The 1,112,745-nt window shown below is 48.8% G+C and overlaps 25 protein-coding genes, 2 long non-coding RNA genes and 1 other non-coding gene across 86 annotated transcripts; 13 read left to right on the plus strand and 15 right to left on the minus strand.

Annotated features, from left to right (window-relative positions):
* Positions 1 to 7,200: 7,200 nt before the first annotated feature.
* FGD5 (FYVE, RhoGEF and PH domain containing 5) lies at positions 7,201 to 86,798 on the plus strand. 3 transcript variants are annotated; one of them, XM_085590199.1, is made up of 21 exons: positions 7,201 to 7,377; positions 14,851 to 17,797; positions 35,845 to 35,974; positions 38,681 to 38,739; positions 38,850 to 38,880; positions 51,652 to 51,803; positions 53,610 to 53,766; positions 54,192 to 54,276; positions 57,145 to 57,195; positions 58,714 to 58,772; positions 62,934 to 63,005; positions 64,505 to 64,573; positions 68,924 to 69,007; positions 70,455 to 70,534; positions 74,728 to 74,827; positions 76,869 to 77,006; positions 78,093 to 78,195; positions 80,204 to 80,334; positions 82,019 to 82,147; positions 83,812 to 83,960; positions 84,670 to 86,798. In XM_085590199.1, the coding sequence occupies exons 1-21, from the start codon at positions 7,365 to 7,367 to the stop codon at positions 84,704 to 84,706; spliced, it is 4,776 nt and encodes a 1,591-aa protein (XP_085446325.1). In that variant the 5' UTR covers positions 7,201 to 7,364; the 3' UTR covers positions 84,707 to 86,798. The 3 variants fall into 3 exon arrangements, with proteins under 3 accessions (XP_085446325.1, XP_021398207.3, XP_085446326.1); XM_021542532.4 differs by having other exon boundaries at positions 7,202 to 7,377; positions 54,189 to 54,276; XM_085590200.1 differs by lacking the exons at positions 80,204 to 80,334; positions 82,019 to 82,147; positions 83,812 to 83,960; positions 84,670 to 86,798 and adding an exon at positions 78,807 to 80,171 and having other exon boundaries at positions 7,202 to 7,377; positions 54,189 to 54,276.
* A 5,199-nt stretch (positions 86,799 to 91,997) lies between these two features.
* On the minus strand, positions 91,998 to 94,348 carry LOC144247002 (uncharacterized). Its single transcript, XM_085590230.1, has 2 exons — positions 93,712 to 94,348; positions 91,998 to 93,595 (listed from the first exon to the last, which is right to left on the minus strand). The coding sequence occupies exons 1-2, from the start codon at positions 93,966 to 93,968 to the stop codon at positions 93,319 to 93,321; spliced, it is 534 nt and encodes a 177-aa protein (XP_085446356.1). The 5' UTR covers positions 93,969 to 94,348; the 3' UTR covers positions 91,998 to 93,318.
* On the plus strand, positions 92,895 to 132,030 carry NR2C2 (nuclear receptor subfamily 2 group C member 2). Of its 8 annotated transcripts, XM_021542537.4 has the most exons (16): positions 94,348 to 94,569; positions 96,326 to 96,409; positions 97,682 to 97,781; positions 104,818 to 104,928; positions 105,780 to 105,980; positions 107,164 to 107,266; positions 108,299 to 108,478; positions 110,187 to 110,334; positions 111,954 to 112,047; positions 112,461 to 112,594; positions 115,750 to 115,927; positions 116,199 to 116,320; positions 116,822 to 116,961; positions 119,825 to 119,962; positions 121,475 to 121,580; positions 123,689 to 132,030. In XM_021542537.4, the coding sequence occupies exons 4-16, from the start codon at positions 104,857 to 104,859 to the stop codon at positions 123,861 to 123,863; spliced, it is 1,791 nt and encodes a 596-aa protein (XP_021398212.3). In that variant the 5' UTR covers positions 94,348 to 94,569; positions 96,326 to 96,409; positions 97,682 to 97,781; positions 104,818 to 104,856; the 3' UTR covers positions 123,864 to 132,030. The 8 variants fall into 8 exon arrangements, with proteins under 8 accessions (XP_021398213.3, XP_021398214.3, XP_085446347.1 ...); XM_021542538.4 differs by lacking the exons at positions 94,348 to 94,569; positions 97,682 to 97,781 and adding an exon at positions 92,895 to 93,179; XM_085590220.1 differs by lacking the exons at positions 94,348 to 94,569; positions 97,682 to 97,781 and adding an exon at positions 93,374 to 93,510.
* A 423-nt stretch (positions 132,031 to 132,453) lies between these two features.
* Positions 132,454 to 133,862, plus strand: MRPS25 (mitochondrial ribosomal protein S25). The gene is made up of 4 exons (XM_021542542.4): positions 132,454 to 132,603; positions 132,718 to 132,824; positions 133,151 to 133,238; positions 133,463 to 133,862. The coding sequence occupies exons 1-4, from the start codon at positions 132,470 to 132,472 to the stop codon at positions 133,647 to 133,649; spliced, it is 516 nt and encodes a 171-aa protein (XP_021398217.2). The 5' UTR covers positions 132,454 to 132,469; the 3' UTR covers positions 133,650 to 133,862.
* Positions 133,863 to 134,493: 631 nt separating this feature from the next.
* Positions 134,494 to 148,447, minus strand: RBSN (rabenosyn, RAB effector). 4 transcript variants are annotated; one of them, XM_021542533.4, is made up of 12 exons: positions 148,330 to 148,446; positions 147,784 to 148,012; positions 146,387 to 146,527; positions 144,505 to 144,605; positions 143,848 to 143,893; positions 143,592 to 143,753; positions 142,440 to 142,681; positions 141,550 to 141,620; positions 139,814 to 139,900; positions 139,284 to 139,386; positions 138,787 to 138,861; positions 134,494 to 137,910 (listed from the first exon to the last, which is right to left on the minus strand). In XM_021542533.4, exons 2-12 carry the CDS (start codon positions 147,944 to 147,946, stop codon positions 136,840 to 136,842), a joined length of 2,262 nt encoding a protein of 753 aa, XP_021398208.2. In that variant the 5' UTR covers positions 147,947 to 148,012; positions 148,330 to 148,446; the 3' UTR covers positions 134,494 to 136,839. The 4 variants fall into 4 exon arrangements, with proteins under 4 accessions (XP_021398208.2, XP_085446329.1, XP_085446327.1 ...); XM_085590203.1 differs by having other exon boundaries at positions 147,666 to 148,012; positions 148,330 to 148,402; XM_085590201.1 differs by lacking the exon at positions 139,814 to 139,900 and having other exon boundaries at positions 148,330 to 148,447.
* A 6,764-nt stretch (positions 148,448 to 155,211) lies between these two features.
* Positions 155,212 to 176,338, minus strand: TRH (thyrotropin releasing hormone). Of its 8 annotated transcripts, XM_021542545.4 has the most exons (4): positions 158,736 to 175,881; positions 158,595 to 158,646; positions 157,528 to 157,745; positions 155,212 to 156,679 (listed from the first exon to the last, which is right to left on the minus strand). In XM_021542545.4, the coding sequence occupies exons 3-4, from the start codon at positions 157,721 to 157,723 to the stop codon at positions 156,102 to 156,104; spliced, it is 774 nt and encodes a 257-aa protein (XP_021398220.2). In that variant the 5' UTR covers positions 157,724 to 157,745; positions 158,595 to 158,646; positions 158,736 to 175,881; the 3' UTR covers positions 155,212 to 156,101. The 8 variants fall into 8 exon arrangements, with proteins under 8 accessions (XP_021398220.2, XP_085446351.1, XP_021398221.2 ...); XM_085590225.1 differs by adding an exon at positions 175,893 to 176,338 and having other exon boundaries at positions 157,528 to 160,808; XM_021542546.4 differs by lacking the exon at positions 158,595 to 158,646 and having other exon boundaries at positions 157,528 to 157,739.
* A 71-nt stretch (positions 176,339 to 176,409) lies between these two features.
* Positions 176,410 to 243,493, plus strand: TMCC1 (transmembrane and coiled-coil domain family 1). 19 transcript variants are annotated; one of them, XM_085590207.1, is made up of 8 exons: positions 176,410 to 176,475; positions 177,149 to 179,167; positions 179,880 to 180,125; positions 190,490 to 190,546; positions 193,210 to 193,921; positions 229,703 to 230,637; positions 236,912 to 237,047; positions 239,348 to 243,493. In XM_085590207.1, exons 5-8 carry the CDS (start codon positions 193,376 to 193,378, stop codon positions 239,660 to 239,662), a joined length of 1,932 nt encoding a protein of 643 aa, XP_085446333.1. In that variant the 5' UTR covers positions 176,410 to 176,475; positions 177,149 to 179,167; positions 179,880 to 180,125; positions 190,490 to 190,546; positions 193,210 to 193,375; the 3' UTR covers positions 239,663 to 243,493. The 19 variants fall into 19 exon arrangements, with proteins under 19 accessions (XP_085446333.1, XP_085446334.1, XP_085446342.1 ...); XM_085590208.1 differs by having other exon boundaries at positions 177,149 to 177,221; XM_085590216.1 differs by having other exon boundaries at positions 177,149 to 177,221; positions 193,677 to 193,921.
* LOC146766215 (uncharacterized) lies at positions 240,384 to 260,605 on the minus strand. The gene is made up of 2 exons (XR_014958084.1): positions 245,914 to 260,605; positions 240,384 to 240,913 (listed from the first exon to the last, which is right to left on the minus strand). It is a non-coding gene; the product is annotated as an uncharacterized LOC146766215 (long non-coding RNA).
* Positions 260,606 to 260,735: 130 nt separating this feature from the next.
* On the plus strand, positions 260,736 to 330,176 carry PLXND1 (plexin D1). 4 transcript variants are annotated; one of them, XM_077786200.2, is made up of 36 exons: positions 260,736 to 262,159; positions 277,999 to 278,175; positions 281,075 to 281,206; positions 282,947 to 283,047; positions 283,717 to 283,846; positions 284,380 to 284,554; positions 286,010 to 286,118; positions 286,990 to 287,092; positions 289,886 to 289,993; positions 291,786 to 291,875; positions 292,718 to 292,811; positions 295,185 to 295,348; positions 296,062 to 296,213; positions 296,343 to 296,442; positions 298,421 to 298,560; positions 298,908 to 299,075; positions 300,897 to 300,987; positions 301,133 to 301,408; positions 302,310 to 302,459; positions 306,120 to 306,234; positions 307,211 to 307,318; positions 307,980 to 308,092; positions 309,284 to 309,391; positions 309,933 to 310,063; positions 310,420 to 310,618; positions 316,146 to 316,292; positions 317,004 to 317,160; positions 317,364 to 317,467; positions 318,399 to 318,462; positions 319,332 to 319,366; positions 320,456 to 320,560; positions 321,309 to 321,472; positions 322,869 to 323,016; positions 326,057 to 326,197; positions 327,000 to 327,074; positions 327,702 to 330,176. In XM_077786200.2, exons 1-36 carry the CDS (start codon positions 260,783 to 260,785, stop codon positions 327,816 to 327,818), a joined length of 5,868 nt encoding a protein of 1,955 aa, XP_077642326.2. In that variant the 5' UTR covers positions 260,736 to 260,782; the 3' UTR covers positions 327,819 to 330,176. The 4 variants fall into 4 exon arrangements, 3 of the variants coding, with proteins under 3 accessions (XP_077642326.2, XP_085446357.1, XP_085446358.1); XM_085590231.1 differs by having other exon boundaries at positions 289,889 to 289,993; XM_085590232.1 differs by lacking the exon at positions 277,999 to 278,175 and having other exon boundaries at positions 260,801 to 262,159.
* A 1,626-nt stretch (positions 330,177 to 331,802) lies between these two features.
* H1-8 (H1.8 linker histone) lies at positions 331,803 to 334,549 on the minus strand. 3 transcript variants are annotated; one of them, XM_085590234.1, is made up of 5 exons: positions 333,167 to 333,255; positions 332,725 to 332,987; positions 332,519 to 332,645; positions 332,405 to 332,442; positions 331,803 to 332,326 (listed from the first exon to the last, which is right to left on the minus strand). In XM_085590234.1, exons 1-5 carry the CDS (start codon positions 333,180 to 333,182, stop codon positions 331,922 to 331,924), a joined length of 849 nt encoding a protein of 282 aa, XP_085446360.1. In that variant the 5' UTR covers positions 333,183 to 333,255; the 3' UTR covers positions 331,803 to 331,921. The 3 variants fall into 3 exon arrangements, with proteins under 3 accessions (XP_085446360.1, XP_085446361.1, XP_085446362.1); XM_085590235.1 differs by having other exon boundaries at positions 332,725 to 332,984; positions 333,167 to 333,231; XM_085590236.1 differs by lacking the exons at positions 332,405 to 332,442; positions 332,519 to 332,645 and having other exon boundaries at positions 333,167 to 334,549.
* Positions 334,550 to 334,698: 149 nt separating this feature from the next.
* Positions 334,699 to 342,223, minus strand: RHO (rhodopsin). The gene is made up of 5 exons (XM_021542529.4): positions 338,362 to 342,223; positions 337,265 to 337,433; positions 336,985 to 337,150; positions 336,504 to 336,743; positions 334,699 to 336,102 (listed from the first exon to the last, which is right to left on the minus strand). The coding sequence occupies exons 1-5, from the start codon at positions 338,720 to 338,722 to the stop codon at positions 335,983 to 335,985; spliced, it is 1,056 nt and encodes a 351-aa protein (XP_021398204.1). The 5' UTR covers positions 338,723 to 342,223; the 3' UTR covers positions 334,699 to 335,982.
* Positions 342,224 to 342,359: 136 nt separating this feature from the next.
* Positions 342,360 to 372,603, minus strand: IFT122 (intraflagellar transport 122). Of its 3 annotated transcripts, none has more exons than XM_085590233.1 (29): positions 372,450 to 372,603; positions 372,223 to 372,289; positions 370,919 to 371,003; positions 370,024 to 370,102; positions 369,215 to 369,291; positions 368,725 to 368,791; positions 367,814 to 367,960; positions 367,001 to 367,076; positions 366,283 to 366,474; positions 365,441 to 365,579; positions 364,655 to 364,857; positions 364,048 to 364,185; positions 363,185 to 363,349; positions 362,175 to 362,372; positions 360,474 to 360,614; positions 358,752 to 358,805; positions 356,306 to 356,467; positions 353,410 to 353,576; positions 352,379 to 352,550; positions 351,717 to 351,819; positions 350,079 to 350,219; positions 349,008 to 349,105; positions 348,071 to 348,171; positions 346,719 to 346,884; positions 345,636 to 345,747; positions 345,106 to 345,234; positions 344,215 to 344,294; positions 343,442 to 343,603; positions 342,360 to 342,790 (listed from the first exon to the last, which is right to left on the minus strand). In XM_085590233.1, the coding sequence occupies exons 1-29, from the start codon at positions 372,488 to 372,490 to the stop codon at positions 342,701 to 342,703; spliced, it is 3,552 nt and encodes a 1,183-aa protein (XP_085446359.1). In that variant the 5' UTR covers positions 372,491 to 372,603; the 3' UTR covers positions 342,360 to 342,700. The 3 variants fall into 3 exon arrangements, 2 of the variants coding, with proteins under 2 accessions (XP_085446359.1, XP_021398234.3); XM_021542559.3 differs by having other exon boundaries at positions 343,442 to 343,606; XR_014958086.1 differs by lacking the exon at positions 342,360 to 342,790 and having other exon boundaries at positions 343,575 to 343,603; positions 345,577 to 345,747.
* Positions 372,604 to 372,697: 94 nt separating this feature from the next.
* Positions 372,698 to 376,348, plus strand: MBD4 (methyl-CpG binding domain 4, DNA glycosylase). Of its 5 annotated transcripts, none has more exons than XR_014958087.1 (8): positions 372,698 to 372,747; positions 372,936 to 373,070; positions 373,258 to 374,069; positions 374,422 to 374,496; positions 374,773 to 374,907; positions 375,140 to 375,289; positions 375,870 to 376,001; positions 376,145 to 376,348. XR_014958087.1 is itself a non-coding variant. In XM_021542528.3 (8 exons), exons 1-8 carry the CDS (start codon positions 372,722 to 372,724, stop codon positions 376,220 to 376,222), a joined length of 1,515 nt encoding a protein of 504 aa, XP_021398203.3. In that variant the 5' UTR covers positions 372,698 to 372,721; the 3' UTR covers positions 376,223 to 376,348. The 5 variants fall into 5 exon arrangements, 2 of the variants coding, with proteins under 2 accessions (XP_021398203.3, XP_085446363.1); XM_021542528.3 differs by having other exon boundaries at positions 375,898 to 376,001; XR_014958089.1 differs by lacking the exon at positions 376,145 to 376,348 and having other exon boundaries at positions 375,126 to 375,289.
* Positions 376,349 to 376,955: 607 nt separating this feature from the next.
* RPL32 (ribosomal protein L32) lies at positions 376,956 to 378,487 on the plus strand. The gene is made up of 4 exons (XM_021542563.3): positions 376,956 to 376,995; positions 377,522 to 377,622; positions 377,817 to 377,998; positions 378,315 to 378,487. Exons 2-4 carry the CDS (start codon positions 377,527 to 377,529, stop codon positions 378,442 to 378,444), a joined length of 408 nt encoding a protein of 135 aa, XP_021398238.1. The 5' UTR covers positions 376,956 to 376,995; positions 377,522 to 377,526; the 3' UTR covers positions 378,445 to 378,487.
* Positions 377,323 to 377,458, plus strand: LOC116184108 (small nucleolar RNA SNORA7). The gene has a single exon (XR_004148848.2). It is a non-coding gene; the product is annotated as a small nucleolar RNA SNORA7 (small nucleolar RNA).
* Positions 378,488 to 378,604: 117 nt separating the features above from the next.
* On the minus strand, positions 378,605 to 392,361 carry LOC110477113 (cullin-associated NEDD8-dissociated protein 1). 2 transcript variants are annotated; one of them, XM_021542561.4, is made up of 15 exons: positions 392,165 to 392,360; positions 389,916 to 390,059; positions 388,528 to 388,682; positions 387,993 to 388,116; positions 387,154 to 387,410; positions 386,435 to 386,540; positions 385,271 to 385,416; positions 384,816 to 385,108; positions 384,270 to 384,411; positions 382,181 to 383,686; positions 381,748 to 381,843; positions 380,893 to 381,062; positions 380,614 to 380,778; positions 380,147 to 380,254; positions 378,605 to 379,948 (listed from the first exon to the last, which is right to left on the minus strand). In XM_021542561.4, the coding sequence occupies exons 1-15, from the start codon at positions 392,230 to 392,232 to the stop codon at positions 379,721 to 379,723; spliced, it is 3,708 nt and encodes a 1,235-aa protein (XP_021398236.2). In that variant the 5' UTR covers positions 392,233 to 392,360; the 3' UTR covers positions 378,605 to 379,720. The 2 variants fall into 2 exon arrangements, with proteins under 2 accessions (XP_021398236.2, XP_085446364.1); XM_085590238.1 differs by lacking the exon at positions 380,147 to 380,254 and having other exon boundaries at positions 379,582 to 379,948; positions 392,165 to 392,361.
* Positions 392,362 to 392,546: 185 nt separating this feature from the next.
* On the plus strand, positions 392,547 to 398,768 carry SEC13 (SEC13 homolog, nuclear pore and COPII component). The gene is made up of 9 exons (XM_021542564.4): positions 392,547 to 392,665; positions 392,840 to 392,884; positions 393,830 to 393,945; positions 394,371 to 394,522; positions 395,075 to 395,208; positions 395,995 to 396,128; positions 396,613 to 396,733; positions 397,497 to 397,643; positions 398,010 to 398,768. Exons 1-9 carry the CDS (start codon positions 392,663 to 392,665, stop codon positions 398,118 to 398,120), a joined length of 963 nt encoding a protein of 320 aa, XP_021398239.1. The 5' UTR covers positions 392,547 to 392,662; the 3' UTR covers positions 398,121 to 398,768.
* A 790-nt stretch (positions 398,769 to 399,558) lies between these two features.
* IRAK2 (interleukin 1 receptor associated kinase 2) lies at positions 399,559 to 412,289 on the minus strand. 3 transcript variants are annotated; one of them, XM_021542565.4, is made up of 13 exons: positions 411,971 to 412,289; positions 410,427 to 410,606; positions 408,977 to 409,141; positions 408,310 to 408,422; positions 406,741 to 406,935; positions 406,240 to 406,304; positions 405,709 to 405,823; positions 405,314 to 405,423; positions 404,750 to 404,945; positions 403,994 to 404,056; positions 402,763 to 402,963; positions 402,081 to 402,597; positions 399,559 to 401,787 (listed from the first exon to the last, which is right to left on the minus strand). In XM_021542565.4, the coding sequence occupies exons 1-13, from the start codon at positions 412,107 to 412,109 to the stop codon at positions 401,669 to 401,671; spliced, it is 2,178 nt and encodes a 725-aa protein (XP_021398240.1). In that variant the 5' UTR covers positions 412,110 to 412,289; the 3' UTR covers positions 399,559 to 401,668. The 3 variants fall into 3 exon arrangements, with proteins under 3 accessions (XP_021398240.1, XP_021398241.1, XP_021398242.1); XM_021542566.4 differs by having other exon boundaries at positions 406,741 to 406,908; positions 411,971 to 412,195; XM_021542567.4 differs by lacking the exon at positions 410,427 to 410,606 and having other exon boundaries at positions 411,971 to 412,195.
* Positions 412,290 to 414,523: 2,234 nt separating this feature from the next.
* VHL (von Hippel-Lindau tumor suppressor) lies at positions 414,524 to 416,969 on the minus strand. Its single transcript, XM_021542530.3, has 3 exons — positions 416,747 to 416,969; positions 416,261 to 416,371; positions 414,524 to 415,907 (listed from the first exon to the last, which is right to left on the minus strand). Exons 1-3 carry the CDS (start codon positions 416,943 to 416,945, stop codon positions 415,735 to 415,737), a joined length of 483 nt encoding a protein of 160 aa, XP_021398205.1. The 5' UTR covers positions 416,946 to 416,969; the 3' UTR covers positions 414,524 to 415,734.
* A 3,898-nt stretch (positions 416,970 to 420,867) lies between these two features.
* THUMPD3 (THUMP domain 3 tRNA guanosine methyltransferase) lies at positions 420,868 to 426,443 on the minus strand. 3 transcript variants are annotated; one of them, XR_014958090.1, is made up of 9 exons: positions 426,200 to 426,443; positions 425,820 to 425,897; positions 424,820 to 425,341; positions 423,833 to 423,963; positions 423,320 to 423,389; positions 422,819 to 422,934; positions 422,527 to 422,696; positions 422,203 to 422,326; positions 420,868 to 421,969 (listed from the first exon to the last, which is right to left on the minus strand). XR_014958090.1 is itself a non-coding variant. In XM_021542569.3 (9 exons), the coding sequence occupies exons 1-9, from the start codon at positions 426,410 to 426,412 to the stop codon at positions 421,838 to 421,840; spliced, it is 1,494 nt and encodes a 497-aa protein (XP_021398244.3). In that variant the 5' UTR covers positions 426,413 to 426,443; the 3' UTR covers positions 420,868 to 421,837. The 3 variants fall into 3 exon arrangements, 2 of the variants coding, with proteins under 2 accessions (XP_021398244.3, XP_021398243.3); XM_021542569.3 differs by having other exon boundaries at positions 422,527 to 422,634; XM_021542568.3 differs by having other exon boundaries at positions 422,527 to 422,637.
* Positions 426,444 to 444,291: 17,848 nt separating this feature from the next.
* Positions 444,292 to 517,895, plus strand: SRGAP3 (SLIT-ROBO Rho GTPase activating protein 3). 2 transcript variants are annotated; one of them, XM_021542571.3, is made up of 22 exons: positions 444,292 to 444,452; positions 475,980 to 476,172; positions 478,925 to 479,087; positions 484,912 to 484,974; positions 489,446 to 489,631; positions 490,874 to 491,002; positions 495,966 to 496,187; positions 496,601 to 496,702; positions 496,927 to 497,124; positions 498,383 to 498,467; positions 498,967 to 498,994; positions 500,866 to 500,968; positions 502,899 to 502,959; positions 503,349 to 503,426; positions 504,445 to 504,579; positions 506,912 to 507,017; positions 507,204 to 507,431; positions 508,360 to 508,439; positions 510,460 to 510,640; positions 511,192 to 511,341; positions 511,799 to 512,126; positions 513,209 to 517,895. In XM_021542571.3, exons 1-22 carry the CDS (start codon positions 444,386 to 444,388, stop codon positions 513,623 to 513,625), a joined length of 3,303 nt encoding a protein of 1,100 aa, XP_021398246.1. In that variant the 5' UTR covers positions 444,292 to 444,385; the 3' UTR covers positions 513,626 to 517,895. The 2 variants fall into 2 exon arrangements, with proteins under 2 accessions (XP_021398246.1, XP_021398247.1); XM_021542572.3 differs by lacking the exon at positions 500,866 to 500,968 and adding an exon at positions 502,226 to 502,256.
* Positions 517,896 to 525,298: 7,403 nt separating this feature from the next.
* Positions 525,299 to 553,018, plus strand: RAD18 (RAD18 E3 ubiquitin protein ligase). 4 transcript variants are annotated; one of them, XM_021542573.3, is made up of 13 exons: positions 525,299 to 525,388; positions 525,499 to 525,580; positions 527,325 to 527,386; positions 528,294 to 528,364; positions 532,095 to 532,444; positions 533,630 to 533,729; positions 535,992 to 536,176; positions 537,244 to 537,320; positions 537,985 to 538,045; positions 540,342 to 540,476; positions 543,535 to 543,691; positions 550,254 to 550,316; positions 551,922 to 553,018. In XM_021542573.3, exons 1-13 carry the CDS (start codon positions 525,341 to 525,343, stop codon positions 552,022 to 552,024), a joined length of 1,494 nt encoding a protein of 497 aa, XP_021398248.3. In that variant the 5' UTR covers positions 525,299 to 525,340; the 3' UTR covers positions 552,025 to 553,018. The 4 variants fall into 4 exon arrangements, with proteins under 4 accessions (XP_021398248.3, XP_021398249.3, XP_085446366.1 ...); XM_021542574.3 differs by having other exon boundaries at positions 551,925 to 553,018; XM_085590240.1 differs by lacking the exon at positions 540,342 to 540,476 and having other exon boundaries at positions 551,925 to 553,018.
* Positions 553,019 to 559,547: 6,529 nt separating this feature from the next.
* On the plus strand, positions 559,548 to 566,927 carry OXTR (oxytocin receptor). Its single transcript, XM_021548320.4, has 2 exons — positions 559,548 to 560,893; positions 565,530 to 566,927. The coding sequence occupies exons 1-2, from the start codon at positions 559,963 to 559,965 to the stop codon at positions 565,769 to 565,771; spliced, it is 1,173 nt and encodes a 390-aa protein (XP_021403995.2). The 5' UTR covers positions 559,548 to 559,962; the 3' UTR covers positions 565,772 to 566,927.
* Positions 566,928 to 567,579: 652 nt separating this feature from the next.
* CAV3 (caveolin 3) lies at positions 567,580 to 571,768 on the minus strand. Its single transcript, XM_021548319.4, has 2 exons — positions 571,547 to 571,768; positions 567,580 to 568,950 (listed from the first exon to the last, which is right to left on the minus strand). The coding sequence occupies exons 1-2, from the start codon at positions 571,658 to 571,660 to the stop codon at positions 568,609 to 568,611; spliced, it is 456 nt and encodes a 151-aa protein (XP_021403994.3). The 5' UTR covers positions 571,661 to 571,768; the 3' UTR covers positions 567,580 to 568,608.
* Positions 571,769 to 592,306: 20,538 nt separating this feature from the next.
* Positions 592,307 to 615,642, minus strand: LMCD1 (LIM and cysteine rich domains 1). Its single transcript, XM_021548318.4, has 6 exons — positions 615,537 to 615,642; positions 605,456 to 605,544; positions 604,028 to 604,283; positions 599,722 to 600,051; positions 595,549 to 595,764; positions 592,307 to 594,896 (listed from the first exon to the last, which is right to left on the minus strand). Exons 2-6 carry the CDS (start codon positions 605,542 to 605,544, stop codon positions 594,741 to 594,743), a joined length of 1,047 nt encoding a protein of 348 aa, XP_021403993.2. The 5' UTR covers positions 615,537 to 615,642; the 3' UTR covers positions 592,307 to 594,740.
* Positions 615,643 to 702,216: 86,574 nt separating this feature from the next.
* Positions 702,217 to 879,168, minus strand: GRM7 (glutamate metabotropic receptor 7). 2 transcript variants are annotated; one of them, XM_085590242.1, is made up of 11 exons: positions 878,529 to 879,168; positions 803,322 to 803,538; positions 777,482 to 777,623; positions 776,478 to 776,632; positions 764,143 to 764,283; positions 759,374 to 759,574; positions 754,592 to 754,731; positions 742,555 to 743,490; positions 722,644 to 722,890; positions 717,377 to 717,469; positions 702,217 to 703,798 (listed from the first exon to the last, which is right to left on the minus strand). In XM_085590242.1, exons 1-10 carry the CDS (start codon positions 879,036 to 879,038, stop codon positions 717,399 to 717,401), a joined length of 2,760 nt encoding a protein of 919 aa, XP_085446368.1. In that variant the 5' UTR covers positions 879,039 to 879,168; the 3' UTR covers positions 702,217 to 703,798; positions 717,377 to 717,398. The 2 variants fall into 2 exon arrangements, with proteins under 2 accessions (XP_085446368.1, XP_077642324.1); XM_077786198.2 differs by lacking the exon at positions 717,377 to 717,469.
* A 394-nt stretch (positions 879,169 to 879,562) lies between these two features.
* On the plus strand, positions 879,563 to 881,054 carry LOC146766216 (uncharacterized). The gene is made up of 2 exons (XR_014958091.1): positions 879,563 to 880,037; positions 880,171 to 881,054. It is a non-coding gene; the product is annotated as an uncharacterized LOC146766216 (long non-coding RNA).
* A 97,394-nt stretch (positions 881,055 to 978,448) lies between these two features.
* Positions 978,449 to 1,080,639, minus strand: LOC110469858 (uncharacterized). Its single transcript, XM_085590243.1, has 22 exons — positions 1,068,797 to 1,080,639; positions 1,068,554 to 1,068,594; positions 1,067,721 to 1,067,846; positions 1,057,173 to 1,060,361; positions 1,053,386 to 1,053,547; positions 1,050,574 to 1,050,652; positions 1,050,005 to 1,050,105; positions 1,046,194 to 1,046,351; positions 1,031,422 to 1,041,135; positions 1,030,362 to 1,030,448; positions 1,022,181 to 1,029,908; positions 1,016,185 to 1,016,261; positions 1,010,711 to 1,013,639; positions 1,008,589 to 1,008,684; positions 994,636 to 994,716; positions 994,217 to 994,265; positions 993,874 to 993,923; positions 992,287 to 993,523; positions 987,846 to 987,920; positions 986,838 to 986,905; positions 983,627 to 983,764; positions 978,449 to 982,517 (listed from the first exon to the last, which is right to left on the minus strand). Exons 18-21 carry the CDS (start codon positions 992,353 to 992,355, stop codon positions 983,653 to 983,655), a joined length of 324 nt encoding a protein of 107 aa, XP_085446369.1. The 5' UTR covers positions 992,356 to 993,523; positions 993,874 to 993,923; positions 994,217 to 994,265; positions 994,636 to 994,716; positions 1,008,589 to 1,008,684; positions 1,010,711 to 1,013,639; positions 1,016,185 to 1,016,261; positions 1,022,181 to 1,029,908; positions 1,030,362 to 1,030,448; positions 1,031,422 to 1,041,135; positions 1,046,194 to 1,046,351; positions 1,050,005 to 1,050,105; positions 1,050,574 to 1,050,652; positions 1,053,386 to 1,053,547; positions 1,057,173 to 1,060,361; positions 1,067,721 to 1,067,846; positions 1,068,554 to 1,068,594; positions 1,068,797 to 1,080,639; the 3' UTR covers positions 978,449 to 982,517; positions 983,627 to 983,652.
* Positions 1,080,640 to 1,112,745: the final 32,106 nt, after the last annotated feature.

Raw genomic sequence — 1,112,745 nt, forward strand, 5'->3', positions numbered from 1 at the left:
CACTAGTTAATATGAGTCTTTGTCTACGGGTTGCTTCGGAGACGGTTCCTGTATCTCAGGAAGCAGGGAGAAGAGAAGTTTCCTGTTTTGAAGAAGGTTTAAGAACTACTTTCCTCCAATCAGGCAGCAGATGCCTGGGCAGGAAATGGAGAATGCAGCTGCCAACCCCACTCTGGGTCAGTGGTTGTGCTAATCAATGCAGCCAAGGTTTACCCCAGCCAAAAAAGGCCCTAATGATAAGTATGTTGCACAGTTACAGTGAGGATTTGTGGTGGAAGGAGCCTGGACTGAGACTTTCACTGGCATGAGACCAAAGCAAATCCAAGTACTGAGAGGAAATGGGCGTTTGTCTTCCTCCCTATATGTAGCTCTCATACAACAGATTGCACTCAGTACATAGCCAAGATAAAATGAGGTGTGTAATTAATTGTTGTGATACAAAACAATGCTCAGAGTAACCATCATTGCTGTAACCTTTTCTCTCATTGATGACCCACTGCCATTGCATTTATTGGGGGGTATCAAATGCATGGTCCCACCACACACAGGAAACCAGTCAAAATTTCTCCAGCTTAGTGAGGGTTTTTTTTGCCCCTTTTTGAAATGAAATTCAGCAAGAATGTTTACTGACACCAAGAACTGAAATTCAGCTCTGTCCCCAGGGCTGATGAGTTTCTTTAAGACAAGTCTCAGCCTTTTTGACTTGGTGACCAATTTTTGTTTCACTGACATCAACTTTACACCTGTATAACATTTGACCCTCAATGGTAATACACTTGATTATTTTGAGTGACGTCTGAAGCACCGTCTACCATCCTTCAGCTCACAGCTCACCATTTGAATTTTTTTAATGTTATTTCCTCTCGTGCTTTGTATAACAGACAGCATCTGCAAGGGTGTGAAAGTCTGGAGAAAAACAAGTAGCTGCAATACGCCAGTCCATCAAAATGTACTTTCAGCTACTTCTCTGTTTGTGGCCAGTAGAACTGTATTGACTTTTTCCAAATACAGGCACTGAGTGCTTTGGAGTGCAGAACTGTCACATGCCATTGAGTAAAGATAGACATGTTTCTGGACACATCCTTGCCCAAGACAAGTTACATTAAATGAAGTCATACCTGGGTAAGACATTGGCAAAAAAGCCAGGACATGAGAATTAGGTATCTGGGCAGTTGAGTGGTAAAGAAAATTTCCATGGCAGTGAGCAATGAGTAGACCAAATGTGGGATTTCTCAGAGTTTGCACAATTGACTACAAATGTTCTTTTCTTACAATTATGCTAAGCAATAAAAAGTTCATAAACTTGATCCATCAGAGTAACCTTGATGGCACTGTGAGCCTGAACGGAAACACATAAATCTCCATCCTGAGAGGACTGGTGCTCTTTCTAGGGGCCCTGTACTGAAAATTGAGTGAAGCAATCAGATATTCATTTGATCAAGTGAGAGTCTAAGATATATTTGGAGTATTTCAGAATTGTATTCCTTTGTAAGGTATAAAAACACAGACTAGTTTTCCCGGAACTGACACCACTACCCTTGTAGCCTCCCTCTCCTACAGCATGCTGGCATCTGTACACATCAACCATCTTTCAAAATCTAGTATCTCCTGTCGTCAGAAATGAGCTCTGTAAACTATGTAATGGACAGCACATTTGCAGTGTTAGTCATTAATAACTGGTAACTGTAATCCCTTCTCTTTTGTTGCAAAATAGTGCTGTGAAAAAATGCATGCTGTGAAGTAACAAACTGCTTGTATGACACAGAATACTCATCATGTAGCTATAACTTTCCATACTTGTTTTCCTCTCCACTCCCTTTGCGTTTGTCTTCATTCAGCTTCTCTTGCCTTCAATGAGGATGTAAAATTAGGGGCCAAGGCTATTGTGGTTACTGACAGTCTAGTCAGAAGGAGAGAGTCAGATAAACTTTCACAGGCATTGCCCTGGGAAGTTTTGAGAAAATTCAGAGAAAGAATTAAAATAATCCCTTGTCTTTGTAGCTGGTGTTTTGAACGTGTTAATTACTTGTAAGATGTTTACCAGGAAAATGTTGTTCCTAATTAACCAATGATGTGAGGAGTGTTGATTGAGGACCAGTCAGGTCCCGCTTTATCAGAAGAGTCTATAACAAGAAACTGATATCTAATAAACTCAGCACTTTACCTTCTGAGACCTTAGAGTCTCTATGTTGCTTTATTCACCCATCCTCAATACAACAGCAAGCAAAGTATTCATCATAAAAGGTATATTGGTGCTCAAAAGAAAAAATTACCATTATATGCCAGGAAGTATTGTGCTGAATTGCGTTGAGATGAGCAGCTAATGCTGTCAAATTTTGATAAGAACAAGCTTTGCTTTCAGACACTTCTGTTCTAGCCAGGCAATATGGGCTCCTGCAGGGTGAAGGATTTCATCTCAGTCACCAATGGACATGACACATTTGTTTTAATTTCTGTCTTTCAAAGAAATTTTTACCAATAACCTTTGAGATCTCATCTAAGTGATGGTCCTTTAACTTCCTTCTCTACCAAGAACTCTCAAGAGAATATTAACTTCACACTGAAGAAACCTGGACTACTACAGAACTACAAATTTAAGACATGTCCTGCCAATGCAACTCCAGTTCTAATACAACACATCTTTTGTGGCTCACCAGGCCACTGGAAAGTACTGACTGGTCAGGACTCTCACTAAAGCACTCCCTACTATTCTGTCTCTGAGCCTGACTTGGTGTCAGTCAGGCTTTTGAGCAGAGAGGAAAAAGAAACCAAGAAAGTCTGAGAGATGACATGCCAGTCACTGAAGTATATAAAGTTCCATAGACACAGGGAGCAACGACATCTAACTCTAGTGTTACATCACAGAAAAGATAAATAACTGGAAAGGTTTACATACCAGTATTTGCCGTATTTACCTATTACTATGCTCAGCTCATCACAACTGCCCATATTTTACATTTGAATTTATCTGACATACTAAGGAATGCTTGCAGTTATGAAAAGATCTACACTTTTTTTCATCCTGCTTTAGTAAATTATTTCACCTTTTGTGACATGCAGCACCACTTTACTGCAATAATTTAAATGCTTTTTAGAATAACATTCAAGTAGGCCTGATCGGCATGAATGCATGCCACTATAACAATTTTCCCCTACACCTTCAGCCTTTCAGATGTCCCAAGCTTACTTACAAAGAGAAACACAAGAGATTAACTACCCCATCTATCCTGTGCTATAGATCTACACTCTTGCGTTTGCTGGGTCACCAAGAGAGATGTGCTGTTTAGCCCAATGTCATTTTGAGGTCAAACGCACCCTTCCCCCCCCTTCCCTGTCCCCCCCAATATTTTTAGTTCCATGACAGAAAATTTCTTTTAGTAAGGCCATCGACACAGAAATAGTGATAAAGAAACTCCAAACTCCGAAATCCAAACCTATAAACCCTAAAGAAAAAGAGACAGGAGGGTGAAAGGTCATGAAAAATATTCTGAAAGACTGCTTATAAAGAAGCAAATCTCACCTCTATGGAATAGCATAAAGAGGCTTAAAAATAACAATTAAGATGCATAGGTAGTGTATTAGACAGACTCTATAGAGCTCCATTAAAATGGCAAAAAGACTGCTAGCTTATGTTGCAATGATAAAAAAATAAGACTCCAGCATGCTAGATAGCTCTGATCTAACAGGGTACTTAAGTATACAGAGTAACCCTACTTAAAATAGATTATATGCACTTGCTTAGATTTAAACATGTACTTAAAACATCTGCTGGATGGGGACCTATAAACTTAGAACATTCATCTGAGTTTTAAATTCATAAAATTAGTCAAATGGGTAGATGGGTTATGTTAATCCCTATTATGTTATGTAATCCTTTGTTTAAAAGACATCTCAGTATTAAAAAATAGTCAAAATTATTTTTTAAATATATGCTTCATTTACTGCAATAGATGACTTAAGAAATCAGATGTGTCGATTTCACCTCTCATCAATTAAGTCATGGGTTCTCCCTGGGGAAAATGATTTTTCTGTTCTGAACTCTGCTTGATTCAAGGAATGTGTTATGTGGTGTGGACTCCACCCTTTAAAACCTTAATTGCAGGATATGCTCGCAAAAGCAGATATTCCTCTTCTGACTGCAAAAACTTGATTTGACCCTTAAGCATCTCCTGAGCCTGTTCACATGCATTCACTTTCCCATCTTCCATTTGTAATGCAGATAATTCCCCATTATTTTTCAGGAGTATTACATTGTAAACAGACAGATTTCAAGGAGTTCTTTTATGGTTCTTATTTGCCTTTAGCTACAAAATTCTCACCACTTTTCATCATTTCAGTACAGGAAATTACACCCTGGATTGTCTTTTAGGCTAATAATAAAAAGACTATAAGGCTTTTGCTTACTAAGTATACTTTAGTTGCACAGATTTTCGGGGGTTTTGCGTGTTGAATCCAAATTGTAGTCTAATTGCCCATGCAGCAGTTCTCGGAGCCCAAAATTCGTCTGAACTGCAGAAAAACACATTCCTTGGTGAAGAATATAATATCTTGTAGCAGTGCATTGGTTACATTTTTAACCACCACAAATCAGTTCAAAGTTCAAAACAATCAGACCTGATGAAAGAAAGGAGTCATCATCTCCTGGAGGTACCCTGGCACCAGGCCCTTCACATTAGGAAGCAGATTTGAATACACACAGTCAGAAACTTGTAAGAAGCACTCAGCCTCTACAGAGCTAGATCACAAAATTAATCTCACGCAATGTCTGCCCCTTAGCCAGGTTTTGAGCTAATGGCATGATGTCAGGAGCGGGAGTTGTCTCCTTGTCATTAAGTATAGGGTTCCGCTGGACTGTTCAGCTACTTGCACAGAAAAAGTGTAATTTTTCACAAATCAATTGTTTGGCCCAAAACATGTGAAGTATCATGGTTCTTTGTTCTACAGCAGACCAAAAAAAGATTTTGTGTGAAGGGCATTGTAGAAACAGTACATTAATTACAAGACCATCTCATCTATTTGCAAAAGCTCTTTTACAATGGCTTTGTTTGGATAGTAACATATTTAACCATTCTTCCATTATGTATCTAGATATGAGAAAACTTTGCAGTCCAGACTATGTTTTTGAGTTTATTAGGAAATTCCCCCAAATTCTGCAGCCAACATTCACAATTCTTCTGTAAAAACATGTTTCGTGCCTTCCTGCTGCCTCTTTCCCTACTGTTTAGTTTTTTGCAGCTGCTTAACCGAAAAGTTATTCTCCTGGAAAACATATTCAAGGAATTTGTTTGCAAATCACTCTTAGTGTGCTTGATTTTTTAAAATTGTGCATTCTTTTTCCATTGTGTCCCATAAACTTTTCCCCAGCATTTGTAAGATCTTAAATTTGTATTCTCAAAGCTATTTCACATGCTGCTTTCCATTGACATCTTATTTATGTTGCTTGACACAAACATCGAGGCTGCAGGTGGCAAGAATAAAACCAGGGACCAATACATGATTGGAGAAGGTTGCATGGCAGCTGGTCATAGGTGGATGAGGGAAATGCATTTTGTTCCCTGCACCAGGGCACAGACCAGACACATGAGGTACTATATAGGCCTTTATGTCTGTCAGAATACTATTTAAAGAGCTGCTGCTGTGAATTTATTCATCTCCAAAACCATACAGCATTGCAATGCATGCTTAGAGCTGTAGTGATACAACCAGGGTCCTCTAGAGAATCAAAATCCAGCATTCCTGGATTCAGCCTCATTGGGAGACACTCAAGTCTATGGAAATAATTCCCATTTCCATCACTGCTTTCTCTCTTGAGAGGTCTGTGCACTACAGTGCAAGGCACCCTGCACTCCATCAGTCACAATGAGACCACTTTGAAGGGTCAAGAGCTTTGCCTGTACTATAGAGCACCTGCCAGCAGGATGATGCTAGTTATTAGGCCCTTTGCAAAAACGCAACAGCATTTAAAATTACGTTTCTCTGGATGGTGTTACCAATTGTCATGGTTCCTGGGGGATTCAAAATGTCAAAGCAAGAACTGACAGCTTCATACCCCTACTTGAGCACTGGGCAGGAACAATGCACTACTTCTCCCCATACCCAGCCTGCTGGTCTGCAGGACTCTGGACTTGCTGCAAACAACCGTCCTGCTCCAGGACGGAAGGGTCCGTCCCCAACTAGGAAAGCGAATCTTGAGGTCAGCTCAGCCCTCCTGAGATTTCTTTGCCAGGGAAGGGAAATCTGCCAAGTTGTGCTTACTTGAGTGAGCAATACCAGCCCCACTGGGAAACGTTGCAAGGCAATATAATGCCTCCATTGAGAGGAAGAGGGCGATCCAATCTAGTTTGGGTGTTAGTGCTGCTAACAGCCCGAAAACTAGGCGCCTGCATTAACCTCATTTAGCCAGATGCTGGCTTATGGGAGAGGGCTGCACACAGCATCTTGCAGCTGCGTGAAACTGCTCTGAGCAAGCGTGGTTTGTACGCGAGGGACCGTGCCTGGCTCCTCTGCGCTCAGATCCCGCTTCCAGCAGCAGGTGCTGTCGGCTCTGCAGGGATACTCCTGGTTAGGGAAAAACGCCTGGATCGGGGCGGGGGCCTCCCTGAGCCTCGTTCCCTAGAGGGTCCTAGGCTGGGGCGGTCGTGTTCCTCGGGGAAATGGAACGGGTCTGTGTGTGTGAATGAATAGATTGAGGAGGATGGATGGAAGGGGGGAAATTGTGGAGAGAAGGGAAGAATGGGCAGGAGGAATAAGGATGAAGAGAGGGAAAAGGATGTAAAGAGAGGGAGGGAGATGGAGGCGATATGGAGGGACGAAAGAAAGCGGGAGAGGGGATGTAGAAGGGGCTGAAAGGGACCACATAGATCGCAGAGGGAGACCAAGGTTGGTGGAAAGGCAATAAAGACACGGGGGGCGGGGGGGGGGGGGGGGGGAGGGCACGAGGAAAGGAGGGCGAAGGACCCCGCCGCGCCTTTAAATATCCGCGCGCTTGAGCATCCGTGCCGCATCCATGCCCTCCACGCCCCGCGGGACCCCCAGACTCGCCTCGCGGCAGGCGCTGCCTGCACGCAGTCGGTCCTGCCCCGCCCGGTCCGGCCCCGCGCGCCGCCGGCCGTGCGGGGCCCCGGCGCCGCCACCGCCCCCCGACGGGCCGCGCGCGGGGCAGGGCGGAGGCGCGCGGCGCTGACCGCCCCCGGCCGGCACCGCCACCCGCCCAGCCCGCCGTCCGCGTCCGGCCGTCCCGCTGCGCTCCCGTGCCCCCAAGGGGCTGTAGGGCCGGGCGCGGCCTCGAGGGGCGAGGGCGGCGGGGCCCCTGGGGCCATGCGCTGAGCGCCCGAAGCAGCCGGTGAGAGAAGTTGGGGTGGAAGATGAACAACGCCGGTAAGTGCGCGGGCCCGCCGGGAAGGGTCTCTGCTTCTGGACATCTTTTCCCCGGGGACGGCAAACGCCGGGCAGCCTTCTTTCCTCCGGCACCCTCCTTCCCTCGGGGCGGCACGTCCCCTCGCCAGGATAGTACCCCCTCCCGGACACAGCCCCTCCGGGGCTCGCGTCCCCCTTCGTGCCGGCATCCTTCGGGGCCGGCAGGTTCTGGGCTCTGCCGCTCGGGCTAGCACCTCTCCGCCGGGCACCCTCCCTCCAGGGCCGGCCCTCCTTTTCCCCTCGATCCAGCAGGTCCTCATGGCTCCCCGAGGCTGTGAGTGCCCCATTGCTTTCCCAACCGTTGAGGGATCAAGGGCGGGCGAGGTTAGGTGTGCCGGGGACAACCAGGCTGGCAGACCGGCAAGGCTGCACTTGCTAAGGGGCACGGCTGTGTGCCCACTACTCCCTCGGATACACTCAACTGTTCACGAAGTTCCTAGGGAATTTGCTGTGACCTTCTTTCCAAGAGTATATTTTTTGGGGGAGGTAGTGTTTTTTTGCGGAATTTGCTCTCTAAGGCAAACCCAAACCCTTCCTCCTCCTTTCTGTTAACTTTTCAGATTTTTCCTTGATGGAAACTGGGAAGGTGAAAGAAAGAGGATGAGGGAACAAGGCATTCAACAGTTAAAACATAAAAAGAAGCCACTGGAATATCAGGAAAACTAAACTGTTCACCAAGCCTTTCTGATTTTCAGGGATGGGGCATATGTGTGGAAAGCATAACAATACAGGAAACAATTATTGCTAACTGGAGTTATTTAGAAAAATTAAAAGCTGCTTCTAGAATTAAAGATTAAGAGCAACAGATCTTTTTTTGTTAGCCCTAAAAATTCCTTTGTGTTTCCTTAATCCAGGTGAATATTGCTGGGCACCTCACTTGCAATGTATGGGTACATCCTGAAGCCCAGAGATTTTGCCACTAAATACCTTACCCTACAACTGTTCTGTGTTTGGAAACTGAACCATTGTTTGCCAAAGCATAGTAACATAGGATTGGAAAAGCCCTTTTCCGTCAAACCCAGCACTCCACTGTTGTATCAGTGTGTTGTACCACTCCTCTGAGTTTAAAGCAAAAGGGTTCTCTTTCCTCTTGGAGTAGGGAGCGAGACACTTTGCCTAAAATCTGGTGATATTTCCATTCTATTTTCTGATCCTGGTCTGGATTCTACCCCTCCCAGGATACAAACTCATTTGAAAATGAAGCCAGCCAAAAAAAAAACTTCAGCAATGATGCTCCTACCTCTCTTTCTTCATCTCTCCATTATTTACAACAGACCAGCTCTAATCTACTCCTGTTGTCAGTGGAAGTGCAGGGTAAGGAATATTAGATGTATCCATTTGTAAAGACTTAAACTTTATTAGCAGTTTTTATTTTTGAGGAATGTAGGACCGAATGGGACTGCCTTCATTATCAAAAGTAGCACCTGTTGTTACTACTGCTTTTATTAATTCCTCCAATTATATCCTAAACAAAAACTTTTCAGGTAGCTCTCCTGCTACTCTTGGTTTCCAGACCAGATTCAACACCATTTATTCTTGTGATTACATTGTCCTTTTGCTTAAAAATAGTTCTTTCCTCTTCTGGTGTTTACCTTCAGGCTGTATTTATAGAGTGCTCATATCCCTTCTCAGCCTTTGTTTTGTATGTTTGCACAATGCAAGGAATGTCTCCCCCATCAGTGCAAAGCAGAACTTCCTACTGAATCTGAAGGAGAGGGATATTTATTAACTGGCACAACTTGGGCACCAGCATTAGACTATCTTGGTATTATAGTAAGTAATGCATAGCACCAATAAGCAGAGTCATATGTGCAGACATATATGGCAGCTTTGGTCCCACAGAAGTTAAAATGACAAACTGAGAGCAGGGAGATATAGATTATCCTCAGAGATGCAAAACTGATACTGAAAAGATGAAGCAATCCACCCAAGGCCACAGGAAATCTGTGGTAAGAGACAAGAGACCAGACCAGCTTCATATATAGGACCTTCCCACCTCTACTAATTTTTTTGCCAGGTGCTGAAATGATGTAAAATGAAAAGTGTATAGATATTAGACTCCAGATTGTTCAGAGATATAAGCAGACGGTATATTCTTTCAGCTGCTACTGAAAGTGATATAGGAAAAAATGCTGTATGGACCTGTCAGAGAATTTTAACCATCTTCTTTGGCTCCTAGGAAGAAATATCTGAAACAACAGGTTGTCTGCCTCAGTGTTAAGTTTCTGCTGTGAAAACAGAGTCAAACTGGTAACATCACAAACACAACTACATTAAAAAGAAATGTATGGTAGTAGTTTAGAATCAAGATTGTCATGTACGTGTGGTTTTTTTTTGTTGCTGAGCCTACCAGCAAGACTTATATGTACAGACTACTAGAGACAGTGAAAACATGGGAGAATTTTTAGGATCAGGATGTTTTTGGTGTTGAAACATACCCCTTCCTGATTTTATTGCCTGTTGATTTTTTTCTCCTTCAAAACTGTTTCGCTGTGGAGTATTATGCTGTTGTATTATATTTGTAGATGACTGCAGTAAAGCTATATAGTAACAGAAATTTGTAAGGTATCGATCTGATACCCAGCATCATAATGCATTGATCTAATCATAGACGATGTGTTCCTGTAACTGTACACAGAAACATTTTAGTTCTGCAAGGTGGGATGTGCTTTGACAGCCCAGCTGTTAATATTGCAGCTATGACTTTTAAGAGAATAAAATTCCTCTGGGAATAGTTGGGACAGTTACTACTGACTAAAGATCTATCTTTACACTGTGGAGCCCTCTTGCTATATGCAGAGTACCTTTGACCACAAGAACACATACTGATAAGAGAGGATAGACACTTCTCAAAAGTATCAGACTTACGAAGAACATGAAATACCATTTTTGTAAATATCTGAGGTATTTAGGGGCCTGCTGATTTTGACCAGGATCTGGTATTTCAAGTTCCTGAAGTCCAAATTCTCAAAAGCTATGTAAGTATCTAATACCTGTTTGAGTCAAACTAGTACCCGAATCTGGACTGGAACCCAAATTAATAGAAAGACTTGCACTCCTATATAGTTTGAAAATCCTAGTCTGAAGACTATTTCCATTTCAAGTGACTCCCATTCAACTGCTTCCACTTCTTATGTAATTTTTGTAATGTCAGACTTTGCACCAGTAGTGTGAAATAAGCAGTGCACTTATATGCTGTAAAACAAAGATAACTCTTTCTGTATCAAATATTGCACAATTAATAATGTGAAGGAAACAATAACAAATGGAATGTTTCAATGGAAGAAGCAATATTAAGTGCTGGAAAGACAAACTGGAGATAGAAGCAAGGCAGCACTAACTGGAAATAAGGACTTCATTTTTTAAATGAACAATTAATTACAGGATTAAAATATGGTGATATCAAGGTGTATAGTCTACCTTTTGCTGACTTTAGGCCAAAATCTTCTAGAAAATCAGTTTTAACTTCATTCTGATATAGCTATCTGAAATTACAAAGCTCCTGATCAGAGCTGAACAGGACTTTCTCGTGTCCTTGTCTGGATAGTCTCCCTCCACCTCTTGTTTCTCAGATACTTTCCATCTGTGGATTTCAATCCCTTCTTCCTGGGCAGAAGCAGTGGCAGACAAGACTTGGTTCCTACCAGGATTCTCAGTTTGGTGCAGTCCCATCCCTCTGTTACAATATTGTACCTTCCCCTGCCCTGTCACTTCCATCCAAAAGCTTTGCAAATTCCTGAACATTTCTGCCCTCTGTCCTCAGTGTCTTTCCCATTTTAACATATATCTGAGTTGAATTAGTGCCAAAGGCATGAAGGAAGCACAGGTCCACAAAAGTTTGTTGGTCAGAAAAAGCTACTTTCAGGATCTTAAAAGAAGTGTGAACCAGATTGCAGCACCTGTCAAAGATGGAACCAGTATCTGCACTCTGGAGTTACGTACTTTCCTGAGCCACTAGCAAAGACTATGGCCCTGGGGCATGTCTACATATATCCAGGCAAATGTGAACCCTCATTTAGTTAGTTTAGTTTAATTAGTTCTCGGTGGTGGTGTTTTGTAGGTATGGTCCCTTATAAGCCCTAATTAAATTCTAGGCTAAATTTGAAATCCTAAATTTGAAAATATTTGAAAGTGGGTAGTTTCAGTATTTCTGGTATTACCACACTACAAAATGTATGTTGTTTCAAAGCAACAATTGAACAGTGAAGGCTGCATGGGTTGCTTGCTATTCCAGGAGAGCTGTACCAGGTGACCTGCTAGACTACTGTTGACTGCTTAGAAACTTGGACAGGAGGAGACTAATGTAATGTAATTTCATATGGATCATGGCAGAAATAGAATTATGAAGGGTTGTCTGAAGGAAGGTGGGTAAGGAGAGGAAGCAGTCCTTGTCAGTACAAGGAAGCACTGAACAATAAGGGGAGGAGCAGGCTAAAAGAATTTGTATTCCCCAAGAGTTTCCTTTTAAGCAAGAAGGTGGGTGTGTCTCCCTCCAACATAAAATACATCCTAAAATAAACATGCACAATTATTTGGGAACATACACATTACTTATGGTGCAATGTTGCATTTAGAAGTTACAGCCAGAACCTTTCAAGTGGCTCAGACAGCAAAGGAAGCAGAAGTTGAAGCAGAATGAAATTGTGATAAAAGGCAAGAAGTTGTGGTTTCTTTTGTTTGGGTTATTTTTTTAAACAGTCATTACTCCTCCTGCTGCCCCTTCCTCACACTGCCACCAAAGAAAAAGGAAAATCATTTACGGAGACTCATAAATAAGGCAAGATCAATGGACAAAGCAGTTAGGGAAAAAACTATGTAAGGGAACATTAGTGACCAGTAGCTGGCACAAGTGGGTAGGAGAAGGACATGACAATGCCTATAACCATACTGTGAACAGGGTCCATTACCTTAAGTTCTCTTCCAACAGCACTTTCCTGAAGGTAGCTGTTGCATTAGTAGAAGGAAAAACTCAAGATAATTTGATCCTTTTGCTGTAGAAAATTATCACTGGAGGGAAAGTGTGTACTTGTTTAAGTTGTATTTCTTTTAAGTGGATGTCTCCATGGTTGTTTTACTTAAAGGAAATGAGTTCCTGTCATTATTTTATTTCAAATTTGTTTATATAACAAAGCTTGGAAGGTTCCAGCATTCTCTAAAGTCCAGTCTTTTCCTCATTATTCACTGTTTCAGTATAGACACTCTCTGAAAAGAGCAAGGATGAGAATGGAGAAACTTCAAGTTTTGTCACATTCCAGGAACAGATTAGTATTTTTATCCTACTCTTGGATATACATTCCTAGGAAAGGCCAGGCACTGCAGAGAGTGGTGTAGTACCTCCAAAATGATGTTTTTTTTTTTCTTGGAGTTAGTCCTAAAAATGTCTTACTATGGTGGTAAAGATGTAAAGACTCAGTTTTAGCTCTTAACAAATTCATTCATTTTAGCACCAGAAAGTTAGTTTAGGATGTTCAATGATTCCAGTAACTACTTTAAAAATGCAAAAGGTAGCTCTCACTGGGGCACCAGGCTTACAAGATACTAAGCCCACTTCTATTGTGTCCCTGTTTTTAACTGGCAAGAGTCTCCAGTACCCTGCAGTCTTCAACTGCTGCCTGCAAAAGGTTACTTCAGCAAAGGTGGAGAGTTTCACACATAAAGTTTCTGACTTAATGGGCAGGGAAAAACAAGTTACCCATTCTATGATTAGACAGACACCCAGCAGCCTAAACCAGCAGCGGATACTGTGAAACACCACAGTAACTGCAGACTGGTAAATACACAGTTGTCTCTCCCTCCTTTTTCATTAGTTAAGTCTCCCACGTTCCAGCTGGATTGGGTAAAACTCCAAATACAGATTAATTCTTAAACAGTACATGCAATAAGGCACCTGCTTATAACAGACCTTTTGTTACTTCTGGGCTGAGATTGCTGATTAAGTTTTTAACTTAAGATGTAATCCCTCTGGTGTCTCATAACTCTAGAAAGACTATTCTCTGATTACATCATAAAGCCAAATTGTCAGTTTCTTTCTGAGTATCAAGAAATTTCAGGAAGGTTAAGAAGATCAGAAGAAACAGCCTTTTATGCCTCCCAGAGACTAACCAAACAAACAGGCCAGTATTATTTCAGTACAAAATACTCCAATTATACTAGGATAACAGCAGAAAAAGTACCATGCCATCGGGACAATCAGACAATCTTTTTAAAGCAGTTTGCATTCAGTATTCCTTTATTCTGAATACAGTGCACAGCTGTACTGTACTCTCTGCACTTCTACATATCTAAAGTCTGCATTTCAAAATATTCTAAATATAACAGCACAGTAGCTACACTCTCTGAAGCTCGTACTATGATTTTGGATAGGATTTCACATAGGAACAGTGTCCCAACTTTTGTTTTTTGAGATGCTGTTCTGATATTTCTTGTGAGTTGTGCAGGAAGATTATCCACAAAGAATTGTTTCTGTCTCTGTAATGATGAAATAGTTTGTCCTGTGCTTTTCATTATGATTGAGAGCTCTCTTTTTCCCACCACAATGCATAAATTAAAATTATAATTAGAGATTTCTGATTGCTTAACTATGTCATTATCTATGGATGGCTAGGAAACAGCGATAGGAGGAAACCATTTCTCCCTACTTCTTATCACCTGTAACCGTTTGTTATGCTGGCTTCTTCACACTACATATTTTATCTCATAAAAAATCTCACAAGGGTGAATCCATATTGCTGCCTATTTAAGCAGTCTTTCAGCATTTCATTTAGTTTTTGAAGAATATTAATTTCAGGACCAAGACAGCTGGAAATGGCTGTGGCAGGCAAGCTACTGAGTAAAATAGTGATATAGATACAATTTAATTCACATAGCTTCAATCTAGTTTATTGCCAATCTGCTTGATTTCCCCTACGTATGTGTCAGCGCTACCACTAGAAATACAAGGCTGGCCTTATGTTAAATACATAACAATAAATGTGTTAACATAAATACATTTAAAATACATTTTGATGTTTAGAGACATTTGTAGCTGCAAGGGATGCTGGCATTTATAGGAGGAATGGAGGATCTTTTGACTAAAGGGCTGAAGAAGCTGTACACTGAAAACATAACTTGAGTTTAAACCAGTAACTCTTTTTATGTTTTGGGTTGAAGTATGATACACTCTTGGCTCTGTAGCTGTACATCTTTCCCCAAGTGTATTAGAGCTGCATCTAGTTCAGTTCAGATTTGACCTTAAACTATGCTCGCTGGAATAGCTACAGTGTTGCATGGAGGGACAACCCATATGCTTTTGCTCCTTCACTTCTCTTTTCAGCCTTTTGTTGTTTGGACTACTTCTGCATTACAAGTCACTGATAAAGTGTATTGCAGGATATAGTCTGCTGACTTTAATAAGAAACCAAGATGACTAACAAGACTTTTGTCTCTTTTCTCCAGAAATCTCAAAACCACCATTAGCACCGAAACCAAAGATTATTGGTCATCTTTCTCCAGCACCTGTCTCCAAATTTTCTCCTTCACTGCCAAGAGCTGATATTCTTCATCACCCGAACTCTGTGTCTAGGGGTCCCAAACCACCTATTGCTCCCAAGCCAAAATTCTCAGCTGACACTGAGGGCAAATCCAGTGTTTCTAACAACAATAATTTAAATAAATGTGCAAACGGGAAACTGGTGTGTCTTGGTGGAGAACTGTGTGAAGGAAACCAATGCAATGCTGATTGCCTAGGATCTGACGCAGATAATGAATACATTGTAGTTCCTGCAGCTCAGCCGCTCAGAAGAGACTCTAATGATTTGGAACATGAGCATGATCAAAACCTAGATTCCTCTGTGGAAAATGAAGTCTCAGAAATTCCAGAAAAGGTAGAGAAGGAAGAGGATAGCATTGCTAGTGATGAGAATACCAGTAATCGAGAAGTCATCGAAGATGAGCACTGTAACTCTTCAGATACTGCTGAACCAAGGGAACCAGACTCTGAGGAGTCATCCAGAGACTGTGACCAGTCCAAAGCACTTTGTGAGGAGTCCTTCGATGCCCCAGATAGGGATAACAATGCTACCAAGAATGTAGATAAAGATGAGGATGTTGTAGATGACTGTACTGAAACCAAAACTAGGCAAGAAACTTCTTACAACCTGGAACTGGTCAAGAACAGTAGTGATTGTAAGAGTTACAATGATAACATCTTGAATAGAGGTGAGAAACTAATGGGTAATACTTGCAGAGATACCATTGCAATGCCACTGCCTGCAGATGAATCAATCCCAGCATGTGAGAAGGTAAGACAAGAGAAGGAGGAGGAACTGCCTGAGATTTTAGAAATGGCAGATGGGTGTCTAGCACAAAATGATGACCGCAGTGTGCGTGCAGAGCTTGATTTGAACATGGAAGAGGACTTAGAAAATGATGACTGTGCAAGCCCTGACATGCTGCCTGAGGAGGCCAGTGAAGAGACAGATCTTGACTTAGAACTGTGTGGAGATAAACTCAGTGCCAAAAATAGTTTAGCAGAGTTAATCCATCAAGCAGCGGTTGAAGACGAGGAAGTAGACCCAAATGAGCACAATAATACAAACATGGGAAATGCCAGTGATGGCTGCCAGATCACTGAGAGGAAAAGTGAGAAGACATCAGAGGTAGCCTCTGAAGCAAGCAAAGACTCTGGAAAAGAGGAAGAAGAAACTGTGAATGCAGAGAATATGGATGATAGGTGTCAAATTTCACCTTGTGAGAATGAATGTCACAAGGAAATACCTGTGGAACATTCAGATGAGGATCTTCAAACAGAAGAGGCCTCTCTGCATGAAGATGTCATGATTTCTGATAGTCTACCTTGTAGTCTGGGGATGGAGCCAGAGCTAGAAGCTGTAACTGTTGAAGAGCATAGTGGAAATACTGTGGAAGCCTCTAAGTCAGATGAGTTGCAACTCAAAGACAATGAGGTGGAAGCAAACAGCCTCAGCAAAAGTGTCCCAAGTTCACCTCAAGAGGTCCCACTTGAGGATGACTTGGAAATCTGTAAGCATGGCAAAAATGATGTAGAATGTGGGACCAAACATGTTGTGCATGAAAATCTAGCGGTCCCTGAAGTGGTCATTGTAACTGATGAATCAGAGGAAAGAGAAACTAGCAGTGATTCCCCAGATGACCCTTATGTGCTTCCTGAAGAAAATGATACTGTCTATGATGTGCAGACTGATTTAGGAGCTGATCACAGTAAAAGGGGTGAATTAGGCATGGATGGTGAAAACAACTTGCTGCCCACTGATCGTAAAAGTATTGTCACTAGAACACGATCTCTCTCTGGGAGAATGCCAGGCTATGTCCCAGAAACTGTTCCAGAAGAAACTGGACCTGAAACTGATTTACCCTCTTCCCGAAATGGCTCTGGGATAGAAGAACTGAGCAATAATTCCTTTTCATTGGAAGGACAGCCAGTGGAAGCCAACAAGGCTTTACCAACCAAGTCAAGACGCTTTATTTTATATCCTCGATCTTATTCTGTTGAAGGGAGAGAGATACCTATCTCTGTTTACAGAGAAAGTGATGTCTGTGTACTGGATGGTGTTAGAATAAAAAAGACAGAAGACAACTTGTCCTTGCCTTGTGTCAATGGTTCCTCAGGTAGTTTTTCCCAGCAAAATCATCTCTCATCATGTGGCATATCTACTCCATCCTCAGTTGTTGATATACCACCTCCATTTGAACTTGCCTACATCACCAAAAAGCCAATCACTAAAAGTTCACCTTCACTTTTGATAGAGAATGACTCACCTGCTAAGTATTCCAAGAAGAAGAAATCTTCTTTTAAGAAGTTTCTTACTCTAAAGTTCAAGAAGAAAACTGAAAATAAAGTTCATGTAGATGTTAATGTTTCTTCTTCAAGGTCCTCATCAGAATCCAGCTATCATGGGCCTCCCAGGCTGATGGAGCTGGAAGGAAGGAGTCTGAGTAGCTCACCTCAACTAAAATCGCATATGGGGAAGCTCCGTGCATCTGAGTCTCCCTCTGCTGTTCTTTTCTATAAGGATGGTAAAAGAAAAGGAACACCCAAGTCCTTCAGCAGGAGTGTGTCAAGGGTGGAGTCCTTTGAGGACCGGTCCAGACCTCCTTTCATGCCACTACCATTAACAAAACCTAGGTCTATTTCTTTTCCCAATGCTGACACATCTGACTATGAGAACATTCCTGCTATGAGCTCTGACTATGAAAACATACAAATTCCTCCTCGGAGATCCACCAGAGCAGGAACTTTTACCGAGTTTTTTGAAGATCCCAGCAGGGCATTATCTGCTGCTAATGAGAATGATGGCTATGTGGATATGAGCAGCTTCACTGGCTTTGAGAACAAGCAGCAAACCACAGACCAGGAAACAGAAAGGTACTGTAATAAATTATTATGTAAGACCTGCTAGCCTTGACCAAACAAGGCCTTCCCTGCTAGGTATCATAGGCAGATTCTCCATGTTGGCTGACTTACATCCCTCTCAGGAAATGCTTACAAGAAAGATTGGACGAATACAAGATAAGCCTTTATCAGTGAAAAAAATAAAAGACATCAAATTAACTCCTTATTTTGTAAATGAATACTGGATATGGATCCTATAATTTGCAGGCAGAAACCAAAGAATATTCAAAAGTATTTGGTTTATCCAGTGGATCTAATTTTTGTGTCTGGCAGGGGAAATGGGGAGAGTTTGCTTTGTTCTTCATCAAGAAGGATTTCTGACTTCTTGACTGAATGAAAAGAGTGACTATGTGCTGGAAGGGGTTCTGCTTATTTTTTAAATTCCTCTCAATGTCTTAACACAATGATAAATACATAATTCATGTTTCAAAGTACATCAGTTAAATATAGACCAGACAATCCCAAATAATGAACTAATCAGACTAGACAGTGAATTTTAGAAGTTGCTTTAAGGGTATCATGTCCCTTGGACAGAGCTGCTAACTTATAAATGAATTAAATAGTTCTGAAATCATATGCACTGCTAACATTAATAGCAATCTTTCACCCCATTCCATTAGGTTATTTGCAAACATGGAAATGTCTTTTTCATAGGAATGTAGGAGCAATGCCTTCAACACCTTTGAATTTGAACTTGTTGTCAAATTATAGCATACAATCAGTGGAATGCAGAGATGCAAATAAGAAGAGTGTTTTCCGTTAAGTTCATATTTAACAGGTAATGAGATAACAAGGTGCAAAGCAAATGAATGAATAGGAATGTCTTTAATGCAGCTGCATTTTGTTAGAGCTGTATGAAAAAGATAAAAATATTAAAAATAAGGTTTTAATACCCATTTGCATCTATCTTTCTCCAAAAGATTTAATACTTCGTGTTTCCCTGCAATATTTATTTTTCTGGTTTCTCTCTTGTCATTGTGGATGGAACAAATCATGGGCATTTCACAAACTTCTCTTAGGGTACTTTAGACTTAGGGAGTAAAAGAACTCCTCTTTAACACCTCTGAATGAGTCTTGCAAACTGTTTCTAAGACACAAATGATGTCAGACAGTAAGACATGGGAAAAGAGATTGCATCAAGGTTTAAACAGTGGATCCAAACACACCTGAAGCTGAGGGATGTGGAACATAGGCCTGTGGTTTAGCTCTTTGGAGACAATGGCTGGCTGCAGTACTGGGAGCTCCAGTGATGCTGACACAGGGACATGGTGGAGCGCAGTGCAGCTTTACAGCACACACCACCACATCCCCAGAGCAGCAACAGCTACATTACTCACTTGCTTTCAGTGGTTTGCATTTTACCCAGCACACTGACGTTTGCTTTTGAAAAAGCTGGCCAGCTCTTTGTCTCCATGAATCACCACCCATTGTAGATAATTCTTGAAGAACGAAGTTAAAAATATTAGGACTACGTCAATTGCTGTGACTTGGGCCCATTTATGAACTTCCTGTGGAAGCCTGTAGTTTCAAAGGGAGAGCCAATCCAAACTGGTTCAGGAAATCTCGAGGTCAAGGCATGAACATAATCTTCAGCCTGCTGCTTGTTGTGCATGCAATTTTTGCCACTGGGGGTGAAATGAAGGCTAGGCTCCTGTACAGCCCTTTTATCAAGATATCCAGGGTGGAGGGGAAGAGCACCAGGCAGACATAACTACTGCTGAGATAGCCATTATTTGCTGTATTTGTCAGCATGTTTTGGACAAAGACATGCCTGAGAAGCTTTGATGAAATGTAAATACACATCCCATGTAAATACACACGTAGTGGCCATAACAGACTTGAAGAAACAGTGTATGGCCTAGTTGTAAAGCAAAGCAAATTGTACAAGCAGGTGCACCTATTTACACATGCATACATGATGTATGGACATGGATGTTTTATTTGCTGCTAAAGTAGTTTGGCCTAAAATGCCCTGCCATGGATTTAAGATTTCTAGTAAGAATACCTATCAAACATACCTCTACCACAACAGGACAAAAGTTACTTTGAACTGCAGCTTGCTCATATCCAGAGGCTTTTTTCAACTGCTTGAGAGTGCAAATGTGTTGGATTAAACCCTTGAAATACATGGGTTTTGAGCCCATTAACTTCTTTTTTGTGCATTCACCTGTGAAGCACTTGTGTTAAACATCTGGTGATACCTTATGGAATTGCTACATTTTTGATGAATAACCAAGTTCAACTCTTCTATCGCACTTCAGAGAACGGAATGTGAGTGTTATAAAAGATGATTATAAACCAGGAACCTTCCCTTCTGTGTATGACTGGAGAACAGCAGGACAGCAGGGGACTTCACAGAAACTCTCTGATGACAAGATTCACTGTTTAATTTTCTTGCTTAAAAGGACAGACATTGCAAGTGTGCTTCTATGCAGCCAGCGGGAGAATCCTAACAGCAATACCAAGATTTTAATCAGCTCTGAGAAATACAGTTGTGGTATTGCATCAGATGGGCACGGAGGATGGCTACTAGAAACTCCTGAAGCCTTTCACTCCTTGGATAAAAAATGCAGCTGAAGCAATAGGTACAGCTAAAGCTCTGGATTGTTTTTTATACAGGTGCAACCTGCCCCTTCCTATGACAATTAATCCAGGTGAACTCTGGCCCAAAGAAAACCTTAAGGCTATAGCTGTTTCTGTCCCAACAAAGACCAAATGAGTGGGAAGCATTCTAGAGATAATCAAAATAACATATATAATTATATACAGGGAGTAGTTGTGAAAGGAGAAGCAACACCAAATTTCCAGATGCTTCTGACATTTTCTAGAAAACATGGGCAGAAAAAAGACACACAATTTATTAGCTGTTTTTGATCTGTACAACACGTGCCCGTATGCTGACCATATCAAGACTTCTCATCCCATTGAGCAGTTCAGTTACCATACTTTCCTTTTTATGGTAAAACTCAAGGATAATTTTGTCAAGAAGATAAAATCAACTCGTGCTTTGTTATTCTGCTTGTCCTAGCTAGAGTTGCTCAGTACAAGTATGGCTGTCAGAGATTATCCAAACAAGATACACATATTCAATTCAGTTCAAGCTGTCTTTTGGCTCACTGTTATGTATGATAATAGCAATGTTGCTGACATTACCCTCCATTTGTAATAGAAGCAAGCTATATCTATACTGGAGGCAAATCTATGCAAAGCAGGCTTCGAGCTAGAGATTCAGCATAGATTTTAGATAGTTGTTTTGGGAAAGATTTTCCCATCCTTTCCTTTTCTTGCTTACACAGGAAAACAAATTCTAGCTGCTGATTCCACTCAGTTCCTAGTTCTCAGCTTTTTAAATCACTGCTCTGTGACTACACTAAGCTAGCATGCACCCATAGCATTGATGAAAAGCTTTACAAGAGACAGAATTTTGGTTTTGTAGGTCTAGCATTTCTCAGGGCTGGTGATATATTAATGTTTGTTACGGAGGTAGCACAGAAGTGGTCTACTAATGGGGCTTAGCTCCTTTAAAGACCTGTATGGGCAATTTGTAAGGAATTTTACTGACAATCATTAAGCTGAAGAGAACCAAAGTGATCATGAGCATTGTGAGAGGTTTTTAAAAGAAACATAATTTAAAAAAAAAATCACTCATAAAAATATCTGTATAGTTTTTTGGGGTTTTTTTTTTATGTCTGTGTGAAATGTGCTGTGCTCTAGATCTTGTAGATGGGAAAAAGTCCCATAAAAATACTGCCACAGAGGGAAGGAGGATCAGGGACTGAGCTTAGAGACAAGGAAAAGAGACATTGTCACTTGTGATCTAGTGAATAGGATGGAAAATAAAATCTCACGAGCTTTCACCAGTTCTTGAATTTTGCAGCTTAAACCTGAAAGAGAGCTTTGTAAGTTCATTGCAGAATAAGGGATCCTGGTACTATACCTGACTTCAAGCCATGCACAACCTATTGCAAATCTTGACAACAACCACAGCCAGCTCTGACACAAGTCATGTTTTTATTTCTGTTTACTTGAGTATTGTCTGAATTGCAGCAGGGAATTTGAAGGTGACAGTGGTTAATGTAGAACTTTAAGCTGCTTATAGACAGGGAGCAGTCTGCAGGAGATAACCCATTGCTGCTGAAAGCTGGGCACGAGCCATGTTTCACCTTGCACTGTCAGGCATTAGAGACAGAAAATATTAAGTGCCCTTGGATAGCAGAGTTTTTCTAAGAAGCACCTCTGAGAAGTGTCTCTAGAGAGTATCAGTAATGCCATTAATACCAAATGAATTAATACCAAAGAATGAAAGATTTTAATACATTGCCCACAAGCAGATATCAATTTTCCAACAGCTCCATGACTGCTCTCCTGTTTCCTCATATCCTTGGAGCTGTTTGTCTTGGTTTGTGCTGGGGATGCAGATATGTAGGGACAGTATAGGTTGTGAGAAAGCCAGCTGTGCTCCCTCAGCACAGCTTTGCATTCCACATCATCATCCTGACTACATAGCACAGCCTCAGAGAACTGCTGCTGCTCAGATACAGCATGCTGGATCTCACCCTGGCTTTGTTTATGAGAAATTGCAGTCTCATATACCTCCTAGGAAATGGTCCAAAGACCTCAGCAGATGTTGGCCTTATTAGCTGATATTGGCTTTGTTAGTAGATGGACTCCATTGCAATGGCTATTTTAGTTATCAAATTACAGTGCAGAAAAGAAAGAGTGTGTACACATCACCCTCTTCATGTCCTGAGGGCTTTTATGCCTGGGTTGACTTCTCTGTCTTCACTATTTTCATTAAATGAACCAGAAATACATTTCAGTGGGGTTACACAAGAGGAGAGAGTCTGCTGTGTATTGCAGAATTGTCCTGGATTATGATTGTGGAGCCAGAAGTGATATTGGTGTGATTTAAACATTCCTAGCACCATGCAGAAAGAAAGCACGTGTTGCAGACAGAGTGGTCAGGCCTTTTACTGTCAAAAACATGACGTCTTATTGCATGCCTTGTTCTGTGCATACCTTTCTCCTCTGCCACCCCCACCAGGAGCCTCACTGAGAAGATTTATTGAAGGAGAGATTGCACATTAGAATGCTGTAGCCTTTCCAGAATCCACTGCTCTATGACATGGGGTATATCTCTAAATTAGATTTGTAGCAAAAGCAACAGAATGCTATTGCATTTTAAATGCAAATCCAGTCTAGTAGTTTATGTTTTGTTGTGCAACCCATGAAAGTTATTTATAGTGCACAACACATTTTTAATTATCCTACAAGAATTCTTCTTTTACAGAACCCAAAGAGCGGTTAATGTAAAAACTCCCTCTAAAAAATTGGTGTTTAGTGGCATACAACAATTAATTTTACTTTAATCGACCAATTAGAGTTAATGGATGGAAGAACATAGTTAAGAGGCGTGTTTGTTTTGCCAAGAACCCTCTTAAAGAGCTTATAAAAGGATCCTTTCACTTGAGTAATTGGCTGGATTAATTAGATGCTATCCATTAAAAGCCTAGAGCAAATAGATTTAGACCTATCATTAGTGAGCACCTTTTGGTGCTCTGTCTCATGCTACACCAGCTTTATCAGAATCACAGGGACACTCAAACTCGTTTTTCTCAAAAGAAATACAGCTAGGTACTGATGAACTGAGACAAAAGATAGTTGCATATGTCTGTTGCACAGTCTCCATCCAGCTATTCTGAGCTGTCCCCAGTTATGTACCTCTTCAGTCTCTTGATAGTTTGTCCTTATGCCTTGAATATGTTCACTAAACTCAGATATTTACCCACTGCATCCCCCTGATGGACCCTCAGGGCAGGTGGACCTCACCAAGGATAGCTAGTTTGGTGTTTCTGATGAGAGTTTCTTATCCTCTTACATTTCAGGTCTCAGTCTGCATTCTTAGTTCTGAGAGTTGGCTAGAAGAACTCAGAAAAGACTCTTCCTTAGCACATATGTCTACAGAAGTAATGGACTGCATTCAGTACAACACAACTTTGAAGTCAAATCTCCTGGTCCTTAAATAGAAAAGGGCAGTATGTGAGGTAAAACTGGGCACCTCAAAATCTTTCTTTCACTCTTTCTACTTTCACATTGCTAGCCTTAAAAAATCCAGACACTGGCAGTGAGATAAAGCTACATCACAGTGAATATATCCAGGGTAAAGAGCCACTGTGCGAGAGTGACATATATTAAGTTTTATGGACAAGTAATTTATCTTGCCATTTGATTGCAGTTTTAAGAAAAAACATTGCTTCAGTGGCTAAAAGAGAGATAAAATATGTGTGCCTAATTGAAAAGTCCAAAAGAAAAAAAAAAAAGAATTCTGTAGTTCATTACACTTTTCCATGTTTCTGAGTGTTTCACTTGCAAAAAAAATAAAGCTACTGAAGTAAATTCAGAACTAAACCATATTTTTGAATTGCAGAATTAAGATGGTTTTCATTTTCCACAATTATTTGGGAGAGGGGCCAGAAGTATTTAATTAATTCACCCCAGCCAAATATTAAAAATCTGTGTCATTTTTAATCATTCCAAAGCTGATTTTCCAACTTAAAAAAACCTCAGCCAAGCAAAAGTACAGCCATGTCTTATTTTAATCTGGGAAATGAACCTGACCTGTTAGAAGACTGAGGAATCCACTTTCCTTCAGCCCTATAGATTAGCAGTTAAGTTCTGTTTCTCTTCTTCTGGAAGTACTGTTTTAACAACTGGGTGAATCTCTTAAATGCAAGAAAACAGAGTTCACTTGATCCTAGCTTCACTGCATTTTTCCCCTCGTTTGGCTGCATGGTGTTGATAAAGCAATTGATCCTGATAGTACAGGGAAATAACAACTTGCCTTCCATCTTAAGAGTCCTGCAGGGCAGAATGGTGTTCATTATGTTGAACTTACTGTGAATATTTTCCATGGAAAGTATGGAATAATGAACTGGCAACAAAATGAAAAGGGAACATAAAGACTCTGGTACCAAGTTTTAGTGTCTAAATTACACTGCCAAAAAATAAACAAAGTAATAATAATCAGGAGCATATCCTTAATCACCAATCTATGATATGTGCCATGTTAACAATTTAATTTTGTGAAATGTATAATCTTTTTCTAAGAGGATCTGGGACTTATAGTCAGAAGAACATTAGTAAATGTGTCATAGTTAGAAAAGTAACTATATAAGTGGAATCTGCATAATAATAATACTATGCCAGATGCTCATGTGGGGTACATTTGTACCTCTGAGGATGTGAACAGCAATTTGTGATTTGACTGCCTTAATGATTTGTGCTGGTACCTTAAATCAGAACGAGCTGAAACATTTTCCAAAAGGGAAACATTCACAAAAGAATTGTATGTGAACCATACATCTGTTTTGACAGAATTTAAAGGAACTCCTGTATGCTGTAGGCTAAGATACAGCCTAGTCTCTGCTTCTCGTAGGTCTGCTTTTCCAGATCACTTTGAGTGCTAACTTTGAATCAGTCAGCAGTGGTAATGAGATTATGAGTTTCTCATAATCCAATGCCTAAAACACCAGCCATAGAGAGAAGGAAATGCCTACAGGTTTTGGTCACAAGACCCAAAAATAGACACAGTCTTGTTTCATTTCTACATCATCTGAAATAATTTCTTTTCAGTTGTCCAAGGTACAAAAATAAATTCCTACACCTCAGATATTGCAGCAAAGAAAAACAGTGGTCTCATGGTCAAGTCCTGTACTAATTGAGCTAACACTCCAGACCTTGCAGTAATCAGAGTTTTTTATTCTACATTGTGCATTCTCGGACACTCTTCTGCTGCTGGATCTGACAGACAGATGTTGTTACTGCATTGAAGGGGATCTCTTAAAGCCTTACATTACAAGTGTAATTTCCATTTTGGAAATGGCAATTACAAATCAAGGGTCTCCTACTGTTCCTAATACCAGTTTTGAAATTCTATGTTCTGCTATGTGCATAACTAACTGTCATTCTACTTATGCATGAATGAAATTTAATTCAGTAATACTATAACAATGCTTAAAGATAATTCTTGGATTAGGACTCATTATTGTGTAAGGTGTTTCTAACTTCACTTCTAAGCAAGGTATTATTTGTAAGAAATTAGTATTTTATCTCTCATAGCAGATTCAGACTTCATGAAGTATTGGTGCTATGTTACTGCTACTTTTCCTAATTTTTGGAAAAAAAAAAAAAAGCTTTTTTTTAAAAGAAAGAAAAAAACCCCTGAAAACTGTCATTACCTGCAATGAAAGTATCATTTTCTCTGTAGTCTAAAAGGCTCTAGGAATACTAATTTTAAGTCTTTTCCCAATACAACTCTAAAAAGCTTTTTAAAAAGGTAATGTTCTCTACCACAAAAACCAATGCCTCTGTCTTCCACCAGTTCTGATGTCTTTTGGAATCAGATGCCAATAATTCAAATTTCTATTAATAAACAGGTCACTAAAAAGCCTGTCTGCAGCAAATGATAATTGATTCAAGTTCAGTTTTATGTTTGTGTTTCACTGACACAATTTCCAAGCTGGCATTCTCCTTTGAGTTTTCACAACTATTATCACTTACAATTCTGTTAAACTGGATATTCTGACAGGATTATAATGAGTTGCATCCATTTGCTGGTATGATGATCAAATTTGCCTGATACCTAATCACATTGGATCCAGACTAGATTCCAGAATCAACAGTGTAATCCTGACTGTACTCTGAGTTTCAAGACTATTTGTGCAAAAGTAGAGAGCAACTGCTGTAGTGTACAAATCTAGATTCACTAAGGAAGAGGACTTGTAAAGATATTCTAGTTCTGCGTAGCTCACCATAGTCAATAAGCTCCTTGTGCAGCTATGAAACACATCTGGAGCAGATTTTTACCTATATAAAATTTAAAACTTGTTTATTATGCTTATTAGATAGCAGAACCATCCACCAATACATAACATCTCCAGGGGATCCCTGAGTGTGACAAAACGTGCCTTGGTTCTCCTTGGCTCCATTTGCAAAACTCCCACACAATGATTGACGCAGATCTTTTTCTGAATTGTCTATCTGCAATGTTTTTCTGAATTCTAATTCTTTGGGCAAGTTGTACTGCTTAAATTTTTCATAATTGGTGTTCTCCAATGTGTGACTTTGTGCAGAAATCACCAGCTTGGCTGCCTGAAAGCCACTGCCAGCAGAAAACAGCAATACTAGCAAGCGTGACTCTTAAATAGTTCCAGGTACATTTCTGCACCTCAGCTTGGCCATAAGAATGAAAACATTACTCTGTGCCTTAAGCATGGGCATAGTCCATCCCTCTGTCTTAACAACAAAGTGAAATACCTTTTAGTTCACAGTAAACAAGAAGAAAAGGAGTTAAACTGTGCCACAAGGAAGATGGACAAAATAGCTCTGGTTTAGACCCTGGCAGAGATCCAAAGCCTTTGGTCTAACCTGTGCTCTAAACGTGACATTGCTCTGGGATTACCCACTTTACACAACTGACTGACAAAGCACAAAGTTAAGAAACATGCCAAAGATCAAAACAAATCATTTGTAGTAGAGCAGTGGTAGAGCTTTGCTTCCAAGACAGTGGTCTCCCCAGAGAACTGTACTTCTCATATTCTGACATGACCATCAGGTGACCAGCTGAAAGTCACTTCTAAGTTGTATTTTTTCCTTCCCTTTATTAATGAAGTTCTAGGAGGTTGGCCTGTTCTGTCACTGATTTATAGAGAGGAGTAAGTCTTACAGAGGGTTGAGTGAAATCAAAGGGTCTTACGCTGCTCAAAGATCACAAATACAAAGTGAGTCCACTGAAGGCAGGGTGCATCCTCCCTAGTTTTACATCATTGTATCCAAAGTCAGACTGTTGCTGAAATAAGTAATTTTATAGAGGAGAATAGGGCAAAGTGTTGGGAGGTTTTACAGTCAGAGGCCATTTGTACTGTGACTAGGGATTACTCAGCAAATAATTTGAAACCTATCCTGACAATTAGTGGATGTATTCCTTGTTAGCATCTGTCCCTTGACAGAAATGCAGAATGGAATTTCAACATAATGCAGATGCATGGTGTGCATGGTCTGGGAAGGAAGAAGAGTTTCTCAGCACAGTACTCCTGTCACTGCCAAGCACTCAGGTCTTCATTATGCCCACCTCCTTTGCATTGCAAGGATTCAACATAGCAAAAGGTTACCACAGATGGGGAATGATAGGGTGATAGAAAACAACAGGGCTATGATTTAGCAAGGCAATGAAGGAAAAGAGAAGCATAAAAAGAATCTTAAGGGAAACTTCTGCTAGGGCTGTTGGATATAAAAGCTCTGGGGTGTCTGTGAAGCTAATGATTTATTGAAAGTAAAAGCTCTGTGATGGCTTACATGTGATGTTATTAATATGTTCAAAGGAGTCTCCAAAGCGTAGAGCTGCCTTTAGTAATATATCATGTATTATTGGCTGCCCCACTGTACCTTCTGGCACGGTGGGGCGCTGGGTGTGGTGCAGCTGAGCGTCAGCCCTTGCTAGTTCATTGCCAGGTCATCTCTGGGGAGGAACTGTTCCCTGTTTACAGGAAATGCAGGACAAGGGCTGGAGGGCTGGGCTGAGCACAAGCGGAGGCCACCACAGCTCACTGCCTCTCCCTCATGCCTGGGAGAGAGGAAGGGGGTATGCCGTTTGTCCAAGGCCCAAGGACGCTGTGTTTTGTTTCCAGGCATATCCTTTTACTGCTGGTTTGTTTTACCTAGTGTTTTAAAACCACAGGTCTGGGGTGAGTAATGGTGCTCACAGACAGCAGTGCACCGCAGGGTACATCACTGAGTGTGAATTGTGGGTTGGCTACACAGGTGCCTCAAAGCAAAAGCCTCAAAGCTATCCATCACAGCACATCTGGGACATGGCTAATGGAACCTCACTCTCTGGCTTTCTTGTATCCATTCTCTACTGATAGCGTCCCAGGCTGGGCGAGAGTACATTCCCTAAGATGGAGCCCAAACACCTCTGTGCTCCTCACTTCCTCCATTCCCTTCCAAAACTAGACCAGGCACTGTTGTTCTGTGACCATCTCCAGGAGTAGTGGTTGAAGCTGGAAGAGTTTTGTCCCTAAAGTCGTCTGGAAAACAGCAGAAGCCTTATGCACCTGACCAAAAATCCTCTTCCCCTCTTCTGTATTCTGTAGCGCAACAAGACAAGAAAGAGCAGTATTCAAATTGAAATGCTTGTGGAATTAGGAAGAGCACATTTCTGGCCTTGGCAGGCAAACAGCTTACGCCTCAGAGTGTGAAATGTGATTATCCCTGTATTACCTTGCCTTGACAGGCTGTGTATGTTATTAGCAGGCCTCATGTCTTTCTTGACCTTTTCAGACTTCAGATACAATATTTGCCATGATGATCTGCCATAGGGAACTGACTGGCTAAACATATGCTGCACTAATATTTTCCTTTTATTGTCTTTAAATGCATTTGGATTTCATTTTCCTTTAGTAATGAGACTTCCTTTTGCAGAATGAATTAAAACAATAATTTATGATTTGGATGGAATGCATACAGGGAAATAATGAGCTTTAATAAAACAGGGTACTTCAGCACCCCATTGCATCTCCCAAATTACTATCAATGCACTGAGTTCATATTAATTTTTTACAATAAGAATGTCATTGTCTAAGAGTTTGAACTAGTAACTACTGGGATTGGGACTTGAGATAGGGATACTGAATGCAGAAGAAAGCTGGATTCAATTATCTTGGCCTAACAATGGACGTTGGAGGTCTTTGCAGGTGGTCATTATTTTTCCTTCCCAGTGCATGGCATCAATTTTATATATGCGAGTTTTGCATAACCCAGCTGTGTCCAGGTGAGATTCTGGTCTTGTATCCAATACTTTATAATTACTTATGAGCTAAGATTCCTGTGACAGAGGAGTTTAAATGAGCGCAGGGTGAGATCTGTGGATGGGAAGGTTATGGCAGCAATTTCGTAGTCATTTGTAAATTTAGCATATGTGATCTGAGTTGATGTGTCAAGCTCATCACCACTCAGCTGGCTTCAGAGAAGATATACTTGTGGAGATGTACTTTACAGAGAAAGAATAACTTTGTACCTTCTGAGGTATTTCATATAAACTTGCTTTGCTGATTCAGGTAAAATAATTGCCAATGCAAACACCAATACACACAGAAAAACATTTCAGGTCACAACTGTTGTTCATTTCAGAGTTTTGGTGGATCTAGATGAACTCAACATCACAACTGTTCTCTCTTTAGCAAATATTTGAAAGGATTGTCTTTTAGCAGTCCAGAAACATGGTTTCGCTAATGAATGGATGAAACATCCTAGACAAAAAGACATTCTGTTACCACACAACAAGCAGAACAGAAGTCAGTGCTTACCTCAGAAACCCAGATAGTTCACTTTCTTCCTATTGCCACTATGTGTAAACACTGAATATGGTGAGCCCTGTGTTGATAATTACTGACAAAAGCACCTTTAATATGCTGGTTCCACTGCAGGAATGGAACCAAAGATGTGATTTCTAGCCTCTTCTACTGCTTTCTTCATCTTGTGGTGAAATTTTTGGCCAAATACTGTTATGATCTTTACTTTCAGACACTTTTGAAACCATAAGAAATTTTTTAGAAAATATATCAGGTGCTCTTTGGCCTTCAAGTATATTGGTGGTAATTAATTTGCATCATCCAATTTGCAGTTTGCAACAGATGCAAAGAAAATAACTATTCTTTCTCTGTCCTGACACTGACTAAGAAGATAGAGTGAAAGACCACAGGAAAGCAGCAAGGAGGTAATCCAGGTAGTCCAGGTGTCTGAATGCTGAACAGATACCTGTTAACTAAATCATGACACAATGGTTGAAGCATCAGCACATCCTGGACACTGTTCTTGGGACTCATTAAGCAAGGTAACCTTTGCTGACCTCTTGAGTTTTATTAGCTCGGATTATCCTTTAGTATATACCTTATGGAGACAAATTATTAATTCATTTCAAATATGAACACAGCAGAGGTTCCTTAAGTGCTGCATTTGTTCATACCCTTCCTTAGGTTGAAAGACATTGAAACTTACTTCCAAAATAAATCAGTTTAGTCCAGGGAGACTAATTCAGGTTGACTGTTGGTGATGATTATTGATAAGCCACCCAGTGGCTTTCTTTTCCAGAAATTACATTTTGTAATATGGAAATCCAATTATAGAAGTCCCCTGTCCCAGGACAGACACATGAGAATGATGGATGTGCTCAGGAACTGTGATGGGGTAATCTGGATGTCCTCACTGGCCACATCACACTTGTTTTGATCTGAGATGGGTTCAGTCACAGGAGTCTCCTGCTGAACTGCTTCCTCCCATATGATTAACATGGAAGCAATCTCCCCCTCTACTCTGTCCCCCTGAGACTCCAGCTAGAATACTGCATACAGGTCTGGAGTTTTCAGCAAAAGAAAGACATAGACCTATTAAAATGGGACCAGAAGAGTGGAAAAAAAAAAAAAAGCTCAGAGGGCTAGAGTACTTTTGCTATGGAGACAGGCTGAGAGAGCTGGGGATTTTCAGCCTGGAGAAGAGGAGGTTTGGAGGAGATCTCATTGTGGACTTCCAATACTTAAAGGGGGCTTTTAAAAAAGAGTTAGGGTGTCTTTTTACATGGGTGAATAGTGATAGGACAAGGGGGAATGGTTAATGGTTTTAAACTAAAGGAAGGGAGATTTAGATTAGACATTAGGAAAAAGTTCTTTACCTAGAGAGTGTCGGGTTGCCCACTTTCTACCTGATTGGAAAGCTGTGAAGCCCTCATCCTTGGAAGTGCTAGAGGCCAGGTTGGATGAGGCCCTGAGCAACCTGATCTAGTGGAAGATGTCCCTGCCTGTGACAGGGGGATGGAACAAGATGATCTTTAAGGTTCCCTCAAATACAAATCACCCTATAATTCTGTTCTATGATTATGTGATCACTGTGGCAGTAAAACTACACGACATCTGAACCCCACACAAATGTTTATTGCTTCAAGGAGATGCTGTATTGCTCTTGACTGACAAATTTCTAGCACACTTCTACTATCAGCTGCAGAATCAGTTGCCAGATAGAAATATACTATAACTCTGTCCCAACACACATAATGATACCTTATAGGCACTAGGGTGGATCTACTGCACTAGCATTTGAAGGGACATTGCCAGCATATTTCAACAGCCTAACCAGCAGCACTTCAGATGTACAAGGAGCCACTTGGTGGAAAGGATGAATACTCCACAGATATCATAAAGCATAGCTGAATGGTATCCTGCAGGAAAGAGGACTCCCTTCTCACCTCATGATTGCTGCTGAAGCAGAAGGCATGTGAGATTTATGAGCCTTTCTTTAGAATGCATGACGTAATTAATTGAAAGCAAACTGCAGGCAATCTGATCATTACTGGTATCACCCCAGTGGAAGTCACAGGCCTTAAGTTTAGATTTTCACCAACTCAGATTTTTTTTGTTTGGGCTTGTTTGTCTGCATGTTTTTTTGGGTTTTTTTTCATACACTTGGTGACTCTAAAGAAGGAAACAAAACATCACTTGGGAGTGTGGCCAAGAGATGAACATGCAGCCAAGTGCATTTGTATTGTTTTGCAAACAAGAATACATGTTCTTCATAGGCCTTTATTATAATAACCTTGGCTGGGTACTTTTGCCACTGTTAAATCACCCACTTAAATCCTTGTATCTCATTAAATCTGACTGTATAATGTCTAAAAATCTTTAAAAATTGATGTTGATCATTGCTGAGAAATGGGTTAGAATTTGCAAGGTCATTTGAAGGACAGATGCAAAATTAAAAGAAGAGTATGCATCTCTTTTAGAATTGCACAATCAAGCAAGAGAAAATACAGTATTTTTCAATTTGCAAATCATGTTCTGTGAGCTCACACCTGTTGTGCATCTCAGCAGTAATCGCTCATGCATGCACCATCTGTGCTCAAACTTCTCAGCCTGTGTTCTGCAGGGTTCACAGGTAGTAGACTTGTGTCTGGACTTTATTTATAAAAAGTTCTAGTACAATGATTAGTTCACCTTCCCCTCAGTCACTGAGGTTGCTTGAGGTCAAACGTAAGCATACTATAGGGGCAGGATAACTGGAGAGTCTGTAGGCTCTAGAATACTATTTCTGATGTAGCAATACATGTGCAGAGGCAAAAGTAAACAAATAACTAATAGGGTGCATCCATACAGCTTCTCCCTACTCTGTAACTACCAGAAGCCCTACTAATTATAATGTAACTGGTGCTAACTAAAAAGACTTTTGCTGCATCGCATCCTCCTGCATTTATTCAGTCAATTAAATGTCAGACTGTCCCAGAACACCCATTGCTCCCTTTGTTGTGATCATTCCCTTACTCTTGGAATGATGACAGACAACTGCTGAAGGAGCAGCAGATAATGTTCCAGCAATTTGTTGTCATGCAGCCAAATCACTGCTACAAGAGAGAGAATTAATTTGGGATTAATGTGTCTATTGAGATACTGCAAACTCTTGGACTATCTTTTCCCTTATTCTTCACACCCACACTTTTATTTGCATCTTCCATTGCATTTAAGTTTTTTGCTTCCAGTAAGCTCAGTTAGCAGTGCTTTTAATGAACTGAAGAAAAGTATCACTTAGTCATTCCTGGGCACAATTCAAGCCTTCAGAAGCTAGGAGTGCTAGGAGATCACAGGAGCATAGACATACAAGATGGATGATGACATGCGAGTTCATTGGATTAAGTGTGTGCAGGGTATGAGGAAAGGTGCGCTTCCCAGGAGCTCCTGTGACAATACAGAACAGTCTCAGAAGTAAAGACCTGAGTGCTATTGGAGTGGTCAGAGGAGAGTGGAGATGGTGGCAAAAATATACCCGTGCCCATCCTGTGTCCAAATGAGATCCATAACATTTTGAGACTTCTCTTTCAACTTAAGTTGATGCCACTGGGATGCAGGTCTATTGCAAACAAAGCCCATGCAATAGTTTAGCAATATTGCAAGTTCTGCTACTGTATGAACCTTTAATAATTAATAATGATTACAAGACTAATATACTGAGGCATTCTTCCCAAATTATGTGTTCTCATATTAACATAATGCAGTCATTTATCAGAGAGAGAGAAAAGGAAGAAATACCTTAATTTCATATCTTCTAGGACAAACAATTACAAACTGCAGAAGGACTGTGTGAGTAAGGACTGAGACTGGCTAAATTATTAATAAGTGTCCTGTGCTGTTCCTGTATTTTTCTTGCTCTTGTGCTGAGGTCCATCTGCTGCTGAAGCTGGACAAGTTTTCAAAAATGTAGTGATGCCACCCACACTGAAAAACTGCAGATACTACTAATAAGCCATAGTAGACAATGGTGAGGAACAGCATTACTGCTTGGCCCTTTGCCCAGCCATGACAACAAATGCTCTGGGTGGCCTGTGAGAGCTCCTGGACTCTATGTGTGAGGGAAAAGCTGGAGGCAGAACAGAAAGGCTGACTGCCACACCTGCATAGGAGAGAGGTAAATAAAGATATGTAGGGAGTTTCCTTTCTGAAAGGAAATAGGAATCTAGTCAGTGCCCTTGGGAGTCTCATCATTGTCCTCTCACATTAGCTCATCTTTGCTCAGCCTTCTGTTACTCTAGTATTGGCCTTGGGTTTGTTCACATCTGGGATCTCCAAGTAGATTAAAGAAAAATAAAGGGATGAAGCAGAGATGTGAAAGGACATTGGTGTTTCAGAGGAAATGAGAAGTACAGAATTAATATAAACTGAGTAATCCAGGCCCACATTACAGACTGACCTGGCTGGCCAACATGTCTACTAGTAAACATGGAGATGTCAGATTTTGTTTCTCAGGACAGAAGACTTGTCCTCTTAGCTGAACATAGGAACCTTGCCCTGGAAAGGTAAAAAGCTTGGGGCCACTGTGGTATATAAGCTCCCAGAATCACACTGTGGTCAAAAAACCAAATCTGATCCTTGAATGTAAAAACTCAGTAAAGTCAGGTAGGAATAGATGGGTATTACAGCTGATACACACAGCTTGGTATCCATCTTTTGCCAGTGCCAGAATAAAGACTTGCGTCGCAGTACCAAGAGCAGTATCAAAACTGGATGGCAGCAAAAGCTGATGCTAAAATGATTGGTAAATTGAATAATGCTAATGCATAATTGGATGAAGTTCAGATATTTTAGAATTATAAAATCATAAGTGGCATGACATACTAAGACACCAAAATCTTCGCTGATTTCATATAAAAGTCAAAATTAAGGGACAACTTGAATACAGCTTGTGAGTACACAGTAACAAAATGTGAAAGACTCATCACCAGTTCAGCAAAGGTTTAACAAGATCCAGCAACTGGAATTTGGAGCTAGGCATATACAGATCAGCTTTAGTCATGCTTTGTGGAGATTTTGGGATCACTGGCAATTTTAAGTGAAAATAGTTTGGGTTTTTTTTAATAAAATGCTGTGAAGCCATAGGCCTGTATTGCACTGGGCTGTTTCTGCACAGCTTTCTCTGGGTTTCTGGAGCTGAATTCATGCCCCCTTGAGACAATCCAAGGATTCTAGAATCTGAATGTCTTGTAGTTTAATTGATGACATTGGTATTACCATTATACTTTTCTCGTCCTTTTGATGTTTTCCCAGAAAACCCACTGTCACAATATCTAACTTCCATTTTAAAATGTTAGTGGGATTTTACTGAATCTATTTTGAGGGGTTGGTTGACCAGGGAGGAGCAAAGCAGTTCTAGTTCCAACTAAGTATGACGTTTTTACTCCAAACTGGGCCAGAACACTGATCTCTTGAGGAAGCTTGAACAAGTTCAGATAACTTCCCATTGCTCCTGTCAGAGTCTTCTGCTTGTCTAAATGGTTGCCTTTGAACCTAGCAGCCAAAAAAAAAAAAAAAAAAAAAAACAACCCTGCTTGATAAATCTTGTCTTCCAAGTTCTGCAGGGATTCTATATGTCTGAGTAACAGTGAGTCTGGGAATAACACCATTGAACTAGTCTGTTCTGTTTTTCTGCAGTGCCTACACTGAGCCCTACAAGGTGTGCCCAGTCTCTGTGACACCAATGGAAGTTGTCACATCAGATGAGGAACAAAACAGTTCAGAAGATGATGAGAGCAGCCTTGATGATGCCAGTCTCACCAACAAGGTAAAAAAAATCCCTAAAAAATGGTTAATGCATGAAATCTGGAGAGGGAAAAGCAATTTGCAGAAGATCCTGGATTCTTAGTTCTCTGCTTTTCGTCTGGTGCTCATTTAGAAATGGTAGAGCCATCAGTCCTTTACTTCCCTGGCACTAGGAATAATTTACCTCTACAGCACATGGCAAAGGCAAAGAATGTAGTCTGAAGATGGACAGTGGAGCCAACATAAAGAGCAAGAAAGGCTTGACTTGGATGTCAGGAATCAAGTCTCACTCCAAAGCATTTTAGTTGCCATCTTGAGAATTTAAAATTACACTGAGTTAAAAAACACAGATAGAGAAGACCTGCGCTGCACACTAACAGGGACCAGTAAGCAGAGTCTCAAAGGTCTCAAAACAAGTAGGGCAGCTACTGACACAAAAGCAGCAGTACATAAGAATGTCTTTGCTTCTCCTTACACATTTTCACTGGTTTCCAGACTCCAGGAATCATTCTATTCTGCAAACCTTTAACATATTAAAATACGCACTCATGTGCAAAAACACAAAGCTGAAATGTTCTGGAGTTAGGAGCTACAGATTTGTGTGCCTTGAGGAAGCACCTACTTCAGATGCCTTTCAAGGGACAACTTTTGATTTATATAATTACACAGATCCTCCAGGACAGCTGCAATCTAGCTCTTCAAGGATGGGATCTGGAAGACAGATATGGACTGCTTTCCCTTCACTCTCACTGATTCACAGAGCTAACCTGAAAAAGTGAATTGCTCTTGCAATGCCTCCGTTTACTTACCTTTGGCACTACTGTAAACTGCTACATAGTGCATAACAGTTACAAAAGGGGCATTATGAAGTCATTGAGATACCGAAGCTTATAAAACTGCTATGAGCCTCTGATTGTGAGAGTAGCACTCTTGTCTGAGTACAATCAAGCTACAATACAGCTACACTGAGCTGTCTCTGAAGTGCAACACACACATAGTAAAACTCATGACGAGATATAATTTGTCCATGTTAGCATGGCAAATTAGTGGCACACACAGTGATGGAGCTTCTGTTTCCATGTTTTCACGAATTACCTTGCTTTGAAATGCAGAGAGTACTCCAAAGAGTAGTCCAGAGAAGTGACTTGCACAATCCTTCTGGTTTAGAAAACTGTTGTGATCTACTTGTGCTGCTCTTAGGCCAAACAACTCCATCCTAGCCCCATGGAGGCAGCTTTGCCCCCAGCCCCACATTTTTTATAAGCTGGATCTCTTTTGTTCAGTTTCTTAAGGAGACCAGTCTGGTTCTGATCAAGGTCATACAAACAGCTGGGTCAGCACAACTGAGAGCTGGCACTACGTTTAGAGGGGAGTGACTGGCACTGTCACCAAAGTGCCATCAATCTTTATGGTTACTATGTCATAGGCAAAATTCAGGGACTTCAGTGTCACATGGCCTATCCAGAGCAAGTCTGAGGGTGTCTCTATGTATTGTCTGTCTTGGTTTTATTTAATTGCTGTTTGTTTAAATAGGAAATTAACTCTGAGATACACAACAGTGTCTGTATACAGATTTCTGGGAGCAGGGGATACAGTGGGTGGAGGTCCCTCAACTATTCACTCTCTGAAACAAAGTCCAAGCGATTATTATAAGACTGCAAAGTTGCCAGCATTTTAGAAATCTTTACTCCCTGCAGCCAGTCATGTTCCTAGTCCTGTGGTATAGCTCTGTCCCAGCTCCCTCTTCAGAAGCTGCCCTCTGGGCCTTGCTCCAAGCCTTTGCTTAGCAAATGGAGGCCATGGCAGCCATGTAGGGGCCCTTGACTTTTTGCTTCACTGAATCTTCTTACCAGCATACTTGGTCTGGCAAGCAATGTCATCACAAAGACTTGATACTGCACTCAGTTCTCCTGAGTCCACTTTAGGTCTCTGAGGGCTGCATTTCTTTGCAACTACTAGACCACTGTTTTAGCTCCTTACTTTGTTACTGCTGAAAAAGTCAAACTTTTCTCAGTACATTCTCTTCAGTACATATTTCTATGCTTTGGCCATCTCTTACCATAAGGATGAATCATGAATTAGGAGCAAAATACTATTAGCCACTTGCAGCTCAGAGCCATACAATTTGCTTCTTTCACAGTTATCTGTCTTCCAAGATGCCTACCAGTTAAATGGATGCCTCCAAGATTTCAAATAATGTTGTCTGGTGAAGTACTGTACTGAATATCTGGAGATATTTATGGCCATTTAGTTTAGACACTTTTTTTAGTATGCAATAAAGCCGTTTGCCCCATTTGCTTCCACAGGTCTCACTGACAGCAGTAAGAACAGTTTGGAAAATTACCATTTTGATAAAGAACTTCCCTTTCCAAGTGGTATATCCTCAACAGCTATGAGACTAGCCTGTTCAAAGTTAGGCACTTTCTGCTTCTTTGACAAATTTTGGACCCGTAAAAATCCACAGAACATTTCACTCCTCCTTCAATAACAAGACATTTTTCAAACTTGCCATCTGTATTAGGAACTATTATATTGTACTGTATTACTAGTATTTGAATTGGGAAAAACGGCCTGGAAAGTCCAGGATGCCAGACACCGAACATCAAAGAATCAAAATCTGGTCACTATTTTTACTATAGAAATATGTCAGCTTGAAGTGCTCTCTAACACTGCTTTACTTTGTGGAACAAGAAATTTCTTAATCGCCTCTGACTTCTTCTGTTGACAGAAAGAAGGCCAGTCCAGAGCTTACCTCATTGCCCAGGAACTAATGTCTTCAGAAAAAGTGTGAGTTTGTTTTTCAAGTCTACCTGTTGCACTTCTAAAATTAAAGCTATGCAGTCCATCCTTCAGTATTCATTTGATGGCAGTTAATAAAAGTTTGTCTCTCTCCTCAGATATGTGGAAATGCTCCAGTTGTTACGTATGGTAAGTAAATAATTTTAATCACTGAAACCTAGATACCCTTTTATTTAGCTGCAATTTAAAAGACATAAAAACCGGGAAGGGATTTAAGTGAATTTGAGGAGAAATGGCTCACTGTGAACCATTCAAAATCTATTATTTGTCATCTAGAGGGAAAAGCACTGGCCAAGAGTTGGGGCTTCTTGAGATTGCTGCAAGATGCATAACAAGCCTAGTGCAGAGAAGGAGATGGTGATAAACAGGGGCAGACACTCTCCCTTCAGAGTGAGACAGATGGGAATAGAGCTATGAAGCATGGGGATTTGGTTTCAAGGGACTCACTCTGCTTGCATTTAAGCTTCTTCTTTTCTAATAATGCAGTATTGGTAATAGCCAGCGTGTTCTGGGTATCCACCACTGTGTCACAGTGTTTTGGTTTAAGACAATTCAAGTGGTGGATACTCTGAGTTGCCTCCCCATTGATTTAACAAATCCCTTTCCACCAATAAGGAAAAAGGAACAGGAGTAGATATAAATGGGAAAATAGCAGTCTATTAAAAAGAAACAGCCACAGGCAAAAAATAACAGTAATCTTCACTAGTTACAAACTTCCAGAAACAGACTCCAAAGGGCAGAGTAACCCCTCTCCCAAAGACAGCACCCTCCGCAGCCCAGAGCGTGTCGGAGACAAAGGGAATATGTCAGACAAACCACCAAGACGGTGCCCTCCACAGACAACTGCATGTGGGGAGACAAAGATGGCAGCAGCCCTCCCCACTCTCATCTCTCCAGCAGCAGCAGCTCTATTGACAAAGGTGGTGGCACGCTCAGGCATCTGAAGCTTGGGAACTCTGAATCTGCAGTGAATCTGCAGTGCCAGCCTCTCTGCCTGTCCCTAGGCTGGCAGCATCCAACCAGCATCAGCACTGCAGCCTCAGGCCACTGGTGCCGTGCTGCTCTCTTGGGTCCCTGGTCTGATGGGGGCTAGGGAGAAAACAAACTCTCAAAAACACAAAGAACAGTGGCTCAACCCCAACCAGTGCTGCCCTTGCACTGCAGGCAGATGTTGCAAAATACACTCTGAAAGCTTTTGATTTTGAAATGCAGCCTCTACCTGCACTGCCTTAGCTATTTTGTCTTGCAAGAACAAAAGGAAAAAGAGCAAGAGCCAAGAGAGCTCTGCTTGGACACCCTTAACTTGAAAAAGATGGGCACCCTCTGATTCTGCTTTTGGCTGCGCCATGGGGTGGGTTTTAATGAGACTAATAACTTTGGTCTCAGATAGGTATGGAATACCAAAACATTTTGGGTTAGCAAAGACACACAGCTGATTACCATAGGGGAAATACAGATTCTGGTGTCAGAAACGTGTGAAAGAACATCCAGAAATAATCACTTTTAGTGCCTGATAGAGAATTCTTGCATGGCATAAACTGACTGGTAGCTTTGTCCTGTAATACTCTGTGTCCCTTTAACAGATCTTTCTCTGCTTCCCTGGAGACTGGTACACAGCCTTGCAGTCAGTAGCTGAAAGATAGTAAGGAATAATAGCCACCGCACAAAGCATACTGCTGCTATTTCCACTACTGCTTGAAAATAAATTTTCTGAGAAGGGAAAAAGTAACCCCAGGTTGTCCTTGGAGGACACCCCAAACACTAGCAGTGGAACAGGAACTCTGATGGGGACAAAAATAATGAGGTTAGAATTCAAAGGATACTAAGTGTGGCAATGTCACTGAATTGGGAGGAGCTGTCAATTCCCTCAAGGGCAGAAAAGGTCTTGCAGACAGGCCACAACAAATTAGATAGATAGGCCATCATCAACCATATGAAGTTTGACAAGGACAAGTGCCAGATTCTGTGCCAAGGCAACCTTGGCTGTATATATAGGCTGGGGAACAAGAGGCTGGAGAGCAGCACTTTGGAAAAGGACCTGGAGGTCCTGCTCAATGGTCAGTTGGATGTGTGTTAGCTGTGCCCTGGCAGCCAGGATGCTCTGCATTGGTATGATCTCACCTTATGTCCTGGAGGCAGTTTTGGGCCCCACATTATAAAAAAGATATTAAGCTATTAGGGAGTGTCCAAAGGGGGCCATGAGGATGGGGACATGTTTGGAGGGGAAGCTTTATGAGGAGTAGCTGAAGACACTTTGTTTGTTCAGCCGGGAGAAGGAGAGACTGAAGTCAGACCTCATTGAGATCTTCAACAACCTCTTGAGGGGCAGGTCCAATCTCTTCATTCTCATGACTCAAGAGAATGGCTAGACCAGAATGAGCAGAGGTTTAGGTTGGGTACTAGAAAAAGAGTTTTCATCCAAAAGGTGGTTGAGTACTGAAACAGGCTCCACAGGGAAGTGGTCACAGCACCAAGTCTGTCCGAGTCTAAGAAGCATTTGGACAATGCTCTTGGCTGCAGTGTGGAATTCTTGGAGTGTCCTATAAGGGGCCAGGAGATGAACTTGACAATCCTGATTGGTCCCTTGCAACTCAGCATATTCTGTGATTCTATGATATTGCTGCCTGCTCATTGTGCCTCTCAAGCAATCTACCAAAGCAGCAGAACCAGACACTTTAAGGGACTTAGATGCTTAGCTAATTAATTTGCTAGTACTTTGATAAATTGGTAATTATTTGCCTAGCCATTTTCCTCTTCTGTCCTGGCTATCCTCTGATTTCTGCACCACCAAACACATTATTTTACACCAGTGAGACAAAGCACTGGTGTTATCTGCTGTTCCCTGGGGAAGTCAGGGTGCTTTCTTCACCTGTGGGATACAGGGCTTCTGACCATTGAGAACACTCAAGGAACTCCTTATTGAAATTAATTATTTCCTAAAGTGTCACCAAGAAAAAGAAAAGGAAAAGGCTCTGCCAGTTTCAGAGAAGAGATATATCTATACAGGAAATTACATTGCACAGAAAGTATTGGTCACTCTGCACCTTAGTTAAAAAAATCTTCATCTATTTAGTTTTCCATTTCCAAATACATTTGTGCTTTGGTACATTATAAACAGCATGTAAAAGCAGACCTATAAAAGCACATGTACAGTGGAGGGAAAGCATTTAATTGAGGTGTCTAGGAGAGGCCTCTCATTCGCATGACATCCTGGCATTTTCCATCCACCTCTAGGAGATAAAAGTGGCTTACTAATTCCAGAAAACTTTTCAAAATATATATATATATATATCCAAACTTGAAATGCACTTCAGTGCCTTTATCTGCAGTATAAATGGCTGCACACCCTCATGGCTGCTATAGCATCATGTTACTGCCAGGCTGCCTTGCCTGTGCTATTACTGGCTCAGGAAAGAAATGCTTCAGGACTTTCCCCATACCTTCCATTTTCTGCTCCCTCTGGTAAATCCCTGTCTAGTAAAATTTATTTCCTTGCCTGCCCATCCCAGTGGAGTAAAGGGACCTTGTGAATATTTAGCATGTTCTCATTATATCCCCAAGTTATGAAAGAAATTAAGCAAAAGAGAAAAAAAGAGAAGTTAATGTGTCAAATGAAAGTAAGAAATGGGCCTAAAGTAAACCCTTGAATGAATGCACTGGTGGGCAAAGTTAAGCCACTTTCAGGTTGTGAAATGTCAGAATAACTGTAACCATGCACTGTGACATTCCCTGTCCCACTTCCCTGGCTTAGAAATTTAATAAAATCTCATCAATGTTAGAACTGGAAGGAACCATCAAACAGATGAGCAGTCACCAACCATACAAAGTTTGAGAAGGGCAAAATCACAATTTTGATTAATTATTTCCTTATACAGTGGAAAAGTTCTTATGTGTCTTGACCTGTACACTCCTTTAGGGTACAGGAGGCATTTCTTCAGCAGATCCAACAAGCAAGTTTCTCAGATAAGATTTAATTGTTTGTATGAGTTGGCTTTCTAACTAATAAAGATGTGTGACTGGAACCTGTGCCAGAAAATGAGGGAGAAGAGAGAAACAGGCAGCCTGTTTTCCCATTTGCTAGTTCAGGCACTCTTGATTTAGAAGAAGTCAAAGTTCTTTATGGGAACAGGCTCAGAGGGTATGTTTTTGAGTTTCATTGATTGCCTGTCACTCTGGCATATCCTGTCTCTACTGGTATAGGCTGACGCCTGTATGATACCTATCTACTGCGGTGGCATTCAGAAATAATCTACAGGTTTCTCCATTGCAGACACATTCAATCTAGAAAATTGTCACTTCTCCCATCTCAATTAATGTTGGACCTTTATATTCACCTGTTTCCCAGTGTATTGTTCAGACTATCTAGAGAAACTATTACCAATATTACAACGTGCAAGTCCCTTAGAATGTAGGGGTCATGTTGGTTATTGCCTAACCAAAGCAATATTTTCAATACTGCCATGACACTAAAAGTTAATCTAATTACTCCTTTTTCCATATTTGAATAGTTTTAAGAATAGTCACATCAGCAAAAAATCATGTTTTCCTCTGCATTTACTGTTGACACAAGTTCCACTGGCAGATTTGGGAAGCAAGCAAGAGTGCCCACAGTCACTGAATTGCTCTCAAGGCACAACATACCATTCATGGCCAGTCAGGACCTTCCTTGACAACATTTCTCAACCCAGGTGTGCATTTCTGTTTCCCATCACCAATTTTCTCGAGAAAGCAGTTTCTAAATGCTTAGCATCAAGTCTCATCTTCTCATGTAAACCCACATATTGGTAAGAAAGGCAAAGAACTAAACCACACCCTAGCTGCTTTCAGAAAGGAAAAGAAAGACTTTTCTTAAGCCTGCAGCAAGAGCAATTTCCCTTCTCATTTCCAGGCTTGGCTAGTGCTGCTGATCATTCAGCATAACAGATTCTGTTTGGCCTTTTTCAGTGGAGACTTTAATAAACTGACTGATTGCCAAAATGATGGCATTTCCATACACCCACTCTGCTATTGAACTGAAAGACTGGAAACATTGTGTTAGCTCACAAACTTGGTATCTGTTGGTGTGGTACTAGTGATAATAATCTAAAAGGTTAGCTGTTACTTGCCCTGCTCAAAGGTAATGCAGTTCTGAAGCAGTGAGTTCAGGGCTCACTCTGGTCTGAGCAGGTGGAACTGGCAGGGCCTTCTAGTCCAAGTTCATTACCTCTTAGTACTCACAGTTTTTCCAAAGTCAACTAGTCTTTGAATTTCCTTCAGGATCACTGAATCTTCAAACTTTATCATTATGTCTCCTATTATGCTTCCCCAGCAGTGCAGGATGCACTTCATATCCTTTTCTTAGTACTTGCTTCTGAACAAAATGCTGCAGGTGGCTTTCTCAGCCTAAAATTTCACACAACACCAAGATAATTTGCTTCCCTTCAGCTGGTCTGTTTCAAATGGTTTTACAAGATGTCAAAAATGAAACCAAGTGTGACTCAGATTGCTTCAGGATCCCACTCTATATGGGACCAAGCTTTTCCTTGATAGTGTATCATTGTCACATTTATTTTGCCTTTCATTTTTGATAGTGGACCATGTTCATGTTTATTTTGCCTTTGGCTTTTGCACATAAAATCTTTGTGCGTGCATAAACCCCTTTGAAGTTATTACTTCCCTCCAAGGTATTTACTGAATTAAGGACAGCTCTGCACTGAAAAGACATTGGCCCCAACATCTCCTTTGAAAAAGAAAATTGATCCTGTTTCCTGGTTTGCATTTTCCTCATAACAATGGACCACAATTGATAGAAACAAAGAGACCCAGATTTAAGCTTCCCAAGCATTTGGAGATATAGCTATGAATATGGTAAGGATCAATATGTGCAGGTTCTCCAGCCTTCAGTGCAGTTTGGAATTCAGCCCTGCACTGAACATCCCAGTGTTCATGACTGCAAAATAAATCTTAGGACACAAAAAAATAACAAAATAATCTTAGTGCTCAAGCCTCTAACTTCAGATTAAACCTCATTGATTAAACTACACTTTCAGAATTCTTGTGCATGGCACAGTCTCAAGAACAAAAAATAACTGCCTAATTTAGGAGTCACTGCTACATGTTCAACAAAACAAAACCAGAATTCCATCTTTCTAATTATTTACACTTCCAGTGAATGATTTGCTGAGTCTTTTTTACAACTGTGAATTTCTTGGATGAGGTTGAAAGTTCTGCTGGACCAATCAAGTCATTACTATTACTTCCCTAATAAAATGTTTCAGTGAATGCAATGTGCTGGCTAAACAAAAAGCTAGCTTGCTGTTAGGCCCTCTGAAGCTCTTATAACAGACTAAGGACAGACTTTTACAAAAGAATAGCCTGCTCTCACTTACGCTAGGCTGATGTTTTTATTATTCATTCATTTATTTATTCATTGTTGTGTTCATCAGCAGTGGGAAAATAACTATGTATTGGCTGGGGAGCTTCCACAGTGGGAATGTCGAGCCAAAATTGCTTTCAGATAAATCTGTCTATCTCTTAAAAGCAGAAGGAAGCCACACCAGCACATCTGGATCAGGACAATACCTGGTAAAAAGCTGCACTCATACTGTGTTCTCAGTGCATACTGTACAGTCGGCTGGTTCTGAAATTCATTTGCAGTGTTTTGGATGAATGTGTCTATTTGGCTGCATATGAGTGTATGCTGAGGTCAGGGTTCCTGACCTAGATTGTACCCTGTATGGCAGGATAAGAGACTAATTGTGGCTGCTGCGATAGCATTTTCTGCTGTTCATCTGGCCTTGATTCTGCTGAGTCCAGTAGTGAGAAATGTGAGATCACTGCTCTATACTGATCAGGGGTCATTCAGTCTGCTACAGGAGATGTGCCACTTCTTAATTCAGGAGTGTCACTGTCATCATTTAGAGAGGGACTGCTGACTGTGATGGAGATACCTCCAAAAACCTCCACGAGTCAGACTTCGTTCATAAGATACTGTACAGCACCTCATGTTTGCACTTAGCTGTAATATGGAGGTGTCTTTTCCCCCTTTGAACTCTTCCCTCAGGTATGCCCTCCCCTCAGGTATAATGCCTAGATGTCTAAAGTAGCTTTGGATTCTGCAATATGCCGAATCTATTAAATCCACCTTCATTCTAGAAGTGAAAGTGGTTGTAAAATCCTGCACCATTTTACGCAATACATAATTCAGGCTGCAACAAGATTTCCTGTTGTCCTCCCTAGCTGCCTTACAAATGTCAAATATGGATGGCTTCCCATTAGTATCAGTCCATTAAAATACCAGCTTGACTAGGGAAGCAATTACAATTCTAGATACACGTGTAAAATTATTTTGTAGGCACATGTGTTGATGGATGTATGTATTTTACTGAAAAGCATAAAAGTCTGGATGCCAGGTGGGTGTTGTGGTGTGAACAAGGTAAAAACACACTGTGTGCAGACATGATTTCTGTAGCTGAAGTGCCAGTATCCCCACATGAAAACAAAGGTGGAAAAATAGTGAAGATCTTCCACTAATGCATCTGCTCTGTACACTCACACCCTTTTTTTTTTTCCCCAGTGTTATTCCCTAATAGAAGCTCACACATCTATTTTGAAAATTATGGAAATATCACAGGTGAATTTATTCACCCATCAGACCATTCCCTTTTCTTTAATACAGACTAGAGATATGTGCAGAAAAGCTGATTCAGCCATTACAGTAGTAGAGGTCAGACCTCTGCTTTGTGTAAATTTACATCATTTTTCTCTGGCAGGTGACTGCAAGAACTTTCAAGATTAACATCTTGAAAGGATTGCACTGTACCCTTTTAAGATTTCTTTACCTTGCTAACAACAACATGAAGCTAATTCAAAATCTGGGAAGCAGTTCAGTTCTAGTCTGCTTTGTAGAACTTTTGTTCCTCCCAATAAGACAATGCAATAAAGAGCAAGTTGAGACTTTGTTTTCAAGACCTAGAATCAAGGTCACCCATAATCCTTAGACTGCAGGCATTCAGAGGTTTTCTAATTCAGACACAATCTAGCAATGTGTTCCTTCTAGTACAATGTGCACTTTTTGTTCACAGAAATGCTGTGTTTCAGCTATTTCTCTTGGTCTAATAAAGAATGGCTTTGCTCTACAATCATCATTTTCTACTAGAACATCACAGTTTCTAGCTCAAATGCAGGCCGGATGCTAGAAACACTATGCTGCAAACCAGTGAGAAGGAACCTCAATCTGCAGAGGAACTGCTTATCAAACCATAGGACTAAAAATTACTATTGGCAAATACAATATTAATGGTAGCATAGTATCAGAATCCATCCCCATACTGGCCACCAATTGTTGGTGTCAGTGCTTGGCACCAGTTGGTGGATGGAAACTGACTGTCACTGTTAGTTTGTCATCTTACTGTAAAACTTTCATACCGTCTCTCTGCGTTCTCACGGGCAGCTCCTCACAATGCTGACTCCTCTTCTCTTTCTTCTGCACAGCTAGTTGACTTCTTCCTGTCCCTATTACAACCACCTAACCTTTTCTGTCCCTAGCAGCACATACTAACCCTCAATATCCCTAACACAATCACCTAACCCTTACTCCTCACAGCAGCATAGCAAACTAACTCCAACTCTCCTCTTGACCAGCTAACCCACTCTTTTGTAACACCCATCCCTATTGGCCCATCCTTATTGGACACAGCTGTGACCTATTAAAGGCAAGGCTGTTCCAACTCTTTGGTAATTAGTACAGCTGCAACTCCTCAGGGAGAAGATTGCCTTCAGCACTATCTTTATTCCCTCACAATCCATCCTCCCACAGTGTACTCCCTTCTCCTTCTGTTTTCCTGCCATTGTAGTCAATATGCAAGGACTAGGATTTTCATTATGACTAGATTAGAATTGTCTATACTAGTGCTTTAGAAGATGAAAAATAAGAAACCCAAGCAAATCTAGCAACTGATCAGCATTTCTTGGACAATTCTAAAAGGTCTTCTTTCAAATAGAGCTATCTGTTTAGCTACACCTGTAAGTCAAAATCCTAACTTTTTCTTCTTTTGTGTACTCATCTTTTTAATAGTCATAGTTGCTTTCAACCCATTGCAGATGGCAGAACCATTAGCTTTTTACAGTACAGGTAGAAAATAACTTCATTCCTATAATTTTCTGACTACTGCTACACTGACTGGTTGTAGTAGTCTCCATTGGGATTCATTCATCCCCATTGGATAAACTGATCTAATTTGGCCTGTTCTGTTATATACAGAAAAAAAATAAACAGGCATTCTGAATCCAGAATGAATTACTGCACTCCAAGTTATTTTCAAGTACAAGTTGAAGTAAAGGAGTCACCCAACATAGCATATACTTATATGTACAGAGAGGCATTTTTTTTTCTTCAGGGTAAACTACCTGCCTGATAAGTCGTTTAGCTGACAAGAGATTGGTTTTCCTTTCTTTCATTAGAGTCCTGCTCTCATTCAAGGTTAAATGTTCTCATTTAACTCATTTAGCTAATAAAGGCTAACTAGCAGCAGGGCCGAACCACAGAAATGATAACAGCGTGCATGGGATGTATTCATCTTGCAAAATGTCTGTTTACATGTATATAGGATTGCTACAGTTGAAATTTGCAGGTGGACTCCAAAGCACATTCACCCCCATTGTTGGAGAGAAACTCTAAACCCACTGTTTCTGCATCTGTTCACAAAAGCCTGGACGCTAAACCTAGAATTAACTCTTGTCCCATTAACTACACCTCTTTCTCTTTTATTAGAATATCACATTTCATACAGATGTTGAATCCTGTACAGAACTTTCTTGATAAGTGTTCTCCCAAAACCCTGTGGTTGCTGGCATTGCTGACTTCTTTGAAAGAGTACCGAGAAACAAATGCCTGCTACAAAATTATCAAGGTTGCTGATCCTAGGTAAATTGGACTACCTTTCTGTAGCCTGGAGCCACGTAACTATTAGTTTTTCACCCAAAACCTCACACCCTGTTTCCTGTTAGTATCAGCCAGCACTCCCAGCATCAGTAAAGCATCTCATATCCCAGCATCCTGTGGGGAGGCTCATCACCTCAAAGAGGGAGTCAGAGTCTCTTCCAAGAGCTAATTGTGTGCCAGTTAGGCAGAGCTCTGCATAAGCCATAAAATTTTGTTGAAACCCTGCATTCCTCCTGGTCTCATACTCTTATAACAAACTTCAGGTTTCAGTCTCTGTTTACAGCAGAGAACAGAATTCTTCAGAGGCATCTCTGGAGGGAAAATACATAACTTGTGTGTATTAGTGATGTTCACAAACAAAAGAAGGAAAAAACTCCAAACCAACAACCTTTGTGACTGTAGGGTTTGATCCTCTTCATTTCACTTCATTATTTGTAGGGTTTATATCAGGGATGTTAAGGATATGGCTATTTGATGGCTATAAAATGCTTATTTATGGATGCTCAAAATGTAATGAAAAGGTTTCTGTTTCAGAAATGTATTTCTATAGCCGAGTTGCTAACCTTCTGTGTCACCCAGGCAGCTTGGATTATGCTTTCCCATGCACATGCAGGTACAGGCATAAGACTGGTGTGAGATCTATAGGCTTATCAAACCCTGGATTAGATTGAGCTTTGTAGCTATCACACCAGAGCCCTGAACTGAACAACTTCTGTTCATGAAGCTGTTTTAAGAAAGTTTTGATCCGTCAGAGAATTGTATGGACTCAGTGTTTAGTACCTCCTGTACTTAGACATTGGGCTTTTGTGAGAGACTTGGAGACCTTCAGGTGCCATGACTAATTACAGTTACTGAGACTAGAAAAGCACTTTGCATTTGATTAATAGCCTCACTGACACTCAGCATTTTCAACACTGACATAATTATTTTTAATGGACGTTTATAGTGATTACTGTTATGCTCCAGGGTTTTTGTTAATCATTAGAAAGCTGGTTATCCAGGCAACTGGAATTTAATTATTTGTCTGAGAATTCATTATAATCAAGGGGACAGACAATTAATAACTAATTAAATCTACTGAGACACTGTGGGAAAGGAGTGTTAGTCCTGTTGCTTGTTGTGGTGTAAAGTGGACAGATACAGAGCTGTTTGATGTTAATTTGGAAAATATTACATCTCTGTAATGTAATAGATTACTTAAGCACATCACTATTGAACTACAAACTATTCATTTGTCTAGGTACAATAAGCTGAGAGAACCCTTTAGATTCTTTCCTTTTCCCTGGTCTGGATTAATTATGATGACTGAGGGCTTTGAAAGGTTGCAGATTCCTTTGAGTTAGTAAAAGCATCCAGAAGAGAGGTGGATTGGTTTAGTTGCTTGAAAGACTTCTGGATTATACACTGGCTGAAACATGAACTTTGATAGGCTAACTCACATCAGAAAAAAATTGGAAATTTAATAGCACAACGTTGGGATTATTTATGGTACTGGGGCAGGACATGTTGCAGAAATTAGACCCAGATAATTAGGAAACATAGTAGTAGTTTTTCAGAAATCTTTATTATATTGTTTTATCCAGGATCTAGTTAATCAAAAAGAAAACTGTCATCATGATCTTTTTTTTACTTTGTTCTAGTGGCTTTTCAGAAAACAAATGTTTCAGCTGTTATAGTTGCTAAAACCCCCAACATTTTCTATCTGTGACTCTTGGCTATTATCCATTAGACAATCCAGCCACCCCAGTTCATAGAGAGCCAGTGTGGACATTGCAGTTGACAGTAACAACAGACAGGCCAGGAATTAATCTGAGGAAACTAAAACCTGATCTTGCCTGGAGTCAGTTCCTATCTGTGAAGGAGGAGTTTTGAAGTTGAGTTCTTTGTTCTTTGACTAGACTGTTTGTTCTGTTGAGTTCTAGTTCTTTGACTAGACTCTCTCCTATTCTGTAAGAGCAGAACCTTTCAGCAGGATCAAAGTCATACCAATCAGATCTCACCATGCTGAAATCAATACAGCAACCTTGATTTCATCGGTCCAAAGTGGGCAACCCAATGTAAAGTATAGATGCACAGTGAAGCATACTCTGATGAGTTGCTCATACCTGGACATTTTCAAGTTTTATGGAAGTCTGTTCTTTTTAGAGTCCTCCTTAATAACTCTATCTACTTTTAAAAAAAATTAAATAGACAGAAGCCAGAATCATAAGAAATGCCATGATAAATCCCAGTATGGGCCAGGGAAGTTCATAAGATTGTCCCTAAAAGTTCAGGCAACAGAATTTCATTTCTTGGCAACTCAAATCTGGGAAAGTATTTTGTTATGCCCTCTGAAATAGGTGCCCTATTATGTACTACAGTGGGCTATATTTTAATATAGAGGAAATTACCCCTATGCCTACATAATTTATAAACCATTTCATGACAAAACCATTTCTAAGATGAGGAAGAAATAACTCAGGTTTCGTAGGGGAAATTATTTGTTCCATACCTTAAATTTTAACATCAGAAGTGTAGCTAGTGCAATTTCTAGCACAAGACATATAGTTGTTCATGTTTTTCATGTCAAGATGTTGGATCCAATGAGGTGAGAATCTCACCCTTCATTTTTAAAAATTACATTTTGGGTTAAGAAACACTGTAAAAATGAGAAAAATCACACCCAGGGAAGCAGGAGGAAAGGCAAGGTAAATAAAAAGATACCAAATCATTATATACATAAGGGTCTTATGGCTTGATCTGGTGAAATGTTCCATTTTAGATTGATAGCATTGTGGAATTCAGCTGAAACAGTGTATTAACTAATGGATGAAAGAAAACATATTCTATGATCTCCTTGCCGTACTAATCACTATTGCTGTTGATAGCATATCTTTTAATTCTTAGAAAGCATAGTTTAGGAATCAAGAAATTGTAATAATAATTTCAGAAAATATATTTAAAGTCTGTTTGCCTCATTTCAATACTGTTGTTCACAGGATTTCTATGAAGGTATCTTGAAAGTCCTTGGAGATGATGATGAAAATGAACAAGAGGAAGTTAAACTCAAGCAAGGTTTAAGTGAACTCCCTGAAATTTATGACTTACACCAAGACATCCTGGAAGAACTGGAAGAGAGAGTCCATAAATGGCAAGTACAAAATGGCATAGTTTGATGGCCTTACATACCCTCCACAGCAGGTTGGTGAATTAATTTGTGTTCCCTTGACCATCCAAGGAGAAATGAAAAGAGTAGAATCTGAACTACTATGGCAAATTTTGCATACAGACAGGAAGGAAGTAAATGTAGAGGCTGTCAGGTTAAGAAATCAAATACTGAAATGTGTGTGCAGTGAATAGCCCATGACTTTGAAATGGCCCCATCAGTCAGTGTGAGAACAGCCAGCTTCATATGCATTATTCCCTGCCACTTCTCAGTCATCACCAAGTGGCTTCACACCCGTGGCCTGAAGGTCACAGACTCATGCTGTGGAAAGCAGGAACAGCTTACATCAGAATGGATCCTAAAGATCATCTGCTTACAGAAATCTACATAGCAGCTGTGTAGGTCTCAGTTAAGGGACACCCCCTTGCTCCCAGCACAAGGCAGGGATCCACTACCCTAGGCTTTCAAGCCAAATGGACTCTGGCAGCCTTTTAATGGGACTCCATCAAACATCCTTACAGGGAAAAGAGAATAAAACCATGAATAGGACATGAGAGAATAAGACTATGAATAGGACAGACAGTGCTCCAAAATTGTTCCTCTGAGGAGACCCCTGACTTAAGCCAGGCTGACAAGTTCTATTGAATGATGGACCATGAAGCCCCACAACTCTAACTTGCCAAACTCCAGGAGGCATTGTTCACTGAGAGTGGATGATCCTATTTCTGCACAGACACTGAGCAATTAAGGAAGTCAGTTAAACAAGTAGAATTTTTCAGTAACAATCCTAATGTAGGGCACAGGTCTCCTTGCAGCCCTGCTCTTCCCAATAAAAGCATACAACAAGGAAAGGAGAGCCTAAAGGGAATTGTGTTTTGGTTTGTGCCCATCAAGGGACTGTTGAGAGAAAGACTTAAAAAGTATCACCAATGATTTATCATTTATACATTTAAAATAGTGATTTCTGGAATCTAAAATGTCTAAAGAAGCCAGAACCTACTCTAACAGCATGCTGCCAGTTCCCTTAGACAAAAGGAATGCAACCATAAATACCCTAAGAGTTCTGTCCAGAACTACTGTGTGGCACTGGGGATAAAAGAGGACTGTATTGCAAATGCTGCCAGCACAACAGATAATACATACATGCTATACACCTGCATTCAAATAGGTTCCCAGGTCATTACCACACTTGAAGCTTCCAGTAAGCTCTTCCCTGTGCCTGCACTCCCCCAGATGCTCTGTTGCTCTGGACATCCCCAGGAGCTCACGTTCCTCTTTTAAGTATGATTCCTCTTTTGTGAACTCAGATTTTGTTCTGCTCTCTCCTTGTACATGCTTTATAAATATTTCAACACTGTGGATCTGAATACTGAGACAGATGACAGTGAGGCAGTGCTGAGAATCAGGCAGTGAAGGAGAGCTGAAGATCTGATATTACAACAAATGTTATATTCTCCCTCACAAACAGTGCTCAAAGCACTGCAGCAATTGGCAGGTCTATTCACAAGAGCAGTGTAGTTGCTACAGAGCAAGAGCCATGTCCTGAAAGGAGCTTCACATGCTGCTATGGCAGAGGCACAGACAAAGGACCAGCCCCTATGATGCCCATGCTACAGCAGCCTGTAGTATTGTCCGTCTGTCCTGAAGCACTCCCTTCCTGCTGTTCAGCCTAGTGCACAGTGTATAGAGCCACTGTGGGCCTAATACAATAAACAAGAAGTATGGCTCTACTTCTTTACTTTTTATTATTTATTTGTTTATTTGCTGCTTCTTTTCTTTCTGTGGACTTAGGGATGAACACCAGAAAGTTGCTGATGTTTTTCTCTCCAGAAAATCAAGGCTGAATCACCACACAGCATACATTATGCAATTTGACAGGAATTTGGCTTTGCTAGATGAAATGTGCCTTAAATATTCCCAACTGGCGACCATGATTCAGGAGTTTGAGGTAAGGCTTACATGGTTTTTTACGTGCACTAATGCATGGCTTTGCCATGGGGATTACTCAAGGATTTATTTTTTTCTGGAACTTCACCAGTGTTCACACATAGGGTGGAATGGAAGAATAGTCTTTTTTCACAGCCCTGGTGCTAAAACTGAAGTGAGAAATTCACTTTTGCGTGCTGTGTTTGTTTCTGTCTCTGTTGCCCACACACTCCCGTTTGTGCATACAGAATTTGTGTTGGTGAATCTACAGATCCGTGAGTATATTTTGCTGAGTATATTATTGGAGTGGTTTCTCAGTCACTTATTAACTTATCAAGCTCTTTGAATTAGAGTTAATAACTAGGATTAAAACTAAGATGACAATTTGCTGCTGAGCTCACATTCCCCTTGACGTCTGTGTTTCCTCCCTTCCGCTGAGGACAGCAGAGCTCAAGTGACAGCCCTTACAGTGTGAAACACCAGCTTCTGAAAGTGGTACACCGTGTCTTCCAGTATCGTGTGATACTCACAGGTCAGTAAAATCACTCTCAAAAGAATCCAATAGAAACACTGCCCTGATGTTCTGTGCCTCCACTGTGCTACATATTGATGCCGTAACAGCTAAAATAGGGCTAAAGCAGTACGGGATTTCCTGGGAACTTCAATATGCTTTGTTCAGAATTCAGGAAGTCTCAGGCAGCCTGGGAAGAGGCAGGCACTTCTACAGGATAGCCATGTTGAAAGGCCATAAAAAAGCATAGTCAGGTGCTTTTAGCCATTCCTTCTTGGCTTTTTCCTTCTGTGAATTAGGAGAGGCAGAGTTCAGCCTGACTAGCAACAAATAGGTATGATTTTTTATTTTATTATGTCGAGGGTAGTTATCAGAGACAGCAGAAGACAGGTGACCTCATCAAGGAGACTCTGAACTTCATCCTCTATGAGAGTGGCAGGTGCCATCTTCTTATCAACAAAGCAGTTGTACCCAGTACTGCACCGTAAGTTCTACGCACAGTACACCAAAAGCTAGTGATTAGTCAAAAAACCAGTCCAATTTTACTGAATTATAGCAGGCAGAGATATAAATTTACATTTTACAGTACACTTACAAATTTTACATTTATAGTTATTCCTTCCCTTTACATTCAGGACCATATGTATAACTACTACCTGAGTCTCTCCAAGGAGGTTTATGTTCCTTCTCTGCAAGCCATCCCAAATCTAGTAAGTCTGAGCCTGTGAGGAGAGTAGGCTTTCTGAAGCAGAATGTGGCCCCTAGAAAGAATTGCGAAGTTTAGAACTGGCTAGGGAAGGAAATCGTGAAATGTAACAATGAAACTTAGTGTTGTCATGTAATTTAGTCAGAACAAAAAAGAGCAAGGATGCATAGACATAAAGATGGAGAAATATTTTGGAAGTATGCATATGTGTGGGTGGACAAGGACACAAGATTAGTTATTCATGGGACAGTAAAAAGGAAGCCATAAATCCTGCCCATACAGCTGATGAAGGGCACAGCATACTAGAAGGAGTTTCTATAAAAGCAGCAGAACAAAGTGACCATATGAAAACTTTATTAACAGCACAGATTACTGGCAATTTCATCTTGCTCCAGACACTTTGATCAAGGATGCAACTCATTGTTCACAGCTGGGTTTGTTTTTTCAGTACAAGCAATACAAATGAACACTGGATTCCAATAGTAGGACCTACTTTCTGTTGGACTTTCTTCCCTCTCTTGGTGTGTCTACATTAAGGGCAACTTCCCAGACCTGCAGCTTGCAGTACTTAGCAGTCTCTTGTGATCCATAGTTTTTATGATGCATGCACACAAATATTGCATTTATGTGAAAGGAATTGGCATATACCTCTCAGAAATAGCCCTTCAATTCTCTGTTTTCCCATTTCTGTGGTCCACAAGATAAATTGCAAATATGCAGCATGGTATTTTGTGAGACAGCTGGAAGAGCTTCAGTGAAGCTCCAGTGATTGGATTCCATCTATGCTTGAAACAATTTGAGCTCCTCCTTGTCCCATGTACTGACACTAACTGGGAATATGAAAGCTTTTGTGTATACTGAGATGAAGTCTACTGGATTAAGACACTACAGAAAATAAGTTTATTACTTTAGTTCTTCACCTCAAGAAACCAAACCCCTCTTTGACTGCTAGGATGGAATGAGTCTGGAATAATGCGGTCCTTTAGATTCTCAGGTATACCTGTGTGATAACTGGCTGATTCTACCAGATAAGGAAGGGTATTTATGAGGATATTGATTACCACTTATGGCACCACAACCGAAAGGATTTGTCCACTCAGTCCATAGCTGAGGACAGAGCTTGCAGTGGTGAAAAGGAACATTAAATATTGCCTAAACCTAACCCCTTCCTGCCTGCCTGAGTGCAGGCAGAGGCTTTCTAGAAAGCAGGTAAAAGCCAGGTGAAGTTCAGGATGCCAGGGAAGCCACAGCACTAGAAAAAGAAATGTGTATGGATAAGACATTCAAGGGAACAGACATCCATGCCCAGCACCATTCTCAGCACAGAGGTGTAGTTCTTTGATGCAGAATTTAAGAGTCTGGACTAATCAGCAAGGTAAGAATGAAGTATTTCCAGGCTAGGGTTATTAAATTGTAGCACTTACATACTACAGTCTTTAAAAGCATAAAGACCCAGACACAGGATAAGCAGATGGTCCAAGAAAAGTAGTCCAAAAAAACACTGGTTAAAGGTTTGTCACACTAAGCACTATTTTATCTCTCTTACAGAGTCTATTTTCAGATTATGATTGAGTTTGGTAGTAAAGATTTGAACCCTGCTTGTACAGAACTAGTGTCTCCTTCCTGTGCCCATAAAAAGCATATGATTCATTTAGCCTAACTGCAAATATAACCAACAGCATTCATTCAGATGAGAAATCAGAATTCATTAGAATAAGAGTTATTTGTAAAGTGGTGCTACTCAGCAGTTCTCTTGACTGAGAAACATTTTTGACACAGTTTATTCATACCTCCCAAGTTATGTGAGCCCAAATCTGTATCAATTCTTTTGCCTTGATTCTCCAAGTAAAATGCTATCAAAGGTGAATTTTGCTTTGGAAAAAGCCTATATATGCACTTAATGATTTGGGAATAGAGTGCTGTGGGATATTACTGTGGATGCTGCATTCGTGGAAGCATTCAAAGTCCAGGTTGGGTGGGGCTAGGGGCAACCTGGTCTGCTGGAAGATGTTTCTGCTCATGGCAGAGGGATTAGAACAAGATGATATTTAATGTCCTTTCCAAACCCAACCAGTGTCTGATTTTGTGATTAGGATTTAATGTTTTAGCTAACAACACTACAAATTATGTTGATCTGAATTTTGATTGTTGGATGTCTGTGTTTGTTTGATCATTTACTACAGATTACTTGAATAATCTTTGTCCTGATTCTACAGAGTATGAAGCCACACAAGGTAAAATAAAATTGGTAGAAGAAAACTTCTGTTTTGATAACATTGCTTCTAAAGAAGTGCAAGATTACTATACGGGTAGTATATATAAGATGATTATTTTCAAGATTTTGCATTAATAGGTTAGATGTAAAATCTGTAAGAACTGATTACTAATTTAGACAAATTATTTAGGTCAAGAATCATATAGTTTTATTTTTAATTTAAACATATGGGCTTCCTATAGTTTTGGTGTGATGGAACTTACAGAAGAAGAAAACATCTATACAGGCATCCTGCAGACACTGTAGTTTTGCCCCAGTCATTGAGGAAATCCTAGTCCTCTTTGGCTTTGTAAATATTTTGCCTGGTCATTATAAAATCATTTCGGATGGCTTCCCCTGCCTGATTGTGTACCATTACCTATGGTATGCCTGCTGTGCTCTGTGAACTTGGAAGAAACCAAGGAGATTTGAAATGCATATCTGTAGTCTAGATTCCTTAAGGCTTCATAAAGTTGAAAGACATTGCATAAAAAGCAGTTCTGCAAAATCAGGAACAAATCCACTGCTAACACCATCCTTTAAAACACATGAAATAGATAAAGCAGAAGTCTCTTACTCCCACTGAAATCAAAGCAAGATTTAGTTGTGATGTCTGTGTGGGAGTTTTTTCCAGGCTGGAGTAAGCAGCATTAACATTGTATTAATGAAATCAATTCACCCTTCTTATACCAATTATAAATTCAAACCAACTCATAGCAATAAAGTCAGTGGTTGACTGAAAGTCAGTTTATTCTGCCCAAGAGCAGAGACTCATGCAAGATTTAGGACCCTAGTCACTGATGGTAGAACTACAACCATAGCAGTAATGTAAACAGTAGCAAGGCAGACACTCAAGCCCTCTGACCACAGTTGCCTATCTCATTTTGGTTAGGAGATGCTTGTGCCATTCCTAGCCAGCATGCTCCCAAGTTATGGGCCAGAAATTGATAGAAAGCCCTATACCACAGGGGAAGGGATGTGAAACAGGGACCTGAGCTATGTTATGCCACTCCTTTCAGTGCCAGCAAACATGTCATAGCCCAGGTTACTTGCCAGTGGAGAATCCAGGAGTTAATTTGTGTCACCACTTCATACACATTTCTGTCAGAAAGGGATGATATGTCCTCTCTCTCAGGAGTAAGAGGTACAGTTTACACTGCCATGCTATTTGGTGGCTAAAGTTGGGTTACATTCATCTCTCTATGTAACAAGACATTGACAAAAATCTGCAATTAGAAAATATTAGAAAAAAGATCTGGTGCCATCCTTGGTGCTTAAAAGGGACCTCATAAGCTCTCTGGGTCAGCACAGGCATGATGCAGTTTCGCAAAGAGAATAATAAAGGGAGGAAGGGGAGACATGACCATGTGCCATGCTAGGCTGTTGCATTATGAAAGTGACAAAGAAGCCAAAGGATGCCCTTGCAAATAGAAGGGATTTGAGTTATTTTTCTACTCTTTTGTGTGATGTATGGTGTTTGTTTTCCTTCATCCCTCAGCTGCCTTATTCATTGTTTCTGAAATCACGGACCAAGCCAATGACAGCATGCTCCAGGCGGTGAGTTCTACCATGATGCATGCTCCCCTGATCAGTAGTGTGTTTTTTGCACATCTGTTCAAGTGAATACATATATCTGCTAGATGCTGAAGCCTCCGCCAAGGTGAGACTCAAGGGCTTATGCAGATCTGGTTTACAGTACTGCAGATGTGAAGTTGGTCTGTGCCTTTTAGTGCAGCTTTGAAAGATGTAAGACATGATAGCCAATAGCACAGAGGGGGCTTTTTTCTCTCTTGGGTTTCAACTCACTTCTTTATTATTTAATTTTCTGAGCAGTGAGAGGGTTGTAAATAATCATTCAGGCATCCGAACATGAAATTCAAGAGACAAAGAGAAAACATCATATTAAGATGATGCAGATGAAGGAAAGGAGTGAAATATCAATCTTCTTAGTAAGAGCTTGTTTTCAGGTAGGCTTTTAAGGCTGAACAAATGAGTGCACATGAATTGTTAGGGAAGAACACACTAATCAGTTATGAAGATGAAAGAACGGATGTAGGTTGCCTGGAAGATGTCTAACAAGCCTAGAGTTTTATCATAGAAAGAAATGTAATCTGAGCCCTCTGTAAAATAGACTCTGAAACTACAGACTTACTAAGCAGTTTTCAACTGGTTTCATTCTGATTTTCCGTCTCCTCAGGCAAAGAATTTCTAATAATATTTTCCCATTATTAAAGCAGTCTTTGTACCAAAGTAAATATTTAATCAAAAACCTGAGATCTCATGAAAACCTTCCAGAAAAATCTCAGAGCTTTAGGGATATCTGTCTTAGAGGTTCAGAACTCAAAGAGGTCAGTTCCTAACAGATCAAGGTCACGTGTTCCTGGCACCTCTGCTTCCTTAGATTTCACTCAGATATATGGGATATTTATATAAATACTTTTCTGAAGTTAGAAGTATATGTAAGTGACCAAAATCAAATTTGTGTTGCATTGCCATGAAATAATTTTCTCTCTATTAATCCATGCTTCAATTTGAAGAACATCATTGTATCATCTGAGTCTTACACATGTCACAGACTGTATAATAATTGCTATTAATAATGTGTGTTTTGGAATAATTTCATCACAAATTCCAAATAGATTTTTACACTTTTTTTTTCTCATATCATCAGAGCACATCTACTCTTCTTCAAAACTTTGGTGTGGAAGAGATGAAACAAAATTTTCTTCTTTCCCTTTTGTGTGAATGTGCGGGGTTTTATGAAAGCTCAGGCTTATGAGAAACAAAGTTCAATTTTCTGCTAAATCAGAGATTATCCTCCTGAATTAAAATCCCAGACAAAAATCCACAACCAGCACTATTTTTCTTTCTCTCTTAAAAAAAAAACAAAAAAAAACCAAAAGAAAACATAAAAGCAAATAATTACTCTAATTAAAGAAGAAACTTAACAATGCTTATTTTAGAGCATTAATAAATTGTCAAGTACCTGGCTGCATTTCTAAGAAATAATTTAGGCTTGGCATATACCTGGAAAGAGGAAGATTTCTATTCCCACATACCAGCTCATCAAATGACACTCCAAAAATCTCATAGGAGTACTGAATGAGGCTCATAGGAGCACTGAATTAGGATCTACATTTTCTACAGAATATCAGTGACCCATTATTAGCTTTCTCTGTTGTTTTATGATAGTAAGACCCTAGCAGTTTTTCCTGGGAACTTAACCCAGGATTTTCCAGCAAATTATAACAGTAACTATCTCCACAGCGTTTTTAACCATGCAGGAAAATATTACTTTCAATTTACAGATGTACAAACAGAAGTACAAGGCACAAACCATCACCACATAGAGTATTATATCTATCTATAATTCCAGGAGATGAACTAAACAGGGTTTGTACTGCTCTCTGAAAATCTACAATTTATTAGAGGCCCTGAGATGCTAAGAGCTATAAATCACTGTTGCTATTGACAGCTGGTAGATTCCTTGGAGAGGTGTTCCTGCTGCATAGACATCATGATAAAATGCAGTTCACTGCTAAAATGGCCACAGCAGTATTTCTGACACCCACTTCTGCAGTACTGTCTGGGTGGAGCTTTGCTTTTAATCCTTAATTGTAGGATTGTGAAGGCTCTTTGAAAGAAGAATGATGATAGTTTTAAGATCAATGAAGAAAGCTATATAAACTCAGAATTTTGGGGAACTGACAGGAAACTATGCCCCCCCCCCACCACCTCCCCTTAGCTGTCCACATTCCCAGATAAACCACTATCCTGCACATGTGATGGGTGTTTGACTTCCTTCAGGAAATGAGTTCAATATTTCTTTGTCCGTTTCCTGGTGAACATGTGTCTGTGTTGCAAACATCAGCATTTCAACAGGCTCCTCTGCCAGCAGTCTTGAGAAAAGCTGGGCTGCTGCAACTTCCCTCACTCTGATAGAAACCCAGATGAGTAGTACTAGCACTGGCATGAGTGTGCTCACAGGAGAACACTGCTTTTTCTGCAGATGAAAAACAGGTTTTCATTGTGGAAGCTGCCAATTGGACAGGTTTTGCCAGGCTAAAATACCCTTCAGGGACAGGAAAGTCCTTTGCAAATACTTTTTGCAAAGGTCAGCTGTCTCACGATCCTTGGTATTTCTTGCGCTATTGCTTTATATATTGCTTCTATTTTATTTGCCTACAGTATTTTAGAAGTGACCTGGAAAAATCCATTTGTTACTTCCTGCATTGCAAAAGAGATACCTGACAGCTCAAATTCTTGAACGTGTCAACTGTCAGTTACATTGCATGGGCACAGTGAAGCCCTGTGCTGGTCAAGCCTTGTAGGTATTTTCATGTATTTGATATCCAGTTACTCATTAAGAATTAAGTATCATGCTAAACAAGTGCAATATTTCACTAGGGCAGTAAGATAGGGGAGATTTCAGGCTTATTCAAAAAGCAAGCCTAAATAGGTACATGAATTGTGTTAGCTGAAATCCAGGGTAAATTAGCCTCATTTTGTTACCTTGGATATGCTCCTTCTGCTGTCTGTGACAACTTTCTTAATTAGCTGATCCTGTAGACATGACTGATTTGTATCAGGCAGATACAGCAAGTATCTAATCAAGTCTCACTAATCCCAGGGGTAAATTAATGCCAGTCAATGGAGCAAAGGAAAACAGACCATTGCCTGTTGAAGCAGAAGACTGTTCTAAAAGGCTGTCAGGTCATGAAGCTGTATCAAGTATGGTCCTTAGTCTGTAGTTTATCTGGGTGTATAACTGAAGATACAGGATAAAGTGGCTAACTTAGATAGGAGACTCCTACTTTTTAGGCATATTCCAGTGAGGACTCACTGCTGCTGGGCAGCCCATTCTACTGCTCTGATCAGATAAAAACCACAGCTGAATCCTATGCACAAGCCTCTATTTTAACAGCCTAATCTGCTAAATGGAAGGAGATTTGAAGACTAGCAATATTGAAAAGGTACAGACATCCCTTCTTCCTTCTTACTTTCACCTGATTTTCTTTATGGGAGCACAGATTTACCTAGGTTAATCTTATTTACCACCTTCATGGATAAGTTCATGCCTGGTGCCAGTGTCCACTGACTGACTCTACTTTAAGGCCAGGTAAATAGTTAATAGTATCAGAGTTGAATAATAAACTTCCTAATTTTTGCAAAGCATCCAAACAGAAACACAGCTTCATTGCCTGCTTACCTAGTGTACCCTCTAAATCCCTTATTTCAAAGGCATTAATCCATTATCACAGAATGTAAATCTTCAGATAATCCTAGCAACAGTCTGAAAGTATCATAGTATGCTTTGGATTATCTGTGTCACGGCTCTTATGCACAGGCCTTTGGAGGAGATACTGTACTTTGTCTCTGTCCCTATTTTATTAGTTCACAGAGCCAGAAAGTTGGCAAAGAAGCCAATGTATAAATACCATATGAAGTTAGCAGCTCCTTTGGAAGGTGCACTGGGGAATCATAGGTAAAAGAACTGTAGAAGGTCCCAGCAGATGCAGTTGATGAGGTTTTGTAAAATCCATAAGGTAGGAAGACGACTTTCTGGGTGTAAATCCTTTGTCTCAGTTCTCTCTGAAATCTAATTCTATAATATCAGTTCTAAAGAAATAAAATGGTGAAGAGGGGTGAGGGAAAATTTGCCTGCTTGTATAAAAACAGTCTCCATGCAGTCTTCTAAATGCTGTTTTTCTTTTCTAGGAAAACTTGCAGAAGCTAGTACACATTGAGCACAGTGTAAGAGGGCAGAGTGGCCTCCTCCAGCCAGGAAGGGTGAGTGCTGCAGGCACACCTATGGTGGTAAGGGCATTCTTTCTGGCCAGCAATATCTCTGTGTGGATGGCGATGTTTCAGATGCCTACAGATGTTATTTACTGAGCTACTGTGATACAAGTTGGAGCACTGGTTTGTGTAAAAAACATCAGTCTGGCAGTGCACATAAAGAAAGTCATGCTGAGAAAAACATGCATTGTCTCTACTTTTACATAGAGCAGCCATTTGGCTTTTCACTTCAGCAATCCTCAGACACTCCAAGTGTGGTGTATTTTGATGGAGCTACTGCTTTCCTCCTTATGTACTCCTGTCAAAAGGCTGCAACTCTATTAGGAATTGCTTCCAGCCTGAAAAGGCTCTGTGCTTTATATAGCTGGCTAAGAACCTTAAATTAAGGCAATTAATTTTTTTCCAAATTTATATTTTCACCATTCCCTCATGGTGTTTTTAATATAATATGCTGTTTTTAAGCAACATATCAACAGAAACATGAGACAATGTACAGCTGTCTTGCTATCCACATCAAATGCAAATTTCTTATTCTGACTTTCAAACCTGTCCAGTTTCCTCAGCTCCAACCTGCTTCTATGCTTCAAAAGATTTCTTTCTTAAGTTCTGCAACTCTAATTTTCCCTTCAGTCCACCAATATCTTTAACAAAATTAATTAAGCAATTTTCAAAGCATGCATACTCATAGCATAAGAATACTCCTCAGCCCAATATTGCAAATATTTGTTCTTCTCTCTAACATCAGTATTCTCACTTGCCCTTACCAGGTAATGCTTTAACAAATTATGCAAAGCCCAGCATACAGAATTTACAGGATTTGTCTCTTTGATTATAAACTATTCTAGAGTGGAAAGTACACAAGATTCCGTTCTCCATCTGAAAAGAGCAGGTGACTGTTAATCCACTGATGTAGTTCAGTTAGTTATGGCAGACTTTTTCAGACATTACTGCAATGAAGTTCTAATTTGCTGGTTTAGCTGCCTTTACACAGTCCTACTAACATACATAGTAACAAGATGGACTGAAAAGGTATTGTGCTTGCAAAATTATACAAATTATATATGCAGGTATAGTTAAGATGGTGTAGCATACTAAAACCCAAGGTTTCAGTTTTTCTCATTGATCTGCCTATTTTAGAAGACTTTTAAAGACAAGAATTCTTTTCTAAATTTCATTACATGTTAGCTTTGAATCTGTGATAACCACCTCTGAGCACAGTCCACATTGCAGAAAGAGCGGGCTGAGGACAAATGGCTTTCCAACCCATTTTGTACTGACACAAATGCAAGCCACAAAGGGCAGCAGAGCTAACCCAGGCAAAGACTAAGCCAGATCACAAGGAGTAAGGCTAGAAACAAGTGTTGAGGTTCTCTATCTCTTCTGCTGATGAATGGCATTGAAGTATCTCCTTTCCCAGGAGAAATACTCTCTTTTCTCAGTAAGATTCAGAATGAAAGCTCAGGATTACAATCTGCTGTTTTCTCCTTCAGATCTTTGTTAAAGAGGGAACCCTGATGAAAATCTCTGGCAAAAACAGGCATCCTCGACATTTGTTCTTGGTAAGATCTTTTTATATTTTTACTGTCTCTCTCATATCTTTCCATGCATTTATGCAACCTTGAAGCCTGGGAGATTTTAGACTGCAAGTCATTTAACTATCAGCAGTGATGTGGTGAGTTAGTTCCTGTTGCTAACAGGGCTGTAGGCCTTTCACACATCCCGCATACAGGAATATATGCTGTGCAACCCTCCGGTTGTGCCACAGTTACATACAGCCTTCACCAGGATGTAATTCTGCAAAGAAGTGCAAGTTTTCAAGGGGATTAGGAAGATGAAAACTCCTGAGTACCTTCAGGAATTAAGCTGCATACTTGAAAGTCCTAAGACCTTTGAAGATTTAATCGGGAGCAAGAGAAAATACCCTTCTGCTAAAATAGCTAAAAATTTCCTTTGGTCACACTGCAGTTCTGTTTTACAGAGTCAGCATCAATGGACTGTAACAAGTGCAATAAATGTCAAAATCATGACTTTGTTGCAGTCACGGGAAAAAGGCTATGCCAGAAACTCTAGAAGTTGGCCTTAAGAAATAATATTCTCAGCAGCAGTAACTCTGAAGTCTACTGATGACCACTTAATAGCATATGATAAATACATTCCTACTGATTTCTCTTCTGAAACACTTGCCTTTGCTAGTGTTCAAAATTATTTTGCAATTGTGGCTAAAGCTGGGACAAAATTCCAAGACATCACTACCCTTTAGTCTTCCAGTGTGTTTGTTGCTGCCATCATAACCCATTACTATAGCAAAAACTGAAGTGCTACAAACTTAGCTATTGTAACTGATACAGAGAATTTTAAAGGAAGATCAGAAATCAGGTTGATAATAAATGCTGAGAGGAAAGTAATTTAAATGTGGGGTAAATTTATATGAATTTCAAGTCATCCAAAATGGTTGTATCAACTTAAAGGTCACAAGTCACAAGAGGCCAAAACTACTGGAACAGAGCAAGCACAGAAATTACTTTCGGGCACTCTCTAGTTTAGGAACTATTTCCTGGGGAAAGTTCTGATGCTCAGAGTCAGATGTTAACTGCAGAGAGAGAACTGCCTCTTGACAGCTGGAGACATTACAGTAGCCAATGTCTTGCTTAATAGATGCTCTCAATATTCATAAAAAGTGGTTTTTTTCTTCCTTTCAGTCAGCAAGGCAAACTGTGACCAAATGTGCTGACATGCAATGAATGGGGTGGAGCTAGTCTTAATGATCACTTTGAAGAACCAAGAGACGAATAAACCTGGTTTCTTTCCTAATGTAACACACTGAAGTTGCAATCACTTCAGGCTTCCTGTATTGTATCAATAGTAGGGGTGGGGAGAGGGTGACTGGATCGTTGAAACTTATTGGAAAATATCTACCTTCGGGTTCAGTGATTTCTGTGGAAGAAAAACCCGTGCCAAAACCCCAAGAGTAGAATAATTTCCTAAACACTGTCTCTTAAAACTGACATTTATTTAAAGCCTTTATCTTCTAAGAACCATATTATAATCCTTTGAAACCTCTTGCAAAACTCACGTTTGTGTATTAATAAAACCCCAAATCTTTCAGAACTTTTTTATAATGCTTCGCATGTCAGCAGTAACTCAAAAAGATCACCAGAAGATAGCATGTAATAGATGTAGTTTGGCTTAGCTTTGATGGAATAAGTGTATTTACCTTCACTATCCCAAGGAGATTTTTACATGAATAGCATTTTCTGAAGTTCTTAGTAGCAAAGTTATTCTGACTGAGACTAAATCAAGACCAGGAACTGGAGAGAATTTCAGAGCAAGAGTACACACTGAAGGTTAACCCTGAGGTTAATCCCTACACATCCCAGGAGATGAGCTGATCAAACTGAAGTTGCAGCTAGAATAGGCTGTAAAACTTGGGTGTGTGCCAGACTCCTGCTTGGCTTGTGCTTTCAAAGTGTACTTTAGTGGTGTGCTCTGAATATATATCTGCCCATAAGGAGCACTGTATGTCTGTGCACAGGCCATATATGCATGACAGCGTAAAGACAAATTTCAAATGTTTCTGCAGGTGTATGTTGTATGTCTCAAAATGTTACTTGAGCTGGCTGTTTTGTGCAGGCTGATGGTATTGTTCAATCTGGTGTTTCCTGGCAGGATGTTTTGTGAGTTTTGCTGTGTGTCTGTTTCCTGAGTCCAGTCTCTGTTTACAAGGATGTTGTGGCCTCTGTGCAGCACGGTATGGGCTGCTGAAACTGGCAGGTCCCCTAACTGCCCTCCAGCCACAAGGCTTTGCAACTCAGAGCCTGTCTCTTATCTCACCCTTCTAAGAATTTCTCTACAAAGACCACTTGTTTTGAAAATGGGTTGCAGGAAGCTGCTATCAAATGGGACACTGTTTAATACTATATCTAGGAGGGTTGGAGTATAGGAGATTTTTGGAGCTGCCGCTTGAAAAACACAGCTCAAGCACACATTCAGACTGCTCCACTGACACTTAGGGCATGTTTATCTCAGATTTCATAGGGTTCATAATTAGCTAGCCTTTAAAACATTCAGAAAAACCAAACATGTGGTAGAAGCTTTGAGACAGAGAGTATATTACATATGGATGCCAGCAGGGCTTAAATTTGTTCAGCAGGGCTTAAATTTCTGTGGATCAATCATCTTGAACACTGTTCGTTAGAAAACTTGCACTTACTCTAATGTTACTAGGTACCTGTCACAACAGAGAGAATTATAAAAAGAAGGTGGGGGAAAGGAAAGCAGTAACAGAAGAAAAGGGAATAAAAGATAAGACATATCCTTCCTTCTCTGTGAAAGAAAAAGGGTATGTGCTCCAATATCAAATTCTGATTAGTCTGAAAATCCCAATTATTCAAAAGTCTTCTCGCAAACAAGAAGCGTGTCTGAAGTCCAAGGACTTGTGGGAACTTCCCATAGGGTTCTAGCAGTCCATCTCCTCTACTGCAGATTTCTGAGAGGCTGCAAGATCAGCCTTTATCATCAGCCAGTCCTCACTGCTTGAGGGAGCAGTGGACAGTTGAAGCAGGAGGATGCATGAAACCACTGGTACTAATACTAGTTCTGTCCATACCATTCATATGGCCATCATTAAGGTCTTTGCAAAGAAAACAACAGTGAGTGCAAACTCTTTATTTCTTCATGAATATGTGTGCCTTGCTTCACAAGCTTTGAAGTATCTGTCATGATTTCACTGTGTCAAGTTGTAGCTAGTGAGACCTCCAAATAACAGCCTACTGCTAAATAGGGGAGAAAATAAAGAAGGACAAAAAACAATAATGGGCACTTACAAAGCAAAGTAATGTTTAGTAAAATCTTGGGATATTAATCAAGGTTGTCATGATAATGGTATGCACCATAGTGTCATCCTTTATCAACAGTAATAAAAAAATAAGCAAGTTTTTAAAGAGATATATAACTTCTAAAATACATTTAAAACATTGAGTTTGCTATTCAAGAAGCCTCTTAGTAGATTATGTCAGGATGCTGAAAATCTCTTTCAGGAGTTCACTTCCTTGGGTTTCGTGCCCAGGTGCTGCAGGGCCCATTTTAGAGCCAGTGCTCTTTAATATCTTCATGAACAATAGGAGTGCAGCACTTGAAGGGATACGAAGTAAATTTGCTGATCATGCTAAACTAGGAGAAGCTGTCGACTTCCTTGAGGGCACCTTTCTGCAGAGAAACCTCAATTAATTAGAAAGATGAGCAATCACCAACCATAAGAAGTTTAACAAGGACTAGTGTTGGGAAGGGGAAACCCTGTAGTGTAGACTAGGCAATGAGGGCTGGAGAGCAGCACTGTGAAAAGGGACCTGTGGGTCCTGATCAGCAAAAGTTGAATATGAGCCAGCTATGCCCTGGCAGCCAAGAGGGCCAGCCGTGTCCAGGAGCACATCACCGGCTGGGCGAGGGAGGGGATTGTCCTACTCTACTCTGCACTGGGCAGCCTCATCTGGAGTACTGTGAGCAGTTTTGAGCACCACAGTATAAGGAGCTAAAGCTGTTAGAGAACATCCAAAGAAGGAACACAAAGATGGGTAAGGATCTAAAGGAGAAGTCATAGGAGGAGTGGCTGAAGCCGCTTGAATTGTTCAGCCTGGAGGAGACCGAGATCAGACCCGACAATGGTCTGCAGCTCCCCCAGGAGGGGCAGTAGAGGAGCAGCACCAGTCTCTGCTCTCTGACAGAATGCAAGCGAACAGAATGAAGCTGTCAGGAGAGGAATAGGCTGGCTATTAGGAAAGGGTTAGAGTTAGGTAACAGTCCCAGCAGTTCATCAAGTTACAGCTTGTTCCGGGTATACCCCATAGGAGAATGGGCAGGCAAGCCTGCAAGCCATATTGCAAATTACTGATTTTGTCTTTCTTTTCATTTAGATGAATGATGTTCTGCTGTACACATATCCCCAGAAGGATGGCAAATACCGACTGAAAAACACTTTGGCTGTGTCAAGCATGAAGGTAATGCTTCATCTGTATTAAAAGCTTGAATTAAAGTTTTATAGTGAACTGCTGGTGCTTTGCTGTCTTATGTCTCATATCCAGCAAGGGGAAAGAGGGGACGGACCTGTTATCAGGGCATTCCCTTGTCTCTTACAGGAGACAGAAGGAAAAACTGTAGAAAATAAACATAAAAATATTATCTCTAAGTCTGTGACTTAGTATGACAGCCTTATTCAGACTGCATAAATAATGCAAGCTAAAATCAGTTACCCTCCAATCATGAAGCAGGGAAAAGAAAATATTTATTATCCCATTTTGTCTCCAGCCAATGCATTCTTTTTCCCTTCAATATATTCACTAGAGCTTAGTCTGCCTGGTTTTAAATTCCTGCTACTCAAAATATACACATGGTGGGTTTTCATGTGCCTTTTAACTGTTTTCATCAAAAGCATTAATGGTTAAAAAAACAATTAGCCAACTTTATGGGGAAAAGGTGTATTCGAAGTAATTTCATGCAATGATATGAAACCAGTTTCTTCTTCAATAAATTTATAAATTACAAACACAATTAAGCTGTCCTTACACTCTTTCCCTGAGTACTCATTGGCATCAAAACCTATGCAACAGGAAATATTGGACCTTCATAACTGTTCTATAACTAATATTCAAAGTTGTATTTATTTGAAAGTGGATTTGAAGTGACAAGTCAAGAGTCTGATGATCTAGAAAACACACAAGATGAGAATTACTAATCATTAATTTCAGTGGAATGACATAGGAAGTTTAAGGTGTTGTGAAAAGGTGGTGGGGGTTGATCACCCCAGAGACCTGAGAGTTTAAAACTAACTCAAGGATCCCAGAAATTCCTAGGAATTGCCAAAATATTCTACTGTCTAGTGAAAAGGAGTTGTGGAGCAAGTTCCTACTGAGGTACATTTGAAACACTGAGTCACTATCATAATGATGCGTGTTGAAAAAAATGTGTGAAACCATGAACCTGTTGCTATTAGCAGGCTACTAATATACTCCATGGTAGGGAAAAATATTTTAGCTGAGCTATAGCTTTTAAGTTGGCTTTTCTTTTAAATTTTTTTCTGTTAAAAGAGCCATGCTGCAGACATGCATTTGCTGAAGTTCTTCACTGTATAATGCCTGCATGTCAGAAAAAAAGTGATTTCTGTTCATTACAAGCATAGACCAAAATGCTCTGACACTTGGCAGACTAAACATCTCCTATGTTTGTCATATTAAAACTGAACCCTCATAGATACTTCAATCCTTATCAACTGGATTATATGATTTTTTCCCTTCAGCATACCATCGTATTGAAATAGAGAAAAAAAACCCCTAATGCCCATCTTTTTGCACTGATATATGAAACAGATGGTTGAGACTTGTGCGGTGTACTGGTTATAGACAGTTTAACTCATGTCCACATTCATGTTTTCATGGCATTTGTTTCTAGGTCAGTCGCCCAGTGATAGAGAAAGCCCAAAATATCTTGAAGATTGAATACGATGAACATTGCCTGACCCTGTCAGCAAGGTACTGTTCCCAATTGTCTAGGGCAGAGAGTACTATATTCTAGAGCTGTATCTCTAGGTTAGTCCAACCAGTACCCAAGACTAAAATGGTATCTCATTTTTTTTTTAACTAGTGTTTTTCAGTCTGCTACTGGTGACAGACAATGGATGACTACTTGATTACACAATCAACATTCATTATAAATGCAAGGCTCATAAAGTGTAACTAATTCATTTAGCGTGCTCCCTAAAAACTCAAAGTTGAGTCTTGATAACATCGTAAAGAGAAAGGAAAGAAGAAGCCTGGGTACTTTCCATTATCTTTTACATTATTTCCCTGCAACGCTAGGGGTCTGTTATATCTCCCTGTTATAAGTTCTCTTGTTACCTGATACCTCTAGGGCTGTAAAACTCCTGGAGAAAATAGTAATTAGGTAATACCAGGAAACAGATATAAAAGTACTTAATAGTGCTTAAGTGTCAAAGTCAAAATTAAACCTTACTGGCAACCTCATGGATTTCTCTAATAAAAGGAATTTCACTAATGAGCTTGTGTACTGCTAGTATTGATTGCAACTGGGAGTCAAGATTTCCAGCCTAGGATCCCAAGCCAGTGCCAAAAAGAGGTTGTAGATCAGTTTCTGAACAGAATATAGCAGTGTACTGTATTTTTCATGGTTCTAGACCAAAACTATCCCGCTAATTCACATACAGCTATAGCAGAAAGGTAACTGATTTGTTTTCCACATAAAGTTTATTACAAAAGATATAGCACACTACAGTGATATTAAAATTAATTCTTTAAAAAAAGAAGGTCTTCAGTGCTTTTAAGTACTGATTTTCCCACTATCAGTCTGCAATTACAGTGTGCAACAGAACGCCTAGAAACACAGCCAACTTCCTAAATTACACAGTGCTAGAGAAAGATAGAGATGGCGCTTTCTAACTCAGAATCAGAACTTGGAGCTCTCATCCTTCCCAGAGCACTTAAAACCATATGTGGGGAGTGCTCAGGTACCAGTCAAAGCCTTTTCGTCCATTTCCTTTTATACCATAACCATATATGAGATTTCCATAGACCTCCACACTCTTCACAATCCTCAAAATATACGCAGTAATTATTAATTACCTGCCAGTTATAAAAGCAAGACGTGTACAGTACTTCTGTATTGTAGAGGGGACATTCTGTTGCATGTTCCCTTTCCCCAGACCAACTGAAATTGTCTTTCCTAATGAGCAGCTTGGGATGCACTGCTTGCATTATTAGGATGTTTCTTTGCCTTTTGTACTTTAATTAGGATAAACAAAGTATGTGAGGTAACTATGAGCTGTGTTTATTTGTAGATAGAACCAGGACCTGAGACTAAGGTTACCCTTCTGATAACAGACAGAGACTGGGATAGAGCCCCTTCCTCTCCTTATGCTGCTCATTCTGTGAGCAATCTGCCATAAGTCACCCAAGAACAGTTATTCCTCCTCCTTTTTGTACTGTCTGGCAGAGCTAATGAGATATCTGTGAGCCAGTAGCCAGCACACTCTCCTAATTCCATTGCATATCATCCTTGGCCTGTTACACTCGCCAAAAGAAGCACCAAAGGCAAAAAAGTGCAGAAGGCTTCAAGTATCCCTAAAGACTGTATGTTTTACTGCTCTCACTGAGGGGCTGCAAACTGCACTAAAGGCCAGTGGTTAACAACAAAGATGCAAACCTCAAAGCCTTTATATTTGTATGAGACAAGATGAGTGAACTGAGCAAATACAGCATGAGTGCCAGGGACTAAAGGCAGTAGACCAAGGATGACCAAAGCTCAGAAGTCAGCATGGCTATATGAACAGATGGCACTGTAAAGTCTTTCCATTTCCTGGTGAAAATGGCTCATTCACCTGAAGAGCCATGTTATTGGTTTAGCAGGGAGCTGCGAACAAATTTGAGCACAGCACTCCTTTATGGAAAAGGCCCATATGCTCTTGTATATTTATTTGCATTCCAAAAATACTAGTCTTGGACACAGGTATAACTCTGTGGTGCTTATATAAAATACCAGAGAAAATACTAGGAGAACACAGTCCATATTACCTCCTGAAAGGCTAATTTAGAGTGATAATGGTAGCACTCCGACAAAATCCCATCCTGGTCCAGTTTCTGTGTTCTGTGGATGTCCCCTGCTGTCTAGTGAAATACAGTGACAACTTGACCCCCTCTTTCTATTTGCGTAATGATGAATATGTGAGCTAACATGGATAACTGATAGCTCAGCACAGAAGATGCATCCCAAAAAATCCCACAAGGACCAAATATGGCAATGGTGAGTCAAGGGCTGAGCTTCTCTGAGTGTCAGAGGGTCAGCAAAAATTCCGCCATTGAATATGTAATTAAGAATAGGCCTATGCAAATTGACGTAATAAATCTTATCTATCAGGATATGGGTGTTATTCCCACATTTAGTCACTAAAAACCTGCAACTACTTCCTAGATATTTTTCATTGAGTGGAAAAGAGGCTTAAGGAGCCAGTTAGATATCAGACTTTTGCTAGCATGTTGTCCTTCTTACCTGTCTTTCCTAAAGTGGCTTTAATTTCCACCACTGTATGGGCCATGATTTCCTTTGTGTTTCTTTTGGGTTTTTAAAATAATATATTAATTCTCAAGTGAAGAGAATTTCCATTAAAGAATTAGCAAGACAAATGTTTAAATCAGGAAAATTGAGACTTCTTTTAGTGTTTTCTAGGCAGTAGACATGATTTGTCTGGGAGATACAGACGTCTTCAGATTTCTTTTTACATGTAATTTGACAGGTGGTAACTTTGGTAGTAATAAGGAGTGATTAGGCTAAACAGAGTTCTGAATAACCTGGTCTAGGGAAAGGTGTCCCTGCCCATGGCAGGTCCGTGGCATGAGATGATCTTTAAGGTCTCTTCCAACCCAAACCATTCTGGGATTCTATGACTAGTAGTGTGACTCTTTACAGAGGTGATCTCCTGTAATATAGCTACTTGGCTTAGCTAAGGAACCTCAGCTCCTCAGCTCCTAGGAAGCTACCCAATTTGTAGTACATACACTGGCTCAGAGTTTCTGCTCCAGGCTGATGTTTGTCAGACAAGGGCTTATGCTTATAGTGCAGAGGGATACCAAGTCAAAGATCATCAAGAAAATCTGGCATTTCCTCTTTTTTGTGCCTTTTTTTTTTTTTCTTTTTTAAGACCACAAAGCAGAAATTGTTCTCAGATGTCTTATTTGATGGTCTTCATGAAGACAGTGTGAGGAAATCACAGCTGAACAGCAGCTGGCAATGATGCCACTGTTAGTTTATACAACAAAGTCTAGTGAGTAGCTTTAATGTGAGTGGCTGGTATGATCTGGAGAGGGGAGACCACACTGAGTTAATTCTCTCCTGTGAGCAGAAACCACTAGAGCTATGCAGAGTGTCAGATGAGCAGGAAGTGCACAGTTTGAAGTCACAGCAGAAAAAAACAGCTAAAACAGGCAGGATACCTCACGGCTGTAACAGAGCAAATGCATTTGTAAAATAACAGGCATCCACCCTGCTGGTTTTTGGGGATAGGTGGACTAGAAGGGAAATGCGAAGTGCTCGCTGGTTTGCCTTGTGCACAGAGGGCATCTAGGGGCCGGTCTGGAGAACTACTGGCCTCCACGCGTAACTGCAACTCCAGGGAACACCCAGCTTCCTTCGCTAATGGCTGTCCTGGCTTCTTCTGTTCCAGGAAACTGGAGGTTGTGAAGAAGATGAGGGAAAATCGAATCATTCACATCTCTACCGTGGGCGATACACTTCTGCATTTCCCAACATGCAATTCACCTAAGCAGCCCACTGTAGAGATGAGCATAAACACGCTTGCTTTGAGCAACTCATATATGCCAACACTCTATGCACTAGAGTGCCTAAAAGTAGGGCAGACAGGACAAAAAGAGACACTTCATATTGTCCTGTATGATCTAGGATTGAGCAGCTTATAGCAAAGCCAGAGATTACTTTGAAAAATTTTAAAGGGCATTTAGTTCCTTCCCAGTCACAGTCCTAAGCATGGAGCTACACTAATCATCATTCTGAATATGTCAAACAGTAAATTTTGTTCCTAGTTATAAAATTATAAGTTCAGCAAACATTCATAAAGTGAAACTTTTCTCCTCTGATCAGTTTGTTTCAGTCTTTGCTGTACATGGCATTGATTGTTCTGCTGTATTTCATTTCCCAGCTCTTGCTCAGAAAGGGATGACTGGTACAGCTGCATCACCAAACACATCCCAGATGACTGCAAAGCTCACAAGACTTCGACTTTCCACAGTAGCGTGGAGGTAAAAGGAGGCCAAATCTTTCAATGCTTGAAAAGGGAAGGGAGAGAGGAAAGGAGGAGGGTTGTACAATATGGAGTTCCTAGTAGCCAGACATTCTATTTTCATTTAAACAAGCATGCCAAGCTTGAACAATGAAACTCATCACAGCTCATGGGCCACCTCTGAAATATGAATCACACTCCATACTCTGTGGCCTTTGCTTAGTTTTTCTGAAGGAAGATTGTTTTGTCCTAAACGGCAAACAAGTAGTTATTATGGATTCATTGAAAATAGCTACAAACTTCATAGATTAAAAAAGAAAAACCCCAAGCTACCCATTATTTACACTAATATCATATACACAATAAAGTCCCTACCAGTGCAAACCGCACCAGTAATACTGAAATTATGTGCAATTATGTGTATTCTCATTATTTTCAGTTATTCTACTCCCAGTTACAGAGGCAAAACCTGCATCTGATAAAAAGTAAAAAAGTTATTTTAGATTACATAGAGCTCCAGTTTTACTAAGTAAGAAAGAGTGCTGGTGAGGCCACATCTGGAGTGATGTGTCCAATGCTGGGTTCCTCAGTATGACACATGGAAACTTTGGGAAGAGTCAACAAAGGGCAGCAAAGCTGATCTTGATGTTGATGAGGGACTGGAGCATCTCAGATAGGAGAAAAGGTTGAGAAAGCTGTGACTGTTCAGCCAGAAGAGAAGGCTCAGGAAGCATCTATTGTATGAATACCTGGAGGGTACAAAGAAGAAAAAAACAGGCTCTTCTCAATGGTGTCCAGTGACAGGACTAGACGCAGTGGCCACAAACTGAAATACAGGAAATTTCATCAAACAGCAGAAAATATTTTTTTCACCCTGATGGCAACTGAGCACTGGCACCCATGGTTGCCTGAGGAGGTTGTGAAGTCTCCATCCCTGGAGATGTTCCGAAGACACCCAGACACGGTTCTTGCCAACTGCTAATATGTGGTTCCGCCTGAGCAGAGTGATTGAATCAAGTGGCATTCAGAGTTCCTTTCAAAAGTTAGCCATTCTATAAATGAACTTTTTAAGACCTCAGAAAGTAAAAAATTAATTCAAAAGCAAATAAGGTACTTTTTTTCCTTGCCTGTATCTAATCTCCTTGTAAATACTTAACAGAAAAAAAGTCAGTTTAGTGATCTAAACCAAATCCTTTTCAAAAACTGAAACAATAATTTCTTTTACATCTCTGCCTCTGGTATAAACTTGAATGTTCACATAGAGAAACTTGGAGGAATTTGATTTGTTTAGATCCTGTGTGTTGACAGAAGTCTAATTTCCACACAGGAAACAATCCTTCAAAAACCCAAAAGTTTGTCCTACTTGTGCCAAATCTTGAGCTGTTGTGAACTGACAATGGGGCACTCATAGTACTTTGATGCTGAACCTGAAATAGCACACCTTATTAGCTTGCGTTCAGTTCCACACTGATCGTGGTTCCCTGGGCTTGGAGCAAAGGCACCTGAACATCACTGCCATGTAATGCATTTTCTAAAGCTGCTTCTACATCTTGAAATCAACCAGAAAGCATGGATCAGATTTTGAGTGGGGTAAATTCATCTTTGCTTTTACTGTTTTCTTTATTCTCTCTTCCTTTATCACACAGCCATCCCGAGGTATAATGACAAAGAGCTCAGGTGCTTTTTCAATTGAGAGTTGTAGAGCTTTTTATGGATATTATTTCAAAAAAATGCTAACAAAAAGATGTTTTTAAGTCATGTTCCTACCTGCAATTTTCATATGGAATTATCAGATACTTGTGTGATGTGGAAGAGTGTCAGAGCCTGACCAAAAATAGATTTATGTGGATTTTTGCTTTTTGTTACTCTGGCTTTAACAGCAGCGTGTACTAATCTTTCAATGCTGAACCAGCTGTATGTCACTTATATAAGTGCATTAGGAATGAGAAAATTTGGGGATCTTGGCAGATGAAAGTAGATTGAAATGAGAGAATTGTATATAATGCAACAGGGCTGACTAAGTGTGGATGCTTCTTCATTTATTCTTCTTTGATTTTAAGCTAAGGGAAAGGCTTGGAATACCATTGGGTGAGAGTCCTCCTACACTGGTGCCCGTGTCCCATGTCATGATGTGCATGAACTGTGGCTGTGACTTCACCCTCACTTTGAGGCGACATCATTGCCATGCCTGCGGAAAGGTAAGAGCTGTGCAAGCTTCTCAGGGGATATTTATTCACACCTCTAGGATACTGGCTGCCACTGCTGTAACCTAAAAATTTGTAGCAACATCAAGATCAGAATTCGACTTCTTACAGAACCAGTGAGTGCTTTGCTAAATTAGCTGGTTAGGTTTCTAATGTTACTAGAAGGAATAACGGTAACCTTGCCTTAAGGTCAAATTACCTCCCAAAGGCTAGTTGTTAAAAGGCTGACATGGTAATTGTTGTTGAGTGCAGCCCTTGCATCTAACACGCAGCTAGCTATAGCGACAATGAAAAGATACACTAAAAATATAGGCTCTGTTCTGGACCAGAGCAGTAACACAACTACTCCATGTCCTGTCCTAATAACAGCTGGCAAAATGATCTTCCAAGGAAAGTGAAGAAACTCAGCAACAGAGCATGGTTTGAGATCAGAGACTAAAGGGAAGGTTTCCTCTGTGCTCCAAATGGATGTTGTCATTTGCCCTAAAGCTCAGGGGATTTATAAGCTTTCTTGGTTTTGTCCCTTAACCTCTGACTACAGAGATTTGCCTGTATACATAAACCCGTAGTCCTGTTTTAACCCACAGCCGTCTTTTAACCTGATTTTTAAATTTATTTTAATAAATCTACCAGCAATTTTTGATAGGATAAAAAAGCATTTAACTTCATCTTTTTTCCTAATTCCATGAGAAAATCAATCTAAACGTACGCAGGATTTGGAGGAACACACAAGCTTGTTTAAGAAAACAGTATAACTAACAAAGCTACAAAGACAGAAGTTATATTGAAGTGGTCTTTCTGTGATTCAGTGGTAGGGAAGGTGTAAATTCCTGGACAGAAGGACACAGCAGTGGTGTGCAATGAAATACAGTGACCAGTTCTGCTTGGCTTACAACAGTGTAAAACTACAGCAATCACATTGCAAACAGCAGGCTTTTCCTGACTGCCACAGACTCAGGAAAGAGTCATGTCTGTTCCACTATCCAACTTCCTCTCCCAGCCAGCTTAGGGGATTTGTTTTGTATATACGCATCTATAAATTTATATTGTATTTATGTGCCTCTCCTCTTGCTGAAACAGATTGTATGTCGAAATTGTTCAAGAAACAAGTACCCCATGAAGTACCTCAAAGATCAAGCAGCCAAAGTCTGTGATAGCTGCTATGTGGAACTTAAGAAAAGAGGTAAGATTCCTTCATTCTTGGCAAAACTGACAAATCGACTTCCTGCTTGTATAATGGGGATGACTTAGGACCTGCCTTCTATATTGTGTTTTGTTAAATAGTGCTCCTCATTTCAAGGTTGAGCACGTGTTTTGAGGTTCTGGGAGAGCCAGGCAGTATAGCAGCTAAAACTGTTTAGAAAGCCATAAAATCAAGTTTAGCCAACTGTTTTTTCAGACTGGAACAGGGGAACTTAGGTTAGCTATACAGTAGAAATTCTTTGCTCAGAGGATGATGAGGCCCTAGCATAGGTTTCCTGGAGAAGCTGCAGCTGCCCTGTCCCTTGGAAGTGTTCCAGGCCAGGTTGGATGGATCTTGGAGCCACCCCACCTGGTCTAGTGAAAGGAGTCCCTGCCCATGGCAGGGGATGGAACGAGATGAAGTTTAAGGTCTCTTCCAACTCAAACCATTCTGGGATTCTATGATTATAAGACAGTTCTTTGAGAGCTCCCCTAGCCTTTAGATAAACCAGAATAATGATAAAAACAATGTCCTCCGAGGAGCAGCTGAGGACTGAGTTTGCCTTCTTTGAAGATAAGGAGTCTGAAAGGTGACCTCATTGCTCTCTGCAGCTTCCTGAGGAGGGGACATGGAAACAGTGGTGCTGATCTCCTCTCCCTCTGATCCAGTGACAAGACACATGAGAAAGGTTCAGCACTTCGGCAGGGAAGGTTCTGACTTGACATGAAGAAACCTTTATTTTCCCAGAGGGTGGCCAAACATGGGAACAGGCTTTCTAGAGAGGTGATCTATACCCCATGCCTCTCAGTGTTTAAGAGACATTTCAACAATGCCCTTAATAACATGTTTTAATGTTTGGGCAACCCTTAATTGGTCACGCAATTGGACTAGATTATTGTAGGTTCTTCCTAACTGAACAATTTTATTCTATGATGTAATTATAGGTAATAACTATTCCTTGTCATTTCTAATTAATTATCCATTAAAATAAAACAATGTCTTTGTGGTTCTTCACTGTCCTCATCCATATTGTAGCTTTCACAAAAATAAATACTGAGGCTAAGTGCAGAGTCACTAAGAGCTGTTCTGCAGGGCAAGTTTATCTAGTTACAGATGAAAGTGTGAATTCAAAACAGAAGAGCTACTGCCTATCTAGAATTTTGTATTATCCTACTATATAAGTATCTTCTGATTGAAGTACACATCCAAATAAAAGACAAAAGAGGAAGAGGGGTTACAAATATATGAACAGAGAGTGAACAGGAAATAATTTTCTTGCACAACTACTCATGTAGACAGTCTCTAAAAGTAAGCTTACTACATTGCCAGGAAAAAAAAGTCATGGACAGATGAAGTTTCATTTTTCCTTCCTGATTAAAGAAATTCACACTAGCCAAGAAAACACATAAACAGATGCTGTCATAACAGCCAAAAAAGTATCCCCAAGCCATTGTGTGCCCAGAAACAGTAACTTGGATTTGTATTGAACTAATGCTGTGCTTTACTAAGAGCTTTCAACTTATGTGTTGCCAGAAGTGAAATCATGAAGATATGAACTCAGACATGTGGGCCTAAGGGAAATTTTCAGATACAGAATAACTATCTCCCATGTACTATTCAAAGAATGGTTCATACAGAAAGAATGTTGCATTAGTGAATCTATCCTGGAAAGGTGTTACAGAACATAGAGGAGAAAGATGTCAAAGTCATTTGCTAAATGCTCATTTTAAATAAGAAGACAAGCTGTGTTTTGTGCTTTGTCAGCTTTCTTGCAGGCCTTTTCAAGAAACTTTAGGTTAGTTTACCATTAACTGAGGGTGCCATGGAACCCACACATTAGACTTAAAAAGGTGCTTCGAAAGAAAGGCTAAAATAAAAACTGTGTATAGAGGAGGCATTGCATGTTCCTTAGTTATTTGTATTAGTGTATCATGTGTCTAGCCTAGCCTGATGTATACCAACTTACCCATTTCCCCCCTTCCCTTTCTGAATTTTCTTAATCTTGCAGAGCGGCCACTAAGTGTGAGCTTCCCTCCAACTTCATCCAGGTGTTCAAGCAGTGCCTTCTCCTCTGTTTTCCACAATATTCATTATTCATCTTTTAAGAAACAGAAGAAAATCCCTTCAGCTCTCATGGAGGTAGGAACCAAGCTGCCCGAGAAAGGCAAGGAGCTGTAGAAAACTGTGTGCTCATATTTCAGCAGCTATGTTTTTAATTTATACTGAGTGCAGTGGGTTCAGCACATGCCTTAGTTTACTTTCATCATGCAATTTTTTTTTTTCTTTTCACATTAGTGTTTAAAATACAAAAATACTCTGATCTCTAAAGATACTACAGAAATGTCTTGAGCCCACTGAGAGAGTGGGAGAGTATGGTACTTTAATTTGCTCATCAGCCTATGAAGTCTTGAAAAAAACTAAAATGCTTTCAAGGTACTAGATAGAACAATAGGGCAGATCAACAGAGCACAATATACTCTTCATCAGTTACCTTTCTTAACAAGACCCTCACTTCTGAAATATTACTTTGATTTCAAGAAAAATAAAATAACACTTACTTAGGAAATAGACTGAGTAGTACCCCTTGGCAGTCAATTCAAGAGCATACATGTTTCACCAGGCACTTTCCCTCTAGCTCAAGCAAAACTATTTCAAATCAAATGGGTAAAATCTTGACTTCACCAATGTAAACAAAATTCTCACAGATTTCAATGGGGCCATGATTTCTCCAATTGTGTTAATTTTCTTTCCAGGAACAAGGTGCCGGTCATGTTCATGATTGATTCTAGATAGCTAAACTGCCCACTGAACTCGAGTACAGTAAGGTACTCCCATTTCCTGCAGGCATTTATCTTTGTATTAAAGAGAGTAGGGTGCAAACATCTTGCTGAACTCATTGTGCAGTTGAGACACTGGAATTTCTTGAGGTTTGTTCATGAAACTCCGCCAAAGATACAAGCATGTAATACAAACACACAAATTGAGTACTAAAAGAACTAGCAGGCAGAATTTCAACCCCATGAGGAAAAAAGCATCACCTTTCTATCCACAGAGAAGCAGCACATCTTTATTAACATGAACTATCTCACAATAGCATTACTCCAAGTCCTGGAACATTTCTGTTCTTCTGCAAAACACTGCTATATTAATTCTCAGTCATCTCTTGTATCAGTGTTACCAGAACTGGTTTTGAATCTCTGCTCTTTGTTTCCAAGTCAAATACTACTACAGTTTACTGCTGAAACTAATGTTATACACTGCATTCTATGGGTGCTTGTGTATAGTTCCATCTACTCAAAACCTGGATTCTTAAGAACATTAAGCCCTTAGACCTCAAAATATTTTTATGAGAGGAGCAAGTCTTCTCAGAAATATGATTTCAAAAATAAAACCAAGTAATTACCAAAGTGATTAACATAAATTAATATCAAAACACATCAAGGCTGTATATATATACCAACATCTCAAAAGTGTTCAGCCACAAGACTGTAATTCACTTCTGGAAGCAATGTACATTGGAAATACAGAAAGCACCCAAAAACCACCAGATACGGGGCAAGGGACAAGTTTGGCTTTTCAGAACACAACTGTAAACTTGCTGACCTTAATAATAACCAACTGCCTATCTTCTGTTAAGTTACTGAGAATTAAGTTTAACTATAAATATTCTAAGATTTAAAAAAACCATAATACCATGCTTATATTTTTTCTGTATCAATGCTTTTAAGGTTTAACTTAGTGGTTGGTGTGATGCAAACATGCATAATCAGGAGGGAAAAAGACTTTGCTGTTACAAATCTTGATTTCTTCTACTGTGCTCCAGGTGGCAGCCTCAGGAGAGGGAGCTACCATCAGTGGTTACCTCAGCAGATGTAAGGGGGGCAAAAGACACTGGAAGAAACGGTGGTTTGTTATCAAAGGCAAAGTTCTCTACACCTACATAGCAAATGAGGTACTGTGCAATCTGTCTTGAAATAGTTTTCTATCTGAGACTCCTTTTTTACTCCCTAGAGGCAGGAGACCAGTAAATGGGAAAGGTATAAACAGTAGTTCTTCCAACTTCCTGCTTCTGAGACCTGGTCCTAATAGACTGACTCAGCCACAGTCCTAGTTAGACCTGTCACACGCTGCCTTGATTTGATTTCTTATTATTCATACTGTTATGAATTGTCAGCCACTGGGAACCTTAACATACATATTTACACCTAAAGATTTCAAGATCCTTCTCTGGTGTACTTAGTAACTGTCACATATTTTTTTAGATAGAAATTACTATGATCCATTTCTGGTGGGGAGGAACATCTTGTAGTTTGGCAAATATAAATAAGACATGCTTGTCCAACTAGCACTGACAGGGAAAGACAGGAGGCAGTCTGCAGAAGTGAGAACAATGCCTTCTGTGTTGGCCTGCAAGCTCTTCCTCACAGTCAAGGAGGCTGGGTATCAGCTAGATCATTTTTATGTATTTTATCCCTTTTCTTATTTTATAATAGCTGTAATACAGATAAACTTGACATGTGATATAAAGTTTGGTTATAATGGATAGATTTCATAAGCAAAACCATAAAAATTCATTTTGCTCAAATAAAGGATATAGAAGGTAAAAACCTGTCAAAGCAATGCTTGGTACTTTAAGCCTTTAGAATACTTGGCAAACATCAGATATTTAAACTTGCATCACCATCACCCCTGTGATGGTTACACGAAGCAAGGTTATCCCCTTTAAACAGATGAGGAGATTGAGTCACAAAAGGATTCATGGTTTGCCCAGCAGTTTAGACCATTAGTATCAAATTCAGTATCCAACACAATTACATTATCTCTTTTAACCTTAAAAGTGATTATTTCTGGTTCAGCAATAGGAAAAAGAGCAACAATGGGTTACTTTACATTCCTGGTCTGCAATTTACCTTCTAAAAGCAGAGGCAAAGGCAATACACACATATAATCTACCTAAATACAGTGACCAAAACTGCAGTTATCAGTAACAGCTAACCTGCAATTTCATTAAGGCTTATGTTTTCTTTACCTTGTACAAAGCTATGTCTGCCAAGCAAAATTCATGGAAGTTTCTTGGGATTAAATTAATGATTAATTGCATTACTAACGAGGAAATTTCCAAGCAGCCTTTTGGAAAGCATGTGTGCTGCTTGAGAAAGGGCAGGTTTCTAAAAAAGTCACTAGTGTTGTGAAAAGAAATGACAAGGTACCAAAAGGACCACTACTTGAAGCCAGCAAATAAAAAAGATTGAAAGAAACATAACTGGAAGTGAGTCTCGGGCTTTCAGAACTGCTGCTGTACTCCTAATAATCTCAAGTTTGCCTCCAGGACCATAATGTCAAAGGCAGCCATTAAAATCATGGCTAATTTGACCTTCACAGCCATGTGGATGATCATGAAGGACTGGACTTTGAGAGCTGGTGTTCAAGACTCAGACTAGATAAAACATGTGCAGTACTCAGGCACTGCTCCTGTTTGGGTTGAAAGCCATGTGTCCAGCAGAACATCCACACTACTGCTTTTGCAGAACTGTCACAGAGGGGTTGTATCATTTGCTTTTCAGAAATAGCCTCAAACTGTCTCTACATTTTGGTTCACTTCTTCTTCACTTTCAGGACAAAGTTGCTACAGAAAGTTTGCCTTTGTTGGGTTTCACCATTGCTCCAGAAAAGGAAGAAGGAAGCTTGGATACAGTTTTTCATCTCTACCACAAGCAGACGCTCTTTTATAGCTTCCGAGCAGAGGATTACAATTCAGCACACAGGTATGGGGATAGATTTCCACATTAGCCAGTTAGCTTATGTAGGGATTTTTCCCTCCTTCAATTCAGAATGCCTTTATAACAGATGAAACAAACAGCTTTCAGAATTTTGATTAAGCCAGATTGCATGTGACTGGCCTGACTGACATTAAAAATCTACCTGGTGCTTTTCAGTTCCTTCAGGAAGGAGAATTTGCTCCCTTCTGTAGGTAAAGAAGAGACTGAGCCTCAAAGGTCATAGCTAGAAGTCTGTCAAAGGTGATTACTGTAGAAAAACTTCTAGTTTGCATGCTAAATTTACCCATTTCTTAGTTTTCTCATCAACAAATGATTGTATTTCCCATTCTAATGTTACTGCTTACACATAATAAGAGTCACAAAATTTGTAATAAAAATCCAGCACCCCAAGACACACAGAAAAAGAAATAAGTATTTATAGGAGGTTTTGTTGCTTTAAATCATACTTCACCAGATTCATCTTTCCTATTCTAAGAAAGCACTATCTTCAAGATTTTACAATAAACTACTGGTCAAGATTGTACTGAAAGCAAGAGTCCCAGTACTCAGCTCCCTGCTTGAATCACAGAACTATTGTTCCTCATTAGAGCTGGGATGGAAAATACAGTCTTCTTCATGTTTTATGTTCTTGAAGTATTTATTTTTCTTAAAAAAAAAAATTATATGTACCATTTTTCTTTCCCCTACTTTTTAGGTGGATTGAAGCCATGGAAGAAGCATCCATATTATAGCAGCTTTCACTCAATGAACTTGGAATAAATTCTCAGATTTCTATACATTTCCAGCAACCCTCTTCTGATTTAGAAAACTGAACAGTGTATTTCAGGTCCACTGGCCACACACACTGGATCTGAACTGTTTCCAGCTTGCTCTTTTTCTTCCTCCTTCTTACATACTCATTGTTGCAAATGAAAACTTCAAGATAAGAAATTATTTATAGTGACCTTTATGTCTGTGCAAGTTCAGCCTGCACTATAAGCTTCTCTTCTGATCCCACAGTAACCTAAGTCTAACGTCAAGAACAGAAAACACATGGAAATATTGACTATAGTAAGTAACAGACTCAGTTTTACTTATTCCAGACTACTATCATATTTCATTGGGTTGATTTTGATGTCTATTGTGACATGAGAAACAATGCAGTAAACAACAAATGATCATTTAAAGCACTTTATCATTTTTTATTGAACTACAGCTTCATTTTCTTCATGTTTCTAAGGAGTTCTCTGGCCTGATTACTCATCCATTAACAGGTGCCAGCATGAAATTATGCCCCGCGTATGCTAAATTGTTTCCACAGAAAATGAAGTAAAAACACCTTCGATTTACCTGGTTTACCAACACTTCACTGACCATGATCCAACATAGTTACTTACTAACAATTATAATTTTACACAAATCACCGTATAATTTATGTTAAAGGTTTAGTTTTGTATCACTGCAGTACTTTGAAATGCACTCAAGTAGCTCTACAGATCCAGATGCTGAATTATCTCTCTAAATACTTCAGACTCAAACTCAAAGGTTATTTTTAATTTATTATAAAACTACAGTTTTTATTTAACACATCTACCTAGCAGTGTTAAGACTTTTATTATCTATTTAAATACTGTATCTTTAATACCAAAATTCCTGTTATTTCTGTGGTTCTTGTTATGAAAAATGTCATCAAAAGTTTAATCCACATAACCAGTACAGCATTTGAAATATGGTGGGTGGACTGAAATGCACTTTTCTAAACCTGCTCTGCTGGAGTCACTTGGAACTCCTGTGGCCACACCTGTCCTATGTCAGACTGCTGTGGTGCTTTACATCAGCTGAGGATATAGATCTCTAGAGTTTGGGGGGTGTTTTGTTGGGTTTTTTTTGTTGTTGTTGTGTGGGTTGTTTTTGTTTTAATTTTTTTGGGGGGTGTGGGGTTTGTTTTGTTTTTCTTGTTTGTTTGGTTTGGTTTTCTTGTTTTGGTTATTGTTGTTGCAGTGGGGTATTTTAATGTTTTGGGTGGGAGTTTTTATAAAGATGACTGAGAGGTGATGTTCTAATCATTGCAACACAGTGGTTTTGTCCTCAGTCATAATATTTAACTGAGGAACAGAATGACATCTATGATTAAAATATATCTTTGTATAAAAATAACACGCTCAAGAATTTACTTGCATTAAATTATATTGGTGGGAATTTTTATTACATTTATTTTTCACTTTCTTCAAGGAACTTAATGGAGATCTGAATTTCTGACCCTAACAAATTTTTTAGAATTGTCCATATTTTAAAGGTCTACAATATATATCCAAATGGTAAGGTAGATCAGTTTATCACCTGAATAAACAAGTTTAGAGAAACATCTACCACTAAATACAAAGGTCATTTTGGGGTTTTTTTTTTTTTGATACACCTGAGTCTGACCATTCCATTAAGCATATATTATCATGTGCAAACAGAAACCAAGAATGAGAAAAATAAAACTTCTGTATTCTTTAGTTAATGGATGAACAGCAAGCTTAACTTTGTTTCATGTAAGAGACATAGCCTTGCTACCAATACACTGTAAATCTCCCCTTGAAAACATTTTGCACTGACAAGAAAAATAAGACAACATCGAATACAGAGTAAGATCTCTAACTACGGTCTGAAACAAAACAAAACTGCACTACAGAATGACAATATTATGAAGATTCAGGTGCTGACATGTAGTGACTGTTGTATGAAGCTTTCAGTTAGAAGCAGGAAATGAACATGAAAATAATTTGTTGTAAAAAATAAGATACAGTGCTATTAAACATTGGTTTAAGTAATGTAGAGAAATAAAAGAGCAAAACATAACTGCAGTTCTACAGGCTTTTCCTTTACACCATTACTACCTTTGACTCCAACCCTGCAGTTCCAGTTACTGTTAGAGACACTTGCCTGTTAAGCAGTTCTCTGACAAATAAGGAAAAGCATCAGAAGATGGTACTGGAGGCCTTCTGGTAGAAACAGGATTTAGACCTAATTGGTATGATGATGTGCTTCAATCACACTGATTTATCTTCTAGAAACCCTATCTGTTTTACTTCATCTTGACTTCAGTTACAGATACAAATGGTCTCAATGCAGCATAAAGAGAAAAAAAAATTAAAGAAAATGTCCTCACAATTTCAATCCTGCTGTTAACTGAATCTGAGCAAAGCTAAGCACCACAGACAGAAATATTTATTTCAGAGTTAACCCAGTAATCACCTTTTAGAAAATGCTAACATATTAAAATAGAGGTACATATTCAGCTGACATTTACTTACACAGCTTTTTCATACTAATTTCTAGCTAGTATTACTCCTTCAAAACAAAAATTTTGTTCCATGTCTTCACAAATATGATAAAAAAATTTAGTAGCAAGTCACAAGGTTCAAGCTGCTCAGCCAACACCTGGGATCAAGCTTCTCCCATATGTTGTTTCAGAGTTTTTCTGTTTAATTGATTTATTAAAAAGCATTAAGTTTATTAGTTATTATTTGCAAATAATATTTAGACCTGTGTTATGGTATACGCCTAGTTAAAATCTGGTTTTTAAACAGTTATTAATTTTTTCTTCTAAATCAAAGTACAAGTCATTTGGAGATGGACTATACCACTCACACAAGCACTGCTCGTCAAGACCTTGGACTGCTACCCTTTCTGAGCTAGTTCTCTGCTGCTTTTACCACACAGCTATGAATACCAATGAGGCTTTCCTATTTGCATGCTGCTTTGATACAAAAGCAGTAAAAACTATGTTGGCTGTAACAACAGTACATGAATATCCGTGCTTGTGAAGGTGAAAGAAAGAGACAATATTCAGTGAGGAGAAAATGTATTCCTTTAAATACTGAGAGAAAAAACACTAGTCTAACTCCACAAATAACTTAGGAATAAAACTGCGTATTAAAAGCTGTGATTCTTCAGCCTAGGTAACACTGTAACATCACTTTTCATCACATTTTGACAAGAAAGTTTCCAGACTCCAGGGAATTGTGGTATGAGGTGAAAGGTAAAACTTGATGATCATGAAGGTCTTTCCCAACCTTAATAATTTTATGTAGTGATATTTTTCTGCAGTCAAGAAAACCTACAGCAGACAGCAAACTCACTTTTACTAATAAAGAGACAAACATGGAGAAATGAGGGAAAACCTCCCACTTGATGGAGGGCACCAGCTTTCCTCTGCACTGCCCAGCCATGTACAAACCCAAATGAAAGGCATGAGGATTCATACTTTAAAAATCATCTGCTAACACTTAAAAGAGAGATTTAAATTGAATGTGGCATTAACAATACCAAACAGTTCTATTAAAACCTTGTCAGTCACTTGTAATGGTTGATTTCTTCCATACTAAGTATTGGCTCGGCTCTGACAATTTACCTTGGAAGTTCCAGAAAATATTCTGGAAAGCAACTGAAAATAGAACTTAAAAGAACCCCAAACAACTGAGCTCTACAGTACTATTTATCCCAAATATTCAAAACGCATGAATAACCTCAAACCATATTTGTATTTTATATTATTTGGCATGCCCCAAGTTTTGATCCCTCTTAGTCCATTATGCAATTTTACTGCCACCACCATAGCCAGAGAGAGAGCTTTGGCCTCTTGCAGCCCACACATTCATTGTAGAGGTCCTCTCCTTCCATGCCTAGAGCCTCGTTCCCTCCCTGCAAGTAACGCACATCTTACCTTTATTCCATAGGGAATTTAGTCTGTTCTCCTGGGCAGGGAATAATTTCCACAGGGTCTCTTTCCTTCTCTTTTTGTGTGGCAGCTTTGCAGCATATTTTTTTCTTCTAAGGCAACTATCCTACTTAATGGGAGGAGCTACAACGTACTTAGCAGCAGGTGCGTTTGAAATTGACCAGCACTTAAATCCTTTCTCAGCTAAGGCTGGGAGCAGTTCATTCTTTCCAGGCAGGAACTGCGGCCTGAGGAGAGGCCCCCTCGGGCCAACACGTGCTCCGTGGGGAGAGCAGCCCGCTGTCCCGTGGGGAGAGCAGCCCGCTGTCCCGTGAGGGGGACAGACCGTGCTCCGTGGGGAGAGCAGCTCGCTGTCCCGTGAGGGGGGCAGACCGTGCTCCGTGGGGAGAGCAGCCCGCTGTCCCGTGAGGGGGACAGACCGTGCTCCGTGGGGAGAGCAGCCCGCTGTACCGTGAGGGGGGCAGACCGTGCTCCGTGGGGAGAGCAGCCCGCTGTACCGTGAGGGGGGCAGACCGTGCTCCGTGGGGAGAGCAGCCCGCTGTCCCGTGAGGGGGGCAGACCGTGCTCCGTGGGGAGAGCAGCCCGCTGTATCGTGAGGGGGGCAGCTCGCTGTCCCGTCAGGGGGGCAGACCGTGCTCCGTGGGGAGAGCAGCCCGCTGTCCCGTGAGGGGGACAGACCGTGCTCCGTGGGGAGAGCAGCCCGCTGTCCCGTGAGGGGGGCAGCTCGCTGTCCCGTGAGGGGGGCAGACCGTGCTCCGTGGGGAGAGTAGCCCGCTGTCCCGTGAGGGGGGCAGCTCGCTGTCCCGTGAGGGGGGCAGACCGTGCTCCGTGGGGAGAGCAGCCCGCTGTCCCGTGAGGGGGGCAGACCGTGCTCCGTGGGGAGAGCAGCCCGCTGTCCCGTGAGGGGGGCAGACCGTGCTCCGTGGGGAGAGCAGCCCGCTGTCCCGTGAGGGGGGCAGCTCGCTGTCCCGTGAGGGGGGCAGACCGTGCTCCGTGGGGAGGGCAGCCCGCTGTCCCGTGAGGGGGGCAGACCGTGCTCCGTGGGGAGAGCAGCCCGCTGTACCGTGAGGGGGGCAGACCGTGCTCCGTGGGGAGAGCAGCCCGCTGTACCGTGAGGGGGGCAGGTCGCTGTCCCCTGAGGGGGGCAGACCGTGCTCCGTGGGGAGAGCAGCCCGCTGTCCCGTGAGGGGGACAGACCGTGCTCCGTGGGGAGAGCAGCCCGCTGTCCCGTGAGGGGGGCAGACCGTGCTCCGTGGGGAGAGCAGCCCGCTGTACCGTGAGGAGGGCAGACCGTGCTCCGTGGGGAGAGCAGCCCGCTGTCCCGTGAGGGGGGCAGACCGTGCTCCGTGGGGAGAGTAGCCCGCTGTCCCGTGGGGAGAGCAGCTCGCTGTCCCGTGAGGGGGGCAGACCGTGCTCCGTGGGGAGAGCAGCCCGCTGTCCCGTGAGGGGGGCAGACCGTGCTCCGTGGGGAGAGCAGCCCGCTGTATCGTGAGGGGGGCAGCTCGCTGTCCCGTCAGGGGGGCAGACCGTGCTCCGTGGGGAGAGCAGCCCGCTGTCCCGTGAGGGGGACAGACCGTGCTCCGTGGGGAGAGCAGCCCGCTGTCCCGTGAGGGGGGCAGACCGTGCTCCGTGGGGAGAGCAGCCCGCTGTCCCGTGAGGGGGGCAGACCGTGCTCCGTGGGGAGAGCAGCCCGCTGTACCGTGAGGGGGGCAGACCGTGCTCCGTGGGGAGAGCAGCCCGCTGTACCGTGAGGGGGGCAGCTCGCTGTCCCGTGAGGGGGGCAGACCGTGCTCCGTGGGGAGGGCAGCCCGCTGTACCGTGAGGGGGGCAGACCGTGCTCCGTGGGGAGAGCAGCCCGCTGTCCCGTGAGGGGGGCAGACCGTGCTCCGTGGGGAGAGCAGCCCGCTGTCCCGTGAGGGGGACAGACCGTGCTCCGTGGGGAGAGCAGCCCGCTGTCCCGTGAGGGGGACAGACCGTGCTCCGTGGGGAGAGCAGCCCGCTGTACCGTGAGGGGGGCAGACCGTGCTCCGTGGGGAGAGCAGCCCGCTGTACCGTGAGGGGGGCAGACCGTGCTCCGTGGGGAGAGCAGCCCGCTGTACTGTGAGGGGGGCAGCTCGCTGTCCCGTGAGGGGGGCAGACCGTGCTCCGTGGGGAGAGCAGCCCGCTGTCCCGTGAGGGGGGCAGCTCGCTGTCCCGTGAGGGGGGCAGACCGTGCTCCGTGGGGAGAGCAGCCCTGAGGAGGGCAGCTCTCGGTGCAGCTCGCCCTCCCGGCAGGACCTGCGGGATGAGGACAGCAGCCCTCCATGAGGAGCAGAAGGGCAAGCAGGAGCTGATGTGTGCCGGCTGGAATCCCCCACCCCCTGAGGGCTGGATGGGAGAGGGGTGAAATTACACTTGGCAGAAAGCGGTGGCTACAGAAGGTGGTATTTTCGTTTTTGATTTTCTCACCATCCACATCCATTTTAACCGGCAGTTAGACATATTTCCCCCAAGTCTGCTTTGCCCACGACAGTAATTGTTGATTGCTCAGTCTTTATCTTGACCTATGAGCTTTTTCATGTCATTTTTCTCCCCATCCTGCTAGAGAAGAGATGGGGAAAGTGAGTGACTGGGTTATCATGTGGCTGCAATCCAGTCAGCTCACCACAGTGCGGTAGATAAATATAACTATTTTCTTTGCTGCCAGTCTAGTTATTAACCTTGACTTGTAATCTCAGTTCTCTTTGATGTTTTTAATCTCTGGCATAGTCTATTAATTTCTCTTCAGTCATAGCTAAAGCAAAAAAGCAGTTTTTACTAACACTCCTTTATATAGCTGTGGATATAAATTTAGCAAATTTCACCATTATCTAATACAATCTTGCTTATTTAATAAGTCAAGAGCATACATGGTAGTTCTAAACTTCATTGAAATTGTTGCAAAAACCACAGTGAAATTTGTCACAATGTTAATGCAGCTTTCTTCAGCGGTGGAGCTGTACAGCAAATATGATTGCTCTCCACCAGAGCTCAGAGTAAAACTGCTGCAAAACTTCCTCCTGGTTCCAGAAACAAGGAAGATGGAGGAAACAAACCCTCCTGCCTTCTAAACCTTTCCTCAACTTGCCCATCAGGAAATACTGGGGGGGGGGGGATGGGGAAGCAGCCATTCATATTTAGCTTTAGCATTTTCCATGTATTCAATCACACTTTTATAGTATATTTTATGAAGTTAAAAGAAAAAAATCTGCTTCTAAAGGTATGCACAAATCCATTTTTTGAGAATTTGAAAATTCTTCATGTATTTTACCCTACAGTAGTGAACACCCACAATGAAGACATTTTTGAAGCATTTTCCTTTATTTGTGTATTGCAAACACATCTGCACATCACATGCTTTAATAATTCTTGTTCTGTGAAAGTAAGACTGTAATTCATAGGTCTAGTACATTAATCATACCCTTACCTCAAAGAGCCATTTCTAAGAAAAAACTACAATCTTCCAAAAAAAAAAAAAATCATTATATTGACTTTGTAACTATTAAGTCAACAACACCTCGTTTCTGTGATTGTTGCATTCAACTGGTAGGTCTTCCGTTTTGTTTCAGGCGTTATCTTATTAATCGAACTGCTTCTTAAATTAGCTTCTGTAAAAATTGTAAGACTCAAGGGAAACCTACTAGAAGCATTAAAAACATTTTGATGAGAGTAGGTTAAGAAGTAGCTAGTTATGACAAGGGGTGAACATCTGTTAGCCTGTGAGAAGACAAGCACTGAAACGTGGTAAATTCCTACACCACCTCAGCTACACCCGAACCTGTTTCGTGCCTATCATTGTGTATTTGAAGGCACAACATACCTCACAGCAAGCTTTGCCGTAAGAGCCCTAATCAATGACATTGAATTTACAAAATTAAATAAAAACTCGACAGTCTGGCGGTGGCGTTTGTGAGAGCTTGCTCTACTGTGAGCCCACCTTTGATTGTATCGTCAGCGAGAACCAAGGTACACCTGTAACATCAATACCATCAGCGCACTGGACAGCCACCGCCAACCCGCTACCTCGGGCTGCCAGCTCCTGAGGAGCCTCCCGAGCGAGAGGAACAAAGGCGGTGAACGTACCTTCCCCTCGCTGCGCCGGAGGCCAGGGTCCTCCCGGCACGTCCCCGGCACGGCCGGAGCGGTGCAGGGCTCGGAAGGCCCAGGTAGCCCGGTAGCCCCTCCCCGTCGCCGGCCCCGCCCCGCGGGGGATGGAGGGGCCGCGGCCGGGCTGGCGCTGGAAGAGGAAGCGGGACCGCGCTACCGGGCGGCGGCGGTGGGGTCACGAACTCTGACCTGTCACAGGGCACGGCACACATAACAAAACACCCCCGACCCCAACACAGCCCCGGCCCCCTCCCCTCCGCGGGCCCCACAGCCCCTTGCAGCCCCCGCGGGGGGAGGGAGGGCCGCTGCTGGGCACCGGCCTGCCCGGGCCCGGTCGGGTCACCGCCACTGCACCTTTGGCGCCCATTCCTGAGGTAAAAAACATTTTTTAAAATTGAAGCGGCCTGGTGGGTTTGTTTCGTGGGGGCCAGGACGAGGGAGGGGGCGCGGGGAGGCGGCAGCGGGCCCTACTCTGGACACCCCCGCGAGGGGAGGGGTGGGGTGACGGTGGGTTTAGGGGAGGGGGATTGCACGGCTCCGGTATTTGTCTGGTAAGCGAGCACCAGCCGTGGTCTGGCCTGGTCTACAGCTCCTGGAAAGAGGAAACGACCACTGTGGCGTGCTGGGTCGATCGGCGAGGCAGTCTGGTGCCGGAGCCGCTGTTTGCAGCGTGGGCCGGCTGAGGTCGGGGCTGGTCCGGTCGCGGTGAGCAAAGTCTGCTGTCCAAGGGGTGTAGGGCGATGGTCGCGGTGATGACGAGCGCGGGACACACAGAGGCAGAAGATGGAGTCTGAGCGGGCGGAGGCGGCGGCTTGAACCCGACCCTTTTACCTTTGCCACCGGGAGGGCGGAGGGGAGGGGGCGGCGGGTACTTTGCATACGGGGCTGAAACCGCCGCCATCTTACCGGCCGCTTCCACACTGCCATGCCTGGGTCTCCTCTAGGCGGATACAAAGCTGTACCGGAGGGGAAGGGAAGGGGCCTAATGGCGGCGGCAGCAGCCCCGCCTGGGCTCTGGCGGGCGGCCAGCACCGCCATCTTGTGCTCAGTGAATCTCCGGGGGGCTCTCCCTCTGCTCGAGGGGCGGTACCGCCGCTGTTACAAGCGGGTGGCTCGGCCAATGGGCGATCTGCGGGGGAGCGCTGCGCCTGTCCTGAGGTCATTGGTCGGGCCGGGGGCGTGGCTCGACGACGCGCCGCGGGGAGCTGTTGAAGGCTCTTCAGCGGCGGATGGGGCGTGGCGCAGCCAATGAGGGTGCGGCGCGCGTGGCTCAGCCAATGGGGGCGCGGCAGGCCCGGCGCGGCCTGGCCGGGGTCGGAGCGATGCCGGCGCCGCTCGCGGTGCTCCTGCTCGGCCGGCGGTGTCGGGTTGTGGGCCGGCGGCCGGCGGTGTCCGGGTGTGGGCCGGCTTCCTGCTGCCTGGACAATATACGGGAGACTGCCGACAGGGCTGTACCCGCTTCTCGCCCGTCCTGCCGATGGCAGCCTGCTAGAGGCCGCTTGGTGTAGCCGAGTCGGACTCAGCGTAAAGAACCTCGTTTCATTAAGACAAAGGAACAAATTTCACTAAGTTTGAATGCGGCCTTTTGCCGTGTCTTGTCAGTAGAGCCATACCCTTAGAACCTCTCAAGTAGAATTTATGACTTGCTTCTGAGGTTGCGCTGCATCTTAGGGAAACACTAGTGATTCTACGCTGTGTTTTGGACAATGTATACTAAGCTGGCTGCCACCCTATTATGCTGAAAATAATTTCCTGGTGCTCAAGGTGCTTCTTCCTAGTTTTTAAAATTTCACCTCTTGTGTTGGTTTGGGGGCTTTTGTTGTGGCTGCCTTACAAACTGTTGCTCGGGGCTTTGGCTAGGAAGCTGATTTTGCCTTCTGAGAGCTGACACCATTAAGAAGCTTGTGGCTGTGTATAGTCTCTGTGCTCAAAGCGGGATTTGATCAGATAGCTTCAGCTTAAGGTTCTTCTATGAAGGTTGAAAGTACAAAAAGCCTTGGTGGTAACACCAACAATAGCATATCTGTCAGACTCACTCTATTGCAAACACTTGTGTTTTGTGTCTCAGAAAGGTACTGTTATGAACAAAGTATCTCATCTGAAGGGCTTCTGTCATAAAGCGCTAAGAAAACAGTATATTATGAGCATATAATTATGCTTCTTGTGCTTCTTGCTGAATATTAAAAAAAAAAAAGAGGAAACACTGAAAAGGAACCATTGAACAACTAAGAAACCATCCATAAGCTGAGTTTGGTGGAAATGGTTCATAGTCTTAATCAAGTGCAATACTTCAATAAAATAATGACAAGCTCTAGGAGAACCTAGTGTAAATACAAATTCCATGGGGATGTCTCAAGTTTGATTATGCATTATTACAAATAATCTTTACTTGACATATACAAAATTATTTTCACATTTGTCGCAATATAAGTGAATCAATTTAATGTAACAAATTCTGACATATTTAACAATGTTAACTTTGTAGAAGTTACATTTGAATGAGTGGTAGAGACATGCATACATTTTTCTGTTATCTGTGTTGCTATTGTTTGTTTTATTTTTAAAATTTATATTAAATGACTGCTTTGCAATTTTAAGGAGGTTTCCAATGAAACATCAAATGAGCCTGCCTTCAGGAATGCCTTTTGATTACCTACACTTGGATTAGAATCTGAAATCTAGCCCTGTAATTAGCAAGTCACAATTAAAAACTGAATGCATTAATTGAAAATCTTAATTAAATTTAACTTTGAAGAAATATACCCCTAATAATGATAATTAAAAATACATTGAAAGTGGTTTATAATTGTTTCTTTGTCTTTGATTTCTTTGTAATTTTTTTAACCCCTGAAGTTGAAGGTGGAATTACTTGGAATAGGATAAAATTATTGCAGTATTTTCTTCTCATTGTGATAATAGTATCACATTATAATAAAGAAATAGTTTAAATAATGGAAGATACATTTTAGATGTAACTGTTTATTTCCCTTATTGTGTAAGATTACTCTTAAGAATATGGATGAACGTGGTGATTTGATGGAACGACTCAATGAAATTCTACGCCAAACAGCATTCTTAGCTTGCTGCTCCCTGGTTCAGCATGTGGCAAGGCATCTCCTGCCTGAGCTGAAGAAAGTGACTTTGAGATCTATGAATTGCACAAACTGCATTAGTACTTGACTTTGAAATTAGTCCTTTCTCATTTATGAAATTCACATCTCTTTTTTACAGCTTAAATAACAGAGTGGAAAGAGTATATTAGAGGCTTAATAAAGTAAAAGAACAACTGTACCTCAGCAGTTTGAACAGCATGGTTCCAATATGCATGTCCCATATATGTATATGTGTGTGTGTGTATGTATATGTGCACACACACACATCAATGGCATCTTCTCTTATTTGCCAGATATTTCAAGCAGAATTGTAAATTTTCAAAAAGTCGTAGCAGAGCTTTCTTTAATACTAAGAAAGATCCCAAACTTTTGTGCCTGATGGAAGTTGCTGGCATCTTTCCAAACAGGTTCTCTAATGGTCTTGTTTCACCATGGCAACCAATATGGAGGTGCTGGCTCAGCAGGTAGTGGAGACTCAGCAGGTGGCTGAGGTGAGTGACAGATGATATCACAAGAGTTGGTATATGAGATTTTGAAATTAAAAACTTATTAGGGAGTTCCGCTGTTTGCAATTAAGCATAAATGGAACAGAAGATCTTTAAAGAAAAGTGCTGCTTTACACTTGGGGACAAGCATGAAACCAGTGCAACTGGGACACATTTTGTTCACCCTACTTTGTTCTGGTGGCCCCCATATGAAGAATATGAAGAATGCAAGTAGAAAGTTCAACATGAGCTATAGAGAAACTTGGCTGTATTATGAATTGTTTAAAAACTTAATACAGCAAAATTTCTTGTCATTTAATCCTTAGATTGACCATTTGGGACATGGAAAGCTTCTGCATCTAATTGGAATTGTAATCTAGATCCACCACAGTATTTGAAGTTACCTGTTTTACTTATGCACTATAGTGAATTTACAGCAAGCTGGTTACCTTAAATCAGTTTTTATATTTTCTGCCTACGCTTAAAGAAAAAAAGCACAAAACCTACTTAAAGGGATATTAAGTGATGGCTTGATGCATATCCATTGAAGCTTGGATGCTCAACAGCTAAAACGTTTAAATCAACTCATAAACACAAACTGCAAGTGTTCATGGCCATAGAAAATAATTTATCTCCCTCGCTATGCAAATTTCAGTCAAAAAATAAACTAGATCTTTTGTCTGATTAAAATTACTTTGTTTAGTATCCTTGAAGTTTACTGTGATTTTTCGTATGGTTACGTAATTAAGGGATTTAATAAATAATAAAGGGCAAGTGGGCTGAGAGACCTCTGTAGAAGAGGCCACTTTTCAGTCATTAGTTTGGAGTTTTCTTTCACCTATTGAGCTAAGATTACAACTGTATATTAAAAATATTTTTAGTTCAAAAAGTCATCCTATATAAGTAGAAAACATAAGTTAAATTCTATTTTTAGAAGTGGATTTGAGATTCCCTAGTTAGAAGTACATTTTTGAAAAAGAAATTTCATTCTTTTTAGCATGGAAAATGGCCTAGTCAGTGTCCTGGAATTAACATCTATGGAATAGTTTCACAAAACTTCCTAAGTTTCACAGTGAAAACCAACAAGAGATCTTTTACACTAGTTTTCTGTACCAGGTATAAATTTGGTAAGATGCATTTTTAAAAAACACTTCCAAATATATTTGGAAAGAGAAACTTGTAATGGAAATACCGACAAACTTTATTTTGGTAGAGGTTGGGTGCTGTAATAACATCTCAAGCACATAAAATATATGACATTTGTAATTCCTCGTGCAGGAAATGCACCGTGGTAACATAGTGTGATGGTTGTATCATGCCACTGGAGAGATTGCTCCATCTCAAGAGTGTATGAAGCTCTGTGATTTCTTCCTGGCCGGTGGGTAAATAGAGGGCTTCATCTCTTTATAGTATTCAGCCACTGCTTAAATTATATGCCTGTCCACTGTGTAACACCATGAAAATGTTATTCATGGAAAACCAGTTGTAAGCAGCATTATCTCGTTAGGAATTCATTACTACTATGACCATGTTAATACTGAATCATTTCTGTATGAATGGCTGGCTGCCTGCTATTTGTGTTTTTCTGTCAGTTTTCAATACAGGTAAATACATAACTAGTTTTCTTTAAATATGCTAGAATTCTATATTTGTACTCACCATATATTAGAGAAAATGTAGAATCAAACTTGGCACTGGCTTTAGAAAATGAGAGACTTTCGGAATATCATATTTTTAATTGATGAAAATTAAATGGAAGAAGCGGGTCATTGATGATGCATTGAATTTCAGGTTATGAACTGTGAGAGAAGTTGCAACCGGATGACCTAATGCAAATATTAGCAGCTTTACCTATATTGGTATCACTTTTTCAACATAACTGCCACATATGTAGTGCATGAGTTTATTGCGAACTGCAATGCCGAGCACCAAATCAGACTGTCATGCAAGTAGGATACATTGTTTCTCTTTCTTGAGCAATAGTTCATCAGCTTTTTCATGAAACTGAATGTTTCATAGAAGTTGCTGAGTGCGCTCCAGTGTTGCATGTATTTTTGTACTTATTCTATTTTTAGGACTTTTAAAAATTGTTCTTGTAATGGTTTCAAATGGTTTCACTGCTTTTGATTGTTTCTGCATTATATAGTGTCACTTGATTAAATTTTTTTCCAATTGTGCATTCCTGAACAGATTGGATGAGAGTTCCATTTTTAGTGTTTGAAGTTGCCATTACTTACAGTTCATGAAACTGAAGAACAGAGTGCAGCTAGAGGATTCAGAGGGAATTTCAGCAGTTTCTTCTCATCCTGAGCAGCTCTTGAAAAGCAGGAAAAATATTTATGCCTTAATGCAAAAATAAGTAATGCTGCTTTTCTCAAGCATTTATTTAGTACTGTCACTGTGCAATATGCAAGTGGCCTAGGTACAGTCCCAGTACCAGCTTAGATCTAACTTAAATACTGTTTAAGAAAAATGTTTGTTTTTAAAGTGGAGGTGCATTCCATGTGTAGTACCTGTGATTTTAATGCATACTTTTTAAAATTTTTAAACAGAGCTGTTGTGGGTGGGGTGGGGGAGGAAGGGGAGGGAATGTGTGGTGGTGGTAGAAATAAGGGCTATTTCATCTTTCCAACAGCAGCTCTGGTGTAAACAGGAATCATTTTTAGTAGTTGCTAAAACTGTCCTTGGCCAGCTCCCTGGCAGCCACAAACTATTCCCGGTGCATCCTTTTTCCTGTCAGAGGCTACAGGGAGAGAGTCACATGAGGTGACTGTTGAGCCCTGTGCTTCCTTGGTCTTGTTTATGGCAGCTGCATTGCTGGAGAATTTTCAGTTCCCTCAGTGTCCTGATAGGAAACCATCAAAGTCTGGAGCCTTTTGGAAAGCATGTTTTCCCATGGAGCTCAAAAAATACTGGATATCCTTATCACATAAAATATTTTTTTGACCTTCTTCAGACATCTCTGACATGTTACATCATAAATAGTTCTGCAGTTCAGATTTTGGTCCAGATGAAGCCAGTGTGCTGGAAAAGGAGAGTGGAAACACTGTTGTTCTGATGGAACAAGTTTTTACTTTGTTTTAAGAATTAATGAAGTGTGACGTAAGACCCTTTATATGTAATATTTTATTTCTATCATTGGCCACTTGCTCATTTCTGATGATTCTTCAAAGTAGACTTTTGATGCAAAGTCTTCTCAAACAATTTTTGGTTCAAATACAGCTTTTCTCAAGTTCCTGTTAACGGTAAAAGACCTAGGCATACCATGAGCCTGAGAAGTATCTCACAGAACGTGCAAATGTGAGTAAGGAGATCATATCTGGTTTAGGCAGTTTGCAGCATTTGAACTGAAGACTGTTGCCAGATGCGGCATAGCTGCTGGTGTAATAGAAGTGTGGGGTGTTACATAAGAGGTGGTCTGAGATTTTCTTTAGCACGCAGATGTGCTGTTTCTTCTGTGATTGTTGCCTTTTTATGTGCTACAAAAACAAGATTTTGCACTGGCATCTTATTAGGGCAGTTAAACTAGAATTTTGCTAGTGGTGAATTTGACTTTTATCTGCCATCCTACAAAGGACCTCTTGGGAGTGGTCAGGAGAGCTAATTCCAAGGAGAATAACTGAAACCTTTTTTAGCTGTGTCTTTAGCCTGTGAAAGAAATATACTTGGATATACATTTTTTTTGCAAAAGCCTATTATTAATTTAGTAGCAAAAATACTAATTAGGAAAAATATCTATGGACGAATAAGTCTTTCTGATTTGATTTCAGTTGCAGGTGTAAAACTTGGTACCATATTTTTCATTTAAATTCTTCATTTGTTTTATGCGTGCAGTTAAAAATTTTTGGTCTGTGATTGCTTAATTATGCTTTAATTAATATAGGAAAGAGAATATAAATTATTGCCTCTGAAATTGATTTACACATTATATATTCAAGCAATACAATTACTTTGGCTTTTACTGGAGTGAATATAGAAAATGTTTTTCCACTTAAGTTAGAAAATGGTAGAGGCTTTAAAAATTTCTCTCTATGTGGCCAATGGATTATTCCTTCAATTTATTTCTGAAATACTACTTTTATAATCATATATATTATATAGTGTGGTAGAGGGAAATAAGCTACAGAAAGTATTGAAAATTTGGTTAGGACAAATATTTATTATATAGGTATATATATGCTCATACAAACACACATAGATGCATGTGTACATGATGGGCAAATAAGTAAGTTACTGTACAAACATGACTATATGTCTATGAAGAAACCTTATTCATTTCTTATGACATAAAATAATGAAGTGCTTGGAGAAACTTAGCTTCAAATTACTGATTTTATATATACATATTTATTTTATATATATACACCCATCTACTGGAATTTTAATATTTCATCTAAAATTTAGAAACTGAAAAAGTAGAAAAAATAAGGTATATATGCAATTATATATATTTATGTTTTAAAAGGGGAAAATTATAATAATTTAAACAGAAGAAACCAAGTTGAATTTTGATAGTCTTCAAAATGCACCTAATTGCCAAATACTTGTTTTTAGCTTAATGATGAAAAAAGTAGATGCATAGGTATTTAAGTATATTTTTGTATTTCTTGAGCTTTGTGCAGATTTTCTATGTCACTTTAGGTAAATCATTATTAGTTTCGATAAACTTCAACATAGGAAATTATTGCTAGTGGTACTTACTTGTTTGAGAGCCCAAGCAATTACATTCTAGATACAAGTAATACTTTCTTCTACGCTAGATCACAGTTAGTTGACCTAACATTTATGGTGTAGCCCTGCTGTAAATACACTCCCTTAGGTAATTAAGTATAGAGTTTTTAGAGAGATGTACAATATACGATTATATTTTCTGTCAAGTGCTTAATTTTAATAGTGACCATATTTCTTTGCTATGGAGTCCTTGAAATCAGAAGAAAATACCAATGCTAACAAATAAGTTATTGATTTGCTGCAGAAGCTTTTGTAGTGGAAATCTACTGGATTTTGTTGTATATTGTTAATAAGTTTATTGTTGTAAAACCTGTCAAGTACATGGTCACACTCTCAAAATATCATGTACCATAACTAACAAATTTAACTTTTGAAAATCATAAAAATATTTCCTGTTTTCACCCATTTGTCAGCTTTCACTTGAGCCTCATAAAAATGTTTTGTTGTGGAATTAATTTTTAAAGCTAAAGATGCTTTATAGGAAATTGAATGTATTTTCCTTTCAATTTTGCCAATTTAAAATTAATTTTCTAGAGTGAGATCACATGGCATGCACAGGACCAGGGAATCAGGCCTAACTAGCATGGGTTTAGGAAAGGCAGGTCCTGCCTGACCAGCCTGATCTTGTTTTATGGTTAGGTGGCCCACCTTGTGGATGAAGTAAAGGTTGTGGATGTGCCTACCTTTATTTCAGCAAAGCCTTTGACGCTGTCTCCTGTCTGATTCCAGGACATCCCTCTGGCTGCACTGGATGTCTCGAGACCCTGGCAAGAAGTCAAAAACACCTGTGGTTTCAATTTTAGCCCGTAGCAGAGGCTGCCAACTCTGTGTGAGGAATTACAAACCACAAGGGTTTGAGTAGTGTAATGGAGGAATTAACGCAGGGTGGAAAAGTAGAATTTTGGGGTTTTTAGAATGTAATTCAGGGGTACAAGATGGAGGAATCTGGGCATGTCCTAGCCTTTTTGTCCTTCTTCTTGTCCTCCATGTCTTGCTGTGATGGTGACACTTTTCTATTGGTTTAGGATAGGGACATGCTGTCCAACATAGATGTTAGATATTGGTGCATTGTTATAAACAGACTGTATGTAACTTTTGATATAAAAAAGTGCCAAGAGGGCACGCCAGACTGCCATGGCTTCTGTACTAGGCGGACCTTGGCAGGTCAGAGAGAAAATATTATAGATAAGGAGAAATAAACATCTTTGAAAACTCGACTTCACGTATTTCAGACCTCTTCTTTGGCTGCTGGGCTAGGGGAACAAGGACTTTCACATTGTTGGGGTCTCACCAGCTGACCCTGAGAGTCTCCCAGCACTGTCTCAGTGAGGCTGCGGCCCATGACTTGGACAGGTGCATCTTTGTGGGCTTAAGAACTGGCTGGGTGACTGGGGCCAGAGAGTGGTAGGGAGTGGTGCCACATCCACTATTCAGTCACTAGTGCGGTTCCTCAGGGCTCAGTTTTGGATGATCTGGATGAGGGGATTGAGGCCAAGGCCAACAATGTCAGGTTCAACAAGGCCATGAGTCCTGCTGTTGGGTCACCACAATCCCACACAGTACCCCAGGCTTTGGGCAGGGTGGCTGGAAAGCCACTCAACAGGAAAGGACCTGCAGATGCTGGTCGACAGTGCCTGAATGTGAGCTGGGTGTGCCAGAAGAAGGCCAGTGACATCCTGGCTTGGATCAAGAACAGCATGGCCAGCAGGAACAGGGTAGTGACTGTCGCTCAGTACTGGCCACTGGTTATGCCACACCTCAAATCTTGGGGTCAGTTCTGGGCCCTGCAGTACAAGAAGGACATTGAGGGGCTGAACTGTGCCTAGGAAAGAGCAAAAGAGCTGGAGAGTCAGTCATTGAGGAGTGGCTGAAGGACCTGGGTCTGTTAGACCTGGAGAAAAGAAGGCTTAGGTGGGACCTTTTCAATCTCTACGACTCCCTGACTGGAGGGGTGGAGTCAGGTGGGGGACAAAAGGAAATGGCATCAAATTGTGCCACAAGAGATTCAGGTTAAACATACTTTGCAAACCCAGAAAACTATGTGCTGTTCAGTTCCAAAATGTTTAAAGAATTTCCATGCAGTTACCTTATGTCTGTCTGTCTGTCATTTTCCTTGAACAATATAGAAGAATAGACTATTCTTTTTTTCCAAGCTGCCTGCAGTACATTGCAGTGTAAGGTTTCAAGATGCATCAATGAAAGGCTAAGGATTCTACAACTGAACAACTGTAAAACAGTTTTAAAAGACCTTCTAGCTCTAATTTAGATCTTTTAAAGAGTGCATAGCTTTGTTAATAATTTGGCAAGGAAGACAAGAAGATCATCAATTAAATGTGTCCTCTAAGAGTCTGGATCTTTGGGAGTCTTTTTCCTCTCCTAGGGGTCTTGTTTTCTGCAGCTGAAAACTTATTAGAAGACGCCTCTTATTTCTACATCTCTCCTGTCTGTTGTCCTCATTTAACGTGCAACTTTTGTGACCTGTGTATTAAAGAAAATTGGAGATTCTATGTTTAAATTAGATTACACTTCTACAATATGTGGAACTACTTGGGGTACAGGCAATAGGGGAGCAAATATGAAAGTAAATAAAGTACTAAATAAAGGAGTAAATAAGACTTAATGGTTTCATTAAGTCTTGTGTATTTTAATGCCTCTGCTTCCCCAAAGAGACTGTAGTCCATGTTCCTTGCTATTCAAACTGTTTTTCCTTATGCCATAAATTAACTTTTCTGTATATGAAACAAAGATTTTTCAAAGCAAGCTAAAATTGAAAGTTCTCTGTTGTCCAGCTGTGAAAATCTTGATATAATTCCAAGATTGTTTAGAAGAGGATTTGATCAAAACAAGCTGTGACCATCCTGGTTTTGGACATGTTACTCCAGATAACAGGTTCATAGAATGGTTTGGGTTGGATGAGACCTTCTAGATTGTCTAGTCCAACTCCCTGCCACAGGCAGGGACACCTTCCTCTATCCCAGGGTGCCCCAAGCCCTATCCACTGCAGCCTTGGACACTTCCAGGGATCCAGGGGCAGCCACAGCTTCTCTGAGCACCTGTGCCAGGGCCTCACTGCCCTCCCAGGGAGGAAATTCTTCCCAATATCCAATCTAAGGGTTATCATCCATGTTTAATTCAACATTTAACATGTTTGCTCTGAAAACAGCTTTGCAAGGGGTGTTTTTCAGGCTAAGTATTCAGAACTAAATTTGTATTATAGTTTGGTAGTCTAGAAAGATATGGAATAGGACAAGAAACAATAGTATTCAGAAGTAGTGTGAAAGTTAATCTGTCATTCAAAAGTACTTTAAAATTATTAAAAGGGGAACTACTTAACATTTTACTTATAGAAGAAAAAAATGAGACAAGTGTATAATAAAAAGTTTAAAAAAGGCATTTCTGCATTTCAGTAAGCTAAAGGATCATACAGTACTTACCCAGTGATTCATTTGAGCAGAATGGTCATGGTAGTGGTGGTTTGGTTTTGTCAGGTTCACTTAATTTCCAGAAAAAGAAAATACTCTGATAATTCATTGAAAGCCAATCCAAGTTGGTTAAATGACTGTAACCTTTCCAGTAAATTTAGATTCTAAACTATAGGGCTATCTGATCCTTTATAAATATAGGTATTTTTAAAAGTTCTCAGTACCTTAACACTGAATTAAAATTCTGTATGTTATTTACAGGTGTAGACTGTTCAGACTTCGCTATCTGAATCTCCAGTGATGACCAGCCCTTCTCAGCGTATCCAGATAATTTCCACAGACTCCTCTGTAGCTTCACCACAACGCATTCAGGTAAAAATCCATTAATTAACCAACTGTCATCATATATTTTCTTTTTTTCTTCTCCTTGTACTTACCTTTATACAAAACCATGCTAAAGACTATGGAATACTTCCTTTAATTCTTGTGAGATCAGGTAATTTTTAGTGAAAACTAAAATTCTTTTTCCCTCAGTATTGGTGCTGACTTGATGGCTGTATATAATAGTTAGCCAGTGAGGAGTATTAACACAGGTTAAACCTTGCCTACAAAAGCAAATCACCTGAGCTCTGGCCACCACAAAGGGTGAGATATTGTCAACAGAAATCTGAGATCGTCTCCAAGTGCATTCTTCTTCCCACTTATTTAGGAGCCAGTAGGAGATAAATCTATTTAGCACAAAGCTGGCCTTCGGGAATGGTGCACAGTGGGACTTGGTTACTGGTAGACAATAAAAAGATGTCATTAATGTATCAGAATGTATTCAATGGCAAATTATATAGGACTTAATAAATTTTAATGAAATACTAGTGTATATTGATACGATTACTCTACCAGGCAAAATAGAGATCATGCTACCAGACAACTGTATTGGAAATAGAAACCTTCCATCATAAGAGAATCTTGAGAATCAGCATGGGAAACAATAAGGCTGCCTGATTCCATCTTTTATGATAACTTTAGGGAGTAACATCTTACATAAAATATGTAGGTTAAAAATGCATTGGTAAATGTTAATTGAGGGACATCTCCATAGTGCCATTTATAAAGAAAAATTTGAGAGAGTTTCTTTGTAATTTTTCACTGATATAATTCTGAGATGGAATGAAAGGTTTTAAAACATAAAATCTACTGTGGTCACTAATTTCTTCAATGTTTTACAGATTGTGACAGATCAGCAAACAGGTCAGAAAATTCAAATAGTGACAGCAGTGGATTCAGCTGTGTCTCCAAAGCAACAATTCATTTTAGCTAGTCCAGATGGAGCTGGTGCAGGAAAGGTGATCTTGGCAGCACCTGAGACATCTAATGCCAAGCAGCTTATCTTTACCACCACAGACAACATTGTACCAGGCAGAATTCAGGTAAATACAGTAATATTTAGATAAACCATGGAGCTTTGTTGTGGTGTTTTTGTTGTTGTTGTTGTTGCTAAATTAAGTCTAAATTGCTTAAGACCTCATTACATGGATCAGACATACTAATTTTAGACTTCATTTTTCAATCATAAATCCTTCAGTCTTCACCTACCTTATGTATTCCATTGCACTTATCATCCCTTCTTGTGTGTTCTTGTTCAGGTTCCAAAGACATAAGGGAATTTTTAAGATATTGCTTGTGAGAAGTGCCAGGATTTCTCAGTCTAAGATTCACTGATATACAGAGATACAACTCACCTGTGCAAATCTACATGAGTTCGTACTTTATATTTGGTATCAAGACATTGCAATAAAGCTCTGTTATGTTATTTATGTGTGTCTTGAGCATAATCTACATGAACAGAAGCTTTGCAAAGCCAATGATGTAACAATAATCTGTGTCTCATGAAATTTCAGATTTCTTCCTAGCAGTCTTAAAAAAAATAATAAACCAAATGAGAAAGTGCCTGGTGTCTCTTGTTACTGTTACAATAGAGAATATTTTACAGGAAGAAGGGTAACTTTTACATAGGTATTTTAAAAATTTTATTAAAGGTCTTTTAAAAATTCATTTTTCCATGCTAAATGGGATATCTGACATTACAGAGGGGTTGGGTTTTTAAATTTTTTTTTTTTGTTAAATAGAATGTTCAGAACAGAAGTTTTGGAATCCAAGGCCTTTGAAAGCTAAACTGTTTCTATGGTAGAGCTGAGCTCAAGGCTATCCCCTCTGAACCATACATCCCTAATAGCTAGAGAAGACATAGATGGGAAGATCATCTAAAAGCCAACTGTTTTAGGCTAAAATATAGCAGCTGCTTGAGAGTATTTGCAAGAAGGGAAAAATACTGTTGATTGCACAAGTGAGGAAACATTTGTAATAAACAAAGCTAGCAGTTTTATTTGTAATTTGTTTTGATATGACTATTTCAAAAGTCTCACTATTGTCAGTAAGAACTCTCATTAAATTGCATTTTACACTACTTAATTTCATTCCACATTCCATACATATTCATAAATTCAGTCCTCTCTTCTTTTCAAGCTGATACACCAGTCTTGTTCTATAGGCAAGACTCCTTAACTTTATATCTAGCTAATTACATTTTTTTATTCTGGAATTTTGCTTTAGATAGTGACAGACTCTGCTTCAGTGGAACGTCTGCTAGGAAAAACTGATGTTCAGCGGCCCCAGGTAGTAGAATATTGTGTAGTCTGTGGTGATAAAGCATCAGGTAAGGAAGCATACAAAGTGGTATTGAAGAAACTTGCTTGAAAAGATGACTGGGATGAAGAGATTAGTTTTCATGTGCTTTAACTGATTTTAGTTATGCTTATGGCAAAGCAATTGTGTTTTTAAATGGAAAAATATACTCTGTAGCTATACACAAAAAATAGCTAAACTCTGTTTGGAATAATATTAGGTTTTCTCCTTGAGCATATGATAAATTGGCTTAAATATAAAATAATTATTCAATTACTCCTGGTAATTGAAAAAGACTGCTTGAAGAATGTATTTAAGTTCCCCACTGTGATGCACAACCATAAAATAAACATGTCACCTAAAAATGTATAACTACTCCAAGAAAATGCTTCTTAGTGCTCTTTAACAAACTTAACACTTCCTGGTAGATTTTGTTCTTCTACTATCACAAAACAAGGCAAGCAGAGACTATGTGACTCCTCAGTGCTTCAGATCCATGCAGTAACAAGGAGTCTTAAGATAAAATTTTTATATTAGTCAATTTTTATATTAGTTCTGTGCTATCATCCTAGGGAGGAGGCACCCTTCTGTCTTTTTTTCTTTCTTTTACTTCTTCAAGTGTTTATGAAATTAAAACAATACCAGAATTAATATGGACAGAAAATTTAAATTAAGATTGCATTTTAAATTTTGGTGTAAAATTACTTGTTTTCTGAAATTGCTTGAGCTCTTAGCTGATATATTCTCTAAATGTATCCTATAGTCTGTAACAGCAGATAGAATTGTATCTGTACTTACACAGAGTGGGAACCACACCTTCATCAACCACACGTTCAGAAATAGCTTGAGCCTTCCTCTTTTTTCTCCACTCTCTCACCAAAACTCCTGACAATAGGTAAATTAGAAATATCTTGTGAGACTATAGTAATGCTTTCATGGTCCAAAATACTGGCACAAATCCAAAACAAATTTAAAGGATGACTTATAGCATTCTACTTGTTTACTATGAATATTTTTATGCTAAAATATAAGTAATTTCCAACTGATTATATATGTTTCCTAGGTCGTCACTATGGTGCTGTCAGTTGTGAGGGATGCAAAGGTTTCTTTAAAAGGAGTGTAAGGAAGAATTTGACCTACAGTTGCCGTAGCAACCAGGACTGTATCATCAATAAACACCATCGGAATCGATGCCAGTTTTGTAGGCTTAAGAAATGTCTAGAGATGGGCATGAAAATGGAATGTGAGTGTTAAGTACTCCATGTGACATTGTGCCTACCAAATAACAATTATGTGGACTACCACTTGTTAATGTGTTCTCTCTGTTTTGGTATATGTTGCTTGAAGGAAACAGAACGTTTTGGCAGCATCTAGTGCCCCTTTCTTTCATCACCATTTTATTTCTGAGGTGCAGTAGTGGTTTTTTTTTTGAGACCACGTCTCCAAGTACTGTTGTCTTTGAGGAGCCCGTTACAGCCTCACTTACAATGCGTGTTCCAAACACAGTGTATGTTTATAAGAGAAAATATTTTGACGTGGATTGACATGAATCTGAGTCTAATATTCTGTTTTGAGAATCTGCTTTCCTTCTAGTTTATTTTTATGGCTTTTTCAGCCAGTGATAGAAAATAGTTAGTATTTTTTCCCCTCTTTTTAAATTTTTATGTTAATTTGGTAATTTATGAGCAGTGTTTTATGTGGCATTGTATAAACTGCCATATGTTTTAAAATATGCTTTCATGTTTGTATGTCGTACTTCATATATTTCCAGTGCTAGCAGTGAAACACTTGTTTCAATATATTTTTGTTTTCAGTTTATATCACCTGTTTTTCAATTTAGCACTATGTGAAACAATTTCAAGGTTATTTTATGATCTGATTTAAGCCGGGTAAATTCCAGCCACTGAGCTCAAGGGAGGCAGAATATTAAGCTGTAAATAGGAACATAATTGTTGTATTTTACCTCTGAAACTCTAGACCTGTTGTGATGATTCTGCTGCTTTGCAGTTTCAGAAAGTAAACCTTTCTTAGTCCAATATGATTAGGGTATATGTTTATTGACTTCACTGGCTTTGGGTTAAGCCTCTGATTAATTTACATGTATTCACCAAGCCAATAAGTTTGATATGCCAACTTTGAAGCCCCTAAATTTTGCTAATAGTAACAACAATACCAAAAATAAAATCAGGAACTAAGTAATTCTTGCTGGTTATGAGGATAACTTTCTGTAATATGTTTAATAATAACATTTTAATATTATAAAGATGCACTTTTCACTTTCTCTAAAAGTTACAAAATCATTGCTTCTTGCTATTTTTTATTTAAAAATTTGCTACACTTGTTCAGCACTTCAGTGACTGAACTTAGTTTCAATTTTCAAATATAAATGTAGATTATGAAAGGGTTTTGGAACATTCTTCCCTAACTGGGAGGAATTAATGGCTGTGAGTGAAGTCTATGTCATGCATATCCTCTCAAGGATATGCATATCCTCTCAAGTATCCTCTCAAGGAATTAACCTGCATCTCTTGGGTAGTTTGCCTCTCTGGACTTTTTCAGGGTTCCTTCTGGGTTTGCATTGTTCTGTGTCATCCAGAATAGGAATGTGCCTAACATTTAGATATAGCTGTGTCTGTAAAAAAAAAAAAAAAAATGCAAACAAATTGAAAACACAATCTGTAGAATCTTCCATCCTATCAAATGCCAAAAAAAGATCAGCAAAACTTGAAGCAAAAGATCAATCTTTGACTTTCTTAGTTAAAAGTATATATAAAAATACACATACTCACAGATATAGTAACATAGGAGCCTGCATTTCTTCACTCTTGGTATTAAATTTCCAGTTTTGAACTGAGCTGGTACACTATTAGAAGTGCAGGAATTTAATTTACTTTTTGTATTTTTGTTTTAATTATTTCCTTTCAAATCTGTATGTTTCTATCTTTATGCAGCGGTTCAAAGTGAAAGAAAGCCTTTTGATGTGCAACGTGAAAAACCAACCAACTGTGCAGCTTCTACTGAAAAAATCTATATAAGAAAAGATCTTCGAAGCCCTCTAATAGCAACTCCAACATTTGTGGCAGATAAAGATGGGACACGGTGAGTACTTCAGTTCCACGCATCTTTCACATTATTTGTGCATATTACTTTGCAGTCACACCTTATATTCCTCATCCCCTCTGCTCTCAGAGGGAACAGAAAAGAACTCTAATGTACACATCATCTGTTTCCATTACCAAGGCCAATGCAGGTTCTGGTTCTCACTAAAGCTTTTGTGTCTGCATACAGGTATGTGGTTTTCAGTTCAGAGCTGGCTCTTGTCCAGCCAGAGACCTGGTCAGAGCAATGCAGAGCAAGTGAATGATACTCAAGCAGAAAGCATGTAGGCTAATGCTGTGATACATTTGTGTTATCACTTCTCTGAAATTAGATCTGCAAATGGCAGACTGAGGCTTCCTTCTCCTAAAGATACTAGTTAGGGAGATTCAGTGACTGCTGATTCAAATCCCAAGAGACTGGTTTCAACAACAGCAAAAAGCAGCTTCCTTTTAGTATATGGAAGATACTCCAAGGTGGTTCCGGCACTCTGAGATGTCTCCTTAGGCAATGGGTGGGAAAATGCACATCATTACAAATAAAGGCAAGATTTTTTTTTTTTCTGAATAGAATTTAAAAAGTCTAGGTTAAATATGACATTTTTATAACTGTAATTTATGAATGGTTGAGAACTATTATTATTCAGTTTTCATATGGGGGAAGTGTATGTGTTTAATTTTTCATATGCATATTCCTTGTTGAACAAATGACACTGCAGTTAGGAAGTTTGGACTGCAGATTTCTTAGAGAATTGTTTTTCAGTGTTCTTGTTTGAAAGAAGTACTTACAGAGACATTTGCCTCTTAAAAATTTTCTTGAGCTACAGATCCATTACAAACCTATAAACACTACTATAGTTATCAAGAGCCACTCTGTTATTTATGTAGGATTCAGATTTGCATAATGCATGATAATTTGCTGCCTGTGCTTGTTGATAATGATAGCTGTAAGTGTCAGACCCCTTGTACTGTAATGTCCTGCAGTCTTTCACCTGTGTTTTGTGCATTGGTATTGTTTATGGACACTTGGAGCATCACATAAGTAGCAAGTAAACTTCTTGCTGACTGCAAAGACTTTGCACTGTCTCCCTAAATTAGATATAGGAGAGGGGAAGGATATTTGTTCACAAAGCAGCAAAAGTAAAGGCAGCAGAGATTTTATGCAGGCTTTGACTACAGGACTGTTTCTGACTATGTTTTGGAATGTAAAAAATATTTTTATGACTTTTATTGAGTGCTGGCCAATGTCTTGCTTGGAACACAGAGTCATGCCTTCCTTCGAAGTCTCATATAAATTTAGAGCTACTAGGTGACTTCAAAGAGCCTGAGATGACAACAGCTTTCCTTAAAGCAGACTAACCCTGAACAAAAAGCAAATGAGAAGATATGCATTTGGGAAGTTGCAATTGTTTTGCACTGGAAATTATAAGATCTTTCTGTCTTTCCAGCTACTTTTTGGGAACTGTTTCAGAAAGACTTAAGTCCTGTTAAATAAATTGTAAGCTTCACTAAATTTTTAATTACAAAACTGGTAATTCTTTTTATGCTCTCATAAGTTGTTTCACATTCTTCTTATTAATGGAAAATACTATTGACCATCAGATGCCTTACACTTTTGAACAGGTCAGCTGGTCTTCTTGATCCGGGAATGCTTGTGAATATTCAGCAGCCTTTGATCAGGGATGATGGTACAGTCCTCCTAGCTGCTGATTCCAAGGTATTACTGGCTCACTTCCATTCTGAGATATCTGTTAATTTGGTCAGGTTACTTTATCTATTGCACCTAGTCTCAAATAGTTTTTGCTCTTAAAAAGATAAGGTTGTAATAAGTGTAAAGAACCATATGAATGAATGCAGTAAATTTATCAATAGGATTGCCGTTTCTTTTGGCAAGCATATTTCTGCAAAGGGTCAGCCACAGGTAGTTCTCAATATGATGTCTCACTGGGGACTAGGATTGATAATTAAAATAGAATTTAAAGATAATTGATAGCCATTATTCTTCCTGGGATTCAGGAAGAAGGAAAAGGTGCATGGGGAAGAAGAACAAAAAGATTGAAAATGGGGGGAAAATTATATATGAGATATTAACTATAATTTTGATTTACTAATATAGTGTTTTCTTTTTAGGCTGAAACAAGCCAGGGTGCCTTAGGAACACTAGCAAATGTTGTAACATCTCTTGCTAATCTCAGTGAGTCACTAAATAATGGAGATACTTCTGAAGTTCAACAAGAAGAGCAATCTGCAAGTGAGATTACAAGGTATGCATTTCTATTTACTTCTTATTTAGTAATTTCTGTTCTATGTGGTGTATCCTTGCACTCATTCATTATAAGGAATTTGGCATGGTTACACCAGACACAGTATAGATTGCCAGATTGCCCCTACTTTGAAACTGTTTGAAACAGTTTGTTAGAAATTAGTTTTGGCTCTTGCCCTCTTGTGAAGAACTGTGTCCAGTGTGACAAATATAGTGTTCTAAAGCTAGACTGCATTTGGTTATCAGAAAAATAATAAATTACTAGTTTGTGACCTTGAAAGACTCTGAGAATAGCAACATTTTAGTGCCATTTTATTTCACAGGTGTGTTTTATGTAAGCTTCTCCTTTGCAATGCTTGTGCCCTGAGCCCTGCTCTTTGGCAGTCTCCATTACTGCAGATTTATTTTTGAGCTTGTGCTGCCATAAAATCTCCTGGCAATGTAGATTTAGAAAGAGTTTGAAGTCTTTCCTTTCTTAATGAAAAATATATGAAAAAGGAGCATGGAATATTAAAATTCCCAGCACAGCTTGAGATTTGCAAGGCTGGGATATTTTTGTTGGATGTTTTTGGTTGTGTTTTTTGTGGGGGGAGGCAGGTTGGTTGAATTTAGCAGTATAAGTTAATAAGATAAAATACTTGGACTCAGAATTGTCCACTGTTTCTCAAAAAGAAGATTTTTAGGAGGAACTTAACTGTTGGAATCCTGGATGCTGAGAATTTGAAACTTTCTGTGCTTAAAGGCACAGAGAACACTGCATTTTACCTGAGGTCATGGAACAGGCTTTTAAAAGTAATAGCACTGGGATTATGGATGTGTAGTTGGTTAGAAGTCTGTAATATCAGAGGGTGGAAAACTTAAGAGTTTGGGGTTTTAGAACATAGAAATAAATATGAAGCAAGATGGAGGTTTTAGGGTGGAGACAGGTTGTTCTTTACCTCCTTCTTCCTTCCCCTTCATGGGTTTGGGTGATGTTTTGTGATTGGACACAAAGGTTCGCATTGTGGGCTTCGGGGGATCAGTTATTGAGTTAAAAGGGAAAATAATCTAGGTGTCCTTTCTTAATTGGATAGTTTAGTTTTAAAAGACCATGTAACAAAAGTTAGTTGGCTATTTTGTGCCTTGCTAATGAAAAAGCTACTGAACTCATGGTTGTGAGACTGTAACATAGATAAGAAATAATAAACACCTGAGTCCAAACATTAAATACTTTCTCAAGTGCCTTCAATCCCGACCTCGAGGAACTGATACTTAACTGTTGTGATTTAGGAATGGTATTCTCCAGTTTAATGTTCACACTTAAACTTGCTCCCCGCTCCATCTCCAGTCAGAGGCACAAAACGCAGAGATCACAGGTTGAAATAGGAACAATTTACTGGAAACAGCAATGAGACTAGGAAACAAACAGTGACAGCAAAATGAAACAGTAATAGCAACAACATTAATAACAAAAGGTATAACAAAAATTATTTACACAGAAAAGCCTCTGACAATAAACAAATACCAGACCAGTCTGCCCACTACACCAACTGGAAAACACCTCTCTGGGAGGGGTGAGAGAGAGCATGAGAGAGAAAAGGACATAAATTAATGTCCATCTGGGCTGGCTGGGTTAAAAGGAAGTATAATGGATAGTTCCACACATGAGAAAAACAAGATACTGTACTCAGGGAAGGAAAATGCTCCTTTATTTCTATTAATTAAGGCTCTTAAGTCTTTCATTTGAAATCTTCAAGTGAAGTCAATTAATATTTTAAAATACTTGATGCTGAAGTGTCAGCTTATGTCTTACTCCTTCTTTAAAGCAGAAGAAAAATTTATGAAAATACCTCTCCCAAAAAAACAACTTGACAAAACAAATGGCAAAGAAGCACTATACCATAATACTGTCCACTGGTATGAAATTGGAACACAAAATTCTTCTTTACATTTAAGCTCTGTTAATCCAAAGAGAATTTACAGTGATCTATTTGGGTAATGATCCAGCAACAGCTTGAGTATAACGAAGACCAGGGACCAGTCACTCTTGTGTTACTGTCATAAGTATTTTAAGGCTCTATGTATACTGGGAGATAAGGAGTGCTTGCCTGTATTTCATTTTAAGGGATAGGAAGTTCAGGCCTATTGTCTAGAAGAAAACCACACTGTTCTCCACTGTTCCAAAAAGCTGAAGATCAAGGATGGGGACAAGGACAGGGACTTTGTTCTTCAGAATACATCTGGTCTGTAATCCTCACTGAATCTGTGAGAAGGGGGAATAGTGAATACTACGCGCAAGAGCACTGTTGAGGTTATGCCCTGTGGACAACTACGCCTCACACAGCTGCTCCCTCAGTCTAGTGGGACTGGCGGTAGACTCAGAAGAGCAAAAGTGAGAAAACTTGTGGGTTGAGATAAAGACAGTTTATTAGGTGATGCAAAAGCCAGACACACAAGCAAAGTAAAGGAATTAATTCACTACCTTCCATGGGCAGATAGGTGTTCAGCCACCTCCAGGACAGCAGGGCTCCAGCATGTGTAACAATTACTTCCAAAGACAAATGCTATCACTTCAAAGATCCCCCCACTTCCTCTTTCTTCTCCCTTCTTTATATCACAAAATATGGAAAAAGCCTTGTATCAGTTGGGGTCAGCTGTCCTGGATGTGTCACCTCCAAACTTCTTATGAACTCCCAGCTTCTTCACTGAAGGGAGGACAAGAAGCAGAAAAGGTTTTTATACTGTGCAAGCACTGCTGTGCATAACAAAAACATCTCTATATTATCAACATTGTTTTCAGTACAAATCCAAACTATATCCCCATACTACCTACAGTGAAGAAGATTAACTCCATCCCAGCCACAACCAGCATAGCACAAGACCCCTTTACTAGTACAAATACTAGGCTAAAACTATCCAAGCAGGATTTACAGTATGAAATCCTTCCCTTATAGGGGAGGTCTTTTACCAGAAATATGTGGGCACATCTATTTGTTTTATTAATGCCCAAAGAGTACAGAGGGACCAAATTGCAATGAAGTCTCACCTTGTGTCATCCTAAAGGTTTCTTGTGTATGTTGACTCCAAGTGGAAATACTTTATAGCATTTAATTTGAGCACTATGAATTTTTTAAGATCTAAGGAAGCACTCTTTCATTGTTTACTTTTTTTTTTTAGGGCATTTGATACTTTGGCTAAAGCACTTAATACCACAGATGGTACAACAGCTCATAACTTGGCAGATGGGATGGATCCTACAGGAGGAGGGAATATTCATGTAATCAGTAGAGATCAGTCAACACCAATTATTGAAGTGGAAGGACCTCTACTTACAGATACACATGTCACATTTAAAGTATGTGCTTCTTTAAATGTCCTACTAAACAAGCAAATGCTTAAGATGTATGAGCTCTTATATAATTTCCTGTCTTGTATTGTCAATTTGCATTCCTTGCCAGTAGTAATGAGTTATTTAGTACAATTTTTTTTTGACAACTTCTTGTCACACTATTGATTGTGATGGACTATGAGAGTAGTTTGAATGTTTTTGCCGGTTATTTCACTGATGATAAAAACTGGTTTATGTCTGAACTATATGTGTTGTACTGTACTTTTATTTTTTGCAGCTGACAATGCCCAGTCCAATGCCAGAGTACCTTAATGTACACTACATTTGTGAGTCAGCATCACGACTACTTTTCCTCTCTATGCACTGGGCTAGGTCCATACCTGCGTTTCAAGCTCTCGGGTAAATGGACATACTCCATTTGAATGGTTTGCTTCTGAATAAATCTAAGCAGTGATTTGAATGCTTCCCAGATATTTTTAACTTTTTAGTTACAATATTGTTTAATTTTTAATTAATATTTTAAAATATGTGAAGACTGTGCAATATTCCCTGTTTTGAAGAATAAAATAGAAGGTGGCAGAGGGGAGGGTAACTATAATATCTGATGTTACTGTGGTTGTAGAAACTAAAGCCAAATTAAAAGCAATTTGTAGAAATTAAATGCTTGCAATTGATACCTTACTAAAGAATCAATGAGCACCATTTCATGGATAACCCAGAATCGTTTCCCACAGTCTATAATTTCTTTTTGCTTCTTGAAATACTTGTAATATGCTAATATATGCCTGTTACCAAAATGTTTTGCAGTAGATTAATTCTTATTATGAATTGTTATACATAAGGCAATACCAAGCTGATATGCAAACTACCTAGTGTTTTTTGATTTTCTGCTGTTTATAGGCAGGATTGTAATACGAGCCTTGTGCGTGCCTGCTGGAATGAACTGTTTACCTTAGGCCTGGCACAGTGTGCACAGGTGATGAGTCTGTCGACTATCCTGGGAGCGATTGTCAATCACCTCCAGAACAGCATACAAGAAGGTATGTTACGAGTACTGCTAACAATACAGGGATGTTTGGATAACATTGCTCACAAGGTGTTTCCCCATCAGTGGCAGAATTGTTCACCAGGAGCCAGGAGAAGGTGAAGCTTTTTCTGGCATAATTATCTTTCCCCTGGTGATCTACAGTTTTGTTGCACCAATGTCACAGGGATATCTGTGGGATAGAAGAGTCTGTAGAGGCAAGGGGGTCTTCTATGCCTTACTAATATTACAGAGAAAGACAGTACATCCTAAAATATTTTATTGTATGTGCTCAGAGAGTTTTCTTCCCATCCAGATGTATGTTTTTTCCTCTTAATATAATGATATCCTCTTCCAAACCACACCAGACTTTTTCCTCCGGAACTTTCCTTCTCTTTGTGGTGTAAAAACACAGCATTTGCCAATTAGCACAACAAGCATATTCTTGCATGTCTAATGGTTTTGGATACTACTATAATTCAATAATGAGTAATGTATTTTGAAGTACCCTTGAAGCATTAAGCAACATAATTTCTTGAATTCTTAACAAGATGTATGTAATTTTATGTTATAATTCAATATTGGTCTGTTGATAATGATGATTATATCCAGAATGGATGAAAATCTGTTATATTTGCTGGTTTTTTTAATTCTTTAAAGACACTTCCAATCAATAGGATTGATTAGCATGAAAATAATATTCATTTTTAAAAGGAGGAAGAAAACAATACTAGCAGTTTAAGCTCTGCAAACACAGTGTAATTCATGAGAACTACTTTAAATTTACATGTCTGTTAAAAGCACTTATAGAATACTATTTGGTACCATTTAAAAATATTTTTAATGCTGTCATTATTGTGCACACAGCAAAAATTAGAAAATAGGTTTTTACTGAGGAGAGTAAAACAGATGTATTTTTCTATAGCTGAAGGATATTAAATATTTTTCCAGCTATCTTCTTTGTATATTTTATAGTTCTACAATCAAGTTTTAATCTACTTTATTAGCTTCATCATAATAAAGTAAATTAGACTTAAATTTGACTATTAAATTGATAGTATGCTTTAATAGCTTTCTTAATGAATACAGAATTTTTTCATGTTTTGGTTTTGAGGTTTTTCTTGTTGGTTGGTTTTTGTTTGTTTTGGTTTGTTTTCTCATTTAAGAGAGCCTGGACAGTCCCAAAATACAACAGAGTGCTGCTCCTTTCCTGCACAGAGAGGCAAAAGTTGAAAAGTTGATCAGTAGGGAAACTTGCATATTGAATGTTCTATGCAAAGTTAGGCTTTTATTTTATATCTGTTTCAGAATACACAGAGTTGTCTATTCCACATTTGTTCCAAGCAGTGGAGAGGAGTAAGTGGCAGGGCTATTACAGCTGGTTCCACTTCTGTTCTTATGCATCAATATTGTAAAAAAATAATTTTTTTCTATTATCTGTATTGGACTCACACTGCATTTGCTGAGACCAGCCAATAAAAGAGGATCATTAGTGTTATTCATCAGTTCTGCAAAGTTATAATGTTATATTGTATATAATACCTCCAAAATTCAAAACATAGTGAAGAAATTTGAGAACTTGATTTATTTATTACTGATTAAGCTACTTAGAAACTCTGGAATTCTAGTTTGCTTTTCCTGAGTTTCTCTGGACCATATTTTCCCACTTAATACAGGAATTAAAACATTACATTATGTCAATCTTCATCCATCTTGAGTAACTAAAAATTTGTATCACAATTAATGATTTAAGAAATGTAGATTATGCTTTCATTCTTACGTCAATACTGTGCAAAAAATGGTTCTTCCATTCATTCAATCTTCTTATTGCAGTTTCAGAAAATGGATAAAATAGTAATAAACTATGTCAATGATTCAGTTTAAACCACATGGTGTCTAAGCAATCCTATGCAGAATTAGCTGTATAGAGAAAAATAAAATATTAAAATTAAAATTATATTAAATACTAGCATTGGAGATTATAACTGGAATAAAATTATTCTAATGTGTTTTTCAATGGAAGGTTTTATCCCTTGTAAACTGACTTACTCCTGAAGTTTGATGATAGTAATTATATATTCAAAAATCTGTCTTAATGTATTCTGTAATGTTTTTATTCCTTGACTAGTTTGTAGATATGAAGTTCAATATAAGGATTTCCATTTACCAAAATTGAACTCTCTACCTTCCTAGTTTAGCAGCTAATACCACTCACTTGTAATAGATCTATAAATAGAATAAATTTTTAAAATTAGAATTTTAAGATAGATTATGAACCCAATATAAGGAATGTGATCTTTCAAATGCTAGAAGAATCTCCATACACACTGTGTATGTGTATTTCAGTGAATTTACCCTATCACATGGGGAAAAGATTATTTACCATAGCTAATGAAAAGTTCACTCCTAAAAGTACAGACAGAGGAGAAGGTAGCACTGTCATTACTGTTCTTGCATTCACTTTTGGAAAGGCTAATTCAATAATGTTTGAATTTAAAATCAGGGTTGCATGTTAGCATTTGCTTTGTGCTTCTGTTCATTCCCAGAATTACCGTAGCCATTTGTAGAATAATGCACCATAATTTCTGAATCTTTGCTCAGAACAGTATATCACTTGGAAAATATTTGGTGTGGCAGATTATGCTATCCTGGCAAAATTACACAGAAGAGTTAACATTCTGTTTGCTAGCTCTAGGTCTGACTCAACGTTATAAATTCACTTTGCTTTCATAATCATTCAGGCCATCCTTACACATTAAGTGCTTCTAAGACAGCAAAAGACTTGCAAATATCATTTGACTTGGTTTATAAAACTTTATTTGTTAATATATTAGAAATGCTTGAGCTCAGATGAAATAGTAAGCAATATCTTTTTGTAGATAAACTTTCTGGAGACAGAATAAAGCAAGTCATGGAACACATCTGGAAACTTCAGGAGTTCTGTAACAGCATGGCCAAGCTTGATATTGATGGATATGAATATGCATACCTTAAAGCTATAGTCCTTTTTAGCCCTGGTAAGGAATTTAGTAACCATATCTTTTTAAATAATAAGCCTTAATATGTTGATTCTTTAGCATTTTTTAAACGAGACTAATGTCTTGAGATGAGACTCATCTGTTAAGTTGCAGATAAAATTATTGTTTCATTGTGATTATCACAATATGTCTTTCCAAATAACTTCAGAGCAGCATATCCCATGTTATTTACAGTTCAAATCTCTCAGGTGTTTCCTGTACATCCACCCTAGAAAATTAAATTCTCATGTTTCCTTCAGCTGAGAATCTATGAGTAGTAAATAATCTGGAATGTGTACTAGCAATATTATTGAGGTAAATGGTGAGAAGGATTAGAAGAAATGCATTCTCCGAGTGGCAAAAAGAAATTAGCTTCAATTTTAGTATTTTTAATATACTCATAAGAGGAATAGCTGAAATATGAGCAGAAATACCTATTTTATATGAAACTTCCACAAAATCTCAAAAACTGAATGTAAACAGGCTTTCTTCCATTTGTTATGAAAAAATGACAGCAGATAGCTAAAGCAGAATTAAGTGTTTCTGAAATACGAAAATTTACTCAAAGAAGACACTCGAGATTTTCTGGAATTATTAGGTAAGGACATTAAAGAAACTGTAAGTGGCAGTCTTTTCAGCAAAGATGGCAAATGTTTCGAGGACACACAAAGGTTAATCTAAAACTGCTGACAGGCTGAGTAGAAGGGAATGTTTTGCTCAGAAATGCATATTATTTATTTTAATTCAAAGGTATTTATCACTTTTTACTTAACAGAATACGAAGTAAAAAGATATATTGTTATTGGTGTGTTTGCTTGGGGTTTTTTTGCATTGATAACTATTCTTCTCTTTGTAATAAAACTTAATTAGAAGATACTGGTGTCCTGAAATGTTCTTTTGATTTTTTTTTTTTGGGAGATTGTCTCATTAGAGTTATGTTTATTAGGGGTTTTGTTCAAGTTGGAAAAGCATGAAAATATCCAAACTCAAGGTAGCCCTTTCCTATTTCAAGGGACAAGCAGTTTGGACACAACAGTGAAGATATTTTGGCATACTAAGAGAAGTGATACTTTGTGGATTTGCTTTTTTTTTGCTCTGTCTGAGGAGCTGAGCCAGGTGGAACTAAAACATGAGACAGATTTAAGAAGATTAAGACATTGATCTATCAAGAAAATAACGCTAGATACTGCTTAGCCAGCCTAGTTAGAACAGATCACATGTTTACATTTTAAACAAGCAAAGTTAAAAACAAATTCTGTGTCATTGCCTGGTACACACATACGGGCTTAATCTTTGTCCACTTTCTTATGTGTACACACAGCTCTAGAGAGAAAAGTGAACAAGCTAATTCTGAAGCCTGGAAGTAATGTTCACCTTTATATGGCTAGCATGTTAAACATCACAATACTAGAGAAATATTGCATTGAAATTAAATGTGAGAGTCTTATAAATACATTTATTTCACAATGTATAGGGAAACAATCGACATACAGAAATGTTTTGTTTCTTTAGATCACCCTGGTCTGACCAGTTCAACCCAAATAGAAAAATTCCAGGAGAAGGCACAGATGGAATTGCAGGACTATGTACAAAAAACCTATCCAGAAGATACTTATAGGTATTTATTGTCTAAAGTACCCAAAATAATGTTGTGGGCTGTAGATAACAGAAGTACAAAATAATGTCATTGATGTTTTTGACATCTGGGGTTTGGGGTTTTTTCTGTTGATGAGAAAGAACTAAAACCTAATTCATAAAAGCAAACAGGTTTGTTTAAAGATACGTAGAAACAAGAATAGCTGTTTGGCTTCCTCCATTTAAATTAAATTTTTTAATCTTTTCTTGGTTTTTGAGAGGGTTTTTTTTGAGACTTTCATAGTCATGTTCAGAACTTACTTTTTTTTAAGTTTGGGGGATAACTGCTTCAACTGACTAATTCACACTGCTAAAAGGTGATTATCATCTTGAAATGTTTTTCAAGTTGCATATGCAGAAAAATGTTAAAACTGCCAGTTATAGCCCTTGGAAAAACAACAAGTACATGTAATAAGGAATAATAACCATTTCTCAAACTTCTGTTTATAAGAAATTCCCACATCCTACTTATTTTCTTCTTTGGGTTTTGTGGTTTTTTGGGTTTTTTGTGGGTCTTTTGTTTTTTTTTTAATTTCCAAGGACTTCTCTGAAATTATCTAGCTTGTTTTTTTCACTTCCAACTATTCTGTTTGTTATATGCTAGAAATAATTACCGTATTTTCTAACAATCCATCAAAACTCAAAATTTATCAACACAGTGATTCCTTGCACTATTAGGGAACTCACCTCTGTCTCCAGGATATACTAGAACATGTTCTTTTTTACTGTGAAAGGCATCCTAATGTAAAGAAGAAATCACATACACTTAAGTACAGTCTGGGGATGAAGTAACTAAAAAGAAGAAAAAAACCTGTCTGAAAAAGAGAGCTTCTCCCATCTCTGTTTTCTGCACTGATCTTACAGAATTAACACTGTAGCGGAATGAAAATAGGATTCTCTGCCTCAGAAATATCCTCAAATCCCATATTCTTCCATGTACAATTGAGGCCTTCTCGTTTGATTAGTGAGAGCTGAATATCTACCATAAAACTAAATATAAAATTTGTTCCATATACTTACTTCTCATATTAGTGTCTCAGGGAAGAAAATCAGAGTTACATTCCTCAAGCAATGTCTTGTATTTTAATTACTAGTGTCTCTATCTTCATGCTCACCCATAGACAAGTTTAGAGAACAAATCTATTATTTCTGAGCAACTGAGTGCTGGTAGCAACTGAGATAGGGGACAAATGTTACAATTTTCATAAAAACAACAGCATAGTTTGAATCTTTTTGCCCTGAAGCTTACAAGATATGGTGTATTAGCATAATTTAGATGTAGACCTTAGATATTTTCTCCATAAATATTCAAGCATTTTCCAGAGCACCTGTGGTCAGTGCTACCTGAGGTTTGCCATTACATGGTTCTGGTTCAGAAAATTTATTTGGTTTAACATTTGTGATACATGTCTGCTATACGAATGGCAGCAAAACACTTTCATCACTGTCCTAAATTTCATATGCATGGGAAGTCTAGCATTTCAATACAGTCACTTCATTGTATTGGGTATCTGTTAAGATCATGGTAAATAAAACACCTGGGCAATTTGGGAATATTTATGCTTAACAGTACATTCCCCCAATTTCCTTCTCTCATTAGAAGCGGATTATCTTTTTTTTCTGTATATATACGTCCATGCCCCTTCCTGCTATCTCATTTGGCATGACGGTGCTAGGCAACTGAGAACTATGCTGTTTATGGCTGAAATTTTAATTAAGCATTGTGCTTTTAAAATGTTGCAAATGTTCACACTAATCAACATGAATATTATTAGACTCAGCATTGTTCATCCAGAGCTGGGAATTTCAAGAGCAGGCCAAGAAAATTCGTGTTTGTACATACACGTTCTGTCTACAAAGGGCATTAACATGTCCCTTTCATTGGAAAACTATAAAGCTACTTGACTTTCATTTTGCTTGCAGGGTAGAACAGCAACCATTCTTTTTGTGGTGTAGCCAGATTAGCTTTAATTGCCTCTTTATGCCTATTCATGAATTATGGTAATAATAAAGCCAGATCCAGCTCTTTAGCCATAGAGTATCTTAAACTGGTCTTAAATGTATTTATAATCCACTGAACTTCTTTTTCAGGCTAGCCCGGATCCTAGTTCGCCTGCCAGCACTTAGATTGATGAGCTCTAGCATCACCGAGGAACTGTTTTTCACAGGTCTCATTGGAAATGTTCCCATTGACAGCATAATCCCCTACATTCTCAAAATGGAAACAGCAGAATATAATGGTCAAATAACCGGCACATCTGTATAGAGGGAACAATGTAATTTGAGGGATTGAAGTAATTTTCACAAAAAACATATAATTATGAAGTTAAAAGAGTAGTGTTTTGGTATGTGCAGATAACTCCAACTTGTTATCAGTTTCCTGACAGATTTCTTCTTGTCTTTTTCTGATGTTGACAAAATTTGAAGCAGCTATTAAAAGACCTGCTATAGGACCTTTCCTGCCACAAGGAATATTTTTGATGCCTTTCATTTAAAAGGCCATAGATTACTGAACATACTTTTCACATGCTTTGTATTTAGAAACTATCAGTGGTTAAAAAGAGTTTTATAATATCAGAGTAGTAATAAAAATTACTTTAAAAGTAAAAAGAACAGTATGTATATATTTAAAAGTATCCTTGCAATGAATGTCTAGCAAATGCCAGGGTATAATACTAGCACTTTGTAATCACTTCTTGTCAGAGCAACAGCATCCTCAACATCCTGCTTATGAGTATGGAAAATGAAAAAAATGCATATGTCCTTAGTCAAGATGCTAGTGATTTTTGTAAAAATGTAGAATGCTAAAGGGGACAATCATTTAATCTACAAAAAGCCACTTGCTGTTACGTTATGCATGAAATATTAATGTGGATACTTAAATCAGATATCCATATTATATGAAACTATATCTGTTAAATTCGTGCAGTTGTAATACATGGTACAGTGCAGTCACAGTGACTCTTATGGCTACAGGAATTCCCCACACTAGGGAAATAAAGTGTTTGTCACAATAATGATTAAATATGCAGGTTCCTTAAAGTGTTTATTCAGACAAACACAATCATGACAAATGTTACTCTAAGAAGCAGCCTTTTGACTTTGGGGAAATCAGTCATTAACTGGAAGAGCAGTAATTTTCAAATAGAGCTATGTGATGGTCTTTGAGTATGCTCTTTGTATGGTCCAAATTTACTCCTCTCTGTACTTTGCACACCCTCATAATGTAGCCATAGGGTGCAATTTAAGACCTGAAATGTGTATGAACCTCTGGTAGCCAGCAAGAGTTTATTACAAAGCTCCCTCCCTTCCTCCCTCCCGGAGCACTCCCAGTTTTGCAGTGTTCTCAACTTTCCTGTCACTCAGTTTAAAACCAAAATATAGCTGAGATTTACTCTCACTCATGTACAATTGCAGTTGATGACTGATGCACCATGGAGGTATAAAATGAACTACTTTTTAATTGTCTCAAGTGATCAGCCATCAGCATGCTTGCTAGTAGTACTGGCCATTAGCTGCTAGCACAGGTTTCATTTTAGTATAATTTATTATTATGGCTGTTCAGTATTTTACAATCAATGATTTTTTAAAAAGTCATACCAATTAATACCTTCATCTGATCCTGGCATATTAGATGCATTAATTATTTTAATTATTTGTGTATTAGAGGCATTCTTACTTCGGTAGATTTATGTGACAAAACTTATCTAATGGTAAGTTCAGCACTTTGGTTTTTCTTCTGTTATTGATATTTATTTAGAAACATCAACTAGGTTGGTGTTTGTGACTTTTCAGAGTCTGAATTGTAGCCAAAAGAACTTAATCAGCTTTAGAGGAGGCTTCAAAGTAACAAAAAGAATTTGTATCCTTCATGCTTGTTAGGAGACTGACATTTGTAGCACTTAACGTGACACAAAAGACTATTTAATTTTAGCTTCTGGATGCATTCAAGTCTTCTACAGTTACTATTTTTAGCATATTCAATCTTCTTTTCTCAGAAGGGTATTACAGAGTACAGTGTCCATGCAGAGATTTGTCATGCTGCAGCTGTATCTCTCTCAGCTTTTGCTATAGCAAATGAAATTGTCATATTGTTCATGCAATGGAAAGTCTGCTCTCCACATGTGAAGTCAGCTGGACTTCAGCTTTTAGTATCAACCATTTGATTGCAGTGTAACTGCTGTGGGATTGTGTCAGCACTTCTGCCGCACAGTCCTTATATTAAGGGTATACAACTTAAAAATTAATGGTGATTAATTAGAAACAGTAGCTACCTTGGAAAGAGTAGTGGCTGGTTTTGTTAAAATTCAAATTTTTACTGCGTTATGTCATTTTTCTACAAGAAGAATGCATTGAACTATTTTGGTTTTTTTTTAATTGCCAAAAGGATTGCAGAACTTAATTTGCATTCAGAATTTAATAAAAATCATTTAAGCAGTTAAGAAAGCAATTTAATGGTAAATTAAATAATCCTTAGCACAAAAACTGTCCATTGAAATATTTGGTTTTAAATCCCAATACGCACCAGCTAGCTTTTTCTTGACTTTTCTTTTTTCATTTCAATTTCTAATTTTTCAAGTACAAGTGCCCCATTTTCTGTGTGAAAATTTGTTTGTAATTTTTATTACTTGTGATCATAACAATTCAGGAAAGGAAGACATAGTTTTTTGGGAACAAAGCAATCATATGAAGTAAAATGTAGACTGTGTGCCTTGCATTACATATGTAAATCAAAACAATAAATATGCAGCTCTGTTTACAAATAAACTACACTCCCCACAAATGCAAGGCTACATAATGATATCCTTGCTCAAACCCTGGTAGTTCCTTACTCTGCAAATAGTTATTAAATAGCTTATTAGTAATAAAATATTAATTTTTGCAAACTAATAACCATGCAATCCATAGTTGTGCATGCATTTAATAGATGAAATGAAGCCATTCCATCCTTAAGATTTGGATATTGCCACCTAAAAGCTATAAAGTCCCTCTCTGTGTAGCATCATTAGCATGATTTGCTGGCTTGCAGAGGTGAGAACCAAGCTACTTAGTTCTAATGCCATTAACAAAAAGTACTCTTGCTAACTATACACTATTTTGATTCCAAGACTAACATTTTGGATTGTAGAAATTTGAACATATGTGCATGCCTGGGCTGTTTCCTCTCCAGGAAAAGGACTTTGTGCTTCCCCTCTCTGAACTTCACATGGTTCCTGTTGCCCCATTTCTCCCCTGTAACAATCCCTCTCAGTGGCAGCAGGACCCTGTGATGCACACAGTGCAGCTGCACAATCAGGCAAGCTTTGCACCACCGTCTCTGCAGAAAATAGTGCAACACTGACATAGTTCTTGGAATATCTGAGGTTTGTTCCATCCCTTCTGCAGTGACTGGAAGATGGTAACAGGCTAATCTTAGCTTTACTGGTAAATTAGTTTCAGGTTTTTCTCTCCTTTGAAAGTGCAAACTTTTCCTTATGAATATGGGACAGAAGAGTTTTTTAATATTGTAACAATTATTGAAGAACTATTTCTTGAGTATTAAATATAGAAATATCTTGTTTTCATGAAGGTGAAATTTAAATGCCAAACTTGTTTTCACAAGAACTTGGAGTCAAACTCTCACAGTCACAAAGTGAATCTAGGAAAAGTTCATCTCACTGAAGCTCTACTTAGTGCCAAAATTTATTCTGTTCAGAACTTTTGCGGTTCTATTTCTGCTGCTCTTGAAATTAAAATATTTTAACTTGGCAGAAATACAATAATAAATTATCTGATTAGATTTATCTGAACCTGAGCAAATGTGTATACTAGTCACAATTCATTCAGACAAATGTTAGAATTCTGTGCTGACTGAGACTGGGGCATGATAATGAGGCAATGTAGGGAATGATAATGAGGCAGTAATGTCCACTGTGCTTCATTTGTTTTCCAACTCTTTTGCAAAGGAACTGGATTTGAATTTTGTAGATAAAAAGCATTTGGGACTAGCTTTGTCTTAATGATTTTAATTGCATTTGTGACAAATGTAGGAAGGTATACTCTTTTCTTCCTTTTATTTACTTACATTGGACTGTAGAGCCAAAACTAATACCATATGCAAAAGTAATCTTTCTCTGCATATTTGCATTGCTTATAAATTGGCTGAAATGCTTCTGGTGTCTGTGGAGTTACTCTGGCATGAAACTGGTAGAAGAGGAAAAAAATATTTCGAAGGAGAGATCCTTCTAAGAAGTCGTACAAGGCTTTCTTTTAGTTGCCTTATAATGTTAGATCATTAAAAAGACTTAGTTTTCAGAGCACACTGCAGCAAGAAACTGCAGTTGCTCTCCACTGATCAGCTGGCGTTGTTTGCCAAGTCTCCTTTCACTATCTTCTGAAGCCCATGGCCCCCCCAGACAGCCACAATGCCTCTTGTAAGGAGCTCTGGTTCCAGGTCAGTGTGCAGAATCCAGCAGCTCTGAATCACCATTACAGTTCCCTTTGTAAAGGGCACGTTCTGAGGCTGCCATAGAGAAACCAAGTAAGACCTGAAGCTCCCAGGTGAAATCAGTTTCCTGACTTTGTTTCTCCTTTGGTAGAGACTGTAAAACACTTGTGTGGTTTTTTTATTGTTTCACATAGTACACAGGACTCACAGATTCCTGAATTATTTCATTCAGGATACTGCAGGTGTAAGTAGATTTTCCTGCGCATTAAAGTTCAGATAGTAGTTAGGATTCTTTCCTGATTACCTGCTGTTTAATTAGTAAAAGACAATTTTTTTTTAAATTGCACTAAATTGCATGACTAACAAAGGGTTTCAGGAATACAGTTTAACCAGGAAGACAGAACTGGAAATGAATGGGCTGAGGGTACTGCTCAAGCAGTGACAAAGCAGCTTCCTGCACTAACAGCACCAGTCCAAGCCCTGTTTGAACCAGAAGTGAACAGTAGAACTGGCAGGTCAGTCAGACACACAGGTGTATCAGCACATATCTACTGGATGAGAACAAAAATGTTGATATTTGAGTTCCCTCTCTTCCTCCTCAGTTACTCTTAATAGTGCAAAACCAGGATATGTTGGGGGTTTTTTTTCACCCACTCTTGTCCATAAAAGCAAAAGAATAAATGCCAGAAAACACAGGCAGATTCCCACCTGTTCCCAGGGTTTGCCATAAAGCAACAGAAGAGCTTTTGCAGTAGTTGGCTTTGGTGATAAGCATGGGCCAGCTGACAACAGCACACAACAGTGTGCAGTCTTAACACTTCCAAACATCCAGGAGGAATCAGCCAAATGAGGGCATGGTCACCCTAGAGAGGAAAGTGAGGGGCAGAGGAAGGACAAATTACCAACATCTACTGGATCTTGAATTACAGGAAATTAGTTTAGAAAGAGCTTTATATGAAAAATTACTAAGAGGGGATGGCAAAGGAGAGAGAATGAAAGCGTTTACTTTTTGTACCTTTTAATTCTAAACTTGCTGAGTCATTTTAACAGCAAATACTTCTGAATTAAGCTCAGGCTTATTGTTTGATGCCATTAGCCCTTCTTGTTAGATAATGCTACAACCCTGCTTCAGCTGCAATCGTGTTATCAACATATGGGAAATTATTTGTGAAAAAAAAAAAAAACTTAGAACATTATTTATATTGGGGTTACAAGTTAAAATTCTTTGTAAAGTTCAGATGCTCTAAATTTAAGCATCTAAAGTTTAGCTGTTTTTATTGTGAAGTCATGCTAAGTTCATCACAGGTAATACTGTTGTAATGTTCCATTAATGCCCACAATCTGTTCAATCCTCTGAGTTACAAGAATGCTTTGAAAATGCATTTATTATTGTTAAATTCCTGCCTTTCTTTTTAAGGAGTTTGATAGAGTTGTACCTGTCTATTTTGTGCCTCCTACCATTGTGCATTTCTGCATGTTCAGTTCTAGAACTCACTTGAGCAGCTGATGATTATGTACATAGATGTATGTATGTGTGTATGAATGTATATGTTTATATCTCTCTGTCTAAATATATTCTGTACAGTGTATAGAAAATGTGTAGTGTATGTATATATGTACAGATATGGAGCCATTCATCTATTCTATGTGCTAAAGTTTTTTATTCATTTGCTAATCCAGAGCTTCCTAATTTGGTGAATCCTCACAAATTTCAGAGCTTTGCACCTTTTTTTCTAAAACAGTCTGAATTCACTATTTGCTGTTCAGAATTGACAAATATATTCCATGAATTTTCTGGCTTTTACATTATTCTCTTTATCTTTCCTCATTTGACTTATAGAGGTCTGTCAGTCAATAGTTACTTGAGCATATAATGCCTTTTAAAAATAATGAATAAATAACTATAGTCATAGAAAATGCTTCCCTGCACATTATGCTCATTATGCTCATTCTTTTCCAGCTTTCTGAGATACTTTTTTAAAGTTGTATTTTTTGTGAAGCTTGGCAAGATACTGATTTTTCGGTTTTAAGTCTTCATCTGTGGCAAACTGAAAGTAAACCAAGTTGCCATTTATCACTGAACTGCAGCACACATAACAGGAGGTAATGGATGCTGTTTAATAAATCAATAATCATATTGTCATAGTGATCTCAGTACGCCAACCTGTGAGTTAGAGACTGTGTGCTCGGGTCAGTGAAACAGCAGCTCTGGTACAATGGTAATTAAATAATAGGGACATTGCAGGTAGTTTATTTCTTAGCAAGCCTCAAGACATCCTCAGTATTTTCACAGTGCATTTCAATTGCATATTCACTTTCCGAAGTTTTTATTTTCCAGCCTAAACTGAACACAGCTAGTTTCTTAATTTATTTGTCAGACTAATGTCCCTTTCTACTTTCTGTCCTCTCCTGGGTCTGCAATCTGTGGAGCTCCTGCACTGCCTGTGACAGTCCCACTGTCCATGTGGGACCTGGGCACACAGTTGGGAAATGAGATATGGCGTAAGACAATTTCTTATTCATAATGAAGACTCAAACATTTACATTGTCAAAGTATAAACAAGTCTTGTTCTTCTTCCCTTTTGATGAAGTTAAAAATTAAGCCTTCCATAAAGTAAATCTGTTAACTGTGGGTTTTTAAAAAAGCATTTCACAGACCATGCAGGACAGTAATTCAGCAAGTCCTGTTTCTGTCATTAAAAAAGTAAAATAGAATTTTCTGGGCATTTATTTCCACCTTTTGTGCTTACTGTGGCAAAGACTTGTGTATGTTTAACCAGATAATAAGACACTAAGCAAAATAACATGAACTTTGTGCATGCTTAAAGTGAACCACAAGTCTGAGGGAAGTTTGGAAAGTTTGCTATGGAAAATATTGACAATGTTCTCTTTCTTGGTGTATTGGTTAGTGAGCATTTGTAAGCTTTTATTTCAAATATGGGAATAAACCTGTAGCATTTCAAAACCCTATTTCTCCGATTTTCAGCAGGAAAAATATGTAAATTAACGTCAGGCGCTTCTGTGGCAGATGTTCCTTCATTGGTGTCTGGACAATTGGTGGTGTTTGAATACTTGCTTTCCTCTTTAAACGTGAATAGAAACCTGAAAGTCTATTAAAGTCGCTGTACTGTAGGAACAGTTTTAAAGTTTAGGAAGCCAATTGGGGCATTAATGCAAGATTGAATCCGTTTAAAAACTCAACTCTGAATTCAGGGGAAAAAAAAGAAAAAGGCAAAGTTCAGTGAAACCAAATGTGTTATATCCACATTTGAATTGTTTGTATTCTGAAGGACAAAATGTGCTCAAATGTAGTGGCAATAAAGGCTCTGCAATAATACAACACAGGTCCATTTTACGGTATTGTCATGATTGTGGGTTAAAGTAGAACTGAATAAATTTAAAACAAAAAGCACAGTCTTTAAGAAGAAAACATTTTACTTACAGACTGTATATGTTAAATTTTCCATATATGGAATCAAGATCGAATGTTGGAATATTTTTAATAATTAATCTGTACTCTGCAATACACTGGAAGCCAGTGTTCATAGTTTCCTGACTCAAAACTGCACACTGTTGTATCTGTATTGGCATACTAGGGAGTGCTGAGCTCCTAAAAACCAGCAAATTTTTATAAAAGGAAACATCTGCTTTCAGTTCCTTGGGATATTTTCTGGAAGTCTCTATTCCTTATAATTTAGAAAACTATTGTTTATTTTAAAAAACTGCAAAAGTTTTTAATTTCTCACAGCTTCTTTTGTGAAATCAATATTGTTGTGTGTGATAGCATTTAAAAATAATAGCATGGGGTTTTTTTAAAGTAAATTTTATATCCAAACAATGTCTTCAGTCATAAAGAGTAATTTTCATTGTTGTGTTTGTATATAGAGTATTGCAGTGCATGATTTAGTTTATGCATTTTGTTAAATGCTGTTGTGACATTATATTGTTGCGGTTAATACTAGTAGCTAAATGAGGTTTCTACCATTAAAGTGAATTACAAATATAACTGCATTCCTGAGTTTTATTTTGAAGTTCATTTAAGTTCCTCTTGAACAGGAGCTGTCTAAGCCAAATACATATTTTACTATCTTTTAGGGAGAAATAGCATTTTGCTTTCACCATATTGAGTATTTCACAAGAGATTTAAGGATCTGGTATAGAAAAGAAATCCCATTAACTTACTTGACTCCAAGGAGCTTCTCTAGGAGGAGAGAGGGCTTTTTTCCTAAGGTTTTAATTCATCATGAACAGATAAAGTTTGAGTAGCCCCAGCGCTGTCGCTGCTGTGCGCCGGGCCCCTCACGGCCCTCAGCGCCCCTCGCGCCGCCAGGCCCGGGCATCGCGCGCGCCCTCCGCGGGCGCTGCCGGGACGGCATCGGCGGGGCGGCGCAGCGTCCGCCAGGAGGCGCGCGGGAGCGCTGCCTCCCCTTCCGGCCGCCGCCGCGATGCCGATGAAGGGTCGGTTCCCGGTGCGCCGGACCCTGCAGTACCTCAGCCAGGGCGACGTCGTGTTCAAGAGCTCGGTGAAGGTGATGACCGTGAACTACAACACGGCGGGAGAGCTGAGCGAAGGCGCAAGGTGAGCGTGGGACGCGGCGGGAGCGCGGGCTGCCCCTGCAAAGACACCAGGGCTTGCGCGGCCCTCCCGCCGCAGAGACAACGGGCCAGCCCTTGTGTACTTGTCTCTTTCCAGAAAGTTCGTGTTTTTCAACATCCCCCAGATCCAGTACAAGAACCCCTGGGTGCAGATCATGCTGTTCAGAAACATGACTCCCTCGCCCTTCCTCCGGTTCTACCTGGGTAGGTCGCGCCAGCCGCGGGGGCCGCAGAGTGGCGGCTGGGTCGCACCGGCGGCGTCGTTACCGCCGCCTTTGTGTCGTTCTCACTCGGCCCTGCCTCGGCTGCTGCGGGGAATGGAGCTGCTTGATTGAAACAGCGCTTTAGTCGTTGGCAGCTCCCCTAGACTCACCCTCATGGAGATTTTGCTTTTCACTTAAAACATTGCAATACACATGAACTGCAGAAGGGAAGTAGATCCTTCATTCTTGTGCGTTTAAAGCCTCTCTTAACGGCATGCAGGAGGAGGTGGTATCATTTGATACACTAATATGAATTTTTCTTGACAGACAGTGGAGAACAAGTTTTGGTTGATGTGGAAGATAAAACCAACAAAGAGATAACAGAGCACGTTAAAAAAATCCTGGGAAAAAACAAGTAAGTAGTATGCAGTAAGCTAATATATAATCTAGCATACATATTACAAACTTTTGTGGAATGCAGAAGGAAATACCACTTTCCTGGATAAAACTGACATGAGCGAGGTAACGTCCACAAGGTAGGAACTGTAATCCATCTTTCTTGATAACCTGGGTCCAGGGAAGGGAGAGGAAGTGTTGCCAGTCATACTTCTGATAGTAACAAACAGATCTCTTTTCTAGGGAAATGCTTGAAAGAGAAGAAAGAGAAAGGAAAAAATTATCACATCCAGCAACCTTCGGGCCCAAGAAGTATCATCTGCGAGAATGCATGTGTGAGATTGAAGGCCAAGTTCCCTGCCCTGCTTTTGTACCACTGCCCAAAGAGATGAGGGGAAAATACAAAGCTGCTATGAAAAATGAGGCATGAGCCTGACATTTCAAGATCTCAAGTTATGCAGCTGTTTTTCCTCAGGGCTGGACAATGAAGGTGCCTCAGTGAGAGTCAAGAGCCAGCAGTTCCTGGGAACAGGAACAAGCAAGTTCATTCAATACAAACAACTCTGCCTCATAAGCCTTCTTAAGTCTACAGCTAGAATAATTTAAGTGAAAAATAAATAAAAGTTAAAACTGGCACAAAAAAGCTGTGGTTCTACAAAGTATTGCAAGCCAATGTTGGAAAACAAAATTAATATAGTCTTATTTCTTATTCATGCCTGCAGGTAGCCAATTATGGCTATACCAAGATCACGTTTTCTTTGGGATAGAGAGGCTATCTTAGAAGTAATGCAGAATTCCATAGTTTGTAGAAAGTAGTGCAAAAGTCTATATTGTACCAACTGAAGACAGCCAAATGATAATATTAACTCCAGTCTCAATTGAATTTTCCTAATATATGTAGTTAATAATCAGAAACAGTTCAGAGTCTCATTTCCAGCAAGATACAGCTTTTGCAGTTGATACTGCAGCTCTGAGAAGCACAAATCAGAAGCATCAGCTGGAAAGGAGAATGGACAAATTGGTATATCAGAGGTAAGTTTACAATTCTCAAAACACCCCTTCTAAATCATCACAGTTTGCCTTGCCAAACAATTACGCCATCCCTGTAATATGTATAAACGTGATAGAGTGTACTCTACTGTACAGACCTTTACGTCAGGCTTACATATGCAAGTCACTGTATAACTGTATTGCAGCATTTCTGAATTCACAGTTGAATATAAAATTTCACACAGATGCAAGCATCCAGTACAAACTGTCAAGGACAAACATAACACAAAATAAACATGTTGTTTTATTTCATCTCTTTTTACAAAGTTTTCATACAGAGTAGTGCATGCAGTTGTAACAAAAGTCAATGCTAATTAGTTATTGAGCTTTATGCTTAAGACATCTTCATTCCCTTGTGCCTTGCAAGCCTCACAGCAGTCCCTATACCAGCAAAGGTCTTCACATCAGAGACAATTTTAGTATTAGCTGTCTAGGCTATCAGAGTTAACACTCACAAAGATCATGAGGTATCCTAGTCTGTTACCTGTTTGTAAAAATAATGTATTACGTATACAATAAGAATATTATAGTTATTAGTGTGTTAGCCAGAAAATATAAACAAGGCAGGATAGTTGCAACAAGGAACAAAACACTTTTTAATGTGAAAGCCAAAGCCACTGAAACATTTTCATGTTGATACCTAAAAAAGCATTAGGTTAGAGTGCAGGAAGCAATCCTCCTGAACAGCAACCAAGCCTGTCCTAAATAAATGCCTTATACTATCTCTTAAATAATTCCAGGTATTCTATTTAGCTATCAAGTTTTTGCTGCCTTCATTAATCTGGTGCCAAGCACCTATATTCTGTCAAGACCTTTCAGAATCCTGTGTTCTTTCTTCTTGGTACAAAGTAACACTTGGGGACTCAATCAGCTCCAATAAAACATCACTATATGCACTTCAGGGTCTTAAGCCAACCTCTTTTGCACACCTTTCAAACCCCAATTCAGGCTACACCAGACAGACCATCAGGTAATCCTTGAGTGGCTGGTCTGAGTTACTTCAACCCCTTGCTAGTGGTATTAAGTGAGGATATAGGTGGTTTGGTCTTTTTGAACAACAGTTCCACAAATCCCTAACTCCACTTACTCACAGCTAGTAACCAGAGTTCCTGCTCTTTAGGTAACAGAGTTAGTTGTCTCTAAAATCTTAAGCAGTATCAGAGACAGTATGCCAATATCAGAGACAATTAAAAGGCATGTCCCATTCACAGAACCTCACACTACTGACTAAGCCCACTATTGTTAGTGCTATACAGTGTGATCTGCCTAATTTTCCTCTATTTCAGTTTTAAATAAACCCTTTAAGATTAACTCACCACCACCACTCCTGCAAATGGTGATTCCTGCTGATGTTTCTGTTGCCTCTCAAAGATAAAAATCAAAGTGGTTACATACCATCTTTCTCAAAAACACAGCATTGCCCAGCTGTAGGCCCTCCTGCATCACAGGTACTGGCAGTCACCTGGTCATCCCCCAGACCACAGGATCACAAGAGGTCTTCAATCTGAAGTTCCTTATTTAAAACAGGTATGCCTGATTCTCATAAAAACTGAGGGGAATCTAACATGAGAGAATTGTCATTTGGCACTATTGCAGCCAGACTTTGTCCTCCAGCTTTCACAAAATTCCAGTGGCATCTCAGCTTTCCATTATAAAACAAAATTTTTTGTTGCTTGAGTGATACAAAATATTCCAGTCTCACAAATACAACAAACATGATCATTCTATCACAGGGAGGATTTAAAGGAATGCGTAGATTCCATAATGCAATTACAATTGGAGGTTCACCCTTTATATTACAATAGAAGTGGTGCTGGCCGGATGCTCCTTTCCCTGGAAATGAGCAAATGCTTGCTCCCTCATGAGCAGGTCTGAAGTCAGTATGATGCTATGACAACATTGTTGGTGCTCAGAGCAAATGGGAAACCAGAAGTGATGAAAAGAAACATCCAAATTTTACTTGGGAATCTTTATACAGACTCTAAAAAGTTATAAGATACGTTAGAAAGTTTTTCTCAGTCTTAAGATCCCTTTTTATTAGCACTGCATAAACTTGATCTGCAAGCCTGTACATTCAGCATCCCGGAGAATCACAGCAGCTCTTTAACAGCACATTGCCAGAACAGTGTTAGCAGTTCAACTACCCTGGGTCAGGAGAGGATGAAAAAGTTTTAGAAAAGTTTTCATCTCTCTTTAGTCAAAACTTGAAAGGCCACACCTGAAAGGCCAACATTGCAGCAGAAATCAGGAAAGAGGGCAAACCATCGTAGTTCCCTGTTAGCACTTACTTAACCCCTGGACCAAAATAAGCATTCAGTAACACCAGTTAGCATTAAAAAGTGCTGTAAAAAGTTATTTTAAAATTTCTTACTCAAGTTTTTGAGACCAGCAGCATTCCTCAGTAATTCTTTCTTCAGGACTGTGTAGTAGTGGCAATGTCTAAATGAAAGTGCTTTAAAGTCAGGATTCTCCCAGTTCCCTCTTGTGATGTGTATTCCTGTCTGTAAGTATCTGCTTTACATTCCCATATTTAACAGCAGACAGAGTTATTACACAGCCCTATTGCTGCTTCAGCAGTTAGATTTCTCCTTCTGCTTTGCTAATGTGTGTTTCAGTTCCTTTAAGTTCTCTGTCAATACCTCCACCTCATCCAGTCGTCCACTATGTTTGGCATCAAATATATAAGCTTTAATATTATCTATCTGTTGGAGAAGCAGCTCTTCCTCTATAACCTCCTCTCCAGAGATCTCACTGCCATCCTCCACTTCAAAGGGATTGCTAGAGGATCCCTCTTCAAATGGATTCCCTGAATTCCAACTGCCCCCAGGCTTTTCAAATGGATTTTCATCCTCTTCAAAGGGGTTTGAAGTACTGCCAGGTGCTCCATTACTTTGTTCATCCTCCTCCTCACTTTCAAATGGATTATATTCTTTTTTATCACTTTGCTGAGCTGTTTTAGAGAAGGAAACCACTGGAGAGGTGTCTTCGGCAAATGGATTAGCAGGATCTTCTACTTGAGGGGTATCTGCTTCATCCTCAAAGGGGTTTAGACAGGCTGGTTGATCGATGTCTTTGTCACACTGTGGGACATTCTGGGATTTGAGTGTGAAGGTTGAGTGCTCTTTTGCTGGCAGCTGCTCAACAGCAGGAGTGTCCCCTTTGATCCAAGTAACATCCAAATGCTGTTTGACTTCTCTGAAGTCTAAGGAGCGTGTCCTCGAATGCTGAGACATGAATTTATGGTGCTCTCTTTCCCACTCTTTTTCACGAAGGACCTGAAGTTCCTCCCTCTGTATCTCCTCCTCTTCTGCCTGTTTTTTAGAAAGCTCAATAGCTTTCAGAGTTTGTTGTTGATCATATTCATCCTGAAGCTGCATCAAGTTCTCTTGCAATGTATGGACCTCATCTATCCTATTAGCTGCCTTTGCTTGCTTAATAAAGGATGTGATATTGTCAATCTGCTGAAGAAGTGGGTCTGCTCTCTCGCTCTCTCTTGAAATGCTAGATGTGGGTAACCAGCCTTCAGATTTCTTGACTGTTCCTTTTTTTATATGAGTTTCATCACCATTAACTGCAGATGCAGATATGGAGATAAGCTCCTTCTGCTTTTCCTCTTGTTTTCCCTGTGTTTCAAGAGTGACCTAAACCAAAAAACATGTAGTAAGAAAACACCACAAGCTTGAAAAATTTAATTTTAAGTATTCATAGGTACAAGTTAGCTAATCTTAAGACATTGTTGGCTGATGCTTAAAGGGATCAGCTGCCATTTTGGTTACTTTGCAGAAGATTCTTACTTTCATATCATTCCTTACATGCTTCCCTTGAGTTTCTGATGATACTGATGAAAAACCCATGACATCTGCCTCTACAAACTTAAGGGAAAGTAGGAGCAACAATTCTCTTCATAGAAAAAAAAATGCCCAATGCAGCTGTGCAAAGAGTGGTCTACATTGATCTGGACATTAATCGTATCGCACAGAACATCAGTGTTTAAGGTCACTGATATACTGGCTTTTGGAGTGGGATTATTCTTATTTCTCAACTTATACCTCAAGATGAAGTTTATCTTAGTTTATAATTAAAGATATCCTCCCTCCTAAAGGAAAAAAAGCCTCTCTCCCTGCAAAGGCATCCTTTTTCTAGTATGTCCTTTCCCACCAACAAAAGAAGTTTCCAAATTCTACTTATGTGAGTGGATTCCTGAACACAATTTTGAAGTCAGTGTAAACTAACACGCTCACTTCAGGGCTTGCTCTGCACACACTGCAGCAGAAACAGCCTGTGCAGCAGCAACTCCCTGCTGCTTTCTAGAAGTGTTCAGCTTTGTGCCCACCTACTTCTGTTCTGGACAGAACAAAGCAGCAGCTAGGCAAATCCTTGGAAAAGGGGATGGGATGATATGGATGAAAAAATAAACTGAAATCCAATGTTGAAGGCAACTACTCATATCCCAGCTCCCAGGCTTATATCTATGAGAAAGCCTGATACAAGATGTAATAGATCCCAACCTGTCTTACCATATGCAGTCTTCTCTTCTTCAGTTCTTCATACTGATCCTTAGTTGGCAGGGACATTAGGCCAAGCAGTTTTTCCTGGCAAAAATGAAATATTTACTATATTGCTTGCAGGTATTCAGCCCATTTTTCAAGTCCTTGAGATGAAAGATACTACCAGCAGAAAGTCCACAAACACATCAAAGATGCTTCTACACTGCAGTCCCTGCTGCAGGTCTCCACACACCTCTGCTGCCACAGCTGCACTGCTGGGTGGGCTCACACCTCAGCAAGAGGAAGAGCCACGGCTCACACACTCTTGGGTTCCCCAGGCCCAATAGCTGCTCTGAGTGAAAGATAAGTGTTCCAGACAGCTTATTTAAAGCTATCATAAGTCATTTGGGGAACTACAGAAAATGTATAGAACTAAGGCCCTTGTCAAAATAGATTCAATGCACAGGGATGCCTGGCAAAGAAGAGAACACTATCTAAAATGTAAATAGAGCATATGCTCTATTTACCTGAACAAAAAGTGTAGCTGAATATCTTATCATTCGCTGAAGTTGTAGTATTTTAGGATGAGGTTGAGGATCTTCGTGCAAGCCCAGACTCAAAATCTTCTTACTGAATCAAAGAAAACATACAGCCTCATCAGTTCAAAAACAAAACCAGGAAAAATTCCACAAAAGTGGAGAGACAATATTGGATTAAAAACTTCTGATGTTCGTTTATATAAACAATTTTGAATATTACAATTTGTAACACTTTCCAAGCCCAGCCTTAGAAAAACAAAGAAACCCCAAACAAACAATTCCTTTCCCCTAAATGGTGCTGTTACTTGCTTTCTCTATACTTACATATTCCTACTGCAAAGGAATGCATGAATTGTAAGGCTGGAGAAGAAAGTAGAAATTGGTAACGTACAGGAACAGCATCTACCTTTTCAAATGTTCTTTACAACTGAGCAGACAAATTGATCATCCATATAATCAGTTAAGTCATAACAGAGATACATACATGATGGGGGGAAAAAGGAGAGACAATCTTTTACCTTAACGCATCTATAAATTCATACATTTTTTGAATCTCCACTCTTAAGTCATTAGCATGATCAAGGTTGTAGGCTGACTCCCCAGCACTAAAGAATAAACAGAACTTTACTGTAAGTCATGCATTCAGTTAACAACATGTACAACACTACTAGGTATCCCAAGATGACCAAGATTCTACAGTGATAACTGCTAACACTAAAGGGCTGAATGATTTTATTTCAAGCTCATGTTTAAAAAAACCTTTTTTTGTGACAAAAGTGAAAAATTATACTGATTTTGTGAACATGAACACTTCATAGAAGATAACTGTATATGTGATTAAATACAATTTTTAATCATATATATATATATAATTATTACTTATATTACTTATATATTATTATTCTAGGATAAACTGTATTCAAACATAAAAATGCCACTCTACAAGTAATATCTAAAATATACATATGCTTAGCAAATGTATCTATTTTGTGGGGATTTCTTTTGAGACAACTTGGTGGGAAAAAATCTCTGAGTAACTATTAAAGCACAATAGTTACCTCCAGTAGCATTTGTCAGAAAGGAAAATACTATGCTGGACAGGGTGTAGTATTTAAAATGCTACTAAATGACTGTCCACATGGGGACACAATCATTACAGGCACTTTACTAGAGTCTCCACTTTATTGATAAAACAAATTAGGACTTAGTGGGGAAAACTCTTCATAAGTTTTTAGCTTCCCTGTCCTTTTGTATCACAAATATAAATTATAATAATCACTTTCTAAAAAGCAACTTCACTATCCATAGGATTCCAATTTCCAGGATACACTACTAGTCAGAAGTCTTTCATTTCACCCATAACAAGCCTGTTGTTTTCTGACATTTACTTCCGTTATCCAGGACAACTGTATTTTTACTTTTCTCTAGCTGCCAAGCCACATAACCCAATCTTTCTTGACTTCATGACAAAAAGCAGTAACACGTTAGCAAATTTTTCACCTTCTGTACTTCTTCCTATTGCAAGGAATGTTTTTACAAAGCACTTTCATTACTAATTTTTCTACTACCATTAGATCTAAAGGACAGGTAACTTTAACTTTTCAGAAGGAAATGCTTCCTAGTCAAAGACCAGTGCGTGTATTTCTCTCACTATACGAGCCAAAAGTATAACCTGGCAACCTTTTGCAGATAGAGTTGGAGAGTCTTAAGTTAACCCTGTGAGAGAATACTAATGGAAGAAATGATGCACAAAACTGAAATACAAGACTGTTGCTTATCCACTGCAGCACAGGGTACCCAGCTACACTCAGAACAACTGCCAGGTGAGGATGCTTTACACAGAACAGAATAGTTCTAATAATCTGCTGCTGCTGGCACTCCTTGGAAGCCAGAGCATCCCAGCTGAGGACAGCAACAGCTTACTGCAGCTGTTTTGAAGAGGCTCATTTACACAAGAATTGTAGCCTTGTACTTCCTTTTTTTGCAAAGGTGATGTGTCGAAGTATGACAGTAGTGCCTCACCGGGAAGTGGCTTTGAAAATTTAACAAAATAAACAACCTCTCTGTATGTTACCATTAATAATTAATTCAGTATTACTTTGTTTGAAGAGCATCCAGAAGACAACAGATAATGAAGCACTGATTTTTCTTTAAATTTACACACACTTGCAGTCTTAGTACACCACTTCCTTACTACTTCTCACACTTAGAGGAAAAATACATGTATTCATAACATAGTCAGCAATGGACTTACTTTAGTGATTCTGCCATCCTTATGTATTCTGGTGCCTTCTGGTCAACCTTCTCCATGCAGAGTCGGAGTTTCTTGTTATAATATTAAAACAAAATGTATAAAAAAGGAATTGACATTAAAACACTAATGCAAGAACACATTGACATGAATCTTTTAATGCTGCTTGTGCAGATTTGAAGTTAACCATGATAAAAGGCACTTTAACTGTTCAGGATGACAAGACTCTCCATTTATTTCCAGAACACGTGTGGCATTGTTAGAAACAGAGAAAGACTGGCTGTACGCCTGTAATGTGGACTTCAAATCTTGAAGCTGTTTGAATGGCTGACTTGGACAACTTCTAGCCTTAGATCTCTTCACCAACAAGAGCACCAACAAAAACTCCCATTAATACTAACCAGGGAAGTTTGTAGACTCTACTGAAAAGGTATCTGGTGATCATCAGCACATGCTGCGAAGCATTTGAACGGAATGTTGATAGAGATGGTTCAAAAAATGCACTTGCCATGAGTGTAAGGACTGATGGCAACAGTGGTGACATTGAGTGCTGTAGTTCCAGTGCAGCCCACCAATCAAATGCACAGCATATCACTCACTGGTTTAAACAAGTTCACAATTTTAAGAGAGAGGCATGTCTGAACTATTAGCTCCAGATGATGAGAATGAAGATGTATTTTAAAACTATGCATGAAGTTAATGTGGGCTATAAATATTATATTGCAAGTGATTCCAGCATTTCAGATACGTCTTTGCAACATGGCATAAACACCCAACAGTCTCTGCTAACACAAGTCAGTATTAAGTCATAGAGTTTAGACATGATGTAACAAGACGAAAGTCAAGTAGTGACCACTGCAGACATATACGCTGTAGCATAGAGCTTAACTTACCTCATAGAGTTTTACAATCTCTGGTGTATATTCTTTCTCATCAATCTGTTGCTCTTTTTTCAACAGGGTATCTTTGCAGTGCTGACAACAACGGATTCGTTCATCATCCTTCTCATCCAGAACAGAGCTCATGCTGCTTATGCTGCTAATGCTGCCACGGCGAGAGCCGTGGACGCTGCTTGGTGAGGAGTTTGGGCTTGTATGAGAACCCAAGGCCTCTTTGCTGGCACTAGTGAGTTTGCCTAAAGGTTATACACAGGCAATTTTACAGTAACTGGAGAAGCCAACAGATTTTACCAACACAAACAAACTGCCCTTTAACAGGAACTTTATAATTAAGGTAGTACTAAAAAACCAGGTTGAAAGAGTCTGCTGAAAGACATGTAAGGATTGCATAACAACTATGACTGCAAGTCAGAATTTGGGTCTTCACTGCAAATCTTGCTGTATTAAAACTAGGTAGAGAGCACACTACTGAGCATCACCTACATTGCTTATGCCTAGAAGTGTTCTCATGTTTGAGCCTGCACAGTCACAAACCAATGTGTAGAACAGGTATGATAATGGCATCCAGGCATTGCGCTTGCACACTCTAAAAGGCACAGTTAAAGTCATTTATCTCCACAGAACATACAGTTACCTATCTTGTGCACCACATGAGAAAAATAAAAGTTTAGAAGTGGTTCTTAAAGACCTAAACATGAATTTCCCTAAGTTGTTGTCCCAAGGTCTAGCATTTGGACACCACAAACAAAACTGGAAATATCCACAATATTTTAAATGTCAAGAACCTTGGCAGTTCCTAAAGTAAATAGCTCCATAGTTATAGTACTTAGTAGAATAAGCAATACCTATATTTACCAGGAGTTATTACTTTTTTACTACTTACTACTTACTTATTTACTATGACAACTATTACTTCTAGTAAATTTTTCAGTGTTATGCAACACTTCCAAATCTGAAGAAGGAACAGAGAAAAAGAATGGAGAAATAATTCCTTGTATTCTGCTTCACAGACAAGTGTCTGCATGAAACTGAATCAAAGTTTTCTGCAGAGACAGACTATTACCAGCGTATTTTTTTGTAATGGCAAAAGCCAGGACGCACCCAAAGTGAGCTAAGAAAATGAAGAATTAACTCAACAGTACTTACTTGCCAAAGGAAGACTGACAAATTCCATGCACTTCTTGCACATAATAGACCCACAAAGGCGGCAGTGGTGACGTCGGTTTCGGATACTGAACTTACTGCCACAGTCTGGGCAAAATGGAACATCCTGATCACTGACCCAAGGCACAACAGACTTCTCAATAGCTGTGAGCAGGAATACATACCACATAAGTGTTCAATTGATTCCTCACCTGGTTAAACTATAGAGGCAAATAGTCTCAGGTAAGCTCACACTAACCTCTTATTTTAGCTGACTCAGTGTTTGCTCTGTCAAATGATGTAAGCTGGTTAAAGATAAATAATATATTCAAGAAAATTATACTTTTGTAAGGAAAAAACCCAGCACAACTCAGCCCAACAAGAAAAAGAAACCCAGTGTTTTTAAGAGAGAGGAATTTCAGCTGGTTTTATGCAACTTTCATTTTTTTTCCTAATTCTGTGTTCATACCAGTGCTAAACAATGACTTGTCAAATTTGTACAAATCAGCACATTTTGGACATAATCCTTACTGCAGCCAACATTACTGCATCTGAACTAAAATGCAAGTGTACCACTGGCAGATTTTGAAGAATGAGGAGCTGGAAGAATCATAACAAAAATATTGGGGAGCAATTTAGTAAAGTAAAACAATGAGAAAATAAAACAGGAGAACAGATGGCTCTTGAAGCATGTGGAAGTAGAATCTTCAGCTTGAAAGCACAGATCCAGAAATTATACCCACGGCACAAAATCAAATCGTGCACAGTTCTCAAGGTAATGTGTGAAAAATGTCATAGTTTAGTATCTTTTATAAAGTGTATTCCTAGATAAGTGGGTACACTTCATAATGAAATATATTTTTTTTAGTCTAGGAAACATATAGAAGGTTGGAATATTAAGAAGCACCAAACTTACCTTTTCCAACCTGATTATTAACTTATTGACTTCAACTACATAGTGATCAATCCTGGCTGCTCGGTGTTTCTTGAATTCAGAAAGATGGCTTCTCATAGCACCTGCAGGGATAACAGAAAGTTGTCCTGGTCACCCAAGTACTCTGTATGGATTTAAATGCCACTTGAAAGACAGCTGTCTCTTCACCATTTACTTCTCATGTTCAAATTCGACTTTAAAGACACATTGGAATCCTACATTTTCACAGTATTGCTGTAAATAAAACATGCTGGTTAAAGACTAATATTCGGGCTGGCAATTAAACAGTGGTTTACTTCTACTACAGAAAACAAGCAACACTATGTTAAAGAGAAAATCTGCAACATTTTTTTTTCTCCATCTTCATTTGTCAGTTACATTTGGAAAGCTGTTACCTACTAGTAGTGTCCTCAAAACCAACTCCCTTTAGCTTCCTGGCTACATATTGAGCAAAGGGAAGAGGCATGCCCAAGGATTACTGGAGGTCTATGCAGCAGTAATTTTGTTTCAAGATTTCTGATCATCTTTACCCTTTAGGGGCCTGAATCAAATCCTTCATGACAGTTTAGATTTGCAGAAAACTGATCACTGAGTATTGAAAAGAACTATACAGCATCTCTAAGACATGCAGAATTCATAGTTGATAATGTTGGTTTAAGATTACTTCTTTTCCAAGTAAGGTGGGCGAGGTATTAAAAACCAAAGTTATAGACAAAAAACTAAAGACCTCAAAACCAACCAAATCTTTCTTCCAGCTGGTAGAACTCAAAATCAAATGTTGCTTTTTGATGCAACATATGTAAATGTAAAAATCTCACTTCTTCATGCTAATGAAGTAACCAAAAATCTCCGAAGATGCATTCACAGTAGTGGAAGAGTCCCTCTGGGTAACTGATTTAAGCCACTGCTTTGGAGACACAATCCCTTTCACTGATCCATCAAATCACATGCCAGATCCCTATGGTTCATCTTCTCAATGCTCATCAGAGAGCAGTCTCACTTCTATAATGTTCATAAACCTTCTCCCTAAATTTATTCTTAGCTAATATTTACACTATGATTGCTGCTCAAATAGTTACAAAGTCAAAAGTAAAGAAATATACAGAACTCAGACCCTGCAGACCCAAAGGACTTAGTCCCTAGTCTGTCAGCACCATAGTGCAAACTATCCCAGGATCCACAAAAGATTCCTTCTCCAAAAATAACCATAGTATTTCAGTCATAGTACAGGCAATTGCCAATAGCAGTATTTGTAATTACAGGCTCATCCTTTACAGCTTATCCTTGAAACTCTACAAATGTAGATTTATATTCAGAGCAGTGGAGTTTGTTTATTGTTTGTTTTTTTAATCTGTTTTTTTTTTTAAGTAAACCCCATTTTAATAAGAGGTGATTGCCACCTCAAATCCAAGGAAAAAGCTGACAGTTTAAATTGTTAGATAATGTTTTTGTCAAACATGCAAACTAACAACTACTTTAAGTGTAGCCCAAAAGCTAGAGATTTTATATACTTATAACTTTTAATGAGTGGATTATCTTTTTTGTAAAGTGACAAGATGAAGCTAGTTGCACAGAGGTAAACACAGATTAAGCAGATCTCAGCAGGACAGCAACAATAACATGATTAACAGCTCCCTGAAGGGTAGTTCGGGTAACGACTCTATACATGTCTTTTCTTCTCCCCATTAACTGTGTTTTCCCCACACTCCACCCAAGGGATCGGCTGCTCAAAGAAAGTGTGCAAACCATAACCCCCTGCTAGCGAACACAGACACAATTCCAAGCCACTTAGGCAATACTGTAGCACTTTCCCAATTCAGATCAAAACTTATTCCCACTGTGTATTGCTTTCCAGTTCTCCTACCTACTTCCTGGGGCTCCCACATGTATGGATCTACTCCACCATAGCTGAATGACTCATATCGTTCCTGAGATCCAGAATCAGTTCTGTCATCATCTTGTTTCAGCAATTTCTTCTTTGCTCTTTTGGCCTTCTGGACTAGATCTGAAAAAAATAAACCCAAGTTATCTGACATATCAGGTAGTCACCAAATATTTGTCATGTGAAGCCAGTATATTCATCTTCTTTTAGCAGAAACCTTTCTTCTGGATAAATTTATCCTCAAAACATTCTTAGAACAAAAATGCAGTTCAGAGCAACACAGATGACACAAAATGCTCTCTGCTGTCTGTCATAAAGCAGCATGAGGTCCTAAGGACAAGACAGTAGATTAAAACATTCCATTGTCAGACTTCACTGTAAAACAGCAACATGTCTTAAACTATGGGACCTATCTCACTGCACAAAGCATCATATAGTTTTATCTTAATTCTCAAAATTCCCTATTATTTTCTTCAGATTCAAGGACGTCCAACACATTCCTTGTTTTATTGCACAAGCTACCAATTTCAGTGTGCTTGTACACATAAAGACTTTTTCAAGTACTAAACAGCCCAGTGTTAGGGTTTCACCACGAAAATTGGTTAGTACTTCAAAAGTCTATCTCAAGAGAAAAACAAATCAAGACTGCGAGGCCAGTACTTCTAGCATACTAAAACCAGAGTTTGCAGGAAACATAGAGAATTATCGCCAGATTTTAAACATTTTAAACATTCTTCTCTCAATATAAAATGACATTGTATACATAAGGGGGTAAAAAAAGGGAAATATCTTAGTGAAACAAAATTCAAAGAGATTTTCCAAATCCTAATGAAGGGTGGAACTCCCTAACAGATATGGAACACTCCCAGCACTTCCTGCTAGTTCCACCACCCACATGCTTTTCCATGTTTTTCCAATAACAACCTTTCTTAACTTCACACTTTAACTGCAACCACAGCTTTATCTACTGTCAAAACAAGAGATTAATGAACTGGAACCTGGTAAGTACCAGAGATTCCCCATATTCTCCACAGTCTTCAAGTAAATCTTGGGTATTCACTGGGTTAGTATAATTTTGAGTTTTCAAGTAAAAACAAACAAAAAAGCCTAAAAGATCAACAGTAAAACTCGTGCATAAAAGCAGACATTTGTAGAGCAATGTTCTTTAGCGCCTACTTTAGAATAATTTATGGGAAGTATCGGGAGAAGGTTAGTACTATGCTTGGCCCAAGGAGATTTACGGAAGAATGGAACTGCATACCTCGCCTGTAAGTCCCTCCAATTGATATTTTATTATTGTCAGACATTTGGGAGCACTCGAAGTACGAGCAGGGATTTCCCACGGCCAAGCCGAACGCATTTACCGCGGCCGCCCTTACTTCGGAGTTGCGCCCTGACGTCCCGGTCTTCGCCCGGGTGCTGCTCCTCGTAGTGCGCCTGGAGCTGCCGGAACGCCTGGAGATCCTTCAGGCACAGCGGGCACAGGAAGCCCTCGCGCACTTCGGTCGGGTCCCCGAAGGCCGCCGGGCAGCCCGACGCCATCGCGGCCTCGCCTGCTGCCCTCACCGACTGCAGGGATGCGGGGGCCGCATCGTCCTTAGGCACTCCCTGAAACGAACCAGGCCAGGGCCGTGTGACCCGCGGCGCAGGATAGGGCGGGAAGGGCCCGGGCTGGGCGCGAGCCCCTCCAGGGGCTTCCCGCCGGGCCCCCGCCCGGTTCCTCCCCGCCCGGTCCCTCCGCGGCCCGGCCCCGCCCCGCCCCGCCCGGGGCAGGAGAGAGGCTGCGCAGGGAGATGAGCGGGGCTTGAGGCGATCCGCCCGCCTGGGGAGAGGCCGCTGAGGGCTGCCCCGGCTGCCTCAGGGTCCGTGGCCCAGCGGCAGCCCAGGGACGGCCCGGGAAAAGCCTGGGGCAGGGCTCGCCTCACCTCAGCGCCCGGGCGGCCGGTGACTATCTCCAAAACAGGGCGGCCGCGGCCCGGCCCGGCTGCCGGGAGCGGCAGAGCGCGGCGGAGGGCGGGGCGAGGGATGAGCCATGGATGGGAGGAAAGGGCGGGGAGAAGGAGGGCTCGTCCGACGCCGCGGGGAGGCTGCCGAGCGCGGCGCTGCCGCTGGCGGTTGGGAGGCGGCAGCGGCAGCGGCGTCTCTGCGGCCGGCGCTGGTCGCCGTGTCCAGCCGCCTCGCAGTAGCCCCCGGTAACGAGCCCGCAGAGCTGCGGTGACAGAGTCCCCTCCAGGACGGGACGGCGCTGTCACGTAGGGGACATGCGTCCCTCCCCGGTGCCCTGGGGCCGTTCCCATAGCACTGGTGGGTCTATGCTGTGTGTCCTAATCGCTGGGCACGTTCAAGAGGAGCACCGTTGCCAATGTCAACACGCTCAACGTTCCCTTTCCCAGCCTACTGAACGTTCCTAAAGGAAGTGTCCCAAAACTGCAAACTAGAGCATCCGGTGACGTACTTAGCCACAAAGAAGCCCAGGAATCCTACTACTTGCCTCCTGACAAGGAGCTATGTAAATCAACGGCAGGGCATTTTTCGTGTCCCCTTTCTGATGCCAGCTTTTGTTTAGTCTGAGCTGGCAGCAGTCCCTTCTCTCACACACTCCCAATCAAATAGAAACAATAGGAGTGTGTAATCACACATCGGCTTCGTGTGTTAGGATTAAAGCTCTTGGAGGCAGAGATTTTCTTACGTGGCGATGCTATTTACACTTGAGACCTGTCCATTAAAGGTGGACTTTGACTCATCATGCCCTGCACTTCTACCTCCCATATTATGACCTTTAAAACCTTTTCAGCACGGATCGTGATGGGGTGAGGAAGAAAAGAAGCAGCCTGAGGCTGAGTGTCTTCGATGATTCACGTGCTGTGGTGTCATCCCCCTGGATTTGCTGGAGCCGGGTAGTTTCCTGGCGGTGAGCGATACCTGTGCCACACAGTGGCACCAGCTGCCTTTGTTGTTCCTTGCTCCTTTTGTCCTCAATTGAGGCCAGTGAGCTGTAACTCACTGAGTAGTGGAAGAACGCTACAGCGATACACGTCTCTAGAAGAACTGCAAGAGCCATGTAGGCGCAGAGCTCTTAGGGAGGTTTCTGTTGGTGTTTCAGTTTTCTGGTTCCTGTTACATGCGCGCGATTTGTCATGAGCGTGTAGGGAACGGGCAGAAAAGGGGGTGGGTGAAGGATGGGAGACGTGGCAGTCACTAGATGGCGCAACAAGCACGTCTGAGAGCAGCCGAGGGCCCGTGGCGGCCTCGGCCGTGCGTTACAGGCGTTTGCTGTAAAGGTTTTTCTCCTGCCTGTGTACTGTGAGCCCTGCTGACCCGGGTAGTCCATCCTCTCTTGCCGTTCCCAGGTAGTAAAAATCAGGTATGTAAGGAAAAGCGAACTTGTACAGAACAGCAACCCTTTGGTCAACCCTGTCTCTCCACAGCGTCAGTAACTGCTCTTTTTCAAAAATAAAGTGCTAAGGATAATTAAAATGGTAAATAGAACAATTGAAGTGTGGTAGCCTCCTGTTGGGATACAAACCATGCAGTGAGGACTGCCTGCAGTGAGTTGTGAGGAGGATGATGGCATGCTGGAGCGTGCACAAGAAATCAAACATTTCACTGTATCTTCACTTAATTGTGCTCCTTTGCATGTTTCATTTGACCACAGACATGAGAACACATCTCACCAAATTAATCTTTTTCAGGTACTGATAAAACACCATGTGGTGTCAATCACTCTTGAAAAGAGAAATTTCATTCTACATTTTTAAAGAAAAATGCCACTTGTTTGCCTGTTTCTGAATATAAGTGGACTTTATCCCTTCCTGAGAAACACGTTCCCCATGAAATGACTGCACCTGCTCAATATGAGTTGGGTCTTTATGAGGGTATTAGACTTACTGTGAATATCTTGGAGACAATTAGAGAACTGATACTACAAAATTATGCCAGATGCAGTGATATGTGGAATGGTATCAGTTTGCTCCCAAAGGGAAAATTGAGCTTCTGTGTCTCTTAACAGATGTTGAGCATGATCTAGTTTTTGCTGGTGTAAACAAGAAGACTTTGGCTGCTGTTATTTGGTCAGGCTCATCACACTTCCCATACAGAGAGTGTCTGCAAAGTGAAAACATCCAGATCAGTCTAAAACGATTCAGTTTACAGTGCTTCAAAAATTAATTTGTCTTCATCCAGCTAGTTACAGTAGGAAGAGGTATTTGGGGACAAATTAAACCTTACTGCAATTCTACAGGTTCTCTTTGAGACTGCAATTGTATCAGTAATGGCTCACAGGGAATGAATGCAAACAAACAGTAGTGCAGAAGTACTCTCTCCAGCAGCAAAATCAGACCTTTACTGCCCATCCTGGCACTGGGATATAAAAGCTCAGCCGACAAACCCTGTATTTGTTAGGTAACTCCTCCTCTGATGCAGTCAAGGTCCTCTGCAAACAGTAAGAAAGTAAGTGGTAAAATATGCTTGTCTGATAACCCTTAACTGTGAAATTTAAGACCTGGTCTGTTGCTAAATTGGTAATTGCTACTGATGTCCAGGAGGAGAAATTTCAGTGGGCTGAATTTCGGAATACAGCTGAGAAGGGGGGCCCAGTTAGCCCTGTAGCCATGGCACAGCTCAATAAGAAATATGTTCCAGTTGGGTTCATCTGTGTTCTTTGACTTCTTGTAATACCTTCAGTACCATTTGGAATGTTTAATAATGGAATTGGACCTCAGTATAGGAGAGGTAAATACAAATGATGCCTGTCTACTTCTCAGGGTATTCAAGTGGGATGTTTTTCACAAACATAGTGGAAAAAATGGTTTAAAATACCTGAAATTTAACAGCATTGAGTTCAATATAGACTTTCTAAACAGAGTGTAAGCATAGTGAAAAATCAGACTGTTCTTGGGAAAATCAGAATGTTCTTTGTAAATATTCCCTAAACAAAATAGTCACTTAATTTAGTTTAATGTTGTTTTCTAAATTTGCCTAAATTCAATTTCATAATTTAATGATAGTTTTTTTTAAATTAATTTCAAATTTCCTAATATTGAAATGGATAGCACAAAACTCAACTGATTATGTTAATGATCTTTGATTTTAATTTTTCAGAGAAGATGTTTTTGTTTGTTTGTTTAGGTGGATCTAGCCTAAAATTTCCTGTATTTTTCATTTTGTTCAGAGAACTAAAATTGTTGCTGTTCATTTTACCAAAGCTCATATATTCAATATACTCAAGTTACTTATACTAAACATTTTGATACATAACAAATCTGTTTAATTAGTCTGTGTAGACAGGCTAGAAGCTACATTTCCATGCCAAATCCATGGTTTTTACTGTGTTTGCAATCTCATCAATCCAAATGGTTTGTAAGAGCAGCAGCTGACTATTTATTGAGACCCTTTTATCTGATTTGTTGATTAACTGCTTTGGTACCTGCAAGCCAGTCATCATCTCAAGTTTATTTGGTCCCTTAACACTGCTGAATAATCTGTCATATTGGTCCTGAGTGCCATGGAGTGGCAGCACTTACATAAAGTATGTAAATTATAAAGAAGAGAGACGGGAGGATTCACAATTCCTTTGCATTTACATTTAATTTAATGATTTAACTGCAAGAGCCATACACTGTGATGTCTGGATTCCATTCAGGGCTCATTTCAAATGTCAAGTACACCACATTTGGGTGCTGTCTCTTCTAGCCTCTCATCTTCTCTTTTGTCTACAGACTTGTGCAGCAACCAATGCCCTTCTTGAAGACGGCATGTCTAAAAGCAATAAGTGGAATACCCCCACCAGTTGGTATTTGACAGGGAATGATTTATGATTTTTTTTGTAGGGTTGTTGTTGCTCTCTTTTTCAGCACCACTTGCTTGTTCAAAGAGATTACTTTTTGTCTTGACTGTTTTGGCTCAGAAAACCCTTCATAAATTCTTACTATATTTTTCATTTGTCTTGACTTTTCTCCTCTTCCTCTTGTTTTTTCACAAAGCTTCTTCAGACACTCCACACAGTACCAGCTTCAAAATCAAGAGGGAATTCAAGGTGGAAACATATGATTCTCTGTGAAAATTACTTTAAATCAGCAATCATATTTCAGGCAGACTCTTAGATCACTTCCCCTAGTTGTCTGAGTTATAACCTAACATTTTTCCCTATAATAATCAGTCTATGCTGCATCATATGAATTACCTCCACTATAGAGAGAAGATGGCAATGAACTAGCTATGGCATGTTGGATCCTCGTTTACCTGCATTCCATTTTGTAGGAGTATTTGTGCAATCTATGAGTCCAGATTCCCCCTCTTTCCAATGCATATGAACAGGAAGAAAGTCAGGAAATGTTAGCTATGAGAAAGGTGTTACTTCAGCCAACCCTTCTGTGACATACTGCTGTCTTGTCTGGATCACCAGCTGTCAGTTTAATCCACAGTGTCTGAAATAAGTTCAAGAGCTGATTTCACCTTTTGTCTGGGATCATTCCATTGTATTGGTATCTGACATGCCCCATCTCTATCAGAAACAGGTATCCTGCTCTAGCATACTAATACAATTCATGATCTAGTAACACTCCTTCAGCCAGTGTTCCTTCCATCTCATGGAAGCAGACAAGGTCAATTGGCTGGTATCTGACAAATGTCCTCTCCTTGGTTTCCTTCTTAGTACTTTTAAGCTGTATTGGTTTCATCAAGGAAACAAAGCACAAATGTCTACACAGAGGTCTAAAAGTAGTCTTAAGGCAGGTACATTAGCTCATTTTTCTCAAGGAGTTTCCCATCTGGTTTTATTGAAGGTCTCTCTATCCAGCCTTTCCTCATTACCCTGCAGAGGTGTTCATGCTGTTCTTGGCAGAAGGGGAAGTGAGGCTTCTGCACTCCCATGCTTATAGTCCACATACCCATTTCCTAGAATCAAAAGGATTTCCCTATCTTAATTTTTTGTGTCATGTCTCTGTACAATTAGACCTCACACAGTCTCACCCCTCTTGCATTCTCCCCTTGACTACTTTCAATCATATTTTTTACTTACAATGACGTCCTGACCTGACCAATGCTTTAAAGTTGCAGCTGACCATTTAATGTTAACTGAGTTACCAGGGAAGCAGTGATTCTACTTCAGCTGTGGTGATGATGCTGTTTTCAAACTTTCTTCAACTAATGAGCCATTATAAGTAGTAATAATGGTGTTTGTTTGGGCCACATGTCCCTCAGAAACACTCAGCCCATGCTAATTACAGTGGCTCAGCAAAGAGGTCAAGGCTCATAAATGTGTGGGAGGGGGCATTGAACAGTAATGGTGAGAGGTGTTGAAAATAGTTGCAGGGAATGTTAATTATACAGCTGCTTCACTTGAACTTTCTCCACCATTAAAAGCAAAACTCATTTTGAAGACACTTGTAAAATCTCTGCTTTATGAATCAAGCTCCCTTATGTCTCAATAACTGGTAATAATACCCAGATATATGAAACTGCAGTGGAATCAACAAAGAACTCATCTGTGCAAGGTGGGTTTAGTCTCAATTAAAGCTAGAAATAAGATTTTGTGTGACTGTGCTGCCACATTAGAGCCATTGCACAGCTTTGCTCTGTGGATTTAATTCAGATTCTGCAGATTTTGCTACTGACTTCCATGACCTTTGGACCAAGTCTGTTTCTGGTTTGTTCTCATTCCTGAAGAGCCCCAGTCAGTCTGACAGACAGATAGTGCACTTCCTCAGGGACCAGAGTAACTAACTGTAAGTCCTGGTTTTGCAGTTGTCACAGTGTGAGTGACAGAGCAAAGCTAGTTACTTGTGAATGTTTGCATATTAAATTAACTTAAGTTCTAATAAAAAGTGACAGTGAAGGGAAGATATACAATAAAAATGATGAGAGAGATGTGCAATTAACTAATTCTTACATTATAACTAAACAGTGTATATATATCTGAGTTGTTAATATTTCTAAGATATTGCACTATATTTATTATTCAAAGAAGCATAACATTATAGGATAAAAGCTGGCTATTTTCTACTTAGTTTCTCAGCCAAACTTCAGAGCCAAAAAGCTTTTAAGGTGTAGATAAATCTGACAAATACTTAACTTTTAACTTGTGCTTGTGTGTGCTTCATAGTCACAAAAGTGTGAAATCCCCTGTGGCAGTCAATGCTCTCAGAATGATGTCTGTAGGAGAAAGAGTGTACTTGCAAGTTAGTATGTCTGCACCACTGCAGAAAACAGGTTAAGTGTGGATCAGCCTGTGAAACTTGTGAGATGGTTAATTATTTTTCTTCAGGATAGCTAAATTGATTTATGCAAAGCTGACTTCTGTAACTGAGGAGGAGTTCCAAGTCAGTTAATGTGTCTCGATAATAATGAGAATGAATGTTGATGGAAAGTATACTCATTTGTTCATAAAAATAACATTGTAGCAAAATATTGGTGTGCTATAACCTCTCCAAATGTACAAGAAGTGATATGAGTAACCCAGTGTTCTCAGTAAGTGCATATCAATTGCAAAAATCAGTAAATCTATTGTTTAGACCTACAAACAGGAAATCAGCTTCTCATCAAGTTCCCTATGAAGTGGGTGACACAACTGATGTGAGTTTAGCACAGATGCATAATTACGTGTGTCATACAGGTGGAATATTTTAAGGGAGTCTATCATCCTTCCACTTCAGTAATGAAATAATTTTAAGTGCAAGCATGTGCTGACCATCAGTATGCAAAGAGATTGTACATAGAAAAATACCCTTTAATGTTATTTTATTTAGCTTGAGTTGTTGTATGCTTTTCACAGCATTGCGGTGTGTGCACAACCAATAAGGACACGAGAGTTGACTATTCTTGTTTATTGAATAATTCATATCAAATAAACACTTTTGGAAGTCTGACTACAGAAAGTAAAAGCATTCCTTTGAGAGGAGAGAAATCAGAAATCCTCACTGGGAGGGAAGGATGTCTTCTTGCTTTATTATTACATGTCTGAGGAGAAGGCATGATTTCAAGTGGCATGACTGAAGTGTGGACACACCAGGGTGGGAGTTCTTGTGTGGGCTGTACACAGTCAGAGGGGACACAATGTGTGCTTGAGATGTTCAGGGATGCATTAATCATTTGCACTCTTTAGCCTTTTAGGTGAGCAGGGTTTTCATGTGCCAGTTCCAAGACAAATTATGAAGTCATTCACTTATTTTTTTCCAGCTGAAACTGTTCCTTTCTCTTTATAGTGCTTACTGTCTGGACAGATTGTAGTGTACAAGGACTCAAGTGTCCAGAATGTTATCATTTAGAACTGAAAACCTGCTCTATTTAATTTTGAAACAATTGGCATGTGTTCTTTTTTCTTCCTCACTGTTTACTGATTTCACTGAAGTGAGAGGAAACCATATAATTATTCTACTTCAGTAGCGTCAGAACAGCAATTTAAGAGCCTGTTTTAGTCATTTAGGAACACATAGTTGGATTATTTTGGGGTCTGGACTCCTAAGAAAATAAGCACTCTTCCTAAAGTGGGGGAATTTAAGTACTTTCCTGTTCCATTCAGATAGGTCCTTTAGTTCCTTTGCTTTAAGTGTATGACAAAGCCATTAACTTGGATGGGAACATTAACACATTGAAAGGTAGGTGCAGAGGTCAGCAGCAGGAAGCCAAAAAGGAGTGAACTGAATGTTTTGGTGATCTGGCAGTTTACTTCACCAAATGCAAGTGCTACACAATTATTTTCTCATTCCTCTGTTTCACTTTCCCATGCTGATCTCTTCCCTGGGTGCTGACGCTTTTCTTCTACCCTGTCTCTGCTAACATCTTCTACTAAATCAAGCAACAAGCTGCCTTTATGACAAGTGAATGACTCCTGAAAGTTGCAGGGACCTGTGTCATCTGAGCGGTCAAAATTCCAGTGCCTTTTTCCAGGATGCTGGCGTTTCTCACTGTATACATCTACCTCATAATTCCAGCCTCTTTTGCTAGGATGCTGGTGCTTGAACATCAGATATCTTCTGCCTAGATGTTCTCTTTTGGATAACTTATTCATGTAGGTTATCTGTGCCCTAGGGCTGTATGCAAACTGATCCAACAGTGATTTTCTGCCGGGAGGCTGTTGCCTTTTCAGCTCCAGATAGACATCAAGGTCATCTTCCATCTCCCTTTTTCCTGGATGCTGCCTCTTCTGAATGTCTCCATAAGATGTCTCTTCTTCAACATCTCTTTTTCCAGGATGCTGTCTCTTCTCCAGGTTATTTAGGTACTTTTTCCCAGGGTGTTGTCTTTTGGAAAGCTGTTGTAGCAGAGGGGCATTTGATTCTGTACAAGGAAAAGAATAAGGTTAATAAAACCCCATAATCCTCCCTAAGGAAGTTGTATTAGGAATTTGTGGAGCGGGATCTTAATCTGTTGCTTTTTGAAAGCCAACTCAGTCATAACACTATTAGTATCTCTTACTCATTCTTAGGCTCTTTTTAATATTTCAGCACTGGGATCAACACAACCAATTCTCAGCATTGATGTGAAGAGGGAGGATAACTATTCCTGTGGGCATTTGGGGCCAGCTCGTCTTCCACTCTGGAAAGGCCCAGTGCTCTTGTTTGCTGGCAGGCATCTCTGTGCTGTTTCTTGCAATCTCTGAGTCTAATCTTCTGCTGCTGTGACTACTGGTAGCAGAGCAGCTACAAGGTGGGAGGTGCAGACACTGGAGCAGTCTCTAGTATTTACAGCTGTGGAAAAAGCCCACCTCTTTTGGAGGGGGTAGGAACCAGTGGATGCAGGCAGTAGGTGGATGGCAGCACCCCCACCTCAAATTTACATTAGGTACAGGGTCCACAGCTGCAGAATGTCTTTCATAGGTCCTCTTAGAGCTTTCCTAGGGAAGTACCTGCTGAACAAGCAGGTTTTCTGTGACAGGCTTCTACCTTTTTATTATGCAGCAGCTGCTTAATGATAGTGCAGCCTGTCCTGAGCAAAGAGATCTTAGAGAAGAAAGCATCTGTGAAGAACTGTCTGTCAGTGTATTGTGGCAGCCCTTTTTTCCTTCCCTTCCCCTTAGTTCCAGTGCTAAGTATGAACATTAAGACCTGGAAATCATACCTTGGATCTAATGATCTCAGTCAAGTGCTATGCCATCACCAAATGGGTGTCCACAGTGAGATAGATACCTTTATTAATCTCTTCTTCCTTTTCAGCTTTCTTGAGGACAGACTGAAGAATGAGGCTTTCAGATCTTTGAAGGATGTCATCCAGGGGAATTTTTCCCATGTTCTCACTCTCCTCTGGAAGGAGATGTCCCCCGTTGAAGCAAACACCACACAAGGTCAAGCAGAGGAGTAGCAGTGGCAGCTGGATGGATGGCATTGTGGGACAGGGGTTCCTGCAACTTCCATTGGACAGAGAACAACAGGGGAGGAAGATGGAGCAAGTAAACCTAGCAATAACAGCAATGTGATAAACAAATATAGCATTGCTGCAGGGATTGAAGTCTCTTAAGGTCTTTCCTCATTTCTGTTAGCAACCTCTCTGTTTTTTATTCTTCAAAGCATCTCAATTCTTCATAATTAAAACCAGGTAGTTGCTAATTTTTCTGGCAGAATAAATATGGTATGAACTTCCTGAGGCACAAGTGATTCTGAAAAACTGATTTTGCTCTGCTTTCTGCCAAGAGGCAAATATAATTTCCCCCTTGAACTCTGTATGCACAAGGTATAGACATTTATACCTGCTATCTCCATCAGTCAATTCACTTTGCTAAGAGTTAATTTAAAAATGATACTTAGATTAGCAGCGCTTCCATTCTACCTTTAGTTAAAGCCAAATCTAAATAAACCAGTAGTTTTTTGCTATCTTTTTCTATGCATTTAAAGCAGCCATATGCCTGGGTATTTGTCAGGCTAAGAAGACAGCTATGGTCTGTGTGGCAGGGAGATTTCTTGCATGGAAAGAAATGAGGGAAGTACCTTATATTTTTTTCAGAGACATAATCATAATTGTATCCTCTATTACCTCTTGCCCAGATGCCAAGTGTTTTCCTATTTCTTCTAGCTAGTACCGAATTTCTAACATGCTTAGGGATGTATTTTACAGTAAGCAGAGTTCCTACAGTAGAATGGAATACATCTTTAATACTACTATAGCAGTCATTTAGGTTAATTATATCTTCAGAACATAAAAGAAATGCACAATTTTATGAAGATCCACAAATTTCCCAAGTAGAAAATTAGTTTATTACCTTTTTTACTGGCAGGTTTTACCAGTTCTGATGAAATCCTTGAGTAACAGCCCTAAGAACATCACATAGGCAATTTGACTCAGAGCAATCTTTAGACAGAAAGGTAGAATCTGCTAAAAAGGAAATTATTTGATAAATTACCTGATTTGTAGTTTCAGATTTTTGCTTGATGCATCTGCCAAGTCCTTTAAAGCTGTTTGTGCACCTGAGCTTCGGTTGCCCTTTTGCTGCAGGCTCACGGAGTGTCCAACAGAAGCGTTGCCGTGTGCTCTCTGCACAGCTCATGTCTCTGTACTTATAGTGTACTGCCTCTGGACCCTTTATGCAAACAGCTCGGAGGTAATTTAGGGGATATGATGTCTTTTTTTTTTTTTTTTTTTTTTTTTTTTTTTTTTTTTTTTTTTTTTTACTGCTCTCAAAGAGCTGTGTTCTGAATGCATTTTAAGATTCACAGATTCACACAGTTATTTGCTGGCCTCCATATATCCATACTTGGCTCCCAGAAACTGTTATTTTCCCATTCTCTGAAGAGATTATGTTGAACTTTATGTGACTCAGCATAAAGAAAAGGAGGTTTTCTTTGCTTAACAAAACTAAGATTGTTTGTCCTCTATTAAGCAAGTGTTTTGAAGTAAAAACACGAGATAGGTAATTAATTAGGGTAGGGAAGAAAGACAATGGCAAAAACGTAATGGATTATATTTAAATAAGTGTATACCATGCATTCTTATCCTGAATTACACTATACACTTTCTGGTTCACAGTTCCATATTTTTTTGGCATAGGCTTCCACAAAAAGTATTTTAGAATATGACATGCATAGCATTAAATATTAACACATGTTTATGTTGCTGCTATGTGCTTCAAAAATTGTAACTGGAAATAAAACTCCCTGTCTTTAACCTGTCTGTCTACTTAAAATACTGCTCCACACAATACTGCTCATACAGGGAGGACAACTGCTTGGCATTTCCTAGGTGCAGTAACTCCATGAAGTCTCTCAGGTATGACACCTGAGTTTAAACAGTTACTGTATTGCCCTATAAATGAAAGTGAGCATTGATGAAATGGGAAACTGCCTGTTTTCATTCTCCTTAAAATCTGCTTCTTGATACTTTTGAGCTTAGTTTTAGAGAACATGGGTGAAGTACTGTGTTATAATTACATCTCCATGCAAAGCTCCTCAGCAGGTGCGAAATTATTTTCACAGGGCAATGCCTAGGACATTCAGTCTGGCCAGCTTTTCCTCTTTACTCAGACTTATTTTATTTTGGACTCATTTAGTAGAGTTTTAATGCTTTGTTTAAAGGAAGAAACTTAAAAAATAAGCGCCTCAAAGTCAGGGTTTTTAATGAAAAATGTCCATTTTCTATTTCTCAGCTGGAAAACTTTCTGATTTTAATATGATATCCTTCCTTTTAGAGTTCTGGTTTGCTTTTTTCCAGCTACTTTTTTTTTTTTTTCAGTTTCATTTTCCCTACAGGTGATTTTTCTACTTAAAAGATTTCTGGATAGAGGTTTGTTTATAAGTGTAAATGTTCTTTCCTCCCTCTCACTGTGCAATTACTCATGGCACTGAGATGAATTCATGGATAGGAAGGAGAGTTTGTTTTCTCAAACTCCAGAGAGAGTGTCCCAAGCTATACTTTTTTGTCTTGTCACAAATGCATTGACTCCCCAGACTTGCCCAGAACTTGCATCAACACGGTTTGGGAGGGTTTGTCTCCCAGTCCACATCTATGTCTCCGGCAGGCTCTAGAATTGCACAGAAATGTTGAACTAACACATTGCACACCTAAGTACAGCATTTCACCATCACTGTGATCCTCAATCCTTTGTCCAACTGCTGTATTTTATCACAGGTGCATCAAGTCCCTTGATCTTTTGTATCAGCTCTGTTGACGAAGTTCCTGAATTTTTTTTAAACATTCTCAAGGGCATTCCAGCTTCTCAAGGGGCTTCTACATGAAGAAACTGGGAGGCAGACAACTCCTCCAAAACCAGAGTCAGACCCATACATGTGATCTGTGAGGACTGAGGTCTGTGTTGCTTCCCTCTCCAGCTTGCATGTTGTGTGCGTTGCTGTCTGCAGTCACCACGCATCACCAGGATCCTGATGCCTCCACTTGTGCTGAGCACTTGTCCAGCTCAGTGTTGGTGTTCATAGCAATGGAGCTTTTGCGTTGGGGCTGTCACTGGGCACAGAGTTGGTCCCTAAAAAGATCTCAAAGGGGAATAATGAGAAAATCTGCTGCTAACCCTAGTCTCATCTCTGTTTCAAAGAATATAGACACTTGTGTTTTGTGCAGTTAGCCATTACATCATGAAGTCAGGCAGAAAGTTCTCCTTGGCAGTTTTGAATTTCTACATCTTACTTTGCCTTGCTCTGGTCACTGTTGGAGATAAGTAACTGAAGTACATTGCTCATTTTTAGTATGGTCATCCCTCCAGGAATCCTGAAATATAGAAGTTGTTATGGGAACTGCTTTTCTTTACCTATAGGAATAAAAAATACTCTTGTTTGGAATTAATGGCTCATTGCATTTGTTACCAATTTCACTAGGAGATGCTGAATTTTAAGTGGTTTGCCCTTTGTCACAGATCCGTAGTTTTAGAGTTAGGAAGTGAGACCAGAATCTGTTCACTTAGCCTTCCTTTATTGAAAACAGATTTGCTTTCTGGTAGAACCCCACAAGACACACATCTTTCTCATTTAAAAGGTTACCTACATGGCATTACTTCTGTGTGCAAGAATGAGAGAAATACTTTAAAGCATTCCAATAATTTTTATTAAAAAATAAAAATAAAACTGTCACTAGGACTGTAGTTTCGATCTCCTCATCTCTTTAAATAACTTTATCCTCTTGGATATTTCCTGAAATTTATTTCTTGCAATGACTGTAAATCTAACCTGTTCTATCCAAACTTCCTCTTGGTAACAGTGCTGTGAATTAGGAATGGCTTCTTTGCTCTTTTGTTTTCTCTGGAAAATGAAGAGCACATTTTGTTTATATTACTCCTCCCAGTTTCTTCCTTGATTGAACTACTCAGGAAGAAAATAAGGGAGATGGATTTCAGTAACAGGTAGACAACTCTCTCTTTCCATGTGATCTTGTTAACATGATCCTTCCTGCATAAGAACAGGTAAATAATTTGCCCTGGAGGAGGATATATTGTTTTTTTTATGAGAGGTATAATTCCAACTTTTCTCCATTTCAATTTTAATGACAGAGTGCCAAAGAGCGTACAGCCACAATGATCTTTAGATGGTTTATTATTAGACCCATAATATAGTTTTACAAGAGAGGCAAGTCTTCAGGAGTACAAACCTTTCTTAAGCCTGAAGAAATGCATTCATATGTGAAAGTTTGTCTCTCCTCTTAGAACTAAGAAAGGACTTGTGATCTCCCAGAACTGTCAGCTTTTCATGGCAATAGATGTCACTACAAAAGAAGATACCTAATCTACAAGCCTTGTATTAAATAATAATCATTACTGGAGGCAGGGTTCCAAGCAACTTCTATCTGCTAGTCCCCAAAATTCATTTGCTAAGTAAATGGACCTAGACAGTACTGAGTGGATGTAGTGACAAGTGAAGGAAGTTTTTGAAATGCAGCCTACTGTGGTCACCACCTGTATTAGCAAAAGTGATCCCTCTGTGTAGACATTCCCAGCCAGGGGGGCTTCACTGTGGGCAGCAGATCAGCTTATCATAGCCTAGCTGGTTTTGCTGTGAGTCATCACAAAACCAAAACTCTTGAGGAATAATAAGGACAGCTTTCCTATTAATTTTCATTAGCTGTGAATAGAAAATCTAGGAAGGGAAAAGAAGGTAACTCGTCTATCATGCTCTGTTTCTTCCAGCACTGAGCTCCCACCACAGTACTTCTCTTGTGTGTAGTGCAAGACTCTGTAGTGGTAAACACTTGGTTGTGATGTGAGCTCTGAGACCTTCTGGGGGGAGCTTTAGTTAGAGCCAGGTGAAGGAATTGGCCTGGAGAATCTGGTGAAATTATTAGAAGCTCTGTTGGGTGATGTTGGATGGCACTTGAAGCATGACCTGAAACATTGTAAGGATGTGCAAAGGATTCCTTTTAAAGGTTGCTAACCTTCAATTGACACCTCCTTCTCAAAAATTCCAGAAATGGCGAAACCTTCTGCTCTGACTGTAAAGCTCAGACTTTCATAGTTTTGCAAACAAAAGTGTTGAAGCCTAATTTTTTGAATTCATTGAAACTAATAGAAAACCCTTTGAGGAAACTTAATATATGGAGAGCTTCTGTTTTAAATAATGAGTAGGATGAGTATTGAAGGAGATTGAGAACATTCATTTCTTTGTGAGGAAGCCCTTAATAAAATTACTGAGTAAATTCGACATGGAACACATACTCAGCTCCCCTCATCAATTTCAATCCAAAAAGGGAACTATTCTTGCCAAAAGGTGTATAAATAACATGTTGCTTGTCTTGGCTAAATAGTTTTATTGTTCCATGAGGAAGCAAACCCAAAGCATTATGACATTAATGCCATATATTGGTTTACTGACAGATTTTTCAATATTAAACAGATACTATGCGGCCAAAACTTGACAGGCTTAATTGTATGCTTAAGAGTCAGACTAACTCACAATTTATTCTTTCTGGAATGGTGGCAGTTTGGAATTAAAGATCTCAATAGATTCATTGTAGTGTTTCTTTATTTTGTAATTATCTCCACAATGTTTATGCAGGATCATTTCTATAGTTTTCTAGTCAAGTGAACCCTGTGATTTGGGAAGAAAATTGCCATCATCAGAAAGAATATGTCTGTGCCCTGATTCTTGTTTCAGGCACAGTCTAGGATCTTTCAAAACAAACAATGTCACTACATGAAATAAGCATGGCTCTATGCCTCCAAGCACAAAAAAACCCCCAAAAAACAACAAAATTCCAGCTGCCCAGCCTGCTGTTTTTTCACAGCTGCTGATGACAAGACTCAAGATCTTGTTCACTTCCAATGGTCATTAGATGAAGAAAATTTACAGCTCAGTTCACCTTGCCAAAATACTATGTTTGAACTGGGGCAAATTTCATCATATAGCAGGAATAGATTTGGGGAAATTTTATTTGGAATGATAGAAAACATTCAGCTTACTTTTCAGAAGCAAGTCTGATCCTCACTGTCAGGTAAATTGCAAAGTCAGTTGGATGGTTGTAGATGGAAGATCACTACTTCCATAGAAATTAAAGTAACACAGTGATGTGTTTGCTCTGTGCCTGTCCCATACACTCACTGCTAAGACATACTAATTATGACAGAGAAGCCATAATTGGGTGAGAGGAGGCAGAAATTTGTGAGGTAGAGTTGCTAAACGATTTAGTATTTGGCACCGAGTGTTTAAAATTGCTGGTTTGGCTTTTGAAGTCCACAATCCTCAGCTTGCAGCCAGTGCTTCTGTCCAGTTCATTAGGAGCAATCAGCGCAGAGCATATTTGGATAGTCTGCCTGCCAGTCCTGGCTGCTTCAGTTATGAGATGCAAGGCTCCAAAGTTCCTGAAGGCTTGACGCACATGGGGCATGCCCAGTGACTGGGAATCGAAGAGCACAAATAAGAAGAGGATGTAGAAGCAGAATGAAAAGTTCCAGAATTTTGTCCCGTGTGCCTCACTCTAGAACATCATCATCTCAAAATTTAGATATTTCTATACCAGCTTTTAAAATTAAAGAAGTGTATATCTTATTGTTGCTTTTGGCTGTTGTAAAAGACAGCTGTTCATTTGTATAAATTATTCTGTAAAGTGACCTCAAGCCTGGCTTTAAGGATGCAGCACAAATGTGATTTACCATTAACTTTTCTATGTTGATCTGGTAAGAAAGGGAAATGGGCCTGTGGCAGGACCATCTCAGCAAGGCAGATGCGTTTGTGCCTACCTATACTCAACACCTAAGAAGAGCTCTTCTACTGGAGGAACATCCTGGAATCAGATATAGATAGGAATTTTGAATAGGAATCTAGTTTAACTAACAAAGTTAACTTCTGGTACCAGTCATGTCAGCTGATCTGGTTGAAATAGGTAACAGTTCAGATATTGCTTCTTTTCCTCAGGTGTTCCTGTCTGCCTATGATGATGAATGTGTGTTACGATGCCTTTTACTAATGAAGTGCTCCTCTCTTTTTTTCTAGTATCTTTGTCTTTATTAATAGTTATTAAGTTATTTGGTCTACTCATTTTGTGAGGGCTTAAATTGGCTGACTGTGTTCCTGCAGTAAGATTAGACATTTTATCTTTTCAGCTACTGATTTTAAGAGTCCTGTAGCACAGCAACAGTGAAGATCACAATCCTGTTGTGGTAAGTACTATGGTGAAGTAATATCTGAAACTTGTCTTCCCAAGAGAGTTAGAACAAAATCTAGGTACATATGCATACACTTCCGTGTGTACCTACACATATCATACATCTACACTTGTACCTGGAAATGTATGAAATCATGAAACGAGAGGTGGAGTAACCATGTCAGTTGCGTTGGCCATAAATATGGTATTTCAAGAGTTTGGGTAGCTGTAAATCAGCATCAAGCTAATCAGGACCAGGTTACAGCTGATTTGTGATCTTTGCTGCAGTGCTGTAAAAGGATGTGAAAGAAAGAAAACAGTCATTTTGTCCTGGCATGGATTTCTCCCTTGTGTAAGAAAAAGCTTATAAGAAAGCTGGTCACTTGCCGTTATCAGAAGGATGAAGACGTGCAGGTTTTTCTGTCTGATTCTAGCACAGGCAATTTACAAGAAGGTCTTAGCAAATATTAATGATACAGTTTACTGTTTCTGGTATTGTCCATTAGTCCCACTGTGTTTGCAGGGCACATGGCTACAGGAATTTTTATTCCTGTCACTTGCAATCAATACTAATGATACCAGTGAAACTGGAAGCTTTTATGTAGAATCCAAGCCTTCACTCTAGCAAATATATGGATTTGTGACACCAGAGGTGTGGCTGGAAGCCAGCTGGGAAGTGCTACTGCCTGTACTTGACTAACCACAGAAGCCACCAGAGATCTGATATGCTGCCATGTGTGCCTTGTGCAGAGCACAGTGGGCTGGGAGTCCTTTCTTTGGTGGATTGTGATAATTAACTGGTTAATATGAAGGAAGTTCATGGAGTACTCAGTATAGAACTGCTCCCTTGCCCATTGTGGAGCTTGATGTGCAGCTGAGAGGTTTGGAGGGGGAGGAAACTCTCCACAACCAGTTGCTTAAGACAATTTTCATATTGTACTATGAGCTACATAGCAACAATGACCTTTATCTAATTTGCACTTTTATAACTTTCATAGTCATTGTAATAACAAGAAACTCTTCCACGGGTGCTTAATGGGTTTGTTTACAAGCAAAGAGCATGAAGTGAGGATCAATAGGTATTCAGATGCCATTTTGGGGGCAGGGACTGTAATCAAACAAATATTAGACATTGTTCTTTATGGGGCAATAAAGGCACACACGGGGTCAGTGAGGTATCTGCTGAGACTAGGAGTATTGATTTTTAAAATTGGCTTCTGTGTTCTTCTCATGGATTTCTCTTCACATCAGTCCAGCTGGCAGACTCTGTGCATCCCAAGGGAAGCTGAGTGAATGAACATGCAGCACTGGAGTAAAAGTTCCTTGAGTCATTTAACACCTGCTTCTGCTGAGAAGACTGTGAGGCACATAGTCTATATGCCTCTCAGGTTTTGTGTCATTCTCTTCCCCTGAGTGTCTTCACCTAAGCCTGAACAGGAACAAAGATACATATAAAAGTAGCTGGAGAATGGTTTGCAGATGCAAACTACAGCATATATGTTGTATTTTTATAAGCACCATCCTGGGAGACCACATGGTTATTTAGTTAGAATGGAGTCTGAGAACTGAGCTGATTTTACTTCGATCTCTTACATATAATTGCTCTGTGATTGTCAGTGGCTCATTGAGGCAAAAATCCAACTGTAGTTAAAATAAGAGTCAAACTTTTCATAAATGGTAACTGGGATTAGGTAAACCTTTAAATATCTGAGTTTTGTGCTCCCTGTCCACAAATAAGATATAGTGATACAATAGAGTTTTGATGCTTGTGACATGCTTTAAAAGTCACAAATCATGACAAGAGAAGTAAAAATTATTATTTATAGTTTGTTAGAGTTTTTCCTAGGGAGCAAGTAGACTTCACCAAGCCCAGTGGGCATGGCATGCAAATTTTAGTAAAGAAAATGGTGAATAGAAAACTTGTGTTTAATTGGACTCTGGTGAAGCTTTGGTGTGGTCAATTGTGACAAAACCACATACATATATTAAATATCAGCAATTTCACTGGATTCTTTCTACAAACTGCTGATGTCTTTAATAAACAGTTTTCTCCTCCAGATTTCTTTCTTTCCTTGTTGAAGCTGCTATCAGATTTGAAATGTTGTATATTGACACCTAAACGATGGAATTCTACAATGCACTCCTGGAATGGCTGGTGATAGTCTTCCTTGAAGGTGGTACAAGAGAATGCAGAGTTTGGAATAACTTCTAAAGGATGACAAAAGGACATTAATAAAAGCAATCCTTTTGTTAAATTTCCTCTGTGATGATCTATAGGTACCGTAGCAAATGCTTACAGTTTAATAAAAGTAAAGCAACTAGAAAAAGTAAAAAAAACCTCTTGGAAGTTGCTTTCAGACCTGCATTTCTATGAGTGATTCAGAGATTATAATGGAAAATGCAAAGTTAAAACTTTCATAATATTATATTTTACAGCTTTTATTCAAAAATATGACCCACTATTTTGACATTTGAAATAGTTTATCAAGACAAAGAAGCTGACAGACTGTTTTTAAAATACTTTCTGGATGATCCCAACAATAATCTGTGATTATTTTTGAGCTTCTACTGTTCATGTTGAGTAAATGAAGCTTAGGTTTTATTGCTTGGGCAAATTATGAAAATGCCATGGATTGCCTGATAAGTAGGTAGTGCCTTTGATCACTAGCTGTACTTACAAACATATTACCATTGTCATTTGGATAACAAATTATCCCTAAAACAACATCAGGGTAATCCAATTGACCTTTCACAACTTTGTGTTTTTATTGAAAAGCAGTAACTCCATCTTCACTAGAATCACTTTCAAATCTGCTTGAGGCTGGGTAGAGAGCAAAGCAGTTGCATGGGATGGAAGAAGGCATGTACTAGTTTTCTGTACTTGAAGGTACATAGCATTGGTCAATACAGCCTGTAATGAGGAACTGGAAATCACTGCTAGATGAATGCTAAGTTAAGGATACCTCCATCTGTGAGTCTGTTACATAGTTCAGCTGGAATTGTGCTATGTTAAGTGTTTCAAAACTCTAGCTGAAGCTTGCTTCTATCAGCAATGGTCTGGCTGCTCTTTAGCACAGTGCAATGAAAAGAATCTGGAGACTTCAGCCTAGCAAATCACCCTATCCTTAGTTCTGAATGCCTCTCTGATGGGCAGGAGGAGCTCTGACCTATTTAAGCACAAGATCTTCACAGATTTCTGGAAAATGAAAAGTTCTGTACATCCCTTATAATTTCTGCATATGAGTACATCACCTCAGGTTCAGAATCTGACAGGTTTTCCAATAGTAAAAACATTTTTGAAGGCTCCTGCATCAAGACTGGTGTAAGACCTTGCATAAATTGAAGAACAGAGATAATCTTGCAGAGAACCATTTAAAAGTGTTTACATTATGCATTTCTGTTTCCTTTCTCTAGTGTGAAATGAGTGCCTAACTCAGAAAAAAAAAATATGTGTGCAAGAGTACCAAGAGAAAGTGAAATTCTCTACTTAAAGTGCTAGAACCCCAGTGTTGATGACAGGTGATGTGGATTTTGCCTTCTAGAGGCAAAATTTAGCAACCATCTACAGGGCCTATAACTTGTCAGTTGCTGATACCCTGAAGAGTAGGCTTTACCTTGGTGTTAAATAGGGCATTCCATACAGCATAGGTGTAAAATGGCATCAAATCCAGACAGAAGCATCTTGCAGGGAGTATTTTCTGACATGCAGGCTGCCTGGCACGGGCATTAACTCTGTCCCAGCCAGATCCAGTACAGCAGTGGTTGCAGAGGAGCTCTGAACTATACGTAAAAAGGGCTCTGAGTTAGCTTGATCTTTTCCTGTTGGATAAAGAAGCTGATTTTGCCAGTCAAGACAGGTGCAATGTGCTCACTCTGTAGCAAACTTAAATTGCAAGGTTTTTAAGTCCTTTTCAGCCTCAGGTAGCTACAGATGATTTAATTACAGGGTTAGTGATCTACAGTAGTAGAGAGTTTGGGGATCTTATGAGGTAAAATAGTATCTGATTACAAGTAAATCATGGTTTATTTGGACTTCTGCTTCAGAATATGGACTCCAAGGTGATATAGTCTGGGCCTCCCTACTTAAAAATTTAGCAGACTACAAGTTCTGCAGACTACGAGTTATGTTACCACTAACTTCTGTTCTTAGAATTCTCAGCTGCCTGACAAATTGACAACACAAAAAATTAAAACCAATGTAATGACAGTGAATTTACAGTTAAGTAATGATATTTTCAAATGGGTATCTTTCCCATTTAAACACAAAGGAAGTAGCCAGGTTTGTTTATGTAGTTGTTGTCTTGGTTGCTTTGGTCCTTTGAAGATCTGACAACATATGGAACAGTGGCAGCTACTATGTACCAGGTACTGTCCTCTTTTTCTGTCTGTGAGAGCAGAAGAAGAGCCCTACTATAGCATGTGAATCAACTTCAACCTTTGAAATTGTATAGAGGTAGAATAAGTTTGTGATTGTAGCAGAATTTAAGTGCTATCTCCTAGGAACCCAAGTGAAAAGATTAAGTTAAATGAGTGATATTGTGTCATCTTACTTGATATTGCCAGAGGTTGCTAAAAGGTCTTTGCTTATTTAATGTTTATCTACTTCAGAAAATATATTAATGTCCAAGCCATGTTAAGGAAACCTAGTCTGACTATGAGAGTGGGGGTAGCAGCTGCGAAGGGGCCTCAGTCCCAGCTCAGGTGGTACAAGTGTGAATGCCAGAGTGGCTCCTGGATGGTCAGACGGGGAAGTTTCCTTAACACTGCTCAGAGGGTTGTACCTGCAGGTACTGCTGTGCTGTTCAGAGCCCAGAATCAAAGGGGAGCTATAGCCATCCTGTTATCATTAACTGGTATAAAGGAATATTGTCCTTGTGTTATTAAATTTTCAGCATCCAAATGATGATGGAAATTTTCCAACCAGATGTGTTTTCTCCAGGATCCTTGCAGATGTTTCTAATTAATGTGACTGTGCCTGAACAACTTTGTCTCAATTCCATGGCAATTCTCCTGGTACTCAGGACTGTAAGAGTTTAGGCTTGACTTGTTCAAACTTGGATTTTTCTTATTCCAGTAATATTAGCACAAGCCCTGTAGTCTGTCTAGCAATGGGAACAGAGCACAAATAACAAATAGTCTGTGTCTTTAAAGAGACTTACATATCCAACTATGGAAAAACAATCAATGACCATTTAGGTGCTTCTGACTGAACAAGATGTTTTTAAATTAAGTCTCACATCTCATATGAGACTTGGAAACAAGAACACTCTGACTTCCTAATTTAGCCACCGAAGAGCAAAGAAAGAAGTTTGAGTTGTTTGGCCAGGTGACATGTATGCTTCCACCAGGGGTCTTCAGCAGGGGAGCCTTTTTCCTTTGGGCATCTGTCACAGGGAAAAAACTGCCTTTAGGGGAGCAGAAAGACTGGGGGAAAACAAAAATACTCAACTGGTGACCCTGAAATTAAGCAGCAGTTGGTGATAATTTTCTGATATTTTTCTTCATTCAAAGAACTAACTAGTTTTAGAACGAATTGGTGGTGCAAGGTTGGAGCACAGTCACCCAGCTGGAGGTACTGAAAGTAGAACTGGGGCAGCTGGTGTTAGACCAGTGTCATCTGTGTCATTGTAAACCATAATCAGATCTAATTGTTTACAATCACTGAAAAGACCCTCTCATTCCTCTTTCTTCCTATCCACACTGCTCCAAATTAATGATTGCATAAATTGTAGGAACTGCTCAGCCACAGTTGATTTAATTCAGCATACTGATCAGATGTATCAAGGGTCAAAATTTGGCATAGAGCTAGACATTCCCATGACAAAGACTGAAATGATACTCTGGTTTCATCCTGATGTAATAAGACCTGCCTCTCTGTGCAAGTAATTCTAGAGTGGCAAAAAAATTGTGCTGTTAATCTTTGCTTATTTTGTCAAGGATGGACATGATGTTATCTGCCTTTTTAGAAAGACCCAAACAAGCTATATGTATTAGTATTGGGAATTAAAAGCCTCTTGAATCTGCTACTTACCTGAGCCACAAAAGGGGACTTGCCAAGTTGCTCTCACAATTATCAAAAAGTTAGATCTTGTATGGAAATAGGAGCCAAAGTGATTAAGAATTCATTTGCAAAGGAAGCAAAGATTACAAACTTGTTTTCTCACACATGCTCTCCACTTCAGCAGTACAATAAAGCAAGGCATAGTTAATGCACTTTCCCCCAAAATTATTAGTGCACTCAGGGGAATATGATCAGCTGAAGCTTTGGAGATCACACTGCCATTTGCCCAATTATACCTAATGACAACACATCATTCCAACAAAATATGTCTATTCTTTGGTAGGTTACATTTCCTTTCAGCCTTTTACTTATTGATCCAGTACTACCTCATGCAGAACAAACTTCTTTGTTGGCAAGTCATGTTCATGAGAACAGAAAAATCCTTTATGATAAACAAAGCAATAAGCCAAATGTCTGTATGGTTTGGGCTATACAGACAATTAATGTTCTGTGTTCACTATATTTTTGTGTACTTTCTGCTTTGATGTCATAAAACATCTTAAAACTATGTCTGCATTACATAGCACTTAAGAGTAAATGATCGCTTTCATCTTGTACTCCAAGTAGGTATATAGTCAGTTCATTACAGAAAATTAGATGTTTGCTCAGCAAACTGCAGCATCATGAAGCTCAAGGCATATTTACCTTTTTTGTTATTGTTTTGGGGTTTTTTGGTTTTTTGGGGGTTTGGATTTTTTTGTTTGGTGTTCTTTTTTTTCTTCTGTGGAAGTGGAAGGGCTTGAAGAAAGCTGGTGAAATGATGTATCCCTGACTAAAACACTTAAAATATTTTTGTGTCTGCTGTGAGCATTCATGACAACAAGTACAAGATGATGAGTAAGGGCAGGGTTGGATTCTGATTGCTCTTACAAATTGTCTCTCTAGTTACTTTTTTAAAAGTTGTAAACTGCAACAAAAATAGCTTTTTCAAATGCAGAACCATCTCATGGTAGGTCACTACATCATTCAGCACTTTCTAGTTGGAATATTGCTGTGGTCTTCAGACCCTTTGGAGTTTAGTCTTTAAAATTTTCAACTCATTATGATTGCTGCCCTTCCTTCCAGCACTTCTGAAGTTCTCTCTTGTATGGACCTCCAGTTTTGTTCTCACAAAGGTTCTTACCAGTAAATTGAGTTGTGGGAGTATACATGGGCTTTGTATTTCCCTTGTGAAACCTGAAAGCACTGAGTCTGAGAAATGCAGCTGAGCGAACTGGTCACTTGCTTGAATCCATTTTGTCTCCCCCACAGCCTTCATTTTCTCTATGCATCCTCAGAAAGATGGCAAACCTGGCAGTTTTTACTTATAGGAAAACATGTTTTTTCTCTCCCAGTGTATGAAAAATGGGAGTTTATCATTCAATGTCACAAAGAGAGAAACTCATTATGCCACCAAATCATTCCTCCCAAGCTAAGTATTGATCCTTTGTTCTTAAGTAAGCCCTGCAGTTAATCATAATCATTCTGAGACATCTCATTCCAGTGACAGGATCAATAATGTCTTTGATGGTGTCCTGCAGTGTTTTCCTGTCATTCCTCGGGACTTCTCTGTCACCTACTGTTCTTCTGGATCCCAGTGCAATAACCTGCTGCAGTGGTGAGAATGCTGTCAGCCCCTTCCCACTCACATAGGACTCAGCCAGGAGGATATGGATGAGGCCTCAGATGAGAGTGTTTGTAATCAATGTCCATGTGAACTCCACACTTTCCCTCACACCGAGGCTGGCAGATTCCCCCCCACCATGTCACAGCAGTCAGACCTAATGCCCATAGGATGATTGTCATGAGCCTGCGTTTGGGCAGCAATACAGAAAAATATCCAAGTTCCCCATCTCATCCAGAGGCTCAAAGTAAACCTGCCAGAGACCAGCGAGTCCAGGGGCTCACCCAGGGATGGACCAGAAGGTGAGTGGCCATACGGCAGGTAGGGCAGGGGCCTCCCAGTGCACACCTGAGGGCAAACCTATGTGCAGGGCACAGGGCAGGACTGGTGATGGCAGCTGGAGTCCACCATCAGGGCAGTTTGTGGTGACAAGGTCCAGCCATGACATCAGTCCAAGGGTCAGGATCACGTCTAGTGACAGTAACCAGGTCATGTGGTCAAGTGATTGCCAGGTCCCTAGAGTCAAGACAGGTAATCTGGGCTTGGTAGACCTGGCCACAACCTCTGGGCCTCTCCTGTTGATCCCGCTTGGGTGCTAAGGGAGGCCTGGCCTTTGGAGGCCGCTGCCTTGCCAGCTGTGCTATAGTGTTCAGCTCCTAGCTCTCCACACTATTGAGTAGCCAGCCCTTGCTGTGCCCTTAATCCTTTCTCTCCTTCTCCCGTGTATGGTATTGCAGTAAAAAGCTTTACAAAAAGTATAACTAAAATTTTAAAATGCACCTTGTCCCATACTCTCTTAGTCTTCTTCACCTGAAAGCAAAGGTGCATTCTTAGATCATAGCTGGGAACCTTCAAGACATTGACCGCTATTGTAAATGTAGGTGAACTTAATGGGAAGAAATGATGACATTTGACTTAATTTAGAAGGTTGAATGATTTTTTTATTATAACTATGTTAAAATACATTAATGTACTATATAAAAAGGAAGATACTAAAACTACATACTAACACCATCTCTAACACAACTCGTGACTCTCTTCTGAGAGTCCAGACACAGGTGGATTGGATTGGCTATCAGGCTTAAACAATCCTCACCAGAATCTAATTAAGTACTCACTCTAGGTAAACAATTCTCTAAACACATTCCACATAGGAAAAACAAGGAGTAGAAATAGAAATTGTTTTCTCTTTTATTTCTCTCTGTGCACCTCTATGAAAAATCTTGAGAGGGAGAGAAATGTGCTTGTCACAGGCCACAATAAGATTTTATTCTGACAGAAGGATGTCAGGTGGGAAATTGTTCTCTTAGCTGCATTATAAGCTAACAGTCTTCCTATGGTTGTAAAGCACCTCTACTAAACTCAGAGGAAAAATTTTAATGTATGCTTTAAAATAACTGCAAGTGAATTTCTAGTATATTACTTGCCTGCAAGTCAAGAACTGAGCTTGGCCTAACAGGTTCCCACACTTTGTTCTTATGATGTAATTTTACTCCAAACTTAATTCCACACTGGTTAGTTAATTGGAGTATGTCAAAGGTAATTTTAGGTTAATGCACTGGGATTGAACTACATAATATTGCATAGCCTTTCTGCAGCAGTCTGAATAGAAGACAGTTAAGGGCTTTAAAATATGGTGCATAACTAGATGCTGTAAACTGACCAAGGTTCAAAGTGGGATGGACATCTTTTAAAATTTGTAGAATTTAATTTTAATCCTGGATTTAAATATCTCGAATTCATGTGTCATCCAGATCTTAAGTCGGCCTGAATTCATCATAAGTCCAGCATCAGTTGTTCACCTCGGGCTATGCCTCAGTTGCCTGATACTCTGTACTTCAGGGCACACAGTGCATAATGCAGTTCTTCAGCCAGTCTTACTCTCCTGTTCTCTCCCATATACACAGTTAAAATGGAAGACAGGGAAGAAGTGGAAAACAAGACCTCCTGCATTCTTGCATTTCTTTTTTCCCAGCCTGATTTGTGCCTCCAGGCAGTCTATGAAATTCAGGTCACACAGTACCACCAAAGCTGAGCCTACCCCAGCAGTCCCCTGAAAATGGAGAGAATGTGCTCAGTCTGTTCCTGAACCAGCTCATTTGGCCTGAAAAACTCAAAAGGCCTGAAGTTTCCACATTTCATTTGTAACCCAGCATTTTAGTGGATAGAAAGTTCTTAGGTATTTCAACTGCATTGTGCAAATAACTTTGTAGGGAAAAAAATGCAGAAATGTATTTGTGAATTTATAATAGTCAGGTTTGATTATTGATTTCTAACTGATCTGAATCTGTTTCCCAAATCCATCTTAGCACTACATTTGTTTGAATAAAATTCCACTTCTACTACACCCCTCCCAACTTTGTAATTCAGTGTTACAAGCTCAGCTCCCCTCTATGGACATGAAGCGTGAGGAAGGACAGACATGTAGGTGGCAAGAGCAGCTGCTGACAGGTGCCAACAGGCAGTGAAACTCTTATGGTCCCTCCAAGGATGAACACAGTCACCCCGAGTAATGCAGTGCTGTTGGGTACTTTTACAGGGCTCAGACTAATGAGTGGTGTGCTAACATTTGATTAATTGTCAGTGGTGACAATGTAGCTGAGTACTGCATTAGAGGGACAGTATGAACTCCTAGGAACAGCAGCAGGAGCAGCACCTGCCCACTCCTTTCCACGGTAGAGGGACACCACTTGGCTACCCAGTCTGAGACACATGCTACGATTTATTTCACTTGCAGATCCAACCCACCATGGGATCCTCAAGCCTCTGCTATGATTAAGTAGTGCTGTGTGCCTTTCCCATTTGTCCAACAGTGACCTGCTACCAAAGGTTTCAGTAGCTGCACAATTGCTCAGTTCAGGCATTCTTCCCTTTTTATACAATGGAAGGATTAAACTATTTCTCTCTTGATTCTCAGACAGGAGATCAACAAAGTTTGAGTTTTGAGGTTTTCTACATCAAAATAATACTTGTGTTGAACTGAAGTGCAGGTTATGGGCCAGTATGAAAGTCTAGCCTGCACAATGGATATGAAACAGGTATTTCAGCCCTAATGTGAGTGTGCTGTGTCCCTGGAGCTATCGGTATGTGCGGGTTGCCTGAGTGTGTGTCCGTAACACCTACTGCCGGTATCGCTCAGTCGCACTGCGGTCCCAGCTCAGTCCCTGCCCAGTCCCAGTTCAATCCCAGCTCAGTCCCTACCCGGTCCCAACTCAGTCCCAGCCCAATCCCTGCTCGTTCCCAGCCCAATCCCTGCCCGGTCCCAGCTCAGTCCCTGCCCGGTCCCAGCTCAGTCCCTGCCCGGTCCCAGCCCCGCTCACCTGGCTGGGGCGCTGCCGCCCCCTGCCGGACAGCCCTGCCACCGCAGGGTGGGGGCTCCGCCTGGCGTGTTTCCCCCGCTGCCCCGTGCTCAGCCCAAGCGAGCGCAGCGCACACGCGTGTGACATGTCTGCCCTCGGGGCTCACTGCTGGGCACCCCGGGGGTACGCGGCTCGCGGTACGGGTGCCCATGGGCAGCTGTGGGGTGCAGGGGCCGCTGAAGTGGGACCCGGTGAGCCCAAGTGCCGCGAGGTGCCGACAGCGCTGAGCAGGAGATTGCGCGGAGTGAGAATGAGATGGGAGCAGACCGGACGGGGCCGGGCCAGGCCGGAGCCGGCAGAGAGGATCGGGATCGGGATCGGGATCGGGGTCGGACGTGGCCCCACCCAGCCCACACGCGGCCGCGGCAGCGTTGCTGGGGGCGGGGGCCTCAGTGCGCAGGCGCCGTGGGGAGGGCGCGGCGTTCCGCAGGGCTCGCCCCGCGGGTGACGCCACCGCGCGCGCCCGGGCCCGCCTCTCGCGGACGTCACGCGGCCGGGCCGGGCGGTGGCGGCGCGCGGGGATGGAGCGGCCGCCGCTCGGCCGGTGAGTGAGCGACGGGCCGCGAGACCGGGAACGGAGCGGGACGGGGACCGGGGACGGGCGGGAGAGCACCCGGGACCGAGGGGCGGGGCGAGGAGACCCCGCCCGACGGGCCCGCGAGCGCCCATCGCGAGCTCCTTGCCCGCCCCCGGAGCCGCCGCTCGGCCGCGCTGCCTCTCGCCGCTCCGCTCCCGAGGCCGGTTTAGGACTCTCAGGCCGAGTCGCGCCCCGCTAGCCCGCTCGCCCCGTTCCGGGACGTCGTCCGGGCCGCAGGGCCCGGGCTTGCCGGGGCGATGTCTGGCCCGGCGGTGGCGAGCGGCGCTCGCGGCTCCCGTCGTGGCCCTCGCGACCGCCCCGGGCCCCGCGGCCCTCCCGGGGGCGGCCCCACGCACGTGCGGCTGGTGCCGAGGGCTCGCGAGGGCTCCCGCGCTGGTTTGGGGCGGGCTGAGCCGTGCGTTCGCTTCACCGATTGCTGCTCGCCTTGGTTGTGTTTGATGAGATAGTCAAGACACGAATTAGTTAATGGCAAGCTCAGAATTTGCCGGCTTAAAAGCAGATTGTCAGTGACAGGCTTTAAAGTAAAGAGCTTAAAGGGTAAAGCAGCAGCTTCGAAGCTTTATGAGTGCCAAAATTCATGAGACTTGGAGCTGACACTGTGTTTGTGACTTGTGTGCAGCTGCTGTCATTGGAGACACAGAAGTACTTGGTGTGCATTAGTGACAAATGCGGTGACCAGCAAAACTCCCATGGTGGGTGGATGCATTGCTTTCACTAAAAAACTACCAATAGGGAAACTTAATGAGGCTTCTTGCTGGGCAGGAGGTGTAAAGGTCTGAACTGAAGGTACAAAGATCTGTGTGGAAGGCTAGGGGAGGAAGAGACAGAAGGGGGTAATGTAAGTCCCACTGCATCAGTAAACAGTATCCATCATCCACAAACCTTATAATGAGGTGTTTCTGCGGGTTAGAAACCCTTATTAACAGTCCAGGCTACCAGTGTGGTCACTGAAGTAGTGATGCCTTGACCTGAGCCACTGCCACTGGGTTCTCATCAGGTCAGGGAGTAAGTGCTGCTGTCCCTGATGCTCACTACTGACTCTGTTTTACTCAAGATTAACATGTGGCAGGTGACTCCATTTTTGGTCATGATCCTTCTCTTAAGGTAAATTCCTGGTCCATCTGGAAGTGTCTAGAGGCAAGGAAGGCCCAGTGAGTAGGTGTACTCACTGGAAAGGCTGTTTCTGTCTTGGTTCTGGGGGGCACTCTTTCTTCTCTTGTGTGGGGACAGTGGGGCTCCTCCAGCTTACAGGGCTTGCACTGCTCAGCAGCTCTGCAGCCACACAGGGTTCTCACCAAATGAACAAGTTTGTTGGAGCTTTGTACCCACTGTTCTACTGCCTGATAAACCTACCCAGCTGGTCTGGAAGCAAACTGAAGATGGAAGAAGATCTATTTTGTGTGAAATTTGCTTTAGAAGGAAATTGGAACTTCAGGTTTCTATAAAATTTGGAGTTTCCCTCCTCCATGTACCACATAAAAGTTGCTGAGTTTGGTTTTCTAAGCAGTTCTGTGTCATAGTTTGGGCTGTCTTGCATCTTATTTATCATAGCTAAAGTTCCTGTAATTAAAATGTATGTCTAATTCAGATACAAACTAGAGATCATTGGAAGTCTACAGATTTTGTTTTCATGTGTTTAGAGAGGTGCATTCGGCAGGATATGGGTTGTATCTGGTGAGTCAGCTCCTCCACTGCTTGGGTGAATGGCCTGTGCCTGACTGGCGAGTTGTGGCTGCTCTGGAGTCAGGCAGACCTCTTGTTAGTGTTTTCTCAGATCTTCTGAGAACTGTTTTGAACCATTCAAAAAGACTTGGTGTGATAATATCTTGGGCTTGGTTTCTAGGAATTTTTGCTTAGAGCTCTGGAGGAGGAGTCTTCCCTCTCCATTGGCTTCCCCAGCACATTTACTGGTGTGGTGTGTTCTCCTCAGGTGGTTCTGTAGCTGTCTGCTAGTGAGAGCTGGGCTTTGGCACCTGAGTTACCAAGTGCAAGGTGTTTCTTAGGTGAGCTGGCCGGTTGGCTGCCTCTTGGTAGACCTGGAGTCTCCTCACCCCTGAAATACAGGGAGTGGTTTTTGCTAGGGCCTGGTGAAGGCTGGTTGCTGTGGCACACTGAATGCTGCTTGGCACAGCAGTTGTGCACTCTCCGTGAGGGCTGGAGCTCATGGGGACTTGAGCTCTCTGGGGCTAGGGTGGGCTCTCAATAGCAAGACTTGTAAAAATGGTGTGTGGGCAATGAACCCTGGGTGGCCCAGGTGACATCCAGAGGCCACTTCCAAGGTTAGCAAATCTGTGAACTCAGCACAATGTTTCCTAGAGGATAAACTGGCATCTCTGGAAGGAGTGAAGATGGCTGAGTGAAATGGAACGTGAAAGTGGCAGTCTAGACATGCATTGTCTGCACTTCTAGAAACTCAGCATTCTGCTATGATTAAATGCTTCTCAAAGCAGTTGAGACCCTGGATATTGTTACAGCACAATGAGCTGATTCTTTGGGCTTGAATTTAAGCTCCAAATTCTCAAAATTTTTCTTCCAGCCAAACTGATAAGGAAAAAGGAAAGAAGGAAACAAGCAGTTGCGTGGAGTTAAATATATTTTTGCAAATGCAATGTCTTCATACTTTCAGAAACCTTTTATGGTAATGCAGATCTAGTTGACCCTTTTTATTTATAGAGAAGAATCCTACTCATGTCCCAAAAATAGAAAATATTTCTATCAAAATAATATTGAGAACTTTGATTTGGAAGCTAGATCTGACACACCATGTGAAATGCAAACATAGAACAGGAGGACTCTGCCCCAAAAATGTTTACATTTTATTAACGTAAATCCAAATCTGAGAAGTTCAGAAGTTTGCTAACACTTCTGAACATTTATGCCATGCAGATACCCCCAGTTATGTACTTTATGTGCATGCTGTGTTGGGGCTTCCATCACACTCTGTGTTGGTCCTTGTTTTGGACAGCGGCTTAATTCTTTAGTCTGACACTGGTCACACAAGCACTCATGGCAAAATTCCCAGTGAACATTAAGGCATTTGGTCAGCTGGGAAGGTTTGTCTGAATCAGGGCAATCTGTGATGTTGTATAGTGTTGCATGCTCTGATATGATCAAACTTTATTTGAATGCTTAGAGGATTTTCCCTCTTGAGATAATTTATTAGGTTAAAGTAGTCAGAGTATGAAATAACTTCAGAGGCTGCTTCTGATTTAAATACATCAAAGCTAGCAGAAACCCAGTATTTCAAATGAGTTTATTCTTTTCTCTGAAGGGGACTCTGAATATGTATGCTGTTTTATTGTTTATCAGGTATTAATGTTGTTTCTTATTATGCTTGTTGATTTTGGCAGGTCTTTCTCCTCTACAAAGAAGCTTTGTTGCCAAGATTTACTCTGAAAATGACCTACAGTACTGACTGCAGATCTCTGCAAATGTAGAAGCTGATAAATCATATCTTCTTCCCTCCCCTGAATTTCCTATTTCCTCTGGAATTTATACTTCTAAACTTTTTAAAAGTTAGACATCTGTTGATGACATTTGGATTACAACTGTGAGCATACCTATGCAAAGAGACAAGCTACCTGAGTACTTTTGAGGTATGTATGCCTGCTATGACTTAGAGCACATGGAAGGGGAAGGCCATCTTATTAGGGCAAAGAGAGCTCTAGGTGTACTTATTGTAGATTTAGGCTGATGTGCACCGTTTTGCATGGTTTTAGCAGCAGAATATATATGTACACAGTGAAGCTGTAGGAGCACCAGAATATCCAGCTGGCATTGTATGGAGGGCGACCTTGGTTGAACTTGCTGTGGGAGTACTCAGAAGATTGTGTTGAGAAAAGCTGTATCCACTGCTCACCCATTCATTTCCTAAATACCACCACGGTCTGCAGAAATGTTCTTCTTTGAAGTGTGTGACAGACGTGCAGTAGTCATTGAAATGCACCTGGGAGGCCATGGTGGTTGCTCTATTTGCTTAGATAGAAAACTCACTTGAAGTTAAGAGTACTTGCCTTGAATTTGGAAGCATTTGGTATGAAGGTTAGGAAAGAAGGATATTTTGCTTGCCTTCTTGTGCACATGTGCTGGCACAGTGGTGTCTGCTCTCAGAAAAGAGCAGCAGTCTTGTTAGACAATATGCCTGTGATATACAAGAGTAGCAGAGCTGGATGGGATTTGCGGATGGGATTTGCCTTGTTGCTGTGCAGGTTTGTCCCACCCAGGTAACAAGAAATGGACAGCCTTGGCTGTTTCCACATGTAACCAGCATGCACAGTTTTATTTTCCTGGAAAGTATATGTGTGTGTGTGTGTATATATATATATATATATATATAAAGTAACCAGCATGCACAGTTTTATTCTCATGGAGGCTTTTAGCTGTCTATATGTATTCTAAACCTGGAATGAGGAAGATGGCTAACAGCCTCTGTATAGGCTTAGAGGAGGCTGGTGAGCACTGATAACATCTTTTACTTCTGTAAACTACTTGGACATGTTATCCCTTCTGTGATGTAGATGCCGGTGTTCCAGAGCAGTGGCGGTCTTGTCAGTTAATGGTGGGTTACGGGTGAAAGGCAGCCAAATACACACTCCTGTGGCTTCCAGAAGAGACACTCATTAGTGGGTTTAGTTTAAAAAGAAAAATTAATTGTGCTGAAAGTAGCTACCTGACTGAATCATTCATCATGCCACATTGCCATATAGGATGTATTTAGCAGACAACACACACACTTTTGTTGATAAGCTCCCGTGATTCAGGCTGAGATGATACTGGAGGGACACAAAAGTGACTTACCTTCCTGTCTGACTTAAAACAGCATGATGGTGTTCTTGTAACAGGAAGGCAGAATGGGCCATGATGCAGTGCAGGTGTGAACTGTGATGGGCAGCAAAGTGCAGTATTTGGGAAGGGTAGCCCTTACATGTGCTGAAGGAACTCCTCCATCATTCACCTGCAAGCAGAGCTGCGGCCAGGGATTGGCCTCTTGGTGAGATTCTCTGAGTCGGCAGAAGTTGGTGCAGTACACTTTAAATGTGCTTCTCAGTCTGCCTGGGCAGTGTTATTTGGCTGTGGCAGTGTGCAAAACTAGCATTGGGCAGAAAGAGGACCATTGTTTCCTGTAAGCTGCTTTCATGGAAGCTGTAGGAGCACACCAGGAGTGGGTTGCTGAGCTGTCCATTGCCACCTTAGTGGTGCTTTATGCAGTGTACCAGGGATGTGGATTCTGTAACCTAACTTGGTGCATTTTTTTCAATTGTATATAAGTAAGTTGTGATCTCTGTAATCCTATCAATCAATGGTGCACATTTCCCAAAAAAGCTTCCATTCTGTGAAAATAGAACAATTCCTGCAGTGTCTCTGAATACCTGTAAGAATACATAGATTGCATGTCTCTATTCTGCTTAGGAATGTATATTCCTAAGCAGAATATTATTTCCCTAACTGTAAGATAATGTTGAACTACCTTTGTAATACATTAAGTTTCATGAAAAACATAAGTGCCATTTAATTATTCAAACTCATAACTAAAAGTGAATTATTAAAATGTTGGGTGACAAAGAGATTGAGTATAAGGTAAAGTTTTCTTTTGATGTAAAGAAGTGGTCTGAAAGGTGTACATTAGAGAATGTTGCGTTAAAACTGTTCTACGGGGTGTCTATAAAGTTCAAAGAACATTAAAGGACACTACAATGTTGACATGAATGGTACTGCTGTTGATTCAGCTGGTGGGATGGGTTATGACAGGAAGTTTGCAGATACCTACTTATAGTTTCTTCAGGAATAAATTTGGCGAATTTCAGTATATTTTGGATTTGTGTGACCTGCTGATGTGCTTAACAAATCCCATAGTGGCCTTCATTACTGAAGCTGTTAACTATTATTTTCCTGGAAGCCAGTTGCCATGGTGATTACCTGAGGGCAAATAAATGTGTTTTTCATGGTTCCCAGTTATACTAGTTTTGAGCAAAAGGACAATGGCTTTTTCTGGGATCACCGGAAGTGCTGTACCCATAGCACTCCGTGTTTGTAAATCACTGCCTGCTGAACAAGCTTCTCATGCTTTAGTCACAGTCATAAGGGCTAGTGTCACTTGTCTGTGAGGAGCAGCAAGTGTCCTTGCTGTGATCCTGAGGTTGAATAGCAGTTAAAATGGGAGAAATTAACACAGAGTGACTTTGGGTCAGAATCTGACTTTGGGTCAGACTGAACTTAGCCCATTCAGGCCAGTGATGGCTGACTGACTAGTAAGGCAAAAGTCTGTGGTGAAAGGCAGTCCCTCCAAGGTGCATGGGGCTGTGATCCTTCCCTGTGCTGGCTTTCAGCTGGGGTAGCCTCTAGCTGAGGCTTGAGGAATAGGCAGACAGGAACCTTGCGAGGTTCAATAAAGGGAAGGAGGAAGCTCTGCTCCTGGGGGGGACCCACCCCGTGTAGCTGTTGTTCTATAACCACCCATGTACCTATACTGGGGGCCTGACCAACTGCAAGGCTGCTCTGCAGCTAGCAAATGGGGTGTTCTGGCAGAAACCCAAGTTGCACAACGGCTCTGTAAGGAGCCATTAACTTGGGTCTTGGTTTTGACTCTTGAGTATAAGCCTGCACCTTCTCAGTGGTAGCTGAAATTCAGCCTTATTTCAAATAAGACTGCTCTCTTGTGTTGCTTTGGATAAAGATTTGTGGATTTTTTTTTTATGTGGACTCTACCATGAATGTGGGAGGAAACATTCTGATTTTGGCTGAGGTTTTAAATGCATGACTACTTGTTTCCCATTAGCAACAAAGTAAAGCCCAATTGCTTTATACCAAATTACTGCCTCTGTGCAGCTGGATGCGGAGGTGGATATTGAAGAGCAGTTTATTTGTGAGTGGCTGCTTTGCTGTGCTGTGTTTGTGCAGTTTGTGTCTGTGTCTCTAAAATGCATGATAAGAGCTAATAGAAGAAAAGGATCCTAGATATGCATCAGTGTTTTTATTACAGAAATCCAAAAAATGAGCAAAGTGGGGAATTCACAAGTCTGTGTGGTAGCAGTTGATGGATGCTGCTCTGAGGGGATAGAGAGTTGTGGCTGTGCTGGGCTGGTTCCTTGGCACCTGAAAAGAGGCCTGGCACCATGTCTTTGTGCTGCAGGGCAGGTGCCGTGACGCTGCTCACACCGTGTCCGTGAGACACACGGGCCAGGCTGGTGCTGTTCCTACCTGTTAGGGTACATAGGAATGAAGTTATATTGTTCCTTGTCTCAAACTCTGCTTGAGCCTACGTGGGACTGGGAGAAGTAGCTGTAATGAGTCAAGTCAAAAACACCTTATTCATGTCTCCTGTTTCTGTTGACAGCTGATAGCAGGTTTTTAACACTGAGAACAGGTAAGAAGGTGTGGGTGGGGGTAGTCTTTTACTGATTGGTTCTCCCAGCCTCCTGCAAGTGCTAACTTGAAGGACATCAAGCAGTGTTTGATGGGCAATCTGTCTATCTTGTTTGTAGTCCTGCAGTGAGGAATGTACTAATGCTTGATTAGAAAAGGCCACATAAACTGGCCCCAGATTTAGACCACTACTATTATACTAATACAATTTTTAAGAGTTGCACTTAAGTAAAAGCTCCCTAGACTAGCAGTCTTGAAGAAGGATCGGGGCGGGGGGGAGAGTTTTCTTCTGAAGAGCAGGATGAAGCTGTCAGTGGTTGAGCAGCAATAACGATCAGAGCATTAGCCATGGCTGTTGCCTTCTGGTCGAAATTTCTGTCTTGCCAGATTTTGTGTCATGTTTTAAACAATACTGGTAGAAAGAGCTGGTTTTGAGTCATCAGGGGGAGTATTTTACCACTCTGTGTGAGGTTAGTTCTACTTTATTCTTTCACGAGTCATTGTAAATATGATACTTTCCAAAATTCAGGGCTAAAAGCACATGTTAAAATCACACATAGTGTGGGGTGTGGGTTGGTGGTAGATGATGTCTTTCTTTACAAGCCTGCTAATTTAACTTGTTTTAACCTCCTTACAACTGCAAGCCTGGAATAAACCTTTATTTTAGAACTAGAGATCTTGCCGGCTTCTCTGCTGGCATTATCACAGGTAATTCTGCTAGGAGTTAAAATCAGAGGCCATCTCTTCTTTTGTTTGTATTACTAGCATGCTTAGAAGTCCCTCTTTAATGCCAGAAATAGGTGTAGTGTGACCTTTTGTCTTCCCTTGGAAGTGGAATGAAAATACCGGTCTTTCCACTTTATGGTTCTCTTGTTCCTGACATTTGAGTCAGCTTTGACACACAGAAAGTGGCAGTGTCTCTTGGCAGACAGGCAATGAGGAGATAAGAGCAGCTTTGATCTCCCCTTCCTCTCCTGAAAAGATCCTGCTGAAATTCTTGCCATGGCCTAGTACTGTTGCATTTTTCCAGAGACTGAAGACTCAGATCCAGATAATGCAGATGTTAATAGGAGAAGTTGATAGTAGGAGTGCAACTGACCACTAAAATATTTGAGATGCTTCAAGAAATTAAATTAATTATTTTCTTTGTGAAAGACACATTGTTTTAAATATCTGCTTAACACTTCAGTCTTTTCCTTTAGGGGAGGGAGTTTCTCTGTTTGCAAAATGCAGTATTTGAACTGTGAAAGTGAAATCACTCGTATTCTGATGAGTCCTTGCTGAAGCTCATCAAGTTCCTGTTTCTGCAGCTGTTGTGGCCATAGCATCAGATCAGAGGTTTTTGGTAACACCATTTGGGAGTAATTGTGTAGCCTGTCTACTTCCTCTCTTTAACCTTATTCCAAAGTTGTTATAACGGCATCTATGGTCAGATTTGTTCCTCAGTCCTGTCTTCTTTCAAATAAGAGTTTTTGTTGTGGGTTTTTTTTTTTTGTGTTTTTTTTGTTTGTTTGTTTGTTTTTGTTTTGCATTGGTTCATATCACAGCCCTGGAAATATCTGTGCCTACAAAAGCTAAAATTAGATGTCATGCTGTGGTTCTGAAAATGAGTCCCAGGGGACAAAAGAGGCTGGAAATTCCTTAAATTGCTACTTCTCTTGTACTTCTTGTGTTGTGAAAGGACAGATTCAGATCCCTGCTTGGACTGTGGCTGGAGATGTCCCTTCAGTGTTCTTCAGTGAAGCCCTGAGTTCAGAGCATGCGTTTGACTGGTTAGTAGAACACATAAATATGGGTGCAACATTTTTCCCTTTTGCAAGAAGCAGAGGTGTTTTAGAGGAAATGCTGCTTTTGAAGCTAAGTCAATTTGGTTTTGAGGAAGAATGGGTGAGGATGTCAGTTTTCTGAAACAGGCCACTAAATTAAGTGGAAGTGTCAACTGTCAGCCCTCCTGTGGCAGACCACACAGTTTTGAATTGCACATTTCCTCTTGAGCCTAGTAAAGCAGGCTGTCTTTATAAAATTCTTCATTCGGTTTGTTTTTCTGCTAAAATCCCTGCAGACCACACATTTAGTGTTGTCTCCTAAATTTTAAGTATGTTCACAAAAAATGTCAAGAAAAAGTATATATGTAATTGTCAACGTCAACTAATCAGAATACTCTAGTTAAATCTTTCTTGAACATTCATTTAGCTTTCTTGAGGCACTGTTTTTATAGAATATGATGGAAAATAGCCTATATGTAGCCTTTTCCAGAAAGAATGTTTTTAAATCGTTTGAGTAGGTTCCAGCCACACTGTTCATAAATGAATCTGAAGGTAGCAACAGCAGAAATCACATAAGTATAACATTAACCTTTCAAGAGCAAATTTTAAGTTTGGTTTTCTGCTGTAAAAATGTCACATAACCTTTAGGCATCTTCTTGATCTTTCTATGTGGGGGGAGGTTCCCCTGAAAACTAGGAAAATATTAGTAATTCAACATAAACTAGGAGCATTCGAAGGGTGAATTCATGGACTGCTCACATGTTATGGTAATATAAACCTAGAAATACTTTATGTAGCTAAGAAATTAATCAAGGATGAATTTCTGCTAAGCTGTGGAACCAGCAGCATTGCCCCACAGTCAGACTCCATGGCACACCAGCTCTGATGCAGCAGGGCAGTTGGGAAAGGCTTCTGATAAAGAGGCAGGTCACCAGCTATAGAAATGCAGCTGAAACATTTTGCTTTGGTTTTCACATGAGATTTTAACATATCACAAACACAGAATTATTATGTATTTGTACCTCTGCGTGGTTAGTAATTTTGGAGAACTCTTGATCTTTGCTTCATAGCTTTGATTCAAACAGCTTAACCACTGAGTACTGAATGTTCAGAGAGGGGTAGGAAAGATGTCAGTGGCAACTGGTTGTACTGCAAAGCAGCAGAACCATTTCTGAAAACCAGTCACTCAACTTTAGGCCATTTTGAGTTATTATTACTCAAATAAACATGGAAAATTGCCTCATAATTGATGTTGTCTATGGTCCTTAGATGTGAACATCTAAATATGCAGAAGAGCCAGCAGTCTTTATTCTACATTGAGAGCAATGATCAAGCAATACTTCCTTATAGGGATGGCATCAGTAATGTAGAGGTTGCCCACAGGTGGTATTGAAGGTACTTGATTCTGATGTAGGTGTACTCGGGAAGATGTTTCGAGAAAGGGATCTGTCACTCACTAAGATAGTGTTTGGTATATGCTCTGTGAGTGACAATAAGTGAAGTTTTCTCTTATATACAGAATTAATATTTGAGCTTTCAGGAACATAAACGCTGTACATTAGTTCTGCTGGTCAGCAGTATTAAATATAAAGTTATAGGAAGGAACTGTTTCAACAGGATATGGATCTGAGATGAGGCTGATGTTGAAAGATCACCTTCTGGTATGTCTAAGCATGCTGCTCTTGCACATGTGAACCATTAATGGATGCAGTAATAGAAATGGTGAACTCTTTTTGGTGTGCCAAAGCATAAAATCTTCTGCTGATGAAACCTTTGAAGTTGCCGTTTGTTAATGTGTATGGGAAGGCACGGGAAAAAGTGACTCTCTCTCCCTCCCCACCCCTGCTTCAGAGAGGAGGACAATAGGCGATCTGCTCTTACTCCTTGTTCCTTGTAACATGCTCACTCTAACAAACGAGTGCCTGGACTGTGTAGAGCTATTTTAGGCTTGTGAGGATTTTAGGAGAAACATTTAATGTTTTGTCTGGGATCAGGCATAATGCCGTTTTTGTCCCTGAATATCTTAAAAAATCATGTAATTCATAAAGCACCACTGTCAGCCTTTTCCTTTAACAGTGCTCTCAGCCATACTCCCTTTCTGGTCTTGGCCTGGGGAGGGTCTTTGTATATCTATATATCATGTTTCTGGTTTTTCTTTCGGACTTCAGTAGAATTAAAAAAAATATTTTCTTGGGTGAATTTTGGAGGAAGGGGATGATGAAGAATTATGTATATAAAACTGTAGCTATATTTTCCATTAAAAATATTGTTTTCTGTTTTCTTCCTGTATTCTGCCATTTACCCAAGGTATTTGTATTTAATTATTTCTGGTGTGTCATCTTCTTCCATTCTGGCCCAAATTTTCCGCTCAGACTTTTTCAAAATTGTTCTGTTGTAATAGCTAAATATATACATTTCTCTAGATATTGGGTAGTCATGTTACTATCCCGTTTTCTTGAGTCAAATTACTTAGTCTGTTACTGGTGTCTTCCTCTTAAATGTTTTCCAGATGACAGCCCTCTTAAATTTCACACTCATTCTGATTTCTCATGAGTTCTTTTTTCTGATAGGATTAGCTGTTGATACACCCAAAGCTTTCTCTCCTTATTTGCTCTGCTGAGCAATGATGCTTTTAAAATATCTTAATCCTCCTTTGGATATAAATCACTTGCTAGGGTTCCCAATTCTTGTAATAGGTGGTTTTCCAGTGTGTGACTGTTGCTTCTTTAGTCTTTCATTCTAAACTGTTTGCCTGGATACAGACTCCATTTTGGGATGAGTTTCTGAAAATAATCTGGGATTTCTCAAACTAAGCTGGTCTTTTTCTTAGTAAAAATTGCTTCTATTCTGAAACAAATGAAAAATGCTTTTCTTTTGCCAAAAAGGATGAGTGGGAAGCATCTCCTTCCTAAGGTCCCTGCTAACTGTGATGACAAGTCTATAGTGAATTGTTAAATTGACCTGTTTATGAAATAAAAGGAATCTGAGGATTATATAGGTAATTATACTTCAGTGCTATTATTAAGGGTTCATGGTGTTCATATATGGTGTAAGTAAAAGGTATTTGAAATACTCTATGAGAAGGTGGAATTTTTCCTGTTTCCTTTCTTTGAAAATAATTTTTCTTCCCCATTTCTGCAGTCCTGTACTGTTTGCTTCTGTAAACAGTAGTTCAAGTACTGTAACAAGTACTTCAGCTGCAGATAAGTCGTCTCTGACCTGGTTTTCAATGGTAGCTTCAGAGTGCACTTTGTTTACAAAGAACTGTGATTTTGAAGGGTGTTCATTCAACTGATTAATTTAAAGTAAACTTTCACTTGAATAGAGTCTAAAATCTGAGGGGCGGAAGTATTTTCAAACTGATACTTGTCAAATTTTTTGAAATGTTCATGTTACAGCATATTTGATAAAAGTGAAAGAATGAGAAGAATTGTCAAAAAACATTAAACATTAAAGCCAAGATGATGTCTACGCTTTGTAAGTGCCTGGAAGGGAAGGAATTTTGATTAGCCCTGTGCAATAGTTTCTCAAAGTTCAGAAGAAAATGGAGCTTTTGACAGAAAATGGGAGTTTTGGTGGTGTGCCAGTGAGGGCTGTGATTCACATGAGGGACACTACAGGTAGTTTTGGTGCTAATGCCTCTCAGTGCCCCCCGTGGGCACTCTGGGACACAGACTCTGAACCATGGCAGCTGTGAAACAATTTGAGCCAAAAGCAGCTACTGATCTGCAGGTCCTGTAGTGCTGTAGGTCATATCTCTGAAGACCTTGCTGACAAAAGCTCTTAAAGTTACTATAAATAAAAAAGTAACATTAAAACTTTAAAAAAAAGTAGACAAATAGAGTGACTGAAGTTCTCTTAGTGACACCTCATGTGACCAGTACTTCACACATTATATTAGTTCTCCACTCATGCTAGTATACAAGTAGAATTTCTTCTATATGAAGATCTTCTTCAAAAATGTGTTCATTCATTTTTTCCAAGATCCTAATATTTGCTATCATCACTTTTTTCATAATCTAGCATCCCTCTTCAGTGGATCAGAGTAACCCTTTCTTCCTCTCATTCTGTCTTGGAGGTGGGAATCTGATGTGGAATAAATGCCCCTGTTGTGCAGAGTTCTTGTGGTGTTCATGTGAAGAGTAGTGTGCTCCCTGTTTTCAAGAACTGGTTGAGTTAATGATCATCTTTGGAAAATCTGGGTGATCTAGCTGTGCTTCAGAATAGTCCTTGAGACTGGCTAGAGAAGTGTGGTCACCATGTCTGGTCTCAGCTGTCTTCTTGTCATCTCCTAGCAAGCATCTGGCCTTTGGATTGTTTGCAGCAATGTGCAGTCAGGAGCTGTGGCGGGACAGCAGCTGCCTGTTCACTGAGCTGGGGTGGGTGCAAGTGTGTCCAAGTGCCCACAGCTTTTACCTCCTGTGAGGTGAGCACCAGGTAAACCAGAGCCAGCTGTTTGACCTGTGCTGGGAGCATTGAGAATGACTAAATAGGAGAGGAAAATAACATCTGTATATGGTGCAGGTTAGAACCCTGGCGTCTTCTTCTGCTTTCAGCCTGTGGTGGTGGCCATAAACCCCAACAGAAAATGCTCCTTCACAAGAACTTCTTGATTAACTCTATATGATTCAGTTTTAACTTCGGTCATATTTGTATCTCTTCAGTTATTTGAAAGAGTTTAAAATAGGACAGCTTCCAGGGGCACTTGCATTTCAGTGAAAAAAATTTACTAAAAAAAATTGAAAAGTTGGAATCGTGCTTGCTCTTTGTTGTTTATGTATATCTTTTCTCCCATTTTCAGTATTGCATCTCATACTAAATTTCTTTTGCAGTTTTGTTCAGTGGAGGGACTGCTGTGGGTCAACCATGCTAAAGGGCAAATGATGGAGGTAAGTACAAGTTTACCCTTTCATTGTTATCTAATCTTGGTTTTGCCAGCTTTTCCTTTTGAACTGTTTTGTTTCCCAGGGCTCCTGGGAAATAATTGCAGAAATGAAGGACTGTATTAGAATGTTCTGGGATGTAATAATGGTATAACATCTGCTCAGTTGGCTGTATATGGAATTGTGAATTTTGTTTCTGATATAGTATATTCTTGTACAAATAAGAAATGTATGTTTTTGAACTTTATGCTGTAAAGTATTGTTTCCTCCCACTAACAGAATATAAAGGTGGTTGTAAGTAGAGAAAACAAGAGTGAACTCAAAAGTTGAATCCTAATGCAAATAAGTATGCTAATTAATTTTGAAGATTCACAATTCTTCACACTTAGAGTATTTTTTTCCCCAGAAGTAGATACTAGAACAAATAAATAAATAGTTGTAAGGTTCTTCATACCAGATGTGTAATTTGCAAAGCTCATTTCAGGCTCACAACAGACTCATCCTATGGAAACAGAAATAGGAGATGATTACAAAGCTCCCATTAGGAGCCTCTGAGAGGCCATATAATTCCAGAAATCTGTCCCAGAATACACACGGTGGCTGTGCCTTGTTTGTGAGCTCACTTTGGGCTGGTTTGTTTCAGGTTGTTTTGTAAACTGCCATAGGGTTAATTTAAGCAGGGTAATTTTTTCTAGCAGATTACGCATGGAATTCCAGTTAGATTCAAGTGGTGTTCTTTAAGAACAGCAGCATTGCCAGTGATAATGTGGATAGAGAGCATGCAGGAGATCAGAGAGATCCTGATTGGAGAGTTTACCAATCATCTTAGATAAGAACTGCAGTTCTTCAGTGAGTCCTGACTGAAAATAAACATTGAGTGAATTAGCTAAAATGAAAAAGGCAGTTATGGGTCAGCTGTCAGGTTTGTGTTTTATACACCAAATAGTTTTGGGACTCTTGCTTTTTTACATGGTGAGTTTTGTTCACTGAACCATTTGGTCTGTTGGTTAAAAAGGAGCATCTAGTTTTGCGATTTTTTTTTTTGTCCCAAAACATAAATTGAGTGGAGACCTGTAGTCTAACTTTCTGCAAAACCTGTTACCTGAGGGGGAGGAGGGGGGAAGTTTAAGCAAAGAGGAAGCCCAAAATTCAAACCATACTACTAGACAGAAAGGCACTTTAATTCATTTAAGAAAGTGTTAAGTATGTAGGTATGTTGTTGGCACATCTTTTTTCTTCTCTCACACAATTGCTGCATGAATGTGGGTAAATATATTTTTCTTGGATGTAGTTTATTCCTTTGCATTTAATGAGTTACTGATTAAACTGGCCAGTATATTTACACTCAATGCTTATAGCATCTTCAAAGCACTGAGATAAAATCCTGCATGGTTCCAGTGTTCTGCTTTCTGTAAGTATTGAGATTCTTCTTGTCTCCAGCTAATAGCAGTGACACTTGAAAAAAAGAGAGAGGCAACTCTCCTGATATTTTTGGATGGCAATTTAGAAAGCATTTTGGAATATCTGTTTAACTCATTGTGTTAGGCTTCAGATGCACAAAATCAAGAGCACTCCAATTGTAAACTCAGTGCATTATGTTTCTGCAGCTGCTCTAGCATAGAAATGAACACTCTCAAATCCCAAATATGCTGAGTTTCAAATAATTATTTTCTAAAGCACGAACTGTGTTTTGCCAAGATTGAGGTAGACCTCTGTGAGCTGGTTTCTGTATTTATAGAAGCCTAATCAAAGTTTTCTCTTGTAGAAAACAGTGTTCAGCTTCTGAGCATGTGATCTCATGGTGCTGATGTAAAACCCTTTCAGTTACTGTATCCTTCCTTCCTTCCTTCCTTCCTCCCTTCCTTCCCCATATTTTTGCTGACCTTCTCCCATAGTCGTTGCTGTACAAGTGCTGAGCTGCATTGTTGTATAATCCAGTCCTGTCTGAGCCCAGGGAATGACTTGGGTTGAGCTCTCTAAGAACAGCTGTGCAGTTCCTGTGCCAGAGGCTGAACTGCACATACCTGGTGCTGAACCCTGCAAATTTTGTTGCTTAATCTACTTTTCAAAAGGCATTCTTGTTTCCTTTGAGAGCTGTGGACAAGAATATGCCAGTTGAAAGCATTTCACTTGCCTGTTCTTGCTTGAAGATAAATTTTCACATCTAGTTTCCAGTGCCATCAGTGAATGCTGGCTGTAATAAGCCTTTTCTCACTATGTGAAAATGAGTAACTCATTTGGAAATGTTCTGTTTTTTTGCATGTATTAAAATACTATTAAGTTAGGGTCTTTGTCAAAGAGCAAAATTAATTGTGCCTGAGTGACTAACATGCTCTTCAGAAGTTTAACCTCATGTTAGATGTTATTATGTGCTTGTTCTTAGTAAACAAAACCAGACTGGTTTCTTCTTGCTTCTCCCTATTTTGAACAGCTTTTTTACCTTTCTTGCTTTCCTACACCCTCTGTGCTGGACTTCTCCCCCAGGCAATGAATGACTTGTCTCACACAACCTTTGGCTTCTGAGTACAGCCTAGATGCAACTACTGTGGAGGAACGCTCCAAGGACTGATACATTTTATTTTGTTAGTGGCATGTTTTGCGCATTGGATTTTTAACCCACACTTGCTGCATGGATGTATAATAATGACTACTCTTTTGTTTAACATTAGATAAGCATGAGATCACCGTGGCACAGCTGCATGTATAGTCACTCTTGAAGCAATTACACACCTAATTGGCTGGCAATCTTGGCATTTTCAAAATAAACACAAGCCTTTTAAAGAAAGGGGACGTATTTATGTATGAATAGTCAAATAAACTTTTTGGGTGTCATCAATGGAGCCATCTGGCACTGAACAGTTGTCTGATGACCCTGATCCTGGAGGCAAATCCCAAGATCAAGAGACCAAAAAACAACATGAATCAGAGCAAAAATTATCCAAAATAACGCATAATGCTTTGGAGAACATTAATGTCATTGGTCAAGGCTTGAAGCACCTGTTCCAGCATCAGCGCAGGAGGTCGTCTGTTTCTCCGCATGATGTCCAGCAAGCTCAGGCTGAGCTGGAGCCTGACCTGGATTTGGAAAGCCAAAGCGTCTGTGCTGAAATTGATGGTGTCTCCACCCACCCCACAGCTCTGAACCGGGTGCTTCAGCAGATCAGAGTGCCACCCAAAATGAAGAGAGGGACCAGCCTGCACAGCAGGTGGGGCAAGGGAGATGCCCCGAAAGGAAGTCCGCAGATCAACAGAAGGTCTACTCAAGATATTCAGTCGGGTCGGCCCAGATCATCATCCACTACAGATGCTCCCACAAACTTGTCTGTGATGGAGATTGCTTCTTCTATCTATGTAGGTGGAGAAGAGGCCACAGCAGCAGCAGTAAGTTACTCAGATTTACCTTTGATCTTTATCATCTCCTTGTATGTTTTCTTAAGCCCTTTGAAATCTTGTTTTGAAAAGCAGGTTTCTTTCAGCAAATTCAAATGGTGCTGTGTTCAAAAGCTTCTTGTGGTGAAGCAAAGAGCTTAAAAGATGCAAGCATTAGTCATTTTCTCACATGGCAGGTGGCTGATTTTATATGTATTTGATCAGTGAAATGAGAGTTACTTTTCAAACATATTAGATTGCTTGGATGGTGCACCTCAGTCAAACAAGGAGTGATGGGCTGAGCAGCAGCCAGAGTAGTCCTTCTTAGCAACTGTTAGCTAGTTGCTGCAAAAAAACCTTCCATTTACCTAGATGGCTTTTTAAATTCCTCTCTCATTTTCTTTGGTATTTTATAAAAGCAAAGCATTTCAGTTTAAGTGGATGGTGCTGTTGATCTTTTAGGCTGTGAGAGTCTCTGGGAACATGGACTGTGGCCTGCGCTACTGTCCAGCCCCATACTGCTGGGTTGCCTATATGTGGTTTAGATCAGCCTGGCTGCTCTGCTGATGAGGGATCACTGCTGTCTCCTTCAGTTTGTCAGTTTTTCCTATGTGGGAAAAGCATTCACTGAAATGACAGTCTCTGTTTTGTGACACATTCTTGCAGAGTTGTGCCTATCAGCTTATTGAGGATATCAAAAAGCAAGCAGCGTTTGTCTTACCATTTCTCCCCTTTCCCAGATCAGTTTTAGCTTGTTCAGGACACTGGTTCAGAGAGTCCTCTGAAAAACAGCCCTTAATAACAAAGGGGTCTATGGAGACTGGATATACTTTGTTTCCTCTTGCAAGGAGCATTGAAGGAGTCTGCCTGGAGCTGTATCTGAGGCATTTGCTTCTTGCTGACTGTTACAACAACAGAGATAGTAATAAAGTAGTTGTAGAAAGCATGCGCTCTCCTGGGCTGGCTAATTTTGCAGTTATTCAAGTCACTGAGAGTTGTGAGAAAGAGACCTCATAATAGCTTTATTTGTGAATTGCCTCTCTCTTCATTGTGAGTGAGCTCATGATCTTTGTTTCAGGATCATTTTAGGGAAAACTGTTAGTTTTTTGAGTTTGTACCCAAATCCAGCAACAGAAGTTTATAAAGCAAGGTCTGGTTTGTTGATTTAAAGCTCTAGTCCCTTTAGTTCATGTATGAGCAGGGAGATTGAACAGGCCTAAGCATATTAGGTAAATAATGTAGGAATATGGGGAAAGGCCTTTTGTCCCAACTGTGCAGCTTGTCTGATGAAATGTTTGCCCTTTGGAAACCTTTGCATGTTTCCAAAGTGGAATGTGGGTAGGACAGTCCACTGGAGTGTAAGAAGGAAATCCTTTTTGGTTTGTTTTATCTTTGCTTTCCTTTATAGTTTGTGTTTTTGTGTATGTTTTAAAATAAGCATATTGTATTAGTTGAGTAATACATATACATAGTTTATAAATAAGCATACACATATTGGGAGTCAAACATTTTATACTGATTGAGTGTGCAAAGTTTGGAAACTACTGGGATCACTTGGCAGGAGTGACAGGAAAAATGAAGACAGTTAATCTGATAGCATTCTGCTACAGCATCTTGCAGGTGTGAGAACAAGTTTAGAAGTCACTTATTGGCATATAAAGGCCTGTGATGAGGTGAAGCAGCCACTTTACCCTGCAGCTGCCGTTCCTCTGGAGCAGTGTGCGGTACGGAAGAGTGGCTGGGGATGGGGTCCTGGCCTCGTCAGGCAGTCATCCCACTGGGGAACCATCCTGGGTGCTGCTGGCTGTGCCCTCAGGAGCCTGCGGGAGAGGGGCTGCACGGGCTTTCTCCCTTCCATGTTGGACAGAGGAGAGAGTGGGGCTGGAGTCTGAAAGAAGAAAACAAAAGGAGGGAGGAAAGGCCACCTTTGGGGACTAAACCATCAGAGACCTCTGTGACCAGTTGACCATTGGTAGAGCTTAGTGAATATCTAGCTGCTTTGTAATACTTGCACCACCTTGTGACAGACAATAACAATGTATACAGTAGGTCTAAAGTGACACGGCCAAGGAAATACTACTAAGGAGAATGAGACATAAAATGAGAGGGAGATGCGAGTGTCAATCCTTTGTACTGAGATCACATTGCATGTGCCTATTTTCTGTTGCTACCTTTTGTCTTTTAGAAGATAGTCTGTAGGAGAGGGAAGAAAGATGGGCAGGAGAGTTGGACTCTTTCTTTTCCTGGAAAATTTTGGCAGGTCTGGGTGGTGTACCTCATTTTTCTCTCCTGAGAGAAGGTAACAGCACTATCTCACAGTGTGGCACAAGGATTGGAAGAGTTATTCAGTTGTTTAGTGCCACCTTGCAGAAATGGGGATCTCTATCCCCTTATGCCTGCAAGAGCCAGAAAGGTCAAGACTGCTGCAATATTGCTATTTGCTATGCAATCTGCATAATGTTGGGAGCTGTAAAAATCACATGAACTATGCTTGACTTAATTTGCACAGGAAACACAAAGTAAAAACTGGAAAATAAAAATGTTGGTTTTTTTTCACAGAGAACAATAGGATGTTGTCTGATAGACCATGAAAAGCACTGCCGTATTAACATACAATCTTGCTGTTATTTCAGTCTGAGATGTACTGTCTTGGCTATGGCATGTGTCTGTACATACTAGGTTTGAAGTATGTTGATGCCACTCGAAGTTGCAAATTAATGGGAGGCAGCTTCCCAGTTAAATGCAGATGATTGTACAGCTTTAAATATACAGCAGCCTTTACTGAATTTTCAGTATAGAGATACAATGCATTTGTAAATCAGCTCTGTGTAAATTTTAAATCACTGATATGATTATTAGCAGAGCTTCTTTGTTTGTGAAATCCGTAAAGCATAAAGCAGTCATTTGGTAAATCACCCTTATAACAGATGTCAGTGCTGTTTTCATTGGAGAAGCCAGCTTAGCATGCAGGCTGCCACACCACTGGAATTTATGACTATAAACTAATGTTGCAAAAACTAACTCTTCATTCAACAATTTGTATTGGAAAATTATTTACAACACACTTCAAATGAGAATCAGTAAAGAGCCAGGAAAAACCTGCAATCATTAGAGCAAACTTAAAGTTTGATGTAAATTCAAAGTTTAAACACTGTCTTTAAGTTATGAGGTATCTGAAGTTGTTTCACGCAGTGTTACTTTAACCCTAAATTCTCCTATTTTATTTAAACTCACTGAGACTAAATTACATAATGAAAATTAAGAAATAGAAATAATTTGTTTGAAGTGTCTGGCAGATAACACTCATTCATCAGGGTTGAGAGTCCTCCAGACCCCCAGGTTCTACCAAGCCTGTGTGGATTGTCTCTGCATCTAACTTTCACTTAACTTTTTTGTTGTTTTGTGCTCACTTTCTCAACACTTTGCCTATTTGTCTCCTTCAGCTTTTTGTGATGTTATCTTTTAAATAAAATTCTGATATTTTCTTTTTAATAAGGGCACACCAATTTCACTTCCGTGGTTTTGGTGTTTTCTGCTGACAGTGATGCTACAGTGACTCACCTTCCCTCAGCAGGGAGTATTTCCTTCAAAATTATTTAAGAATTTCATAAATCCAGTTATAATTAGAAAAATGTCACTGAGCTACAGCATTAATCCATCTGTTGTGAACATATGGGCTACACAAGCTACAAGGAACAGAGTAGCAACTCATAGAATGGAAAAGGTGTGATTTAATTATGACAAGCACTACGTAACACAGGATTTGTAGTCAAGCAGTATAACTCTGTTTTCTGATTCCTGTCTTCTGTCATTGTTTGCTTTGCTGGTACCTCCCTCTGTCATGACACAGCTTGTTCCTGTTGGTGTTGTATGTGTGCCAGTGGTTCTGGGGCTTCTCTGCTCTGTCAGGTAACAGGTGTTGAACTGCACAGGGCTGTGCCCATGCCTTGATGTCACCTGTGTTACTGTGCTGGCACTGCTTTTATGGCAGGAATTCCTGCTCTGCTTTCCTTTCTTTCATTATTTTTCTCCCAGTATTCAGACCTATGACAGTTAGGAAGAGTAATGAACATTTTGTTTGCTTCACGTGCTCTGTACCTGCTCATTAGGGCATTGACGTGGGAGGCGATGGTCTCAGGCACTGCACATCTTTGTGTGCCATGCGCCCTTACTGCTTTTAAGATTTGACTGTGACTGCAGAAGATTTTGCTATGAGTTGATGAAGGAAGTCAGGGTACTTGGATTGCTGAGAAATTAACCTTCAGTTATATTTTATCAGAGACTTATTTTATCATAGCATTATTCTATATGCTTTTGTGGGCTGCTGTGAAATTGTCAGTGCTTCTTCTTGGGACAGCAGGAGTGTTACCTGTTGCAGAATTGTTTTGTCAGTCATAAATGAGCAGGAGCCCACATGCTTCAGTCTTGCTTGCTACTGAAGCTTAAAATCCTGATAAACACATCCGGACTGTTTCCATATCTTCCATGTTTTGGGGAGTCAAAACATGAGCTCAAAGTTCAAAACTGAGCTTCATCCTTCTCTGCAAGTATGCACAGTGATTTGAGTTTATGCTTGACACTGCCTACATGAATGCTGTGTTGAGCTTGTGGGCAAAGGATACACACACACACACATACACACACACTCTGTATATGAGAAGAGCCAAGAATTTTAGTATAACTGAAATCTGAAGGGTCTCATAGTTATTAGTCCAGATCTAATTTTTTACAGAAGTAAAAGTATTATTTGTGTTAAAATGTTATACACACACTTCTTATTTTATAATCCCTTCCTTCAGTTTGCACTCACCCTTCCAGTGGTCCTCAGGTCCTACAGTTCTGGCCAGGGTAGAGGTGTTATTGCCTCAAGTTGTCAACAGCTACTGTCTGTCATTGGGAGGTTACTTGGTTGCTCAATTTTAAGGCTAAAAATGTAACCTTCTCTAGGGAGTGCTTCTTTTTCCTCTCAATCAACTTCATTTGTGAACTTGTTGAGAATTTTCTTAGGAGGACATGCCATCTTTTAAATATGTGAGTTTCTGGCGATCCTTAACTGTGAAGGGCTTTGATATAGCCCAAATCTGGAAGAGTTCATGGTAAGGTTAGATGAGGCTTGGAGCAACATGGTCTAGTGGAAGGTGTCCCCTGCCCACGGCAGCGGGGTGGAACGAGGTGGTCAGTGGAATGCCACGGCAGTGGGTGGCATGAGGAAGCGCTGGGCCGAGGTGCAGCGCTCGGCCCGCAGGGGGCGCTGCGGCGCCGCGCCGGGGGCAGCTCGCGCAGAACGCCAGCGCTGCCTCCTGCGGGAGCCCGGACCTGCTGCGTGCCGAGACCTGGGGCTCACTGGCACGAATCCGGAGCACTGAGGCGCGTTTCAGTGTTTTATTTTGAAATACATATAAAATAAGTTGAAAGGCTTGATCCTGAGAACGTGTAGGTTTCAAATTTTAATGTTTCAAACCTTCTGCAATAAGAAAATGTCTCTCCTGTTCGTTATCTCGAAAGGCTCCCTCTGTAAGAGGTTATCGGGAAGATGCCTTCCTGTTCATATACATGTGTCAAGTATTGTTGTAACATTCATACATACTTATTTATTCTAGCTTTATATGATGCTAAAAGATAATTAAAAAAAAAACGCTAAAAACTGTGAATTAGATATATAAGTAAAAATGTGTAGAAGATCTCCACGAGAGGGATATTAAAACAAATAATTCTCTTCTTTACTGAGCATTTTTAAAAATAATATTATTTACAAGATATTTTGTATCAAATATTCTAATTGTGTGTTCTTTCTTAGGAAAGTATATCAGGCAGAGGCACTAGTTTATTATGTCAAATTCATTTTAAATTTGAAAATAAAATTTGGTGCTTTTTACTCAAATATTTATTTTTCTCCATCATGTTCCTGAATAAAACCAGAAAAATTCCCCAATTAAGCTATTGCATAGGAATTAATTGCTGTAGGAAGGTAATATTAGGGAAAAAAAGTGACAATAGCCCAGCAACAGGGAACTAATGCATGTGTTCAGAGCAAGAGCCATTAATTAACTGTGAAGATCATAAGCATCAGTTTAGAAATGCTGAATGTGAGGCCTTGGCTGCAGAGACAAAAGAGAATGTTGCTGCCATCAATTTTGCTAATCTGGCAGTCCCATCTCAGTCTGATGTGGATTATATCCCAGCCAAGCTGGCTCCATTCCTTATCTGTATCTCTGTGACCCAGACTCTGAGCCACAGGAACCTGTTGGGGAAGGGAGAGCTGAGTGTGGAGGAAATGAGGCACCCAGGAAATGTGTCCCAGGTGCAGGACAGTGGGTCGTCCTCAGGACCTTGGGCACCAAGCCCAGCGGGTGAGAGGCTGGTTACCCAGAGCCATTGATATCTGCTGTCAGGCAGCAGGGAAGCAGGGAGGTTTGGGTGCAGCAGATAAGGTGGCCAGCTGGCTGTTCAGGCTCCAGTGTTTTACTCCAGTGCTGCGGTGGATTCCCATGCTGCATCACTGACTGACTGCACGTGTGTGCACTCTCACACTCTCTTGCACTCCCACGCCATCTCACTCACTCTTACACTCACACTCTTATTCTCATCTCACACACACTTGCCCTGTTGGTCTCTGCAGCAGTAGGCATGTGAGCTTTCCCTGGCACACACCTGTTCCAGGTGGTGATATGGATTTTCTGCAGTAGGAATTGAATGGTGTGCGTGAGGCTTCTGAATATAGCCAAACTGCAGAACAAGAAGTACTGACCCAGTTCAGGGAGGTGGAGGATGCAGCTGCGAGATGCAGAATCCCCTGAGCATCTGGTGTCCCCTCTGCCAGTAGAAGGAGGTGCTTCTAGTGCCCCAGTCTCTTTAGTTTTCTGTGCTGTCAGCTCTCCGTGGTCATCACAAAACAGGCCTGGTAACTGTGTAATGTACTTTCTGTACATTTCAGAAAAAGGAGAGCATTTTGAAAATGACTCCTAAGTTCTGTCAGGGAATGCTTTCCCTGTACAGAACGTATCTGCCTTCAATACCCCTGACTGGGCAGAATGCTGCTGAATGCTGCTCTCATTTCACAGCTGCAATTTCAGTGCTGAAGAATGTATCTATTGATGTTACTTTTGAATGACAGTTATACAATAAACACCTCTGTTTAATCTTCTTATCATTTTCCCTTCAAGTCTATTTAAAGAATCACACTGACTGTTCTCATAACCTTCCAAGGCCCAACTGCAAATCTATCTCTAGTGTCCAGATCACCTGATGACCTTAAAAGTAGGCTAGAAACATTTTCCTTAACAAGGCAAATATTCTGGCCTAAGACACTTCATTTTTCTACAAGACTATGCAATCATGTATGGCAGTAATCTGTACTTACCTAGTACCTGCTATTGGAAGGGATTTTGTATAGAGTCAATGCACAGCTGACTCCCAACAGCCAGGTATACACCATAACCATACATACCGTCCTATCTGGAGCCCCAGATTTGTCATAGCTGGAGCATGCAACGAGATCCCTTTTAACCACTGTGCCAGTACTTGGCACCCACTGAAGCTAAGGTCTGAGGAGAGTGCTAGTGAGCAGCACAGTCTGGGATAATCCAGCACTGATACTGAGTCAAGACTCATCAGGGACATGCTCTGGCATGGGAGCTGTTCCTTATCCAGTAGTTTTGCTGACAGTTACTGAGAAGCTATTTTTCTGTGTAGGTAAGGCCATGTAATGGAGTGATCAAGCCATGGCAATTTCAGTGTAGTGCAAAAAGGAAGGCAATTACAAAATAAGTTGTAAATAAAATCCTAAGAAGTCCAAAACTAAAATGCTGGGACAGGACTACTTCAGAAATAGACTTGTTTCTAGAGATTTTGAGCTCCTCGTTGTGTTTGGGGTTTTCTGTTTACCTCCTTCGTGTATGAACATCAGGCAGCTGCTCGAGCCCGTGCGTTGAGAGCCGGCCCCCTCTGCACAGCTGAGCTGGCACTGTGCGTGGCCTGGCTGCTGGACTGCTGCAGCCCCTCGGAGCATTGCTGCAAAGCAAGGTTAGAGCCCTGCAATCCCCTGTTCTGCAAGATTGTACTGTGTCCCTCACTCACCAGTGCTGTGAGCAGAGGAAGAACACTTTCAGGATTCAAAAGCCACTCCTGTCACGGCATTTAAGAGCTGCAAGTTGTACCTGTTTTATCACACATCTTTATTGCATATTTATGGCGGGGAGGAAGAAATACTTTCTTGAATTATTTTCTAATGATTGCAACGGAGTCTTCTGTGCTGATGCCCGGGGTAGAGTTGACACTCCCGTCACAGTGTGCAAGGGCAGCGGGAGCTGCGCGGGGCCCGTGTCCGGTGGGCTCGGCGGGAGCGCTGGGACGGGCTCGCCGTTCCGGGGGCCCCGGGGCGGGCGCCGCGCTCGCCAGAACCCCGCAGGGCCGGGCCTTGCCGGCGGCGGGGCGGGGCGGGGCGGTGCCGGGTGTGTCTGTGCCCGCCCCCCGCAGCGGCAGGCGGGAGCGCCGCGCCCCGCACTGCCCGGCCCGGTCCTTTCCTGTACGGCCCGGCCCGGCGCCGGGCTCCCCGCGGCAGCGCTGGGCCAGGACACGGTGCCGGCCCCGGCGCCCGAGGATGCGCGGCCCCCGCTGAGCGCCGCCGGCTGCCGCCCGTCGCCCGCCGCGCCCCGCGCTGCCCGGCCCCGCGCGGCCCGGCCCCGCGGCGGACCATGGTGCAGCGCTTCAGCCTGCGCAGGCAGCTCTCGAAGGTGGGTGCGAGCCGCGGGTCCTCGCAGAGCCGCGCCCGGGCGAGGAGCCCCTCCGCCTTTGTTCGCGCCGGCACGGACACAAAGGCTCGGGCGGGCGGGGGTCCGCCCGGCACCGCCGACAGCGCAGCGGGGCCGCTTATGGGCTCAGCGCAGCCTCAACGCTGGGCCAGGGCTTCGCGGGAGGGGGCAGCGGAACTAACGGGTGTGCCCGAGATGTGCATGCGGGAGCGCTCACACGTGTGACTTGTCCTGGGCGGAAGGTCCGTAGCGGTGGGAGCCGTCGCTGGGTACCTGCAGGGACGCGGGAGCATGCCCTGCCCTGTGCAGGCTCAATAGCCCTCACTGGAAGCACAGGGCTTCAGAACAAAGGAGCTGAGGTTTTGCTGTTTATTAATTGAAAGTGTTCAAATTTGTTTCAGGAAGCTGCCTTAAGAGAGGGAGTAGTTAATCCATGTAGTCTTGCAGATTGTCACTGAATCCAATGCATGTAGGTGGAAAAACATTTGGAAAAAATCCATTCATGAATAAAAGTGTGTCTGTGTAGGACACTGCAGGTACAAACCATTCTAGAGTTGCCAGCACAGCCCTGTTTGTACACCATTTGTACACCATTCCCAGTGAGCAGACTTGACTCTGGATGTAGGAGTTACAGTATTGGACTAGAAGGCAAGCTGAACTTTCACTTTATGTTTAAGCTCTTCTTCTCTCTCCCTCCCACCCTCTTGTGTGTATTTGTCGAGGTTTTAAAATGCAGTTGTCAGAATTCTAAAATGCTGTCATCAGCATTTAAAATAGGTCAGAATTCACATCCTGCAAAATGTCTTGGGAAAAGCTACAGCTTTGCAATAATGTGGTATCTTTCTAATTAATTTGTAATTTTTTTACAGCCTCCTCATCTTAAAGAAACTGATGTGGGCATTTCAGGGAAAAGTGAAACCTGCATCTTTTAAGGGTTTGCCTTGTTATGTGTCAAGCTGTGTCTGCAAGCAGTAGAAGCCTCCACAGACACTCTGGAGTTTAATCTTCCCCTCAAAAGTGGCTTGATCTAGTTAGTAATGAACTTTATATCTAAGCTTTATCTATGTAGGGCAGCCAAAATAGTTTAAAATGAACTCATTTGGATAACTCAATTTTAATCCTTGTTTTTCTAGGTGGGCGGGATGATTTGGAAAAGTGTTTTCACTGATTTTTTACTAGAGGGGAACTATTTTCGATTTGTTTTTCTAGCTCTCTCCATTTTTGTGTTGTCTGACACAATTGTGTCTTTTACTGCATTAGCTCTGATTGTGTCAAACCTACTTTGTACAATTGTCTGGCCCTGACATATTCTTGACTTGTCTGTTTTAATTGTAAAAGTTGCACAACTCTTATAGTGTGGTGAATTGAAGGAGAAGATGAGAGCTTGATCTGTGTTTACAAAAAAAAGAGCATAGTTGTGTAAACAATTGGAAGGAATTATATTTATCTCAGTTTGGATGTAGGATGAGAACTGCATCTCCTTGCTGTGCTTTAGATGGGAAATCCCTGTGTGTTGGAGTCTTTGTCAGAAGAAAGGCAAATGACCTTTCATCTGCTGGAAGGAAAGCATAGAAAATAGGTATAATTTTGCTGATACCTTTATCAGCTGAAATGCAATGACTGCCAGACTGTATAAAAATAAAACAGAACTTTAGTAGTATTTCTTGTGTGAAAACCTTAGTTCTTTTATGGGTGTTGACTTACACTTCAGAGTTGGCAAATTCATTTGTAGGACCTGGAGCACCTGCTCCCAGGGTGTGTCTACTTCTTGTGTGAAATTGGGCATTATTATGCGGCATGCCTGTGTTATGCAGCTACAAGGTCAAAATTGCAGTTTCTAACCACATTTAACGGTGGAGGCTTCAAAAAGAATGGGACTGTGCAGATTTGAGAGCTGCAAACTGAAAAATGCTGCCACCAGTGCTTATAAAACTTGAGCAAAGAAAAAGCAGGACTTCATGCAGGAAGGAGAAATATTGGCCTTATGATCCAGGCTTTAATCTCCAAGATCTGGTTTTCCATTGGGCTGTTTGCACTGCATGGCTTCCGTCAACTCATTTCAGCGTTCCCAGTCTCCACCTTCCTCCTATGAATGAGGTTAATGCCTTTTTTTTTTTTCCCTTTTTTTCATGTTTTCCCTTCCACCTTTAGTATCCAAGGTGTTTTCAGAGTATTTGGGTTCAAACTGCTCTCTATCTTGTACTGTCTGGACATCCTTGGAGGCCCTGCAGTTACTGTCACCAAGATCTCAAGAAGTGCTGTTGCTGATGTGTTGGAGAAATTCCTCATTGTTGGGGTGATAGTACAAAACTGCATCCAGCTGTTAATGCAACTTGAATTTGTTCAGGTGTTTTAGCTGGGTTTATGAAAGGAGAATAATGGACACAAATTGAAGTGTATTTGAGGATGCTTTCCTAAGTTATCATGCATCCCCTTTTTCAAAAGGTACTCCTTTCCTGGGAAAGATTCCGGTGAGCCAAGCAGTTAAGTTCAATTTAAAGAAAGAAAAAGCCAAAAAGAAGTAATTTTTGTGAACTATGATTGATACTTCATTCATTTAACCAGCACATTAAAATATTAATAATTTCAGGCCAAACTCTTTTGCTCTCAAGTATAATCTGGATTTATCAGCATTTGAACTGTCTCTCTGTTGCCACTTGTGTGTGTGGAGCTTATGTATGCGAGAGGAACTTCAGTGTGTTGTGTTGAAATAGCATGGGAATAGCTGAGCTAAAAGAAGCTCTCCTGTGTGAAGGTGATGGGGGCGACTGTGTTTGACATTACAGGCTGCATTTCTCCTTGTCACTGACATAGGTAAAAAAACTTCTTCCTGCAGTGTTGCCCCAGCTTCCTCAGGTCTCTCTTCCTCGGCTTGTGGTCTTGCAGATGCAACAGGATGGAGTGTATCTATGTGCTACCGTGTAGTAGGTCTCACGGAGTTCTTGGTAAAACTGTCCTTAGATATCTGGTGTAGCTTGCCTACACTTAATAGTGAGGAAAAGTTAGAAATAAGAGGAATATTTGGAAATTTTATGCATTTCAACCTGATTGTCATGTTTAACAGAGCAGCAGGCACACAGTTTCCTTGTGGCTCATCAAATTTGCTTGTGGAACTGGAATGGCATTGTTGTACTCATGACTGAACAAGGCCAGTGGGGTAGTTGGATCTAATGAGACCATCTGAGCTACAAGGACATATTTGTTACCACATTGGTAGCTCAGTGGATTACCTTTAGATTAACCTTTTTCTCCTGATAGATGTGATGAAACTTACTGCTGGGGGCATCTGATAGAAGGTTGCTCACTTTCACTGCAGCTTTTGTGGTGTGCTGCAATTCTGTCCCAGGCACGCCTCACCATAACTCAGGTGTGTGTCCTCCCTTGAGTCATGCAGGGGATGAACTTCTCCCAGTCAGTGCAAGGGCAATTATTCAGAATTTTCCTGTTGCTTCTAAAGGAAAGGTAGTGTTAGGTTGGCTTGTGTTGGTCATTTGAGTGCCCTGTTATAGACAAGTCAACTGGAGCATCGCAGTGTATTGCTCCTCGCATTATTTGGGTTTGACTCTGTTCCTGCAGATATATTGCATGATGTACAGGGCAAAAGGCTTGTCTACACAAAGCTTAGAGGTGGCAATGTGCAAACAGGTCTCTAAGCATTGCTGGCTGTGCTGGTTTGGAATGAGTGACTTGAAATGCTGTGAACTTTTCTAGGCATAGTGGGTTCTCAAGAAGCTTCCACTGCATCATCTTGCTCCGAGGAATGTGTGGGAAAATATTACAGAGACATTACATTCATCTTATGAAAGGAAGATGGGCTTCTAGTGTTCTGATTGAACAAGTTGGAATATCAAGTTTCCTGAGGAGTTTGTTTTGTGTCAGTGTAACAGCTCCATGAATGCCATGACAGTGAGGAAGTAAAATAGACTTGAAGCATCTTTCATATTGGTAATTAACAGGGTCTACACCTGCAGAGATGTTAGAGGTAGGATTTGGGAACTTCTCTTTGTGAAGAAAGCATTACTAATAATCCAGAGGATCAGCCCCATCCATGCCAGCTGGGGGTCTGGCAAATTGCATGTAATGGCTCATTGCCAAATAGACTTAAAATGTATAAGGCTGTGAACACAGACTATAGGGGAATCCAGCTTACATAAATGCATTTTTCCTGCAGCTTATGGCAGTTTACAGGAGATCATCATACTTCATAATAGGTACTTACATGTGGCTGGATGGCAGTAGCAACTGGAATTTCCCCCCGTCAGGGATCAAAAGAAGCATTACAAGTGTTGGCATCTTTATTCTGAATTAGTTACCTTTAAGGGTTCTTTGTAGAGATTCTGGCTTGTGTAGAATTTGCCCCTTTCCCCTCAATTCCTTGTGACAAACCAGTTGGCTATTTCCTCAGCCACTATTTTTTCAGGGGCAGAGAAAAGTTTGCTCTCCTTTTGCAAGTCTTTCTGTTCTGGATGTGACAGTCAGTGATAAAGATGTACATGTAAACTAGGTCCTTTCCAGAAGGGACAGAAAAGCCCTTATGCTGGTGGAGGGCATTGGAAATTCAGGGGAAATGAAATAATGGTGCAAGAGGAGTTAGTTCTCAACGTTTACATGATATCCAGTTTGGGACTTCCTCTTGTGACTAAAGAACATCACAATGGCCTCCAAAATAATTCTTGTTGGAGATTAATTGTGAACAGTTGTGCTTGAGCAGAGAAGAGGTTGAGATTCCATTCAGAGGATTTTGGTTGTTCAAAGGTGGAATTTGCCTGTTCTTTCAGTCATATTTGCTGAGTGTTCCCAAAGTGGAGGGAGCTGACTTGCTCACCTTACAGCTACCTACTCCTATGGACAGGAAAAGTAAAGGAGCAAGATGGTTTTTGGTTTTGGGTGTTTGGTTGCTTAGTTTTGTTTGTTTGATTTGGTTTTTTCCTAACTTGAGACACAGTTTGGATCTCCCTGAGATCAACTGTTATTTGAATAGAGAGTTCAGCGTAGAAAACATTCCTTTCTTGCATTCTCAGCTTTGATACAATTTAAAACAGACAGGAAGAATTGTTAAGATAGCAAGATTCTTGTCCTTCAAAGATTTGCTGTGAAGGTTTTAGTATGCATGAAATAGAAGATTGTATTTGGAGTTGAAATATGAGTAATAAAATATTTCAGCAGCATATTATAAATGCTGTTGTTTGAGCTTTGTGATGGGGCATTCAAAGAGCACACGCTTAGCAAGAACAGAATCCAAGATCACCAGAATGCACACTCAAGTTTTGCTACAAGAGGGGTTTTGTTGAATTTTTTTCCTGGAGTGCCCTTGGTAAATGTTCAACTGCAGAAAAATATTTTCTCTGTGTTTACTGCACATTTTGTGGTTTTACTTAACTCTTGGATGCCTGTGAACACTGAAGTCGTGTTTGGAAAGTGTATAACTTGTAAAGGTCTCCATTCTAGAATCAGTAACTTCTCCCAAAGAAAAGGAAATGTTGGAGTGCTTCAGTTAACACAGGATGGCCTTTGTGCAGGCACAGTTTGTGCTTGTCTGCCTCAGAAGTGCACTGAGACCCATTGCCTACATTGTGGTGTGAGAGGTCCCAGGATCCTGTTGATAGTGGAAAAAAACTTACAGGGGAAAGAAATATTTCTATCATCAGAAATAAATAATTACAGCCTGCTGACGTCGGCAACAGGAACAGAGGAAATTAAGAGTTTCAGGTTGATGGGGAGGCGGTGTTTCACTGGAGCCTGAACTGCAAAGCATGTGCCATACTTGTGCAGAACTGCTGCCCAAAGGTCATCAGTGTGTGGAACTGATGTATTGGAGTGGGACTAAAGTTTCTTTTCTGCCCACCATAGAGAATATAGGATTATACTAACTTTCATGAAAAGTAAAGAGGAAGAAGAAAATACTGCTTTTCATGCCAGAAGAGAGCAGAAAAGCTAAAGACTGTGCAAAGAAGTCATTGTGCTGTTATAGATCTAAATAATTGGGTTGCAAACTGCTGGGCAAGAAGTTTCCCTTGGCCACTGAAGTTCAGTCACAGTGCACATAATTTGGCTGAATCTCCTATTTTTCCAGACCCAGATGAGGAATTCCCAGATAGGTGTTCCCCTACAACGCCACATGGAATACCAGTAGGACTTGGGCACCACAGAGCTCTGTGGCCTCAGTGCTACAGGTTTCCCCAAGCAAATGCCTGTGATGTGGCTGGCTAGCAAAACCAGAAAGCTGGTTGCTGCAGGTTTTTGGTTTCAGAACTCATCAACTGTTCAGCTGTTTTTAACACTGAATGAGTTATAAATTATATATATTATTATATATTATATAAATTATATATATTATCCTGTTTTAAAGGGGAATCCTTCCCATGTAGAGTGTGGTTGTCAAGTGATGTCTGGTTTGGAGGGGCACTTGTTCTTCTGTTACGAATGTTCTCAAAACCATTGAGATATGTTGATCTTTTCTAGTTCTTCACTAACTACTTAATTTCTACATAGTCTTCAAGAGTTTTCTTATGTAAAATACTCTGAGAATGCCTTCATTCATTGTGTGGGAAAAACTGGATAACTGGGAGAGACAGTAGGTCAATTTAGCAGTTCACTGACAGCCTGTGTCAGTGGGTTTATCATCCTTCTGTATTGATGGAGGCAGGAGAACTGTGAAGATTCAAAGAGGATCCTTTTATATGAGCCTAGACTTAATTATTTTGCTAGATATTTGGAAGTCAAGACTGTGCTAGCTTTCATGTTATCCTAATATTGATAAGATTTGGGAAATATGGAACTTGCTGCTACTTGATCAGAAATGTAGAGAGTGGACCTTGCTGCAGGTGTCACTGGAGAGCTGCTGGAATTTAGTCAGCCAAATGTTTATTGTTTAACCATTGTTAAATATTGAAATTGCATCCTTTCAGAATCCAGGTTAAATGTATATATTGGTGGAAAGAGGGTAATGGAAGGGATAAACTTTAATGCTGTTCTGCTTTTAACTGAGGAAGTGCCTGCACTGGGTACTGTGCAATCTGTGTGTGGTGCTTTGCTGCTGTTGCCCTATGTCTTCTGTGGGTTTTTGGGGTGTCTATTACCTGGCCATGCTGCAGAAGTGCTCATGGGGCCATGGTCAGGTTCATGCTGATATCTGGATGGTGCTGGGTTACCTGGGACTGCATGCTCCAGCAGAGGCCAAGGAGTTTGGCTTTCCCTGCCGCCAGCAGGCTTATTCCCCTGGGCCTTGGCTGATTGGATATGGGAAGATGATGTGCCTCTCCTGCTGGTGAGGCTGGTTAGTGAGCCTGGGGGAAGCTGGGGAGAAGAGAGACCCAAGTGCCAGTTGAGCTGCTTGTCTGCTGCTCTGTACAGAACCTGAGAAGCTCTGACTGATGTGGGATGGAATGAGCACTTGGTGGTGTTTGTGCAGCTTTGCAGTGTCAGGGCTTTATAGTGTTAGCCAGCACACACATGCTGCAGTGCACTCAGCCTGACTGCTCAGGCTGTTCTGTAGTTTCTAGAAGTCGTGCCTGAATTCTTGTCACAGTTCATCTCATGGAAAATTTTTAGTTCACTTGCACATGGCTCAATGATCATCCTCCTCTTACCCACTCATGTCGTGACACAGCATGGCTGGATTTCCATTTACAGTATTTGTTACAAAATGCTTTTGTTAATTAATCTATCTGGAATATGACCTTGTATTTTTTTTAACTTAGAGAATTAATGGTTTTAGCAAAGTAAAGGGGAATTTGACATTAATTAACTTCCAAGTTTACTGAGAAAAAGTGTTTAAGGTTATTAAGATTTGTTGAAGGGCAGCCTTCCAATCCATAAAGGGGCTCCAAGAGAGCTGGAAGAGGGGCTTTGGGCAAGGGAATGAAGTGACATGACAAGGGGGAATGGCTACACACTCACAGAGGATAGGGTTAGGTGAGAGATGGGCAAGAAATTCTTGACTGTAAGGGTAGTGAGGACCTGGTACATGTTGCCCAGAGAAGCTGCCCCTGTCAGGGGGTTGGGATTGGATGGTCTTTAAGATGCAATTTAACCCAAACCATTCTCTGATTCTATGAAGTGCTAAGAAGAGTTGAAAAGAAAAACTTGACTCTGTAAAATATAAACAGTTTGGGCAATTATACAGGATTAGTATTGTCATGAAGACTGAATTTTACATGTAGCTGTTCAAAAACTGTACATATACTTTTAAAAAAAACTCACTATCCATCAGCTGCCCTCTGTCTAACTCTGTCTTTCTGATCACTGAGGATCCCCAATCTAGAGTTCTGTCTGCTTTCCCCTGAGTAAACTTGATTTCTAGATGAAATGACTTTTCTGTTCCAGGAGGTAATTACCTGAGGGATTGAATTCTCTGTGTGAAGAGAATGGTGTGGATGACTTGGTGGCATTTCAGCTAGAGGCTTGCAGCTCAGTGCTGTAAACCTTACTGTTGTTCATTTCTTCACTGAAAAAATATCAAACAGTATTTCTATCCCATTTTTCAGAAAGGGCAGTAAATTGCTTTAGCTATTTTGTTACGCCATGGAGAAGGAACACTTAATTACTCAAGTGGCTCAGTGGATATTTTGACTGAAACTCCATCTGTCAGTGCAGAAATTAGTTCTATTTTTAACAACTTGAGACACTTTTCAGCAATTATTTGGCTGAGTTGCTTATGAGGGGGTATTTTCATGCACTGCTCTGGCCTGTCTTCTGAGTGAGGTTTATGTGTTGTCCTCTTTGGGTACTCTTTGTAGTCTTACAGCATCTCTTTCAGCTAACCAGTGACAGTTGTCATTAAAAATGTGTGGGAATACTCCAGTCAGGAAGCAGAAAACAACTAGGTACTTTTGAAAAAGTTTTATTCCCTACTTTGAGACCAGGTTTTGAGATGAGGAGAGTCATGGGCCAGTCAGGACAGAGAAGGCAGGACAGTGAGTGCTGCCTGTCAGTGGGGAGTGCTTTTGGTGGGATTTGCTATGTAACTCCAACTGTACTCCTTAGCTGCCAAACACTAGTTCCAGTGAGCTGGGTTAGTGAAACATGCTCTGACTGGTACAGGGTACCTACTGCAGGCTGCCAACCAGATGACAGGTGTTCCATCTATCTCACACAGGACTGCACAGTACATAACATGTCTGTGCCCCTTTCAGCAGGGCATGGGTTGGATTTGTCTGTAGTTGACTCCTTAACCTGTAACAGGAGCCTCAACAATCTCCTCTGGCAGGTTGCAAAGGAAGAGATCTTGAGGTTGCACCTTGGCCCAGAGCGCCAAGGTGAAGAGGTGTAAAGCATGTCCTTCAGCTCAGCAGTATTCCCCTTGAAATAAAACATGATGTGTTTTTCTGTTCAAGAGTATGTTGGGGTTTTGCTTGGTTTTTTTTAAATAAACTTCCAAGACCGTTGCCAGCAGAGCTACTTTGCTTTTTGGTTTTAGTATTCCTCAGAAAACTAGACTCTCACTTGAGATGTGTTCTTGACAGGGTCAGGGATGAAGTATTTTTAGCAGCCTCGGTGGCTCTGCTTGCAGCGCATTCATGCCTCACTTGTTCAGGGTTGCAGTTGCTTTTTCAAACACGCATTTGGGGCTCCTGCCAAGACACCCAGGGCACTACAGCATCGTGTTACAAGGTCCTGCTTTGTGCAGGCAGAGCTCAGCCCGGCAGGGCTGGGTCTGAGCTCTGCCAGCATAGTGCTGTGGTGCAGTGTGTTTGGCCAGTGGAGGGGTGTTGGGGTTCACACTGTGTACTGCCCTCACTGCACACTCAGCATGGAGAACTCGCTGCCTGCCTCTGGAACCGTATGTCCTGGGGCTTTCTTCTTTCTTGGATGTCAGCTGTACTGGGGTTGTGGATGTGGTTGGTTTGCTGGACAGAGCCCTGAGTCACCACTGAACACCCAGGCTCTGCATGTCTGTTTGCTGTTGCTGCTGGAGTTTGCTTTTAAAAAATCAGTCAGCAAGGTGCTGTGTCTTGTGCCACCAAGGGAATGAAATCAAATGTCTCCTGTCCATCCTCTCGTCAAAGTGATTTAGGTTTTTTCTGCTGCTGTTTTTCTGCTTCACAACAAGCAATTTTTGTGGCCCAGCTTGTACTCAACATTAAAATAAGAAAACCCACTTGCACCGCTGAGATGCTGGTTTTGTCATCAAATGCTTGATCTGTTCTGGATGTGGCAGTAAAAATTCCTCATGAATGCAAAGAATCTGTGGTTTGAACGGTTTAGTGATTAGGAAAGGTTTGTAATACCAGAAGTCTGTTTCAGGAGTATGGTTAATGCTTTTCCAGTTATGGTGATTTCTTCCAGGGAGCTTTAACGTCTGGCTTCCTCATGGGAATCCTCTGCGAAGTCTTCTGGAATATGTCCCAAACAGCACAGAATGTGGGGAATTAGTCAGAAAGTGCCATGTACAGATTCAGTGAACAGTAGGGAATATGAACAGCGGAAGAAACATAGCTGAGACAAGTTTTGGTAGTGTTTAAGACCTCTTTAGCATATAAAGGCTGCATTTTATAAGGACAGTAAGACAATTCTAGGAAACTCCCTGTTTTTCAGGAGAGAAACGTGCTGGTCTTTGAAAGTCTACCTGCATATTTCAATGGAAATATTTTGGTCAACTAAAATTGGATGTTTCATGAAGAAAACAGTAGGGAACCCCCCAGGAGCTCCCTCCCCTTGGTGCAGAGGAAATCCAGTCTCTGCTGGGATTGCTGCTGTCATCAGCACTGGTTTGAGCGCCGTGATTTCCCCCTCTGGCTCTGCTGGGTGCAGGCTCTGGCAGTGGTGGGATGGGCCCTGTCCCAGGCTGCAGCAGGGCTGGGCTGCAGGTGTCCCTGCAGAGCCAGAGCGTTCGGGCTGCTCTGCGGGGATGGGATGGGCAAAATAATGCTCTGTGTTCAGCCTGAGCATGCTCCTTCCCAGAGGACAGAGCTGCATTGTTGGGATAAAGAAATGTGAAAATACTAAATGCATTCAAACTATTTTCTTTTTATTTGGGAGCCTTTTGTGGAGCTCTGCAAAGCAGCTGGCTCAGTGTGTAGAGCCACTGGCAGAATTCAGAGGTGAGCTGGGAGTAGAAGGAAAACCATAGGCTTTTTAGATTTTTTGCTGCTTTCAGGGAAGGGTTCTTATATTTTTATAGGGGACATTATTGGGCTAAGATGCCTGGATACATGTTGACTGATCTGTTTAAAAGGAAAAAACATTTTTAGTCAATCTGGTTTCAGGTGGTTTATGGTATGTATTCTATGTCAATGACTAATACTTTGGTTTTAAAAATTCAGTTTCTCGTGTTGTCATCTTAGCTGCAAGTATCTGGGATATCAATACCTTTCCAACAAAGCCAGAAAGGATCAGATTTTCTGCTCTTCCTATTCCAGCAGTTGAAGGAAATATGGGTTAAAGGGAAGAACATTTAAATTTTATGCTGAGAGGAGAGCTGTCAAATTCAGTGTATCCAAGCCACCTTAGTGAGCATAAGGCCTCAGGTATATTACTGAATTAACAAGCAAGCTTGTGTGAGCTAAACTGCAGTAACCCATTATGTACTGTGCTTGCTGCACACTTTGGGCTCATTGCAAAGTAGAAACAAAGCCTTAAGTCTTAGATCCTGCCTTGCACATGTGGTGACCAGGACACCTCACATTTGCAAGTATGGTGATTCACCCCCAGCCCACTCCATGTATCAGTATGGGCTTGCGTTGACACTTTAACAACGTTCAGTAAGTGAATGGCAAAACTCAACCACAAAGACAGTTGCTGAAGAGTGAGAAGATGTTTTTTGTGAGTTTGAGCTTTGGTTGGTTCTTTGTGATTTATTTTTTTCTAATATTTTAATAAAATGAAAATGTGAGAAGGTGAAGTTTGGTAGCTCAAAAAGCTTTACATGATAACCAGAAGTAATCAATTTGACTTACAGATGTGCAGCAAGACCAAAAACTGGCAAGTTAAATTCTTTTTGAAGAAAATTAAAGCAATTTCAACCACAGCTGTGTATCTTCCCAAATTGTCATTGGAGAAAACAGAGCATTAAGACTAAAAGAAATGTGCTTTTTGGGGAGTGTGTGTATTGTGTGTCAGTTAGACTTACATATCAAACACTGTGGTGATGTTCAAGCCAGCAGTATGGAGAAATGACAAACCAAGTCTTCTTGGAAATGTTCCATTTCATCACTCTGCAGTTTTTAGGTTACTTTATTGATAAACTTAATCCTTTATGGCGATTGGGCATTTTGCCCCGATTGTGGTTTCTGCTGAACCAGAGCCATGTTGGATAGTGTGCTAAGTGTCTTTAATTTTATGCATCATGAAGGAGGAAGATCATGTTTTATATGCAGATTTCTAACAGATTAACTAATTAATTGCTTATTAAAAAAACAAGACTATGGTTTATGGACAAAACAAGCACGGGTTTAAAGCCCATGCTACTGGTCTCAGATCTGCTGAAGTTTAACTTCATTTTCCCCTTGCTTTCCCTTGTGGCTGGAAGCAGATCCCAGTGATCATGAAGCAGCAGCCATTGGTGAGCACTCATCTGTTAGTGCCAGACTGAGGTGTAGGCAATTTTCTTGGACTCGTCAGTTTTTCCTGTACCTGGAGAAATGGAAAGGAAAGGAGATGGGACAAGAATTTACTGCAGTTTTGCATGTCCTTTGGCTGTTAAAGTTCCATTCTATATTTGGAAGTGGAGCTTAACCAGTACTAGCAGATTAAAGTGAGGCTTTGGATCATCACATGAGTAGCCGGAATAGACAAACTGTTTAGTCTCCCCTAGAGAGACACTAGGTTAGAAATACTGAAAAATCCATTTCTAACTAGACATCATTTAACCATGTATATGCAGATCTGGTCTAGTCACAATCTGGCAGGCAGCAGCTAGATTTCCTTCATTATTTCTGTGGGTGAGTCAACTTGATGCAGCAGTGATCACAACAATGCCCTTGGGAAATGTCCTTGGTGTTGATACCCCCTGAAGGGTGACCTGCCCATCCATGGCAGCCATTCCCTCTCCAACATGGTCCCTGGGGACATCTGCTGAGTGATAGCTGCTCTGGCTGTGGGTACCCCAGTTGTGAGCTGCGTAGTCTCAGCCTGCCATGGTCTTTCCTTCAGACTCCCAGTGGTGGTTTTGTGATGAACTGGTTATGAAAAATCCCATCAGTATGGCTGCACTTGACATCAGTGCTATAGGATGCAGGATTTATGAAATAACCTTTCTCTCTCTCATTTCCCCACCTCACCCCCAAGTGCTAATGGAAACATTTGGAGTACTTCTGGAAACAGGTGTGGAGAAAGGGAAGGTTATTTTTCTTCTGGTGATTAAAACTGCGGCAAGAATCTGTGACTAGTAAAAAGAAAGCAAGTCCTGTGCAGCACATCCTCTGAGGGAAATCTGCAAAAGACAAATATAGTCAAAACTGGCTTTGTTCCAGTGGGTGTGTACAGAGGAGGGGTACTCCAGCTCTGTGCGGTGACTTTGAAGTCTAGCAACTTAAATTAGAAGATAAATGTTAAATTATGAATTAGCTTAAAGTGCTTCTGGCCCAAATGGTACCTCATACAATTAGGCTATTGTAGCATTTATAATCACACACAGGTTCATAATTCGTATATGCCAGCAGAATGTTCAGGGGGCTTCAGCCCTTGTCCTTGGCAGTAAGCATGGGAACAGTCTGGTGGGTTTCAGTTTGGGGAATAGTATGGATCAAGACCAGGGATCTGTGACTGAAGTCTTGCAACTGTGCAGGAATTTACTAATCACCACAGACTTAAGCAGGAAGCCTTATGCAGGAGGCCTCATATCACTGAGGTTATTGATCCAGGAGTGCCATTGGGATATTATGTCTTCACTGGCTCTACAACGTTCTAGTCAATAAAGGCAACTTGGAACTTGAATTTTCTGCTAGTTTCTCACTCTCTCACTTAATGTTTTGCATTACTTAATATTTGACAGCATTCAGATTTTTCCTTGTAAATAAGTTTAGCCCCTGCTGTATTTTTTTCCAAAACCTTTTGGTTTTAAAGGGTCCTGCAAAGAGTTCTCATCTGGTTACAGGGGTCATATGAGCATCTAATCTCCGTAAGTTTTTAGGCTCCATCAAATCTCATTTACTCCCACACCTGCAATTAGTCATCTGAGTAACTTCAGGAAAGAAATACTCTAGAATGTAGGCAAGCTACAAACTGCCCCTGGCTGCATCCCCATACTGAAAACACTTGTAGCAGGGAAGGGTACTTAGTGCCCCATTCCTTCCCTACTCTTCTCAGTACTGGCTCAAGTGAGGAGACTTAGTTCTTGGCTGAGGCACTTGGAATGTCTGTCTTTCCCCGTGTGGCTGAGGCTTGATGCCATCATTTGGCTCCAGCTGCAATGGCCACTGTCTCCTGCTGTGTCAGGCTGTCACATGAGGGAGGTGAGGGTCACAATTCTGCAGGAATTCCTGCAGCAGTGAGACCTGCACAGACCTGCCAGAGCTGTTTGAATTTTGTTTGCGTGGCAGAGTGGCTACTGATGCTCTTTATATGATGTTTTTATTTCTTTGTGGGTATAGATGTCTCCTTTTTACAGCATGGGACACCAGTGCTCTGTTGCCATACAAACTCTCTGAAGAAAGCATGGGTTCCTTTTGGATGAGTGAGACAGAGTCCTCTTATTGGTGGTGAAATTCAGCCTGGTAGGCGGGGTTTGGTTTTATTGCTCTGTAGCAATAAATCTTTTGAAGGCTCTCTGATTATATTAAGTAGACTAATTAGCATATTTTCATGGATGTGTTTATTGCTTTATGTGGTGAAATGATCTATCTGAATAGTAGTAAAATTCATGTGAATCAGACTGGGTTGCACCCAACATCAACTGCTTCCTAATAAGTCTAATGGCATTTTTTCTGCACAAGCAATTTCACTGTAATTCCCTCTCACCCCTATTAAATCAGATCTGCTGTTGTTAACAGAAAAATATCTTGGGCATCTGGAGGTTTCTCAGTATAAATACTGCTTTCTGAGAGGGAAATCTGCCATATGAATTTGAAACAGCTCCTTGAAAAAGAGACTTCTTTTTTCGCTAAATTTCTTGCTGTTGTGTTAGAGTTTGATTCCAAATCCAGTGTGTGCTCTGAACTTGTGCAAGAATAGAAATTATTCCATTTCTGCATTTAGCCTAGACAGTGGCTTTTCAATAGAGGACTCTCACTGGACTCTTGCAACAGAGTGGATGCCTCTTGGCCTGGTTGTTGCTCCCTGTTGCTCTGCGGCACAATGGATGGAGTCAGGCGCTCTCCGCAGTGTTGTGCAGTGCGGTCAGGGTGTTTGTGATGAGACCCTGCTGGACGAGTGGATGATCACAGAGATGAGGCAGATGTGGGCTGGGATCCTTGTTTGGTACAGGTCAGTGACTAATACCAATGTTTCTGTTTAAGAGCCTTTTTTACAGCTTGAATGTGTTTGTTAGTGTACTCAATAGTCAGAGACTATCAGTATCTAATACTCCCATAAGTTGATAAATTTTTAGACATCCTTTTACCATTTAACCCTGAAAATAGCCACAGAGAAATAGTAATGCAAATGTCAGTTGAATTAGATTTTCTGTAGTTTCTGGGGTTTGCAGTCATTTTCACCTCAGTGTGTTGCAGTTTGGAATCCATTATATTATGGTCAGTTGCGGTAGTTTCATTTTCATTGGTGTTCTCTGCACATCTTGGCCTTGGTTACGGTGGGGCTGCTGCCTGGGCTCCTCCCAGGAAGACACAGACCCGCTGACAGCTGCGGCTCTGAGGCAGCCGGTGCCGTGGCAGAGCACGACGGCGCAGGAGGGAGCGGCGTTGCTGGCACCAGTGCTGGCACCTCCTCCCTCAGTTCCCCACTGCAGGGTCCAGGTACCCCAGGCACCTGTCTGCCATGGGAGGATGGGGACTGCAGGTGACCCAGTTGCAGAAATTGCACCACATACTCTTCTGAGATCCACTTTCCTCTTGCCTTGTCCCTCATCCATCGTCCTTCATGTCCTGTTCTCTGACATCACAGAAATTACCACAGAAATGCTTTTAGGGCCGTATCATTTAACATCTCCACCCCAGCATGGCTTGTTTCCTTCATGAATCAGATGTCATCTCTCCTGCCCTATGGAGTGTTTCCATTCTCAGTTCCTGTTTGTTCTAAATGGCCTGTACAATGCCCTTGCCATTTCATCCTAATGATTTTTCAGAAGTGCCACCTGACGTACCAATATAATTTGAGACAATGGATTTTCAGCTATTCTTTCTCTAATTTTGGTTCTTACAGAACATGTTTTTGGGTTTTAATTCCTCTTTTTTCCTAATGAAAACCGAATATTGCACATAGGAATATTTTCTTCCACATTACCTGTGATCTGAGTCAGTCAGGAGTTTCTCCTCTGTTAGGTTCCTAAAATTTATGTTTTAGGAATTAACGTTTCAGTGCAGAATTTCTTCACATTACCAGTGCATTACTGCAAGTGAAGAAAATTATTTGAAAAAAACCCAAACCTACCAAACCATAGCGCTGTGATGTCTGTCAGAGCCTCAAAGAGTCATTACCTCAAAGGGACACATATAAATTAAAATGGAAAAGTTCAGTCCTTGTATTAATATGGTGGCTTCAGGACATGCTCCAGGATTCATGCAGTGGGGAACTCCTAAAAATTCCCCACTCCATTCCTGTCAGATTTGGTGGTTCCTGGTATTTCAGCCTTGGGAGCACTTTGCACACTCTAAATATAATAGTTCTGAAGATCCCAGACTTAGATTATGTATGGCTTGTCTTTGGATCATCTTGTCTCTGTCCTGGGCGAGTGATAATACTTGCTACAAACAGAATATCAGTGAGACAAAGAAGAGCAAGGGGAGAAGTAGCCATGGGGGGTGATGGTGGCTTTTTACAAATGAGTCTGAAGGAGTGGGACTGGGTGGCATAAGGTGCTGTGAGTCAGAGCTGTCAGAAAGGATAATGAGCCTTTGCTCTTTGAAATATGATAGTAAAACACATTTTCTTTGACAAAGAAGTTGAGGGTAGGGGATAAGAGGTGCTGAGGTTTCTTCATGCTCCAGAGTCGGCTGTAGTAACAGTGCTGTGCTGGCTTTGTTGTTAACTGGAGTCCTTCTGTGACAAAATTAGAGCTTCAGCCTTCCAGGAGATCACACTAATATTCGGAAAATTTTGTTTAGTGAATATTAAATAGCATTTCAGCATTGCCATAATTAGAGCTTATAGTTTATAGGTGGATTTATGTCCTGCTGTGCATTTTTGAATCTCTAGTGTCAATTCTGCTTGGCCTTTGCTCCCAGGTCTGTTATGTTGTGTTGCTGAGGAACTGTGTCACTTGGATTCTATTGATCTGCTCCTGATTTGGTTGTCTGTTATCCTAAACTGTTTTTCTGGCTCAAAGGTATGGTTTTAAAAATAGTGTCAGGCGTTGCACAGTGCCTGGGAAGCCCTGTAGCTTTAAATCCCGCGTCCTGGTCCTGCTCCCAGCCCGTAGCAGAGCTCCCCACTAGGAGCAGGGCTCAGCCTGGCCCGGCACTCAGCCATGCTCGTCCGGCAGCGGCGCTCGGGCGGCACAGCCGGCGCTCGGTCCAGCCGATGGCCGCGGCACTGCTCGGGCAGTGCCCAGCGCCGAGGCTGCCCATGGCAGCACGGTGATGTTTATGTGGTGCTGCTGTACCTGCATGTGCTGTGAAAGGGACTTCTGTGAGCCCACAAAGGTGAGGAGGTTGTGGGGGAACAGTTGTAGCTCTCACGTTTGGCTGTTTTATTTAAGTCTCCAGTAGAACTTGACCTCATTTTGTGCATCAGCCTTGGAAGCACTCCATTTTTCCTCTGGGCACTGCTGTTGAATTTCAGTGGTTGTTTTCTTTAATATAGCTTTTCTTTGCTTTTGAAGCTGGGAAATGCAAAAAGGCTCCTGTCTGAGTGAGTGTTGCAATCCATAAACAAGATCAAACGTGGTGCTGCTTTTTGGGATTTTCTAGTTTTGTTGTTTTGGGGTTTGGTTTGTATGATACAGTGAGTGATGAGAGAGATAGGAGATGCAGCAGATGCAGGTGCAGCCCAGTGTCAGAGAGGAGTATTTGCAATGGTAGCTTTTTTAATGTTACCTCTTGTTTTGCTGTTTTTAGCTGTGCAAAATGTATTTTCAGGAAGTAGTAAACAAACTACAGAACCATATTCTTCTCCAGGTAAAAGAAAAGTAAGTGTGCTGCCTCCCATAGACCCAGTGACCTTCAGAAATGATTAAGTATTTTTCTTCTGTTTCATTGAGCTGTGTGGCTCAGCATTGCCCTTTTTCAGTCTGCGTTAACACTAAACTGTATCTTCCCCTCCTCCCCCATTTATTAAATACCAAAGAGAGACAGTAAGGTCTTTGATGCTCTGATCTGCAACACAAAATAGAAGCTATTTTTCTTTGAATTGTTGTAGTTATCTCTCCCATGCTCTGTGGTCCAGCGTTTGAGGAAAAAAGAAATCTGGAATCCAAACTGGTTTTTGGCCATAGCTGATGATTTATCTGAAGTCTGTTACACTTTGCAGAGGCATGGTTGAAAGGTTGAGTAGTATTCCTGTTGTGTTTGAAAGACATATGTCTACTGCATTTATTTAATTAACTCAGATTTTCTTAAAGGAAAATAGTACCTTCTATACCTTGGTCTCACTGCATTCATTAGTCTTTATAATAAAAGTGACACACAGGTGGCTTTCAGGAAAAATGCCTGTTGCTGAGTTGCAGAGGTATAGATTGCAGTGGTACAGGGCAGCAGGAAAGCCCGGGGGGTTACAGACGTTCAAAATCCCAGGCTGATAGATCTGCGTGCTTTGCATCTTGTCACATCTAACTTCAGGATACTCCATCAACTCTTGAGAGCTGAAGAGAGGAGTAGTGAGCACAGGGTACCATGTTCTTTGCTCTCTAGGCTGGGTCAGGGTAGCCTGAGCAGCTCTACCATGTGTTGAGGAGATGCTGCACTGAGGGCTATCTCTAAATGGAGTTCTCAGTGAGAATTCTTAGCTTTTGCAGAATACTGAAAGCAGCACAGTGCTTTCAGTATTTACCTACTTCAGTGGATTTCTGGACAAGTGCCCTGTTGCCTGACCCTAACAGGTGCTCGTCATCCCTTGAATGTATCTTCCTCTCTGGTGTCTCATTGCTTGCTGTTCTCTTCCAGGTTTCCAAAGGCATCTGTGCCATGCATCAGCAGCCCTGAGGAGGGCATGTTCATGGGCTGAAGGGACTGCCCTTGTTCACAGTGTCTTGTCCTTTACGAGCTGTGTTTCAACTTGGAATGATCTTAGAGATTTAGTTGGTGCTAGTGCAAGAGCACTTGCAGCACCTGGAGTAAACAAGCTGCTTTTGAATGAAGCAGGAGTCTGAAACAGCTGTACTGCATATCTGTGACAAGTGTGATCTTATCTGGTACTACATGTATGTTATACTACAAAGGCTTTAAATAAGGAAATATGTCAAGAAATGCTCTGTGGGAATGGTAAAGCAGTATATTGCAGGAAGCGTGAATCTTGTTGTTTTGAAATACTTAATATTGTATGAACTGTTGATTGAAACGTGATGGAGGAGTTTTGGTTATGGTCACGCTATGTGTTGTACCTGCAGAAATTACTACAGTTACAAATAAAGAAATGAAGGAAGTGTAGAAGTATAGTTGCTGGAGCCCTTCAGATTAAACACTTGGAGGGGATGTGCATGTTAAACGTCAGCAGAGACACATCCCCCGAAAAAGGGAGAATCTTTGCTCTCACACAGGGCTATTCTGTGCAGAAGGATCATGCAGAGGCATTTGTCCTTCCAGACTTCAGACCCAGTTTGCTCCAATGCTTTGCAAGTCAAAGTTAGCTTGGACCATAAAATTAAACTGTGTTCTTTACAAATTAATATATAACATGTAATAATAATCTTTATTCATCAGATAGCAGCTTGAAGCATAAAAAACCAAAACCAAAACTGCTTTACTCTCTGGGAAATATTAACAAAATTTTTGTATCTCAGGTAATGAGATGTGACTCAAGCACTAGAGAAAATAGGATGAGATTTAAAAAAATCAGAACCAAACAAAAAAACCACATCATTTTACATAGTCACTTCCTTATAAAAGCTTGTATAAACTTGTTTCTTAATCTGCCCTCTTCTGCTGGTTCCTGTACTTAACTTTTGCTCAGCTTTACTTCATTTCCTATCCTTATTGTTGTAACTTCTAGCCTGATTGGCACTCCCCACTAGAAATCAGGAACTGCTAAAATAAACATCCATGGTTGTTATTTTGGCCGTATCTTTTGCTGTGTCATCCCTTATCACCTCCTACGAGCTCTTGTGTATAATTCAGTTCTTTCTTATTTTTCCGACCAGATTGTTGTATCCGTTCCCTTGGACTTCCCTCACCCTCAATGTTGCCTTGTTTATTCAGTCAACACGGATGATTTTCTGCTTGACTTGTCTAGCTTTAGGAAACCATTACTAAATTGGGCCATCAAGCCTTACTTTTTTGTGCTCAAAAATATCTTTTTCTCAAGATTTCAGAAATTTGAGGTCAAGAAGGTGATGTCTTTGGCAGCAATGCTGTTTAAAAGGAATTAAAGGGGCTGTAGGCAACCTCTTAAGGGAGACGTTCTACTGTATTGTGTCAATCCCTTCTGTCTGTGGGATGTCACTAAGTACTTGTGGGCCAAACTGGTTCTTGGTCCCACATGTTCCAGTCCTGCTCAAGGGAGAAGCTTGTGCAGTGTCCCTTGCCTCAGCCCACCACACTGGGCTGATGGGCATCAGGGATGCATGTGCCTAAATCACAATTAGGAAAGGTGGAGGTCAGCTTTGTAGCTTCAGCTACCTCTTAAGCACTTAGTAAGTGAGACATTTGCTTTCCAAGAGGCAGGGGGCTCTGGGCAGGTGGAGTCAAGCAGGGAGAACATGTGGAGCCCACTGAACTCCCCTGTGCTGACAGCAAGTACTGTGGGGGACGCATCTGTGACCAGCAATTCGCTTCACTGACAAGGCTTCGCTGGAGCTCCCCTGTGGAACGTGGAGTGTTGGTTGTGACAGAAACTGCCTCTGGTACAGCGAGTATGATGCTGTGTGGCAGCAGCATCTTTCATCATTGCTCCCAACACCAGGGAGTGCTGCAGCTGAATACTGGTCTGCTTTGGGATGAATTTCACTGGTGACAGCTCTGAGGAAAAGACAGCTTTACAGCTAAACTGTATTCTAGTTTAGCTTTACAGTTAAACTATTCTTGGCACTTGATGTGGTGCATGAAGTTACATCTCCATTTCATACTGAATTAGGTACAAGGCCATGGGCAAGTTGCTCTGCAGCTGGCTTTACCAAATCCCAAGCTGAGGGTTTGTTTGTGTGCCTCAGGCCATTGCTTGAGGGATGCTGCTCTTGGCACCAGTGCCAAGTGAAGCAGTCCCAGGTCACCTTTCCCTGCAGTGGTGTTTCTGCTGTCTTGGACCTGATGGTGAACCACATTTCAGAAAGTAGTAAGAGCATCCCCAAGCACCTTATCACTTGCTTCCCAGTGAGCTTGCAGCTTGGCTCTAGAGGGAGCTGCTGTCCTGTCTGTCCCCAGGCTGTGCCAGTACATGATTAGGCAGGGAACTGCTTGGCGTGGATTCCCCTAAAGAAAGGGAATGCCCAGTTGCATGCAGCATGTGTGAAATGTTTCCCCTTTGTGGTTGCCCACAGCCCCTCTCCCCTCTCTGCAGAGCAGGCCTGTGGGGCTCTGTGTTGGCAGGTGTACCATTAGTGCATTCCTGTTGCAGCAGTCATCACTCATGACTGTTTAACTACTGTGAGTAAGGTGTAAAGCCATTTCCTCTTGGTGTCACAGTGTTGGTTCCCTGCTCAAGCTGTCTGAGGCAGACAAAGGCATTGTACTGGAATTTTTTCTTGAATATTTTTCAGAGTAATTTTTCCTTTTTTGTTTTCGCAGTGTTTTTTGTTTTTTTTTACCCATATCCATGGCGATATTCCCGTCATTTTGAGTGTTAATTGCCCATAGGCAAAGGCTTTATAACTTTCAGAAACCCCCATTTTATAATATAAACAATGAGCTATTCTGTGAAAAACACACAGCAAGACTTCCTTGAGATGTCCATCTGTTTGTGTGCTTTCCTTAGCCAGGTTTAATTTGGATTTAGGAGCATGTTAGAGATACCTCAGAACAGTTGCTGTAAAGGATGACCATAGGTTTCTGTGGGTGAGTAGCTGGAGGCTGTTAAAAAGCAAAGCTGCTGCAGCTTCTGAAGATTCAGTCAGTCAGTACAGTTTTTCAGGATAACTGCAGTGTGTCCCAAGGAATCACACTAGACATGTTTTTTGTTTTTCCTTTTTCTTGACAGTAAATCCAAGGGAGATGTTTTGTGGAGTGGGAGCAAGTACACACTCTGACACTTGCTGAGGGAAGGTGGATTCATAAATGAATCCACGTATGAGTGAGCAGTTGTCTGTAGGCGTGGTTCAGTGCAGCAGTATTTAGATCTTCTGTCTGTATTTACCTGAGAGATGAATGAACAGAAATATTCTCCCTTACATATGCTGTTGCACAGGATTTGCAGTCACAGAAATATGCAACTAGAAATAAATAATGACCCATAGACTTGGTGGTATCAGATGGGTGGCAGTGTTGCAGCAGACAGATCCAACTTTCTCGTACAGACAGATCCACAAATGCAGGATGTGAAAGTAGTATCTGGGAGATACTCAAAAGCTTTCTGGACATGGTCCTGGACAACTACTGGATCTTGGTGGCCCTGCCTGAGCAGGATATTGGACCAGGTGAACTCCAGAGGTCCCTTCCAGCCCCAATTGATCTGTGATTCAGTAACAACCTTTGAAAAGCAAAGCATTAGAAAAACACTCTTAATTCTCAATCAGGTGTAGGTCATAAAGAGCTTATTGCATCACCCAAGTAGTTTGTGACACTTTTTTGTTTCCTTTGGGACCTGTGGTAAGTTGTGCCATATGAATGACTGTTGGATCCAGAAGAGCAGAGCACTGACTGCTCATGAGACAGTGGTGCCACGTTAACCCATGTGTTTCAAGAGTCATGTGCTGCAGGTGGCATGCAGGGAGGTGACTTGTGGCTGTTGATGGCACTTAATCTAATGTGTTATGTGTAATAGTAATTTGTGATATTTAAGTATCTCTTCATTGTACCTGCTGGGGATTCTGTGTGTGTTTATTTAAATGTGCACTTAGGTTTTTTAATGTAGATTCAACAAAATAGGGTCTGGGCGTGCTTGTACTCTGCAGATGTGGTCAGGCACAAAGAATGGTGGGATTTTTTCTCCCCTGTCATTTTTATTTTCTGTAAGGCAGTGATTAGAGATCTTACTTACTAACAAACCAGCTCCCTTGTAACTGTCATTGGAGATTTTGGGTCTCTGCTCCTGTGCCTGCCTGAGGCTGAAGACCATCTGTCACCTAGTGTGGAGGGGATTGCCAAGTCCCTATGCCCATCCCTGCCCTTGCCATGTGCTAATGATGCTGTTGAATGGTGTTTCCAAACAGGAAGTCTAAAACCTATGACTTTCTATGAGTCTTATAGGTTTTCTGCCTGTATGACTGTATTGCCTTCAGCACAGTGGGAAAAGGAAGCAAAACAAGTTCTGAATGCTTTCGTGGTTAGTTTTAGCTGCCAGTCAGGTATTGCAGTCACTGGGAAGGTGATTAACCCAGGCACCTCTGGTGCTGTTAGCTCCTTTCTGGGGCTGTGCAGTCTCACTCTGAGCTCCCATGTCTCACTTTGTGCTTTATGTGTTTATTTTAAGTAGCACAACAATTTTCACACTTTTGAAGGTCCAGGCTTCACAAGGGGAGGGAGGAGGAAGCAGGAGTTGCCCCCTTGCAGCAGGCTTGCTCTGAAAGCTGCTGTTTTCTTAGGCCAGCTGCCCTGAGTGTTTAAAAGCAACAGTCCATCTTCTTGGTGAATAACCAGTATATGGTTTTACTGGAGGAGTTTTAGGAGGGCGAAATACCTTTAAAGGAACTGCTGTATTTAATCTTCAACAGCACCAAAAGGCAGAATCATGAGGTGTTTTTGGATTGTGTGCTGCAGAATAGAGACATTGGAAAGCTTGTACAGGAGGAAGAGCCTGAGAGTGTTAACAGTTGAGAATTTGGTAAGATCTTGAGAGAGAGAGAAAGCATAAGGCCCTCACCTCACATGATTTTGTCTGGTTTGTGGCATGATGCCAAAACCTCCTGGTGGGAGGGCACACAGCTCCCCTTATCTGGACCGTCAAATATAATGGAAAATTGTATTGCCAGAGAGACTGACTATTGAATTGTAACCTGTATTCTTATACAAGCATTGATCATTATAGTGTTTAATTTACCAGCGTCTTTTCAGGACAGATTGACCATCATCTCAAATTCAGTAATATGTCATCGACATTTCTCAGGGACTCAGTTTGTGCTAAGTCTTCCCTTTACAAAGCCTTGTGGATATGGACAAAGCACTTAAATTATTTCAGTTCTGTTCTAGAACTGCACTTGTTCAGTCTTTTTCTTTTGAATTGGAAATAACCCTTTTTGTTATTTCAGAATAATATCCACACAACTGGTAATTATAAAGCAATTATCCCAACTTGGTTTATTCTATTACTGCTGTTCTAGTTCATTTTCTACCACAGGTGTAGAGCAATAACCTAGGCAGATTTGCTGAAGTCAAAAGGGGGAGAAAAGTTTCTTCTAAATTTTTCTCTCACAAAACTTGTGTCATGAGAGGAAGAGTGTACTGTTAGTGTAATTTATGGTAATTATTTATACACACACACACTAATTAGACCAAACCTGGAGTAAATTAAGCTGATAGAAACTCTTTACTGCAAAGTAGTGTTAAAGCCCCAGTAGTCCTAAGGCATTGATCCATGCGGATTTCATCTCGGAGCCTCTGGGCTGCAGAAGAACTGGTGATGAGCAGTTGTTTGGTTCTGAGACACCAGGTCAGCACCATGCTCACTCATCCTTACCACTGCCCAGAAAAAAATCAATTATGAAAAGAAAAATAAAAAATAAGTTAAATTCAGTTGTGGAAGTTTTGCATCAAAACTGTGGATTTTTCTGGTTTTCTTTGTTTGCCATTCAATACTAAAATGTCCTTGCTCTGGAGGAGGTAGAGATTGTTAAGAATGGATTGAGAAACCCTTGGTTTGTAGGCAGTTAACAGTAATATGATTGTCTTGGTGTGCTGCAGATGCTCTGTGCTGCTCTTGGGGTGGCGGCTGGTTGGCAGAGCTGCTCTGTGGGTGAGGCACAGACCAGCTGTGCCATGGGTGCTGGGTGATGCTCCCAGGCCAGGCATGCCCTGCACAGCCACAGTCTTTGTGATCGTCTAGGCCATAGGGAGAAATCTGATCACTGTCAGCCCTGGAAAAATCTTAATGAAATTACAAGTTCCAAGAAGAGGTATCTTTACAAATGTGTATTACTTCCAAATGCACGTCCCTACATCTCAGAGACAGCACGTTTGCAGTACTGATGTCATGCATAGTGTTGGTCCCACTGATGAATATTAATTCTTAGCACCAATTTTCCATTGATCTACTCAGAGCTCCATTGGGTTTCTACAACTAAACCCTCTTAAGAAAGCAGTTGATATTTCAGGAGTCACAACGGACTGAGAAATTATATTCTGTGGTTTCCAACAGCTAAACTCCTTTAGAAAATGAATCAATTACTTTCCCAGGTGTCTGGTTTTCCTCTTGATGGGACAACAGAGAACTTCAAGGTTATGGGAAGGAGCCTGGCTAACCCCCGGCGCCGGCCAGTGTTGCAGCCTGCCGGGTTTTTTGCATTAAATATGGAATGATTAATCATGAGAGAGGGTACAGTTAACTGAAACAGCATTTTTGTTTTGTAAAGCGCATATTAAAAACACGGCCATGGTTCTGCGAGTGGGCAGTAGCGGCGGGTCAGCTGGCAGCTGTTGCAGTGGAACGAGCCGGGGAGCTGCCGGCTGGTCCCCGCCGAGCCGCGGGAGCGGAGCGTGCGGCAGCAGCCGCGGCTGCCGTGGGCTCCGCGCCGGGACGCGTTCCGTTCAAAACCCTTTCAGGGAGGCTCCCTGCGGGACGCGCGCGGCTCGGCTCCGCGGCCCGGGAGGCCTCCGAGCCGCGAGGGGGCGGGCGGGCCGGGCCGTGCGGCGGGAGCCGCGCCCGGGCGGCGGGCGGCCGGCGGGAGCCATGCACGGGGAGCGGGACAAGGTACGGCGGGCACCGCGGGGTTCCTCCGCCGCAGGACGCACCGAGATCGCGACCCAGGGCTGGCCGGGATCGGAGCGTGGTCGGCTCCAGGGAGGAATGCCCGGGTCAGGAGCCGCCGGTGCGGCCGCACCTGCCCGCCCGGTTCTTCGCGGGTTCGCGGCGGGTACTTGGCGGGTTGGGCTGCGCTGGAACAGCATGTAACTTTTTTTTTTTCTTTTTCTTCATACGTGGGGTTTGTCCTTTGAAACTCACTGTTTTCCTGCCACTCGGAGATGCCTGGTCGCAGGGTTTGCCGCGGCAAGGCGTGCATTCGGGTGCCTCTCAAGCTCCATTTTTCTGTTACAAGCACTGACCGTAGTAGATCGGTTGTAGGTTTTGCTGTTGCTGCAATTCAGACAGGTGAAGCACTAGGAATGACTCGAGTTGCTGTACTGTGGAGTTAAACCGTGTAGCTTCTGCTCTCAATTACCTTCTTGGTCTCTTCGCTCTCTAGCTACCTTGGTCTCTTTAGCTAGTTGAGCCCCTGCCCTTGTACTGATATCTTGGAGTACTTGGTCTGCCAAACTGGGGTGCCCTGTTGCATATTTGCTTGAGTTTTGAATTGTTTGAGGTGATAAGTGGAGTCAAGTATGAGAGGTTTTGCTTTTTTTTTAAACTTTTGCCGATCTCTGTAAAATATGTGAAGCTCTCCTGATTGATACTGTCTCCTGGCCAGCTGAAAAAAGGAACCTTTTTCCAGAATTATATCCATTTGCCAAGTTGGTGGGCATAAAGAAGGAAAGCTTTTCTGTTGATGAAGCTGCTGATTAGCACTCATGTTTCTTTCTCTCTCTGTGCTTAGATTGAGCGCTTGGAAGTCAGCAGCTTGGCGCAGACCTCCAGTGCCGTGGCCTCCAGCACTGATGGCAGCATCAATGCAGACTCTGTTGATGGGACCCCAGATCCGCAGCGGACAAAAGTGGCCATCACACACCTGCAGCAGAAGATACTGAAGCTGACAGAGCAGATCAAAATTGAGCAAACAGCCCGTGATGACAATGTGGCAGAGTACCTGAAATTGGCCAACAATGCAGACAAGCAGCAGAGTGCCCGCATTAAGCAAGTGTTTGAGAAGAAAAATCAAAAGTCAGCCCAGACCATCTTGCAGCTGCAGAAGAAACTGGAACATTACCATCGAAAGCTGCGAGAGATTGAGCAGAATGGGATCCCTCGGCAGCCAAAGGATGTCTTCAGGGATATGCATCAGGGTTTGAAGGATGTTGGAGCAAAAGTCACTGGCTTCAGTGAGGGAGTGGTAGACAGTGTAAAAGGTGGACTTTCCAGTTTCTCCCAGGCCACACATTCAGCAGCAGGAGCTGTGGTTTCCAAACCCCGGGAGATTGCCTCCCTCATAAGGAACAAGTTTGGGAGTGCAGACAATATTGCTAATCTGAAAGACTCCTTAGAAGAAGGCCAGGAAGATGGGGCAGGTGGCAAGGCTCTAGGTGTTATTCAGAACTTTCAGTCAAGCCCAAAATATGGCAGTGAAGAGGATTGCTCCAGTGCCACATCAGGCTCGGTGGGAGCCAACAGTACAACAGGGGGCCCTGTGGGAGCTTCCAGCTCCAAAACAAACACTCTGGATATGCAGAGCTCAGGGTTTGATGCAATACTGCATGAGATTCAAGAAATTCGAGAGACACAGGCAAGACTGGAAGAATCATTTGAGGACCTTAAGGTTCGCTACCAGAGGGATTACACATTAATAATGCAGACCCTGCAGGAGGAGCGGTACAGGTATGTGCTGTGGTACTTTGACAATACAATGCTGTGATTGCAAAGCACCAGAGTTGGGGATGGTAGTGCTCAGCAGGCTGTTCCCAGCAGCTTGATTCAAGTGGATAGTTCTGAGGTCTTCTCAGGACTTTTCCCTCCCAGTTCTGCCTTTTATAAATATTGCTATCTTGCTACTCACCTCCCTATCTGTACAAAAAGAGATTGTAAGGAAAAAGGTTATTTCAAAGTTTTTTCAAGATAAAAAGTGAAGCCGAAGAGGTCTAATAAGGTGTCCTAAACCCAGGAGTACATTGATGCAATTACTGTTATCAGGCAGTGCTTTGCCCTGCACAAAATACTGAAAAGGTTTGGATCAAAGCAAATGACAGGGAACTAATGTGGACATGACTTGACCCTGCCTTTTTCAACACTCAGATCCATATCTACCAGAGAAAGAAACATTCCAGCTTTCTTCAGATTCTCTAAAAAGACATGATATTGGACATGTGCCAAAACTAAGATATCTTCCCTTCTCTGTTCAGTCCACAGTGGCAGATCTCAGGGCAATGAAGTTGAATTAAATGTCAGATACTGACAGTACTCTTGTCATGGAGATTGTAAGTGACCCATGTTTCCATCAGTCTTCCCCCCACGGGAAGGAATGGAAAGGTGGAGCTGCTGATCCCCGATGAAGTCACAGGGAAGAAGTGATAGTGACCTTCAGTAAGGCAGTCTGACCAGCTGCCACGACCTCCCTGCTGAGCAAAGCTGCCCATGGAGCAGTGCTGAGGGAATGCTTCCCTTTCCTTGCTGGGTGGGAGAGGCTCTCTGCAGACTGCCCTGTGCTGTTCTGCTGAGTACCTGACATCCCCCAGCATGCACGCTGGGAGCAAGGGCTTGACTCCAGGCTCTGAAGGGAAAAGTTACTAGCTGCTCTTCTGCAGGCATCCTGGACAGAATTCTTAAACTTTAAATAACAAATGCAAAGCCCAATTCATGACTTTGCCAGGATGTGAAACACAAAGGCACAGCAGAGCTGCTGGGGGTGTGTACAGGCTTGCTGAAGTGTCCTGTGCCACTTGCTGCACTGGTTTGTGCAGCGTAACATGGAGTTGCCCTACAGCTCTTTAGACATGCTTATGCCAGAACGTTGGAAAAACTCTGGAAAAGGCTAGCCTGCTAGGATCTGGTAGAGACAGCAGGCTCTCAGTGTGCTTTGCAGAGCTTGGGCAAACAAAGCCAGACCAACACTACTTTCTAATCCTGCAATGCAATAATCAGCAGTTTGACTGAAACCGGCAACCAGTACAGCAGCTTTGGTTCCTAGTGCCTCAGTGTCATCAAGTCATCACAAAGCGATGTGAAGCTGGATCTTCTGTTCCTCAGCAGAGAGGTGCTGTTGTCTGTTGCTGTGTAGGTTGTTGTTTCACGCATACAGCAGCAGCCATTCATGGTGGAATGCTAAATGCAAGCATGGCACAGCTGACAGAGTGGCCTGAAAGTACAATAGTAGACCTTGGGGACTGATGTGTGCTGTCAGCTAAGCAGGCTAGTTGCTGCCCAGCACCTCTGAGCAAGGTTCACGTAGGTCCCATACTAGCGCACCATGAAGTCATACCTGTCATGTGCCATTAACCTTTGCAGAGCACTCCCTGAGGTCAGCCCAGACCCCAAGCACTAACCAAGGCAGCCTCGAATGAAAAGCAGGGAGAATCTGCGTTTGGCTTATAAAAGCTTAAGATAGTAATTTAGACCTGTCATTTGGAATGTTGATGCAAATTAATTAAAGGTGTGACCTTTAAAGAGGACCAGTTAAACCACACTCAGTGATCTTGTCTGTGTGGATAACTGCATGATCAGCAAGAGCTCATGGGTTAATCAGTTAGATGACTACAGGACTGTACAAATGTAGATTGTTGTTTTTATAGCTTCTGTATTTTGAACCATCACAATGATAAAAGCCGACTTCACCTTACAAGTAGAAGGTAATGTGATATGTCCAAGGGCAGAGGGTGCTGCTGCCTTGGCAGGGAGGGGTGGCGCCTGTTCCTCCAACTGGAACCCCTCTTACTCCTCAGCTCTCTTCAGAAAAAAGCTAAAGGAAGGGAGAGGAAGTTGTGGTTTAATGCTGGCAAGCTGGGGATTCAGATTAATCATAATTGGCTTTAAAAGTTGTAAATACCTCCTAAGTCTGCTCTGTTTATAGGAAGCTTTCAAAAACAAACACAGAGTTGAAGCTTAAAAAAAAAATTTTTGGAGAAGTCTTTTTCTTGTCAGGTGACACCAAGTGTTTGCATTGGACCTGGAAGCTGGAGCAAAGTACGTGCCATGACATTTTCTCACCTGGTCTTAATCCATTTCCTCTTTCTTACATTGTCTACTGTTTTGCAGGTTCTGATCTTTTTTCCTGTTTGTGTTTGTGCAGTTTCTGTTTATCAGCCATGGCTTGCCTCACAGGTTTTCCTTGACCTCCTTCATCTCCTCCCTCCCCTCTCCCTGCTTCCAAATCTTGTCTATCACTTCGTGTGACTGCCAGTTTGCTAACCCTAGTCTCTGAGGCAGGGACTCGCCTGTCCAGTTGCTCCAGTTCTCCCACCCTGGTGCAGGCCTGGCAGCACCATGGGGAGGCCGGGGTGGGCTGTGCTGCCCAGCACATGCTGGCTCCGGAGCACTGCTCTGCTCTGCTGGGGCTGAGCCACTGAGGAAGGAAGGGCCTGACAGTACTGGGCCATCATTGTTTTCTTTGCACTAGGAGCAGGCGCTGAAATGGCTTCTTGCTAATATCATTATTGGAAGGTGGCAATTGTTTACCCGTACAAGCAGGGACTTTCTGTGCTATTGAGACTGAAATAAAGTTCCTGCTGAGTATTTTCATCTTGTTTGTCCCTTCAGGAACCTGTTTGTACATGGCAAACCCATAAGCTCACATATTTGGAGTGTGGCCAGTCTAAGGTTTTGGGTTTCTTCCCAAGCCTGAGAGCCTTGGAAAGGGCATTTTGGTCTCCTATGCTCCTGTCAGAAAAAATCCTTCATCCAAAAGGCTAGTCACTGGTGCTTCCATTTGTGTGTTTTAACGTAGTCTAATTGTCACACTGCAGTCTGTCCTCATAATGTGTTCTAAAATAGATAAAAGGAGCTAAAGCTCTGAGGTCTAGGAGTGTTGGCATGGCTGTTCTGGAGTGTGGCTGGGCAGTGGAGGGCAGCGTGTTGGTGTTTACCCAGCCAGGGCAGCACCAAAACATCCCTGCAAAGCTGTCTGTGCTCCTTCCAGGGAGGCTTAGAGCTGGAAGTACAGGGATGTGTGTGGGTGTCAGGAGCATCTCATGCTCCCTGTTGGGAGCAAGCTCTGTCCTTTGTGTATCCTTCTAGTTAGAAGACTTGGTGCATACTACAAATAACTTCTGGTTTTAGCTCTTTACTCCACTATTGGAAGCAGTGTGTTCAGTAGTGTAAAGACGTATTTAGTGACAAATGTGCATGAATGTTTGTATGACATAGCTATAAAGACAAAAAGGTCCATCTTGAGAGACACCTGAAGACAGGTACTAAACTTCATTCACAGTCTACTGCAGATGTCTTAGTTTGATCAGAGTTTACTCGCCATAGCACTGAGTGCAGATCAAATGTCTTTTTTTATCACATCCCTCCCTTCCATATGCTATGTTAGCTGTGTATTTTGCAGCTATTACTTTTAAATGCCTTCAAGCTTTTTAGAAAAATGAGATGGTCATAGTTGTGTTTCTGAGCCTTTTTCAGACCATTTTCCTGATTCCCATGCAGTGAGCCTCAGAAAACATATGGAAATAAAACATGACTATTTGAAATGAAGTGTTCCCATATCCCACATTTGAGCCAAACACCCCAGCTATTTACTGTGTCCATAGGAACAGCTCTCATGACCTCTGTGATTCTTGTGACAGGCAGCACTGATCTGCTGCACAGAGATGTTTCTGGGCAGGAGCTTGTTATTTTAAGGAGAAATTTCACATTTTAAATAGTAACAAAATAGTTCTTGAACTCCAAAGAGGCGTTTTCCATACATGAAGTGAAGTGGGATTTGATTATTCAGGGCACTGCAATATTCACAGACAAATTTAGTTTGTTCAATAGACCCTGGCACTCATGAACTAGAGGTATGTATTTCATCTTAATCCTCTTGACAAGTAGCCTATCCCTTTTATTTGTGTAATACTCCCACTTAAATGCAAACCAACTTTCAATAGAGAAATCCTGGTTCTGGGCCCTGTAAGTTGCATAAATCCCTCCTTGCTTTTTAAATTTGAACACCAATAGAAAGCAGATGGAAAAAAATAATTTTCTAAATTGTAGATATTGGGACAAGAAGTGAAAAGAAGCTGAATGGAGGATGTGTCATTTAAAAAATAAGTCAGGGTAGGTTAGTGGGGGCAGGGACATATTTTTTAAAATAACCCATTTCTAGCACTTGCCTGACACAGTGAGTTCTGGAAGTGCAGGTGATTCTTGGATGCAAACTGCAGCAGTTCTGAGGTTGAGCAGAGAGTGAAGTGATTGGGAATGAGCTGGTTGCTTCTGCAGTCTTCAGGACAGGAGGATTGGAGCCAACCCTTCTGCTAATCATGTTCTGTTTAAACTCTTGGCTATACAGATTAGCAGGGTTTCCTTATGTTTCCTGTAGATTGAGGTAGTTTTGAAGTTATTAAAATACAATTGTTTCCTGTTAGAGAACAGGATTTAAGCTGCTTGGCAACAGCTGCTTTATGAAAGGTGTTTATACGAGAGGAGGTAAAAAAAGTCATGCTATTTTCAGAAATGTTTAAGTTTCTTCTTGTGTAATAAACACACTGGTGAATTTTGTAATATAGTAACAAACTGAATATATTTCAAGTAATTGGTGCTGCCTTTGAGGCTTGGCATGGGTTTAGCTGTGTGCTTTTGGTTGTTGTCAAGTTGTTGTCAGTTTTAAGTTGTGTGGGAACAAAGGACAATATTAATTATCTGGGCTCCTTCTTCACTAGCCGCTCTTCACGTGGCCATTTCCTTGTCAGTCCTGGGAAACCAGTTCTCTGGTGTGTCCTGGCACAGTTGCACAGCTCTTGTGGCACCTTTCTGGGCTCAGCCATGTCAGCTGGCAGTTGTCTTGGTTTCACTGCTGGTTGACCACATGCATTTTACTGCTGCAAATTGTCATGCAGTCTCACTCCTTCTTAGTTTAAAGTAATATTTCATTGGGAACATAAATGAAAATTCTTTTCATACTTGTCTATTAAAAACAAAACCAAGGCTGTTTTTAAAGCCTAGCTTTTGACTGCAGATTCTAAAACACAAAAAAATATTGAAATAAATGAGAAGCAGGATTTGTGTCTTAGTTTCAGAACTTGCAATTAAATTCTTCATTCTAGATAAATATTGCTTGTGTTGTGGCTTTTTCTTTTTGGTAGGAATTCAGTGGAGTCAGAAGAAAACCAAAATTTAAACAAGGAATTATCTCTGTGGTTAATTTCTTATAAATGTCTTGGTTATTAGTATCAAGATTTAGATGATAAAGACTGTGTGGTAAGCTTTTTCTTCTACAATGCATAGACCGTGGAAAAAACCCAGTGGCCACCAAAGCTGTGCTCATACCTTTGTTACCATCAGAGCTACCATTTCAGTTAATTTATAATTCTCTTAGGGAGAAGCAAAACTTTATCTCTCAGAATTGTTATCATTCAGTTTGTTTAAGCAACCGTCTTCCTCAGGACTGCTCCTGGTCCATCCACCAGGAGCAAACTGAAAAATAAGCCTGCAGGTTAGTGATTCATGTGTCCTTCTTATAAATAATATGATGGTATTTGCTTGTTAAGTTGCATCATTCACGGGAGATAAAGGAAAAACAAATCAAAGATCCATGTGACCTCATGCAGAGATCAGACAGTAACAACATGTTCTCTGAGGCATCAGTCACATGTCATTTCCGTGTAATTTTTATGCTCATTACTGTTTCAAGTGTAGATGAAAATGCTTAGGAGTTTATGGTGTTAGAAGGGAACAGTTTGGTTTACATAGAAGTTTGGTGAATACCTCATTCTATTCTCATTCCATCCTCAATTTCTTGCATCACTCAACAGTTACCATGTAATTGTGTGTTTTCTGCAGGGTAGGAAAGTATCACAGAGTTTAAAAGAACTAATTTCTAGCAAGAGGGTATTAGTGCTAGTGTGCTGTGTGCTGACTGAGGCAGCCATGCTGGTTTCAGTACACAGGCCATGGTATTCATTGCTTATTTTGCCATCCTCTTCTCATTAAAGCCATTGACATGTGTTGTCATTTCTAGATGTGAAAGACTTGAAGAGCAGTTAAATGACTTGACTGAGCTCCACCAGAACGAGATCCTCAATTTAAAACAGGAGCTGGCCAGCATGGAGGAAAAGATTGCCTATCAGTCTTACGAGCGAGCCCGGGACATCCAGGTGGGTGACAGAAGCAAGGACCCAAGTCCTGCTGTCTGCCTGCTCTTTCAGGAACTTAGTCACTTTTGAAGTATGCTTGTGCTTCACTATTTGATTTTAATCCTTGTAGCCTTATTGCTAAACTGCTGCATTCCAAAAGGTCCTTATTCCATCTCTGACCTGTGGGTACCTCTCCAGCTAACCTCCTCCATAAAGCAGGGCTGTGTCCCACACTGAAGGGACCTACTGCTCAGCTGGAGCAGAGCAGGAGCCAGAGCCCACTCTTTGTGCAGGCTTTTATATTAGACACTCAATGGGCTGTGATCCAAACACTTCTTTTACAGTAGTGTTCCCAGCACATGGGCCCTGGGGTGTGTGATTTTACAGCAATGGTCACATACATCTAAGGAAAAATGGCTTTGTGTGTGCACTGCATTGAGTCAGGAAATAATTCTTTCTGTTGTCTTTGAAGAAATAAGGGGGTGTTTCTAAAAGAAAAGTTTCTTTTAGTATGTAAAAAAGGCTATGAAACAGGTCTTGAAGTTGGAATCCCTTCTATAAAGCAAAGCAGCTGCTGACCCTTACAGAAAAAGGCCTATTCAGAAACAAGTCTCTTGACTAGTATAAGTACTTGCTGTGGTAGTTTTAACAGATGTCTCAGTTCTGATTGTTGATGGGAGATATTTGTAGTGTGAGCAGAGAGTTGTACATTAAGAGTTCTCCCTTTTTTCTGCTGAGGTACTTCAGCCAGGTGATTTCCTCTGAAGACCATGCAGGCTATGCTGTTCACACACCAGCTGCAACTCCTGTTGTCAAACGTTCTTCTTGGTCACTGCTGTTTAAGGCAGCTGAGCAATTCTGCCTTGTGCTTTCAGGGGTCTTAACCAGGGAGAAGCCTTCATGTTTCATTAACCAGCACAGACATGATGCAATGAGAAATTTAACAGGTGACAATGACCTTTAACTTAAATTTAATCAGTGTCTGTGGACAGTGGTACAATGGCCCCTGGCAGTGTAAACAGGAGGCTCTCCCTTGGGGAAGTGTTACAACAGTCAGGTTTTGTTCTCCTCTCTAAATTCAGATGGCAGGAAGATTGAATTGAATTGGGGATTTCTCAAAAGTTCTTTTTAATCTACATTGTATGATTCAGTGTTTTAGTGTAAACTCAAAAGCTGGGACAGTGTTATTTCTCAGCACTGCTGGGGAAGAGGGAAGTGTCTTGTTGTATGAAAAACTATTGAAGAGCATGAGCTACTGTTGCAGAGCAACAGTCCTGGTTCCTTTTTTGGTGATCAGCCCGGGAAGTATTGCTGCAGACTTGTATATCATATTTGCAGTTGTGTCTGAAAAGCTGACTCTGAGGGAAGATTCGTGGAAATACTTTAACTTGGTATCTTCAAGAGCAGAAGTCTCTCTTGGTGTTAATTGCCTGAAAACCTCTCTTCTTCTCCCTAGCCCCCTGCATTGCATGTCACCAGTGTTAGTGCAGGTTGGGTTGGTCCAGCTGGGATTCAGCCTGGTGAAAAGGTCTGACAAATCCTCCCTGAATCAGTGGGGTTTTAAAGAGGTGGATTTGTCCACTTCCTTTCATTCTGTCTCTTCCTGTAGGCAGTTCCATAAATGTCATGCTTCTTACCCTTCTAGATGTCTTTCCCCAGCCCTCACAGAGTCAGCTGTAACTGTGCCAGTGACACAGCTTGCTACAGTCTGGAGAAGATACCCTTGCTGCAATGGCAGCTGTGAAGTCCCAGCCTTACTGCCCCTCAGACTTTTCTTTCTCTGAGCTCACAGCTCACTAAGAAAGCGGAACACAGCTGAGCCTTTGGTAGTTATTTTTGTTGATGTAGTTTTCTGTGGCATTGCCTAGTTTTCTGCAAAGGGGTCAGATAAGTACAAGTGACTCCAAGGAAGGTGATGGAAGTTGAGGTTCTGGGAATACACATCCCAGAAGAAGATGAAGATTTCTGGCTAAGCACAGCACCTCTGTCCTCTGAGTGGCCTTTTGGAACCAAAGCTGAAGTGCCCAGGTGTCTGGGTAGCCCCCTTCTGGCAGAAGCTGTGGGATTTCCCAGCCTGGCATCTCCATGTTAAGCCTTCTGGGTGTAGATGAGGCACTGTGGTATATTGCAGGCTGCAGTACCCAGTCAGCAAGGGGCTTCTCACCTCAGATATGGGAAATGGCACTGCTTCCTCTGCTCCTACTGCAGGGCAGGAGCTCAGTGCATGAACGCTGTGAGGCATGGGGATAGTCCTGACCTGGCCTGGTTGGTGAGGTAACAGCTGTGAACTTGAGTAACCCAGCATGTGCTCTTGCCCACAGGAGGCACTGGAAGCGTGCCAGACACGCATTTCCAAGATGGAACTGCAGCAGCAGCAGCAGCAAGTGGTGCAGTTGGAGGGGCTGGAGAATGCCACAGCCAGAAACCTTCTGGGGAAGTTCATCAACATCTTGCTGGCTGTCATGGCTGTCCTCCTTGTCTTTGTATCCACTGTGGCCAACTGCGTCGTGCCCCTGATGAAGACTCGCAATAGGACGTTCAGCACTTTATTTATAGTGGTTTTCATTGCCTTTTTGTGGAAGCACTGGGATGCCATCACCGGCTACTTGGAACGATTCTTGTCTCCCCCCAGATGATGGTAGCAGGAATGGGCTGCGCCGCTCCCTCCTGGTGCTCTTGGTGAGCAAGTGTGGCAAAGATTAGTCAGCAACTACTCTGCTGAAGTTTTAAAGTGTCCGAGTGAATTTGTTTACATTTAGAATAACGTTTTTTCTCTGCAAGATGCATTGCAATAGTATTTTTTAGATTTTATTCAAGAACTCTTTTGGCGAGAATCCTGGATAATTTTTATGTAGCATGGTTCTCTTTGGATGCAAATCTTAAGATTCTTTAAAGTGTACAAAAGAAATAAATAAAATACAGAAATTTGAAGCATACCAATGGGCAATTTAAATTGTGGCTTGAACTACTGTACTAAACCTGTCGGGAAGAAGAGAACATGGTTAGCTTAAGATGAGCAAAGCTCAATCTAGTGCACAGCCTTGAATGATGGTACCACAGCAAACCAGTAACACTAAACTTTTACTGTGAAGTCTGCTCACATTCCATGTCCGACTGTATGCGTTGAGTGGTTTCTTTCCTTAACAAGAGAAAAACAACAACGTGTGGATCCCTCTCCCAGCTCAGCATCTGGGTTCGCCGTTTGTGTTAACCTGATTTCAGTAAATTTCTGTAAGGCTGGCTAACTTGGCTGAGTATATGGAGTGGAAGCCTCATGCCATACACAGTAACTGCACAGTTGTGCTACAGTATTTTGAAGTAGTCCTTGAAATATATTCTTTAAGCAGAAGCCCTTGGTCGCACTTTTAAGGTTTTTTTAATATATGTATATTCACAGATTTAAAAAAAATCCAAACAGCATACTTGAAGAGTGTAATACTCAAACTCTCAGTGCTTCCTTATTGTTTCTAATAGGATTTTTTATTATTATTATAATTATAATTATTATTATTATTATTGGGGGGTTTTTTTTGAAAGGGTTGGGAGGGTCATTACTTTTTTCTTTCAAATAAAGAAGTGATGTTTTTAAATGAAGAAATGCGTGAATAATTGTGAGCCGTCTTGTCCTGAAGCAGTTCTGAGGGCAGAGAGTAGTTTCTAGTGTCAGCCTGTCAAGTGCAGCACTGTCCATATGCCATTTGTCTGTCCTCCTGAGCTTAAAGATGCAGCATCTTGAAAAACAGCTGTCTTCTCCACACCTTTTTGTCATGCAGGGCTTTTGTTTCTTTTTCCACATGTGAAGGATGGTATGTTTGTATTTTTTGTTTGCATTTTGTCTCTCATTCCTGGCCTCAGGATAAGAGCAAGGAATTTCTGTTCATCTCTTCCTAGGGAAAAGACAGGTTCTTTTGAGGAAAGAAATACTGACTCAACAGTTCACTTAACAGAATGGTTATCTCAAAAATAGTTTTAATAAAAAAAAAAAAAAACCTGAAAAGTGAAACCAAAGTTTTCCTCCTGTCAGACTCTGGTAAGATTATTTGTGTGTCTGTATCTGTGGTGTGCCATCCTCTTTTTCAGCCACAGGAGCCAACACTTGGTGCAGACACCTTTGTAAATCTTGAAAGGAAACATCAGCTTCAAATGTAACCCCAAGTCCTCACAATGTGCAATTGCTGGTGACCTGTTGGTACAGGCAGGCAGCCCTCAAGTCCAAGGAATCTCTGTTCATTCTGTGCCGATTTTTAACTGCTGTCCCTTTCACCATAACAGTGCCAAGATTCATCTTTTGTCTTCATGAAATCTAAAAAAAATACCTCCAGGATTCTGTCAAAGCCATTTATGGTATTTAGTTAGGTCTTACTGTTTTCCTTCATTCCAGGATCAGCTTCCCTCTAGGAATCAGATGTTGCCCAAGTGACCTAAACCAGTTGAAGTCATACATGGGCATGTATGAGACATGTTCAACATATATACACACATACATGGTCATTGTGCTATGATTCAGATTCTGGGTTCTGAGAAATTCCCTCAAACAAGGTTAATACCTTGAGTGTTTTCTGATTGCTAGAAAAGGCAAGCCCTCCACTGTCCAACCATTTTTCTTCCTCCAAGGGTTCTTTTTTTCTGTAGTCACAGGAAACTCAGGTGCCCTTCCCCCAGGGATCCCAGTACACCTCTCTGTCACCATGTGCACTAATCTGCTCCTGTCCTAATTAAAACAAAGATTGCTATTTACAGCTGACTCAAGCCAAAACTGCTTGTGCTTTCTGCAGTGCCACAGCCAGAGCAGAGGTGTGTGGCCATTCCCTCCCTTGCTTCTGGCTCCAGTGAGGCTCTTCTCTAGTGACTCACATTTCTTGGCTATCATCTTCCCATTACGCAGGTTTTGTCAGAAAGAAATGTGTGAATAACAGTAAGAACTGATTTGGCACATAACTGAAATACTTTGTTGCCTTTTTTTCTGAAACCTGGCCTTTGTACCTCTTTTTCTCAGTCTTCTCACACTAGAATTGCTTTATGTTGTCAAATCAGGAAGGAGTTAAAAGCCAATGGCTCTGGACACTCAGTGTCTGTAGTACTTAAAGGAAGTGTTTGTCCCTCTTCTTTAAATCCTAATTTAATTTATTTTCTGAACTCTGTCATACTCAGTAAATACCATTTGCTAGCTTTGCCAGAAGGTGCAGGCTTAATAGAAGCTGACATCACAGAACTCTTTGGTGAAGGCCATTATATGGGTCTGGACAAAGTGTTTGTCTCTTTCTCTCTCAACAGTTTCTTCCATTCCAGAAACTTGTCTGCAGTAACATCATATATCATGCTGCATCCACGTCTCATATCCTGACATAACTGCCATGTGTTTTGCCTTTTGCACAGCAGAACATTTTGGGGTTTTCCTCCCTCTTCAATTTGAAAGTCTGTGATGATTTCTGATAGCTTGATGATGATGTTGTTGGAAATGTGATTCTAGCTTTAAAGCTCCCTTTCCTTGTACATGGTTGTGTTTGCTTTCCTGATGGAGTGTTTCTGGATGATGTAGAGCACAGTTTCTGCTGTGGATGTGGGTGCGTGTGTGAGTACCTTTAATAGCCTCTTTTGTAGATAAAAACTTTTTAGTTACCATCACTGAGTTGCAGAATGTTCCCCAAAACATTTCATATTCGGAGTTGAAGTGATTCAGAAATTGCTTAGATGTGTTTAGCACATGCATTGGCACATTAAAAGGGAAAAATATAATGGGCTGTGTAAGTTCCAAGAGCAGAACCTCCTCATTAACATTTGAGGGTTCAAGTGAAGTTCATCTGTTTCCCCCATTTCCTTCAATATAAAGAAGAAAGAAAATCTTGATGCAAAAAAAAATTACTTTTAAAACTTTTATAAAGCTGTTTTTTCTCTCAGCCTCATTAGTTTAGTTCAAGGATACTCAGCATGCTCCCAAGCAGTGCTGTATTTATTCAGTGCTGGTTTATTCCAATGCCGTGCGTGCTTAGGTGGGATCAGATGAACTGCTGACTTATGAGTGTGTTACACTGGGACAGGAAAGCACTGTCTGTCAGCTTTGAAAATATGCATTTTTTTAAATTAAAAAAAGAAAAGGCATTATAACAAAAGAAGCCAAGCTACAAAGGGTTCAAGATTTGGTAGTTTTGCCAGTTTTTAAATGAATTCTGAAAGTGGCTAAAGAGTTACCCTGTGTGTCTGTGTTGTGTATGCCAGGTGGTATAGTTGTAGGCAATTGACTTAGCTGTAAGTGTGTTTTAAAAGTGTAAAAAAATAAACAAAAAAACTCACTTGCACGGGTTGAAAAGTACAGAAATGACACTTGTGAACGTAACACTGTAGTTTATAGATCTTAAGCTGCTAATTGTTGAGAGAGATTTACATTTGTCTTGTCTGATTGTCGCAGATTTATCTGTGGCACTTTTACTGTATATAAAAAAACTTTAAATAAAGACCTCAGCTATTAACACCGGTCTAGTTTGGATCTTTCCAGAAGGGCAGGGGAAGGGAGGTGCTATCATGGAGAAGAAGAGGGGTGTGTCAAAACCGCTGAGCCCTGAGAGCTCAAAATGTGAGCAGATTTTCCATAGCTTGGATTGTCAGACTTTATCCTACACTCAGCCAGCTACACACCACTAGGGCGCAATGAAAATAAGCTGTTGCCAGTGTCTGGTCTTTGTGGGTAGAGGAAAGGAGCAGCAGCATTGCATTCATCCTCACTGATCCTTTCCAGCCCCCTCGTGCCTGGGACAGCCTCTGGCAGGTTCCCTGTGGCCACATTATGACTCAGTTTGAGGTCGGTGCAGTCAGGCTTACCCGAGAAGGGTCTGTCTTGGAAGGACCAGAAGTTGGTCCTGTATTTTTCCACCACTGGTCTGTGGCCTGCCCTATCCCAGATGAGAATGGCCCTTGCTTCTGTGGACTTTGTCCTTAAGGGATTTCAGGGCTCGCTCTGTGTTGCATGCATGTTTAGAGGCAGGTGCAATTGTAGCATCACCCATGTGTCTCAGGGAGCTTGTGATGGAGCAGTTCAGGCCTGGTTCAGTTTGGATGAGGAAGGCTGCAGCCGGCAGGACAGCACTCCTTAGCAGAAAGTTCTGTCTTCCTGAGCAAAGGCAAGAGGCTAAACAATGTTGATTGAGCCACTGCTGTAAACAAGATTATTTTGGCTACTGTGTTTCGTAGAAGAATTTCTGAATCCTTTATTATTTGTACAAACTAAAAGTGAGTGGATTCCTCACTGGTGTGGAGAAGATACTTGTTCCTCTTGGTTTTTGGTCATGTGGTATGGGGAGCAAAGAACCAAGAAGGGAATGGAAGCAATATTAACAGTATTTTAAGGAGAAAGGTACTGAGTCCTTTTCTCTGTTTTCACAGAGATGCAAGTAATGTAAAGCCAGCAAGAGATCAAAAAGCAAAAGCAGTTGTTAGCAGGATTTTCCCCCGTAATCTCCACACAACCAGAATGCAAATTTGAGCAGTTTACAGATGAAGTGAGTGCATGGTGCTGCTTTTTCTAGAGCTGTCTAGCTCAGGATGGGACACGGTTGTGAGGGTAAATGGTTCTGCATTCTTTTTGGGGTGGTTACCTGAGAGGTGCTGGCTGTGGCTCAGGACCAGCAGAGGGCTATGATGACCAAAGGTGAATGCACTGGCCTTCTACTCCCATGTCAACAGATTTAATCTGATAATATAGGGTATTAGGTGGTGTTACTCAGCTTTTTGGTTAGTCTGTGGGAAGTGGTTTGATAGCTCCACCCAGGTCCTGGGGAACAAACAGGGATATGGCAAGGGTACACCCATGCTGGGTTGCAGCAGTGGAGGTGAGGAATTGGCTGATGTTTCTCACTGGAGCAGTCATTCTCCCCAGCCAAATAACATCACTTTGATGTGCTAATCGTGGAAATTTTTGCAAACAGCCAGCTCCCTACCACAAAATACTTGTCTTCAAGTTGTTTCTTAAACACCAAATCAGCTGGTGTTTAAGTGTTGGTCAGTGGTTCATCAGCCTCAGTGGATCTTCCCTCACTGACTGGAGTTAGAAATAGGAAGAGGGTTCTTTGCTGCCTGAAATAGCATGAAATAGAATATCCCAGGGCAAACCAGCTCTGCTGGGTGGCTCATATTCTATAGCCAGATCCCCTCTGAAATTAGGAATAAGAGTCACTTTGTATGTGTTCTCTGCCTTTGTACCAGCCTTGTGCCAATCCTGGTCAAAGGGGGAAAAGTAAGTAATACTGCCTGAGGACAAAGGCCAGAGCAGGATGGGAAGATGCAGTGTGTTTTCAGCCCTTCTCCTCAGTGCAGATGTTACTGTAGCCCTGCCTGCTTTCAGCTGATACTCGCCTTGCAACCAAGAGGTCTGAAGGCATTCAGAAGTTCCTCCACTACACACATAAAAGTGTTTTCAGATTGGGGTCACCTATCAGACCTCTGTTGTGACAGCCTGAAGACACCTTTGGCTCCAAATCACTGTTTGAAGAACACCTTTACAGCTAGTCTTATTGTGATCTCTAGGGAAGAGGACCCCTGAGAGCCTGTGTGGTCAGGACAGAGAAACAGATGAGTGTGACACCACATTGCTCTGTCTGGTCAGTCAGTTCCTCAATTCCACCCGATTCTGGCACTGCTGGCACATCACCAATGTGCTTCCCCAGTCCCTGAGCGTGAACAGGAGCTCTGAGCCAAGCCAGCTCCCGTTCCTCCTCGGCTCTGCCAAGCATGTCCCTGAAGGGGATGGTGCTGACTCAGATGAGCAGACTGAGGGGGAGGCAGCTGCTTGGTTTGCTCTGGGAAGGAGCTGTGACCAGAAAGCACAGCTCATCCTTGTCTCAGGCAGACCCTGAGAACTAAATGGGATATTTTACAAATACCCCATCCTGCTTACCTGGACAAAGGATCCTGAGAAGAGAACAGGGATTGGAGGAAGCAGGTGACATTTCACTGTTGGAGCACTCCTCAGCAGAAAATATCTTCAAGGAAGCAACATCCCTCGACCCTCTTGATTGTTGTCTCACACATCTTGAAGCAGTTGTAACCCTTGGCATGGGTACAATAGCCCTGTTCCACACTGCTCAAGAACTTAGGGTATGTTCCTCCAAAAATGTTTCTTTGAAATATCATTTGCTTTTTTCAGATCAGCTCTCCACCTCCATTGGGCACATGGGCATTTCCTTCTACCTTTGGAAAGACTGGCAGGTAGGTATCAGCTGGCATTCCATCTGCCCCGTCCATTGCTGTCCCAGCTGGCAAAGGCTGGCTGTTGCGGGGAGCGGCCGGACTGGCCCAGGCAGGGCCCAGTCTGCGCCGCTCCGAGTGCGCGGAGCCAGGCGCTGCCCGTGAACTGCGGGAAGAGCCGCGTTCTCCGCCGGAGCAGCGGCCGAGAAGGAGCGGGACCGCCTGCACGGCACTGGGGCGCCGCTGCCGCGAAGTTGCAGGGATGGGACGTGGACCGCCTGATCTCGTTGTTAACGGAGGGGCCCTGACGGCTCCGAGCCGAGAGCCCCGCGCGGGTCCCGCCGGCCCTGAGGGGACGCGCGACCCCTTCGGCCCTGGCGCCGCCTGGCGGCCCTTCCTGGCACTGCACGTGCGCGCCGCCCGCGGTCTCAGGCGACCCCCGGCGGCCACGTCCGGCAGCGCGGGCGGAGCCTCAAGGTGTTCCCTATTAGCAAAATGCCCGTCCGTCATCCTTTTGCCACATCCCCCTCCAAGGAGTTGCCAAGAGCTGCACCTTTTTCCAGGTGTTACCTATATCGTTAATTACTGGGGGCAAGGTGTGGCCCCACCTGAAAATGGGGAGGCTGTGGGGGTAAGGTACAACTATGAGTTGAGAAATGTCGGGAACTGGCTAGGAAAGGGCTTTTAATTGAGCTGCTGAAATCCTTTCCCCTCTTCCCATCAACAGAATGAAATTAGGGGTTCTGCTGTCCAAGATAATATTTTGTTTTGCTCTGGTGTATGGACAGTTGTAGGAGCTGCTGGTGGAACCCCGTGCAGGAATTCAAGGAATGTAAAATGTGATTGAGTCGGTGTGTCCCGTCTGACCCCAAACAAGTCAAGTCCTTGTGTGGGGAAAGCTCAGCTCCGCAGGGGCTGCCCTCACAACAGAGACGAGCCTGGGGCCGGGACTGGCGCTCTGGTGCCGGCGGTGGGCGAGGGCACGGCCGGGGCGGGCTGCGGGCACAGCGGCTCGCAGCAGGAGTGGAGCCGCTCCTGCCGCGCGCGTTCGCGGGGAGCCTGCAGCCAGCTCCTGGGGCAGGTACACGGGAGCAGCCTCGGCTCTCCTCTCTGCCGGCTGATAAGCACCAAGTGTGTGCAAAGCAGCTGGCCTTGTCTGGACCCCCTGCCGGACACAGAAACACGGGCAAGGCACAGTTTGTAGGTCAAGATAATCGCCCTTGCTAGGCTAACCTAAGCATGCTTTACACACGGATGTACCACCTCTGAGATGAAGGCATTGAGAAAGATCGCAGGCCCAGAGACAGCCAAGACCAGCCAGGACTGTAATGATCCTCCCGGTTACACCCCTCAGACCAGATGCATCACACTGGGGTGTTCCCTTGCTGAGGCATCTCCCTGCACTGAGACCGGGGACAGAGAGGGAGGAGGTCAGGCCGGGGTACCCCTGCAGAGTCAGGAGCCAGCAGCACCGCTGAGGCCCCAGTGCTGCGTCAGCCGCCAGCAGCTCAGAGAGCCAGTGCAGGAGTGGGGTGGATAGTTCTGGTGCCCCAAGTGCCTCCGCAGTGACACCAGGACACATCCAGGCTGCAGGCATAGACTGAGCATCAGGGAAGTTCTGATGGCAGCGGGGAGCCCTAAGACTCAATGCCAGCTCCACTGGCAGCAGCATTTCAAGACCCCACTGGAAGAGCTCCCGTTTGCTCCCAGAGGTGGGAGGTCTGGTGCAGGCTTTGGAGAGGGAGAGGGGGCAGAATAGAGCAGGAACTGGCTGGGCTTTTCTTGCTGTGCTTCCTGTTTCCTCTGCCTGTGGCCATCCTGGCCGTCTGAGACCAGACCGTGGTTTCTAAGGGTGCTGGTTTTGCCTCTCTGTTAGCCTGCTCCAGCCCTGACTCACTTCCTTTCCCACTACTGTGCCATTGGGATTTCTGAAGAATGTCCTCCTGTTCCCATCCTGGAGGCTGGCAAAGCAGGGACTGCTGTACTTTGCTGTGTTTCCTTCAGCACAGGCTGAGGTTCAGGCTCCCCTAATCACTGCCCCCCCCCGCCCATGGCCTCCTGAGCAGCAGTGAGCCAACAATAACCAGTGATTTGGTTTGTTTTGTTTATTGTTGGCTTTCAGTTTGTGGGCTCTTGCCCAGGTTTGGTGTGTTTTTGTCTGGAGCATCTGGAACCCCTGAGAATTTCTGGCCGTGCAGGTAGCTGTCACAACATACAGGACATGACAACCCATCCCTGTCCTTTCAGGGGAGGTTCTGTGAGGGGCTGAAGATTTTCATTAAGTAAGTTTCTAACACAGACTTGGAACTCTGTCTAAGATTGTGTTAATTAATACTCAGGGTTCCTGCCAAGCAGCCTAGGAGGCCAGCCTTCCTCCAGCCAGACATGGGGAGGTGAAATGACAATGATGGTTATTGCCTAAGGTCTCTTGGAGAGGTGAGAGAGATGTTGGAGCACCTGCCATCCTCCAGTGCATCCCCTCTGTCCTGTTTTGTTGTGGTCAGAAATAAAAAAAAAAATCACAAAGCCTGGTTGCTCTTCCACCTTGAATTACTATCAGCTTTGACAAGCTTTGTCTCTTGGCTCCCAGGATGCTGCCAGCTGAATCTAATGCTGTTGATTTGATAATATATCTAATCTGACTTTCTTGAAAATGCCTAGTATATCAGAGCTTCTGTTTTCCTACTTGAACCATCTTCCCTCTTTGCCTTCTTTCTCTTTCCCAGCTGGGGCCAATCTGTCTGGGAAATAGTCCAATTTATTTCCATCTGATGGGAGCAGATCCCAGCTCCATTCCTTCCGTCTACTTCAGAGTTGAAATCAGCCTAGGTCATTATTTTGAAATCCCTCATTTTCCTGCTCTGCATTTTTGCTTCAGCTTTTGTTCCTCATCAGAGGCATCAGTGGAAACACCTCTAAATATCTCTTCATGAAGGGTTTTCCCAGAGCAACCATCATGCAGTCAGCATGACATGAATGATTGAGGTCCAGACAAGGTGTTCCCCACAGTTTAGACCTTCCTGTGGTCTAAGCAGAAGCACCAGTATCCCACGTTGGATAAAACTTAAACTAGCAGGTCTGGCCAGGTCTCAGTCTTTCCACAATCATTCCCTAAGGGTCAAGGCACACCGCATTTTCTATCTTGTGGCTCTCATGGCTGCTGGTCACCATGTGGGACAGCCAGGTCTCCGTTACTCAGCAGCATGTGGGTAACAGACCCGTCTGCTTTTGCTCCCGAGGGGATTCCCTGCATGGGTCTGGGCCTGGCACGTTGGCTCTGCCAGTGTGGGGGCCAGGAGTGCTGCTCCCCCCTGCCCTGTGGGAAGGGATTTGCTGCTCTGCTCCCTGCCGTCCTCCACTTGCCGTGGTGCCTACCTGGGGCTGCAGTTGTGCCTCTGAAATGGGCCCTGGGCTGCTTCGAACTTTATTGTGGTGACCAGAGTATCAGAGCTGAATTATCCAGTTTATGGATCCCTGAGAAAATTAACTGTGATTAATAAGCCACTGCCAGAATGAACCACACTGCAGGCTTATCTCTGTAATCCCTGTTTGTGTGTTAAAAGACTGACAGGAGAGCAAAAAAAAAAAAAAAAAAAAAATTCCAGACAAAAAGATAAGGGCTGAAGATGCAGGGTGATGTCTTGAAAATTTAATTTAGCAGAGAAAATATCCCTTCTAAAACCATTTTATTAACTGCTGTCAAGTGACAGCCATTTGGCCTTCATGTGCTGTGGATGAATTCAGCCAAGTTGTGTCAGACTGCTCTGAAGTGTGGCGTGTGCCATGACCCAGGCCCTTCCCTGGGCTCTGGGTGCATAAAATCTGCATGATTGCTCTGCAATGGGGCTTGTCAGCAGGGACTGCAGCTGGGTCATGAATCACTTTAATTTGTCATGTGAGCTGGTTTCACACCACATCTCTGGAGGGAAAATGCTGGAAAACCAAGGGAGGGAGGAGAGGGGGAATGTCAGATGCTATCCCCCTCTTCTACTCCTCCCGCCCCCAGGTTCTTTATGGAAATTATTTTCCCTCTCCACCAGCTAATGACTAGTGCTAAATTAATACAATTGAGAGAAGTGGCCAATATAAAAATGATGTGTTTTGTTTTCACTTCCGAGTCTAAGGTGGCCACAAGTCATAGTCTGTAATGATGGGGGGTGTTACCAGTCACACAATCTGACATTTTGCCAAAAGGTCTCTTTTGTCTCTTCTCTGAAGTGTGAAAACAAGGGATGCTGTTTCTAGTGGTCTGTAAAGAAAAATGTGGGTTGCAGAGCCTTAAGGAGCCATTAGCTGAAGGAAACCAAAACCAAAGAAAAGTTAAGACCTCTTTCTTCAGATAATTACACAAATACTGGACCTCTAGGGACACTTAATGGAAAATATTTTAGGAAGCACCTGAAAATCTGCCATGGAAATTTCCCATCCTGGCCATCCCATTATCTCCTGCATCCTTTATTGGGGCAATCCTGAGAAAAATCAGACTCAGATAATAATTTGATTTTTCCTTTATTTTGTATACTTATTCAGTTGCTGTTAAGGACAATAAAAATTAAATTACTGATTCCTGACTGAGTTCCCTCAACACTTAGGTAAAGTACCGAATTATAAAAAACATGTAAATTCTCACTGCATGTTATCCTAAGCAGCAAAAGCATAAACCAAACATAAGCCCCTCCATGGAGACAAATTATTCACCCATCAAAAGAATTACTCACTGTGAGCAAGTAGGCTTTTACAAGGTTGAATTTTAGGCATGCAGATGAATGTTACAGCTGGTAAGAATTCATTAGTCAATGAATCTGTAGCAAAGGAAAAGATAAGGAGACAGAGATTTGTTTTTCCTAAGTGGAAAGGGTCCCACATTGTGATGCTGGAAAAGGAATGCCCTGGTCTCTTCCTTTCTCAAATTAGAAAAGTGTTTGGTTGTCTGTTTTATCTTTAAGTTCACAATAAGATCTCCTGAAATTAAAGAATTACTTGTTTTCTTAATGGAGTGGTATCATTAGACATCTTGAGAGACAGCTGCTCCCTAGAGAGCAGCAGTGAGTGTAAAGGTACAGTCCAAACGCCTTTTTCCAGGACTCTCCCTCAGCAGGCTGCCTCTCCCCTCCAGGTGTGCCCAGAGCCAGGAACCTGTTGGCCATGCTACAGCCTGGTTTGTGGCTCTGGGGGCACCTGGCAACATCAGGCTGAAAAACGAGCTGCATCTCGTCCTGGTCATCCAGCCAGCCAGCCCCTCAGCTCTGCCCAGCAAACTGTTCATCTGGCCTTGCAACAAGCAGCTCCTCACAGCAGCAAGCTGCAGTCCTGGTAAACAACATATGTGAGAATGAGCTGGTGGAGCTGCCATGAAGACTTTTGCTTCTTCCAGATTCTGGCTTCCCCACCGCACAGAAGCTGTGTTTGAGCAGGCAGAGCTGGCTCCGGGCAGCGCGGACGGGCACTGCCGCACAGAGCTGCTGCGGAGGGTCCTGGCAGCACAGCTCACCTGCCTGTGGCCTCAAAGGGAGGCTGCTGTGCTCACCTGCCTGTGTGCAGCAGACATTTAGACATGCCATACACATGTGCTGCTGCCCAAAGGACAGCTTCCTCTTTGTATTTCCTGAATCCATTCACTCTTCTGTTGGTTTCTCTGATGCTTCCCTCTCCGCTTCCTCCAAAGACTGTGTGGAGGGTGCACACATGAAAGGAAGGAAGAGTTGGCCTCTTAGGGAGGAAGTAGACATTGGCTCTTTTTTCCTTTTTTTTTGTCCGATTCTGGAACAAAACAGCTACAGGCAGGAGCTAGTCTGATTAGGTTTTAGGATGAAACAGATGCAAAGTTTCATGTGACAAGAAAACTGGCACATGGAAACTGACAAATTTTTACATGCTGTTGCTCCCCATCTCTTGCATGGGATCAGAGCTGTTAGATCTGTTAGATCTGATTCAGTGTGAGACCCAGCACAATAACAAAAGTGTTGGCTACCAGTTTCTTAATGGTCATTCTGGAGCTAGAGTGTAATATTCTTTTGAAATAAAGACCACAAACAGAGTATTCCCAATTTTAAACAACCCCACTTCTTTCTATCTTAAAAAGAATGAAATAACAGGTTTGTTAATAGTGCCAGAGCTGGAGCAGAGGTGCTTTTACATTCCAAAACTTGCATTAATGCCCAGCTGCAAGAGTTTCCAAGCAGGGCAAAAGCCAGCAAGTCAAAGGAGTTGGACAATTGCACTCATTTGTCTGCCTTGTTGGCATTGAAATAATTCAGGCAAGGCCAACTGTATCACTGGGATTCTCTAAGGTATAATTTAGGCATGAAATGTTTGCAATTAACTCTCATTTGCATCAGCTGCAAGAAAAACACAGGATTTATTGGTTATTTCAACTGGTGGGTTAACTACTAGTTTAACCACTAATATTTATTCAACCTTCTGCATCTAAACAGCCCCATGGCCAGATCCTGCACTCTGCCTGCCACTCTTGCTCTGCAAGTTTCCTGCAAGTGAGAGAGGGGCAAAACCAGGGCCTACCACTGTGGCTCAAGTTTTGTAAAGCAAAATTGGTGCTTGACTCATGTGGGTGTCTGACTGAGAGCTGCAGAACAGTCAGAGCCATTGGAAACCATATGCACATCCTTTTTCAGTCCCAGGAACAAGCTAGAACAAAGATGCAGTTTGCCATGGGTCATGCTCTGTGTGCCTGCCAGTGGTGGTTACAGAATGCTTAGCAAAGAGCTTGATAAAATCAGGGAGGTCATTTGTGAGCTAGGAAGTGCCTCCATGTGTGCCAGGATCTCGGAGAGTGGCCCCCAGGCTGCTTTGTGAGTGCTGCACAAGGAAGTCTAAACACTGCTAAGCAAGGCCGCAATGAGCAAGGCGACAGATTGACAGATTTGACTGAAACTGGAAGTAAGTTTTGCTGGTTTTTTTACTCCTAGGCTTAGAAGACATCACTTAGAAGAGGAACATTGATCAAAAGATAAGCCTAGTACATGTGAGGACCCTGAAGGTGAAAAGTACCATCAAGTAGGTTAAGGAAGCCTGTCCTCTCATGACAGGCTGTTCTCTGTGCCAGAGGACAGAGAGCACCAAGAGGGAGATGAGAAGATTAGGAGGTCAGATTTCAGGCTACAGAAATCTCTGTAGGCTCTGTGGCTCTGTCCATCTTGAGCACCTCTGCATGGGTTGCAGGGGAGAAACTAATGACTGCTGGCTGTGATGCCTTTGATGCTGCTCACATCTCTTCTCCAGGAACTGACTCAAGCCTTTCAGCTAATTCCTGTGTGCCAGTGGCTCTCTGTGTGAATGAATCTTTGGTATTTAGCTGCCTGGCCTGAAAGGACTTGCTCTTAGGGAGGAGAAAGGTCCCATATTTCATCCTAAAGGCACCTAGTGAAATGCACATTTTCCCATTGTGACCCCTGACAGATTCTTGGCTATCTCCCCTGGCATTTACCAGGGAGAAGTTAAACAGACCTGCGCTGGGGCTGACCCCACAGAGTGGGAGGCAGACTGACCCTAGTGCTGCCCTAGCTGGAGCTATGCTGGTGATTGCAGGAGCTGGGGATCCCAGGTTTGGGTCTCAGAGGAGACAAATCTGACCTGATGGTGTGTCACAGGATTTGCCTCCTTCCAGCTTTGGGTGAATCCTGCTGATTCACACCTCAGCTGTAGAGGCAGAGGAACTCAGCACCCAGGCTGTCACCTACAGTGCAGCACCTGCAGCTCATCAGTCCTTGTTGCTCACTAGAACTCATCACTGCTCTCCAGACAAACACCACTAAACAAAGGGAAGGGTTGCTGCCGTTGCCCAGCCTTTGCAGGGCTAGTGGGTCACTTGAGTCACTGGAGATATCGTTCTGCAGACTCACTTGCACGGAGCTCGGTAGGATTGCAGAGTGATTTGTATGAGTCCATCTGCCCCTTGTGGTGCCGAGTAGGCTGAGAAAAGGGGTACCAGGGACACCCACGACTCCTGAAATACACTGCACAGCTGTGTACAATGTAATACACAGACGTGAAATAGCACAAGCACTACTGCTTAGACAAACAGAACAGCTGAGCTGGCATTCAAGTAATAAAAATACCTCAGTCTCTAACTGTGTGGTGTTTATACTTTAAAACAGCGTTAAAAGGTCATTTTTACTACTTAGGTAGTTTGCCTTTTCCACTCTCCTCAGGCATATCAGCTGAGATTGCTTTTGTCTCCCTCTGCTTTATCACTACTTCTGCTCAGTTTCAGGGTCACATTGAGTGGTGGGTAAAATACTTTGGGTGCCCATTCCACTGGGATGTCTGGATAAAAAACTGGTTTCAAGTGTGTAAGGATTCATGTGACTGTTTCCATCAGTACAGTTCTTACATCATGAATTTTACATTCTTGAATTTGTGATGAATTCAAACACAAATACATGTCTGTGCACAGAAACATGTGGATTGTGCAGGGACTGTGTCTTTGCAAGCTGAACTGGAACTGTCTGAGGACTCTCCTTCTGTGCTAAAAATTCAAAATGCTACCAAGACCAGCACAGGGCTTGCCAACATTTCAAATGTGTATGTAGGCACAAGTAGATTTTATACACGTGTGTGTGTGTGTATATATATGTGACTTTTGACTTATCTCTAAGATTAATGAATGTGTTTCCTGTACCTAAGTGATGTGGAAGCCTTTAAAACTGTTGGAGTCACCAGGGAAATGCTGAGAACGAGATCACACAGTTTGCATGCAACATATCCAAAACCATACAAGCCAGCTCAGTGCAGCATGGTATATCTTTTAAAGCAACATGAAATGTTAACAAAAATGCTTAGGATTGTATTAAGCCATGCAAAACAAACAATAAATTTACAGTTAACCACATTTAACCCTTTCACTTCAAAGCACAAAATGAGCATCAACACTGAAGGCTCAATAAGCTCAGTGAACATGGGAGAGAATAACACTGAAGCCACTGAGGTAAATCAAATTGGTTGGAATCAACAAGGGTACTATGGGCTTTAATAATATATTTACAGGCTGATGATTATGCTGTGGGAAGGAAGGGAAGGGGATTAAATTCCTGTTTAGTTTAGGTTGCATTTTAGTGCAGCCTGTTCTTCAGTAGTACACAGTTAAAAATGTAGTCTGTCAAATCCCACTGACATATTTTGGCAATAGATATATCCTCTAATTGAAAGCAATTGTTGTGTTGTAAGCTTTCCCCTTTTTCCCATTTGTTTTGGTTAACGAGTAGTGGTGGCCTGTCTACTTAAACACGTATTGAGCAACTGCTCACGGGGAAGTTAGCATATTGCAGAGCATGCAGCACGATCCTGCCTGACTTCATAAGGAAAACTTCCTCCAGGCTTTGGTGGAGAATGTTTGAACAAAGCTGGTAGGATCAGCCTTGCTGGTTGCTGTTGCAGGGCTCTGCTGTATGGGCCAGGATGTGTGAACCCTGGGGTAGGAGTCAGGCTCCCTCCCAAGGCAGCCAAGCTTTGTTTTGAGCAATCAGCATTGGCCTCTCCTGGGATTGCCATGAAGGGATGCTCTGCTTTATGTTGAATTTGCTTCCTTTGCAGGGAGCCAAGTCCTGCATCCTGCATGGCTGGCCACGTCAGGACACGCAGGGCCTGGCACGGGTGGGACATGGATGAGCCCCGTTACTCTGCAATGCTGTGAGCAGTGCCCTGCAGCTCTGGGGGGCTTAACAAGCCCCTGCTCGGCCAGCCCAGGCAGAATGGTGTGAAAACCATTGCTACTCACAGAAACCCTCTAAGGCTGGTGCTAACTGGGCCAGGGGCCCTACTCTAGCATGGCCACCTGCACCCATGCCTGCATATGATGACAAGAGACAGGTATGGATGAGAGACTGTCAGTGCAACCATGTGGAAGGGACTGTGCTTCACCTGGCCACCACCTCAGCACAGGCTGAGCTTCCTGTAGATCAGAACTGGAGCTGCATTTTAACTCATGAGCCACATCTCCAGCCCTGACCAATGTGAAGCTGAAATAAGTGAGTGTCGAGTCCTCCCTAAGCCTCTAAGAAAATAATAGCAACAGGTCACCAAGGAGGTCTGGGAAAACTGGGAAACCTGTTACTCTTGCATACAGTGAGGGTCCAAATGGTGAAAGAGCTTCTGTCCACCCACAGGGCCCAGGTCAAAGTCAGCACAGGTTACTGGAGACACATCTTTATTGCCTTGTGATAAACCTCCCAGTCCAGAAAGTCCTGGCATTATTGTGTGTGTGAACTTTCACCACCACCAAATCTGTCATTAACCCAGAAAGAAACCTTTTTGTGCTCACAATCTCTGTCTGCACAGCTCCTCTCAGGAGGCAAATCCCTCATGGCGGACACGTCAGCTGGCTGCATGCTGCAGACAAGGTTATGACTGCATTACACATTCTGAGGAGAGAAAGGCACTATATTACACTGGGAAAGGCTCGTCTTTGAAAACAAAGAGGCTCAAGGAAGAAAAGGCTGGTTTTACTCAGAAAGTGGCTGAGGTCCCCATAAATCCCTCTCACCCTTCCTCAGACAGGGCTGGAGGCCAGCAGCGTGGTGGCAGCAGAGCATGCTGTGCCCCTGCAGTTCCTGTTACAGCCGTCTGCAGCGGAGCCTGGGACCACACCGGAGCATGTGTTTGGATTAAAGGACGCTGGGGAAGTGACCTTGCCTTAGTCTTTCTGCTAAGCACCTAGCAGACTCCCAGTGTGCTAAATCATTAGTAAAAACAGTAATGACAGTCTGGCCTCATCCATGAGCAGTTCCTGCAACACAGATTAGTAACAATAAAATGGGGTCTCAGTCCACACGCATCCAAAAATACACTGAGGATTGCTAATCAGTCTATTTCCAAGCCCACTGTTATTTCTGAGTGCCCTGAAGTGCCTGAGTGAGCACTTGCTGATGTATCCAGCCTGATGATTCGGGAGACTAACAACTGAGAGCATCAGGGCAGGGTAACAGGCATGGCTGGAGAGAATCTGGGAAGTGTGATGATCAGGGAACAGCTCTAGTTCAGGCAACGATTGCTCTGTGTCCAAGTGCTTCTTGGCTCCTCCTCATATCGCCTTGTGTTTCCCTGGTGAATAGCTCTTTGTTCAGAAATGCTGCTTTGGGGACAGCCTTGTTCTGGCCATCTCTGGGTTGGGACAGTGGAGACCAAGGGAACCACTCCATTTTCTCCTACCTGTTACCTTCTTCTGTAGGTTAACCATTCATGGCCTCTGGCAGGATGGGGAGAAGACAGGGTCTGGACCCTTGCTCTGATGCAATACAGCTATTCAGTGGCCATTTTCCATCAGTACAGGTTTCTGATGGAAAGCAAACACCTAAAGAGATTCAAAATGTGTCTGCGTTTGTGAATTCACCTTGTGGTCTACTGCCAACCTGCTCTGCAATCATATAAGCCCAAACTGCACACTGAGGGGCAGAGAGTAAAGGAAATGAGAAAAAAGGGGTCTGGTTGCCTGAGTCAGAGCAGAAGCACCCTCTGATCCAGTGCACTGCCAGGGCTCTCCCACAGCAGCTCTGGGGTGGTAGCTGCTCTGCCAGGGTGCCCTGTAGGCACCTGTGGTGACTGACTCCAGGCTTTTCTCTGCAGGGCCATGTGGGGCAGAGGAGGGGCAGCTGCCCTGCGTGCCAGCAAGTGCTGCCTGATCAGGCTTTCAGTGTCAGACACAAAGGCATGGAACACCTTGCTCTACTCCCAGGTCCCTGGGGGCCCCTGCCACCCCGGGCACCGAGGTACCAGTGGTCCTGCGTGCCTGCCCTGTGAGCAGCACCTCTGCTCCGCCCTGCCCTGGGCTGCCCAGGCAAACCCAGCCACCTTTGGCTGCGAGGGGGGACGTCCTTCCCAAATCCACAGGGCACCCTATGGGCACTTCATAGACAACCCCTGCTAAATAAACAGACATTTATACTCTCTGTATGAAAGTGATGAAATCCAGGGGTTTGACAGTGTTGAGTCAATATAACCTGAGTAATTGCATGAGTAACTCATGTTTCCCCTAAAGGGAAAGTGTTCTTGTGTAAATATATTTATCAATAATTAAAGCAGTTTTGAGTTCTTGTGTGCACAGCTCCTCTCCCCCTGCCCCAGCTGAGAGGCTGGTATCCTCAAACCTGTGCAGGAGTCAAAGAGGAAGGGATTTTGTCAGGGGGTGATGCTCTATGACAAGAGGCTTGTGGTTTAATTTTGACCTTTTTCTCTTCCTGAACAAAAAATAATGGTGAGATTTGTATATGAGAGATTTAAAAACCTCTACTACTCCATTAGGAGCATTATCCTGAAATACTCACTGGAGCTTATAACAGCCCAGATAATAGGGGTGGGAAATCATTTCTGGAAAATATTCCCTTCAAAGCATCTTACCAGAAAATTGTTTCCTAAAAACAATAGCAATAAAATCTTTGCCAAATAATCATTCAATACTACAAATATTTTGTCTTTAATTGTATCAGTGTAGACAAATACTTGGCATAGGCAATAGGAGTCAGAGTTCCTGGGGATTTTTTTCTGACAGAGCAAGTACTGGATACTTTTGGGTAAGTCACACATTTTTCAATGTTCTTTGCCCTATTTTTTTTTTTTATTCCCTGTAATCTGGAACCTAATTTGATATGCCTTAAAAGGCTGATTTCACATGGAAGATGCTCTGCTATCAGGGTAAGCAGCCATAAGAAATCCTAAAATAGGCAGATTAAGGGTTCAGGATCATGGCGGTTTATTTCTATGCAATTAAAGACATGATCACATTTAAAAATTGCTAACTTGTAGTTTAAAGAGAAAAAGCCACTAACAACTGGGAGTCCCACATTTAAAAACAGCTAATAATTCTTAATTAAGGATATGATTAGCAGAGACAATGAGTTAGATAGCAAGAAAGCAGAGCATTTAATTCAATGCAGATTTTCAGTGGACATGGCATGGCCAAGGCAGTTGTGTATTAATTAGTGCTCTGAAGAGGGTGAGGAGACAGGAAGGGGAAAGGAAAATTGGCAGGTGTAGAAATGAGATTAGACAACAACAGAGGATTTTTCTCTCCAGAACAGAAGTCGTACAGAATCCCCATCAGCCTCACTAACATGTTTTGTATAACTAAAGTTTCATGCCACAAGAATGGGCAGGAGACTAAGGCACAGCCTGGAGAGAGGGAGAGGGAGGACAGCTCTCCAGGGCTCGCCTGTACAGCATTTCCAGGCAGCTGTGATCAAACACCAGCCTCCATTTCCCACCCTTGTTTTAAAGGCTGCTAGCTATTTGTGGATGGTGTGATGCCTCCGCGCTCGACCCTGGCCGTTATGCTGATACAACCGCTGCAGCTGCACTGCAAGACCAAACACTTTCCTCCAGTGCAGGGTGCTCCAGCCAGGTCTCTGCTCTTCGTGGAAACCAAGGCTGGAGACAAGGATGCTATGCCCACATCTCACAGCCACTCCTCTTGCCTGTTAGCTCTGCCAATGCTTCTGTTTGAAGCATGCACATAATGCTGAGCATGTCGTGACCTTGGTATTTGCCATGTGCTGCAGCACACCCATGTCCCCTCCTGCATCGGGACCTGGGTGTGCTGCCCGGGGAGTCAAGCCCCTGGGCGACCTATGGCTGTGCCCTGTGTCACGATACTGTGGCAGGAGGCCAGCTGGGTAATTAATTGCTCAGGGCTGTTTCATGAAGCCTGCAGAGAAATGAGATACATGGGCAAGCAAATATCTGCTGCAGGATGCGCGGCCTGTCTGCCCCATCCCGGGCTGGACCCGGGCTCTCCTTACAGCCTTGCCCAGGAGCGCTCCTCAGCCTCGGACGTGTCTCCTCGCCACGAGGAGCCAGATGACATTCCCGCAGACGGGGAGGAAGGCAGCAGGAGTGAACCCGCTCAGGTGGAGCGATGCCACGGGATGGGGCTGTGGTTCAAGGGCTGTCCCCTACATCATCCCAGTGTGTATAATTTGGGAAATCACTTCTTTGGGTCTTTTCTTGTTAAAGAGGCGCCCGTTGGAGGGCAGAGGAGACGCGCAGTCCGAGCTGTACTTTTGACGAGTGGTGCGGGCAGAGCCGTTGCAGGGGTGGGGCCTCGTCCCCCGCCCGGTCCCCGGGGAGCGAGAGAGCGGGTATTGCGGGGGGATGTGTGGGCTGCGGGGGTGCGAGGGGGCTCCGGGAGGGGCTGTTCCGGCTCGCCGCGCTGCTCCGCAGCTGGGAAAAGTGCTTCTTCCCCCGCCCCTTCCCCCCCGGCCTGTCCTGGTCGAAAACGCGAAGGAGGCAGAGCAGAGAAGGGGGACAGCCCGGAGCAGCCCCTCAGGCGGCGGGGGGACGCCCTGTCCGAAGCCCCTCTGAGCCGCTCGGTGCCGCCCAGCCGGCGGCGCGGAAGACACCGGTAACTTCACCGCACGCACATGACGGGCCCGCGGCACCGGGACGCGGTGAGTACCGGCGCGGGGGCGGGCGCGGGGGCGGGCGGAGGGCGGGGGCAGGGAAGGGGCGCGGCCGCGCGCCCCGCCGCCCCCCGCCGCCCCCCGCCGCGGCCGCCACTTCCCGCGGGCGTCGCTCGGCGGCGGGCGCTGCCTCCGCAGGAAGCGGCCCCGCGCCCGCCCCTCCCGCGCCCGGCGATGGGCACATGCACTGTGCGGCGCGGCGGCGGGATGGCTCCGGCTCCGCTCCCGGCTCCGGCGGCAGGCGCCGAGCCGCGGCCCCCCGCGCTGCTGCCGCTGCTGCTGCCGCTGCTGCCGCTGCTCCTGCCCGGCCGAGCCGCCGGCCTGGAGGTGCAGCGCAAGTTCCTCTCGCCCACCCTCACCAACAACTTTGCGCTGGACGGCCCCGGCTCCCGCGTTTACCTGGCGGCCGTCAACCGGCTGTTCCAGCTGTCGGGGGGCGAGCTGGCACTGGAGGCGGAGGCGGCGGTGGGGCCGGTGCTGGACAGCCCGCTGTGCCACGCACCGCAGCTGCCGCAGGCCTCCTGTGAGCACCCCAGGGTGCTCACCAACAACTACAACAAGATCCTGCAGCCGGACCCGGAGCAGGGCGTCCTTGTCGTCTGCGGCTCCATCTACCAGGGCCTCTGCCAGCTGCGCAGCATGGCAAACATCTCGGCAGTGGCCGTGCGCTTCCCGCCGGGCGGGAGCGACTCGGTCGCTGTCTTCCCTAGCATGCTGAACGTCGCGGCCAACCACCCCAACGCCTCCACCGTGGGGCTGGTGCTGCGCCGCGGCGGTGGCGGCGGGGCGCGGCTGCTGGTGGCCGCCACCTACACCGGCTTCGGCAGCCCCTTCTTCCCCCGCAACCGCAGCCTGGAGGACCACCGCTTCGAGAACACGCCCGAGATCGCTATCCGTGCCCTCAACGCCCGCGGCGACCTGGCCAAGCTTTTCACCTTCGACATCAACCCCTCCGACGACAACATCCTCAAGATCAAGCAGGGCGACAAGGCGCGGCACAAGCTCAGCTTCGTCCGCGCCTTCTTGCAGCACGGGGCCGCGCCGCCCGCCCGCCGCCCGTACGCCTACCTGGCGCTCAACACTGAGGCTAACGCGGGCGACAAGGAGAGCCCGGCGCACAGCCTGCTGGCCCGCATCTGCCTGGGCGAGCCAGCCGAGGCCACCCTCAACGGCAGCGGCGAGACCAAGAAGCTGACCGAGTCCTACATCCAGCTGGGGCTGCGCTGCGGCGGCGCCGCCGACGCCTTCACCCGCCTCGTCTCCGTCTTCCCGGCGCGGGCGGCTTGGCGCAGCCCCGCTGCCCCTCACGGCCCGGCCCTGGCCCCGCCGCCCCCCGAGGAGCTGCTCTTCGGCGTCTTCGAGCGGGCCGGAGCCGGCGGCGGCCGGGGCCGGCCGCAGTCCGCGCTCTGCGTCTTCCGCTTCGCCGAGATCGAGGAGACGATCCGGGCCGCCCGCAACTCCTGCTTCGTCAGCCCGGCCGCCGGCATGGTTACCGTGCTGGACAGCGTGGTGCAGGGCACCGGCCCGGCCTGCGAGAAAAGAAATATACAGGTACGGCGGGCGGCGGACACCTGCCGGGGCGAGGGGGCGCGGGGAGCCGGTAGCCGGCGGTGGACAGCGGCCGCATCTCGTGTCCCGTCCCGCGGCCGCTGCTGCCTCCACCTCTCCCGAGCTGGAGCGCATCCCCCGCGTCCCCCGGGCGGGCGGCTGAGCCTCATACCCCGCTGCCCTCCCCGGAGACCCTCTCCCCTGCTCGGGGACAGCATCGTTCTCCTAACCTGGTCGCCGGTGCCCCACTTCTTGTGGGTGCCCTGCGCGCCCGGATGTCTGTGGGCATCGCCAGCTCCATGTCCCGTCCCGCGGCGCACAGCCCTGCCAGGGACGGCACACAGGCAGCCTTGGCTCCCCGAGTTCGTGGCAGAAGTTTGCTGTTGTCACAATTTGTTACTGAGTGGCCGTAAATGTTAGCGCGAGTCACAGTTGCCTGTTTCCCTTTTCACTAAAAATATATCATGCTTGGGAAAAAAGAGAGGGGAAAAGGGCTGCTTTAACGCTGCATTTTTACCTTCCTTTGGGACGAGTGCACAGCTCAGCTCCATCAAAGATTGTGAAAACATCTGTTTGATTTCAGAGGCGAGATCGAGCATTTGGGCTTGGGCTTCCCTGTGCAATGCCAGTGGCAAAGAGAGAAAGGTTTCCCATGGTAACCGAAGTGTTTAGTGTGGCATCTCTACTCTGTGGTAAAATATGTACTCTTAATGCACTTGGTTCATAGACCTACTCTAGCAAAGTTGAACAGTTTTTCCCTGGTGACAAAGTACAAGCTGCCTGACAGCCAGCAAATCTAGTAGTTGGAGCTAATTCCACAAAGACTGGTGTGTTAAACACTGGGAGCTCAGTCCTGACATCTTGGCATGGTCACGGCTCTCAGAGGACTCACTGGGAGTCAGGAATCCTATTTACAGGGTGTGAAGGCACCCGTAGTTCTTGTTGGCTGTGGCTGATGCTCAGCATCCTTGCGGAGCAGCCCCTCAGCCCCGGGTGGGATTGAGCTCTCTGCCAAGGCGGGTCAAGCAGCAGCATCGGGGCTAGGGCTGCTGGAGGCACTTGAGGTGAACAAACATCCTGGCCATAACTGAAACGCAGAGGCAGATGTACCTATCACCCCTAAGCTTCCCCAGGACTCCAGGACTGCTGTGGAGATACAGTTTTTTCTAACTTCTGTTCAGTAAAGAAAATAATCATGACTAACACCAGTCTACTGATGTTGAAAGTATCAAATGCTGTATCTAGTAAGGTATTTAGACAGCTAATTAATGAGTGACTCAAAGGAGACTACGCAAAGAGGGTCAGGGGAATGAGCTAAAATAACTGAGCACTGCCAAGCCATTGGGAGTCAGAGGGAACCCTCTGTGTTTGCAACCGTGGCAAGATCAGGTTGCAAGAAAATTTGTTAATGTAGAGACGGCAGTAAGACCAGTGGTGATATAAGATGGGTGGGGAGATTGGGTTCTAGTACCAACTGACCTTACTAGCCTTGAACCAGTCATTGAACCCAAGGTACCTCAGTTTCCCATGTACTCCTGCATTTATTGTTATTCAGAAACCCAACTCATGTAGTGTCAGATTGCATTTGTAAAGCTGCTTTGAGATCCTTTGATGTCAAGTACAGCAGGATATAAATGAAGCATAACATTAATATTCGTTCATGCCTAATATTTCTACACTTCCCACTTATTTGAAGCATATTCCTCTAAAACCGCTGATCGAGCCAGCTGGGATCATCCTGCTAGTCAGAAGAGCCTTTCTATTTTTTGGGGGGTTTTTTTTGTTTTTTTTTTTTTTTTTTGTTGCCTTTTCCTTAATCGTTAGAATTGCCAACAAGTTAACAAGCTGTTTTTATTTTCAAGTCCCAGAGTGGCAGTGTCAAGAGAAGAGTTGTAATAGTGTGTTTCTTTGTGCTGCAAAAACCTAACATCAGTTTCCAGCTTCAAGACAGTGAAATACTCTTAATACGTTTTGTGTCCTAGACGTGGAAATGCAGCAGGAAAATGTATTAAAGCAGCAGCTGGTCTGGCAGAGCAGATCAGTATCTGTCTTCCCGTTGTGAGCTCCACTTCTCCTCCTGTTAGTGGGTTTCCAGTTTTTCCATTGCCTGTGCATCACTGATAGGGGCTCTGTAAGTAAGTGTGGCTCGTTAGCTCTTCCTGAGGACCAAATACTTGGGTTTTAATCTCCTTTTGGAAGGAAAAAACCCTGATATTGGCCTGCTTCATTCCAAGCGTGTGTTCAGCTGAAGTAGTCAGTTGTTACAAGTCTGGACCATGGGCTGTTAGGTGTAATGCAGTGTGAAAGGAAAATCACTGACCCCTTGTGTGCTCTCCAGTCTAATTGAATGCTCCTCTCCAGCAGCACTTGCTTTGACTCAGCCAGGGAGCTCCAGCACTCACCCACCAGTGAGGGGTTTTGGGAGCAGGCACTCAGCATGCCAGCCATCCCTGTCAGTCCCACAGCATTTGTGCTCAGAGCTGACTGATGTGGGGCAGGGGTTCTCACCACTCAGTGCTGTGCTGTGAGGTCTGAGGGAGGATGGCACAGAACGAGGGGCTTTGTCCCTGTACAGGTCGATGTGGTGGCAGCCACTTGTTCGGCTCCCACTGTGACCATGTGGGGTTGGCCACACAGGGGGCTGTGGAGGGTGGCTGGGGCAGGTGGATCTGCCAGCTGCCCTGCTGGCCTGCATTCCCCAGGGTGGGGAAGCAGAGCCACCAGCTTGGCCTGGAAACAGCCCCTCTCTTCGATGGAAATGCTTACTTGAAATTAAGCACATGCTTAACAGCTTTGTGTCAGACGAAGAGAAAATGTGCAGAGGAGGATGGTCTAGGTCAGGAGTGGGGGCTGTTGGTTCTTCTCAATGAGGGCTGCTGAAAAGTCACGTACAGAGGAGATGAATTCACAGTGGCAGCTTAGGGGAAGAAGGATGTGTGAGGGAAGGATTTAGGTTGGTTGGCTTCTTGCACCGACAGTGAGTGGGTGAGCTCTAGGATTGCTTCCCCTCAACAGAAATAGTTTTTTATAATGAATTTTGTGTCAAATGCAGCTAAATTGGAATACTTTCATGGAGTCACTGCGGTGTTTTGCCTACTCATAGCCTATATGGAATTTGGACTCAAGCTCCCAGAAGGGAAGAGGAGTAGGAGCTCTCTGGAGCAAACTGCCTGTAACAGCATTTGCAGCAGTGTGCTGACAGACCTTATCAAATTCTTGGGACACTGCGTGGGGTTGTTGTAGCTCCTATTTGAGCTATTCTACCCCAGGAGGATCGTGGCCCAGTGGGTTTGAAGGTTATGCTCTCTGCATGGCTGGAGTGTGACACAGCTGTGGGATGCTTAAGCCATCATGAAAGAGAGAGGCAAGAGCCCATCCCCAGCTTCCACTGCTCGAGAGCAGTGGCCATGTGGGGCATCCCAGGAGTGTCCCCTCAGTGCCACTGAAAACAAAGCTCTGCCTGGCTGTTCCTTTGGTCACACTGCACCACAGCCACGTCCCAACGCAGCAAAGCCCCCACAGTGTCCTTTTGCCACTGCTCCATCTCTCAGTGGGTATTTTGGGAGGGGACATGGCCAGGCACCTTTGTGTGCACATTTTGCTGTGATGAACAAGCTCATTTGAGGAAAAGCTGAACTGGAAACCCCATCCCATGCTCGCAGCTGTGCCAAACTCAGTATCTTCTGTGGGTTCTGCATGAGCTCCATGGTCTCCTAAAAACTTCTGGAGATGTACAGAAAGCAGACATATTCATTATGACTAGGTTTGCTGGCCAGGGAGCTACATCTTTCTTGGGAAATATTTTGGGGTCTGCAACTCAAAAAAGGCTGAAAATCCAGTTTTTTTCCTCTGCTGAAAACCATAGGCATAGTGGCATGGGATAATGAAATGTTTCAGCATTAATTCTCAAGTTTCTGGCTCTTGTGGCTTTGTTTTAGATCCTGCATGGTCACTGAACACTGTGTTTGGGGGTGTAATGATGAGATACCCACCAGTGAGCTGTTCTATAATGGGTTGTTAAATAAAATGAACTCCTTGGGTAGACTATATAAACAGTCTCTGTATATATGTGTGCCTGGGCATGGAAATGTGGTTTAAAACCATTCAGAAAATGTTCCCAAAGAAAAAAATCTCATATACACGTGGGAATGTGACAAAGTATCTACTTACTGTCCAAATACACTGTGGCATCTCCATGGGATTGGGTTTTATAGGAGCTGAGTTACTTTGAAGTGCTGGTTTATACTAATTTAGAAATTCCAAACATGAAACTAAATGTGCTCTAACCCTACGTCTACTCAAATAAATCCAGAGGATTAGCCACAGAAAGGAAACCGGGAATTTACACTTAATTTCTTCATTAAAAATGAGGCGGGAGTTCTTGTAACCAGCCTAATTTCTGTGTTTTGCAGTGCAGGCTATTTAGAGTTGCTGGCACACGCCAAGGTGTCACTGACCAGGTACTGTAGAGCTGTTCCATGGTTGTCACCATCCTCTGTTTTGCTCTGGGGTGTGGCATTACAGATGGTGGGAGGTCGGTGTCCCGCCAGCTGCCCTGCAAGCATGGGGGGCGAGGGGTCGGTTTGCCCGTGGAGGGGTGGTGGGACCCAGGATGCCCTGACAGGAGGTTTAAGCCACAGTGTGAGCTTTGCCTGGCACTGTCTATCTGTTCTGTCTCTCACCTGGTACTAGTGAGTTGTGGTCAGTTGTTGGTTAGGTTTCCTTGGGAATTTATGTGAAAGAACAACCTGCTGCTGCAGTCAAGGTGCACACAGGCAGCTGTGTGAACACCATCCTTCCTGGGAAGGCAGGCTCAGCTCTGTGGGCTGCCAGCGCCTGGGGGCTCTCCCACTGCGAGGGCTGGCATGGCCTTGGTGCTCCATGCCAAACAGGGGAGCCTCCTGAGGAGCAGGTCTGTGCCCTCGAGCTGAAGGTGGGTGGTGGGAACGCTTTTCTGGGGGCCCCAGGGCTCGTTCCTGCTTTGCATTTCAAGCTCAAACAGGTCCCAAATTGCAAAGGGAAATTCGGTCAAAGTGGCAAAAGTTTCTCTGCCTGGAAAGAGGAAGTTTTGCTGCTTTAGGGAACAGAAACTGGCTCCTGATTGTGGCACGATGCCTGCCTGCTCTGGGAGCCCAGTGCTGCTGGCTGGGCAGGCAAAGTGTTTGCCAGTCCCTTGGGAGGCAGGAGGGTCACAGGCGTGCTACTGGTTTCTGGAGAGCTCTGCCAACAACTGGCTGTACAGACTAGAAATTCCTGGTACCTGGATGCTCAGACTAGATTTGACCCATTGCTCATCAAATCCCCTCTAACTAAATAACAGTTTAGGTAGAAAACAGGAAAAGGGTAATTTTGGTTAAAGCCAAGGGTTTTCCAGGGCAGGTGTTTGACTCCCAGATGTGAATGTGAACCCACACCTCAGGAGCGGCAGTGGATGCAGGCTCAGCTGCAGGGTCTGGGTGGATGGAAATGATTTGCTATCTCTTTTCTGATATTTCAAAGTTTCGTTTACGTGGCTGACTGACAAGATTGTTGGGACTGAGGGCACTGGAGAAGTGAATAAGGCACTGTGAGATGTTTATGGATGCCCAGGGATGCTCACTGGCAACACCTCACTACGCCTTGTAAATCCCAACAGGTGTGTGTTCAGTGGCACTGCTGGGACACTCTGATGTCCTCTCTCAGCAAGGGGCTGAAAACATAGAAAGTCTGAGCCCCTGTCTGTGGTAATTTAATGCAAGCACCAGGCAAGCTGGAATCTGTTGTGGTTGGAAACAATGTTCTAACCACCTGAGTGCCACCACACACTGCCTGCCACACCTGAGTGTCACCACACACTGCCTGCCACACCTGAGTGCCACCACACACTGCCTGCCACACCTGAGTGTCACCACACACTGTCTGCAGCACCTGAGTGTCACCACACACTGCTTACAGCACCTGAGTGTCACCACACACTGTCTGCAGCACCTGAGTGTCACCACACACTGCCTGCCACACCTGAGTGTCACCACACACTCCCCTCCAGGGCTGTGCAGGGCACGGGCCAGGGTGGGCCGTGGCTGCCAGCAGCTCCCGGCTGCAGGGGCTGAACGCCTCAGCTGCACCAGGGACGAGGGATGGATGGGGCATGTGGCTGCCACTCTGTGCTGGGAATGGGATAGTTTAGGGTGTGACTACTCCTCTGTACCAGGCACGGGGTGGATGGGGATTGGCATTCTTGACTGGAGGAAGAAAAATGGCTCCAGGGATGGGTGACTGTTGCTCGATGGCATTGTTCCCAGGGCAGTGTTTCGACAACCCCAGGCACTCAAGGTCCCTTTGGCATGGTGATCCCTGGGTACAGTGCAGCTCCTGTGCTGGGGCAGCATTGTTGTCCTTGTTTCATGGTGGGGAGGTGGGTGCTCAGGTCTCCCGATCTGGTCAGAAGAGTGGCAGGATTTGAATTGAGGTCCTCAATTGAATTGAGGTTTCTGTGTGACTGCCCCCAGCACACATCCCTGGGGCCACAGTGTGGCAGGGGATCAACAGCAACATGTGCAGGAGGGACCCACTTTGCTATTTCTTTTTTTTGTTTGGTTGGGTGTTTTTGGTTGTGGGTATTTTTTTTTTCTATGGGGCTGGTAAAGAAATGATTTTAAGTTGTTTCTTCGAGTTGGGCTGTAACACCCTGCAGCAGGTGGAGGAGGTGGCAGACTGTCTACAGCATCTCTTGCTTTGAGAGGCCAGTAGAATTTATTGATGTTTTTGAGCAGACGAGCAGTACTTATTCCCAACATCTGGAGAGCAGCTCTGCTGGCAGCTGCTGTTGTGACAGAGCGAGGCTGCAGGGCAATGGGACGATTTGTTCCTGGGAAAGCCCAGATCAGACCGGGCCCAGATGAGCCCTTGTCAGATGCAATGTGCTGGTGAGCAGGGTGGATAGCAAAGCCCACGATGATCTTGCCTTGATACCTGCTGAGTGTCAGCAAGGCTTGTCCAGCACAGAAAGTGCACGCTGGCTCCTCACGCAGGTCTGTGGGAGCTGGGACTGGGATGTTCTCCAAGGATGTGCTGGCTGTGACATCCTGCAGCAACAGGGATGGCACATGGTCTGATCTGCTGTTGCCAGTTCCTGTGCCTTCCTCTCCTCTTTATCAGACCTGTGGATAAGCACAGCCTTGCAAGGTGAGACAAGAGGCTCCTCAGGGTGGGCTTTTGCTCCAGTGGGCAATATGATAGAGGTTAACTTGGATAGTTAAGTTCTTTTCCGTGTTAAAGGGCTTGTTCTGCTGTGCCCCTCCTCTGAAGGCAACATGGCCAGAGCGACAATCAGGGGTTTGCTGCTGTGCTCCCAAGAGTGCTGCTGTGGGAGCTGTGGAGTTCTGGTGGAGTGGTTGAGCCCAGGCACAAGCCCCAACGTTCAGTGAAGCTGCAGGCTCATGTTTGCATCTTCAGCCATGGAACCTAGCTGATGCTGTGCCAGCTACTGGAACAAGGCTGCCTATTTTGGGCCTGAACCATTGTAGGGCTGTTGCTGTTACAAGATGTCTGCAGGTTATATATTCTAAGTGAAACTTCAATACAAATCTTTCAGTTCTAACCCAGAAGCAAAATTGCCTGAAAGTCTGGATTTTGAAAACATGTATGTCTATTATTTTAAAGAAATCTGGAACTTACCATTCCATTTCTGTCTCATCTCTGTTTAAGGTATTTTGCTGCTGTGTACAGCTCCCTTCTGGAGCAGGAACTCATTTGTTATTTGGTTTTCATCCACTGTCTGCTGCGTGCTGCCAACATCCAGAAGGCTTTGAGCTGCTTGTGACCGCTGCTGTCTCTAGTGGGTCACCTAAATAAAAGGAGCTATTGAAAACTTGGCATATTCCTGAAAATAGCTATGTGTGGAATGATCATTTTAGGAAGGGAAATTTTACAGTATGATGATAGTACTCGATGAAGAAGGGAAGATGAGGAGGTTTAGCCAAAGTTGTTTGGCTTGTTGTCATCTTTCAGTTTGTCTTGTAGACCTAGACATTGTGGTTCAGAGGCATCAGGACTGGTGTGCTGTTGTGTGGGGTTTCCCAAGGCTGGGAACTGCCTTGTGCAGGACAGGGGCTCACGTTGGGCTTTTGGCAAGGGGTGCAGCATGTCATTAAATGGGGAGGAAACTGGGGCTAAATGTCTGTTTGAAGGCATAGAAATCAATGTCTGGAGAGCAGATACAGGTAAGGTCTGCTTTGATGCGTACAGGTCTCTGGAACGAGGTAAGGGGTAAAGGACTGGGGTGGGTGCTCCTCGTGTATCCCTCCTGGGCTTCCCAGCCAGGACACTGCTCTGGTCAGCGTGGTGGCAACCTTGCTGCTGGGGCTGTTTGCCTGTGGAACCACAGCTTGGCTACACTCACGTAAGCTGCTGGAAAAAGATGTCAAATTCTGGGAGAAGCTGGGGTTGCAGTGTTAATGTCCCTGGAATCTCCTTCCTACCTGTAGTGCCATTTCCTGCTGAGATTTGGTATCACAGCAAGCTCAGTGGGTCTCTCCAAAAAGCTTTGGAAACAGCAGCTTCTACAAATCTTGAAGACAAAATTATAAAATTATAGAGAGAAGGAAAGCCTTACATGCTTTAACCAAATCAGAGTAGTGCTCAGCTGCTGAATCCAGTATGACCACTGATCTGTAACAACATTTGAAATTATCCAAGTTATATAATTATTATAATCCTAATTTCCTAATTGGGAGGGGAATGGGGTAGGGAGAGAGGACCTCCAGAGCTGAATCTGTGGAGATGTCAACAGGCACAGTGCTTGCAGAGTGATGCCTGGAGAACACCTTTTGCTTTGTTCAGGTGCTGCCTGCCAGAGGAGACAGGGTGTGAGTGTAAGGGCTGGCCACAGGCCAGAGGAGCCTCGTTCATCCTTTGCACTTCCTTTGCACTGATCATTCTCTTTACTTGAATTTCTTCTGCCTCAGAATGAGGACAGGGGTTAGAGTGGAGGAAGGCTGCACTGGTGATTCGGAAAAATAGTGTGTCTCTGTAGACTGCATCTGTATAGCTTGGTTGCTTCTGCATTTGGAGTGCTCAGTTAATGAGTAAAAGGGTTTTATTAAGCTTTCTGTAGCAAGCTTCCTCTGCGGGCTGGGTGCTCGACCAAGTGGTGTGGTTTGTTTTTTGGACTCTGGTGCTGAGGCTGTGGAGCAGGTGATGTGTGGGGGGTACCCAGAGGGGGACAGCATTGCAGCACAGCGTTACTTCTCAGAGGCAGGCTCTAAAGAAGGGTAGAGTTCTGCTCATTATCTCGAGCTTAATTGATTCAGCAGAACTAATGAGGAAAACACAGGAAAACATTTACTATAAACTATTGCTAAATGAAATAGATTTGAACTGACACATGCAAAAGACCAGTTGTGCTAGGTAAGAAGCTGTTACTTTAATGGATGCTTTTTTCAGCCCTGACTTGCACAGATATGCCTTCAGAGCACTTTGAGCATGTGAAGTGCTAAGTGTTAGTACTAGCAATAATAAAATAGTAACGACCAAAGATTGAGGAGCCAAACTCATGGTTCATCAGGGACTCTTCCCTGTGGAAGAGAGTTTGAATGGTCTGAGTTTGGTCACTGAGGCCGAAGCTTAATGTAAATGAGAAACACAGGTTGAGTGGTGGGGGGGTAACAAGGAAAGAACAGCTAAGGAAGTACAGCCTAAACAAACCAAGTGTCTTACTCCTAGCAGTTGCGGCGGGGGGGGTGTCTCTTGGGCTTCTGAGCAGAAGTGGGTGTCCTTGAGATGAGGCACGCTCAGCTGATCTGCTCAGCCCCTTGTCCCCAGGGAGTGGGAAGAGGAGCTGAATTTCCACGAGGGGTGAATTTAAAGGACATACAAGCTCTTGCTGCTCAAACACGTGCTGTTCTGACTGTGACAACCCCTCTTGAGCCTGTTTGTTAATCCCTCTGCTTGTCCATTCCTGGTGGATTTGATTGTATAATCTGAAGTATTGTATTTAATGCAGGATGAAGGCTAACATAATAAGCTTGACGAGTCTTCCTGGAGACATGAAGGATGTGCAATTTTAGTTTAAAAAGTGCTTCTTTTTCATGTTTCTCCACTTTGAGCAGTTCCCCATGCTGCTGTTTCAGTGCCCTGCTGGGGGAAGCACTGGTGGGTGCCAGACACCCGACTTGTGTGGAGCAAGGAAGGGGCACCCATGCTGGGCTGCCAGGGCTGGGAAGGGTATTTTGGGGGAGGGCTGTGCAGGTCCTGTCTGCATTGCCTTTAGCTCTCTTTTGCAGTTGGGCTCAGCATGACAGGGTTGGGGCTGATGGAGTGATGGTGGCCATGAGCTGGGCCAGCTGTGGCTGGAGGAGGGAGCAGAGGAGATTTAGAGGGGAATCACACTGTCAGCTGCAGGCATCCAGCTTTAGTGCCTCTGCTGGAGCTGAAGCTGGAGCCTCTGAGGACTCACAGCAGCAGATGGCTGGATGGCAATAGGGACCTGTGGCTGTTCAAGCTGCTGTCAGGCTTTGGCCTCACTGCAGCAGACTGGCTGTGCCTGCAGCCCAGCAGTGCCCTGATCCTGTCCCAGGCTGTGTCCTGCTGCTGAGGTGGGTTCTGGCAGGCAGCAGCCGAGTGGGCGTATGTGCTGTCTGCCCAGGGCAGAGCTGCCACTGCCAGAGCCGCAGATGGAGCTTGGGTTTTTCCCTCTGAGATGATTTGGGACGCTGAGAGCCTCTTCCAGCATTCACACTCTCACACCTCTGGTGGTTTGAGGTCTGTGGCTGCGGTGGAGGTGAGCATGGCTGCTGCTGCTGAGTTGCAGTGCTTTGGCCTGACCCAGCTGTGCCTTTCCCCAGCCATCAGTCCTGTGCTTGCTGTGACTTGCCTTCTGGCAGTTCTCTGTGCTCTGTCCCCTTCCTTACCTCAGCCACCAGTCCCAAGAGTGAAATTTAGGAGCTGTCAGAAAGAAAAGTTTGGAGTCAAGAGGAGAGAGAGGGAAGAATGAGTTTTCTAAGAGTGATAGCTCCCTGCAGGCACAAGGTCTAGGTAGCTGCAGGGAGCAGAGGGATGTTGAGATAAACCATTACTGATGTCACATTAGTGACTTGCAAAGTGCCCTAGCCCAGGGCTGGCATTGTGCAAATGGGAAAAACACAACAAAACCCCCACCTCCTTGCTTGAGGAACTTGTGGCCTAAGCAAACAGTGAAACCAGAGTTCAAGTCTCACTTGAAGCCTTTTTTTTTTGTTTTGTTTTTTGTTTGTTGTTTGTTTGTTTGTTTTTATTTTGGTTTTTGTTTTTGTTTTGTTTTTTGGGTTTTTTTGTTGTTGTTTGGTTTGTTTTTTTGTTTTTTTTTAAAGAATGTGTGCTGTGCTGTGTAGATACTGTACTGTTGGTAATTCTTGAGAAAAAATTGTCCAGATTAATTTTGCCAGAGATTCTCAGTCTGAGTGCCTTGAGTGGCCACAAGTGCATATTGATTTGCCTCCTGTTGCCTAAAAAGTATGAGCTCTGAGGAGCTCTGTGCTAATGCCTGCCCTTGAGCATCACTGCAGCTGGAGACTGCTTACATCTCAAGTGCCTCAACAGTGGAGTCCTCTTCTGAGATGACATTTTCCTCCAGGCATCCCAAAAAGCCTGGTTTTGACAGGTCTGGTTGCGACACTGCAGCAGATAAATGAGTGATTGTGTGTACAAACTGCTGGGGGAATGCTGGGGGTGTGTGGTTGGTCTGGGCTCTGCCCGACACAGAGCAGGGCTTGTACTCTTCCTTAGCATGATGCAGCCAGGCTGACTTGGCATCACTGGCTGTGTCCATTCTCCTGTGCAATATTTCCCCACTGGTTTTTAGCCTGTCCCTACTGTTCAGTGCAAGTCTGTGTCCTGCTATTCTCTTCAGACAGTATCCTAATTATTTTGAATATTCTCTCTGCAGTCAGAAATTTCCCTGAGTCATACCTAAATGTTAATAAAAGCCTAATGGTTTATGTTAAGGAAGGCAAGAGATAAAACTAGAGCCCTTTTATCACAGCCTTTAATGGCCTGAAAATGTCAGTTGTGTGGGAGCAGCTGCCAAATTTTGAGCCTATGAAGATGATGGCTAAGTCCCACAAATCAACAAGTTTGGAGCGGATTATCCGATGCTGGCTGTGTCATTTTCCCAGGACTCCAGGCATGCTGGAAGCCAACACTTTAATCCTCTCTGATATGAAGTCTGAAAGGGGCTGGGCTCCCCTTCTCACTCCGGAGCTCTGGAGCTGCTGCAGGCAGCCAGCATGGCCTCATGGAGGGCAGGGGCTCAGGGCTTTCCTCTGCGCCGCAGCTTCTGACTCACAAATTAGCTCCAGCTTTGCTTGAGAACTATTTTTAAGGTCACAAACACAGGATGCAGAAATCAGCACATTTCATGGTTTTCCTGAGAGCTGCCTCACCACTCCTCTTCCTCCTTCTGTTTCCAACAGACTTCCTTCCCAAAGGGACATCCTGCATGCCCAGGGCTGGAGAGCTGTAATGGAAATTCTGGGAAATTGCTTTTTATGCTCCTTATAGGTCTGGGATAAAGAACTGAACTCACACTGTGAAGACAGCTGAACTCTTGAGCTCTGATGTGGCTGGAAATCTTTTATCTCTGTCCCATTTTGTTTCTGCAATCGCACTCAGGGGTTAATCTGAGTAACCATCCTCTTAGCTGTGGCCCCTTGATTTGAATTCATTTGATCACTTGCAAAGTTTTGCAGCAATAGCACCAATTGCAGTGTGCAGGGGCACAGCAGCATCCTGGCAGGGCATGGGCAGAGCTGCTCAGCTGCTGCTGGCCGTGGCTGTCCCCAGCTTGCACCCAAGAGGCTCCTCATCAGCGACAGAGCAGCAGAGTCAAACGTTTTGTGGGCAGGAGGTTTTGGATCTAGAATCAGCGCACAGTTCTGTGAGTTACTGAGTACTCAGAGCGTGTCAAAGAAAAATAGAGGCAATACAGTAAATGCCCACGGGGTGTTTTAAAATGCAGATTAAAGAAAGAGATTGGTTTTGGAAGAAAACTTAGCATTTGTTCTTTTCCCACTTCAGTATGGGGCAGCTTGATTTAAAGAGTGAGATTTAACCCCTTCCACTTGTAGACGGCTTTCTATTACATTCATACAGAGCAATTCCCCAGCTGTGGTGACTGCCTGGTGCCTGCAGAAGGATGTGACTTGGCTGTATCCTGTTTACTGAAACGTGATGGAGTTAGCTGTCCTCTTGGTGCTGTGGGGTACGGGTAGCAGCAGCACAGCATGTCATCCCTTCTTTGGACCCCGAAGAGGGAAATACCATATGTCGCCTTCCCATCCGTTTGTTGGAAGATCTGATGTTATTTGAAGAAAGGTGTTTCAGAGGAAGGATGTGTACAGCCAAAATAAAGCTTGGCCTGGGTTAGAATAGTTACATCCTGTTTACTATGGAAAACACTTTGCACTGATATGAGCTCTGAAATGCGTGATTTATAAGCCGGCAGGCGCTGCAGATAAGGGACTTCCCGTGATTTTGGCCACCTGTGAGAAGAAAGGGCCATGTCTTTCAGGCTGGCAGGCAGCGATGCTGGTCCCAGCTCCTGCACAGCTGCCATAGAGAAGAGGTGCTGAACATCCCTTGGGGTCCCAGATGGCTGGAGGTGCCTCTGTGCCTCAGTTTCCCTGCAGGAAAGAGCCTTGTAAGCTTCAGGTGGTGATATACTTAAAGAGAGACGAAGAAGAGCTAGAGATAATAATCCCTAAGACAAGAAATAACCCCAAGCGAATTTCTAAATAGCTGTTTGGGAAGGGAAGGAATCATAAAATCAGAAACATGAATGGCTTGCCATGTCCTCTGTATAGTATAAAAAAAGTTGTGTGGAGCAGTTACAGAGAAAACATAGAAAACATACACATTTAAGAATTAAGACTGTGATTTTACTTTTTACTAGAATGAAATGCAGTAAAACTGCAAAATGCATTTAGCACTGCATCCACAAACTTGATCCTTTCGTCTTGATCCCCTAAGAACAGAGCTACAGCTTTAAATGTGCTGCCTCATTTGGCACTCATCTGAGCATAGGAAGTTTTTCATATCAGGCTTTGTTACTGCGTGTCTGGCGCAGCCAGTGATGGGGTCTGGTGGGGCACAGGGGACCAAGGTCAGGGTGGTTTGTTGGAGAAGGCCCAGCCTGTCTCTAGAGGCACTGTGGCTGTGCTAGCCCAGCAGCAGAGATATGAGCCCTGAACATGCCCTGTGGTCAGGGGTACGTGCTCATGTGCAGAAGTTGCTGTGGGCTGTCACTGCTCTGCTGGGTAGCCCAGGCTGTTTGCTACAGCACACCAAGGGCTGGCTGGCACCCACAGCTCCTGGTGAGGTTTGCTGCTGTCCTCTACCATGCAAGGAAGAGGAGAGGGCAGTGCCATGGCCTGTAGTCCCCATGCTCACTGCTCCCTGGACCAGTCGTGGCCATGGCAGGGAGGTTGCCAACCTACTGTGGGCGTCTGTCTGGGGCTTCTTTTATCGTGCTTATGCGTACAAAGCCCCATCACTTTGCATTCCTTTTGGGTTTTAGCATGTTTCTAACCCCACTTCTCCCTGGGAATGTGTTGCTGTGGTGTGGCACCAATCCAAGATACATGGTGGCTTGGGGGCAGATGGGCATGAGGCAAGAGTTGCACCCCAAAGTGGGATGACCCTGCAGAGAGACCCTGCCCGGTCTCACCCTCCTGTTGCAAAGCCTAAAGATTTGCTTAATCTTCTGAACTGTCTGGAGAGAGGAGAGAGCCGAAGCTTTAGCCTGGTTTCATTAATGAAATAGTGAAGATGACTAGGGAATTAGCATCCAGGCCCTGGTGTAGCCCAGAGAGAAAGGACTGTGCTGAACAGGCTGGTGGTCACCTTCTGCCTGGTGGAAACTGCATTCCGATTCCTTGACAGATACAGCCTCAAATCCCTGCATTTATTCTGCTTAAATTCAGAATTCTGTCAGCTTCTGTGGCAGTGCAGTGCTATCTGCCTTATGACTGGATTCAGAAAGCCATAAATGTGCGTTGTCCCTGGGGTGTGGGATGCAGCCCTGCAGGCATCTCTTGCTGGAATTTTGTACAGGTACTTCCCACAACTGGAGGTTGGATTGTATGCAGGTGACCTGCAGATACCTGCTGCTGCTGGAATGTCAGCCCTGTGAGGAGTGTGACAGTGGGGTCACAGCCTCCCCTAGGCTAAACCTGGGGTGACACTGTGAATGATGTGGTAATAGCCCTTGTCATTTGAAGGGCTCCAGCTGCACCTGCTGCAGCTGACAAAAGCTGCTGCAGGAGTGACTGCAGGTGAATTGTTGGCAGTGAGACCGCTGTGATGTTCAGGCATTGTCGAATCCATCCAAGTTGTCTGAGCAGAAATAACATGAGAATCTCAGAGGATTTGGAGTGAGGGGCTCATAAATCTTGGGTGCATCTTGGCAGGGTACTAGGAATATGCGGCATCAGTTCCACTTGCAAATGCTGCTGTCATGCAGCAAATGCACTAATTAATTTAGCACAGGAGAGTCAAGTCTGTTGTCTTGCTTTCGGCCAAACAAGTTGAATGCCTCCTCATAGACACGGGTCAATGAGAAGTTCTCAGCCACTGCCTTTGCCCCTTGGCACCTGACAGTGAATGGATGTGGAAGCCCTGCAATCAGCCTTGTGCCCCACGTGCCAGCCCTTGCGGGTCAGCTCAGCAGCCAGGGCCAGTTGCATTTTCCTGTTCCGTGGCTCAGCAGTGAGGGGCTCTAGGAAGGCAGAGCGGGGCTCTGAGAGCTCTGTCCCTGCTGCTCCTGAGGGGGGTGGCAAGGGAGCACACCGGTGTTCGTGCAGCCTGTTGATGTTGGTGTCTCTCCCCAGCTGCAGCCGGAGCAGCTGGACTGTGGAGCCGCTCACCTTCAGCACCCCCTGGCCATCGTGAACCCCGTCACAGCCACCCCCATCTTCACCCACAGCGGCCTGACTGCGGTGGCCGTGGCCAGTGTCAACAACTACACGGTCGTGTTCCTGGGCACAGCCAGCGGAGGACTCCTGAAGGCAAGTGGGGCCCGGCAGAGCTGGGGACGGGCTGGGGTCGGGGCTCCCCCTCCCAGCACCTCTGCTCTGCCCGCAGGATGACATCTCCTGTCTACCTGGTTTGAGCGCCTGCTTCCCTCAGGCAATGAAAAAGTCCTTGGGTACTGCCATAGCCTGGACAGTGATACATGCTGCCTGATGACTGGTGGCTGTTAATCACTGCTCAGGGCTGCCGTGGGAGCAGGATGTTTTTGATAAAACCCTAAGCTGAAAATGCTATTGTGCAGCATTGAATTATTAATTAATTTTATTATACTATTTTATTAATTATATTAATATGGTTTTAAACCAGTACAATTACATACACATTATAATATAATTTAAATTACAATATTTTATTGCTATTTTAATTGTTGAAGTTATTAAAATTATTAAAATCTCTTCTAATAAATTCTCCCTCTGAGGTGCTGGCTTTTGAAGACTCCATGTAGACAGGGGAATCACAAAGACATTCTTCTTCACAGCTGAATCCAAAGCAGGTGTGAACCCATGGTGGAGTCTGTTCTAAATAACATGTAAGAGGTGATGCAGGGTGATGCAATGCCCCAGCTCTGCAGCCAGGACACAAGGCCAAGCTCGCAGTAACCTTAGTGCTTGAAGTTTGCCAGAGAAAGTTTTGATTCCAGGCAGCCACAGCAATCTGGTAAACTGCCAGTATCAGAAGTCCATAGAGAAGAGGGGGAAAAGGCCTGGAGCAGAGACAGCTAATACCTGCTTTATCTCTGCCTGGGGGGACTGATGCATAAGGTGGGATACTGGATCAAAATACTTGGATAGAAGAAAACTTCCCCAGTCTCTTCCCTTGCATCTCAGTGCTCCTGGCAGAAATGTGGGAACAATCACAAAGAGGCTCCCTGCTTTGATTTTTGCCCACAGGGGCAGGTAATTTGTGAGGGGGAGGGAGCTGGCATTGGCCAGGCACAGGGGCTGGGGGGCTCATGCCACACGCAGAGCAGCCTGTTCACACGGCATTAACAGCTCTGCTCCATTATCATCTCAGAGAGACCAGCCTTATCTGCAGTGCCTCCATTAGGGAGAGGCTCCTGGCTACCCTGTGCTGGGATAATTTGCTCAGATAGCTGTAATCTAATTCCACAACACAGCTGCATAACCAGAAGCCCTTCTACCTTTGGGGCTCCTTGCTCTTTGGCACGGGACACAAGGTACTTTGCTTGAGCAAATCATTCAGATTTGTTGCCTGAGAGAAGCCAGCAGAGGGGCAGAAATAGTGCTTGCCCAGCTCCTGCCAGCAGCAGTTAGGGCTACCAGGGGCATGTATGTCGAATTAATGCAATTCTGTGGCTGCAGACGGGCATTTGGCGAGGACCATGACCACATTTAGCCATCATGAGAGGGTCAGCAGTGCTTGGGCAAGGCGTGCCAGGGTGCAGTGCCCTCAAGGGTAGCGGTGGGAGGGAGGGGTCTGTCCTGATGTGTGCAGATGTGATGGGAGGGAGGGGTCTGTCCTGATGTGTGGAAGGCTGCAGACAAGTGCTGTGGTGGGGTTACCCAGGACTTCACTCGCTCTGCTCCCACCAGCACCCAGGGCAGTGTGTATCCTCCAGCCCACCCAGCCTGCTCCCCTGCTGCACCAGGACTGGTGGTCGCTGCCCCTCTGTGCTGCTGTGGGGCTCTCCCCCAGAGCCTGCAGCCCCCTGGAATCCAGGGAAATTGCCTGTGTGAAGAGGGTGTAGGCTGAACCTGCCCAGGGGGCAGAGGGAGCCAGACACGGGTGTCCGTAAGCATCCACGTGGAGCCCATCTCAGCTGTGAGGGAGAGAGGATGCAGTCAGGGCTCAATTCATGGACATCTTGGGTGATCCCAGGGAAATAATTTAGCTTCTGGCTAGCCAGCTTTTAAAATGGATACAGTGATAGTACCCTTTTTTTGCATAGCTCTCTGTGCTGTGTTTCTTAGCAGAAAGAAGCCTGAGCCTGTGCTGTCTTGCTGGGGTGTGTCAGTGCTGCTCTAGTGTAAGAATTAATTAACCTATATTAATTATTTAATCCACATTTAGAGAACAGAGGCGCACTTGGTCATTACAATTATTGCCTTCCTTTGCTAGTAAGGCCAGAATTTTCCTCACTCCCTTTCTGTTTTAAGCTGAAAACTGACTGTCACGAGAAATTGTGTAGCCCCATTGTTATTTCCTCTCAGCAATGCCACATTTAATTTACTGAATTTTCAAGTCAAATGCCAAGACATTCAGAGAACTGAAAGGCAGGCTGATGCTCTACAGCCTTCTCCATCACTGCCAGCATTTCTGCTGGTGATTCATGAGGCAAGGTAGGACTTGGCACTCCTGTGGCAGCTGTCATGGTCCTCTGGAGTCAGCAGGGATAGAAGCTTCTTCTGGCTGGGAGTGACAACACTTATTTTTCAAATATGCAGGGAGCAGGAGATGCCATGCTGTACAGCCCTGTTGCTGATTTTCACTGTTTTTCATTAAGTTTTGGAAACTCAGTGTTCTCTGTACAGAATGTGCGTATGAATACAGAATGTATGTGATGAGGCCTGAAGGCTGGTGCCACATGCATGAGGGTAACACAGATGCTGCTGTGCCTGCTGGATGAAGCTGTGCAGGGATAGAGCCTCCAATCAGACACTTTGCAGAGGCAGCCAGGGACAGTGAGGGTCCTGCATCACTGAGCAGGGCTGAGGCTTTCTGGGCCATGCCGTGCCTGCCCAGTGACACAGAGCTGACTTTCCAGGAAAGCTCTGTGTGTGCAGCCTGCAAAGTGCTTAACAACTTAGGCCACCACTGAATACCACTCTGGTTTTTATTTATACCCAAGGAGAAATAATCTTCTCCCCTTAGTATTTGAAAATAGTCTCAGTGAGTGGCCTCTTCTCTCTACAGATAAACCTGGACAATACGATGAAGGTTATTAGCAGGAGATCCATTTTGGTGGCTTATGGAGAGCCTGTCCATCCCATCATGCAATTTGACCCTTCTGATTCCACTTACCTCTACCTGATGACCTCTTACCAGGTGAGATCTTCAGTCCTCAACAAAACAGTTCTTGGAGCACAGCACACATTTGATTTAACTCAGAGCTGGGAGCAGAAATAGACGATAAGATTTTCTTTAATGGTGAGAGCCAGGATGTTCAGAGCTTTGGCTGTCACTGGCTTTCTGGGGAGGTGCCTGTCCCTTCTCCTGTGCTGGGTGATAACACCACGCAGCCCAGCTTATCAGGTCTTTGTGGTGGTCAGATAAAAAGAAGAGTGAAAGATACTGAAACCAATTGCACTTATAGGAGTGCAGAAATAAGCACAGAAATAAGGAAAGGTTGTTCCTGTACAGAAACCCCAAAATGACAGTACATGGTCTTTAGGGAGGCTTTCAGGAGATCCTACAGACAAAAAGTCTGCCTGTCAGAAGTTGTTCCTGGGGAGGCTTCTGCCCAGTGCTTGGCAGCAGGGCTCTGCAGAGACCTGGAGAATCACAGCAGGTACAGACAGGTGGTCCCATCTCCATCAAGTTAACAGAGTAGGAAGATGAGAGCTGAGCACTCCAGGCACTGAGGGTTTGTCCTGAATTACATTTTAATCTGTCAAAACATACGTACAACCCCAAATATTGCATGTTGCATTTGTATTTTTCGAGCTCTAATTCCCTGCAGATTGGTCATTATCATTTCACAGACCCCTCCCAGGAAGCCTCTTCAGCTGATGGCTCTGACTGTCCGATCTCAGCCCCTGGCTGGGCTGTGCCCTCTGCTCGGGCTGATCAAACAACTGGTGTGGTGCTCATGGTGCCTCCTCTGACTGCTTCTTTTCCAATAAATCTGATGAGGTGGTTTTCCTTTGGTGGAGTTAGTGTCCTGGGAAGCTCCCCAGGAGCTTGACAGGGTTGGGTGGGGCTGCTGAGCCCCACAGGACTGGGGGAGCAGTGAGGTGCTGTGAGTGAAGTGGGGCTCTGGCCAAGGAGCCTACAGCCTGGAGTGTGCTTGCCTGGGGAGAGCTCAGGGCTCTCACACCTCACATTTTCAGTCTCCACTGTTCCAAACCACTCAGGTTTCCTTCCCAAATGTTTAGAGATCAAAGGAGGAGAGAGCAGAAACCGACACATGCTTTCCCTTCCAACTGCTCCTGCCAAGTGAGTCCCCAGAGGTACTTTGATTTTTTCACAAATCAAGGTTTCTAAAGTGGTGCTGCTTTCTGATCTTTGTGTAAACAGCCAGAGAGGGCTGGGCTCTGTCTGGAGAGGAGCTTTCTGCAGGTCTGGGTGAGAGCTTTACACAGAGAGGGACAAGCTGTGAAGCTATGTCCATCTGACTCCTCTGAAAGGTGCAGTGTCACATTCTGTAACCTGGTCTCATATGGCTCCTGCCATGGCACCAGCTGAAAAGGAGCAGGTCAACCCAGCCTAGTTCAGCCCAGCCTAGCTCAGCTCAGCTCAGCTGGCTGCAAACCCTGTGGTTTCCCGAGCCCTAGGGGCTTGCAGCCCCTGGCTTGGACAGGCTCCAGGGGCCCCCAGTGGGCAGCAGGTGGCTTCTTGGGCTCATCCCCATGCCGGGTGGCCATGGCACAGCTCCAGCTTCCAAGCCGTGCCAGGGATTGCTCCTGTGGCGTGCTGGGTGAGTTTCCTCCAGGGGAAGGGCGTCGCAGCCCGAGGCGCTGGTGTCTTGTCTCCAGCTGCACGAGGCCGTGCTGCTGCGTCCTGGCCGGGCGGGTGTTCCCGTGGGGCTGTGCCACGTTTGGAAGCAGCTGTGCTCTTGTTGTGCAGATGACACGGGTGAAGGTGGCTGCCTGCAGCCAGTACTCGACGTGCACGGAGTGCCTGGCTGCTGCTGACGCCTACTGCGGGTGGTGCACGATGGAGACCAGGTAGGACCAGCCCCGTTCTGGTGCGCTTCAGCATGTCCTTTGGCCCTCCAGCCTGGGCAAGAATTCCTGGCGCTTTCTGCATTTCCCCACAGTCACACTACCAAAAGGCTTTTTCCATTCCTTACAAAATACTGTTAGAAACTATTGCATCTGGCCCAAAGGGTTGGGATGTTCTTCCGAGCCAAGATTTCACCATAGCTGCATTGTCCTGCCACAGGCAGCTACCAGTGCAAAGAATCTCTTGCAGGTGTCAAACCTTGGAACTGGGAGAATCCACACCCTGTGAAAGTCCATGTTTTGCCCCTGCAGATCTCATCCACCAGCAGAAGACAATCACATGCAAAAGGGGGTATGCAAAATTAGATTCCACATTTGCAAACTGAAGATGCTGGACAAAATGTCATTCTCTCCTCCTCAGTTTGCGTTCAGCCTGGCCTTTTCCTGCCGTCCGCAATTCCGCTGTTCCACTGGTGCTGTGGGAGTTCGTGTTTTTATCATGGCAAGCAGACACTTAAAACATAGCAGCAAATGTTAAGGTTTAGCTGCATGGATGAAGGAGAAAGATACAGACACAAGATTTTCTCAGGAGCTTCCCTCACAAGCAATTCAGCATTTTTATTACCTGTTTTAAAACTCATCAACCATGAGCTGTTCCTCTGTTCGTTGCAGGTGTTCTCTGCAGCATGAGTGCACCAACTTCACAGGGGCCAACTTCTGGACAAGTGTGAGTGAAGGAGTGCAGCAGTGCCCTTCCATGACCATCCTGGAGCCTGAGATCAATATTGACAAAGAGAACCCGGTGCGTTTGCTGCCAATTCCAAATCAATCTCCTGCAGGGTCGTAGAGCCACTGCCTGCTCCCAGGGTGGAGCAGCACAGCTCCTCATGGCTTGGATGTGGCTCAGGGGGATGCTGAGCTCTGCTGCATGCTGCTGCATTAGGCCAAGGCTCTCGGGGAGCTGGGGGTGACCTGCTGCACCCGGAGCCTGAGCCGGCTGGATGCCAAGTCTGTAGGAAAACAGCACCCAGAGCTGAGCCTAAGGCAGAAACCACCCAGAGCTGCCACACCAAGCACACAGGGGACGGTCGCAACATTTCAAACACAGTCAGCTGCAGACAGCTGAATCAACTCATTTCCTGGTTTTGTACTGTTGCTATTTTAAAGTATTTTAATTATATTTTAACGTTTTTTTATCAAAATATTATTTGTTTCAAGATAGACCCTGTCTGTGGGCTTGTTTTGGAGTTGCCTACCTCTGAAAAGCATCTAAAAAGTCGACAATTTAGAAATATAATTTTCTGTGATAATAGCTGACTTTTTTGTCTAATATAGGCCCTGATAATACAAATAAATGGAACTATCCCGAACCTGAATGGAACAAATATTTCATGTGACTATGGAAACAATATCCACACAGTAGCCAGAGTTGCTGGGGATTATGTAAACCAATTTATTTATTGCAGTTTGCTTCCACATGAGAAATATCCAGCATTTCCTGATGACCAAGGTATGTAGAGGCAAACAATCTGTGTTCCTTCTAACCTCTTTTGTGGACATAGTTTTTAATAGGCTTTATTTATTTTTTTCAGTTGTATGTGCAGTTATCACATACAGGGGAGAAAAGACCGAAGCTGTGTCTGTTTTATAGGGCACATGACTCTGAAGCATAGGAGTTCCACCATCTTTACATGAATTGATAGTATTTCAAATCTATCAATTTTTGTTTTAAACATCAGAATTTAAATGCCAGTTCATGTACTTATTTTTATCTGGTTTGATTTAGTATGCACTAAGCCAAAAACATTTTAGCCCTGGGCAAATAAATGAGTTTTTTATATTGATATTTTCAATTGCTTTGTTTAATTTCCCTCCAAAACACATGCTGCCTTTCAGGAGAAGTTCTGGAGGAAGAGCGAGTGGGTGCCTAAAGGAGCTCAGGAACTCTTAGCCCCATTTTGCAATCAAAAGCCAGCCAGAGGTGTGCAGTGTCCCCTTCTTTCCGATGGGGCAGCCTGCCTCGAGGCTCCATGGGCTGCCTCCAGAGGAGATGAGCACCTGTGGATGAGGCTGAAGTCAGCTGAGCTGCTGGCTGAGCTGACCAGATCTGAACTGGCCACTTAGGAAGGTGGTCAGCCCCTCTCAGTGCCTCTGGAGAAGTTTGATGCTTTAGTCCAGACCTAAGCGCTTGTAAAGTTTTCATCCTTCAAGCCTGGAGTGAATGTGCTATTGAAGATGGCTGACTTCAGCAGCGGGAGAATTAGCTAGTCCTTTTGAAAATTCCACTTTTCCTAGTCTCATTTGTGAAGTTGTATTGCTTTCCTCCCAAACTATCCAAAGAATGGGAGATCATTAACTGCTCTGTATTGTTGGTTTCAGCAATGTCCAAATGAATTTCTGGAATCCAGTGCGCTGATTTATTGTCTGTATTCTGAAAGAGGCATTGTTTCTTCTCTCTGGTGCTTATATGGCAAAATTGCAAAGAAAAAAAAAAATAGGCAATTTTGGGGGGAGGGAAGGTAGTATGGTGTGTTGACCAGCCAAAAGAGGATTTCTGCTCTCTGCAAGTTTGTTGGCACAGGGAAAGTGAGCGGGATTTTAAAACATTATAACTAACATGTTTTAATTACCACATATTAAAAATTATAGTTTAGCACCAACTTGTACTTGAAGAGAATAATTAAATCTGCTAATTAACACTTGCATAACATGCTGGAATTTTGTGCTGAAAGTCCCCACGTTCTTTTTTGTGAGAGGAATGTAAAGTGCTGATTTAAGAGGGAAGAGATGAATGTCAGAGGAGAAAGGATGACTGGTCCAAGTTCTGAAATGCAGCTCAGAGGAAGCCCTAGAGAAAACAAATCATATTTAGCCCTTGTTTTCCCAAGGGTCTTTCTTGTCTACTGAGTGAGAGTGTGAGCAAGGGGCTGTTGCAACCCAATATTCTTTGGCTTGATTTTCTCAGACCACGTGGTTGTCGAAACTTCTCTCCGGGTCAACAACAAAAATATAATCCGGGCCAATTTCACCATCTATGATTGCAAAAGGATTGGGAACATTTACCCGAAGAGAGCGTAAGTGACCCCAGTGTGCAGGCAGCAGAGCCACTGCGGGCAGGTGGTGGCAGGGCATGGGTGAAACTGGGTGACAATGGTGGGGCAGTTTGAAGCTAGGAGACTGCCAGCACAGAGCTGGACAAGGGTCCTCCTGTGTGGGGTTATTGGGGGAGCTCAGCTCCTGAGAGCAGGCATTTGGGGGCCTGGGCAGGATTTGGCAGGATCGTGGGAGATGTGATGCCAGAGGAGGGTCCTCAAGCCATCTGGACATGTTGGATTTCTTATAAGCATAAATAATATTTTTATGTAAAGCTTGTTCTGTTAACTCTTCAGCAGAAGAGGTGGCCTCCCCAGCAATCCGTGGGGCACTGGGAAGGGAGGGTCATGCCCTCTTGCTCCTTCCAGCCCTGGGTGGGAGCAGTCACATACCCCCATCAGCTTGAGGGGGCTCTAGTGGCACACACCAAAACGCATCCACCTCTCAGGAGCATGACATCAGGACCTGACCACATGGCCTGCCAGCTCTCCCATGTCTGTGAAAACAGCAGAGAGACTCTTAGTCAGGTCCAGCATGCCAGGCTCCTCAGAGAGACAGATGAGGGGAAAGAGCGTTTTTTTGGGGAAAAGCATTTTTTCCTAAGCAGGGGAGGGTGGCTCTCAGTCTACCTGGCATGCATGGCCTGGCCAGGCAGGGATGCCTGGGGGTGATGGGCTCTGGCCACATCCCCTGCCAGCTCCCAGGGAGAAGAGAGGGAAATCCAGCACCTGCCGTGGGTTTTTCTAGGCACCATTAAAGGCTGAACAGTGTGAAGATGGGTTGTAGGGCTGAGATGTGGCCCCTCTGAGCAACCTATACTCTGCTTTCCTCACCTTGCCTTTGCCATTTCAGGTGCACCAGCTGCCTCTCAGCCAGGTGGAAGTGTCACTGGTGCCCCTCTGCCTACAGCTGTGTGTCCAACCACTCACAGTGCGAGGATGCGCTGCGGATGGAGGTGAGGCTGGTTCAGCTGCTGCTCGGGCTCCGAGCCTGCTCCAGCAGTGGCCAGCACTCGCTGCCCGTGGCTCATGCCCTGCTGGGGTTGGGGCACCCTGCCCAGCTGGTGTTGAGGAGGGGGATGTGTGCGGGTGGGTAGCACCCTGCCCTGCTGAGCCGTGCCTGGGGGGAGGCTGGCTCAGGGATTCAGCTGTCCTGGTGCCTCCTGTGAGCTTCATCTCTTGGCTTTCCATGACTTCTCATACCTGGAGCAATGCCGCTCTTTCTCCACATCCTGGGCCTCCTGGATTCAAGTACAAGAAGAAACAGCCATTTTCCACCATTCCCTTGGCTTTGACTTGAGATTGCTTTATGTTAAAAATGTGCTGGGGCACCACTAGGGTGCTCACCCAGAGGAGAAAATCACCCCTTTCCAAATTGCAGCTTTAATACCCAGAGGCTCAGAGTGTTCCTATTACTGAAGTTTAAATTGAAGTTAATTTAAATGAAATGGGCCTTTTAGCAATCAATCTGCTCTAGATCCAAGCCAAGCTTTTACACTGTAAATGGAATATCCCTTTTGCACCTCTGCTCTTAACTCAGGTCTCCTGTGTTCCCCCCTGTCATTATCGAGAGGAGCTTGGCCCGTGTCAGATGTCCCACCCTCCCTCTCAGGCTGAGCCCAGGGCCAGCTCTGGCATCCACTCCCCTCCAGTGGGGAGGAGTGCAGGGCATGGGGGTGGGGCTGAAGCTGCCACTTACAGCTCCGGATCCTGTAAATCCCTAGGAAATGGGGATGGAAAAGTCCCTGCCAGGTGGCAGCTCCCAGCAGCACAGGGCAGTGTGTTGGGGTCAGCTGTGCCTGCCTGTGCATACCCAGGTGTTTTGGGGAAGCATCCTCTTCTTTGTCCACTTCACAGGTTTCCGTGTCTGGCATTTTCTCTGGCTGTCTGGACGGGTGCTGGGAAGTTGAAAACCATCCTGATGGTTGCTGCTGTTGGGTGTCTGTCCTGTGCCAGAGCCTGGGGAACCCTGCAGGGGTCTGGCACACGCTGGCTGTTGGGGCAGTGGGTGCTCATGCTGAGTGTGCTGCTGGGCACTGCTGTGCTGCTTGTGCCAGGGACTTGGGGGTGTGAGCTTCAACAGTGACACTGGGTGACACCAGGGCTGTGGGGTCACCTGGGGACTGCCCTGGGTTAGTCCTCGATTAGCAAAGGACTAACTATCTCCTTGGATCTCCTGCTCCAGAGGTACAGTGGGGCTGGATGCTGACCTGCTTGGGCATGTTTGTTTTCTCTCTGTGCCTCCTGCTGATCTTGTGAGCAGGAGAGTTGCTCTGTAGCCCTGGAAACACGGTGCTTTCATCGTGCAGTTGGAGCTTTTGGTAAACAAACCATTGCTGGTGTGGCTGCACCTGAGCATGGCTCTGCAGGGAAAGCTGCATCCTACCAGCTCCATCGGCAGCATCTTGGACATTCTGCCCGTTTCCTCTGATCCAGATGTGAAGGATACAGTCAGCTGGAAGCTCTATTTCTGGTGGCTGGTGAACAGCAGGAGAAGGGGCTGCAAGATAAGTTAATCAGTCCTCTAAAGTGTATTTCTCTGGGAAGCTGTGCCAGCTCTGGTGACATGCAAGTACTCAGCAGGCCAGGGGAGGTTTTGCTTAAAATTGTAGCTGTGCTGGTTTTATTTTAACTTTTTTATTTCCTTGGAAGAGGCTTGGGACTGAAATCTCTCTCCAGTTGTTTGCTTTGCTCTTTTGCTTCCCTTATCACGTTCATCTCTGTTATTTAATCTCCTTGTTTAGGCAGCACTGTGCTTGGTTAGATGAGTGTCCTGACAGAAGTGGAATGTTTTTTCCACAGTCAAATGGGCAGTTCCAGGTAGTTCCCTGACCCCTATCTAGGTCTGGGGAGGGCAGAAGAGAAACCTCCCCCTTGCTGCATGTCCAGTCCCAGGGATGTGTCCGGCTGCAGGGATGTGTCTGAACAGGCATCACAGCTCTGGGAGGGCAGGCTTAGCCTCTCCTTGGAGCTGCAGCAACACTGGCATCAGTGAGCCACAGCAGGATAACCTTTAATGCAAGTGAGATGAAATCTTGCCTGCTGCAAATGATTCTGCATAATGGACCAAGTATTTTGTTGTCTTTTACCCCAATGGATCCACTGTCACAAGCATTACTCTAGATGTACCCTGGGGCCATGCACAATCTGGCTTCATTTTTGCTGTAGTTTCGCAGTGTGATTTACGTCTCATGAGAGAACAGGATGGGTTTGTCACATAAACTGGAATTCTGAGTCAGCTCCAGCGTCTGAGACATCAATTTAAAACAAGAACAAAAGTAAGGAGACAGATGACCTTTTTAAATAATTTTTCAGTTCATTTAAGCCTTTCAGTGCAGCTGCCCTGCTACTGCAGCCCCCTCATGAAAGGCCCTGTGGTTCCTCGTACCCTGTCCCTGCACACGCAGCCTGTGCAGGACGGAGACCCTGGAGCAGTCTGTGCAGTCTCTGCAGGTGCTGGCAGGAGTGAGCAAGGCAATGGGTGTGACACAGCTTACAGGGGGTAGGAGAGGGTCACACCGGTAGATCTGCCATTGGAGGTGGCAGTGCCTCTTTTCAGAGTTATTCTGGCCCTGTCACGGCCAGAGTGGCAGCTGAGGTGCAGGTACATGGTCACTGTGCACCTGGCAGTACCCATTTCCCAGTGAAATGAATCTTACCAAGGACTTTGATGGTTCCTCTACCCTTGTTGCTAAGGATGCTCAGCAGGCACCCAGCTAACCCCTTTTTTTCCTTATTTTTGTACCTAGCAGAAGAAAATTGACTGTCCTCAAATAGTGCCTGCCCCTTTGGAGCCGATGCCCACGGGTGTATCTCGGAACATCTTGATCTCACTGGCCAATGCAACTTTCTCTAAGGTAAATGAGTTCCTAAAGGCATTGGGAAGGTCTGGACAGGTGTCTGGGGGAAATAAAACTCCCTGTTCCCTTGTGGTGTTTGCAGAGCGTGCAGGTGTCAGCTCTCCCAGCCCCACATCCAGCCTGACGCCAGTGCCTGCGCTGAGGAATAAAGGACACAGCTCTGAGTGGTGGGCAGGGAGCCCTGTCTGAGCCACAGTGTTTGAGTACAGCACAGAAGCATTGTTTAGCTTCAGATTGTCATAGCAGAGCTCATTTGGTGTGGAAATGTCCTTTGGGTCATCACTGCAGAGCTTGTTTGATGTGAAAAAGTATTTTTTGTGACATTTTCTGACATGTTAATTCTAACAGCACAAAGCAGGAGTGCACATCAAATGGTGCCTTTGGAGATGTGCTGCATGCCAGAAAGAACCAAAGGAATTTGGGGCAAAGAGGCTGAGCACTGGGAAAGTGCTTGAGTAAGCTCTGGTGTTTGTAGAAAGCTGCCCTGAGTAATTTTGGCTCAGATCAACAGGGCTCATGGGGCCAGGTTTGCCTTGCCCCTGCTGATGATTCCAGCATCCTGGGCAGCCAAGGGGCTTCTTGTTCTTCAGGAGAGGAGAATTTTGAAAGTGCCAGTGGAGCTGTTCTGGCATGCTGGAGGGGGCTGCTAGAGGCCATGGAGGTACCACTCCCACCACACCTCCTTGCCCTCAGCACAGGGGCAGAGCAGACCCTCATGCCTGGATGGGGTGGCCTTTTCCTGCACAGCTCCAGCCTTCAGGAAGGAGGCTGTGACCTCTGCAAATCAGCAAAACAGGGTGAGAAATCCTTCTTCCTGTCTGGATGCTGGAGGTGGCGGAGAAGGAAGCAATAGTGCATGGAACCCACAGGAAATGGAGTCAGCAGGAAAGGGGCAGCAGGAGAGGCTCTGGCAGTCTGGCTTCCTTCCATCACCTCCTGCTCATTGTCCCAGGGTGCTGGGTAGGATTTCTTCTCCTTTCCTCTCTGGAGGAGCTCATGAGTGCTGCTGAAGCTGGGAGCCTCAGAGGCATGTGCCCCAGCCCTTTGCTGTGGCAGGGGCACTGCAGGGGCAGGGACATGAGGCCAGGGCTATGGGCAGCTGCAGAGCCAGAGCTGCTTGGGTGCAGGTGATGCACTGGGCAAGGTTCTGCCTGTGTGTTTGCTGAGGCAGTGGCTGCCTGCCAGGAGCCTGGTGCTTTCTTCCATGTCTTTTATCAGATCTGCCGGTTTTCAAAGGGTAGTTAGACCTCAGTGGTGGTGAAGCATCAACTGCTTGGAGATAGGATTTTTTCCTGCAGGATGTGGGCTCAGCAATAATTTGGTGCAGGATATCATCCTTGCGTTATCAGGAAAACAGCACAGAAGTCTGTCTTTGAACCTGTTCTTGGCTGGGTCCTTGTTTGAATTAGAGATTTTCTCAGTGTAGTTGTTGGGAGGAGGAGGAGGAGGAAGGTAATTTTGAGCCCAAATCACCAACTGGTTTGGGCTGGTTTGGACAAGGTGGCCCGGGACAACACTGGCTCCCAGTCTGTGCTGCAGCAGGAGTTCTACACACCTCAGCCCAGAGGAGCTCCCGCCAGACACATCTGGTCTGTGTGTGCTGTGGGCCAGGCACAGCTCCCGGTCTGCACCTTTAGTGTTGGGTACTGATCTCCTGTTTGACTTGGGCAGAGTTCAGGTGCCAGTGGCAGAATCAAGGTGGGACATGGACCCTGCTGACCGACTGACAGACAGAGAACTGCACAAAATGGTTGTTAAAGGCATTCTGCCCTTGTGTGCCCTCTCCTAGGAGACAGCTCTGGAGTGCCATTTTGGGACAGACGGGACATTTGAAGCCCGGTGGGTGAACTCCTCTGCCGTGGAGTGTGTACATGTGCTGGTGAGTCAAGGGGTGAGGCTGCCAGCCCTGCTTCCCCCAGGCTGAGGATCAGGTCCGAGGGCAGGCAGGGTCTTACCCCCAGCCTCCCACCTGGCAGTGGGACACCACTTACTCTCTCCTGGTCATCTCTCACTCCTGCATTCACCCCTCTGGGCTCTCTGTGTGTGCTGATGCTGGCAGGGCACACACATGTCACCGGTGCTGTGTTCCCAGCCCCGTGGGGATCTGCAGGGGCTTTGGCCCCACTCCCCTGGGGCTTGGGAAAGAGCTGCTTGTTTACGTTTCTAAATTGGAAGAGTTTAGTTCAGACAAAATTTTGGCCACTTTTCAGAATTGCTGCTTCTGTAGCTTTTATTTTGAACAAGGAATTGGCCTGAGAAAATGTTGTGATGCTCACTGGAAAGCAGTGTGTGGTTGTTGGAGGGCAAACTGCACCTGCAAAATGCAGCAAACATTTGGGTGTTAACCAGTAGGAACACTGTGAGTGGAAGCTGGGGAAGAGCACTTTCCCATCACGTCACCGTATCATAGCCCCACACTGAGAATGTGCAGACAGTCCAGGCTGCTCGTTTCCCTGTCCATTTCTGCTAAAAATAGCAGCAACCCAGGGCTCTGCTCACGATAGGCACTATGTCCTGGTGCCGTTTACTGGGACTTCAGCAAAATGATTAAAACAAAACAGCTGTCCCACTTCTTCTGCTAAGGATAAGACCCTTGTGTATTGAGGACCAGTGGTCAAAGAAGCCTCACAAGAAAGGTCAATCCATGGCGGCAGGGGGTGTGTGTATGTAAACTCCTATTTTACTAAATTTCATAAGGTTATGTTTGTTTTTTGTGTGCAGCTTCACACATCAGAGAAAAGCCATCGCTTCCCAGTGAACCTCCAGCTGAAGGACAAACCAGACAGATTTATCGACAGTCCGGAGATGATGACAGGTCTGAGTTGAAAATATTTTTATGCTTATCTCATCTGGTTGGCTTGAACAACTCAAACCTGGGCAGAGTTTATGGCTGCAGGAGAAACCATGGCTCCAGTGGGCACAGTGCAGTTCCTTCTCTCGGGTACATGCAAAAAGTGTATTTACCCAGAGTCACTGTCCATGAACGTGAGCCCAGAGCCCAGAGTGGCACCCACACATCCCTGTTACAGCCAGCCAAAGCCAAGCCCTGCCCTGAAGTGCAGCTCAGGTCTCACCTGTCAGCAGTGCATGGCTCAGGTGCATGGCTCAGGTCACCTGGTGCTCTCAGTCACAGCTGGGATGTGGGCTAGAGAGGAATTCCTCCTGGAGAGAGAAGGGATGGGGCAGGGCTCTTCCCTCAGCACTCACAGGAGCATGGCATCAAGGTTCCACATGCCGTGAAAATTGAGTCCTTCTTTCTGCTTCCTCTGCTGAGAAGGAATAAAATGTGTAAGCACATTTCACCCTGGCCTGTTCTCTGTCTCTGCGAAGAAGGGCTGGATTCCCAAAAAAGCCCTTGCTACATCAGCAAAGTGAGGAAGGCAGGCAGTCAGACTGAAATGAGTCAGACTCAGTCACGGTAGCCAGGCAGGACGAGCCCAGTGGGTCAGCCACGGAGCTGGGCTGGCACAGCATGGCCAGAGGTTTGGCAGTGCCCTTGACAAGGGCTCTGGCTGGAGGCAGCATTCCCAGCTCCTTTGCCTCTCAACAGTGTCAGCAGCTGTGGCAGAAGGGGCTGATTTATCTGAGGTGCAGAGGAGGACGAGAGCCCAAAGAGAGCTCTCCTTTGGAGGATGGCTGTGACAGGGAGGAAGACACGGGCACCAACAGCCAGTGACCAGGACAGAAAGGTTTCCCCATGATAAACCCCTGTGAACGGAGGAGGATTATCTTGCAAAGTGAAAATACCTGGAGATACCAGCATAGGCAGGCATGAGATCTGGTTTCTCTGCTGGAAGAAGAGGGCATAATTTTGCAATGCAGTGGTAACCCTGAGGAGGGGGTTGGGACATGGGGTTTTGGCTGTGTAGAAGACTCAGTTCTCTGTGTGGGTGGCGCTGGGAGCAGGAAACACAGCAGAAAAAGCGTGGTGGAATTCCCCTCCTCCTGCATGGAGAGGGAGCTCGTTTACATAGGCCATGTTTGCATCCATTGGAATTGGCCAGAATATTTGGAGTTCCCACGGGACTGTTATGCTGCTCTGGCTCCTCCTCGCTTTGCTCAGGCTGGTGTGAGTCACATTAGAGAGACTGCCTTGCATCAGAGATCTGCTAGACAAATGTGGACATCTTTTTTAAAAAATGTCTTTAATGAAATCACTGATGTTATTGTTTATTATTTCAGTGTTTATTAGCTTTTATTGTACACTCTGTTTTGATAGTCCATTGAAGGAATACAAGCTCTACTACCCAGTGTAATCTCCTGGGGAGACTGCAGATGACATGGAATAAGCTTTTTTTTGTGGAGGAGAGATCCTCAGAACCAGTGATGTTTCGTTAGCATGGCACAGGCAGAGTGTTGGTGCTGATGGAGTTTCATTAGCACAGCACAGCAGAGCGTTGAGGCTGAGGGACTCATTAGTTACTCAGGAAGTGCCTTAAGATGCTCCTATGAGCAAAAGTGCCAAATGTGTCTGTTTCTGTGTTTTATGTGCTCCTGAAAAGTCTCCTGTGGGGAAAAGGGCGTGAAAGCCATGTTTCCTGAGCATTTCTCACTGTTACCTCCATGGATACCCACATTTCAGTGGCAGAAGTCTTGAGGCTGGAGAGGAAATGTAACCCAGGGCATCAGCTAATGGAGATGTGAAGGCAGTATAAGAAAAACATTTGGAAGTTGAGCTGAGCAGATCTGAAGGGAGAAGAAGTCATTGAAAGGGGTCTGTGGTCACAGGGGGAAGGAAAGATCTGTAAACACTGTACAAAGCACAGAATACCCCATTTTTTGCAGCGTGGAAGCAATGTGATTGCTTTGAGCCAACTTTGCCAAGCAGCTTCCCATGTGGATGCTGAGAGTTGGAAACATGTAGCATTGATTGACAAAAGGTTCCAAGTTTGGGTGTTGCTTGTTTTTCAAGGGGGAGAAAAAGGAAAAGAATGTGCTAAATTATATTGTAGTGTGAACAAGCGTGCAGGCCTTCTGGGAAGTCTGCAGGATGATAGCCAAGTGCTGCCTCGTCTCGCTGTGTGTGCAGACTGCTTTGCTCCTCCGCTGGATTTCAGATTTTACTGGATTAATGTAGCGGGCAGGTGGTGGGAGTGGGGGGGCCATATGTGTTGGGTTGCCTTAGGCTAAGCAAAGCTGTGAGAGCCTCAGGCCTGGCGCTCATTGTCTCTTGTCTCTGGTGGCTCAGTGGAGGTGTACAACTGTGCGACTGGCAGTGCTGACTGCTCCCAGTGCTTGGGCAGGGAGGACCTGGGGCACCGCTGCCTCTGGAGTGAGAGCAGCTCCAGCTGCAGGCTGCAGACCGAGCCTCCACAGGTCTCTGAAGTCTGCCCACCTCCTGAGATTCGCAAGGTAAGACCCGAAGGCTGCGTGCAGGGTGCTCGCAGTGTGGCGTGGCGTGAAGTGGCGGGTGGTGCCAAGGGCTGGGACTGGCTGCACTGTGCTGCCTGGAGCAGAGGAAGGATCTGCACGTTGTCCCTAGCACCGGGTGGGGTCAAGACCAGCACTGAATTGTTCACTGGTGCCAAGGACATCTTGCTAGTGACAGGATCCAGTCTTCATCATGTTAGAGGGAAAAACAACAGCTGCACAATCATGGCCAAGTACCCTGTCCTCTTGCAGCGCTGGGATGTCGTTGTGACCAGTACTCTGTCCCCTCACAGCGCTGAGGGCAGAAGCTGTCAGGTGAAACTGGTGGTGTAGGAGTGGGTTCAGAACTGGTGTGTGGAAAAAAAGCATGTTTCTTACCAGATGTGTTTGCAGCTGAAGTGGTCCTTGCCTAAACCCTACTGCCCAACACAGCAGAGAAGTGTGATGGTTTCTCTTCTGAGCCGGAGCAAGGAGATCCTGGTGTTGGGCAAGCAGGAGTGTGAGGAGTGATTCTGTCTGCTTCACAGGGCTCAGGGATGAAGGGCAGAAGCTCCTGGTTCTCCCTGACCTGGTCTAGTGGGAGGTGTCCCTGCCAATGGCATGAATCATAGATGATCTTTGAGGTCTCTTCCAACCCAAACTATTGTGGGGTCCTGTGATGCTCTGACTTTATGACCTGCCCCTTGGTGCTGCAGATCGAGCCGCTGCGCGGGCCTCTGGAGGGGGGCACGCTGCTCACCGTCCGCGGGAGGAACCTGGGCCGCCGCTTCAGCGACATCCTGGGCGCCGTCCGCGTGGGCGGCGTGCTCTGCGCCCCGCTGCCCGACAGATACGTCGTCTCCGAGACGTGAGTGGGGAGCTGCGGCGGAGGGACCCTGACCCCTGCATGTCCCCGGCCCATGCCTGTCCCAGCAGAGCCCGGCTGCTGCTGCCCCTCGCCCCTGGCACTGCTGCCACCTACCTCATCCATCCACAGAGTCGTGTGCCAGACTGGAGAGGCTCCGGAGGCGTTTTCGGATGTGGTCACGGTTAATGTGAGCCGGGAAGGGAGGTCCAGGGAACGGTACTCCTACGTGGTGAGTGGCTGTCTCCTGAGTGTTCCTTTGGTGATTCCTGTGCCCCTTAAAGTGGGTGTGCAGCTCCCCACACCTTCCCCAGCTGGCTGAGAAACAGGATCTACAACTACATGTTGGGGTCCTTAAGGAGCTGCTGAGGTGTCACCTCACCTGTGGTTACCTGTGTGGGGTGTGGCAGGACCTCAGCAGGATGCTGGCAGCACAGCCACGCTCCCAGACTCAGCTCCTGCAGGGGTCTGTCTCATCCCAGCTCTATTGACAATTCTCCTGCTAGAAAAAGGAACTCCATTTTCTTCTGCCTCTTTTGCTGAAGTGTTGTTGCAACCAGTGAAATTTTTTGAGACTTGTGAAGCCCCTTTGTGCTGTGTAAGTTACATTCCATAAACTCACATTGTTTAGAACTGATTTTTTGCTGCAGAGATTGTATTCGTTTTTGCATGAAGTAATGTGTAGGGATTAGACTGAAGCCAACCCCATGTCATTGTGTAATGAAAAGGCTGGTCTTGGTGAGACCTGAGCTTGAGCACTGGTACAATTTACGTGGAAAAATTTAAAAGCCTTTCAGAACTGCCCTCCCAAAGATGGCACTTCATGAAATACCAGATATTGTTTGTGTGCTACATCTCTCAAAGTCCCTATTAAACATGCTAGAAGAGAAAAATTCAGCTGTAATTGTGCTGAGGAGGAGGGAGAGGTTTCTTCAGGACATTACAGCAGGCTATGGATGAGCTGGATTTGCCAAAGCTGCAATGGAGGTGATTGGTGCTGGCAGTGCACCAAGAGCAGCAGCCCCTGGCTCTGGCTAAGGGGAAGGGCTTTGGGGAACAGGAATAATCCCCTCTGCTGATGCTGTAGCTGCACTTATGAATATGTGGGTTAAGGGCCAAGGCCAGGAGACAGCTGCCTGCAGACAGAGAAATAGAAGTTAGCAAAACAGATCCAGTGGAAATAGGTGACGATCAGACTGACAGTGGAAACGGCAGTAGAGGACTGAAGCCATCTGAGTGCAGGACAAGGGCCAGGGTAGATGTTAATGCAAGGGTTTGTGTGGCAGAGACTGCCGGGCAAGGCATTAACAGCAGGCTCAGCCTGCACCCCACTGCCCGCCTGTGAGGGTCTGCTCTGCACGAGCGAGGGATGGGCTGGGGGTGAGCAGGGCCAGCCCCCGTGGGTCTGTCTGAGAGGGAGTCACCAGTGCCCTATGGAAGGCTCTGGAGATCATGATTTGCTCTGCCCTGGCTGTCCTGCTCGAATGGAGCAGGGATGCTGCCAGCAGCCTCTCCTGGGGTGCCTGTGAGCAGACAAGTGGGCTCAGCACCACCTGAGTTATCAAAGCCTCCAGCTCATGAATCTCAGGAAGATTTCCAGGGGCTGCAAACACAGATAACATACATGCTAATTTAAGCTGCAAATGGCAAGAGGCAAAGTAACTTCCTCCTCAGTTCCTGTTGTCTGAAGAGATGCAGATTTCAAGCTTCCTTAGCAGGGGTCTGATATTCAGTTATCTAAACCCAGGTGGCCATTTTACTGATCTCAAGGCCATCCTCCAGTGGGGCTTTAACATTATCCTTGCATTTTGGAGGACATGGATCTGGAAGGGCTGAGATGGTGAGGGTGGTAATGAGTGAGAAATTTCCTTTTATTGATGGGCCTTGTGCTGTTGCTGGCTCTGGACCTCCTGCTGGAAATCTGAAGGGAATGGTGGGATTCTGGGCTCCTGTTTGGCCCCATGTTTCATTTACAGACAGTATTTAGGGACCACTGAGAGTCACAGAGGTTTTATATGCTCTTACTCCTTAGCGTTTGTATAACTTCTCTTTTTCTGAAACATTGCCAGCAAAAGCTTCTGCTGTGCTGCTGTTTGAGCCTCACAGTGCTGGACACTTACTCAAAGTTCTGAATCAATTCCCATGTACAGTGTGGAATATCTAGCTGCAGATTTACCAGGCTAGAAAACAGATTTCCCCTTTGTTTTTAGCTTCCCGTGGTGCAGTCCATAGCTCCTCAGAATGGCCCAAAGGCAGGAGGAACAAGAGTGACCATCAGAGGCAGCAGGCTGGATGTTGGCTCAGAGCTCCGTGTCCTCATCAACTCCTCCAAGCAGTGCACGGAACTCAGGTGGGAGCAGGGCTGGGGGCTGGCACTGGAGTAGTGACGAGAGCCAAAGCATTAGGAAGGTTGGTGTTGTCCCCCAAGAAGTCAGGCAGAGTGAGGGTTTTGATGGGGGGCACCACGACATGCTGGCATGGCATCCCCCTGCCTGCCCTTCCCCTCCGTGTGCTGGGGACGGGCCCAGCGCCGGCTGCTGCCAGCTGAGCTGCCCGCCAGCGGGCCTGGAGGAGCAGCTGGCTGGCATGTGGCTGGGAGCTCCGTGTCATCTGTGGCTGCCACCCGCCTGCCAGGGCTGCTCAGGCCAGACTCCAGCCCGTGGCTCCCTGCAGCTCACCCTGCCTGTCCTCACGCAGCCGCACCGACAGCACCATCACCTGCACCATGCCCGCCGTGGAGCTCACCACAGCTGTGCCAGTCTGCGTGCAGTTCGAGAACAAGTCTTGTGCCAGCCACAACATCACTTTCAAGTATGAGAAGAACCCAGTTATATCAGACATCAACCCCAAAAAGAGCCAGATCAGGTGAGATCCTGCCTAGCTGAGACAGCCCGTGAAAGAGCGGGTCAGCTCCAGGTGGGAGAGGGTGGGGAGAGGGTCCTGCCAGGAGAGAGGGGCTTCTCAGCCCTGGGCTGGATGGGTGTAGAGGGTGCCTTATCTTGCTCTTGGGATGCTCCAGGATAACCCCAGCACAGGAGTAGAAGAGGTCTCATACACCAGGACTGTCCATAGCTTGTTTTGATGCATTTATGAGTGGAAAAATGTCAGCCTTGATAACTATATTGTGCACACCTGGTGAGTGCGTTGGGGAGGCCCAGGTGGGGGCTCTATGAGACCCTGAGGACTTTTCTTGGCAGTAAAACTGCTGGAGGATGAGATTTGTAATTTTGGATTTCAACCTTCCCCGAGGTCACAGTATTTAATTTTTAAAGTGTGTTGCTTTTAGTTTCACATCTCCGTGGAGTTCTCAGACTTCTGTTCCTTTGAATACAGTGGTGAAATACCACCCTCTTCACCTGTGGAGCCTGAAAACCCCAGGGCTGACTAGGAAATCTGGGAGGCCAGCAGCTGTGCTGCAGGACATCGCTGAAGCAGCACGCCCAGGGCCGAGCATGAGCAGGCTCTGGTGGCCTGACCCTCTTGGAACAAAGCTGCCTCTCTGTTCCCAGCACAATGCCAAGGCTGCAGGCTACGGGAATGTTAGGGGAAAGGCAGAGCCTTGACTCAGCCAGGCACAGCCCCTCGCAGGCTTCCAACTGCTGAGTGGCGAGAGCAGTGTCTAAAAAGAGACAAGGGAAGAATGTCCTTTCTGTAGTCACAAAGGAAACCACTGGGGTATTTCTCAGTCACCTTAGTCTGCTTCCCTGGCACTTAGAGCCGTTCCCAAATTTCAGAGCATGAGGTGCTAGTAACTTGTGTAAAAATTTAGCTGGATATGGATAAAATAATCCATATAATCGAAACTTAAACCAATGCAAAAGTTGTACATTAGTCTGTAGATATGACAGGCTAGTGAGAAACTTGGATCATAACTTCCTAGTGATATCCCCAGGCTTCAGAGAACCCTGGGGCCTCGTGCCCAAAGTCACTGTGCCTGGAGTGCTCTTCAGATAACAGGACTTGCGAGTTGCCTGTTCCCTGGCAAATACTCCAAACACGTCAAATGTGATACAGGGAAGGTTGATCTAGGGTGCAGATGAGTGGTGATGATTCTCCAGCTGCTGCTCTGCCTTGTGCACATTGGGGCTGCTCATTATTCTTGTTAGTTGACTGCACAGTGAGAAGCCCATGTGTTGCATTCCCCCCAAGCAGATTCAAAACACAGCGATTTTCACATTTTGATCTAAATCACAAGCTCCTGGAAGATGCAGAATGAGGGACGTTTCCCTCTCCAAGTCTCACAGATCTGTGTGGGTTGCTGCAGGGCAGGGCAGGGGCAGGGGCAAGGGCAGGGGATGTGTCCTGGCCATCACTTCACAGGTCACTTACATGACCAGTGGCCAGGATGCCTGCTGCATACCCTGGCATGCAGAGGCTGCTCTTCTGGACAGTGGGAGTAAGGGGAACAGCTCACTGATGCTGGAAGAGGCTCCCCACTTTCCACCAGAACATCTACTCCTCCTTCCTTCCTTCCTTCCTTCCTTTCTTCCATGATATTGTGGTAGCTGTGTAGGTAGCTTCCTACTTCTGCTGTAAGTAGGAAGAAGACTTTGGCTGTTGGGTCACATTTTCTGCTCAGGAGGCTTGGAAACACCTCTGAGAAAATGACAGGAGGAAGATGCAGCCCTCACATCCCACTGCTACACTGTCCTCTGCAGTCACCCTCTCTTTCTTCCCTTCTCAAAGCGGGGGCAGGATCATCACCCTGGAAGGAAGAGGTTTTGGGCTGGTGCAGAACGTGTCCATGGCTGTCCGTGGCATCGGCAGAGAGCACACGGTGGGTGTCCTGGCCAGGCACAGCCCGGTGCTGCAGCAGGGCTGCGTGCCTGCTGCCAGAAGCTGTGCAGCTGGGGCCTCAGCCTCAGGATGGGCTGGAGCACTCGTGGTGCGGGGCTCTGACCTGCTCACACTCCTGCTTTCAGCGCTGTAAGGTGCACACTGACACGGCCATCACCTGCCCCTCTCCAGCTGCCTCCAACCTCACTGTGGGGAGCAAGCCAGCCCCTGTGGATTTCTACCTCAACGGGCGCCTCTACTCTGACGAGCGCTCGGCCCTGGACGAGGAGATGTACTCCGAGGAGGCCTCGCACATCAGCAAGTTCAGCCTGGGCTACTACGCTGACCCCCAGTTCTCCACAGCCAAGAAGGAGAAGTGGATCAAGCACCATCCTGGCGAGCCCTTAACTCTGGTCATACATGTAAGAGGGTGGTGGTTACAGCTCTGCTTCTCTCTGGGTGCTGCCATCTCCACCCTGGGCAGCTCCTCAGTCCCAAGTACCAGCACAGGGACTGTCCACAGCACAGAGAAGGGGGTGGGTGGAACTGGGGAGGCAGGAGCAGGTGATTTTGGCTCAGCCTGCAGCTTCTGCATCTCTCTGCCCCAGGAGATGCAGCCTGGTGTGGGGATACCTTCTGATACATGATGCCAGAGAGCTGCCTGGGGAGGGTGCTGTAGCAAGGGGTTAAATGAAATATTGGACATGTGGAAAAGAACTAGAATGCCCTGGCCTGAAACCAGGCAGGTGCTGCAGAAGGGCCTGACAATAGGTGTTTATTCCTGCAGAAAGAGATCATTCATTCTTCTCTTTCGGCTACTGAATTCAGCTCAGCTCACAAGGAAGTTGGGGTGCAGAAGCTGATTGGCCTAGACAATGAGCACTAGTAATTCAAAGGCCATTGTTTGCTGCAGGATATCCTAATGGTTTGCAGCATGCTCCAGAAATGTGCTCCCCCTTTCTCAGGCTTTGCAGGCGCATCTCCTGGCTGTCCCCTCCGTTGTATATCCTTCCCCACTCCCAGATGGGTGCTTACATCCTTATCTTCCATGCACAGCAGGTCCGATCAAAAGCAGATTTTTCCAGGTTCCATGAAGGGCTTGTTCATCCTATGCCCCATGCTGAGTGAAGAATGGGAAACAGGAAAATGGGGAATGGCCTGGTTTTGGCTTTCCTGTGGAGTCCTGGAAAAATGTCCTTGGTGAGGGAGTGTCTTCCCAGGTCTGCAAAACAGCAGGGAATATGGAAAGTAAAGCAGAAAGATCGATTGCAATTCCAACTGCTATGCTGCAGCCTGACATCCTGATTTTTTTTCTGCCTTTAGAAAGAGCCTGACAGCCTGGGCCTGGAAAGCAATGAATACCAGGTGAAAATCGGCCTGATCTCGTGTGAGATCCAGATTGTTTCAGACAAAGTCATCCACTGCTCCATCAATGAGTCGCTGAGCTCCTCGGAGAGGCAGCTGCCGGTGACGGTGAGTGCGGAGCTGTGCGGGCACAGGGGTCCCAGTGAGTGCAGAGCTGTGCTGAGTGTGAGCTGTGCTGAGTGTGAGCTGTGCTGAGTGTGGAGCTGTGCTGAGTGCGGAGCTGTGCTGAGTGTGAGCTGTGCTGAGTGTGAGCTGTGCCGAGTGCGGAGCTGTGCAGGCACAGGGGTCCCAGTGAGTGCAGAGCTGTGCTGAGTGTGAGCTGTGCTGAGTGCGGAGCTGTGCTGAGTGCGGAGCTGTGCTGAGTGCGGAGCTGTGCTGAGTGTGAGCTGTGCTGAGTGTGAGCTGTGCTGAGTGTGAGCTGTGCCGAGTGCGGAGCTGTGCAGGCACAGGGGTCCCAGTGAGTGCAGAGCTGTGCTGAGTGCGGAGCTGTGCTGAGTGCGGAGCTGTGCTGAGTGCGGAGCTGTGCTGAGTGTGAGCTGTGCTGAGTGCGGAGCTGTGCTGAGTGTGAGCTGTGCTGAGTGTGAGCTGTGCTGAGTGTGAGCTGTGCTGAGTGCGGAGCTGTGCAGGCACAGGGGTCCCAGTGAGTGCGGAGCTGTGCTGAGTGCGGAGCTGTGCTGAGTGCAGAGCTGTGCTGAGTGTGAGCTGTGCTGAGTGTGGAGCTGTGCTGAGTGTGAGCTGTGCTGAGTGTGAGCTGTGCTGAGTGCGGAGCTGTGCTGAGTGTGGAGCTGTGCAGGCACAGGGGTCCCAGTGAGTGCAGAGCTGTGCTGAGTGTGAGCTGTGCTGAGTGCGGAGCTGTGCTGAGTGTGAGCTGTGCTGAGTGTGAGTTGTGCTGAGTGTGGAGCTGTGTGGGCACACAGGTCCTGCTGCACACCCCACTCGTGCAGCGCCTGCCCAGCCCAGGCTCACCCACTGCTGACCCTGCAGGAGGCTGCACAGAGGAAGAGTGGCCAAAGCACGCCGTGCTGTCGCAGGGCAGTGGTCAGCAGGATGCAGGGGCCGGGCTGAGGGCTGCTCCAAGCCGTGGCACTGGCAGCTGCCCGTGGAGCTCCAGCGCTGTGCCCCAGGGGAGGCTGGTCAGCTCTGGAAGGCACACTGAGGTCTTGGGCATGAGAGGTTTTGTCACCTGCACTGATTTCCTGCTCCTCATGAGATATGTTTGGGGATTTCCTTACAGCTTTAAGCCACCGGCTCTGCTCCCACCAGCAGAAGGGCTAGAGTGGCCATGAGAGCCCAGCCTTCCCCAAGCTGTCCCTGCTGGGTCCCTGCAGCATGACCGGGAGGGTCAGAGCAGCACTGAGGGCTTCCAAAGCCTGCTGCTTCCTCGCTGCAGAGTTCAGTGTTCAGGGCTGCCGTTTCTCTTTGTGTCTCCAAATGCACCACACTTTGTTCCTGTCCTGTTTTCCAGAGGGCTGGACTGAACTGCTGTGCTTGCCTCAGTTTCCCTCACATCATACACAGCCCATGGTCATGCAGGGATGTGACTGTGGCTCCTTGTATCTGGAGGGAAAATGCCTCCACCTCCGTGGGACACCCCGCCACCCTCTCGCAGTCCTGTGTTGGCAGGGGATGGATGGGAGCCTGAGGCATGGGCAGGGAGGGCAGGGAGAGCTGGAGGGAGCTGCGAGCTCAGGATCTGGGCTGCCCAGGAGAAAGGCACAATGCACTACCAATTCACTGACAGGATTGCCCAGTTTACTGGCAGCAATCTGAGGTGTATGAAATTCTGTTGCAAACTGGAAACATGGAAATGCAGAAGTAACAGAATTTCTTGAGTCATCTTAACAGGAATTTTAAACAGGGTAATTTTTTTTTTTTTTTGTAAGAACTGAGAAACAGGGGAATCCCTTTGTGGAAGAAAAGGAATTTTTGAGTTTGCTAGTCTTGGTGTGACATTAACCAATCATGGCAAGTCCCCAGGAAGCAGGAGAGTGATACCCAGCCCTAAATATCACAGGGGTGTTCAGAGTGCACTAGCAATGAAAGTGCAGATAATTAATCTGCTTATATTCATACCTGTGCACCCCTACTAAACCTACAGGCGTGGCTGGGGCCCTTGCCTGCCAGCCATTCCACGAGTGGCTGCTGCTTTATCACACATGAGAAATGGCTTTGGTGCAGGGGCCTTGCCTGGGTCACACTCAGTGTTGAGTAGGGCTGTCCAGCTACATAAGAGAGACTTGTCAAGACATTCAGGCCTGTCTTTGTTTATGACCAAGCAGTTTAAACATTGAATTAAACAGCAGCTGAGGGATTTTTTTCTCTGAAAAATGCAAAAGGCTGAGCTGGTGAGGGAAAAAAGACTCAAAACACATAAAGGAGCTGCCTCATTGCAACATTTCGGAGGGAGAAAGTGGAGATCCTGAGTCTGGGCATGTGGCTGTGAGGCTGCTGAGTAAACCTGCCCAGGTGCTCTTGCAGTGCTGTGGCTCCTGTCCCTGTCCAGCACCATGGCTCTTGGACAACGAGCCAGGGTAGAGACCGAAGCTCTCCATGTCTGGAGCCTTCCACTGGCAGCAGCCATGCCCTCACCAGTGCTCCTAGAGCTAGGGCTGGATTTCCCTCAGGATGGAGCTGTGTGTCTGGTGGTGGAGGTGGTGGGAAGATCCTGCTTGTGGGATGGCCTTGGTCCAGTGGCATAGCTGCTGGAATTTCACCCCAGTGGGCACCTTTCCCAGAGGTGTTCCATGACACAGGAAATCAAGATTAATTTTGATTAATCAAATGATTAATCAAATGATTAATCAAAATTGTAAGATTATTGGAGCTCTTCCCTACGTAATTTCAAGGATTTTTTTCTCAAGTTTCTCTCGCTTCTTGTTCCTTGTGAGAAGTGAAACTCACATTTCCAGAAGTGAATGCCTTGTGTGGTCATGAGTTTTTCTTATCAGATGATACTGTGGAATCCTTTCATCCCAAGGGCCCAAAGAGCTGTTTGTGAACGGCACCCAGTAACTTGCCAGCCTGTGATGTGTGCTGGCCTCTTCTCTTCTGGAGATCAGGAGACCCAAGGACTGAGCTCTAGTGGTTTGTGCTTGTTGTCACAAGAAGTATGGGCTGGGAGCAGAGCCAGCAGCTTCTGACACCCCTTTCACTGCTTTAGGCACAAGATCATTACTCGTCTATGGTCTCATTTATTTTTATTCCCTTAGTTTATTTGTATTTCGAGGACTTTAAAGTTTCTTAACCCTACTTCTTCTGGGTGGGAGCTGTTCTGATTTTGAAGGAGAAGAGCGAATGCAGCAGGGCTCCAAAGGCTGTTCAGAGCCATAAAGAAGCTGATTAGTGGAAGTGATTTTCTAGTAAGAGCAGCACAGGCGGCCTTGTGCAGTGCCATGGGCTCTCTAGGAAAGGGCTGCCTCTTCTGGGGCAGATGCAGTGGGGCCATGGGGCTGGCAGTTCTGCCACCAGAGCCCTGTGCTGGCACTGGGATGGGCACCAGTGCAGCACCAGAGCCTGCTGGGTGTGGTCTTGGCATTCCCCAGAGCACAGGAAGGGAATTGGGCTCCCTGGAGGCACAGAGTGCCCGGGCTCTGGCAGTGACCGGCACAGCCCAGCCTCCCTCCCTCCGAGCCTGGGAGCTGTGCCAGCTCGCTCACCGAGCCCTCGGGTGAGGGTCTGCTGAGGGCTGCCCTGTGTCCTCCCCGCTCCCAGCCCTTTGGCAACCTGCTGCTCAGCTCCTGCTTCTCCTGCCTCCTTCTCCTTCCTCAGATCCAAGTTGGAAAGTTCAACTACACAATTGCCATGCTGCACCTTGGGGGAGGAGAGACTGCGATCATTGTCTCCATCGTTATCTGCAGCATCCTGCTGGTGCTCTCTGTTGTAGGTAAGGGAAAGAACAGCATCTTTCCAGGCTGTGGCAAGGCTTTTCTCTCTGCATGTGGAGGCATGAACTCTGAGTGCTGCAGTTGTGCAGTACCTGAAGCTAGTCTGGGTGCAGCAGGTATGGCACACCGCTAGTACCAGGACCACAGCTCCCTGCAGCACAGAGCTTTTCCTGGCTGAATCCACAGCTCAACTCTGTTCATTGAACCCGTGATATTTATAAACTTATTCCCCAAATACTTAATAATTACTCTAATACAAAATAAAGAAGGATGTGAGAAACTTCTTTTGGTCACAGGCATGATTGTCCCAGACCATTCTAAAGGCGCCCTTAGGCACAGATCCTGTCATCAGGAACAAGCAGTGACAGGTGCCTGACTGAGTAGGAAGAGCAGAGCCAGCATCCTTAGCTGCAGATCTGAAACAGTGTATGTAGCTGGCTGGAAGCCATGCTGCACACCTTTGTCCTTGGGCTAGGGTCCCTGCTCATCACATGCCCAGAATGACTGTGGAGCAAGAAATCTGCCAGTTCACAGCAAATGAGAGCTTTAGAGTAAAGATTTTATTTATTTTTAATAAAGGCTCTAATGCACCCCATTTACTAGATGCATCACCCATCATTAGAAACATATTTCTGGAGGCATGGGAAGACTGTCAGATATGAACACTGTAATACAGGTGGTAAACGTCCTCAATTCTGTATTCATTAATCAGCTGGAACACATTAATATAGAGTTAAGATGAATACAGACAGCCCAGACCTAAATTGAAGATGACAGTTACAGCACAATCATTAAATTCCAGCTGGTACTACTTATTTACAGACAATCGACAACTGCCTGACCAGTCTGGTTGTAGGTGTGAAACCAGCTCTGAGTTTAGCTTTCTGCACTTGTGTCAGAGAGAACTGCTCTGATCCCAGCTGCAGCTGCTCCCAAGCCTGGGTCGAAAAGGCTTGTTCTCTTCCTCTCTTCCAGCTCTCTTTGTATTCTGCACAAAGAGCCGCAGAGCTGAGCGCTACTGGCAGAAAACCCTGCTCCAGATGGAGGAGATGGAGTCACAGATCCGGGAGGAAATCCGCAAAGGTAAGTCCCTGTCTGGGTGCCAAGGAGCCATGGCTAGGAGCAGGATGTTGGGTTAGCAGGCTTGAAGCACCTTGTGCTGTGCAGAAGTTTATAGAACTATTTGTAGGAGAATTTCTGTGATTGCCTGTGAGTTTTGACAGGGTTTGGGAATGAGGCTGAGTGGCTGGGAAGTGTGGCCATGTCACTGTCCTGCTGCCTGGCTTGGGCAAGCCACTGATCTCCAGTGCCACCAGCTTCTCTACCTGGGGTTAATGGCCCTTGGCTGTGCCAGAGGGTTACTTGAAGGTCATGCTAACCTTCAGTGTGCTTTCCTCTTGGGTGCAACAGAAACTGCAGCATGCTCGTCATAAAGCAATGGGAGAAGCATTCCAGGTGTTGGCACCCCCCACCCCACAGTCCATGATCCCACCACATCGGCTGACGTCCTCTCCTGAGGGCACTGGGGCTGCTGGGGAAGAGAATGTTCTGTCAAGCTGGGGCAAAATATGCAGTCTGATGGTTAAACCCGATGGGAATGTGCTGCTCAGAGAAAACATGCCTTCAGCCCCCGTAAGGGATGGCGTGAGGGGACAGAGATGAGATGTACTGTGCTTTCCAGTGCCAGCCTCTCTCAGCTGGTGGAGGACTGGGCTCTCACCATCTGTGGGTCTCTTTGTATAAGGTTTTGCAGAGCTGCAGACAGACATGACAGACCTGACCAAGGAGCTAAACCGCAGCCAGGGGATCCCCTTCCTGGAATACAAGCACTTTGTCACCAGGACATTCTTCCCCAAAGTAAGGAGACAGCACGTGTCACGGGCACCTCATTGCTCCCAGATATGTCCCACCCAGTTTAGGGCTCTGCTAAAGGGCTTTTACAGTGTCACAAAATCATTCCACTGTTATGTATTTACTTGTCACATATTTCAGCCTTAATTATCATCAAAAGTGGAGCCGCACCTCCTAGGGTGTCATACAAGATTGGGCTTGCTTGCACATGACAGAAGCTGGCGGCAACTGTTCCAGGAGTTGCTCTGGCTTGCCTCTTTGGGGCCATTGCACACCTCCTCTGAAAGAGCTCTCACACAAGCAGAGTGCTGGGGTCTCCTCCTCAAGGGCTCCAGTGTCACCCCACTCCATTCAGCAGAGGCTGAAGGGTGGCTCAAGGGTGAATTGGCAATCAGGAGAGGGGCTTTTAGTCCCATGCAGGGTTCCCCCAAGCATTCCCAGCAGTTCAGCCAGTCCTCAGGAATTCTTTGGCTGTCTCTGTCTCTCCCTTCCTCCCTGTCCAAGGCTGGGTGCGTGGTGCTCCCAGTAAGATGTCCCTTGGGCAGCCAGTCCCAGTCTGCCTGCCTGGAGTCCTTTACCAAAGCTGCAGCAGCCGTGCTGGTGCCGTCATTCCCGTCGCCGGCTGCTCCGCTGTGTGGCTGTGCGCCCTTCACTGCGGCTGTATTTCACCCTCGAGGCAGTTGTGTGTCAGTGCTGAGGACTGAGACGATGATTTATGACTGCAGAGTGTTTCATTAGTAGCTATTACTCAGGTTTTTCAGTTACCCAGTCTCCATATCCCTGCACACTGGAGGCTTTAAGATTCAGGCTGGTATATGAATGCTAGAGATTTAAACATTTTCCCCATCTGTTTTAAAAGTTACATATGTTGAAACACCAGAACTCCTCTATTTTGATATAGTCTTCTGTAAAGCTTTCTCTTCTGGGAGTTTTCTAGCTGTCACATTACTCTATTTGCAGTCTCCCTGCCCTCACAGCCCTGTGTCTGAGCAGACGTCTGCCTCCCCCCATCCTTGTGGTGTTTGCTCATTCAGGAGGCTCTTGCAAAGTGTTTCAAGGCTACATAAGCCTTGAAACATAGCCCCGTGCATGTCTTTGGAATGGGTGGCTTTAGTCCCAGTGACCTGCCTCCCCATCTTATTCCCCTGAGGTGCACAGCACACAGGTGCCCTCCCCTAACACTGTGCTTGGTTCCAGTGTTCCTCTCTCTACGAGGAGTGCTACATCCTGCCATCCCAGCAGCTCAGCTCACAGGTGGGCTCCCAGGTCCAGGAAACACACCCACTCCTGGTGGGGGAGTGGAAGGTGAGTAACCCACTGACAGAACAAACACTTTTGGGTGTTGCTAACCATTAACACAGACCAGCACTGGATCAGCTTTGGCCGGCTGAAGAAGGCAGATCTGTGAATATGCTTTTGCATGATGAAGCATTGGCCTGGAATCCTCCCTGGCTCTGTAACCCTGAGGCTGCAGTAAGGTCTCCCTGTAGAGCTTCTGAAAGCTGGCCAAACCCAGCCCTCTTCGCCTCTCCTTGTACACCCACTAATTGTTTTGTTAGCCCTCAGCTGCACTTGCTCCATCTGTCTCATAGTGGGGAGCCCCAAACTGGCCACAGTGCTCCTGGTATCCTCAGGAGTGCGGGACAGAATGGAATGGCCACTGCCACTGCCCTAGCTGGGGCTCCTTGCCAGCAAAGCTGCTGGCTGTGTCAGGTAGAGGGAGGAGGGGCTCTTCTGCTTAGTATGTCTGTGCTCAGTAGGGGCATCCCCGCCATCAGGAGGGATAAAATGTGGAGGAAAACAACAAGCAGGGTTTTCTTAGTCTGCTTTCTAAATTTTTCTTCAGATCCCTGAGAACTGCAGACCCAACATGGAAGAAGGAATTTCTCTGTTCTCCACCTTACTCAACAACAAGCACTTTCTTATCGTATTTGTCCATGCTCTTGAGCAACAGAAGGACTTTGCTGTCAGAGACAGGTATAAGCTTCAGAACCAAAGACTTGGCAGCTGGAGGAGACTAATTTATTCCTAACCCAAAGCAATCCAGCAGGGTCTGGATCTCTGTGTTTCAGTGGATGGTTGAGTCACACTTGCCTACACATTTCTGTTAAAGATGGATGGCCATAAACCCTGAAGAGCACTCACTCATTTGGCTTACCAGTAAGAGTGTGCAAGCTGACCCAAGGCCTTGCATTACTGAATGAGGGTTGGAACTACTAACACCATTAAGGAGGCTCATGAAAACTGCCTTTGTGTGTTGGGTATTTTAGTGCCAGTCAGCAGTTCAGTCTCGTTGGACTGGGGCTTGAGTCCTGTATCATTCTGTGTTTCAGGTGTAACCTGGCCTCCCTGCTTACTATTGCATTGCATGGGAAACTGGAGTATTACACCAGCATCATGAAGGACCTCTTGGTGGATCTAATAGATGCTTCAGCTTCCAAAAACCCCAAGCTTATGCTGAGGAGGACAGAATCTGTGGTGGAGAAGATGCTCACCAACTGGATGTCCATCTGCATGTACAGCTACCTCAGAGTAAGAGAACCAGTCCCTGCTGTGGTGGGTGCAGGGTCACCTCTGTGTGCAGCAGGGATGAGGGATGCAGAAGATAGCCTAGGACCTGACACTTGCCAGCAGTGCCACTCAAATTGTCACTAACAGTTGGCAAACTGAATGATTCAGGTGTAGGAAAGCAACCTGGAGTTCAATTGCTTCTCCAGTTCTGCCCAGGATTTTGGTGAGCTTAGTCTGGCAGGCCAGAGCATGGATCAGCATTTTCACTGTGGTTGAGGAGAGCCATAGGGGAGCTGAAAAATAACCAGAATGGCTGGAGGTTTTGGGGTCCAGCTGGTTATGTGTTGTTTCTGTGACCAGCTGGCACAGCCGTGCTGACCAGTCAGCGTGTGTGTCTCGGGAGCCAGGAGGCTCAGAAGGGCCGAGGGCACTGTGGCAGGGGCTGCTCTGTGTCGGTGCCCACTGGGGTGTGGGGCCTCTTGTGCAGAGACATCCTCGTGGTTCTGCATAAATCCAAGCAGGAGGGGTGGGGTGTCTGTCCCAGAAGGCTGATGGTCTTCTCTTGGTAATGAGCAGGAAAATGTTTGGCATCTCAGAGCCATCAGCAGTCCATCTGCTCAGTGCTTTATCTCCAACATTTGCCAGTTCTGTTTGGAATTCCCCAGATGAATTGAGCAATAACTTAATTGATTCCACAGCAGTTAATTGGAGGATACCCCATTATACCCACGGGAAGAGCCTTGAAAAATCCTTTGAAAAAAATCTCTTTTCCCAAAGTGTTCCACAGAACACAGAAGCAGTTCTATATTGTCTTCATACATATTGTGATGTCTTCTGATCCCAGAGGGCCACTTTTTGTCCTAAAGCCAGTGGTTTTGTAATTCATAATTTTTCATTCTAGCCAACACAGTTAGCCAGTCTAATAAAAGAAGAGTTACAGAACTGGATGAGGATGCCTGTGCCAGTGTAGCCTAGCTATCCAGCCTGTAAGGATAGAAAAGGGGAAATTAGTAAGTTTTTCAATCTTCAGATTTTGTGCCTGTAGTTAACCACTGGAGAAAAAAAAATGCTGATATTCCCTTTTGGGGAGGGGAGACCACATGTGAGACATCTGATCCAGCTCCAGCTTGTGCTAAAAATGGACATTGTGCAAGAAGGCTTTCTCAGGGAAAAAAGAAAAAGAGGAAAGTGGAGCCTTATCACGTGGGCCTGAAGGCTTGAGCACATTACACGGCTCACTAATGGTGAGGAGCTCCACACACATCACCACTGCCCATTCCTGCAGGCTGGTCTGGGGCTGGGGGCTGTGGCCATCCCCAGGGCTGGGCAGTGCTGCTGAGAGCTGAGAGCTGAGAGCTGTGAACTGGCTTCCCCCTGGCCCACAGAGGGAGGATGAGAACAGGGTATGGTGGAGCAGGACTGTGAGGTCCTGTGAGGTGACTGGGTTCTTTGCAGAAATGTTGGGCTGCTGGCTGAATGTGCATTTCCAGCCACCTGCAACAGGTTCCTGGCAGGGGCTAAGGCTATGCACTGGGTTTTCCATCCCCTCCAGGCCTCCCGTGTCCAGCCTGAAGCCATGGCAGTGCAGAGCATTGCTGCAGCCTCTTTCCCGTCTCTGAAAGCAAATGCACAGTGAAGTTGATTTCCAGGAGACTCTGATATCTCACATGCTCCACAGTAAGGGTGAGATCAGAGGTGACACTGAGCTGTTCCTGAAATACAAAAAGGGAAAATAATTGATCAGACAGGAATGTCTGGAGAGAAAATTTGTCCCAGGTGACACAAGCCCAGCTGTGCAAAGGGACAGGAGTTTGATCCAGATCAGCAGAGCTGGCATCTTCCCCACCACACAAATGAGGATGGAGCTACTGTGGTGGAACAGACAGCACCTCCTTCCACATGGCTGGTGTCAGCTCAGGGCTGTGATTTAAATGGCAGTGATAGCCAAAGGCCTCCCATGTGCCTTGTGTTCCTAAGGATCAAACTCTGCTGCCTTCGGAGAGGCATATCTTTGTTAAAAAGAAGGCTTGCCTGCCTGCCTGTAGCTCTGCTCTGTCAGACATGTGATGATGGGCCTGGTTTTCATTCCTGAATTATCCCCATTAATCACAATGTCTATTTGAAACAGCTGCTGTGAAAGTCCCCGCCGTTGTGCAGTGGAAAAATTCCAAGTGCTTGTATTTTCCCTTGTAAGTCAACGCTACATGCTCAAAACATTTGTTTCGCATTAATGCTCTGCCTAACAGCCCGTCCATTTGTGTTTTGGGGGAAAATGATTTGAAGGAGCTGTCTTCAGCTGGGAAAGAGCTGCTGGCCACAGGCATTCGTGGCCTGCACATGTGGAGGGCACCTGAAGGCGACGGAGTCCACGGGCAGGGGCTGGGTCAGTGTGTGGGAGGTTGGGATGAGCTGGCAGGGGCTTGCTGCGAGGCACGGGGGCTCAGAGGTAACTTGCAGTGCTTGCACAATCAATGCAGAGCTCTGTTTCTGCAGAACTGGGTGAGAATCGTAGATGAAATGGTCCACATCTCTACTTTGTGCTACAGTTTTGGTGGAAAAAGCTTTAAAAGAAAGCCTTCTCCATGAGCTACCGTGGTACCATTGTGCCTGGCTCCTAGCAGGGTTGGGGAGTTAAAGGAAGAGTAGGGTTCTGGAATTCAGCTTTTATGTCTGGGTCTAAGCTTACCCAATTTTGCATGTGGGATGGAGGTTTGGTTCTTCACAGAATACAGATAATTGTCCCAAAATTAGCAGGCGCTTGGGATAAGCAGCTGTTTTCTGTGCTGTTCCCACCCTAGGCTCACCAAAACATTTTGGAAATGGCTGTAGTGTGTTCCTGGGGGGACATCTATAATAACTTGTCAGAGTTGTGTTAATAGGGCAGCAGCATGTGAATCTAGTCTGTGTTCTAAACCTTTTTGTTTTCCCAAGCATATAAAAACGAAGCCCTCCCACGCTCCGTGTGCGTGGAACAGTTCAAGTCCTGCCAGCCTGAACTGTGCTTTCCATTACTGCAGTTATTTCAGTGCCCTGGGTGGCTTTAAGGGCCCATAACAGTTCAGTCAAAAACGAAAATGAAGTCTCATTAAAATACATTCACAATAGGAGGAAAAAAAGGCCCCAGACTGTGTTTTTTTAAGTATTTTTTTGTCCTGAATCAGCACTGATCTCTTCTGGTTAAACTTCCTTTCTCCTAACTAGCCAAGTCCAAAGACAGTTTTGATTCCATTCCAGATGAGTTTTCTGAACAATGCTGGAGGTTTCACAAGTTTGCCATTTTATCTCTAGTCCCTGCCTGCCAGCCCTTCTTTCCCCGCTTTAAAATTCACTGTCTGATTAGCACTTTAGCAGATTTCCATAACATCCCACAGTTCTGAACCTGAAAGCCAAAAAGCCAAACAGAAATAGCATCTCGCCAGTGGAGCGCTGTCGCTGTGTCCCCTGGGGCTGGCCTGGGCCACGTCCTGCCCCTGCACGCTGCAGTGGCTGCAGGGACCCCCAACGTGCTCCAGCGCTGCCAGGGCAGCCTCGTGGGAGCAGCAAGGTGCCGCAGGGTCAGCCCTGACCTGTGCAGCCCGTAAGAGCTCCCATATCAGTAGGACTCACCCTTTTTTAATGTTTTTGGAGACACTGCAGTCTCCCTGTGGCTGGAGCTGCCTATGGCAGGGATGGGAAGGCTCCAGAGCCCAGCTCTGAATTTAGCCTCAGGATTTCCCCTGCTCACATGTGACATAAACAGGGTTCCTGTTGGTAGCATGGCCAGTGTCAGAGGCTGATGACCCCGTGTGCAGGGCCAGCCAGTGGTTTCTTGCAATTTGCAGTATGAGGGCAGTGGTACTGCAGCCCGAGGAGGTATCCATGTCAGTGTTGTCCCCTTGCTATATCTTGCTTCTGCCTTTCTCTCCAAAATTAACTCTTTGTGTCTTCTGCACATTCTTCACTCTTTGCAATCCACAGCTTCTCCACTTCCTGACTCCACACTTTCTTCTACATTCTGAAAGCCATGTCTTCCTGCATTCCGGCACACACAGCCCTGCTCTGAGCCCATTTTGTGCTGCCTGCTCACAGGAGCATTGCAGGAATCATTAGACCCCTGCAGCAGACCCAGGGAGCTTCCCAGTATTCATGAAGTTACCCTTGACAAGGAAGTGAGTGCCCTGCTGGCACAGACGGCGTGTGCCCACTGACAGCCCTGCTGTATCACCCTATCATCAACCGCGCCAAATGCAGCGCATCCAAATTGACATCAAACTAATTGCTTTAGCAATTAGCAATTTTATAGGGCAATTAGAATAAAAGAATCACCAAGTTTTAATTAAGAAGCAGATTGAACAGGATTTAGCAGTTCCTAGCTGAGAAATATCCAAACTGTGGGGTATGTGTTGTCTTGAGCAGGCTCTCAGATGGCAGGCCTGTGTGTGCAGGGGGGAGGCTCAGAATACATAATTTGCAGAATTTGCACTTGCCTCATTGGAAGGAAATTGAACGTGAACATTAGGGAGAATGGGATGTACTCTAACACTGAAAAGTTCTTGAAGAAAATAGCTTATATTTCCCTTGCACATCAGTGCAGCAGGCAGAAGTGGCTCAGAAATTTGGCATTAAACTGCGTAGCTGAATCACATCAGAAATAGATGCTCCCTGTTATATTTTCCGTTCCTGCTACAGGAGTGCCACAGTTCACCTCTCTCCCATGAACTTAGGTTTGATGAATGTAAGGAGTTAAATGGTGTGTTTACTTGCTGTCACATGGGAACAGCTTGTTGACCCTGATCCTGTGTTTTGCTGTGATGAAGGCTCTGCTGTGGTATGAGAAGTATGAACGTGGGTTCCCAGGGCCACAGGCCCAGGCTGTGGGCTCACTCCCATGGAGTTCAGTGCAATGAGGGGTTCACCCAACACGTTCATGAGAAAGCTGGGTACCCAAATATCTCTGTTCTTGGATTTTTGTGCACATCAGCCCTATCTTGTCCTGCTGAGTGCAGCATGTTGTACAGTCTGCTCCCTGTCAGATTGCAGGAAGCATCTCTGTAGCACAGTATGCTAGATTCTGTTCCTGTGTAATTCACATGTAAATTAATGCACATTTGCATTTTGCTGAATGTCATGTGTGCACGTCCCTGCATATGCCCCTGCCTTCTGAGCAGCACCCCAGCTCTGTCCCAAGACAGCACAGGCTGGCACAGCCCATCGGTGGCATTCCACAGCTCCAGTGCTTGCTTGCAGAGCTTGGATGGGGTATGTTGATGCTGACAGCTACAGCATCCCCAAAAACGGCCTGCGGCTGTTGTTGGCTGTTGTGTCCTCTTCCCCATCTGCGCTGTCATGTTGCCACAAGTCTGAAAACTTCTGAGCAGCCTCAGAGGCAAGTGGGGGCTGGGAGGCAGTGGCCCCACAGGTGTTTGCAGCACCTGGGGTGTGCTAGTCCTGCTGCCTGGTGTGCAGAGGTACCTTCACTGGCCTCACAGAGCCTGTCCCTGCCGCGCTGCTGGTGGACCTGTCACCACCAGGTCCTGTTTGCTGACTTGATCTCCTTTCCTTTCCCCAGGAGACAGTTGGAGAGCCCTTCTTCCTGCTGATCTGTGCCATCAAACAGCAGATTAACAAGGGTTCCATCGATGCCATTACAGGGAAGGCCAGGTACACCCTCAATGAAGAGTGGCTGCTGAGGGAGAACATAGAGGCAAAGCCAAGGGTGAGTAGCCACGTGCCGGGGCTTCTCCTGAGCTGGGGTGAGAGGGACATGCCATGCTCACAGCATTTAGAACTGCAGAGCTGGTGAGAGGAGGAAGCACCCAGACAAAAAGAGGAGAGGGTTTCTTATAGAGCTGCTCTCCTTGCCCTGCAGCTTTGGGCTGCAACTGAGGCAGTAGCTGTTCTTCCCTGGTCTGTGGCAGCCTGTAGGCTCTCACAGCTGCCTGTCCCACTGTCTAGGAGCTCTCAAGGGCTCTGGGCACTGCAGCAGACCTGTCCTGTAGCAGGCTTAGAGCTGGTTTAAGCAGTGGAGCTTGGCCTGTTGCATCAAGCAGAGGCTGAGCAATGAGCTTTGGTGGTCCCATTAGTCACCAGCTGGAGCCAAGCAACTGTGAACATGGCTGGTAATGGGGGCTGACCCTTCCTCCTGCCTTGTGGTGGTCAAACCCCATTTCCAAGACTACATGAGAGGGGGCTGTTGTGTTGCTCCCTGTGTTCTCCCAGTTTGGTCAACAGAGCCCTCAGCCCTGGGGCTGTAAACCAGTGCGTCTCATGCTGTAAAGCATTGATGCCCACATTAGTTCAGCCTGATTTCCATCAGCACAGGGCCCAGGGTGTACCAGCCAGAGCTGTGCAGACACCACAGCTCCCAAGCATTCCTGGGAGCCAGCAGAACCGGGCAGGCTGTTCCTAACACAGCCTCTCCCTGCAGAACCTCAACGTCTCCTTCCAAGGCTGTGGGATGGACTCCCTGAGTGTCAGAGCCATGGACACAGACACACTGAGTCAAGTGAAAGAGAAAATTCTGGAGGCCTTCTGCAAGAACGTCCCCTACTCCCAGTGGCCAAGGGTGGAAGACGTTGACCTCGGTAAGGACCAGGGGCATGAGAGCAGCCAGTCTGTAAAATAGGTGAAGCACCTGAAATTGTGGAGCGGCTGTTGGTGCCAGTCAGAGCAGTGGGTGAAGCAGCATGGACAGGAGGGCAGACATCAGGGCAGCCATTCAGTCCCAGACCCCCTGGCCTCTTCCTCCTTCGGGCTGGGGTCTCACTTCTCCCCTCTCTGTGTTCAGAGTGGTTCGCCACCAGCACTGACAGCTACATCCTGCGGGACCTCGATGACACCTCGGTGGTGGAGGACGGCAGGAAGAAACTCAACACATTAGCACATTACAAGGTAAAGCTGCAACACCTCAGGGGAGCCCCAGCTCCTCAGAGCCTGCCTGGCCTCCAGGGCGAGCTGCGGTTCCCCTCCAAAACGGGATCATCAGGAACAAGCAGATAGGTTGCCATAGCTCCATGAGAGCTTCCAGGGAATAGACATCTGCCCTGGCGAGAATCTCGTTAATATTGCAACACACAGAAACTAATTAACACTCTTCATGCAAAACAAGTTATTACTGACAACAGAAAGAGGGGGGAAAAAGCTCTTATTCCCAAGGGCCACCAGCCTGGCTGATTAGTATCACTATCTTGATCCACACTCCTGCTGAAATTGCAGCTACAACTGTCAGTGCCTGCCCTGAGAACAGGGACTGGGGACACCATCGAGGAAGTGAGGCCGAAAATAGGAGGAAACATGGTGAATCAGATTGTTTTCTTGACTCTTTTTCTTTTAAAATTAAATGAAACCAGAAATACTTAACGATTTTCATATTCCCTGGTATACCTGGAAGCGTAATCCTCCCTGGTGTGTAGCTGTGCCTGGAAAACAGAAGTGGAGCTGAGTGCTCATTGGCATGGTTATCAGGGCAGCAGCCGTGCTGCTGGCACAGTGCCCCCGAGCATTGGGGAATGGCAAACCAGCACCTGCACAGCCAAACTCTCCTTCCTTTTCAAATTACCTGCTGTCCACATCCAAAAGTGTACCTTAGATACATGTATTTGCCCAGTTCCCATCAGGTTTGAGAACCTCACTATCTTGTAATTGTATTGAAAATTCCCTTTCCACACAATGCGGGGCAGGGGCAGGGCAGGGCATGTTCAGGGGATGTTTGTGGCAGAACTATGACTGCACCAGTATCCCCCAGCTCCTGGGATGTCCACAGGACCAGGGAGGCACTGATAAGGCCCCTATAATCAATACATGCTCTTCCCTTCCTCCACAGATCCCTGAAGGGGCATCCCTGGCCATGAGCTTGACAGACAAGAAGGACACCACGTTGAGCAGAGGTAACATCTCACTCCTCGTCCCTGCTGATGATGACTGGGCAGGAATGCTTGCATTGTCAGAGGGTTGTCTCTGGCTGGGGATGCTGGAAGACACTGCCAGCCCCAGTTCCTGGGTGTTGTGGATGCGGTGGCTCTAAATATGTGCTATCCAATCTCCTCCCTCTGCCTCATGGGGTGTGGGTGCTCTCCCAGCCCTCAAGGTGTTTGCACCTTCCATCTCACCCTCACTGGGAGCTGGCATCCAATCTGTGCTGACAGAGTGAGAAAAAGGAAGAATCTGAAATCAATTGGTTGAAAAAGTCCTCTTCCTCCCTGTTATGTATATTCAGTCCCTTGCCAGTGCATTTCTAGGTTTCAGGCTGTGCAGAGTGAAAACAAACCAAGTGAAACAAAACTCCACATTAAACATGGAATTTCAAACCCTGTTTCCAGGCCGCTCCAGAGAGCCTGGCTCTCCAGGAGTCCTTTGTCTGCTGTGGCAAGGAGCTGCCTGGGACTGAGCTGCCCTGATGCTGAGGCTCGGAATAACCCTGGGAGTGTGGGGCACAGCAGGGCACAGCAGGGCCTCACGGTGCAGGAGTGCCCCTGCGCTCACCCTGCTCTCGTGCCCTCTTGAGTCTGTCTTAAAACATCCCTTGGGAGACCTCAGGTCCGCCCTAAAGTACCTCCTAGGCTACTTGCCATGAGCCCGATAATGCAATAAACAACCCCAAAACAAGGAGAAATGCTGAGATCACTTGTGGTTGAGAATGCCAGGTTGGTGTTGGTATTCTTGGGGTTCAGATGCCTCTTGACATGGAGGTTACCGGTTGAGATGGATTTCAGTTTGGGCCCCCCTGACTGAGCCACCGTGTCTCTCTTCTTCACAGTGAAGGATTTGGACACTGAAAAGTACTTCCACTTGGTAAGTATCCCTCTCCTGGCTGCAGGGGTGTTGGCTGCATGTGGGGGCTGCTGATATTAAATTATGTCTGTGGGCTGTAGTGCCAGATGTGATGAACAAGCTGCATCAGGGCTCATTAGTTCTCTTCAGCAGGGTTCAAAGAGGCACAGAAAGGTGATCTGTAGATAAGCTTTATATGTAGATAAACTGAGGGACATGATAAAGAATTACCAGGATGGCAGAGAAATTGCTGTGTCTGATGGAGCTGCTGCAGCCACAGAGAGCTCAGGGGCGAGGTCAGAGCGTGGCACGGCAGGCACAGAGTCAGTGGTGGTGTCTGTGACACCTCGGCTGTCACCTGCTGGGAGCTCCTGGCATCCTGCCTGCTTCCTGGGCTGAGCAGCTCCGTGGGTTCCTGCTGCTGCACCGTGCTGGAAGTGCCAAGTGCTAAGTGCTGCTAAAAGCTGTTATGAAAAAAGGTGTTATGGACAATAACAATCTTTTATAGCCTGGTTTGGGGCTTTTTTTTCTCTGCAAGCATTTCCATGCTCAAGTAGAAGCACAAATGCACACACACACACATGCAGAGCAAGGAGGGAGAAGGGATGGGAAACCAACTGTTCACATGTGAAACAATGCCAAGATGGATGTCAGTTGCTTGCTTTGTCATTATAGAGAGTAATTCACTGACCTAACCAGTGGAATATTCATTTTCGTTTTGAAAAAGCCAGCATTCCTATATACTGTGCTTTTTCAAATCCAAATCCAAGCAAAGCTGGTTTCTGCAGAAGCCATGTGCACTGCTGCTGGGAGCCCGAGGTGCAGCCCAACCTGGGGGGCAAGCAGGCCAGCGTGCAAAGGAAGATGAATGGGTTCATTTCCTTCATCTAGGATGAGAGAGGCAATAAAGAGCACAGGAGAAACAAACGTCATAAAAACTGAGTGTTATGGATCACTTTTTTAAAGCCATATAAGGGTGTGTTTATAAAGCAGTAACTGCTTTTTAATTGAATTTTATATGCGGTTGAAATTCTTTGCTGAAAGTAAAATTTAGTGACACTTTCAGGGAATAGTGCTCTAAACTTGTTTATCTGCTTTATCTGGGACCAGGTTCTCCCAACTGATGAATCAGTGGAACATAAGAAGTCCCACAGACAGAGCCATAGGAAGAAGGTTCTTCCAGAGATCTACCTGACACGGCTACTCTCCACCAAGGTAGGAGCTGAGCTGCCCAGTTCTTGGCAGGTGGGATTGTGTGTGGTCTGCAGGGAGAAGCCTGCTCCAGGGAAGGAGCACTGCAGGGCTGGTTGCTCCCCAGAGGCAGTGGGGCTCCTCTCCTGGATGGCTGTGTCATGTTTAGTGAGGCTGTCAGGCTCCTTGGGGTCCCTCCAGCTTCCCAGCTCATCCTTGCTGCTGTGTGATGCCCCACATGATCTCTCTGCGATGGACTGGGGTCTGTGCAGACAAAAGGGATTCTGGCTGCCTCAGGGCTTGAGATGCAAAGCTGGGATCTGAAACCAACTCCGCATAAAGAGATGCTGCTGGGACAGGAGATGGAGGTTCTCAGCTCTGGGAGCAAGAGAAATGTCCATGTGATCTTAGGTCAGATATGGCCTATCTTTAATCCCAGCACGGTGCCTCACTGAAGCAAAGATCACAGGGATGGCCAGCAGTCTCTGGTCTTCTCTGTCTGTGGTGTACAGAACAAGCACAGATGTGAGATCCCAGCAGTAAGAAAGAAAACCTCGAGGCCAAAAGAAATTAACCCCAAATACAAGTTTATTATATTGCTATCCACAAACAAATTATTCCCTCCCTGCTTTGGCATCCCCTCTCTCTTCTGACTTACCCATCTGGCAGCAAAGGGTTTCTCCTAGTATGCAGCAGTCACAGCCCCTCTGCTGTTCTCCTGGGCTTGGGTGCTGCTGCTCTCCCCAGGGTTCACTGTGTCCTTATTCTGCAGGGGACACTCCAGAAGTTCCTGGATGACTTGTTCAAAGCCATTCTCAGTATCCGAGATGATAAACCACCTGTGGCTGTGAAGTATTTCTTTGACTTCCTAGAGGAACAGGCAGAGAAGAGAGGGATCACAGACCCTGACACTCTGCACATCTGGAAGACCAACAGGTTTGGAAAAGGAAATCTTTCTTTTCTTCCTTCCATCTCTTGGGAGCAGCAGCTGCAAAACCCTGGTGTCCTGGACTAATCATTAGATTGCTAAAAGTAGAACAGGGACTTGGAAAACAGGGAGGGTGGCAGAGAGGGCTGTGAAAGATGAAGCCAAACACAGAATTGGAGAGCTTTGAACAAATATGAAGCCCAGGGGAACAGTGAGCTGAAAAAGGAGGATGAGCAGACAAAGGGCCGAAAGAACTGGCACATACAAATAATGAAAGGAGAAATAGGATGATGGGAGACAGCAATGGTGTCAGCTTCAAGCACGGGAGATCTGAGAGTCCAAGACCGTGTCAGGTCTTAAAAACGTCATGGAAATTTTAAAACCCACAGATTTGGATCATTTTCATTTGGTTTTCTGCCTTTTCAGCCCTTTAGTGGCGCTTTCCTGCTCACGTCTGTAACCAGGCTGAGTCTCCAGGGTGCTCGGGGACCCCAGGAGCTGTGCTGTGACAGTGGCCTGCTGGTGAGCACCGCAGCAGTGGGACCAGATGTGGTGCTGAGGGACATGAGCAGCAGGAATGGGGTGGCCTGAAGGGGAAATAGTGCAGGGAACAAACCAGAGGATTTAAATGGAGAGAGATGGGAGCTTGGAGAGAGTATCAAGGAGAGGCTCAGCAGTTTGGAGACTGTGGAGACGGGAACTGTTTCCAGCCCAATGTGTGAAAACTAAAACCAAATTTTACTGGGAAAGGAGGCATGCAGATACAACCATTGGGCAACAGATTTGCCCACCCTCTACTAGCTTCACTGGCCTGTAGAGCCAAGACACACAGTGGTTTTCATCTCTCAGCTGCTGTGGAGGGTAGGAAGGGTGAGCAATAGACTGAAACTGTGTTGTGGCCAAATCAGCAGTGAAATAACTAAAGGAGAAAATGATGAGAGAACAGAAAAAAAGACAGATGAAATGCATTTTGTGGTGCTCACTGTCAGAACCAGATGATGGGTTAATGTCAGGAAAGAGGGAAAAGGAGGTGACACCATTGCTCCAAACAGCAGCAAGGGCAGAGGCCTGACTCAACAGACCCACACGGGCAAAGCTGCTGGTGCCTCTCTGGGGCTGCAGCAGCTGGGAGCAGCTGAAGGAGCAGGGGCATGTGTGTGCCTAGAGAAGGCTGTGTGTGTCATATCCTCCAGCCTGAAAAAATGTCTTGAGGGTGAAGGTGTGTCCCTGCCCCTCTATCAAGGCAGGGGTCTGTACCAGGTGTGATTAAATAGCAGAATCCATCTCCTCAGCTTTCCTCTCTAGTAATCCCTTTCTATCATCATCTTTCCTGCATTTCTGCTCCTCTTCCTCTGGTACACAAAAATTCATCTGGTGTGTGTCCCTGGATCCTTCCCTTTGCAGCCTGCCACTGAGGTTTTGGGTCAACATCCTGAAGAACCCCCAGTTCGTCTTCGACATTGACAAGACAGACCACATTGACGCCTGTCTGTCTGTGATCGCCCAGGCCTTCATCGACGCCTGCTCGCTCTCCGACCTGCAGCTGGGCAAGGTACATGCAGCGAGGGCTCCTGCTCAGGCAGTCACAGAGGTGGAGCAGGCTGGTGGGCAGGGCCTGGCAGAGGTCACCAGCCCAGCCTCCCTCCCTCCCACGGCCAGCTGGAATTGTTGCTTCGGCTCATGGAGCCGAGTTTTGCTTGTCTCCAGGGATGCGTTTTCCCCTCCTTTCCCCACTCTTTTGTTCAGGCTTGAGCTTTACATTTTCACGTCCTGTGTCACAAACAGCCAGGGAGGAGGGACACCCAGTCACAGGCAGGATGGACACGAGGCAGGGCCCCCAGCCTGGGCTCTGAGGGTGGGGGAGACCAAGCACTGGGCTGCGTGCTCAGGGTTACCCATCAGCTCCATGAGCTGTCCTGCAGCCACGGCAGAGCACTGCTCACTCAGCACCGAGCCTGAAACACTTCCTGACCCAGCTGAGCTGGTGCTGAACCAGATGAATGTTTTCTGCTGTTGTCTTAGGCAGGGGCATAACATGGAACACCGAGCACAAGTGGGGCCAGTTCTGCTCAGGGGACCAATATGGGGCATGGGCAGACCCACAGCGGAGCCCTGCTTCTCTAGTCAGGGCTGGTTTAGGAGACACTATTGGCATAATGATCCCATAACGTAGCTGAGGGACAATGTAAACTCCTAGTGACAGGATGGAAAATGATGTAGCTCCAGGTGAAGCTGCAGTCATTGCTCTTGGCAATTTCTGCACTACCTCCTACCTAGGAGAGAAGCCCCAGAGGTGAGCCAGTCTTCTGAGAACACAGGTTGTGCCTGTCCAGGGATCACAGACCACGCCTGGCCCACCTAGAGGTGTGAGTCTGTCCAGGGCCATCCCAGTGACATCCATCAGCGTGTGGAAGGGACTTGGCAAACACTGCCACAGCTGGTGGTCTCCTCCCGTGCAGCACATCCAGCCCACAGTGGCCATGCCCAGCGTGGGGTTGGAGTCCGGCGGGCTCCACAGTGGGGAGCTGAGCCTGCTCCACACAGCACACCAGTGGGGCAGCTGAGCCTGCTCCAAGGCAGCACAAGGCTGCGTGAGCCGGGTCCCATCTCCCACCCTCGGCCCCACGCACAGTCCCGCAGGGCTGGCCGGCAGGAAGACATCCCATGTGCATATTCTCTTTTCTCCCACCACCTTGGCTGAGCACAGTGCTGACATTTGAAACTTACGGACATAAGGAAGTTTTGCTAAGAAATGTAAATCTCCCCCACTGCCCCCCCACCCCAGAGGCTGGTGGTGACAGTGTGTGGCTTGGGGACACCCTGCAGTGAGGGGCTGGGCACCTCACCCCCAGCCCCAGAGCTGCAGGAAGCCTTTGTTGGGAGAGGTTAATGCTGGAGGAAGATCTAATGAGTGCTTGATTTTTTGTTTGTTTGGGTTTTGGTCTTTTTTTTTGCATGTGTTATGAAACACCTACAATTTGTCCTTGTCAAGTGGCAGATGAGGGGAAGAGGGGTCAGCTGGAGTCAAACAGCAGATGGAAACACTTTTCTGGAATACAATAGTATAAGTGAATGAATTGTTGAGTAATGTGGGAAGAATAAATTCTCAGCATAAAAATCAGCTTGCATGTACACGCAGTGTATCACTGAGCATTTTCCAGACTGGATTCTTCCCTTGGTTTCAGCACGTTGCTCTCGATACTGCAAATGTGAGAGCAGACTCAGTCCATACATCAACAGTGCACAAGCAGTTAAGAAACCAATGCCCATCTCTTCATCATAGAGACAAATCAGACACAAATTAAAAAAATAACTTAGAAAAGGCAGCATGGTTTTCCTTTGCATTTCCAAGGAAAGAAAATAATGCTATGAGCAGACTCTGTAAGTTGGCCATAGTCTCACAATGCCTTGTCACTGGGTTTGAAAATAAACTGCTGTGGGATCTGGTGCCCGTTTCCTGTTTCCCCTGCAGCATTAGCCAAGCTACAGATTGCAGCAGCAGATTGGAGTCACCCTGGGCTCCCCTGTTCCTGCCTGACAGAGCCAAGTATGCTGCCCGTGGGCAGAACCCACCACTCCCTGCCAACAGCAGGTCCCCTCCCCTCTCCACCTGCCAGAGCACTGGGGAGCAGTGCCACGCAGGACACGGGACACAGTGATCTCACTCCCTTTGGTGTCCCCAAGCCTGGGGCTGTTCCCCCTGGGGATGCAACACAAGGCTAGTCAGCCAAGTTCATTCCTGGGGTAATGAAATCAGGAGGGCAGGATTGCCTTGAGGTTAAAATTATTCATGCCATGTTTGCAAGGAGGGCAGCAGGGTTGTGCCTCCACTGGTAAAACTCTGTTGTGTGGCTGGGAGGTTAAGGCTGCTGTCTCCAAGCCGACATTAATCAAGAGAATTCAGTGTTCGCTGTTAATTACTTTACGTGCACTCAATTTAGGCCAGGCAGGCTGGATTAGCCAATGCAAAATAAATCAAAGCTACATGAAAAATCCAAAAGCAACATTTCAGCTGACAAAGTTCAACTTGTAAGATAGCTTTGTTCTTTAGCTTAAATCAATGTGGCTGCTCAAGAAACCCCAGCAGCTATGGGAAGAAGCCCTTCCCTTGTTGCCAATTTCCACACACAGCACCACAGAGCCCAAGTGTTTGATCTGGTACAGGTGTACTACCTCACCTGCAGAGTATCCCCTGGCAGTAAGCCACCCTGCCTGACCCTGGGCATGCTTTTAGCCTGTGTTTGCTGCAAATTAAAACACACATCCATCACCCCCTTCTCCAGCACTGAGCTGATGGATGTTCAGCTCGTGCAAGGGCAGCAGGATGGTGGTGTGTCTCCACAGGCACACAATGCCCATCCACAGATCCTTGGTGTGTCTCAGCCCCTCTGCCACGAGCTGTTCCGTGCCTCGGTGCTGTCCGGCACCGCACTCCTCCCCGGTGACAGCTGGGACCAAAGGCAGAGCTGTTCCCTGCACCCAGCTGCAGCTGAGGTCCCCATCTGGTGTCAGTGCTTTGCTCTGAAAACAGGATGACATCTTCAGCTGGGAACAATCCAGTGCCTGAGTTTGGTGTCTCACCCTCACTCTAGGACTCCCCGACCAACAAGTTGCTGTATGCCAAGGAGATCCCCGAGTACCGGAAGATAGTGCAGAGATACTACAAGCAAATCCACGACATGCCACCTCTGAGTGAGCAGGAGATGAACGCCCACCTCGCCGAGGAGTCACGGGTAAGTGGGTGGAGAGGATAGGCCTGAGTCTGCAGGCTCAGTGTCCTGCTGGAGCCTGCATTCCCTGGAGCAGGGAATGCACATAGGCTGCAATCAACTACTGCTTAGATGCTGGAAGGAGCACACAAGAAAGGATATTTTGCCTGAAACTTCCACACAGAAACTTCATCTGACCTAATTCCAAGCATCTTCAATTACTGCCAGAGCTGCAGTAAACACCAATGAGTTTGCTTGAGCCTAACTAGCTCTGGCACCACTGGGAGCTGAGAGCAAAATTCAGTGCCAAAAAGCCAGGAAGTCTGGACAAGGATTTCTGCAGTCCTGCAGCCACCCAGCCAGCTGGCTCCCAGGTGCAACTCTCAGGGACAGCCCTGAGTCCCGGGCAGCCAGCCCTGGTACCAGCCTCAAGAGCTGGCAGCCACATTCCAAATCAGAGTCCTGCCAGCGATGCACCACAGTTTCCTCAAAATCAAGCCTTCTCTCCAGGGTGTTTCAGCTTTGGGCATCAAGCAGGATTTTTCTATTGATATTCTGCAGCACAGCTGGTACACTGCCCCCTCCTGTGAAATGGCTTTGGGCACAGAGGGATATGCAGTGCTGCCCAGCATGGATATTTACAGCTGGCTTTGAAAAAACCAAGACCCATCCTGATGTGAGCAAATGCACCTTCCTTAAAAATCCAGCTGTACCAAATAAAGTCAGGCACAACCTGCTTTTACTGTAGTCAGTGCCTGCTGACTGGGAAGAACTCACATGCTCCATCCTGCTAATATTCTCCCCTCTCTTTTCTGTCTTTATAAAGAAATACCGAAATGAGTTCAACACCAATGTCGCCATGGCTGAGATATACAAATACGCCAAGAGATACCGCTCCCAGGTGAGTGGGTTTTACAGCACATGGGCTCTGGCCTGCCTGGTAAGGGAGAACCATTGCTGCAGTAACCCTGCAGGCACACACCTGTATCCAGTCCCACAGAACAGGATTGCTGGGGTGTGCATAATTGCGGTACATATGTAATAGATGCACCTACTCTCTGTCCCTTGGCTGGCATCTTCTTGGAAGAGAAGGCTGGCTATTCCCACCTGATCTTAATGGCATTCGGCTGGGCTGAAGGAGGGCTGCCAGATGTATAGACCCTTTCAGAGAGAAAACGTGCAGATAAGGTTCACCCCCAAATTAACTTGCACCTGCTGTCCCTGCCCCATTGAGGCAGTGGCCCTGGCTGGCTCCTGCCCCCCTGCAACCTGTGGGCTGGGGCTGTGGCCTCAGCTCTATTACAGCAGTGCATTTTTGTCAGATACCACTCCACTCTGAGCCCTGACCAGGGACCCTAGGAGAGCAGGAGTGCCAGCAGTGTGAGCACAGGGGCTGTGGGGCTGGGTGGGCTCTCACCTTTGGAGCTCTGGCTGGAATTTGGGCTCCATAGGTCTGGTGGGGTGAGCTGGGCTGGCAGGTGGGCACCCCACACTGCCTCAGCACCCTGCCTGCCTGTGTCTCCCACAGATCGTGGCCGCCCTGGACGCAAACCCCACGACAAAGCGCACCCAGCTCCAGCACAAATTTGAGCAAGTGATTGCTCTCATGGAGGACAACATCTATGAGTCCTGCAGTGAAGCCTAGGCTGGCTGCAGCCCTAGAAGTGACCTTTCTTGCAGCACAGCTTCAGCCGCAGGCTTACCTTGGTCATACTCAGACCAGCCTTGTGGAGGGGGTGGGCCTGGCCGTGGCTACAAGTTTGCCTCACTTCACAGGAAGCCACGAGACGCCTTTCCGAGCAGCTAAAACTTCTGGTTTGCACTGTGGCACCCATAATTTATTTGCTGTTGCCAGCCAGAAATGGAGGCATGACCCTTGTGGCAAGCTCAGTTCACCACTTTCCCCTTGGTCAGCACCCAAGCCGTCAGCACTCCGTGCATCCCTGGTGCATGGTTCCTCGGGACGGGGCTGCAGAGGCTGGAACAACAGACACAAAGCAGAAGGGTCACCTCAGGGAGTAACGACTACAGACAGCAAAGACCATCATAGCCTGAGCTCCCACTCCATCCCTCCAACATCCTTGTTTTTCCAACATCAGGGACTCTTATCAGCTGTTCACTATCTGCTGCATTCTGTGTATATTTGTGCCTTTTAATTTTTGTACTGTATGTGTAAACATAACCACTCCTCCATATGAGACTTGGGCAACACAGGGAACTCGAGGTTGATACAAAGCAGTTGCCTCCCAAGCAGCTAAGGCAAGGTGAAAGCACTTTATCCCACATGGACACAGCTGTTTGGGAGCTGCAGGGAGCCCAGTCTGTGCTAGCACGGGAAGGGCTGTTCTGCCTTCCCTGGGCTCTCGTGTCTCGTGCGTGGCTGGAGCGCAGCAGGGAGGTGGACATTGCAGCAGCCTGCAGCGGGGTGCAGCGGGCGGGGAAGGACCTGCCCCTCACCCTGCCCGCCACGCTGGCTCCATGTGTCCGTGGCACTGCAGCACCTCAGCCCTCGTGCCCGTGGGGCCTGCTGACAGCCTCTGACAGTGGCCCGAAGCCACACGCAGGGCAAACACCAGAGAGCATCGTCTCTGCCTCTCCCTGTGACCATCACCAAGCATCAGGCCACTCCTGCAGGGTGTCGCCTAAAGCAGCTTGTTCTGCTTGCTTTGGGCCCAGCCCTGGGGCTGGTACCTGAGAGCAGCCAGGACAGTGGGGTTGGCTGCATGGCCAGCCTGCTTTCAGCCCTGAAGGCAGGGGACTGGCCAACCATGCCAGCCCAGCAGCGACACAGGCCAGCAGGGCATCTCCAGCACCCAGAGCTGCAAAGTAAGGCAGAGTCCCAGCTCAGGCTGGGCTCACTGAGAGGGTCCCAGCAGCAGACAAATGGAGCTTGCCCAAGACTAGACACCCCAGTGCCACCCTGGCAACCCAGCTTGGTGGCCAGTTCTCCCTCCTGCAGCCTGGGGAGCGGTGACCGCTCGGGCCCCCGCCGAGGCTGGTCGCAGGCAGCGCCACGCGTCCAAACCAGCATTCCTGCACGGCAAGGCTCCTGCCCACGGCGTGACACCACGGCTGGAACGCCACACAGGAAAGAAACACAGTTACTACCTCACTGCAGGAGAGTGTAAGGGAAGCCTTTGGTAGTCATCCAGCTGGCTAGGGTGCAGTCTGGCTTTGGATGACTCTGTCCACCAAAACCGCTGGGTGATTCACTGCCATGGACAGGTGGCCTCCATGCCATCGTTTCCAGTAGTGCCACATTTGTCAGAAACCAGAACATCAGAGTTGTGTATGTGTACATAGATATCTATTTTAAAACAAACAGTAGACTTTATCCAGTATGTTAAAATGTGGGGAGGGAGGGGAGGGAAAGGGGAAGAACAGAGTTTTTTTAAAGAGAACTACAGAAAAAGTACTTACACTGTGGAGGTCTCAATGTCTTTGCTGAGGATGTGGCTTCAGAATAGAAACTCTAATATGTAGCTGGGCTACATTTTATTTTGAAAGTGATTTCACAAAAATTTCTTGATGTTTTGTCTTTTAGAAACTGTGAATAGCTGCCAGAGATGTAGGCAGGCCCAGCACAAGAAAGGCCAGGGTGAGAAGGACCAAGGTAGCAGAGAATGTTGAGCTTGGCTGGAGGCAGGGAAAGGGCCATGGAGCTATAGCTCCATGTTGTTTGTTACAGGGAAAGGATACAGGTGAGTAAGAGTTTGCCTCCAGGTGCTGTGTCTGGGCCATGTATTGGGGCTATTGTTTTATTATTTAATTTTTTCCAAAGCCAAAAAAAAAATAGAAAAAAAAAAAAAGTAGTTACTACAACCATTTAAAGGAACAACTTCAGCAGAGGGTTTGTAGTGTTGCCTTGAACCTCCAAGCCCTTTGTAAGATGTTTTTAAACTTTGGCACGTGTTGTGGGTGTAGTGCCCTTACCTGCTGTGTAGTGGAAGTGGCAGACTCCTGGCAAAGCCTATCTTTGTAATAAAACAAGGTGCTGAACCTATGGAGTGCAGTTCCTGCCAAGCACACGGGGAGGACACACGTGGGTGACACCTGCACAGTCAAGTTTTGCACATGCAAGACACACCATGTGTAGGGTCAGCAGCCCAGTGAGAACAGGTTTGTACCCCTCACCTCACACACACCACTCCCACAGCCAATGCCCCAGTTCCTTCCTGGATCAGGCAGGGAAGGGGACAATCAGCATGAGAACAACAGCACCTGAGCTGACCAGCACTGTGCACATGAAGATCAGTAACCCCACAGAAGCAGCTGCTGCCAGCTGCCAACCTGTTCTCAGTTTTGCACCTCACCTCTGTCAGGTGCCTCCCTGCACCAGACTTGGGTCTGCAGCTTCAGCACCCCAACACCAGCTGTGGCCCAGGGCCCTTAATAACCATGGCATTGCTAAATCTTCCCCCTGCCCTAGTAAAAGCTGTGCTTTCCAGACACCAGAGGAATTTTCTTCTTCCACTAGGAAGCTGATTCTTTGCAAAGCTAAATCCAGCCATTAAATTATTTGGCCTCTCTCAAAGCAAGAGAGCTTTGCATTTCACACCTGGTGGCGGGTGAGAGGGAGGACACAGTCCCTGCCTGGCACTGTTGGGGACACTGCCACACGGCTGAGTGGGGCTCTGTAAAGCCACCCCCATCTGAGAATCCAGTGAACGCTACTCAGTTACTGCTGCCACATTCCCCACCTTGTCCCTGGGGGGGACATGAGTTCCAGTTCATTAGAGATGGATCAACACAGTCAAGGCTGAAGTTTAAGGACAGTTAGTTTGCTCAGCTTGTGCTTAAGCCCCAAAGCAAGGCCAGGAGCCTTGGAGGGCAATGACAAGGCCAGTTGCAGATTAACAAAATCCTCTTTAGGAAGAGTTTTACTTCCACTTATTTTCTCCCACCCAGGAGGACTGTAACCCTTTACATGATCAGCATGACCTTCAGAAGGGCCCCGCTCTGGGCAGAGCAAGAGAAACTCAGGCAATTGAAACTATTAAATGGAAGTGTGATACACCAACCCACAGGAGCTCACAAGACAAGTTTGTAGGTGGGAGCTATGCCATAGACTGGTAATAAGAGCAAGAGCTGCACTGGAGGCTACAGTAACACCCCAAACTTGATTTTTGAGCCCTGAGACACCTCTGTCTTCCTCTTACTGTAGTTAAAGCACAGGCTGCTTCACCTCTGCTGAGAGACATTTGCCCACGGCATGTGCCCAGACCTGCCACCCTGGTGCTCCTGTAATCCCAGCTCAGCCAGGCATTAGCACAAGGGCAGCCAGGACAACAGAGGGCTGGACACCATGGCTCCACAGCAGCACTGGCCAAGCCTGAGCTTCTCTGCTCCTGGGGATGTCACCATGATGCGTCCCACGGGTCTCCAGGTCCCTGCCCATCACCTGGCACACTGTCAGCCTGCACACACCCAGCACCCAAGCCCAGCAGCCCCTTGGCACCACAGCTGGGGACACATGGGAACAGAGAGAGAACCTCTCCGTGAGGGAAGGCAGCAAGGCCTGCAGCATCAGCTCACCACCACGCTGGTCAGGCTGAGACAGGGCTGGGGGATTTTGGCACTGAGAGCTGGAAGTGCCGGGACAGGGACCCACAACAGAAATGCCATTCCATGAGGCAAGTAAAGAAACTTTATTAGGGTGAGGTGAACACAGAGTTAAAACCTGTCCTAGGGACTGAAACCAGCACAGACCCCAAGGGCCTGGGGCCAGCTGAAGCAGGGCTAAGCTCCCTATGGAGCCTTTTTGTCTGCTGCCACAGAGGCTGCCTTCTTCATCCTGACCTTCCCCTGCCCAGCTCCTGGAGTCACCCGGGGCTTCTTCGCCTGACCTTGACCTCCCTGTGCCTTGGGGGCATCCTGCTGTGCCCCCTTGGGCACCTTCACCCTGCTCTTTCCCCTGGGGACCTTCTGGGGCCCCTTCACCCCTGCACTTGCAGAACTGTCGCTATCGCTCCCTCCTGCGCTCTCAGCAGCCCGAGCCGTGCTGGGTCCTGAGCGTCCTTTTCGGGGGGCCTGGCGGTGGCCAGCAGCTTTTGGGGCCCCTGAAGGCCCTGGGCCATGAGCCCGGGGCTGGTCAGCAGTTTGGGGGTGCTTCACTCTGCCGCTCCTGGGCTTCTCTGCTGCTCGTGGCTGGGCCTGGAGGGGAGAGAAGAGAGCGCCTCAGGGTGTTGCTGTGCCACGAGCCACCCAACCCTGCTGCTGGCCCCGACTGACGTTCACGGGCTTCGCCTTCGGCTGCGTCCTGGCGGCACCTGTGGAGGAAGGGCAGCGGATGAGTCCAGGGAGGGCAGGCAGCGTCAGCTTGCTCACACAGCCACAGCCCCTTACCTCGTGCTCCTGCCACGGGCGCCTGGGGCTCCTTGGCGGTCCCCTTCTGCCCTGGATTCGGGGCCTGTCCTCTGTCGGGATCTGCCCGGCCCAGCTGCTGCTTCTGCCCTGATTTCCTGCATGCTAACTGGAGGTGAGAGAGGGGAGTCAACAGGGCCAGCCAGCACCTCAGTCCCCAGCCCTGTGGCTCCAGCAGCCTTGCTCACCTTGAAGGTGCCAGTGGCCCCCACAGAAGACAAGTTGTGCCGCACCAGGTCCCCGCAGCTCAGCCCCTTGCTCAGCGCCCGCTTCAGCAGGTACTTGAGGCGGATGGAGTCCACAGTGGGGTACTTGGCCAAGATGAAACGCCTGATGGCAACGGCAGAGGCACCCTTCTTCTCATCAAGAGCCTGCAGTGCCTCCTTGACCATCTGCAGGGTTGGAGGGTGATGGGCCTGCCTGCGCGGGGCGATGCCAGCAGCTTTGGCTGCTGGAAGAGAGACCATTTGGGACTGAAGTCCAGTCCTGAGACATCCACACCCCCAGCAGCCTCGAAGCCCCCAGAAGCCAAGCAGCCACAACCCTGCTCATCCCTGCAGCCCCCCCAAGCCCAGGGCATGACCCAAGCTCCAGCTCTGAGGGACCCCACGGCACTTGCAGACTCCTTACCCAGCTGGGGCTCCATAGCAGCGCACAAATCCAGGCAGGCACAGGCACCTCTACTCACAGCAGCACAAGCCCTACTGCCTTACCAAGCTCACCTCCATCCAATTTATCTGATGAGCAGCCTGGCTGCAGGTGCTGGTTGGCAGCTGCTAATTGCTGTGGTCGAAACCCTGGTGGAAGCTGGGGTCTGGAAGTTAAAGAGCTTTTGTCAAAGCTTTGTGAGGGGCTGGAGGAAGAAGGGGTACACCTAAGCAGAGAGTTTGGAGAAGGATGAGAGATGGGGGTTTGCAGGGTGAGTGCCCTGAACAGGCAGACAAAGGGTGTTTACCTGCTGCAAGGTGGGTATTGGGGTGCTGGGATTGCAGCTTGCTGACAACACTTGCTGTGGGGTGCACAGGGAACCAGCCCAGAGCACAGGGCCACACAAACCCATGGCCAGTGTGAAGGTGGGATGTGCTGTCTGCCTTACCACATATGGCCTCACTAGGAAATGGGATAATGCTGGGATGGGGGGAGGTGAAGATTTCACAAGTGAGAGGAGGAAAATTAAGAGCTGCTTTGTTAGCCAACAGAGGCAGGAGGAGCAACTCTCACCCAGCATCCCTAGGTGTCACAAGCAGGACAACAATTTGCCCTCACCCACTGAATCCCATGTTCAGGGGAGAGCACTCCCAGCCCTCCACGTGGGTAGCCACATCACTTCCGTGACCCCTCCATGCAGGCACCTGTGCTTGTGAGGAGAACCTGAGTAAAACACCAGTGGCTCTTTGGTGTAGAAACAGTCCCCACTGCAAATGTCCCCACAGTGGGGACCGCCCACTTCACGCAGGACTCACAGGGATTTTCTGTGCATTGTCTGTTGGAAACGTGAGGAAGTTGTAAAGAGGGATTACATGATGGCAGGACTGGCTCATGGCCATCTCAGCAGACCACAGCAATGGACCTGAAAAGCACTGTCCATGGAGTCCTTTGCCAAGGTCTGCACCCACCTCCTGAGCCCAGGGGCCAGATCCTGGCTGAGGTGCCAGTAGGAGCCAGGTCTGGAGCAGGGAGCTGGGAGATAGACCCATTGCCTGGAGCCCCACGTCCTCCTCCTCCCCAGACCAGCCCCGGCCTGTTCATTTCTTCATTTCCAGTGCATTTCTGAATTCCCCAGGAAGAGGACAGTGGAGGCACAGGAAAGCTGCTGGGGCTGGCACCACAGAAAGTTTGGATGCATTTCCTCATCCTGGATCCATCCATCACCTCTCTGGTAGCTCTGTGATGCCTCTGGCACCTGGCTGAACTGGCAGGAGGGTCCCAAACCCTTGCTTTCCCCTAGCACCACCAGCAGCAGCCACAGGTGTCACAGTGTGGGGACAGCCTGCAGGTTTGGGGCTAGGGCTAGTCCTCCACGGGTGGGAGAACCACAGTGCAAGGCATCACCACACTCCTGTGGAGCACAGCCTCACGGACAGCAAATAAACACTAAATCCTTCCTCCTCTTCCCTCCAAAACCACCTCCCAGATATGAAGAGCATGAATCAGACATCAGCCTAAACACTGAATTATTCATAAAACTCTAATCTTTAGATTTCACTGAATATGCAGAAGTATAGATAAAAAAATAATGAGAGAATTGTACTTGCAAATTGCTCTTTATTAAGGGTTTAACTTGCATGGGCTCTATACATTCCCTATTAGTCCTTGCAAAGCTGCATAGGATTAGAAATCAGAGGGGATAATAATGTACAAAAATAGTTTCAAGTGTTGATAACACCAAACAGTGAGAAAAACATCTTATTTGTATAACTGAACTAAAAATAAAAATGAAGAACACCGCTACAATTGCAATATGCCATCTTGTAGTGCTTCGAACATATGTTGGCATCGCTGAGCCATATGCTGCTGGGTCCTGCCTGCTGCGGCGTGGAGGGAGATCAGCCCTGGCCCAGCAGGCCTCAGAGCACCAGAGCTGCCCTAAACCTCCTGTTGGGCCAAGGCCAAACTGACCACAGCCAAAATGGGGAGGGGCACGGGCAACCTTGCTGGGGGCTTGGGCCTAGGGGTCCAAAGAAGCCTAAGGAAGAGAGGTGGGAGTGTGGGGAAGGGGTGCTGGGGAACACGGAGCAGAGCTGCTGCTGAGGGTGCAAACACCATCCATGTGCTGCTGCACCAGTGCTGGAGGACTGAGCACAGAGCTGTCCCGGAGAGCTGTGGCCGCACACAGCTGTGCCGTGCTGGCATGGCCCTCCGTGCCAGCTGCCTGCCAGGCAGGACCCGGCGCCGCTATCTGTCCCATCCCCCTGCAGGAATCATGGTGTCTCCCAGGACTTCTGGCAGATGGGACAGGGCCAGAGCTGGGAGCAGCTGGCAGAGCCGGGGCACTTTGCAGCAGCCAAACGTGCTCTGGGCAGAGGGTGTGATGGGGCTGAGTGACTGGCAGCACTGGCTAGGATCCATCTCTGACAAAAGGACATGCAGAACATGCCCTGGCCCTTGGCCGGCATGTCAGGGTGGGTTGAGGGAGGCAAGGACAGCTCTGCCATGGCCCAGGATGGCAGAGCTCTCCAACCCAGCCTGCACTCAGAGAAGGGGCATGAGGTCTCAGCAAGTCAACAGAAATGCATGGATTTATGCCAGATGAGCTAAGCCTTTGCATTTTAATTACAAAACATGTGTACACATTTTCAGCCTTGTTCCCAGGGTTCCTAGAGCCAGGAGCGAGGAGCCGCCCCACGGGGCCTTGGCCATGGTGAAGCAGGGGCAGGTGGTGGTGGCGGTGGGGTTAAGTTTGTGCTGCCAGGGCAGCACCCCAGGGACTGCTGCTCCCAGGGGGCCTATGCAGGAGAGACCTGGCTGGTGGAGACGGACGAGGTCTCTGTCTTGCCAGCAGATGTGTCCTCGTCACCCAGTGGGTTCTTGCCGCAGCAGAGGGTTGTGATCATGCAGTTACGGAACTGGGAGAGAGGGAAGTCCAGGGTGAGCCAGCTGGACACCATGCAGCTCTAGCTGCAGAGCTGTCTTGAATCCCAGCAGTACTGTGGTGCAGGAAGAACTATGCCTATGTGGAGTCTCCTGCCCCACTGCCTGCTGCCCACCCCATCTACTGCCAGCCCTGCCTGCTCCCATCATGGCTCCTCCATCAACCCGGCACCTGCATTATTTCAGGTGGAGTGGCCTTGCATTTGTGAGATTTATGCAACACCACGGATGAGCTGCAGAGTCCCATGCGCCAGGACTAGAACTCCTGGAAACAATCCCTGCTCCAGACCACTGGCACCTTGAGATGCTGTAACTCTCTGCTAGCTGTTAAAAAGAGAAACACAAAAGAGGGGTTTCCTGGCACCCTGCCAGTTACCTGTTTGTTCATTACGATGTAGATGACAGGGTTGTAGATGGCCGAGCTCTTGGCAAAGAACGCCGGGATGGTCATGAAGATGGGCCCAAAGTCTGAGCCCTGGTTGGTGAAGATGTAGAACGCGACACTAGCATAGGGGAGCCAGCAGATCAGGAAGGCGATGACCATGATGATGACCATGCGAGTCACTTCTTTCTCTGCCTTCTGGGTGGTGGCAGACTCCTGCTGCTGGGCGGCAGCCTGGGGGCAGAAAGGAGCAGAAACACGATGGAGCCAGTGGGTGCTGCACCAGCAGGGACACAGGGTCAGGGCTCTCAGCAGTCAAGCTGCACATCTGGAGTTTGCTATTTCCCTTTTCATGGATGGCCAGGCTGGCCCCTGGAGGACCCTCCCTAGCACCATTCTTGAACCTGGTGTGAGCCCCTTCCCAGCACTGGGAACAGGGGTAGCCCTACTGGCCATTCATCTGATGGGTACCCACCTCCTTGACAGTGCAAACCAGGTTCCCATAGCAGAAGAAAACGATCGACAGCGGGATCACGAAGTGAACCACAAACATGTAGATGACAAAAGATTCGTTGTTGACCTCTGGCTTCAGAGTGTAGTAGTCAATCCCGCACGAACATTGCATGCCCTCGGGGATGTACCTGCAAGGTGAGCCCAGCAGATCAGCACCCAGCAGAGGAGACTGGCTGGAAGCCACAGCTGAGCCACCAGCCAGGCTCCCATACCCCTGACACTGGGTCCATTGCCCTCCCTACCTGGACCAGCCAAAAAGTGGGGGAGCTGCACATGCCAAGGCCATGATCCAGGAGAAGGCAACACCCATGATGGCATGGTTCTCCCCGAAGCGGAAGTTGCTCATGGGCTTGCAGACCACTACGTATCTTTCGATAGCCAGGACCACCAGTGACCAGAGAGCAATTTCACCTGCACCGGGAAGAGGGACAGAAAGGGACACAGGGACTTTGAGCAGGAAAAGAAACCACCCTGATGGCAGCGTGAGGCCTCCTCAGACTGATGTTCCTGAGTACAACCTCTGGCAGAAGCTTAATCTCTGCCAAGAGTGCAGAAAGATAAATGAAGAATGGTCAAGGGCACATGCGGTAGGACAGTGTGAGAAGACCCCTTCTCTCTGTACTGCTGACCCACAGGAACCACTTTGCTGCAGTGTTTCGAGATTCATGGCTGATCCCACCATTCATCCCAGACAACATCTGCACCTGCAAGCCTGTGGTCACACTCTGAAATGCAGCAAGTGCCCATGATCCCAGGACTTCCCCTCAGTACCCTCAGCTTCCCAGAAAACTTGTGCCACAAGGACCAAGCCAGTAAAACAGTAGCTGTGGCTGAAGGCTGAGACAAATGGAGGAGGACATTTTTACACACAATTTCTGTTTTAACATCTCTTTGGTTCCATACCAGGCTGGCATGGGGAGGAGAGACAGCTGTGCTTGCCTGTAACAGCATGCACCAAACCAGAGCCAATGGCAGATTCAGCCCTGCAAAATATGAGGAACAAAATTGTCATCTCTCGAGTCAGAAAGTGAGCCGAGGAGATGCACAAATCCAACAACTGCAGAATCTGATATTGGCTGCTTTTCATTGCATCATTGTGATTCTCAGGATACTGAGCAGGTGGCTCTCAAAATAAAGTTGTTTTTTTTTTTAAAGTGTCACTTGTCACTTTCTTCAGCTCCTACCAGAAACAGGGCAAATGGCCTCAGTCCACATCAGATCAGCAGGTCAAGGATGTTATAGGTGCCACATTTTTCCAAGATCATCTGTGTTTTCCCTCCCACTACTAAAATCCAGGGAAATTCCTGACAGAAGACATTTGAATATTTGGAAAACTTACCGCCCAGTGTGGCAAAGAAGCCTTCAATGTAGCACCCTGTTACTCCAAAGACAAAGTACCCATGCATGGAGGTGTACATAGTGGTGGTGAAGCCTCCGAATACCATGAAGAGGTTGGCGATGGCCAGGTTCAGAAGGATGTAGTTTAGAGGTGTCCGGAGCTTCTTGTGCTGGATGGTGACGTACAGCGTGAGGAAGTTGATGGGGAAGCCGAGCAGAATCAGCATGAACATGTAGGCAGCCAGCGCCGAGAACTTCCAAGGCTCAGCCAGGTAATACTGGGGGTACTCGAAGGGGCTCCGCACCACCCCGGTCTTGTTGGACATGGGCACGTAGAAGTCTTGGCCTTCTGTCCCGTTCATGGTTGCAGTTTGTGAGGCGCTTTTTGCTCTTAATCTGGGAGTTCTTTTGTGCAAGGGGAAAATTTCCCCTGAAATGGAGCTCCTGCCACCTCTCGGCCTTCACTGTCACCCCAAGGAGAACCAGTTACACTCTCCCCCACAGGGCACCTCTTATAAAGTGCCCCTGCTGTAAGCTCCTGGCACTGGTGTCAGCACGATTAGGGTTTAGAGAATTATTAATCATAATCATCCCAGGGTAATTGGCTTTCCTGGGAAGGTGTTAAGGTGACACCAGTTTCTGGCCAACGCTGTCAGTGTTGCAGACCACGGCTCATGGTCACATATATAAAGAGGTAGCTCTGCACCGCACCATTCATTTTTACAGCCTCACTCTTTCTTTCCCTTCCCCACTAACAGGAGGAACATGTGTGGTTCGAACTCCAGGACTGTGGGTTTGGGGGCTGCAAATGGTGGCCTGGCTGGGCAAGCATGGTGTGGTCCCTCAGTGACAGAGGAGTGTCCCTGTCCCATTCTCACAAGGGGAATGTGGATCTGTGAGACCAGCCAGTCCCCACTGGAGAGCCATCCCCACATACTGCCAGTCCCTGTGGGAGGCTGCGGAAGGCAGCATGACCAAACCTTCTTCCACAAGCTCCAGCCACCTCTCTACTCAGGATCTGGCTGTGGAGGTTTGACAATTCCCCATGAAACACCTGGCCTACTTGCAGGTTAACACTTGTGCCATCTTCTCTGTGCCTTTGTATGTGATTGGGTCATGCCAACTCCACCTGTCACAGCTAATAAATAACTTGGTCCATCTGTCCTGGACTGGAGTCATTCTGCAATGGTGCTGAGAAGGCTGCTGGACCAGGGCACTGATGGGACATTCAGAGCTGAAGCCAGCACTCAGCTCCATATACTGGTTGACCGACAACCTCAGTCTCCTCAAACCTTGTGTAATTATCAAACTCCACAGGGAAGGCTATTGTTGGAGCCTTCTGTGCCCTCTATGTCTCTGACTCACCACTCTGTGCACTCAGTTGTGCTTGAAACATTGCTTGTGCCAACCAGAAGCTGAGTTACACAGCTGAGTTATCTTCTTAATTTTTCAGACGCAGTGGGACAAAACATACAGGAGGTGCGCACAAAGGGAGACTCTGCTCTGCCTCTTTGTAGGTGATGGTGGCTGGAAGGGAGCTGAGCACCCACCTCCCCTTGCTGTTTTGGCTGCACTGAGGGCTGAGCTTAGCGTTCTTCACAGCCAGGAGCAGGTGAACACAAGGGCCTCATCCAGTACAGGAAGATGTACCAGAGCTTCTGGAGCTCATGGCTGTAAGGTGGGCAGAAGTTCATGTCATCTTGGCCTTAATAAACTTCCTCCAATCCTAGCCTAGTTTTCACCAAAGTTCCTTGTAAGTTAGTTCAGAAATAAGTTTAATGGAAAAAAGGACAAAGCACTGTACTCTTCTTAAAGCAGAGACCAAGCTGGGAAACCTGCCCTCTAAGTGGGGAAGGTGGAAGGAGCTGAAGTGCTGGCACCATGGACTAGGGCAGACCCTGCTGGCAACCCAATGCAGGCCACAGTCTCTGGACAGTCCCAAAGGTCTTCCTTCACCTTAACATGAAAACACCAGGTCCTCACGCACACTCTGTTCACCCTAAATCCCTCTCAATTAATTTTTCACACTTGTTTCCAAGGCCAGAGCAGTGCCACTTTCTAACTGCAAATGCAGCTCTTTACACTTGTACCTGGGCACACAGGGATTAAAGGTTTATTTCCTAAAACACTTTAAGCTGATGCAATAAGCCACTGCTGAGGTAGCAGCTGTTGTGCAGAGCTTAGGACTGGCATGCGTCACCACTGGATGCAGTAGTGGGACAGGCAGGCAGCTGAGAGAGAGGAACAGGGCAAATTGCTCACAACTTCCAACCAAAGTGCCTTGCTGGAACCTCTTGCACTTCCAGGGACTCCTCAGCATGAAGCCAGCTGGTGGGCTCCATGGCACAGGGCAGCCCAGACTAGAACACCTTCATCATGTACATATGAGACATGCAGAAAAGCCCAGAAAAGCCCAAAATGCTTTTCAAAGCTAGACTGTATTCACAGAGTTGTTAAGAAAACATTGGCCCATTTTGTCTTTGTGTCACAGCAAACCCTTTCTCTTCAGTTTTATAATTTTTCATTCCCACTGGCTCTGCACAGCCAGCTCAGTTCCAGAAGGAGCTGAATCCCACCCTGGCTCCCGTCTCAAACAGCATTGTTTACCCATGTCAATAGCAGAGTCTTCACTGCAAACAGCAACAGCTGAGTCAGAAAGCAGACGAGCTGTAATTAGAACAGAATGTTTTTAAAGTGGTAAATCAAGCAAACTTGGTCAGGAACCACTGAGGGACTCAGAAACTCGATTGTGTGATTGCAGGGTCTCCTTTTCCAGAGGAACTCGAGCAGACAAACATCCCGTTTCACGTGCAAAGTGCTGCTCCCATGGGAGCTGCCCTGCCAGCACCGACCACCTCAGCCAGTTGCTCGTGTCCTTGCCCACTCAGGGTAGAGGCAGGCTGGAACAGACAGGCTGCCATCACAACAGAACTCGTGGCAACATGGGCACAGCTTATACCAGATTGAAGTCAAGAGACGCACCACTCCCCAGCTCCAGCCAAGCTGGGAATGACCCTGAGTCACGAAGGTAACCTGTGAATATTCCTGTGGCGGGGAATGCCCCTGGCCATCCTGTGAGAGTCCCTGCCAGGGGCACGCCGGTGTCACGGGCACGGAGTCACCTCCCTCCCAGCAGCGAGGGGTGCTGAGTGCTGGTGTCTAACCCAGCACTGGGAAGACACCGCTGTGCAGCTGGGCCGGAGCACTGCGGGCTCCATTCCGCCCGCCCTGTCCCTCAGCTACAGACCGGAGCAGGGCTGGGAACAGAGGGACAGACCTGGGACAGCTGGCCAAAGGGCTGTGCCACTCCAGATGATGTTGTGCTCCAAAATAAAAGCTCAGGGAAAGGGGGAGGAAGGGAGGATGTTGTGTTTGTGGTATTTTGCCTTCCCAAGTGACAGTTACTCACGCTGAACCCTGGTCTCCAGGAAGCAGGGAATAAATGCCTTCTTGCTTTGCTTTGCTTGCATGCAGAGCTGTGCTGCAGCTATTAAACTGTCTTTATCTCAGCACAGGAGTTTCTTGGCCTTTGCTCTCCTACTTCCTGCCCAGTCCTGCAGGGAGAGCGAGCCATTGTAGAGGCTCAGGTGCTGCCTGGGACTGCTGCCCCCACGTCTCGTGCCTCCAGAAGAGGCTGCAGCAGAGAGCAGCGGGCCTGGCTCCTGCCACATGCTCACAGAGCTCACGCTTGGCCCAGGACTGACACGATGCTGGGGACACCCAGCTCAGCACTCCCTTGGCACAGTCCTCCATGGCAGCAGCACAGAGCCCAGGTGTGCACAGCCTCACATGCTGCACTTCAACCAGGTGAACTCCACACAGATTCATCCACCACCTGCCCCAAGGTGGCTGTGAGATGCCGCCAGTGCCAAGAGTAGTGGAACTCTTCAGATTGTATTTGAAGGGCTCTAAATGCTGTTCTTGCCTACATGGAATAGAAAGGAAAAAGAAATTCCCGATCAGAAGCATGAGTATTATAGCAAATTATGAGACAATAAATAGTGAAAAATAGTCCCATTTATTTGAAGATCTGTCAATAACTGGTGTATGTTAAGGAGCACAATCTGGAGTAAAACCAATTACTTGAAGGCTGAACTTGATTCTAGAAATGTTCCTATAAAATTCTGCGGCGCTTCAGCTGATTGTCTGGAAAATGCAGAGCACATTCAAAAAACAGACATTTTAATTTAAAAAAATAGTTACAATTCTTCAACTTGGTTCCACTCTTACATACAAAATGAGACAAGATAACTAAGTTAATAGGAAAGCTCTAGAGATCTAAGAAGAGTTTTGCCAAGCCAACAGGGGAGTCTGTTGTTGAGGTAAAAGACTGGTTTTCTTCATTGGTTTGACTCATCTACTTTCCGCCGACAGAATGGACAGCAATTATGCTGGAGTATGAGGAGCTCATAGTCTTCTGTGTGAAACATCTGTTAATTAGGAACAGATTTAAAACAAGTTAGCCTGTACCCTGCCCAAAGAAAATGCAAACTCAGTTCAATGGCTGCTCAATAGCACAGATATTCTGGAACTACCATCACAGAGAACTGGTCCTCTCGGTTTCGATCGCCTGAGAGCTACACCCTGGAACACAGCAGCAAGCACTTCACAGACCTCTGCCAGAGCTGCTGAGAAGGCACAAAGCTGCTAACTACTTCTGCAAAAGGATGGACAATTAGGCAGTTGAGTAAGCAAACATGGCTGAATTCCAGCATTTCAAGAAGTCCTTTCTGAGCAAGGCAGGAGCAGGACTGAACCACAAGGTGGTAACAGTCACTGACTGGTTTTCCTCGCTAGACCAGGCCGCAAGTCAGAGAGACAGAGCAAAAGGAAATAAATAAAATCAGCTTCTGTTGGTCAGCCAAGGCTTGCTCAAGAGGCTCTGACTTGCTGTCAGGGGAACTTCTCAAATTCAGCTGTGGCCAAGTCTTGCAAGGCAGCTGTTCCCCTGCCTATCACTCAGCTCAGAGCTGGGCTTTCACTGCCTCTACGTCATTCAGGAATTTGCGGAGTACATTTTAGAGCATGAGGTTGCTGTGGTTAGCACCGTTTCACCCATCAGGGTCTGGCTGCGGCAGTACCTGGAAGCAGGAGGGGCACATGGTGATGGAGGCGTCGGGCAGCAGCGAGCGGTAGTACTGCCAGCGCAGCGGCCGCGGCCAGCGCTTGACCAGCACGTCCCGGCGGCTCATGGAGCGCAGCGCGGCGCGGCCCACCACCACCGGCACGAACTCGGAGCCTCCCTGCTGCACAGAGCAAGGACTGCTGTTACCCACTGGCACCCGCCGCCCTCTCGGGCTTCCCAAGCTGTTAGGAGCTAAGTAAAATTCAGTAGAAGAAGCTAATGCACCAAACTCCCTGTCAGTTTTATCAAAACCTCCGGCAACAGCAGCATCCAGCCACATCTGTTTCCAGTCAGCTGCCCTTATCTCTTTAACTCCTTGCAAATAACAGCCACGCTCACAGTCTCTATGAAACCCTGCAGTAAGGCCTGCCCTACAGGTGTGCTGCTGCTATACAAGTGCACCGTGAGGAAACAAAATTTCAGGAGTGTTTGGTTTTAAATCATTGTTGTTTTGTGAGGTTTGTGTTTGTCTGTTTGTTTGAGAGGGGTTTGTGTGGGTTTTGCTGGTTTGTTTCTTTTCTTTGAGGGATTTTGTTTGTGTTCTTAAGAGAGGAGTTAATTTGTTAGTCCATTTCCCTCTCAAGTGCCATGCCCCTCCCAATCCCCTGCTCTGCAGCTCTCTTTGTACCACATACACACCAGAAGAGTGAATTTGTAAAGTAAAATTTTCTACTAACAATTTTTTTCTATTAATATTTTTTTGTTGGTAGACATAGGTACAGTTCTTACCTCGAAGCTGAGTTTTGCTGTAAAGGGATCATTATCCTCAACAGTATCTGTACTGTCATCAAGCCTCAAACTCTGAGCATCTGGTTGCATGTCTTAAGGAAGGACAAGAATTCCTGTAAAACTGACTCTGCTTACCATAGCCAGCACTGACGGAATCAGTATGAGAGCACCCCAGCAGGACTCTAGCTGCTTCAGAGTATCTCAAACTGTGACAGTCCCCAGTTTATTACAAAAAGTACCAAGAAGGCCTTGCTGGGATTTCCAGTGACTGGGGAAGTTTATCACTGCAGCTGCTGTAGAACAGCCAGAACAGACTGACCACAGCCAGGCATGACATCAGCTCTTACCCTTCCACACATGACAGAGCAAAGGAAGCAATCTATTGAAATTACAATTTTGGGCAGCTTTAGTCAGAGTTTGTGTGTTGTGCATTACTCTACATCTCATATTCTATAACCCCGACAGCAACTGGGAGCTCTGGATGCCAAAGCATTCCAAACAAATCTCAACAGGAACAGTTGTGAAGTGCTACTTCCCTTGGCTAGGAGAAGGCAGCCTCTGAAAGAAGCTGTTATGGGAATCAACACACTCCATATTCCCTTCATCCTTGTCAGAAAGCAGTTCACACAGAATAGGTAAAGCATGGCATTCCACTGTTAAAAACAAACATTGCAAGGATTATAAATAAAATGTCCTGATGGAAAAGCGTTTTGACAATATTAGGTTTAGTTGATCCATATGTTTGTTGTTATACTCACGACAAAGAAACAAGATGCAATTGTACTTACATCAGTCATATGACAGAAAGGTTTAAACCTAAGGGGAAAAATAAACTCTAAATTGTTTAATTATTCCCTAAGAAAAGGAAACCAATTCTAATCAAAAGGATACGGTCAGTCATCATCTCTTGCCATTTATCCTCTCTTTTACTCGCTCTTGGAGCTTCAAGATCAATGAGAGCTACAGCTTCTTCATCCGTGATGCCATCTTCCAAATAGAACTCCACCAGATGCAGCACTTCTAAAAGGTGGGAAAGGCAGGAAGTGTTTGACCTGCAGGAACTCAGGAAATGCCTCATAGCAGATACTGTGCTCCCTCACGTTAATGGTGTTCTGCCCAGCTTCTCCCATGAAACAAGTTAAATAAAATAAAACTTGAAGTAAACCAAACCCCCTGAACTTCTGAAAGGGTTGTGTTCACCTTCACAGAACACTAGAGGCTTTTCAGCATCTGGCAATACAACAATGCTGTGCTGCTGCTCTGCAGTGAGAGCCAACAACCCCCGCTTGGTCAAACTTAACAACAGTAAAGGAATATTTGTTTGGCCAAACAACACTGCAGAAAGAAGAAATGAGCACTAACCTACTCTGTTACCATTTATCTACTTGCAAAGCACGAGCAAACCCGACGTCCCAACGCACCGTAGGAGGAGGCTGAGAAGACAAAAGGCTGTCTGCAGTTAATGCAGACGTTCCCCAGGTTATTCAGCAAGGGGTTGTTGGTGGAGCACCTGTAACACAGGGGCACGAGCTCCTGAAAAGACAGATTGAGAGCATGGTAAACACAGACTGGCACATCCTCAGCTCTTTGTTTTCAGTTAAAAAAGGGCCCCTTCGGCTGACAACACTGACACAACACCAGCACCAGTCTGAAGAAGCACTGCTGTGAAATCAGACCCTTCAACATCTGAAAATGCTTTCCCTTTTTAACAAACAGCAAGTTTTCCCATTAAAAATAGCTGTCTTCACCACTTTAACAATTAAATTTTCACCTTGCCTCTGCAGTAACAGAAGCAGAACCCTCCATCAAATACACAGGGACAAAAGAAGCTGAAGAGAAGTTTACTGAAGCAAAGTTTTTTGCTCTAAGATTTGATCAAATTTAGTTTCTCCAATTAATTCATCTCTTTTCAAGAGCCGAGTTATTTTAGGCAGTTCTTAAAGGGTGTGTTTCTATTATTTCAGGAGGCCAGGTGTATGTTCACTGGTACAATGCAATTTATTTTTAGTGAGTACTACCTGAGACATGGCTTTATAGAAAACTGCAGAAAGCCAGACTTCAGTGAAAGAAGAAAAGGTGTTAAAGTAAGATTTACGGAAGGAAGGTCACTGAAGGGATGGAGGGAGGAGGGGAAGAGTGTTAGGAATGGGACAAATGAAAGTGACCTCCAGCTGGAGAGAGAGACAAAGGCTGTGGAACAATAGCATGTGAACTGGGGAGAAAAGGGCCTGGAAGAATTAATAGGCAGTGAGGAAGGTGACTGCAAGAGAAGAGAGGGAGGATGGAAGCTGCCCACAAAGAGAGGGCTGATTTTAATTTGCTCTCAGGAGCAGAAGGAAGTCTGACTTGAAGAATAACAATAAAAGGACTGTGTTTCCAGCAGAAATATAATTATATCACAGAGCCATGCATAATGTATTTCAGATTGTTTTGTGCACACAGGAACTCATATTCTAGGATTAGACCACATATTAATGATTAACATGAAACACATTACAGCTTACTTCACTGTCATGGAATGGCTTGGATCGGATTGTCAGGCTGCCCAGCTCAACAGATTTCTGGAACCTGTCTGGGATCTGCAGTCCCTGCAGCTTGTCATAGGCATGACGAGCCAATTTATATGCACCAAGAGCTTTACTCTGCTTTGCCAGGGCCAATAATGTATTGCTATAATTTAATTAAGGAATAAAAATACATACAGCATTTATGAAAAAATGCAATACTCTTTCTAATCACAGAAGTTGTGCAATGAAGCAAATCCAACACCAGGACTTCAAACAGGCTTTAACCAGAGAAATCTATTTACAGAATTTCATTTACAAACACATGTGAAAGGACTATCGAAATATTTGTGGGCAATTACTAGCAAGGTAAGGAACTGACCCTACATGAACACTGCTATGGCTCCATTTACAATATTTCAGTAATTTTGGGGTGCATGCATTTTCCCCTAGCCACAAAAAGACCAAAATCAAAACATTTTTTACAGTGTAAGTAACCCACTGACACTGAGTAAATACACCTGATGTGATTTGAAAGAGCGTGCCCCATGTTAGCAACCAAATGTTGTCCTTCCCTTTCACCAGACTGAAACAGTAACTGCTGTTCACACCTACTGGCCACAAGGCTTGTTATCAAAAACTTCATTAAAGATTCTACATTTATAAGCGAGGCCACAAGGCTTGTTATCAAAAACTTCATTAAAGATTCTACATTTAGAAATGAGGAAGTTATGAAAAGGAAAGCTAATATCCCATCCAAAGCCAGAAATGAAGTGAAACCAAGACAAGGCCTCCCTATGGCATCCAGTGACCTTGTGCCCATCTCTTACAGAAAGGGGCATCTCACTGAGCTCACACAGCCCCAGAGGCTCCCAGGCACTCACAAAGCCATGCAGATGTTGGCCTGACACATCACATGGCCACACTGGCCTCACAGGCAGCAAAAGCTCCTGGGTTTCCCTGCTTCTGCCTCAGCTGGTCTCCTTGCAGCAACACTGTCAGGATTCAGAGCCAACATCTTTTTGCAGTGACTAGTGTCCTAGAACTTGCTCCTCTGACACAGGTGACACACCAGACTGGGCAGGTGTTCAAGGTGGCCTAACAGAGTTAGACATTAATTGATTTGCACAGCTCTCCAAAACTGTAACAAATGACTAACTAGTGCAGCTCAGCACACAATAGTTTGAAGATGCTGATTATTCCTGAGGGACAGATGTCAGCTCCCGTTAATGATAACCAACAGGTGACACCAAAGATGCCCTGCAGGAAGTCCCTACCTTGGACCAACAGCAGTTATTCCTTTCATGTATCACATGATAACTTCTAGATTTTGTACTGTATTGGAAGGATACACTTTTGAAATCCCCAAGGGAGTCTCCTTTGTTAAGCTGTGAAGCAGAAACCTGGAAATATTGAAGAGGGTTTCAGGCAAGTGGAAGCTGAAAGGCTCCTCCTGTGGTATGAAAAACATAGACACACATTTCTAAGCTGGAAAACCAACAACGTACATCAGTAAGAAACACAGCACAAGGCATCTCTAGTACGGTGTTTCTTTCGTCTGTTGAGAAAAGAGGTGTTGACAAAACATAACAAGTGGATTTTGCATGCCTTTATCACCAAAGCCCATGCCTAATACACACAGAAAAGAGAGACAGAGATCAATGTAGCTAAGACAAAACCTTTAACAAGTTATTTAAAATGAAAGCAGTCTGCACAGCCACAGTGCAGTCTCTAGTGCTGTGAGATCTAAAGTAGCCTGACAGCAAAGACTCCACAGCACAAAGTCTTCTTTTGGGCAAGGGCACAGAGCAAAGGTTCTCCAATGTTTTACAAAGGATATTTGCACCAATGCAGCATGACTCCAATTGCTGGAATTAGTAGGAGCTCCTCATTCGTGACTGCACATCAGTGACACACGCAGCACCCTGTGGAAATCCTTAGGCTAGCATGCCTTCTGTTCAACCCTGTTTTCCAATGACTAAGGGAAAAACTGATCCTGGCCGGTGCAGGAGCAGAGGCTCAGGCACCATGGGACCAAACCAAGGCAACCAGCAAAAAGGGCCATGGGCAGGAGGGAGGTCAGGCACCAGCACAGCCCTGCCCCACCTGCAGCTGTAAGGAGCTGAGCAAGTTCTTGTACAGGACAGCTGAAGACCGTATAATGAAGTAAAATAAAGTTAGATAAATAAATAAAGCTACTATGCCTGAAAGGTCCTAGTTATTTTTGGACTCCCCAGAGAAAAAAAACTCAGGAAGCATAAATACACAATTCTAAAGTGAGTATCTTACAGTGTATCTTTGGATAAAGTGATAGACATGGTAAACTTCTGCCAAATGCTGGAAGTGATGAAACTTCTGCAACATTTCAGTCTGCTGTCCTTCATTCCCTGCAGGAAGCAAAGGCATTGTGTCAGTCTCAAAAAGCAGTTGGGAGAGAACAGCCTGGTCTAATTTTAGCATCAGCACTGCCAGAGGAGGTATGTACCAGGTTAAGTATGCCCCATCTACCCATGCAAATCATATGCTTGCAGAGTTTGCTATTCTTCTGAGCAAACTTCTGGCCTGAAACAAGCATGGCAAAAGACAGAACAGTTGAGGCAATGGTTTAACACAGCCAGAGGCTACAGCTGAGCTACAGACAGAAAGCAGCAGGTGTGCATCCCTGGAAACCTCTTCCAGAATGCCAGAGTTCACAAATACAATTAATTTTGAAAACTTTCACGAATACCAAATACACTACTAACCCATCTGGAAAAACATTCATCTCAAACATCTGAGGGGTGACAGATCAGCTAAACTAAACCCAAAGGTACTCAGAGCACCAGGCAAAAGGCAGTAATCCCAAGCTTCTGTATTCATTATCATTAAACTACACCTATTAACTATTAACACCTCTCTCCCAGTGACATACATTTTGGAGACAAGATGACAGCTAGCAAATAATCACTTTTACCTGTTGGCAGAAATAATTTGAAACCTCCTTAACCTATGTTCAAACACTTGAGGTAACTTACTCTCCAACATCTTTTATTTAATAGCACGTTAACCCTCCAGGCAACGGGTGTGGTGGGAAGGTGCTGGAGGATACATGGTCCCAGGAGGCACGATTTTCAGCCCAGCCAGACTTCAGAAGGAGCCTTATGCCTGCTGATGTCGCTGGTTTGTTTATTTGTTTTGAATTAGCACATGGGAAAAAGAGGGGACTACAAAAATAGCACAAGGCCGAGATGTGCACAGCATTAAGAAACCCAAATCAAACCAGCCAGCAGAGAAGCAGCTGCAGCAATGCTATCACAATGCAGGCTGTTTGTCTGCGTGCACAACGAGGTAACAAACACACGCTTCCTGTCGGTGACTCACCTTGGGCAATGTCTAAGCACTGCATGGAAAGCATCCAGTAATAATAGGCTGCGTCGTCAAAGCGGCTCTCGAGCACGGCGTTGTGTGTGAGCTGCTCCAGCACCTGCACGGCCTCCCTCTGCCTGCCAGCCTTGTGAAACGCTGCCCAGCCCAAAACAAACAGGAGCTCACAGTGTGATTAGATCAATTAACAGAAATTAATGGGTTTGCACTGAGAGCACTCTATTCAGCCCATATCAAACACTCTGTCCAGGGCAGGATCAAAGGGAGGATACACTGGTGTTTTCCTCCTTGAAAGCAGTGACACTAATGGAACATGAGAAAAATCTGTAGGTATTTTGAAGCTTTTGCACTGTCTCAGCAACTCTTGAGCTCAAGGAGTATGTATAATACTGGTTGCTGGGGTTTTTTAAATAGAAAAGAGAGAAGATGCTGTGATGATTAGCTCTCTGTACAAACAACAGTGATCTCCAAACACTGCAAATCCCAAATTCACTCAAAACTACAATAAATTGTTTGAAGCCAGTGCTCTGGTGTGTATGAATACTTTAAAAGTATTGTGCTGAATACTTTAAAAGAGTACAGCTACTACACCTTTCCATCATTTACTAAGAGCATCTCCTTTTCTGATGCACCAAGTAACACCTCGAATTCTCACTTGGCAAACATGCATTTGGCCAATGCAGTCTCCATATAAAGGAACAGGGCTGAGGGGGAACCAACCCCAAAAAACACAGCCCCACAGCACTGCTGCCCCCTGAGAGAGGCCAGACCTCCCATTCTGTTCTGAGACCAGAACAGTCCCATGAGGACCTCCAGCTCCTCCAGTTCTGGGCATCTCCACTGAGCGCCAGCAGCACAGAGCTTTGTGGAGCACACGGGGCCTCTAACCTGCATTCAGAGTGCAAACTACCACCCTGCCCTCAACCAGCTGCTCCGAGGCTTGGTGCCAAGACACACAAATGGTCTTGTGCAGAGACAGATCGGGCCCAGCCTGCTCCCTGCCTGGGCCCTTCTGAGCCAAGCAGCGCCAGCCTTGCTCCGAGCTGGCTCGGGAACCGCAGGTGCACCTGGCTCATGGAGCTGCACCTGAGCCAAGGCACTGCACACACAGCTCGCTTCAGTACCTCCTGTCTCTCCAGGACGTTGTGGACTCACTTTTGAAGCCTTTCCACAGGACAGAAATTTGACAGTTCTGTTCAAATGTAATCTTATAAGCCAAACAAACCCCACAAAAACCTTAAGGCAACAGGAAAATTTGACTTGTGCAAATCCAATATTGCCTAAATAGAAGGAAAAATTACATTTTCCACTCAGGTTTACAAGAGAGCTGCCATAATTTGAATTTTTGTGGGATAAAAATCTTACAACAGTTAGGATTACATGCCAAATACCTCTTACATGCCACACTCAGATATACAACAAGATAGAAAATCTGGACTTATATTTAGATGCCATCATCTTTGATAGATCAATCACATTTTCCTATAAAATAGGGAGATTTCCAGTTACTTTAAAACCAGTATGAAAAGATGCGTCATATTTGGTTTTGAGTACCACTGATAAGAAATTCACCAGGGCAGAGTCTACTATGGAGTAAATACAGAGTGAGCAGTGATCTGTCAGTGAAATTCTCACCTTTTTGGGCTTCTTCAAATCGATCACTCTCTGCCAGCCACTGAGCATAAGGGACGTAGACTTCATCTTTGAATTCAGGATGCTTTTCACTCAGAGAAAATGCCTGGCATAAATAAAAAAACTCATTCATAGAATATTGCATGGTTTAAACAGTTAAAGGGTTTAAAATATTCCATGGGATCAATCCTTAATCTCTAAGAAAATTCACAACGAAACATATACACAGGATAGAGAGTGTAATCCATGTTTTCTCCAGTATGAAACTTATGTGTTTTTTTTTTAAAAAGTAATCAATAACAAAAGAAAAGAAGCTTAGCATAATAACAGACTGAGTATTGAAACAGAAAGATTTGAAAGTGATTATTTAGGAAATATAGTAGATTTCCCATCAAGAGACAAAAAATATTTGTATTTTTACTGAATGCATTTTCTAAAGAAATTGAAGTAACACTATAAATGCAGTTTAAATTCAATTTCAGAAGACCACACCACCACCAAACATGCTGGCATACACAATTAACCAAATACTCTGAATCCTGCTGCAGAAGCCTTCCTCCCTCACTACAGTGCTAGGGGAGCCCGATATTTGCCTCTCTTTTTAGTTGCAACCAGTGACAATACAAAGCAGTGGTTTTCAAAACAGAAATCAAGGGCACACTCACTTCTTCCCAGCAATGAGTCTCCACGTGGAGCTGGACCAACGCTTTCAGGTCACCAACCTTCATGTAGGTTTCTGCAGCATAGCCAGGGTTATTGAGTTGCTTAAAATAGAAGGCACATTTGGCCAAAGGCTCACGCTCAGCTTTATCCAGTTTTCGAGCAATTTCGATTAACCTAGACTCAGCAGAAAGAAGCCAGATGTTTCAGATTCTGCCTTGGTGCTTTGCCTTTTAATTGTTGTCATAACTTCACCTTTAATTAGTTAACATTTAATAAACAGCTTAATAGTACTACCATGCAACACTGTTTAAACAGTTTCAGTAAACATTCCAAATGCTTTTTCCTTTTGCAAAGTCAAACCCCTTCCTTCCCTCTTTGCTCACACATTCAGCTCCCCATCTTGGACTCTGGCAGACGGAAGGAAGGACACATCCTGCATGACTCAGTGGCACAGGACATACTTCCCAACCCTGACCTGAGCAATAGGCTCCTGAATAAATGTCACCCCTGTGCCTCACAGCAGAATAGAGGCAAGGCCAGTCTGAAGGGCCTGGCCAAGGTCTTAAGGCAGCTCAGCAAATGACATAAAGTGCCACCTACACTGATGAGAAATGACAGTGACAGGAGTGGCCATGGAGATTCTAAAGACTCTGTGATCCACCGGACTTCTCTACCCCCTAGATGATGATCCTAAACATCTGAGAAATGCAGCAATAGGCTACCTGGTACAGCTACTGCTGTGATGATCACTCTGAAGGCATTTGGGCTATTTTAGACAATCTCATATTGGAGATAAACCCATGCATACTCTTCATTGCTGCAATGCATTAGTTTTTGTAATGTATTTATGGCCCTACCCTCTAAACACATGCAACTTTTAAAACATTTTTAATCATAGGTGTGTTTCAGATACTCAATCTGATATAAAGGCAGATATCAAATACATTTAGTCTTATTTTAAAATTTCATGGAATTCATAATATCTCATACAGGCTTTTATGATACATTATCTCTGAGGAGACAAAAAACCTACATATCCACCCAGCCGTGGTCCCCGCTGATTTCGATGGCCTTCATGTGCTCGCCAGCAGAGAGGTACATCTCCACTGCTGCCTTTGGTTCATTGATATCCTTGGCCCAGTCTGCTTGTTTTTTTATCAGCATCTTTGTGTCTTTGGGATCTCCGGATCCCAGAAATTCCTGCAACAGAGCAATACAAAAGTCTGCATTACCTTCTGGTCACAAGCATCATTTACAGTCTAAACTCTCAAATAGGTAAAGGCTTTTGTAATGAAAATCATGATGCCTCCCAAGGACAGAAATACTCCACGGAGAGCAACATGCACTGAGCCAGCCTTCAGCAGCTCATCATCAAGGCCACATGTCTGGAAAGAAATAATGGCAAGTCTCCCATTTATACAGTTAAAAAATAAATTAAAAAAAAAAAGCAGGAGATTGTGGCCAGGCCCAGAGAAGGACAGTGGAGGTGCCTCAGAGCCAACACCAATGTCCCCTCCTGCTCTTTGCTTAGCCTGGTCGATGGATATGAGTTACAATTTCTGCAAGCTTGTCAGGAACAAGCCTTTCCAAAACAAAATGGCACTAATCTAAAAACTCTAACAGATCAATTCCAAGTTTCATATTTCCTCTTGCAAGCCAAGCAGGTATGGATTCATTCTCAATGACCACTCAGTCCCAGACCATGCTCAGCTACCAGCAGCACATCCACTTAATCACACACTGGCATCAGGATGTCCTACCACAAATCAACTGATGGCTGAAATATTTATCAAGTGTTTTTGCAGGAAACAATGTATTTTAAAAAATATATCCACTAAGTTCTTTTATAATGAAAGAACCACAGCTGCTCAAAAGTGAAAGTGCTCTGAAGCACTGCTTGGACTTGTGGTAGGAATGCAAACACCAAGCCTGGACCCTGTGTCGACAACCATTTTGGAAATATTTTTAATAGTTAGTTCATCTTCTTCTGCCAGTACTAAAGCTCTGGCACCATATGGTTCACATCTGTTGACATCATGTGCCAGGAAAAAAATATAAAACCCCCCCTTCAACACCAGAAGATCGATTAAGGGCAATTTTGTCTGTTAACAGAACAGGCTACTGCCCATTAAACAGCTTCTATCAAAAGCAAAATCAGAACAGAGGAGAGAAATGACAGGTGGGAAAAGAGTGGAAAACTGTGTATCCTCTATGTTTGTGATTGAGGTTTAAAAAACCAAAGCAACAAATGGTCAAAAACCTGTACGCCAGGTCTGCTTCACCACTGCAATTCAGCAGTTCCCTGCTACAGGCAGAAGTGTACCCCACCTGTGCCAGCTGCAGCTGAGCCCCAAGGCTGCCTCCTGCAGCACAGCCCTGCTCCAGGGGCAGCTACTCGGGTATCCCGACAGCCTCTGAAGATGGACAACTGCACTCAAGAGAGAAGTCAAACAATCTCTTTGGTATGACTTGTTTTCCAGCTTAGGTCACCAAAATAAGCCCAAAATCAAAAGCTAAGTTCAGCTTCCCACAGGATAAAGAGTTTTTTTGTGAGTTGCCAGTAATTAGTGATCTGGTGCTGTGATAAAGACCCTGTGACCAGATATCAAAGGTCTCCCAACCTCTGCCTCCAGTCTGGACCCTCCATCCAGACCTCATCAAAGTCATGCACAAGAAACCAGGTTCTGTGGGTCCCTTTGAATAATTCTGGCAGCATCAGTGAAAACAGCACCACAAAAACATACCCCCTCCCCCATATAAATAACTGGAAAATAAGGGGGGTTTACATGTTCTTCCATGTTCTGTGCACTCCCTGCACAAAAAGCTGCCTTGTAAAGTACCTTAAATTTCTCAGCATGGAATCACTCCAAAGTAGAGGAGACATGAGACCTCTTGCTCTCTACTGGTTAAATTTAGACATGACTGAAGCCAAGAATTAAAAGATTCTTACAAAGACTTATGGGAACATTTTCCTGTATGAATTACATTTATGTTCAAGAGGAGCCAAAACACTGAAGCTAACAAAGACTCATCAGCCAAAAATAGCGGAAGTCAGGCTTACATCAGCAAAGCCCCCAAATGTTTCTGCTGAGCTCTTGGAAGAAAAAGATCTCTGCAGCATGGCTTGGGGAATCTCTGCTAAAGAGTTTCTGTGCATGTCATGGTGAATTCTTTGTCCTGGATTGGGCAGAATAGGGCTCTGATGAGTGATGAATGAGACTAAACAGTGCATGCATTCTCGGGGATTTCAATAAGAAAACAGCACAGAAGACTTAAAAGCCAAGTAATGCTTCTTATCACCATAATAAAACATCACTTTTTAGAATTACATTCAATTTATTCCTATATGGAACAGAGTTTTAAAAAAAGCCAAGACACTGAATCTTTGGAAGAAATTCTGTAGTAAACAAAAATATTCTAGGTTAGAATATTACACAGTTTTTAAAATGCGTCAATATAGAACTGACTTACTCCAACCCATAAATATATTTTTATTATAACATGGGTACTACCTTGTCATTTTTGGAGGACAAACAAATAAAAAGGGACTCTCAAATAAGATAATGGAGAAGAAGGAGTCATAAACACAAACTTTTTAGTTTTGGAAGAAGGAAAATTACTATGGATAATACTATGTAATCACAAGGTCCACCAAAAGAATTCACTGAAAAGCCCTGAATTTCCACAGCCATATTTGAGACTCTACAAAACACAACCTGCTGCCTTGGCAGCAGATTCTGAAGGAAAATGCCACCATTACACCCAGGCTAGAGACACTTTTCTCTTTATAAGCCAAATTACCTCCAAACAAATACCTGAGAAAATGAAATTGGAATTCAAAGCCCACACTTCTTTTGCAGGATGATACATTGGAAGCAGTCAGAGGTACATCAATATTTCTGCAGAGATGTGCAGGTGCCAGGTCCTACCTTGGCGTGGTCGAACATGCGGAGGTCCGAGTACATCTCCAGGGCCAGGTTTTCGTGGCCGCTCCTCTTGTACAGCTTCGCTGCCTCGTGGAATTTTCCCTGGTAGGCATAAACATCTGCCAGGAACAGCTCGTGGTTGTTCTCTCCATGCTTTTTCCGATCCTGGAAAAACAGAAGAACTGAAGAGAGATGTAGGAAATAGTCTAGATGATCAGCACTTAGGTGAGAAATAGCCTTCGAGGAATTAGATTTTCAGGCTTAGATTTTAACTGCTAATAATTAAAAATCTGTAACGGGATAGCATAATTATGCGTCTCCTACATTTCTGCTGAATTTATAATTAAAGGATTAAATCCCTCCTTAATTAAAATTATGAAGAGCAAAATTAAATGTCACTATACAAACCAAAGTGATGAAAAGTCACTTCTCTTGATTTCACACAGGAAAATGAACACATGCTATCATTATGCCAGTCTATTTTAAAAAAGGCATCTCTTCATTTTCTCCCTACAATCTCACCATTGTATAATTTAGCTACATTAACAATATGTGCAGGTGGGATGACAAACAGGAGGATAACGGCCAGCAGGAAGTAGATTCAGGAGGTATGTTAGCCTGCCTCTGAATACAAACCAGTGACACCTCCACTGTCCCCACATACAAGAGCTCATGGATTTGGGTCACTTCCAGAACACCAGTACATGCTCTCCTGGCAACCAGAAGTGCTTGTTCTGTTCTGGCCTGGGAAGGGACCATGAGGACAGCATCAGTGCAGAGCCACGCAGAACCCTCCCATGTGCGTGCAGAGCCATGGACAAAGCCTGCACATGAATCAAGCTGCAGCAGTGGCCTGACTGTGAGGGACCCAGGACAGGTGTGCACATGTGTGTGTGTGTGTGTGTGTGTGTGTGTGTGTGTGTGTGTGTGTGTGTGTGTGTGTGTGTCTGCCTTATCCTGTGTATTGGGCACACACCACTACCCTGCCTGGGAAAAAATTATTGCTGCAGTTAGCCCACATTGAATGGAAACACATTACTGTGAACTGAATTTAAAGAAAACTGCCTGCAAGGGGAAAAGCACTCCACCAGCATCCAAATTCAATCCTCTGCTGCCAGAAGGGCTCAGCCATCACTCCCTGGTCACGCTGACTGACTGGGCTGACACTGAGCTGATGTTCAAAGTTTCCTTCAAAACCTTGGTTAAATGAATAATCAGAGCACTTGTTACATCCTTTTTCGAAGACTCCACAAATCTTGCCAGATGGAGATGGCAAGCATGTTTCTCTGTCATCAATTAGGAAAGAGAAGTGTCATTACTGAGAGAAAACCATCGCATTAATAAAACACATGTGTTTTAGTTACCCCCCCTACAAGCCTTAAAAGGAATCCAATCCACTGCAGGTGAGAGTAAGTGGGGATGAAGAACTCACTGCAGAAGGAGCATTTTCAGGATGTGTCAAAGTAAGTTTATGCCTATTTTTAAGGGGACTTTTTCTTACTTAACAGAATATGACATGATAAATCCAGAATATCCTCAATAAATGAAGATCTGGAGGAGCATATGTGGCAAAGAAAGGTTACTACTGGTGAGAAAATGCTCTCACCTACCTATACCCTTGAAAAGAAAAAAAAAAAGAAAACCAACAGAAAAAAGGGGCTCTTAATGCAGACCTTTGTCCTGTGTTAGAGAAAAGTTCAATGCAACCAGCTGGCATTTTGACAGCAGCAGGACAGCTCTGCAGACATGAAGCCAAGGAGTGTATCTTTTAAGAAAAGGTGTAAATGTAATTAACATAAGAGGAATTCCCTTTATGCCATCTCCAAACAGATCTTTAAGCATTATCTTGCCATCTTTGCACAAAGACAAGGGTGATGAGTAAATTTTCAAGTGCTCATGACAGACAGTTATTGTTGAGTGAAATTCTATCAAAAAGTGTGAAAAGAATAGGAAGAAGTGATTAGAGCATAGTACTGAAGTATGGAATCCCAAATTCTATTTCCAGTTGTCACAGACTTGTCATGAGACCCCGAGTTTTTCATTTAACTTCTCTGGGTCTGTTTCTGTCTCTGCAAGGAGGAGATAATAGTAATTACCGACCTCCAGGGGGGTAGGGAAAGGCTTAATGAACTCATGTTTATGAAGTATTCTGTACTAAGCTCTGTCAGCACAGTAGTATTCTACCAACTATTAACTGAATATTGAACATTTTTCCAGTTCTCCTGAAGACAGTTTCAGAAGTTCCCATCGCACTCCCACATTTTGGTCCACAAAGATCCAATCCTATGATTAGAACTTGAGTCACCTCTGCTAACCAGGATTTTTCACTTCAAACACGTCTCCAACAGTCAAAAGCACTATCCAAACAGAAATCCTTCCAAAACACAAAGTACTGATTTTGGTACAGTAGTATGTTTAAGAAAATACACCTTCTTGAACACTGCCTTACCTCTATGCTGCTAATCAATTCTAAATATCGAAGGTCTCGCACTCTGGTAAATGCCTATTGAAAATAATTTAAAAAAAAGAGTAAAAGGCGTTAACTTGAAAATTCAGAAAACACCAAATATTATTCTGCATGAATCAAACTGTCTTAATGCAAAAAGGACAGGCAGAAGTCTGCTGGGTTTGGGTTTGTGTAGACCTGACCTAAAGGGCTCTGGCTGTGACTGTGGCCCCTGAGTTGTGGCAGGAAAGGAGACAAGGCACAGCCAAAACAGCTCAGCCCTGACATGAGCAACACAGCAGGCAGCAGGAGCTGTGCCTATCAGTCCCCCAAGAAATACAAAATGTCAGTCAAAATACTACATGCTTTTATTCTGGCTATTTTATAGCTTCTCCATTTTGATGTGAGGTGTGACACAGACGAGGAAAATCCAGGAAACTGTTAAAAGGAAGGGCACATAACTGATCATATTGTCAAAGCTGGCTGCTTATGCTCCTAGTTTTTAAACCATTCTGAAAATCCAGCATGAAAGGAGCTCTAAGAGAGGAAAGGAAGTAAGAAGACGATAAGATAAAAGTACTTTAAGACAGTGTAATATCTTTGCAAATGGAGATAAATGTGCAACCCGAAGTCTCAAGTGGCAAAGTCACGTGCAAGTTGCAGTAGCTCAGCACTTATTCCTGACATGCATCACAAACCAGAAATTTAACTCTTTGGGCTGCACATTCAAGACTTGCAAGCAAACCGAGAGGGCATAGCATATTCTGCTTACATCGGATTGGACTAGGAACTGTAAGAGCCTTTAATGTCAAGAAGCTGCTTTTGTTTGAATTAATCCGCTCTAATTCTAAGAGGGCACTACTTAAAAATTCCAAGGAGTCACTGAAAACTTCTTTTTAAAAGTATCTATTTGCATAAAGCCATCCATGAGATTAGAATTATTCTGATGCCTCCACTTAAGAAAAAAAAAAAGCATTTAATTTCCTTTTTTTTAAAAAAATCTGTTATTAAAAGATGTCTATCACTACAGACCATTCTCGGTGTATTTTTAGAATGTTTTGTCTTTCATACAATATTCATGACATTGAACTCAGTTTGCTCTCTCTTATTTGAGAAGAGGTGGTGAAAGAAAATAGGGAGGTATTTTATGCCAGAGGAAACTCAGTTCTTCAGCCTGTGCCCACTCCCCAAAGCAAGGCACGCCACACAGAAAAGAACTGAAATTAAACTATCCCAGCACCACTGCCTTCACACAGCCTTAATGTGCAGATAACAAAGAATAGGAGTCTTCACATTCGCACTGAGGTGATATTAAATATTTAGGGGGCAACAGGGCAAGTTTGCAGCACTAAGGAAGGTGGGGGCCAAAGCCAGGTGAGCATCCTCTGCTGCCACCCCGTGGGCACTGCTTCCCAGTTCTGCTCCCTAAATCCATTCACGCACTTTCAGATGAAACCATCTTCTTTCTATCAAAACACGTTGATTTAGAACATGGCATTTATCTAGAGAGATACATTAGATTGCAGTTCAAAACCTCATCTCAGAATCCTGAGTTTGTAACAAACAATTGGTTTGTTTGTGGAATAAGACACAGAAAAGACAAGCAAGACAGTAACCCAGAACACCACACATTCCAGTTATAAAACATGCGTTATACTCATGCATACACATATATATAAATATCAAACCCAAGCTTTCTGCTAAACAAGTAAATGAATGCTTTACCTTTTTAGCAGTTTCAAACTCCAGCCCTTCCAAGGCTTCCAAAGCCAGCTCTCTCCAGTCAGCATCAGTCACTCCTAAACACGCAATTTGATAGGCTTCTTTAAACATTTTTCGTTCCAGATATTGATACATGGGTGCAGACTGAGGATTGTCATAGGAAAAAACAGGCATCAGAAAGGATAATACTGAAATGTATTAGTGAAATTCTCTACATATATTGGACAAAAAAATATATCTATTCTAATCACAACCGTTACAAGCTGCCCAGAGAATAAACATCTCCATTTTGTACACAGACAGAACATTCTGGGGTGATCTTTATCTTATCTCTAGACAAGCTGGGTTAATTACATTCCAAACTCATCCATTTTGAAACCTTCAGTTCCTTGCAATATTAGGAAGTAGTTAAGGATGTGAATTCTTCTGGGCATAGAACACGCTAAAAATGACGCACACCGAGCTTGCTGAGTACTGTGGAAGCAGAGCAAAGGAGGGGCAGCGTGCTCCCAGGGGCCAAGGGCAGGAGGAGTGGGAACACCCAGACACGGCAAGGGGAGTGAAGCAGCCCTCCTGCCCCAGCCTCCAGGACAAAGCTGTGCTGCCAGGCTGGGACTGGACCGGCCCAAAAGGCACTGGGGCTTCCAGGACCTGTCCCAAAGGAAACCCCCGTGGGGAGCTGCCAGCTGCTGCAGGGTGACTGTACAACACAGACAGATGTGCAGCCACAGCCGGAGCCCCCTGAGGGAACAGGGAGCACTGCAGCACCACTGCAGCCTCAGCCCAGCACGACACAGGTCCATTTCTGCACCACTTTTACCAGTTTATCTGAACACTGCAGTCTCTGCTACTGCCTCTCTCCAAATGCATGCTTTGGACAAGCTGCCTGAGATGCTGCACTGTAACTCTGTGGCACCCTGGTGCCTACAGCATGCCAAAGGCAGACAGGAGTGCTCAAGGACTGGTGATCCTGTCTGTGGCTGCCAAACCCCTGGACAACCCAGAGCCGGGCCAAGGACCTGCCCAGGACCTCAGGGGACAAGGGTCTGTAGCACAGGTGTCCCTTAGGCAATACAAGCACAAGACATTCTGCCTTCTTCTTCAGTTCGCAGAGGCAAGTCCTGCACACTCTTGGATGCACAGAGTCACAGCCCTTCTACCTTCTTTTTTTGCTTTAGTTTTTGGTTTTTGTTTTTTTTTTTTTCACTTCCATGATGACAGAAATCAGCATTTTATGGAAGGCAGTCCCTAAATTTTGAATAAAAAGACCACAAAGGTACTTTACATTCAGACTAAAATATTCCATTTAAATATTGCCTAAAGACATCTAGATGAAGCAACAATAAAACTGTATTTAATGTATTCAAGAAAAATTAAATTATAATGGAGAAAAGTGATATAGAGTGAACACAATAAAAATCCTGCAGGAGGTAAGGCCTGCAGTATATTAGATTATGTGCATTTGCAAGTAGAAAGGGAGAATCAGAAACAATTACCAACAGCAAAAATGAAGTTAGGTTAATTAATGCCAAAGAAACAAAAATAAATGAGATCACACAATATAGTTTAAATAACAATGAAGGAAGTGTGAACTGCTATCATTGTAGTAATGAAATACAAGTAAATCTCAGAAAACCTTCTTCAGTTGTTAAACATTCATGTTTATGAGATATAAAGCAACACTTAATGAGATTAAAGGATTACCTGCGGAACTTCAACTGCTGACATAGAGAAAACATGAAGGCAGAAGATCTTGGAGCCATTGTAACCCACAACAAAGCCTTGCAGTTTTTGCTGGTGGACAGGGAAGTTGCTAGCTTTGATATTGAGGTAACCGCCTCCAGAAAAGCAAAGCATATCCTCACACTGGGTATTCCAGGCCACACTATTAGCATTGGGTTCCTAATGACAAAACATCTCAGGATTACAACTGATGCAATCTTTGCTAAGAAACATGTTTCTTCAGCTGGAATGTTTGACTCATTACAGCCTGGTGTGCAAACACACATGATTATTCACATTTGCAATATCCTAACACCTAGAATATTCCTAAAGAGATTATCTGGGATGCATTTCACATGTTAATACTCAGCTATAATTGTCTTGCCTTTTATGTATATTTACTAGTGATTGCTACAATAATCTGTAAAACATAATACCAAATTCTACAATAATATACTGCTAGTTAGCACAATGAATTGATAATTTCTCAGTCCATTACACAAAGGAAGTTGCAGACCCTATCTTTGCAAGACTCCATCCTTGCTATCCAGTATGTTCTGAAAACATTTAATCAACATTAATAAGTGACTGCTAAACTGCCAATGAAGAGAGCATTATCATTTCTTTTATAGCCTATGAATACCCAACGAACAAAGATGTTTAGGCTTTAATTCTGTTCATACTAATGATAAAGCTAAAATGCTCATTAACTGTAATGCTTCAGAGGGAAGCAGGGCAGAGTTATAAATTAAACTGGAAAGATCACATGTCTAAGAGCACTTTATTCACATAGACTTCCTGTCTTCTCATTCCTACTCCACCATCTCTGAGAGAGTGGTTTTGATAAACAGATCACAGTTAAATTCTACAAGATGTGATTAACAGCATAAATGAATTTCTGCACAGCAACACTTCTGGGATGTTCTGTGCGCCAAACTACTTCCTGCCCTCCTGGCCCCCCTTTGAAAAGCCCCAGGGAGATGGATGTTGACCTGAAAGAGGAGCTCCTTGGTGTGGATGTCGTAGACGAGGCAGGTGTCGTTCTCGTCCACCACGGCCAGCTTGCTGCGCGACGCGCTCATGTCCAGGCAGCGCACGGCCGTGGCCTGCTTCAGCAGCACGATCGCCAGCGCGTTGTCCACGAAGATCTTCAGGATCTGGGAGATGGGAAACAACGTCACTCCAGACCTCCCTTCCCTAGAACTGCGGATAAAAGCTTCCGTGCCGTCTCAAGTGTGAAATGGCAAGCTTTTTCAGAGACAAACTGCAATAAAATTAGGGAAATGCTTCCATCTGAGGTCTCTTGAGCTGGCTGCTGCAACATGCTCTAGGTCTTTTACAAGCTTATACAGATAAATCAGATGCTGTGCATCCGGAGTTCTCCACTAGTCACACAATTTCGTTAATACAGGAATACATTACACACAGCATCTCAACATCCTTGCTATGAGTACCCCTGGGCTCCAGCTTGGCACCTCCAGCTGCCACCTGGCGTGTGAAGCAGACAGCCCTGGAGAACACCTGGAGAACAGCCACACCCTCACAAGTGGTCACCAGGAGAAGTGTACACACCTCCAACCCCCCACTAAAGGCAAACCTCTCTTCACCAAGAACTCAATTTTTGTCAGTTAATACTAACAACTCACAGATACCCAGAGCCAGTTAAACATATTTGTATGAATTTTACTGTCAGAGAATGTGAAATACAGAAGTAATTAATTTTTAATCCCAAAATGAGACTGTCAAATACAATTCTAGGTTGCAGAAGAGCCTGCTGCTCCTAAGGTCTCCCTCTAAGAGCACAGAACACATTTCATTTGCAGTAGAAAGACACATACCAGAGATGATGTGTTACCTGACCGTTCTTTAGACCAACTAAGAGGCCTTCTCTTCCCGGAGGTCCTCCAATTACTTTAATGTAACGAATAAGAGATTCCATCAGCCATTCTCGTTCTTTAACACCACTAAATGAGAGGCACTGCAATCTCTTCTCCTAAGGACACAGTAAGGTATAAAACACAGCCTGGAGATGAAGACAAAAATCTCTGTTTGATGTGTGATGTTTATACCTATACTAGCAGGTGTGTCTGTTTTTACATTTAAAAATCATAAAGTCAAACACTCAATTTAAAGGGTGAATTCTTTAAGATTTTCCAATCCTATAAGCAAACAAAAACAAACACCTCCAGTCTTTTTCTAGTAGTTCTCTCCCACCCAAAAGTACCCCTGGATTCTGTACTAATTTATCAAATTCACTCTAGAGCCTGCTTTACTGAACCAGAGACACCTGAGCCACGCCACAGTGCTGCCCAGCAGCATGGGAGCACTGCAGGGCACAGCAGGACTGCCTTGGGAAGTGCTGCAGCAACTCCCACGGGACAGTTACATCCTGCCAGCCCCTGTCTGGGACAGCCTTGACACTGAACACAGCCCAGGACCACTCTAGCTTTTAAGGCACATACCTGGCATAAAATAATGTGATCTGAACACACCACCAGCAAGTTACATTCAAATTTCTTTATGATCTTTTCCTTCACCCGATAGTACATATCTGCAGAGTCATCCGAGTACAACTCGTAAATCAGGATTTTCTCTGGCATCTGGATGGCTAATCTGTTTTTGTAAATTGCAATTTTCTTCACAAGCTCTCTGCCTTTTATCCTAACTAAAAAGAAAAAACACCAAAATGATAAACTGACACAAAAATAACATACAGAAATCAGAGAACTAATACACTGAAACTGAATCTCCCTAGAGCATTTCTAAAATTCAGAGCACATTCCTGCTCAGATATGTTTGCTGCTCTACGTAATCTACTATCCCTGTCACAGTTTGCCACCCTCTATGAACAGCACATTCTGGAGCAGTACTTCAAATCCTTGCCATAAAAAGCCACAGAAACGAAGAAACAAAATAAGCACAAATGCTTGAGGTTACAAGTAAGGAAAATAAAAGCTGAATATAACACACAGTATTTTTATCTCATTTTCAGGGATTAAAACCTTATTTTAAGAGCCCCTGTCCCTCCCAGTCTCTTTTCCAATTCCCACATCCTTCATTAAACTTGTCAGTGCTGAATTTGCATGCTCCAAGTTTGCACTCTCCTCATCTGAAGTGTGTTCCACGGTTTGACTGCCAAAGTGACAACAGCCTGTCAGGTACATGCAGTGTATATTCCAAGTGTCCTGATAGATACTAATTAAAACAAGCTGCATGAAGCTTTGTCCTGCTTGCAAGTGTGGAATTACCTTTTTGCTCCGTGATGAGGTGCTGGACAATAACATCAGTCATGCTGTCCCTGTAGGCATAGCGATCTTTATAGAGGCCATGGACAGTGCTGAAAATCAGCTGGTAGAAGGAGATGGTTCCATCCTGACACCCTACTGCCTGGACAAAGAAGGGAATAATTTCAGTTAAGTGGTACACACAGGTGAGAACTGGCAGAGTGTGTGGTGTTTTCAGGAAGACTGTGTCCCTTTTCCTGCACAATGAATAGACTGACACCAGTTACAGCTGACTTATATTTAACCATGGTGCAAGTGCACTGAGAATGGACTGAATGGACTGATCTCACCACAGACCATGGGGACCACCATGCTGGGGGGCCTTGGGCTTATTTGGTTGGGGTTTTGCTTAGATTTTTTACAGAGGGGGTGTGTTTGTTTCTTCATTTAAAAATTTGCTTTAATTCTCTTCCCACTTGTACAGGACTCAAGAGTGCAGCATTTTGGGCTGACAGTTGCCCTGTAGGCATTTTCTTCCCATCATGGAATTAGATTTGGTCAATTCCAGAAGTTATTAGCTGATATTTTAAATTATTTTTCCCTCCTCTTTTTTAAACCAAAATGCAGCAAACACCTTACCACTTGAGAGCACTTGAGAGTTGTGATGCTCCTTAGATCCTTCTTACAGCTGAGGTTTTACTTTGGTGGAATATATGTAATTCCAGTGGCAGTTATAGGACCTCCCTAGACATTGCTGAGGTTCTACTGCATGAGTAGGGGTGTCCAAGCAACTAAGCTGAAAACGTATGATCTTACTTTCTGTAACAAATTCCCTGTGAAAATGTTAGAAAAACGTCCCTACTCACCACATAGTTGGAGTCTGGTTTAACTTTGCAGGTCCACACCCAGCTGCTCTGCTCTCCCACAGTGCCCAGCCGTACCCCGTCCCTTGTGAAGAGGGAAACCTGTCTGTCTGAACCTCCCAGCAAAAGATACTCTCCTTTAGTAAAGTAGCTGATGCAGCATGGGTCAAAATTGAGCACTCTGTCCTTCCCAATCTACAAGGGAAAATAAACCAAAAAAACCAATCAAAAACATTAACAAAAGGATTTCTTTCCTGAAAACAACAAGTGCCATCACTGACACCATTCATCTCCTCCATGCATGGCCTTTCAATACCCAGAACCACTGACTATTTTAAGATTCCCAAAGACAGTTCTAAAGTACATCCAAGAATCCCTCCAGTCCCAAACCATTCTGCTCAGAATGCAACAACTCCCAAAACCCCTTTAACTAGCTGAAAAAACCCACAAAAATGTTCTCTACAGACCAGTGAACCATGTCACACAAGTCAGCAGAGTTGTAAGAGCTTTAATGGAAGATCTGTAAGACAGCAGCTGAGCTGCTATGTGGGAAATAAGAGCTGAAGGAGTAATGGTTGTTGAAAAACAGTTGACTCATAAAAGGCTGGGAAAACAGAAGACATTTAATGTAATTAATAAAGCACTTGTATACAAATATTTTACTGTGGGACGCAGAACCAAAAATACCCTGTGACTCTTGAATAAACTCTCTAAGACATACCTGCTTGCCACTCAGGTGATAAAAGGAGAGCTTCTGACCCCAGTCTGCCACAGCTAAAATGTCATTGCGTTCATCTCTGCAGAAAAAAACCCCAAAAAACTAGTAATTCTACAGCAATTTAATTAACAAATCTCTAAGAGCAACAGAACCAAGTAGCAGAGTAGCATAATTCACTTCATGTTACTCTTTAAAAAAAGTCACAAACTGAAAGGAAAGCAGTTTGTCATTTAAACCTCTGGAAAAGAGCTTGGGGACACAAAATCAAAACCAGTATCCTCTACAGGAATAACTCAAAGCTTGAAAGGGGGTCAGGCTCTGCTCCCAGGGAACAGGGACACCACAAGAGCAAATGGCCTTAAGCTTTGCCAGGGAAGGTTTAGGATGGATATTGGGAGAATTTCTTCCCTGAAAGGGCTGTCCAGCCCGGGCACAGCTGCCCACAGCAGGGGTGGAGTCCCCTGGAGGGATTTAAAAGCCGTGTGGATGTGGCCTTGGCGACAGGTGTTAGTGGTGGCTTTGGCACTGCTGTGGCAATGGCTGGATTTGATGTCTCAAAGGGCTTTTCCAATCTAAACAGTCCCACCTCTCCAATCTAAACTTGTTCCCAGGTTCTCCACTCAGTTCCCAGGTTTTCCGTTCAGTTGAAGACTGGCAGCAACGCCAAAACCCCAATATATAATCACTTCAAGAAGGTAACACACATGGCATTAATCTGCTTCATCAGGGATAAAAGTCAAGCCTTTCTGCAATCAATGAGCCAAGAATTATCTATTCTATTTATGTATGAAAAAAAGGAAGGATGAAATTATTTACCTGGAAGGATTCCAACAAATTGACCATACTGGAGAGGAAGAGCCCCCCGGCCTCTCTATTTTCACTTTCTCATCACCATTTTTGTTTCTTATGCTGACAATGCCATTGAACATCCCCAAAGCAAGGTACTGGCCATCATTTGTCCAGCTGAGAAAACACATACATACTGAAGAGTAAACAACTACAAACAAACAGCAGGAAGGCAGGATGGTATATAGCACACTCACACAGGAATGGCAGATAAAAGTACATTTATAAGAGGGAGTTCTGGGAGGTGGCTAGCAATCCTATGGTTTGTTTATGCATTTAAATCCACATTTATAGCAACAGCACACTCTACATCAAGGACATTTTATCATATACACAGTAAATTAAAGCTTGCAATATTTGCAACATGTGCTAAGTAAGATACATATTGGGGATGGCAGTCTGGGAGCAGACCGAAATGCTTTAAAAGCCACATTTAGAACATGATCAGACAGAACTGTCTGGTGTAGGACAGGGGAGGCCTAGGGTCTATTCTGGTCTCTTCTTCAGTCAGATGAATGACTTCAGTTATGAATCCTTGCTTCAGGTTCTCCACAAAGAAAATACCTTCTTCAACTGAAAACACCAACAGTACAGGGAATGAACTACAAACACTGCTAGTACTTTTCCTCTAACTTCAATTTATTGTTGTTGTACAAGACAGGTGAACAGACGGACGGAACACCTAAGACACCTCCTCAAGACCAGAATCTGTCTCTGATGCCTTCAGAAGGATTTGGTTATAAACAGGACCAAGCATAATCCAACACTTTTGATACTGAAAAAGAAGGAGGGAAAAGTCCTTTTTTTTAAAGCTTCCATCTTACTTACAATGGTTTGTATTGAAACTAACTGAAATGACATGGCTAACCCTTAAAACTTACCTACAGCAAGTAATCCTGCAGCTGGTTTTATGTTTAGAGACTGACTTCTGTTCTGGAGACCACAAGCCTTGATGAAAGAAAAAAAAAAGCCAATGACAAGTAAGTATGTGCCAGTGTTCTGACTGGAAACTAATACTGTCAGAGAACTCAGCTGGGATTTTAGAGGCATCAAATATCCACTGCTAGTGGACATTTAAATACATATTATTTATTATTAAATAGGGGCGAAAAAAATCCACCTAAATAACAGAGGGTGTCTGCAAAAAGCTCCAGTAAGAGAGCAGCACATCTGATCCTGTGACCCCTCACTACACTGTCCTTTCCCACTGAGTCTAAGTGATTTAAATCCGCTTCCAATGTCACTGAACATTAGGTAGCTTTGTGTCCCACCTCTCCTGGAGTTATCTCCCACCCGTCTGTGGTTAGCTTGGCTATCCAGCTGTAATGGAATTCACTGTCTCAATGGGAAAGTCCAAGGGAGAAGACATACCAAAATCCCCAGACGAGCAGGATGCCAACTGATGAGTGAGAGGATTGTACGAGATGCACTGGATAGAGTCATTATGCCTAGAATTAAGTTACAATCAGATCTCAATAAATCATTCTTAAATGTCCCTTTTCTGACTTTCAGCAAGTGAGCTGAAAGCCTTAGCAGATGCCAAAATAATTAGATTGGTTTATAGTACGTCAAGTAAGTCTGCTATTACTGTAAAGTAAATCAGTAATAAACCTTGTAAAAGCTGCCTCCAAGTAGCAGGATTCACTGTATTTCATCAAGATTACAGCAACTGTTTGTGAAATATGATTGAAGGTTGTATCCAAATCCTAAACCATGTGTGCCTGTGCAGGCTCTGTGCAGTGACCAGCTAACTCTTGATAAATGTGCAGTCAGGAGAACATGAAGCTGTTGCTTCAGAGGGCTGGAGCCAAATGATTGAAATATACCAGAAGTTCCAAACCTATCTTTAATTTGATCTGTGAACCAGAATTATGATTTATTATAGAAGACTGGTCATGTTATGTTTCATTTTACTCTGACCTATTCTGAGTTTCCTTAGTTCTCTGTTAGCCCTCTAAATTTACAGATTTCTCTGGACTTCCCACCTCCTTTTATGCCTTTAATTGCTTTCCTGCCTCATTCAGATACTTCAGCTGTTCTTTTCCTCCTCCCTCCCCTATCACCCCTTTTCTCTGACCTTAGTGAACCTTCTCCCAAGTCTAATAGCTCGTGCTCTTTAGTCGCAGCAGTGCATAATCAAAATCAGCTTCTGAGGCACAGAACTGAACGGCATCACTTACGTGTACTTCAGAATTCCTTCTAACTTTGAAGTCCAAATTATCACACTTTTATCAGCAGAGCCAGATGCAAAACGCTTGCCTAGGAATTAGAGATAATTTAAATCCCACACATACAAGAATCACTTTCACTCCAAATACTCAATCAAAGAGAGAGCAAGAAGTTCTTGAACTCAACAAGACTCAAGTAATAAGGGGCTGACACTGAGTGCCTGTAAGTGCTGGTGCTTCCCCAGGCACATGGAGTTCCAGCGGCTGTACTGCACCATTTCCATGGCCTTGCTACTCACCAGTCCTTCCAGTGCTGCCCAGCCCCAGGCTGGAGATTGATGGGAACAGTGACAAGTGAAACTGGTACAGGGTCACAGGAACTCCCATCACCCAAACAGCAGCAGCTGCAGGAAGGCTCCTGCCCACAGAGTGAGTCCCACTGAATGAGAGTCACAGAAAACTGGAAGCAGAGTGCACTGAGCAGGTAACATATGAAAGATCAGGGGACCAGGAACTACAGGAACTACCAGGAGCTTCCTCTAGGACAGAGGAACTACAGGACTAAAACTCAGATGTAGGTGAGCAGTAGAAACAGGAATCTCTGAGGTGAGCCTTCTCATGAATATACACTTCACCAGTGCCAAGCTCAACACTTAAGTCAAAGAGCAGAGCAGTGGGACCACAGCTCTTGGGCTCACAGGTGACCTTACAGGTATTTGCACTGTACTCTGCACAGCAGATCACACCCTGCACTGGACAATAAACCCCAGCACTCATTAAAGAACAAACCCCAGCACCCCACACTGCAAGCCAAACAACGCCCATTTCTTCATTTTCAGTGGGCAATCCCAAACGGAGGAGATGCACTTTACAAAACAGGCTAACAATGCCCCAAGGTGCCATTTACCATCTTTGGCATAAGCCACGCAGTACACAGTGTCCTTATGTCCCTTCAAAGGTTGAATTAGGGTTCCATCAGAAGTATCATACACCTGTTCAAATGGGGAGAAAAAAACAATACAAACAAAAGAATTTACACAAAAAGCCCTTCATTGAATCAGAGGAACACATTTGGGTGGGAAGGGACTTCAAAGTTCACTCAATTCATGCCCTTGCCATGGGGCAGTGAGACCTTCCACTAAACCAGGCTGCTCCAAGCCCCATCCAACCTGGCCTAAAACACCGCCAGTGTGAGGGCTGGGATACAAAAGTACTGAAGGCCAGCAGATTATGCACTTCCTTTTGTGTCTGCTTTTTGGATTTCATATAGTTCATAAAAGACAAAACACTTTCTAGCACAGAAACAGCTTTCTGTAACATTATATTCTTAGAAAGAAAGAAGTCAGTACTAGAAAATAACACACACAAAGGACATTTTTCAACAGCTTGTTTGGCAGCTTGTTTTACATCTTATTGGCTTTTTATCTTTTATTTTTATATTTTACATCTTGCTGTTAAAACATCTTTCTACGCATTTTATGTTTAAGCATAATAATTACTGCAAAGGAACACCACTAAATACATGATTCTGTTAGCCCTGAAAATAACACTTGTTGTCCTGCAATGCTGAACTCCACCTTTACCATCCATCCATCCATCCATCCATCCATCCATCCATCCATCCCTCCCTCCCTCCCTCCCTCCCTCCCTCCATCCATCCATCCATCCATCCATCCATCCATCCATCCATCCATCCATCCATCCCTTCCTGCAGCTCCTACACCTGCCCCACCTCACAGCTTCACAGGGCCTTTGAGCAGCTGGTCCTGAGCTGCTCTTGCAGCAGCCCCAAGGACCCACAAACAGCCTGAGGTGAATGTTCCCACACGGCGCCCACAATGCCAGGACACGGGTTTGAGCCTGTTCCCTTGTCACCGAGATTTTAAAGAAACTTGCACCAGCACAGCCCCTGCACGCTGTGCCAGGACTAAGGGCAGGTTCATGGATCTCAAACCCCGGGCACAGCGCAAGAACATGAGATGACACAAATAACGTAAATCTCATTACTTTTGGAAAAAGAGCTTAAAACTTGGTAAGAAATATTTAAAAGCTTCAAAACACTTTAGAATTGGCCTGCATTAATATGTATGTTGCTGAGAGGCTGCACTGACAGAGATAAGGGGATTTCAGATAGGTTATATTCATAAGTTAATGTGAAAGAAATCACGCTTATACAGCTGAAAAGGAGAGAGGACAGGAAGGTTTCCCTACCAGCAGCCTGTTTCCAGCAGCAATTATCAACTGGGTCCCATCCGGCTTGAACGCGAGGTCGTAAATGCTGAGGGAAACAAACAAACCGAGAACCGCGTGTCAGGAGACAAAACAGATCGGGTGTGCCACAGGGCCAGCGCTGGTAGAGGCACCGACCCCGCTGGGAGCCCCCGCAGCCGGGGCCGCCGCTCGGAGCGGGACGGGCCGGCGCGCCCGGGGCCGCTCACCACTGCTCGGCCCTGTCGCGCCAGGTGAGCGCGGCCCGCATCCCCCGGACCCCGCACGGCCCGGCACGGCCCGGCACGGCCCGGCACCGCCCCTCACGGCCGGGCCCGCTCCGCGCCGGGCGTCGCTCCGCGGCCCCGCCGCTGCCACGGGCAACGCGCCTGCGCCCGCGGCCCGCGGGCCCGCCGGCGCCAGGGGGCGCTGCCGGCGCCAGGGGGCGCTGCCGGCGCCGCGGGGGCCGCTCGCGCGGGCGGGGCCGGGGCGGCGCCGGGAGATGGCGGCGCCGGGAGCGGCGCGCGGGTGAGCGCGGGGCGGGCCCGGCTGGGCCCGGCTGGGCCCGGTTGGACCGGGATCACGGGCCCCGAGTACGGGCCCCGTCCGCGGCTGCGCGCGGCACGGCCCGGGCCCGGCTCGTGTGGCGGTCCGCGCCCCGCCGAGCCCGGAGCTCCGCCGGCAGCAGGACTTACCGCGCTCTTCTTCCCCCGCAGCCCCGGGGGCGGCGGTGGAGGCGCGGCGGCGGCGGAAGGGCCCGGCCCCGGGCGCAGGGCCCGCGGCTGGCAGCGGGTGAGCAGCCGCCGGCGGGCGGGCCGGACGGCCGGCAGGACCGACGTGTACTTCATCAGGTGAGGCTGCGGCTGCCAGCGGCTCTGTGTGGCTTCCCTGGCAGGAGCACAGCAACCTGCCCAGACGTCCCCGCAAAACTGGTTTTGTGCTTCGTTTTGGGGTTGTTTTTATGTACTATTGAAGATTTTTAAGCAAAGAGCGGGAAAATGAGAGTCATTGCTAATTTGCTTTCCTTTCCTACCACAGCCCTGAAGGGAAGAAGCTGAGGTCAAAACGAGCACTTGTGGAGTATTTACAGAAAACTGGGGAGACAACACTGAAAGCAGCAGATTTTGATTTTGCAGCTCCTCGAGGGAGTACACGCCCAGGATTGAGGGGATGTGGCACTGGAGCTGCGAGGACTGACCTGGAAAAGGAGGACTGCCAGAGCAAAGTGCAGGAGCTCCGTGCACAGAATGGTGCTGAGGTTGGAACTCAGAACATCCAGGCTGGGAATAGACACCTGGAAGATGCTATATCTACTGTGGAAGGCACAGATTTAGCAGTGGTAGGCATAAACCCAGAGGAGAGTTTGAAAACCAAAAGAAAGAGGGCAGATGGAAAAACTGTCCAAACAAGGAAGTGTGAGAAGGGCTCAGAAAGGAGGAACCAAGGTGACCCCAAGAGCAAGAGGCAGAGAAGAATCTCTAACACATGGGAGACCAAGTGTGCTCAGAACAAGAGGGTCCGTAGGCAGACAGATGCCTGTGGCACTGACAGCCAGGGAGTGGGGGCACTGGGTGCTGACCCTGCGGGTGCAGGGAGAGCTCTGTCAGCAATGCCCAGGGCACGGCTGGGCTCGGCGGCTGGCTCACACAGGGAGCTGGGTCACCTGCCAAAGCAGGGGCCATGCTCCAGTGGAACACCTGCTGCGAGGCCTGAGGAGGGATCCTCTGCTCTGGAGACGGGGAAAGTGCCAGGTCCAGGGGATCTGGGCGAGCAGCATGCGAAACCTGAGCCCGAGCTGGATGCTGAGCCGTGGGACAGGACGAGCTCCGCCGCAGCCACAACGTCACCAGGTGCGTGCTGTGAGAGCAGGAGGTGGTGCCAGCCTTCACCTTCTGCCCAGCCTCCCTTGGCTCTTGAGGCCACGTGTTCTGCTTCAGCTCGAGCTGCTCTGGCATCCAGATCTCATTTGTATCCAACAGCATCTAAACTAATGCAGGCTTACTCAAAACTGAAACTCACTGTGCCAAGCTCTAAGCTGTACAGTGTCAGGCAAGATCTGAGGAGATTTAAGGTACATTTGTGTCCTGTACACGAGAAGAATTCCTTCTGTTTCCATCACTTTATAAAGAGGAAGTGGTGTGTGAAACATGACAGCAGAATACTTGGTGCTTTTTCTTAATGCTGAAATTTATTTCTTTACAGAAGAGTCTGTCCCACGAACACAAGTGGAGAGAAGGAAAACGAGTCCATATTTTTCCAGTAAATACAGCAAAGAAGGTATTTTATTTAGGGAAAGACATGTTTTTGCGGGGAAGGGATAGGATGGCTCAGGATCAAGTGATGATGTGGAAAGTTCCTTGCAGCTTGACCCCCTTGGCTGCAGCTGTGCCAAGTGGGACACAGCCCCCCACAGCCCTGTAAAGGCTGTGTGGGAACTGCTGTGTCTACATCTATGCACAATGCCTCCACAAAAATGCTTTTTGTTCTTTTTCATTAAATAGGTAACACCATCCTTCCCTGTCTAATAAATGTTCCTGTGTTGCCCCTGTACAGCCCTCAGCCCACCCAGAAGGAAGGCCCTCAGAAAATGGACTCCTCCACGTTCTCCTTTCAATCTTATCCAGGAAACACTCTTCCATGATCCATGGAAGCTTCTCATTGCCACCATATTTCTCAACAAAACTTCAGGTAAGTAGAGAAGCAGGAGTAGGTGTGTAAATGTTTGGAGGTGTTACAGGGCTGAAACAGCTGCAGTTTTAATGGTATTAATGAAAGAATTGATTTATTTTAACTTGTGTCACTGTGGAATAATAATCCTTAGTTGGTACCTTACCTTGGAAAAGCTCACTTGAGAAAGCATATGGATAGGGCAGAAGGAGAACTCCAGCCCAGCCTCCTGCTTACAGGGTTCTTTCACCAGGGAAAATGGCTATTCCAGTGCTCTGGGAGTTCCTGAAGAAGTATCCTTCTCCTGAGGTAGCCAGGGCTGCAGACTGGAAAGAAATGTCAGAGCTGCTCAAGCCTCTTGGCCTCTACGAACTCAGAGCCAAAACCATCATCAGGTTCTCAGGTGGGTTTTCCTGACATCTGGAACAATCTTGGTTATGCTGGCAAAAGACAAACAGCTTTGGTGCAAGCGCTGCTCTGTGGCTCTCCTCTGTTGGGTGGTGGAGGCTGTTCTGCAGCATTTGGGATCCATTGGTGTCGCACAGGCAGAGCTGGTGGTCCCAGTCTGAGCTGGGAAGGAGATGCCAGCCATGGGGTGTTCTGCAGGAGAGAGAAACTCGTTGGAGCAGAAGCTCCCAAGCACCTGCAGCACTGCTGCTGTGTGTGAGCACTGTTACAGGTGGCTGTGCTCAGGGGTGCCCCAGTGACCTGCAGAATGCCCTTCCAGCTGGCATTTTTCTGATTCTGTACATAGAACCTGCAGAGGAGAATTTTGTTCTGATGGAAGATGTTATGGTTAAAACTCCCACGGTGGTTTGTTGAAAAGGAGTTTAAGATTAACCCGTGGGGATTCGTGGTCTGCATGCACCTGGAAACACCTAAAACTTACGGTTTTCATTTAAAATGAAGACATGTGAGAGTGGCACAGGGTCCTGGCCAGCTGCCTTATGTGCAGGCAGTGAGGGCAGGGTCTGTGTGTGCAGGTGCTGAGTACTGTGCCCTGCCTGGCAGGTGAGTACCTGAGCAAGGCGTGGCGCTACCCGATTGAGCTGCACGGCATCGGCAAGTACGGCAACGACTCCTACAGAATCTTCTGTGTTAACGAATGGAAGGAGGTAGGTGGTGCCCTTTGGGTCCTTCAGCATCTCACTTGTGCCCACTGACCCCCTGGCGCTGGAAAACCAATGCTCACAATGTGGGAGCGATGAGATACTTTAAGGTGTTTCATTAAATATCTGACATTTTCCCTGTGTCTCAGGTACAGCCACAGGACCACAAGTTGAACGTGTACCACACGTGGCTGTGGGAGAACCGGGAGAGGCTGAGCATCGACTGAACTGAGCTGGGGATGACCTGGCCCCACCACCTTCCCTCGGGCACCCTCACAGTTCTGGGTGTAAATATTTGTGTGATGTCATGGAGTTACCACTATTTTTTTTAATAAACGTGTCCCTGTTTTGTAGTGCCTGTCTCTTCTTGCAGCGCAGCTCTGTGCCCACAGCTGCCTCCCAGGCTGGGGTCCCGCTGGGCACAGCCGTCCAGTGGCCAGGCTGGGCACAGCCATCCGGTGGGGCCGGAGCGCTCGGGATCTGATGCCGGTGCTGGGCTGAGCGGGGGAGCCTGGGCCAGCAGCAGACCGGGCAGAGCACACCTCGCTCCGTGGCTGTGCCCCGGTGCTGCCGGAGGTACCGGCGCCTTGCCGGCCTCAGCCGCGCCGGGCCCGTGTCGCTGCGGCCGGGGAGCGCCGGGCGCGTTCCGCGTCCGCCGCGCCGCCAGGCGGCGCCCGCCGCCCGCCCGCACTGGCGGAAGTGGCTGGCGGGCACAGCCTGACTGTGACGGACAGGTCCTGTCAGCCCCGTAGCCAGCGCACCGTTCGTGGAGGTGAGCGGGAAGCACCGATCTGGGCGCCCCCGCCGGACTGAACCTCCCTGCCCGGTGCCACCTCACCGCGGCGGCGGCCTGGCCTCCGCGCCGCCCCGCCGGTGCCTGGGGCCCTGTGTGCGCGGCCGCAGCGCCACACGCCCCTGCCAGGACCGTGTCCCGTAAAGCGCTTGCGCGCTGGCCCCTCCCTCTCTCGCCCGGCCCGCGGTGGAGGCGCCATCGGCACCGGTGAGTCCTTGCCGGGCCATCCGCGGCCATCCGCGGCCATGGGGCCATCCGGGCCCCTGCGCTTCTGGCACGGACCGGTTTCCTCCCTTTCCCTTCTCCTCCGCCGCATCTTTTCCCCGCGGCGCGGAAAGCGGCCCCCGCGGGCGGGCACTGCTCCTCTGGCTGGGCGGCGCCGCGGCCTCACCCGCGGCCCTGCGCGGGCGGCGGGGCCGTGCTTGGTCACGAGCCGGGCCGGGGGCTCTGGAGCGGGCCGGGCGGAGCCGGGGGTCTCGGTCGCTGCTTATCTCCGTGGCGCCGGGCAGGAGCATCGCGGGGCTGGCAGCGCGGCACCTCCCAGGATCGCATCTGGAGAGCTCCCAGTGCTCTGCCAGCTTCGGAGACGGGAGGAAGAGCCCCAGCAGATGAAGACCCATTCCCTCACCGGCCCGCCGTGGCCCTTGGGGGAAGGCAGTCTGCGACACGCGTGGCCCGCGGAGCTGCACCGCGCCTCGGGCACGCCCCTCGCTCACCCCGCTCTGTCCCGCAGCCACCATGCCTGCCCTCAGGCCTCTCGTGAAACCCAAGATCGTCAAGAAGAGAACCAAGAAGTTCATCCGGCACCAGTCTGACCGCTATGTCAAGATCAAGGTGAGGAGTTGCTGCTGCTTCCTAAGGACGGGACCTTTTGGGGTGTCTTCGATGTAGGGGGTGAAGGAAAGCCCAGCAGGATGGTGCCAAGCTGCAGCAGCTGGGCAGGGAGTGTGGAGGCCGGTGTAGGCAGCCCTTGGGCTAGCTGTGTTCAGGGTAGTCTCGTTTTGTAACTGTTCCCTGCATTTGTGCAGCGCAACTGGCGCAAACCCAGAGGCATCGACAACAGAGTGCGCCGGCGCTTCAAGGGACAGATCCTGATGCCCAACATCGGTTATGGCAGCAATAAGAAGACAAAACACATGCTGCCTACAGGCTTCAGAAAGTTCCTGGTCCACAATGTGAAAGAGCTGGAAGTGCTGATGATGAGCAACAAGTGAGTGTGTGGGGCCTGTACTCCCACCTGGGAGCGGTGGCATGGTCGGGATGGAATGAGGAAAATCATTGCCTTTGAGAGCACAGATGCCCTCACAATTCCCTCACTGCCACTGGAAGGTGGGGGCACAGAGAGGCCTTGGGGCTGGCAGTCTCATCCCCTTGGCAAAAATATGCAACAGTGGTGAGCCAGGCTGTGCCACATTACTGGTAACCACAGTCAGAACATGTGCTGCCATGGTGGCGTGGTCCAGAGGGCTTTGCCTCAGCTCTGGGTGCTGCTGGAGCCAAGCCCAACACTGTCTGTCTCCCAACAGGTCGTACTGTGCAGAGATTGCCCACAATGTGTCCTCGAAGAACAGGAAGGTGATAGTGGAGAGAGCTGCACAGCTCGCCATCAAGATCACCAACCCCAATGCCAGACTGCGGAGCGAGGAGAACGAGTAGCAGCCTCTGCAACACAGGTGTATTTAATAAAGCCTCAGTCCAACTCGGCTGCTGTTTTGCATGGGCAGAGGAGGGGCAGCAGCTTGTGTTTGGCTCCAGGGCTCTGCTGCCAGGGCCGTCAAGGAGCCGTGTCGTAGCGATGGTCAGTGAACACAGGGTATGCAGCTTCACAAGTGTATTTTATTTTTTATACACCCAGACAATAGATGTCCTTTCACACAGCACTATAAATACTATTCACATCAACCACTCTGTCAGAAGAGAAAAGAAAGCACAGAGCAGCCCATGGCTAGATCAATGTGTTGTGATGGCCTCATCTTCTAGTTGGCTGCTAGAACCTTTGTCTCTTAAGGCATTTTCTCTCACAGAAAGCAGGATTTGAGCACAGCACCCACTGTGGGCTGTGTGCTTGCACCCCTGGCTCCTGCCTGCCACCGACCACTGGTGCTCCTGCAGGCGCCTGCTGCTAGTGTTTGACCAGGACCCCTAGACCCTTCTGGCTGGTGACACCAACACCAAGGTGCTCCAAGTGGGGAGAGAAGACAGTGTTAGTAAAAAGCAAAGCTTTAAGTAACTGAAACAGTTACTAATCATCCTTCAGGGAAGACAGTTGAGGTATTTTGCAGTCAAAACCATAAATATGAAAGCTAATATGAATAAACCATAAATATGAAAGCAACAAAGCTTTGTATTGCCCAAATGCCAAACTGAACCCCTGGAGGAGAGTGGGGGTGTCAGGTAACCCCCCTGTCCTGTGCAGCCTCGGCAGCTTGCCAGGTGCAAGTCTTTCCCAAAAGGCCTCTGGGATGAAGACATGGCTTCCAGTTTTTAGCCATGTTTTTTAGTTAAACACTATAAATACATTCTTGGGCAATTTAAGGTAGAAAGTGCATGTGCAGTGATTAAAAAAACCTTTGTACTGCAGTAAGGAGTATTTGAGGAAGTCATTTCCATTGTTCATGGAACCACAACTGCAATGGCTTTGTGCACCCCTTAAAACTTCCTAAAAAAATGGGGATATTAATCTTCCAGCCCCTCCCCTACATGAGGGTATACTCCCTGACCTCAGGTCTCCTTTCAAATCTCTGAAGTGTCTGAGAGGAATACAGCTGGATCAAGCCAGTCATGTCCAGCTGTCACATTTAACACACCATCCCCAGTTTCTCCTGTGGCTGCCCAGGGACTTGGACTTGGCTGTGGCAAGAGAGCAGCTCAATGGCATTTGTTCCTCCCCACCCATCATCCCAAGGGCAGGAGGGTGGTGTGGAAAAACATCTTAGCTCATGTCCATTGACTCCAAGGTGGGAAAGGAAGCAGAATCTTTCTGAATGCTCTCAAAAAGTGATGCCATTTCAGGACTGGATCTGATCTGGGATGAAAACTCGGCCATTGCTGGGCTTTTCTCCACCTCAGGGATGGTCAGGAGAGCAGCCACTGCCCGCATGGCGGAGCGCTTCAGCTCATCCTGCTTCTCAAACTCCTGCTTCACCGAACCAGCTTTCACCTGCAAATCCAAAGCCCCGTTTTCAGCTGCATTTAGAAAAGCCCATACAGCCACAGAACCAACACAGCAGCAAAGGCCAGCACAGAACTTTCCAGCTGGGGAAGTGAGGGTGGCTCAGCAGCACTGAGGGAGAAGGCCAGGAGCAGAGGCAACTTCGGGCAGGAGCCACCCCGGGCCCTTGCATGATCCTGCGCTTACCTTTGTGGAGCAGGTTGCCCGGAGGGGCTCGATCAGCCGCTCGAGCCGCTGCAGCACAGCGCTGGGGCAGAGCACCGAGAGCCGCGCCAGCATGATGAACGTCAGCATCTGGGCAGGAGGGGAGGGAAACGGGTTGGTGCTTTGGGGCACCCAGCTCTGCTGACAGGCTGGGCTGTACCTGCACCCTGCTGAGTTCCTCTGCACTAGTGTGAATGGTTCTGCTAAGAGCTGGAAGTGCATCCCTGGCTGAGTTCCTCTGCACTGGTGTGAGGGGCTCTGCTGAGCTGGAAGTGCATCCCTGGCAGCCAGGGGGCTGGAGCTGCAGCTAGCCCAGGTGTGTGCAGTGCTGCAGGTGTCTGCAAAGAGCTGACAGCCCTGAGGACACTGCACAGGGCTCTGGGGATACACAGCCCGATTACAGCCCAGGCCCTCACAGAAAATGACATCAGTCAGGGCACAGCACCTACCCGAATGTCATAGTGATCTTTCAGCCCATCCTCCACGTGGTTCAGGTAGTCATAGATGTCCAGCCGGTCCAGGCAGCTTTCCAGCAGGGTGTACATGCACTCAAAAGCAGCTTTCCTCACATCAAGGCCATCATCCACTGTGTGCTTGAATGGCCCCATCTCTACCTGAGCCAAGACAAAGAGTACAGCTGTCACCAACGAGCAGAGAGGGCAGCAGCTCCTTCAGGGCTTCGCAGGCCGCTGTGAGTCACTGTGTGGCACCCAGCCGAGCCCAGTTACCTCCCGGATGAGCTCCCTTCGCACTTTGGTTTCATTGTACAGGCTGGGGAGAACTGTTTTCAGTAAATCCCGGATTAAAGAAGGCTTGTTGTGAGCAGCAGAATTAAACAGGGCTAAAGCCACGCGGCGAACATTCAGGTCTGGATCTTGCAGAGTTCGTAAGAAGTCACCTGTGGGGTAAGAACACATCAGTCAGTCTTGCAGCCAACAGGATGCAACACTTTTGCAGTATTTTAAAGTACATTGGGATGTATTTCAAGGAGGCTGGTTATGAAAGCATTTATGGTAAAATAACTAGTGGCACAGTCTGTCAGAGCTATTTGAGATGCTTTCCCTCCATTTGAGATACAGTAAAGAAACATGACTATCCTGCATTTGGGCATAAAAACAAATGTGACTCTAGCTGCTTCACCCTAAAGTCGAATAAGCAGCTTTATTATTCAAGGAAGTTGTGGGGGATTTTTTCTTGCTTACATCCCATCTGATCAAACTTATTTGAAACAGAAAGGCCAGTTCTAGACAACAGATCCATGTGTGGGCTCCTTGGACATCAAACAATCCTCATGTAGGTTATACTTCTGAATATCCTTTTTGTGGGGTGTTGGAATTCTGAGTTTACATGCAGAAATAACTTAAGCACTCTAAAAACCAATGGAACATGCCCAAGAGCGATGCATGAGTGCATTTAGCGAAGACTCACAGTACAGGGTTGCTGTTTAATCCAAAAAGCTGAGAAATACTGATAAAAACTAACCAGAGTAGATGAGGTTCACACAGGAATGGAAAATCCCTGAGCTGCTAACAACACCCAACCTCTCATGCCCCCAGCTCACACCCCTGTCCAAACCAGCCTACCTATGCAGCCTTTCAGGAGAGCATCGATGGGCTGAGGCTGGTCTGTAATTGTGAACTTGATGGCAGTAACCACAGTGCTCCGGGCATGTGGGGAGCCTGCAATAAAGAGGGGAAAACAGTGAAAAATCAAGGGAGAAAATCACTGCTGTAACTCTAGTACATATTCTGCCCTTGGTCCTGTTACACGTGTTACAGAGATAAGGGAGTAGAGGATTCTTCTTATCAACTACTCCTTGTGTAGTCTCTTTTCCCCGTACTTTCCCATTCTTGTGCATACCAGTGCTCCTCTGATCCCCCTTGCAGAGAGATCCACCTTATTACCTGCTCTCCTCTCAACTGGCTTTGCTCCTTGTTGTACCCACAAGCAGTTTACAAAACAAATTTCCATCAGAAGGCAGCATTTCCCCGCTCTGGTCATTGTCCTACCCATTACCTGCTAACAGCTGTTTCCTCAGCCGGGGCAGCAGCTCAGCTGGGTTCACCAAAGTCAGCTTCCCCAGGCACTCCGCCACCACATTGCGCGTCCCCTCCTCGGTGCACTCACAGTGCTTGAAGAGCAGAGCCCAGATATCCTCCACGTAAGGCGTGAGGCTGTCAGCTGGGGAGCAGCTGATCACTTCTTTCAGGGAGTGCAGCAGCAGGTACTGCCGCTTGGGCTGGCTTCCGATCTCCTTCAGCATGAAGGGCAGATACTCCTTCAGATTCCCTACGCTGACATTCCCCAGCGCGTAGGAGGCGGCGGATTTCACCTCTTCGCTGGGGGAAGAGAACGCTTCCAGGATGACAGCTCTGAGCTCCCTCTGAGCACTGAGGTTCGTGGTGCGGCCCACCTCTGCCAGGAAGAGGAAAGCCAGCACCTGGACAGCAGGGCTGGACTTGGGACTTTTCACATCCTGGACAAACTGGCTCACTGTCGCAGGGGCTTCCTTTGGGCAGGCTGAGGACAGGGCTGCCACACACTTCGCGATGGAGTGATACGCCTGTTTGTGCAAGGTCAGTGAGGCCCCGGCCGAGCCCGAGGAGTAAACGGGCGCTGTCAGCTGCTTCATCAGCTCCGGGTAACCCACGGCAGCTGTCTTTGTCAGGACCAGTGCCTGGAAGAAGTCGATGATGGCATTCAGGGTCCCTCCTTGAAGCAAAGGTGAGTGGACAAGCTGAAAGATTTCAGCAAGGACAGAGCCACTGATCTTGGAGATACAGGACGGATAAACCTTGGCCAAAGTCGTGAGGAACATGATGGTTACCTGGGACACGTGCATGTCATTCTCGGTAATTAAGACGGGGAGCTCTGTTATGACAGCCTCAATCATGGCAGGCTTGAGGCTGTCACTGTAGTTCTTTACCAGGATGTCCAGAGCATTCAGAGTGCTCAGTTTCAAGGCACGTTGATTCTTTCTCAAGAAGGATGCTAGAATGGGGAGACCTTCCCCTAGGATGGGTCTCAAATCTATTTTAAGTGGAGAACTAGCAATTAAGGTTAATGCTTTGACTGTTGTCAGTCTGGTGATTTCATTTTTGAGCCTCTCCAGAAATATCTTCAAGGTTGGCTGGAGGTCAGTGCTTAAATGGTCTCCCAAGTTGTAAATTATTTGTCCCATGCAGGAGATGGCACGTTCCTTCACCTCCTGGTCGATGTCAGCTGCCTTCAGCCGCTTCAGAGTACCAGGGAAAAGGTCCTTCACATAGGGCTTGGCATCAATGGTGTAAGGTTTGTCCAAAGGCCTCATAACTTTCACAAGCTGCTGAGTTACCAGCAGAGCTTCTGACGTGATCTTATAGAAGGGGTCTCCAATACAGGTCACAACAGAAGGCAGCAGGGCTTTGACATGAGGGTGAAATACCTCTGGCTGGTGGTTGCAGAGAAGGACGTGGAGGAAAGACAGAGTGTCAATCCGCATATTGGAGGAGCTGGATTTATCCACCAAGGAGAAAACAATACCTGTGCAGAAGAAAATATGATGTCGTATTTTTCCCAAAGAAGGAGGTCCATGGATCCAGCCAGGGACAATCACAGAAGACTTTTCTCATATTCACTGTACAATCACACCAAAAGCAAAGGTGGGACTTGAGCCTTACAGCAGCGGGATGCTTCATAAGCCCACCGGCCAGACAGCTCAGAGGAAAATGTTGTGGTGCAAATTAAAGAATCAGTCAATATAAAGATTTTTTTAGATGCCACTGCATTTTGCAAATGGAAGTGGCATTTGTATTTCTGATCTCAGTGTGGTAACAGTACAATTTCAGCTGCTTTCAGAGGAGATTGGAATAGGCCCTCCCAAAAGCATCTTGTCAGGGGACTGTGGAAATGAACTTGACATTTTTATCCTGGCTTTCAGTGCAGAGGCCAGAATTAACATGGGAACTGTTCAGCACATCAGCACAGAGGATAACTTCGTATGTTTGTCCTAATGCTGAGCAGAATAACTCACAGGAATAAAACTGGAACACACAGGCAAGAAGCACGTGTTCAGAATGGATTTTGCCAGCCCTGCTGCTTCACCCTAGACTACAGACAAGCTTACCAGGGATAAGTGCAGGTATATGATCTGCCAGGCAGCCAGGAAGAACACTGGCCAGTTCTGTCAGAAGGCTGAAACAACCCTGTCTTGATTTGATGCTCTTTTCTTTGAGCTGCTTGTGCAAGGCCTTGATGATGTTGGGAACCTGCAGTTTGGAGAAGCAAATGAAAATGGGACACCTCAGTTATCCCAGCTGCTCTCTGAGGCTCACTCTGGTGCATTTCTACCACAGTTTATTCAATGAGTTTCCTGAGCAATAGCTGTAGTAAAGCACCAGCCAGACACTTCACCCAGAAGCCACCCTGCCTAACTCAGCCTGCACACATGTCAGAGCTGGTGGAGGAGCAGTGCTGGCTGTACTCCCATGCTCCTGTGCTGTGCCAGCACTCTTTCCCCGGGCATGGCAGAAAACAGACACTGAACAGCCAGCCCTCTCTGGATCAGGGGTGCTCTAGATGCCTGCCCCAGGGCTCTTTCAGCTAGCCACATTCCCAAGGCACCTACTTCTCACTGCTTTGTGATTTAACCCAGCACCACCTGCTCACACACCTGGTTCTGAAGCATTGTCAGGGGAACGTCATCCTTGCCAGAGGCATCTGAAGAGTGCAGCCAGCTCTGGGTAGGCAGTGTTTGCTTCAGCAAGGAGATGTAGGCATTGAAGATGTCAGCTTTGACATTCTCCTCCCTCTCTTTGAACCTGCTTATCAAGGCTGGGGAGAGAGTTCTGTAGAAGTCCTGCAGGAGGTCGTGCCTGCTGCTGACAATGGCCTCCAGGCACTTGGCCGCAGCCCTGCGGACCTTCCAGCTGATGTCATCATCGTCACTGTACTCGTCGTCGCTTTCTAGAAACAACACAAGGGGAAACAAGGTGCAGCATGATGAGAAAACTGGAGCTAAAGGATCACTTGATCCTCAGAGCTGCCCTCTCCAGGAGGAGAAAGCAGGAAGGGGAGAAATGTTAACCCCGTGTTCTGCTGAGCACAGCCATCCTCACAAGCAGGCACCTTGCTCTTCATCCTCCCCATTTTCAGTTTCCATCATCTCTTCCTCTTCCTCCTCATTATCATAGTTGTAGTTTGGGTCAAAGGTAATGTACTTCAAACATAGTCCCATCACACTTGAGATGTGAGGCTCCATTTCCTTTGGGCACCTATCACAAATGAAAATTGTACAAGTTAATAGGAGACTAAGCTGTTTGAAATATCCAAACAATATTATTAATCTCAAAAGGATCACAAAGGGCTTCACAGACCATGCTGATGATAAGAGTTGAACCAAAGATATTCCTTCCTGCTGTGAATGAAGCAAGGCTACATTCCCCTATGGGGAGAATGCAATAATTTTTATATGGACAAATAAATAAATCAATTGCCTTCATCCTGTTGGGATTTTACAAGGAGGGAATAGTTTCACTCAAAGTGACCTTGCAGCTGGGAATGCTAAATATGTCAGTGTGGGAAAAACCAATTTATTATACCTAATGGTGGTCATCCTCTGCCTGTTTTCAGAAGTACAATTCCTGTGGAGAGATAATACACTCTCACAGACATACAGGAAGACTTTTGTTAGAGTGAAGTAGGCAGCAAGCTCCCTTGCCCTTCTCTCAGGTGGGATAACTAAGCCAAACAGAGCCTGTGTCCCCATGTGTCTCTGTCACCCAGTGTTATTAACAAGACAAAGAAATAAACCTACTGTTGGCATTTCAGCTGTGGTTTGATGTGTCAATGCACACATACACACCCTGATTGAATCCTCCCTTCCTGGGAGAACACCTCAGCAACTCTGCAGGGCTCCTTTTCCAAATGCTTGACCAAACAACAGGAGAGCTGCAGCTCAGCAGTTCTTCTGCCCAACCCCCTTGCCACCTCCAGCTCCCTGCAGGCACCAGGAGCGAGGCAGTTCCCTCTGGCTAAGGAACACTCCAAGGACAAGGAAAACTCCCACTCCCGCAAAACTAATACAGAAGGACAGCCTCACATGCTGAGGTAAAGCAGCTTATGATTCCAGTACAACTCTGCATGTGCAGAAGAGATTTCAAACATGAACTGTCTTCCAACAGGGATCCTTGCAGCAAGGCCTCCTTCGAGGATGCTGAATATACACCATATTTACACCAGGAGGGCACAGATGCACTGGATGGTGCAGAGGCATTTCCCAAGGGCACACACCTTCTCACAAAGGACTCAAAGGCCTGGAAACAGTACTCTCGCAGCTCATCATCATCCACGTTACAGTACTGAACAATCAGAGGAATTATCTTCTCCAGGTGTTCTCCTGGGAAGGACAAAGCAAGCAGCAGTGAAAATCCATTCCAGCCTTCACTCACCTGGGCAGCTAGAGAACTCAGCCAGCTGCCACTTCCTTTCTGTGCCTGATAGAGCATTCCTGCCCCAGACCTCACAGGCAAGGAGCCAGCAGCCCCCCAAAACCAGCTGTGCTGCTTTTCAGCAGGTAATCCCCGCTCCCTGTCTGCAGTCCCTTGTTGGCATTTCTGTCACAGGAAGAGCTTTGATTAAAGATGTCTTAGAACTTAATCTCAACTCTGGCAGGTCTTTTAGACAAGTAATACAATATGTTGCCATCCCATCTGTCATTTAAAAGGGGGTGAACACACTGACCTGGTTCACGGAGGTGTTAATTCAAACCAGGCAAAAGCTGCAGGATCTTGAGGGGAAGATCTTAGTCACTAGCAAAGGGCAGCCAGAGAGACACTCTGGTGCCTCCATTCCAAATGGAGATCAGAGAACCAGAGCAGAGCCACAGAGGGGATCACAAGCACAAACCACTAATACATTATGAACAATGAGCACTCTTCTTTTACCACTAAGAGGAGCTGCTCTAAAATGCATGTACATTTCCCAGCACCATTTCAAGCTGCTCATCCTACCTATGCGGTGCCCAGCCTGCCTGCTGATGCCAGCCACACACTGAATGTATGTCCTGGTGGTAGATGTGGACTCATTCCTCTTCAGCTCTGCCAGCAGATGCTCTGTAAGCTCTGAGAAGATGTTGCTGCTGCAGGTCAAGACCAGGTGCCCCAAGGCAATGATGGCCCGTTTACGTACTGCCAGCCTGGGGCTCGTCAGCTGGGGCAGCAGGCAGGTCAGGATGGAGGAATGGAATGAGTAGAGTGTTCCTCCCAGCCTGCAATAAACAGAACATAGCACAAGGTGAAAGTCAAAGGCTCAGGAAAAAAACGGGGCAGGAGAAGGGTGGGTTTGTCATTTTGGTCTGAACACTGACTTGGTCTGTAAAACACAGGGAGAGGTTATTTGTCTCCATCATGGAGGAGTTTTTGACTGTGTCCTTCTGGATGACCCAAGGGTGTGCTAATAATTTCTTGCATGCAGATGATATACGACACTGTCACTCTGACTTATGCAACAAGAGAAAGAGGCAGCCAGGAAAAAAAAAAGCATGTGTGATGGGCTCATAGGGCTAAAATAAACCTCCCTGCTTTGCCCTCACCCTCCCACATTCATGTGAGCTAAGCTTCTGTGGGATCCATCACCAGAGGCACTGCCATTCCCAAGCACTGAAAGGCTTGGCATGTTATCTCTCATCCTTGCTGGGGACCTGCTGTACTCAGATATTCCTAGAAGCAGCCAACCAAATCCTATGTTTTTAAGTCCCAGTAATATGATTAGGGAAATAAAGAAATCAAAAACAGACACATCCCTGCAGCCCCCTTTTATGCACAGCTGCCAGAAGGAAATCCTCTGGTACCTGCTCAGCATATCTGACAGGATGTCAAGAGCTTCCAACTGCACGGACACATCCTCCTGCTTGCCAATGGCTCCTGTCAGCTGGGCTGTGATCTTTTTGCACACATTTGCTGTCATGGTGGAACCTGCAAGACAGATATTTTTTTCTGCTGTCAGTTAACACTGAGTCTTTTTGCTGCTAGGAACCATTCAATCCCTTGTACACTGAAAATAGAAATCATCACTGGGAGATCTAATCAGGACAGATGAGATGGCTGCAGAGGAAAATCCTGTTGCTGGGAGCCTCAGGTATCCCCTGAAAAGCTTATGCATTTTTATGATACATAGTTCCAAACACAGCTCAAGTTTTCATTTAATTCTGTCTTTCATCCCATTGGTACCTCAGCTCTACTGTCCCTCCCCTGATTTCGCAGATTGTCCTCTGACAGGTGAGTAAAAAATCGGTAACTTTTAGGCTCTGGACTCTACATTTCACCCCATTTGCCAAAAGCTGGGACTGCCCATCCCTCGGTGACAAATGGGAACAGACAGTGTACCTGTGGCAGCTGGTGGCAGCTCAGAAATAACTGTTTTGAGGCCGATGCTGGAGATGTCTCGCAGCTGTTCCTTGTCTGACAGCATGTTCGTGCAGAGTGTGTCCACGATGGTCTCCACCTGGTACTCCTTCACTTTGCCAACCAGCGGGCCCAGGCTGCAGGAGGAGAAGCCACTCAGGATGAAGTGTCCAACTGTCCTCATCCTTCAAACCATCACACTGCTCCTTCTTAAAGATCCTGGCCACCTATCTGGGAATGACTGACATTTCGCTCTAAGCACCTCCTTAGGCACGGAAAGGAAATATTCCTGGTTCCATTTTGAGGCCTCCTCATTATCACACTCTGGATGGATAAGAGACTGCAATGAGTATGGACTTACTGCAAATACAACCAGAGATAACCACGCAAAGAAGTTGAGAAGTTGGTCCTCTGCTCAGTGCCCAATGGTTTTGCTTTAAAACCCAGAATAAACCAACCCAAAGCAGATACAGGAGATACAGGAGCAGGGCCAAAAGAAGTCAGGACAGTTGGAATCAAAAAGAAAGGACCAAAGATATCAGGGAAAGAACAGGGATAGAAACAGCACGTGGTTGAAAAGAAAGGAATACTAATAGGATCCACAGCAGGAAAAAACAGAGGAACCCAAAGTTGTCTTTAAATGGTACACCTTTCTGGAGTCCTGGGGTGAACTGAGCCATTCAATGGCATTTCTAGACTGAACACGCCCACTTAGCCATGCTAGGGAAAGAGATGGGAAAGAACATGTCAGCAGCAGGATCCCTTTATCAGAGGATTCACTAATAGAGGAACCTGCTACTTTTGTTCACTTGGATTAAAAAAATATGGGAATGGTCACAGGCAAAGCAACAGCACCGGCTGCTCTCAAGAGTCAAGGCAGGGAAAAATCCAAGTGCACTATAAAGTTCAATAAAAACTCCTTTGAAGAGAAGGATTTGGACCTGAAGTTAAAGCCTATAAGGGCTGTACATGTTTAGTACCATTGCTATCAAAGACAGATCTACAGAGAAAATCAGCACTGGATTTCAAAGCCTGAGAGAGGTCAAGAGGTTGATGAGCAAAATTTTGAAGTATGCTTCTGCCTGAAGAAATAAAATCCTAGGGCTCCACCTTCCACATGGTAAGGTTTGTAACAGGAACACTGAAGTACTTCTAAAATCATCTCTTGCTGCTACAAAGGTATCTGTGTGCTCACCCTTGTGAGTGCCTACAAGGGGAGAAAGTGCAGTGCCTACAACAGAGAAGCAAAGTCCCTTGCAAAGGAGGTTTGAGGGAGGTGTCAAGGGCCAGGCTCCGCTCTCACACTCTCTGCAGTCTGTGATGATTTTATTAATGCCAGGGAACATAACTATTACTGCCTAGGCTCTTACCATTTGACAGCAAGGTTCTGTACTTCCCCATTTTTGTCCTCCAGCAATTTCAAAAGCATTTTCACAACTTTTTTCTCACTGTCTTCATCTAGTTTTATTGAGTCTTTCTGCAGTTCCATCATCAGGTCATTGGTGGCCATAAACCTGAAAGAACACAAGGAGAAAGTGGATTGGCTGATGTGCAGACACAAATGCATCACCTTTGCATCACCTGGACAGAATTTGGCAACTAGTGCTAAAACACTAGTTGAAAACACACTACCAAAGAGTAACTTACAACACTGTCCTAAGAAAAAGGAAAATTAATACTATTTTACAAGTAGATAACACTTACAACATAACACTAGATAACAAGTAGATAACACTAACAGGGGTCAGGTAAACAAAAACTCTAAAAGTGGCATGTAGCATGTGTATTTTTCTCAGCGACTAAATGAAGATGGTTAACTATGCCAGAAAAAAAATCATGATTGGTTTTTTAACCAGTTTTTCACCTGGCCTAGGAAAAGCAGTCTGGGGACTAAGAATTCACCTAGCTCTGTTCTTTCTGTCTAACTTAGCACTGGTAGTATGACCCCAGACATGGTCAAGCCCTATCACTTTCAAAAATGAAAAAAGAAAGTCATGACTTCAAGCAAACTACACCTCAGAAGTGCACTAGGCTACATTTAGATTGCTGTGAGCAAAACCAGTCAAGTAACTACCATTCCAGATTAGAAAGAAAAACAAAGACCAAATTGACAGTTTTCTAACAGGAACAGAATGGATATTGAGAAGCTCTGGAAAGTATCTCTTTTTCCAGGAGCAGGAAGTGCAGAAGGTGCTGTTATAGAACTCTGAGGTTCTAAGAAATCTCAGTGTGGCTATCGTGTGTTAGCTGCTTTCCAATGTTAGCCCCACACAGAATGGACGTCTGACAGGAACCAGGAAGTCCTCTCTTGTTACAAAATGACAGCTCCTTTTTAAATTAGGCTCTGATGTCACTCATTCAGCACATAAGAGCTCTCATGTACAGGTCATCATTTGAGGCTTCAACCTGCAAGCCCGTTCCTGAGCAGCAGTGAGGCACACCTGAACGAGCCAGCCCAGAATCCAGCCTGAGAAAACAGCAGTAATGTGCCCTAGGATGTTAACGTGCAGTCTATTTGTGATTCTGCGAGAGCTCTTCAGCCGCACTCTGCAGTTCAGCGTCTGTGTGGAACCAGCATGACCAATTATGGCCACAGGCTGAACAGAGCCTTCCGCGGCAACACATCCCGCTTTGGCCTGGCTGCCTGCTGCCATCCTGCCCCAGGAGCTTGGGATCTCACCAGCAGACCCATCCCTGAGGGGCAACAAGAGAAGCCTGGCCCTATAACAGGTCATGTTTAGCCATGTGCTGGGAGGAAGTGGCCCTGCAGTACCTCTGGGACATGACGTGCCTGGGGTCGGGCACATCTCACTTGGAGTGGTAACTTTCTTTGAACAAAACTGTTTGTACAACTGCTCCACCACTGACTTCTTTATAAAGTACCTATTTTAACATCTGAGAACATCAGCAGCTTCTACAAAAATCAACCTACTTTTAGGCTATTAGTAACCCCTTTCTTAGACCTCAAAATACCAAGTCTGGCCCAAATATTACCTTCCAGTTTGAAACTGGGAGAACAATATGCTAAGGAATGAAATCTTTCATACATGTCAGTTTTAATTACTTTTTGATAGAGTGCCTTACATATCGAGCCATCTGCCTAACCCTAAAAAGATGTCAACTTTTCTGCTGACATAAACAACGAAATAAAAGTATCTCAGTTCTGTTAGGAAGGCACATTTTCCCATCACACAGAAAGTTCTCCAAGCAGCCTGAGCAGAGACAGTATGTGCAGCATCTATCACGCAGGGTCATGGGGGTCTACTCACCCCTTTTAATGCACTGACTATCTCACCAATTATCAAAAGATACTAGAAGCATTTCTGCTACGATGTTCTTTATTCACAAAACAAATAACAATTTGGAGTCCAGCTGCCCGGACTTATTCCCCCTTCCACTTTGACCAAGCACCAGTCTAGGCAAGGGAGGGGAGCGGCGCTGGCCATGCCCCCTGAGCCAGGACACAGTGGGCTTGATGCCCCGTAAACAACAGCGCTGCGAGCTCCCGCACAGCGCTGCTGCCGCGGCAGGACCCCGCTCTGGGCAGCCCCCTCCTCCCAGGGCCCCGAGGCGTCCGCAGGTGGCTGCCGCCCGCAGGGCCCGTCCCGCGGTGCCACACCTGAAGTCCTTGTCGGTGGAGGTCATCTTCTCCAGCAGGCTGGAGATGTGGTAGGAGACGCTGGCCATGGCGGAGGCTCTGCGGGCCCGAGTCGCGGCCGCTCCGCTCCGCGCCGGGCGGCCCCGAGCCGGCGGGAGGAGCCGGGCCGGGCGGCCCTGGGGCCGACAGAGGCTCTGTCCGCGGCCGGCGCAGGACGGGGCAGCGCCCGGGGGCCGACAGAGGCTCTGTCCGCGGCCGGCGGTGCCTCTGGTCCTCGCGGCAGGACAGGGCAGTCCCGCTCCCCCCTCGCCCTCTCCTGGCCCAGCCGAGGCAGCGGCCGCCCCGGAACCCGGCACGAGCGGAACGCCGTCGCAGGCGGGCGGGGCGCGGCGGGGCCGGTAGTGCGCGGGACCGGCGTGCCACGTCTGAGCGCGCGGGCGGAGGCCGGGCCGGGAGCGCCGGGGCCGGGAGCGCCGGGGCCGGGAGCGCCGGGGCCGGAGCAGCCGGGCGGGAGCAGCCATGGTGAGGAGGGGGGGGCGGGCGGGTCCCGGTGCGGGCCCGAGCGCAGCCGGGTGCGGCCTCGCGGGGCACCGGGCACGGCACAGGGTACGCCGGACCCGGCGGGGCGGCCGGGGATGGACCGGGGCCGCAGGGGCCGCGGCCGCGCTGAGCTCGTTGTGTTCCTTCTCCCCGCAGGTGTCGGTCATTAACACCGTGGACACGTCCCACGAGGACATGATCGTAAGTGTGCCGGGAGCTGCGCCGCCCGGGCCGGCGGCTGCTGTGGCAGAGCTGCTCTGGGGCTCTCTGCGAGCACTCGGGGCCGCACGTATGTGCTGTAAGAGCGCACTTGTGGGGTCCTGGATGCAGAATGCGGTGTGAAATCCTGATCTTGCCGTTTTATACTGCGTGGAGAGGAAAACTTGGCTGGGAGGAAAAGGGGAAATTATTTTAAATCTTAATTTTCATGTGAAAATTAAGGCTTGTTTCTGCCCGTTTCTGTGAAGTAATAGTATATTTTCTGGTACAGACCTTTGGCTGATAATAATGGTTTTCCTTTAAGTAGATGTATCTGGGAATAGATGTATTATTGTGGGTAGGCAGAAACGCTTCAAAGTAATTTGTTGAAGGTAGAAGCCCAGTTAGGTGAGCCTAGTTCTTCAGGAAGAATTTCTTCACAGAAAAGGCTATTAAGCATTGAAAAAGGCTGCCCAGGGAGGGGATGTAGTCACCATCCCTGAAGGTGTTCAGGAAATGACTGGTTGTTGTATGCAGTGTTCTGTATAGTGACAAGAGACAACCTTTGGTCAAAGGTTGTAGTCAGTGACCTTGAACGACTTTTCCAGCCTTAAAGATTCTGTGGCTCAGTGATGGTGAAGTTTCAAATATAATTAAGACCAGTATTTGTACACCCACTTCACATTTTAAGAAACAGAAATACATAACTGCTCACTGCTTTGTAGTCAGCAGCCTCTATTCCCTGTCATGAAAATGCTGTGGTTGTTGCTCAGAATTCCCTGTGTAACTTTTGTGTAGTGATTGAGGAAGCAGCTGGGGAAGCTAGTTGGGCATGCGTGGGTTGTTTAGAACCGTTCCTCTGACCTGGTGTGCGGGGCCTGGGGTGGCTGTGCTGCAGCAGTCAGGGGCCGTGCCGTGCTGAGCACAGCCCTCCCGCTCTCCTTGCAGCACGATGCACAGATGGATTACTACGGCACGCGCCTGGCGACCTGCTCCTCTGACCGATCCGTGAAGATCTTCGATGTCCGCAACGGGGGGCAGATCCTCATTGCGGACCTGAGGGGGTGAGATGTCACACCAGGAGAGGTTAACTGGGGCAAAATCTTGGTGCTTTGCCCTTCTGCCCTTGGGCAGCACAGAGTGCAGGTTGACTTGCATGCAGGGTGAACTCCTCCAAGACTGCTGAGGAGCTTCTCAGAGCTGGGGTGGGGACAGAGCCCCAGTGGGAAGCACAGTGGGGCTTGATCATTCATTTAGTACTGTGCACATGTGATTTTCAAGAAGTAATATACTGCTACAAGTTGGAATTGTTTTCTGTGGCAGTGAGAGCCCTGTGCTGGGACACTAACATTGCCATCTTGGCATTACTCATTCCTCATGTCAGAGCTCTAATCCCTCCCAGCACAGCACTTCACAACGGTGATCTGTGAGGCAGCTGCAGATGCAAGGGGTTTCTCTCAGCTTTTCCTAATGATGTTGTTTCTTGCAGGCACGAAGGTCCCGTGTGGCAGGTTGCCTGGGCTCATCCTATGTATGGGAATATCTTGGCTTCCTGTTCCTATGACAGGAAGGTTATCATCTGGAAGGAAGAAAATGGCACTTGGGAAAAGACCTACGAGTACACGGGACATGATTCTTCAGGTATGGAGGGCTGGAGTGTAGAGCTGGGAAGGAAAAATGAGGAGATGAGGGGATTTGGGTAAGACTGATATAAATCTGTTACTGTTAAGTAAGAAAGTCTGTGTCAAAAGGAAAAGGATAAAAACTGAAGAGAGAGTAAATCTGTTCAGCACTAACAAGACATTTCCCTAGGGTTGTATTGCTGGATAACCCACTACTGATTCATACCATGTGTCCATAAGTGTTGGTACACAAATAAGTCAGCTTTCAAATAAAGATGTCACGGAACTGAATTATTGAGGAAAATATAGTTTACAGTTAGAAAAACTATTTAACCGTGCTGTATTTTGTTTTAAAATTGAAAATGTTGTGTTCAGATGATTTACCCTCCCAATACAGATCTGTTACTCAGTAAACAATGCTAATTGGCTGGCTTCTGCTGAAATTTGACTCATTCTCAGCTTTCAAAGCCACTTGCTTTTGGTGACCGTGCCACTGATACCAGTCAGTGAATTGGTCAGTCAGCTTTAGGTAGTCGCTGTGCTGTAATCTGGTCTGTCTCGCCCTTCCCAGTGAATTCTGTCTGCTGGGCACCACACGACTATGGACTGATCCTGGCCTGTGGGAGCTCTGATGGGGCCATTTCCTTGTTGAGCTACACGGGTGATGGGCAGTGGGAAGTCAAAAAGATCAGCAATGCACACACGGTGAGTCTGGTCCTTTGGAGCAGCTCAGAGTTCCCAGAGCTGCAGATAACACCGAGGTGATGCCTCAGAGACATGAGTAGATAAGTACTGAAATGTGATGAAATTATGTGAAACATCCAGAACCAAGAATAGTTTCAGTTCATCCAGAGTAGGAAGGTATATGTTTTAGTCACTAAAATGTGAAATGTAAAGTGGAAATATGATGAAGTTCACTAAACAGCACTGGCAATGCCTGTTTATTGGGCATTATTGTTAAATACACTGCTGAAAGCTACCTGGTAAGAAATGGCCTTGGTTCTAAGTATACATGCATCAGCTGGAAAAAAATGTGGGACTTCTGTTTTTTTCCCAAAATTGTGTAGATTTTTGTTTAAGTAGAACATAATAAGCTAATGGCAGTGGCCAGCAGAAGGAAATTCAGCTTAGGACCAAAGGTTCCTTCTAGTCCTGTATTCCTAAATCTTAGCAACTGCATGTGCCTTTTATCTTTTCCGTCTCTATCTCCCATATTTACATATCCAAGATGAACTATTTTGTGTGCAAATACCCTTAGCTACCTCAGGCTTTCTGAGTAAGTGCCTTAGTGAGGCTATTCTGCATCTGGATTTCTTATTCATCTGATATTCACCCAGCATTGTGTAAGGCTTCGGTTTTTCTGAGATGGGCTTATTCCCCACTCTTAATAGAGAGTATGCTACATGTTCTTCACCCCCTCAGCAGCCTTTATCTATTTATTTAGTTAATGAAAGTAAGCAACTTTTAACAGTGATGTTTTTAATTAACTAGATTGGATGTAATGCAGTTAGCTGGGCTCCTGCTGTTGTACCAGGAAGCCTTATAGAACAGCCCTCTGGTCAAAAGCCGAACTACATCAAAAGATTTGCATCTGGTGGCTGTGACAACCTGGTCAAGATCTGGAAGTAAGTGTCCTGTCGCCAGATAAAACCTGATACTTTGGGCTTTGAGTGTCCCTGTTAGTATCTCAAGTAATATTTTTGGCATCCCTATTGTATCATCTTCAAATTACTGTTTTAGAGAAGTGTTTTGAAAATGGGAATGTAGTGATGCACAATATCTCCCACGGTTCTTGCCCTTTGTGCCAGCCCTGTGTGATCTTGTTTCCAAGGGTGGCTTTGTAATGGTCTTTGGTTACCACTTTGGTAATAGCAGATTGCTGACAGTAACTGGAGGTCAGAACTTCTGCCTGTGCTGCTTTCTGTCACCTGGAAGGGATTTTGTCAGTTCAAGCCATAGAGATTTTTGGAGAAGTAAGGAAACCTTGTGCTTTGCATTGTATTGATGAACAAGGGGTTTGAATGCTACAATCCAAAGCCTTCCCGAGCAGGGCATGGGATGATAAAGGATGCTGCTGCTGCCCTTCTGACGATACAGTTGTGTTTTCAGGGAAGAAGAGGGTCAGTGGAAAGAAGAGCAGAAGCTGGAGGCTCACAGTGACTGGGTACGAGATGTGGCCTGGGCTCCATCCATAGGTTTGCCAACCAGCACCATTGCTAGCTGCTCACAGGTGAGGTTTCTTTGGAGGCAGGCACTAGGTGTGCTCCCTTCCACGTGCTTCCTTCCCCATTTCTCTAGTAAAGGAATTGTAGGGATAGAGCTGCTGTAACAGGTCCTCTAGGCAATCCTTTGCTATATTTGGGTCCCTGCATAAGAGCCTTTGACTCCTGTTCTTCCCAATCGCGGAAGCCCAATAGAAGCATCTCTGGACAAAGGTTTGTGTGTGTGTGTGCGCCTCTGTACCATACTGGCTTCTGGTTTGAAAATCATGAGCAGGATGGTCTCACTAGGAGGAAGACTTTCCAACTAATGTCATACTTAGTGTTTTGGGATCAAATTTACTAAACTTCCTTCTAAAAATACTGTTTTCTAATAACTGGCATTATTAATCAGCTCTGATGTCATCATCAGCCTTTATATTGACTGTTGTGTTCTTTTTGCTAATCTGTAAATGCTTTTCTTTTTTAACATCATACTTAGCTCCTGCCATGTGAGTGGAGAACAAAATATCATTCTGGGGAAGTATTTCAGCTGATATATATGTATTTTGGTGGCTCTTCTCTGGTATTTGCAAGTCATTGTTTGTTAGTAGTTTTTCTCATCAGAGCTGTACTCCTGCCTTGCCTTTATCCATAGCAAAGATACAGACAGCCTCTTGCTGTGCTGAGCACAAATCCATGCAGACACATCAAGGGTGGTGTGCGAGCTGTGATTTGGAAGTGTAGCTCCAAGGGCAGTTCAGGGTTATGCTTCTTGGTCTCTGTGTTTTGCAGGACGGCCGAGTGTTTATCTGGACATGCGATGATGCCTCTGGAAACTCCTGGTCACCAAAGCTGCTGCACAAGTTCAATGATGTTGTTTGGCACGTGAGCTGGTCCATCACTGCCAACATCCTTGCAGTGTCTGGAGGAGACAACAAAGTGAGTACTGCTGCCTTGGCTTTTACCCTGTGCACCCTGTTTCCAGAGGAGCTGAGATGAGACTGTTGTCATGTGTTTAACACCAGGCTGTCATAGAGTCTCTTTTGCTGCAATGGGGACATTTTCTCTTCTGATTAATCAGGAGGGCAGGAAGACCGTAACCTTTGGAAAACCACTCGCACTGCATTCTGAGTCCTTACTGGAGGGCTGAAATGCAGGCTGAATTTGATTTTGTGGGGTACTGACAATTCACATACTCGTCTCATATGACTGCAGGCTATCACCAAACCCATGCTGTGGTAGCTCCAAGAAAAGGGGAAACAGGATATGTTTAGAGCTGAAAGCTGTTCCTGCTCTGTTTTTGAGGTGACACTGTGGAAGGAGTCGGTGGACGGACTGTGGGCGTGTATCAGCGATGTGAATAAGGGCCAAGGAGGGGTGTCTGCTGTGACAGAAGGGCAGCAGAATGAGCAGTGATGCACAATGGAATACTCCAGCTGCAACGAGTGATCGCTGTCCATGATTTGCAATGTGTCTTTAGATGGATGAGAACTGATTTTATCTAAACTGGACATGAACATGGGAAACAATTATCCAATTTTATGAGCACTCTATTACTGGGCGGCTACAATATGTTGGTAATCAGCCTTAATTGACATTCCCGTAAATTTAAGGTAAACGGTATAGCCAAGTACTGTGCCTGATACTACTCCTTGGTACTGTAGGAATTATTCCCTGCTCTTCTGGTTTAGGGGTCAAATTTGAATGGCTGTGCTGTGGTCAGAGTTCACGCACTTGAACAGAACGGGGGAAGCTGTCAAAACAATGAGGTGTGATACTCCTTTATGCAGGGGACAAATATCTGTGCCCTCAAAGACCAGAACTTTGTTTCAGAGGAGGGAATGGGCTGGTGGAGTTCTCGGGTTAGCTGGCAGTGTGCTAGCTAGCCCTGCTGGTAGCAGTGACATTGTACTTGTGTCTTTCTGGAAATAACATGCTTGGTGAAAGTCTTTTTGCTTTATTGAGGATGAAAAGGAGTAGTGGAATGCATATGTCTTCTGCTTTATAATAATCTCAAACTGGGTTATTTAACCAACATCAATAAATGAAACCATGGTTTGAAGATTTATTTTTTTTAGCCACACTTCTGTACTGTACCTCAGTTGTCTGGATTTTTTTTTTTTTTTTGAGATACGGACAGAATAAAATCCTATTGGTTAAAACCTGGTGTTCTGTATTAAATAATCTTTTCACAGGACTGCCTTTTCAAGGCAGTCTGCAGTCTGTCATCAGCCAAGCCACAGTCACATTTTCCCATCCATGTAATTAGCTTTGCAAGAGCTTGGCTTTTTTTTCCTGATGGTGCATCACGAGACAAGGCTTACAAAGCCATTGCTCTTCCTTTGGTCTTGGCAATTCCCAGGGAGAAGGTAAGCAGTGCCAGCTTCTCTTTTCTGTTCTTACAACTTTCCTCGTCATGAGGGAAGAAAGAAGGACGTGAACCCGTTCGCGCACTTTGGAGTTCTTTTTCAAGCGAACGTTAGCCGGGGGAAAAGCGACCGCCGCAGGTTCATGGCCCTCAGGGCACAGCCCCGCCCCGGGCGCGCCCTTGGCGCTGATTGGGTGGCGGGGCGGCGGCGGCGGCGGTGATTGGCTGGGCCGGGAAGGGCGGGAAGGGCGCCGCGCCCGCTCCCCTCAGCCCCGCAGGATCTCTGTAATTAACTTTAGGGTGAAATTTTTCTCTAGAGCCATCAGAGGGGAAAAAAAATCAGCTATTTGACAGTAAATGAAGACTGAATGAACATGTTTGTACTAATAACTTCTACTGCGAGCAAAGTGACCCTGAGCTTCTTTTGCCCAAATAGCAATACATTTTCCGTGCCATGAATAATGAAAAAGCAGGCTAGAAAGAAAAGAATTTTCCAGGTTTTTTATTCAAAAAGCTATTAGTAAATGGTAATGCATAAACTGGCTTGTGACCTGCCAAGTTACATAACGGTGTTAATGTAAAACCACACAGTGTCTTATATACGTCATGCTAAATACTTAAATTTAGGTAACTCTGTAAGACTACCTACATCACCTCAGAATATTTCAAAACTATCAGAGTACAAGACAAAGAATAACGATTCCATTTGGTGACTACAGGAGAACAAAACCTCTAAAGCACTTTTGTGAAACAGAACTGTGCACAAACTACATTTCTCAGTTTAAAACTCGTGTTTCCTATTCTGTGCTGCAGTGTATCCATGTGCATTCCTTTCTGGAGAAGACACGAGGATTTTATCACGGGTCTCCCAGTCTATACCAAAAAATTCATTGTGAAAAACAACAAATATTACATTTTCTGTGCAACAAACTATCTTGATAAATCCGTAGAATTAAGTAGTTATTGACCAATCTGAGTATCCAATGTTTCTTATGTCAGTACAAATCTTATCTTGATTTGATTCTGGTAAAATAAAAAAAAAACCAAAAACTGACACTGGTAAATACAAAGACAGTATCCAAGGCACTTATATTTAAGGAATTTTACCAGCTTTTAGTGTAAAGAATAACTTGAGAAATGTGTAGACAATTCCAGTACTCAGGTCTTTAGCTAAAATATTTTTACTTGCTCATAATAATACATACAATTAACTAGCTACTGTACAAAAATAGAAGGTCTGAGGCTTTTGTGTAAACCTAGGAATATATACTAGTACACAATTCCACTGAAAATAATTACATATAATTAATTTTATTTTTGTTCCCTGAACTGCACTGTGAATTGCAGCCATTTCTGCACATCAGGCCCTGTTCCCCATGCTCAGGAGGCAGCTCACTTGTCTGTAAACTGAGCTACATACTCCAATAATTATTTTGGTCCATAATGAACCTGTTTTTCCCTAGACTGCACACAAGTGGAATATGTTAGCAATAATAAAAATAATAAATATCATAAAAACAAAAGTGATACTTTAAGGGGGGTTTCACTTGATCATAAATACACCAGCATAAAAGTTTATTTTTTCCTTTTGCATGTGATCCCTGGGCCTGAGACCAAGGCTCCTACTGCTCCTACAACTAAGGGACACCCACAAGAATTCCTCTGAGAATGCCTGGTGAGTGTGGAACCATCAGCAAGTCCCCTCATTAGCTTATATTTTATTCATTGCCAAAATAAATACAACAGATTATGTTTCAAGTGTCCTATAAAAATCAAAGCTATTTTAAATTAAAATCTTTTCCCTAATACAAAATATACAACAGTTACTACGTGAAACACAATGAGAAACATTAGCATGTAAAGGACACTTAGAAAAAAAATAATTCCAAAAATATTCCTATGAAGTATTAAACATGGTCTTAGAGCTCCCAACACTGAACTGAAAGGTTGGACTTAAGTGGTGCCACATGTGTGTGTGGAGGGACGCTCAGAGAGTAAAGTGGCTGAATTACCTACACCTGTGGTCAGGGCAGTTCAAACCCAGATGAAGCTGCGTACAACATTCTGAGAACTTGCATAAAAATCCCTCTCTCTGGTAATGCAGTGGTTCTGAGTAAGTGGACCAAGATTGTCTGGAACAGGAGAGTCACTGCAAAGCAACCCAAGGGCTCTGAGGATTCCTGTCTGCTGTAGGCAGCGGGCAAGCAGCACAGGCTGCTGCCTGCCACTGGTCAGTGTTTGCTCTGCAGCTCCTGGGACTGTGCTTTGATGAGACCAACAGATGCTTCCTGAAACACACTGCAAATCAATCACAAGTTATTTTGGCACTTGTTTGCCATTCCTTTTCACACTGCAGATGGAAAGGCAGAAGGCATTTCTGTGTACAGAGTGGGACTGTGCCTTAATCTGCTATAGAACAGGTATTTTCTGGTGCTTCTCCGTGTGGTACTTCTTGTTTCCTTCAGTCAGGGCTAGTGTTCCTGATCAAAATCTGCTACCTAATCTTAGTGAAAGGTACACTTTTACCATCTTTCTAATGAGGAGACAGTCCTTATTTCTTCTTCTGAGCTGGCCACTGCTAATTAATCCATCCAATTTATGATTCAAAAAGTTCAGAACTGTTTAACTTGTCCTCTTCATACAGCAAAATATTTTCCATAAGCTTCTTTTTTTGATCATTTATCTGTATTTTCCAAGATGTCTCTCTGGATAAGGCTGAAAAACAAAAAAAAGCCCAAATACTGAGGGAAAAAAAATCCATCTATTGTCTAAGGAATAGATGATAATTTTAAATTTAAGAAAAAGCAAGCAACCAACCAAACAACAAAACCAGCTTAGGAAAAAATCTGATAGAAAACTGCTAAATGTTTTGTAGATTTATTAGTAAATTCATAACCAAGGACAAAAGATTTACTGATATGTGTTTAAAAGTAGGAAGAGAAACCTAAGCAGTTCTGGAGAAGAGAGAGTAATTTGTCTCTAGTAGTGTAAGACACGGGCCCTTTTACCTTGTGGAGCAGACAAAGAGTCCAGGTCTGTGTTTCCCTGCGGAGAGGTGCCCTGTGCAGCAGCTGCTGCCTCCAGGATGCCATCGCCTCTGGCGCCCGCCAGGCTTCTCTCCTGCAGTCTCTGGGCAGGCTGTCCCTGCTTGATCCCGTAATCACAGCCCGCTGCTTTTTCAGAATTGCTGCACTTGTGGCTAGGTAACTCCTCGCTGGATTTTTCTGGAGGATTCCACATGAAACTGCTGGACTCATCTGACTCACAGGGGACCCGTGACACGTAGATGCCATACGTGTCGGGTGCCACGGCTCCCACGGAAGGTGCGCAGGGGCTGCCACTGCTCAGGATTGCTGCCTGGCTGCTCTCCTCTTTACTCCCCACTGCAGAAGGCACATCCATGCTCACACTGGCTGTCTCATCATCAGTTTCTTCTGGAGTGTTCATGGAGAATCCAGAAGTGCTGCTTCCACAGATGTAATGCTCTTTTAATTTGTTTTCAGCCATTTCCATAATTTCACGTACCTGTTTTTAACAACCAAATATGTGAATGCATAATAATTCCTGTACCCTTGCTTACACATATTCTCCTACATCAACATTCACAAAAATAAGCAAGACATGAATACTGTAGCTTTACACCCTGATGACAAGGAGACTTAAATCTTGACCATGTATTTAAAATATTACCTCTGTTATGTTCAAATTCTTCTTTCTCAGGCAAAGGCAGATGGTTGATGCAAAATCAACAGCTACCTCTTCCAGCAAGTGCCCTGCTTTTCTGTCTAGGTATTTGCAGCAGATTTCCTTGGCAGCCAGTTTTTCCAAATTTTTTACTTTGGAGTTTGAGCCTTCTTTTGCTGATTGAATTTCATCAGCAATCATATCTTTCTGTTCAAAGGAAGGAGATGCATTAGTGAAGGCAAAATGAACACAAACATTTTTTTCTGAATCTCTGAGAATCAGTATTGCTGTGTATTTGTCATTGGTGTTCCTCAGTGCCTGGTTCACAGACTGAAAACCTTTAATAATCTCTGTTCATGCAACTGACTGAATGTTTGTTCTCACAGGAGAGAAAAAGGCCAGTGGCTTTCTTTGCTTGTGTCCAATATAAAACTCCCTAAAGCGGGGCAAGCTCTTCCTGGCTTGTGCTCATTTATATAGGAATGAAAAAGAGCCAACACTGTGTAGAGCAGCATTCTTACATAGGCCTTTATATATATATAACACGTTAGAGAAATCAGGAATGTAGCATCTTTGATTTTCTGAACCCCTCTGAACACTTCTGAATTGCTTGCAAATAGTGGGAATACTGTTGTTCTCCTCTCCAAGGCTTCAGCCAGACAAGAAATCAGGAGCACGTGCCACTGAAGGAAAGCAGGTGAAGGCTGCCTTCTACAGGTGGTTTTAATGCATTCAGTGAGTTTGGCTGTTCTGACTGCTTGTGAAACCGGTTGACGTAGCTCTAACCTCGGCTTGGGAAACTGGTGAGGAATCAGTTCCAGGCATGAGCACAAGATAAACGCCTGATAAACATGACAAAGGGCTTCTGCAGTTCCTGCCTACCCAGGTTTCCCCACTCACTGTGGCTCACACCACCTCCTTCTGGCACAAAATATGCAGCAGCATTTCAGCACAAAGCTTTGTCTCTTAAATATTTATTTTGCAGTCTCTCCTAATGCAATTCAGGCCAGCACCCATGAGTGGGTTGTAAAATGTGAATATCTATTGTGCTTCTGTTCTAATGGCAGGCAGGCGACTGACGTTAATGGAACCAGCATATGGCTCCTAAACTTCCCTTCTGCAGGACATGTACAGCAGACAGCAAATATCAAATTGTATTTACATAAAATTAAAATTACTTTTATGACAGCAACCCCATACATTTGTATTGGTGTTCATTACTGCTGCTTTTTCTTACCAGGTAAATGGGGTGTCTGTCTTCATCCAGTGCCTTAATCCCAGTCAATATCTCTGCTAAGACCTAGAAAGTGTATTTGAAAGATAAAATTATTTGTTCAGAATTAACTATAATTTTAAAAAATAAGTTTCTAACTAAAGAAATATTGAAGTTATTGAACTTTTATTGAATACTGAATGCATTCTGATATTATATTTTTACTTTAGATGGCTTAACAATGCCAGCTCAGGGCATTTATGAGTCTTTAGATCTACCTCCAGAACCCAGATTTTATAGTTCAATAGATATTGCTGAAACAAAGCATAAGAAGAAAATAAAGCTAAATGTAGATAAGAAATCATACTGAACAGAGTAACTCCCTACTTAAATGGAAACACCTGGAGATGGGTGACATCACAGACTATCAATTATTTTAGCTGAAATTCAAATGAACAGGCAATGTTTGTAGAAGTTCATGTGATAAGTCTGCAAGAATTTTGAGCATCTTGTTTGTTTTAAGTCATCAGCAGTAATACTTCATTTACAATAAAAAACACTTGCTTCTCTTGATTGAAAGATTCACCTCATTTTGCCACAAACTGAGATAGATATATTTGGAGTGTGAACAATTAAAAGCAGGATTTCAACACATTATAGAGCCAGCAACTATTATGAAATTGCCAGTAAAATAACCATATGAGGTACTTGCTCTTTCATTCAATTTCTTGTCTAGAACCATCAAAAAATAAACCAGAGCATGGAAAAACGGCAACATACCACACCACAGCTGAATATATCCACTTTTTCTGTTAACTGCCCATGTCTGACGAAATCTTCTGGCAGGTAAGTAAGAGAAGCTTGTAGGACTTTGGTTTTCATCATGGCATATTCTGATTTTTTATCAGAAGAGTGCAACCGTAGTCCAGAATGCCCAAGCTTTGGTGTAAAGTTTTCATCCAACAAGACATTTGAGCTGCGATAATGACAGACAAATAACAATATTGGTAAAATCATTACTTTATCTTGAGGCAAAGAATTAGTTTTATACTTTTAAACTTAAGCACTGAAAGTGTCCAGCATTTGGCCTCATGCATAGGACTGAAAGGATTAAGTATGTTAGAAAGCAAGAAGGGGGGAAAAAACAAGCACCCAAAAATTACTTTAAAATATTTTGCTTCCATCATTTAGGAGAGAGACAGGTTAAAAAAAGGGGTAAAGGCCCTACAGAAAAAGAGACAGCAGAAAATACTGCAAATGGATTTCCAAATTGTATAAACTTTAGCCTTGATTGTTAAAGAAATCCTTAAATTACCAGGTGACCAAGGAAATCAAAGTCCTCACCTCTTGATATTCCCATGAAGAATTTCAAAATTATGCAAATACTCCACTGCTCTGACAACGCCTAAAGAAATGCTAATTCGCATCTCCCAGGTGAGTGGAGCAGAATCATCCTGCAAAGAAAGGAGGAAAAAATTGGTAATTAATGGAATAAAACACTGTAAGACATTGGCACTTTAGAAAACCAAAGGCTTAGCTGAGTCCCAGTCAAACTCCAGGCAAAACTACAAACTCCAAGAGAAGAGCAGCTGCCTTTCTGGTGCTTGCAGCCAAGGCACTTAGGCACCTTTTTTTTTCTGTCTGCTTCTCAGAAATCAAAGAGATGCCATTGTTTTCCCTGGAATTCCAGGACAGGACTTGCAATCACAAGTAGGTGGCAGAGCCAGATTATTTCTTACATGGCACTGAAGCTTGTTTTGCAGGGAGCCATTGGGCAAGTATGGATATATCAGACAGTGCGATCCAGTTTCCACCGAGAAGCCCAGCAGCTGCAGAATGTTTATGTGACAACACCTGCAGAAACAGATCAGCAGTGAATGACATAAGAGCAATGCAGAAAAATACACTCCTGAGCTGGAGTAAGTTCCTAAATTCAAGGCAACTGGAATGGTGTGCTGCAGCTGGAAGCACAGCTGGAGGCACAACAAACATGGTCCTGGGCAGGAGACAGCAGGAGGATGACTGAGCAAGAGCCCATTGCATTGCAGCAGGGGGTATAAGGTGGGCATTGTGTCCTCCCCACCCCAAGGCTCAGCCAGGACCAGCAGTAGCCCACTGTGCTGCTTGCCCAGGGCTCCCACACAGTCAGCACAAGACTGCCTGTCCCCAGCTCCGAACAGTGCCTGGAGCAGATGCCCCAGTGTTGACCAACACCCAGCAGCAGACCACGAGTGGGACATGCATCACTGCTCTGACAGCAAACCACTCACCGAAAACAAATCTGCACTTCTGTGTGAAAGAACCTCTGGGTGGAATCTGGGCTTGTGCATTCCAGCTGAAAAATGAAAACATGCAAGAGAATGTCATTAGTAATTCCTAGGACTTTGCATTTATACAGATCTGGCAGGCTCTAGATGACAAGCTAGTGTAAGAAACAGGCAAGTACCACTCATGGCAACATTAAGTCAAAGGCAATAATTAATTGGCAATTAGAATAAAAACTAGTGTCAAGAACCCCTGATCCAATCATCAATGCAGGCATCTATATTGCAGGCTGCTCCTATCTATAGAGTTAATGGAACTACTCACATGAGTAAAGTATTCATCAAAGTGTGTTTTCTGAATTTAGGTTTAATTTTTTACATAATTTCATTTTTATCTCTCCTCTTGTGTAGTTATTCTTGTTCCTTCCCCACACAATAGTACACAACTGCTAATGGGCAAGTCATACTAATAACACAACCTCTTCTAGAAAAAGGTGCAGTACTTGCCTCTTTGAGTCTTTTGATGACAAACACCATGTTGTTCCTCTGACCTTTGTAGATATCCGCAAAAGTACCTTCACAGATTCTGTTCTTGTCACTGAAACTGTTTGTGGCATTAGCAATTTCCCTCTGGGTCCACAGGAGACTCCCGCTAGGGAGATCAGCCATTGTCTCCTGCTGAGGAGTAGAAGAGCTGCAAGGCTACACATTTGTAGAAGAAACAAGTTTATCTCGTGATAATTCATATGCTTTTTCTTTCTTTCAGTGCCATATTTTCCTTCCCATGTTTTAAGCAATCACTTCTTTGGGTGTAGGTAACTCCTGTATTAATGTGTTGAGATGATCTAAAACTTTTGTGTAGAAGCAACTTGAAATCAGTTACCAATCTGCATTTCCACCTTTCCCAGGAAACAAACTTAGTTTTGTTTAAAAGTCCATATATTTATGTGACGTGATGTTAGTCTGATTTACAAAAGATCTTAATCTTTATAGTTGCGTTACATATTAAGAAACAGTTGGATGAGAAAGTGGGTCCCTCATAATGTAATTATGCTGTTAAGCTTCATATTTACTTTTGAAGCATCTGGCATCGGTTGCACAATAATTTGTTGCTACCAGTGTGGTAAGTCCTAATACCAACTATAATTACAGTCCCACTGGAGCCTAATCATGCAGCTTTCTCAACCTTAATGTGCACCCAACTTGAAAAAATAAAGTACTAATTTCTTCTCAAGAAACTCTAAAAACTACCGCACTCTGAGTCAGTCTTCCCTCCTGGCTGGTACTCCTGGACCATGTTATTGTGGATGAGTTTAAAGCGTCAAACAAAATAAACCAAAGAAAACAGGCCAAGAACAACTGTAATGGGACTAAGGTGTGCCCACAGATCTGGGAAACACTTTGGGGACAGGACAGGTCTAGTTAGACTGTATGAAAGATGAGAGAAGTGTGGGGAGGAAGGAACAGGAGACTTCATGCTAAAATCATTAGGAATATGAGGAAAACTTTTCCCATTGTGATGGGTAAGCACATGAACAGGGGCTCAGAGAGGTGATGGAACCTTCATCTTGGGAGATTTTCAGTTGTCACCTACGCAAGGCTTTGGATAAGATGACTTAAATTCAATACTAGCCCAGTTTTCAGCAGAAACCACATTTAAAGTGTACAATGAAACTAAAAGAGGTACATGGTTCTGACTAATCTGTGGTATATACTGTCCTGTCCTGCGATCACACCAGAAATGTAAGTTCTCTGTAAAATCTACATGTGAGAGTCCTTCAAACTCAGCTGCTATTTGTGGGTATGCTATCCCTTCTGAGCTAAGCAGGAAGTAATACTGTAAATTTTTCCCTCACTGGTTCTCACTGGCAAAAAAAGTGATGTAAGTGATGTAACCACAAGCAATCTAACTGAAGCATTAGTGCTGTCTTCAGTCCAAACCCTTTGTATTGAGCTCAACGTTTTCACTACAGCAATGTTTTTGTACAAGTACAGGGATAAACTCTAACTGAAAAAATGCAGAATGTCATAAAGGCAGTTTTCCTTGTATAGTCAGTGAGCACTAAGGGGATTTACCTTCACACTTGATAAAACAGGAGGATTGGACTGTAGGGAATTCAAAAGGTCTCTCGGGGGAGGTGGTGGAGCAGGGAGGGAGTACAAGGCTCCTGCAGAAACAGCACCTGAAACTGAGATAACAGCATTGAAAACACACCTTATTTTTGTAATACCACCACCTGTGACTAACTACAAAAGTCTAAGAATTATGAAGATCTGGGGTATTTTAATTTTTTGACCAAGGATAGTCTGTGACAACTTGTCAAAGTGTGAAATTCTGTGTGAAGACAGGGAGCTCTCTTCCTGGTTATTGTTTGCAGGAGTACTGTGCAGCTCTCTCCAGCCCTGGCTGGGGACATGAAGCTCCCTGTGCCTGTGCTGTTGCAGATGCTCTCTCCAGAATGTGCTGGGGGTCTCTCCTTCCCTCTCCCAGCAGAGGGGCTGGTGACCCCCGCCCAGCTCCCTGCTGGCCTAGATTTACTGTGCATGAAGAGAGGGACATGGGGCAGGACATGCATGCACTGGTGTAGACTTTCTATGGAGCCAGGATGGGATCAAGGCATTCAGAGACCTGGGAATCATCCTGAGATCCCAGAGGACAGATACAGCCAGCATCTCTCAAGGCAGCCTTGGCTATGCAGTCATTTAATGTCAAAGCAAATTCGGAGTCCAGTACTGTACTTACTGCCTGCTGGGACTGCTCCCAGATGTGAGGAGTCTGGGAAGGGCAACAGACTTATGGCATTTTCTTTGTCTCTCACTTTGCCTTCTGTGGAAGGTACAGATATGATCTGTTTGGGTGGCTCTGACTCTTCTTTCTCAGGGCTGGTGACGCTAGAGGCTGATGTCCCTTCAAAACAGAGCAAAGGGAAGATAAGGATAAACAGGGAAAATAGTCTGCCTCTAATCAGTGACCAGAAAATAATCCGAATCAATCCTAATCCTAAATTAACATCAACATTAAAATGTTACTGCATTAGAATGCTGTGAAGTCCCAAACTTTACAGGGTTTTAAAACTAGCTGTCAAACAGTCTGCAGATCTTTAGTCAAAACTGACAGTCCCTTCATTCTGTTGGCAAGTCCCTGTATTCTGGCTTTTTCCTCACATGGTTAACCTAGAAGTCTCAGAATTTAGCATCACTTCCCTTATTCAACCTACTTTTCAAGGTTTTTCATGACTTTTGCAACTTCCTGCATGTCAGACAAACAGGGCAGCACTGCAGCTAAAGAACTGATATAGAAAACATCATTATGGACATCTAGAAGTGGTACTAGAGAGTGCAAAAAACTGTTGAATGGATGTAGAACTCTTTGGGAAGAATTCTGCCAGCAAAAGATCTCGCTTTGTGCTGTGCTGATTCCTTTAAGTAGGAATGAACTGAATTATGCTGATGTAAGGTCCGCTTCGTTTTCTGAAGTGCCCAACAGAACAAGCAACCTATCCTCTGTATCTGCCCAGGAGGGATCACTTGAATAAGCGTACTCAGACACAGAGAAAAGCTAAAAAAAAAAAAAAAAGTAACTGACAGCAGCACAAGGGAACGCAGGTAATGCCCTGTTGTACCTACGCCAGGTGCAAATTGTGGAAGCAATGGCTATACTGACACACCAGAGGGAGCAAACCAGACCCACAGAGGGATGGCGCGTGTTTGCATGCAGGGATGGTGACTGGTTTTGTCTGTGCTGTGTCTGTGTTTCAGGGCTGACTGCTGGGACCTGCTCTGCAACTGGAAGCAATCCTGGCAGGGGCTGCAATATGCTGTCTCTCAGGATGTGATCCAGTGCCACAGGACCAGGCCCTTTGTGCAGCCTCTGTGTGATGTATAAAAGCACCAGCCCTGGTTTGGCCACAGCCCATCTTGCTGGCACTTCTTGAAGGGTCCAAGATGGACACCACAAAGATGGGGTGATGAGCTGCGGGACCGGTGAGTCCACCTGTGTCACCTCTTCCCTCGCACCACCAATTTTACTCGAGTGAGCAGAGAACCACAATCAGTGAAGACATTTTAGAATTTGACACAGAATGTGACTTCTAACAAAAAGCTTCTTCAGCTAGCAAGGGAGATGTCCTAAGAGGGGCCTGGGTGCTGTGAGGAGCAGCCCAGAGCCATGGGAGGAAGGGGCAGCTACTCACAGTCCAGGATGACCTGAGCCGCTCGGTACAGCTGCAGCCCTTGCAGCAGGTCCAGGAGCTGCTGCACTGTTGCCAGCCTCACTCCCCACCACCACATGAGCTCCCTCGTGATGCTGATCCCTGTCTTCTCCATGCACTTGATTTTCCGTAGCTCTGTTTGATCAGTGATCACATAGGAGGCTGATGTGAGAGAATGGATATTTGTTTAAATATTAGAAAAAACAGGCAAGGGCAAGCAGGTCAGGCTAAGGTGTGAGACACAGTTTATTTTTGCATTTGCATATCTTTAAAAGGAAAGATCACAATAAATTACCTACGTGGACATGAAGAAATTTCTGTTCCTAAAGTAAGATATCTCTTTTCTTCCTTCAACTATTCTGGAAAATTTTTGTTTTATCAGACACACTTGAAAAGAAGACCCACTCATACTTTTAAGCATATTTTCCCTGTAATCTTTCTCCTTAATACTTTGTACCAAAGTAAGGTTAGATTAAATTCCTGGGGTGATTCTCCCAAAACAGGTGGCTGCACTCCCACTTGCATTCCTAAATCCCTGAGTTGTGGTGAGCCAAACAATAACTGAATCACCTGGGTGTTAGTTACACTCCGATAAAGCTGCCAGGGAAATGCAGCTATTTTTAGATCCTGTGTTAAAGCTGACTCTACACAACGTGTCCCAGTTCCTGACCACACCTGTCAGTCTGCTGTGCTCTTCCCAGCTCACTTACCTGCACAAAACCGACCTCCCTCACATGTCCCCAGCTCCACCCCACACACCTAGACACAGCCCCAGAGCTGGAGTCTCACAGGGGCTGTGCCTAAAGGGACAAGGCTAGGGCCTGGGGTCTTCGTGTGGAGGCAGATTCCTGAGTTCTCACCCCGGCTGGCTTTGGAAGGACATCAGAAATACAGCTTTATGCATCTGAAGGTAGTGGAGATGAATCCCACCCTACATTAGAAGTTTAACTGGGGTAAGAGCTTATTCATCACACAGTTAGGGAAGTCATGTCAAAGAAAGGCAGCTACTAAGAAAAGATTCAGCTTAGAATTGTTTGTACAGGGACACAGAAAAAAAGAGTAAATAACTCAGGAAGTATATTTTCTGTACTTACTGACTGTACACAGCCAGGGCCAAGAAAAACAGGGCATAAAGTATGAGGGAATATACATGAAGAGAAGGAGGAAATTAAAAAATAGAACATCTGAGCAGATGTGAGGGACGTTGTGGAAACAGGCAGTGAGAAGTGGCAGGAGATACAGTGTGACTGGAGAGGGAAGTGCGAAAGATTGCGGAGAGTGCGGGGACGGAATCCGCCTGCCCAGGAAAAGCCAAGGAAGCACAGAGAGAAGTCCAGCATTCCACCTGTGTTTGAAAAGCAAACCCAGCGTGCCGGGAATTCCCTCTTTACAGGATGTGCCCCGCCGAGCGCTGGGAAGCGAGGGGGCCGGCGCGAACCGCGCGTCCTTCCAGCACGTCCGAAGGCGCCGCTGTCCCTGCGCCACCGGCTCGGGGAGCTACAGCCCAGCTGCGCCGAGCCCCTCACCGAATCGCATCCAGTCGTAGTCGCTCAGGCAGTCCATCTTCTGGCAGAAGTCCTCCAGCACCCAGGCGGGCATGCTGTGGATGTAGAGCGGCGGGGCCGAGCCCGCCCTGAGGGCGAGGGGCGGCTGCTGCAGCGCCATGGCCGCGCGGCCCCGGTCCCGTCAGCGCCCACGGAGCGCCGGGCGGGCCCCGCGCTCGGCCGCTCCTCCGCTCCCCGGAGCCTCCTGCTCCCGGGCGCTGCCCTCACAGCCCGGCGCCGCGGCGAAGAGCCCGCGACACCGCCAGCGACCGCGGCAGGCTCCGAGCGCTGCTTCCTGCTCCGGCTGACGTCAGGTGCAAATCGGATTTTCCTTCCCGTGACTGGTTATTGCTCCAGCCCGCTTGCCAAATTGCCAGTTCCACGTGCCGGAAGCCAGAGACGCTGTCCCGGCTGTTGCGCACAGCTGGCGGGCCGGCGGTGCGGACCGAGCGGGCAGTGCGCGGGCCCGGCGGAGCCCGGCGGAGCCCGGCGGAGCCCGGCGGCCTTGCAGAGCGGCTGTAAACACGGACCCCCAACAGCTGGGCCGTCCCGCTGGCCAGCGGGACACGTCTCGCCATGCCTGGGAAAGGAACGGGCACCGCCAGAGATGCTGGGAAGCCGGCAGGCGATGCCGCGCAGGGATCCCGCGGCCGGGCTCGCCATCACGGCAGCGCACAGACCACGCAGTACCGTATGTGGTACGGTAGGATATGCAGGGAGTGAGAACTAAAGAACACCAGAAGTGCTCACAGGGACAGGTCTTCTTTGTCAAGGGTTAGGTTTAAAATATGTTCTTAACGTCAACCATTTTTTTTCCTTTTTTTTTTACCTGATTTTAATAAAAACGTATAATTAATTAATTTGCCAGTGTAATAAAACGTATAATTAATTAATTCGCCAGTGTAAATATTACTAGTACTTCTGGCAAAAAGGAGAGCCTTCCTACCATATTACTGCTACTAAAGACTGCCAGCAGATACGTAAGTGTAACCATCCATCCTGGTCTCGTTCATATTTAGCCCTAGGTCTAAATTTGTATGGAAAATTTGAATGGAAACAAGTGCTGTAAGTTTTGACAGCTTTTAATTCACTGTTTCTTTGTATTCTGCATATATATTACAGTACAGCTAACTTCTGTTTTCAGTATCAAACTTTCAGTTTTGCAGTTTTCTTCACTCCTGGCCTCAGAAATCATGAACTTCTTAGCTCTGCTGTGACAAGGAAAAACTGAAAAATGCAATATCGTTGTAGTTATAAGATCAACGAACAGGAAAAAATAAAGAAAACTACCCAAAGTGTATTTAAAACATGCCAACTCAAAGACTACCTTGAGATGAGCTGTTTTACCAGTAGTACCATAGTTGCATTTTAGGGGTTTCCCCCTCCCTTTCCCCTGCTTACTGTCCCTCTGACACACACTGAAATGCTTCCATGATTGGAACATCTCTGAAGGTGATGTAAGATGAGACTGAAGTTGTATTGCAAAGAACTACACAAAAGTAGGAAGAAAATACTTCTTCCCCTTAGGTACTGGAAAAACTTGTGAAACCATTTGAACTATTTGCCTCGGCTGGAAGCAAGGGGAAAGACCACATCCAACCGCGTGTATGGCTTCAGTTCTGCTCCAAAAGTCACAGGTAATGCAGGGTCTTACTGGGGAACTGAAATGGACTGAATAGAGACTGCAACAATCCTGTATATTCCCGCTCTTAGGCCTTCCCTTTCCAACTGCTGTGCGCTCTCCCCGAGCCCTGGCTGCTGCAGTGTCAGCAGCATTTATTTCCCCAGGGTTCCTCCGTCCAGCCCTGCCCAGCAGGGTCGTGCACAGCCGCTGCCCGGGCTGGCCCTGCCGGCTCTCGCTGCTGCCCCGGCTGACGCTACCGGTGCTGAGGGCTTTCACTCGTAACTAACCCATCTGAGCAACTGCCAGCAGACTGCATTTCCCAATGCTCGTGTGTTAAAGCCAGCTGGGGTTTCTCAACCCTTTATTCTGATCCAAAGGGCACTCCAGAACAGAACAATACACTCTAATAAGAAACACAAGGAATCACAGACCCCATCCAACTCAGAAATACCCAGAACATGTCTGCCACGTACAGACTGTTAAACCCAACACTTAATACAACTAGGTACAGGAAAAGCTGCAGCCAAGCAGGTCAGCTTTCTGCCGGGGTCTGGCACGCTAATTGCAGTGCACAGCCCCATAGGCAGCAGGAGGGAACCTCCTGTCAGGTATGTCAGGAGCAGAGAACAGCACTGAGCCAAGTCTGCTCCAGGGGCCTGCATGGGCTCACTTTCCCCTCAGAGATCTGTGAGAGGCGGCAGAGCAGAACTCGGCAGCCCTGTTCCTGCCCAGATGCTGCCTGAGCTGTGCTGATAGTTCACGAGAGCCACAACACAGCCCAGCAGCAACGGGCTGGGCAGGCTGTGCAGTCCAGAGTGTCTGCTGCTCAACCACAACTGTCAGGGTATCACAAGAATACAAACACAGAGGCACCGGCGCCTTACCTGACAGAATTACTCAGAAAGCAAGCCTGCATTTCCATTTTTATGGCAAAGATAAATTTCTTCAAATACATAAGATAAATAAGTTTACAAATAAGGAGACATTCCATACTTACAAAATACATTGAGACTCTAAGAATGTATAACTGGAGGGAAACATATTCACAGAAATAACCTGCTGTAATCAATCTCCAACCAATCTGCTTCTAACCCGAGCTGCACCACATTTTGCTTGATGGACAATTAAATCATGTAACACTAAACTATGCTGCTTTGAACTCTCTGTGTTCACACCAGAGCACATTCCACTGAGAAGTGGGGAACAGAATACAGGCAAAGAAATATTATCTCTCCATCTCCAGCCTGCCAGTAAGCATGGCCCTGTTTGTGAGCTGGCTGTGCGAGCCAATACAGCTCCCACTGGTCCTGAGAAGACACAGGCAGCTTGAGAGGCCCACACTCCCTGAAAAGGCCTCCTACTACAACTTGGACTACAGCACTGCGAGGGGAAAAGACAGAACTTAAAGCATCTACCTCCTGTGAACCCTGTACAGGCTGCTGGGGAAGCAGCTGTGGGGGACAAGGGTGTTCCAAAATGAGGGTCTGGTCTGTGTGGCTGAGATCAGCTAGGCAAGAATCCTATGACAAAGGCAAATAAGGCATTTGAGGTATGATGACAGTGAAAACATGTCAGACCTAGAGCAGATAGGACATGGCTTTGTACATGGACAGGTAAGAGAAAGAATAACCTGCAAGCATTTACACATCATCCTTCCACCAATGTAATAATGTTTGTCAGACCCTCAGGCACTGCTGGAAACCCTCATGTACAAACCCCTCATGCTCTGTGACCCACAGGCACATTGAGGCAACGTGTGAAAGGGAAATTCCATCAAAACAAATGACTCAAGCAAAAGTGATGACACAACCATTAGTCTGGGCTAAATTAATCCTTGGTATAATTTGCTTTCTAATGCAATGAAAGTTACTTTGTATGAATATTTTCCATTTAGCTGCACTGATCTTACCCTACAGTTTGCAAAACCTACAAAGAAGAAATGAAGTGAACCATCAGAACCCAGCATGCTTCCCAGTGCTGTTGTGTCACCAAAGTTACTTAGTTTATGTTTCAAAACGTTAAACAGAGGCATCAGTTCTTGGTGTGTTTCCTGGCGACTCTTGCTCAGACTCAGTGGTTTGTAATGAGGAGTCTGAGGTGAGTAATCCTGTTAGTCCACAATTTAGTTCCTCAGTGCTTCATTCTTCTCCAGAGAAAGCCGGCGAAGATCCTTCCAAATGTCGGGATGATCCTCCAGCTCTTCGTATAACGACTGGACAATGTCCAGTTTCCTGTAGTCCATTGGGCTGACCAGACTGCGCACCACCTGCAGACACCTCTCCTTCAGGGTGAACACTGCGGCCAAACACAAGCACAACACAGCCTTGTCACGAGGGCTCGCAGCGGCTGCTCCAGTGCCAGCAGTGCTGCTCTGAGCCTGTGAGCAGAGCACAACCTGCAGCAGTGACAGGCTGGGCTCTCCAGAGAGGAGACAGATGTGGTTCTGCCATGAGGCACCTACGAAAACCCCTCAGAGACCCCCACCACTAGCTCCATCCAATACAACAGCTCTACTTACAACCCCTCACCATCTCTTCCAGTGTCTGAGCAGGTTTAGTTTGATGAGGATCTGATTTCTCACTAATCCTAACAGGTCCAGAGAGAACAAGTTCAGAATTCCCTAGGGCACATGCGGTCCTGTCCCTTACCTGGCAGTGTGATGTCAGCTTTGGTCACATTGGGGGCTGCCACGAACAGCTCCTGCTGGTTGACGAGCAGCCCGTCATTGGTCCCTGCATCCCGGAACAGCCAGAGGTGCCCTGGCAGGGAACAAGGTGGGAACGCACCAATTACAGAACTTTTTAACGAGTGCCTCTGAGGGGCATCTACCCACAAGGGACCAAGATCTCCAGCTTAGCTCTGTGTGCACAGGCCACTACCACGGCTCCAGTCACTGGTATGAACGGGGAGGGGAAAGGAAAAAGGAGAAAAGGAAAGGAAAAAATAAAAGGAAAAGGGGAAAAGGAAAGAAGAAGAGCAAAGGAAATGGAGAGCGAAAAAGGGAAAGGAAGGGAAAGAGTGGAAGAAGGAAAAAGGGAAGAGAAAGGAAAAAGGAGGAGGGGGGAAGGCAAAAGGGCAAATTCCACCGCCACCAGCTCAGCCACCCGCCACGCCCAAGCCCGTCCCGTACCCACCCCGGTAGCTGTGCATGACGCGCCCGCTGCGCGGCTGCAGGACCGGGTAGCAGCGCGGCCGGCCCTCGAAGTCCAGCCAGACGGGCAGCACGCAGCGGGGGCTGTGGTTGTTGAACATGACCTCGGAGAGCTCCCGCGTGTTGACGGAGCGCAGCACGGGCCCGGCCCCACCGGAGCGCTCCGACACCGGCGGCGCCATGGCGGACGCGCCCCGCCCGGCCACGAGCAGGCGCCGCCCCCGGCGCGTGCGCTGCGGGGCCGGGGCGGGGCCCGCCGGGAGGGGAGCGCGCCCGGAGGGGCGGAGCGCGCCCGCGGAGCCGCCGTGAAGGGCGGAGCGCCGTGAGGGGCGGAGCGCCGTGAGGGGCGGAGCGCGCCGTGAGGGGCGGAGCGCGCCGTGAGGGGCGGAGCGCGCCGCGAGGGGCGGAGCGCGCCCGGAGGGGCGGAGCGCCGTGAGGGGCGGAGCGCGCCGTGAGGGGCGGAGCGCCGTGAGGGGCGGAGCGCCGTGAGGGGCGGAGCGCCGTGAGGGGCGGAGCGCCGTGAGGGGCGGAGCGCCGGGAGGGGCGGAGCGCGCCGGGAGGGGCGGAGCGCGCCGGGAGGGGCGGAGCGCGCCGTGAGGGGCGGAGCGCGCCGCGAGGGGCGGAGCGCGCCGCGAGGGGCGGAGCGCCGTGAGGGGCGGAGCGCCGTGAGGGGCGGAGCGCCGTGAGGGGCGGAGCGCCGTGAGGGGCGGAGCGCCGTGAGGGGCGGAGCGCGCCGTGAGGGGCGGAGCGCGCCGTGAGGGGCGGAGCGCGCCGTGAGGGGCGGAGCGCGCCGTGAGGGGCGGAGCGCGCCGTGAGGGGCGGAGCGCGCCGTGAGGGGCGGAGCGCGCCGCGAGGGGCGGAGCGCGCCGGGAGGAGAGCGCGCACGCGGAGCCGCCGGACCCTCATTTTAACCGACAAACGGAGAAAAGCACCGGCCCTTGGCACGCGAGCCGTCACTTAGAGCTGCCAGCTCTTTTCGTGTCTTATCGCCCCGCAGCCTCAGTCCGCAGCTCTTGCGACTCGGGCACTGGGCTCAGCAGGGCTGCCACAAACCAGTTCTTCCTCGGGCAGTTAGGCTGCCAGTTCCCTCCTCTCCCATCTCAGGGTGCCAAAACATTCCTTTATACTTCTGCTGTAGGTTCACACACTATATTCTCTTTGTCACACGCACGAAAACACTAAAATTTGAGAAAAACTAACCAGATAGTGGAAAATCTGGACATGAACCAGAAAAAGAACACGATTAAGACTCATCTCTTTAAGCAAAACTTCTAAAACTTTATTATTTGTTAATTCACCGTGAGGGGCGGAGCGCCGTGAGGGGCGGAGCGCGCCGTGAGGGGCGGAGCGCCGTGAGGGGCGGAGCGCGCCCGGAGGGGCGGAGCGCCGTGAGGGGCGGAGCGCCGTGAGGGGCGGAGCGCGCCGGGAGGGGCGGAGCTCGCCGGGAGGGGCGGAGCGCGCCGTGAGGGGCGGAGCGCCGTGAGGGGCGGAGCGCGCCGTGAGGGGCGGAGCGCGCCGTGAGGGGCGGAGCGCGCCGTGAGGGGCGGAGCGCGCCGTGAGGGGCGGAGCGCCGTGAGGGGCGGAGCGCCGTGAGGGGCGGAGCGCGCCCGGAGGGGCGGAGCGCCGGGAGGGGCGGAGCGCAACCAGAGGGGCGGAGCGCAACCAGAGGGGCGGAGCGCCGTGAGGGGCGGAGCGCGCCGTGAGGGGCGGAGCGCGCCGGGAGGGGCGGAGCGCCGGGAGGGGCGGAGCGCCGTGAGGGGCGGAGCGCCGTGAGGGGCGGAGCGCGCCGTGAGGGGCGGAGCGCGCCCGGAGGGGCGGAGCGCGCCGGGAGGGGCGGAGCGCCGCGAGGGGCGGAGCGCGCCGTGAGGGGCGGAGCGCCGTGAGGGGCGGAGCGCGCCGTGAGGGGCGGAGCGCCGTGAGGGGCGGAGCGCCGTGAGGGGCGGAGCGCCGTGAGGGGCGGAGCGCCGGGAGGGGCGGAGCGCCGGGAGGGGCGGAGCGCGCCGGGAGGGGCGGAGCGCGCCGGGAGGGGCGGAGCGCGCCGTGAGGGGCGGAGCGCGCCGCGAGGGGCGGAGCGCGCCGCGAGGGGCGGAGCGCCGTGAGGGGCGGAGCGCCGTGAGGGGCGGAGCGCCGTGAGGGGCGGAGCGCCGTGAGGGGCGGAGCGCGCCGTGAGGGGCGGAGCGCGCCGTGAGGGGCGGAGCGCGCCGTGAGGGGCGGAGCGCGCCGTGAGGGGCGGAGCGCGCCGTGAGGGGCGGAGCGCGCCGTGAGGGGCGGAGCGCGCCGTGAGGGGCGGAGCGCGCCGCGAGGGGCGGAGCGCGCCGTGAGGGGCGGAGCGCGCCGCGAGGGGCGGAGCGCGCCGGGAGGAGAGCGCGCACGCGGAGCCGCCGGACCCTCATTTTAACCGACAAACGGAAAAAAGCACCGGCCCTTGGCACGCGAGCCGTCACTTAGAGCTGCCAGCTCTTTTCGTGTCTTATCGCCCCGCAGCCTCAGTCCGCAGCTCTTGCGACTCGGGCACTGGGCTCAGCAGGGCTGCCACAAACCAGTTCTTCCTCGGGCAGTTAGGCTGCCAGTTCCCTCCTCTCCCATCTCAGGGTGCCAAAACATTCCTTTATACTTCTGCTGTAGGTTCACACACTATATTCTCTTTGTCACACGCACGAAAACACTAAAATTTGAGAAAAACTAACCAGATAGTGGAAAATCTGGACATGAACCAGAAAAAGAACACGATTAAGACTCATCTCTTTAAGCAAAACTTCTAAAACTTTATTATTTGTTAATTCACCGTGAGGGGCGGAGCGCCGTGAGGGGCGGAGCGCGCCGTGAGGGGCGGAGCGCCGTGAGGGGCGGAGCGCGCCCGGAGGGGCGGAGCGCCGTGAGGGGCGGAGCGCCGTGAGGGGCGGAGCGCGCCGGGAGGGGCGGAGCTCGCCGGGAGGGGCGGAGCGCGCCGTGAGGGGCGGAGCGCCGTGAGGGGCGGAGCGCGCCGTGAGGGGCGGAGCGCGCCGTGAGGGGCGGAGCGCGCCGTGAGGGGCGGAGCGCGCCGTGAGGGGCGGAGCGCCGTGAGGGGCGGAGCGCGCCGGGAGGGGCGGAGCGCGCCGGGAGGGGCGGAGCTCGCCGGGAGGGGCGGAGCGCGCCGTGAGGGGCGGAGCGCCGTGAGGGGCGGAGCGCGCCGTGAGGGGCGGAGCGCGCCGTGAGGGGCGGAGCGCGCCGTGAGGGGCGGAGCGCCGTGAGGGGCGGAGCGCCGTGAGGGGCGGAGCGCGCCCGGAGGGGCGGAGCGCCGGGAGGGGCGGAGCGCAACCAGAGGGGCGGAGCGCAACCAGAGGGGCGGAGCGCCGTGAGGGGCGGAGCGCGCCGTGAGGGGCGGAGCGCGCCGGGAGGGGCGGAGCGCCGGGAGGGGCGGAGCGCCGTGAGGGGCGGAGCGCCGTGAGGGGCGGAGCGCGCCGTGAGGGGCGGAGCGCGCCCGGAGGGGCGGAGCGCGCCGTGAGGGGCGGAGCGCCGTGAGGGGCGGAGCGCCGTGAGGGGCGGAGCGCCGTGAGGGGCGGAGCGCCGTGAGGGGCGGAGCGCCGTGAGGGGCGGAGCGCCGTGAGGGGCGGAGCGCGCCGCGAGGGGCGGAGCGCGCCGCGAGGGGCGGAGCGCGCCGCGAGGGGCGGAGCGCGCCGCGAGGGGCGGAGCGCGCCGCGAGGGGCGGAGCGCGCCGCGAGGGGCGGAGCGCGCCGGGAGGAGAGCGCGCACGCGGAGCCGCCGGACCCTCATTTTAACCGACAAACGGAGAAAAGCACCGGCCTTTGGCACGCGAGCCGTCACTTAGAGCTGCCAGCTCTTTTCGTGTCTTATCGCCCCGCAGCCTCAGTCCGCAGCTCTTGCGACTCGGGCACTGGGCTCACCAGGGCTGCCACAAACCAGTTCTTCCTCGGGCAGTTAGGCTGCCAGTTCCCTCCTCTCCCATCTCAGGGTGCCAAAACATTCCTTTATGCTTCTGCTGTAGGTTCACACACTATATTCTCTTTGTCACACGCACGAAAACACTAAAATTTGAGAAAAACTAACCAGATAGTGGAAAGTCTGGACATGAACCAGAAAAAGAACACGATTAAGACTCATCTCTTTATGCAAAACTTCTAAATCTTTATTATTTGTTAATTCACCTCTGAAGAGTTACACATACTTAGCATGAACACACTGTAATGGAAAGGGCAAACTAGCAATTTGTTTTCAGCCTCTGATGAGCAGAGTGAGAGGCCTGAGAAATCATAGTATGGTCACAGAAGAAAAAAATATTTGCAACAATATTTTTCTGAATACTGTGGCAGCACAGCTGTGGTAGTTAAATTACCTAAGAAATTCAAATTGCCACCTTGATGCATCCATGGTAGACACCAAAACCATAAACTTTTTAATATAACTGCTAGAAGAACCTCAAACAGTAACTACGGACTGTTTTCTAAGGCTGTGTGTTACTCCCTCACCCACAGCAATGGAACACTAAAATACAGATCAAATATTTACTGGTAACTAGCCCTAAGGTAAGGTAACAGGCAAGAGAACCAGTAGCACTGCATACTGTTTGCCAACTGGAATTTGCTTATCAGACCACAAAAACCAGATACTGGTTCAATATTAGTTTACATTTCAGCAATGGTATGAATTGGAAAACTGCTCTGAACCCTTTAAGGTGACTCTCTTAGTAGTACTGCTAGTCATTTGAAGATACAGCTTGGTAAATAAATTAATTGTTGCACCCAGAGCTGCCTCAATATGTTTTCTACTGTAAGCAGAAATAATAAAACGTTTAACTGAAAAATACAAGAAAATATTCAAGCCAAGGAAAGAATTACTAATGCCACTAATGAATTTCAGTTTGGGTGGAAGGGAGCAGAGGTGATATAAGTAGTAAGATTTCAGAACACACAGTAGAACTGGCAGCTCTCAATTGATCCCTGGTTTGTTATTTGTGTGACAATTTCTCTGCAGGTTGTTTGGTTTTGAAATGGACAGACTATGCTCTCAGGTCTCTGCTTTACCAGCTGTCTATTCAACAAAGTCCGGAGACATCTCTTGTCTTCTTCCACGCAGTTCACCAGAAGGACCTTGTCTCGTCTGCCCTCTCCCAGGTGCGCCTCAGCAGATACACTGCAGCGTGGAGTCCCCCCACGTTCACCCACACGGTCTGAGCTCTGCGCCAGATGTGTCCCACACGGGACAAGGCCTGCGGGCCAAAAACAGCCAAAGAGTGGCATTACGACAGGAACGTTAATTTTTATTATTCTCCAGCATATCTGATGGGAACATCAAAGGACCTTCCAGGTCCAAAATTTAATTTAAGCGTTACTAATGATTGCTCTATATGTGGAGTATCTTTTATAAGGATGGCAGCTTACAATTTTTCCCTCAATGTATTTTCAAGTGTAAACAGGTTTGATTTTCTCTCACAGAACAAACCTTGGCAAAGCATTTCTTGTCCTGGGTAAGCAGCACAGCCCTGCCTGTCCCTGGGGTGCAGATCCGGCCCATTTCCATCAGGCAAGCTGGGTAGAGATCCCAGTTCTTCTTCTTCGACCCCATCCTGCAAGATACATCCAGATCCCCAGTGTGATCGCTGGCACCAGCTCAGTGTCCTTGGTGTCTCAGACATCGATCTGCTCATTCAGGAGCAGTTACTTTCAAGCTCCTTTTTAACACGGGGCTCCCGACTGCTTCCCCAGCAGGCCCAGTTCAGCACCAGCTGTGCAGGAGCCCAGCCCTGGCCAGGAGAGCGCAGCTCACCTCTTGCCGAAGGGCATGTCTGTCACCACGATGTCCACGGAGCCCGTCCGCAGAGGCAGGTTGCAGATGTCCCACTGGATGACATCCAAGGGAACGCCCAGGGCAGTGCTGCTGCAAGAGCAAAGGCAGTCCCCTCAGACATGAGCATCAGGTTTTTACACTGGGGAGGTCTACAATGTTGGCAACAAAATAAACAAGAAAACATGAACCAGACACTCAAGTGCATCAGTGCAAAGTGGATTTCTGTGCATGCAACACTGCAGGAAAGGTAAATCCCTCAGGGTCCTCTCACCTGTCCTTACTCTCGTTTTTCCTCAGTAAGGAGCTGATGTTGTTTGCTGCTCTCTTCACTGCCTGAGGGCTGTTATCCCCTGCGATGTGGTAGCAGTAGGGCCATTCTGCAGCTCCCTAGCAGGGAAATGATAATAAGCAACATTAGCATCAACATTGCTTGAATGAAAAAAAATCCCAGAATAATTTCTCTAACCTGACAGAATACAACAAAGTGACTGCAAGTTGATGGCTGGAAATTGAGACTTCTGTAACAGATAGCTGTATTTTGCACCTTTAAAGCTCAAAATACTTTTGGATTTAGTCTTTTTCTGCTACGTCTTATGGAAGGAAAATGAGGTCATTTACAAAAAGTGTATTTGCATCTGTTCAAAAACTGGTGAGACTGGAGCTTACTATTCAGTCATTACTAAGAAGATTTACACATATTATTCAGCTATAATAGAATATAGCTAAGATATAGACAAGTTTAATTAAGTTTAAAAAATCAAGGAAGAATCACCTCTATTGGTATCGCACCTGTACCACACATGGGATCAACTATGATATCTGTGGGCTGGGGATCACAGAGTCTGAGGAACAGAAGAAAAGATATGGTGAGAAATGTCTTAAAAACCTTAATTTCTATAAATAAGGGAATGAGTGAGCTATTTTCATCGCCCTGGTATCTACCCTTCTAACAAAAACTTGATGTGATTATTTTTTCCACTAGTTACATTTTTTTTTATAACCAGCAATGAAGCTAAATTCTTTCAAGACTGAGGTACACTATTTTGAAACTTGGCTAATACAGGAAAGGTTTACTTTCCTTGGCTGGGAAATACCCACTGTTATTACAAGGCACATGGTGTCAGCAAGTCCAGGGTTTTTTTTTTTTTTTTCTTTAAGAATTAACAGAAATGGCTTCTGAGGAAGCAGTGGGGGAGATAAAAGGTTTAATTTCTTAAACAAAAGCTGCTGTTTCTTAAACAAAAAGACTTGTTAACCGAGCATAATACAACATAACTGCCCTGACCTGAGCATGCCGTAAGCCAGAGTGGAACGCAGCGTTGTGGGTCCGAAGTGTGTAATATTCCGTCTGTGGAGACTCTCTTCAGTTAATGCAATCCCCACCACAACTTCATTGTTGTGAATATTCAGAAGAACCTAAAGAAAAAACCTGAAGTGAATTTCAGGAGTAACAGAAGCTTTCCACAGAATGCCTGGTAAATACTTACAGGAATCTTAACTGGCAATTTAAAATCCAGGAATGACATATAAAAAGCTTTTCTTCTTGGAAGTAAAGCATAGCACCATTTTAATAGGACAGAATTCAGGTGAGCATTCACACACTCTCTCATTCACACCAAATCTATTGCACAAGACTTCTCAAAGTGCTATAACCATTGCACTGGCTTCTTAAAACATTTGGTTTGTAAGTCTGGGGCAGAGGCTGGGTAAGTCCTGCAAGACACAGTGAACCATCTGCAAAAGCAGCAATAAAAATCATATTTGTGGTGGGGACTACATTAACTAGGAAGGTGAATTCTCACTCCAGGGCAGTGGCCAGCCCTTAGTAAAGCTGCAAGAAAAACTTAGGTCTCTCTGCCCCTCAAAACCGGTGGCTCCTCACCACCAACAGGTCAGGGGTGCTGGTTGTATTTTCCCAGCCTCTGCTCTCCCCTGACAGAAAACAAACACCTGACAGTTATTGTTAACTCCTTCTGTCCCCTTCACCCCAAAACCAGCTTCCATTTGGAGCATTTCTTGGTAACTTAGACTGCTATTAAACAATGCATTAGAAGGAAGATTTACTGAAGGTGAAAGCAAGGCAAAGAAGGTATCAGAAGTCACACATAATGCTGTCAGGGAAAAGAACACTTCAGAGGAGGCCAATTTCAGCATTACCAGTTTTCAGTTCCAGAGTCTCTGGAAGGCAGTGTGGCGATCTCTAAGCATCAGAAATAAGAACTAAAAATTTGTACTGCAGAAACATAGGCATTTCCAAGGTATGCCACTATACCTCCACATCAAAATTAGTCATGTCAGCTTTCCACTGGAAGTGCTCCTGCACGGCTCCACCGAAGTCTCTTGCGGCCTCGTTGGACGTGAAGCTGTGCTTGTCTCCTGCTCTGTTGCACGTCACTCGGAACCTCAGCACCTTCGCCTCTCCTTCACCAGCCTTGGTCCCACTCTCAGAACTCGCCTGCGCTCCAGCTTTCACATCTGACTGCTCATTATCTTCCTCCTCCTCCACCCCATTTCTGGATGTCACTCCTTGGGGATTCTCTGTATCCTGGCCATCAGTGGGTTCCACAGACACAGGGTTTTGGGCACAGTCCTCCTGGTCACTAGTGCTATTTTGGTCTGCTCCTCCCTCTTCTCCACCATCACTCAGCTTCCCTCTGCTTGCAGGACTCTGCAGACTATGTTTTTTGCGCTTTGTCTTTTTCTTTTTCAAGCTGTTGTTCAACTCCCAAACTTTCAATGGATCGGTCCAGGGCAGCTTTTTAACCAAATCTTCCAAATCCTTTAGAGCATCTTCCTTTAAGACAGAAAAAGTTGTGCTTTGAAGTTATTCATCCTTTTAAAAGTTATCCTTCATTTTGAGGTCTCTCAAAGTAGTTTATTAAACACTAAAGGTTTTTGTCTGGTTTTTGCTATAACTAAACGGAATTACAGTGAAAAGCACAAGACCCACAGGATTTCATAATTTATCTTGTAATACAGACAACTAACACTGTATTAAGTGACCAAAGTGACACTTCACTATTCTGTGTCAGTGGCCTACAAACATAGCATCACCTCTTATCCCAGATTTTGGCAATGTAAAGTATTTAATGGCAGAAATCATGTTAGATGACATGGCCACACTTCCATTTACAAGCCAGAAAAAGGGAACTAGAATAGCATCACAAATTAAAAACTTATTAAATAAACAGAATATTTTGATACTAGTCTTAAATTAAAAACCCCAATCACTTCAAACCCCAGAACCGACAGAAAAAGGAAGAGTGATTCACCTTATTATCCTTAAATTGATAGTCTTTGAATTCCTGAACAACAACAAATAAATTATCCACTGACCTCAGACGATGGACCTACAAGAGATGAAAAGATGACACATTACTAACCGCGTGCCGTGGGGACTGTGTTTACTGTTTTCAGAATTTTGCCATCTATGTCGAGGTTTCAGACTATGGTTTTCCACCTTTAGTCCCCACAGGAGTCATCAGTTTAATCTTTGCACTGGTTTAACGTCCCCATCTACCATCTCATCTCCCGCCGACACCCTGGGTGCGGGATGCGGCCTCCGACAGCCAAGCGTTCGGCTGGGACCACCGAACCGAACCAGCCACAGGGGGAACGGCGGAGCGGGGAGCGCCAGGGGGCCCGCACGGACCTGAGGCAGGCTCCGGGCCGGGACCTCGAAGTAGATCTTGCCCCGATCCCTGCTGATCCTGGAGGCCGAGCCCAGCTTCTCCTGCACCTCCTGCGCCGCCGTCTGCTCGAACCCCGTGGGCACGGTGGCGCCGATCACGGCCGCCAGCTCCGCGCCCTCCTGGGCTGCGGCCGAACCCAGCCCCGCGTCGCCGGCCGCCTCCGCTCCCGCCATGCCGGGCTCCCGGGGACGGCGGGCCGCGCACACCACCCCGGCCGGCCCACGACCCCCGGACCGCCCCGCCGCCGGCCACGCCGCGCCGGGCGCCGCCGCCGCCCTTTCCGCTTCCGCGCCGGGCGGCGCCGCCCGCGGGGCGGCTGTGGGTCCGCAGGACGGCTGCGGGTCCGCGGGGCGGCTGTGGGTCCGCGGGACCGGGTGTGGGTCCGCGGGGCGGCTGTGGGTCCGCGGGACCGGGTGTGGGTCCGCGGGGCGGCTGTCGGTCCGCGCGGCCCTGCCGGTGCCGGTGCCGGTCCGCGCGGCGCCCCGTGGAGCTCCTGCCGGGCCCTCGGCCGGGGCTCGGTGCGCGGCTCTGTGCTGCCGTTCCCAGCCCGTGACGGTCGCTCGCTGCCCTCGCGGCCCGCGGGTCCGTGCCCGGCTCCAAGCCCAGCACCCCCGCAGTGTGGGGCCCCCGCAGCCCCTCGGGTCCCGGCGCCGAGCTCCCGAGCTGGGCTGCCGGTGTTCGGGCCCCCGGTACCCACGCGGCCGCCCCGCTGCCACAACCCCTGTGTCCTGGGTGGCAAACCGTGGGGTGGCCATTTCTCTGTTCGTTCCTTGTTGCTCAGTTTTCTCGATGGTTGGGCTGTTTCCTTTGGCGTGTTTCCAGAATTAGAATTATTTTTAAAAGTAAAATCTAGTGGCTAAATGCCTTTTTTTTCAGGAGAAACAGAAAGAGAGGCTGCTCTACCTGCCATGACCATGCCCCCATCACTATGACCAAACATGAGCTGCATGAAGCTGAATAGGCACTATTTTTCCTCCTCATTTCATGTCCCAAAGTCTTTACACCCAGCACTGGAATGATAAATGTAAACACAACTTGTTCCTGTAGCTTCTGCCTCCCCAGGTGCAGCATGTCCTGTCTGCAGTACCATTTGTGTACATTTCCCCATGTGTGTTCTGGTTCTGCCATCGCATTTAATGTCCAACAGGAGGCCTAAGGCACTGCTCTTGCCATTGAACCTTCTGAAGCATTGCTTTGCTTTCACGTGAGCAGGATGAGGGAAGGTGTGGGCTGACTTGTGATTCAAGTCTGAAAATACAGGATGAAAACCGTGGAATTTCGGTCATAAACATGATGGAGAACGTTTATGAAATGGCTTTCAATAAGAATTTAAAAATAAGCTAAAGCAGAGGCAGTCACAGATTTTGCTCAGCTTTGTCCTGCAGCAACACCTATAGCAAGGCAGAACTTTGTGGTTCAAGTGGGACAAGAAGCTCAGATTGCTGAGCTATGTTGACTGGCAGATTTTTCAGCATCTCTTGGTGAAGTTGTTTGCCAGACACTTAAATGAATTCCATGTGTCTGGCCTAGCAGCAGCAGCTCTGGCCCTCACAGCTGGTCTCACACTGGAAGGTAAGAAGCAGGTGAGAGCTGCAGCCTGCTCTGCTGCAGCTCTTGGAATCTGTCCAGACACCATTTCAGAACAGTTTCTGGTTGCTGGCAGGTTCTGTAGCAGCTCTTCTGCCTGTGTTTTGAGAGAAAATATGATAAACTCTTCACAACCAAGCCAGAGCTGTGCTTTGTGTCCATTTGAGCCCCTTCCCAGAGCTGAGGAACTGAACTGGCTCCCAGGTTCAGCAGCATTCAGTAAAGTGAGCAGGTGCCTGTTGGGCAAATCTGGGAGCGCCCTTTACAGGGAACACTGGTTCCTGATGAGCTGGCAGCGTGTTCTCATGGCTGGCTTAGTGCACAGCTGAGGAGGAGCATTGCTGTCCACTTGTCTGGAAGGGTTTGTGCTCCAGGTTTGTCCATTTGGAAGGCACATATCAACAGCAGGCTGAATCCCAGAGGATCCTGAGTGTTTCTGCACTCTCGCTCCTCAGGGTTGTCAATGGAATGATGGACGTCGAAATTGGCCAACTAACCAAGGGGTCCTAATATTATCCTGGAATCATCATTATTTGTCTCACAAGATTGGCACACAACTAAAGAACATTTGCCATACACTTCTCTTATTAAAACAAATCACTTATCCTGTAATTAGAACCAGACCAGGCTTCTCCAAGCGCCATCCAGCCTGGCCTTGAACACTTCCAGGGGTGCAGCAGCCACAGCTTCTCTGGGTACCCTGGTGGCCTCACCACCCTAATCTCATTACCTAATTTTTCTCAAGTTTTACTACTTTCATGTGCATGAGAAAGATAACATAGTATAGTGTTTGGGAATCTACAGCAGAAGGATAAAGGAATGTTATTTTGACACAGAGATTAGGAGAGAAGTGAATTAGCTGCTTAACGGTTACTGGATGGGGAAGAATTAGTCAGTGTTAGTGGCAGCTCTGGTGAGCCCAGTGCCTGAGTCACAAGAGCTGTGAACTGAGGCTGCTGAGTGATAAGACACGACAAAGAGTTCACAAGCCTAAGCAGGAATTAGGTGTCAAACCCTTGTTGCTGGAGATGTGTGGTTAACAGGGGACTGCCCTTCCTTTCCTGTCCCCAGCAGATTTTTCACAGGAACAAATGCGCCACAATTGCCAACTTGTGCTGGGGCAGTGTGGGTGGCTGCAGAGCTGCTCTGGGCGGTCAGAGCAGTGATGAGGCCACAGAAGATGAGCAGCTCGTTCTACAGCATGTGAGAGGTGTGCTGAAAATGTCAGACTGCTCAGCCCTGCCACACTGGTCATGCCCAGGGACTGAGCTTTGTCACCTGTGAAACGGAAACTGCTGAAGGAGCCTCATCAGCAAGAGAGGCTGTGCACGCACATAACCTTACCACGCTGAGTTTCGTGAAAACAGTGAGATGCGTTCCAAAGTCTTGCTTAATTTTTACCAGGGTAACTGAAATTAACTTCTTGGATTGGTTTAATTATTTTTTAGAGCATAAACAAATTTACAGAATTGAATTTCCAATACTGAAGTGCCAAGTTATGCTTGCACCTGTCTTGTCTGGAAAAACTGCTTGGTTTGAATTCATTAATTTCAGAGCTGCAGAAAGAATTTGGTGTGAATGGATCTAGTTCGTCCTGCAGTGATAGGTATGTGTTGTATAAATTCCATCCAGTACTTGAGTTTACAAGGATTAAAGTACTTCAGGCTGCTTCCTGGCTCCAGAGGTTACATTCAAAAATGTAGGTTTGTATTGCAATATGTGTGCAGAGAAGTGAAATCAAAAACTTGCCTTTCCAAAGGAAAAATGCTGTGAGCAGTATAGAAAGCTTTTTTAGAGAAATATGCACATGAGGGTGACAGGCTCTTCCCTCCTGTAACCTCTTGAAGAAGGTTCTGCTTTCAAAGGACTGTGGGCAAGGCTGTACCACTTCCTCCTCAGTGGTATTCTGGCTGCATGCTCTCTGGTACTGGAGTTACTGCCTCTTGTGCAGTACCTCCCTGCTACTCAGAAGGTTACTACGGGAGTGAGGGTTAGCATGGGGATTTGTTCAGGTCACCTTTTAACCTACAGCATCTGCTCCTGACCTGATGCTCCAGCTTACTTTGAGACAACTTAGTAAAGAGAAGATTCCTACACACATAATTAAACAAAAGAGCAGGCTGAGATTAAGCAGTTTACAATTCAGAATTTTTCATGGGATTTTAACCTCAAGTGGTGCTGGCAAGGTCTGAATGAAGTGTGGGTAGGCAACCTGTGGTGTGAGCTGCAGATCAGTCAGACAGGGCTAATGGGGTCCAGTCCTTTGTGCTGCCTCAGTAGCCTGTGTGAGGAGGGGAAGAGTTGCACAGTTCAGGATTTCTTCCTCTTCCAGCCAGGGATACAACTTAATGGTCTTGAGTCTGCTTTGGCATCCAGGAGACTGAGATTGCTCATAGTGCTGATGGAGCTAGCATGAGCTTTAAAGAATGGAAAACTAACAAACCCTACAGTCATTTTTAACAGATCTGGAAACACAATTCAGGAATATATAATCTCATTGTGACCCTGCATTTGTATTTTTCTGTTACACCTGATTAGCTGCTACCTGAGTCCAAAATGCCACTGATGCTAAAAATATACATCCTTGGGAAGTTACCACGGGCACTGCTGAGCATCTTCAGAGTCTGCAGCTGTGTTTTACTAATGCCTTTGATCTGAAGCTTTGTTTTCCTAACAGCTAATTTATTAGTGAGCAAATTGAGGCTTTTGCATATTAACAGACTTGCCAAGTATCACTTAGGGGCCAGAACAGAGGCTAATGGAATGATGAAGTCTCTCCTCCACACCCAAAAAACTGCCCCTCTTATAAAGTCAATTTAATTATTCTCTAGGATGGAATGTACAAGATGCATAGTGTATTGCAATATCAAAAGAGTTCAGTTAATTTACCTCCGTTAACCTCTGTGCGACCCTGCTCTGGGGACTTGAGGGTCGCTCCTCTTGCTGCTGGCTCCGCATCTGCCGTGTTAAAGCACACATTCAGAGGATGCATTCACTGCTCGGCACTCCCGCTATTGCTGTACTTTGAGCTGAGAAGAAATGAGTGTCAGGCTCTTTTCCCTAGAAGCAGGGTTCTGCATTCCAAGCAGCGGCCAGCGGTGCTGTAACCTCTTTCCTTCTGAGCCAGCACAGCCAGCACCTGTCAGGGAGATTGCCTCTACACAAGAGCCGCTCTTCAGACCTTTGTTCCTGGCTGCTGGGTTGTTTCCAGCTGATCGTTAGTCACTGCTGTGGGAGGAAAAGCAGAATTGTTGCAGTGCTTAATAGACCTCGGTGGCATGTGAGATGCTGTGTGTCTGGGCATGAACATCACCGTGTTCTGCCCACAGCAGCTTGTAGGGTGCAGGGAGCTCTGCTGGGCTTCCTGGGAACTCCCAGCTCCTTAGACAGCAGCAGCTTGGCAGAAACTGGAGAGACCTTTGTGCCAATGACTCCGCTGGGAATTTTTTTAGCCTGCATGTAACCTGTATGGGCATTGCTGCTGGATATTGCTGAGGACAGCTCAGCCGAATTGACAGCTAATTTCTTCAAAAACATCCTGCAGAGAAGATTTAAATTATGTTACTGAATGGAAATCCTGTTGGGAATATTGTAAGAAAACTGGCACACACGCTCTTAAAAAGACATTTTTGGGGAGCCTGAGGGTTTGGGTTTTATTTTAAAAAGTCTGATGTACTAGTTTATTTCTGTTTTAAACATGCTTTTAAGTGGGAAACCTACACTGTCTTTTACCACGTGAAACAAACAGTTCGGTGGCCTCCTTCAAGCCCATTCTGCACAAACCTATGCCCGTGCTTGGGATTTCAGAGCGGGAGAGCTGCTCAGAGCGGCTGTCAGGCAGCGGGGGAGCGTGTGGACAGGAGCTGTCTCCGTGGGGATCACTCTGCAGGGGCTTTCCCTGAATGCCGTGACTGAGTCTTGGGTGTCTCCTCTGAGGCTGCACACAGAGTGCAGTGCGGGATCGAGCTGCACCCATCCGTGCCTGCGGCTCCTTCTCCTGCAGCGCACCGAAGGAGCAGAAAGACGAGAAACAACCATGTGCAAACGCTGCATTTCCTGCTGCCTGTCCTGCCAAGCCAGCATCTCCTCCCGGCCCTGCGGCTTGCGCAGCTCGCACGGCGACTCACGGGGAGCTGTGCATGCTTCACGCTGCTGCGAGTGGAGCCCCTGCTCCGCTAGGCGAAGGAGTAATCCTGGGTAACACGGCTGCTTACTGCTGCACCTCCTTCCTACATCATTTGAAAAGCATGATGTCAGTAAGATGAAAACTCCGATTTGATAATTAAGTTTCCATTCCAGACCCGCAGTCCCCAGCAGGGTCTTGTGAAGCACCACTGATGTGTACTAATTCTTCATGCAGTTACGTGCTCTTCTGGGCCAGAGACAGCCCCTGCACGTTCTGGTCCACATGTGAATTTCTGGCTATTTCTGTGCTGTGATGAATGTTCTGTCTGAGCAGATATCTGACTGATTCCTTATCAGATTCTGCAGCACTGGCTTTTTCAGAGGCTGAGGGGAGATGCCTTCCAAGTTAGACAGTGTTGAACTCAATCTGTGAAGTCAGCCATGGGGAATCCAGGCTTCACTTGAAACCCAGCTCTTTGGCATTAAATCACAGAGATATTTTAAAGCGAAACTGGGAACGTTGTGCAATTCTGCAGAAAGCAAAGTCCAGAACAAACTCCAGGTTTAAATTTTCTCACTGTTTTTCTGCAATTTAGTGATTTGTTTGTTCTATATCCATGACTACATGGCTGCAGACATTATCATCAAATGTGGCTGATATGAAATACTTGCAGCCGTGGCAATAATTCGAGGCTCGTCAGTCTGGGCTGTGGATGCCAATCCTCTGGCTAGGTTGTCCTGCTCTCTGGAGCTGCCCCTCCAGCGTGCCTCACCCTGGGCTGGAGGGAATCCCTTCAGTGGGACAGGGATTTCACTGAGCTGCAAAACAGTGAAGTCAGAGCTCTGCTTGTGATGTGTCAGGGGTGTTCTGTGTAAGGGCTGTGATGCACAGCCTCCAGGGGACCAAAATTATGTGCTGTGTGGCTCCTGCGTGGGGATGACAGTATTTCATCCGTTCAATCAGTTGTGCCTTATTTTGTGGGGTACATTGGTAGGTGGAAGTGAGCGTTAGGGAGGTGCCAGTTGTCCCAAATTCTTGGTTTTCCTTACCCAGTGATCTCTCAGTGTTTCATGTCATAGGAGAGTGTGGAGGTGTCAGTCACTGTCTCTGCTGACCTGGTTCTTCTTTTTGACCTGGATGCGCTGTGAGCTGGAGATGTTTTGGATAAGAAGTGACAGCTGAGGGAAGAGGGAGCAACAACTCATCCCCCTGTACCAACCTGAACCACACTCACACAGCAAACCATTTGTGGATTAGTGGGATTCAGTTTAGTGTGAAATATGTCAGAGCAAAGATCTTGCAGTGTTGGTACTGAGTTTTTGTTGAGGTTTTGAAGCATTTACAGGAGTGTTTCATGCTGCTCCCCCATGATCTTGCTCAAGCTGATTATGAAACAGTGACCTTGTGGGTGGTTTGCTCAGGAAACGGGGCTCCCTCTGCTCTGGCCCAGCTCCCCGTGCATGCAGCAGCTTCCCTGTGAGGCTGCAGCAGGCTCTGGTGCTGGTGTCAGCTCAATTTCCTCCTCCTAAGAGCACACCAAGGCCTAGATCTCAAAACACTGGCAATGAAACAGCTCTTGGAAGAACCTAGAGCAGGAGTGCAAGAGGACAGGAGAGGGATGCCAAGACTACAGAAGCAGGAGACAGTAACTGCCCATGTGGTGCTTGGGCAGGACTGCAGCTGCCAGCACTGCTTCCCTCAGCCAACAGAAAGGAAGGAGCTCTTAATGCTGGACACCACTGTTAGCCTTTCTCTGTAAATATTTCTGGGCCATCTGCACATCTGCCTGGGGAGAAACTAGCCACGCTCCAGACAGAAAGAGAAGCAGGTGAACAAACCTGAGATGAGCATGCTGAGATTCCATGGAGCCCAGGTCATGCTGCCTGGGAACAGGAGGTTTGGGATTAGTTAATAAAGAATGGGGATCTAGGCCTTCAGCCAGAGACTGACAAGAGCTCTGGAAGTAGCTCTTTTGAGTTGAGCAAGTGAAAGGATGGAAAAATAATATACTGAATGCAGGTAAATCTGCATCTTGTGATAAGATGAAATGCAGGCTTTTATTCTATGACTTGTATGGCATTTGATATGTCCTACAGAAAGTCCCACTGTGAAGTCAGACTGCATTGGGGAAGCTGTGTCCTTTGGACTAACAAAGTTATGATTAAAACAACAGCAGCTCAGGATTTTGCTTGCCTTTGACATTTGAGACTTTACCATGCTCTTGGATTATATTTTTCAGGATTTTTCTCTGCAGCTTTGAGGCAGGGGAGCTTAATTAAAACCTGAAATGAAAGGTCACTCCAGCCTTTGTTTCAAATTAAAATCCCCCACAACATGTTGCCTCTCATACAAGTACTGGCTATGAGTCCCTGGGAGCAAGCGGGCTGTGCTGTTTGTATTCCAGCTGAGGTTGCCAGTTAGATCTGACAGTGCTTTGCACCAATTCTGGGCACACAGACAGCTGGCACAGTGCAGCTGAGTTCCTGTTTTACACATGTGTTTTGCTCTGCCCTTCAGATCTGGGAGCTGCTGGATCCAGCTGCATTCCTGCAGTGGCAGTGCTTTGGAGCAGGAGCCCCATAGAAGAGTCATGGCCTCGCTGGAGAGAAGCTGTGAGAGCTGCCAGGCATCTCACCTCTGCAGAGCTGCACAGCAGTGCCACGGAGCACAGAGCCTCTGGAGTGCTGCTGCAGGAGAGAGGGTCAGTGCTGCAGGGTGCCAGGGTCAGTGCTGCAGGGTGCCAGGGTCAGTGCATGAGAAACCAGTACCAAATCAGTGCCAACACAAATTAGTGCAGCTTTTTTTTCCTCCGGAAAGCAGTTGTGGCTATACTTAGAACATGCTGGGACATTCCTGCTCCTGGGTAAAGGGAAGGATTCACATGCAGCTCACTGAGTGGCATCACAGCAGGAGCTGGCCCGTGCCAGCAGTGGAGGCTGCATGCACAGCTCTGCTGGGAAGACCCACGGTTTTTTGGGGGCTGCAGGAGCAGACCTTGGGCTGCTGCTCTGCCACCTCCACATTCCACAGGGCTGTGAGGGCAGCACAATCAACACAGCATGAACTTAGAAAGGGGGAAGGAGAAATCAAACATCAGGGTGTAGCTGAACAATAGCAGGGCTGCTGTTTCTGTTGAAGCTCTTGGAGTGGCTGCAGCTCCAGTGACCACAGTGCTGTCATTGCAAGGGGCAGGAGGGACCTGCTCACACACAATTGGTTTTACTGGTATTGAGAATTCTAATTTTCTGGGCCTCCCTGTTGTGCAAGCCTCCCCCTTATTGATAGCATATCTGTTACGTGACACTCATCTGTGCTCTGAGGCTCTGCCAGCACTGCCAGGCAGCTCGAAGCACACAGCAAATCTGCTTTAACTGCCTTGGAACAAAAGCCTAATGTAGTGTGCAAAATAGAGGGAGACAGAAAGGATAAAAATCAAATCAGATTCACTGTGCACACAAACTCTCAAACCCAAAGCACAGTGATGCTGGTCACAGAGGGAAGAAAACAGCATTAAAAACATGGCAAAAAAGTGGATTGCTGTCTTTGCCTCACTCTGGGAGTGTCTCTGTGTCCTGCAGGCACAGCCAGGCTGAGATGCTGTGGTGGTTCAGTATGCATTCCCTGCCTGCCCCTGGCAGCTGTTTTGTCCCCATGGTGCTGACTGGAGGGGACAATCTGGTGCTGCCAGACCTCGCTCCCTGCAGGGCAGCCCCACAGCTGAGCCCGAGCTGCAGCAAGCAAAGGTTCAGCATTCCCTGTGAGCTGCAGCAGCATCCCTGTCCTCCAGCTGAGGCAGGGCCTGTGACCCTCCCAGGGCTGGCAGTCTGGGCTTGGCCGTGGGGGCACCTCACTGCTGCCAAGGCAGCCCAAGCCCTCTGCAGATGCAGGACGGCTTGGCCAGGTCCGGATATGCTGATACAGCTCGTGTCAGCAAAGTGCTCATGCTGCTTCAGCTGTTCTGGGAAGGTTCAACTGATGCTGCTCCAGTAAACAGCCTTCCTTCTCCAGGAAAGGTACAACTCCACCAGCAGATCTCCCTGGCTTCAGGTGCTCCCTGCAGGGCTGTGCCCCCAGGTTACAGGACAGAGCTGGCACAGAGTCTTGCGCAGGGTGTTAAGTGAGCCCTGCAGGAGTGTGAAGGCCTTGGTGCAATCCTGTTCACTCCCTTGCATGAGGGTGTTGTGCCAGTCCTCTCCTCTCCCTCTCCTCTCCTCTCCTCTCCTCTCCTCTCCTCTCCTCTCCTCTCCTCTCCTCTCCTCTCCTCTCCTCTCCTCTCCTCTCCTCTCCTCTCCTCTCCTCTCCTCTCCTCTCCTCTCCTCTCCTCTCCTCTCCTCTCCTCTCCTCTCCTCTCCTCTCCTCTCCTCTCCTCTCCTCTCCTCTCCTCTCCTCTCCTCTCCTCTCCTCTCCTCTCCTCTCCTCTCCTCTCCTCTCCTCTCCTCTCCTCTCCTCTCTCTCCTCTCCTCTCCCCTCCCTCTCCTCTCCTCTCCTCCCCACAGGCCATTCCCCTCCTCTCTGCCCTTACACGGCTATAGCTGTGATTATCCCAACCTACTTTGCATTCAGGTGAGTTGGTGGAGGAAATCAGAAAATCCCCGCCTGCTAAATTAGCGCTGAAGCCAAGAGCCTGGGAAGCAACCTGCATGTGGAAGTGCTGGTGTTTTCCTGCGTGTGCTTGGGGTGGATAATCCATGGCATGGACAGTGACGGGTGGTGCACTGACCCCATTTCAGTGTGCCTAGCCCGAGTTCCTGAGAAAAGCTAAAAAGTCCCTGGGGGTGGGCTGCTAATAGTGACTGAGACCTGAGGTAACAAAACTCAAACTCAGTGTCTCGGTGCTGCTGTGCTGCTCAGGCCGGGTCACTGGGTCTCTGTGGCAAGGCTGTGCCGGTGTGAAGGGGCACTTAAAAACACCCCAAAACCTTCCACTTTTTCAGGAAATAACACTTTCATGCTGGAGTTTGCAATGAAGTTATGAATGTGGCTGGAGCCCGGGGCTTCTCCAGGAAAAGGCCCCTTTGGCCAGCTGTATTCAGCTCTAATGAGAGAGCTGAATTCTCCCTGAAAGCTGTGTTTTCCATTTGGCCCCTTTTCCCTCATCAATCGCTGTCAGTTCAGACAGAGGCCCCACATGCAGCTTCCCCTGGGCCTGTGTGCCGCCCGGGGCTGCTGGGGAGGACAGCCTGCCCTACTAAACTGCATCTCTGAGCCGCAGAACAATAGCGCTTTGTGTGAGCACACAGTGCGAGCTCAGTTTCCCAGGCTTTTCCTTTTCTCCTGTCCCCTGGCCCGCTGGAAGCCCCCGGCAACGCAGGAGCGAGCGGGGGCTGCTGGCACCGAACAAAGGCGGAGGGCTGGGCCCCTCTGCCCCTGGCTCCAGCTGCAGGTGCTGGATCATTCTCCTCAAGTACAACAGACCTGGGTCCTTCGAGCACAAACGCGCAGCAGGGTGCAAGAGGGCTCCAGCCGCTGCTGCAGCAGGTCCACAGGCAAGCAGTGGCCTTGCTGCAGCCCTGGAGACACGGTGATGGCACCAGGGTGGCTTTGGTGGCACAGAGTCCTGCGGTGCCCACGTGCGCTGCCTCGGGGAGGGCTCCCTGGCAGCAGGTGATAGCGAGCAGATGGAGATGCTGGAGAGAGTGAAGCTTAAAAGGAATCAAACTAGGCTGAATCTCTGCAACAGGTTGGTGGTGCCCCTTCACACAGGCAAGACTGCAGAGCCATCCAGTCTGCACACAAGGGGATGCTCCTTTCTATCAGCAGCCATGAAAGTACCCCCAGAAGGAAGCAGGAATGCTGACTCCACTTACAGACGTGGAAATGGGGATGTGGGCAAGACCTTGGTGTCCCAGATGAGCCTGTTTCTGCCCCATGGGCCCGTGCCCACCCGCCTGCCCCTCCTGCCCCTGCTCGGGGTGATGCTGGAGCCTCTGGGCCTGGCGGGCACAGGCAGCAACAGGGGCTCACCCTCACCTCTGTGCCCTGCTGGCAAGCCCAGTCAAGCACCAGCTCAGGTGGACGTGCTGTGATGTGCAGGGACCCTGTTTTGGTGCAGGGATGTTTGGGCCATGGTGGACAGGCTTGCTGGTCCTGCTGGGCTGTGAAGGGGCCCCTCCACAGGGCACACAGCGAGGGCCCCTGCAGCTGCTTTCCAGCCTGCTCCTGCACTTAGGAGTTCTGCATCCCAAAATGCCTAAAATTGCCGTTAGTGGGTTTCACACTGCAGATGGAGAGTTGGAGATTGTGTGTGACTAAATTAATTGGGAACAACAAACAGCAGAGACCCAACTATTGGAAAACACTGACAGCCCAGCCACCACTGACACTGGAGCTTCCTTGGCTTCAGCATGGCCAACTGCACTCAGTTCTGCAGGGCAGACCTGAGGCTGCTGGCATCGTTACCCTGCAGCTGCTGCCTTCTGCTGCCCCACAGCCCGTCCTTCCTCAGCTACTGTGCTGTTGGCCTCGTCCAGAGAGGCAGTGGTGGGGAAAGCTGTCTCTTATTTCTAGCTGCATGGTCCCACGCAGTGCTGATCTGCAGGGTGCAGAACCCCCAGTGATGGAAATGGATCAAGGAATAGATGTGTCTTGCATGTGACAAGAATGGGCTCAGTTCTACAGAAAAGGGTTGCCACCATGTGATCTGCAGAGAAGAGCTGAGAACTTCACTGTGTGTGTGACAGGTGTAATACCTGCAGGCTCTGGCCTTGTGTCCATAGTCACTGATACCTCAGGAAGCAATTGATTGGCCGTAAACAGTAATTCAGGGAGGGTAAAGAGATGTTGTTAAAAGAGCAGTAAGCTCCTCCTCTTGTGCAAGTTCTTTTTTTGGTCTGTTGCTACAGCAACTCTCTACCAAGAACAAAGATGACAGCAAGATATTAAATTTTGCAGCAACTCAATTGACTCCTGACTCCCTTTCTTTTTTTTGCCTTTGGTAACTGAATCCTGCTGCACTAATTGTGTTAGATTTCAGATGGAAATCGTGTGACAAGAATTCCTGTGTTGCTCTTTCCTCCTTCCCCTCAGAAACCAATTAAATCAATTTATTTAAATCCAGAGGGTGATTATAAACACTGCATTTCTTGGCCTTATTTCTTTTGTATGTGAACATCATGTATTTTACCCGCAAATAATATTCTGTACCAAAACCCCCAAAGCCTTGATATTCTTTAAAAAGAAACAAACACTTCTTGGCAAGTACTGTTTCGGCAAAGTTCAATGTATGCCAGTGGCATAGACCAGAAATGTAAACTGAGTAACTGCAACCAGGTCATCAGGATTTGAGAACACTCAAATTGGTTTTAAAGCACTGCTACATCTCAGTTCTCCCTCCCCACAGCTTGTGTTTCTCGTGGGGCAGACCCTGAGGAGGCATGGAGCCGCATCTCTGGGGTCACGTCTGCCCACGCAGAGCCCTGAGTCGGGGGAGCAGAGCCTGGCAGGACCTGCCTCACGTCAGGGCCTGTCACCTTCAGGACCTGTCACCTTCACCACAGCTTCTGCCACCTTCAGGGCCCCAGCCCTTGGCTCTGGAGGCCCAGAGCTCCTGCATGGGGACGGCCTTGGAGCAGCTCTGTCACTTTGTGTTCGACTGTCACCTGCGTGTGCCAGGTACAGCAGGGCTGCTCCAGACAGAGCTCAGCGCTGCAGGGAATGGGGATGAGGGCAAGAAAGGCCAGTGGAGTTAGTCTGAGATGACACAAAACATGACCGCTTCTGGCACTGGGATGAACTCCTGGGAGCACGTAACCAGGAGAGAACAGCGCCATCCCAAGAGAGCAAAGCATGGGTCAGGTCATAACCAAACTGCAAATCCAGCTGCACCAAAGAGCAGAGGTTTGTACCTCCCCTGGAAGAATATTGTGCCTGCGTGGTGGAAGAGGAGATGGTGGCACCATGCTGGATGGTGGAGCCGCAGCTCCCAGGAGTGCAGGGTGGGGCATCCTCACCCCTGGGGAGGGAGAGAATGGGGAAATGGAGGCAAGAGGAACAATAACATGGAAAAAGGGGGGGTGACTGATGTGCTTGAATTATTACATATTTAGCTTTCGTCTGAATCAGTGGGAGTATAATTAACAATCTGGTTCTGGCAGCTTCAGCTTCAGCACAGTGTGCACAAGAGGGTGGGCCCAAGAGGAGTCTGGGCCACTCTGGGCTTAGCACAAGATCAAAGCTCTGGAACGGCCCAACAGAGTAAATAAACAGCTCCTGTTGCTTTTCCTGGAGAGCTACGTGCCAAAGCACTTCTTTGGGGGCGTATGTAGCACAGGGCAAAGGGCTGCAAGGCACCCCATGGGCAAGGCTCAGCCAGCCGCTGGGGTTTCAGACTCACACCTTGGACACCAACAGCAAATGCCAGCCTTGTGCAGGGGATGTCCTTCCAAAGAGCCCGGGCATGGATGCTGAGTGCCCACTCCCTAAAGCAGTGGCTCTCAAGCACCAGCTGAAGTTGCTGCTTGCAGCAGGGAAGTGAAAGCACAGCTTTGACCAGAGTCTGGGCAATCTCCCTGAGGAGGGGAGGCCGCAGATCTCTTGCAGGAAACTGCTCGCAAGAGCCTTTTCACCACTGATAAGCACCGTGCAGTGTGACCACGGCCTTGTGCAGTTACAACAGCTTCTGAGTAGCTTCTGACTCCAGTGCCTTTTACAGGACAACTGGAAGAATTGTGGTTGCCTTGCCAAGTTGTTTATCATAATTCTTCATGCATTTAGTCACTCATAAATATTCTCATTTCTTACAGAGACTTGGATTATTGACCAGCATAATGTTGAATTCTACTGGTACCACAAGGGCTTAAGATGGCAACAGTGGAAAAGGCTGGGATCAAGACAGGTGTGTATTTTAGAATGCTCTTTTTCTTCTCTGAATATTCATGGCCTCAAGGATACTACACATGTATTTTTGGAAGATACCTTTCTACTTACAACTGAATGGCTGGAGACCTGAATAAATAAAAATCAAAAGCAAACTTCTCCGATACTTTACCTGAAAAACAACATGTATTTCCACATACGGAAATCTTTGGCTGCAGTTATTTTGGGAGCAAAGGCAGGACCCATTGATACAGCTCTGTCAGTGCCAAGCTACAGCTGCACTTCACTACAGAGATAAAAAAGGGAACAGAGTGAGAAGTAGTTCTCTGTTAATATGACAAGGTAACAGCACTTCACTGGCAGGAAAGAAGATGTAAGGTTCAAAAAACAAAGGTGATGTAGTGCAGCACCAACAGCTGCTGTGTTACATGTCTCCAACTCGTTTACTCTCACACTGGAAAAGGTGTGTGTGGAAGCCTTTCCCAGCAGTCCAGCACGCTGTATCAGAGCCATGCCATTCCCACAGAGGGCACAGCCAGCAGGGCTGGCTTCTGCTGCCCCAGCTCACATGGATTTTATTCCCTGCTGACCCTGCTGCAGCTGAGTGCTCTCCTGCATGGGCAATCTCTCCCAGTGTGGCTGGTTTACTGCAGGCCTGATGAGCCTGAGGCAGAGCTCACACCTCCTTGGGGCCCTCGAGCCTGGACCGGAATAGTTTCCATCACCAAGTAGGGGTTTACAGCAACTTCCCAGAGAGACTGCAGAGGGTTTAGCCACACATCAATGGCCAAAGTCATGCTCCTTCCCCAGCTTCTTCAGCCCAAGGAATGGCACAAGGGATTCTGCCTTTCAGAGACCTCAGGAAGGCAGAAAGACCAAGGGAGAGTTGGGGCCATGTCACAGGCTGCCTTACTGTGGGATGAGTAACTTGGCGGCAGCGCTGCAGCTCTGGCACTTGTGTAAGGTTGTGAAGGGTTTCATCAAACAGCTTGGTGTCCATGTCATCTGTGGCTTGGTGTGGCCTCTGGCCTGGCTCCAGCCTTCTCTGGCAAAGCTTCACTAGTGTGAGAGTGGGGGTGATGGATATTCTGTCTCTGAAAGTATTCAAGACTGGACAGTGCTTGGAGCAACCTAGTCTAAGGAAGGTGTCCCTGCCCATGGCAGGGGGTTGGAGTGAGATGAGCCTCAAAGTCCCTTCCAACCCAAACCAGTCTGTGAATCCATGACCAGAGGGTCTGCCCAGCTCATGGTGACATAGATGAGTGTCTCTGGAAGCAGCAGGTCAATACTCTGCTGAGGCTGCTGTGTGTGTGTTCAGCACATCATGAAACACTTACAGTTTGAAGCTGGAAGCAAAAAGTGCAAGACAGCTTCTGCTTAAAAATTTTTCCTTAATTTAGGAATTGCTTTAAGCCAACATTACCTCTGCTTCCTGAGCACACACAAGGCTACTGCCCTGGAAATAATCTGCATTAGCCTTACTGGAGTGACCACGTTGCCATAGCTACTGTTGGTTTCTCTATATACCTCAAGCTTGAAGTGTTTATTATGATTAAATCCCATCCCGTCCCATTCCTCATTAAAAAATTCTGGGTTGAGAGTGTTACAAAGTGAATTACAATGCAATCCTTCCTTTTAAGAAGCTGTTTCAAATAGAAATTCCACAAAGTATCTTAGACATTGATATTTATTAAAGATCATTAATTCATGACTGGATTATTTTTCTTCAGCTATCGCTGCTTCTTTATTCTTTATGATATCTGAGTAGCAGAAACCCCTGGTGCTGTTGGATCATTTCGTGACTAGGATTTTTCTTTCACCACTATTTTTCAGACCACTCTGAGAAAAGATGCTTAACACTCTCAGACACTCAGCTTTGACCACAGAGCTGCCCTCACAGGTTTGAACCAATTTGGCAAGAAAAATCAGAATCTATCTTATGGCAGAGGTGGTTATCAGGAATGCTGGTCCTTGCTCTCTGAATCCCTGTGGGTGTTGCAACGAGAAGTGACTGCTGCTAGGATGAATCCTTCATCAAATGGCCTGTGCTTCTCTTTCCTTGCTTAGTTTGGCTTGTTTTTCCTTTGTGGAGAGCTAGCTCAGAACCGTAGGGTCCCTCCAGGGTGTTGTTGGCTGTGAAGGAACACAACATCATCATCCCTGAACTTTTCTGGTCGTTGTAAATTGGCTTTTCCTTGCTTTGGGAGATGACACACCACTGGTGTACAGCAATCATTTCACAGCCCAGGCACCTTCTCCAGAGACCTATGTTCCTGGAGGATCATTCTTTGATGCCTCTTGACTCTCCTGAGTGCTGCCTTTCCAGCCCTGCTCCAAGTACAGCTTAGAGCAGTCACACACAGGATCCCAGCCCAGCCCCTTCCCAGATTCCTAGCAGGGGAAGCAGCAGCTCACCCGAGGGACTGGTACATGCTCTGTGGATGCTCCTGCCCTGCCACAAAACACTGACCCATGCTCACAGCCACTGTTCCTGTGCCTTCCCTGCGGTCCCTGTCCTCTGCCTCTCCCTGTGCTCAGCGTGGGTCTAGCAGTTTCTGCTTTCCCTGAGACTCCGAGCCCTTAGTCCACCTGGAGCTGAAGCAGCACTGCTCAGCCCCAAGCCTGTGCCTCACCTTCTGCTGTGGCTGCGTCTCCCTGGAAGGGTCGCTTTTCCTCCCTCCTCCCAGGCCTTTCCACAGCCACCGAGATGCAGAATGCTCCTCTGTGTTGCCTGCTTGCACTAGGTAAATTATTTGTGTAATGAGCTGGGGTTATTTTTTAAAGTTGGCAGAGTAACTGTGAATCATCAAATCTCCCTGAATTCACTCCTCACAAGACACCCATAAAAGCGCCCATTGTGTGGAGCAGCGATGGGAGCGGAGCCGGGGCCGGACAGAGGACAGAGGACCCGCTCAGCGGATTGTGGATCTGCAGAGCCGAGTCCGCGCATCGCCTGTCCGAGGGCGATGGACTGGGTGCCCAGCGCTCAGCTGGGACCCTGATAGAGCGCCTTCTCCACTGATGTTGCTCCTGCTGGAACGAACACTTTCTCCTTTTTTCCTTAGTTTTGACAAGCAGTGACAAATCTGCTGCAGTGCACCCGCGCTGTCCAGCGGCGGCCGGATGGTGCCGGAGCCCGGGGCTGCGGAGGGGCCGCTCCGGGAGGGGGAACACGCGGGGACAGCGACACGTCCCGCGGCGGGGGGACACGGCGGGGACACGGGGCGCTCCGCAGCCGAGCCGTGCGGGGCCGGGGGGCGCGGCCGAGCCGAGCCGAGCCGTGCGGGGCCGGGGCGGGGCCGGGGCGGGGAAGGGGCTCCGGAGCGCCCGCCCCGCGCGCAACCTGAGCGCAGGAGCGGCGCCAGGGCCCCGCCTCGGCCGGCGGCGGGAGCGGCTGCGCTCGGCTCGGCTCGGCTCGGCTCGGCTGCGCCCTGCCCGGCTGCGCCCGGCCGCGCTCCGCTCCCGGCGGCGCTGCGCTCCCCGCGCCGCGGGCGCTGCGCGGGGTCCCCGCGGGGTCCCCGGCGCCGCCAATGCCGGCGGCCGCTGGCGGCGGCGGGGCCGCGGCCGGGTGAGGCGGCGGAGCGCGGCGGTGCCGGCGGGGCCCGCGCCCTCCCGCACGATGTCAGCGCAGGGCAAGTTCAAGAAGGACAAAGAGATCATCGCCGACTACGAGGCGCAGGTCAAAGGTGCGGAGCGCGGGCGCGGCGGGGCCGCCTTTGTGTGCGGGGCGGGGCGGGGACGGGCCGGCTCCGGCCGCGGGGCTGCATCGCCGCCCCTCCCGCGCTGCGGCAGCGCCGGGCGCGGAGCCGCGGCCCCGCGGAGCCGGCCCGGCCCGGCCCGGCCCGGCCCGTGCGCAGCTGATGGGCAGGGGTCGTGCCGCCCTCCGGGGCAGCGCCCTGCGCCCGCCGGGCGGCGGTGGCTGGGCGAGCCCCGGGCTGTGCGGGGTCGGGGCGCTGCCCGCGGCCTCCCGGTGCCGAGGGCATCGATCCCGCCGTCCTTATGTAAGGAAGGTCGCCTTCGTGCTCCGGCCCCTCGCCTCCAGGCCCGCAGTCATTATTATGCAAGTGCCGGTAGTGGTGCGGGGTGCGGAGCTGTGCGGCAATCGCTGCGTTCCTGAGTGTTGGAGAGGAACAAAACTAGAGGTTTTATCTATTGAGACCGCTGGGCAGCAAGTCCAAGCCTCCAAGTTAATCTTGTTTCGAAGGGAAGTTGGTACCCTGTGACACATGGCAGCCCTGCAGCCCAGGGAAGGGCTGAGCAGGCTGGAGGCAGAGGGAAATGGGCCAGCGTAAGCTTGTCCGTTGCACACCCAGGGATTCTCGCGTTGGTACCACACTGTAGTAATGGGCATTTCTGGATAACTTAATAAATCAGCGCCTTATTGCGATAATTGCTAATTCTGTTAGCTGATGACAGTTCCTTTTCCCACCTTCAGACAGACGATACTCTTAGCTGCTTACTTCATGCCTTTCACTTGCATTGCCTCCTTCAGTCCCCCCACTATTATATAAAACCAGCTCCACTCTCCCTTTGCTCAGTTGTTTTATATGGATATGTGTTCACCACTACATTATATTTAAGTCCAGGATATGGTTAATTAAAAGTATAAAATATCTTTTCTGCAGATTAACTTTGCTTGTGCAAACTCGAGAGCTTCCATTTTTCTCCAGATCCCTGCTCAGCTGGGTGATGGCTGGGCTGCACAGGCTCTGCTTGGAAAAGTCTCTGCCCAACTGCGGCAGCGCGATGCCAGAGGGAGGGATTCTGGGGAAGGGGCTGGCTGTTGGTTTCGTGCCATTGTTTACTTTCGTGAATTTCAGTCTTTTGTAGCTGGCCTCGAAGAGTGATGGAACAGTCACAACACGCCCTGCTCTGTGCCAATTACCTTTCTGTTTGTGTGTAATTTGGGCAAATTGATGTTATTGCACCCTGCAGTTAAATAGATGAAATATTCTTTTAGTCTGTGTTATTGTTCGTTTTATGGGAGGGGATTTGCATTTGTTCCTAGAGACTGTCCCATGGTTTCACATTATTCTCAAAGACGTCCTGGGCCCGGTGATTCCTGCTTCTCGAGTGCTCGGGATGCAGAGGTGACACTGGAGGCAGGACTGGTTCTGAGCTGCTCCAAAAGCTTTGCTGTAGATGTCTCCAGCGTTTTTTCTGATTCTTGTTTGTGACTGGAGTACTCGTGGGCCATGATCATTCTTGGCCTGGCTTCTGTAGCCTCATGGTTTCCATATGTGAGGAGTTAATGCTGGAGTGTGTGAGGGTGTTACATTACACCACAGTGATCACGTTTTGGGCAGCTGTAATGCAGACAGTTTGCTGATGGGCCAGTAATAATTTCCTTGGTACTGTTCTGTGCATAATTACACATCCAGAAATGTCTGATTCCTGATACAGGGTACTTGGTCTGTGTTTTCAGCTGAATAAAGGCTCATTCTTATGTTGACAGGGTGTGCCTGTGCTGGAGCTGGGGAGAGCTGGGCAGTCACACCCCAAGGCCCGTGTGTGCTGCCTTTGGGGAGGTGGCAGCTCCGTCCCTGGACACCCTGGGTCTGTCACAGCAGCAGGGTGGTCTCGGAGTGCCCATGGTGAGATGCAGGGGCTCCAGTCCTCACAGCTGTGACTGGATAGCCTTCACTTGCTGTCACTGCTCTGTGGGGACCAGGGTGGTCCTGGTTTTCCCACCTTGCTAAACTGTGGGAGGAGGAACCATCTGAGTTCAGAGGGATTGGTGCAGGGCTCTGCTGTGGCCTGTGCTTCCTCACTAAATAGGAGCAATGTGAACAAAGGTGGCTGAGCAGGCTGGACAGCAGTTGGTCATTGCATTTGTAGGGAGCCAGGGAGGGCTGGTGCCCGAGGATGCACTGCAGAAGGAGCAGGCTTTTTTGTGCACAGCTGTGTGTTGAGTGTGCCAGCCCGACATCTAAAGCTGTGATCATCTAAAGCTTCTCTGAGGCTGTGACTGTGGCCATGAACACCCACCTCCACTAGTGCACAGTTTGGTCTCTCCTGGCTTTACTGGAGGATTGGATGTAGACAACCTCATTATCCCAGATATCCTGTTTATTTTCTTCAAGGATTGAGCCATTACACTGTTCATATCTAATGCCTTGCTACCCTCCTGAAGACAGATGCCCAAGCCTCCTGAGAAAGACTAAATTGAAAGAGAAATAGGGATAAAGAAGAGGGGAAGTGGTGGCAAGGGGGACTAACAACCAGAGTGTTGATACAGAAATGCTGAAATATGAAGCTGATAATAGATGAAAATTTGAAGCAGTGATCTCATGATATGGAGAATGGGCCTGGAATCTGAACACAACACAGTGCCCAGGGCATGGACAGGAAAATGGAAGGGAGAAAGGTGGAAAACCCTGCATGTGAGCTTCAGGGCATATGTCAGCATGGATGGAAGAGAAGTGGCCCCAGCAAAGCTGCACTGGAAATGCATTTGAAGACGAGGTCAGAGAGGATTGGAAGGGGGCAGGGTGCTGCTGCTGTGAGGTGTCAGCCAGCGCTGGGCGAGGCGTTGATCTGCCAGCAGAGCCTCAGGTGTGAAAAACCAGAGAGAGGAGCTGAGAGCACACCTGGAATGACATGGAGGCGAGAGCAGTTGCTGAGGCCGATTTCAGGGAAGTTTGGCTGAAGCCTCTAGCTCTGGCTGTTGGAATTAGAGCACAGGCTGGGGTGGCTGTCAGGAGCTGCAGGTGGGAGCTGAGCCCTGTGGGTGCTGCAGCCTCGGGTCAGCAATCGAGGCGAGACTGGAACGGGGAGGGTTGAACTGGGAATTATCTTCATGCACAGGGTGATTTGTTGGCCGTGATGTCTCTGTTCTTTCCCTGGAGAATTGTGTCTGCTCCTCTCATGGTGGGGAGGAGTTGTGCGTGGGGTGCCTGTGGGTCTGCTCGGGAGCCCTGCCGTGTTCTGGGTGTCTGGGAGGGCTGGCTGTGACAGGGGCTGGCGGTGCTGCAGGGTGTGTGAGGCTCGGGGTCGGTGCCACTCTGCTTTTGGGAGTGGGAGGACGCGATGGCTGCTGGCAGCAGGCGCAGTTCCTGCAGCTCTGCAGAGTTTGCAGCCTGCCCGTGCATGGAGCCCTCTCTCACCTCCCTGCACACACGCAGCGCTGGCAGGCTCCTTCCCACGGTGCGGTCTCTCCTGTCAGGTATCCAGGCTCTGTCCTTCTCTGCTGCTGCTGCTTTGCACCCTCCAGCTGTCCGGAGAGCTGGCCCCAGCACTGGCAGGAGATGCTTGCTGGATGGTACCAGAAAAGAACACTTTTAGGAAGCAGGTTTTCTTATTTGCCTTAGCCTTGCAGACAGGAGTGGTGGTGTTAAAAATAAACACCAATGGAGATATGGCTGCAGATTTACAACTGCCACATGACAGCTGCCTGCGGAATACAGAACACAGCAGATCCTTGGATGCACAATTTAAAGTGCGTGTTTTCAGATGTACAGGTTTGTTGTTGTTTTTTTTTTCTTTTTGTCTATATGGCCAGAAGTCTAAATAAATGTCTCTCCCTCATGGTTACATGCCTGATTTGTGGCTTTAGTGCAGCAAAACAAACCAGTTTTAATTATGCAGATTGCAACCGCCTATGGTCCAGCATTGGCAATCTTGCAGAAAATTGCGCATTGTGTTGATTGGCTGTTTAATTTTATATTGCTTCCTACAGTTTTGGCTTAACCCTGGCAAAACACAGGTCCCTGTGTGATCCCTCTGGCTGCTGTTGGCAGGAGACTGCTGCGGCAGTGGCATCCTGTGTGACTGGCAGGTGACATGATCCTTCCTGGTCCTGGAGGTGGGGCTCTCCAAATGGTGCATCTGGCTGCATAGTGGCAAGGGGATGATTCCTTGATTTCTGTGACTCTTAGTTGCTGTGTAAATTGATAATAAAATCAGAGTTTGATGGTTTTAGCATCTAAAAACACTAAAAAGATTTGCAGACTTGGGCCAAAGAAAACGAATGTATTCTTTCTCATTTTCATAAAGTTTAGGTTAATTTACCACTGCCCATTAGCTTCCTTTGATTTCTTCTATTGCAGTAGCTCCATCCCTTATTTTGTGTCTGTTTTCTTTTCCTACCTCTTGCCCTCTTTCCACTTTGCTGAGAAAATGTTGGGAAAATTCCCATGCCAATCATTTTCTAGGATACTGGTTTGCTCAGGGGAGGAGCTTTGCTTCCCAATGTGGAGGAGCATCAAGGCTTGAACTTGACAGCTCATTCAATGAAATGGTTCTGTGCAAGAGGGAAAGTTGCACCCTTTTGTGAGGGCTGGAGGGAAACTGCTAAGTATTAATCACAGAAACAGATAGAAGATGTTTGTTGGCTTAATTGTTGTGCTTAACAAAATGTGGGGGAGCGTCACCCAAGGACACCCAGTGTGCCTGGTATAGCTCAGCTGGCTCTGGTGGAGCTGTCTGCAGCAGGGAGAGGATCCTGATGACTCTGATCTGCTTTCTGCTGTGAGACTTTGGGAGAGCTGCTCCATGCTGCTCCTGGCTGTCAGCACCCCCTTCCCTGCTGTGTTTCCTCCGTGGGTCTGGCAGATGGCTTTTACAGAACCCTGTGTGGGCACTGGACAGGCCATGGGCAGGGATAGCGGGGAGTTTAGATGTGAGTCCCAAGAAAGATTAATTGTCAGTTTCTAATGGAAGGAATTTGAATTTATCAGAGATGTTCCTGCGAAGTGCAAGACCTGAGCACTTCAGCAGAGGCTGGGATGGTTCAGCTGAGTCAGCAGCTCCTGCCTGTGACTGGGCACCAGCAGCTCTGTGCAGCTGCTGGTGGCATGGTCCATCCATCCTCGGCAGCGTCTCCTGCTTGTCTGCATGGCCAGAGGTGAGAACTGCTGGGCAATAAGTCCGGGGTCATGGCTTGTCCCTGGTCAGGGATCTGGTGGCAGGAGCTGGAGTCCTGCCATACTCTCAGGTGATCTAGTTACAAAAGAAGGGTTTTTTGATCCTCAGCCTGGCTGTATTCTTCCTTGATAGCTGGCAGGTGCCTGGGTGTGCAGCTGGCATTATTTATCAGTCTACCTCTCCTCTTGATAACACTAAAACCCTCTTACAACACTTACTCAAGGCCTGTAGCTAGTCCTCGTTCCAGGTGAAGAGTTTTAAGGGCCGTTAGAGTGCAGCACCAAATGCCCTTCAGGTGCTTAGCAGATATTTGTAAGCGTCTGTACGGTGCTGTGGTGTAAGTTCTGTGTGCAGTTTCAGCCCCTGCCAGGAGCAGGCTTTACTCTCCCTTCTGCTGCCTGTGGAAGATGGGGGGACCCTCCCCGCTGAGCTCTCAGGCTTTCTGCTGCCTGGCTGTGGCTTGGTTTCAGAAGCTGTTTGTCAAGCTGCAGCAGCAGTGGCTCCTGAACCCCTGCCTGGGGCAGTCACACAGGTAACGCCTGGCTGGGGCTGCGAGGCTCGGCGTGTGCCAGCGTGCTCCTGGTGCCACTCCAGACAGCTGGCACCGAGCGTCTCCCCGTCCTCACAGCCCCCCTGGCTCTGTAGTCTGACTGTTCATTTAATCCCGGGAGGCTTTTGCTGAGCTGCCAGCAAGCCCTCCTCCTGAAAAGGTGAATATTCCTTCCCAGTTACTAACGTGCTGTGGGTGCCGCACCTCGGGGTGCCAGGGCTGTGTGCCACGCAGTGGCTGAGCACAGGAGGGGGTGAACAGTGGGTCCGTGGGGTGGTGTGGGCTGTACCTGTCTCTGCTGACCTCCTCGGGCTGCCAGCCCGTGCCCCCTGCTCCCGCTCTGCGCCTCTGCTTATTGGATGCACTTTGCGCTGTTCGCCTCTTCGAGAGCCTGATTTGTAAACTTATCCCTGACAAACTGGCCTGACATAACTTATTTTAGTCTCCCTTTTCTCTCTGGAAGGCAGTTGCAGTGGTTTGGACAGAGGCAGCCACTGAACAGTGTATTGCAACATGCAATTTTAAGAGAGGAAGCGGAGTATCAAAATAAAACTAGTGAGGGAGTCCATGTGGGCTGTGGTGTGTTCCCTGGACTGGACCCAGCTGGTGTGATGGGGCTGTGTGTTCCTGACTGCCGGGGTGCTGTGGGAGTGTGTGATGCCTGTGATTTTCCAGCAGCTTGGCTTTAGAGTTCACGTGAGAAAGGCCCCATCACAGGGCAGCAGCCAGCCCAGGGACATGCAGCCCTGCTGTTGGTCCCGAGGTTCTCCTATTTCTCCCAGGGTTGTTGGTGCTCAGCAGTGAGGAGACAGCTGGTGGGATGGCCGAAGTAGGGAAGGAGAGGTTTTAAAGCCTCCTTCATTTAAATATTCCCCTTTGTTTTACCAACAAAGACATGTAGAAAAGGTGTGGCAGCGTAATCCCAGAGTGGAAGCTGGTGCTTCCCAGCCTCTTGTGGAGTGGGTCCCCCAAGTCAGCTCTGCAGGCACAGCATTATCAGAGGGGAGCAGCAGCAGTGCCTCTGGCTGGTGTCCACATGGCTGTTGGGATCTGTCTGTCTGTCTGTTCTAGGTGGGTCTCCAGTTGGGGAACCTCTGGCCTGGGAGCAGTTGGGGGCCAGAGAGCTGGGAACTGGGGGAAAGCTGCTGCTGTCAGTCTCTTGTTGGCATGTCTTGTGCTGTTGAGCTGCCTCGAACGATCTGCCTCCCAGAAGTGCTTCTATTAGCTTTCCAAATGTGCTTTCCTGGCCACGAAGCTGTGCTGATGTTCAGGGAGGTTCTTTGTGTGGTGCTGCAGGTTTTAGTCTGGAAACTGCAGAGTTTGGGAAAATTACACAGCCACACTGTGTCCAGCAACTTCCAAGAAGCATTTCCATTAGTATTGGTTGCCCTTCTTGCCTTTGAAGTTGGAGAATAGTTTTGAAGATGGCGAAAAAGCCTTCAACTTTTTCACCTCAGCCTTTGGGAGGAGCAGTTGTGGCAAGTCACTGGAATGTGTCTGGCTTCCCAAAGTAGCTCTGGAAAACATTGCTCCATCTTGTAGCAATGGCAGGTGTGCAGGACAGCTGAGGAGCTTGCTGCTGGAAGGAGTGTGGAGTTAGATGGTCTCAGTGTCTGTATCAGCTGGGAGGGAAGAGGATGTTACTCCTTGGTTGAGCATCTCTGATCTCCCGCCTTAGGTAGAGGAGAGGGAATGCTGCTCTTTGGATTCTGTTCTTCCTGCTGCTTCTGGGGGTGCTCAGGGCTGCAGCCCTCCGGAGCAGGGAATTTATTCCATGTGGTTCATGCTTTGCTTATTACTGGAGACAGCAAAGTGAGCTGCAGCAGTGGGGTGGAGCTGGTGCTGTTGTACTCGGGCTTGTATTGTAAGTGTAAATATTTAGGAAGACAGAAGGATACAGACATGAAATTGGCTGCAGTTCACGAGATAGAGGACTTACTTTAATGATTCCCATTAAGGGAAGAGGGAATCTGGTTTTCCATGGCCTTTCTTCACCTGTTAGTCCAGCTTTGTGGAACAGTGTTGCACACAGCAGGACTGCTGTAGAAGGCCCTGTCATGGATTTGCTGAAGTGTAGTGGCTTCTCCTTCACCATGACAGAGCCCAGAGATCTCTTTTCTTCTTGCTGCTTTGTTTGTTTGAAGAGTCGTTTGCGGTCTTGCTGCTTTGCTTGTTTGAAGAGTCGTTTGTGGCCTCCAGGCACTTCTGTGGCATGGTGAGAGCCCGGGGGGATGTTGTGCGCTTGGAACTTTAAGAGGAGATTATCTTGAGAACAGATCTAAGCTCGAGATCATCAGTTTGATAATTTTAGGTTGCTGGCCTCATGTGTGTGCAAAGTTTTTCTCTCTGTCAAATAATAAATCAGCAGTTGCTTCATGGTAACATGGGTGTTGGCAAGGACTGAAAATGCTTCCCCTGCTACTCATGGTGCAAGCTGGGTACCCAGATCAGCTGAATGCTTTCCAGAAACTTTCTGTGTGTGTAACCTTCTGGCTGCCAGCAGCTGGGATCCAGGGGAGCTCACATAGTAAGTGCTGTGGAACATCACTGTCAGTGTAAAGCTCTGGCTCAGAGCCTGGCTACAATAGGTAGCACTGGCTGTCCATCCCTAGTGACCTAATGGCTCTAAATGCACTGGCTTTGGAAAGGAGTCTGTGTTTAAATCTCTACTCCCTTTTTTTTTTAACTTCATGGAAATTGGACTCCTCATGACACTTTAATCATTGAGATTATGGAAGAGTAAGGCCAAGAGATCAGACACTTGGTGTGGCAGCCTGAAGCTTTTGTGTTGGCAAAGACTTCAGAGACAACTGAAGATTTTCTCTGTGTGAAAACAGATTAATTGATCTTTCGGAAAAGCTAAATGATGTTTCATTCAAGAGAGCTTGTTAGTGTTGGGAATGTTAAAGATCCAGACTTGTGTCTGAGCTGGAGAGAGAGAAATCCTGCTGCCATTTTGCAGTGCTGGCAGCGTAGTGGGACTGAAGCTGCAGGAGAGCTTGAAGGTGCGAGCTGCCAGAGGGTGATGGTCAGGAGGCACAGCCTTGTGCAGACAAGTCCTGTTTGGGAACGTTGCCCTGCAGTGGAATGCAGTGCGGATCAGTGGGCTGTGGCTTAGGACAAGATGGGAATGGTGTGAAAAACGCCGTGTTTAGCTGCTCAGTTAGTGCAGGAGGAAACGCTGCTGGCAAGATTATCCTGCCAACAGCAGAGAGTATATTTAGCTTTTCCTTAAAATCCCCATCTAGTGCTCCTGCCTGCCCTCAAAAGCTGATAAGTGACTGCAGAGTGGCGCTGAGCAGGTGACCCGTGGTCACCGTGGAGCTGTGTCTCTGGACCTTGTGAGCCAGACGGGGATGTCTGGTCAGTGGTGTCTCTGGAAGGGTGCTGTGGGCCACTGACCAGCAGGGACTCCCACTGGAAGGAGATGCCCCACCTGATGGAGATGTATTGGGCCTTCTAAGAAAATGTTATTGTAGGCACCTGTTCTTGCTCCTCTGTTATTTGGGAAAGTGTGCTGATTCCTCTGCAAGGACAGTGTGCCCTAAATGACCCTTTAGTGGTATGGAAGTCCTCCTCTGGCCAAAGAGAGAGAATTTAATTTGAAAATATGCTCAGCTGCTGTCAACCATGTCACTGTGTGTTTAAGAAAGTCCTCTTCAGTAGGTGGGATGTCTCCCATGGACTGTGGCCTGTGGTGCTTCTTGCCCTTGGGATCATGTGCCATGTCCCTGCTCAGATGTGGGATCATGCAGTGTTAGGAAGGAGTCATGGTGATCCTTCACCTTGCTCTTCATCCTGCAGTGGCTGAAGCCTGTCCACACCCACCCCTCCAGCAGGACCAGTCAGGGGAACTGCTCCTTTGGCATGTCCCTTCCTGTAGGTAAAAATCCCCATTGGTTGTCAACCGAGGGCCTCAGCAGCCAGCTGTGTGCCCCTGGGTGCTCCCTGCTCACCAGGAGGGTGTCTGCACATGGCAACTCAGTCAGTCACTCTGCCACTACGGGCTGGAGTACTGTGGGCTGCTTTTGTTTTGCTTTTGGTTTTGTTTCATGTTTTTTTTCTCTTCCAAAGTGGGTATGTTTTCCAAAATGTGAGCACTTTTACCATCAATGTTATGTACAGTGAAGCATGCTGAGGCCAGCAGAAGTGAATATCATGCTTCAGGGTGGAATGTGATTGCTGGAGAGATGAGAAAACAAGCTTCCCTGTGCAGAGTACACAATTGGCTGGATATGTTAGAGTTTCACCTGCATCATCCGAGCAATGCTCTGAGAGGACGCTGGATTTGGTTCCCTGGCATGTCTTTAAATACCCGTGTAATAGCTTCCAGGCAGCTGAGAGTATTAGGGGCTGTTTTCCCAGCGCTTCCGAGAGGCAGCGCGGGGCCGGAGGGCAGCCCTGGGAGCAGGACAGCAGTGGGGTCCTGTGCCAGGCACATTCTTCTCTCTCTGGATTTTTCATAGAGGAGCACAGAGGAAAGAAAGATAACAATTTCTATTTCTGCTCCTTGTTTTCCCATGTGGAATGTGTTTGCAGAATTGTTTACCTGGGGTGAGTGCTTGGTTGGATTCTGGTGAGGATTGTTTGAGCTGATGGCCAATCCAACCCACCTGGGGCTGGGCTCTTAGAGGGGCATGAGTTATGAGTTAGTTATGGTAGTTAGAAAAGTAGGTAGTTTTAGTATCTCCTTTAAATAATATATGAATGTATTCTATTATAGTTATAATAAAGAAATCAGTCAGCCTTCTGAACTGAGTCAGACATCATAATTTCTTCCCCCGGATTCACCCGATTTGCAATAGGTCCCAGCCTGTGCCCTGTCCTGTGGCTGTGCAGTGACCCTGTGGTGTGAGCCCCGGGGACCCTGAGCCCCAGGGACCCTGAGCCCCGGGGACCCGGAGCCCAAAGGAACCCTGAACCCCAGGGACCCTGATCCCCAGGGACCCGGAGCCCCAGGGTCCTGTGCTGGGCTGCGGGGCTCAGCCCCAGCTCAGCTGCTGCTTCCTGGGGCAGCACAGAGCGCTCCTTGGCTGTGGGGCAGAAATGGATGGAGCTTCCCCAGCAGCAGCAGTGCATACCTTCTCCTGGGGATGTCCTGCAGCTCCGGGAGAGAGAGCAGGCTGCAGCCTGAGCTTGCAGCCCTCGGGATGGGGAATGCTCACTCCTGAGCTGGTGTACAGAAATAAATCCCTGTGGCCTGGGAGAGCTCGCCTCACTCTGGGAACGAAACCTTTTGTTGTGTCACACCTTGGGGAGCGTGAGCTGTGGCTGGATGGGGCTGGGCATCACCAGGGAGAGGAGAAGCTGGGCACATTGTAGAGGCCATTGTGCAGCAGGTGCCCTGTGAGGGTGCCAGGTCTGCCTGCACTCCGTGCTGCACCCAGAGAAGGGCTCGGACCACCTGGAATTGACTTCTGCAGTCATAGCCCAAAACGCTTGTATTCTGCCAGCTTTTCCTTTAATCGTTCTTGATTTTATTTTCCATTAAACTCATTAAATGTTTTGTAGGGGGATTTCCTATTGCCCTGTTCTTTTTTACCACTAAAGTGAATGGGACTTCTACTCTGGTAGTAAATGAACATGGAAATCAGGATCTCCACTGTAATTGGATTTTTCAAACAGCTCAGGAAGAGCCTGAGGAAGTGTGGCAAAAAAGAGTTTTCATTTGGAATAGATCAAGTAACCTGGGAATGCGACTCTCAGCAGGTTCTTTCAAAGCATTTTTTGTTTCTTTTAACATCTTTGCTGGATCGTGTTCTGAGTGACTCATGGCTTTAAAAGCATTTTTTTCCTGCATGTTTTTTCCTGCTTGTGCGCTCTTGACCTACTCTTGCTAAAATTCCTAAAGAAATACTAAGTAAACATATTGTAAGTGAAAATGTCATAATCTAAACCCCTTGAAGTGAAATCATTACAAAGCGTACTCATGTATCATTGTTCTGAAGGATAGCAGTGTGAGATGCACTGTTGAAATAACAATAATCTGTTCCATAGGAGAGGCCAGCTCCAAACTTAGGGGGAGTGGGAAGAAGAGGAAAAAAGAAATGCACTCTCTTTGCCTCTCCTAATCACACAGCATGTACTCGTGCATCCCTGGGACTGTGTTGTTGATGTAGCTGCCTACTGCTTTTTAGGTGCCTGTCCAGGGCAGGGAGGAGACATCTGTGTTGCACAGGAGAGGAGCCTAGAGCAGATGGTGTACCTTTCTTAAGGCTCTGGATGGAAGGAAGTAGTTTTGCAGGTCACAAAGCCAGAGAGTAATTTCAGAATTAAACCTTTACTGGGGGTTTAGTGGTGGTTGGTCATGGGAAGAGTCACAGGTTGTGTCCCCAGGATTCCCTGACTCTGAGAGCTGGGTGCAAACCCAGCTACCCCGCTGGATTCTGGTGCGTGTGGTCTTGTTGGTGTGCCAAGAATTTACGTGGAGGCTGGACACCTTGTCACTGTGAGTTTGCTGCAGTGTCCTTGTCTGTGGTGTACATCACAGTGACAATGAAAAAGACATTTATGCTCACCAAGCTAACTACTGAGCCTGAAGCAATTCATGCTGGCAGTACACCTTTAGACGAAAGAAAAAATCTTCAGTGTCTTCTTTCACTTTTTTGGGGTCTTCACGTGGCGATATGTATCCAGAGTTTGTTGGGAAGAGCTCCCTGTGTCCAGTCTTTGCGTGCAGTCTCGGGTTTCTCAGTAGCTCATCTGCTCTTTGTCAGCCTGCGTCCCTGACCTGCCAGGACAGAAGGACAGCTGGTCCTTGCAGGCTCTGAATTGCCGGGGTGTTACTGTGGCTCCAGCTGCAGCTTCAGTGGGCACCCACCATCCTCGACTCCTGGGGTCACCCTGGCAGTGCTGCTGAGCTTTCCTGTTCTCCGGCTTTGCAAGAACTGTCCCGCTGAAGCCGTCCGTGTGTCCTGGATGGCACTGCCATGCTCCCCTCTGCTGCTGTCCCTAAGTGCTGCCTGCTTGCTGTTGCACTGTGGGGCTCTTTAATTGTTGTTTGTCGTCGTGGGAATTGCTTGTTCTAAAACCAATTACAACCTGACAAAACTGATCTGCCTTATTTACAAATACATCCATCTGGTCATGGATTGCCTGATAGCGCTGCCAGAGCAATGTGAGGCCTTGATTGCTGCCGAGTTACCAAGGGTTTCCCGTGCCATGCCTGGAGCTTTGCTGCGCGGGGCTCTTTGTAGGGCAGGGGACTTAGTGACTGAAGTGAGAAATGCTGTGTAAGCCAGGAGAGCTGAGGCAGCGTGTGTGTGTCCTGGCCCACGAGCAGCGGTGTGGAGGTGCTGCTGCAGGGCAGCTCCAGAGCACCAGTGCATGCCCTGCTGCTGGGGCGCTGCAGCTGTGCCCTCTGACGGGGCAGCTGCGTCAGGAGAAGGATGCACACAGCTGCTGGGGCTGGGGGCTGGAAGCCTGGGCTCTTCGGAAGGGCTGGTGCCCCTCGGGTGACTGTTCCGTGCCCCTTGGCTGCTGCAGCAGCTGTGGGAATCCAGATTGCGAGATCCCCGCCTGAGGGAAGCTGGCAGGTTCCTAATCCTCCAGAGACCTGCTTGATAACTGGGACAGGACTGGATTCCTGCTTGGAAGCTCTAGTCTCAGAGCAGGGTTCATGTAGGCAAGAGGAGGTGGAAGGCGCCTGGGGTGCGAGACTCTGATTTCTGCGTGTTCCTGGAGCTCAGCTTTGAAAAGGCTCAAAAAAGGAGAAAAATGAATGGCTGGTGTCAGGGCATTGGAGATAAAAACCACCAGATCTGGTAGCTGAAACTGTTTCAGACTATTTTAGTTTTCCTATGAATGTTCAGTTGCAGCTTAAAAAAGAACTGAGACATTATGAGTCAGTTCTGATTTCACCCTTGGGCCAGCAGTTCAAAGCTGAATATAGTGAATTTCAGAAGCCTTCACTAACAGCCTCTGTTCCTTGTTTACTCTGCGTGTGGCCCACAGAGGGGAGGAGACACAGACATACGTATGTTTGTTTATATATGCATGTAAACAAATATATGTAAGCAAAATAGGGAAGAGTTGCCCCACTAAAATAAGTAATTGTGATTAAAGTGTCTGGGTTTTGGCAAGTAACTGGAGGTAAGCAAATTAGTTACTGTGAATAACTGATATGAGAAATTCAGACCTGTTTTTGTTTGCGATTTATCTAGGAATGAACTTTCACTTTTATGTTTATGAATAATCACTGGGTTTTCTCTGCCTGGCTGAATAACTGAAAATTCATAAATTGGGATTAACTGTCAGTACAGAATACTGCAATCTGTGGAGGAAAACCTGTGTTTACATGGATCTAAGGTTTTTTTTTTATTTTCCATCACCATAGTAACAAAAGATTTTCCATAAGGGTAAGCTAGTCTGGCAATGGGAGTGAGGTAGGACATACCCATTTTACCTCTAGATCTCTGAACGTTCTTTGACCTCTTAGCTCATATTTTTACTACACATTAATGTGGGCTTTTGGTGATGGGATTTTTGCAACTGGTGACTGTTACCATGCTGAAACTGGTATTTGTGTTATAATCCATGGCTTCCCCGATTCTCAGCAGCACCTGGTTCCTGTTAACAGGTTTTTCATAAGAATTTTTCTGAAGTTCATTAGAGACAAGTAACAACCCTTGATTATCCTCTTCTTTCTCCTAGTAACAGACCATAGTTTAAAGCTGAAAATCTGGAGGCTCTTCTGTTCTCCAGAGAGAACGGAATGTTATGGGGAGTTATGGGGGCTGGTTATGGACAGTCTGGGGCTGTCCTGGAGAGCCCTGCCAGGGGTCATGGGCAGTCTGGGGCTGTCCTGGAGAGCCCTGCCAGGGGTCATGGGCAGTCTGGGGCTGTCCTGGTGCCCAGGGGTCATGGGCAGTCTGGGGCTGTCCTGGGGTACACTGCCAGGGGTCATGGGCAGTCTGGGGCTGTCCTGGAGAGCCCTGCCAGGGGTCATGGGCAGTCTGGGGCTGTCCTGGTGCCCAGTGACTGCTGAGGGGGTGTTGGCTTTGGCCAGGTCCCTCACGGCCCCACCATCCAGCATGTGCTGGTGCAGCCAGCTGTGGAGATGCTCCAGAGGAGCCTGGGATTGTAGAGTGCTGTTCACTGGTTTTGTTCACTAGTTTTAAATACAGAGAATTGTATCCCTGTTGATGAATCTTCTTGAAACATAATTATGGCTCTTTATAATGCAGCTGTTCCTTATCTCAGTAAAATGTCCTGGCTGGAGGCAACTTATTGGACATAATTTATGAGCAATGGCATCTTGTGACATTTTTTGGGAGAGGGAGAGAGAAAATAATCCATTAAAATTTACAGTAAAATTTTTAGAATAAACCAAATGAGTTTTAAAAAAGTTCATTTGCTTATAGTTATTAATGAAAGCTGTGGCTAAATTTAGGTGAGTTCTTTACACATTCCTTAGTTTGGACAACTGCTCTGCTTTGTTTTATTCAGTTTCAGCATTCATTTGAATGAAAAGCTCCTAAGTTAAAGGGAGATTTTTTTCACTGAACTAATTCCTCTGAGTTTGCAATTAATCCCTAATAAGAGGCAGTCACCTAATATATAGACATTATTTCTAGGAAATATTAATGTGTAGCCTTCCACCTTTCCACTGAAGTGATTGCAACTTTATTTGTAATTTACATTTTAAAACTTAAAACTATGCATCTTGAGTTTGATCTTAATAAGTTGTAGCATGTTAGAAATACACAATTATTTGTAAGGACCTTGGATGTTTTGTTCCCTGTGCTTTGCCTTGCAGGCAGTCTGTCCATAGCCTGTGCCCTCCCCAGCTCCAGTGTGCGTTCCTTGATGAGTTCCCTGAAGGCCAGGCTGGGATTTTTCCCGAAAGGGAGTGAGCACAAGGCCATCGTGATGAAGGCTGGAAGCGCTGCTGGGGCTCTGTGTGCTGGGATGGGCGAGGTGTCCCTTCCTCCCCCGGAGAACTCCCGTGTGTGTTGCCCTACAATGTCTGCAGCTGTACCCTTCTTGCAGCAGTGGCTGTGATTTTGGGCTGTTTGCAGGGGGTTGCTCTGGCTCTCTAGTGTGGCAAGGCTGCCCTGTGCTGGGAGGGCAGGAGGGCAGAGACATCCCTTGGCTCACCCAAAAATCTTCCTTCTGGTGTATCTTTGTGTCTTCCTGGCAGAGCAGACATCTTTGGCATATGCTCCTCTAGTCTGTAGATAAAATCCTGCAGTGCTGGAGAGCTGACATCCTCCCTGAGTCGTCTGTTGAGCGATTTGATACTTTTTGCCCAGTACTGAAACTGGATTTTATTTTGCGTGGAGGTGACTCGTTCCTGCGTTTTCCTCAGTGCCTGTGAAACAGGGTTGTCTGAGAAGATGCTTCAGAGAAATCACAGCATTTTTCTGTGAGCCTGGCTGTATCCCAGGTGGAGGAAGCAGCCAGTCTGGCAGTGCTCCAGCTGGAGTGTGGGACTGTGTGTCCAGTGGAGCCGCTGTGTGCTGAGCGTGGTGATGGATCCTGCTGCTGCTCGCGGGGGTTTGGAGACACGGGCAGCACCAGTGAAGTTCAGCAAGGGACGTGCCAAGTCCTGCAAGTCTTTGTTCCCCAAAAGATGGGGAAATAGCCCTTTTAGACTCACTGTATTGTTACAAGTTACATTTCTTAAAGAGCACTCTAATAAAATAATGGTGGGCTGGTCTCTAACTGGATTTGAAATGTTTCTTGTCATTCACTAATGCATTTCCCACCGTGTTGCCAGAATATATGCTGTGACTTTGAGGAGGCAGCAAATGCAGTTGCAGAGAATTCTGAATAGCCATTTATTTTAAGCATGATCTTAGTTCTTACTTGGAGTTTCTTGCCATTGCTGAGAAGGCTTAAACATTTCTCCTTGTTCCTGTGTGCTGTTTAATCCCCTAACCTGTGCTGCAGTGAAGCCATTCAGTTCAGTAGTTCAGTGGAGGTGATACAGGTTGGATGCTGGCCTGGGGCACAGCTGTGGGGCCGGTTCGTGCTGGGGTCTCAGCTGGTTCCTGGCCTGAGGGACCGGGAGTGCAGGCACCAGGCTCTGCCTGGCCACCGGTGGGGCACACACTGAGAGGTGATGACAAATACTTACACAACCCTCTGCTTCTGTCCTCTTGTTGGCAAGATCTTAATATCTTTTGTCTTTTTCTTCTTGGTAGTATCTTCCTTCTCTTTTTGTAGTATCCTGTATCTTTATTAATATAGATTCCTACAGAATTTTGCTAAGAGCAGACCAGCCAGTCTTTGGCAAGATGGTGCTTTGGACAAAGAGCAGGAGCTGTGCTTCCATGTGCCTCTTTGCTGGGCAGAGTAACTCTACTCCTGCAGGAAGGACACAGCTGTCCTCCCTGTCCTGCTGTCATCTCTGTCCCCTTTATCAGGGACCGTCATCGATAGGAACAGTCAGTGCTGATGAAACTTAGCATTTTGTCCTATTTTTGCATTTATTAGCATACACTGATTATTCATAGGAATAATTACCCTTTACCAATTCACATTAATTTAGATGGCTTTTGAAAAGCAATCAAGAAGAGTGGGAATGATAATGCATCAAAGGCATATGGCACAGAAGAAATTGGGTGCATTTTACGTAATGACCATGTCAAGACACTGTCAGCTTTTCCCTTCAGACTGCAGTCATTAGAACCCAGTTTGATGGCTGTGGCTAAAGGCCACAATGTGCTCCCTACCTCAAGTTGATTCATGCTCTTTGTCTTGTTTCTGTATCCCTTCAGACAGGAGCAGCATCATTTTGCGGGGGGACAGCATGAAAACAGACAAAGCCATGTACTAGGTCATTTCACCATTCCAAAGTGCCTTGCCTGTCCCTGCACAGGTAGGGTTAAATTCTCAAGTGCTTTTATTGTCAAGGAGCACATGAAGCTTGGAGGATACAGCAGATTCTTGCCCGCCCTCAGACACAGAGAAGAGCACTGGAGTCTTCTTCATGGCCAGGGCCGGCGTGTTTCTTTTGCAGGGGAGGCCTTGACAGTACAGTCAGATCTTGGGCGTGTTTAGAGGGTTGCTCACCTCTGCAGGGCTGTGAAGTGTTACTCTGTCCATCATGGTGAGGCTTCTCTGACTTTGAACTAGGCAATGGAGACGAAAATCCGAGTGTCACATGGGACTCATGGCCTAAAATACTGACTGTGTTCTTTTGCTCTGGGTTGCAGATGCTGCTCTGAAAGCCAAATGTGATGTGATGAAGTAAGAGTGCCTTGGCAGACAGAGGTGTGGAGTGAGTAATCCTGAGAGAAGGGCAGGAGAAGGCAGGGTTCAGGTCAGAGGATAGGCTCGGCAGTGGTCACGCACATTTTGGAGGAGGAGAGCAGCAAGCAACACAGGGCTGGTGTTTGTGCTGCTTCAGTGGTTAAAATGTTGTTTTCTCAATTCAGGGAGATAAATTCTGCTGTTTTTCAAATGAGCCTGAAACTGCTCCTGTGCAGATTGGTACCAGTGCTGTTCAGCTGGTGCTGCTCGGCAGGAGCAGCTCCACAGCCCAGTGTGGTTCCAGTCAGTTTTGGCTGCTTGCAGTGAGCACAAGTCATCCCTCGTTGGGAGTGTCTCGCAGGAGGAATGGCTCTCGCACAGAAAACAAACACTACTGAGCTGTGGCAGATATAGCTCCAGGATTATTTTGCTGACATTGTCAGAATTTTCCTAACTGAGACAAACCCTCCATTGAGGAACATTTGCAGGGGGTTGGTTACACACTTCATGTGCAGGGAGGGGTGGGTGTCTGTTCTATTAGTCTGGAATAATGTGTTGTCAGGAGATATGAAACTGGGATGCTGCTCAGGCTGGCTCTGTGGATTCTGCTGCATGTCATTCATGCTCTGTTCCGCATTCCACGTGCATTATTTTCAGCTAAATAAGTGAGCCCCTGAGTTCATCACTGCTTCAGCTTTGTGCTGGCAGATGGGAATGAGAACACACTCTGAATCTGGGTGATAGAGTGGGACTTGTTCCACCAGAGGCTTGTGGTAAAGGGGGAACACAGTTACTGCAGGGTTGGAGACTTCTGTTTATTCCTGGCACTGATGGCAGGATGTAATCATAAAATTGGGAATTCGTGTGAGGAACAGTGACAGCATGCTGCCACCTCTATTTGTTTGAAATTTTCAATCTAAAAGAATCTGTTTACAGCATAAGGAGAAGAGGAAAATACAGTTTTCTACCAGAAGTGCTTCAGTACTTCATTCGATTTATAAATTATTTGATAAGCATGGATGTGCAATAGCAAAGAATACTTAAAAAGAAAAAGATTGTGAATGTTTTCTTTCACTTTGGGGTCTGAACTCATGAGATTCCCTATCTGGAACCTCAAGAATTCCTTGGACTATGCCATGCTTACCCCTTGGCAGCAGTAGGTGCAATTCCAGGGGGGATTTTAGTCCATAAGGTGCTGTTGAACGTTGGTGGTGAGCCATTCACATGGGCAGGCTTTCTTTGTGCCAAGATGGGCAGAGTTGGTTTTGGGGCAGGGAGGAAACGTGTCTGAGATACACTGCTGTGCACAGGGGTCTGGGCTGGATCCCAAGGGTGCTGAGGGCAACTCCTGCCCCTGTGCACAGAGAGGGAACAGACCCATCCCCACCTTTGCAGCCTGCCTCTTGTCTGCCCACACGCCTGGTTTGCTGTTCTTGCTGGAGGGACGAGGCATTTTACAGTGGGGAGGTTTCGGCTCCAGTTCAGGTCTGCCTGAGTGAAGAGAAGGTGCTAAGCATAGCTCAGAACCATGTAAATGGGCAATTTGATGTGTGGGAGAGAATGAGAATTACACCTGGGGCAAAGAAGGAAAGGCTGACTCTTGGGAGGAGCCCAGGGGGCTCTTAGAGGGTTCACCCGGGCAGGTGGTGAGGGTGTCTCACAGGCAGAAGGGGTTAGGGGTGCCTCTGAAGGAGCTGGTGAGCTCTCTCTGAGAAAGGAGCCCCTTTGCTGCTGCTCCCGGGGTGGGTGGTACCAGAGGGGGCACAGAGGGAACCCTGCCCTGGAGCGGGGTGGGCAGAGGTCTGGGGGGCATCTGGCGCTGGGCAGCTGCACTTGGACAAGTTCCTGTGCCTGTTCTGCCATTTCAGGGGGTGAGGTTGTGGCTGATGCCTTCAAAATGCAGGGGGGCTAGCACAGAAGAGAGAACACGTGTTTGGAATGCTCCCAGAGTGTAACATACTGCACACGTATTAGGTAGGCTTGGGAAATGATGTTTAAAGTAGCTGAGCCCACAGGCTACTTGGACAAAGCAAATATCAAGACCATTAAGTTCTCCTCTTGCTCAGCTTGACTTGTCCTTGTTGTTAAGGTCATTTCAGTGCATATTCTGATAACTGTGAGGTTTCTGTGTAACAACTTTGTGCTTGAAAATTTTTAAAAATAATCTGGAAAACATTTTGCCAGATTTTTGTCAAGCTGTCAAGTGAGGGCTTTGTTACATGCAGGAGTGATAGAGAAACACTTTTGAAAGTAATTTTTCTTCTTTTTCACTCTTAGGCTGACAAATGAGGAGAAGCAGCTTTTCTGGTCATGCAGGTCAAGCAGAGAAAGGGAGTGGTTCTCAGAGGGACTGCAGGTGTGGTGCTGGGTTGGAGGGGGTTGAGAGCCTGTCAGTCACTGCAGGGAGTGTGCAGGGAGCATCAGTTCCATGTGTTTTTATAAGCCTGTTCCAGTGTCAAACCCTGTCCTGAAAATGTGCTAAAATTGCCCGAGGTTTTGACCCCTTAAGTTGATCCCAGGGCCAAGGAAAGTTCAAGATCTCTTCTCAGAGAATGCAGCATTTCAAAAGGGCATTTTGGGAGAGCTGGGGTAGAACAACTTCCATATGGAATACAGACTCATAAGTAACAAGAGTGCATTAAAAGATGGTGATGTGTGAAAGGCACTGCTGCTGCCTATACCCTCTGTGTATTCATGTATTTATACCAGCCTGTAGCAAATCCTTTGTAATTAATTGCTTGCTTTAATCTCTTTCCAACAAGAGTTAGCGTTGGCAACGTTAGCATGGTGTGGATGGACATCCTAAGGGCCAGGTGGAAGGATACCCAGGGGGAGGGCTGGGGAAGCTGCCCATGAGCTCAGTGTCCTCACCTCAGAGCAGGCATCCTGAGCTGGCTGCCCTGTTATCTCAGCTCTCCTGCCAAACTCCCAGTGTTTCTATCAGATTTAGCCTGGTTCTGTTGCTCTGAACTCCTGAAGTCGGGACAAGGAAGGAAAGTGGAAGGAAGGAAATTCTGGACATCCCCAGCCATCTGCACAGAGGCAGAGGATGTCTCTTCTGTATCAGTCTTGGAAGGACAAGTGTCAAAATTACACACGAGAGTGATAAATGTGACACTGTCAAAACCAAATGTAAAAAGCAGCTCCTAAATAAGCCAGGAGAAGTCGTGAGTCAGCAGAGAGGGTCTATAAAATACCAGAGCTGATGCAGCAGCTGCAGCTGGGGGGCCACCAGGGAAGAAGGGAGTGGAGAGGCTCTGGGATGTACCAGGATCCACATGTGTTTTGAGAAGCTGTCAGAGAGAAGAGAACCAGAACCCGTAATTACAAGGTGCTTTCCAGATGCTTAGTCTAGAGTTAAATGGTTGGTTTTCGTAGGTTCTCCCTTAGATGAAGAAAAAGCCAGAAGTGGTGACTCAGAGCTGTGCTTCCGTGGCAGGGGGAGCTTGTGCAGGTGTACGGACACTTCACCTGCACTGGAGCAGGCACTGCTGCTGCATCTGCATTCCAAGCACTCTGGAGGGAGAGTTCACAGTAAAGAAACCTTTAATTTAACAGTTATGAAACAAAGTCTGTACTAACTGTCTCTGTGTGGTGTTTTTGGGAGATACAGAAGCAGGGGAGCAGTACCTGCATGCTGCAGGTCAGTGGTGTGCATGGGAGTGGCATGGTAACAGCTGACATTTCAGAAAGATTAAGGGAAAAATCATGTTCTGATGTGCTTTTGCAATTGAAGATTATCTGGTGATAAAGTCATGAGATGTTTATTTGTGGGGAGGTTTGTGTATGTAATTGCTTTCTTTTGCACCTTTTACATCTGCAGCTGTGTATTTTTTAAATGAACGGTAGAAACCAGGGGCTGACAGGTTTAATTTTTGATTCCTCTCTACTCTCCCACTCCTGCAGGGCTGTGCCCACTGACATGCTCCCCTCTGCTGTCCCCACTTGCCAGAACGATGCAGTGCTTCTTGTGCTTCCATTTAGTCTTTGTGTTCAGTCCTTAGTTTAGGTAGAAATTCATAGCTTTATTTGGAACAGTCCCCATGTGCCCCCTGCTCTCCCTGCCCTCAGATGGGGTGGCAGTGGCATGGTGAGGGGTGCTGGTGGCTCATTCCATCCTTCTGTCTCCCGTGTGTTCTGCTCAAGTCTGAATTTCAGGTGGGCGGGCAGTTCATTACTCTTTCTGCAGCATTTATGCAGATTGCGGTCTGAGCTTATTTTAGAAGAGCAAAAATCAGGAGCAATTAGCAATCTGCTCAGGAAGGAGCTAGGAAAGAGGCAGACAGCAGCTCTGTGGCATGCAAGGACTGGGCCCTTGCTGGGCTTGGCCAGTGCTGTCCCCATGGCAGCCCAAGGGCTGGTCCATCAGTGTGGCCTCTGGCTGAGCAGCCAGCAGCAGAGCAGAGCTGCTGCAGGAGGGCAGTGCAGGAGTTCTGCTGTGCTGTCGCTGCAAGCTGCAGTCTTGGGGGCACGCAGGGAGATGCGGCAGCAGTGCTGTACACGAGAGGCAGATGTGTCCATAGCCCAGGGCTCACGCGTGGCTACCAAACCCCTCCAGGGGCACGGGCTGTTCCAGTGCATCCCACGGAGCCTCCTCGCCCAGAACCCGTGGGCAGCTGAGGTGGGTCAGGCCATGGCACGTGCCAGCTGACCCCGGTGGGGAGATCTGAACAAGGGTTAGGGCTGCCCCTCCATCCCAGTTGACATAAATAACTAATAACTTCATTTGCTCCCCCTGCCAGGCCCACGCGCGACTCCATTTAAGTGACTGCTGTTAACCTGGCTGGTGTCTCAGCCAAGCTGCAAGCCCTGTTCCTTTGCCTTGTGTGAAGGGATGGGAATTCAGTGAACTGGAGAACTCTGCACATCACAGTGGGAGCAGAAGAGAAAGGGGATTTTTAAAAGAAAACAGTACTTTGACAGAAGGAATGCTGGAATGTTTACATCTGTAGCTTCTCTTCCGTATGTGTGTGACACAAGGCAAGTGTGGCAGGAGAGTCCTGCAGCAGCTCTGCATACCAAGGAATTCAAGTGAAATATTTGAGGGATTATTTTCTGGAAGTGATGGACACCTGCAGTGACAGCTGATTTTAGCCAGAGCTGTAGCTGCAGGAGCCCTTTCTGTCCTGATAGTGCTTCAGGAAAAGCTGTGCACGCTGGTGCATATGGATTGCATTTGTCTGCTGGCTCACTTCCCCTGGAGCTGCCCAAGTACCTTTAATGCCCTTTCTTATTTTTGGGTGGGAATTTAACACTCCTGTACTACCCCAGGCTATTTCTGTATTTTCTTTGGTGTTGTTTATCTATAACCATCTGGTTCTGCACCCACTAATAAATGGGATGCTGGGAAAGATGGTGAGAGCAGACAATATGCTTTATGCTGATTTACCCTTCTTTAGAAGGCAGGAGCACAATCACTTTGTACTGAAGAAATGAAGCAAGCGAGGGCGATAATCTCTGCTTTGTGGGTGGCAGCTGCACAACCCAGTGATCCCAATGTAGAACATATTATTAGCCTCAAGCTAAGCTGTCTGCAGTCTGGAACTTGCTCCAGGTCTATAGTAAATGAAGAATTCATGAGGAGGTTGTGACGTATCGGGCTGGATCCTGTCTGGAATGGAAAGCCCTTTGGAGACAGTCTCCCCACAGCTGCTGGATTCTCCATTGCATGTCTGTTACCTTCTGAATATCCATGTGGTCCCTCTGCACTGCAGTAGTGAGGTTCTGCAGGTCTTTCTGCACCCTGAAACACCCCAAGACTGCTGGTGCTGCCTGGGGCTGCATCTGCAGCCCTTGGGGAGGGCTGTGCGGGTCCTTGGGAAGGTGAAATTCCCTATGTTTATGCTTCCTGTCTGCAAGGTCCAGGCTGGCTGCATCTGGTGACGGATGATGTACTTCCACTGGTCACGGCACAGCTTTCCCCTGCTATTCAAATACTGTGCTTTCTCTGGAAAGGAGTGAGGAGCAGTGTCAGCCTTGGCCTGACATTTTGCTGCTCTCTGAGGCAGAGGCTCTGAAGGAAGCAGCCCTGTGGGTTTCCTGGCAGCCGCTGAGGCTTTCCTGGTCAGGGCTGGTGAAGGCAGTGAGCAGAGCATCTGCACTTGCCTTTGGCCGGGTCCTTCGTGCTGAAATTGAAAAAGCACGGTGGAGATAGTTAGCCAAGAGGAAGAACAGCATTTCTGGGTGATGAGGACATGCTCCAAGGGAAGCATGGTCAGGCTCCAGGAATGCTCAGGGGGTTTTGGTCAGGGGCACAGCGTGAAGCTGGCCGTGCCAGGTGCAGGCCTCGGGGAGCCGGTTGCCTGGGATATTCTTAGGAACATTAAATCAAACAAATAAAAAAAATTGGGCAAGTGCTACTGTTGGACTTGCCGATTCCTACAGGTTCCTCAGTTTGAGTCCACTGCTTTGGAATTTGTTTTTCTTGTAGTTTTCTGTGTCCATTCAGACTGGGAGCAGTTTGGCTTTGAAAGGAAGTTCAGGCCCATCTCCACTGCAGAAAAGCACAGTGGGAAACAGCAATGGCAGCGATGCCCAAGGAAAGACTTGTTTTATCCTATCTGTAAAATTGGGTTGTAATCCATCCCTCTTTCTTGAAGATGTTGAGGATTATAGGATGCTTTGAGATGTGAGATGAAAAGTTCTTAAGAGGAATTATCCTATATTTTTAATGCATATGAAGTATTACTCTGGAAAAGAATTGGTTCAGTGGGTCCATGAATACACAGATTTTTCAGGCCAGAAGGCACTGCTGGGTAATCTGATCTGACTTGAGTGTATAATATTTGATCCTGTTAGGGCTGTACAGAAGTTGGGGAGCTTGCACAGATACAAGGGGCTGGCTCTAGGAACTGTCTGCAAAGCTCGCTCTCTTAATGATCTGTGAAATCTTTCCATGCCTGGATTAAGGAATGTGAGGTGCTGAAGTGAACCGTTTAATGATCTTCTCCTTTATTCCGTCTCAGTGGCTCAGGGCAGGATTCGCATTCTTGTTCAGCTCTTTCTTTTCCAGTTTGAATGCATTCTCCTTTGCATCTGAATAGCCGCAAGCTCGGTTACACCACGTCAGGCTCTCGGCTCTCGCCGGCGATCCGGAGCCTCCCGTGCGGACCCCAGCGGGGTCTGGAGCTGCGGCCGCTGCGCAGGGGGCAGTCCGAAGGGCTGTTTTCTCTGGGCAAAAAGACACCATCTGCTTTTGTGGAGCTTCCTTTGCTCGTCTTAAATCGTGAGCAAATACAAGGGATCTGTTTGGTTCTTTCTTTCTAATGCTTTTTTGCATCCCTTGTATTCCTAACAGGCAAAACCAGAGGAGGCACAAACCCAGCAAGGGCAGCTGCTCCACCTTCCCACTCCGGTTCCTTGGGAAGGGGACAGAGCTCCCGTGGGCAGAAATGCTGGCTGTGGGGCACGAGGGCTTCCCCAAAAGACACAGGCAGCAAGCAGGGGAGTGCCAGGAATCTTGGAATGGCTTCTTTAATGTAACACCAAAAACCCCAAAGCAAACAAACAAACCGAAATTCAAGCCCCAGACAACAAAACTAACCCAAACATCCTCCGAGTCTTTTTTAATGAGCATTTCTGGGCTCTCACTCCACCTTCAGTCCTGTAAATTCTCCTTCCCATTGATCAGCACGATCAGTGCAGGGCCACATAGCCAGGCAACCGGATGTGGGGACAGTAAATGAGATTTACTCCCTGGGTGCTGCTCGCAGTCAGACAAAAGTGGCAGCAGATGTGACCAGTTCAGGCCGTGAATTACAAGTGGACAAGTCTCTGTTCCCAAGGAAACGTGGAGGTGCTGGGGCTGAGGGAAAAGGAGCAGGAGATGCTGCAGGCCAGGCCAGCGGCGTTGCCCACGCCAGCCCTCGGGCTGGGGCTGGGTCGGGGTCCCTGTGCAGGGTCCCTGTGCCATGGCCCGGCCAGGCCAGGCTGGGCACAGGGCTCCTGCTGACCCGAGTGCAGCAGGCAAGGATTGAGTGCAGCAGAGGGCTGGAGAGGCTCTGGAGCTGTCGGTGCTGGAGGATGTGGTGTGGAGTGGTGCCAGCCTGTGCCCACCGTGGTCCTGTGCCTGGCACCTCTGGCAGGGGCCATGGGGAGGTCCAGGTGGGGCACTGCCAGCGGGGCCCGCAGTGCTGCTGGCTGTGCTCTGTGCCAGGCAGGAGAAAACATGAAAAGATGCACTTCTGATGCCTAAATTTAGCCCCCAAAGCTTGTGTGGTCCCAGCGGTGACGCCTGTGGTAAACCACAACTCCGAAGTGAGGATCAGCCCCATTTCCAGCGTCTGACAGGGACGTGGGTCAATACCTGCTGCCAGGCTCCAGCTCTGCTTGTGCCTCTTCACAGAGAGAGGCAGGCACAAGAACTACTTGTGTGTGGGTCAGTCTGGCTCATTTCTGTGACTGGTGCAGAGTGAACAAACCAGCTCCCTTGCCAAGTGAGGATTTCTTCTGCAAGCAGGTTTGCTTTCTCCTTAGTGTCAGAGAGGAAGGACAATGGCATCCCTGGGCAACATTGTCCAGGAGATGAGAGAGAACTTGGAGAGCAGCTGCCCAGCTGTTCCCAGAGCCAGGAAAGTGGGGTTGGCATTGGTGCCTGATCTGGGTGCCCTCTGGCCAGCTCTCCCCATCTGGCACACATGATGTGTGGTCTGAAGTGCAGTTCCTGTTCTTAAATTGGACATAATTGCAACGCACCATTATATCTGTTCTCACTCTTTATCTTGGGAAGTTTGGCTGAGGCTCAGCTGGAGGTAACAGTAACCACTGTTTGGATTCCTTTGGTTGGTTTTTGGATCCTTGTGTCCCAGGAGCAGGGGCTGTTGTGCAGGCAGTGCTGCTTGGGAAGGGAGCTGGGTGCCCTGCTTCACCCAAAACACTTGTTCCCTGCTGCCTCCTCACGAGCCAGGCTGGCTGCTTTCAGGTCTGCATTCAGAGACAGTTTTTGAGGGAAAGCTGCTGTCAGTAGTTCCTGTGGATTTAGAGTATTAAAGTATTTGAAAAATGCCACCGCCTTGGCAGCAGGAGTGGCCACCATCGTGTGCAAGGATAGGAGAGGGAAGGGGACCGTGTGAGGAACAGCATGTGGGATCTGCTGCTGCTGTGCCTGTCCGTGGCAGAGCTTTGCCACCTTGTTCTTGTGCTTGCTTAGCTTATTACTAATCATTTCAAGGCTGATATCAGCATGATATTTGTTCTTGGACATTGAGGGGCTGCTGTCATCTTCCTTTGCCCTTTGCATTAAGTGAGGGGCTGCTCCAGGGCAGGGGTTTCCCAGGAGAGAAGTCACTGGGTTCAAGATACGTTATCTTACACTTTCACTTACCTTCTGAGTGATTGCAGTTGTTGCCTCACAGCCCAGCAAGTTGCAGTGTGGGGGCTTGATGTGAGTACAAGGGAAAACTGGGGCAAAAATCTGAAAAGTCCCAGTGCCACAGGAGTTGTTTTCATACTGGAGAGAAGTGTTTTCCTTTCTCTCTCTTTTTTTTTTTTTTTTTTTTGTGTTTAAACCAGGAACACTCATTTCAGATAAAAGACTTGTCCTGTGCTTTGTTTTACCAGGATCTGTATCTCTTGTCTTTGTCTAGGCAGTGGTGTTAGGAATCGAAGGGAAGGAAGGAGAGGGGAGGCTTGGGCAGCTTTGGGTGTTTGCTTTCACTGCAGGTCCCCTCTGGGGAGGCTTGGGCAGCTTTGGGTGTTTGCTTTCACTGCAGGTCCCCTCTGGGGAGGCTTGGGCAGCTTTGGGTGTTTGCTTTCACTGCAGGTTCCCTCTGGGGAGGCTTGGGCAGCTCTGGCGGTTTGCTTTCACTGCAGGTTCCCTCTGGGGAGGCTTGGGCAGCTCTGGCTGTTTGCTTTCACTGCGGGTCCCTCTGGCAGCTCCAGGGGCACAGTGATGGAGGCACCCCTGGCGTTTCTGTCTGCGGATGCTCCGGGCTGTGGGCCTGCAGCTCCTTGGCTGTTCAGGCTTAGTGCTGTCACTGCTGGGACCCGAGAAAGCCTCTCCTGGCTGCAGCCCTCGCAGGAAGGTGGATGTCCTCTGGCAGCCCCTCCCTTGCATCCAGCCCTGTGTCAGGAAAGCAGTGCCAGAGGCGCCGGCAGCGGGAGCGTCCCACGGACACGCGTGGGCTCCCAGAGCTGCCCTGCCCGCATGCCCTGCCTGGGAGCGAGCCTGGCTCCTGGCACCTCACAGAGCCCGGCCGCTCCTGGGGCTGTGCTGGCATCACCTGCCCGCAGCTGGGCTTCTCCAGCCGGAACAGCTGCCTGGTGTTCCGTGATGGATCTGGGCTCCAGCTGCATTAGCTCTGTGTGTGTGAGAGCAGTCCCTGGGGAAACGGTGCGTGCTGGTCAAATGTGGGATGACAGAGCTCTGGAAAATACATCCGAGGTATTTCTGTTGTGAAGAGGGCTGAAGCGGGCATAAAAACAATTGAGAGTCAAATGGCCTTGTTAGTGTATTCTGTATTTGCGTAAGAATTGGATCCTCCCTGAGTCCAGCTTGCTGTGCTATATTTGCAATGGACTATTGGGTCTCATCCCAGTTGTGAGAAAATAATGGCTTTTGTTGCCAAGCATATTTTCTCACTTGTCACAAATCAGTGGGGTGAAGCATATGCTAGAGGAGCGGTGTGCCAGGCTGCCCGGCTGGAGGATCCCTGGCAGCGCTGTTGTCCGGGTGGACAGTTCAGGTAGTTCAGCAGCCCCGGCCCAGCCGGGCTGGGTGGCTGTGGTGGGGCTGTGTGCTGGCACTTGGCAGCAGGGCTTTGTCTGCTCCCCGCGGCACGAGGGCTCCGCAGCTCTGTCCCAGCGTTGCTGGAGAAACCTCTGCTTTTGTCTGTCCCTGTCTGAGCAGCCGGAGCGGGCTCTGGCCTGGTGGTACTGTGCCAAAACCCACACCTCCTGCAGGAGGAGGAGCAGGGTGCTCTGCTCTGCAGCTGCTGGGCAGGCTGTGCTGGCTGAGCACTCCTGGCTCCCATGGCCTCTCCTGTTCACTGCAGGCTCTAGCCTCTGCAAGTCTGAACTGCCCAGGATTTTCCGCTGCCTGTTTGGCACCAGTGTTGGCCCGTGTAGAGTTGGGTTTATTTAATAACCCATCCCGAACTTCCCACGTGTTGCCTGTCCATGAACTCTGCAGGATATCCATCCTGCTGTCCTTCGGCTGGGGGTGGCTCCCGTGGTGGCTCATGCCAGGTGAGGAGCCAAAGGAAAAGTTTTGGAGTTCGGTGATGAAGAGAAGATTATCTACCATGGAAAGCATAATTGGCAGTTGGTTGAAGGTTGGAATTCCAGGCCTGTGAATCCCCCCACAGCGGACAGGATGGATGTAGCATGGCTGCAAGCAGTGCAGGAGCTGTCAGAGCTGTCCTGGGAGTGCTGACTCCCAGGGACCCTTGGAGTACTGAGCCATGTCCTTCTCTCTGCTGCCCCGTCTGTCTTTGCACTGGTGATGCCAGCAGCTTTGCATTCTGTTTTCTACACAAACCCTTCCCATTTAGCATGCAGCAGCAGTCCCTGGGTCAGTGCCCGTCCCCACTGTTGGTGTGATGGCTTGTCACTGTGTGGCTTTAGGGTCATGGCTGGCAGCTCCCTGTGCCCACAGAGCCTGTCCTTTGCCTCTAGTGCTGGGCTGGCACTGCCCTGGCTGAACTCCTGCAAGGAAACGTAGAAGTGTCAAATCAACATGTTACAGGCATGGGAAAAACAAAGAAATTCTGTTGATAAAGGTCAAAGTGTGCCAGGGACAGAGAAAGCTGTGCTCTAGCAAACTGGGAACAGAGAGAATAAAGACTGAGGTACTGATACCAGTTGTTGTGAAATTGTGTTTGTAATTTAGCATCCTTTCCTGCATTCTTTTAGCAGAGAATTTAACTTTTAAAGGTATCTCTAGCATTCTCATTGGAGTGGGACTCCTTCATTTTGGGGTTTCTGCAGCTTGTTGTGAGTGATGTCTGTATGTCTGTGTGCAGCAGATGCCCAGAGTCCCAGAGAAACCCCTGTACCCCAGTCTGGGCAGAGGCAGCAGCTGTGCTGAGCACCCCTGCTCTGCCTCACCATCCTCCTCTGCCAGAGGCCTTGGCTTCTCACCAGTGTCAGCTGAGCAAAGTGAGAAAAACAGACCTACTTACAAACCTTAGGGAAAGGCCAAGGACATCTTGTGTGTTATAGATTGCTTATACAGCTATTAGGAGCATCAAAGAGGCCATTTCTGTAGGTGAACTAAATTGGGCACAAGTGCTGTGGCTGGTGTGGGCACTGGCATGAGGGGAGGAAAGTGACGGGTCTCGAGGTGAGCAGATGCAGGAGCTGCCTCACCTCAGCCGTGCCCACCTGCCCCATGCCAGGGCAGTGTGATGGTGGGCAGCTGGGGGCTGCTGTCCCCTGCCCGAGGGCTCTGGGAGCAGGGAGCAGCACATGGACCTGCTCCATCAGCCGACCCCTGCCATTCCAGCTCCTCTGAGCCTGCAGCTGCCCCCGCAGCCCAATTGTTCTCATTTGAATGCATTTTCCTATGGTCTCGTCTCATTTTCCCTCTCCCCTCAGTTCTGCACTCCTGCCGGGCTCTGTCCCTCTGGGCAGAGCTCAGCTGCAGCTCCAGGAAGAGCGAGCAGTCCCTGCACAGCCCAGGTGCACTTCACCGAGCTGCAGAAGCCCTGCCTGGGGCTGGCAAGAGTTGGGGAGGTGTATTTCCACCACATCCTGGGCCACAGGTCTGTGCTGCTTCTCCTGCAGACAGGCAAGGGGTCTGGCTGTGCCGGTGAGCAGCGCTGCCTTCCCCACTGCCTGCCTGTCGATCAGAATCCCCTGTGTGGGGCATTTGCAGCCCAGGTGGTGGTTCTGGCAGTGCCAGGGCAGGGCCAGCACTGGAGAGCAGCTCTCTCTGCTGTTCCTGCAGCGCCTGTTCCCTGCAGGACACTGCAGGACACACAGTGAGCCCATCCCCACGCTCCACATGCACCTCCAGGCACTGCTGAGCCCACCTTCGGGAGGGTCACAGGGGGCTGCAGTGTGTCTGTCCTGCTGTCTGAACGTCCTCAGGGAAAGAAAATAAACATGGAGCAGGTGAAACCTTTCGTGGTTTTGAGCTGGGATTTTGGAGGGTGTGAAAGGCTTTTTAAGCCTTTGAGCCAAAACTGGGTTGGATTTGTTGTTAAACCTGGCAGTGCAGGGGGATGGGCTGAGAGAAGGGTGCATGGCAGTGCCATCTTCCTTAAGGTCAGTGCTGGCCATCTTGAAGGTATTCACACGGACATTTATCAATAAATAAAATGTTAGTTTATATGAGAACACTGTGTGAGTTCATGTAGTACCAGATAGATAGAAGTATGGTTTCAAAAGGCAGTTGAAAACTCTGAGGTTGGTCTCAGTGTTGCAAGACCATTTGTTTTGACACAGAATAAGGTTTAATGGGAGGCTGGTAGGTGGCTCTGTTCTGCTGTCTGTCAGGAAGCAGATCCTTTGGCCTTACTGAGCCCTGAATTCACCCCAGGGCTTGGAGGGAGCTCCAGCAGAGCTGTGCTGTTTGCTCTGGGGCGAGGGAGGAGAACCTTCCTGGGCAGTGTCTGTAGCTGATGTCCTCTGTTCTTCCTGCTGTCCTGTGTGTCTGCAGAAATCCGAACGCAGCTGGTGGAGCAGTTCAAATGCCTGGAGCAGCAGTCGGAGTCGCGCCTGCAGCTGCTGCAGGACCTGCAGGAGTTCTTCCGCAGGAAGGCCGAGATCGAGCTGGAGTACTCGCGCAGCCTGGAGAAGCTGGCTGAGCGCTTCTCCTCCAAGATCCGCAGCTCCAGAGAGCACCAGTTCAAGTAAGTGGGTGTTCCCAGGGGCAGAGTGGTGCAAAAGGATGGGCAGAGGCTGCTGTGAGCACTGGAGGCTGGTCCTAAAGCAGAGTAGAGTCCATCAGGTCAGCGGTGAGCTCGTCTGTCTCATCCCTGTGCGGGGCACACGAGGAACTGGACCTGTGTCTTTCCAGGACTTCCACCACAGCATCACTGACCTGTGCTGAGTGAGTTACATTTACTGAGCACTTCTTGAGCAATACAATAAAAACAGGAATTGGGGACTAGGAAGGAGTCAAACCCCTTGGTTGTTTGAAGGGTCTTGAATTCAGCTACTGATTGCATTGTGCAAATAGTGGTGGGCCTGATCTATAGCCCTGGTTTTTGTGTGTAGCCCAGTCATCAGCTGTCGAGGTGCTGTGTACTTCCTGCAGGCTCACTGGCAGGCTCAGAGTTGGAAACAGTTTCTGGAAATGGAGTTTACTGCACTTTACTTGCAATAAAATATGTGCTTTTTCTGTGCTTAGCTGTATGGTGTTGGAGGGAGGCAGATCCTTAGTGGAAATATTGTGAAACAAAGATTTGAAGTAGGAAATGTGAACTGAGTCCTGGGATTGTGTGAGAATCAAACCAGTGATGCAATTGTGAAATCCATGAATATGTAAATATGTGTTTTCAAAAGCATCTTCTTTTCAGTTTAACCACACTTGTGAGCTCTAAACCCAAAAACAACTGGAAGAAATAGAAGCAAAACAACCTTGACTCAGAATTTAATTTAGGAGGTGACTGCTGTGTGGTGAGAGTGCTGGCTTGTGCCATCCTGCTGGCACAAGGCCCCATGGAGGCCACTGGCCATTGGAGCGGGGGCTGGTCCCTGCTCCCCGAGTGTGCCAGGCCAGAGGAGTCTGGCTGGGCTCTGCAGGGCCACGCCTGGTGCTCGTGCTGGGGTGGGCAGCTGCTGTGGGTTGTTGTGTCCCCGGCCACAGCCGGCTCTCCTGGCGGTGGCGGGGCCATGGGCAGCATGAGTGGTGCAGGGGCTGTGCCCTGTGCCTGGCAGGATGTGTGCCCTGGCCCTGGAAGGGGCTGTGCCCAGCAGGATGTGTGCCCTGTGCCCAGCAGGATGTGTGCCCCGGCCCTGGCAGGGATTGTGCCCAGCAGGATGTGTGCCTCATGCTCAGCAGGAGCTGTGCCTGGCAGGATGTGTGTCCTGTGCCCAGCACAATCCATGCCCAGGGACCATGTGGCAGCACCAGCAGCATGGAGCCAGGTGCTGGTCCTGGCTGCTCTCCTTGCAGCACCTGAGCCCGAGCTCGGCACCTTTGCCTCCCTGGGCCACAGTATTTTTGCCTGTCTCTTCTGCCAGCGGTCTCTGAAAGTCTCTCAGCTGGAATTGTGCCTTCCAGATAAAACTCACATCCTTCTGTTCAGTGGCCAAAACTGCAGCTGCTGTTGAGTGCCTTTCACAGAGAGCCTGGGCTTTGCCTTCTTGCTGCCCTTCTCCTTGCCAGCCCCAGGCTCTTCACAGTCTGTTTCTTCCTCTAACCCCTGGTGATTTTTTTTCCTGTTTCAGCTGCAAAACCAGTGATTTTTGCTGTTAAATTACTAAATCCTATTTATTCCATATTACTAAATCCCATTTAATCTGTTTACTCGGTCTCTCTGGTGTGAGGCTTTACTGCTGTCTTATGCCAAGCTCTGCTGATGATGAGTTGCTATTCAGATCCTCTCAGTCCTTTTGGCCTCTGGCTGTTGGGGTTGGTTGTGTGGTGCTGGGTGCTGTACTGTGCACCAAGGAATTGAAGGAATTGGCCAGTAAGGAGCTCTGGTTCAGAGATGGAGCCCACAGAGGTTCTGGGGATGTCTGGCCTCACCCATTAGCTCAGAGCAGTATTAGGACTTTGCACTGCTTAAAATTCTAGAAGCTGCTGCTGTGCAGTGTCCACAGGTGACGAGTGGTTCTCCACTGTTCTAAAGGACCTGGGCACAAGTGCTGGTGTTGGTGGTGTTAATCAGGTCAGCTTGATTTCACTTGTCTCTTGCTGAGTCCTCACTATCCATTCCATGTCCAGAGACTCCCTTAATTCATTTTTATCCTCCAGACTGCTCTGTACCTGCCCTTACCAGGCTCATCTGCACCACTTCCCCAGCTGCTCATGTGTGTCATTATTCTGATGAGGCTGTGACACTCTCAAGAGTCATGGTGCCTTCCGTGCTCCTTTGTCCTGTGTAGCTGTGTGCAGCTGTGCCCAGCCACGGGCTCATCCCGGTGTCTGCAGGCAGTTCTTCTGTCTGTGTGTGCATGCAGGGGGGTCTGCATCTCCACACTGTCCTCTGCAGCATACCTGAGTGTGTTCATGTTGTGCACAGACTCTCTTAGGTAATGTTGGATGCAGAACCCTTTCAGGAGCACTTCTTAGTGCACTAAAACCAGCACAGTGTCTTGGGTGGAGAAGGGCCCTTCTGCAGCAGAGTGACAGCCGTATTCGTGCTGCAAGTGGAAAGAATGAGCAAAACTCTCTCCCTTTCCAGAGAGGTATCTTCTGTGCCTTCTTCCAGAGCACCCAGTTTGGGAAGGGGCTGGCTGGGGCCTGGTGTGGTACAGGTGCTTGTGTGCCCCTGGACAGCAGTGCTGGTACAGGTGGAAGAAGAGATCACGCCCTGAATCCCAGTGACTGTGGGCTCAGGGGGAGAAATGCCCTGACAGCGTTCATTTGGAAATGTGTGCCTTTTTGAGGTGTTCACCTGACCTTTTTAATTTTTCTTTTCCACAATTCTCTAGGAAAGATCAGCACCTCCTGTCCCCTGTGAACTGCTGGTACCTGGTTCTGACGCAGACCCGTCGGGAGAGCCGAGACCACGCCACCCTGAATGACATCTTCATGAACAATGTCATTGTCCGGCTGTCGCAGATCAGCGAGGATGTCATCAGGCTCTTCAAAAAGGTAACCTGCACGGCCGTGCTTCATTTTAGTCAAAAACAGAGCTGTCATAAACATTGCAGAGCAAATCTTGCAAGGGACTATCACTAAAAGCCTCTCCAGGTAGTATTTATCCTAGAGTTTTAAAGAAACTGAGATCTAGACCTGTCAAGTCTAGAGTGTGAGGTGTGACCTGGTGCTCAAAGTGTCAGTGCCAGAGAAATGAGAGGTGGAAACAGGCTGACTTTTTTTCAAGACTCTTTGGAGGGCTTCAGAGCACAGGTCAGAACAGGCTTGTTGGGTGGAACCTTGCTCAGGAGCAGGATGACAGCTGTGGGCAGGTACAAGAAAGGAGTCACTGTGCTTCCTGAAGGCAGGAGTCATGCCTCAGAAATTCGGTGCAGGTATTTCCAGGAGCCAGAGATCATGTCATTAGCTAGTTGTAGGGCCTTCACTGGAAAAGGGCCTTAGCTGAAATTCTTGAAGAGCTGTTGAAAAGTAGAGAGGGGTTGTTTTCTGGATTAATGATTAGTTAAAAAGCAGGAAAAAAGGGAAGGAGGGTTCCAGTGCACTTCCTAATAAATTATTTGGAAAAAGCCTGAATAGTAAGATGACAAAATCTGCTGATGATACAGAATTATTAATGATAACCAAATTAAAAAGGAGCATCAGAGACTTCTGAGAATCACACAGCCAGGTGGGTTGAAGGTGAGGAGTGTGGTAAGAGCACAGAGTCCCAGCAGAGTGGGGGCTCTGTAGCCTTGTTTTCCTCAGGGGCAGCTGGGGACTGTAGTGAGGGAGCAGGGTGAGCCACAGGGCACCTCCTCTCCAACAGGAGAAGGCTCACAATCAGGGCTTATCTTGAAATTTCAGCCTGATTAGAGAATAAATTTAATGTGATATTTTTATGGCCAGTTTCCTCTAGTTTATAGATCTGACCTAGAAATGAAACTGCAAGGTCGGGTTTGTGTTGGCTGATTTGGTATGGGATATCATCCCTTTTCCTGTTCTCCTGCCCTCCAGAAATGGGGATACTTGGTAGATGTTGGTTAATCCAGTTTTGTCTCAAAATGTTCCTCCCATTTGCATTTTTTCTGAACTGGTTTTTGAGATTTATATTTAAACTGTGTTTCTGCTTTCCCTACCCATATCTGTGGATGCTGTGTCTCATTTGCAAACACGGGACAAATTCAGCCAGCTTGCAAACAAGGACATATATTGAGTGTTTTGAGTCTTCTCCTGTTGTATGTCAATCCTCAGCTAGGGGATGGTGAAGTATTTCATCCATTCAGCAGAATTATTTCTTTGTGTTTGGTGTTCTTCCATCTCCCCTCATTTTTGAACTTAAATTTTAACTTCTAAGGCTCAGCAGTTAAATTCAATAGAAATGTTTGCTCCTTGTTTCTCCCTGCTCCATCTCCTGCCAGGAGAGCTGGTGTGACTCTGCAGCCTGCCAGAGCCAGCACCTGCTTTGCATCCAGAGGAACCTTTGCAGCTGTGGGCATCTGTGATTTCACTGTTTGTTCCTTGGACTTACCTGTCCCTGGAAATAATGTTCAGCTAAATCAGAGAAAAGACTTATTTTGTGTCAGCATTTGCCTTTCACGTGGACAGGGAGGCTGCCACTTTTGGGCATATTCAGGTTATTTATTTTTCTCAACCTATGGCCTGTCTGAAGGCTTCTGCGGCTGTACTTCCACTTCACAGCAGTGCTCAGTGGGAACCTGGGGCACCTCTGTGGAAGTAGGAGCATGCTGGTAAATGGATTTTGGAGCTCCAGCCTTGCAGCATTCAAAGCTGCTGAGAGGAGGGATCTTTCACTGGCTTTGAGTGTGGTGGGTAAAGTGCTCCAAGCCCTCCTCCAGGGGAGCCACTGGCAGATAACCCAGCTCCAGAAGGGTTAAAGCTCCACAGTCGTGGTTCAGCTGCTGGGTGTGCTGGAGATTGCTCTCTGATGGTAAATTAGAGTAACATTATTTCCAGAAATGTCACTTTGCATTCTTCCCATCTAGAGTTTATTAATGGCCTGTGACACGCTGCGGGATGTAAGGAGCCCGGAGGTTTTGTGTTTCCTGCCTTCATTATGTAAATACAAACAAGCCCGGGGAAGGCGGGCAGGGCTCGTGGTACAGGATGAGCAGAACTAGGGAGCAACTGCTCAGCAAGTGCTAATCTGCCTGGAAAGAGGGGGGTGCTGAGCTGGGGTGCTGAGCTGCAGCCCCTCGGCTTTCCTGGCTGAGCCTGGCTCGGTGGGGTCACCATCCCTGAGCCTGGCACGGGTGGGGTCACCATCCCTGAGCCTGGCACAGGAGGAGTGAGGTCACCATCCCTGGGCCTGGCTTGGTGCGGTCACCATCCCTGGTCCTGGCACAGGTGGGGTTGGGTCACCATCCCCGGGCCTGGATCGGTGGGTCACCATCGCTGAGCAGGCAGTGTGGTTTGTCCTCTCCACCCAAGTGTCCTCGCCTCCGGCCAGCAGCTCCAGCTCGCCTCCTCTCGTGTCCGGCTGGGAGCCCTTCCAGCCCAAACCCTCTGTGGGGAAAGCAGGAGGAGAAAATGCAGCTGGGCAGATTTCCCTGGAGCTCTGGCATGGGTCACGTTCCCGATGCAGCAGAGGCTCAAGGCGAGCGTGCTGATGGTGCTGACAGGCAGCAGCCAGTGGAGATGCTGAGATGTGTCCCTGTGAGATCTGGCTCGCTCTGCTGTCAGGGTGAGTCTGTCACCAGGAGCCTCACGGTGTGTCCTGCCACACTCACACCCGGGCTGAGGGACCCACTGCCAGGCAGGTGCTTGCTCCACTCTAACCTTGTGCCGTGGCAGAAGGAAGGAAGTGTGATGCTTCTTCCAGGAATAGGATACAGGAAATTACACGTTTGGCACAGAGCATTGCTATGTCCAAAATAAGGGTGCTGGGTTATTCCTCAGTGTGGGATTTAATTATGTGCTGTGACAGTGAACTTAATTACAGCCTGTGCTGCATTGTACTGGATGGAGGTTGGATGAAGAAGCAGTGTCTGGATGGGAGTTCTTATCTTTGTCTTTAGAGTAAGTGTTCCCTGTTGCCAGTCATCCATCCTGCTGCTTCCCCATACTTTGTCAGCATGGCAGGAGTTTTAATAAATTGCTAGCTTGAAGCCATTGCTGTCTCAGTGAGCAACTGTGGGTTTTAGGAGGAATGTGAGGCATAAAGGAAGCAGCTAAATTGTAGTTCAGGTTTTGTGGATGGTCCCAGGAACTGGAATGATGTTTTGTTGTTGTCTCCTGTCAGTACACAAATACAATTTCTCTGTTGGAGAAAGGGAAAGCAGCAGGCTTGGAGGAAAGGCAAGTCCTTCAGCTGCTCACTTGCCTGTGCTTGAAGGAGGTTCCAGCATCCTCACTCATCCTCGCTGCCCTCTTGGATGCTGGGAGACTCCCAGCCATGCCACAGACCCTTTGCAGCAGGGGCCAGGTGTTGGGTTAGTGTCTGTAAGAGCTGGCTCTTGAACTGTGCTCCCCACCTGTGGTTGCCTGTGCAGGTGTAGCTCATGGAACAGCACACTGACCCAGTTTTGCGTTGCTCTATTTCAGAGTCTAAAATTGGCTTTGAAATGACAGCTCTGTGGCCTTGCCCTGCACCGTGCAGGAAACCTGGGGCAGAGGCAGGAGCTGCAGCTCAGCCTGGGCCACGGCTTCTGCCAGCAGCCTGTCCTGTCCTCTCCAGGCTCTTGGGAAGCCGTGGTTTGGGAGTGGCCTGTGGCTTGTGGCAGCAGGGGTGGCTGGGGGTGCGTGTGACTCCTGCAGGCTGTGGGCTCCAAGCCCCTCTTTGGAGTCCTTGACTGTAATAACTCACACTAGAATCACAGAATGGTTTAGGTGGAAAAGCTCTCTGAGACCATCGAGTCCAATCCTTGCCCAGAACTGCCAAGGCATCACTAACCCTTGTCCCTGAGTGCCACATCCACACAGCTTTTACATTCCTCCAGGAATGAGGGGGAAATGTTTTCCAAACATTCAACCTAAACCTCCCTGGCACAGGCTTGGGGCTGTTTGCTTTTGTCCTGTCCCTGGTTCCCTGTCTCCGTCCCCTGATCCCCACCTGGCTGCACTCTCCTGTCAGGGAGCTGTAGAGAGTGAGAAGGTCCCCAGACATCTCTGGGCTGTGTCTAGGGGGATGCACATCTATCACGGCTCTGTTGTGAATCAGCAAGGCCCAGTGAGATTTTTGAGAGCAGTTGTGACCATCAGTGTTGGTGGGCAGGGGACAGGGACTGGGCTTCAGTCCACATGAGGGTTCCTGGTGGCCGCAGGCCTCAGCTGAGCACCTTCTGGTCACTGGCATCATCCTGGCACCTTGTACCTGTGGGAGTGGGACCAGTGTGCCTCCCTCAGGCCTCTGAGGATGGGACTGTCCCAGGTACCCTGCCACTAACTCACAGACACACTGTGGTTACTGGGTGGGACTTCCACCCTTTAGACTCCTTGCCTCAGGCTTTGCTTTAAATCTAACTTCTAATAATCTAGATTAAACTTTCAAAGTATGTAGGTTGTCCCTACATTGTCCCTAATTCCACTGACTGGAATTAGAGAACCTTTCTGTGTCGAGGGCTTCTCTCATCACCCAGCCTGATGGAACGTTGTTTTCCTTGCCCACGTGCACAAAACTTTCTGGAGTTATTTGAGGAAATCTGGGAGAAACGGCTCAGTTTTGTTTTGGTTTGGTTTAGGGAGGGAGGAGGGGGGGTGTCTATACTTAGTTTAAACACATCTTCAAGCTATAATAAGTATTTCCTAGCCAAGAAGATTCCACGGAGAGATTTGTGGTGTAATTACAGGCAGGCAGGAAAGCAGTGTGAGCACATCCAGCACCTCCAGCTGCGGGGTTGCAGTAGGAGTGGGTTTGATCTGCAGCCAAGCTCTGGTGTTGGGCAGCTCCCCGTGCTGTGGCCTCTCCACAAAGGGCTGTGTCCATGCTGGAGGAGGCTGGCAACTGCATCTACCTCATCCTGCCTGGCAAGGAAAGGGAAAACACAGGCTGGTAATGGGAGTTCAGCAGACAGGAGGATGCCAGGACTTCCTCACTGGAAGTGAGTGTCTCCTCAGCTGGCTGAACTTTGGCTGCTGCTGTTGTGAAACTGGAAACTTTATTATATAACTGTGGTGTAGCTATTTTGTAATGTCCTTTTTCAGAGATGCTTTGGTTCACTTGGGTCAGATTAGTGAAATGAGCTCCTGAGGAGGAGCTAGGGAGTGGGTCATGGCCAAGGGAAATGTAAACCTGGGATGCCAGTGCTGGGGAGCCCTGGTAGTCTTTGCTCTGAAATACCAGTGTTGGCTGGAAATTGCAGGTCCAGCAGCAGATGGGTTTAGTCACAGAGCACAGAGGGTTTCAGATCAAGACAGATTGACAAGTGATGCTGTGGGGCTGGAGGATGCCAGTCTAGGGAGCTGCCAGTCTGGGGAACACAAATGGCTGTTGTATGATGTACTCCTGCCAGTCTCGAAGTGAGTCTCTGCCAGTCCCCAGACTGGGGCACAGTGTTATGTTACACCCAGATGGGGAGTCGGCTGTGGGCTAGGAATGAAGTTTACCAGTGGAAGGGTAAATCAGTATTGCCTGTAATTTTAGATTGATCTCTTCTGCAGGATAAATAAGTTAAATTATATTAAATTCCTCCTTGTGGTCTCTGAAACCCAGTTTGGATGATCCATGGGCAAAAGTCAGCCTCAAATGAATATGGAGCTGCTCTGAAACTGCACGAGACTTTGCTGCACTGTGTTAATGTTTATTCCTCTGAAATGTATTTTCATTTTAGAACTTCACGTTTTGAGCATAACAGTCTCACCTCTTCTTGTTTTTGTCTTGCAGAGCAAAGAGATTGGCCTCCAGATGCATGAGGAGCTCCTGAAAGTCACCAATGAGCTCTACACGGTGAGCAGCGCGCCCGTCCCGCGTTCCCGGGCACGGCCTGGGGAGCAAGGCGCGTGTCAGAGCCAGTCGGGGCCGTGCCCTGGCCACGGCCCGGTGCTGCAGCGTGGCCCGCTCCTGCTCCTGCCCCTCGCGCCCGGGAGCCTCTGCGCTGGGCTGGGGCAGCTGGAGGAGTTCCTGCAGCATGAGGCCGAGGCTGGGTCCAGGTGCCAGCTGCTGCCCTGAGCCTGCCTGGGACTGTTTGCTGTGCTGGCTCGGATCCCTGGGGTGCTGGAGCACTCTGGAGTGCTCTGGAATGCCCTGGAACTCTCCTGGAATGCTCTGGAGTGCTCTGGAATGGAACACTCCGGAGCACTCTGGAACGCTCTGGAACACTTTGGAATGCTTTGGAACGCTCTCACCTGCTGGGGCTCAGCACCCTGGTACCTTTGGCCCTGCTCAGACTCCGGGCTGGTGATTCCAGCACCAGCGGCTCTGAGCTGCCCGTGCTTGTCCATTGGACACGTCCCTGCTCCTGCGAGCCCGTGGCCAGGGGGACGGCTGAGCATGATCTTCTGCTGGGGAATGCAGAAAACTTCTGGCTCGCAGGGCTCGGCTCTGGCTTGTGCCCCGAGGAGCACTTTGGCTGCAGAGTTGTCTGTGCCTCCCAGTGCGACCATGTGCTGTTAGTCAGGACATAGCTCTTCGAGCAGGTTTTCATAGCAGAGTAATAAAAGCCTTTGTGTTGCTTCTGCCTCTTGCCCTGTAGCAAGTGTTCTTTAAAAATTTATTTTATTTGTGGTTTAGGAGCAACAAAACCATATAAAGACTGCCTTTTGTTGGAAAATTGAGATAATATATTTGCTTTCTTTGGTTATATCTGTAACTGGTACATAAATAATGCTGCAGTAGGTTTATTCTTAATCATTCTATTTCATCTCTTCGAAGAGCAGGCCTAAACAACAGAGCATGAGTGATTGTATTTGAAATTTCTGCCATAAATCTCCTCTTAACAGGTTTGTTCCTGCATTGGCTGTTGAAGGATTTGATTGTTGTGAGACCTGCAGTGTGGGTGGACAGCAGATCAGATTAAAAAGCCTGTGTGAGATTTGGGACTACATTGTTGATGGTTGAATGTCACAAGCTGTGTTAGAGGTGGTGACTAATTAAGATTAATTACAGCAGCAACATGACAGATGCAAAACAAGGAAAGACTAACAAGGGCTAGGTGGACCTCATAGCTGTGGAGCTGCATGCTCTGACCCCAGGCAGGGGACAGGGCCATCCCCGAGGGACACACTGGGCTCACGGGGGGACTAGCAGTGTGCTGAGGTCCCCAGTGCAAGCAGTGGCAAGGAGGAGCACAGAGGGTGATCCTGCTCATCCTCACAGGAGCTGAGATTTCTCCCCTTCACTGCTTTGCTCCGTGTGCTGAGCAGAATGGGCTTGAATGGTGAAACGAACTGGTTTGAACGGGAAACTAGGACAGCTGGAGGAGCTCTGTGTTTGCGTTCAGCCTCGCTGCCAAGAAGGCAAACTGCTCGTGTCATCCAGCCAGGAAGGAGCAGGGAAGGGCCATACTTCAGAAGCAGGGGGAAAAGCCTGTGGGGCAGTCAGGGTCAGCTCACATCCTCGTGGTGCCAGCGGCTCCTGCCGCTCCGGGTTCTGTCCTGGAGCCATCGGGTGCCAGCTGCCCCTGGCTCAGGGCTGGGGTGGCTGGGGACATCTTTGGGACTGAGCTGCTGGTGGTGAGTTCTTCCAGCACGTTGGGAAACCACGAGCAGCACGGGAGCTGCGGCTGCTGACAAAGCCAGACACGGGGTACGGAGCTGGCTCAGGAGGCTGCTGCTTCGGCAGGAGCGTCGCTTGTCTGCTGTCAGCACAAGGAACTCGATTTCTTCCTCTGGCCAGGCCTTTACCCACAGCTCATCCTTGCCCTGGCAGGGCTGCTTTTTAGGCAGAATTAAGGAGAATTCTGTGCACTGGGTGGAAACAACAATTTTTTACAAGCTTTTCAGGCACTCACTGTCTCAAACTCAAGCCAAAACAACCGCATTGATTTTAACTCAGCCTTGTTGCTGTTCTGATGCAAGTCACCCTGTGGAGTGTGTATGGAGAGAACCAAAGCCACGCTGATTTTAATCAAAATGGAAGTGGATGACTTTCATTCTGAAGTGGAGATGCTTGTGAATGGTTTTGTGCAGAAATAGTTCAGCTGTGAATTAAAACCAGCTTCGTTCCTTTGGTTCCTCCTTATGGATTCCAGCAGAGAGGTTCCAGTTGGAGCTGGTAAAGGCAGGAGGCTGAGGGGGCCTGAGCTGTACCTGACACGGTCACCCCATTTCTGCTCTGGCTCCTCTGCTGGGTCAGAACCTTGGGGATGAGCTGTTGAGGAGAACAAAGCCCTTGTAGCTGGAGACTGCCAGCAGTGCCATTTACGGCCGGTATTTTGGTAACAGCCTTTATCCAGAACATGTAATTAATATGGAAAACACAACTCGTGTTGTTAAATAACTAATGAACATTGGAACATATTTTTCCTCCTTCGCTGCAGCTAATTAACTGATTTGCAGGAAAGATCCCCGGGACGCAGCTGTGGCAGTTTGTCTTTGTGTCACAGCAATGCAAGCCAGGGACAGCGTGATTTGATTGCGGGCACCGAGACGGCACCAGGGAATTGCAGATCAGGGCTGATTGCTGCAGTGCAGCTTGGCCCCGGCCAAAGTTAAGGCAGGTATAAACAGAAATACGCTCTGAATTTCCAAGAGCAAGCTGTGTGGCAGGGCAGCTGGTGAGGAGCACAGTGAGTTGTTTAAGGTATCTATTTTGGTTGGGTAACTGCACCTTTAGATTTCACAAAAATCCTGCAATTCGGAGCCCTGTCACTTATTGGGCTTTGCTGTCGTGTTGTGTCACGGCCTCTCTGGGTGCTGCAGAAACCTTTCCTCTTACTGCCTGAAGCCCTGATATGCAGGATTTTGCTTCTTCCCTCTGTGTGCTTCACAAAAAGATGTTGGATGGTGAGGATGAGGAAGGCTCAGTGAAAGCCTCTGGTCTTTCTCTTTAAGAAAACCCCAGGAATCGTCTGGTCTGTGTGTATCCTGTGGCATTCACTGCAGAAAAGGCAGTTTGAAATATGTGTTTGCAATCTGTGTTAAGAATTTCCAGGGTTTGGAAATGCAGCAGCTCAGGACCAAGTAGGAGCCTTTGCTCACTGCCCCTTGCGTGTCCCTGCAGGGTGGGGTGTCCCTGCAGGGTGGGGTGTCCCTGCAGGGTGGGGTTTCCCTGCAGTGGGGTGTCCCTGCAGTGCCAGGTTTGTGTGGCTCTGAAGGGTGTTGGGAGCATTCCTCAGCTGAGGGCTGTGCTTGGCAAGAGGAGGGATCCTGCAGCTCAGCCTGACCTGCTCCAAGTCAAACACTCCTGGCTCCTGTTGGCAGCTGCAGCTGAGGAAAACTCTGTTTGCTTCATTAAGCTGTGTGTAAAAACCCCCTGTGTGTCTGGGGGTTCCTGCTCTGTTTTAACCCTTGGGACTCAGGCAGCCCATCCCAGCCTGTCCCAGTCCATCCCAGCCTGTCCCAGTCCGTCCCAGCCTGTCCCAGTCCATCCCAGCCTGTCCCAGTCCATCCCAGCCTGTCCCAGTCCGTCCCAGCCTGTCCCAGTCCGTCCCAGCCTGCCCCGCTGTGCCCAGCCTGCAGTGCCCAGCTGCTGGGGCTGGCTGCAGGGAGCAGTCGGGCGCTGTGCGCCGTGTCAAGGCAATGTGAAATAAACTGTCCATGTCCTGAAGGGAGATGATAGAAGGGGACATGTGACTAAAGGCATAAAGAGAGAGGAGCAGACGTGTCCCTCTTGCCAGCTCTATTAAAATGATCCAGTGTGCCCTTTGGGCTCTAGTTTCTGAAGGTTGTGCTGGAAGTTTTGCCTGTAGAGTGTTCCAGGAGCAGTGTCATCCCTCCTGGGTCTGGAATGTCAAGGTCAAGGCACTGCCTGTGCCTGCTGGTGGCAGCAAGGGGAGGATGAGGTGGTGACAGGAGACAAACCCCATTTCTGCCTGGGGATTGCAGCTCCTCCACTCCGGGTGGTTCAGCTCTCTGATGGCATAGCAAGTCCACGTGTAGGAGCAGAGGGGTTCGGTCAAAAGGGAGGTCAGACTGACTGTGGCCTCCCTCACAGTCACTTCCCATGGAGACCCTTATCCCAGCTGCAGAGGTATTCCTTATGTCCCTGTTGGCAGGCATATGGTGCTCTTTGACTGCAGGTGTGTGCTGGATCATGTCCCCCAGTGGGACTGAGTGTCATCACAGTTCTTGGACCAGCCTGGAGCCTCCAGAAATAGGGCTGGGGCTGGGATTCACCTCTCAAGCTTTTCTCCCTGCTCTGTTCCTTAATGCCACAGCAGCCCCCAGAGCCCTCTGCCCTGCCCGGGGCTGCTGGCTTGTCCTGCTCCGGTGCTGCAGGAGGCCATGGCAGCGTGGCTCATGACCTCCTGTGCCTGCAGGTGATGAAGACCTACCACATGTACCACGCAGAGAGCATCAGCGCCGAGAGCAAGCTGAAGGAGGCAGAGAAGCAGGAAGAAAAGCAGTTCAACAAGTCAGGGGACATCAGTGTGAACCTGCTGCGACATGAGGACCGGCCTCAGCGGCGCAGCTCTGTCAAGAAGATTGAGAAGATGAAAGAGAAGGTGGGTGAGAGGGAAGGAAGAGGGAGCTGGGCTGGGGCTGGGGCTCCCTGCAGGCGGCAGGAGTTGCCTTCAGCCTTGTCTTTGTCTGTGAGGCCATTCCTGTGCCTCTGGGAAGGGGTTAGGAGGGCTGGTGTCTCGTGTGCATGTTCTGCTGAAGATACCCAAGGAGGCCATCACAAGTGTCTTCCCTGCTCCTGGCTGTGGAGAAGGGCCAGCACCAGCTCCTACAGAAGCTTGACTCGGAGTCAGGATAGCACGACAGGGGCAGGCAGTGCCCTTGGACGGGTGGGAGACCTGCACAGGAGCCACGTGGCCACCCGTGGCACCTTCCAGGCTGACTCTGGAGGGAGAGCTGAGACCAGCAGCTGCAGGGGCCTTGGGGTGGTGGCTCCTGGGGTGCAGGACAGGGAGAGGCGGTGGGAGCTGCTTCTCCAGCAGCAGCAGGGCCACTGTGTGCCAGGGGACAGGCTGTGCCAGCTGGGCCCCAGGGGCTGTGCTGAGGAGGGCAGTGCAGACTGTCTGGAAGTGAGACTGCAATATTTAGATGGATTTACTAGGCAAAAAAACCACTTTGTGCCATTCTGACCTCAGCAAACTCTGTGACCTCAGGATCTCCACAAGTTTTTGTGTTAATTTTGGAGGAAAGGTGATAGTTTTCCTAGCCAAGGATGCATTTGCTCGCCGGCTCATCCAGCCCTGGGACATTTCTAACAGTGAACTTCTCGGAAGGGTTAATCTTTTGATTCAGCCTTCAGAGCAGGGATCTGCCTGAGCAGATGTCCCAGATCTGGAGCACATCTGCTTTCTTACAGTTTTAAATTCTGGGTCCTGTTCTGAATTGTGTAGGTTGGGCCTCTGGGCCAGATTCCACTTTGATACAGCTGCACACATCTGGACCAAGTCCAAACATATGTCAGTATTTCTGGGGGGAAAAATTTGGCCCTCTGGTTTTGTCTGATGCCAAAATCCCCAGCAGCAGCTGTGCTCAGGGCCTCCAAGTACCTCTGAGCAGGATGCACTCATCGTAGCTGGCTGACAGTGCGAGGGGTGTTCAGATGGGATCTCCTCCACCCTGGCAAGGGTGTTTCATACCAGGGTGTTTCCCTGTTTTCATAGCAGACAACAAGTTCTAGTAATTACCTCATCACACCCAGGCTGCACGGTGCTGTGGGGGTCTGTGGCAGGAGAAACTGTGCCAGTACCATCCTGTTTGTGCTTTGACACTCCATTCTGCTTTTTCAGAGACAAGCCAAGTATTCTGAAAACAAGCTGAAGTGTACAAAAGCCAGGAACGACTACCTGCTGAACCTGGCAGCCACCAACGCGGCCGTCAGCAAATACTACATCCACGACGTCTCCGACCTCATCGACGTGAGTGCCTTCCCTGCAGCCTGGCTGAGCTCTGAACTGCACTCCTGTGCTGCTGAGGGCTCTCTGTGGGGGCTTCAGGCTGTTCTTAACTGGGGCTGGATATGTCCTGTGAGCTGGGTTTGCCCTGGGGTGAGCCAGGTGAGACTGAGCTTTTGTTCTCGGCCCGTTGGTTAGTCCGTGTTTGGGACAGAGGAATGCTGCCCGGGTCAGACACAGCTTTGGTTTTGGTGCTGAACCAGGGGGGGTTTTCTTTCTGCTACTCGGTGACTTTGGTGGGGATTCAGCACATGTGGCAGTGCTGTCCTGGCTGGGGAAGCCTTTGGGGCTTTGTCCCGGTGCTCCTTGAAGGGAATAGCCTCAAGGCAGGAACTGCTGGAGGCAATGGCAGGAACTGAACGCTGGTGACTCCTACAAACTGCTTTGAGATGATTCAAAGAAGGGGTTTACCCAGAGAAGGGATTTCTGCTTCTTCCTCTATTGGGCATCCCACAGCGTGTAGATTGCAGGGTGCAGCTTCTTCCTGCTGGAGGTGCCTCAGTGAGTGCATAAATAGCTGAGCTTGAAGCACCATCATTACCTAAATGTACAATTTAAAAAGCTGCTTGTGTGTTTACCTCCTTTCCCAGCCCATTAGCATGTAGTTACACTTCTGAGAATTGAAGTAAGTCTGATGCAGATCCCCTGATGACTTAAAGATTTTGATATATGATAAAATACTCTTAATAATGTTATTTTTGTTCTCTTTATCATTGAAGATGTGTTAAAAAACAAGTAAGTTGATTGTGGAGACATTTGAATGGCAAGGTGTAAGAACACCTTGATATATCTGCAGGCTTTCTGCTTTTGCAGTGTACATTCTATCTTTCTTTTGTTAAATTATCTTTTAAGCAACAATGACTTCTTTTTGTGGAGGTTTTTGAACTTTGATTTTCTGGAGATGTGCCGAGTTCCATTTTAGCTCTGTCTGTTTATATTATTCTTCCCAACTTTTATTTCCTCACTGACACTTCCACTGGAGTCAGCATATGGCATTTCCCCCACACTCCAGGAATCTCTTCAGGGACTTTAGCTAAAGCATCTTTAACATAGAGCAATGACATTTCTCCAATTATAAGGTCTGTTCAGCAAAGAAACAAAATACTGGATGTGTGAGCTGAGCATGGCTGTCCCGTCTCCTCAGAGGGAGAGCAGTTTATCTGGGCAGGCCCTTTTACAAGTTCAGTGTATCTTGGGAAGCAAGAAGGGCTTCAACACTCCAGAAGAAATGAATCCAAGCCACGGGATCCCAGTGGTGCTGGAGAGGGTCTGTGCGGGGCAGCTGAGCCCACAGAGGGAACAGCTCTGCAGAGTGTGGGTGAGCAGGGGCTTTGCAGAGAGGTGAGCCTGGCTGGCCACGCTCAGAGCCCGACTGGCCATGCTCAGAGCCCAGGGCAGCTCCAAACCTGGCTGGACACTCTCAGAGCCCAGGGCAGCTCCGAGCCCGGCCGGCCACGCTCCCGTGGCTCCTGCCGGCTCCTCCGCCCTGCTCCACTGCGGAATGCTGAGGGATGCACCCGGCTGGCTCTCTGGGACACAGGAGAGGCGACGGGCTCGCACGCCCTCCATCTCCAGTACAAATTGCTGCTGCAGCTGCTGATTTCACACCAATCTGAGCCAATTTACCAGTGTTGCCCCAGTCCCAGCTGCCTCCGTGTCATCTCTGAGGCACAGCCTTGACGTGCTCGCTCCCTGGGCAGCCCTGAGCGCGGGGCTGTGACAAAGCCGTGCTGGACCCTCCTGCTCTGCAGGGCAGAGGGCCCAGCTGGCTGGGAGGTGGCAGGGGGGCCTCCCGGGGTTAATGAGACCTGTGAAGCCCATCAGAGGAGCCGCGGAGGGGCGCAGAGCCGTCTGCCCCTCTGTCTCCAGTGGCCTTGTTGTTTTGTCCTAGAAAGGAAGGGAAGAATATAGAGATAGATCAAATTAGCCTTGGACTGTCAGTGCACCGTGGGGCCTCCTCCTCGGATGACACGTGCATCTGTCCAAGCGCCTGGGTTTGTCTCGTTTCTGTCATTAACTCTGTGACCAAGTTAATCTTTTCAGCCACGTGTGCAAAGAGGAGATAAAGCTCCTTATCCATCCCTCTGGAGTTCTGTGGGAAGTGGCTGCAAGATAGTTTGAAGTGGTCACATGAAAGATATCACTAGATTCAGCCGAGAAAATGGAACAGTCACTTTCCATATAAACTGATCTGCCAAAACGTGCACGGCCTCCTCCGAGTCCTTCTGGAGCAGCAACTCACATCCCCATGGATTAGTGATTGCTGTATCTGAGACAAGCCAGGAAGGGAGGAGAACTCTGAGGAAATTCAGTGTTACATGGAAGTGCCGAATTGCTTGGTCCCTAGAAAAACTAGCTGAGTCAAGTTAGGGAACAGAAACAGCAGCTGAAATAGTTATACCAAAAATCCTCAGTTGGCTTTCCTGGCCTGGTTGAACAGGGCCTGGAGCAACCTGGGCTAGTGGAGGGTGTTCCTGTTCATGGCAAGGTAGTTGAAATTGGATAATCTTTAAGGTCTCTCCCAACATAAGCCATTCTGTGATTTACTTACTTCACAGTACAGCTCTGGATTTTGTGGCTACATCAAGAGAGAAGAGGCCATAAATTATAGTAGGCATATAATTGTTATACATATAATTAACAATAATATAGAATATTTTTTAAAAAACAGATAAGGAAAAAAGGCAGAGAAGGGGGAAGAGAGCAGAGCACATGAGTTGGGCTCTAAGTTTGCAGGCAGTGCTGGTCCTGTGGAAGCAGGGGCGTTACTGCCCTGCCCGTGAAGTTAAGGGGTGGCTCGCAGGGCACCAGGTCATCAGGTGTTACTCCAGGGTTCCATTTGCTCAGGTCCTGGGTGGGCCTGGCTGAGCTTTGTCTTGTGCAGGTTCAGCCTCCCAGATAACAGAGGCGCTCGAAGCTGCTGGAGCCACAGACCAGTGTGTGCATTTCCTTCTCCTGGAGCCCAAACTGCCCCCCGGCACGGCTCGTGGGGGGCAGTGGGAGGCACACAGGTATTTGGCTGCTTCCATGGTGTTTTGGCCAAATGTGCTTGCTGGAGATCCAGGAGCCGGTTTGTTTCTCAAGCTGAACACTGGGATATTTCCACCCCTCACAGGGTGTTAGCAGACGTGATGAATTAATGCTTGGGGAGCTCTGAGCTTGGCAGATGAAAGGCGCTGCGGAAGGGCTGGGATTATTAGTTGTGGTTCTAATTTATTTGCCATCAAAGGGATGAGAGGGGTGAGAAAATGCCATTTGTTCTGGGGCTGGGAGCATTGGTTTGAAGTCTTTTTTCTGCTTTTTTTCTTTTCCCCTCCCCATTGTGTGTTCCTCTGGGAATTGCGTGGAAATCCCTGCTCCGTCTTTTCTTCTCTGGGCACCCGTGTGTGAAGCAGCCGGCACGGTGCTGATCACCAGGGCCTTCAAGGGCTGCAGTGTGTGTGAGAAGTGCCTGCCCTGGTTTTCGGGAGCAGCTGATTTCTGGGCACTGCAAATCCCCGCCGGCTTCACTGCGAGTCCGGCAGCAAAAAGAGGGAAACATTTCACGTGGAATTCTGTCCTAAGAGCAGCTGGCAATGCCCCGAGCCCCTCTCCTTGGGCTCTGTGCCATTCAGTGCTTTGCCTTGTAGTGGCTCGGTTTTGTGTGCTTTGGGAATTCCCACCCTTGAGCAGTGGCAGAGATTTCCTCCTGGGTCTGTTTTTTGTAGCAAAGTAGCTGTGATTTCAGGGGGTGGGAGAACACGGTGAGGGCTGGGAGGTGCTGGGGAACGCACAGCCCGTTCCAGGCACAGGGCAGTGGTCAGTGGGTCAGGGCAGGAGTGCTGGTCCTCCCCCAGTGCTGCACAGGGGTCCCAGCCCTGCTCCCTGCCCCGTGTGTGTGGCAGCCCTTCAGCTGCATTGTTCTAGCTCTGGGGTTTCTGTACAGTCTGGAGTGGTCATATGGGTATTCGTGCTGAAACTGTCTCATGGGAGAGACTTGCAGCACAGAATGAGGTTTTGCCCCAAGCAGCAAATGGAAACCCATCCCTTATCTTTTTTTGTGTTACTTGTTGATTTTTTAAAGGCAGGTCTGTAGCAGTCTGTAAATGCCCATGCTCTCAAATGATATAATTAGAAGCTAAATAGAAGCAGGATAAATGGAGGGCTGTGACAATTTGATAGTTTTTACAAGACTGGTCATTATTGTGCATGGGTTTTCACAGGTTTTAAAGACTAGGAGGGACAATGGGGCTGGGAATTGGCCCAGTGGAGTTTTGCTGCTGGTTTTAGCAGAGTCTGAAGCAAGCACAGCCTTGCTGTGATGTGATCTGAGCTGAGCGGTGTCACCTCACATGGGCACTGAGCATGAGATGGCTTCTGAGGTCAGAGCTGCTTGTGGCACCACCTGAGGTTTTGCGTTTCACTTTGAGTTTATCAATATGAATTTCAGGAAGTATTTCTTCACGGAAAGTGTTGTCAGACACTGGAACAGGCTGCCTAGGGAAGTGGTAGGGTTTCCATCCCTGGAGGTGTTCAAGGAATAGCTGGACATGGCATTCAGTGCTCTGGGCTGGTGACAAGGTGGGGATTGGTCACAGGTTGGACTTACTCAGCTCTGATGGAGCTTTCAGGGCAGCAAATCCCTATGCTGCTATGATACTTGACATGCCAAATTCAGTTATAGTGGAGACAATGTTTATAACCATTTTCTTGTCTAAAGTACAGTATTTTGGCAGCAGTTAACTCCCAAGTTTTATCATTTTCCCCAAGAACAAGTGAGACTGATCAGCAGCATGAGGAGCAGCTGCCAAGGGACAGAGCAGGATGTGCATACACTGCAGGGCACGGTGTCCATTGCCACACCTTACTTCAGCCTCCACCTGTTTGAGAACCTTGCACAATGGTTTGGGAGTGTCTGTGTGACCAGAGCCTCCTCTGTGTTCCTCAGTGCTGCGATCTGGGGTTCCACGCCAGCCTTGCTCGGACCTTCAGGACGTACCTGTCTGCTGAGTACAACCTGGAGACGTCCCGCCACGAGGGCCTGGACATCATCGAGAACGCTGTGGACAACCTGGACGCGCGGAGCGACAAGCACACCATCATGGACATGTGCAACCAGGTCTTCTGCCCGCCGCTCAAGTTCGAGTTCCAGCCACACATGGGGGATGAGGTACTGTGCTGGGCTGGGGCTGAAGCAGGGCTGGGTCTGGCCCTGCTCTGAACCACCCCTGTGAAATTCTTCTCACTCCTTGCCCCTCTCTGCTGCCTTCACACACTGCCATTCGTGTTTCCTTTCCTAATGAGACTCTTAGCTTGTTAGGGCTGCTGCTTTCAGGCTGCCTCTTGCTCCATGCCTGTCCCAATTAGGGAGCCCCTCTTTGGCTCTGTCTGTCCCACAGATCTGCACAGGGAGCTGTGATTAACCTGCTGTAACTGGGAGATGGCAGAGGGGGCTGACCTGGGTCCAGGGCACTGCTCATGGGACACACGGCAGCACAACCTCTCTGGAGGCTGCCAGGAATGTTGTGGGTATGGAAATGTGTGTCTGGTCCATGCATGATCCTGGAATGTCTCCTGTCCCAGGTGTGCCAGGTGAGCGCCCAGCAGCCTGTGCAGACCGAGCTGCTGATGCGGTACCACCAGCTGCAGTCTCGGCTGGCCACCCTCAAGATAGAGAATGAAGAGGTAAGTGGTGGGGTCTGTGGGCAGTGCTGCTGAGCCTTTCTTCCACCGGAGCTCTCCTGGTGTGCTCAGGTGTGGAGCCCCTCCTATGGCAGAGCTGGAAGTGCTCACAGACTGCAGCCAGTGCCAGCCCAGGGCTCGGGAACTGCCTGTTGAGTGGTTGTTTAGGCTCAAGTTGTGCCCTTTTCCTGGTCTGCCTCGAGCCCATGCTGTCCTGTTTCTGATAGGTACGGAAAACACTGGATGCCACGATGCAGACCTTGCAGGACATGCTGACAGTGGAAGATTTTGATGTTTCAGATGCCTTCCAGCACAGCCGCTCCACTGAGTCAGTCAAATCAGCTGCATCAGAGACCTACATGAGCAAAATCAACATTGCCAAGAGGAGAGCCAACCAGCAGGAGACTGAAATGTTCTATTTCACTGTGAGTCTCAGCTCAGGCATACAGGACACGAAACATTAATTGCCAGGGCTGAAGCCCAGTTAAGTGCTCATTAGTGAAGAGCAAGAACCAATTCAATCTCTTTGAGTACTTGTCTTCTGTCAGATTGGGGTCTGGAATGCATTTCAGTGGCAGGGCACTACATAGGGACTGACAATCCAGTGCCTGCCTTGTTTTTCTCTTTGAAGGAACAACTGGAGCAGCCAGATGAGATTCAAAACTTATGAGTGGAGTAGGAGAGGCTCAGAGCAGGGCGCAGACTCCAGATGGACTCATGGGCCCATGGGCCACCATCCATGGTCTCTTCAGGAAGGCCTTCAGGACTGTGAACTATGAGCCAAGTCTTCCTCTCTAGCCTTTACATCTTAAATTTGCCCTTGGCCCACAGATGAGCTGAAGCCACTCACATACCAAGGAAGGCACAAAAGCTGGGCTGTGGTGTGTGTGCCTGCCCTGCAGCTCTCATGCTGCACTCCCAGGCAGGGCTCAGGTCTCTGTTCTGGTATCTGAAATGCAGGCAAAGGCCATGAGTTCACCAGAAGTCTCTCTCATTTCAGTGTGGGTCACAGCCTATGGTTAGCAGCATCTTGTGATGTATTATATATGCATAGAAGAGCTTCTACTTTCTCTTAATAATATTATTGTAAATTGGGGGGAATTAGCAATTTTCATTTGGAATTGTGCTTGGGATTACTTTAATGCAGAGATTTACTTTTTGCAGAGATTTGATCTTTCCTATTCTCTGTCTTCCATTATTTTCCATCTCTTGTCTCCCTCTCTGCTCTTACCTAGAGTGTTCCTGGGTGTCTGACAGCCTTGCTGGGGGATGGCAGTTTTTCTGCACGGTGTCACCTGCTGCATGGGCACCTGGCAGTCCCTGGCAGTCCCTGCCTGCGAGGGCTCAGGCACTGGGAGCTCTTGCTTGCCACTGTTGGTTTGAACAGAGGCGAAGCCTTGGCAGTGCAGGGAAAGCTGCTTTGATTTTCTGGGCTGTTCCCAGAAGCCTGGCAAAAGAAAGCCAGCTTTGAACTCTTTGTCCCTCCCTGTGTTCCTGGGCAGGAGGGGCAGCTCCAAGGAGACCAGGCTAATAAGAGCATCAGGGCAGTGGCTGGAGCAGGGAGAAGTGATCAGACCCTGCTGAGCTCTGTGGAGCAGCCTGCAGCCTCCTGAGACCCCGGCAGCAGTGAACATCTATTAGGGGCTGTGGTGCTCAACCCACCCGTGTATTCTTTAATTCCAGAAATTTAAGGAGTATCTGAATGGCAGTAACCTCATCACGAAGCTCCAGGCTAAACACGACCTGCTGAAGCAGACCCTGGGAGAAGGTGAGTTGGGGTCAGGTCCAGGGAGGATCCTTCATCACCTGAGAGGGTTTAAACTATGTGTCACCTGTCAGCCTCCCCGTGTGTGTTCTCCTGAGTGTCTGTGCCTGGCTGCTGCTGCTCAGGCTGACCAGTGACATGCAAAACCATCATTTCCTTGGATTACTCCTCCCACTTTTCTTTGGGAGTGCACATAGAGAAATCTCTTTGAATCTGATACTGTGTGCTGAAGTGCTGGGTTACTTCTCCAGCAGCAGAGATTGCCACTCACTCCCACCCTCTGCCTCTTTCCTTCCTCTCCCTCTAGATTTCTAATCTGTCTTTTAATGGTGGGGGCACCAGGTGGCCATCTCTCCTCCCCAAATGCAGCTTCTCTCTGCTGGAAGCCTTTCCCTGGGGTGTAGGAGCCAGCAGTGAGGTGTGAGCTCCTGTGTAGCTGTGCTCTGCAGTCCTTTGCTGGTGGCTGATGTGGAGGGATGATGGGATCTTGTGTTTCTTACAGGTGAAAGAGCTGAGTGTGGAACAACCAGGTGAGCACTTTCCTCCCCTCCCTTGCTCCTGGGGAGGGCTGGCACTGGCAGGAGGGTCTGTGGGAAGGGGGGTTTGCTTTGCTACTGGTGCAGCTTGGTGGGGTTCAGTTACCCACCCCCAGCCCCGCTGTGCTGGCAGTCCCTGTGCCCCACATCCTGCTTCCCAGCTGCATGGCCTGGAGTGCTGGGATCAGGGGGATGGCAAGCAGCCCTTGGTTCTGCTCAGTGTGGTTTCTGGCTGGCTGGCTCTGCTGTGCCTGGATGTGCTTTATCAGCACAGTGCAATGCCCTGGAGCATAGCTGAGGTGGGGTTGTGTTCAGACAGGGTGACACGAAGGTGTACACTCACTTCCTGCCATCCCTCTTCCTTTGAGGAGTTTATTATGTCCCTGAAATCCTGTCCCAGCTCTGGCTGCTTTACCTGTGAGTATCAGACTTCATCCCTCCAGGGCAGGAGATAGGGCTGGGGCAGATGTGACAGAGAGGAGGTTTTGATCTGTGTCCAGTCCGTGAAGCATCTCCACAGAGCTGCAGTGGCTTGCTTGGAGTGTGCTGGTGTTCTGACACAGGCCAGCAAAGCCTCCAGACAACTCCCTAGAACATGCACGGCCTCACTGCGTGTCAGCTTGTTCCAACCTTGTTTGTGTTTAATAAAATTTATAATACCAGCAGAAAAAAGCTTGCTTCCCTGTTAGAAGTGGTGAAGCAGATGGTGCAGCCTGGGCTGCCTTGCCAGGCAGGAAGGAGGCTCCTTGTGCCCGAGTGGTGTCAGGGCTGGGCACCCAGCAGGGCCCCGAGGTGCTGCCAGGACAGAGAGGGACCTTCAGGGAGCAGGGGCTGTGCAGTGTGACACTCTGGGGAGCAGACATGGCCCTGCTCCCTGGCACCCTGGGGCCCCAGGTGAGAGCGCAGGGCCCTGGCTGGGGGCTGCAGGCACAGTCCCTGCAGTGCGTGGGGCAGGGCTGCTCCCAGGGCAGCATCACCTCTGCTCCTCACTTACCCCTCAGAGGAGTGGCTGGGAGCTGTAGGAGTGTAGAGTCAAGTTGCTTAATTAGAGGCATCTGGTTAAGGAAGCAGCAGACCCCTGCTGTCCCCTTTGCAGTGAGCTCTGTGTAAAGTGTCCATGTCTGTTCCATGAGATCTCCTGCATGGAGGCTCCCAGCACCCAATTTTGTGTGTGTTTGCAGTCATGTTCTCTCCCGTGCAGACATCAGTGCAGCCTGGGCCAGAGGGCAGGGCAGAAATCTGTTTGGGATTTTGTGGTGCGTTTCTCCTTTGTCTAGATCTAGAGACTGAATGTCCTTCATTGTGCAGGGGAATTGGACTGGGAATAGCAATAATGCAGGTAGCACTCCAGTGTCCTCAGTACTGCACTGAAACCTGTCACAGGCATCCCTGCCTCTGGGTCACTAGCAGTGGGAGGGTCATCCCCATCCCTGGATTGCAGACAGAAGTCAGATACAGCAATGTGGAGGTACTCCCACTGTCCTCATTGTGGCCTCTTTCTGTCAGCAGAATGAAAGCTGCTTAGGAACAAACAGGAATACCCCAGCGTTTTCTGGGGTAGCTGTGGTTTATTTTGGATGTGTCTCCTCAGCTGCTCTTGGTGCCTCTTCAGGCTGAGGGGGTGCTGAGCTGGCAGTGGTGGGAGGAAGGTGTTAGATCCAGCTGCCCACCAGTGCCCTTGGTTCCTGCTGGACTGGTGTCTGTGTGGGACACACCCGTGTCAGTGGCTGGAGCTGCACATCAGATCCTCACAGCGGGACTCTTCTGTTTGATTTCTTATTCTCAATTATAACCTGTGAGATCTCACCCTGTCTTTGCATTTATGTTGGTGTTCTGTTGATTTATTTTGTTCCATTTTCTCCCAGGCCCCCATGTCTTCCCCCTAAGCCACAGAAAATGAGGAGACCTAGGCCTCTCTCAGTCTATAATCATAAACTCTTTAACGGCAATATGGAAACATTCATTAAGGTACTTGCTGGCTTGCAGTAGGAGTGTCTGTGAACGCTGGGAATGGAATGGTGGCTTTCCTGTCCTGGCTGCTTGCCATCCTCATGGGTCCCTCTGGCCCATGTGCACCCAGCTGGTGTGGCCAGCCCGGCTTTGCCTCGGTGATGATTTCTCTCCTTAGCTCCCCTGGTGTTTCTGGTGTTCCTGACCACGGCTGGTGGCTGTGTGCACTATGAGGCAGTCCTGGCTGAGTGTCCTCACTGTCCTGCTGCTGCTACCCATCCTGGGAAGAGAGATTACACAAGCTCAGCCCAGCCCTCAAAGGAGCAACAGGCACTCCCCCCTTCCTCTTTTTGGTGGTCATCCATTCTTGTGGCGGAGAAGGAAGACAAAATTACTCCAGAAAGTGTTTCCCACTTTCAAGGGCTGTCAGCCTTGGGTAGAAATCCTGCTGTAGGGGTGTCCACGTTGGACAGAAATACATCAGTGACAGCCAGCCCAGCTGGCTCAGCCCCTGCCAGCTGCTGACAGCGGTGTTCTGTAATCCTGCCCTGGAGAAAGCTTCAGTGAAAACACTTTGGGAAGCTGTAAGGACAAACTGCTGGATTAGGTGACTAATAGGCATCATCTGGCTGGGGTTTATTGCCTCCAGCTCAGCCCTAAGCCCGAGGGCAGTGTCTGTACACAGCACCAGCACGGGGAGTACTGGCCCTGCTGGCAAAGCCTGTAATCCCGTTAGGATTTGTGATTACTCCCGATTTAAACTGGTTTTAAAAAAGTAATGCTCATTAAATCCCAGCCTGTTCAGCCCTGAGAAGGAGGAATTACCTGCTCTAGAAATCCATCTGAGCAGGAGGGTCCTGTGCTAGCAGAGAGCCGCTGGGGGACGGCTGCCTGTCCTTGGGGTGTACAGCCTCCCAAGCAGCTGGGCCATTGGCAGCTGCCCAGGTGTCCCCTGGTTACCAGTGCCCCGTGGCTGCCCAGTGCCCCCCTCAGAGCCTTGCCTGTGCCCCAGGCAAGGTCTGTCCCTCTCCTTGGGAAGGCCACAGGTTCAGACAGGAGGAAATCCGCGAGGCTGTCACCGCAGGTCGCTGAGGCTGGCGTGCCCAAGGGGTTTGGGAGGGAGGGTGGACATCCCAAAGGCCTGTGTTGGCCCTTGCTAAGCTGCCATTGCATTTGAGCATTCATGGCCTCCAAAGGAGATGCTTACCTCTAACTGAACTTATTCCTGCTTAATCTGTTCTCTTTTTTCCACTCTGCTGCTTTTTTTGTGCTCAGAGGAAGGAGGAATGCACGAGCAAGGAATCAGGTACTTACTGGAGACCCATCTGCGAGACAGAGGGAATTGCCCAGAGATGCCACTGTGCTCTGCTGGAAAGCCACCAGAATCCCAAAGAGAAATGTGTCCACTTGGGCTGTCAGACATGGCCTATGGTCCCCTTGAGCTTCTGCCACAAGGGGCCTGGGAAGAAGCCAGAATCCACCACTGGTTCAGACTCAGGCACTCCATTCCATACCCAGTGATGTTTGTTGGGTTTTTTAGCACCTGCTGACAGTGGCTCTTTACTTTGGTGGAAAATATTGTGTTAAGCTGTGTTACAGGCAGCTTATTCCATCAGGCAGGTATAGCACAAGATTTATTTCAGCTCAGCGTTCAACCTTTGGGGTGGAATAGCTGTGATCCCTCGTGGCAGTCTCCTGTCTGAGCCAGACAAGGAGCAGCAATGTTTCCCACACCTTAGTGACAGCTTTCTTGAGCGTTTTTGGCTGTACTTGGTATCCTCAGCACTCTTTCATGGCTCCATGTCTGTAACACCTCCTTTCCTGCCTGTCCTCTTACTAAACTCCACATTAATTTTCAAATCTCTGGTTTTGAAATCTTTAATGCATTTCCCATGCTTTGTTAGCAATAAACCAGTAACTTTTTTTCTTTTCCTTTCCTTTCCTGAAGGATTCAGGACAGGCCATTCCACTTGTTGTAGAAAGCTGCATCCGCTACATCAATCTGTATGGTGAGTTGGCTCAGTACAGCCCCAGGAACCTGCCAAGGAATAAAGTACTTCATTGTGCTGTGAGCAGTGAGAGCCAGCAGAGACTCCTGGGGTGCCTGCACTCCATTCTCATGGGCTCAGCTTAGAATTCCAGTGGCATCAGCTGTCTGGCCAGCAGGGAGGTTTTACTAGCATGTGCCCAGGTTAAATTGTTCGCTCGGGCCACGAACCCTTTCAGCACCTTGATCTGGGGGCCTTGGTTGGAGAATATGAGCAGAAGTGAGATGCAGCAGGCTGTCCCTGCTTGGTCCAAGCCTGTCTGGTGCATCGGCCCTGGGTTCTGCTGTTGTGACCTGCAGGTATTGCCCAGCAGTTCCAGAAATCTCTCCTAAAGCATTATTCTCTTCCAGGCCTCCAGCAACAGGGCATCTTCAGAGTCCCTGGCTCCCAGGTGGAAGTCAACGACATCAAGAACTCGTTTGAGAGAGGTGTGTAGCTGGGGTGTGCAGGTGCAGCAAGATGCCCTGCCTGAGCAGGGGTCTTTGTGGGAGGTGGCGTGTGCTGGGTGCATTAGCCAGGCTGTAAAGCCTGTGTTAAAGCCCATTGTGCTGTGAGACATGAACAGGTTTTATCCCTTCTGGTTTCCCAGTGTTGTGTCTCTGGCAGAAGTGAAGAGTTACCCAGGGAAGGAGTATGAGAAGTATAGGGGTACGTGCAGAGGTCTTTTCCACAGTCATTAAAAACACAAGAGCCATAAAAGAGTTTGCTGGGGACCCTTGTTCATCCTGCCTGCAGCAGTTTGCCAAGGGAGGCGCAGCATTCCCTGCACCTGGTGCCAGTGCTGGCTGCGGAGGTGCCAGTGAATCTGCTGAGAGAATCACACTCAGGATGCCAGGCCAGTGAGAAAGGGATAGCAGTCCTGCTGTCCTGAGTGGAGGGGAGCTGGGACAGGGACAGTCCTGCTGGGAATAGTGACCCTTAATCCTTGAGCAGCATTGGAAGGGTCAGGATGAAGGTGAATGGGCCAGTGGATAAGGCAGCGTTAGGATTGTCAAAGGCTGAAGGATTTGCACATCCAGTCTAAGATTAATTAAAGATCCAAATCTCAAGGGCACTGAAAGCCTTTCACAGATTTAAGTCAGTACAAAGCTATCCAGAGCCGTTGGGTCCATTCCAGACGTGCACTCGCATCCTCCAGCCAAGCCTGTCCTCTCAGCCTCTCACTCAGTGTCCTTCAGACCTCCTCAGCTTTCTGGGCTGGTGCTGTAAATGCAGAGAATGTGCTGAGCTGGAAATGGTGAAGGAGAAACAACTAATATCATCCTTGTCCTTAGGAAAGGTTTGAAGTCCCCCAGCAAAACTAGTTTTCAGGAAAAATCAGCATTGTCATTGCACATGAGGAGGGTTTCTGAGCCCTGGGAAATGTGGGTGTTCCACAAGAGGAAAACCACTTGTGTTAGTCCAGCTTGATGGTGATGCTGGGTATAAAACCTTTTCTGTGGGCAGGTGAAGACCCCCTCGCTGATGATCAGAACGAGCGAGACATTAACTCAGTGGCTGGAGTCTTGAAGCTGTATTTCCGAGGACTGGAAAACCCCCTCTTTCCTAAGGAAAGGTTTCAAGATTTGATATCTACTATAAGTAAGTACTTGTGACTGCTCTCAAGAGAAGCACTAGCTGGGGGCAGGTGCCCCCGAGTTTGCAGACAGGGGTTTCTGCTGTGAGGAGGGTGGCAGATGGGCAATGCGGGCTGCTAGGACAGAATGTCAGGAGTGTGCACTGGCAGCACTGGCAGGAGGGAGAGGGGAAATTTCTTCTGTGGGGGGAACAAAGGAGGCACAATGACCTTGAAGTTTCAGAGGTGATGGAAGTGCTTCCCATTTTGGCTACAGGGTGCTTTCATGTTACAGGTGAGATGTTGGAGTCGTTTGGGGTTGGGGTGTCTCAGCTCTAGGGGCACCAACGAGGGAATGTCTGCTCAAGGCTTTCTCTCAGCTTTACTGCCCGCGGTGCTTTCTTCCTTCTGAATGCGCATATTCATAACTTCTGGGCTCTGGTGATGCTGAGGGAGACAGGTGATACCTGGAGGGCACTGGCACAGGGATGGGCTTGTGCCAGAGCAGAGGAATGCGTTGTGATTTCCCAAGAACAGTTGTTTTATGTGGTAGCTTTAGGACATTCACTGTTGCTATTCAGTTTTGATGTGTAAAGCAGCACAGCACTCGTGTGAGACACACAAAGGAAGGTGGTTCTGCACCAGTTCCATGCCCTGGACAGGGAATTGCAGTTTGGCTTGTGCTTTCTCTGGCTGCCCTCCACAGGGGCTGCAGAGCTGGAAGCCTGAGGGCACAGTCTGGGAGAAGGGGATGGGTCCCCTCTGGTGCCAGAATGTGCTTGGTGATGTGGCTGCCTGTGTACTTACAGGTAGGCTTGTGTTTGACCATCCCTAATTAATGCAAACTTGCACAATTTATTAAGCTTTTGGGAATTTTTTTGCAAACATAATCTGTTAATTTTCTGGGTGCTATTCTCTTATCTTTCTTGTTAAAATGGGAAAAATAAAGAATCTTCCTTTTCCCCATCTTTCTCTTCCTGCTGCTCTTGCAACCTTTTGATTAAGGATAGATTTAAAATAAAGTGCCTTGTTCCTGTTAAAAATCTGCCCTGAAGTGCAGCTGTCTGTACCACACAAACACACATAAACACAGGCTACATACTTGGTGTCCCAGCCTAAGCAGGGTGAAGAACTTTTCCTTTTACTCTTGGAGGGCTGGGGGTTTATGTGGAAACTCCTCAAAGGCACAAAGGCAATAGACAGGTCAAAAGGCACTTTCCAGAGTCCACATGGGGCTGTCCTTGTGTGTGCAGTGGCCATTGCTACCCTGTTAATTCCATGTGCCTGGTTGATACATTTTGCTCCAGGAGAAAGGCAAATGTTTTGAGAGTTTGTTCCTCTGGGTGTCAGAACAGATATCTATTGATGTACGGGTTTATCCAGTTTGTATTTAGTTGGGTTTTTTTTTAAGGAATATCCTCTTTTGTAAAACCGAACTGAAGAATTAGAGAGCCCAGCAGGCAATAATGGGATAAATCAAATGGAAAAATTCTCCATGTGAAATACTACAAAGATTTCCATCTTGGTATTGAGGCCAGATTTTGCTCAGAATTTTGATGAAATGGCAGCCTAGCTACATGTTGTCAGTGAACTTTGTTGTGATTAGCAAATGGCATAGTTTGAGCCAGAACAGGTGCTTCTGTGTGATGCGCCTGCTCTAGAAAAGCTCTGGTGCTTGTCCTCTGCTTCCTGTGAAACAGCAGCCACAGGATTAACTCTCTAGAGAGTGCAGGGGTAGCTTAGGGCAGGACAGCCCTGAGCACCCCTTCCCTTGGCAGGGAGCGGGTGTCTGCTGGCAGCTCCGGGCTCTGCACCCCTCTGGAGCGGAGAGCAGCGACTCTGAAAGCACTGACTCGGCACTGGTTTGGATAACTGGTTTCCTAGGAGTTTCCAGTTCCTGTTCCGAGCAGCAGGAGACGGGAGCGGAAGGGCTCAGAAGGATCCAGTGCATAACCCAGAAGGGTAACCTGAATAAAAGCCTCATTTAAAAATCTGCCCTAGAAAATCAAGCAGTGCTCTGTTTTCAGTGCCACATTGACTCAGGCTTTTGAGGAACAGATGAGTTGTTGAGGAATGAAATGAATAATGCATAAACATTTATTTTAAAAATAAGCCCACGGAAATGTCTTTATTTGCTGTTCGTACCACATGTGAACATTGTGAACATTCGAATTCCCTGCTGGAGGAGCAGTCCCTCATTCTTTTCCTGCACCTTAGTGCCAGACTGACAGATGACCTCTGGAGACAGGCTTTTGTTTTCCTCACTGGGCCACTAGATCTGGAACAAGTCCCTCTGGTGCTGAGCTGTTTGGTCCTGAAAAGGTTTCTAAGGATGTGCTTTCTATCCCTGTGTTCCAGAAACGGAGAACCCTGCAGAGAGAGTGCACCAGATCCAGCAGATCATCGTCACTCTGCCTCGGGCTGTCATCGTGGTCATGAGATACCTCTTCGCTTTCCTTAACCAGTGAGTCTGTTTTCCTGCTCCACCAAGTTCCCCTTGCTGTCCCTTTGCCAGGGCTGCCCTGTTTTGCTGCATTGAGTCCCTTGGTGTTTCCGTGGGAGCTGTGCCGGGGGGACAGCCCGGTGGTGGCGGTGGGCTCCGGGGGGAGCGGGAGCGCGGCACGGCCGCTCCTCACACGTGTGCTTGCAGCTTGTCCCAGTACAGCGATGAGAACATGATGGATCCCTACAACCTGGCCATCTGCTTCGGGCCCACGCTGATGCACATTCCTGACGGGCAGGATCCGGTGTCCTGCCAGGCCCACGTCAATGAGGTCATCAAAACCATCATCATTCACCACGAGGGCATCTTCCCCAGCCACCGAGAGCTGGAGGGGCCTGTCTACGAGAAGTGCATGACCGGAGGGGAGGAGTACTGGTGAGCTCTCTGCAGGGTTCCTGGGTGCAAACATCATCTGGCCCAGGGGCTCTTACACACTGAACCATCTGATTTAGTCTTACTAATCAAAACAGGCAGTTCCACCAGGTATTTTATTTTCTTGTGCTTACTCAGTATTTTAAACCTCAGTAAAAAACATCAGAAGAAACTTTGTCCAGGGCAAACACTAATACTGATGGAGAATTTTTTGAGCTGCAGATCCACGGAAGCGTGTTCAGCAAAACACAATTTTAGGTAAATTCTATCCAGATTCCTCCTAGGCTGGAAATATTGAGTAAAGACCCATAGGTCCATCATAATTTGCTGGCTGGATGAAATCCCTTGGCTGGAGGTTAACCCAGACCTTCCAGTTTATTTTGGTGCTGGAATTCTAAACCAACATTAAGGTCTGGGTTTAACAAACCAGGATCAGTAACGTACTTGAGCTGATTTTCTACAAGTCTCACACATTTCTGAGACCTCACCATGCCTTATGCTAGTCACCTGCCACTATCCTTCCTGGTGCAGCAGAGGACCTAAAGCTCACTGTAAATTAGGGAATGGGACATTTAACTTGGTCACTTTGTGTTAGTTTGCCAAACTCTATAAAGACACAAGAGCCAGCAGAATGTGGCATTCTGGGTCTGGCGACCATGGTGCCAGTGTCTGTTGTTCTCAGCAAGTTCAGGGACCTGCTGTGATTTGAAATCAGAGAATCACAAGTCACAGAATTAGTTAGGTTGGCAAAGACCTCCAAGACTGGGTCCAGCCTTTGACCAAGCACCACCTTGTTGCCTGGACACACCCAGTGGTTTCTTGTACACCTCCAGAGATGGGCACTCCACCAGCTCCCTGGGCAGCATTAGTGTGCTGAGTGTGTTGGGAGCGGTGTCCTTTGCTGTGTGACAGCCTGATTGTTCCTCTGCAGTGACAGCCCGCACAGCGAGCCGGGCACCATCGATGAGGTGGACCACGACAACGGGACGGAGCCGCACACCAGTGACGATGGTGAGCAGGGGCTGTGCCCGTGCTTGCAGAGCTGTGCATGCACAGAGCAGCAAGCGCTGCGGGACAGAGGCTGCAGGGGCAGGCTGGCAGGGCTGGCTGCAGCGGGAGGCAGCGCCGTGCTCCCGGTGTGCCAGCAGCTCCAGCTGCCAGCCGACGGCTTGGGAAACGCCGCTGGCGCTCCGTGGGCAGGGAGCCATGGCAGGGCTGGGCGCTGGAAGGGCTGTGCAGCCGAGCACCTTCTGCTTCCCACAGCTGCTGCCTGCCTGTGTCCTGCTTCGGCAAAACACGTCTGCCCCGCCAGGCTGTGGGGAGGAGGAAGGGCTCGCCCGGCAAGCGGGGCTACAGCTGGGGGAACGGCACACGGAGGGCATGGTGGGCCAGGCAGCTCTGCACAGGGAAGGGCACAGGGAGGGCATGCAGGGCCAGGCAGCTCTGGGCACAGGGAAGGGCACACGGGGCTGGGCAGCTCCAGGCCTGTTCGCAGCTCCAGGCAGGAGCTGACAGGCCTGGCAGAGGGAGGCAGGGGAGCTGCTGTGCAGCCAATTTCACACTTGGGTGGCCACGTTAATGGCTCCGATTGGGGTTTCCGAGTGATTAACTGTGGTGCCAAGTGTAGGGCAGAGGAGCAGCTGTATTTTGTGGATTTACCTCTCCCCCTTGTATTCCCTCTCCCCCTTGCCCTGCATACACTCTCTGCTGGTAGCTCAGCGTTGTGTCAGGGCTGTGGGAGCCCTCCTGGCTCTGACTCCTCCAGAACACTCTGTGTGGATCCTCCTGTGGTGTTCCCAGACACTCTGCCCTCGTGTGGGGAGTGCTTAAGGTGGGGAACATGAATCTGCTAGGTGCCTGGTCTGCCCCAGGTGGGGCTGGAATGGGGCAAGGGTCCAATGCAGCATCCTCCATGTCCTGCTTTGGTGTCCCCTCCTCCACGAGGGTTTGCTTCCTGAGCAGAGTGTCAGGTCATGCACTGATGGCTGCTGAACCCACAGTCAGTGATGGGGCAGGGCAAGTTTCCACATTTAATGAGAATGAGGCAGATCCAGAGGAACTGGGGGGACTTGCCCTGTTGTGCTGTCATTTTCTGTCTGCCAGCCTCCAGGTGGGGATTGAAATAATCCACTGTCCCATATAATCCAGGCGTGCTAATGCTCCAACAGTGGCAGGGGTGGCTGGGGAGTGGCAGCCACACAAGCAACGCACAGTGTGGGTCACTTTGGTAAATGAGGAGGGAGGCACTGTTGCTGCTTTGCAGTTTGGTTGCAATGGTTTCTTTAGGATTCAGTGTTCCCCAGCTGGAAACAGATCTGCATAGGAGCTAGGCTCCTTCACAGGCTCCTCAGTGCCATTGGCTGCTCCAGCAGCTCGTGCTGACACCCTTGGCTAGAGGCTTAGAGGACCCTGGTGTGCTCATGACCTTCCAAAGTGAAGTTCTGCCTCAGCCTTCCTGTATTTCAGGCCCTGAGCTCCAGTTTGTGAGTCATGGGTGCTTGGTAGAGCTCCCATTAGGAAAAGTGGGGAAACAGTGAGGCAGAGTGCTGCAGATGGCGGGGTGCAGAGCAGCTGCCTGCCTGGAGCTGGTATCATTATTTCCATGGGGATCCCCAAAGGGGCATTAGTTGCTCATCAATAATTCAGGCCAAACTGTCTCCAGGATAAGGGAGGGAGGAGAAGGTGAGTGGGGTTTGATCACAGCATCTGACACGGCTTGACAAAATCTCAGGCTGGAGAATAATGGGTTTCTGTAAGCAAAGGCAGAAAATGGGAATGTGGATGAGGGTGCCATATGCGCAGAGGGAGATTCCTGCTGCTCCCCATCTGCTTTGTAGCTGTTTGTAATTGTTGGTAGTTTTTGAGTCTGAGAGAGGTCCCAGAAAGGCTGGAATAACAATAAGAACTGATCCATCTGAAGACCAGAAGGCTTGTGCTCAGTGTGAGCTGCTCTGGTGAGGTGGCTTTCCAGGGCTCAGCCCCCCTTGTGTGCCTGAGCTGAGCTGCTCTCCTGTGCCTCTCTCCTGTGCAGAGGTGGAGCAGATTGAAGCCATAGCCAAGTTTGACTACATTGGCCGATCTCCACGGGAGCTCTCCTTCAAGAAAGGGGCCTCACTCCTGCTGTACCATCGGGCATCGGAAGACTGGTGGGAAGGGAGACACAACGGGGTGGACGGGCTCATTCCCCACCAGTACATCGTGGTGCAAGACATGTGAGTAAAGTGAGGGTTGTTAAAATCACGTACTTGCACAAGGTCCACTTCAGTCACCTAAAATAATCAGTTAGTTTTGCAGTTTGTTTAATGGCTTTGGTGAGAAATCTGCACCTGTTCACTCCTCCTTCTCTGTGTATTGACTCCGTTTGTTTCCCATTTGGGCTGATAAGGACCAGTATTAAACATTGTACCTCAGTGTACCTGGACCCCATCTCTCACCAACTCCCCAGCGTGGCGTGACCCCAGCTTGCCACCAGCCTTGTCCCTGTGAGCACTGACCTGGATTGTTCAGTGCTCACCTGGCTTGTGGGCAGATCCCAGGGCCCTTTGCAAGTGCTGCTTCTCTTACAAGTACTGTATCTGGAGTCATCCCAGCGCACATTACCGGGGATGGGAAGGCAGATGTGCGCCGTTTCCAAGTTCCCAGTGAAGAGGTGGCCGTGGTGCAGCTCCAGTTTGCAGTGTGGAGCTGCTGAGGTGGTGACGTTCAGATTGGCGTGGCTGCCCCGGGGCACAGCCCTGTCACTGCTGTGCTGTGCTCTCCCCAGGGACGATGCGTTCTCCGACAGCCTGAGCCAGAAGGCGGACAGCGAGGCGAGCAGCGGGCCGCTGCTGGACGATAAAGCCTCCTCCAAGAACGACATCCAGTCACCGACTGATCACATCATGGACTATGGCTTTGGGGGAGTGATGGGCAGGTAACTCACAATCCTGTGGCCACGGAGGTGTCGCTGTCACAGGTGTGGGCAATCGGTGTGTGGGGTAGGGCACAATGGGAGGGAAAGCTCTGCAAAGCACTGCAGGGTATTAGGAGCTTGGAGGGGATTTCATATGCACTGCTGATGGGGATTTAACATTTACAGAGGATACAGGGGCTCTGAGCAACCTGAGATAGTGGAAGGTGTCCCTGCCCAGGGGTTTGAAACAAGATGACCTTTGAGGTCCCTTCCAACCCAAACTACTCATGATTTGATGCTGTCCCTTTCTTGGTACTGGCTAAAATATTTGTCTTCTCTCTTGCCCGAGTGTTCTGCAGCTGGAAGGCTGGAATTTGGTCTGAGCTGAGCTCAGGGCTGAGCAGTTGCCTTGCAGCGTGTGGCCAGCCGCGGCGGGGCTGACGGACGCTGACCTGGTGCCGTGCTGGGTTCTTTGCAGGGTGAGACTGAGGTCTGATGGTGCGGCCATCCCCCGGCGCCGCAGCGGGGGGGACACCCACAGCCCGCCCCGCGGGATGGGGCCCGGCATCGACACCCCTCCTCGAGCAGCAGCCTGCCCCAGCAGCCCCCACAAGATCCCCCTCAACAGGGGCCGGATCGAGAGTCCCGAGAAGCGCAGGATGGCGACGTTCGGCAGCGTGGGCAGCATCAACTTCCCAGACAGGAAGGGCCTGGCTGACAGCCACCCGCTGAGATCGACCTGCGGGTCCACCCGGCACAGCAGCCTCGGAGATCAGAAATCCCTGGAAGCAGAAGCTCTTGCTGAGGTGGGAGGGCTGGAAGGGGACCGGGAGGGAGTGCCTGGAGCCCCTTCACCTCAGACACGGTTACAGTGCCCCTGTCACACCCAGCTGTGGTGGGTTGTTCTTGGAAAAGATGCTCACCCAGATGATGATAATTTTCAGCTTGAAGCTTGTGGCATTGCTGGGTTTGGGTGTCCTGAGGCTTCTCTGGGAGAATATTTTCACTCCTCTTAGGAGCCTAACAGAATGCATTGGAGCTAACTTGATAGTTACTTCCCTTCAGCTGATCCTTTGAATGTTACCTGAGGCTCACTGAGCATTTTGTAGGCATTATAAAATTAAGGACTTGTCTACACCAGGACAGCATTAACTAGAGTGACTTTTCAAACAATTTACTGTGGTGCCTTAAATTGCTTCTCCAATGGTCTTGCTGAGTTAGTGGCCTTAAGTTAAGGTGGATATAGGCAAAGGCAAACTAGAGCCTCTCCATTTGTACAGGAGACCCCAGCACTGTAGCCATAGGCAGTAGCTAGTTCCCTGTGCATGGGCACTTCTGGTTGAACTGGGTTTTCACCTTCTGGGGATCCCTGTGGAGCCTGGAGGTGGGTGGGCACTGAGGGCTGGAGCCAGTCTCTCCTCTGCTGCCTCAGGCCTTGTTGCTGCCTCTCCTGTATCCATGGCGAGCTGCTGTTGTGCCCCTCACTCCATAAACATCCGTGTGTGTCCCTGCCACATGCCATTGTCCTGTGGGCACAGGGGCAGCAGAGGCCCCATGCATCCAATGGGGACTGCAGGGCCTCTTCTGTGAGGAAAAACCAGCCTCGGTGCTGTGGGGGAGCTGTGGCAGGCTGGTGTTCACCCATCGCTCCTGGTGCTTGGGAGTCGTGCCCTGTGGAGCCGGTGACCAAGCTCCTGCTGACCTGGGGAGCACAGGGCACCTTTGTGCGGCCAGTTTGGGCTTCACACCTTCTCCCAAAGCTCCCGTTTTCCTTGGGAGCTCTTAGATCAGAGACCCCCTCTGCAGACAGGCGTGCCAGGATGTGGGGTGGAGCGCAGGAGGGCAGGCGGTGCCGTGGCACTGCGCTGACGTTGCTTCGGCATTGCAGGACATCGAGAAGACCATGAGCACGGCGCTGAACGAGCTGCGGGAGCTGGAGAGGCAGAACACGGCCAAGCAGGCGCCCGACGTGGTCCTGGACACGCTGGAGCCCATGAAGAACCCGCCGCTGGGCGCCGCCAACTCGGAGCCGGCCAGCCCCCTGCACACCATCCTGATCCGGGACCCCGAGGCGGCCATGCGGCGCAGCAGCAGCTCCACCGCCGAGATGATGACCACCTTCAAGCCGGCGCTGTCGGCCCGGCTGGCCGGGGCGCAGCTGCGGCCGCCGCCCATGCGGCCGGTGCGGCCGGTGGTGCAGCACCGCTCCAGCAGCAGCAGCAGCTCGGGCGTGGGCAGCCCCGCCGTCACGCCCACCGAGAAGCTGTTCCCCAGCAGCTCGGCAGATAAATCGGGCACCATGTAGGCTGGGGACTGCGGCGCAGAGCGGCGCCCGGACGCCGGGAGCGGGGCGGGCGCGGCGGAGCCCCGCTGGTGGGCAGGGGGTCAGAGCCCGCGTGGGGAGCCTCTGTGGAAGGAAACACGAGTGGGGCCTGGGGCTGTACGTATGCGTGTGTGTATGTACATAGGTGTGCACACACCCCATCCATGCAGAAACACTTCCCGAGCTTGCAGTCCTACAGCAGGAGGAGACGGCAGGTCTACGTGTTGGCACTGGAGAACCCACTCGGTGTAGAAGTATATATTAAAAACAAAGTGTACAGAATTCAGTGACTTTTTAAAACAGTAGATTTACCTCAGAAACTGGCTCTGAAATGTCCTCTCTTGAGACAGTGGGTTGGTCTGAGTTTCCAAAGCTGTCTGTGTGCACCTGGAAGCTCACGCTGCAGCAGCTATGCGTCAAGCAATACAAGGCCATCCTGGAATTTATTTTCTGTACCTCTTGGCATTGAAAAAAGAAAAGGGATGGGAATACAGTGGGGTCTGTTCACTGCTGGGCTTTGGAGAAGAGCTGGAAATCCATACATGACCATGTCTGACTGGGCAGCTGGAGTCTTTCCAATCCTGAATCCTGAGATGTCTCTTCATGTGCCCGTGATGCCCTGGCAGCAGGGACAAAGCGAGATGTGTGCCATGGATGGGAATGGAGTGAAGTGAGTGTCATGAGTGGGACAGAGTGAGGTGTGTGCCATCACCCTCGTGCAGGAGGAGGACGCTGTGCTGGGACTGTGGAACGCTGCTTCTCTGCAACTTCTCAGAGTGAGCAAGGACTGGTGACCAAACCTGTGGTAAAGCATGGAGTAACTTACAGAGTTTGGAGATTCTTCATGTCCCTTTCCCCACATGCTTTTTCCTTTTTTTAAATTTTTTTTTAATCAAAACCCAACCTATGGTCTCTTGAGAGTCAGGCCTGAGCAGTGAGGAGGGGTCTCAGGTCACAGTGGTTGTCCTGCATGAGAAGCATGAGCCGTGTTTGACCGCATCAGATGCAAAACTGATCTGATGGGTGATACTTTGCACTTTCTGTACTGTACCATATAATACAACAGTTTGAGTTTATGCAAAGGAATCTACATTTTGTTTTACCTAGGGAAAAAAATATGCAGAAGGCTGGGGATTGCATGGTCCTGTGTGATAATCCAGACTCCTCTGTAAGCACTGAATCTGAGATGCTCCGTGCTTCTCCTGCAGCTTTTCCTTGTACAGATTTCCATGCAATGCCCCATGGTTTGATTTGGCACTTCCCCATGGTCACGTGCTAATGTCTCCTAACATCCATCCTTCCTCCCTGCCATCTCTGATCCTGCTGCTCTGGGCCTGGGCAAAGATGCCTGCAAGCCCTCCTGACTCACCCAGCGGCCACTTACCCTGCCCGGGGCTTTGCTTTGTCCCCCTTCATCTTCCTCATCTCCCCAGCACTGCTGCAGACCTCAGCTCTGCAGCAGGAGCAGCCTGATGTCAGAGGGCAGCAGAGGCACTGGGCAGGGTGGCAGAACCCGTCAGCCCTGCCGTGGCTCGTGTCTCCTTGGCCGGGGCGCTCCCACGTGCGCCTGTACATTCACACCTGCACCTCTGTACCTGTGCTTGCACAGCTGCACCCCTGCAGCTGCACCCCTGCAGCTGCACCCCTGTGCAGCGGGCACGGCGCTGACGTTGCAGGCCGTGGGGCCGGCTGGTGCCTGCCCCGTGCCCCTCGCACGCGTCCCCTCGCGCCCCGCTCTGCCAGCCCTGTAAATATTGCTGTACTTGCTTAACTGCTCGAAAGTAACTGTTAACCTGTAAACTGTACAAAAATAGGCTACAATTAGATAAAGCCAATGCCACTCAACAAATCTTTGCACTTAGTAGGTAGCTCAATGTAAAAATAAACCCAGTAATAATAATAGTAATCCCGAAGGGAAGCGAAGCCGCCGGCGCCCCTCGCAGAGCCCGTGGGGAGCAGCTCTGCCCGTGTCCCTCCCTGTCACCCTGGCAGGGCAGACGGTGTGTGTGCTTGTCTGTGACCGTCCTTGGCGTTTGGTTCACGTTGGTGTTTATTTCTCCACCATCCCCTTTCCTGGCACGGCCACTGCCCGGCCCAGCGGCTGCAGATGTTCAGCCGGGCCGGGCTGGTCAGGGACCTGTGCTGGGGGGGAAGGACCCATTTGGCACGAGTGCTGTTGAGTCCATTGCCAGTAATTATTACTTTTGTTTCCATTTAGTTCCTGGAGAACATTCACTTTGCCAGTTTTCTGGTTTTTGTATGCTTTCTGAGATGACTCGAGAGCAGACTCATCTTCATTAGGGGTTTTATTTCCTCTCTTACTTTTGACCATACGGTACAAATCCCAGTGTCTTTCTATTAAATTATTGCCTTTCGTTTTTCTTTGTTTTGTTTTGTTGTGGGTTTTTAATACAATTGTTTTCTTATCTTTAAGTGCCTTTTTGAGCACCAAAACAAACATCGGAGTTCAGGCCTGGGGGCTGTGCACACATGGGTTCGTCTGGGCAGTTGTGTTGTGCTGGAGGTGATTGCTTTTAAAGTCCTTCCATTTTTCTGTTTAATGAAAAGGGAACCAAGACTTTTTGTTGGAGAATAAACTCCCCCTTTGTAATATGGTATTCCAAGTGTAGTTTTAACTACTGTAAATTTAAGGGAAGAAATGTATTTTTCTGTAAGCAAACTTGGCACAAAATTGAACCACATTTGTTGTCGGAGCATCATAACTGGAACTCGCTCATGGTTTGTGAGTGACTCCGATCCTCGGTACCCGCCTGAGGGCACCACGGACTGTGTGAGGGCCTCAGAGTTCACAGAGCTCCACTGTGGCAACCCACGGCCGAGCTGCCGCCAGCCGGGCTGGGTGGGTGAGCTCTGCCCGGGCTGTGGCCGTGGAGGATGGCCCAGGGCAGCTCAGGGTGGCCCAGGGCAGCTCAGGGCAGCCGTGTCTCTGCTGTGCAGGGCGAGGGTTGCTCTGGGCTCGGCTCCCATGCCAGCCCACCCGTCCTGGCCATGGCCACGGCCCTGCCATGGGGCTGAGGGGAGTGCAGTGTCACCACAGCTCTGCCATCCATCCCAGCCATGGCCCTGCCGTAGGGCTGAGGGCAGCACAGTGTCACTGTGGTCCTCTCCCATCCATCCCGGCCATGGGGCTGAGAGGAGCACGGTGACACCGTGGCCCTGCCCCATCCATCCTGGCCATGGCCCTGCCATGGTGCTGAGGGGAGCACAGTGTCACTGTGGCCCTGCCATCCATCCCTGACGTGGGGCTGAGAGGAGCACAGTGTCACTGTGGCCCTGCCCCATCCATCCTGGCCATGGCCCTGCCATGGTGCTGAGGGGAGCACAGTGTCACTGTGGCCCTGCCATCCATCCCTGCCGTGGGGCTGAGAGGAGCACAGTGTCACTGTGGCCCTGCCCCATCCATCCTGGCCATGGCCCTGCCATGGTGCTGAGGGGAGCACAGTGACACCGTGGCCCTGCCATCCATCCCAGCCATGGGGCTGAGAAGAGCACGGTGTCACTGTGGCCCTGCCCCATCCATCCCGGCCATGGGGCTGAGAGGAGCACGGTGTCATCGTGGCCCTGCCCCATCCATCCTGGCCATGGCCCTGCCATGGGGCTGAGGGGAGCACTGTGTCACTGTGGCCCTGCCATCCATCCCTGCCGTGGGGCTGAGGGCAGCACAGTGACACCGTGGCCCTGCCATCCATCCCAGCCATGGGGCTGAGAGGAGCACAGTGTCACTGTGGCCCTGCCCCATCCATCCTGGCCATGGCCCTGCCGTGGGGCTGAGGGGAGCGTGCTGGCACCCCACCCTGCCCCGGGCAGAGCCTCAGCGCCTGAGCGTGGAGCCGGGGCGGCCAGGACTGCACTTTGTTCCCTCGGCTGAAGTCCCTGGTAGGTCGTTTCTGTATCCCAGGTGTGTTATTTACCTAGCGGTGTTGTGGTTCTCGCGGGGCGGCAGTAGATGTCCCGAGTCTGATTTGCTTTGCGTGGCTGGGCTGCGAGGTCTGGTGGGGACGGGGTTGGTTGTGCCCGGAGGCCGTGGGAAGCCGCCGGCTGCTGCCCACCGTACCGGCCATCCTCCTCCTCCTCTTCCTCCTCTGGTGTTGTCAATGTAACGTATGGTGAGATGCCGTCAGCTAGAGTGTCTGAGTGGGTCCTCGTGTGTGCTGGTGATGCCATGTAGATGAAGCCACTGGTTGGGTGTGGACTCATCCTGTTGAATAAATTGCTTAACTTTTCTCAAAAACGTTGTCTGTGGTTTCAGAAGATTTTCTGCCTCTTGCCTGTTCTTCCTTCCCACACCCTCCTGCACCCCACAGCATCCTGCCCTGCCCTGGGCAGTATAGACACTGCCTCCTGCCCCTGCCGCCAGGCTCTGGGTGCTGTTTATGGGTGCTGAGGGGATAAAAATTTCACATTCTAAACAAACAGCCCCTGAGTCCTTCGCACCCAGGCTGTGAGGAACTGCGCTGGACTCTTCAGGCTGGGTTATGTCTCTTCCCATGTTTGTTTTTTGTGTTTTTATTTTTATTTTTATTTTTTTTTTCCTGCAGGGTCGTGGCTTCACTTCTCTCCCATCTTGGCAGATGGAGAGGCAGAGACCTCCCTGATTCCATCCATCCATCTTCGAGGTGTGGCAGCTGCAGGTGCAGCTGCCGATGCTCGAGCATGGGGAGGGCTGGGCAAGCTGCAGGTGGGGCTCGACCTGCTTGAAGGACCTCGTCCTTAATTATCTCTCCTTAAATACGGTTAATGAGCTCAGCCTCAGGGGAGGTGAATGCAGGGGGGGCTCCGGGCTGCCGCGGCCGTCCCGGTCACCACCCACCGCCCTCTCCTCCGCACCGAGAGCAACTGGCAGCAGCAGGGTCGGGTTCTGACACGGCCCGGGACCCACCGCGAGAGCGTCCTGGGCAGCGGGCGGTGTGGAGGAGCGGGGTTTGGCCAGGCCCTGGAGGGTGCCAGCCGTGTGCGACAATTGTGAGGCCTCTGCGGGTGTGCGCCAGGTGTGCCCAGGAGTGCCCCAGGAGTGCCCCAGCTGTGCCCAGGTGTGCCCAGGTGTGCCCCAGGAGTGCCCCAGGTGTGCCCAGGTGTGCCTCAGCTGTGCCCAGGTGTGCCCAGGTGTGGTGCAAGGTGCGCCCCGCTCGTCCCGCCGTGTCCCCGCCGTGTCCGCCCGCCGCCAGCAGGGGGCAGCAGCGCCCCGCGCCCGGCCGGGCCGAGCGGCCGCGCGGGGAGGGGGAACGGACAAAGCTCCCTTTCCCCTTTTTTTTCCCATTTCCCCCTTTTTTTCTCCTTTTCTCTTTTTTTCCCATTCCCCCCCTTTCCCCCCCTTTTTCCCTTTTTCCTTTTCAGTTTCCCTTTTCCCTTTCCTCCAGGCAAAAGTGCTGCGCGGGCTGCCACTGACTGCCTGAACTGAAATTAAAACCTGATTCTCTCCACAGGGTCCAGTTACCCGGGTGAGGTGTGATAATCATTAACTCTAAGTGTGAACAATAAATGGGATGCATTTATTAATTTCTGCGGGCCGAATGCAGCATTTGCATTTAAATGACCTTTGCAGAGCGCTGGTTCGCAGTGTGTTGTTTCCTTTGAAGCCAGGAGTCCCTTTGCCCTGCTGAGTGTGTGGGCGCCTCCTCCCCTGTGGCTCAGCGGCGTGCTGGCACCGCGGGGATGCTGCGGGCGCCGCAGAGCCCAGGGCGGTGCCACCGACCTCGCCAGCCCGAACACGGACCAGGCTCCTCCCGCCCCGGGGTGGGGGACAAGGAATTTCCTCAAGTGAAAAACCGCTTCGATGCAACGCAGAGAGGGGTGGCTGGCTGCGAGGGCTGGCTGGCGGATGCTGTCCCTGCCAGCCCCGTCTCCGCTGGCCAGGAGAACGAGCACAGCCCTGGCTGGGGCTCTGCAGCTCCCGGGATGCTGCCCCGGCGCTGGAGCAGGGCAGAGCTGGGGGCTGGCAGTGCTGGGCCCTGCCCCTGCCTCACCAGCACCTCCCTGAGCCCCGGGACCCCCGAGGTGATGGAAGGAGCTCTCTGCTTCCTCCACTCATCTCTGGGGTGGCCTGTGGGTCACTTGGCTTTAACCTGGACTGGGGCAGCATTTCAGCGTGGATGGATCCAAGGGCCACTCGCTCTGTGTGCTCCCAGGGGCACCTAAGGGCACTCTGGCACCTGTCACACTCAGCTAATGAATGAAAAAATGACAAAGAAATGAAATGTGAAGGAAATTATGCTGAACTTAGTGATTAGTGCTTTGAACCTGGACTCAAAGTGAAACAACTGCTCTCAGTCCTGCTGGCTGAATCAAATAATCCAAACTGCTAATACATTTTAGTAATTTTTTTCATGTGCAAAGACATTAAAGTGCTTTTAGCAAATGAGGTAAGGATTTTCCGTTGATGTTTAACACTAAAACAGAGCCCTGTGCTGTGGGTACCCAGAGCCTGCTGTGAGCTCATGGCAGAGGCTGAGCATGGCTCTCCTGTCCCTCCTGTGACTGCCCTGGGCCCGGCTCTGCCCTGGGCCTGGCATCTGTGCACAGCCATGCCAGGGAGCCAGCGTGGAACCAAGGGAGGGCCATTCCTTCCCAGTGGGAGCCAGGGCCATGTGGGATGGTCTGGGCCACCTGAGGTGGTGGCTGGCCCCAGCATCCCAGTTCAGAGGGATTTTACAGCCCCTGCTGCTGTTTCAGCTCAGGTGTGGCTGCAGATCCCTTTGGGCAGCAGCTCTGACCTGCCTGGAGTTCCCTGCTGTTGTGAACATTTGAGAGATGCTCTGTTACATTGGCTTTGTTGCTAAGGGTGGATTTATTGCACCCTCGTTGCTTGTGGCTGGACCATGCCCACGCTGGGCCATTTAGGGCCCTTTTTCCTGCCTGATCCCCTCTGCCCGTGGCACCCTCGGTGTCTGGGGCTGCCCAGCAGCTCACCCCCAGGGGCAGGGCAGAAGGAGCAGCCCCAGCCCCAGGCACGTGGCAGAGATTTTCTGTGTGTGTGTGTTTGGAGATATTCCCTGCAAGCATACGTCTGATTTCCTGTGCAGAGGAGAAAAGACTTGCCAGCTGAGACTGATTCTTGAAGCTGGAGAAGTGTTTGTCAGATGTCAGCTCCCCTGGCCCTGCCCAGGGATAGCTCATCAGCCTGGGAGGGACAGTGCTGGCACCAGCCAGTGCTGCTGAGGGTTTGGTGCATTCTGAGCTTGATTTCAATTTTAGTATTTTTCTTGGAATGTTTTTGCCCCCTGCTCCAGCACAGTGTTCCCGTGTCCCTGGAGTGGAGCCCTTCCTTGGCTGGCCAGTGCTGGTGTGGTGGTGTCTGAGTGCTCCTGGTGCCCCCAGCTGTCCCCACCCTGCTGCCTCTGGCTGCAGCAGCACTGCAGCAGCCAGGGCTGAGCAAGCCCACTCCCTGGGGAGGCTGTGCTGCATCCCACACCTGAGCTGGCTGCAGGCACAGAATGAGGATATTTACCCAACTTCTGAAAACTTTATTATTTCCCCTTAAAACCCACCTACAGCCTCACTATAGAAACACTGGAAACCGGGCTTTAGCAGGCCTGAGAGACTGCAGCATTATCCATCTTCTGTAAATACTGTGGAGCAGTTGGAAACCTTTGTATGATCCCAGCTCAGCTGGAAAACAGCACCACATTCCTGCTGCCCTTTGGGATCATTTCCCCTTCTTGTGGGGTGGGAGGCAGCAGCTGTTGAAACAGTTTGGTTTAAGTGTTTCATGAGATAAAAGTGTAATTTGCTGGATTTTAAATATCTCACGCATCAGATCAGCATAAGCACTGCAGGTAAACCAGCCTTGCTCTGCTCCACAGAGAAGCCTCTTCCCTCCCCAGGAACCTTCCAGAAGCTTGGGCTTGGAGTCTCTGATGGTGCAAAATCCGTGGAGGTTTGTGTGCTGGAAATGAAGCTTCAGCTCAGGAGCAAAGCTCATCCCAGGCTTTAAATCTAATAACAGCCTCCTGACAGCCTCCGAAGGCCAGGCACCCTCGGACAGCTCCGAATCCCACCCGAGCCCCGTCAGCACGAGACTCATGCACGCGTGTCTGGTTGTGCCTAACGAAGACAAATCTCTTCATTAAGGGGCTCGGCTGCCGGGCAGCCGGAGGTTTGGGTGACGGGAGCCTGGCTGGAGCTCTGCAGCGAGGGACGGGCTGGGCAGGCTCTGCAGCCCGGCCCGAGCCTGGGCTCCCTGTGGGCCAGGAAGGGCTGTCAGCAGCGCTCAGCCCAAACCTTCCGTCCCACTCAAAGGCAGCGAGCTGCTTTCCCTCCTGGAGGAGTCTCAGCCGACAAGAAATCCTGTCCTTGGCTGTGTTACCCACTGCTGCCTGCTGCTGCTGAGCACTGATGAAGCTTCTCTTGGATTTCTGTCTCCAAACTGTTGCTGCATCCATTTTTTTTACCCCTTTCAAGACAGCCTTTATAAAAATAATATATTTAGCAATGACTGGCGAGTGCTGAAGCTGGCAGAGCTGTACCATAGAGCAGGGCAGTGCTGAGCTTGCAAGGCCGTGGCAATGGCCGAGGGTGAGGAGGCTCTCAGAAGGCTCTAGGGTGAGATGCAGCCTTTTTCTTAAAAGAAAGAAAAAATCTAGTCTTATGTAAGACAAAACATCTGCTAGTGCATGAGTAATGCCTTCCCTCCTCCCTGGTGTGGCAACCGAAGTCCATGGGAATTGTGTGAACGATTGTTTCCTGTAAGAAGTTATACACTGTTCACAGGTTTTTGGGGACAAGCCCTGTGTGCAGCCACGCTTTCCCTTTTGCTGTTTGCTCGTGGCTTTGGATCCTGCTGCTCCTGGCCCCGCTGATCCTGCCCGTCCCAAGGCTCCCACCTCCTCATGTCCCAGCAGGACTCCTGTGGCTGCCAGTCTGCCCAGTGCCACCCACCAGGGAATGGGGCTAATTCACATCTGTGCTGAATTTCTATTGATATGGCTTGAATTTTGGTGTCGTTTCCCTGCCTGGAGCTCAGTTCTGGACACTCTGGGTCGGTGTCCCTGGCCAGAGCGGGAGGAGCTGCTGGGTCCAGCACAGGTGAGTGCTCCTGGCAGATGGATGGGTGCAGGTGTCTCTCAGCTTCCAAACGCTGCACCAGCCATGCTCTGGGCTTCTGCTTTCCATGGTCTGGGACATTAATTGCTGCCAGAATTACTAATGGGCTTCAGCTTTTAGCCTGAGTGCTGCAGGCTGCTGCTCCAAGGTGGAGATCATGGAGTCAATTAAGTAATTACCTGGTGTTTCAGCTGCCAGCACCCGAGAGGTTTTGTTTTTCACCACCGGCATCAATCCCAACACACAACTCACCCAGACTCATCAGCAGTGGTTTGTGCACTACTGGAGCAAGCTGGAGCTGCCTTTTCTGCATGTGTTCTGGTGACAAATGGCTCCGTCTCCCTCTGTTTAGTCTCATTCTGGCACATAAATCCAGGTATAAGCAGGCTAAGCTGAGCAGAAGCCAAAACTGCCTCTTCAAAGTTCTCTTGTTGTGAGTGTTTTACCTCAGTGATGTGATGAGCAGCAGCTCACCAATGGAAAGCAGAGCGGGCTGAGCTGGAGGTGACAGACAGTGGCACGAGGAGCAGCCAGACTCTGCTGAGGCCCCACGGGCCAGGGAAATGCATCTCCAGTGGCTCCTGGCACTCATCAGCCTCGTGGCAAGGCAGTGCTGGGGCGTTCTGTGCACAGGGACGGGGCTGGTGGGAGGGATCCCTGCCCTTGGGCACCTCTGGGCACAAGCTCCAGCGGCACAAATGCAAAATCCATGGCACAGCATGCACGCCTTGTTGGTGAAAGCTGTGCTCTTAATTAAATCAGGGTTGGGAAGTGCTGAGGGACCAGAGCCCCACGAGGAGCTCTCAGGCCTCTCCTGCAATTCCCAGTAATTTACAGGGAATAGAAATGAGCCTTCATAGGAGCAGGGGCATGTCTTGTCTTACCCTGCAGAGAGATGGAGTGGAGGGAGGTCTGCTACCCTTGCATTGCAAGGGCTGAGAACTGCTTCATGTTCAGGAACAGGGCAAGGCAGCAATGAAGTGGCAAATACAGCAGCAGAACAACCCAAACAGTTTTTAGCAAAGGAATGAAGTCCCAGCGATGGGCATTTTGGTGGCAAATCAGCAGCCATATGGCACAACAGACTGACAACAATTTGTATCCAAACTCTGCTCCCAACATCCCTTTCCTAGTCCCACGTCCCTTTCCTAGCTGAAAAAGGCAAAATCTGTGCAGGACAGCTGGAATGTCAACTAAGAAGCACTTCTGTTAATGCATTGACTCTCTTGCCTTTGGATTTCACCCGATTTACCCTTTTTTCTGCATGGGAATGCAAATGGTTGTTTCCTATTTGTCAGCCCCTGCCTGTGATGTCCATCACAGGTCTCTGGTGGGGTACTGCAGTTACACACACAGAGTATCTGCACAGGGAATCACTGCTGGAAACTAGGCACTGGAAAGTCATCTCCCACTGAGAAGGAAGGCTCTTAGCCTTTCCTGGGGCTGGCATGCTGTTTCTGGGCTCTTGCTGGTACTCGTTCTCAAAATGCTCAGGAACCACATGTTAATTTAATTCAGGTTGTTTGTTTTGGTTTGGTTTGAGGGTTTTTTGGGGGGCTTTTTCTGCCTTGGTTTATTTTGAATGGTGGGGAAGGGAATTGCACCCAGGCTAAGAACCAAACAGCCAAAGAGTGACTCTAGGGCACAAAGCTGGCAATGCAATGCACTGCTGGGAGACAATCAGAGAGAATGGAAGGTATTACAGACCTATCACCGTGTCTAGGTGTGCATGGATTGTCCGTGTGGGAGTTTTTATACTGGAGTAGTTTAACGCTAGTGAGATTACTCATGATTTTCCCAGCGTTTACTGGACCAGCATCAGTGTCCAAATGGGAGATACCTGCACGTGCAAAACAATGTCTCTGAAACATCACCCAGTGTCGCTCGTTGCTGTTGGCCGAAGGCAGCAAAGGCCAGTTCAGCGCTGGCTCCTTCTCTGGCTGCCAGTGTCCGTGTCCCAGGTCAGGCTCTGCCCGTTCCCCTGCAGCCTCCGCTGCCCAGGGCTCTGCTCCCTTCCATTTCCATTGCCGTTCCCGGCACGTCTATCCCCGTCCCCGTTCCCGGCGGCTCCATTCCTGCTCCCATCCCCGCTCCCATCCCGTTCCCCGTTTCTCACCGTTTCCATTCCCGCTCCTGTCCCCGCTCCCGTTCCCCCTTCTCACCAGTTCCATCCCCGCTCCCGGCGGTTCCCGTTCCTCATCCCCGTTCCCGTTCCCTATCTCCCGCTGCCGCAGTTCCCGCAGTTCCCGTTCCCCATCCCCATCCCCGTTCCCGTTCCGTATCCCCCGCCGCCGCAGCTGCGCGGGCGGAAGCGCGGGCGGAAGCGCGGGCGGAAGTGCGGGCGGAAGCCGGCGGGGAGCGCGGGCGGAAGCGCGGGCGGAAGCCGGCGGGGAGCGCGGGCGGAAGCGCGGGCGGAAGTGCGGGCGGAAGCCGGCGGGGAGCGCGGGCGGAAGTGCGGGCGGAAGCCGGCGGGGAGCGCGGGCGGAAGCGCGGGCGGAAGCGCGGGCGGAAGCGCGGGCGGAAGCGCGGGCGGAAGTGCGGGCGGAAGCCGGCGGGGAGCGCGGGCGGAAGCGCGGGCGGAAGCCGGCGGGGAGCGCGGGCGGAGCAGGGCCGCGGCGGGAGCGACCGAGCCCGGCCATGCCGCTGCTGGAGCCGCCGTGGCCGCCCGGCCTGGCCCCGCTGAAGGTGCGTGCGGGCCGGGTCCCGGGGTTGTCCCGGGGTTGTCCCGGGCCGGGTCCCGGGGCGGGCGGTGCCCCGGCCCGGCCCTGCCCGCCGCTCACCCGCTCTCCTTGCAGGCCGTGGATGACTTGCTGCGCTGCGGGATTTGCTTCGACTACTTCAGCATCGCCGTGATCATCCCGCAGTGCTCGCACAGCTGTGAGTGCCGCGGGAGGGCGGCGGGGCCGTGTCCCGCCGGACGGGAGGACAGCGGGGTGTTGGGCCCGGCCGGTCCCGGGCGGGGATGTTCGGCCCGGCACGCAGAAGGCTCCGGAGCCTGCAGGAGAGATGGCCAGGAACGATTTACCAGGGCCTGGCATGGCTTCCCACGGTTCGGTTGGAGATGCAGAAGAAGCTTCCCCGGGAGGGCGGTGGTGCCCGGCGCAGGGTGCCCAGAGCAGCTGGGGCCGCCCCATCCTTGGCAGTGCCCGAGGCCAGATTGGGTGGGGTTTGCCGCACCCTGGGACAGTGGAAAATGTCCTGCCCATGGCAGGGGGTGCAACTGGCTGGGCTTCAGGGTCCCTTCCCACCCAAACCGTTCTAGGGTGCCTCCATTCTCTTTGCCGTGGAAGCTGGGAGGAGCTTGGCAAGATGGAAGCAGCCAGAGCCCTCCCTGCTGTAGTTCCTGCTGTAACACAAGCATGTGGCATCTGGCATTCTTACTTTAAATATCTTTCTTAACATCTTGAGGGTGGAACAAATGCAAAGCTTTATGTGCTGAGCATTAAGACCTCAAATTTTCCATGCTGCTCTGTCTGCCCTGCAAGATACCGACTGGAACCTGACCCCAAGTGCTTTGTTGAAGCCAGATTAGGAGGGAAGTACCTTGCCTTTTCCCACGTTAAAATAAATGCTTGTGATTGTTAGGTTCAGAAACTGTAGCACTTCCTTCCCTGAAGGGGGCCGTTGTCATTTGGCAGTGAAGTTTAGTTTAGCTTGGCAGAGCTGTCACCACTGAAGCCAGAGTGGGGAGCCACAGAACTGGGAATTCTCTTCACTGGCGGCTGGTGCAGCCATGGCTCCGAGCAGCAATCTTTGCACGTGGGCCATGGGAGGCTGCTGGGGTGTTGGATGCTGGCAGCCTGGGTCTGCCACTTCATTCCTGTTCCTACAGTTAAAGTTTGTTTCTTAATGGCTTTCTCACCCTATACCACTTCTTGCTACGTGTCTAGTAATTTTTGAGCATTTAAATGGATATGTGGTTTTAAGTGTTAATTGGTGCTTTAGAACAGGTTGGATTTGGCTTGGAGCAGCCTGGTCTAGTGGAAGATGCCCTGCCCATGGCAGGGGCAGGGGGTGGGATGAAATGAGCTTTAAGGTCCCTCCCAACCCAAACCATTCTGGGATGAATTAATGCTTCTGCTGCTTTTCTGATGCATTCTCAGAGGGCCTATGAAATATAGATCTTGTTCAGGAACTACTGCTGAAACTCTGACCTATGATGATCTAGTGAGGGAATTTTGTCCTGGAGAATGATGAGATTTTTTTAAATCCTTAAGTGGCTGTGAAAGCTATGGGATAAATTAACAAAGTGTAACAAACACAGAAATGTACTGTGACAGTGTGTTTCGCCGCCCAGCCTGTCGAGGCATCCTGTGATGGTGAGGTGACATTAAGCTGTCTCTCAGCATTTCAGTGCTGTCTGCCCTCCTTTCCAGCCTCTTCTCTCGACAGCAAGTTGGTATTGTTTTGGAAAGGGGCAGAAGAGCCTGGGGAAAAGGGGATTGTAAGTTTGTCTGGGGCTGTGCAGGCAGATGAAAGTGATCAGCATTAGTCATGTCAAAAACCCAGTTTTTGTGGGGGAGTGAGCAGTGCAGCCACTGCTGTAGTGGTGGGGGCTGAGGAAGGCTTTCTTGCACTGGGGAACAAAAGGAAGCTCACAACGATGTGTTCCCTTTTCCAGATTGTTCCCTTTGTATCCGCAAGTCTTTGTCCTACAAAACGCAGTGTCCAACGTGCTGTGTGGTAAGTGTGGTTTTCCCCCTCAGTTTATTTTTAATCTTTTGGCAAATCTTAGGAGCTTTTGCCTTTGGACTGTGCCAAGTAATCAATTCTGATTGCATGGGCAAAGTGTGGTGCTCTTGCATCTGGAATTGTCCTGTTCCAGAGGTACTCCTTTGTCAGTGCAGGCAGAAGGGGATGGAGCATCAGGCCTGAGGTTTGGTCAGGACTGTGTACAATCTGTCACAAAACATTTAACATTAATTTGTTAAAATACTCCATCATTTAAACCAGCAGTGCTGAAACGTAAGCGCTTCATTTTCTGTGTGTGAGTGGCCCCATTTAATCTCAAAGTAAAAACAGAATAAAAAAGTAATAAAAGCTTTTTTAAAAATAAGAGCAGAGAGAGTTGCAGCGAGGTAAAAATCAGAAATTGTTTAAAAAGAATGAACTGAATGCACAGAGGCAACTCATAATTCATATTTTCATGCCATAATCAGAAGATTAACATCTCCCTTCATCAGTTTTCATGCTTTGTTGCTTAAGGTTCTTACCACCTTCAGAAGATGGTTTGGTTTGGTTTCCAAAATTATTAGACCTGTGCTGCAACAAACCATTACTGGAGCCTGGGCACACTGGGCTTTGTTGCTTTAGCTTTATGCTTTGTTTTCGCCTGTTACCTTAATATCCCAGACTTAAGTTCTCAGGCAGTTACTTTAATATGAGATATTTTTGGGGAAGAAGTGTTTACACTTTAAGCATCTTAATTCCTGTAGCACTTTAGTGGGGGTAGTTGAGGCACCAAGCCAAGAAGCAAGTTATTGATCACTTGAACATTTTCTGGGCACTTGCTGTTTTCACTGCATTTAAATGTTTGTTTGTTTGGATTTGTTTTGGTTTTTTTTTTTCTTTTTCTTTCTTTCTTTTATAGGCAGTCTCGGAATCTGACCTGAAAAACAACCGGATTTTAGATGATCTAGTGAAGAGCTTTAATTCTGCAAGGTCTGTCTGCAATTTTATGGCTGCTCTCTCTGGCTTGGCAGCTGGCAAGGTGTGGCTGTGTGTGCCCCCAGGCTCAGAGCCCTGCAGAGGAGGGTGTGAGAACTGAGCAGAACAATTGTGGTGTCAAAGATGAATGTTTACCCTTTGGAAAAACCCTGCAGTGTTCTGGCTGAAGGTGACTGTGCACTCAAGTGATGTGGAGCTTTTACAAGCTTATTTTGGTTCTGTGTCTGGTTAGCTGCTCTGGAAGTTACAGTCTCTGCCAGTGTGTAGGAAGTCAATAGATATGTCAGGATTCTGTGGGGGAAATAATGGGAGCAAAGATTTTCTTCAAGATCCTTCCTGTGTGTGCAGGGGAGATTCTGTCCAGTGGTTATGATCACCTTGCAAGAGCGTTCTTTTGGTGAAGTCACTGGCTAGAAAAAATACAGGCATTGAAAGACTAAAAACATGAGTTTTCTTGAGTAAGGAAAGTAATGGAGTGCTGTGTTTTCATCTCGATCTTTTAGCTCCTTTTCTGTTTGTTTCTAATTAATTTTTGAGCTTCACATCCATTTAAAAGACAGGAACAACAGAATAAATATGACTTGGTAAAATATCACAACATGTATTACAACAGTAGATACATGAAGCTCCTGGTATTATCTGGTTTCTTTTATGAGAAGCTACTCAGTGATTTGCTGGGAATTCTATGGATATTCCTGTCTCTGTAGGAGACAAATGCACTTTCATCTTTTTCTCTGAAATTAACTTGGAGCTGGAAGTCAATGAGACTCTTGGCTTTGGAAGTGAAAAGAAGCATAGTTCAGCTGATGGCTTTATTTCATGAGAGAATTTTTCTCTGATGAAGATCATAGAATGTAGATAGATCTAATCTTCCATATGACCACTACTAGATTTAATTGATTTATTTGAGTAATTTAAATCCTACAGTTCCCCTGTTTCAGCTTAAATTCTGATGCTTCCTAGTGATAAATGGATTACTATTTTTTTGTTAATGCCTGATTTTGTGTGGAACAAGTAGTGCTGACTTGGATCCATTATGATATTGAATTTAAATGTTAATTTTTTTTGGACTGCTTTAATGGATCAATATAAATCTTAGCAGTGAGAGTGGTTCAATAACCTTTCCTTTCGTGACTTGGAGTTCACTCAGTTTCTCAGATGGAGCTGGAGCAGTGGGGCTGTGGAGCCCGTGGGGCTGTGGAGCCCCGTGGGGCCCGGGGGAGGGAAGCAGGGCAGGGTAGGGGTGGAAGGGCTGCTGCTGCCTGCTCGGATGGGACAGAGCCCTGGGGCAATGCAGGCAGGGCCAGGGGTGGCCAGGGCTTGGCACTGGGCTGGGTCTCTGAGCTGAGGGACACTGCTTGTCCAGAGAGCTCTCCGTGGGGTGGGAATCATTCAGTGCAGCAGCGCTGCTCCTCTGTCCTGCTGGTGTTGGTACAGGACAGCATTCCGTGTTCCCCCTCCTCCTCCATCTGCTTTGTTTCCCCTTGGCTGTCCCCAAAACCAAATCCACAGTCCAGGGGTGGAAGGGCTCAGCGTGTTTGAAAGATCAAGTATGTTCTAACTTGACTCTGAGCCTTGGGTAGTTGGATGTTTATGAAAATTAGGCCTTAAATCTTCTCAGCATTTCACAAAGTGCAAACCCATTTCTTAAGTCAGGCCTGGAGGGGAGGAAAATGGTAATGTTGGTGGCACTTAGCAGAGTGAAAGCTGTGCTCCAAGGTCAGCATGTGCAGGGAATGGGAATCATTCCAACCAGACAGAGCACTGATGCCATTTGTGCTCTGTCAGCATTAGGTGTTTGCAGGATGAGCTGTGGGGGATGTCTGGGAATGCAGCTCCCTCCCTGTACAGAGGGTGGGCTCCTCTTGACCATGGATGTTTCTGTACAGAGGGTGGGCTCGTCTTGGCCGTGGATGTTTCTGTACAGAAGGTGGGCTCCTCATGGCCATGGATGTTTCTTTGTGAAGGGAGAGGAGCAGTCCTGACCAGGCTCCAGTGGCTGTGGCTGTGCAGTGCCCTGCTGAAGGGCACACCCTGACCCCAGCAGGGCAGGAGCTTGGGGGGCATTGCCATGAGCATTTTTCTGTTCCCTCACCTGTCTGTGCTCTGGGGCAGAATTCATGGCTCTGGCCAGGAGAGAAAGATGAGGAGCAGTATTTGCACAAGCTGACCTTAATGAAGAGTTTTCTTACCAGTTGCAGTGAGGACGGTGTCTTTAAAAATAACAGGTAAAGATTTGTGTGAAGTGTAAAGAATTTATTTCATTGCCCTCTACTAAAGAGATTATTTTGAGAAAATGTGTCAGTTTCTGCATCACCTTGTTCGAAAACTTAGCAACAGAGAGTTGCTAAGTTAAGAGTTATACTTGCCTAAATAGAAAAGTAGAAAAGTAGTAGTCCTTGCTGAAAAGAATCTCTGGTGTTCTTCATCCATAGGGAAGAAGAATGTTTTTACTGTCAAGTTAATCTTTGTTTCCTAGTCAGGGTAAGTCGACAGTGAGTCAGGGTTACTCTGACAGTGAGTCAGAGGAATAAACACATTGACTCTGGGAGCTCGAGAGAGCAGGTGCTGTCACTGCTGATACAGTGATTGAGCAGGACTGCAGGAGGAATTTTAAGGAGATATATTGCTTTTAGTGCAGTTGAGACTGTTCTGTGTGAGTTCTTCCTAGGAAGATTCACAGCTCTGTCTGTTCCTTGGAATTTATTTATGTGGAAGTCCTAGATTCCCAGCAACTCTGCTTCACTGCTGCTTCAGCAATAGACAAGTAAACAGGCTGTAAAATGGGAACCAGGAGCCTGATGAAGGACACTTGGTTTTTGTGGGTGTTACAGATCTGAAGGAAAAAAGTGGAAGGCTCTTTATGCTGTTGTTCAAGCAGAGGGAGGGTACTGGAGGGGAGGATGTTAAGAAACCATCCATCTTCAGTTAAACAGGTGATTTTTAACTCCCTGCCCTGACCCTTCTCAGCAGCTGAGGAGGGTTTGGGCAGTGGCTGTTCTGCTGGATCTGGGCTCGCTGGCACCTGCTTGATTCATCTCTCAGCCTTCAAAGGGAAGGACACTGCTCTGTTCATAAACTGAGCATTGTCAGCTGTGCTGCAGTTGCTGCTTTGTGCCAGGGAGGTCCAATTCCCTCAGCCCTGAGCTCATAGCAGTCTGTTAAGTTCTTGAGAGTATCGCAGATAACGCTGGGGCCATACACAATATGCAGAGGCTTTTGAACATGATGTAGAACTGATTCTTGCCATAGGATCAGCTCCCAGGTGAGCTGGCCAGGCTGGTGATGGCAGAGGCTGGACCCCTCCATCACTGCTTTCTCTGGGCTTGCTGAATGATGGATGAGCTTCCAGCCTAGCTGTGCTTTGTGCTCTCTGGTCACACCTGTCAGAGTTTCTGTGGTTAGTGAGAAAGCTGGGTAATGCACTCTGGTGCTGAGGGGGGTGGGGGGCAGGTGACAGTGTTCTCTCAGAGATCCCAGGGCTGTGCCAGGAGCATCCACTGTGCCCTTGCTCTTCTGTCCCTGGGCCTGGGGTTTGGGACCATGAGATGTCATCACCCAGCTGCTCATGAGTCCAGGAAAGCAGTGTGGGGCTGCTCCCTCCTCTTTTGCCATCAGTCCTCGCATTTTCACAGCCAGAAAAGAGCGTGTGTTGGCAAGCAAGTGTTCAAGTTCTCCCCAGCATCCAGTGTGCTAGCTGAGTGTTTTCTCCTGGGTGCTTTAGGCAGCAGCTGTTGAATTTGGTGTTGGAAGCTCCCCCGGTTCCATCCCCCCCGGCCCACAGCCAGCCTCCGGCTGCCGAGAGCCACTGGAGTCCTGTTCCTCAGCCAGAGTCTGAAGAGGTGCCAGGCATTGACAGCTCCTTGAGAAAGGACAAAGTCTGCACCTCCACGAAGGCAGGTGGCCTGGCATGGACTGGTCAGAAGAGTTTCGAAACTGAGGAGCACCATGACTTGCACAGCACTTCTGCAGAGCTTGGTGGTAAAGACAGCACAGTGAAATCACAAGAGATTCCTGGGTGCATCGAAAGTCATGAAAAGCCTTCAACATCTGTGCTCAAAGGAGTCAGGAAAGGTGAGGTGTTGGATTTCTGGTTATGTCCTGCTCTCTCCCCCACGTGTGGCTGGCTGTATGTGTTAGGGGACCCTCAGAACAGGGCACTCATCCATCCCATTTCTCCTGTGGTTCTGGTCTGTGCTGGCCCGTTCAGCTCCTTCCCCTTTAACTGGCCCGTGCTCCCTTCACACCGCTGCCTGTGTGGGACAGCTCTGCTCCCAGGGTGCTTTCATGAGAAAGCTTGAGCTGCTGCCAAGGAATTAAACGGAAATCGGTGCTTATGGATTCCTTTGCTTTGAGTAACAACACTGAAAAACAATAGTTGTGCAACAGTCTTAGTAAAAATGAAGTAATTTCTCTTCTCCTTCCCCCTAATGACTAGACAGACACTGGCATTTGTTCTGCTCTTGTATCCTTGAGCAGGTTATTTTATAACATGTTTGTTATTTGAGGGGTGAGCCTGAACTCAAAATGAGCATGGCAGCGGTTCTGTTAATATTTCTGTTCCCACACTCCCAGAAGAGTCATCTGCATTATTCTTTTCTAATTCTAGAGAGTTAAGATGAATTTACTTCGGAGTATGAAAATGCTCATTTATACCAATCAACCACAATAAAATGGCAGAACCCTCTTAGTTCTGGTGTGCTGGCAGCCATCCTATTGACCTAGCTAAAAGCCTAAATTAAAACAAAACACCATGTAGGAGTACACCCTTGGTTCTTACTAGTTCAAATTTAGCTGTTGTTTTGTTTCATGATTTATTCATCTGGAACTCTGAAGTTCATATGTATTCATTAGCTGGATGAATCCTGGAAAGGAGCCACAGGAAACCTGCCGTGGTTTTACATCAGATCTGCTTGTGTTGTCAAGTTAAAACTCACATGAAATTTTACTGCTTGTTTATTTTTGAGCAATTAAAACTTTCCCGTTCTGTGATCTTTCGGAATCTTTGAGCATGCATCACATGGAAATTATTTCCACAAGTGCAAAGTAGCTGGTCAAGACAGACTCCTACAGAAACAGCTGCAGTGAGAGGGTTTAGTGTTATTTGTTCTGTTCTGAGAACTCACATGTAACTTCAGTGCAGTAACAGCTCAGGACTGGTGTGCTTTGTTACTGTCCCAACTATTGGTTTCTCAGAGGAAAGCATTTGCTCTTTGCTGTCATATCCACACCAGTGAATTCCTTCTCCCTTGCTTTCAGTGGAATGTCCTGTGTGTGAGGTTGCTGTTCTAGAGCAGTACATAAACAAACATCTGGATAGCTGCTTGGCCAGAGGGGAGAAGAAGGACAGCCTCCGAAGGTAAGGAGCAGCTGAGAGCTTCCAAACTCACGTGGTGGTGGGAGCACTGCTGAGCTGAGAGCTGCTGTGCTGGGCTGTAGTAGTAGTGCTTTGGGTTTGTTTCTGGCTTCCCTGCTGTGTAGAGCACTCTGAAATCACTGTGGGGATTGTCTCCCATTGAGAAAGGGAGTGGGTTGCCAACTCAATTGCTCTTTGGCTTTTAGTGGCAAGAAGACAGTGGCCAGTGCTTTAAAAAAATCAGCACAGGGAGAAGTTAGTCTGTGTGTTGTTCTTGTCACCTTTCTGCTCCCTGGCATTAAAATTCCCTTCAGATAATACCGATTCCCATTTTTCATTTGGCAAAGGAATTGCTTCCTTCGGTTCAGGTGTGCCAAGAGACATTTTCTTCAATAGCTGTCAAGTTAAAGAATAAAAATTGCACCTTTCTGTCCTCTCTGTGGGGCTCTTGAGGTTTCCTGAAGATCTGGATTTCCATAAGATTAATGCATTCCTTTGGCTCTGTGCCTTTGCCCCAGCATTGGTCACGGTCACCACATTCACATCAGAAGTGGAGTTGCAGTTTGTTTTACTTACAGCAGAAATTTAGGCTGTTGTTATTTCTGACTGATCAGACTGAAGAACTGGGAGGATTTGTGCTTCAATGCTTGTTTTTCCAATTCCCCTGAACCCTGAATTGGAAAGTAATTTTATGGTAAAGCTCTTGTTTTGCCCAGTCATGCTTAGAGTGCAGTCTTTAAGCTAAAGGGCTTTCAAGATGAAAAAATAGTAAATGAATATTGAAATCTGATTTAATTTCCATTTGGAGTGGTTTAGCGCTTTCTGTGTTCTTAATAAATTGCAAAATAAGCCAGATCTGTCCTTGGTGTCAAACCCATGTCCCTCGCAGGATTTAAAGTCCTGCTTATTTAATCTCTAGGCTGCCTAGGCCTTTGGCAGGGGTCACAGCAGGCACTGCCCCTGGGGACGGGCAGCCGTGGGCAGCGCTGGTCCCTGGCAGTGCCCGTGCTGTGCCAGTGTGTGTGCTGCTGGCAGCTCCTCTGAGCCTGTAAGCTCTGCTTCTTCTCAAGCCAGTTCAGCAGAGCTGCTCTTTAGCCCCCAGAGCCCCACAGGGGTGATTCCAACATGTGAATGTGTTTCCAGGCAACACCCTGTTTCTCAGGCGTGGGGCAACCCAACCAACATTAGGATTTAAACCTGTTGTGAGGTGTTTTCCTGGGGCTGGCTGCTGGAAAGCTGTCAGCACACCTTAGGTCATGCTGCTGCTGCTGAGCTGGAATAGACACCAAGCTTCTGCAGGACTTTCAAAATATTTAATTATTCAGTAAAATTTTTTATATTTCCCAAAAGAATCTGAAAAAAGCTTCCCTGAAGGGTGTATTGTGGTAATCCATCTTCTGTTTACCAGCCATGCTACAGGGCTGGATGAGAGTAAAAGAACTATTGACAGTTTTTGTGTAAGACTTCGTTTTTTTAACCTTGAAATTTCAATATGATAAGTTGAAAGTGCTGAATAGTTTCCAAATAGGTCCCTCATTTTCACAGTGGAAAGCTGTTAGCTGCTCTCTAATCCAGAGTAATGCAGCTGAGCTTTATTTTGCTGCAGAAAGAAAAATGTCCAATTAAATGTTGTTCCTCTATGAATTACTGCAGTTGCAGAAGATGGATAAGGCTGCAGATGGGTTTTGGCCCCTTTGTTTTTCCTGGTTTGAGAGTATCTCACCAGGAGGTGAAGGGAAGCCTGAGCTAATTTGACAGGAGGAAATGTTCTGCTAATTTTAGGTGACAAAAGCTGTACTAGAACTTGAATTTTCTCTGGCAGTTTCCTGTAATTAAGATGTTTTCCTCAGCTGTGCCAGGAATGTTGAGTCCTGACAGAAAGCAGTGGAAATCAGTAAATTTTGGCTTTAGATGTTATTCCTCTGAGAGCACTATGACTTATCTTTAATGTCTCTCTCTGTATCGCCAAACCACCTTTCTGTTAGCTGGGAACTGCTGCCTTCAGGTACATGACTGGTTTTCTCAAAGACATTTTTTCAGAAAGCTGAAAAATCTCCTAATTTGAGTTTTGGCTTGATGTTCTAATAATTTTAGTATTTCTTCAGCTGATTCAGGTAAGCCATGGCCAGTACTGGGGTGGAAAACCCAAGTTTCTTTCATGTGTACGTTATCCTGAGTGAGTGAAGTACCCTTAAATAATTGTAAATAGTTTGATTTTCATAGGAGTATTAATTAAATAAGGTCTCTTTTGTTTTCCTTTGGCAGTTCTGATCACAAAAGGAAGCTGATGTCCAAAGTTGTTTATAACCTGCTGTCGGATCGAGATCTGAGGAAGAAGCTCAAGGAGCACGGTCTGTCTGCCTCTGGCACCCGCCAGCAGCTCATCAAGAGACACCAGGAGTTTGTGCACATGTACAATGCCCAGTGTGATTCCCTCAACCCCAAATCAGGTCAGTGAGAGGCTGCAGGGAGGTTCTGCAATCCCAAAGCTTCAGTCTGCATTTCCCCTCTGCTGGCTCTCGGGGTAGGCAGAGCACTGTTGGATTGCTGGGGGGATTTATCTTGGTAAGTCAAGATCAGTGCAGAATAGTGCTTCAGCCTGCTGGGGGTGCTGGCTGAGCCTTCTCTCAGTGCTGCTGGTGGGTGCAGTGGCTCCAGCCTCTGCCTCACTCCTCCAGAGGGAAGGAAGAGTTCTGGGCTGTGTGGCGTGCACTCCAGCTGCTCTCCCAGTCATGCCAAACTCCTCCTACGTTCAGCACAAAGGGGGAATTATTAAACCCACTCTGAAGATGCAGACATGCATTTTGGGTGGTAGCAGGGAGCCTGTGGAACACCAGTAGCTGAGCTTCTGAGGAAGCACAGGTGCCAAATTCCTAGAGTGTGCTTAAACCAGTTTGGAACAGGTTTTATTCTTTTGCAGCTTAATGAGCTTTTGTTCTGCCTGCTTCACTGTATGGTGAAGTGTTTGTTTTAATAACTGCCCACAGCTGCCTGGCAGTGCTGTGGACATGATGAAATCCAGAAAGAGATTTGTAAAAGTAAATGGCAAAGTAAACTGTGCAGGGTTCTGCATAGCTGTGGCTCTAATTAAATGTTAGTTATGTTGTCTATAGGCTTTGGCTGTGTCTGACAATTGGTGAAGTCAGCTGTAATTCCTCTGTGGGCTGTGGGCTTTCCTTTTGAGCCTGCACATGGTTCTGCTGCCCTGGGAGGTGGTTTGGGGGACAAAGTAAGATAAACAATAGATGCAATTACTGTGTCTTCCATTGAAACATCCAGTGTAGAATGGAAAGTTTCTCTAAATGATGGCCTGTGTGCCACAAGCACTGTCATGTGCAGGAGGGAGGTTTGGTAGGATTTGGAAAGCACATTTGCCTGGGGTTGGAGTCTCAGCTTTCCCTCTTGGAGGGCTAATGCTGTTTGTGTTTGAAATTCAGGGTAGTTTCAGTCTGTGCTGTTACAGCTTTTTATTGCCCAGCTCCTTATTCAGTGATCTCTTTCTTGTATTTCCAAACAGTTGCAGAGATTGTTAAAGAGCTGGAAAAGAACGAGAAGATTCGGGTTCAGCTGGAGTGTAATAAACCTGGTGAAAATGTAAGTGACTTGTCTTGGTTCTCACAGGGGGGTGGCCAGCAGAAATGGGAATGTCTGCCTATTGCTTTATTGTGGGAGTTCCCAGCTTGCATATTAGAATTCACATTTAGCATCCTGTAATGAACCTGATTTTCACACACCACACATTTGTTATGGGCAGATCTGGGTGCACTGCTGAACTTTATGCCCAAACCCTTTAAGAAGAAGCAATTTTTTACTGCAATAAAAATTATTGAGTAAAGTTCTCCTTGGCCATGCTGGAGGATTTTGACCTTCGATGGCAGTGTGGGGAATATTTTGCTTCCTAGAATTCTCTAGGATTTAGCTAGCAAATTCCATGCTTCCCTATCAGCAATAGTGCCTGTTCTTTTCCCATGACATCTGATACTTTGGTGACTTTGAAGCCTGTTTGTTGCACAGTGGTAGGAAATATTTTATGGCCCACATGTGCTGGGTGTTTCATGGGCTGGCTTGGTCCTGGTGACTCGGTGGAAGCAGGGCAGGACACTGTGGATATGTTCTGGAAATGAGGATTAAAGTGATGAGGTACTGAAAGCTGGGAGGGGAAAACAGTTGCTTCTTCCAGTTTTAAGTCTGTAATTTCAAAGTCTGCAGCTTTATCATCTTTTTATTTATGTTAAAAACATTTGTGTGATTTCTGTAGAGCTTGACCTTCACAAAGGACCAGACAGAGGAAGAAATAGATGAGATCCACACTGACTATCGTAAGTAACATGCAAATTTCACCTCATTTTGCTTTTAAATCTCTCTTCTTTTCCTTTGAGCTGAAATACACACACTGATTGCCTCCACAGGCTTCTCTATTTATGCACTTTGTTCTTTCTTAGTGTCCTGCCATGCTTGCTGGCCATGGAAGCAGCAGGGCAGGGTGTGGATGTGCTGTTGTGTGCTCACTGGGAGCCCTGTGCAGCAGAACTGCTCTGAAAGCCTTCCTGAGCCCCCCAGGGCACTGCCCTCCTGCTCCTGCTTCTGTTTGCTTGGCCTGTTGTACACTTTTCGAACAAAAATACATTCAATGCTGTCTTAATTTTTCACAGACCGGTATTTGATTGAGTTTCAATTGCTGAAAGGGCACAGCTACAAAACTAATCACTTGGAGATCCTGATAAGTAGATTAACTGAAAATTGGAAAGTTAAAAAAATAGGAAAAAGGGGAAGGCAGAAAAGTATTTTAGTGAGAAGATACAATTTTAAAATTAATAAAAAAATACTGACCAAAGAGGCAAAGGGTAACTGGTGTCAGGTAATTATTTCTCATAAAATAAGGAAGAAATAATAAGCATGAAAAAAAGAACTGTATGTTAGAATTCAAGAACAGTTTGAGATTAAAGAACTCTTATCAAATGCCATTATTTCACTGTAAAACAGATGGACTTGGAAAAGCTTTGTTATACAATGAAGGATTTTTTTTCCCCTTTTATTTTACAGCATTTACACCCCAGACTCTTAATTCCCAGATGAATTAATGAATGAACTGTGGTGTAAATTCTGAATAAAAACCCTCAAATGTATTTTTGTTCTGCTTTTCCGTATCAAAAAACACACTGGGGCTGTGAACAGCCCTGGGGAAAGGCAGGACAAACTGTTTGGGAGAAAACACTTTTTTTCTGCTTCTTTGCACTTCCCCAGGCTCTTGGCAATTTGCACTGTTGGCATTTTTCTGCTGGTTCTGAAATAGCAATTAATACTTTGGCTTGATGAAACTGAGGGTGGGAGCTGGCTGGGAGCTCTGCCTGGCAGTTCCAGCCACTGTCATTTCCTTCTGCCCCACAGGACTCGGGGACACCCTCAGCCCACTCTGCTTTTTTCATGGTCTCTATTTAAACAGTTAAAAATCTACAGGAAAAGAAATACATCTATGAAAAAAAATTACTTTGTTGCCTTTTCTGCTTATAAATCTTTCTATTTGCCATGTTCTTTGGAGGTCTGCTGCTTTGTCCTGTGATTTAAATATTTGTCGTTCTGTCTGGGGCTGGTTTGCGTTGCTGCAGTTGGTGGGATGTGCTTGGGGTGTCGTTCAGCACCACAGTGATTTACAGCGTCGCTGAGCAGTGCTCGTGTGCCAGCACATTTCTTTTCCAAAAGCTTTGTAGTTCTGCCATGAGCCAGCACAACAAAAGATAGTAATGCTGGAAAAACTGAAGCGCCAGAGGAATTCCGTAATGAGAGTGCAGCAGCTCAGACATGGCATCTGGGACAGAACTTGCTTTTTATTGACAGAACTTTTGGCCTTATGTGGTGTTTTCAGCTACTCAGGGAAGGGGAGTCTGTGTCAAATCTGTTTCCTTCTGTGGGGCTGAACTTGGTGTTTTATCATAGCATACATCAAAGAATTTCTCCACTGGAAGGGTGGTCATTGTTGGAATGGGCTCCTCAGGGAGGTGACACAGTGCTTGACAGTCCTTTCTGAGAAGAAATTCCTGCTGGTGTCTGCCCTGAGCCTCCCCAGCCCAGCCTGGGGCCATTCCCTCTCCTCCTGTCCCTGTTCCTGGGAGCAGAGCCTGACCCACACCTGGCTGCCCCTCCTGTCCCCCTGCCTGGCCACGTTAGGTGACCCACAGCATCCTCGGGGGACATCAGGTATTGTCCCAGGCTCTGAGTAAAGCATTTGCAGTATCCAGCTTAAACAATTCCATTGCTTTGGCTGAGCACCAGAGGGGTGCTTAAAATGTGATTGAAAGTGCAGAGAGTATTTGCATTATTAACTTACTTAAAGGATCTGAGTCCCAGCAGTGTAATGGCATGACACAGAGCACAGATGAACAGAAATGTTCATCTGTGCTGCTGCTCTGGACTGTGGGCAGCTCTGTGAAAGCACAGACACACATTTGGATTGTTAATAGAATGTGGGACATATCACAGTGCTGGGTTGGTTTTCATCTGCTGTAACAAAAATGCTTTTAATTCAGTTTTTGGTGTCCATTTCTGTTCATGTCCTTTCAGTGTTTGTGCCATACCTTAGTCCTGTGGGACTGGTCACTGATGCTCTGTACCTTTCAGGAAACAAACACAGAAGTGAATTCAAGTTTTTGGTGGATCAAGTAAATAAACGGTGGAAGAAAATAGGTGAGAGGAAAGCAGAAAGTGCTCAAAACAAAGAGGAAGTTGCTGTCAAAGAGCTGCCAGCAGCAATAGGTCAGTCACATTTCTTGTTGTTCCCTCTTGGACCACACTAAGAAGTGCTGGATTCCCAAAGAAATGGTCTTTCATCTGTTGTTGTTCTTCTAGAACTTTTAAGGGGAAAAAAGTCCAACCAGCATAAAGATCAGACTTTAAAGTGAATTACTGCTATTGATTTTAGTGTGGAACACAGGCATGACCCATAATAAACATATTTGGTTTCTGTGTGGTGTGTGTGGATGTGCTTTATCTGGGGCACATTCCAGTGGGTTGAAAAGGGGTGACAGGTTCTGGTTCAGGTTTGCTGGAGGTGCTGAGGGTGGCCACATGAAATGCAGGTGAAGGTGGGTGCTGCTTGCTGCCTTCCAGCATCCTTACTGTGGGAGGGGGTTGGTACTTGGGAACTGCAGAAGTATTTGTGGGGATTGGAATCAGGAATTTTTTGTCCTGGGACTGAAGCAATAAAATGCTTGGCCTTGTTTGAGGCTGTTGATGCAGGATGTTGCCCCTGTCTGACTTGCTGTGGTTTGTGTTCCACTGGAGCATAGTGGGAGGTGGGAATGCATGGCTGCAGCTCCTCCCTGCCTGGGAGGAAGGAGCAGCCTGGGGTTCTCCATCCTCCCCAAACATCGCCTGGCTCTGCCCTGGGAGTGCTGCCGCAGCATCCTTTGGTCTCCTCTGGGTTCCTGTGCTTCCTGCCTGCTTTGGCAGGGAACATCTGTCTTTGAATGTGGGATTTAGGAGAGCATTCCTCAGCCTAATAGAACTTGTGGTTTCTAATCTGTTTGAGAGACAGTTCTGGAGAGTCCCCCTGGCCAAAACGGGACACGCTGTTGTCAGCACGCTCAGGAAAACGTGGCAGTGTCGTTTGCCCCAGCTCTCACAAATCCCTGTGCTCTTGAGCTGACTTCATCTGTGCCTCTCTCCAGTGCTGCCTCTTCCAGCAGAGCTCTGCAGAATAAAAAGAAATGAAGAGAACAGTACAACAGTATGAATTTTATCCTTATTGTTTTGTGCAGACCGTGGCGCAGTGCTTAATCCATTCTGTGTGAAGGGTAAAAGCTAAGGAGTCTCAGGGATAAAAGATTTTAACCTCTATAGCAGAAGAAGAGGCAATGTGTTACTGGGTAGTGGGGTCACAGCTCTGGAAGGGAGGGATGGGCTGCTGTGGATTTTGGGGTTTCTGTCTCGTGTGTGCTGCCCTGCAGGCTCTGAGAAGAGCTGATGTAAAACTATGGAGTTTTTCCAAAAGAGTGATCAGGTAGAAAATAACTTGGATCAGATGTATCATTCTGCATCATGTTCACAATGTGGCAGCACCTCATTTGGTTCTGGCAAACCTGCACAATTTCTATTACACTTTGTTCCCTGAGCTTCCAATAATCCTTGGAATTTCAGGTTTGGGTTTTTGCAAAACATCTGCACCCAGAGGACTGTTTATAAACAGCTGAAACACAAAAAGGTGATTTACAGGGGAGGGAGCAGATGCCTAAAGCCTGTTTCCTCTTGGTTCCTTGTTAGCAGCAACTGCCTTTGTATTAAACTGGGAATTGCAGCATGGCAAAGCAAGAAGGCAATAATGGCCTGATGTAAGCTGGCAGGGCAAGGCTTTGTCTGCATCCTCACCACTGGCTTTGTGTTCTCATGGAAGTGGTGGAATTGTACAGAATTAAAACTGATGTTTGGATTGGTTGGGGATTTGTTGGTTTGTTCATTTATTTTAATTTCCTCCTCCATCTCTCCCGTTGCCTCTCCTGTACTATTAGTTGGTGTAATTTAGCCTCACTCTGTGGTGACATTTTAATCATCTGTTCTTGATTTACGTCATCTTGCTTTTCATCTTTAAGTTTAAAATATGTTTCCCAGTCTTTATAACTTTTAAACATGGGGCTGTGCTTTGTCTAAGGGGAAGGCGCCATAAGGATTTGATGTATACTGGTGCTAAATAATTTGATTCAATAAATATTAACTGTGCTGGGCTGCATTATTGCACAGGCCTTTGCTATTTTTACCCTGCTAATTTCAGAGAGTTGTGTTTCATTAGTTGGACAACCGACTCACTGGGATCTGCTGGCTGTTTTCAGCAGACAAAAATATGCCCCTGATATTTAATTATGCTTGTTAGCAGGAGAGAAAGGGCAAACTGAGCTGAATCCAAAGATGGTGAAGCCCCTCCACACTCTAATTAAAGTTCTGCTTGGTCCTTTCTGTGCTGGCCATTGCTGGAGAGGCAGAGCAGGAGTGGTTTGAGCAGGAGCAGGGTTTGGGCCCTGGGTGGAGCCAGGACATGGCTGTGACTGTCACATCAGTACCAGTGAGATGGGTCTGGGCAGCCTTACTGTCCTGAGCAATTTGTCAGTTAAGTGACTCACTTGCAAATATCTGTGGGCATGGCATGAGGCCAGTCTGTCTTTTCAGACCAGAATTTTTGACATGTATCTGTTTTCTCTTTGGAGGGGCAGAAGGTGTCTTTTCAGATAATTGCTCATCTTTTCATTGAACAAAACACTTGACACAAAAAGCAGAAGAATGGTTTTCAATTTTTGTCTGTTGTGTTGCCTAGAAATTATTTTTCCTGTTGAAATGGAAATGTCAGTGTACTGACTTTGTGTTAGCTGCATAAGGAAGTAAATCACAACTGAAAATAAGCCTGTTAACTTGGCCTGTAAAACTTAAAGCTCAGGCTGTCTGATACAGGGCTGAAGGGAGTTGGTAGAACAAGCAGCCAACAACACTCATTAAGTGCTTGCTAGTTTCTGAAATAAACTTCCATCCTATGAAATGTGTACCACATTCTCACCCTTTATTTCTCTCCTTGTGTTTGAAACTCAACAGTGAAACATTTCTGGTTCTCAGGGAATTGTTGGTTGGTGTATTTTTTTTAAATATACACAAAAAGAAATTCAACCTTTGAAGCTGTCAAAGTTTTGGAAAATAAGTATGTGGGAATGAGATGTTGGTATTTAAATGTTTATAACTTAATTTTTTCTTAAAAATCTTATCTCTGGGCTGCAGAATCCTAAACAATAATATTTTGCATTGTCATTCTAATCTCTGTCTTTCCTCTTGGTAGAACCTGGGGAAGAGGATCATAGAGCTGCTGTCCCTGGAAAAGCCCAAGCACTCCAGTCAGAAGTTCCTGATGGCCAAAGAAGTGACTCTGACAGCTTGAAGGAATGGCAGAGATCATCCTCCCCTGAGCTGTCCCTGTCATCTGGCTCCTCGTGCAGGTCAGTGAGGCAGCCACTGCTGTGTGCTGGTGAGAGCCAGAGCTGTGGCACTGCCAGGAGAGCAATGCAGGCAGGCTGGCAGAGCTGTGGCACTGCCAGGAGAGCAGTGCAGGCAGGCTGGCAGAGCTGTGGCACTGCCAGGAGAGCAGTGCAGGCAGGCTGGCAGAGCTGTGGCACTGCCAGGAGAGCAGTGCAGCCAGGCTGGCAGAGCTGTGGCACTGCTAGGAGCAGGCAGGCAGCCAGCCCCACAGGAGGTGCTGAGCTGTGCTCACAGGTCCCTTCTGCACGTGTTCCTGGGGATTCAGTGGCTCCAGGAACAGAGCTAAGTACATGTAAAATTCACTTAATGTGAACTGTAATGCCTTCAGAAGGGATTGCTGGTGTGCGTGTTCCTTCTGATACAGAAACAGGGAGTGGAATGTGTGGTGAGCCAGGGGATGTTTGGTGAGTCCCTTCCACTGCTTCACCTTCCCATCTGCCAGAAGCTTTATTTAGAGAGGTCCCAACATTGATACAGTCTTTTTAGTAGTATAGCTGTAGGGACCTGTGGCCCCAGTTTCTGGAGGAAAGGTGAAAAAGTAATTGAAAACAAATACAGAATGATTGGGTTTTGCTATGTGTCTGAAAGCAAGAGAGCTAATCTTGCTATCTTGTTGATAACAGAATTGAAAGGAGAATGCAGGTCTGCATTACCAGGAATAAAAGGGTTTCCTGTGTTTTTAGAAGTGGGAGATAATCAGAGGAAATAGCTGAAGGTCACCAGCTGAGCTAGGAGTGACATTTCTTGATATCCTACCCCTTAGACCCTAGTACCTGCCTCTTCCTCCTTGTTCTGCAAATATTAATTGCCTTTATTGTTGGTTATTAACAGAGCAATCTAATTGAAATATTTTAACAGAAACCAATTTTGCTAAAGTCATTTTGGTTCACAAAGATCTTTTAAAAGTCATCAAGAGGGGTCCCTTCCACAGAGGGAAGTGTTGAACGGTGAGTGAAAGCCTAGGGAGACCTTGAACGAGGAGATCAGCTCGGGGGATGAGAGGTCATCAAACAGTAAATGTCTTTGTTTTTCAGGATCAAACTTTGCTGCCTGTTTCCATTTACCTGCATGAGTGGGAGCATACAGTAAATATTTGTCAGTAAACAGCAATCTGCTGGCTGGCAAGCACCTGGAGAGGCAGGAAGGGTCGTTGTTCCTTTCGGTCGTTGGTCCTTTGAGAATATCCCATTTCTGTCTGACTTCAGACCTGCCTTATAGGCCAATAAAACCCTTCCCCTCCTGTGGCCTTTACCCTCTGTGCTATCTGTGCCTTTCTGCCTGCACTGGTGCTATAAAATTGATAGAGGCAGCAATCAGTTTATTTGCTGTTCAGTGTGTAACAAGCCTTTAAGGTGAGCACTGGACTAGATTTTTCTCAGGGTGTAAGTGATGACGACAGCTTTTCCTTCCCTGTGGCCAGGGCACTGTTCTCCTGCTCGTTTCTGGGTCAGTGCCAGTGCTCTGGGTCACACTGCCATAGCCCCTGTTGGGGTGTCCTGTTTCCAGGTGTGCTCTTGGAGCAGCTTCCCCAGCTGCCAGTGGGACATGTGGACCTGCAGAGGGTGGGTGACCCTCTGGTCTGACTCTGCCCAGGCAGGGGCAGCTGGAGATGCCCAGGGAGCCCTGGGGCATCACACCCTGCAGCTTCTCTTCCTTTGCATCCAGCTGCACACAAAGAGATGAGGGCAGCAGCAGAAATGCAGCGAGGGCTCAGCTGAAGTGACAGGTGCTGCCTGCTGGGGATGGAAGGTCCCTCCTGTCTGCCCACAATGTTCCTCATGCCAGCCTGGACCTTGCTGAGGAGCACTTTGGAGTGTTGTGCTGGGTTTTCTGGGAAATAAAGAGGCTGCAGGGAGCCTCCCCCTTTCCAAATGCTGAGGTAGAGGAACACGTACTGAAAAGGGTCACATGTGCTCTTTGTCTGGGCTGTCTGTGCTGCTGGTAGCTGCTGGGAAGGGCAGGAGGGCTTTGGCAGTGCCCACGTCCTGGGTAGGCCTGTGGGTCCTGCTGTGCCCCTGGAGCAGCTTTGGAGGGTGCAGCTCTCCTCCCAGCCTGCTGCTCCCTCAGGGCTCTGTGCCAGAAGGGCCCTGGGCTGTGGCAGCACTGCCAGGGCTGGAGCAGCCCTGCAGTCCTTCCAGCTGCAGGAAAGAAAGACTTTTAGCCTGTGCCTCACCATGGGGTGGGATTTTGTTAATTGTGGTGAAATCAATCCAGCAGGAATCAAACAAGAATGATTTAGATGTTGATGGGTTTAGTACTATTGTGGTATTGTGTCAAGTAATGGCTTTCTGAGGCTTGTGCTTTTCTGATAACGAGAGGGTGTCCTTTGCCAAGAGTAATTGTTCTTCACATTGAAATGTCAAAACTGGAAATATATTTGGAATTCCAAATCTGCGTGCTGTGTTCCTGTGAGGAGGGCACTTCTAAATGGAGGGCTGTTGTATTGATGAATTAAAACAGAATGAGGTTGTTGAGTAGCATATGGAATGTAACAGAACAATCCACAAGTCAGAGTTGAAATGTTTGTTCTTAAAAAAGATGCTGCAAAGAAATCAGTGATTCTTCTGTGTTCTCCTTCATAAGGTTGGTCCCTTTTCAGTCTCACGTCAATGCTTGCTAAGAGAATAGTTGGTCAAAATTAGAAATTCATCCATTGTACACTAATCACTGATTAACTGATATTATTCAAAGGTCCGTGCCAAAACCGAACAAATGAGAATTTTACTCCTCTGGAGAAAAGATCCAGGCCAGACATGGAGGTTGTAGCAGTGTCCCAAACATGCTTGTGCTCTAGAGAGATTGATGATCCCACCAAGAGAGCAAACTGTGTGTTACAGATAAGCACCAAAACACAGCCCTGCCTTTGAAAGGGTAATTTTTCAAAGCTCTGAAGTCACAGTTGCACAAGGCTTCCACAGGACTGCAGTGCTCCCTATGAATGGTCCTGTGGTATTCTTTGACTTTCTGGGACTGAAGCCAGATTTTATTCAACTACTTAAACAATAGGGAAATTAGAAAATAAATGAGGAGGAACAATGATAAGCCAGTTAATGAGCTATGTAAAGGAAATATTCCATTATAAGTATTTTATATAATGGGTATAATATGCAGTTCTTTAAACAAATTATTTTTTCTTAAAACTGCGTTCAACAGAAGTGTTGTTTCCCGAAGACTAGAGTGAGACTTGAACAGCAAACAGAGCCCAACATTGGCTGTGTCTGAGATGCTGAAGCACAGTCAGAATTCTGAAATCCTGGTGGGAAAGTGTCCACAGCCTGTATAAGTCCCTGTGCTGTTGGAATACCCAGCATGACTGCAGTCTCTGCCAGGGGGGGTTCGTGCCCAAGGAAGGGACCTCTTGCAGTATATGGGGCTTTTTGGCAGTGAGTTTAGGAGCCACCGATCAGGATCCGAGCTCTGGGTTTAGCAGGTCACTTGCCCTTGGTTTTATTTGCTTTACATAATTAGTTCATCAGCAGAAGAGGCAGAAATAGGAGTGCACTGGCTGGCAGCAGCCCTCTGAAATGGGTGACGTGGGTTTGGAGAGCTGGCAGGGTGCAGTGCTTGGAAATGCTGCCTCAGCCTGAGTTTGGAGGCAGCGTTGTCCTGCGCCCTGGCCATTGCTGTCAGATGACAGAAGTGTATGAAAATGTGTTGATCAGTGCAATAATTGCCTTTTATAGATCTTCAGGACTCTTTTACTTAATAAATCTTGCACTGCTTTGGCTCAGAGATGATTTCTATCACAGTGTTTGATCTGTGAGTTTCGGCCTCAAAGTGGGTTCATTGTGAAAGGATGATGATACTTTTCTGCTATGCTGTTGATTCATACTTTTCTTCCCAAAACTTTGAGCTGTAGCAAATGGCAGGAGCTGTAGGCTTGGTGGCGACAGTCCTAGGGAGGCTGTCAGAGAGGGCCAGCTGGTGGTGGTGGAAGTCCTTACATCCAGGCTGTGTCCAGGAGGACATCAGTCCCTGGTCAGGAGCCGTGGGCCGTGGATGTCTCTGAGCCCCGAAAGCAGGAGTTGTAGGGAGTGCTCCTGCTGCTTCAGCCACCACATCCCACTGCTCCTGAGGGAAGCAGTTCAGGTGGGTGCAGCAGATCTTTCCCCTTTCCCAAGGCACAGCCTCAGAGGTGTCTTCTTGGGCTGCAGAGGGGGTTGTGGAAAACTAAGGAAGCCTGGAAAGAGTCAAGGAAAGCAGCAAGATGGTGGAACCTGAGCAGGGTTTGGTACAGACAAGAGCCCTCCCTGGGGGCCCGGGCAAAGGCAAGGCTGGCAGACCTCTCTGGAGACAGGAGCAGGAAGCCATGGGCCCATGGTGTGAAGGGGAGGCTCTGGAAAGCCCTGGCAGATGTTTGGTGCACTGCTCATCCTGGACGTGGCACGGTGCCTGCTGCTCCGGCAGCGACTCATCCCGTTCCTCGCAGGGGCACAACGTGCTGGCAGGGTTGCAAGGGGGAGAAAGCTGCTTTCCCTCATCTGGGCATTCACGTCCAAATGACACTGGAAAAATGAGATGGTCTGGAGCTCGTTTCTTGTGCCAGCATGAGGGAAAACATGCCTGGAGCCTGGTCTGCACCACATGGCAGATGGACGGACGGACAGACGGATGGATGGATGCTGGCTGCTCACGTGAGGCTGAGGAGAAACTTAATCTGCCTTAAAACAAACCAATTCAAAGGGCTGTTGGCTCCTCTCAGTTTTAGACAAGACATGTCATTCACACTTACATCAGCTTTTTTCTCTCTACTTTAGGGTGGTGTGTTTATATTAAATGAGAAAGTTGGGGGTGGTGGAAGTCTAACCCAGCTGATGGTTAAGAAAGGAAGAGTTGACTCTTGGTTGACTCTTGTAGGGGACCAGGGGAACCAATCCTGCAGGGATATGGAGTGGGAGAATTGCCCGAGTCACTGGAGCTGCATTTTTCCCAACGTGGAGGCATGAATAAATGCAGGATCACTGTGCCACAGGATGCTGGCTGCATCTTGAGCAGTTCAGGTGAAGAACTTTAATCATTTTGGCTGTAAAAATTGACTCATCTGAAAATGATCTGTAAAATTGTGGGAGAGATTAGTGACCCTTAGTTCAGAAAAGGACAGAAAACCTGTTGTGGGAATTTGTCTTGAATTTGGAGTTGGAATAAAGTCTGAAGGAGTGTTTCGCTGTGCCTTGTTTTTCAGCTATGGCATATTTGAGTATTTTATTTTTAAATACTCAAACCCTTTTGTCCCCTGGCACGTGCCAGAAGGGTGTGCAGTTACCTCAGCTCCAGAGGCAGCCTGCTCAGGCTCTGTACCCGAGGTCGGTGTCGGGCAGAGCCGGGATGCAGAGCTGCTTCAGTGAGTGGCTGGCGTGGAGCACTGGGAGCTGGAAGAGATCCTGAAAGCAAGGGCTGTGAGCTCCAGCTGAAGTTCAGAGCCTGCTTTGTACAGCTCCTGCAGCCCCTCGGTGCCTCACTGCAATTAGCGCGCAGGAGTTAATTGGGTTCTCTGAGGACTGATGGTCGTGGCGTCAAGGGCCCATTCATGGCTCCTTGTGCAGGCCAAAGGTGGAACTCGCTGCAGGACGTTTTGTACTTGGTTTTAAAAAAGTTTGGTGGGCCTAGACCATGGATTCCACATGTGAATTCTGAGGGCGCATTACTGGTTTGAACGTTAGCCAGATTTTTTCAGTTTTATTGTTTTGCGGTGACAAACGCGGCGGGAGATAAATGCTGCAGTTTTCAAGGCAGGGAAGTACATCGTGTTCAGGCCTCAAACCTGAGGTTCTTTTTCTATTTTGGGGGACTAAAAGCACACAAATAGCCCTGTGTCCTCCCCAGTTCTTTTTTAAAACGCAACTGGAACATCAGTGGGGTTTGGAAATATGATGATAACTCATTCCCTGGGCATCCACTTCGTGCACTGAAAATGAGCTTTTGATGGGCTTCTAATTCTGAGTGTAAAAACAATGTTGACTTTCAAAATGTTTCCCATCCATTTTTGGTATATTTTTCCTTTTTATCTGTATGACTGAATGTGCATGTGTTGGAGGTTGCTCTAACCTGGTATTGTTTGTCCAGCCAAATTCCTGTTGGTTCTGTAGTTATCGCCACCGTAACAGCGGAGGACTCTCACTTCACAGGGGAGACAAAATGGCAAAGGGTGAAAAAAAGTCCTGCTGTCTTACAGAAATTCTCTGTCACATTGATTTATTTAAGAGAGACTTTAGAAAAAGAAGGTATACTTTACCTCTCCAGAGAAACTTTGTGGTGCCTGGGAACACAGAGGTGGTGTAGTTACCACTTAACAGACATAAACATAGAACTGTCTTGTGTGTTAAATAATGATAATGACACCCCAGGGGTAACTAAAAATGAAGTGAGACACAAGTTCCTGGACTGTGCTGTAGGTTGGTGTTATTTCTCATTGCTGTTAGGGGTGGGTCTCATCCAGGGGCTCTGCTGCCATTGCTGAGTGGAGCCCTGCATTGCTGTAGGTGCTGCTGAAATAATTTCTGTCCATTTGATTTTCCCCCTCAGCACCAATTCGGACATTCTGGCAGATGTGGAAGGGTCTGAGACGTGTTCAGCATCCTCTGACAGGTGAGTAGAATATCCAAGAGCTGAAGTCCTTGGGATGGGTTTAGGTCTGCAGTTTGAAGTTGGTGGAATCCCCAAGAAGCAAATGCCTCAGGAAAGTCAGATTCTTGAAGAATCCCCACAGTTCTGGGAAGCACAGTTTGGTCAGTGTATGTGGATCCTTGAAAAGTGATACCTGGGTCCTCCAAGAATCCACAGATGCCCAATTGAATATCTTTATTCTAAGGGATATATAACTATATATTTTAATTAAAAAAAAAAAAAAAAGAGGAAACTGCTTTGTTATGGAAAATTAAATCTGATCTTTTATTACATTTGAAAATTCTGTTGTTGACAAAGCTGTAGGTGAGGCTGACAAGTTGAACAGGCTGGAATTGAGCATCTGTTTTGATTTATTTCTGGTTGAGGTTAGCAGAGCACTTGGTTGTTAAAATCTCAATGTCTGCAAGTCTCTGAATCATGTTTCTGTTTCCCATGTGAAAACCCCTGTGAAGGGGCTGGGGAGAGCTGGAGAGGCCCGTGGGTCCCCGGTGCTCTGGGAACGTGCTCAGTCCCAGCACCAGAGCCCAGCTGGAGCTGCCTGCTGGGTTCACCTGGATCTCCCTGGCTGTGCCTGAGGGATGCAGGAGAGCCAATTCCATCGTGGTGCAGCCCTGAAACACAGCTTGTTCCTGCTGTGTCTGTCCTGTGTATCTGGTGGCAGTCAGCAGGTGTGGACCTGAGCATCTCAGAGTTGCCCATTGTTATTTTCAGTTGTGAATTCCCAGTTTAAGACAAATGGATAGTCCCTGCAGCATGGACTCAGCCTAGCAGATGGTGTAAAACAGAGTGCACTTAAAAGGAATGTTTAATTAGCAAAAGCTGTTGACAGATTAGTGGCATCTTTCATGTCAACACTATGTGGAATTTTAAGCTCCAAGGCTGAATGATGGAAATCAGCTGCTTCATTTACATACAGCTAGTTTAAGATTTTTTCTTCAAAATTATCTGTGACTAAAAATAAAATAGTTGTTGAGTTTTCTGTGGAAAATACTTTGTCCATAAATGAGGAGAGTGCCTGGCAAGGCTGCAGGCCCCAAGCCCTCCTTTGGGGGTAATGCTGACCAACCTCTCATCCTGCTTTCCAGGTGGCTGTGCCCCAAACTGCCTTTTCTGATGGAACATCCTCATGGTTTTGTCAGTGCCAGGGGTTGTCCTCAGTTATGGACAAGGAATCTGGGGGTTACTGCTGTTCCTTGGGTTCCAGACTGGTCTGGGAACAGAAGGAGAGGCATCGTGATGACCCTGTTCCTGTGGGCTCAGGGGCTATGGGATGATTTGTGGTGCTGTCACCTTCCTCAAATGAGAAGGCAGAGAAATATTTCTCTCCCCATCCTTGGAAACGTTTAGGCCAGGCTGGACAGGGCTTGGAGCAGCTTGGGACAGTGGGAGGTGTCCCTGCCATGGCAGGGGTGGAATGAGATGAGCTTTAAGGTGCCATCCAAGCCAAACCGTGCCCGATTCCCCATCTCCACGTGCACACGTGTGTGCTGCTCACAGTGCTTCTGAGCAGCCCCAGTGTGTGCTGTGTGGGCCCTGCAGACCCTGTTTCCCTGTTCTTGTCCCCAGCAGCAGCTCCGTGGCTCCGGCCGGGAACAGGAGGAGGCTGCGGCGGCCGCACGTCCCCGAGAGCAGCGGGGCGACGCCGCGGGGCAAGAGGAAGAGGAGCTAGTGCTGCCAGCGTGCCCGGCTCAGCCTGGGCAGCCCCCCGGCCCTCCCATCCTCTGCGTGTCTGGCTGCTGAGTACAGCTCTGTTCTCACATCCTGCCATCCCAGCTGCCTTCCTGACCAGGCTGGCGGCTTCGCCCGCAGCCCCGTGGGCCGCCGGTGGCCGAGGGTGGGCACAGAGCGGCAGAGCCCCGCGGGACTGACCTGGCTGCCGTGCCCAGCTCCCTCGCTCTGCAGCACCTGGCTGCGTGCTGCCACTGTCCTGCTTGCGTCCTGTGCCAGCCTCACCTGCCCCTGGGAGCGGCTGCAGGACGCTGTTTGTTTGGGCGTGGGCAGGTACTGGTGCCCCAGTTCTGGCACTGCCAGGGGAGGGAGGGACCAAGGAGTGCAGGGAGATTCTGCCCTGCACTGGCAGGCTTTGTTATATGTCTGTGTAAACTTACTCAGTATTGTGTGTCATTATTTCAGTTTGGAGTCCTGAAACTGGGAAGGGAAGGCTGTTGGACATGCAGCATTTTAGCTTTCAAGCACACAGTTACATTGAAAAGTCTGATCTTCCTTACGAGGTGGTGGGATTTTGTGATGCAACGAAGCACTGCAAAAAAAAAGAAGGAAATGCAAGAAACCTGAACACCAGGGAAGGCTTTGAAAAATAAAGCTTGTAAGAAAAATATGAAAATACTTCAGGTGCTTTTGCTGAGCCCTGAAGTTTCGGTCAGAGCCTGTCAATGGGAGCTTGGCAAAGAAGACACAAAGTGTGGGTAAGATTGAGGGTTATGGTGTCTTGACTTCAGAGTGAAGCTGGGATTCAGAAATAATCCTTCTCCAGCCGTAGTTCCCAGAAATATTTGTGTTTGGAACAGGCTAAATCATGGCAGATATAAACTATCCTAAGTTCATGATGTGGAGAGATGCAGAGGCAAAGGAGAAATCTGGTTGTGTTGATTTGGTTAATTTGGTTATTTTTTTACTAAACCAAACCTTTTGAAAAGCAGTAATTATTGATGTCTGCTTTAGGGTTGCCTTTTTGTCACAGCAGCTCACTTGAGGCATTGGAATTGGTTGCAGTTGGCCAGTGAATGGTAATAATATTGTAAATTAGTATCATAAAGGGCTTTCTCCAGGCGTTTGCAGAGCAGCTGCTGCTGTGGTGGGGAGGGCACTGCTGTGGGTGCAGCACTGACATTTCCCTTGGAAATGAGCTGGAGAGCCACGCGCCACGGGGGCTGTGGCAACTCCATGGGGCAGGAGCAGGGAGAGAGCAGCTGCCACGTTAAATGTAGGCATGAATCAGACTGGTTTGCTGACAACCTGTGAAGATCAGGGGTTTTTAATATCACTTATTGTTGTTGTCACCATTTAAAGTCCAAACTGGTGGCCTTTACCTGAGCTGGAGCTTTTTTCCTCCTCCTGACGGGGTGTGGGTTGGTGCCCAGGAGGGTGGTGCCATTGGTGGAGTTCCCAGACGTGAGTGGGCTGTGAGACACGGTGGCTGAGGGGCAGGGGAGGCTGCATGGGGCAGGCACACTGGGCACTGTGGATGGAGGCTTTGGAAAAAACGTGGATGTGATGGTCTGCTGCCTCATTCCCACCCTGGCAGAGTGGGTGCCTGGGCAGGAGCCAGTCTCTCCTGCCACACCCAGGGCCAGCTCCAGCCCAGGGAGTGCCAGGCTGCTGCCAGCTCCAGCCTTGCCAGCAGTGGCTGCTGGTCCCTCGGGTGCCATAAATGATGCTTGCTGCACATCTCACCAACCCGGGATTCACAGGAACTGCATAACGTAAGGGAACAAACAACAGGGAAGGAAACACAGTGTCCTCCCCAGGCTGTCCTGTCCCCTGCTCCCCTGGGCAGCTCTGCTCCTCCGTCACGGAGACAAGGGGCACGTGGGGGCAGCTGGGGACTTGGGAGCAGCCAGACTGGGGGAGCTGGCACACCAGGAGCTGGCACACAGGTGACACATGTGGAGCTGTCACAGCTGGCACACAGGGAGCTGGCACACAGCTGGCACACTGACAGCTGGCACACAGCTGGCACACCGGCAGCTGCCACAGCTGGCACACCCCTGGCACACCGGCAGCTGGCACGGTGCTCCGGGCTGGCTCTGCCCGGGGCTGGAGGGGTTCCCTTGCAGCCAGGAGCGGGCAGGGTGGGCTCAGGGCTCAGGGGTTGGGCTGAGCACCCCGGGAGGGACCTGCGGCCGCTGGGGACAGGCAGGGGCCAGGCTCTGCCAGGGCCACTTCTCCAAGGGTGCAGTTCAAAATAAAGCCCTTTTGCCTGAAGGGGGGTCTGTTTTGGTGGGAGAACAGAGACTCTGGAGTTGGAGCACCTCACACAAACAGGAATTGAAGATGAATCACAGTTACCTGCTGGGCAAACCCAACACCAGCATCTGCTGCCCAGGGGAGAGAATAATCATGGTCCTGTCCCACCTGGCATTGGAGGAGCCAGAGGGCCTGAATTCCAAATGATTTGGACAAACTGGTGAGTTGGCTCCAAAACGGCCACCTGGAAGTCAATAAAGAAAAACATGAATTACCAGCTTCAGGAAGGAGAAGGTAAACACATTACTGCAGATGGGAAGTAATTAGTGAGGCAGAAAAATTTGTATAAATGTAGCTGGGCTTCATTTTTGTAGTGAAAGCTCGCTGCTCTGGTTAATTATTTGGCCCTACAGAGGCATTCCTGGAGCCTGGGCTGGGGCTTTCATTGCAGGTATTTGTTGGGAGAGAAACGGGGGTGTGTGGAAACACCTTCACCTCTGTGGGCATTCCCAGACACACTCTGCTTGGATGCTCATATGTATATACTGAATTATCCTGAGGATTGCAGCCTCCTTCATAGCACTTGGCTAAGATTGTTGTAGTGATGAGCAGCAAACTTGACTCACTTTCCTTTCTACACATATGCAAATGTAGAATGTGCATATGAATATATTAAACCAGACTATATTCTGGTTTTGTTCTGGCTCTTCTATCTTTACCTAAAAAAAATCTCAGATCTTGCTATTTATATTTTGTTCAAGGAGGAAAGTGCCTCACTTTGCTGGGCAGTGTGTGTGCAGTGCTGTGCCTGGCATTAACTGGGTGATCCACTCCTCTGGCTATGGGAAGGTTTAGCTAATATCCCGGATCCCAGGAGGTGACACTTGGTGTGTCCCTTGGTGTACAGCTCCTGTGGCACCTGTCACTGCTGCAGCTGTGGCTCCCAGTGCCACGGGTACAGCCCCAGGGCTCTGGCTCTGCCGTGCTTTTCCTTCCTTCTTGGTGGTGAGTGGGAGTTCAGGCGCTACAGTGAGCTTGAAGTTACACACAAATGTAGTGATCCCCCCAAAGTAGTCAAATGATTGTATTATCTCCCAGCAGCTTGAACCTGAAGCCTCTTTATTAAAAAAACACATGGATACATATTTCAGCTTTATTATCCCAGCTTGTTACTCCCAGGCCTGGGCAGGCTCCATTGGTTTTATGGGCTTGGAGGCCCTGATGGATGAAGGGAGGAACATTTTAGCACAAAGAGCGTCCTTGGGAGCCCTGTGCAGAGCTGGCTGGCAGGGAGGTGCCTGGGAGAGCCTCTGCCACCCTTGGCTGGGCTTGGCCTGGCAGGGCAGTGGGGTCTGGGATGGGCAGATGGGAGTGGCAGAATTCCCTACAGAGACCACGGACTGCATCCACCCTGTCAGGCTCTGCCAGCTGGGTGGGACTGAGGATGACAGGATCAGTCTTGGATGATAGGATCAGTCTTGGATGATAGGATCAGCCAGGATGACAGGATCAGCCTTGGATGATAGGATCAGCCTGGATGACAGGATCAGCCTGGATGATAGGATCAGCCTGGGTGACAGGATCAGCCTGGGTGACAGGATCAGCCTGGATGACAGGATCAGCCTTGGATGATAGGATCAGCCTGGATGACAGGATCAGCCTGGGTGACAGGATCAGCCTGGGTGACAGGATCAACCTGGATGACAGGATCAGCCTGGGTGACAGGATCAGCCTTGGATTATAGGATCAGCCTGGATGATAGGATCAGCCTGGATGACAGGATCAGCCTGGATGATAGGATCAGCAGGATCCATGGCCTGCTCTGTCTAAATGGGTTTAAGCTCCTTGATTTGATCAGAGGCTGCTGCTGAGTGCCAGGGCTCGCCCTGGGGCAGGAGGTGGCATCTCTGTGTGCTCTGGGATGTGTCTGCAGAGCCCTGGGGGTTTCATGTGGAGTGCCAGCATGGTGGGGGTGGAAATGTGTACTGGCTGGGTGCCAGGAGGTTCAGGCTCTTTTTCCAGGATGTAGCTCCCAAAGCTGGATGAGCCTGACTTGGCTCCAGTGCTGGTGTGGGCTGGAGGCCATGGGAGCAGAGGCCGATGGATTTCAGTGAGTTGGGGATCCAAAGGAAATGGTCTGAATCCCATAAACCTTTTAGGGACATGATGTGAAAGGTCTCTAACACTGAGTAAGTTTAGTGTAGTCGCACACTTCTCTTCATAATGGGGAAGAGAAAAGAAGAAATTATCTTGATATGTGCATGAACTCGTGTAAATTCTCTTTTTGCTGTGAATGCTTTTTAGAACTCAAGACTGCAGCATCCAAGCAGGTCCTCCCTTCTCCATTTGTCTGCATACACAAGTCAGCCTCTCTGGCTCCTTCTCCCCTCCAGTAATGTTCTGATGATTCAGTTTCCAAAACCTTCCCCAGCCATGGCACAAGTCTGACAGCCAGGTAGTGTGCAGCAATTCTTGGACTGACCATGGGCTGCAGGTTTTTTCTGGGTTTTGTTTTGTTTTGGTGTTTTTTTTTTTGTTGTTGTTGTTGTTGCTGTTGTTGTTTTTCAGCTAACAAAAAAAATACCATGGCCAGAGGATGGTGCAGGCGGGGGATGTGATGGATGGCAGCTTTACCCAGAGTGTAAGTGTCACCTGCATCTGAACACACAGGTCTGGACTGGCTTATGTTAGCCCTGATCAGTGAACTCAGTGACAAAAAGAATTTGGTGTATGGGTTTGGGACCAAACAATTCTGTGCATTGCTGATATTTCCACATTTTGTCTCCAAAGCGTTGTTTCCTTTGGTACAGATTACAATATGGGTTCTGTATTTTTCTGGAAATCAGCACACCAGCTGATGAGCCATGGAGGAATTCAATATCAGACTTGAGAATTTATTCATGTGCACATTTAAGAAAGACACAGAAAAGTTGTAATTTACTGTGCCCTTATATGTTCCCAATCCTGATTTCACACCCAGCATTCATCAGCTCTGTGTTGAAGCACAGGTATGCCTTTTCCATGAAGATGTGTCCATGGCACTGCTCACCTCTGTGCTTTTAGTAGCTTTACCAGAGTTAGGCTTCCTGCAGGCTGAGTGCAAGAGATGAGGACTAGGAGGAAATTCTAGGATAAGGAGAAATTCCCATGCAAGAGCAGCGAGGTGCCAATCCTGCCTCTCCAGCCTGCAGTGCCTGGTGTGGGCTGCAGCCTGCACGAGTTCATGGGCAGCTGCAGCTCCATCTGCAAAGCTGTGGCCTGGGCTTGACAGTTTGCCAGACCTCTTCTGTCCTGGGGACCATAAAGTTGTGATTCCAGATAGCTGTTGGAAAAACAGCTATTTCAGATCCAGCAGTAAACAAAATGCAATTAAATTTAGCTTTATTTAGTGTTTGTGTTTTTGATTATCCCAAAGCACGTATTTTAAAATAAAAATGTTTCCAGCTCTATGGCATCCCTGAACATTTAAAGCTGGAAGAAGTAGGGGATGACTCAGAAAACCCTTTGATTCTCACAGGATTCTTTGCTTCAGAACCATGTGTGTTTGGATTTTAGTCGTGGAGCAGCTGCAGCTTTGGCTGAATAAGGACTGAGCATCTCTGGCTGTTGGGGGCCAGTGCCAGCCCTGCTGGGATCCCCTGGGGAAGGGCACCGGGAGCTGATGTTGCCCTGCTCAGTGCCCAGAGCTCAGGCCCCAGGTGTGAATCCTCACTGAGCTGCTCCTGCAGAGCGTGTCAGAGCCTGTGGCCCTGGGAGCAGCGTGGCACTGGCATGGGGACAAACAGGGTCAGTCCTGGCACGGGGACAAATGGGGTCAGTCCTGGCACGGGGACAAACGGGGTCAGTCCTGGCACGGGTACAAATGGGGTCAGTCCTGGCACGGGGACAAACGGGGTCAGTCCTGGCACAGCTCTTCCCCAGCTGAGCGCCTGTGACTCGTTGCTGCCAGCAGAAACACTTCAGAGTTGCGCAGCACTCCTGGAGCTGCTCAGCTGCCACGGGAAGGGGCTGCCCAAGGGCCCTGGGCTCTTTCCTGGCAGCTCAGGTCTGTTCTGGAAGGGAGCTGGGTCAGTGCAGCCGTGAGTGCCAGAGAGGAGCAGTGGCTGCTCTGCCTCGCCTCAGGCACTATCTCACGGGTGCTGCTGCCACACCTGAGACATCCCTCGGTACCTGCAAATGCTCAAGCAGCTGAGAAGAAGCCAAGGGCAAACCTTTCCTTGCCTCCACTGGAGCCAGGATTTTACCCCCAGTCACCTCCTCCCTGAGAGCTCTCCCAAAACCAGCAGAACAATAAAAAAGCATTGCACATGGTGAGCTGCAGCGATTCCCACAGCACTTTTATTGCCTGAACGAGGAAGAACGTGAACCCTAGAGGCAAGAACGTGCCAAAGTATTTAACATTTCTTCATCTTGCACAGAGCTAAAACTTCCCAAAAAATCTTTAAAAATAGCTGCAGGGATGTTTGTTCAGGGCCTAAGGCTGGGCTGAGGAGGATGTGAGATACGACTTGGAAGTGGGGAGCAAAGGGTGGTGGTGCTGGAGGCCTTCAGGGCTACTGGCCTGAGGGGTGGGCTGGGAGGGTTCCATGTTCTTCTCACATCCCACCTGCACTTCCAGGTTCTGGATCCCTTGTAGGGAGCCTGATAATGGGACAGCCATTGAGCCGTGCTGATGAGCTGGTGACAAAGGGTGTCACTCATAGCTACTGCTCCTTCTTGTATAGAAATAATACTCTGGAATCTTCCTCCTGAAAGAACAGAGAAACTCTTGGTGGTGTGTTAACTGCCAAGTGACCTGAGCCTGAGCCTGCTCCTTGACGAGGCCGGGCTGGCATCCGCAGGTGAGCTTCCCTGGGCGCCCTGTGATGGCAGGGCAGGACGGCAGGGTGGGCAGGGCAGGCAGGGCAGGCAGGGCAGGAAGACAGGGCAGGAGGGCAGGGTGGGCAGGGCAGGGCTGCGCTGGGGCGAGCCCGGTGTGTGCCCCCACCCTTCGTGGTGTGCCGGGGGCTTCGGGCTCCGGCTGCGGCCCCCGCCCATCCCCGCAGCCTCGCTCCGCCGCTCCCCCTCGCGGCACCGCTCCGGGAACCGGGGCTGCCCGGGAGAGAGGGGCTGCGGGGAACCGGGACTGCCCGGGAGAGAGGGGCTGCGGGGAACCGGGACTGCCCGGGAGAGAGGGGCTGCGGGGAACCGGGGCTGCCCGGGAGAGAGGGGCTGCGGGGAACCGGGGCCGCCGGCGGGGTGCGCGGACGGCCGCGCTCCGGGGAGATGCTGAGGCGGGTCCGGGTGCGGGGCCAGAGGCCGCGGGCGGGTCCCGAGGGCCGGGCCGGGACCCGCCTCTGCCCGGCCCCCGCCTCTGCCCGGCCCCCGCGCCGGGGCAGCACCGGCGGAGACGCCGAGTGACCGGCCAGGGGACGGCGAGGAGCCGCGGGAGCCGCCGCCCGGGCACGGGGACAGCGACGGGCGGGCAGGGAGAGCGGCACGGCCGGGAGGGGAGCGCCGGGGGACACAGAGCCGGGGGACAGAGCCGGGCAGCCGTGGAATACCGAGAACCGAGGAGCCGCAGAGAGAGCGGCGGGGACACCGGCTACCGCACAGGAACGCTTCGGTAGAGGCTCTGCCCACTCTCTGCCCGCTCTCCGTCCTCCCCCTGCCCCAGGCTCGATGCGGGCCGGCGCTGGCCATGGAGAAGCTGTACCTGGCGGGGAGCAGCACCTGGATCATCAACAGCTCCCTGGGGAACGGCAGCCTCCGGCTGGAGAACCTGAGCGCCGGCAGGAACAGCAGCGCCGACCCCCTGAAGAGGAACGAGGACATGGCCAAGGTGGAGGTGACAGTCCTGTGCCTCATCCTGTTCCTCGCCCTGACCGGCAACCTGTGCGTGCTCCTGGCCATCCACACCACCCGCCACAAGCACTCCCGCATGTACTTCTTCATGAAGCACCTGAGCATCGCTGACCTGGTCGTGGCCATCTTCCAGGTGCTGCCCCAGCTCATCTGGGACATCACCTTCAGGTTCTACGGGCCAGACTTCCTCTGCCGCTTGATCAAGTACTTGCAGGTGGTGGGAATGTTTGCTTCCACCTACATGCTCCTGCTGATGTCCCTGGACCGCTGCTGGGCCATCTGTCAGCCGCTGAGGTCCCTGCACAGGAGAGCTGACCGGGTCTCTGTCCTCCTCACCTGGCTGCTCTGCCTGCTGGTCAGCATCCCTCAGATCCACATATTTTCTCTAAGGGATGTGGGGAATGGGGTTTATGACTGTTGGGCAGATTTCATCCAGCCCTGGGGACCAAAAGCCTACGTTACCTGGATCACCCTCATGGTCTATATCATCCCCGTGTTGATGCTGAGCATCTGCTATGGCTTAATCAGCTTCAAAATCTGGCAGAACGTGAAGCTGAAGACGGCTCACGGGCCCAGCGTGGGTGTGGGCTCGGGCTCCTGTGGCGGGATGGTGTTTGCCAGGGTCAGCAGCACCAGGCTCATCTCCAAAGCCAAGATCCGGACAGTCAAAATGACCTTTATCATCGTGCTGGCGTTCATAGTGTGCTGGACTCCCTTCTTCTTCGTGCAGATGTGGTCTGTGTGGGACACCAACGCCCCGCAGGAAGGTACAGCTCCCCTCCCTCGCCCTCTGGGCTCGGACGGCTCCGCTCAGCGCCCCGGGGACGCCCACGGGGAAACTGCTCCGGGCTGGCTTTGGGTGGTGGGGGGAGAAGGTCCTGAGCACGGAGCAAGCCCCCGACAGGCAGCGGTGGCTGAGCTGCAGCTTGCCGGGTGAAGGGCTGCCGTAGCCCTGGCAAATCCCGGGCCACTGCGGCTCTGGGGTCGGGCAGTGCAGGTCGGGGTGGCTGTCCCTGGGTGGCCACTGTCCCTGCGTGGTGGCTGTCCCTGGGTGCTGCTCTGGGGTCCCTGGAGGCTCGCTTCCCACCCTGGATGCTGGGACACGCTGTGGGCTGTGTGGGAGCTCAGGAGAAAGCTGCACAGCCTGAATTCCTTTCCTTTGTATCGTTTCTTCCTCACTGACTTTTTGCTTTCTGCTCTTGTCCTCTTCTCCCTGTCCTGCTCCATCCACCCCGGCAGTATGCTGCTATTATTTTATCTCTGACTGGGGCACGGTTCCCGTAGAAAACCCCTGATTTATGAGCAAAACCTTTTCCTAAAGATGTGGTGTCAGGGATTTGCCATTTTTTCTATTTCGGCTGGCTGCTCCTGTCGTCGCTGAAGTTGCAGCTAGAACAAAAAGTGTCACCTCCCTGGTCTGACACGGCCGGAGCTGTGCAGGTCTGTGCTGTCCCGGGCAGACGGGAGAACCACCTGGAGACCTTCAGCAAAACTCTTCACACCTGTGTGAGGCCGGAGAAAGGGCAGAAAGTGCAGGCAGGGATGAGAGCGCCTGGGACAGACCGCCCCAGGCTCCACAGGAGCGCCGAGGGCCGGGAGGAGCCGCTCCCCGCGGCCCCGGCCGGGCGCTGCGGGCTCCGGGCGGCTCGCGGGGCTCGGCTGCTCCCCGCACTCCGCGCAGCCCCAGCCCTGCCCCAGCTCCATCCCCAGCGCCAGCCCCAGCCCCAGCCCTGCCCCAGCCCCAGCCCCAGCCCCAGCTCCATCCCCAGCCCCAGCCCCAGCCCCAGCTCCATCCCCAGCCCTGCCCCAGCCCCAGCCCTGCCCCAGCCCCAGCCCCAGCCCTGCCCCAGTTCCATCCCCAGCGCCAGCCCCAGCCCCAGCCCTGCCCCAGCGCCAGCCCTGCCCCAGCTCCATCCCCAGCCCTGCCCCAGCCCCAGCCCTGCCCCAGCGCCAGCTCCATCCCCAGCGCCAGCCCCAGCCCTGCCCCAGCTCCATCCCCAGCCCTGCCCCAGACCCATCCCCAGCCCCAGCCCTGCCCCAGCCCCAGCCCTGCCCCAGCGCCAGCTCCATCCCCAGCCCTGCCCCAGCCCCAGCTCCATCCCCAGCCCTGCCCCAGCCCCAGCTCCATCCCCAGCCCTGCCCCAGCCCCAGCCCTGCCCCAGCCCCAGCTCCATCCCCAGCCCCAGCTCCATCCCCAGCCCTGCCCCAGCCCCAGCTCCATCCCCAGCCCCAGCTCCATCCCCAGCCCTGCCCCAGCCCCAGCTCCATCCCCAGCCCCAGCTCCATCCCCAGCCCCAGCTCCATCCCCAGCCCTGCCCCAGCCCCAGCTCCATCCCCAGCCCCAGCTCCATCCCCAGCCCTGCCCCAGCCCCAGCCCTGCCCCAGCCCTGCCCCAGCCCCAGCCCTGCCCCAGCCCCAGCCCTGCCCCAGCCCCAGCCCTGCCCCAGCCCCAGCTCCATCCCCAGCCCCAGCTCCATCCCCAGCTCCATCCCCAGCTCCAGCCCCAGCCCCAGCTCCATCCCCAGCCCTGCCCCAGCTCCATCCCCAGCCCCAGCTCCATCCCCAGCCCTGCCCCAGCCCCAGCTCCATCCCCATCCCCAGCCCTGCCCCATCCCCAGCCCAGCCCCAGCCCCGCCGTACAGCGCCCCGGGCGAGCCCTGGCCGCAGCCCTGTGCCTCTGGGCTGCCCAGGGAGCCGGGCGGGCGTGCTCTGCCTCTCCCGCTCCTCTCTGCTCCATTTATTTCAGACGTGGAATGTGGCTCTTGCACCTCCCTGGGCGCTCCAGGGGTTTTCCACCTGAGTCAGGCTGGTCAAAACTTCCAGTTCCTAGATGGGCTCTGGGGTGAAGCAGTGGCTTTCCCTCGTGCTGTATTTTAATCCTGCAATCTTGAGGGATGCCTCTCACTTCCCAACACACAGCCCTCGGCAGCACCCAAATCTCTGCTGCTTTGCTGACCCTTGATGGACAGGATTTGTCCATCTTAATCCTTCCGGCTGCACAGGGAACCTTTCCCTTGCTCACCCTGTGCAGTAAGCCTTGCAGCACTTTTCCCTTTCCCTTTCCCTTTCCCTTTCCCTTTCCCTTTCCCTTTCCCTTTCCCTTTCCCTTTCCCTTTCCCTTTCCCTTTCCCTTTCCCTTTCCCTTTCCTTTCCCTCTTTGCTGTAAGGTATGGGGGGATCTCCAGCCCTGCCAGGTTGTGCCACGCTCCCCACTCCCTGCTCCATCACGTTCCTGTCCCCGGGCAGGCCGTGGCTGCGGCACAGGGTGGGAGCTCTGCCAGGGCTCCTGCTGGAGGCTCTCATGGCATGGGCAGAAAAAGCCTGGGGTGGATACAAGCTGGGAGACTCCAAGCCTTCCTTGCAGCCTCTCCTCCTTGCTGGCTGCCCAGAAGCGTCGGGGGGCAGTCAGAGCTCTCTGCAGAGGACTCGGGCTTTCCTGCAGCATTCCCACAGCCTTGCCCTGGTCCCGGACCCGAGGCTCGGGTGTTGTGCCAGGCAGCGTGGTGGGGTCCCAGGAGAGGTGTTGGGAAGGGAGTGTGGCTGCTCCTCACCTCACAGCTGTGTGGGCATGCCATGGAGGGGGCAGAGAAGAGGGAGGGCAGGGGGTCCCTGGGTGCCAGCAGCAACGGGGGCACGACTGCACCCGGTGAGCTGCACTGGGGGTGACTGGGCAGGCAGCAGAGAGCCCCCTTAGGTGGCCACACAGCCTCTGTAAGGTGGGTGGGAGCTACAGGCCACGATCCAGCGCTGGCTGAAGCGCTGGGGCCCTCGCAGGAGCTGCTGCTGCACACACCTCACAGGGAAGCCTGCGGCGCTCTGAGCTGGGCTCAGAGCTGGCTCTCGGTGCCCATGAGCATGGCAGCAGGGCTGTGGGCACACACTGTCCCAGCGGGCTCTGCAGCTCGGGGCAGCTGCCCTGACACGGGGCTGGGAGCGGTGGCCCCGGCCGGTGCGTGGGAGCTGCTCCCATCCCGCTCCGGGCTCGCCTCGCAGCAGAGCCCCGCAGCCCTGCCCGGGCACAGCCGCGCCTCTCGCACCTGCGGGCATCCCGGGGGCGCTGGGACGGGGCCGTCCTTGGGGACAGAGCTGCTTCAGCACCCTCGGGGTCTCTGGTGCTCCAGCCAGGCAGGGCAGCGATCCGCCCTCTGGGCCTGCCCTGCGGTAAGCTCCCTGAAATTCAATTTGCCTCCTGCGGAGGGGGAAGAGCTGAGTCAGCTCTGGCTCGGTGTTTCAAGCGAGTAGAAACACTGGGATGTATTTCAGGTCTTGCGCCTGGGATTTGTAACCACTCCGCATGGAACTATTTTTTAGCATATACTTGAAATGAATTATTATTGAAATATTATTGTTACTTGAAATCAATTATTAATTATTTTTTAGAATATATTTGAAATTAAAAGTAGTTGGAGCAGACGTCACAAGAGCAGGAGTTACGCTTCCATTGGCTAAAGGTGAATTTGGAAGCTAGCATTTATAGTCACAGTTCTTCACTGGTTCAAAAAGTGCCAGTGGATTTTTTGCAGAGGCACGAAGGGGCCAGGAGCAGCCAAACCAACCATGCTCATCCTGGCTGCTGGCGCGTCCTCTGGGAGCAGAGGGGCTGAGCAGACGAGCTGGAGCACAGGGAGCAGGATAATGGCTCCATCTCCATCGGCAGCCACCTCACGGAGGGGACGTCCCCCCTTGTCCTGGTGCCATGGCAGATGCCAGTGCCACCGCCCCCTTGTCACCAGGAGGTGCCGGTCCAGCCTCTCAGGTGGGACAGTCGGTACTCCGTGCTCTGGGGACAGAGACTGGATGTCCTGGCACTGCCCTGCCGCCATCCCCGCCAGCGGGGCATCCAGGCTCCTCCCTGGCACAGCGCTGCGTGGGGAGCATTAATTGGGGGGAGGACAGATGACTCCAGAAGGGGCTGGGAGAGCACCGGGCAAAGGGCTCAGCTGGGCCGGGCAGGAGCAGGGGAGCCCCGCAGCCCGGGGCCGCGGCTGTCCCGCAGCCCGAGGCTGGAGGCCGAGAGCAGCCCCGGAGCAGCCGCTGCTGCGGGGGGATGGATGAGCCGCTGTGCGGGGGGATGGATGAGCCGCTGCTCGCTCCCAGACCGGCTCAGCCACGGCAGCTCCCGGGGCCGCGCTCCCTTCCCCGGCTTGGGCGCCTCGGGCAGCTCTGCCTCCGGGCGGCGTGCGGGGCGGCACCGGAGCGGAGCAGAGCGGGGGATGCAGCTCTTGCGGGACCGAGCTGCTGGAGCCGAGAGTCCCTGCAGCTCCCCTGCAGCAGCTCCCCTGCAGCAGCTCCCCTGCAGCAGCTCCTTTCCCGGGGTGTCCTGCGGGCCGGGGCGGGGAGGGGGTGTCGGGGAGCCGGGGGCCGTGTGCCGTGCCCTGACACCGCCGTGCCTCTGTCCCGCAGCCTCGCCCTTCATCATCGCCATGCTCCTGGCCAGCCTCAACAGCTGCTGCAACCCCTGGATCTACATGCTCTACACCGGGCACCTCTTCCACGACCTGATGCGCCGCCTCCTCTGCTGCTCCGCGCGCTACCTGAAGGCGCGGCCGGCGTGCGAGCTGAGCAAGAAGAGCAACTCCTCGTCCTTCGTCCTCAGCTGCCGGGGCACGAGCCAGAGGAGCTTCGTGCGGCCGTCCGCGACGTGAGGCCGCGGGGCCGGGACCCTGCGCCTCTGCCGCCGGCGCTGCCCCGCGGGGAGCTGGGCCGGACAAGGAGGGGGCTGTGAATAGGTGTAAATATGTAAGCACGTACAGAAGGCGTTCTTTAACCGGGACGGGAGCCGGGGAGGAATCCCGTGTCCAAGTTTCAGCGCCGCCTGGGATTAGACAGCAGGAGCCCGTTCCCGAGCCCCGAACCCTGACTTCAGCGGCTTGTGGATGCCACCGGGAGAGCCAAATGATGCGGTGCCGCAGGGCAGCTGCGGCGGAAGGGGCTGCTGCAGCGCAGGGAGATGAGTGGCACCCCTGGTACGCGGCTGGGCACTGCCCCGCCTCCTCCTGCAGCAGGATCCCGCAGGATGGCAGCGCCTGGCACCGCGCTCTCAGCACAGGAGCGTCGCTTCTCTTGCAGCCGGTGGGGCAGAGGCAGCCCCGTCCCTGCAGCCCTGCAGCTCTGCAGCCCTGCACCATGCCAGCCTGCACCATGCCAGTCTGCACCATGCCAGTCTGCACCATGCCAGCCTGCACCATGCCAGCCTGCACCATGCAGCCCTGCAGCCCAGCAGCCCTGCAGCCCTGCACCATGCCAGCCTGCACCATGCCAGCCTGCACCATGCCAGCCTGCACCATGCCTGCCCTGCTCCCCGTGCCTGGGGCACAGTCCAGGGCCCTCCTGAGATCAGCAGGGAGCATCCCCGAAGGGACAGCGCTGTGTCCCAGCCGGGTGTCCCAGCCCAGCGGTGCCCAGCGGTGCCCAGCGGTGCCCAGCGGTGCCCAGCGGTGCCCAGCGGTGCTGCAGTGCCCAGCGGTGCCCAGCGGTGCCCAGCGGTGCCAGCCGCTCGCTCCGTGCGCACGGGACGGGCTCCCGGCACGGATTCCTGTTGATAGCAAATACGTAAATGAAGTTTTCCCACCGCGTCTGCTGGAGGGCGGGACGGGGGCGGGAGGGAGCGCTGGCTGAGGGAATGAAGGGGTCGCTGGAAGCACCGAACTCCGCCGCAGCTCTGCTGCCCTGCCCCGGCAGCGGGATCTGCCCCAGGGGCACGGCGCTGCCCGTGACCGGGCACTGCAGGGGCACGCAGCCGGGGCTCTCAAAGAGTGATGTAATTGGCTTTTCACGATGGGAATGAACATGAAAAATGCATTCAAATGTGTCCTTTATTTCTCCACTATCGCCAGCAGGTCCATTTGCACCTCTCCTGTCCTGACATTCCTCTGATTTTTTTGTGGAAGCTTCAAGTGAACTCTCAGCACTGAAAATCCTCAGGACGCCACAGAGCATTTTCTTCCCACATTCACCTTCCTTGTCCTCGGGAGCCACAGACTCCTGCACAAAACAAGGAAGGAGGTGTGTCCCTTTCTGGAGAGTCTGAGGAATGAGAGCAGGGCTGAGGATGTTACCGGGATGGAGGCGCGAAGGGAGGGAGCTTTGGGACACGCAGGCAATTGCCCTGCAGTCCTGGCTGCAATTTCTGCAGGTGTCTGGGGGCCAGGCAGGCCCTGCCCCACGCCTGGAGATGCTGCAGCCAGCGGGGCCGTGGCTGAGCTCCTGCACCGGCCCCAGGCTGCGGCAGAGCGGGGCAGGGAGAGCAGCTGGGGAGTGCCCCGGGTGGACACTGCCAAAAGCTTCAGGAGGGTCAAACGTGACACAGAGGTGCTGACAGGTGAGCAGTGTGTGCCCAGGTGTGGGGAGCCCAGGGAGCAATGGGGTGGGGACATCAGCATTTCAGCGTTTTTTGGGTTCAGGCAGTGAACTACTAGAATGACAAAACAATTAGAAGTAGTATAAGTCCATCTTACAATTGTTTTTAATTATTTTTATTCCCACAAAAAAGGAAGTATTTTTTGAGACTTTCCCCCACCTCCCTATAATTAACTAAATATCTTTTTTTTAATCACTCCATCCTTCTTGGGCCCTGATGTTGCTGGAGCTTGGGTACCACATTGCTGTGGAATAACAGCAGGATACAATCCCAAGCCCTTGGAAGAGCTCCAGCAGGAAACCTGGCTCTTTCTCTTCCTTGGCGTGGCACTAGAGGAGTCTTTGGCTCCAAGCCTTTGCTGGAAGCCGGGGGAAGGCGCACATGGAGACAATTGAGAACAGCCTCTGCACAAGGAGACCTCCTGGGCCTGGTTCAGCAAAGCACTTAAGGCTGGAGCCAAAAGAGCGTTAAAGTGCCTCAAAGTGAAAGTGTGGCTCTGGGGAAGAGGGACAGCACAGCAGGGGCTGCCTGCTCCTGCTCCTGCTCCTCTTCTGCTCCTGCTCCTGGTGCTGCTCCAGGAGGTGCTGCCTGCTCCTGCTCCTGCTCCCGCCCCTGCCCTGCTCCTGCTGCTGCTCCTGGTACTGCTCCTGCTCCAGGAGCTGCTGCCATCCCTCCGCAGGAGCTCCTGGGGCTTGGAGGGCAGAGGGGTCTCTGGGCTGCTCCCTGGGCCATGAGGGGCTTCCTTCTCCTAAGGCTTCTGGCTTTGGGATGGAGTAAGGAGCAGCTTGGCCTGCTGTGCAGAGAGCATCCCGGAGAGGCAGCTCGGCTGTGGGCCCTGCAGTGGTGCTCAGCCCTGGTACCGGGGTGTGGGTCCCTCACTGGATGGGGGTGGCTGTGTGTGGGTCCCTCACAGGACAGGGGTGTCCGTGTTCAGGTCCCTCACAGGACAGGGGTGTCCATGTGTGGGTCCCCCACTGGATGAGGGTGGCTGTGTGTGGGTCCCCCAATAGATGGGGGTGTCCATGTGCAGATCCCTCACAGGACAGGGGTGTCCATGTGCCTGGGGGCAGGCAGCCTGCACAGAGGGGGTTGTGTGAGGGCTGTTGGAGCAGCTGCCAGCACCTAAATCTCCTTCCGGACAGCAACTCGGACGTTGCTGCAGATCTTGGCGAGCGCCTCGAAGAGCGGGTCGCAGAAGGTGTGGATGCAGAGGGAGTAGATCCGGCTGACACACTGGATCTCGATCAGGTAGCTCTTGATGCAGGGCACCACTGCCCAGATGTGGCAGAAGGAGATGAGGGCAAAGAGGAAGCCCCAGATGACGGCCAGGGGGATGCCCAGGACGGCAGAGAGCAGCCGGTAGCACCAGTACTTGCTGACGGTGAAGGTGGTGTAGCTGGTTTTCCAGACGCCGTCGAAGCTGTACGTTCCCACGGGCTCAGCTATCACATCCTCAAAATCCACCTGGGAGGAGAACAGAGGACACAAGGGAGGTCTGGGGGTCTGCAGAGGCCCCAGTTCCACATGAGGGTCCTGCAGGAGGGGAGAGCAGATCCCAAATGGAGGGGCCTGGGGAGAGTGGGCACTGTGCTGGGGGGATCCCTGGATCCCTGCAGAGCTGGGAGAGGGCTCAGGGCTCCCAGCTCTGCCTGGCACAGCCTCTGGGCAGTGCTGGCTCAGCCCATGGCTGAGGCTCCAGCACGGGGGGGTCACAGTCCCATCCCACCCCCTGATCTGGGGAATCAGGTGAGGCAGGAGTCCTTGGAACAGGAGCTGTGCGTGGGAGTGTTGGCTGCAGAGGCGGCCAGAGCCCATTCCTGCCCTTTTTTAGCATTCGGGGACGTGGCTGCCCACTCGGCAGGAAGGTGGTTGTGCTAATAAAGACCCAGCAGCCCTCTGGAGTTATGGACTATTTATTTATACCATAGGTGAGGTGCTCAGTGCTGTCTGTCCATGTTCGTCCTGGGGAAGGAGCTGGGGCTCAGCCCTGCCCTTGCCATTTGTGCAGGCACTGGGAGTGTCTCTGAGTGACACACACTCCCCAAAACCCCATGCAGAGATCCCTTTGGGGTGGAACTCACTTCCAGGGAATATATGAGCCGAGCTATTTGTCTTGAAAACCAGCCCAGCCTCCCCCCGGCCGCTGACGTGTCTGTACATTCATGCTAAATAACAACATTCATTCTGCTTTTGGAAGCACTTGGATCACAAAGTCACTCTGTGTCATCTTTAATTTCCTGGAGTGCTGACAGAAGTATTGGCAATGAGGAGACAGCAGGCCCGGGAGCTGGCCCTGAGGTGCCATCAGCAGCCCTAGAGAGCCCAGGTGTGCTGGGGACTAGCCCAGCTTACTGCCCAGCTGCCTGATGAGCCACCAGGGACTGATTAATGCCGGGAGCAGTGGGGGATAAAAGCAGAGGCTCTGCCCCACTGCCCTGGGAGCGGGCCTGGAGGAGCAGAGGGGGCTCAGCTGGGTCTGGATCCGGATCTGGGGGTGCCCAGGGAGCAGCACGTGCAGGTACTGCTCCCTTGTAGAACCGTGGGGCCCTTTGGGCTGGGAAAGCTCTTCGGGCTCACCCAGTGCAGCCGTGCTCTGCTCTGGTGCTGTGCTCGGAGGAGGCTTGTGAAAGCCTCTCTGGGCAGTGCCACTTCTGTAACACGATCCCAAATTCTGGCTGCTGCTTTGTGATGCTCGGGATGTTTATCCAGGGCCGGGTGAGCCCTGCCTCCCTCCCTCCCCGTGCCTCCAGCTGCCGTGCCCTGGCTGTTGGGCTGTGCCTGGGCAGGGGCAGCAGCAGCAGGGTGAGCTGTGCTCCTGCCCGGGCTGCCTCTGCCCTCCCTCCCCAGCCTCTCGGGCTATTTTAAGGTGGAGGAATGCTGAGCTCTGAAGGCTTCCAGTGCTGCTGGAGCAGCAGCGTGGCCCTGGGCATGGGTGAGCTTGGAAGGTCTCTTCAGGCTTTGGAGATTCTGGAGTGGGAAAGGCAGGGATGTGCTGGGAGAGGGGGGCTGGTGGGTGGCACGGACGGTGCTGGCACTGTCACCCAGCAGTAGCTGGTGGTGCTCCCAGGCTGGGAGCCCCAAAGAGCCACCTGGCCCTGGGGTGAGCAGGCTGAGGGCTCTCCTGGTCCCTGCTGCCATGGCAGAGTGGTGCTCCCTGGCCTGACACCTCTCCAAGCCCCAGGCCGGGGCTGTGACACGATGCTGGGATGCTGAGGAGTCAGGCAGCTGTCACGGGCAGGTCTCACTGTGCCAGCAGGGACCCCGATGGCTGCCACTGTCACAGCCCATCCCAGGGAATTCCATCTGACCACACCACGCTGGTAGCTGCAATGGTGTTTTCATGCCCAAACCGAGGTTTGTGTTTCACAGTGCTGCCAAGGTCATGGCTTGTTACAAAGCCTGTGTGAGCAGCCCTGTGCCCGCTGTCCCTTCTGCTGTGACAGTCACAACAGTTTTAACAAAACCCTTCCTGTCCTGTTCTCCTTTGGGCTGGGATTCTTTGGCTAACAGAGACAGATTTTGTTTGCAGTTCTAAGGTAGCCTAGGGGAAGCCCAAGAGTTACAATGGGAATTCCTCTTGGTCAGAAACAGGGGGAGGGAACTGGGGGCTGCTGCACCTCTGGCTGCCCTGGGGGGAGCAATCTTCCACAGGCATGGCAACACACACCAAACAACAGGTACTGCCACTGCGGTGTCTTGAAGGCCAGCAGCCTTCCCCAATATCCCCTTAAATATTTAATTTAGTGTTATTTTTGGCTGCCAGCTTGCTGGTGCAAAGGAAGACGTCTCCATAAATTTTCATGCCACAATGAAACTGGAGAGCCCATTCAAGGAATGGGAAATGTGGCATTAACTGGAGCCAGGCGTGCCACCCTGGATGTCACCCAGACTGGGTGTCCCAGAGCCCTGGGGCCAGCACCTCTGGGTGCCAGCACCTCTGGGTGCCAGCACCTCTGGGTGCCAGCACCTCTGGGGCCACAGGGCTGGCCAAGGGGAGCCAAAGGCAGGCCGAGGTCTGAAAGCCAAGGCTGGGGGTGCAGCGGTGCTGGGACAGCCCTACCTTCACCACGTCCTCGTTGATGTGCCTGGGGTCTCTGTTGACCAGGTCGATCTCCTTGGTGAGCGGGTCCTTGCCGAGGATCCGCTCCTGCAGCTCGCCGCGCTCCTCGGCCATGGCCGCGGGACTGGCGGGGCTGGAGCCCGGCAGGCCAGGGCAGGAATGGCCCCGCCTGCAGCAGCTGCCCTGCGCCCTGGCACCGCTCCAGGCTAAAATTAATGTCCTGGCTCCCGAGGCCGCCCTGAGGTGTCCCTTAAAGGGGCTTTTCTGAGGCCAGCCCCTGTGCTGCCACCTCAGGGGGATGGCATGTGTGTGGGCGGCGGGCGGCCTTTGAGTGGGGCAGGCCGTGGGTGTGCAGCCCCAGCCAGCTGTGCTGCTGGGATTTTACCTTTGTGTGGGAGAAACAATGCCCAAATTGGGGCAGAATTCCTCAAAAGCCTATAAGAAATTGTTGTTTGTGAATCTGTAAACGAAGCAGCTCGGGGAGATGGCAATCATGTCTATAGATATCACCCAGAGAAGCCACATTGTCCTGGGGTGGCCAGAGCTCCCCAGGGGCCATTTAGAGCCCAGGAGAAGGCTTGGTACCACCTGGATTCCTCAGGTTCCAGCTGTTCACCCACAGAAACTAGAGGAAATTCAAGACCAGCCCAGAGAACCACAGTGGTTGGAATATACTCAATAACCTCCAGGGATACTTAGTTAAGATTTGTTTAACCTGGGCTGTACTTTGCTAATCCTCCTCAGCGTCTCCTGTGAGCTCTTGCCTTTCATGATCTGAGGATTAGTTCAGAAGTGATGGTTTTGTGAGAAAAGCTTCACAGAACAGGGGTAGGAGGGGGATGGCAGCTCCCTGCGGAGGCTGGAGGTGCCCACGCAGGTGCTGGGCATGGAGGTGCCCCTGCAGAGCCCAGGAGCAGGGCTGGCACTGCAGGGCAGCGTTTTCAGGGAAAAGGCTCTGCTGCCTTCCAAACCCATCGGTGCCTGGGCAGGGCTGCCCTTGTCGTGCCCAGAGCTGTGGGCACTGCAGCGGGCCAGGGTGGTACCCGGGTGTGCCACATCCGTGGCTGAAACTGGGGCAGCGCAGCTTGTCAGAGACCTCCTCGGCTGCTGTGTGGGGAGGGAAAGGGCAGAGCTGGGCCATGAACCCACAAGATCCTGCAGAGGCACACGAGGCACCTCCGGGGAGGGAGCAAGCTCTGGAAGGGTTTTGAGCGTGGTGCTGGGAGTGGAAGTCTGGCAGGATGCTTCTGGAGAGGGGTGCCCATCACTGTGCCCGTTCTGGGCCAAGGGACACGGGGAAACCCTTTGGTTACACCAGCTCCACCTCCCTGCATCTCCCTCCAGTGCACAGAAGCTGGAATATCCCAAACACAGCACAGACCGGTGCTGGAGGAAAATCCTCCCACACTGCCAGAATTTGGGCAGCAGCTCCAGGCCAGACTGCTTGGCCACGGCTGGAGCCCGTACCAGGGCTCTGGATCCCTGAGCTCGGCAGCTCAGCACGGACTGCAGGGCCTGCAGCAGGCTCAGCTGTGTCCCTGCAGGTGCTGCAGTGAGCGCAGAGCTGCTGGAGCAGGCTCAGCCGTGTCCCTGTGCCCTGCAGCAGGCTCAGCTGTGTCCCTGTGCCCTGCAGCAGGCTCAGCTGTGTCCCTGTGCCCCGCAGCAGCAATGCAGTGAGGGCAGAGCTGCTGCAGCAGGCTCAGCCATGTCCCTGTGCCCCGCAGCAGCAATGCAGTGAGGGCAGAGCTGCTGCAGCAGGCAGGGCCTGAGCCAGCCCCAGTTTGGGGGCACAGCTGCTGCAGGGCTGGCCGTGCCGGGTGGGGCAGTGCCACCTCGGGCATTTGGCCCCGATTTCCCCTGGCCAGTCCCACCTGGGAGCCTTTGTGTGCCTCGGTGTCCCCAGCCCCCAGCCCGGGCTGTGCAGGGCTGCAGCGGCGCTCTGGCTGCCCTCTGCCAGTGGCATTTCTGGTGGCATGAGTCACTGTGGGCCCTTAGGCTGTGCTGGGGCAGGTGGCACTGCTGGCCCGATCTCTGGTGTCCCAGTTGGCCCTGGTGTCCCGTCCCTATCAATTCTGGTGTCCCCATCTCTGCTGTCCCAGCCTGTTCTGCTGTCCCTACCCCTTCTGCTGTCCCCCTCTCTGCTGTCCCAGCCCTGGTGGCAGGAGGGGGCCGCTCACCCACGCAGTGGCAGCGGCACCAGCAGCCAGCAGAGGCGCAGGAAGGTTCTGTGGCGCTGTAGCTGCTATAAATAAATGTATTTCCGAGTACTTTCAGGCTGTGGATGGGACATGGTGTGAAAGCAGACAGTCACACACAGCACGGGGAGGGCAGGGGACACCTGCTCGGGGCAGCTGCGCTCTGTCTGTGGCACAGATCTGGCCCAGGATGGATGCCATGGAGGTTTTCTTCACTGAAATCCAAACCTTTCCCTGTGAGAACATTTGTTAAGGAGCCTGGTGGCACGTTTCCCTCTGCAGAAACAGGCAGTCAGCACTGCCCCCACCCTGACCAGCCTCTTTCCTGCTCTTAGGGGAGCGCTGCTCTTAGGAACAGATTGTCAGGACCTGGGCAGGCTGTGGGACTGGGGCCGTACCCCTGGAAGCCTTCTAGAAATCAGGTAAATAACCTGCTGCTAGGACCCAGCAAGTAAAATAGATTTATTTCTCTTGAGCAGAATAAAGCTCACTGAGACCAAAGTTCCTGTGAAAATGAACAGACCAGAGCTGCAATGAAGGAATAATAAAGAGGGAGAAATTGGGATTGTGGCTCTCCCCCTGTTAGCATCACTGAGGGATCCAGCCTTGCTGGATTTGTGCCACAGCCCCTGGTGAAACTCTTGCCTTGGGCGGTGTCTGGCCCTGCGAGGGGCACGGGGCTCTTGTGTTTGGGTGGTCCCTTGGCCCTCCAGGACTGCTGACAGAGGCTGCTGAGGGCAGGGATGTGTTGGCATTAGCCCTGCAGAGGCAGCGGAAACCGTGGCTGGCAAACAGGAGTATGAGCAGAAGCTCTGTCATGTTTAATATCAGTTAAAATTGAATTTCACAGAGGAAGTACTGAAGAAAGGTAATTTATCATCAAGTTGTTGTCCTGGTTTGTTTCTATACAGGGAGGCTTGCCCTTTAAAACAGAGAGAAAGTCTATGAATATCAGATTCGTGCCCCTGTGATGCACAGCCACCAATCTCTCTGCCTCCTGCTCTCTGTTTAAGTGCTGGAGAGGAGCTGGGGATCCTGCTGGGTGCTGGGGCTGGTGGGCACTGCCTCTGCAGGCATGAGCAGGGACAGAGTCTGGCTGTCCCTGTGGCAATCCTTCTTTATCTGTTCTTTTTTGTAAGTTCTTTATTTCTTGTGGAGCCCCACAGTGTAGATCAGCTGTGACACCCCATGAGGCTGCATTTCATCCCATGATCAACAGTTCTTCCTTCTGTCTTCATGTAAGCCGTGAGCTTCTCCTTGCTCTGGACACCTTTCCCCTGGCTCCCAGGGATGCCAGGAGTGAATCAGCACCCTGGCTCTGGCTGTCCCTCAGTGAGCTGAGAGGAGATGCAGCCCTTCAGGGCACCCAAGGGCTGTCTGGGGGCACCAGGCTCTGGGTGCCACAGGAACCATCTGCAGCTGCTTCTCCTCTGTGCATCCCCTCAGGCACCAGCCCTGGGCAGCCCACGGGACGTTGCTGCTCCTCTGCTGAAGGCACAGAGCAGTGCTGGAGTGGCCTCTTCCAGCTTGTGTCTGTGTCACCTCCTAATCTCAGCTCCTCTCCCTCATTGGCACTCTGAATTCCTATGGATTTTCATTTTAAAATAGCCTCACTTGGCTTTTCCTTATCAAGAGACGGTCTTGCCTTGATTTATCACTTGTGAGCTAACCAGCGGGGTATTCTGAGATAATCAGAGTTAACCAGTTGTGCTGCTGGCTGGAGCAGGGGTCCCAGCCTGCCGTTGGCTGCTGTTTCTCCTGGTTTGTTTTCTCCTGACTCCAGAGTGGCAGCAGAGGAACGATGCTTCCCCTCTCAGCCAGGTGCCAGGGGCACTGCCAGGAGCCCAGCCATGGCTCGGGGAAGGGCTCTCACCCTGCTGCAGCGAGCGCAGTGGGAAGCCGGGTGGTTAAAACTGAGAGAATGGGCACAAACGGGGACTTTGTGGCACAGGTTTCAGGTGAGAAGGGAGGGAGCCCGTGGGCCCAGATGCTCAGGGAGTTTGACACTGCTTGGCTGTGGCACAGCCAGGAGCCTCCCAATGCCTGCAAATAAAATCCTCTCAAGCCCTGCAGCAGGATGAGTCTCCTAATAACCCAGCACAGAACACAGATCCTATTTCTAGCACCCGGAGCTTTGCATGTGCAGCTTCAGCTGCTGCTCCCCATCCCGTTCCCCCTGACCTGCTGTGGTTCTCTTCTCCCTGGCACTGCCAGTCTAAAGCTGGGTGCTGGGCTGCAGCCAGGCTCCAGTGTGGCTGCTGACCACCTTCCCTTCCAAAGCAGCACTCGTGGAGCCCAGGCAGGTGGCCAGGCTGTGTCTGTGGGCTGGGGTCCCTGGGGCAGCGTTAGCTGAACATGACAAGGGGGGTCCTTGTGAGCACCGAATATCCCAGCCTGGCGTGCCAACAGCTGCTGGAAACCAGGGCTGAGGGGCTGGCAAGTAAATATAGCAACGTGGAGAGGGCTTCCTGCCTCCCTGTGCATCAGAGGGAACCTTCACGAGGCAGTGTGCCGTGCTGTGAGATGTGAAAGCTGCTCTGGTAAGGAACCAAGCCCAGTGGGCTGCCCCAGCCCACTGCAGCCCCTCTGGCCCTGTGGGAGGCACTGGGGGCTCTGCAGAGCAGCCCTGGGTGTCCCAGCCTGTCCCTGAGCCCCGGGGCTGTGCCTGCACCCTGGATGTGTCCCAGACCCTGGGGCTGTGCCTGTCCCCGAGCCCCGGGGCTGTGCCTGTGCCCTGGATGTGTCCCAGACCCTGGGGCTGTGCCTGTCCCCGAGCCCCGGGGCTGTGCCCCTGCCCTGGGTGTGTCCCAGACCCTGGGGCTGTGCCTGTCCCTGAGCCCTGGGGCTGTGCCTGTGCCCTGGATGTGTCCCAGACCCTGGGGCTGTGCCTGTCCCTGAGCCCCGGGGCTGTGCCCCTGCCCTGGGTGTGTCCCAGACCCTGGGGCTGTGCCTGTCCCTGAGCCCTGGGGCTGTGCCTGTGCCCTGGATGTGTCCCAGACCCTGGGGCTGTGCCCGTGTCCTGGATGTGTCCCAGACCCTGGGGCTGTGCCTGTCCCTGAGCCCCGGGGCTGTGCCCCTGCCCTGGGTGTGTCCCAGACCCTGGGGCTGTGCCTGTCCCTGAGCCCTGGGGCTGTGCCCCTGCCCTGGGGATGCTGGGCAGAGGGGGTGCCCTCTGCATCCAGCTGGGGTCTTCTCCCCTTTCTACCTTGTCTCCACCCATCCAGAGGCCATTCCCACTCCCAACAATGACCAACACCAAGAGGAAGCATTACCTCTACTTTTTTTTTTTTTTTTCCCTTCTAGACTTTATTTATTGAAAGCAAACAAACCACGTGTCTTGGGCAAATATTATGACATTTCATTATTCACACTTGGTGTGATAAGTGAGCTGGTTTAGGGGCTGTGGTTGATGATTTATTTAGTTTGGATGTGGATATAAATCCAGTCTGTGGAGGAAGCACTGTAACTCTGTAGGAATGCGGATGCTCTCGTGTCCATTGGAGCATAGCCAGTACCCAGTACCTAATTTGTGGTGTTTTAATGCAAACAGGGCAAACAAACCCATTTGTAATGTTGTGGGAGCCATGTGATTTCAGCGGTGTCCAAGAAGAGCTGAGCAGTCGAAGGTGCCTACCGGCTTATTAGATGGAGAAGGGACACTCAATTTAAAATAAACATTTATTTAGTGTATAAAATTATTGATTGCTCTGCGCAGGATAAAAGGGAGAACTAGAATAAATACTGTTTCTTTTGTTCCATCGCCTTTACCTTGCAGCCAGGCTCTGGGGTTTCAGCTGGGACTCTCCACGTCCACACAGCAAACATCCATGGCAGTGGCTGTCAGGCCCAGGAGGCTGCGCCCGGAGCTTGCCAGGTGTGGGGACAGTGACAATGCCCTGCCACTGTGCTTCCCTTGTCCCAGAGCTCTCAGGAGAGCTGCCTGTCAGCACAGCCCTGCTGGGAGGGCTCTCCTTGCACGGTGCCTCTCTGGCAGCAGGGCACGCAGTGCCTGTGCCCAGCCCTGGCACCGCTCCTCCTCCCGTGCCTTACGCCTGTGCCAGAGAGGGAATTTTGGCTCGGGGCTCTCTGAGATGGGTAGAGCTGCTCTGTATGGCAGGCTGTGCTCAGGAGAAGAACACTTTAGCTGCAGGGCAAGCTGCTGAGGGCTGGAGCACCAGCAGGTTTTGGTGCCCTTGGGCACACAGGAGCAGGGCCTGGGAGGTGCAGGTGCTGCCGGGGCAGAGCTGGCAGAGCTGGCAGTGCCCGCGGGCTGGGTCCTGCTGGGGGCTGAGGGCCTGCGGGGTCTGTGCCGGGTGTGCAGCACAGCTGTGCTGGCACGGGGATGCCCGGGTCAAGAGGGACACGCGGGTGTGTCCGGGCTGCAGGGACACCGAGACGTGCCCATGGAGACGTGTTCCCCTTGCTCTGGGGCTGGAGAGCCCCGCTGGCCCCCTCTGCACAGGGAGAGGCCGTGGGGCTGCCAGGGAATTTGGCTGAGCCACCCTGAACTCCAGGAAAAAGATGGCCAAAAAAGGAATAAGAAAAATAATTGTTAATGATATAATAGATGGAGGGGAAAAATAGAAGAGGGTCAACAAGATGCCAGCCATGTCAGAATCAAAGGGGATTATGTTTGTGGGTGTAAATCTCCCACTGGAGCTGGATTCCATATGTGGAAGAAAAACAATGCTGATTTTCTGCTTCCACACACTATTTCTGGTGCTCTCTGAAGTCCTGCCCCAAGACTCGATGGTATTTCATGAAGAACCTGCTCAGCCTTCAGGGCAAGCAGCGCCAGAGTCCAGAAAAATAGACACTGCAAGGACCATTGATTGAACAAATGTTATTCTTTCCCTTGTTTTTATTGTAAGAAAAAACATTTGGCAAGCAAGCTTCATCACTTTGAAGAGTGACATCTTCCATCATTGAAGCCCTGCCTCTTGCTGTGCCCAGCTCACCTGTCCTGGCAGAGCCTGGGGCTGTGCCCGGCTCACCTGTGCCCTGGGGAGGTGCTGATTGCCCTGCCCTGGGCTCAGGGCTCACCTGGCCGTGCAGAGCAGGGCTGAGGGGTGCAGGATGTGCAGGGTCTCATCCTCACCGAGCTGCCCCTCCTGGGGAAGTGCCAGCAGGAGGGAATGGTGAGTTCAGCCAGCCCTGTCCCCGGTGATGAGGAGCAGCCTGAAGCCCTACTGTGATTGCTGATTTGGAGCCCTTTCCTGGGAAAAGCCAAAGTTATTTGTCCTCGGGACATGGTGTTTATAAGCAAAGGGCAGCGTTTTCCAATGGTCTTTTCCCAGAGAAATATAAATACACGTGAATATTTTGTGTGCTCGTGCCTGGTTTGACACGATCTTGGCTGCAAATGCCCTTCTCCCACAGAACCTGAGCAATCAAACACCCCAGACTGACATTTTCCACTCAATTTTCCCCAATGATGCTGTGTGAACGCTCTGAGGATGGTGCGGGGAGAAGGGACGGCTTTGTTTGCACATCTGTTAGGAGTTCCAGCTTTGCTGGGGCTCTTGGGCAGCTTGAGGGGGCTCTGCCAGGGCCAGGTGTCTGCTGAGAGTCCTTTTCTCCCTGGGTTTTCACCCCACGTGTTTCCACACCTCTTTGACTAAAACAAGGCTATTTGTGCCACCCAGCTGCTGGGGATGGTGTCAAACAGGGTGTCAAACAGCCCTGGAGCTCTGGGAAATTTCGGGTCCCTGCTGGGGAGCCCAAATCACATTCTGCAGGCTCCTCCAGTCCCAGGTTCCAGCAGCTGGGGCCAAGGCAGGGCCCAGCTGTGCAGCTTTGCATTCAGCCCTTTACTGCCATCGCTTTGGAGACTCCAGCCATGGTTTGCTGTCTGTTAAATGGCTGTAAAATGAAAATAAGAGTGACCCTCGGATGCTCAGAGCCCGTGCCTGCTGGAGGTGGAGCTGGCAGCTGCTGCAGGAGGTCCTGGTTTGCTTTGGTGGGTTTTGCCTGCAGAAACTTCCAGCAAAGAATCTACCCTGGAAAATCCAGCAGGTGAGGAGGGTCACACACCTGGGGTGTGCTTACAGCAGGAGAGTGCTGATGGAAAGCACAGAAAGGATTGGCCTGGGGGAGACCTCAAGGGTCACCCAGTTCCAGCCCTGTGCTGTGGGCAGGGACAGCTTCCAGCAGAGAGAATTTCTGCAAACCCCCAGCCTGGCACCTCTGGGGCTAGCCCATCCACAGGGCTGGCCCATCCCGGGTTTCCTCTCCTTGGGCAGGAACAGCTTACAGCAGAGAGGATTGCTGCAAACCCCCAGCCTGGCACCTCCGGGGCTGGCCCATCCCGGGTTTCCTCTCCTTGGGCAGGAACAGCTTCCAGCAGAGAGGATTGCTGCAAACCCCCAGCCTGGCACCTCCGGGGCTGGCCCATCCACAGCTCAGCTGGCCACCCCAGGTTTCCTCTCCAGGCCCGGGCTGCCAGCACTTTATTCCTTTAGGAAGAATGTTTTGGGGTGTGCAGAGCCCAGAGCTGGGGTCACTGCAGGGCTCCTCCCAGGTGCTCCTGGGTGTGGCTGCTCTGAGATGAGCAGGGGCTGGCACCGAGACCGGGCTCAGTGCTGAGCACAGCCTGGCCCAGCTCTGGAGACGGGGCACTCGTGGGGCTGAGGTGAGCTCAGGAGGAATCTGAGCTGGCAGAAGCAGAGCAGGGTGTTTGGAAACACAACCTCAGCTTTCCCAGTCGCTGTGGAATCGAGTCCGTGTTCATCAACAGGCCAAGGCTCCTTTTATAGTAAAAGCAAATATTGGAGGGCTTGGGGCCAAATGCCACCCTGTCAATCTGCGTTGCTGGTGTGACTCCAGAGCTCTGAGCCCTCAGGTCCTGGCCACAGCAGGGAGAAGGGAGGATGGCTGGCACCTCTTGAGCTGGGCTGTGGCACCACAAACCCCCGGGTTGGGAGCAGTTTCACCTTCCTTGTGGCTGTCACATGGACATGGCTCCTCTTCCTTTAAAATGTCCTTAAGGAACTGGATATCCCAAAGGGCTGGTGCTGCCTGCAGTGTAACATCCCTCCTTGAACAAATGGTCGGGCGTTTTCTACTTGGTGTGGAACACAGAGGAGGAGGGAAGGCAGATGTAAGCACTTCTGGCTTTATTTTAGACAGCTTAAATGCAGTGGTGGCTGGAGCAGGAGTCTAGAAAATCTTTTTATGTGTGCAGAGTAAGGACTCGGAGTTTAAACTTTATACTGTGTAGAACTCTGTGAAATCGTATTTATTTTAAAAAAGCTTTTGTATAGAACCTTTAAAGTAGGTGAAGGAAATGCTTCATAGAAGCGACTGGAGAATAGATCTGCTCCTGGGAGCTTTGAGTAAAAAATAGAAGTTGCAATCAAACTTTGACTGTTTTATCAAACTGGAATTATTTAACTACATTTCGATTTGGATCCACAGAGTATGGAAGACTGTAGGAGCTGGACGTGGGATTTTGGTGCTACTGAAGCAGGCAGCGGAGGGAGATGCTGTCGGTGCTGTTCTGCTGTCTCGCAGCACCATCTAGTGAGGGCTGCCCGAGGGAGAGCATCCTCTTCCTCCGTCCTCGTCCTCGTCCTCGTCCTCCTCCTTCTGGGCAGGGCCGGGAGCTCCCCGAGCAGCGAGAGGAGCCCGTGCCTGCCGGGCTGGGCGAGCTCCTTGGCTGGCACGGGGGCCTCGGGGGATGGCTGCACCTCCCGTAAGGAACAGGGCTGGGGGTGTGTGTGCAGGCAGGAAAAGGGGAGAAAACAATTCCCTGAGCTGCCACATTCCAGCCCCTCCTCATCGCAGCCCTGCTCATCCCAGCCCTGCTCATCCCAGCCCTCCTCATCCCAGCCCTGCTCATCCCAGCCCCTCCTCATCCCAGCCCTCCTCATCCCAGCCCTGCTCATCCCAGCCCTCCTCATCCCATCCTTCCTCATCCCAGCCCTCCTCATCCCATCCTTCCTCATCCCAGCCCTGCTCATCCCAGCCCTGCTCACCCCAGCCCTGCTCATCCCATCCTTCCTCATCCCAGCCCTCCTCATCCCAGCCCTCCTCATCCCATCCTTCCTCATCCCAGCCCTGCTCATCCCAGCAGAGCATTCCCAGCTCCCCAGGGCTGCAGGGGCACTGCCAGGGACCCCCTGGCCCCTCTCTGCCCTGCAGGTGCCCCTCCCGTGCTCCTGGCTCCCCAGTGGCAGTCTGTCACTTGGGATTGTCTCTGCTGAGCCCCTCTCCCACGCCAGCACCTGGCTCTGGGCAGCATCCCGGTATTCCAGCTGCAAATGGAGAGCACACGTTTGTTTTACCCTCGCTGCACTGTTATCTGCAGTTCTGGATTTCTGGGGAAAGTTTCTGCTCCATGTGCCTGTTCCGCCAGAGTTATTTTTACTCATTAGAACGAGCAGTTATTGGTGCACTTTTATGTTTATTGCTTCTTTCCTTCATGGCTTAATGATAAGAAAAGATAACTCTGGCCCTGGCTTGAAGCTCTGCTGTTCTGCTTGGACCAATAATTGTATTTTAATGGCTCCAGATAAAGGATTAGCGCTTGGTTTTGGCAAAGAGCAGCTTTTACTGCTTGAAATAGTCTGGCCTGTGCATTTTATCTGGGCAAGTGCCATTAAAAATTATTTGTACCCACCCAAAGGAACAAACCCCAACTGTTTGTACTCCTGGGATAAGTCATCAGGAAGTGTAGTGATAGGGCAAGAAGTAACACGTTCAGTCTGAAAAAGGGGAAATTTGGGTCAGACATTGGAGAGAAACTCTTCCCAGTGTGACTGCAGGGTGAAGGCAGCTCAGGGGAGGCAGAGAGCAGCTGGGCTCTCCTGGTGCCCCTTTGGGTGGGTGCACTGGCATGGAAAGATAAACCAGCCCTGTCACTGGGCAGCTCGAGTGCTGGTGGCTGGGGCAGTGTCAGGACGTGCCGAAGCTCTGTCATGTGAGGGGCTGCTGAGCTGTTGATAAGGGCTAATATCAGCCTGTTTCGTGCTGAAAGTGCTTCTCCTGTGTCTGTAAATATTATTTCAGCGACCTGTCCATCTGTAGTCAGCCCAGCGCTGGCTTTCTCAGCATCCAGAGAGGTCAGGTCAGGCTGTTCTTAGTGCTGTGTTTGGATGAGAAGGTGTTTTTCAGCTGTTTGCAGGGGTGGGGGGGTCAGTGCCACCGGGGAGGTGACATCTGGCAAAGGAAAGGGCTCGTGGCAGGGACAGAGGGGCCAGGGAGAGGTGACAGCCCCGTGTCCCGCTGGGTGTGTGTGGCTCCTGCCTGCTCTGCTGCCCGTGGGCTAGGATGCTCCTCTGGCCAGCACGTTTGGCACAACGTGACCCTGGAAACCCCAGAGCCTTATTTCAACTCTTATATCACAAATCCTTTCTTTTGATCCCACAGCGGAACGTATTTCAGGTTTCAGGAGCCATAATGGGCAGGTTCATCCTGTCCCAGGTTCATCCTGTCCCAGGAGAGCTGTCTGAGCTCGCCCAAAGCAGCCCTGGCAGCAGTGCCCTGAGACTCCTGGGTGAAGGACACGAACTTGCCCTTGTCGGTGATGGTGGGCAGGGGCTGCTTCTGGCAGGACAGCTCTGGCTTGGTTCAGACAGCCCAGCACCGTCTGAGCACCTGTGCTAATCCCCAAATCCCTCGGGTTAATGCTGTCAAGCACAACAAATGATCCTGATCCACAGAGTCCAGATTTTCCTCTGCTGTTGGTTTGGGGGTTTTGGTGGCTTTTTCCAGTGAAAGGGAAGAATCCGGAGCACCGCTATGGGTTTCCAACAGGTCCTTTGCACAGCTTTGTTTGGCTATCCACGGTTTTAACTGTTCACACATCTCAGAGCACAAAAATAGAGGAGAAGCACTTTCCAAAAGTGTCTCCCGCAAAACAGGAGCAGCAGCAGCGAGCCCCTGGCGCTGCCATGCGGATTCCACGCTGATGAGTCTCCGCTGTTTTTGTGTGGCTGCACTTCTTGACTGAGCTATTCACGAACGCTGTTTTCAAGTGACGTGTTGAAAAGGACCCTTCCCAGAACCAAAGTCTCTCTCAGCAGTGTCAGTGCACAGGCTTGTGCGGCCGGTGAGTGTGCAAGGGGAGGAAGGGCTGGCACCGGGCTGTGCCAGCTCTGTGAGAGCCCAGAGACCCCAGGGCCCTTCCAACCACACCTGATTCCCAGTCTGTGAGCTAATTCTCACATGGCCTGAGGCACTCTCCCCGCCCCTTGAGGATGATGCTCCGGTTTGGTCTGGATGTGACCGAGATGCTGAATCCACCCCACTGATCTACTCCTCACTAGAAGTTCCTGCTCAGCACCCCTTGGGAACCTGCGCTCCTACAGCTCAAGAGCAGCCTCTCCTGCACGAGGGATGTGACATTTCCAGTGAAGCATGTGGGGTTTTATTTTCATAGGAAGAAATAATGGAGCGATTAATTTTGCTGCCCATGATTTCGGAAGAAAAGTCCAATAAATCAGCCGGTGGATGGCACCCCGAGTCTCTCCCTGTGCCGTCAGGCCGGCTGCTGAGGCCAGGCTGGCATTTTCTGGCTCCTCTCTGTGCTCTTTTCTTGCCTGGATGGAATTTTTTTAATCTGCTGCAGTATGAAGGTCACTTTCATAGGCTGAATAACATCAAGGAGTTTGGACGTCGGGAGGAGCGATTGTTGCCAGTGGTTATTTTTAGAGTGGTACCTGAGGAAACAAACAGCCCGTGTCCCACGGGCAGAATGAAAATCAGCTGGAAACTTTAAGGAAAAGGCCGCGGGAGCCGGGGCGCTGCCCCGCAGCTCCACGGCCCCGGCTCCCAGGGGTGTGCGCGGTGCTGGGCTCCCACCCGCCCCCAGCCAGGGCCGGGGTTTGGGATGCTCTGGAGCTTCTCTCGTGCCCGGCTGGGGCTCTGCCCTGCCCGCCGCTCCTGCTGCCCGGCAGGTGCTGCGGGCCCGGGCGATGTCCCCGCTCACCCTCGGAGCCTGCGGCGGCCGCTCGGGCTCCGCTGCCCTGCAGGGCTCTGCCAGCCGGGGGTCAGTGTTGTTCCACGGCAGCGCGCCCGGCCCCGGTCCCGGGCACCCCCGGCTCTCTGCGGGTCCTGCCCGGCTCCTGGGCACGGACCCAGGCGTGCCCTGGTGCCTCCTGTGCCCGGGCACGGCCGGTGACCGGGAGGGACGGGCTGGGCAGAGCTGAGGGAGGGCACTGCCTGCTCCGGCCGTTCCCTCTCCTGCAGCTTCGCTCCCTGCCGCTGGCACAGCTGCCGGGCCGGGAGGTGCCAGGCGAGGAGGTCAGTGCCAGGGGACACCCGTCAGTGCCAGGGGACACCTGTCAGAACCACGGGACACTTGTCAGTACCATGGGACGCCTATCAGTGCCATGGAACATATTCCAGTCCCTTGGCATACCTGTCAGTCCCCTGGCACACCTGTCAGTCCCCTGGCACACATGGCAGTGCCATGGCATACCTGTCAGTGCCCTGGCACACAGACCAGTGCCATGAACCCTCCCTCCTGCCTGCTGCACGTGTGTGCCAGCCCACAGCTCCTCGTGGCCCGGCCGCGGCTCCTGCTGACAGATGTTTTGGGAAGCGACTGGCTGTGACATCTGGCTGTGCCTCTCCCTGCTCGGAAGGTCACCGAGCCTCGGGCACCTGGGGAGCTGCCCCGAGCAAAGGGGCGAGCCTGGCACCAGCCCCCCGGCTGACGGGGACCCCCAGCTCCTTGAGATGGTGATGGGCACCTCACTGCAGTTCTCTTTTTCTGGTTTTTCCTCATTATGTGCCAGGTAAAATAGTCAGAGATCTTTTTTTTCTGTTGCTTTTTTCCTCTGCAATTTGAGGGCAACTCTTTCCACAGCCTTATCCCAAAGCAGTGCTGGATAATCTTTCCTCTTTCAAGGAAATTCCTTTTCCGATATTAGCAGAACATTCGTTTGTGTGACAGTTCCCATTTAGCTTTTGACAAGCTCAGTAGCCGGCCAACTTATTTTACCTTTTAAGTGAAATAATTAATAAAGGGGACAAATGGCATTATTTTGCCAGCCCTACAGAGACATTTGCCTTTGTGAAATAATTTTATTTATGACTCCTTTAATGGTTGTGCAGCACAATTTTATGGCTTTGGATCGTGTCCCGTTAGGAGTGGGATTTTGTCACTGAATTTAGATGCGGGAAGTGTGCGTGCATAACGGGAGATGCCCCAGATCCCCGTCCCGGCCGCTCCTGCTGTCGGGAGCGTCACCTCTGCGCCGGGGCAGCCGCGCGTTCCTGCTCCGCTGGTCCGCGTTGCCCTGCTCTCGGTGCCAGGTCTGGGCAGCCGCAGGTGGCTCTGGTGCCCCTTACCCACACCTCAACCCCCCGGGCTCTCCCCTGCTCCCGGGGCCCACAGACACGCGGAGCAGGAGCAGAACTTTCCTCTGCACGGGGGGACGAGGAGAGAGCAAAGGAAGGGCAGGGATGGGCAGGGATGGGCAGAGGTGGGCAGGGATGGGCAGGGATGGACTGGGATGGGCAGGGATGGGCAGGGATGGGCAGGGATGGACAGGGATGGGCAGGGATGGGCAGGGATGGACTGGGATGGGCAGGGATGGGCAGGGATGGACAGGGATGGGCAGGGATGGGTTGGGATGGGCAGGGATGGACTGGGATGGGCAGGGATGGGCAGGGATGGACTGGGATGGGCAGGGATGGGCAGGGATGGGCAGGGATGGGCTGGGATGGGCAGGGATGGGCAGGGATGGGCAGGGATGGACAGGGATGGGCAGGGATGGGCAGGGATGGACTGGGATGGGCAGGGATGGGCAGGGATGGACAGGGATGGGCAGGGATGGGTTGGGATGGGCAGGGATGGACTGGGATGGGCAGGGATGGGCAGGGATGGACTGGGATGGGCAGGGATGGGCAGGGATGGGCAGGGATGGGCTGGGATGTGCTGAGGCCTGGAAGGGCAGAGCTGCCCGGGCAGGGGGTGCTGTGCCCGGGCTGGACGGACCCCTCGGATGCAGCTGCAGCCACCCGAGCCGCTCCCTGGGCTGGCTCCGCAGCTCCCGGCAGTGCTCAGGGCTTTCACGGCCAGAGCAGCTGGGAGAATTATTACCACCCTCTGTTTTATCCAAACAATGATCTTTAAAGCAGGGAAAAAAAAGAAGGGACTGTTCCAAAACCGCTTTGTTTATGCGGCTCCATTAAGTTTGCAATAACAGAGATGGTATCGCGTAACCGAGGCAGTCACTCTAAAGCATGAATCCGCTGGGGCTAATGATGGCTTGAAGAGCCTCAATGAATCAGCGGGTAACTGCTGCCGCTCCGGAGCCCGCTGCCGCCGGGATGCTCCTGCAGCTGCCCGAGCACGGCGCAGCCCCTCCGCAGCCGGGTCCCCTGGTGGGTCCAGGTCACTGCTTTCCATTCCTGATTCTGCTGAGGCTGGGAGCTCCGCTGGGCTCCCTGGGGAAGCTGGGAGGGGATATGGGGCCCTGGCTCAGTAATCCCCCATCAGGAACAGCTCTGCTCCGCAGTGGGACACTCGCGGTGGGGCTGAGCTGGGTTCCGAGGCAGGGGTGGGTTCATGGTTCGTGGTCAGGCAGGAGTTCAGGGCTGGAGCTGGAGCCTCTGCCAGGTTCGAGCCCCTGTGTCAGGGCAGAGGTGGGGCAGTGCCCGGGATTCTCTTTCCAGGCTTTCAGTGACAGCTGCTGGCTGCTGGGACTGGTTTTGCTCAGGCATTTCCACTTGGGAGCTGCAGGGCCAGGGATCACAGACATGGAAAGGGTATCACAGGGTAGAAGAATCCTGTGAGGTTCAGCAAAAGCCATTCCTGTCCCTCTGGGGGCTTCCCAAGCACTTCCCGTTGCCTTCAGTGGCTCTGTGTGAAGGCCTTCATTTGCCAGAACACATCTCCATCCACCCCGAGAGGCTGGAAACTCTCCAGCCATGCCCAGCACCTTGGTGGGGCACTGGGGGTGCAGGGCTGCCCTGCCCAGGCCAGCACAGCTCTGCCAAGGAGAGCTCCAGCTGCCCCGGGGTCACCAGCCACAGCAGGTCCTGCAGCTGATGGAGAGAACGGTTCCCTGTGCCTCAGCAAAGGCAGCTCAGCGCCTCTCCCCTGCCAGGAGCTAGCAGGGGCCCTTGGAGATCCCTTGGAGATCCCCGGAGATCCCCTGGAGATCCCATGGAGATCCCTGGAGATCCCCTGGAGATCCCTTGGAGATCCCTTGGAGATCCCATGGAGATCCCATGGAGATCCCTTGGAGATCCCCGGAGATCCCCTGGAGAGCCCTTGGAGATCCCCCGGAGATCCCATGGAGATCCCATGGAGATCCCTTGGAGATCCCTTGGAGATCCCCGGAGATCCCCTGGAGAGCCCTTGGAGATCCCCCGGAGATCCCCTGGAGATCCCTTGGAGATCCCCCGGAGATCCCATGGAGATCCCCCCGGGATCCCTGGAGATCCCCTGGAGGCAGGACTGACTACTGTCCTTGCAAATCAGGGAGCATCTGAACATACTCGGGCACTGGGAAGGAGCCGGGGGCAGTTTCAGAGCTCTTGGAAAACCTTTCCGATGGAAGCAGCTGCTGGGGAAGGTGCCGGAGGCTCCTGTCGGGCACGGTCAGAGGCACTTTTGAACGCAGCCAGCAGCAGCCTCTCCCCGGGGTGCTGCTTTTGGGTAGGGTTGGTTTTCCTCACAGAGGCGTGGCTGGGGCTGGGATTGGGATTGGGAGAGTGCATTTTCTCTCAGTAGCCGGTTCTTAGCTGGACTGGGGCTGAGCTGTCCTGCACCAGGGCAGCTCCAAGCTCTCCTGCAGCAGGGAGGGATGTCCTGTCCTGCTGCCCACCCTGCCCCGGGGCAGCAGGATGCTGAGAACGGCCGCTGATTACATTTTTTATTTAGACTTTAGGTCTTCGGCAAGTGAAAAAGAAATTCTAATTATCAAAGAAATCTCAATTGCCAAGTGAAATACCAGCAAAATAATTTTTTAGAAATGTATTGAAAGGTTAAGGTGACTGGGGTTATTATTGCTCCTTTTTCAGAGCCCAGGCAGACATTATTTATTAGCACTATTTTTACCATAGTAGTTAATTTTGAATAAATATTAGGATTTTACTCCGTCTGACCCTCGCTGGAGTGTTGCAATCCCTGTTGCTGCTGCTGTTCTAAATGTGATTGCAGATGCAAGAGCCCAGCCAGAACATAGCGTCTCACACACAGGAAAGAGAAGGTTGCACAGGAAAAACGCCAGTAAGCCAGAAGACCAAAATAAGCTCTAAGTGTGATGCTTTGATTTTCCATGTGCTCTGTCAAAACCAATTCTTTGGCCACTTTCTGGCTCCTGCCAGCCTCACCTGCAGGCTCCCACCCTCGTCATTGCCTGCAGATCTGGTTAATAACCAGCATCTTTTGGAGAGGCCTGGGGAGTGCCTTTCTCCCTCTTTTCTTTTGACAAACTCTTGGCTTCCAGGCTTTGAGAGTCCAGAGCATGAAAGAGCTGGGGGCAGGTTTTCCTAAAGAGCAAAAGGTGCCCCTGCAACGTCACTCCTTCCACGTATTCATACAGAAATGCAGGAGCCTGTAGGTGTGTGCTGACAGACAGGCCTGGCCCAGCTTGGGAGTTAAAATCCAAAGCCTTTTCTTGTTTGCTGAAGGGCAGCCCTGAGCCCCTGCCCCTGGCACTGAACCCCCAGGGACCCCTGAGGCACAGGGCTGGCCCAGCTGGGGCCTCGTGCTCTGCTCCTGCCCGGGGACAGGCCGTGGCCACCGAGTCCCCCTGGGCACGGGGGCAGCTGGGGGTGCCACCCCTCCCCACAGTCTGTGCCAAACCCTCTCGCAGCCGGGGAGGAGCACCCCGGGAGGGAGAAGCCAGGGGCTGGCACCACAGCCCTGTGCCACCTCCCCGGTGCCGCCTGTGGGTGGGAGCCCGGCCGCTCCTGGCAGGTTTGAATAGATCTTTGACTATATTTAGATGAAAAATAAATACATTCTTGGCTTGCACGGCCTTTCTGATGCCTGATGAATGAGCAGGACCTCTTTCACAGGAAGCTGCCACATTCCTGGGGCTCTGCTGGCAGGGAGCGGGGCCCTGCCAGCCCGGGCTCGCTGTGCTCACGGCAGGGTGTTCACAGCTGGCACTCACAGCTGCACCCTGCATTTATTGTTGGTGCTGCACGGGAGCGAGACGGCAGCCTGGGGTGCTGCCGTCCTTAGCCCTGTGCTCGTGAGGGCAGAGGGACCCTGCTGGGCTGGGCTGGCACAGCTGCTCCCTGGGGAGGTACCTGAGCCTGGCCCCTTCCAGCACCGTGGCAGGGGATGCTCGGGGCCTTCCCTGGGTCCTGAATTTCTCCTTATGGACTTGCCCAGGAATTCCCACAGCCTGGTCCTGAGCACGCCCACCCCATGTGTCTGTACAGCTGCCAGGGGTGCAGATGCCACCGAGGCAGCTGCAGCTGGGGCACAGCTGTGGCTTGGATTAAATTTGCTTTATTGCAGTTCTCCAGAGTCTGAGCAACCCCTCAGTGAGGCCCCCATCTGTGCCTGAAAGAGCAAATTCTGCTGGGTGAGCCCAAATCTTCCCTCACCGCCTCCCTGGACCTGGTCTTGGGGAGGTTTATAAATCAAGTTCAATCTTCTGGCACTAAATTCAGCTTCATCCAATGACTGTGAAAACCTGGCAGTGCCCACGCTGCCGGCTCAGCCTCCTGTGTGGTGGCAGGGGAGTGCAGCAGCACACAGGGAGGTGGGCACATTCCCAGTGGGTTTGGCCAGGCTCCCCATGGGAGTCCCTCTGCAGCTCTGTCCTTCCCCAGGGTGCAGAGCACGCCAGGATGCCCCAGACAGCTCCTCCACGCCCGGGGGGCTGGAGCCTTGCCCTGGGCCCAGCAGCTCCTGCCCCAGCCCTGGAGCTGCCCCCTCTGCAGCACGGCCCGGCTTCCTCCCTTTGCTTCAAGGAAAATCACATTTCTTCTCTTGCCCACAACAGGTTCGTTGCTGTGTTGAAAAGCCAAGTCATGGTGCAGGAAATCCCCAGGGAAGCCTCTTCCCAGGAAAGAAGTTCTCACGACTGACGTGTCCCTCTGTGAGCCCTGGGATCCCTCCCACGCTGCCCTCTGGCCCCGCTGGCGGCTGGGGAGGAAGGAGCTCCGACTTGGGCAGAGTTTCTCTCCCTTCCCAGGTCCTGGAGGGATTGTTCCAGCCCTGGGACTCGCAGCCTCTGGGCTCTCAACTTGTTGCAGCAATTTTTCTTTTCTGGTGACTTTACAGGGACTGAACATATTCTGGAAATCTCCGAATCTCCAAGTGGCCTTTAATGAACTAATCTTGATAAAGTGACTGTGCCTAATCCTGGGGGGCTTTCCCAAAGCTCCTGGGCTTTGGGATGGACCTTCCTGCAGCAGGAAGGGCACAGGGGACAGGCAGCTTTGGGGGTGCCACTGTGGCAGGGGAGAGGGATCCCAGAATCACAGCATGGCTTTGGTTGGAAAGGACCTGGGGACAGGACCCAAACCTGGGACAGGACCCAGACCTGGGGACAGGACCCAAACCAGGGGGACAGCATGGCCCCTGCCCTGTGACCCAGCTGTGCTGCCAAGGGGACATGGCTGGGTCCCCTGGTGCTCTAGGGCTGTGAGAAAAGCCCCCGTTATGCCCAGACTGGCAGCCAGGCTCCTCTCTTTGGGCACACAGGAGAGCCCAGCTCGATTTCACGCTGCCAGGACTGGCAAGCCATGGCCCCAGCTTTGCCAGCCTTTTCCTCAGTGTGCTGCTAGGAGCAGGGACAGGCTGAGCTGCAGAGGTGAGCAGCTGGAGGCCTCCCTTGCCCTGCCAGCCAGGGCTACCTGAGCACCAGCAGAGCCCCGCAAGTACCCAGAGCACAGCTCTCAACCTTAGGCTCCTTTAGTTTTGAGAGAGAAAAGCCCAGTACTTGCAGAGCCACTCTCCCAGCATTTTGCCTGAGCAGCCTAATTGTCTTTCTCCTCTGCCCTCGGTGGTTGCTGTGCTGCGGGCGGTGCTCAGGCACTCCTCGTGCAGAAATTCAAGTGGGTTTTGTTTAAATCCCAAGTGCCGGTGCCAGCCCCAGCCGTGGGAGGGGAGCCAGGCAGTGCCTCAGGTTGGGGAGGTCTGGGGCACAGCCAGGGTTCAGCGGAGCGAGGCTGGCTGTGTTTTAACACTGTCCAAATATTAACTCTGCCCAGAGGATGTGGAGGTGTTCCCTTGACATGTCAGCATCCGGAGCAGCTGCTGCCAGACACAGCATCTCCTCACACCTCCTTGGCTGGGAGCTGAGAGAAAGGACAGGGAGCAGAGGAAGGCTGGCAGCACGGCCCTGGGACAGGGACACTGCCAGGACAGGCTCCTGCTGCCACCCTGGGGCAGGGACACTGCCAGGACAGGCTCCTGCTGCCAGCCTGGGGCCAGCACAGCCACAGGGCACCAGGGGCTGCCCTGCACCTCTCCTCTCTGCAGCCACATTAGACACAGCTCCCGGTGCTCCTGCTTTGCTCCAGGTGATGCTAGCATTTTCTGTAGCAGGTTTTGAAATCAGGTAACAATCTACAAAACCCTCACAGTGGGGAGGGTGATTTTTTGGTGATTTGGCTGAAGAAAGGGAGCTGAAAAGTAAACTCAAGCTCAAATTAGATTTATATAAACATAACCTCACTTTTTACAGAAGAACACACAGCCACAGGGGCTTTCTTTAGCTCTGCCCTGAAGTAGCAGCTGCTGCAGGTCTCAGGAAGTTTCCATTGAAACACACCCTCACTTCATGAATACCTTCTTATTCACCTCTAAATTTTTCTCTCTGGGGCTTTTAAGTAAGTTTTATTGTAGTGTTTATACAGCCAACTCACTCTGCTCTTGGTTTATGTTTTTCTCGCCTGCAGCCACTGAATTTTGAGGTTTATTAGTTACAGGTATCTGAAATCACATTTTTTTAGAATTGACTGGCTAATAAAGCCCCTTAAAAGTTTCTGTTTAAGGCAATTGCTCTCCACCCCAGGATCAGGTTCTTACTGAGTTATGCCCAGGACCAACAACTCCTTTATGGCTGTTTGTTACCACCAAGGTGAGTAACAAGAATCCCATCCATGCCAGTAAATCAGCTCTCCATCCATTCACTGCAGAAGTACCTGAGCAAAGAGCTGCTTTTGGAAGCTGACTGTGAAGGGGAAGGCTGATTGTTTTCTGGCCTGGAATGATGAAAGCAGAGCCCGAGCCCCAGCAGTGCAAACCCCCAGCCCGGGGCTCTGCCCACACCCAGAGCCAGCCTTGGAGGGAAAGGGAGACCACTGCAGTCATTCGTTTCCCCTCACACAAGGATGTTCTGCACAGCTCCGGGAGCTCAGGGGGTGCAGAGCTGCCCCCCGGCTCCCCTGAGAGCTCAGGGGGTGCAGAGCTGCCCCCCGGCTCCCCACACCATCTGTGCCCCACAGATCCCTCCTCCTGGCCACTGACCCCTGAGGTGAGGGCTCCTTCCACATGGCTCCAGTGCCAACAAAGAAAGAAATAAATAAGTAAAGCTCAGTGTGCAGGTGTTTTCCATCGGCCAGAGAAGCTGGTTAAATGCCTCCAGACCTCCCTCCCTTCTGTGTGGGGCAGGGTGGCAGTGAGCCTTGCTGGGAGGTGCCAGCCAGCTTCCTCTGGTGGCCCTGGCCCTGGCATGGCAGCCCTTTAACACTGAGGAGCTGTCCTGCTGTCACTGGGACTGGGAGCTTTCTCTTGCTCACAGGAGCTGAGAAACGGGATGTCAAGTTTAACAGTTTGTTTTGGGCTGGGTATTACAAATATCCCAGGGAAGCAGCAGTGACTGAAGGGCTCTCCCTCCCTCGCAGGGGTGCAGGCAACCCTCACTCCATTTCCTCATTTCCTCCCCCAGCAGATGGAGGAAATTATTTAGAACATCATATTTAGAACCACTCCAGGAACACTTGAGTTTAAATTGGAGCTGGGTGCCCACTCGGGAGGCACAAATTCCCTGAGCTCGCTGCCCTGGCCATCCAGGACATGAAGGGCTTTGTCCTCTGCAGCCCCACAAGTTAAAATGCTGCCCTTGCTGGGGGCAGGATCAGCTCGTGCCTACCCTGAATTTCAGTTCCAATATCAGCACTAAAGGCTCCCATATGTTTTGAGCTGTTTGATGCATTAATTTCATGCTTTGCTCCCGACACTGGAGAGGGACAGGATTTTATTAAGCTGTTTAACTGTAGGGACTCCATGCCACACGCTGGGACAGTGCCAGGCCTGCAAGGCAGTGGCAGAGCCGTGGGACAAGGAACTCCCAGGGGAAGGTGCAGCTCCCTGGCACTTGGAATGGTCCCCGAAGCATTGCAGGGAAAAGGTGACATTGCAGCATCTCAGGGACACACACACACACTCTGCCCCCCAGGACAGCCGAGGCTGTAAAGCTGTTTTCCACAAAATTCTTTACATGCCAGTTCTGGGCTGGCAGCTCCACGGGCTGAGTCAGCCACTGACCAGCAGAGCTGCCCTGCCCCTCTCACCAGGCTGAACCCTGCCCTGTGTGCCCACTCCTTGGCTTTGCATCCTGGCACATGACAAAGCCCCAGCTGCGTGTGGCTGCAATTTTATATCGTCTGCTTTCAGCAAGTTGATCAAATTCCTCAAACCCACTGTCCTGGCACAGTGGCAGCAGCCTGTTAGCCTAATTCCAGTAAGGATTTAAAAACCACAAACACCCCTTGTTTTTGACCACAACTGTAGGTTTAGTATGGCAGAAGTTACTGTTGAGATGTGTTATTTCCAAACGACTATTGCAAGATCTTAGTCATAAGAAGGTCGGACAGACTTGATAAAAACCAGCCCAGCCCAGCCCAGCCCCTCCTTTCCAGTTCCTCCTGGCCAGGTACCCCGTGCACCTCCCACCCGTGGGCACGAGGGCTCCTGGCAGATCCCAGGGGACCCCCAGGAAATACCTTCCTCACAGGCAGCTGCTTGCAAGTGAATAGTCAGACTCTTCAATTTTTTAACCTTCCCCTTCTCCTGCATTTCCAAACGCCCCCAGTCCTGGTGAGAGCCTGGGGAGCTGTGGGAGCCCGGCTCAGACCCTGCTCTGGCTGCAGGTGGTGCACAGCAGGCTGGCGTTGGCCAGGGTGAAGGGTTTTCCCGTCAGCAGCTCCTCACACTCCAGGCAGGCAAAGTGCTTGTTGTGCCAGGCCAGCCCTTCCACCTGCTGGAAGTCCTCCGAGAAGATGATCTGCAGGACAGAGAGACAGACAGACAGACAGACAGACAGACAGACAAACTGCTTATTTCCACCACCTCACCGAGCTGGAGCGTGGCAGGAGAAGGGAGAACCACCCCACACCTGCCACAAGCCCATCAGGAATGGGTACACAGAATAATGCCAGGATGGTTCGGGTTGGAAGGGACCTGCAAAGGTCACCTTGTCCCACCCCCTGCCATGGGCAGGGACACCCCCCACCTTCCAGCAGCCCAGGCTGCTCAGAAACCCTGACTGAGGCTGGCACCAGCAGGAGCAGAGGGCTGCTGCTGGTTCCCACTCAGCACAGAGGGCATCAGAGGGTCTGCAGCTGGTCCTCACCCTGGCACAGGGGGGATCACAGGGCTCTGGTCACTGCCCACCCTGGCACAGGGGGGATCACAGGGCTCTGGTCACTGCCCACCCTGGCTCAGGAGGGACTCTGGTCACTGCCCACCCTGGCACAGGGGTTTCACAGGGCTCTGGTCACTCTGTGCCCTGGCACAGGGGGTCACAGGGCTCTGGTCACTTTGTGCCCTAGCACAGGGGTGTCACAGGGCTCTGGTCACTCTGTGCCGTGGCACAGGAGGGACTCTGGTCACTCAGTGCCCTGGCACAGGGCTCTCAGCTCCCGGCCGGTGCCCACCTCGTCGCAGCCAGCGCAGCGGGGCCGGAGGCTCTCGCAGTAGTGGCGCCCGCACCAGGCAGCCCCGCTCCTCCAGAAGTAGATGAGGTCCACGAGGGGCTCGGCGCAGCGGCAGCAGACGAAGCAGGCCGGGTGCCAGAGCCGGGCGTAGCCGGCGCGCTCGGCGTACACCACGGGACAGTCCCCGGGCACCGGCTGCCCGCAGCTCTCGCAGCGCTGCGGGGAGAGAAGCGCTCAGCGCCTGGCACGGGGCGGGTGCCTCATCCTGAGCGGCCCTGGGGACCCCTCCCACACTAACCCCGCCGCCAACATCCAAAGGAGGAAGGAAAAGTTAAGAATTCCTACAGTGCACGAGTGCAGCACGTCAAAGATGTAAGTTTGAAAAGAGAGCAGGAACTTTGGTATTTTCTCACTGTTTTCTGTCTGTGCCTAACTCAGTTGTCACTCCACAGATTTCAGCAAGTGTTTTCTATTTGTCACAGCCCAAAGAGCTAGAATTAGACGTGGTTAATCTCAAGATTAATGGCATCCATGCACATTACGCACCAGACCAACTAGGTCTGCTCTTTATCTGTGCCTGCAGAGCAGTGCTGCAATTTTAGTGAAGAGCCAGCCTTAAAGCTCCCTCAGAGGCTGGCAGGATGTTCTCCAATTCCCACCGAAGCTGGGAGCAGCCTGTGTGTCACAGGGCTGTGGTGACACTGCTGTGCCCATCAGAGCGCTGGCACGGCCGTGTCCCCCTGCAGCACGCTCCAGTGGCACGGGGTCAGGGCTGGGAATGGCCCTGTGATCAGATCCAGCTTACAAACCCCCCATTTCACTCAACCAGTAATAACAGAACCACACAAGGGTTTGGGCTGGAAGGCACCTTAAAGATCACCCAGTTCTGACCCCTGCCATGGGCAGAGGCTCCTTCCACTCGCCCAAGAGGAGAGGAGACACAAAGCCAGGATTTCTCAGCAGCAATAAACTCACAGTGCCTGAGCTGCAGGAGGCCACAGGGATGGGGCAGGGCTAGAAAAGGGAAATTCCCAGCCCTGCCAGCTCCTTGCCCGGCTCACACCGGAGTGCTGGCACACTGTTCTTTGCACCAGCTGAGTTTCCTTGCCCTCCTCCCTCCTGTCACCCAGGGGAGGCCACAGCAGCTCTGCAGGTGGCTCTCTCTGAGGGGTCACAAATTATCCTGCACCCACAGGTGGCTCTCTCTGAGGGGTCACCCATCTCCTGCACCCCCAGGTGTCTCTGTCTGAGGGGTCACCCATCTCCTGCACCCCAGACATTTCCCCATAGCCTGCTCCCTGCCTCAGGGGGTTTCAGTGCCTGCCCTGGCAGCCTGGCGCGTTGTGCCACGCTGCTGGGCACTGCCCGTGTCCCCAGGGACCTGGGCTGAGGAGCAGAGGCAGCGAGACACAGAGTGCATCCTGGCTGCTCTGTGCAGCTGGAAGGGGCCGTGCTGACCCTGCTCCTGGCACCACGGAGGGCTCCAGACCTCTCTGAGCACTGCCAGCCCCAGCCGGTGACGGGAGGCTGGCACCAGCACAGCCGTGCCGTGTCTGGTCTGGCTGGGGAGCGCAGCATGAGCAGCTGGCAGAGCCCCCGAGGGCAGAACGACAGAGGCCACCCAGGGGTCTGTGCCCATCACACCCAGCCGAGGCCTTTCCCTCGGCCCCCAGATTTGGGGTCAGCCCCAGAGCCAGACCCTGCTCTGCTCTGCTCTGCCAGCCCTGGGAAGCCACAGACCCAGCAGCCCAGCCCTGCTTATCTTGCAGGATCTAAAACAAGAACAAACACAGCAGTTTCCAACCCCGAACTCGAGTTTCTTGCCAGCAAGAACTGTTAAAAAAACAACTTATTTTGCTGTTTCTTTCTATGGAAAATATTCACAGGGAAAATCTATTCACAGGGCTTTTCCCAAGCATTGTATAACCTCCATATCCTGCTATTTACACACTAGAAAGAGGTGATCCTTCAAATTTGAGGTAGGATTACAGCTTGGTGCTCCTTCTACATCTCCATCATGCAGGCAGAGGAGTGAAGACTTTGTTAGCTGAATTGCCAGAGATGCTGGCCAAAGAAATGTCCTGTTCTCTTAAGCCTGCCCATGCTGCTCATGCCCAGCTCCTGCTCTGCAGTGCCAGCCCCAGGGAAGGAGCTCTGGGACACCACTGGCACTCTGAGCCCTCCCTGCATTGCTGGCCTCAAGCTTTCGGGAACAATGATTCATCTGGATCAAGCGCCTCAGGATTTGATGTGATTCCAGGGCAGGAATCAAATCTCGTAAGAGCAGAGGCGCTCCCATGGGGGTCAGGATTCTGTGGAGAGCTCTCCTCTCCTGGACAGACATGCAGCAGGGATGTGGAGGCAGGCGGGCTCAGCAGGGCTAGTGGCCCCAGGCCTTCCTGGCTCTGCCATTCCCTGGCTGCCCAGGATGGCTGTCCCTGTGGATCTGCCATGCCCTGGCTGCCCAGGATGGCTGTCCCCGTGGCTCTGCCATGCCCTGGCTGTGCAGGGTGGCTGTCCCCGTGGCTCTGCCATGCCCTGGCTGCCCAGGATGGCTGTCCCCGTGGATCTGCCATGCCCTGGCTATGCAGGGTGGCTGTCCCCGTGGATCTGCCATGCCTTGGCTGCCCAGGGTGGCTGTCCCCGTGGCTCTGCCATGCCCTGGCTGCCCAGGGTGGCTGTCTCCGTGGATCTGCCATGCCCTGGCTGCCCGGGGTGGCTGTCCCCGTGGATCTGCCATGCCTTGGCTGCCCAGGGTGGCTGTCCCCGTGGATCTGCCATGCCCTGGCTGCCCAGGATGGCTGTCCCCGTGGGTCTGCCACTGCTGTGAAACTCTTCCATTTTTCAGCTGGTGCCTTGAGAGAAATGATGCTTCAAAGTAAGGAGAATAACATCACAGTTATGTATTTATTTATTTGGAAGGACAAACTCGCTGTTTAAGTAAACCTTCATTGCTAGGATGACTTATTGATATGTTTAAAGGAAACCTTCCTTTTTTGGCTATTTTTTATCTTAAAATCCAGTGTTTTGTTGCAATAGCGAAAATCCTTACTGTGTCATTGGATTCAAAGTCTGAAGTAACATACCGTGGGCAGAGGGGAGACATTACCCAATATGGACTGAAAATGAAAACTGCTCTTTCATGAACAACCTCAGTGCAGGAATGGCAGGAAAGAATCTCCTCTTAAAAACACTTGGACACCATTTGCTTTTTCAGCTTCAAATCCTCTGCTGCAAGTCACCCTCACAAGGACCAGGACAAGGTATTTCCACTCACCGTATTTTATGATAAGCATCTGCTCAGCAGCCACTCCAGCCAGCACTGGGGGAACATAAATCTAAAAGGGTGTTGAGGAATCTCAGCCATTTCTCTGTGGAAATGTGTTTGCATGCCCAGGGACCCAGGGCAGCTGCTCACATTTCCCAGAGCGATTACAGCCCTGGGAACATGATCTCCATGTTCACAGCTCTGGGTTAACTGGACAGAGCCTTCACCTCCTGTCATCTGTGCTCTTTCTGGGTAAGAAGCCTACCTGGAAATACTGACTTGCAGCACAGAACGGTAAAGGTTGGAAAAGACCTCCAAGATCATCAGGTTCAGCTTTCAATGGAAATGCTGCCCTTATCATCCAGGGACATGTTATGCCCAAACTTTCAGAGCTGCCAAGAACCCAGAGCTCAAACCAGTTCCCACAGTGAGAATTCCCTGACCTTGGTGGCTCAGCAGGGCCTTTGTTATGGAGAAAGGGACATTAAGAAGAGGCGAATGCCCCTCATCAGCCCTGCCAGATGGACCCTTGTGCTCAGCAGGGCTGGCTGGAGCAGAGGGGCCCTCCAGGCTCTCACAGCGCTGCTCCAGAGCATCGTGATGTGCCGAGCACCTGCAGCAGGCATGGAGAATGCCCTGGCAGCAGGACAAGGCACAGACCACCCTGCCTGCTGTGAATTTTTGCCCTTTGAGTTGAGACCAAACCTACTCCCAGTGGCTGCCTGAGCCTGGAGCAGCCTTAGTGCTCCCATCGCATCATCGCATCGCATCGCATCGCATCCCATTGATCCCACCCCACCCCACCCCACCCCACCCCATCCCACCCCATCCCATCCCATCCCATCCCATCCCATCCCATCCCATCCCATCCCATCCCATCCCATCCCATCCCATCCCAGACTCACGTAGTGCCCGGCCGCGCTCTCCAGGGCCCCATTGGGCGACTCGGGGGCTCTGCCGGGCTCGATGCTCTTGTCCTGGGACTTCTCCTCCTCCTTCCCGCCGCCGCCCTGGCCTGGCAGCGCCACCTCCCCGACGCCCAGGGCCTCGGCCTTGTACTTCTTCACGAACTCGTGCATGAGCTGCTGCTCGCCCTCGGCGAGGCCGCGGCACTGCGCCGGGTCCTGGTCGTGCAGCGGGAGCTGCCGCGCCAGCCGCCGCCGGCGATGGACGGCGCCGTCCGTGCCCGCCACCGGCTGCAGCTCCTTGGGGACCAGCTCCATGTACTGCATGGCCTGCACGGGAGACACCCATGTGGCAGGGAGACAGCCTGGCACGGCCTGGCATGGTTGGCACGGCCTGGCACGGCCTGGCATGGTTGGCACAGCCTGGCATGGCCTGGCATGGTGATGCTCCACTTGTGCCGCGGAGCAGCAGAAAACACGCTTGTCCCCTCCCTTCTCCTTCTGGAGCGTTTGCACCCACAGTGCAGAAGCAAAAGGCTGAACTGGCTTAGATGCCAGTGGTAGCCAGGCTGTTATAAATCCTTTCATCCTCAGAAAACAGACTGGGTGTTTTCATGGTGTTTTAGATTAGTTTTTGTTTGTTTGTTTTTTAAAAACAAGCCCCGGTTTGCCCAGGAAAGGAAAGCAGCAGAGACAGACCTGCTTTGCACAGAAATCCCAGCACACCCCCCCTCGCTGGCACTACCATGACACTTTTCCATGAAACTTGATAACACAGCTGCTGAAAAGACTAAAAACCCATAAACATCAAACCCCCGAGCAGCTCTATTGCCTTGTGCTGGGCCAGGGAGAGCTGCAGGGAGTGAGGCAGTGGCCACACGGAGCACCCCAGAGCCCCGTGGGGCTGTGTGCACAGCAGCTCACTGGGAAAGACCATCCTTTATCAGTTAATGAAATCATCATACAGGGAAAATTCAGGTAGCAGTTGGGTCTGGGATACTGACAGCCACCAGTTCCACCTGACTGCTGGTTTCACAGCAAGGGGAAGTGTTTGGTCACTGATGCCCTGTGACACAGAAAAGAAATGCCCAGAAACTGCCCGAAATGAAGTCTCTGACTTAACTGGCCATGACCTCAGGAGCAGAGCAAACCCCTCTGAGTCTCGGGCTGGGTCAGTGGCCACGGGGGCTGCACAGTTAACTTCTGCTGGCCGGGAGGAAGGGAAGGGAGTTTCCCACTCCGGCATTTTCCTATTGTAGTGTGAGGAGTGACAGGGCAGCCAGTTGGCTCCCTGCCATTCCCTTAGACCAGCATCCAGCTGCATTAGATTTGCTTCTTACTGGGTCAGCACTTGAGAACTCGATCTTAAAGAACTCCGCAAAGAGATTTAACTGTTTGTGGCACATGGGCTGCTTCAGGCTGGGCTTTTCAACACAGAAATCCTTGCACAGCACTGAACTCTTCAGCACGTCAGGAAAAACTTCCAAGTCCCTTCCACCTTGGCTCCTCTGGGCCAGAGAGCAGTGCTGCCGGGCGGAATTCCTGACAGGAAATTTGGAACAGCAGCAGATAATGATTCAATGGGAGCAGGGTTTGTTCCCCACGTCTTGGGGTGCCACTTAAATCCCTGCACCCCAGGATATCAGACATCAGCACGGTACACCGTGCCCCTGTACAAAGGCAGGCTTGATGCCCAGTTTCGTGGAGGCTGTTGCCCTGTGGGACAAAGGGGTGCTGGGGAAGAGCTGCTTGGAGGGCGGTGGATGCTGGGCAGTGATCTGGTGCACAAATGGCTTCCACAGACGTGAGGAATCCTAAGAGGAATGGCAGGAGAAAGAGACAAGAATTCCCTGCCTGCTCCTCCCGGGCTCACACAGGCGCTGCCCCACAGGTGGACAGGAAACAACTGAAGTGATGCTGTGTGAGCAGGAGCACCAGGGCAGCACCAGCTCCAGCAGAGCAGCAACGTGCTGGGATCTCAGGGGGGAATCCTCAATCCACTGATGTGCCAAGACTAATGAACATTTCCACCAGAGCAAGGGGCCAGCACGGGCACCTGGAGCCTCCTGGTCTGCTCCACCTCCAGGATCTCCATTCCCAGCACTAAGTGTCTGTGCTGAGAGGGAGGAAAGCAAAGCCTCAAGGCTTTTTAAAAGGCTTACTCAAAGCCTGCTCAGGGGCAGGTTTCAGTGAGATTCCACTCCCTGACCAAGGGAATGCTTGAAGTTATAATTGCAGATGTCAATAAAAATGTGTCCCAAGAAAAGATTACGGGGGAAAAAAATCCAGCCTGAAACCAAAAACTGCCATGAAGACTAAGAAAAAGTTGCTACATCTGCTGCTATCACTTGTTGCTATGGCCCATGCTTCACTGAGTGCAGGTAATTTGGAGGGAGAGCATTTTAGTTTTCATTGTTCCCTACTGGATCTTGGGGCTATTTTATCATCTGTTCTTTTCACTGTCCCTAAGGACCTAAGTACCTGCTTCATGATTTCTGCAGGCACAGCTTAACAAGAGCATGCTCTGAACTTCCTCCTATTATTGACCATCCACTTCAGCAAAACAAGGTTAAAAGCCATCCCAAGTTTCCAGCCTGCCTCCAGGAGGAAACCACTGGAGAGAGGCAGTTGTGCACTAACAGCTTTTTGGCCCAAATCCCTTTGAAACTGTCCCGAGAGTGGCTGACATCCAGCACTTCTCAAAGTTTGTCAAGCTGATCTGCAAGCCAGAATTTATCAAGGTTGTCTCCAAAGCTCCTGCTTGTTGTTTACTTGAACCAAGATATATTCCAGCCTGTCCAGGCACTATAAAGAGATCAAAAACTTTCATAAACCTCCCCTAGCAGGAGGGTGGGACTGGGCTGGGGACGGGACGGGAAGGGAAGGGAAGGGAAGGGAAGGGAAGGGAAGGGAAGGGAAGGGAAGGGAAGGGAAGGGAAGGGAAGGGAAGGGAAGGGAAGGGAAGGGAAGGGAAGGGAAGGGAAGGACCTCAATTGAAGCATCCCCAGCACACAGCTCACCTCCCACCCAGCCTGTCCAAGGCCACCAGGACAACTGACTTTTAAGCCAAATTAACAACTCTGGCTCTGGGGGCTGTGGCTACACTTTTACACCCGTATCCCAAATTCTTCTTTAAAAAGGTCTCTGGTTGCATTTTCAGCAGTTTTTCTGTTGATTTGCATCAACAGCTTTCAGCTATTTGTTTCATTGGAGGAGCAGAAGCTTTCACTGCCTGGCAGTGGAATACAGAAGGGTTTCATACCACAGCACAGTGAAAAGCCAGCTAAATGCTTTCCCCCAAGAAGTGCTCTGCTGGCTCAGACTTGCACATGCTGAAAACCACTTCCACCCCTTCCCACACAGCTGGTCCAGATGGAAACCAGGCATGGGAGGGAGGTGGAGCTGGGCTGGGGGCTTGGTTTTGGATCCAGCCCTCAGAACAGGATTGCACTCCCTATCTCACCTTTTTACCCTGAGCTGTCTTTATAACGTTGTTTTTATTTGGACCAGATTATGCTTGAGCTGTAAGGAAGAAATCCCCGCTCCAGAGCTGGAGATGAGAGTGTTCTGGCAGCAGCAGCAGCAGCGGGCAGAGCTGTGCCCACGCAGGCAGGAGCTGCGGGCAGGAGCTCTCGGGCACTGAGCTCAGCTCTCGCCAGGCTGGCACCCCGGGCACCAGGAGCCCTTCCACCCCTGCTCCTGGGGCAGAAAGCTGCTCCAGGCTGCTGGAACAGGGATGGGCTGCTGCTTTTCATCAGAGGGACTGTGGGAGACCCTGGGAACGGGGCCTCTGAGCCCACTCCCCAGGCGAGGACTCCTCCAGTAGCACAGGGATGCTCTCTGCGAGCAGGAGAGGAGGAGCCCTGAAGCACCCTGCTGTCCACCAGCCCCATGTGCTCCCCAGAAGCCAAACTCCTTCCTGCTCCCCTGCCTGCCCAGCCCAGGCACACCAGAAGGCCTGGAGGAGTTGTTCTTACATCCAGCCTGGAGCTTTGGAGCAGGCATGGGCTGCACAGGGCTGTGGGACAGCAGGGATGGATCTCTCCTCAGCCGTGCTTTTACTGCAGATGGGCTTTACCAAAAGACTAAAAGCTTTCTAGTTGTAAAATCCATTAAGACTTCTCCTAGAAATGTAAACAAACCTATAAAACCCAAAGGCATTCCATCCCCCTCTCCTACCTACTCTGCTTATTTACAGTTCTCCAAAGCACCGAGTGCTCGGCACATTCTGCTCCTGAGGCAAACCTGGTTGCCTGCCTTGCCCCGAGAGCTTTGTCTGAGCAGAGCTCTGCTCCCAGCCCCTTACCAGCTTCTGGGTGAGGCCGGGGGGAGCCCACTCGTAGGTGATGGTGTCGAAGGTGGGGTCCTTGCCCGAGATGTTGGGGTTGGTGACGATCATGCGGTTCCTCTTGTAGACGCGGACGCCGTCGCCGCCCTTGAGCCGGGCCGTGAGCGTGGCGTACCTGGAGTCCGAGAGCAGGCGGCCGATCTTGCGGTCATCGTCCAGCTCCGAGCTCAGGCCGTGCTCCTCCTGGCTGCACTTGCACGACTTGCAGATCTTCCTGTGCCCAAGAGAGCAGCCCGGGCTGTGAGCCGGGCCGTGGCGTGCCAGCCTCTCCCCGGGGCACACATGGCCTGGCCTCATGGCATGGGCAAAGGCTCAGGATGGAGCGGGCGGGTTGGGTTGGGAGAGACCCCAAATCCCACCCAGTGCCACCCTGCATGGCAGGGACACCTCCCACTGCCCCAGGAGCTCCAGTCCCAGTGTCCAACCTGGCCTTGAGCACATCCAGGGGCAGCCCCAGCTGCTCTGGGCACCTGTGCCAGGGCTGCCCACCCTGCCAGGGAAGGATTCCTTCCCAGTATCCCACCCATCCCTGCCCTCTGGCAGTGGGAAGCCGTTCCCCCTTTCCTGGCACTGCAAAATCTGCTGCCTCTGGCCCACGGGGAGCTGCTGCTGGCCCTGAAGCCTGGAAACCCCTTCAAGCATCATGAGATTGGAGATTAGTCTCCTCACAGATTCCAACACACCAGCACCAGCCTTGCCTATGAAGAATCTTTACATGCAGTTAAAAAAGTGACTGCTGGAAGGAACTGATGCTTAATTGACTGTAATTGGAATGATAATAGGTACAAATCACACAGACAAGTGTCTAAGGACACTCTGATGGCCAGCACTGCCTTCAAATACTGATAGCAAAAGGGGCAAAGTAACTCTGACACAACCCCGAGGATTTCAGCAGGATCTCGGAGTAAGAATGAGTCCAACTAGCCTTTAATGGAGTCAATTAAAAAATGGCTGTGCTTTCACCAAATGAGTCTTTAAAGTTTGGGTTTCACACAGCTGAGGTATCACAAGTGGGAGCTGAAGGCATCCAAGGCATTCCAGCTGCAGCAGCACAGCTGGAGCACAGCCTCCCTGCCCCACCACCACGGGCCCAGCACCCTGGGGAGCTCCCCAGGAGCACAGAGGAGGCCAGTGTTTGTGAGGCAGCTCAGAGGGCACTAATTCTCTTTTAATCAGTGACAGCTGGGTGGCTGCATTGCATTTGACAGCCCCTTTGCTGCCCTGAGCCGGGCACTGTCCTGGTGTGCTCCCACCAGCTGCTGCCATCAGGGGCTATTTACCCCAGTTGGTGGTTTTAGCAGGAAAACTGGAAGTGAAGTATCAAATAAGGAGATGTTGTGTCACCAGGCACATTTCAGTCGGGGTGCAGGACAGGACCAACGTTACCTCCAGGAGTGAGGCTCGAAGCCCGTGCACAGCCCTCTGCAGCGCAAGCAGGGCACGCCTCTTCCCACCTGTGGCTGGCTCCCCGACATCTGCAAAAGAGCAGGACACCGAGCTGGGGAGGCTTTGTCCTCAGGGGCTCCCTGAGACAGCCCTGAGAGTGCACGCTGCCCTTCACAAGTGATTCAGCCATCCCTTGTGTCCCCTGAAACCTCAGATCTCCCAATGCCATTTGACCATGTCCATGCAACCCTGCCACAAGTTTATTTAAGGATGCTTGGGCGAAGGTTTGCCCTTCAAAGTGAGGGAAGATGGAGGGGCTGGCACATCAAGCCCAGGGAACATGCTCACACACTGGGCAGCCACCTTCACCTCATCCACAGAGACCTCAGGTCTCGTTTGGGTCCAGTTCATGGAGTTCATGTGCTGCACATGGATCTGTGCAAGTCACAAAGTCAGGCTGGAATGTGGAGGTGCACTGATGCTAAACCTGCTTCACTGCACCTTGGACCTCTGTGGTCTTTCTCCAAGTGTATTTCAGGAATGTGGGAGGTTTCCATGCCCCTGGCACTGGACTTTGTGGGAGGTTTCCATAGTGAACAGGAAATACAGCGGGGAAATGCTCTGGGGAGCAGAGGTGGTGCTGGAGTGACATGGAGGGCAGTGGTTGTGCTGCATTTTTGCTGCTCACTGGAAAGAGACAAAAGTCACCCATCCTTGGTGATCATTGCTGCAGAGACATCCCAACAACCTCCCAGCAGATCAAAGATGAGCAAAAACCCACACCAGGAGCCCATATCTTTGGAAAACAAACCTATTGACTGCCAGCCCCATGAATTTATCAAACATGGCTTTCTGAGCGTGAGCAACACAGCAGAGTACGGCGGGAGACAAAAACAAAGTGCTGCAGGAGGCACCAGGGCAAGGTGACACCAGCAGACGCTGAATTTATCTCAGCCTGGATGTTTATACAGGAGCTGTCAGGCCCCTGCCTGAAAGACAAGCTTGTTCCCTGGAAAAACGAGCTGAGGGAAGCAAGGACAGTGCTGGGCCCAGCAAGGCTGCTCATCCTGGAGAAACCCACCCGAGCTGTAGGAAGTGGTCTCTTTCAGCTCCCTTTGCCCCAGGACTGCTGTCTTCTTTCTGCCTCATCTTTCACCTGGGATTTTCATCTCAATTTTTATCTGCAGTTTGTCCAATATTTTGAAGCCAATGAAAAGACCTCTCACCCCCAGTATTCATAAAAATACAGCTAAAAAATTGCCTTCACATGGCCAGATAGTCCCCTCTGCCTCTACTATCCAAACAGAGGATGTTTTTGGTTCTTCAGCCATGTGCCAGCTGTCCAGGACAGATACAGACACTGAGGAGTCCCACAGACCACTCACAGCCCTGCCAGTTCTGGAGCCACATGCCAGGTACCACGAACTGCTGGGGTTTAGCTGGCTCTGATCTTAGACATCAAACAGGAGCTGGGAGACAGCAAGAGACTGCAAGTGGTGATATATCTCAAACACAAACGTCTGGATTAAATAAACTCGTTTGGAAAAGGCTCATTGACTCGAGGGGAAGGGCACAGGGACAAGTGTGGTCAGCAGCACAGGAGCCTCCCTGGACAAGCTGGCACCGGGAGCCCGTGGCAGTGGCAGTGCAGGAGCTCACAGCCCCAGAGGGTGCCCAGCACGCTCAGACCCTCAGGCCAGCAGCTCCTCGAGGCTCTGAGAGCCCGGGCAGGCTGTCTGGAGCACACAGTCATTCCTCACTCCTCCAGGAGCAGAGGAGAGCTGAGCCACTCTCACTCCCAGCCCTGTGCAGGCGCCAGTGCCCGGTCACTGCACGTCCTGCCCAGGCACGGAGCTTCTCCTCACGCTCTGCTCCAGCTCCTCACATCGGCATAAAAGGAGATTTCTTTGCAAAAATTATGCAAGACGCTGCAAAAACCCCAAACCCGGTAAGATAATGTGAAACAAATGCTCTGACTATCCCAGGCTCCACCTATGCCCAAGCCCATCTGAGAAGTGCAGCTGAACTTTGGCATCACCTTAAGATAAAGGGTTTGGAGGCATTTGTAATGCTTTACAAAAGCACCAAACCCCCAAAACCAGGCCTGTGTCAACAAACTGGCTGAAGAAAAGCAAATCCTGCTCACCAGGACTAGATAGACACTCCTTGCAACATTTCTGTTCTGGCTTTCTGTGCCTCACAGCATTCTTGCTGCTGGAAGACTGAAAGCAAGTCAGGGCAGAGGAAATTCTTGGGTAGTGAAATGATAGGAAATCGAGGCTGTTCTACCCACAAAAGCATTGCTGAGCAGTGTCAGGAGCACAGCAGCAATGCCATGGTTTGCTGATACGCCGGCCAAAGGCAGGGCCACTGGTCCTGAGCAGCTGCAAAATGGAGAGCCTGGAGTGACAAGTGACAAGGAAAGAGCCCAAACCAGCTTGGTTCAGAGCTCGAGGACTCCTCTGCAAAGGAGCACGGGGCTCCCCTGGCAGGTCTGGCGAGGTGGAGCCCTGGCCAGGAGCTCTGCTAGGTCAGGTTCCAGCCCCGCAGCCTGCTCTGTTTGCTGCCCAGCTGAGACTCCACAGTGCCTCTGTTCTGTCACCTTCTGTCAGCCCAGCACACCCTGGCCAAGGACCCTTTGCAAAGGCTGCAGTGAAAGCAGTGTGACAGCTGGGTTTGGTGCCAGGGGCTGTCCTCAGGGGCAGCAGGACCTGGAGAACTCAGGCCTGAAATCACGTTCAGAGTTTCAGGAAACTTGGCCAGTGTGGGGGTTAGTCCAGGACCATGGAGGACCCAGCACACTCCCAGCCCAGCACACTCCCAGCACACTCCTGTCCTGCCAGGGGCAGCAGGGCACAGGCAGGACTCCTCTCTCCGAGTGCTGTGCTCGGTGCCAGCAGAGCACACACCCAGCAGGGCAGGTCCATGGGCAGGGTGATGGGTGTGCCATGGCACTTGTCCATCAGTGGGGCAGAGCCACGGGCAGGGTGATGGGTGTGCCATGGCACTTGTCCCTCCTGGCTCTGCTGCCTGAGCCCCCCGTGGCTCTCCAGACCCCAGAGGGGCTTTGGGGACACAGTGGCACAGCCACAGGCCTATGAGGGACTGGCAAAGGGAGCCCTCCTGCTTCCACAGAGGCTTCTGGATCCCAAAAGCATTTATTGCACAACACCCTATTTGGAGACCGAAAACGGTGCTGGAGACACGTAACTACCTCAAGTATGTTTTCCCCTCCTTTTTAGGGAGGGAAGAGGAAAAGCTGGTTTCCAAAATGTTACTCCAAGTTCACAACAGCCCTTCAGAGCTGAGGTCCTCGTTTCACCTCTCCCCACAGCCAGGGCTCCCCAGTGGCCATGGCAGGCTCCATCCAAACCCTTCCCTGCAGCATCAGCTACCCTACCTTAATGCCAGCCATGGCAGGAGAGAGCTCCAGGGAGGCTGAGGGACCTCCAGAACCCTTTGGGGGTTCCTCCAGCTGCAATGAGTATTGAAGATTTACAGCTAACTCTGAACTAGGGCTGTGAACAAAGGAACAGGGAAAAGCCACACAACATTCACATGGGTGGGACCAGGCTGCTCAGCACAATTGCTGAGGGTCAGGGATGGATAGCAGATCATTTGTTGTCATTATTTGACTATAATAGAGCTATGCTTGCATAATAACAGTGGGCAAGCTCAAACTTCCTTAGGGATTTGGGGCTAGCTCAAACTTCCTTAAGGATCTGGGGCTAGCTCAAAATTCCTTAAGGATCTGGGGCTAGCTCCAAGTTCCCTGTGGATCTCCAGGAGCTGCAGGGTGCAAGGGGTTACACACAAGGCAGTGCTGCATGCTCCAGTTCACATATTGGCCATTTGGTGCCCTCTTCCTTCTCTGCTGATGCCCAGCAAACAGAATGGTTTGGGTTGCAAGGGACCTTAAAGTTCAGCATCCTCCTTGAGTGCCCCTAATGTCTGGTGAGGTCCAGCTCAGGAACCAGCTCCCAGTCCTGGCACAGAACAGCCGAAAACGTCCCCCAAACCTCCTGCAGGAGGGCTCAGCTGGGGCAGGACACCTGGGGCTGCTCTGGATTGCAGGAGAGGCTCCTTGACAGCAGCTGCAAGGGGAATAATTCTGAGCAAGGCGAGCAATGCCCTTAGAAGTGCACTAACGAATAAACACATTCACTACTGCAGTTCTGAGAACAGCAAAGGGATGTTTTGATTTATTTTCTTCTCATTTTCATAGAAAACATCCATTGTAATCATGACCTGCAAGCAATTTGTTTCCCTGCCAGATTCCAAGCAAGCGTTATCCCAATTACCACACTCACAGGAAAAGAATTCCCTTACAAAAGGCTGTCTTTCATCCCAAATTCCCTCTGTTGGATTTATTTAAGGCATCAATGAATGGGTTGATACCATCTGCAATACTGGAAGCACTTATTGTATTAAACCTTGCAGAGTAAGAAGTTTGCTGCCTTTTATTTTAGCAATAAAGAGCAGGTAAAGGCACTGATAGTGGAGGAAACTATTTCAATGGAACTGCCAGATCCCAACCCACAGGATGACAGAGCTCCAACAACCAGGGCCTCTGCAAACAGCTCCCTCTTCCAAGAGCACATAGCTGGCAGCATTCCTTTCTTCACTAACAATGTGTGAATTAATGATAAGAGAAGGGCAAATGCTGAAAAATCAGATTCTTTTCATAAGCCAGACAGTGCTTCAGATACTTGGACTTAATTATAAATCCAAACCAGGACGTGAGGAAGTGTCTGGAATGGGAGGAGAACCCCCCCCAGACTTAATGAAACAGCAGATCTGCTGAGTTCCAGAGCACTCAGGTAAGGGTCTCGGGGTGATCTCCAGTTACCTGCCCAGAACCAGCTGGGTCCTTCCCATCTCCCACACGAGGAGAAGGCTCTGGATGCCACTGGGAATGGGGGACACTGGGAATGTCCCTCAGAACACTGACAGGATGCACCGATGGAGCTGCTTCCATCAAATCTCCATATAACAACGGATTTAGGACTAAATATCTGCTCAGCAGTAGGAGGAGGATCTTTAGTGGAGGAAAGAGGAGGAAACTGAAGGTGGCACGAGGGCAGGGCCATGCCTGGGCCCCCCATCCCTGTCCCTCACCCTTCCTGCACTGCAGCCTCTGAGCTTCACAAGCTCAGCACAAGGTGGAAAATGAAGTGAGGTGGTTTTCAGCAGCACATTTGCAGTCTCCAGAGGAGCACACGAGCAAGTCCAGGTGATTCTTGTGGCTGGTGAAGCCTGAAGCCAAGGCAGAAGCTGAGGGACTGTGCCACCCCAAATACTGGCAGGGCACAGGCAATATCAGGATGCCTTGGAGAGAATTTACCTTCCTGTGCCCATGTGATGTAACCAAGCCATGGAGCCAGTGCTGGCAGCAGGTGAGATGGCACAAGTGTGGGGAATCGGGCTGGTGCCACCATTAGGGAGCCCCAGCTCCTCCAGAATTGCAAACAGCTGCCTGGAAATATCCCCCTTTCTCTGAGCCCCATCTCTAAATGGAACAGTAGCTCCAAGATGGCACATCTGAGTACTGTCTTTCCTGGATAACTGAAATACAGTATTTCCTTCTTTAAAAAAAGGAGAAAAACCCCAGCCTAAACAAACACTCCAGACACTGCCTCTCTGCAGGACCAGAGGGATTTTGTAATTTCTAAATTGCATTTCACTGGACTCTGCTCAGCTCTGAGTCCAAGTCCCAAAATAAGGTCTTTAACCCCTGTGCTGCTTTATGGTTCCATGGCTACAAACACTTGCCCAGAGCAGGTTTCTCCATTGGGATGCACATTTGCTTCCTCCCCTGGGCTCCAGCACAAGGACAGGCTCTGCCAGCAGGGAGCAGTGCCCTGAGGGCAGTCCCAGCCATGTGTGCCTGTCCCAGCCCTGGGACCAAGCTCCTCGTGCTGCAGGGGTGCTCTGCAGAGCCACTGCCAGCTCCATCATGAAACGGAGCTTCTGCCAGAGCCCAGGTGAGGAGCACGAGAGCTGCAGGGGCCAAACCCAAACTCCCGGGATGGAACTGCTCAGTCTCGTGGCCCAGCTCCGAGAGCCGAGAGCAAGCTGGGTTCTGGTTTCTGCAGCCCTCACGGGGTCACACAACACAGCAGCAGCACCTCCGAGGGACTCGGGCGCCAGTCCTCATCCTCATCTTCATCCCCACACTGCTCACGGAGCTCTGGGACACGGCAGAGGCTTCTCAGGTGTGTCCCACAGAGCCCCCATCACCTGGAGCTGAGCTTCCTTCCCACGGAGCCAGGTGTCCCTGTGACAAAAGGTCCCTGCTGTGACAGCCAGGCACCTGCCAGGCTGTGGAACAGCTCGGGGCTCAGCCCAGGCCCCTGCACACCTTGAGGTTTGGTGCCAGGGGCTGTCCTCTGGCACCCAGCCTATGAAACCACGAGTGACTGAGTCTCCAGCTGGGGCGAAAAGCTTTGGAAAGCTCCACGGCTTTGGACTTGACCAATGTGAGCTGCCAGCCTCAACCAGCACTCCCGTGCACATCTGCAGACCCCTGCGGAGGGCTCCTCCAGCACCCAGGATTTGCTGATGAACAGGGAGCTCCTGCCTCTCCCGGAGGCACCAAGGCCCCCAGCCCAGCCCCTGGCACCATTTACCCTTGCAACAGCAGCACTTCTCTGCTGCCCTGCAGGATGCTTCGGGTGTTTGCAATCCCACGCTGAACAACCAAAGAAAGAAAAAGCTAAAGAACCAAAATTTGTACTAACGGAGTAAACTTTACCTTGGCTTTGATGGGTGCTTTTAGCTCCGTGGGTTATTTTGTTCTGACAAGAAGGACGGAGTTTGGTGAGAACAGCACACAAGGCCAGGCCTGCCTGGCCAGCTGGGCCCGCTCCAGCGCTCGCGCCGTGCCAGCCATCGCCTTCTCCCTGCCTTGAGCTTCAGCTCTCCGCTCTGAATTTAATCTAAACAAGCCCCGTGCCAAACAGAATGCTGTCCCACTCATGCTGCTTTAATTTCCTCAGAAAGAATCCCAGAATACTCTAGGCAAGACATCAACAATAATTAAACCCAACAGTGATTGAAAATCAAATTTTCGGGGCCTCGCAACAAGCTCTAATGAGTTCCAGACTTGCCTTCCCCGACTTGCTCAGACTGGCTGTGTGACACTGCCAAGCTAAATTAAAATTTGACAGTATTCCACACCATGCCCAGAAAAAGTGCCCGTCTTAGGATTCAGGAAATTAAACAGCCGTCTACTGCAGAGACACCCGTTTATGCTAGGATGTTGATTATTCAGACACTGATACAAGGCCTGTGTTATTCTTTTTCCTTGTTTTCATTATGTCATTTCGTATCCCTTTTGAAGTACAAACCAGCTGGCATGTCCTTTTTCATCCCGCAGTGTTCAGGTGAGAGGAGACAGGCACTGGGCAGCAGAGCTGTGCAGAGCCTGGGCCTCCCCCTGCCCACAGCAACCCTGGCAGGGTCCCCCAGCAGGGCTGCCCCTTCCACTGCAGAGTCTGTGCTCCTGCCTCCATTTGAGTGACATTAGAGGTGACATCTACTCCTTTGCCCTTCCCCCCGTGGGAGCTGAGCGTCCAGCCGCACATTTTGGGAAGTCTCTGATGCTTTCTGCAGTCACAAGGCTTTTTGGGGTGCACTGTGACCCTCCCTGCTGCATGCCCTGCAGATGATGCTTGAGAAGCTCCTGGGAGATGGCTCCAGTGCAGGAAGAGCTTCGCCAGGGCTTATCCCACAGCAGGAATTTGCTCAGCCCTGCCTGCTGCCCAAACCCAGCCCTGCTCCTGCACTCCCCCAAGGGACCCCCAGCCTGGGGCTGCTGGCAGAGCTCAGCCCTGCTCAGAGCCCCCTTCTCCAGAGGAGGCAGGGATGGAGCTGCTGCAGCAGGGCCAGCTGACCTCAGCCCAGCACACAGCCTCGTGAAAAAGGCTCCGCTTTCACTCCTGTGGGGTCCATCCCCAGGCAGCGCCTGCCAGGAGCTCCCCGAGGGCTCCAGCGGGCACCCAAAGGTGCCCTCCCCACAGCAGCCAGGCCCCGTGGACATGCCTGAGGTGCCAGAAGCAGGGGCCTCAGGGAGAGGACACACTGCTCCGAGTCTGGGGTAACACACCAGCGGGTCCCACCAAACCCTGGCCACTCCTGCCGGGACACGGCCACCCCGTGGTGCCACACCGGGGTGCCTGCTCGGGTCAGCAGCGCTGCCAGCGTCCCCACGGTGGGCAGCCAGCAGGGAAGGAAGAATCCCGAGTGCCTCGGTCCCACCTCAAAGCACCGTGTATCTCAGGAGAGCGGGCAGGGGGATGCTGAGAGCACAGCCCAGCATCTGTGGGTCACCCACCCAGAGCTCCTGCTGCCAAACACCAGCCTGTGCCCAGCGACCCTGCCAGGGCAGCCAGCTCGCAGTGAAAGCGGGCACAGCTCTCCCTGGACCCTGCCAGGGCAGCCAGCTCGCAGTGAAAGTGGGCACAGCTCTCCCTGGACCCTGCCAGGGCAGCCAGCTCGCAGTGAAAGTGGGCACAGCTCTCCCTGGACCCTGCCAGGGCAGCCAGCTCGCAGTGAAAGCGGGCACAGCTCTCCCTGGACCCTGCCAGGGCAGCCAGCTCGCAGTGAAAGTGGGCACAGCTCTCCCTGGACCCTGCCAGGGCAGCCAGCTCGCAGTGAAAGCGGGCACAGCTCTCCCTGGACCCAGCAGTGGCCCAGCTCAAACCCGGCGGGACAACCTCGGCTGCAGCCGGGCTGGCCTGCCCATCCTGGCAGGCGGAGGGTCCCCGAGGCCAGCACTGCCAAAAACCTCCACGGCAGAGGGAAGCAACCCCCAGGGCAGGGTCTGAGGTGCCGCAGGGCGGTCCCAGGGAGATGGGATCACGCCGGGCTGACATGGGGCGCTGAACTCATCCCCGAACCATGCGGGGACAAAGGTGCAGAGAGGAAGGTCACGAGAGCAGCTGCTGCCATTCCACAGGCTTGGATGCGGCAGCCAGGATGCTCCACGGAGCTCAGAGCGGTGGCAGCAGCGCCTGGGGCTCCCGGGCACTGTGGGCACAGCCGGCATTTCTGGGAGCAAAGCTCTCCAGAGGGTCCAGAAGGGGACAAGCGGCTCCCTCCGTCCCTCCGGGTGCAGCTGCCACAGCTGTGCCGTACCCGCGTTAATCCAGACCGCAAACAGCTGCTCTGCCAGCAGGAGCTCGGCGGGGTGACTGGCACGGAAACGAGCACGGAGCGGCACGCAGCGCTCCGGGACTGCGGCTCAGTGCCGCCGGCAGGGCAGGCAGCGAAACCGGGAGAATGAACCCCGGCTGCCCCAGCCCTGCGCGGCCCGGGGCGCGCCCGGCCCTGCCGGGCACCCCCGGAACGGGGACCGGGACAGGGACCGGGATCGCTCCCGCTGTGTGCCGGGACAGGGACCGGGATCGCTCCCGCTGTGTGCCGGGACAGGGACCGGGATCGCTCCCGCTGTGTGCCGGGACAGGGACCGGGACCGGGATCGCTCCCGCTGCGTGCCCGGGGACTGTCCCGGGACCGGGATCGCTCCCGCTGTGTGCCGGGACAGGGACCGGGACAGGGACCGGGATCGCTCCCGCTGTGTGCCGGGACAGGGACCGGGATCGCTCCCGCTGTATGCCGGGACAGGGACCGGGACCGGGATCGCTCACGCTGTGCCCCGGGACAGGGATGGGGGCAGGGACCGGGATCGCTCCCGCTGTGTGCCCGGGGACTGTCCCGGGACAGGGACCGGGATCGCTCCTGCTGTGGCCCGGGACAGGGATGGGGACAGGGACCGGGATCGCTCCTGCTGTGGCCCGGGACAGGGATGGGGACAGGGACCGGGATCGCTCTCGCTGTGTGCCCGGGGACTGTCCCGGGACAGGGACCGGGATCGCTCCTGCTGTGGCCCGGGACAGGGATGGGGACAGGGACCGGGATCGCTCCCGCTGTGTCCCGGGACCGATCGCGCTGTCCCGGCAGGGGGCTCGGGATCGCTCCCGCTGTCCCTGGGTCGGGTCGGGTCGGGTCGGGTCGGACCGTACCCCGTACCCCGTACCCCGGTCCCCGGTCCCCGGTCCCCCCTCGCTCCCGCTCTCACCTCCGCGCGCTCCGCCGCTCCCGCGCCGCCGCCGCTCGCGCTGCCCGGGCGCCGCCTTTCATTGGCGCGCGCGGCGGCCGCGGGCCGCTCTCGGCCAATCCGGCGCCGCCCCAAAACTTCCCTGGCCAATGGCGCGCGGGGGAGCGCGGGCGTGGGCGGGGCTACGGGACACGGCCAGGGGACTGGACCGGGACCGGGACCGGGACCGGGACATGAATGACCGAAGAACTCGGGACATCGGTCTGGTACCGATAGCCAGCCGTGACGGACAGAAACTCCCCAGCATGTAGAGTTAGAAACCGTGTGTGTTCACTGCGCGCGGGACAGCTCCCAAACCACACCGCGCCTTCCGAGTGATTACACAGCCTTTTATCCATCCAAGTATTGAACACCCCAAATACAAACACATATTCATCATTTGGGTACATCCCATTCCTCGCTTCCTATGCTAATCACCTCGAAAGCTATTCAGCATGAAGTTTGTTCCTTGAAATGGGTTGGTGGTCCCAAAATGAGGCAGTCAATGAAGTCTTCCTCGTTCTGACCTTTCTACCTTTTCAATGCAAATATGACAAATGAACTCTTGGTAGAACTCCCATTCCTTGTCTTCAGTTGGTTTCAGAACAGAGGAGGCCACAATTGTTTTATGTTCCTAAAAGCTATTTGTCAGTTTGTGTATTCTTCATTATAAACCCAGCTAACTCTACATTGTGCTGACAAGCAATCCATTATTAGTTAACTACTAACTCTCAACTTCATCAAGGCCTACTCATTTATTTTCATTAACTCTAGTAAGGCTTATCTCTAACTAAAATCTTAGCTCCTCTAAAATCTCTAAATTCCTTAAAGTTTATGTTTCAGATGGATAGGGACAGGGATAGGGATAGGGATAGGGACAGGGACAGGGACAGGGATAGGGATGGGGAAAATGGTCTCAGAGAGGGCATGGGGAGATGGGACACTGTGGAGGAATTGTTCCCTGGCAGGGTGGCAGCCCTGGCACAGGGTGCCAGAGCAGCTGTGGCTGCCCCTGAATCCCTGGCAGTGGCCAAGGCCAGGCTGGACGGGGCTTAGAATAACCTGGGACAGTGAAAGGAGCCCCTGCCCACGCCAGGGAGGATGGAACCAAGTAAAGGTCTTCCTGTTCAATAATCAAACCATTCTGGGATTCTGTGCTCGGACAGCACAGTCCCTGCGGCTTGAAAAAGAGGACAAGAAGCTTGGTATTGGTAAATGTTCCTGCCCCAACGCAGCAGTGCCAGGAAGGGCTGCGGGGGGAGAGATGGGGCTGCAGCTTTGGGGTACCCAAAACTGCGCAGCCTCTGGCTGGGGTAGGGCGAGCTGTCAGCTCTGCAGCCAGGCTGCCTGTTGTGGCTGGCCTGGGGCTGTCACTCTGTCCTGCAGTCCCACTGTCCCTGTGTCCCCCTGTCCCTGTGTCCCCCTGTCCCTCTGTCCCCCTGTCCCTCTCTGTCCCCCTGTCCCTCTGTCCCTCTGTCCCCCTGTCCCTCTGTCCCCCTGTCCCTCTGTCCCCTGTCCCTCTCTGTCCCCCTGTCCCCTGTCCCTCTCTTGTCCCCCTGTCCCCTGTCCCTCTGTCCCTCTCTGTCCCTCTGTCCCTCCCCTGGCAGGCGCTGCCGGAGCCCGGGAATGATTTCCGAGTCAGACAGGAGCAGGAATGTGCCGCCGTTCCTCACGGCGGACAGACACGGGATGGTTTTAGCAGGAGAAACGGCCCCAGACCGTGTTTCTCTTGTTATTTCAACGATGCTGAGCACCGAACGACAATCTACTGCCTTTTGTATTTTGGTTTTTTTTCCCCAGCATTGGTGAGGTCTTTACTGCCTTAGCAAACATTGCTGCCGGCTGCAGCAAACATCGCTCCTGCTCCCGCTGGGGCCGGGCTGCAGCACAAAGGGCCTTTGTGCAGGTGAGGGGAGAGCGCCCCACGCTCCCCGCTCGCTGCCCTGCTGCCCGTTCCCTCTGATCCCAGCCCACCTTCTCCCTCTTCACCTGCCCGAGCCCAGGACAAGCCTGGAGTGGCAGCGAGCGGCAGCACGCAGCAGCATCCAGCAGCATGCAGCAGCACACAGCAGCATCCAGCAGCATCCAGCAGCACACAGCAGCATCCAGCAGCATCCAGCAGCATCCAGCAGCACGCAGCAGCATCCAGCAGCATCCAGCAGCATGCAGCAGCATCCAGCAGCATCCAGCATCATCCAGCAGCATGCAGCATCATCCAGCAGCACGCAGCAGCATCCAGCAGCATGCAGCAGCTGCAGCTGGGATCTGTGCTCGGGGGCACGGCCCCAGCGTGGAGCCCAGCCGGCTCCTCAGAGCTGCGCTCCGGCCGAAAATCCCAAAGTGCCGCTGCTGAATTCCTGCCGTGTGGTACAAACGGCCGGAATTTCCCGCCGGAGGGGAACGGGGAAGGCGACATCCCGGGGTCATATGGAGCTGGATATCCCGCTGTGCCTCTGGGATCCAGCTGTGCCTCTGGATCCAGCTGTGCCTCTGGGATCCCACAGTGCCTCTGGGATCCCACAGTGCCTCTGGGATCCAGCTGTGCCTCTGGGATCCAGCTGTGCCTCTGGGATCCAGCAGCTAGCAACGCCTCTGCAGAGCAGGAATGTACCCCTGAATAAATGGACATTTTTAGAAGAGGTATTTGAATGTCCTCAAAAAAAATCTGGGCTAAAAAGCAATGGCAGAGGAGAAATTCTGGAGGGATAAAGTGCCCCCGGGAGGGCTTTTGAACCTGACCTTGCAGAGGCGTTTGGGATTGAGCAGGGAGAACAAACGGCGCAGGGATATTGTTTTTCAGGCTCCCGGAGGGCTTGGCAGGCCCGGGAAAGGTTTGGCATGGCAATGGGGTGACACTATCTCCCTTTCCCAGGGCTCACACTGCCCTGGGACATAGGAAAGAACTCACCAAGGGACCGCAGGGCGCCACGAGGCCCAGGCTGTCCGGCCAGCACCCAGCAGGAGCAGTGGCACTGCCGTGCTGCCACCCACCCTGGGGACACTGTGGCAGGTCGATGTCACCCTGATTTTTGAAATTTTCTAGAGCCTTCTGAGTTTACATCCTTGCAGAAAACTTTCTCACACGACTTTCTGTAAATAACGTATTGTTTTACATTCCTTCATAGAGGTGGAGAAATTGAATACACTAGCAGTTTGTGCAGTGTGGTTGGAGAGGTGGTGTGTTCACCCTCCAATCCACTGGCACCTCTGGAAAAATAGAAATGTTAGAGTGAGAAATAAAAGCTTCTCTTTGTTGCCTTTACAGCAGCAGCAGCTTGCGTGGGGCTCTCACGGGTCCCACAGTAAGAGGTGCCCAGGGTCTGCCAGGCTTGGACAAGCGTGGGGGAAGGTTTTTGGTGCATGCTGGAGAATCAGCGGGCAGGGAGATGTCCCAGGTGGACGTGCCAGCTCCGGCTGGGGCTGTGCTGGGTGGGATTTGAGCAGCAGTTGCAGAGCTGCAGGAGCTGAGCAGCTCTGGGCGCTCCCTGTGCAGCCAAGGCTTGCCAGCAGCAGAACCCAGCGCTGGAATTGGAGTTAAAGCCCTTCCAGACGCTTCCTTTGCAATGAAACCACATCTGGAGCAGCTGTAGTTAGTGATGGCACAAAGAAACCAGGCAAGTGACAGCGGCACGGGGCAGAGCGAGGGGCACACCCAGGGCAGCCCAGCCCCGCCCGCAGAACTGCCAGGACGCTGCAGGCTCCGGAGCCGAGGAGCCCCGGGGCTCCCGGGCACATCCCCCCAGCAGTGCCCAATTCAGAGAGCTCCTTCAATGGCTCCTCATTAACCCACCTGGAAATCCGGCCCACGCACACAGAAATGGCCAGGGCTGATGGGCAGTGCCCATTCCAAAGAGCTCCTTCAATGGCTCCTCATTAACCCACCTGGAAATCCGGCCCATGCACACAGAAATGGCCAGGGCTGATGAATATTTCTGCTCGGGGGTCGGTGAGGCTGCAGCCAGCCCTGGGACCCCCAGCAGCACCCCGGCCCCTCTGGGAGCAGGTCTGTGTGCTGCAGGAAGAGCTGGAGCTGTGCTCAAAGGGATCACTGCAAACTGCCCTGTGCTACCGCGTTCTTGGCTAATTTTCAGTTTTTCTCTTTTGTACAAACATAAAAGGACAAATTAAGTAGAAAATACGGCTCTGCAGCTGCTTTCAGTTAAGTGTTTCCCCCTTTCCGTGAATGCTGTAGTAAAGCTACAGATTTGGTTGAAATATTTTTGAATAAATTTTCATCTCCTGGATCCTCAGTCAGAGCAGAGTAATCAAAGGGAAATGACGAGAAAATAAATGGAAGAAACTAATCAAAAAGGCAGACAAAGGCCAGTTGAATCCCAACAGCTCCTTTTCCCTTAAATACTGAATAAGATAACCTAAATTTTTGTATGGGCTGCTTTTGCCTGCGGTTGATTTACAGAGATACAGGATTGAAGTAGGAAGGAAAGGAAATACTGCATCAACTCTATGAAGTATTTTACGGTGACACACACACTAAATTTTTTCACTGGTCGTGATCAAATGAGTCATCCCATTTGTAGTCAAAAATAGATTCAGTCATGTAGATTAAAAAATAAACCAGCAATACGTGTGGTTTTGAACACAGCTCTTACAGGAGGGCTTTCCTAATTTGGCTATATTCATGCAGGGTCTTTCTTCCAAAGGTTACGCAGTTGGTTTCATCATCAGAAGATGATTTGCAGCGAGTGAAGCCCTGAAATCAGGATCAGTGGGGGCTCGGGACCCTGGGAGCCTGTCTGTAAAGGGGGACACCACATAAACGTTCGTGCAGGAGATGGATTCCCTTTTGCCCTTTTACTGTGAGTCAGGGCTTCCTGTGCTCCAGCCTGTGCTGCGCTGCTCAGAGGAAGCTGCTCCTGGCACGGCCAGTGCCTGCGAGTGCCCGGGTGCCAGGGGTGCCAGCCTGCTCTGCCCGGGCACCGGGAGGCTGCTGGGGACCCATCCTGCCCGGGATGGGCACGGCTCTGCCTGGCCTGGCCCCGGGTGTCCAGGGCTGCCACGTCCCCTGCCCGTCCCAGGGCTGGCACCCTCGCTCCTGCTGGCTTTGCTGCCAGGGCAGGAGGGGCAAACCTGGGAGGGGAGAGATGGAATCTGAGGGTGCCAGACTCTGGAGAACGGCCTGGGTGTGCACAGGGAAAGAAGAGATGTGCAGGAGGGGATTTCAGGGTGAGGGGCTGCTGCAGCTGGCATCTGTGCCTGGCAAAGGTCACCAGTGCAGCCAGAGGGCATGGGCCAAACACGGCTGGGAGGGTGCTGGGGGTGGGAGGGTGCTGGGATGGGAGGGTGCTGGGAGTGGGAGGGTGCTGGGGATGAGGAGGGTGGATTAGGAGGATGAAGGTGCTGCAGGCAGAGGGGATGAGGAGGGTTCATTAGGAGGATGAAGGTGCTGCAGGCAGAGGGGATGAGGAGGGTTCATTAGGAGGATGAAGGTGCTGCAGGCAGAGGGGATGAGGAGGTTGGATTAGGAGGATGAAGGTGCTGCAGGCAGAGGGGATGAGGAGGGTGGAGAAGGAGGATGAAGGTGCTGCAGGCAGAGGGGATGAGGAGGGTGGAGAAGGAGGATGAAGGTGCTGCAGGCAGAGGGGATGAGGAGGGTTCATTAGGAGGATGAAGGTGCTGCAGGCAGAGGGGATGAGGAGGGTGGAGAAGGAGGATGAAGGTGCTGCAGGCAGAGGGGATGAGGAGGGTTCATTAGGAGGATGAAGGTGCTGCAGGCAGAGGGGATGAGGAGGATGGCAAGGCAGACCAAGACAAGCTGCTGCAGACATGACCCCGGGGTCCAGCTCTGCTGGAGCAGCGGGGTTTGCTCTGGGGCTGGAAATCCTTCAGCCCACAAATGACAGAGACCTGCTGACCCATCACTCTGGCACTTCATTGGCACTGGAAGTACAGCTCAATAAAGCCACGGCCGAGTGTCTGTGGCACCTCTGGCCATGTCTGTGTCAGGATCTTGGAGCTTCTTCTCTGAAGACGGAAATGTTGTGACGTTAGGAATTTTACTACCAGGGAGAAAGCTTAGAAATGCAAGGATGCAAAAGTAACAAAAGTAATTTTGCAGACCATTACAGTTAAAAAATAGAACCATTAGCAAAGGAGGACTAACCTTATCTGATGCTCCTCTTCAGAATCTGGCGTGTAGTTTTATGGATTGAACTGTTTTTCATTTTGACACTAAGAGCCTCTTTTAACTTTCCAAAAGGCACATCTGAAAACAGCTCAGGAATCTCAAAGAGAAAAAGAGTTGACAACAAAGATTCCTCCCCTGCAAACCCTCTTCTTCACTGAAACTTGGCCACAAAGGTCTGTCTCCCAGCTGCAAACCCTCTTTTGGGAGAAATTATGAGTGGCTTTTACAAACAGAGCGGTCCTGCCTGTCCCACCACGGCCCTGGGGTGGACCGGGATGGACCAGGATGGACCAGGATGGAGGAGTTCTCTCCATGGCCTTTATGAGGAAAGCATGGATGTGTTGTGGCTGTTTTCCCACTTTCTGATCACTTTGCTGCTTCTTTCAGTGTGTGACAAAGGTGCCTGTGCCACCAGGGCCATCGAACAATCAGCTGCTGCCTGGGAAGGAGCTCAGGAATTCCCCTGAAAAGGCTGCCAGATCTCCCCCATTATTCACTGCAGAGGGACCCATTGTGGTTTGATAGGAGGTGTCCTGTTTCCTTAAATTAATGATACACTGCAGGGCTGCACCATATATTTAAATTGCCATTTACTGTAGTAATAAATATTAATCATCCTCTAAAAGAAGAAATGGGCCATTGTCAGAAGGAAGTAAAGGAACATTTCATGTTACCCCAGGCTGTCTTGTTTCTGCAGGGACACAAGAAAAATTGTGTTTATCATCTGGTATTTCAACAGAAAAACACTGTAGGGCCTCTCTAAATCCATCCAGTTTAACTGGCTGCTTGCAAGTTCAAAAAACAACTATGGATTTAAAAGAAAGCATTTATTTCCCTATAGTTTAGCTACACTTTATCAAATGTTCCTGCAAGCTGAAAGAGCACGTGGGGACGAAGGGCCTTGCTGTGCCACGGGGCTGTGCCAGCAGGGACAGGGCAGCACCCAGGGACACTTCCAGTATCTGCTCAAAGGGTGGCCAGGGCACTGGAGGATTTCACCCTGAGATGGGCTCCTGTGCCCAAAATGGGAGCCCAAACCCTGCCCTGCTGGGAGAAGAGAAGAGAGAGAAGAGAAGAGAAGAGAAGAGAAGAGAAGAGAAGAGAAGAGAAGAGAAGAGAAGAGAAGAGAAGAGAAGAGAAGTGCTGTTTCCCAGCAATCCTGCTCCACACTGCTCAGTCTGCACCCCAACACCCAAGTGCCCTCTCCTGTGTCCCCAGAGCATGGGAAGGGGATGGAAACCCACAAAAAGGAGGCCTGGCACTGCTGGACTGGGAAATGGAAACTGGAGTGGGAGCTGGCCAAGATGAAGAGCTGCTGGCAGGGGACATGGAAAGAGTGATACGGGCTGAGCACCTTGGTGATTTCTGAGGGAAACCTGTGGCTGGCAATAAGGCAGCAGAAGTGTCATGGTTTTAAAAGATGAACTTATTTCTGTTCCCTGAGTGGGTCTCTGAAACATCTCCTGGGAAATTCATAGCAATGAGAGACACACTTCAGTTACTGCCTAAATAACAGCAAAATGTGAATCTTGTAACTCAGTTCTGTAGGCTCAGTAAAATAAACGATGCCAGGAGGCAGAACTCGGCCATGCACAAAAAGCAAAGTCTCCTCATGTGCTGGAAGAAGAAGTGCTCCTGTTTGTTCTCAGGAGATCTCTCACTGCAGGAGCAGCAGTGGGGAGCCCTGTGCCTGCTTTGGGAAAGGAGCTGAAATACCCCGGGAGAGATCACAACAACATGGGAAACTGCAGCTGGGATTGCAGGGAATGATCAGTCACAGCATGGGAAATGGGAGTGAGATCACAACAGCATGGGAAACTGCAGCTGGGATTGCAGGGAATGATCAATCACTGCATGGGAAATGGGAGTGCTGCAGCTGGGATTGCAGGGAATGATCACACCAGGAGTGCTGCAGCTGGCCCTGGCTTGGCTCCCACTCCCATGCTGGGGTGAGGGAGCAGCCCACATCTGTTCCACAGCTGGCTCCTGGCAAGGAGGGGGAGCCCCCAGGGAAGGGAACCCCCCCAGGCTGGCAGGGAGAGCATCCCCTGTGCCTGAGGCTGGTGCTGGGCAGGAGCAGTGCCAGAGGGGCTGCTGGGGCTCACAGCGTGAGCTGGGCATGAGAAGGGAATGTTGGATATTAAACTTGTGGAATACTGGAAAAACTGGGAGGAAGGAAGGAGGGAAGATAAAGAGAAGAGAAAGGCTGTCACTAGCTGGCTGTGCCCACGGTGTGTGTGTCCATCCATCACGGCCTGGCACACTCACACATCCACAGCGTGGCTTTGGAGTGTGGCTCTTGGGCACAGATGAGGCAGATTTACAGCTCTGAGCTCCACAGCAGCATGTGGAGGTAAATCTGGGCAAAGGAACTCCCTTGTACCTGTCATTGTAAGGCTTTCACACAGCGCTGCTCCAGCAGAATGATTTATCTCTACAACCACATCGACAGGAGAGGAAGCAGTGTTATGTAAGGGCCACAGGTGGGTTTGAGAACATCACCTGGGAACGGGGTGATGCAGGGCCTGTCACTGGCTGTGGCACAGCACACACGGATTCATTTGCCACCTTCCCTGGAGGGCAACAAGAGCTGATAGCCCAGGAGCCAGGCTGGGAGCAGGGCAGGGAATGCCCGAGGGAGGGATGCCAACAGCCCAGCACACAGGGGAGTGGAGTTTGCCAGCCTTCCCACCACAGCTTGGCCATTATTCCAGCTCCTTTAGAGAATGACTCTCCTGCCTTTCCATGAACTCTGGTCTTTTGGGTCGAGTTAAAGAACCAGTAAATGGTGATGAAATTAAGGAGAGTCCTAGGTTATGAAATAAGAGAAAATGGGAGCAGGGAACCCATGGAAGCAGCCCACACATGGTCTGTAAGGAATATTCTTATCTGCCAGGGAAGTAACAATACAGTTCTGTAAATAATGGGGAAGAAAATTTGGGAATGTCCCAGCTGAAGGGACTCTAGGACAGGAATTGGTGTTGTGGTGCACATGGAAGGGGCCATGAGGGACAGCCCCACATGTGCATTCCCAATAACGTGGTACAAACCCGGCTCCTCAGGCCAGTCCTGCTCACAACCGGGGCTCTGGGTCCTGAGGGACCTCGGGGCTTTGGGCAATTCCCCTGAAACTGGGAAATCAGCTGAAGAATTCCTGCTGGGAGGAGGGCTGAGAGCTGCAGAGTGGCACGGTGCCATCCCCACGGGCAGCCTGGGGCTCCTGGGGGATGCCACCGAGCACGGGGAGCCTGGGCACCTCGGGCTGGGCACGGGGAGCCTTTCCCACAGAGGGAAGGCAGAGCTTTACCCGAGCCCTGGGGGCTGGAAACGGGTCACTGACCTCCCTCATATTTGTAATTGCTGCATTTGGAGGGGTAAAGGGCTGCGCAGCCTGTGGGACAGAAACAAGGCAAGCAAACAAACTCGAGTGTGAGTTAGAGCTACCCAGGGATTTTCCTAACTCGTTTCTGGCCCCAGTTAGGGTTTTATGTGTCTCTTTCCTCCAAGCAGCCAATAAAAACAGCCCTTGCCATGGAAACTGCCTCCCTCACCATTCAGAGGCCCGAGGCAAATTGGCACCAAACCTTGGGCACACAAAACCCTCCAGAGGAGCTGCTCAGCCACCGAGCACTGGCGTGAACATCTTTATTTGTGACCATTCGGAACGGGTGTGAGAGCCCATCCCAGCTCGTGGTGGATGAAGGATTTCCTGCAGTGCCCCATCACACAGAGCTCTGAGTGCTCCTGCCGGAAATCCCAGCCCAGCCCCATCCTCGATCCAAAGACAAAACTGCCTTTTTTAACGTTCCCTGCAGCCCCTGCATGCCATATTTGCAAAGCAGTGTCTGCATAACTCATTGCTGTGGAAAGAGTCATCAGGATGATGTATTGAAACCCAGCCATCTCCATTATGGTATGCCATGTATGTTTTTAGAAGCTATTTTTAAAATTAATAGTACTCTGTAATGCTGATAAAGTAGAAGGCATTTATAATTTGTTGCACTCCCAGCCTTTTTCTAAGCCCACATTAGTTCACTTTCCACTCGACTGGAGGACAATTTTTTAAAGATATGATGGTTTGGAATTTGTTAATAGTGTATTAAGGGAAGAAAGCCTTTGTTATTTAATGAGTACACTGCTCTGAAGTGTTATATAAAAGCTGTTGTGCTTCCTTTGCACCGCTGATTTACGTCTCAGTGTTTTCTGGCAGCGTCCCGGGCTCCTGCCACAGGAACACTCCTCCTTATCTCTCAGGCTTCTTCTCCGGGTCAGGGCTTGGCTGGGGTGTGGTGGCACAGGACAGGGAGCTCTGCCCGCTCCAGGTCCCACACACATGGAGGGGGATGCAGGGTGCGAGTTTAACCTGCTGGGAGGCTGCAGGAAGCAGGACTTTGCAGGACGCTGGACTTCACCCGTGTGCATGGACACCGTGCCCAGACTCCGTTCCATGTGCAGCTCCAAAGCCCCGAATTCCAGGAAACAGATCCTGCTGCTGTCCTTGGGCTTTCTCCTGGGAACAGGCATCTCCTTCTCCCCGAGACTCCCCTTTTCCTGTCCCTGCTGCCCCCCATGGCCCAGGGGCTGGTGGCAGAGCTTGTCCCCAGGGATGTGGCACCTGGCACCAGCTGCCAGCGTGACACGCCGAGCCCTGCCTGGGCTCTCCTCTGCCAGAACCACACGTGCGGGACACTGGTGTGCTTGGACAGACACTGGGGCATCAACAGAGTCTATCCAAATTATTAATGGTGTTTTCCTAGCCTCTTTAACGAGGAGATACTCGCTTCCAACAGCACTGCCAGTGTTGGCATCCTTGAGTTTTTTTCTCTCCAAAGTGGTTTAATTGAGCTAGGTATAAATAGCATATCAGTAAACAAGACCTTTTGGCTCCGTGAATCATGTCTAAAATATTTGAAGCCCTCCACAGCCTCTCTAATGGTGAAGAATGTGCTCATTAGGCTGGTGCAGATGCATTCTGCAAGCCAGCGAGCAGCTCCCTGTGCAGCAGATAAATCACACAGGGTTAATGGTCCTGTTCGCAGACACCGAGGGCTCCAAGCTCTGGCACCCCCTCCAAGGTCCCTGGCACTTTCTGGGGCTCTTGGCCTTCCCAGATTTCCAGAGTTTCACCCCAAAATAGTTTTGACACAAGAATTGCAGGGCCGGAGTTTATTTCATTCCATTGACTTCACTCCCTGCCTCAGAGAATTCCAGAGTGACTCTAAAAAACCCATAAACAGTCCTGCACTGGAAACAAAATGGACACTGGGAAAAAGAGCAACTTTTGTTCTGAGTTTACTTTCTTGGGAATTTCTCAGCTAAGCATTTACATGACAAACATCTCTAGTTAATCTTGCTTGGGTGATGTAAGCGAACGATCCCATCGTCCCCAGGAATGCATTTTATTTTCCTTCGGTAATCTCCATGGTATTAATTACGTCTGTTTCAGGGTATGTGGAAGTGTTTGTAGCATCAGAAACTTTATTTTTAAAGTCACGCTAGACCTAGAAACATGTATACACGTGGATTCACACCTACCCCCACCCAAATAACTGCTACAATTATAGAACGGAGTGGAAAGCTGGAGTCTGAAAGCAGAGACCAAATGCCTCTGAGGTGAAGGGCAGAGAGGGTTGTTGTGACCTGAATAACAAAACTGAAATGCCCAGGTCTAAAAATATCCAAGAATATACTTAGGTCCCAGATTCTTCAAATTTCCTTAAAATGCAAATATGGGGATTGGAACTTTTCTTATCTCGCCTGACGCCTCTCGGAAATAGAATTTGTTGCTTTTATAGCCTGCTTTTATCTGAGAGTTTCAAAGTCCTCTGCTGATCTTAATTAAAACTTGGATGTGGAGCTGTGTAAGGTTTAGAACTCCTGGTCGAGGTAAGGAAAACAACTTCATTAAAAAAGAGAAAAGCAAAAGCAGGGCTGGCAGCAGGCAGGAGGGCAGAGGGGACTTGTGTGCCCAGCAGCTCCTTTCAGCAGCAGCAGCAGCAGCAGTGCAGCAGCAGTGCAGCTCCTCTGCAGGGAGCAGGGCTGTGGAACAGACCCGAGCACGGTGTCAGTGTGGGCTCTGCTGGAGCTGCACAGCTTCCCCAGCTGCTGCCTTCAGGCCCTCTGTGAGTCACACACAGGACAGCAGCAGCAAAAGCATTTTATGGAGCTGCCCTCTCTGCTTCAGGGCAATTGCACTGTTACTTCTGATATTTCATCACTTCTGCTGGGGATTTAATGGCATAAAACTGAACTCAGGCTGCCCTTCAGGGTCAGGCATCTGGGGGGGTGATTTTGCCGTGGGCATTTCCATCCTTGTGCGTCTCCCCACGGTGGGGAAGTAAAGACACACCAACTGGGAGGGGTGGGGAAGGTCTGCAGGGTCAGGGCTGGACAGTGAGGAACCCCAGCACAGCCCAGAGAGAAAGGAACTCTCAGGCCAGAAATATTTCCCATCATTTTCAAGCCATCAGTATCTGTTCTGTCCCAAATCCACGTGAGGAGTCCTTGCTGTGCTTAGGAAATGAACCCCAAGTTCTCAGGGGTGTAAAATGTGCTGAGCTCACCCTGGAGCTGCTCATCCCCCTTTCCTCCTGGCCAGCAATTAGAGCCAATAAACATCTCAGGCATAATGAATGGATTTATTATGGTTATCTTAGTGCTAAGTAAACTCAGAGATAAGAAACACAAAGATGGTCCATAATCTCAAACTGCTCATTGAATTATTATCTTTTAAGTATTTTATAGGCTGAGGACAAGAGCAGCAGCTCCCAAACTCGAATCCCTCAGAGGAAAACCTGGTCTAGTGGAAGGTGTCTCTGCCCATGGCAGGGGATGGGAACTGGGTGGTCTTTAAGGTCCTTTCCAACCCAAACCCTCCCAGGATTCCGTGATTCTCTGAAAGAAAGATTTAATGGTTGGGCTCCATGATCTTAGAGGTCTTTCCCCACCCAAATGTTTCTGTGATTCAGTGAAAGAAAGCCAAGCACAGGCTGCACTCAAACCACATGAAAAGGTCACACGTGAGCTAAGGGCTGTTCAGTCATTAATCCCAGATTATATTTGCAGTAAGGAAAACCCAGGCTGAGATTCTCTTTTAGGAAAAGCAGAAAGATTGAAAAAAACCCTCTTGACCATGTCATATTCCCCTGGTGTCTAATTGCTGGTGCCAATGTCCCTAATGTGCCCAAGCCCAGCTGCCAGGCTGCAGTGTGATGCTGAGCTCTGCAGGAGGGCTAGTGGCCCTCAATTTAAGTACAGAAAAGTGAATTCGTATGTATTACAGCACTTCAGAGGGCGTGGAACAGGGCAGCTATTAGTTTGTAACTGTGGTGATCTTTGAGTGCCTTTAATTGGTAGGATTAAGTGCACATCTTCATGTGCCCCTTTTAAAACACATAAAAATGTTCTTTAGCTCTCTCACCCATTTCCAGGCACTGCACTTCCCCATGCTGGGAAAGCTCACATATCCCAGTGAATCACACGCCTTTTCTTGTCGAATCACCGGATCCCTGACCTGGCACAGCAGTAACAATTCACTTAAACTATTTGTAATGGTGGAGCAGTGTCTGTAAATCAGCCTCTCTCTGCTGACTCTGCTGCAGCCGCACGGATTTACTCCAGCTCTGGATCTGCTACATTCATTTTTTAAACTGAACCTTTTCCTTTATTGATGTGACATCTGTGAAGGTCACAGATATGTCTGTGTGATGCCATATGAAAGGAGACAGTACAAGGAGATACTGTTCATCAAAATCCCAGACAGTTCATTCCTGTTGATGCAGAGAAATTCCCAGAAGTGCTACACGTCTCTCTCTCCTCCAGTACTGCTCCATCACTGGGAGCCATCGGCCATAAATCTGTGAGTGCAGCCGTGGTGTGAGGCTCATTCATCCCCGGGTAATTCTGCTGAAATGGGCAGCAAAGTGCAGCTTTGGTCCCAGCTGTGGTCCTGCCTTCTGTGGTTTGGTCTCGGGGCTGCTGAGAGCCTCTCACTGGGTTTGTTTCTGTATTTCAGCAGTACTGGGGCTCTGTAAATCCGGAGCAAATGTTCAGAATATGGAAACTGCATCTTCCTGAAATCCCCGGCGGAGCTCGAGGTCTGGAGAGCTCCGGGTGCCCCTGCAGTGCTGCTCTGAGGGCCAGGGCTGGGGATGTGGGGTCTGGCAGAGGGAGCACCCCGGTACTGAACCCAGCCCTACAGAGAGCTGGTACCGAAACCAGCCGTACAGAGAGCTGGTACTGAGCCCAGCCCTACAGAGAGCCGGTACCGAACCCACACCTACAGAGAACTGGTACCGAACCCACACCTACAGAGAGCCGGTACCAAAACCAGCCGTACAGAGAACTGGTACCGAAACCAGCCGTACAGAGAGCACCTTTCCATGGGGAAATTCCTGCTGCTGTCCCCCCTGAGCCTCCCCAGCCCAGCCTGGGGCCGTTCCCTCTCCTCCTGTCCCTGTTCCTGGAGCAGATCCCAAATCCCCCCGGCTGTCCCCTCCTGGCAGGAGCTGTGAGAGCCACAAGGTCCCCCTGAGCTCCTTCGCTCCAGGCTCAGCCCCCTCAGCTCCCTCAGGAACTCTCCAGCCCCTTCCCAGCTCCCTCAGGGATTCTCCAGCCCCTTCCCAGCTCCTCAGGAACTCTCCATTCCCTTCCCAGCTCCCTCAGGAACTCTCCAGCCCCTTCCCAGCTCCCTCAGGAACTCTCCAGCCCCTCCCCAGCTCCCTGTAGGTTTTCATACCTGTTTGAAGCTTTCCTGCCCTCCTGCACCTCCCACGGGGCAGCCTCATCCCTGTGCTGCAGCCCAGCCCCGAGGATGAGGAGCCAGCCTTCCTCCCACAGAAACCTCTCCATTGCTGGCTCTTTTTAACCTGACCTTGCCTTTTCCTCCACCTAACTCTCTCCATTTCTTACCATCTTGATAAAGAAACCATCATGGGAAATTGGGGATCAGGAATCGTTCCCTGGCAGGGTGGGCAGCCCTGGCACAGGTGCCCAGAGCAGCTGGGGCTGCCCCTGGATCCTGGCAGTGCCCAGGGCCAGGCTGGACACTGGGGCTGGAGCAGCCTGGGAGAGTGGAGGTGTCCCTGCCACGGCAGGGTGGCACTGATGGGATTTAACCATTCTCTGGTTCTACCATCACTGGAAATGTCAGGTGCGGATGTGAAAGCAGGGTGTTTATTCCTGTGGCAGGGCTCAGCTCCAGCCTCAGCCCAGCAATACCTCGACCACCCCTACAGCAAACCCATGAGAAATTTATTCAATACATCCTGCCTCATTTTCTTGTCATAAATTGCCAGTATTCACTATTCAGTTCATCACGAAGTAATTTTGGCAGACAGTTCTTGATCTGAAGTTCATTTGTAGTTCATCTTCAGAATTAATTCCTTTTTGTTGGACACATTAATGGCATATTACTGCTAATGCTTCTAATGAAGCCTCCAGCATGAGCACTCACATCTACAATCTGAAACAGGGTTTGTGAAAATATTCCCCACTAGGTTCAAATTGATTTACAAAAGAATGTCCCAGTAAATTGCTAAATATTCATGAGCACTGGGCAGAAAATACCCCTGAGCAAGGGTGTAAGCAGCTGGAGATGCTGGGGATCCATTTCTGGCGCTTTGTGTGGGTTTCCCTTTCTCCCTGTGTGACTCTGGTGCCATTGCAGTGTCCAGCACGAGGCTCCTGCCCAGCCCTGGCACTGGCAGCTCCTGCAGAGTCCCTTGGACAGAGCATCCTCAGGGGCAGCCAGGGGAGCTCCTCCTCCCTGTGTCCCCAGACCCTTCTGGGCACGTTATCTCTCAGCAGACTCACACCTAAATGCTTTAAAACTCCATCTCTGATTTCTCATTAAAACTTGCTGCATTGATGTTTTAAGCTGTTCTGTCAGAGTCGTTGCCCTCTCTGTGTTGAACACAGAGATAATGAGCAGCTCTGCTTCTGTATTGAACCTTCTTCACTTTTTTTTGGTTCAAAATCAGAATCGATAACCCCTGATCAAGAACATGGAGTTATTAAAAAATCCCTTGTGTCTGGAATCAACAGTTAATTTGGATTTTAAGGGAGGGAGGGAGGGAGGGAGGGAAGGAAGGAAGGAAGGAAGGAAGGAAGGAAGGAAGGAAGGAAGGAAGGAAGGAAGGAAGGAAGGGTGATACTGACACTGGAAACTTTTACCTATGTTTCTTTGAACAGCAAACACATTTACTTCTGTTGTTATTTGCCACACGGAAGGAAACAAAATGTGGCACCAGCCATTCTGGGATTTGTGGCTTTTTTGCCCTTGCACTGCACATTAATGGTATGATTGATATAACATCTTTGTGTCACTTCATCCAGGGCACAGGACTCCCGCTCTGATGCTGCACCTGGAGCATCCCGTTTCCTCAGAGAAGTTCCAGGTGTGAAAGCAGGGATGGAGCCAAGAGTGGTGTCCCCAAAGCTCTGAGTTCCTGCAGATGCTGATGTCCAGGAGGAGAGGGGATGGATTGCTCAGATTTGTAACTACAGATGCCACAGGGGGGGATAAAGAGCCAGCCAGACTCGTGGGGAGATGGTGTCTGTGTTTGGAACACCTGAGCAGAGACAATCTGATCTTTTATTCAAACTCTATTGCATTTATCCATGAATAATTTACCCCGGACACGAGCCACGCTCTCCCTGAGCAGCTCTGGGTGCTGTGAGACACACGAAGGGGTCAGGAGGGAGCTGAGAGTCTGTTCCTGCCTGGTGGCACATGGCTCAGGCTCTGTCCTCACACCAGGGGCAGGATTTGGGATTTGGGAATTGCTGGCACGGAGCTGTGGATGCTCTCTGCCTCCTCCAGGCTCTGGAATGCCCCTGGGCCAAGGGCCCAGCACACCTGAACAGGGATTTTGGCTCTTGTATTCGTTATTGCTCTCCTTGTCAGACTGCAGCCCCTCTCAGGCAGGGCTTGTTTGTGTCACATTTGGTATTTATTTATTCTCACTACGTGTTAAATGCTAATAACGGGGACCTTGAGGACAGACTCTGTTGGTTCTTATTTGCTGCTCACATTTCAATGCCTCCTCTTAGGCATTATCTAAATGAATTCTTTATTCTTTATCCAGCTGTGATCACGGATGTTGCACAGGGGAAACCCTGGAGCAATGACCTGAGTCCTTTTTAAGTCAATGAGAGAACTCCCAGAGAATTAAACCTAAACTAATCTCTACCTAAACTCCCTCCATAGTCTTAAGCACAATTAGGGATTGATTTACAGCCTGAAGGCTGAGGTGTTTCACCTCCTTGTGTGGCTGCTCAGAACACGGCCTTGCTCCTTGCACAGACACAAAATGCAGGATTTTAAACATTGAATTGTCTTTGTACAATTAGGTCTTTTTGATACTTACACTTACCTCCTCTTACAGTACACAAACACTTCTAGCACACAGATACTTAGAATTTTAAACTAATTTGTGTGAGTGTAAATATCTTTATTGCTGCAGTGGAACATGCAGACTTGATGCAGACCTTTAGCACTGAAGCACAGTTTTCCAGGCAGCTCCTAGGAAGGGTAAGCAAGAAAGTCTTGTCTCTTAAGCTACATTTGAGATGAGCATTTCCCTTTTATTGTGTGTGGCAGAGGAATCTGAGGGTGTCAAGCAAGGAAACTGAGGAAATCAATCAGCTGCTGTGCTGACCCACCAGCAGAGGAGCCGTGAGTTCTGCTGAAAAGAGAATTAAACTAATCCACAGAACCAAGAGGATGCGACAGGCACAGGGGGGTGTGACAAGGGTGTCCCCCTGCTCGGGGACAGCAGGGGAGGAGCTCGGGGCTCACAGCTGGGCCGTGCTGCTGCCTCACCTATTGCAAATCAGGTGGGGAGAAATGCTGGTGTCTGACCCCAGCTCAGAGGCTGAATGATTTCTTTATCAGAACTATGCTAAAATACATTAATATGCTATATAAAAGGAAGATAGTAAAACTACAAACTACTTTCTCTGACTCTAACACAACTCATGACCCTCTCTGAGCCCAGCCCCAGGTGGGTTGGATTGGCCATCAGCTCAAACAATCCTCACCAGAATCCAACCAAGCATCACCCCAGGTAAACAATTCTGCAAACACATTCCACATGGGAAAACAAGGAGCAGAAATAGAAATTGTTTTCTCTTCCCTCTGTGCTCCTCTGTGAAACATCCTGAGACAGTGAAGGATGTGCCTGCCTGTTCACCTGCTGCGGTTCTGGAGCTGGAATCCTCTGGAGCCCTTGGGTTGTGTTTTGGTTTCTGGAGGGGAGCCCTGGAGGCAGGGCATGCAGTGTTTGAGCAGGGGAGGCACGGTGGATACCTGTGATACCTGTGGATGCCTTTGCATGACTTCTGTCCCTGCCTGCAGCTGCTGTGCCGTAGTTCCCCGACATCCCCGTGCTACCATCGGGCTTCCTTTGCCATGGACGTGATTTTTCCTGTATGCGAACACTGGGGGAGTCCTGCAAAACCCAAATCCCTCCAGTGGCTCCAGCTCCTCCTTTGTTTACTTCCTTTGAAAAGAAGAGAAATTAATTACAATAATTTTCCCCAGCACCTCTTGTGGAGACCAAGTTCAGACCTGCCCAGACACCTGTCTGGCACACAAGGAATGTGGCTGGGCTTCCAGGTGACACACAGCCTGATCACAAATACTGTCCCAGGGTTCTGGGGGACACCTGGAAATTCCAGATAAGTGTTCCAAGGCTACACAGCCTTGACAAGGCCTTGTTGTCTGAGCAAACCCAAATAGATTTGGTAACTGATGAGTGGCAGCAGAGGACAGCCCCCAGCCCTGCTCACTCTCTGTTCACAGAGCCCCAGAAACAGAAATGTTGATATCAACTGGTTTGTCCCCGTTGGGGTGAGGTGCTTAAAGCTCAGGTGTCTAACAACACTTGGGTGCTTTCTTGGAATCTGCAAGCTGAAACCTCCCAGCTTTTTTGGATAACACAAAGGCAGAAGAACACAAAGTTGAGTCAGAAGCACAAAACTCTCTCAAGTCTTTGAGGGGAACTTACACGTTGCTCTGTGCTGCCAGTCACAGTGAGTATGAAAGGAGATGGAGGATGAGAAGGAGAGAGTTGCTGGGAAGGGATGGGAGGGGGAGGAAAGGAAGCTTGATTGTGAGAAGCAGGACAGAATAGGAGTTATGTAAGCAAAGCAGACAGAAAATAATGAAGAAAAAGCTGGCAAAGTCTCCTAGAGCTGCAGTTTGTTTCTGTTTATTTTATTGCTGGTGTTTCACAGAGCACGGTTAAGGAGGATGCAATTCCCCCACCCTGCCTGAAGGATTCACAGCTGAGAAACAAGCTACAAATCCAGCAGCACCTGGCTGCTCCAGCAGAGTCCCATGGACCCCCGAGTGACCCCTCTGCTTCCAAAGGCATTTTCCAGCACTGCTGGGCAGCAGGGGCAGCTGGGGCTGGCAGCCTGTGGCTTTCGGTGACGCCAGCCCCATCACCTGCAGTGTTGCTCAGACTGCTCTGCGTACCTCAGGCAGCGAGGCTGTATCCCCACAGACAGCAAACAGAATGAATTTGCTTTTCCTGGCCCTCTTCCCTCCCTGGCTCTGTTTAATGTGCTCGAGGCCATTCGGGGAACATGCTGAGGGCAGGAGCTTCCATCAGTGCCCGTGCTGCTGCTGCTGCCTTTGAGCCCCTATGGAAGTCCTCTTCCTCGTGGCCTTTTGCATCTCAAGCTCGTGAATCTCCCCAGCCCCGCTCTGGAGAGCAGCACATCCTTCTCCTCCGTGTTGTCAGTGCTGAGACGCCTCGTTCTGCTGCAGGGGGTTTTGCCAGGGCCTCTCCTGGGAGCTGTTTCCACTCCTGTTCCTGCAAACCACACCAGCAGCAGCTGGAGAATCAAAGTCTGAGCTCAGAGGGAGGAGCACAGCAGCAGCAGGACATAACTTAGCCCTGTTCCTGTTGGTATCACCTAAAGGATTAAGTTTTGCTTAGTTCTGCTGAAATCCTAGTGCTCACCAAAAGACCGTGGTGATGTTTGGTCCCAGGCTGAATCCAGTGTTCCTGGGCAGGGATCTGCTGGCAAACAGGGATGGGGCACAGCTCAGAGAGGGCCCAGAGCCAGAGAATGCTTCCCAAAGATTCCCTTACCTCCCAGGCATTAACTGTGCTTTCAAATTTGAGGGAAAGAGACCTGGGAGATATATTTGTGTTTGTTTTATAATTTTTAACCCTTTTTTTTCTCTTCCACTTGTCCTTATCCATGTTCTGTGAGGGTCTTAAAATAGCACCTATGCCCTGGGCTGGTGCGGCTGTGAGGAACACGGAAGAGAAACATCTTGGAAGGCTCAGAGAAAATGTCTGTGTGATGCTGTAGTGCTGCTTCTAACTACAGCAGTGTGCAGCTGCACACTTGGCTGTGCTCTGAAGTGTTCTGCCACCAGGCCTGAGCAGGGCTGAGCAGGGCTGACTGAAAGATATTTATGTAGGCAAGTTACTTGTGTGTGAGCACACTTTGGGGATAGTTCCTCACAAGGCTTTCAAAGGACTCTAAAGGCTGCAGTCACTTGAATCCTGTTGAAATTCAGTAGCTGTTGGCTCCTTCTGTGTTTGAATCCAAATAAAGCTTCCCAGTTTTATCTCCCTTTCTGTTTAAGATGCACCAGCTGCGTTTGACCTTGTGGATCACGAGCTCTCCTGGGCCGATGGGAATCTGCAGCTCATCCAGTTCTGCTCTGGAATCTGCTGCTGTTTGCTGCCCTTTGGGAGGTTGCACCCGGGAGTGTTCTCATCTCTGCCTGCAAAGAGCCCTCTGCAGCCCAGGGACACCTTTTGGGGTTTTGGGTTACCTGTGCTCCAGGGGGCTGCCGGGGGAGCTGCAGCAGCAGCCACTGCGGTTCCCTCGTGCAGGAGCTGCTGCTGCACGTGCAGCCCTGCTCGGGGCTGCGCCAGGCTCCGTGCAGCCTCAGCCCTGCAGCTGGAGGGGTGGCAGCTTTCTGGGCCATGGCAAAGGCATTTCTGCAGGAATTAGCAGCCCCAGCTCAGCCCTCCAGCCCAGGGGCTGCTTGGCCCCTTGCAAGCACCACTCCTGCAGGTTCTCCCAGGGTGGGGAACCCAAACTCCCAGCCTGCATCCCACCACAGCACGAAATAACTCACGTGCTCACCCAGCATGTGAAAGAAGGAAAAGAGGAAGTTTTGGTTTTGACTTTGCAGTATACAGAATCCCAACAGTGACAGTGGACTGGGGGAGGAGGCAGCCAGGCGGGAGCTCGGGGACCCCCGAGGTGGCCCTGGGCTGTGGGGCTGGGGGCCGTGGGTGCTGGGGAGCCCAAACCCGCTGGCGTGTGCTGAGGGGCTGTGCAGGGCTCTGTGCCCAGCGCAGGGACGTGGCCGAGGGGGCTCTGGTGATGCCCTGGCACAGAGCCTGTCCCAGCCACGGTGCCACCCTGGAAAATGCCCCTCTTCCATACAGGGTCATGGTGCAGAGTCATGGATTCGTGCCTGCAGGGGCCACAGCAGGCAGAGAATTCCTGAATTCCCTGTAGGACTTCCCTGAAGCCTTTTGGAAGGTAAGGGCAACTTGGGGTTTCTTGTAACACCCAGAGGGATGAGGAAGGTAAATCTTTCTACAGGTTAAATTCTGTAAGGAGGAATGAATAATCTGGAAGTTTAATGAGAGGACAAGGGCAGGTTGTTTTGTGATGTGAATGAAGACCTTGGTAAGCAGCAAAATTTTCCTGTTATCCTGACCTGTAGAACAGCCTCAGAAAAAGATCAAGAATTGGGAAAGAGTCATAGATATCAGAGTTCTCATTCCCAGTGCCTGAAAGGCCCCAGGGAGAAGTAATTGGAAAATATCTAAGATCATGTTGTTCTAAGGCAGCGACATTTTGCTTTAAAATTGTAGTGCAATAATCTTTACTGATGGTTCACATCTCCTGGTTGACATCTCCTGGTTGAAATCTCCTGGTTGAAATCTCCTGGTTCACATCTCCTGCTTCACATCTCCTGGTTCACATCTCCTGGTTCACATCTCCTGGTTCACATCTCCTGGTTGAAATCTCCTGGTTCACATCTCCTGGGTGACATCTCCTGGTTGAAATCTCCTGGTTCACATCTCCTGCTTCACATCTCCTGGTGTGCCTTTACAAGGGGCTGGAGCAATTCCTTGCTCTTTCCTTGCTGTGCCATTTGTGCTCTTGCCCTTTCCTGGTGTGTGGTTGCTGTCACAGGACTTTGCATGGAAGGCGACAGAAAATGACATTTTCTTTTTTGGCCTGTTATTTGATCCCAAACTCCCAGGAGATTTCAAGGAAGGAAAGGGGATAATGATGTACCAGGAGGGTGTAGGCTGAGCACAGAAAGGTCATGATTTACACCACGTTTCATGTGAAAGGAGGGCAAAAGCTGCTCCTACAGCGAGACTGCGATGTAGCTGTGAAACCTGAGACTTTGCGGTGTTCCTCACAGATATTTTGTGTTCTAATGCGAATTCTTGAAGTCCTGAAGCAAATTAATTCATTATCAAATCTGATAAATGATGAGACTGCTTACACAGGTTTTCAAACACCTGTGTCACGTGGCTTGGCAAGTAACACACATTTGTGAATGTTTCCATGAGCAGCATGTGAATGTCAGAGCAGACACTGCTTCATTTTCCCAAGTTCTGACTTTAGTCTGTTCACTGTTTCATTACCACTTCTAGGTCATTAGTGAAGTGGCACCCGAGGGGGCAGAGAGAAATCAAATGACAGTGTAGGTGATGTCTGACATTAGCCAAATGTCAGGCTTTCTGATGGAGGCATCAAAATTAATCTGAAAATGTTATACCATTTTAGTCATTTTCCTAAGAGATTGAAAATACGAGAGGCAGGCTGATGACATTTTGATTATAGTTTCAAATTGCAAAGACCTTGCAGAACACACCTTCTTCTCTCCTCTCGTGTAATTAAAACCTGCTGTCACCTTGATCTTTATTATATTTTTCCATGTCCTGGCAGGTCTCTCGAGCTCCGTGTGCTATTGATCCTTGTTGTTTGAGCAAATCCAACATGTCAATATTGCTCAGAGGAGCAAATGGCTCTCGTGTTTTGTATTTAAGGGTAGAGACGGAGGAAAAGCACGTGGCAGAAGCAGCACAGGAAGAGTATCGAGTACCAGGTGCACAAAAAGGTGCAAGAAACTGAATTTGAGCCATGGCTCAGGAAAAGCTTTAAGCCCTGAGGTGAATCCCATGCAGGGGGATTCCAGAGGGGGTCCCTGAAGCTCTCCCTAGGACAGGCAGAGAGACACGAGGTTTATTCCCACTTCAAACTGCTTTAGGGCACATTTTGGCTCTGCCCTCTGTCATAGGCAGCAAAACCTCCTGCTGAGGGTGTTTGAGTGGCATTTTTGTGGTGACAGAACAATGGGCTCATGGCTCACCCTGTGCCAGGAGAGCCCTGCCCATGTGCCAGCCATCCCAGGAGAGCCATGCCTGTGTCCCACCTGTGTCAGGAGAGCCCTGCCCGTGTGCCAGGAGAGCCCTGCCCATGTTCCAGCCGTGCCAGGAGAGCCCTGCCCATGTGCCAGCCGTGCCAGGAGGGCCCTGCCCATGTCCTACCTGTGCCAGGCCTGGGGGGTCACACACCTGGGGCAGCACTGGGCACCGAGGGAACTCTGCCATGCAGGGTTTGGTCCTTGCCAGCCCCCAAGCGACCCCAGGGCACCTGGGTAGGTTGGGTGGAGCAGGAGCAGGGGCAGGAGCAGGAGCAGGACAACCCCTCTGCTCCAGGAGCTCTGGGCAGATCCTGCTGCCTCATGGGGGCTGCTCCGGGCAGGGGTGCCCGTGGAAACTGGCACGGATGCAGGACTTTCCTGGCAAACACGGAATATACCCAGTCAATCGAGGCACAGAACTGCTGCCCAGCACCCTGATCTGCCAGCCCCTCAGTGCCCAGCACCCCTGAGCTGGGGGTGAGATGGAGTTGCCAGCTCCCCACTGCCCAGCACCTTGATCTGCCAGCCCCTCAGTGCCCAGCATCCCGAGCTTTCTTTTCTCCGCCCTGGATGACTGGCAGGACACGAAGTCAGCTGTGTCTGTATAGTGCAGGAGTATTTGTGAAAGACATTGATTATGCTGTGAATCTGATTTTTGGCAGTAAATTCTGCTGCAAAGGGAAGCACGGGGCGCTGTCCCAGGAGGTTTTTCTGGACTGCCTTGACCCAAATGTCCACCCAGGGTTTCCTGTCAATAACTTTTGTTTGCCGGGGTTTCTCCTGACAAATGCCTTCTGAAAAGCAAGTGGTCTTTAATTCAGCTGCGCTCAGATTTGCATTCCCTTAATGCTAAGCAGATGCTCTGATCTCACCGGTGGCAAGGAGATAAGCTCAGTCCAGAGTTTTCTCAAGGAAATTAAAATGTTATGGAAGACAAATGCCCAGACAGGAAAAATCCCACAACAGCCCTAAAGCAATCAGGGAAAAAATTATGTGGATATTTGGACTTTACATTTTAATGAGACTCTTTGGAAACATTAAATCCATTTGCTTTTCCTTTTCTAGGCTTACAGGAGGGACGAGACAATGACTGTAAAAAGAAAATTTGGCATTAATATCAGTGAAGAAAAGGGTTATGTTCAGTATTAAATTCCTTCGCAGATACCTTCAGCATATAGTGAATAAGTAGAAATAGATTTAAGAAACACTGTAAAATTAAACTTTATAAGATTACTTTTTTATGGAATATGCAGTAGCTGCCACATAGAATAAATGTATGTTTTTCATTATATTTTTATTATGCATTTAAAGCACATTAAGGAGCAAACAACCATCAAAGAAAAAGAAACTGATTAGATTTAGCAAGTAATCGTATCAGCTTTATGTATGGTTATATTTTGTGGGAGAAGGGGAAGATGCATGTCAGGTGTCCTTTCAGGCTATTCAGCAAGCCATTTTTCTTCGGGAGAACAATATTAATGGCTGTTTGCCTCTGTTCCTGCAGTATTGCACGAGCGTTTTGTCTTCTTTATTACAGTTCCTTAGCAGAGTGCCATTACAGCTGGAGCGACCAGCGGAGATCTGGAAAAATGGATTGCTTTGATTTTGGTCTCTAAATGGGCCTCGGTCTGTGTGTGCTCCTAAATTGTTTAAACATTTGGGGACAGGTTTGTGGGTCTGTGAGCGGTGTGAGCAGTTGGCACTCTGCCCCAGAGCTGAGATCTGTGCCGTGGCGGGAGGGATCTGCTGCCCAGCCTTGTCCTGGCATACCTGGCACCCAAGGCTGCCTTCGTCTTTATCTCTTCGGTGGGTGATGGCATTTGTTTGCTCCGGGCTGCAATAATCCAGGATTTGGTTGGTCCAGGATTTGTTTGGTCCGGGCTGCAATAATCCGGGATTTGTTTGTTTGGTCCAGGCTGGAATAATCCGGGATTTGTTTGGTCTGGGCTGGAATAATCCAAGATTTGTTTGGTCCGGGCTGCAATAATCCGGGATTTGTTTGTTTGGTCCAGGCTGGAATAATCTGGGATTTGTTTGGTCTGGGCTGGAATTATCCAAGATTTGTTTGTTTGGTCTGGGTTGGAATAATCCAGGATTTGTTTGGTCCGGGCTGCAATAATCTGGGATTTGTTTGATCCAGGCTGCAATAATCTGGATTTGTTTGATCCAGGCTGCAATAATCCAGGTTTTTCTGGCTCGGGTGAAATCCCTGGCCGCCTGGGGTGCCTCTGCAGCGCCGTTAATGTGGGCAGTGAATGGGCACTTGAAGGGCGCTGCTGAAAGCCCAAAGGCCGAGCCTTGTTTTCATGCTGAATCACTCCAGTACATTTAGCAATGAGACTTGACATTCGCCGCCTAATAAGAGCAGTTTTTATGCTCAAATTGTGACTCTCTTTATATAAAAGGAAAATAACATTAAGCAGTACTGTATAGCTTTAGCAGTGTCACAGATTCTATAAATGTCAAAGTACTTATTCATTTAGTTGACAAATGTCACTTCAGAAACAAATTATTTTTCTTAATGGCAACATGACTTATGTATGTAACACAGTCCGTTTAAAAAAAAAAGTGGATTTCTTTTCAAGAACTATTAATTAATTTATTATCAGTAATTATTTTGAGGATTTCATATCTCCGTAACACCTATTAGAGCAACATCTCAGAATTTTTTTTTTGTGGAAGAACCTGATACACAGCTTTTTGCTTGTGTGTTAAACATGGGTTTATTAATTTCTAGGTGATTGCAGGAAAATTGAGTATTCAGCACTGGTGATCCAGGGGGCCCTGGAGGGGATGAAGCTCTGGGGCTGCAGGCAGGGATGCAGCTGAGAATTGCATTTGAAGCTGGGAGGAGGAGGAGGTTGGCAGGCGGCAGGGGAAGGTGTGGGACGTGCTGGCTGCTCGTGGCTTTGCTCTGTGTTGGTACCCGGGTGAAAGGCAGCTCAGGGTTTATTGGGTGATGCAAAACTCCTTCTGCATCCCAGAGATCTCTGTGCTGAACTAAAAGTTACACAGAGGATCTCTGTGCTGAACTAAAGGTTACACAGAGGATCTCTGTGCTGAACTACGAGGTTACACAGAGGATCTCTGCGCTGAACTACGAGGTTACACAGAGGATCTCTATGCTGAACTACGAGGTTACACAGAGGATCTCTGTGCTGAACTAAAGGTTACAGAGAGGATCTCTGTGCTTAACTACATGGTTACACAGCTTTTATGTCCCCCCACACGCTTTGTGTAGCATTTAATGTGCTGGGAGCCCAAGTTCATTACCAGGAAAGATCTGCAGCTCTGGAGCAGTAAGTTGTGACTGCTTTCAAAACCTGAAGGATGGCCCCGAAAGCAAAAAGAAAATAGAGTAAAAAAATGTTGGTGGGTACAGAACTTCTCCCTTAAGCAGCAGGAAGGGGTTTTACTTCCTGTATTTGCTTGGAAAAATCCGATCCAAATGCTGCTTCTCCAGCAGGGCAAGGAATGGGCGCTTGCCACAGCTGCAGCCACTTTCAGAATTTCTGAGTCTTGTTTTGCTGAATCACAGAATCCCAGAATAACGAGGTTGGAAGAGACCTCTGAGACCATCAAGTCCAACCCATGCCCTCACACCTCAATAGACTATAGCACCAACCATATCCAGTCTTTTTTAAACACACCCAGAGATGGTGATTCCACCACCTCCCTGGGAAGACAATTCCAGTATTTTATTAGTCTTTCAGTGAAAATTTTTTCCTAATATCCAACCTAAACCTTCCTGACACAGGTGAGCCTGCTTTGAGGCCGTGATATTTCACATGGGTTTGGACTGGTGAAAAATTGCAAGTGCTTTTTTCTGGCTTCTCTGTGGTGCATGTAGAATAACAAAGGCCTATGTTTTATTTCCAAGTCAGTGTGATCCTCCCATAGACACTGTTTGTTTAAGCATAATTTCACCTCAGATGCAGCCACGCTCTGGGAGGTCTCAGCCCTCAATAGAGGCAGAAAATGTGATCCAGGTTTATATAAATAATAGCTGGGGTTTATTTGCTGTCCCAGAGGGGTGATAGCGCAGGTGTGTGCCTTTTTAGAAATAGTAAAAGATTTAGTGAGTAATGGCTTTAAAATTTAATCTGTGCAGTCTGCTTCCTGAAAATAAACTTTCTGCTCTGTGGGAAGGCTCCTGTGTCTGTCCTCTCAGGGAGGAGCTGCTGCTGTGTGGGGTTTTCTGGTGCTGGAGGTGTGGGGTGGCACTGACAGCCTGCCCTGGTGCCTGCCCGGTGCCTGCAGCTTTCTTTTCTTTGGGTTGGGATTCCTGTCATTATTTCCCATACTAAGCAGCTGTATTTTTAAATATAATTTTCTTGAATAATTTGAATTAATGTTCAGGCAATTACCAGGCTCTTCATGTACTTAGGGTACATATGTAATTGCATCATTTGGACAGTTAATTGCACTGTTTAATGATGTTACATCAATTTCCTTATTAAGCATAATGAATCAAATGCAACTGCCATGCACAGGGGGTTTTGAAGGAGCAGTTTCTCAGATGGTGGCTCTCAGAGCAGGAAAAAGCCTGACAGATGCTTGAACTGGGCTGCAAGGAGCTTTCCCACTGCCTTGGATCAGAGATGCAAACTGAGCTTTGAAAGAGCAAACTCTTGCATTCCAGGATTTTGGGGTTCAGCATCCGTTTTAAACCTTTAGCACTAAGAGAAGACCAAATAAATGAACTGTACAAGAACAGGGATGGCTGTTCCTGTATGAACAGTACAGGAACAGGGATGGCTGTTCCTGTATGAGCTGTACAAGAACAGGGATGGCTGTTCCTGCAGGGAACTGCACAGGAGTGAGGATGGCTGTTCCTGCAGGGAAGCTCCTGCACCAGTCTCTGTTCCTGTTATGGGATGTGGCTCTGTGGGAAATGGCTTTTAGGGTGGTGACAAATCCCACCCCAGGGGCACTCTGGGCTGGGAGTGGAGCTTCTGGGGCTGCCAGGGACTGTTTTGACTCCGTGGCTGCCTTTGGATGAGCTCTGGGTGAAGTCTCTGTTCCCTGAGCTGTGCTGGGGAATATTTCAGGAATTTAAAGGCTCCCAGCATATGTGAGCAAGGAGGAGAAACACAAGGGCTGGGACTGAGAGCTGGAGCTGAAACCAAGGGAAACTGAGGCACTGAGGGGGCAGTGATCAGTAATGTTGGAAACAACGGGAACTGAGGGGGACAAGCTGCAGAAGGCACAGGACCTTCAAGGAAAGAAAAGTTTCTTTGTTATTCCCTAAAGTTTATTAGCAGTAACATTTCCAAAAGGTTAAGCTGAATTGCTGAAATGAAGACTAACAGTGTTTGTGGCACATTTGAAAAGTGAGCTGCCCTGATGAGGAATTCATGGCCCATTTCCTTGCTTTGCAGTTTTTACGTTGATGATGCATTGCTGCAGCTCTTCCTAATGCCCAAATACTCGATGGTTCTGTCATACCTGGTGAGAACTTCTGTTTTTGGAGGGATGCTACTGTTGGTCGTTTCCCCAAATCCTTCCCAGAATGGATTTTTGCCCAACTAAGGCAGTGTGAGCACTGGGGAAGAGTCTCCCCTTCAGAAATCACTGGGAACTGGTGGCTGCTGGGTGTGAGTGGGCTATAAAATGTGTTCTGTGGTTAGGATGAGGTGGCCAATCCTGTCAGCCATACTGAGCTTTTGTTCCAGGCCTGCTGTGTGCTTAAACCTGCCCGTTCGCTGGGGTTTTGGGGAGAAAACCTTGAAATTATTCAACTAAAGGTTGAATCTACAGCACCCCCCACGCACCTGGGTCCCTATGCACAGATTATTGAAGGATTTTGGTGCTGTTTTATGGTGTCTAATGAGGGCAACAAAGCAGAAGGAAAAGGGAGCATTTTGTGTTGTTTTGAGAAGCCAAAATATGAATGAATTCTCTTCTGCCTTAGGATCAGTGTGCAAAGTAGTTACTGGAGACTTTCATGCAATATTACAGACACAAACAGATTTGACAGGGTTTTCTTTTCCCTGTGGAATTTCTAGTAAATAGAGATAAATTATCTCATCTGTTTTCTGTTTATTAGCTGGGACTGTATCAAATTAAGTGCCTCCAGTGTTGCTGTGAGATGGAGAAATGATCGCTGCCCTCTATTTAATCATTTCTCTGCCAACGTGAGCTGGTGGCAGCGGGACTCGAGGAATTTGCTGGCCCTGTTTGGCCACATGTGTGCAGAGGGGCTGCTCGGGGAATGCCTTGGAAATGAAACACCTGCCAGGAGCTCTGAGGGTCTCCTGCTGCTTTTGTTCCCCCTCCTGGTGCTTCTCCTCTCACCTGCAGCTGGGACACCTCCTCATTGTTTGTGACCAGCCACATTTGCCACAACACAATCATTTATGACCGGCTGAATGTTTTCCGTGCAGAGAACCTTTTTCTGCTACAAAATATGGATTTTTGTGTAAGTGAAGCTTTGGAGCTGTGGTAAGGTTGGAGCGCAGCTCTGGAGACTGACTGGGCCCCACTTGGGCAGGAAAAAACAATTTAAAGTTACACCACTTTGCCTGGGGTCACATCCACTTCAGCTTCAGGGTCTCCAGTGCTGGAGATAACAGGGCTCAGGAACACCTGATGTGAAACAGCATTTCTTGTTGGAAGTGTCATCTAGAGAATGGAATAACTCCCCAGGACAGGCTGGGAATGCACTGCAGCCTCGTGTGATCTCTTCAGGTTAATCAGCCTCCCCCTGCTGAGTCCAACAGCTGAATAATGTGGATGGCCAGTTTCAGAAAAGGTGGTACCTGGAGAGCCCATGCCCTCAGCCTGGCTGGTCCTTTTTGTCTTGCCTGCAGTCTCTGTTATCCTGGAGTGACACACACGATTCCAGCAGTGCTGTAGCTGTGCGTGTGGCAGATGGGTTTGGTTTGAGTGAGCTGTAATTCTCTGTTCAAAACCTCCCAGAGCACGTTACTGCCTCTCCCACTCCACCTTTTGGGAGCTGCAATAGCATTTAGGGTATGGCTCTGCACTGCAGGATTTCCTCTGCTGACAGCTCGGCCTGGGAGGGCACCGGGGCACGCCTGGGGCTGCTCACAAGGGTCTGTGTGGCCACATTTGGGGGTAATTCAGCAGCTCCAGGGCACTGCCAGGGCAGGGCAGCAGCCCCAGGAGCCCGGCAGCATCCCTGGGGTGGCAGCAGGCCCACTGCCCCAGCTGCTCCAGCCCCAGTGTCCAGCCTGGCCTTGGGCACTGCCAGGGATCCAGGGGCAGCCCCAGCTGCTCTGGGCACCTGTGCCAGGGCTGCCCACCCTGCCAGGGAACAGTTCCTTCCCAATACCTGTTTGGTGATTTGTTTTTTCCTCCCTGATCCTTTGTTCTCTTCTCATGAACCAGTCTTGTCACACCAATTGGAAAGTCCTGGCAGCTCATCACCCTCACTGTGCTGATTCCATCTCCTTGCTGAGACATCTTTCCCTGCCTTCCACAAGGCACGTGTGCCAGCACCTGAACTAGGCAGCAGTTTGAGTCAATAAATGTAATTCTTTGCACTGTGGGGCTCTGGCAGGGAACTTCTGGGGTATTGCAGTGGTGATAAGGAGAGCTTGCTGCTAAGTGCTTTCTAGAAACAATAGAAGCAAATTCTTCTTAGAGTCAGGGGTCTAAATGAAACCTGAGCTCTCATTCCAGAGGTGGCATCCCTGCAAAGGCTGGCCAGGCCATGGTGATATCTGGTTTTTCTGTGATCCCCTGCAGAGCTGCAGAGGAGGGGGCTGAAGGGAGCAGGGGCAGGCAGGGTGGTGGCACACGCTGCTTCACATCGATAATCCAGCTCCCTGCTCCCTGCAGGGCTGGGGAGTTCCCATGGCAGCAGAGCACCACCCAGCCCTGCCTGCAGAGCATCACCCAGCCCTGCCAGCAGAGCATCACCCAGCCTGGGCAGCAGAGCATCACCCAGCCTGGGCAGCAGAGCATCACCCAGCCCTGCCAGCAGAGCATCACCCAGCCTGGGCAGCAGAGCATCACCCAGTCCTGCCAGCAGAGCACCACCCAGCCCTGCCAGCAGAGCATCACCCAGCCCTGCCAGCAGAGCACCACCCAGCCCTGCCAGCAGAGCATCACCCAGCCTGGGCAGCAGAGCATCACCCAGCCTGGGCAGCAGAGCATCACCCAGCCCTGCCTGCAGAGCATCAGCCAGCCTGGGCAGCAGAGCATCACCCAGCCTGGGCAGCAGAGCATCACCCAGCCTGGGCAGCAGAGCATCACCCAGCCTGGGCAGCAGAGCACCACCCAGCCCTGCCAGCAGAGCATCACCCAGCCTGGGCAGCAGAGCATCAGCCAGCCTGGGCAGCAGAGCATCACCCAGCCCTGCCAGCAGAGCATCACCCAGCCTGGGCAGCAGAGCACCACCCAGCCCTGCCTGCAGAGCATCACCCAGTCTGGGCAGCAGAGCATCACCCAGCCCTGCCTGCAGAGCATCACCCAGCCTGGGCAGCAGAGCATCACCCAGTCTGGGCAGCAGAGCATCACCCAGCCTGGGCAGCAGAGCATCACCCAGCCTGGGCAGCAGAGCATCACCCAGCCCTGCCAGCAGAGCATCACCCAGTCTGGGCAGCAGAGCATCACCCAGCCCGGGCAGCAGAGCATCACCCAGCCCACATGCACGTTCAGCTGCTGGCACATTCTGCCCACGCTGCATTTCTGCAGCTTGCACTGTTTGGGTGCAGAGCTGCGGGCAGCAGGGGTGGAAATGAAGTATTTGTTCTGTGCCCTGGGCAGAGAACAGAACAAAAGCAGCAGTTGCCGAGGGAGGTTTAAATCAGCCAATAACAAAAACTTTGTAAGTGGGAGGAGAGTTAAGTACTGCCATAAATAGTCACTGAATTTTGCAGGATCCCTATACCTCCCTCTCCATGGGTTTTTTGAGGGACAGAACACGTTGTGCTGGCACACCTTTATTGTTAGTTCTGCTTTGTGTGAGTGGGATGGACTGGGGAAATATTTCAGACTAATTTTTTATGATCCTAGGACAATTTTGTGCATATAAACCCAGCAGAAATTCTTGTAGGAAGTGATTTAATGCTGGGGTTTTTAATCCCAGCCACAGTTAATAAGTACCCAGAGTGATTCTTGTACACGTGCTCTGCTTAAATAAAATGTTCCCGTGGTGTTGGCTTGTTTTACCTGAACCCATTCAATACTTGTGTTGTTACTGATATTGGATTTTTTTGTCTCTATGTTTTGTCAGCTACTGAAATGTGATTTAGAAATCCAATAACACTAATGTGCTGCAGAAATACAGCTTTATCCACTGACCAGGAGCAACCCACCACAAGTGTTGCTTCAGGTTTAAAGCTGACCTTTTCTGTTATTTAGCAGAAAATCCACAATTGCAAAATGAAATGGAGCTTTTCTTTTGTGGGCTGGGTATTTTCCTTCGGGCTAGGAGAGACTGAGGGACTGGGCTGCTTCCCCTGTGCTAATCCAGAGAGAAAAAGGATATTTTGGATTAATAACCTGTGGCAGTGCCAACAGGGGCCACTTTCCAGCAGCGCAGTCCCTCCAATTTCATCAGGAGCTTTTGCAGCTTTTCACAGCCACCCTTCCAGCAGTGTGGGCAGCAATTGGCATTAATGTCAGTTAATGAGACCATGGATTTGTCCTGCCAGTGCTTCCATTTGGACCTGGTTATTCTGGGATTCGCTGCACAGGCTTCAGCTGCTGTATGAAATTGCAAATGCTCCTGATGAAATTTGTGAGGAAAAAATACGGATCCCTTCCTAGGAGTTTTAGAAGCAGAGATGTGTTCCTATAGAACTCTATTCTCTGTTCTGAAAAGGGTCTTTCAAATCAGGTATAGCTTTATAACCACTGGGCAACTTCTTGAAATCATCCTATAAACTTTAATAAAAACCCAACATGTCAGAGGAATTATGCAAAAGGATGCAAAGTACTCTGAAAGAGAGCTTCTCTTTTTCTGCTAAATCCAGTATTGAGAACTTCCAAGTTCTCTATAAAAATATCCTGATGTTCTTTTATAAATATCATGTACCACTTTATAAATATTTTATGAAAAATATTAACACTTTGCTTCAGAGGAAAGCTTTTGAGGCTTTTAGGCACATCAGAATTGCTTTTCCCAGTCCTCCCACACTGCATCATTTTCCCCACTGCTTTTGTCCTTATGCAGATTGCTCCTGAGGAAACAGAGGTATCTTAAATTCCCTCTGTGAAATCAGCTGAGGGCAGCAGCACAGAACTGTTAAGGTTGGAAAAGGCCTTTAAGATCACCAGGTGCAGCCACGTTCACCATGAACTGTCCCCAGTGCCACAGCCAGAGGTGCCTGAGGCTGCCCCTGTGCCCTGGGAGCCTCTCCCAAGGCTGCCAGCAGAGCTGGTGCATTATTAAAGAAATCTGGATATTGGTCTAGTACTGATATCCAGCCATGATGGACAAAAACTCTCTGACAGTTTAGAGTTAGAAATTGTGTGTTTATTGTGTGTGGGATCGCTCTCAAATCCACACCACAGCCTCCAAGGGATTACAGAGCCCTTTTATCCATACAAGTGTTGAATACCTAAAATACAAATACATATTCATCATTTTTTACATCGAAAATTTGGTGCCTTGCTTTGTACGCTGATAATTTCAAAAGCCATTCAGCATGTGTGGTTTGTTCCTTGAAATGGGTCGGTGTCCCTCTTTCTGACCTTTCTACCTTTTCAATGCCAATATGACAAATGAACTCTTGGTAGAACTCCCATTCCTTGTCTTCAGTTGGTTTCAGAACAGAGGAGGCCACAATTCTCTGATGTTTCTAAATCAATTTATCAGTTTCTATTCTTCATTCTGTGCCAGGAGCAGAACCAGCCCCGTCCCATGGGCACCTGCTGTTCTGGGGTGGGCACACCCTGTACATGGTCTGTAGCATCCCTGCCTCCCTCATCATTCTCCCCAGAGCTCTGCTTCGTGGCTCTTCTCCTCTGGATGTCTTGCACTTTGTGAGGGGTTTTTTGCCATTCCTTGTTCCTTGGATGAAGGACTGAAGGAAGGACACCTGGGTCTGTGATCCCTGGGCAGGCACAAGGCTGAGCTGGGGTCGGTGTCTAAGTGAGGAATGGGAAGGGAATCCCACGTAGGATTTATCCTGTGCTGTCATTCCCCCTCCCTGTGCGTGGGGAATGACAGGACCAGTGGGACTGAGCTTCTCTTCCAGCTCCCTGTGCGTGCCTACTCCTGCTGGCTTTCAGTTTCCCCCTTGTCTGCTCCCCCAATCCTTTCTGCCTGCTGTGAGCTCTGTCAGCCCCGAACATCCTTCGGGCTCAGGCACTCCTCTCCTCAGCTCTGTGCTGGAGATTTCCTCTTCTCCCAGCTCAGCCCACACTGTGCCTTCCCACCCCAAAAGGCGAAGGCCGACCTCATCACCTGAGAGTTTCCCATGTCCCTGGCTGCTGCTCTGCAGGAGAACTTGCTCCTGACATGTTCTGCTGCTCCTGGTGAGCTCCCACCCAGGGGCTGATCGATAGCAGAGCCCAGCAGCTCCGTCTCCATCGCTGCTTCTCATCTCGAATCTGCCAGGAGAGATTAGAGCATTGCAAGGTCACTCGATAGGCTGAGTGGAGGGAAAGATTTCTGGCTGGCTTTTCTAGGACGGGCTGTGAAAAGGCAGGAGCGGGGCTCAGCCCGAGCGCGCGGGGCAGATCAGATCCGTGCCAAGGGCACCGAGGCTGCCGAGTGAGCCCGGGACGAGCTCCTGGTGCCCTGCCAGGGCAGGGCTGCCATCCTGCCGAGCAAAGAGAGCAAAGAGCCCCGGCAGCACTGGGCTGGGCCAGGAGCCAGGCAGGGACCCGGGAGCTGGGGGACAGGAGGGGACCTCGTGCTGGAATCAAGGGGCCGTGCCAGCTGTGGTGGCAGAGCTGTGGCACCCAGGAGACTGGGAGCAGCCGTGTGCCACCCTGCTGCTGGCACCATGGGAGCCCAGCTGTGCTCAGGGGGCTCCTGAAGGCGGGGCTGCAGCTGTCCTCTGACATGAGGAAATACTGTATTTTTAAAAAGCACGAGGCACAGGAAGTTTTTGCATTGACAGTGGGTGGAATGGCAGAGGGAAGGCTCCTGGAAGAGGCAATATTTATTTTCTGGGCTGACTGCTGGGACAGGATCAGCAGCTCCATGGCTGGTGTGTCTGAGAGCTGGTCCCGCTTGTTTTCCCCCAGGTTCCAGCAGCTGATCTAATAAAATTCACTGTCTGTATAAATCTGCCAGCCTCAGATCATCGTGTCTGCCTCAGAACAGCTCATAAAACAGCAGCCAGAGCTCCCTAATTTCATTCCCTCATTTGGTGGCTCATCGTGGCCACTCCACACAGAAACTGGACTGCAGTGCCTGTGAACGTTCAGAGCCCTGCACAGAAAACCGAGGTGTGGCTCACCTGCCTTTGCAAACAAGCCTGAAATAACTTGGGACAGGGACATGGCTGGGACAGGGACACGGCTGGGACAGGGACACGGCTGGGACAGGGACACGTTTTATTTTAAGTTCTGGGATTCTGTGACCTGGTAGCAGTGGGGATCCCGGGGCTGGGTTGGAGCTGTGCTGGGCACGGGGATGTTTAGTGGCTGTAGGACCATCTGTGTGAGCATTCCCTGACCTGGCATGGCTTTTGCAGGACCTGGCATGGCTTTTGCAGGGCTGTGATTGTCTGTGCCCCATCCTGGGCAAGGCACCTCCTGAGGCCTCTGCCCACACTCTGTGCCAGCAGCAGCTCAGGGCTCCAGCCCTCAGCAAGCACCAGGCAGCACTGCTGCCTGCTGGCCTTGCTCCTGTCCTTCCCGTGGATTCTGGAGTGAGCTGCTGTACAACAAACACCTGCTCAGCTTCTAGGAGCTTTTTTACCCCTGTGTTTCTTTGTGTGTGCAGCTCGCTTCAGCCTGTCTTTGCAAATGTGGTATTTTTCTTCTAAAGGGCTTTGCATGCTTATGGATCTGTAGAAAGTTTCAAGTATGTCAGAGCAGGAGTAATCGAATGGAAATACAAATGGAAGCTGAAGCTGGAGGCAAATTGGGAGAACTTGGGCCTGTTGCAGACTTTCAGTAGCTAATTATTGAACTGTTTATTTCATTAGACCAAAACCAATGGCGTTGGAATAATGAAGAATTTGCTTTGTTGGTGGCACACTTTGTCTCTCATTGATCCATCTACTCTAAATTGCCTGCGTGCGTTTGGGGCTGGCACGGCGGGACAGGGGTTTGTCCTTCCTGTTGTTTTTGGCTTTGCCCTTCCTTCTCCTTGCTGGGCTGCTGCACGCCAGGCTCCTGGCAGGGCTGGCACTCTGGGATGCCCTGGGAGCCCGGCAGGATGCAGGGATGTGCTCTGGGGATGCTCAGAGCAGGGCGTGCTGCTCCTGCTGCCCTGCCTCGGCTCTCCCCGGGCTCTGCCCCTCTGCACGGGAGCTGGAGCTGCTCCAGGAGTGAGGAATGCCCCCTGAGCACGGCCTGGGGGTGCTGGCTGCCGGGAGAAGGGGCAGGGAGCCCTGGGCTCTGCAGCCTCCACTGCCCAGGGCTTTGCTCTGCTGCTTGCAGTGAAACTCCTTCCCTCAGAGCCTGCCCAGGCTTTAACATCCCTGCCAGCTGGACTAACTCGTCCTGTACGTTTCAATCTAAACCAAATCATAGAAAACCAGGGAGAATGTTTAATAAAAATATAAAGGTGTACTGCAATAGAGGATTTATGCATTTTTATTGGGTTTCCTGCTGCTACAATAATACTCATAGTTTTCTTCAATGCGTTTTCTCGTAGTGGGGAGAAATTGTAACACTGACTCCTGATTCCAGGTGGATTCCTCCCAGCAAGCTGGGGATGCCCAGCCCTTGCCCTGGGAAGATTTACCCTCTATGCACATCCCTGGAAGCCTCATTTTTCATCCTGCAGGACGGGTCCTGTCCTTGCCCACGGGTGCCATCCTCGCAGCGAGCTCCCTTCTCCTGGAGAGGGAAGGGCAGAGTTTGCCTGGGTCAGTCAAAGCCAAGCTGCTGGCAGGATGAGCTCTGAGGGCAAACACAGACGTGTGTGTGCCTGACACATGGGGAAGCGACTCTGGGGCTGACGTGGCAAGGAGGAAATAAGGAGGCTGCACCCAAACATTGTAGAACAGATATTCCTTTTGTAGTTGAAAGGAACAGTTTGAAAATCCCTGGTTTTCAACACAAATTACTTGGGAGAAGTGAGGGAGGCACAACCTAAGCAATTATAAATGGTAACCTTTAAAAATAGAGACATATTTCCTAACAAACTTCATTATCAGAGACTCGTTAACTGAAATATTTATTTGGGGTTATGGGGTGTTTAAAAATGCAGCGGCTGCTCAGTTTGCTCTTTCCCTGTCTGTGATTTACTCCTGTTCAGCAGGAGGAGAGGCAGGGCAGGCAGGGGGGAGCTGCTCTCCCGGGCCCTGGAGCAGAGAGGTGTGGGTTGTGCTGGGAGTGTGGCACCGTGTGTGCTCACTCCTGCATCCCCCCGTGTGTGCACACTCCTGCCCTGCATCCCCCGTGTGTACACTCCTGAGCCCCCTGCCCCTCTGCAGGGCTCTGGGGCAGCTGTGGGCAGAGCCAGTTCATCCCCAGTACTCAGCGGCTGCCAAAACCTGGGATTTCTGCCATAGAAACCACCAGAACGGGCAGAAATGGATGCAATTAAGGGAAGTGACAATTAGTGGCTCCACTCCCAGGTGCTGTAGCTCCGTTTCCACCACTGAGGCAGAGCTTAGCTGGAATCCAGCTCCTCATTTTAGGATTGCACACAGGAGTGGGAATATGGATTGTTTTTCCCATCTGGTGAGATGCCTTTTGATCAGGAAGGCAGAAGCTTGCTGAGCACTTAAACTTTTGGTGTCTTGGTAAAAGACAGACTATCTGAAGCTTTTGAAAGATCCTCTTGAATATTAATAACAGCTAATAAAAGCAACATGTAATTAATTTCTAAGTACTTTATGAAATCCAGGTGGTTTTATCATCTTCTTCCATTGACAAGGAGGTGGCAGTAACTCCTCAAACCACAGGCCTTGGAACCTAGCAGTGAAGAGAGGTACTGAACCAGAAAAAAGAGAAATGGCTGGGCTGTGTCCTCAATGAGCAGGAGGAGCCTGGCAGAGGGATGATGAAGTTTGGGAGCACCCAGCAGAGGGGCTCCCCTTGCTGTGCCTGGGGATGTCTCTGGTTTTCAACCCAAAAAGCTGGCACACAGCGCTGTCCCCTTGCTGGCACTGCCCGAGCTGGCACACACCACTGTCCCTCGCTGGCACACCCCGCTGTCCCCTCGCTGGCCCTGCCTGCCCCAGCCCCTTTCTGTGTCCTGCAGGAGGAACAGCACATCCTGTCTGAGAGGCTGCCTTAGGAAGCCACATCAGGGCTCCTGCCAAGCCACACATCCCCAGCTCTCACATAAACTGAGCACGAATATTAACCTGTCAAAAATCACCTACGGAAGGAATTGACCTCATTTGCAGATAGCTAAAAGGAAATTTCTTCTCAGGCTCACAATGTTATGAACATTTTTTGTTCATAGAAGCCATCAAGTGTGACACAAACTTTATAGATATAGGGGAAAAAAATCACTTCTTGTCATTATCCTCACGTAATTCTTCCATTTTCACCACATCAGAATACGAGTGGGACAGACAAACCCTTCGTGGTTGGACTGGGGGTCCAAATCAGAGCTGCTGGGGTTGGCAGTGCCCGTGGCTGGATGCTGCCCCCAGTGTGCCATCCGTGAGCCCGGCAGGCTGTGCCAGTGGGATCTGTTGCTAAGGTGGCACAAAGAGGCTTTTGCTTCTGCTGCTGAGAGGGCACTTTGGCAGGAGGTGATCAAATGAAGCCGAATTCTTTTTGCATTCTTTCATCCTTAAGGAAAAGGAATTCTGTTTCATGGAGGTTTGGGTTTGGAGCCCTGAGCTGGGGTCATTTCTAGGCCGAACAGAAGCATCATTCCGTGTATCTGCAGAAATGTCCCTGTGCCAGAGAGAGGGAAATGGCTCTTACACTGCATTTCCCGTGTAATCCGGGTCTCAGTGCTCAGTGTGCTGCTGCCCTGGACGCGCTGAGCTGGAAGCTTTCTGGTGGCCGAGTTTGTCACAGAGCAGAGGGCAAAGCTCTGACGGTGCCCCCGTGCCCGCCCTGCTCAGCTCTGCCTCTTTGCCCCTTTGGGCTGGCAACGAGAGCTCTTCCAGCCCCTGGACCACAAATAACCACAGAGCTTTGCCAGCAGATCCCTGTGTGTGCTCGGCTCAGAATCGCCTCCTCTGCGTGGCTCTGCCCTGGCACTGCCCGGCAGGCGGGGGCACCTCCTCTGGAGGGGCACGAGATGCCCCAGGGAATGCCCAGCTCGGGCTGCAGGAGTGTCTGCCTGTGCCCTGGGCAGCCGTGGTTCCCCTCCCAAAGCTGGGCTGGGGTCCCTGTGCCAGGTCTGTGCCAGGTCTGTGCCAGGGTCTGTGCCAGGGTCTGTGTGCCAGGGTCTCTGTCAGGCACATTTCTCTTCCTCTCAGGATTTTTCACAGAGGTGCACAGAGGAAATAAAGAGAAAACAATTTCTATTTCTGCTCCTTGTTTTCCCATTTGGAATGTGTTTGCAGAATTGTTTACCTGGGGTGATGCTTGGTTGGATTCTGGTGAGGATTGTTTGAGCTGGTGGCCAATCCAACCCACCTGGGGTTGGGCTCTCAGAGAGAGGCACGAGTTGTGTGAAAGTAGTTTGCAGTTTTAGTATCCTCCTTTTATATAGTATATCAATGTATTTTAGCATAGTTCTAATAAAGAAATCATTCAGCCTTCTGAATTGAGTCAGACATCAGCATTTCTTCCCGTTGGGTTCACCTGCATTCACAATAAGGGTCCCTGTGCCAGGTCTGTGCCAGGGCCAAGCAATGCCCCATTCCCTCAGCAGGAGCTGGCACTGCCCAGGGCTGGAGAAGGAGCAAACCCCCTTACAGAGTCCCCTGCCCTGCTGAGCTCTGCTCCTGCTCACCCCGAGCCGGGCTCAGGCTGCTGTGCTCTCACAGACAGATCTGCCTTTATTCACACCCTGCCTGCCTGACCCACAGAGCTCAGAGTAAATAAATCCCCTCCTCCTTAATCGTGCATTGGACACAAATCATTTACAAATGCAAACAGAATGTTCCTGTTTGGAAGGTTTGGCAATGGGTACGTTTAAAACCGGAGTATTTGAGCTGAGTGTCAGGTTTAATTTTCACTTACTAAGAATATTAGTTAGGATGCTATTTACTTAAGAAATTTGCCATTAAGAATTTATTCCTAGCAAATGCAAGTACTTCTGAAACCTTTGTTCTCAGTTGAAACACAATGCTTTGTGGGATTATTAAATGCTGCTCTGTGAACTTTGAATTTCAAACAAGAGCTGGGTTCAAAAGTGTCCCAAAGGACTGAAGAATGGAAGAACCACGGGGACCCCGCTGACCTTGAGGGAGTCACCGCAGTGCCAACATTCCAGCTGCTGCCTTGATTTGTGAGGGGAGATATTTGCACTCACTGACCTTGGAGCACAGAGCCAGAATGAATTTTCCCTCTCTGCAGCAGGGCTTCAGAGGGCTTGGTGTGTGTCAGCAGCAGAGCACGAGACCTTTCCTGCACTCAGAGCCGTGCCCTGAGCACTCTGGGCTGGCCCCAGCTCTGCTCTGGTTCCTGGGTGCTCTGCAGGATGCCTGATCTTGTCAGCTCCTGCACCCTCTGTGCTGGTTTTTATTCTCCTAGCCTCTCCCCTTCTCATCATCTCCTGCACCCTCTGTGCTGGTTTTTATCCTCTTAGCCTCTCCCCTTCTCATCATCTCCTGCACCCTCTGTGCTGGTTTTTATCCTCTTAGCCTCTCCCCTTCTCATCATCTCCTGCACCCTCTGTGCTGGTTTTTATCCTCTTAGCCTCTCCCCTTCTCATCATCTCCTGCACCCTCTGTGCTGGTTTTTATTCTCCTAGCCTCCCCCTTTCTCCCTTCTGGCAATTCTGTAGGGATTGGGGCGCAGCTGCAGGAGGTTGGACACAGCTTGTGAAAGCAAAGTTGTATTGTTGAGAAGCTGGGTGCACTCTGGGTGCTGAATCCGTTTCACCTCTCAGGTTTGCACCTCAGACACCTCCGTGTTATCACAGGACAGCCAGAAATGGAAGTTCTCTCCCTCTGCAGGGTTAGTTAAATTCTCCATATGCTGGTGGGTTAATGGGTATTGAACTGTTTAGCATTAATTAAACAATCAGGCTGGGGAGTAGCTGGGAGCACACTGTCCAATTAAAGCAGTTGCCTGTGTGAACAGCTGCCCAGAAATCAGCTTCTCCTGTACACACAACAATTGCTAATTGAATAATTGCTTAAAATTAATCTCTTCATTTTTCCTCAGGAAACACATCCCATTTACTTGGAAGCATTGAATTTTTGAGCATGTCTTGATTTACCAAAGCTGAGGTACAATGTGTGTGTTAGCAGGAGCAAGGAGCTCAGGCTGGGCTCAGCTGGAGGGGACAGGGGGGACAGGAGGGGACAGGGGGGACAGCAGGGTCTGTGTGTGCAGGAGGGGACAGCCCAGCACAGACCTCCCAGCACAGAGCTCCCAGTACAGCACAGAGCTCCCAGCACAGAGCTCCCAGTACAGAGCTCCCAGTACAGCACAGAGCTCCCAGCACAGAGCTCCCAGCACAGAGCTCCCAGTACAGCACAGAGCTCCCAGCACAGAGCTCCCAGTACAGAGCTCCCAGCACAGAGCTCCCAGCACAGAGCTCCCAGTACAGCACAGAGCTCCCAGCACAGAGCTCCCAGTACAGAGCTCCCAGTACAGCACAGAGCTCCCAGTACAGAGCTCCCAGCACAGAGCTCCCAGCACAGAGGCCAGGAGGCTCTCAGGGTGTGCTGGAGCTGCTGCTCATGGTGTGGCTGCAGCTCCCAGGATGCTCCAAGCCTTTTCTCTGAGCTCTGAGACACAGAGCTGCAGCAATCCCTCTGGAGCTGCACCTTTGGCTCAGTGCCTGCATTTTGGATCTTACCTTCCAAGGCACAGAGAATCCCAACTCTTATTTCAGTGCGTTGACACCTCTGCCACGACTGACCCTTCCTTGGCAAGCCAGGCAAGACTGGACACTGGGCAAGTGTCAGGCTTTTCTCTGCCACCGTTCAAAGGTTCTGAGTTCTTTCAACTCAGACTCCAAACAAGGACTTATCATGTATTTTGAATTATTTTATGTGATCTGGGAGAAAAGCATCAGCCCGTGTTTGTTCTTGGTGGGCTGGATGCTGGTGTGTCAGGCAGCCTTTGGCACTGTGGGGAAGAGCACCCCAAGGTTAGTAAAGCTTTTATCTGTCTTACTTGGTTTATTATACAAAAGAAAAATCTGAGTCTGCATCTTTAGCTGCTGTAGGTTTGTGAAATTCCTTTGAAGTTGGCGCTCTGGCATGCATACATAAAGAATCGGAATAATTTTAGTGAAAATCTGCTAATACAGATGTTTTCTTCTTTATAACAATAACAGTGAATTTTGATCACTCCTAAACAAGATCAAAGGCATCAGAATCTCCTCTTTGTTTTAAAATGATAATGAGAACACCATTATGCTTAAAACACTTGAAAAGGTTGAAGGCACAGTAGCTGAAATAAGCCTCAGCTGCCTGAGTGATGCTGTAACAACCTGGATTATCTGTGGAGAATCTGCTGGATGTGCTGAAAGGAGAACACAAATGGCTGAGGACAGGGAATTCAGTCCATGAGCGCTGGTGCACGCAGCAGGCAAAGGCTCTTCCCAGCAAGGGAAAGAAAAGGGATTTTTCATTTCTGATGGGGGCGCAGTGGCTTCAGGAATGATTTTCCTGAGCCCGGCGGTGTTTGGGTGTGCTGGGCGAGGGCAGGGCCCCGTGCTGGGTGTCTGCACCTCTGCAGCCTCCTGCTCCTGCCCCGCAGCTCTGGGCTTGGGAGAGCAGGGCAGAACCCCTGGGTGCAGCTCAGAGCTCACCCGTGCCATGGGCAGGGACACTGAGGCACGGCGGGGACCGCAGGGCTTGGCACTGCCCAGGACAGCAGGGAAACTGAGGCACGGCTGGCACTGCAGGGTTTGGCACTGCCCAGGACAGCAGGGAAACTGAGGCACGGCTGGCACTGCAGGGTTTGGCACTGCCCAGGACAACAGGGAAACTGAGGCACGGCGGGGACCACAGGGTTTGGCACTGCCCAGGACATCAGGACACCAGGGCCCCCCTCAGGGGCACCCACGGCCTGGGCAGGGGCAGGGCAGGGTACAAAGCCACAGCCCCGTTGATCTGCCGTGGCCATCCCTGCCCTGGGTGCCAAGGAACCCGTCCCACCTCGTCCCTGGCAGAGCCACCGGGGCATGTGCAGCTCTCAGTGGCTGGTGAGGTGGCAGCTGTTCTGAACTGTTCCTCAGGATCCTCAGCAGGGATGTCAGAGCATTCTGTTTGATAATCCCACCCTGGGGTATATTCTGTTTGATAATCCCACCCTGGGGAATATTCTGTTTGATAATCCCACACAGGAATATTCTGTTTAATATTCCCACACCCGAATGTTGAACTGGTCAGACTGGGCTGGATGAGGTGCAGGAAATGAGCCTGTGCCAGCTGCAGGTGAGTGCCCCTGCAAATGCATCTCTGCCAGAGGCAGCAGGCAGCTCTGTCGCCCTCGCAGCAGCTGGAATTGGATGCCTACAGAGGTGGTAATTACAAACCCCAGCCAGGCTGCACAGGCTCATTTGTCTCTGTTTATCATCAGAGCAAGAATATTGATCATTACTAAACCATTGCATATCTTTGGAGAGGAAGAAGAAAATCAGATTAATAAAGGTTGACATGCACTGTGGAAGGTTCTTCTCCATGAAAGTCAGGTTTGGCAAGCGCAGAGCTGACAAATGGAATCACTCTGCTGGCCTGGGGTGGAGGCGGTCAGAGAAAGCCCCTCGGGGTTTTTGGGGTTTTTGTTACTCAGCTCTGCCTCTGTATGTGGGAGCCAGGGGAGTCCCTGTGTGTTTCCCTGTGCATGTCCCTGTGCAGGGCTGCAGGGCTGCAGGGCTGCAGGGTGCAGGCACCTGCAGGGTACCAGGGATGCTGTGAGGTGCTGGGGCAGTGAGCCAGGGCCCAGTGCTGGGGCTGATTCCAGCTGTGCGTGCTGTCTGTGCATCCCAGGGCTGATTCCAGCTGTGCCTGCTGGCTGTCTCTGCATCCAGGGCTGATTCCAGCTGTGCCTGTTGGGTGTCTGTGCACCAGGGCTGATTCCAGCTGTGCCTGTTGGGTGTCTGTGCAGCAGGGCTGATTCCAGCTGTGCCTGCTGACTGTCTCTGCATCCAGGGCTGATTCCAGCTGTGCCTGTTGGGTGTCTGTGCATCCCAGGGCTGATTCCAGCTGTGCCTGATGGCTGTCTGTGCATCCCAGGGCTGATTCCAGCTGTGCCTGATGGCTGTCTGTGCAGCAGGGCTGATTCCAGCTGTGCCTGATGGCTGTCTGTGCATCCCAGGGCTGATTCCAGCTGTGCCTGATGGGTGTCTGTGCATCCAGAGCTGATTCCAGCTGTGCCTGCTGACTGTCTCTGCAGCCAGGGCTGATTCCAGCTGTGCCTGTTGGGTGTCTGTGCACCAGGGCTGATTCCAGCTGTGCCTGCTGGGTGTCTGTGCACCAGGGCTGATTCCAGCTGTGCCTGCTGGGTGTCTGTGCAGCCAGGGCTGATTCCAGCTGTGCCTGCTGACTGTCTCTGCAGCCAGGGCTGATTCCAGCTGTGCCTGTTGGGTGTCTGTGCACCAGGGCTGATTCCAGCTGTGCCTGCTGACTGTCTGTGCAGGCAGGAGCAGTCAGGGCTGTGTCCATCTCCCCTGGCACAGCCTCTCCACAGATGGAGCTGCTGGCAAATATCTGCAATCAGCAAAAGCCTCTAATCGCTGTTTTAGCCCCAATTTTGGTTTCCACGCATGCCAATTAAGAGAACCTTGTTTTCTATAGATACAGTATTTTCTGTTTTGAAAGCTTGACAGTTTTAATGCTTTGAAATTATTGAAGCTGACATGTCTCCTCAAGAACCGTTTCATCTGTCAGATCCTTCCTTCTTCTATCATCTCAATCATCTAATGACTAAAGGAAGAGAAAAACCTCCCAATGAGTTATTTTCCACCTTTCTTTAACTTGCCAGTAATTACAGAGATTTTTACTTGTGGTAGGAATTTCTCTTTAGAAACAGAAGAGCTAATTAAAAACATCCAATATCCCAAGTGATGAATTATGGTGACGTGCAGGTGATAATGTCACTGTGGGTTGGAGACACGATTTGTTTGTTTTGCTGGATGCTGAAAAGAAATTCAGCTTTACACAGCCCAGATGACCTTTCTGGATTCTTTCATTTTTATACTAGAGTTTCTGTCCATGTTTGTCCAAGCAAATCTCCTTTTCTTGCTACATAAATCCTGGTGATTTTGCTGGGAGATTTTGTCAGCTGAGGTGCTGATCAGCTTGTCTGAGGGAGTGGCAGACGTGGCACAGACTGGCAGTCTCCTCCCAGAGCAGGGCCAAGGATGATGCGGCAGTGAAGTCTTGGGTGGGCATCCCTGGAAATGCCACAAGCCCTGCAGATAAAGCCTGGCACCTTCGTACTCAGCTGGGGGCTCACGGCAGGGCTGCCGGGGTTTGCTGGGCTGTGTGCTCCTGTCTGGTTAAACTGCTGCAGGAGCCTTGGCACAGCAGTGGGAAGATGGTAAAACTCCATGAGATCTGCTGGGGTGAAAGAAAAGCTGTGAATGGATGGCATCAGCACTATCAGCTCGCTTTCACTCCTTCAGTGAAAGCAATTATTGATTGCAGTGGGAGTTTGAATAAGGGATGGTGGGAAATGGGTGGGAGCAGGAACCTCTGGAGTTAAGTCTTGGATCACCAGCTTTGGTGTACAGGGTGTTCCTCTTGCTCAGTCAGAGCAGGAAGGCTGTTTGTTATTCTCTGGAGGAAAAGCAACAGGATATTGCACATTAACAGCCTCGATTCCTAATTAAAAATGAACAAGAGATGCAAACTCTCCCAATCAAAGCGTTTAATCGGTGCAGGTTTCATTTTGTGAAGCTCTTAGTCCCCCGCATCTGCATATGTAATAGCAGGTAAATCCCCCATTGTGGATGATTGATGTGAAGATAGAAACAAAAGCAACTTTGATTTATGGCTTCAGATCATGCAAAGGCATTTAAACTAATCTCCCTTGGGTGCCTGCTGTCGCTGCCAGGGCAGGGAGCAGCTTCCACTGGAGAGTGGGCACTCCTCAGAGCCCAGCCCAGGGCTCTGAGCCCACCTGGGGATTCCCTTTGCCCCAGAGCCTGCCCTGCCTCTGGCCTTGGCAATGCCAGCTGTGCCAGCAGGATTAATGCTGTCCCAGGCAGGTCCCAGTCACCTTTCTGCTCTTCGAGCCTCCTGCTGGAGTTCTCAGTGGTGGATGCACATCCTGCAGTGATACAGGGAATAAATAACCAGACTGGGGTAGCTCTGAAGTGGGTGTGTATTGTCAGTGCTTGGCACAGGTGAGATATCTCCCCAAAAACTTGTGCCCCAAGCCTGGTCTGACCCTCACCTTTATTCCCAAGGTGTTCCATGTGCAGCACATTGCACAGCTTTCCATGCATAGGCTGAGAGCCTGCCTTGACCCAAAGGCTTCTCCTACTCAGTGCTCCTCATTCCCTTTGGCTGAGACCTCCCCGTGCTTGCTCAGCTGGAGGAGGTGTCAGTGTGGCAGCAATCAGCCTGGCACCATTGCCAAGGGCAGCTCCCTGAGCCGGTACCCTGCTGATTTGGGGTTTGCCTGGTGTTTGCCAGCTGTGCCCAGCGAGGTTCTGGGGGCACTGGGGCTCTGGGCACCCCAATCCCTGCGTGCAGGAGCTGTGCAGCACAGCTCCCTGCCCCTGTGGCACTTCAGCTCACCGTGCCTGCCAGGGCTGTCCTGGTACATCTGTGCTTGGCTCTCATCTTGCACATCTCCCGTGTGCTGGGCCCAGCTGCATCTCTGCAGCTCCTGATTTCCGAGGCGTCAGTGGAGCTGTCTCCTGTCAGGGGTCTCAGGCTGGCTCAGGCTGAGGCACTGAGCAGTGTCAGCAGGCACAGGCACTGATATTTTGATATTTTACCTCCTCCTGGCGTCTGAGCCTCCTCGCCCACTTCAGCCTCTCTCTCCTGGCTCCCCCTGCACGGGTGACACGGGCTGCTGGCACAGCCCTGGTGCCAGCACCTGGCAACGATGGCAAGTGTGGGTTTTAATGGGTATCTCAGAAAAACAATCCCGTTAATAGAATTTAATTTAGTCTGTTTCTTACCGTGTGCCACCAGGAGAGCAGTCAGTCTCTGGAAAGCTCCAGGTTCCTTGGAAGCCCGGGGGTATAAAACCGCCTGAAATGAGAGAACACATCAGTCTCTGGGTTCTGGTGCATAGCTGGGAGAAGTTAAAACACGCTTGAAACAGCTACTGACAGACTCCATCAGTGGGAACCCATGGGGCTGAACCCAAAAACTGCTGTGGGGGGCAGGAAGAGCCAGAGGGGAGAAGCCAGCAGCAGGGCTGGGTGCCAGGCTCTGCTCTGTGCTGGTGGGATGCCTGCAGCACCCCTCGGGATGCTCTGCCCTTCCCCTGGCAGCTCCAGCTCGGCTCCTGGCGGGTGCTGTGCCCAGGCAGCTCTGGAACAGACCCGGGCAGCCCCGAGGCAGCCCAGGAGCCCAGCCACTGCAGAGGGCTGCAGGATGCAGCTGAGAGCACGCCAGGGAAGGGGTGGAACGTGGCCTTGCTCTCCCCAGCGGGCAGTGCCAGAGCTGGCTCAGCTGCTGGGGGTCTGCTCGTGGCTTTTCTTTGTGCTGGCTCGTCCTCAGAGGCGCTTCCTGCTCCATTCTGCTCCTGCTGCTTGCAAGAGAAGAGAAACGGGGTTCTGAGGCTTTCTCTGTGCCTTGTGTTTCAAGGTAAGGAGCTGGGCTCAGGGCTGGGCTGGGCTGGGCTGGGGCAGCTCCTGCTGCCTCTCCTTCCTCCCTGCCCTCGAGCCCCAGGCTCCTGGCTTTGCCCATGGCCCTTGCTTGGAAAGGCTACACCTGAGAGCAGGATGTCCTGCCAGTCCCTCACCTGGGGAAGGAGCTGGGTGTGCCCTGGCACAGGGACTGGTCAGAGTTTGGTCACCCTGAGTGCTCCCAGCAGTGTGCTTGGTCAGCTGAACAGCACGGCCAGAAGCCAGTGGAAGTGCTGCAGTGATGCTGTCATTCTATTAAACGGCTGCTGCACCGAGCAGAAGAGATGGAGAAGCCCAGGCTGGGCAAGGGCTGCTGTGCCCGGGCTGCTCCACTGCCCCAGGCTGGGCAAGGGCTGCTCCACTGCCCCAGGCTGTGCCCGGGCTGCTCCACTGCTCCAGGCTGGGCAAGGGCTGCTGTGCCCGGGCTGCTCCACTGCCCCAGGCTGTGCCCAGGCTGCTCCACTGCCCCAGGCTGGGCAAGGGCTGCTGTGCCCGGGCTGCTCCACTGCCCCAGGCTGGGCAAGGGCTGCTCCACTGCCCCAGGCTGGGCAAGGACTGCTGTGCCCGGGCTGCTCCACTGCCCCAGGCTGGGCAAGGACTGCTGTGCCCGGGCTGCTCCACTGCCCCAGGCTGGGCAAGGGCTGCTCCACTGCCCCAGGCTGGGCAAAGGCTGCTCCACTGCCCCAGGCCGTGCCCGGGCTGCTCCACTGCCCCAGGCTGGGCAAAGGCTGCTCCACTGCCCCAGGCCGTGCCCGGGCAGCTCCACTGCCCCAGGCTGGGCAAGGGCTGCTGTGCCCAGGCTGCTCCACTGGCCCAGCCCCATCCCACCGTGCACGGCCAGGCTGGGGCTGAACAGACCCTTGTGGCTCTGCGTGGGAAGGGTTCCACACGGGGCTCAGGGCAGAGTGCTGCCTCCCCCTGCAACGCCAGCCCCGAGTCGCCTCTGCTGGAGCAGAGGAGCAGCAGTGGTTTCGTGCAGGGCTGAAGTCAGAGGAGGTTGTGTGCAGGTGAAGAAGCCCCTCAGAAGGGATGGAGACAAGCAGGTAACACAACGTGTAAAGGTGATTTATGTTGTCTTGCCAGATAAAGCCCCACATCTCTGCAATTTGTTACTTACACTTCAGCCCTGTGAAATCAATTACTGAGATGCAATTTAATTAAGGCAGGTTAATGCTTGATCTAAGGCACTAAACCCATAAGACGTAATTTCAGTGTGCTAATCATTGTGATGCTAATGGCCATTTGACATCTGCTTGGGCTAATTGGGCCATCCCTTCTGTGCCAACTCCTCGGTGGCTCCCCCATCCCAGAGCAGCTCTGCAGCTGGGGAGGCTTGGGCAGCACCCAGGGAGGGACCTTTCCTTGCTCCATCCCTGCTGCTGCTGCTGCCCCGAGCTCTGGGCTGCTCTGGGTGATGTTCTCAGCGCAGGCAGGGAGAAAAGGAGAAAGGTTTGTGCCAGGCTAAGCCTGGGAAAAAGCCTGGGAGGAATGTGAACAATCGATTATCTTGCTATCTGTTCATATTGTTTATGGATGTGTTCTGCCACACTGACCTAAGCCCAGTGCACCCATCAGGTGACACGGTTTCACTCTAAGACCAGTGGAATTGATGTTCATGATGTTCTCTATAACAGAGAGAGGTGCTTTTGAGCAAACCCTCCTTTGCCTTCTGAACTCGTGCGAGCCATTTCACCGTCCCTGGCCCGGCAGCAGCAGCAGCTCAGCTCTGTCAGCTCCCCGTGCCTCCTCCCCAGGCACCCAGAGCTCTGCCACGGCCCTGGCCCAGCGCTTTGGGCTGGTTTTTGGGTCCAGATGTTCTGCAGAGCTGCAGCTCCCGGGGCAGCTGTGCCTCTGCTCTTGGGGTGCTCCCAGCAGGCAGCAGCAGCTCTGGGCCCAGCTCGTGGTCTTGGGCATTGGTACTGAATAATCCTCCTGGGGCCTCACAGCAGAAATTCATCACTTCAGGTGTAGCAGTCAGGTGTGTGTTTGAGTCTCCAGTTACACTTCCAGCTCTGTCCTGCACGGAGCCCGGGAGCCAGGCCCAGAGCCTCACTAATAAATCACAGCACCTCCCTCCACCAGCCCAGGGCAGCTGCCTGTCTTCTCAGAGCCCCCAGAATTATCTTTATTCTCTTTGGTGCAGCCCTCACTGTCACCTGGGATGTTTGTGTGAGTGGCGACTTGGATCTCTTCCGAGCTTCAGAAAGTTTTTATTCTGTAATTTCCAAACTGGAATTACTAATTAGTCCATAAAAGAAGGTAATATGTGAAAAGTGCTCAACTGCTCTTGCCAGGATAGAAAATATAAATTGTAATGCATTCAGAAAACATTCCAAGGGTAGAGGATCAAGTTGTATTTGATTTTCTCATTCTCTATAATAATCATTTTTGTTGTCTTGCAAAGCTCCAGCTTTGAAGTGTGACACATAAAGATTCTGCAATACCAGCAACTGTTTCTCTTTAGCTATTTTCCAAGTGATTTGATTTTCTCAATAGCATTAACTATATGGAGGTCTAACAAGTTGTAATTAATGTATTCAGCCATTTTCTTTTGTGACAGGCTGGAATGTGAGTGACAGCATGAAGGGAAAAAGCAGAATAGAACTGGATGCTTGAGAAGATTATCATAACATAAAAACTGACAACTCTCTGGCTCTTGAATAACATATTGTGTTACTGAAAAGGGAGGAAAAAGCTATTTCACAAAAAAGCCCAGTGGGGCTTAGAAATTTTTTGAGGAGGGGATAGATTTTCAACAGCCTTTTTTAGTGCTGGACAGATTGGAATACTGAAGTTCACAAACAGTTCCTCGCATGCTGAAGTGTGTGTGCAGTGGAATTTGGGAGCTCGGGTGGGATGGGCTCTGCTGGACCTGCTGAGCTTCCCCTGGGTGCCTGTGAGTCAGGAACTGTGGGAATTTGGGAGCTCAGGTGGGCTGGGCTCTGCTGGACCTGCTGAGCTTCCCCTGGGTGCCTGTGAGTCAGGAGCTGTGGGAACCAGCATCCTTGGAGAGCCAGCAGGAGAGCAGCTCCAGAGCACGGCTGGCAGTGGAAAGTGGGCTCCCACTCACCTGCCAGGACCTGAAAATCCCTGGGCTGGGCAGTGGAAAGCAGCTCCCCACTCCTCTGCCAGGATTCAGAGTCCCCTGGGCTGGGAGGACCCACAAGGTTTCACCAGAGGCAGCTCCTGGCCCTGCCCAGGAAGATCCCACCACGCAGTGAGAGTTCATCCAAAGCTGAAGTGCCCACTCAGCTCATCCCCTGGCACTGGTTTGCATTTTGGAAGCTCCTGGCTTGCATTTTGGAAGCTTCTGGCTTGCATTTTGGAAGCTCCTGGCTTGCATTTTGGAAGCTTCTGGCTTGCATTTGGATTCCTGCTCAGAAGATGCCCCGGGTGATTAAGGAGCGGGCTGGCAGCCTTGCCTCCCTGCTGCCATCCATCTGCCACAGGGTCATCCCTGCTGCCCCTGCATGTTTATTTCTGAGCCAATAAAATTCCCACTTGCCCTGGTGCATTTTGCGATCCGCAGCTTTCAGCGCAGGGATTGATTATCTGTATTCCGAGATAAAATCAAAGTGCAGGACTTGATACAGAATTCCACTCGGTTATTCCCCCGCCAGCTGAAATGGAGCTGTGGAAGCCCAGGTCAGCTCCGTGCCCGCGCTGCCCCTGGCTGAGCAGCCAGGCCTGCCCGGGAGCTGCAGCTCGGAAACGTGCTGCCTGCAGAGTGGAAATGGGCTGGCAACACAAGCAGAGAATTCCCGGCGGGAACAGAGAATTCCTGGTGGGAACAGAGAATTCCTGGTTTGAATAGAGAATTCCTGGCAGGAACAGAGAATTCCTGGTTTGACTAGAGAATTCCTGGTGGGAATAGAGAATTCCTGGCGGGAATAGAGAATTCCTGGTTTGAATAGAGAATTCCTGCTGGGAATAGAGAATTCCTGGTGGGAACAGAGAATTCCTGGTTTGAATAGAGAATTCCTGCTGGGAATAGAGAATTCCTGGTGGAAACAGAGAATTCCTGGTGGGAACAGAGAATTCCTGGCGGGAACAGAGAATTCCCGGCGGGAATAGAGAATTCCCGGCGGGAACAGAGAATTCCTGGCGGGAACAGAGAATTCCTGGTTTGAATAGAGAATTCCTGGTTTGAATAGAGAATTCCTGGCAGGAACAGAATTCCTGGCAGGAATAGAGAATTCCTGGTTTGAACAGAGAATTCCTGGTGGGAATAGAGAATTCCTGGCGGGAATAGAGAATTCCTGGTTTGAATAGAGAATTCCTGGCGGGAATAGAGAATTCCTGGTGGAAACAGAGAATTCCTGGTGGGAACAGAGAATTCCTGGTTTGAATAGAGAATTCCTGGCGGGAATAGAGAATTCCTGGTTTGAATAGAGAATTCCTGGCGGGAATAGAGAATTCCTGGTGGAAACAGAGAATTCCTGGTGGGAACAGAGAATTCCTGGTTTGAATAGAGAATTCCTGGCGGGAATAGAGAATTCCTGGTTTGAATAGAGAATTCCTGGTGGGAACAGAGAATTCCTGGCGGGAATAGAGAATTCCTGGTTTGAATAGAGAATTCCTGGCAGGAACAGAATTCCTGGCAGGAATAGAGAATTCCTGGTGGGAATAGAGAATTCCTGGCGGGAATAGAGAATTCCTGGCGGGAATTGAGAATTCCTGGTGGGAATAGAGAATTCCTGCTTTCTCCACCTGCCCCTGAGGCTGGATCAGGGCTGTGTTCGAGGAGCCCCAGTTCAGCCATTTAAATGTGAGAAAGTGAAATTCCTAAGGAACCCAAAATGAATTTCAAGGAGGATGTTACAAGTTAGGATTGGAGAAGTTGTTAGCACTTGCTCTAGTATTTCAGTTTGGGGCTGGAGGACAATTTTGCACAAGACTTTTTCACAGAAACATAAATGTAATCCCAGCACAATTTGATAAATACCTTAATTATGAACTATGCAGCAGATGGAGGCTTTCAAACTGCATTATTTTGTTTGATTTATTGATGGCTTCTTCAGAATTTTTTAAATTACCATTTTCTTCTGAAAACCTTTAGTATCACATTGATAGGTGTAAGACTGAACACTGCCAAGAGGAAAAGATATATATATCTATTTATCCCAAACCAGACATTTGAACTTTTTGATTCGTCAGTGTGTTGACATTTACTTTAGTTACGGTTTTAAATTTTTTTTCTTTTAACACTTCCTGGAATATCAGTGATTCAAAATATCTTTTCCTTGCCCAGTTCTACAGGAAACCAGGGCAACAAAAGTAAGTTTTTTTTGTTCTGGGTAGACAGTTTTGTAATCCAGAACATTGAGATGCCGGTCAGGGAAAAAGACATTCCCCATCTCTTTCTTGTGATATTGAAGTGTAAATTGAAACTGTGGCAACAAAGTCCAGTGTCAAGTGATAAGAAATTGCAGGTGTGTGTAGCATGGGGTGGATTTGTGCTCACAAATGGATCACAGGCGGATTAGACAAATAATTGGAAAAGGAACCCACAGCCAGGCTCTCACTGCAGCACGCAGTTACCCTGTAATTCCAGGGAAGTTATTCCAGCTATTCTGATTTACAGGAGCCACTGAGATTAGGAGACTTCAAAACTGACTATAAGGGCATTAAAAGAGCTGCTAAAATGTGTGAGTCATGGTGGAGAGCATCCAAAACGAAGCTGTGGCACGGGATGACGACACGTCTCCTTTGGGGACGTTCTCATCTCAAATTTTGCTCCATTTCCTTTGTTCCTCGGAGTGCTGGAGTGCAGGGTGAAGCACACTCTGAGCAGCAGCGTGTGCAATAACTGCATGATTTTGCAATCTCTGTTAAAGCAGCTGCATCTGTAACTCATTTCATGGAAGTTTTAGTGGCTTTTTTCCTTTCACCATATCCTACTCGAGGCTCAATAAAGATAAGCTTCAAATAATGCCAGTGTGTCAGGGAAGATTCAGAGCCTGCAGCTGAGCCCTGTTCCTGCAGGTGCCATTTATGAGCTGAGCTGTTTCAGTGCAGGGGGAGAAGTGAAGCCAGGCAGGGGCTGTGCTTGCACCTTGGCACAGATGATGGAGGAGTGATTTGCTCCAGCCTTTAATCAATTTGGGGCAAACAGTATGGGCCTACCTTGAGCTTCCGTATTTCCTAATTCCTAATTTCTCCCAGTTGTGAGCCTGCCACGGCTCAGGGTGGAGGGGGAGCCCAGCAGTGCCCACCTGGAGCCCTGCTGGGTCTCCTGCCAGCCCAAAATGCACATCTGGGGAGCCGGGGTGCATCGCCCTGCAGGTGTGGGGCTGCTCTGGCAGCTGGGCTGTGCTGGCCCGTGCTTTAGCAGAGCCAGAGCTGCTTATTGCAGCTGTTCAGAGCCCCAGGCAGTCCCGGGACCAGGCACGGCTTCCCGTGGCCTCGGGAGTTTGGGAAATCTGCTCTGGGCTGCTGGGGTGTCTGTGGGTCTGCAGAGATCTCCCACACCTCCCACATCTGCAGGGATCTCCTGGTGAGCTGAAGATGAGGCAAAGGGGCTGTGAATCTTCCTGTGGGCTGTGTCCAAAATCGGACAGGATGTGGCAGGGCTGAGCAAAGGCACGGGAGGAGAGAGATGCTGACAAATGGCTTTGCTCTGTTAATGCCCCTGGCTTCACCTGGCTCCCCTTGGAGCTCCTCCCGAGCTCAGCAGCCCCTGACCAGCCCCAGGCCCCGTGTCCATGTGCCAGGCGAGGCTCAGGGCCAGGCTGCACGGGGCTGGGGCACCCTGGGGTGCTGGGAGGTGTCCCTCCATGGCAGGGACAGTGGGTGCTGCTCAGTGTCCCTCTGTCCTGCTGTGTCTGCTCTCCCAGCCTTGGCCTCACCTCTGGCTCCTGTCTGCCAGGGCTCAGCCCTGATGCTCTCCTGCTTTCCTGATTTTCTCCTTGGTGCTGAGTCCTGGCGCTGTGGCAGAGCTCTGTCACTCCCAGAGTCGCTTCCCAAGGTGCAGGAGCCCTTCCCAGCTCTGCCACCCGTGACAGCACACACACAGCTCTGCTGGAGGCAGCCCCTAAGAGCAGCATTTTGCACAATATTCTGCATTTTCAGCAAGTTGGGACACCCTCGGTTGAGATTCAGACTTTATGCACTGATTACTTCTCCTGTGCTACAGCTTAACTTCTCCTGCATGGCTTAACTTTAAACCCAAGTGAAAGGAAATCCAATAAAGATAAATGAGATGTCTTTAAAGGATCCAAAAGGAAATTCAGTAGTGTCAGCAATGAATGGGAGGACACAGTGAGTTGAGGAACTTGAGGATGATGGGCTCTTTATGAGGTTACATCTGTTCACAAAGGCTTGGAAGTATTTAAGATAATTAATTGCTTTAGGAGCAACACTTCCTCAAATTCTCATGGCTGTGATTCTCTGTGTTCCTGTCTAGCCCCAGAGCTGGGTGCATAATGTGGTAGCTTGAAGCTGATGCCAAGCAGTGAGCACTGACAAAGCCAGTTCAGTTTCCTGTGGGACTCCTCATGGACAAAGTTGTGGCAAGCACAACAAATCTCAGGATTTTTCATGGAGCAGCACAGAGAGAAGAAAGAGAAATCAATTTCTATTTCTGCTCCTTGTTTTCCCATGTGGAATGTGTTTGGAGAATTGTTTACCTGGGGTGATGCTTGGTTGGATTCTGGTGAGGATTGTTTGAGCTGATGGCCAATCCAACCCACCTGGGGCTGGACAAAGACAGGGTCACCAGTTGTGTTAGAGTCAGAGAAAGTAGTATGTAATCTTAGTATCCTCCTTTTATATAGCGTATTAATGTATTTTAGCACAGTTGTAATAAAGAAATCATTCAGCCTTCTGAATTGAGTCAGACATTGTCATTTCTTCCCATTGGGTTCGCCTGCATTTACAACACAAAGTGTTCAGTTTTTGAACACCAAAATGTTTCCCTTTCGTGTCTCCTGGTGTCAGCGGTGAGCAGAAGTTTCTGCTGTTCCCCAGACAGGTAAGGCACTGAGCTGTTGATCCAAAATGTGTCCCCAGTGATGGGATGAGCAGTGTACAGCCCCAGGAATGGTCACCCTCAGAGCAGTCCCTGTGCTTTAAAGGATTCATTCCTTGCAGAGCTTGGGCTGCCACTGCTGGTTCGGTGTGACTGCCGGGGGTCCCTGGCACTCGGGGTGACCGTGGGTGCAGAGAGGTGCCCGAATTCCCCTGCTGGGCGAGGCTGGCAGCTCTCCTGTGGCTGCCTCAGGGCTTCTGGCTGGCTCTGGTTGCTCTGGAAGAGCAGTCCTGCCAGGAGAGGCGTGCTCAGAGGGGAGTGCTGATTTTGCTCTGATTTAGCTCTGATTTAGCTCTGATTTAGCTCTGATTTGGCTCTGATTTGGCTCTGATTTAGCTCTGATTTAGCTCTGATTTAGCTCTGATTTTGCTCTGATTTCACTCTGATTTCACTCTGAGTTCGCTCTGAGTTCGCTCTGAGTTCGGGTCAGCCCTGCTCGCTGCAGGCTCTGGGGGGCTCCAGGAGGGACCCCCACCCTGGGTGCCCCCCAGCCTCCTGCTCCCTGCCCGCCCTTTCAGTGCCCAAAATCCCCAGGCCTGGCCCGAAGCTGGGCTCTGCTGCCTCGGCAGCCTGCTCTGCTCTCTGTGGTTGATCAGATCCGTGCTGGAGCTGTCATCCCTGATTACACGTTTCCCTGCTTATGTTGTTCTTCCCAGTGGTCACCAGCACAAATGTCTCTGGGAATCTTAATGCCTTTCCTTTTCTTCTAATGCATAAATGCCCGCAAACCAATCAAAACAACCATCCTCCTTTGATTGTGTATTTTATTTCTGCTGAAAGGTTCAAGTGTAATGAAAATAAAATGTTCAATGAGCAAACACAGATTTTCCAGAAGAAACAGGCACATTTAACTTGTTTTGAAAGATGGATGAACGCTATTAGTTTTGATATATTCTATATATATCTTCTCACTTGGCAATTGTTATTTAAAGATTTAGTTCTGGGTTATTGCTGCACTTATGTTGTAGAGTCATTTTACACCAACGCACGGATCAGTAACTTAATTATAAATAAGTGGGTTTAAGCCAGATGTAATGGAAGCAGTGTTTGAGCCGGCGTGCCCAGCTCGGCCGTGGGCTGAGCTGGTGGCACGGGGTGTCCCACCTCCAGGCTGCCCCGGGGTCCAGGTGCTGAACCCGGGCTGTGCTGGGCACGGGGCACGAGAGGATAACTGGAGACCCAAAAAGCCAGGAGGGTCAGCAGGGCTGTGATGAGCTCGGTGTGAATGTGTGGAACTGCTGTACAGCAATTCCAGGGCATCTGCCCCGGGAGAGCCAGAAGGGATGCTGGGACAAAATATTACAGGGTTTTATTTTCACACTTCATTCTTTAGCAGGCAAAGTGATGGGTATTGTTCAGCCTGAGCCCCTTGATGCACACCATTGTCAATATTAATTTAAAATCCTTTCAAAACCGTCTTCGAAATGTCTGTTAAAATATTTAATTGCGATGTGCTGTTTTTGCTTCATCTCTCTCACGTACATTGTTCTTTATCTCAGAAAACGAAGCGCCTGAGACCTTGACGGGGGCGAGGGGAGGCGATGGGAACGTGAGAGGGCAGCAGCAGCAATCGGCCGGTGGAGGCTCCCTCCGGGCTCCGGGGATTCGTGTCGGGCTGGGCACCGCCGGTAACCCCGAATTAGTGCCCGAGGGGCTGCGGTCCTGCTTATCGACCGCAGCAGCACCGCGGCAGGGGGACGAGAGGGATTGTCCTGTGTGAGCATCCCGGGCTGCAGGGGAGGAGAGGGATTGTCCTGTGTGAGCATCCCTGGCGGCAGGGGGACGAGAGGGATTGTCCCGTGTGAGCATCCCTGGCTGCAGGGGAGGAGAGGGATTGTCCTGTGTGAGCATCCCTGGCTGCAGGGGGACGAGAGGGATTGTCCCGTGTGAGCATCCCTGGCGGCAGGGCAGGAGAGGGATTGTCCTGTGTGAGCATCCCTGGCTGCAGGAAGGAGAGGGATTGTCCTGTGTGAGCATCCCTGGCTGCAGGAAGGAGAGGGATTGTCCTGTGTGAGCATCCCTGGCTGCAGGAAGGAGAGGGATTGTCCTGTGTGAGCATCCCTGGCTGCAGGGGAGGAGAGGGATTGTCCTGTGTGAGCATCCCTGGCTGCAGGGGGACGAGAGGGATTGTCCTGTGTGAGCATCCCTGGCTGCAGGGGGACGAGAGGGATTGTCCTGTGTGAGCATCCCTGGCTGCAGGGGGACGAGAGGGATTGTCCTGTGTGAGCATCCCTGGCTGCAGGAAGGAGAGGGATTGTCCTGTGTGAGCATCCCTGGCGGCAGGGCAGGAGAGGGATTGTCCTGTGTGAGCATCCCTGGCTGCAGGGGAGGAGAGGGATTGTCCTGTGTGAGCATCCCTGGCTGCAGGGGAGGAGAGGGATTGTCCTGTGTGAGCATCCCGGGCTGCAGGAAGGACAGGGATTGTGCTGTGTGAGCATCCCTGGCTGCAGGGGAGGAGAGGGATTGTGCTGTGTGAGCATCCCGGGCTGCAGGAAGGAGAGGGATTGTGCTGTGTGAGCATCCCGGGCTGCAGGAAGGAGAGGGATTGTCCTGTGTGAGCATCCCGGGCTGCAGGAAGGAGAGGGATTGTCCTGTGTGAGCATCCCGGGCTGCAGGGGAGGAGAGGGATTGTCCTGTGTGAGCATCCCTGGCTGCAGGGGAGGAGAGGGATTGTCCTGTGTGAGCATCCCGGGCTGCAGGAAGGACAGGGATTGTGCTGTGTGAGCATCCCGGGCTGCAGGGGAGGAGAGGGATTGTCCTGTGTGAGCATCCCTGGCTGCAGGGGAGGAGAGGGATTGTCCTGTGTGAGCATCCCTGGCGGCAGGGGAGGAGAGGGTTTGTCCTGTGTGAGCATCCCTGGCTGCAGGAAGGACAGGGATTGTTCTCTGCCCGGGGCACAGCAGGGCACACCCGGCCCATCGGGGCAGCCCTCCCTGCCCAGGGCACTCCTCCTCCCGGCCCCTCTGACTGCAGAGCTCTCCTCCCTCTGCCAGCCTGGGAAAAGGGGAAGATGAAACTTGGCAACTCATGAAATACATGAAAAATGGGGTTTCTCTCAGAAGACTGATGGGAAGAACTTTTAAAGCACATTACATCCTGAGTGCTGACATTTGCAGCAGGGAGCTTCTGGCCCTGATGCTCTCAAGTGGTGCTTTTCTTCCGAAATGCTGCCTCGTGCTTCACAGCAGGAGCAGGGTGGCAGTTCACTGACCCCAGAGTGAAGGGGGAAAAGGCATCTCGTGTGGAATGAAACGTTTTATGTGATTGAAACACTGAAGCTATGAGATTCCTTGTTGTGTTTGGCGTGAAGCACATGCAGCCAAGCCAGTGGGGGTAGCAGGACGAGCCTGTCCAGCAGGGTGTCTGTGTCCCTCCCTGTGGGACACCCAGCAGGGTGTCTGTGTCCATCCCTGTCTCCAGCAGGGTGTCCATCCCCATGGGGACATCCAGCAGTTTGGAGGGACATCCAGGATCCCCCAGCCCAGCCCCTGGCCCTGCCCACACACCCCAAATCCCACCCTGGCATCCCTGGCAGCTCCTGGAGTTCTGGCAGCCTCTGTGCCCATTCCCTGGGCAGTGCCAGCACCCTCTGGGGATGAACCTTGCCCAAAATCCAGCCTGAGCAAGGGGTGGCACCAACATGTCCTCGGCAGCAGCTGGCAGAGGGCGTGGGCAGCCAGGCCTGGGCACCCCAGCAGTGCTGCCCAATTCCCGACCTCCAGAGCTGTGCTCCATTTCAAATCTGGCAGCTGCTTTGGGAAGTGCCCCAGTCAGAAACGGGGAAGAGAGAAGGAAGCTTCCATGTGACCTCCATCCCTTCCTGGCAGCAGGAACAGCCCCCAGTTGTGTCTTTTAAATCATCCTAGGTTAAGCTAGGAAGTGCTTAGATTTATTTCTATGGATTTCAGTTTTAAACACTTTCACTTGGAAAAATTACTTTTAAATTATCATTATTTTCTGTGAAATTTGCTTTCTTCATCCATCCCATGGTTTAAAAGTCAACTGCTTACTCAAGAGAAAACCACTTTGATATCATGGAAGTAATGAATGCTACAAAGAGACTTCTGAAAACTTTCAGTTTTGTTCTCAAAATGGCTGATAATGTCATTTATTTTTCTTCATCCCCTTTTCACTGCTACTGAAAGTACAAAAAGAAAGAAAGGGGAAAGCAAACAATACCCTGGGAATAATAACTGAAATATTTTTATGGGAATTAATCTATCTCTTTTCTAAAAACAGGCGAGAAAAGCAGAAATAATTCCATGAAACCAATAGGAGAAACCCCAAGTGTCTGTCCCTGAGCTGTCAGCACGTGGCAGGGGGTGGAGGTGGGATGCAAATGGACAAGAAAAACGAATGTCTGACAGAAGAGTCCTGAGAGGGGCTTTGGCTCAGACGTGGGGGAACAGAGGCAGCGCTGGCACAGGAGACAGGGCAGCTGGGCTGCCCCGGGTCCTGCAAGGGCCCGAGGCCAGGCTGGGCACAGGGCTGGAGCTGCTGGATCCTGGAGCTGCTGGATCCTGGGGCTGGATCCTGGGGCTGGATCCTGGGGCTGGATCCTGGTGCTGCATCCTGGGGCTGGATCCTGGTGCTGCATCCTGGGGCTGGATCCTGGGGCTGGATCCTGGGGCTGCATCCTGGGGCTGGATCCTGGTGGTGGATCCTGGTGGTGGATCCTGGTGGTGGATCCCGGTGCTGATCCCAGCGCTGGGTCCCAGGGCTGGATCCTGGTGCTGCATCCTGGGGCTGGATCCTGGGGCTGGATCCTGGTGGTGGGTCCTGGTGGTGGATCCCGGTGCTGATCCCAGCGCTGGGTCCCAGGGCTGGATCCTGGTGCTGGATCCTGGTGCTGGTCCCTGGGTGCTGCCAGCTCTGGGCCTCTCTCCAGGGCTGTGGAGCCAGCACAGGAGCAGGTCACCTCTGCAGTGTCTCACAAGGATGGGAGCTGGTTTCCCGTGGAAGGTGTTATTGCAGCCCAGCACTGGTTGCTATAACTACAGCCTGCCTTGGCTCTGACACGCTGCTCGTGTGCCTGATGGAGCAGTGGTTTTGCCCAGAAATCCATCCCTCCTCCTTTGTACTTTGTCTTTCTCTGGCTGTTCTGAATGACGATGGCTTGTTTTGTCCCTGCCACACGGAACGTGTGTGTTTATTTCCCTATTTACATTTAAATTCTGGATCGGATGGCAGAGGACTAAATCGGGGGAGAAATTGATACATTAGAGAATAAATTAGACATTATAATCTAGAAGTAAGTGAATGATGAATTAGCAAATAAGTCAGGTGTTCAGACATCAGCAGTGCTCTGTCATCTGTGTATGAGAAGCCACGGAATGAATGTTGTTGGACTCCTTTGCTTCTGTAACAGCCCAAAGGAAAAAGCCACCTTCGCAAATACTGAATCCTGTCGCACCTTTGCACATGATTTAAAGATCTGAAAGTGAAAAGTCCTTGATTTTCAGTAAAGAGAGGGAAAATTGATAACACTCATGAACCTAATTTGAGTCACAAGCTGGGCTCTGGCAGAGTTTTCCTTGGGTTTGGTTTGTCTACTCCATCTTCACCTGCCAGCAAAACATCTTCAAAAGAAAATCTCCCCGAACAAATAGCAGTTACTCATCTAATTGCACGCCAAGGACACCCCACTAGCAGGATTTATAGAAGCTCTCAAGCCATGAATTATTTTGAGGTCCTTCCAGACTGTGGTGGAGTTCATTCATCAGCAGCTACATTGCTTGTTCCACCTTGTTCACTGCTGGCTCGGGTCTCGGGTTGGATTGAACGTGTCCTGGGTATTTGCAGAAACACTGACAAGCCAGGGCCACCAGGGATAGAGTGATGGCACAGCCCACCCTGCCAGCATCCCCAGCTGGCATGTGGGGAGAGCTCTCCCACCCCAGCTCTTTTCTGGCTGGCTCAAAGGAGCTCAGGTCAGCTGCTGTGGCTGGAACAGCCAGACACTGCCCAGGGGGCTGGGGGGTCTTTGGCAGCATCCAGGAAAAGGCTTGCAACAAAATAGGGACTCTCCCCAGATACCAGCAGTCATTCCTTGCTCATTTACCCTGTAAAAACGAATCTGTGCTGATGAAAAGCTCTGCTGTGGCGGTGATGAGCATCACAGCTCTGCCCTCCAACCACTTTGACCTTTTGCTACATCAGTGGCTGTCAATATTCCCTAATTCCCTGCCCGGACTTGTGGCTCTATAATTTCTCTTGTTGGTTGATGCAGTTACTGTCAGTGCACTTCTGCTCACCTCAAAATAGAAATGCATGATACAATCTCAGAATTTAACCTTAAAATCAGGGAGGAGAAAATCATTAAAAGCAAATCCTCTCTTGGAGAGGTTTCAACTGTGTTAATAATTCCAGGGCAGGAGAGCTGGCTTGGGAGGGATGAGAGTGCCAGAGGTGCCTGCCCTAACCCAGCCCCTCCATCCTGTGGGCAGGAGATGCCACAAAATAGGAATCAGCCAGGGACACATCCCTCTGGCACTGCCATCCTGGCACTGCCACACTGCCATCCTGCCACTGCTGTCCTGCCACCTCTGCTGCTTTGTCTGCACTGGGTCAAGCTCCCAGGCAGTGGTCAGGGACAGGACAAATGTCCCCACCCCAGGGGACACGGGCAGTGGTCAGGGACAGGACAAATGTCCCCTTGGTGACTGCAGGGGTCCTTGCTGAGGGGAGGAGGCAGGGCTGGCACAGCAGCACCAACCCCTGGGTTCCACGGGCTTGGACAGCCGGGTCTCAATCTCCTCCCTGCCATGTCCTGCTCTCCTCCCTGCCAGGTCCTGCTCTCCTCCCTGCCAGGTCCTGCCAGGTCCTGCTCTCCTCCCTGCCAGGTCCTGCTCTCCTCCCTGCCAGGTCCTGCCAGGTCCTGCTCTCCTCCCTGCCGGGTCCTGCTCTCCTCCCTGACAGGTCCTGCTCTCCTCCCTGCCAGGTCCTGCCAGGTCCTGCTCTCCTCCCTGCCGGGTCCTGCTCTCCTCCCCTGCTCCCCTACTCATCCTTTTATTGCTCAGGCCCCAGACAAACCCTGATGGCTCTGCAGCTCCTTCATCCACCTTTGTTTGGGTTTTTAATTTCCATTGTAACCAAGCAAGCCAGCCAGGCTCGGCTGGAGGCTGGGGGAGCTGGTACAATAAAGCTGTTGTTCTATAAAAAGGCTGACAGCTTCTCAAGGGCTGCTGACATTTCTTGTATCAAGAACAATACACAACAATAGCATTCACAAGCCCCGGGAAGGGATTCCTGTGATTTTCCTGCTTGGCTCTGCTCTATTCCTCCGTGGACACTCCTGGTTCAGAGAGTCCCAGTACTCATTTTGGTTGATCTGGCTGTAATGTTTTATTTCACTCTGAAGTGTTTTTTTTCCTAAGATAGAACAAAACTTATGAAACTTAAAGTCCACGTCAAATATAAAATTTTTCCTTTGACATATTTTATCTCGATGCCACCACGGAAAGTATTGAATGATCCACTTCTAGCTGAATATTAATGAAGTAAATTATCTTGGAAAATTCCCGACTGTGTTCAGACTACAGGAACTAACAGGCCTCATTAGATGCCTGTTGATTAGAAATGTTCAAGTGGGTTTTCTTTCTTTGAATTGTAATTAAAATTAATTTGACAGAGTGAACCCCCAGGCCTGGAAGGGGCTCCCGCTGTGTGGCGTGAGCAGGAGGGGAGCTCAGCACGATGGGACCTGCACTGAGGGGGCCCTGGGGGACCCCGGGGTCCCTCCCCACCCAAACCTCTCTGGGGTTCTGCTTCGTCTGCTGGCTCTGCTCAGACCCCATCACGCTTTTCTCCCCACAGCTGCACCTCCCATCACTGTGGCTTCTGACCCTGTCTCAGCCCTGCAGCTCCAGCCTTCCCTTGCCCTGGCTGTGCTTTCCCGGGACCCTTCTGCAAGGCAGGAGTTGTTGGAGTGGGGATTTGGCAGAGGGGCTGTGCTGGGTGCCAGCTCAGCTGGGCAGCACAGGCGTGTGTGGGAGCCCAGCTCAGTGTCCCAGTGCACAGCAGGGGTCAGGAATGGTGTTTAATCACCACCCCTTTAGGATTAATGGGCAACACAAGGGATAACTATGATGGATTTGATCTTTCTAGGGGCTGAACCTAGGCAGATTAAACACTGCATACTTTACAGTTATTTTTGTTCTCAGGGTGTGCATTTGGGTCAGAAAGATCCTTCATGCTGCAATGGAAACGCCCTACGAGGCACAGAGCTTCGGCTGTCACTGTTTGCTTCCTCTGTGGGTGCTGCCAAGGCCTTGGCTTTGCTGGGGCTGTCTTGGGATTGTCCCTTCCTGCCCAGCTCCCTGGGCAGGCCCTGCATGCCCTGGTGCTGCCCAGCTGCAGAGGAGCAGGCAGGGCAGCGAGCCGGAGCAGCAGAGCCTGGGAGCCCCAGGGGCAAACCCCCTTCTCCCTCCAGGGAGGGCTCGCTGGGCTGGCAGCTGTGCCGATGGCATCTTCCAGCCCTGGGCATCACCGCTGGCACTGCCATTAACAAGGGCTCGCTGGGCTGGCAGCTGTGCCGATGGCAGCTTCCAGCCCTGGGCATCGCTGCGGGCACTGCCATCAACAAGGGCTCGCTGGGCTGGCAGCTCTGCAGGTGGCATCTTCCAGCCCTGGGCATCGCCGCTGGCACTGCCATCGGCCAGGGCTCGCTCCCTGCCTGGCTCCATCCCCTTGCAGGAGGGGTCTGCCGGGCCAGGAGGGTTTGGGAGCCTTCCCTGCAGCAGGGCTGCCACTTCAGAGCCAGCTGGGTCTGGTTCCTCCAGCCCAAGGGAAGCAGGAGCATTTCCCACCCAGGAAGTATCACCTCACCCGCAGCTGCCTGGGGTTACAGCAGGGAAAACTTCCCTCCCTGCTGTCCTGGGAACAAAAACTCGCCGTGTTTTAATCCAAACTCCTGGCACGGCCCATGCGGCCCTGGCTGGGCCACAGCCAGCAGGTGCTTGCCCAGTCCCAAGTTCTCCTGGAGAATGCTGCTCCCAGGAGAGGAACAGGTTTCCTGCAGGCTCAGTCTCTGCTGTCGGAGCTGTTTGTCACCGATGGGTGACTCTGCTCCGCGATTTATTCCTCCTTCCCCTCCCCTGCACTTCCTCCCAGCGCCTACCAAATGTCTCAATTAGATAATTGCCCTGATTTAGACATAAGGAAGTTCTCAGCTGTCTGAAGCCCCGGCTGGGCACCAGGATTCCTGGGAAGAGATGAAAGCTCCTGCAGGCACAGCATGCACAGCTCTGCTCTGGGAGCTGCAGCGTGCTGCTTTCCCTGGCAGCAGCCAGCCAGCCTGGCTGCTAGGCTCCTGTTCTGCTGCCACTGCCACCAGGGAACCCCTGGTGTGGCATTTAAATTGTGACCCAGGAACCCCTGGTTGACATTTAAACTGTGACCCAGGAAACCCTGGTTGGCATTTAAATTGTGACCCAGGAACCCCTGGTTGACATTTAAATTGTGACCCAGGAACCCCTGGGCTGACATTTCAGCAGTGACCAAGGAAGCCCTGGTGTGGCAGGTCAGTCATTAACCCCGGGCTGGCAGTCACTGCCCCTGGCTGAGGGAGATGCCACCAGCAGTGCTGCTGACACACAGGACTGTGGCTGTCCCCAGTGACACACACACAGGAGTGTGCCTGTCCCCATGACACACACACTGCAGAGGCTGTCAGGATGAAAAATAATTCCCAAAACAAACACAGAAAGGAAATCTCTGTCTCTGCATCCTCATAATTTGCAGGCAAAACAAACTAATCCAGGAATTGTGGATGGATGTTATTTGGGACAAATTGATTCACCCAGCTTGTGCACTTCTCTCCATACCATATTTGCAATCAAAAATCCGTGCATAATTAATTTGGAGCACATGGGAATCTGCAGGACAGCGGAGCTTCCTGGAAAAGGCTTCCCCAGGGCTGGCAGAGCGGGTGCCCCAGAGCTGGGATGAGGCATTGCCCGGCTCCTGGGTGCCCTGGCAGAGCTGTGCCAGCACAGCCAGGGCTGCAGCGAGACCCCCGGCACACAGAGCCCACCTGGCACCCACCCTGCCCGGTGCCAGCCTGCCCCAGCTGCCCCCCAGGACCTGCAGGAGGGGCCGGGCACGGGGAAGCTCAGAATTCTGAAGGAGGAGGCAGGTGGCACTCCGAGCAGCGAGTGAGCGGGTTCGGTGACCCGTGGCCGGCTCAGGACGGGGACAGAGGCCGGGTGTGCAGCCATGTCCCCGTGCACAGGGCTCCATCCCGTGTTCAGGCCGATGTTCCCTGGCAGGAGTGCCAGGGCAGCTCTGCTGCTGCAGCCCCGGGGACACGGTGACAATGGCTGTTAGTCACTACCAGCCACGGCCCCAAGAGCACTTCATTCAATTGCCTGCAAGACCCGCGAGTGGGGTTAATTATTTAGGTGCCTTAATTTTCAATTCATCTCTCTCTGTGGCCTGCAGCACCACAACTCTGCAATGCTGGTTCCAGAGCCAGAGGCACGAGAAACCTGAGCAGTATTTACCCGAGTGCAGTCACTGCTGTGGAGGGAGCTGTGATTTACAGTGCTCTGCAGTTCCTGTGACACAAAAATGAATGTTTAAACAACACCCATTGTTTCTCCTGCATGTACGAGGCTCCAAATTCCAGCAGGTTTTGTGCCTGTGAGTTGTGTTATCACACACCCATTGATGCTGTTGGTTTGGCTCTGGGCTGTCATGGCTGTGCAGCTGCAGCATGGGCAGGGTGAGGATCCCTCATCCATCCATGGATCCCTCATCCATCCATCCATGGATCCCTCATCCATCCATCCATGGATCCCTAATCCATCATTTATGGATACATCCCTCATCCTTCCATCCATCCATGAATCCATGGATCCCTCATCCATCATCCATGGATCCATCCCTCATCCTTCCCTCCTGCATCCCTCATCCATCCATCCATAGATCCTTCATCCATCATCCATCCATCCATGAATCCATGCATTGATTCATCCATCCATCCATCCATAGATCCCTCATCCATCATCCCTCATCTATCCATCCATCATCCATCCCTCTCTCTCTCCATCCATCCATTCATGGATCCCTAATCCATCCATCCATCCATCCATCCATCCATCCATCCATCCATCCATCCATCCAATCCATCCCTCATCCATGGATCCATCCATCCATCCATGGATCCATGGATCCATGGATCCATCCATCCATCCATGGATCCATGGATCCATCCATCCATCCATCCATCCATCCATCCATCCATCCATCCATCCATCCATCCATCCGTTATCCATCTATCCCTCCGTCCCTCATCCCCGGATCCCCACCGTGGCCTGCCAGTGCTGCGGGGCTCTGGTGGTTCAGTGTGGCAGCCCTGGCACAGCGGGGCATCCCTGCCCTGCCCCGTCTCTCTGCTGCCCTGGCTCCCTGCTCCCTCCCTGCCAGCTGCACGTGGAGCTGAGCTGGGACTCAGCAGCCACGCTCACCTGGCCCTGGCTGAGCAGGTGTGAGGTGGGACCTGCCAGGAGCAGCACTTTCCCATAGCCTCCAGCACAGTGACAGGGGTGATTGCTTATTTTCATTTATTTCATAAATAACTCCAGCAACAGAAGCATTTGCCTGACTCGGTTCTACCAGCATGAATTAAAACATTCAATTACACCACTGGGGGAAGTTTAAATATTTACTTAGTCTTGAGGGGATTATAAATTAACCCAAAGGACCTCCATAAACCTTTGCCGAGACATTGACAAAAATCTTCAATCCAGGCCTTAATTAATCTGGGGAGAACTGCATAGAGGCCCCAAGAGATGCTGGGTGGAGGAGCCCCAAGGGCCCTGCAGGAGCAGGCACACCCAGCTGCAGTAATTCAGATTTCCTGAAAGCGTGGGGGGTGATCAGGATCAGCTGTACCTGGCACATTTCATGGTGGGCCCTGGAGAGGAGCTTTGGCTGCTGCCCTGGGCTGCTGAGCAGTTCTGGGACCCGAAGCCCGGCCGGGGTGAGCTGTGCTGTGACTGCCCCGGGCAGGGATGCTCCAGCAGCAGCTGGGAAGTGCTCCTGAGCAGGCTCAGGCTCCCCTCAGCTGCCTTTCCTCTCGCCAGAGGAAAAACAGGAATGGAAATTGCTCGTTCAACGTATTTGTTGCTGTTCTCTGAGGAACCAGACCGGTGCTGTCAGGGGTGATAAATGAATGGGATGTGTTTGATGTGCAGCCCCAGCGAGGAGGGCTGGCAGGGTTTGTGCTGGCCCAGGCCCCTGGAAGGGTGCTGGAATCCAAATCTGCTGGCTGGGACCCCTGCCCAGGCTCCTCCCAGGCAGGGAAAGGGAAACTTGCTGGGACCCCATTCTGGGAGGCCCTTGCCACCCTGCCACCCCTGTATTCCCTGCTTTTCATGTGGTAATTGATGGTTTATTTCAGCAGAAAAGCAAAACTCTGCCTGAGAAAAGCTTCCCTCGCTGTGCCTTGGACTGAAGCTGAAATCCTGCTTGGTTTGGATTTATTTTCCTGAATTATCTGCGTGTGTGGCAGGGCTGTTTGACAATCAGCTGCCCTTGCAGATGCTCCTGTTCTCCAGGCAGCGCCGGGCTCCTGGAAGGACGCTCCCCATCTCTGCAGGGCAGGAGAGCCTCTGATGAAAGGGCTGCAAATTGGGCCAGTCCCGGAGGGAAGCAACTCCAGGGATAAAAGCAGGCCCAGTAGCTGCACTTCAATAACCTCATTTTGCAGCCTTTGCTGCCTGTGCAGCTCTCAGGGGCACGAAACAACCCGCCCGGGTGTCACCTGCCTGAGCTGAAACTGTGGGGAAGGAAAGAGGCAAAACCCGTGGGGCTGGGAATGAAAAAGGGGATACAAGGCTTCACCTGGATTTCTTGGGGCTTTGCTGAGGGTCTGCCTGGGGCTGGCATGGTCTTTAAGGTCCTGCCAAATCCAACCCTCTGAAGGAGTCCTGGAATAAGAATTATTGTGGGGGGACATAATAAAAATAATTCCTGCAGGGGGACTTGCTCTGGGAGGAGGCTGCAGCTGGCTCTGACAGCAGAAGCAAATCCCTGGATTGCTCTAGGGCAGGATTCCCCCTCCTGCCTGTCCTGAGTTGCCCCATCCTCCTCCTCCTCCTCACACCTGCCTGCCAAGGTGGGCACCAGGCAGGAGCTGCAAACCTGACCCGGGGCCTGAACCCCCAAAGCATCTGCAGGGGGCAGGGGCAGCCCAAACCCCAAACTCTGGCCCCACAGGCGGGGTTTGTTGTGACTCCTGCAGAAACCCCTGCCAAGGGTCCCACCCTGCTCCAGGGAGAGCTCTGTTCTTGTGGGAACAGGAGTTTGTTAATTGAGCAATTTCTCCTGACCTTGATGGAGACCAGCACTAACAGCGAGATAAATAGATCAGCATTGTAATATTTCAAGGCCAGGCCTGGAAATGAGGTGCATTTATCTGGTTGTGGTTGCTTTGCCCGGGCAGTGGCTGGAATGTTCTGCAGGTTTTGGTTCCAATTTGCACGGAAGCGTACATCACACCGGGGACAATGCTACACCTAACTCACAGCAGCAAATGAGAGCAATTAAAAATAACTGTGTGAAAATTATACTGAGTCTTCAATTACTTGGGGAGATGAGGAGCAGGACATGCTGTAATTGACTTGTTCATCTTCTTGTCCTCTAAGCACAGCCTCAGCCAGGGTAACTCCTGAGCTGGTGGCCATTCCACCCCCAGTTCCACTCTGACACTATAAACCACACACTGTGGCTTCAGTTTTCAGGCTGGATGAAGGTTATTATCTGTATCTGTGGGAGAGGGGGAAGATGGGGCATTTTTTCCATCAGAAATGCAGTTTTCTTCCAGCTCCGCTGCTTCCTGGTGTGCTGTGACACCTCCTGCTGACACCTCTCACAGGCTCTGGATGGGTCATTACGGTGCAGAGAGAAGCAGGAAACAGCTCTGGGCTCTCACTGGGGCTGGAGCTGGGGCTGTGCTGCACTCACAGCCCTGCGTGGCCTGAGGTAAGCCTGCCTTTCGGTAAGGAGCAAAATAAAATGCCAGGGAAGGATTGGAATTCCTGCCTTTGCAGATGCCTGCTTCGAAAATAAATAGAAGAGAATCACGAAGGTTGGAAAAGATCTGTAAGACCATCGAGGCCAAGCACAAAGCTGGCACTGCCACCAAGCCACGTCCCCAGGCACCACGTCTTCTAACCAGCCCTGGAATGAGCTGCTGCCAGGCTCGTCTCCAGCAGTGGAAGGAGCAGCTCTGGTGCCACTCGTTCCCCGGGTTTCAGGATGCTCTGCTCCTGACCACAGCTGAGCTCTGAGGAGCAGCAGTCGCTGCCAGAGCCACGGCGAGCCCCGCCGAGGGCTGCAGGACCTCAGGGAGGGTCTGAGGGGCAGAGCTTTCCTCTCGTTGCAGACTGCCAGAAGGATGCTCTGCAATTCTGGTGCCCAGCTTTGGCTCTGCCATCCCTGCAGTGCTGTGTGCCCAGCTGGCTGCCCGTTCTGCTGGTTCATTCCATTGCTTTTGTTCTGTCCATCCCTGCCCAGTGAGAGATGTGGGGAAGTTTAATTGATGGCAGGTCCGTGAGGGCCCTGAGCACGTGTGATGGTGCGTGGTGCTGCCTGGGATGAGTGTATTTACAGCTTCTTTTTGTGTCCCTAAGCTTCTGCCCCCTGGTCACTTCTGAGGCACTGCTTCAAACTGCACACAAGTGAAGAGATGGCTTCCCTGGTTGATGTGCAGTAAGATCACTAATTAGGAATGAGCCTTGGCTGCTGCCAGTGCTGCCACCACGAAGGGGAGGCTCTCCTCTCTCGGAGCAGCCTGTACGTTCCTCAGGCCATTGTATACATTTGCTGCCTTTGATCAAAAATTTAGGGTCATCATTTTGTTCTGTAAAATTTCCCCAGTCCATATATATTGCATGAAATGCAGAATAGCCAATCCCAGACTGGATTTTTAAAAGCTTCTCATGAAAGTTGTTTTTTGTTTTTTTTGTTTTTTTTTTTTTTTTTTTTTTTTTTTTTAACTATGAGGAGGGGAAAGAAGTGGGTCTAGAGATGTGAATAAATCTGTTTGTTTGGGGACTTTGATTCCTGGAGACTGATTTTCTCAGTAGGGCTGGCTGGCACTGGGGCTGTCCCCAGCCCCTGGTGCTGCTGGAGCAGCTGATTTCTGTTTTATTTTGGCCTCCAGCCCTCGGTGCTGGGTGAGGAGAGGAGCGGGGCTGGGGCTCTGCCCTCCTGTGCTCCTGCCTGCTGGAGCACAAAGGCTCAGCAGAGGTGGGAATCTCTGTGCTGAGCATCAGGTGGAGGCGAAAGAGAGAAGGAAAAGCACAACTTCACAGGCTTCTTATTTCTTTGGAGTGGGGGGAGGCGATTTATTGGCAGTGTTGACTGAGGTCAGAGACAACAGATGAGGAGATGGATCTGTACTCTGAGAAGCCTCTGCAGCAGAGGCAGTCTGAGACTGCTTTATTCATGTATTTGTTTATTTTAAAAAGGAAGAAAAAATGCCATTAAGCACCAGTGAGGAGAACATTCACATGTTGCATCTATTTGTCTATCTCCACAAATAATGAGGCGTAGGATTGGAATAGGTGGGGAGTAAAACCTGACTGGAGCCTAATGTGTGGGGACTTCAGGTTTCGCTTCCAAGGAGAAACATTTAAAATGGCTCAGGCAGTGTGAGCTGATGTGTTGCTCCCTCAGGAAATGGGATGCAAAATCATATTTATTGCTGCTGGTAGGGGATCTTTGTCCCTGTGGGATTTCACAGGGAAATCTGTGTCCCTGTGGGATTTCACAGGGAAATCTGTGTCCCAGTGGGATTTCCCAAGGAAATCTGTGTCCCAGTGGGATTTCCCCGGGAAATCTGTGTCCCTGTGGGATTTCACAGGGAAATCTGTGTCCCTGTGGGATTTCACAGGGAAATCTGTGTCCTTGTGGGATTTCACCCAGGCACAGAGAGCTGTCAGGCACTGAGGTCCCTGCAGCCCCACGTGTTAAAATCTCTCCCGTGCTCGGGTGCAGGGAAGGATTGGCAGTGGAGCAGGGCTGGTGGAAGGGCAGCAGAGCCTGGCCACGATCCCTATTCAGCACCACCCGAATTTATGGGACCTGGGGGCTGGCAGCACTCTGGCACACACAGCCCCGTTCCTTGAACTTTGAGTAGGCGTTTTCCCTCACCTGTTTTTGATTCTGGAACCTAGGAGGAAAAATAATTGGATATAGGGGGAAAATAAGAGCCTTCAAATGTGCTGTTACCATAATGTGCTCTGGCAGCTCGGGCAACGTGCTCCTTTTTTCAATGCTGAGGGCATGAATAACACATGAGGCAGAGCCCAGCTGGAAGGAGCTGGAAAGGAGCTGGCTCTGGGCAGAGAGCACATAAAAGGTGTTAGCCATAAAGGCCTCTGAGTTTATCTTGCACAGAGCCTGGCTGTAACCTCCCATGGCCCCCGGAGCACCTGGCAGCTTCTACTGGCTGCGCTCTTGTCTTTCTGCTGTTTATTCCTTTTCAGGGTTTATTTTGGTGCTGAGTTGATAAAGATATCTCGTTTTATTGCCTGTTTGCAGGGCCCCGTGCACAAAGCAGCTTTGGCCTGTGTGAGTGTGTTTGTAGAGAAATAAAGAGAGAACTCTTTGATCTCTATTGCAGAGTGGGCTTTAGGGTTTCACATGAATTGGAGTCACATGAACATAATTAATTTTAAGTCCTTTTGTCTGCCACTTTCCTGGTTGCTGCACACAAGTACCGAGACGACAAAAAAGGACTCGGCCCATAAGTTGCATTAAGTAAATGATGTTGTATTGATCTGAGCAGACTGAGCAACCAATCTGTTCATTACAGCTCTTCCAGCTCCTTCCAAATCAGCCTTTCTGTTAAATATGAAATGTGTGTCTCCAGTGCTGGATCAGCCATTAAATGATGCTCATGGATATTAATAAAAGAGCTGAAGGCTTGTCTTTATGCAGAGAGGGAGCCCCAGTTACCTGGTAAATGGGATGAAGAATATAACTTTATGGTGCACTTAAAATTTATTCCATTTTAAGCTATGTAGCAGCGTAAGAAGTGAGAATTTCTAAATTCTGACCTTTCCACACACAAATTGGCGTATTTGGCTTATCTTTTTCTCCCCTTTACCCAAAGAATGGCTCTGACAGTTGTTTCCTCTCCAGCAGAGGAATGGCTTTGCTGCCAGCAGGGCAGTGAGGGGTCAGGGGTAAGCTGGGCAGCTGCTGGCAGCGGGCACAGGCTGGGCTCTGCCTCCGTGCCCCAGCCCTCCATGCCACCGCCACAATCGGATGCACTAGAAAATAATTCCAAATATTCTTCCTCCTTCTCTTTTCAAAAAAAGTTCCTCTGGAAAAAGCCTGAGTTTAAAGTAATTTGCACCCCACAGAGGTAATTTTCTACCCCACATTTAGAGAAGAAATGCTCAGAGTAAAGCTGGTAAATGGAGTAGAACAGAGAGCCCCGACAGGATTATTTGTATCCTCGTAAGGAGCCGAGCAAAATCATCTGCAGGAAAATGCCATGGGTGGGAGGGGTGGCAGCAGGGGAAATACCCAGAATTTCTCTGTGCTTTGGCGGTGATATCCACAATTTCTCTGTGCTTTGGCCTGGAATATCCAGACTTTCTCTGTGCTCTGCCCAGGCTATCCAGAATTTCTCAGTGCTTCTGCCCGGGATATCCAGAATTTCTCTGTACTTCTGACTGGGATATCCAGAATTTCTCAGTGCTTCAGCCTGGGATATCCACAATTTCTCTGTGTTCTGCCCAGGGCCTCTCTGGGTGATGCCCAGCCCTGAGGATGGGCTGCTCTGGCAGCAGCTGAGCCCTCACAGCTAAAAAAAAGGAATTATTAATGGCATGGAAAGCGTGTAAGCACTTCAGGTAATTAGGAAATATGTTGGTGCTCTCAAATAAGGTAAATTAAAAGTGTGTTAAATACATACCAAAAGAAAAGCGAGTGTGGAAGGGTGATGAACAAATTTCTGCATCATTACCTGGGAATTCAGGGCTGCCCTGGGTGCCCAGGGGGGAGCGGTGCCTGGAGCCCTCCCCAGTGTGGGGAGAGCCTGGGTGGAGTTTGGGGTCTGTCAGGGGGAGTTTGGGGTCTGTCTAGGGAAGTTTTGGGGTCTGTCCGGGTGGAGTTTGGGGTCTGTCTAGGGAAGTTTTGGGGTCTGTCTGGGTGGAGTTTTGGGGTATGTCTAGGGGTGTTTGGGGTCTGTCCAGGTGGAGTTTGGGGCACTCGGAGGAGGCAGCACAGGGCTGCAGTCCCTGTCACCAGCAAATTTCTTAACTAACACTTTGATTTCTCATAAAATTGTAAAGCAATTAGAGAAATTAAGACAAAAGCCTGATTAATTAGAGGATAAATGGCAACAGATCCCAGTGCAGAGCCACCAGCATTCCTTAAGCGTGACTTAAAAATGTTTTGAAGCCTTTTCCTAACTTGCTGCAGTGTGGATGTCCTCTGTTGCTCATTTATAGCCATCTTCCCACACCCAAATTTTCAGATTTATATGTAAATGCAGTGTCGATCAATTAAAAGATAAACCCGACTTTTATGTGGGAATCTAGAAGGAATAAACTCAATAAAATGCAATTTTCATATCCTGATCTTTGTATACAGTGATCAGAGAGCAATTAATCAGATTATTTTTATTGCCCAATAGTAATTTTCCACTTTGCAGTAATCTTTTTTGTCTGTAATTTGTAGTTATAAAACATTTTTCTATAAAAAAAGCTAAGTTTGACGTAGAGGGTGTGTTTTGGTCAGAGGCAGAGTAAGGGATGGTGCTGGAAGTGCAGGCAGGGTGTCCTGGGTGGGAAATCACTGTCAGGAACTCGGGGTGCTGCTCGGGGTCCCTGGGAGCAGCGGGACGGGCTGAGGCTCCAGCCCAGAGCACCGGGGTAACGGGACCTTGGGGGGCAGAGCCAGCCCTGCCCTGCTGGGGCACCTGGGGACACCTTTGGGCATCTGGGGGCTCCTGGGGACACCTGGAGGCTCCTGGGGGCATCTGGGGGCACATGGAGGCACCTGGAGGCACCTGGGGGCACCTGGAGGCTCCTGGGGGCACATGGAGGCACATGGAGGCTCCTGGGGGCATTTGGGGACACCTGGGGGCACTTGAGGGCACCCAGGGGAGACTGAGCTCAGGGCAGGTGAGACAGAGCTCTCTGCAGGTGAGGCAGAGCTCCCTGCAGATGGGACAGGTAAGGCAGAGCTCAGTGCAGACGGGACAGGTGAGACAGGGCTCAGGACAGGTGAGGACAGGTGAGGCAGAGCTCAGTGCAGGTGAGGCAGAGCTCAGTGCAGATGGGGACAGGTGAGGCAGAGCTCAGTGCAGACGGGACAGGTGAGACAGGGCTCAGGACAGGTGAGGACAGGTGAGGCAGAGCTCCCTGCAGACGGGACAGGTGAGGAGGCCCAGGTGTGCTGGGTCAGGAGCTCCCGAGGGTTCCCGAGGGCTCCAGGGCCTCGCAGTGGCCGCGCTCCCCCAGCCCCTGACCCGCGTGGGGACACGCACGGCTCTGCCAAAGGGATGGAGCCCAAAGGTGGCTCAGGAGCGTTTGCTCGGGAAGCGCTGCAGAAAACGGAATGGGAGGTGATTTTCCAGTGATGGAGGAAGAGTGGAAGAATCGAAAACTTTCCTTGAAGAAATACATGAGAGAAACGGGAGGAACTGCCACGCAATGTTTCCTTGTGGCTTCTCACAGTGATATTACTAAAAGCATGAAAAAATAATTAATTATTGTGCGAGGAAGGGCAAAAATTAAAGTAATTTTTCCTCTGAGGTTGTATTACATGTTCCGCATAGCCTGCAGATAAAGAATTCACTCTCTGTGATTGATGCAGTTAATTTGCTTTACGGTTCTGTCGCCTCTGGGCCGCGGTGTCTGCAGAGCCCAGGGCTGTGCCGTGTCTCCTGCAGAAGACAAAGTCCTGGCCCGTGTGTTCTGGGACTCACACTGCAATGCCATTCCTCACCCTGCCTCTGCCTGCACAGCACACTCAGGAGCTGTGCTGAGCGAGCTCTGCCCTGCCAGGAGATGATTCTGCTTTTTATCTTCATGAATGACCACGTTATTTATTTATTGGAACGCGCCGAACACCAACAAGTGCTCATGCAAGCAGCGAGCAAAAGCTCCCAGCAAACAGTGTGACACTAATCTGTTGTTTGTGCTAAAATACAGAGGAAATTACTGCTCGCCTGTCATGAAGCTCATAAAGGAAAAAAGAAAAATGCCACCGCAAAAGAATGAGCTTCAAAAGAAACTTCCATTATCAGTTTGTTTCATGCCTTGTAGCTCCAGCTGCAAACAATCCCTTCGGTAAACACCCCCTCAAGATAAATGGCAGCACAATTCGGGTGCTATCGGGGAGATAGAGCCAGATCGCCTGTTTGGGGGAGGGAGGATCTGCTGCTTTATTTTGTACCATCTCATCACCATCTTGGGGGAGCAAATGAATATGTATCGTCTGTTATCTTGTCATTCCGGAGCCAAACAACTTAAAATACGTTTTCTGTGAAATAACCCCGGGGATTTCAAGACCAGAATAAATTATTAGAGCAATTTGAGCTCGGAGTCTCTGCACTTGCTTGGAACGTGGTAAAAGCTCTTCCTGGTTTGCGGGAGCTGCTTTTGCTTCGGAAGCAAAGGGGGAAAAAAGAGGGAAAATAACCCCCAAAGCCTCCTTCACCCAGACACCTCTGCCACAGCAGAGACCATGTGGGGTGGGAGTTGGCCTCTTCCCCAGGGACAGGGACAGGGACAGGATGGGGGGAATGGCCTCAGGCTGGGACAGGGGATGGCCAGGGTGGACATTTGGGAAGATTTCCCCATGGAAAGGGTGGGCAGGGGCTGCCCAGGGGCTTTGGAGCACCCATCCCTAGAGGTGGCACTCAGAGCTCTGGGCTGGGGACAGGTTGGGTGTGAAGGTCTGGGAGGGATTTCCCAGCTGAAAGGATTTTGGGATTTACAGGCACAGCTGATGAGGGCTGGGCCTGCTGCCTGTGCTGGCGTGGGCACGGATCTGGTGGCAAATGCCCGTTCAGGCTGTGGCACAGATTCTGTTTGATAATTCGTGCTGGGATTTCGGGAGCTCTCTCTGGTTCTGCTCTCCTCAGGCTGAGCAGGGCTCCATGCCAGCCCAGCAGCTCCGGGCAATGCTCTGCTCTTGGTGCAGCTCTTCCAGGGCCCTGGAAAAAGGAGGAATTAAGACCTTTCATGAACACGTAACTTCTGCCTGAACACGGACACCAGACAGGACAAAGCACGTGGAGAAAAGATAAAAGATGGGATTTTAGGTGTTGCCACGTCCTGCTGCTGCAGCTGTGTGGGCCAGCTGCGAGGCCTGAGCCAAGCTCGGGCTGCTGGAGCCGAGCCCTGGGACAATCCATGCAAATCTAAGCTCTAATCCTTTTATATTGATGGAAATTAAACTTTTATTCTTGCCATGGATATGGGAGCCTGAAATTCACTTTGGGAAAAAATTCAGGGTTTTATTTTTGGCTCCACTTTCACAATTACTCAGCCCAGGGCGTTTTTATGCTGCAGCTCCATTATGTGAAAGTCGTGAGTAACATTTTTCTCTCCAGGACTCTACATTTACTCTCCGAATGTTTCACTGAGAATATGACATGATTTAGGCTGCAGTGCTTTTAGAAAAACTACCCAGTTTCTGGGGCCAAATTGTACCTGTGAAAGTGGCTGCAGGGAGTCAGCACTGTCGTGGTGGGATGGAGCCAAGAGATGGCTAGAACTCATTAAAGCTCTCTGCAAATTATCTCATTAAGTGCTTTCAGACTGGGAAGTGTCTCAGCAGTGCAGTGCTGAAGATTGGCTCTCTTCAAAAAGGGGATTTTTAATTGTTTGGGGATCAGAATTCCTTCACCCTGACGTGCAGCAGGGGTGGGGTCTCGGACACCCCAGGACACCCAGGGCGTGGAGCAGGGGCTCCCAGGCTTTTGTGTACTTGGCTTTTGAGGTTCTGGGCACAGACAACCCAGATCAGATCTCAAAGCCAGTGGTGCTTGCTCTGGAGGGTGTTTGGGATGCTCGCAGTGAGTGGCTGGGGCAGGGGCAGGACTGGGGCTGAAGAAGTGAAATTCATTTATTCTGCAGCTTCCCAGCTCTGCTGTGTCTGTGGCTGGGCTCCCACCTGCCCATCCCTCCTTTCTCGGGGTGGGTCAGTCCCTGGCACCAGCCCTGTGCTCCCCACAGGCATCCCAGCCCCAGGGAGGAAGGACTGTGCTGAGGAACCCATTGGAAATCTTTGTTCTGTGCCTCCAGACTGAAGTGGAAATTTGTCTTGAAGTGGCAGCTATCTGAAATCAATAAAATCATCAACATCACCTGCATTTACAAAGAAAATATTTCCTTAATAGTGCCTGGATTCAAAGGAAGAAGAAAGGCCGTCCAGAAGGAAAAGCCATAAAAAGCATTGCGGTGAAGCAGCTCTAAATTTTAGAAAACTTTTCCAAGGTCACTAATTGCACTTGGTTACGAGATTTAAATGAGATATTGAAAATCAAACACGGCGGCCCAGTTTTAATTGCCTGTTCTGAGGCAGAGCAGAGGCTCAGAGATGTCATTTGTGGTTTGTTCTGGAGAGGTGCAGGAGCCCTGGGCAGCGGGGCACTGCAGTGGGCACAGCTCTCACAGGTGTGTGCCCTGGGTGCCAGCCTTCATCACAGGGCCGTGCCAGCACCTGCCTGGCAGCAAACTCCTTGGTGGTCCTTAAATCCCCTGCCATGGTGCTGCTAAAGCAAGTTTGCTGTAAATAGCCCAGGGACAGTCCTGGGAGGATCCCAGGGAGATCCTGAGAGGATAAATCCCCCAGGGAGAGTCTTGGGAGGATAAATACCCCAGGGAGAGTCCTGGGAGGATAAATACCCAGTGCAGCACCAGCCCAATAATGCCCATAATGTCTCAGCTAATGGAGAAACAACCAGCTCTGGGGAAATGAAAATAACCCAATAATCTGTTAGTGCTGCATGGGCAGTGAGCAGGCACCCAGTGCTGAAGAACAGGACAGGATACCCACAGGGAGCTCACCCAGGCTGTGATGCAGGAGCCAGGCTGGGGCAGAGCCATTGCAGCAGACTGTGCCCCCAGGGGAAGGTGGGACACCCCAGTTTGTGTCCCCAGGGGAAGGTGGGGACACCCCAGTTTGTGTCCCAGGGGAAGGTGGGACACCCCAGTTTGTGTCCCCAGGGGAAGCAGCAGCTGCTGCTCCTTTGCCCCAGAGCCAGCTCCTGCCCAGATAAACAGTTCACTGCTACTACTACTACTACCAGTACTACTACTACTACTACTAATTCACTAATAATAAATAATTCACTACTACTACTACTACTACTAATAATAATAATAATAATTTACTAATAATAAATAATTCACTAATAATGGGCCCAGGGCAGTGCCCAAAGGCAGCCCAGGCACTGCAGGGTGAGGCAGCACAGCTGGGCAGCTCAGCTCTGCTCCTGGGGCACCTGGGGGATTCCAGCCTGCTCGGGGTGGGGGCTTTTTTTTTTTTTTTTAATTTTTTTGTTTGGCTGGTTTTTGTTTTTGTTTTGTTTTGTTGTTGTTTTGGTTTTGATTTTTTGTAGTTTGTTGTTTGTTTGTTTTTTTAAAGATCGAATTTGCATTGACGATTAAAATGCCCAGGAAGCTGCCTGAGCCATCCAAGTTCCTAGTGGGATCTGCCATGCTTTGTAGACATAAAAAGATTGAAAATATTTATCTTCCCCCACGATTAATAATAAGTCAAGTGTCTTGTGATTCTTCCTTTAGGTTTTAATTTGAAGCAAGCTGTTGAAATACAATCTCTAAGCAAAGAAAGGTTCAGAGCAGGCTTTTTTTGGATTGCAAGCAGAAGTTTTGTACAGTCTGGGACATAAAAACCACAAGTATATAAAAATTCAGCCTCCTGCAGTAACATAGGGCTGCGAGCTGGCTGGGAGGAGGAGGAGGAGGATTTATTTCTGCAGCCAGAGCCCAAAGCTGAGCTCTGGGGAGAGGAAAAGTGCTGAGGGCACGAGGGGGTCCCAGCAGCGCTCCAGGGACCAGCTCGGGATTCCGGGGGGCTCTGGGCTGGTGCCTGCTGGGATGAGGATGCCAAAAACCCCAGTCCACCCCGAAATTCACTGCTGCAGGGGAGGGAGCCTGCATGGCCTTAAAGAGGGGAGGGAAGTGTCTGAACCTGGTGTGGCTCAGCTTCCCCAGAAACCCTGGTTCTGCATCCCCAGGAGCCCAGGGCTCAGCCCTCATCCCTCAGGCCCCAGGATCCGTGCCAGGGCCTCTCCCAAAATTCCTGAGGGGAATGTCCCCCTCCTGCTCCTCCTGCTCCTGCTGCTCCCAGGCCAGCTCTGCCTCGGATGGGGCTGCTGGGCTGTCAAGTGTCAGCAGGACCCCGAGAGCAAACCCTTCCCAAGGAGAAGGGAGCCCTGCAGGAGGGTCAGTGACTGTCCCAGCCATCCCTCACCTCTGCCCTGAGCACTCCGTGAGCTCCTGAGCAGCAAAAGCAGCAGCAGCAAAAGCAGCAGCAGCAAAAGCAGCAGCAGCAATCCTGGCACCGACAGCAGCGGGAGGAGAGCCGAACATCTGGAACTCCTGCCCTGTGCCAAGGGGCAGCTCTGGGGGGAACGGAACAATATTTCACTTCCTGGGGAAAAAAAAACAGGCTATTGGTCAAGATGTTTCTATGGGAACTGATATAATTTCATTTTAGTGATGGATTACACAGGAAAACTCCAGGGAGGTTTGAGATGATGGACTTCCATCTGACATAGCCTGGCAGGCTCCTTCTCTGAAGTTAGCAGGCAGTTCTGCTGATGTTTCCTATTTTGTCCAACCATTTATAGCCATAAATGCTTTCTGTTTGATATCATTTTCCATCCAGGAGCTGTGTGGGGCACTGTGAGCAGAGCCTGGGGCAGCCAGGAGAGATGTGGGGCTCAGGGCTGGGGAGGGGCTGCAGCTCCCCCAGAAATTCTGTATTTGCCCATTCCTGAGCCTGGGGCCAAGCAGCACTGAGGGACAAATTCCAGATCTTTGTTTCTAACAGCTGCTTCTGCTGTGGGTACAGAACACAGGTACAGGTGCAGCAGGCAGAAAAAAAGCTAATTTTATTCCTCTTGAGGGGATCAATATTCCACAGCAGGGAAAGTTATGTATTCCCAGGAATCCTTTGGGAAGCAGCATTTCATTATGCGCATTATCATAACAGGCCTCTCTGTCTCCTCTGTCAATATTTGGCTCTATCAGGCACTGTCTTATCTGGAGAGTGAAAAATCCATCATTGTGACAGAAGGGAAAAGCACAGGAGCACCCACCTGCTAATTTTGGTGGGGGCTGCAGGCCCAGCAGTGTGCGCCTTCCCTGGGGACAGGGGCTCAGCACCAGGTCCCTGCAGGGCCGGGGCACTTGGCAGGTTTTTAGACAAAAAACCAAAATCCTTCTCCTGCTGGGACTTCCTGGCTGCCCTGGCCTCCCGTTCCTGCCTCCAGCACAGGAGCGGGGATGGAAAGGGGTCGTGAAGGGGAGTGAGAAAAGGGCAGGGAAAAACGGATAGAAATGGAGAAAATGACTTTTGAAGGATTCATGCGTGTTCACACATCACTCAGCAAAGGCGGCATTTTGAAAAGGTTAACACCTTGGCAGAGTTAATTGCTGTTGTTCCTCTTAAATTCCAGTGTAATTTCTGATTTCTTCCTCTGTTGTTGATCTTTCAGCTAAGTAGATTTTAAATAAAACAAATATTTATGCCAGTAAAGCACACAATGGCTTCAATGTTTAAGTAAATCAAAGCAATTGAAACTTCCTTGTGTAAATATTGAAGGAAAGCAAAGCAAACAAACCCAGAAACTCACATGGCTGAAGGAAAGTGCCTTAAAAACCTGAGGTTACACACCTCTTCCCATATAACTTCTGTATTGTATTTTATATTATTTTATTCTATTCTATATGCATTTTCTTTTGCTGGGCAGAATGGAGAAGGCAAGCTCCAGCTCTTGGAAGAATCATACTTGGGGTAAAATGATTCTGCACCTGGGGATCTCAGGGCTGCTCCTGTATTTGGGGATCTCAGGGCTGCTCCTGTATTTGGGATACCCCGGGGCTGCTCCTGTATTTGGGATATCCCAGGACTGCTCCTGTATTTGGGATATCTCAGGGCTGTTCCTGTATTTGGGATACCCCAGGACTGCTCCTGTATTTGGGATATCCCAGGACTGCTCCTGTGTTTGGGATATCCCAGGACTGCTCCTGTATTTGGGATACCCCAGGGCTGCTCCTGTGTTTGGGATATCCCAGGGCTGCTCCTGTATTTGGGATATCCCAGGACTGCTCCTGTGTTTGGGATACCCCAGGACTGCTCCTGTGTTTGGGATACCCCAGGGCTGCTCCTGTATTTGGGATATCCCAGGGCTGCTCCTGTATTTGGGATATCCCAGGACTGCTCCTGTATTTGGGATACCCCAGGGCTGCTCCTGTGTTTGGGATATCCCAGGACTGCTCCTGTATTTGGGATACCCCAGGGCTGCTCCTGTATTTGGGATACCCCGGGGCTGCTCCGTGCCCTGCTCTGCTGCCCTGCTCTGCTGCCCAGCCTGGCAGGTGGAAAGGAATTCTGCCACTGTGCTTTGGGACTGTGCCCGTCGCCGGGCTCTGGAACCTTCCCGGGCTCAGGAGAGGCTCTGGCATTTCCTGGGCACTTTGGCATTCCCTGGGCACATTCCCTTGGCATTCCCTGGGCACATTCCCTTGGCATTCCCTGGCACAGCCAGGGACTGCCTGGGGCAAAGGGCTGTGCTCTGCCCAATGCCACCCTCTGGCACCCGTCTCACCTCAGCACCAAAAACCTGGAGGAAAAAATAAAGTTGAGATCATTCTTAAGGGGAAAAAAACCCCCAAAACTCTTTTTGTATTCTTCTCAGGTGGTATAAAATAAGAGAATTTGCTGAAAATAAAATTTACTGGAAATAAATGTGTGGTACAAGTAGAATTGAATCCCAGAACCATTAAGGTACAAAAAGGCCTCCAAGGCCATCAAGTCCAACTCGCAGCCACCATGTCCATCAGCCATACTGCAAAATGCCACATCTCATTTGCTGAACCTTCCAGGCATGGGGACACCACCACTTCCCTGTCTGAGTGCTTGGCCAATTTCCAGAGAATAAACTTTTATTAATACAAAACAGTTGTTAAAATTAAATACTAATTTAATTTTAATTTATAATTTAATTATACAATTAGATTTTTAAAATTCAATCGTGGTTACAATTGGTGTTTATTAATAATAAACGATTGTGGCTGCATCAAGGACTGTCCCCTGCACTCAGGCACCCTCAGCAGCTCCAGATTTGCCTTTGCAGAGGTTTTGGGAGAGGCCCGGGACACCGGGGGCTGCTGGGGGAATTCTGACTCCGGGGCAGCCAGAGGCAGAGCAGCGCCGATCTGGATGGGAGCAGCACCTCAGCCCTTATTAATCTATTAGAAATGATATTAATTATGCCACTAGCACAAAAAGCAATTATCAAAATATTTTGCTAAACATCTTAAAAAATGTTATTTACCAAAAACCACTCGACTGTATCAAAGCCTTGACAAAAAGCTCTCCCAGAAATTAATAAATATGTTTGATTAGCGCTTTCATGGATGCACAGATTCTGCATATGGGAACATTATAGTGCATTTAATTATATATAAAGGCAATTAATGTCACAAATTAAGACTAAGCTCTGACTCGGGCTAAATAATTGTCATTATCTATCATATAACATGCCCAGAAAGCTTAGCTCTGCAATGATTTTAATGAACAATAAACTTGGCATTTACATACCAAAACAATTTGGTGTAATTCAGCCTCAATAATAAACGGCAACAAAAAAAATCAATCCAATTCTGGGGGAATTTGTTCCTTTCAGCGTCACAGGGGCCTTTTTCACAGCACATTCATCGGGCTGGGAAGGGAACAGCACCCAGGGGTGATCCCAGAGCAGCACGGCTCCCAGGGGGGTGTCACAGCACCCATGGAGGTGTCAGAGCACCCAGGGGTGATCCCCGAGCAGCACAGCCCCCATGGAGGTGTCTGTGACACCCCAGGAGTCTAATACATAGAAATTGGGGTGGAGGTGATGAAAAAGTTCCCAATGCGTTGATATTATTGAATATTGAATATTGAAACTGTACATCTATTTTTCACCCAGCCAGCACGGATTTGTGGGGATCCCCAGCTCTGCTTGTGTGTGCTGCCGCAGGATGCTCCGGGTGGGTAAAAACTCCAACAAAGCCCTGCCTGCACAGCCGGCCCTGCTGCAGGGAGGGAACTCAATGATTTTGGGGTAAAAACCCCAATAAAGCCCTGCCTGCACAGCTGGCCCTGCTGCAGGGAGGGACCCTGCTGTTTTGGGGTGAATAACGCTGAACCAGCCTGACTGGCCAGTCCCAAAGCCACGCGTCCCGAGGGGAATGAAGATGTGCCCGAGCTGCTGAATACCCATCAAAGGCACAAACAAACAAGTGCCAAACTGACCCAAAATGGTGCCAAGCTGCTGAGCTGGCACGGCCTGGCCACACCTGGCACTGCAGCCTGGTCCTGTGCCAGCCCCCGAGGGACTCCCAGGGACCCTCTGGAGTTGTGGGGGTCCTGGAGAGATCCTGCACCAGCCCAGCCCAGGATGGATGCCGGAACTCCTGATGGAGCCTCTGGAGGTGTGTGGAGATCCTGCAGAGATCCTGCACCAGCCCAGCCCCAGGATGAGTGAAGGAACTTTTCTGCCCCTCGTGATTGAATGGGAGGGTTTCCCTAAAAACTGGGGACTTTGCCTGGGGCTCCCAATCTGCCCAGGGCACGTGTGTGTAACAGAGTGCCCATAGAGACACAAAAAGAGATTTATGGCTGTGGAGGCACAGCTTCGAGAGAGCCATTAATTAATTCCCCATCCCCTCCTCTCAGCAGCACCATTGCCTCTTCCCACCTCAGTCCCCCTGCACCAAAAGAAAGTGAAAAACAAACTAAGAAACCATTTTTTCCCATTCAGAAAAAAAAAAAAAAAATTAGTCTTTGAGCAAAGAAGCATTTGTTTGATGGCAACGTACTTACTTAGCCCAATGCTGGCTCAGTCCCTGTTTATGGGAAAAGGAAAATGCTGCAGCACCTCTCCCTCATTAGCAGCTGTCTGTTAATTGCTTTGTTGCCAGCAAAGCTTTACCAGGGGAGCCAGCTGCATCCATCCCATCCCGAGGTGCAGAACGTGCTGTGGCCCTGCAGTCCCAGGCTGTGACACCCAGCCCTTCTCTCCAGGCAGCTGCCACAGCTTCTCCTGCTGCTGATTAACCTCATCAGGCTAATTGAGCAAGCTGCCTGCAGAAGATGGGGCTGAACCCACCCAGCTCCGTCAGAGCAGCCGAGCCGAGCTGCTGCGGTGCTGTGCTGCAAAGGAACGAGTTTCCTCTCACCTCCTGCCCCAGCTTCTCCCTGTCCTGCCCCAGCTCAGCCATCCTGTGCCTGGCAGAGTGATTAATTGCTCACTTAATTACCTTCTGGTGCGCTGCTGAAGTCGTGTCCTTCAGAGGCCTCGGGAGCATCAGCAGCTGCCAGCAGCTCTGGGGTATCAGACATGGCAGGAGGCTACGTGGCACTCCAGCCACTCCAGCTTGGATTTTGGGGCTGTCACATATCACTCCAGCCACTCCAGCTTGGATTTTGGGATTGTCACATGGCACTCCAGCCACTCCAGCTTGGATTTTGGGGCTGTCACATATCACTCCAGCCACTCCAGCTTGGATTTTGGGATTGTCACATGGCACTCCAGCCACTCCAGCTTGGATTTTGGGGCTGTCACATATCACTCCAGCCACTCCAGCTTGGATTTTTGGGATTGTCACATGGCACTCCAGCCACTCCAGCTTGGATTTTGGGATTGTCACGTGGCACTCCAACCCCTCCAGCCTGGATTTTGGGATTGTCACAGACTTCTCCCCTGCAACCAGCTGCCAGCTCTGCCAGGCCTCCCTCCAGACTTGCTCCTTGTGCACAAAGCCCTCGGTGCCGGGGTTTTGGATGTCTGACAACGTCATGAAATAAATGTTAGGTCACAAGGGGGAAGGGGGAGGGAACAAGTGGAAAAATATATTTATTGGAGTAAATAAAAAAAAGTTAACCAAAATCCTTTATTGATACATTCTTGGATAATATCACAGGATCGAGAGAATGGAAAGGGAGGGAGGAGGTTGCGGCAAAGATTGGTTTCACTAAATTGGCACATAAGCAGCAAGATTAACGAAATTACTTATTACAAACAGTAGAAAACATACATGCTTCTGTAAGTCCTTATCACACTGGTCAATCATGGTGGGGCATCAACAAAGAAAAACCTCAAGACATGTAAAAGCCATATTCTTTCCTCCAAATATCCTAAGAATCGTTGAAATTATTGCAAAATAGTCATATACCTTAAAGAAAAAAACAAAGTAGAACACAAATACAAATATCAAACATAAATTATTAACATGTACCATAAAATACATTACTGGCATGCATTCCAAAGATCAAGACCTGTACTAAAACTCAGCAAAAATCTTTCCTGCTTCCTCTGCAGCCCATCGGAGGTGTGAAGGGGGGGACAAACTTCGCCAGCACAGTTTTTGGTCTTTAAATTCTTTTTTTGTTTGTTTGTTTAGTTAAAAAAAATAAGGTATATGGATCGCAGTGATACAAGAATAATAATACAAGTCATGTACACGGGTCTCAGATCCGCAGGTGTCGGTTGGTTCGAGAGGTGCCGAGAGCACAGGGCCTCAATGAAACTGTGCATCCAAAAAACAAACAGTGACCTCGGAACAACATGGATGGCAATATGCAAAAATCCTCACAAACTGTACAGAGAGTTCCAAAACTTGCAGTCTGGAAGTACATAGAAAGACAGAATTAGCCCCTTAGAGTCCAGAGCAGCCGGGCGCAGCCGGCCCAGGGAGCTGCTCCTGAGGTGCGGCCATGGTGGCTCCAAGGCCACGATGGCCCCGAGGCCATGGTGGTCCCAAGCCACGGTGGTCCCAAGGCTGGACAGGTCCCACGGCCACGGTGGTCCCAAGGACATGGTGGTCCCAAGGCTGGAGCAGCCCCAAGGCTGGAGAGGCCCCAAGGCCATGGTGGCCCCAAGGCCATGGTGGCTCCAGGGCTGGAGAGGCCCCAGGGCCATGGTGGCCCCAAGGCCATGGTGGCTCCAGGGCTGGAGAGGCCCCAGGGCCATGGTGGCCCCAAGGCCATGGTGGCTCCAGGGCTGGAGAGGCCCCAGGGCCATGGTGGCCCCAAGGCCATGGTGGTCTCAAGGCTGGACAGGTCCCAAGGCCACAGCGGCCCCAAGGCCATGGTGGCCCCACGGCCATGGTGGCCCTGTGGCTATGGCATTCCCAAGGCTGGAGAGACCCCACGGTCACGGCAGCTCCAAGGCAGGGGAGGCCCCAAGGCCCCGGTGGCCCCAAGGCCCGGCCAGGCCAGCAGCACGCGGAGCCGGCAGCGATGCAGGAGGTCCCGGGGTGGCCCCGAGCCGGGCTCCTCTCGCCGGCCCCGTGCCCGGTCCCCGGCCCCGTGCGGGGAGCTCAGCGAGGCGGGGCCTGGTGGCCCCACGGCAGCTGGGCCTAGATCACCAGGTTGTTGTAGCTCACGTACTTCTTTTTTGCAGCAGGGCCTGCAAGAGAAGGACACAGGGGTTAGAGCCTGTCCCCTGAATGGGGACACACCAGGAATGGGACACACCAGGAATGGGACACACCAGGGACAGGGACACACCAGGAATGGGACACACCAGGAATGGGACACACCGGGAATGGGGACACACCAGGAACGGGGACACACCAGGAATGGGACACACCAGGGACAGGGACACACCAGGGATGGGGACACACCAGGAATGGGACACACCAGGGATGGGGACACACCAGGGATGGGGACACACCAGGAATGGGACACACCAGGAATGGGACACACCAGGGATGGGGACACACCAGGAATGGGACACACCAGGAATGGGACACACCAGGGACAGGGACATGCCCACAATGGGGACACACCAGGAATGGGACACACCAGGAATGGGACACACCAGGAATGGGACACAGCAGGGATGGGACACACCAGGGACAGGGACACACCAGGGATGGGACACACCAGGGACAGGGACATGCCCACAATGGGGACACCCTGGTGGCTCCTCAGCCCCGCTCCCACCACAGGACACCGGGCCGGCGGCTCCCAGGCCAGTCCAGCTCCAGCTCTGGCTATAACCTGAATTAGCAGGGATTGATTTTGTCAGGCTCCCGTGGTCTGGGTGACTGCGCTGCTCAGGCACCACAACCAGATCCTATTAAGATTTCTTTTTTACAAAACCAGTGACATTTCCTGCACCTGCTTAAATCTCCTGGGCTAAACTTGGCTGTTCTCATGGATAAAGTGATTCTTATTCAAGTTTTATGACTTCTGAGAATTTTTCAATATGGGGATGAAGGTACCAGCTTTCCTAATTATGACCTTCAAATCCAATCTGTTTGCAAACAGAAGGAAATCAAAGCAGTCAGAACTTTATGAGCGCTGCTACTCGCTCCCGTCAGGAAAAAATGCAAATATTTGCAGCTGAACACAAAGCAAAGTGTTCTGCAGTACTCTGGCAACACTGACAGGTCCAGGACACAGAAGTGTGTTCCTTCCTGAGCTGGAGGGACCCAGCAGGATCCCCCAGTCCAGCCCTATCCCTGCCCAGGCACCCCAAATCCCACCCTGGCCATCCCTGGAGCTCTGTCCAAAGGCTCCTGGAGCTCTGGGGCTGTGCCCATTCCCTGGGCAGTGCCAGCCCCCTCTGGGGGAAGGACCTTTCCCTGATATCCAACCTAAACTCCACAGAGACCAAAAAAAGAGCCTGGATTCCCAGTTATCCCAGTTTGCTAAGCCACTGAAGTCTAAATCCCACAGTCTTTGGGGGAATTTGGCATAACTTGAGCAGTTTGCTGAGTATTTCCAGCCTGCTAAGCTGGGGCAGACTCCACTCACACTTTGGATGAGGTTTTTAATGTGGTGTGCTTCATTTTAAAACCTTCTCAGGAAGATTTAAGAGACGCTCTGGAAGGAGGGGCAAGAACAACAATTGGATTTGTTCTGCAAATGTGCTTTTCAAACTTCATTGGGTTTGGGCCTCTGCAAAACCAGACCCAAACAGGACATGGATTCCACAGGGCTCTGTGTGCTCCCCTGCATGCTCTGCATCTCTGGCATCCCCTGAAGATCCTCTGCATCTCTGGCAGACCCCCAAGCACCCCAAGCCCCCAGAGACCAGACAGAGCTCCCTCTGCTCCCCACCCTGGCGTGTCCCCCAGGCAGCAGTGTCACCAGTCAGACAGCAGTGCTGGCTTTTCAGAAACACTGCCCCACAATTCAGACTACTCTGAGCACACTGCAGCCCAATATCAGCATTTCCTGTGGTGTTCACTGGTTCACTGACAAAGACAAAAAGGATTTTAGCCCCAGGTATTTCCAAGATGGACACGGAGGAGCCTCACGTGCAATGCTATCCTGAAACCCTCACTCAGCTCTTTCCTGGTGCCCCAGTCAGGGCTGTCTGTTCAATCAAGGACTGATCCCAAAAGGGCTGATCATCTTCAGTTCCCATTAACTTCTCTTGCACACGAAGGTGTCCAACATCTGCCAGGACAAAACTCATTATCCTTCCAGGCTACACTACAAATATCCAATAAACTGGGGAACGCTATTAAATGCCGAAGAAGGGTAAAATGAGCCTGGGAAAAAAATGTCATCGTGGAACAGGTTGCACAGCAATTCCATGTGTTATTTTGTGATGCACTTCAGCTCTACCCATTACATGCTCCAATTTCAAGGAGCAGCAGCGTTTCTGTGACAGATTTAGATGCTCCCACTGTGAGTTCAGATCATGCCACCCCTCCAGTGTGGCACGGTCTGAACTGGCATTGCCGGGTGTTTCTGGGGCTCCCAGCAGAACCAGTCATGCTGCTGACAGGTTTTCTCACCAGTTCAGCCCCAGTACTCCTCTCCCACTTCCAACAGGACAAGGAACCACTGGTGCCAAAGGGATGGAGCCAAGGAATGCTGTGGACACCTGTTTTATTTTCCAGCATCAGCCTCATTCCATGGTTGTGACAATGGGAAGGTGCCAGCAGCTCCCATCCCTGGCAGCAGACCGAGAACTTGATGTTACAACTCATTTTAAAAGCTTTTTTGACCACTCACATCACACAAAGCAAAAGCATATTGACACCAGTTCTATCCAACCACTGCAAGCACACGTACCTTTGGTTAAAACAATGCTCACTTCTTTCCAATACAATACCTGCTTGCAAGCCTTAAAACACAATGCACACAGCTCCATTATTAAACTTAAAACTTCCTAATATCTCACCAGAGATAATTTTCTGCAACTTAGGGAGTTATTTTACCCAAGCATTAACACACAGACCATTGTTCTATTTGCCCTTTCTTTCTACTTGTATAATTTTTCTGCTGATGAATCTTATGGCTGCTGCTTAGCTCTGATCACCACCCTGCTGTCTCTGGGCCTGCCTTTTGCAGCTTTCCCAAACCCCTCTGATTTTAAGGATTCCCACAGCTGCCAAGGCACCCAGAGTCTGCAGCAGCACCACCCCAATGGGGACAGCCCCTGCAGCTGCACTGAGACCAAAACATGCTCCTCAGAGCAGCAGAATTCACTCCTTCCCAGCAGCGGGGGCACGGAGAGCCTACACCCACCCCCTCCAGGAGCGGGGAGCAGGATGGGGAACAGCTGCATCTCCACACCAGCTACACATCAAAAACAAATACACAGAGGCAAAAATCCTCTTTGGCCTTATGAGTTTCATCACTTGACTGGTTTTCATTATCTTGGGCACAGGTCACAAAGAAAGGAGCTCCCACAGCACCCCAGAGCAAGGCAGAGCTGTCAATAGTGACTCAGAGCCAGATGTAATCGCTTGCACTTCAATTTTATGCACATTTGTAACCTCTTCCATGCTTAAAGAGCAAAGATTTACAGTGCAAGAAATGAATTTGATTGCAGCCCCCAGGCATCTCAAGCTATCAAACAGATGAAACATCATCTCAGCATTGCCACTGCGAGCAGGGATGGACATGGGGATGGCCCCGAGCCTGGAACTCCTGCTCTGATTCCCTCTGCAGTCACTGGGGCAGATAACTCAGCTCCTCTCCTTCATTTCCTTCATTCTGGCTTAGCAACCCATATCATTGGTGCCAGGCAGAGCAGAGGCTGATTATTAAATCCTGCTTCTAGTCCATCTAAAAGCAAAATGGAGCTGCGTGGCTTTTCCTCGATCTCTGCCAGAAAGACAGAGCTATCCCCATGCTCTGCTGCCTTTAAATTGGGGAATTTAGATGAGAGCGAGCTGAAAGCAACAGCCCTAAATGATTCTACGTGCCTCAAACCCCAACAAATGGGATGAGGCTTGGAGAAAATAATTTTAAATTTGGTATCTAAATGTAAATGGATTGTTCTTTCACATTTTGACATCTCTCTTGTTGTGCTGCCACAGTGTTCTGGCAGCTTATCAGCTCTCAGTGGCTGCACTGCACAGAGCCATTTCACTGCTGTGCTGCTGGGTCCCCCCAGCCTGGCCCTGTGGCTTTGATGCACAGGAGCAATGGAACGTCCTGTTTGAATCACAGAATAAAAGTAAACTAAATAACAAATAGAACATTAGGAGAAGTGTGATCCCCCCTAGTTGCTTTGCAGCCTTCTCCTATAGATTCTGTCCTCAGCTGTCAGGCTCCCCTGAGTGCCACATCCACAGGGCTTTGAAATCCACCCCTGCCCTGGCAGCTGTGCCAGGCTGGGCAGCCCTTTCAGGGAAGAAATTCTCCCAGTACCCAGCCTAAACCTTCCCTTGTCCTGTCGGTGACAAATCCCCTCTGAGCACCCCCACACCCCTTCTGCTGGCCATGCCCGTGGGGTTCTCCTCAGGAAAAGGGGGGGGATGTCTTTGGGAAGCACTGAAAACCCCAAAGCTGGCTGGGAGTGCCAGGGCAGCTCCAGGAGCAGAGAGCCACAGCACCCTGGACGTGCCAGGCTCACCTCGGGGTGCTCAGAGTGCAATTAATAATGAACCCCTTAGTCAGCTCATTAGAATAAGGATGTTTATGCACGGAATGCAAATGCCATGCTCAGAGCAGGGCTGGGCAGGTGCTGCAGGTGTATTTCCATAGAGGAGCCCTCTCATTTCACAATCTCTCTCATTTCACACAGATTCCACTCCTAAATTCCTCACATTCTATCCGGGGCTACGTTTTACCTTTAGGGCTCCCTTATTACTGTCCCCTTCAGCCACAGCCATTTCCCCTGCCCGTGCCAGAGCCCTGGCACAGCCAGCCTGCAGAGCTCAGGGTGAGGGACAGCACCCTCCAAGTGAGCCCTGAGCCCAGGGGCCTGCCAGAGCAGCGGGGACGAGGAACAATTACAAATATTCAATATCCCGGGTCTCTGAGTGAGCAGTGCTTGAAGCTCCCAGAAGGAACTAATGGGAAGGAAGAGCCCCACCTCACCAGCTCCCCAGGGCACAGGGTTTGAGGAAGGCTTTTCTTTCCCAAGTCTGCTTTAGCTTCCAAAGCTTTCAGGCAGCAGCAGCAGCTCTCAGGGTGTGTTTTTAATTCCTCAGGCTGGGCTACAATGCTCTTTCTGAGGGAGCTGGGAACGCATCCTAGAGGAAGAGTAATAAAAGCAGCTCTTGGATGAGATAATGGCATAATAATAGCATCAATTCAGGTCAAAGTGGCAATGGCCTGACCCTCTCAGAGCTCAAGGCAGCGTGGGAGGGTTTGAGTACATAGAGCAAGTGTTTGCTTTGGTGTCCTGCAAATGTGCTGGACTGAGCCCAAGCTGCTGCTGAACTTCTCTGTCCACAGGGTAAGGAACCCTCAGCTCAGACAACACAGGGCCAGCAGCTCCATCACAGCACGCCTGCACTGCAGCACAGAGCCAGCAGCTCTGCCTTTGCTTCCAGCAGAATATTCCTGTTCATTCAGGGAAGCAGGCTCCCGCAGGAATCCCACAGGCATGGCAAGCTCCTCATGGCCATGAGCCCAGAATGGAAAGGTTGTCCTGCACAGTCCCTGTGCACAGGGACTGCAAAGAGGCAAGAAGAGGGAATGGACTCCTGCAAAGCTGGGCATGTTTTCCCCAGTGTACAGATAAATAATGGACTTGGGCTCACGCACAGAGCTCTGGCACAAAGGGGACACACAGAGCTGGAAAGCTTTTCCTGATGCCACAGGGTAACCTTACACTTCCCTGACACTGCCCCGTGGACAACAAATTTCAGCTGTCTACAAAGACAAGCAAGAAAAGATCCTATGGAGCACAGCACAAACCATGCTGCTCCTATTTCCAAGAGAGTGCAGTTAACTCCAGCCCTCCAGCCTGGAGAGGGATTGCAGCCCACTGAAATCCCACTGAAATCCCACTCGAGACAAGGGCAAAGCAGCACCTGGGGATGTCACCCCTGCCAGCCCTGAAAATTTACACTAAAGTATAAACCAGGATGTGAATGACTTATTCTGATGTCTCTGTAACAATTTCCCTCTTGGATACAGGGAGCACTTTGGGTTTGTTGTGCTTTTCCAGCACTGGGCAATAAGCTCAGACTTGGGGCAGCTGCAGTTTTCCTGGGAAAACACATCCCTGAGAATGTCACCAAACTGCCACGGCCTCTGGCAGGAGACATCCCGTGGCAAGGGCAAAGCTCTGCTCCTCTGAGAACAGGTGAACCTGGTGGGGAGAAATGCTGGGGTCTGACCCAGCTCAGAAGGCTGAAGGATTTCTTTGTTTTAACTGTATTATAATACATTCATATACTATTTAAGGGAGACACTAAAACTACAAACCTACTTGTTCTAACTCCCATATCTAACTCACTCCCAACTCGTGACCCTCTCTGAGCCCAGCCCCAGGTGGGTTGGATTGGCCACCAGCTCAAACAATCCTCACCAGAATCCAACCAAGCACTCACCCCAGGGAAACAATTCTCCAAACACATTCCACATGGGAAAACAAGGAGCAGAAATAGAAATGGTTTTCTCTTTCTTTCCTCAGGAGCTGTAGCAGCGATGGGGCCACGCTGGGACAGCCCTGAGCCCCGGGCTGGGATTGCTCCCATTTGTCCCTGGCCAGAGGTGGCCCTGGCCACGTGTGATCACTCAGCAGGGCCAGGGCAGCTCTGGGCACACAGCACAGCACAGCATTTCTCTCTGCAGCCCCCAGGAGCTGCAGGGAGGATCTGCAGTGCCAGAGCTGCTCCAGCTGCCAGGCTCAGGGATCAGCTCCTCCAGCCACCCCTGGGCTTTCAGGGGTTACCGGGGGCACCTCGCGAGATCAGCCCAGAGATGAACCTCCCCACCTGGGCCACCAGCAGAAACAGAGCCAGGCTGTTCACAGCCTGAAACATCAGCAGGGTTTTGTCAGAAACCGAACTATGGCATTGAGATTTTCAGTCAGGAAATAAAACTTGATAGAGAAGGATTAGTTGTACCCTTCCAAATAAAATCTAAAATCAACAAAGTACAGCCCTGCTGAAGAACATCCATCTCAGGCACCTCTGGCTGTTTCCCTGTCTCCTGTTTGGCTGCATCTCTCCCCATCTCCTCCCTGTGTGCTTTGCAGATAAGAACTCTGTCAGGCAGGGCTTGGGAGCACGTGCCCCGTCAGACCAGGGATGTGAGCAAGGCTGCTCAGCACCTCCAGCCCTGGAGGACTGCAGGGGCACAGGCAGAGCTGAGTTTGTGCTCGCAGGGCTGTGGGGACAGAAATCCTGCTCCGAGTGCAGGAGGATGTGGGGAAGGAGCCAGGGACAAAGGAGTCACTGCACAACCCTCACCCAATCCATCCCCAGAGCCTGGCCTGCACCAGAGCTCGTGGGGCTGGAAAGGTGCACAGGATCTTAGGAAATGTGTTTCCAAATGTTCATGAGACTGTGGCAGGGAAGAACCAAACCCAGCTCACATTCCTTCATTGGAGGTGGAGGTACAGCAAACCTGCTAATTCCAGCTCCATTCCTACTGCTGTGTGTGAATGCTGTGGCTGCAAAGACAACAAATGGAAGCGAATTATTTTCACCTGCTTAAAACAAAGTCATTAACAGCACTTTGCTTAGCTTACCTGGAAAGCCAGGCTCTGCAGAGAGCTGTTAGAGCCAAGTGTGAAAACAGTTTGCATGAAACATAATTAAAATTATGACCTGAGCTAGGGCTAAAACATCCCCAAGGAGGCCTGGGGAGGCAGAGGTGTCAGAAAACAGTCAGAGCTGTCGGAAAGCAATTCACCTCTGCCTCCTGACTGTGTTGCTGAACTGGCTCCAGGATGTCTCCAGTGCCTTGTCCCCAAGCCCTGGGCACAGCCAGGGCTCCGTGGCTGCCCTGCCCTGCCAGCACAGCTGTACATTTGTGTTCCAGATGTGCTCCAGCACATTCCCAGCCTCTATTTCCCCTGCCATCCTGGGGGTGCACCACCCTCCAGGGAACAGCTCCTGCCCAGAATCCCAGCCCTCTTGCCATGGAAGCCATTCCCTGTCCTGTCCCTCAGCCCCTGGGAATATTCTCTCTCTCTCCTTTCTTGCCAGCCCCTTTGGGCACTGGAGGCCACAATTAGGTCACCCTGAAGCTTCTCCTCAGCACTGCCACTTCTGCCAGCCCTTCCATGGTTAGAATCACGCAAGCAATATTTTCTCACTCACCCCCAGGAACTCCTCTCCCTTCCTGCCAGCTGGCCTGCTCCAACTCCTTGGCAAAAGCTTGCAAGTAACAAACATCTAAACAGGAAAATCAAGAATGCTCATGAGGTGCAGAGCGACTCAATTCACTGGAAAATGTATTCCTGGTGTACGACTCTGTTACACAGTGTCTGACAAAATTACACTCCGAGCTGCGCTGTTAAACAGCCCAATTTTGCTGCAATCAACATTTAATTTTTTAGCAGAAAGTCTTGATTTCAAATACCCTGGAAATGTTTAACAGCTGATATTAATAAGAGCCCAGATTGAATGCAGGGCTCTTTATCCCGGGGACATGATAAGCATCGTGACAAGCAGTGTAACTATGGCAACTTTCTCTTTCCAATTTCTTTTTCCCCTGCACAGCAAGAGCAGGCACCTCAGTGGTGCAGTGCCAGACTGCTCCCAGCTGAGAGCTCTGGGTCACTGGGGGGCACTCAGGCAAGGCTCAGAGCCCAGGCTGGGCTGCCTTCCCTTCACCCACGGCGTGCTCCGTGGGCATTGACACGTGTTTAGCCAAGTCCCTTCCTTGTTCTTTCCTTTTCCTCTGTGGCTGGAAAAGTCCCCCTGCCTTTGCTCCCTCAGAGCCCAGCCAAACTCTCTCAGCCCAAAGCTGAAACTGCTCTTTTCCAGGCTGGAAGGATGCTCTCCTCTAAGGATTCCCACAGCTCTCTGGGAGATGCCACATGTCCTTCCCTGAGGCCAGCAAAGAGGAACAACCCCTGGGATGTTTTCCAGAGGTGCTGGGTGTGACAGCAGTGCCTGAGAGAGGAGCACCCAGAACCCCAAATTCAGTGCTCGGATTTGCTGGCCTCAGCAGCCAGCCAAAGGCAGGTCCCTGCAGCAACACGGGCATCTCCTGGTGCCAGCACAGAGCTGAGGGCAGCGTGGCTCCTGGCACACAGAGCTGTGCCCGTCCCTGGCTGCCCCCAGCCTCCCCAGCCAGCAGCACCTCGTCCCCAGAGCTGCTGGGCTTTTCTTGGCCCAGGGGGACAAACCCAGCAGGTGTGGCCAGCTCCCCTCACAGCGAGGCAGGCTCAGGGATTTTCTGCTGCTCTGACACAGCCTGAGCAGTTTTCTCCATACCTGCACTCATGCCCCCCAGAAACTGCCTGGCTTTGTGTATTTGAGAAATTTATTTTGCTTCAATGTTGCTTGAGGTTTGTTCTCCTTTTTACCCTGTCATTATTAGAATTTTCTTTTTGGACTCACTTGCCAAATTTCCAAGAGATTTCTGAACAAAAGCGGCCCTTCCAGCCAGTGTTCTGCTGCTGCTGGGAGCTCTCAGCAGCTGGAGCTGCTCCCCAGAGCCTGGATGGCAGCGAGTCAGGGAGCCCAGGGATGGAGGCGAGATGGGAGTTTTGGGAGTTTGATCTCCTGGTGCTGCAGCTCCTTCCTGGAGCAATCCAGTGATTCAGGGAGCCCAGGGATGGAGGTGAGATGGGAGTTTTGGGAGTTTGATGTCCTGGTGCTGCAGCTCTTTCCTGGAGCAATCCAGTGATTCAGGGAGCCCAGGGATGGAGGTGAGATGGAGTTTGATCTCCTGGTGCTGCAGCTCTTTCCTGAGCAGCCCCCAGCAGGGAGGGATGTGAGGCAGCCCTGCAGGGAGCTGAGCCCTGACATTTGCCCTGCCTGGCACAGAGGGAGGCATTGCACACAGATGGGAGCCAGGAGAGCCAAAAGCCATGTCTTTGCCCTGATATTACAATCTCCAGATCTGACAGAATCTCCCTCGCATCGTAACTGCATGTAAGGAGTGATAAATTAGTCCAAGGGAGACCTCAGAGCTACTGAGAGTTTGTTAAGCAAAAGGTGAGAGGGACTGGCCCATGAGGTGTAGCTGTGTCTGCTCACTGCTCATCCAGGGAGAAAGACCAGATAGTGGAAATTCCAAAATGTGGAATCAATGATGAATACTTACACACTAACTAATCCTTATTTCTGCTCACAGACATCCATCTCTACCAGCTTCACATATCCCAGGCACCTCTAGCCACGAGTGCATTTTTATTCACACATCAGACTCAAAGGTGATGGTTTAAGTGCCCTCAGAATTTCAGTTTTTAGAAAAGGAAACAGTCTGACACTTCCCTGCACGCTACAATCTTGTATTGTGTAAAGCCATGAAATGTGTGAGACAGTCTGCAGATATTTAATATGGGAGCTGGCAATTATATGAATGTACCATCAAAAGTAATTATTTTTAGATGTAAAAAAAAGAAAGTAACATGATGCCCAAATGTTCAGACAGGAGAGAATGTTCTCTCTGAGGGCTGGAGCCCCTCTGGAGCCAGGCTGGGAGGGCTGGGGGGCTCCCCTGGAGAGGAGAAGGATCCAGGGAGAGCTCAGAGCCCCTGGCAGCCCCTGAAGTGACTCCAGAAGAGCTACAGAGGGGCTGGGGACAAGGATGGAGGGACAGGAGCCAGGGAATGGCTCCCAGTGCCAGAGGACAGGGATGGGTGGGAGATTGGGAATTGGGAATTGTTCCCTGGCAGGGTGGGCAGCCCTGGCACAGGTGCCCAGAGCAGCTGGGGCTGCCCCTGGATCCCTGGCAGTGCCCAAGGCCAGGGTGCACCTCCATGCAATAATTTTAAAATAAGCACATCACCATTAGGAGGAATTTGTGACGTTTAGTTCTCCAGTCAGCCGTTCCAGAATCAAAATAGACGCAGTGAAGGGCTGTCAAAGTCTTTCAGTTACCAATTTTGAGTGCAAATTCTCATTTCTTAGCAGCCTCCGCTGAACAGAAAATCCCTCAAGTGAGGTTAAACACGGAGTATTTTCTCAGGCTGAAACTGGCCAGATTTCAAACAAAAATGACACTTCAATCCAGCAAAGAATTATTCCACAGCACACACTGGAGGCTGATGAGCTGCAGAGCATCTCACAGCTCAGACCCAGAGCCTTCAAAGAGCTGATTGTCCCCAGGGCCACTGGGCTGTCCCAGGGCCACCCGCCTGTCCCCAGGGCCACCGGGCTGTCCCAGGGCCACTGGGCTGTCCTCAGGGCCACCAGCCTGTCCCCAGGGCCACCGGGCTGTCCCCGGGGCCAGCGGGCTGCCCCTGGTCTGGGGTTCTCGGGGCTGTGAGCAGGAGGGGAGCAGGCATGGAGCTCTGGGGGTTCCTGAACCATCTCCCCTTTCCACAGCAGCCCCAGGCACTCTGAACCATGCCAGGACTCCTGTCCAAGAGCTCCCTTCCAGAGGAACTCAGCAGCTCATTCCCTTCCAGGGGAGCTGTGCCCAGGGCAGGCAGGGACTCCACAGGGTGCTGCCAGCCCTGGCAGTGCCCAGGCTGCAGTGCCACAGGAGTCAGCACTGCCTGGTGTCTGTGTCCAGCCAGCCCCCAAAGCCTGGGATCAATCATGTCCAGTGCCCCCCAAAGCCTGGGATCAATCATGTCCAGTGCCCCCCAAAGCCTGGGATCAATCATGTCCTGTGCCCCCAAAGCCTGGGATCAATCATGTTCTGTGCCCCCAAACCCGGGAATCAATCAGCACTGCCTTGCTCCCTGATGGACAACTCCTTGCCTTGCCCACCCATGGACAATTCCTTGCCTTGCCCACCCATGGACAATTCCTTGCCTTGCTCACCCATGGACAATTCCTTGCCTTACCCATTGATGGACAGTTCCTTCCCTCGCACTGCCACGAGCAGTTTCCCAGCCTTGCATTCCCTCCAGAGCAGAGGGGCCCTGTTTGTCACTCCCAGGAAACAATTCTGAGCGTTCCAAACCCATCTCCCTGCACATCACAGCAGAAATTGATACAGCCACGTCAGGCTCAGCTCTGTTCATCCCTGCTACAAACACCTTCCAGCAAAACAAGTGTCAGTTCACAGCCAGGCTGATGTTTTCCAGCTTTGTTTTTAACACACTGCATCCTTTCATGCTGCTTGTTGCTTTGTATTCCCGGGAGGACAAATCAAAGCAGCAGGGCTGCAGGAGCTGGAGCAGCAGTGCTGGGGCAGAGATGGAAAACACCCTGGAGCAGAGGAGCACTGGCTGCACCAGCACAGGCCCCAAGCACCCCTGGCTGCAGCATTTTCAAAGCTTTTCTGGACCAAAGTTTAAAATCTGCTTAAAGAATCGGAGTGGCCAGTTGCTTTCTATTGGACTTGGATGACAGAGTTATTTGTGTGCCTTTGCGGAGAGCAATTCCTGAGATTATTTCCATTATTACATGGAAAAAAAATAGAATCTGAGCTCCTAATTATCTTTTGTGCCACTTTTTATAAAAGTTTTATTTAAAAAACTGATTTCTGCTGAGATTTAGGTGTCTTCCACCTCTCTCATCTCCTTCCTTTATCAATTTCACCTTCACAGAGCTGCCCTTCCCTGTCTCCTCTTTCATTTGCAGTAATGTTTGAGTGGCCCCTTTGTCCCATTCCCCCAGTGCAGCCCTTGGATGCTCGGGGTCATCCCGGGGTTCGTGGGGAGCTTCAGCCTCCCATCCCCTGTGCCCGAGCTGGGAGTTGGCATAATGGCCCTGATTCAAATACAATAAAAACCAATTTGAGCTCTCAGGAGGACTGAATTGATGCTGGAGCTGGGGCAATTTGCACCAGCCAGAGATATTGGTAATTTCTTTTCCTGTGACTCAGAGACTCAATTCAAGTGACATTCCAACCTTTGCTGATAGAAGTTCTCGCCTATTAGGGCCCAGCTAAACATTCTGAAGGCTGAATACAGTGATTTTCCAGTCCTCAGTGCACAGCAGCCCAGGAACCAGGTCAGGTACAAGCTTTTGTGCCAGGGCAAAGCCCCCTGGCCACAGGGAGCTGTGAGAAATGCTTATTAAGGGCTGGCAATCATCTCTCTCCAGCACCAGAGGCTTCCTGACTCCTCTGGGAAGCAGGAATTCCTGGCTGGTGCAGCCACAAGGCCAAAGGAGCTCACACATCACAGACCACCACGAGGCAGCCACAACACGCAGGAACAGCCAGCCCTCAAAAATTGTTCACGCTGCTCCCAGCAAGGCAGTGCCACTGGGCTGCCGTGGGGCAGCTTTGCAGACCTCTGGAGCCATCTGAATTTTGGGGAGGGGAGGGCTGCTCACACCTGGGCTCAGGGTCTCTCTCTGCTGCCAGGCAGCCCTGCAGCTGCTGGGGGGGCTCAGAAAACACCGTGGTAGCTGTCACATCTGGGGCCAGAATTAGCTTCTGATCATTTGTTTGTTCGTTTTTAAACAAATATCTCCATCCTCACGGGCTTTAGTGGGATCCAGCTCCAGTGGTGGGAAGGAGAGACCACCCAGAGCTGGTGCCACCCACGTCAGGGTCTCCCTTTCCCAGGCAAACCCCCCACGGCAGCTTTGGTAACGGGTTTGTGAACAATTTTTAAGTTGGATATCTTTTATAACACATCTGCACTAATAAACATTTCTAACACAATTATGTATATAATAAAAATAGTCACAATAATCATAATCATCATCATAATTTGAGAATAAAACAAGAAAAGCTCGGTTTTCCTTACCTTTTTGGAAAGCAGGCAAAAGCTATACAGTAGGTGGAAGAGTGTACCAAGTAACAGACTTTTGAACACTCTTTCTTACTGGTGGTATGGAGTCTACAGGGAAATAAATACATTGAATGTAGGACAGGTCTGGGCACAGGAACACCCCCAGCCTGCCCTGCCTGAGTCCCTGCACTGTCTGGCCAGACTGGGGCACTGGGAGGCAGCAGCACAGGAAAGCAGCCCTGGGAGGCAGCCCAGGGGCTCAGCACCTCCAACCACCCAGCCAGGCTTCCCTTCCCCGCCCTGAACCAGCTCTGGGACATTCTGCATGTTCACAGCCCCTGGCCTGGCCTGGCCTGGCCCTCCTGAGCCCCAGAGTCACTCACGGGTTCCCTGGCATCACCAGCAGCCGTCTGAGGTTTTCCTCATTTTTTGGCTGCGTCACCAACAGCCGTTTGAGTGTTTTCCTCATGTTTTCCTCATGTTTTGGCTGTGTCACCAACAGCCGTTTGAGTGTTTTCCTCATGTTTTCCTCATGTTTTCCTCATGTTTTGGCTGCGTCACCAACAGCCGTTTGAGTGTTTTCCTCGGGAAGGGGAAGGAGTAATTACAGTGAATCCCAACCGAAGTTAAGTGTGGGATCTCTCCCAGTCTGACACTGCTCTGGCAGCACGAACTGGAGCAGAGAGCCCAGCGGGGCACTCCACCTCAGGCTCCACCAGGGAGATCTCCCCAGGGTGTGGAATTCCAGCACACAGAGCACAGCACACCGATGCCAGGGCCCAGGTCCTGCCCGTGCCAGCCGTGCCCCAGCAGGGAAAGCCGTGCAGCGAGCGGCAGCAGGCACACGCCAGATGGCAGACAGGAATGCCTAAGAGACTTCTCCTAAATGGCTTGGAAGGCTTGGCCCCAACCCATCCCTTTCAGCCTGGAAGGCTCCCAGGGTGGCCGGGGGCTCAGCCTGTGGCACTGCTGCTTCCCCAGAGATCCCAGGCCAAGGTCTCAGAGCCAGCCCGTTCCCCCGGCGCTGGGAGGTGATCTCTCTCCTTTCCAGGGCTCTCCTCCCATGGCAATCGGTGCCTTCTTCGGGACTCACTCCAGACCCCTCTCCCAAGTGCTTGGCACGTTCTTTCCTGAGCCTAAATTCCAGCAGATTGCCCCAGAGTTGTGAGCAGTGGTTCCATAGGAAGCCTCTCAGGAGTTCACAGACTTCAGCCTGACGTGCACATCTTCAGCCCTGCCACAGAGGGTCTGAGCTGGAGGAGACCCCAAATCCCATCAGTGCCACCCTGCCATGGCAGGGACACCTCCCACTGCCCCAGGTGCTCCAGCCTGGCCCTGGGCACTGCCAGGGATCCAGGGGCAGCCCCAGCTGCTCTGTTCTTTTAACGATCTGCTAAAACCCGGAGATTTTTTCAAGGCTACTTCTCTGTAAAACCACCCACATTTTGCCTGTGGTTTGCCTGTGGCCCGTGATCAGGAGAGGATAAATGCAGCTCAGCCCCCAGATTCCAGATTCCCAGTGGCTGGGGGCACACGGGGCTCAGGGGGCACGGGGACACAGGAGCACCCAGGGGACACCCAGTGGAGCAGAAATGGCACCCGCAGCACCCAGCAGCTGAGCAGGCACGGGCAGCCCCTGAGCCCCAAAACCCAAGAGCAGAGCCCGGTGCCCTGCAGAGCCCGGGCTGAGCCAGGCTGGGTCCCAGCCCACCCTTGGGTCCCAGCCACCCTGGGCTCTGTGCCCTGCTCCTCGAGGGGCACCCAGAGCCAAACCCACCCTGCCCAGAGCCACGGGAGAGGAGCAGAGCCACCCTCGCGACGAAATACTGAAAACACATCCCTCGGTCTTCGTCTGAGCCAAGATATTCGAGATTCTTTTAAAAATTGCTCCAGGAATTGCTGCATCCAGGGCAATTTGTAATTCACATTTCCTATTTTCTCATTGCTAAAACTGCTAAATGTCCCTATTCACAGTATAAAATATTTTTGAAGTGAAATGGCTATAAAAACATCAAACCCATTTTTATGTACGAACACCATACTCAAAACTTCACTGAAAATTAAGTTTGAGGAGCTTTGCTTGGATGTTAGGACTTTTTTTTTTTAAGCCCACTAATACAATTTTCATTTTTTTCAACTAAAAATGGAACTGTAAACAATTTTAATTCAACAGAATATTCAAACTTTAAAAAAGAAGCTGGGTTCAGGTGGTCAGTGAGCTACTGTTACATGCAGTCATGGCTGCTGCCTGACCAGAGACTGATCAATAAGCTGATCAATAACCTAATCAATGCTACAGAACAGCGACTGGAGCAGTTACACTGGGACTAATGCACCCCAAAACTTGTAAAACTTTCATTTGGATTTCTAATAACTGTTATGAACACACAGACATGGGAATGAACAAGCAGCTGGTGCAGCTGAGACCATCAACAGAGGGAATTCTCTATCAATAATGAAAATGTTTTTAAAAAACACTAATTTCACAAATTATAAAAAAGGAGTAAAAGCTTATAAACCTGAAACTCAGAGACTGCACATTTCCTAACAAACACATTTATCAGCTTCAAAATCCCACTTGGCACATCTGGGCAAGCCAGGGGCCTCTGCCCCTTGTGCCCCTTAAAAACATGTTCTGGTCTACAGCCCTGGGCTGAAAATGGGGTGTTTGACCAGAAACATGGGGCTTTGGTGAGCAGCATTTATTTTTAGTAAAAATATTTCCCTCCCAAAACAAAATCTGGCTGCTCTTTGGTGGGAGGGGAGACTATTCTCAGAAGTCAGAAACCAGCAATAAGAGGCAGCACGGCAGGATGAGCGCAGGAGGGACCCTGGGGTGGGATGTCCCCAGGCTGGGCTTCCCACAGACAACACTGCAGCATCACAGCTTGGCTGCTTTTCTTTTTTGGTCAAGTTTTGGCATGAAATTCTCAGATTTTGGGTTTTGTGGGGGAGAAACTAATTTCAGCTTAGTTGATCCAAACTGTGGTTAGTGAAGTGCACCAGCAACACACTCCCCTGCCTTGGCCCAGCTGGATTTCAAATTCTCTTTTCCTCCCTTCCCTTCCTGGAATTTGCATTGGCAGAGGGCCCCAGTGTCACTGGGTAACCCCAGGGCAGGAATTCCATTTATTTCCTCCTGCTCCCAGGGCTCTGTCCACTACAGCTGCAAGGGGCCTCATCTCATTTGTGAGAACCACTTGGTGGTTCTGTCCATGGTTCTGCACCCCTGTCCAGCTGCCAAGGAGGAATTTCGTTTTTCCAGCTGGAATGTATTTTGTACAGCTGCACGATCAGACATCAGAGAGAAATCCTGCAGGGGTGAGCAGGGGGAGGAAAAGTGCTGCATCAGGGATCTGCTGCCTGCTCCCACTCTGCTCTGACAGCAGAGCTGCTGCTCCAGGCAGGAATTCCAGCAGCAGGGAGGCAGGAATTCCAGCAGCAGGGAGGCAGGAATTCCAGCAGCATTAGAGGAGGGAATTCCAGCAGCATTAGAGGAGGGAATTCTAGCAGCATTAGAGGAAGGAATTTCAGCAGCAGTGAGGCAGGAATTCAGCAGCATTGGAGGGAGGAATTCCGGCAGGAATTCCAGCAGCATGGGAGGCAGGAATTCCAGCAACATTGGAGGAAGGAATTTAGCAGCATCAGTAAGGCAGGAATTCAGCAGCATTAGAAGCAGGAATTCCAGCATCAGTGAGGCAGGAATTCCAGCAGCAGCAGGGAGGCAGGAATTCCAGCAGCATTAGAGGAAGGAATTTAGCAGCACTCACAGGACAGGACCTGGCAGGGATTCCAGCAGCAAAGGGATCAGGGGAGTAGGGGCAGGCAAAGGGCATTTCTCCACATTCAGGGCTGCTCTTGCACAAGAGCTGCAGACGTGCCCAGACCTTTGCAGCGTGCTGTGAGCAGTGCAGCTGTCTCCTTCCCCAGCCCTTCCAAATTCAAATGCAAATCAGACTTGATGGCCTCCGTGGTAATTTCGTGCTGCGCTATCCTCCGCTATGCACATTAAGGAAACTAGAAGTGTCTTTGCCATCTATTTTCCTTTTAAATCGGTGGCAAGATTTGCATTAAGGCCAGATAAAATCCCTAAATGGGAATCTTCAGGGGCCGTGAGGTTTTTGCAAAACAACTTTGCAGGAAGCAGGATGAAAACCGGGGGTAGCAGAGTTACTGATGAATTTGGTGCTCACCTGGGAAGCCGTCCCTGCCATGGCCAGCCCATCCCATACTCACTGCTGGGGTCCATCCCATCCTGTACTCACTGCTGGGGTCCATCCCATCCCACACTCACTGCTGGGGTCCATCCCAGCCCATACTCACTGCTGGGATCTATCCCATCCCATACTCACTGCTGGGATCTATCCCATCCCATACTCACTGCTGGGATCCATCCCATCCCATACTCACTGCTGGGGTCCATCCCAGCCCATACTCACTGCTGGGATCTATCCCATCCCATACTCACTGCTGGGGTCCATCCCAGCCCATACTCACTGCTGGGGTCCATCCCAGCCCATACTCACTGCTGGGATCTATCCCATCCCATACTCACTGCTGGGATCTATCCCATCCCATACTCACTGCTGGGATCTATCCCATCCCATACTCACTGCTGGGATCTATCCCATCCCATACTCACTGCTGGGGTCCATCCCAGCCCATACTCACTGCTGGGATCTATCCCATCCCATACTCACTGCTGGAGTCCATCCCATCCCATACTCACTGCTGGGATCTATCCCATCCCATACTCACTGCTGGGATCTATCCCATCCCATACTCACTGCTGGGGTCCAGCCCATCCCACACTCACTGCTGGGGTCCAGCCCATCCCACACTCACTGCTGGGGTCCAGCCCAGCCCATCCCATACTCACTGCTTGGATCTATCCCATCCAGTACTCACTGCTGGGGTCCATCCCAGCCCATCCCACACTCACTGCTGGGGTCCATCCCAGCCCATCCCACACTCACTGCTGGGGTCCAGCCCAGCCCATCCCATACTCACTGCTTGGATCTATCCCATCCAGTACTCACTGCTGGGGTCCATCCCAGCCCATCCCACACTCACTGCTGGGGTCCATCCCAGCCCATCCCACACTCACTGCTGGGGTCCAGCCCAGCCCATCCCATACTCACTGCTTGGATCTATCCCATCCAGTACTCACTGCTGGGGTCCATCCCAGCCCATCGCACACTCACTGCTGGGGTCCATCCCAGCCCATCCCACACTCACTGCTGGGGTCCATCCCAGCCCATCCCATCCCATCCCACACTCACTGCTGGGGTCCACGCTCTCGCAGAGCTCGGTCCTGGCCTCGCCGTTGGGCCGGTCGCTGGCCTTGTGGGACAGGCGCGAGGACATGGTGGCCGCCGTCACAACCGCCTTGAAGCTGCGCTTGCGCTTCTGCACGTTGAGCTCGGGGTGGAAGATGATGATGTAAACCTTGGGCATGTAGAGCATCCCCAGCGCCACCGACGCGCTCAGGTTCATGGAGATGGTGAGCGTGGTGGTTTGGATGTAGAGCTGCGGACAACAGAGAGCGGTTACGGGCCGGGCAGCGCCTCACACACAAAAAATATCCCCTGGAAAGGGATTTTAACCTGCCTGGGTGGGGCTGCAGCGCTCCATAAATACCTGCTGGAAAGGGATTTTAACCTGTCTGGGTGTGTCACACACCACTGGTGGGACTGCAGCACCTCACACACATCAATATCCCCTGGAGAGAGGTTTGAACCTGCCCGGATGTGTTACACTCCAGGGCAGGGCTGCAGCACTCCAAACATAAATACCCGCTGTAAAGTCATTTTTCACCAGTCTGCATGTGTTACACATCGGGCCTAGCCAGGCTGCAGCAGTTCAAACATAAATACCCATTGTAAAGTAATTTTTAACCAGTTTGCACACATTACACGCCACCTGGCCAGGCTGCAGCAGTTTACACACACACACACCCATTTTACACCGATTTTTAGCCAGTTTGCAGTGCAGATGTGTGAGCTGGGACCTTGCCCTGCAGGCACCGTGATGTGATGTGAAGTCCCACGGAATGCCCTGCCTGACCCACCAACGCCTGATCCTCAGTGCTGGAGGCTTCCAGCAGCCTGGACACAGTCCCACAGCAAATTATGGCACAGCTTTTTAAATTTATTTCGAGTGCAGGTCAGACTTGGACTGAATAATTCTGATATAAACTAGGGTTTAGCTGAGCTGTAAGTTATAGAACAGAAGCTATAATAACACAGGTGACTTTTAGAAACACTGATGAAGATGGGATTTTCTTGCTTTTACCGTAATTTAGTTCTCTACAATCCACTGAAATAACTTTGCAGAGGGTACACAACAATTTCTGTGCTCATACCACTCAGCTGTGCTCATTACTGTGAAAAAAATATATTTATGTTCACAACATAAAAATTGTGAACAAAACAAATAGATAGATTTCCCAATATATTATTATGAAAAAAGTTTTTTGAGTTAGAGAACAGGTATTTTAGAGTTAGAGAACTAAGATTATTTTAGAGAACGAAGATTATTCAAAGAACCCATGGGGATTAAAAAATGTACTCTGCAAATATACAGGGGTAGAAAAGCCTTTGTTACCCCCTTTTTTTTGAACTGTTTTCAGAGGACACACGTAACAGATAAACCAGAACAATTCTCACGACTTCAGGGGATTCAGCACAATTAAAGGGCACAGAGGCAGCACAGTACAGCTGAGAGGGAGCTGAAGAGGCAGCAGCACCTCTGCAGATCCTCTTCAGAAATTCAATATCCAGGAAATCCAGAGGTGGGAAAGCAGCACACACTGAGGGGATTACTCAGAACCTCTGTCCTCTTCTGCTCCCACTCAGTGCCCGAACTGTGCTCTGAGAAAACACAAATATCTCAGTGCCCATCAGCTCAAACTGTGCTCTGAGAAAACACAAATATCTCAGTGCCCATAGGCCCCAAATCTGAGAAAACACAAATGTCTCAGTGCCCATCAGCCCCAAATCTGAGAAAACACAAATATCTCAGTGCCCATCACCCGAAATCTGCTCTGAGAAAACACAAATATCTCAGTGCCCATCAGCCTCAGCTCTGCTCTCAGAAAACACGAATGTCTCAGTGCCCATCAGTCCCAGACACCCGGGCTGGCCCTGCAGTGGCACACACAGCTGGCCCCACCTGTTTAATTGTTCTAGCTGTAATTAGGGGCACTCTGCAGCACTGCTGTGCCCCAGGGGCTGCCCCAGTGCCGAACTGGTCTGACTGGGAGCTGCCTCCCCCTGGCACCTTTTGGTCCAGCATCATCCTGGGCACAGCAGCAGCTCAGGAGTTGGGTTTTTATTTTATTTTTCCTGCTGGGAAGGGGTCGAAGGTGAGGTGATTATTGAATCAAAGGGGTCTTTGGCAGCACCTCACCGGAGTCCCCACCTTGCAAATGCTGATGGGAGATAAAAGGGAGGGAGAAAAGAGCGATTGTAGAACAAGAAGGGATGAGTGACACACAAAGCGTCTCCTGACAAATGGGAGCAGCCTAAAGATAAGGGAAACTAATAGATATGCTTATTATGCAGAGCCTCAGTTTTATGTGTTTTATCTCTGCTTTGTGGTTTTACCAGTCAGACATAAAAATGCAGTTTACGTGAAACTATTTCATTTCTTATTTCACTTCTTCTGATAAATTCTGGGGAAGCGTTTTAGATGAATGCAAATGGATGACTTAAAGTACAAAGGATCAGATTTAACTGACAACGGGACTCTAATAACTCATGCGTGCCTTTTACAGCTGGCTGCCGAACCTGGCAGCTCCCAAACCTGAGATTAAATTAAGAAATTAAGATGCAGATTTAGCACGAGATGCTCGAACTTGACAGGAATGAGAACTGGGACGGAGCTTACTCAGCTCTGGGGTGACACAGCTGAGGCCTGGAGGAGCTCCAGGAACCCGGAGAGGGCATTTGGCAGGGCTGGAGGGGCAGGGCACAGAGGGCAGGGCTGGAGGGGACATTGGCAATTGGGAATTGTTCCCTGGCAGGGTGGGCAGGGCTGGGATGGAATTCCCAGAGCAGCTGGGGCTGCCCCTGCATCCTGGCAGTGCCAGGGCCAGGCTGGATGGCACTTGGAGCACCCGGGACAGTGGAGGTGTCCTGCCAGGGCAGGGTGGCACTGATGGGATTTTAGATCCCTTCCCATGACTGGAAGTGCTGCCAGAGGAATCCAGGCTGCCTAGAACCGATCTGGAGCTGCTCTCCCAGGACCATCCCCTGGGGGGTTTGAAGCCACACCACTAGGACAGGAGGACAAACCCTCCTGAAGGGTCACCCTGCCTCAGATCTCCTCTCTCTCAAGCAGACTCTGACTTTTGGCAGATTTTCATTTCACACACTGCATTGCAAATGCAGCGACTTTGAAGCAGGCACTGGAGAAAACCCAACCCCGAGGACATCATTCACATGCAAAAGCACCTAGATTTTATCACTGCTTTTACATAAGTGATTTCCATTTGAATTTTAGATTTTTATGTTTTCCGGATTCTTGCTTTATTCACGCAAAGCACAAAAATCATCTTCAAGACCTTGAGAGAAAATTGGACTGGTCTGGAATACACACATCTAATAAGGGGCAATTTTCATAGAACAAAATACATCCATGGCTAATTCTGCATGAACTGTGATTTCTCTGGGAAGCACTGCAGGATCAGGCCTCTGTCTCTGGCAGCCCTGGAGAGATTTCCAGCTGCTGGTCAGAAGAACTGAACTTACAGTCTCTAGAACAACTCAGAAGAACTGAACTTACAGTCTCTAGAACAACTCAACTCAGAGCTGCAGAGCTTTCAAAAGTCCCTTTAGAGTCCAAAACCCTTTTTGCAGGCTAAAGCTTTGCCTTCAGACAAATCAAGAGCAACTGCTCCAATTCTCTAATTCAGCTTTCTAATTATGCACTGAATTGTGTTATGTTGCAATATGGAAATAAAGTGGTAACTTGAGATATTTTTGGACTCGTGCTATTACAAGCCAATTTATCTCACTTCTATATGGGAATTAAAACAAATGTTCTTACAGATGAAGTAGACGGTTTATAAATCTCCCAGAAGGCTTTTCCAGGTCATCTGAAGATTCTATCCCATCCTCTACATTATGTTGTGCAAATCTAAGAATGAGAAACACTTTTTAATAAAAATTAAAATTAAAATCAGCTTCCCCTGTGCTACGTGTTTGCGAAACCGTGGGAGGTGAAGGGACCTGAATGCAAATGTGGCATTTTGGTGTGCCAGGGGTGGGAGAGGGCACTGCCCCTGCTGCAGGAGCTCTGGGCCCTCCCTGGGAGCCCCAAACCCACCTGGTTTATCTCTGCATGCAGGCAGAATATTCCCAAATGTGGTTCAGGCCCTGCTGCTCCAGCTAAGCCAGCAGTCAGCTTCTAACCTCCCATGTGAAAAATCAAAAGGGGGAGAGCAGTCAGCACAACAAACCCTTCTGCTAAGAGAGCCATTTGCCCTGTAAAAAACAGGAGAGCTGTCCCAGGGAATCAGTGAACAAAATCTGTGAGCTATCCAAGAATGAAAATGTGGTGGGCAGCACAAAGGCCATTTACTGACCCGTAAGCTGAGTTTTGGGGGGTTGTCACCACGCGGGTTTAACACCCAGCACGCAGCACCCAGCTGTCCCCCTGCTGCACAGAGAGCTGCCCAGTGTCCTGGGGCACCCTCAGGGGCAGCCGTGGTGCCCAGGGTGCTCAGCATGGAGAGCACAGGGCTCAGGCCAGCAGAGGACTGGAGGTGCTTGGAGCTGCTGCCACCCTGCAGTTCCCTGTCCTTGGACAGAAGCTGGCATGTGCAGAAGTGACCCTGCGAGGGCAGGGGGGTTTGCAGCGAGCTCCGTGCACCCCAGCCTGGTCAGGAGCAGCTCTGGGTGCCCCTCCTGCTGCTCTGTGCACCCCAGCCTGGGCAGGAGCAGCTCTGGGTGCCCCTCCTGCTCTGTGCACCCCAGCCTGGGCAGGAGCAGCTCTGGGTGCCCCTCCTGCTTTGTGCACCCCAGCCTGGCTGGATTTCAGGCACAGCCAGAGGGAAGAGCTCCAGAAATCCCATTATCAGTCCTCAGAACTGTCTCACATCTCTTGCTTTGCATTCCTGTTTGTGATCATGGCTCTAAAATAAGTTACACATCACTAAAAGAGACAAAGTGCAGCACGAGTAATGTACATCCTCCACTTCTATTATTAAAATAATGGCTTTTCCCTCTCTCACGGGCTGAGCACTTGGCTTTTTTGAGCTAGAAATAATTCTTCATCTGTCACTTCTTCCAAAAAACAAAAAAAAAAAAAAAAGGGAAAGGAAAAAGAGCAAGCCTTCATTTCATTGCTCCCCTCGCCACTGCACTGCTAAATTGACTGACACACAATCTTGGCATTTTCGGGTATTCAGAGCCAGGCTCTGGCTGCTGTTGTAAATCATATTTCTCCACACTTATTGCATTTTATTCATTTTATACATGACCAGAGATTAGAGTTCAAATGAAACAGATTTTGCTATCCTTCTTATATTCCAAACGTCACCAGTCTAGAAATCTTTAATTTTGCTCACTTCAACTGTTGAATAATTCAATGTAAAAGGAGAAAAAACCAGCCCTGCAACCCTCAGTTGGAGATTTTGAGGCGAATCCTGCGAGAGCCCGGGGCTGTGCCTCTGCAGGGTGGTGGGCACTGCCCATCCCACTGGGCTCTCCTGCCCATCCCTCTGCAGTCCTGCCAGGATGAACACCCAGGCATTTGGGCCCAGGCTGTGCCCCTGCCAGGAGCAGAGATCCCCACAGAAGGTTCAGCTCCAACACCTTTTTTGTGTCCTTTCAGTCCAGTGCTGCCTCCCCTGACCCAGCCATGTGAATGCTTGGTTCATGCCCAGCCAGTCTGGCCCACTTGGAAGGCTCTCCCGGAGATCAAAGTGCTCTTTTCAGACACACTCCAGTTAATAAATTCCCTTTGCCTCCACTTGCTTCAGCAGCTGAACATCCTCCATCTCCTGACATGTCAGGCTCACAGAATCTCACCCCAGACCTACCCCCATCCAAAACTCATTCTCCTGCACGGCTGGGTGCCAGATCTTCACTGAGCACGGCACCGTGACCCCACAGGGTGCTCACTGACACCTTGGATGTGTGCAGCTGGGCCCCGGGGGTCACTGCTGTCACCAGGGGGATGTTTCTGCCAAACTCACCCAACCTCCTCTTGGTTTGCCACCCCAGGGTGCTCACTTCTGGGAGCAGGTACTTGGTGTGCAACCTGTGCCCCTCTGTGGCATCCACGTTCTCTGGGCAGAGAGACACAATTCTGTCCCTCAGGAGAAGCACAGAGAGAAGAAGAGGAAACAATCTTTACCTCTGCTCCTTGGTTCTCCCCATGTGGAATGTGGTGTGGAGATTGTTCACCTGCAGTGATGGTGGGCTGGATTCTGGTGAAGCTGTTTGTGGTCAATAACCAGAGATTGTTCACCTGCAGGGATGCTGGGCTGGATTCTGGTGAAGCTGTTTGTGGTCAATAACCAGAGATTGTTCACCTGCAGTGATGCTGGGCTGGATTCTGGTGAAGCTGTTTGGGGTCAATAACCAGAGATTGTTCACCTGCAGGGATGCTGGGCTGGATTCTGGTGAAGTTGTTTGGGGTCAGTGACCAATGGGATCCAGCTGTGGCTCGGGCTCTCAGCAGAGTCAGGGGTTTGAGTTAATTAGGTAAGTAAGTAAGAAGTAAGTATGTAGAAGAGCATAGCATCTCTTTAAATACTAAATAGTATATTTAATAGTATAAAAATAGTATATCTTTAAATAGTATATTAATGTAATATAGTATAGTTTTAATAAAGCTATCCTGTATAAAAAATAGTATCTCTTTCAATAGTACATTAAGGTAATATAGCATAGTTTTAATAAAGCTATCCTTCAGCCTGCTGTTCTGGAGCAGACATCATCATTTCTTCCCTGATCCGGGGTTCACCACATTTTACTCCAGCCCCCTCTATGGCTCCTGAGAGGAGCAGGGCAGGAGCCCCCCTCCAGCCCCTCCCTGGGGTGCTGGGTCACACAGGCACTGAGGCTGGCAGAGACCTCCCAGAGCAGCCTTGGGCTGATCCCTGCCTCGTCACCCACAGTCCGGGGAGGGTCACCCCACCACTGCCCTTTATACTGATTTCCAGTATATTCCAGTATATTCCAGTATATTCCCAGCTCAGCCAGCGTGCAGAACTCAAAGCAACCCCACAGAACTTCCTTGCCCACCCAGTGCCCCAGAGGTGCCCGATGGCCCCAGCTCTGGTGTGCCCCAGCCCAGCTGTGGTCACCTCAGGTCCCCCAGTGCTACAAATCCCAAAAAGTCAGCTGCAATCTTTCAATGTCACTGAAGTCTGCCCAGGCTTATATTGAGAATCTATTCCATATATTTGCATACAAAGTAAGATCTAATTCTGCTTGGAGACCTTCAGGGGAATTTGAAGTGCAAGGCAGCGTCAGTGCAGGAGGGGGAGAGGGAAAGGATAATCCTGCACTTATTACTTCTCTTTAAAGACCTTGGAGTAGAGCACTGGCAATAAAGAACACTGACAAATACACAGATATGAAGCAAGCCATTTTTTCAGTGACTTTTGAAATGATAATGTAATCATTAGTTAAACCAGAGCATTTCCATATTGCTTTGGCTACTCAGAGAAAACTTGTTAAGGCTGGGCACGTCCTTGGGCACCACAGTACTGGGCACTGTGCTGGGGGCCTCAAGGCTGCAGTCACGTACCCAGAGCAGTCAGCAATCCAGCTATTCCAAAAACTGGGTTATTTATTCATTTCTGTATTTATTGGCATGCCCAGAGCAGCTGGGGCTGCCCTGGATCCTGGCAGTGCCCAGGGCCAGGTTGGACACTGGGGCTGGAGCAGCTGGGACAATGGGAGGTGTCCCTGCCATGGCAGGGTGGCACTGGGTGGGATTTGGGGTCCCTCTCAACTCAAACCATTCTATGAAAGTGATTTCATTTTCCAAAAGATGAGAGTGGACAGGGAGTGTGGTAGAGCTGCTGAAAGATGGAACATTCCTGGCTAAGGCAGCAAAGCCTTTGCTCCTGACCAGCCATCCGTGGCACTTCAAAGCCTGGCACACAGAAAAGAACTCCTGGCATTAAAGAAAAGCAATTTAAATATCCAAACAATAAAAAAGGAATGGCTGGAGATGGGGTGTGGGCAGCAGCTGAAGCCCCACATGGGCTGGACCCACACAGGCTGCTCAGATGCCCCTGCAAGAACGATGCCAACAGCTCACCCTCAAGCTCTGCCAGCCCTCAGCAGCACCCCTCGGTGAAAATGCCCTTCCTGAGGCTCCGTGCCACAGCAGCTCTTTGCCACATCCAGATCTGTGCCACATCCAGATCCGTGCCACAGCAGCTCTGTGCCACATCCAGATCCGTGCCACAGCAGCTCTGTGCCACATCCAGATCCGTGCCACATCCAGATCTGTGCCACAGCAGCTCTGTGCCACATCCAGATCCGTGCCACATCCAGATCTGTGCCACATCCAGATCTGTGCCACATCCAGATCTGTGCCACAGCAGCTCTGTGCCACATCCAGCTCTGTGCCACATCCAGATCTGTGCCACAGCAGCTCTGTGCCACATCCAGCTCCGTGCCACATCCAGATCTGTGCCACAGCAGCTCCGTGCCACATCCAGCTCAGTGCCACAGCAGCTCTGTGCCACATCCAGCTCAGTGCCACATCCAGCTCAGTGCCACATCCAGCTCCGTGCCAGCCCCTCTGCCCTGGTCCCTCCTCTGGCTCATCCCACGGAGCGCACCGGGAGGAGACACCCCGGGCGCGGGGCAGGCTCGGGACGGTGCCCGGGCCCCGGCGCCGTTCCTGCTCCGTTGTTTGTTCCTTCAGAGCGGTGCCAGCTCGCATTCCGCGAGCTCCGCGGCTGGAGCAGCCCGTGCCCGGTGGCACCGCAGTGTCACAATTAGAGCGGCGTTGCCATGGCACCGCCCAGCGCATCCCAATTCCCAGCCCGGCCCCGCGCAGGTGGGCGGCCGGTGTTATGCTAAACCGGCAACGGGTAATCCCACAAAATACGAGATCATTTAGGTGCTCATTTAAATGAGATTTAATTACCAAAAGCCTATCGTTTTAGGGCCTGCCAAATTCCAGGCGTTCCAGGATCCCCCGTATCTTTGGGAGGTACCCGTGCGCGTCAACGCTAAGCCAGAGCATCAGGGAAGCGCTTCTCTCTTAATTACCTAACACTGCCTTTTAATTGCGAGAATAAACCACACCCCCGTCTCAGATCTGCCGCTGCGGCGACAATTTCCAGCGGTACCCAGAGCGTTCTGCGGTGCGGTCTGACGGGGTGGTCCCGTCCCCACCGAGGTGGTCCCGACCCCACCGCAGCTCCCACTCACTGCCAGCTCCGAACCACGTCCCCCACGCTGGGAGGTGACTGACTGGGGCAGTCAGACCCCGAGGTAACACCGAGTTCTCTCCAGTGCTTCAGAGCTGCCTGTGAGCAGCTTCCTTTGGGGTGCTCAGGCTGAGAAAAGCCGAGTTTTACACCCAAATCAGCTCAGGTGTCTAACTCACCCGTGGCAGGCGCACACACGAGTCTGTACCTGATTAGGTAAGTTTGAAGAGGATGAAAAAGCAGAGCCTGGTTGGTTATTGGTGCCTCCGGCGCTGTGACCCGTCCCCAGAGCCCTTTGCTGCCCTATTGCACGGCAGAGCTGCAGCAGCTGCAGCCCCTGATCCTGCGGGACAGAGCCTCCAGGAGCCTGAGAACAGAAACGGGGTTTGGGACAGCCCGTGCCAGTGCTGGCACGGTGAGCATCCACCGAGCTGGGCTGGGACACAGAGCACCCATCGAGCTGGGCTGGGACAGAGCACCCATCGAGCTGGGGCTCTGAGCTGGGCTGGGACAGAGATCATCCACCGAGCTGGGCTGGGACACAGAGCACCCATCGAGCTGGGCTGGGACAGAGAGCATCCTTCGAGCTGGGATGGCACAGAGCATCCATTGAGCTGGGCTGGGACAGAGCACCCATCGAGCTGGGCTGGGACACAGAGCACCCATCGAGCTGGGGCTCTGAGCTGGGCTGGGACAGAGATCATCCTTCAAGCAGGGCTGGGACACAGAGCATCCATGGAGCTGGGCTGGGACAGAGAGCATCCACTGAGCTGGGCTGGGACAGAGCATCCATCGAGCCAGGGTTCTGCTCTGAGCTGGGCTGAGCTGAACTGAACCCAGCCCAGCTGAGCTGAGCTGCTCTACAGGGACCTGACCCTGTCCGTGCTGTTTAGGACCAGGACCTGACCCTGTCCCTGCTGTTTTAGGACCTGACCCTGTCCCTGCTGTTTGGGACCTGACCCAGTCCGTGCTGTTTGGGACCTGACCCTGTCCGTGCTGTTTTAGGACCTGACCCTGTCCATGCTGTTTTAGGACCTGACCCTGTCCCTGCTGTTTGGGACCTGACCCTGTCCCTGCTGTTTTGGGACCTGACCCTGTCCCTGCTGTTTTGGGACCTGACCCTGTCCGTGCTGTTTTGGGACCTGACCCAGTCTGTGCTGTTTTAGGACCTGACCCTGTCCCTGCTGTTTTGGACCTGACCCAGTCCGTGCTGTTTGGGACCTGACCCTGTCCCTGCTGTTTTGGGCATCGCCTCCTGAGCCCGGGGCCACGGGCTGGGCTCTGGGCAGCCCCCAGCCCCAGAGCCAGCTGGACACACAGCCAGGCCAGGCTGGGCTGGGCTGTGCCCCGGGAAATGCTGATCAGAGGCAGCCCAGGCAGGGCTGGGTCTGCCCGGCAGCTCTGGGGACATCTGCAGCCCGGACCTCCCTTCCTTATCTCCAGTCGCTATCAGAGTTCATCCTCCAGTCGATAAAACCTGCTAAAGCAACATTGATTCCCAACTTCTGGAGAATCAAATCACTTGACTTCCTTGGTCCTCCAATTAAGGCACCAGAATAAATCTTAACTACTCCCTAATACCAGTTTCCACAAGACTTTCTTCAGCTCTAATCACGTTTAAGCACCTTGGCTAAAGGAATTGATTTCCATTGCTTTTCCTTCCCACCACCTAGGAGAGTCTGCAGAGCTGCCCAGTGCATCTCCTCTCCAGCTCACTGCTGAATTACTGCTGCTAGCTCCTTGTTGAGCAGGATCTGCTCCCCTACTGAAAAGAGCTCTCTTGTCTGCAAATGGTATTTAATTATCTCCATTAAACATTACAGGCTGCTCTGCTGCTGGAAGCGTAAATCAGAGGGAACAAGAGGAAGATGAGAGCCTATTGTTCATCGCATGTTTTGTTCTCCTACTCCCTCTGCACCCTCTTAAATAAGTGTCTCTAGAGGTAAGGCCAACGCGGAGCTTGTGAACACTCGAGTTATTCCATTTACAATACACACATTATTTTTCACTGGTGAAACCGTGAGCCTCGGGCCTGGGCAGGGCTAAAGCTCAGCCTCCCCTGCTGTGGCAGAGGCAGTTAAAGACTGAATGGATGGTGTTTAACGAGCAATTAACGGTGCAAGAAAAGCTGTTACTGCAGAAATATAAACACTCCCCAAATCACTTTTGACATGGTAGGGTTGGGTTGCAAATTTTTTGCTTTAGTCTCCAGGAATTTATTGCTGCTTCTCTTTAACCTTCTGCCTCAAAGACAAAACGTGAGGCAATTTCTATGACTGAGCATGATGGTTTCTATTTATATTATTATTACATGCCTGCTTAAACCACTTAAAACAACAAATAAATCCTGCAAGTCAGGATTTTGGCATCCATCTCTTACTTCTATACCTTTTGCTTGGCACTGCCAGACTGGAGATGTCTTTGCAGAGCAGCTCCTTTCTGCCCCTGCAAGCGCAGCTGTGCTCAGCCCTGCTGTGCCCGAAGGAGCTGGTGTGTGTGGCACAGCACCTCCCACAGCTCTCTGCAGGACCACACAGGAGATTTTGGCTTTGTGGAGAGGAGATTCCCTTACCAGTGCTGCAGTTGGGCATTCTTTACCGATTTTGGAGGAAACTTCTGGCTGAAGGAGGGTAGGTTTAGATTAGATATCAAGAAGAAATTCCTCCTGGCAGGGTGGCAGCCCTGGCACAGGTGCCCAGAGCAGCTGGGCTGCCCCTGGATCCTGGCAGTGCCCAGGGCCAGGCTGGACACTGGGGCTGGAGCAGCTGGGACATGGGAGGTGTCCCTGCCACGGCAGGGTGGCACTGGGTGGGATTTGAGGCCCTTCCAACCCAACCATGAATATTCCAGGAACTGCTGACTCCCAGGCTGAATGCTCTGTGTGCCCACAGTGGTTTGGAGCAGGACAGTGCCCTGGCAGTGCCCCTGGGAGTCACTCTCTGTCACACCCATCCCATGAGCTCTCTCTTCCCCTGGCCCCTCCTGCTCCTCTCCTGGCAGTTTTCCTTGCTCCTTCCATTTGTTCCTGTTGATTCCAAAACAGTCAGAAGGAAATCTCCACTCCAGCTGCCAGCCCAGCCACGGAGATGCTCCCTCTGCAGGGGCTGCTCCAGCTGGGGCCCTTTGCAGGCTGCTTTCAGCATCCACTCACACGAGAGGCCAGAACTGCTCAGGGACCAATTCCTGCTGCTGAAAGCCCTGATCCAACCAAACCCTGACTCCAGCACCCACATCCATCAATTTTCAGCAAGAAAGCTGAGGAACATCTACATAAGTGCTGCTGTACCCAGGGAGCCCTCCACAAGGCTTGGCTTTGCTGCTGCTGAGCCCAGAATCAGCAGCCATTATTTCTGCCACAAATACAGATTGTGTTTGTGCCACAGCAGGGCAGGGCCTGGCTGTGCTCTGCTCTGCAGTCGGGCTCCAGGGTGCTCTGCAGGGGGATGAACTGTGCTCCAAGCAAAGCAGCAGCTCGGGGAGCCAGGGCTTTCTGCAGCCCAGCTCCCTGAGCTCCATCCCTGCCCCAGCAGAGCCCCGTCCTCTGCCTGCCCTGCAGGGCACAGGAGCTGCTCTGTTCCTCTGGGAAATGGTTGTGACCATGGTAGTTTAACCCTTCCTGCCTTTCTTGACAGACTGGCTGAGAGGCAATTCTCTTTTCCTGAGCAGGAGTCTGGCTAAGCTCTGCTCTTCCCTGTTTGCTCCCTTTCCCTCTTTCTTCCCTGGAACCGTTTGGAATGAACGTCTGGGGGCACACTGGGGGTTAGAGCCTCCTCTGGAGCCTCCTGCCTTGCCCCTGAAACACTCCCCAAAGCCCTCTCAGATCTGGGCTGGTCGGCTGTGGGGGTAGGTGCTTCAGAGTGACCCCCGACACCCCACCCGAGCCCCTGCACTGGGGCTCTCCCCAAAAACGCACACTGCCAGACAATCAGGGCTGCAGGGACGTGCCAGTCCCCCTGGGAGGCCACATCATCTTTGTGACACCCTTACCTTCAGCCTTGCATAGGCAGGAAATGCAAAATCTTCATTACAATCGTAGAGTCACCCCTGGGATCTCCAAATCCCAGCACCACCCCAGCAGCACCGCCACGTTCAGCACCACATCCCCTCCTGAAGTGCCACACTGACACCTGGGGCACTGCCAAGGACGATTCCTGTGGAAATCCACGGCCACAAAGTGCACAGAGATTCACAGACTGAGCCTCCCCTGTGTGCAGCGAGTTACTCTGCCACTGATTCCTTCTTCACTTACTCTGAGGAGCTGCTCTGTAACTCCACAGCCACAGTTCCTGGGGTGCCTGCCCAGCGTTAATCCCAGCCCAGTGTTAATCCCGAGGCAGGGCTTTGCAAGGCTGAGCTTTTCCCTTGGCTGCCTCGAGAATTCAGCAAAATTCTTGGGGAAAAGCGCCCGGCCCCGCCTGGCAGCGTGGCACGGTCGATGCAGGAGCTCTGCTTGGGGAGATGATGTTGTCAGCCCAGCGAGTTTGACATTCAGAGATATCACAAGGCGAGCAAAGAGAAAAGTTTCATCAACACAGTAATTACTGCCCTGGACCCCACGGAGCCGCAATTATTTCCCGGCGAGGGGCTGTCAGTTTGTGCTGCAGATAAAAACTGTTCCTAGGGCTGCCAGGGGCCCGTGCAGAGTCGGCTTTTCAGATGTAAAACCCTCCTGGCAATGCTACATTTTCCAAAAAAAAAAAAAAAAAAAATAGGAACAAAAAAAGTATGTGTCAACACTGTGCATTAAACACCTACACGTTTTTCTCTTAAAAAATTGTGTTGCTTTTTAGCCAGAGGCAGTTAAGTGTGCACCAGAGACCTTCCTTGCCCAGTGTCCTTTCCTGACCTCAGGGTGTGCACAGGACAGGGCACCGGGGCCTGCCCCGGCTGCTGCTGCTGCTGAGAGCCACGGGCAGGTGCCCGTGCCACAGCCGGGCACCAAAATACCCCCAAATCTGCTGCTGAGCCCCACAGAGACTGCCCACACCTGGGCTCGTGGTGAACACGGCGCAGAGAAGCCTGAGCAGGAGCTGGGTCCAGCTGCCAGTGCTGCAGCAGTGCCACGGGGGGAGGCTCAGGCTGGATTTTGGGCAAGGTTCATCCCCAGAGGGTGCTGGCACTGCCCGGGCACAGATCCCCCAGTGCCCAGGCACAGATCCTGCAGTGCCCGGGCACAGATCCTGCAGTGCCTGGGCAGAGATCCTGCAGTGCCCGGGCACAGATCCTGCAGTACCCGGGCACAGATCCTGCAGTGCCTGGGCACAGATCCTACAGTGCCCGGGCACAGATCCTGCAGTACCCGGGCACAGATCCTGCAGTACCCGGGCACAGATCCTACAGTGCCCAGGCACAGATCCTGCAGTACCCGGGCACAGATCCTACAGTGCCCGGGCACAGATCCCGCAGTGCCCGGGCACAGATCCTGCAGTACCCGGGCACAGATCCTACAGTGCCTGGGCACAGATCCTACAGTTCCTGGGCACAGATCCTGCAGTGCCCAGGCACAGATCCTGCAGTGCCCGGGCACAGATCCTGCAGCTCCTGGGCACAGATCCTGCAGTGCCCGGGCACAGATCCTGCAGTTCCTGGGCACAGATCCTGCAGTGCCCAGGCACAGATCCTGCAGCTCCTGGGCACAGATCCTGCAGTGCCCAGGCACAGATATTGCACTGCCCGGGCACAGATCCTACAGTTCCTGGGCACAGATCCTACAGTGCCCAGGCACAGATCCTGCAGCTCCTGGGCACAGATCCTGCAGCTCCTGGGCACAGATCCTGCAGTGCCCGGGCAGAGATCCTGCAGTGCCCGGGCACAGATCCTGCAGTGCCCGGGCACAGATCCTACAGTGCCCGGGCACAGATCCTGCAGTGCCCGGGCACAGATCCTGCAGTGCCCGGGCACAGATCCTGCAGCTCCTGGGGACAGATCCTGCAGTGCCTGGGCACAGATCCTGCAGTGCCCGGGCACAGATCCTGCAGCTCCTGGGCACAGATCCTGCAGCTCCTGGGCACAGATCCTGCTGCAGGAGCTGGCATTTCACCCAAGGGGTTCTGGTTCATCACCTGCCAGCTGTGCCAGCTCCGCCTGTCCCTGCCAGCACTGTGCCTGCACTGTGCCAGCTCCGCCATCCTGTGCCAGCTCTGCCCAGCTCTGCCATCCTGTGCCATCCTGTACCAGCCCTGCCAGCCCTGTGCCAGCCCTGCCAGCCTGTGCCAGCCCTGCCAGCTCTGCTGGTGGCACTGCTGCCGGGGGAGCCCCCCTCCCCAGGCAATTTCGTGGAACAGGACCGTGGCCCCGGGCTCCGCCTGCTCGCTGTTGCAATTAGATTTGACTACAAAAGCAGATATTAACATGAAAGGAGCATTACAATGCAGCAAATGTGATAAAGCGAGCGGCTCCGTGCACCTCGTGCTTCTGCTCTTTCCAGAACCCTAATCACCGTTAATTTATGGTCTTCTGAGGAGGATCTAATTACTCCAGGCAGCCCTTTTTCACTGGAGTGTGCACGTGTGCTCCTCCTGCCTTTGAATACCTGCCCTGACTGCACACACGGACCTGCATCTTCAGCAGCCCTGCAGCCTCCAGTCCTGGCCGGGCTTGGGGGGAGATCCCCAGACAGGATCCAAAGGCAGCAATCTGCTTCCCAGGGAACCCTGACCTGGGAATACAGCACTGGGGGTAATTATTTCTTACCAAAATGTCCTTGTTTTGTCAGCACACCATCTGAAGGGCAGAGGCTCCTTCCCCACCATCCCTGCCGTGTCCAGCTCTGCTGCCAAATCCCCCTTCTCTCCAGTGCCAAATCCCCCTTCTCTCCAGTGCCAAATCCCCCTTCTCTCCAGTGCCAAACACCCCTTCTCTCCAGAGCCAAATCCCCCTTCTCTCCATAGCCAAATCCCCCTTCTCTCCAGTGCCAAACACCCCTTCTCTCCAGTGCCAAATCCCCCTTCTCTCCAGTGCCAAATCCCCCTTCTCTCCAGAGCCAAATCTCCCTTCTCTCCAGTGCCAAATCCCCCTTCTCTCCAGTGCCAAATCCCCCTTCTCTCCAGAGCCAAATCCCCCTTCTCTCCAGTGCCAAACACCCCTTCTCTCCAGTGCCAAATCCCCCTTCTCTCCAGTGCCAAATCCCCCTTCTCTCCAGTGCCAAACACCCCTTCTCTCCAGTGCCAAATCCCCCTTCTCTCCAGTGCCAAACACCCCTTCTCTCCAGAGCCAAATCCCCCTTCTCTCCAGTGCCAAACACCCCTTCTCTCCAGAGCCAAATCCCCCTTCTCTCCAGTGCCAAACACCCCTTCTCTCCAGAGCCAAATCCCCCTTCTCTCCAGTGCCAAATCCCCCTTCTCTCTGCTGCAGCTGTGGGGCACCCACAGATCCCAGGTGCCCAAATTTAGGCACCAGCCTCTCCGTGCTCTTTTTATTTCTCTCTTCCAGCCTTGGTGGCTGAGGGAGCTGTGGCAGAGCTGCTGGTGACTCCCAGCCAGGAATTTCCATATTTCCTGGGATGTTCTCTCCTCCAGGAGCCTCAGGGACCCCAACCCAGCCCAGCCAGGAATTTCTGTATTTCCTGGGATGTTCTCTCCTCCAGGAGCCTCAGAGGCCACAACAACCCAGCCCAGATTTCACTTCCAGATTTCAATGAACACCTAATTTCTCCTCAATTAAAATGTGGAACTCCAGTACCCCACACAAGTGGATTTTCTTGAATAGCCTGTGCTTTGAGGCTCTCCAGACCTTGTGGCTCCAGCCTGGAGGTCTGAAGTCAATGAGGTGAAGCTGCTCCTCAGCTCAGGCTTGACTCAGGACGGCTCTAATTGACCCCTAAATTCCAGGGTGTTCTCAGGGATACAGTTGAGGCTGGATAAAATTGAGAAATTCAGCATCTGAACATGCAATAATAATAATAATGAAGTAACGGTTAAAGTGAAAGTGCAGCAATGAGAAATTCCTGTTATGAGAATCCTCCTTTAAACAAAAATTATAGAAATAATTAAACAAAAGCTGCAATCCACACTGAGAGAGAGCCCCAGATCATGGCAGACCCAGGCACATTCCCTGGGAGCCTCAAAGCCTGGTTTTCTCCACAATCCAACAATGTGAAACTCCAACAAATGTTGCATTAAATCTCTCATAACTCCCAAATCCACATATGCAGAGTTGCTATAGCAACTGTCAGCCCAAGCCTTCCCAGGGGAGAAAATAAAAGTGTGCCCTACCTGGCTAATTGGTATTTGTGTTACAGAGAATTGAAGGGTAACTTAGTTCCACCAAAAAATAGAACAGAGAGTGAAGTGCTCCTGTGCTAATGTGACATTATTTAATCTGAACAAGGACCCATTTTGCATGTGCCTTCAAATTATAGTATTTATGGAACACTCAACACAATAAGTAAAAGTGTTGCTGCCAAATATGTCTGACTTGCCCTGCTTATTGATTTGAATAAAAGGGGCATTGAAAAATAAAAAAAAAATAGAGAAACAAGAAAGAAGGTGGAAGAGCTGATGGGATTAGAGACTTCAGATTTCATTACAAAACCTACAAACCCCCCGACCCAAAACCCCAACAGTTTACAACTGAAAGTTCATCCAAAAATAAGCTGATGGAAGGTGACAGCTCTTTTCCCTATTTCAGCTTTTCCCTATTTCTCATCACTGCAGGAAGAATAAAGCTCCCAGGCAGGACAAGCACGCTGCCTGAACAACAGCCACCCCTCACTCAGAGGCACAATTAGAACTTTTTTAACTTGAAAAAAGCCCCGAAGGTCACTCAAGAGAAGAATCCCAGTGGCAGGATGTATTTCAGGAGCACACTGACAGTTCTCACTGCCTTATAAACACATCCAGCAATGCGTTTTTTAATCCTAGCACAATTACTAAATAAAAGCAATCAGAGCTCTGAGGCAGCAGAACCTCTATGAAACATGGAGATACAACAATGACATCTCCCTCTCTATCAGCCCAATGACACAACCTGAGAAAATGAGATTTCAGGGGAACACTCAGCTTCCCTGTGGGCAGCCTGTGCCTCCCACCCTCACAGGTGGAATTCCTTCCAGGTGCCCAGCCTAAAGCTCCCCTCCTCCAGCTACAAGCTGTGGTGGCTATCAAGCACACGCTGAAGGGAGGACCTTCCTGAGCAGAGGCAGCAGCAGCCCTGCCCCAGAGCTCCTCCAGGCTCACCCAGCACTTCCAGGACCTGTGCTGGGCAGAGAACACAGCCTCGGAGCTGCAGGGTGGCCAGGCAGGAGCAGCAGCTCTGGGGCTCTGGGGGCTCTGGAGCTCTTGGGGCTCTGGAGCTCTGAGCCCCAGCCATGGATCTGCAGGGTGGCCAGGCAGGAGCAGCAGCTCTGGGGGCTCTGGGGGCTCTGAGCCCCAGCCATGGATCTGCAGGGTGGCCAGGCAGGAGCAGCAGCTCTGGGGGCTCTGGAGCTCTGAGCCCCAGCCATGGATCTGCAGGGTGGCCAGACAGGAGCAGCAGCTCTGGGGGCTCTGGGGGCTCTGAGCCCCAGCCATGGATCTGCAGAGTTGCCAGGCAGGAGCAGCAGCTCTGGGGGCTCTGAGCCCCAGCCTCGGAGCTGCAGGGGTGCTGCACTGTGGGAAGGACGAGCACATCCCGCATCCGAGGGTCCCACGTCCTGCATGGCCAGACAGAGCCCAGGAATCACAGCTGACCCAGGAACCACAGCCAGCCACGTGTTCCCTCCACTGCTGATGTGGACAGAGAAACAGGCTGGGGGAGCTCAAGCTGTAAAAAGGTCTGAAATCTGCTTTTACCACGTGCCACCTGCCCTGTGCCTCGTGGCTCAGCTCCATCCTGGGGCAGCTCGGATTTCTGGCCTTCCTCCACCTGCTGCAACAGCTCCTTCTTGAATTATTTACCTTTTATGAATGACCTGCAGCACATTGCTAGAGGTTTGGTTGTTTTTGTTGTTGGAGGTGTTATTCTCTATCCTGAACAAGGCAGGTGTTTACAATATGCCTTCTACCTAAGAACATTATGCTTGTGTTTATCGATAAAATAAAATAAATCCATCCACAGTGTTATATATAACCCCATTGCTCAGTTTAAAAGATCATGCTGCATGAGATTTTTCAGCAGGTGCAATTTCCATTTCAGCACAGATGTGCGTGGCTAAGCTAAGCACAATATTTTCCAGAGGAAATATCTGACAGGAAATCAGTGGCAAGCACCAGAAAGCACAATCCCTGCACCCCCACCCAAAAGGAGTGCCAGGAAAGGAAGAAAAGCAGCAAAGCTCCTGCACCACAGCTCTGGGCAGGGCAGGAGGGGGAAAGCCCCAGGAGCAGGGCCAGCACTGGGGCTTGGCAGTGAGATCTGGTCCCACAGCCCTGCAGGGACATGGGGACAGGGACATGAGGACAGGGACATGGGGACAGCTCCTGGGGCTCTGGTCCCAGAAGCACAGGTGCTCACCCAAGTAGTTTTTTGACAGTTTTCTCTCTTACATCTTGCATTCAAAATGATTTAGTTAGGAGACGCCTCTTTGTGGATAATATGACAGCTACTTCCCACTTACCCTTCTGTAAAGAAACAATTGAAATGGATGCAACAATAAAACAAATGGCTAACGTGATTGCTATTGATCATTTGCCAGATTTTAAATGAATGGCCCACGAGCTAAAGGGGAAGGAAAACAGTGCCACAGACTGCCCATGAGTCGGGAGCGAGCTGGCCGGAGAGCTCAGCTGGAAATCCACGGAAAGCCGAGCACCAGCACGTGGTTCCAGCCACGCTGAGTCCTGGCCGCCTGTGCGCTCTCACCTACCTTTTCGGCTGACTGGGCAGTGCCAAAAAATATTGGAATGAAGGCAAGCCATACTATACAGGTAGTGTACATAGTGAATCCAATGGGTTTGGCTTCATTAAAATTCTCTGGGACCCCCCGAGTCTTGATGGCATAGACAGTGCACGTCACCATGAGCAGAATGCTATAACCCAAGGAACAAATGATCTGTAGATCCGTAATGTCACACTTGAGAACTCCTCTGGCCTGGTCGGGGTTCATAGTTTTCTGCTCATCATAATCTATGATGATGTTGGGGGGGTCAACCGCAAACCAAATGAAGACCCCGAGCAGCTGGACCGAAATGAGGCTGGAGGTGATGGCCAGCTGCGAGGTGGGGCTGATCAGCCGCGGCGCCGTCACCGACTTCTTGCCCTGCTCGAAGATGCGGTAGATGCGGTTGGTCTTCGTCAGCAGCGCCGCGTAGCTGATGCACATGCCCAGCCCCAGGAAGATCCTGCGGAAGGAGCAGACGGCCACGTCGGGCTTGGCGATCATCAGGAAGGTGATGATGTAGCACAGGAAGATGCCAGTGAGCAGCACGTAGCTGAGCTCGCGGCCCGAGGCCCGCACGATCGGCGTGTCGTTGTAGCGGATGAACGTGGCCACCACGAAGATGGTGGCCACGATGCCCAGCATGGCCAGGAAGACGGGGATGACGGCCCAGGGCGAGTGCCACTCCAGCTTGACGATGGGGATGGAGCGGCAGCCGGTGCGGTTCTCGTTGGGCCGCTCGCTGTAGGAGCACAGCAGGCAGGTGACCTCGTCGGCCTGGTACTGGTACCCGTCGCACAGCTCGCAGTGCCAGCAGCACGGCATCCCCTTCACCATCTTCTTCCTCTCGCCCGGCCGGCACGGCTGGCTGCACACCGAGGGCGGCACGGCGCGCACCCCTCCGCCCCACTGCATCTCCTCGATCTGTGGGACAGGACACAAATGGGTTTAGGGTTAGGGCTGGTTTGGGGCTGGTTTGGGGCTGGCTGCACACCGAGGGGGGCATGGAATGCACGGCCCTGCCCCACTGCATCTCCTGGGTCTGGGGGACAGGGACACAAACGGGCTCAGGGTGAGGGCTGGCAGGCACAGACATGAGCTGGGAAGGAAGGGAGGGACTCGGGGAGCCCCAGCACACAAACCCCGAGAGGACAAACTTCCCATGGGGCACAGTCCTGGAACCACAGCTGGGGCTGCTGTGTGGGGCTCTGGTCCCTCCTGTGCTCACTGCCTCCGTTTCTCATTTCTGGTTGTCCTTAAGTCTGATGGAATGGCATACAGGCCCCGATAAACCAGAGTGAAAAGCTGTTTTTCATGAGAATTAGTGAGAACCTTGCAAACCTTGAGGGCAGGCAGGACTTCCATTTGCTCTCCACAAACCTTGGGGCTTCTTACCAGGACAGAACAGAGATCTCCCTGCCTGGAACTGCTGCTGACCAGGGAGGACTTGAAATGGGGTGGGAATGTGTTTTCTATAGGGATCAGTGAGAAGTGGGGAAGGTCTGCCTTACAAGCCACATGAGCATCGTGAAGGACAAAGAAAATGGTCATCACTGAAAACCACAGTAATTAGACATTCCATTTCAAAGGCACATTCAGCTTTTGAAATGCCACACGTGCTTCTGGGAATGCAAATGATAAATGATTACATGAAATACAAGGAAAGTCTCACTTACTCTGCAGTCTGGAGAATCCTGAGCTCCCAGGTATGTGACAAAGGCTGCCAAGCTCTGTGGGCTCACAAGTCTTTTCAAACCATGCCCGACTAAAGGCACTCACCAAGAACAGGGAAGGTTCAGCACTGGAGCCCCAGTGCAGCAGTCCAGACTGGAAACCTGGGAAGGAATTCCAGCACCACTTCCCAGCCCAGCCGCACCTCAGCGGCTCCAGCAGCTGCTCTGGGTGTGTGTGTGTGTCCTTTCCAAACACAAAACCTGATCCCCTGGGATAGGTGTGAATAAGAGTTATTAAAAATAAAATTTCAGCTATGTTTCTTTAGGTCACTTAAATGCTGACAAGCTCCATGATTTTCCCTACAAGTCAAAATTCTCAGATGAGTTTCTTGAATCAGCTGCCTTAATTATTCATATAAACAGGAAGACTTGGAGGGGCAAGTCTTAAATTGAAGGATTAAGTTGCACTTTCCTAATTTAAATCAAAACAGACCCTGAATCATCTTCATTTTATATTTGTGAAAACACCAAACCCTGAAGTTACACTTGGCTCACACACTGGAGTACCTAGAGTCTTTGTGTGAATGCTGTAAAAATAATCCCTCAATAAGAGATATTCTAGAGGTCTGCCACAGCAGCTCTAGCACCGACCTTGGACAGATTTCTGCTGTTTCTGGAGAAAATTCAGGATGCAAAGTGCCTGTGAGGGAATGCTGGGCACCAAGACCTGCAGCAGGGGGTGAGAACCTGAGTCAAGCTACAGACACTTTCCCCACTCAGAAAAGCATGTCTGAAAGGAAATTTGTCCCTCACCTACACATCCTTGAGATACCTCCAAGGGTCAGCTGGAAATGCCCCGCACAGTCTGCAAAGGAGGCAGCAGAAAATCTCATCCATTGTGAGAAAGTGCTCTTGCAACTACCAGAGGAACTGGGGGTTTTAATTCCATTTCAGGCCAGGGATGAGGGAGTTTGTTCCTCCCACAGCACCAGCACTGCCAGAGCAGCCAGACAGGCACCCAAAGTGAACCAGCAGTGCCACACCCTCAGCTCCACCTGGGCAAGGCAGTGCCAGGGCACCAGGAGCCCCTCCTGCAGCTCTGGCAGATTTGGGATTTATGTCCTCCCTGCTCCCACACATCCCCCAGCCCCTGAATGCCTCCAGCAAGAGGGACTGGATCCACTCACAATATATATTCTCAGGACGTCCTCTGCAGAACAAACATTAACAAGAAATGCTTAGTCTGTCTCATAAGGCCTAATGTAATTGTTCATTTTAATGAATAAAGTAACCCAGTATCTGTGTGTAATTCAAACATTGCTGCTTTGCTTCCCTCCGCCACAAACATTTCCATAATAAGCCATTTGTTCTGAACTTAATTGTTTCGTGCAATGTTTGATTAAAATAAAAATCAGTACCAAAATAATTACATTAATGGTAATTAACCTACTCGGGGAAGAAAATAGCCACGTTCCCTGCTAGCACTTCCCTAATGATGGTGCCATTAATTACACGGCCACGTAGAGCCAGCGGCGAGGACTGGGCACGGATTTATTGCCACCTCCAGACTGCAGCTCCTAACTCAGCACTTCAAACATTTGTGTATATTCCACTTTGCAGACAGCAATATTTGCATGACTTAGCTCTTCAGGCTCGGCTATTAATGTCTTGTAATTACTTCTTAAATCCAGGGATTTACCATGATAATGGTTTTAAGCTAAGAATATGTCAATAACACATCCTCAGCAGAGTCTCCTGCAAAACATCAGCTGAAATCCCTTCAAGAGATAACGGTGATGATAAGCCAGAGTGGCAGAGAGGATGCAGGGCTGGCCCAGACACGGTGCTCACCCCACACCGGAGCTGCTTTTCATTTCCCTGCCTGCAGACACTGTGGGGAAGCCTTGCCCAGCCCTGAGCCTGCCGGGGCTGGAGGAAAACCAAACCCCACTGGTTCTGACCTGTGCCAGACTCCACCAGTTCAAACCCCACCAGTTCTGACCCCACCAGCTCTGACCTGTGCCAAACCCCACCAGTTCTGACCTGTGCCAAACCCCACCAGTTCAAACCCCAACAGTTCTGGCCTGTGCCAAACCCCACCAGCTCTAACCTGTGCCAGACTCCACCAGTTCAAACCCCAACAGTTCTGACCCCACCAGTTCTGACCTGTGCCAAACCCCACCGGTTCTGGCCTGTGCCAAACCCACCCTGCACGGAGCAGAGCAGCCCCCACACCCCTGCACATCTGGATGTACCATACCCGTGTGGTACCCACAGCCTGGCACCACAGAGCTGCCAGGGACCCCACACCCCTCCTGAGGCAGGACAGCTCCTGCTGGCAGCACCTCTGCTGCATGCACAGCTGCCAGAGCTCTCTGCTGCATGCACAGCTGCCAGAGCTCTCTGCTGCATGCACAGCTGCCAGAGCTCTCTGCTGTCCCCACTCCTGCCCCACCTGAGCCCTGCAGCCCAGCCCTGCCCCAGCAGCTGCTTTTCCTCTCCCCTGGCTGTGTGACCCCACAAGAAGCAATTCTCAAACCTCCGTTATTCCCCTTTCATTTCTACTCTTCCTTTGTCTTTCCTTGAGCATTTGTCACCTTTTGCAGCAGCCCCACCTGCCCCAGAGAGTTCTGGGAGCACTCAGAGCACCAGCTTTAATGAGATCCAAGGGCCATTTGTTCTACATTAAAGCAAGGACATTTCCAGCACGCCATTGATGCAGGCAAAAATGCTTAATCCACAGTTTTTGCAAAAATGCTTATTATTATACATTTCTGTTGACACACAAGAAAATGGAAAATTAATTATTCTAATGCCTTTATATCTGCCTACAGCTTTGTGTTGTCTTCTTGCTAATGGAAGGGGGTGGACCGTGCATCTTCAGTATTCATCCTGCAGCCCCTGCATAATATTTTTTTTAATTAAAAAAAGAGCATGTGCTTCCTAATGTGGATTTATAACACACAGCTCTTGTCTCTTTAAATTGATCGGTTAGGGCAAAACTATCTTCTGAAAGCAGAGTTAATCCAAGGGAACTTTTTGTGCTCCCAGTCTGGAAAGGGCAGCGAGGAGAGGGAGCCCAGCTCGTGTGAGTGATTTGGAGAGCATTCCTGGCATTTATTTCTCCTCCTAATTCCCCAGCTGACTCAAGGACCAGCCTCTTCCAGTCACATTATTTGGTGCTGGTTTTCCCCTCCCAAAGCCTCAGCACATCTCGTGTGCAAGGCAGAGTAACACAGGGCAGGGAAGGAGGACGAAAGAAATACAAAATTCCGAGGGAAATTCAGCACCCGGCTCATTTAGGCCCTAATTAGATTGCTGCGGTGATATTAATAATACTAATAATATCCAATCATCCCGCTCAGGTTATGCTCAGCCAGTTGGCCCCAAAAGAACTGCAGCTCTACACAGGAAATTAAGGATGGCTGGTGGCACTGCAGCTGCCCCCAGGACAGGGAATTTTCTCCCCACTCAGGGCTGCACTGGGCAAAAACCCTGCCCTGGGGAGCTGGGACTCACCAGCTCAGGGGTACCACGGCCTGTCCCACCCTGCCAGCTGCACTTCTGGGAGGAAAAGGCCAAAATCTGCTCTTGCAAGGGAGGCTGAAGCCTGTAGAACCCTTCCCCAGCCAGTCAAATACAGGCCCTGCTACACCAGGGTGCAATCCCTGAAATTCCCTGGAATTAGCACTGGGGAGCAGCCCCAGGAGCCCTGGCCAGGGAAAGGTGGGATTGCCCAGAAAATGAGGATGCTCCATGGGAATCATCCAGCAGCACTCGCACTAAATGTGCATTTCAGTTCAGTGGAAGAAAAAAATAAATAAAAGAGGAAACCAAAGCAAAGAAAGGCTTCCTCTCACGTTGTTTCAGAGCAGACTAAAGACCCTGTGCAGCAGTTTATTTGGGGCCATTATTGTCCATCATGTGAAAAATTAGCTGGGGACACATCAAATTCCACATTATACATCTGATGTCACAGCCTTTCCTTCAGAAATCAGCATTCAGGGGCATTTAAATAGTGATTATTTCTGACCCACTCAATACATGAACCTGTCAGGAACCTCTGTGCTCTGCTTAAATGCTGGAGACTCCGAGGGCTGCTCACACGGGCCTGATGTGAGCAGAGCTTTCCATCACCCTGGGTGGGATTTCTCTCTCCTCCCTAAAGCAAACAGGCACAACACGACACATCTGTCATCATTTCTGCTCCACCACCCTCGGCGCTGGTGTTGGGATGGGACCAAAATTTCATTTTGCAAAACACAGCTGGGTCATGTTTGGGATCTACAGAAGCAGCTCAGGAGCTCCCAGAGCTGCTCATACAGTGTATTAGAGGGGTTTATTGCAAATCTGAGCAACACAAATGGAGACAAAGCAGCGAGTTTGGGCTGCTGTGAATTGCCACCAGACTCTTGGCGGCACTGGCGGTGCCAGCCCTGATGTGCCACTGAAACCTGGGCAGGTGACGTGCCAGGCTGCAGAGCTGCTGAGGTGTCACCATCCCAGGGTTAGGAGAGTCAGCAGCACCTCCTCCCACGGCAGCAAACACGAGGAGGTGAGAAAGGAGAGCCCAAAGAGAGGAGCAGCACAGGTGCCTCGGTGCCCTGGGCTCCCCAGACACAAGCCCAGCCTGCTGCTGGGGCCAGACAGAAATCACTCCCACCTCGGCACGGAGGGGCACAGGGGGCTCGGATCCGCAGGCACAAAGCCACTCGTGATTCTGCTGATGTGCTTGGGCTCTCCTCTGTGCACAGCCTGGTCCCTGCCCACAGCACTGACAGACACAGACAGACAGACAGACAGAGGACATCTCCACCCAGCCGCCCTGCCAGGGCAGGGACAGACACAGACATGAACCATGTGCTGCCACCTCCACAGCCCTGGGGAGGAGCCCCAGAGGTGCCACAGGGATGTGCTGGGCAGGAGCTGCAGGGGCCCTGCTGGGCTGGAACGAAGGGGAAAAGGGATGGAAATATTGCAGAATTCAGCTGAAGGACCTGTCAGGGGGTCTGGCTGGGAGCCTGAGCCCTGCTGGGTTACCTGGGGGCACTGAGATGCCCCATGCTGCTGAGGGGGCTGTGCCCACCTTGCCCCTGAGGAACCATGCCAGCAGCACTGCCCTGGTGCTCTGCACAGCTGGGTGAGCGTCTCCAAACACAACAAAGCACATCTGGCACTGAAGAGCCTCTCCCCGCTTTCAGATATGAAATAAAGGATATTGCACCCTCAATAACACACAAACTGACGTCGTTACTCCTGCCAAAAGCAACCAAACACGTTCATTAGCCATAAAATATCCCAGCAAAGCGTTTGCTCTTGAATATATTTGCTGACAAAACCACACTGGCCTCGCAAAAAGGCTTTACAGAGGATGTGTAGGCACAGAACCAGCACCCCTTTGGAAGAGCAGGTGATTTATTTTCTAACTCTCATTTCTTACATAACTCATTCTCAGAGTGTGTCTGCCCACAGGCCCGTGGGCACGGAAGGGAACAACACAAGACAAAGCAAAACCTCAAGTCAAGTCTTCTGCTAAACCATTTTTTTGCCATGATAGCTTTTATGAGCTCCTTGCACTCCAGTTTCCTCCTGTCTTTAGCACACTGTAATCCATCTCAGACCCCCTCAGCCTGCTTTCCCTCAGGGTTTGTATCCCCACACTTTTCCCTGTGGCATTCCCAGACCTGCAGCAGGACCCCAGCGTGTCGTGCCCTGCCAGAGCTGATGGAGCTGAGCTCCCTGCCTGCCCGGGTGCTGCTCTCTGTTGTTACTGCCTGGGCCAGTGGTCAGTCACACACAGGAAATGCCATTTCACCTCTTCAGTTCCCAGCCTGGGGCAAGATTTAACCATTGCCCTGCTGCTGTGGTGCAGCACACACCTGCAAGGGCAGCGTGCCCTGGCAGTGAGAGCTGCAGCCCCTTCCTGTGGCCAGCAGCCCTGCCCGGCCCAGGTGGGTCCCACCAGGGGTTCTGAGCTGTGCCCTTGTCTGATCAACCCCTTCCAGCAGCCAAAAGCACCAAACCCCTCTGATCAATCCAGCAGCCAAAAGCACCAAACCCCTCTGATCAATCCATCAGCCAAAAGCACCAAACCCCTCTGATCAATCCATCAGCCAAAAGCACCAAACCCCTCTGATCAATCCCTTCCTCTTATCAATCCCTTCCATCAGCCAAAGCACCAAACCCCTCTGATCAATCCATCAGCCAAAAGCACCAAACCCCTCTGATCAATCCATCAGCCAAAAGCACCAAACCCCTCTGATCAATCCCTTCCTCTTATCAATCCCTTCCATCAGCCAAAGCACCAAACCCCTCTGATCAATCCATCAGCCAAAAGCACCAAACCCCTCTGATCAATCCCTTCCATCAGCCAAAGCACCAAACCCCTCTGCTGAATCCCTTCCAGCAGCCAAAAGCACCAAACCCCTCTGATCAATCAATCAACCAAAAGCACCAAACCCCTCTGATCAATCCCTTCCATCAGCCCAATGTACCAAACCCCTCTGATCAATCCATCAGCCAAAAGCACCAAACCCCTCTGCTCAATCCCTTCCATCAGCCCAATGTACCAAACCCCTCTGATCAATCCATCAGCCAAAAGCACCAAACCCCTCTGCTCAATCCCTTCCAGCAGCCAAAAGCACCAAACCCCTCTGAACAATCCATCAGCCAAAAGCACCAAACCCTTCTGATCAATCCCTTCCATCAGCCCAATGTACCAAACCCCTCTGATCAGTCCCTCCTGGGGCAGGGAGGCAGCAGCACAGGGCCCTTCAGTGCTCTGAAAAATTCCCTTCCACTGGGCTGCCAGTCCATCCTGCAGGTCGAAATAATGAAAGGTGTTTGTGGCACGAGGGATTGCAGAGCTGAACGAGGGGACAAACCCAAGGTCCATTTCTGCACACGCAGCAGGGCACGGGAGCAGCTCCAGGAGCCCGGGGTGCCAGGAGCTCCCAGCTCCCCCCTGCTCAGCCATGTGCAGCTCCTTCTGCAAGGACTGCTCTGAGCAGCACCCACAGCCCCGGAGCTCAGCCAGGCTGTGGGTGGGACTGTCCCCACGTGTCACCCAGGCACCAAAGTGGCACCTGCAGGGACGGGAGCGGGTGCAGAGCGTCCCCACAGCGCCAAAGCACAAACTCCATCTGCTCTGAACACATCCTGCTCCAGAGGAAGAGCCCAAAACCCAGAACGAGCCCAAGAAAACAAAAACCTTCACAAACAGGAATCAAATTCAACACGTTATTTTAGAAAAATACCATCTGTTGGCAGAATATCCCTGAGCAACAAACATCACTGAAGAGGTGCTTGGAACCAACTCCAATTCAAATATTTTATCAAAAAAAAGTAGGTACAGCCAGGTCTCTCGCCAGCAGGTTAGACAGATAATTACTCTCTTCACCAGCTCACTATTCATAACATTTGTTTCCAAATTCCCTAACAGAGATGTTTATGGCATGTAAATTGATTAGTCTGAGCCCAAACATTCAGGAGGTGTTGAAGTGAGCAGGTTCCACGAAAATTGCACAGAGGATTACAGAGTTATTAAATGTTTTTGGGGAAAAAAGGATTGCAGGGTGGAAGCTGAATCCCATGTCCCTGTCCCTGTCCTGCAGCAAAGGCTCCCCCTGCTCCGGGGGCAGCACTGACCCCAGTCACCCCACCCCAAACCCTGAGCCTCTTGCTGCTTCCAAGCAAGGTTTTGTTTCCCATTCTGCTCCCCAGGCAAGGAGCAGCATCAGCTCCTTGCCCAGGGACAGGGAATTGTGCAGGAGCCCACGGCACGTCCCCGGGGCTTGATGAGGGAGCTGGGTCCAAGAACAGCTGTGTCCATGGAACCACACTGATAATTATCAGGAATTATCGATACCACTCACCTCCAGGCACTCTGGCAGGGCTGCAGGTCCCTGATTGCTGGGGGACATCAGAAAAAGGGCAGCAGCCCTGTGAGGGCTCCGTGAGCACAGCCCTGAGCCAAACCCGCTCTGCTCCCTGACCCAAACCTGCTGTGTCCCACAGCCCTGACCCAAACCTGCTCTGCTCCACAGCCCTGACCCAAACCTGCTCTGCTCCACAGCCCTGAGCCACCTGCAGTGCCAGGGCACAGCCAGGAGCAAGGCAGGGGTGTCTGCTCCTCCATCCCTGCTGCAGTGCACTGAAGAGAGCTGCAGTGCCCTTACCTGTGGGGTGAGAGCTGCAGTGAGAGCTGCAGTGCCCTTACCTGTGGGGTGAGAGCTGCAGTGAGAGCTGCAGTGCCCTTACCTGTGGGGTGAGAGCTGCAGTGCCCTTACCTGTGGCTGTCACAGCTGCAGTGCCCTTACCTGTGGCCGTGAGAACCTTTTCCATTCCAGGGGATGCTGCCCAGCCTGCCCAGAGTGCCAAAGCTCTGGGGAGCAGCAGCATGGCACTGCCAGCCCCAAAGCAGCCCCTGCACCAGCACCCCTGCCCTGCCCTTCCCTCGTGCTGTTGGAGAAATAAATCTGGGGAGAATCCCCTGAAGGGTCATTGCCACAACAATGACTGAAGAGAAATCGCATCCTCTGCTAGTTTTCCCTGGGATGCACTTAATAGAATTTATTTTGGTTATTTCCAGGAATCCTCGACTTCTCTAGACTCCACAATTGTCTTTATTATTGCAAGAAATAATCCGATAATACAAAAGGGACTATCTTAGATATATATTTGTGTGAGAAACTGGGACACTTGAGTGATTAGAAGGGAAGTTAGCGAGAGAATCTCAACTACTGCTGTGACCCTGTGGCCAGGAGGCTACGAGGGTGAGGAAAGAGGTCTTTTTATGGAAACATTTAGCACAACAACAGGAATACAAATCGAGCTCCATTAATTTAGCTTTAAATTTTAATGGACCAGGATGTGCAGTTTACATAAAGAAGGATTTGCTTGATAAAATATTAATATTTTTTGCTAAAAGAACTGAAAAGTGCAAGTTAATATAGGTTTCCTTATATAGAACATTAGAAGCTGAAAAGCCCTGAAAGAGCAAATCAAACACAGAAAATAAAAACGAGCCAAATTTCAAGGAGAATAAAATATTGTTTGTGATCAGCCTGCAGGAGTGGACCCCCGGTGACCCCACATTATTTACCTGATTTAGCAAAAACCATGAAAACATTAAAAATAGAAAGAGTTGTGCCTTTGGTTCCACCCAGGGGATGGCTGTGGCCCCTGAGGGCAGCCCATGGCTTGGCCCAGGCACTGGGGCTGGGGGAGCCCGGGTGTCCCCACAGGTCCCAGGACAGCGTGTGACACTGGGGACAGGGAGAGCCCGGGCTGGGAGCACCCCTGGGTCAGCCTGGGGTCACCCTGGGTCAGCCTGGGTCACTGTGGGGTCACCTTGGGTCACCCGGTGTCACCCCTTTGGGTCATCCCCTGGGTCGCCCCTATGTCACCCCTTGGGTCACCCCCTGGGTCACTGTGGGGTCACCCCTGGGTCACCACTGGATCATCCGCTTGGGTTATCCCCTGAGTCACCTCTGTGTCACCTCCTGGGTCACTGTGGGGTCACCCCCCCTGCCAGCCCCTGGCTCCCCGCAGTGTGTCCTGGCCACCTCTGGAGGGGTGTCAGGGCTGGGCCGTGTCACCCAGCCTGTCCTGCCCCTTCCAGAGGAGATGTGGCAGCAGAGGCACAGGAGGAGCCACAGGAGGAGCCACGGCACCCCCAGAATTCCCGGTGCCCCTGGGGTGGGCAGGCTGGCTGGGGGAGGCGACCCTGCCTCCACAAGCAGATTTCCCCTCAGGAACGCCTCGCTCTGCCTCGCCCCGTGGCTGAGGAGCCCAGGCGACCCGAAAAGGGCCTTTAGAAGGGTGCCAGCAGCGCTGCACAGGGAGCCAGGCACAGAGCCTGGCACACTTCTCCAGCAGCAAAGGGCACAAGCCAAGCAGGACCCTGCACCCAGCCAGGCACTGGCAGCCTCAGCCTCCCACCACCACTCCTGCTTTTCTTCCTGGGAAACATCAAAGCGTGTTTGAGCACCTGCTCCCCAGGGCCTGCTTTCCTTTCGGCACCATCAAAAGCACCCCTGGAGAAGTGACTCACTGCACAAACATCTCACTGCAGCTTTCCAAAGACAAGAAAACCGAAAAGCATCCGCGAGCGAAAGCCCGGCGGTTTCAGAGGACAACAAACCACAGCTTCACCTCTCGAGCTGGTGGCTGGGGCTGCAGACGCAGCAGTGATAAAACTGGCATGGGCACCTCACATCCCTGCTGGGCTGAGGAGCTTTGGCTCTCTGGGCACCGGGGAAGGCTCAGGGCAGACGAGGGGAGACAAACCATCTGTGGAGCTGTGAGGAGCAGCAATTCCCACCCAGAGCCCACGGGAGCAGGGGACTCACGTTGAGCTGGAGGTCGTCTGTCCACTGGCCCACCAGGCGGTAGCCGGGCGTGCTGGTGTTGCTGCTGTGGTACTGGAAGATGTCGTAGCGCCCCGGGGCATCGCCGTTCTTGTTGAACATCACTGGAGTGCCAGCACTGCCTGGGGAAGGAAAGGAGGAAAATCCAACCAGCCAGCACCACACCTTCAGCCAGACTTTCATCGCCAGGCTTTCGTGGGAGCTTTCACACTGGAAACGCGTTCCAGACCAAGGCTGTCCAGGCTGCAGCCAACAGGGCGGGCACTTGGGATGCTGCCATCACCCAGCCCTGCCCCACACCCAGGCCTGCCCCACACCCAGGCCTGCCCCACGCACCCAGCCCTGTTCCACACCCATCCCTGTCCCACGCACCCAGCCCTGCCCCACGCACCCAGCCCTGCCCCACGCACCCAGCCCTGCCCCACACCCATCCCTGCCCCACGCACCCATCCCTGCCCCACGCACCCAGCCCTGCCCCACGCACCCAGCCCTGCCCCACACCCATCCCTGCCCCACGCACCCAGCCCTGCCCCACGCACCCAGCCCTGCCCCACACCCATCCCTGCCCCACGCACCCAGCCCTGCCCCACGCACCCAGCCCTGCCCCACGCACCCAGCCCTGCCCCACACCCAGCCCTGCCCCACGCACCCAGCCCTGCCCTGCCCGCTGCCTGGAACAAACCCAGCCTGCCCAGTTGAGCCTCCCCTCACCCTGCCCTGCCCATGACCAGAAATGTCAGAAGGCTTTTCCCTCTGCCCTGCAGCAAAACCACTCCTGGGCATGCAGCCTCTACAGGCTGCCTCCCCCAAGAAAATGAACATCTGCTCCTGGGATGCCAGCCTCGACTGGCATCCAGAAATAGCCTCCTCCTCCTCCTCCTCAACATCTTCCATTCCCGGCATCGTGGGCATGAGAGGCCAGAGCAACCTTTGGGAAGAGCTCTCCCTGTGCACCCCCTGATCCCGGAAAAGCACTCCCTGTGCACCCCCTGATTTGGGAATAGCACTCCTTGTGCACTCCCTGATTTGGGAAGAGCATTTCCTGTGCACTCCCTGATTTGGGAATAGCACTCCTTGTGCACTCCCTGATTTGGGAAGAGCATTTCCTGTGCACTCCCTGATTTGGGAAAAGCACTCCTTGGGCACTCCCTGATTTGGGAAGAGCATGACTTGTGCAGTCCCTGATTTGGGAAAAGCACTCCCTGATCTGGGAAGAGCTCTCCCTGTGCACTCCCTTCTCCAGGAAAAGCTCTCACTGAGCACTCCCTGATTTGGGAAAAGCTCTCCCTGAGCACTGCCTGATCTGGGCTCTGTGGCACTGCCACGGGAGTGTTGTGGCAGACCCAGAGTAGGACCCTGAACTGATTTATTGACCGTGACAAACACGGGCTGGTGCCCTGTGTGCTGGCACAGCCGGAGCTGCCCCGACTCCTGAGCTCAGGTGGGTTCCCAGGAGCTGCCCCAACACCTGAGCTCAGGTGGGCTCCCAGCAGGACCCTGCATGTACATCTCCACGGCTGGCCAGGAACCCTCCCAGAGCAGAGCCCAAAGCACTGCCTCGTTTCCTCAGAGCTCCAGCAGCGACCTTCCCAGTGACATTTCTTTCCAGACATATTGAAATAGGTTTCGGTAGGGCAGAGTAATATTGTGTCAAGATTGAAGATTATGACAATCCTCCAGCATATCTATATTCAAAGCTTCCTCCTCCTGTCTAACTTTTTTCCCCTAAAGCAATGAAAAAATCTCTCCTGTTGTAGCACTGAACTTTAAGATTATCGTTTTCTCCATGATTCCCATTCTTCATTGAATTCCAGGGAGTGACAAAAAGATTTGAAGGAGTGAATTAGCATAGTCTCCATTCCAGCCCTGGTAAATTGTTTCCTGTCTCTCCTACAATCCTCTGAGATCAGATACAAATTCAGTTCAAAGGCTGGTACAGGAAATCTCCCACTGAAATCTCTCCTGGCTGGTTCCTAGTGAGCGCCAGGCAGATATTTAATTGTCATTACGGATTCATGCAGCCGGAATACATTTGAGTAGAAACACTTAGAGTCAATCAGAAGCAATGGCTGTAATTCCCTGGCTCCTCAGGAAAGGCAGCAAAGTGCTAAATGGGATTTGGCTGAGCACGACTCTTAGGGCTGCTTGGGGTGAGCTAGGCTCAGCTTTGTCAGGGCTGACAAGAACAGGACAGGAACGGCAGGAGCTCGGCTGGGGCTCCCAAAATTCAAGAGACACACACGGGAAGGTGCAGCGCTGCTGCCAGGAGGCAGGTGGAGGATGGACACCCCAAAGGCAGTGCTGGGACAGACCCTCAGGGGACACAGCCAGAACACAGCACAGCCCTCCAGGGAACAGCACCCAACCCCAGAAAAGGCACTGAAGTGGCCTGGGACACCCGTGGCTCCAGCAGGGCTGCACAGCACCCTGGGCTGGGCACTGCAGAGACAGAACCACGGAATTACAGAACCACAGAATTCCTGAATCACTGAATCAGTGAATCACAGAATCACAGAATTACAGGATCACAGAATTCCCAAATCACAGAGTCACAGAATGACAGAACTACAGGATCACTGAATCATGCAATCACGGAATCACAGGATCACAGAATCAGTGAATCACAGAATCACTGAGTCAGTGAATCACAGTCACAGAGTCACAGAATGATGAGGTCTGAGATCAAGTCCAACCCATGCCCTCACACCTCAACAGACCATAGCACCAAGTGCCATGTCCAGTCTTTTTTAAACACATCCAGAGGTGGTGATTCCACCACCTCCCTGGGAAGACAATTCCAGTATTTTATTATTATTTCTGTGAAATTTTTTTTCCTAATATCCAACCTGTACCTTCCCTGCCGTAGCTGAGGCTGTGTCCTCTTGTTCTGTCAGTGCTGCCCGGGGGCAGAGACCGACCCCACCTGTCTGCAACCTCCTTTCAGGAGTTGTGGAGAGCAATGAGGGCACCTCTGGGCCTCCTCTTCTCCAGGCTGAACAGCCCCAGCTCCTTCAAACATTCCTCACAGGTTTGTGTTCCCTCTCCAGCCTCGGTGCCTCCTCTGGACCAGAGGACAGGGTGCCAGGGCCCGGGGCACGGCTGTGCAGGGCAGGAGCAGCCAGCCTGCTGCAGAGCTCTGTGCCAGTGACACAGCCAGGCTGGGGGAGATGCAGGGAGCAGCTGGGAGAGGGCAGCGCTGTGACCTCGGGCAGAAGTGTCCCTCTCCTGCCTTTGGAGCTGCAGTAATTGGGCTCCAGCCAAGCTCTGCTCAGCAGGGCCAGCCTCCTTAACCTCTGGGTGAGGCTCTGGAGCCCTTTCTGTGCCACCTGGCTGCAGGCTCTGTCAGTCCTGCTTTGCATCACTGCAGCGCTCCAGCCCCGGCTCCGGCTCCTTTCATGAAATAATGGAATTAATACAAAGTGATGTATGCAAACCTCATCACAGAGAGGAAACAGGCGTTTCAGAAATAACCCTTGATCTTCCAGTCATTAAAACATGTTGTTATTCTACTGGTTTTTGATCATTTAGGATTTATCTTCTTTCTGTTAAGATTTCCCAGATTTTGCTGAGCCCAGTAAGCAGTTCAGAACCTCTGCCAGTCTCCAGGCTGCAGCTTCTTGCTCATGCAGAGCTGTGACAATTTAATTCAGTCCCCAACAAAGGAGCTGCCTTCTCCCCACACAGGCACAGGGCACTTGCCACCTGCAGGAAGCCCTCAAACCCAGACAGAGCCCGACTGAATTTGCAGGGTTTCGATCTCTTAATCACTGCAAGATGAGAAATGAATTATGGAGAGGACAGGAGTGACACAGGTGTCACCAGCCAGGGTGTTTGGTACTCAGGGCACGTTCCTGCCAGTTTGGGCACCTGAGGGGCTCCCATGAACAGCATCCTCAGCCTTTCACTGCCAAAACACAGCTGCACTTCCAAACTTCCAGAATTTCATTGCCTGAGCACTTGAGGTTTAAACTCTCCCATATCTTGGGCCTTTTGTCCTCCAGGACATGATCACAAAATGCACGCTGAGCTCCTCGCTCAGACCCAGCCTCTCTCCATCACAGCCTCGCTGCAGCCCTGGCTGCACTGCTGGCAGCACCTCTGCAAGGAGGGCCAGAGCCAGGGCAGGGCCAGCAGGGTCTGCTCAGGGTGATCTCAGCTCAGGGCAGGGCCAGCAGGGTCTGCTCAGGGTGATCTCAGCTCAGGGCAGGGCCAGCAGGGTCTGCTCAGGGTGATCTCAGCTCAGGGCAGGGCCAGCAGGGTCTGCTCAGGGTGATCTCAGCTCAGCCCAGGGTGGTCCCAGCCCAGCCCAGGGTGGTCCCAGCTGCACGGGGCTGAGCAGAGCTGCTCCCAGCAGCAGCATGCCCAGCTCTGGGGACACTGAGAGCAGCAGGGGGACAGGGCCACACTGCTCCTGTCACACACAGCCCCACTGCCCTGCTCGGGAGGGGACACACATCAGCACCGTGTGCAGGGATCTGCTCCCAGAGCAACAGAGCAGCCCCTGCCCAGCCCCAGCTCCATGGGGCAAGCAGGGGACGGGGGGGCAGCAGGGGACAGGGGGGTTAGTAGGTGACCAAGGGATGTCAGTAGGTGGCTGAGGGATGGTCAATAGGGGATGAGGGGCATCAGTAGGTGACAGGGGGATGTCAGTAGGTGACCAAGGGATGTCAGCAGGTGACAGGGGTATCAGCAGGTGACGGGGGAATGTCAGTAGGTGGGTGACAGGGGTGCCAGCAGGGCACAGCGTGGCCGGCCGTGTCTCACCGTTGAAGTTGACGCTGCGGATGTACTTGAGCAGCCTCTTGCCGCCGGCGCGCTCCATCTCGGGGCACAGCCCGGCGCTCTCGGCGCACAGGTCGCGGTTCATGTGGTGCAGGGCGTGGGCCATGGCGTACACGGCATCGATCACGAACTGCACCTTCCCCTCCTGCTCGTAGTGCGAGTCCTTCCCGATGCGCTCCTGCCCTGCGGGGACACGGCGACACTCAGGGACACGGCGCAGCGCTGGCCCCGGGAGCCGCGCCGCGCTCGGAGCGTAAAACCCGCTGGGCTGCGGGTTATTGACTCCAACACGGCCGAGCCTCCGTCCCTGTGCCCGAATCACCGACCCGCAGCGACCCAGAGAAACAAACCCTGCCCCGCTCCCCGACACGAGCCCCGATTCCGCAGGGAGCGGCTCGGAGCCGGCCCCGAGTTCGGGATGCTCCGGGAGCCGGCCCCGAGCCCGGGATGCTCCCGGAGCCGGCCCCGAGCTCGGGATGCTCCCGGAGCCGGTCCCGAGCCCGGGATGCTCCCGGAGCCGGCCCCGAGCTCGGGATGCTCCCGGAGCCGGCCGCGGGCTCGGGATGCTCCCGGAGCCGGCCCCGGGCTCGGGATGCTCCCGGAGCCGGCTCCGCAGCAGGGAGCATTTACAGGGGGCACAGCTGAATTTAAAGCCTGCCGGTTTGCTCTGCTGCAAGTCCCGGGCCCTAACTGAAAATTAACGGGCAATTAACGGGCAATTAGCGGGCAATTAGCGGCACTCGGGATGCTCCCGTCACTGCCACCCCTGCTCCCCGGCCTGCAGAGGTCCTGCCGAATGCCATCAGTGCCTCCGAAATGCCGCAGCAGGAGAGGAGGGAGTGATGGAAGAGCTGAGCCTGAACACCGAAGGTTCGGCTCCAGCCTGACTCCCTCCCGGGCTGCAGAAGGAGGTGCGGCGTGGTGGCCACGGCCACAGGTGGCCCCTGTGCCCTTCTGCTCACCTGAACAGCTCAGGGGGCTCTGCAATTAGGCAGCAAACCAAGCAGGGTTTTCGGAGCCTGGAACAGGCACTGCAGGCTGAGAATCAGGAATCTGATTTATTCCTTCCCCTGGAACTGTCCATTAACTCCTGGCAGTGCCCAGGGCCAGGCTGGACACTGGGGCTGCAGCAGCTGGGACAGTGGGAGGTGTCCCTGCCATGGCAGGGTGGCACTGATGGGATTTAGGGTCCCTTCCCACCCAAACCATTCCATGGTTCCATGATGGTTGAAACACCCTCTACCAACCCCCCCCAGTTTCAAATCTCAGCTCCTCTGGAAGCCCTGAAATCCTGCAAAGAGTCACAAAAAGTGACTTCCCAGCTGGTGAAGTTCCAGGCAGGATCCTTTTCATTATTCACTCCCTCTCATTGATTACAGAACTTATCAGGATTTCAAGCCCTGACAAGGAAAATGCTTTTAAGTGGTTTCAGCTCTGTAACCAAATGAGCAATGCAGCAGGAATGGATGCCAGGGGAGGGGATTGGCATTGAAATGCTGCACACAAACACTGATAAGCCACAGCAAGTTCCAGAAGCACAGCTGGGCACACGCACAGCAGGGGGAAAACCTGCAGCAGTGAAGAGATCTGGGAGAGGAACCCAAGCAAAATGCACCTGGAAAAACCCCAGAGCAATGTAACAGTGTCCAAACACAAAAATTGTACAGATTTTTAAATCTTAATAGAATTTCCAAGAACAAGGATGCTTCCCTGTGCTGGAACAGCCACTTAGCTGGGTATTAAACATCAAGATTACAGAACTTATCAGGATCAACAACTGTGAACAGTAAATCCAGATGTGGAGACAAATGTAGCTGCTCCCCCCAAACATGTCTGAATTTACACAGCTGGGAGCTGTCCTTCACCAAAAGAGGCTGAGCTACCTCCTAAAGAGATTCTACTGCAATTAGAAGTTGAACCCAAATCTGAAGCAGCAAAGAACCTGCAGAGCAAATGTTACGATTACAAAATGTTATGGACCAAATATTCTGTGGACTTCAAAAAGACCAGTAAATAACCAAATAAATAGGCCTGTCTGAACAGTGTTCCCTCCAGTTTGTGTCGCCCTCCTGCTGTTGCAGTGAGCAGCAAATCAGGCCCAAAGTCCATTTCCAGGCAGGAATAAACCAAAAGTGACGAGCACAGTTTTAATTCCAACTCCAGCATTATTGTGGGGAACATTTCCCCCTCTGAGGCTGAGCTGAAGAAGTCAGGCAGAACGTTTTACCACAGGCTCCAGGAACAGCTTCCCAAGAATGATAGCACAGAAATTCAATTATTAATTACTCTGCAGGAGAAGGAAGCTCCCAAAAGGCACCAAGCTCCTCCAGCAGAAAGCAGCAGGAGCAGTGCTGTGGGTGCCTCTGGGGAAGGGGCAGGAGAGACCCCCCAGCACAGACCTGGCAGGACATCCTGGGGGTCCCACGGAGGGAAGGCTGGAGAACCAACCCAAAAAATGGGTGCAGCAAGAAACCAGGAGCCCCTCTGTGCTGTCAGAACAAAACCATGGAAAGGAAAAGCAAACCCCATCCACACCATTTCTGCTCCTCTTTGAATTGCACCATTCCTGCTTCTCTTTGAGAACTGCACCATTCCTGCTTCTCTTTGAGAACTGCACCATTTCTGCTCCTCTTTGAGAACTGCACCATTTCTTTTCCTCTTTGAGAACTGCACCATTTCTGCTCCTCTTTGATCTGCACCATTTCTGCTCCTCTTTGAGAACTGCACCATTTCTGCTCCTCTTTGAGAACTGCACCATTTCTGCTCCTCTTTGAGAGCTGCACCATTTCTGCTCCTCTTTGAGAAGAAAGTGCTTTTCTGCTTTTTTTTTTTACCGTGGAGATCTGCAGGAGCCACCCAGCACCATGATTTGCCTCAGCAGTGAGGCAGCTGACACCTGGCACACTTGAACACAACGTGATTTCAGGAGAACACACTTCTGTCCCGCGGGTTTGCAACGAGCACCTTGGGATGTCAGGAGAAGGATGGAACACAAAAGCAGTTTATTGACACGAGCTTTTTTTGCTTCCAAAGGATCTGTTTGAAGGTGGTGACAAACAGTTTAACCCTCCCTTCCCACTCGAGGCTCGAGTGCTCATCATCCTGGTTCCTCGCAGGAGAGCAGCGCTGCAGCAAAGCAGGGAAGGAAGCTGCCAGAGCAGAGTGCTGGGAACAGAGAGGAAGAATGGAGAAGGGCACTCGTTCCAGCAGCAGGGAGATCAGCTTTGAGGAGTGCCGGGCTGCCTCCCTCGTCCCCACGCGGGCAGCGTTAACGCCAGGGCAGGAGCTGCCCCTTCCCACTGCCCCTCCTGCGGCCGGTCCCTCTGCACCCACGGCCACCACCACACACCACAGGGCATGCCTTGGCAGGAATAAACAGGACCTCTAGGACAATTCTTATGGCATATCATTCACACAGACAGACACCAAAATCCCCTGCGCCGGTGCTCACGCGAGATGAGTTCAGAGACTGCTTCAGCTCCTGAGGAATTAAACACATTTTCAAAGGGTCTCACACAATAGTGCTGCTGAGAACCTGGTGATAGTCATCATTAACAAGAGATTTAATTTGCAGATTGCAGAGCACTCACGGTATGGAACGGGCAGCTCTTATTTGCACCAGGTGGAATTGGGCAGGGAAACAGCCCCTGTTCAGTCAGCCCCAGCAGCAGGACCCTGTCCCCACGCAAACAGGGACAGACAGAGCCCCGAGGGCTCCGAGGGCTTCTGCACATCAGCTCTGCACCTGCAAGGAGCTGAGAACCACGGCTCAGAGCCTCCACCAGCCTGCCAGGGCAAATACTGTCACCTGGAGGAGCAGGGGGTGGCAGGAGGCCTCTGTGCAGTGAAATCCCTGCCCTGTCACCCGACAAAGCCCTCCAGGACCTGTGACAGCTCTGCAGACACAGAACCCCCTGGCCCAGTGTCAGCCACCAGCTCTCTAATATTAGAGACAAAAGTTGATCTCAGCACCACCCAGCAGTCCCCATGGGATTTCTTGGGGAAGGCAGAGGAGCTTTAAAATTTCTCCTGTATAGCAGACAAAGCATCGGATAACACTCCAACCCAACCTCCCTCCCCACTCCTCTGGGTAGGATGTGTGTCCAGCAGTGCTGAGCTGCTCCCTGCACACTCCTCTGGGCAGGATGTGTGTCCAGCAGTACTGAGCTGCTCCCTCTCCACTCCTCTGGACCAGTTTTCATCAGTTTTCAGTCAAAGCAGAACAAATCTTCCCAAGAACTGATTTCCCCCCATCACAGCTCAAGGCAATCATCCAACATGACACATTTCAGCTGCTGCTGGGAAATCTGGAGGGGCTGGGGGAAGGCTGGGGTGGCCACCACACACAGCCCTGGCTGTGGCTGCTGTGTCACAGAGGCAGATTCTGCCCAATGCCTCTCCAGGGTGCTCTGATCATGGAATCCCAGGATGGGTTGGGTTGGGGGGACCTTGCAGATCATCAAAGTGACACCTAGGACACCTCCCACTGCCCCAGGAGCTCCAGCCCCAGTGTCCAGCCTGGCCTTGGGCACTGCCAGGATCCAGGGGCAGCTCCAGCTGCTCTGGGCACCTGTGCCAGGGCTGCCCACCCTGCCAGGGGAAGAATTCCTTCCTAAATTGTTCCATCCTCCATCTAAAACAAACCAACACTGCAGCCACCCTTCACTGAAATAAAAGCATTCCTGGCCCATGTTGCCCAGCAGAGGAGGGGAAGGAGAAGAGGAAGGAGGAGGGGGGGATGAATTAATTACCTGTGCATTTCCTGTCCGTGTCCTCCTTCTTGGAGCCAGTGATGGTCAGCTTGCAGTTGAAGTTCTCCTCCCAGTACTCTGCAAACCACACGTTCCTCCTGTTGTTCTCCAGGGTGCGAGAGGTGAAATAGGTGTCAAAGCCTGCAGGAGAGGGCACGGCTGAGCCCTGGCTGCCCTGCACGGGGAGCTGGGCATGGGCACAGACAGAAATGTCTCTGGCACTGCCCTCGGGCCTCCCCCAGCACCCGCACACGGCTCTGGCCACGTCAGGTCACCATGGGGAGAGAAAAAATCCAGTTTCCTCTGCATCCTGCAGGAGAATGACTCTAACTACCAGGTGTAAAACTGGGCAAGACAAATGTAAAACAGATCAATATTTTGAAAAGTTATGAGGAAAAAGCAGGGAATAGAGATGTTACCAGTAAGGAGTGGAAATAAATGATATGGTGCAGCTGACATTGGGCTGAGCTTGACACTAATCTTGCTCTTGGCCTGCCCAGAGGAGGCATCTCCATCTCAGCAGGCTTTACCAGCACCTGTGTGCCCACAAACCCCCACTGGAGCCAGCAGCACCCTCCCACAGCATTCATGCCCTACTGCTGCCCCTCTGCCCTGGGTGTGCCCTGGCAAACTCGGTTTGCACGGGCAAAGATCAGTCAGGGCACTCTGTGTGCCCACACACAGCCTGGTGTCCTTCCTCGTGCCTCTTCTCCCGTGCAGCTGAAGCCACTCTCTGCTCAGGGGGAGCAGGGGCACAGCCCTGAGCTCCTGGCACGGGGCACGGCAGCTGTGCCACCTGTGCTTGTCACTGGAGGTCTCACATTCAGTCAAAGAGAAAAGAGGAAATTTCTAACCAGGCAGAGGCCTGAGAAAGTGCTGAGAAAGAATCTAAATAAGGTTCTTTTTCTCTCTTGTTGTTCATGTTTAAGTTTAAGTTCTACCACTGTGCATCATGCACTGTGCACCAATGGTGTGGCTGGTTTCACCTCAGGACCAATGGAGCTGGTCTGCATGAGCTCTGTATAGAGAGAGGCATTTTGAAATAAATCAGAGTTCTGCTCTCTCGTCTTGTGACTCAGAGTCTCTTCATTCCCATCCTTCCTCAACAGCGTCATGTCACCGGTGTTTGTCACCTGTGTTTGTCACTGGTGTTTGTCACCTGTGTTTGTCAGACACTGGTGTTTGTCACTGGTGTTTGTCACCGGTGTCTGTCACCTGTGTTTGTCACTGGAGCTCCAGAGGTGCCTCCAACAGGTGATGCTGCTCCAGCCTGCAGCCCTGTCACAGCTCCTGGCAGCCCAAACCCTGCTGGTCCCCAGGCTCTCCAGAGGCAGCTGTACCCCAGAGCTCGCTGCCCCTGCAGCTTTGTGGCTGTGTCCTTTGTGCTTGTGCCTTTGTGTCCTCCTGTGCTGTGCCAGTCCTCCCTGTCCTCCTGTGCTGTGCCAGTCCCTCCAGGAGCAGATCTCACCCGCCTGGGGCTGCACGGGCAGCAGCAGAGCTCTGCTCGTGCCCTGACTTTCTAAGGTGTGAAGTTTTCTTTTATAGTTCTTTTCAAAGTTTTAAAGTTCTTTTAAAAGTTTCCCATGCCTTCTGATAATGTTTACGCATTTCCACTGGAGTTCTCATTAACTGTTCATGTAAATAATGATTGCTTTGCATTCTTCTTTGTGGGAGGACAGAATTGATGGTGTTGGTTGGACCAGTGTGGTTGGAGAGGTGGCAATTCCATCCTCCAATCCACTGCCACTTTTGGAATTTATCTATTGCGAGGCCAGAAATAAAACTGGCTCTTTTTCTCCTTTGACCTTACCAAGCTCCTGTGTGCTCACTCCGTGCCCAGCAGTGGCACTGCCTGCACCCAGAGCCTCTGCTCCTGCCCACCCACAACCCAGCTCCAGCCCGGGCACAGCGAGAGCTTTTTGTTGCACTGAGGAAGCCGTGGAGGAATTCAAACACCCAAATCCGAAACCTGGCTGAAGCAGACCCGGGGTGGAGGGAGTTGGGAATGCTGGCTGTGCCCACGGGAGCTCCGGGGTCAGTGATCTGCCATCCTACAAGTGCAAACCCCCGGGGAGGGGCATCTCAGGGGTGCTTCCCCACCCCTGGGCACTTGGGCAGAGGATGGGAGCAAGGATGGGAGCAAGGATGGGAGCAAGGATGGGAGCAAGGAGCTCCCCCAGGCACCCCCGGCACTGCCCCATTGCAGCTCTGCAGTTGGGGAGGCTGCAGACACTCCTTCCATGGCCAGGGGAGCTCCTGGCACTGCAGCCGAGGCTTTCCTGTGCAGCAGGTGGGCACAGCCAGGAGCTGGCACAGCGTGGAGCAGAGTCCAGGGAAAACCATCGGGCACAGCGGAATCAGCACGACAGTCCTTGCAGCAGGGACAGAGCAGCAGGAACCCAGCTGCTTTCAGGCTGAGAGGAGGCTGGGAATGGGGCCAGCCCCTGCTCTCTCTGCTCCGTGTGCCACTGACCCAGACTGCCCTGTGCCTCCCGGGCTGAGCCCGCTGCTCTCCACACACCCCAAAAACCAGCCGGGAACAGCAGCGCCGAGGCCTCCAGTACAGCCTGAAGCCAAGGAAACCTCACCCGCAGCTGGCCAGCGAAGGATGCAGCTCATGGGAAGCAGAGGCAGCAGGTTCCTCCCAGAGCAGGGGCCAGGCACAGCCCCAGCCAGAGCGCTGCAGGGAAGCCACGGGAAATGCAGGAGAACCCAGAGCGGCTGGGGCACCCCTCAGCGCTGGCTGCAGGTTCTGCAGGTTCCTCAGTGCTGGCTGCAGGTTCCTCAGTGCTGGCTGCAGGTTCATCTCAGTGCTGGGCTGCAGTTCCTGAGTGCCGGCTGCAGGTTCCTGAGTGCCGGCTGCAGGTTCCTCAGTGCTGGCTGCAGTTCCTGAGTGCTGGCTGCAGGTTCCTGAGTTCTGGCTGCAGGTTCCTGAGTGCTGGCTGCAGGTTCCTCAGTGCTGGCTGCAGGTTCCTCAGTGCTGGGCTGCAGGTTCCTCAGTGCTGGCTGCAGTTCCTGAGTGCTGGCTGCAGTTCCTGAGTGCTGGCTGCAGTTCCTGAGTGCTGGCTGCAGGTTCCTCAGTGCTGGCTGCAGTTCCTGAGTTCTGGCTGCAGGTTCCTGAGTGCTGGCTGCAGGTTCCTCAGTGCTGGGCTGCAGGTTCCTGAGTTCTGGCTGCTCTGTGAGCTCCCCTTCACTGCAGCCTGAAACAAAACCTCCCCAGGGACCCCATCTCCCCTGCTCTGCTTGTCCCAAGGCAGGGACCTCGCCTGGGCCTGCCCGTGGCTGAGTCAATAATTGGTTCAAATCCTGCTGGAGCTAACTGCTACCAAATTAGTGGTTTAGGAACATTTCTGAGCACTCCCTGGAAGGGCCAGCACTATTTCTCCACCCAAACTGTTCTGAGATTCCATGATTACCATTTGTAGGATAACATTTCCTAAGGAAAACATTCTTGTGGATGGGGCAGAAGAATATTCAGAAAGCAGCCAGGTTTTACAGACACACCACTGAAACTTTTTTCCTGTAAACCTGAGTATTTTGGTTTTCCTGCTAATTAAAAGAGCATTTCAAAGGGGATATCCAGTCCTAAGATCTACAATATCCATATGGCTGGGAAAGAGCCCCAATAAACCCTCCCCGCGTGCCAAACTCACTGACCTCTGGGGAAAGTGCTCTGTAACTTAATAACACAAAATCAATGAGTCCTGATAAAACTGTAATAGAATTCCCTATGAATTACTCTGAACCTTTACAGATTTAATAACAAATAATAACATTCCCATTGATTGCTTTAATGATCCCCCTGCATGCACAGGCAGGAATATGGATCCCTATTAAAAAGGGAACATTTTTCACCATTCTTTCCCATTGACTGGGCCAAGTGGGTGAGTGACAGTGGGCAGAGCCCTGGTCCCTGCCAGGCTGAAAGGGAATGAAAATTTTACCTGCAGCCTCACCTGAGCCCTGTGCAGCCTCCCCTGCTGCAGTGCAGCTCCTGCAGTGCTGCTCTCACACAGCCAAGGTCCTGCAGAGCCCCTGCCAGGGGCAGCCCCTGGACACTGCCCTCCCTGCCAGCCTGGGAACAGAATTCCTGGGATGCTTTGGGCAGGAGGGACCCCAAATCCCATCAGTGCCAGCCCTGCCAGGGCAGGGACACCTCCCACTGTCCCAGCTGCTCCAGCCCTGGCCTGGGCACTGCCAGGGGTTATTTTAGCAGCCAGGACTGTTCCTGCAGGTCCATCCATGCCACTGGAAATCCCAAATGCTTCTCTAAGCATTTGAGCCTTTTTTGGAATGAGCCTGAGCCAGGAACACTTGGGTGAACACGGCAGATGCTGTAAGCACACAGCTGAGCCTGTGCCTCAGCCGAGGACCTGCAGGCAGCTCACACACACGGGGCTGAGCTGAGTGCTGGGCTCAGGGGCTCTGGGCACCAGATGACCCAACCAAACACGCTGGGTGCTGAAATGCAGCAGGAATAATCACTTCTCATCCTGTTCGTGACCAAGCACTGCACTGCTGTGACAGGATTTAATGAGGCCCCAATGTTCTCCATAGTTCATACTTTAGCAAATTACTTTTTCAGCAAATACTTCTAAGAGATATAAATAGTCCTTTTATGAGATTTTCCAAATTACAATGAATCTCTTATTACTTCAAATCACTGTGATTTGATTAAATCATTATTTTTACACAGAGAAAGATGATACTACCTAAAGGCTTCATTTGTTTTCCACCACGGGATGAATATGTACATGAAGTACATCGTGATGAGACAGGGGGAAAAGGGGGAGCGTGGAGGGGGAAAGGGACAGGACCCCACACCCTGCGGAGGAGCTGGGCAAGCCCAGGTGAGGGGCAGGTACAGGTGAGGGACAGGTACAGGTGAGGGACAGGTACAGCACCTCCAGGATGCTCAGGGAGCCTCTCAGCCCTGCTGAGGCACTGCAAACCCAGTGAGGGGTTTTAACACAGCCCTTCCTCTGCCTCCCCGTGCTGCCACGTCTGCCCGGGCTGGGAATGGGCCAAGCCTGGCAGGCTGAGCCAGGCTGGGGCTCTGCCACGGGCAGGGGCACCTCGGGGATGAGGGAGCTGGGTTTGTCAGCAGGAGGGCCAGGAGCACCCAGGGACAGGGACAGGCTGGCAGCAGGATTTGTCACCCAGGGACAGGGGACAGGGACAGGCTGGCACCAGGGGTTTGTCACCAGGAGGGTCAGGAGCACACCAGGGACAGGGACAGGCTGGCAGCAGGATTTGTCACCCAGGGACAGGTTGGCAGCAGGTGTGTCACCAGCAGGGTCAGGACTTGTGTCACCCCGGGCTGGCCTTTGCACCAGCACACGCTGCAAACCATCCCCTCCGTGTGTCACAAGGGACTTCAGGGGCTCAGCGCTTATTTAATAAGGGAAATCATTAAGCCTAATTAAAGCACAGAATTATCGACCCACGGCACTTGCCGTGTGCCTCGAGCACCCTCGCTGTCAGCCCAGGTGGGAGCAAATCCAACACATTGACCCAGTTTCACTGGAGCAGGCATTGCATCTGTTTAGGATATTTTTATTCTTCTCTTTAGTCCCAAGGATGTCCACACTGCTGACAGCCAGTTATTTACCCACACAGTAAATCAGCACCTCCTGTAATTATTGATGCCAAATGAGTTGAAAGCAGCTACTCAAACACTTTTCCAATTTTCCTAGCATTTAACCCAAAGCAGTTTCATTTACTGGCATTAAATCGGGATAAAAGCATTAAGTGGGGAATGACAGCATCAATTTTAGGACAGCAAGTCTCTGCAGATTTTATGCTGCTGCCCAGCCTCACACTGTGGGTGGTATTAAGACAGTCTGCAGATATTTTTTTGACCTTTTTGCTCCGTAAAAAGGCCATAAAACAAATGACTTCATTAACTTCCATCATGCCATGAAAGTGCTTTGCAGCTGTTTTCTTTTTCAATAATTGCAGATTATAGCTGTGCAGAAGGGTATTTCAGGCGGTGTCACGTTTGCCTTTTTCTATCCAGGACATAAATGGGGTGCAGAGGAAATTCCCCTGAGGGCAGATCCGGGAGTTTGGGGGCTCTGTTTGTTGCAGCATTTTTGAGAGAAAGAGGACATGAGTTATGAGATTTGAGCTACTCCAGTCTACGCCTCAGATCTGGGAGGCCTTCAAGCCTCTGACACAGTTAGAAATTAAGAGTTTTGGCACAGTTAGAAATTAAGAGTTTGTGGCACAGATAGAAATAGTATTAAGGTGTGATGGGGACCACTGGGCTGTCTGGGTGTGAATTAGTATAGGTTTATAATGTAAGTTTTAAGCCACTTTAAGGAAAAGGTAAACAATGTTAGCTTGCCAATCAGAGTGTCTTTGTTTTTGTAAACTATGTAGAAGCTTATATAAACTACCATCTTATCTCCAATAAAGGGAGAACGTTTGATTAACCACATTGGTTCAGATCTGTGTTTGTCTTGTCCAGCTTCCCGTTTTCCTGAGATTTCCCTGGCTTTTTCTGTTGGGCAATAGATGGATACTGGCTGAGTGTTATCCACCTCACCATGGTGTAAAACACAGAGCTGCAGCCAGATCCTGAGCCAGCTGCTGCAAGAGGCAGGGAAAGGCTCAGCCACAGGTGTGTGGTTATTCACTGTTCACACAGGTGTGTGGTTATTAATTATTCACACAGGTGTGTGGTTATTCACTATCCACACAGGTGTGTGGTTATTCACTATCCACACAGGTGTGTGGTTATTCACTATCCACACAGGTGTGTGGTTATTCACTATCCACACAGGTGTGTGGTTATTCACTATCCACACAGGTGTGTGGCTATTCACTATTCACACAGGTGTGTGGTTATTAATTATTCACACAGGTGTGTGGTTATTCACTATTCACACAGGTGTGTGGCTATTCACTATTCACACAGGTGTGTGGTTCATTATTCACACAGGTGTGTGGTTATTCAATATTCACACAGGTGTGTGGTTCATTATTCACACAGGTGTGTGGTTATTCATTATTCACACAGGTGTGTGGTTCATTATTCACACAGGTGTGTGGTTATTCACTATTCACACAGGTGTGTGGTTCATTATTCACACAGGTGTGTGGTTATTCAATATTCACATTTCCCAGCCCTCGGGCACCTCTCCCTCCCTGGAGCTCCCTGTGTGCACCACCAGCAGCACAAGCCCTGAATTTGCCCCTGTTTCCATTCCCAGTGGCCCAGCTCAGCCCAGAGGGCTGGGCAGAGCCTGGGCTCAGACCTGGGCTCTGCTGCTGCCCGGGAGTTTGGGAGGCACCCCAAATCCCATCAGGGCCACCCCAGCCATGGCAGGGACACCTCCCCCTGTCCCAGGCTGCTCCCAGTGCCCAACCTGGCCCTGGGCACTGCCAGGGATCCAGTGGGGCACCTGTGCCAGGGCTGCCCACCCTGCTGGGGAATTTCTCCCCAAAATCCCATCTGAACCTCCCCTCCTCCTTCGCTTGCCAGTCACCCCCTGCTCCTGTGAAAAGCCTCCCCAGCCTTCTCACAGCCCCTTCAGGTTAAAGGAAGGGGCTCCAAAATCTGCCCAGAGCTTTCTCTTCTCTCTGAGCAACCTCAACTCGCTCGAAATAGAAGCCAGCAAACTTTGAAATGGCTCTCAAGTTGCAAGATAATTTGTATTCCCCTCTCTTCATACCAACACATTAACCAAATACATTATTTCCATAATGAGGAGATGAACATCTGTGTGGCTTCCCAAAATTTCAAGTGGCAATACTCGAGACAAGTATTCCCTCTTTGGGACTGACACATCAGCATTTCAAATAACTGCCACCACTAAAAATATCATTTAAATCCCAAGGAGGTCAAAGGCAGTTCAGGTTGGTTTAGGACCAATTTGACTCCACCAAATCCAATCGCTGCAGTGTTGTACTGAGGGACAGGCAGGAAGGGCTGTGGGCAGCACATCACTCCCAGGGAATATTCCAGGGAAAAATGAACCCTGAGCTCCCTCCCTTTGCCACTCAGGGGCTGAGGGTAAAACACTTCCGCGCCCTAAACAAGGAGGGAATTTCAGTCTCAGTTTTGCTCAAGTCACCGCTCTTCCATTGTTTTTTCCAAAGTTCATACCACTCAAATGAGAAAGAGGCAAAGCAGCTCTTGTTGGAAATGAAAACAAACCAGGATTCACATCTCTTTGGAAGACAAACAACTGAAAGTCCCAGGGACAGTTTTGCTGCTTTGCAGCGCTTGCAGTTTTTAATTTTTAAAATATATATATTATTATATATATTTTATAAATATATATCCCTGTGCTGGATTTGAGCTGTCCCTCAACCTCCTTGCCCAGAGCTTCACAAAGTCCAGCCTCAGCCCCATCCCCAGCCTCTGGAACTGAACCATTAATCTGAAACCTGTTTGAATCCCACTGTTCAGCTGCATCAGTTCTGAGCTCAGCCAGCAAAGACTGCTTCTCTCCACAGCAGCAAAACTTTCGCCAGACTCTGTAAATAATTCAGATGAGATCTCTGTGCTGTGCTCTGTGTTTCTCCCGCAGCTGCTGCCCTGCTTGGGTCCCTCCCTGGGAGCAGGCAGAGCACACAGCTCTGAGGAAGGGCAGGGAGAGGCAGGAATTCCCAGAGCTCTGCTGGGCCTGACGCTGCCTGCAGGAGCTGCCCACCCCAAAAAGCTGCACAGCACCCGGAGAGGGACCAGGGGCAGGGAGAGGGGAGCACACCCCTCACAGCTGAGGTAAAGAGGAAAACGATTTCTGGCACTCAGGATGAGGCATGGGGATCTCCTCTGGTGTCAGGAGGACCCAGCACAGAGCAAGGAGCAGGGCACAGCACAAAAAAACAAATAAACAAATAAATACATGCAATCCCCTCTTTTTCCTCTGGAAGCCTCTCCAAGCCTTTCGGGCTCCCTGTACCTGGCTGGGCTGGACTGGAGCGTGTTCCCCACTTGCCAAGCAGTGATTCCTCTTTCATGTGCACTTCTCTGGCTCACTGTCTACTGCAATTATGCAAATAAAATGCAACTTTATCCTTTCAGCATAATTACATCAAACACAATCAGGCTATATTAAGACTGACTTAAGAGGAATGAATTCAGTTCATCTAATGATTTCCTAAATCCCCCCCATGGGACTGTGGCAAAGAAAATTCTGTCCCAAGAGTGACACCAAGTACCAAGACAAATAACTGTGGATGTGGGGCCTGATCCTACAAAAAGCCAAACCCTTCAGGCCCCCTCTGGAGCCACAGGCTGCTGGGATACCCCCACTGCCAGAAAAGCAGGAACATCAGCTGCTGCCTGTGTGCAGAGGTGGAAAACCACAGCACACCTGCACTTCACACCTGTATTTCCACCTGAAGTCATGGCTGGGGGTGGAGAATAATTTGAAAAACGCCTTTTTTTTTCCTCCGTACAATGAGTGTTTCAGCTTATGAGCCGTGTGAGCAGCAGCCCTGCAGACAAACCCTGCTAACCCAAAGTGTGCCATGCACCCCTGAGCTCACAGGCACTGCCACCTCCAGTGCAGCTGAAGGTTCCCTGGCTGGTTAGCCAAAGCTGGCTGATTAGCCAAACCTCCCTGGCTGATTAGCCAAAGCTGGCTGATTAGCCAAAGCTGACTGATTAGCCAAAGCTGACTGATTAGCCAAACCTCCCTGGCTGATTAGCCAAAGCTGGCTGATTAGCCAAACCTGACTGATTAGCCAAACCTGACTGATTAGCCAAAGCTCCCTGGCTGATCAGCCATTATTCCCTTCACAGGGCACAGGCAGTTCAGCATCCAGGTGCAGGCACGGAGCTGCAGAACTCTCTCTGCCTGAGTGAGGCTTTCTGAGGAACCTCCTTCCAACACGTCCCAAACGCCTCGTGGGACAGCCATGAAAGGAGAGGGGAACAAAGACGAGAGGCTTTTGGGGACTAAAACAAGGGCAGCCCCTCATTCCTGACTCTGGCACAGCGTTCTCACCAAATGCAGAGGGAATTGGGCTGTGGTCCTGCCCTGGAGCCCCGGGATGCTGCATGGGAAGGAGCTCAGCTCCAGCCTGCTCCTGCAGCTTGGTCCTTCTGTTGGCAGGGACACACAAGCTGCTTTATTTCTTCTATTTCGTGCCCTCACCTGAAGCAGTGCGTTGCTGAAGTTTAGGTGTTCCTTTCTGGATGATGAAAGGATGACACTGAAATGTCCAATTCCTTCCTCTGGCTCTCATGGCCAAACGAAGCTCAGAGAACAGAAAGGAAAGCAGAGCAGCCCCAGCAGCCTGGGCAGGGGGAAGGCAGCACCCAGGGGCATCAGGGCCTCCCTGGGCATGGAAACACCAAAGCCTGGGGGCTCCTGACATCCCCTGGCTGTCGTGGGCATGGCACAGTCATGGGATCAGCCCCACAGGGGAACCCCAGCTGCTCTGGGTGCTTCTCCACTGAAAGAGGAGATCTTTGCAGGCTCAATAAACACAATTCTTTTTGCAGGTACAGCAAGCACATGGATATTCATACTCTAATTTGACTGACTTTCTACACCTGAACTCTCCCACTCTGCCATCCTCACTCATTGCATCCAAAAGCCCCTCATGCTTCCCATGAGGGGCTTAATGTGCAACATAAAAGGAAAATCTTTTAAAACAAACAAACGTGGGAAGTTTTTGTTTCTGTGTACTGTTGACAGAATTTTTGTTTCTGTGTCAGAAACCCTCAGGGATGAATACAGGCAGAGTGAAAAGCTTATTAAAATATCCTGCTTTTCAGAAACAAACCACTTCATTGTCTGTCAACTTTCTGTATTTACGGAGAAATAACATCCAAGAGTACCTTGGGGGGCTAAAAATGTAAAAGAATGAAGCAGATGATCTACCTGAGAGGAATAACTGATGAGCAGGGAGTGCAGGCACAGGAAAAATGCAAATATGTGGTTTTCCAGGGAGTGAAGACACCAGAACCCATTTCATTGTGTTCGAGGACTGGGCGAGCAGAGGAGTTGGGTTTCTCTGCTCAGTGCCTCCCCTGGAAACAGCTTTTCCCCATGGTCAGAGAACACAGACCCTGACCAACCTCTGTGCCCAGAGGATGCTGAAGCATCTTTACCCACAACAGCATTAACAAACTGAGGTGAGATCAGACAACAAACACTTGAGAGCATAAAGGGAAGTTGAGAAAGAAACAAAACATTCATTCAGCAAAACAAGTTTCCCTAAATTCACCATGCACACACATCTGTACAGGCGTGGCTATTTCTGAAGCACACGAGCAATATGGATGAATACAGAGCTTGGTCTGAAATAAAAGTTAAGCTAAGTTTAAATGGAAACCACTGATTGAAAAGTGAAGTTTTAGTCCTTGAGCAGAAAACTTCTCCTCGCCTTCAGAGAGGAGACCCGAATTGCCCAAGAAGCTCCCTGTGCTGTGTGCACGTGAGAGGCTCAGATCAGCTGGGCTTTTCTTTCCAGGGATAAAGCCCTGTCACACCCCCCCGAGCTCTGAAACTGGGGCTGACGAGCAGCTGCTGGCAGCTCCTTCCCTTCAGAGCCCAGCACATCCCTGTGCCTGCCCTGGCTGGCTCCAGACCCTGGCACAACGTCACAAACACCTGTGGCTTCAATTCTAACCTGTGCAAAAAGCTGCCATCTCTGTGTGAAGAATTACAAACCACAAGGGTTTGAGCAGTGTGGGAGTTGAGTTAACACAGGGTGACAAAGTAGAATTTTGGGGTTTTTAGAATGGGGTACAAGGGGCCAAGATGGATTTGGGTGTGTCCTGACCTTCTCCTCCTCCTTGCCCTCCCTGCCTTGCTGTGCTGGTGACACTTTTCTGTAGGTTTAAGGCACAGACACACTGCCCAACAGAAATGACAGATATTGGCACGTTATTGCAAACATGGCCCAGGCAGTTTTTGGTATAAAATGCAAACACCCCCTGAGGACAGACAGAATGCCATGGCCGAGCTGCTGGCCAGAGCTCAGCAGGGCAGAGAATGTTCTGGAGAAGGGAAAATAAACAGCCTTGAGAAGCTGATCCTGCACACTCAGACTGCTCCTCTGGCTGCAGGGCTGGGAGAAGGAGGATTTTACACTCCTGGGGTCATCCCAACACCCAGACCCCGAGACTTCCAAAGCTGGGAATCAGCCTCGAGTTTCCACGTGAGGACATTCAGGGAGGAATTCAGGGAGAATTCAGGGAGGACATTAATGGAGGAATTCAGGGAGGAATCAGGCATTCCAAGGGCCTGGCACTGTGTGTGCCCAGCGGGGCATCCCCAGAGCCTCGGGAGGACAGGCAGGGACAGGGGCAGGGACAGGGGCAGGCAGGGACAGGGGCAGGAGAAGGGACAGGGACAGGCTCTTACCCTCGATGGTGGCTCTCTTGGGCAGGATGGTGATGGCTCCCTCGGCCACGTCCTCCTGCTGCAGCAGCGGGCTCACCTTGGAGCCCCAGGTGTCGGAGCCCACCCAGAGGAAATGTCCCACCTGATCCGCCCTCTTGGCGGCCGCCAGGACCTGCCTGTGGACAGGAACGTTCCGTGTTCAGCGGGATCTCCCCAGACGTGGGGCTGCCCTAGGGAATGGGGGTGGGAACAGCAGCATGGCTCAGAGGGTCTTCCCACCCCGCCGAGGCTGTGATGAGGAGGAAGAGCACATTCCTGAGCCCAGCAGAGCCCAGGGGCTGGGACACTGCACCAGCAGGGCAGCCTGGGCCAGGGAAGGATGGAGCTGGATGATCTCCAAAGGTCCTTCCCAACCCAAACCATCCAATGAACCATGCCTCACCAATGGGACTTCTCTTCAAATTCACCCCATATCCCATGGCTGAGTTATTGATTCCACTAAAACTCAAGAGTTTTTCCACTGACTTTACTGAAACTTTCCCCTAAATTCTTTTTGTCTTGTTTTGTGGGACCAGGCCACTCAGCAACTGATGATTCCATCACAATTGTAAACTAATTTCAAATTCTGGACCCAGAATACGCAAGTGAGCAATGAAATATAAAATATTCTTTGTGTTATTTTACGAGCCCATTCCATGTGGTTTAACCTTGAGCATCCAAGTCACTTCATCACTGTTAACTTTCACTTGCCGTAAAATAGACTGAATTAATGAATTACACCAAGCAGAATGAGCCTGGAGAGGGGGGGCGTGTTTGTAACTCCTCTGAGAGGAAAGGTCAGCTCTGCCACCCAACATGAGCCACCCCACGGCAGGAAAACTCCCAGGTTCCTGTCCCCATTCCCCAGCACCCTGAGGCAGGCAGCAGCAGCCTCGTGCCCGGTGCCTGCCCGTGCTCCCAGCCCCACACACCCCGTGTGGCTCCAGCACTGCCCCTCCCTGGCTCTCCTCTGGCAGCACCCATACCTGATGTCCTCGTCGTTGGCGAAGATGACGACGGCCCTGGCGTTGGGAGTCTCCAGCAGCTGCCGGATGATCCTGTCGAAGTCGATGCTCTTGTCCTTGCGCTCCTGGGGGATCTTCAGGGACTGGGCGATGCAGAGCCCACCTGTGCCACGGAGCAGAGCACAAAGGGACCTTCAGGGGAGGCCAGGGAGACGCGGAGAGCCCGGCAAAGGCGTGGGGAGGAGCTCCCACGGATCTCTGCTCCTCCAGCTCTCCACATCCTGAGGGATCCGTGCAATTCCTGCTCTGACAGCACAGCCTGCACGGCTGGGAGGGTCAGGGATCACACAGACTGTGCCCAACCCACTGCAGAACAGCAAAATAAGCAAAGAAATGGGCAGGGGAAGGATGAAAAGGAGAGGAATTAAAACAGGACACAAGAGCAACCTGAGCAAGCCTAAAGTGATGGATAAACCCCAAAACAACAGGCTGAGAGGCAGAAGGTACTGACAGTGTACTGGGCAGGTTGAGCTCAGTGAAGGGATGAGATCCTTTTTGATTTTGCAGCTTGAGGGCTCCTGGGAGAACATGCTTGCACTGGAATGATTTACCTGGAGCAGGAACAGCCCAAGCTGAGATACGGGCAAAACCCACGCTGTGCAAGAAAAGCCCTGAGCATTCCAGTGCCCACCCCCAAACAGGATGGAGAGACAGCAACAGTGAGACCTCCGGCAAAGTCTGTGAAAGGGGCTGCTCATAAACACCCAGAGAACACAGCAACGAGCATCAGCACAGCACAGGTGCCTACAGCCAGACCAAAACCCACCCGCTTGTAGCACAGCTCCCGTTCTACAGCTGTCTAGTCTGTTAAAAAAAGGCAATTTAAAAAAATCCCAACTCCACTGACATTCTGGTTGTTGCTGGCAGATGAAAACACAACTTTTGCCTTAATTATTTTGTTTCTCAGTAGCAATCGCTTTCATCTTTTACGGCATCTTTGATACCAACCTGCTCACCATAGTGCACAGTGCGTTAATTAATAACGTATCAGAGCTCCTCATAAAAACCAGCAGTGGGGATGAGTTAATTAAAAGGCAGCAAGGACAAGGGAGAGATTCACAGATAGGCTTTAAAACCCAGATTTAAAAGTCCTGGTAATTGAAGCACTGGAGAAGCTGTTGGAGGGTGAAGGACCTGGAGGAGGAGGAGGCTGAAGCCCCGGAGCATCCTCCTCATCCCAGGGCAAAGCAAACCTGGGATAGCTGGGAACACCAAAGTCCTGCAGGAAATGGTGAAATGCAGCTCCTGTGCCTGTCCCCGAGCCCTCCCAAAGCAGGTCAGCCTTGCTTTGCCTGGGTTTTGGTTTTTGGCAGAGAGGAGCTGAGCTGCAGCTGCCTGAAGGCAGAGGAGCTCTGCTGGGCTGGCTGCTCCAACAGCTCAGGAGAAAAAACCATGGTTTCAGTGGGGAGAAATGGAACACTGAACAGGAAAGGCTGGAGGAGAATAAAGGAGAATAATAACCCCCAAGTTTTTCTCTGGCTCACATAAAACATTTCATTTTGTTTTGCAATTATCACAACCTGGACTTTCTGCAACCTTTTTTTTTTTTCCCTTTAAAAGCAAACACTACTGAGTTTTAAAAATAAACTTCATTTTAAATGAAGATTGAAAGTCTCAGTGCCAGCGAGTTCAGAAATATGAACAGTTTTATATGTTCTATTTTCCCCAGTCAGAATTAGACAGAATGAACCCAAGGCCACGAGTTCTCCAGCTCTCCCGAAATGTCCCACTTGGCAGGGATCCCACAGGCAGTGGGAGAGCTTTCCCAAAGGAAGCAGATGCCACGGTGCCCTGCTAGCCTTGGCACCACCTCTGCTCAGAGGAACGAAGGCTAAATGGCAAGGAGGAATTACAGAAATGGCAAACATCAGCGTGCCCTCTGTCAGCCCTGGGCAAGCAGAGTGCCCGGGGAATTGGGTGCCTGCTGTCCAAAAGGCACCGTGGAATAAATTCAGCTTTCATATCCTCATCCCACATCCCAGCACAACAGGAAACGTGTGCACAGTTATTGACTCTGTCAGGTTCATTCACAGCCCTTCCAGGGAAAAACCTCCGAGGGAATCAGGTGGTAAAGCACGAAAGCTGCAAATTCAGGATCTTGTCACAGGATTCCTGCAGTAATTCATTCCCCCGTGCCCTGGAGAAGTGACAAATGCTGCAGGCAGCACAAAGAGCTTGGGAGCAAAGACCCGGGATGAGCAGGGGCTGCTGAGAGATGCCCAGAGCAGCCGGGGCTGCCCCGGACCCTGGCAGTGCCCAGGGCCAGCCTGGCCAGGGCTGGAGCAGCTGGGGCAGTGGGAGGTGTCCCACCACGCGGGAAGTGTGGGACAGGGAGATCCTTCAGGTGCCCCCCAACCCAAAGCTCTGCGGATGGGATTTGTGGGTGCCACAGCACGAACCAGCCCAGAGGCTCGGGCTGCTGGGATCAAGGGTCTGTCCTTGGAGCCCGGGTGCCCTCACAGGGGGTCACCCACCACCCCCAGAGCGACAGCCACGGCACGAGCCCTCTGAGGGACATGATGGGAATGCCAGTCCTGGGAATGCCAGTCCTGTGGCAGAGCCTGGCACGGAGGTCTGGGGGCAGCCAGGACTCAAATCAGCAGGGAGGACATGGGCTGGGGACACAGCAGAGCCTGAGCCGTGCCCTGAACCCTGTGCCATGCCCTGAACCATGCCTGAGCCGTGCCCTGAACCCTGTGCCATGCCCTGAACCATGCCTGAGCCGTGCCCTGAACCCTGTGCCATGCCCTCAGCCGTGCCTGAGCCGTGCCCTGAACCCTGTGCCATGCCCTGAGCCGTGCCTGAGCTGTGCCCTGAACCCTGTGCCATGCCCTGGCTGCTCCTGCCCCCTGAGCTGTGCCCTGGCTGTTCTGCCAGCTCTGTGCTACGTCCTAACCATGTCCTGAGCCATGTCCAGCCTGCTCCTGCTGCCTGGGCCATGCCCTCAGCTGTGCCCTGCCTGCTCCTGCCCCCTGAGCCATGCCCTGAGCCATGCCCTGAGCTATGCCCTGCCTGCTCCTCCCCCAGACCCCTATCCTGGCAGGCAGAGCCCCCAGGGCTCTCTGCAGCCGGGGCTGGCACCCAGCTGGCAGCGTTTGGGATGCCCGGGCTGGCAGGGCAGTGGATACCCACCCATGCTGGGTGCTGCTTGGCTGCTGCCACAACGCCGGGCATGTTTTCCTGCTTCCCTGACATCCTCCAGCAGCTGTTTCCTTATCAGCACTTAACTGCATTATCAGAGAGCAAAAGAGACAATTTAACATTTTTCAGCTGATTTATCTGCAGAGATCCTTACCGGGGAATCACTTCTGGTGGCACTGAAAACATCACCTCACCAAATCATGTTGGTGCTGGTGACCGTTAACAGGAACTCTCAGTTAATTTGATTAATACGTTCCTTTAGAATTAGCAGCTGCCAAGAGCTGCCTCCTGGATGTTTATCAGAGTTCTGGATCAACAAAGCCCCCGGCACAGCTCGGCTGCTCCTCCACTGGCAGCGACTCCAGGAGCTCTGCACACCAGCAGGGGAACACCCCAAAATGGAGATTTTCACCATGGGGTGCTGGGAGGGCTGAGAAAAGCTCAGGGTCAGTAGAGATGGCACCAACACTCTGTAAAGTAAGCAATAAAAATTAAAAGTCTTCAAGTGCAGGAGAGCTCTGATCCCTCAGGGAGCTGCCGTGCTCCAACAGGCAGGACCCACACCACACACACCAGGGGAAATAAATCAGTCAACCACTGTAGCTGGAGTTTGGGGGAGCCAAAGGAGGGGAATTCACTGGGGAAGAAACAAAATAAGCCTCAAAGGCACACAGTAGGTTTTTCTCCATTTCATGTACGTTTTCTGTCTCACTCCTGGGCTCTGGCATTTCCTGCCAGTCCCTGCACGTGCAATTTATGAGCTGCAATGAATTTGACTTGCAAACCTCCTGTATTGTGCAGATGAGAAACCAGTGGCACTAATGCTGAAAACAGAGTTTGAAAAGTCAGGATCCTCCCCATGTGAAAACCTGGATAGCACAACTGAGGAGAGCTCCCTGATAAAGCAGAATCACATCCCAAAGAACCAGAATGACAAAAGATCATTTTTATAGTCCTGAAATGCAGGGACGGAGCTGTTCAAACAAGTGCCACAAACCCACCAAATGCTCAAAGCCAGAGGCTGGAAATCCATCTGTGACTCACACGTGGCTCTGCTGCAGCAGCCACGTCCCAGGGAGGGCTTTGGGGCCAAGCTTTGCTTTATGTTTAGCTAAAACCCAGAACGAAGCCACGTTCCAGGACCTGCCATCAGCCTCACAAGAAACAACCAGATCTTCAGGAAGCGACTCCAGTGTAGGAAGATTTCCAGCCCCGTTCCCAAACCCGCACAATAAACCCAGTGAGCAAAGTGATGCTGAGCTGGGTGGGGAATATTCCCTGTCCCAGCGGCGTGGGAGCTCAGCAGGGGCTGCTCCGAGCCCCCAGAGCATCCCAGCACGAGAGCCCCGGGATTTATCCAAGAGCTCCAGCCCACCTCTGGGATGCAGAGCCCAGGGATGCCCCAGCTCTGCCCCTGGCAGCCGAGAGAATTCCAGCCTGTGGAACTGAGCTGAGGGACAGGAAAGCTGCTGCATGGGAATAAAGTGATGCATTCTGCCCAGTGAAAGCAGTCAGGCAGGCTCACAGGGAGCTGGGAGGGCTGGGGAGGCCGGCTCACACCGCAGGGAAAAGCACCTGGAGGGGCCAAACCAGCACACAACATGCAGGGCCCTCCAGAAAAAGCAACTTGAGGTACAACACGGCCTGTGGAGAGACCCAGAAACGCCAGCTGGACCCTCGTGCCCCAGACCAGAGTCCTGATGAGGCTCTGGGTTGGTGCTTCTTCACGAGAACAATTCATACCCTGCTCCCTAAATGCTCACCTCTGCTCACCAAGAGCTCCAAAGTCCTTGCTTGTGGCACCAAAAGGAGTTTCCAGCTGCCCTGATCTGCAGATGGGCTCGGATTTAAATTACAGCTCCAGAGTATGGCAATTCAATTGTAAAAATGGGAACTGCACCAATAATAAAATTACATTAACGCATGGAATGACAACAATTCATCCAAGGGAAAGGATCCCTGTGGATACCCAACAGCTTTAACTTAGAAACTTTCTACACACAAAGAAGCTACTGAATCACTTGGAAATTTCATTTTCACTAATTTTGTTTATTGTTTCATTTTTTCCCATTAGCCCTCATCATAACCCAACAACAGAACACCTAAACTAATATGGAAGACTAATATTTCTAGTATGTTATTCATTAATGCTTAATTCCATTGTGTCAGACCTTTGCTGCATATTTAATGACATTCCTGGTGTGTTTTATCACCTTAAAATTGTCCTTTATTATGGCAGTTAAACTCCAGCAATATACAAAAAATTAAGACTCACCTTGGGAACACTAAATTAAATTATAAGAACGGTGTAAGATGACTTTGAGAGATGCAGGAAAGCTCTGTTTGTGAGGCAGAATAGAAGGAAAATGAGGATGTGCTGCAGGGGCTGCCTGAGCCCGGGAACCACGAGTGAGAACAGGCTCAGCCCAGGGCCTGGCTGCAGGAGGGACTGGGAGCTTTTGGCTTCCTAAAATCTGCTAAAAAGGTGCAGCCACGCAGGAGAAAGCACTAGCAGACAGAAGTCCTGCCTTAAACATTTAAATCCCAACCCCAAATGGAGGAACCATTTCCAACCCCAAATGGAGGAACCATTTCCAAACCCAAATGGAGGAACCATTTCCAGCCCCAAATGCCGGGGACAATGTCCCCAGCAGGGACAATGCCACCTCTGGGTGATGAATCACCCCAGACTGCGAGCACAGAACGATCTCTAGTGATGGAGCTTTTCTAACAGCAGGCTGGAGTGTTCCCATGTCCCCAGTCCTTTTTTTCTCAGGAAGAACATGGCATTTCAGCTGCTCCAGATAATGGCACTGCTGTGACTGCTGTGTCAGGGCGAGCAAAGAGCTGTCACCTCTTCAGAGAGTGACAAATCCAGAGGACACTGTGAGACACCTCCGTGGGAGGGCAGGAGGAGATGGGATCTTTGATGGAACATTTGGGAAGGAACACTATTCCTCATTTTTCCACCAGAGAAGAGACCAGCCCTGACAGCACGACAAAATCCTTTCGCTCCAAGCCCAGTGCCAGGCTTACAAAAGCTCTGCAATAGATCAGGGACACGGAGCAAGGCCACAAAGGGTCAAACAGGGCTGAGGAGCTGGAGCTCAGGGGACACTTCTGGCAGCAGCCCCTCGCTGCTCCCATCCCTGCCCAGGTCAGCCCTGCAGTGCCAGCCGGGATCGCTGCCGTGCCAAACCTGCTGCTGGCAGGTCCCACCCGGGTTTGGGTCACCCCTGCCCTGCTGCAGCTCGTTTTGCCTCCAGCCTCATGCCCAAGGTCACTGCTGGGAGCTCACACAGCCACCACTGCTCTTCTGGGCCTCAAAACGGGCACCTTCAGCAAAGCTGGGAATTGTTTGAACAGGTTCTGTGCCCAGCCCTCACACAGGGAAATGGAAAATAGAAACAGAGCTCTATAATTCCTTGGTCTTTTCTAGTCCTTCTCATAATCCCCATCCCCCTCACACTAGAGTAATGTTCTTAATGTACTCGGCTGAGCCTTAATGACCCTCTCTCAAATGAGCACTAAAAATGCAATATCGTTCAATAAAGGCACTCTTGCAGCCTGGCAAAGCCCAGCCCCTGCTCTGCCCGGCCATGAGGCACTCAATTCCATGGAGCTCTGCCACCAGAGGCTGGAAAAGGCACGGGAGGAAGCTGTGGGAAGGCAGCCCAGGATCCATCCCAGCAGGATGGGAAATCTGCTGGAAAATCTCCTGTCAGACACCCAGACTCTGCTGGGACGGGGCTGAGAGAGGAACCCTGGCCAGGACACTGAGCCACAGCCCAGGCCAGGCTGGCCAGGGCTGCAGCAGCCTGGGAGGGTCCCTGCCCTGTCAGGGTGGGCTCTGAGGTCTCTCCCAGCCCCACTCCCTGCTCACATACTCGCCTCTCCAGGAACCCCCAGAAGAGATGGAACGTGGACATTCCTGAGTGACCTCGGCACAGAGCTCTTCCCTGGCTGCCTCCCAAAGAGCCTTTCCCACGAGCAGCCCATTAAAGACAGAGGGATGCTCTTCACTCGATGCTGGACTTGGGAGACCTGGGAAGCACTTGCCAATATCCAGAGTGCCCAGAGTGTTTAAGTGAACAGGGATTGCTGCAGGAACCGACCCTCCAGGACAGCCCACGCCTCCCTAAAAGCTCCCAAAAACCTCTTCAATCTTTAAAGCCTCCATCTCCTTGGTGCTGCAGCCCTGACTTTATGAACTGGGCATCCAGACCTGTGACGCTGAAGGAGAAGCTGCACCATGCTACACCAAGAATAAACCCAAGGAAATTCACCTTACAGCAGGAACTTCGGAGAGTCAAAGTGTTAATGTGCCAGAAATGAGGTCACAGCCTCCAATCAATCAATCAATCAATCAATCAATCCTTAAACATTTCTATGCCACAAAAGAGTTTTATCACTGCTTTTTCTTGTGGAATCTTGATAGGGCAAGGCAGCACCAGGAAATGTGGGATTCACCAGACCCAAGAGAGTGGCCAAAACCAGGGTAAGGAAGAATTAATATGCTGAATGTGCCCCTTGTCCTTACTGTGGGGCACCCCTCATATTAGAGACAAGTTCATTGAATTTCCTTCTATTATTTCCCTGCCACCTCCCTGCCAGACCTGCCCATCCTCATCCCACCAGGACTGGGAGCTGCAGCTCCTCCAACGTGGAATGGGTGATAAGGGCCAGCACATTTCCCCTTGAAGGGAGTCTGACTTGTATGGAGGAATTTAAATCATGTTCTGAGTGTTGCACAAACGAAAAGTAATTAAATCAATGTAACTTCTAAGGAAACAGATGTTAACTGCTATTGCACATAAGACATCCACTTCCTTTATCTTTAATTCATTTTGTGGTCAGAAAAGATGACCAAAGTTATCTTTACTTTGCAAAAACTACTGCAATGTGAGGGAAATTAACACTTTGATTAACACTTTTAATATTTGAAATTAATTTCAAGGCTTCATCTCAGTTTCCAAGGTTTGTATTAATCATTTCTCCCAATATTATGGCATATTGAAAGAACTTATTAGACTGATTCCAAAACAGAGAGTGAACAGACAGCTCAGCCACCACTGATTCAATTCCTCTCTGGCATTCCAAGTCTACCTACTCAGGGAACTTGCACTGCGGAGGAGCTGCTTTGCTACCACCTCTATTTTAACAGGAAATGTGCAATCTTCAATGTAAAATTCTTTCTCAGAGCTCACACACAGAACAGCTCATTGCAGGGCTGGGATCTGGGGACGGGACACCCGCAGAGCCCTGGCGGGTGGGGAACTGTGTCACTCACAGAATCAGAGAATGGTTTGGGCTGGGAAAGCCCTCCCGGGTCAGAACCCAACCATTCCCCAGCTCGGCCCCGTGTCCCCAAGTGCCACATCCACAGGGCTTTCAAACCCAGCGTGGGGACTCCACCAGCAGCCCTCCAATGCCTGAGCAGCCTTTCCATGAAGAATTGTCCCCAAAATCCCCCCTGAGCCCCCCAGCCCAGCCTGGGACCGTTCCCTCTCCTCCTGTCCCTGTTCCTGGAGCAGATCCCAAATCCCCCTGGCTGTCCCCTCCTGGCAGGAGCTGTGAGAGCCACAAGGTCCCCCTGAGCCTCCTTTGCTCCAGGCTGAGCCCCCTCAGCTCCTCAGGAACTCTCCAGCCCCTTCCCAGCTCCTCAGGAACTCTCCATTCCCTTCCCAGCTCCCTCAGGAACTCTCCATTCCCTTCCCAGCTCCCTCAGGAACTCTCCATTCCCTTCCCAGCTCCTCAGGAACTCTCCATTCCCTTCCCAGCTCCCTCAGGAACTCTCCATTCCCTTCCCAGCTCCTCAGGGATTCTCCAGCCCCTTCCCAGCTCCCTCAGGAACTCTCCATTCCCTTCCCAGCTCCCTCAGGAACTCTCCATTCCCTTCCCAGCTCCTCAGGAATTCTCCATTCCCTTCCCAGCTCCTCAGGAACTCTCCAGCCCCTTCCCAGCTCCCTCAGGGATTCTCCATTCCCTTCCCAGCTCCCTCAGGAACTCTCCAGCCCCTTCCCAGCTCCCTCAGGAACTCTCCATTCCCTTCCCAGCTCCCTCAGGAACTCTCCATTCCCTTCCCAGCTCCTCAGGAATTCTCCATTCCCTTCCCAGCTCCTCAGGAACTCTCCAGCCCCTTCCCAGCTCCCTCAGGAACTCTCCATTCCCTTCCCAGCTCCCTCAGGAACTCTCCAGCCCCTTCCCAGCTCCCTCAGGAACTCTCCATTCCCTTCCCAGCTCCCTCAGGGATTCTCCAGCCCCTTCCCAGCTCCCTCAGGAACTCTCCATTCCCTTCCCAGCTCCTCAGGAACTCTCCATTCCCTTCCCAGCTCCTCAGGAACTCTCCATTCCCTTCCCAGCTCCCTCAGGAACTCTCCAGCCCCTTCCCAGCTCCCTCAGGAACTCTCCAGCCCCTTCCCAGCTCCCTCAGGGATTCTCCAGCCCATTCCCAGCCCCTGCTTCACCCCTCAGAGCAGTGTCCAGCACTGGAACAGACCCTGCACCCCCAGGGGAGCTCTCCTAAAAAAGCACCTCCATTTACAAGTCATGAAGTTGACTTTTGCTCTTCCCTCTCAGAGCAAAGCAATGTTCCCTGCATTTAAAAAAAAAAAAAAAAAAAAAAAAAAAGGATGAAAGCTGACTATCCACAAAATTCCAGCGAGCCTCGTTTAATCCACTCACTTTCAGTTGTTGTGCAAACTTCCTGTTCTGGGGAAATAAATGTTTTTAATTAAGTTGGCTGCACAGCTGCCGAGGCAAGAGCTGAGTGCCAGGGCTCGGGAGCAGCCCCTGCCTATCGGCCCGACGCTGCACTCCATGGTGATAAAGCAATTTGTTGAGTCATGCTCTTCTCCCCCTCTCCAACCTTGATTCCCCAGACAGCGTCAGCTCTCCATTTGTTAATCCATACTTAATTTTTAAATCACAGAACACTGTGGCTTTAAAGATAAGCTTTGAAAGCGCCCTCCCACACGCTCCTGCCATCTCCCGGGATGCTGCTGCTAACGGAGGTCAGACACTCCAAAGTGAACGAGGGGCTGCTGCTGCAGGCTGGGGCTCCAGCCAGCTCAGGGCTGCAGGTGGCACCTGGGGAGGAGCAAGGCTGGGCAGAGAAGGGCAGAGCTGGGGAAGGAGCTCTGCCAGCTGCGGGTGAGAGCCCCATGGCACAGGGGAGGCCAGCTCCTCAATCCCCTCCGTTCTGCAGGCACAGGACACACAAAAACCCCGCCAGGCTGTTGGCTTCTCTCACCTGCAGAGTCCTTGGGATGCACCATGGGCACCACAAAACCCAGGCATTCATTGAAATCCCCGGGGAGCCCCCGAGCTGCTGCTGGTCGCAGGGAGATGCCCACCCAGCCCAAGGCAGGCTGGAATGGTGCCCCTGGAGCCCCAGGGCTGTGGGGTGGCACTGGGGCTGCCCCACGGCTGATGGGCATTCCCAAGGGCCAGCACAGCCCTCCACACCGGGAGAATCCCGATTTTCTGTTTTCAAAGACATGGAGGAGCCCTGCTCCCTCCAAGCGTCCCAGTGAAGATTTTAAATGTAAACCCGATCCCTCTAACGCTGGGAAAAGAGCCCTGTTAAAGCTACAGTTACTTTGATGATAAATTTTAATTGGTGCTATCCACAAAATGCTAAAATAATCTGATGGAGGAGGCGAATTCCAGCTGAAACAGCAGAACATGTAAATCCTCTGCCTGATTTACAGATTGTGGAAGCAAATCTGGAGCAGTTCCCTCAGCCTTTCCTGCAATATTTTTTATTTTTCTCCAGAAAAGTTACACTGCCAAGGAGACATCTCTTTTTTGGGTAGATCCTTGTTAATTACTAGCATGGAACTTTCATACTAATTGAGCAGCCAGCCAACACACCAACTCAGAGATGCACAGTTTGCTGCAATCTGAGCTACAGCATGTGAAAACCACGGGATTCTTCTCTAAAAAGACACAAAAGCATTTCAGCAATGGTGGAAAGAGAAATGGAAACACTTTTTACCTACCAAAATATGGAGTTCAGTGTTGTGTGTTTCCCCTGCCACAGCTGAAGGCATCACTAACACCTAAAACAGAGCAGAGAGCTGCACTTGCACGTGAAATGTGTAAAGGCAGGGGCAGAGACAGCGCAGTAACATCAGCTCCTGACAGAGCACACCACTCCAGCCCCAGGAGAGTCCCTGTGCCCCACCACAGCACTGAACGTGGGCAGGCATTTCAGATTTGAAATGAATTTTCACGGGGAGGAGGAACAGGAGCGTCGGGCACTCGGAGCTGAGCCCTCCCAGGTGTCAGCCACTGTTCGGGACAAGCCCAAGGGGAAGAGGCAGGACCAAAACCAAGGAGGGATTCCCAAGTGGGAGAGCAGGAGAGCATCTCTTCTAGCACAGCTCCGTGCCACTGCCTGCAGGGATGCTCAGGGATGCTGAGATGCTGCCCTGAGCACTCCCCTCCCTCTGCTCTGGGGCTCAACAGTGCCTAAATCAGCTCTGCCTTTGGGGTGGGCCTGAGATCCACTGCTGCAACCAGAGCTCCAAAGCAGGGGTGCAGGCTCTGCTGCAAACCAGCAGACTGATCTGACTGGCTGATGCACTCTTTTTTCAAGCAGCCACTCAGAACAGTCCGAAATTTCTACTAAACAGCCCGAAATGTCTGCTAAAACTGGCTAGGGAAAGAAAGTAAACTCGAGAGGAAATACTAAACCAGAGAGGAAAAAATAACTAGATAGAAAAACTAAACCAGAAAGGAAAAACAAAACTAGAGAGGAGAAAAGAGGAACTGAGGGAGAGAGTGCTGCCCAGGGACACAAATGCACAAACAAGACTTGCCTGAGGCTGTAACTCTGCTCTGAAGCTGGCCAGGCAAAACCACGTCCTGATCAATACTTTTTGAGACTGATTATCTCTCGTTAGGATCTCCTGCTTCATTCGCTGCTTTTTTTTACCTTTCCTCCCAACATCTCCCAGTCCTGGGCAGAGGGGAGACGCCAGGAAGGAAGGAGAATTCCCCCTGCCAGGTTTGCTCCTTGTTGTCATGTCTGAACTGGCTGCTGCATGGTGTTCTCCTGCACCCAGCAGAAATTATTTCTTTGGGAAAAAATGTAAAAGCGTTAAAATGTGTTTTAGAGAAAGGTAAATCCATTAGAGTAAGTAAAAATCAAATCCCCACCTCCTGCAGCAGTCAGGCTCCAGACCAGCTCGGAGCCTGAGAAGTCCTGAATCACTTTCAATTTATCAGGAGACTGTCAAAGGTGAAAAGGTTGAATTTGGTGGCAGTAACTTCCAAATTCTAGTGGCTGTATCTGCCTGCCACTGGAATAGGAGCTGCAGTGAAATTACCCTGCTGCTAACAGCTGGAAACGACTCCCAGGAGTCAGCCCCGTGCTCCTGGAGTGCTTTGATGGGTAAAATTCCCAGAGATTTTACTGCAGATGCCACTTGTGCCTCCTTATTTCAGGGAGGATTTCATCTTGGCTGCAGTGTATTTTCTGCAGACAAATTTTCTATCTGGCTCCTTCTCCCTTCATTTGACAGAAACAGAACTCAAACCTAAATAGCAAAACACCCATAATTTTGTATCAAGGTTCTCCAATCATCTGAAAAGTGCTGGTTGATGCAGCCAGTTCAAACCCTGTCTGGACAGAAGATGTGCTGGAAATGTAATTCAGAGATCTCCTGTTTCCATGGTAAACGAGGAGGAACAACACGAAATCGGGAGAGAGGAATCTGGGGAAAAAACCCAACATTATGGAGAAGGGAAGTGCCCAGAATTTGGCTCGTTAAGAAGTGGATGTGTGCCACAGTAATTGCATCTCTCAGTGGGGCAGGGCAGGGGGCTGGATGGCACCTGGGGCTGGGAGCTCGGGATTCCAGCAGTGCCTCAGGATCTCCTAAATCACAAATTACAATACCAAACCTGCTGATTCCTCGGGAAAGGAAACTCCCTGATTCCTCTGTCAGCCCCAAAGCAGCGCCTGGGCCATGAGCTCGGGGAGGCACTGAGAGCACAGAGCAGCACCAAAGGAGAAGGTGCAGGATGTGCTTCAGTGCCGTGGCAGTGTGCATGTTCTCAGCTCAGGCAGGGAGAAAAGGAGACAGGTTTGTGCCAGGCTAAGCCTGGGAAAAAGCCTGGGAGGAATGTAAACAATCAATTATCTTGATTTCTTTCATATTGTTTATAGATGTGTTCTACCCCACTGACCTAAGCCCAGTGCACCAATCAGGTGAAACGGTTTTACTCTAAGACTGATAAAATTAATGCTCATGATATTCTCTATAATAAATAATAGTGCTTTTAAATAAACACTCATTCACCTTCTAAAACCACACAAATCATTTCGCCCGTCCCTGGCTCAACAACATCACGGCAGCACTTGGGCCAAGGCTGGACTGGATCTTGAAGGTCTTCTCCTGCCCCAAGGTGCTGTGGCTCTACACAGGCCCAGCCTGAGTTTTCAAGAAGACACTTTCCTGTCACACAGCCCATGGAGAAGTCTGTCAGACACAGAGAGCAAGAGATAAACCTTCCTCACCCAGGCCAGCATCCATCCCTCTGTCCCTCACGTTCCCAGACACAGCCATGGGCTTGCTTTGACAGAACCTCTCCACTGGAGGTAATTGTGGGGATTTCTGAGACTCATTTTTCAGCCTCATGGGCTTGCTTTGACAGAACCTCTCCGCTGGAGGTGATTGTGGGGATTTCTGAGGTGACAGAGCACAGGTCAGTGTTTGGGGCTGCTCACCCCCTGGGCATGGGGGCTGTGCCCCAGAGCTCGCCCTGCCCGGGGCTCTGCAGGCAGCACAATGTGGGCAGCAGCAGCAGCCGCCTGCAGTGCCAGGCAGAGGGGTCTGTGCCCGGGGCGACAGCCAGGAGCCACCTCTGCCCTCCTGCCCTCCACCAGCCCCGGCTCGGAGGCAGCTCTGCAGCTTTACAGCCCCAGCCGGCAAAGAAAGGGGCATGGCAAGAAAAGGGGCATGGCAAGAAAAGGGGGTTCACACCCATTCAAGGGGGTTCACACCCATTCAAGGGGGTTCACACTGCCCCACAGGAACCTGGGGCTCGGTGCAAACCTCTCCCTACAGCCCTGCTGCACAATGGGCACCCAGGGCAGAACTTGCAGAGCTGTGACTGAGCCGTCCCTGGGGGCTCCCAGCGCTGCAGGCAGCGGTGCCAGCCCAGCCTGGGCAGCCAGCACGGCCCCATGGGCACGGCCCACGGCAGATGGCACGGCCAAACTGCCAGCGAGGGACCTCGTCCACTTCAGGAACCGCTTTTCCAAAATCCAAATCAAATGTGAAGCACAAGAATCAGAATAAAGGATGATGAGGCCACAGGCAGCTTTCAAATGTGGCAAATCCAAATGGGACTAATCTGTTCATTAACACAAAAGCTGTTTGTTGGGGATTGACTGTACTTGTCCCATCACTACATTTCCCAGAAGGAGAAGAAAACGATCGTGCCCGAGAGAAATCAGGATTTTCTGTTTTTCTACATTCCCTTCTGAAAGTGGTGGCTGCTTGCAGCTGGAGCATCTGTCACGAAAAGCCCAAACCAGAGCAAATCATTCAAAAACGGCCTGAAAAGACAATACCACGGAGGCTGTGGCTGTGCCTCTGCAGAGGCAGCAGGGAATGGAACCAACAGAAGCAGTTTGCTCCCCAGCAGGTAAAAACTGACTCTGGTAAATCCCCTTGGCGTTTGCATTAGAAATTCAGTCTTAGCCAGGTGTTGTTGCTGCCCCTAAACCCACCTGAGGCAGCAGCAGCTGGAGCTCCCCGAGCCCAGAACCCAAATCCCAGAGCCCAGAACCCAGAGCCCAGAGCCCAGAACCCAAATCCCAGAGCCCAGAACCCAGAACCCAAATCCCAGAACCCAGAGCCCAGAGCCAGCTCTGCAAGGGCAGGGCAGAGTTCCCCTCTGCCAGGGGCAGTGGGGGATGCCAGCACTCCCGGGGCTCAGAAGGTGCTGCACTGAAAAACCCAGCCATTTCTGACAATTCCTTTCTGGTTTCAGTCCTGCTCTTAGCTGCCCTCCCTTCAGGCAGCCCCTTCAGCCAGCTCCAGAGCAGATGGGTGCTGTCCCTCCCTCAGCCCTGGCACTGCAGCTCCAGCCCGTCCCTGCTGCCAGGGCACCACAGCCCCATCATGCCCCCAATCTCCTGGCTGCTTTCAGAAAAGGCAGAACATTTTCCAGGGGCTGCAGAGGTCTCCCAAGCCCAGCCATCGAAGAAAATGAAAGATAATTCACAAAAATCACACCGAATTTCCCCTAAATTATCAGCATTATGGCAGTTACCTGTTTCTATGCTACTTTCACACATCTGCTTGTTTCAGGTGAGTGGCAGCTGGGATTTTTAGCACCACCATTTGGCAGAGGGTCTGGAGGAGAGGTGAGGAAAGCACAGTGCTGAGCAGTGCCTCAGGAACCCTTCTGGGATGAAGCAGAGTGGGTACCTGTGATGTTCTTACTCAAAGCTTCTTGTATTTTCTGTTGGTTTTTCTTTGGCAATGTCACTTTTAATAACAGGTTCAGAGCCAGGCTGACCTACATAATCCTTCTGGTACAGAAGCACATGCTGCCTCCCACTATTTTTGGAGAACATAAGTGGAAATGTCTATGGCTTGCTTGGTTATCGTGTCCCTCTAGAGCTATAAAAATCAAATTGGAACAAATGTCCCAGGCTTGTCCAATTCACCAGACAAACTCACGGATCTGTTCTTTTTTTAACAGAAGGGCCCAGCTATACAAAAGGGTCTGGTTATTTCATATCAAGGCATAAATCTTCCTGCTCCACACTCAGATGGCACCGGGGCACTCCAGTGCCCAGAGCTGGCCTCAGGAGGAGGAGCTGGAACTTCTCCCCCTCTCCCTGTCCAAGTTTACCAATGTAGCAGCAGAACCCAACACAGGGAGAGAGGCTTGACATTACCTCGATGAACCTGCCATCCTTTTTCCTATTATTGTTACCCTTTAATTGTCCCGAATCAGCCCTGCCACAAGGCAGAGCTCTTGTTTTCCTTTCTGGCTGTCTCACGTTCCTTTCCCTGGGCTCCTGCAGCTCCTGCACACAGCCACAGCTCCAGGCCAGCCTGAACCCAGCAGGTCACAAACAAACCCTCGGATGTTTGCATCACATCTGCTCTGCAAAGGTGCAGCCCCAAACCCTCTGTGGCAAACGGGCATCTCACAGCTTCACCCCCCAGCCCCCAGTGCCACAGCCCCACGGGGCAGGGACATCCTGCTGGAGGGCCAGGGGCTGTGGCCAGAGCTGGCCCTGCACAGCTGGCCCTGCAGAGCCCTGCAGATGGGATCCCACAGCCCTGCAGAGCCCTGCAGATGGGATCCCACAGCCCTGGCCCTGCAGATGGGATCCCACAGCCCTGCAGAGCCCTGCAGATGGGATCCCACGCAACTGGAGATGTAAAACACAACAGCAAATGTAACCCCAAGGAAGAAATTATTGAGCTTGCTGCTGTTCTGCACCTCTCCCAACCTGCTGCAAGCCCTGAGGCTGTAGAAACCAATGCCCTGCATCTCTCTCATAAAACCAGCAGCAGACACCACAGCACAGGCGAGCATCAGATGCCAATACCCAAACCTGGCCAGCGACTGGTTTGACCCCAACTTCTTGAGAAAATTCTCTTCTGTGTCAAACCACGACAGAGCAGAGGGAGGACAGGAGAGAAGTGTCACCTGGGCTGCTGTGGGGAGGAGAGCCCCAGGGCACAGAACCACCCAGAGACAAAGGGGCAAAGGAAGGTGCAGCCATCACTGCCAACTGCACCAGCCCTGCTCATCCCACCCGGGCACTCCCCAGCCCCCCGTTAGCACCAACAGAGAGAACATTTCCCCCGCCAGTAATCTTGTTTATTCTAATAAAGAGGCACTGACTAAAACAAAATCCAGAGAATTGACTGTTGACTCACAGCTGAAGAGAAATTCCCATAGGCAAATCTTTTTAGCATTCTAAAAGCATGACTAATTCAATTAACACCAGCCAGAAGAAGATTATGTAAAGCTACGAAGTTATACATCTCTATATGTGTAGAATAAGGAACAGTTACGTGTTAAGGAACACAGGTAAGAGCTGGATGGTTTGCATTTTGTATTTCAAATATTGCCATAAACATCTTTAGTGCCAGTTTGACTCCGGGAGGCGTTTACAAATTTTCAGCCATATGTGAAAATAAAGTTTTAGAATCGTGTGGTTTTAATTACCTTTTCTTTATTCAAATCATTACTGGGTGTTGTTACGGCAGAGTTGTCTCTGTCTATCAATGACTGTACACGTGCCAAACCACTCTCCACCCTTCTTTTTCTTTTCTGCTAGTTCAATATCTCCATAAATCTCATGAAAAGAAAAAAAGGCAGAAAAGCAAGGAAGCGGAAAGGAGCTTGTCTTGTGGATCACTCATGCAAGGAGAGAACTCGGCATTGCCCTTGAAAGGCTTTTCTGAAGACTTCGCAAAGCCAGGGCACAAAGAAACTCTGAGCCTGGAAGTTCTTGTGCCAGGAGAGAAGTTGTTGTGTTTTCCCGAGGCTGGGCACAGCAGCTGCTCCTGCCGAGCCCTCGTGGCACATCCCTGACCCCATAACCCCAGAACAGGCTTTCAGAACAAGCCCCAGCTTCCCTTTCCTGGAAAAACCCCACAGATCTCCTGCCTTGGGTTCTCCATCAGTTAAAATCCCAGAGCAAAGCTGAGCTTTCCCCACGGACACACACTGAGGCCAGAGGAGGCTCCACACTCACCTCCTGTTTGCATGAAAAATGAACTTACAGGGAAAATGATGTACTTCTTATAAAGGTGTGAGTTAGGGCTGAGCAAAACTCAGCTCCCAAAGGGAAATGTAATTCCAGCAGGCGTGTGGGCGCTGCTGGAGCACAGGGCCAGGAGCAGCACTGCCAGGCAGCAAGCCCAGGCACCAGGGCACAGCTCCCAGCAAGAGCAGGCAGGGCAGGTGCCCTTTAAAAAACATTGTCAGTGATCATTTACCACACGGCAATGCTGTTTTAATTTTTAAAAGTGTTAAGTATTTTTTTATAGTTTTTAAAAAACTTTTTAAAGAACTATAAAAGAAAATGCTTTTAAAATCACAGCAACATTGCACCCTTTTTCTGTTAAAAAATAAAAAAAAAAGAAAATGAACAGTATTGAAAAAGCAAAGTTAACACTTTCGAAAATCATGGCAACATATCAACCTTTTTCTGTTAAAAAAGAAAAAAATAAAATTACCAATACTGAAAAAGAAAACTTACCACTTTTAAAAATCAAGGCAAGGCAGTAAGATCTGCTGCAGAGCAGCACACGGCTCCCCCTGAGCTGCCCAGGGCAGGGAGTCCCATCCCTGCAGGGGCTGCACAGCCAAGGCAGGAACATTCTTCTCTCTCAGGATGTCTTATAGAGCAGCACAGAGGGAAGAAAGAAAACAATTTCTATTCCTGCTCCTTGTTTTCCCACGTGCAATGTGTTTGGAGAATTGTTTACCTGAGGTGATTGCTTGGTTGGATTCTGGTGAGGATTGTTTGAGCTGATGGCCAATCCAACCCACCTGGGGCTGGGCTCAAGAAAAAAGGGTCACAGGTTTAGAGTGAGTTAGATATGGGAGTTAGAACAAGTAGATGTGTAGTTTTAGTATCTCCTTTAAATAGTATATTAATGGATTATAGCATAGTTCTAATAAAGAACAGGGATGGGGCAGGGGCAGGGATGGGGACAGGGATGTGACAGGGGCAGTGCAGCAGACAGGGGCTCAGGGCAGTGCCAGGGCTCAGGGGAGTGCCCCACAGCCCCTGCAGCAGGGGAGCAGCAATCTGCACAGGCAGTGGAAGTGTCAGAGCTCCCAGGGACAGAACCATGCTGCTCCCTGGGATTGCCACCTCCCTGCACTGCCAGCCCAGCCTGCTGCAGGCACGGCTGGCAGCTCTGGCCTTCCTCTGCCTCCTCCTCATCTGCCAGCGTGCCCTTTGTCTTCCCAGCGCCTGCTGGGTTCGCCTTGGAGTAAATCATCAAGGGTAGATTTAATTTCTTGGAGCTGATAATGAGCGGAGCTCGATATGGATCCTTTCATTTAAAAGTCTGCCCGGCAATTTAATCAGCCTCCACAGCCTCAGCCCCGGCCTGGAAGTAATGTGGGATGGTTGTAATGGTGAACGAAGAAAATTAGAGAAGAATTAGATGAATGATTTTATCAGAAATCCTGAGCTGCTGTCTGTAATCAAGTTGCACTGCACTGTGCTCTCTCAGCACGCTGCTGTCTCTGGGGAGGATTACACATCTCCAGCAGCAGCCCTGGACTTGTCCAGAGCTGAGCAATGCCAGCACAGCTCCTCTCTGCACACCAGGACAGCAGGACACCAGGACACAGCACACCAGGACACAGGACACCAGGACACAGGACACAGCACACCAGGACAGCAGGACACCAGCACCGCTGTGTGCAGCAGCTCTCCCACTCCTCATCTTCCTCAGGAACATTTCCACCAAGGATGTGACAAGGCATCCACAGCCACCCTGACATCCCACAGGAGTCCCAGCACCAGGTCCCGTGGGGGAAATTTGGGTTTGCACCCCGTGCCTTGCAATGCTCAAAGCAGGGCTGATCACACAGCAAAGGAAAAAGTCATTTAATCCTTGGGAGGTGCCAGGCAGCCCCAAATCTGTGCTGGGGAACCCAAGGCAGCCCCAAATCTGTGCTGGGGAGCCCCAGGCAGCCCCAAATCCATTGTGGGAGCCCCAGGCAGCCCCTGCCCTCGAGCAGCTCAGTCCCCACCTGCAGCCCCTGGACTCAGCCCATTGCCAGCCCTGGAAGCGAGAGCTGAGCTGGGGGAGGATTTTTCCCACATGGATTTGCCATCACAAGCCACACAATTTCCATGGACTGGTTGGAGCAGAGAGAGGGAGAGAGCTCCCGTGGCCGAGATCAATTCCTGACAAACTGCTTGGCTGAGCAGAGGACAGATCTGCACGTCAGCTCTCAGCACCAGACATTTCCAGCCATTTGCTGCTACAGGAAAAATCCTGCATTCCCAGCCAGCTGCTGGCACACCTGTGCACATCCACCTACTGAAGAGAAGAGCAGCTTTAGCACTAATGACATCCAAATTAGATCTTTGCCATCTTTGATGTTTACGATTCCCGGCTCCTTTTGAGGCAAGAGATGTGGCTGGAGTTTAATCACCAGCATTCTGCTTGGAGCAAGCCTTCTGAAGCTGCCCAAGTGCACAGCCTTGGCTTGGAGCCTGTGGGACCCCAGCCTTGCTCTGGGGTCCCATGTGGTGGGGAAATTCCTCCTCCAACCTCTGCTTCCAAAGGAAAACTGGGCAGGCTCTTGCTGTTCAGTCTCAAGGCAGTTTATTGTTGGTTATCTAAAAGATTTTCTTCTCAGGCTGCTGTGGTTTGTTCACAGCTCAGGCAGAGGCACACACACACCCTGACATCCTCTCTGTCTGTGTCTTCTTCTCTCTCCCCACCCAGGGCTGCTGCTAGCTTTTATATGATATATTACATATTACATGTTTATAGTTTTCCCCCAATACCTACTGCCTACATTACAAAGTGCTTTTCTACTCTAAAGCAATCTGTAAGTGCCAACATCACCAAGAACATGGAGGCAAAGAAGAAGAAGGAGGAAGAACAGGATCAGCCCACTTTCCTCCATCTTAGAACTTCTGACCCCATGTACAAAGTAAAAACCCCCCTGTACAAGTGTTAAAACTCCCCTGTACAATACTAAAAAAATTTCCCCTCTGTTTTGTAACTACTTTTACTACACTATCTAACCCTTTGTGACTGTTTGTTCCACCTCCAAAGTTGGTAACTCATTCCATGGCTCAAACCCAAAATCACAGCTGTTTGCAGCTGCCTGCCAGGGTCTCAAATGCTTCTGACCAAGGCCTGGAACCTCCAAAAATGTCTGAGGGACATCTTGAGTTCCAACACAGCAGGAGCCACAAATGGGAACAAATCAAGGTGCTCTGGCTCCTTGATCCAGGCTCAGGTGTCCAAACCTGAGGCTTCAAGTGGCACTCGCTTTTGTCACTGAAACAGGTATGAAAAAAGCCCTCCCAAGGAATAACAGAGAACTTGGCAAAAGGCACATGCAGCAAAAAAGAAAGGCCATTCCTTAAGCAGAGTCCCTGCTATCCAGCAGTGATACACCAGCAGTATAATCTTAATTAGCCAATAAAAGTTTTTAGACAATCTGTCTAGACTTGCTTGTGCCTGGACATAAAATTGGCTTTAAAAGAAATATATAAACAGCAATGAAACATCAATGAGGAGCTGTCAGAAAAAGCTCCCTGCTGCTATACATCTGCACCCTGCTCTTCTTAAACCACGAGCATTTATGCGAAATCCTTCAGGTTTTTAAGCACAAAAGCTGCTGGGTTTGGGCTCGGAGCACTGCAAGCTCGGGTCCCTGGCTGCTGCTGCACAAGTCCAGAGCAGCACAGCCCAACAGCCTGAGGAAGGCAAGCCCTTCTGAACCACCACTGGGAAGCCCTTGTAATTAATAGCAGAGAACAGCCACGTCTGGAGCTCCTGGGCTTGTCCTGCCCGCTCCAAGCAAGCAGGACAGGAGTGGGACCAAAGGGACACCCGAGAGGAGAGAGAAGGGAAAGAGAACCAAGTCACCCGGGGCTCTTCCAGCACCCTCTGGGGGAAGAACCTTTCCCAAAATCCAGCCCAGGCTCCAGGGCAGAGCTCCACACACAAGCACCAGGTGTGTCACACAGCTCGGTGCCTGCGAGAACACCCAGGGGCTCGTGGCAAACACAGGGGAAACCAGGAGAAACTCAAGCCTCTGTTGAGAAATGCTCTGGGGAAATAACTCTGCTTCTGAGGGCAGGAGGGGCTGAAAATCAGTGTTGGGGTTGGAAGGGACCCTGAGCAGTCCCTGCAGGGAGCCGTGTGCGGGGTGGGGCTGGGGGCTGCAGCTTCTGTCCCTGAGCAAACCCAGCTCCTGCAGGCACAGGGCTGGCCCCACCTCGCTCAGGACAGCTGTGGGACAGATGTGGGACAGATGTGGGACTTGGGGACAGCTGTGGGACAGATTTGGGGCTCAGGGACACCTGTGGGACAGCTGTGGGACATGGCACTGAGCAGTTCCAGCAGGGAGAGCTGCCCGAGAGCAAGGAGGTGACACAGGGGCTCTGCTCTCCATGCCAAAGGGGCCTGGAGGCCACTCTGGGCTCAGCCCTGGAGGTGGCTCTCAGCAAGCCCAGCAGGAGCCTCCCCAGCCCTGCAGAGCCCTCCCCAGCCCTGTGCCCAGCCTGCAGCTGGCAGAGAGGGCTGCCAGCATCCCCAGAGCCCTCCCCAGAACCCTCCCCAGCCCTGCAGAGCCCCAGGCTGTCCCCTCTGCCCACCTGCCCTGCAGACACAGCCAGCCCTGAGGCAGCCCTGGCAGGGAGGAGGAGGAGGGACACACATCCTGCAGCGCAGCCCAGCAGTGAGAGAGCAGCAAAGCCCCACTCAGCTGTGAAAATGGGCCATTTGGGGAGAGCAGAACATTAATAAATGCACTCCAGATCCTTCATTTATCTGTTAGGAGGCATTCAAGTGGTCTTTTGCTAACGACTTCAGTATATATATTTCTTACAGATAGCAATTAACCTTCTGGTACAGATTAATCTTTTAAAAAAAATCAAAGATGAATTAATCTTTGAAATTCAAGTATTCAGTAGTTTCATTAATAATCTGAAATTGTCCTTTAGATTTCCCATAATTAGACCATTCCCCTAATTTATTAATCCCACAGACTGCAGAGCATGTTTCAAATCTTCATCTCCTGCCACAATGACATATTCAAACTCGCTTGAAGTGCTCATAATAAAAGTCACTTTGTGAAGAATTATTAACTCAGAGGATCAAGCAAAGTCTTTATGTGCCAAAGCATATTTGAAAACTAAGCAGGGGAAGCGCTGTCTGCCGATCCTCAGATTTCCTAAGATCCCAGCTGATCAGAAACAAGTCTGGATGAAACGCTGCCTTTAAGGTAATTATCCTGCTGCAGACTGGAGCCACAGCCAGGAAATGTGCTGGCACCTGCGGGGCAGACCTTCCTTCTGCCAAGGGAAGGTGGTCCTGAGAGGCCAGAGAGCTCTCTAGGAGCTGCCAACACTGCTCCCTGCGGGGAAATTCACATTTGGGCTGAACTCCCTGCAGCCTGGCCCCCAGCTCTGCCCGCCCAGTGCCAGCTCCAGCCCTTCCCGACCCTGCCAGGGCTGCTGAGTCCCCCTGCCCTGGGCAGCCCCTGCCAGGGCTGGCCAAGTTCTCTAAGGAGTTTTCATTAATCCCCCCTGGGCTCCCCCCGAGCTCCTTCCCCTGCTCCTGCCCCATCCAGCTCCTGGCTCCTGCCAGGGGGGCCGGGGAGCCGTGGGAGCTCCCCAGGGACCAGCAGAGTTTGAGCTCACTGAGGATGAACCCAGAGCCCAAAGCCAGGGGACAAGCCCCAGTCCTCTAGGGAGGGCAGGAGCTGCACCTCCACTCAGCACTGCTCCTCCAAACCTCCACCAGCATCCTCCTGCCTCCCCAGGCTGGGAAACCTCCGGGAACTTGCTGCCAGGTTAAATCCCATCAGAACTTCACCCGAGCTGCAGCTGCGTGGCACAGGGGGCTGAGCACAGCCTGAGAGCGCCAGGAATGGCATTATCTGGTCTGAGGAGGAGCTTAGGCACCATCCCTGTCCTGCCTTCATGCCCAGGCAGGACCCACGTCCATCCCTGCACACACTCTGAGCTGCAGCACGGCTCTGCTGGGGCTCCAGGCTTGCTTCTGCTGCAGGAGCCCGAGTGTCCTGCTGGCTCCATGGACAGCTCATGGAATAAATGTAATTCTGCACGAGGTCCAGAAAACGGGATCCTGTTCTGCAGCCAGAGCCTGTCCTTCACACAGGGAGCACATTTCGGGTAGGAGTTTGCAACAGTGGATATTTGCAAATAAAGTCAATTTTAAATTCCAATGAGCGCTGGCATTTGTCACTTCCTGCTGTATTAAATCCAAACCCATTTGCTTTAATACCACATAAATATGCATTTGTAGGAACAGAAGAATTTATGCAAATGTGGGTTCCTTCAGTGACATCAATATAAGGAAACAATCCTCACTCCCCCTCTCCATGGCCCCATCCTTTCAGCCCAGTAACTTTCCCTGCTGGTTCCCTGGAAGATGCTGCCAGGGGGGATGAGCAGTTTGGGACATTTTGGGACCCTGCAGGCAGAGCTGTGGGAGCAGCCCTGGGCATGGGGAGCCCCGAGCTGCTGCAGGGAGCTCCTGCCTTGCCCAGGTGTGGGAATCCAGAGCTTCCCTCTGGCTGCCCTGGGACCCTGGCAGGGGTCAGAACCCCCCTGGACAGAGCCCCCAGAGACACTGCCTGTGATCTCTGTCCATGGAAAAGAGTTTTCAATCTTACAGGATCAATTACCAGCTCTGAGTGTTTGATATCAGTAATAATTAAGTGTGGCACAGGTGCAAAAGTAAAATTTTAGGATTCTAGATGAGGGGTCCAAAGGGCACAAGATGCAGGAAATTGGGTGTGCCTTGTCCTTTTTCTCCTTCTTCATGCCCTCCATGTCTCACTGTGGTGTTGGCATTTTTCTGTTGGTTCAGGCTGGGGACACACTGTCCAACGTAGGTGACAGATATTGGCACGTTCTTGTAAATCCAGCCCAGGGAGTTTCTGGTATTTAATGTTTGTCACATCCCACTGAGGGCAGAGCCCCACACGCTGCCCTGCAGGACAGAGCTGGGCAGGGCAGCAGAACATGTGAGAGATAAACAGAATAAACAACCTGGAAACCAGCACAGACCAATGATGGCTTCTGCTTTGGCAGCAATGACAGAGACTTTCTACAATCTGGGAATCATTTAAATATCACAAATTCCGTCATCCTGGCACTGAGCTGGGCACTGTGCTGTTTTATCTGGGCAATGCCAGGCAGGTACAGGCTGGGACACCCGAGTTCCCTCTGGGGAGCACAGCAGAGCTGGATTTGTGCTGATGGGTTCCAGCACAGAGCCTCTGGAGCAGCCCTTGCATTTATCACCAGTAACAAATCCATCATCTGCCACTCTTTCCTTCCCAGCACAGGAATCAGCTTCAAACACTCACATTTCCAAACCCTTCTGAATCTGGACTGCAAACCAGCTTGCCAAGGACTCACACCCAAGGTCTGGCACGCCTCACCCCACACAGCAAGCCCCGAGCCTCCAGGGGAAAGGTTCTGAATTGCCTGCACAAAGTGGGCAGGGAAATGCCAAAGCAAAGGACCCAGATCAGGCTGGAGCCCAGAGCTGGCACCAGCAGTGACACCAGCCAGGCTGCAAGCAGCTCACAGCAGAACTGCAGCCTGTGGAGCCAGAAAAGCTCAGCCTTGCCAGATCTGGCTTCTCCCCATGCCAGCACAGGGGAACCTCAGCCAGCGCAGCGGGAGGAGCTCGCTCCAACTCAAGGATTTCTGTTTTCCCCAAAACCACTAAAACCCACTGAGGGGTCCCACTGCCTGAGCCTCCAGAGCAATTCAGGAATGCCAACATCCAGGAGCCATGGCAAAGAACTGCAGCAACTTTAGGATCAAATATCAGCTCTGGAAAATACGATCACAGTTGCACAACACGACACTCACGAGCCCCGCAGCGCTTCTGGAGGGAGGACGGGCGTTGCCTACCTGCCTCTCTGGAAATTTGCATGAAGGACTCGACTCCTTTTTCTCCATAATTCCCTTCAGATGCCAAAGTGGATACATAATTCCATCCCAAAGCTTTCACAATGTCCACCATTGCTTGTGCTTGGAAGGAATCTGGAGGAACCACCCGTGAGAAGAAATCATAGCGCCTGTCATCGCTCAACTCTGGTGCAGTTGAGGCATAACTGATTTGTGGGATCTGTAGAAAAAAACAATTTCTGATAAATACACACATTCACATACTCACGACACTTCTTGCAGCAGCAGCTAAAGCACCTGGCTTCAGCTGAGCTTTGGCTGTGCTGGGTGCAGCTGCAATTCTCACCACGCTGCCCTGAAGGCACGAGGCACAGGAGCAGCCCCTGCGCTGGCATCCAGCCACCCAAATCGAGCTGTGAACAGCTGGAGCCAGCTGTGTGTGTGTGCACAGCCCTCATCCTCCCTGTGAGCAGCCAAACACAGCCCACAGACCCCTTGGACCTCGCTCTGCCCTGCTGTGTGCTGGCAAAGGGAGGTTGGCTCCACTCCTGCCAGCACTGCCTGAAAGCTGGGACAGCCTTCCTCAGCCTCAGGAGGAGGAAGGCTCCAGGCTTAAGGAAAGGAGGTTTAGTTTTTATTCCTTCTGGTGAAGAACAGCGTGAAGGTCGCTGAGCAGGGGCAGCTCTGTCCCCCAGAGCCAGCCTGGGCAGGACTCAGCTCTGTCCCAGCAAAGCAGCCACTGCTTCCCCTTCTCCCAGCAGCGTGGAGGAGCCTGGCAGTGACCCAGAGCAGTGCTGGGGCTGCTCTCCCCTGGATAACAAAGGCAGCTCTGGGCTGACAGGACATTATTCCCCAAGCCCACTGTGCAATTGCTGAGTAACAGTCTGGGGCTGCTCCTGAAGTGAAGGAACCTGCCCTACCTCTCACTGCAGACACCAGGGAGGGGAGAGGAGAGATTTGCAATGCACACAAACACTGTCTGTTTAACCCCTGAGCCCTCAGCCTGAGCACAGGCACCTCCTGCACCCTCAGGTTTGGTCTCTGCATGGCTCTTCATGAGCATTGTCATCCTACAAGCGTTTATCAGCTCTCCTGCCTCCTCAGAAAAACAGGCACTGCCCTGCCCCAGGATCAGCACTGCAGAGGGCTCAGCACCTTCAGCTCCACAGAGAGCAGGGAGAAGGAGAGCAGACGTCCCCAGAATTCACACTATATCTACACAGGTATTTGCAGCCCCCACAGCACAGGAAAAGCAGATACCAGAAGAAAAATCACTGCTGGAGAGCCAAAAGAGTGAACAGAGAAATGAACTTTGCATGGAAGAATTATTAACTACCCCAAGAGCTGCTATTCAACCTAAACAAAGCCAAATTCTCACAGAACCATCCATGTCCAGAGCTGGAAGGGACCCCCAGGACCATCAGTGCAGACAGCCCAGCAATCCCACCCTGCGCCTGCCCTGGAGTTTCCTCCCAGGTGCTGCCCCCTCATCCCTGATGCCTCAGGTTTGGCTTTTCTGTTTTTCACATTCTGTGCTGCTTTAGTGTGTGGGTCTGGGATTTATATCAGGGTATGGTGAGCTCTGTGCACAGAGCAGGGAGACAAAACAATTCCTGCTCCAGCTGGGCACCAAGGACAAATGATCCAAACCTCAGCCCAGGAGCACAAACACCGTGGGCTGGAGAGAGAAAAACAAGCAGGATGGGACTGATGGGCTGGAGCTGGAATGGGACAATGAACTCCAAGGTGCCAATGGAGCAGAACTGATCCCAGGGAGAGCCCTGGGAGCGCTCGTGCATTTTGGGACCATTTTGGTTCATCTTGGGTTCATTTTGTGCCACTTTGGTTCATCTTGGGTTCATTTTGGGACCATTTTGGTTCATTTGGGTGCAGCCCTGGCTGGGCTCTGGTGCTGCCCAAGGTGGATCCATGGAGGAGATCCTTTAATAAATCCCTGCTTTATTCTGTGACTCTGCTCCAGGGCAGCACAAAGCATCACCCCAAGTGCTGCAGGGCACAGAACCTGCTGGGCACCCTGGGCAGCAAACCCAGGGAAATTCCAGTTTGTCCCTGCCCTGCTGCTGCTGCCAGCAGGGCCTGGTGACCTCTGGGGGGACGTGGACTGGTCACCCACAGTGACACACACAGCCAGCCCCAGCAGAGCAGGGCTGCTTTCTGCACTCAGCATAAAGGTGAGGCTGAAATACCAGCTTTTATCTGTGGCAACTTTGTACTCCAGCTTGCCAACAACCACTTTCCCAACTAAAAATCAAAAGGAGCACATTCTGCACTTTTACAGCAACCAAAGCTTCTACAGAATTTGCTGCATTGCTTATATTCCTAAGGAGACCTTTTGGATTTTAAATCTTTTCCTTCTGTTCATCAAATATTAACTACTGCTGGCTGCTTCAATCACTTGGAGCATAAAAAGCAGATATCAGATGTTTTAACAGTGTTTCTAGCAGGATATCTAAAAGCAACATGAAGTTATATACATGTACCAAGTAGAATTTTGCTGCTATTCTGTTTAAACCTGGGGAGGAGAGTCCTTCAGGGGTGTGACAGGGGCTGCAGCCACCAGAATCCCTGCCCAGGTGCCAGAGCTGGTTGCAGACTCTGCTAAAGGCACCTTCTGCTCCTGCCCAGCCACCCGTGCCCGCCAGCAGCATCCCAGTGGCCAAACTGCTGAAAATCAGCCCAAATCCAGCTGCTGCCCACCAGGGCGCTCCTCACGGGCACCTCCAGCTGCTGCCAGCACTGAGGTGCACTTGGAAAGGAAAATGATTGCCCCAGCTCATGGAGAGCCACGGGCAGTGTCCCTGCTCTGTGCTGCTGCCCACGGTGCCACTGTGCAGGGCCGAGGGACACCCACAGAGTGAGATCAGACTGCACTGCTGAGGGTTCTTCACTTACCCACAGAAATATTCCTGCCTCCTCAGCGGTTTATTTTCCTCTCATTTTGGTAAAGTCTGTTCTTTGCCATCAGTTCTAAACTGGAGTTGAAAGAAGCAAGACTCCTCTTCCATCCCGTTTTGCCCATTTTCTGTTCTGACACATCAGAAAGCCCCAGAGCACCACGCTGTGCTTCCCAAAAGGCTGCAGCAGCCTGGCAGGAGGCTGTGCTGAACCCCAGGGACCCCGAGCTCCTGGCCCTGCCTGCAGCAGCTCAGCAGAGCTGCGCTGCAGCTCCTCAGGGACACTGGCAGCAGCTGTGGGACCAGATGTCCCCAGCCCTGGGGCTGCAGGACTGGCACACCACACCCAGGAGCTCCACCCTGCCTTGCCTGGCTGATGTTCTGATTACAGCGAGGGGCAATGATTAATGTGGCAACATTGTCTTAGTCAGTGATTAATTATTGTTAATTTATTTCTAACATTGACCATTATTCTTCATTTGTTTCATCTTCTCCTGCTAATGAAGAGCTGTCTGTGGGCTGCACTTGTTGTCTGCAGTGCTGGGGAGCAGCTGCAGCAGGAGCAGCAGCACGAGCAGAGCAGGAGGAACCTCAGAGCAACCCCCCTGAAGGTGGTCACGGCCCCAGGTTTCCATTTCGGACTCGCTGGGTGTTATTATCCAGCCCAAACCTTCCTTCTCCCCCTGCTCCACTCAGCCTTCCCCACAAAAATGGCAGAAGGTTTGAGGGGCTCTGCGAGGGCTCGTGTCTGGTCCTGAACAGACAGAGCCAGTGCCAGTGCCACAGACAGTGCCAGGGCACACAGCCAGTGCCAGGGCACACACACAGTGCCAGGGCACACACACAGCCAGTGCCAGGGCACACAGCCAGTGCCAGGGCACACAGCAGCCCTCCCTGGGGCTGCAGGACTGCCCCAGCCTGGCTGCCCAAGCCTGGCTGCCCAGCCCCAGAGTCACCCCCAGGCCAAGCGAACACGAACACAAACACAAAAACACAAACACAAAAAACACAAACACGAACACAAACAAACACAAAGACAAACACAAGCAGTTCTTGCTGCAGGGACTGAGCTCAGCCCCTCCCAGGCCCTGGTTACAGATGATGAGGATGCTGCAGCTGAACCCACCTCAGCCAGCCACAGCAGCCAGGGCACTTCAGAAAAGGCAATTAAGATAATGCAGGAGAGCACCTCCTGAGACGTTAATGAGCTCCTACCAGGGCAATATCAAGTTCACAGTTTGCTATGTTTTTACTTTCAATTTCCTCTGAAGTTTTACTGATGTGGTTTCCTGGCAGTAGGGAAACCTCACCCTGCTCTGGCAGAGCCCTGGATCCCAGCACGCCTGGCAGGGCAGTGCCAGGCTACAGACTCTGCAAATCCTGCCAGCTTCACCAAAATCAGCTGCCTGGAGGCTGCAGCCAGCTGCAAAACTCTGCCGTGAGCTGATGGGTGTGTAACAGCCTGGGATCTGTTCAGTTTGGGTTTTATTCTGCTCAGATCTGTTCTGTTCAGGTTTTATTCATGTAGAAATCTATCAGGTTTCTTCCATCCTCAGCACAGCTCCTCTTTGTGCCCCATGCCCATCCCAAACTGCAGAACAAGCAGCTCCAGCACCCTGAGCTGCAGAGAGCTGCTTCCCCTGTCTGGAGCTCAAGTTTCTCAAGTTTCCCCCGGCTGTTTCTCTGGGCAAAACCCCTCCAGACTCTTCTCACTCTCCCCTTGCCTTCTGAACAGCAAGGATTTTTGGGAGGCAGTTCTAAAAGCCCAGACACCCGCGGGAAGCTGTCCCTGCCCTTGGCAGGGGCTTGAACAGACCTTTGAGCCCCCTGGAACCCAAACCATGCTGTGATTCTGAGGAAATTTCACCCAATACACGAAATAAGGTCGGAGCTGGTGAAGATAACAGAAGTTCCTGCTGTTCTCCAGTGGCTGAGCTGGAGCTCAGCATCTCCTCGGGAGCTGCCAGCCCTGGGGCACAGCACAGAGAACATCTCTGCCTCCTGCTCCCCTCCTGCCCAGCCCTGCCCAGGCTGGCAGGAGCCTCCCAAGGAGTCCTGCAGCAGCACCTGCCCTCCCTGTGCCCTGCCAGGTGCTCCGAAAACCAACATTCCTGCAGGTGCTCAGGAAAATAAACACTCCTGCAGGTGCACAGAAAACCAAAATTCCTGCAGGTGAACAGGAAAATAAACACTCCTGCAGGTGCACAGAAAACCAAAATTCCTGCAGTGCTCAGAAAACCAACATTCCTGCAGGTGCACAGAAATCAAACACTCCTGCAGGTGCTCAGAAAACCAACATTCCTGCAGGTGCTCAGGAAAATAAACATTCCTGCAGGTTTCTCTGCAAGGAGCTGGGAGTTGCATTCCCAGTGCCTCAGCTCCAGAGGAGAACAATCCCTGGATGCTGATCCCTCCTCACCTCATCCTCATCGTGCACTCCCAGCTGGTTCTTACAGCCAAGAATCAAATGTTGCCAGTGAGAAAGTCAGGAAGAACAATTAAGAAAGTTTTCATGTAAATCCCTGTCAGGAGCAACAGGAAATATTTCTGAGCAATAGAAGGAACGGCAAGAGAAGAATCCCAGAAATGATGGAGGTACCTGAATTTTGTTATATCTACCGTGGCTCTCTCCAGCAACCCTCCCAGCCATCTCCCACTCCCTGGCCAGTGTGAGGATAAAGCAGCCCTGGGGCTGCCCAGCAACACCGTGACAAATTCCCAGCTCCTCATTCCTGTTGTTGTTCTGGATGGAGCCCATTCCTGAAACAAATGCTTCAAACCCACTCTGGGTTCCTCAAACAACTGCCTTCCTAATTGGACACCTTCTGTTGCATTCATTTCAAACCTGCAAAGAGCCCATTTCCAGGCACACTGATCAAGCCTCATCCCCACAACTGTCATGAAAAGTCACCAAAAGACATCCAGAGTGATGCTGCCAAGCTGGGAGCCTTCTCCATATCTGCAAGGTCTTTCCTGCTTCCTCTCCTAGAGTGAGAAAGTACTCCTGAAAAAAATAATTGTAGCAATTAAGGGACAATAATTACAGCAATTAGTACTGTCCACATGGCTCATGGGAGCACTTCATCAGCCCAGAAAGCAGGAGAAAAGATCATAATCACCCAGGAAAGTGAGATGTGCCCATAAATATGAGATATCCTGTATTTCATCTTGATGACCTGTGCCTGAACCAAGGTCTGCTTGTGCCAGTGATGAGCTTATGGCACAGATTGGTTTTTATAGAAAAACAGGAGGTGATTTCTCAGCTTTTAAATGCTAAAAGAACCTTGGACTTGAAGAACCTGACTTGAAACCAGGAGACCCAAAATTGTAATGAAAATGAGTCACAGCACAAAAATAAACATCCTACCCCTTCTAAAGCTGCAGATGAAGCTGTCCTTGAATAAACAAGGACATCATCCCTGTCTCAACGAGTTCACATCCTGGGGATTAGGACTGAGCCATCTATGCTTTCCTAGGGATGAATTATTTATTAAAATGCTTTACTGTCCACCCCAGTGCCAGCTTGGATGGGGCTGGAGCAGCCTGGGGCAGTGGGAGGTGTCCCTGGCACAGCAGGAATGGCACTGGAGGGGCTTTAAGGTCCCTTCCAACCCAGCCCATGCTGGGAGTCTGTGATTCTCTGCCACTGGCAGAAAGCATCCTTTGCAGTTCATCTCCTTTGAGCTGGGCTTGTGGGTCAATTCAAGGTGTGCCTGGCCCCCAGAAAGGACTCGGTGCCAGCTGTGGAGCAGGCTGTGCCAGCTGTGGAGCAGGCTGTGCCAGGCAGCAGAGCTCCCAGGGCAGCTGGAGGGGCAGAGCGGGCTGCAAGCCCCCGTCCATCGCAGGGGGCTCAGGGATGGGTGAGGCTGGCAGGACTTGAGCTGCTGCCTCTCCCCTGCCCAGGGAGTGTGAGAACCCCAGCCTTGCTCTGGGGTCCCATGTGGTGGGGAAATTCCTCCTCCAACCTCTGCTTCCAAAGGAAAACTGGGCAGGCTCTTGCTGTTCAGTCTCAAGGCAGTTTATTGTTGGTTATCTAAAAGATTTTCTTCTCGGGCTGAGGCTGTTTGCTCACAGCTCAGGCAGAGGCACACACACACCCTGACATCCTCTCTGTCTTCTTCTCTCTCCCCACCAGGGCTGCTGCTATCTTTTATGATATATTACGTATTACATGTTTATAGTTTCCCCCCAATACCTACTACCTATATTACAAAGTGCTTTTCTACTCTAAACCAATCTGAGTGCCAACATCACCAAGAACATGGAGGCAAGGAAAAGGAAGGAGGAAGAACAGGATCAGCTCCCCTGGCTGCGGGGCTGTCTGTCTGTCTGTCTGTCTGTCTGTCTGTCCAGCCCAGCCCTGCCCTGGCTGCACTGCCAGCTGTGAAAAATGCACATTTTATATTGGCTTTTCACCAATAGTGCACTGAGTATTGGGTGTGTGGTGTTACAAAGCTATGCTCTGTTAATTCTCTCAAGTACTGTGTTAAATATGGTTTTAGGTTATAACACAATGTTAAAATAGAAACTCTGCACTGTAAGATTCTTTTTAACCAGCTCAAGAAAGAGATGAGACAATGAAGAAACTTCACACAGAGATAACAGCGACAGGGCACATAAAGAGTTACCCCCTCCTTATCAGAACAAACATCCTTCCACCTCCTCTCCCTCTTTATGGAGCCACCAGGATTAAGGGGAAGAAGTTGACAAAAACCAGAAAAACTCTTAGTTTGCAAGGAATTTATGCACCATCTATGAGATCTATGAATATACAACAATATGCTTTTAAGGTCGTTCCTTTGTTCACAAGGCATGGTTTTGGCAGCTCAGTGCCCAAAAACACCCGGACCTCTGAAATTCTTTGCTTTTTATTGTCTTGTGACTGTCCTAACTCTAATTTTTTATTCTTCTAATTGTATTACTATTTTTATAACCATTTTATTATTATCAAACTTTAAAAAATTCTAAAAACAAATGATTGATATTTTCCACACCAACTGCTCCAGTAACCTGCCAGACCTTGGCAATCACTCTGCTTAGAAACACACCTTGAAAAACACTGAAAGCAGTGTTTGAGTTCCTCCTGACATGGAAAAAGAGTTTTAGATACACACTTGCCTAATTTGTGTGTGCAAATTCCTCTTTGTGAATAAAGCTGTGTTTATGTAATCATGAAGATCCTGAGTGAGCACTTCCCAGAAGTAAAATTAACTGGTATTTATATTACTCCCATTTTAATTTCTCTTGGTTTATCTGCACTGCGTTTCAGTAATATCAGGCAAAACCCTAATTTATAATTGTTAATTACTATTTCTAAGGCCTTGAGCGACAGCCACCCTTCCTGGAGGGGAGGCTCCTGGAGGGCACCAACCCTGCCAGCCCTTGGCATGGCACAGGGCCCTGGGCAGGCAGGACAAGGCACAAGCACCAGGGCCACCCTCCTGACACAGGAGCCACAGGAAACAGCTCCAGGAACAGAGAACCCATCCCCAGGAGGGACATTGATCCCTGCATCAGGGATTATTGATGCTGCAGGCACAGGTATGGCACCTCCCCAGTGAATATTTCCAAGTGAAATATTCAGATTGATATTGAAGGCACAGGTATGACACCTCCCTATTGAATATTTTCAAATTAAATACTCAGCTTGATACTGAAGGCACAGGTATGACCCCTCCCCAGTGAATATTTTCAAATGCAATACTCAGCTGGCTGAGGATTTTGGCTGGCCTGCCCATAAAGCAGCCTGGCAATGAAGCCCTGCTGGGCTGCAGCTCCTGGGGCTGGGCTGGGAGCAGCAGAGCATGCAGTGAACATCCCTCCCAGGAGCCAGCAGCACTGCTGGCCCATCAGAGCAATGCAGCAATGCACAGCTCCTCATCCTCGCCTGCAGCCCGGTGCCTGGGAGCTGCACTGGTCAATGGCAGCTGCCTGCAGGAGAGTGAGATCTCAGCAAAGCCTCACGGGATCCTGGCCATGGGCAGCCAGTTCCTCAAGCCAGTTTGGAGCTGGGCTCATGTGAGGTGATGAGAGCACCTTCAGGGCAGGGGACCCTGCAGCCCTTTCGTGGGGACGGTTTTGGGATCAGACGCTGCAGCCAGGCTGTTTATGCAGCCAGGCTCTGCCCACAAATAACAGCCAGGGATGTTCTGTCACTGGGACCCAGACCCAGCCAGGCTCTGCCCACAGATAACAGCCAGGGATGTTCTGTCACTGGGACCCAGACCCAGCCAGGCTCTGCTCAGCCTCCTGCTGGACTCAAATCCTGCCCACAAATAACAGCCAGGGATGTTCTGTCACTGGGACCCAGACCCAGCCAGGCTCTGCTCAGCCTCCTGCTGGACTCAAATCCTGCCCACAAATAACAGCCAGGGACGTTCTGTCACTGGGACCCAGACCCAGCCAGGCTCTGCTCAGCCTCCTGCCCACAAATAACAGCCAGGGATGTTCTGTCACTGGGACCCAGACCCAGCCAGGCTCTGCCAGCATGGCCCAGCTGCTGTGTGAAGGAGGGAATGAAGTTCAGAAGAGATTTCTGTGTGCCCTGAGGTGGGGCTGGCTCTGCCTCACCCCAGCCTGGGGAAGCACAAGCAGCACCTCCAGCTGACAGAGCAGACAGCAAACCCAGCTCTGCCCAGCAAACCCAGCTCTGCCCAACAAACCCAGCTCTGCCCAGCAAACCCAGCTCTGCCCAGCAAACCCAGCTCTGCCCACCAAACCCAGCTCTGCCCAGCAAATGCTGCAGAAAACAAAAGAACTTGTGCCAAAAAAGCAAAACTGCAGCTGTACTTGCAGCCCACTGCTAAGAGCAGGATTAATGCTGGTCCTACACCCTCAGGGGCTTGGGGATGGAAAGGATGCTGGGCTCCCATTTTGGACGGGCTGCTGTCGGGATTTTCTGGGTCACACATGGAAACTCTTGTCCTTGTGCTGCTCCCTCCCTCCCCGTGTCCTTGACAGGACAAGGGGAATGGCTTTAAGCTGAGAGATGGCAAATTTAGATGGGATATTGGGAAGGAATCCTTCCCTGGCAGGGTGGCAGCCCTGGCACAGGTGCCCAGAGCAGCTGGGGCTGCCCTGGATCCCTGGCAGTGCCCAAGGCCAGGCTGGACACTGGGGCTGAAGCCCCTGGGGCAGTGGCAGGAGTGGCTCTGGGTGGGATTTCAGGTCCCTCCCAACCCAAACCAGTCTGGGGCTCTGTGTCTGTTCTATGCACAATGCAGGAAGAGGAAGGGCTTGTCTGCCTCTGCCATGCCCTGAAAACACCTGCAAGGTCTTCTAGATCCCAAAATATATTCCCATTCCTCTGGAGTTCAGATTTACACCAACCAGGGCATTCTCATGGTTCCTGTCACCATCCAAAGTGCTGAGCAGAGACTCAGGGTCCCCACCCTCACTGCTGGCACTGGTAGCACTGGGTGATTTATTTTCATTTCCTTCCCATGCACCATCCCACATCCCTGCCTGCATTCCCAAAAGCTGAGCAGTGTCTCTGTGAGCAGAGACCATGGATGGACACCAAACACACATTCTGCAGTGACTGGAGTTCCACATCCAAATACGGACTCACCAATCCTAACTCTTTTGAAAATAAATCAGGAGCAGAATATAAACAGAGTGGAGCAGCTTTTATGTTTTATTTATGTGTACACACTGCTCCATTCATCCCAAACAGATAATTGAACCATATATTGTCTATGCATATTTTAAAAGGTTTTTAATCTGCAAGTATAAATCTCATTGATTTTGAAAGTAGCCCGATAAAGACAACACCAGTAATGACTTACTCAGCAGCCAGGCTGGGCCAGAAATTGTTCTTGGTGGCAGAAGAGAGTTCTGTGAAAGCAATCCACAGGCACAGACACAGACCCAGCCCCGTGGAGCCAGACTGCAGTGTGGTACAGGGGAAGCAATCATCCTGCAGGCTGAGGCTTTGGGCTCAGTGAGAGCTGGGGGGGAGCGTGGCTCAACTGCATTTCCAGGAGAGCATCCACACTTGTGTCATGGGAAGGAAGGCTGTGATTTCACTATTTATTCCTGAGCCTTCCATATAGCCAAGTCTGACAGCCAAGGAGGATGAAACCTCTGGCCTCGGTGCCCTGACAGAGTAACACGTCCAAAATCTGGCAATACAGATTTAGCTCCATTAAGTGGTAATTTCTAATTTCAGCCTACAGTTAAACTTTGGGCAGGCAGCTCGACAGCACAATGAGCAAACCCAGGCTCCTGTGAACAACTCCCACTGAATGGTACTGCCAAAGTGGGAGCCTGCTCTCACTGAAACCTCTCAGTGGCCTCATGTTCAGGGAGATGTGATCTCCCCAGCTCCCCCTGCATCCTCTGACACCCCAAGGGAACCAGCTGCACTTCAAGAGGTAAATGACGTTTTAAACAGGGTTTCTGGAGCTCATTTCCCTCCATGTGATATCGGAGGTATTTCTGAATTTAAAAATGTGTCAACTAATAAAAGCCCCCGGGTTTTTAACGTGCTCACACACTGCAGCTGCTGAACGGTTCTGCTGGAGCTTAAACTGCTTTGGATTGGCACTTTGTGAAAAGCCTGAGGCTGGAGGAGAGCTGTGAACGATGAGGAACCTGTGTAAGCTGCTCCTGACCTCCCTGCAGCCCTGGGCAGGCACACCTCAACAGGTTCCTCCTCCTCCTCCTCCCCCAGGTGTCCCCTCACATCGCTCCAGCTGGAGCCGACCAGCCCAGGGCTAGAAAATAAATCCAAATTTAGGAGCAGAGCCACGGACCTGCTCAGCCTGCCCTGCTGGGAGCAGCATCGCTGCCAGTGCCAGGGCTCCGGGAGAGAGACCGAGCCCAGGGGCTGCCAGGGGGCACAGAGCCGCACGGAGAGGTGCCAGCCTGGCACTGCCAGCCCGGGCTGCTCTCCTCGGGCAGGGCAGGACCAGGCACAGTCACTGTCCCTGCTTTGAATTCCTGCTCTACGCTGATTCCAGAGACGTGGCGTGGTCTCACTGATGAAATCTCAGCCATGCACTCTTTATTTTCCCTTTTCTACCTACACAAATCATCTCTCTCTGCATCATGAAACCCAGAACAGCTGACGTCTGACCCCAGCTCAGAAGGCTGAATGATTCTTTATTATAATTATACTATTATACATTAATATACTATTTAAAGGAGATACTAAAACTACAAGCATACATTTTCTAACTACCATAACTAACTAACAACTTGTGACCCTCTCTCAAGCCCAGCCCCAGGTGGGTTGGATTGGCCATCAGCTCAAACAATCCTCACCAGAATCCAACCAAGCCATCACCCCAGGGAAACAATTCTCCAAACACATTCCACATGGGCAAACAAGGAGCAGAAATAGAAATTGTTTTCTCTTTCTTCCCTCCGTGCTGCTCCATGAAAAAATCCTGAGCTAGAGCAATGTGCCTGGCACACCTCCCCAGCCCGTTCCCTGCCCGGACTCCCCTGGAGCAGCAGCAGCATTTGGGGCTCAGGGAGGACAGATTGTCCCATCCCAAGGACACCAGCTCTCCTCTGGCTCCCAGGCGCTCCGGATCCCTTCAGAGTGTGCAGGAGGCACGGCTGGCCCAGGACACCGAGGGATTATATTTAGCCTGCCTTTGATTTCATGTTTTCTTTAATCCAAAATAAACATTAGCACAAGGAAAAGGGCCTGGTGTGTCCTCTGAGCACCAGGAACAGAACAAGGTCCTTCAGGACGCACGCCGGGTACAAAGCAGAGCGAGGAACTGCACCGAGGGCAGCTGTGAGCGGGAATGGATTGTAATTATGGCAGAAATCTGCATTTGACATTTCTCCCACTACATATCCAAGAGTTATAGGCTATAATGAAGTTCCACTGACTATCCATACCTTTTATTCCCTTATATTTCATCTCTGGCCTTTCACAAAGTGCATCATCACCATGTAATTCTACAGATATCTAAATATTTCTGTGTTATTACAGGAAAAACCACGAGGCAATCACACTTTTACCTTTACTGGATTTCTTCACCTCAACATTGAGCTTGCCAGCTAAATAATTACATTTCTTCTTATCTAACTTGTGGGAAAACAAATTTAATAACAGAAATACAGTCAGAAAGACGAATACTTAGGGGAGAATAATTTTCAGACTTGAACTTCACAAGCTCAGGAGATTATTCTGGACACTGGATAATTACTCTGCATGTCTTTATCGCAAAAGTGCCCGGACATTCTAATTAATCCAAATTACTTTCTAAGGGCCATGTTATTAGACTCATGCAGGAACAGCCAGATATAGAAATATTTTTATTTTTTTAAAGGTCTCTAACGGCTCAGTCTTGCAGCACCCTGATGGAAAGCGGAGCAGAGCAGCTCCTTCCCCTGCCTGGAGCCAGCAGAGGAGCCCCAGGAATCCTGAGGAGCAGGAAAGTGCAGGGAAAGGAAAGTGCAGGGAAAGGAAAGTGCAGGGAAAGGAAAGTGCAGGAAAAGTAAAGTGCAGGGAAGCTGCCCAGCCTGATCAGGCTCTTCCTTAAAAATAAACATCAGTTTCCATTTCATCAACAGCAGCGACCCCAGCCCACAGCCTGTGTCCATGATAAAACTGATCCTAAACCAAATAAAACTGATCCTAAAGCACCCCAGCAAACAAAACTGATCCGAAACCAAACAAAGCTGATCCGAAACCAAACAAAACTGATCCTAAACCAAACAAAACTGATCCTAAACCAAACAAAACTGATCCTAAAGCAACAAACAAAACTGATCCTAAAGCAAACAAAACTGATCTGAAACCAAAGAAAACTGATCCTAAACCAAACAAAACTGATCCTAAACCACCCCAGCAAACAGAACTGATCCTAAACCACACCAATAGAACTGATCCTAAAGCACACCAACAGCCACTTCCACTGACCAAAGCAACCCTTCCCATCTGCACCTGCCTTATTCTTACTTTTGCAATGTTATTTCATCATGAACTCCATTTCCAGTCATTAAAAAGGTTCACAACTCTCCAGCGAGTGTCCTTTGGAAGCTCCTCGTGTCAGATTTGGTGTGAAGGGCTGTCAGGGTTCAGTCACTGGGACACTCAAGTACCTTCATCAGAGGAAGCACCTGGGCCTGGAGACACCTCGGGCAAAGCAGGTGTGGTTTGTTTTCTCTCCTGGGAGCAGAACTGTCAGAGAAACCCTGAGCTGTTACAGCTGCCACGGTGCACAGAGCTGGCCTCACTGAAATCAAAGAGTACAAAATAAAGAGCAAACAAAGCCACACGCACTCCGATGCTAAAGCACGTTCAAACCAATCTGGATGGTTTCTCCCTGCAAGTCCGTCAGCAGAAAAAAAATAAAATATCCAGGCACTCTGGAAATGTGAATGGTACCTGCAGGAGCCTCCCACCAAAATTTGGAACAGGATTCGGGCTGTGTGGCACTGGGTGCCCAGGCAGCAGCTCCAGCTGGGCACGAGCTCCGAGACCCCCGAGTAAGGGGCTCCAGGGCAGCCCTGGTGACTCCTGTCACACACAGAAAAGGTTTGCCAAGGGAAGGGCCTTACAAAGCCAGGCCTGGCTCTGCTGAATTACCTACAGGCTGCTAGTTCCATAAGGAAAACGAGTAAAAACCAGCTAACATCACCGATTATTCTTGTAGAGAAAATCGGTCTGCACCTGCAAAACCAAGAAATCTGCTCCATAAGAATCAGTGAAGAAAAGATATGAACATGTCTGGAGAGAGAAAACTTGGTAAGGCATAATCAAGAGCCCTTACCCAGCAAGGAGCTGAGCTCCACTGCACTGCTGAGCAGTTAGCTTTAACACAGAGCCTTCTTTATTTCCCAGCAATATGAACTATGGGAATAAAAATTGGCTTTTCTGCATGAAAAAAACGAGTGCCCAGGATTTCCCTGCCCTTCCTGCCCATGCCTGTCTTGGTGCCCAGGATTTCCCTGCCCTTCCTGCCCATGCCTGTCTTGGTGCCCAGGATTTCCCTGTCTGTGCCTGTCCTGGTGCCCAGGATTTCCCTGTCCGTGCCCATTTCCATGCCCAGGATTTCCCTGCCCGTGCCCATTTCCGTGCCCAGGATTTCCCTGGCAGCTCCGTGCAGCTCTCAGCTGGTCCATGCCCAGGCCAGGGGAGCTCAGGAGGATGAAAGCCATCTCTGTGGGGCTGAAGAGGAAAGGCACAGGAGCCATTTCTGGACAGCAGGGAGCATTTGAAGATCCCTGCTGCTCTGGGAGGGCTCAGAATTCCCAGGGGCTGATCCTGCAAGGTGCTGAACCAGCTGCTCGCCCTCGGAGAGGGCAGGGGTGAGGTGCTGTGTTCTCCTGAGGGACAGAAACGTGTGTGGAGCATCCCAGGCTCAGCTGGTGCTGCCTGCCCCGGGCCCCGGAGCTGCTCACAGCTGGGAGAGCTGGGCACGCAAAGAGCAGGCGATGGACGGCCCCAAACCCTCCTGCAGCTGGATTTATCCATCACCTCAACCCCTCCTGCAGCTGGATTTATCCATCGCCTGAAAACCCTCCTGCATCTGGATTTATCCATTGCCTCAATCCCTCCTGCATCTGGATTTATCCATCGCCTCAAACCCTCCTGCATCTGGATTTATCCACCGCCTGCAAACCCTCCTGCATCTGGATTTATCCACCGCCTGCAAACCCTCCTGCATCTGGATTTATCCATCGCCTGAAACCCTCCTGCAGCTGGATTTATCCATCGCCTCAACCCCTCCTGCATCTGGATTTATCCATCGCCTCAACCCCTCCTGCATCTGGATTTATCCATCGCCTGAAACCCTCCTGCAGCTGGATTTATCCATCACCTCAACCCCTCCTGCAGCTGGATTTATCCACCGCCTGCAAACCCTCCTGCATCTGGATTTATCCATCGCCTCAATCCCTCCTGCATTTGGATTTATCCATCACCTGAAACCCTCCTGCATCTGGATTTATCCATCACCTGAAACCCTCCTGCAGCTGGATTTATCCATCGCCTCAACCCCTCCTGCATCTGGATTTATCCATCACCTGAAACCCTCCTGCATCTGGATTTATCCATCGCCTGCAAACCCTCCTGCAGCTGGATTTATCACATCAGGGTGAGCACCACGGAGAGCACCTCATGGTTATTCATGCGCGGTTTAGACCCTAAATCACCGCGCTTTTTCCCTTTTCTTTCTTTTTACTTCTCACTGAATAGCTAGTCCTGAAAGGAAGTTTATGCGGAGTGCCGGGTGTCAGCTCATTCTGAACAACTGACTATAACAGGTCCTCATCAGCTCTCCCAAAAAACGGAGCAGCCGGAGGGGCAGGGAACGGCTGGGATGGGGAAATGGGGAATGGAGATGGGGACTGGGGATGGGGGAATGGGGATGGGGATTGGGGATGGGGATGGGGGAACGGGGATGGGGGAACTGGGATTGGGGGATGGGGGAACGGGGATGGGGGAACTGGGATTGGGGATGTCCCCCATCAGTCCCGGACCAGCAGGGCTATCCCAGCACGTCGGGAACCAGCCAAGTTCCAACACCCCGGAGCCGCTGCAGGGCTGGAGCTCCCTGCAAGAACAGCTGGACCTTCCAGCCCCGAGGACAGGAACGGGAGAAGGGGGATGGAGGATGGGGCTTTACTCTGCACTTGGAAATAGGCGGAGGATCCAAACGCCCTGTGAGCTTTCCCAGGCGAGCCGGGGCTGTCTCATTTCCCTGCCCTCAGCCAGAACCAGCCCCGGGTGACGAAGGAGCCCCAGACATTCCTCCAAAGGCGCCTGCGCCTCCTGCTCCCGCACAGGAGCGCTCCGCGGGGATGCTGCGGTGCTCGGGACCGCCACCGCTCTCAGCAGCGCCTGCCGCATCCCCGCTGCCAGCCGAGAAACGCGCCCCGCGGTTATCTCCTTCTCCTTCTCGGCATCTCCTCTCTGCTCCCTCCCCTCCGGTCATTTATTCCTCTGGAGGGCGAGGGCGGCGCAAAGGAACAAGCCCCTGTGCATCCTGCATCACGACCTGGCTGCTAATTCCTGCAGCGGCAGCCGTGCCCTGCCGGGCCGGGAGGATGGAGCTGCCAGCCGTGCCAGCCGTGCCAGCCGTGCCAGCCCCGCAGCACGGGAGAGCGTTGCTGACACGCCGCGTTCTGGCACCGCAAGCAGCCGACGGGAAAATGAGCATTGTAAAACGGCAACCTCATTTGGACAAGCACGCTGCGAATCCATCTCATTTGTACCCGAGGCGTGAGATGGTCCCAGCCCGCTGCCTCCAGCCCCGAGCGCTTCAGCCCGGGGCTGTCCCAGCCTCCGAGTGCTGCTGCCAGGGCTGGCACGGCTGGGCACCGGCTGTGCCAGTGAGGGCCAGCAGCTCTGCCACCCCCTGGGCTCCAAACCTTCACCAATGCCCCAAAAATCCTCACCCAGCTGCTCCAAACCTTCACTAATCCCCAAACACCCTCACTCAGCTGTTCCAAACCTTCACCAACCCCCAAAAATCCTCCCCCAGCTGCTCCCAGGGCTCTTCTGGAGCTGCCCAAGGCCTCTGAGCCTCCTCCGTATCACAGCACTGTGGTGCTGTCACTGTCACTGCTGCAGGCACTGCCTGGGGAGCAGTGGCACCTGCGGGCACAGGCAGGACACCCCTGGAATGGCACAGGCAGGACACCCCCAGAGTGGCACAGGCAGGACACCCCCGGAGTGGCACAGGTGCCAGCACACCCCCGGAGTGGCACAGGCAGGACACCCCTGGAGTGGCACAGGTGCCAGCACACCCCCGGAGTGGCACAGCTGGCAGGGTCCCTGCCCCACTCCCACTCGGGGACCCACGTGCAGCCACGTCACCTGTGGGGTTTGGCTTCCTGCAGGTTTTTCCAGAGGCAGGAACACCAGAAGATTCCAACATCCATTCTGACAGCCTGGGGATCACGTCTGAACACAGCAAGCTGACAGGGAAACTCGAGAACAGAAATCCTTTGTGTGCCACACTGTCCCAGACGTGCAGGAGGTTTTCATCTCTCGGGTGCTTACAGCAGCTCCATCACCATGGCATCACGGAGCTCTCAACTCCCTAAAAACACAACTAACAGCATTCCCTCATTGCTTCTTCCTTGCAAGCTTCCCAGAGAAACGCCGGGATCACTTATGGCTTTATTTTATTTATTCCTTTGTTTGTGAAAGAGGCTGAGCGCAGCACCTCGCTTCCCTTCCTGCCAAGGAAAGGGAAGAAAAAGGAGGGGGGTGCAAAGGAATTGAAAAGGATTTTCTGTGCTGGTGCAGGGGCCCAGCAGCTGGGGGTGCTCAGACACACATCCTGGGGGTGCTCAGACACACATCCCAGGGGTGCTCCCACACACATCCTGGGGATGCTCACACATCCTGGGGGTGCTCCCACACACATCCTGGGGGTGCTCCCACACACATCCCGGGGGTGCTCCCACATCCCTGCCCAGCTCCAGGCTGCAGCAGGAGGGATGGGAGAGGGGGAGATGAGAGGAAGGAGCGCTGTGCAATGGAGACAGTCCTGCAGAGAGCCTGGATCCATTAATTAGTGCAGACAGCCCGGCTCGGGAGCAGCCACTGCAGAGCTGCTGCATTTCCTCCTCACCTGCACACGGGCACAGCCAGGCTGGCACAGCCCTGCCCGGGGCTCTGCTGGCACAGGGATCCCAGCCACAGGGATGGCAAATCCATCCTGGCACGGCTCAGCACCAAGGGGACACCGAATGGTCTTTAGGTGCCCTTCCTTCCCCCTCCACCACCTTCCGTGCTCCCCAGGTCAGAGAAACAGGTCGGGGTGCTGGGAATTCTCTGTTTGCTCTTTCACCACCCCTCCCAACATCTTTTTGTCTAAGGAGACAGCAAGAGCCCTGCAGATCTCTTGGCAAGCTCCTCTCCGTCCCTGCTCCTCCTGCAGGGGTCCCTGACACAAGGCCAGCCCTGAGGTGACACTTTGGAGCTGGGCTGGGGACAGCAGGGCCTGGGGGACAGCCCAGCTCCAGCCCAGGGGCTCAGGGAACTCTGCAGGCTCTCGGAGCCCTCTGAACACACCAGGCCTGCTGCACAAACGTGGCCCCAAATCCTCTGGGCCAGAGCTCCACTACGTAAATCAGGTGAACATGGTGGGCAGAAATGCTGGTGTCTGACCCCAGCTCAGAAGGCTGAATGATTTCTTTAACAGAACTATCCTATAATACACTAATGTACTATTTGAAGGAGATAAACTATACACCTACTTGTTCTAACTCCCATATCTGACTCCTCACAACTCGTGCCCCTCTCGGAGTCCAGCCCCAGGTGGGTTGGATTGGCCACCAGCTCAAACAATCCTCACCAGAATCCAACCAAGCATCACCCCAGGGAAACAATTCTCCAAACACATTCCACATGGGAAAACAAGGAGCAGAAATAGAAATTGTTTTCTCTTTCTTTCCTCTGTGCTGTTCTATGAAAAGTCCTGAGAGAGGGAAGCATGAGCCTGGCACACTCCACACCAGCAGCTCCATTGCAAACCCAGCAGGACAAAGCAGGGACACCCCGAGGCAGGGACAGCTGCCCCCCTCTGCTGTCCCCAGACTGATGGCACCACCCCCCCGTGCTCATTGTACAGCTCCCAATGAGAAGGGGAAAACAAAAAGTCCCAGCAAAGCTCCTAAAATCAGGCAGGAAGGTCCCAGTGGTGCCCGGCAGGACTGGGGGAACGAGAAGTGCCAAGTCCCAAATCTGGGCCAGCACGGGGGAGCATCCCCAGCACAGCCCTGGCACCAGGAACCGACTGCAGCCTGCCCAGCTCACTGCCCAGCTCACTGACTCTGCCCAGCTCACTGCCCCTGCCCAGCTCACTGCCCAGCTCACTGCCCAGCTCACTGCCCAGCTCACTGCCCAGCTCACTGCCCCTGCCCAGCTCACTGCCCAGCTCACTGCCCAGCTCACTGCCCAGCTCACTGCCCAGCTCACTGCCCCTGCCCAGCCCCTCGGGGCTGCCCAAACTCAGCTGGGGCTGGCACAGCCCAGCAGTCCCTCCTGGGATGGGCACAGCCCCAGCAGAGCCCCAGCATCCCCAGCCCAACCACGGCCACCCCGAGCACGTTTAACCCTGAGATCCATCCCAGCCATTCTGCCACATCACCGAGCAGGGAGAGACACTAATTAGCAGGGAGCTGTTGCAGGGATGCATGAATATTAATGCCACCGTCCAAACTAATTTCCCCAATTACTGCTGGTACAGCAGCTCCATTACAATCCATAAACCCGGAGTGATATGAAGATCTCCCTAATAAGGGAGTGAGAACAACTGCTGGAGAGCTCTGCCACGCCTCAGCTGACACTAACAAGGTTAATTTTTCCCCTCTAGAAAATCACAGAAATCTGTAAATATTTTAAGAATAAAATCAGCCTTTCCCTCCTGGTATAAATGTTCTGCTGTAAAATCCACAGGGAGTTTCCTTCAGCACAGCCCGAGCTCAGGGAAGTTTGTGGCCTCCTCAACTCCCAAGTGTGGAGCACTGAACACTGAGAGACAGAAAGATCCATTAAACCAATGAGCTGGCTCCTGCTTTGGATCTTTATTCCAGATTTCACATTGATGCTCCCCTCTGAAGTGTCTGTGCTCAGGAACTCATCAGTCTGTGACATGGCTGAATGATTATATGACATGTTAGAGCTTAAATGCACTTTTATTATGCATAAAGCATTACATTTTGGTATTTATTTCCTTTTGCAATGCTTTTTTACCCCTCTGCAAACACAGCCAATACTTGGAAATGATAAAGCTAAAAACTCTGCAATGACAAAGAAATGAAACCTTTTCCTGAGGAAAAAGAGCCATACATACATTACAGTACATGACTGAGTTACAGTGACTCAGAGGAGGGTAAAGCAGCAGCTCTGCCCCTGAAGATGAGGAAGATGAGCAGTGCTGGGTTTGCACCATGCCTGAATTACCCAGGACCTGCAGATCCATGAACTGATCACATCCAGAGCCTGGGAGACGTCCCCAGTGCCCCCACCCAGTCACAGCAGCAAGAACTGAACCCCCAGCCAAGAGAACCAGTGCAGGGATGGTTGTGGAGATAATTCCCAGTTCCCACTGACCACAGCCCAAATTCCAGCTGGACCACGAGCTCTGCAGGCCCTCACACCAACCCTCCCACAGAGGCAGAGACTCCTCTTCCTTCCTGACCGAAAGGGAAAGATGGGAGCAGCGGGCAGGACGAGGCAGCAGCACTTTCTAGTAGTGAAATCCCAGAATCCCAGAATATTTGGGGTTGCAAGGGACCACCCAGTCCAGCCCCTGCCCAGGCAGGGTCACCTGCAGCAGGGACACCTGCAGCAGTGACACAGGGACATCTCCAGGTGGGCTTGGGATGTCCCCAGAGACACTCCAGGACTCCCTGGGCAGCTGCTCGGGGCTCTGCCCCTCCATGGAGAGCAGCTCCTCCTCTGCTGAGCTGGAACTCGCTCTGGTTTGGTTTCCAGTCCAATGCCTGCTCAAAACCAGCTTGAGTGATGCCCCAGGCCTGGCCTCAGTCCTGCCCCCAGAGCTGACTGAGCACTGAGCCCTGCACTAACCCCGGGGGCTCGCAGAGATCTTTTACCCTCCAGGGAAACAGCAGCACAGCCTAATAAACACACAGGGGTGAAGCACAGGTTTGTTTTCCTGCTGCTCACAATATACAGAAGTAGGGAAAACCCAAGCTAAGCAAAAAGCCCTCTGGTGATGACCAGTGACAGAGGAAGGTGTTAAAAACCACGTTCAAAATGCTGTGCTGGCGCAGATGCAGAGCTCAGGAAATGCTACAGGATTTGACACCATCTCCAGCTTTGAACACCGGAGCAGCCTGCAAACTCAGGAGCACAGGAGAGGTTTTTAATCTGCTTCCACCTGCTGGTCAGACCATCCCCAGCCCACCTGGGATCAGCAGTGCAGGTGAGCCCAGCCCGGGGGCGAGCAGGGCTGGCCGGGCTCCGGGCTCTGTGGCACTCCCAGGGCAGCACCGTGGGACAGGAGCAGCTCCTGGCTAGGGAGGAGCAGCCCCATGCCAGGCTTCCAGCAAGGGTCTGAATGAGGACACGTTTCTGCCTTTGCTGCTGCTGCTGAGGAGTCCCTGCCGAAGTGCTGGACACTGAATTACACATCACTGTGCTGTGTTACACATTACTGTGCTGTGTTACACATTATTGTACTGAATTACACATTACTGTGCTGTGTTACACATTATTGTACTGAATTACACATTACTGTGCTGTGTTACACATTACTGTACTGTGTTACACATTACTGTGCTGTGTTACACATCACTGTACTGTGTTACGCCCTTACTGTACTGTGTTACACATTATTACTCTAAATTACACATTACTGTGCTGTGTTACACATCACTGTACTGTGTTACACATTACACATTACTATTCTGAATTACACATTACTGTGCTGTGTTACACATTACACATTACTGTACTGTTACACATTACACATTACTGTACTGTTACACATTACTGAGTTACACATGACATAAACAGAGAGTAAACCTGAAACGCAGCCTCGTGACAGCACCCTCGTTTCTGTGCTAACACCAACCAAGAAGCGTTTAACAAAAAACAGTTTTGGGGTGAAAAGCAGTGCCCCTGTACTTCAGAAGATGTACATTTCCAGAAGGAACGCTGACTGAAAACTGGAAGAGACTGGTGGTAATTGCTCCTTGAGATAATTGCTGTTAATGTTGCTCCTGCAGGACGAACACGGAGTCAGAGCCCGCTGCTGTTGATGTGCACTCAGTCCCTCTGTCAGCTGTGCAGCCACGGCTCCCGTGCAGCACCACGCAGGAAAGGACACGGGTGGCTTGCACAGACACAGAAATCCTCCTGCCACCCTCCAGCACGGGACCCCTGCACCTTCTCCCCAGGAATTACAGGCAGGGCTGGCAGCAGACACAGCCCAGCGGGAGCAGCGGGAAACGCTGCAGGGAGGCTCCCCAAACCGCCTCAGCCTGTGCCACGGATGGTCACACTGGACATGAGGAGAACATCCCTCCCAAAAGGCTGGTCGAGCCCTGGCACGGCTGCCCAGGGAAGGGGTGGAACCACCCTCCCTGCAAGAGCTCAGAACCCACGAGGATGTGGCACCTGGGGACATGGCAGTGGTGGGGAAATGTTGGACTGGATCTCAGGGGGCTTTTCCAGCCTGAAGGAGTCCACGGATTGGAGCAAGCAGGGAGGTGCAGGAGGAAGAGAGGATGAGAAGCAGGAGAGGATGAGGATGAGGAGCAGGAGAGGATGAGGAGCAGGAAGAGGAGAGGATGAGGAGCAGGAGGAAGAGAGGATGAGGAGCAGGAGGAAGAGAGGATGAGGAGCAGGAGGAGGAGAAGATGACAAGCAGGAGGAGGAGAGGATGAGGAGCAGGAGAGGAGAGGATGAGGAGCAGGAGAGGAGAGGATGAGGAGCAGGAGAGGATGAGGAGCAGGAGGAAGAGAGGATGAGGAGCAGGAGGAGGAGAGGATGAGGAGCAGGAGAGGATGAGGAGCAGGAGGAAGAGAGGATGAGGAGCAGGAGAGGATGAGGAGCAGGAGGAAGAGAGGATGAGGAGCAGGAGGAAGAGAGGATGAGGAGCAGGAGGAGGAGAGGATGAAGAGCAGGAGAGGATGAGGATGAGGAGAGGATGAGGAGCAGAGCTTCCCAGGCCAGGGCTGAGGCAGCAAAGTGGATTTGTTTCTCTCTCTTCTTGCTCATCAAAGCTGCAGCAGGCTAATTGGCTAAATTGAACCGAAGGGCTCAGGAGCAAGAAGCCAGGCACATCCAGACCAAAGCAGCACTGAGGCTGTCCTGCCCTGCCTTGCAGCTGCCTGGATCCTTTGCCATGGCTCCTTTCAAGTCCTCCTTCCCACCAAGGACCAGCTCTTTGGTTCCTGCCCCTCAAGGCCTGTTAGGCTTTTCTTTTCCTGGCTCTCTTTAAAGGCACTGCCTGTGATTCCAAGCCTTTCATACTTCTCCCTTACATATCCCTGCTCCATCTGGCACTTGCAACACCTTCCAATTTAGATTCATCTGGAATGAATCCAGCAACAGCTTCAGAAATACTGGAGCAGATGCTTTAAACAATGTCTCTTCCACCTTCTGCACTGGTGGGGAAGGAGGGAGCTGCCAGACCCTCCTGCCCCCTTCACCAAGGAGCTCTCCAGGGCTGCTGGAGGATGGGGCACTCGGGCTGGGGCTGGCACAGCTCCCTGGGGGCTCTGGGCACAGCCCCCAGCTGCTGCTGGGCTGCTCCCGTTTCCCTCATTGCCAACCCGTGGCACGTCCTCCCTCCCCTGCAAACGAAATCCCATCTGCTCTCCCACTCCCCGCTCCATCTCCCTCGTGTCTCTGCTGCTTCCTCCTTCCCCACAGCCTGCAGAAGGCCCAGGTGGCAGGCAGCAGGTGGGTGTGCCACCCTGTCCCGGGCTGTCACAGGGACCCTTCCTGGTTTTCAGCACCCCAAGGCGCAGGGGAGGCCCCGGCTGCCCTGGTGGGTGCCCTGGGGAGGGGCAGGGGCAGAGCTGGGGTGGGCTCTCCCCTCCCGGGGGATGCTCAGCCCCAGCTCAGCCCCTCCTGAGCAGCTCCTGCATTTACACATCCCCAACCACCTCCGAGGCTGCTGCACGACCCTCGTGCACAAACACCCCGGAATGTTTGATTATCAGTGGCAACACCGACAGAGATCCAAGAATATTTAATTATCAGAGGCATCGGTGACAGGCTGCAGCTCCACTGCCTACTCAGCAGATCCACCTCGGATTTAGCGAGCTGCCTCTGCTCTCTCTCTGTTTTCTTTTCATCTCCCCGATTATTGCCCATCATTCCCGGGAAGCTCCATCAGTAATTCAAGCCAGACTCCCAGCCTGGCTCCCGGGCATAGCGAGGGTGTGCTGCAGCATTGATCTGCCTTCCTGTGTGCTGCAATAAATATCAATCAAACTCCTCATCCTTCCCACTTTTAAATGCAAACCTACTGCCAAGGAGCCAGCCCGAGCCTTGAGTGCTGCTGATCCCTCAACTCCATCTCTACTACTTCAGGAATTCCAACTTCCCTGCAGAGGAAACAGAGCCTGGGGCTCATCTCGACTGCCTCCAGGCTGCAGCTCAGATGCTGAGGAGGATGGAGCCCTCCAGCTTCACAGAGAGCATCCCCAGGGGCTGCTGGACATCCAGGCTGGGCAGGAGCCCGGCAGGGTGAGATCTCCCAGGTCATCAGGGCCCTGCAAGTGCCCCCAGAGCTGTGCCCCTCTGGGATACCCTGCCAGGACACAGCCAGAGGAGCCCCCAGAGCTGTGCCCCTCTGGGATACCCTGCCAGGACACAGCCAGATGTGTCCCCAGAGCTGTGCCCCTCTGGAATGGCCCTGCCAGGACACAGCCAGATGTACCCCCAGAGCTGTGCCCCTCTGGGATACCCTGCCAGGACACGGCCAGACGTGCCCCCATCACACAGCCGGGGCCTTTTCACGGCTGGGAGGATCAGAGAACATTTGCTCCCTTCCAGGAGCACAGAGAAAGCTGGAGGTAGGTAAGAGGGAGGATGAGCAGCAGGAACACGCTGGGAATTGGTTCTGCTGCTGCTCCTCTCCCAGACCACCATTCCTGCCACTCCCTTTCCAGCAGCAAAGGGAAGGGTGGCCCTGGAGCAGCCTGGCAGTGCCCAGGGAAGCCTCCGGGTCCCTCCCCGAGCAGCCCCAGCACACGGCACTGACCCCCCAGCCCACAAATCTGCGTCTGCAGGCAGCAGGAAACCCTGCAGGAGTGAGAGGCAGCCCTCGGGCATGGAAAAGCTGAATCAAGCTCTGAGAAGAGAAAATCACAATTCCAGAAGAGCCCAAGCCAAAGCTGCTGTAAAACCCCTCCTTCACAGGGATTCTGCTGCAAAGTGCCTTACGTGTAATTAAATGATATGGATAATAAAAGGCAGGAATCAAAGGGAAGGCAAAATGAAGGTTTGAAGGTAAAAGATGTTTTCAGATCTGATTTCAAAATGATGGTGCACAAGTGGAAAAGCAAATTTAACAATATTACTGTACTCTATCATTAGGAGAAAACGAGAGCGATTTACTTATCACAAAACTGCATTTTTTAAACAAAACCACCACTTAAAACAAAACGTATCTTCGATAGAGAGACCATCAAAGCTGGGTTTTTCACAGCCAGGCAGACTGAGGGAGGCTTCAGGCAGGCTGCCCTGCTCTCCAGGCTCTCTGTGTCCCAGGGGAGGGCAGCTGGCACCGGGACATTGGCACAGGGGGGAAGAGAAGGGGCAGCTGCACCTCTGAGCCCGGCAAAGGCACCCTGGGGACACCCGGGTGAGCCAGCACCAGCCCCTGGCACGGGTGAGACCTGCCCAGGGCAGCCACAGGGCCCCTGGAGCATCCCAGGCTCAGGAGGGGCACTGGGAGCGCCGAGCTGAGGCTCACCATGGAGCTTGATGGGTTCAATGGACAGAAAACGCAAGTCAGCTTTTGCTGCCCACAAGCAGCACGACTTCGTTCTGCACCGTGGGTGCCCTGCAGCTCCCCACGGCTCCTGGGAAATGCACAAACTGCTGGAATTAAGCGCCTTTTCCTCCTCATCCCCAGCAGAGTTCAGGGCTCTGTGTCCCCCGAACTCTCCCTGCAGGGCAGGAAATCTGCATTTGCAAGCGCATCACTTGCTCTCACACAAACAAAGGAGCATGAGAAGTTTGCAAGGTGACTTGCCAAAAATCTCTGATTCTCCCCGCTCCATAAGGTTCAGAAGGCAATAAAGCTCTTTTATGAGAGCCTCACGCCACAGTCTCCCTCCAAACCCAGGTGTGAGGCTCCCCACAAGCTGCACCAGCCTCACACTCGGCCACTGCCAGCCCAGCTTTAGGTTAAGCAGAAATTTTTAAATAATTCCAGTACATTAAAGTTATACTACGGAATTTATTCTGTCCATATGGTGGTGAATTGCTCTTTGCAAACTCCCTGTCACTATTGAGGTGCCAGAAACACAACCAGTGCCCAGTGCCCTGCCCCTGGGGCACCTGAGGAGCCAGGAGCACATCCAGTGGAGCTGTCCCTGCCCGTGGCAGGGTTTGGGACAGGGCAATCTCCAAAGCCCCTTTCAGCCCAAACCACACTGGGATTCTGTGAGTTACCCCAAATTAATCTCACCCCCAGCTGCTCTGACCCACAGCCACCAGGGCTCGGGTCACTGTCCCCAGGGAATCACAGACAGCAGCAGCTCCCACACGGGCTGGGGGAAGCCCTGCAGGAGCAGAAATGCAATTTCCCAAGCACACAGAGCCCCGGCTGCACTGTCTGCTGCTCCTGGGGCACAGCAGAGAGCAAGGAGCAGCTCTTGCTCTGTCAGCAAAGCCACGGAGCTGCCGAGGGAGAAGAGGATCCCCAGGATCCCTGCCAGCCCAGCGGCGCTGCTGCGTGCACCCCTGCTGCCCAGGTGCCACGGCCACAGGGCTTTGGGGAGCCCAGCACCCCCTGGGCAGCTGTGCCAGGCCTGGGCAGCCTTCCCGTGGGTGTTTATTGTAAATGGGAAGAAATGCTTGATGTCTGACTCAATTCACAAGGCTGAATTATTTCTTTGTTATAACTACGCTAAAATACATCAATATATTATATAAAAAGGAAGATACTAAAACTACATACTACTTTCTCTGACTCTCCCTCTGACTTTCACACAACTCGTGCTCCTCTCTGAGTCCAGCCCCAGGTGGGTTGGATTGGCCACCAGCTCAAACAATCCTCACCAGAATCCAACCAAGCATCACCCCAGGGAAACAATTCTGCAAACACATTCCACATGGGAAAATGAACAGAAATAGAAATGGTTTTCTCTTTCTTTCCTGTGTGCTCCTCTAGGAAAAGTCCTGAGAGGGAGAAATGTGCTTGCCACAAATATCCATTTGAATATACCCATTTATATCCATGAGACCCATATTTCCATGGGTATTCATTCGAATATACCCATATACATATACCTTCTCTCCCTCTTTATGGAACCACCAGGATTAAGGGAAGAAGCTGACAAAAACCAGAGAAAACTCTTAGTTTGCAAGGAATTTATGCACCATGTATAAGATATATGAATATGCAACAGGCTGCTGCTTTTAAGGCTATTCCTTTGTTCACAAGGTTTGGTTTTGGCAGCTCAGTGCCCAAAAACATCCGTAATTCTTTGCTTTTTATTGTCTTGTGATTGTCCTAACTCTACATTTTTATTACTCTAATTGTATTACGATTTTTATAACCATTTTATTATTATTACTAAACTTTTAAAAGTTCCAGAAACAGGTGAGTGGCGTTTTTCACAGGCACTGAGGGCAGGGGAAAAGGGAAGGAGCTTCCCTGGTGCTCACACAGACACAGGGGCCACCTCTGTGCAAGGGACAAGCAGCTTTATGGTGCCTTCAGGAAATACAGCTCAAGAGTTAATTCCCATAAATATCTTTTACGGCTTGCAGCACTAATTACACGGAATTCATTTAGTTCTCAGACCGTTAAATAAAGTTTTTCATTGATTTACAGATTATAGGTTGATATATCACGGCAAAGCTCCTTCCTGGTTTATTACGCCCCTTGAAGCCTTTTTAAAAATGTTATTCAGTCCAAAATCAATAGTTACACTTGCAAAGGAAAAAATAGCAATGTGGAAAGGCTCCCAAGGGGAAGCTTTAACCCCGGGGTGAATCTTACCCAGAGCAGGAAAACATCCCACTCATGAAAAATGGGACACAGGGATATGGAATACCTGACCAAAACCTCTCCAATTTGCACCTTTTCCTTGATTCATTCCCCACAATAATTTTTTTTCCCCAATAAAAAATATTATAAATCCCTCCAAGGTTTTTCCATTTCCAAATCAGAGCACACCCAAGGTTTGTGCCCGTTGGGTTTGTCCCCGTTTGGATGGGGTTTTATGCAGCTCTCCAGGAAGAGTGGATTGGTTTGGAGCAGCATGAATTTCCCAGAGAAAGGGGAAACCTCTCCAGCATGATCATCGTGTGGGGAAGAATGCATCTCCCAGCCCTGCCCCAGCAGAGAGCTCTGGCAGCTCCGAGCAGAGCTGTGAGTCACCAGCGGCTCCGAGATGCTCCAGAATGACTAATTTGAATTTTAAAAGGGAAAATAAAAGGTTACACGCTCGGGGATGCAGAGGAGATGTGGCAGATGAGGGGGAGGGAGGAAGCAATTCCTGCAGGAGATGCCAGGGAGGGCATTTCTCCCTGCTGGGCATCCCCAGCCCAGCTCCGTGCCCAGCGGGTGCTCGCCCTGCTGCAATCCCAGTGTGGGACTCAGATTCAAAGCAAGAAACTGAGAGTTTCTAGCCAGGTACAAGCCTGGGAAACAGCTGGGAAAGAATGTAAATAATTCTTTAACTCTCTTGTTGTTCACATTGTTTATAGTTAAGTTCTGTCACTGTGCGTCAGGCACTCTGCACCAATGCTGTGAGTTGTCTTCACTTCAGAACCAATGGATTTGGTCCTTGCAGAGCTCTGTATAAAAGAGCAGTATATTTTGAATAAATTGGAGTTTTACTCTCAGTTTTTTTCCATTGGTCCAATGGATTTGGTCCTTGCAGAGCTCTGTATAAAAGAGCAGTGTATTTTGAATAAACCAGAGTTTTACTCTCAGTTTTTTCCATTGGTCCAATGGATTTGGTCCTTGCAGAGCTCTGTATAAAAGAGCAGTGTATTTTGAATAAACCAGAGTTTTTAGTATTACAGCCCTCTGGGTCAGAGTCTCTTTGTTCCCGTCCTGCCCCGACAGCAGCACAGCAGCAATCGTGCATCCCTCTGTTGTGCATCCCTCAGCTGTGCATCCCTCAGCTCCCAAATAACGACACAAATATTCTCCACAGCTTTAAAAACGCCATTAAGGGAAGGTAACTCGGAAACACTGAAGTTTCAGACCGTATAACTTTCCTGCCGTGAGAGTATTTAAATTGCATTTTGCTGCCTGTGATGGATCTGTCACCCCGGGAGCAGCAGAGCTCCCGAGCTGGGCTCTGGGAATATTAAAGAAACTCTGCTACAGGTTCATATATTTCAATCTCCTCTGTCTCGCTGGGCAGGCATTGCCAGGGCTGGCAGCTAAGTGGGTAAAAAATTAGCTATTTATTTATTCCCTCCCCCTGCATGCTCCCAGTAGGAGTATCACAGGCACAGGCGCTGGGGCTGAATCTAATAACAGATCCCCTGATTGTGTTAACTGGCTTTTCCTGGGAGAGGAGGGGGAGGCCCTGAACTGACACTTTTATTCGGCACCCCCTGCTCGTGTCTGCACCTCCTGCTGGTTCTCCGGATCAGGGCTCAGGGCTGGGATGAACCTGCCAGGGCTGGAGAGAGCTGGGGCCTTGCTGAGCCCCTGGGCAAGGAGTCCCAGGCTGGTTTGGGGTGGCAGGGACCCCAAATCCCATCAGTGCCCCCCTGCCCTGGCAGGGACACCTCCACTGTCCCAGCTGCTCCAGCCCCAGTGTCCAACCTGGCCCTGGGCACTGTCAGGGATCCAGTACAGGCACAGCTGCTCTGGGAATTCCATCCCAGCCCTGCCCACCCTGCCAGGGAACAATTCCCAATTCCCAATGTCCCCTCCAGCCCTGCCCCTGGCAGTGGGTGCCATCCCTGTGCCCTGTCCCCATCCCTCTGCAGCTCCCCTGTTCCCAGGGCAGGGCAGGGCAGGTGCTGCTCCTCCTTCCTTCCTCTTGCACAAAGGTTGGGCTTGTCCTGGAGGTCTTCTCCAGCCTCAGGGGCTCTGTGCCTGCACAAGAAGCAGGTCAGTGTGTTCTCAGAAGGAGCCCCTCGGTGACTCTGCCGAGAGCAGAAATGCTGCTATAAATAAGAACAGAGCTGACTGCCCCAGCCATTGCACCCAGCAGCATTTAGGATTTATTCACGGCAGCTCAGCCTGGCCTGGAGAGCAGCTCCCATTACAACTCGCATGATAATGAAGCTTTTTCTTTACCCGAGTGCACCTCGGAAAGAGCAGTATCAAAAATGGCACTTTTCATCCAAGCAGTGTTTTGCTGAAACCGTGTCCTCCAAGCCCCTATGAAAACAGCTCACTTGGAATCAAGCCAGGTGCCTCCTACTCTGCCCAGTGCCCGAGGCATTGAGGAGGAGAGCACAGGGTGGGCCTGGCCCGGTCCCACAGCAGGGCTGCACTCACAGCATTCCTCCTCCAAATCCCCCTTCCTTCTGAATTCCTCCTCAGAGACCCAAACTCCTCCTCAGAGACCCAAATTCCTCCTTAGAGACCCCAAATTCCTTCTCAGAGACGCCAAATTCCTCCTCAGAGACCCCAAACTCCTCCTGCAGAGACCCAAATTACTCCTGCAGACCCCAAATTCCTCCTCAGAGACCCCAAACTCCTCCTCAGAGACCCCCACCAGCCCCTGCCAGCAGCCAGGGGTCCCTCAGCTGTGCCCTGAGTGCACACAGACACCTGAGCCCACCTGTCCCACCTGTCCCACCCATGTGGGAGGCAGAGGAGCTGCCCCCGTTGCACCCAGGGGTGGATCCAGGTGTTCTCTCCACCACTGGCACACCTGTAAGACACAAATCACCCCTGGCTACTGCTGGGGAAGGGATCACAGGGATCTGCAAGGCTGGGAAAGACCTCTGAGGCCATCGAGTGCCACCTGGCCTGGGCACTGGAGGCCATCTCCACCTCCTGTAGCTGCTCTGTGAGCAGCCAGGGTGACAGGAGAGGACAGGCAGTGCAGGACACGAGCTTCAGACATCATCTCCAGCCCCAGAATGGGCAACACGGGCGTGTGAGGCACGAGAGCAGCAGAGAGCCCAGCCCAGCCCAGCTGCAGTGCCCACATTCACCCCTGGCAGTGTCCCTGGCAGTGTCACTGTGTGAACACCTCGTGTGCAAGCATGCTCAGTCCCAGCACAGCCACAGCCAGGGCTGACAGCTCACCAGCATCCTCCAGGGAAGGGCTTTGGACCTTCCCCATCTGCCAGAGGCTTTGAGACCTCCCCCTGCAGCACCTCCCTCTGAAGTCTCCCCTCCCTGTCACTCGGTGAACACTTCAAAGCAGACGTCACACTCTCGTTTCCATTATTCTCTTTTTCTCCCCTCTGTTTTTCAGGGAATGTCAGTTTTCTCCTCAGAATGGTTTATTTTATGGTTTCAGATAAGCTTTTAGGGATATTATAGGGCTGCTAGTCTGGAGCAGGCTCATCACACCCTCCCCAGTGTTTGATGCTGCCCTACTTTGAGCTGTCTTACACGGACTATATTAAGCACACACATGCAAAAATGTTCCCTGTGATGTCTGGGTGCCTGGGAAAGAAACAAGTGGTGAAACAATTCTAAACAGGGCACACGTTTCAGACTGACAAAATTATCCCCATCAGCTGGGGCAAGAAACCTCAAATTATCTCATTGATTAAAATCACATCCTTCCTCCTGCTGATCAAACGGATAATGCACCTTATTTATTTGGAAACAACCAACTCTGCTAAGTAGTACCTGCTGAAATTGAGCTCTTGAGATGAAATTATGCCATTTGCTGCTTGAAACAGGAGGAAGGTGCATGTGAAATACCTGACTGGGGATGCAGACGGAACGTTTAACTTGGAATTCATAAATCCTTCCCTGACACCAGCAAGCTCAACAGAAAGCTCTCGGTAAATTCCTTTAAATTGAAAACTTAAATCTTAAGTGCTTTAAAAATACCAAGTAAAACTTCTGTGGTCTTCAGGTAGCACAGAGGCACCTAAATATCCAAAAAAGCACAGAGAGGCTGTGGCTGGCCCATCCCTGGAGGTGTCCAAGGCCAAGGAAAGGTGTCCCTGCCGTGGCAAGGCTGGGACAGGAGATCTTTGAGGTCCCTCCCAACCCAACCCAACCCAACCCAACCCAACCCAACCCATGCTGGGACTGCAGGATTCCACAGCTGGAACCTCGAGAGCAGCCCAGAGGATGGAAACCAGCTCCACCTCGGGAGAACCAGGAGCTCCCCAGCCTGAGCTGCTCAGGATCCGAGCCTGCCTCCCCCAGCTCGGGGAACAGCAGAGATTCTGCCACCCCAAAAGTTTCTGACAGCAGCAATTCAGCCTTTCAGCTTAATGGAGGAAATAGGCAAAAAAAGCAAAACCCAGGACTGCTAGCTGTAAAATTCTGCAGAGCAAATGTCAAAGAGTAATTAAGAAGAAGGGAGGATTTCTGTGGACCTGAATGAATAATGAGGAAGGGAGCTACTGCTGAAGTGACACTGCTTAATAATCTCATTGTAAAAACAGAGAAAAGTTGCATTCAGGGGAATTATTTTTTAATTATTTTGAATTGGTAGCTGGAAAATGAAAGGCAAATGGGTGCTTGTGCTGTTAAATGCCACTAATATACAAGGCTCCTGAACAAAAAGGCTTCTCAATTAAAACTCTCTCAACTCAGGCCCGTCACTTATCAGCTGAAATGCATTCTGTGCTGCCTTCTCTTTGGGAGCGTCACTGCCCATGAACTGGGAAATTCAGAGGCAGATCCCTGGGCTGCTGGGCTGAGCAGGTCCCAGGGCTTCCCTGGGCTTTGTGCAGAGCTGGGGCAGAGCAGGACGGGCCCTGCAGCCCCTGCCCCTGCTGGGGTGGCAAGGACAAAGGTGGGAGCAGAACACTGGGGCTGGAGCTCCTTCCCCACACCTCACCTGCTCCAGGCTCCCCCAGGCCGTGCCACTGCAGCTCTGAGAGGGCTTTCCCCAGCCCAGCACACCCCAGGGCTGATCCCATCCCATCCCATCCCATCCCATCCCATCCCATCCCATCCCATCCCATCCCATCCCATCCCATCCCATCCCATCCCATCCCATCCCACCGACTGCACTCTTCTCCCAGGGAAAGGTGGGCTGGAACTCCAGGAGTGCCAGGAAAACACCTCGGAGCCCGTGGCTGCAGCACGGAGCTGCTCCCTCCCAAAATTGCTGTTTTCTCAGCAAATCTGCCACCCAAACTCAACCTCTCCTCCCTGGCAGATGCACTTCTTCCCCTGCACTAAATTATGGATGTTCCACAGTTCCGAGAGAGGAGTGTTCATTATTAATGGGAATTACCTGAATTGATTCACAATCACAGAATATTATTTTCTATTACATTGCAACAGGACTGCAGGAATTCCATTAAACCCAAAATGAGGATCATCAATTCCCATTAAGACACATGCAAACTGAAGAGATCACATCTCTGTTGAAGCCAGTGATTTCCATTACCATGTCCATGAATCCCCTCGAGGAGGGCTGGGGTGACTCGAGGGCCATTTTGGGCCCCCCAAAAACCCTCTTTGAGCAGCACAACTCCCTCAGAGCAGCTCCCACAACCTCTGTCCCCACACAGGGCCCCTTCTCTGAAACCTGGCCCCTAAAAATTGACACTTTGGGCTCCTTCCTCCTGATGAACAAAAACAAAAAGGGGGAAAAGTCTCTGCAGTGCCTTTCCAAATGCTTTTCTCATCAGAGCCATTCCAACAGGTGCTCAACATAACTCACTCATTCCCTGCGTGGATATTTCTGCTCTGAGACTATAACAGAACACATTACTAACCACTAAAATAGTCATTTATTTCTAAACTTTCTGCAGGAAAGTAAACATTGCATGTAAACAGGTTTTTTCCATCATCTTGAAGTGGGAAAAGACATAAACAGGGCCTTTTTCTACTGAGCAGGCCACATAAATCACTCACAGCAGAAATATCCAGATGGTTATTCTTTTTTGGTAAGATTCTCTTTTTTCCCCTACTGCTTGTGATTCTCATTTTTAAGTGCTATTTTAATTTTTCAAGGGCTCTTCCAACACAAATTGGATGAACTATACAGGCCAGCATCCCGAAGACAAAGTTAACAGATTAAACCCCAAGGGAAGTGAAAACTGCCCCAAAATGCAGCGGCAGAAATCTCCAGTAGGCAGTTCAGTAAATAAATGCTATTATTGCTGAGAAAACGTGATGGCATCTCCAGTCCCTGCCCCTGCAGGGACTCAGGGCATCAGCAAAAGCCGCAGCTCCTGTCCCCAGAGAGGAGCCCAGAGCAGCCAGGTGGGAACTCCTCCCTGCAGGTGCTGCACCCATGGGTGGGACCAGCCCCAGAACCCTTTTCCTGCTCCCACTCAGCCTCTCCTGCCTCCAGCAATTTTCCCCCAGTCCCTGGGTAGGAAGGGGAGTTTACCAATAGCCTGGAGCAGCTGGGTGGGCTCTGCAGTCCCTGGGATGTGCTGTGCAGGCAGGAGAGGGAGGCACAGGAGAGGATTTGGGCTGCCAGGGCAGGGATAAAGCAGCAGTGCCCCAGGGACGGGGCACCGGGAGGAGCCACGGGGAGGGAGAGCAGAATCGAGTGCACAGCATCAAAGAGTTAATGAGATCTGGCTGAGAAACAGAACCTCCTGAAGCTGCTCCGTGTATCACCCTCAGAACCACAGATCTGGAATGCCTGGGGGAGCAGGGACAGCACACAGGATGAGGGATTCCTTGACAGAGTTAAAATCTCCATCCTGCAATAATCCAGCACCTCTTCCCACAATGCACGAAAGCCAGGAACTTTTACAATCCCTTAGAAAAACATCACTTTCTGCTACAGAAAGTTTCAGTCGAGTCAAGTGATCATCTAACCTTGAGAAATTGCATCTTTTTTTTGGATGGACTGTAATAACTTCTGAGTGACATATCTGATCCACTCAGAAATGTCTGGGAATTAAGCAGGCATCAGTAGGCAGAGTCCAATTGATTTTGGAGAAAGCCAGGAAAGAGCAGAGTAAATGAGGCACATATTACTCTCTTTATCTGGTTAGCAGATTAATTTCCTCCAGCATCTCTGTAATCATTTATAAATAACTGATGGCAGCTTTAGAAAATAAAAAGAAAAGAAAAAAAATCAGTTCAAATTGACATCTCAAAGCCTCACTGCCCATGGAGAGAAACTTAAATGGGATCACAGCATGGGCTGAGGGTGCTCTCATGGAACAATTTCAGTGGGAAAAGATCTCAAGAGATCATCCAGTGCAGCCTTTGAGGGATCCCCCAGTTCTGGGGACTCCAGGGCCCCTCTCGGGGAGCCCAGGCCCACCCTGGGACTCTGAAATTGCTGTGAGAGCTGTGATGGACCAGAGCAAACAAAGCGTGTGCTTGTGTTTCCTAGCACTGCCCAGTGCCCCTGCACAGCCTGCCTCTCCTTTTCTGGGCAGCTCGACTCCTCAGCAAGAGAACTAAAAACTCTGACTCCTCCCTGGCTGCCTGAAGTGATTTAACCCTGCAGACAAGCAGCCGTTTATGCAATAATAATAAAGCTCCCTGGGCAGAAAATGCTTCCTGCAGGGAGTGATGGGCACAGGGAGCCTTCCCACTCCACACTGCCAAAAATCCACCCAGCATTCGGAGCTGCTATCATCGACACAGACTCCAAGATATTTTCCTGCCACAGGAATGTGTTTTTCCAAAGGGGCACCAACTTGGATGGAAATTCCCTATACAGCAATGCTGCAGCACAGATCCAGTGTCACACCAGTACAGCCAGTTCCACTTCTCCAGATTCTTGGTCACAATGCACCTTCCCACTAATACTGGTCATTACCACATTATTTATTTGTTATTCACCATTTCCCCTCATGGCTCCACATTCTCTGAGCAACCCAGCTTGTCTCGCCGGCTTTACTGGCACAAGTCTCTCTCCCAGAACCCAGATGTCTCCTAAACACCAAGAATGATCTACTAATGGCTTTATGGGGTTAATTAACTGTTTCTTTTTCGAGATAACAGAATTTGCAATGAGGAACATTATCTTTAGAGCTACCTCTGCAAACGGGGAATGCAGGGTAATTGGTACTGCCTGCTATTGCCCATTATGCAGAGAATTAAGGCAGGGAATTTACACACAGTGATTACCATCGGTGTTTTATTACCTCCCATTCTTCTCATGGATTGCACTTCCCACAATGGATGTACAAGGAAACTGCCTCCTCCTTTTCCTAAAGGGAGCATTTGCTACACTGCCCCATCTTCAGCCCCGAGGGTTTTTTTTGCTGATAAGGAGCCCACGTCTCTCCCAGGCCTGGGGAAAGCATTAAGTGCTCTCTGCATCATCCGAAAGCCTCCAAGAGCATCCAGCGGGATGTCAAGTGATGCTCTATCAATTTGGGAGAGTCCAGAGGTGATGAAACGCCTTAAACTTCATTTCAGCTAAAACCCTTGGAAGGGCCTGGAACGCTCCAGGCTGGAGATGCTGACAAGCAAAGGAGGTGACAAAGCCCAAAAGGACTGCAGGAAACCAACAACAGACTGGTTTTGTTGCACAAGCACCTGGATTTTACTGGAGGAAGGACCTCGGTGCTGTGGGTGCAGTTTCTGGTGTCCCTCTGAGGGCCCTGAGCCTCCTGCCATGGAATTCAGCCCTGCTTGGGTTGGAGGGGACCCTAAGGATCCTCCCTGGAGGCAGGGACACCTCGCACTGCCCCGGCTGCTGCAGCCCGTGTCCCCTTGGGCAGAGCCCTCCCTGCCCAGCCTTTCCCCATCACACCAGGGCTCCCATGGGTGCTGCCATGGCTGGGATGTCACCCGGGCTCGCTGGGGACCGCAGGGACGTGGCTTTGTTCCCTCAGGACTCAGCTCCTCTCCTAAACCCAGCCCGGAGGAGGCAGCGTGAAGGGGCTGCCTGCTCCAGGAACACATTTCTGCACCCCTTTTCCCATGAAAAGCAGTGCATGCAGCTGGAACGGGATGTTTGATCCAGCAGAAAGAGCTGCTCACACCTGCAGAGCTTTCCACCACTGCAGGGATGGCCCAAGGACCTGCCCCATCTTTCCTAATCCCAAGGGATGCAAAGAGCAAAGCCCAGCCCAGCTGGGCAGGATGCTGCACAGGGACCCACCCTGCCTCAGCCTGAGGAATTCCCTTCCCTGCCCGCGGTGGGTGCCAGCTCTGCCACCCCAGAGCTGCCAAGCCCTGCTGAGATTTGGAAAAGTTTTTCTTTGTGAGCCAAGTGGCTGCAGCTCCCCACAGCACAGGGGTGAGCCAGGTGCCTCTCTGCTCCTCCCTCGTCCCAGCCAGGGCTGAAAGCAGCGAGAGCCTGGCCACCCTCTCGGGGAGAAACCCTCCCCTCTACCCAACCCAGCTCTTCCCTGTATTTAAACTTTCCCCGGATTTATTCCTCTGTGCTCAAACCCCTCACAAAGCGTGTGTGAGACACAGCAAATTCTGGTCAGGATAGTGCCCCATCCTGGAAAATTGCTACAAACAATTTCTAAGCAAAACCAAGCCAGATCTACGGCATTTGTTGTACTCCTCCCTTCACCAAAAGCTTTCTGCATTCTGCTCATCTCTGTCCCCCAGTGATAAAGATGGCAATGAAGCTCCAAATAAGCTGAGTGCATTGTAACTAAAGCTAAAGGGTCCCAAATTAAGTATGAGCAGACAATTTAATCTGTTTTCCTTTTTCCTACAACTAAAAAAAAAACTCTTAAATTGTGCTTCTGCAGTTTAAGACATCAGCAAATTCTCTAATTGCTTTCCAGAGCCATTGTTATTTTATGAGAGGGACTCTTCATCCTCCATGTTCTACAGCTGGAAAATTAAATTACCCTTTGCATGCAACATGCACAGGAGCCACAGGCACATTTCTGAAGAGACATTGGGATATTGGGCAGGAATTGTTCCCCGGCAGGGTGGGCAGCCCTGGCACAGGTGCCCAGAGCAGCCGGGGCTGCCCCTGGATCCCTGGCAGTGCCCAGGGCCAGGTTGGACAGGGTTTGGAGCAGCTGGGACAGTGGGAGGTGTCCCTGCCGTGGCAGGGTGGCACTGGGTGGGATTTGGGGTCCCTCCAACCCAAACCATCCCAGGACTGGCAATCTCTGCACATCCAGGTGTCTGTGGCTCTGTCCCCAGCCCAGCTCCAGCAGCAGATCCTTCCAGAAGGGAACCCCTCAAAGCTTTCAGTGCCTTGGCCCTGCCCAACCAAACCCAGGCAGAGCAGGGCTGGCACTGCATCCCCTCCCAGCAACCACAGCTCCTCTGCTCGCACGAACTCAGCCAGCCTTTTGTCCCTTCAGAGCAATAATTCACGGCCAGTTTCTCTTCTCTCTCACTGCTGCTGTTCCCTTCCACAGGGCTGCTCTGTGCCTTCTGCCTCTGCCCAGCGGGGCTGCTCTGCTCAGCTCCATCCATCCAGCCCCTCACTCCCCTCACCCCCTTTTGGCACCTTTGGTTTTCTCCCTCTCTGGGGACAGGCAGCACATCAGCTCTGTGGATCCCCCTGGAGCAACCTGGCTTTGTTCCCCTCTGCTTTCTGTTTATTCTCCTTCTTAGACACCTGCTAAAACCCCAAACTCCTTTAGGTTGTTAATCATATATCAGAGTCTGCCTCGACCTTCCCTCACCCTCTCCCACTGCCTGGTGCGTAATTAACTCACGGTGACAACTTCCCCAAACTTCTGTCTGCTCTCTGAGTCTGCCTAAGGATCGACAGCAGTTAAAGCTGCCCTTAATTAATACATTAGCCTCACCAAATCTCAATCACACCCCTGCATGAATTAACGATGCCAATTCACCGACAGCAGCGTTACCCTGAACAGGAGTTTAGGGAATAGGCACAAACTCAAGTGCGTCACTGCAGAGCTCGGCAGAAAATTCCTTGATCAGATCCCTATAAATCCTCATCTGTGCTGCCATAGATGCATTTGGGGTTTGTGCTAATTCACTGCAGAGTCCTGTAATCCCTTGTCATAAATGTGAAGGATTTCACCCAGCCTATTAACCTGCAGAATTACAGATTGCCGGGGAGTAAATCATCCCCCTTTTCCAGTCACAGCAACAAAAGGTTGAGAAAAATTACTCATTCATTTTTATAATCCTTTAATTCTCATAGATGTTCCCCTGGAAATTGATTTAAATTGATGAGTCACAGGGCACGATTGGTGTACATTTTTCAAGCTGCAGACGCTGCCTGCGATGGAATGATCTCAGCATCCAGCCCTGTGCCTACCCCAGCTCATCCCTCTGATGCTCTGACACTGAAAATTCCCATCCAGCTCCCGGGGCTGGCAGAGCAAATGGGATTTAATTACATGGAGCTTGACCTGTCCTGACACTTATTTTTCTGTTGCTCAGACGGATGAGAAGGGCAAGGCAGAGGCAGAAATTCACCTTCTGCAGGTGTCAGTGGCTCTGTGCTGGCCTCGGTGACACTCTGTGCCTGTCACACATTCCAGGGACAACGTGCAGCCCTGAGATCCCACCAAGTTCCCCCGTGGGGAAGCCCCAGGCCCCACCAGAGCATCTCAGGCTGACCCCAGAAGTGAGCACCTGAAAGGACTCAGCACTGGGCACAGAAGGAAAGCACTCCCCAGCTCTCCACATCCTCTGCTGTCAAAATAATCCCAAGAGATTTCCTCCTGCTCTGGGTTACTGCTGGTCAGCTGCTTCCCCAGAGATATTTGCCCGCTATAATTCACACAAGGATAAACAAAACTAACCCCCTGACTCGATCATAATGACTCTTTTCCTTGCTTTGTGACTGGAGAGGATCTAGATTTCACAAAAGATGATGAAAGCTACCGGCTTAGCCTGAAAAATCTCTCTCACAGAAGCAGAGGACTCTTAGAAAGAATTCAGCTGTCAGTACCACATGAAGCTACCACCCTCTGCTGCTGGGGGTGGACTCCCAGCCCCTGCAGCAGTGCCAACACACAAATGCCCCCACCCAGCTCCAAAATTGGCTTCAAGAGCCTCAGGTCTCACCTGGCCAGGCTCTGAGTTTGGCGTGGTTCTATCCATCCCACGAGCTCCAGTGCTGCCCTGGTGTCCCCGCGCCCTGGGGACAGTGACCAGCAGGAAAGGAGACAAATGAAAGGAGACAAATGAAAGGAGACAAATAGGCCCCACAAGCTGTGAGAGAATTCAGAGACACACACTGGCGTGGGAGTCAGGATTCCCATTAACATCACCGAGTTCTCACTGCAGGGCTGGCTGGAACGTTCAGTGGTTGCACACCACAGCTGCCTGTGGCACCTCCAGGCACTGACCACGATTTTCTGCCTAAAACCCCCGGAGCTCTGAGTTCAGACATTTCCCTGAGTGTGCAAAGCACTCCTCTCAAGCTGTGAACCCCAACACGGCCCCAGCTCCCATCAGCTGGATATACAGCCTGTAATTACCCCCAGCAAGAACTGCTTTCTGCAAGGGAATCTCTTCTAATTTTCGTTTGTCCCTCTGTTGAAAACCAATTCATTATCGGGTGGACAGGAGCAGTGAAATTCCAATTAAACGCGCAATAAATTTCATTTTATTCCTTCAGCACAACTTTAGCAGAAGGAGCTGCCACAAGTCCTGAGAGCTCCGAGGTGGAATGCCTCTAGCAGAGGTGGGAATGACATCAGTAAATCAAACACATGTGAGCAGATGGGGTGTGCCTGCTCTCACTGGAGCCAATAAACAGAAAATCCCACAGCCTTCGAGGGGCACCTCGGAGTCCTGGTCAGGCAGAGTGCCCAAGGGTTTTGCCATGCCAGAACAGAGCCACGGGGTCAGCGCAGCTGGCAAAGCCCTGGAGTCCCAGCCTGTCCCCAGCCCCCAGTGCCAGCCCAGGGATGGGCACCCCAGAGCCCCAGGCCCTGGCAGCCTCCAGCAGGCAGCTCACAGAGCCTGCTGAGGAGCAGTTTGCTGTCAGACAAGGCACAGCCAAAAATACAGGACAGCAACCCAGCTGGAAGATGAGAGAAGCTGACGTGAAAGGCGCTGACAGCCTCAGCAGGAGGAGCTTTAATGCCTGCCCCAGAATATCCTCATCGCTCTTCCTCCCCTTGGCACGGCCTGGCGTGGCTCCTGCCGTTCCACAGGAGGTTCTGCCCGCGCTGGTGTCCCAGCAGGGCTGGTGGGGCTCTCCCCGTGCTCCCATGGGTGCTGGGGACACCAGGAGCTGCAGCCCAGGGGAACCAGCAGGGCTGGGCACAAGGAGCAGCAGCCACAGGAGCCAGGAGGAGCTGAGGGAGCCTGGGGCAGCTCTGCAGCCCCCAAACACCCATGGGCGTGTGAAAGCTGCCAGGAACGAGTGTGAGTGTCAGCAAGGCTGCCCCAAGGCAGCCCAGACCTCTGCTCCCACGGGCTGCACACCCAAAGCCTGGCACACACTGCCAGGGCTGCCACCAGGAGCTCAGTGCCAGCCTTCAGGAGCACCAGAACCACAGGATGTCATTATCTGCACATTCCTTCTATTGAGAGCTCTGGAATCAGGGCTACAGACCCAAATCCGACTCCCACACAGCTTTCGAGCTGAATGTATTTTATATTCTATCCTTATATAACTTACATATTAATTAATAAACTTATATTGTTCTATTGTATACATTGACATGAGTTTCTCGTGATCTTTCTTAGGCCCCTGACCACAGTTTCTCATGATTATTCATATGATTAAACAATAATTATATTTGATTACTAAACAATCATTGCATCTAACAATTATACCATTTATCATGTACTAGCCACACACGTGCAATTCTAGCAAGGCACAAGGCCTTCATGTACCTAGGGTGCTTATTTTTTTCAGGGCCTACTAAGCTTCATTTTCCTTTTAACCCTAAATCCCCATGATTTTAAAAGCCTTTTACAATCAAGAGGAGGAGCATTTCGGGCAGCCCAAGGCTCTGTGCATATTAATTCCCGTGGAAGCAGCAGCCCTGAGCGTAAGCAGAGCTGACAGAGGGATGAGTTACACAACAGCTCTGCTGGGCCTGGCTGCAGCCCCTGGCACCCCCAGAGCCAGGAGGATGGAACCTGGGGGATTGAAATGATTCTGAGATTGTGAAAGTCTCTGTCTGTCAGCCCCCTGCCAAAGCAGAAGCCATAATTGGTCTGTGCTGGTTTCCAGGTTGTTTATTCTGTTTATCACTAACATGTTCTGCTGCCCTGCCCAGCTCTGTCCTGCAGGGCAGCGTGTGGGGCTCTGCCCTCAGTGGGATGTGACAAACATTAAATAGCAGAAACTCCCTGGGCTGCATTTACAGTAACGTGCCAATATCTGTCACCTACGTTGGACAGTGTGTCCCCAGCCTGAACCAACAGAAAAATGCCAACACCACAGTGAGACATGGAGGGCATGAAGAAGGAGAAAAAGGACAAGGCACACACAATTTCCTCCATCTTGTCCCCTTTGGACCCCTCATCTAGAATCCTAAAATTTTACTTTTGCACCCGTGCCACACTTAATTATGACTTATATCAAACACTCAGAGCTTGTAATTCATCCTGTAAGGTTGAAAACTCTTTTCCCATGGCCAGAGATCACAGCCAGTGTCTCTGGGGGCTCTGTCCAGGGGGGTTCCTGACCCCTGCCAGGGTCCCAGGGCAGCCAGAGGGATGCTCTGGACTCCGACACCAAGGGAGCTGCAACAAGCACCCCCAGCCCTCCTCCTCATTAAGAACTAAATCATTAATATGCCCTGGTATTTGCACAGCTCCTGGGAACAGCCAGAGCACACTCCCCACTCTCCCCATCTCCCAGCCTCTGGCTCCATGGGGAAAGGAGAGGTGATGGAGTACTCAGTGCTGGAGTCACTTAGAGTGTAAGTCTCTCTGCAAAGAGACGAGTCACTTTTCTGTAATGTTAGTCTAAATCAATAAAGTTCTTCTCAAAAATTATCTTTCCAAACCGGATAGTCGGAATGATGTCTGCTCTGAAATCTGATGAATGCGATACACGAGTGCTTTGTGCATCTGATACCACGGCTCTCTGATGTAACTCCAGCACAGTATGGAAATGATAAACTTCCTGACTGAAATTAAAATTGCTTGTCTTAAAGCCTGCTCACAAAATCCTGGCAGCATCACAGCAAAATTGCTCCACGTGTTTAAATTGCTGCCAGGAGTTAAAGCCAGCTGGTAGGACCCAACCAGCCATCCCTGGCTGCCCACCCTGAGCAGAGACAGTGATTCCCCTTTGGAAAAATCTGATTTATCCAGTGAGGCTGACTGGAGGCACAGCGAGCAGGCAAAAGGCAGAAAGAGGAGGGACAGGAGGAGAGACTCCAGTGCTGGACAGAGCTCCTGAGTTTGGTTTACCATCAACAAGAACAGAACCTTTCCTCAGAGCTGCCCCCACGGTGGAGGAGCCTGGTCAGCCTCCTGCCACCAGGGAATTGCTTTTCCAGGCAGCTCAGCCCCATTTAGCACTCAGCCCGCAGGAAGCATAATGCAAACAGACTTCATTGCTACAACTGACTGACTGGGAGGACACAATTCTCAATAAATCTAATATTTCCAAGTGCTCTTCCTGCCAAAGCAGCACTTTGGATTTGTGTCGGTTACAGAAGCGAGCAATAATGCATTTTAGATCTAATAGTCTCTCCAGCAGAGGCACCTCGGAGTGCTTTGCCAGCACTAAAGAACTACAGTGGCAGGAGACACTCGGGGACAGATTGCTTCCCCCAAACGGAGACAGGGCAGCTCCCCAGACTGAGGGAACAGCTTCCAATGCCCAGACTGAGGGAACAGCTTCCAACACAGCACAACCCACAGCATTCAGGGGGACACCTGTGCAGAGAGCTTCGGCTCCTGAGCTGAGACTCCAGCGACCCATCTGCTCCTCAGAGAGCAGCCCTGGAGCCGTGGGAGAGATTCCAGCACAAGCCTGGGCTTCAGGAGCCTCTGCTGGGCTGCTTTGCTGTGGGGTCACCAGCACTGGAGCTGTGAGCGTTTCCATCCTCCATCCACGGCAGTCGGGCTGAACAGGGCAGCAAAAGCAGCAAAACCAACAAAAGCAGCAAAACCAACAAAAGCAGCAAAAGCTGCCTGGCCTCAGAGCCCTGCAGGGAGGGAGGATGGCACTGGACGTGCAGGAGCTGAGCGAGCAGCACAGCCGGGCACGGGGACAGGCAGACACCTCTCCCAAAGCCAAGAACATCCATCCCTGGCAGCTCTGGCTGAGCTGGGGTGCACAGAGGGACCCCCAAAGCACAGCAGCTGAGCTGCCAGGCTGGCAGAGCACAGCAGCCCCGCTGGGGCAGGGACGGGGTGAGCATCCCACCCCAGGGAGGGAGCAGGGAGCAGGGAGGAAGGCTCAGCATCCCAGCTGCTGCTGAGCACTGCCCTGGCCCCTCTGCTCCCAGGAATGATGGATTGGGTGAATCTACAGCTGTTGCCTCCAGCGCTCGACGCGGGCAGAGTTATGTGGCACTTCATCATCAGTATAGATTCCACAGAACCAGAAACTCGCCACGGCCAAAAAATAATCTCCCATTCATCAGGGCCGCCCCGGGAGCCGGGGCAGCCGGGGAGCACAATGAGTTTTGATGTTCATTGACTCTCACGCAGCTCCTCGGCTCAAAGGAAGAATGGCTCCTTATTCTTTTTGATTTCTGGATCACAAACACCCTTCCTCACAAACTCTGCCTGCAAGAGCTGCAGTTTGGCTTTGTCCTCTGCTCCACCTGACTTCCCCCTCATTTTTAAGTGTAACGGATTTCTTTTTTCTCCATCTATAAAAATAATACTGGCAGCAACATCTGACCAGAGCTCTTGGCTGCTTTTCCTCACAGAAATTGCTGTGACTCCAGGATACTTGTGCTCCTGCCAGAGCTGAGTCCCAGCAGCTCTCGGGCTGCAGGACCAACACCTCAAACACTGATGTCAAACACTGTCACATCTTTATTTTTGGCACATCAGAGATCGTATTTCTATTGCCGTCTCCAAAACTTTCAGAGGCTTTATAGCCAACAAAGCAACGATAACCTACATGGACAATCAGCACTCCCTTAATGAAAGCATTCCAAGATTGAGCTATAAAAGATGCAAAGCTAAGTGTTCTCACTCTGCAGGAGTTTTGATAACTAAATTTATTTCTTTCTCTCTACTTAACCTTGGGAATGTAGTACTGCCACTAATGACTAAAACAGAGAAGGAAACAGTCTTAATCTGAACGATTATGCTCCCTCTGTTGCCTGGAGAAATGGATTTAAGAAGTTTACAGCAATTGCTGGGTTGTTTGTGCTGGCTCCGAGCCAGAGCAGTGCTGGGAGCCACTCGCCCCTCCTTGGCGTGGCAGGGATGCCACCACAGCCCCCGTGGCTGCATTAAAGGGCATAAAGGAGAACCTTGCTGGCTTTCTCGGGCAGACAAACACCTCTCTAAAATTTCAAGTTCCACTGATGGGCGTGGGGGGCATTAAAGCTTCACAACTAAAGGGTATATCCTGATTTTTTTGGTGGCTCCACAGAAATACAAGGTGCAGGGGAAGCTGTGCCTGGTGCCAGAGGAGCGTGGTAAATCCAGGCCTGAAAGAGTGGTGGTGCTTTGATCACTGCTTCCCTTATCAGCCCCCGGCTGGAATTACAGCCTAAGCTCCTTACAGGGAGCTTTTCACTGCCCTGCATTCTGCAAGAGCTGCCGCAGGTCTTAGAGAAAGGTTTAATCTTCAGCCCACTGAGAAAGGCAGTGCCACTGTCCCTGTGCCTGCTCCAGCAGGTGAAGCCTGGTCAGTGAGTGTCGGAATCCGAGGTATTGATGATTCTGAGATTGTGAAAGTCTCTGTCAGGCCCACTGCCAAAGCAGAAGCCATAATTGGTCTGTGCTGGTTTCCAGGTTGTTTATTCTGTTTATCTCTCACATGTTCTGCTGCCCTGCCCAGCTCTGTCCTGCAGGGCAGCGTGTGGGGCTCTGCCCTCAGTGGGATGTGACAAACATTAAATACCAGAAACTCCCTGGGCTGCATTTACAAGAACGTGCCAATATCTGTCACCTATGTTGGACAGTGTGTCCCCAGCCTGAACCAACAGAAAAATGCCAACACCACAGTGAAACATGGAGGGCATGAAGAAGGAGAAAAAGGACAAGACACACCCAATTTCCTCCATCTTGTCCCCTTTGGACCCCTCATCTAGAATCATGAAATTTTACTTTTGCACTCCTACCACACTTAATTATTACTTCTATCAAACACTCAGAGCTTGTAATTCATCCTGTAAGGTTGAAAACTCTTTTCCATGGACAGAGATCACAGCCAGTGTCTCTGGGGGCTCTGTCCAGGGGGGTTCCTGACCCTGCCAGGGTCCCAGGGCAGCCAGAGGGAATTTCTGGATTCCCACAAGTGAGGTACCTGCACCTGGCTGAGCAGCCCAGGCATGATGCTGGCCCTGGCTGCACATCCCAAAGGGATCCGAGTCCTGCAGCTGCCAGAGCTGCAGCTCTCCTCACCGAGCTGCAGCTCTCCTCACCGAGCTGCAGCTCTCCTCACAGAGCTGCAGCTCTCCTCACCGAGCTGCACGCTCAGATAAGAGTGAGGGGAGGCTCCTCAGAGAGCCCTGCAGCCAGTTGCACTAATTAGACAATCCGTTACCACCAGGGCACTCTTTCACTCCTGACACTTTATTTTCCCTCTGCACAGCCACGTTTCCCTCAGCACCCAGCATCACTCAGCTGGGTGAAGAGCAATTTGATGCCAAGGAAATCAGCAGTGAGAGAGAGGCACATAAAGCACCAAGAGGCGCCTTAGGAGTGGGGAGAGCTCATTTCTTAATATTCCCTTCCTTCTTATCTTGCCAGTGACATTAGACTGGGCGGGCAGAGGACTCCATAAAACATCCAATAAACAATTAGGAGCACCAAAGGCTCCCTGAGCCATTTGTCTGGAGTTCTGTGCAAGGTGGCTCCAGCAATGCTGGAGCGTATCTGTGCAGCTGTCCCAGGGGCTCCAGCCTGGCCTTGGGCACTGCCAGGGCCCCAGGGCCTGCCCAACCTCACTCAGGAATTCCCTTCCAATACCTAAATTAAATCTGACTTAGAAAACTTGTGTTAGGAGCTGAACAGTGACCTCCATCCATTTATTTACTTAACTGGGCTCTTCAGGCTCCACACACACAGGACTCGCTCGAATGAGCAATTACACAAGGAAAAGAAATCCAGACATCAACTGCCCACACATGGTAAAGAACCTCTTGAAATAACCTGGGAAGAGCCTTAATTACAATAATTGAGAAATACTTTTAAAGACAAAATTATAACCAACATTAGTATATTCCTTCACTGCCCGTGTCCCACACTGGTGTCTCTGAACAGGCAAGGGAAGCACCTGAACACAAGGGAAGGACACCACAGTGCCCAGCACGGGTGATGTTCCCATCCCCAGCACATCCTACCAGGCCACCTCCATCCCTGGGCAAAATCCAGCAGCACCACGAAGGCCCAGCCACGGCCACAGCACCGAGCTCTGGGGCAAGGCTGCTGACACCAGCCCAGAGAAAGGGCAGAGCAATGGCACTCTCAGAATGTAATTGCACTGCCAGAGAGTTTCCAGTGTTCCCACGGCTGGGAGGCTGATTTAGTTTGTGTTATGTGCAGGAATGGCCAGTGCTGGGTCACACCTCTGCCTTTATCCTCATGGGGACAGCACTCGGAGCGAGCTGTGCCTCTGGAAGCAGCACAGGCTCTGCCAAAGCCTGCTGGAAACAGCCCATGGAGCCCCATCCCCACCTGCCTCAGCTGCACCTGCCACAGCAGGGGATGGCAGGGAACCAGAGTTCCCTGCAGAGCAGGGTTTGTACCCAAACCCACTGCAAATCCCATGCTGCCTTCCTTTGCTGCCCTGCAGCCCCCAGCCCCACAACGAGCTGCAGGATTTATATCCAAACCTGCTGCAAATTCCATCCAGCCTTCGTGTGCTCCCCTGCAGCCCCCAGCCCCACAACGAGCTGCAGGATTTATACCCAAACACTGCAAATTCCCTGCAAATTCCATCCAGCTCCCTGTGCTCCTCTGCAGCCCCCAGCCCCACCACGAGCTGCTCCTCCGTGGGAGCCAGGGGTGCCTTTCTGCAGGGTGTCTCCCTGGCTGAGTACACAAAAGCAGCTGAAATCCAATTATGATCCGCTTGGCTCCCTGCCAACCTGCAGATGAAGTTGCCAAATTACTTCCCATTAACTTTGATGTTTCCCACAGGCACGCAGCGTCCCCCCAGCCCAGCCCTTTGCCAGTTGAATTGCCAGCCTTCCCTTGCCAGCCCTCTCGGGGTGGTCTGGTGGCCCTGCACCCCTTCTGTGCCCTGGGTGAGGCACAGCAAAGCAATGCCCAATGCGAGAGGCTGGGTCCAAAAATCCCCCTAAAAAGAACCTTTCCCTCAGCTCTGAGCCCCAGAGGGAGCAGCTCCATCCCAGAACATGCCCCAGAAATGTTGGGTGTGTGTCAATCCATGGGCAGAGCCGCAGAGCCACTGAGGAAAACCTTTTCTCCAAACACCATCCGTGGAGGGTTTTGGGGCTGACGTGGATAAATCCCTGAGCACTCTGGACAGAGACCTGCAGCCCTTCCACCCGAGTCCTTCTGTGATTACAGCAACTTCTACCCACAGCTCCCCTTTCTCCTGCACCCCACACACCCCATTTAGGAATTTTCAGTGCATGTTTTCTCCTGTGTGATGTGCAGCTTGGTGCACGTTTATCACTGCAGTGAGATCCAGTATCAGCCTTGTCGAGGGAAAAAAAAAAAAGTGAGAAAGGTGCAGGAGAGTGGTGAAAAATGTGAGAGGCTTCCAGCCCAGCCACTAAGGAAATTTAAGTGGTCTGATGTCAAATCATCACCATTTCTGCAAGCAGGAGGCTGTCAGCTGATGGATGAGGATGCACAAGCATCTCTGTTCCGCAGGCAGGAGAGGGACTAAGGCTAAAATATCACCGTGCTTGGTGTGACAGTCTCACTTAGAGTCACCAGGTTCCTCAGTATTCGCCTTTGCCACAGAAATTCAGTTCTCCAGCTTGGGAAATTGCCTTTCAGTCATTCTGCTGGGCTGATTAATTAGGGTGTTTTAGTGAAAACATCTGAGAAACAAAGATCTAACACCTGATTTATTCACTCTGGGCAGTGTCCCACCCCTGTGTTGGCACTTGGGCTTCAGTTAAGAGCTCTCCACGGAGGAAGAGGAGGGCAGGGCCACGAAGGCTGAATGAGAGGAATCCTGCTGCTGGGCACTGCAGAAATGTGGCAAGGAAAAGGTTTCACCGTGTAATTTCTGTCCCATTAAGATCAGCTTTTTCTCCCTGGGGGTCACTTCAATCCCAGCATTAGCTGCACATTTCCAAGGCACAAAAAACGCCTGTTGAAAACCCACACTTCCATTAGCAAATCCTCATTTACCTGGGAATTTTCTGCCCGGTACTTTTCCTGCCTGCAGGGGCAGAGGCTCGCAGGGTGCAGAGACACGTTTGCTCAGATAATACTGGGAATCTATAAATACCACTTGGAAATATCCTCTTGGATAACATCAGGCCAGATTTCAGAAGTTATTTACTCCGAGCAGCAGCTAACTCTACAAATAATCCTGCCAACTGCTCCAGGATTTCCAGCGGGTGATGGTGGCAGGGCCAGGCTTGGGGAGGTCAGTGGCACCTCCCAGCTGAGTGACCCACCAGGGCTTTGTCACCCACCCGTGCCCGTGGGCAGCCTGGCACACACAACCCAGGGGTTTGAGTTCTGCTTCCCACAGGAATTCCACAAGAATTTGGCCATTCCGAAACAACCTCAGACACCAAACCCAGGGCTGCTCCAGCACGGATGCAAATTCCCTTCCCTGCTTCCTTACCAAGGAGGGCCAGGGCTGTGGAGGAGGCAGATGTGCTCCTGGCACTGAGCTCATGACACCCTCCTGCTCTACCAGGACAAAACCATCTTTTATTCCAGCCTGATGGAATCTCTGAGGTTAGGAAAGCCCTTCAAGAGCACCTTTGTTACCCCAGCACTGCATTGTCACCACAGGCCCCCAGCTGGGGAATAATTAGCATTGGCTCCATGATTGCAGATCAATTGCTTTATTATATCTTATCGTATATTATGCTAATTAAGAAGCTCAGTAACCCTTCCAGCCAGTCCAGTCCAGTGCTGACCTAATTGGTCAATCCATCCAAACAGCATCCAGTGTCCAATTAAGAAATCACCCTTTGGTAAACAAACCTCCACGCCACATTCCAGATGTGCACAGCAGCAGGTGCAACAAGTGGAGGTAAGAACTGTGTCTCATTCTTTCTCTGATCTCCTCACAGCTTCTCCTGGGAAAAAGCCTGGGAAAGTCTGGGACAGAGAGCTGCTGCCACAGGCCACCACTGCCCCATGTGCCCGAGGGCTTTAAATCCCCCTGGGGATGGGGACTCCACCATTGCCCTGGCTGTGCTGCTCAGGGCCCCAAGGCCAGCCCAGCCAGCAGGCTGGGACCCAGAGACATTCCCCAGAGATATCCCCCAGAGACATCCCCCAGCAGGCTGGGACCCAGAGACATTCCCCAGAGACATCCCCCAGCAGGCTGGGACCCAGAGACATCCCCCAGAGACATCCCCCAGCAGGAACCAGAGACATTCCCCAGCAGGATGGGACCCAGAGACATCCCCCAGAGACATCCCCAGCAGGACCCAGGGACATCCCCTGGTAAGTGATGTGGCCCTGGCTGTGCAGAGCTGAGATTTGCAGCATTTCCCCTGGCTTCTGCTCCCAGCCCTGCCCCAGGTGATGCTCACTGGGGAGGATGCTCGTGCCAGCACTGCCAGCCCAGGGACAAATCCCTGCCCAAAGCCATCCCTCTGCTGCTCAGCCCCTGCACTCAGCAGTCCGGGGCACAGCAGCCCCTTCAGGGAGGTGCCACAGGCACACAGCCCTCATTTTGGGGCTGCTGCTCCCAAAGGCAGCTCCTCCAGGAGCACAGCCCCGAGCCAGCACCCTGCCAGGGCTAATTCCAGACCAGTCCTCTGCTTTGATGTTGCTTTTCTTGTAAAAAGAGCAGAGGGTGGAGCTGGGTTTCTGTTGCTTGTGCTCAGGACTCATTAGAATGTGCTTAGGGATGTTAGCTGTTTTGAGGGTCTTTTCAAGTTTTTTTTCCTTATTTTTCAGATTGATTTACTTGAAGGATCATCAGGGGACCAACCCACACGTGCATTTCATGCCGTATGGCTGGGTTTTGAACCAAAAGCAGGGTTCTAAATAAAACTGAGTGGGGTTTTTATGCTGAGCCACGTTAACAGATGCAGCAGGCGAGGGCTGGATCCCAAATCAGCCACAGCTCTGCAAGGCAAAGCCTGCACCAGTTACTCTTGGAACCATGGAATGTCCTGAGTGGGAAGGGATCCACCAGGATCCCCCAGCCCAGCCCCTGGCCCTGCACAGACACCCCAAATCCCACCCTGGGCACCCCTGGAGCGCTGTCCAAAGGCTCCTGGAGCTCTGGCAGTCTCTGTGCCAATTCCTGGGGAGCATGGGCAGTGCCAGCACCCTCTTGGGTGAACCTTTCCCTGGCTCCAGCCCTTCCCTGTGCCAGGGCAGAGGTGGGAGCTGCAGCCCCTGATCCATCTCCCCTCACTCCCCTCTCTCCAGCCAGGTGCCCTCAGCCACCCCTCCCCATCCCCACGGCTTCCTGTGGCTACTCTCCAATGGCTTTAATGTCTTTTTTTTAGACCAAAGTGCCCCCAGGACTGGGGGTGAGGCCACCCCAGTGCCGAGCAGAGGGGGACAGTCCCTCCCTGGATGCTGCTCCCAATGCCCCCAGGACAGGGGTGTCCCCTGGCTCCGGGCACTGCTGCCTCCTGTAGCACTTGGCAGCAACCAGGACCCGCAGGTCCTTTCCTTGCACGCAGGGGATGAGGAGATCCTTCTCTGAGAGCCCCAGGCTGGCCTCAGGCTCTCTGGGACACGGTGGCAGGGAGGGCTGGGCTGAGCTGGGGCCCTGTGTGTTCCTGAGCACAGGAGGGGGTGCTGACAGAGCATCCCTCAGCTGCAGCAGGGCAGGGCAGGGCTGCTCAGCTCTGCCAGCCTCAGCACAGCTGCCCGGGCATCTCCTGGAGCTGGGGAGCCCCGTCAGGACGTTCTGGGCACATAAGCACTGCACTAAGGACAACACCGACCTACATTCCATCCTGCTGGAGCTGCTCCAGAGCTTCTCCAGGAGCTCCATGGCAGATCCAGCCCTCCAAGGTGGAGAGCACGAGGAGCTGCTGCAGGCTCAGGAGCTGAGCTGCAAGAATTCACAGGAAGGTTTAACAGCTCTTTTATCTTTGGCTCCCTTCTGGTGTTATTTCAACATTGATTTGCATAGTCAATATAAAACTCTTTACATCTCAACTGCCTGCAAGGATGACACCATCAATCCTCAGCTCTATTCACAAAATTTATTATTTGTTTCAATTTAAGAGAGATCATTGCCGGATTACACAGTTGCTGATGAGGATTTATATTTACATTTACAGCAAGCAAAATACACGTCTTCGTTTTTTGGGGTTTTTTCCTTAAGTCATCTCCACCACTGCGAAAGAGGGAACCAAAATAAAAGCAGTGCGTGCAGTCTCCTGAATGCCTGCAGATCCTGTTCTGCCTCATCTTTCCCTCACACAATATTGCAAATTAGTCAGCATCTGTGCCACAGCAGAGCCTGAGCTCGATCGTGAGGCAGAATTAAAGGGTATTACTGAGGCAGCCCTGCTCTTACGTGGCTGTGCAACGGAACGCTCAGATGTGACGGGAGGCTGGGATGAGACAGGCCCAGCTGTGCCTCTGGGACACACCAGAAACCCACCCAGAGAGGAAAGCAGGGCAGCAGCACCCAGCCATGGCCTGAGCCCACGCTGGCAGGGCAGGGAGCACCTGCAGAGGTGTGGAGAGGAGAGCTCAGCAGCTCTCACACCCGGCCAGCCCAACCTGTTGGGCAGCGTCACGCCCGGGATGCAGCACATCTCACCAAATAAGTCTTCTAACACGAATCTCAGGGGATTTGGGAAAAAAAACAACCCACAAAATAACAGGGATGCATCACCAAAGCAGCTGAACTCTGCTTTCCCACGTAACTGAGGAGAGAAAATAACTGAGCTGTGATAATATTCTGCATCACCCACAGAAGTTCATAAAAGTTACAGCTTCTCTGAAATAAAAGGAGCTTGAGTGTGAAACGACCTGAACAGAAGCTGAGTGCTGAGTTCTGCCTTGGAAAAATAAAGCAAAAAGCAAAATTGTTTTCCAGGACAACAGCAGAGGAATGCTCCATCCCCGTGGGCAGGTGGAGCTCCTTGGAGCACTGGTGTGATCACACCAGGAGCCTCCAGCCTGCCTGCACCTGCACTGCCCCCTCCCACAGCAGGAACAGGCAAAAACACCCATCCCAACAACACCCAAGTGACAGCTGAGCTTACCTGAACTGAGGTGCAGAGCAGAAAATGTGCAAACACAGCCAAAATCACTACAGCTGCACAGCAAGCTGCTCCAGAGCACCCAGCTCCAGCCTGGACCCACCCGAGCCTGCCACGGGGCCGGTGGGGAGCAAGGTGCAGCTCCTTTTTCTCAGTTCCCACCTCCAGAAATAACAGATCCCATAACAACTGATCCATGACCTGAACAATCAGCACACAATTAACAGAGATGGGGGCAGCCCTCGCTCATCAAACCTGCTCAGAGCAGGATGAGCCCTGGCCTCTGACTGAGCGTCAAAGAACTGAATCATGCTCCAATGTGTCCTCATTCACCTGCTTTGCCTTTTTTTCCCCCCTTGATTTTATTTCCAGTTACCTGCAACTATGAGATGTGTCTTATAGTGGAACAGGTCTGGCACAGGGTGCCCAGAGCAGCTGGGGCTGTCCCAGGGTCCCTGGCAGTGCCCAAGGATCCATAAATACCACTTGGAAACACAGCCTCTTTGTTAACATCAAAGGTTGGACACTGGGGCTGGAGCAGCCTGGGACAGGGGGAGCTGTCCCTGCCATGGCTTTAATGGGGCTTTAATTCCAGCCCAAGCCTGCTGTGCCTCAGAACCCCAGAGAAGAGGTGTTATTACCCCAAAAGTGCAGCTCTCCAGCTGCCACCGTCGCTGCTCTGTTGCTGGAGCAGGCAGGGAAGGAGCCCGAGGCCAGCAGAGCATCCTGACATTTCCTGCTTCACCTGTGCTTTCAGCAGCCTGCTATCAGCCCCCTGGCTGCAGGCAAGGAGAAACCCAACCCTCCCAAGCTTCTCCCCCCTCAGTAGCTGTTCCAGGATTGCTCAGACCCAGGGCAGTGATACAGATCCAAAGTGAGGAGTCTGACCTCTTACTCACTGCCAGACAGAGCTGCCAGAGGCAGCTTTGGTGCAGAGTCACAGCAAGCTACTAATGCAAAGATAAAGACCATACTACTCAGGCAGCAGAGGAAATTTCCAGCCACGGAGGTCCAGCCCCCTCCTTTTGGCACTCTGAGGTCTGAGGCTGCATCCTGCTCAGTGCCACCTCTGTGCTACGGGCACTGAGCCCCCTGAACCTCAGAGCCACGCCTACAGCATTATTGATGCTGGACAATAAAAACAACCTGTGCCTCTCCTTTTATTTGTATTTGCTCTTGTTTCGGAGTCACTAACATTTGTCTCAGGTGTGCCTTTCAGCTGAGGCACCCAGCAGCTCCAGAGCTCCCGGCAGGGTGCAAACAGCAGCAGGACCTGCTCATGGTCTGCTCCTGTCCCAGTCCTGTTCCCATGGCCTGGCAGGGCTCACAATGCCCAGCCTGGCACAGGTTATCCTGTCCCAGTCCTGTTCCCATGGCCTGGCAGGGCTCACAATGCCCAGCCTGGCACAGGTTATCCTGTCCCAGTCCTGTTCCCATGGCCTGACAGGGCTCACAATGCCCAGCCTGGCACAGGTTATCCTGTCCCAGTCCTGTTCCCATGGCCTGGCAGGGCTCACAATGCCCAGCCTGGCACAGGTTATCCTGTCCCAGCCATGCTCCATGGCCTGGCAGGGCTCACAATGCCCAGCCTGGCACAGGTTATCCTGTCCCAGCCGTGTTCCCATGGCCTGGCAGGGCTCACAATGCCCAGCCTGGCACAGGTTATCCTGTCCCAGCCGTGTTCCCATGGCCTGGCAGGGCTCACAATGCCCAGCCTGGCACAGGTCACTCAGAGACGAGTCAGGCACAGAGGCAGTGGCACTGGGCTCACTCAGCCTTTGTGCCCAGCCTGGGCAGAGGCCATGGGCACATCTGGCTGAGCAGCTGCCAAGGGGGCAGATGTGGCTGAGGCACCCCCAGCACTGCAGCTGCTGATTGTTATCTGAACACAAAGCACCCCAAAATGCCACAGGCTATGTGAGCAGGGCCTGGGCTGCCAGCCCAGGGCTGTGCCAGGAGCCATGGCACAGCAGGGCATTCCAAACTCCCTGAGCAGAGGGCAGGGATGGGTGGGATACTGGGAAGGAATTGTTCCCTGGCACAGGTGCCCAGAGCAGCTGGGGCTGCCCCTGGATCCCTGGCAGTGCCCAAGGCCAGGCTGGACACTGGGGCTGGAGCAGCCTGGGACAGAGGGAGGTGTCCCTGCCATGGCAGGGGGGCACTGATGGGATTTGGGGTCCCTTCCAGCCCAACCCATCCCATGACTGTGGAATAAATTCTGAGCAGATTATGGAGCAGACCTGCCCCGGCCTCCAGCACTGCCACAGGATGCTCCTGGAGCTTCCAGCACAGCAGCTTCCCCCGAGCTGCCCCGGGCTCCAAGGGGCACACACGTGGAGAAGGAGCAGCCCAGCAAAGCTGGGACGTGTGCCCAGCCCTGCTCCAGGGAAAGCAGCATCCCTGCTTTGCATAGCTGCTAAACCAGATTAAATACTGCTTAGTCACTTCCAGCAGCCATGGGAGAAGTGACCCAGAAATTCGCTGGAAAACATGACTTGTATTCATCCCTGCTTCTGCTGCCAGACATGGGTGAAGCAGCCACCAGTGAAGAAAAAAAGCCACATTAATTTCTCCCTCCATTGCTCTCCTTCACCTCCCAACATGAGTTTCTTTTACCTCTTAAGATAGTGGAACTTGTTTTGCAAAATTAAACACGCGCACAAATGTAACAGCAATTCTTCTCTTGTGGTCCTGGAGTCTCCAAAACCATCCAGGACCTACCCACGTGGCAAAAATTCAAATCCTAATTCAGTCAATTAAGAAGTGGAACAGCCTCAATTCAGCCTTTTAGATGAGCACTCAGGATAAGGCTGGATCAGGCTTAATCCACTTCCAGAGTGAGCTAAACCCACCCAAACCTCAGCCAGCCCTCCCACACAAAGAGCCAGTGTGCCTTAATAATCTGACCCAGCATTAATTATTACCTTGAAATTGTGTTTTAGTCCAAGCCTGGAACAGGCCACAGCCATGCCCAAGAACATGCAACAGCAGAGGGTTATTTTATTTTAATGCAGTCACAGACCCAGTCAAGACCCAAAAAACCCCTCAGAGCATCCAAGTCAGTTCATTTTAACATTTCTTCACTCAGTTATATTTCCAGACAGAAAGACCCAGTAGGAGCATATTTAATCTGAGCAGCATCTTGTGATGATTTATGTTAATTGATATTTAATGGGGTAATTTTAGCCTGGTGCCATTAGCTTTGAGACCTGAGAGATTAGAAGGATCTTACAGTGGAGCTTCTCCATGTACAGAGAAAATTGTGAAGGCAGAAATGCTGAAATCTCTGGAAGATCAACCAGATCTTCTGCAGAGTGCTTGAACAGAGACCCTTGAGAGGCAGCATTTTGGAATTCCTCCTCCTTGCCCCGGACTGGAGGGGAGATGGGGTGGGGGGAAAGTGGCAGAAGCCTGGGAAAGGGAGGGAGCACCTCTGGGCACAGAAATGGAAACCCAAGGGTGCAGGGAGTGAGCTCCTCACATCCCAGCAGGGACCTGCCACGAGGAGTCACAGAACCACAGAAACAGCAATGAGAGGCGTTCATCTCAGATACTGCACGAGAGCATCCCAGCTGCTCCCCTCCACACCAGCCCAGCTCATTTTTATCACTTGGAGAGCTCTGGGCTGCCCAGCACAGCTCCCCAAACATCCACCTTCCCCACCTGAGCTCATTTTTATCACTTGGAGAGCTCTGGGCTGCCCAGCACAGCTCCCCAAACATCCACCTTCCCCACCTGAGCTCATTTTTATCACTTGGAGAGCTCTGGGCTGCCCAGCACAGCTCCCCAAATAGCCCCTTCCCCACCTGAGCTCATTTTTATCACTTGGAGAGCTCTGGGCTGCCCAGCACAGCTCCCCAGCCCTGCTGACCTCTTCCCTCAGAACAAACTCTGTGTCCTCTGTATCACAACAACTCGGCTCCACTTTTGCCCAGCCAGCAGAGATTTATCTGAATTACCACGTCACTCATGGAAAACAAAGATACGGTCACGAAATGCAGATTTGAAGGAGAAAGGCGTGCTGTGGGTGAGGGAGGAATCCACAACATGACAGAACTCCCAACTCAATGCCCTCCTTTGTAGGGAAACACTCAATGCATCATTTCTGATCAATTGTACTTTCAAGTCGCTTTCTTATTTATGGGTGACTGAGAAAACACTTGAGCTGGCAAAATAATTCACATTTGTTTGCACAGACAAAACCAATTTAATAATACGTCCCTTTTTTAAAATAAATAAAGTCATGCATTACAAAATGTGCATTTAGAGTCATTCTCTGTAGAAAAATCACAGCGTGAGCTCCAAAGTGCTCCTTTCCCTCCTCTGAAGTGAAAACCTTTTCCAGTGTGTGCGTGATACACGTCATACTCCACTAATAACAGCAGCAGCACCTGAATTTCTGCTGCTCCTACAGATTTAGAGTCATTAACAGCAAAAGTTCCATTCAGCTCCCAAGACCCAGAGCAAAGTTCTGGCAAAGCCTCTCATCAGTGAGCAGGAGGGGAGTGAAAATTCTTCCTGCCAATCCAAGGGGCTGTTTAATGGATTTGTGGGATCTGAGGAGCCAGAGGATGAAGATGGGAATTACCAGGGACAAAGTCAGGTCTCAGATACTTCACAGCAGGAGAGAAACATTCCTTGGGAATCTGAACCATGTAAAAGCACTGAAATACCCCGGGAGAGGAAAGCTAAAGGGTTTTTTCTTGAGAGAACGTGCTGAGACTCAAGCCAAAGAACAAACTCTAAAAGCACAGAGCTTACAACACCTGAAAACCCACCCTGCACCAGTAACAAGCCCCCCAAAGCAGCTGGAATCCTTCCTACCTGCACCAAGGCTCCTTTCCCTGGGTGCTCTTCCTCTGAGCCTCTCCCTCCCCACCCTGCTCCTCTCTCATTTATCACCTCCCTCGTTAGCCCCTCTAATTGGGAGATTTCCCCTCTAGGAACTGAGCCCATCCCTGCCAGCACTCCCCCCCTCAGCCCCATTTCCCCACCTGCTCTTCACTGCTCCCTCCCAGTGAAACAGAGATTTTTGGAGTTCACTTGAGTTAACAAAATGAATGAAGCATTTAAATTTCAGCTTGTAAAATTCTGTGTTGAAGTTCAACCTTTTACTTAAGAAACCTCTGCCGTGGCACAAAGGGCATAGGAAAATGCAAATTTCTGGAGCTTCTTGCACAAAGAACAATACCCAGGGAGGCAAAGAACCCAGATAAAGAGGCTGCTCTGTCTCCAAGCCCATCAAGACTGGCAGATGCACTCAGATAAACACCAAAGGACCAAAAGTGCACGCTGAAAGGAGAAAAGCTCACGGGGACACACGGGATGGCACCTGGGGACACTGCCCTGTCCTCCTGCCCAATCCCTTTGGTTCTGCTGCCTGCACGGGAATTCTGCAGAGCTGGGAGGGTTTTCCAGTGGAACTAAAGCCCCCAACACCTCCCAGCAAGCCCAACCCAGCTGGCACCAAAGCAGAACAAAAACCCCCAGGTGCTGCTGCCCACCTTCCCTGCATCCTGGAAAACACCTCAGGAATCGTTCCTGTGGTTCCTTACCAATCTCAGTAAAACCCAAACTCGATAATGTTGCAAACATATATAATCATTCATTTATATATATATATATATATATATATATATATATTTATTTAAAAATATATTTTCTGTGTGCCCTGCATTTAATTTTGCCCCCAAATGCTCTCAGGGGATTTGCACAGTTATTTTAACAGTCCTAATTTTAAGTTCATTGAAATGCATTTATGCACCTTTACACTGAACTCATTCAGGCATTTACACCACAGTAATGAATTGTAGGACAGCACTGTAGACACAGAAAGAAATTTTTTCCTTCTGTAGAGTTTATATTGCTAAATTCAATTGTGGGGTTCATTGGCATGCAAAGAGTCCAGGGACCTTTGTAAAGCGACGACATTTAACGATACATGTTTAAGAAGATACACACTGAGAAAGTCTCTCCTACTTGAATGTCAGGAAATTAGAAATATTCTAATGAATTCCATTTTTTCACATCTTTCATCAAAGCCTTTGTAAAAAAGGTCACTATCTTCACTTGTTATTTTAAAAAGCCTCCTGCAATTTGCCTTCCTGCCGTAATTAGAGGGAAAGTTCCCACAGCACCACACCACAACAATCCAGGGGGACTCTTCTTCCTCCTGACTGTCAACAAATTTCAGCATCCAAAGGCAAAAATGATGAATTTCAGAGGCATAATGAGGCCGGTGGTCACAGTCAACATTACATAAAGTATTTGCATTTCATGCTTTCTCTGAACTGGGAGCTCCCTGAAGCCTGACAGCCAGAATATGCTGAGATGAATTATTATTTTATTGACATTTTCAAACTACTCTTCTCCTTTTTTTTTTTTTTAGACAAAACTGTTTGAAACCCCTTTGCTGGATCTGACCCACATTTCAAAGAGGTTCCACTCCTTGCTGCGGTGACTCCCCGCTGCAGGAGCTCGCTCACAGCCAAGTTTTTCATCTCCTTATTGCTCATTCAGGCTTCATCCCAGCCCCAAAATCTGGGAGCTGTTGGATGCCAGGGCTCTTTGATGGCTCTGGGTAGTGCTGGTTTAATGCAGAATTAACAACCAGCACCCTGTCCCCCCCAGGGCAGGGCTGGGGCACCTCAGTCCCTCCCAAATGGGATCACAACGATCAGAATCCAGCTCCAGCCCTGCTGGGGGCAGCTCAGTCCCACCCAACTGGGACCATTTGGAGCTCACTATGAACAAAATCCAGCTCCAGCCCTGCTGGGGGCAGCTCAGACCCACCAAATGGGAGCTTTTGGGGCTCACAACCATCAAAATTCACCTCCAGCCCTGCTGGGGGCAGCTCAGTCCCACCCAAATAGGAGCATTTGGGGCTCACAATGATCAGAATCCACCTCCAGCCCTGCTGGGAGCAGCCCAGAGCAGCTGGGGCTGCCCTGGATCCCTGGCAGTGCCCAGGGCCAGGTTGGACACTGGGGCTGGAGCTCCTGGGACAGTGGAAGGTGTCCCTGCCACGGCAGGGTGGCACTGATGGGATTTGGGGTCCCTCCCAACCCATCCCATGGTTCTGAGGTCTCGCTCCCTGCCACTTCCAAAAGGCTCCAGGGCTGCTCTAGGAGCACTGCGAGGCCTCGTGGGGAGGGTTTCTTGTGATCACCAAGAAATCATTCCCTGAAAAATAACTCCCAGACATTCCATCTGCATTTAAAAGTCAACTTCAATCCCCCTCTATTACAGCTGCAAAACCCCTCACCATCTAATTCAGATAAAGTAACAAAGCTGCACTTCCAATGATTGGAACTAAATGCAGTTAACCTTAAAAAGTCACTTTTACAAACAGAGCAGATTTATCTGGATTTAAATTTTAGTTCTTGTGCAAAGGCTTAAGAACAGGTTCCTCCCCATTATTCAATTTAACAATAATAATAAAAAACTCCATGACAACTATTACAAAAAGACTCTGATAAAGCCTGAAACCTTTTTGATAATGAAACATACAATTTCCCTAGTTGAAGCATAATTCCCCAGGGAACATTTTTTAAAAGATACAGTAGAACTGTCATGTCCCAGTTGTCAAGGTACAGAACCACACGTGAGAACAGCATATGGGGGCAAAAAAATCAACTTTGAGAAAAGCTAAAGAAGAAATCATGGGTGGGAGTGTCTCATTAGGGTAATTAGAGTCATTAACGTGGGAGAAGTGGGGGGGTTCCCAGCGGGGCTCAGGGTGGTTCCAGCCCGGGGGGACATCCAGTGGCACCTGGGCTGTTCTGGGGTGCAGATCCCTGTGCAGAGTGGCACCCCTGGGCCTTTGGGCAGCTCCCTGCCCTCGAAACAAGTGCACAGCCACCTGTCCCAGTGTCCCCAGTGTCACAGAGCCACCTGTCCCAGTGTCCCCAATGTCCCCAGTGTCCCCGAGCCACCTGTCCCAGTGTCCCCAGAGCTGCCTGTCCCAGAGCCACCTGTCCCAGTGTTCCCAGTGTCACAGAGCCACCTGTCCCAGTGTCCCCAGTGTCCCCAAAGCCTCAGTTCCACAGCCACCTATCCCAGTGTTCCCAGTGTCCCCAGAGCTGCCTGTCCCAGTGTCCCCAGTGTCCCAGTGTCCCCGGTGTCCCCAGTATCCCAGTGTCCCAGTGTCCCATTGTCCCCAGTGTCCCCGGTGTCCCCAATGTCCCCATTGTCCCCGGTATCCCAGTGTCCCAGTGTCCCCAGTGTCCCCAGAGCTGCCTGTCCCAGTGTCCCAGTATCCCAGTGTCCCCGGTGTCCCCAATGTCCCCAGTGTCCCCGGTGTCCCCAGTATCCCAGTGTCCCAGTGTCCCAGTGTCCTAGTTTCCCCAGTGTCCCCAGAGCTGCCTGTCCCAGTGTCCCAGTGTCCCAGTGTCCCCAGAGCTGCCTGTCCCAGTGTCCCAGTGTCCCAGTGTCCCCGGTGTCCCAGTGTCCCTGGTGTCCCCAGTGTCCCAGAGCCCCGGTTCCCCAGGCACTGGCAGTGCCCAGCCAGGGGAGCCCGCAGCGCTGGCACCAGTGACCAGCCCTGGCACAAAGCCCAGGCTCCTCCTGTGCTTCAGGAGCACCTCCTGAGCCCAGCCACGAGTGCAGGGAGTTCCTCTTCCCAAAGCCCCGGGAGCAACTGTGGGGCTGCTCCTCTCCAGGCAGATTTTGTGTCTGTCCCTGCAGGAGCACGAGCCACAGCCCAAGGCAACAGCCCTGCAATGTGCTGCCAAGCCACTCCAGGCAAACCCACTCTTTATGCACTGCCACTGCAAGAATTTGTGTATTTGCACTGTTACATGGGCAGGGAGAAGCCTCAAACCCTTCCTGGTCATCTTTCCCAAGACAAATCCTTAGCCCGGTCCCCACTGGGAAAGATTTATAAATCACACACGGATTCTGCTGAGTTACACACCCACTTCTGTGACAGGCTGCATTTTATAGATCAAAAAACCCCAAACAATGTCTTCCAAATATATCTGTTATATCTGTGACGCCTGAAACGAGGATGAGCAGCATGGCTTTAAAGTAAAATGGGAAGGGCTTTGTGGCTTTGGCATCTGCCAAAGGATTCAGGTTCAATAGCACAGACACCACTCTGCCAACTGTTAAGGAAAACAGGTTCCAGTTGTACCACATTTTCCTTGATTTATAGGAACGCTGGGAGAAAGATGAGGGGAAAAAATAACCTGCAAAGCAAAAAAAAAGGGAAATTTTTACCTTGTTTTGCTGTTCTGCTCGTCAGCCTGCCAAGTTTGGGGCTGCAGGGGCTCCCCCACAGCCGAGCACGGCACAGCCAGACCCTGCTCCTGTGGGTCTGCCACACACCCCTGGGCACTGGGGGTCCCTGGGGGTCCCTGGGGTGCAGGGGCTCATTTGGAAGCTGATGGGACTGGGATAAAAATCAGCTAAAAATCCCATCTCTGCTTTCCCAGGCTTACACCGAGCCAGGTCGTGCACTGCTTTCTGAAATCAGGAATTGCCTTATCCAGGCCTGACAGATTTCCTGGATTTTGCAAAACGAAGCAGGTCCCAGAGCAGCCCTGGGTTTGCCACTGCTCCCCAGCACCCCCAGGAGCAGCACCCAGCCCAGCACCACAGCCCCTCTGCACCCAGACAAGCCTGGGAAGTTCTCTGGCCAAATGAGGAATAAAAATAACTTGGCTGAAGGGGCAGGAGGGAGCAGTCCCTGTGCTCCCCCTGCAGCTCTCAGCCTCCATCCCCAGCACAGCCTGAGCCCATTAGGGCCAATTCCACCTCTCCCAGTGCTGCCTCTCCCCGCCAGGCCATTTGCTCCCTGCTGGTTATTTTTAAAAGTGCTCCAGCTGCTGAGAGTGTTTTGTTCAGTGCAGTGACAGGCTGTCACTGCCCCAAACGTGCCCCTTCCCTGGGCTCAGCATGCCAGGAACTCACCCAGCCCCTGGACACATCCCTGCAGGGCATGGGGAGCTGGGGCAGGCATCCTGCCATGAATGGGCTGGCAGGGACCCCAAATCCCAGCAATGCCACCCTCCATGGCAGGGACCCCTCCCACTGCCCCAGGAGCTCCAAAGCCCATCTAGCCTGGCCTGGGCACTGCCAGGGGTCCGGGGGCAGCCCCAGCTGCTCTGGGCAGAGGGAGAAGCACAGCCAGCAGCCACGTTCATTGCTGAAACATTCCCTGGCAGCAGGCAGCAAAGCAAGGCAAAGCAGAGCAAAGCAAAGCAGAGCAAAGCAGAGCAAAGCGAAGCAGAGCAAAGCAAAGCAAAGCAAAGCACAGCAAAGCAAAGCACCGCAAAGCAGAGCAAAGCAGCATTTCCCAACGAGCACTGCCTGGAGTCTGTCCCATCACTTGCTGCACAGAGGTGCCACAAACCAGCCCGTCTGTCCCCCTGCTGCCCTGTGCTTTTAGAAGTTTTAAAGTTCTATTAAAAGTTTTCCATGCCTTCTGAGGTTTATATATTTCTACTGCAGTTCTCACTCACTGTTCATGGAAATAATGATTGTTTTGTATTTTTCTTTGTAAGGGAGAGAATTGATGGGCTGTTGGTTTGACCAGTGTGGTTGGGGAGGTGACAATTCCATCCTCCAGTCCACTGCCACTTTTGGAATTCCATCTATTGCGAGGTGAGAAACAAAACTTGCTGCTTTTTCTTCCTTCAGATCTCAGAGTGAGTGCTGAGTTATTTCGTGTCGTGCTGCGACACCCAGCACTGGTGGGGCTTTCATGAGCTGCCACAAGTGGCTCCTGCCTGGAGTAGGGATGCCACCTCCGAGCCCCTCGTGCAGCCCAGCCTGGCTGTGGCAGGGCTCAGAGCAGCCCCAGCTCTCCCAGAGGCTGCACCTCACCCTGGAGGTCTCTTCCAGCCTTGCTGATTCCGAGATCCCAGACCAGCCCCGCTCCAGCCCTGCATGGAGCTGAGCAGAGCCCGGGGCAGGCTCAGCTCCCTCAGCTCCTGAGGAGCAGGAAAGAGCCACTGCATGTGTATTGTCCCAATTCTTATGATTTTCTAAAGCCTTCTGAGTTTACATTCTGTTAGAGAACTTTCTCACACAACTTTCTGTAAGCAATCTATTGTTTTGCATTCCTCCATAGAGGCGGAGAAACTTGATGTACTGATAGTTTATCCAACGTCATTGGAGAGGTGGCACCTCCAATGCACTGGCACCTTTGGAAAAGTATCAAAAGTAGAAATGCTGGAGTCAGACAATGAACTTTCTCTTCTCCACCTTTGCAATGCAGCGGCTCACGTCGTGTTTTCACGTGTCCTGGAGTGACACTCATGGGAGTGGGGAGCTGGGGGCTCCAGCAGAGGTGCTCGCCCAGAGTCACCCCTGGGCTGGGTTTCTGTGCCCAGTTTGTCTGAGCAGAGCCAGGGCAGAGCCCTGAGGAGGCACCAGCAGCGATTCCTGCAGATGGAGCAGCACGAGCTGGGCTGGGCTCCAGCAGGACCCTTCACACACCAGCTCTCAGCCCCACTCCTCAGTGCTCCTGAGCTCCGAGTTATTTCATTCCCTTCTCAAATGCAAAGAGATTCTTCCTGAGAAAATAAGCACAGGGGTGGGAGGCATTTTTTAGCAACAATTCGATTCCCCAGCAAAATACATTTTTCACAGGTGGGAAAAATTATATTTGGGATTTATTTCATTTCTTCATGGATTTAATGCTCTTCACAGTTTACCACATCACTGAAATATTCCCGAGGAAGGAAAAGTGGCTTTTCCAGGGACTCCATTACCTCTGCTCTGCTCCTGTTTCACGCTGAGCTGTTGGGGATCCTGTGTGTTACAGCAGGACCTGGACAGACCCAGGCCATGGCTCATTTCCACATTTCCCAAATGAGAGCAAACGAGCTGTCACCCCCTCGGGGCTGCTGCCACCCTGGGCACTGCAGGCAGGTGGAAAATTCATCTTTTTGTGTCCAAAATCCTGTGGCATCCAAAATCCCTTCTCCTGGGGCAGGAGATGAAGCAGCACTGAGCTCCCAGGCAGAGAATTCCGGGGTCCCTGGGGCTGGCAGAGCCTCCCAGGCCAGCCTGATGCCACCCTGTCCCCAGCCCAGAGCACTTAGTGCCACCTCCAGGGATGGGCACCCCAACCCTCCTTGGGCAGCCCCTTCCAGGTGTCCAAGGCTTGCTGGGGGATCAAAACACCTTTTCCTCCTTTGCAAATCCTCCGCTGTAGCCATAGCAGGCACATCTCATAAAGATAATTTCCTTTGCACCATCATCCGTGGAACGGGTTGGGATGGAAGGGACCTTAAGGATCATCCAGTTACTTGGAGATTTTCTGTGCTGCTGTCAGATAGAAAAACTACAAACCCACAAAAAGTCATTTAATTAATTTTTATTGTCAATATAATTTCTGTGCATTCAAGCCCTGCCACAAAATTACCTGCTTTAAAAATCACTAAACCGTCTCTATTATTGCTGAATTTTATTCCTTCAAAAATAACAACTTCCTGCCAAATTGGAGCTGACACTTTGTCTTTACTTTTGTAGTTATTCCTGCCATTTTTTATTAAATGGAATTTGGCCTTGATCCTATCCATTAGGACTGGGTTTTGATGGGATCCACATGGGGAACAGCTCCAGGCACTGAGCCGTGGCTGTGCTGGGGGAGATGCTGCCTGTGCCCTCAGGAGCTGCCAGGAGATCCCAGGGTCCAGCTCCAGCCATGCATTGGATTGAGCTGCTGTTGTTATTTCAGCACCCAGCTGTGGGACCAGGAGGTGTTTCTGACCCAGCAGATCCTGTTCCAGGAGAGCAGGAGGTGTTTCTGACCCAGCAGATGCTGTCCCAGGACAGCAGGACACCCATGGGACAAGGACCCTGCTCTGCCACCTGCAGCCAGCCCAGCCCAGCCCAGCCCAGCCCAGCCCAGCCCAGCTTTTTTTGGCCATGAAGCCACACAGGAGCAGCCAAGCCCAACCACAGCCTGCTGCTGGTGCTGCTGAAGCCTCTGAGGTGGCTCAGGATCCCTCAGCCACATCTTTTCTCTGTTTGTCACCCATGATTGATTGTCCTCAGCCCTAACATCATCTCAGTGTGAGGCGGGCAGGATCAAAAAGCCAAACAGGCTTTTTGTGTGAGCCAGGGCTCAGGCAGCACTGCTCCATCCTCTCCTCGCCCAGCACAGCCCAGCACAGCCCAGCACAGCTCTGCCTGCCCAGCCCAAGCCCTGAGCAAGACCTTAAAGAAGCAGCTCACACTCACAGCACCCGTGTGTACAAGGATGATTCTTTGTGCATCTCCATCTATACATACACGTAAAAACACGCACACATGCAGCCACGCTGGGAGGCATTAAGCAGAACCATCATCAGGGTGAAATCTTGTGACCTGTGGCTGCTCCAAACCCTCCCCTCCTCCCCCACAGCCCAGCCCATCCTTTTCCCAAAAACCCAGACCAGAACAGAGCTGTTGGATGTGCCCTGGATGTGCAGCACCTCGGGCAGAGCAGGCCATTGGAAGGGGAGGCTCCAGGCTCCCTCCTCTGCCCAGTGTCAGCACAGGCCAGGCTGGTCCCAAGGCCCAGGGAGGTGATCTCCAGCCAGGAGCACGTCCCAGGGCTCTGGGGACATTTGCCAAGCTCGTTCAGAAGGGCTGGGAAGGGAGGAAGGGAGGCACTGGCCAGCATCACCCGACAGCTGAGGGATAAGAGAATGCCCAGCACTCCCACAGCATCTTCATGCTCTCCAGATCCCAAATGACACAGCAGAAGTGTCCTCAGCACCACAGCCTCAGCCACGGGGACCTGGGGCTGACACAGGGGCACTTTGTGCCCCCAGGAGGGGTGGGAAGCTCAGGTGTGCCCCATCCTGCCCCTGGCACCAGCTCTGCTGCAAAAGGCTGTGCTGCCAAACACAGCCCATGGAGGGGACAGCCCTGAGCACCCAGCCTGCATCCCCTGAGCACCCACTGCACCCAGCCTGCATCCCCTGAGCACCCACCCTGCATCCCCTGAGCACCCACTGCACCCACCCTGCATCCCCTGAGCACCACTGCACCCACCCTGCATCCCCTGAGCACCCACCCTGCATCCCCTGAGCACCCAGTCTGCATCCCCTGAGCACCCACCCTGCATCCCCTGAGCACCCAGCCTGCATCCCCGGGCTGCCGACGGTGGGCACAGAGCCCGTGGTGGCCCTGGGGACACGGGGACAGCACAGAGCTGGCTCTGGCCAGGGGCAGCACGGGGGCACTGCCAGGGGGGAGCTGTGCCCCGGGGACAGGGCCAGCACCTTCTCCCGGCCCAGGGCAGGAGCAGGCTCCATTGCCTTTACACTGGGGTGGCTCAGGACAGCGTGCTGCCTCCAGCAGGGTGGGAGCACGCCGTGGTCCCTGCTCTCCTTCAGAGCCCGCCCTGCCTGGCTGCCCTCCCACCACACCAATGGCCCGGCCAGACTGGATTCCAGCTCTCCAAGCAGCCTTCATTACATGCTTCGTATCTCCCAATATCGGGATCAAATTCATCACAGTCCAGCTATGTCTGGGACACTCAGCATTGTCACTCATTGAGATTAATTGGAATGCAGCTATAAATAGAAATAACAACATCTGATCTTCTGAAACAGAGTATTGTGCTGGATGGTTTCAATGCCTCCAAGCAAAACTCATTTAATAGAATAAAATATGGAACGGACTGCGTGTAGTTTTGTAGTATTACTGTTATGAGATTCCAAAGCAGATCAATAATTCTTATATAAAAATTAATGCCTTGAAATTATCCCTCCATTTGTCATTCCAGAGAGGTCACCTTATTTTGTTTCAAAGAGTAAACTGGGAATTGCACAATGAACTTGCTGAAAATCTGCTCTCCCTGTTCCTGCACCCCTTGTCCCAATTATCCCCGAGTCCTCTGCCCATCGTCCCTCCCTCCCTCTCCTGGCAGAACCTCTCCTTCCCAATGAGCCACTGCAGCCCCTTCTGCCTCCAGAGAGACACTTGAAAACACCTTAAGAGCCAAGATTATTGCTCAAATTGAATTTTGCCTTGTTGGGAAAATGAATTTTGCCTCCAAAACACAGCGTTCCACAAAAATACATTCACAGCACCTCCAACCTCTCATTAGTGACTCCCCACGTGGAATTCCTGGAGTGAGGATTTTCCTGGCCTTTTACTTACAGAGGCAAAATCAGATTCCCCATCTCGGGTGCAGCCTCACAGCTGAGGCACAGCCCTGCACGGCTCAGGGTGCTGACACTCATCAGGGCCTCACCACCAACAAGGACAAATACTCAGAGGCTGCTGGAATGAAAGCTCATTAAAGAACACAAAAACCCCTTTTCTTGAAAAGAGGCAAAGAATTCAAGGTTGCTGTTTCCTATTTTCAGCTTTTTGTTGCATTCTCTACGTGAGAAACTGAAAACTGTGGAGTTTCCCGAAATATCTTTTCTAAAATGAATCATTACTCCATTGCCTGAAAAGTATTGTCCTGTTTGAAGTGAGGAGAGGAACATGCAACGATTGGGTCAGGAGTTCACAATAAATGATCATCCAGGGAAGAAGGCTGCTGGAATGGGGGAGTTTTCTCTCCCAGTGCGAGCCCAGGTACAGCCCATCAATTAAACCTCCCCAGCATCTCACCAGGGCCAGGTTGGCCAGAGGGGCTCAACCCCTGGAATAGAACTTATATCCCATGGAACGGGCCCAAATCCCACTTTCCTGCAAGAAACCTGAACTAAGAGATGGAGGACAACCACTTTGCAGACCTTTTCCTGGGAATGACAAGGAGTTTCTAGAAACTGAACTGACCAGCAGCGTGGAATTCATCAGAGAGCAAACACTGCCAAGGGATCTGCTGGAACCATGGGCTCACCCGTGGCTCTCTGCATTCTCACACAGCCCTGCCCTTCCTCCCTGTGCCCGAGGAACATTCCCAGCAGGAACAGGCTCCAGGGCTCCCCTCCCTCCCTGGAGCAGCTGAACTCCATCCCCATCCCATCCCATCCCATCCCATCCCATCCCATCCCATCCCATCCCATCCCATCCCATCCCATCCCATCCCATCCCATCCCATTATTCCATCCCAATATCCCATCCCAATATCCCATTCTCATCCCCAGCAATCCCAGCCCGACAGCCTCCCCCAGAGAGCCTGGCAAAACCGTGTGCATTTTGCAAGAAAAGAGCAGCATCCAACTCAGAGCTGCACTTTTAAGCTCCCTTCCTTTCCAAATAATCTCATTTTTGTGATTACTGTGTCTGGAGCAGAAGGCAGGAGTGCAACTGTCATCTTCCTCCTTCGGCAGGAAGGAAAGGCAGCCAACACCCCCAGGGAGCTCGGGGATGTTCCAATTTTCACTCCCAATCTCCCTGCACTGCCTTAGCCCACTTTGCTGCAGAGTTCCCTGGAGGGGCTCGGGACCAGCCCCCTCTGGGCCACCGGAGCCACCCCTGACAAAATCCCACAGGGATTTAGACAGGAACAAAATTATTCTTGATTGACTCTTTCAAATTGCATCCACCGAGGACAGCAACCTGAAGCAGTAATTTGCTCATTATTAAAGCCTGTCATGAGAAGTCTGCAGGGAGCACAAAAATAAGCTTTCCAGCACTGGAAGAGAAATCAGGGTGCTGATATTCCCCGTATTGCGTGGTTCTACTTCCAGAAAATACGAAACACCCTGGCCATGGTTTTATCATGGAGTTCGACCCTGCAAAGGAACAGCATTTTCTCCAAAGCAAAACCAGCAGCCTTAAAACATCCTGCCTGAACTCCCCGGCGCATTTGGAAGCAGCTTTCCAAATTATTTTGGTGTTATTTTTAGGAGAGATATTTAATTTATGACCGGGCTGCCGTTTACTGGCGTGCACTGACAGAATTGTGCTGGAGAGCAGCCCCTGCCTTTGATCCCCTGCAGCCTCAGTGCCCTGGGCTGGGCTGGGCACAGCTGCCCTGTGCCCAAAACCTGCCTGGGCAGCCCTTGGCAGTGCCCAGGGACACAGGCACAGAGGGCAGTGCCACTGGCCCTCCTGCTGATGGATGGGGTGAAGGCAGAGATGGAACAGAAAAGAGCCCAGCCCGAGGCACCTCCCACCTCAACCCCCTCCTGGGGAAGCCATGGCCAGGCTGGAGGATCTCCTGTGCACCCAGACATCCAAACCTGCTGCTCCCTGCCCAGGGTGGGCTCCACCATGCTCAGGGTGAGCTCTGCCCTGCTCCATCCTGCCCAGGGTGGGCTCTGCCCTGCTGCTGCCCAGCCTTGGCTGGTGCTCCTCACCCATCAGTTTAACCCAAGGCCCTCCAGCAGGTCCCACCGAGCCCTGGCAGGGACCGACGCTGAACCCAGGGTGCAGCTGCCCTCCCTCGGACCCTGAGCCTGCATGGGCACTTCCCTCCCTCCTCAGTTCATGCTGCCGTGCTCCTGGAGGGGCTGATGAGGCATCCTGCCCCACTGGCAATCCCTGTGCCCACCCACGCGTGCTGTGGCACGGGCAGGAGCCGTGCCCAGGCAAAGGCTCAGCGTGGGCACCAGCCTCAGCTGGAGGAAGGCAGAGGCAGGGCTCGGCTGCCCTGGCTCCTCAGGGCTCTGTGCCTGCCCACGGCCCTGGAGGAGCCCTCCCAGCCATTCCCACGCTCTTTCACCCCAGCAGCAATTCAGGGGCGATGGAGGGGAGAGATACAGAGGCCGGGAGGGGCTCTGGCCACACAGCAAAGCCCCCGAGTGCCATGGAGACCCCCCCCCCCCCATCATTTCTTCAGCCAGGAAAGCTCCTGCAGAGCCTGCAGCAGTAATTGCAGGGATGCATTGCAGCCCGAGCAGCCCGGCACTGGCTGTCCCTGCTGCTGCACCTGTTGGCTGCGCTGGGAAGGAGCTGCAGGCACAGATAACTCAGCCTCCCGAGCAGGGAGGGGGATGCACAGCCTGCCTGGCTCTGGCCCCTCCTGGGGAGGAGCTGCCTGAAGCTCCGGGAGTGCCCGAGAAGCCCTGCTGTGCTCTGGGTGGGTTATATGTATCTATCTATATATATATTTACACCGATTTTCTCCCTACATAAGGCATGGCAGAAATACTTCTCTTCCAAGATATTGTCAGAGAAGCTCCATTAAGATTTCTTTGCACGGCCTCTACAGAGCTTTTACCTTCCAGATGTGAGGGAAGAGCCAGTTTGGGCATGCAAGGAAGCGTTCAAGAGCCATCCACCGACCCCTCACCCACTGCCCCAGGCAGCAGAATCCACAGTGACCCCTGAGAAAGAAGCTGGCTGCCACACTCGGGAATTTCAGAGAGTTCTGAGGTTAACAAGATTTTTTGTGATTGCTTGGTACTTGGTTTTCTTCTTTCTGCTAACTTAGAGCTTCTCATCCACCCACACACTATGACACTTAGTTGTTGAACAGGTCCACGTCTCCTCCTAAAATAGTTATCTTCTATTTCTCTTTGGCTGAACATGTTCTAAATTGTGTTTTGAAGGAGGAGAGGACAACAGGGAACAGTTTTACAGCATGAAAGATCTACTTCAAGGTGGCTCATCCAAGCTGTAAAATATCTATTCAGTAGAATCCCTCAGTATGGGCCAGTTCCTGCTTTCTGGATGATTTGGTTAAATTGCAATTTTGAACAGGTGCTTAGTCACAATACATTAAGATATTTAGTTTATATCAATATCTCCACATGGAGAAACTGTCCACCTATCTTATTTTCTGCAAAGTCCACTCGGTATCACCAGAGGCTTTGCAGGTATTGTGGCATTATCCAAACTGGTGCCTCGGTTTCCCTTTGGATCCTGGCAGGGAGTGCCCCGGGCTTGCTGTGGGATGAGAACTGGAGGAAGAGCGGCCTCTGCCACCCTCCTGCCTGGTGGCAGAGCTGAAGCCGTGCTCCAGCACAGCCCCAGCAGCGCTCACGCCGCCCCGGCCCCGGCTCCGGAGCTGCAGCGGGAGGGCACGGGCAGGGCGACGGCACGGTGGTGGCACGGTGATGGCACGGTGGTGGCACACACACTGCACAGAGGGGCACACACACTGCACGGTGATGGGCACACACATACTGCACAGAGGGGCACACACACTGCACGGTGATGGGCACACACACTGCACAGAGGGGCACACACACTGCATGGTGATGGGCACACACATACTGCACAGAGGGGCACACACACTGCACGGTGATGGCACAGCGATGGCACACACACTGCACACACACTGCACGGTGATGGGCACACACACACTGCATGGCGATGGCACACTCACTGCATGGTGAAAGCACACACGCTGAACAGTGACAGCACACTCACACTGGCACACACACTGCGCGGTGACAGCACACACATGCTGCACACATGCTGCATGGTGATGGCACACAGTGCACAGTGATGGCACGGTGATGGCACAGTGATGGCACACACACACTGCACACACACACTGCACAGAGGGGCACACACACACTGCATGGTGATGGCTCACATACTGCACAGTGATGGCACACACACTGCACGGTGACAGCACACACACACACACACTGCACGGTGTGGCACACAGTGCACAGTGATGGCACGGTGATAGCACACACACTGGCCCACACACACTGCATGGTGATGGCACACACAGACTGCACAGAGGGGCACACACACACTGCACGGTGACGGCACACACACACTGCTCAGAGGGGCACACACACACTGCACGGTGATGGCACGGTGACAGCACACACACACACACACTGCACGGTGACAGCACACACACACTGCATGGTGATGGCACACACACATTGCACAGAGGGGAACACACACTGCACGGTGACGGCACACACACACTGCACAGAGGGGCACACACACACTGCACGGTGATGGCACACACACATTGCACAGAGGGGAACACACACTGCACGGTGATGGCACACACACATTGCACAGAGGGGAACACACACTGCACGGTGATGGCACACACACATTGCACAGAGGGGAACACACACTGCACGGTGATGGCACACACACCGGGCGAGATTCAGCACACGAATCCCGCAGCCATGCGCTTGAATCTGCCAGGAGGGGAGGCGAGCAAGGCAAAGATGCAGCTCCTTGGTGCCGTGCCAGGGAAATGGCCAGGGCACAGCCCGGCCGGGCGCAGCCGAGGGCAGCGAGGGCGGCATCCCCCGCTCGCAGCGGCCGGAGATGGCACCGGCAGGCGGATGGGAACGGCGAGGCTCGGCGGCTGCTGACAGCACCGAGCACGGATTCGCCGTGAAAGCCTCACAAGTTTCCAGCTGGGAAAAGCGGGGGATCTCTCCGCCCGCTGCACAGAAATAAAAAAATCCCTCCACCACCTTCCGCATGCGAAGGCGTAGGACAGGGAGCGAAGAACTCCGCTGCTCACGATGCATCTGGTGGCGCTTCTGTCACTGTCACCGCGCCCGCGATCGCTGCCGAGGAGCACCCGGCGCTCGCTGCGGGGTCCGGCGGCTGCAGCGGGGACACCCCAGCCCCGGGGGGACACCCCCTCATCCCGGGGGATCAAACCCTGCCCAGAGCCGGACAGGTGGCCTCGCACGGCCCTGGGGCAGGAGACGAGCGGGGGTGACAAGTGCCCGTGCCCCGACCCCCACCCGGGAGCGGCGCCGGGGGCGAGACGGGCGCGATCGCAGCGCGAACGGGGGAGAGGCGAGGAGGGGGAGAACGGGCAGCGCTGCAGCGCATCTCCCCCGCACACGCACACGCACACGCACACACACACACGCACACACACACACACACACACTCGGCTCTCTAATCTCCGGCTCTGCTCATCCCTCGCTCCTGCCGGCGCCTGGAGCGGCGCTCCCCGGCTGAGCCGCCCCCGCTCCCCGCCGGGCTCGGGAGGGAGCCGGGACCCGAGCCGGGCAGGCGCCGGGTGCCGCACAGCCCCGGCTCAGCCCGAGGAAACCCCTCCTGATCCTCTCCCGACCTCCCCCCGCGACCCCCGGGCCGGGGCGGCCGCGGCCCCGCCAGCCCTGCCCGCCCCGCCGGGATTCCGTGCGCGGAGCGCTCCGGCCGTGCCCCGCATCCATCCCCGCCGAGCCGCGGCTCTCTCTAACGCAAACCCAGCGCAACCAGCGCCTCTTCCCTGCCTTTTTTTTTTTTTTTTTTTTTTTCCTTTTTTCCCTCAGGCATTGCTTCGTGCAAATGGGGCGATAAATCCAGAAGGCGCCACGCACGGCGGAGAAGGGAGAGGGCGGCGGGGAGGGGAAGCAGCTGCTCCGGAGGGAGGCGGATGGAGCACCTGGAGAGGCACAAGGGGAGCCGGAGCGGCGGAGCCCCGCGGCACGGCCCTACCTGGAACAGCCGGAGGATGTTGGCCACCATAATGGACACGGAACTTCCCGACGCCCCGATCACTCCAACTACTTTCTCCGGCTTGACGAAGACGGGCGGCTCGCCGTTGGTGCACCTCACGTCGGAGGTGTCCTTCTGGATGAGCGCCTGCACGAAGGTGAGGGACTGCTCCAGCGCGTAGGTGTCCCGGGAGCAGGTGTCCAGGATGCGGGCGCCCAGCGTGACGTTGGGCAGCAGGTCCGGGTCGCTGTTGATCTGGTCCAGGGCGTAGAGCATCGCCTCCAGCCTGTGGATGCCGTTCTCCTTCTTGATGTCCCCGCAGGGGGAGCCCGGGGGGCCCTTGGCGTGCACGGGGAAGAGGCCGCCCAGGGTGATGTCCCCCTCCAGCCGGATGGAGTGCGGCGCGTACATCTCCTGCCCGCGGGCCGCCTCCCCGAGCAGCAGCTCCAGCAGGCAGCAGGGCAGCTCCAGCAGCGCCAGCAGCCGCAGCACCCTGCCCGGCCGGCCCATGGTGATGCCGCCGCCGCCGGCCCCGGGCGCTGCCCCGCGCTCCCCGGGGCCCGGGCCGGCCGGGATGGCCGGGGGAGGGCTGCGGGTTCGGCCGCCCTGCCCTGCCCTGCCCTGCCCTGCCCGCCGCGCTCCGGCACCGGCACTGGGCAGCGCCCGGCGCCGCTGCCGCTTTAACCGGCCGGGGCCGCCCGCCCCCCGCCCCGCCCGCCGCCGCTGCGCAGCGCCCGCCGCTCCGCCCCGGCCGCCGGTGGGCACGGGCGGCGCCGGGCACGGGATGGAGCCGCGGGGTCCCGGCGATGGGGGCTGCCGGCTGCAGCCCGACCCGCGCCGGGGACGGGGGAACCGGGGGCACCGCGGCGGCCCCGCTCCCCGCGCCGGCTCCCGCTCCGCTCTCCCCTCTCCCCTCTCCCCTCTCCCCTCTCCCCTCTCCCCTCTCCCCTCTCCCTTCTCCTCTCTCCCTTCTCCCCTCTCCCCTCTCCCTCTCCCCGTTCCTCTCTCCCCTCTCCTCTCCCCCCTCTCCCTCTCCCCTCTCCCCTCTCCCCTCTCCCCTCTCCCCTCTCCCCTCTCCCTCTCCCCTCTCCCCTCTACCCTCTCCTCTCTCTCCTCTCCCCTCTACCCTCTCCCCTCTCCCCTTTCCCTTCTCCTCTCTCCTCTCTCCCCTCTCCCTCTCCCCGCTCCCCGCAGCCGGGGCCGGGCAGCGCGGCTCGGGAGCGCCCGCCAAAGGCGCTGCGTGGGGGATGCTCGCTCAGCCCCGCCGGAGCAGCAGCACCATCCTCCTCCTCCTCCTCCTCCTCCTCCTCCTCCTCCCCCTCCTCCTCCTCCTCCTCCTCCTCCGCCTGCTCTCCCGGCGGCTCGGGAGCGCCGCGGGCTCTCCCGCTCGGGGGCCCGGCGGTGCCCGGGGACAGCCGGGGACAGCGGGGGCACCCGGCCAGCCCAGGGCATCCAAAGCATCGATCCCGACTGTGCCACGGGAACGAGATCCTCCGCCCGCCGAGGTGGGTACGTACCCAAGGAGCGGTGAGGAGGAGGAGGAGGAGTTTGGATGTAACCCCGTACTCCCAAACCCGAAGTAATGCAGCTGAGCTCGTTCTATTTTAAGATCTCCAGACCCATTTTTCTTCTGCACACCCAGATCTCGAGGATGCTGGAACATCCTGGTTTTGTTCCTTTTACTCCAAAACTCTGACACCCAAAGGGACACCACCTGTTGCCATTCCCTCCTGACCAGCGAATCCACACCCTGGCATTTTCCAATTCCAGCTAATGCAGAACGCAGCTCTCAGATGTTCCCACCAGACCAAGCACAGTTTTTTGGAGGTAACCTTTAATTCCTCCTTCACAAACACCAGACCAGGTGTAGCTGCTGTTCATCACCTGGCTTCTAACACACTCTGGACCAGCAGAACCCCTGTGTAGGAACCTGCCCAGTCACAGGATCACAGAGTGGTTTGCATTGGGAGGGACCTTAAAGATTGTCTCGTTCCACCCCTGCCACAGCAAGGACACCTCCCACTGTCCCAGGTGCTCCAGCCCCAGTGTCCAACCTGGCTTTGGGCACTGCCAGGGATCCAGGGGCAGCCCCAGCTGTTCTGGGCACCTGTGCCAGGACCTTCCTCAAATCACCCACACATCTTAAATAAAGTGATTCCCTTTACACTGCCAGCCACAGAATGGGCTGGAAGGGACCTGAAGGACCACCCAGTTCCTCAGAGATTCACTGTAGTGCTGTCAGACTCCCACCCCTCTGCCAGTCTCTGCCAGCGGGGCGGAGCTGAACCAGCCCCCATCCCCATCCCTTGCCCACACATCCCAACTCCTCACATCATTCACCTGCTGCACTGTGGGATTTCCTGGGATTTCCTTCCCAGTTCTCCCTTGTTACCACCAGCTCCATCCCCTTTTCCATCTCCAGAGCTCTTTAGTGCTTATTTTCCTCCTGCCCGCTTAAAGCTCCTCAGCCAAAATCTTACTTCTGTTTATTATTATTGTTATTATTAAAGATTCTGACTCTTGTGATTGGAGCCTCAAGTTTGCCTCAAGTGCTCCAGTTCAGGAAGGATGTGGAGTTAAATCACTTCTAGGAAATCCCTAGAATTTTGTTTTGCTGGAAGTCACCTCCTGATTTTGAAAGCTTCCAGGTTTGCACTGTTCTTTTCCCTTTTGGGCAAATCGTCAGTTGTTCATATATAATCACATAAACTTCTGTCCTCTCAAAGTCACAGAAAAAACCCATCTGCTCTCCACTTCGTCCTCCTCTTCCTCACACCCTGGTTTACCTAAAGAATGAGTGTCCAGATTCCACACCAGGTTCCCTAAGGAGCACAGGGCCTGCCACAGCTGGTCAAGGCAGACCCAGGGTCCTGCCCAGCCCTGTAGCTCATCTTGGATTAGCAGCAGATGTACCAGAAGAAAAGGACAGAGTTTTACAGCATGCAGATATCTTTATTTTCTTGCTGATTTTATTGGTTTAACCCCCGAAGCATGAAAGGTTATTGTAATTACATTACAAAAATGGATACAGTAATCATTACTCTGGATACTCCTGGTATCCATGGAAGTGCCCAGTCCCTCTGCCACTGTTGCTGAGTACTTGATGCTGTGCTAACCAGCACCACTGGACATCTCCTGAAAAATCCTGATGATCAGTTTTCAGTTTCCTGCCTTTTAAGTTGAACTCTTCAAACTGGCAGAGCTTCTCCTTCTCATTGTACCTGAGCCCCATCCCCTCTGTGCTCTGAGCTACCTACACCCAATCTGGCCCTGTCAGACAGGAAACTAAATATAATAGCAGCCTGCTCATCTCTCACTGCTGTGTTTTCCCTGGGAGAAAAATCAGCCCCGATGATCCGAGAGGCCTTTTCCAAGCACAGGCACCCTGTGATTGCCCTGCTGAGCGTGGCTAAACCCAGCAGTGAGCGTGTCACCCCTGTGCTGAGCAACAGCCCCTGTCCCCCTGCACCTAAAGGATCCCTGCCCTCGCTGCCAGCCCGCCCGGGAGCCACTCGGAGCATTCAGCACCCGGAGCATTCAGCACCCAGAGCCACAGTCAGCATTCAGCACCCAGAGCCACACTCAGCATTCAGCACCCGGAGCCACAGTCAGAGAATTCAGCACCCGGAGAATTCAGCACCCAGAGCCACAGTCAGCATTCAGCACCCGGAGAACTCAGCACCCGGAGCCACAGTCAGCATTCAGCACCCGGAGCCACAGTCAGAGAATTCAGCACCCGGAGAACTCAGCACCCGGAGCCACAGTCAGCATTCAGCACCCAGAGCCACAGTCAGAGAATTCAGCACCCGGAGAACTCAGCACCCAGAGCCACACTCAGAGAATTCAGTACTCAGAGAATTCAGCACTCAGAGCCTCACTCAGCATTCAGCACTCAGAGCATTCTGCACCCAGAGAATTCTGCACCCAGAGCATTCAGCAGCACTCAGAGCATCACTCAGAGCATTCTGCACCCAGAGCTTCACTCAGAGCCACACTCAGAGCACTCAGAGCCACACTCAGAGCCTCACTCAGCATTCAGCACTCAGAGCATTCTGCACCCAGACAATTCTGCACCCAGAGCTTCACTCAGAGCCTCACTCAGAGCCACACTCAGAGCCTCACTCAGAGCCACACTCAGCATGCAACCAGCAGTTCCTGGGGAGAACTGAGTCATGGCCATTCCCCCTCTCAGAGCCATGAGTGTTTCCTGGTAAATCCAATCCCAGGAAAGCTGCAGGTAATGCTGCTGGGCTCAGGAGGGGATGCTGCTGCAGAAAGCAGCACTTTATGTCTTTGATGAGACACTGAGAGGAGCACATGGAAATGGGGGAAATCATTGCAGAGTGAGTTTGTGTCCCACTGCACCGTGAGTCACTCGTGTGCCCAGCCCAGCTCTGGGCTCCCAGACTCTGAACTCATTCTGTACTTCAGCCTTGGGAGCTCTGGCCTCACCTCTGCACAGGCTGGGGCCCCTGGGGTGAGAGTGGAGCAGTTCTGCTTCTCTCACCCCGAGGATGACACTCCAGGGGCTCAGCACTGGGGTTTGATGCCCTGGAACTGCCCCATGGAGGCACCCAGAGCCACCCACAGCACCCTCCTGCTGCCTGAGGCTGTGCAGGACTGGGGACACTCCCTCTCCCCCTGGGGAGGTTTGCTTCACCAAAAACAAAAACCCAAAAAACACAGAGCAAACCAAAAATTCCCCAGAAAAATAAACCAAACCCAACAAACAAACCCAACCCAAGCCTGATCTTTTTAGCAAGAGAATTTGTTTAGAAGTAAACACTGGTTAAACACATCCAAGAGAATATTCAAAACCATTTCCTAACTTGCCTGTCAAATAACACTCAGCCAAATTTCTACTGGATAAGCAAAGACCGTGCCAGAAAGGAAGGGGCTCATCGCTGGCACCCTTCAGGATGTGGTGTGATCTCCATCACAGGAGGATCTACTGTCAGAGCTGCTGAATAATTAAACATTGCCTTCATCTGGGCAGCTGGCAGAGCAGACACAAAATCCTGTTCCAGCCAACCAGTGGAAGCAGCCCAAAGAGTGATGGAGCAACAGGAAGGAGGAATGAAACAATCTTTCAGATATTGGGGATGTGGCAGAGGCTGCCACGCAGGCAGAGGTCAGCTTGGACAACTGTAATGGACGTGGTACAAGCAATTAATTTGTTGGGTGAAGTCAGCTCGGGAAAGCAGCCAGAGCTCCTGCTTATCTGCTGTTCAGAAAATAATGGATTTTTGGAGCAGAGGCCAGTGAAAAGCTCAGATCCTTAACTCGGGGCTTTGTTGTTGCTGTTTACAAAGAGAAGGTGTCAGTGAGGCTCTGGTTTCCAGGGAGGACAGGGGACAGCAAATTCTCCTCAAGGATATGGTCGCTTAGATACCTTGCTAGATCCTTATTTGTGTAAGAGAAACATTACTTTTACAATTGTAGCTTATTGAATTATAAAATATTAAAATATATTAAAATTATAAATAGATTGTAATTTATAAAATATATGAAGTTATTAAATCTACAAGACATTATGGATTGTTTCCAAGAAAAAACTGCAATGAACACATTGTGCTCAATGAAGTATCTGGGCCTAATTCTCTGTTGCAGCACTGCTGTGACCCTGTGGAAAAGCAAAGCAGCTCTGAGAGCCAACCTCATCCATCCCGTGGGGAGAAGCATTTCCCTTCCTTTGATGCTCTCAGAGGCCCTCAGCATCACACACAGAGTTATTTCCATTTGCAGGCACCTCCCGGGGCTGCCTCTTGTACCCTGGCTGCTGCCACTGCCTGGGGGAGCAACAGGAGGAGGAGGAGGAGGAGGAGGAGGAGGAGGAGGAGGAGGAGGAGGAGGAGAAGGAGAAGGAGAAGGAGAAGGAGAAGGAGAAGGAGAAGGAGAAGGAGAAGGAGAAGGAGAAGGAGAAGGAGAAGGAGAAGGAGAAGGAGAAGGAGGAGGAGGAGGAGGAGGAGGAGAAGGAGGAGGAGAAGGAGGAGGAGAAAGAGAAGGAGGAGGAGGAGAAGGGAGAAGGAGCCCTTGGCCATGAGCTGAGGCCAAGCTGGTGACATCCAGGCTGGACCTGGCAGTGCCATGTTCACCACTGGATTGATGATCTGAAGGTGGATCTCGATGGGTTTGTGACTGTGCAGCATTGAGAGGTTAAAGAGTCCTGGAGCAGGGATCAGGTGCCACCATTCCCACCCTAGGAAGGAGCAGAAGGGCAGGAGAGGAAGGCCCTGTACTTCCCAGGAGGTTTTGGGTGCTCTGGCAGCAATTCCCCTTTCTGGACAGGATCTCAGGTCCCTCCACACCTCTGCCTTGGGGACAGGAGAGTGGTGGCATTTCCCAGAGCCTGCGGGGAGCTGCCACCCCATCATCCCCATCATCCCCATCCATCCCCATCATCCCTATCATCTCCATCATCCATCCCCATCCATCCCCATCATCTCCATCCATCCCCATCCATCCCCACCATCCCCATCCATGCCTGCCCGGGCTCTGAAGCCGTCCAGGCCTTCCAGAGGAATGCATCCATCAATTACACAGGAGACACCTTCCGAGCACTCCTTGGAGATCACAAATCTTTCAAGCAGGCAGCTCTATTAGATGGGCACTTCAGCCAAATCATTAAACTCGCTGCCAGTCACAGGGAACAATAATTTCTTCTTTCCAAACACTTATTATTCCCTCAGTTACTTATTTACGAAGAATATTTTGATTCGCTTAATGCTTGGAACATCTTCCTCCAGTGCTGAATTAGAGATGATGGAATTGCACATGCAGGATAATTAAATAAGACAGCTTTCTCCAAATAATAATAGTGTTGTAATGTCAGACAATGAAGGGACCCAGCCAGCCCAGGCAGGTCTCCTCCTCCCGTTCTGGCTGTGCTGCCTGGACTTTTCCAAGGGACAAAGTGGCATTAAAGCTGATGGAATCACTCAGGATGTTCTTGAGAGGCTTTTCCCTCCCTGCCATCAGCGCCCCTTTTTCTCTCCTTTACAGCTTTGCCAAATTTTAAGCAAAACACTTTAAAAATACTTGATAGATTTTTTCCCCCCAAAGAACGCTGACAGAAAATTCTTTATATATATCTGAAGAACACCTTTAACCAGTGACATCTGTCCCAGCCCCTGGTTAGGGCATGGTATTCCCTTCAGGGGAGACGGACACACAGCTCACCCTTGTGAAGCTCCAGGTGAAACAGATTTTTGGAGTTCACTTAAATTAACAAAATAAATTAAGCATTTATATTCTAGCTTGTAGAGTTATGTGTTGAAGTTTAACCTTTTACTTAAGAAACCTCTGCCATGATACAAAAGGGCATAGGAAAATGCAAATTTCTGAAGCTTCTTGCACAAAGAACAATACCTAGGGAGGCAAAGAACCCAGATAAAGAAGTTTCCCTGTCTCCAAGCCCATCAAGACTGACAGACTACTCAGATAAACACCAAAGGACTGAAAGTGCACATGCAAAGGAGAACAGTTCAAAAGTTCAACCATGAGGAAGACCACGATCTTCAGCCCCAAGAGACCACCAGAGACACCCTCAGGACCACCACAGCAAACCAGGCGTGCCCAGAAGGGCCTGGACCTGCTCAGCATGAGAGGCGAGGACAGGCCAGGGGTTGGATATGCATGGAAAGCTGTGCAATGTGCTGCACATGGAACACCTTGGGAATAAAGGTGTGGGGCAGACCAGGCTCAGGGCACAAGTTTTTGGGGAGATATCTCACTTGTGCCAAGCACTGACAATACATACCCACTTCAGAGCTACCCCAGCTGGTGGAGTCTGGTTATTTATTCCCTGTATCACTTCACAGATATCCTCCTCCTGCAGCCCTGGAGCAGCTCCTGGCGAGCAGGACCGTCCTGCAGAGCCCAGCGCTGCCAGCACCACGCTGGGACTGCCCAGGGGCATCCCGGGGTGGGCAGAGCTGCAGCTCCGCAGTGCCACCGCACCCACCGGCTCACATCCCTGGAAACGGGTCCTGGACACTCTGCCATTGCTGCCCAGAAGTTAATTACTCTTAATGACTCTGTTTTTAATGGCACAACAGCACAGGGGCTCTCCGAGGGATGACTTTGCCTGTATAAATGCGGGTCAGGAAGGCTTTGTTTGGAAACTGCTTCCACAGGAGCCCAGTGCTCATTTCACAGCAGCAGGAAAAGCCTGCACACAGAACCGAGGAACCCCAGGCTGGTTTGGGTGGAAGGGCCCTTAGGGAGCATCCAGCCCCAAACCCTGTGCCACAGCAGGGACACCTTCCACACCACACATCTTCACACCCACACCTGCCTGATTTCCAGCTGTGTCCTTTTGGGAATTCAATGGTTTTTGTTGAACTGAAGTAGAGGTCACTTTAGCAGAGAAAAGAAAAATCCTGGGAACTTCCTAGATTTTGTTGTTTGCTGTAACAGAGTTAGAGAAAACTCCATTTCTTTAGGCACCAAATACATCCCCCGTTGGACCAGCCCAACCCAGTTAGCCCAAAGCATGGCCACTGGCTGCTGTTCCCTAATTCTCCAGGAGCAGTGATCCAGGGGAGTCCCCAGCGGAAGGTGCCATGGGACCCAATCCTACCACAGCTGGCACTCCGCTAATTAGTCCTGACAAATCCTGATAATGAATCATTGAGAATATGAGTTAAGCATGAAATAAAGCAAACAGCAAGGATCTTATGTAATTCTTCCTACTTCAATGGCTGCAGGAATTGAGTCATGAGATTGTTTTGGAACATTTTATGACACAAGTCGGGAGAGCTCTTTGTAAATGAAGTTTTAACTTTCTTTCTTTAAGGGCTCTTCATGGCTGTGCACATTTTGTACAAGTAGAGATCTTTCCCTCATCTCTTTTATTTATTCCCTTAATGCCCTTCTTCATTCATTTTGTAGCAACCCTGGTCTGTGCAAGGCTTTAGCCAGTGTACAACAACAGCAAACTCAGGCAGAAAGCATCGACAGCCTGCTCTCCCCAGGTAATGCTAACAGCTCCTTTCTGTTGCTGTGGGCTCAGGGTATAGATTTTTTCCTTTATTCTCTTGCTCTGATTGACTATCAGGCAATCCTGCCCTTTCCCCATTTTCTGGTCCTTAACCATGGCTTTCTTTCATGCCCTATCATATTCCATGAAATGAATTTTCCCCTGGGTTCACCTTTCTCAGCGCTCACCTGGTGGGCCTCTGGATCCTGGTGTTCATCTCAGCTCAGCTCAGCCCAGCCAAACCCAGCCCAGTCCAGCCCAGCCCAACTCAGCCCAGCCCAGCCCAACTCAGCCCAGCCAAACCCAGCCCAGCCCAGCTCAGCCCTCCATGCCTTGCTGTGCTGGTGACACTTTTCTGTTGGTTTAAGGCACAGACACACTGCCCAACAGAAATGACAGATATTGGCACGTTATTGCAAACATGGCCCAGGCAGTTTTTGGTATAAAATGCAAACACCCCCTGAGGGCAGAGAGAATGCCATGGCCGAGCTGCTGCCAGAGCTCAGCAGGGCAGAGAGAGAATGTTCTGGAGAAGGGAAAATGAACAGCTTGAGAAGCTGATCCTGCACACTCAGACTGCTCCTCTGGCTGCAGGGCTGGGAGAAGGAGGATTTTGCACTCCTGGGGTCGTTCCAAAGCAAAGCAGACCCCAAACCTTCTCTGTGGGGAGCAGCAGGTGCTGGTGGAGCCTTCAGTGAGCTCCGAGGCTGGGCTGCTCCTCCCGGGGCAGGAGCTGTGCCTGAAGCAGCTGAGGTCAGTGTGGCACTGGCTGCCAGCCTCAAAGCTGATCCACTTCCACTCAGGTCGATGAGAACTCATTAATTGCAAAGGTTGGAGCATTAATTTGAGATCCTTATCAGAGCAGGGGGAGGCAGTCTGCAGGAGCACAGGACAGAGGAGATCCTGGCGCTGGGCACCAGCAGAACCAGGTTAAATTCCTTTCACGGGAGATTAGGTGGGCCACAAGGGTTACAAACAGCCTCTGTGTGTGTGTAGCAATGTTTTACACCCAGAGCAAATGGATTTTATCCACAATTAGCCCAAACCGAGGCCTGCCCTTAGCGAGGTGTTCCAATGGCTCAGGATTCGCCGCGGTACAAATTGAAGTGCCTGAGGGTTAGAGAGGGGACCTGCCTCAATACCCTCCCAAAAATCCCATCCCAACCTCAGCCGTGCTCACGAGACCCTCTGGGAGACAATTACTGAGTTAGAAAAAGGCTTTTCTGAAATCCAGCAGGGCAGGGGTGGCTGTGCCTGCGCAGAGCTCACATTTTCCACCTTGTTGGCTTCTGTTTGGTCCTTGAAGAGGACCAAAATACTTTGTCTGACCAAAACTAAACACATTGCAATGAATAGTTAAAGTATTTTTCTTATTTTTTTCGGTTAAATGGAAACAAATGTTATAATTTCTTGATGTTATTAGGGCATTTTGTTGAAAAATCGCTGTTAAAATGCCAGTTTCCTGTGCAAGGTGTGAGGCAGCCCCTGGCCCTCCTGGAGCTGTCCCTGAGGGCTGTGGCTGTGTCACCAGGCAGGGGCTGGGCTGCAGAGAGAATTCCTGGCTCAGAACCCAGCCGGGCACAGCCCTGGGCTCTGCTTTGGGCTGGATGCCATGGGCTGTGTTAGGGATGCTGCCAGACCCATCTCCCATCTCAGTTATCCACCATAAATGCATTTTCCTCATTCCAAAGGACACCCCAGTGCAAAGCAGGGCATGGGGAGGGGATCTGGGGGATTTGTGCAGGAGATGCCCCCCCAGCTCCTGGTGCTGGCTCCATCCCTGCCCTGCCTGCAGCCACCCCTCCTCAGAACCACAATTAAATACCCAGCAATAATGCAGAGCAGGACATTCCTGCCTGTCCCAGCTTCTCCCAGGTGTGACAGGAGCTGCTTTGGGCCCAGCAAGGACTGTTTCATTGTGATATGCAGAGCTGAAGCCCAAATCTGATACAGATATTGGATCAAACCTTGTACTCCGTGGCAATCTAATTTTATCCTGACATGTTGATTGCTCGCTCTTCATCTGTGGCTGCTGTCCCAAAGGGGCTAAGTGAGAGGAGCTGCATCTTTTTTTTCCCTTTCCTGTAAGATGACATGAAATAAATTCAGAAGAACACACACAAGAACAATGTGGGGTTTGTTATTCACAAGACAGCTTCGAGAAGGGAAAAAATTGGAGCTGAGATTTGTGAAGGATGGTACAAAATATGATGGAATTTCTGACTAATAAATCACAGAGAACCATTCCAAACCAAGGGAACTGGTCCATGCAGGGGCTTTTGAAAATCACTCTGTATTGTTCTCCCTCCTTTCCAGCAGGTGGGAAAGATGGAATTTCTGGGAAAAGCCAGGCTGTGACTCATGCAGTCTATGGGCAGGTGCTAATGGGGAATTTTCAGCTCCCAGACCAACCAAATCCAACCCCCAAATGCAGGTGCAAGATTTCCTCAGGGATCTGGAGTTTCGAAGGGAGAAACATCCTCAGGAAGCTGTGGCACAGTGGAGAATTAATTACCTGTCATTTCGATTAGGGCTTGCAAAAATTCAAAGGATTTCCACAGATTTCCATGGATATCAAATTCCAAATATAAAGCTGAGGGAGACACCAGCAAGGGGCACAGCACCAGACTTGCACAGCAAAAGCAACACGAGCCCTTGGAAGCACCAAAGCAGCGGCAGACAGGAGGAGAAACAAGCCCCAAGTCAGGCAGAAAGCCACAGGCAGGAGATCTCTGGGTGAAAAGCACACCTCTCACTCAAACATTGGTGCATTTTAACAGAAAAAGACCATCATGAAACGATTTTCCCCATTTAATTCTGCTAAAAGCAGCCAGTGCTGAGCTCCTGCTCCTCCCAGTCGAGCCCTCAGTGCATGGAGGATCCCTGGCCCATCTCTCTGGCCCTGGGGGTCACGGGTTCAGTTCAGCAAATATTGGTCCTGCTAATGAAAGAGGGAAACCCCATGTCAATATTTGCAGAGCCAAAGCGCTGCCCTTAATTTTCTTGCAAATATTTAAAGAAAAAGTCAAACAGAAACTCACCCGCCCATCAGGAAAACCTCATTTGCACCACTGACAATCCAGAATTTCTCACTGAACCTCTCTCACTTCTAATAACCCAAAACTTAGAAGTGTTTCTTAATTTTAGCAGCTTTTTTTTTCTCTTGACCCAGATACACACAAGCTTTTACTACTGGGAGATGCGATGTTCCTGCAGCAGTGCTAAACCCATCATTTATTTTTATATTAAACTTGGAGAGTTTCTCTCCTTCCTCTTTAATTACCCACCTGGACGGTGCTCTGCATGCTCTCTAAGTTTAGAAGGTGTCTCATATTCCCACTCTGGCTCCTCCATTAGCTCAGGGTCCAACTCTGCCTAAATCAAACTGAATATTTAAGACACACCAGTGGTGGCTCAGGGTTGGCATGAGTAGACAAGAATAAAATTGCTTTTTATAAGGTTTTTATTAAAAGCAGTTCAGTTTGGAGAACCAGAAGATGAATTAGAAGAGTGATGTGTGTTAATTGCAGACAGTTAATTTAATTAGGGTGGCTGATGAGTGCAGGGCAGTGCTGGCTGGAGACTGAGTGGGCTCCAGCTCTGTCACAGCCACGGAGAAAAATCCATGTCCTCAAGGCATCCCCTGATTTTTCTGGTGGTTTGACTCATTAGCAATTTTCCTTTCCATGCTCTTTGAGGGGGAAAAAAGGAAAAAAAAAAGGCATTTTGGAGAAGAGAGGAAGAAGTAAAAGACAGGCAGACCCAGGAGAGCACTTAGGGAGGAAGAAGCCCTCCCGTGTTTGGTGTTTTCCATTTCCACCCGGTGGCTCAGCAGCAGGGGTTACCTGAGGCAGCCCCAGCACTTCCAGAGGGCTCAGCCTGCCCAGCCTTGGCCCTGGGGAGCCACAGGAGTGGGCAGGAGCTTTTAGTGCTCCTAAACAAGACATGGATTCTAAACAGGAATTCAAATCCCACCCCATAAATCACCAGCTTCCCATCGGAGCAACGCCTGGGAGAGGGCTGGATTGAGATGTGCTGAGTCAATGTTTGAAATCAAAGTAGCCACTGACAATCCTCTTCAAACATGGCAAATTTCCCTTTTCCTCACTGCCAGGAAGGAGAATCTTCCCTTCCTAAATGGGAATTTTTACCATTACTTTACGTCCTTTTCTGTTTTTATGAGGCAAAAGTTATGAAGGCATTTCAAACATGAATTACTTGAAATGTCTGCTTAAACCCCACCAGAACTAAGCTTGAATTCTTTAGATTGGAGTGTTCTGGAGTTAATTCTCCATTTCCACACCAGTGAAATTGTGGATTTGTTCAAATCTAAGGAACGTTTAAGGTTGGACTCGATGTTCCTGGAGGTCTTTTTCGACTGTGCTCATCCTGTGATTCTGTGAACACAGTCTGAAAAATCAGAAGGAAAACAAGACAATTAGAGCATTCCCTGAGGGAAGCAGACCCATTCCAGCTCCTCCTGTGCCCAAGGGCTGCACGTTGGGTCTCTCCTTGGGCAGAGCCTTTTCCTGCTCCTTTGCTGCGTGTTGGGAGTGCTCCAGAGCCCAGAGCCAGCGGGAGTGGGGACCTGGAAAGGGGCTGGATTCTGTGTGTCCACAGGGAGAGGAGCAACTGCAGCCTCTCTTCTGCAGGAGAGGCCTCCAGAGAAGGTGGCTGGGCTGGAGGAGCAGGGCTGTGAGGAAGCAAAGCAGCCAAGAGCCACGCCAGGCAAGTTTAACAGCTGCATTATTTAAAATTATTTAATTGACAGTGAGTGTGTAATCTAAGGCTGCGATGTAAGCAAAAACCCACTTGAGCCAAATTGCTGTGACACAATCATTGGCTGATTAATCCCCAAAGTACACTTTAAAGGACACAGCCAAAGACTTCAGGACAACGGTCTCATTTTTACTGTGCCACATCATATTTTTCATTTACGAGAGCAGCTCTTGCTAAAGACCTGTAATTTCATCTTTGGTTCACCCTGCGAGGAGTCTCTGCCTCATCCCAAAATACTCACTTAGAGAAGCTTTCACCAAAAGCTTGCAGCCAACAATAAAAACAATCGCCCTGAAACCACCCTCAATTTGGGGCACTTCCATCAATCCAGCTCCTGCTGACGCTCCCACTGGAGCTCGGGCTGTTAAATGATTTCTCACTTTCATCCTCGCTCTGAAACTGCACAAAATTCTCACATTTGGGCACCGCTGGAAGCAAGAGCAGGAAAGCTGCAAAGCTCCTGGGCCCCCGTGCGAGGCAGGGAGGATTTTGCCCGAAATGTCCCCGTTTCCATCACATCCCTCATGCTAACTGAGTTTTAAACCTTGACTTGAGCTTCCTGTTGGCAGCTGCTGGCCCACCACACCATCCCTTCAGGGCCATTGGGTGTCTCCTGGGATCTGGGTTCAGCTCCAGGTTTTCCACACTTTTCCTGCACAGGACTCCAGGGAACGATCTCGTTCCTCGCTGCTGCAGTTCCTCTCCCTCTCAGCAATAACAAACCCACTAATTCACATCGCTCCCAGACACGAGAGCCATAGCAATAAAACTTGCAAACAGAGGAGAGAGAGAGAAACACGTAAATATGATTCAAACCTAAGCTGAAGTTACTAAAATCCAATTGAATTCAAATTTCTTTTCCTCCTTCCCCTGGCTGATGTTTCCCCAAAGCTACTCCCTTGAATTACATGTGCACAGTCACCCTTCATTTCCATCAGCTGCATTCCCACATTGGAAAAAACCCCACCAGCTTGTGATGCCTATGGAGAAAATAATCTAAATGATGAAGGTTTTGTCCAGGTGAGTTCTGGGTGCCTGGAAAGACTGAACAGCCAGGGATACCTCTGATACTGGAAGGGTTTGCAGGAATGAGACCAAGCAGAGGTCTGACCCCCATTTCCAAAGGAGCAGAGCGTTTCTAGAAGCACAACAAAGAGCTTGAGCAGTGGCAGCAAGCAAAAAAAATGGTGAGAATTGGGTTTGGAGAAGCGTAGGCAGTGTCTCACCATCATCAGGCCAAACCTTCCTGCTGGAGCACGGGCAGGGCACCAGAGAGGTGGCAGCTGTGAAGGGGCCGTGCTGGGCTGACACCGATGCTGCTGGATTTGGTTGTTTCCAGGATTTCAGCCCTAGGGAACAAGAAGGATGCTGGTCAGACATGGTTGGCAGCACCACTGCCTGCTTCTGACTGCCCAGGAAACGTGGATGTGTGGCAAGCACAGCTTCCCAATGTAATGGGGTTTTTGGTGGGATGAGAGAATTGACTGTACAGGTGGTGTTGAGCACAGACCTTCCAGAAGCCAACTGCAAAATAATCTCAGATAGCCAAGAAATTGCTGAGATCCTCAGAGATCATCCCCTGTGGGGTGGAGAGGCCCTGCAGGGGATTTCCCAGAGCAGCTGTGGATGCCCCTGGATCCCAAGGCCAGGTTGGACACTGGGGCTGGCAGCACCTGGGACAGAGGGAGGTGTCCCTGCCTTGGGACACTGCCAGCCCAACCCATTCTGTGATTCCCCCTACAGAGCACACACAATAAATACATTTTCTTTGGAGCACTCTCATCCAGGGTCCCCTCCAGGGGCAGTGCTGTGGGTGCAGACACGGGGAGGTCACTCCAACTCCAGGAGTGACCACAGGATCAGCCCCGAGCTCGAGCTGAAATGTGAAATCTCCCCTGTGTTCCATCAGCCTGTGTGGAGGCCTCTTGCAAAACCAGCCCTAATATTCAAAATTTAGCAACACCATCTGTTAGAGACTTTGTTAAATAAAAACAACTCATTACTGAACTTAGATCTGGGAGAAGGATCACTTTCCTTCACATAAAACTGATTTTCTTCAGCTGGAAAAACACAAATAGTTGTTTCCCAGCATTTCTGAACCGTTTCCAAAGGTTCCTGACAGCCGCCACGTTCCTGACCTGTAGCCAAAGAAATAAGTGTACTATTAATCTGGAACTGGCAGTAAGTCCTGACATTTGAATGATGTTGCTGAAAGGTGTCTTTGTACCAGCTGGTAAATAACGATCCCCTAATTACAGATATAAATCTGGGGAGGCAGGAATTCGCAGTTCAAAGTGATGAAAATGTTTAATAAAATATGGCCCAGAAATGGAGAACGTGATTAGATTCAGCATCTTGACCACAGGGGTGCTCTGGATCTGCTGATGGAGCCACAGCCCCTGAGGATGGCACCTCCCTGTCCCAGATATGTTGGAATTGTCCCAAAAATCTGAGCAGCCAGCGTGGCATGGAACCCTTCTTACCCATCCAGGTTCTTCTGGCTGCTGCAGAGAAGAGCCTTTATGATGTGCTGATAATCAGCAGACCTTCGTTAATTGTGTTTCTCCAGTGAAGTTTGATGAAGATATGGTTTCCTTTTGGGGCCTGGAATTTGTCACCTCTGTGATTCAGACTTATGTCATAGATCTCTAATGACAGAAATTGGAAAGAGCTCAAAACTGTAGTTTATTTTCTTAATAGTTTTTTTTAATTGCTTTTTAAAATTCTATTCCAAGTCAACTATTCTACAAAAGCCATGGTAGCTTGATCTGAAATGGCTTCATTTTGGTGCTTCACTTTCAGTTTTTTTTAATGTTACATTTATTCATTATAATTTTTTGCTGTTTTTTTGGCAGTGGATAAAGACAAATTCTTTTACTTGAGATTGATTTTTCTAATTGTGGCCTCACCAGAAATCCCCATCAGAGCTTCTCCAGTGACTCCCACAACTCACCGAGTGCAGCTCAAAGCCTGAGACAAAGCCCATCCAAGGGTCTGCATGGAGGAGATCGTTGAGGTGACTTGGTGGATATCATGGAATGTTCTGAGCTGGAGGGACCCAGCAGGATCCCCCAGCCCAGCCCTGTCCCTGCCCAGGCACCCCAAATCCCACCCTGGCCATCCCTGGAGCTCTGTCCAAAGGCTCCTGGAGCTCTGGGGCCGTCCCCATTCCCTGGGCAGTGCCAGCCCCCTCTGGGGATGAACCTTTCCCAAAACCAGAACAAAATAATACATACAGGTGTATATAGAATACCTTGTAAATTCTAACACAGCCTGGGGAATGGTGAGTGACCTTTCTGACTGCTGAGACACAGCACAGTTCAGTCCAGGCTGGATTTCCCATCTCAGAATTGTAATTATCAGCCACAGCTGATTTCAGCCCAGATCTCTATCCCACCTCTAAGCTTCCCTCCCCTCAGCTGAGCCTGGAAGGAGAATGACAGGCTCAGCCTCCCTGCCCTGCTGCAGGCAGGGAAGTTCACTGCCAAGCTGCCAGTGCAGTTCCTTTCTCCAGCACTACATTCATTAACTCTGCAGCACAACACCCAAATTACTCCTTTTTAGCTTCTGCAAAGATTTTCATGTCATGCTCGGGGTGGTTCCATCTCATTACTGCTGCTTCTTCCCTGTTCCATTATTGATGCACAGGCACTGCCCATACCAGGATTCATTAATAAGTCACGTTCTTAAATCCATGTGTTCCCCTGAAAGGAAGGGATCTCTGACATAACATCTGCCTCTGTTCAAAGTGCAAATTACAGTAATGAGACTCTGCTTCTGCTCATCCCATCCCACGTGCCATGGCAGGGACACCTTCCACTGTCCCAGCTGCTCCAGCCCTGTCCAGCCTGGCCTGGGACACTGCCAGGGGTCCAGGGGCAGCCCCAGCTGTGCCAGGACATGCCCACCCTCAAATCACCAATCCCACCACCCTCACATCACCAAAAATCTTCTTAATGCAGACCTTGCTGGGGCCATGTCTGACGTGGGGATGAAGAACACGCCAGGGGATCGCGGTGCATTTTCTGGTGACCAAACCGACCTTCCTCAGAGCTCTGCTCCAAACCATTCCCCAGCAGCCAGACTGGAACCCAAACCTGCCCAAACCCCAGCCCACACCCTGCCTTTCCCACCCCACTGCTCTGGGCTGGGATGAAGCCAATAAAAGGGGTTTTAGGAGGAAACCTTGTACAGCAGAGGCAGAGCTGGGCTGCAGGAGCTGGAGCTGGCGTGCAAGGCTGAATTAATAGCTTAATGCAATTCACTTCTTACTGGTTGCCTGGAAACTAACTTCGAGAAAAAAAGAGGAAAAGCACAAACCATAATGGGTGTAGAGGGCTTAATAGGGAATTATTGATGCCACCAGACTGTCTGACAGTCTGATGGATTTCTAACGGAATCACTCCAAATGCTCCTTTATTATTATTATTATTATTATTATTACATGTTTTCCTGCACAAGAAGGTCCAAGGGCAAAGGAGAGGAAATATCCGCGGCGAATGCCGGGTTAATGCCGGCAGGAGGCTGCGGTGTGCCGGGGCTGCTCCCCCGTGTTCGGCATCTCGCTGCCGAGGCTCCCAGCAGCAAACAGGGGGCTGGAGCATCCCTGCCCGCGGCTGCAGGGACCCGCAGAGCTGCTCACGGGCAGGAGCTGCTTTCCTGCTGGAAACCCAACTGCTCGGGAGGAGAAGCCGGCTGGGACGAGCACCGCCCCGGGAGAGCTCGGTGGATGCTCCTCCTGTGGCGATGGGGGGAGAACACACGGCCCCCAAAGCTCCTGCCACCCCAAAGGCTCCGGGGTCCTCTGGGCTGAGGGGTGTCACCAGAGCCCGCAGGAGGTGAGGGACCATGGGCACGGAAAGGGCACCAGAGACGGCTGAAGCAGAGGCTGGTTTTGATGGAAAGCTCCTGTTCGTCCCATTGAGGAGCTCATCCATCCCAGTAAGGACCTGCCAAGTCTGGGAAGGCACAAAGCTAACTGTTAATGATGCATCTTTTAATTAAGGAAGGAAGCAGCTCAGCGGTTCTGGCATCACAGAGCAGATCCTGTCCCTGCACCAGCCCCAGGTCACTGGGGAATCCCCTGGAGCAGCTCTGACCCCAGACCCTGGTGCCCAGTTTTCCATCTTGGAATAGTGCAGGTTTTATCCTGATTATTTTGGACAGGAATTGGGCCAGTTTAACTACCTGAACCTTCAGGTGAGCTTCCACCTCTCTGCTGGCCACTTTTGGATGTGCAAAGAACGCACGGAGAGCACCACCCCAGAGAAGACCTGGGGCTGCTCACAGCCCCCCCAAACCCCAGCCTGAGCCTCAGGGACAACCCTGGCACCTGGTCAGGGCGAGGACCCTCAGGAGTCAGAAACAGCTCTGAGAACAAACCCGTCCCTTCTCCCATCTCTGAGTGCACTGTACAAGGGCTGCATAATGGAACTGTAATATAGGATGTACTGTAATATAGAACAGTGCAGGGCTCATTTTGAGTCTGCTCCTGATTTATCTGTGATGTCAAGATATTCAGTAGATACCTCGAGAGCATTTAAAATAGTCTCTAAATAAAGCAAGTCATTATTTCTTGCTAAAAATGGGGTTCCAAATGAGTTAGTTACTGAAAAAACAACAAACTATAAATTGTTTTCCAATTCCATAGGTGCCTTTCCTGTTTCCAAGTGATCTGTGGTAATAAAGTACCAACCTGGAGATCAAATGCCCCAACAAAATTATTTAACAACTTACAGAATGTACATCAAATCCCTCCAACCCAAGCTAAGACAAACATAATCATACCCCCTTTTCATTGCAGTTCTTTAGACACTGGGCATGTAAATAGAATTTAGTTCACCAGTTCACTTATTTTTCACTTATTTTTCATTGTTATCCCATTACACATGTATCTCTTTTTTTCAAGAGTTCCTGAACCAACCAACCTGGAAGGTGGAGCTGTTTGAGCCCTCGGTCGTGAGGGGAAATTCTGGATTTTGCAGAAGGAATGGACGGGAGGACATGGTCTCCAGGCTGAGGAGCTGAAAAGCCTTTCAGGTACAGAGTTCCCCCAGAGCAGTGTGGGTTTGCAGGAATGTCACAAAGGAGGAGCCCAGGAAGCAGCACAGCCTCACCTCAGGAGGGACCTGGGGCACGAGTGCATCTTCTGCCTTAGGAATTTCCATGGAAACAAACTGTTTTAATGGGAAAACAATGAAAAATAAGTAAAAAATAAGTGAATTGGTGAGCTAAATTCAATTTTTATTCAATTGCTGGGCTTGGTGATGTTTTTTGGGGGTCCCTGAGCTGGAGTCAGCTCCTCTTTCTGTCCCTGCAGCCCAGCCAGCTCCACTGCAGACAGCCCTGATCAGAACCTCAGAATGGAAATTGCTGCTGGAAATGGAAATGGAAATCTCCTCGTCATCTTGGACCTCAAGTGACTGATCTGAGCTCAGGAACTGTCTCTGAGTTGGTAAACTTTGCATGGTGGACATAAGGAAAAGCACCCCTGAGCCTTTTCTTCTGGAAAGAGGGAGATGTCCTCCTGCAGTTCAAAAATGTCAAGGTCTTATTTCTTCCTAGTTGCTGGAACACGTCATTCCGAGGTTGTTACTCTGCAAAATAATTCACAGATTCCAAATACTGATATTTATAGCTGAAGCAGAACTCCTAAAGTCTCGTGGTTCTAATGGGAATGTTGGCAGGTCCTTTATTATGTCACAGCGAGCAGTGGTGTTAAAAGTTCTGGAATCAAACTATCAATGCATGATAAATGAGGGGTGAGCTGCTCATGTCACACCACTTATTAAGTTGGTACCATAAATTATTGCACTGTAAAAATCAATGTTTACTTCAGACTTCTCTCCCATATTTTCATTGCTATTTTCTAGAATTCATTTGAAAAACTACAAGAAACAAAAAAAAAAAGGAAAAAAAAAAAGAAACCCAAAACCACGTGAAACAGGAAAATTAATTTTCTTCAGGCTGAATTGTTCTCTATTACCTAAACAAAACAACAGCTGAGGGTGTTGCAGTTATTAAAACTAGCTAGACAAGAAAGGATGAATTGGAGATGGATCAGACCATGGAGTCAGATATTAACCAAAAACTCCAAGAGTTTAATTAAGGAAAGTATGATTTGTTTGGCTTTTTTTTGAGAATGAATCACTATTTATCAGCCAATCCAAACTTTTTATTCCCAGACGAGACCTTCAGGGACACAGCAAGTGTAGCATGAGTGTCCCTTTAATGTCAGGCACGAGGTTCCAATGTTAATTCTCCTGGATTTTCCACAGAGAAACCTCCACTGCTGGGGCAGATGCCCTCTCACCCTGCCCTGCTCTGAGGGGATGCTGAGAGCTGCCCAAATCTGCCTGGATGGCACAAAGTGAGGAAAATCCTTCATTTCCCCCTCCTGAGCTGTCTCAGGCTGCCGGGACGCCCAGCCCATCCATCCCTCCCCAAAAGACTCCCCCATTTAGGATCCAGCCCCTGTGGCTCCAGGGATGCTGCAGAGCTGTTAAACCCTGCTGGGGAAAACTCGGGAGCAGCAAAGCCAAAGGATTTGTGTGGGAGGAAATCCTGTTTGCCCTGCACAGCCACAGGTGAGCTCGGGATCACACAGCCCAGGGCTGCAAAGGCGTCACGCACTCAGGAGCAGCCTGGGAGTCCTGTCAGCAGAAAAAAAACAAGAAAAACAAGAAAAACACATTTTCTAGCTTTTTACGCCCAAAGAGCGGAGCTTTTTTGGGAAAACAAAATTGTCCCTGGCGTTTCTGCCAGTTTGGTTTCAGCTTATACTTGGCAGGAGCTGCACGCCAGCAGTGCGTTCCTCACTTTGTTTTGATATACTCTGTCTCCCAAAATCCGAGTTTTTGGGGATTCCTCTCCTCAAGCTCAGCACCCAGCCACTTCTGGAGCGTTCCTGCATTTCCCAAAGCTGAGGGCTGCGTTTGTCAAGGGCCACCCACAATGCACAGGCTGGCAAAAATCTCCTTTCCTCCAGGCCAAGCACAGCCCCCGATTTATTGCCAATAAGTCAGAGATTTTGCAAACAACAGCATCAAAGAGCACATTAGCTGTACCTCTGAGCGAGCACATCCCATCTCCGGCGAGCTTTTATGACAGATGATTCAAAGGGGAGAAATTAAGAGGTCTCAGAAGCTTTTATGGCTTTTCTTACCTCATCGGTGTTTGCACGCCAGCGGCAGCGGCGTCGCTGTGTTTGGCTGCCATAAATAACGGGGCTGAAGCAGCCAGGTGCCAGTGAGGGCTGCCACGGAACGGTGAGAGGGACAATTCCCACCTCACACAGCACAGGAGAGGCTCCTGGGCAGAGCAGGAGGCACTGGAGCCTGGGCTGGGCAGGGGCACCCAGGGAATTTGGGATTTCAGCAGGACACTGCCTTGGTTTGCTTGATGGATGCACACACTCAGGGATTCTGGGATTCCCCTGCCCTAAAAAAAAAAAAAAAAAAAAAAAAGAGAATAAGTCTGAATTTTGCAAGATAAAATCTTAATATTTAAACTTTGCCTGTCTTTAAAAGAAGGGACTGAGGAAGAAGGTGTGGCTGCCTATGCCTTAACAGCTTCAGCAAGGATTCTGTGCAGAGTGGAGGAAGGAAAAGGCTCTCAGATCTCAGGTCAACATTCCCCCATCCTACAAATAAACACTTTTAACCCTCCTGGGGTTAAAACCCCCATGGTTGTTGGCCATGCTACAGCCTAATAGGGGCTCCTAAAGGCCGAGTACCTGTGCCTGTAATTGCCTGGGGCTTGAGCAGCTCTGCCGGGCAGGATTTTGCAGATGCACAAACTCATTCATCTCGCAGGTTCAGGGTGCATCTGCAATCTCCTGGCAGCCCACATTCCTACCTATTAGCTCCAATTTACATCATCTGCCTCGTGTGCAGCCGGCGCCGTCTGCAGAGGGGCTGGGAGCCAGCACAGCCCCTGCCATGGAGCTGCTCCTGGCTGACGTGAGCACAGTTGTGTTCAAATCAAAGCAAAAGCTCTGAGGAGCCTCTGCTCAGAGCCCAGACCGTCCTGAGAGCACGGCGTGGCACGGAATGAAAAATCACACATCTCCTGCTCTCTACAGCTGGGAAGGTTTAACTAATTCAACCAATTATTTTGCTTTTACGATATGAAATCAAAGGGGTTTTTTTGCTTAAAAAGTAATAGACAGAAGCAATCTGAGCTAATCTCGTGTGTCAGTCTGGAGGAAGGAGGTGTTGCAGAGCTGCTCTGGGGCAGGTGTTTAATGGGTGACTGCATAAACCCTGTGTGCCTCAGCTGGGGCTGCCCTGCACATCCCATCATTCTTTACAGCTCCAGGGGGATTTATTGCCCATCCCTGGATGTTTATGTACCTGCTGGACAAAGACTTCTCAGAGTCCCAGAATGGTTTGGGTGGGAAGGGGCTTTAAATCCCATTCCACCCCAGCCATGGCAGGGACTGCTCCCACTGTCCCAGGTGTCCCCAAACCCTGTCCAGCCTGGCCTTGGGCACTGCCAGGGATCCAGGGGCAGCCCCAGCTGCTCTGGGCACCCGTGCCAGGGCTGCCACCCTGCCAGGGAATAATTCCTGCCCCACAGCCCATCTAACTCTCCCCACGAGTGTTTTTTGCACCGTTTGAGGAGGAGGGGAGTCCCACTGAGTTTGGTGGTGCCCAGGCTCTGCAGCCCAGGCAGGATCCCCCCGTGCCCTGGCTCTGGCTTTTCCCTCCCAGAGGATCCATCCCCGTGCCCCCGAGGGATGGGGCAGCACAGCCCCAGGGCTGGAGCCTCTCCCCACCCAAAGAAAAGCTGTGCTGGTCCCACGTGCAGCTCAGGACCCCCGTCCTTGGCATGCAGGGAGGTTTGCTTTGCTCTCTGAGCAATGATGGATGGGCTGAAGCCACCCCGGGCAGGCTCCAGCCCTTCCCTTGCAGTCGCTGCTCAGCCAGCCGTGCAAGTGCACAGGCACCTGAGGAGCTTTAAGGTCCCTTCCCACCCAAACCATTCTGGGATTCTGTGCTATTTACGTCTCAGAGTTCCTAATTTACTTCCTGCATGTTACACATATTATGTTCAATCTTAAAATAGTACTTCTCTTTATATTATTTTTAATTAAGTGCAACATTTCTGGGGTTTTTTTGGTTGTCTTCCTGACCTTTCCAGAGCACTGAGCTTTGCCAGCAAACCCAATCATTTGCCCATGCTGCACAAAACCAAAGCTAACTGCAAAATAATATTGGTGCCATCTATTTATAGCAGATATAAAATCCCCCAGGAAGCTGGTAAATCCCTTCTCTGTGCTCAGGTATGAGGGGCTGCAGCTTTCCTTTCCAGTAGGGTTTCATTATCTAATACTGGTGATTGATGCTATTCCTGAGTAATCTTTCAGATAAATGAGCCCTCCCCATCTCATTTCCATAACTATTTTATCACTGTGTGAATTAGTTCCTCACACTTCTGCAGAGTTACCTCTCTAACAGGAATTTCTTTACAGAGCAATAGAAACATCCAGGAAATTAAAAATGTTGTCCCAGCAAGTGCTGAATACCTCCCACCAAACCTCAGGTTCGTCTCTTGTGACAATTAAAATATTGACATTTTTCATCCACTCCTTTCTCAACAGGTGAGAAAATCCAAACCAGGAAAAAAGGACCAGACAGAGGGTAGGGGTGTTTTCTAGGAAAAACAGTGGTCATCCAATAAAATCCAATCCAGATGTAAAATCCAACTTTGTGAAAATCTTCCTTTGTCAATATAGGAGTTTCCTAAAACATCTCTTCTTTTTGGAAAACAGCTTCAAATGAAATAAAAACAGCTTCAGAAATGGAGTTCAGAGGAGTTGGAGAAAAGCAAAGCCATTTGTTCTGGGATTGCTTAGATTGGTTCTCTCAGTTCTGAGCTGAGGAAGGTGTGAAAACAGGCAAAGAGGGGGACAAGATTTGACTGCTCTGGATGAAAGGATCAATTCCAGGCGAGTTTCTGTTTGTGCTCACTATAAACCCATTTTTTCCAGGGTCTCACATAAATCCAGATGTACTCTGGCACTGAATGAAGAATGGAACTGAAACCAGGCTGGGATTTGGGGGTGTGGGTGGTCACATTCAGCAGCAGAGCTCTCACACCCCATTGCTGGTATGCATTTAAGATGCTCTCTTCATAAAAAAACTTATATTTAAAAAGAAAATAAATATGTTAAGCCCTTTACTAAGGAGAGAATGTGAGATCAGAGCAAAAACCAGGTGTGGAAAACCACAACCATAATTCCACCGCTCAGATATTTCAATATTTTCAATTTAAAAGTCATTCTTGCAAAAAGGCTGTCACATCCAGGACTTGACCAGTGCTGTATAAAAAAATGTCCTTCAGAATTATTTGAATCACAACAAATGTTCCCAAACCAGGTTTTGAAGCAGTACCTAATGGCAGTATTTATCTAGAACAGCACCAGTGCTGCTGGCACCTCGCGAGCTTTGGGAATTTTTATTGCTCCTCTACAATGGGGGCATAAAGGCACAGCAGTGCCTGGGATGGAGAAAACAGCCCCAGAATCCATAGATTCCCATCCAGCTGAATCCTGCAATTTATTGTTCCTGCAATAAAACCACAGGACTTTGTGTCACCACTCCAGGAGTTCAGGGGACACAGAGCTCCTGCAGATTTCTCTTTGCTGGCAAGCAAGGCTATGCACTAATGATGGAATCATTTACATTTCTGTCAAGCTGATGCCAAAATGGCCTCATAACTTAAAAAAGCCAGCTTGGTGACATTTGTGTAAACTACAAGGAGTTGCCACCTCTTGTAAATCAAGATTTTTGTTGAAAACAAACACATTTACCTCCATATCCTGGGTTCTGTGTTTGTTCCTCAGCCTTGGGATGAGCTGAGTTTCCACTGAGACATCTTTCAAGCCTTTGCTCTCACATGTTCTTAGATTTCCCATCAAATTTTCTGTTTCGATAGACAATACTTACATCTGCACACAGCCTGGCATTACCTGTTGTGCCTTCCCAGCTCCCTGGGCTTTGTCCCCTGCAGATCCCTGAGCAAGGACAGGGATGTGGAAATGTGTGTGTGAAATGGGAAAGGACCCAGCAGCCTCCATCCTCCTCCACTCCTCCTTGAAGGGTTTCCTTTCCTTTGGAATCTTCTCTCTGAAACGGTGCCAAAACTGACAACATTCCTCAAATTCAATTTGTTGTTCCTTGAACAACAGAAGAAAACATAATTTTCTTGGGAATATAATATGCAAAACATGCTTGGGTTTATTATTTGAAGAACTCGGACAGCTTTGCCTATGGAGATAAGGGAGAGCAGAAATAACATTCCCAATGCAGAAATAACATTCCTTACGCAGAAATAACATTCCCTATGCAGAAATAAAGCTGTTTTTCTCAGCAACATCCACAAATGCTGTACCAGGTGTTTCCCTGTCCATGGGTGGACACAGCACATCCCTTCAGAGCCATGTGGCTGTGAGAAGCATTTCAGAGCCCGTGGGGAACTGCCCAAATTTCATCTTGCTCCCTGTCCCCATCCCCAGGGGGCTGCAGCAGCTCTCTCCTGGAGCCTGGGTCTGATTTTCCATTCCTGGAGGATCTGATTTTCCCATTCCTACAGGATCTGATTTCCCCTTTCCTGCAGGATCTGAGTTCCCCATTCCTGGAGGATCTGATTTCTCCATTCCTGGAGGATCTGAATTTCCCCATTCCTGGAGGAATTGAATTTCCCCATTCCTGGAGGTTCTGACTTCCCCATTCCTGGAGGACCTGAGTTCCCCATTCCTGGAGAATCTGATTTCCCCATTCCTGGAGAATTGGAATATCCCCACTCCTGGAGATTCTGATTTCCCCAATCCTAGAGGCTCTGATTTCCCCATTCTTGGAGAATTGGAATTTCCCCACTCCTGCAGGATCTGACTTCTCCACTCCTGCAGATCTGAATTTCCCCACTCCTGCAGGTTCTAACCTCCCCACTCCTGCAGATCTGAATTTCCCCACCCCTGCAGCTCTGAGCCCCGTTCCTTGCAGAGCTGCTGTGCTGTCCCTGCTGCAGCAGGGGTGCAGCGAGTCGCTCCCTGCGGTCCCTGCCAGCCCAGCCACCCCAGGCTCCAGGGCACGGTGCCCGTCAGTGCCAGGCACCAGGACAGCCTGGGATGCTCCATGCGGAGCTCGGGGGCTGAGCAGGGGGAAGGCAGGAGCAGCGAGCAGTGCTGCTGGCCCAGCACTCTGTGCTCAGGGCTTCGTGGGCAGCTCCGGGCTCCCTCCAGCCCCTCAGGAGCAGCTCTGCCCTTGCACGGCTGCACAAGAAATCCCCCCGCTCCAACTCGGGCCAGCCCTTCCTCTTGGAGCTGTTGACGCCACCGTGCCACGAGTGAAGCAGCAGCACTCCACAGGCTGCTGGACTCCTCTCCCAGCCCTCACGCTCAGCCAAGAACTCCCACGGAAATGCTTTTATATCTCAAGACTACTTGAGAGGAACCTAAGTACTGCACTTTCACTGCCAAATTTAATTTCTTCGTGGAGCTCTCGGCTCACTTAAAGCTTGCCAGCCTCTCTGAGGGCTGAGAGCTCCTCAGGGCACGGCCTGGCCTCTGCCGTGGAGGCGCAGCGGGCAGAGGAGCCCTGCACTGCCTGCCCTGCTGCTCTGAGCCCTTCTCCTGCATTCAGAGAGCAGCTCAGCATCTCAAGCACATCTTCTGTAGCTGCAGAGTCACCCTCACAATCACAGAATAATGAGGGAAGAGACCTCTGAGATCATCAAGGGATGATGCCCTGACACCTCAACTAGACTGTAGCACCAAGTGCCATGTCCAGTCTTTTTTAAACACATCCAGAGATGGTGATTCCACCACCTCCCTGGGAAGACAATTCCAGTATTTTATTATTCTTTCTGTGAAATTTTTTTTCCTAATATCCAACCTGTACCTTCCCTGCCGTAGCTGAGGCTGTGTCCTCTTGTTCTGTCAGTGCTGCCTGGGGGCAGAGACCGACCCCACCTGTCTGCAACCTCCTTTCAGGAGTTGTGGAGAGCAATGAGGGCACCTCTGGGCCTCCTCTTCTCCAGGCTGAACAGCCCCAGCTCCTTCAAACATTCCTCACAGGGTTTGTGTTCCCACCCCTCTCCAGCCTCGTTGCCTCCTGCAAGGGGAGCTCACAGGGACCCTCTGCAATGCCAGGGTCACTGAGGCTGGCAGAGTCCTCCCATGGAGTCCCAGCTGTGCCCAGTGCCCACCTGTCCCCAGCCCAGAGCCCTGAGTGCCATCTCTAGGTGCCACCTTGCAGGGATGGGCACCCCAACCCTCCCTGGGCAGTGCCAAGGCCTGAGCACTTTTCCATGGAGGAATTCCTGCTGCTGCCCAGCCTGACCCACTCTGGTACGTTGTGAGGCCATGTCCTCTCATCCTGTCTCTCATTCCCCAGGAGAACAGGACCCCTCTGGCTGTCCCCTCCTGTCAGGAGCTGTGCAAGGTCCCCTCAGGGCCCTTTTTAGCCCAGGCTGAGCCCCTCTGCAGCCCCTCGGTGCTCCTCGCACGGCGGCTGTGCAGAGCCTCCCCAGGCTGGCACACGGGAAGGGACAGGGCAGATGCTCCTGGGTGGATTCTCATGGTTTGTCGTGAGAAAAATCCTCCAGAGAACAGAGAGCGAGCACTGAAACGGAGATGGTGCAGTACCCAGAGTCAATTGGAGAAACAAAATTAGAAACAATCTGTGTTTCAAAAATGTGGTCAACAGAATGCATCACCATGACAATTCTTGCTAGAAGCAACAAGAGAGGCTTGCTGGCAGTGCTGAAGGAGGGCTGGTTCAGGAGTGAAGATTCATCAGAATGCAATTTACAGCACCAAAAAAATATATCTGTAGTGGCATTTCATTGACTTTTATTCTTAAAATGTGAGAACTAGACTGAAGAAGCATTACCTTACACTGATTTCTGTGAAAATCCTGATCCTGATGGAAAATCAGACATCTTTAGCATGTTCCTTGGTGGTTGCATTCCAGACAAAGCTAAAATAAGGATCAAAGATTTATATCACAGATATAAAATAAAATCAAACGAGAGTCTCAGATTAAGGCACACAGAGGTGGGCTTTAAATTATAAATATGGTTCTAAAAGGAAATGTAAAGAAAGGATTAAGATACCCATGCACTGAAAAAGAATTCCTTTTCAAGGTGCCACCATGTCCCAGCCCCCAGTTGGAGAGGAACACAACTCGCTGCAGTTTTAACGATGGCTCTCCCAAAACATCCCATTCAGGGGGTGGCTGTCCCTCGCCCCAGCTGCCCTCCCTGGCACACTGGGTGAGGATTCAGAGCCACAAAAATGGATTGTTTTCATCTGGGGCAGCTCTCCTGACAGGTGCGGCGACCCAAACGTGTTTGTTGGTGTCCTGGTGGGAGAGGGCTGAGCTGGAAGGAGAGAAGAAAGGGAGAAAACGTACCTGGAGAGAGAGGCAAGGAGCCCAGAGCTGCTGGGGCTGCCCCTGCATCCTGGCAGTGCCCAGGGCCAGGCTGGACACTGGGGCTGGAGCTCCTGGGGCAGTGGGACGTGTCCCTGCCATGGCAGGGTGGCACTGATGGGATTAAAGAGCTGAACTACTCTGGGATGCTGTGATCATAAAAAGCCCCAAGGAAACACAGCAATGTCCTGGTGATGAATGAAATAAAGAGCAGCCCTGGCTGGGGGTGGAGGTGGGGTGGAAATCACGTCTCCACCTCTGGACCTTCACCCAGCAGCTCTCCCTCAGGGGTTACTATTTACTACATTTTAGGGAGTGCAGGCACTGAGGATAAATTTCCTCTCTTAAGCCCATAAATCTCTGCAGGTCTGACTGAACGCTCAGCATGGTATATGTGTGTGGCTGGGCTGACCTTGAGCTGGGGAAAAGTTTGTTAAAAACTTCTCCTTTTTGAAAAAAGCCCCACTGCAGGCTGACAGATCCTGCACAGCTGTCTATCAATTACCACAAGTTATCTTAATTTTTTAGTGCCTAACAAACATTTCTTTCTCATCAAAACATCACGTATCAAATATTTCATTTTGAATGCTATGCTATGTTAAAAAATAGTAAATCACTTAGCAACTAAAATGAAATATCTAATGAGAGGTCAAATTGGTTAACTTGTTGATTCTGGGATGAAATAATTTTTTATCATTTTTGCTTTTAACAAAGCCTTTTTTTTTTCCTTCTTCCCCCAGGAGATTTCGAATTGCCAGGGAATAAAATAAATATATTACCCCCAGGTAGGCACTGTATAAGTAAAATATGGTAGAGTTATAATAGAACACTGAAAAACTCCATTACATTGCTGTTCCTTTGTCAGAGGCAGGACTGGCTGGAGCAGCACTTGTATATCTCGGTGATATCTAATTCCCAGAAAAGCTCCCAGCACCGAGCAGCTGCAGGCAGCAGGATCATCAAACACGGCAGCACAGGGGCGAGAGGGAAAATTCACTGAGCTGCAGAGGGAGAGAGACGGGAGGAGACGGCGTCAGTCACTGTCATCCTCCAGTGGCGTGGTGTCACCGCGACACCAGGCCGGGTCTGAGGGACCCAGGTCAGTCCTGATGGGTCCAGGCCAGCCCTGATGGGTCCAGGTCAGCTCTGAGGGACCCAGCTCAGCCCTGATGGACCCAGGCCATCCCTGATGGGTCCAGGTCAGCTCTGAGGGACCCAGCTCAGCCCTGATGGACCCAGGCCATCCCTGATGGGTCCAGGTCAGCTCTGATGGACCCAGGCCAGCCCTGATGGGTCCAGGTCAGCCCTGATGGACCCAGGCCAGCCCTGATGGGTCCAGGCCAGGTCTGAGGGACCCAGGCCAGTCCTGATGGGTCCAGGTCAGCTCTGATGGACCCAGGCCGGGTCTGAGGGACCCAGGTCAGCCCTGATGGGTCCAGGTCAGCTCTGATGGGTCCAGGCCAGCTGTGATAGGACCCAGCTCTGATGGAGGCAGCTCAGCTCTGATAAATCCAGCTCAGCCCTGCTGGACCCAGCTCAGCCCTGTTGGAGCCAGTTCAGCTCTGATAAACCCAGCTCAGCTGTGCTAGAACCCAGCCCAGCTCTGATAAACCCAGCTCAGCTGTGCTAGAACCCAGCCCAGCTCTGATAAACCCAGCTCAGCCCTGCTGGGCGCTGCCCGTGCAGACCTGGGGTGACCATCCACAGCCACCCCTCTGTGTGACGTCCCCCCGGCGCTGGCACAGGCAGGGCCACGCTGAGGAAAACGCAGCGCTGGAGCCTTTCCCAGAGCAGGGCTCTGCCAGTGACGTCAGGCTCTCCCCAGTGCTCCCAGTTGCCGCCGTGGGTGGGCTAGGCTGCCCAACACCTCCCTCGAGGAGGGGAGCCTGGCCCTGGTGACTCAGGCTGCCAGCAGCGAGGTGACAAAGTGCTGCCCGTCCTCCGCAGCCGCGGCACGGTGTATCAGTCACAGAGGGGGCACAGCTCCAGCCCCCCGCTCTATTTGTGGGCGCAGGGAGAGAAAAACATGCTCCTGCCACATTTTAAAATAAAATCTATGTGAGTTTGGTGAAAAACACCAGATGACTGCACACAAGGATGAGGGGATATTAATGCAGACAGTGACACCTCCAGTTCTTGTGCTGCCTGGAGAAGGCAGCAGCAGAGCTGCCAGCCTGGCCTTTGGGCACCTGGCTCCTGCCCTGGCTTTGGCAGAGGCTGGGAAGGGCAGGGACACATTGGAAACACCAGGAGCACAAAAAAAACCCACAGGCAGGCCAAATTCTGCTCGAGCTTTGGTGCCAACCTGCCAAAGAGCACTAGGAGAAAACAGGAATGCTGGGAAATGTTGAAATATTTCCCTTTTTCAGGCATTTATAAATCTACGAAAGGCTCGTTGATGCAACAGCTTTGGCTTTCTAGTATTTGTCTAAAGTAGTAATTCTTCCAAGTATTTTACAGGATGTTCAGCCCTTCAAGTGGAGCTGTACAGCAGCAATTATAAAATGCAAAGGGCAGCACTGCTCAAATGAGGGACCTCAGCCACAGAGAGGTTTCAGCTCCTCTAAACCTCATTTGTAAGCAGGGATAAAATGGAAGAGTAAATGGAGGAACCTGATAGCTTCGTGTCAGAAAAGACATGAACCGTGACACAGCAGTGTCAGCCAAAGGAAAATGAGCTGTTAAAGCACCTGGAGTGGAACAACACACGGATTCTGAAGTGGCAGATTAAAAAAAACCCTGATAATGGGTCACGAGTGATGAAATTTATGCCTTGTTTCTGCCGTGCGCTGGGACTTCCACTTCCAGATCTGCAGTCAGAACAGATTAGATTGCCTCCAAATGAAAGTGTCAAGGTAAAACCCAGCAAGTGTAGTTCAACAGCTCTGTAAAAACATTGGCAGCGAGGGAAACAAGAAAACAAACCTCATTCTGCTTTTCCTGCAGCCCCTGCACCTGGAGAACAAGGCTTTAACAGAGGCAGCAGAAATGTGATAAAAGCCCAGGGCCTGTAGCAGCGGGGTGGAAGGAGGCCTTAAGTGCCTGTCAAAAGATATTAAATAAGATTTTTTAGAACTAAACCACGATTCAGCCTTTCTAATATCACATAAAACTAAAAGTTGGGGAAAAGGTGAGGGGTTTTTTATTGACCTTCAGGAGGAACAATCCTCTGGGTGGCTGGTGGCCGTGGTGGCTCCGGGCAGCTCCAGCTCGGCTGATTTCTGAGCACACTACTCTCCCAACCATTTCTTCCCTCCTACTTCAAGCAATGCCTCAGCACAATTCAAGTTTCCAATTCACTCAGTTAACTCCAAGGTCTCTGTTTTCCTAGGGTGAGGAGGGCAAAGTTGGCCCAGGAGGATTTCTGCTCTTGGCACAGGATGCGGCTCGGCACAGCCAGCGCCATTTCCACGTGCCGGGGCTGCAGGTGGGAGGCTGCCCTGCCTGTGAACATCCCAGTGCCACTGTCTGGGGAGGAGAAAAACCCTGTTCCTCCTGAGCCTGGCTGAGTTTTGGCAGAACTCCCCAGCCTGGGTTCACCATTTCTGGGGCTGGGAGGAGGTGGTGGATGGAGCCTGACGCTGCACTGCCTCCTCTTCCCTCAAAGTTCAGGGCAGCTTTTGGAACTCTTATCAATTGAAACAAGAGATCTTCCTCGGATCATAAACTCTGAGGGGAATCAGTAAATCCTGCTCTTTTATTGTGCTGACCTTTAGACCACCATCTGTCTTTTGGCTCTTCAGCTTACAGATGAGAAAATACCAGGAGGTGCTGGCGCAGCCGAGCTGCTCCCTCCACCACCACACACAGCCCTCAAACCCTTCAGCACTGAGCTGGAAGTTACATCTTCATTGAGTGGCTGCTAGAAGCAATGGAAAGAAGGGAAAAACACCCAGCTCATTTATAAGCACTTGTAGTTAATGACAGTGAGCAGGATTTTTTATTTTCTTACATCATCTACTGCTGAAGTCCTATTTTCTCTGTTAAATCTATGTTTTGAAAAGTCCTTGGCATTTTAATTGGCTCCATATTTCAATTCTCTGTCAAAAATTAGACTTGCTGAAAAAACATCACCTGATTTCTCCATGGATTCCTCTTTCTCAGAGCCCCCTAAATGCTGCTCCCCCTGGGCAGAAGTTTGCAGTGCACTGGCTGCAGTTCTCATCTGAACTGTCCCTCTGGAAAACCCAAAATCATCCCCACAGCATTGAGCAGGAGCACTCTGCCTGCACCTGGCTCACAGTGAGGTATTCCAGACCCAGCTGGGCATTTCTTCCCCTCCACCGAAGAACAACAAAGAAAGAGCCAGAAAAAGAAAATCTACAAGTGGCTGGAGCTCTGCAGAGCTGGAAGGGAAGATTTCTCATGGGAGTTACAGCTAAAAATGTTACCTCTGGTGCCCAGTTGCTCCTTTCCTGCTGTCCATCTCTGCACAGCTCCAGTCTGGATATTGGGATGGTTCCCCCTTGGAACGGGGCTCTGGAGAGCAGGGACGAGGCTCCACAGGAGGTTCAGGCTGGAAAAACCCTCAGAGACAGCAAGTCCAACCCTGGCCCAGCCCTGCCAAGTGTCCTCTGTCCCCACGTGCCACCTCCACAGGGCCTTTAAACCCCTGCAGGGCTGGGGACTCCATCCCTGCCCTGCTGCAGGACCCACAAGGACTGAGCCCAAGCCCTGGCTCTGCCCCAAACCCCAGCCCACGTCTGGAGGTGCTGCACTCCATGAAGCATCACACGCAGTGAGGACCTGCCTCGCACCAGGAAATGCTTGCAGTGACAATTATTTCCATTTAATTCAGTGGCAGTAATGACAACCCCATTTTGTCCTCAGCACTGCCCAGAGCAGCCTCCAGATGTTGTTAGCTGAGGCTGGGATGAAGCCAACAACCCACCCCCCCAAAAAACCAGCACCCTGCAGGCAGCACTGCAGGGATTTAGACAGGTTCCAAAGTTCTGCTGCATTCCAGCCATTTTGCATTTTGCAACCCCCAGAGTGCATTTTTGTTTTCTCCCAGTAACCCAGGCAGGTTGGAACTATTAGGATCTGCCAAAGCTTACCCATTTTCAGATGTCTCAGGAGAAAATGAGGAAGGCCAGAGGTGGCTTTTTATGCCAGCAAATAACAGTTTGCTTGCTTCAGTAAGTTAGAGGTTAATGGCTCTGCATGAGAAAACAAGGATCACGGCCAGTTCTGAGCAAGATTCCTTTTCGAGTTGCTTGAAAACTGAAAAGAAGGTCAGCACGCCCAGCCAGGTTCCTCTGTGCTTTTGTTTTATTCAGCTTTGCAAATCAGAGCTCTCTTCATTGCCTCGGTCTCTGGTGGGAGAGCAGGAAAAATGAACCTTCCAGGCTGAACTGTTGTGTTATTATGTTCCCCATCTCATTATCTAAATTGCTGTGCCACGAGCACATCCAGCCCAGAAGCCTCTCTTGATCTACAGCTCGGGGACCAGGACTGCTGGGTTTTCCAAGCCCTGGGGTGTGCACACAGGGCTGGAAGCATTTGGAAATCCGTTTACAAGCTGTCCAGTGTAATTGAGAAGGATTTTTCTTGTGCCTTCGAGGTCACACACATCCAACTTGAAACTTGCTGCAGCAGCTGTTTGAAAAGGATAAGGGAGGGAGAAGTTATTTGTGGCCTGGGGATCAGGAAGGGGGAACCCCCAGGGAACTGTAAAGAACTAAGAAATATTGTAGAGGATGCACCAAGAACAGGGTGAGTCAGGAGAGGAGAACCTGGGCAGAAAGTTAATGAAATTGGAATAAATTGCATATTGAAAGAATTTCTCAGTCTCCACAACTCGCATTGCTGTGCTTTGCCTTCTGTCACCTGTGGATCCCAGCTGGGAGTGGGTCAGGGCCCTGCCACCCCCTGCTCTCTTTGTGGCAGACCTGGCCCACCAGTGCCACTGGAGGCTGGAAACTGCCTCTGGATTCTCCATGGATTTCCTGGGCAGGAGCTTCAGGCACAGCCTTTACAGCCTCAGAGATGATTTCCTCCCCAGAGCCCTGCAGCCACGGGGGAAGAGAGGTCAGGGACAAAGCAGGGGGCAATTAACAGGAGATCATTCCATAAGTGCATCAGTAATAAAGGGAAACTGAAAAAGGAGTGGGAAAGCCATTAACCAAGGAAGTTGAGTGTTTAATAAGCTTTCCTTGCCTCAATCTTTATGAAAAGGCTAACTGAGAGCAGATGGTCGGCACAATAATGCTGGAACAAAGAGGGAAGTTTATAATCTCCCACAAAGGCAATGGGGAGAGTGCCTGGCTAATTTAGATGTTTGCAAATTGGTTATGCTGATGAACTTTATCTTTGCATGCTTAAAGGACCATGTGAATCCAGAGTTTTAACTGTTCTTGGGGAAGGCTGGAGAGGGAGAGATGGGGAAAGAGGAACCACATCTTTAGAATCATAAATGGTTGGACTTGGAAGAGACCTTAAAGCTCATCTTTTCCCCTGCCATGGCAGGGACACCTCCCACTGTCCCAGGCTGCTCCAAGCCCTGTCCAGCCTGGCCTTGGGCACTTCCAGGGATCCAGGGGCAGCCCCAGCTGCTCTGGGCACCTGTGCCAGGGCTGCCCACCCTGACAGGGAAGAGCTCCTTCCTAATCTCTAATCCTAACCCCCTTCTGTGACTTTGAAGCCCTTCCCCCTTGTCCTGGCCCTCCATCCCTTGTTAGCAGCCTCTGTCCAGAAGGATGGAAGGATATTGCTTTACATCCCAGCTCACAAGGCATCCGTTCCCAGAAAAATAAACTTTCAACAAAGGCAAACAGACACCCAAGGTGTGGGCAGCAGCAAACAGCACTGCTGGCCTGCACCATCCCAGCTGCTTCTCCTCCACTCACGGGTCAGAGCTTGGCTTTTATCTTCTGTGCCAGCCTGGCCTGTGTGGCAGAGCTGCTGGGAGACCCCTCCTTCCCAGAAACAGCCCTACTGAAAATGAGGGGATGAACCAAGCTGCTGAGAGACCTGCCTTGAACTCAGCATTATTAATTTCTGCATTAATGACCTGCATGGCAGAGGAGGGGTGTGCTGCTTAAACTGGCTGCTGGCACTGTGAGCACACGAGAGCAAGGGATTGAAATCCAAAAAGGGCTTGGCCTGGCAGAGATCACCTTTGAACAACACGTGTTATTGAAGAGAGACAAAGCAGACCCACACCTGGGCAGAAGAAACCAATGGTGGCATTCCAGGTGGGGAAGGGAGCTGAGGATGAGAGGCCATTACCTTGGGACAGCAAACAGAATTGTGGCCATCAAAATGTAGGGAATTATCCTTCTGCTGGGCCCAGTCCCACCAAGCCCTAGCTGGGCAAATGCAACCTGCTTTAAACACTCTGTGCTAGTGAATATTTCATTTTGAGTGAAATGAAGAGAATCCAGGGAGGAGGGAAGAGGTCTGGGAAACATCCCCAGTGGATGAAGTAAAGCTGGGGAACTGAGCCTTAAACCAGCCAGAGACTGAGGAGGCAGCTCAGAAACTGCAAATACAGTCAAGGTAACAGCAGAGACAAAACAATGAACTGCTGAAGATGAAGGATAAATCCCAGGGATGCCCCGGCCCTGGGCAGAGCTGTGGGTGACCAGCAGAGCTCCGGACACAGGGACCCTCCACTGCCTGCTCTGCCCAGCCAGGAGCTGCCACTGACCCCCAGCACCCTGCAGACCGTCTACCAACATCTTGGAATGTGACATGAAAGATTCAGGAAGGTCAATTAAGCTGTTCATGGATATTTAATAACAGGGAAGATAAGAAAAATAACCAAATAAATGACTTGTTCTGAATTATCCCTCCGTTTTACCTGCAGTTCATTACTGACTCAGATTAATGAACGTTGAAAAGATATTACTCTCGTCTGAATACTCAGACTTTGCTACCTGATTGCAATTTTTGAAATGAAAAATGCAGTATATCAATTCTGGATGAATTTTTTAATAGAGTCAAACGCCAAATGCCCTCCAGCAGCAGAGCTGTCGTTTAAAGAGATCACGTTGCTCTCCCAGGCTGCCCAAGTTCCCTGCTGCACCACCAAACGTTGGCTAAGCAGGAATTGCCCTGGAATGGGAGCATTGCTCGCCTGCATTGCTGCACAGCTCAGCATCCCTCAGCCGGGCTGTTCCAAATAGTGGGAGCTGTGAAAAGACCTCGCCCTCCCCTCAGGGTTTTGCGGGCTCATTTTATTCATTTTCATCTTCAGCAAAGGAGCGTTTGCCGGGGAAAATGCTTTTGTACTTAGCAAAAGATAAAACCCCTGAATCACCAGGGAAGCTGTGAGGGAAAGGTCACCAACTGGCTTCTCCAGACTTTTATTTCATCCTTGCAGGACCTGGGCTCCTTCGTGTGATCTCTCAGCTCTAGGTTTTAACAGACAGGACTTGGTGAAGGTGAGAATCTGGTGTTTCCCCAGGAGAAGCAGAGGGGAGGTGACAAACAGCTCAGTGCTGGGTGCCAGCTGATTGACTTCCCCAGCTCCTGCCAAATGAGTTACTCCAATTGCTTCAGCTCACAAACTGTCCAAGACCACCCTGGCTCAGGGTGGCTCCGTGTGGTGGAAAAGTCTCTCCTCCAGCCCGAGCTTCCACAGAAAGGCTCAGCAGTCTCTGTTGTTGGTCTCAAGGCAGTTTATTGCAAGTTATCTAAAAGATTTTCCTCTGGGGCTGCTGTGGTTTGCTCACAGCTCAGGCAGAGGCACACACACACCCTGACATCCTCTCTGACCCCGACTGCTTCTTCTCTCCCACCCAGGGCTGCTGCTGTCTTTTATATGGGACATTACGTGTGACATGGTTACAGTTTTTCCCAATGCCTATTACCTATATTAAATGGTGATTTTCTGTCTTTGATATGGTACATTACGTGTTACATATTCACAGTTTTTCCCAATGCCTATTACCTATATTAAATGGTGATTTTCTGTCTTTTATATGGTACATTACATGTTACATGGTTACAGTTTTTCCCAATGCCTATTGCCTATATTAAATGGTGATTTTCTATCTTTTATATGGTACATTACATGTTACATGGTTACAGTTTTCCCCATTGCTATTACCTATATTAAATGGTGCCTTTCTACTCTAAACCAATCTGTGAGTGCCAACATCACCAAGAACATGGAGGTGAGGAAGGAGAAAGAGGGAGGACAGGGCAGGCCCAGATCCCAAATCCATCTTAAAACCTCTGACCCCCATGTACAAAACCAAAACCCCCCTGTACAGGTGTTAAAACCCCCTTGTACAACACTAAAAAATTCTTCCCTCTACTTTGTGACTACTTCTACTCTAATATCTAAACTTTAGTGACTTCTTGTTCTCCCTGCAAGGTTGGTAAATCGTTCCATGTTCAAACCCAAAATCACAGCTGTTTGCAGCTGCCTGCCAGGGTCTCAAATGCTTCTGACCTGGGCCTGGAACCTCCAAAAATGTCTGAGGGACATTTTGAGCTCCCACAGGAAATGGACCAGCACAGAAGTCCTGGGATGAGTGATGGGGAGCAGGGAGCCCTGTGCACCTCAGGGCAGCCCAGGTGAGGGGCTCAGCCCTCCCAGGGGGGACAGCCCCACACACATGCTCAGCATGGGCAGGCCAGAGGCAGGAATTCCTCCAGGAAAGGTGACAGGGACAGGAAGGGTGACCAGGGAGGTCTGGAGTGCCCGTCCCTGGAGGGATGGATGCTCCTGGTCACCCTGGAGGGATGGAGGCTTCTGCTCACCCTTTCTCCTCCTCCCTGGAGGGATGGAGGCTTCTGCTCACCCTTTCTCCTCCTCCCTGGAGGGATGGAGGCTTCTGCTCACCCTTTCTCCTCCTCCCTGGAGGGATGGAGGCTTCTGCTCACCCTTTCTCCTCCTCCCTGGAGGGATGGAGGCTTCTGCTCACCCTTTCTCCTCCTCCCTGGAGGGATGGAGGCTTCTGCTCACCCTTTCTCCTCCTCCCGGCCCGGCCATGGTGTCACAGCTGGCAGTCACATCCCTCCAGACACAGCCATCCCAGCATTTCACTGCTTTTCCTCCCCAGAAAGCAGCTTTCTGGCACTGGGCTCCAAGTCCCCCTTTCAGGCAGAAACCCACCAAGTCCACCTCACTCGGGGCAGAATTACTCCTTTTAGCAAGAAATGGTCTCCCATCACCCAGAAATCACCCGGTGCCTCTCACCCACCTGCTTCTCTCTCCTGTGCTGAGGTGTTGCTGCCCAGCTCTTCATCCCTCCCCTCCTCCAGCACTCTTTGTATGGAGCTGACTCCACGGCACGTTTTACAGCAGCCCCACAATTAACACCCCCTCCCCTCACCCCAGCTGTGTTTATGATGTGCCTGATGCCCTGATTTCTCCCCCTGCTGCTTCCCTGGCCAGGTGCACCTGGTCAGGAATAGGGAAATAGGAATAGGGAAATAGGAATAAGGAAATAGGAATAGGGAGATAGGAAATTCCTGATGCCCAGGTTCTCTCCTGCTTTGCCTCAGGACAGCCCTTTCCTCTAAGCAATTCCATTTTGCTGAGAGTTTTGGAGTTTCCTTCTCTGGGAGCTTTCTCTCCCTCTGTCAAATCTCGGTGATTTTCTCTGTGAAATCTGGTTTTGCAGAGAGCAGAGGGGCTGCAGAACGCTCAGCATTTCAGTGGCACCACAGGGGCCTGGCTGGCAGCTGGGCTGCCTGGTCTGGGGGGCACAGGGCACACGGGGAGCCACGGGCTGGGGTCCCACAGGAGGAAGAGGAAGGAGGAAGGACGAGATCTGCAGCAGATCTCACTCCTCAGAGCACCCACAAAAGGAAACGGGGACGTTTCCCTTCGCCATGAGCCCACGCTGGGCCTGAGCAAGCACAAATTGCCAAAATGGGAAAATTGGATCCAAGATCCTTAATGGCTGGGATGAGGTGGAGATTGCTCTGCCCATTTCTGCCCAGCTCTGCTCCACACACCCGGCGGATCCAAGGAATTATCCCTGATAAATGATTTGTTTTCCTCCTGCTGCTGCTCAGGTGTCGCTGGAGCAGGAGAGTGGAGAATTACAGCCCGTGCTGCTGCTGCTATTATTATTATTTGGCAGTAATTCCTCTAACTTTCTTCCCTGGAGGAAGACACGAGGAGCTGCTCTCCTGCTCCCAAGGTCATCCCAGCAGAAAATATTAGCTATTTACTTCTATTAGTTTCAATTATCGACCTGCAGAAAACCAAATAATAGCAGATTTACACCATTTCGGGGCCTGCCTTAAATGCAGGGCTGGAACACTGCCCCCAAGGCAGAGCACCTCCAGGGAAGCCTGCACAAACCCTGCTGGCTGCAGAGGGGCATGGGGGTCCCTGCTGCCCCAGCCCCTCCGTGTGCACGCCTGCTGTTTGCACAGAGGAACTCAGAGAAGCTACAAAACTCCAGATTAGCCTGGCTCTGGGCAGGGCTGCCCTCCAAATAGTTCCCAGCTGCTTCGACACCTCCCCTGCACTGCCAGAGCATCCCCACTGCTCCTGCTGCCAGCACTGCTCCTCCTGCAACAGCAAAATCCAGCTTCAGCTGCTCCCACAGCACATCCTGCACCAGGACAGGTAAAATTTGCACTACGCACCCATGTCAGTGGGAGTTGGAGGGGAATTTAAGGAAAAAGCCATTTAGAATTCAGTTCTAGGCAAAAAGAGTGACTAAATAACAAGATTGATTTGCCAGCCCAAGAGGAAGTGGAAAAGAGCCCAGACACTCAGCCAACTGAAAATACAGCGACAGAGGGAGAGGGAAAATTCAGAGGGAATGACCCTGAGCTGGACCTGATGAGCTTCAATTATTATTTTTTTAATTTTAATTTCCAGCCTGCTGTATTCTTGCCTTAATTGCTCAATGGGAAAGCACAATTCTGAAAGTGTTCCTAAAGTGATTTTTCCCAAACTGTTACTCAAATTATCCACAGTCTAAGGCAAGCCATCGATATGAGTTATAACTCTTGGTATTAAACTACCAAAACAAATTATTAGCATATAAAAACGGATCTGATCTATTCAGAGGCGTTGCTGTGAAATATGGCCCTTAGCACAGTGCACCTATCTGGGATCATAAAACTTGTCAGAGGTACCCAAAGTTTATTGCCTTGGAAGATTCATGCAGCAACCCTGGAACACTTGATTTAGGTCTGAGCAGCCGTTTGTAATTCTTGCAGGCATGCAAGCAGTTCAGATTTATTTAAATAGAGAAAAAATAATTTAAGAAGACAAAGCAGCCTTTTCTCCTAATCAGATGAGATAGAAATTATTTCAAGGCACTCTAAGGAACAAATTTGTCATTTTTCTTGCTCTAATTGTATACCACCATAAATCCTTCCATGTGAATTCATTTCTTGAACGTAACAGTTATTTATTAACACAACAAACGTGCTCTCCCTGTGCTAATGTGCACGCCAGTGTGATGCATGCCAGTGAAGTCATGGCAATGATGTGCTCACAGTCTGGGCACGGGGAAGCTGCTGAGGTGCCCCTGTGCCCCGCTGGCCCCCAGCTCTCCCAAGAGTTGTTGCTTTCCCCACCCAGCTCCCCCAGAGCAGGGGCTGCCTGGGAGGCTCTGAAAAAATCCCATTTCTTTCAGGGATGGAGCTCTGATTGAGGTTTTGCTGCGTGAAGGAGGAATAGGGAAATTTCTTCATACAATAAAGACGTGAAAGAGAAACAGCAGCAAACAGAGCAGGCCATAAGAACAGAATCTCTGCCAGCACAATTTCTGAGCAGCTTGGGACGTAAGCACTGCTTCCCCAACAGCCTCTGCTGGAATCACCTTCCACTCCAGAGCCTTCAACCGAATCTCAGGAAAGCAAAGTGGGAAGAGCTGCTTTTGGGATGCTCTCCCCGAATACGCTGCTGCAGCTGCTGTGGCTCCACACACACTGATGGAAGAAAAGCCCTGTGCCCCGTGCAGGATCCGTCCCGAGCTCCTGCTCTCTCCTGCAGGGATTAAAGAATTCCCTTCAATCGTCGGGAGTTGTAGTGAAAAGCGCGGAAGGCTCAACACTTAATTACAAAGGGAAACGTAAGAGCGTGGCCATTAACCTTTGTTTAAGCTGGCAGCAGCAAGGCAGGCTGTGCTCCCAGAGAGAGGAGACCTTGGACAGCTCCTTGCCCTCCTCCCTGCCCTCCTCCCTGCTCTTCCTCCCTGCCCTCCTCCCTGCTCTTCCTCCCTGCCTTCCTCCCTGCCCTTCCTCCCTGCCCTCCTCCCTGCCCTCCTCCCTGCTCTTCCTCCCTGCCCTCCTCCCTGCCTTCCTCCCTGCTCTTCCTCCCTGCCCTCCTCCCTGCCCTCCTCCCTGCTCTTCCTCCCTGCTCTTCCTCCCTGCTCTTCCTCCCTGCTCTTCCTCCCTGCCCTCCTCCCTGCCCTCCTCCCTGCCCTCCTCCCTGCTCTTCCTCCCTGCTCTTCCTCCCTGCCCTCCTCCCTGCCCTCCTCCCTGCTCTTCCTCCCTGCCCTCCTCCCTGCCTTCCTCCCTGCTCTTCCTCCCTGCCCTCCTCCCTGCCTTCCTCCCTGCTCTTCCTCCCTGCCCTCCTCCCTGCTCTTCCTCCCTGCTCTTCCTCCCTGCCCTCCTCCCTGCCCTCCTCCCTGCTCTTCCTCCCTGCCCTCCTCCCTGCCCTCCTCCCTGCCCTCCTCCCTGCTCTTCCTCCCTGCTCTTCCTCCCTGCCCTCCTCCCTGCCCTCCTCCCTGCTCTTCCTCCCTGCTCTTCCTCCCTGCTCTTCCTCCCTGCCCTCCTCCCTGCCCTCCTCCCTGCTCTTCCTCCCTGCCCTCCTCCCTGCCCTCCTCCCTGCTCTTCCTCCCTGCCCTCCTCCCTGCCCTCCTCCCTGCCCTCCTCCCTGCCTTCCTCCCTGCCTTCCTCCCTGCTCTTCCTCCCTGCTCTTCCTCCCTGCCCTTCCTCCCTGCCCTCCTCCCTGCCCTCCTCCCTGCCCTCCTCCCTGCCCTCCTCCCTGCCTTCCTCCCTGCCTTCCTCCCTGCTCTTCCTCCCTGCTCTTCCTCCCTGCCCTCCTCCCTGCCCTCCTCCCTGCTCTTCCTCCCTGCCCTTCCTCCCTGCCCTCCTCCCTGCCCTCCTCCCTGCCCTCCTCCCTGCCTTCCTCCCTGCCTTCCTCCCTGCTCTTCCTCCCTGCCTTCCTCCCTGCTCTTCCTCCCTGCCCTCCTCCCTGCTCTTCCTCCCTGCCTTCCTCCCTGCTCTTCCTCCCTGCCCTCGTCCCTGCTCTTCCTCCCTGCCCTTCTCCCTGCTCTTCCTCCCTGCCCTGCCTGCCCCAGGCTCGGGATGCTCCGGGGTTCGCTGCCAGCTCCAGGAACTCTCACCAGACCAGGGGCATCACAAACACCTGAACAGTCCCTCCAGTGCTGAAAGAGAAAGGGAGAGAAAGGGAGAGAAAGAAGGGAGAGAAAGGGAGAGAAAGGGAGAGAAAGAGGGGCAAGGGTGCAGCTACAAACTCCTCACTGCTCCCAGTGGAGATTCCCCTGGACACGACAAGTCGGATCTCCACTCTCCAGAGCAGTGAGGATTTCCTCTGTGTGGCAGCTGGGCCTTTCCCCCCTCTTTCTCTCTCTTTCCAGCTGTTATCTCCTTCCTGATCCTTCTATCACATTTGCTGTTGGTACCTAAATAAAGGTACATTTCTTGTGGTTAAACTGACAGTCCCTGCCGTTTGCCTGTGGCACTTTTGGGTCAGTAAAGGAACCACCAGGACACCCCGCTCCTCCCAGAGGATCGTGCCAGCTGTTCACAGCCCAGCAGAGCCCACCATGGCACAGAGGGCACTGGGAGCACTGGGATGCTCCTGGAGCCGGGGCAGAGCCATCCCCACCTTCCACAGCCCAGCTGCCTCCTCTGAAACAGCGTCTGAGCGCTTTGCTCACCTGCCCAAGGGGAAACCTCCTCTTTTCCTTGGAGCTGGGGTAGAATTCCTGGAATCACAGCTTTGTGATTTGTGCTGGAAAAGCCCCCCGGGAACCCGGGCAGGCAGGAGAGCTCCATCAGAGCAGGAGGAGCTCAGCTGGGCTCGCTGCTCTCTGTTCTGCTGGATCCCAGAGCAGAGCATCCCTCGCTGCCAGCACTGCCAGCAGCCACAGTGATTCACCTCACTGCCACCTCAGTGGAAACAGAAATGTGAGGGACCTCCCTGTACCCACGGCTGCCTGGAGAGCATCACATGGGAGCAGCTTCCAGTGAGGAATTCCAAGTGTCAGTGCTCCCCTCCATCACCCCAGCCCAGGCAGCAGCACTGCACCAGGACCTGCAGCTCATTCAGAGTGTGAGGCACCAAAAAACTCATCATTTTTTTATCCTATAAACTACACGGCTACAAAGGTGTTTAAAATTACCAGGACTTCAAATCATGGTGCAAAATCACCTTGCAGTGTTATCTTAGAGCTGTAAAATGGGATAGGCCAGCACAAAAGATGTAAATTTAAATTATAATATCTAATATATCAAGGTCCTTCCAACCCAAACCACCCTGAGGTTCCTTAGGGCCACAGGAGTGGGGCTCCCTGGAGCCACTGCTGGCTGCAGGAACCCCATGGCTGTCCAAGACCCTCCACCCAGCAACAGCCAGGGAATGAAAGAACAATAAACACAAACTTCTCTCTGAAGGAGGCAAAAAGACCTAAATAAATCACAGCTTAAACCTACTCCTACTTCTGTTCACGCAGCACCAGCCCAGATTTCCCACTGAGAATAAGGTCAACTTGAAAGCAAAGATTTAAGAAATTCAAAATAGCAGGAGTTTTATCAGCTGGCAGCGCTGTGAGGCTTCAGCAGGTGCAGCCAGGCACTCTGCAGCCCCCAGCCCTCCCCTCCTGGCACAGAGGGACAGCCTTGGGGTTCTTGATGGCAGGAATCCATTCCCAGGCTCCAGAGCTGCCTCCGGGGGCTGCATGGGATGGAGATGGATGGCTCTGGCCCCAGCCTGCTCCTGGGGGACTGCAGCAACCTGGGAAGTTGGTGAATGGTAAGGATTTTTCTAAATGGCTGTCAAGTCGCTTCCAGAGTGCAAGTAAGGAAGTCACTTCTCTCTATTTGTTTTGTGCTCAGCCTAAACAGTGATGAACTCGGGCCTGAAATATGTAAAAGCCCCAGATTTGTGTGTGTGAGGCACTGCTTGAACAAAACTAAGCTAAACTGGGGGCAGAGGGGGTGTTTGACCTGCAGAGGACAGGCTCAGGGGACCTCTCACTCTCACAGATCCCCCACAGGAGGGTGCAGCCCGGGAACAAGGACAAGAGGAAATGGTCCCAGGCTGTGCCAGGAGAGGTTTAGGCTGGATATTGGGAACATTTCTGCACCTAAAGGGCTGTCCAGGCCTGGCACAGCTGCCCAGGGCCACGCAGGAGTCCCCAGCCCTGGGGGGATGTAAGAGAGCTGTGGATGTGACACCTGCAGGAATTCAGCCTGAGGAGGAGGAGGAGAGCACAGCCACAGCCAGGCCCCAGCAGCAGCTCCAGAGCTTCTCCCAACTGGGGAAACAGAGCCCAGCTCTCTTTCCTTGTTAAAGAAAAGGAACAAAAGCCAGCTCTCCATATTCCACAATGCACAGAGAGACATACACAAAACAAACAACTCCAGGAGGTTTGTGGCTCTTTTTCTGATCCGCTCAAGAAGTATTAATTGACCCAGAATTTTGAAAATAATGTCAAAATGACTGGCACAGTATTTACCATCCATCAGAACTAATTCCCTCCGTGGCAGCTATTACAGGGCTCTCAGAATTATTGGCCTCACCTGCAGCAGATGCAATCACAGGGGAAGGCTGAGCACACGGATGAGCAGCTCGTAATTTTCTACTCATCTGACCCTCCAACTTGGTAATTTTCTCTTTTATAACATTCTATGAAGAGGAGGGAAGATGATGAGTAGGGTAAGGAAGAATAGGTAACAGGAGATAATAATAAAAAGAGTCAGGAAAGAGGTGATCCATAATTTACCACGAACAGCAGCACAAGGACTTCAGCCTCTACAGGGACAAAGCAGGAACAGAATCTACATTCTCAATATGGACATTTTCTTGCACCGTGGGTCCTTTCTCTTCACTTATTTCAGAATATATTTTTTAAGGATCTATTTCAGCAAAAGAAAAATGCCTTCTTTCCTGCAAGAGCTGGTGTTCCTCAGGCAGAGCGATGCTCTCGGGCCGTGTGGTGGAGCAGCTCAGCAGCTCTGGGAGGGCACTGGGGAGCAGGGACAGAGGTGGAAGTGCTCCACAAGACCCAGCTTGTCCTCATTTCCAGTTCTGCATGCTCTGCTCTACTTTGGCATGTCCATGAAATCACAGCAGCCAAAGGTGTTACTGCCAGCTCCTCTGGCATCACCTTCGAAGCCTGACAGGTGATGGTGGGGATTTACTTGAAAATGGTTTGTGTATTTAGTTTTAAAATATTTAAATATTTATAATTCTGGTGAGAAAACAAGCGCAGTGGAAAATATTTCACCTTTCTAAACACAGCATGGAGCTGAAATTCAATATATTCTTTCTGTCTTACTCCCTAACCCTATTTCCTTGCTTTTGCTATGAGCATATGGGTGAAGCTAATTGCTGTTAACTAAAACTACTCTGATTACTGATGGAGTTCACAGCTGAAAACCACCTCAAAGCTGCATCAAGCCTCTCCTTATCTTCAGGCAACCACATCCACTCCTCATGTCCCTTCCCATGGCTCCCACACCCAGGGCATCCCCATTCCATGGCAGGAAGGATCCCAGGGTCCCAGTTCCTAAAGGAGCTTCTCTCCTGTTTTTTTCTGCCCTGACAGAAAACTGCTGGCGGTTGAGCACTTGAGGGTCTTACCAAAAAAATGCCTGAAATTTGGATCTCTTTAAAGAAATCCTTTTTTTAAAATCTACAGCCACAGAAAGATTTTCAGACTGGCAGAGCAGGCTAGTAAATAATAAACTTCTGAGAAACTTCCTGGAAGGAGCTTCCAGCAGCTCTTCCCCCTGTGAGCCACACAGGGAGCTCCTGGCTGGACTTGGGCACCAGCAGCACCTCTGAACCAGAAAGTCCAGGGAAAAGGCTCTGTGAGCTGGAGGCAGTGAGACCTGAGGCTGAGGAAACCTCCAGCAGCATTCCCCACACAAAAGCTCGCTGGGAAGTGTAAATAAATCTGAATATTGTGATTCCCGGGGCTGCTCTCATTTCCAGTCTCCAAGGACACCTAGCAGGGCCCTTCCTTTCACTCTGAATAGCTGATCAGCAAATTAAAGTATTTTCATTAGCTCCTTTTGTTTGAGTGGGAGCTATTGTGCCCAGCTCCCAAGGACTGCAGCTGAGGAGCAAATCCCAGAGGCACCAGAGATCATCTCCAGAGCTTGTGCACCAGGGCCCTCCCCAGCTGAGCTGGGAGCTTCCAGTCCTGCCTGGCACACGAGGATGAAACCCAGAAACCCAGAGGGTTCTGTGGTAAATTCATGTGAAAGGGGAGAGGAGAGGAGGAGGGGAGCAGCAGGATGCTCCTCAGGAGATTGAGAGACCACCTGAGCAGGGGCAGCAGGGCAGGGGCTCTGCCCACAGGTGAGACCCCACCTGCAGAGCTGCCCCAGCCCAGGGAGGGGCTGCAGCTGCTGCAGAGCCCAGAGGAGGCTCCGGGGCCATCAGAGCATGGCAGGAAAGGCTGGCACAGCTGGCATTGCTCACCTGGGCAGGAGAAGCTCTGGTGAGCTCAGCGAGACCCGAAGGGGATCACAGGAAAGATGAGAGAGGCTGTCGGCAAGAGATGGAATCACAGGACAAGGGGGAATGGCTTCAACAATGGGAACAAAGCAGATTTAGGTCAGATATTGGGGATGAATTCCTCCCTGGCAGGGTGGCAGTGATAATAAAGGGTTTTAAACTCATGGGGATTTGGGGGTTAGAAGGAAAATTAAGCTTAGTAGGCCCTGGGAAAATACCCTGGGAAAGTGTAGGCCTTGTACCTTGCTAGGACTGCACCTGAGTAGCTAGTACATGATAAATGATATGATTTTTAGATATGATGGTTGTTTAGTAATTAAATATAATTACTGTGTAATTGTAAGAATAATCATGAGAAACTGTGGTCAGTGCCTTGAGAAAGATCACGAGAAACTCATGCTTGAATAAAGCCAATGTATATAGTAGAGCAATATAAGTTTAATAATTAATATGTAAGTTATATAACAATAGAATATAAAATATGTTCAGCATGGAAACCATGTCAGAGTCAGATTTGGGTCTGTAGCCCTGATTCCAGAGCTCTCAATAAAAGCACCCAAATATAATCATATCTGTGATTATTTGTGCTCCTGAATGCTGACAGCAGCCCTGGCACAGGTGCCCAGAGCAGCTGGGGCTGCCCCTGGATCCCTGGCAGTGCCCAGGCCAGGCTGGGCACTGGGAGCAGCTGGGACAGGGGGAGGTGGAATGGGATGAGCTTTAAGGTCCTTCCAACTCAAACCATTCTATGATTTTCTGACCCCCCCACCCCAACTTGCCAAAGGGAATTTCTGCAGCACAAAAGCAAGTGGGAGCCAAGCCATTCACCTGCAGTAGTTTTTGTAGAGATTTACAACAGGCTTGCAGGGAGGTGCACTTCCAAAATGTGAGTTCCCACTGCCTGAAGTTCTTGTTTCAGTTGTTACCTGTGCAGCTTCCAGCCTCATTAAATTATAAAATACAGTTTTTCAACGGACTCAGTTAATAAATGCAGAGATGCTCCTCTGTTCCCTTGGAAAAAAGAAAAACTCCCACGTGACTACAAGCTGGGGATGGAAAAACAAAATCCCAACAAAGCATAAACCCAAACAGTTCCCAGAGAAAGACAGCGTGCTCCTTTTTTAACACATGAAAAATTATCACAATCAAATCCCATTGTAAAATGCACTTCCGAGTTTGCTTCCCTGGCTTTATTACCTACACTACTGGGATTTTTTCTTTTTCCTGAAGTAGGAGCGAGTATCTAAATGAGAGGCAAATTGATGATATACAGCCGGAAAAGGGCTATGAAAAAATAAGGGGCCAAAATTTATCTGCATTGTTACACACCATGAAGCTCGAGTGTTATAAACAGACATTGTAACAGAATAAATCAGAACGGCAGCAGTGAGCATAATCCTGATTCTCTGTGGTCCAGCCTAGAAATCAGGAGTCAGGATCTCTTTTTTTGGCACTGTAAGGAATGGAGCAGAGGTGGAGAACAAAAAGCCTGGGGGGGACAGGAGGGAGAGCAGAGAGGGGGAGATGGGACAGGGGAAAAGGAGGGAGCAGGAGCTGGAGCTGTCCTTGCCCGAGGCAGGGAGGAGCTGCAGCCGTCAGGGCACAGAGATTCCCAAAGGGTGCCAGGGCAGATCCCAAAACCAGCGGGGACAAGGGAGCCGAGCCCGGCCTGGCAGAGCAGGACCCTCATCCCAGAGGAAGAGAACCTTGCTCAGCTTTTGCAGGGCCCTGCATGGACAGGGGAGGATGGCTGCCCACGGACAGGAGTGCTGGGCTCCGAGGGAAGGAGGGAAGGAAGGAAGGAGGGAAGGAAGGAAGGAAGGAAGGAACGAAGGAAGGAAGGAAGGAAGGAAGGAAGGAAGGAAGGAAGGAAGGAAGGAAGGAAATCCTCCTGCTCTGGCTGGGGCCAGCGTGGGCTGGAAAAGCTCCTGGGCAGCAGCGCTCGGGCCAGCAGCACCAGCAGGGAGGGGCAAGAAGGGAAAATGCCAGGATCTGGGATCAGGGATCTGGGATGAGGATCTGGGATCTGAATATGGGATCTGGGATGAGGGATCAGGGATGAGGGATCAGGATCTGGGATGAGGGATCAGGGATCAGGGATCAGGGATCTGGGATCAGGGATCAGGGATCAGGATCTGGGATCTGGGATGAGGGATCAGGGATGAGGGATGAGGGATGAGGGATCAGGATCTGAGATCTGGGATAGGATAGGATCTGGGATCTGGGATCTGAATCTGGGATCAGGATTTGGGATCTGGGATGAGGATCTGGATCTGGGATCAGGATCTGGGGGGGCTGTGGGGACTGACCAGGGCAGGGCAGCTGCGGGGGAGGCAGGGACAGCATCGGGGCTCCCATGGAGCAGCCCTGGCTTGGCACGTGGAGGAGCAGGGAAACCTCCTTAATATCCAATATCCTTTAATATCCACTGAAACGTCCTTTAACATCCACCAAAACCTCCTTTAATATCCACTGAAACCTCCTTTAACAGCCACCAAAACCTCCTTTAATATCCACTGAAACCTCCTTTAACAGCCACCAAAACCTCCTTTAATATCCAATGAAACCTCCTCAAATATCCAATTGAACCCCCTTTAATATTCACTGAAACCTCCTTTAGCATGCACTGAGACCCCTCTAACATCCCTCCCACCCAAAGCTCTGTGATTCCAGGATTCATTTGACCTCAGGGAAGAAGTGACTGGGAAAATCAGGCCTAGGAAGAGAGAGCATTTATTTTCTGGCACGAATATAATAATATTAATACAGTAAAATCTGCCTCAGAAGCTGAGGGTTTATGTATTTCACATCTTGTGTGTTAACTATTTAAATTCATGGAAATGTTTACTTAGATACTTATATTTCATGGGCTATAAAACAATAATAACCAACTCCAAATTAGTCATTTCCTTTCAGATAATAAAGTCACAATGAGAAAAAATTTGTAGCTTCCAGTTGTTCCAACCAGTGTTTGAAACAACACGAAAATCTCTTCAGCAGTCATTACAGCCTAATTGCTTTGGAAAGCTGCGAGAGAATTACCACAGCTTTTTGCTGCTGTTTGTTTTGCTAAAGGAAAGTTAATGTTATTCAAAAATATTAACTATTTCCATCTCCTTATTCCTGCAAAGCAGAGAAGTGAATTGGGAATTTCTGTTCAATAGTATAGAATCACTAAGGCTGGACAAGACCTCAAATCCCCAAGTCCATCTTTGCTTATCAAATTCTATCGGAAGCCTTTTCCAGAATGAAATCGCGCAGCTGGTTTCTCCAGGCCCTGTCAGGGAGCAGCTCAGAGCTGCCAGAGGTGCTGCCCTGGCTTTGTTGCCCGTGTGCATTTTGAGGGGCACAAACCCCACGTGCAGCTTTGCAGCCCCACTTCGGTGGGCAGCTCACGGGTGATGCGTTTCCCTCTGCGAGCACACAGCAAACATCGTGAGAAACGGGATTTTTAGCAATATCCATTGGCATCGTTGTTTGGTATTTAAAAACATAATGATGTTTTAGCTCATTAAGAGACTGTTTTATTTCTGTTATTTGGGGGACACTCAAATTCCTGATGCTGGAGCACTCGGGATGCTGGGTGGGATTTTCTGGTGGTTTTAAGAAGCTTTTTAAAGAAAAGCAAACACGAAGTACCCGGGCTGGGAGACAGAAGCCTGATGTTCAGGCCTGAGCTGGGCTGTGCTGTTCTCCCCCTGGCAGGAATTCCCTGGGAATTTCCAGCACAGCAGGGCAAGCAGCACCCCCAATTCCAAAAGTGACAGTGGGTTGGAGGATGGAATTGCCACCTCTCCAACCACACTGGTCAAACCAACAGCCCATCAATTCTCTCCTCTTACTAAGAACGCAAAACAATCATTATTTATATCAACATGTGTGAGAGCTCCAGTAGAAATATGTAAACATCAGAAGGCATAGAAAACTTTTAAAAGAACTTTAAAACTTTCAAAAGAACTATAAAAGAAAACTTAACACTTTTAAAAATCAGGGCAACACCCAGCTGGCAAATAAAATACCCAAAGAACATCCCCACGCCCAGAATGCCTTGGTGGTACAGAGATCTCAAATCAAGCCAAAGAAAATGCCCCTGTTTGGGTTTTTCATTTGGTGTTTGGGCACCATTAGAAGCCTTAACCATCACACAGCACTCTAAAGAGGTGGTGTTCCCGTGCTGCTGCTTCTCCCACAAAGAAAAACCCCCCCTAAATGGAAGGATTTCAGAGAAATCTGTTCAGTGCTCAGCCAACATCCTGGTTTCTCCAGGAGCTCGCAGCAGCAGCCAGCGCCTAAGTCAGGATGATTCATTGGATCAATAATTCTAAGGTCTTGTACCTAAAAGGTTGAAAAATGTGATCTAACCTGGCAGAAGAGAAATGATTGTAATGTTCAGCAAAACGGTTAATGAGGCTTGGAAAAAGCAGATTTTGAGGGGAGAGAAATATGTCCAGGTTTTACCTTGCCCAGAGCCCCAGCAGAACGTTCCCTCCTCAAGGTTAACTCTGCAGCCCCACAGACACCTTCAGTTTTTCAACATTTCCACTCGTTTACTGGCTGGCCTTTCCCTGTTCCCCATTTCCATGCTCTGGAGCACCTGTTCTCTTCTCCAGCTCCCAACCTCCCTCATCATTTCTCACTGAACGCTTCATTTCAGTAGCTCAGTTACATAAAGGCACAGAAATGCTTTTTCCTTCTCCCCTACCTGCAAGCTTTGTTTTTAAGTCCTTCTTTTTTCTTCCAGCCTTTACCATCCAACCCCAAATTTAAAAAATGCCTTCCCAGATCCCTTTTGCACTCTTGGACTCCCCTCAGATAAGAAAATGCCATCTTATGCTCCAGTATTTGTGCTGAAAGCAAAACAAATAACAGTGATACTGGGAGCCAGCACTGGTGGTGTTATTTTAGCATTTCATTATTCTAAGGAAAACAGATGCTGGCAACTCCAATTTCCTGGTCCATAAAAGCATTTCCCACAAGCCAGCCCCATCTGGGATGTGTGGGGGGATCTGCCCCTGTCCCTTACCTGGGGACACCAAAGCGTCACTGCAGCCTGGAGAAGGAAGTGTCAGAGGAATTCTTTTTAAAAGTTCACCCAGTTAGGGGGACTGTGAAAGGGCATGGAGTGTCACAGCAACAGGGAATGGATGCAGATGGGGAGAGAGCAGGTTTGGGTTGGATATGAGGGATAAATCCTCCCTGGCAGGGTGGCAGCCCTGGCACAGGTGCCCAGAGCAGCTGTGGCTGCCCCTGGATCCTGGCAGTGCCCAGGGCCAGGCTGGACACTGGGAACAGCCTGGGACAGGGAGAGGTGTCCCTGCCATGGCAGAGGGGGATGAGGTGATCCTAAAGGTCCCTTCCCACCCAAACCCTTCTGGGATTCTGTGAGAGCCAAAGCCCCACCTCGCTGCTCCTCAGAGCAGCCCCAGCCAACCTCTCTGCATTTCTAAACCCCATTTCCCAGGGAATCCTTGTCTCCCAGGAGCTGGGCCCAGGGAATGTGCCTGGCAGAGGGAAACATTCCCAGGAAAACATTCCCAGTTTGTCAGGCTGCCTTAGCTGGAGATCCCTCCCTGCTCCCAGAGCCCCCACAGCCCCGGAGCTCACATCCCCCCTCTGCACAGCATCCTGCCACGGTGGAGACAATTACATCTTTCTGATCTCATTTCTATAATTCACTTCCCTATCTAATCAACAATTATCCCTAATGAACTTTCCAGTGCTCATTCAAGCTCAGCAGCTTCTCCTTCCTCGAGTGAGACAGAAGGAGAGCCCGGTGGCTCCTGGCATATCATGTTTTATGGAGTGATTTCTGAACGATCACTCTCGAATTTTAAAGCTGTTTAACAGCCCGAGCAAATGGCAGGCAGAGGAACTGAAGTGAGGAGCGTGACCTATGAAAATGATGCAAATTCATTGGGAAAAATCCGTTATTAGGGAAAGGTCTCCTCGTCACAGCTCCATAAATCACGCTGTAAAAACACAGCGCGACTGGAGAAGCAAATAGTTGTGTAATTCTGTATCCCTGCAGCCTCTGAATGGGAATAATGGTGTAGGCAAAGGAAATGTTTGTGTCCTGCTTGGAGGTGCATGAAAATGCAGAATAGGTTACGAATGACCCCGTTATTTGGGACCCCTCAGAGAAATAACTCAGAGACTGCTGTGCATGGACACCTGACTTTACTGACTGCCAAATTCTAGTCAAGGTAATCCAGCTGCTGTTCCCTTTTCACAGATCCCCCTGCTCCCAAATCCCTCTGCTCCCAAATCCCTCTGCTCCCAATTCCCCAGATCTCAAATCCCTCTGCTCCCACATCCCCCTGCTCCCAAATCCCCCTGTTCCCAAATCTCCCTGCTCCCAATTCCCCTGCTCCCACATCCCCCTGCTCCCACATCCCCCTGCTCCCAAATCCCCCTGTTCCCAAATCCCCTGCTCCCAATTCCCCAGATCCCAAATCCCCCTGCCCCCAATTCCCCAGATCCCAAATCTTTTTGCTTCCAGGGACTTCCGAGCATCTGGGAGCAGCTCCTGGGCAGTCCCTGCTGAGCAGGGCAGGGGGACAGGACCAAACACTCCCAAGTTTTGGTGAATTTTCAGGCAAGTACCAGTTGCCATTATTTCATCTACAACAGGGTTTTCTTTATTTGTTGTTGTTTTTTTGTTTGTTTTTCTGGGGGAAAAAATAAAATGAAAGCGGAGCTGAGTAATTTCAGAAGAATCCTGACTTGTTTTGCTTTCCCAGGTACAACTCCCCTCCTGGAAACACAACAAATGCATTGTGATGGAAGTACTGCCAATTGTAACACATCCAAAAGGTACTGCAAATATTAAAACATGGTGTAAAACCAGGGTCAGGCGTGTAAACTACTCCTTCTATGTATTTAATTTCCAACACATGAACTTGCAGCCCTGGCCCCATCAGGACAGCTCAGACCTGTGAATTGTCTGATCAATAGCAAACACGAATGGAAGTATTTTCAGTTCACTGGCAAAAGTCAAGAACAGAGAAATAATAACAGCAGCAGTGATTCAATCAGAGGCAGCTGAAGTAGGTGGCATCAAAACGTAGGACAAATGTCAAGCAGGCAGACAAATGGCCCTGCTGAGGGGGGACAGCAGGAGTTATCAGAGTGCCTTTGGAAAGGCCCCGGGGTCAGCAGCCTCCTCCTCCTCCTCCTGAGGAGCTCTTGGTGCAAGAAAAAAATTACTCATGGAAGCAAAATCATGTGAGGCTGCAGCATTTGTCAAATCCACGGTCCCAATTTTTAAGCCACGGTCACGTCGACCTTCCTGTCATTTTTACTGGAAAACAAAGGAAGGAAAAAACCACAGAGCTCTGGAGCAGGCAAGAGGAGCTGCTCTGTAAATGCCCATGTCTAAATTCCTCCTTGCTTAGCAAGAAGATTTTTCTTCCTCTGCGTTTAAATTAATGAAAAGACAAATATGTTCTAAGTGGCAGGGGTGAGGCAGCGTCTCCCGTGACAGAAACAGTTCATTCTGTCTGAAGACAAATCAGAACAGGCTCCGGGCTGCTCAGTGCCAGACGTTGGCCATAAAACATTCTGTTCCCACTGAGCAGAGGTTAAATGGGGAGCCAGCTGCCCTGGCACCGCCCTGGCAGCGCTGCTGCCCGGGCAGAGCCGAGCCAGGGCTGCTCCGGCCTGGGGCTGCCTTGGGATGTGCTCGGTGCCCATGGCCTCACCCAGCTGGGCTCGCTCGGGGAACAGCCCGGCCCAGCACAGGCAGAGACAACCCCACTTGTCTGCAAGAGATGGGAGAAACACCTCGGGGAGAGCTGGATGGAGGCTGGGGGACACGGGGACACAGGGACACGGGGACAGAGGGACACAGGGACACAGGGAGACACAGGGACACAGGGACACGGGGACATGGGGACACGGGGACAGGGGGACACAGGGACACAGGGACACAGGGAGACGGGGACACGGGGACAGAGGGACACAGGGACACAGGGACACAGGGACAGGGGGACAGAGGGACACAGGGACAGGGGGACACAGGGACACAGGGACACGGGGACACAGGGACAGGGGGACAGGGGGACACGGGGACACAGGGACAGGGGGACAGAGGGACACAGGGACAGGGGGACACAGGGACACAGGGACAGAGGGACACAGGGACACAGGGACACGGGGACACAGGGACACGGGGACAGGGGGACACGGGGACACAGGGACAGAGGGACACAGGGACACGGGGACACGGGGACACGGGGACACGGGGACAGAGGGACACAGGGACACAGGGACACAGGGACACAGGGACAGGGACAGGGGACACAGGGACACGGGGACATAGGGACACAGGGACACAGGGACATGGGGACACGGGGACAGAGGGACACAGGGACACATGCTCCAGGCCAAGGGCAGAACATCCCAGAGTTATTCAGACAATTGCCCAAAGCTGTCCCCGGACCCCCTGCCGGTGTGGGGCACCACCCCAGTGTCCCCAGCCCCCAGGGCTCCCAGAAGCAGCCAGGCTGGAAAAGCCTTTAAGGCCACGGAGCCCAAAGTCCCCTCTCCACTGCCACAGCACCTCCAGCCCCTGTCCCTAAAGCCACATCCACTGGGCTTTGGTGACACTCCACCACCAGGAACGGGCAGACAGGGCTGAGCCTGAACCCCAAACTCCTAGAACCACACTGGTGCCACCCCAAACCCAGAGCTGGCTGCAGTGTCCTGGGGAGGGGAGAGCCTCTCCTGGGCTGGAATGATCCCCACAGACCCCTCTGGGCTGGAATGATCCCTACACACCCCTCTGGGCTGGAATGATCCCCACAGACCCCTCTGGGCTGGAATGATCCCCACAGACCCCTCTGGGCTGGAATGATCCCCACAGACCCCTCTGGGCTGGAATGATCCCCACAGACCCCTCTGGGCTGGAATGATCCCTACACACCCCTCTGGGCTGGAATGATCCCTACACACCCCTCTGGGCTGGAATGATCCCCACAGACCCCTCTGGGCTGGAATGATCCCCACAGACCCCTCTGGGCTGGAATGATCCCCACAGACCCCTCTGGGATAGAATGAACACCACAGACCCCTCTGGAAGGAATTTGATCCCTGTTCTGGGCATGCAGGGTCTCTCTCCCAGGATGCAGGACTCCGGATATTTCAGGATTTGTTGTTATCAGATCCCTGCCCAGGGTCAGCTGTTTGTTTCTGGTGGAGTTGAGGCACTTCCCTCTTCAGAAGTTATCACAGAGGATTTATTTAAGCTACAGAAATCCCTGTGGACAAGAAATCCCAAGTGCATCAGGCATCAGGATGTGGGAAGCTGTCACTCAGATTTATTGGATGAATGCTTCCCAAGTGCTTTACAACCAGGTTCTCTCAAAGCATTTGGCTCTGACTGCACAGGAACAGAAGAGATCCCATCCTTTCATCCAGGGGTGTTTGTTTGCTCCTTCACTTCACAATTTCCTCAGTTGAATCAAGCAGTGCTGCTCAATTCAGTGCTTTCTTCACATAGAGCATTGAAAGATACTCCACAAAAAAAACTACTGGAAAAGTGAAAACCTTCAGAGAAATGATCTTCCCAATCACTCACAGGGTGCTGCTCCCCATCTGCCCCTCCAGGTCACTGCAGAGGGCAAATCCTGCTTTAATCACACCTGTTCACAGGTGTGAGAGACTCCCTTATCAAAACTCCACGTTCTCCAGAAATAGTTCTCACTGCCTCCAATAACAAGAGTAAAAAAGATCTTTTCTTCCAGCACAGTGCTGGGCCCTGCAGGGGTTCTCTTCAGCCCTTTCCTAAATGCTAAGTGGGGGGAAAGTTGAAATCCAGTCCTGGGAAGCGTTCCCAGTGCAGGCAATGGGATTCTGCTTGAGTGAAGCCTGAAGAGTTCAGCTAATTGATAGTAATTTTCTCCTTTCTTGTCCAGCATGATGAAAATGCTGTGGAGGAGCAATCAGCCTGCTGGGAAATTACACAGTGAGGAGAAAATGGGACATTTCCTTGTGGGTCAGGGCTGCTTTGAGGGGCAGCTCCAGGATTGCACAGATTTAAAAGGGAACTTTTCCAAATTTCTGCTCACTTGCCAAGCTATCATCAGCCAGCAGCTCCTTGATTTCCTCCCAGGGCCCTGGGAATGTGATGGCTCTGACAGCCCCAAACCACCCTCACCTGCCTGATGCTCTCCTCTGGGACTCGGCCGCACCAGTGCTGGAAATGCACCACACCCCAAAAAACCCCAAATCACTGCGTTCCCATCCCCTTCCAGTGCCACCATCCCTGGAGACACCCGCAGATTTTCTCTCTGGTTTTGTCTTACCTGTTCCTTGATGGAGAAAACAGAGCCACACCTCCCCTAATTCCATCCCTCTCTGCTGCCAGCGAGGGGGACAGAGCTGGAGAGCCCAAAAGGACATGGCAGAGCTTGCACAGGGCTGCCAGCTCCTCCTCCTCCTCTGGGGATGCTGCTCTGCATCCCCCGGAGCCAGCTGCCCTTGCTGCTCCTGCAGTGCTGCTGCTGTGGCTGCAGAACCAGCAGAGCCTGCAGAGCTCTGGCAGGACACCCTGGCAGTGCCAGGGCCAGGCTGGGCACTGGGGCTGGCCACTGGGACAGTGGAGATGTCCCTGCCACGGTGTCCCTGCCACGGTGTCCCTGCCATGGCAGGGGTGGCACTGATGGGATTTAGGGTCCCTCCAACCCAAGCCAGTCTGGGATTCCCATCCTTCTGGGCTGCTTTAGCCAGCTCCTTGTGGGATCCTGGGGAAAGGCAGCTGTGATGGGGCTGAGGAAAAGGGAAAGGCTTTCCCACACCTGCTCTGATGAACATTCCCTTTGAGCTGCTGTCAAAGCACGTTCTCCACTCTGGAAAAGGGAAAGGCTTTCCCACACCTGCTCTGATGAACATTCCCTTTGAGCTGCTGTCAAAGCATGTTCTCCACTCTGGAAAAGGGAAAGGCTTTCCCACACCTGCTCTGATGAACATTCCCTTTGAGCTGCTGTCAAAGCATGTTCTCCACTCTGGAAAAGGGAAAGGCTTTCCCACACCTGCTCTGATGAACATTCCCTTTGAGCTGCTGTCAAAGCACGTTCTCCACGCTGGGGCTGGCAGAGCTACTCCGGGTTCTGGTTTTCAATGGAAGATCCACAAGAACATTAAAGTCCTTCTCTTCCTCTCTCATCTCACACTGTGATTTTCCAGCTAGGGCCAAATTTTTTCATTTTTGTGTTTCTAAGGACGTAGTCTTGTCCTTTTAATTGTTACCATCCTATTTTCATTACTGCAGTCCTCCCAGTCAAAGCCTCCCTCCATCCACAAAACCTCCCCTGACCAGCAGTTCCTGGCAGCTTTTGTGGCCCTGCAGAGGTTCCACCAGCTCATTGCCAGCCTCCAAACTCCTCCTAACGAGCTCTATCAACTCCAGCCTGGAGAGCAGCTCTGCTTTCTGCATAAACCACCCCTAATTAAAGCCCCGTCCTCCAAAGAGCTGCTGAACAGAAAAGCCTGAGCAGAATGACGGGGAGGTTCTGCCTCTTGGCCCTGCCTGGGTTCTGCAGCTCCTGGAGGAGGAATTAGCTGGAATTAGCCTGGAAGTGCCCGTGCTGGAGGGGCTGGCAGGCTGCAGGGTGGCCCTGGCAGCTCTCACAGCTCCACCACCCCACGGGCTCGGTCAATTAATTTTGTTGCACACCAGGACATTCCAACTGGTGTGGGCTGATTAATTAACGGCCCTGAGATGCTGCTGCTTTGCAAGCAAGCAGCCTGAGAATTAATTTGGGTGCCTTGTTATGTAGGCACACAGATAAAAGCACTCGGGGGTGACCTGGCACAGCGATGGCACCACGAGTGTCACTCACAGATGGGAACAAGGCCCAGCCAGGAGCAGAAAGAGCTGGGGGAGCTCTGGTGGCTTCAATTCACTCCTCCAATGTCAGAGCCCAGCACATCCCTCTGGCTGCCCTGGCTGTCCCCAGACCCTGGCACAAGGTCACAAACACCTGTGGCTTTGATTTTAGCCCATGGAAAAAGCTGCCAACTCTGTCTGAGGAATTACAAACCACAAGGGTTTGAGTAGTGTAGTATTGGATTAACACAGGGTGAAAAAGTAGAATTTTGGGGTTTTTAGAATGGGGTACAGGGGACAAGATGGATTTGGGTGTGTCCTGACTTTCTTCTCCTTGCCCTCCATGCCTTGCTGTGCTGGTGACACTTTTCTGTTGGTTTGAGGCACAGACACACTGCCCAACAGAAATGACAGATATTGGCACGTTATTGCAAACATGGCACAGGCAGTTTTTGGTATAAAATGCAAACACCCCCTGAGGGCAGACAGAATGCCATGGCCGAGCTGCTGGCCAGAGCTCAGCAGGGCAGAGAGAGAATGTTCTGGAGAAGGGAAAATGAACAGCTTGAGAAGCTGATCCTGCACACTCAGACTGCTCCTCTGGCTGCAGGGCTGGGAGAAGGAGGATTTTACACTCCTGGGGTCACCCCAGAACCCAGACCCCAGGACTCCAAGGGTGTGGATAAACCTGCTCCCTGCTCAGTGGGGCACCCCAAACCTGCTCCCCCATCCTCAGTGGGCACCCCAAACCTGCTCCCTTGCTCAAGAGGCAGCAGCCCAGGCCCACAGGGCACGGCAGAGAAAATCCCAATGAAACCAGCCCGGAGCCACTGGCAGAGCTCAGCTGCCAGCTCTGGTGTGTTCTGTTCTCCTGCAGCACGTCCTGGGCTTCACGTGAAACCAGCTGCTCCTGGAATCCAGCATCAATAGTTCATCATTCACGGAGGAAATCCCAGTGTTAATTATCTTCTGGAGAACACCCACGTAGTGCAGCATCCCCAGCCTCCCAACCCTCTGCCCCCTCAGCCCAGGAAATCAGCTCCCCAAAGAGCACCAGGCAGGCTGGAAATCCAATGTGTTCCCTTCCCCATCCTGAAATGGCTTTGGTAGCACATCATTTTTCTTTTTGAAGGATTTCCCCTCCGCTGACAAGTAAATAAATGTGTAACTTTCTGCTCCTTTTAGTGCCCAAAAAAAAAGGAAGGAAGAGAAAGGAAGGGGGAAAGGACCTGCAACAGGTTTGCAGAATATTCGTTATTCATTTTCTGAAGCACAACAGGGACACTTTATAAACTAATCCAGCTTTACACGGCGCAGCGCTGCCTTCACTTCTGTGTTATTGGATAATTTGTCAGTTCTGGCACTTTGGCAAGTAATCAAGTAAGGAACAACTACCAGAAGCAGAAGGAAATTACTGGATCTGGTTCCTCTTCCTCCTCCTTGTATTCGAAACATAAGCTGATTTGAAACAAAACACTGTTGGCAGAAAAAAAACAACCTTTAGGATTTATGAAAGACACAGCACTAAAATAAGACGTTTGTGTTTGAGGGGGTTTTGATTTTGTTTTTTCCCCCTCCTTTCTCCCCAGATAGATCACTTTCCATTAAATGCTTTGAGCTAAACATGGAAAATCTTACTCCCAGTCCAGGTAAAACTTCACTTTGCATAACTGGTAGCTGGGAGGGAAAAGAACATCGCAGTGACTGGGGCTCAGCTGCTCCCAGGGAATTCTCCTGAACCTAAATCCACCCTCAAACCCCACGTACCTGTCTGGTGCCACTGATGGACACAGGGAGACACTTCCAGTGCACAGGGCAGGGAGGCAGCTCTTGTTGGCTGTCTGCTCCAGGGAATCCAGTCCTCCAGAAAAGCTGAAAGCTTCAGAGCATCCCCTGAGGCACTGAGAGCTTCTGCTGCACCCGGGGCTTCCAGGTCTTCCTAAACAAATGCTAATTCTGCACAGGCACTAGAGGGGGAGAATAAACATCACTGCAGGAAGCACTGGTGCACTAATTAGGTACAAAGTCATCGGTGGCCACTGAAGCAACACCTGGACTTTGTCTTGGAAATGGAGGGGTCACTCAGGAGGTGCAGATTGTGACAGATTAGGAGCTGGTTGCACAAGACCAAGAAACCATCAAACAAGAGAAGTTTCTGCATCAGGTGCTGGTTTCAGGCCTGCAACTCCTCGAGTCATCACCAAGAAAGAAAATCAGAAAATCCAGGGCAGGGCTTTTGAATGTGGAATTCTCTTACTGCAAGTCCTCGGTGAAGGAAAGAAATCCCCATCCCAAATGAATGAAATGGACAAAGAAACACAGATGTGTTTCCACCTCTGCACTGGGAGGGTGAAAAATGAGCACATCCCACACTGACTCCAGATTTCCCTCTGTGCCCAGGACGTGGGGAGTGAGAACTTGATGAACAAGAAGTCAAACAGGAAAAAAAGATTTACAAGCCAGACTGCAGCCTGTGCTACCCAAAAATCCACGTGGATACCACTTCTGAGGATGTGGGCAGTGACCGTGGTGTTGCTGGGCTGGACCTGGTGATCCCAGAGGTCTTTTCCCACCTGAATGATTCCATCATTCTCCTCCTTTCCAGTACACCTCCCTGGGAAAGGCACCCACGGCCCCACAGGCAGGAATGGAGCCAGCAGCAAGGGCAAGGAGAGAGGGGGGGATCTGTGACCCCCATGCCTGCATCTGTGCCTGCATCCATCCCTGCATCCGTCCTTGGATCCATCCCTGAATCCATCCCTGGATCCATCCCTGCATCCATCCCTGAATCCATCCCTGAATCCATCCCTGGCTCCATCCCTGCATCCGTCCCTGCATCCGTCCCTGAATCCATCCCTGGATCCATCCCTGCATCCGTCCTTGGATCCATCCCTGAATCCATCCCTGCATCCGTCCTTGGATCCATCCCTGAATCCATCCCTGGATCCATCCCTGGATCCATCCCTGCATCCATCCCTGGCTCTATCCCTGGATCCATCCCTGAATCCATCCCTGGATCCATCCCTGAATCCATCCCTGCATCCATCCCTGCATCCATCCCTGCATCCATCCCTGGCTCTATCCCTGCATCTGTCCCTGAATCCATCCCTGCATCCATCCCTGGATCCATCCCTGCATCCGTCCTTGGATCCATCCCTGCATCCATCCCTGGATCCATCCCTGCATCTGTCCCTGAATCCATCCCTGAATCCATCCCTGGATCCATCCCTGCATCTGTCCCTGAATCCATCCCTGAATCCATCCCTGGATCCATCCCTGCATCTGTCCCTGAATCCATCCCTGAATCCATCCCTGAATCCATCCCTGGATCCATCCCTGCATCCATCCCTGCATCTGTCCCTGGCTCCATCCCTGCATTCATCCCTGCATCCACCCCTGGATCCGTCCCTGCATCCCCAGTGCTCCCAGCACCTCTCCTGGTTCCACCTTGCACTGCTGGACTCTGCTCAGACAATTCTGCCTTTGGATCTCTTGCATGACAGTGATGCACCGCTGGCACCAATTAAAACCTGCTTTGTCTGATTGCATTTGAGAGGTTCGATCCTGGCTCTCAAGGAAAGCACTTCTGAGAGGAGCACCCAAAGAGCATCGACCAGCAGCAGCTGTGTCCAGCTCTGCACAGACGTGCTCCAGGGCTGCTGCCCATCCACGGCTCCCAGCCCAGGCCCCTGGGGCCGTGCAGGGCCAGTCCCACACCCAGCTCCAGTTCTCAGGGATGATCTCCCCCAGGCTGGCACCTGTGCCCGCCGAGCCAGCTCCACGAGCACTGCCCAGCAGTGTCAAGGTCACTGCTGAGCCGTGGGGAAGGGAAAATGGAGTTGGATCATTGCTGCCAGGAATCTGACTCTGCTCTGACAATTTAGTAATAGAATTGTGCAGGGATGGTGACACCATTTCTTGTGTTCCCAGGGTAGGCAGAATATGCTGGGAAAGTGCAGCTACTGCAGCAAGGCAGAAATTGCCACTTCTTATCAAAACCTTCCAAAATCATCTTATAATCCCCTACTTTGTTATCATTTCAATTTTCAAGTTCATTTTCATTTGACTAGAATACTAAAATAAAAACAAAATCCCACAAACTTTCAAATATCTTATCAGGATAATTTTCATAGCCAGACAAGAGAGAAGAAGCATTGCCTGAGTCTCTCTGACAAGTCTGAGCATCCACAATAAACAAAGTGTCAAAATAGCAGCAGAGCTCGCCAGTTTGGAGAGAAGCAGGTTATTCCAGTCCCTTTTGGGAAAAATCCCCGTGGAAAAACCTGCAGAGCCAGTCCCACACCCTGGGTACCAAAATTCTCCATCAGGGCATGGTCAGCTCCAGAGCAAAGGGTGCCAGGCTCAGCTTCCTCAGGCACGAGGGTCCCCGAGCCCTGGAGGTGACAGAACTGTGCCCCCTCCCCGTGCCAGCCCAGGCTGGCTTCCAGCTCCCTTTTCCTGTGGAACTGCTGCTCCACGTGCCTCGTGCTTGGGGAAACGCAGAATTGGCACCAGCTCCTAATTCAGCCACACGCTCAAATCCCAGAGCTCAGCCTGCCTTGGAGCTTCTGGCCAGGCTGTGCCACCTAAAACTGCACAAGAAGCTGCAAATCAGCTGTGGCAATGGCAAGAAAATGCTTTTAATTTTCAGTTGTGGAAAAGGAGTAGAAAAAAAAAAAAAAAAAAAGGAGGATTTCCAGCACCAGAGTAAAAACAACACGCTGTTCTAGTGAAGTTCATTTGGGCATGAAATTCCATCAGGACAGAAACTACTCCTGGCACTTTCCTGCTGAGGCTGGGCTAGAGCAGGGCAAGGGCAGTGAGATATTGAGGCCTCCTTAGGTTTGAGGAGACAGCAAACTCAGCAAATCATTACCAAACCCAAGCAGGGTCACCTAAACTTCAAGGCAATGCTGGTGCCACCAACACCAAACTTCCAATGGCCCTCCTAAAAAAAACCTGAACACAAACGTTATCCCTCAAACTTTTAATAGAGCAGGAGAAGAAAGTGGACTTTGCTGTCCTTGTGTCACCACCTTTCTGAGAGCTGACAAGTGCCTGAGGGAAAGATCTGGGCTCCTCTGTTCTTCCCTCTTCTTTTATCCTTGCTTTTTCTTTTTTCCATTTTTCTTTTTATATTTTTGTTCCGTGTCTTTCCTGCCTTTGTGCCAGGCCAAGGCTGCTCCTGCTGGCTGAGGTGGAGGCTTCAGCAGTGCCCTGAGCACCCAGGGAGGGCAGGAGCCAGGCTGGAGCCCTCGCTGCCCCTCTGCATCCTCCAGCTCTGCTCAGCACAGAGCCACCCCCAGCCCAGGTCATTTCCTCTGCTCAGAGGCAGCAGCAGAGCTCTGATCATTTCCAGTCTTGCACCAAGGCAGCTCCTGCTATAAATCCTACAGGCAAGGATGTTGCTGAAATTCTTTCCCCACAGTCTGCAAGAATTTAACTTGTTTTCTATTCTTTTTTCCATACTTTAAAAAAAAACCTTCCCAGACACTTTCCAGCAGAGCTGTTGCAGCCAGTGCAGCCCCAAGCCCTAAAAAGCAGCAGCCATTTACTGGTAATGCCCCTTAATTCACTGTGGTTACTCTGGGAAAACACGTGGGAAGAGGAGCCCGTGGCTTTGAAAAGCCATTTCCTGGCAGCCCGGGTGACTGCAGCAGCCCACAAGTGTTTTATCCTCACCCCAGTTCTGCTCCACAGATAAATCTGTCCCAGCACAGGCAGCAGCTTCAAGTTCTTGTAGGAGCCCCTTGCAGCTCTGGTTCCTCTGCTGGGAGAGGCCCGGGATGCAGACTGGGCTTCCCTGGGTGTGAGTCTGCAGCCCCGAGCTGGGCAGTTCCCTGGAGCAGTGTTGTGTCAGGAACCAGAGGCACATTGGCCTTTTTCTGTCTTCAGCTTCTGCTTATTGATATCTTACCAGAACTTCAGCACGCTGTCTGCACCAGACTCTGCGTGCAGGAAAACAGCACAAAAATGGCTAAAAATCTCCTGTTACAAGGACTTTTCAGTCGAATCAAAACTAAGCTACCCAATTAAGAAGTGACACCTAAATTATTTCCCTTCCTAACCCAATAACTGACCCCTAAAAGACCCACAATGCAGATTTTTCTACCCGGTTACAAGATATCACCCAAACCCAAGAAGAAGAAGGAAAAAGAAGAAGGGAACTCAAGACAACATCCTATATCCTCCATCTTGAACCCATCTATAACATCCTAAAACTCCTAAAACCTGAATTTCTCACCCATGTGACACACTCCACTACTCTCTACAATCTCTACAATCCATTTCACACTTTTGTGGTTTCTGGTTTACCTTGAGGCTATGGGAGCTTCTCCATGAGTGAGGGTCAGAGTCAGAGCTGCCCTGGGGGTCAGGACAGCCCAGAGCAGACAGAAATATTCCATATTCCATATTCCCAGTGCCCAGGGTTCCCACAGCTGGGCTGGACTCTGGCTCTGTGCAGGGCAGGAACGTGCTGCCCTTCCTGCAGCAGCAGTGCTGGACAGGGAGGGATGGAGGAGGAGCAAAGATCCTTCCCCATGCAGCCCTCAGAGCTGCAGGAGTCCAGCAGGAGGATAAATGAGTTTCTTTTATCTCGCTTTGCTCCTGGAGTTTCACTCCAATGCAAAAAAAAACCCCAAGCAATGGTGTATGAGCACAACATAAATGCATTAAGTTAGAAGAGGGGAATAATCAAAATCATTCCCTTTGTTTGATGCTAAAGCAGTGACACAAACTTGAACCCAATAAAGTTAATTCATAGCTCGAGCTGTCCACTACCCTGCCCTCAAAAAACCTCAATAAACCAAAAACCCCAAAGTTTTCTGTGTACGTAAAAAATCGCCATTAACATCAGTACTTTAACAAACATAAATGTAACCTTGATTTTAAAACTTTGATTCCAGTTGCAGCTCCAGCACTGTAACCATAGAAATAATCCAACCCCCCCTACTAAAACGATGTTTGTCCTTGATTGTTGTTTTTCTTAATTGAAATACTTGAGCCACACCGTAGCAAACTGCTTTGCAGCACAATATATTGCAGGAAAGTTGCTTCCTTTTGTAACCTGCTGGTACACCACGTCCTACATTTCCCCAGTTTTCTGGGAAGCTCCTTAAAGGCATCTTTAATTTTTAACAGCTCCCTGGAAATGTGAAAAGGAAGGAAAAGGTAGGTCATACTTTTGGGCATCCCATTTTTTGGCAGAGCTCTTTGCACTCTGCGGCTGTGGCGGTGCAGGATGGACAGACAGCCAGACAGCCAGGAGGCTGTGCAGGATGGACAGACAGACAGCCAGCCAGGAGGCTGTGCAGGATGGACAGACAGCCAGACAGCCAGGAGGCTGTGCAGGATGGACAGACAGACAGCCAGCCAGGAGGCTGTGCAGGATGGACAGACAGCCAGACAGCCAGGAGGCTGTGCAGGATGGACAGACAGACAGACAGCCGGGAGGCGTTACCTGTCACCAGCACATCCCAGCCCCAGTTCCAGGCTCTGAGGGCCCTGGGGGATTCCCTGGCTGGGCAGCTCAGAGCCAGGAGCTGGAAGAACGGGGGGAGCCCTTCCAGCAAAAACCAAAAACCAAAAAGCTGCAATCCCCGAGGGCTTCCCGAGCCCTTCCTCCCCACAGCCCCAGCCCGGGCTGCAGATATCGGATTTATCCCTTTGGTGCTGACATTTCACCAGCATGAAATGGGCTCGACACCCCCACCCCTCCTGAGGAATTCAATGACACCAGCTAGGAGAACACCGTGCTTTCAGAGAGAAATACTTGTTGAAATTCATAGTGTATGTGACATTTTCTGGTTTTTCTCTCTACGAAGGTGAAAATCTCCTGGCCATACATGAAACAAAGCAGCCTTTCCCTGCTCTTCCTGAAATAATGAAAATCTCTTTATTCTCTTCTCTCTTCCCTCTGATTAAAGCCCACTGTGAAAAGACTTCTTAGTGTGCACCACTGAATTCAAAATGGGAGCAACAAATAGGTAAAATTTGTATACACGTTGAAATATTTTCAATTGTTTAAGTACAACGAGTTTAAAACTCAACATTTAACAACCTTTTCATGTATTTAACAAGCAACGAGGGGAGTTTTATATCAAAGTACCCATTTCCAGCAGAGGCATCTCCAGCTGTTGAATGAGAAGTGGCTCAGCAAGACTTGTTTGAATATTCAAAGTGATCTGCAGAAGATCCCAGTATCACTAGAGATGATACACGAACATCAGTGGATAATATGAGGTAATTACAGGGATTATCCCACCCCTGGGACAAAAAAAAGGGAATTTCAAGCACTCTTTAATCTCCCTGGGACAGGATGAACCTGATGATAACCATATTTCGTTCAAAAGAATTACTTGTACTAATTAAAGATGAAGGTGGCAGTTCAGAATCTATTCCTGACTGTCATTTCAGGTGTCACATCAATCTATTCCACTGAGAAAATAACAATCCAAATGCTCCCTCAGTCCCAGCAAGCCATTCTGTGCTAGACAATCACTTTGCTGCTGCTGCTGCTGCTGCGAGATTTCTTTTAGGCACTGCTGAACCACGATTGCCAACCCCCCTGAACAAAGGCCAATGGATTTACCATTTGCCTTTTCTGGCAGCTCTTAAAGCACAACCAGCCAGAGGAACCCCTCAAGGGAAGGAGCAGATGCCCATTCCCCCTTTCAGAACTCCAATCTCAATCATTTTTCCACAGGTCAAATTCCCTTTTGAGCCTCCATTTGAAGGACCAGCAAAAGATTTGATTTTTTTTTTTTTTTTTTTTTTTGGTCTAATTGCATCCATCACATTTCAACAGCTTCAAGGCCAGGTTGGACACTGGGGCTGGAGCAGCTGGGACAGTGGGAGGTGTCCCTGCCATGGGAGGGGTGGCACTGACTGATCGCTAATGTCCCTTCCAACCCAAACCAGCCAGGAACTGTGGGATTCTGTCTGTAAAGTTTTAAAAAAGCTACCAAATAAGCCCCAAATCTATTTGCACTGGATTAAAACACTTATTTTTGTTAGCACAGACAGCTGGAATAAATATGGACAGCCATAGAAGTTGTGTGGGACAGAAAAAACTAGTTCTTATTTGAGTGAAATAATAATAATAATGAATTTGATTAGCAGTAGTGTATGAGCAATCCTTTTCCCTCCTCGAGTTCCCTGCCTCATGTAAAAATGATTAAAAGTATGATTTACTAGGCAGTCTGTGGATTTAACTACCATTACCAAATGGCAGCCATGGTTTATGAGCAGTTAAAATGCAAATATTTGTTATCCCATCTCACTGCTGGGTTCAGTTGTGCTGCACAGAGTCATCATTAAGCTGCAGAACAATGTTTGCTATATCTTAGTTAGCAAAAGCCCCCAAAATAACAAAAAACAAGCACCAACCACTCATTTATTCAACTTCCCAACATTTATATTCATGTTTGAATTTAAAACTTACTTTCCACGAATATTCTTCATTACCTGTCTCCACAAAGGTTCTGCCTGATAAATTAATTTGCTTTGAAGAAAACAAACTCAAAGAAAGAGAAAAAGCAAATTCTACTGTGGGTTTTCCTTTTCCCCCTCCCACCCCAGATCCTCTCCTGCCCCTGAGGCCCCTCACCTCTGACAGGGATATATTTATATTTTATATTTCATACCTTCCAGTCTGCCTGGGGATGTGCTGATTTCCTGAGGTGGAGAGGGAAACCATCCTGAGGAGCTGCACACCCAGAATAAGGCAATTAAATGATTTTATGTCCTAATTCTGACACAATAACACAACAGTTATCAGCTAACATGATCTTTAAAGCTGCCTGATCCTTAAAGCTACTTGTAAAGCTTTTATTGAGCCGAATAAATCACCCCAAACCCAGCCACCTCCCCGTGCAGGCAGCGTTGGGAGCATCTGTGTGATCAATCAGCAACAATTTTATCGATAGCTCTGAGCAGACATTCCCAATTTTTGGCTTAAAAAACCAAACTCATAGAAGAGGGTTGAAATATTTCTTGCAGATCAGTGCAAGCTGCACTTGCAGAGTTTTGGGTTAGGAATAGGTTTTGCTTTAGGATTAGGATTAGTGGTTTTTTTAGGTTTAGATTCAGGTTTAGTGTTAGGTTTAGATTTAGGCTTAGGGTTCAGCTTAGGGTTAGGTTAGGTTAGGTTATGGTTAGGAAGTGGAAGGTTCCCTGTGAGATGGGGCAGAGGAACTGGGTGCTGCCAGCAGGAACTTCAGCTAGAGAGGTTTAGATATTGGGAATAACATCTAAATAAATAGCCACGGAGGGCAGGGGCTCCCCACAGCCCTCAGCGAGCTGGAGAGGAGGGGGTTTGCAGGGAAATCAATTCCCTGGGGCTGGCAGGGCTGCACAGACCCCCCTGCCCTGCAGCCCTGCCCCTCCAGCCCAGGAACGCTCTGCCAACACCTGCACCCTGTCACTGTCGAGGCAGGACAGGAATGAGATGACTCTGAGTCAGAAAGCTGCTGGGATTAAAACTCCAATTTATTCAAAATACACTGCTCTTTTATACAGAGCTCTGCAAGGACCAAATCCATTGGTTCTAAAGTGCAAACAACCCACAGCACTGGTGTAGAGTGCTTGATGCACAGTGAGGGAACTTAACTATAAACAATGTGAAAAACAAGAGAGATAAAGAATTATTTACATTCTTTCCCAGCTCTTTCCCAGGCTTCTGCCTGGATAGAAACTCTCAATTTCTTTCTTTGACTGAATCTGAGACCCACACACCCCTGTCTGCAGGACCCAGCTACAGGAAAATACCAGGGAAGGGAACGGTGCGCAAATATTCCAAAGCACTTCTGAAGGGAAGGACACTTGTCTGGGGCTGACAAAAATGCAACAAAACCCCTCTGTGGTCTAACAGGCAGGGAAAACAAACAGGAGAAGGTTTCCTCCCCCCTGCTCCTTCCGAGAGCTGCCTGGCACGGGCAGGACGGGGCTGGCACGGGCAGCTGGCAGAGGCTGCAGCCTCCTGGGCTGCCCGAGTGGGCATCAGCTCTGCCTCCACGCTGATAAAGTGAATTAAACCTCTCTGTGGCTGGGAGGGAGCTTTGGGATCACACTTCTCAAAGAGTTCCTTGCCAGAGGCTCGGAGGCAAACCCGCAGTGAGAAATGGGGCCAGATGAACGGACACTCCTCAGGGGTGGGGGCAGAAATCCTCTGTGCAGCCTTGGAAAACAGCCACAAAAGCACAGTTTTAATCCACACACAGAACCCGAGCTGAAGTGCACATGCACAAAACTCCTACCTTAATAAAATCCTTTAGATTCCATAAATTAATAACATACTCCATACTCAGTGACGTATCTTAGATTCCATGGATGTTATCATCAGGTGGAAATATTTGCTTGCACAGAGCTGTCACAACACTATTTCCCTTTGGGAGACTCTCCAAAATCTGAAAGGAAGTGAGGTAATTGCAGTATTGAAAGCAGACCTCAACATTTATTTATTATAGCTCTCCCTCTGACAGAAACATTTCACTACAGGACATGTGAAAGCATGACATGAGCTGCTGTTATTGTAAAGGTGAAAAAGAGGAAGTTCATTTTCTGGCTCTACCTTTTATATTTTTTTAAAGGTGACAGTGGATTGGAGGGTGAATGTGCCACCTCTCCAATGACATCGGATAAATTACTAGTACATTAAATTTTTCTGCCTCTACGGAGGAATGCAAAACAATAGATTGTTTACACAAAGTTGTGCGAGAAAGTTCTCTGCAAGAATGTAAACTTAGAAGGCTTTAGAAAATCTTAAGAATCAGGGCAACAGAAACACTTGGAGATTTTAATTAATTCCACGTAACATTTAAACATCCCATATGTCTATAAACAGGAGGATGGGTGTTTTACAAGGTAAAACTTTATTTATTCCTCAAGTGCAGTGCCTGGGTGCAATTCAGCCCAGGTTGGACCTTGCTGCACCAGAAATGGGAGCACTCATTGCCCAGGGAATGGGCTGGAGCAAGAATTCAAAATGCAGCCGTGTTTTTGAGGATTAAATACCCAATATTTGATGCCTAAGGTGGGGTGGGAGGAGGAGGGAAGGGAAGGGCACAGGCCTGGAGCTGCTGGTTTGCAAACACAGGAAAGGCCTTTGAAAATCCCGTTTCTGGAGGGGCTGGTAGCCAGCACTGCAGCTGGCTGGAGCTCTGCCTGGAATGGATATTTCTTAATGAAGCTTTTAAGTGAAAGCCCTGAAAGCCTCAGGACTCATCTGGAGTGCAGTGAATTGGGAGTTTTATCCAAAGCCTATCAAAGACTCCCAGTGCAAGCACAGCAAGTGGCACATTTAGCTCAGATTATTTATTTCCCCCTACATTAAACACAGTTTCCATAATCAAAGCACTGTTAGATCACTGTTCTTTCAGGGGATATTTCACCTGTGTTTACTAACTTAAAGATGTTGTTGTCTTGCACAGAATCCCTGGGTTTGGTAAATTTATTGTACTAATTTGCATTATTGCCTGTGGAAGTGGCTTTAATGGGACGAGCAGATGCGACAGGGCTTGGAAATTAGTGAAGGACACAGACCCAGAAAGGGGTCCCAAAACTTCTTTAAGTACATGGCAAGGTAGGGGTACATTATCACCTCAGAAAATAAAATAATCAGGTAATTTTCTTTCCATTCTTCCTTTCATTTGTTATTTAGCTTCACATGAATAAAGGTCCAGTGAGACTGAGGAAAACTCACCGCTGCCAGTTTGCCAGCAGCATTAAGAACCATCCACTTTTGGAATTAATCTTCCCTTCCTTCTTTAATAATTAACTCCTGGTGATCAAATACTTCTTTCAGCCTGGTCTAGAAAGGAAAAAAAGAAAAAAGATAAAGGAAGGAAAAGGAAACAGGGCAGTTTTCCATAAAAGAAGAGCTGACACTGACAGGTTTTGGATGTAGCTGGGATCAGACAAGGCAGAGCTGGGCCAACAGACAAGGGAATTCCTCCTTGCACAGACATTTGGTGACTTGGATAAGCACCAATCCCAGATGCCAAAGCAGTCCCTAAAAGGCTGGACTGGATTTATCCCGAGTTTATTCCGTGAGCAAGGCTGGGAGGAAAGGCACAAATTCCCAGATGTGCTTCCCAAGGCCCTGCTGGAAGGAGCCCTCAGGAGCAGAAATTGCTCCATGAATCGTTCCTGGCTCAGCAGAGCCCTTCAGATGCTGAGCTTTTCCTGCAGGACAGAGGCTGAGCTCCAGCTCCTGCCTGCCCTGGCTGCCAGGGGTTCAGGATCCCTGGAATTTCAGTAATTGTTTTTCTGCATCAGGATCAAGGTGCAGGAGTAGGGGCAGGGAGCCCAGCTAAGAGGAGGGGATGAAGGAGAGGATGAAGGGCTGGGAAAGCCCAGGGCTGGAGGCAGGGAAAGCCCAGGCTCTGCAGGCACAGCCTTCTGTGAATTAATGCCCCCAGCTCTGCACCTCCCTGCAAACAGACTCATCTCCTGCTCCCTGCTCCAAAACATCCAGCCATGGCATGAAAACAAGGAAAAGCATTAAAAATTCAGTCAAAGAGGACATCGCCCATTCTCTGTGGCAAATTTGCCCGTGAAGAATTGAGGGACTGGATGGACACAAGTGTTGAGTGCTTTAAAGGGCTCCTACAAGAAGCAAATAAAGAACCCCAGGATGGTTGGGTTGGAAGAGAACTTAAATCCCATCAGTGCCCCCCTGCCATGGCAGGGACCCCTCCCACTGTCCCAGATGCTCCAGCCCCAGTGTCCAACCTGGCCCTGGGCTCTGCCAGGGATCCAGGGGCAGCCCCAGCTGCTCTGGGCACCTGTGCCAGGGCTGCCCACCCTGCCAGAGATATCCAAACCTCTCTACCTGAAGTTCCCAGAACTAAACACAAACACAATCCAGGGTGCATAAAGTGGTTGCAAAGCCTGGAGTTTTCAACAGAAACTTCAAAATGAGAATTGAAATCAAACTGTCACAGGAATAAAACTCAATTGAAAGCTTTTGTTTGCTTGTGTTGGGGTAAGTGAAAAATCGACATCCCAATTTCCAGTGAACATCACAGGAATGCAGTTTAAATCCCACTTACACTTCCCCTGTACTTCCAGACTCACACTGAGGAATCTGAAATAGTCTGTAGCAACTTCACTTCAAGAGAGGGAGGCAGGTGATGGCAAACTTAAATATCAGAGGTAACAGAGCCTTAATAATGGTGAAAAGAGAGTGGTACAGATGGCAAAAGTAGTGTCAGGAAATCAGCAGAGCCGCACAGAGTAACCCCACTGGAGATGCAGCAAGGCCAGTGACAAGGTATTTGAATTAGAAGGGAGCTGTGCTGAGTGCTGTAACACACTGAGTGTTCATTTAACCAGAAATGTTCATCCAGAGCAGCTCCGGGTGCTGGGACAGCCGAGCCCCTCTCACACTGCTCAACAGCCACATCCATCAAGGCTGCTCGGGGGTCACTTGTCCCACGACAAACTGGCTGCCAGCCGTGCTCTGGGCAGCGGGGCCACCTGGCTTTGTCCTCAGGTGTGGGACAGGGACATCCCAACCCTGCCAAACCCAGGCACAGCCGGGGCTGCTTCAGCCTCTGCTGAGTTACAGAGCGTGAGTAAAACTGGAGCAGAGCCAGGGCTGGGTCAGCCCGAGAGACCACAGTGAGTTCACAAGGTAATCTCAATAACGCTGAAGAAAAAGAATTAAAAAAAAAAAAATTAAAAAAAAAAAATCAGTGTAGCTTCAGCTCCCTCCAGTCCCTCAGGTTTCTGTCAGCCAGAGCTGTGCTCTGACACAGAAAGCTCATTCAGGCACGATTTCTTTTTGGGTTCGTTCCAAAGCAGCACAGAAATGGCTTTTACCTGCAGAGAAAATTAAAACCTTCCAGCAAAGCTCTCACCCCATTTGGGACACGTTTGCTGCAGGAGCTGCCAGGGCTCCCTGCCTGCTCTCCCTGGGCTGGAGCGGGAGCAGGAGAGCTCCAGCAGGAATGAACTCTGCTGTCCATGGGCCTGGCAGCGAGCGCTCGGCTCTGCCAGGCCGGGGCAGGGTCGGGGTGCGGTGCCTGGAGCCCAAAATCCCAGGGGACTGTCAGAGCACATCCCTCCGGCTGTCCCCAGACCTTGGCACCAAGTCACAAACACCCGTGGCTTCCATTTTAGCCTGTGCAAAAAGCTGCCAACTCTGTGTGAGGAATTACAAACCACAAGGGTTTGAGTAATGTGGTAGGTGAATTAACACAGGGTGGAAAAGTAGAATTTTGGGGTTTTTAGAATGGGGTTCAAGGGGTTACAAGATGGATTTGGGCGTGTCCTGACCTTCTTCTCCTTCTCCTTGCCCTCCATGCCTTGCTGTGCTGGTGACACTTTTCTGTTGGTTTGGGATGGGGACACAATGTCCAACAGAAATTATAGATATGGGTGCATTATTATAAACAGACTGCACATAACTTTTGATATAAATGGTGAACACCACCCAGAGGGCACGGCAGAATGTTACAGCCTCCTTGCTAGCCAGAGCTTGGCAGGTCAGAGAAAGAATGTTCAAGATAAAGAAAAATAAACAACCTTGGAAAAGCAATTGGACACATTCCAGACTCCTTCTTCAGCTACCAGGCTAGGGTACAGGGACTTTTACACTGTTGGGGTCCCACCAGCTGACCCTGACAGGGGATAATTAATAAATAAATGTAATACATGCATGTCTTAACCAGGATCCAGCTGGGCAACTTTGTAATGTGTTCAAGGGAAGTGCGGGGAAGAGAGGACCTTCAGCAGGGTAATCCCTATCAGAAGGGTGTAAAATATCCTTCCATCTGTCAAAAACACTGAGCTGTCAGCAGCCTAAAAGTCATAAAGACAGATCTCAGTTTCTGTCAAATCAGACTGACACAAAAAACTTGAATATCAGCGTAAAAGGGGGGAAGAAAAATCAATGTCAATCCATTTCTCCACTCAAAAGCAACAGTCTAACAAGACAATTTGAGCTTTAGCATGAAAATGATTACTGAGAGTTCTTTAAATGTGTTCTGCTAGAAACTGAACCGAAGGGATTCACTTCAAAACTGCCACTTTCCTAACTGAGATTTCCATAAATCCTCTATTATTTCCAGAGACAGCAAGCACACACCAGCCATGGATCCTGCAGCTACTGTTGCTTCCCTGATAAAGAAGAAAGCCACAGGGACTGGAATTGATGCAAATTAGGAAGATTTTTTTTTTTTAAGATCAAATACTGCATCCCCAAAAAAAGGCGCGTGAAATCTGTGATATATATATATATATATATATATATATGTATATAAAATATTTTAACCAAGTTGCTTTAATTTTTAACTTCTATAACAAATCAATCTCAAACCAGAAATGAAAAGCACTTCATGCAGGTGGCCCCAGATGCCACAAGTCACATAAGGCCCAGGAGAAATGCCCATGAGGCCACTGCTCACTGCACTTCACTCCTCCCCGTGTGGAACAGAGCTGTGCCTGGAGAGCCGGGAATAAACCTCGTGTGGATCCCAGAGAGAAACGCCAGGCTGAGCCCAGCCCCAGCTTACAGGCCCCGTTCCAAGCGTGGCTTCAAAGGCAAAATAAAGCAGTTTTGGGTTGGTTTGGCCCAGCTGAGCTCTGCCTCGCTGTCTGAGCCACGGGGGCCTCGTGGAGCCTCTCCCAGTTTTGGGATTAAACAATGCTGGAGTCATGAATAAGCAAAGCCTGGGTGCTGTGCTGAGCCACAGCAAAGATAGGAAATTGCAGACAGATCACTGCTGACAGGGCTAAGCAATAGGTGATTCAGATAAGTGGGGTTGGAATAAAATATGATTAAAGCAGTCTTTCCCATTCTGCTTTGATTTAAGAGTACAAAGTGCAAACTATTCATCTTCTGTCTAGAGGCAGTAAATCAGCTGATAAGAGAAGTGAAATGCAAGCGGGGTGCCAGGAAAAGCAAATCCCCACGTGCCTGCCAATTGCTGGTGGAGAGGAGGAGCACAGGATGAAGTAACAATGCAGGAGCACCGACCCCAGGCAGCACCAGCATTTGTGCAAGGTGAGGAGAGCACAGAGGGCACCACAACCAAAACACTGAGGGAAAAGAGGGAATATCACAAGAGCTCACAAGAGCTCTGGCTCTAAGGCAGGTTCCTTGTTCAGGTTTTTTTATTTTGCCAGCATATCGCAGAGCTGATGTGTTTTAAGGGGTAGCAGAAGAGCTGCTGAGGAGCCTGAGGGACTCTGGGGTTCTGCAGAAGGAAACACCAGCAGCTCCTCTCCACTTCTGGGAGGGTGGCTATAACCAAGGCTAATTTCCATTTACTACGGGTTTGAAGGTCAGTGATTGTCCTCCTCAAAGGTAAAATCCATCCCTGCAGGGAGGCTGAGCCCAGGGGGCATCACCAGCAAGGGAAGAGCCCAGCACAGTTCCCATTTCTCACTGAGTGAAAATAAGGGAGAAAGCGAAAAAGAACCCGCAAGGAGAGCACTTGGTTGATTCAGGTGTAATTCCCAAAAAAGTGCATGAATAAAACAACTCAAGAATAAAAAAATGGGGAACCCAAACCCTAACTCACACTTCCTTTCAAAGCCTGCATTTTTTATGTTCAGTTGAACATGATTTTGGTTGTTGCATGACAGACAACCTAATCACAAAGTCTTTGCCAAAACGTGGCAAGCACATTTCTCTCCCTTTCAGGATATTTCATAGAGCAGCACAGAGGAAAGAAAAAGAAAACAATTTCTATTTCTGCTCCTTGTTTTCCCATGTGGAATGTGTTTGGAGAATTGTTTCCCTGGGGTGATGCTTGGTTGGATTCTGGTGAGGATTGTTTGAGCTGGTGGCCAATCCAACCCACCTGGGGCTGGACTCAGAGAGGGGCACGAGTTGTGTTGGAGTTAGAGAAAGTAGTATGTAGTTTTAGTATCCTCCTTTTATATAGTATATGAATGTATTTTAGCATGGTTCTAATAAAGAAATCATCCAGCCTTCTGAATTGAGTCAGACATCAGCATTTCTTCCCACTGGGTTCCCCTGCATTTACAAGACCAAAACTGGTGGGTTTGTACCAAACGCTGTCACTCACAGGCACATCCTGGCACAGACAGGGACTGCCAAGGCTGGCTTCACACTCGGAGCACAGTGGGACACAAAACCTCTTAAATTTGGCAAACGCCCTCCCAGCCCCACCCCAGCTCTGTGCTCACAGGGCACTTCTCTCCTCCTCCTCCTCTGAGAGCTTCTAAGGAAGGGAATTCAATGGGAAAGCCCAGGTGCAGCAGGATACATCACTACTCCCTTCCTAAAAATCCTGATTGCACTCAAACGTCATCCTGCAAACCTTCCCAGCCCACCTGGGGCGGCCCTGGGCTGCTCAGGGCAAAGCTGCACCACAGCCAAGTGCCACAATTTCAAATTCTCAGCAGGAGAAGGTCTCTATTTTAAAGGAAATCGTTAGACTGAGGGTAAAATACAATATTGAGCTGCTGAGGAGCAGGCTATGGAGCCTCCTGAGGAAGGATCAATGTGTCAGCCAGGGAGGGATGGAGCCATGAACCACAATTGGCATTCTTTAGAGAAACAGCAAAGCAAAATGAGCTAGAAACGAGCTGAACGGGTGAAATGAAGGGGATAATCCTGCATTTTTCACAAAAGCCTACAAGCAGATTAGTTGCCAGCACCAGCTCCATTCTTGCAGCAGGGTGGTTTGGTAATTATTTTGTTCTTCACCCATCTTGTGAGTGAGCAATGATAATGAGAATCCCTGCACTGCCTCACCTCTGCTGCACAATTAACACTTCTTGCTCTCACATTTTACCTGCATGACAACCAAATTCTTTTTGGGCTGGGGCTGGTGGGATGAGGCTGCATCCCCGGCAGGCCAGGGCAGGGCATGGACTTGGGATAATCCCTCAAGGCTGGAATTTCTCGATATGCAAACCACCTTAGCACTGGGAGTACAAGGCACATAAAAGAGATTCCCAGTCAAGGATTTATTCCTAAAACAAGACACAAAACTATCCTTAATTGACTGAATTGAACCATAAATCTTAAAGCCTGGGGGACGTTGCCTTGGGCTCTGCTGCCCCACACGAGATGCTGGCGCTGCCAGGACCAGGCAGAGGAGCAGCCACCAAGCACTGCACCATCCTCTGGGCACAGCACATCCCTCTTGAAGTGGAATTTTGCAGCTGAGACGGATTTTTGCTGAGTTTGCAAGCCTGGGAAGGCCAGCAAACCCTCTTCAGGTTTATAAACCCCATGTCATTTCCACAGGTCTGTGGAAAAAGTATTACCTGCTGTTTAACTAATGTCAGCAGTTACAGGAATGGGAGCAGGGAGAGCAGGGAAGGGATGGAAAGTATAAGCACATCCTGAGCCTTCCTGATTTGGCTTAAATCTCCACTCCTACTGGAGGAAGCAGTATTAGGGTGGATATGAAAGTGGCTGCACTGGGGCCGGGTTTGGAGGCTCCTCTGCCAAAGCCACTTACACGGGGAAAATGAATCAGTTCCACCAAAGCGCCATCCAGGCAAGGATGCTGGGTCAGGCTGGAGCTTTCCCCAGGGCAGTGGCAGAGTCAGACACAGCGAAAGGGGCTGTTCAAGGGCATCGACACCCGCAGCCCTGCGAAAGCCCAGCCCACGCTCTGCACATTTGGGCAGAAGAGCTGCTCTGTGTCGCTTTGGCTGCCCAGCCCGCACCCGGGCTATTCCCAGGGTCGTCCTGGGGCTCTCTCGCTGCTCTGTGATGCAGAGTTCCTCCTCCTCATCCCCTTCCTCGGATGGGCTGTGGGTGATGGGCAGGGCAGCGGGACAGCCCTGAGCCCCGGCCGGAGCCCCGGGATGCCGGAGCGGGTCTGGCAGCCCCGGCAGGAGCTGCTGGGTGCCAGCAGGCTCCGGTGCCAGCACGGTGACACCTAGTGACACCCCGAGCCCTGCCCGCGGCACCGCAGCATCCCCCGGGGGGCTCCAACACCCGCAGGGCTCCGGGAGCCGCGGGGCTGGCTTAGGGTTCGGGGACAGAGCTGCTGCTGCCCATCACCCGGGGCTGCCCATCACCCGGGGCTGTCACCCGGCAATAACCGAGGCCACCCCGTGCTGTCACCCTGTTGGAAGGAGAGCCCCCTGCGAGCAGGACAGAGCCAAAGGAGATCAGCATCACAGAGCGATGCGTTCCAGGGAAATATTCACCTCGGAATGGGAGCGTAACTGCGGAGCATTGCAAATGTGCTGTCAGGAAGAGCATATCCATCCATTATCTGGGTACTCAGAATGGTGCTGGGATTAGAAAATAAACAGCGAAGTGCATTAACCTAATCATCATCAATCTGTGCATTAACCTCACCGTCACCAGTCTGTGCCCTGTTGCTTCTAGTCCCTGCTCCAGAAGAGTTTTGCTGAACCAAGGCTTAGGAAAAGATGACAAATAATTGCAAATATTACCAATTTTACTAAGGCAGAAATAATTTTTGCTGTGTCACGCCACCTACACACAGCAAGCACAGAAACAAACCCAAGTGAAGTTTTGGGCAGCCTCAGTGTCCTGATTTTCAGAGCCCAGCTAGGAGCAGATAACAGGATGTGATTTGTTAATGGAATATGTTGGTCACCATCAGCTCTGGTGGCTGTGGAAGGAAAGACACAACTTCTGTCACCGTGTTTGGATCAGAAGGGACCTTAAAGATTATTTGTTCCATCTCTGCCATGGCAGGGACACCTCCCTCTGTCCCAGGCTGCTCCAAGCCCTGTCCAGCCTGGCCCTGGGCACTGCCAGGGATCCAGGGGCAGCCCCAGCTGCTCTGGGCACCTGTGCCAAGGCTGCCCACCCTGCCAGGAAAGGTTTGATCCCTAATATCCAACCGAAATCTCCCCTGTTTCAGCTTGAACCATTAGCCCATGGCCTGTCTCTGCAGTTCTGGTGAAATTCCCTCTGTCCTCCCTCCCAGGGCTGGAGGATGAACCCTTCCTTCCCCGCAGCAGCACTGACCGATTGGCTCCTATTTCCTTCACGTTGTGGCTCAACAATTCCAATGCAATGTAGTAATAACAATAATAAATTTTCCGTATGGGAGCCCAGAATCGGCTATTAACTCTTCATCCATAACAGAGCCTTGTTCTGGAGGAAAAGCAAACGCTGCCACAATAACCTTCAAAAGAATTGCCTGCAATAATTACTTCCCGTGGCATGAGAACTCCTTCAGCTGTTCCACGGGGTTTTGCCGTGATTACGGAAAGCTGCAAACTCTGACACAGAAACGCATGAATTCTTTTTTTTTTTTCCCCTTGTCTCGAAATAGCACGGGGGAAAAAGCCCTTTTTCTGTTCCCTCCCACCTCCCGAGCAGATGGCCATGCAGCACCACCTCCCACAGCCAGCTGGAAGCCGCTCCCGGAGGACTCGGAGGACTCGGAGGATTGGGAGGACTCGGAGGATTGGGAGGACTCGGAGGATTCCTCCCCCGGCTCCGCTCGGGTGGGAGGTGCGGGAACCCCCGGGATGCCCCGGCCCCGCAGCCCCGGTGGGCTCCTGCCCCTCCTGCCCCTCCTGCCCTTCCTGCTCCTCCTGCCCCTCCTGCCCTTCCTGCTCCTCCTGCCCCTCCTGCCCTTCCTGCCCCTCCTGCCCCTCCTGCCCCTCCTGCCCCTCCTGCCCCTCCTGCCTTTTCTGCCTCTCCTGCCCCTTCTGCCTCTCCTGCCCCTCCTGCCTCTCCTGCCCCTCCTGCCTCTCCTGCCTCTCCTGCCCCTCCTGCTCTTCCTGCTCCTCCTGCCCCTCCTGCCTCTCCTGCCTCTCTCTCCCAGCTCCAGCAGCTCCCAGAGCCTTTTGTGATGGATCCCGTCCCGTTTTCCCTCCCCTCCCCTCAGCCAGCTCATCTCCACCCGGCACAGACCATGGGAATGTCCCCTTTCCTCTTCCCTTCCTGATAACAAAAGGGTTTTAAAATCATGGGGATTCAGGGTTAAAAGGAAAATTAAGCTTAGTAGGCCCTGAAAAGAGAAATGAACACCCTAAGTGCATGAAGACATTGTACCTTGCTAGAACTGCACCTGTGTAGCTAGAACATGATAAATGATATAACTGTTAGATGTGATGATTGTTCAGTAATTAAATATAATTACTGTTTAATCATAAGAATAATAATGAGAAACTGTGGTCAAGGGCCTAAGAAAGATCACGAGAAACTCATGTCAATGTACAAAATAGAACAATATAAGTTTAATAATTAATATGTAACTTATATAATGATAGAATATAAAATACGTTCAGCTCAAAAGCCGTGTCAGAGTCAGATTTGGGTCTGCACCCCTGATTCCCAGAGCTCTCAATAAAAGCACCTGAATATAATCATATCCCATGATTATGTGTGCTCCTGAATGCTGACATTCCCTCCCAGCTCCATCCTTCATGGAAAGGATCAAACATTCCTGCCACTCCTCAGCAGCACAACCTGTCTACAGCAAGGCAATATTATTTTTTCAGACAGCGAGCACAAAATTGGGAGAAAAACCATTCCAGAATCATCACTCTGCTGTGCCAGGTCTCTCTGGCAGTGAGGGACAACAGCAGGAGTGGGACTGGCTCTGCCCACCCTGCTGGGTGACCCAGGCTGCTCCCCAGAAAAACAGCCCAGCCCAGGGAACGAGCACAGATCCCACCCTCCTGGGCTGAAATTCCTGCCAAAAGTGAGCCAAAAGTGAGCCAGAAGTGAGCCAGAAGCAGCCTGGCCAGCAGCTGAGATTGCAGCCAGCACTCAGGTGAGCACACAGCATCCAGCCCAGCATCAGCTTTTGGGAGCATCCCTGCTCAGCCACGGAGGCAGAGGAGGCTCAGCAGTGCACAGCAGCAGGGCCTGGACATCCAATTCCTCCCAGAGCTCAGCTCTCCTCTGCTGGGCCTTTCCTGCATTTTTCTGACACGCTGGCAAAGCAACAGCTGCTGCTTGTGATCACAGACAAAACCACAGTCAAACACTTCAAAAATATCCTCCCTCCTGTAAAGCACAAAGGGCTTTAAACAGATTATATTTGTGTACAGACCAGCACCTGGTTTGCACAATAATTATCCTCTAAATAGAAATTATCCTCCAACATTTGTTGCTACAGTATAAAAGGAGCTCTGCTCTGATCAATAATTAGAGATCAATTACAGAGCTCTGCGTGCCAGTGACGATTGCTCTCGTGATTTGGGCACCTCTTACCAGTATTTGTAAAGATGTTAATTCATCTTAATAATTCTTAAATCATGTATGAATACAGAAGTGCCCGTGGCATTATTCAATTCCTATTTAAGTCCAAGGAAAGCTGCCTGTTTAAATTATACAGAAGTTAAATTTCTCCTGAAAAGCACTTTGAAGTGATTCTGTGCAAATACACATTTGCCACGAAAGCGCCTCTTTTTTTAAACAGGTAACCTGGCAATGCTGCTCTGATTCGGGCTCTGGAACCAATCCTGCTTTTCTTCTCCCCAGGATGTGATTTATAATTTTTGATTTTCCTATTCATAAATCCAAGGCCTGGGCAGTGCTTTGGCAGGGCCTGGCACTGAAGGGATGTGTTTGTACCTCAGCCCTCCTGAGGCATAAATCCCATTTCTCTCACCTCCAGGGGCTGCTGCACTCCTCATTTCTCATTGGAGACATTTTAGTGACCCAAGAATGTTGGAGTATGGAGCAATGGATATTCAATTGTCAAAAATGTGGCAGTTTCCCCACTTTTTCCTTGGAAACCACGCCCGAATTCAGATTCCTGGGATGCCCTGGACAATGTCCTGTTCCCTCATTTTCTGACACAGATCTGGGGATTTCTGTGCTCTATTAGAGGAAATCCAGGGCTTCCTCTCCCAACAGATTCATACATTTCAATTGTTGTATTTTTTCCTTCCTCTATAAGACAACCCTACCACACTGTAATTCTCAGATGCTGGAGCTAAACTGGTCCTCAGACTCCAGTAAACAACCCAAAAATAGGGTTGGGTTCACTTTTCAGCAATAGAGACAATTTTCTGAGTGGCTCTTTGGATTCCAAGTACAGCCCCAGGCTCCCACAAGACCAGATTTAAATACCAACCCAATAAAGGTTCCTCCTGCACAGTGATCCATCACAAAACCCTGAATACCACAGGTCCAGCCACATTCCAGCTGAGGAGCCCCAGGGGCAGGAGAAGAGCCCCAGGATGCAGTTCCAGCTTAACTGAAACGGGCACACCAGGAGAATTGAAATGTACATTAAAAACACAGGGCTCAAGCTACCAACAGCATTCATTAGAACAGTAAAAAAATCCGCATTATTTCAAACTCTAATTCAAGATTTTAAATCAAGGCCTCAGAAAGTGTTTCATGTCTGTTTAGAGATCTGCCTTTGTCCAAAGCTGCTCTTCTAGCAGAACAAAATAAGGGGGGATTTATCTCCCTTGCCAACTTCAGCACCCACAAACTTCCACGAACGTGGAGAAAATGGAAGCAGAAGCAGAGCCAAGGGAGCAGCTGTGCCAGGAGGGGCAGGGCAGGTCTGTGACTGCAGCCAAGGGGTCAGCCCAGGTCAGTGAAACCCCTCTGTGCTTCTGGACACCCACACTTTGCTATTCCTTGGAGCATCCCTTTCTCCAGAAGGGAAAAATGAGATTTCCCCTTCCCCAAGCTCACTGCAGGGCCCTGTGGGACTGGCAGAGCATTAATTCCTTTATTCCTTCTTGGGAGCAAACAACCAAGGGACTGAAAATCATCTCAGTGAATTACTCAGGGCCATTGCTAATTTGAGGGGTTTCTGTGCTTTTCCTTGCTCTGGGTACTGAAATGGAAACGTCTCGCAGGCTCTTCCCTCTCTAAATTACTCCTCAGCCACCTTTGCTTATCTCTATTGTTTCTGAGAAAAACCTGTTCCTTTCCAGACATCTGCACTGGTGATAAAGTGTGATTGAAAAGCTTGGCCTGTCAGATAGGGAGCTGTTATCACAGCTTGATTTGGAGCTGTGGAATTACACTGGATAATAGCAGCTCCAAACAACACTCCTCTCAAATGAATTTATGAATGGCCTTTGCCAGATCTGAGGATAAACTCGTGGTAATAGGAAAGAGGCTGTGAGCTGATGGATCACCCCATCATCCACGAGGCCTGGATATGCTTATGCTGCACTGGGAATTTCATGGATCAGGAGAAGTCCCTCCACACTAATTAAATGTCATAGATAAACTTCTTCCATTTTTAAATAACTTATCCTTCTTTCCATTGGGTTGAAGTCCCAGGGAACAGAACAGGATGGGGGCTGGAAGCCTGCTCACACCTCTGGGCTTGGTGAGAATGAAAATTCCACAGTGCCTCGAGCCCTCAGCGGCTGTACAAGACCACCCCGGGTCAGGGGTGGTGGCAAAGTCTCTCCTCCAGCCTGAGCTTCCACAGAAAGGCTCAGCAGTCTCTGTTGTTGGTCTCAAGGCAGTTTATTGCAAGTTATCTAAAAGATTTTCTCCTGGGGCTGCTGTGGTTTGCTCAGAGCTCAGGCAGAGGCACACACACACCCTGACATCCTCTCTGACCCCGACTGCTTCTTCTCTCCCACCCAGGGCTGCTGCTCTCTTTTATATGGTACATTACGTGTTACATGTTTACAGATTTTCCCAATGCCTATTACCTATATTAAATGGTGATTTTCTATCTTTTATATGGTACATTACGTGTGACATGGTTACAGTTTATCCCCAATGCCTATTACCTATATTAAATGGTGATTTTCTATCTTTTATATGGTACATTACGTGTTACATGGTTACAGTTTATCCCAATGCCTATTACCTATATTAAATGGTGATTTTCTATCTTTTCTATGGTACATTACGTGTTACATGTTTGCAGTTTTCCCCAATGCCTATTACCTATATTAATGGTGATTTTCTACTCTAAACCAATCTGTGAGTGCCAACATCACCAAGAACATGGAGGTAAGGAAGGAGAAAGAGGGAGGACAGGGCAGGCCCAAATCCCAAATCCATCTTAAAACCTCTGACCCCCATGTACAAAACCAAAACCCCCTGTACAGCACTCAGAAATTCTTCCCTCTACTTTGTGACTACTTCTACTCTAATATCTAAACTTTTGTGACTTCTTGTTCTCTCTGCAAGGTTGGTAAATCGTTCCATGGTTCAAACCCAAAATCACAGCTGTTTCCAGCTGCCTGCCAGGGTCTCAAATGCTTCTGACCTGGGCCTGGAACCTCCAAAAATGTCTGAGGGACATTTTGAGTTCCCACAAGCAGGCACTGGGGTGTCGCAGCCCCACTGCCCACCCTGAACCGCTCAGGGCAGGAGAAGCAGAGCTGAAAACAGGCAAAGACCTCTAAGACTGAAGGAGGTCACAAATCCAGGTACCTCCAGAGGGGAATTTTATCATCACAGAGGCATAAATGTCCCCCAAACCCTTTTGCCATCAACCCATCCCACTGCAGCTGTGGCACTGCCCCGGCAGCGCCCTGGCAGGGTGCTGTGAGGACAGCTGTGGTGCCACACACACTTAGGGAATTACTGCCTTAATAAGATGCTCAGATACAACATTAATAGGATCTGACATCCCATGGAGAAAAACAGCAAAGCACCAGAATTTTAAAGAGGGAGCCATGAAGCCTTGAGCAAACTCGAGACTCCCATGAAAGCTTCACTGCCTTCATCTTCAGGACTCTGAGCTGGGATGGGCTGGGACAAATCTGTCCCCGTGCAGGAGATGAAAGTTCTACCAGGAGGTCACCCAGCCCATCTCCTCCATGCCCCAGCAGCAAATAAACCATCCCAGAATGCAACAAAGATCTTCCACAGCTTCTCTACTCAATCACAAATAAACTCGGAACATGGAAATCACGAACTCAAAGTGCCTGTGGAGTCTTCCTTTGGCCCTAAATGAGATTTATCACCACAAAAATATTTTAGGATTATTTAACAACAGGAGAGTGTTTGCATTCCCAGAGAAGAGAACGAGTTCACACGAGTGAACACAGTTGGCTGAACAAAATAACCTCCAGTTGGTAGGAAATGAATAATCTCATTACTCAGGTGAATCAGCTCCTCTGAGGTGAAGCACAAACACCCTCCCTGGCTGGGGATCTGCAGGGCACGAGGCTCTCACTGAGACAGACATCAAGAACTCACAATTTGGGAATTCCAGCAGATAATTCCCATCCTTTTCCCCCCACCAGAGCGGGGTTTCATGGATAGCTGGGCTCAGGAAGGTCTGAGTGCCTGGCACGGCCATCCCAGCACAGAGCCAGGCTGGCACTGCCAGGGACCAGCCAAACTCTGTGGCTGCAGCTGCACCTCCTCCATGGGCCAAACTGCTCAGCAGAGCAGAAACAGAACCACTTCTCACCTGATGTGAGACTGAGTAAATCACAGAAGCCCAGGATGGTTTGGGTTGGAGGGACCCCAAATCCCAGCCAGTGCCACCCTGCCATGGCAGGGACACCTCCCACTGTCCCAGGTGCTCCAGCCTGGCCTTGGGCGCTGCCAGGGATGCAGGGGCAGCCCCAGAAGATTCCACAAACATTCCAGCCCGTGTTCCAGGAGGGAAGAAAGGCCATGCTGGAGATGAGGGTGGGATCCCCCTGCTCCAGAGGCTCCTGAGTGAGGCACAGCACAAGGGGCACACTGAGCACAGGGACTGGGGCCAGAGGACAGGGATCATGGTGGGTCACAAAAGAAGATAAAGCCAGCAGGATCCCTTCTCCTGTTGTCCCACAGAGAGCCACTAAAATACTGTGAAAACACACCCAGAAACCTGGCCATAAAACTCTTGCTGTGGTTACTGCAGCCCCAGAGAGCACCAGGGCAGGGAGGGGAGGGACAGAGCAGCCAGGCTGCTGTGGTGCTGCCCAAAGCCTGAAAATACTTTAGAAAACTTGCCTACAGTGAAAGTTTCCTAGCACCCGAAGGAGCTCTTGTAGGAGCAGCCACAGCCATCACTTTGGTGTTTAACAGCCTCCCCAGGAGCTGCATTTATGTAAGAAACCTCAGGCTGACATCAGCAAGTGTTTTCCTGCTCTTGCCTTCTCCCAGCCCTGATGGAAGAATCTTTCTCTCGGAGAACAGACACTTCCATTTACAGTAAGGTCATTAAAAAAAAAAAAATCTAAAAAGTGAAAAGGAATGAGTTCTTTAAAGTTACTCCATCTCTGCCTTATGTAAGTCTCCTACAACCACTCTGCACCTCCGAGCAGCTCCTCCAGCCACGTTCCCAGGGCAGGCTCCAGGGGCAGCTCCACACGGATGGAGTGGCTGCAGGACCAAGGCCTGACATGTTTTATGAGTTAATTTGCTGTTATTTAGGGCCCTGCACAGCAGCACTAAATCTTCACATCCTTTTTACTGCTTTAAGTAATGCTTTAACTTCTTGGTAGCCACACAAGCTGGTGTTAATCCTTCTCTATTTATTTGTTCAACACCCTGGGGAGCTGCAGAGCAGAGTCTTTGCTAGAGGACGAGCAATCCAATCTAAGTTATGGAGCTCGACTTTTTCAAGGCACTTTTCCCAGTCAAGTACAGATAAGAGAACAGGAAATAAGGAGGGGGGTAAATTACAACCCCCCAAATCCATTAAGTGCTCTCCCTTTGGAGATGGCTGCTTTGTTTCATAACCAGATGAACACTTTTCTACCCGAGTCACCCAGCTGAGGAGCAGGACAGGGGTCCCAGCTTTTTCCCTGATTCTGCTTTTCTTTATACCAAGATGATTTTCCCCCAACGTTTGTGTCATTTCCTGCAGACTCTGTACATGAAGAGGCAGCTGGATTAGTGTGAGATAACCAGACAGGAAAGGCATCACAGCAGGTGCTAGATTGGGTGACCAGGACACCACCAAAGGTCAGAGCTAAAGGCGAGTTGGCCACTAAGGCGTCGATGATACAAACCAAGATAACACTGGGTGAGTCACAGAAAATCTCCCCGAGTGTGATCTTGCTAAATCCATAAACACTACAAAACACCTCTAACTTGAACACCTCACCTTTAACTCAGCTGTTTGAAGTTCCAGGTTGGAAAGGTTTCCTTATCTGGGGAACGTTGGATAAATCGATTAATCCACAAGTACATCATGTGCCATCCTGTGGTTAGTGCTCATGGGAGGTTTCTACCCATGTCTTAATAAAAATCCTGGATGATGCTCAAATCTTTTTCATTTTCAGTCCAGATTTTAGCAGTTTTATTAAAAAGCTCACCCTGAAACCCGACAGTTCACAGACCATAAGAATCTCAGGCATGGCTGGCCTTGGTTCCACTGGACATCCTCCACAGGAGCCTTTTTGGTTTCTTTTTCTAATTTATTAGCTGGAGTTCTTACGCTTGAATAAACTTAATAGAACAATTTCATTGTTCTGCTGCTGCCCATGAAAGTGGATTATTGTTCAGTGGCACCAGTCTCACACGGGGGAAAAGGCACGCTGATGGAATTCTGCTTTTATCCAAGAGCCCAAAGGCTCCTGCACCCAGACAGCACATCCAGCACAGAGCCCGAGTTTTCTACTCAGATTATTGCTAAATAGTGGGGAAATGTCTCCTGCTGCACAGGGACAGCAGTGAAAAAGGGTGATAGAACAGGCTCCTTCTTTATCACTTGCTCTTTGATTTCAGATGCAAATTCTGCCCAGCACAATTCTCCTTTTCTTCACTGAGTGAACATGATTTTATAAGGACAATAAAGAACTAGAGACCAGAGCTCAGCCTGTGCTACCAAGAAGGCTAAGCTAAATAAACACAATAAATAAATAAATACATTACATGGCTTTACCAGAATTCAGGGGAAATTGAAGTTCAGCATTTAAGGTGGACTCCAGGCAGCACAGAGCAATAAAAACACCAACACCAAACCCCAGAGAGCCTTGGGATCCCAGGAGCTGAGGCTGGCAAAGCCCTCTGAGCTCACCAGTCCAACCATTCCCCAGCACTGCCAGGGCCACCACTGGCCCCTGTCCCCAAGTGCCACATGCAGACAGGGACCCCACATGGCCCTGGGCAGCTGTGCCAGCGTTTTCCATGCAGAAATGTTTCCTGGCACCCAGCTCAGTTTCCCTGGCACAGTTGGAGGCCGTTCCCATGCTGGGACTCTGTTGGAACTCAAAATGTCCCTCAGACATTTTTGGAGGTTCCAAGCCCAGGTCAGAAGCATTTGAGACCCTGGCAGGCAGCTGCAAGCAGCTGTGATTTGGGTTTGAACCATGGAATGATTTACCAACCTTGCAGGGAGAACAAGAAGTCACAAAAGTTTAGATATTAGAGTAGAAGTAGTCACAAAGTAGAGGGAAGAATTTCTGAGTGCTGTACAGGGGGTTTTGGTTTTGTACATGGGGGTCAGAGGGTTTAAGATGGATTTGGGATTTGGGCCTGCCCTGTCCTCCCTCTTTCTCCTTCCTTACCTCCATGTTCTTGGTGATGTTGGCACTCACAGATTGGTTTAGAGTAGAAAGGCACCATTTAATATAGGTAATAGGCATTGGGAAAAAACTGTGAACATGTAACACGTAATGTACCATATAAAAGATAGAAAAGCACCATTTAATATAGGTAATAGGCATTGGGGAAAACTGCAAACATGTAACACGTAATGTATCATATAAAAGATAGAAAAGCACCATTTAATATAGGTAATAGGCATTGGGGAAAACTGTGAACATGTAACACGTAATGTATCATATAAAAGATAGAAAAGGACCCTTTAATATAGGTAATAGGCATTGGGAAAAACTGTAAACATGTAACACGTAATGTACCATATAAAAGATAGAAAATCACCATTTAATATAGGTAATAGGCATTGGGAAAAACTGTAACCATGTCACACGTAATGTCCCATATCAAAGACAGCAGCAGCCCTGGGTGGGAGAGAAGAAGCAGTCGGGGTCAGAGAGGATGTCAGGGTGTGTGTGTGCCTCTGCCTGAGCTGGGAGCAAACCACAGCAGCCCCAGGAGAAAATCTTTGAGATAACTTGCAATAAACTGCCTTGAGACCAACAACAGAGACTGCTGAGCCTTTCTGTGGAAGCTCAGGCTGGAGGAGAGACTTTTCCAGCACACGGAGCCCCCCTGAGCCAGGTGAGCCCTGGCAGGACTCGGAGCAGAGCCCAGCTCCCAGCTGGCTGCACTGGGAGCCAGGACAGAGCCACGGCCACCCCAGCAGCCCCTGGAGCCCCTTCCAGCCCCAGCTCTGAATTCCAGGGGTGCAGGAAAAGCTCAGCCATGGCACCACGGTGATATTTGGAGCAGACCAAGGAGGAGCATCAGAGCAGGCTGGAGCACGGCTGTGGCTGATAAAAACACCTGATAAAAACATCTCAGGATTGCTGCTCAGCAAAGCAGGCTGCTCGGGGAGCTGATTACCTCAGCCTGCTCTGGCTCCTGTCACAGGAGGCCAGCACAGAAATAGACTCTTGGAGGACTGCAGAGGTACCCCAGAGGTTCCCACAAGCAGCTTTAAAGGCTTTAACCTTCTACCAGTGAATGCTGCTTCTGATTCAGAGCACTCAGTCCGTGGGGAGAAAAAACACCCCTTTTTTTTTAGGCTTTGCCCAGAGAATATTAAAGTGAACATTTTTTAAATCCACATTCATTACAGGCCAAAAATAACCATATAAAAATATCTCATAAAGAAGGTGAAACTGTTCTGAGGTAGAGCACATGTGATGAACCGCTGCTTCTAATTAGTTCTAAATTAAAATCTGCAGTAAACTGCCATGAATTATTTAAATTTATCTGGAAAGATAGCCAATTTTTAGGGGAAAGAAAGTTATTTTACTCTGCATTTACACTGCTCTCTTTTCTCAGCAACAAAGCTGTCTGATCAAAGGATTTCTCCCTGACTTGCCTATTCCACAATGCCACGGCATTTCTGAGATGAGAGCACTGAGCACACACTGCTGAGCTCCAGGAGACACTGCTGAATAATTCACTTTAGGAAGAGAGAGATCAGATTCCAGCCTGGAATGAAATGAGAGCCCTGACGTGATGCTACGTGGGCAAACTCAGGCCTACCACAGAATTGATTAAATCTGGGGATTAGCAAAGCCCATGGAATGGGTTGGGAGGACCTTAAATCCCATCCCACCCCACACCCTGCCATGGCAGGGACCCCTTCCACTGTCCCAGGGTGCTCAGGGCTCCATCCAAGCTAAGATTCCATCAAACCACAGGAGGGAAAGGTGTTAAGTGATGCTTCCCAAGAAATCAGGCAAATGCAAAGGCTTTGAAAACTCACATGAGCTTGGATGTTACATCCAACAACCACGCTGGGGACAGTGACAATCCCTGTGCTGATGCCCCAGAGCCACCCCCACACCCCAGAGTGACAAAGCAGCCTGGACCAGGTCTGCAGGTCACAGGAGAAACAATAAAAACCCTCTTAGGGGACACAGAATGCCAGCTGGAGACAAGATTCCATTCCACAACCTCATTCCCATATTTCCACGTGCCTGGAAATTCCCTCAAGGACTCTGTGCCCGGCAGAGGGGAGTGGAATTTTGTGTGAGAAGTGGCATCCCTGCCCCAGCCAGGTGAGGACAATGCTTCCCAACACCACTGTTCATGCACTGCACAGCTCTCTGCTAAATCTCCTTAATAGTGGGGCTGTCACCTCCAAGGTGGCTGAATGTGTCCTCAGGAGCTCCCAGTGCTGCCCAGAGCCACTGCCCTGCCACTGAGACAGAGGGAGAATGCAACAGGGTAGAAATCCATTTGGATTTAGGTGAAATGTGCTGCTTTGAGCTTGCCAGCACAAGTAAAGTATGCTGTTTAGTTTGGTGAGTGCAGCACTGCAAAACTGCCCCAGCTGAGGAGAAAGAATGAGAATTTCCAAGCTGAAGAGATAAGAGAGACTCCTCAGACCTTGAAACAGCACAGAGTGACCCAGGAGTTCTTTCTGTGCTTTCTGACAAAAACCGAGTACAAGTGTAACTAGCTGTGAGTGTAACACGAAATCAGCAGGATGAATATGCATTAAATTCTATGCATATGTAAATTATAAGGAGTAATAAAAAAGCATCAGGAGTTCCCAGGTGCACGCATGTCCTTTGAAGAGGAATGATTCCCCACAAGTGTCCAGCGCTGTAATAAACATTTCATCCCTACAAATCATTATTGGAATTGTGGGGTTTTGATTTTTCATCTGCATTTCACACCTCGGTGTCAGCTGACAGGGCTCGTTATGCACCAGGGCTGTGATCACAGAGCCAGAGTGGATTACAAACAAATCCTCTCATCAATCCCAATTAGCAGGCATTAATGCAAGGCACAGAGCAGTTTTGGTGAACACCAACTCGGAAATTAAATTGGAATCTTCACTCCAAAAGTGCTAAAAAACCGGGTTAGTTTGGGTCATATTAAAGCTGTAGATAAGAGACAGGTGAATATGACCCCAACCAATTCCTGGGACTTCTGGCAGCTCTGAACTTCACCTGCAGCTTGGTCCTGGGGGCCAAACTGCACAAAGTGTGCAGAAAAATCTATTCTATGAGCACTGTAGATGGACACTCCTGAATTCCATCTTCTGATCCTGTCCCGAGTGATCCACTCATGGAGAAGCAGCCAAAGTTCACCAAAAAAATTAAATTAAAAACCAATACTCTTTTACTCCGTGGGGTGTGACCCCTTTTCTGCCCCTGCCTTTTTTTGCACCTCCTTTTCTTTCAGTTGGCCTGACCCCAGTGTTTAAACACCCCATTTCCAGTCCCACAGCATGGCACAGGGAAGGACACGGGAATGTTTTAGGAGCACATGCAGATGAACCAGGCACAAGGGAAATGCACACATAACCTGCTCTAAAAATAGCTACTGAGGCAAAAATTGCAGGTTATTTACCTGCCCATCACAGCACCCCCCAGCAGGCAATTAAGCCATTAGGGCAGAAAATCAGACATAATTTCCCGCAGTTCCAGCTCAGTTCCATGAAGGGTTTTGGAGCATCACTGGGAGCTCCAGCAGAGCCCTGGTTCCGTGCCAGGGGAGCAGAACCGTGCCAGGCCCTGCACTGCACTCGGGGCTGAGCATTATCTCCATCTCAGAGGAGGCAGTTGCAATGCAGACAGGAGCTGGAAATAGGGCACAGCACAGCCAGGCAGGCTCAGCCCGGGCTGGGCACTGACATTTTCCCAAGGAAATTGCCAGTTCATCCCTCCCTCACCTTTCCAGTCCAGCTCCCAGGCTGTGCCACACAGAGCAAAACCGATTCTTCCCTTTCCACCTTTAAACACCACAACTCCTAAAAGTTATTTGTGGAATCCTAAGGGTCACCCACGAGTCAAAAAGTCCTCGTTACAGGGGGTTTGACCTTTGCTGTCAATTTGCAATTTCTGTACTTAAATAAATCCAAACATTTCCTGATCACTCTTTCCAACAGGAATTTTATGATTAGTTGGATAATTCCTTTAACATATGCAATTACTCTTTCCTAAAGTATTCATTACTCTCTCAACACAGTATTCTTGAAACATTACAGTTTCCCATTGAGAACATATTTCTGGATTCATTTCCATAAGACAGTTTAAAAACTAGATTAATATACTTTCTACTTCCTATATTAAAAAAATCCTTTTTGATTAAATCTGAGTTAATAATTTGCAATTAATATCTCATTTGATGGGTTTAGGTTTTTTCTTCCCTCTCCTTGAAATTATCCTTACACGGTAGAAATCTTTCATCACTTCATTCAAATTCCATCTGCAAGACTTGAAGTCTGAATTGTGAGTAGTTCATAATATCTATTAGCTCATAATAATCACCTAAGTAGATATCTTATAAAATCATTTCAAACAGCAGAGGAACGGAAAAGCCTGGTTGTCAAAACAGTTGAGAAATTAAAAAATTATCAATAAAAGCTACTGAGCAATTAGCAACTCTTAGAATTAACCTATTTAGCTAATCTAAAAATAAAAGGGTCTCGGAGTCCACTTAAGAAGACAGCTTGGAAGCTGCTTTCCCCATATCCCACTTTTCCAGTGCACAGGACACAGCAGAGGAGAAATCCAATCTCCTGAAGTGCAAAGATGGAGCTGTGAGATGGGCACGCACCCGACCAGAAAGCACCACTCTATTCTTGGATGCTTTTGCTTCTGCGATGGGAAACCAGGAGTGAAATTCAATTATTCCTCCAAACCTTCAGTTTGCCAGCGAGCAGCAAGCCCTCCCAAACTGGGATTCACAAAGCTCATTTCTAAAGGAGTTCCATGGAAGCAGAACTTCATGAAATCAGTGCTTCCAGGGAATCACAGGATCCTTTGAGCTGGGGATCGTTTTAAGATGGAATCCAGTCACTTCCAAGATGGAATCCAGCCATTCCCAAGATGGAATCCAGCCATTTACACAACACTGCCGAGGCCACCTCCACCCAGCTTCCAAATCCCTCCAGGAATGGGGGCTCTGTACAGGAACAGCTCCCAAAAGCACCACAAATCCCACTCAAAAGTGCCTTATTTCAGTCCCCTCCCCTCAGGATCACAGCTCCCACTCCCAGCGCTGCTCCTGTCCTTGGAGAAGGCTGCAGCACCTGGAGCAGGGGAGATCCCTGAGCTCCAACATTCCACAGGGAAATTCATCCAAGCTCCCCCAGCAGGTCAAGGCTCAGTGCCCCATCCAGAAGATAATTTGCAAATTACTGTCTTTACTTATTCTGCAGCTACTTGAGAATAGACAGGATCGCTTGGCTGGTGTCAGTGAGAAATCCTCAAATAGTGATAAATGTAGCTAAAAAGATACTAAAAAAGATGTATTAAATAGATTGTAGAGAATGCATCTCACTGCAAACCAGACAACCTGGGGCTCCTGTAGAGCCTCAAGCTGCCAGAGCCTGCACACAGCCCAGCCCAGCCCCACTGGGGCATTTCCAAGCACATCCCACTGAGGCTCCATCAACAGGCTGTGAGAGCAGCCACAGCCACACAGCCCACACGTTACTGGGCAGTAAAAATCAATATTCACTTAGGAATCTCTGAGATAAGTAATGCTGGAAATGCTGTCATGGAATTTATGGATAAATATCCAGGCTTTTGCTCATTAGTCCTAACGACTGCCGGGCAGGGCTCTCAGCTGCCTCAGTGTTGCTGCAATAACATCAGTGATACAATGGTGATGCTGTAAATTATTGCCAGTGTTTTCCACACATCAAAACTATGTTTTTATTGCTGGGAAATTATAAATAGAGTTCATAGCTCTGCCTGTTTGGAAATCCCTGCATTAACTGTAGAATAAAACCTGTGCCCTGAGTAAAGGGCAACGTCACGTTTGGGTGTTGGGAGCCTCCTGCCACTCCTGAGAGTTTGCTGGACTGGAATTTAACTTGGTAAAAAAGAAACCCAGAGGATGCTGGCAGTTGTAGCAGTAGACAGAGTTTGTGATCAGCCTGCACACGTCTGGCTCAATTACTTTGTTATTTTCAGTGTAATTTGGTCATTTGAAGCTCAAGATCTACCAAACCATGGCCATGCCTGGGCTCTGCAGCTCCTCTGACAGACACTTCCAGCCAGCCCACAGCTCTGACTTCTCCTTCCCAGCCTGAGGATGCCAAGCACGTCATCCTCCGTGCCTCAGCCCAATCCCCACCAACTGCCCCAAAAAACCATACAGACCAGTGGCAGCTGCAAAGGTGGCAGAGGAAATGCAACCAGGCAGGAAAACTCCACTGTCCAGGCTGCCCAAACACTGCTGGCTGCACCTCCAGTTCCCCTCTGAGACCAGAGTGAAAATATCTGAATTTTGGGTAAACCCTATCCTGCCCTGCTCACCCAAGCAGCGCCGAGGGGCAGGACCCAGCTGCCCTGTCCCAGAACAGCCCAGGGACAAAGGGAATAATCCACATTTGAGTTTTTGAGTTATCCACTTGGGTTATCACCTCACCCCTGCCACCCCTGCAGAGCCACACGCTCCTCACAGGGGCTTTTTATCCCAGAAAAGTGGGAAATGCCTCCTCACAGGGGCTTTTTGTCCCAGAAAAGTGGAAAATGGCATCTTCTGAAGGCTCCAAAATCTGCCACAGGGCTCTGACCACGGAACACAAGATGCACTGAGATTTGCAGTGATGGTTTTTGGTCATCCAAAGTTACAATTTTAGTCAAGTATCACATAACTCATGGAGAATTTATAGGTATCACCACCGGGGAAACATTTCTCCACTGTCTCCCTTTCTTAAAATACAAGATGTCTGATCCAAAATCAGGGGAGGAATTATATCCTTTGCCACCTTCAGGTTTTTATGGCCGTGCTTTTTTTTTTTAGGAAAATCCCTTTACAAGTAATAGCTCTGTTTTTCAAAGCAGGGTACTTGGAAGCAACGATGTTCTGCTATACAGAAAATATATCAAGGAATTTTCCTAATGCACAATAAATTGATTTGGATTTTCCAAACTAGTCAGATTTACACTCTTCAATGACAAAATGCCTGGAGAAAAATCTATATTATTGCCCTTTGGAGTGACCCCATTACATCACTCCTGCTCAGAAGCAGCAGTGTCTGCTCAAGGATTTATTGGGAGAGGATGCCCAGGAACACAAGAGCGAGCTGTTAGCTTTTGTGTCATGTCTAATTGAAAACTCTACCACGGCCCCGTAATTCAGGAGATTTATTTTGCACAGAGTCAAAAAAGTTATCGACAAAGTGCTAATCAAGCAGGAGCACGAGGTGGAGAAATGCCCACAGGTCTGGGAGATCCAAAGGGTGCAGAGGTTTCCAGGGAGCTCAGCACCACCCAAAGGGCAGAGGAATATTCAACACTGAGGTTCTTCCTCAAATCTGCACTTGTTTAGTTTAAAACTAACACAAATTATGTTTAATCCCAAGTGAGTCACATCCATCTCCAATAAGAATTCAAGATACTTCCAAAAACAAAAGCTCATCTTTCTTTGGGGAAGTCTCCTGACTCAACTTCATTTAAACCTCCACATTTACTATGGGCTCAACTAATTTTTCTTAGTTTTAGAAGGAAACAAAACCTTGATGTCTTTTTTTTATATAATCCAGTGCCATATTCTGCCCTCCAGCAAGTCAAGGCAGGCTCTCCATGATCCCCGTGCTTATTCCAAAACCATTTCCTATTATTACAAATATTTAGATATTTTTCTTAACAAGACATTTCTTTCAGAAGTTCTGCAATTAAGTGAAAACAGATAAAACTGACTGGTCTGGAAATTCCTCAAGATTTAGTGATTTTTGAGGATTGAAAGTTTTGAGCCATTTTCCAGCTGGATGATAAAATAATGAGCACAGAGACAGCTCCCTTCAAAATAGATTTCATCCATAGCTGCAGGTGTTGAAAAAATAAATAAATGAAGAGGGGGAAAAGCTTTTAAATAAATCCTGGGGAATTCAGAGCTCCCCAAATCATCTTCTCAGTGGTTTGAAGGAAAACCCCTGAGCTCCAACCTGCAGCTTTCCCAGACCCACAGCTCCCTGCGAGCCAAAAATCCCATTTACCACAGGTTGGTCAAAGGTCCTGAGGACAAATTCCCCAAATGTCAGTGCCCCTGCCAGTCTGGGCAGGCACAGCTCCAGCAGGGAACCTTCCAGAGCTCTGCTCATTGATGCTCTGAACAGGAATATTTGCCCAAAGCGAGCCAGCATCCAGAAGAACAAATCTGGGTGCACAAATTGGGGCGTGTGGGAGCAAGAAAAAGCAAATAGATCCAGTCAGCAGAAAGCCAAGGTCCAGAGAGGACGTGGCTTTTATCCACAGGAACTGAAATCCCCGTAAAACAGGACAGAAAATGTTAATTCTTCGAGTAAAACGTAGCTATTTCTCAATAGTTATGTTTTACTCCAAGAGTAAAAGACAGCTTTGATTTGTGCCACAATCTGCAGCATCAGTGACAGGAATTACAACTCCAGCAGCTATACACTCATTTTTAATCATCAAAAAGAGATTTTAGTCATCTCCTCACAAGTCCCACTGCTGTCAACTTGTCCCATCACAGCCTGACTGTTTTCAGTGGCTTCTCCATTATTTCTGCTCTTCTTCCCAAGCCCAAGCTGCAAATCTGCATTCTGCTGGGTGTGCCAGTTCAGTATCTGCTCTGGACACAAAATTTTCAACTTCACGGGAATGCCCTGAGCCCTCAGAGCCCCCACAAGTACAAAAATAAATGTGTAGGTGCTGCTCAGATTCAAACCCTGCTGGAGCCCTGTGCTGGTCAGAAGGATCCACCTGCAGAGCCTCAGACACTTTAAAATCACGTTTGGAACCCCTTTGGACCAGACTGATACAATTAATAAATGTGCTGATGGGCCTGGTTGATTGGAAATGGAATAATGAAATTAAATAAAATTAAATTAAATGCAAATTCATTCAGGATGGAATGAATTTGGAAGATTTGGCTCCTGTGGGAGGTGCCAAACACCTTCATGGCTTTCCTTTAAAGGCTTTCCTTCAGCCACCATGGTTTGGGCAGAGATTTAAACTTCTGACTGCCATCCCCATCCCTGAAGTGTTTTACAGGCCTTGACTTTTCTCTGCCTTTCTTCATAACCCGGTGTGTGGCTTCCCCACAGAGTCCTGTGTGGCCTGAGCCAATAAATCTTCATTATTGAGACACTGATACTCAGCTACAAGCACCTTCCAGGGAGGAAAAAAACCCTTATTGCCACTGACAGAAAGGATGGCTGGCAGAGCATGATTTAAGGTAATGAGCACGATTAAGAGCCACAATTAGACAACAGAATATTAAAGGAGAAACATGAACATGTAGCAAATAAATGCATGGCTGCAGCAGAGCTGATCCTCCCGAGCCACAGGCTGGGGGACTCCCACAAAAGTCTGTTATGGAGAAGAACCTGGGCAAAGTCTCTTTTGGGGGAAAACACCTTTGCAACTGCAGGATGAGCAGATTCCACCTCCCTGAGGAGGGACTTGGTGGCACTGAGAGCCCAGGGGGTGACTGAGCCAACAAAAAGAGAAATGCAAAATGTTCAGAACGCAGGAGAGCTCGGGGCTGGGGAGGAGGAGACACAAAACGTGTTGGGAACAGCCCTGGGGACAGTCCTGGAGCCTGAGCCTGGTCCTTGGGCTGGAGCAGAGCAGGGGCTGGCCCAGGTGGGGACCACAGAGGAGGAAATAAGCCTGCTGTGGATGCTTTGCTAAAGGCACTTTGCTGCTTTTCCACAGCTCCTGGGGCTACTGCAAGAGCTCCTCTCTGCTGTGTTGGAAATGCAGGTGAAGCTGGTGGGAAGCAATGCTGGTGTGTGACCCCAGCCCAGAGGCTGAATGATTTCTTTAATAGAACTATCCTATAATACACTAATATACTATTTAAAGGAGATACTCAAACTAAAAATCTACTTGTTCTAACTCCCATCTCTAACTCAGTCTAAACTTGTGACCCTCTCTGAGTCCAGCCCCAGGTGGGTTGGATTGGCCACCAGCTCAAACAATCCCCACCAGAATCCAACCAAGCATCACCCCAGGTAAACAATTCTCCAAACACATTGCACATGGGAAAACAAGGAGCAGAAATAGAAATTGTTTTCTCTTTCTTTCCTCTGTGCTGTTGTATGAAAAAATCCTGGGAGAGAGAAGCGTGTGCCTGCCACACTCCTGTGAGCACCTCGCACTTCCCTTTTCCAACCTCACCAAGCCCAGAAGCTCCTGCAGACCCCACACAGCCCTGCAGACCCCCACCCTAAATGCAGCAAACCTTTCCCCAGGCAGCACAAGCCCCACAGCCCCCAGGGCAACAGCAGCAAGCAGCAGAAAGGAGATTCTCCTTGACCCAAGTAGAACATTCCTCTCCACCCCCCAGGAATCCAATTCCAGCCCCAGAGAGACTCCATTCTACTGCTCCTGTCTGGAGGGAAGTGAAAGATGCTGTTCTTCAGAGAGAACAACAAGAATTTCTGTTAAATACCAGGAACTCAGAAGTAAAAGAGCAGGAAACCAAGCATGGTTTACGTGGAATGGGAATTTGCAATTAAAAAAGTTCAATCCTATTACACATCATTTTTCCAACAGGCAGCAACACAAAGAGCTAAATTTTCAGTCTCGTGTATAATTTTGTACATCTTTGCTCAAGACAGATGAATTTCAGTGTATACAAGGATTGCATGGATGATCAAGAAGTGGGAACAGAGGCTGAGATTAAAACAAAATTGCTTATTTAGCCTGGGAACTTAGCTAGATTTGGTGCCAGCAAATAAATAAGGAAGAGGGAAGAAACAGTTCTACTGTAAGACAAAGCTGCACAAAGGAAAAAGTGAACCGCCTGAAAACCAAGGTGGATAAAACAAGGTTTTTAACAATGACAAAAATTAAGTTCTGGAGTAAAATCTCCAATTCCAGGGAGGAGGAAGGGAGTGAAGAGGCTCCATGGCTTGCCTTGCTGCAGTCCTGCCTGGTTGCTGTCTGCACACCTGGAGGGTTATTCCTGAGGCTTTTCAATGCCTCCCCTTGAATTCCCTGTTTGCTGCTGGAGTTTGGTGCAGAGACAGCCCCAAACCCATCTTCCTCCACTGGGTTAGTTAAAATAAAAGTCCCTCTGACAAGCCTCTGAGTCAGCCAGGGCACAGGGATAAAACTTTATAGAGAGACATCAAAGACATTGCTGCCTCTTGTGTTAAGACAGCAAACCACCACAACAGAGCTCTCCAAAGAGAAAAAAAAATACATTCTACTACGATAAAATAGATTTAAAACATACAAATAAACCGAGCTGCTTGTTACCTTCACTCTGCTCACACCTTCTGTTCACTCCAGCAGCCTCCAGGGGCCCAGAACAGCCTTTTTGTGACCTCAGGGAGTTGGTCAGAGCCCCCTCACTGCAGATAGACCCCAAAGGCAGCTGAGCATCCCTGGGCTGCCCTGCCTCCCCTCCTCCCAGGTGAGCAGACCCCAGCCCCACCTCTCAGCCCTGATTTGCCACCCCACAGCTGCAGAATAAATGGTGACAAAGCCAGGGCAGCTGCAGGGTCAGCCCGTGTCACGGATGTCCAGCCCTCAGGGAAAGGGGTGTCCCAGGGCTGCGGGAGCTCCCGGTGCCCAAATCAGAATAATATTTGATTTACAAAATAGCCACAAAACAGCTGTGCTGGGAAAAATCATAAAAGCAGCACCTTAAAAATGATAAATCTTCCCCTGTGATTCTGGGATGAAATAAGGACTTTCAGGCCTCAGCAGAGAAGTTTCCCACACACAAGCTGTGCCAGGCAGGGATATGATGTCCCCAGCCCTGGGAGCACTCACCCACCTCCTAAAACCTCTCCAGCTCCAGAACCACAGGGCTGGAAGTGCCTCTGCTGCTGCTTTTTGAAAGCCAACAGATACTGACTGGGCTCCAGACTGGTTTCAGTGGGATAAAGCAGAGATGCAAACCAGGAATTTGCATGGCTTCATATTAATCAAGCTGGGCATAAACCAGGGAGTTTTCTTACCTGGACACATAAAAACCCCACAGAATTCCCATTCATCTCTGTGCTTCTTATGAGATATTTGCTTTACTGCCTTCCCCTCCTTTCCTGCTCCAACAGCAGCATTCCATGGTTTAATTACAGCTAAATTTTTTACCTTGCAGCTGACTTCTTCAAAGCCCCACAGAAATCCTCCCTGCACAACAGCAGAAAAATTCTGGGGTTCACTGGGGGTTTTTTTTTCTATATTACAAGAATGGAAATTAAACGTTCAGGGCAACCCTGCAAATCTCCTTTAGAGCTGCTGCAGGGTTAACGTGAAGCTCTGACAAGTATTTGCACAGGCTGGGAAATGCTGTGATGGGAACTGAATTCCCAGGTGGTCCCGGCTCATCTGCAGCACTCCCAGAGATCTCTCAATTGACACCTTGAAAAATGATGATGATCTGCTACAACTTGGCTTAATTAATGGAAGTGTTCAGCCCCCTCCTCCCCCACGTTAAACACCTGATGTGCAGAGTCAGTAACTGGATAATTACACTGGGGGAGCAGGGACACGAGGCAGAGGGCAGGGAAACACAAGGGAGCGATTTTTGTTTAAAAATTCAGCCATCCATTGCAGAGAGCCCTGGGTAAATTGAACACATAAACCCCATTTTTGCTGTGTCCAACAAACAAAAGCATCTAAAGAGGATTTTTCTGTAGAAGAGAGCAATATTCTGCAATGTCACTTCAGTGGCTTCCCAGCGCCGGAGGGCAGGGCTGGGTGGGATATTGGGAATTAGGAATTGTTCCCTGGGAGGGTGGGGAGGGGCTGCAATTCCTGGAGGAGCTGTGCATCCCTGGCGGTGCCCAAGGCCAGGCTGGGAGCAGCCTGGGGCAGTGGGAGCTGTCCCTGCCATGGCAGGGGTGGCACTGGTGGGATTTGGGGTCCCTCCCAACCCAAACCATTCCATGGTTCTGTGACATCAAGGCCTCAATGTAGAGCTCCATTAATATTTTTTATTAATATTTTTTCCTCTTCTCCCCAGATTGGCTGAACTGGGATTTCAAACCATGCTCAGAAATACCAAATTCTGGGGCTTTCCAAGCAGATCCCTCATTACTGCCCTGAGATCCAGGACTTTGTGATCCCTTTGAAGCCTTCCTGTTTCTAATAGAGTCCAAGTTCACCTTCCAGGGTGCAAAGGCTTGGGATGGTGCTGTTCTGATTTTTAAAAGTGTTAAGATTTCTTTTATACTTCTTTTGAAAGTTTTGAAGTTCTCATAAAACTCCTTCAGCCTTCTGATAATGTTTACGTATTTCTACAGGAGTTCTCACACATGTTCATGTAAATAATGATTGTTTTGCATTCTTCTTGGTGGGAGGAGAGAATTGATGGGCTGTTGGTTTGACCAGTGTGGTCGGAGAGGTGGCAATTCCATCCTCCAACCCACGGTCACCTTTAGAATTCTATAAATACCAGATGTTTGAATAAAACTGGGTCTTTTTTCTCCTTTGAACTTACCAAGCTTCTGTGTGCTCATTTTGTGTCCAATAGCGACATCAAACTTTCAAAAGAACTATAAAAGAAAACTTGACACTTAAAAATCAAGGCAGCAGGATGGTACCCTGATGAGCCTGGCACCTGCTCAGCCTGGAGCCCCGGGGCAGCATCCTGCTCTCAGTAAATGCCATGCAGGCAGCCAGGCTGCTGCAGCCCAGCTGAGGCTGTAACCACGATGGGCAGGGAGCAAATCTGCAGACCCCAGCAATGATTTATCAACTCCAGCCACGCCAGACCCACGGAGACAAAGGAGGTGATGTGATTGCTGTGCCCAAAGCACTCCAGCCCTGTCTGTGCTCTGGCCACAGCACAGCCCCGAAATCACAGCGGGGTTATTTAGTCCTCAGCAGCCTCTGCAGGGGGAATTTGATCCTTTTTTTTGTGCTGAAAGGCAGTGTAACAGATGATTCCTGCACCGAGGAGGTTCCATCCACAGCAAACCTGCTCTCTCAGGCTCCAGCAGCAGCTCTCGTGGCTCTCCCTGTGCTTGTAGAACATGAATTACAGCAAAAAATCAGCTTAAGAGCCGGGCTCGGTGCTGTGTACAACCAATTTATCAGTGCTCCTAACACTCACATCATTCTTTGTACTCTTCCCAGCTCTGGAACATCTTGATATGCCTGAAGTGAATATGAAATCCTGTCTTCTAGATAACCTGCATTTATTTAAATTTCTGTGTCTCTTTTGTCTGGCACCTTTCCCAAACAAACAGATAAAACACGAATGTGTCAGGGAATCAAATCCCAGCAGCAGGATGTGCTCAGGAAGTGCCTGGTGTGTGATTGCCCATCACAGCACCTCCTCCCTGTGCCAGCTGTGTGCATCCCTCCAGCCCGATGGGAGCAAAGCTGCAGTCTGAAGGTGAAGCACTGGCAGGAGCCTTGGGGTGCTGCCATTTGGTGCCTCTTGGCAGGGCTGGAGCAGAGGGAAGTGAGAGGCAAGCACAGCACGAGGGGCTTTGCTGCTCAGGGGATCCTTTCCCTGCCTCAGGAGCTTCCAAACTGAGCCTGGGAGCTGGCACAGCAACCTCCCTGCTCGTGCAACAGGGATGCTGCCCTGGCCAGGGTAACCCCTGTGCTGGCTGTGGGCACACAGAGCTGGGGGATCCCCATCCCAGCACAATCCCAGAAAAATATCAGCAGAATCCCAGAAAAATCTCAGCACAATCCCATCCCCATCCCAGCACAATCCCAGCCAATCCCATCCCAATCCCATCCCCATCCCATCCCAATCCCATCCCAACCCCATCCCAGGGGATGATGGAGAGCAGCTGGGGCAGCAGGGGCTGAGCTCACCTGCAGCAGCCCCGAGTCCTCCCTCCAGGGGACCCCCAGCCTCCCTCAGCCCTGCCCACCTCCCCAGGCTGGCCCTGAAATTCAAATATTGATGCACAGAGATGTGCATTTCCCTGAGCTGTGCAGTTTCAATGCCAGGGGATCCGAGTGTCTCTGGTGAGGGGGTGGGCAGTGCCCAGCTAAGCCCACCACTCAGCTCTGCTCAGTGCCCACGCTGCCCTGTTTGCCCAGCCACAGCCACAGCAGCCCTGTGGGAGAGGTCCAGCGTGGCCCAGCCCTGCCCTGGGCTCCCCAGCTCACCTTCCTGCCTGGCCAGCACGCTCCACTCAGGATAATGAGACATCAGGAGCTTTTCTCCCTTTTTTAGAGACCATCGTTGGCTGCTTGATGAGCTGTGCACATCGCTCTAGAGGCCACAAGCAGGGCAGGTGGTGAGATCTGGCAGAATGAGGAAATAGGTGTAAAACACAGGGAAATGAGAGCATGTTACATAAGATTAAAAATTAAGAAGGTTCTGAGAAGCTAGAGCGTGCCTTTTTTGCCAAGGGGGGCTGTATCAACAGCTGAAGCACGGGAGCACCACAAGGTCTGTGTCTTACTCAGATTAACCAGAATAAACAATATCCTGGTATGCTGATCTCTCAGATGCTGGAAATACATCACAACACACCATTAACCTCCCATTTTGTCTTTGCCATCATGGAACAGAATCCCAGGATGGTTTGGGTGGGAAGGGACCCCAGATCCCACCCAGTGCCACCCCTGCCATAGCAGGGACACCTCCCACTGTCCCAGCTGCTGTAAACACGTAACACGTAATGTACCATATAAAAGATAGAAAATCACCATTTAATATAGGTAATAGGCATTGGGGTAAAACTGTAACCATGTAACACGTAATGTACCATATAAAAGATAGAAAAGCACCATTTAATATAGGTAATAGGCATTGGGAAAAACTGTAACCATGTCACACGTAATGTCCCATATCAAAGACAGCAGCAGCCCTGGGTGGGAGAGAAGAAGCAGTCGGGGTCAGAGAGGATGTCAGGGTGTGTGTGTGCCTCTGCCTGAGCTGTGAGCAAACCACAGCAGCCCAAGGAGAAAATCTTTGAGATAACTCACAATAAACTGCCTTGAGACCAACACCAGAGACTGCTGAGCCTTTCTGTGGAAGCTCGGGCTGGAGGAGAGACTTTTCCAGCACACGGAGCCCCCCTGAGCCAGGTGAGCCCTCCACCAGCCCTTCCAGAGCCCTGGGTGCTGACACAGAGCAGGATTTGCTGCACCCCACAGCTAATCCCTGTGGAGCCCAGCCAAGGTGCAGCACAAGGCAGCTCCTGCTTCGCCTTTTATTCTGATTTTTGCTCACATAGGCAAGAATTATGTTTATTAATAGAACAAATTAAGTAACCAAGTGTTCCCAGTATGTTCAGGACAACCAGGGAAGTGGAGCCACCAGGACAACTGCTCCCTCCAGCTGAGTCAGGCAGCCCAAACTCAGGAGCGAGGTGCAGGTTATGCAAGCAGCCTTTCGTGGAATTGGGGAATATCCTGAGTGGGAAGGGCCCCACGGGGATCAGAACCCGACCCCCCAACAATGCCACCCTGCCCCTGAGCTGTCCAACCACCCCTGGGGCTCTGGCAGGTGTGGAGCTGTCACCACCCTCTGTGCAGTCAATGAGAATTTATTTCTGAGGGCCCAACTCTGCCTTTGTTTCTGGGGTGTCTCCCCCTGATCCCCATGTACCCTGAAATCACACTTCCTTCCTGCTGCTTGCTGGAAGTGTTTTACTTGGAAGCACTTAGAGAACATATTGGAAAAGCAAAAAACATGAGGAAAAGCTGCTCTCGCCAAGAGCTTTTCCTTTTCCATCCCCCTGCAGAGCGACACTTCCCCCCTGGCAGATGAGAGGAGAATTTGGGGTTTGCACAGCCCGAGTGCCACAGCAGCTCCTGGCTCTGGGATCCATGCAGAAACACGTTCCCTGCTCTAAATCCTCAACATCAGATTAAAATTAAAAACCAAACATTCATTTTTTTTATGCATTTCTTAAAAATAAAAGATAAAATAAAACCACTTTCAGTTGCTGAAACCAACTCCCAGCTTCAGCTCCCTGCCCTTTGGACTGCAGTAATTTCATATGAATACTTCAAAAGATTTGTTACTACCCCTCATCACTCAACACTTGCAAGTTTATTCCAAATCCCAAAATGCACTGGAATGGGAGCTGGGTCCTGCAGGAGAGCAGCAGGGCACTGTCCCTTGTCCCTGCAGGGACCAGGCTGGGGCTGCCTTCCCCTCCTGGAGCAGGGTCTGAAATGCCAGACTGGTTTGGGTTGGAAGGAGCAGGGTCTAAAATCCCAGACTGTTTTGGGTTGGAAAAGAGGAGCAGGGTCTAAAATCCCAGCAGGGTCCAAAATCCCAGAGTGGTCTGGGTAGGAAGGGAGGAGCAGGGTCTAAAATCCCAGACTGGTTTGGGAAGGAAAAATGGAACAGGGTCTAAAATCCCAGCAGGGTCTAAAATCCCAGACTGTTTTGGGTTGGAAAAGAGGAGCAGGGTCTAAAATCCCAGCAGGGTGTAAAATCCCAGACTGGTTTGGGTAGGAAGGGCCCTTAAATCCCATCTCATTCCAAGCCCACGGGCACCCTTCTGCCTCCCAGAGAGGACTGGAATGGAGAAGTTTCCATCCCTTCCCAGGCAATCCTGCAGCACTTTCCAAGCAGAACTTTGGCTGATGTTGCTGCTGTCACATGAAAACCAGCTTGAACTTTTTTTGCCTCTTAGGCAGAATAATCGGTGCCTTCAAACTGGCAAAGGAAACAGAGCCAGGGGGAGATGGGAAGGAAGGGATGTGGGAGCTGGGAGAACAGCATTAATTACACACAGCCTGACAGGTGGAGGAGAAAATTCTACACCGCTCAAAAGGTAAAGAATTAAGAGATGATGGAAAGCAGGGAAAAGTGGTAATTTCTTTGAGCTGTTTAAAGAGTTTACCAAGCTCTTGGTGGAGCTCTGTGTGTCAGAAAGAGATGGAAAACAATCCAGGACAATAGAGAAATCTAGAAAATGCACAGGTGTGGAATTCAGGGGAACTGGAACAGATAAAAGGGAAAAAATAAGGGTGTTAAGGGCACTTGAAGCTATTTCAGATGTCAAAATTAGCTGGAAATCCTTGAGAATCCAAGGAAAAGGTCTCCACATCTGGAGATAATCTGGCCCTTACCTGTTAGGGAGGGGTAAGGTACAAAAAACACTTGTGAGAATTTCAACCCAATATTTGCATTTAAAAATCCAACAGGCACAAACCAATGTTGTTTGTGGGAAAGGGCCGATGTGAAAACATCCTGAGCTGGCAGAACACAAAGCTGAAATACTCTTTTCATTCCAAAATATAAAGAAAGAAAGTTAAAATTCAAACTTGATACAATCAAAGTGCCTTGAAATACCCAGCAAATGGAACCTATTGCTTGCAGAAAAAGTAGCAATAAAGAAGCAAAACCACTCACCTCAGTTTGGGCAGGGAAAGTTTCTGAAGTGTTTTGCAGGACAGGAAAACAATTTCACTCAGATGCTCCTGAAGGAAATCGGGAGAAAACTGGATATTCAATTTATAAAAGCAAGAAAAGAACACATTGTGATTTTACTTTTGGCTATGAGAGACAGAAATGAGAGCAGGGCCAGACTCAGAGGAGCAGCCCCAAACTCGTCCCACTTCTTGTGGGTGACATGGAGGGAGATAAGTGAAGCCATTGAAAGCCTTTTGCACCAACAGGGAAATGTCCAGGTCCGATAAAAGAGTGTGGAACGTGACTGTAAATTAAATGTAAATTAAAAACCTCCACAGTGAGTGAGCAGGGAACCCCAGAAGGTTTGGGTTGGAGGGACCCCAGATCCCATCAGTGCCACCCCTGCCATGGCAGGGACACCTCCCACTGTCCCAGCCTGGCCCTGGGCACTGCCAGTCTCCAGGGCAGCCCCAGCTGCTCTGGTAACCCTATTTCCCCTATATTTTCTCTAAACCCCCCATTTAGGCTGCATTTGTCCCAAACTAGAGAGGCAGTGCTCCAAGTGTGAGCAGGGAAATGAATTCACACAAACATCCATCACAGAGATGGAGAGAGAGTTACCACTGGTATTTTGGGAAAGGGAGCTGCTAAATGACTCAGGGTGGAGAAGGGCTATAAAAAGCAATCAAAAAGATTGTGCAAGGATCCCTGGATAGTTTAAAACAAATATTTTAACTCCGCTCTATTTTGAAAGTGTCTTAAAATAATGTGAGAGTGGATATTTTTATGGGGAAAGCAATGGCACATCCTGCTAATCCAAGCTATTTGTATGCAGACAGAATGCCAATCTTGTGCATTATGGATTTGGGAATGTCCTTCCAGCTCTGGTTTATTTAACTCCTTCTGTGCTCCCCTAAGAAGATCCAGAACACATCCACTGAGGTTTGCTCCCAGTTATTCCAGCCTTTCAGCCTGGTGTTCCAGCCCCACAGTGGCAGGAATACTCACCATCTCCCAGGGTGGACAGAAAGCATCACCAGCATTTAAGAACTCCACATCTGCAAGGAGCCACTTGGAAAAGCTCTAAATAAAACAGAAAAACTCTGGAAAAACTGGAACTTGGGCAAACTCCAATGCAAGGCAATTGCATAGCAGCTGCAAAAGGAGCAGAGGGGGAGCTTGGATGGCAACAGCACAGAACGGGAAGGAGCTTCCTCCCAGGGATGGAGGTGCCAGCACACCCGTGCTCCTGCTCTCCTCCTGTCACCTGCAAGGAGCTGCCAGGGGATGGGTCCTTCCCCCTGAGCTCAGGGATCCATGGAAACCCCTCCTGCAAGGTTTGATTGCACTCCCAGGTCTCGGGGGTCTGGAGGTTGAGGTGATCCCAAGATTGTAAAAAGTCTTTTTCTCCCAGCCCACTCAGCCAAAGGAGTCAGAATGAGCAGGGTTGGCTTCTCAAGGGTGTTTATTCCTCTTATCTCTAAGATGCTTTCCCAAGGAGCTGGGTCTGTGCAGCAGGTCAGTCTGTGGCAGACTCCCCCCCTTGGGCTGCTGTTACCATTTCATACCAAAAACTGCCTGTGCCATGTTTGCAATAACGTGCCAATATTTGTCATTTCTGTTGGGCAGTGTGTCTGTGCCTTAAACCAACAGAAAATGTCACCAGCACAGCAAGGCATGGAGGGCAAGGAGAAGGAGAAGAAGGTCAGGACACACCCAAATCCCTTCATCCTGTCCCCTTGAGCCCCTTATTTTAAAACACCAAAATTCTACTTTTTCACCCTGTGTTAACCCAACTCCCACACTACTCAAACCCTTGTGGCTTGTAATTCCTCACACAGAGTTGGCAGCTTTTTCCATGGGCTAAAATCAAAGCCACAGGTGTTTTTCACTTTGTGCCAAGGTCTCTGAGCCCCTGCCAGGGTCTGGGGACAGCCAGGGCAGCCAGAGGGATGTGCTGGTTCCCAGACTTTCCCAGCTGCTTGAATTTCTGTTTGATATCATGTCTCCCCTTGACTTTCCTGCTCCTCTCTGTTTCTCTCCTGTATCCCTGGAATCTGTGTGCCAGGCCTGACACACTCCAGATGAGAGACAGGAAAGTTCTCTGCTGCTCTCCAGATTTGTCACGGACGAGCAGCACTTCTGGCATGACAAAAGGGATCATAGAGATGGTGAAAAAGGGGGATGAAATACAGCTTGGAAGTTGGATAAAGGAGCCTTGTTCTACCAGGGGAGAAAAATAACTGAAGTTGTAGGCAGAGAGAAAGGAAAGTGGATGAGCATTGTGATTCCTGGAAAATGAGCAGCATGTGATTGGAACACATCATACAGACCAGGAGGAGAACAGAAGGATGAAACTGTGTTTCTTCACTGAAAGGTTTGTCCAGGGCAGTGGGGAGTCCCCATCCCTGGAGGGGTTTAAAGGTTGTGGATGTGGCACTTGGGGACACGGGGCAGCAGCTGGACTCGATCAGCCCAGGGCTTGGCCAAGCTGAACAACCTTGGGATACAGGATATTTTGATTTCTTTGTTTGCATAAGATCCATCCTAGATAGACATAAAGAAGAAACAATTCTAATTCTTCTCTTTTTTCCCCCTGGTTGATATGAAGAGATGAGCACCACTGACAGAGAAAAATCCCATCCCAGTCAGTTCCTAGGGAAGATCATTCCATCAGCTGAAGCTGATTTTTACTTGTGAGTGAAGGTTCAGAGGGACCTACACCTCAGCACTTACCAAACCTGTATTTTATCAGCACAATGTACTCAGAACTGGCATTAAAATATTGAATAAAACATTCCTAAAAGGAAAAGCTTTGTGAAAACATCTCCTTTTGCTCTCAGGTGCTGTCAGAGGTGAATGACAGGGCTGTGTTTGTTCCAGTCTTAGCAGTTGAAACAAAGAGCAACTGCAAAGAAATTCATGGGAAAATGCCCAATTTGCCCACACATTGCTTGAATTCCATGAATGGATCTTGCTCTTGCAGCAGGCACGAGGCAATCAGCCTTACATAAATGCCCTACATCATCCGAGTAGTCACTTTCTGCTCTTCCAAATCCAACAGAATTATTTATAGCCTGCCATGAAATATTCATGGAAAAGTGTCCATTGCCTGAATTTCTGCTAAAGAGTAATTTAGCTTGGGTTTTTGCTTTTCTTGCTATCAGAATAATTTAGGTCAGGCAAGAACCAACAATCTCATGTGCCTACAAAGCCCTTGTGAGGAGCATGACAAAGGTCTTGGGTTTGGAGCAGGTATTTGTAAAACCACGGTGATCAATGGGCCCAGTCCAGCTCAAGTCAATGATTAGCCCAATATTTCCAGCTATTTCAGCTGCTGAAGCCTCAGAAGCATTTTTAATTACCACAGCTGATTCTCCCCGTAGCCAAAGCGCTGTTACACGGCACCAGAGCAGGCACAGCAAATCTGCATTTCCTGGGGGCAGGAACAAACCAAAGCAGCCCTGCCTCATCCCCTCCCAGTGCCTGCAGCAGAGTTTTCCTGTTTGAAACTCCTGAAATAACCACGCCAAAGGCACAGGAGCAGCGTGGCTCCTGCTTTGGGGCTGAATGCAGTGAAATTGGTGCTGGAACCTCAAGGGTTGTTGAACAGGGGCCAAAAAATGTCATCTTTGTGCTGACGTATTTCACAGTAGCGTTCAATAAATCTCCTGGTTAAATAAATATTCCTTTCCCCCACATCTTCAATATTTTATAGATTTTTTTTTAACTAATATGCTCATCTTTACCTGCAGATAATAAATATGCAATAAACCTGAAGCAATAGATGGGGGGGACATTAAAGTGCAATACAATAAATATATATGTGTCAATGAAAGCTGGATATCCATATATTTATTTATGCGTATCTTACAAGGAATTATTACTTCCAAAGGCTTTAAAATGCCATTTTCCCTTGAAGGAGTTGAGATTTTATGGCTGGCAAGTGTCATGAAAACATCTCCATTGCCACTTGCCAGCAGGAGCTGCTCCCACCCCTCGCTCCAGGCTCTCCTGGGTGACACCATTGAGGCAGGATGTTATGAGAGGACTCCACTTCAGAAAGCTTGGGAGTAGAACTCGGATTTATTTCAAATATATTAGTCTTTTTATAGAGAGCATCGTCCAGCCCAGTTCCATTGGTCCTGCAGTGAAAACATCTCAAATCCATTGGTGTGCAGTGGCAGAATTTCTCTCTAAATAATGTGAACAACAAGAGAGATAAAGAATTATTTACATTCTTTCCCAACTGCTTCCCAGGCTCCTGCCTGGTTAGAAACTCTCTGTTTTCTCTCTGGCTGAACTGAGAATGTCCACACCTGGGAGGGAGAGCTCTGCAGCTCATGGGGTGGCACTCAGGGTTGGTACCTACCCCAAACCCAAAAGCTTTGTCATGCTCCTCACAAGGGCTTGGTAGGCAATTGAGATTGTTGCTTCTTGCCTGAACTAAATTATTCTGATAGCAAGAAAAGCAAAAAACCCATCAAGAACCCGGGAGAAACAAGGGATGGAAACGTCCCCAAACCCTCGGTGTCCCCCTGGGAGCCTGGGCTGTCACACGGAGCTGGGGTGGCACAGGGCTGCTCCCTCCCTGCTGGGTTTGCCAGTTCTGCTCCTGGTCCCTGCTGGCAGCCCTGGCACCAGCCCAGGGGTGTCTGCCCGGCCCCAAACCTCCTGGGCACCCCGAGGCCACGCTGCCCTCCCCGTCCTGCCGTGCTCCCAGGGGTGGCAGCATCCCGCTCATCCTGAGCATCCCGCCCAGCCAGGAGCCTCCTCCTGCCAGGAATTCTGCCTGGCACCCCAACACAGCCCTGGAAAAAGCCCCGTGGCCAGCTCAGCTCCTCCCCTTGGAGCAGATCTGCAAGGAAAGCAAGAGAGCCCCCCTCTTTGTGTATTTCCCTCCACAGACGCCATAATATTGTAAAAAAAATCATCCAAAAACCCCAACCAACCCTATAAATCACCAAATACCATTAAAACTAACACATAAGAACTTTAAGAGGGTTTTCATGTGATAAATTGAAGTATCTAAAGAACTCCTCTATCTAGAAAAACACATGACAAATATAAATATTACATAGCAACTGTTTAGACAGTCAGACAGAAAAATGCACTTTCAGAATGGCATTGCCTGTCAATCTAAATGTCACATTTCTCAATCAAATTAAAACACACCTCTGAATATTTTAACGCTAATTTTCTAAACTTCCCACAGCACGGCGGTTCCAAGCCATTCCCCCGTTCCTGCTCTCCTCTTGCTCCTGTCAATTTTGCCTGCCTGCATATTAGATGTGTATTTATAATTAAAAAGCAGCCTTTGCTGCACCGTTAGCCCAAAAAGGTTCTGTACATCACATGCTACAGGATGTAATGGATAAATAATAGGATATATCTCCTTCACCTCGGGAAGCTGCTCCCACACGATGAAAAGGGAATCAGAACAACGCACCTGAATGTCAAGGAGTGGAACAAGAAGAATCAAAAATTCCCTGCTCCTGCACAGGGCTGTCATTACCATTCGAAATAATCCATCTCCCCCCAAATTCCTGCGGATAATGAAAAGGAAGAAGTGTTCTCAGCAAGCAGGTGTTTTTCCCATTGCTACCAAATAATTTAGGGCAGAATGTAATATTTTGACAGCGTGGCTATGTGGGAGTGTGAGCAGCTGTCAGGCAGGAATTCCCCTCCCAGACAAAGCTGTGTGAGAGGAAGGATCTGGAACGACATCAAAGGCTCCCCACCCCGAGGAGGTCGGGCAGAGACCCGGGATGTGACACACAGCATCACATCCACGGCATCCGCTGGTTTGTTGTGCCAAACGGGGGGAATTAGGGCTAATTCCCAATCCTGTCCTCTCAGCACACAGAACCAACCCATGGGAGGAGCTGGGAGCTGGGATGGTTTGGGTAATGAGGCACTGGGATGTGATTTGGAGGCTCCACACCTTCCGAAGGATTTTGTGGTGCCGCTGAAATCCTCATCCCTTTCCTCACAGTGCTGGCTGCAGGCAGGTGTGCACTGTGAATTTCAGATCCCAGGTGCAAAGCCTGCCCAGGTAATAAAAACTCACCAAAGGTGAGTCAAGAGGAAATTTCGGGATCTGCTTGGGCTGATTTCAGTGGGAATACATTCCCAGCTCCAGGTGAGCATGGCACAAATGACTCTGGAGCTCCCAGACCTGGAATTTCACTGATCCTTGTGCTGGAGGCACCTAAACACCCACAAACAACACACAGAGCTCCTGTTTGCCGTGACCCTGGCAGGGAATTTCCTTCCAACACCTTTCCCTCCTGCAGCTGGGAAACAGGCATCAATATTCGATGTTAGCCACATTTGCCCTGCTGAGCAAAGCAGAGGATTTGCTGTCACGTTTGAGCAGGACAGAGCTGCTCTGGTGGATCCCAACCTTTTCCTGCTCCCATTCCCAGATTGTCACCTCCTGTCCCCTCAGAGTGCGTTGGGAGCAGCCTGGGATCTCCTGGGGCTGGGACCTTCCCCTCCTCTTCCTCCTCCTCCTCCTCCTCGCAGGAGCTGCCTGAGGAGCCGTGGCCTCATTTGACCTGCACCAATTCCCTCAGAGCTGGCAATAAATATTGGGAATTGCTGGAGAGCACATTCCCGTGGGGAGGAAAAAGGAGAGTTTCCATATGGGCTCAGCCTGGGCTCTTTCCCTCAGGAGAATCTGCCTGCAGATTTAAATAGAAAATAACCCAAATTTAAATCCCAGCATTCCTCTGATTCTCTGCTTTCTTTCTGCCTCTCTCCACCCCCTTTCATAATCATGTTTAAACCCTGCAACCTAAAAGAGCTCTCTCCAACTCCATGTAAATTCACATTCCTGGGAGTTTTTCTTCCAGTTTGTGACAGTGTGATTTGCTGCACAACATCTAAAGCTCCACCATGTCACTTAATCCTTTTCTATTTCAGTAAAAGCACAAATCACAAGTGGGATTTGGTGGGTTAGAAAAGGACAAGTTAAAACTAAAAGGCAACGGTTTTTTAGCTATTGGAGAGAAAAGGGAGGAAAATAGTTCACCTGTGATAAAACCTGCTTTAATCAGCAGTTATTCTTTAGAAGAACTTTCACTGTAACAGAGATAAATACATTTAAAATTCTTCGAAATACGACATGCTTTTCTGTTCTTCATTTATCACTTTTGTATGAGAATTGATTGTCTTTACATTACACAGCCCCATCTGTTCAAACACAAAGTTACCATTAAATAAAAGCCAGCGATCAGGAATTCAGCGTTAATGGCAATATTATGAGTGCAGGAAAGCTGTGCCTGCATTCCCAGCTCTCCATGCTTTCCTCTGAGGACTGGTGCATTTCCTCTGCATCCAGATTTTGCTTTAAATAAAATAAATGTGGTATTTACCTACTGACAAAGCCAAGGGAAGAAATTGTTCCTGCCACCAGCCTGGCTGCTAAAAATAAAGGCAGAGAATTCTAATCTCAAGAGGCAGTTAAAAGAAGCAAGGAAATTCTTCTGCATAACACAACAGCTTTTCCTTTCCCTTCCAAGTTCCCCTCCACACAGACACTTTCTTTTCCTGGATTTTTGCAGTAGGAGGGAAAAACCCCATTTAAATTTCCCTGCAATAGCAGAGATTGCAGCAATAACCCCTGACCCAGCAAAGCAAAACAAACTAGAGGAAAATCTTTGGATTTCAAGGACTTTGACCAAAATAAAATCAGAAACCATCTGAGATGGAGGATGCTGAATAGCAGTGGTGGGGAGCAGAGCACTGCCAGAGCCAAGGCTGTTTCCCTGGGAAAAACCCCAGATCAGCTTACCTGGCCTGAGCAGTAATTAAAACCTGGGATCTGCATCTCCACAGAAGAACTTCATCATGCTCAGAAACTCCAGCCCCAGCACTGGGGAAAAAAAAAGATATCATTACAGTAATTTATAAAATTAGAGGAGCAGAGATGACTTAAAGGACTGAAGCAAAAAAAGAAGACACAAACCCAATGTCATGGCAGTTTGGGAAAAATATCCATTGTGAGGAGCAGGAAAACATGAGATAAAATAAATCTAATTATGGACCCACTAAAGGCAGATTCCAGTTTTATGGATTTAAACTCAGCAGTTAGCTTGCGAAGATCAGAATGCAAACAAGTCAAAGCTTGGGAATACCAGAATCCAAACAAGTCAAAGCTTTCCCTTCCACCCCAGCCTGTGGATGGATCTGTGACATATGGGGAGCTGGATTGCAGCTGGGGCAGGCAACAGACCCCAAGTGCAGTGAAGGGAAAGGAGGGGAAATGCTTGGCTGCAAGATGATGTAAAATCCTCTAAAATCCTGTCCTTGCAGCCCACTGAACAGTCCCCAAAGCAAACACAGCTCTGCTCTGAAGCAAATTGTCATCACTGCAAGCCTGAACCCGAGTCAGTTCTGCTGCTCCTGGGGTGCTGGCCCAAAGCAGCTGCTCCACCCCGAGCTCCTGCAGGAAACTCCCCCATTCCCAGCCTCTGGAATGGCCCCAGGGAAGGGCCAAGGAGCCCCCAGGAAATGCCAGGCAGAGAGGAGAGAGAATGTGCTGCTCACAGGCTGGAGAAGGAGCTGTGCTCAGAAACAATCCCTGCAGAAATGCCAGTCCCAAGTCCCTGGCAGCCCACGCTGAGCTCTGCCACCCCTCCTGCACACAGGGATGGCTCTGCAGGAAAGAAGTGGCCAGCACTTCCCCAGGTGAACTCTTCCATTGAAATTTCTGTTTAAAGCCCATTTCCCAGTGCCCTGGAATGCCTGAGGGGCCTCCAGGAACTTCCCACTGATCCCGGCTGAGCGATGGGGGAATTGTGAAATTGGAATTATGCGCCCTGTTATCATGCCAGAAGAAAAGTGGTGCCTGCAGCAGCTCCTGTGAAGGATCCAGCATTGCCTGGGACAGAATCAAGCAGAGCTCCCAGCACACTTCCCCGGGGAGAGCAGCCACTGTCCCAGCCCATTAGGCAGAGAAAACATCGGAGGGAGCTTTACACTTTGTGTCCTTCTCCCAGCCATCAGCTCAGCTTTTTCCCTTCTCTCTTCACTTATAAAAGATAAAATCAAGAGAGGCAGGATCCAAAGGAGACTTAATGTGGATGAAAACAACAACAAAGCCCCTTGTTCCCTCTCGCAGCCCCAGCAGACGCTGCCCGGCGCTGATCCGGGCCACGTGTGCCACAGCAGCTCCTAAAGATTCAGGGAAAGGTGATGAGTCAGTTCCTCTATCTTGATCAAATTCAGCTGGAACTGCAACAGCAGCAAAATGCACTTTTATCTCCAAGAGGGGGAGAGAAATAGAGGGCACAGATTAGACACAAAGGACAGAAGCCGCACATTCCCAAACCTGAGATTCTCATTAAGGCACGAGGAGAGAAAACCAGTGACAAATGTGCTCCACTGCGAGGCAGATCATGGAAAAGGTAAAGAAAATGTACATTATGCACAGGACATTCTAATTCTTTACAGCACAAAGTTTGCAGTGTTTCAGTCTAGGGACAGGAGGCAATTCCTGATGAAAGGCTGAGCTGCCTCAGCCCCGGGCGCCGCGAGCAGCCGATCGCCAGCGCGCCGCTGACTTCCAGCTGGAAAAAATACAATGGGAATGGAGGAGAAAAGGGGATTAGACCATGAAATATAAGTATGACACTATTAAAGAATATTATGATACTTCACAGTGTAGAAAGAATAAAAAGTGGAGTCACTGGGCTGTGAAAGTTCTCCTTTCCTCAGATAAATTCCGAGCGCAGCGTTACCTGACAGAGGCAGGGGAAAGCTCTTGCTTCAATAATTCTTCTAATTTGTTCAATTCCTTAAAATACACTGGGAAGCTGAGCACCTCTCACTGACATTTCTGGAGGCAGAGGGGAGTCTCAGTGGGGTAAAACGTGCTGGTGGTGGTTCCCCAGCCAGGCTGGGCTTCACCTCCCAGAGTGATCCCCGCATCCAGAATTTGGGATTAAACAGAGGGAGATTCCCTGGTACCCAGCAAACACCAACAGAAGAGTGTGAGCTCTTCCCACAGAGTGGGAGATGGGTGCACTGGGTTGGACAAGGAGGATAAATAGCAATACCCCGCCTAGAACAGAACATAAATCCCACAAATGCTCACAAAATGTGAAAGAAATGCCAATCCCAGCAGGGCCTGGAGGTGCTCGGGGCCCTGGGAGTCACCTGGAAGGAGCCAGCCACACAATGAGAGCCTTGTTTGACCTGCAGAGCTTGAAAATTATTCCATTTGATCTTGAGGGATTTCCCCCCCTCAGTGCTCATCTCTCCTGTTTTAAAGGCACCTCAAAAAATGTTTCCTGGGAAGTTATATATATATATATATATATTTGTTTTATCCACAAGAGTGCTTTACCATGTGAAAGGAATGCAGAGCTGCTGGGTGCTGGTGATGCACACCTCACAGCACCTGCTGCAAAACAGACAATGAAATTCTGCTTCTGCTGGGCAAAAAAACCCTTTTTATATAAAAATCACCTTAAAGGCAGCCTCACAAGTGGTCCTAAAGATGCCAGGGTGGAGTTCAAGCCCTTTCCCAGAGCAAGAAGGAAAATGTCCTTGGGAAATAAGCAAGACCATGCATAAAAATGCAAATATAGATTACAAACCTTACAGAAATAGATAAAAAGTTTTAAATATATATATTATATATATGTTATATACACTTCCCTATTAAAAAAAGGCCAAAATGAAGAAATAAATAAAATATTTCACTATCAGCTTTTAAAAGGTATTTGAAGCTCCCAGTTAAAATAAAACAAAACAAACTCTTAGCAGGCAGCAGAGGACTGGAATAGTTCACACTGAAGGGATCTAAACAAGATAAATAGGAGGCAGAAGGGGATGACACAGCAGCTCATTAGGAATGGTTCACAGAACAATCTTATCAGTGAAAACATTTTCCCCCTTCGTTTTAAGAACACATTCATTTAATAGGAAAATTAATTCTGAGCCTGGACTAAATGAAGCCTGGAGCCTTTCGGCAGGGATGGAAGGAACTTGTTGGTGTTTGATTTCCAATTTGTGCCCCAGACAAGCCTGGAAACAGCAGAAGTGTTGGATTCAGGTTAAAAATCCATTCTTTAATTATTTCCCTGGTGGGAGCTGTGGGCAGCTGGTGCGCCCTGCTGCTGCCCTGGGGAAAAAGGAGACTGGGGAGCATCCCAGGGAAAATGGGGAGCTGGGAATTAAAGCTTTAATGCTCTTGCTGATGTTTCCTACCACGAAGGCACTGGCGGAACTCCAGAGCTGGTTCTGAGCAGGCTGAGCTGGACTCAGAGCTCCTGGTGGGTCCCTTCCATTCATATCTTGTCAAAGGCCTTGATTGGTTTTGTTTGCTCTGAATAAAATGTGGCATTTTGCACTCTGTTAAAAAAATAAATGCTTCAGTGCCCCAAAATGACAATCTACCATCTAATTTTTACGTTTTTCTGGGACTGAAATACTTGCACCCACTTGAAATTGCAAACTCCAACATTTCATTTTCTTTTTTAAATATGGGCTTCTGCAGGAGCGATGGCAGAGATTCCGAGGGGCCTGGAGCTGGGTTTTCATTTAGATAAGCTGCCCGTGGCCAGAGAGGTTATTTACCTTATCCCCACCATCTCTGGGCCTGGGACAGCTCCTCAGGAGCATCAGCAAGTCTAAATCTTGTGCTGCCAGGGCAGGGGGAGCAGGGAGGAATTATCTGCCATGTCAGACCCTTCAAACATGCAGTAATTCCATAACCATTAGGTTCCTCCAGGGCATTCATCATAGCAGATATTGCAGCAGTTCTTGTCTCCCTCTGCCACAAAACCCGGGAGGAGAGCAGAGCAGAGCAGGCTGCACGAAGCCCAAGGAATAGCAAATTCAAAATTAAACGTATTCTTCTTCTCTCAGAAAAGTTATTCATCCCTTCTTAATCCTAAACTGCTTGAAGAAGAATATTTCCCCGACCTCTTTGCTGCAGTGGGAGCTGCTAGAGACACAAACAGAGCAGCATTTGATCCAGAATTCATTACTGTGATAGGAAAGGGTGAAGTGACTCCATCACTGCACCTCTGACAGCCCAGAGGTGCCAGAATCTCTTTTAGCATCAAACCAAAGAATGATCCATTTATTGCTCTGATTCTCCACTTAGGACTCACTTCAGGAGCCCCCAGCCCTCAAACCTGAACTCTGTGTCTGCATTGAGGGAAATGCTTCACGTGATAATGACCTTAAAAATGATCCCTTTCTTGTGAACAATGAAAATTAACTCCTAAATGAGGAATGGTTCTAACTCCTGGTGGGGAAACTGAGGAGCAAAGCATTTGTGGCTGTTCCCTGCAGGCAGAGTGGGGGTGCTGGCACTGCCCACGGCAGCTCAGGGGCTCCAGATTCATTTCATGTCCCACAAGTTTTCAGTCTGCTGGGTTTGGGTCTCGGACCCAAACATTTTCCAGAATAATTCCAAACCTGTGCAGCTGCCTGTGAGTGACACTCCTGGAGTCAAATCTCATCCCCTCTTTTCCAACCACCCCTTGGTCAGGAAGGGCTGCAAATCCTCTGTGCTCTGCAGAAAATAGGGAAGGAAAAGACACAAAGGAGGTGCCCAAAACTCAGCAACGTGCAAGTTGTGATTTTATAGAATCACAGAATCCCAAAATGGTTTGGGTGGGAAGGACCTCAAAGCCCCTCCAGTGCCACAGCCACGGCAGGGACACCTTCACTGTCCCAGGTGGCTCCGAGCCCCGAAGTCCAGCCTGGCCTGGAGCACTGCCAGGGATGGAGGAGCTGGAAACTTCCACTGTTTCCTTTCTGCTGCAGCAATTCAGTTCTGCTTCTGCAACCTCTCTCTGTTTCCTCTCGGAGTCTGGGTGTTGGGATGACCCCAGGAGTGTGAAATCCTCCTTCTCCCAGCCCTGCAGCCAGAGGAGCAGTCTGAGTGTGCAGGATCAGCTTCTCAAGCTGTTCATTTTCCCTTCTCCAGAACATTCTCTCTCTGCCCTGCTGAGCTCTGGCCAGCAGCTCGGCCATGGCATTCTGTCTGCCCTCAGGGGGTGTTTGCATTTTATACCAAAAACTGCCTGTGCCATGTTTGCAGTAACGTGCCAATATCTGTCATTTCTGTTGGGCAGTGTGTCTGTGCCTTAAACCAACAGAAAAGTGTCACCAGCACAGCAAGACATGGAGGGCAAGGAGAAGGAGAAGAAGGTCAGGACATGCCCAAATCCCTCCATTTTGTCCCCTGTACCCCATTCTAAAAACCCCAAAATTCTACTTTTTCACCCTGTGTTAACTCAACTACCACACTACTCAAACCCTTGTGGTTTCTAATTCCTCACACAGAGTTGGCAGCTTTTTCCACAGGCTAAAATGGAAGCCACAGGTGTTTGTGACCTTGTGCCAGGGTCTGGGGACAGCCAGGGCAGCCAGAGGGATGTGCTGGGCTCCAACAGTTTTCCAGCCCAAACACAGAATGAACAATTCCAGCCCAAACACAGAATGAACAATCCCAGCCCAGGAGAAGCTCCCGGGAGCCTCTGGGCACTGCCAGCACTGCCCTGCAGCAGCTCAGCACTGGGATGCTGCTGGAGCAGCCTGGTGAGACAGAGTAAAAATTTAACAGGATCGAAATGTATTTAGATTTAGGTAAAATGTGCTACTTTTTAGGAGCACGTTCAGGAGCTGGCAGGAGGCACAGCACACCTGGAGCCCGTCGCTGGCAGCAGCCAGGGGAGCATCCAGCATGGCTCAGTGGCAGCAGCGAGGCTTTCTCCAGGGAAATGCCCAGGAGCTGGGCTGGGGATGTGCTCAGAGCAGCCCCAGAGGAACCCAGCCCACCCCTGCCCCATCACTGTCCTGCTGCACACCAGCCTGGGGGCTCCCACAGCCTGCAGGAGAGCAAAGCACTTCTAGAAACTCAGCCAGCTCAAATCTGGCCTGGGTGTGCTGCCAAATCCTCCTTGCACATCCCTGCTTTGCACAAAGGGAAATAAGAGCAAAATCTGGCCCCCAAATTGCCAGCAGCTCTCTGAATGCTAATGCAAGCCTTTCAAATATCCAAGTGCATGCAAAAGCACAGCTCAGGTTTGAAAAACAACCAGAATTGGCTTGAAAATGTCTGCGCTCTCTTTTTCTGGATGCTCCCCAGGCAGAGCACAGCTCCTCCCTCTGGCCAAGGCTGCATCCCAGAGGAAAATCTGGATTTTCCCTGTGCTGGAGCCAGGCCTCACACCTGAGCTCCATCCTCTGTTCTCCATCCAGAAGCTCCTCAGGGGTCAGCAGAGTTTCCCTGGGAAGCAGTTCCTGCCTCCAGGAGGAGTTTGACGTGTCAGGGGCTTGTCACATCCCAGGGAAGGCTTTTTCAGAGTTATTCCAGCAGAGCCCACACCTCCTCTGCCATGGTCCCAGAGCTGGGGTGACCATAGAAAAGCCAGTGGCCAGCAGGTTGGAAAGTTTCTTTCACAGACTTCTGATTGTTTTTATTATTATCATGTGCAGCTCTTATCCCTTAGCACTTTATATCAGCAGTAATTTTAATTAAGCTTCCCAATGTCATGGTTTTCATTCAAGTCCATTGTTCCACTAAACCAGTGCCAGCTCATGTTTTTAAAAAATTGATGAACACCTCTTTGGGATTTGTACACCAGGCAGAAGCTGTGCAGCTGCCTTAGGGTTGTCAGTCCAGACACAAATATTCACATTGTGGCAACAAAAACACCCAGGAATTCTGTTCTACAGGATAGCAACCTGCATGGCAATTAACCAGCAATTAATCACTTTAAAATCTATTCAGCTAACCACTTTGAGGATGGATTGATTATTTATTTGGATTTTTAAACACTTGAAACAGCCCCCAGCCCCAGCTTCCCTGTGCTGGTGCTCCTTAGCAAGGAGGGAACCCTGACTGAGCTTTCAGACACATTTTAGGGCCCCATTTGGAGAATAATGCACATTCACAAGTATCTCACATTCCATCAGCACAGCTTCCCCTTCCCTGCTTATTTTGCATTTCATTTTTCTTCACTGAGTCAAATGGGGCTAGAATATCCCATCTCTGAGAGGGAGCAAATGTCCCATCAAGCAAAACAGGAATTTGTGGATGAACTTGTGCTCTCCAGACCAGTTCCTCCACAGATAAATAAACCACAGGGAAATTCAGGTTATCAAGTAATTCTCATGGCTTTGATAGACTAGAAATGGAAAATGTGAAAGGAAAATTATCTCCAAGTAGTTTAAAGTGACTGTAGAAATAAACTAGCTTTTTGAAATGATAAAATACACAATGATATTTCTATATAAATTCTGATTTTTATATTTATTAACAACAAGCATTTAAACTTCCACACCCTCACCTTGGATCCCTTTTAAAAATTATGTAAAACAGGATTTTCCAAAGAATTTACAAAAAAATTCAAGAGAAGAAGGAAAATGGGCAGAGTGCTCTCCCACAGGCTCATAGTTCCTTTTTCCAGCAGGCTTTCCTCTCTGTAGCATCCTGTGATCAAAATAAGAACCACAGTGGCACCTTCCAGACTGCAGAGAAATCATTACACTGGCAGATTTGCAGGATCCCATTATCAGGACTTATCAAATATCTGCATTTATATTGGAAAATAGGAAATTGCTGTTGAAAATGAGGCAGAAAGGCCAGGATGGGAGGCATTTTACCCATGCAAAATTCAGGTTACATTCTACCAGCCACATTTCTTTCCCTCTTTAGGAACACAGACACACAGCTCGGGGTCCTGGTGCACCCTGCAAGGCGTGACCAAGGTCTGGCCATCTGTGGCCAAGGTTGTCCTGCCTTTCTGTGGGACAGGGAGGGAACAAAGGCACATTTGGGCTCACCTGAGCTGCCACTGGCTCCATGAGTTAATGGCTCTTGCTCCAAGCCACGGGTTTAAAGCTCCTCTGCTCTGCCAGACCTGAAACCCTGTTCATACAGCCAGCCTGGAATAACCCTCACTCCCTCAGAGACTAACCCATTCCTTCAGCATCCCTGGCTCTTTTATCCCATTTTCCCAGGTGTTTTCTGTCAGGGGCTGCACTCAACCCCTCCCAGGTGCTCCTGTTTGAGTCCAGGGGAGCTTTGAGCCATGAAAACCAAGCTTGGGAAGCTTTTGGAGCCAGCAGAAATCCAGGGATGACATTATCATTCCCAAAAGGGAATTTAAATTTTCCAAAACTTTTTTTGGCATCCAGACTCCAGGGTACCACAAGAGCCAACTGCAGCACTGATTTTGGGATGTTTTAAGCTAAACCCAGTTGATGACTGGTACCTGAACTGGTGGTTTTTGCTCAGCTCTCCTCCTTCTCTGCCTTCACAAGCTGCCCTCAATGTCCTGGGCATCCCATAAGGGATCAATTGATTGATCCCCTGAGGGATCAATCACCATTTCACACCAGGGTGTCCCTGCCAGGACATGGGGATCAGCTTTAAGCTCCATTCCTACCCAACCCAACCCAACCTAACCCAACCCAACCCATTCCAGCAGCCTTTGGTTCTACAGATTGCAAACATGGTGACGAAAACCAGAAATGATCCTCTTCCAAAAACCACAGAGATGGAAGAATAAGCCCAGCCTCTCCTGATCCCTCCTGGGCCAGCAGATCTGCTGGCAGAGGAGCAGGAGGATTCTCCTGAGCCCTGAGCCCCAGCCCACAGCTCCCAGGTGGGCAGAGGGGAGCTGTAAATCCTCTCTTCAGGCACTTGGCAGAACTAATCTCCTTTAATCTGCTCTCTTTATGGCACCTCCTTGGGCTGACAAAAGTGTGATTTATGGACTGTCAGCAAAGTCCACAAGGCCAATATCTTCCTCCAGGAGTTCCCTTCCTCCAGCAGCTGCCAGTGACCAGGGAGGGGATTTAAAGGCAGCATTTCACTCACCGGAGCCTCAGAGCTGCTCAGTGTTCCAGCAGCAGCAGCCTTCTAAGGCAATAAAAATGCACGTGTATTGGGTAAATTAATAAAAAATTAGGGCACTGCTTTGTTGGAGTGCTTTTCCTGTGAGGAGAGTGGAGCAGGGCATGGAAAGCTCAGCTGGGAGCTGTGGGGAGGTGTTTGTGCACCCCTGGCCCCCTGGCAGAGGCAGGGACTTGCAGCACAGCATCCTTTATCAGAATGATCAGGGGTATCACATCACCCCATGCCTGCAGCAGTTTATCCTTTATCAGACTGATCAGGGGTATTCCCTCCCCTGCCTGCTCTCCAGGGAAGGGTTTTTGTGCTTCTTGTGCAGCAGTTACATTTAGAGGCTGGAAAGAGAAGAGGCCCTTGAAGATTCAGAGGGTAAAAATAATTACCTGTGATTCCGAAAATCAATATCATTTTTTAACCAATCTGGCAAGACCGCGTCCAACTAATTAGTTAAGGAAAAAATTATTTATGTAAGATTAGGACTTAAATGTCTCCAATAAGATATTCATTGCCACAGTATTGAGGGGGCAATTGTGAAGTATTAACTGACTTAGCACAAACAGAAAACAACAACTATTCTGATTTGAAGGAAGTCAACAAGAGAGGAGAAAGACTTTTTACAAGAGCATGGAGTGACAGGACAAGGGGGAACTGCTGCACAGTGACAGGGGGCAGGGACAGATGGAATATTGGGCAGGAATTGTTCCCTGGGAGGGTGTGAGGCCCTGGCACAGGTGCCCAGAGCAGCTGGGGCTGCCCCTGGATCCCTGGCAGTGCCCAAGGCCAGGCTGGACACTGGGGCTGGAGCAGCTGGGACAGTGGAAGGTGGGAACAAATCATCTTTAATGTCCCTTCCACCCCAGAGCAGTGTGAGGTTTTATGAATAACCTGAGGAAGGATATATATTCCTTCCAGGAATAACCTGGAAGGAACTCACAGGGATCACCAAGGTTTAAGGTCCTTCCAACCCAAACCATTCCACAGTTCTGTGACTGTACAGACCAAAACTGAGTTACAGCCAGACCGAGTGACTGACCCGGGGTCACACAGACCATGTGCAGCAGAGGCAAAGCCAGCAGCAGCATGTTCCAGAGCAATGTGCTCATTAACCCCCAGCTCATCCCTCCTCTCCCCATCCCTGAGCCGTTCTTTCCGTGCCTCAGGGACAGAATTCCAGTGCAGTTCCACAGCCTGTTCAGCATCTCATCCCAAAGGGCTCCTTGCCTTCCCTGAGTAAAGCCATTCCCATGCACACGAGCCTCTGCACAGCTGCTCCCTGGGTGAGAAACATTTCAGAACATGCCCCCTGCGAGGGGAGAAGCAGCTGCCCCCCTTTCCTCCTACATGTGTATTTTGCATCTGTAAACCATAAACATATGATAAAAGCACTGCAAACCTCGGTGGAGCTCGGAGGCAAAACCGATCTGTTTTGCTCTGCCAGTTTGAAAATGGTTTTCTTGATGAAACTCATGAGTCTGCTGGAGACTGAGACACAGATGGATGAGCTGAGCATATGATAAACCTGCTGCATGAGTTTCTAGTTAATTGCCCATCATCTTTTTTGTCTCCCCATAAAACATTTCACGCCCACCTTGCACAGTAAAGGTAACCCGAGTGTCACAAACCATTTGTCTCCTGTGCTGCCCTGCTGCACTCCCCGAGCTCCCGTGCTGAGAGCCGTGGAGACAAGACAGAGCTGCTGAACCCTGCTGCAGATGAGGCACGCTGCAGCTTTGATCAAATGATCTCCATTCTCTAATGAGAAGAAACACCTCCCAGAGTCATTTGCATGCTAATATCTTTATTTCTAAGACAATGAGCCGCCAGTCAGCACCGACACTGCCTCTCCATGAGCCAAGGGTGGAGAGAGGCCAAGGAACCAAGTCCCTTCCCCTGGGCACAGAGGGGACTTGGGGCACAGAGAGGGGCAGAGGGGTCCAGGACAAGAAGCATTCCCTGGTGAGAGCCCATCACTGCTGGACTGTGCAGGGCCAGGAGCTGGACTTGGGGATCCCTGGGAGCTCCTTCCAGCTCAGGATATCCATAAAATCTCACACTGCTCTGGGGTGGAAGGGACATTAAAGATCATTTGTGGCAGGGACACCTCCCACTGCCCCAGGTGCTCCAGCCCCAGTGTCCAGCCTGGCCTTGGGCACTGCCAGGGATCCAGGGCAGCCCCAGCTGCTCTGGGCACTTGTGCCAGGGCTGCCCACCCTCAAGGGAAGGATTTCATCCCAACATTTAATCTAAACCTACCACTCTCAGCCTTAAACCATTCCCCTTGTCAGCAGTGCCTCTATCCTTTCTGGATTTCTGCAATCACATTTTCCATCCTGCCCTGCCCTCGGAGCTGCTGTTGCAGCAGGGTCAGGGTGCCAGGCAGGGGGCTGGTGCTGCAGGTACCCAGAGCTCCCCACACCGTTCATCACCCCTGCATTCCCCTCTCCCTCCCTTTTTATTTTCACTGGGGGACAAAAGCTCCCAGAGGTAGGTCATTTCAGGGCAGCACTGACAAAGACAAAACGCTGGCAACCAGCACAGCTCTGAACGTGCCCTCAGAAAGCTCTGCTGGTGTTCTGCTCCTCCCTGCCACAGCTCGGGGGCAAACAGTGTCACTCTGCTGCAGTGCTGGGACTTGTCCTGCCTCCCGACATCCCTGCTTGTCTGAGCTGAGCGATTCTGGTGGGCAGCACTCACTGAGCAAAGGGAAAAGGGAGGGAAGGAAACCTCCTTTGCACTGAGTCAGTTCAGAGCAGCTGGAAATGGAGCTTTCAGAAAAATTTTTTTCACTGAAAGAATAACAAAATACTGGAATTGTCTTCCCGGGGAGGTGGTGGAATCACCATCTCTGGATGTGTTTAAAAGAAGACTGGACGTGGCACTTGGTGCTATGGTCTATTGAGGTGTCAGGGCATGGGTTGGACTTGATGATCTTAGAGGTCTCTTCCAACCTCATCATTCTGTGATTCTGTGGCTCTGTGACTCTGTGATTCAGGGATTCTGTGACTCTGTGACTCTGTGATTCAGTGATTCCGTGATTCTGTGACTCTGTGACTCTGTGATTCTCTGATTCTGTGAGTCAGTGATTCTCTGATTCTGTGAGTCAGTGATTCTGTGATTCAGTGATTCAGTGATTCCGTGACTCTGTGATTCAGGGATTCTGTGACTCTGTGAAGCCTTTCCTCCATCAGAGCAGGCCCTCTGGAAAGCCCCAAACCCTCCAGAGGTGGCAGAGCTTCCCAGCAAGCTCCTCCTGAGCAATGGAGCCTGGGAGGAGAAAGGAGCAAAGCCCATGGGCAGCTAAAGGAATTAGCCCCACTTTCCCCAGCGTGTTTTCCAGTTCCTGGCCCTGATTTACAGGATGGAAATCTCCAGCAGAGAGATGTTCCCTGCTCCCCTCAGGGCACAGCTTGCCTTTCCCTGCCCGGAGCAGCAGAGAGCAGAGAGATGCCAGCACAGGGCTCCTGCTCTTGAAAAGCTGCTGGGAACAAGGAGGATTCTGCTGAACACCTAATTTTGGAATTTGCTGAATAGCAGCAGAAACGGCTCAGGGAAGAGGAACAAACTCTTCCAACATCACCGTGCAGCCTCTGCTGAGGCATTAACAACACCACAGATCACACAAGTGGGACCTGGATTTGTTGTATTGGGTTCTATATATATAATATTGATTATATTTTGTTATAGTGGCAGCTCTCCAGAGGGACTCACACAAAGTCTTCACCTTGCTAATGAAGCTGGTATTTATTATATCCGAGCATGCAGACACATTTTGTTGATTTTGGTTATGTACTTATGGGTTTGTGTCCTTACAGCTCTCAGTGCATTAAAATTGCATGGTTGCACTGCCCATTTGATATTTCACCTCTTTTTTTAGCCTAAACCTTAGTTTTACTCTTTGAAAATACAAGAATAATATCCAAAGGTAAAAATTATATTTATCTAAGACTATGAGTGTTATAACCACTTGAGAAGTGATGGAAATTATTAAAACCACTCCTGTCCTGATATAAGGCCAAGAATGGAAATAATCTTGTTAGCAAGGAATTAGAAAGCCTCTCCCTCTCTCAGGTTTCTGCAGAAGTGCCTCAGAGATGCTCATTTTTCCCCATGGACCTGAGAAGAGCCATTCCACACGCTCTGTTTTTCTTTCTGACTGCATTAAAACAAACACTCAATGGAGGAAGTTTTTCCCCATCTCTTTCAAAAGGCTGCCACCATATGGGGGATTGGTTTTAATACAAGGCTCAGTTTGGGATTGGTTTTAATGCAAGGCTTAGTTTGGGACTGGCTTTAATACAAGGCTTAGTTTGGGACTGGTTTTAATGCAAGGCTTAGTTTGGGGTTGGTTTTAATACAAGGCTTAGTTTGGGATTGGGTTTAATACAAGGCTTAGTTTGGGATTGGGTTTAATACAAGGCTTAGTTTGGGATTGGTTTTAATACAAGGCTTAGTTTGGGATTGGGTTTAATACAAGGTTTAGTTTGGGATTTTTCAGGTAGAGCAAAACCAGCTCAGCCTTGGGCCCAGGAGGGGAACGACCCTGGGAATTGTGGCACAGAAAAGCTCTGTCCCACAGAGAGCTGGGATTACCTTCCCCTCTCTAAACCTGCACTTACTGCTCCACATGGCATTGTTTTTGTTCACGTCTCACCCATTTGTGTCACACATCTCTGTGGGTTTGGCACTGCAGCATTCCAGCTCTGCTTGAGGGGACAGATCCTTGTCACCAACTCTATTCCCTTCTCTGGCACTGCTCCATGGAAGGTGGCCCTGCCCATGGCAGGGTGGAATCAGATCAATTTAAGGTCTCTGCCACCCCAAACCATTGTGCCACTCAGTTATTCTATGGCAAAATGAGCTCACCTGCCCAGCAGGAATGTGAGGATATCCTGGATCCAGAGGAATGGCATTCCCAATCCATGCACAGCAGTGGGTGAGCAGTGCAAGCTCTAACTAACTCTGAAAAGAAACATGATCCAAGGTAAAACACATTGTCTTTCTATGGGAATGAAGAATTAAAATGAAGAAAATGAGAGCAGGTCAAATGAGGGAAGCATAAAGCCTTTTGTTACATTAGAATTTCTCCACCAGATCTGACACTATTCCACACTGGAGCACATCAGCTGAAGAACCAACCCCAAAATAGTACTTGAATTTGATAAATAAAATAAATCCCCATCTCTCAGTGGAACAGATTAAGCCAGAGGTTCTCCCTGTCAAGCTATAAATGCCATGTGAAGATCAAGTTCCCATCTCACATAAGTGCTTGTCCAACAAAGCACACCAGGGCCTTCCCAGGGCACTTAAACAGAGCCAGAACCTGCAAATAATCCTGCTCTCAAATTTAATTCTTCCTGCAGGCAGGGCAGTGCCACAACCCTTCCCTTGTCCAACAAGCACAGAGCCTTGCTGAAGCCCAGAGCTGGAGCTGCTCCCCCAGTTCAGGTCATTTCCAGGACGTTCTGCCCTGCAGGTCCCACCCCCGTGTCCATGCAGGACCTCTGGGCACCCCTGTTCTTGCAGAGCTTTGGAACAAGAACTGCACTGAGCAAAAAAAGGCTGAGCAAGCCAGACTGGCAGAGCCAGGCCCCAATTCTCCTGCAAAGCAGGAATCCAGGGATGGTTCCGTGCAGGCAGCACCCTGTTGGGGCATTTCTGAGAGACAGAGGGCATGATTTATGTTTGGAATGAGATTTGAGCCACTCCAGCCAAGGACTCAGATCTCGGCCTTGCAAGGCCTCCAAGCCTGTGACACAGTTAGAAATTAAGAGTTTGTGGCACAGTTAGAAATTAGGAGTTTGTGGCACAGTTAGAAATGAAAAGTTTGTGGCACAGTTAGAAATGAAAAGTTTGTGGCACAGTTAGAAATTAGGAGTTTGTGGCACAGTTAGAAATTGGGAGTTTGTGGCACAGTTAGAAATTAGGAGTTTGTGGCACAGTTAGAAATTGGGAGTTTGTGGCACAGTTAGAAATTATATTAATGTGTGATGGGGGGCACTGGGCTGTCTGGGTGTGAAGTAGTATGGGTTGCTAGTGTGCGGTTTAGGCCACCTTAAGACAAAGATAAACAATGTTAGCTTGCCAATGAGAGTGCCTTTGTAAACTATATAGAAGTGTATATAAACTGCCATCTTCTCTCTAATAAACAGAGAATGCTAATTAACCATATTGGTTTGACGTGTGTTTGTCCTGTCCAGCTTTCCTGTCTTATGAGGAGCCTGGGTTTGGCACCCTGCACAGGGAGGGGTTCAAGAGGCAGCACAGCCTCTGGGAATCCAATTCTCTCCTCCTTACCATTCTCCCAAGAGTCACTCCAGTGTCAGAGAGGGCTGAGGAACATGCAGCTTGAGGCAGGAACGTGGGCAAATACAGGACTTGGCCTCACAGGGAGGAAAAAGGGGACTCACATCACCCCGGGTCAGTCCTGGAGCTATTCTGGATGCAGAGTGAGCACACCAGGATAAAAATGATGGCTGAATCTGAGCAATTCATTCCTTGAGCCATAATTATGTGAATGGGAAGGTATTTTTTCCTGCACCTTTCTTGGCCCAGCAAGCTGTTGGAAATAAGATATCATAGCTTTTCCTGGGGATCCCTCTAGCTCTAAATATGTATTGGAGGAGATATTTCTGGGGTTGTATGGAAAAGCATCTCCTGCACACTGTAATTGATCTCTGTTGATCCCCACAGCTGAGAACATGGCCCTGTTCTCCCTCATTTCCCTTCCTGCCAGACACACCTGGATCTTTCTGTCCACAGCAGAAAGCTGCCTGGCCCTCTCAAATGTCAGGGGGCATCACTGAGATTTTTATTGGATTCCTGTAGTGCCACTGGATGCTACTAACAGTGATATCCCAGCCTGAGGTTTTGCTTGCCTCATAAATTCAAAGTTTTCTTTCACAGCAGATGTGGAGCCTGTGTGCTGTGCTACTCTGGAATAGAAGACAATGAAAGTAATAAATTAAATATATTCAGATCATTTTACCTGGATCTGGCTCCACCAGTTCTCTTGAAGCTTGGTGCTGTTGGAACACTGCTGATGCCTCCACTGCAGTCAGGGACTGAAAAAGGAGGGGCAAACGAGGAAAAGAGGCATTTTCCCAGCCCCAGGAATGAGCTGAGTGTGCCCAGCTCCATGCTGAGCTCCAGCAGCTCAGGCCAGAGCTGTAAAACACTTGGGCTGCATAAACTCCTGGCTTTTCCTCACACACAAAGGAGGATTTTACCACAGAGCAGCTGCTGATGCCAAGGCAACTGGAAAGATAAGGAGTGAGAGGAAAAGTTATTACATTTAAAATGTTATCATTAACAACAACAGGTTTAAAAAAAAACATCATAAACTATTGCCTGCCATGCTCCCTTCCCACTGCCGTGGAACCAGCAAATGTTCCGGATGGTCCTGCTGACTGTGGAGCTTAAATGAGGTTTTATCTCCACTAAGTGTTTATTTCACTCTCCATAAAGTAAAAGGCACCACAGTTTAGAAATAATGCATTCCCAGCCCGGAGTATTATGGGGAACCCATTATTTTTATTGCTTTCTGTGTAAAGGATATTTCATATTTAGGGAACGGAGCTGTTCCCAAATAAATAAGGAGGTAGGAGCTGCATTAAAGCCTTGGTGCAAAATACCCATCCAATTATGAGCCAGGCAATGCAGGAGTGCATTGCACCTGCTCCCAGAGGTTTTATAGCCCTGAGAACAATCCCTTATTTGCATGTGCAATTACTGCAGTTGCATTTGCAATTACATCAATTGTCCAATTACATCAGCTGTGTTTCCAATGAGCTAAAAGAAAAAAAAAATAAAGTACTCATTGCTCTTTGCTGTAATAAAAATGTGATTTGCATTCACAGAAAAAAAAGGTTTCTGTTTGTTGGGAGATGAAATTAGACTACCTTGGGGTACTCTGATTTTTTTGCATGAAGCCTAAGTATTTCTGTGATATTAAAAAAGGTTGGAGCTGTTTGATAACTTGAGACTGCACAGTAATTTCTTCTCTTGGGCCACTGTAATTACTGTGCAGTTTTCCATTGTCATCAGAGAAATTATTTTACATTTAGAATTAATAGGATACAGTCTCGGGGCCAGATCCCTTAAAGCTTTCTTTTCCTAATAACTTAGATCATTAGGAGTCACATATATTCCATTTCTCAGAAATGTGCAAATGAAAGAAGTCTGAATTCCGAGCTAGGATTCTCTTTCCAGCATTACCAGCATCTGCTCTTTCTAATAACTCCACAGGTGGTAGGAAATCCCTTAATCTGCTCATCACCAATTTCCACGTGTGAAATGAGAGCTTCTGAAAGTGCAGCAACAATCAGAAAAATATAGAAATGGAATCCTGGATTTTTTAAGTGTATGGAACATTTTTAAGTGTATGGAGGATTTTCAGCTCTTACTTTAACAGTTTATGAATATAAAGTTTTGCTTATTTTCATCAGTGCTGCATAAAGGCTGTGATTTTCCCTGTGCTGCAAATTTGGGCATCAGCAGAGAGGAATTTCAGTGAGATGTTCCCAAGCCTCTCCCCATCCCCACGCTGAGGTTGTGCAGGGGACAAGGGGAGCTGGGTGCTGCAGGGCCGCCCTGGCCCCTGGAAATCCCTTGATTTTGGGCTGCTTTGCATTTTTGCTAAACCCACGACAGGAGGTGACCGGTGCAGATGTGGCCAAGCCACCATCCATGTGCAGCTGAACCTGGATATCCATGAAGATATCATGGATATCAGCTGGATATCCATGAAGAATTTCCTCAGGGGATGCTGGAACTCCTGTGCAGGTCCTGCTCCCACACCCACAGGGATAAAATCTAACCCCACATTAAAATCTGAACGTTAAAGAAGAAAATAAATCTGCTTTGGTAGATGAATGTTGCGCCTGGAGGAAGCAGAGCCTGCTCTCTCCTGAACAAAACCGACCCAGCCTCTGATTTGCTTTTCCTCTCCTCGGAAACAGATGGGAAAAACTCTGGGGAAGGGAAGAGCTGGCTGTGGGTGTCATCTGTGTGTCAGCTAAATTCAGGCTCCTGGTGAGATCAGCCTAACCAGGGCAGACAGGCTCTCTCTGCTGCCTCTACACCTCGAGCTAGGGAAATAAGAAAGGTGGTTTGGCACTGCCAGAGCCTTCCCAGGCTTTGGCACTTTTAAATGAATGTACATTGATTAATGGCCTGAAAAACTGAAAATGGCCTGGAAAACTGACTCTTGGAAAAGCTAGGAAAGCTTATTTAATTGCTACTTCAGGTCCAAAAGTAAACTAACACCTCTGTTACAGAAGTTGCTCAGTTTTAACCTCATCAGAGGCTCAGGGGTATCCTCCTCCTGCACAGTGTTTATCTTTTGTTACTTTTCCTATTCCAAAAGCATTGTTAATTTTCCTATTTGCTGCTTTCAGATGTGTTTTTCTCTTTCCATTACATAACAGCACACACTGAAGTTAAACACAAGGCAACAGCAGGAACAGATCTGTGACCAAAGCTCAGCTATTTCCACCCAAAGCTGCTGCCTCTCCCCCCACCCAGCAGACACCTCAAGCAGCTCTACTCTAGAGAGCTCATTCAAACCATGAATTAGACCTTGGGAGGAAGTTTTTCACTGGTGAAAGTGAAATGTTTTACTTCCTTTGAAATCACTCTCCTTTTACTCTGAGATCATTAAAAGCGGCGGGATCGAACAACTCCCACGTAAAACCCAGAGCTCTCAGCTGAGTTACAGCCCCAGAAGTGGAGTTTGTAAGCACTTGCAGTAATTCCTGCACTCCAGCTGTGTTGGAGAGGTTTCCAAAGAACCCTTTATTAACAGTGAGAGTGTCCCTGTGCCCTCTTCAGATGCTGAGGATGGTGCTTCACACGCCAGCGCTGGCCCTGGTGCCGGTGGCTCTCTGGAGATGTTCAGGGTGCAGATTCCTCCTTCCCTGAAGAACAGAAAAAACCCACAGCACAAAAGAGTTAATGCCAGAATGTTGGAATTCAAAACACCCTCAGACATTTTTGGAGGTTTCGGGCCCAGGTCAGAAGCATTTGAGACCCTGGCAGGCAGCTGGAAACAGCTGTGATTTTGGGTTTGAGCCATGGAATGATTTACCAACCTTGCAGGGAGAACAAGAAGTCACAAAAGTTTAGATATTACAGTAGTCACAAAGTAGAGGGAAGAATTTTTGAGTGCTGTACAGGGGGTTTTGGTTTTGTACATGGGGGTCAGAGGTTTTAAGATGGATTTGGGATTTGAGCCTGCCCTGTCCTCCCTCTTTCTCCTTCCTTACCTCCATGTTCTTGGTGATGTTGGCACTCCCAGATTGGTTTAGAGTAGAAAGGCACCATTTAATATAGGTAATAGGCATTGGGAAAAACTGTAAACATGTAACACGTAATGTACCATATAAAAGAGAGCAGCAGCCCTGGGTGGGAGAGAAGAAGCAGTCGGGGTCAGAGAGGATGTCAGGGTGTGTGTGTGCCTCTGCCTGAGCTGTGAGCAAACCACAGCAGCCCCAGGAGAAAATCTTTGAGATAACTTGCAATAAACTGCCCTGAGACCAACACCAGAGACTGCTGAGCCTTTCTGTGGAAGCTCGGGTTGGAGGAGAGACTTTTCCAGCACACGGAGCCACCCCTGACCTAGAGGTGAGCTCTGCCACCAGAACATCTTTTTACTTAGTCTGACAAAGGTACTGAGGAGCAAGAATCAGTTTTTATAGTAGAAAATGGGGTAGGTTTGGAAATATTTCTGAAAACAATAATTTCTCTTGGTGATAACATTCATTCTTGTCTCCAGTCACATTTTGTTTTCGTGTGTAATTTGTGTGTAACTGTATACAGGGCTCAGATTTCAAACCTAAACAGCAAATGTCATAAATAAAGACCTTCACAGAAAAAAAGAAATGCAGCAGCAAAGTGCTTTAATTTGTATTTGCCAGTTCTGGGAACAATTGCTGTGGATGAATGCCTGGCTCTTTCTGTCAGGGAAACTTTGCTATTAATTCCTCAGCCTGAGAACAATTCTCCACTTAGCAAAGAGCTTTGGGGTATTAAAGCTGGGACAGCAGTTTTACAGCAAGCATCCACAGAGGATGGGCCAGCAGAATTGTTGGGTGTTTGCTTGGAAGATGGAAACCCATCCCAGAGCCAGACCCAGTCATGGCTAACATGGCAAACATCACCTGAAATTCATTAACATCCTACTGAACAATATTATTTTCATTCTTTCCCTTGCCCAACTCTCCTGTCCCCTTTTCCCTTCACATCATCAGCTGCTTCCAGCCCAACATGTCCCACACCGGGTCTGTGTTTGAACCCCTGAGACAAATGGGTTAATTGGGCTTTATTTAGTTCCATGCAAAGACAGAAGCTCTAGAAACCACTGAAAGCTCCTGGGAGACGCTCCCTATTTTTATGTTAAATTCACTTTATGAGCAGCAATATAGAGGGGAAGTATTTAATTAAATAACAAGGCTTCTCTAGACATTAAACATTTGGCTTTGAGCAAATTAAATGGATAAACTCAGACCCAGTGTGGAAGAACTGGACTGACACACAAACCCACTGTGCAGTCTAGGAAACAAGCTGGAAAATCAAGAGTTCAATATTAAATGTACAGAGTTGTCCAGCACTGAAGATTTCAACACAAATCATGTGGAACATTTATGACTTGGAGGATTTCTTATTTCTGACTCAGTTTCAGCAGCACTAAATGAAGGACTATTTAGTGATGAATTTGTAAAAAGGAAGCCGTTTAAAATGCTATGCATTAAGAACTTAAGTTGACCATCCCCTTTTCTTGCCCTCTGCCTTCTGAGCTCTCTTATTGGAAAACCAGATTTCCATTAATAAAATAAATTTATTTCACTCTGTCTGTTGAGCAAGAAAAAAGCTTTGTGCAACTCCCAGCTGTGGCTTTGAGATACTGCTGCTCCCCAGTTCTTGGCAACTTCTCTCCCTTATTAACATGCCTATTTTTATAATATTTTATGGTGTCTCAGTGTCACTGGGTGCCCTGCAGAGGTTTGGTGAGCACTGTTGCATTCGTAGGTTCTTTTCTCACATTTTTGATCCTTGGAGCTGCTCGAGGTCATCCCTGAGTGCAGAAAGCCAAGCTGGGTGCTGAGATTGTTTGCCAAAAATAAATATCAGCAAGAACTGAAGAGAAACCCATGGATGCCAGGGCTGCAGGGAAAGGGAGGGCCTGTACAGTTATTTTTTATATTATATGCTGCACAGCCCACAGGGGCAAAGGTGGACACACATCAGCCAACCCACGTCCTTCCCAAGCCTTTCCTGCACCAGCTGGCACAGAATAAATTTCCAGGCAAATCCCAGCAAAAATTATGGAAATTGCTTCTCCTACCACAGCACGAGGGAAATGCAAAGCCTGTGTTGTCCCATCCAACTGGTAGTGACAACTTTAGCACCCAAAAATAAGTTGTGAGAAAGGAGGGAAAGGAAGAACCATCTGAGCTGACTTACGTGAGTGCTTTTTTTGGCTTGGAACAGGAATTATTGCCAACAAACCCCCACATTCTGACAGCCAAGGCCACACCAACCTGCAAAACAAAGCCCAGTGACACAGATTGAAGTTTCTTAAAAATCAGGGAAGGAAAAAATGGTGGTACATCCATGGTCCAAATGAACTTTTACTCTTATCCTTTGTCCAACAATCAGGAGTTTGTATCACCTCAGAACTCCAAGCACACACCATGAGAGGCAAAGTCCCATAAAACTGATTTCTCGTCTTTAACTGGAGCTTTTTGTGCTTCTCTGTGCTGGGTTTGAACAGAACTGAGCTGTGTTTGTTCAGTCCCACCACCCTGTCACCTTCACTGGCAAATCGAGTCGCTCCTGACAGATGTAGGACAACCACCTCTCCCAGGACTCCTCTCACACACAGAGAGATCAGAAACACTCAGAGTGCTTCATTTGCCTTTTTATGGCAGAGCATTGCTGCTTTTTCCTCCTTTAATTCATCACTTTGCTCCCCCAGTCTCTGCTTTACAGCGCTGCTTCATTCAGCAAAACCCCCAAGCCCCCCTTGCTTCCCGTGATCTGCAACTTAACAATACATATGCAAATGAAATTAGTGCTGGCAAAAATAATTATAGTTGCTCATGGGAGGATTAATAATTGAAGCCTGCCCTGCTTAAGCTGGGGTTTAATTCTGTTATAGGCACTAGAAGAAGTTAATTCTGCGTTCAGTGCTGTGTGTGGTGTTTAGAGGTGTTGAGTGAATGTCGAGGTAATTAAGTGGAGGGGAGGGGGTGTGGGGATACATCCCTGAGCCTTGTACAGAGACAACCATGGACTCACAGGAAGGCTGGACTGGAAGGCACCTTAAAGACCATTTAGCTCCAACCCCATTCCATGTTCAGGAAATGTTCCACCAGAGTATACAACCAGCCAGTATACAACCAAAAATGTTATATCTATCTATATCTATATCTATATCTATATCTAATCTATATCTATATCATCTATATCTATATCTACACATACACATACATATCTATACAGAGAGACATATAGGGATATATAAAAATATTTTACAATTCACTAGTGCTGATTAGCTGCTGGATGAATGAACAGCACAACCCTTTTCTCCTGGATACACCCCCGGCCATCCATCATTTGAAAGAGAACAGGATTGACTCATTCCTACCTGGTGGAATGATGCTGTATAAACCCTGCCCTCAGGCTGGGAGTATTTAATAAAAGAACAAGCTTCTTTTTATACAACATTTGTGGGAACAAATCAAACTTGGAGCGGGCTGCAAATCCCTCCCTCGTTACAGCACAGCTCTGCTCTGGCTGGGGAAAGAGGGGAGGGAAGGACACCCACAAACCTGCAGAATCCAGCAGCAGTGAACGGGGTGCTGCCCTCCCATCCCAAGGAATTCTCCTCCTTGGGAAGAGCTGGCTGGGAAAGCCCTTCCATCCTTTCTGCCCCAGCCCCAGCCCGGCCAGGGGTGCAAATCCCAGCTCAGGTGGGCGCCAGGGAAACCCCCAGATTGCAGGGATTAAGCACTTTACAGGCTGAAATCCCCTGGCTTTATCTGCCTGTTTACAGCCCTGATGAGCTGGATTAGCCGAGTGCAAACCGTGGCTACAACAGCTGCTTTTCACCTAGGATTAGCATAAAAATCAATCAGCCCCCCTTCTGGAGCCAGCAAACTCAAACTGGGAGAGTTCCAGTGAAAACAACATCCAGGTGGAAAATATGAAAGTTTTATGGAGCCAAGGAACACACGTCCAGGTCGGACATGACCTGCTGCAGACGTGTGCTCGCATTTGTTTAAAATCCACAATTTAGTGCTTGTTCCAGGGCTGAAATGAGGCAAAGCTGATGCTATTTGATTAACTTGTAACTTGATTTTAAATTGCTGCACAATTTTAAATATGTTAAGCTTTCCACTGTTTCACCAGAGATGGTATTTACCACAACAAGCTGGTTTTTTTGCTGTGATATCTTCTGGAAAAACACACTTCATTAGTGGTTAGGACATCTCTTTAAAGCCCACAAAAAGGGTCTCGGAAACATCCTGACAAACACACTACAGGCATTTCAGAATCATTTCAAATCATTGATCTGGGCTTTTCTTTATGGTCAATGTCAGGGTTGAAATAAATGGAAGAATATCATCAATAATCCAGTAATAAATAAATTTACTGCTATGTAAAGCAGCCAGGTGGATGATAATTTACAAGAGACATTTATATAAACTCCAGTGTCAAAATACTCTTCAAAATATTCGACTGCTACATGCAGCCAGACAATATGATAGAACAATCAGGTCTGTGATATTGCCTGACTGCATTTGTGCTGGTTTATTCTGACTGCATTTGTGCTGGTTTATTGGGGAGCTGCAGAAATCAGAGCAGTTGGTTTGAGGCAGAGGCAAAACCTGGAGGTCACAAAGTCCCAGCCAAGCTGACACTTCTCAGAAAGGGACAAGTGCTGAAGCACACGGGTGGCACAGCTGTGAGCTCATGAAATTTTAAAAGTGATTTGACTCAGACACTAAAACTCCTGTCTGCAGTTAATTCCAGTGCTTATGCAGGGCCCCAGAACGGTGAGAGGGACTTGGATTCTCCTCATGCTAACAGCAGAGGAGAGGAAATGCAGGTGAGGGTGATCAGCCAGGCGCCAAATGAGTTTTGTGGGAGCTCTCTGGTGGTGCTCTTTGCTTTGTGCTCGGCACTGAAGCGATATATGGAATAACTCCACCAGCTGGGGTAGCTCTGAAGTGGGTGTGTATTGTCAGTGCTTGGCACAGGTGAGATATCTCCCCAAAACCTTGTGCCCTGAGCCTGGTCTGCCCCACACCTTTATTCCCAAGGTGTTCCATGTGCAGCACATTGCACAGCTTTCCATGCATATCCAACCCCTGGCCTGTCCTCGCCTCTCATGCTGAGCAGGTCCAGGCCCTTCTGGGCATGCCTGGTTTGCTGTGGTGGTCCTGAGGGGGTCTCTGGTGGTCTCTTGGGGCTGAAGATCGTGATCTTCCTCATGGTTGAACTTTTGAGTTTTTCCTCTTTGTGCGTGTTCTTTCAGTCCTTTGGTGTTTATCTGTGTGCGTCTGTCAGTCTTGATGGGCTTGGAGACAGGGAAACTTCTTCATCTGGGTTCTTTGCCTCCCTGGGTATTGTTCTTTATGCAAGAAGCTTCAGAAATTTGCATTTTCCTATGCCCTTTGTACCATGGCAGAGGTTTCTTAAGTAAAAGGTTAAAATTCAACACAGAATTTTACAAGCTGAAATTTAAATGCTTAATGCATTTTGTTAACTCAAGCTAACCCCAAAAATCTCTGTTTGAGTACCACCCAGCATTAACAGCAACAGCCAGGGAAGGACAAGGCTCAGGCTACAACATGAGTCTGGCTGTTGCTCCTGCTTCACCTCCTGGGCTGCAGGCAGGGATGAGCATCCCTCGTGCTGCTCCCAGCCTGGGGAGGCTTCCAGATGGAAATGTGCTCAGGATGGTGGAGAGCCCCTCCACACCTGTGCTGCCCTCCTGCTTCTGAGACACCTCAGAGCATGGGGAGGCCAGGAGTGAGCAGGGAGAGCTCTTCCCATCTCCCACCTCTGCCAGCCCCATGCTCGGATTCCCTGAGAACTGCTTCCCAGGGCAGAGGGCAGGCATGGCTGGGATATGGGGCAGGGATTGTTCCCTGGCAGGGTGGCAGCCCTGGCACAGGTGCCCAGAGCAGCTGGGGCTGCCCCTGGATCCCTGGCAGTGCCCAGGGCCAGGCTGGACAGGGCTGGGAGCACCTGGGACAGTGGGAGCTGTCCCTGCCACGGCAGGGGTGGCACTGGGTGATCCTCAATGTCCCTTCCAGCCCAACCCAGCCTGGGAGCATTTCCTCCTTTCTCACAGGCAGAGAAATGCCAGTCTCCTGCCCTGGGCTCAGCAGACAGTCACAACTCTCTCTTACATCCCTCCCTTTGAGTCCAGGCCCTCCCGATGGATCAGAGGCTCTGCCAGGTCACTGTGCCCGGTGGGACAGTGCCAGGACCAAGGGCAAGAGGCCAAGCAATGACTTGGCACTGCCTTTCCTCAGAGCCAGCTCATCCTCCGACTGCTTCCAGAGCTAATTGAGCTGGAGGTGTTTCATTTACTGCCTTTAGCAGTGATATAAAACTGCTGCAGGTTTTGCCAATATCCATTAATGAGAATAACTTCAGAGCTCGTTTTTGTCTCAGATATCCAGATTGATTCCTGAACACAAACCCACCAGCTGACAGCACTTAATAGTTATTGCTTCTTCCTTTTTTCCCCCCACAATACAAAAAAAGTTTTCCTCACTTTATTTTTAAAGCTGAAACCTAAAGGAATCTCAGAGAAAGGAAATCTCAGACAATTTAATTGTCCACCATCACTATTCACTACATTTCATTTATTTATTCATCTCCTAACTGTCAAACAAATGCACCTTCACAGTTTCCTGCATTTATAAGGACAAACTTAAAATTATTTCCTCTGTTTTCCACGTGGCTTTTCTCATGATTAATTTGTTCAGACTTTCAGACAAAAACACCTGCATTTATCTCCTCTGGCCAGGTGGAAGGTACTTATCCAACTGTGCATGAAATAAACAAACATACCCGTTACTGCCTGAGGAAATATCTTCTTTCTAACACAACTTCCAAATTGCTGAAGATGATTGAAGAAATAATTAAAAAAACAAACAAAAACAAAATACTCATGAGATATTGTTGTAATGTAATGTGGCCAGAAGGCCAAAAAGCTGACCTTTGACATCACCAGATACTGGCCCTAGCAAAAATGGCCTGAACACAATCCCAGGATCATCGAGGTTGGGCAAGACCTCCAAGCCCATGGAGCCCCACCTTGTCACAGCCCAGGGCACTGAGTGCCACCTCCAGGCACCCCTTGGACACCCCCAGGGCTGGGGACTCCACCACTTTGGGACACACACGCTCCACATGAGCCTCATGCTGAATTTCCTCCTTCCCCTGGATAAAAACTCTCCTCAGAGGTGCTCAACACTGTCAGCAGCAGCAGGTCCCTGTCATTCTGTCACTGTACTTCTCCCTGCGACAGGGGCTAAAAGCCAAGCTCCACTATGATTTAATTTTACTATTTAATTGCATTAAGATTACTTCTTAAAACCTTAACAAAACAGATTTAATACAGATGTTAAATGGCACTGCAGCAGGGATAAAACTGAGGGTTGTTACCAGAGAAGCTTCAGCAGCAGAGGGTTATGGTATTTTTAGTGCCTTATTAAAACAGCACAAGTAGGAACATTTTCAGGGACATCTTGTCACATAAATAACTGGACCATTACTTTCATACATTGTACACTATATAAAATGTTAATAAACCTTCAGAAACAGCTCTACATTATAGAAACATATTTTATATTCCATAAAATATGTGGAAGGTCAGGGGAAGCACCTGGGGACCAGGGATGCTGCTGGAGCCAGGAGAGGACATCGCAAGTGGGAGCAGCTTCAGCTTCACAAAGCAAATCAAAACCTGATCCTACAGGGAGCAGGGGCTCAGGGCGGGCTCAGCCCAGGATTCTCAGTCATTATTGAACCAGAACATCATTCCTCACCAGATAACATCCATCAGATAAGATATATGAGCCCCAGACAGGTCCAAAGTATGTGCTGTGGTTTTCTGGAGTAGCTAAAGAGCAAAATAATTCCAAGTTTGGGCTGTTTCTTGTTTGGCTCAGCATGTGGAAGCCATTGTCCTCACTGTGCTCTCCTGAGGAGGGCCATAAATCAGGTATAAAAGCCACAGCCAGGGCTCCCTCCCAGTGCTGCTGTAATTACAGACCCTTGCAAGGCTGTGCGAGTCCCTGGGGTTTGATTTAAGAGCTCCCATAACCTCTTGGAGCCACAGAAAAACTCTGGGTGAACTCAGCCCTGTCTGGAAGAGCCCCTCCCAAAATGTCCCAAATCCAGAACACCACTGACAGCAAAACCATTTTACTCACCAGAGACTTTCTTCTGGTATTTGAGGTTGGGCAAGCACCAAAACCTCACGCTGCTCCAGCCAGGAGTTCTGGGCATTCATTTGTCACCAAGGGCACCTCCTGAAGGCCAGCACTGATGTGCCAAGTGCTTGGCAACTGCACAGGGACAGAAAATAAAACCACCAAAAAATTATGAATTATTACTGGAATTCACTGTTCCACTGCTCTCCCTTAATAAGGGAAGGGAACAGCAAAGAGGAAAATTATAGAATAAATCAATCATAGAATGGTTTGGCCTGGAAGGGACTTCAAAGAGCATTTAATTCCAGCCTCTGCCATGGGCAGGGACATCTTCCACTAGACCAGGTTGCTCCAAGCCCCATCCAGCCTGACCTAAATATCAAATAGAATATTATAGCCCCACACATCACTTACCCCCACAAACTGCAACATTTTGCCAAGGAAATTGTGAAAAGCCTCACTCCAGCCCAGCACAGGGCTGTGTATCACTGGGTACTCACTCACATTTCCTGTGCAGCAGCAATTCCTGCTCCCACCCCTCTGCAGAAGCAGGGTCTGCTCTGATGAGACATCACCACACAAAAAAAGGTTTAGAAATCTGGCACAAAATCCACAGGTTGGATTCCTTCCCCCTTTGAAAACAGAAGACTGACAAAGCCAACTCCAAGCCAAGAAATGGGAAGGATTGCTTGATTTAAATTCTCCTCTTCTGTACCTGTAAAAGAATAAATTCTTATATTAATCAATTAGGTAAAACCAGGAGGACAACAGGGCTCTCTGCACTGGTTTGTGAAGAGCCAGTCTCAGCTGCTGGGATGTTTCAGCAAAACCATCTCTCTTAGTGGCTGACACAAAGCCATTTTAGAGGAAAAGAGCATCGGAACCAAGCCCAGATGTTGCTCCAAATAAAGGAAATGTCTTTTCATTACTTTGGGCCCATTTCTTCCCCAGCAAACCTCTGATGGTGACAATTGTTCTTGGCTGATATCAGTGGATTTAAGCTGCAAGTGCTTGGGGTGTCCTGTGCAGAGCCAGGAGTGAGAACTGGATGATCCCTGTGGGTCCCTTCCAGCTCAGGATAGTCTGTGATATTTAAATCTGATATTAAAATCCCTGGATTGCCCAGCTGGGTGCAGAATTCAGGCATTTCACTCCTGCTTCCCCCAGCCAGGAGCCCTCAGTGAAGCTCGAGGGGTTTTCATTCTGTAGAGACATCAAACTCCTCACTGCCACTTTCAGAATGCCTGAAAGAATTTTATATTTTCTTTAAAATAATAAACAAATATTCAAAAATCCTTTTCCTAACATCCCCTTTTCTGGTGCTTACAGCTCTCCATCAGCTCCTCAGACACCGAGCAGGATCCAGGAGCAGAGCCAGGGGACAGGCAGGGACAGAATTCCTGCTGCTCCCATGGACTCATGATTCACTGGTGGGAGCTGCTGGAGAAGGCAATAAAAGCCAAACAGATAATGGCTGCACTGTAGAGAAAATGTTCAGCAATTAAATTAAAATGGAAGCTCTTTTCTATGTGCCACATTTGCATCTTCTCACCAGGCAACTAAAAAAAGCCCCATAAAGAAGTAAAGAAAATATTTAAAGTTTACTTTACAAAGTGCTGAGAAAAATGAAGTCTTGCATACATGGTTTTATTTATGAAAGTGGAGAAACTAAATGTATTTTTGGGTAGGAATTTTAAAAGTGTTAAAATTAGGCATTTAGGCACTGGAAAAGTGTTCCAAAAGTAACACAGCATACCGAGATTATCTACTTAATGGGGTTCCAAAAATAAATTGAAATTAAAATTTGGAAGCTTAGGTAAAGTGCATTAAACACTGATAAATTAATAACATGTAACATGGAAATTAAATAGGAATTCTGCCTTCATAGCAAACACACATGGAAAACTTCACCTCAAATAGACAAAAATTAAAAGCAACTTGAATATTGATCACATCTTCAGATCACACTGGAAAAACTATTTTTCTGCATGATATTCTCATTATAGTCACTAAAACTAATGTATAACTATCAGAGTGAAAAAATATTAGGAAAAGGGAACCTGTAATCGTCTTCTTAGGAATTGTATTAACTAATTAATCCTGACAAGCAACAGTTTCACTCAAGTCATAACAATTTCAATTGGAGCTCCCAAAGAGCTTCCTGCCACTCTTTATTTCTCATGAGTTAAGTGTGTTTTTGGCCAAATGCTGACATTCCCTTTCACCCTCTTTTACCTTCAAACCAGCCCTTTCCTGTCACTCTCTGCCTGTGAAGAAATTTGCTTTCCTTCTTTCCTCTAAGCCCTCTTTAACTCCTGGAAGGGGACTTAAGTTCTCCCTGCAGCCTTCTGGAGCAGTCACAGCCTCACACCTTTAAACCACACAGGTTCTGACAGAGAAGAATTGCAGATTTCTGTCGTGTCCTGCAGAAGGTAAATAAAGAAGGGAACACCCTGCAAACACCACTTGCACTTGCTGAGTTTGTTTACCCCCAGATCCAGCACGCTGCAGGTCCCAGGGCTGAGGATTAGCAGCAGCAAAGGACAAGGACAAAGGGTCTGGGCTGAGTTCTGGGACAAACAAACCCATCCGAGGCCTCGGGGAAAAAAATGCAAATGAGCAGCTCTGTATCTAAATATTGGCTTTCAAAACAAATGCTTACTCGGATTATTCAGGTAATTCAAATTATCAGGGCACTGGCAAAGGGAATTCCTGGAAGCTTTGGCTGTCAACTGAAGGAAACAGAGTGGGACTCTCAAAGTGGGTTAAAAAGTTCAGCAGAGCTGTGGCAAATCCTGCTGGGGCCAGGGGGAATTGATTTATTAAAAAATATGGATATTGATCTAGTACTGATATCCAACTGTGACGGACAAAATCTCTCTAAGAGTTTAAAGTTAGAAATTGTGTGTTTATTGTGTGTGGGATCACTCCCAAATCCACACCGTGCTTTCTGAGTGATTACAGAGCACTTTTATCCATACAAGTATTGAATACCCAAAATACAAATCCATATTCATCATTTTGGTACACCCCATTCCTCACTTCATATGCTAATCATTTCAAAATCTATTCAGCATGAAGTTTGTTCCTTGAAATGGGTCGGTGTCCCTTTCATGGGGAGGGGTCCCAAAATGAGGAAGTCAATTAAGTCTTCCTTGTTCTGACTTTCTACCTTTTCAATGCAAATTTGACAAATGAACTCTTGGTAGAACTCCCATTCCTTGTCTTCAGTTGGTTTCAGAACAGAGGAGGTCACAATTGTCTTATGTTCCTAAAAGCTATTTGTCAGTTTATGTATTCTTCATTATAAACCCAGCTAACTCAACATTGTGTTGACAAGCAATCAATTATTAGTTAACTACTAGCACCTAACTTCATCAAGGCCTACTCATTTATTTTCATTAACTGTAGTAAGGCTTATCTCTAACTAAAATCTTAGCTCCTCTAAAATCTCTAAATTCCTTAAAATTTACATTTCAGAATAACACCCAGGGGCTGCTGGGGACACCGAGTTCCTCCTTCCACCCACTGAGCTCTCCATGGCTTTCCTGGAAACCTCGTCCTGCCAGCATGGAAAGGCTGGATCATACAGATAATATGGGATATTTACTAATGGCTGCTAATTCAGAATTAATGTCAGGGTAAAGAGACTTGCAGAACACAATGGGGTCCCTAGAAGGCACACCTGCTGCTAGCTCAGAAATATTCCTGGTTTTTATAGAGCTGCCCCCAATTCAGTGCACACAGAACCTAAAGCAAGACAACAACCAGTCCCCTGCTCTTTTGTGCTTAAACAAGTCACCAACTTTCAATGAGACAAAAAACAACAAAATCTAAATGTATGCCTCCATCAGCTCCAGGCCATTCACATTTGTCCTGTCACTACAGGACCTTGCAATAGGGCACACCACATTCATACACACAGATACCTGCATCACAAAAATGTCTTTCTCATAACACAGAAATTACCAAGTGCCCAGAAGCCAGCTCATAAAATAGGGATATTATTAATTTGTAATACCTTGGATTTAATTTGATTAAAACACTCCTTGCTGTGGGAGTAGCTCAGAAATGTGCCTGGGCATTGGACACCCAGCCCTGAGCCCTGTTGTTCCCTTGGGGAGTGCTAATGACATTTGATTGCTCAGACCTTTGGAATTCCAGAGCTCTGTGCCCCAGCCGAGCCCCCAGCCTTCCCAGGAGTGTTTGCTCAGGGATGGATGGGACAGGAGCACAGGAGAGGCTGCAAGGCCTGAGCCCCCATCACTCCATCAGCCAGGGGCTGCTGAGAGTTCCCAGCCTGCTCTTTGGGATGAGCAGCAGCTCCCCAGGGATCTCTCAGCACACCTGGGACAGAGAGAGGGGCCCGGGGGTTCTGGAGCTCAAGCACTGGGCCACTGAATTTACAGATGCACGTGCAAGTACTGCACTGCCCAGTGCAACCAGAGTTTGCCTCTGCAATTCCAGATGGAGTGTGCCTAATGTGAAGGCTGTACATACATTTTTAACAGCTGCTGCAATAGTGACATCCTCTTTTTCAAAGGAATTCGTGCACCGGTGGGAGAAATTCTGAGTGATTCCACAGACACTTGGGCACTTCTGGAGCTCTGCTGTTGTACCATCATTGATCTCAGCCTTCCACTGTGACATAAAACCTGATCTTGGACATGAATAGCTCTGAGAAATAGCAGCAGATTTCAGATTGTGCACATTGTATTTAATATTAAATAAAGCTCAACATTTCCCTCTTTCTTCCTCTGCTGCTTTATAGATCCAATAACCTTTATCTGCATTCCAGATGTCGGGAGAAGAGGAGCTGCTGTTTGCAAAGCATTTGCAAATGAAAAGCATTACATAAATGTAAGGTAAGCTATTATTGCTATAGTTCCTTGAAGCTGATAATACCATTACACCCCCAGGGATGCTGGGCAGCCTCTCATAATGAAGTCTAATTCAGCACAGTGAATAATGGAATTATGCAGAAGCAACAGTTTCCTCTTCTCCTTGGACTAACTGCACTCAATGTGGCTTTCTCTGTTCTTCTCAGACACCTGTGCTGCTTCCAGCAGGACATTGTGTTCTGGGAAAACAAGCCCTCCCACAAATATTCAAAATGCAAATGAAAAACCTTTACTGCTTTAGATTATCCTTTGAAACATGGCATTGGAGAGAAAAAAATATAGGATTTTATGGATTTAAACAGAAAGAGTGAGTTTAGATTGGATTCATTAAATTAATTGTTCCCTGGCAGAATGGGCAGCCCTGGCACAGGTGCTCAGAGCAGCAGGGGCTGTCCCTGGATCCCTGGCAGTGCCCAAGGCCAGGTTGGACAGGGTTTGGAGCAGCCTGGGACAGTGGGAGAGGATAGATCCTTAATGTCCCTTCCCACCCAAAGCAGTCTGGGCTTCTGGGATTATTTGTGGTGAAGTGCACCCAGCCACCCATGCAGGGCTGGCACACAGAGCCTGGGTCAGCCACAGGCACACAGGGGTGCTGCCCACAGCTTTTGAAACATAAATGAATAAGAGAAAATAAGTAAGAAACCAAGAGAAATCAGAAACATTGGATTGCAACAAAAGGGCATTGGTCTGATCTAAATATCCTCAAAGGCAAGCAGTCAAACTTGGCCAAGTCTTGCAGCTGATTTTGGGAACCACCAGCTGCCTACAAAGAATGGGCCCCAGAGGGCCCATCAGTAACACAAAAATTTAATGAGCTGGCTTTGGGCATTCCCAGCATCATCTTCCAGGGATGAGAACTACAAACTTCTGCTTCCAGATTACTGCTGTCCAAATGGCTTCCCCCCAGAAATGGTCTAAGCTACAGGTATTTCACAGAAGATGATGCAAACTCAAGTGCTGCAGATGCTGGTTCCTGGCCTGGACCCAGGCAGGCTGAGCAGAGCCAAGCTGCTGGACACCATCAACATCCCAGCTGGAGCCTGGCTCTTCTGAAAGGGCATTTCTTCTGAATGATGCTAGTTTGGGTTGGGATGCTGGACAAGGGCTCTTCACGTCTCAGTGACCATCACAGGTCTCACCCCTGCTGAGGAAGAGATCAGACAAACACTTGGATGAGGATTCACCTCCATGCACACAGCCCTGGCACTGCTCATGGACACTGCTGGGGCAGACACTTGTGCTGATGCTGACTTACATCAGATCAAACCTCTGAAATTCATAGATGGACAGCAGAGTGTCAAAGACAGCATTGGGATATTCCAGCTGGCATGAAAGCAGGCTGGAGTGTTCCATCCTCTGCTTTCACTCCTGAATCAGAGGTGCTCAGGTGCAGCTCACCTGGAGCAGGCAGGACCTGCCTTCACTTCTCAGGTGCCAGGCTTCCATTTCCAGGTCCCACAGCACAGCCTCCTTGCTGTGCTGAGCCTGCAGCATGTTTGGGCTCAGCAAACCCCTTTTGTACCAGTCCTGCAGCCCATTCTGGCTCAGCCCATTTGGGCTCAGCCAGGCCCCCTGTGCCCAGCAGCACATTTGGGCTCAGCGCATTTGGGCTCAGCAGATTTGGGCTCAGCACATTTGGGTTCAGCACATTTGGGCTCAGCACATTTGGGCTCAGCACATTTGGGTTCAGCCAGGCCCCCGGTGCCCAGCAGCACATTTGGGCTCAGCACATTTGGGTTCAGCACATTTGGGCTCAGCACATTTGGGCTCAGCACATTTGGGCTCATCTCTTTCAGGCTCAGCCCTTTGTGCCCAGCCAGCCCCCGTGCCCAGCCGCCCTCCCCAGCCAGGCCAGGGACGCGGCGAGCGGAGGCGCCTCAGGCCGCGATGGATTTCCAGCCCCGCAGGCCAGGCCCTCAGCCTCCTGCAGCCCTGCATTTGCTCCTAGGCCAGCCCCTGTGCCTGTCCCAGCTGCAGGGAAGGGGTTTTTGTGTTTAGGAGGTCTCTGCAGAGGTTTATGGCTGCTCCTGCCTCGCAGGGCTCGGCCGGCCTCGCGCCACGCGCAGGGCTGTGAGCGGAGCTGCCGCAGGCAAGGGACGGTGACGAGGGTTCTACAGCATGAGCTGAGGCCTCCAGGAGTCACAGATTAGAGATTTAGGAGCCTCTTTGGGCAGTATTTCTGCCAGGCCATCCCTCTGCCCAGCCTTCCAAGGGACAAGGACACGATTTAGCGTCTCTGGCTCTGGACAAGAGAGGAGCGCAAGGGCTGAGAGTTTCTTTGCTGAGCATCCTCACTCTGAGCATCCTCAACTCTGAGGTTGATTTGTTTTCCCATTTTCTTCCTACTTACACAAGCTGTGTTTAACTTTGTCCTAAACAAACTGCAGATTGAACTTTGCCCTAAACAAATACTGCAAGGGACAAAACTTTCCCTCAGTGCCCTGAGAGCTAAAAAGGGAAAAAGGAAGCCAGGCATGCCTGTAAATATATTTGTGACAGAGACACAGATTTTCTAACCACATGAAATTTTGGACTTTTTAAGTAGTGCCAAGCTCAGAGGCAGAAGGTTACATAGGATTAAAAACATCAGTAAATTCTTTTCCTACCTTAAAGTCATTGAAACTTGTGCCTGTAGACACATTACACAAAGATTTCTGTATTAAATGCTCTATTGCCTTTGTCTCTAACTTGTTTTTCCTTTGCCTTTTCAGTGCATGAAATAATTTTCAAATCATTAGATACAATAAATTCTTCTAGATGTTTACCGCATCCTTGGAGGTCTGCATCCTTATCTTCCTCCACAATTTTCCTTTATCCAATCTGAAATCTAAATCATAAAAATAATAACCAGGAAACAACATTAAAATCTCATTGTCTTCTCTGCAAAATCCATGATATTAAACTCAGTTCTCTGTGACCACCTGCTGCTGTACATTTTCCCCACAGAGAAATGACTAGAAGTTATTTTATGAGGATTTTTGGTTTCATAAGAGTAGAATTGCAGAGTAAAAGAGCTCTAGGAGGAATTGCCCCCTAAGATCAGCCCAGCCCCTGCAGCAGCTCAGCTCTGAGTTGTGCCATCACTGTACCTGCCCTGCTCACGTGGGATCTCTGCCTTGTTCCTCACACACACACACACACACAGGATGGGGATTGTCCCCAAAAGGACCATATGGATATGGTGCCATGCTAGCTTTCAGCATGACAAACCTCAGAGAAAACAGCCACAAGATTCAGAGCTCCCTTGTATAGAATATATTTCTAAAACCTATGACGTTACCTTGAGGGAGTAGAAGTTAAACTGGATTTTCAGCCGTGGCAGACAGCACATTCCTGATCCATTCACCTCACGGAATGAAACACCACACTAAGGATGGCAGGAAGAAAAACACAAAGGAATTATTTCACTGCTCACAAAGCCAGCCTGAGAGCAGGGTGGTGACCACCCTGAATGTGTGGCCAGCAGCACCCCTGGTGCAGAGTCCAGCTGGGGGAACACCAGCCCTGGGCAGCCCAGCGAGCACAGAGCTGTTTCTCTCAGCATTTTCTCAGCTGAGATTGAGAGGCACAGAAAGGAGGAGCTGCCTTCCTGACACAGCTCTTTGGTGGGGCAAAGCACTCACTGTCAACAGCCATAAATCACAGCTCAGAGCCAGCCGGGCACACAAAGTGCTGGGCATCCTTCTCACACCTCAGGCTATTCTCCAAAGGAGCACACACACAGGAACAGAAGGGAAAGGGCTGTGACAAGAAGAGAGATTTCAGATATATTTAAAAATATCTTAAAAAGCCTGAATATGACACCCCTCCGCAGCTGTTACCCTTTTGATAAGAAACACTATTATTTAAATTATGAGAAATTAAAACCAGACATCCCCAGTCCTAATCTTTACTGAGGTCAGTGTCCATTGGCCTGCACACACACACCCATGGCTGCAGCAAACAGGAATTTGGGCTATGAAGGAGTGTACTGGGTTTTTCAGCACGAGTTTCCCACTTCATGCCCATTCCATTTTCTGTTACAAAATTATTCCCACAACCACAGAGATCTACCGCATCTAAAAGCGCAGCGTGCAATCAAATTAATTTTTGAATGTGGAGGAGATCAGGGACTCTTCACTGCAAATTTCGGAGGCGAGCTCAGTTCTGAGGTGCATAACAAGATTCACAGCACTCCTCTAACAACACAGATCAAACGTTTACTGCAGATGCACTGGAGGCCGCGAGGAGACCCAAGAGAAGCAGCTCCACGTGCACCTTCACTCCCTCCCTGCAACACCTTTCCATTTCCCTGCTGCTGGAGAAAAAAACCTTGTTTATTTGAAATATGTTTATCCTACCTTGCTGCAGGCCAGCTCTCTTCAGGATTTCCTTTCTCCTTGTGGCACCCTGGCTGAATTTTAGAGGTGATCTCTCCAAGCTCCCCTCTCTGGATGCTGTCCAGGAGCTCAGCACAGCTCTCCTGTGCCAGTTGATGTGCCAGCGTTACAGATGTCTTCTGCCAGGGGCACACACTGTGCCAGCCCCTCCTGCTGTTTGCAGATGTTCTGTAAGTGCTCACCAGTGATGAGAACATGGAAAAATCCAGCAGCAACATCTTGGGATAACGGGTGGCTGCAGTTTGCAAACTGCCATCCGAGGTGGATAATGGACTTGGCAAAGCACGAGCTGGAAGGCATCAGACAAAGCAGACTGGAGGCCATTCAACCATCCAAAGAATGTTGGCATTGGCACCCAGCCTCCTCTGCAGCCAGACAACCCCAGGGGAGCAGCACATGGGCACCTTGAAGGACAAGTTCACGACTTCAAGTGAGACCAGCTCCAGTTTTTAAGTTTTTAACAGGACTTCATGGCTCAGTGCAGAGCTGGGATGATGCCCAGCACTCGGTGCCCCCAGAGGAAGCAGCACAGCCTGGCACAGCACCCGACAGGGCTGGGGATCCAGCTCCAGCTGCACTTCACTGAGTGCATCTCTCATCGTGTCTGTCCCACTTACAGCATCCCAGTCTGATCACCACAGGAGAAATCCTGCAGCACCTCTGATGCTCTGCTTCAGCTGCAGGTGCCTCCACTGCTCAGTGTGCTGTGTGCTAACTCAGAAACATGGAATCACACACTGCCTTGGGTTGGAAGGGACCTGAAATCCTGTCCAGGGCCACCCCTGCCATGGCAGGGACACCTCCCACTGTCCCAGGCTGCTCCAGCCCCAGTGTCCAACCTGGCCTTGGGCACTGCCAGGGATCCAGGGGCAGCCTCAGCTGCTCTGGGCACTTGTGCCAGGGCTGCCCACCCTCACAGGGAACAGTTCCTTCCCAATATCCCATCTAAATCTACCCTCCATCAGCTTAAAGTCATTATTTGTTACTTCATAAGAAACTTCGTCTGTTCAAACACCTCCTTTTCATTCTGCCTCGCTGCATGGAGTCAAAGAGCTGTGATCACCCCTGGAACCTTTGCCTTGCTCTGGCATCTCATGCAGAGCAATTTTTTATCTCCCTTATTTAGCACTTACAGCATCGGATACTGTTTTCAAACACAGAAGAAGAAGAAAACCAGTGAAACAGGAAAGAAAGGAGAAAAGTGAATTCCAGGTCTGGGTTATTACATGCCAAATTCCTACCCAGAATAAATTTTCACAATGGATCACATTGCAAATGCTGACAGACTCTTAATTGGAGCTCCAGCGAGCTCACGCACAGCTACAGAGCAACCATTTGGAAATGTCTTGTTTAAAATACATTGAGGTTATTCAAAGCAGATATTGATATTCTTGTGTAGTACGAGATGCCAACAACGCCTCGCAGGCATCTCGGAGCAGCAGAATCCTTTCCAGCAGCAGGTGGGATGAAATGCTGACAAATGGGGTGGAAGCAGCACACAGGAATAAACTCTATAATATCCTATTTGTTTCCCCAGCCTGGCTGCTGGTGTTGTTATTCCTCAGGAGCTGGCAGCTGCGAGCAGCCGGAGCACAATTCCCATTCCTGCAGCTCCGTCCCACGGGAGCTCGGCAGCGATTTGGGCTCTCCCCAGGAAAGCACAGGGTGGCCCTGGGACCACAGCTCTGCTGAACAAAGCTCTGCTCTTCCTCCCAGCAGGGCTGCAGCTCTGTTCACAGCGGCACCGCTGCCATCCCGAGAGGGACGAGCTGCCAGCTCGCCCTGCCCTGTGGCTGGCACACGAGGGGCAAACAGCTCCTGTCGTGCCCAGCCTCACAGGGCAGCAAAATCCCTCCTCGAGGGATGGACTCGGACCCTGTCAGGTGTACTTGCATCTCAGCAAGATCCAAGATGGAAAAGCCTTACTCAAGCAGAATGAAATAGGAAAAAAAAAAAATCAACATCAGGTTTTCAAAGCCTGCCAATTACAAAAAAAAAAATAGTTATTTTGTTCTACAAATCTTGTTTGGGACCCATGCAGGGAGGACTTAAAACACCTGAAGAGAATGTCTTGAGGAGAAGCAGCTCCTTGCAGAGCTCTGATTCTGCACAGCTCGGGCTCAGTGGGAGCCCTGCCAGTTCCTCGGCTTGGCCGGATTTTGGCCGGGCACCACGGCAGGTTTGCTCATCATTTATCATGATGTTGTCTCAGCTCGTGTTGCCTTAGCCATGAAATGAGACAATAAATATTTGCCTCCCTCCCACAGCTGGGGGGAGGTTTAATAAGCCGAGGCCTGCTCGCTGGCTGTGGGAATGCCAAGTGTGGAATTGCCTTGGGCTGGAGGAGCAGCACAGCAGTAAATGCAAAGGATGGGTAAACTGAGCTCCAAATGACCTCTGAGAGGTTCCCTAATCCATGGCTGCTCCATCATGGAAAAGGGCCTTGGGGTTGTCACCCCACCCAGCAAACAAAGGTGAGCTGCCCACAGCACAGACAGAGGAGTCAAGGGCACATTGCCCCGAGTGCCAAACATCTTTGAATGGAAGCTGAGCTCTAGATTGGGATTTTTTTCATTCAGAAATCACAGCATCCCAGAATCCCTGAGGCTGGAAATGCCCTCCCAGCCTACATAGTCCCACCTGTGCCCCATGCCCACCTTGTCCCCAGCCCAGAGCCCTGAGTGGCACCTCCAGGAATTCCTGGGACACCTCCAGGGATGGGCACTCCAACCCTCCCTGGGCAGTGCCAAACCCTGACCCCCTTTCCATGGGGAAATTCCTGCTGCTGTCCAGCCTGACCTGCCCCTGGCACAGCCTGAAGCCTTCTCCTCTTGCTCCTGGTGGTAGTAATGCTGCTCCCTGCCAACACAGGAAGGTAAAGTCAGACCAGAATCTTTATAAACAGCGTTCTGCCTTCTTCAGTAAAATATTTTCCATTTTTTCTCTAAGCTGTGAGCTTCTTGGCACCCCGTTTCTCCACTGCAGTACCTCCTCACAAATTCTGTCCATGGAGGACCTGGGTTTGCTCAATGTGAGCTAACAAACAGCATTTGTTACAGATCCCAAGGGCACGTTTCTCCTCCCAGCTTTGGGGAGACATGAGGGGGGACAGAACACAATGGACATTGAGCATCCTCACTCTTTCTGCACTCAGAGCAAAATAAATTAAGCTGAGGAGAAAATGAAGCACTTTTTGGTGAACTTCCAGAAGGGGGTTATGAATAATGCTCTTTGAATTCCAGGATGAAAAATAACTGAGCACAAGAATCAGGATTCTTGTGTCAAGCTGATTCTTTCAGCAAAGGAAACAGAGAACATTCATTCTCTCTGTGCTGGATGCACTGAAAGCCTCATCTTTAGGGAAAACATGGGTGCATTTTCACCTTGCTAGAGAAATATTAGAGAAAACACCCTCGGTGTCCTCTGTAGTCCTCCTCAAAACCCATGGGCTGCCACAGCTCAGAAAATCTGCCAGGTACCCACAGGCTCTGCTCTCCTGGAACCACTTCACTCTGAAGTGCTTCTCCAGCATCTCCACAGCAATTAAATTGAGATTTATGACTCAGATATCCAGAAAAGCTGTTCCACAAGTGATTTCAACTCAGGTTTAAGCACAGACACTCAGAACATTCCCAGACCCCTTGTATTTAGCATGCCACAGCCTGACCAACACAATCCAGAATAATGCAGTCAGATCCATTTAATGGACTGAGAGTCTCAGTTTGTGGGTGGAAGGGTTAAAATGTCTTCAGCCTCTGCTTTACTCAAGCACAGAATTTTAATGCTGCCTCAGAGCAAACATCACTTATCTTGTCTTTTACTATTGCAGTTTTTAAGTCTCACTACAATCATTTGATTACACTACAAGATGTGCATGTAATGCTCAGTATTACCTGTGGGTTTCTGAAACAAAAATCACATTTTATGCATTTTTACATCTCTAAATTGCTCTCTTTTGTTGCTGTAGTAGAAATCCCACTCACTCAGAAGCAGTTTGCCTTTGAGGGGAGCAAGGACAGATTATTCCCCAATGCTGGTGTGCCCTTGCACAGAATTCAGCTAAAAAGTTTCCCAAATATTTGGGGTCAACTTCAGAGAAGTGTTTTCTACTTTTCAGGATAATAAAGTCCTTTGCAGTAACAACCAGGGGACTAAGTGACAAATACAACTTAATCAAGGAAAAATCTATTTCAAACAGAAGACAAATTGCCTCAGGCCTTGGTAATTATCTCCCCGGGATTTATAATCAACTCTAATTTAATAATTGGCTTAATATTTCCTTTTTCAGATTTTCAATAATTAACCTGCAGTCTCTCAAAAACAATATTCCCAGGCACTTCACAGACTCATGTTATTGAATGAAAATAAAGTTAGATAAGCTGTCAGTGGATTAAAAATCAAAGGGTAAATGCTAATTCTTAGAAGGCTTTCACAACACACAAACGTGCAGGGAACAGGTCCAGGAGTGCTGCCATCCATGTGTGGGACCAGCACGAGGAGGTGCTGGAATGTCTAAATCCAGGCTGTAAAATCAAGGCAGATTAAGCTCTGTGAGCAGTGAGGGGAACGTGCAGCCCCACATCCCAAACCCTGTTCCCACTCATCATTCCCACAGCACACACCTGCCATGGCCTGCATGGGTTTGGAATTTTGTTTGCCACCAGAGTCCACTCAGTGTTCCCTCCTGGTCAGCTGAGGCCGTGCATCATGAAAAGCTGAATTTATAAAATGTTTTCACACCAGAGCAATGCAGGGGCTGCCAAAGGCCAGGAAATAATAATCAGTTGATGTTGGGAAAGTGCTGGCCCTTCTACCATTTTAAATACATTTATGGCTGAACTGCTGAAGGTCACCCCTGGATATTTTCTTTTCTTACGCAGGAACTTCAAGCCACACATTATCTCCTGTGTGGAAAAAGATTTGATAAAGCATTTAAAGATGCTCACCTCAAGGCACAGACCCTCAGGGCTGATCTACTGCAAGCCCTGGGGGCTTCTCCAACATTTTCCAGACACTTGTGGAGGTGCCCACCTGAAGAGCCTTGCCTTTGATATCTGCTGGTGTTGACTAGAAAATCTCATTCTGAGAGCAAATCACAACGCAGAACTTCACACGGCTTTTCAGGTGTCACACATTAGCTTTAAATCTGCTGAGAAATGGCTTTTCCTTGGATAAAACACCAATCCTCTCCACCAGCATGGCACGAAGTGCTCGGATTTTGGCGGCCCTTTCATTGCCAGGGCAGGGAGGGCTCCACCTGCTCGGGGGATTGGGGGCTGCAGGTCCCAGCGTGGCACAGGGACAGGCAGGGCTGCTCAGCTCCATCAGCGTGCCTCTCTCACACTGCCATAAAGCAATTGCAAAGCTGAACAGCTGAGGTAGAAATAACAGGCTGAAATAACACCGAGGTCTCTGAGCAAACTCACCCGCAGGACTGAATTATTCTCTCCTTCAGCTGGGTGAAATCAGCCCCAATGAGGTATTTCATACCAGAGTGGCTGGATCACGTTAACTTTTTGTCATGGCTTATTTCAGGGAAGTTGGGTCTCAAATCAGCCCCAGTCTGGAACTTTGGCAGTACTTGCAAAGTTAAAATGCGTTGGGCAGATAAAGTCTGTTTATTTTAATTTTCTAATATCATTATGAATTCAGAAATCAGTTACCATGAATTTTATAAATAGAGAAAAAAATAATAATAATTTAAAATTCAGTCTCCTAGCCTTTTGGGATTGCTAGGTGTTTTATAAACCTGTTTTCTTTTCGTAATCTTCCTTCACCAAAACACAGCACTTCCTTTGAAGGAAGCAGAGAAAGAGCTGTTCTCACACTGCTCCAAAGTCACCTTCCCCCTTCATTTTGCCTCTTTACTACTTTATTACTCTTCTTACTCAAAGTTTCCTACTTTGTTATTACCTGATTTTAAACAGAGCCAATCCAGCGCTGGGAGATCAGATTCAGCTGATGTGGGGGCAGCTGCACCCATTCCTTAAAACCACCCCCATCCCAGTGACCCCCTTACTGGTCCCACACCAAAATCTCTGTCCAGAAGCCACCTGTTTATGTTAATCTTCCCCTTCATTTGCAGCCTCTGAAGGGAAAAAGTGTGCAGAAAAAAGGTGAAAATGTATTTAAGACCTCCTAGCCATCAATAAAGGCAGGGCTCCAGAAGGCAGAGTGTTCCCTCCTGCACTGCCTACCCTGGAAATATTGATAGTGTTGTGGGAGAGCTTTTCTCCTTCCTGCTGCCTTTCGAAAATACTGATAATATGAATGTTCCCATTAGGAAGAAATATGTCACATCAAAATTAATGGTATTCAGCCAATAACAATGCGACTCTGGCTGTCAGGTTGACTCAATTCCAGGGCAGCAGAGCAGTTCTGCCATTCAGACCTTATTCAGAGGCAGAGATGATTGCAGGCGATTCTCCCAGGCTGCAGAGCCTTGAGGTGTGCCCCAAATCCCAGTGACTGATTGCAGCCTTCCACAAAACCCTTTTTCTGAGAGCTGGGCACCGTCCTGACCCCAAACCTGCAACACCTCCAGGGGGAAAGTGGGAATGTTGTTACTTCACCTCCTCACTGGTTAGAAAGGCTCAGATCTGCTCTGGCTGTTTGACCATCTTGCTTTACTCAGTTTCAGGTTTAAAAGCAGACCAGTGTCCTCAACATAATATTTGACTCCTTTTTATTGAAATATTCAACAGCAAGTTAAACACTTGTTAAGGTAACTGACATAAAAGATTTCTTTGCTTGCTTTTCTTATTCAAAAAGTTGCCTCAAAAGATAAAAATGTGTTAACTTAGCTAAACTGCAGCAAGACCAGACTGGAGGTATCTGCTACAGCCTCCAAGACTGACATTAAATCTTTATTCTAAAGAAGGTTATGGAGAGATCAATGCTCCAGGGTGATAAAGTGACTAAATCATTTCATACGAGCAGCAGATGTTTCACTGGCAGGCAGTGGACAAAGGGAATCTGAAATGAGGTTGCAAACTGAGGTGCCCACAATGACACTGACACAAACCTTAAATATTCCAAGTACAACAAGAATGTGACATTGTGACAAATTAGCAATGCCAGCAGCTCCTGTGGTATGAAATTCAGTATTAATGACCACAAAAACACAGCTATCCATGCCCCAGACACTTTAAATGTTTCCTGAAGTACCCAGTGGTATTTTGAGAAGTGCCCAAGCATTTATCCTGTTGATATAATTAGATAAACACTTCTGAAAATTATATTTGGTGCCTTTAAGAACAAGTCTGCTGGAGCTGGTTTGATGAATGCAATAACTTTTAGTTCAATCTAAATCTCCTCCCAGACTAAATTGTTCCTCACCAGGACTAACCAAGTTTAAATATTACTGTTTAAATTCAGAATTTATTCCTGGAAAAAATCCTTCTCTGCTTAGCAAACAGATTTGCTCTTCTAGCTCCAACTCTTGTGGCATCCCAGCCTAATTGTGGCCAGTTCCCTGCAGAACTCTCATTGCACTGGGAATTCTTGATGATTTCCTTTAAGTTTCCGTTAGCAGCGTTAGGTTTTCTGGAAAGATCAGAAATACCTAACAGAAAAGATCTTTTCTCAGTTTCACTCCCAGTGACCAACACTGGCTCCCATTCTCCACCCAGGCAGAGCTCACAGGCCAAATACAGCAGTTAAAAGCCCCGAGGAGCCAGCCTGGCGCAGCAAATGTGGCTGAAATCACCTTTGGCTGAAAATTCCTGGGCTTTGGCTGCTTTAAGGCAGGAAGCCCCGAATGTCACCTTGGAGGGGATGCAGTGCTGACCCCCCAAACCCCAGCAGACACAACACATTCCCACAGGAGCCTGCCCAGGATCCACCACCTGACAATCAGCAGTGCTGGAGCGTGTCATTAATGAGCAATACAATCAATTAACAGAATGAAATCTGAGAGCAATGGCTCCAAAGCAAAGGCTCAGAGCATCTCCTCGATGTTCTGTGAGCCTGCTCCCCCCAGAGAGCTCCTGGCCCAAGGCTCCCAGGGTGTCAGATCCTGTCCAGGAGCAGGGCTGGCTCTGGGATCAGACCTTCCCAGGGTGTCAGATCCTGTCCAGGAGCAGGGCTGGCTCTGGGATCAGACCTTCCCAGGGTGTCACATCCTCTCCAGGAGCAGGGCTGGCTCTGGGATCAGACCTTGGACCAGGAGCTGATCCCAGGAGCAGGGCTGGCTCTGGGATCAGACCTTCCCCCAGAGCTCTCCCTTCCCTCTGCATGAGGAAAAGGGAAAATGGCTCCACCGAGCTCTGCGAGCCAGACTGAAAATATGGGGAAAACAAACAGCAAATTGTTATGAGGAGAACACAGAATTAGATGGAAAATTGCTGTGGACTCGCTGCACTTTCACAAACCTATTTGGCTGCTACCACTAGAGAGTGATCTTCCAATATTTCCCTTGCTTTAGAACAAGCACAGTTTGTTTTGCAGTATTTCTGCAAAGAGAAAATTACTCCTGATTATACTCTCTGCAGGAATCTATTTTTGAATCTATTTCTTCTTTTTTCCCCCCTCGACTCTCTTTTTTGAAGTTCAGATATGCTCTTTTCAGGCTGACAGTAAAATCAGGAACTGATTGGAGCTGTTCTGAACAACAAAATCATCTCAGAAGCCGAGAGATGATGTGAGAGGTAGGAATGTAAACTAAAGAGCTCCTGGTTTTACACCTGTACTACAGCACAAAGTGTCCAAAAGAATCAAATTATAATTTAATTTGTTTAATCAGTCATATAGATTTATTTTTATACCAAGTGCTTGAGATTTTTGAGCCACATTTGTTTCATGAGCCATAAAAAACAACTGTTTGCCATCTGAGTATAAAATGAAAACAACCAGCTATTTAATTTATTTGTTATATTTAACCATGAGTATTTCTTAAGTAATTGTTCACTATTTAGGATCTGTTTGATTGCTCCTTGACCCCACACTCAAATATAAATTGACTTCATTCACAACTGTCACTGGGACTATTAGGACTGAGTGAAGGGATCAGAACAATGATTTGGAACGTGTCTTAAATCATGGAATTATTAAGATTGAAAAAGACCTTTAAGATCATGAGTCCATCACCAGAACAATGGAGGAAGGACTAAAACAATATCAAAGTTGTAATATGGAAGAACTAACTACTGCTGTTGCCTCATGAATATTTGATGGTAATATTAAAATATTGTAATCACCTCTCCTAGACCCAGCTCTGCTGAAATGCCAATGAGATCAAGGTGATTAAAGGCACCACAGTATCCATTAAGGCTCAAATACCAGCACCCATGATTTCTTTTCCATCACAATTACACTGAATTATTAAAATGCATATTCCATATGTTGTACAGCAAAGTTTTACCTGTGGAGACTCCGCTAGCATCAAAATGCAGATTTTAATTTTGCTTAACAACACAAATGAAGTAAAGACCCCATCAGAGAATGTTATCATTCAAAACATTTTTTCATTGCCATAATAAAACTTGGAATGAAGTGGCAAAGCAGCTGCACTTACTCTTAAGCACAACAGCCAAAATCTTCATGGAGAGTGAGCAGGAACTGTCCAAAACAGCGTTCAGGGCACCACGTCCACACCAAGACAATAATTCCATGTATTTTCATTTGAAAAAGCCACACTCTTCATATGCATTTTGTGCATGGCCTTGTGAACATCCCCTAATTTCAAAGGGAAAGAAAAAAAAAACAGTTAAATTGACAGGAAAACCCCACTATTTATAAACAGATTTTGAAGCTTTTGGAAGCCTCAGCTCTGCAGTGTTGTCGTGCAGCTCTGGGTTACACACATTCCTGAAAGAATGGACTGATCTGGGTAAATATGGGTGTAAGAGAATGTTCTGGATAAATACAGGTGTAAGACTCCCCCATCTCCCTGGGTGTGAGCCACCTTCAGCTCCAGGAAAATCCTGAGCCCATGCTGTTACCATGGTGACTGTTCCAAACCTCCCCCCAGCTCCTGCACTTCCAGGGATTTTTTGGGTTTTTCCGACAGCTGTGTCTGGATGCAGCTCCTGGCTCATGGGGGGACACTGGGATCCATCTCCAGCCCCCGTTCCAGCACCAGCACCTCCATATTCCCCATTTCCCAAGGACAACACTTCCTTTTGAGCAGCTCATGAGACAAAGGTGATCCCTGGTGCTGTAGGGATTTACTGGGAAAGGGGAAATCCCCAAACCAGCAGCTGTGGTGAGCGGAGCATCCCAGAAACTCTGGGCTTGTCCAAAAGGGAAGCAGCAATTACAGAGAATTCCAGAAGGGAATTACTGGGATTTACTGGGAAAGGGGAAATCCCCAAACCAGCAGCTGTGGTGAGCAGAGCATCCCACACTGGGAAACTCTGAAACTCTGGGCTTGTCCAAAAGGGAAGCAGCAATTACAGAGAATTCCAGAAGGGCAGCAGGGCAAGGCAGGGGTGCTCCATGGAGGGAAGGGCTCTGCCAGCCCAGCCCTGCTCCCCTGGGATGGAGCTGCAGCTCCAAGGAGATTCCCTGGGAATTGTTTCACATTCCACATCAGCCACTGGATGGTTTCCCCGGGCAGCCAACCCAGAGTGACCCAAAGTGGCTGGTGGTGCCCCAGGCAGCTTGGCCAGCTCCTCAGGGGTGGGGCTGCATGAGTCCCAGCTGCTCCGGAGCAGAAATGTCACCAGTTGGTCACACTGCCACTCGGAGAAATGCTCCAGCTGGGATAAAAGATTCCACTCCTCTTGCTGAGCTCTGTGAGCTTTCATGCCTCTGTGTGGTGGTGCTCTTCCTTTGATCTTAAGCACATCTTTTATCCCACAAGCGTCCAGGGGAGATTAAAGGAGGAGGCAGGAGGTTAATCAGACCTGACAGACTTGGTGGCGTTCTGGGATGAAGGAGAAGGGAGGGGGTGAGTGGCATCAGCTGCCTGGGCTTGTGCTGCCCACATGGCATCCATGTCTCCAGGATGGAGTCTGGCCTCGGAGGGACTGCTCAGGATGAGGAATTGGGTGCTCCAGGAGCTCTGCGTCCCTGCAGGGACAGCAGTGAGCAGGGAGGTTCCTCAGGAATGGCACTGTGTGGCACAGGCAGGGACATTCCTGTTCCTCAGGAGTGGCACTGTGTGGCACAGGCAGGACTGGACACACACAGATTTGCCACAATTCTACTCATTCCCACCAGGGTTATTCTTCCTCCTATGTGGCAAGCACATTTCTCCCTCTCAGGATTTTTCATAGAGGAGCACAGAGAGAAGAAAGAGAAAACAATTTCTATTTCTGCTCCTTGTTTTTCCCATGTGTTTGGAGAATTGTTTCCCTGGGGTGAGTGCTTGGTTGGATTCTGGTGAGGATTGTTTGAGCTGGTGGCCAATCCAACCCACCTGGGGCTGGGCTCAGAGAGGGGCACGAGTTGAGCGAGTTAGAGATGGAGTCAGAGAAAGTAGTATGTAGTTTTAGTATCCTCCTTTTATACAGCATATTGATGTATTTTAGCATAGTTATAATAAAGAAATCACTCGGCCTTCTGAATTGACTCAGACATCGTCATTTCCTCCCATTGGGTTCTCCTGCATTTACAATACTCCTGCTCTGTTCCTCCTGCTCTTTTGTTGGACTGTAAGGTAGAAAAAGTGAAGGTCATTCATAATTCAGAGCTGCAGAAACAAAAACATCCTGAGGGCTGCAAAGTCTAGCCAGACAATAAACGAAGTTTGGGTGGATCATCTTTTCTCTGGGCTCTCTTTAAGGACTCAAACATCCCACTTTTCCACAGAGATCCTTTTGACCTTAGTTTTGTACATTTTGACCTCAGTTTCTGGAGACTTTTCTACAACTGTGCCTGTCTCAGGAACGAGACAAGTCCCAGAATTGCACTGGGATGGGCCTGGAAAAATTTTAAATGGAAAAATTCAAGAGGAGAAATGTGATCAATCTAAGGAGCACCAGGGCTGAACATCCCAGAGGGCCTTAGCTGCTTCAGACCCACCAGTATCAGACCTGAGCAGACACAAAATCATCCAATTCCACCCCTAGGTCAGAAAAAACCCAGACACAGCTAAAAATGACTTTAACCCCCACTGTGGGCACTCAGAGCTCCATAGAATTTTAGTGTTTGCTTTTTTAATTGCCTTTAGAGACGTCTTCAAAAACCTACACTAAAATGAGCTTTTTACTCCAAGCAAGCTCCCAGAGAATGGGGTATTTCTATAACTGTATCAGCTGCAACTTGTGTTTTCAGGCAAAAATGTTTTCTGAACAAAAATAAAGAGTTTAGTGCAGTACATAAATGGCTGAAATACAGCAGCTATTACAGGAATGGAAAGAGGACTACAATGCCTACATAAATTGATAGCTCCATTTCTCAGTGAGATACACAAGCTGGTAAAATAAACCATGTATTACAGTAATGGCAGAGCACAGGAGCACCTGGAGAGGTCTCTCTGCGTAACAAATGTATATGAACTTGTCTCTGCCATCTCCCAACACACAATTACTGATTTACCGTGGGGCTTCCAAAGGCAGCCTCACAAATGGGAGCTGGTGGGGAAGGTTCTGCTGTTAATTCCGTTTTTATTTGTACCCAACAGCAAAGTGAGCCTGGGAAGGGCTCAGCTCCTCCCTCAAACTGGGGCTGGCAGCAACCACGGGGTAAAGGAGCAGCTCCTGCTTCTCTCAGCCAGGTAATCATCATTATCATGGGCAGCCACCAAACGAGGGCATTCCCCTCTGCCGAGCTGTGCCATTCATTGAATGGACACCTTTCACCTGCTCTTCTCCTCGGGCTCTTCTCCCCTTACAGGATTTTATTTTTTCAAATGGCATTAGCCAGGTAAAAAGATAAAAATGGGATAATTAACACATCACCCAGTGCTTTCTCTGCAGAAACCACCCAGCTGCACTGACAGGCCTCCAAGACATTCCCTGCCCATCCCTGACCACCAATCCACTCGTGGAGCACTGCATTTGGGACCTGGCAGCATCCCTCACTCCTGCCTTGGCACACAAAGGTCACCTGCCAGCCTGAGCAAAGATCAGGAACTGCCTGCTCCTGCACTGCTCCTTGCTGTTATCAGAGCTCCGCTTTTATCAGAACCTTCAGCTGGACCAGGGACCTGCTTCAGCTCCCCTGTGCAGCCCAAAGCAGCTGCAGTTCTGGGTCACTGCTCACAGGTCATTTACAGCACCAAACAGGAGTGCAGGGGACAAGGGCACAGCTCAGTGACCCTGCAAGGGCCAGCCCAGGCTCATCCTGGGCTCAGAGCCTCTGGCAGGACTGGAAGGGACCAGGAGCCTCTGTCTAATGCAGCTCCAGCTGGGCAGGGTCCTGGCAGCACTCTGGAGATGGCTCAGCAGGAGTGACCCCCCTCCCCAGCCCTGCAGCAGCAGCTCCTCTGCCTTAGCTATTCCAGCTGCTCTTACAGCCTCTCGTGGACAAACACCACTCTGATAGCTCAGATACCTCAGGTGGCATAAAACTACAAACACCATGCCCTGATAGCTCAGATACCTCAGGTGGCATAAAGCTACAAACACCATGCCCTGATAGCTCAGATACCTCAGGTGGCATAAAGCTACAAACACCATGCCCTGATAGCCCAGCTCCAAGGGTGGCATAAAGCTACAAACATCATACCCTGATAGCTCAGATACCTCAGGTGGCATAAAGCTACAAACACCATGCCCTGATAGCTCAGATACTTCAGGTGGCATAAAGCTACAAACACCATGCCCTGAGAGCTCAGCTACCTCAGGTGGCATTACCTCCTGTAACAGTGCTGGAAACAACAAAGTTTTAATAAAAAGCAAAATAAAAATGCTCTTTACAGAGAAACACTGAGCCAGGGCAAGAGGTTCTTGCTCCTGCTAAAACACTTCACAAAAGTGATTTATTTCTTTTGTTCTCCTCTTCTAGGGAATTGCTCAAGTGGGACTTTTTGGTTCCTGTCCAATTAGCTATCCTCAAGTTTGAGGTGAAGTCCCCAAGGTGCTATGAGGTGTCTTTTAACCAAATGGAGAAGAGAAACTTCTGGGCTTTTGTCTTTTTCAAGGAGCCAAAGGGTAACTTGTTCACTCCATCAACAGGGGCACATCCCTGCAGGATGTCCATGGCAGGAAGCAGGAGCAGCCCAGGCTGGGTGAGGACACGCTGGGCTCTGCTCCCAACCAGAGCTGCCCACACCAAGCTGCACTCAGCCTGGGCTGGGCTGCCCAGCAGGAGAGAGCTCTGCTCTCAATTCTGCCCATCCTGCAGGACCTTGGTTTCACTGTCCCCAGGTCCCCGAGGGTTTGGCAGGGCTCTCCTTTCATCTAAGCTGGCTTACCCTACAAAAATGTGGGGAGAACTGCAAATAAACAAGGCACAGGGCGTTCCAGTTTGCAGGAGTACACAGCAAGGTGACTTCATGGGGTTTTCCTTTTGCTCTGTTAAAAGTGGATGTGAAAACCATAAACTGTTCCATTTGAATACAATCTCTTTTTTTAATTTTAAATGTTGTTTTCTCCTTACCCCCAAGAGCCTGCTGTTCTAGAGGATATTGTTATGGCTCAAAACTATGTCTGAAAAAATGGTCTGCAATTCTTGGCAGCGAGGAGCAGAGCTCCACACAACAGAAAGGCTCAGGAAAGCAAAGAGGCTTTGCTGGCTCTGGCACATCTACCAGCAACCTCGGGCAGAGCTGCTCACATCAGCTGCTAAATCGTGTCCCCAGGGGCCATCCCTCAGCAGTTTCACCCCAGCTTTGCCCCCTCTCACCTGTGCCAGGACAAGGAGCTGGTCTGGCTGAAGGAAAGCTGAATTCCTGCAGGGCTCCTGGCACACACTGGGGTAAATAACCACACGCAGTCCTTGGGTTTTGTCCTTTTTTCAGTCAGTTTTGTGCTGTGCAGGATGTTCCAATGAGTCAGAAGTGGCTGAAAGCACAGGAAGATTAAGCTGGAGCCTGCCATGAGAGCAGAGTGCCAAATCCCTGCCCAGGCTGCAGAGCCCTGCACACCTGCAGGCTCCAGCACACCTGGGACAAGGCTCCTCATCCTCCCCAGGAAAGGTGGAAAGCTGCAGCCGTCCCTGAGTGCAGCAGAGGGGCAGAACCACCTCCCTCCATCTCTGCATACATAAAAATGAAGATCTATTTTTGAACAGATCATGAAGCCACTTAGATATTTGTATTTATCCCTTGGAGATGCCATAGGGCACACGTTTAACCTCAGCTCTTCCACATCCTGACCCCGCAGGTACCTGGGAGAGGCAAAGCCCAGCCCCAGCATCCCACAGAGCACCCACAACCCCCACGCTTCATCTTCTGGACCAGGTGCTCCTAAATGTGCAGGAAAAGAGGGAAGAAATAAAATAGAGAGTGACCTGAGGGGGCACTTCAGACAGTGACAAGGAAGCCCAAGTTCCATAATCATTTGTTTCCAAGACAAAAACTGAAGTAGGAGCAAAAGAAAGCAGCAAATGGGCTTCTTAAAATATAAACTTCTTAAAATAAAATATAATCCTGTCAACTGTTGTCTCACTGTGAGCTCAAGTGCTATGCTAAAGCTGCAAGGTGTATTAAGAGTTGAAGAACCATAAACTCGACCATAACTCTCTGTAATTTATGGCTGCCTGACAGGTTCCTTCTCCTGAGCCATTTACTTGATGTATACCTGACGTCACCTCCAGTGCACATTGAAAGAGAAATACAATGGGATGGGATAAACAAGTTTGCTTGGGAGACTTTCCAAAGTTGGCCTGGAAAACACACCTGGCTGAGGAACTTTCTCACTCCTCCCCATCCACACATGGCCCTGCCCACACACACAGCCTGGGCCAAAATGCAAATTCTGCATCTCCCCTCCTTCCACTCTCTTCAACTTCCATTCTAAATATATGTTTGTTTGTTTCCCAGCCAGGGAAAGATTCAAGGGATTCAAGAGATTTTTCCCAAGTTCTCTCTGAAAGCTGAGAAAAACAACTTAAAGGGTGCTGGGGAAGGGGAGCCTTCTCCCCATTGCCTGAGTCCAGCAGAGCACTCCAGCACACAGGTAATTTCCAGCACACAAATAACGTCACTGCCAACAGTTCTAAAATGCAATTTATAAGACCAAGGCTAGAATATCCATAACCTTTCCTTATGAAGCCTCAAAAATACAATGGAGCCTATTAAAGCAGCTTCCCAATATAGCATCTCCCTGAAGAGCTGATCCTGACCCTTTTCCTTCTGCAGAGCAAATGTTTATCCAAATACTCAACAATTAGTCCTGGCAAGGAGGAAAACCTGAGTCACATCACCCCACAGAGACAGAGCCCTCGTGGCACTGAGCTGCTGCCCAACACTTCTGCAGTGCTCTGCCCTGTGACTACCCTGGCCAGGGCTCCCCAGCTCCCAGCTCCTGGATTTATTCAGCAGCATTCCTGCTCTGCAGCACCCTGGGAAGGGTCCATCCATAAACCAGTCCGTGTCCAGCCAGGAGCAATGACAAAGGCAATTCCTAACGCTGCCACTGCAAAATCCTTGCCACCGAGAGCACAGTAGCCCATTATTAGCTTGTCAGGAATCTTTGATTTAAAGGCCATAAAAGCTGTATTTTTCCTGGATTTTGCTATCCCAAGGAGTTTCTAGCCTGTAGGATTAAATTGCTTAAGAAGGAGAAGTCTCCAGTGCTACCTGCTGCTCCTGGCTCCGGGGCTGTGCAGCCACAGGGTGAGGGAAACGAGGACCAGGAGCAGCTCAGGGTCACTCCTGGGCACAGCCCGGGGACAGGAGCACGGCACAGCCACACACGGTGACAGGCAGGAGCTGCTGCTGCCCCAGGACAGCTTTGCACCTGCCTGGTTCCGGATTTGGGGACATTTAGGGAAAAACAATCAGCTCACCTAAAATCGGCGCAGTACTTCTCTCTTTCCTGTCAAAAATTACACATGAAGGGAGAACTGGAAGAGGTTGGGAAGCACAAAATGTCCTGAGCTGCGAGGGACCCGCAGGGACCATCCAGCCCAAGCCCTGGCCCTGCACAGAGCCCCAACAACCCCAATTGTCCAAACAGTCCTGCAGCTCTGGCAGCCTCAGGGCTGTCCCCATTCCCTGGGGAGCCTGGGCAGTGCCAGCACCCTCCAAATTCCACTTCAGGAAGGTAGCTCAGAGGATGATCTTCTCTGAAGTTCCAGAAACCCAAAGAGAAGCTGAAATCCTTCATTTCAGAGCACCCCACACTCAGTCCCTCCCTCTAGCACAGGACAATGAATTCCAAGAAGGCCGTTAAGGCAGATAACAGATCTATAAATTCTGAAAATGAGATTAAAAGTGCCTGTCCTTTGTCATGGGCAGTTTTTCCCAATGAGCTGTTTGCAGCAGATTTTGCAATACTGTTTTCCCACAACGTGTAGGCATCTGCATCCTGTTCTCACTTTCAAATCCAACAGCAGAACCCTCATTTTCCATGTGGCAGGAGAATGACTGCCCAGCTTCTCTTCCAGGAGAACAGAAATGTCTGGGAGGGAGAGAATCTCACCAATTTGGACAGAGCTGCTTCCACCAGGGAAGAAAAGGGTTATTTCCCTTCTGTCAAAACAACCTGTCCTGAAATGTGCTTCAATTTTCTCACAAAATGGACCAGAAGGGAATGAAAAAAAACCACATCAGAAAGACTGCTGAAAAGAGAAAATGTTCTCCACTGAAGAATGATGATATAAGGCAGAAATATTGGGAACTGTTTCAGGGAAAGGAGAGGCCTTGGAGTTGCCTGGTGCAGGTACAGCCTGGGAGAACTCTGAATTCTAGGACAGAAGCTTAAATTCCACCCAGTGCCAGCCCTGCCATGGCAGGGACACCTCCCACTGTCCCAGGTGTCTCCAAGTCCCATCCAACATCTTCTTGGGCACTGCCAGGGATCCAGGGGCAGCCCCAGCTGCTCTGGGCACCTGTGCCAGGGCCTCACATAGCACAAAACTTTTGGAGCAGAGCAGTGACCCCTCTGAACCCGAGTTGCCTTGTAGGAAACCACCGAAATCGTTACTGGAACCAAGAGTGGTCAATGGGAAGAAACCTTCCCTGCTCCTGTTTGCTTGGCAGTGCTGGCCCAGCTGGGCTCCTGTGGGTGACATCCCTCAGGGGCTCCCAACAAATCCCAGCTCTGCTGCAAATCCCAAGTACTCCACGTGGAGTTTCCACATCAGCAAGGTCAAAGCCAGCGGCGCTTTGTGACTCCTGTGACAGCTCAAACCACCAAGGAGAAGCCCCAGGATTTCCAGGAGCACTCTGGCCTTGCAGGAGGAGCTGTGACCCCAAGGAGCTCACAGAACAGTCAGAAAAGGTGTGAAAAATCCTCCCGGGTACAAACATGTTCTGTTTGTGTTTTCACTTGGGTTTTTTTAAAAATTCATGAGGTCTCGAACACTGCAAAGATCCAGCAAGTGTTGAGCTATTAAAAAAATAACAAAGTACATTAAAAAGTACTTGGGTTTTTTTCCTCTCCATAAAAAAACAGTGCAGTCAAGTGGAAAAAAACTGGGAGAAGATCTCCTGCCTTGCAAAGGTTCCTGCAGAGCATGAGCAACCTGTGCTTCTTTCCCCCATCCATACCTCTCCAGGCTGGTTCTTCCATACCCCTGGACCTTGACCTGCCCTTTGGGTTGGATGCCTTGGGAGATGCTGGAGGAACACCCAGAGACTGGAACGAGACACTGAGACAAACAGATTTAAAATCCCATTAAGCTGTGAGTCAGCAGAGACAAATCAAACTATTTAAACAAATATTTCTGGTTGGAAAGGCAGGGTGATGGCATCCAGGGCTGGGCAGGAGGGGATAGGCCCCCCTGGAGCTCTGTTTATGTGGAAACTCAAGAGTTTCACCAAATCTTTGAGTTACCGAGCGAATTTCCAGCAGAAGGCAGAGGAGTGGGGAATTTCCATAAATGTAAATAGGAACTCACCACGTTTGGGACATGGTTTGATTTGCCAGGTGTCCATCAGCACTCTGCTGGAAGCAGAGGGGTTCCTGGGAGCAGCCCCCACATCCTGCCCCCTTTTCCCCCATCCCTCTTTCCCATGCCCAGCTGGGCAGAGCCTTGGAATGCACAGTGAGGAACCATTCCCACAGGTGGAATGAAAGAGGCTCCTTCTGTCAGCAGCTCCTGCTCATCACATCTCACCTGGAGCTTTGCACATCTCATGGGCAGGACAGCCCCGTGGCTCTTTGTGTTTCACGAATATTTCCCTGAAAGCAATCCACTGGAAATAAAGAAATAAAAATAAATAAAATCAACAACAGTGCACTGAGCAAAACAAGGAGAGCAGAGCTGGAAAAGCTGAACAGCACTGCTGCAATGCACTCTGCTGGAGGAGAGCAGCAATCCTGGAGACAAGGAGGGAGATGCCAGTGGAGCAGCCCCTGAGCCCTGCTGGCTGGAGCAAAGCTCTGGCACCCTTGCAGCTCCAAGTGCTGCCTTCCTAAAGTGTCCCCCTGCACCCAGACACACCTTAACCAACACACAGAGAGGAGCAGGAGCTGGTCAAACACTTCCTGAGTGACAAAAATTAGAGAACACGTGCAAAAGTGCAAAAAAGCTTCATCCCCTCTAGATTTCAATGTCCTCCTCTCCCCAGGAGCCTTTAAGAGTGTGCCAGGCACACTCTTCTCTCTCCCAGGATTTTTCATAGAGAAGCACAGAGGAAAGAAAGAACAATTTCTATTTCTGCTCCTTGTTTGCCCATGTGGAATGTGTTTGGAGAATTGTTTACCTGGGGTGCTTGCTTGGTTGGGTTCTGGTGAGGATTGTTTGAGCTGGTGGCCAATCCAACCCACCTGGGGCTGGGCTCTCAGAAAGGGGCACGAGTTGTGAGTTAGAGATGGGAGTTACAACAAGTAGGTTTGTAGTTTTAGTATCTCCTTTAAATAGTATCTTAATGTATTATATTCTAGTTATAATAAAGAAATCATTCAGCCTTCTCCTGTTTCTTCCCAACAGGACTAGGGACAGCTCCAGGGCTCGGCCGTGGCTCTGGGCCATCCCAAGCTTTCTGCACCTCTCAGGAATTTAAGGAGCAATTCCAAGTCCCCAGCAGTGGCTCAAAACAGGGAATTCCACTCCCCAGAAGTTGCCAGGACCCAAGCCAGGATTGAAATCTCCGTGTGTGTTTGCAGGAGAGTCATGCAAGCACCAAGGGAAAGAAGGACAGCGACAACATCCCAGAACTGCTGCTGGAAAAAGGGATGATGAGCATGACCAAAGCACTGGAACAGCCATTTATAAATAATAGTGATGATAATGGAGGAATAATAACTTATTAACAGCCAGGAATAAAGAAAATTTCCATGCTCTAGGGTGCTACTCAATATGAGGAGCCACTCCAGACACCAGCTCATTAACAAATTGTCTCAGTTGCTCCCTGAAATGATTTGGAGGACGTGGTTTGGGTTTGAAAACGCTGCACTCTGGGTGATGACAATCACAAACCTCAGTTATGTCCCCAGGAGAAACGAGAAAGTTTAAAATAAAAGAGCAAAAAGCATTCAGGGGCTATCGCCTCAATGAATGAGCCCAACACAGGTGATTTTTGGGGGGGTTCCCCACTGCACATGTCCATGGCACAACTCCCTTCCACTCCACAGAGGGGACAGTTCTGAAGGACATCTGAATAAATCAGCAACGTGCAAATAAACACAAGCCACGTCTCCAAACTCCACAAATAAAGAGCTCTAGTTCTTGAATTAATTGTTTCCTGAGCACGATAGCTAATAATTATTTTGCCAAATTTCAGAATTTTCCATCTGCCCATAAAAAAATACATTTACCTGAAATATCCACACTATTTATTTACTTTGACACTCACTTACTATAAAATTCAGCCCTTTTGGTGACTGGTCATGCTTATTTGCTGCTTAATAAATAGCATTTATATTTGTCACCATTTTTCTTCTAAATATTAAATCGCAGACTGATTTTGTTAAATATACAGTGTGATGAAAAATTATACACGATACTTAATCAGATCAAAATAAATTCAACCTAGCACTGACATCTCCACAAGATAGAAGCGTTCTTTTATTTTTATTTTCCAGTTCGTTTGAGCTCTATTTATGTCTGTGGAGTAAATACCAGTTAAATTAGGCACTATTTATAATTTCAAATTATAGCTGTGCATATACAGCAGGATAATATTTGTGTCCCCAACAGCTGCTGGGAGGGAGGGGAAAACTGTAAGGATGAGGTTTGCTTTGCCCTTATTTCCATGTAAAACAACCCCATAACCCCAGATCCTACGGGATGTGACATTTTGGAGGAAGAAATAGCAAATTATTCTAAAATCCCCACTTATCCAGACTCCCAAATAGGAACCCTTTCTACAAACCCTGGCTCAAGTTGCTCTGAACCCATTGCTGGAGTTACTTCCAGCTGGAAATGAGCTTTAGGAAGGGTTTTCAGGCAAGTGCTCCCCAAAGCAATCCTCTCGGGCACTCAGAGATTGAAGGAATTAATCTGGCTCTCCCCTCTGGAGCTCCAAATGTATATCTATTAACAGGACATAATAAATCATCAAAGTCAGGCACAGGCAGAGACAACGGAATGAGTTGGAAAGCAAGGATTAAATAAAGTTTAATAAAAAAGTATTATGAAGCAGTGATAAATGGGAGCCAATACTTATTGTGTAATTCTACCATATTCCTTTGACATGAAATATCCCAAATTGTCCAAGTTACTCCCAATATTATCTGGTTTTCAGCTCAGAAAGCATTTCAGGGAGAGCCAGAGACTCTTACTGGGGATCCCAGTAAATGCTGCTCATTCAATAACTGGGAAGGGACAGGTCATCCCTCAGCTTGTCTAGGAATGGCTACAGCAGCCTTGGGAGAAATTCTATTTCCAGCAATCGAGGGAGAAGCAGCAGATGGATTCTCTGGGGATAAAACAGCCAGGAAAGGGTGGGGGAGGTCCCTGGGGGAGCCAGGGGATGGTCACTCACAGGAGGCCTCCAGGTCACCCATCCATCCTCCCACGGGCACTCCAGGGCTGCTCCTCAGCTCTACCCCAAGGCTCTGCTCCCAGGGAAAGCAGAAGGATCGACTGAAGTCTTAAACCTGGAATTCAACATAGCTGACGTTCTCATTTCTCCATCATCTCCAGTCTGGTGAGGGAAAACGCAATACATCAAACACAATGCATTAAAATTCAAACACAAATGAATGTTTTGGGCAATTCTTGCTCAGATTAAAGGTATTCCCTAAGGTAAATTATTTCAAGTACTGCCAGGAGGTCCCATACACGGAGTTCCCACTGGAAAACCAGCAGCTGATATTTTAGAGGGGACAAACAAACAGGAATCTTGCAGTCCATAAAACTGCCGGTGTCACCTCCCAGTGTCACAGCTCCATCATGCTGGAGGAGCAGTGGAAGTGGCCTGGCTTTATTCCCTGCACATGCACGTGGCAGACGGGCAGCAGGCAGGGGGGAATTGAGAAGCACAATCTTTTGAGGAGTGTTTTGTTGGGATAGATGGCTCGTGTTTAAAGCTTAATAGAGCTCAGGCAATTTCACCTCGCTGCCCATCCAGATGAGGAAGAGCTCATAAATGAGTGAACTCCGAGACAAAATGAGACCTTTTCCTCCATCCAGGGAGATTGCTGCACCTGGAGAGCGGGAGCCAGGGATATTTCCTCTTTGTAAGGAGCTATTCCCAGTGATCACTGCCCGTTCTGGAGAAAAATGCTTCAATTTCCACTGCCAGAATGCACCAAGCCATTCGGCCAACTCAGGTCCTTCTTTGTTAAACATTCCATTGCTCCTGCTCCTGGCAGAGCAGCGAGAGCCAGGCCTGCTGCTCAGAGAGCCACCAGCACCTGGACCCAGGCACAGGAGAGGGTTCCCCTGGGAAGGACCAGGGCACACAGGTGGGTGCAGAGCCCTGGCAGCAGCAGGATTTCTTCCCCCTGCTCCATCCCGAGCAAAGGAGAGTGATTGTGCCCTGTGAAAACTGCCCTGGAGCAGAGGCTGGGCAGAGTCACAGAATAAAGCAAGGATTTATTAAAGGATCTCCTCATGGATCCACCTTGGGCAGCACCAGAGCCCAGCCAGGGCTGCACCCAAGGTGAACCAAAACGGCACAAAATGAACCCAAGATGAACCAAAATGGTCCCAAAATGAACCCAAGATGAACCAAAATGGTCCCAAAATGCACGAGCACTCCCGGGCTCTCCCTGGGATCAGTTCTGCTCCATTGGCACCTTGGAGTTCATTGTCCCATTCCAGCTCCAGCCCATCAGTCCCATCCTGCTTGTTTTTCTCTCTCCAGCCCACGCTGTTTGTGCTCCTGGGCTGAGGTTTGGATCATTTGTCCTTGGTGCCCAGCTGGAGCAGGAATTGTTTTGTCTCCCTGCTCTGTGCACAGAGCTCAGCATCCCCTGATAGAAATCCCAGACCCACACACTAAAGCAGCTCAGAATCTGAAAAAATAGAAAAGCTAAAACCTGAAGCATCCAGAGGAGCTCATTCCCAGCCAGCCCCTCCTCCCACCCCGCATTCCCAACTCCAAGCCAAGCAATTCCAGCTCCCCCGGGAGCCTGCTGTCTCTTTAAGGGCTGGGGAGCCAGCCCGAGTGTGGCTTTGGGATAATCCAGCCTCCTCTGCTCACGGCAGATTAGATTCCGTGGTCAGTGAGTTTGAAAAGAAGAAATGCAGAACTCATTTGCATCAATGCTTTCAATTTGCTCAGAATGTTTTTGCTTTTAATTATTAGCCCAGAGTAAACTAGTTATCAATTAATTGCTAGAAAATGGAAGTGAGTGTGTGTTATTGCTTAAATCTCTAATTGGCTAGACTGTTGCTTTCTTGTTAAATGCTAATTAAAGTTTTGAAACAGGCAAACATTACTTAACTTTAAATGGCTTAACGAGATCCACCAAAGTCTAAACATTTATATTACACATTATTTTTATGCCAGATCATGGGAAACCCAAAGCAAAGATGACAAGAGTTGGTTTTCACTAATAAATTTCACAATTTAAATGGATTTTAATTAAATTTAAATGGTCTTTTTTCTTAATCTCATTTGTCAACTATCCAGTAAATATTGCAAATAACACTTATCCCATCAGTGTTTAGATGTATTTTTTCTTCTCAGAACCACAGAACAGCTTGGGATGGAAGGGAACTTAAAGAGCCTCTGGTTCCAACCCCCTCATTGCCACGAGGATAAACTGGGATTTACCACCAAGTTTATCATGTCACCATAATCACCTCAGCAGGAATTTCATTTTTGACTTCCACACACTTTCTAAACCTATGGAACAATTGAAAAATATTCCTGAAAAAAACATCAAACTAGATCCTGATGTTAAATTAAGTTTGTGGAGCTCAGCCAAAGTGAAAAGTATAGGCAAGAAAAGAGCTGTAGCAGCCCCAAATGTTATTTTAGTGTGGCATTTCGAGCCTCAGATTGAGTTCAGCTACTGGAACCAGAAATGTGAGAGATTAAAGCTCAGCCACTCCCTGAGGCATTGCTCTCTGAAAAGGTTCAGTAAAAAAGGAAAGCCTCACATGGGCAATGCCATCCTCCCAGGGCACTCTGACCAAAGAGGGAAGGTGCTCCATAAAAAACGAGGTACAAACAAACACTGGGACTTTTTCTGATGCTTCTAGCATGGAAGTTACAAAGAATTTCATTCTAACCCCAGATCTCAATGAAAATCTATCAAGTGTTCATTGTTCACTTCAAGCATATCTGCAATCTCCGTATTTAATTAGACATTGGGCAAGGCAGGCAAACATGCTGATTTATTTAGATCCTGGAAATCGAGCAGGGAATTGAGGCCTTGACAAGGAGGGATGAGGGAACAATACAGAGCTTCATCTCTATGCTCTAGGTTTGTATCAAGTGGTTTAAAAATGTAATTTAACCCCCCCAAAGTGTGCCCTAAGCACAGCTCCCAGAGCCCTCCTCACCTCTATGGGAGCAGAGTTAGGCCCAGGTGAAAGTGAGGAGCTGTAAAACCCAGCCACAGCCATGAGTACTTCTGAAAATAAGAGACATTTAGAGCCCTAAAGATGGGATTTCTGAGGGGTTTCAGTCATTAGAAATGTAAAAATCCCATTGATTTTCAGGGGAACATGATCTCCCTGGGCAGGCGAAAATCCCATTCTGAATGCCAAATAAAGGAGCCAGCAAGGAGCAAGTTTTGGCTAAGATTTGAATGCCACAATTGCACCTGGATGTGCCCTCCAGAACCTGCAGGGGCTGTAAGCATCCAAGCTCCAGGAGCAATTTAAAGCTGCTCTTTGATACAGGAGTATCTGCCAGTGGGTTTATTAACCTGGAACAGGATAACCAGGGAGCTGCTGCCAGCCTGGGCTCCCTGTGCTCCACTGCAGACTCTTCATAAAGCCAGCACTGCCTGCTTACAGCCAATTATTGTCACTGCTGAGCACATTGCTCCTCTTCTGAAATCAGCAGAAATAGAAAATCCTCTCTTTTTTTTAGCCCAAATTGTTCTGCAGAGCGACTGAGCCATTAAGAGGTGCTGGATGTCCCTTTCCCTGCCTGGTAATGAGCATTTTCCCAGGTTTATTCCCAAAGCCAGCCCTCGAGGCTGTGTTTTGCAGGAATTCAGGCACACAGGGCAGGAGCAGCTCCTCCCCAAGCAGCTGGAGCTCTCCATGGCTGCACACACTTACTGTGGGAGCACCAGGGAATTCAGGTTCATTTAGAACTCCTTTCATTAACCTGATACACACTAACAAATTAAAACTTCAATTACCTGCGAGCCAAAATGGAGAAGCCACAGAGACTGAAAAGATAGGGGAAAGCATTTAGTCTGCTCGAGTGATAGCACTTTTTCCAGCTTTAATTGATTTCCCAATTTCAGGCTGTTTCCATGGCAGCCACACTCTTGCCTGGTCCATGAGCCAGCCACGTCCCTCTGGATGCACCAGCACCTCTGGATCAGGAGCAGTTTGGTGGAACACCACCAGGCAGGGATGTTGGATCAAATTCAGATACTGGGCAAAATCCCATCCTTCTTTTGAGGCTGAACTTCAGCTGGTTGTGGTGAAGCTGCACAGGTACAAAGCAAAGGTTTGAGACCTCCAGGAGGTGGAAAGGTTTTGCATCTCCACGATACCCAGTCAGTGCATCCACGAGAGGCAGCAGGGGCAGAGCTGCTGCAGCTGAGCTCCAGGATGGGTTAAAATCCCTCCTCTGGCACCCAAAAAGCCTCACCTGGCACAGCTGCTCCCTATTTAAGCTATTCACTGTAAAAATCCTCTCTGTGTTTAAGGTCCTGCAGGGAGAAAGGAGAAAGTTCATGAGAAAACTGCCTGATAAAATAAGAGGGGAGAAAAGCCCCAAAGAGATTTAAGAAAGAGCTGCCATGCAGGGATATTAGACTGAGCTGGAGAATAGATTCTATCTGTTCAAAAGCTTGTTCCTCTCCTGGAATTTTAATCAGTCTGAGGCTTCTCTGGCTGTTTGGCATCCCCACTTGCACACCTTGCCCTGGCAGAGAGGAGCTGGGGGGCTCAGCCCCTGGCTGGGGGGAGATAAAGCAAATCCCAGGTTTGTTAAGGAGGAAGCTCTGTCTGTGCAGAACAGCAAACACCCATCCCACGAGCCAAACTGCAGTGCTGAAGGGCAGCAGAAAACCTCCTGGAGGCTCTCTCTGAGCTGGGCAGTGCTGAAAAAGCCACTTTGAGGAGAGGACAGCTTCTCAGAGGGACACGTCCTGCTGGAGGCCACGCTGAGCTCTGGCCCCAGCCCCAGCCCAGCCCATTTGTCACCTCCAGGCAGAGCTGGAAAAGCTGCCAGGAGATGTTTGAGGAGAACAAACGTGAGGCAGGAGAGCTCTCAGCTGCCTGGAGCCCAGGAGAACAGGAATTTCTGAGCTCAGCTGGCTAAGAGGCAACTCAAATAGCTCTGATCACCCCTTAAAAGCTCACAGAGCAGATTAGGAAAACAATTGTTTATATACAGATGTTTTGGGTCACTGTCCTCTCACTGAGGCTGAGGCAAATAGACATACCTGCTAAAAAGGAGGAACCCACAGGGATTATTCCAGCAAAATACACCATAAGCAAATGAAATGTTGCTGTGATGCTGTTAACAGAAGAATTCTTTCACCCTGCATTCCCTCTTATGAAAAAATTAATTCCATTGCTTGCTTTGCTCTCTCAACCTTCAGTTCCTCCCACGCTGCTGATTCCAAAGGAAACATTCCTGCCACTGCCAGTGTGAGAGCTCAAGCTCTGGTGCCAACACCTGGGTTCCACCTGGGATTGCTGGGCATCCTCTGAGCCGTGTTCCCCGCCATGGAGTGCCTGCTGCATCACTGCCTTCATCCCAGGGGGGATTTCGGGAATGGGAACATAATTGTGGATGCTACTGGACAGATCTCACCCCAGCCAGCCCTGTGTGCACTCCCCAGCCTCAGCCAGATGTGTGGGTCTGTCCTAGGTTATAATATTGGGGTGTATGCCATCACCACCTGAGCTGCAATCCCTTTCTTTCCTTATCTCGGGGCTCAGAGATGAGTCCCTCCAGGGGACCTGTTCTTTCAGCCACATGGCTGAGAAGATCACAGCGTTCTATTGCGAGAGGCTCCGCCCAGAGGGAGGAGCAAAGATGCCATCAAGGATATCAGCAGGGCTGTGCAGACAGCAAGGAGATCCCCTCTTCCAGAGGAACAGCTGAGACCTTCTCTGCACTAAACCTCCAGAGGGAAACTCCATCAGTCTGCAGGAGCACTGCTTGGACAGAACCATATCTGCCACCACTGCCCCAGCCAGCAAGGGTCAGGTTGTGTCTCTGACTCTGTCAGTGGTTCTTCTTTTGTACTATTATATGTATTTAGTTATTTGTTCCCTTTTTCCTAATAAATTGTATTTCTGACTTAGAGCCTCTCACTGGTTTTGCTTTTCAAACCAGGACAGGGTCCCACTTCACAGCAACATTTCAGCTCCCTGCATCCACCCCAGCCCAGCTCCTGCCGAGGCAGGGACACACAGAGGCCTCACTTTTAAAACATTTAATTGCCCAAACAGCTTTAAAACATTTAATTTCTCACTTGTGAAAGCCATCCAGAGAGTGAGGGGCTTATTGGCACTGCCAGGGCCCCCTGCATTGCTGCCACCCAGCAAAGGGGGATGCAGGAGGAGAGGGGACCTGGTGGCCCATCCCTGGCTGGGATGGCACCCGAAGGGAATTCCCCACCTGCCTGAAGAGGTGACAAATGGAGCTGGAGTAGATATTGTTCATATGATTGGATGTCAATGGACTGTTAAAAGCCACCCTGCCGTTGGTAAAAATAATATTTCAATATTAACTTTGTTGTTTAGATGAAATGTCTGTGGTGTAACAGCATTACCCTTACAACTGTATGGGTGATGTATTGATGCACTACACATTCTGGCTGAAGGAAAAAATAGTTATGATATTTTTAATAAAAACCCCATTTTCCTGTTCATTTTTGTACACAGCAAACAGATTTCACCGTAGGTGGTTGGATCTAATTCATTAGCTCCATCATGCACTGATATCACAGAATAATCTCCCCATCAGCCCAGCTGCCTCCTTGCAGCTCTCCTGAAGGTACTTGGAAATCCAATTTCCATGTTGAATATCAATCAGCCAGTTCTGGCTCGGCCAGTGATGCACAAAATGGAATATTGGACCCTTCCCCTGTGCCCCAGGCTGGGGAGGCAGCAGCAGGGGCTGGGAGGGGACAAATCCCCTGGTGCTCCCAGTCCTGTGGGCTGGGACATCCTGAGCTCTGCCTCGGCCTCCAGAAAACAAACTCTAAAACCAAATGCTGCAGGACTTGCCCCACACTCCTGAGGGGGATTGCTCCTGGTCATGGAATTATCACTGAGGCTGGAAAAGTCCTCCGAGGCCAGGTGAGCATGAATTTCCTGGAGTTCAGCTGATTAAGAGGCAGCTCAGGGGTAAGAGTCTCCTAAAATACAGAGTGATAAACAAACTAAGCATACAAATAAATTATTTCTGTTAAAATAAGCTCCCCAGCAAGTCACCAAGAGCATCAATTCCAACCCCCCCCCAGCAGTGCCCATGTCCCCAGGTGCCACATCCATGAGGCTTTTGAAGCCCCCCAGAGGAATCCTGCAGGAGAACCCACAGGGCTCCATCTGCTCCACTCCAGCCCCTCAGGGCTCATCTCCAGATGCTCCAGCACGAGAACAGGACAGAAACCAGATCCAGATATAAACCAGTTCCCAGGTCCAACTAGAAACCAGATTTCCAGATCCAGCTAGAAACCAGATTTCCAGATCCAGCTAGAAACCAGATCCCCAGATAGAAACCAGATTCCAGATCCAGATAGAAACCAGATTCCCAGATAGAAACCAGATTCCCAGATCCAGCTATAAACCAGATTCTAGATCCAGATAGAAACCAGATCCCAGATCTGGATATAATCCAGATTCCCAGATCCAGATGGTAACCAGATCCCAGATCCAGATAGAAACCAGATTCCAGATCCAGCTAGAAACCAGATTCCCAGATCCAGATGGAAACCAGATTCCCAGGTCCAGGTGTTTGCAGGGAGCAGGCAGGGGGGCTGTCACCCAGCCTGCCCCTCTCCTGGAGGAACATCTCACCAGGGCACCTGGGACTCTGTCCTTTCATTTCACTCTTAAATAATTTAGATGGAAAAAAAAAAAAAAAAACCAACAAAACCACAGCTTTTACAAGTGTATCCTCAGCCAAAAAAATATCTCATAACCTTGGGGAGATGAACTTCCCTAGCAGTGATTTCAATGCATATTGCTACAATCAAAAGACAATTTTGTTCCCTGACAGTTATGATATTTCTCAGTGAAAATATGGCCTATCGCTTCCATTTCTGCTGATTCATAAATCACACTGTTGTGCTTTGCAACTCTCTTTCCAAAACATTTGAGCCCTTTGGCTCTACCCCGACTAACCCTTCCAGAAGGGCCTTTCAGTGCCCCTGCCATCAGCAGGTGGCACACAACACTGTGGTGGGAATTCTTTGGTATAGGGATGTATCTTTAAGGATATTTGGCATTTCAGCCCACATTTCCCAGCAGTAAATCCCACCCACTGCACTGATCCACTCTGAACACTCTAAACCTTACAAAAAACGGGTCTGAGTAGTAGAAAGGTCATTAAATAACGACAGGAATTTCATCCCTGAGATAAGCAGCATGGGAAATGGTGTGTCCTGGATTTGGGGAGAGGGAACACGACTGGGAGAGGGCTGAGCCTGAAGGACTGAGGAGAGGAGCAAACCAAACCACGTTCCTGGGATGTGGCCGTGCCCTTGGAGCCCATCTCCCAACAGCAGCGACGGCACCCCCAGGAAAACCTCCTGCCTGATAAAATATTCCTCCCTGGAATTGCTGCAGCTTACGAGCAAGAGCTAAAACAAGGAGAGAACAACGGCATTTCAATTAAAAAAAAAAAGTCTCTGGTTCTAAACCAGTTTAGAAAACATCTCCACATTTCCAAATCCCTTCCAAAAGCAGAGCTGGAACCCAGGCTGGAGATCAGGCTCTGCCCCAGCCCCACAGGAGCTGCCCGCCCCCAGATCAGAGTTTATTTAAGGGCAATTTCCACCACCAGCCTCATCTGGATGGTGGAAAATCCCTCTGGAACAAGGGTGTGCCAGAGGTTTCGACCATCCCATTTCAAGGGATGAGCTTCAGTGGCTGATGGGCAGGTCCAGCCTCACAGCAGAGGGGAGGGAATTTCTCCACAATCCCTGAACCCACACGGATCCAGCTTTGGCAGTCACTGAGCTGGAGGTGGTAGGAGGCAGAGAGGTTGGAGGAGGACATTTCTTCATCTTCTCTCTCAGCTTCCACAGCTGACACTGCCACACCAAGACACAGCACAAGGCAACACTTGTTGTGACCCCTGTGGGCACCTCAGAACTTCCATAAGGAACATAATCCAACCTTCCATCACCTCCTGGAGCCTTTTGTGGGCACCTTAGAACTTCCATAAGGAACATAATCCATCTTTCCATCACCCCCTGGAGCCTCATTTCCTGAGAGCCCTCTGTGGGCACCTCAGAACTTCCATAAGGAACGTAATCCATCCTTCCTCATTCCCTGAGAGCCCTCTGTGGGCACCTCAGAACTTCCATAAGGAACATAATCCATCTTTCCATCACCCCCTGGAGCCTTGTTTCCCTGAGAGCCCTCTGTGGGCACCTCAGAACTTCCATAAGGAACGTAATCCATCCTTCCTCATTCCCCAGAGCCCTCTGTGAGCACCTCAGAACTTCCACAAAGAACATAATCCATCGTTCCATCACCCCCTGGAGCCTTGTTTCCCTGAGAGCCCTCTGTGGGCACCTCAGAACTTCCATAAGGAACATAATCCATCTTTCCATCACCCCCTGAAGCCTCATTTCCTGAGAGCCCTCTGTGGGCACCTCAGAACTTCCACAAAGAACATAATCCATCCTTCCATCACCCCCTGGAGCCTCGTTCCCCGAGATCCCTCCCTGGTGCCCACAGAGTGCCAGCAGAGGAGCTGATCCTGTCCGAGGGACCCTGCCAGGCAGAGCCCAGGTGCACTCAGAGCTCTGCTGCTGATTTTGCTGTGCCTGGCAGAGGTGGCAGCTCCGTCCCCACAGCGCTGCGTGACCGCTGATCCCAGCAATGATTGATTATCGCTTCAGGAGCCATTCATTAACAGATCTGTTCACACAAACCCCTCCCAAAATCGTGCTGCAACCCCTGTCATAAAGCACAAAGGAAAGGTCTGCAATATTCCAGCAACGAGTGCAAATTCAGCCCGTCTCCATTGCTCAGATGAGCGTGAAGCAGAACAAGGAACGAGGCACTTTGTGCTATTCTTGCCCAATCTGCAGGGTCCCTGCACTGGCTCTGTGGCAGAACGGGCTCCTCTGCCCTCTGTATTTATTCTGGGAGCTGGGTAACGTGTCCTGTGCTTCCAGCTCTCCTCCCACTGGAGCCCAGTGCTCCCAGTAAACACCCTGCCCTCCCCAGGGCATCACTCCCACCCCACTGCAGCCTCACACAGCTCATCTGCTCAGGCTGAGGAGCCACCAAACTGCCCAGCAAAAAGGGATTTATTCCTAGAGCTCCCTGCCGTGTATTAATGCTGAAGTTCTGTATCCCTCAGCAGCACAGTCGATGTCACCCTGCCACTCTCCTGACCCAAAATGCAACATTTTTTTCCCTTTTACTCTTTCAGTTGATCTCAAAACCCAATCAAGTGTTAAGAAGCTCCCATGTGTGTTCTACAGTTTAAATGAGCTGCACTCTAAATTACATTATGTACAAAATATAAGCCCAGGGTACCAAAATGATGCTGAATTTTGGATTGGCCTCTGTGGTGGATTGTTCCTGTTATTTCTATCCCCATCTAGGAGAGCAATTTAGGATGAAGTTGCCAGTTTGAAGCAGTGTCTGGGGTTTAGCCTTTCTCAAGAACTGAAGGAAAAGCCTTGCTAAAAAGGGTGGGAATCAGCTTCATCCAAGCATTTAAAGCTGTGAAAAGACGAAGACAGAGCAGGCAATTCTCTGTCAGTTAACTAATCATAAAACAACAAGACAGAAATGGCAACAACCCCAAATAATCAGCAACTGGCTCCCAGGAGAGAAGAATTTGTCTACACATTCACAGAGCTGTGTCTGCCTCCTCCCAAAGTTTCAGTCTTTTGTTGGAGTCAGGATTCCTCGGGAACGCTGGACTGCTCTGCTTGTGCCTTTGCTGCTGGTTTAGATGTAACTTTTATATTAAATACCAAATATGTGAATGTCAAACTGCTCTGCCAATAACAGCTGAGTACAAACTCTGCGCTTTGAGGGGTCCCATTTGTTCCCATTTTGGGAATCCAAGGGATTGGGCTGCTCTCCAATGGCAGGAGAGCAGAGTATCAAATATCGTGGAGTAAGCGAAGGGTTTAAGAAAATGTAAAAGAAAATAGTCCCTAAGCAATTTAACACTAAATTAAAAATTGAATCCTAAACCAATTCCCCAGTAATGGACTATTTCTAATTAATTACCTTGTGTGTCTATAAAGATTTTTGTGGACCTCCCAGGCACGAGTCATTTTACCAGGGCTGTTTCTATAGGAACTCGTTTATCTTGGGGAATGGGTCTCCAGCCACGTGGAAACTGTGCTGAGCTTCACCTCCAGCCACAGGAGCAGGTAAATGTGCAGCAGGAAACTGAGGCACGGGAGGGATCGGAGGGATTTGTGAGCCAGGATTTGGGCTCTCCAGGCACACAGGACTTTGTGGACATGCAGGATTTACCCTGAATTTATTTACACAGCAAAACTGTGCCAGTCTCTGCGGGGCTGGGATTAAAACCTGCTGTTTGGGAGAGAGAAACTCATCCAAGGCAACAACACAAGTTTCTAAATTTCAGTTTGACTCCAGCTTACAGACGGGAAATGCTGGGGAATCTCACGTGTCAGAAACAGCAGAGATCAAACATCTAAGCAGAATTTTGCAGGAATTATTTGTCCATTTCACTTCTGCAGAAGGGCAGGGATGCAACAAAGCCTAAAGATCAGCCAAAATCCTAACGAAAGCACCACCAGCACCCAGGAGTGCTCAGCCCGGGCTGCTTATGGGATAATGTCTGTTCAGCAGAGGGGGAAAGCTCAGCTGGCAGGCAGAGATCCTGGCTGGCTCTTCTCTGATCCCATCCCACAGCTCCAGGGGATGGCTCACTCTCACTGCCATCCTTTCACACTGCTGGAAATGTCAGCTTGGGCCAGGCTAGGAAATCCATCAGCTCAGCTCCAGAGTGGGCACGTTGCTCATCAAACTGCCCCCGGAGCTGGGCAGGGGCTGATCCAGCAGGGGACACCTCCAAGTCCTGATGGATCCCCCTGTGCTGCCCATCCCACCCCATCCCTGCACTCCCACTGCCATCACAGCCCCCGCCACCCCACCTGGGACGGGCCCAGCCCCCCATTCCCCATCAATTCTGCTGGAATTCCTCTGCAGGCCCAGCTCCCCCCCAGTCAGAATTCCTGGGAAGCAGCAGGAGCAGTTTGCCCCACTGGTAACTCCCCCGAGAGCAATTTCCTGATGGAAAAAACACAATCTAGGAATTATTTTGTGTGTCTTTTCTCTCTCCTGATGTGCAGATTTTTCAGGATAATGCCAAATCGCCAGAGATAAATTCCCTGAAGAGAGGGCAGGTGCTGATCTAACAGCAGACATCCCGCTGAACCAGGAGAATTCCAGCCCATACAGGAATTTGCATGAGATAACTGGGAGTTCTGGTTGGTAGCAACAAGAAAATCTGTTTCTAAAAGGACAATTAAAAGGGCTCAAATGTTGTCTCAGTGGGTGAGAGCCTCATCCATCCTGCAGCAAAGCTGATTTGAGCAACGTGAGCAGCATCAAGCTGCACTTGGTAATTGTGGCCAAACTGAATTTACAACTGCATTTGTTTGCCAGCTCCCTGCCTGTCAGTTCAGAGCTAGATAACGGGCAGTTTTTGTTGATATTTCTGTTCCTGACCTCTCTCAGCTGCTCCTTCCATGATTCTGTCAGGTCAGGATGTTCCATTTCCTACAATCCTTGGCTCAGTTGCATCCCTGGCTCCAGATTCCGCCTCCATCCGAGGCACAAAGCACAGGTGAGGCTGGTTGGTGAAAAGCCAGGGAATTAAAAAGTTCCAGAAGAGCAGCAGTGATGTTCCTCAGGCTGCTGTAGCACAGCAGGGTTTTATGGACACGTGTCCCAGACAATCCAGGGAGGAGATCCATAAAATTCTGAGTTCAGCTCCACTGACACATCACACCAGGCACAGAGGGGAATAAACAACTCAGAGTAAGCTCCTTTATGATCCTACAGACTCTTCCCTTTCTTTACAGTCACTTTTTCTCTTCTAAAAGACATAACTACAGGTTTTGTTTGCAGGTTTTTTTCTGCTTCTGAGAGATTTTCCATTCTTTAACTTATTTATAATTAAAAGGTGTGTGAAGTGCCGAGAGATTATTTGCTGTGCCATGAGGGATTTAAAGAACCATCACAACAAATCAATGAAAGGTTCACTATAAAGGGAGGGAGATGGATACTGTCAATACGAAACAGCAGTGAACTGTAAAAATAAGAAGTAGGGTGCTGAGCTGTTTGTCAAACATGGAGAAGCACTGACGGGGAAAGTGAGAAATTCTATTTAGGATCATAAATACTTAGCTTGGAAGGGAACTTAAAGCCCATCCAGTACCAGGGCAGGGACACCTCCCACTGTCCCAGCTGCTCCAATGTCCAGCCTGGCCCTGGGCACTGCCAGGGATCCAGGGCAGCCCCAGCTGCTCTGGGCACCTGTGCCAGGGCTGCCCACCCTGCCAGGGAGGAATTCCTCTTGTACATAACCTCGATTTCCCCTCCTGCATTGCTCTCCAGGCACCCTTGGGGCACAGCCTCTCTCCTGAAGCTAAATCCCAGCAGACACCCAAAGCAGGCAGGGGCAGAATTGCTGCTTCTCCCAGCAGAGCTCCCACTCACAGAACAGGGCAGTGGCTCACAGCCCTGCTTTCCTTCAGCTCTCACCAGATTTCCCAATATCCCAGGTGTTGGGGAATGAGTACTTTGGTGAGTTTAAGACAGAAAAAGAGACAATTCTATTTTTGATCTCATAATATATAGAATTCCAAAAGTGGCAGTGGATTGGAGGGTGGAATCGCCACCTCTCCAACCACACTGGTCAAACCAACAGCCCATCAACTCTCTCCCTTACAAAGAAGAATGCAAAACAATCATTATTTCCATGAACATGTGTGAGAACTGCAGTAGAAATATGTAAACATCAGAAGGCATAGAAAATTTTAAAAAGAACTTCAAAACTTTCAAAAGAACTATAAAAGGAAACCTAACACTTTTAAAAATCAGGGCAACACCCAGGAATTGCAGGAGGACAATCCCTGCACAGGGACCCCTCTGGGCCGGGAGGATTTGGGGGCTCTGGGTGCAGAATACAGTTCAGGCTGTATTCTGACTCTGTCTGTGGTTTTTCTTCTGTATTATTGCATGAATTTTGTTTTCTTTTTCCCTTCTCCTAATAAATTGTATTCCTGACTTGGGAGTCTCTCACTGGTTTTGCTTTCAAACCATAACATGGTCCCACGTGAAAATAAACGAGGAATAACAGCCAGTGCCTCGGGAGACTCCTCGTGGCTGTATTTCTGCAGAGGAGAACATCTGCACTGCCTCAGACAGCTCACAAATCACACTGGAGTGGAACTCGCTGCTCACAGCACCCAAAGATGTGAAAATTCATTTGGTGAGCACCAGAACCATTCACCAGCACAGAACGGAGCCACAATTACCTCCTTGGAAGCTCCTCCTGGATGATTTCCTCATCGTTCCAATAAAAGTCAGTTTTATTCCCCCAGTCCGTGCAGAGGCTGCTGAGCTCCTCTCAGAGCTGCTGCAAAGGCAGCGAGGCTGGAAGCCTGGAACAATTTATGACTTCGGAACACTATGCAAATGAGGCCATTCACATGCATATATCCAGTATTTAAATTATCCTCCCTGCCGCCTGGCGCATCCGAACAGGTCCAGATTTATGGGGGTTTTCCCCAGCGTCTCAGCCCCTTCTCCAAGCAGAGCCTTCCTTCTCCGGTGACAGCCACCCCAGGTGGGCTGCTGGCATTTGTCACCTCCCACGGCTGGGTGCAAGCCCCAGGTGAGAACCACAGGGGTTAGAGGCGTTTGCTGCTGCCAGAAAAGGGATTTTTTGTATGGCCACAGGGCCCTCCAGCCCAAATCCTGGCGATCTTGGGGATGGCAAATTGGTTTTTGCTGTCCCACAAAGAACACGGGACCAGCCCCTGCTTTGAGCTAAAGCTGGTGCCCGCAAGAGCAGCAGGAAGGCTCTGACAAGGAAGGGGCAACTCAGCAGATTTTATTAAAATTTTGTCTTTTCCAAGACCCGTGAGACAAATGTAAATGACTCCACACGCGCTCACTCCATTCCTCCACAGTTCAGCCCAGATTCTTTTCCGCAGTTCTGGAAGGAACGTGCCACACCTATTTAAACCTGAACAAGCCAACAATAGCTCTGGTGCTTTACAGAATCTTTCATTTCATTCTTTACTCACAATTAGACTCCACACTAATTCCTGTAGCCCTCAATTACGAGCACAGTTTAACAACATACCTGAAAGAATTGGAGAGACATTTTATCTCCCGATGCAGCCCCTGAAAAAAAAGGCCATAATTGCTTGTCATTCAAAGGAAATTAAAAATCATTTGGGGAACGATGTGAATGGAATTTGCAATTAATCTCAGGGTTTTTTTTCCTCTCCAGGAGGAGTCCTGTGCATTGGAGGGCCCTTCAGCAGACAGATGAAGGACAACGACCGCTCTGGGTGTGGGTTTCACCGCACCAAGGGCTCCTTACACGAATTTAGATGTTCAGCTTTACCCTCAGATGACCTGGACCTAATCATGCTGCAATTCCCCCTCCCTTTCGTGGAAATGAAGCTGTCAGCTGCTTCTGGAAGCTCCAGCAGCCAATAAAAGGCAGGAATTAACACGTGTGGTAGCCACTCATCCCATCACCTCCCAGCTGCTGGAACCTCAGAGCCCTGACCATCATTTCCCTGATGCCACCGGCACAAAATCACAGCCAAATTAATTTATCTTCAAGCAGGTGGGTTTTCAGGCACATCAGGGGCTCTTCTCATATTAATAAAAAGAAAACCCAATCAAAAACCCCAGGTTTAGTGCCTGTCTACATTTATTTTTCTCTTTAAAGGTTCAATTGAGAATAAACCATGTATTTTTTTCCTGTTGAACATCTGTCCCTGCAATCCATAACATTTTCCTATCAGAAGCCACCCAGAAATAATGAGAAAATAGATTTTCACAGGGAAATATTTTTTCTAATTGAAGATTAAGTGGCTCATTTTTTTTTTTTTTAATAGAAGTGTTCATGTTTTTAGTGATTTTAGTACAAGCTCAGGGCAAAACCAGCCAGAACATCTCATTTAAGGCCCTCGATAATTACAGAAATTAGTGACAGGGCATAAGTTTGTCTTTCCATGCTCAGCCCCACCAGCCTGTGCAGCTCCTTCATTTGCAAGTCTTTAATTACATCATCAGCCCTTCCCACGTGTGTTCTGCTCCCTGAGCACACCGAGTTCAATCCTTCCTCCCAAACCAGCCTGGATTTAATATTTTGGGGTTGCCTCATTTTTCAGCGTGTGTCTGAGCCTTATCTCCTGCCGACTGTCCAAACACTGCACCCAAGAAAGAATTTTTCATTTCCTTTGGGCTTTTCTCGGCTGTTTGTCGCTATCTGAACGCTCCACAACATTAATTAAACTGACAAGGTAAGGCAGCAAAATTATCTCCACTTTGCACACGGGGGGCTGAGGCAGAGAGTTCACGTGGAAAGGAAATCTGGCCATAAACTCCCCAGAAATATTGCAGCTGAAACAAACTCCAAAAGGCAGCGTTGCCTTGCCAGGAGGGCACGGGAGGAGGACCTGGACAAGCACAGCTTTCAGGTGACTGCAGAAAAACCAGCCTGAACACAGAGAATTTCCATTTATCCTTGGAAGGTTTGGATTTACAGTGTGAGCCTAAAACCAGAGTTTGGCTCAGGGCAGTCCGAGCCAGCCCCACACTGGATGTTCCAGGCTGGGTTTCCCAGGCACAGATGGAATTTGAAGTGAAGCAGCCCCAAAAAAGCAACATTAAGGGATCAAAAGGAAATGTTTGAGTGTTGATAGAGAAGCAAACACCACTCTCCAAGGTCAGGTAATTAAAGGATCCACTCAGCAGCATCCCTGGGGAGGCTGCACTGCACAGGAGCTTTGGAAGGGTCAGCCTCAGCCTTCCCTATTTTCCATCACCACAACAAAGGGGCTGCTGGAAATTTCCCAGCCCAGGGTGGCAAAGGCACCACCTGATGGTCCCAGTGGCACTGGGGAGAATTCTCCATGCAAACTGCTCATTTTCAGGAGTTGGGATCTTCACCCAGCATGGGCAAGAGCTGCCCCAAGAATAACCCGGAGCAGCTGGAAAAAGGGAGCCAAACATCCCAGCTGGGGTGGGGCTGCACCTCTGCCCAGCTCTGCACAGCCCCGGGGCCACCCCAAACCCCCAGGATCACCCCAAACCCCCAGGATCACCCCAAACCCCCAGCTCTGCTCCTTCTCCCTGCACTCACAGCCTGCTCCCATCCCAGCACATTGAATCTCATCAGAGTCACCCAAACAAGGGCTCAGAGGAGGTGTCTAGACAAGGAACAGATAATTCTGGGTGCTCTGCTGGCTGTGCTCTCCTCTTGGCAAGGCAGAGCGTTGTGACAGTCCCAATGTGCCAGACGCAGTCCCCAAAAATAATTTACAGACTTTCAAAGCCAATATTTTCAAAAATAAATGACAAATAAAGACAAAATCATCAAAATGCTTGAAGAAAGCAAGGGTTTCAACTGCCAAAGAAATGTCATAACATTTTCTCTCAAAATTATTCATAGACTTCCAATCAGTTCCAGAATCTTCTGCTTCTTTCCCTCCCTACAAACTGCTATTAAATGCAGCAAGGTACTGCCTGCAAGGCTTTGCCTCTGCTAAATCCCTTCCCAGCATGTCAAGTGTATCAATATTTGAACAGGCAATGGCAAATTCCGCAGCCATACAGATATATTTATTAATTTCAATCATCCAGGCCGGGGGGGTGTGAATGAGGGCACTGTCATTTAGGGCTGTAATTAATCATCCTGGACACTTCCCTGTCAGGACCCATAAATCAAGAAGCAAAGTGTTTCTCCTCCTGAGTGATATGGAACCAGCATTAACGGGGTGACAAAAATCTAATGCTGTCAGTGAGTGGGAGATATTTTATCTGCCTTTGACACGGGGCTGTTCCACACGGGTGCCCTCCACCTCAGAATTTATTTTCTGCCTGTAGAGCACACATTTTCAAAATATGAACAGAGCAGAACAACAAGGCTGAAGTACGAAGTTGCCAAATGCCAAGACAGAGAAAAGTTTCTGAAGGGAAAAAAGAAAAAACCCTGACACATCAATCCAAGGCATAACAAACACGTGTTGGGAATGAGAAGGGACAAATCCCTGTTTGCAGGGCAGTGCAAGGCAGTGCCTGGATTGTAGAACAGCCCTGACCCAGCCCTGCTCAGCTCCACATCCAACAGCCATTAAGGAAACACAAGGGAAAATGAGCCTTAAGGCACTGATTAAAACAGGAAGAAAGCAAGAAGAACTAAATCTCCTTTTCAAAAAGAAAAAGCCTGAGTCCACAGGCCATGGCCATGGTGAGGAGGTCGCCAGGCTGGTGCTCCTCAGCTCCTGGCAGAGGTCACCACCCTTTCCTGCCATGGCATTGCCTGCTCACATTTCACACGAGAAATGCGAAATATGAACCACAAAGCCTTCACGTTTTCACTGCTTTTAGGGATTATTTTCAAGTGTAGCTGCACGGGACCATTTATTACCTTCAATATTTGGATGGAGCTGCTGAAAGCCAGACCTGAAACAGCCAAGCACAGGCAGGCTGCTGAGAGAGCTGCACCTGAAGAGATCCAAGCCCTGCACTAACAGCTTGTCTGAAATGCATTCAAACACTCAAAACACTTTTAAAAAACCTCGTTAGGCTCCAGGAATAGCAGTCAGCGTCATTTGATTTGACATTTCTTCCATCTCCAGCTACACCACGTGCTCCTTGGGTTGCCCACAGCATCTCCAAGCAGTCACTGGGACATTTCTCACCACACAAATTATCTGGGGGTGCTCTGATCTCGGGGCAGGAGCAGTTTTGGGGCTGCTGATGGTACCTGAGAGGGATCTCAGGCAGCTGCCAAGGAGAACACTGGACAGAGAATTCTCTGGCAGGGTCAAGCTGAACAGAGCCCAGCTCTGAGATGATAAAACCCAGCCATGAGCACACCTCCCCACCTGGCACTAAACACTCCCCCTGAGACCTTTCATCTTTAAATATTTGAGATCTCAGCACTTCAATTCTGCCAGTAACAATTCAACCTGCAACTTCTTATCCCACTTATTCGCAGGCTACAAACTTTATAGCCAGAATCAAAGCTAAATATACCGATTGCAATCTACCATGGGAAAAAAAAAATAATAAAATTTCTTATTTAATCACACAATTCTATCACCAATCTGCTGAAAAAATAGATGCACAAGTGTATTACTGCCTGTGCTCTAAGTGCTAAGGTGGAATTCTGCCCACAGGCAGTAACTATAAACCCAGGTCTGAGATAATCCAGTTGTAAAACGCTGAGCATAAACCACATGGTTTTAGCCTCTGATGGAAGCATTCTTCTCCAAAGCACAATTTACATTTAAATTGATATTGTAGGGAATCAAATACTCAAAATAAGTGTCAAGGTTTTCTTCTCCACCGAGTTGTTGCCTAATTGGATTCAAGTGTTTTGCCTAACCATTTCATAGTCTTATTTTGTTCTGGAAATTAAAAATAAAATCTTTCATTATTCACGATCCCTAACTTCTGGGAAGTGCCTCAGATTGTTTTTGTTAAGAAAATAAGAACAGGCTGTTTACATTTAAGTGCTGAGACCCAGCAAACAGGAGGGAAGCAATTCTCTTCCTGAGGGAAGCAATACTCCTGATGCAGTAACAGCAGAGAGTTCTGATGGAAAAGCATCCACATCCAAAATCCCTCTCCTGGCCCTCCAGGGCACAGAGTCTGGGGACCCTCCTCCCTGGGAAGGTGGTGCTGGAGTCAGACCCCCCTGCCTTTCCCTGCCTCTGCTCCTCTTCACACCAACCCAAATACTGCAAGGGAATTGCAAACCCAGGCTCTGAACTCCCTGCAGAACGACTACAACGCTTCAAAAATAAACTAAACAAATGCATTTTCAGCAATAAGGCAGCAGCTCCCTGCAGAGAGCTTTGTAAATGAATCCTACAAATAAGGAGGCTGAAGGACATCCATAGGCAGGTAAATCTGGGGCCTCAAGGAGCAGGGGAGTGCCCAGCACACTGAATTTCTGGCAGGCTCGGTAGGGAACAGAATCTCTGATTCCTCCTGGCTGCCACAGGGCAAAGCACAGGTGCTGCCATGGGTTGTCAGACACAAACAAAATAAAATAAAATACATTAAGTGGTGAAAGAGCCCCGTTGAGCAATTCCCTACCAAACTTTTTTGCTGTTCTGGCAAAGACGTTGCGGGGAAAAAAGTTCCGTGGGAAACTTCTTTGCAAATGCAGAAGAACAAACAAGTGCTAAGATCCCACCCGAGGCCCCTGATGGCTGCTGGAGTTCACAAAACACCCGCCAGTCCCAAATTCCTGCATTTGTGTCCCCAGCAATGCAGGAGGGATCGCAGGCATTGGCCCTGGCCAGGCTGAGCTGCAGCTGGGACCTGTTCCCCGGGAAGATGTGCTGAGAGCTCCCAGATGTGCTGAGAGCTCCCAGATGTGCTGAAAGCTCCCAGATGTGCTGAAAGCTCCCAGATGTGCTGAGAGCTCCCAGGCACAGCGGGCTCGTGGCTAACTCACAAAATCCCCTCCTGCACCTGCCTTTTCTGCTCTGCTCCTCCAGGAACCTCAGGCTGCAGCTCCTGCCAACTCCCTCTGCTGTAATTCCCTTCCAGCCGATAACAACACGCAGGGACATTTCACCCGTCCTCTCTCCTCAGAGCCAAATGTGCTGCTAATTCCTGAAATATTTCACCTGACCCATCCAACCAGCTGAACGCTTCCCTTTTTTTCCTTAGTGTGAGAACCGATTCAAAACCACTTATTCCACTTCATTAAAATCAAAAGTTGACCTGAAAAACAATAGCTAGGGCTTGAATTGGGTCAAGCTACATAGCAGCAGTGCAGCAGGAAAACAACAGCAAAAATCAGAATATTGTTTGTCTCTAAATGATCATCACCTTCGCAGGAATTTATTTTTTACATAAATCTTTTGCTGGTTGATATTGGGTTTAACAGGCCCATCTCAGCAGCCCAGGGCAACACCAGCAGTGCCCCCAAGGGAAGGGAACATCCCACCCCATCCCATCCCATTGATCCCATTGATCCCATTGATCCCATTGATCCCATTGATCCCATCCCATCCCATCCCATCCCATCCCATCCCATCCCATCCCATCCCATCCCATCCCATCCCATCCCATCCCATTGATCCCATTGATCCCATTGATCCCATTGATCCCATCCCATCCCATCCCATCCCATCCCATCCCATCCCATCCCATCCCATCCCATGGAGCAGAGGAGCAGCCCCATCTCCAGGGTGGGGACAAATGGGGTCAAATTTAACCCACCCTAAAAGCAGCCAGACACTCACAGCCTCATTCAGCCACCCGAGGCCAAAGGCACAAAGTTTTCTTCCTAAAAATTCCAACTCTCCCAGAGGAAAAGGAGGGATAAAATAAGGATTCCAAGAAAACTCAACAAGCTGGTAAATACAGTTCCTAAATTAAGGTGGGTAAAGGTGAAAGGAATGAAGAGAATTTACTTTTATTGACACAAGAAAAACCTTATTTCCCTCAAACTGGAAGCTCAGAACTCCTTACATTATTCCTCTGGGAAGGGTAAAGTCAGAGAGGCCTCAGATACAACTAAATCACTCTGCTGTGGTTAAAATTTAACAAATGTTATTTTGTGTCTGTTAAAGAAGAGGCCATCATTATAATAAGTGTACAGCATGCACACATCACAAAGATTTTCATTCAATTGTATTGGAAATTACAGTCACACCTTCCAGACATTGAAGTGACAGATTTCTCTGCCAGCGCTGTCTTAGAGACTGCTCAGAAACCCCTGCTGCTGTTCATCAACCTGTGCAAAATAATTGGCACTATAATTTTATACCTGTCAGAAATGCAATGTGCAGCATTGACTAATTGCTATTTTGTGTGCTCAGAAAGGTATAAAATCAATGTCACCACTGTGGGAATCAACAAATCCTTTTGTGGAGCTGCAGAGCACTAAACAGAATTATGTTTCCTGCCCCCAGTCTTTGGGAGCTCCAGATTTGCTCCTATCACACAAAATCTAACAACTTGGAGAGCAATCTTGTACAGCACTTAAACCACCCTGCCCCTGGTGAGAGACCTGCCAGATCCTCCACGAGCTCATGCTCTGCAGGCTATGGAAAGAATGGAAGCTCTTGGAATCCCCAGCCATTCCCTTTTTCCTCTCCTGGCTTTTGTAACTTTGCTTAAATCAATGAACATCAAAAATCTGTGGAGCTTTTTAGGTCTGGAATGAGTAATACGTGGCAAGGCTGGCGAGATGTAAAAATTCTGCAAAATGCTCCCTGTTTCTCGTGCCTCGTGTTAGGGAGCTTCACCCGCTGCCTGTGTGGGAAATAAATGTTATTTCCTTCTTGCTGTGCCCCCCACTGAACCAAACAACACAACTTCTCCTCCAAAAGCCTTCCCCACGAACGCCACTTTGATCAGAGCCTGGGAAGAACTTAATGAAGCTGCAAGTGCTGCCATCAAATTTCATGTCTGCGTGCTCCAGAAAACAATGCCTCTGTCCTGATTTTACAGCATCTTTGGGCAGGGTGCTCACTTCTGTGCAAACAGCCTTTCAGTCCTACCAACGGGGTTTATTGGCAGCTGCAGTGGATCCTTGCAGATGCAATAAAGGCAGGGGGAAAAAAAAATTAACGACCAAAATAAAAAGGTTTTAGCAACAGGTAGCTGCAGAGGAAGGCTGCGCCAGCACCAATTTCCTCAGCTTGCAATAACAGATGTGCAATGAAGCAAACGAGCAGAGGCTCTAATGAGCTGATGGCTGAGGAGAAGAAATGTGTTTAAAGACATTTATTTGGGTTTAAATACAGTTGTTCATTCCTACGCGGGTTTCTGGTACATCAGAGAGACAGCACGAGCTGCTGGAGTTTGGGTTGGAAGGGGACCCGGAGGGTGGAGCCTCCAAAAGCCACCGAGGTCACCCAGTCCATGTCCCCAAGTGCCACCTCCACGTGGCTTTTAAATCCCTTGGATGCCAGGGCATGAAAACATGGAGGCCAAATGACACCAAATAAAATTGCTTTTGCCCAGACCCACTTTCCAGCACACCTCACCTCTTCCAGCAGGAAACCACATCCTTCTGATAAACCCACCGTGGTTTGCACTTGCTTTGGCATTTTTCTGCAAAAATAAAACCCAAAAAGCTTTTGCATTTGCGTTTGCACCTTTGCATTTTCTGTCTCGATACGTTCAGTTAATCCATAACGTGACAGAGGCAGCACGAAAACAGATTTAAGGCTGAGCTTTAATGAGCATTAATGCAGCTGGGCTGGGTTTGGCAGGGCAGCCCCCTCCTAATTCCTCTCTCCCCAGGTTACAGCCCTGGAAATGAATGATCTGTCACTGGACCTGCCCGGGCTCTAATGAAGCATTAGTCAAGTACAAGTAAAGTCAGGTGGAAGAAGCGCCTCTTCCCATTTGCAATAAAGCCTTTCCCCCTCTTTGGCTAACAAATTCAATTAGCTGAGAGGAAAAATTTAATTACTCTCATGCACCATCTTCATATTTGTGATCAAAGGAGTGCCAATCTGCGAGCTTTGTAGTCCCCTGCTCTGCTGGAATGGGAGAGAAGGAAGAGAAACTTGGCTGAACATCAGGATAGATTTAGAATTATTGTTGTCTCCAAGTAAAAATATATATATTGGGGTAAAAAAAAAAAAAAGTTTTATGTCTTCCATTTAAATTAAAAACTTTCTTTCAGCAGAACAGTGAGAGCAGCACTGCTGTCGTGTCTAAATGAGAGGAAGATAATTATATCTGTCTAATGCACTGTCCCTGAGCCAAGCAGGGACAAACCCCTTCCACCTCCTGCTTCTGAAAATAATTCTTGGTTGATGACAGAAATACAAATGTTCTGAACTTCTCACCAGCTCTGATACCCTCACACAAGATTCTAAAATGCATGAATGCACACACAAATTCTAAACCATGGCACTCCAGTGTAACATGGCACATCAGAAACTCAGAATTATCTGAATGCGCTCTACTTTTTGCACCATAAAATACATTTTCATTTTCTTCATCATAAAGCCAGGAGTTTGCACTCTTTTGTGCCATTTTCTTAGCAAGCTCTCATTTGAAAAAAAAAAAAAAAAACCAAGCAATTCTAAACCCATCAATTTCTTAGCCTATAATCCTGTGCTGATATTTCCTTTAAACCTGGTTTACTCTCATATCTCCTGAGCAGCCCCTGGACTCTCAGCAGGATTTGCTCCCGGCTCTGTCAGGACGTGGATGTGACACAAACATTCTGTGCCTCTGTGAAAAACACCAATCGCTTGGTTTGTAAAATTTTAAAAATTTAATAATAATAAAATGGTTATAAAAATAATAATGCAATTAGATTAATAAAGTTTAGAGTTAGGACAATTACAAGACAATAAAAAGCAAAGAATTATGGATGTCCGGATGCTCTCAGACACTGAGTCAGGAAAAGCATGAATTGTGAACAAAGGAATCACCCTTAAACCAACACACTTGTTGCATATTCATATATCCTTCATGGTTATGCATACATTCTATTTAAAACAAGACACTCTGTTGTATGTCAACTGTTTCCTTTAATCCCCTGGCATCTTCAAGTCTGAGCAAGGCCTGAAGAAATTAGTTTCTTCTGATAAGAATCCATAAATTCCTCTCCTTTGGAAGATTTAGGTGTTCCTCAAAGTGAGTATCTCATCCCTAAAAAAAAAAACAAACCTCCCCCCACATCCATAGTCTCTATTTTAACATTATGTTCTAACCTAAAACTGTATTTAACACACTACTTAAGAGAATTAATACAGCACAACTTTCTAACATTACACATCTAATATTCATTGTAACATTTGGGAAAAGCCAATCATAAAATATGCATTTTTCACACCTGGAAGAGCTGGGGCTTTAAACACATGGGATGATCCATTCCTAAATTCCCTGCACTTGAGATAGGAACTCCTGGGCTGGGCTGGAGCAGCCCCAAGCAGCTCCTGTGCCCTGATCCCTGCTGGGTGATGACACAGAAAAATCAGCCCAGATTAGCCAGGGCTCAGCAGTTTCCTTGGAAATGTCAGGCCAGAGTCTCAGGGTGATGCTGAGCTAAACTGACACCCCCAAATCTTTGGGACACCCCTCAAGCCTCCATGGCCACTCAGAGCAGGTGATGAATTCTGTTGCCCTGATTTTTAAGTGTTTTCTATTATAGTTCTTTTAAAAGTTTTAAAGTTCTCATAAAACTTCTTTAGCCTTCTGATAATGTTTCCATATTTGAGAGTCAGAGTTGCCCCACAATTTCATGTATAAATAGAATAGTTTACACATTTCTCTGGGGGTGGAGAGAAATGATTGATTGATCTTTGACCAGTGTGGTTGGAGAGGTGGCAGTTCCATCCTCCACAGTCACCTTTAGGATTCTATAAATACCAGATGTTGGAATAAAACTGGGTTTTTTTTCTCTTTTGAACTTACCAAGCTCCTGTGTGCTCATTTTGTGTCCAGTGGTGACGGAATTCAGCTTGGCTGACTTTGATAAACAGCTTTTCAGTCAATAACACGGCAGCAAATCTTCCCAGCTTCCAGGAAAAGCAGGGACACCAAAGTGCTGATATGGCAGTGCTGATAACTGACCCTGGGCTGCCACACATCAATTAAATTTGGGGGTTTGCCTCCTCTGGCCATCGGCAGCTCTCCTGGTGGCCCGGGGAGGGATGCTGGCCACCCCTGGCAGGAGGCAGCGGGTCCCAGGGAAGGCTCAGCAGGGCACAGAGGCTGGCACAGCTCCCAGCCCAGAAACAAAACCCCCAGGGATCCCACCACAGCCCCTCCTGCAGCTCCCCAGCCCCCAGCAGGGTTAAACTTCTCCTGAATTATTGAGCTGTGCTCCACTGCCCTCGGAATCTACAGTACCTGCTGCTCCCAGTCAGATCGTACATCAAATAAATCCCCAGGGGCAATCCAAACCCCATCAGCCTCCAAGAAGCTCTCTTCTTTTTTTTTGCATCTGTAAACTGGAAGAAGTTATGCAGTTCTGGGCACTTTCCCTTGCTCTGCTGTTAATGATTTCTCTCTTTTTCCCCCAGAATTGATGTTCAGCATCCCTCAAGCCCTCTCTGCAGGAGGAGGAGCCGTTTCCTTTGGCAGAGCAGAACTAAAGTACAGCAGAGATACTTGGAGTGTCCTCTGCTGAGGCCTGAAATCTTATTTCTTTGCTTTCTTCATTGTTATTTCTTCACAATTATCTGCCTCTCATTTAGACATGACAGCAGTGCTGCTCTCGCTGTTCTGCTAAAAGAAACTTTTTAATTTAAGGGGAAGACATAAAACTTTTTTTTTGTGCTGGCAAAGGAGAGGATGGGCTGGGATTTGTGGCCATGCCAACATCACCCTCCGTGTGTCCTGATAATTAAAATTGACAGCAAACAGGGGCTTGCCCCTCCTGGGCTGTGTGAAAGGAATTTTTCCTTAATCCGTGGACATTTCAATGCTATAAATGAGTTAACAAAGGACCTTTTTGTTCCTAATATCACACATGGATTTACCTCAGGAAGACTCCTGCAGGCTCCCGAGGGTAGGGGATGAGCAGAGCTCTGAAGGTTCTGCCCCAGCTCTGCTCAGTCAAACGCTGAGATTTGGGCACTAAACTTTGCAATGAGCTCTTTCCTCCTGGGCTGCAGCCTGGCAGAGCTGCTGGGCACACCTGGGCACACCTGGGCACACCTGGGTGCTGAGGCAATATCATCCTCCCCAGCAAAGCCTGGAATAAAAGATCAAAAATCAAAAGCTGGCTGATGTGGCTGAGCTCTGAGTGTATGTCCAGAGTTTCTCAGCCTCTAGAGCCCCACCAGAGAGTGCAGCAGGCAGGAGCTGCAGCTGGGGCAGGGCAGGTGGAGAGGACAGAGGTAAATCCCAAATCTCAGCAGCTCCTTAGAGCCAGCAGCAAAAATTACAGCGAGTGATTCTAAATGAACTTCCATTCCTCCAGTTCCTGGGGGAGCAAACAGTCCAAATCCATCTGCTTCCTAAAACCACCTCTCCCACCTTAAACAAACACCAGTTAATCCCAACAGCACAACAAACACTCGGTGTTTACACAGCGGCAGAAGTGAAGCAGGAGGGAAAAAACAGAATTTGTAATATTCCCCTCCATCTCCAGCAGCAAGAGCACAGCAGTGTATTTTTCAAACTGCTTCTTTGTGAATATGCATGAAACACATGTAGTGGTGTGGAACAGGTTCTTCTTTCAATGGGCAACTCATTTTTCACACAAAAAATGAAAAAAAAAAAAGAGCATTTTATATATATATATATATATATATATATATATATATATATATATTTTTTTTTTTTTTTTTTTTTTTTTAGTAGCCACAGAGCCTGCTGCTTGTATTTTAAATCCGGGCAGAGCATGGGGCTAAACAGGAAACTGTGAAATCCTAAAAATCTGAGAGCCTTAGGAAAGTTCACAGAATTCCAGCGTGGGTCAGGCTGGAAGGGACCACAGGATATTATTATCTGCAGATTCCTTTTATTGGGAGCTCTGGAATCAGGGCTACAGACCCAAATCTGACTCCCACACAGCTTTCAAGCTGAATATATTTTATATATGGGGAGATATTTGTGGTTTGGGGCTCCATTTCATTTAACCAGTAACCACTGAGAGATGAGAAAACCCTCCCAGATCACAGAATTCCAGAATGGTTTGGGGTGGAAGGGACCTTCAAGACATCTCACCCCAAACCCCTGGCACAGGAAAACTTGCACACCTGCAGAAATCAAACCAGCCCTTTGGGATGATCCTGTATGACCTCCCAAAAACAGCTCCTCAGCAGGAAAACCACATACCACAGCACTAAACTACAACCATTAGCCAAGCAAACAGAAATTTTTCCAAGGGGTATTTTAACATCGTTATTTAAACTTAATTATCCATTTGTTAAGGAAGATGTTCCTCGGTTTTTGTTTGTAGGGAACAAATATTCCATGGAGGCTCCTGCTGCCCAGCTGGGATTGTAAAGATGAATTTGTGCTCCTTGCTGCTGCTCCTTGGGGAGAGGGGTGTGGGGGGAACATCCTGAAACATTCCAGGAGATTAATTAACAACTCAATGCTCAAGTCTAATTAACGAGCCATCAGCTGGTTTGTAGTGCAGCTTACACGGAGGGTATGAGGAGATCTCCAGTGAGTGGAGCCTGCAGGACCACACCTGGACGTTTTTGGGGATGTCCAGGCTCCTCTCAGGCCCTGCTGCTCCACATCCAGGGGGACTGGGTGCAGGAAAAGCAGGGGTGAGGTGCAGGAAAAATAAACTGAATTCTTGCTGAGCCACGGGATCTTTCTCAGGCCGTTTACAGAGCACAGACAAGATTTTGGGGAGTTTTACACCGCAGCTGCTGCTTTACAGCAGAATCAGGAGCAGGAATGAAGTTCAGGGATGCACATTCCAACCAAGCACTGCAGGGATTCAAGGGAACAGGCACCTGCTTTACCAAGGCTCAGCAAATCCACAGAAAAGCCTTTCCCTGCCTCCTCTGCCTCCCAGAGCTGCTCTGCATCCCTCCCTCAGCTCTGGGATTCCCATCCCACATTCCTGTCCTGCCCTCCCTGGATTATCCCCTCCCTCTGCTAAACACAGACAGATTGCTGAGAATGAGCATTAAATTCCCAGAAGTGCCTCTTTGCTATCAAAAATCTCTGCCTTAGCACCACAGACAACACTTAAAAAAAAACCTCCTCAGTAAATCTTAAATCTCATCAGAGCAGCCAGAAGTATTTACTGCCTCTGCTTCCAGTGGCAGCTTCAAACCTTCCAGGTCCTTCCAGCCTCGTTCCCTTCTTTCCAAGCCTGAGAATTCCTGGTGTTCCCAGCCTGCACGAGGAGGTGCCAGCAGCTCGGGGCAGCTCCAGGGGTTTCTCTGGAATATTGTGCTGGGGGGCTTCTTTGGGAGGTCATCCCTCAGCCTTGGAGGGTTGGTCCCTGGCAGGAGATCTGCTGCTGCCTGGTGGATGATGTTTCTGTTATGGAATCGTGGAATTCCAGAGTGGTTTGAGGGGGATGGACCTTAAAGATCATCCCCACCCCATCCCATTGATCCCATCCCATCCCATTGATCCCATCCCATCCCATCCCATTCCATTGATCCCATCCCATCCCATCCCATCCCATCCCATCCCATTGATCCCACCCCATCCCATCCCATTGATCCCATCCCATCCCATTGATCCCATCCCATCCCACCCCATCCCATTGATCCCATCCCATCCCATTCCATTGATCCCATCCCATCCCAGAGCCACAACAGGCACAGAGCTCATCCATGGATCCCAGTGGAGCTCCAAGTGAAATATTATCTGAGGAACTTTCTTCTACAAGGCACAGAAAAGTTGGTTTATGCCCTTGAGCAGCAATAATTGTGACAGCCTTAAGGACATATTCCAGTCACCAGCTTTTGTCCAGCAAATAAACTGACAAAATGCTGCTGAGTTTGTTCAGATCAGTGCAGGTTCCAGAGAAATGCAGAAAATAAACATCAAATTGAAGGCACACTGGAGCTGGGCTCCACCTTCAGCCGTGCCTGGACTGGGCGAGACACACAGCTCGTGCTCAGGAGGGCTCCAAAGGTGGATGCAAGCACAGGGAAACAGCTTTATAAACACAGCCAATTTGGTTTTCTTTATAAATACACTCAATTCCCACCTCCACAGCCCTGCTGGGGACAGGAGGAGGTGCTGGGGCACCCCCCTGCAGCTCCCTGACCTCCATGGGAGCTGCAGGAACGTCTGGGTGCACACCTGAACCACAGCAATTAAGGAAATGGAATTTAAAAGTTGCTTTTCCACCATCAGAAGCCTCGGTTAGTCAGGAACTGTTCTTTTCACTTCGACAACAATTACATGGCTTTTAATTGAAATATTCCTGCCTAAGTGGTCCAATGTTAATGTTTTAGTGATCTTTACATATTTTCCCGCTTCCTCTGAGCTTTTTCAAATCCACATTACCATCCATTGGGCCTCTTATTTCTCCTATTACTCCTCCTAAACACAAGTTGCTCTGAAAGATCGCCAGTAATTTGCATAAAATATAGACCTGTTACTTTTCTTTTCTTAAAGGAAGCAGAATAATTGCAAGCTGCAGCTACTGGAGCTGAAAATAACTCTCCAGACAGTTGCACATGCAGAATTAGATTAAAATGAGCTCATTTCTTTAAATGACCTGATAATTTGTGAGGAAAAAAAAAAAACACTATCAAAGTATTTTCATCAGTAGAGAATGTTACAGCCCTTAAACCAAGGAGGAGGTGCCTCCCTGCATGCAGATGAGGCCAACATGACCTGGAGAGGCCAAATTTACAGAAGGAGAGTTTTCTGGACCATGTGTTGAAATAACCATCAGTCTCTCCTTCTGGTAAATGCAGCAGGGGCAGATGTGGGACATCCCATGGGAAGAAATCCCATAACCAGCCCAGAGAAATTCTGGAAGGATCAGTGGCTCCTGGCAGGAGCAGAAAAGGGAGCCAGGGAGCCCTGGGGTGGTTTGGGATGGGAAGCCCATCCTGTTCCCAGGGGGCAGGGACATCTCCTGTGGGAGTCCAGGGCTTCCCTCTGGCTGCCCTGGGACCCTGGCAGGGGTCAGGAACCCCCCTGGACAGAGCCCCCAGAGACACTGGCTGTGATCTCTGGCCATGGAAAAGAGTTTGCAATCTTACAGCATGAATTACCAGCTCTGAGGGTTTGATATCAGTAATAATTAAGTGTGGCACAGGTGCAAAAGTAAAATTTTAGGGTTCTAGATGAGGGGTCCAAAGGGGACAAGATGGAGGAAATTGGGTGTGTCTTGTCCTTTTTCTCCTTCTTCATGCCCTCCATGTCTCACTGTGGTGTTGGCATTTTTCTGTTGGTTCAGGCTGGGGACACTCTGTCCAACGTAGGTGACAGATATTGGCACGTTCTTGTAAATCCAGCCCAGGGAGTTTCTGGTATTTAATGTTTGTCACATCCCACTGAGGGCAGAGCCCCACACGCTGCCCTGCAGGACAGAGCTGGGCAGGGCAGCAGAACATGTGAGAGATCAACAGAATAAACAACCTGGAACCAGCACAGACCAATTATGGCTTCTGCTTTGGCAGTGGGGCTGATAGACAGAGACTTTTACAACCTCAGAATCATTTCAATAGCTCAGATTCCAACAGCTCCAACGCAACCCCAGCTCCTCTGGAATTCCACCCCAGCCCCTGCCCACCCTGCCAGGGGAAATGTTCTCAGGTCAGTGGTTTTCCCTGGCCAGGAGGGCAAATATAGGACCAACATTTGAATTTGTTGGTGAACTTCATCACGTTTTCCCAACTTTGCTCAGCCAAGAAGCTCTTCCTCATTTCTGGGAGACAATTCAGAAGTAGACAATGAGGAAGTGTGTCCGAGCCTCACTTCCCAGGGATTACCATCACAACTCCGTGCAACAATAAATTCTGGCTGGTTTTATGGTTAACCTCTAGTTTTGTCAATATTACTGAAACCCCCTTCAGTGGGCTTTGCAGGTTTATAAATACATCCAATTATCATGTTTTTGATGAGATTTCATTTAAATCTAGCAAAAAATGTTCCCAAGTGAATCATCTGTTATTCATAACTGAAGATGGATTCAGCCTCCCTATCACAACTTTTCCTCCTCCTCCTTTTTCAGACCCATTGCCTCAACATAAATTAAATCCTTCACTACATGCATCCCAGTCAGATTTCCTTTTAGAAAACCGTATTTTAGAGAAAGCAATTACATTTGGTCATTGATGTATCACCCAGGCTTTCAGAGCCCCCCAAAACAGAAGAGGGGGTGAGATGTTAATCTGAATAAACGTTACACTTGGATAATAACTCAGAGGAGGAAACAGAAACCATCGTGCCATGGATGCCATCCACAGCAGACACAGCCTGGGGGTTTTTGGGGTGGGCTGGGGGTGCCACTGCTCACCAGGGACAATTCCTGCCAGCAAATCTCTCTGCACTGGGGCTGGGGGAGCCCAGCAGAGCCATCCTCAGCACACAGCTGAGGGGGAAGGAGCAGGAAAAGCCTTTGCTTGGAGTTAAATCCCACAAAAACCCCACTTTCCTCCTTAGAGCTTTTTTTTCCCCTTTTCCCCTCATCTGCTGGTGCTTTGCACGTGGATGTGGGACTTTGCTGGTCCCGTGCAGTGGCTGCAGCACTGCTCAGGTGCTGCTGTTTGACTGTGGGCTCCTCCTGACTGCAGATCCCTCCTGGCCCCAGCAGCAGCCCAGAGCCACTTCATTAACCCCAGTGCCCCCAGGCTGGCTGTGGGATAATGCTCAGCTCAGCTGTGGAACACGGGCAGGTTGAGAGGATTTTTAAAAATTATTATCCTTATCATTACCATTATTATTATTACCATTACCATAATTGTTATTCCTATTATCACTCTCAGTAGTAATTAAACAGTGCCTGGCCCTGGAAGGGAAGAATCCCTGGGCACTCCTGCAGCCTCTGGGTTTTGGGCAGACACGAGGGGGAGGAGAGGCAAAGGGAGGCAGAGAACAGCCCCTGGTGGCCTCCAGGTCAGCACTGCTGGGGCTGAGGGGAACAATAATTCCCCCGTGGGACATTGCAAAAACACCTTGCTCTGAACTTCCACTGCATCCTGGTTTTACAGGAAAAGCACATTTCATGGAGCCGTGCACTCGTGGAGGCTGGAAAAGACCTCCAGGAGTATCATGTCCAAACTTCAGGCAGCAAGTCCAACCTCTGAGCACCCTAACATGGCAATTCTTCCTTTATTTGTTAAACCAGCAGAGATTTTAAACAGGGGAAGGGATGCAGGGTCTTTAAATGAGCTCCTTGCACAGGGATGGGTTTGTTCTGCAGCCTGTGGTGCCAGAGCTCCATGAGCTGCTCCAGGGAGCTCCAGCACCTGGGAGCTGGTGGGGCAGACCCCCAACCACAGCTGGTCCCACTGGCTCAGGGATGCCCAGACCAGCTCCATTTTACACCTGGGAGCAGGGATACGTGGATGCCATTGACATTAAATCACAAGTCAGTTAAACAAGGCAGCAATGTGCTTTTTGGTGATCCTAAATCAGAGGCAATGATTCATTCTCAGGCCTCTTAAGTGAGGATGTTTAATGACATGGTGGGAAATGGAGCCTTTTTGTATCAGGAGAGGGACCTCTGCTGTCTTTAACAGCACTTACTGAATAATTAACCTGCACCCCCATCATTACTTAAGAGTATTTGCCATTAACCCAATAGAAAAATCATCTGAGGCATGCTAGGAAGCATAACAATGAAAATGGCCACATTACTGGGATAACACCCACATTTCTGTCCCAGCCTAATAAAGGCAATGCAGTTAAAATCAGTGAATACAAACAGAGAACATTTGTTCAGTGCTTATCCCAGCTTTGATTCTGGAGCTGAGCCTGACCCTCTCCTGCCACGGCTATAAATCATCCAAAACCAGGTGGCTTTCCCCTTTTGTTGGAGTTCAACTCCTTTGTGCCACACTTGACCAGACATGATTATTTCTTTGTGCTGCCAAGATTGCAACCTTTTCCTGGCAAGGGAAGCAGGAGCTCAGTGAGAATGTCACTGCTGACAGCTCTGAGAGTGGCCTGGGAAGCCTCTGCTCAATTCTCAACACTTCAGCTCTCTGCAGCAAAGGTGCCCTCTTCCCATTCCCACAAAAAAAAATAAGAGTTTTGAAGAGATGGATGGAAGGTCTTTGACTCATCTGGCCTGATATCCACAAGGAGACTCCTTGTCATTGCACTCTCTAATCTTACTCACCTGATTAAGAATTACTGAAGAACTTTGTGTCCCCATTCATGCTTTGCCTCAGTTTCTCTACGACATTGTTCAGCCCTGCACGACCCTCTGGTAGTCAAACAATTGTCAGTGTTTGCAGACTGCAGTCACTTATTAGCTGGAAACACACAGCTGATTAATGGACACCAAAATTAACAGATCCCACGGGTAATTATCCTTCTCCTTCCACGCTGCTGCCAGCCAGAGCTTGTTGTGTGGTGTCTCTGTGCTGTTGAGTGACCTTCAGTGTGGCTCTTTAAGGTGGCCTGATAATGATTTGATTATTATTTCATGCAAATTAAGAGTTACCTCTCCTAAAAGAGCTGATTTTCAATTTCATCCTTATTTGCACACTGCATGAAACCATGACATTTTAGAGCTCTCCAGAGTCTGTCACCCTGCCTGGCACCGCTAGATGCTGTTACCCAGCTCTTTTTGTCTCCTTGATTTATTTCCTAACTCCTTCTTTGTTCTCACCACAGCTGAATAGGTGCATCCCCCAAACACAGCTGGGCTGGGCAGGCTCCTGCAGGAACCTGCAGCTCCAGAGAGATCCATCAATTCCATCCAGCTCCAGGGCAAACCTTCGGCAGCCAGAGCGCTCAGACACATCAACAGCTGCTCCTGGAAAAGCACACCTTCCTTTCTGCTCTTAAAATAATAATAAAAAAAGGAGTAAGAGAGAAGCTGGGGGCCTCTGACAACCCAAAGCCTGGCTTCTCTATCCAAGCTCTCCAAATTCCACTTTCTGCTTGGAAAAAGTCCCATTTGATTCTCTAGGTATTTTCTCAGTATTTGCATTTGAACAAGAATTGAGAATAAAGCAAAAGCTTCAAGGTCAACAATCCTTTTATAGAAGCAAAAACCCAAGAGAGAAATTTAAGCAATTATTCTTAGCCAAAGGAGCAGTCAGTTCAAATAAATGTATCAAAGCCTCCAAATTATCAGCAATAAAATCTTATGTCATCTAATAACCACAATGATGACAATAATTACTGGGACAATGATTTAAAGCTCAGCATTTTTATAGTGCCTCATTTAACAAGCACAGGTTGCTTATTTGTGCCTTTCCAGACTGAAAAAGCATTTGTCTGGCTTTGTTTATTGTCTACGATTAGACTCGGGGAAGACAAAAAGCTCCCAAAAATTACCAAAGTTCCTGCAGAAGGAGATGCTGAGGGAGGCACAATTTTCATAGGCAGAAAGTTTGCAGATGTCAATCTGCATTTACCAAGAAAAGGGAGGAAATCAGAGCAGAGGAGCAGCAAAAAACAAAGTCAGAATTGTGGCAAACAAAGTCAGAATGGAGAAAGCACCACAGCAGCCATCTGAGAGGGGAGGAAATCATGGCAGGTGTCCTGTTTTAATCTCAGTCATTTTTTAAACGAACCTCACTCATCAAACAAGGAGTTCAAAAGGCTTTCTTTCTTTTCTCTCTTTTTTTTTTTTTCTTCTTTATAAGCATGAGGAATAAAACACATTAAAAGCTGCAGAAATTCCCTCTTACTCTGGACAAGGAAAGATCAAAGACAGAACATTTCTTTGGATGGATCCTGAAAGGTCAGATTTCTGAAAGATCTGGAGAGCACTGGAAAACTCTCTGTATTCATCTGGAGCCAGCAAAACTCCTGAGATCACAGAATCCCAGAATAGGCTGGGTGGGAAGGACCCTAAATCCCACCAGTGCCACCCTGCCGTGGCAGGGACACCTCCACTGTCCCAGGCTGCTCCAGCCCCAGTGTCCAGCCTGGCCCTGGGCACTGCCAGGGATCCAGGGGCAGCCCCAGCTGCTCTGGGCACCTGTGCCAGGGCTCAGCACTCCCTGAGTAAAGAATTTCTTCCTGACACCAATCTAAACCTGCTTTTTCAGCTCGCAGCCATTCCCTGTGTCCTGACCCTCCATCCTTGTCCCCAGTCCCTCCCCAGCTCTCCTGGAGCCCCTTCAGGCAAGCACATTTCTCTCCCTCTCAGGATTTTTCATACAGGTGCACAGAGAGAAATGAAAGAGAAAACAATTTCTATTTCTGCTCCTTGTTTTTCCCATGTGGAATGTGTTTGGAGAATTGTTTCCCTGGGGTGTTGCTTGGTTGGATTCTGGTGAGGATTGTTTGAGCTGATGGCCAATCCAACCCACCTGGGGCTGGGCTCTCAGAGAGGGGCACCAGTTGTGTTAGAGAAAGTAGTATGTAGTTTTAGTATCCTCCTTTTATATAGCATATTAATGTATTTTAGCATAGTTATAATAAATAAATCACTCAGCCTTCTGAACTGAGTCAGACATTGTCATTTCTTCCCATTGGGTCCCCCTGCATTTACAATAGAGGGGCTCTGGGCTCTCCCTGGGGCTGCTCCTCTCCAGGTGAGCCCCCCCAGCTCCCCCAGCCTGGTGTGACCCAGTGAGGTGTCACCCACTGCTCCCTCTCCTGCCAGTGACTCCTCCAACCTTTCTCGGGGAAATGATGATTTTTCTGATTTCTCAAATTACTCCTCATTAACATGAAAAAGATAATTTCCATTTGGCAGCATTAGCATGAATAAAACATCCCTGGGATAATAACCTGCTCGGGGCTAGAGGTGCCGACCTTCAGAAATGAGGACAGAGCTGGGGCTGGGTGCAGCAGTGAGAAAATCCAGAGACTTCCAACCTTCCCCAGCTTGGAGGAGAAGAGAGAAAATTTTCCATTGCTGAATATTCACATTAGGGGCGTTTTTGAGCTAATATCATTTGGGTTGAGAATTTCTGCACGCTGGCTGCCAAAAATAAATGAGAGTGAGAAGGGGCTGGTGTGGGGACGAGCTGGGTGAGGCTGCACATCCTGCAGGGCCCTGCAAGGGAAGGGGAGCACCAGCACCTGCAGAGAGGGGCACAGATCTCCAGGGCATGAGGAGGGCAGGGGTCAGCCAAGCATTTGAGAAGGTCTCACCTTGATTTTTCCAACCACAGAGCTCGATATCCTCTCTAAAATATTTATCCCTTTAGGTTTTCCTATCACATCACTGCAGCTTTTTTTTTTTTTTTTTGAGCACCAGGAGCTCAACGCAGCAGGAAAGCCAGCTATTGATTACAGGCTGCTTCTAATTAATGAGGCATTCTGATATTGTGCCTGTGATCGGGGTCCTTAGTGGGAAAAGCTCATTTTCTCCCCCTTAAATCTCCTTTTGGTGGTGCCTCTGCTCTCGTGGGTGCCAGCAGGCATGCACAGAATTGTTTCTGCACTCCAGCACGAGGCACCCAGGGGTTGCCACCCTGCTGCTGGCCCTGGGCCACCTTCCCCTGCACTTAAGGACATTCTGCCTCCAAACAGCCTCGCTGACAATTTGCACCCCTCAGGCCCGTGCAACACAGTGTGCCAGCTCTTTAGTGCTGCAAATTCATCACTCCAGGAGAGTCAAGGATCCTGTACCGAGCAACGCTCCCACCTCCAGTCGCACAGTTTGCCAAATCCTCTCCCTGCCTCGGCCCCCAAGGATTTCGGAGCAGTGGAATTCATTCAAGTGGTCAGGGGAAGCCTGTGGGAACCCAGGGCATCCCTCTGGCTGCCCTGGGACCCTGGCAGGGTCAGGAACCCCCCTGGACAGAGCCCCCAGAGACACTGGCTGTGATCTCTGGCCATGGAAAAGAGTTTGCAATCTTACAGCATGAATTACCAGCTCTGAGGGTTTGATATCAGTAATAATTAAGTGTGGCACAGGTGCAAAAGTAAAATTTTAGGATTCTAGATGAGGGGTTCAAAGGGGACAAGATGGAGGAAATTGGGTGTGCCTTGTCCTTTTTCTTCTTCTTCATGCCCTCCATGTCTCACTGTGGTGTTGGCATTTTTCTGTTGGTTCAGGCTGGGGACACACTGTCCAACGTAGGTGACAGATATTGGCACGTTCTTGTAAATCCAGCCCAGGGAGTTTCTGGTATTTAATGTTTGTCACATCCCACTGAGGGCAGAGCCCCACACGCTGCCCTGCAGGACAGAGCTGGGCAGGGCAGCAGAACATGTGAGAGATAAACAGAATAAACAACCTGGAAACAGCACAGACCAATTATGGCTTCTGCTTTGGCAGCGGGGTGACAGACAGAGACTTTTACAATCTCAGAATCATTTCAATAGCTCAGATTCCAACTGCAGCCCAGAATAAATTCCTCTCTGCAAGGCAGCCCTGCAGCGTGTCCCAGCACACTCTGATGTCAGGGATGTGTACAAATGGATGCCAATATTGGACTTGGGCACCAAGTTCAAGAGCAATTCTGCACTGTCACATGAACACAGCACCTCCTCCATGGCCAGGCAGGGCAGGGATTTCCTTCTGCAGGGCTCCTGGCCATTTGTCATGCAGGAGGTGCAGGTGACCAGTGGGAGCCGTGGGGAATTCATCATCATAAGGAACGGCCACGAGTGCAGCTCCGTTCAGAACGTGTTATCATTGCAGTAATTAACTGCCTGCCTGTTCACTTGTGCACCAGAGCTGCTGCACGTAATCCATCACAGTTTCCAGTGGTAACAGCACATTTAACACACCCTCAGCCATGAAATTCCGTGCCTTTGGCACAGAGGGAGCTGCTCCACCACCAGCACAGCCCGTGGGTTGTGTCCCTCACAGGTGCTCCACAAGCCCCCGTGGTGTGCACGGAGCTGCCCTGGGATGCTGGAGGAGCTGGAGGATTCCCTGCCTTGCACGACCACAAACACAGCCCAAATAATAAACATTAAATAAGAAATAATAAATATTACATAATAAATAATAATAAACCTTCCCACTGCAATCAAGGGCAAATAGGTTTGCTCTGAGGGGTGCCACTTCCCAGTGCTGTATCCATGCAGAGGAGTTGCTGCAGGCAATCCCAGCCATTAAACTGCCACGAGGCCCAAACCCCATCCTGAATCTCCCAAATCAAACTGGAATGTGCACTCCAAAGCGAGGTGGGTCACCATGGAAGGTCAGTGGCTTTCATCTCTCACGGTGCTGGTTTTAATACTTCTTCAAATATTGGAATTCTCTGCATCCTTCCTGACCAGGGGCACTGGTCATGCACCAGCTCCCATCCCCTCTGCATCCAGGAGCTCCCCAGCTCCCCCCCTGCCCTAATGCTGCTTCCATCTCTAAGAGAATTTGTTCTGATAAATTGATTCACTTGGGAGAGAGGTTTTAAATACCCCAGGCTCCTACACATCTGCTTTATTTTCCATAATGTTTCATTCCACCTCAACAGGAGGAGTTAAACCAAGAAATCCCCCAGGGACAGAGGACAAAAAACCAGGATGGGAAGGTGGATGCACAAAAGCCCCAGAGAACAGCTCCAGGATTGCCAGGGATAAGAGAAGGGTTGGTCACTGCAGACAAATAAGATTAGCACAGCAAGACACTGGGTGATTAAAACACTTGTCCTTATGCAAAATTCAGCAGATATTCCCAAATGTCCACGGCAGACAAATTGCACCATCTGGTCAGTGAGATAAAGTCTTTAAACAAGAACTTTGCAGGCTGAAGGTTCTCAGCTGTAAAAACAGGTCATGCTGGTGCCCTGTGATTTGCCAAATCGAGGGCAATCCACTCTTCCTCTTCTCTCCCACTCCACTGCCACATTAAAAACCACATATGGTGCCTTCCCAAAGTGACACTGTCAGAAGAATAAAGGACCTGATGTCAACTCTCTTTTTTACAGTGATAATTCCCGATTTTTTCCGATTCCAGATGCCAACATTATTGCTAAAACACCATTTTTCCTGACAGAAAGCGACCTCATTAATAAATATATTTATATATAAGCTAATGAATAAATATGGTCTATCTTATTATATTTATCCCATATTCAGCAGGGTCTGAAGGCCTTTGAGCAGCACCTGTGGAACCACACAGGAATTTCTCCCATCATGTCTGCAAAACGAGCCCAGGAACCATGGGGAGCCCCAAAAACCCCAATAAATGAACACGTGGGGCAAAGGCAGGGGCAATCCCTCCGTTTATCCCAGCCCAGCTGGACCAGCCCTCGATGCAGGAGCCCACCAGGCTCCCCACATCAAACACCTGCAAATTGGCATTATTTTGGCATGTGCAGGCAGAGCTCCCAAAACCCAGGTAATTAATGCCCAGCACGGAGCCTGTCCCGAGGCTGGCAGGACCAGGGCACCTGGAGACAGCTCCTGAGTGCTCAAAACTCCCAAAATCCATCCTGAAGAGAGATGAGCTGACATTACACGATGGTGCCTGGACGCCAGGAGCTGTGCAGCAGCAGCCTCGCACAGGGGGAAGATCTGCCCTGTCAGTGTGAGTTCAGCAATCTAACAGCCTTAATTACTGTTTTATACATTGTACTCATTTCCTTGATTGTGCTGAGAAATCAAAACACACAATGAAGACCTTTTTCCCCCTCTAATAAAAGCTGTCAAAGTAAATAAATATTCATCCCCATCTGCCCCTCTGGATGAAAGGAGAATTAATTGATAATTTTCAGAGCTCCGTAACCTCCTGCCCGGTGCTCTGCTCGCTGAGGGCTTTATGTGGAGCCTGCCTCCCTGAAACCCTGTTAATGCAAGTTTAAAAGTCAGACAGGCATGGTGCACTACATCAAATCTGGTTTCTAGGCTGCAGCACTGCTGAAACACCCAGCTGGTGTTTGCCACTCCCAGCTGCTCTCGGGACCTGGCTGCAGCCCTGTGTCCATCAGGACACCTGCACAGACCCTGCTCTCCCTCTCTGAATAAGTTACTCCGTGTTGGAGCCCAGCCCTGGGTTGGGACCCTGCAGGGGATGGAGGGGAGCAAACCCAATTCAGGGCCTGGATAAACACAGCTCAAACCCCATCAGGTCAGGCTTGGGTCAGGGGGTTAATTCTGAGCAAGTCTGAAGGGCTCATTAATTCAACCAGTGATCCAGAATGTATTTTTAAATGCACTCAAGCCTCCATGTGTATTGCTAACTGCCTGCTATGACTGAGTGTGTGCAGCTTTGGTTTGCTTTCCAGGCAATATCCTGAGCCCAGGGTCGCAGGTCCAAGGGAGCAGCTCCATGGTTTTGCTGGGACTTTGTGTTGCTGGTGAACACTGGGCAGACAGGGTTCCTGCAGCACTGTGGCAAAAAATGGAATGGCTCTACCATATTTGGAGAGACTAACACACAGTCAGACACTCTGGGCTCATTAATGTCTGCTTAATTAGGCTCAAGTGGATGGCTTCAGAGCACAAAGGCCAGTGGAGGTAGAGTTGATAATGGATTTATCTGGGGAATGCGGTGTGAAAATGGGTGCTGGATGGGCACCCCGTCACGGGCTGCCCTTTTCCTGCTGTCCCTGCAGTTTGGGGTGCAGAGCTGGGGTGTCCAGGGAGGGTCTGAGCAGAGGGGGAGGCTGCAGGGGCTGCTCACACCTCCAGGAGGGCACGGCCACAACTGGAGAGGCTCCGGGAGGACCTGAGGACATTCCAAAATTCATTTGCAGTGCAAACCTAACCCCTCCTTGCCACGCAGGACCCCGGGATGGAAACGTGCTCCCCGTGCCAGGGATGAGAGGGAATAATCACAAAGGTAAATGCCACTCGAGGGATTTTATCTCCTGGTGACATTTGCAGGAGCTCCTTCTTCCTCCGGCTCGCACGTCCCGCAGGGCAGCCCTGGCTGGGTGTTCTGCACCTCCAAACTGCTAAATCCTTCCAGGAATCCGGGGGATGGAGGTGGGGGGGTCCCTGCAGGTGAGCAAACATCAATGGAGCACAGCACAAAGCAAGGAGGAGGTGCAGATTGCCAGGGAAGCCAATTCCACGTTTCCACAGGTGTCGGATGTCCCGGGAACTCATCCTGCCAAGCCTGCTGAAAAGCTCTGGGGCTGGGGGACTGCAGCCAGCACTGAGCAGGACAATCAGAGCAAAGCCCAGGAGCAAAAACTCCATCTCGAGCCCAGCTCTGCGAGCAGACACGCTGGAAAAAGTCAGAGTGTCAGGTTTATGAAAGCACTGGCATGGGGGATATATACATATTTTATATCGATATATTCTCACACCTATAGATCTCCAGAAAAGGAAAATCCATCTCATTCAGAACCAGGTGCTGGACATGAATTTATTAAGATGAATGGAGCTACTTCATTCCCTTTAGTGCCTGGAGGTTGAAAACTCAGGCAATATTGCCTCTCCCTGGCATCAGAGCACTCCATTTCTCCCCAGAGTTCTCAACAATAATTCATGCCTCTGTATGGCATTGATCAGCCATTCTTTGAGATCCTACTCTTTTGTCTACATCTTCTCTTGCACTCAGCTCCTAAGACCATGGGGAAGAAAGGTTTCTGGCAGGAAAGATAAAAAACTATTTATTGTACTGACCTTTTTGATTAATGGGTGGAGTTAGGTGTGAAATCATTTTTATCAGAACATAATGACTGCAGGACAACACAAAGGGCATTTCAATTTTTTATCAAAACCCTCAGCGAGAGCACAATCCAAGGTGAACTCTGGGGACAGCCCAAGTAGCCAGGAGTGAATAAATATCTTATAACTTCAGTATTAGCTGAGGACTGGCTCGTGAATCAGCAGGGATCATCTGAAGGAGCCTGGCTCTCCTGCTCCCTGCCTGTGGAGAGGGAATCCATGGAGCTGTGCTGTCAGGCAAAGCTGGCCACCGCATTCCCCAGATAAATCCATTATCAACTCTACCTCCATTGGCCTTTGTGCTCTGAAGCCATCCACTTGAGCCTAATTAAGCAGACATTAATGAGCCCAGAGTGTCTGACTGCGTGTTAGTCTCTCCAAATATGGTAGAGCCATTCCATTTTTTGCCACAGTGCTGCAGGAACCCTGTCTGCCCAGTGTTCACCAGCAACACAAAGTCCCTGCAAAACCATGGAGCTGCTCCCTTGGACCTGCGACCCTGGGCTCAGGATATTGCCTGGAAAGCAAACCAAAGCTGCACACACTCAGTCATAGCAGGCAGTTAGCAATACACATGGAGGCTTGAGTGCATTTAAAAATACATTCTGGATCACTGGTTGAATTAATGAGCCCTTCAAACTTGTTCAAAATTAACCCCCTGACCCAAGCCTGACCTGATGGGGTTTGAGCTGTGTTTATCCAGGCCCTGAATTCTCCCAGGCACTGGAAAACTCTGACACTTACTCACCTTCCAATCCTCACATCGTGCTTGCACCGAAACCCACGGACCTGGATGTTTAAGGCTGTAAAAGTGGAAATGTTTCAAGGCAAAATGGCCTTTTAATGATACTGCCTAAGCCCAGCATGGCAGAGATTGCAGGCTGTGGTAACAAAGCAGGGATGGTTTTTGGCAAAGGGCTGGGAGGGCACTCTGTCAGACAGAGTCCTGTCATCTTTGCACCCCCAGCCTTCTCCAGCCAGAGAGAGGGGATCTGCAAATGAAACAAGGGCTCCTTGGGTGGTCTGCAGGCAGAGAGGGTGGAGGTGTGCACAGAGGGTTGGAGCATCCCTGGGGGTTTGGCCTCCCCGGGAGGATGTGGCTCTCCAGGGAGCAGGGATGGAGCTGCCTCTCTCCAGGGGGATTTGCCTCTCTCCAGAAGGATTTGGCTCTCCGGGGAGCAGGGATGGAGCTGCCTCTCTCCAGGGGAATTTGCCTCTCTCCAGAAGGATTTGGCTCTCCAGGGAGCAGGGATGGAGCTGCCTCTCTCCAGAAGGATTTGGCTCTCCGGGGAGCAGGGATGGAGCTGCCTCTCTCCCCGTGCCTCCTGCACCCCCAGCGTTTCCAAGCCCGCCCACTCAAGGGCATCATTATGACGCCTTTGGAGCTCATTCCTCTCCTCCCGTCTCCGTGCATAATTTCAAATAAGCCTCCCAGGCAACCAGCGAGGAGAGCTCCACAGAAAGCAGTGGCAGGCTTTGAAGTTGGAGCCTCTGTTCTGTTTCCAGACAGATTTTGATTTAATGATAGATGCCTGCCCTGCCAGGGAAGAAATTTGGTAATGAATCGAGTGATGTGGGTATAAATAGAAGCCAGCTGCAGCGTGGAGCGAGGAGAGCAGCAGCAGAAGCCAGGCTGGACTTTGGGTCAGGCCCAGCTGGGCTCAAGTCTGGGCTCAGCCACCCCTCAGGCTTTGCCCTGGGGTAAAATCCTGATTTGGGCTCATTTTCCATGGGAAATCAGCAACAACCCGGGCACAGCTGGAACCAAAACTGAGCTGGGACAAACCCGGGCGGTGCCAGCAGCCAGCCTGTCCTGGAGCTCTGATTTCCCAGGTTATTCCTGAACAAGGAGTGCCCCTCTCAGTCATCTCATCCTTCAGGTTATCAGCAAATTTTTAAAGGCTTCAGAATCATCGAATGGCTTGGGTTGGAAGGGACGTTAAAGCCTATCCAATATAATCTCAGAGATTACGTAGTATTATCTGGTTATTATAAGTTACTTTTTATTACTGCTTCACTAACTATAAATTGCAGTTGGTGACATCAATAATATTAATAAAGCACCCTCCATTTACTCATTATAATTTAAGCACCACCTAAACAACTCAGTAAAGAAATAAATACATTTCTTACCCCAGATGAAGCAGTGCCTGTTTTTCCCTCTGCCAGGGCATCCAGTGACGTTATTAATGCTCAGCAAAGCACCCGAGGCTCATCCCCAAGGCAGCAGAGGCACCGAATTTCAAACGCACCGAGTAACCCGAGCCGGCAGAGATTTCACCTTCCCAAAGGCATTTCGCAGCTTCCCCCAGACAGAAAGGGTTAAAGGGCGGTGAGTGGCCACTGGTGGCTTTCACTGAGGATTTGGGCTTTACCCGTGCTGAGATCATGTCTGTGTTGGAGCCTTCTAGCAGGCAGCCTAGAAGATGAATGTCTTCTTTAAAAGAACAACTGTGGAGGAAAGAAGAAGCCCTGGTGCAAGCTGCAGTGAGCAAACCAAGCAAGGTTTAGCCAGGCCAGGTTTACTCACATCTGTACTGGAATTGTCTTCCCAGGGAGGTGGTGGAATCACCATCTCTGGATTTAAAAGAAGACTGGACGTGGCACTTGGTGCTGTGGTCTATTGAGGTGTGAGGGCATGGGTTGGACTTGATGATCTTGGAGGTCTCTTCCAACCTCATCATTCTGGGATTCTGGGATTAATTCCTCCACTCCTCTCAGCTCCCCCCTGCCCTTGGCAGCACTTGGTTTTATGGATTTGTGTAAAAGCTTTGCCCGAGGTGCCAGCACCCGGTGCCAGCAGGAGCCCGTTCTGCCCCACAGTGGGTTTGAGCTGCAGGATGTGAATCCAGGGGCTGCTGCCACACCTTTGGATCCCCCCAGAGGATTCCCACCCCCTTTTCCCACCCACACAACATCTCCCCTCCCCAAGCAGCAGATCCCACCTGGCTGGGGGTGGCCAGAGCTCAGGCAGCCCTTTGGGACCTTCCCCTGTTTCCCTGCCCATTCCCATCCCAGCGCTGGCTCCTGCAGAGGGACCTCACCTGAGGAAACCCTGGCCAGCTGGGATTACAGAGATCCTTCAGCATATTTTGGGGGAATGGCACAAGAAGCTGAGCAGCAGGCAGGTACCCACCAGCTGCTTCCATCCTTTGATAAATTTTGGGGGAAATGGCACAAGGGGCTGAGCAGCGTGCAGGCACCCACCAGCTGCTTCCATCAGCTGCCTGGGAAGGAAACTCCTCTCCCAGCTCCCCACTTTTCCTCACCCTCAGCCACGTGCAGCTGGAATTCCATCTGGAATGGTGGAAAACGCACTTCCTTTCTCTTTCAGGATTTATATTCCAGTTCATGCATGCAGTGCTGATATTCATCTTAAAACCCAGCAGCGAGATGAACCCACCTTGACTTTCATTTCTCAGATCCAACATCCTTGTCAGCACTGGAGAGCTCAAGTGCTCTTCCTTTCACACCTATTAGGTTGGAACAAGCCTTAAAAGCATAAATAACCTTCCCCACAACATAATGAAAGACCTTATTACAGCCTGGGATTAATTTTTTCTAATCTATTTACGAGCAAAAAGGTCGAACTCAAATTTGACAGTGAGGAAGGGAGGCAGGATTCATTATCTCCAGAAAGAGTTGAGAAAATGGATGAGCATAAACAGAAGATAGTTTTGGAGCTTGAATCCATGTCCTAGCCTCTAATTAAAAATTACCCAGCAAGGCACTGCCTTGCAAACACCATTAGCTACAGGAAAAATGAAATTCCTAATTACTGAGCAAAAATATTTTGATCTCAACATTTTTTTTTAATTCTAAAAGCCATCTTTACTGTTCAAACCCACATTCCACTCCTTCTCCCTCTCCATGTAAAAACTCTACTTTTTCCTTTCATTATCAAAGGACCAGCAGGACATAACCACACACAGAGCACTGATTATTATTTTCATTAAGTTCTTCTCAAAGCTCACCTTGCTGCCCACGAATCTCATCTCATTCCCTCTGGCTGTGGGCATGAGAGGCGAAGCTGGGGTGAGGATGCTCCTTACCCAGCTCTGCTGTCCCAGCTCTGAGGACAACCCTGAAAGGGCTGAACTGGCCAGGACTGGTGGAGAAATTCCTGCAGTTCCAGCAGCTGGTTCAGCTGGACAGGGGGAATGGCCAGGAGCAGCCTGGCTGGTGTGGAACTGGGATGTTGTTGAGCCAGGGATGGGTGAAATGACTTGTACAATTTCAGAAGGCAAAGGAGTGTTTATTCAAAAGCACCTCTGTCTTTTATAGATGTCCTAGTTTAGGGCAAATTTGGGGAAAACCCTCTGGAAGGATCCCCCAGAAAAGAAACCCCCACAGCCCCTCCCCACCCACCTGGTTCAGGAAGAAGAGAAGTGGAAATGAGAGAAGTGGAAAAGAACCTGTTTATTTAACAAACAAAACCCTTCCCAGCACCAAAGAAAATAACAACACCAGATGACAACAAAACTCTTTCACCACTCTGAAGAGATGAACAAATCCAGAAAATCTCTCCTGGGAGTGGGTGCTGGGGATTGCTCTCCTTCACTGGGGATGGCTGCTGCAGATCACAAAATGCAGGCTCTGGGTGCTCCTCAGTGTTTCCAGGTCCCAGTCCAGAGCAGCTTGGATGATATTCAGGAAAAGGAAAGGAAAAGAAATAGTCCAGGGAAAGAATTGGATTGCTTAGCTAAACTAACTAGGAAGCAAAGGCAAAAGCAGAAGCAAGCAAAGCAAGCAAGCAAAAGCCAGCAAGCAAAGCCAGCACCAGCCTTTTCTAGACAACAGACCATGGGGGGAAGTGAACCAGCTGATAACAATACAAAACAAACCTTCACTTTCAGAGTCAGTTCTGAAAGCACAGAACAGAATATCAGACATAAACAGAACACAAACTTGGAGATACAAACACCATAACATCACCCTGGGACAATAGAGAACATCATGAACATCAATTCCACTGGTCTTAGAGTGAAACCATTTCACCTGATGGGGTGCACTGGGCTTAGGTCAGCGTGGCAGAACCCATCTATAAACAACATGAACAGATAGCAAGATAATCGATTGTTCACATTCCTCTGGGGCTTCTCCCCAGGTTTAGCCTGGCACAAACCTTTCTCCTGCACTGAGAACATGCCCAGAGCCCGGAGCTGGGCAGAGGGAAGGGGCTGCTGAGGTGGGCACCCACAGCGGGCACTTGTGGGCACACGGACCTCAGCCCGGGCTCGGGAGGGAGCCCGGCTCTGCCTGGCAGGCTCTGCTGTTCCTGAGGCTGTGCCTCCCTCTCCAGGCAGCCCAGAGCTGGCACTGCTGCTGGCTGCTCCATCCAGCCCTGCCCTTGGTCTGTTTGAGACCGTTCCCCTTGTCCTCTCGCTGCCCTTGTAATTATTTGCTCTAATAATTATCGTACTTGTATTATTTGCACTGATGCTCCTTGAGCAGCTGCCTGCACTCCCCGGGCATCCGAGGAGTCAGTGGCCAGAGGTAATTTGTATTTATTCCATGTGCTAACTGTGGTTGTACGTGTTTATTGCACTTAAGTGTGCGGCGAATTCATTTCTTTAACTCTGTGAAAAGAGTGCCAGGAGGTTTTTCAGTTTGTTTCCATCTTCAGCAGCTGTAAATAAACCCAAGCTCATTAAGAGCCCTGCACTGCTTCCATCAGTGCTGGAGCTGGTGCTGCCAGGCTGGGCACGGTCTTATTGCTGCCACAAGAACCACCCAGAATTACGGTGCCTAACAAAGCAAGAAATCAGTGGAGAGGGGAACAGCACTCCTGGAGCCAGCCCAAAGCACCACTCTGTGCAATTCCTACTCAAACACATGCAAATGCCAGTATTTTCATGGGGTATTCCTTACCAGAGCCAGGCAGAGGGGTGTGGGCACTGGGGGATTCACTTTTATCTCAGCCAGCTGCAGCTGGGGAACCAGATGTGCATCACCCACTTGCTGTTCTGTTCTTCCTAATGCCAGGAGAGAATGTTTGGTGTGCCTGGGAGCTGGTCTTGGAGGGGATTGTCACCACTGGACACGAAATGAGCACACAGAAGCTTGGGAAGTTCAAAAGAGAAAAGAGCCAGTTTTATTCCAACATCTGGTATTTATAGAATTCCAAAGGTGACCGTGGTTTGGAGGAGGGAATTGCCACCTCTCCAACCACACTGGTCAAAGATCAATTAATTATTTCTCTCCACCCACAGAGAACTATGTAAACTATTCTATTTGTACATGAAATTGTGTGGGAACTCTGACTCTCAAATATGTAAACATTATCAAAAGGCTAAAGAAGTTTTATGAGAACTTTAAAACTTTTAAAAGAACTATAAAAGAAGACTTAACACTTTTAAAAAATCAGGGCAACGGGGGATGGCAGAGGATGGCTGGATCCCAGTGCCTTTTCCCTGAGCAGTGGGAATTACACGAAGCCAGAAATCCAAGGGTTCCAGCAGGGAGAACTCGGGGGATTCCATCCCTGCCCGAGCACAGCAAATCTCTCACCTCTGCTAAAATCCACATTGCAGTGAACACGGAGCTCTTGGGGCAGCTGGAGCTCCCGGAACGGAGCAAACTGCAGTCAGACCCAGCAAACATCAATTTTACAGCTTATTCCCAGAGAATTCAGGTACCTGGAGGAAGGGAAGAGGAGTTCAGAGCTTCAGTCCTCTGGCAGGAAGGTTGGAGTTTATTCTGAATGGCTCTTGAGATTCCTGAGTGCTAAAGAAAGGAGGATTAAAGAAAAAAGTAAAAGGAAATAAAAAGGAGAACAAAAAATCATGGAAGTTTTAAATCCCAGACTAAATAAACAGGATTATTGACACCGCCTGAACTGAGCAGGTTTCCTGCCTGGGGAAGGGAAGAAAACGGAGGTGAAAAAGCAGGAGGGGCAGGGATTGGAGCAGGTTTTGGGTCCCAGCTGGGTTTTCAGGCTCCGCGCATCTCCGGAGCCGGGGATGGGAACCTCGGAACCACAGAGCCAAATCCCAGGAATTCCTGCAGAAACGGCACTTTTGGAAACTTCAGCCCTGCTGTGGGCTTAATCAAGGGATAATTCGGATTTAGTGAAGCAGCAACCTTTGTGCTCTGCTCTCTCTGTGCTCGTCGTGAAAGAGAGAAGATAAAACCTGCTCAGCTCAGCCCCGCTCCCTTTGTCTTTGTTGTCACCTTGCTGGGTACCTGGGGCTGCCCAGTCTGGCTCCAGGATCCCTTCCACCCCCTCCCCACACCCTTCCCAGAGACAGGAAAACTCCGGCAGATTCCTCCTGATTCTCATTTTTCACGGGCGTAATTATAACAGTGGATGAGTCTCAGCAACCGCTCAAAAGGATTTTCAAAAATCACTTTTAAATAAGGCTTATAAAGCCCTGATAAAACTCCTTTCCAAAATCCGGGCGTCCATTTCTGAAAACAAGCCTGCAATAGCCTGTTATCACTATTTATGTCTTCATTCTTTGAGTTCGCAGCTGATTTTCTGACACTCACAGGGTGTTTAAACAATTTGGCTGCGTCCTCTGGATAATTATAATGAGCTACAGCCTCCCAAAAGCCCCAGAAAATGTGATTCTGCTCATGCTGACTTAATCTGGCTACAGCATTCATCCTCTCCCCTGGGAGTAGTTACAAGATGTAAGGACTTCATGCCAGAACAGGGGAGGAAAGGAAAAAGCAGCCGGTTGTGGTTTGTTCCCTCACCTTTCAACCTTTTCCTGCCTGGCACCCAGAGCTGGGGAAAAGCCCCTCCAAGCCAAAGCCCTGAGCCTGCAGCAGCACATCTGCCACTTACAGCCAATTAATTCGGTGTAAAGGTCCTTTGGGGCTTGCAAACACCGAAGGGAAAGTGGCTGTAAATGTGAATTATTGGCCTTTGCCAAGGCCGAGCTCCCTGTGCCAGGCGCTGCCCAGGGCAGGGGCAGCCCGTGGGGGTGGCAGGGCTGGATTTTCCCTGGGCTGGCTCCGTGGGGAGCTGGGGTTGCTGCCTCCCTTCCCCATGGGGAGGTGAGCACTTCTCCCAGCGCTGCCAAAAGCAGAGCCTGGAACCCCTCCTGGGGCTGGGCTGGGCTCTGGGGCACCAGAGGCACGGGCAGAACTGCTCCCAGGGATGGGAGCCAGCAGAGTGTGCCCCAGCCCATGGGAACTCAGCAAACCTTCACCAGAACAAGAAAGATCCCAGAAAACCTTCACCAGAACTAGCAATGTCCCAGCAAACCTTCACCAGAACTAGAAACATCCCAGCAAACCTTCACCAGAACTAGAAATGTCCCATCAAACCTTCACCAGAACAAGAAAGATCCCAGCAAACCTTCACCCAGAACCCCAGAACAAGAAATGTCCCAGCAAACCTTCACCAGAACAAGAAATGTCTCAGCAAACCTTCACCAGAACAAGAAACATCCCAGCAAACCTTCACCCAGAACCCCAGAACAAGAAACATCCCAGCAAACCTTCAGCAGAACTAGAAATGTCCCAGAAACCTTCAGCAGAACTAGAAATGTCCCAGCAGGGTCCCCTCCTCCCACGGGGAGCTGGAGCTGGGATTTTCCTGAAGGGAGCCACGAGAATGATGGAGAGGGAGTTTGGAGAAGGAGCACCAGGACACAGGAATGGCTCCCAGCTGGCAGAGAGGGGGGTTAGGTGGGATATTGGGAAGGAATCGTTCCCTGGCAGGGTGGCAGCCCTGGCACAGGTGCCCAGAGCAGCTGGGGCTGCCCTGGATCCTGGCAGTGCCCAGGGCCAGGCTGGATGGGACTCCGAGCAGCCTGGGGCAGTGGGAGGTGTCCCTGCATGGCAGGCTGGCACTGGGTGGGATTTAGGGTCCCTCCCAACCCAGATCACTCTGGCATTTTCCACAGTGCCCTTTACTCTTAGCCAGGGCCAAAAGGGATGTGAAAGCCTGGAAAATGTGTGGGTGCTGCTCAGCCATCCCACATTTTCAGTGCAGAAATGGAATGGGGAGTGATTTGGCTGCACAGGACTGAGAATCAGCTGGAAGATCTTTCTGTGTTGGCAGGAATCCCCAGAGACCCATCAGTGCCACAGGGCTGGTGAAGAACACATCCTGTACAGGGCTGGGATTTTATTTTTCCCATCATTCTCATTATCGTTGTTGCAATTATTGCTATTATTTGTATTTTTCTGGACTCACACCCCGCCGTGGCAGAGCTGGGATGAGGAGTCACTGATCACTGATGGGTTTGGCTGCTCAGGCCCTGCAGAAGCATCCATCAGCCCTGCCTGCCCCCTGCCCCTGGCCAGCTGCAGCAGCTCCCTCACCAGCCCTGATCTATGGAATGTTTGCCTCAACAGCTGCCAGGCAGGGAACAGCAAATTAACTGGCTGTAATTAAGGCTGATCACGCGGTGATTTGAGCAGGACCTCGGTGAAAAGGGCACAAAGAGTCTCCCATCACTCATTAATGTTGATAAAACACTGCAGCTCCTCACTAAATAGATGCCCATCAACGCTGCTCTGGCAAACTGCAACACAAAATCCCTTTAATTAATACGGGGCAGGTGCTACACGGGGGAGAGACAATGAAGGGAAGCTTGGGGTTAGGCGTTAAAAATTGGATTGGCACCAGAGATGAGATGGTTTCCATGCTGTGTGCCAGCCAAATCCAGGTGGAAAAGAGGAACTTGTGATGAGGCACCAAGCCTTAGCTGCCACCGGGGTCAGGTTTTCCCTCCTGGGAATATCTTGAGGCAGGATTTGCCCACAGAAAGGCTGTGCACCTGCAGAAGCCCTGGACAGAAGGGGGACTGGTGCTCATTCCCTCAGTCCTGAGCAAATGTTTCCCTTGTCCTTGAGATCTTCCCATTAAATCCACCCCTGTCTCCTGTAGAAGGCAAGCCTGACCTTTCCCACTGAATTAAGAGCCAATTTATTACATATTTTAAATTCATAATGAGATCAAAAGGGATAATGCTCAGATGACCCGGAGATCAGCCCAAGACACGAGAGATAATTGTTTCCCTAATTGCCACGCCTGAATTAAATTACTTGTGCAGTGTGTGTGCTCAGATGAGAGGAACAAAGGAGGTGTCAGAGCCCTGGTCCTGAATGCTGCCCTGGCAGCTCCTACTGGGGCTGGGCTCAGCTTGTGACAGCCCTGGACACCTGCAGCTCCATCATCCCTGCTCACCTGCAGCTCCATCCCTGCTCACCTGCAGCTCCATCATCCCTGCTCACCTGCAGCTCCATCCCTGCTCCACCTGCAGCTCCTGACCAGCCCCACCTGCAGCTCCATCCCTGCTCCACCTTCAGCTCCTGACCAGCCCCACCTGCAGCTCCATCCCTGCTCCACCTTCAGCTCCATCCCTGCTCCACCTTCAGCTCCATCCCTGCTCCACCTTCAGCTCCATCCCAGCCCCACCTGCAGCTCCATCCCTGCCCACCTGCAGCTCCCCAGGGCTGCTCACCTGTGCCAGGGCCACCACGTCCAGCCAGGCACGGCTGCCATCCATGCTGCACTCCTGGAATTCAGTTTTATCCCAGCCCTGGCCAGCTGGGGAGGAACAGGGACACAGAACTGTGAGAGAAGGGCCAGAGGCTGCCCCAGTCCTGCTGATGGAAATCTGGTGAGCCTGGTGGGGAGAAATGCTGATGTCTGACCCCAGCTCAGAAGGCTGAATGATTTCTTTAGTAGAACTATCCTATAATACATTAATATACTATTTAAAGGAGATACTAAACCTACAAACCTACTTGTTCTAACTCCCATCTCTAACTCCTCACAACTCGTGCCCCCCTCACAGAGCCCAGCCCCAGGTGGGTTGGATTGGCCATCAGCTCAAACAATCCTCACCAGAATCCAACCAAGCATCACCCCAGGGAAACAATTCTCCAAACACATTCCACATAGGAAAAACAAGGAGCAGAAATAGAAATTGTTTTCTCTTTCTTCTCTCTGTGCACCTCTGTGAAAAATCTTGGGAAAGAAATGTGCTGCCACACCCTACCATGGGCAGGGACCTTCCCCCAGCCCAGGCTGCTCCAAGATCTCCATTCTGAGTTTGGGCACTGCCAGGGATCCAGGGGCAGCCTCAGCTGCCCTGGGCACCACCTCCCTCAGTGTTTAAAAGTCCATTTAAAAGTCTCAAACCCTTCCCCTGTGAGCTGTGCCAGCCCCGAGGCTGCTCTGCAGCCCCTGCACCATCCCACGGGGGTGGCAGGGACACCAAGCACCCCTCCCTGGCACTGAGGGGCAGGAGAGCCTTCCTCCCTGCCAGCCCCAGCTTTGCCCCTGCACAGGCTGCCGTGGAAAGGTGGATAAAGACACCAGTGTGCTCCTTGCACTGCTTTTTATGCATTATTTATCAGTGCTTAAGGAATTGGGGCTGTTACAAACAGCAGCAAATGAGGGTGGCATTAATTTTAAAGAGTCTGTAATAGCTATCAGGTGGTTACAGGATTTATTATAAATAACTTACGGGTTTGCTGAGTCCTCAAACCTGCACCAACAATTGATCACTGAATAAAAACATTCCAGCGAAGTGCAACTGCAATTTATTTACCTGAGCATGAAACCCCATTTAAACCTGCTAAGAAGGCCCAATCAAAGAGAGAGAAAACATAACAGCCTGTTGCTCTAGTGCCAGGATAGGTGATCCAAAGCATTAAAAGATGTCATTAAAATGAAAAATCTTTGGAGAACCTCTTGCATTTGCCAGTGCAAGGTGGGAGCAGCCCCAGAGCTGCTGGCACACATCCCCAGCCACGGGAAGGGGGGGATTGCACCTCACAGGGCGAGTGCAGGAGCAGGGAAAAACACACCTGGCAGCTGAGGGCAGAGCAGGATTCACAGCTAAAGGGTTTGGGGGAGGTTGGTCGGGGAAAAAAATTACACAGGCAAGGTGCTTGGTGAATTTCTGAAAAAATGGAGAGTCAAACATATTTTCGGTATTCCTCATTCTCCCTCAGGTCAAGCAAGCATTGAAAGAACACATCACGCCCTGAAATCCACTTGGATAAACAGAAAAGGGGGAGAAGAAGAGGACAGCAGGCAGAGAGGATGTCAGGGTGTGTGTGTGCCTCTGCCTGAGCTGTGAGCAAACCACAGCAGCCCAAGGAGAAAATCTTTGAGATAACTTGCAATAAACTGCCTTGAGACCAACACCAGAGACTGCTGAGCCTTTCTGTGGAAGCTCGGGCTGGAGGAGAGACTTTTCCAGCACATGAGACCCCTGACGAAGCCTGGGGTTCTCACAAAAAAGCACTTGGGTAATTCCCATCCAAAACCCCCAAAACCTCTGGAGAGGAGGATGGGATCAGAGCAGAAAATGGGACTGGGGCTGTGCAGAGAGCAGAAATCTGCTCGGAGCCAGAGAAAGATGCCGAGGTCCCCAGGGGATGCTCTGGTGGCACAGAGGAGATGATTGCTCGGGAGGAGGTCAGGGCAGAGCTCCCCAGATCCCCTGAGCAGCAGAAAGCACTCGGGGCTCCCTGGCAGGGCAGGCTCCTTCCCAAAGCCCCTGACCCTGCTCCTGCCCGGGGGAGCATCCCCTGTGCTGGCCCTGCTCCCTGGGGCAGAGGGGGCACTCCAGGGGCACACACATTTATGGTGGCACCACCTCCTTTCCGTCCCCCTGCATTCGCAACGTCCAGAGAAAAGAACAATTCTCTTTTTTTAACAGAGTTGGGAACTTTTTTACCCCAGAAAGCCCCCGGAGCCCAGCTCTGTGCCCAGGCACTCCCTTTGACCAGACCCTGGGAGCCCACGGGGGAGCAGCTCCAGCCAGGCCCTGTGGGGCACCAGCTCCTTCCTCCATCTGCATTACAAATAATTTCCATAGAAACTGGAAATATTCCCTAAAACAACAGAGGCTCCCTTCTTTCCAGCAATTATCTTAAGGTCTGATTTGCATTTTAAATGTCACCTGTATAAATTAAAACTGTTTACTGCTCACACTGTCATTATTCTGAGTCATCTGGCACTAGCCAGCTACAGCCTCCCTTTGTTTGCAGCAGAAAGCTCCACACGAGAGCATCCCCTGGAGCACTCCGGGGCTGCCTCCTCTGCCACAGGTGCCTGGCTCCTTCTCCAGGCTGTTAAACATTCCCTTTTTCCCTGAACTCGCTTGTGAAACTCTTGCAGAGCATCACTTGGGGTGCATTTTTCAGCTGCTGCTGCAGACTGCACAGCTGCTCTCTCCTGAAGGATCCCAGGAGCAGCAGCATCCCTTATCTGCCAGCTCTGCTTTGCATTCATTTTTTAAAACTTGCAGTCAGTTTTGGGTTATAAATGACTTTTTTTTTTTTCCCTCTCATACTAAACTTCAAGGACAAGCAGAGCATATCCACATTTGAGAAGTTTGAAAAGCACTTTGATAATTCAGCTAAGCAACAGGCTGTACCCTGAATGGATCACTGGCAAACTGGGCAGCTCCCAGTTCAGACTGGGAGTCCTGAATTCCAGCCCTGAATTCCAGCCCTGAATTCCAACCCTGTCCCTGCCACTGAGGCTCTGTCACACCCCCAGGTCTGGCTCCTCATTTCCCGAGCTGGGAAAACACTTCCAGGACATCAGAGCAGCCTCTGAGCAATCCCCACCTTCCCAAACCATTTTTCCACCCCTCCCCACCACTGCAAACACTCAAACCAGTGAAAGGCTCAGAAATCTGCCATGCTCAGAGCAATGTTCCCAAATTTTAGGTGGGCAAAACCAGAGTCCAGCCAAGTTTACCTGTATCAGGTGGATGGGAACAAGCAGCAGTGATAAGGGGCAGTTTTACACTTCACCCCAAAAAAAGGCTTTAAAAAATGTACCTCAAAGCCCGGAGAAGCTGGAAGGGCTGACCCCCTGCAAAACCCTCTGATAATTACTTGTTAATTACAGTCCCCTGGTTCTCATTATTTCATTGTAACAATTCCCAACAATTTGCTTCAATTATTATCCCAGTTTTTCCCAACCTTCAGACAAATTCTGGCAGTTGAACCCAACTACACTTGGGATTAGAAACTGAAGAGAAGCTGCTAAAATCACAGTTCATGCCTGGAAATTAAACACTGAGAGAAGAAAGACACTTCCCTTAAATATTCCCCAACCAAACCTTCAATTAAAAAGAAAAAATAAATAAATAAAGCAGAAGCATTGAACATTCAGGAAACCTTCCCCCAGGTCTGAGCCTCAGCATGGGACACAAAACATTGCCACTCTTTTCTCCCAAAACCAGCAGCTCCATTTTCCATCTTTCTTCCCAGGTGAAGCACACATGGAAATCAGAGCCCCACAAGGTGATGTCCTTCAGCACCATTGTCCAGGAGAATTACTATTCTGAGGAAGTTTATGAAATTATCTTTGTGTCCAACTTTCCAGTTCAGCTTGGAGATCAGGCTGGGTGAACTAATTCCATCTCCCTAATGATTAAATGCTTCATATGAATATAACCCCGAGCAGGCAGGTTCAAGCAGCCTGCCCTGCTTTCATTCCCTGCAATAATTACATCTTGACAATCATTTTGTGTCTCCTTGGCTTTCTTTAAATTTGTTGTTTCTTTAAAAAAAAAAAAAAAAAAAAAAAAAAAAAAAAAAAAGCTTTCCTGCATTTCCTGTTGCCATCTGTCCTTTGCCTTGGAAAATCATGGATTTACAGATGGAAATCAGCTGGGAAAGCTGCAGGAGTCAGGCAGGGGAACAGCTGGAGAGAATCCCTCAGGACACAGCCAAAAATGTGGAAATTACAGCTCCTCCCATGCTGGCACCAGAAATGGTTTGACGCAGAGGGTGAAACTCAAAAAAAGAACCTCTGGATTCCTTCAGTGTCAAAACCTCTGAGCTGAGAATTCCCTGAACTTTCACCACAGGGAATCCCAGTGAAACCCCTCTGACCTCCTTCCCACACAATCCCAGCCAGAAAAAAAAAAGGATAAAAAAAAAGAAAGGGAAAAAAATAAGGGGAAAGGGAAAGGGAAAGGAAAGGAAAGGGAAAGGAGAAAGAAAAAAAACAAACTTAAAAACCCCCCCAGAAACCTTCCTGGGCAGGAGGAAGGAAAGGCAGCAGCAAAAAGCAAAGCAGGAACCTCTGCTTCACTCACTGTTCACAACCTGCTGGCACCAAAATAATGATGGGGCACAAAATCCAGAAACAGGGGGGGATGGATGCATGGGGTGGAACAGTTCTTCGTCCACAGAGTTGGTTTTTTATTTGGAAACAGCTGTAGGGTGTGTGAGACTGGAGTTTTTGAATAATTATACCACCACAAAATGCCCAGAACAAACGGGGTTTGCTGCTGCTCTGTTCATTATGCAGGCAGAGCTGTCCCTAATTAGATAATATGAGATTTCTTGGCTCCCACCAAGCAATTCAGAAGAAAGAGCCTCGTTATTGATGGGACAAACCACACAAAGCAATGGAGCAGAGTTTAATAAAGCAGAGAAGTATCAGAGAGAGAAAGGTTTTAATTCTTAATAAGTAGATCCATGGGTTTCATTAACCAGCGTTCAAAGGCGTTTTTTTAGGGTTGCTTTTATTACCTAATTAATTAAAGCCTGACCAATAAGATAGATTAGTCCAATGGAATTGCATCTTGTATTAATAGCAATACTAATTAATCACCGAGCTGAAGCATTCCTCTGCACTGAGGAGAAATCATTCAGGGTAAATTTGGAGAGAAAGCTGGAACAGAAAGGGGAAGGATGGGCTGAGCAAGGTTTTCACCCCCAAAATGGGATTTTGATGATCATGGCCAGTCCAGCTGACAAAGTGCCGGAATAAAGGTAAAATAAACATTTTTCATGGCATTTCTGAGGTTTTAAATGTACTTTCTAAAGCCCTTCCACAGACCCATCCTTGCTCTGCCCCCTGCTCCATCTCCACATTCCCAGGGTGAGGAGGGGGTGGATAAACCAGGGGATTATCCCAACATCTCTGTGACCTCCACTGACACACAATCAGCCTCCAGGGAATCCCAGATGTGACATCAGACCTCCTTCCCTTCTCCTTAGCACACATTCCCAGCCAGGAGAAAAATAAAGAAAGGGAAAAAAAGAAGGGAAAAGAAAGGGTAAGGAAAGGAAGAAAAGAAGGGAGGGAAAAAAAGGAAAATAAAGCAAAGGGAAAAAGAAAAAAAATAATAAAAGAAACCCCAAACAACCCCAGCTCTGTTGAATTTGATTTTTCTGCCACCAGATGATGGATAATTACCCTGCCTGCTCCCCACCAGCTCCCCCAGATCCCTGCACTCGCTGCAGGCAGGGAAGCAAAAGGAAAGGAGAGGGAATCACTTGCACATAAATGTTAAAAAAAGAGAATCTGTAGCTCTCACATAATCTGTTTTCTCATTAAACAGCGTCTGCGAGCACGGGGATATTTTATCTATTAAAAATGCTTATTTAAATACTCTTTCCAGAGTTCATTTTTCCTCCTGAAGGCTGCTGTAGAAAATCCATCTCCTCTGGAAGGCAGCAGGGGGAAAAGCAGTGTTTTTTCAGGCCAGGGGTTTGTATCCCACATGAAGTTCTGTGACAGAGCCACGCTGCTGCCACACCACGAGGATGATGATTCACGGAGCTTTCCAAGAGCTGTTCATGTTAGCAATGACTTAGCCCAAATGAACATTATAAATAATTAACAGTATGCAGATTGCCATTATTGGAAAGCCCCCGAGCCTTACCCAGCCAGTAATTTCAATTATTCAAAAGTATTAATAAACTGAAATATTTTTTTTCCCCCCTCATTTAATTTGTCTGGGTTTTTTTGTGTTTTAGAGCACCTGCCTTGAGTGTGGAAGAGCCAAAGGAGTTCTCCCTGTGATCTTCCAATGCCAAGGGAATTCTCCCCACGATCTCCAAATTCCAGGGAGTTCTCCCTGTGATCTCCAGATTCCAGGGTGTGTTTCCCATGATCTCCAAATTCCAGGGCGTGTTTCCCATGATCTCCAGATTCCAGGGAGTTCTCTCCATAATCTCCAGATTCCAGAGAGTTCTCCCCATGTTCTCCAAATTCCAGGGAGCTCTCCCTGTGATCTCCAGATTCCAGGGAATGCTCCCCACAATCCACAAAGCAGTTCTGACCTCGATAAAGGTGAGCATCTCTCAGAAGGAGCAGTGCCATGTCCCTGTCCCTGGAGGACAAAGGTGGGAATCCCTAGGAAGGCGCAGTGCCATGTCCCTGTCCCTGTCCCTGGAGGATAAAGGTGGGAATCCCTGGGAAGGAGCAGTGCCATGTCCCTGTCCCTGTCCCTGGAGGATAAAGGTGAACATCTCTAGGAAGGA

Source organism: Lonchura striata, chromosome 12 (assembly GCF_050655825.1).
Source record: "Lonchura striata isolate lonStrDom1 chromosome 12, ASM5065582v1, whole genome shotgun sequence".
NCBI classification, from domain to species: domain Eukaryota; kingdom Metazoa; phylum Chordata; class Aves; order Passeriformes; family Estrildidae; genus Lonchura; species Lonchura striata.

What these genes read in the sequence shown, in the direction of transcription:
- FGD5 (XM_021542532.4), top strand. An exon ending in TGGCTGTGTCAAGCATGAAG is followed by an intron (nt 69,008 to 70,454) that starts GTAATGCTTCAT and finishes ATTTGTTTCTAG; the next exon opens with GTCAGTCGCCCAGTGATAGA. An exon ending in ATTGCCATGCCTGCGGAAAG is followed by an intron (nt 77,007 to 78,092) that starts GTAAGAGCTGTG and finishes TTGCTGAAACAG; the next exon opens with ATTGTATGTCGAAATTGTTC.
- LOC144247002 (XM_085590230.1), bottom strand. Translation starts at nt 93,968, where the DNA reads ATGACCTCAGGACAGGCGCAGCGCTCCCCCGCAGATCGCCCATTGGCC. An exon ending in TGGCAGTGTGGAAGCGGCCG is followed by an intron (nt 93,596 to 93,711) that starts GTAAGATGGCGG and finishes CCGCCCGCTCAG; the next exon opens with ACTCCATCTTCTGCCTCTGT.
- NR2C2 (XM_021542538.4), top strand. Translation starts at nt 104,857, where the DNA reads ATGACCAGCCCTTCTCAGCGTATCCAGATAATTTCCACAGACTCCTCT. An exon ending in TCCTAGCTGCTGATTCCAAG is followed by an intron (nt 112,048 to 112,460) that starts GTATTACTGGCT and finishes TTTTCTTTTTAG; the next exon opens with GCTGAAACAAGCCAGGGTGC. An exon ending in ATACACATGTCACATTTAAA is followed by an intron (nt 115,928 to 116,198) that starts GTATGTGCTTCT and finishes TATTTTTTGCAG; the next exon opens with CTGACAATGCCCAGTCCAAT.
- MRPS25 (XM_021542542.4), top strand. Translation starts at nt 132,470, where the DNA reads ATGCCGATGAAGGGTCGGTTCCCGGTGCGCCGGACCCTGCAGTACCTC. An exon ending in GAGCTGAGCGAAGGCGCAAG is followed by an intron (nt 132,604 to 132,717) that starts GTGAGCGTGGGA and finishes GTCTCTTTCCAG; the next exon opens with AAAGTTCGTGTTTTTCAACA. An exon ending in CTTCCTCCGGTTCTACCTGG is followed by an intron (nt 132,825 to 133,150) that starts GTAGGTCGCGCC and finishes TTTTCTTGACAG; the next exon opens with ACAGTGGAGAACAAGTTTTG.
- RBSN (XM_021542533.4), bottom strand. Translation starts at nt 147,946, where the DNA reads ATGGCGTCGGGCTGCCCGGCGGCCTTCGGGGACCCGACCGAAGTGCGC. An exon ending in TGAGTCAGCTAAAATAAGAG is followed by an intron (nt 143,754 to 143,847) that starts GTTAGTGTGAGC and finishes TCCTGCTCACAG; the next exon opens with CTATTGAGAAGTCTGTTGTG. An exon ending in GAATTTATAGATGCGTTAAG is followed by an intron (nt 139,387 to 139,813) that starts GTAAAAGATTGT and finishes TCTTTGATTCAG; the next exon opens with TAAGAAGATTTTGAGTCTGG.
- TRH (XM_085590225.1), bottom strand. Translation starts at nt 157,723, where the DNA reads ATGCCATCCATCCAGCTGCCACTGCTACTCCTCTGCTTGACCTTGTGT. An exon ending in GGAAGAAGAGATTAATAAAG is followed by an intron (nt 156,680 to 157,527) that starts GTATCTATCTCA and finishes TTCCTTGTACAG; the next exon opens with AATCAAATGCCCCTCTGCTA.
- TMCC1 (XM_085590204.1), top strand. Translation starts at nt 193,376, where the DNA reads ATGGAGCCATCTGGCACTGAACAGTTGTCTGATGACCCTGATCCTGGA. An exon ending in AAGAGGCCACAGCAGCAGCA is followed by an intron (nt 193,922 to 229,702) that starts GTAAGTTACTCA and finishes CTCTGTGCTTAG; the next exon opens with ATTGAGCGCTTGGAAGTCAG. An exon ending in AGCGAGCCCGGGACATCCAG is followed by an intron (nt 237,048 to 239,347) that starts GTGGGTGACAGA and finishes TCTTGCCCACAG; the next exon opens with GAGGCACTGGAAGCGTGCCA.
- PLXND1 (XM_077786200.2), top strand. Translation starts at nt 260,783, where the DNA reads ATGGGCACATGCACTGTGCGGCGCGGCGGCGGGATGGCTCCGGCTCCG. An exon ending in CTGAAAAGTACTTCCACTTG is followed by an intron (nt 319,367 to 320,455) that starts GTAAGTATCCCT and finishes ATCTGGGACCAG; the next exon opens with GTTCTCCCAACTGATGAATC. An exon ending in CACATCTGGAAGACCAACAG is followed by an intron (nt 321,473 to 322,868) that starts GTTTGGAAAAGG and finishes TTCCCTTTGCAG; the next exon opens with CCTGCCACTGAGGTTTTGGG.
- H1-8 (XM_085590234.1), bottom strand. An exon ending in GGGCCACTGGCACCTTCAAG is followed by an intron (nt 332,646 to 332,724) that starts GTGAGCAAGGCT and finishes TCTCACCTCCAG; the next exon opens with TTAGCATGCAGGAAATCAGG. An exon ending in CGAAGGCGAAGCCCGTGAAC is followed by an intron (nt 332,327 to 332,404) that starts GTCAGTCGGGGC and finishes TCTCCCCTCCAG; the next exon opens with GCCCAGCCACGAGCAGCAGA.
- RHO (XM_021542529.4), bottom strand. Translation starts at nt 338,722, where the DNA reads ATGAACGGGACAGAAGGCCAAGACTTCTACGTGCCCATGTCCAACAAG. An exon ending in CTTCTTTGCCACACTGGGCG is followed by an intron (nt 337,434 to 338,361) that starts GTAAGTTTTCCA and finishes TTCCCGGTGCAG; the next exon opens with GTGAAATTGCTCTCTGGTCA. An exon ending in TGGTTTGCACTGTCAAGGAG is followed by an intron (nt 336,744 to 336,984) that starts GTGGGTACCCAT and finishes TTCTGCCCCCAG; the next exon opens with GCTGCCGCCCAGCAGCAGGA.
- IFT122 (XM_021542559.3), bottom strand. Translation starts at nt 372,490, where the DNA reads ATGCGGGCCGCGCTCACCTGGCGCGACAGGGCCGAGCAGTG. An exon ending in CGTGGCTTATGCCAAAGATG is followed by an intron (nt 370,103 to 370,918) that starts GTAAATGGCACC and finishes TCTAATTCCTAG; the next exon opens with GCAAGCGTTTTGCATCTGGC. An exon ending in GTGCTTAGACATTGCCCAAG is followed by an intron (nt 349,106 to 350,078) that starts GTGAGTCACCGA and finishes TGCTTCCTGCAG; the next exon opens with GGAATGAAGGACAGCAGACT.
- MBD4 (XM_021542528.3), top strand. Translation starts at nt 372,722, where the DNA reads ATGGCGGCGCCGGGAGCGGCGCGCGG. An exon ending in GCGCCGGGAGCGGCGCGCGG is followed by an intron (nt 372,748 to 372,935) that starts GTGAGCGCGGGG and finishes CTTCCCCCGCAG; the next exon opens with CCCCGGGGGCGGCGGTGGAG. An exon ending in GTGTTAACGAATGGAAGGAG is followed by an intron (nt 376,002 to 376,144) that starts GTAGGTGGTGCC and finishes CCTGTGTCTCAG; the next exon opens with GTACAGCCACAGGACCACAA.
- RPL32 (XM_021542563.3), top strand. Translation starts at nt 377,527, where the DNA reads ATGCCTGCCCTCAGGCCTCTCGTGAAACCCAAGATCGTCAAGAAGAGA. An exon ending in ACCGCTATGTCAAGATCAAG is followed by an intron (nt 377,623 to 377,816) that starts GTGAGGAGTTGC and finishes GCATTTGTGCAG; the next exon opens with CGCAACTGGCGCAAACCCAG. An exon ending in GTGCTGATGATGAGCAACAA is followed by an intron (nt 377,999 to 378,314) that starts GTGAGTGTGTGG and finishes GTCTCCCAACAG; the next exon opens with GTCGTACTGTGCAGAGATTG.
- LOC110477113 (XM_021542561.4), bottom strand. Translation starts at nt 392,232, where the DNA reads ATGGCCAGCGTCTCCTACCACATCTCCAGCCTGCTGGAGAAGATGACC. An exon ending in TCCACCGACAAGGACTTCAG is followed by an intron (nt 390,060 to 392,164) that starts GTGTGGCACCGC and finishes GTGTTCTTTCAG; the next exon opens with GTTTATGGCCACCAATGACC. An exon ending in TCTCCTGAAAGGCTGCATAG is followed by an intron (nt 381,063 to 381,747) that starts GTAGGCTGGTTT and finishes CTTACCCCACAG; the next exon opens with GTGACTTCTTACGAACTCTG.
- SEC13 (XM_021542564.4), top strand. An exon ending in AACCTGGTCAAGATCTGGAA is followed by an intron (nt 396,129 to 396,612) that starts GTAAGTGTCCTG and finishes TTGTGTTTTCAG; the next exon opens with GGAAGAAGAGGGTCAGTGGA. An exon ending in CCATTGCTAGCTGCTCACAG is followed by an intron (nt 396,734 to 397,496) that starts GTGAGGTTTCTT and finishes TGTGTTTTGCAG; the next exon opens with GACGGCCGAGTGTTTATCTG.
- IRAK2 (XM_021542565.4), bottom strand. Translation starts at nt 412,109, where the DNA reads ATGGCGCTGCAGCAGCCGCCCCTCGCCCTCAGGGCGGGCTCGGCCCCG. An exon ending in CTGTTTTATCAAGTGTGAAG is followed by an intron (nt 406,936 to 408,309) that starts GTAAATCCCCTT and finishes ACAAATGTGTAG; the next exon opens with CCTTGCAGCTCTTCTACTCC. An exon ending in TCATCAAAAGACTCAAAGAG is followed by an intron (nt 406,305 to 406,740) that starts GCAAGTACTGCA and finishes TTCATTTTTCAG; the next exon opens with CTGGAATGCACAAGCCCAGA.
- VHL (XM_021542530.3), bottom strand. Translation starts at nt 416,945, where the DNA reads ATGGCGCCGCCGGTGTCGGAGCGCTCCGGTGGGGCCGGGCCCGTGCTG. An exon ending in CGTCATGCACAGCTACCGGG is followed by an intron (nt 416,372 to 416,746) that starts GTGGGTACGGGA and finishes GTTCCCTGCCAG; the next exon opens with GGCACCTCTGGCTGTTCCGG. An exon ending in AGCTGACATCACACTGCCAG is followed by an intron (nt 415,908 to 416,260) that starts GTAAGGGACAGG and finishes GTTTGGCCGCAG; the next exon opens with TGTTCACCCTGAAGGAGAGG.
- THUMPD3 (XM_021542568.3), bottom strand. Translation starts at nt 426,412, where the DNA reads ATGGCGGGAGCGGAGGCGGCCGGCGACGCGGGGCTGGGTTCGGCCGCA. An exon ending in ATCAATTTAAGGATAATAAG is followed by an intron (nt 425,342 to 425,819) that starts GTGAATCACTCT and finishes TCTGTCTTAAAG; the next exon opens with GAAGATGCTCTAAAGGATTT. An exon ending in ACAAGAAATGCTTTGCCAAG is followed by an intron (nt 421,970 to 422,202) that starts GTTTGTTCTGTG and finishes TTTGGCCCGCAG; the next exon opens with GCCTTGTCCCGTGTGGGACA.
- SRGAP3 (XM_021542571.3), top strand. Translation starts at nt 444,386, where the DNA reads ATGTCAGCGCAGGGCAAGTTCAAGAAGGACAAAGAGATCATCGCCGAC. An exon ending in ACGTCTCCGACCTCATCGAC is followed by an intron (nt 491,003 to 495,965) that starts GTGAGTGCCTTC and finishes TGTGTTCCTCAG; the next exon opens with TGCTGCGATCTGGGGTTCCA. An exon ending in AAGCAGAAGCTCTTGCTGAG is followed by an intron (nt 512,127 to 513,208) that starts GTGGGAGGGCTG and finishes TCGGCATTGCAG; the next exon opens with GACATCGAGAAGACCATGAG.
- RAD18 (XM_021542573.3), top strand. Translation starts at nt 525,341, where the DNA reads ATGCCGCTGCTGGAGCCGCCGTGGCCGCCCGGCCTGGCCCCGCTGAAG. An exon ending in TGAGATCCACACTGACTATC is followed by an intron (nt 538,046 to 540,341) that starts GTAAGTAACATG and finishes TGTACCTTTCAG; the next exon opens with GAAACAAACACAGAAGTGAA. An exon ending in TGTTCAGCATCCTCTGACAG is followed by an intron (nt 550,317 to 551,921) that starts GTGAGTAGAATA and finishes TCTTGTCCCCAG; the next exon opens with CAGCAGCTCCGTGGCTCCGG.
- OXTR (XM_021548320.4), top strand. Translation starts at nt 559,963, where the DNA reads ATGGAGAAGCTGTACCTGGCGGGGAGCAGCACCTGGATCATCAACAGC. An exon ending in CACCAACGCCCCGCAGGAAG is followed by an intron (nt 560,894 to 565,529) that starts GTACAGCTCCCC and finishes TCTGTCCCGCAG; the next exon opens with CCTCGCCCTTCATCATCGCC.
- CAV3 (XM_021548319.4), bottom strand. Translation starts at nt 571,660, where the DNA reads ATGGCCGAGGAGCGCGGCGAGCTGCAGGAGCGGATCCTCGGCAAGGAC. An exon ending in TCAACGAGGACGTGGTGAAG is followed by an intron (nt 568,951 to 571,546) that starts GTAGGGCTGTCC and finishes TTCTCCTCCCAG; the next exon opens with GTGGATTTTGAGGATGTGAT.
- LMCD1 (XM_021548318.4), bottom strand. Translation starts at nt 605,544, where the DNA reads ATGTCGGGGAGCCAGCCACAGGTGGGAAGAGGCGTGCCCTGCTTGCGC. An exon ending in CCGGCCTCACCCAGAAGCTG is followed by an intron (nt 600,052 to 604,027) that starts GTAAGGGGCTGG and finishes TCTCCCGTGCAG; the next exon opens with GCCATGCAGTACATGGAGCT. An exon ending in AGAGCGCGGCCGGGCACTAC is followed by an intron (nt 595,765 to 599,721) that starts GTGAGTCTGGGA and finishes CTCTCCCCGCAG; the next exon opens with CGCTGCGAGAGCTGCGGGCA.
- GRM7 (XM_085590242.1), bottom strand. Translation starts at nt 879,038, where the DNA reads ATGGGCCGGCCGGGCAGGGTGCTGCGGCTGCTGGCGCTGCTGGAGCTG. An exon ending in GCCAACGACGAGGACATCAG is followed by an intron (nt 776,633 to 777,481) that starts GTATGGGTGCTG and finishes TCCTGTCCACAG; the next exon opens with GCAGGTCCTGGCGGCCGCCA. An exon ending in CCGCAGCGTCAACTTCAACG is followed by an intron (nt 754,732 to 759,373) that starts GTGAGACACGGC and finishes TTCCTTCCCCAG; the next exon opens with GCAGTGCTGGCACTCCAGTG.
- LOC110469858 (XM_085590243.1), bottom strand. Translation starts at nt 992,355, where the DNA reads ATGGTAATGACAGCCCTGTGCAGGAGCAGGGAATTTTTGATTCTTCTT. An exon ending in TTCCACTCCTTGACATTCAG is followed by an intron (nt 987,921 to 992,286) that starts GTGCGTTGTTCT and finishes TGTTTTATTTAG; the next exon opens with AGCTTTTCCAAGTGGCTCCT. An exon ending in TCTGTCCACCCTGGGAGATG is followed by an intron (nt 986,906 to 987,845) that starts GTGAGTATTCCT and finishes GATTTCCTTCAG; the next exon opens with GAGCATCTGAGTGAAATTGT.